Genomic DNA, 1,153,433 nt, shown 5'->3' on the forward strand with positions numbered 1-1,153,433 from the left:
CGGGACTGTAGAGACTCTATCGGTAGCTCGGCGTTTCAGTGTACACATATCCGTTTAGCGCTTCCATCGCCCACTATTAGCGGGCAAGGGCACTACATGCTTGTCGAAATGGCTGCCAGCGATTCAGTTGTCGAGAACGGTTGCCGCAGCTTCGAAATGCTTGAAACAGTCAATGACATCGCTTTTCCTATCAAAAACTGCACTGGTATCGTTCGTGTTGCAATTACCAACACGAAAAAATGAAATAAAAAATTTACGTCTGTGAAATAAATCTTTGGCACTCTTCTAAGTTCCCAACATCGTAAAAAAACTACTTTGTCGATGAAAAAGTTTAGGGGTACGCATTCCCCAGAAAAGCAGCACTGTGTATAAACATGTTCGTGGTTGTGTGTGTGTGTGTGTGTAATAATCGAACAGTTGAGTTTTTATTAAGCACTAAGTATGTCGCAAAATATGGTTGGTATTTCAGTATTGGTACGTTGCGTTATATTTTTCCTACTCTACGAGGAAGACTGTTCATGGCACCAAATTTAGTTTGAACAAGAATTCATGTCTTAATTCCAGTACTGGAAGTATTAATTATCTCTTATTACGTACATTTCATACCGATTCATATTCTTTGTGTTAGCTGTCGGGTTGCATCCCAGCATAGTTATTCCAAAATCAACCAACAGAACAAACATAACTGGCGACCGATTTTCCAGCACGAGTTGTGGGATCCTGTCCGCTTGTCTCCTATAGGAAGCCTAGGAAGCTGTTTTCTAGGATAGCTAGACAACATACAAGCAGATCATATTAATGGAGTTTATTACAGTAATTGACTTGACAATACTTAACTTGCATATGTACAAGGTGGCGTCGCAAGCAATTGGCGACATGCAAATAATCAGTGTCCTTCGAAATACACAATTTCCATGCAAGTCATTGATATGGATGACAAGTCACGGCTCCTCCAGTGCGGCTCTTCTAGTCTGACTCTTCTAATCCTCTCCTCTAGTTCAGGCGAAGCTATGTGGTGTGTCGCTTTTATTCTCTTCGTGAAGAGGCCGCTCCTGTCGTGATGATGTCCTAGTCAGCATGCTATTGACAGACATCATCTCACAGCCCTCTCTGCTGTATCATTCTTGATCTTCGTGCAGGCGCTTGTCGTTTCGCCAGAACATTCCTCCCCTCATCCCCAAACCGACGGACCGTCGTCGTGTAGGGAGTGCGACAATGGCAGGAGAGGCAGGAATGTGGGTGCTGTGCTGGACCAGAAGCTGTGGCTACAGGGGAAGTCAAATTTTTAGACGTACCCTCCTGATGCCATGAACCAGATGAAGAAGGCGGTAACTGCTGCGGTGTGGGCGCGTCCAGCTGCATCGGTAGGACGAGAGAAGGCGGAGGAGGTGAAGGCTCTATCTCCCTGGGGTCGTCCTGCAGTGTTGTCATGACACCCTCTGGCGGATGCTGTGGCTGTACTGTCGTCAGGATCCATGAATCTGGGGGAAGAGACACTGAAAGAGCATCATGCGTGTGACAGAGATGAAGCTGATTTTGAGGTCCAAGCTATCTGGACCTGAAATAAGACACATGCAAGCGTGAAGTTGATGGACAATCTCGCCTCGCGCCCAGAATCTGCTGCCATTAAAAACCCTGTAAAAGACAATATCATGCGACGTGAAGTGATACTTGCGGCCTTCCTTCGGCGCCAGATGCTGAGATGGGTGGAGCAGATGGAACAGTGTCCGACGGCGGCCGCTGCGAAGCAATTCCGTCGGCGATGGTCCGTCTCGTAGGTGCGAACGGTAGGAGGCGAGAAACAGTTGCAATGATTGATCCCTGGTGTGTGCGGAGCGAAGTTTGGCTGTGGATGGAATGGAGAATTAGTTAGATGCTGTATGCCATTGCGTTCACAGAATGTTCAGATTGATTTGACGTGATCCGAGGCCTACTGTCCGACACAATGACTTCAGGTATATCTCTGAGGCAAAAAATAGAGGACAACACCTGAATTTTGCTATGTGACGCTGTTGAGTTCAATGGCACAGCAAAAGGAAACTTGCTATACGAGTCAACCACAATCAACAAACGATTGTTCCAAAAAGGTCCTGCAAAGTCTGTGTGTACACGTTGCCTTGGTATCGTGTTATCAATGGAGAGACGTCTACAGACGTTAAAGTAACCTCTAGCGTGCCACAGGGGAGTGTTATGGGACCATTGCTTTTCACAATATATATAAATGACCTAGTACATAGTCCCCCCCCCCCCCCCAATGAACCATGGACCTTGCCGTTGGTGGGGAGGCTTGCATGCCTCAGCGATACAGATAGCCGTACCGTAGGTACAACCACAACGGAGGGGTATCTGTTGAGAGGCCAGACAAACGTGTGGTTCCTGAAGAGGGGCAGCAGCCTTTTCAGTAGTTGCAAGGGCAGCAGTCTGGATTATTGACTGATCTGGCCTTGTAACAATAACCAAAACGGCCTTGCTGTGCTGGTACTGCAAACGGCTGAAAGCAAGGTGAAACTACGGCCGTAATTTTTCCCGAGGGCATGCAGCTTTACTGTATGATTAAATGATGATGGCTTCCTCTTGGGTAAAATATTCCGGAGGTAAAATAGTCCCCCATTCGGATCTCCGGGCGGGGACTACTCAAGAGGATGTCGTTATCAGGAGAAAGAAAACTGGCGTTCTACGGATCGGAGCGTGGAATGTCAGATCCCTTAATCGGGCAGGTAGGTTAGAAAATTTAAAAAGGGAAATGGATAGGTTAAAGTTAGATATAGTGGGAATTAGTGAAGTTCGGTGGCAGGAGGAACAAGACTTTTGGTCAGGCGAATACAGGGTTATAAATACAAAGTCAAATAGGGGTAATGCAGAAGTAGGTTTAATAATGAATACAGAAATAGGAATGCGGGTAAGCTACTACAAACAGCATAGTGAACGCATTATTGTGGCCAAGATAGATACGAAGCCCACACCTACTACAGTAGTACAAGTTTATATGCCAACTAGCTCTGCAGATGACGAAGAAATTGAGGAAATGTATGATCAAATAAAAGAAATTATTCAGATAGTGAAGGGAGATGAAAATTTAATAGTCATGGGTGACTGGAATTCGAGTGTAGGAAAAGGGAGAGAAGGAAACGTAGTAGGTGAATATGGATTGGGGCTAAGAAATGAAAGAGGAAGCTGCCTGGTAGAATTTTGCACAGAGCACAACTTAATCATAGCTAACACTTGGATTAAGAATCATGATAGAAGGTTGTATACATGGAAGAAGCCTGGAGATACTATAGGTTTCAGATAGATTATATAATGGTAAGACAGAGATTTAGAAACCAGGATTCAAATTGTAAGACATTTCTAGGGGCAGATGTGGAATCAGACCACAATCTATTGGTTACGACCTGTAGATTAAAACTGAAGAAACTGCAAAAAGGTGTGAATTTAAGGAGTTGGGACCTGGATAAACTGAAAGAACCAGAGGTTGTACAGAGTTTCAGGGAGTGCATAAGGGAACAATTGACAGGAATGGGGGAAAGAAATACAGCAGAAGAAGAATGGGTAGCTTTGAGGGATGAAATAGTGAAGGCAGCAGAGGATCAAGTGGGTAAAAAGACGAGGGCTAGTAGATATCCTTGGGCAACAGAAGAAATATTGAATTTAATTGATGAAAGGAGAAAATATAAAAATGCAGTAAGTGAAGCAGGCAAAAAGGAATACAAACGTCTCAAAAATGAGATCGACAGGAAGTGCAAAATGGCTAAGCAGGGATGGCTAGAGGACAAATGTAAGATGTAGAGGCTTATCTCACTAGGGGTAAGATAGATACTGCCTACAGGAAAATTAAAGAGACCTTTGGAGACAAGAGAACCACTTGTATGAACATCAAGAGCTCAGATGGAAACCCAGTTCTAAGCAAAGAAGGGAAAGCAGAAAGGTGGAAGGAGTATATAGAGGGTCTATACAAGGGCGATGCACTTGAAGACAATATTATGGAAATGGAAGAGGATGTAGATGAAGATGAAATGGGAGATACGATACTGCGTGAAGAGTTTGACAGAGCACTGAAAGACCTGAGTCGAAACAAGGCCCCCGGAGTAGACAACATTCCATTGGAACTACTGACGGCCTTGGGAGAGCCAGTCCTGACAAAACTCTACCATCTGGTGAGCAAGATGTATGAAACAGGCGAAATACCCTCAGACTTCAAGAAGAATATAATAATTCCAATCCCAAAGAAAGCAGGTGTTGACAGATGTGAAAATTACCGAACAATCAGTTTAATAAGCCACAGCTGCAAAGTACTGACACGAATTATTTACAGACGAATGGAAAAACTAGTAGAAGCCGACCTCGGGGAAGATCAGTTTGGATTCCGTAGAAATACTGGAACACGTGAGGCAATACTGACCTTACGACTTATCTTAGAAGAAAGATTAAGGAAAGGCAAACCTACGTTTCTAGCATTTGTAGACTTAGAGAAAGCTTTTGACAATGTTGACTGGAATACTCTCTTTCAAATTCTAAAGGTGGTAGGGGTAAAATACAGGGAGCGAAAGGCTATTTACAATTTGTACAGAAACCAAATGGCAGTTATAAGAGTCGAGGGGCATGAAAAGGAAGCAGTGGTTGGGAAGGGAGTGAGACAGGGTTGTAGCCTCTCCCCGATGTTATTCAATCTGTATATTGAGCAAGCAGTGAAGGAAACAAAAGAAAAATTTGGAGTTGGAATTAAAATCCATGGAGAAGAAATAAAAACTTTGAGGTTCGCCGATGACATTGTAATTCTGTCAGAGACAGCAAAGGACTTGGAAGAGCAGTTGAACGGAATGGATGGTGTCTTGAAGGGAGGATATAAGATGAACATCAACAAAAGCAAAACGAGGATAATGGAATGTAGTCGAATTAAGTCGGGTGACGCTGAGGGAATTAGATTAGGAAATGAGACACTTAAAGTAGTAAAGGAGTTTTGCTATTTGGGGAGCAAAATAACTGATGATGGTCGATGTAGAGAGGATATAAAATGTAGACTGCCAATGGCAAGGAAAGCGTTTCTGAGGAAGAGAAATTTGTTAACATCGAGTATAGATTTAAGTGTCAGGAAGTCATTTCTGAAAGTATTTGTATGGAGTGTAGCCATGTATGGAAGTGAAACATGGACGGTAAATAGTTTGGACAAGAAGAGAATAGAATCTTTTGAAATGTGGTGCTACAGAAGAATGCTGAAGATTAGATGGGTAGATCACGTAACTAATGAGGAGGTATTGAATAGGATTGGGGAGAAGAGAAGTTTGTGGCACAACTTGACCAGAAGAAGGGATCGGTTGGTAGGACATGTTCTGAGGCATCAAGGGATCACCAATTTAGTATTGGAGGGCAGCGTGGAGGGTAAAAATCGTAGGGGGAGACCAAGAGATGAATACACTAAGCAGATTCAGAAGGATGTAGGTTGCAGTAGATACTGGGAGATGAAGAAGCTTGCACAGGATAGAGTAGCATGGAGAGCTGCATCAAACCAGTCTCAGGACTGAAGACCACAACAACAACAACAGTAGATAGTGTCGGAAGTTCCATGCGGCTTTTCGCGGATGATGCTGTAATATACAGAGAAGTTGCAGCATTAGAAAATTGTAGCGAAATGCAGGATAATCTGCAGCGGATAGCCACTTGGTGCAGGGAGTGGCAACTGACCCTTAACATAAGACAAATGTAATGTATTGCGAATACATAGAAAGAAGGATCCTTTATTGTATGATTATATGATAGCGGAACAAACACTGGTAGCAGTTACATCTGTAAAATATCTGGGAGTATGCGTGCGGAACGATTTGAAGTGGAATGATCATATAAAATTAATTGTTGGTAAGGCGGGTACCAGGTTGAGATTCATTGGGAGAGTCCTTAGAAAATGTAGTCCATCAACAAAGGAGTTGGCTTACAAAACACTCGTTCGACCTATACTTGAGTATTGCTCATCAGTGTGGGATCCGTACCAGATCGGGTTGACGGAGGAGATAGAGAAGATTCAAAGAAGAGCGGCGCGTTTCGTCACAGGGTTATTTGGTAACCGTGATAGCGTTACGGAGATGTTTAACAAACTCAAGTGGCAGACTCTGCAAGAGAGGCGCTCTGCATCGCGGTGTAGCTTGCTTGCCAGGTTTCGAGAGGGTGCGTTTCTGGATGAGGTATGGAATATATTGCTTCCCCCTACTTATACCTCCCGAGGAGATCACGAATGTAAAATTAGAGAGATTAGAGCGCGCACGGAGGCTTTCAGACAGTCGTTTTTCCCGCGAACCATACGCGACTGGAACAGGAAAGGGAGGTAATGACAGTGGCACGTAAAGTGCCCTCCGCCACACACCGTTGGGTGGCTTGCGGAGTATAAATGTAGATGTAGATGTAGATCTGCGACTTAGGCCAAGCAGAGAATTTATGTGGCCGAGTGGGCTGATTTTCATCATCCGCGTGACACTGTGACATCATCCATTCTATTTGGGCGTCCATACCCGTTGAAGTACACTGTCGATGCACTAACTGTTTTGTATGCACAACCCCCCCCCCCCCAGTGTTCTTGGTGAAGTAACTGGAACACTTCTTTTTGCAAAGCTTTAGGGATCAACACATGTGACTGTCCACTGTCATTCTGATCAAGAATCACACCGATCTGTGTAGCGAGGCTATGCCGACGTGTAAAGTATGGCGCACTACAGAGTTGTTTATGCTATACAAGGAACGAGGCCAAGATGTGCGAATGTGTGTTAGCAAAATGTTCAACTCTGAATCAGCTTCCATGGCCTGTGCAATTTTCCTTTAGTTCAGCGGAAAGGATTGAAGCAATTCAGAATCCTGAGAATCGATGTGACAACAAGATGCAGCAGATGCGTCAAAGTCTGTATCGGGGCCAATCTGAAGACGTGAAAGTGCGTCCGCATTACCACGTTGAGCCATCGGACAATACACAATCTCATACTGGTATTGAGACAACAATAAAGCCCATCTTTGCAATTTTTGGGCAGTTCGTACAGGAACCGGTTTCGTCGGATGAAACAAGGACTGCAAAGGCTTGTGATCCGTTACTAAGTAGAATTTTCTGCCATACAAATACTGGTGGAATTTGGTGACTCCATACACAGTTGTCAAAATCTTTTTCTCAATTTGTGAATAGTTAACTGGACTTTGGAAACACTTTTTATGCGAAAGCAATAGGTCTGTCTTTAGCACCAATTCTGTGCAAAAGCACTGCACCGATTCCATAAGAGGAAGCGTCAACTTGCAATACAACTGGTTTGTCAGAGTCAAAGTGAACTAAGCATCGATCACTAAGCAATGCATCTTTAAGATTTTGAAAAGCTACTTGGCACTCTTCTGTCCAAACAAAGGAGACATTCTTTCGACAAAAGCCACGCAATGGAACCGCGGTTTATGCAGCATTTGGTATGAACCGAATATGATGGTTTATTTTCCCTAAAACTGACAGCAATTCTGTGACATTGCAAGGAACTGGCAAATCACGTATGACTAACAAATGCGACTGAAGATGGTGTGCACTCTGACTGTTTATTACATGACCAAGATACTGCAACTCAGGCTTAAAGAAATCTTACTTGTCCAGTCTACACTTTAGTCCTGCATCAGACAACACACGAAACAAAGAATGTAAATTTGCAATATGTTCTTCAGGTGCAGTCAGCTGTGCAGTCAGCTGTTCCAAATACCATTGTAAAATGGCGAGTGCGGAAGCACTGCCAAAAGGCAAACGCAAATATTTAAAAAAAGTCCAAATAAGTATTTACGACACACACTTTTTTAGATTCTTCATCAAGTGGTATTTGAAGATACGCATCGCGCAAATAAATTTTTGAAAAGTAACAACCAGCGCCTAATCTGTCCAGGAGATCCTCTGGGTGTGGCAATGGATAAGCATCAATCACAGTTTGTGGCTTGACTGAAGACTTAAACTCAACACAGAGGCGAACACGATGTGAAGGTTTGGAGAGCAAAACCGGTGGACTTGCCCATTGACTAGCTTGCATGGTCGCAATAGCTCCGCTATCTTACAATTCTTTAAGGTCAGCCTCGTCCTTGTCCCATAATGCAATGGGAACAGTTCTATCCCAGCAAAATTTTGGCTGAGCATTGTCCGTCAGAGTAATATGTGCAACAAAATTATTAGCCTTTCCCTAAAACTTAAGAAAAGAGTTCCGGGAATTCTTTTAGCAAGTTAGCTACACTGTCTTATGCATTGAATGCAACACTGACAACACATTGGCCTGAATATTAAAGCCAAAACAAATCAAATGAATCAAGACCAAATAATCACTGTTCTCGTATGCGAGCGATACATTGCAGGCAACGTACAATTTCCGGAAATGGGAATGTCTTGTCCATTATAAGCTGTCAGTTACATGTTAGTTTTAGACAGGTGTGGGGAGCCTAACAGTTCATATGTGTGACGATTTAGCAATGTGACAGAGGCATCCGTGTCCAACTGAAATTTCCCCTCCTTTCCCACAAAGAAGTGTTATGAACAAAAAGTTTGTTGGACTGGCGTATCACTGAAGAAACTGCTTATGTGCCAGTTTTGCAAATGCCCGTTGCAGCTTTGAATATACTGCATTAACGACATGGGCCTTGTCACCAGATTTTTGTGAGTGGGCCGAATTCTTATGTTTGTTCCGTTGCAAACATACGGATTGTACGTGTCCTTTGCTACCACAAGCGTAACACTGAGTTTGTCGGGAAGGACGGTCTTGGAATTTGTGCCATCGATAACACCGAGGGCAAGACTTAATTCTGTGTAGCCGCCTGTTTAGCGAGCTGATTATATGGCGTGGAGGGTTGTTTACTTGGTGTGGCGAGCGCAAGCTGCCACTGAATGGGCCAGTCGCGAACAAGGGACTCAACCTGACAAATTGCTGGCTGCTCAAATTTCACGGCTAACAGGGCACCTGTATCATACTGATATAGTATTTGCACTAACTGCTGAAATGATGGATTGGACTGTTCCAGTATCTGCCAGACGGTGTGGCCAAGCGGTTCTAGGCGCTTCAGTCTGGAACCGCGCGATCGCTACGGTCGCAGGTTCGAATCCTGCCTCGGGCATGGATGTGTGTGATGTCCTTAGGTTAGTTAGGTTTAAGTAGTTCTAAGTTCTAGGGGACTGATGACCTCAGGTGTTAAGTCCCACAGTACTCAGAGCCATTTGAACCTTTTTTTTTTTTTGTTTTTTTTGTTCCAGTATCTGTTCACCGAGTTTGACATCAGGTACTTTGTATACGATCAATCTGAATAGAAAGCACTACAAGCACATTTGAATTTGCATTTCCTTATCATATCGTGCAAATCTGTTACCCACTTGTGATAAGTTTGTTCTGACCGTTTTTTACAATTAAAAAATTGATACCTAGCTGCTACCACATTCACTTGTTGGTCATAATAGTTTGTTAGCGAATCCACAACCTGTTCATACAAAAGTTCACTTGGAGTGGCGTTAGGAAACAACTTCTGAGTTAAATGGAACACTGCACTCCCTACCTTCGATAATAGATAGGGAAGTTGTTGCAGCCACTCGAGTCATTCCTCTTCTTGTTCACGAAACTGGCGAAGAGGCGGTATAGCAGGTGTAGTAGGTGATGCTTGTTCCTTCGCGCGCATCGTTGGCCAGTAGCCGCTGCACCGTGTTGAGCAGGGTAGAGGTTTGCTGCGTCTGGAACTGAAACATCTGCATTAGCTGTGTTGCATCTAACACAGGCAGCTGTGGCGCCTGAGCAGGTGTGGGATAGCTTTTTCAATAGTGCACATAAACGAACTGTTAGAGAACTGAATTTTACGTTCTGAAAAATTATGGGATCTCTGTAGAAAGCAAATTTTCACAACAAACTAATTTCCAGGGTTTAAACTTGCATATGAATACTGAACTCGATATCGAGGAAAAGAAAGGCTGCAAAATTAATATTCAGTACTCAGTTCTACATCTTTCTTTACCACCACCTAGAACACACTTAATTTTAACTAACTTTTTAAGTACCGGGTGATCAAAAAGTCAATATAAATTTGAAAACTGAATAAATTACGGAATAATGTAGATAGAGAGGTACAAATTGACACACATGCTTGGAATGACATGGGGTTTTATTAGAACCAAAAAAATACAAAAGTTCAAAAAATGTCCGACAGATGGCGCTTCATGTGATCAGCAAAGCAATAATTAGCATAGCAAAGTAAGACACAGCAAAGATGATGTTCTTTACAGGAAATGCTCAATATGTCCACCATCATCCCTCAACAATACTGTAGTCGAGGAATAATGTTGTGAACAGCACTGTAAAGCATGTCCGGAGTTATGGTGAGGCATTGGCGTCGGATGTTGTCTTTCAGTATCCCTAGAGATGTCGGTCGATCACGATACACTTGCGACTTCAGGTAACCCCAAAGCCAATAATCGCACGGACTGAGGTCTGGGGACCTGGGAGGCCAAGCATGACGAAAGTGGCGGCTGAGCACACGATCATCACCAAACCACGCGCGCAAGAGATCTTTCACGTGTCTAGCAATCTGGGTTGGAGTGCCATCCTGCATAAACATCGTATGTTCCAGCAGGTGTTTATCAGCCAGGCTGGGGATGACGCGATTCTGTAACATATCGGCGTACCTCTCACTCGTCACGGTAGCAGTTACAAAACCAGAATCACGCATTTCCTCGAAGAAAAATGGCCCGATAACGGTAGATGTGGTAAATCCAACCCATACCGTGACTTTCTCGTCGTGCAATGGAGTTTCCATGACAGTTCTAGGATTTTCGGTAGCCCAAATTCTGCAGTTGTGGGCGTTGACAGACCCTCGGAGCGTGAAATGAGATTCGTCGGTCCACAACACGTTACTCAACCAATCGTCATCTTCCGCCATCTTTTGAAACGCCTACACCGCAAATGCCCTCCGCTTCACTAAATCGCTAGGTAACAGTTCATGATGCCGATGGAGGGTACGCCTAAGTGCCAACCAAACAGTAGTGTATGGACGTGCGACTGCACGAGCGCTGACTTCCCTGTGCATAGACGAACCCACTACAGTCTTCATTTCTTCCTGAACTGTCTCAGCAGCATTACGCCTTGTGCTCGGTCGGCCACTACGGGGTCTATCGTCTAAACAACCCGTGGCTTCGAACTTCGAAATCATTCTCGCCACAGCTGCATTTGTCAACGGACATTTACCCGTTCGAATCCCCTTCCTATGGCGATACGATCGTAACGCTGAATTAGCACATTCCCCATTCCGATAATACAGCTTCACTAAAAGCGCCTTTTCAGGTAACGTCAACATGCTGCGACTGCTGGTGCATCTGATTCTCTCTCATTACAGCTCATTACACGATTGTCATGCGCAGTCACTGACGTTTTGCTGTCCAGCTCCATCTGTCGGACATTTTGTGAACTTTTTTTTGTTCTAATAAAATCCCATGTCATTCCAAGGATGTGTGTCAATTTTTACCTCTTCTATCTACATTATTCCGTGCTTTATTAAGTTTTCAAATTTATACTGACTTTTTGATCACCCGGTATTTTGTTGGAGAAACAGAAAGGTGCTCATCACCATTGTCATGAAGTTCTTCCTCTGAATGGTCCTCTTGTTCACTAGCAGAATTCTGATCACTGGCTATTGAAAAATCGTTATTTTCTTTGTCTACTTCTTGTTCTATGTCAATGACACCATTTTCCACCCACTGACTAAAAATTTCATCGAACTTATGAGTGCGTAAAACTGTCACATTCTTGCGAACACATTTTGTACTGAACTAACGAAAACAGATGCGTAGCTCATGAGGTGCAATCTAGGAGACCACTTGACTTGTCAACAACACGCGTCAGTAACAATCAAACAAGGTGATAACACAACTGACAATAATAATTTGTAGGGTTGGTGATTAAAGGAGGCTATGTGGTGTATACCATTCTGCCGTAACTGACCTACCAGAGCGACTTAGAAACTCTGGCGTGGTCAGAGAGACCAGACCTAGTGAGTTAAAGGTTGAGTTAGGCCTGCAAAGCCGGCCGAAGCGGCCGTGCGGTTAAAGGCGCTGCAGTCTGGAACCGCAAGACCGCTACGGTCGCAGGTTCGAATCCTGCCTCGGGCATGGATGTTTGTGATGTCCTTAGGTTAGTTAGGTTTAAGTAGTTCTAAGTTCTAGGGGACTAATGACCTCAGCAGTTGAGTCCCATAGTGCTCAGAGCCATTTGAACCATTTTTGAGACTTGCAAAAATGCAACTGAAAGTCGCATCCAATTCTGTGCATTAGGTTTTGAGTGGTGTGCATACAGACATACACACAAAAATTCGATAACTGTTATAATAAACACCCTCATATTCAGTTTTCTCAAATATCTCCATGTACACACGTCTTCAAGTTACAATTTCACTGCATGTGTTAATTCACAATGCAGTGGAAACCACTGAGCGTATCATTCGAAGAGTAGCAGTTTATACGCAGCAAAGCTGTGTCCAATATTTAACGATTTTCGCTGCCACTAGTAGTTGTGTGGACATCAGTCCGGATGACCATCCAATTGTTAGAGGTACCGTTAACACTTCCTTTGAATTGTAAAGCTGACAACATTAATGTCAAGTACAGATTCAAGAGCTACACCATTCTTCACTACAGATTTGTAAATTGAAAATTATTAACCTGTTATTAAAATGATCGTTTAACCAATTAGCCGTGTTAGCGCTTCACGCTTTACCATTAAGAGGATGCAGTGGGGTAGGTACTGCAACAACCTAATGTTTAAAATGTACATCAAATTACTGCTCAAATTTTGACGCAAAATCGATTGCAAGGTTGTTATTTCACCAGTGTTCGGTTTTCCTCTTTAAAATATAAATTAAAGTCGATGACGTTCCACTGTGTTATTAAAAACTCTCAAGTATATAACAGTAGTAGGGGTCAACAAATTCTGAGCGTTAAATAAATGCCTCCTGTATTCGAAATCATCCAAATAAAAACTACAGAGTTTTATGATGATATCAAACACAAATAGCTGATTCCGACATAGTTTACATACCGAGAACCAACACACTTTTTTATTGTTTAAACTACGCGGTATATATGAACAATCAAGGACCTTACCTTTTGCTTCAGTGGTCCCTCTTTTCAGTCAGCAACTTCTGTAATCAACAAATAAAATCTATGTCACCCACTTAACAATCTTCTGCTTTCCAAAAGAAGTTGACGATTCGTCTCCAAGCACCGACTGCTTGGTGTTTGTTCCTCTCAAGACTTGTGTCAACTGTCCTTTTTGAATCGCTATTACCAACATCAACACTCCCGCGGTTTTAGATTTCTAATTGTTGTGCTGTGTGGTGTTTGTTACATGCAAGGGGTTTGTTGCATGAATTAAATGTCACCAAGAAGCTATTGCTGCCCATCGAGGTTAGCTCCGACACATCGATTACCCTGTTCTTCATCGTGATGCCAGAAACATTATTAATCAGTTGGCAGAATTTGAACTTAGCCATATTTCACCATTTGGTTAAGTTAACATTCTGCCAACTTCGCTTCAGCTTTTTCATTAGTATACTTGCAACAAATAAATGCTATACTTGAAATGAGTGTAAAAAAAAAGAAAAGAAAACCTCTCTAAGTTGACAAGAGTTTTCGCGCCCAGGCATGGGCATACAGTGTGTTAAGTGTAAGACGTAGTGGTGGGCAGGAAATCGCGTATCTGTTAGAAATCACAGTGACTGAGAAGTCACAGATATCACAGTAGCAGCTTTACAGAATCTAACTGCGATTTCAGTAACAGTTAGCAGTCGCAAGTAGTATTTCATATTCAAAGACGTGAGCCATCTATTGCTCGAATTTAGCACTGCTTTCTGCGATTTCAGTGACGAGTCGCAACTAAGAGTCGCAAGTAGCAACTAAAAAGCGCGGTTAACAGTGGCATCTGTTGGCCAAAGTTTGTACTACGTCCATCTCTGCGGTACGCTATGGAGTCCAACTGTGATTTCCGTGACAAGTCGCAACTAAGAGTCGCAAGTAGCAACTAAAAAGCGCAGTTAGCACTGCCATCTGTTGAGCAAAGTTCATACTATGCTATTCGCTGCCGAGTCAAACTGCGATTTCTGTGACAAATCGCAACTAAGAGTCGCAAGTAGCAACTAAAAAGTGCAGTTAACATACTTTTCCTAGTGTCATCTGTTGACCGACGTACGTACTTCGTTATGAGAGCCTCGTGCCTCACGAGATCGATGTGCTGTGTGTGCATATGAAGGGCTTATTTCAATAGTGGTACAAGTCCATTTTTGTTCATTTTGAGATACAGAGTCGTAAAGTTAAACGAGCGCTGACAAATCTGCATTTGAGATACCAGAAATATTCAAGCATATGGCTTCTTGCTAGAGATGAACCTTTATTTATGTTTGTTTGGATCACTAATTTCAGAAGCATTATAGACAGAAAAGTGGAGGTAATGGACTTGTACCACTATTGAAATAAGCCCTTCATATTATATGACGACATGCACATTCAGCATCAGTTATGGTTGGTCAAATACTGCTGTGACTCTGAATGTATTATATTAATAAGAAGCAACATTGCCTTTTTCTCCTGAAAATATCAAGTAACGTAACAAATGTGTTTGATTCTGCTTCCAATATGACAGTTTTGGTTAATACTCCACATGCCTACAGGACTTTGCAATGTTAACACAGCAGAACTCAGACATCTGTATAAGTGTAGAGAAATGAAAACAGTCATATGAATGCCTCACTTTTGTTCCGACACAGTTCAAGACTCGGGAGAAAAGTTTTACACCTGGTGTTCTACATGGCAACTTCACACACAAGAACTTTTTGCCGACACTACTACCACCTACATAAGTAAGCTTTTCCTGTGTTACTTTCAAGTAATGCACTTAAGCTATTCCTGATTTAACTGGAAGATCTGTACTTCCCACTTTCATATCAACAGCCTCAAAATGCATATTGTAGACTTTGGGATAAGTTACAGGTCAGTGTCATACCAAGATTGTGGAGAAAGGGGGGGGGCGGCATGTCACTCTCCAACAAGTGTTTACCAATAAGTAAGTGGCGGAAAATTATGGGTATAGGACGGCTTAAACATGTGGAAAATGAGATTTTTATTATTCACTCACTGTATTTGACATTTATTATTCCTTTAAAATCGCACAACAACTTCAATAAAACACAGTTTAATCATTCACACACTTATTTCACAATTATTTCACTTTTAAACTGCAAATCCTCTAAGAGCTGTCTTGAATCTTCACGAGTCTCTCTCAAAAACAGCCTTGATGTGGATAGATACGTACAGTAACCAGTAATCAGAGTCAGAACTGTATCTGCAAAAACACAAGGATTATTAAACAATTTTTGCTGTCACTAATTACTAGCAATATAATTGACAGAGTAGATTGCTAATATTTGCTATAATGAATATCACATTTGCAAGAACGATCTCACTGAAGTAATTAAGTCCATCGAAACGCTTAGAAACTAACCTCTCGTCTGACGAAAACGGTCTAAAGACGCAGTGGCAATTTCTTCAGATCTGTTGACAATGATATTTTGAGTTATCACTTTACTGAGTACTGAGTGACTGAAATGTAGTTCAGGTACCTGTGAAAACAATATGTTAGAATTCATTTTCTAAATACGAACTATTACGGTACTGTACAGCTACTTACATATTAATTACACTATTAATATTTTCACAGTTGTTTCTTTAATACAAAATTAAAGCCAACGGAAGAAAAAACGTAAAACATACTTGCCAATGACAGGTTTGTTGAGATGCAATTTTCTGTGTTGACAGATGTAACTTTTTCATATGGTGGTAAGTCGCAGAAATCGCAGGAATCACAGAAATCGCAGAAGTAGCAGAAGTCACAGAAATCGCGGAAGTAGCAGAAGTCACAGAAATCGCAGAAGTAGCAGAAATCGCGGAAGTAGCAGAAATCGCAGAAATAGCAGTGGCGGAGGGATACACGACCTATATTCCTTAACTGCGACTCTTAACTGCGACAAATCACAGTTAAGAATAACAGATACTGAAAAGTAGCATTCACAGAAATCACTGATATCGGAAAATCGCAGTTTAGCCCATCACTAGTAAGACGGTTGAGTTGTGCGGGGTGTGCGGGGAGAGGAGGAAGCAAGCATTGGCTGGCGAGGGGTGTGGAGCTATTTGGGGGGGGGGGGGGACAAGGCACGCCTACCAGTTGCAGTGTTGGCACTACAAATTGCGCGTCGTGCTTACACGAAAGCAGACGAAAGGCTTTGAAGTAAAACACGCGTTAAATGTTGTTCGTAAACGAAACTGAAATCGTCATGTACATTAAAATCTGCCTGTTCACTGATTTTGATAATGTTTAGCACAACTGCACAATAAAAACACGCAGAACAGTACAGCGAAAACAATATCAAAGCAGACGACAATGGCTACCTTGTACAACACAGTCAGCTACGTAATGTTGGCAGCAGTCGTGCCTACCGAAGCCTCCCGACGTTTACCGACTTCTACCGATTCAGGACTAGGGAGAGGTCTGCCATCCAAAAGTTTACACAAAATAAATAAATAAATAAATATATATATATATATATATATATATATATATATATATATATATATATATATATATATATAGTTGTGTGTGTGTGTGTGTGTGTGTGTGTGTGTGTGTGTGTGTGCAATGTTGAACTAAGAAAATGTACAAGAGACTATGAGTAATATCTACATAAAATATAAAATGATTATGTTAACCTATGCTATGCAGATATATATGGGTGTTTACAGAAAGTAAACTACAGGACGTGTGACATACATTTAAGGATATGAACGATGACAGCTAAGAACAAAGCATGATACCAGAGACGGGAGCACAAGTATCTCAGGCTTCATAGAATTTTGTAAATACTTTTCTTTACAGTGTAAAGGTAAGTGAAGTGGATGATGTACTGGGTAGAACAGGCGAATAAAATGGCTGCATGCTGAAGTAAAATAACGACTGAATCAATGGCCACTGAACTACTATACATTTAGTTTTAAGTTTTTGCTGTTCACCGACATGGCGTGAAAGAAGAGATGATAAGCTTCGAGAGTGGCATGGTACCATAGATGTTTAACAGGCCGAACCTCAAGCGAATAAAATTTAGTTGTAAGAAATACAATATATACATAATACTATATATTATTATTATTATTGGTGTTTTGCCCATAAAGAGCGCAGTTGGACTAAACTACATGGCCAATTCTTTTTGCTACCTTCCTTGGTGCCCAAACTTCCCTCATTCGCTCGCTGTGTTTCTGTTTCCAGTCCTCTGTCCATGCTTCCTGTCAGCTTCGTGTCTTCGGCTTCATCTTGATTGCCTTTTTGGTAGCCCATATTTCTTTCATCTTCTGGCTGTGATGTTGCTTGCATTCTTAGGAGCATTTTACGCCTGTTCCTTTGTCACAGTGTATCTCATGTAGTTTATTTTTCTTAATGATGTTTCTGAATTTTATTCTGTCATTTATTGTGTCTGCTGTTATGTTGAGTCGGTTCATGTTGTTTTTTACCTCTGCCACCCATTTGTCGTTTCTAGTGGTTACCCAGTCAAAGATCTGTTTCGTCAGTCTGTGTGATGGCATACTGTATAGGTGTCCGTAGAATTGTAGTCTATGCTTTCTAATCTACTGGAACATTGGATGTGACCAGGCCAAATATCTCACGAAATAAGCGTCAAACGAAAAAAGTACAAAGAACGAAACTCGTCTAGCTTGGCCCGCTAGATGGCACTGCCATAGATCAAACGGATATCAACAGCTTTTTCTATTTTTTATTACATATTCGTGTAGTAAGTACAGTAATATTAATGTTTTAGTTGGACCACTTTTTTCGTTTTGTGACAGATGGTGCTGTAATAGTCACAAACGTATAAGTACGTGGTATCACGTAACATTCCGCCAGTGCGGACGGTATTTGCTTCGTGATACATTACCCGTGTTAAAATGGACTGTTTACCAATTGCGGAAAAGGTCGATATCGTGTTGATGTATGGCTATTGTGATCAAAATGCCCAGCGGGCGTGTGCTATGTATGGTGCTCGGTATCCTGGACGACATCATCCAAGTGTCCGGACCGTTTGCCGGATAGTTAAGATATTTAAGGAAACAGGAAGTGTTCAGCACATGTGAAACGTCAACCACGACCTGCAACAAATTATGATGCCCAAGTAGGTGTTTTAGCTGCTGTTGCGGCTAATCCGCACATCAGTAGCAGACAAATTGTGCGAGAATCGGGAACCTCAAAAACGTCGGTGTTGAGAATGCTACATCAACATCGACTGCACCTGTACCATATTTCTATGCACCAGGAATTGCATGGCGACGACTTTCAACGTCACGTACAGTTCTGTCACTGGCCACAAGAGAAATTATGGGACGATGACAGATTTTTTTGCACGCGTTCTATTTAGCGACGAAGCGTCATTCACCAACAATGGTAACGTAAACCGGCATAATATGCGCTATTGGGCAACGGAAAATCCACGTTGGCTGCGACAAGTGGAACATCAGCGACCTTGGCGGGTTAATGTGTGATGCGGCATTATGGGAGGAAGGATAATTGGCTCCCATTTTATCGATGGCAATCTAAATGGTGCAATGTATGCTGATTTCCTACATAATGTTCTACCGATGTTACTACACGATGTTTCACTGCATGACAGAATGGCGATGCACTTCCAACGTGATGGATGTCCGGCATATAGCTCACGTATGGTTGAAGCGTTATTGAATAGCATATTTCATGACAGGTGGATTGGTCGTCGAAGCACCATACCACGGCCCGCACGTTCACCGGATCTGACGTCCCCAGATTTCTTTCTGTGGGGAAAGTTGAAGAATATTTGCTATCATGATCCACCGACAACGCCTGACAACATGCGTCAGCGCAATGTCAATGCATGTGCGAACATTACGGAAGGCGAACTACTCGCTGTTGAGAGAAATGTCATTACACATATTGCCAAATGCATTGAGGTTGACAGACATCATTTTGAGCATTTATTGCATCAATGTGGTATTTACAGGTAATTACACTGTAACAGCACGCGTTCTCAGAAATGAGAAATTCACAAAGGTACATGTATCACATTGGAACAACCGAAATAAAATGTTCAAATGTACCTACGTTCTATATTTTAATTTTAAAAATCTACCTGTTACCAACTGTTCGTCTAAAATTATGAGCCATACGTTTGTGACTATTACAGCACCATCTATCACAAAGCGAAAAAAGTGGTCGAACTAAAACATTCATATTTCTTTATGTACTACACGAATATGTAATAAAAACTGGAGGTTCCTATTGAAAAAAACGCAGTTGATATCCGTTTGGCTTATGGCAGTGCCATCTAGCGGGGCAACCATAGCGCCATCTGGTTTCCCCCTTCAAGCTAGATGAGTTTCGTTCTTTGTAGTTTTTTTCGTTTGATGTTTATTTCGTGAGATATTTGGTCTGGTCACATTCAATGGACCACCCTGTAAATATACAGGGTGTTTCACTAAATGTGTTTGCCTCTGTAAGTTACAAAGTAATAGGCGAAGGAAATATTTATTGCAGTAGGTCACCATAAGAAACATCACACTGTCTGCAGAGTTATGAACATAGTTTATTGTGTTATTGTCCAAAGAGTTACAGTAAAAAGATACAATTTTTAAATGGAACAATAGTTGTTTTTATCATGCACTGGAATCAGTAATATCAGTTGTGTATACATCAATTTAAATTACATTCCTATCACTTTTAGTTTGGGAGCTACAACCCTTCGAAGTTTCAGGGGCAGATACCACACACTGTACATAATGCATGGCTGTGTGGTGGGTGGTGGATGTTCTGGCGGCGGAAGTTGATTTAAATAAGATGTTCAAATGTGTGTCCATGTTCCTGAATGCACAATGCTATGCACCTTCTAAAGTATCTGCAGACGAGATGTAACATTGCCGATGTCACGGAGCAACATGCGTCCTCAATGCGCCATTTTAGATCATGTAGGGATGTGAGCTCAGTGACATAAACACTATCCTTTAGATATCCCCACAAAAAGAAATCTAATGGTGTTAAATCGGGCGACCTTGTGGGCCATGAATGAGGACCATGGCGCCCCAACCACCTTCCTGCAAACCTATTGTTTAGTTCATCCACAAAAGCACGCACAGAATGGGCTGGGTGACCATCCACATATGGACTCTTGTGTGTAGACACACTGTTCAAGGAGACCACCCAAACTGATGACTATAAAAGCGCGATACAACTCACCTGTCGGTGTACCTGGGAAGTAATGTGGACCGATGATTTCATCCCCAAGGATTCCACACCATACATTAATCGACCAACTACAATGACGGTTGATAGGTTGTACCCACCAAGGACTGTCTGTGTCCTAGTAGTGCACATTATGGCGATTCACTGCACCATAATTTGTGAACGTGGACTCATCAGAGAACATAACATCTTGTAAAGACTCCAGCGTGAAATTATGCATGGCCCATTCACAGAATGTAGCTCTCACACGGAAATCATTCCCATGCAGCTCCTGGGAAATGTGACTGACACCAGCGACTGCAGCAATGGCTCGTAAGCTGACATGAGGATAGTGATAGGAATGTAATTTAAATTGATGTATACACAGTTGGTGTTACTGATTCCAGTGCATGATAAAACAACTATTGTTCCATTTATAAAATTGTATCTTTCGCTGTAATGCTTTGGATAATAACACAATAAACTATGTTCATCGCTCCGCAGACAGTGTACCATTTCTTATGGTGATCTACCACAATAAATATTTCCGTCGCCTATTACTTTGTAACTTACAGAGGCAAACACATTTAGTGAAACACCCTGTATATGTGTGTGTGTGTGTGTGTGTGTGTGTGTGTGTGTGTGTGAGATAATCGAACAATTGACTTTTTATTAAGCACCAAGTATGCTGCAAAATACGATTTGTATGACTTTAGTATTGGTACATTGCTTTATATTTTTCCTGCACTACGAGGAAGACTGTTCATGGCACCAAATTTAGTTTCAACGAGAATTCATGCTTTAAATCTAGTAGTGTAAGTATTAATTATCTCTTATTAGGTAAATTTCATGCCGATTCATACTCTTTGTGCTCACTGTTGGCCTGCTTCCCAGCACGGTTATTCCAAAATCAACCAACAGAAATAAACACATTTCTTATGAATAGCCGTCAATACTGGAACCAATAGGGTAATAAATCATCATCAGTGTTGTATCTCTTCTTCAGTTCTGAACATTCCACCTGCATGAAATCCCTACATCTGCAGTACATATCTTTCATGGCATCCTATTCAATATATATTTCTGCTTCCTGAATTGTCATCAGAACGTCAACTCCTACATACATTTGGCTGTCACGAAGAAATTTTGAGCTGTTGTTGGAATCAACGTCAGTTAGGTTTTTAGTTACAAGATTCTGCCAGTCCATGTAGCAAAGCAACATTTCCTTGTACCCTTCTATCATCTTTTGATGTAAGTCAATAATTATCACTTTACCAATCCGAATTACTTATTTAACTCTGCGAATTTCGGTAAAATAATATAATTTAAAAAAACTGTTATTGAGAAATTGGTGAATTTCTTCTGCCGCAACCAGTCTCTCCTCTAGGTATTTAGAATCAAAATAGAGACAGACAGCTTTCCACTGTTCTAAATTCTTACTGCAATGGCCTACAAAGATAGCTATTGTGTATATGATGGATGCAGAAATTTATGAATTTTGATATCAAAAACTTTTCAAATTTATGCAGCTCTGTCTGTCTCTTAGCATTAGCTTTAAAACGGTTGTGAATGTTCCCACCAAGGTCTCATATTTCTCAACTGTGAGTGCTGTAGTATACCAATCCATGGCAACAAAATTATGAATAAGTATATTTTAAAAGTAGGAAGTTTTATTCTGTTCTTAGAAAGTCCCATTTTTTGAAAATGCTGTCATGAATAGGCCACATAATATGGTACCTTCTACCAAACGCTTTCGAATAAGTATGTAATCGACAGACGTAAACAGTAGTTTCAAAAAACATTTTACTACATGGGACCACACAAACAAGTTCGTAGGAAGAAAGTAACTAAAAAGTTTGAGTTCATCTAGATAATTCTATTTATTTATTGAATACACATTGAATACACATTGTAGTACGAACATAATTATATACATTGGTGCAGGATGGTAATACTATATGTATCTCTTTTGCCATTCAACCTTTCCATTTGGTGTCATAAAATATTCTTCGGATTCCTCTCGTACTGCCTGTGCATCACAGGAAGGTCTTCGAGGTACTTTTGATAAATTCGTGAAGCCTGTATAGTTGCAAGTAGCTTCTCTCCATTCTCCAAGAGTAATTGCACCACTGTCTACGTCTTCTCTATTCAAACTATTTGCAGGTGAATAAATAGTTCTGGATGTTGCACTTTGCCTTAAAAAATTATGGAGATATGTGCAAGCTTTTTTAACTATTTCAGCGTTCTCAACTTTAAGTAGCAATGGCTTCCTAAACACTCGAAAAACAGAGGACATTATTCCGAAAGCGTTTCCGATTATTCGTCATGCGCTAGAAAGTCGGTAATTAAATATTATTTCCTCTGACCGTGGTAGCTGGCTAGCATACGGTTTCATTATATTTGTGGTCAATGGAAATGCCTCGTCCGCTACTAAATCATATGGTGTCAAATTTTCTATTCCTGGAAGAGATTCTGAGGGAGGAATGTTTAATTTATTTTCCATTAACGCTTTATGAAACGAAGTGTTCTTAAAAACTCCCCCATCTGATATGTGGCCCTGACGACCAACATGTATATACTGAAAGCAGTAATCTGCGTCTGCAATGACCATAAAGACGATACTATATGCTTTTTTGTAGTTAATATATTCACTTACAGTATGAGCAGGACATATAATTTGCACGTTTGCCATCTATGGCTCTTACACAGTGAGGGACGTTCCACTTCACTTCTAAATTTCTGGCAACATTCTTCCAGTCTTCAGTGTCCTTTGGAATCTGAAAAGTAAAATATTATCATTAATTTCTCTCTTTTTTTAGAACGACGACACAGAGGACACCGAAACAAAAGATGAAGATGCAAGTCAGCCTTTTGAAGAAAATGTGGCTCAAACACCAACTACGTCGCATGAGGAAACACAGAGAAAAAGAATTACTAAACCTAAAAAAAGGACAGCTCAGGAAATGGAGAGAGATGCTCGAGTTGAGGAAACTTACCAGATTTTAAAAACTGTTAACAACAGAGATGAATGGCGTGTGTATGGAGAGTTCATCGCCAATGAGATGAGAATATTTCCCCCAACTACACATACGGATGTGAAGCAAGTCATTGAAAATATAATATGCAAAGCAGCTTTGGGAGAGTATGCGAAGTGAACACCCAGCATCATGTCATTACCCATTGTCGTGTCGGAAAACAGTGCAGAAATAAGCTGCCCAGAAGCTAACTGCGAAAATATATACATTGATAATGATACTGGTCCCCCCCATCAACCATGGACCTTGCCGTTGGTGGGAAGGCTTGCGTGCCTCAGCGATACAGATAGCTGTACTGTAGGTGCAACCACAATGGAGGGGTATCTGTTGAGAGGCCAGACAAACGTGTGGTTCCTGAAGAGGGGCAGCAGCCTTTTCAGTAGTTGCAAGGGCAACAGTCTGGATGATTGACTGATCTGGCCTTGTAACACTAACCAAAATGGCCTTGCTGTGATGGTACTGCGAACGGCTGAAAGCAAGGGGAAACTATGGCCGTAATTTTTCCCGCGCGCATGCAGCTTTACTGTATGGTTAAATGATGATGGCGTCCTCTTGGATAAAATATTCCAGAGGTAAAATAGTCCCCCATTCGGATCTCCGGGTGGGGACTACTCAAGAGGATGTCGTTATCAGGAGAAAGAAAACGGGTGTTCTACGGATCGGAGCGTGGAATGTCAGATCCCTTAATCGGGCAGGTAGGTTAGAAAATTTAAAACGGGAAATGGATAGGTTAAAGTTAGATATAGTGGGAATTAGTGAAGTTCGGTGGAAGGAGGAAAAAGACTTCTGGTCAGGTGACTACAGGGTTATAAACACAAAATCAAATAGGGGTAATGCAGGAGTAGGTTTAATAATGAATACAAAAATAGGAGTGCGGGTAAGCTACTACAGACAGCATAGTGAACGCATTATTGTGGCCAAGATAGATATGAAGCCCACGCCTACTACAGTAGTACAAGTTTATATGCAAACTAGCTCTGCAGATGACGAAGAAATTAAAGAAATGTATGATGAAATAAAAGAAATTATTCAGATTGTGAAGGGAGACGAAAATTTAATAGTGACGGGAATTCGGTAGTAGGAAAAGGGAGAGAAGGAAACGTAGTAGGTGAATATGGATTGGGGGAGAGAAATGAAAGAGGAAGCCGCCTGGCAGAATTTTGCACAGAGCACAACTTAATCATAGCTAACACTTGGTTCAAGAATCATGAAAGAACGTTGTATACATGGAAGAAGCCTGGAGATACTATAGGTTTCAGATAGATTATATAATGGTAAGACAGAGATTTAGAAACCAGGATTCAAATTGTAAGACATTTCTAGGGGCAGATGTGGATTCTGACCGCAATCTATTGGTTACAACCTGTAGATTAAAACTGAAGAAACTGCAAAAAGGTGTGAATTTAAGGAGTTGGGACCTGGATAAACTGACTAAACCAGAGGTTGTACAGAGTTTCAGGGAGAGCATAAGGGAACAATTGACAGGAAGGGGGGAAAGAAATACAGTAGAAGGAGAATGGGTAGCTTTGAGGGATGAAGTAGTGAAGGCAGCAGAGGATCAAGTAGGTAAAAAGACGAGGGCTAGTAGAAATCCTTGGGTGACAGAAAAAATACTGAATTTAATTGATGAAAGGAGAAAATATAAAAATGCAGTAAATGAAGCAGGCAAAAAGAAATACAAATATCTGAAAAATGAGATCGACAGGAAGTGCAAAATGGCTAAGCAGGCATGGCTAGAGGACAAATGTAAGGATGTAGATGCTTATCTCAATAGGCGTAAGATAGATACAGCCTACAGGAAAATTAAAGAGACCTTCAGAGAAAAGAGAACCACTTGTATGAATATCAAAAGCTCAGATGGAAACCGAGTTCTAAGCAAAGAAGGGAAAGCAGAAAGGTGGAAGGAGTATATAGAGGGGCTATACAAGGGCGATTTACTTGAGGACAATATTATGGAAATGGGAGAGGATGTAGATGAAGATGAAATGGGAGATATGATACTGCATGAAGAATTTGACAGAGCACTGAAAGACCTAACTCGAAACAAGGCCCCGGGAGTAGACCACATTCTATTAGAATTACTGACAGCCTTGGGAGAGCTAGTCCTGACGAAACTCTACCATCTGGTGAGCAAGATGTAAGAGACAGGCGAAATACCCTCAGACTTCAAGAAGAATATAATAATTCCAATCCCAAAGAAAGCAGGTGTTGACAAATGTGAAAATTACTGAACTATCAGTTTAATAAGTCACGGCTGCAAAATACTAATGCGGATTCTTTACAGAAGAATGGAAAAACTAGTAGAAGCCGACCTCGGGGAAGATCAGTTTGGATTCCGTAGAAATGTTGGGACACGTGAGGCAATACTGACCCTACGACTTATCTTAGAAGCTAGATTAAGGAAAGGCAAACCTACGTTTCTAGCATTTGTAGACTTAGAGAAAGCTTTGGACAATGTTGACTGGAATACACTCTTTCAAATTCTGATGGTGGCAGGGGTAAAATACAGGGAGCGAAAGGCTATTTACAATTTGTACAGAAACCAGATGGCAGTTATGAGTCGAGGGACATGAAAGGGAAGCAGTGGTTGGGAAGAGAGTGAGACAGGGTTGTAGTCACTCCCCGATGTTATTTAATCTGTATATTGAGCAAGCAGTGAAGGAAACAAAAGAAAAATTCGGAGTAGGTATTAAAATCCATGGAGAAGAAAAGAAAACTTTGAGGTTTGCCGATGACATGGTAATTCTGTCAGAGACAGCAAAGGACTTGGAAGAGCAGTTGAATGGAATGGATAGTGTCTTGGAAGGAGGGTATAAGATGAACATCAACAAAAGCAAAACGAGGATAATGGAATGTAGTCGAATTAAGTCGGGTGATGCTGAGGGAATTAGATTAGGAAATGAGACACTTAAAGCAGTAAAGGAATTTTGCTATTTGAGGAGCAAAATAACTGATGATGGTCGAAGTAGAGAGGATATAAAATGTAGACTGGCAATGGCAAGGAAAGCGTTTCTGAAGAAGAGAAATTTGTTAATATCGAATATAGATTTAAGTGTCAGGAAGTCATTTCTGAAAGTATTTGTATGGAGTGTAGCCATGTATGGAAGTGAAACATGGACGATAAATAGTTTGGACAAGAAGAGAATAGAAGCTTTTGAAATGTGGTGCTACAGAAGAATGCTGAAGATTAGATGGGTAGATCACATAACTAATGAGGAAGTATTGAATAGGATTGGGGAGAAGAGAAGTTTGTGGCACAACTTGACTAGAAGAAGTGATCGGTTGGTAGGACATGTGTTGAGGCATCAAGGGATCACCAATTTAGTATTGGAGGGCAGCGTGGACGGTAAAAATCGTAGAGGGAGACCAAGAGATGAATACACTAAGCAGATTCAGAAGGATGTAGGTTGCAGTAAGTACTGGGAGATGAAGAAGCTTGCACAGGATAGAGTAGCATGGAGAGCTGCATCAAACCAGTCTCAGGACTGAAGACCACAACATTAACAACAATAACAATGATACTGGTGAGAGTGACGAATTCATTGAAGTATCAGATACATCAGCAGTGCTCCATCAATTTTTGTAATTTAAAAAATAAGTGAAATACTGTTGGAATTGTGTGAACAATATATTTCGTGTGTGACGGAGCAAAGTGCACTGTGTAAAATAGACCTCTTTGGCATTGGCTAACACTCTTTGTGTGCGCTGTTTATTGTGTTGTGTTCGCTGGAATCTCGTTTTGTTCTTGAATGTGCAAATATAGTTATTAGTAAGATGTCCCTTTTTCTCCTTAATACTTATTCAGCTGCGTAAATTCCAATAGGCTATGGGCCCAGCGTGCATTTGGAATAAGTATATCAACAAAATAGTAAGGAGAAAGTGTTGGAAAAGTTCCAATTTACGTGAAGTGCGAGTGATCCTTACAAGACGATCGCAATTTTTTTTTTGCATTATTTTTCGGTGTTCTTTACGGCAATAAAAAGCAAGTTACCGTTAAGAATGAGTATGGCACAAATTCCACAGATTGAAAGACTTATAGGTCGCGAAAACTATGCAACCTGGAAGTTCGCAGTAGAAGTGTATTTACGTTTAGACGACCTATGGGACGTGGTAGATGGGACAATGAAATCCACAGATCAGAATTATTCAAGTAAGGATAGGAAAGCAAAATCAAAATTTATATTACTGATTGATTCGGTGAATTATGTTCACGTTGAAAAAGCTGCTACAGCGAAAGAAGTCAGGGACAATTTACGAAGTGCATTCGAGGATGGTGGTCTTACGAGAAAAGTAGGATTATTACGCGAGTTAATTACCACTCGTCTGGACAAATGTAAGAGTGTAGACGAATACGTTAACAAAATATTAACCACGTCAAACCGACTGAGAAACATCGGATTCGAGATCGCTGAAGAATGGATAGGAACATTGCTTTTGGCAGGACTGCCGAAAGGTATGCACCTATGATTATGGGACTTGAAAGCTCGGGTATACCAATCACAGGCGACAGTGTTAAGGTGAAAATCCTGCAGGACGTAAAGAGTGCTCCAAGCTGTTGTACACTGGAGAAGGAAGGTGTGTCTGCGTCTGCTCTCTACTCAAAAAACAAAAAGAAGAAACTGGTGAGGTGCTATAAATGTCAGAAGATGGGACATATTGCGTCTCAGTGCAAAGAAAAAGTAAGCCCAGGATCAGACACTCAGCGAAGGAGGTATATTACTGATAGCCCAGAGAGAAGGACCAATAACAAAGGTAAAGCACTCTCATGTTTTTATTCTTTTGGTGGGATGAGCAACCGTGATATGGAATGGATTTTAGACTCAGGTGCATCTGTGCATATTGTTAAAGATAAATCACTTCTTTATGACATCAAAGATAAGACTCATATGGGGATATCTACTGTTGATGGCAACAAACTCCAGTGTCACCTGGCTGGGAAACTAGATCTACATGTAAGTGTAAATGGTGAATCAGATATGGTTACAGTACACAATGTTCATTATGTGAAAAATGTGGCAACTAACCTGCTGTCTGTAGGGGAAATTGTCAAGAAAGGAAACACAGTCACCTTTGACATGCAGGGTGCAAGAGTAATCAGTGAAAGTGGTGAAGTTATAGCTACAGCAAGTAACGAAAGGGGTATTTTTAAGTTGGATATCATTGACAGTAAACATAAAAATGTTAGTGTTCAGTATATTCAGCAGAAGGTTTCTTATGGCACCGGAGGCTTGGACATCTAAATAGAAAGAGTATGTCTATAATAAAGGATATGGTAAAGGGAATACAGAATTTTAGTGTGTCCAAGGATCCTTACCTGATCTAAGCAATATAAGGGTTTTTGGGTGTGATGCAATGGCACATATTCCAAAACAGCTAAGAGGAAAGTGGGATCCAAGAGCTAAAAAGTATATTTTTGTAGGCTATTGTGAAAATTCAAAGGGCTACCGATTAATGGATCCATTGACTAAAAAGATTGTCACAAGTAGAGATGTAATATTCTTTGAAAATAGAAAGGACTCAGAAGTGGGCAAAACCACTAAGTCAACTGCACCTAGTTCAGAAGGTGAAACCTTGTGTGAGGAAATAGGAAGTGAAGAAGAGAAAGACGACAGCCAAGGACAAATGGAAGTAATTTATGATGACAATGAGTTAGAGGATGAAAAACATGAAGAAACCAATGTAAGGCGTTCTTCTCGTGTACCAAAACCGAAGGAATATCCGGATTTTGAGATGTATACAGCACAGTCCTTTAATGATGAGCCAAGAACAGCAGAAGAAGAAATGAGTGGCCCAAACTCTCAAGAATGGAAAGAAGCTATGAAGAGAGAATTAGAATCCTTATATCAAAACGAAACCTTTGAATGGGTAGATATGCCAGGAGATAAGAAACCACTGCAGGCAAGATGGGTATTCAATTTGAAGAACCCTGAAAGCTCATCACCAAAATACAAAGCAAGACTTGTGGTAAAAGGATATTCACAAAAACAAGGGGTAGATTACGAAGAAACTTTTTCACCTGTAGTCAAGTATGCATCATTGAGATATCTTTTAGCCTTGGCAGTAAAACGAAATTTAATAATTCATCATATGGATGTTAAAACGGCATATTTAAATGGGGAATTGGAGGAGGAGATATATGTCATTCCACCAAGGGAAGCCATAAAAACCAGGTCAGAAAGTAAAAAGATTTGGCGTTTGAAAAAAAGTATTTATGGACTTAAACAAAGTGGACGTTGCTGGAATCGATGTCTACATGAAACTCTAATAAATATGAATATGAAGCAATCCAAGGCAGATCCCAGCATTTACTATAAAGGGAGTAAAGGGAGAAAAGAAGAAATAATAATAATGGCGATATGGGTGGACGATTTCTTTATCCTGACTGAAAGTGAAGGCCAAATGAGAATTTTCAAGAAACAGCTGCAAACCAAGTTTAAGGTGCATGATTTGGGAGAAGTTAAACGTTATTTAGGTATGCAAATTACTAAGAATGAAGAAAGACAAGAATTGAGCATAAGTCAATCATCATACACGGAAAAAATATTAAAGAAATTTGGCATGAGTGATTGCAAACCCATAAGTACTCCAATGGAAGTAGGAGTGAAGTTAAGTGTAAATGAGACTGATGTGAAATGTGACAAGAATGTTCCTTATTTAGAAGCAGTAGGGAGTCTGTTATATTTGTCTCAAACATCACGACCCAACATTGCTTTTGCCACCAATGCAGTGAGCAGATATTCCAGAGACCCAAAGGAAAAGCACTGGAAAGCTGTAAAGAGGATATTCCGATACCTAAGAGGAACCTCAAACTATGAGCTAAAATACCATAGAGATGGTAACGCAAAACTAGAGGGATATAGCGATGTGGACTGGGGGAGTGAATTGGGAAATAGATACTCCACCACTGGCTGCTGTTTTAAATTAATGGGGGGCCTCACATCATGGTCCTGTCAAAAGCAAAAAACTGTTGCACTGAGTACCGTAGAGGCCGAGTATATGGCACTATCCTACACCACACAGGAAGTATTATGGCTACGAACATTAATAAGTGAAATAGAACCCAATTTAATTGAGGAACCTACAACCATCTTCTGTGACAATAAAGGAGCCATAAACCTAGCTAAAAATGATGTTACTAGTGCTAGGACAAAGCATATTGATATACGGCACCATTTCATTCGGGACCACGTAGAACGACAGAACATTGCCGTGGACTATCTGCGTACAGAAGACATGTTAGCTGACCTTCTGACCAAACCCTTGGAAAGGGAGAAGTTTGAGAAGATTGTGGGACTATTTGGTTTATCTTGTGGAAGCAACATACAAAATATAAGTTCAAGAAGGGGTGTTGGAATTGTGTGAACAATATATTTCGTGTGTGACGGAGCAAAGTGCACTGTGTAAAATAGACCTCTTTGGCATTGCCTAACACTCTTTGTGTGCGCTGTTTATTGTGTTGTGTTCGCTGGAATCTTGTTTTGTTCTTGAATGTGCAAATATAGTTATTAGTAAGATGTCCCTTTTTCTCCTTAATACTTATTCAGCTGCGCAAATTCCAATAAATACTTTGTGCTATTTATTTAATTTTGCGTATAACTTATTTAAAAATGAAAATAAAAATTATTTAAATAAAGTGAGTATAGATCTTGCGTACTTATCTTTATGTAATTCTTCAACACTGATGAAATAGCTTCACATGCTTCTGGCATTATGAGGGAAATAGCAGAATATGAAACTTCGAATAAGTACATTAGTGACTTGTACGAATCTCCAGTGGCTAAAAAACGCAATGCGATGGCCAGTCGAATAAGAGTTGTAGTAAACTGAAGTAAATAATTGAAGTCTTCACTGGACATTCTTGCAAAATTACTAAATAATGCACAATCATCTGTTGCTAGATCTCCTAGTATACTCGTTCGTGGACCTTCTTTAAATATTCTAGTCTTCCACCATCGTTAATTTTCATTTCCATTGACAGCGGCATGTGCGATGACCAAGTAAGCAGCCACCACAATCACTTTATCACCCATTCTCCTGCAAGACCGACTCAGTGTGGCACAAATTCTGTTGCTTTAATATAAATTAACCTGCTGCATGCAACATAGGCAGCAAGATGTTGCCTTTTGTAGCATACTGAAAGACGACGCACGTCACATTTCCGTAGCATGCCACAATGTTGCAAGATGATGCCCCAGTGTAAACGAGCCATATATGGTGTCGTTGTTAAGCGATAATGGTTCAGACAACCCCACCTAGATGGCGTTGGTTCATACAGCTTCGCAGATGACCCAGGTCCAAAATTCTTTCGTACAATTAATTTTTACTTAATTTTTTTTCACAAAATTATGAACTGTCCGTCCGGTTATTGAAATGTTTGTTCTCTGTCTGTAGTCTGGGCAGCTGTAATATTATACATTGGTTATAGAATATGAGTGTGGTAAGAATACATTACCTTCGCAAGTAAATGTGATGAATAGTGAGAGACGGCGAGACACCAAATAGACATCTCACGGAAATGAAAACAACAAATGAATGAGAGTGAATTATGTTACAACAAAGGAATTCAAGAATCAAAAAGTCCAAAATAGAACCCAACTTTGAAAACGATAAAAACGTGTTTTGTCGGAGCGCCGCAAAAACTGCGTGACTGTGAAACTGTTGCGTTCATTTGTTTCAGCTTTTGTGTGACAATGTTTTCATCATTTCATCACATTCATACGAGCACCTAAACCGCGCAACGAGGCATATCTCACTCACTCACCAAACGTACAAGTTAGGTGCGTTGATAAAAGCTTCTTATCATATGACACATACTGTCACTAATGCCGTGTTTGACACACCAGACGTGTTTTCTAGTGGAGGATTCGTTTGACTTGTTGCTTTGTCATCAAATGTTTGCTGTTCCCATTAGAGACACAAATTTGAACACAGCGAAACAATATTTGGATGAGGGAGCTTCTAACATGGCTCGCCTGCTTTACAATCCTGTTTCATTAGCACTTAACCGTGACGCTGTTACTGTTCCATCCTTGTGAGTATAGAGATTAGCTAGAAAAATGTCTGCTGGGACATAGGGTTTCATGTACTCAGTCGAGTATATTACCATGAGTTGCTCATCTCCTTTTAAGTCCAATGATGCCTTCAACTATGAAAGAACTTACATCTATAGCACTGAAATTATGCCACTTTTTGCAAATGTTACATCATGTTTGGCCTACTTACTGAAATGGAGCAAAGATTTAGTGTTAATGGGTGCTTAGTGAGAACTATTTGTTCAGGATACCATTGCTAAGTAATAATTAATCATCAGGTAAATTAATACATGCTGCGATTCCCTAATCGTAATGCTCATTTTGTAGGCTTCTAAAGTATGTATGCATAATTTTGAAACCGTTTGGAGATTGCTTGACCATGTTGGTAGACAGAGGTCCATCAAATTGTTCAGCTGGCTCTAAAAGTTCTCAGCACCACACCAAAATTTTGAGGACAGTGTAAGCTGTCTTCATCTTTAGAAATGCTCACTGCCGAAGAAGGGTTTTTGTAGGGAACAAAGCCTTCGGCCCTTTGGTGTCTTCCAGGTGAAATAAACTTCTCTTAAAGGTTTTTATTCCTGTCACATCCAGCTTTCTTATTTTATTGGCTCTGCTAGATTTCTTCATTTTCTTTCTGTTAATCTAGCTTTTACCCGAGGCATTTTTTGATAGGTAATTAAATCATTGATTTATTTTTCTTAGTGTGTTTCCTTTTTACAGCATACCTCAGTTCTTCTACCACTAGTATTGACTTCTTAAAAAGGCAGAGAAATGTTGAGATCTGCAGCTATAATCCTGTCAGAAACATCAATGGTAGAAACAGATGGAAAATTATTGTTAAGATTACATTTTGTCACTAAAATTCAGTCAAATAAGCTTTAAAACTGCAGTATTATTTCCATTGGTGAAGGGGAGGAGGAATTCTGTGCCAAATGATCCAGATCATGATTGATCATGAGTCTCGGATATACTAGATTGTGAAGGAACACTTTCACTTTGGCTGCTGTGAAGTTGATGGTCCTTCATAGACGTGCCTGATGTGTGTAATGGAAATTTCATGAATTCCCTGAGCCATTTCCATCCTGCTATGTTCTCTTTGCCAAGTCTTTGTTAGATATTTTCCATTTCCCTAGACAAATTAATATACCAGAATCGTTGCAGAGTTTGTGGTTAAGCTATTTATTATTTATTAATAATTAATTTATAATAATTAATTTATTAATAATTAATATACTAAGAAGTTTTTTCTTCCACTTTTGTTCAGAGCTCATTTGAGCTTAAAACTGATATAATCAATTCCAGAAGGACAAACCTTGTTTAACAGTTTGTCAGGGCTGGTTTGTCAAGGTCCCAGAATATTTAACTATCACAAAGGTGTAATAAAGCATGTTTTAAAGGACCAGCCAGTAATTCTCAGGCAGCACATCATGGTCGAGTGAGTGCATGGTAAGGGAAAGTGTAGCCAGTGGTAAATAGCACGAACGGATAAACGCCAGGGTGGCCACGAGCAGTGAAGCTTCCGGAACTTGTAGGGTGAGTAGGAATATTCCACCCCAGATCTTTACATGAGAAAGAAAACCAGTGTAGGCCCAGAGTGATGGAATATTCTGGAAGACGGAAAAACAAGCTAGGGGAAAGTGGATGCAAAGTACTGTGCGCGAGCAAGGCACGCCTTCAAAGTGCATATATAAAGGGCATCCAGGAGCAGCAAAAGGCAGAGTAGATGCAGAAGTTGAAGAAAGCACAAGTGGGTGCAACATTGAGCACCTGAGAGAGAGCAGCAGCCACTACGGATGGAACGATAATAACTTCAGCCATGAGAGGTTGGTGGTACTTGGGTGCACACAACTACAACTTATAGATAACTTTACCTTTTCATCTGAATAGTACTGAATGGAGACAGCCTGTCTCTGTCTCAAGTTGTTGTGTTACAGAGTTTTACTGGGTGTTAGTACGAACAAGTTGCTGTTTAGTACTTGTCTCCTAGTTAGTGTGAATTATGCCATGGGGCCAGTGGTTGAATAGTTAGGGCAAGGGGCCAGTGGTTCAGTAGTTAGAAGAAAAAGTTGCAGCAAAGACACTTGTAACTTTTGAAAACATTTCTCTTGGAGTACAGTGAGCAAGCACTATGACTCAATGAATGCTAACTGAGCAGTTAGCGTTTGTGGAGTTCTAGTGCCTGGTGTGAATTCTGGCCTAAAACCAACAGGACTGGTAACCTCATGTTAGAAAGAAGAAGTTTAATTTAGTTGTGACTGTTCATGTTCAATTTTAAAGAAACTTGTCTCTGTCAGTAGTGAAAAAGTATGAGGAACACTCTGAGAAGACATTTTCTGGCTGAAGCTGTAGGGACTTGTAGGAATCTGTATACAGAGTAAAGGGTAAAGGACCTGACATATCACATTCTTCTATGTCAATAGTCCAATAAACTGGTTTAAGAGAGAAGTTGTACCTTACTACTTCGACAGACCTGCGATGCCTAAATCCCGTTTTATCTCCCTTAAACAAGAATTTGTCAGCTGTACCTACACCACCTCAAGTAGACAGGGAGAATACTACCTCTCGTCTCCATTGTGAAGATTCATTGAGGTAATCACAGACTCAGAGTATTGTTAACATGCTGGTTGCACCATGCAGGCCATGCCACCACTATATAGGTAACCTGGACCTGTGCCAGGATGCGACAGACTGATGTAGAAAGTCCTGTGATTCTTTGTAATTTCTGTCAAAATATTTTCATGGATAGATTAGCCAATTTCATCTTTCAGCAATTGGTGGTTCCATCTTACTCGTAGTACATGAAATCTGTAATTCATAATATGCCTAATTATTATGCTTAATACAGCTTTGGTTGACATATAACAGACAATGCATGCTTCTAGTGGGGTTAACTGAACACTGACCGGTTAACCTCAAAACTAGTGGGTCACTTAACCTCATATGTACTCGTGAAATATATTTCGCAGCAGCATAACCACAACTGAAAGAACATTTTAATATGGCATATGTAATGAAACTTTTACAAACGTAATTCTGACTGTAGTTGTCAAAAACATAATTCATAGTCAGTGAGTAACAATAGAATGGAAACAAAAGAGCAAAGAATTTACTTCAAATCTTGTTATCTCAGCAATGGTTAATAATATGACAGTTACTTATTTTAGTTGTTAAAACATGAGATGTGATGAAAGGTGCCTAAATTACATAACTAAATTTTCTAGAGACTGAAAAACTTCTGTATCAATTGAAATAAGTAAGTTTTTCATATTATGTGAGAAGTAGTTGACATAAGAGCTATCTTCAGATGTTACACAAAGTATAAGTGAACTGCTTTAATTACTCTATGTGGTTTACCATTCTGGTTCTTATTTACGCTTGAAGGAAGAACTTAGTTTGGTGGATTAGGGATAGTATAGATACTTTCGATGGACTTTGTTTTCTAATCTGGCATTAGTAATTCATAAAATTGGCTATTTTTTTATTGTTAACAGCTTTTGTGACAGCAGATTCAGATTCAGATTCAGATTCTTTATTAGTCATTCAGCATTATTACATGCAATAGACTTCGTCAGTTCACTTAACCTATTAATTTTATAAAATAAATTTTTACATATTTAAGTTGATATTGGGCATTTCTAAAAATTCTTCTAATGAATAGAATGGATTAGTTAACAAGAAGTTATGAACATTGTCTTTAAATAATTTGTCAGGCTTGATTGACCCATTTTTAGACAATTTGTTATATATTTTAATTGTCATATACTTATGACTATTGTTAGTTTTAGCTAACCTATTTTGTGGCAACAGCAGAGAAGTACACGTTCTTGTATAGTAGCCATGCCTTTCATTTGTTACACTTAAATTAGGTAGTTCAACAAGTATGTAGTTAACACTGTCAAGAATATATAAATTAATTACTGTTAAAATTCTATATTTAATGAACAATGGTTTACAATGTGTTCTGTTATCTACCTTAGCCATTACTCTGATTGCTTTCTTTTGGATCACCATAATTTCATTTATTTTTCTGCTGTTTCCCCAGAGTATTAACCCATACCTTAAAACAGATTGAAAAAAGGCAAAGTACGCTGTCCTTACATACTCAAATGTCACACAACACATCAGTCTCTTCAACAAATATATAACTCTTGACAACCTAACCACTATGTGATCAACATGAGAGTTCCATGTTAGACTGTTGTCAAGAACGATACCTAAAAACTTTGTCTTTTGTTTTTCTATTTTTGTAGTCTTTGATAGACTGAACCACATATTCTGGGTCTTTTCCTCATTTAATAGCAGACCATTGGCATTAAACCATGATGTTGCATTTTCTTTTGCCAATTTCATATCACTTACAAGGTTATCAAGTACATGGTTTACAGATAGAAAAGTTGTGTCATCTGCATACATATATGTCTTTACATCTATATTTCCTGGTAAGTCATTTATGTGTACAAGGAAAAGAAGTGGTCCCAATTTAGATCCCTGTGGCACACCGTGATGAACCTCGAGTATGTTTGACAGATGACTTCCTGAACTCACCACCTGCTTTCTTTTATTGAGGTATGATTTGATGAGTTTTAAACTTTTATCACGTATTCCGTAGTCCTCAAGTTTAGAGAGCAGAAGTGAGTGGTCAACACAGTCAAAAGCTTTGCTCAGATCACATAAGGTTACCTGTGCGTGCGCATGGTCCTCAAATGCTGCTAGAATGTCTCTGACTAAGAGCTCTATGGCATGTATAGCTGACCTTCCTTTTCTGTAACCAAACTGTGATGCACTTAACATACCATTTAGTTCTAGGTACTCATACATCTGCTTATATATTATGCCTTCAAAGATTTTTCCTAGTACTGGAATTAGTGAAATTGGTCTGTAGTTTGCAGGATCTGATTTGACACCCTTCTTAAAGACTGGAGTTACCTTGGATAGTTTGAGAGGATCAGGAAAAAACCCTTCTATGAGACACAGGTTTATGGAATATGTTAATGGTGCTGCAATGTAATGTATGATTTCTTTCAATAGATTGTTTGACATATTAAAAATATCTGTACTGTATGAATTTTTCATTTTTTGGACTATTTTAAGAACTTCATGTTGGCATACCTCTTTGAAGTGTTTCAATGATGATCTGGCCCTATTATGATTTAGGTTTGCTCTCTTCAGATAATCTATACATGTTACATTGGGTTTACTGATTAGCTTTTTGATATCATCAGCACAGCTTACAAAATATTTATTGAATGTATCTGCTGGTATTGGGACTGTCTTGTCAAAGTTTCTGACTTCACCTTTAACAGTATTAATTACTGACCAGGCTGTTTTGCATTGGTTTCTACTATTTTTTATGAAATTTGTGTTGTATCTTAGTTTCGCCAATTGCAACTCTTTCTTATACAGTTTCTTAGTGATTTTTTCGAGATCCTTAATTTCATTAGAATTGTTTACTTTGGCAAGGCGCTTCAACAGCAGTAGCTTATTTTTTAGATTCTCCAGTTCTTTGGTGTACCAAAATTTACCCTTTCTTGTTTTATGGTATTTCTTTTGAACAAGATGGTCATTTAAAATACCTGTTAAGTAATTGTGGAATGTTTCATAAACTGTTTGGGCACAGGAATCACAGTTTTGAAATAATTTGTCCCAGTTTGTTATGCTCAGCTGGTGTGTTAGTTTTATGAGATTGTGTTTTGTTAATATTAAGGTATTGGATTTTGTTCACTTTTGTGCAGCCTTGCTCTCGTCCCCTTTTATAAAGTGTCTTAACTCTACTGTTAACATGGAGTGGTCTGAGAAAACAAATTCCTTTACCTTGGTGGAGTACATATCACGTGCACAGTTGACAAAAGCATTATCCAAGCACGCTTGTAGTCTTGTTGGTTCTGAATTTACATGATGGAAGTTGTGCTGCCTTAGCATATTCAGTAACTTATTTACACTGGGTTTGTTACATGTTACATCAAAGCTTGAATTAAAGTCTCCCCCAATTACAGTTACATACTGTTTCCATTTCGTTATGTAGCAGAGTACACTGTCTAAATTATCTAAAAAAGTTTTATCATCTGAGTCAGGGGAATGGTAGATACATACTATGATAAGTTTCATTATATCACATATGATTCCGGTAGTTTCAAAGTGTTTCTCTACACATGCCCAACTAAGATCTAGTTCTCTACACTCTATTTCATTTGAAACATAGATAACAGTACCACCATTACGGTACTGAGATCTGCAAAAACTGTTTCCATATTTATAACCTTCTGGTACATAGTATTGTATTTGTTCTGGTTTAAGCCAATGTTCTGATAGACATAGGAAAGAATACTTATTCTGTGGCAATGACTCCTCCAGAATTTCAACTTTATTTTCAAGACCCTGAATGTTTAAAAATAGGATGTTGTTGTGACTTATCTGTGAGTTAACAGGTTGGTTTTTCACATTTTTATTTTCTTCTTGGCTTGAAACCATAAAAAATATCACTGAATGACACAGATGTATTTTTCCTTTGGCTCCTCCTTAAGCGTTGCTGTGTTGCTGCTCCAGTCGTTGCCGGTTCTGCTGCTTCTGCTGATAATGATGGTGCTGCTGCTGTTTCACTTATTTCTGGTGTTTGTTGTTCCATAACTGCTGTGCCTTTCTGTGAATTATTAACATTTGGAGTGTTCACTTGCATTAATAAAATTTCACATTTGTCTTGGAGAGGTGTAGCTTCACTGACAGCAGATTTCACATTGGAGTCTACAGGATACACACACTTCCTGTCCATGAGAGGTATGACTTTTCTATCTTCACACTGCACATTTGAGATTTTATTTACAAGTTCTAAAATTTTTGTTACTACTACGTTTTTTCCAAGTACATTTAGATGGGAACCATGTGTTGTGTGAAATCTTTTCCCTAAATTGCTGATGTTCACAAATGTTACATTTCCAAACCGCTTGCAAATATTTTGCATCTCTTTATTTGCAATTTCAATTTCTTTATTTACACAGGACCATTCTATCAAGTCGTAACGGTGTGGCACTGAAAAAACAATAACATTTGTTCCTCTCAGCTCATACAGTTTTCTTTTTAGCGAGATTAAGAGATCGTTTTTTTCGTTCCTAGCTATATCATTTGATCCCGCCAGGAAGATGGAAAAGTCCTTTTTGCTCAGTGAGGAAATTTTTTCTTGACTCATTGACGTAGCAGCACTGAATTTTGCTCCTGGTTTTATTGTACAGCTAAAACTAAAATTCTGACTACTTGTACGCCGAAATTCAGCGGCTGTATTTCGTCCTTGGCTGTCGGCATACAGTTCAATTTTACCGGTACTTGCTGTTCCGAGATTACCTGTTTTCTGCCTATCTTTGCAGTAAGCGAAGTCTTGTTTGGCACTATTTATTATGTCTTTTTTGCTAACACATGTCGATATTGTCTCAGTAGAGCAGCTTAGAGGTGGAAGATTTTTCGTGAGCACTTTCGCATATGATCTTTTACTTAACTGCTGCTGAAATATTCCATGTTTTACCTTATTCACAAAGTCGTTTGGTTTTCCACATGGTACACTCGCACTGTTAACTTCACTTTCACAATCCGTAGTCGAAAGAGCTTGAAAGTAATTTTCGTTCACTATATTTATGTTTCTTTTGCCGTTTTCTGTATCTTGTATTATCTGTTTGCGTCTTTTGTACTTCACTTCCGTCCAATTCTCCGACATATTCGTATTTTCATGGCGCGAGTTTTTCATGTTCCGTTCACTTTTTTCTTCTTTAAGTTTCTTGATATCCATCTTCAAGGAACTGATAATAAATTGTAAACTAGACACCCGTTCGCTGAGCTTTGTAATTTCATCCTTACAACTGTCACAATTTTTCTTTTTGACGGCAAAATTCGCACTTTTTCTCGGACACGCACAACGAATTTTCACACTAGCCAGAGCAGAATTGTATTATTTATTTTTCCTATATGTTGTTGATTTTTTGTCATTTGTTGCCAGTTTTTACATCCATATATTCAGTAATTTTTACATACCTTGCATTTGGTAAAGCATGTGAAAAAAAACACACACACACACACACACACACACACACACACACACACACACACACGAGAGAGAGAGAGAGAGAGAGAGAGAGAGAGAGAGAGAGAGAGAGAGAGCGCGCTTCATAAGAGGCCGATCTTTTTAAAGGCAGCAAATGATGGTTGCGAACAATAGGAGTATAATGTAAAGTAGTAGCATAGCATAATGGGTAAAAAACATTCCTGGTGTGTACAAGGTCATGAGTTTGGTCTTGTCAGATTCTGTGATACATTAATGTTTCTAAATCTTATCAAAATTACTTTATTATTTTTATTCAATTAATTGGACTGGATGCAGTTCTGTTTCTAATATTGCTGTGTCATTTTCATCATCATATTGACTGTTTTAAATTGCACGTATTTTTTCTTCTTATGATTCCTTTTTCATTTGGAATCAGCACAGGCTACAGCGTGCCAAATTTCACACATGTGGGTTGTGTGGGCCGCAGGAGGGCCAATGCGCGGCTTTGATAATTCCTTCCAGAAATACCCAGAACAGTGTGACATTTAATTTAATATTGTGGTGTGGCATTTTTCAGTCGGCACAATTCTCTTCAGTCGGGTGGAATTGTGGTGTCAGCACTGTTTACCCTTTGCTATTTGTTCGTGATATGAAGGACTTTCACAGGACCAGTGACTGTTTGCACAAAAAGAGACAGTCCTGCAATCTATCATCACAAGCCTTTAACCACGAATGAGAATGACAGAAGAGAGCGATGAGAATTTTCGATATATAATAAGCACTTGCATAAGTGACAGGTGCAGGAAATTTGCTATGAAGCAACATTACAATACTATGGCGAAAGAATTTAAAGATTTAATTGACAGTGAAAGAGCAAAAACATACAGTGATTGACAGACAAAATTCATTGTTTTGTACATTAAAAGCACTTTGTTGTTAATTTTTCAGCTGTGATGCACATGTAAAAACTGGTGATATGAACAGTAAAATTCCTGAAGTTGCAGGTTATGAGTTGCAATAGTCCTCAGTGGAACTTAAGGAAGAGTATGGAGACCTTATTATTGCAAAGTGTGCTGGAATGATTTCTTTATGTTAAGCTTGCTATTATTGAAATTGTGACAGAAAAAGGAGTGCAGGAACAAAAATTAGAACATCCAGACTGGACTGCAGATCTTGTTTTACGTGGATTTGACTGCACACTGCCTGCAGTAAGACATTGCAAGGTGTTCTAAATTCCTTTCCTCAGGTAGTTCGCACGTCTCCATAATGAGGTTGTAAAAGTGCTACACTATGTCGCGAACATATGTGTGTGAAAGATGTTTTCTTCTATTATGAAACTAAATAAGTCAACCTTAGTGCAAAAATCTGTGACGCTATCTACGACTGTCCAAATGCTGACAGTTTTTACCAGATAAAAACTACACTGTTAGAAAAACAAAATTAGCACATCTGGAAAGACAATGTCAATTTTGATCTGATGATGACACATGCCACTTGGGGGATTAGTAGATGTAATAATAATGGTTTGATCTGATGACAGCATATGCCACTTGGGGGAAGGGGGGGGGGGTGTTAGTAGATGCATTAATAATGGTTTAAACATTGTCCACCAACAGATAGTGTTGTAGCATATCTACCAGAGTGCCACCTGTGTCTGCCCTTTAATAGGGAGTTCTCGTAGCCATAAGGCTTAGTGTGGTGCAAACATGTGCTTCCTACAGCCAGAAGAGCTAGTTTGAAAGTGGTCAAATCGTGGCCTTCAATGTGGTGGGATGGGCCTTTTGGAGAATCGCCATACAAGTTGGATGTGCTGCATCAGTTGTACAATGCTGCTGGTATCAGTGGACACATGAACATTCTCCCACCCATGACAAGGTTCTGGACATCCACACAGCACAGATACCCACCAGTATCATCATATTGTATGGGCAGCAGTGACAGATCGTGCTGGTACCACAGCACAGATAAGAGGGCTTGTGAGCCCAGAATTGTCAACACAAACTATTGCAAACCAGTTATTAGCAGTGTGAGTATGGGCATGCACACCTCTAGCTCATCTTCCACTCACACTACAGCACTGATGTACATGGCTTGACTTGTGCCATCACTCGGAAGATGGAATGGCACACCATGGTCTTTAGCGTTGAAAGTAAATTATGCCTGCATACGAGTAATTGTCATTTACACATACGACACAGACCTGGTGAACCCCGTATCGTAGAGTGCATTCGTCTGAGATACACTGGTTTCTCCCTAGGCCTTATGGTCTGCAGTGTGATAAGCTACAACTCTCATTCACCTTTGGTGTTTCTGGAGGGGACACTAACCAGCACTTGCTACCTGCAGAATGTTTTTAGACCTATTCTTTTGACGTTCCTACAACAGGAAAGTCACGTGCTGTTCCAACACAATAATGCTCACCTACACACTACCCATAAAAATCAACATGCTCTGCAAGATGTGCAGCAGCTTCCCTGGCCAGCACAGTCTCCACACTTGTCTCCAATCAAGCATGTGTGGGATATGATGGGATGAGAAGTGACTTGTCAACCAACAAGTCTTACAGGACTTTGTTAACAGGTTGAGCAGGCATGGCATAACATTCCCAGGACAGTATTTGCCATCTGTATAATCAACTGGATGCCAGAGGCAGCATCTACATTGCCATCCATGGAGGAAACACCACTTACTACTATGGGTGTTTCAGCATGGGTCAATACCTGGTACCTCAGAATCACCTGTGATATTGATCTGTAAAAGTAATCATTTCATTTACTCTGTATGCATTGTTGTGGCAATAAATCTTGAATGAATTGGAAATCTCTAAAAGGATGTACTATTTTTTTCTGGCAATATATATTTCTTCGATGCATCAAAAATAATAATTAAATAATATTGAAAATTTGTTTTGTTTGTGATCCGTGTTGCTGAGAAATGTGTCATATAAAACCAAGTCATACGCAGTGCTGCTGCACTGCAATGTAAATGCGGCACATCTGCAGTTTCCCACTCAAGCTGAGAGAATGTGGCACGGCAGTGACCAGGCTGAGCACTATGGCAGTCGTCCCAGGTCACGGCCTGCGAGCCAAATTCTGGACCACCCCTGCTGTAACCAAATGCCAACCAGGACTGCTCATTGGTTGGTAATGTGGTAGCTCATGTAGCCAGTGTGAGGATTGTTTCTGGTGCCATAATCAATGAAAGCAACAAATTGCAGTTTGCTTTCAGCACTTAAACAGAAACTTTTCTCTCTTGAGTTTTCTCATAGATGTTACCTAAATAACGTGTTGTCTGCTGCATGCTTAACTCTGGATGTTTCACCATGAAGCCATGCCAGGCACATGTCACAGATGTGAGGCTCTGCTGTTGCTGCTTGTGCCACATGGTACTCGATGTGTTAATTGTTGTGAACAAAGTGAGCGTGATTAACAGTTCTATTGTAGAATGCTGATGCTATTTTCTTGGCTATATTGCACATTATGAGTTTGTTGTTAGGTTAGAAAATGAGTTTAAATTTAAGGTTGTAAAATGTGCTCTCTTCCATAGTTAAGTCATTGGTCATTTAAAATCAATTGTCAGCAGAGCATCTTGTGTTCCCGTCGCATGTCAAGGTGGCCACTTCAGACATTGCTTAGAGTTACATGAATATGTTCTCCCAATCTGTGCTCTGCCTCTAATGAGTGTACTGTTGATTGGATGTTAAACCCTGCCTTTTTTTATATGAAAATTAATTTTTTATATGAAAATTAATTTTTTATATGAAAATTAATTTTTTTATATGAAAATTAAATTGAACATCACTTGTGAAGTGACCCACCCTGTTTGTGTGTTGCCCATAACCCAGCAGCAAGTGATGTGGCAACAATGTATCAACAAGTGACAAATGTCAACTAACAAGTAATTTTAATTAGGCTATATCTCTGTGTACGTGTTCAAAATGGTTTCCAATAATGGTTGTGTTGCTGTGGAAAAGAACAGTCAGCAAGTGAACATACTGACAGGGCATGTTTAGTATAATTATGTCTTACCAGTTAAGTTTATTTTTTGTAAATCCAAATTTACAGTAATTAGATTCTTCTGTGTAAGTATTCTTCACATATACTGTCTTTACAAAGGAGAATAGTTTGACATTTATTGGAACCATGATAAATCACTTCACTCGTCTGGAAGCAGTGTGTTATTCTCACTGCATATGGCAGACAGTTCCATTTCTTTACTAGGTACTATAGGTGTGACATGCAGGGAATTTTGCTCCAGCACTATGCCAAATATTTAGACAACCTGGTTCCATCAATTCAGAACTTCTTGTTATTTGATATATATCTTTGAACTGTATAATATGTTTTTCTCACATTGAATTTTAGTAATTATCGATAACAATGTTGGTGATTTTGGCTTTGTGAGAAACATATTATTATTGACAGTTCTGCGTAAAACAAGTATTTATTCAAGTAAAATCTGGACAAATAGCACACTGGACTCGCATTCGGGAGGACGACGGTTCAATCCCGCGTCCGGCCATCCTGATTTAGGTTTTCCATGATTTCCCTAAATTGCTCCAGGCAAATGCCGGGATGGTTCCTTTGAAAGGGCATGGCCGGCTTCCTTCCCCATCCTTCCCGAATCCGATGAGACCGATGATCTCACTGTCTGGTCTCCTCCCCCCAAACAATCCAGTCCAATCCAAAATCAGGACATGTTTCCTACCTTTCTCCAGTTCCGCATTTGCTGTTGAGGATGTATGGTGCAGACACTGCATTCTGGGACTGAATTATGATAAAAGTAGAGAGACTTGTGTGCCTGAGTACTTGGTAATGACATAAAGCTGTGTTAAGATATATTTACCGCCCATTAAACGAGTTAGTAACAAGAGAAGTTTGTTAAATAAATTTTTTACTACTTCTTTCTCAACTACCTCATACAGGACAAGTGTAAGGATGTTACCTGATTATACTATGCAGTCAGCAAAAGAACATAGGGATGCAAAGGCAAAAATAAGTATCCAGCAATGGCGGATACAGAAAAATCTCAGGGAAAGGGTGCTAAAGATATCTTGAGCTACCTTTACTTTTATCTAATAACAAATAATCAAGTCACATGCAAAGTTTAAGAAAGATTTATTTAAACTTATTATACACATATACAAGACAATGCCATCTTACGATATAAAAAGTTACAATTACCGGAGATATACGCCTTAATAGTTATCCATACCTAACTTGTATTACGAGTTAGGTACAGGAAACTATTGTTACATTATTAGTAAAAGTACTGATATGAGTCTTGTAACAAAATTTTTACTGAGAAATTACTATGAATTACTATTATTAATAGTTCAAAATTGACTGATCACTCTCACTCTTGATTAATCTTCACACTTGCACTTGCTACAACTAGGACTTATTCATTGTTCAGTCTTAATATTTCTGATTCTGAATGAAAACTAGCTTCCTATTCGGTGAATAGTCCATATTTATAATGCTACATATTGAAGGTTCTCTGTACAAGAAAACAGTAGAATATCCGCGACTTTTCTCAAACAAATGCCAGACAGAATAATGTATTGAGGTCACTAGAATGGCCGCGGCCTTTCTCGTAGGTATGAGTTATAGTTCAATTCTTTTATCTTGGCGGTTCACGCATGCCCACCCAGACGCAGGAGATTGCTGCGTTGCCAGTTGTACGTGCCAAGAGAAGCAGCGCCATAGCATAGTTCGCAAACTTACGTTTAGGGGGGAGCGCGCAGTTTATGAAGTAAAGCCACTACGGCCGCATTAACCCTTTCGCTGCTACAGAGACGTGCTCCCCACATTCCACGATGTGCGCGATTTTGTCATCATTGCACTGCTCGACTGTGCAGACACATGGTGTTTTGACTGCTTTGACACACTTTATCATTCGATTTCACAAAAACTATCTGGCCCAAAAATTTGATTTTTACACATCTTCTTGACTGATACCTTCCCCCCATAAATGACTTAATTTTGTTTCAATGTTCAATGCAGTTATTGTGGAGCATTAGATGTAGTAAACCATTGCACGAAATTTTGAAGAGTTTGCAGAGGTAAAAGTCCATAGCGTATACTTTCCGTATGGTCGATTTTAGTTGCCACTAGAAATTTCAAAAAATTACATTCAAACGAATAAAATTCATGAAGTAAGACACTTTGATATTGTTTTTAAAATAAAGAAAATATAAAGCACCAATCAAAGTTTGAACTCAGAACCATTAGCTTAGCAGCCATACACTTTAACCATTATGCTAACGCAGCTCGTCATTCAATACAATTCCCGGAGGACTTTAAAAGATCACGCAAAATACCGACAAACACTGTTGGTATGATTATGAATTACTCACGTTTCGTAGAAGTACAATAGGAAATAAACAATTACCGCTGTTCTTTATTGCGAAAAAGCGGTTAGTGAGAATGATACAAACACCTTTCCTTACTATCGCAAGAATTAGGAGGCTTATTGCTAGTTTGGTTTAATTAATGAATAGAATATGAAGCAATTGGTATAAAGAATGTTTTTTCCAAACTTTCTGTAATAGAAAGTTTGCTATCAAGACATTGATTTTGTTCAATTACTTTATTTATGACTGAACGTTTCTAAAACTGAAGACACTCGTCCGTACTCTGCACTGCAGTCGAGCTCTGGCAACATTGTTCTCTGTTCATTGGCTGACTGTGTTTTGTGACATCAGATGCGCAGAACGAACCTAAACTCGGCTGTCGTCAGAAATGACACGCACTTTAGCTATCGATGTGCCAGACAGAAACGTATAAAATATGATGACACGGATGCATGTGCAACATAGGAAAGTACAACTACTCGATAACTCGATCCAGTTGAGTCAACTGACAAAAGAAACAAATGAATAGTGTGCACCAAATTATATGAAAACATCTCAGAATGTTTCGCAAGAAATTTCTGAATCACCAACTGAAATAATTTAGAGATCATACAAAAGAGTTGTGAACATATGGGTTTCCTCAGAGAAACGAAAATGCATAGCTGTACTTTGGACAGCAGTGGCTATCAATACGTGAAAAATGAGTGAAAGCTTATGAGGACTGGGGCAATTTTGACACCACTGACACTACTAAATGGAGTTCATTCTATGAACAAGACTATAGAATGGTTTTTCCTAAAACACAATGCATTAGTGGGTACTACTAAAGTTACAATAAATCATTTCCCTCCAAGCCATAGTAGAAGGTATTGAGTGCAAAATTCTGCCATAAAATCAAATAACAAAGGTGTTCCACTACTTTTGCATACAAAAACAAATAAGTTTATGAAATGTCATGCCACAATATGGATTTGCAAAAGTTGACTGGATGGTCAGTGAATATGAGATCGAACAGTTTGTTTTGTGTGGAGAGTACAATGTCCAAAGACCATAATTATGATGTAAGCTTTGCTCTACAAGACGGCACATGTGATTTGCAGAGGTATAAATACCTATGCAGAGGTATAAATACCTATGCAAGTATTTCTAAGCAGTCCTTTTTACCCAGAGTGGGGTTTTGATAAAATGCCAGAAAGTTACAGGAACAGCCAATTAATCTGTCTTGATGGGGGATGTATGGGGTTGGCTTCAGAAGTGGACCTGCAGTAATTTTGCACGAAGACAATAACAATGACGAAGCATTTGAAGTAGTTGAAGAACGAATATAGAGCATCATGCTGAAACCATTTAAAAAAAAAAAAAAAAAAAAAAAAAAGTACGTGAATCACTCAGCAACTGTGTGCAACATTTGTAGTCAGCACACCCTTTAGTTGGTGGTCCCCTGTTAGCAGTGCTACCAAGTTCCAAACAATAGAAAGATGTCTTTATGACTGATGTAGGGAAGGTTTTGCCTTTCTTCTACCCAAATAAGTATGTACTTGCTCCCATTTGCTTTAGTACGTTTCTAGTGTTTCATGTGAAAAAAATACAAAGATAAAGGTTACACTGGTAGTGAACACATGAGATTGCCCAACTTCACACTGACAGAAGTATGTAGTAATTCCTGAATATGGTATCTGGTAGGCAATGTCATTGGGGACCAAAATAAGTGAATATTTGTTTTTGAAATCATGTTTTGAAAACCCATACGTATCAATTACTTCATGTTGCATAACTAATTACTTGGTTCTAATATTCTTAACTTATTTATTAGGTCAGTTATGAAAGATTTTTGTGCCATCAATCCAAGAGAAATTTCACACCTGACTGCATCAAGACTGTTCTATTCCACTGACACCTTGCAAGATGGATTGTATAACTAAAGAAAAACCACGAGTATATGGTGCTTCACATATTTATCAAATCCTCATTTGTAGTGGCACATTAATGTTTGCAAATGATTGTGATTTGTGCATACAGTTTTTCAGCAACCCAAGAACTTCTTGTTATGAGGAGTACACATCGTTACTTGGATAAAGGTAATACAAATAATGTTCAATGCAACAACCTTATTGACTTTCCACAGGAAAACGTATTTTCTCTAAGTACTACTACTTTAAAATTCACAAATGGAACAAAGTTTAAATAATGGAATCTGGCATAAAGACCTCTCTTATTCGTATTTTATGTAGCTCTTCATTTCTGACCCTTCAAATGGAATGCTATAACCTCCACTTGATATATCCTTTAGGAGTTAATTACCCTTGAAGGCACGAATGTATAAACATTATAATAAGAAAGGACTTTATGCCTGACACTACAATTACTGGCATCTTACTTCATGTTATTGTTGGAAATCTGATGACTCAGATTTTGGGAGACCTTCAACATCAGGGTTTGCCACCTGTAATTATTGGCCACAGTTTTTGAGCAATCAGAATATTTTCTGTAATGTTTCACTGTTGTTCAAGTTGTACATACGATTATAGACCTGTTTACACAACTACCTCACCTCAAAGTGCTGCAAAGGAAAGGTTAAGGTTTCAATGTGATGCTCTATATGTGTTTCCTAAACTGCATCCTCATTGCTACTGACTTCATGTGAAATTATTGCAGAGCCACTTCTGTTGAAGCCAAGTCCCACACATCTCACCACAAATAATGGGCTATTCTTATAATTTCCTTTTATTTCATCAAAACCCCACCTGAGGTAGAAAATGATGACTGCACAGAAATACTTGCATGGGTAGTTATACACCTGTAAATCTTCACATGTGCATTTTGGTTCAGCAAAGTTTACAACACAATTAGTCTTTGGACATTTTGCACATGACACTAAACAGTTATCATATTCTGTGATCTTTCAGTAATCTCAACTTTTTCTAATGCATATTTCTGCAAGATGTGCTTCACAAACTTGTTTGTTTCTGTATGTAAACACAGTGGAGTATCTTTGTTACACAGTTTGTGACAGAATTTTGCACACAGTATTTTCTGCTAAGGCTGGGAGAAAACCTCAGTAATCCTCATTAATGTCCCCTCTGTTGTGCTTGGGGGGGGGGGGGGGGGAGAAATACCATTTTGTTCATGGCATGAACTCAATTTGCAATGTTGTTAGTGTCAAATTTACCCTTGTCCTCGTAACCTTTCATCCACCTGTGATGTTCTCATACTACTTTCCCATTGGCCCGTGGGTTCCTCTGAGAAACGTCATCTGTTCGCAACCCTCATGTGTGAACTCCGTTCAATTGCATTTATCTCAGACTGTGAGATATCTGTAATTCTGTAGGTGGGATTCTAATCCTTGTTTCAGTTCTTGAAAATGTCTGGTTCTTTACGAGTGGGTCTTGCTTTCTCTGACTGAATGGGAAAAAAGGAAACTAAACAATTCACATTATTCATAACAGCTGCAAAAAATAAGGAATATCATACATTGTTGTTTCGTATGTTGTGTTTAACAAATAACTGTCCCCATACTACTTTAAAATATATCTTTGCCAAAATTTTTGACAGCAAAAAAGTAACAGCTTCACAATTCCATAAGCATCTGTAAAGAGTCTGAAAAATATCCTGTAACTGCATGATTCATATTGCCACCCATCACCTCGATTCTGCAGTCTACTCAAATCAATGTATTATTTGTTGTCTGATACATGTAAGTATAAGCTGCTTTCTCAGTGAGGTAAAATACAGTATTCATTTGTAGTATGTAGTATTCATTTTACCTGGTGTGTGTGTGTGTGTGTGTGTGTGTGTGTGTGTGTGTGTGTGTGTGTGTGGAGAGAGAAAAATTGTCAGCAAACATATCTAGAGCCAATGTTATGACTATATGATGTCATTCCATTATGCACCCAAACTTGTATATCTTTCATAAGCTTTCATAAGAATATGAATGTGTGTGATGCTCTGCTGAAGAAGTAAACAGATAAAATCGTTCAGCTACCTTTTCGATCCTAGTTATGTCTAGTGCTTTGCTGCCAACACTTTATACAGTTCAATGTTTGAAGACTATTGTGTGTCAGACAAATGTTAAAGTATGATTTATCCATTTACACTTATTATTTGATACACATATGATCAATTTTTAGTAGTAAATATTTAATGTTCATCTGATATTTTTAACTGTGATTGTGGTAATGTGCAAAAGTATGTAACTGTCCACTATAAAGTAACTGATTTTCATGTTGTTGTTGTTGTGGGCTTCAGTCCAGAGACTGTTTTGATGCAGCTCTCCATGCTACTCTATCCTGTGCAAGCTTCTTCATCTCCCAGTACCTACAGCAGCCTACATCCTTCTGAATCTGTTTAGTGTATTCATCTCTTGGTCACCCTCTACAAGTTTTACCCTCCACGGTGCCCTCCAATCTAAATTGGTGATCCCTTGATGCCTCAGAATATGTCCTACCAACTGATCCCTTCTTCTAGTCAAGTTGTGCCACAAATTTTGTTGTTGTTGTTGTGGTCTTCAGTCCAGAGTCTGGTTTGATGCAGCTCTCCATGCTACTCTATCCTGTGCAAGCTTCTTCATCTCCCAGTACCTACTGCAACCTACATCCTTCTGAATCTGTTTAGTGTATTCATCTCTTGGTCACCCTCTACGATTTTCACCCTCCTTGGCTGCCCTCCAATACTATATTGGTGATCCCTTGATGCCTCAGAATATGCCCTTCCAGCCGATCCTTTCTTCTAGTCAAGTTGTGCCACAAACTCCTCCCTAATTCTATTCAATACCTCCTCATTAGTTGTGTGATCTACCCATCTAATCTTCAGCATTCTTCTGTAGCACCACATTTCAAAAGCTTCTATTCTCTTCTTGTCCAAACTATTTATTCTCCATGTTTCACTTCCATACAGGGCTACACTCCATACAAATACTTTCAGAAACGACTTCCTGACACTTAAATTTATACTCGATGTTAACAAATTTCGCTTCTTCAGAAACACTTTCCTTGCCATTGCCAGTCTACATTTTATATCCTCTCTACTTCGCCCATCATCAGTTATTTTGCTCCCCAAATAGCAAAACTCCTTTACTACTTTAAGTGTCTCATTTCCTAATCTAATCCCGCAGCATCATCCGATTTAATTCAACTACATTCCATTATTCACATTTTGCTTTTGTTGAAGTTTATCTTATATCCTCCTTTCAAGACACTGTCCATTCCATTCAACTCCTCTTCCAAGTCGTTTGCTGTCTCTGACAGAATTACAATGTCATCGGCGAACCTCAAAGTTTTTATTTCTTCTTCATGGATTTTAATACCTACTCCGAATTTTTCTTTTGTTTCCTTTATTGCTTGCTCAAAATGCAGATTGAATAACATCAGGAATAGGCTACAACCCTGTCTCACTCCCTTCCCAACCACTGCTTCCCTTTCATGCCCCTCGACTCTTATAACTGCCATCTGGTTTCTGTACGAATTGTAAATAGCCTTTCGCTCCCTGTATTTTACCCCTACCAGCTTTAGAATTTGAAAGAGAGTCAACATTGTCAAAAGATTTCTCTAAGTTTACAAATGCTAGAAACGTAGATTTGCCTTTCCTTAATCTATTTTCTGAGATAAGTAGTAGAGTCACTATTGCCTCACGTGTTCCAACATTTCTATGGAATCCAGACTGATCTTCCCCGAGGTCGGCTTCTACCAGTTTTTCTATTTGTCTGTAAAGCATTTTACAGCACCTTTTATTAAACTGATAGTTCGGTAATTTTCACATCTGTCAACACCTACTTTCTTTGGGATTGGAATTATTATATTCTTCTTAAAGTCTGAGGGCATTTCGCCTGTCTCTTACATCTTGCTCACTAGATGGTAGAGTTTTGTTAGGCCTAACTCTCCCTAGGCTGTCATTAGTTGTAATGGGATGTTGTCTACTCCCGGGGCCTTGTTTTGAGTTAGGTCTTTCAGTGCTCTGTCAAACTCTTTACACAGTATCATATCTCCTATTTCATCTTCATTCTCTTCCATTTCTATAATATTGTCCTCAAGAACATCGCCCTTGTATAGACCCTCTGTATACTCCTTCCACCTTTCTGCTTTCCCTTTTTTGCTTAGAACCGGGCTTCCACCTGAGGTCTTGATATTCATGCAAGTGATTCTCTTTTCTCCAAAGGTCTCTTTAATTTTCCTCTAGGCAGTTTCTGTCTTACCCTTAGTGATATGCGCCTCTACATGCTTACAGTTGTCCTCTAGCCATCCCTGCTTAGCCATTTTGCACTTCCTGCCGATCTCATTTTTGAGACGTTTGCATTCTTTTTTGCCTACTTCATTTACTGCATTTTTGTATTTTCTCCTTTCATCAATTAAATTCAATATCTCCTCTGTTACCCAAGGATTTCTACTAGCCCTCATCTTTTTACCTACTTGATCCTCTGCTACCTTCACTATTTCGTCTCTCAAAGCTACTCATTCTTCTTCTACTGTATTTCTTTCCCCCATTCTTGTCAATCATTCCCTTATGCTCTCCCTGAAGCTCTCTACAAGTTCTGGTTCTTTCAATTTATCCAGGTCCCATCTCCTCAATTTACCACCTTTTTGCAGTTTCTTCAGTTTTAATCCACAGTTCATAACCAATAGATTGTACTCAGAGTCCACATCTGCCCCTGGAAATGTCTTACAATTTAAAACTTGGTTCCTGAATTTCTGTCTTACCATTATTCTATCTATCTGATAATTTCCAGTATCTCCAGGCTTCTTCCACATATACAACCTTCTTTCATGGATCTTGAACCAAGTGTTAGCTATGATTAAGTTATGCTCTGTGCAGAGTTCTACCAGGCGGCTTCCTCTTTCATTCCTTACTCCCATTCCATATTCACCTACTATGTTTCCTTGTCTTCCTTTTCCTACTATCAAACTCCATTCACCCACGAGTATTAAATTTTCGTATCCCTTCACTGTCTGAATAATTTCTTTTATCTCATCATACATTTCATCAATCTCTTCGTCATCTGTGGAGTTAGTTGGCGTATAAGCATGTACTACTGTGGTAGGCGTGGGCTTCGTATCCATCTTGGCCACAATAATGTGTTCACTATGCTGTCTGTAGTAGCTTACCCGCACTCCTATTTTTGTATTCATTATTAAACCTACTTCTGAATTACCCCTATTTGATTTTGTATTTATAAACCTGTATTCACCTGACCAAAAGTCTTGTTCCTCCTGCCACCGAACTTCACTAATTCCCACTATATCTAACTTTAACCTATCCATTTCCCTTTTTAAATTTTCTAGCCTACCTGCTCAATTAAGGGATCTGACATTCCACGCTCCGATCCGCAGAATACCAGTTTTCTTTCTCCTGATAACAACGTCCTCCTGAGTAGTCCCCGCCTGGAGATCTGAATGGGGGACTATTTTACCTCCGGAATATTTTACCCCAGAAGACGCCATCATCATTTATCCATACAGTAAAGCTGCATGCCCTCAGGAAAAATTATGGCTGTAGTTTCCCCTTGCTTTCAGCCGTTCGCAGTACCAGCACAGCAAGGCTGTATCTTTTAAAAATCATAAGTGTATCCTACTTTACGTGGAATATCCCACCTCCACAAATGTGAGGTAATGTTGTCTACTCCAGGTACCTTGTTTTGTCCTACATCTTTCATTGCCATGTGAAATTATTCTCATAGTATATCTTCCTCCTGATCTTCATCTACTTCCTATAATATTGTTTTCAAATTAATCTCCCTTGTAATAGTTATCAGGTGAAGTATGAAGTCTTATTCAACAGTTGATTGGTCTACATGATATATATAATCTGTAACATACCTTAGGGTAAATATAACGTAAATAATTGCCATTCTCCCTGCTATGTTAAAAATGTTCTGAAAGATAGTGTGCAGTCTTAATGCCTTTACACAAAGCGTAAGTTTTGGAAATTGGTTCATCAACAAAGGTAGTTACTGAGATCAGATCTTTAGTGCATTTAATAAAAAGTTTGTTTCTGGTCTGGCCGTATAACAAATTAATGTTTCTCATATAGTCCACGACACTTTGATGTTACACAAATTGGATTCATGATGGAGGCACTTGCAACCAGGCATTTGTTGTATCACTACAGTAGGATTCAGCTGGCTGAAATCTCCAGGAAGGATGTGAAAATAGCTTAATCCAATAAAAGTGACTATTTAGGCCTTAGGGCATCTCTTTTTACTGTAGGAACCGTGCCTCCTTTCTCAATAATTTGTAAATGATGTGTTCCTTAATTTGCCTTATGATAGTTATTGTTTGGAGTAACAAATCTACTCTTCCATGGTAAAAAAAAGTTACTAGCAACCACAGGGCGAAATTAAGATATGAAGTTGTGATAAGTAAACAGTATCAGTCACATATGGAAACTATGTGAATTACTGAATTACTAAAGTTTTTAACATATGTCTCTTCCAACAGTGTAATGAATCTGAATGGAAAGCTTAAGGATGGATAACATGCAGCAGAGTGCAAAATTACATGAAACTCAAGGCCAAAAGACATAGGTTCCTTAGTCTTATGTGAACATATACATTGATGAAAATACTTTTCTCCTGCTAAACTAAACTATTTAGAAATCTAAAGGAGTGTGTCTGCCTTACTAAGGCATCAGCTTAATGTAGTTCTATTGAATGCATCCTGTTTTGTATGTTTGGTAACCAACCTTTAGTAAAGCTCTTACTAATTTACATACATCCATACACAATTTGTGATCTGTTATTGCTATATTTTTAAAAAAATGGTAATACCTTATAACTCAAGTCACCAAGCTGCAGAATTATTATATAGAAACAAAAAAATAAGATGAACATCAATAAAAACAAAACGAGGATAATGGAATGTAGTCAAATTAAATTGGGTGATGCTGAGGGAATTAGATTAGGAAATGAGACGCTTAAAGCAGTAAAGCTATTTGGGGAGCAAAATAACTGATGATGGTCAAAGTAGAGAGGATATAAAATGTAGACTGGCAATAGCAAGGAAAGTGTTTCTGAAGAAGCGAAATTTGTTAACATCGAGTATAAATTTAAGTGTCAGGAAGTCGTTTCTGAAAGTATTTGTATGGAGTGTAGCCATGTATGGAAGTGAAACATGGACAATAAATAGTTTGGACAAGAAGAGAATAGAAGCTTTTGAAATGTGGTGCTACAGAAGAATGCTGAAGATTAGATGGGAAGATCACGTAACTAATGAGGAGGTATTGAATAGAATTAGGGAGGAGTTTGTGGCACAACTTGACTAGAAGAAAGGATCGGCTGGTAGGGCATATTCTGAGGCATCAAGGGATCACCAATTTAGTATTGGAGGGCAGCCAAGGAGGGTGAAAATCGTAGAGGGTGACCAAGAGATGAATACACTAAACAGATTCAGAAGGATGTAGGTTGCAGTAGGTACTGGGAGATGAAGAAGCTTGCACAGGATAGAGTAGCATGGAGAGCTGCATCAAACCAGACTCTGGACTGAAGACCACAACAACAACAAAACCTGGTACTTTTTATAAGTTGTTTGAAAAGGCTGGACTTTTTACTGTATGGCAACAATGGTTTTGTTGGCCATTACCTCTTTCCCTCCATAATTTGTAGCCATTTTTATATGGCCATACATTTTTCATGTGATGAGAATGTGAATTATTGGTGATTTTGGACCCTCATTTCAACTATTTTGCAGGTATGGATTAGTATATCATTATTTATATTACAATTATGTACCCTAATGTATTGCATAAACAACAAAAAATTGAAACTTCCGGCAGATTAAAACTGTGTGCCGGACCGAGACTCGAACTCGGGACCTTTGCCCTTGGGCGGGCTGAGCGAGGCATGTCATCGAAAGTTCCTGTCTCTCTGTATCTCCTCCATGTCCGAACAACATCCCCCAGGCTGTGGCTAAGCCATGTCCCCGCAATATCCTTTCTTTCGGGAGTGCTAGTTCTGCAAGGTTCGCAGGAGAGCTTCTCTTAAGTTTGGAAGGTAGGAGACGAGGTACTGGCAGAAGTAAAGCTGCGAGGACGGGCTGTGAGTCGTGCTTGGGTAGCTCAGATGTTAGAGCACTTGCCCGTGAAAGGCAAAGGTCCCGAGTTCGAGTCTTGGTCCTGCACACAGTTTTAATCTGCCAGGAAGCTTCATATTAGCGCACACTCTGCTGCAGAGTGAAAATCTCATTCTGGAATTTTGTGGAAATTTATCAGAGAGAAAGTCTGAAAGACATAGTCATGGTAGTAGCATACAAAATAGAGGCCTTAGTTCTGAAACTAGGGACTTGGTAACTTGTTTCTACTATTGCGGCAATGTCACCAGTCACTGGACAGGGAGCACACAATAGTGATTAGCGAAAATAATGAGTAAAAGACAGTTCATAATTGTCACCTGGTCATATGAGGCATTCAAAAAGGAACACTCTGAAGTTAGTTCATAATTGTCACCTGGTTATATGAGGCATTCAAACAGGAACACACTGAAGTTCAAGTTGGGAAATCTAAGTTTGCACAAGTATGGCCACCACATGTTCAATTAAGCAGCAAACTACCTCATAACGCATGTTTTTGTAAATGTCTTGAAAATTTCTGCAGCCTTCATAAGAAACATGATAATATTCCAGCCTACAGCAACACATTTGCAACAACCATCATACACCAGCAATCCAGTAAGCTTTGTTGGCAAAATGAATGTAACATATGGCAAAATGGTAGAGGTTTCAACAAAAACCATAAAATTTATGAACTGTAAACTGTGAATTTATCATGGTATGTTTGGAAGATTGAAGAAAACTACTCTAAAATTATTAAAGTCAAAGAAATAGGCTCTATAGCTGATATAGTGAAATACATAATCTCCATAATTCCTTCACTTCTTCTTAACTGCTATACAAAGAGAGCTAAGTCTGAATCTCATTATCAGAAAGAGGAAATGGTTCTGAGCCAAGCTTCTAAGGAGTTTACAATGCTGCATATTGAATTTGCTGAAAATTATACTTCTGTTTATCAATATGAGGTGCCAAGTGCATATTGAACACAAGCACAATTTAGTATTTTTACTGCTTCATTAAGGTTCTAATCCCACAATTGTTGTTTCAGACAGCTTAACCCATTCCATAGATACTGTGATTGCATACATTCACAAGGTACTGTCAAGTACACCTGAAAATTAAAGGTAGTTTCAACCTGGTCAGATGGACCTGCCTCACAATTTAAAAACAAATATATTGCTGCTATTACACCTCAACTTCAATCTTTCCACAGTGTGGAAATCTACACCCTACAGTAAAGGAATTGGAAATGGAATTGGTGCAGTTGCAAAATGGCAAGTGTGGAGTACATTAAAAAAGTGAAAATTTATAGTAGCTGACGCATAAGCTTTTGCTCAGGCAGTTGGGAAGTACCACAACTATGCACGTTTCCATGTGTCCACTGATGAAATTCAAGGAATCAACGTGAAACTTAATTTGGCTCAAATATTTTCTTCAACAACATGAGCACCAAATATAAAAAGCATTCACTGCTTTCACTACAAGAAATTAGTACTACAAACAATTCTGCTGTTTCCAAAGAATTTCCCTGATGCAGATCATGCTGAAGAAACTATAGACAGCGTGAAAATTTGAGAGTGGTACAAAGTATAATATGATGGTAAATTCTACACTGGAGAGGTACATGCAAGTTTTGGGAATTCTTACCTAATCAGTGAAATGGAGCATACTAGTCACTATTGGAAATGGCCTGCGAAATGCGATGAAATTAAGTGCACACAGGACAAAATTATAAAGAAAACTACTCCACCTGATGTTGCAATGCAACAGAATATTTTCAGTTCTCTGGCTTTTCATTGAGTTCACAGTTTATTTTCTCATGTGTCATGTTCTTATAATTTTTCACAGTGTTTAAAAACTGAAATGTTAATGATAAGTTTATTTTATTTGGTGAATAATGTCATATTTTCATTTCTCTGCTCACAGGAAAAAGTTTTTCCAGCAATATGTTGCAAGTAACATGACTAACGCAACAATAAGTCACGTGCTTATTTCAATATGCATTTACTGTGATAAAAACTATATCCACATTTCTGATAGTTTGAGAACACTTTTGATCTAAAATGTACATTCTTGTTCTTTAATTTTAATGTTCTTCCCTGCTTAAATATTAATTCCATATCTTTGTTTGAATAACACAATATGTAATGATGACTTACAAAAGAAAATATAGGTTTACACATTCATAAAGTCAACACAATAAAACACTGATTTCAGAATGTAAAATGAGTCACCCAGCTCATTCAGACAGCCATCCAAGACAAAATATTCCGTCTCGTATGCAAGACTACGAGATAGCGAAATACCCTCACAATTCGGGAAGAAGTAATAATACCTATTCCAAAAAAAGACTGGTCCTGAAAGTTGTGAGTATTACAAAATTATCAGTTTGGCAAGCCATGGATGCAAAGTGTTGACACAAATTAACTTCAGAAGAGTGGAAAAACTGGAAGAGGACGCAGACCTCAGGAAAGGTCACTCTGGGATCTGGAGAAAATTAAGAACACCTGAGGTTGTACTGACCCTATGACTTATCTTACAAGATAGATTAAAGAAAGGAAAACATACATTTGTGCAATTAGTGGAAATAGAGCAAGCTATTGACAATCTCGATTGGACTATACACTGAAATTCTTAAGGTACCAAGAATAATATAAGATGATCAAAATTATATGCAAAATTTGCACATAAATGAAATACAGTTATGTGTAAAGACATGTAAGGCATGCTGTAATTGAAAGGAAGTGAGACATGGAGGCAGGCGACATGGAAGTGGGCAGAGGGGGTGGGGGTGGCCACGGTTGTTGAGGCCAAAACCATGGCCTGAATATGGTATCTAGGTTCAAAGGGCTGTTTTTCCACATTTAGCCTTGTTTTTTCTTACACAGGAGCTAATTGCTTTGTATACAGTCCTTCCTGTGCTTTGTATTACTAATCTTTTGACGGGAATGGCAATATTAAAGTAATGGCACACAAATTCAATGAAAATGAATGGCCCTTGAGTGTCATCTTCATCAGCTCTGATGCTTCAAAATGTATTTATACTGCTTGGTCATATATAAAACACTTGTCTGTAGCTCAAGACAGTTCATTACATATAATTTGAAGATTAATAAATGTTAATGTAACATAACTCAGGTCTGTATTCTTTTACATTTGGTCATCTTGCCAGACAATAGTACATCCTATTTTAACATTATTTACAGGATACTGCATACTTAACAACAGTATTATATACATCTGAAACAAGAAAAACAAGTGTTTACCTGCAGATAACTGACTGTTGGTAATCAACACTCTGTAGGACAATAAATACCCTACAGATTAAGGGTTCTTGGGCAATCACATACATATCTCTCCTTTTTGAACTTCTGAATCAAATCTAAAGTGACTTAGGATTATGTGGTGAAAATTGTGGATGTGCCATTACAATGCAGAGTGGAGAAATACAATTTGCAGGAATCTTGCAATAAGAATGGTTAAAAGTCTTCGTAATGCAGTTCGTGTCATTTACTCTATTCTCCTGCTGAGAGAGATCTATGCACTCAATAGAAAACTGCCTTGTAGCTTGTGCTGTCATGATATTTAGCCATTCGTCAAAAACCTATTTATAGTTTTTGTGTGACAACACTGTATGTAATTACTCAGTTATAATGGGCAAGTATTCTTACCAATTTCACTGTGATAGAATGAGCTTGGGAAGAACAAAGTTTCTTGAAGAATTTTAAGTGGGTTTCTTTCATAATGTTCGGAAGCCGTTTTGCATGAATAAAATCTATTCGCATGATCACAGAAACCATTATTAATATACAATATAAAAAGAAGCTGTCCTGCGTGTAGTAGCCAAACATCCATCCCTTAAATTTATAATAAAGGCTGCTCCTTCAGAAAAGTAGTTCATTGAGAAAACTGCAAAAGGAATTGTGCAACTTCCTATCCGATATAAAACCACAGAACACAAGTAACAGCTCTTAGTAAACCAATATTTCATTATAACTACAAAGGAACCATGGCCCCCTGTAAGCAAAGATGAAGGACCTTACCATGACAATCATCTTAAAAGTATATTGTATTTTTTTCTTAATACGTGCTGTGTATTCGACAACAAATGCTGTTTTTCGTAACCAATGACAGTATTTAGCCTCTTTCTACGGTTCTACATTAGGGTTCATGGAAATTGTTAAGGCAATACTGCATTTATTATTTGAGTGTATACGTAAAGTACGTACACAGTTTGTGCTAAATATTTGATCTAAAAGAATAATGACGAACCAAAACAGTCTCAGTCCAGAACGACGACTCTCCACGCGGGTTACTCACTTGCACGTAATCTATGTTTCCATTTCTTCACTACAGTGTAAATGCAACAACTACAACACACACACACACACACAACGAGCCACACTTTTCGTATTACTCCCAATAGTTCGCGTACCGTCCGAAAACTTCCAACACGAATTTTGCTTTCTATACTTCACGAAATACTCATAGTTAGCGTACCAACCACTAAAGAAACACCTTCACTACACCTGGTATTTCAGCATCATATATTTTCAATTCATCTTATAGGGCATACAACCATGCCCTCCAAAAATTGTTACATATGGCGACCCTTAGCCAGGATTCCGCATTGGGTAACGCACAATGACACCCTAAGCTCGTTGCTAGCCACATTTTATTGACAAGCTGTTACGCGGGTCTGGTGGGTACAAGTTGTGTACCTTTCCTTACAGTATCATTTTAACTGTCAAATGCTGATCACTTAAACCTTCAATAGTTTGAGATACAATTTGTTAAATATTGTGTCTGCTGTTTCCTATTGTGCTTGTAAATTTAATTTTTGTCACGATATTACACTAGTTTACTTGTGGCGGCACATAGCGGCGGAAAGGGGAGCTTAATCAAGACCGATGCACTGCAGGGCTCTGAATATACGCGACAGAGAACACTTACTATCAAGATAATACATCATATTTTTGGATTTCCAGACATCCTTTGGAGTTATATTATCTAAATTTTGTCAGCGCCAGTGGCCAATTTTGTCAGAGGCTCTTGATATGACCTACACCTTAGTAAAATGATACTACTGATATAGATCGGTGCAATCAATACACGTATGGATAGATAAAGTACTCTAACAAATAATTGTATGTATGATGCACCAGTCGGTTGCTGCGAAGTTATAATAACGGCAATAAATGAAAATTTAGTTTTTTTCTCTCTCAATACAAGATTATGGATTGATACTAAATGTTTATTTTTACACAGAAAGAATGAAATGTGATCTACTACGTAATAAAAGCACAGAACATACACAAAAACCGTCGATAGAAACAGCAGTAGCAACAGCGGCAAGATTTACTTTTCTCTTACGGATATGGATTCTAATCCGTATTTTCCAACAATTTCATTGGAATCCATTATCGGAGTCAAAATTCTTGTGATAGTTGACGACGCCTAGCTCTTGACAACGGGATTGTTATCGTGTTCGCAAGCATTCCGTTTGTCGAAATTTGTACCACTGTTATTTCTACGAGTTCTTGAATTCAACGCTTCTTCCGAATTTGTGTTATCCATCATGACATTGAACCTACGACTGTTAAAATAGCGTATCATTTCTAATGTAACTGTAGCCAAAAATCAACTACAAAAATACTTGTATTTCTCGATAGCTTACGAGACATTACGAGCTCATCCTCACAAAGAAAACTCCCCATCGCACACACCTCAGATTTAGTGGTAACCCCGTCAAAAACTGAGCACAGGTCAAGCATGAAAACAGGAAGGAGGTCTACTAGACTGTGAAAAAAGCAAAACAGAGACAGTGAACAGTCCAAGGACGGAAAGTGCAAATAAGAACAGTCTGTAACAGATACGGCGTCGTGATTAAGTGGCTACGATATTGGACTACCATGCGGGCGATCCGTATTGAAGCCTCACTCGTGCCGATTTTTTTTTTTTTCTCCTCAGTGTTCCCTTTATTCTAATTTGTTTCTGTGTCGTGATGTAACGTCGTTTCCAACAGTGGGTTCTGCACAACTACGCTATTAGCAGCCGAAAGGAAGGGGCTTTCGAATGGCAACCGCAAACGTTTAATGACTGGGCGACGAGTCAACCGATCCTACACCAGAAAACACACCTGGTGTGTCATACCCAGCATTAGTGACAGTACGTGTGTCGTATGGCAGGAACCTCATACACATGCACCTAATTTGTACGACTGGTAAGTAAATGAGATATACCTCCTTGCCCGTTGGCGGATCCAGGATTTTTTTTTGGGCGTAGGTTTTCTCAAGGTAAACATTAATATACAAACAAGCACACATAATTTTATGTTGTTCATTTAACGCATAGCGAGTCTCCTCGGACAACGTTTTGCAATTTCTTCAATGACTTCGACAGATTGTAAGCTGCCAGATATATGTATATTGGTGAATAGAAAATAGATTAAGGAAAGGTAAACCTACGTTTCTAGCATTTGTAGACTTAGAGAAAGCTTTTGACAATGTTAACTGGAATAGTCTCTTTCAAATTCTAAAGGTGGCAGGGGTAAAATACAGGGAGCGAAAAGCTATTTACAATTTGTACAGAAACCAGGTGGAAGTTATAAGAGTCGAGGGGCATGAAAGGAAAGCAGTGGCTGGGAAGGGAGTGAGACAGGGTTGTAGCCTATCCCCGATGTTATTCAATCTGTGTATTGAGCAAGTAGTAAAGGAAACAAAAGAAAAATTCGGAGTAGGAATTAAAATCCACGGAGAAGAAATAAAAAAAAGAACTTTGAGGTTCGCCAATGACATTGTAATCAGGTCAGAGACAGCAAAGGACCTGGAAGAGCAGTTAAACGGAATGGACAGTGTCTCGAAATGAGGATATAAGACGAACATCAACAAAAGCAAAACATCTCCGGCGGTACTCCGCAAGGATACCGCCCTTCGATTGTGCCATTCCAGCACTAATCGAAGCGCTAGGTTTTCAGGTGCCAGCCAGCCAGACAGCCGAGCAGCAGCGGTCCAGCCGAGCAGCAGCAGTGGTCCCGGCCAGCAGCAGCCAGCCAGCCAGCCAGCCCTCCAACAGCAGCGGTCCAGCCAGCCAGCCCTCCAGCAGCAGCAGCAGCGGCCCCGGCCCCGTCGCCGGCAGCAGCAGCAACTGCGGCATTCCTGCCACCCAGCGCCAGCGCCAGCAGCGTGGGACTCTGGTCTTCGTCCATCTTCGTCTTCATCTGTCTTCGTCTTCATCCGTCTTTGTCTTCGGCTTTGTCTGTCCCCAGTCTTCTTTTTTTTTTTCTTTTTCGTCCTGTGCATTTTTGTTTACTCTTGTCCACCACAGCCATAGTTTATACTTCCCCTTCGACACCACCACCACCATAACATGGTGTGCCCAGTCACACCCCCCTCTTTCCATCCCTCCTCTTCTCACTCTCCCTTCGCCCTCGCTCTTTGTCGCCCCCTCTCCAGCTTCTTCCTCCTGCTCCTTTCCCTCTGATCCTTTCCCCCGACTCCCCCAGCCTGTCACTGCAGCTCCAGCTAGGGTGGTAGCCCGTCGGGCCACTGCCCATGCCCAACTCTCCCCATTGCCTTCGCCACCACCGTCGCCGTCGCCTTCACCGTCACCATCTCCGGCGCCGGCTGCTGCGTCCACACTGGGACCTGCCCCTTCCCGCCACCTCCCTATAGCTCCCGTCCCTCATGTCACCACCCACCCTTCTGCCGCCGTTAAACGCCCTAGTGGTACCTCCACCTCCTCCACTCCCAAAAAGGCCCCGCCCTGTCCTCCTTCCCCCCCTCCCAGGATGCTATGGATGTCTCCCCGCCTGGCCCTGCTCCCTCCTCCTCCTCCTCCTCCTCCTCTTCCTCACCCCCCTCTTTATACAAATACCTCCTCTCCCATCCCGATCCTCTCCTTCTCGAGGCCCGGAATCTCTCCCTCCTCCTTCGCCAACACTTCCCTGGTGCCCCCATCTCTCTCCTCACTCCCAGACGGGATTCCGTTCTCATCTCCTCCCCCAGCCCAACCCTCCATACTGACATCCTCTCCCGACTCCTCATCACCCGTTTTGGCCCCAACGCCTCCCTCACCCCTGCTCCTTCTCCATCTCCTACCTGCCAATCCCAACCCCCGCGTCGCCCGCCGACCCTCACCGCCGTGATCACTCGGCTCAGTCCGTCGATCACGGAGGAGGAGGTGTTGGCGGAACTCAAGGCGCATCCCACGCTGGAGGTGCGGGCGGTCCGCTGCATTTTCAACTCGGCCGGCCCCACCCGCCTTATGCGGGTCTTTTCCAAGCACGCCCCCTCCATAGACCGTCTCCTGAAGGAGGGTGCCCTCCTCTTTAACCAATGTTATAGAGTTGACCCCTCCCGTTCCCCTCCTCAATTCCCCCGCTGCCAGAGGTGCTTGCGGTATAATGCACACCCGACATCTGAGTGCCGCGAGGCCCCCACCTGCCCACACTGTAGACAAGCCCACTTCTTACAGCAGTGCCCCAATCTCCCCCCTCCTGCAATACCTGTAACCTCCCTCATCCTACTTACTCCCACAAATGCAAGGCCCGACCCCCTCCTACCACTCCTGAACTCACCGTTCCTATCTGCCCTTTGGACGCCCCCACCCTTCCCAGCAATTCCCTCCGCCCACCCCCTACTGCTGAGGACATCATCCGATTCCTCACCATCGTCCTTCAGAATGTTCATCCTTTTCAGCGCCCCCACACCCTCCAACAGATCTCCCTCGCCACCCGTTCTGTTTTCCAACTAAAAATGTACACCATCTACTCCAACAACCAGGCCCATTTCACATACTCCCGTCTTGACACCCTCGTCTAAATCCCTGTCATGGCACGACAGCACCGTATCCTTTTCAACAATATTCGCTCCCTTCCTGCCAACAAGAACCTCTTCCTGCACACCCTTACCACCCACCCCGTGGATGCCTTCCTCCTCAATGAAACCTTCCTCCAACCCCACCACACCGTCCACACTTCGCCCTACCTCATTCACCGCTCCGATAATCCCCTCCCGATTGCGCATGGTGGAGTTGCCATTGGTCACCACCGCCAGATCCCCGTTCGGCTCCAACCTCTCCTTCCCGACCCCACCGAACACCTGATCCTTAGTCTCTTCTTCACCTGCGCCACCATCTACGTCCGCCCTAACGCCCCTATTCCCTTCGACTTCCTCTCCCACATTGACCGTACCTTCTCCTCCTACGTGATCACCGCCGACCTCAACATCCATAGTCGTTCCGCCGCCCAGTTACGGCGGTGGCATCGGTTCCTCTCCTCCCTTCAAGGCAACCTCATCCCCATCCCCCAGCACACCTGTCCCGAATCCAACTCCACTCCCGATGTTATCCTCTCCTCCCCCAACCTCCTTACAGTGGATGTCCTGGAGCCTATTGGTAGCGACCATCTCCCTGTCCTTCTCACCGTTTCGGACGGTCGTCGCCCCCACCCCGACCCTCGTAATGACCCTCCCCCTAAGTACGTCCATGACTATTCCCATGCCAACTGGAATGCCTACTGCGATACCCTCTCCACCCAGGTCGATAACCACCCCTTCACCTACCACCACCCAGACGATGTAACCCATGCCACTTCCTTTTTCCAGCAGACCTTGTCTGAGGCCGTGGAGGCCCACGTCCCTACTGTCGCCATCCACCCCCACCGTCCTACCTTACCCCCACAGGCCGTCCTCCTCCTCCGTGAATCCCGCTGTCTCTACCGCGCCTTCCTCCACACGCGTGACCCGGACACACTATGATGCCACCAGCAACTCCAACGACACATTCGTAATTTGCTCGCCACTAAGAAACGCCAGGACTGGCGACAGACATGCACCCGTTTAAATGCTACCCTACCTATCAACTCGTCCACGTTCTGGTCAGCCTTCCGTCGCCTTACCGGAACTAAACCCTCCCCCTACTATCCTCTTCTCCATGATGCTCACCCCTTCCCTGACACACTTAGTAAGGCCAATCACTTTGCCTCCTACCTCTCCAATGTGTTTTCCATCCCCGATGATCCCCAGTTCGATTACTCCCTCTTCCTGGATGTCCGCGATCGAACTGACGCCTCTGTCCCTCCCTCGCACCTGGTTTCCAGTACTTGGACAACATTGCACACACGGAACTCAATGTCCCTATCTCTACACAGGATCTCATTGCTACACTCCGCACAAGCCGCAACACCGCTCCTGGTCACGATCATGTCACCTACCGTCACCTTCATGAAGCTCCTGTCTCTTTCCTCTCCACTCTGGCCAGGCTTTACAATGTCATCCTGTCCACCAGTTACTACCCCGACCTGTGGAAAACCTCCCGTATCCTGATGTTCCTTAAACCTGGCAAACCGCCGTCTGCCGTCTCCTCCTACCATCCCATCAGCCTTACCTCGGTCTTCAGCAAGGTCCTGGAATCTATCCTCACCCGACGCATCCACCAGCATCTCCACCAGCACCGTCTCCTTCCCGTTACCCAGTGTGGCATTCGGCCGTCCTTCTCTTCCGATGACCTTCTCCTTCACCTCACTCATCTCCTTTCCGACCAGCTTAATTCCCGTCGCTCCGCAATCTTCCTCGCCCTGGACCTCGAACGTGGTTATGACCGCATATGGCATTCTGGTCTCCTCTTCAAGCTCCAAACCTTCGCCCTTCCCATTAATTACGTCGGTCTGATCGGCTCCTTTCTCTCCCACCATCCTTCCTACGCCACCATCCATAACACAGACTCCTACACCTTTTTCCCCTCCGCCGGTGTGCCCCAAGGCTCCGTCCTCTCCCCCCTTCTGTACCTTTTGTATACGGTGGACATGCCGCTGCTGTCACCCCCCGTCCACCTTCTCCAGTTTGCTGATGACACTGCCTTCCTTGCCCTTGCCCCCACCCTGCAGCGCTCCCAACGCCTTCTCCAATCCCATCTTGATCGGTTCACCGCTTGGTGCAACCAGTGGTTGCTCAAGGTCAATCCCTCCAAAACCCAGGCGATCATTGTAGGCAAAACCACCCCTTCCTTCCGCCTCCTTGATTTCTATCTGACCATCTATGGCCGTCCTATCGCCCTCACTCCCACCCTTAAGTACCTCGGCGTCACCCTCGACCATCGCCTCTCCTGGACTTCCCATCTCCGGACAATCCAAGCCAAGGCACACTCCCGACTCCATCTCCTCAAGCTCCTTTCCGGCCGTACGTAGGGTCTGGACCCCTCCACCACCCTCCACACCTATAAATCCCTCATCCGCCCTATCCTTTGTTATGCCCATCCGGCATGGATCTCCACCCCCCCCTACATTTTATAAATCCCTCCAAATCCTTGAACGCCATGCTCTCCACCTCGCCTATCGCATCCGTCTCCCCTCCCCCACGCAGCTCTTGTACGATCTCATTCCCTTCCCTCGCCTCCTCCTTTTCCTTAAAAGAATCCGGATCCTGTATACCTCCCGCAAACTCGATCCTCCTCACCCGCTTGTCTCACCCATCCTCTCCCACCCCTGCCCGCTGCCGCACCTATATTCCCACGTCCCACCCGGTCTTCATCTCTCTACCCTCCTTACCCTCTCCCAAGGTGGCTTCCGCCAGCTCCCCCTCCCTGATGATGTCCTCCTCCTCTCCATCTACCCCTCCTATCAACTTTAATCCTCCCCCCCCCCACTTCCTGTGTCCTTTCCTTTAGGCACCATCCCTCCCTTCTCTTTCCTTTTCCCCCATCCCCCTTCCTCCGCCCCTCTTAACCCGTGCTTCCCCTCCCCCTTCTTCCCTCTCCCTCTCTCCCCTGCCCATGGCATCTCTGCTCTCCCCTCTCCCTCTCCCACTCTCCTTCCTCCTCCTCCTCTCTTGGCAGGACCCCGGACTCGCACACGCTCAGTGAACATTCGCGCGCCGGAGATCATCGCCATCAGTGTCTCGTGTGTGTGCCTTCGTTTTGTGTCCACAAGTGTTAGTGTTTTTTCTCGTCCAGCGTGAATGGCTTCATGTTTATTGTTTTTCATATCTACATTTTTTGCCCGCCGTTTTTATTGTATTATCTGTGCCACCTATATGTCCTGTTATTGTAACACTCACGGCTGAAGAGCAGCATAATATGCTGCTGCCAGCCCGCCTTGTATGAGGTGCTTAAAATTACAATAGAGAAAAAAAAAGCAAAACATGAATAATGGAATGTAGTCGAATTAAATCGGGCGATGCTGAGGGTATTAGATTAGGAAATGAGACACTTAAAGTAGTAAAGGAGTTTTGCTGGAGTGTAGCCATGAATCTTTCGAAACGTGGTGCTACAGAAGAATGCTGAAGATTAGATGGGTAGATCACATAATTAATGAGGAGGTATTGAATAGAACTGGGGAAAAGAGGAGTTTGTGGCACAACGTGACTAGAAGAAGGGATCGGTTGGTAGGACATGTTCTGAGGCATCAAGGGATCACCAATTTACTATTGGAGGGCACCGTGGAGGGTAAAAATTGTAGAGGGAGACCAAGAAAAAAATGGTTCAAATGGCTCTGACAAGGGAATCTCTCCATCGCACCCCCCTCAGATTTAGTTATAAGTTCGCACAGTGGATAGGCCTTGAAAAACGGAACATAGATCAATCGAGAAAACAAGAAGAAGTTGTGTGGAACTACGAAAAAAATAAGCAAAATATACAAACTGAGTAGTCCATTAGCAAGATAGGCAACATAAAGACTAATGTGAGCTCAGGAGTGCCGTGGTCACGTGGTTAGCGTGAGCAGTTGCGGAATGAGAGGTCCTTGGTTCAAGTCTGCCCTCGAGTGAGAAGTTTAATTTTTTATTTCAGACAATTATCAAAGTTCAGGCACTCACAAATAATCAACTTCGCTCTCCAAAATTCCAGGACATGTTCAGATTTGCTTGGACATATGCAGGATTTGACGGTATACACACGAAAAAATTTGAAACGTTAAAAACATATGTTTTGACAGAGCACAAGGAAAACTGTGCGACTGTGAAACTGTTGCATTCATTTGTTGCAGTTTATGTGACAAACTCTTATGTTTTCATCAATTTTTTTGGAGTGATTATCACATCCACAAGAAAACCTAAAGCGGGCAAGGTTGAAGAATCTTTTTACCCATTCGCCAAGTGTACAAGTTAGGTGGGTCGACAACATATTCCTGTCATGTGACGCACATGCCGTCACTAATGTCGTATAGAATATATCAGACGTGTTTTCCTGTGGAGGAATCGGTTGACCAATGACCTTGCGATCAAATGTTTTCGGTTCCCATTGGAGCGGCACGTCCTTTCTTTCGTCTACTAATCACACGGTTTTGCGGTGCGGTCGCAAAACACAGACACTAAACTTATTACAGTGAACAGGGACGTCAATGAACGAACGGATAGATCATAACTTTGCGAAAATAAAGTAAAATTTTCACTCAAGGGAAGATTTGAACGGAGGACCTCTCATTCCGCAGCTGCTCACGCTAATCATGGGACCACTGCACTTCTGAGCTCACCGTAGCCTTGATGTTGCATATCTTGCACATAGACTACTCAGTTTGTATATTTTGCTTATTTTTTTTCATAGTTCCACACAACTTCTTCCTGTTTTCTCGATTGATCTGTGTTCAGTTTTTCAAGGCCTATCCACTGTGCCAACTTATAACTAAATCTGAGGGAGGTACGATGGGGAGGTTCCCTTGTGAGCACTATGGGACGTTAACGTCTATGGTCATCAGTTCCCTAGAACTTAGAACTACTTAAACCTAAATAACCTAAGGACATCACACAACACCCAGTCATCACGAGGCAGAGAAAATCCCTGACCCCGCCGGGAATCGAACCCGGGCGCGGGAAGGAGACCAAGAGATGAAGACACTAAGCAGATTCAGAAGGATGTGGATTGCGGTAGGTACTGGGTGATGAAGAAACTTGCACAGGATACAGTAGCATGGAGAGCTTCATCGAACCAGTCTCAGGACTGAAGACCACATCAACAACAATATGGCAGCAAAGCATTCAACCTGTCATCCGTCACTTTTATCAGTTTACGCGAAGAGAAGCTACGCTCCACACTACAAGTAGATACTGGTAATGTTGCGAGAATTTGTAAAAGAATTTTTATATTAGGGAAAAGTTCATTTGCCTCTTGATGTGCCTCTGCTGTTGTTTGGGAGGGATGTTCCCTATCTCTCCAGAGATCCTTCCAAAGAGATTTCTCCCGATAACGAGAGACGATGAGGCAAGTCGCTGCTGTAAACATGTGCAGCTACCACTGAAGAGTTCAGATTTTCTGTTTTTACGATGGCACTTGGTATAAAGCTGAAGAGTGTGTAGGTACATGGTGAAAGACCCTCATGATATCGTAGAGTTTAAATTTACTAAAAACAAAAAATGAAAAGGCGATCGACCATAAGCGTCGGCAAAGACATTAATTATGAATGCGCGGTAAGACGCCGACAAATGAAAAAAAGAAAACCATCATTCATTTTTCCTTTGTACATGATTTTGTTTTTCACTCTCTCGTATGTAGAAGGACGATTAAGATGTAGTGCTTAAGATACTAAGTATAACGAGTGTTCTGTAATGTAAGTGTGTATGATTAAGATAATACTTAACACCAGTATTATGTAATTTTAATTGAAGTGTAGTGGAACCAAGTAAGGAGAATTTTCTTCATTTTTTGACATGCACTGATGTCCTTGGAGTCGGCTACCTGCATCTACAATTGAAATGTATGATAGGAAGTCCGAACAGCCTAAATTCGTACACGCAGAACATTTCTAATAATGCAATTGTAATATACTTGAAATTAATTTGTCCTGTTCTTTATTATTATTATAACACAACAGGTCGAGAACGGAAGCGTGCTCTGCTCTCGAAAAGCGACTCCTCAACTGGCCCAATACAAAACTGATGAAAGAAAGGAATACATTCAATCTGAAACAAAACATGACAGATGACATTATTCTCGAAATCGAAAGAACGGAAAAGAAAGGAATGCTGCATCAGGCAAAAAGCGTTGTGTATGTATTAAAGGTCTATTTTACCTGTAGTATTCCTTAGCATCAGGTGCTTCTATATTTGAGCGATGAGCAGAACGTTTGGCGATTCTGGGTGCCTGCACTGGGATGTCCGAAGGTTCTACAATATGACACACCTCTTGGAAAATTTCTTCATATTTCGTTTCTCTGTATCGTGTTCTTATTACTCTGTGTACCATCTCATAGCAAAGGCTGAGACCTAATGTAATAGCCTCAAGTTGCCGTGAAAGCGAAACAGTAATTTCAAATACAGCGGCGGTTACCGTCAAAGTTAAGACAAAGTCATATCGTTGAATAGATGTCAGAAGACTTGCACTTTCCAGTGATGGAGAAGTTCTGTCTATTTCTTCAAGGAACTGTACGATAGACTCAAAGAGCTCTTTGAATTGAAGGAGCGCATCGTGCCTTTCAAGCCAGTATTTATCACTAAGACTCTTCGCCTCTGGGTGTTTTTCAAGGATAACTCGCTTTATCAGTTCCAACCTTTTTGCTGACTCGCTCCCAAAATTGGTAACGCGACATACAACTCCCATCATATTGCGAATACTAGACAAGCTGCGTGCCCTCACGTTAGGTAGGTTTAGTTTATGTGCTGCACAATGCATGTAGGTCGCTAACAGCTGGAGCTGCTTTATTCCGGATTGCAGGCCACTGAATTTTCTAGACATGTTGACACCTCCATAATAACCTTCAGCGCCGGCTTTAGGGTGGGGCGACTTGGGCGGTCGCCCAGGGCGCCGGGGCCCAAGGGGCGCCACGTACTAAACGCATCTAAAAAAAAAAAAAAATACAATTTACAATCACCCATTTCGCGAAACTAAAATATTATTCAGTCTCTAATCTCACGAATGTGCGATGAATTCGGGGTAGCAGAAGAGAAATCATGCTGAATGCAATCTTCGTATTGTCTGCAACCATCCATGTTTGACGCGGGCTAGCACGGGCTCTACCAAAGCGCCTCTCTTATTTGTTTAAAGAACTGCAGCAAGGAAGAGCCCATGCAGCTGCACCATCTCTCGTTTACAACAGAAACTACCGGTCGCTCCAAATAAAAGAAAATACAGACTGTGAAATATACATTACATTATGATTTAATTAATACGAACGTATTTATATCGAATATTTGTGACTTAATGACTCATGTACATTAATTAATAGATCACTGCGTGCACTGCATTCATAGAGAATTCTCCCCTAACTTACTGAAATAATACAGCGCCACACAATGTTTGTTAGACTGCATATGTTGGCAGCGCTACGATTTGCACCCGCATGTCAGTAATTGTCAGTAAGAGTCGGAGGCAGCGGTCATGTTTTCGTGGCTGAATAATTGTGAGTGAAACGAGTGTCGTGACTGTGTCAACATTTTAATTTTCTGGTAGGTGCGAAAAACATTTTTATCTTTCAGTTCAGGTTTTTTTCTAGTTACGTCTACTGATAGGTGAATTTCTTTATTTGTTATAGATCGAATATTGTGGTCGCGAAATAGAGCAGTGTCCAAGCAATAATTTGTCAAATTATTAACTCATGCCAGAAGAGAAGGAAATGATTAAAAAAAACTTTCTGGTTTAGAAAATCGGAAAAGAAAAGCTGAAAAAGAAAAAGTTATTGAAGAAACTAAAAAGCACATGAATATTTATAAGTACCTTAAAGGAAATTCTAAGGCAAATACTTCAGATATTGAATCAAAAGTCCATGTATCAGCAAATATTTCTTCAGACTGTGAACAATTATACACAAAAAATATACAATCACCTATTGAAGGTGATCAAATTGACCAGCGCAGTACATCTTTGCATGAATCCTCTGATATTTCTCCAAGTCAAAATCAACACATGACATCTGTGGTCGATGAAAGAATCAACGTTCTTGCAATAAAAGAATACAATGTTTCTGATGTAGGTATGTGGCCAAAAGTACTTAATGCTAGAGATATAGATCGCATTATAATATGTGGACCCTCACAAGTATGTCTAAATAACTTTCCAAAAGATGAAAATGGGCGTCATTTCTCTTCAACTTATTACACAAGAAAACTATCAAACGAAGAAACTATCAGACGACGGTGGCTAGTGTATTCTGTATCAAACGACAGTGTCTTTTGCTTTTGTTGTCGACTGTTTGATTTAAAGTCAACTACTAATTTGACTACCACTGTGGGTTTCAGAAATTGGAAACATTTAAGTGAAGCTCTGAAACTGCATGAAAATAGTCCTAACCACAAAAAAGCATTTACTCAATGGACTGAAACTGAAATCAGGTTTAAAGCTGGATTAACTATTGACAAGGAAGAACAAAAGCTAATTTCTAAAGAAAGTTTACGATGGAGCAATGTGCTTCAAAGATTGATGCACATTACTTTGTATTTGGCTGAAAATAATATGGCATTCAGAGGGTTATCAGATAAATTATTTACCCCAAATAATGGAAAATTCTTAGGTCTTGTACAGTTATTGGCAAAGTTTGATCCAATCATGGAAGAGCACGTCAGACTGGCATTGAATGGTGATTTGGCTGACCATTATTGCGGCAAAAATATACAAAATGAATTAATAGAACTCATGGCATCACACGTTATGTCTACAATCGTATCCTGCATAAAGGGTTCAAAGTATTATGCAATCATAGCTGACTGTACTCCACAAAGCACAACTTTCGATAACTTTAAGATGCGCCGACATAACAGAGGATGGCGTAAGTGTAAAAGAACATTTCATCTCATTTCTGCAAATAGATGATACAACCGGTGAAGGCCTCACAGAAAGCATTTTAAAAACATTGAGTGATCTTGACCTTAACATTAATGACTGCAGAGGACAGGGCTACGATAACGGCGCGAACATGAAGGGGAAAAATAAAGGCGTCCAGAACAGAATTAAGAAGTTAAATCCACTAGCTTTTTTTGTGCCATGTGGATGCCATAGTTATAATTTGGTATTGTGTGATGCGGCAAAATCATTTTTGATCTCTCAAATTCTTAACTTGTAGGCCGACTTGATTTAATTCTTGAACGATTTGATCGCTTAATGCAGCACCAGTTATGTTAGTTGCAGATAGGGAGCATACTAAGTCTTCGTGTATCGTACCATTTGCATCCGTTGTTTCATCGCCAAGGACAGAGTAATATTTTGCTTCTTTGACTTTCTCGAGGACCTTTTTCATAATGACAGAATGGCAACAAGCAATCAGCTGATTCTGAGTTGTTTTTCTCAGATATGTAGCAATTTTGCCGATGTCTCTAAATGTTTTTGGAGAGACGAATCACCTGAGTCAATGCGAAATTTTAAAAGTGCTCGAAATTTTCCTTGGCTGATTTCATCACTCAGTGTACCATTATCTCAGTGGCCCCTTAACGGTATGTTCTCTCGACCACATAACGTGATCGTCTTTACTATAGAAATAAGCCACTCTCTGTTTGATTTAATCATTTTCAGTTTCTCGATTTCGATTACATTATTTACAGCTTTTTCAGAGTTTTCGTATGAACTTTTGAAATGTTTGATTTCTAAAACTGCCATTTTGTGATAATCTGCAGTAGAATGGGTTCTGAAGATTTCTAGTCCTTTTTTACTTTTGCAAAGTGGACGAGTGACTGAAGATTTAGAGCCACAGAATGCTTGCCCCCACTATCTGGACCAGAAACAATATGCACCGTTCTGTTGTTGGCTACAGACTAGCTAAGAGTATTCCTTAGCCAATCAGAACGGAGCTTTTTTTTTGTCCACCCTCTGTCTGCTGCGGATATTCATATTTACGAGGTTGTTCTGAAGAATCCGCCAGATGTTTATACTTCTCCTCGTCACTGAGTATTTTACCTACCACATAAGACATATCAAAAGGATTTTCAGCGCGAGTAGTCGATGTACTAGCCACTCCCACTGACAGTGGTTGTAACAACAGCAAACAAAAACTACAACTTGTACACGAATTAAAGGATCATATATAAGCAAATCAACAACTTACTGACAATTAAAATAACTCTTCGGAACTACATTACAGGGTTATTTAAAAAGGCCAATAATCATTTAAGGGTTTAAAATAATCCTCATTTATATGAAGCTTTTCTTTTATTATGAGATAAACTTGATATCAGCTAGTCCCTGTAAAAGTTACATACAAACTAACATATTCGACCAAAATGCACGAAAAAGCTATTTTTCGCGATTTTGAAGTTGGTTCCACAGTAAAAGTTGTTCTTATAGATGAGTACTTTAACCCATTAAAAGATTATTTACCGTTTATAGGTAAATAACGCGGTATAAAAGTATGAAATTCACAGGAACACCGGCATGCGCGCAAATAAAGCTAGTTTAAAAAGAATTCAAAATCGATTATTGATATTACATTACATCATTTACGCTAAATATTACTTCACGCTGTCCTAGGGCAGGCAGAGAGGATCGAGTGCTCAGAAAATTTTTGTTGCCAACAGTGAAATGAGATTTCGCGCTAAAAGAACTTTCAAGACCGCAATAAACCACTACATTTTTTACCGTGCCTTTAACAAAACCGTTAGATTGCTCTTTTAATTGATGGTCTATGTGTCAATAAAGAAATGCGAAAAACTAATGTTAAAATAAAAAATGTGTTATTGTTTGAAAAATGTAGCGTCCTAGATATGGGTAAATTGGACAGATGTCAGCATACAAACCACGGAATGCATCTAAATTACGAAGGAAAAAACTTGGTGTGTAAAATGATAAATGAAATCATTGCGAACAGGGAGAGAGCGGACAGCAAAACTCCATGTACCGGTATGGGACCAGTCTCAGCAGCACGAGAAGCAGCATCGTCAAAAGCAGGAGAATCTCAGAGGCAGGGCCAACAGCTGAAACATCAACACATGTAGCAGAATCTGTTGCCTGCCCTACATGCAACAGAAAGCAAATCCAACATTTTTTATGTTCAACCACTCATCCCCTTAACAACTTCATCACCATGCCAGCTGAAGGAGCAGTCAACATAAGAGGAAAGCAGCAGTCCCATCTCATCTCAATGATTTTTTGCTGAAGGGCTACAGAAAAACCACAGTAAGATAAGTACCAGTTCTTAGATATTAATGTGCAGTTTTTTAAAAACAAAACTTAGTGAACTTCAGTAGTGGCTGGAAATTGCACTGTTATTTCAAGAAATGAACACTGGCTTAGCAATAAGGAACTAAAATGAAGTGTACCGTTTGGCTATGATTTGGCAACCAGCTACTGTAGAACAAGTATTAAACATGGTGGTGTATCTTACATGTTAAAAATAGTGTGAACCTAATCTATGAAGCTATAGATGTAAGTGGACTGTGCATAGAAGCAAAATTTGAAGCTGCAGCCATAACGTTGCCAAACCAGGAAGTTATAATAGCTTCAGTATACTGCCCCCCAAAACACAATGAAGACCTGTTTGTGGAGCCTCTGGAGAAGCTGAGACTCTTGCTACTCAAATACAAAAACTACAAAGTACTAATATTTGGTGATATCAATATAGACATTAGGTTTAAGAATAGAAAGGTTTACCACTTGCTAAATACATTAAGCTCCCTTAACTTCAGTTGCGTAAATGACAAACCCACAAGACAGGAAGCATGTCTATATAACATAATTCGTAATTTTCATCTATACTGATGAAAAATATTATTTAAAGGCAAGAAAACATTTTATTAGCTTTGTAATTACACCCTGGATACGGAAAAAAACTGCTTAAGCACAGCACACACTTCACTTTCGTGTCTTAAAAAGAAAATTCGACGAAATTTACTAAAATCGTCTTTGAAACATACATAATAATACTTGCCCCCAAAAGATTTCGTGCTCATTGGTCCATTTACATCCGCGTGGATTAATTCACCAGTACTGGTAGCGCGTATTGTTCGTGTTTTGAATGGCAGCCTGTGCATCTTTCCAACCGCACAGCCGTCACAAAATTCACTCTTGGCATCTTCCACATTAATGTTCATTCCTTTTAAAATATTCTTCACATGTTGTTTATTCTGATGACCAAACCTTTCATGGTACACTTGCAATGTTTCGGATGAAGTCATCAAGCTCATACGATTCATTTTTGCATTTCTAACAACACGCATGTTCAACACATAAAGTCTATTTTTCACATAACCTGTCATAACAATATTGCCACTGACTTGTTTTCGAACACAGACATTATTATAACTAAAATTAGTACTGTAGCCTCTGCAGGCAATGGCTCTCACAGAGAACAGATTAGCACTTGCATCAGGGACGTACAAAACATTGTCCACTCTAGCATTGTACCATTTATTGTTTCGTCGGATTTGGATGTAAACTGTTCCTTGACCGTACGCACACATTTTGACATCTTGTTTTCCCAATGAAATTACTTGAGGAACATCAAATTCACTATACGAAACAAAATACTGTTTGTTGGGAGTGATATGATTTGTAGCGCCACTGTCGCAATACCATTTATTTGGGTCACTGTGATTACTGGTACACACACCCATAGCGTATGAAGTAAATGCAGCGTGTTCACTGTCTTGCTTCTTCTCTTTTCTTTTATTGCTGTCACGAGTGTTCTATGGACACTCTGCTGCCCAGTGACCTAATTGTTTGCATCTATTACACGGAAACTTCTGTTTTAATTGTGACTTCGTCATCTTTACTTGCTGATTACTTGTTTGCCGTTTTCCTGTTTTAGAAACGACAAAAGCTGCACTTCCATTAACGTCTTGTTCACGCAGTTCAATAGTACAGAGTTTTTCAATCAATAAATTCAAGCTTTGCTTTTCTGTCGGTATCGTATCCCAGAGATCCTTAAAATTGTCGTAGTCTTTTCCCAGTGTAGACAAAATTCGACCATTTAAGATTCTTTCAGATAGCGTATTTTCTTCATGTTTTGCTAATTCATCGTTCAGGTCCACAAATAACTTTTGCAGTTTGGCCACATGTGCACTAATATCTTCCGATTCATCACGTTTAACACGGAAAAATGTTTCAATCAACATATTCAAACGCTGAATACTGCTACGTTCAAATCGGGCTCGTAATTTGTCCCAGATTTCTTTAGCATTCTTGCACGTTAAGACGAGTTCTGCAAAAGGTGAACCTAATCTATGAAGCTATAGATGTAAGTGGACTGTGCATAGAAGCAAAATTTGAAGCTGCAGCCATAATGTTGCCAAACCAGGAAGTTATAATAGCTTCAGTATACTGCCCCCCCAAAACACAATGAAGACCTGTTTGTGGAGCCTCTGGAGAAGCTGAGACTCTTGCTACTCAAATACAAAAACTACAAAGTACTAATATTTGTTGATATCAATATAGACATTAGGTTTAAGAATAGAAAGGTTTACCACTTGCTAAATACATTAAGCTCCCTTAACTTCAGTTGCGTAAATGACAAACCCACAAGACAGGAAGCATGTCTATATAACATAATTCGTAATTTTCATCTATACAAAACAGAATTCAACACAATCAAGCTAGGCATTTCAGATCATGAGGGACTATGGCTCATACAAACTCTTAACAGTAAAGGAAACTGAAACCTTCACAGACTGTAGAAAAATTATAAGACCAATTAACGAATCAAAGCTAAACAAGTTATAAGTAAATTGAATTTAATAAAATGGGATAAAATAAGAACCACTGCAAGTGCAAATGAATCTACCAACAAATTTCTAGAACTGTTGACTGCAGAATTTTGAAGAATGTTGTCCCAAACACTGCAAGAAAGTATCAAAGCAAAATCGTTACACCAAACCACAAAATCTAAAAAGCTGGTACACCACACATCTAAGTACGATAAGAATCATAATGCTACAATAATGCTGACAACGACATATACATGAAAAAGAAAAAGATTTACAGGTCTGAAATCAAGGCAGCTAAGTGGAAAGCAAATGATACATATATACTGAACTCAGTAAATAAATGCAAAGTTGCATGGGAAATTATTAAAACAGAAACTAACTGTGATGATAAAGTATACCAGACACCAATTGTACCTGATATTCTAAATCTGCATATTGTCAGTCCTCAATCAAATAACAGCATAATGGAGAATGTGACCAAGGCAGAGGCACTTCTGCCAGAAATGAACAGTAAGCAGACAGACAGCTTTCACTGGACTTGTGTAACTGAGAAGATGGTCAATGAATCAATAGCCAAGCTCAGTAATTCTAGAGCAGAGGATTACTATAGCCTCTCAAAGTATGTTATTAAATACATCAGAAATCAAATTGTAACACCACCAACTAAAATAATCAACAAAATTTTAAATAAAGGTAATTACCAGAATGTTTAAAAATATATGTAGTTAAACCACTACATAAGAAAGGAGATATAGCATCACCAAATAACTATCAACCAATATCACTTATACCCATAATATCAAAAATAATAGGATACTGCATTCATAAACAGATGAGTCAATATTTTGAACATAATAATATACTCACCTCCTCACAGTATGGTTTCAGATCTAGCCTTTCTACAGTCAAAGCAGATGAGAGTATGGTAGCAAAAATATACAATAGTTTTGAAAATAAGGATATTATCTGTGCAACATCCTTGGCCCTCAGGAAAGCTTTTGATATGGTCTCCCACGATATTCTCATAAAAAAACTCTACCATTATCGAGTGAGAGAGAATGCTGTATGCGTAATGCATTCATACGTGGACAAAAGAAAACAGTTAGTTAAGGGGGGTAGGGCGTCAAACGGGCCGACTTGGAGCAGGAGAGGCACCACAGGACATTTTATTTTCTACTGTCTATACTTTTACAAATAAATTCATAAAACTTTGTCAGGATGACCAGGAAGGATTCAGGATTCACACTCATAGCAGTGGAAGTGCAAAAACATTAAAAAAAATTAGATATGAAATTTCATCATTTTTTCACTTACTGTTGGCTGCATTTGTTGCTATAGGTACATTTTTCTTCACAAGTAACAGAGATTCTTTGGCGAATTTTGCACAGCATACAATCCATACTTACAGGTGTATGAAACTCTAGAATTTTCCCAATCTATTAAAAACTGTGGTAAAAATTGAGATAATTAACTACAAAATTTGATTTTTTCTAAACATAAAGTTTAAAACGTAAGAGCTCATTAATTTTTTCATAAATTAAATAGATTCTAGAGTTTCAGACACCTGTAAGTATGGTTTGTATGCTGTACAAAATTCATCGAACAGTCTCCCTTACTTATGAAGAAAAGTGTACCTATAGCAACAAATGCAGCCAATAGTAAATGAAAAAATGATGAAATTTCACATGTAAAAAAAATTATTTTGTTATGTTTTTGAACTTCCGCTGCTACGAGTGTGAATCCTGAATCCTTCGTGGTCATGCTGACGAAGTTTCATGAATTTACTTGGAAAGGTATAGACAGTGGAAATTAAAATGTCCTGTGGTGCCTCTCCTGCTCAAAGTCGGCCCATTTGACGCCCTACCCCGCTTAAGGTAAATAATCAAATGTCAGAATGTCTCCCAGTCGTAAAGGGTGTACCTAAAGCATCTGTTCTTGGACATTTCCTTTTCATTATTATATAAATGATTTACCTGCAGTTGTATCATGTGATGCAGTGCTATATGCTGATGACACAACACTCATCACATGTGATACCAGTCTTGAAAATGTGCAACACAGCATGGTAGTGGCAATAGAGAGGTGCAGTACTTGGTTTGAGACAAATGTACTGCAGAAGAATGATAGTAAAACTGAAGCTATTGTATTCAATCTGAATGCTCCCAGTCATGATAACAAAAGAGTAAAATTATTAGGATTTCATATAAGTCGAAAGCTCAGCTGGGATACTCACACAGGGTAGATATGTGGCAAGTTAGCACGTGCCATATATCTGCTGTACAAGCTGAGGAGTAATGTCAGTAAAGAACTTCTGTTGTATGCGTATTTTGCATTCTTCCATTCGCACCTGAGTTATGGAAAACTACTATGGAGCAATTCCATAGGCTCAAAATTAATGTTTAAATGGCAAAAGAAAGCCATAAGGTGCATGGCACAACTTAGCCTATATGAATCATGTCGAGATTATTTTAAGAAACTAAATATAATGACAATGCCTAGCCTGGATATTTACAACTGCCTTGTCTTCGTTAAAGAGAATCTGAGTAAATTTGACTTAAGGAGAACGGTTCATGACCAAAACATAAAAGTGGACATACAATTAATATGCCATATGCAAAGACACATAACAGTTACAAATATCTTGGTCCCGTCTACTTCAATAAATTACCTGAAAATGCCTACACAGTGCCAGTAAATAAATTTAAAGCTAGTCTTTCGAGGTGGATCAAAAGTAAAGTAATTTACTCTGCTCAAGAGTTCCTTGAGTATGTGACAAATGACCCACTTCCCTTATGAGAATGAACTGTACATTAACCGCAAACTATACATATGCCACATTGTGCAACTATTTTATTACTGTTTCATGTACTTATTGTTAATTCTCTGTTTGATTACTTATTTGTCATTCACTGAACTATGTAGTTCATTTATCTTGTAATTGATCTCTTAGGAAACTTCTTGTTGTTATTTACATTTGCACAAATATGCATTGCATCCATCCTGGATTATTATATTGTAGTTAATAACATTTGTCATGTCGAAGTTCATATTATTATTGTTATGTAAACTCTGACAACACCATTTCATGTAAATATGCTCAACAGTGGAATAAAACATTTGTATTTGTATTAACACGATCGCTTTCGCTGCGTTAAAGCAAATCTTCAGGTGTAAGTGGTGTCACATAAATTAGCACATGGAGGCACCCAAATGTTTGTAGTCAGAGAATTCAACCCCATGATGAGAGGAAGTGCTCAACGAATAAAAATCGGCGAAACATTGGGGCGAATAGTGCAGGGGATGTGGCAACTGTAGTCAGTAGTTGTAAGTGTAAAGGACTAAAGTGCGCGTCATTTATGATGGCGGCCGAGTTTATGTTCGTTCTGCGCATCTGACGTCACAAAACACAGTCAGCCAATGAACAGAGAACGACGTTGCCAGATCTCGACTGCAGAGCAGTGCACGGACAAGTGTCTTCAATTTTAGAAATGTTCAGTCATAAATAAAGTAATAGAACAAAAGCAATGTCTTGATAGGAGACTTTCTTTTATAGAAAGTTTGGAAAAAGCGTTCTTTATACCAATTGCTTCATATTCTATTAATTAATTAAACCAAACAAGCAATAAGACTCCTAATTCTTGCGATAGCACGGAAAGGTGTTTGTATCAATCTCACGAACCGCGTTTTCGCGATAAAGATCAGCGGTAATTGTTTATTTCCTATTGTGCTTCGACGAAGTATGAGTAATTCATAATCATACCAACAGTGTTTGTCAGTATTTTGCGTGACGTGTTAGACTCCTCCTGGAGTTACATTGCAGGGCGAGCTGCGTTAGCGCAACGGTTAAGGCGTTTGAACAGTAAGCGAAAGGTGAAGAGCGCCTTGTGTGGCGCATGATATTTTCTTTATTTAAAAACAATTTCGAAGTGTCTTACTTCACGAATTTTATTCGTTTGAATGCAATTTTTTGAAATTTCTAGTGCTTTGTCTCTTCATTAACCCTTTCGCTGCTGCAGACACGTGCTCCCCGCATTCCGCGCTGTGCGCGAATTTGTCATCACTGCACTGCTCGCCTGTGCAGACACATGGTGTTCCCACTGCTTTGTCACACTTATCATTCGATTTCACAAAAACTATTTGGCCCAAAAATTAGATTTTTACACATCTTCTTGACTGATACCTTCCCCCCATAAATGACTTAATTTTGTTTCGATGTTCAACCCAGTTATTGTGCAGCATTAAATGTAGTAAACTGTTGCACGAAATTTTGAAGAGTTTGCAGAGGTAAAAGTCCATAGAGTATACTTTCCGTATGGTCGATTTTAATTGCCACAATGTTGAGAATGAAATGTGGACAAGATACCTAAATTTCATATAAAATTTACTGTATAACAATATTTAATTTAATTTAAGTACCACATAGGTGTCGTATGTAATATTGAGAAATATTCCGTATTTCGCGACTGTAATAAAAGTTTTATTTACACCAGTCGCGTTTGGCTTTATTTTAAAGCACTTCAATCAATGAAGGGTATGGCACATACATAATGGTACTCATGTTCTCTTTCTCGTGTTTGTTCCACAGTCGCAGTTTTACCAATGATATTGAAATATATTCCTCTTCTGCAACTGTAATAAGCGACTTATTTAGACCAGACTCATTTCTCTCTTTTGAAGCATCTTCAGTGGGCAGTATTTTCTCTCCTCAATTGCGAAGTCACCATTCGTAGTTTTGTGCTGCGCTAACACAATATTCAACGTTTGTGTCGGCTGATCAGTGTTTTAGCAAATAAATGCTGTTTGTGTGTGCCACACACAAAAATTATATTTGGCATAGCTCAGAGCACTTCACTGATAGACGGTATATTCAAGTAAATTTGATATGACATTTAGGTATCTTGTCCACATTTCATTCTCAACATTGTGGCAACTAAAATCGACCATACGGAAAGTATACTCTATGGACTGTTACCTCTGCAAACTCTTCAAAATTTCGTGCAATGGTTTACTATATTTAATGCTGCATAATAACTGCGTTGAACATCGAAACAAAATTAAGTCATTTATGGGGGGAAGGTATCAGTCAAGAAGATGTGTAAAAATCTAATTTTTGGGCCAAATAGTTTTTGTGGAATCGTATGATAAGAGTGTCAAAGCAGTCGGAACACCATGTGTCATCACAGGCGAGCAGTGCAGTGACAAAATCGCGCACAGCGCGGAATGCGGAGAGCACGTCTCTGTAGCAGCAGCGAAAGGGTTAATGCGGCCGTGGTGGCTTTACTTCATCAACTGCGCGCTCCCCCCCCCCCACCCCCCCCCCCCCTAAACGTAAGCTTGCGAACTATGCTATACTATGATACTATGGCGCTGCTTCTCTTGGAGCGTGCGTCGTGTGCAACTGGCAACGCAGCAATCTCCCGCGTCTGGGCGGGCATGCGCGAGCCGCCAAGATAAAAGAATTGAACTATAGTGGATTTCTCTGACTACGAACGTTGGGAGCATCTCCATGTACTAATTTATGTGACACCATTTACACCCGAATACGCTGCTTTAACGCAGCGAAACTGGTTGGGTCAATAAATCATCACTTAAAAGCTGTCTGCGGTTTCATTCAGTTTCAAGTCGCCATGAATTTCAACGGCTGAGGCTGCCCATGTTAGAAAGTTGTTCCTACCTGCGTCAGCACTTCTGTTGACTGTTCGTTATTGTGGCAACACTGCTTCTTCCCCCCGATTCCTGCTCGAATCGACAAATGCGAATTCATCATCTCGGATTTCATTTTATTTCTAGCTTTAGTTTTAATAATGTTCATCTGGCTAAAAAGCCTTTCCGCTTCCGCATTCGACCAGGGTAACATTGGTAATGACATCACGGAAGTTGTGAATTCGTAAAATGGGTTGACGTCATTTGCATCTCTGTGTTGAAGCACTTCACACCAGAAGTTAACGGCGTCTGTTTAGGACCATTTCAAAGAGCTGAATTTTGTCATTGAAAAACAGTTTTTGTTATTGTGCTAGGATCAATATTACACGATTCAAGGAGAGGAATCAATGACTCTTTAACGACACGAAGAGCTTTGGACACGGAAAGAAGTGAAATTCTCCTCAAAATTTCATTCTTGTCTGGAGTCTACTTTCAATTCTTGAGGCGTGTCTTTAATTGCTGTTACACCAGACTGTGCATTATAATGATCGAGTTCGGCTAATTTTAAAAACGTCGAATGATCACATAGGTTGCAGCGCTGTAATATCTTATTGTTACCGGTATTCCTAAAAATTTGGTCTCGCTAATGTCTGTTGATTCATTAATGATAATGATATACATGCTGTCACCGATATTTTGCCGCACATTTTCGCAAAATACCGCCTTATTTCGCGTTTTATAGCTACACTACATTTTGTTCTATGTATTTTAAGTTTCCTAGCAATATTACTGCCTGCGAATTTACTCTTGCACAAATCAATTAAGTGATGATGACATGACACGATCGGGCAATGGGTGGAAGCAAATAATGCAAAGGAATACTCTCTCATGGTTCTGACGGGTATTTTTGTTTGTTGACACGGTGCTGCCACTGTCATTTTTTTACGTCACTGTGGCTTATTATTGCAGCAGAGCACGCTAACAAAATATTATTGCAAAATTTACAATATGCTCTTGTATCATCGCCTTGAATTATTTCTAGCCAGTCTGTAAATATGCTATCTCGTAGCGATTCTCCACGAAATTTGGGGGTATACTGTCCTTTTACTTTACACGTTTAGCACTAAAACAGGAAGTGATTTAAGAAACACCACATGTCCACCGGCACTACAGACATACACTGTACATGCAATTGCAGATTTATTAATACGCATAACAAAATGGGTGCATAACAATACGGCCGCAAAACAACGCGGAAACGAAGACAAAATACGATGTGTTATAAATGTTTAGGTGATATAAATTTAAGAGCTACCAGACAGAAAATTAAATAGTGCTGTTTGCTGTATGTAGAATGGATCAAGTGAATTTAAAACGTAATTTCACCAAATCTTTTTATAATCCACCATAATTCACACCAGCCAGTGGATGCAAAATCTGGTACCCAAAACCACCAAATTTAGTGAGAAAAAATCACTAACTTCGCAATACTGATCCACAGTCCAGACCACAGCCACACACACCACATCGACCAAAAGATCGACGAACTCGACTAATCGTGTTTGCATGAATTTCACTAAGTACACACAAAATAATCAGAAAGATGTACCTGCTGAACGTCATTGTTTCCAGGTAATACTGGTTCATTTCCGCTCGATTCTACCCTCTCTTTTTTTCCTTTTCGATGTCATTTTTTTGTAACTCTGTCAAATACAAACAAAATCACGCCTTGATTACAATTAAAAACCACTTGAACAGTGCATTCTATTGTGTCTGCTTTGACAAACATAAAAAATGCCCCATGTGTACAGCAGCGGGTTTGTGTGTGTAGCTGCGTTCCGAATGGGTGGCGCGCGATTTAAAAACTAGTCAAATAACCACCTTCTTAGAGAAATTTAAAATTTGATACTACACCTATTTTAAATGGATTATCTAACAAGTGATGAAAATTGTACTGTAGGTAGTATAGTACTAAGGCAGTAAGATTTTGATTTGATATGAGTCTCTTAGACACCCCCCCCCCCCCCCCCGGCCTCTTATGGGAATAAGCAGGAGGCGCTCTTAGATCTTGCTGAGAGTTGGCAAGAGGCTAATCTGCCTGTAGTGCTGTGGGAATAAAGGGTCTTTCCCTGGTTTGTGTATCGCGACCACTTCCGCGTGTTTCCAGTATGCTGGGAACTCGCAGGTACGAGTAATCTCGTTGAAGACGTTCGCAATGTGTTCGGTAGCCGAGGGCGGGAGGTTTTTAACTAGCTGGTTGGTGACACTGTCGTGTCCTGGCGCCTTTTTTGTAGGGAGGGACCTAATTACTTTTGCCTCGTCTTCGGGGGCGAAAAGCGGGGGTTTGTCCTCTGGGTCTTCCTCAGCGTTGAGGAAGACAGCCAGTTGACGACGGACTACCTCTTCATGTTCGTCATCCTGGGGTTCTGACACTTGAAACTGCTTCTCGAAGGTGTCGGCGAGGGCAATTTCCTCGTCAGCCTGGCCGTGGGCCAGACCCCTCTCGCCGTGCAGAGGCGGCAGCCTAGCGTGTCTTTTGGTAAATTGTTTGGTTGCTTGCCATAGTGTGTGATCGTCTACTTTGAGGGTTGTGAGACGGTTTTGCCATTGCTGGTTTCGGTGCTCATTACCGCTACCTTCAGCTCTCTCTGTAGACGGTTGAGCAGCGTCCTGGTGGCCTGATTTCTGGTGATCTTCCACTCTTTTGCCACTTTGTTCTTGTGACAGATTTGGGCTAGTAGATGTTCCGGGAGTTCTACTTAAGGGGGCGGGCCGTCCCTTTGTGGGGGAGTGGCATCTTCCGTGGGCTGCAAGATGGTTCCTGTTAGGTCTTGTACCGCTTGTTCTACTGTTTCGGCAATATGTGGCGGAGCGCTAGCGATATCAGAGGCGACAGTTTCTCGGTATCGCTCCCAGTCAGTACGTTTGTGTGACGTCTGGTACTGTGGGAGTGCTGTCCATTCTCCAACATCGACCTCTAGAATCATTGGGTTGTGACTGGAGGACATTCTGTTGATTGTCCTTGCAGCCACAAGCCCCGCGGTCCTTCTAGTAAGGGCTATGTCTAACACGTCCGGCCTACCTCCATTTTTTGGAAAATGTGTGGGCTCGAAGTGGTGGTCGCGTGCTAGTCGTTGCAGTTTGGCGCCTGCTCTGGACGTTACTCTAGAGTTCCAATCGGAGTGTTTGGCATTGAAGTCGCCCCCTATTATGAGTTTGTCTTCAATTTGCCACAGAGCAGCTATGTCTCCCTTGTCTATCTCGTCTTGTGGGTGTCGGTAGATTGAAACGATTGTTAGGGGTCCAGTGGCAGTGGTTACTTCCACAGCCACTGCTTCGATTTTATTGGTAGCTGGTATGAACACCTGGCGGTGGGGGATCCCTTTTTTAATGTATGTGGCCGCTCCTCCGCCTTGGGTTGGCCTGTCTTGATGGTAGCTAACATAGTTGGGAACTGTCGTTTTTATTCCCAGTTTTAGGTGTGTTCCCCTCATCATGCATATGTCGATGGAGAACTCCTTCATGAGTTCTCTGAACTCTACCTCTTGATTAACAATGCCGTCTGCATTAAAGACGCATATTGTCAGGCCTTGGATATTTGGTTGTGTATCCATGATGGGGTTTTGTGACTACTGAGGAAGTCGCCGAGGGGAGCGACTGTTGGACTGTTGCCTGAAGGGCAACGAGGATCTGAGTGTTCTGCTTCTGGGCCTCCCTGAATTCCTTCATCATTTTCATGATGAGGTTCATGGTCTGGACCATAACACCTAACAATTGATCCGAGGGTGTGGGGTGTGTGTGGGGTTCCCTAGAGCTTCCTCTGTCTTGGTGGACCTGGTCGTTGTTGTGTTTTACCCCGTGTTGTTCTTGCGAGTGTGTCTGGTGTTGTGGTGATAGGGCTTGCGCCGATTTCTCGACGTTTTCGTGGCCCTTTGGTGGAGAGACCACTTCTGCATATTGTAGTGTCGCGGAATAGTGTCGCTGGGCAATAACAAGGCGGAATGATTAATGTTGTTTAGTTGTGCATTGTGAGTATTGTTTGTCTTCTTGTGTGTAGTGCTCAACTGCGACAAAGGAGTTGAGTAGCTAGTGTAGTTATTGTTCTGAGGAGTAAATTCAGTATAGAGTAAGTTGTTGGTAATTTGCACAAATCATGCCGGAAACAAGATCCGTTAGTACTGAAGTGAGTATAACTGCTCTGACGGAGCAAGTCTCAAAATTGTTAGAAGAGAATGCGCAGCATTAAGTTACGTCATGTAGAATTAATGACGCAAATGGAGACCTAGCGTTTGGCGCAAGAGTCGCAAACGGGTTCAAGTGAGTGCAAGTCAGTAGCAATGCCCAACCTTGCAATATATCCTTCAGTAGCTAACCTGATCACGCCTTTCTCGGGTAAAACAACAGAGGATGTCACAGCGTTCATTAACGATGTTTTGGCAACAGCTGCAATGGGCAATTGGTCGGACGTAACTACGTTACGTATGGCAAATTTGCGACTTGCAGGGGAAGCCAAGACGTTCGTGATGTACCATGAGACGCTTAGTAAGGCGAGCACGTTTGAAGAATTGGCAGACGGGTTACGACAAAGATGTCGTAAGCAGAACAGAGCAAGATTTTTTAGGGAGAAGTTAGCTAATTTGACACAGAAGGTCAATGCGACAGTGGAGTCTTTTTCAGATAGGATACGGAAAATTAATTCGCAGACCTATGAGTTGTCGGGTAATCCTGATGCGGATTGTGTATTACTACGAGAAGCAGAAAACAGAGCCCTCGATGTATTCCTCAGGGGAATTCCTGCAGAATTTTCTCGTAGGGTTAGGATGGAGATTCCTGGGGATTTAGCTGCAGCACTGCGTATTGCAACGCATCTACAGGAGATAGACATTGCAACAAGGGTTCGCAATGATAAACGCATCCTTGCGTCGGAGAGGAATTGTTACCGTTGTGGGAGGAAATGTCACGTGAAGGCTCAATGCAGACAGCCGCAGTGCTATGCTTGTAAACGCTACGGTCACGAGGCGAATGAGTGTCGTAGTAAGCAGAATGGTAACGGGAATAAACAGGAAAAAGCGTTAAACGGGAACGGGAGTGTTTCGTCCGTCGGAAGACATTCCAGGTAAGCAGAAGTACGATGAAAACTAGTACAGAGACGGATTGTTGCTTGATGGGTGTTGTCAGGAATAACAGATGTAAGTTTTTGATTGATACAGGGGTACATGTACCTGTTGCTAGTCTAGACCTCGTGGGTAGGAGAAGACTAGGTACTCCTAGGTATAGATTACGTTGAGTAGTGAATAATGAGTTGCAATCATTGGGTACAACACAACTCGTTTTTAAGATTGGAACTGTGGAGTTCGGAGAGCAAATGGAAGCGTTGTCAACTGTGGGACAACGGTATTCTGTGATTCTCGGACTGGACTTCCTCGATAAACACCATGCCAAAATTAGTCTTTCACAGTGTACAGTTAAACTTAGTGGAAACTTGTTTTCAATGGGTACAACAGCTGTAAATGTTTCTACGTCACGAGGTGCATCTGTTGCTAAGATGTCACCAATTGAACCGCGTACAAGGGCATTAAAGATGATTATGCAGGTCAAAGTGCCTTCGGGTACAGGGAAGTTAGTTTGGTTGTCAGTAGGTACCGATGTACCACAGCAGAGACTGTGTGTGGTGGAGCCACTGCAGAACAATGAAGCATTGGATGAAATGCATTGTTTTATTAGGAGGAGCGTTGCGCGCGTAACGGATATAAATGGGGAACTGATGATTCCGGCCAGTGTAGATAATTTTGGGGCAGATGAAGTGGATCTCCCAAAGGGTTTAGTGGTAGCAAGTTTGGAAATACTCGACGATGAGGATATAGGCGAATCCCAAAGTGATTATAACGTCAAGCTAACCGTCAAGGCATCTATACTACGTGATAAGATTCGTCATTTGGAGAATGGTGATCGGAAAGCTATGGAAGTTTTGTTACTAGAGTATTTAGATTTGTTTAATTCAGAAGGTCCATTTCCAGCAACTCCTATTACACAGCACCGTATACCGACTGGCGATAGTCCGCCGGTCTACAGAAAACCATACAGGATGGCGAAACACCTACAACCACTAGTGGAAGAATTTATCAATCAACAGCTAAGGGACGGTATTATAGAGAACAGTGAAAGATCGTTGCCTGCCAACATCGTGGTAGTTCCTAAGAAGTCATTGGACAGTACTAAAAAGTATAGGTTTGTTGTGACTAACGTTTTTTGAACGCATCAACTGTAACCGATGCGTATCCAGTACCGAACATCACGGAAACATTGGACAACCTAGGTCGGTGTAAATATTTTTCGACACTAGATCTAAAGAGTGGGTACCATCAGATAAAAGTAAGTCCCGAGGATAGACCGAAGACGGCCTTTACAACAAGCCTTGGTCACTTTCAGTATCTCAGAATGCCATTTGGGTTGAAAAACGCTCCTGCTACTTTCCAGCGTCTGTTAGATGCTGTGCTTCGGGGACTGAAACCGAAGATTGCTATGGTATACCTCGATGATATTGTTACTTTTTCGCGTAATATAGAAGAGCATGTGGAACGACTGAACGAAGTATTTAGTAGGCTAAGAGCGGCAAATCTTACGCTTAATGTCGAGAAATGTCAGTTTGCTCAGACGCAAGTGACTTATCTTGGGCATGTTATCAGTCAGGATGGGGTAAGAACGGATCCTCGTCTAACGTCGGCTGTGCGCGGTTTTCCAGTACCACAGACCACTAAACAAGTTCAGCAATATGTCGGTTTATGTAATTACTACAGACGATATGTAAAGGGCTTCGCGGAAATTGCACATGCATTAACGAGATTGTTAAAGAAAGGTGCTAAGTTTGAATGGACAGCACAGTGTCAGGAGGCAATCGAGAAGCTCAAACAGATACTAGCATCAGATCCAGTGTTGATACTTCCTGATTTCGAACAAGAGTTCATACTATCTTGTGATGCTAGTAATATTGCTGTAGGTTGTGTTCTTTCTCAGAGGGTTAACGGATAGGAACATCCAGTGGCTTATGCTTCCAGGCAACTGAATAAAGCAGAGAAGAATTATTCAACTACAGAGAAAGAAATGTTAGCAGTGATTTACGGTATCTCGTATTTTCGCTGTTATTTATATGGGCGTAAGTTCAAGGTGATTACAGATTACGCAGCATTGAAGTGGTTGTTGGGGTTGAAAGATCCTTCGAGTCATTGGACGAGATAGGCACTGAAACTAAGTGAATTTGACTACGAGGTAATTCACAAACCAGGGGGTAAAACATACGAATGCAGGTGCGCTTAGTAGAAAAATAGCAGCTGTACAAGTTGTGGGCATAAGTGAGAAGGAGTGGATAAAGGCGCAAGCCACTGACAGAGAGTGTCAATTGTTCCGAACGCAACCGCAGTTTGAAATGCAGGATGGGTTGCTTTGCAGGAAGACGAAGTGCGGACTACGCATCGTAGTACCGGAGTCGCTGAGGGAAGAAGTGTTGAAACAAGCGCACGACCATGTATTGTCGGGTCATGGTGGTAAATAACGACTGATAGATGGGTAGCTGAAAGGTTTTGGTGGAACACACGTCGCAATGATGTAGAGCAGTATGTGCAAAATTGTATACCGTGTGCGCAGAGAGCACATTTAAGTCATCAGAAAATTCAGTTACAGAGACTACCTGAAGCGGATCGTCCATTCGCATTCATCGGATAAGACGTAATCGGAGCATTTAACAAGACCCAAGCGGGTAATCGATATGTATTAACAATATATCATTTTTCCCGATACCTCGTAATGGTAGCTATTACAGGTCAGAAGGCAAGCACTGTTGCGCAAGCCTTAGTAAATAACTGTTTGCCGAAGTATGGTGTGCCTGATACTATAATTACAGATCAGGGTAGTAACTTTACGTCGGAGCTGATGAAGCAGTTATGCCGTTTATTGAAAGTTAAGAAATTGCGGACAAGCCCATTTCATCCTCAGTTGAATGGACGAACAGAACGGGTTCATAGGACGTTAGTTAAGATGATTAGTCATTACGTAAATTCAGAACACACGGATTGGGACGTGTATTTAAACCTGTTGACAAGCGCATATAACGCGGAAGTTCATACAGGAACGGGGCTCTCTCCGAATGAGGTAATTTATGGTCGGAAAATGCCATCACCATTTCATGTGCTCGAACCTCAGGCAGGTTCACAGGATGAGTCAGTGAAGAATTTCGTCAAGAAATTGAGAGAGATTTGGCAAAGGGTACGGCGTGCTAATACTAAAGCTTTGGAGAAACAAGAGAGTATTGGACAAAGAACAGGTAAATTGCCGCAATACAGAAATGGTCAATGGGTATTGTTGACTAATCCTTATGTTCCAAAGGGTAAAACGAAGAAGTTTTTGACGAAATATTTTGGACCGTATCAGGTAAATGAAATAGTGTCTCCAGAGAACATAAAGTTGCAGTTACCAACCAAGTCGTCAGTAGTTCATGTGAGTAGGATTAAGTCGTTTAAAGACGCAGTGGAAGCGTTATCGCAGATTCCTCCAGTAGTAACGAAGGGTGTGAGGGTACCGAAGCTAAAAGAATAGCAGAGGAACGTTCCTTACGCACTTAGGTCTAGGGATAAGTAGATTAAGTGTCCTCGGGGAGGAACATGTCGTATTTATTGTTACTAGGTAATAGGGTATGTGTAGTTTTTACTTGTCATTTGTGTGTTTTAGACGTGATAAGGAAAGGAGCGATTGACATGGCTTCCTTTTCCTTCAGGTGCCGTGCCAGGGTGTGGCCCGGGAAACTTTTCGTCAGTCTGGTACTGCAACACTCTTGCAGAGGAGAGGTAGTGCAGGTGCAACCACTAGATAAGGGAATTTTGTTTGCAAGACAATTAGATGTGGTATTGTCAACCCGCAGGTGGACAATTGTGTTCATGTATAATATATGGGGAGTGAGGAATGATGTACGGACACTACAGGATAGGTTTACGGCGCTTCAGGCGGCCACGGAGAAGGAGCGGTTGTTTCAAGAGATACGGAACGAGTATCAGGAATTGAAGCTCTCATACGAAAAGCTGAGAAGGCAGCTGCAACAAGTAACGGAAGTGGTCCTGCGAACGCTCGTTCGCAGGAAACGAGGGTGGTTGGATGCAGGGGGAAAATTGCTGAAAACAGTGTTTGGAACCGCGGACGAGAAAGATATAAGGAGCTTAAATAGTACGGTGGGGGAGGTGCAGGAGTTGGCGGAGGAGACAAAGTCGAAAGTGGATTGGCACACGACACATATAGGTAACATGGAGCAGGGGATATTGAATGTCACTAGAACAGTGCGGGAGTTGACGTCAGACCTGGAACGGTATGCAGCAAATAACAGGAAAGTGTTGAACGGGGATATAGAGGCTATACAGGCGAGATTGAGCCGATTAGACGGGAAAATACAAGTAGCAGCTTTATTGAGGACATTAGCAGACAGGGTGGATGATGCGCGTGTCGAATTGGAAGCGTTATATGAAGCTATGCATCACGCAGTGCATGGGCAATTGAGTGCCACTTTTTTAGGTCCGGATCAGATGCTGAAGGCGTTGCTGAAAGCGCAGAAAGAATTCTCGGAAGGAGTGCGTCATGTCGTGCCTCTGGTGAAGCGGAATTTACCGTTATTCTATCGCATGTCTAAAGTGAGAGTAATTACAGATCAGGCGAGTATACACGTAGAACTGCAAATACCAGTGATGAGTATCAATTCGCGGTACCAGTGGTGTACAGTGCACCCGTATCCAATTAGATGGGGTGCACTTGGGAAGTGGGTGCAAGTGCAAACTCGGGAAGTGTTGTTAGTGTCAAGAAGGAGGAGTGCTATTGTGGTAATGTCTACGGAAGATTTGACAGACTGTTTCAGGGGAAGTGTTTTTATTTGTCCAGCAAAGGAGGTGGCAACCCACAATCATTCGTGTGAGATGCAGTTGTTCTTGGGGAATATGGGAACCTTAGAATGCGAAAAGAAGGTGTTACTTCCCAGACCGAAATTTCACAAAGTTGGGGAACATTGGATTTACTGTATGTTAGAACTGGAGACCATAGTTGCCACTTGTTCCAGAAACGGTGGATTGACAGATATATCAAAGCTTGAATTGCAGGGCAGTGGGTTATTGATTAATGGCACTGGATGTGAAATAGTGGGGAAGCATTTTCACCTACCAGCTACTTTCACGGGTACAACAATGATTAACGTGACACAGCCTATCTTGTATTATCCAGAGGAACCACCACATATATTGCCTCGCCAGAACCTAACGTTCATTAACGAGTCCTTGGATCCCACATTGCTACAATCTTTAGATAGCCTGATTATCTCAGAAAAAGAGCAGATCTCAGTTAATCAACTACTGCAGCACGTGCAGCAATATCAGGAGAAACATAAGGAAAACAATTATATTTGGTGTGTCAACGACTAGCATAAACTTAGTTCTAGTGTTTATTTGTGCAACTTACTTTTGTATACAGAAAAAGATGTCTCTTTCTGAAATAACAACCATACATCAAATACCTATGAGATGGCTCAGGAATAGTGGAACATAATATAAATAGATAACCAATGATAAGATTGGAATCAGTATTAAGTGTAAATAGATTATTAGCAGATAAGAAAAGTTTGACAGTGTTGAAGGAGTAGTTGTAAGATACCTGTAGAGTGTAAGGAAGTATGGCGTCCACAATCAGTAAGTCCAGAATTGTAAAATTCGGGACGAATTTTCTTAAAGGAGGGGGATGTGTAGTGTCGCGGAATAGTAAAAAGTTGGAAACGTGGAATATCGTCAAAGTTTCGTTGCCTATGCCGAGAGCCAGAGGCAGTAGGTTAGCCAAGAGGTAAGAGGATTGCACATGTATCGGAATGTGTTGTCACGCAGGGGCAGTGGCCTGGTTACAAACAACAGGCGAGAGAGGATTGCTTAACACGCGAGTTTGTGTTAGACGGAGACTTTCGTAGAGTGTAAGACAGAGGTATAGCGTCAGCTGTACTGAATTTCATAACTTCGTGTAAGTCTGCCATAACAAATAAATCAGCGGTATAAGTGGAATGAATGCGTTCATTACAAATGAGCATGATGTCAGGACATCGCTCGTGCTTCCTTTAAATACGCCAACTTTGATAGCAACAAGGCAGTTAGAATTGCAGTCAGATGTGTACTGGGTCACTGCGTAGCGCTCAGCTCGGTGATCGACATGTTAATCTCTACTAAGGAGATGATGCAGTAAGGGCGGCCCATCCAGCAGCAGACATGAGGGGACAGTAACAGCTCTGGTACTCTCTGCTGCTGCTGTCAATCATCAACCCAGGATTAGCAGACATCGCCCCAGACTCACTCACTGCCAATGCTGACCACATCAATGAGCCGTCATCGAGGTCGTGCGGGGCCTAGGCCATGTGCATCCGTCATCACAACCGGGTGAGCCGACGACGCTGGGGGACTGCAGCCCGTTCCACCTGCCCACTGAGAACGAGCCACCAGGAGGAGCAGGGAAGAAGACCGGGTGGGATAGAGTACACTCCGCACCACGAGAATGCTTCTTGTGCTGACAGCGCCAGGACTTCAACACAGCCTCCTACGTGCAGCGGCCTGCTGTCTGCCGCCGAGCTGGCCGGCCAGCCAGATGCCGCCAGCCACGCGCGGCCGAAGTAAAGGCATTCCACCACTACGTCACAGCACGCGGTGCTGTGCTAACAAGACTGGTGTGGCCCAGAGCTGGTGTCATCGCCCCGAGTCAGCGAGGACTTGGGGAAGGTCATTGATATCACCATGCTCAGCCAGCCTGTGTTATGCACGCCACATTGTACTCGGCAGGAATAAAGGTGTTATGAATTAATAATGTTTCTTTGGCGTTTCTGATGCGTCCACAGTCATTTCCTAGCATCCTGACAACTGGAGAGGTCACCGCTCGGCTTCCAGTCCACCGTAGGCGACCGGGACCACCGGGGCACCTACAATATGTTGCCCTTGGAGTGTCAGGCCTTGGTTTTACCCAAGTTTTGTCTGAGTGTGTTGTCCTGTTTTGTCTTTCTGTGTGGTTTGATGGGGCGACTGTGTTTTGTTTTCGTGTGTGGGGGTTGGCCTTTGCCTTCTGTGTGTGTTTTTTGTGGACCTCACAGCCTTGGTACCCTGCTGTGTGGTTCTTCCCACACAGCGCACCTTACCTGTGGATCCATGTGTTTTACTGTGCAAGTCCTAGTGTCGTGGGGTTTGGTGCATTTTCTGTAGTGCATGGGCATCTGGCAGTGGGCGGCAATGTGATCCAGTCCCTGACACCTGAAGTACTGCACCACCTTGACCTTGCGATGGAGTGACTCCGTGGTGGCAGGGACTGCCAGAACAGCTTTTATTTCACGCCTGTTCTGCGGTATGTCCAGCAGAGTAACCTGGAATAGTGGCCAATTTCTCTCTCCACCAATTTTACCCATCTGCTCTACTGTTTTGACTACAAATCCCTGGGCTGTCAGGTCTGTCTTGACTGACTGGGCTGAGAGCCTTCTGGGGAGGTCCCTAATGACAATGTTTTTGTTCCTTGTCTTGGTGGTGTGGAACGTGTAATGGGGTGTATTTTTGTCTGTGAGGGCCTTTTTGATGGTGTTGCAGTTTTCGATGTTGTGTAAAGTGATCTTTATTTTGTCCCCCCCCCCCCCCCCCCCTCCTGTTGATTTTGCTGTGAAGTTGTCCCCTTTGAGTTGTGTTTTGATCATGTCTAGGAGTTCCTCTAGTTGCGTGGAAACTCCGTGCCGATCGGCGGGAGGTGGTGTGTTGTGTGATTCTGTGCTGTTGTTTCTTGGGTGTCGTCTGACACATCAGCCACAGCCTGAAACATGTTTGGGGTGGGTTCCAATCCCCCAGCAGGTGGAAGTTTCAGCTGGCGAAAGGTTTTTCTCGCCAGCACAAAGCCCTCCGAGTCCTACCCGGTTTGCGGTTCCCTTCCAGGGCAGTGGTTTCCTGGTTCCCTTCCAGGGCGACAACAGGTGCTGTCGGTGGCTCAGGAACCGTGGGCTCCTCTGGGGTAGGGGGGGATTTAGGTTCTGGGGGTGGGATTCCTGCTCTTTTTATATTTCTCTTTCCTATCCTTCTTTGCATGCCGCTGCTTTGTGGACGTGCTCATGAGTGGGGGGGGAATTGAGGAACTGAGATCAGGTAGGTGGTTGGGTAGCAGTGGGGGGTTTGGGAAGGATTTTGGTCAGTTGACGGGACTTCTGCTTGCCATTTAGGTCGAGGCGATTTTGGGTGTTGGTAAGCAGGAGCGGGCTAAGGAGAGGGTAGGGAAGGAGGGGATTGCAAATACTGACAATGTAATTGTTTGTTTGTGTTTTTCGTGTGTTTTCCGTATGTGTACCCGATGCCATGTCTGGAGCGGAAAGGGGGGTTGCTGCCATGGGATTGGCAGTTGCAACTTTTGTTGTCACCGTTGGGTTTTCCGGTTGCATTGCTGACCCTATGAGAACGGTGGAGATGCGGAATTCTGGATGGAGGCGGCGGAAAACCTTTCTGTGGTTCCACAGCCTGCTTCCAGTCCTGGCCTACTTTTTCCCTATTCTTGGGGGGGGGGGGGCAGAGACTAACTCTGCGGCAGCTGAAGTGCTCGAAACGGCCGGCGGCGCGGCCCACGGCAATAAGAAAACACGCCTCGTGTCGTCAGCGGAAAGAGACCGCCGTGACCCCAAGGCACCACCCAAGCACGACTTTACCACCTCGACGAGAAGACACGACAATTCTGCAATCAGGCTTCGCCATGCAAAACTTCCCAAGTGCTGTTTTGCTAAGCCGCGAGACCTCTGTGCACGTGCCCGTCAGCCGGAAAACACTGCTGGTTGTACGCCCGTACAAGGGGGGGGGGGGACGGGGGGGGGAGCCTATGGTTGACAGTGCGCGAGTAAGAGGAGCGATGCTCAACCCTTCACTGCCACCCAGCGAGTGCAGAATGGCTGTAGTTAGGATTTGTAGGTGAAGCTGCCTGCTGTGTTTCCCTCGAGGGCTGGTTGGCCGATGCGCATGGAGGTTCCGTCATGTTGAGTAGCTGCTGATTCTCCACATGTTGCTTTCTCATAGTATGATTGGTGAAGCCTGGCATGGTGCTACTAACACACAAGTCCGATCTTTAGTGGGTTCGGATATCTCCAGGTGATAATTTTTTCTTTTTTTTTTTTAAATCCTTACCAAAATTTCTCTGATTATTATTATTTTAAATTAATTTATTTCATCTAATTTTTTATATTTAATCTTTTGTTGAATCATTCTCTTCATCGTACTGGCTTTTTTATTTGCTCTCATTTTTCTTCTTACACTATTCTTTCTTTTGGAATCTGCTGGTGTATAATCTGTAAATCAGTTCCAACCAGGACTGCTCATCAGTCGGTCTCGCGTCAGCTCACATAGCAAAAGCCAGAAGTTACAATTCGCTTTTACCACTGAAACTGATTTTTTTGTCTTGAGTTTGCTGGTACAGGTCAGGTTTAACATCCGTGATCGAAATAAGGGATATTTCAAGCGTATATTCATAGAATTAAATATAGGAGACATAAAACTAGTAAAGGCAAGGGACAAACAAGACAGTACACATTTCTTGCTCTCTAATCTTGCTACAGCTATACACGGCGTGCTTCCCTTTCTACGAAAGAATCTATTATCTCATCAAAGTTCGGCAAACGTTTTGCTACATGAAGACTCGAAATGTCGTTGTCTAATACTGGAAATGCTGTTAATACGTTTAGTATCCAAGGCTGGTGCGGTTTATCGATCTGATTACGTCTATTTTGTCACTCACTGCTAGAAAAAAATAGGGCTTTGTAATATGGCAGCAGTTGTATCATACGCTAAATAAGCGAGATTGTTGTGGCATAAATGGTCATTTTTATGTACTTCATTTACATAAATAACACAACAGAATATAATTCACAAAGTACCAATATCAGATGCCTGTTAGGCCCACCAGAAGCAAAAAGTTTTATGTTATGAAATAGTTTCACATTTCATTAATTTACAAGCATGAGATAGAAAAATAGTATTACAAAATTTTTATATAAATTTGAAATCATTATATTCTCTCATACAATTTGTGTGATGTCTCCGGTTCTTCTCCTCCATCGTTCTTGCAACCAATCTTGTCATCACTAATTCTATAACTATTTTTGCCATTGTTGAAACTTACTCTGCAGTTAACTTTACTAATCCTGCCAGAATAAGTGGTTCAGTTATCTGACTTTTATTGTCTGTTCAGGTGTTATTACTTGTTTGTACAACACGTTTTCCGCGCTATTCCGAGAACACAATTTAAATGAGCACTAACCGCGGACTGTACAACTAGCCCTTAGTAGTGTGGCGATCTGGCAAAAATATTCTGTCCAAGTTTCATTTTCTTGGATACACCGAAAAGATATTATGTAATTTTCCTTATCTTTTATTCCTGTTAGTCATTTATTTCCACTCTGGGAGTCCGAATCTAAGGATTTCGCTAATAATTACAACAATGCTGATCATTCGCATACCCACATACCCAGTCAACCACATAAACAAGCAGCGATTGGCATTTGCCTGTTCAGGTTTATTCGGCTCAGCGCGAATAGCCCTGTCCCCTTTTGTCTGTGGGAAAGTTCTTTATTTCTAGACGTGATGGTGATTTCCCTAACAGAGACATCACATATACTGTGCATGGATTCAAAAATCAACTTATGATTTATTCAGAAATAAACTTACAATGTATTCAATCATGTTACAAACTAACAGTGATGTGTTTCTGAATTATATGAATAATCGATAGACCAACGTACACTGGATGCTAGGCACTTTGTGAAACAAAGTTTTTTTCTTCAAGGATATGAATCTGGCATCCCTTGAAGTTGTCTCCTGGCCCCCCCCCCCTCGGTCCCCCCCTCGGTCCCCCCCCCCCTCCCGCCCACCCGATCGGGACCAGCCAAAGGATATGCAAATGTGAAATGGAGGTGGCATATGGCGTATTTGTCGCAGTAGACAAGGCACTCAAATCCACCGAGATAAAAACTGATGTTGCATGTTGCATGTGAGATTCTTTGGCTGAGAATCAGTACCAACGGTGGGCACAATGTGATAACTGGATATTTCTGTCGTCCACCACACTCATCCCCTGATGTAACCGAAAACTTTACAGAAGACCTCAGTTGTTCATAGGTTCCACAATCATACTGTAATCATCGATATTGACTTTAATCATCCAACAATGAATTGGAAAAATTACAGGTTTGGTAGTGGTAGGCGTGATAAGAAAGCCTGTGAAACTTTACTAAAGATGTTCCCTGGAAACTGTCTAGAACAGATAGTTAGGGAATACACTCATGATGGTAAAATATATTGGATCTAATGGCAACAAATACACTTGATGTCTTTGAGGATGCTGTAGATAGAGAGAGGCTGAATGAAACATGTTTGACTATCAAAAGAGTGACGTATGATGCCCTCAGTGACTACCGTAGCAGAATGTTGTCAAATTTGGGTCATATTTAAAGGCTGTTAGTGACACCAAAGTTTGTGCGCAGTCCCTAATGAATGAGACAGGAACTGAAATTTGGGACTGCAAAGCGAAAGCTTGAATGCTTAACTCCATTTTCAAATGTTCCTTTACAAAGCAAAACACAAGAGAATTGCCCCAATTTATCCTCATACCACTGAAAAGATGAATGAAATAAGTATTAGTGTCAGTGTGGTTGGGAAACAGCTAAAATTGTTAAAACTGAAAAAAACTCCAGGCCCTGATGGAATCCCTGCCAGATTCTATACAGAGTTTGCAGCTCAGTTAGCCCGTTTTCTAACTATAGTTGACCATAGATCTCTTGAACAAAATACCAAGCCCAGTTCTTGGAAAAAGGCGCCAGTCACACCCATCTACAAGAAGGGTAGTGGTAGTGATCCACAAAGCTACTGTCCAATATCCTGGACATGTGTGTCATCCTTAACCGAGCGGTAGCTGATGTGGCAACACAGTGGTGCATGTGACAGACATTAACTATCAAGTAATTTTAAATGGACTATAGTTGCCGAGATCGCTGTTCGGAGTAGTTGGACTTACATAAATATTGCCGAATCATGAACATAAATGAAGGATAGTGATGTTATTTTGATATTTACATCTACATCTACATCTACATCTACATTTATACTCCGCAAGCCACCCAACGGTGTGTGGCGGAGGGCACTTTACATGCCACTGTCATTATCTCCCTTTCCTGTTCCAGTCGCGTATGGTTCGCGGGAAGAACGACTGTCTGAAAGCCTCTGTGCGCGCTCTAATCTCTCTAATTTTACATTCGTGATCTCCTCGGGAGGTATAAGTAGGGGGAAGCAATATATTCGATACCTCATCCAGAAACGCACCCTCTCGAAACCTGGCGAGCAAGCTACACCGCGATGCAGAGCGCCTCTCTTGCAGGGTCTGCCACTTGAGTTTGTTAAACATCTCCGTAACGCTATCACGGTTACCAAATAACCCTGTGACGAAACGCGCCGCTCTTCTTTGGATCTTCTCTATCTCCTCCGTCAACCCGATCTGGTACGGATCCCACACTGATGAGCAATACTCAAGTATAGGTCGAACGAGTGTTTTGTAAGCCACCTCCTTTGTTGATGGACTACATTTTCTAAGGACTCTCCCAATGAATCTCAACCTGGTACCCGCCTTACCAACAATTAATTTTATATGATCATTCCACTTCAAATCGTTCCGCACGCATACTCCCAGATATTTTACAGAAGTAACTGCTACCAGTGTTTGTTCCGCTATCATATAATCATACAATAAAGGATCCTTCTTTCTATGTATTCGCAATACATTACATTTGTCTATGTTAAGGGTCAGTTGCCACTCCCTGCACCAAGTGCCTATCCGCTGCAGATCTTCCTGCATTTCGCTACAATTTTCTAATGCTGCAACTTCTCTGTATACTACAGCATCATTCGCGAAAAGCCGCATGGAACTTCCGACACTATCTACTAGGTCATTTATATATATTGTGAAAAGCAATGGTCCCATAACACTCCCCTGTGGCACGCCAGAGGTTACTTTAACGTCTGTAGACGTCTCTCCATTGAGAACAACATGCTGTGTTCTGTTTGCTAAAAACTCTTCAATCCAGCCACACAGCTGGTCTGATATTCCGTAGGCTCTTACTTTGTTTATCAGGCGACAGTGCGGAACTGTATCGAACGCCTTCCGGAAGTCAAGGAAAATGGCATCTACCTGGGAGCCTGTATCTAATATTTTCTGGGTCTCATGAACAAATAAAGCGAGTTGGGTTTCACACGATCGCTGTTTCCGGAATCCATGTTGATTCCTACATAGTAGATTCTGAGTTTCCAAAAACGACATGATACTCGAGCAAAAGACATGTTCTAAAATTCTACAACAGATCGACGTCAGAGAGATAGGTCTATAGTTTTGCGCATCTGCTCGACGACCCTTCTTGAAGACTGGGACTACCTGTGCTCTTTTCCAATCATTTGGAACCTTCTGTTCCTCTAGAGACTTGCGGTACACGGCTGTTAGAAGGGGGGCAATTTACACATCATTCAATAAATTTTTGGCTTTGCGATAGGACCTGTAACTTTAATACAATTACTCTTCCATTCTGTTGCTAGTTACACACTGTCACAATAGTTTATACAAAGAACCTCATTTGAAAACAAATTTTCTTTCCATGAGAAAAACAGTGAAAAATTACACTCATTAATATTTTTAGTTTCCAACCACAACCACTTTTTACTGAATTGATAATAAACACCCAGATCTCCAGGGCTACTAGCTCTCAAAACAGTGGTTTATTTGAAATAAGGAAAATTACACGTTCTCTTAATTCATTTGTGTGGCCAAGTTTACTGTTAGGGCATTTCAAATTCATTTATGTAGCTAAAAGTGTAGGCCTCTCTATTTTACTGTATCTGCTTGAGCATGATTTCTATTGCGACAATGGAAATATTGCTCTCACATGATCCTCTTTGGTATTACAGATCCTGGAAGTGTTCACTGCCACTGTTGTTATTTAATGAAATGATAATGTCCTCCACTGAATTTACCAAAATAGCTTAACTAGCTTTCTTCCTGTATTCAGAGGTGACTTTCTTAACAGCTTCATTGGTGGGAGCATTGATTGCAGATAAAGTAAATTTATTGTTATTCCAGGAAATTTAATTTTTAATTTGGGTCCATATTGACAACATTGGGATAAAAGGAAATGATAAGGTGCTTGCCTAATGACAGTATGCTCATATGTTTTTGCCAGCTAATCGTTTTCTTATCTTAGGTCTTGTGCTTTGGGGAAGGATAGTAGTTTCATAAACTCCACCTTTTTCTTTTCACTTTCCCATGGTAAGTGCCTTTTCAACAACAGTATGGAAAGGAGCATTATTGAGAACATTTGTTGATGGTTTTCTCAGATCTGGTTTTAGTGAGTCAACAGACATTTTTGGTTAGGCTTTACTTTGGCTGTTATTGTTATTGATATTAAATGAAACATCAAATTAAATGTTCTCAGTCACAATTTATTTATTTACCCGACACATTACAGAGGTTTAAATATCCATCATCAGATAGATTTATGTGGATTAATATGACATATGATAATGTCCTCCACTGAATTTACCAAAATAGCTTAAGACTCTGGGGTGACCCGTGGCACTATTTCGAGTGGTCACAGGTTCCTTTTTCTGTCACATGCACCATCATTCTTTGTAAATACTTCATAGTATAAAGTGTTATGGTGTACGTGATGTAACACAGAAAAAGGAGTCCAGATTTGTAATACAACATACATGTCATATTAATCAACATAAATCTGATGATGGTGGTATAAACCTTGAAACGTGTCATACGAATACATAAATTGTGACAGGTAATCATAACAGTTAACTTGTTTCATTTGATAACAACTTGGTAAGTGTACCATGCTTCATTTCTTCACAAAAGTCTCCTGTCATATTAGATTTAAAAAAATCATGAGACAGTTTGGAATAAAACACTGCAAGGTGCCTGTACGAGGAAAACTAAGGCTGCCTCCCACAAGTGTTCCTTTAGTTGTGTTCTTTTCCAGCCCTGTTTCAGTATGTAGCCACAATTGGTCCAAGTTTCATGAAGTCAAATCATTTCTTAGATATTCACCCCATGAATGTGCTCTAAAAATTGACATTCTCACACAGCTATATCCTCTCTCTGCATCAGCAGCTTGTGGCTACATACCAGTAAATGCTCATAATGAAAACCCAGGTGCTGCATATCTGCAAATAATGTTGCACGACTTCCTTGAAGAAGATCTGCTCCCTTATGGATCACCAATAATTTACTGAGTATTGGGTGTCTTTTTCTGCAATAATAATCATAAACATGAAATATATTGAATCTTCAGCAAATCAATCTGTGTTAGTTATCCATACTTTTTCCGTTTTTCAAGCTTCAATAATTATTCAGCTCTCTCTTTTTTCTTGAACATTTCCTTCCCAATCTTCTCAGCACCGTTTTTTTTTATATTCAAAGCTGCAGCAGTTCTTTGTTGCCTAAAGAGTAATAACAAGACTTCTAACAGGAAGCTTTAAATGAGGGAGATGCACAGTATTCAACAAGACTTATAACATGAAGTTTTCAATGGGGGAGACATATAGTAAATCAGAACTGTTCACAGACTTATTACAAGTAGTGGAAAAATGACATCCAAATAAGAGAGATTAGAACATGTATTCCAGGAAATTTTTGAGCTGGACATCCTGGTAATGTTTCAGTCATTAATGATAAGACACAAGTGTAGATGTGAAAAAATATGTTTTTCACTCTGACATTGCTCATAATTATTCAGGAAAATCTTGAAGTCTAAATCAAGGGGAACAGAGAGGCATTTGAACCCTGTGCCTCAGTGTCTTAGTCACTGATAAGAATTTTTTTTGTGGAGCAGAATACACAAGAAGTCCAATATTTCAACATTTGCAACATTACTTTTAATTAAGAAGAATCTTTTCACAGATAAGTATTACAAAGGTCTAATTACAGTTATCACACTAGTAAGAGGTGCTTTATTTGTTGAAAAATATCAAGACACAGAGCAACAGAGAGTATTGTGGGTGTAATTTATGTGACTGTCAGTACTTTTGTTTTTGAGACACAAGTCAGTCAAATTCTGAAGTGTGTGAAAATGCTACCTGCCAGTCCACTGAATGTACACACATTTGAGCAATGATCAATTGCAGGTACAATTTATATAGTATAGTCTGATACATTTTCTACACAAGACACATATTTTCAAACCATAGTGCTTATTTTAAGAGAGTCAGAACACGAAGATACACCTCATTAGTACCTATGGTGTTGTTGTTGTTGTTGTGGTCTTCAGTCCTGAGACTGGTTTGATGCAGCTCTCCATGCTACTCTATCCTGTGCAAGTTCTTCATCTCCCAGTACCTACTGCAACCTACATCGTTCTGAATCTACTTAGTGTATTCATCTCTTGGTCTCCCTCTACGATTTTTACCTTCCACGCTGCCCTCCAATACTAAATTGGTGATCCCTCGATGTCTCAGAACATGTCCTACCAACCGATCCCTTCTTCTGGTCAAGTTGTGCCACAAAGTTCTCTTCTCCCCAATCCTATTCAATACTTCCTCATTAGTTGTGTGATCTACCCATCTAATCTTCAGCATTCTTCTGTAGCACCACATTTCGAAAGCTTCTATTCTCTTCTTGTCCAAACTATTTACCGTCCATGTTTCACTTCCATACATGGCTACACTCCATACAAATACTTTCAGAAATGACTTCCTGACGCTTAAATCTATACTCGATGTTAACAAATTTCTCTTCTTCAGAAATGCTTTCCTTGCCATTGCCAGTCTACATTTTATACCCTCTCTACTTCAACCATCATAAGTTATTTTGCTCCCCAAATAGCAAAACTCCTTTACTACTTTAAGTGTCTCATTTCCTAATCTAATATCCTCAACATCACCCGACTTAATTCGACTACATTCCATTATCCTCGTTTTGCTTTTGTTGATGTTCATCTTATATCCTCCCTTCAAGACACTGTCCATTCCGTTCAACTGCTCTTCCAAGTCCTTTGCTGTCTCTGACAGAATTACAATGTCATCGGCGAACCTCAAAGTTTTTATTTCTTCTCCAGGGATTTTAATAGCTACTCCAAATTTTTCTTTTGTTTCCTTTACTGCTTGCTCAATATACAGATTGAATAACATCGGGGAGAGGCTACAACCCTGTCTCACTCCCTTCCCAACCATTGCTTCCCTTTCGTGCCCCTCGACTCTTATAACTGCCATCTGGTTTCTGTACAAATTGTAAATAGCCTTTCGCTCCCTGTATTTTACCCCTGCCACCTTTAGAATTTGAAAGAGAGTATTTCAGTCAACATTGTCAAAAGCTTTCTCTAAGTCTACAAATGCTAGAAACGTAGGTTTGCCTTTCCTTAATCTTTCTTCTAAGATAAGTCGTAAGGTCAGTATTGCCTCACGTGTTCCAGTATTTCTACGGAATCCAAACTGATCTTCCCTGAGGTCAGCTTCTACTAGTTTTTCCATTCGTCTGTAAAGAATTTGTGTTAGTATTTTGCAGCTGTGGCTTATTAAACTGATTGTTCGGTAATTTTCACATCTGTCAACACCTGCTTTCTTTGGGATTGGAATTATTATATTCTTCTTGAAGTCTGAGGGTATTTCGCCTGTTTCATACATCTTGCTCACCAGATGGTAGAGTTTTGTCAGGACTGGCTCTCCCAAGGCTGTCAGTAGTTCCAATGGAATGTTGTCTACTCCGGGGGCCTTGTTTCGACACAGGTCTTTCAGTGCTCTGTCAAACTCTTCACGCAGTATCGCATCTCCCATTTCATCTTCATCTACATCCTCTTCCATTTCCACAATATTGTCCTGAAGAGCATCTCCCCTGTATAGACCCTCTATGTACTCCTTCCACCTTTCTGCTTTCCCTTCTTTGCTTAGAACTGGGTTTCCATCTGAGCTCTTGATGTTCATACAAGTGGTTCTCTTATCTCCAAAGGTCTCTTTAATTTTCCTGTAGGCAGTATCTATCTTACCCCTAGTGAGATAAGCCTCTACATCAGGGCTTCACAACATACGTGCTCGCGGAGCAAGCTGTGAGCAGCAAGGTGCGAGCACTGAGCAGCGCGAGCACGCTACCCCCACTACCAGACCAGAGCGGAGAGTGGGGAAAGTCACGTGGGGCACACAACAGCTGTCGCCATTCAATGTAAATCCGCGGCCACCTGCAGGGATATCACTCACGAATTATTACTGTGACAAATGAAACAAATAAAAGAGAATGTACACATGCCACATAATTTTATTAGCTTAGTGTATGCCTCTACATTCGCATTAATTTGTGAACTGTTACACAATAAAAGGTGTCACTGAAGTGTGGGATTCTCGGTTATCTTGTACTTTTTGCCCTTTACAATTGTGTCTATGTTCAGAGTAATTGTCCTTGTGTATTTTAGGCGCAGCGTGCAGTTTAAATTTCGATCAGACAATGTGTTTCTCAGGCGCGTCTTGTTACATTTCATTGCAGAGAACAGTTGTTCACAAACATACGTGGAACCGAACATTGATATTATTGTAGCCGCCAGTTTATGCAAACGAGGAAATCTATCCTGAGGGAAGTGTCTGTAGAATTCCAAAATGTTTTTCTTGTTCTGAAATTTGTCTCTGTATTCTCTGTCACACTGCAGGTCAATAATTTCTTGCTGCAGCTCAGGACGAATCTCTTAAATATTCGCTGAATATGGAGAGTTCAAATGGTTCAAATGGCTCTGAGCACTATGGGACTTAACATCTATGGTCATCAGTCCCATAGAACTTAGAACTACTTAAGCTTAACAAACCTAAGGACATCACACAACACCCAGTCATCACGAGGCAGAGAAAATCCCTGACCCCGCCGGGAATCGAACCCGGGAACCCGGGCGTGGGAAACGAGAATGCTACCGCACGACCACGAGCTGCGGACAGAATATGGAGAGAACAGATCAAAATCACTGTCTACTGCTGTCAGATCTTGAAAGTGCTGATCAACTAAACTATGTGAATAACAATCACAGTCTTTGTGAACATCTTGCATGGATGATAATTTAGGAAAATGAGCTAGGTTTCCTGTTTCCAGCTGACTCACCCAAAGTGTCAATTCCATTTTAAAAGCTCGTATTCGATGTATGAAATGAGTAATTAGCAGATCTTTACCTTGTAGTAAAATGTTCAAAACATTCAGATGCCTAGTTAAATCTGCTAAGAACGCGAGATCACATTCAAACGTGCGCGCTCATTTCCCCTCCCTCCCCTCCATCCCTACTCCGCAACCTTGCACCTGCTCGCGAGCACGTGCCTGAGCAGACCCGAGTACTCGCGCTCAAAACCGGCCAGTTGTTAAGCCCTGCTCTACATCCTTACATTTGTCCTCTAGCCATCCCTGCTTAGCCATTTTGCACTTCCTGTCGATCTCATTTTTGAGATGATTGTATTCCTTTTTGCCTGCTTTATTTACTGCATTTTTATATTTTCTCCTTTCATCAATTAAATTCAATATTTCTTCTGTTACCCAGGGATTTCTACTAGCCCTCGTCTTTTTACCTACTTGATCCTCTGCTGCCTTCACTACTTCACCCCTCAAAGCTACCCATTCTTCTTCTACTGTTCTTCTTTCCCCCATTCCTGTCAATTGTTCCCTTATGCTCTCCCTGAAACTCTGTACAACCTCTGGTTCTTTCAGTTTATCCAGGTCCCATCTCCTTAAATTCCCACCTTTTTGCAGTTTCTTCAGTTTTAATCTACAGGTCATAACCAATAGATTGTGGTCAGATTCCACATCTGCCACTGTAAATATCTTACATTTTAAAACCTGGTTCCTAAATCTCTGTCTTACCATTAGATAATCTATCTGATACCTTCTAGTATCTCCAGGCTTCTTCCATGTATACAACCTTCTATCATGATTCTTAAACCAAGTGTTAGCTATGATTAAGCTGTGCTCTGTGCAAAATTCTACCAGGCGCCTTCCTCTTTCATTTCTTAGCACCAACCCATATTCACCTACTACGTTTCCTTCTCTCCCTTTTCCTACACTCAAATTCCAGTCACCCATGACTATTAAATTTTCGTCTCCCTTCACTATCTGAATAATTTCTTTTATATCATCATACATTTCTTCAATTTCTTCGTCATCTGCAGTGCTAGTTGGCATATAAACTTGTACTACTGTAGTAGGTGTGGGCTTCGTATCTATCTTGGCCACAATAATGCGTTCACTATGCTGTTTGTAGTAGCTTACCCGCATTCCTATTTTCCTATTCATTATTAAACTTACTCTTGCATTACCCCTATTTGACTTTGTGTTTATAACCCTGTAGTCACCTGACCAGAAGTCTTGTTCCTCCTGCCACCGAACTTCACTAATTCCCACTATATCTAACTTTAACCTATCCATTTCCCTTTTTAAATTTTCTAACCTACCTGCCCGATTAAGGGATCTGACATTCCACGCTCCGATCCGTAGAACGCCAGTTTTCTTTCTCCTGATAACGACATCCTCTTGAGTAGTCCCCGCCTGGAGGCCTGAATGAGGGACTATTTTACCTCCGGAATATTTTACCCAAGAGGACGCCATCATCATTTAATCATACAGTAAAGCTGCACGCCCTCGGGAAAAATTATGGCTGTAGTTTCCCCTTGCTTTCAGCCGTTCGCAGTACCAGCACAGCAAGGCCGTCTTGGTTATTGTTACAAGGCCAGATCAGTCAATCATCCAGAGTGTTGCCCTTGCAACTACTGAAAAGGCTGCTGCCCCTCTTCAGGAACCACACGTTTTTCTGGCCTCTTAACAGATACCCCTCCGTTGTGGTTGTACCTACGGTACGGCTATCTGTATCGCTGAGGCACGCAAGCCTCCCCACCAACGGCAAGGTCCATGGTTCATGGGGTTACCTATGTTATGGAAATGTTTTTCTAATGTGCACTAGCACCCCCCACCCCCGTAAAAGAATTTTTAAAATGTCTCCTGACAACGTGGGTTCAAAGGATGGTAATACATAAATGATTATGTACAAATAATATATTAGTTGCCCTCTTTTTGGCGTCACATTCATTCCACAATGTAGTGGGCATTTTTAAATAAAATGAGCCAAATAAACATTGTTAAACATAAACTATTACTGTGGGCTGCCCTGTAATAAAGAGAAAAATGAATGAAGTAAAATCAATTAATGGTAATGGATAGATAATAAAAAGAGAGAAGAGAGGTAGTGGCATCTGATGACAGTGATACTGGCTTCAGAAAGCTGAATGGCATGGTTAGCAACACCCTAGCAGAATATGAACTAAATGTTTATTGAGAATAAGATCTTTCTTCTTGAGCTATCTTCTTTGAAGAATGGCCATTAGACTCTAATGACTGTCAAGCAATGACAACACAGACAGTGAGTGCTGATCAATATACAAGGGTTGTCCAGAAAGTAAGTTCCAATCAGTTGCGAAATGGAAACTACAGTGAAAACCAGAAATGTTTTATTTGCAACAGTTAGGTACACCTTCCACCTACTTCTCTACATAGTCGCCGCTCCAACTTTGAGTGTTGTTGCAGTGTTGTATCAACTTTCCAATATCCTTTTCATACGAAGTACCTTCCTGTGCTTTCGGCCAGTTATCTGCACTGGTCTGTGGCTCGTTGTCTGTGGAAAAATTGTCTTCATAGCCAGCGGTACTTGTGAGCAGAGATGAGACTCAGGGGGAGCCAATTACAAACCGTATTGTGGGTGATCAAACAGTTCTCATAGGAAATGCTGCAGGAGCGTCTTCATTGCCTCTGCGGTTGCGGCCGAGAATTGGCATGAATTCGACAGTTGTGTTATGTGGGCTGCGTGACACAGGCAAAATCTCTAACCAGTCCCTCATATCTGGTGAGAGACGCTGTTCCCTATGCATCTTTATGTGCTCACTTTTCACTCAAAACTGAAAAGAGCGATGCGACACGATCGACGGGCATACTAGAGACACTGCCCAACACATCTGTGCAAAGCTTCACCGCATTTTCCCAGTGGTTTCCATTTCACGACCGATCGGAACTTACTTTCTGGAGAACCCTCATATAAAATCGTGAATTGGAGCATGCATCTCTAGACAAATGTTCACGCTCTTTCTTAATTCTTGAATAAAACTGTTATACAGTTACGACACAACATATTCAGTAAAATAAGAGTGCTAAAAGGTTATTCTGTTATGTATGACAACCTGACCACTAAAAAAAATAGGAAAAGACCAAGCCACTGGGAAAATAAGAGAATTTTGGTTATCAGTTCTACACACAGATGTTAAAAATGCTTTAAAAAAGGTGAGTCTCAGTCTTAAAATATATAATGAAAGAGAAATAGGCATTCAGTCAAAATTGTAAAAATGATTCAGATAATCATGGCTAGCTTCACTGATGACTACAAATGGATGAACTAGCCACTCTCGGGTACCTTTCAATACTCTACCCAAAAATTTGGGAAAGAGTTCAGGCAATTTACAAAACCTTAATATCTTTTCCACACTCACCGCATTGTTATTTAAAACAATGGTTGCTGCAAGCACCAAACACTGGTGAGTTGTCCTGCCAGAGAGTTACTTGTATGACAGAGGACAGAATGCTGCTTTAGTCACTTATTTCCATCATGTATCTGGTACAACAGTTGGCATGCAAAACTGTAGGCTTCAGAATACTTAGGTCCCTCTGACACACAACTCTCCTCCGCAATGAGGTAACTGCTTTCAAGAGGATCACATCGGATAGTACATTACTTTTTCTCCATGCATCACTTGTTTTTGTGGCAGCTTGCTCACTCCCAGGATTCTGTCGTGGCCTGGGACCAAGTAGAATGATACTTCCTTCCCTCAACATTGTAGTTACAATTTCAGTTATTAAAAACTTGATGTGCAAGGTTGAAATTGAGACACAGACATTTATCGGGGAAGCCATTGTTTTAGCCTGTAATTCTAGTCTTCTTAATGTCAGCTGCAGTTGTTGAGAAGTCGTCTCGAGACTAGACGACAAACAAAAGATTGACTAGATCATCCACAAAGAGAGGGCCCAGATAGAGATCCTGACTGTTACTGTCAACTGCAAGATCACCACTTAACACACTCCACCGAAGTACCCCATTCTCTTGTGTAAGTCGCTCTTAGAGTACACTGCTGGGAAGACAACCCTGGAAGCTTCATTCTTACATTTGTAGATAAGATAAGAAGTACTTTTGTTCCAACAGATCCATAGTGAGAAGGTCCTCGAGGATGTAGAACATGTCAGAAAAACAAAAATACACAATAAATATTTACAAAGAAAAACAAATATGCTAATGTACCTTCCATTGATCCCAAGTGAAATGATCATCATGAATGGGAAAAAAAAACATTTTTTCATTTCAAAGGTAATTAAATGCCTTGCCACATGAAAATATTCAACATACTCAGATGCATAATTATGATACTTTGTCTCTATACAGTGTCACACACCATTTCAATACAAAAAAATATTCCCATCCACTGCTGCCATTAAAATATGCTCCTGTATTACTGTCTTGACAAATATTTGATTGTCAAGTGTGGCGTGGTCTCTATAGAAACCACACACAGGTAAATGAGGATTTTTCTGATTTATGGAACCCGTACTAAGTGGCTGTTGATCATTTTCCTTTCCTCTAGGAATGGTAAGTGTTACACTGTGATAACTAATTGGGCTGGTACTACCCTTCTCAAGTTTCAGAAGGTGGAGCACGATAGTTTCCCTTCAAGAATCAGAGTATTGTCCATAAAATCAAATTCTGTCAAAAAGTATGATAAGATAGGTTTTAGACAATATTCAATTTTTGCAATATGTTATAACGCATTTTTTCTGACCCTGGTGTTGGATCGCGAACCACACATAGCATATGATCTAACTCCTCCATACGAAAGATGTGCTTTTACTCTTCAGTGTTACAGAGCTGAAGTCCAAACATGTCCTCTTAGCTAAGGCCCATCTGCAGTGGCATATGACATCTTTATTGGCTTTTTCTGTAACTTGTTCTAAGTATTTTGCCACTATCTAGGTTACACCTTCTGGTGTAATGCTTAAAGCATGGCTGATACAGCATGTCTTATCTTCTCCAAGATCCTTCTCGTAACTTCCATAACTTTGCTTATGATGTGAAATTGTTAATTGACTGTAAAAAAATTTTACCATGGTTGTTTTTTGCTCCATTTAACGTGCCAAGCCTTTGCCCGAACAACACAAATGCCTGAAAGATAGTCAGGAGATGGATTATGAAGAAACTATTACAGCACCACCTACCTGTCCATGATGGCTAAATGACACTCCTCACTACATCATGGATCAGTCATATCCCAAGTTTGACAGATTATTTCAGGATAGAGACATAAGCAGCTCTGTAAGTGACGTCAGTTACATGTTCTGCCACATCTTGAATATTGGACTGATATTAGAATACAAAAAGTTAACTATAATGTGTCCCGTTGGCTATGCTTAACATTCACTTAAAAGAATTGGTGGTAGGTGCTGATGTAAGAGCAAAGTGACATCAATGGCTGTGGATGATCTGTTTGCTGTGATGGAAGTGTCACTTTCCCTATATTGTGGAGAGAAAAATCTTTCAACAGGAGGAACCTCTCTACTACTCAGCCCCTAAGAAAAGTGAACTCAGAGTCCCACTGCATGCATTTACTTGGTGAACTGTACGGGGATGAGGTCCTCAAAAGCTTCATTACCCACATGTCGTGAGAGATATAGAAAATTTACAGTTGTTGTTAATAGTGTGTAAATCTGAACAGCTACATCTTGAAAGTGAATGTGGAGTGATGAGTATAACAGGTACAGAATAGCATATATTGTGAATGAAGACTGTTACTCCACAGTTGGCCCTAGTGAGATCAAGCTGTGACCTGTGACACAGTACAGCTAAAACCTGCAGAGCTCTTTTGGAGAAACCTTATGCTGCACCAGTCTTGTGACTTTGGAAGAAATTTAGATTGGAGACAAAAATTCAGTTCTCTGCATCTTGTAAGGGGTCCACAGCCCCTTATGTAAAGATAAATGTAGTTTGGCCTCACTCAGACCAAGCTAGGCTAGATACTGGTAGTTGATTGACAGAAAGATATAGCAATTGTTAGTAAGTGGAGAGCAGGCAATGTGCAGGAAGAAGTTGCTAAGTGAGCTCTAAGGTAGCAGAACATGGTGTAACAGCGGAAGGCTGACTGTAATATGTATTGTTGACAGAGAGTTTTCCTGATGCCATGAATGGATGCTTAGCAATTTACTGATCGTGATATATGGGTTTACTTTGAAGGTTTTAATTACCTACATTGTACAATTATTAGGCATTCCACATCAACCGCACTGGTCACCTACAATGGGATTGCAGTGAGGACTATGGTGTGGCTGTGACAATTAATGCTATAGCATGCGAAGATATCAAAGAGTGACCTATGATAAGTATAACCATCACTAAACTGTAAGACAAAGGGAGTAACTGCCTCACATTTGTGTAAAATCTAGAATATAATACTTAATTACAATGAAACACTGTAGTGACTATTGCTCAACAGAACATTATTGGTTGTGTTAATTCATTATTTAGCAGCTGAAACACTTATGAGACAACTCCCACAGCAGTATTAGCCAATCAGTCCCTTATCCTTAGGGCATGGTCTGTACAAATAATTTATTAGGTTGCTATTTGGTGACTGAAAATATCCAAACACGCTGGGAGAGTTTCAACGTGGCTTTCCATGAAAGGACATTTGCAGTTTTTGGACAAAGGGAACTAAAATACATGTTTAATTTTGTGCTGCAATTTCTTGATTTACGCATGCACGGGTGAAAATAATTGCAAAATTTTGAGCCAAGAACAGTATTTCGGTTCACAATATTTTATCATCAATACTGTGGCTAGAATCTGTGAATGAACTGAATAACAAAACGTATCAAACTTTGAACAGTTTGTTACAATGTAGTCTGCACGATTAAAAATTGAGAGAAGAAACAATACATTTTGAACAGTACATTCCCCGTTACCATACCATCACCATAGCCTACATCCTCAACAAAGTGCATGGGTGCAGCAGTAAAGTTGGCTCACTGCATGACCGACAAGTAAGTGGTGATACCCACAGGTTTCCTTTTCAGTATCATGCAGATACACTCAACAGCCACGCCAAAGAACATCAAGCAACAAGAGATAATAAAGTGTAGCAAAATCTGAAACAGCTCTGACAAGATACGGCCAAGATGGAAGAGATGGTGAGAAATAAAATCGAGGAAGATGTTCAGGAAGTCAAGGAAGAACTAAATGATAAGATCCAAGAAGCTGCGACACAATTTGGCCAAAAGATCAAAGAGGTGACACAAAAGCAATGGCAACGTGATGCCACTATTCAAGGACTGGGGGCTAAGTAAACTGAACTGGCTGTAAATATAAACGACGCTATAGCACTGCAAAGTAGACAAAGTAAGCAGCAGATTTTGTAGGGTATGCAGCATTTACAGACAAGAAGATGCCATATAGCATTAGCAGTGGAGGAGAATAACGTTATTACATTGGTGAATGGTGATAACAGGTACAAACAAGCTCATGTAGGACAAAGAAATAAAATTAAGCGAACCTTGCACCCAATGATATTTACGAAATGTTTGAAGGGCATTTTCCTTGCACATTAGATAAAGATAAAGACAAGATTCAATTTGCGACAGATAGAATGGAGGGTGAAGTTTCAGTTATGATCAATATGAAGGAGAATTTCTAAAGAAGTACTGGTTGAGCAATCATCAGTGGGCAATGGTGGAAGACTTACTACACTGCAAATCACTTAACAACTGGAGAAGTATCTGAGGGAGTTTGTTGAACATTTGCGGGGACTAAATGAAACTATAGAGCAACCGTTAATGAGGATACAATGATATCAACCTTTAAGAGAAGACTGAGCAGAAGAATGAAAGAGAACTTAGCAGTATGCCTAATCAAGGACAAAAATGCACTAATGAAAGTACTTGAGCAGTTACTATCAACACATGTGCAGGAAGATATTCAGATGGATGAGCAAAACTGAGGAGGAGACAATTACCAATGAAATAACAAAAATCATCCCACTGAGTAAGAGGAGCTGGTCATGGGTACAGGAACCAAGGACATGGTCATCAATTTTACAATAATTCCAGCAGAGATGAGGATTCACGGAATTATGAGAGGTGAGATGGTAGCTGGAGGAACAGTGACATACAAATTCAGGAGGTAGGATGTTCGGTAAACTACACTGCACAGGGCCTGTTGGGAGTGAGACATAGGAGGACCAATATTAACCTGATTAGGCATGGTGATGGTGGTGACCTGAGAGGAGACCTTATCAAGGAAAATAAAAAAAAAAGTCTGAAGAACTTGTATTACGAGAGAAACTTGTGGATTAAATGTTAGTGCACTTGTTGATACAGGAAGCGAAGCATGTGCTATATCTCAGAAATTATATGAACAGATACTGAATACAAATGTTGTTTTACCTAGTTTCCCGGTACAGGGTGTATCGTTGTAAATGCTGTGAGTGCTAAAAGTAAACCCATTATGGATCAAGAGTTAATTAACTTCAAAATAGAGTGAGAATAATATGAAGCCACATTTCTGGTGGTACCAAGACTCAATACATCAATTATATTGAGGATCGCTTGGCTGAATGAAGTGGAGGCAGTAATAAGTTTTGATGAAGGCACTGTGAGTGTGAAACAGGGAGGAGAGGAGAAAAGAAAATGTTGACCTTTATAGAGGATAATGATGTAGAACAGGAAGAGGGATTTAATTGGGTGAACTTATGCTATGAAGAGGAGCCTACAGCAGAACAACAAGTTATGGAATTAGACGGGGAAAAAGTGCTGATACTTTATAGGGGATTGGTGCAAGAGGATCAACATGGGGAGGACATAGTAGGCAATAAGCTGGAAGAACAGCCACAGCTGGATGAAGAGGTTTCGAGGAAATCAGCTGCAATAGTATATAAACACCGCAAAGTCTTTGTGTTATAGTTAAGAATATAATAATACATATATCAATGGAAAAAATTAATTTTAAAAGTATATTGCAATTGCATTATTAGAAATTTTGTGCTTGTATGATTTTTGGCTAATCACATTTCAATTGTATATGCAGGCAGCGGACTTCAAGTACACCAGCGCGTGTCAAAAATATGAAGTCCTCATTACTAGGTTCCACTTCACTTCTATAAAAAATATTTAATACTGATATCAAAACATCTTTTTTTTTGCAATATATATGGTACAAAACACTTGTAGCCCGTCATACTCTGAAATGCACACGCACCTTACTGTGCATTCATGATTAATGTCTTTGCCAATGCTTTTCGTTGATTGCTGTTTCACTTGTTTGTTTTTAAAAAAATTTAACTTTACAATATCCCGGGGGCCGGGGTTTTTCACCATGTACCTACACATCTTCTGTTGACAGCCAGGCATCCTGAAATGAGTAGAATTTAATATTAGTATTAAATAGCTCAAGCTAAAAGGAAAGCAGTAGGAGAAGAAATACAGAGAATGGTGGATCTTGGGAGTTACGGAAAGAACCAATAGTCAGTACAATAGTCCTCTATTTGGGGTAGATGAGGAGGATGGAAAAGTGAGGGCAGTTTTGGATGCACATACTGTGAACCAGATCTTTGAACCAGAATGAAACAAGCCAGAAATCATAAAACTGAGTTTATCGGAGCAACGGATAACATTTTGGGTGAAGAATTACTTAAAAATGTTACTGGTTATGTAGATGATGTATTAAATGTGAGTGCAACATGAGAAGAATAATTTGATAAACTGGAGGGAATATTTGAGGCATTTGAGAAAGCTGCTGTACCAGCAAACCCAGACAAATCAGAATTTGGTAAATCCCAGATACAGTTTCTAGGGCATATAATCTCAGAAGAAGGCATTTGCCCAGATCCTAGCAAGCTGGAAGTGATCAGGCAGTTTTCAGTTCCAAGCACTAAGAAACAACTGAGAAAATTTTTTAGCATCTCTGAGTTCTATTGAAAATTCCTTAAAGAATCTGTACTCAGTGCACAATGTTTGAGAAAACTTTAACAGGTACAGATGTCATGGCTCTGGATTGAGGAATTCCAGGAAGAGTTCGAAAGGATTACAGAAGCGTTGTATAGTGCTGAAATACACTGAAGAGCCAAATAAACTGGTACACCTGTCTAATATTATGTAGTGCCACAACATGACGTGGCATGGACTCTAATAACGTCTGAAGTAGTGCTGGAGGGAAATGACATCAAGAATCCGGTAGAGCTGTCCATAAATCCACAAGAGTACAAGGGGTGGAGATCTCTTCTGAACAGCACGTCGCAAGGCATCCCAGACATGCTCAATAATGTTCATGTCTGGGGAGTTTGGTGGCCAGCGGAAGTGTTTAAACTCAGAAGAGTGTTCCTGGAGCCACTCTGTAGCAATTCTGAACATGTGGGGTGTCGCACTGTCCTACTGGAATTGCCAAAGTTTGTTGGAATGCAAAATGGACACGAATGCATGCAGGTGATCAAACAGTGCGCTTATGTACATATCACCTGTCGGACTTATACCTAGACATATCAGGGGTCCCATAATGTTCCATCCGCTCAAAACAATTTGAAATGAGACTCGTCCGATGAGGCAACACATTTCCAGTCATCAACAGTCCAATGTCGGTGTTGATGGGCCCAGGCGATGCATAAAGCTTTGTGTCAGGCAGTCATCAAGGGTACACGAGTGGGCCTTCGGCTCCGAAAGCCCATATCGATAATGTTTCGTTGAATGGTTCACATGCTGACACTTGTTGATGGCCCACCATTGAAATCTCCAGCAACTTGCGGAAGGGTTGCACTTTTGTCACACTGAACGATGCACTTCAGTTGTCATTGGTCCTGTTCTTTCAGGATCTTTTTCTGGCCACAGCGATGTCAGAGATTTGATGTTTTACCAGATTCCTGATATTCACAGTACACTCGTGAAATGGTTGTCCAAGAAAATCCGCACTTCATCGCTACCTTGGAGGTGCGGTGTTGCATCGCTTGTGTGATGACTATAACATCTCATTCAAACTCGCTTAAATCTTGATAACCTGTCATTGTAGCAGCAGTAACCAATCTAACAACTCCGCCGGACACTTGTGTCTTATATAGGCATTGCTGACCGCAGCACTGTATTCTGCCTGTTTACATCTCTCTGTGTTTGAATACGAATGCTTATACCAGTTTCTTTGGCACTTCAGTGTAGTATACCGTTCAGGTGTTTTAAAACACTTTTATCTGGGAGCAGACAGCTCAGATAATGGATTAGGTGCACACTTATACCAAGAAGAGAAAGAGAGAGTACCGAGGTAGTTAAGACCACAGCGTTTGGCGGCAGAAGTCTGAATGTTTGGGAAAGGAGATATTGTATTACAGAAAGAGAGGCACTGGCTATTGTGTGGGGTTTCAAACTTTTCCGGTATTATTTGGCCACTGACCACAAAACACTGACATTCTCAACCACCAGTAAGATGAGGCAGGCTTGTTTGTAAAGGTGGGCTGTGGCACTTCAAGACTGTGACTTTGAGGTGATATACAAACCAGGTAAAAATCATATAATACCAGATGCATTATCAAAGCTGCCATTTGATACAAGGGGACTGCAGTGAATAAGCCACAAGGAGAAGAAATCCAAATAAATTTAATGAAAGGGGTACAACATGAAGAGAGATTCTTAACAGACATACATAGAGCACAGAATGAAGATGAAAAGCTGAAGCTAAAAATAAATATCAGTGCGCTGGCGAATGGAAGATTCGGACATATTATTACCTCCATCAAGGAATACTATACAATGGAGAGGAGGAAGAGAATTGGAAGTTATAAGTAACAGAAAACACAATAGACAAATTAATCTGGTACACTCATTATAGTAATTCACATTATGGACCTGGGAAATGCCTGGAAAAGCTGAAGTTAGACTGAGCAAGTATTATACTTGCCAGAAAACAAAGATGACCACCATGCAATCTAAAGGTTACCTCCACTCAGTTATACCAGAATCCATCAAAGACATATTAGCAACTGACCTGTTCAGACCGTTGCCTGAGCTTGAGGAAAATACATCCAAATTCTGGTTGCAAAGGAATTAGTATCCACATTTGAAAGTTCTATCCATTGAAGAAAGCTACTAGCAAAGCCATTATTAGTAAATTTGGAAAGATCAATTTTTCTTGTCAGGTGTGTACACCAAAATTAATCTTAAGTGACAACAGATCCCTGTTCGGATCCAAGGAATGGAGGGAGATGCTCAGAAGACATCAAACAGAACGGATTACCATTTCTCGCTACAGACCGACCTCAAAAACAGCTGAATGGACAATGAAAGAACTGAACGGGTTATGTAGGACATATTGCCATCAGAAGCATGGTTCACAGAAGGAGTACCTGGAAGGGTTTGAACATATCAGAAGCCACTTACTGCACGATTCAACAGGATTCGTGCCATGCAAGATATTACTTAATCAGAAACCTGACAGTGTCTTTTGTGAGTTAGTGGAACACCCACCTGGAAGTAATATAACCTGGAAGAGGAAGCTAGAGCTTGTTGAACTGAATATGAGGCAAAAGTTGTCGAGACAAGAGAGACATGATAAATTAGAGAAATCGATAATCTATTGAGTAGGAGACTTAATGTTGGTGTAAGTACGTGCAAAGTCAAAGAAAATAGATTCAGAGATGCATATAATTAATCATGTGTATAAAGGACCAATATAGAATTGTTAGGATACAGCATCCCAACACCGTAGAGCTGGACTATGCTCAAACCAAATGAATACATGGCAAGGAACATAAAGAAATATTACCCGCATGAAAGGAATGAGCAAGACAGTTAAAGCATAGGTAACAGACAGCATTTTTGTCTGTGTACAGAGTGGTAATTGGTATGCTTCCGGCTGAGTGAGACTTTTTTTTTTCTTTTTCAAGTCTCGCTCCTCTACCATCTTTCCTGCCCACAGATTTAAGAGGTCTTTAGGCATAAATTCATTGGATGATTAGCAAATCCTGTCAGATACTGAGGAGAAGTTAAGAAAATAGAAGGGTTTATTAATTATCCCAATAAATAGACTAAATGGTGGTTATTCAGACAACATCTAGAATGTAATAGGGGTTATTGTTTAAGTTATTATGTTGTCATAGTCATATGGTTGTCCAGAAATTCCAATCGAAACCAATTAGTAACCTATGGTATATTTCATTATGATAACAGGAGATATATACAAAGTATCAAAGAAGTCATATCTTACATAATTGTTTGGAAGTTAAATTACAAAAATAGTAGTGTTAGTCGTATGAAACATGTAACAGCTGACACGTGAATGTCATTCGTGTGTGCACAAGTTGTCCTATTTATATCAGAATATATTTACATGTTGTAATGATGAAAGATGTATGATGATGATAAGTGGAGAGTAACACATGAAGAGTAGAGAAATAATGATTCGATAATCTAATTTGCTGTTGAGGTTGATATCTTATGTTATTGGGTAGAGGGTGAAGGCGGAATGCTGGCACTATGTGGTAAAATAATGAGAACTGATACTTCAAATTTTGAATCTATATAACAAAAGGTATTTACCATCCTATCTGTGATATTAATAATGACTGTTCAAATTCAGTACAAATAGGCTAGGGCAGAGTAATATAGCTATCTCTTTGGAAACTGGTTCAGAGACAACCACATTAGTGATAGACTACATTTGCATAATCTAGTAAGGAGTAAAGGATTGCCAATTATTTGTATTATTTATAATACATTGTTTAATATCTTTTGTGTTAAGAGTGTGTTAGAGATAGAGAATAGTCACTACTTAGAGGTAGTTCCTCTCCTCCTTGTGAGGTGCTGAACTGAGGTGATAGTGTTTTGGACAGCAAGCCCTACTGTAAAGATGGCAAGCCCAAGGGCTAATGGAAGCAAAGTTAAAAAGTGTTTTTGTGCTGTGTTTCATAATATATATCTAGCATTTCATGGCACACACTAACTGTTCAAGAGAGAAATTTGTTGTACATTGTGTAAAGAATTTGTGTAAACTGTTTCCTATTTTTCCAATACAGTATGTTATATATTTTGTATAACATTTACTGTAAAGGCAGTTTATGACTGGAGTCAGAGGGAATTTACTTAACATTTTATAATTTTAATGATTTCTTGGATTTAATGTCTTAACTCTTTTTGAATATGTACAGACTTTTCCTATATTCATTTTTGCCTCCAGCTACAAAGAAGCCTTTTTGGACGGGGATGTAAGGAGTCCGCAGCCCCTTACCTAAGGTAAATGTAGTTTGGTTTCACAAAGGTCGAGGTAAGCTAGATATTGACAGCTGAGCACCAGAGAGATACAGCAATTGCTAGTAAGTGGACTGCAGGCAGCATATAGGAAGAAGTTGCAAAGTGAGCTATAAGAGAGCCCGTAATACATTCTGTCAACTGAGTGTGTTCCCGATGCCACAGGTTGACCTTCAGCAATTTACTGATCGTGATATAAGAGTTTACTTTGAAGTGTTTAAATAAGTATCTACATTGTACCATGATTACGCATTTCGTGTCAACTGTGCTGACCACCTACAATTGGTCTTCAGCAAGGACTGTGGTGTCGTTTTGCTAATTAATGCTACAGCGTGTGAAGATATCAAAGAGAGACCTGTGAGTAGTATAACCATCATTAAATTCTAAGGTGAAGGGAGTACCTGCATCACATTTGTGTAAAATCAAGAATGTAACACTTAATTACAATGGAACACCATAGTGATTATTGTTACACTAGAACATTATTGACTTTGTTAATTCATTATTCAGCAGCTGAAAGACTGATACAGAAAACACTCACAACAGTGTTAGCTGATCAGACCCTTATCCTTAGGACACAGTCAGTGTAACTCATTTATTAGGCTGCTATTCGGTGCTTGGGTGATCAATAACATCTAAACCACTTGGGAGAGTTTCAGTCTGAATGTTCAATTCACAGGTACTCTTACCTTGTGTTCCTGACAGTTGCCAACATGTGTCTTCTTGTTGTAGACACACTGTATAGTATTGCTATGAGTGGAGCAGGGAAGAGAAACTGACTCCAAACCTTGCTTCAAGAGAGACAATATAGAGGAAATCATTAAATGTAATCATAGACTACAATCAATGAGTCAATACGGGGCTGCAAGAGTTCAGAAGCTTTTGTGTCACAATGCTATGTCTCACATCCTTTATGCTTCCGTTTACATGGGTATCAGAGGCTTATATTCATGTCCATGTTGTTTACCATAACGAGTTGTTTACATGACTATCAAGCAACTTACCTCTCTCAAGTCGTTAAACCAGAGTAGCTCCCGAAAATATAATGAAGATCTGAACCTCCAACACCACTATGTTTGGAGTTACAAGAGCAACTTGCAATAGATATATGATACAAACAGCAATGAATTAATTGTAGCAGAGCTCCTTTTATTGGTTGTAAAACCTTCATTATCTTCAGGAAATCCATAAAACACACACACACACACACACACACACACACACACACACACACACACACACCCCCCCAGAGGAAGGTGCCAGAGTAACAATTAAAACTCACTGCTTCTTTCAGATTTCTATTTTATAACTGTGAACAATACACAACTATACAAAATAAGAAAATCTGCACCATTCTTCTTCTATAAGAAGTTTAATAACAGCAAAATATGTAATAAGACAATCTTTTTGATTCAGGACTTTCATCCTAATCATCATTAGCAATATAAAAATTCACAAAAGCCTTATGAAGAATATAAAAAGTTACATATATTGGTCCACTTTACATTGCAAAGCTAAAGCCATTTATATGACTGTACACTATAAAGTTCAGAGTTTTACACTGCCCCCAGGAAGACTGCTATTACACAGCCTGTAACATCGTAGATCATTTACCAATCTCTGCACGTTCTGGGTAAACGATGGAAGGTCCTGCATGAAAATAAAATACAACAACTTGAATAACTCTTACAACAGCAGCCTAATAGGGACTAATCAATTTATCCTTATACATGATGAACAGGTTTTTTAACCCAAATAAAGTAAGAATGTTGCACATATGCAGAGGAAAGAGGGATAGGGTATGCTAAGGGGATGTAGTGCGTCGGGATGAGGTGGGGATGCAGTAATTGGGGGGGGGGGGATGTGGATGGGGTTGTGTGGGATACAGTGATGAGGGGGGGGGGCGGAGGAGGTGGGGCGAGAGGGGTGGCGCGGCCGGGGGGGGGGGGGGGGGAGGAGGAGAATGACGAGACGGGGTAGGAGGGTGGAAAGAGGGAGAATATGGAACTTTCATAATTCTATGCTTACCACTTCTTGCCTGAAATTTCTTTGTAAAATCTCCTTTTGATCATTATCCAAACCCTCGGTAGACTGCAGAAACCTGGGGAGATATTCACTGTAGAAGGCAGTAAAATTTACAGATGCCATGTTGTACATTGCTGTTGTAATTTCTTCTTCCAGCAAAGCATGAGATTTGTGTATAAGTGAATGAAATAATACTGTCAAAAACTGCCCCAGCAACTCTTCCTGGAAGATACTCTGCAGAAAGACATTTCCAACAGGCATTAGTGCAACCTAATTGTGTTCATGTCAGAAACACAGGTGCAAAACACATTCAATTCACTAATGAAACACACATCTTCTAACTAAAATTACACAAGTAACACACAAATTAAAAATATGAAACAACAAAAATTATTCAGTTAAACCCTGATATACCGTAGTCCAATACACTGCGGATTCAGATATAACATGGTGTAAGAATCTAATTACAGTTTGCAGGTCTCTGTAATATCATTTACCACTGCAACCTTCAAGCCTCGAAAACAATAACCGTGAGGAATATGGGCAAATAAACTCAACCATTGGTCTTTCTTATTATCGAGAATGGTTGCTAGACAGAAACCTGAATACATGTGTCATGTTTAACATTGTGAAGCAGTCAACAAAATGACTATGAAAAAACGGTTGACAACAGTTGAAATGAGCAAAATCATGATGATGATGATGATGGTTCATTCATTCAGCATCTATAATTTTCTGCAATTGTTATGATGTTGCAGTAACAATGATTAAAGCTCAAGTCACAAAATTTCAATTGATTTACGTGGCAACAAAGACTTCATTACCTCTGAGAGATAGTATTAAAGTGGGAATGTCAGTACAGAATGAGCCAAATGAAAATAGGAGGAGAAGCTGGGCCTTCCAATGGTCACTATTCTTCACAATTTCTTGAAATTTTACACTGAGTGATAATTGATGAACATTTAAGTTATAATCAAGAGTTCAACTTGCATGCTTCCAGCCAGAACTCTAAATGTAAAAAACTCAAGAAGTAAGCTGCAATTCAAAATGAAGAGAGACAGAATTATCTTTCTCCTTGCCACAAATAAATCACATAGTCATAAACTGAACCTCTTTGTATAGGCAAAAATAAAAGCCTGAGATGTTTTGAGCACATTTAACATGCCATCATTACAGTTCACATCTTGGATGAAATGTGAAATCCCCATGAAGTGGCTTTGTGCTTCATCAGTGAAAGCACCTGCAATCACTTATTAAGCTGAAGGAACTGAACTAATCCTTGGTCACTGTCTGGGTCATACAACCAATGATATGTTGCAGTCAAAAGATGAAATAATGAAAACATTGTCTTTGCTCAAAAACCTTCTTCGCTCAAAAACCACATCAGTATTAACTCAGTCAATGTGTCAGTGCCTCATAAAATGATTTAAGGCTCATTATTAACATGAATTTCTCATTAATCCTGATGAGGAAATGGAAAAGTTCTTGAAATCTGTAGCTCTGTACACTGTTGCATATTTAACAGTCCTGACAAGGCAAAGCATTAGAACTTGCAGGAACAAGTCTTCCATGGAAGAAAACACATCACATGAAGAAGAAACTAGCTCCTTTTCTCATGAAGTAATGAGTGTCATAAACACGGGATATCAAACTAATTCCATGTTGAAACTTCCTGGCAGATTAAAACTGTGTGCCTGACCGAGACTCGGACTCGGGACCTTTGCCTTTCGCGGGCAAATGCACTACCATCTGAGCTACCGAAGCACGACTCACGCCCGTTACTCACAGCTTTACTTCTGCCAGTACCTTGTCTCCTACCTTCCAAACTTTACAGAAGCTCTCCTGCAAACCTTGCACTCCTTTCAGGAGTGCTAGTTCTGCAAGGTTCGCAGAAGAGCTTCTGTAAAGTTTGGAAGGTAGGAGACAAGGTACTGGCAGAAGTAAAGCTGTGAGTAACGGGCGTGAGTCGTGCTTCGGTAGCTCAGATGGTAGAGCATTTGCCCGCAAAAGGCAAAGGTCCCGAGTTCAAGTCTCAGTCAGCACACAGTTTTAATCTGCCAGGAAGTTTCATATCAGCGCACACTCCGCTGCAGAGTGAAAATATCATTCTGGTAATTCCATGTTTTTAGACTTTCAGAAGGCTTTTAACACCATTCCTCACAAGCACCTTCTAACCAACCAGTATGCATACTGAGTATCAGCTCGGTTGTGTGACTAGATTCACAATTTCCTGTCAGAAAGATCACAGTTCGTAGTAACTGACAGAAAGTCATAGGACAGCTCATTCACCGGATAAAATTAAAACTATATGGCTCAGTGGTGAAGGAAGTGTCTGGTCAGCAGCACAAGGTCGAGGATATAAAGTCAGTATGCAGTAAAAATATTTCTGTTACTGATAAGTCAGATATTTGTGAAGTATCTAATAATCGGTTTCTGAACATAACTGGTAAATTAAATAATAACTTAGTTTCTACAGGAAATCATATAACTCTTTCTTGAAAAATGGCTGTCTGAGACTGACATCCGAAATGCACTTCTGTGGTACTGACAAGGGGGAGAATGAGTTGATGGTTAAATCACTGAAGACTAATGACTCATAGATATGATGGAGTATCCAGCACAATACTGAAGTACTGTGCTGCACATTTTAGCCCTGTACTTAGCCATATTTGTAATTTTTGCTTTAAGAATGGTCAGTTTCCTGAACAATTCAAATACTCAGTAGTAAAGCCACTTTATAAAAAGGCAGAAAGGGATAATGTAGACAATTTTAGACCTAATTCTATGCCGTCAATGTTTGCTAAAGTTATTGAAAAGGCTATGTATGTAAGGATAATTGATCATTTCATTTCACATAATTTGCTGTCAAATGTACAGTTTGGTTTTAGAAGTTGTGTAACAACTAAGAATGCTATATTCTCTTTTCTCAGTGAGGTATTGGATGGATTAAATAAAAGGTTTCAAATGCTAGGCATCCTTTTTATTTAACTAAGGCGTTTGAATGTGTTGATCACAAAATATTGTTCCGGAAGATGGACCATTATAGAATATGGGGATAACTCACAACTGGTTCACCTCTTACTTTAAGAACAGACAGCAAAAGGTCATTCTCAACCGTATTGATAATGGCTATGATGTGATGTCCGAGTGGGGCACCGTTAGATGTGGGGAACCCAGGGATAAGTGCTGGGGCCACTCCTGTATTTTATTTATATAAATGATATGCCTTCTAGTATTACAGGTGATTCTAAAATATCTGCTTGCTGATGACACTAGCTTGGTAGTAAAAGATGTTGCGTGCAGCATTGGTATTTTTTCAAATAGTGCAGTTCAAGATGTAAGTTCATGGCTTGTAGAAAATACAGCAATACTAAATCACAATAAGATTCAATTTTTACACTTTCTAATACACAATTCAACAAAACCTGACATTATAATTACAAAGAATGGGCATATGACTAGTGAGATTGAACAGTTCGGATTTCTAGGTGTTCAGAGAGATAGTAAACTGTCATTTGTTTTGTTCTGGGGAGCAAAAACAACTAAGGCCATATGCGTCCACGTCAGAACCTTAGAACACTAATACAAGTAAGGGGTTAAAAGTAACTACACATTAAGCCCAGTCAATGATAGGAAAGAGAGCTAAAAACAAGGACTACCTCTTTGAGGAAGGTCCACAAAATATGCCATAGAGACAACAGAGGTCCCAAACTTTAGATTACATATCCTTTGCCATGTTACTACAACGGATAAAAGTAAAATGCTGTCGACAGGACCATGTAGTTTGCTAAAATTGCCTGTAACTCAGAAGGGAAATGTGCATTAGAATGTAAGTGGTTAAAAAAAAGGGCATTTGAGAAGGAAATGGTGAACCATCAAAATTTGATGACAATGAGCACAAAGTGGTGGGGGATCACAACAAATTCTGATGGCTAAAACAAGAGTGCCCGATACGCAACCAAGCTAAAACGATCTCCTCACAGTGAGAGAGTCAAGACAAGGTCAGCCAAGCAGCTGGGAGAGGTTTAATTCCACGGAACTTGTTCCCATGAAGAGAAGACCAGTAGTGATGCAAAAGTGACACCACCTGCTGACTGACAGCTACACAATCGTCAAATGTAACGGACATCACGGTGGCTCCCTCAAGAGTAAGCAAGTGGACATTTTCTAGGACCCATTGCACTAAGGGATGGACTGCGTATAGCACACAGATGCTCTGAAGGGCACTAAAAGATTTGGAACAAATCACACAATTGAAAAGCCTATGTCACTGGATGTACTGCTTGGCCTGATACAGGGTGAAGAGGTCTCCTGTAAACACCGAGTAGTGTCCTGGAAGCCGATACTGAAAATCCTCGGTGCCAATAATGAAGCCAAACTCAATACCACAGTCAGTCCAAGAGCAATCAGTGTACACAAGGGCACTATTGCAAAGTTCCATGCAAAGATTATGAAACTTACAATGATAGATCGAATCTGGAGTAGTTTCCTTAGGAAACAGCTCTTTGTAGCAGAGATGAGGGACACACCCCATGCTACCGGTCAAAGGAGTCACTGAAGAAGTAGGCGTAGGATGGGCTGGCCGGGCTTGGCTGACAATTGGCATGCATGTCTGCTGAGGAGAAGCAATAGTTTGACATGAAAAGTGGTCTACTTTGCTTATTTTCATTTGCTTATGACATATGGCATTATATTTTATGGTAAATCTTCCCATTCTCAAAGGGTATTTCTAACTCAGAAACAGGCAGGTATTCTGACACTGGGCTCTCAATAAATACATTATTTAATGTCATTTCTTGTTAACAATATCAGCTTATTTCCAAGAATTAGCAGCTTTCATTCAGTTAATAGTATGCAGAATTCCAGTCTGCATTTGGATCGCACTTTCTTGACTGTTGTACAGAACGACATGTAGTATTCTGCTGCATCCACTTTCAATAAGCTACCACAAGAATTCAAATATCTTAGCAGTTAATCCAGGTGGTTTCGAGTATGAACTAAAGAATTTCCCCATTGGTCACTTCTATTCTATCAAGGAGTTCCTTGAAAAGTAAGCTAATTCCCACGTTACATTGTCAATTCTATGTACATGAACCTATAGTTTTTTTGTCTTTTTAGTATTTATAAACATTTTATTTTTTCTATTACTACTTTTCTGTTGTAATTTCATGTACAGACACATTCCATAGCCAGGGAGATTTGCTCCTCACTTTGGTCCTATAGAACTAGAAATGTAAAATAAAATAAATAATAAAAAAGTAAAACAGAAGTGATATCTGACATTCACCAAGGAAGCATTATAGGCCTTCTGCTGTTGCTAATCTGTATAAATGATTTAAAGGACAATCTGGGCAGCCCCAAGTAGATTGTTTGCAGATAATGCTGTTATTGACCATTAGATGATCAAAACAAATTGCAAAACAATTTAGACAAGATATCTGTATGGTGTGAAAAGTGGCAATTGACTCTAAATAATGAAATGTGTGAAGCCATCCACATCAGTACTACAAGGAATCCAAGAAATGTCAGTTACGTGATAAATCACACAACTCTAAAGGCTGTAAATTCAGCTAAATACCTAGGTTTTAAAATTACAAGTAACTTAAATTGCAACAGCCACATAGATACTGTTGTGTGGAAAGAATGTGATTTCTTGGCAGAATACTTAGAAAACACAACAGGTCTACAAAAGAGACTGCTTACACTACACTTGTCTGCCCTCTTCTCAAGTACTGCTGTGCAGTGTGGGATCCGCATGAGATACGATTGATCACGGACATCAAAAAAGTTCAAAGAAGGGCAGCTCATTTTGTATTATCACAAAGTACAGGAGAGAGTGTTATGGATGTGATAAGTGAATTGGACTGGCAATCATAAAAGCAAAGGCGGTTTTCGCTGTGGCAGGATTTTCTCATTAAATTTCTGTCACCAACTTTGTCCTTAGAAGGAACGATCATCATAATAAAATGATTAATCTATTGTCCGATGTATGGTCAATGAGGAATATGGTCCGAATCTAGCTCCAAGTTATCAGAATACTGATTTAGTAGATGTTGGCATTTAATCAAGATTTAAAATGATTTCATCTAGCTGAGAGTTTGACGACTACTACATAGCAGATGTATAGTTTATTAATAAAACAGATGTAGAATGAACCTTTACAAACAGCAAAAAGGGTCAATATCATCTCTCAACCCTTTTCTCCACAACAAAGAATTCATATTTTAATATATTTAAAACAATTTTCATTTATTCCTCAGCCTCAGTTCACATTTTTAAATACACGAGATGTTTTTATATCTCTGGATGACCTTTAGTTGTGTCAGCAACCCACCATGTCTATGTCAGAACCTCTTATCAGAGTACTCACAGAGATTCTGACACAAACACGAGAAGTTACTAATGAAATTATACACATCTGACTATGATCCAGGGAGATCAAAACTTGTCTTGCAGTTAAAAAAAGTGCAACTGAGACTGAAGAATAAATGTGAAATGTTTTAAAAATCAATACTGTTTCTATTCTCTCCTAAACTTCATGACTTTCCCTCACGTCTTCTATTTTTTACTATATTGGACTTCAATTTCCTGAATTTTCATGATTTCATGGAAATATCATAGAGTATATCTAGACTAGCAGAGGGGGTCAATTGACCCCTGGTGCCACACTTTTTTTTAGAACATTGCTTTTCGTAACTAAAAAGGTATTATTATTGCTGCATTTTGCTCCACTCAAATATTGCTGTCTGAAATGATGGTATGTGCTACGATGGAGACATTCAGTGCTGGACATTGTAACATCTCAGTCAGTTACTGCTGTTATTCGCCTATTCAGGTAGATAGTGTGTTTTGTATGTGGTAGGTCTTTTCCATTACTTTGTGTCTGTGTGGCCATACAAATAAAGATATTTTGCATATTCTGGAGATCTCTGATACTTAACCAAAAAGTGACATATCGGATTCCGATGGGACTCTTTGCCAGAGACAGCTGGTAATGGAGACAGCAAGACTAAGGAGAAATTACTGAATGTAGATGCCTCTCCATCTCTTTTTTTTCCACATTAATCTCAGGAATAAACTGGCACAACAGTGAAGATGGCAGCTAAAGACAGAATGAAATGGAAAGCTGCTCAAATGCTGTCATCCGGAAGAAGGGCTGCTTTGAATGTCCTGAAGGAGAGAGGACAGCCCACTGAATATTCCTGCGACCAAGTGGATGAATCAGTCATCAGTGCCTTCCAACATTTTTACAGATGCTCAGAATGAACTAAAAAACATGAATTCGATTGTATCATTGCAGAAACTGGATGCAGTGATTGGTATCACATAGTTAGAGACGCTCTTTGTGTTAAACATGATTTCTTGGATGACCATTACTCGAGTTCTTGGGTACCTAATTTTATCAGGATTAAAAAAGATTCCATGTACTTGTCAAATTCCTTAGCTTTCATGAGAAGTTCATGCAAAGCTGCTATTACTGCCCTGGTGGAAATATTACTATTATGAACACTTACTTTGAAGCAAAGCAAGGTCTAGATTTACCTAGTTTATTCTAAACAAATCTGACCAACACAGACTCGAGTTTTAGATAGCTGCAGGTGTAGCATGCCAGTACATTTGCAATGTATTACCATACCTTGGTAAGGAGGAAGGTGAACCTTGGTAAGGAGGCAGGCCAACCAGATAAGCAGCCACTGGGGGTCCGTCAGCATCCCCTCTCCTCACTGGAGCGTCTCTACACTGAGGAAGGAATATGACAACAGAAAACTACTTCACAGCCCTTCAAGCTTGCCAAGGAACTTCATCCGGAGAAATGCTATTAGTGGTTACAATGAACAAGACGTACTGAAAAATCCACAATTGCATGATGAAGACCAATAAAACTTACATTCCACCATCATGCTGGACTGATAAGCCACAGTGCACCTTAACAGTGTACCATGTAAAGTAGAATGTCATTATTCTCATCACACGGCATCATAAAGAAGAAGAGAGTGAAGAATAGGGAAGAGGAGAACAGAAACTGTTACCTTCTGTAACAGCACAAAGTGTGGCATGATCGTCGTCATTCAAAGGATTCATAAGTATTCAACTATGACCTCTTGTGGGAGATACCTGATAAAACCTCTGGAGTGGCCCCAACAAAATTTGGCACAGAAACAGCAGGCCTCCTGATTATCAGCGTTGTGGAGTTTCTACCTAGCTCCAACAGAGTGGAGGTACCAGCCAAAAGATGTTTATCCCAGCCACCAGCGTATCGGCTACCCTGTATGACAGACATGTTGTGTGGGAACATTATCAGCCTGCCACATCAACCTGCTTTGTAGGCAGCCTACATGTCAGGGACAAGAAACAGCTTTTACGCCCTCAGTTGGCATGATGTGTTGCAGTGTACCAGCCTGCTTTATCACCCTTCTCTGCATGGAGGGCTGTACGTCAGGGGCAAGTAAATGATTTTTAAGTGCCTAATGTGTAGCCTGCATGACAGCAATGTTGTGGGAGTAGTATCGGCCTGCTTTATTTAAGTTTATTGATGGGGCGACACGTGCCAATGAGCATGGCTGGGGGCAGGTTGAGATGGATATGGAAGGGGGGGGGCAGAGTGTGGGGGAGGAGGAAATGAGCTGTCTCCAATTCAGCAACTCTGCTATATGCCGAGTAGCAACTTTCCTTCTCACAATATTGTTACAATCCATCCTGGGTTTTCCATTGTTTGATTTTTGAAATGAACAACTGTGAGAAATGTGAATGATGTGTATGAAAAGTACCAAAATATGCTTGATATGAGACTTCAGTTTTTAGAAACAAACAAGTTAAATAAATGAAGAATTGCTGGAAACAGATCACATTTCTGGATAGACATGCAATGTTTTGTAACCATAATGGTAACGTGAATGTCTCTGAACTCTGAAGTAAGGCTCTGATTGAAATGTGTACATGACTTACAAGTTAATGGAAAATTATTGGTCTCACTTCAAGTGCATTGGGAATTTAAGACAAATCTCATTACGGTTCAGATGAATTTTCCCACTGTTATAGGGGTATCACATATTCCTATGTTATAGTGTTAATATATCATGGTGGCAAAACAAAATTTTATCTGGAACTGTCCACGTGTTGTTCTGACCATGCTGAAGAAGTTTCACTGGGAAGCCCTCACACGTCCTCCATACCATTCCGATCTCTCCCCAAGTGATTTGAATATTTTTGGAACCCTGAAGAAAGACAGTGGCGGTCATCAGTTTGCTTCAGATAAAGAAGTGTGTGCCTGGGTACAATCACGGTTCCACAGGCAACTGGAAACATTTTTCCAAGAAGACATTGACCATTTTGCCTCACAGTGGTATAAATTTATTAAAATTTTTGGGGATTGCTTTTGAAATAATAAACAATTTACGTACTTTTTTCCATTTGTCTTGTTCTTGTTTGACTGCCCCTAATATACAGTATGTACATGTGTCTGTACAAAACTTTTTCAAAGACTGCTGTAAATTTATTTTAATATTTAATGACTATTCAGAAAATGTGTAACAATTACACTGATGTATGCACACTTCTGACATGTTACAGAGTCTGTGATGACAGCACAAGAAAACATGACATGAGGATGAAGTGTATTCCCTAAATACAGATTAATTATTAAAATAAATTTGCAGCAGTCTTCAAAAAAAGTTACAGAAATGAGTGGAAAGCTACAAAACTTGATACTAGTCCATAAATGCATGTTGCTGTGACCAAAAGCATGCACAAATATTGAACTTTTTGGTATAAAAAAAAAAAAAAAAAAAAAAAAAAAACCTCACACACGAAAGGGCAACTAAAAAGTATCTTCTGCTGATGTTATCTACTGAGTGTATCCTTTATTGAAAACATACTAACAGCAGCAAACAAATACACAAAAAGGACTACTACTACTACTACTACTACTACTACTACTACTACAGCAACAACAACTACAACTACAACTAACACTCTCTCTCTGTCTCTGTCTCTCTCTCTCTCTCAATGACTCTTCTACATTGTGAGTGGGGATTTACTGTTAATTTATAAATAAAATAAATGTTTTGTAGAAAATATTGTACTCACTCTATGGTAAAGTTTCCATTTGATGTTTATTTGCTCAAGACTTTTCAGGTTCTGGCCAAAAATATTAATATCTGGTTGCAGCAATGACTGCCCATATGCTCTAAGAATAGAAATCAATTGTTCTCTGTTGTCAATATGTTCTGACCCAGCATTTTGATTAAGTGCTTGAAGAAGAGGCGTGTTATAGAAATATTGCCATTTGTGCATCATTACAGCATGCAGCAGCCCGAACAAAGCAGGCTTTATTTCTGGCGAGGGAGATTCTGCAACCTGGCAAAAATTCCTGTTTAATAGTAAAAATATAACTGCAAAACAAATTATGTCAGAACAAACATTAACAAATGGCCTACATATATTTAAAATTTTAATTAATATAATTATTTTAATGAAACAAGTATAATAGATCTTGTGAGACAGCAATATGAATATCAGCAAGAGAAATTGATTTTATTAAGTGAACTATTGGTGTATTCATAATGAATGTGTGTGCAGTATGCCCCTAATGGACGAAAGCAATAGAATACCTGGATTAAATGAGAAAAACCCAGAATGAAATGCGCGTAGCCTATAATATCTACGAAAGAACCATCTTATCAAATGACCTTTTAAAAATCTTAAATAAATTCTGGTCATACGTCAAGTCTGTCAACGGCACTAAAATTAGTGTCTTGGAACTCGCAGATGACACAGGAACTGAAATTGTGAGTAACAAAGTAAAATCAGAAATGCTCACTATGATTTTCAAATACTGTTTTGCAAAGTCCAGAAGTATTGCTCCAGTTTAATTCTCACACCACTGTAAAGATGAGTAACATAGATATTAGTGTAAGTGATTGGCACTGAAAAATGGCTAAATTTGTTAAAATTGAAAATATCTCTAAGGCCTATGGGAATCCCCTTCAGAATCTATATAGAATTTGCTGCAAACTTAGCCTCTCTTTTAATCACAATATACTGTAGATCACTGAAAAAAAAAGAGCCCAGAAGTTGAAGAAAGCATTGGTCACACTCCTCCACAAGAAGGCCAGCAGAAGTGAATTACAAAACTTCCATCCAATGTCTTTGACATCCATTTGCTGTAGTTTCTGAGCACATATTCTCAGTCCAAATATAATAAGATACTTTGAACACAATGCATCCTCCACACCAACCAGCAAACTATACCAAAAACAGGTCAAGCAAAAACAGACTTATACATTTTTGATTTGACATCCTGAAAGCCAAGGACCATGGCTGTCAGGTAGATGCAGTATTTGTTAACTTCTGAAAATAATTTGACTTGGTAGCACACCAATGCTTACTGATAATATGGGGTAGGGTGCACATGAAAGAACTTGGTCACACCTGTGTAGATGCAGCAGTAGGGGAATGGTGGCAGCTTCACTGTGAACAGCCACCATGAAATAGGGGGAGTGCAGTTCAACATCTGAGATCTACACACAAATCTATAACTCAAACAACTGTATTGACATATTAGGTCGGTATGATCAATAATTTGAAAAATACAGATCTTTGAAGTCAACAGTTTCTCACTAGAGTAACAAAAAGGAAATAGTTGCATAAAAAATATCAACCCAAGCAAAAAAAAAAAAAAAAGGTCTGACCACATGATGCCAGAAGGAAATCTCATTAAACAAAAAATGGATAAAAAATGTAGCGTAGTGGATGTCACTTGCTGAAAAACTGACAATGTGAAATAAAGAATAAGTGCCACATGATAATTCGGTGTTAGCTCTCTGATAAATTGTTTGTCAATCTATATACACTATTAAATTTAAGTACCCTGCATCATTTTTGTATCTATACATGAAAGCTAGTCTCGGGAACTAGTATGTATTGTTATCTGTTCCATATTTAATTAATGTTGGGAGTGACATTTCATGGCAATAGTGGGAGCTAACACTTGCCAGAAGTGGCGGAATCTGGCATGAAAAGCATTCAAGTAAACAGATGATGTGAACAGCAAAACTTGACCGAACCTACACATATCTTTACGTATTATACGTTAAAGCCCTCCACTGCAATTTTCTGTCTGCACGTGAAGGCTAATCTTGGGATCTACTGTGAGGATTTTGATATCATTTTTAATAACAGATAAGACTCATTTGTAAGGAACATTTGTATGTATATCATTTATTAACACTAAGTGGGACAAGTCATCCGGCTGTACATACTTAATTTTACTTGTGCGAAGCTGGGGCACGTTGCTGGTGTTACCTAAATACAAAATTTTCCTTCTTCTTCATCCACTCTTTCCTGATGAATTGAAGACTTGTGAAGTACTTGTTACCATTTTACCACTCCTCCTTTATTCTTTTTATGATGCACCTGCTTCCTTTTTTTGCCCATTCAAACATAAATTTAATGGCACTGTGTATAATCACATGTGCCTGATTTTATGAAGTACTTTTCCTGCATGAACTTATTGGTAGTGATGAAGTGGCATGTTAACTTGGAAAGATATTCACTGGCAAATGTAGAAGTAACTTCAGACATGCCCTCCGGGAAGTATGATGTGATCCACACTTTCCATGTTCCATATTAATGACCTGGCACACAATTTTAAAAGTACTCTCAGACATTTCCCAGTTGATGCAGTTATCTGTAATGAAATACTTTCTGAAGAAGCTGCACAAATATTCAGTTATGTCCTGATAAGATGTCAAAGTGATGCAAAGTTTGCGACTCACTTTCAAAAGTTCACATATTTGAAAATATGGACTTCATTAAATAAATAAATTTAGTATCCTATGACTGTGGTATTAATGAGTTACAATTGGAATCATTCAACTCCTACAACTACCAGGAATTAATTTGTAAGGATACAAAATGATGACCACATAGTCTCAGTCAGGGGTGAAGCAAGTGGTAGACTGCAATAAACTTGTTGCATACTGGGAAAATTCAATAAATCTAGAGAGGGGATTGCTTACAAAACACATATGCAACCTATCCTAGAATATTTCTGAAGGGTGTAGGACCCAAACAAAGAGCACCATCAGGAGATATTGAATGCATACAAAGAAGGGAAATGGTATTGTCTCAGATTTGTTGACTCATAAGAGAGCATCACAGAGAGGCTGAAGAATTTGAAATGACATATGCTTGAAGACACACACCAACAACCCTGCAAAAGCCTTCTGAAGAAGTTTTGAGAACCAGCATTAAGTGAGGAATACCCTAAAGCCATCTATGTATCAATCTTATAAGGGCACCACAGACAAGATTTCACCAATTACTGCGGACACAGCCACTTAAAAAACCATTCTTCCCACACACCATATGAGAACGGAAAGTAAAGAAGCACTAATAAGTAGGAAGTGCCCTTTCTCCAAGTACTTCACAGTAGTTTGCAGAGTATGCAGTAAGTGTAGAATACTTATGACATTCTGGATTTATTTTAAGGCTTTTATACTTACATTAAGTGATGCCGCAAAAGTGATTTCTTTTGATGTGGGTGATCAAAATAGACATTGATGCCTGTGTCACCAATGAAAGAAGGTTAGTATTCATTTTAAGTCAACAGCTGACAAATGCTGTATTTGGAGGAACAAGCAGCAGGTTTATTTAACAACCACTGGGTTGGTATGTCACCAATGAAAGGAGGTTAGTATTCACCCTAAGGCAACAGCTCACAAATGCTAGTATTTGGAAAAATAAGCAGCATGTTTATTTAACAAAAACTGGGTTGGTATCAAAATTAAAGACAGTTGAGGATGGACTGCACAGTCCCCCCCCCCTCTCTCTCTCTCTCTCTCTCTCTCTCTCTCTCTCTCTCTCTCTCTGTGTGTGTGTGTGTGTGTGTGTGTGTGTGTGTGAGAGAGAGAGAGAGAGAGAGAGAGAGAGAGAGAGAGAGAGAGAGAGAGAGAGAGAGAGAGAGGGGGGGGGGGGGGTAAAAAAGTAAAAACAAAGATAAAAAGGGAAAAAATAAGGGAGAAAGGGGGGAATGGGAAGAAAGGAGAGAAATGAAGAATGTGTAATTAGGTGGCAGAATGAAATACTGTGTGGTGTTCCATGTTTCTTGAGTTCCTGGGAACTACTATCCATTTCATTTCATAATGTTTGATCCCTTTTATGATTACATCTCATAACAAACATGTGCTGCATCTTGCTGGAATTGTGGAAATGTTTACTTTTTTTGGTGTTAAATATTATATTTTATTTCAAAATGGGGTGCATATGCAGGAATATTTTAGGGAAGGCACACTTTTTGACCCTTTTTTTTTGTTGAGTGCCTACTTGGACAGTCACAGAAGCTAGACTGTAATTATGTTGACAATTTCCTTTGCACAGCCAAAGATACGACCATTTTCTACTTACAGGCAGACTTCTGTTGCTTCCCAATTAGTCACTTTACCATAATAATGGTAGATGTAGAATGCCGCAATTTGCCTAATGACGATACAAATGAAACACATGACAAGTGTAAACACTGGCTCTGTTGCTGCATTTCACAACTGTTACGCTTTTATGTACATAAATCTGTATAAAGCACTAATATCACATGTTTAATTTATTTGCATCTGTCATTCATTGTTGTGTACTTATGTGTGACAGTCTTCATGGTATAAATAGTCCCTTTGTACTTGTGTGGAATCGTGCATCATTTACAGAGTAGCGGAAATCCCACTGCGATCTGTGTGTGCGCTTACTCTGAGGCTAAAAAAGAACAGCACCCAAGCAGTTCCTTATCACAGCCAGTAAGGAGAAATTCTTAATGTCTCGATATTAGTGGAAGGAAGGACGGAAGGAAGGAAGGAAGATTAGGGTTTTATGTCCTGTCGACATTGATGTCATTATAGGTGGCCAGTGAAAGTAATTTGAAGCAAATGTCAAGAGAATATACAGAAATATCATATCTTGTATCACCAAAAATGTGTGTTCTGGCAGGCAACAGATATCTACACAGGATGATTTTACAAAGGGAGTTTTAAGAAGGACAGTACATAACTTCTATGTGAAAAGCAATTTTCAACAGGAGCAGCCGCATTGGAAAAGTTGAAGTGGAAAACTTTCCTCATATAGGCGAAGCATCATTTTGGTGTGCTATTCGGAAATTTGGCTTCAGATACAAAAAGTTCTACAAAAAAAAAAATAAAATAAAATAAAAAAAAAAAATAAATAAATAAATAAAAATAGGCTGATAGAAAATAAGCAAGTACCTGGGAGAAGAGATGAGTTCTTATGGAAAATAAGACTTTTGTGAAACACTGGATGGACTATTTATAAAAATAATGACCATTGGTGTGATGCAAATCATTCTAGGTGGTCTGGAAAGCAGGAACAATAAATGCCTTATGCATCAAAAAGTAGACAATTATCACGGAGGCATTGTTCAAGAGTGGAATAGCTGAAAAAGAGGAATTCAAAGTGTCTGGGTCTGGAAAAAGGATTATAATTTGCCACATTGGGAATGAAGATCAGTTCATGGAAGATGTTGACTTATGTTTTGTTGGGCAAAAAAGAGGTGCAGATTACCATTCTGAGCTGAATGCCAGACACTAGAAGCTAGTTATAGATCAAGTACCATATCACACAATGATAAATCCAGTATCACGAAATTTGTCTATGATATGGGGGGAGGATTCTATTGCTGAATGGTTGGAAAGCAATGATACTGAGTTTCCATCTAACGCCATGTTACACGAGGAATTTACTAAAGCAGGCCTACTGGAGCAAATGCAACTGCACTTCACATCACAAGAATATATGTTGGAAAGTGTATTGTGCTCAGTGGACAAGGATATTAAACTTCTGTGGTTGCCTGTGGCATACTGTGAATTCAATGCCATAAAACATATCTGGTTCTTTCTCCAGAACAAAGTAGCAAAGGAGAACAAGAATTTTAAGATAAATGATACTTTACAGTTGTGTGACTCACTCTGGAAAGTGCTCTCCATAGCGTCTGGAGAAATTCAGTGAATCACGTGCACAAACTAGAAAACATTTAAGCACAAAGAGCTCATTATCTTGGCATGAAATGAAATGTGCGTGTGGGTAGGCCCTCATGTTGGGTAGACCGGTTGCATGGTTGGCACCACTTTGGTGACTTGTGTGTCAATGAGGATGAAGACACAACAACACCCAGTCTCTGAACATATAAAACCTCTAACTCAGCCAGGAATTGAACCTGGGTCCCTTGAATGGCATTCCGCCATGCTGATCACTCAGCTATGAAGGTGGACTCTCTTGATATAGCAACATATTACTGTTGATGCAAATAGACAGCTGCAGCAGCAGCGGCAGCAAGACATCAACCAGCAGCAAACTAATTAAGGCAGATTGATTTCAGTAACCATTCTTTCCTCCAAAATTTATTCACGCTAATAGATTTTTATTTACTGTACATAAAATGGACAGTACATTTCATCATTTCTTTATTGAGAGTTGCTTGTATATCAAGTGTTCACCACTTACAATTTCCCATTTTATTGCAACAGCGAGTGAACCTGGCAATGCTGTATTGGAATGATAGTATGAAGTTGTTATTCTTTGTTGGTGGATAGGTGCTTATTGTGCATTACAACATGACAGCTTGCTGGTATAACTACGCTCCACAACAGCCTCACAGAGAATGCAGCTACTAACATGACTCTTTTACAAACTCATAACTGACAAACACAGGTGAAGTATTCATATGTAATGACATACAATGTAACCAACAAAAGTTCATACTTTACAACTGTGCTTTTTCTGCCGCAACAGCTACAACAGCATGAGGCTCAAAGAAAGTGTGTTGTATGTGACATTATAATGATGGGACGACTAATCAGAAAATAACGAAAATCTGCTTAAAATACAGAAAAAGGTTGAGTCTTTAAACCATGCAACAGAAATTTTTCTCCTAATTGTGGGCTGGCTCCGTTGGTGCCACAAAGCTGACACTCGCCAAAAAATGCTCATAAAAGTACGGTTTCTCTAAACTATATCATGCATGTTGCTCTCTTTTCAACTAAAATGTTATATTCATAGACCAAATAAAAGTAGACATTTCCAAAATTCTGACATGGTACAATATATTGATGTTCATGATGAGATGTAAACAGAATATGAGCTCTAAGTCGAACATCAACCATTATGAAATGGAAAATAGTGGCCCACGGAACATAGCTGGCACTCAGATCCACAGGGCTGAGCTGTAAAGCAGGCTCAGCAACTGAGCATTTTCTATCCCCAAGGTAGCCAATGCTGCGTACAAACACCTACTCAGTTTAGGGGTGGTTATTCTTATACAAAAAGCCGTGCAGTGAGCATATTAGCTGGTAAACAACATGTGTGGTTTCACTTGTTGCTCTGCCTTTGATCTAACAGGATTAACCAGTTTAAGGGCTGAAGTAAGTGAGTGCATGCAGCAGGTTTTACAGCACGGACAAATGCAGGGGTAGGAACCGGCGTAGTTTACACAGAGACAGTACATTGAAAAACTCAGGTTTGAAATCATGCTGCCAGCAACAGTGCACACATGGCATGCAGTGGTGAAAGTCGTCATTGAAACTATTCAGTTTCAGGGCTTTCCACTATTTATGACAGGAAACTGACAGTTTTGTGTGCTTTTAGATTATAGACAACTCAATATATGTGACATGAAGTGGAAAAATGAAAATTTTGTTTTTCGAGTAGTTATGCTACGCATAGGTGCTTGCGAGACGTTAATGATATTCATTACAAGAATAACATGTGGCACAATATTGCAGATGTGAGAATTCTTCATAGTATGAATGACAATGTCAGGGTTACTGAGTGAAATACATTCTGGAAGAAATAATAAGGTCAGACCTGCAGTTGGGAAGTGCTTTAGATGCTCCGAGGTCAACATGAAGCCATCCTGAAGATACTGAAGAAATAGCCAGCTTCGATACAAGCAAATATGGAAGTTACCCAATGCATAAAATGTGAAGTTAATGAAAAAAATACATACTGTAGAGATGAATGAGCATCTTCAATTGCCAAAATAAACACAATGTGACCTGCAGCTTCAATTCTGACAATAATCCTTCTCATATTCAGTATCTTAATCCTTTAATGCATATTGAAACTTCTTATAAAGATCTATAAATTTTTTTACATCATTCTTAAGTGGATGAAGTTGCTTCTGGAGTGTGGATTTGAAACAGGCAAGCAAAATTCTGCCACTACTAATTTAACTGTCCAATTTCACAATCTAGTATTTCCATGTAAACTACTCTTAAGGGTGAGCACCATGCTGGAGTATGTTGAAATAATTGTCTTTGAATGTCATAAGCTCTCAAAATAAGTAACAATGGATTTGGAGGGCAAAGAGAGGAGCAAGTGGATGGCATGAGGAAGATATTAGGGAGAAACAATTTCATTTCAGATCTTGATTTGATAAACTCATAGCCTCAATGGAGTAAAACTCATAGCCTCGATGGAGTAATGTACTGAGGAATATGACGCCTGGATGATACTGGTGGACAAAGGTCTGCAATTTTCCGAAGATCTGAACTGTATTAGTTGGGAGGAGCGGGGGAGGGGGGGGGGGGGGGGTTGATGCAGAGTGCGGGATGGGGAGGGGGCGAAGACTACATAGGTGACTTGTTTGTGGACAAGAAATGTGAGTTAGCTGCTGTGAGAGGTTGTTGTTGTTGGTATTGTGATATCCATATGTTTGGCATGTATGCGTAGGCTATAGGAAACAGACGATTTGATGCTGAAGGGGTGACAACTGTTGAATAGTAAGTATTGTTGTTTATTGGTTGGTTTCATGTTGGCTGCTGGAAAAGAACCAGGTTAATTTCAGTTAGGGTTAAGTAGTTGAGCAACTGCATAAAATAGAGTAGTTCATCTTTATTGTGAGTTCACACAACAAACAATCATCAAGTCTGTACCACTATAGTGGAGGTGGCTTCAAAGTGTTGAGGAAAGACCCTTATATCCCAGTCCTTGAAAAGTTTTAGATCCAGGTTCCCATAGTAGTCCTCCTGGTTTATTAGCAAATTATGTCTTTGAAAGTGAAGCAGTTGATGGTATGAAAAAAATTGCCATGGTAATGATAAATGAAATATTACAGCGACTATTAGGTGGGTGTTAGGAGAGGTAGTGTTCTATGGCTAAGAGACAATGTGTGTGTGGTATATGGATAATACTGTTAGAGGCCAAATGAATAGATAGGAGCACCAGTGTGGAGAACTAGTATCATCTCATCCAATTAAACCTTTCTGGGCAGCAGGGAAGGAGCACTTCTCAACACCCAGAAGCTAGCCTTCAGAAAGATTTATTAATCACATCTTTGTGGTCTGGGCTCATGGAAAAGAAAACTCTTCAGTTCCTAAAACATTTAAATTTCCTTTGCAGCAAAAATTCAACTGGTCCCCATGACAATATACAGCTGAATACCTTAACACATATACCAAAAACTTTTCTCAAGTTTTCCTCTCCTGCAACTGCCCCACTTGTCTTGTCCACAAACAAATCCCCAGTCAGTGTCCTCCTCTCATCATCTGACACATATGGCTGCCTCTACGAAAAAACTGATACGTGACCTTCTTGTAATCCAGTCGTCAAAGCCCAATATATTATCCCATCAAGGCCATCATTTTCTCTAGTTAAGCCCTGACATAAGATCATCTTTGACCAAATATCCTCCCTGCAAGATCTCCTGTGCCCTTCTGTCATCCTTTTAACCTTCCTAACTTCTCAGACATTAATCCCTACCTCTCGGTTCCTACCTTTGCAACAGTGTCTGATGTAAAACCTACAGCATGCACACAAGCACTACCAGTTACTCCACTCTGCCAGTGATAAACCCTACAAGATCAAAGGCAAACAAACTTGTGAAAGCATCTACAGTATGACATTTACCAACTAACATGTGTACAGCAGGAATTTTATAACAGAATGGCAACCACTGAACTCCCTGAGCTCATGAAAGGATGTACAAAAACTTTTCACTTAGAGGGCATCTAGTACCCAACTGATGACTATGTACTACAGTATGACTCAATGAACCCAAGTGCTTTTTATAATAGATGGACTATTCATACCCTCCCACACAGCACTGGTTTCCCTGAACCCTGGAGTTTGGAAGTTGCTTTCCAACATGTTCTCCTATCCCACCATCATTCTAGACCTATCTAACATCAAGAAACCAGCTCCCCTCCTCAACATTAGTGTATTTATATTTTTTCATTGTTAGTGATCCCTTACAGTATTATTTTTGTACTCTATTTCTCTCTTTTTTCCATTTGCCTTCTACCCCACTTTTTCCTCTTCTTCTTATTCTTCTTGTTTAGTTTAACTTTTTTTATTAAGTGCCCCCCTCCTTGTTTTCTTTCGACCCGATCTCCTTTTTGCTTTTCTTGTAATTTTTAATTGCATAATTGATTCCGCTTCTCATTTCTCAACCTATATTTACATTATAAAGTGTCCTATAATCCTTGAACAGGTGTGGCACACAATACTATCTATGATAACACCCCCCCCCCCCTCCCTCCCGTCCGGGGCGGTTATATCTCAACTAGTGAAGATTTGGACACCGTTCCCAACCTCACAGACCTATCCTCTTTTCCTCCATGACGAACAAACCAACAGTTCCAGAAGAGATAATATGGGACTAGAGAGCTGTTGCTCTGTTGTATGGTTAATACTTTCAACATTTGACATAATATATATTTTTAACAGTATTTCACAACTTCTGAAAAACGGGACTACAACAATAAAATACTTGATAATATTTAGAGTGAGATTTTTCACTATCTTTCCTGATATATGTACAATGAATGAGAAACTGCACATTGGAAATCTTGCAGGTTGATAATATTAACATATTCCCCATTCAGGTTTTGAATTTGGGATCAAGGTCTCCAACTGTCACAAATCTGGCAAACTTAATCAGGATCAAATCCCAGTAAAAGGATTTAGGATAATTTTATTATGTTATTTTTGAGATGCTGCGACTTTGCTGGAATCACTGCTGATGTGGTGCAGTGTCATGTGTTTTGTATAGTCTGTATCTTAGTTCTCACACTGAGAAAGAACATTTGTATGTTGTGGGTTCATGTTGCAACTGACCTTTGATAACACAATACTAGATGAAAGCTTGATTTTGGCTTGTGTTAATAGTAACACTGGTACAATGTTCTTCCACTGTTTTTGATTGTTCTTAGATGTACCAGATCATTGTAAGGCAGACTGATAAGTCCAGCAACACTTTATGTTCTATGCAAATATGGAAAACATCACTGTATGAAATAGGAGGACGTACAGTGATTAGTTGGAAATATGAAGGATTCTCTAAGTCAACTTTAAATTGCCTCATCTGAGTTTTGTTATAAATCCAGTCATGGATAATAGAAATATATTGACCAGGTAATTAATTTTGGACAACTATGGCCATCTTTAGACCTGAGTGAAACCAGTACAATGTAACTCATGTCATTGTGTGTATAGATGGTATAGTCACATTAGCCCATTGACTTAATAATATTTTCTCCTCCTTATGACAATTGTTGAACTATATGAAAAAAACGTAAATTATTTACAAATTATGGTGTGCATGCACTTCATTCAACACATAAACGTCACTACAGATATTCGGATTTAGGTTATGACATGTTCGATATGCCTACTATCATTTGTGATAATGTGACACAGATGAATAGCAAAATTCTTCATGACCCGCTGAAGTGTTGGAAAATCGATGCTGTCGATGACCTCTGGAATGGCTGTCTTCATCTCAGCAATGCTTTTGGAATTATTGCTGTGCACCTTGTCTTTAATATAGCTCCAGAAAAAGGAACTGCATGTGTTCAGATCCGGAGAATATGGCGGCCAATTGAGGCCCATGCCAGTGGCTTCTGAGTAGCCCGGAGCCAAAATGTGGTCCCCAAAGTACTCCTCCAGGACATCAAACACCCTCCTACTTCGATAGAGTCGAGCTCCGTCTTGCATGATCATCATCTTGTTGAAATCAGGGTCATTTTGGATACTGAGAATGAAATCATTTTCCAAAACCGTCCTGTACCGTTCGGTAGTCATCGTGCTATCAAGGAATATAGCACCAATTATTCCATGACTGGACAATGCACACTACACAGTCACCCGTTGAGAGTGAAGAGACTTATCGATGGTGAAATGCAATTTCTGAGTCCCCCAAGTTTTGCTTATTCAGGGTGAATATGCAGACAAGGGAAAAAAATCCCACATTTTCCCCAGATTTCCCAGTTAAAAAATACATTTTCTCCTGGATGAAAATACAATTTTTCAATGTTAAGTGACAGTGTACTTTCCCTTGGAACTATAAATATACACCGGTGATGAATGTATTGGCATTTTAGAAAACAAAACTCAGAGGGGGGACACATTTTGGAAAGATCTTTGATGTTCAGCAACGAAAGTATAAATGTGAATTTCACCAAATACAGCATGTTACTTTCCGAAGCATTGAAATCGAGATTGGGATACACTTTTGTAAGCCAGTTACAGCTCATATCACTTAATCTCGCCAGCTAATGACAGCAGATATTCAGAGGATAGGATACGTGATGTAGTCAGCCAGCAGCAACATCACCGTTAAGTAGTGTGAACAAACAAATAGGAAAAGTTAATGGTTTTGAAAGATATACATAGTGTTGCTACAAGAAAAGCAATGCTTTCATACATAATATTGGTCTCTCAGATTTGTGGGGACATCGAACCACTGGCTCACCCCCCAAATAACATCGCTACCCTACTGCAGTGAGAACAACTGTATCTTTTTTAGATCATTTCTCTGTAGTATGCGCTCTATGCCACATGCATTGTGTATACACTGCGAGAATAAAAGTATTCATAGTAAGTGATGGAAGTGAGAGTGATTATTTTTCGTCGTAATTACCACGCCCACTCTCCACTACCTATAGATTAATAAGCTGCAAGAGAAGCTAAGTTTTCACATATAATGTTGATTTTTTTTTAACGTGTTACCCTTTAAGATACATCACACAAATGTGCCAGTACAGTGTTTAATAACAATATAAATGTCTGCTCTTCTGGACTCAAAATTCTTCTAAATGGTTTGTCCTCAAAGAGTGGATTTTTAAATGAGAGTCAAATGCTCTGTGATTTAAGAAATTCTTCACAGTAAATTATAACAGCCAAACAGTCCCAGGATAAAGATTTACTGAAATCCTTGACCACGGTTTCGGTATATCTAAATATACCTTCATCGGAAGCAAAAATACACCGAACAGGAAGACACCTGCATTAACAAAATACTTAGCACCATAACTGAGAAAGAAGAAAAAACAAACACTTATAGTTTTAAGTAACCGTGAAAATTACCAAAGTAATACAAGCACAAAAACTTTTAGTCACTTACTAAAATCACATCCTGCAGTGGAGATACATAAAACAATCATGCCAAAGGCGTCGTCTGTAGTTAAAATTAAAATATCACCTCAATCTTTACAGCATAATTATGAAGAGAAGGTAGATGCGAACATGGCACATAATCAGTACTTAGTCTGTGAACTAGTGTGAAGAGGGTCTGGAAGCCTTAGGGCAGACAGTTTCACTGAGAGAGGGCACTTTTGGTATGCACAGAGCACTTGCGCACATTAAAACCCAGGGATACATATAATGTGCATCAAAATTTTAAAGGTTGTGCTAATTCAAACCCTCTCTCTTAATAAATAAAACATATCAGAACCATTTAAAACACTGACATACAATAGAAAATATGAAACCAATTTGACTGTATCCTTGTGTCAAGCAGGTGAAGCTTGCACTAAGGAACACGTCTAACATGAGAGGGCACTAGTGTTATTAGACTAGGATACATACTAGCGAAAACAAACAAAATGCTGTAGTAAATTGAAACCACCTGTCATTGTGAATAAAAAACATAACAGAATCATTTAAACCACACATACACATTGAAAACCGCGAGCAATGAACATCAAAAATACATAAAATCCCAACAAAACAGGAAAGGAGTATCTCACCAGCATCAACAGACAAGAAAACTAGCTTCTAGTCAGCCAGACTACATTATGTTGGAGCAAGGAGGGGTTTGAAACTAACCAAAAAATTTTTCTTTCCAAGCTGTACCTGTTCGTTAAGAATAAATCCATCTTTCTGAGATAGATGTTTGAAAATTTTTTTTTAATTCCTCAAACAAGTCCAGTTTGTAACCCTTACTCACTTCGTGTAGCAATTCTATGTCATCCAGTTTACGTGGTGTATGCCGTAAGAGCAACAGATGTTCAGCAAACGTGGAACTGTACACGCTTTTCCCATTTTTACCTAGCATATGTCCTTTATATCTTACATTTGCTGAACATCTATTGCTCTTACAGCATACGCCACGTAAACTTGATGACATAGAATTGCTATATGAAGTGAGTAAGGGTTACAAACTGAACCTGTTTGAGGGATTAAACATTTTCAAACACCTATCTCAAAAAGATGGATGTATTCTTAACGAACAGGTGCAGCTTAGAAACAAAATTTTTTTTAATAGTTTCAAACCCCTCCTTGCTCTAATGTAATGCAGCCTGGCTGACTAGAAGCTAATTTTCTTGTCTGCTGATGCTGGTGAGATGCTCCTTTCCTGTTTTGTTGGGATTTTACATATTTTTTATGTTTGTTGTTCGCGGTTTTAAATGTGTATGTGTGGTTTAAATGATTCTGTTACGTTTTTTATTCACAATTACAGGTGGTTTCGATTTACAACAACATTTTGTTTGTTTTCACTAATCTGTATCCCAGTCTTTAATAACACTTGTGCCCTCTCACGTTAGATGTGTTTCTTAGTGCAAGCTACACCTGCTTGACACTAGGATACAGTCAAATTGGTTTCATATTTTCTATTGTATGTCAGTGTTTTAAATGGTTCTGATATGTTTTATTTATTAAGACAGAGGGTTTGAATTAGTACAACCTTTAAAATTTTGATGCACATTATAAGCATCCCAGGGTTTTAATGCGCGCAAGTGTCTTGCACATACCACAAGTGCCCTCTGTCGGTGAAACTGTCTGCCCTAGGGCTTCCACACCCTCTTCACACTAGTTCACAGGCTAAGTACTGATAATATGCCATGTTCGCATCGACCTTCTCTTCATAATTATGCTGTGCAGATGGAGGTGATATTTTAATTTTAACTACTGATGACGCCTTTGGCACGATTGTTTTATGTATCTCCACTGCAGGATGTGATTTTAGTAAGTGACTAAAAGTTTTTGTGCTTATAATAATTTGGTAATTTTCAAGCTTATTTAAAGCTATAAGTGTTTGTTTTTTCTTCTTTCACAGTTATGGTGCTAAGTATTTTGCTAATGAAGGTGTCTTCCTGTTCAGGTGCATTTTTGCTTCTGATGAAGGTATATTTAGATACACCAAAACCGTGGTCAAGGATTTCAGTATATCTGTATCATGTGACTGTTTGGCTGTCATCATTTACTGAGAACATTTTTAACAGTTGCTGCTTCAGCCATGTTTCAAAAATTTTGAATTAAGAAATTCATTATAGATTCTCGCATGTAGTTCATCTTGCATAAAAGGAAATTTACTTTGAAAGTAAAGCCTAGTTTACATGACGACACTAGGTTGCAGGCAACTGCACTACCGGCCACTGCACTTGCGCGCCGCGCGTTTGCCGAACTTGTTGGTGAAACTAAACGTTTTTGGCATGTACCAACTTTGGCGATGCTAGTTGTGTGAGTTTTGAGATTACATGTGTTCACTGTGTGTGGAATAACTGAAATATGAAGTGGGGAACGGATAATATTCACTTTTTGGATATCTATGCTTTGCATGGATGTTTGTGGCATTTCAGTGACGCTGATTACAAAAATAAGCAACATATAGCTCCTTCATGTGCGATCCGAACATACGAGGGTTGACTGAAAAGTAATGCTTCCACCTTGGTAACTCTTCAACAGATGGCAGCATTGGTATGTGGCAGGTACTGGCTTATTCTGTAGCCTCTTCTCTACAGCTTCAGTTGTCGGGAAGCCTTAGCACTGAACACTTGTGTCATTACAGTGTAAAGTATGGAACCCTGAGCAGACGGTCGGTTAGTGCCATTTACGCAACATGCAGTCATTGAATTCTTGACAGCAGAAGGTGTAACCCCAAAGGAGATTCATCAGAGAACGAAAGCAGTTTATGGTAGAGATGGGGGATCCGCTCCTGAACTGATTCATAGAGTTGAATCTTTCAAAGGAGTGAACAATCAGTGATTCAGAAAAAAAGAATGGTAGCTCCAAACGTTTCCCACAGCAGAGAGAGAGAGAGAGAGAGAGAGAGAGAGAGAGAGAGAGAGAGAGAGAGAGAGAGAGAGCACACTGCACGCCACACAACACAGCCAGCGCCGGCCTCTGCCCTGCTTCTGCCTTGGCTGCCTGCATTGTGCAGTGCCCCATTGGATTTTGTGTTTCACATATGCCGTGCCGTCTCTGTGCTTCCTCTGCCGCGTGCAGCGTCTGGCACACCTTAACTTAGCATCGCACTCCGTCGACGATCCTTTCAGTCGCACGTCCTGCCCTCTGGGCAGTTGATGCGAGCAACAGGACAGAGAGCCTCCTAGTGGAGAACGTAAGAACTACTTGCAACAACCTGCTTGCAAGAGAGCGGACGAGGACGATTTGTCTCGGAGCGGGTGACTGGTGGCCGATCACCGCTCCCCCCACCCTCGGAACTCGCCCACTCAACGCTCACCCCACCGTTCTCGACTCTAGCCAGAGTGTTGAGCAAAGCAACTCAGGTGTCACTCTGGTCTCTGCGGTCTTAGCTCACGCAGTAATACAGCTTGCGGCTCAACCTGCTTGACTCAGCGCCTCTGCATCGGAGTTCGTCTCTACTGGATATCGTTCTTCGTAGTAATACTGGTATGTATATTACATAATTATGTTATGTATACATCATTTGTTTTTATTTTATATTTATTTGTTTAAACTGATCAGATTAGGTTCCTGACGACTCCTCTTACTATAGGATTTTTTATTATGGACACTCGAATTTACGCTTTAATTACGAGCAAACCGATAAACATATTGCAAAATGTGATACATCAATATTTTCCTTGTTTTATTCTGCGTAAGGCTATATGCAGAACTTTGGTCTTACAATCAAATTTATATATTTTTTTCTTATTGTAGTACGGATTTTGCGATTTTAGGCGTCTTCAGAAGGAAACGTTCACTTTAAAAATATATGGCTTGCAATGTATTTGTACGAGGTTAATGAAATCTTAATACATTATAACCAAATATATTGTTAATGTAAATCTCAAGTTACAACATTTTCCAATCACCCAAAAAACCACGATAGTGCAAAATAAATCAATAATCAAAAACTTCGTCATATCATGGAAATTTCAATAAACATTACAAAATTCTTACTCATTATCTGTGTTACTTCAAAATAGGATCAAATAAGATCAAAATACAGGTATAGCACTGGAATAAACCAAGTTTAAAGGGCAATGTGCCTTCCATTTATTTTCTATTGTGAATGAGTGGTGAGTCATGAAAAAGAGCTAGTTCATTTCAGGGAGTGAACAGTTCTGATCCGATCTCTGAAAAGAATAGTTTTGCACATCTCTAGTTTATGGTGATTGTGTTGATGTGAGTACTGTGCATTATTGGGTGTGTAAGTTTAAATATGTTGAGGTGGGAACATCTGACCTGCGTGACAAACAAAGAGTTGGACGTCCTGTGACAGCAAGCACCGAGTTTCACAAGCAAAATGTTGTCAGATCTACATCTACATCTACATCCATACTCCGCAAGCCACCTGACGGTGTGTGGTGGAGGGTACCCTGAGTACCTCTATCGGTTCTCCCTTCTATTCCAGTCTTGTATTGTTCGTGGAAAGAAGGATTGTCGGTATGCTTCTGTGTGGGCTCTAATCTCTCTGATTTTATCCTCATGGTCTCTTTGCGAGATATATACGTAGGAGGGAGCAATATGCTGCTTGACTCTTCAGTGAAGGTATGTTCTCAAAACTTTAACAAAAGCCCGTACCGAGCTACTGAGCGTCACTCCTGCTGGGTCTTCCACTGGAGTTTATCTATCATCTCCGTAACGCTTTCGCGATTACTAAATGATCCTGTAACGAAGCGCGCTGCTCTCCGTTGGATCTTCTCTATCTCTTCTACCAACCCTATCTGGTACGGATCCCACACTGCTGTGCAGTATTCAAGCAGTGGGCGAACAAGCTTACTGTAACCTACTTCCTTTGTTTTCGAATTGCATTTCCTTAGGATTCTTCCAATGAATCTCAGTCTGGCATCTGCTTTACCGACGATCAACTTTATATGATCATTCCATTTTAAATCACTCCTTACACCCAGGTCATTTATGGAATTGACTGCTTCCAGTTGCTGACCTGCTATTTTGTAGCTAAATGATAAGGGATCTATCTCTCTATGTATTCACAGTACATTACACTTGTCTACATTGAGATTCAATTGCCATTCCCTGCACCATGCGTCAATTCGCTGCACATCCTCCTGCATTTCAGTACAATTTTCCATTGTTACAATCTCTCGATACACCACAGCATCATCTGCAAAAAGCCTCAGTGAACTTCTGATGTCATCCACAAGGTCATTTATGTATATTGTGAATAGCAATGGTCATATGACACTCCCCTGCGGCACACCTGAAATCACTCTTACTTCGGAAGACTTCTCTCCATTGAGAATGACATGCTGCGTTCTGTTATCTAGGAACACTTCAATCCAATCACACAATTGGTCTGGTAGTCCATATACTCTTACTTTGTTCATTAAACGACTGTGGGGATCTGTATCTAACGCCTTGCGGAAGTCAAGAAACATGGCATCTACCTGCGAACCCGTGTCTATGGCCCTCTGAGTCTCGTGGACGAATTGCGCGAGCTGGGTTTCACACGACCGTCTTTTTCGAAACCCACGCTGATTCCTACAGAGTAGATTTCTAGTCTCCAGAAAAGTCATTATACTCGAACATAATATGTGTTCCAAAATTCTACAACTGATTGACGTTAGAGATATAGGTGTATAGTTCTGCACATCTGTTCGACGGCCCTTCTTGAAAATGGGGATGACCTGTGCCCTTTTCCAATCCTTTGGAACGCTACGCTCTTCTAGAGACCTACGGTACACCGCTGCAAGAAGGCGGGCAAGTTCCTTCGCATACTCTGTGTAAAATCGAACTGGTATCCCATCGGGTCCAGCAGCCTTTACTCTTTTGAGTGATTTTAATTGTTTCTCTATCCCTCTGTCATCTATTTCGATATCTACCATTTTGTCATCTGTACGACAATCTAGAGAAGGAACTACAGTGCAGTCTTCCTCTGTGAAACAGCTTTGGAAAAAGACATTGATTCAGGACGATCGTCGTATCACTCAGAAAGAAACTGCAAGCATAATAGGCATTTCACAAGAACCTGTGGGTCACATTATTGTTTTGCTCGGCTATCAGAAGATCTGTGCACGATGAGTACCCCGGACGCTGACTCCTGAAATGAAAGTGCATAGACTTGAAATTTTCCAGGAACTCCTCTCGCGTTACGAGAACAAAGGTGATGCCTTTCTCCATTAAATTGTGACAGGAGACGAAACATGTGTACACCATTACGACCTGGAGATGAAACATCAGTCTATGGAATACTGAAACATAGACTCACCTCAGAAAAACAAATTCAAGATGCAGCCCTCAGCTGGAAAAATCATGGCCACAGTGTACTGGGATGCAAATGATGTCATCCATGTTGATTTCCTTGATCGTGGAACAACAAATTCAGAGTGTTACATCAAAACACTGTGAACTCTGAAACGACAGCTTCCAAAAGGAAAATGAAAATGTTTTCCTGCAGTATGACAATGCCAAACAACACACTTCATGTGTCACCACAGCAGAACTTCAGAGACTGAATCTCACCACTGCAAGGCATCCTCCATACAGTCCAGATTTAGCACCGTCTGACTTCCATCTGTTTCCGATAATGAAAGATGATCTATTGGGACATCATTATGCTTCTGATGACAACGTTGAGATAACTGTGAGACTGTGGTTGCAGAAACAGAGTGTTGACTTCTTCCACGACGGCTTCAGAAAACTTGCTAATCATTGGCAGAAATGTATCCAATTGGCTGGTGATTATGTGGAAAAGTGAATATTGGTAATTAAAGATAACATTCTAAGAATTATTTCTGTATCTGATTTATTAAAATATTCCCATCCAAACCCAATTAATGAAGATGGAGGCATTACTTTTCACCCAACCCTCGTAGATGGTTTGACAATATCTGAGCAGCTGTTGCTGTGCTACTGACATCCACTTCAAAGCCATGAGAGCATGTGACAATAAGACAAGAGTCTCTCCTTTTTTAGGTTAGATTTTTGGAACTGGTCTTGTATATTCTGCCTTGTGAATCTAACTGTTCCTATAGAATTTATGCCCCTTTCAGCGACCCTTACAAAAATGACAGGGAAGTGTACCAGTTCTCAACATATACTTTATGACCACTACCCAAATATGGTTGCATGAAGTCAATAACAAAACCTTAATTATGTGGGATTTCTTTACTGCTTGGCTCAGGTTTTTTTCCTGTACACATAGCAAATCCTGAACAGTAGCCACTATTTGACTCACAAATGTTGAAGCACTTTATTCTGAAATATGCCCTTTTTTGAGGATTGAACCGGATGTAGGACAGTCTAACTCCCAATTTCATGAGGCTTACATCAACTGCAATACCTCCTTCAGAATAATAATCTCATTGGAATTTTTTTTGAGATGATCAATAACAGGCTGCCACTTGTTCAGACAGTTTGAAGGCTCAGCATTTTCATTCTTTACAAAATGAAGGAACCAAGAAATATGTAACAATCATCTATATCACATAACATCATAAAAGAAAATAATATGAACTGATTTTTTTATGGACCTAAGAACACATAAAGCAAAATACATTTGAACTTCATCAGATGTAGTGTGCATATCGAAGGGAGCGAGATTTGGAGGGAGTTGCCTTTGAACCCTAGGGAACCCTAGGACTGATGCCAATAGAACCAGAAATTGAAATTTTGGAAAGTTTCTCCTGATTGATTCCCCATCTCCATTTTTCTACACTCTGTTTTTAGCAACACTTGCACCTGTTGCTGCAACATCACTGAACCAGTTGTTGTGGTCTTCAGTCCGGAGACTGGTTTGCTGCAGCTCTCCACGCTACCCTATCCTGTGCAAGTTTCTTTATCTCCCATTACCTACTGCAACCTACATCCTTCTGAATCTGCTTACTGCATTCACCTCTTGGTCTCCCTCTACGACTTTTACCCTTCACGCTGCCCTCCAATACTAAATTGGTGATCCCTTGATGCCTCAGAACATGTCACACCAACAATCCCTTCTTCTAGTCAAGTTGTGCCATTAATTTTTCTTCTCCCCAACTCATACAGTATCTCCTCATTACTTTTGTGATCTACCCATCTGATCTACAGCATTCTTCTGTAGCACCACACTTCGAAAGCTTCTATTCTCTTCTTGTCTAAGCTACTTATTGTCCATGTTTCACTTCCATACATGGCTACACTCCATACAAACACTTTCAGAAATGACTTCCTGACACTTAAATCTATACTCAATGTTAGCAAATTTCTTTTCTTCAGAAACACTTTCCTTACCACTGCCAGTATACATTTTATATCCTCTCTACTTCGACCATCCTCAGTTATTTTGCTTCCCAAATAGCAAAACTCACCTACTACTTTAAGTGTCTCATTTCCTAACCTAATTCCCTCAGCATCACCCGATTTAACTTGACTACATTTCATTATCCTCGTTTTGGTTTTGCTGATGTTAATCTTATATCCTCCTTTCACCACACTGTCCATTCCATTCAGCTGCTCTTCCAGATCCTTTGCTGTCTCTGACAGAATTATGTCGTCATCGGCATACCTCAAAAGTTTTTATTTCTTCTCCATGAATTTTAATACTTACTCCGAATTTTTCTTTTGTTTCCTTTACTGCTTGCTCAATATACAGATTGAATAACATTGGAGAGAGGCTACAACCCTGTCTCACTCCCTTCCCAACCACTGCTTCCCTTTCATGCCCCTCGACTCTTATAACTGCCATCTCGTTCTTGTACAAATTGTAAATAGTCATTCATCCCCTGTACTTTACCCCTGCCACCTTTAGAATTTCAAAGAGAGTATTCCAGTCAACATCGTCGAAAGATTTCTCTAAGTCTACAAATGCTAGAAACATAGGTTTGCCTTTCCTTAATCTAGCTTCTAAGATAAGTCGTAAGGTAAGTGTTGCCTCACGTGTTCCAACATCTCTACGGAATCCAAACTGATCTTCCCTGAGGTCGGCTTCTACCAGTTTTCTATTCGTCTGTAAAGAATTCGTGTTAGTATTTGAAGCTGTGACTTGTTAAACCGATCGTTCGGTAATTTTCACATCTGTCAACATGTGCTTTCTTTGGGATTGGGATTATTATATTCTTCTTGAAGTCTGAGGGTATTTCGCCTGTCTGATACATTTTGCTCACCAGATGGTAGAGTTTTGTCAGTGCTGGCTCTCCCAAGGCTATCAATAGTTCTAATGGAATGTTGTCTACTCCCGGGGCCTTCTTTTAACGTACGTCTTTTACTGCTCTGTCAAACTCTTCACGCAATATCATATCTACCATTTCATCTTCAGCTACGTCCTCTTTCATTTCCGTAATATCGTCCTCCAGTGCATCACCCTTGTATAGTCCCCTGTATATATTCCTTCCACCATTCTGCTTTCCCTTTTTTGCTTACAAGGGAACATCCCCATCGCACCCCCCTCAGATTTAGTTATAAGTTGGCACAGTGGATAGGCCTTGAAAAACTGAATACAGATCGATCGAGAAAACAGGAAGAAGTTGTGTGGAACTATGAAAAAATAAGCAAAATATACAAACTGGGTCGTCCATGCGTAAGATAGGCAATATTAAGGGAAATGTGAGGGGAGGAGCTCCGTGGTGCCGTGGTTAGCGTGAACAGCTGCGGAACGAGAGGTCCTTGGTTCAAATCTCCCCTCGACCGAAAATTTTAACTTTTTATTTTCAGTTTATGTGAAAAACTCTTATGTTTTCATCACTTTTTTTGGAGTGATTATTACATCCACAAGAAAACATAAATCGGGCAAGGTAGAAGAAACTTTTCACCCATTCGCCAAGTGTACTAGTTAGGTGGGTCGACAACATATTCCTGTCATGTGACGCACATGCTGTCACCAGTGTCGTATACAAAATATCAGACGAGTTTTCCTGTGGAGGAATCGGTTGACCTATGACCTTGCGATCAAATGTTTTCGGTTCCCATTGGATAGGCACGTCCTTCCGTCAACTAATCACATGGTTTTGCGGTGCGGTCGCAAAACACAGACACTAAACTTATTACAGTGAACAGAGACGTCAATGAACGAACGGACAGATCATAACTTTGCGAAAATAAAGAAAGCAAAATTTTCAGTGGAGGGCAGTTCCACACAACTTCTTCCTGTTTTCTCGATTGATCTGTGTTCAGTTTTTCAAGGCCTATCCACTGTGCCAACTTATAACTAAATCTGAGGGGGGTGCGATGGGGATGTTCCCTTGTCAGAACTGGGCTTCCATTGGAGCTCTTGATATTCTAACAAATGGTTCTCTTTTCTCCAAAGATCTCTTTCATTTTCCTGTAGGCAGTATCTATTTTACCCCCAGTGATATATGCCTCTACATCCTCACATTTGTCCTCTAGCCATCCCTGCTTAGCCATTTTGCACTTCCTGTCAATCTAATTTTTGAAACATTTGTATTCCTTTTTACTTGTTTCATTTACAGCATTTTTATATTTTCTCCTTTCATCAAGTAAGTTCAATATTTCTTCTGTTACCCATGGATTTCTACTAGCCCTCATCTTTTTACCTACTTTACCCTCTGCTGCCTTCACTATTTCATCTCTCAAAGCTACCTATTCTTCTTCTACTGTATTTCTTTCCCCCATCTTGTCAATCGTTCCCTAATGCTCTCTCTCAAATTCTCTACAACCTCTGTGAAATTCTCTACAACCTCTGGTTCTTTCAGTTTATCCAGGTTCCATCTCCTTAAATTCCCACCTTTTTGCTGTTTCTCCAGTTTTAATTTACAGTTCATAACCAATAGATTGTGGTCAGAGTTCACATCTGCCCCTGGAAATGTCTTACAATCTAAAACCTGGTTCCTAAATCTCTGTCTTACCATTATATAACCAATCTGAAGCCTTCCAGTGTCTCCAGGCCTCTTCAATGTATACAACCTTCTTTAATGATCCTAGAATCAAATGTTAGCTACGATTAAGTTATGCTCTGTACAGAATTCTACCAGGCAGCTTACTCTTTCATTCCTTACCCCCATTCAATATTCACCTACTACTTTTCCTTCTCTTCCTTTTCCTAGTATGAATTCCAGTCACCCATAACTATTAAATTTTTGTCTCCCTTCACTATCTGAATAATTTCTTTTATCTCATCATACATTTCATCAATCTCTTCATCATCTGCGTAGCTAGTTGGCATATAAACTTGTACTACTGTGGTAGGCATGGGCTTCATGACTATCTTTGCCACAACAATGCGTTCACTATGCTGTTTGTAGTAGTTTACCTGCGCTCCTATTTTTTTTATTCATTATTAAACTTACTCCTGCAGTACCCCTATTTGATTTTGTATTTGTAACCCTGTATTCACCTGACCAAAAGTCTTGTTCCTCCTGCCACCGAACTTCACTAATTCCCACTATATTTAACTTTAACCTATCCATTTCCATTTTTAAATTTTCTAACCTACCTACCGGAATAAGGGATCTGACATTCCACACTCGGATCCATAGAATGCCAGTTTTCTTTCTCCTGATAACGACATCCTTCTGAGTAGTTCTGACCCAGAGATCCCAATGGGGGACTATTTTACCTCCGGAATATTTTAGCCAAGAGGACGCCATCATCATTTAACCATACAGTAAAGCTGCATGCCCTCGGGAAAAATTACGTCTGGAGTTTCCTCTTGCTTTCAGCCATTCGCAGTACCAGCACAGCAAGGCTATCTTGGTTAATGTTACAAGGCCAGATCAGTCAATCATCCAGACTGTTGCCCTTGCAACTACTGAAACAGCTGCTGCCCCTCTTCAGCAACCTCATGTTTGTCTGGCCTCTCAACAGATACCCCTCCATTGTGGTTGCAACTACGGTATAGCCATCTATGTCGCTGAGGCGCGCAAGTCTCCCCACCAATGGCAAGGTCCATGGTTCTGTTTCATTTGCCTCACTGTCATCACTAGTGTCATTTACCTCACTGTCTTAATTATCAAAACTATAAGAAATATCACTTTCAGAAAACATCACTTCTCTTTTATTCAACAGACTTTCAGTTTTCTTGTCGGAGAGAAACTTTTTATGGTACTGTAGTGCTTGCTATGACACAGGGTGAAAAACCCTGAAAATTATTGCTTGTAACTTACAAAATATCTTAAGAAATCTTAAGTGTTTTACACCATTTAGTAGATCAATTACTCAGCCGTTCTGTCATGTCATCACCTGACAGAAAAGAAGAAACACTGAGAACAAGCTATACCCACTTGGCCTGTCTCACAGCCGTTAGTGTAATAACAGACTTGAAACCTGCAGCAGCCTGCAAGCCGGCTGTATAAGCCAATGGGATCTTTTTATTTTCAGTGTGACTAATTCTTTTTGAAGAATTATATATGAGTAACTTGCAAATTTATATGGACATAAATCTTTTAGGTCCTTTCAATTCATTTGTCATCATATGCATTTCAGCATAGCAGGGTAACCAAAATGTTCCACAAAACTACAATTCAATATCCTTGACATCAATTTGTTATAGAATATCAGAGCGTATTATGAGCGCAAATGTAATTGGGTATCTCTAACAGAATGTCCTCCTAGTTAACCAAGATTAAGTACAAAAATATCAATCAAGTGAAACCCAACTTGCACTTTTCTCACAAGACATGGATCAAGGCAGTCACGTAGATGCAGTATGACCATATTGGGCATCAAGGGAAATTTGTGACTGGATTGAGGAATTTTTGGTAAGGAGGATGGGGATTCAAAGACAGGTGTAGAAATAACTTAGGGTGTGCCCCAAGAAAGTGTGTTGGGACCCTTGCTGTTCATGCAATATATTAATGACTTTGTGGATAATATTAATAGTAACCTCAGACTTTTTGCAAACGATGCAGTTGCCTATAATGCAGTACTGCCTGAAAGAAGCTGCATAAATTTTCAGTCAGATCTTGATAAGATTTCAAAGTGGTGCTAAGACTGGCAAGTTGCTTTACATGTTCAAAAATGTAAAATTGTGAACTTGACAAAATGAAAACACATACCGTATTTACTCGAATCTAAGCCGCACCTTTTTTTCCAGTTTTTGTAATCCAAAAAACCGCCTGCGGCTTAGAATCGAGTGCAAAGTGGGGGGGGGGGATTAAAGGGACCAGACTGCTACGGTCATCGGTCAAAGTGGAAGTTCTGAAAAATGTTAGTAGGTACTGCCACAACCAACTTCTGCTGTATAATATATGTAGCAAAAAAAGAAGAAGAAGAAGACGAGAATTTTTCTCCACCCCGAGTTTCGATCACTGCGTTTTCATACATTATCCAACGAAGTAAATACAAATTCCGTATTGTTCATCTTCGAATGTAGCAGCATTTCAATGTACTACGAAAATCCGACTGTTTGGGGTGTTTGTCAATATGGCCAACTCTACGTTGTGAATTTTTTCTACCTGTGAGAAGAGATGGTTGCTAATAGCAACTTTTATGAATTGTGAATCACATGCAGTATTCTCTTCACCATAAGAATAATACGAATATAAACATTTTGCCATGTATTGTTTCGTGTTTGCTGCTATCTCATTTAAATCCTGTCTGCCTAATAAACTACGAAACTAGAGTGAGACAACAGCAAACATGGAAGAATATACATATCATTTCATGTTTATATTCGTATTATTCTTATTCCTAATAGTGATACAGTCAGAAATGATGCACAGCAATTGACTAGATTTTTAAATCTAAGATGACTCTAATTTCTTTGCAGAATTTTATGTACTAAAGAGGCGTCTGCAAAGATTTTCAAATGGGGAAAATTTTTCGCTAAACTCTTGTTTAGAACATCTTCTATCACACACAGTCTATTATTTGGTTCTTGTTGATCATTGTCAAAGAATTTTTAATTGTAAGCGGCGGTAGCATGCACAAAAGCTAGCCATGCCGCGAGCGGCAACAGACCGTAAACACTCATTATCAGAATGCGACGAACAGTGCATGGCACACTACAGTAATGCATTTTCAGCTTAGAGTGACGTAAACACCTATAACAAAGAGAACGGCACTTATCAGATCAAAGAAAAATTAGCAATCAATTCAAACCAGACGAAGCATGTGAAAAAGGAAGGGTACCTGTATAAATACGGACGGAGTGCCTGACACATAGCAATGGCTACCTGGTAAAGCTTAACTGCTAAGCTTACTACTCGAACCAAACTACTGTAGCTGTATCGTCATTCATTCGACCTAAATTGTGTCTCATATTACAATGGACCAGCTTTGTTTTGATTTGGAGGTGCGGCCTAAAACTTTTCTCTCCCCTTGAATTTCGAGTCTCAGATTTCAGATGCGGCTTAGATTTGGGAAATCTTTTTTTCCTTGATTTCGAGTCTCATTTTTCAGGTGCGGCTTAGATTCAAGTAAATACGGTAGTAGTATCCTATAATATCAATGAACAATGTAGGGGAAGATAGATTGCTACTTAATGTAAACATGACAGACTAAGTTGTTGGCAGGCACAACTAAAAAATATTCCAAGAATATTCTGGTCTGAGCTGCTGGAGTTGGCGGTCACGTGTATGCTTGCTTGTGTAAATGAAGGTGTGTGTTTCTCTGACAAAGGCTGTAGCCGAAAGCTTATGTGTAAGTATCTTTTAATTGTGCCTGTCGGCAACTTAATGTGTCACTTTACGGTAAGTAGCAATTTATCTTTTCATAGACTTGATATTTCAATCTGGGGGGGGGGGGGGGGGGGGGGGTAAGGGAGGGGTTGGGTCACATTTGTAATTGCTCAATTTATACAGATAGCTAGGAGCAAACAATTTGTAGGTATATGAAATAGAACCATCACATAATTTAAGTCATGGGTAAAGCAAGTGGCAGACAGTGGTTGATCGGGAGAATACTAGGGAAATGCTATCACTCTAAAAAAACACTATTAAAAAACACTCACACAACGCATCCTACAATACTGCTCACACAAATCTTACCAGATAGGACTAACAGGAGATGAAAGGATACAAAGAAGAGCAGCACTGAATGGTCCCAGGTTTGTTTGACTCATGGGAGAGTATCACAAAGATGCTGAAAGAACTGAACTGGTAGGCACTTGAAGATAAAAGCAAACTATCATGCAAAAACCCATTTAGAAAGTTTCTAGGACCTACATTAAGTGATGAATCTAGGAATATATAGCACCTCCTATCACTGCCATAGAAACTGCAAAAACAAGATTAGACTATTTACAGCACATACAGAGGCATTTAAGCAACCATTCTTCCCACAATCCATGTGTGAATGGAATGGGAGAAAACCCTAATAACTGATAGAGTGCAATGTATCGTCTGTCAAGCACTTCACAGCGGTTTTCAGAATATAGATGTACATGTACATGTAGATAAGATTTTGAGATGGATTTCATAACTACAAAAGCAAATGACATAGAATATATTTTGCAAAATTTTCCAAATTGGCTTGTTTATCTTGATTGTAATTGACTGAATACTGGCACTTCTGTTTCCTACAGGAAGATGTTCGCTGAACATAAGACCCAGGTATACAGCACACAATTAGAACTTTTGGAGGTGAAGTTACATGTAGCAGCAGTATTACAAAATACTGAAACTAAGATGATGTGACTTACCAAACAAAAGCGCTGGCATGTTGATAGACACAAACAAACACAAACATACACACAAAATTCAAGCTTTCGCAACCAACGGTTGCTTCATCAGGAAAGAGGGAAGGAGAAGGAAAGACGAAAGGATGTGGGTTTTAAGGGAGAGGATAAGGAGTCATTCCAATCCCGGGAGCGGAAAGACTTACCTTAGGGGGAAAAAAGGACAGGTATACACTCGCGCGCTTGTCTGTGCTTGCGTGTGTGTGTGTGTGTGTGTGTGTGTGTGTGTGTGTGTGTGTGTGTGTGTGTGCGTGTGTGTGTGTGCGTGCGCGAGTGTATACCTGTCCTTTTTTCCCCCTAAGGTAAGTCTTTCCGCTCCCGGGATTGGAATGACTCCTTACCCTCTCCCTTAAAACCCACATCCTTTCGTCTTTCCCTCTCCTTCCCTCTTTCCTGATGAAGAAACCGTTGGTTGCGAAAGCTTGAATTTTGTGTGTATGTTTGTGTTTGTTTGTGTGTCTATCAACATCCCAGCGCTTTCGTTTGGTAAGTCACATCATCTTTGTTTTTAGATATATTTTTCCCACGTGGACTGTTTCCCTCTATTATATTCATAAAATACTGAATCTGCGTAATATAATGACCTGAAGAAAGTCTGAAGACACATAAAAAATTAAGCACATACATATGCCTGTCAAACAAAGTATATAGCTAAAGATCAAGTATAGAGAAGATTGTCATCAGAGGATCCAAGTTTGCAACGGGTTCATAGTAATACAGGTCAGTACCACGAGCAAACTGAAACGCTGGCACAGTGGCCTGAGTGCCATGGTGATGGTTTGAGGCATAGTCTGTATGCATTACCTTGAGTCTGACTGGTGGGAAACGCACTGCTGTCAACTTTTGAATGCAACACTGACATGAGTATCTTCAGAGATCATATCCGTAGACTGAAATAGGCCCCTTAGATAAGAATGTTTCAGTTTGTGTGTTCTCTGAAGTGGTTAGTAGAGGATGATTAACACCTATGCATTGACTGCTGAGTCCACCATGATGTCATTATGTGTTAAATCTTTGGGCAGTGCAGTTGAGTCTCAAGTGCCTTTGAAATGTGGGGCCAAAGTGGTCATTTGCAATGTCACAGGTGCAATGAAGGTCTCAGATGCCAGCAGGTATGGCCATGGCATCCGAGACATTACAGGCTGCATTAGGAGTGATATGTACACTGCAGGTGCACCTCCTGAGTGTTTTGGCGCTGCTGTAGATATCACCTGCTGGAATCGTGTGTACTTAACTGTTTGCAATGGTGCCAGAAGCCATAAAGATTGGCCACTGTACAATGATCAGACTGATTAGGTTGCTTTCGATACTGAAATTTTAGCTGAGACACAATTTCCTGGATCTTATTATGGAAACGAGAACATATGTTTTGAAAAGACGAAAAATTAAGGGTCCATTAAGGGAGCTAATTCACACAAAAAGCAAGAAAGATCAGGATCTAAACAGAACAAAAGAAAATCTCTCTGGTTTCGCAAATGTGTTACCTGAACGGTGTTGAAAAGTTGAATACAAGTCCCACTCTACCTATGCTTTAATGAAAAATGCGGATGTGGGGTGGAAGTGTGTTGGCAAAAGTTAGTTGATAGAAATATAGGTCAATACGGAAAATTAAGTTCAGTGAACAGGCAGCATGTCAGTCTTTAGTTCATGAGCTTAGTTTGAGGTGCACTATGTATCTCACTGTGAGATTAACAACTGTGGCATATGCACTATGGAGCTGTTCTCTGTACTTGTGCTGCTTCCACTGACTTTGATGCATAGCTGAGATCAGTATCTTCAGATTTTACAACTGTAAAGTTTTGAACATTTATTTGTTTATAGAAAAAACAAATAATAATTAAGCTTCCTGCAAATTAAAGTTCCATGCTACAGCTAGGGTCAAACCCCATCCTTTGCCCTTCGTGGACTCACTGGTGGTTAGCAGTTAAGAGTAACAAGGTATTTCAAAATACAGCATTGTCTGCTAAAGGCAGCAACAAGGTTTAAATATCAATGGCATACATAATTTTACGCTACAATAACAGTTCACTCACTTAAAAAAAACCATGAGAAACCATAATAACAACTATTTTATGTATATTCATTGTGACATCACTATCAACTTACAAGAGGATACACATGTTCCAGGCAAAGTGTTATAGTGCTGGGCACAAAGCGCTTAAATGAAGCAGCTGGCTCAGCTATAACAAGCTGCAGCAGCTGAAGAAATTTTTCAACAACTCTAGCTCCAGCACCACCTTCCTGTCCCATAGATGTGGATAACTGTTCTCTGGAAAACAGAAGATGCATTGCAATATTACATTTTACTGTTATTATTAAAATGACAACTAAATGAACAAAACATTAAATTTGAAACTTTAATTAAGAATGTCTGTTATAATAAGACAAAATGACAATTACAGTCTTATTACCAATATATTGTGCCAAAGTATTTGACTTAAATGGAATAATTATCACCTTTGTTACTGTTGGCAGTATGATATCATGGGGGGAGAGGGAGGGAGAGAGAGAGAGAGAGAGAGAGAGAGAGAGAGAGAGAGAGTCCAGTTGATGTAAATAAAAACAGTCACAGAAATTTTTTTTACCATGTTCATGTATTTTACAATATGATATTTGCAGGACTGCATTAATTCTACAGGAATAGGAGATTTTTAGATGTGTATGTCTCCTGTTCTTATAAGTTTTCCAATGCTTACAAATATTATTTCTTGATTCTAGTTCTGAGTATTTTTTTTAGCATCTTGATGATTTGATGTGCAAAATATATTTTGTTAGCTTCTTTTAGCACATGAATAACTGGAAGCATAGTAACATAAAAAACTGTAACGTTACATACCCCTTCCTGAAAAATATCACTGAAATTAAAACCTTTACTCAAGCTGAGTCCAGAGCTATACGTGCCCTGAAGGCACACCAGTCCTCCGTGTGAACAAAGTGTCCCCTACCTTGGTACTTCGCTTTGGAGAGTATGAGGAAATGGGGCCTCATTAACTTTCTAATGCTTTGATCTACAAACTATTCCTGATGTCCCATTCTTTCCACTCTGTCTGAGCTGCAGATAAGGTACTCAAAGACCGACAAGTGCCGGTATAGAATTCTGTACTCCTTCTGACCCACATATCCCTGCCATCTACGTACTTGCCAAAATACAGAAAAATAACCGTAGCCCAGTTGCAAGTGTATCAACCCTGGTACACCAGCATCACATAGAGCTTCCCGTCCCATATGAAAGATATCAAACACTTCCTGAAATGCCTCTAGTCAATTTCCATCCCCAACCCAAGTGGAACCTTCCTTATCACTATATTAAGAGGAAGTTAATGAGATTAAAGTTCAATGCTTAGAATTTTATAGAGTGCTAGAGGATATTTGTCTGAACTATGTCCCAAACAGGGACGCAAAACTGGAACCTTTGCCTTTTGTGGACAAGAGCTTTAACAGCTGAGCAATCCAAGCAAGACTCACAACCCAACCACCCAGCTTTATTTCCACCAGTGCCTCATCTTGTACTTTCCAAACTTCACAGAAGTTCTGCTCCATGCCTTGTGGGCCTATCACTCCTGGAAGAAAAGATATTATGGAGACACATCTTATCCACAGTCTGAGGTACTGTTTCCACAATCAATTTTCACTCTGCTGGGAGGTGTGTGTCGGGTTGAAACTTCCTGGCAGATTAAAACTGTGTGCTGCACCAGGACTTGAACCTGGAACCTTCTCACAACCTTCTCTGCCTTCAACATTGCTGGAAGACCTTCCACATTAACCAGGAGTCTTTTGTGATCAGCCTTGCTCATGCACCTTAACTGATGATTGACAGTATCTTACAAACAATCTTCCATCATTGTCAATAGATATATTGTTATCTACTAGCAGCTTAAGAATCCTTTTGTTATACCTAGGCCATACAAAAAGATGTGGAAATATTTGGCGATCAAAAACTGCGAGACTTGGCTGGGGAAGTGTCAAAAGTGCAAAGAATTTTCTCACAACTCTTTAGGTAATTCCATGCTCTTGAATGATCTTTTCCATCCTCCATCCTCCTCACATTTTTTTTCTGTCTCCAATGTTGATGGAAGACCTTCAATGTTTACAAGGCATCTTTGGTGGTTGGCCATACTTGCACACCTCAGGTGTTGCTCAAGATGTTATAGAAAGAGTCTGTGTAGGAAGATCACCGACAGCTAGCAGTGTCGTTGCCTACTACAAACTACAAAGCACGAACTGCTGCAGGAGAAACAGGTATCTATAGATCTGTGGCAATGCTGAGGAGGCATTACCATAAGACATTTACAAAATTTCTTTTCTAGTGTCTTCAATTCTTGAAATGTCCTGATTTTAGTATTTGCTTTGAAGGACTATTTATGACAATTAATTATCACATCAATGTAACTTTTTATGTGCAAAAAGGTTAGCCCTTAAAGAGATGAACTTTTTGACACTTCATTATCATAGGTGCTAAACATTTGATTTTTCCATTAAATCATAAATTTTTCTTAATTATCCAGATTAATTTCAAGCCTTTTGTTTTTAGTAAAACTAGTTCTCACACTGATTAATTTCATACCCCATTTGGCCATTTTATACTTTTCACTTGGACATTGAAATTGAGACAAAAGTTTCTCTCAAATTATTTTTTTTTCTTAATTACCCTAATTACTTTAAAGCATTTAAACCTTTTTTTTGTAGAGCTAGACATCACACTAGTCAATTTTATATGCCATTTGTCCAATAGGATACCCCCTTGCACTTTATGTGTGATATATGTAGATAACAGGTGTCATAAGACTTATCAGAGACTTCTTTATTATCTAATGAAGGTATATTATCTAATAAAAACTGCTGATGTAACTGAAACTGATAACTGCCTAGGAAATAGGAACGTTTGGTTCAATTTCTTATGTCATAATCAATGTTTTTGAAAGCCTACAGCTGTCATTCATTATTTAAATAACAATATACTGCACTAGTTACGTATTTTTTCATCTTTAGCAGGACACGTTTCAAGAATTTTTTCTTATTGAAAAGTGCAAATATGTAAATAAGTATTTTGTATGGTGTTTGAACGTGTTATTCTGCGTCTCTTGCACTGTAGTCATCTTTTTGAGGTTACCAGGAACTTTGCCTCATCAGTTACGTAGAGAACCACACACACACACACACACACACACACACACACACACACACACACACACACATGCAAACTGCCACTCACATTGTTAGTTTGTGTAACATCACAAAAAATACATACATAAATAATGCACTCGACAAAGAGAATAAATTCTCAAAACACGTTTTGCTCAGCAAGAATAAAATTTGTAACCAGAGCGTTGTGTTTAAACAAATAACATTTGAGCAACGTAAAGAGAATGACAGTGTCAACCAGAGCTCCAAGTGGCCATATGCCGAAACAAGCCCAATATGGTTTGACAAATGTGTCACAATGATCACAACAATCACGGAACAGTGTTTGCGCAGTAGACACAGTTTGGAAATGGTTGTGATTGATCATGATATCTTCATTCGAACAAACCTAGTTACTTCCATCAGCCACAATGCCAAGTAGAGCTTGGCAGCGGCGGGAGATAAGGCATGAATTGTTCCAACTTTTACATGTTTACTGGTTCAAATCAACTGAGTAGAGTGCCCTGGTGTCAAGAAACTTAACCACATTATATTTGCAAGCGCTAATGGATGGCCAACATCATGCCATCGTCATTTTTTTCCCCACAAATATCTTTTTGTAATGTGTAAATTGCGGGAAAATTATAAACATGCTGGCCTAAATCAGGTACATATTAACACCATGGGAATAGGAAATTTGATGGGACTGATAAAAAATGTTGTAAATGGCAGGAAAACGTTAATTCTGGGGACATAAAAGTGGGGTTATACTGTACTTGTAAACTACACCTGCCGTGAAGATGCTATGTACTTATAACAAGCTTAAAGTACATTAACACTTGTGAAATTTGTTATCAACAATCAATTCCATCTTCAGGATAACAGTGTCATTCACTGCTAAATATAGGAAGGGGTAAATGTTATTCATAATCCTCTACTGCAGTAAATTGTGGCTGAGAAAAGACAGAATTACATAGCATTGGTAAAAAAAAAAAAAAATTATCAGCAAACAAAAATACAGGGGTTAGATAAAAATATGGACACACCCACAAGAGACGCATTCTTGAATGTAACTGCAGATCCCAGTCAATCCTGAAGGTTCCATCGCTGTATTTGATTATGAACACACCTGTGTAATGTCCTCAACAAATGTGTCAGTCATGGGCAGAACAGTGTTCTGTGTAATTGTGAGTGCATTATGCCAGAGCTAAGTGAGGAACTGTGACAAAAATTTATAAAACATAGATATATTATCATCTTACATTCATTAGATTTTGCTAGAAAATCTAGTGTCCAGTACACAAGGTCGGTCATGGAACACTATTCCACGTGGAAAAAATATATCTAAAAAAAGATATTAAGGGACAGGTATACACTTGAACAAACACACATATCCATCCGCACATATACAGACACAAGCAGATATGGCAGAAGTGTTATTACCTAGGAAGACACTCATCTTTTTTAAGGAGTTAAGAATTCTGTGAAGGGGAAAACTTTGTACGTGTCATGCGGCATTTTATTCGACAAACACTGCTAATTTGTGATAACCATGTGTATGAAACAACAAGTGCAAACATGACATGCTGATGTACACACTGAACAATCAAAATAGGTATGGTGGAAGCTTAACAGGGGGACAAAGAGCAGAAAAAAAATCACCTGCTCAGTCACAACAAGGACAAAAGTATGTGTGTTGAGTGATCGTGACAGATTGTTACTGAAGAGTATTCTGATGAAAAAATAAAGAGGAAGACAGCTGCAACAGTCACTGCAGAACTGAATGTAACATTTGCAAGCAGAGTCAACTCCAAAATAAAGTGAAAGGGGCTACATAATCTGGGAATTGCATGGTGAGCTAAAATTCCAAAACCCTATCTCACCGATACAAACATTCTTGACAGGAAAGTGTGGTGGACTATGGAGCAATGAAATTAAGTCATTTGACTGAGTGAATCTTGTTGCACACTCTCTCCAACTTGTGTCCATTTACATTCCAATAATGAGACATGGTGGGGGTCAGTGGTGATTTGGGCAGCCATATTATTGTATTCCAGGGGCCCACAGTTACTTTGTAAGGCTTCATTACTGTCAAGGATTATGTGACCATTTTGGCTGATCAGGCCCATCCCATAGTATGTTTATTCCCCAATGGTGACGTTTTGTTCCAAGATGACAGGGCCCCTGTTCACACACCTTTCTTTGTCCAGGACTTGTTTTGTGAGCACGAGGATGAATTACTGCATCTTCCCTGGCCACCACAGTCACAAGAGCTCAGCCTTTGTGGTCTACTTTGGAGAGGAGGGTGTGTGATCACTATCCACCTTTATCGCAGTTACCTGAACTTCTACTATTTTGCAGGCAGGAAGAATAGAATACAATTCACTTGAAAATCTCACAGGACCTGTGTTTATCCAGTTCAAGATAACTGGAAGCCATTTTGAACACCAATCGTTTTCCTACACTGTATTAGGCATGATAATGAGTTGTGTTTCTGCTTTTTCCACATTTTTGTCCTCCTCCAGTATGTTGAAATGTTTACAAAAGTTTGCTTTTATTGCCAGCTCTTTCTACAGCATAGAGCAGTTCTTGAATAGAATAACATTAAAATAAATATCTACTGAGTTGCCTGTATGTAGCTATATATAATTTAACTAAAAGTGAGTTAACCGGACTATTGTAAAAACATATTCTACATCACAATATTTATCTAGAATGTTGTCTATGCAATATATAATTTGATGGAAAAGTAATTACTATAAAATTTTAAATAAGTTTTCTATTACCACATAAATTACAGTTAAGTTCAAACACATCTCACCTTGTGAAAACATCCAGGAATGTTTGGACAGTTGTTTCTGTAAGTGATGCTCCTAATTGTTGCTGTAAGCCTGCAAATGCTTTCATGAAGAATTCAAGTATTGCTTCACAAACATTAGGTGTCCGCACATATGCTGGGAAGAGTGATAATGCTTTGTGAACATTTGCCTGTAATTAAAAGGAGACAGATTTTAGATAACTGTATCAGAACAAAATGTGAATATGCACTTAAAAGTATGGATAATATTTTAATTTTAGTAAATACAGCACTAAAATACAGATAGGTAAATTTTTTATTTGGTAGGTGGTACCACACCTAATATGCAAACAAAAACTGACACAAATACTACACATTAGAAGCATAGGTTCCATCACCTAGCAAGTGAGAGCCCAAGGTAGGCCATCCATAAATGTTTTAGACCAGGGCCTGCAATGGCAATGCTGTTAATCCCTGAAAAACTCCATTAGAAAAAAATCTCTTATCTGATGATGATAAATGTGGTTTGGAAGAACAGTGTTTGTTTAATTGCTGCTATTGTCTGCCAAGTTTTATTTACCTTCTCCCATGAGTTTTAATGCTGAATCTTATTAATTTGAACCAGATCCTAGTCCTAATCCTTATCCACTATTTCAGGTACTTATTTCTTTTCATACATTAAAAAAGATATTTACTACCATTTAGTCGAATGAAACATTACAATCATCCTTCCCTGTGTAGCATTTCAACGTACTACTATTACTACTTTGAAGGAATTACCTACAAACAAATCGGGGGCACAGCTATGAGCACCCACATGGCACCATCCTATGCCAACTTATTCATGGGCTGTTTAGGGGAATCCTTCCTAAACTCCCAGGAAAAGTTACTAGCGAAGAAAAGGGGACTTTAGTAAGAACATTGCTTGTGGTCAATGCTGCGGGCAACACCATACTACCCATAATGGTTTTCCCATGAGTTCATTTTAAAGAGTTCATGCTTTATGGTGCACCTACAGGAATGCATGGACTGGCTCATTCCTCAGGTTGGATGACTTCAGCTAACTTTGTACGCGTCATGCAGCCTTTTATTAAATATTCTGGGAGTTCTATGACTCGACAAACACTGCTAATTTGTGATAACCATGAAAGTCACATGTCAGTTGAAGCCATTAATACGGCAAAAGCTAACGGAGTGCACATCTTAACTGTTCCTCCACATTCAACCCATAGAATGCAGCCTCTGGAAGTTGGAATTATGAAGCCATCTCAGGCTTATTATAATGCTGCTGTAGACACATGGACGAGTGAAAATCCAGGACAGTCCTTAACCATCTATAACGTTGCAGCTTGTGTAGGTATAGCCCATGTATGTGCAATGACTCCAAAAAATAAAATCAATTCATTCAAGAAAACTGGCATTTTTCCTGTTGACAGGCATGTTTACACAGATGATATGTTTCTGCCAATTATGGTCACTGACAATCTCCATCCCCCAGATGAACAGAGAGAAACAAACCAGGATCCTACAACTGAAGGACAGAACAGTGACCAGACAGCACTTGAATGCGATCCACCACAACAAAGTGGTAATCCTAGAAGGAAGGCTGATTTTTCACAACAACCGGAAAGTCCACAAAGTTCAAACCATTTTCCTCCATCTTCAAGTTACATCAGTCCTGAACAGTTCTGTGGCTATCCAAAAGCAGAAAGAAACAACAGGACTTGGAAACCTAGAGAAAAGGGGGAGAAGCAAAATCATCACTGATATGCCAGAAAAGGTAATCCTGGAAGAAAAACAGAAAGTAAAATTCTTAAAGTTCACAAAAGTAGGCCTACAGGTTACAAGTGTGAAGATGAGTTTCTTCAAGAAACAGAAAACTAGGTCTGAAAATGAAGACGAAATGCACCACACTGATGGAACATGGGACTTGGAAGATGATATCTCTCAATTAAGTGAAGATGAAGTTACAGTTCCACAAAACCCTGACATCAACACATTACGTTCTCATTAAGTTTATCAGAAATAAAAGTGTAGTCCATTATATAGGGAAGATTTTGGAAAAAAAAAAAAAGTGATGATGGAAACTTTGAAGTTTGTTTTCTGAGAAAGTCGCAGAAGACTGAAAATAATTTCTTCTATCCTGTAGTTGAAGATATTTTGAATGCCAAGATTTGTGATACAGTTATGGTGTTACCTCAACCTCAAGAACATGGAAGAACAAAACGCCAGCAATCGCTGCTTTCTTTCCCTGTTTCGTTTTTGCAGTATAGTGTTCGTTAAAATAGTTTTTTTACAGAGGTAGTTCATGACTTTTTTTTCTAATTCTATTACCATTACATTTCGCCTTTTTCAACCAATAAAGTGTTATTTTCTTCAGAGATATTTTATCTTATGTCTTAATTTAAAATACTATCCCCAAATAATTAAAAAAAAAAGGAACAAAATCAATGTTTCTAATCTAATTGTTAAGTGTTTCATTCTTCCCCATAGTGTCTCAACCTTCCCCATTCACTGTCTCAATGTACCCCACCAGTGGGGCAGCATGAGACATTGTACATCTTTCATATTTTGAAAGAATTTTTGAAAACAAGGAAAACTTTACATCTAATTCCATAAATAATTGTATTTACAATAATTATACTCCAAAAAATAGTGATAGCAAAACTGTACAAGGGCTATTTACAAATGTACACCCATTTAATTTTTGTGCATTGACATGCACCACTTTTCCCTAATTGTACTTTTGCAAACGAGTACCTTTGATATTACAAAAACATTTTAAAAAGTAGTTGAAAATACTTCAGTAAAAAACATTACACATGCACCTGAATGACAGAAAACAGAAGTTTCTTCGTATTTGTTATTTCCGAACAAACAGATTCAACCAGGTCACCAAGCAGCAGCAGTGTGTTTGTAATTACATCTTGAGCATGAGGTGAAGTTGGTGTCACATGTTGAAAGCTGGCAGTGAGTGAATCCATAAGATTTGTCAGCAACCTGTGTCGTTCATCCCAGCATTGCTCATTATTAGGTACCCCTGGGCAAGACAGCAGTAAGGTATTACAAAGTGCTCGTGTCACTAACCGCTTTGTCTGTGGACGAAAATGAAATAAATATTAAATGATAGTATTCAATATAACATACACTCTAAATTTTTCTAATATGAATTTCTGAAAAAGCATTACATGATGTACACTGTAAAATTATAAGGCAGCACAACAGTTGTGCAGTACTTACCTTCACATAGCAAAATTCCAATACTGGTAGTAAGACACATTGCAATTAGAGAAAAACTATAGTTAGTTTTTGGAACTAATAGTTCTTTCAATGGAAAGGAAAGACAGATTTGGGAAGGAGCAGCAGGTAATTCAGACACCACGGTGTGAAAAATCCACCTGTTTTTTACAGTTTTTTTTCCCTCTTAATGTGTCTGTCACCACTAGTGGAATTTTATTTCCTGGTCAGCCATTGTCTCCATATAATATTACAGTTTTCACTGATAAATTATCTTCTGAGAGCATGCAGCATTATTAAATACAGAAATTACTCATCACTGAATAACAGAGCACAAATTTTATTTTAACTTAATTCATTCTGTATTATGCCTGTGTGTTCTGTCACTAACACAAATGTTTGTTTATTTATTCACAAAATCATGTTCATGATGTGGGATACACATTATAGCAATACAAAGGTACAGGAGCATAAACCTTTTTATTACATAGATTTCTAAATGTACAAATTCTTAAAGGACAGAATACACATACATTTACATTACAAAACTTTCTAGCAGCGATTTCTATTTTAAAATACAAAGTCAACCTGAGAATTATTATTATTATTATTAAACCACTTTCACATTCTGGTTCATATATTGTGGAAAGAACTTTCACTTGACATGACATAAGTTAGTCTTCATAAATTCAGCAATAGAATAAAAACAGTGCTGGAGCATTATAATTTATATAGAGTATGCTGCATATTTGCCTCACACTGTCACGGCATTCACTCAGTCTCTCTGATTTGTCACATGAAAGTTACCATAACCATGGCTGTGATGACCATGCACACCGGCCGTTATTTGGTTTACACACACACACACACACACACACACACAGGACAGGGAGTATTCCCAGTTCTTTAAAGATTGTCTTGGTAGGTGTATGTGGTGGTACTAAAATCAAGATCTTGACAATTTATTTTTGCATAATGTAAGGATCTACAGATTGCGTGCAGCCATATGGTGCGTTAACATGCGCTCGCCAGCCGACCTGTCTGGAATGATGACAATTTGCTTGGTCAGTAGATGCGCGTCCCAGTATTCTAGCGCGGCCTCAGGTGTGAATATGTCTCTTTTCTTAGCTCACCATGGGAGCCTTTCGATACGACCGTAATTAGCCGGTGTTAGGATGTCGGACACAGTGATGATGGGTGCGCATAGTGTGCATGTTTTATAGTCCGCCTTTGTTAATAAAACTGTTTAAACTTACTTCTCGCGTTCACATATTGCCGTACCTCAAGGACCCACCACTTACAAATCCTGACAAAATATTCGTGTAATCATCATCCTGGGCAATAAATCAGACTAACCCCCTTATAGAAGTGCTGTCAGAATAACAAATATTTGCTTTTATACTGTCCTGCAGAAAGGAATGCCATATGAAATGACTAAGTTAACTAGTGCAAAGTACACGGTTTTTATGGTAGTCAAGTCACACATAGATCGAGAACTCTAAAGGCATATCAGAGGATACTCAGTTTACACAGTAGTTTATTGTGGTGGATCTTTCACTGTAGTGTGTTGTCTATCCAGATTCCCAGAAATTTAGTCTCACTGACCTGTTTGATAACTTTCTTGTCTATGACTAATGATGCTACATGTGTTGTATGAATCTTTGATGGCCAGAATATCATATGAGCTGTTTTTTCTATATTAAGTAAGAACTGTTTTCATGGAGCCAGTATAGCAGCGTTTCACAGCTGTCAACTAAATCGGCTCCACCTGCCGTGGAGAAATGTTACAAGAGAGGAAGTTTGTATCATCAACAAATAATACAGGTGTTGTTGAGAGTAGGCATTCTGGGATGTCATTAGTAAAGAGTAGGAAGAAGAGGGGGACCTAAGGTTGAGCTCTGAGGGACTCCTGATATGACTGGTATTGTATCTCTACAGCTTGTTCTTCCATCATGTGTTGTTATTTCTACCAGCTGCCATCTGTTTCTTAGATACGACTGAAAACATTCATTACAGACACATGTTATACCATTCGCATCCAGTGCACGTAGCACTAATGTATGATGACTACATTGAATGCCTTATCAGATCAATAAAAAGTCCAGAAGCATAGTGTTTTTCATTAAATCCATGTATTACGTGGTCAGTAAAAGGAAAGAGAGCCTCACTGATGGATTTATTTTTATGAAAGCCTAACGGCTGTGCTATTAGTAGGGAGTTATTTTCAAGAAAGGATATTACTTGATTACATACATCTTTTCTGTTATTTTAGACAAAGTTTGGAGGAGGGATATAGGTCAGTTGTTGCCGATCTCATGCTTGTCCCCTTTCTCGTGTAATGGAACTATCTTGGAGCTATTCAGTGGTTGAGGCAAAATGCCATTACCTGTGGAACAGTTGATTATATTGCAAAGAGGGTGTACTATTTCATCAGCAACCTCTTTTACTACATACAACATTTTGTAAAGTAAAGTTGCTAGTCACTATATAATGGAGATGCTGAATTGCAGATAGGAACAACAAAAAGACAGTCACAAATTAGGTTTCAGCCAGTATGGCCTTCATCAAAAATAGATGACAGATACACACACACACACACACACACACACACACACACACACACAGCACTCATGCAAATGCAACTTACACACACACAACTGCAGTCTCTGGAAACTGAAGCCACACTGTAGTCGTGTGTGTGTGTGTGTGTGTGTGTGTGTGTGTGTGTGTGTGTGTGTGTGTGTGTGGTCTATTTTTGATGAAGCTAATTTGTGGCAGTCTTTTTGTTGTGCCTATTTGTGACTCAGCATCTCTGCTACATGGTGAGTAGCAACTTTCCTTTCAATAATATTGTTACATTCCATCCTGGATTTTCCATTGGTTGCTTTATTACATAGCTAGGTAAACCATCAATGCTAGACGAGAGGAAGTTTTTTATGCTACTGACCATTAGGAGAACCTCTTAACGTTAGAAAAAGTGATCTGTCAGATCTTTTACACTTTGGAAGGAAGATTTTATTGGTGGAGAGTAACCAACTGAAAGACTGCTAGCAGTTCCAGAAAAATGTTTATTGGATGTATCACAAATATATTTGGTGTCTGTTACTTGTTGGCTATTACACTGAAAATATTCTGGCGCTTTCTGTTTGACATCAATTTATAAACCTTTTCTGACAATAACCCAAATCGCTTTACATTTGTTGTTCAAATAATTTGTGTAGGCTTTATATGCTAGTAGTTTTGGTTTAGATATTACTTAATTAAGGACTTACTAGTACAATTTGAAATAACTGTGGAAATTTGGATCATCTGTTTTTATATTTTGCTCTAGACTGACCTCTTGGACTTACATGACATTTTTATACCCTTTATGATCCACCTATTGTCAGTTTTCCTGGCTGGCTGTTATATTTTGATTTCTTTTACTGGAAAGGTCACAATGAAATGATGATCCAGTGCAGAGGGGAATAGTGAAGTTTTCTTATTCACATTATCTTCCTTGTAAATAATATACCAGGACTGATATTGAAATAAATTTTTGAACATGACAATATTGTCAGGCTGTAGATGAAGGCACGCAATGATTGTCTTTTATTTGTCCTAAACTACGCCATAAGATACTCTGATGGTCAGAGACTCCATTGGACCAGTTCAGAACATTAATAAATGAGAGAGGTACTGGTTCCGGGAATATTGCACCTATACAGCTGCTTGAATTACGTGTTATTGTAATTGGATTCTTTACTATTTTTTTTGGTTACGGAAAGTCGCAAGAAGGTTAATAACACCACTCACTGCACACAAAATGTTACCAATATTTATCTTAAAATCACCACACAATATGAACTTCTTATCTTTGTATAAGTAAAAATACATAATACATTCAAACCTTTTCAGAAACTGGGATTTGTTGCTGTTAGGAGACTGGTAAATAATTATTACTATGTAGTATTCTGCCTAATGGCAGGTCTATGTCTTCGTACAGAGATTTTCTGATGCCAATGTTCCCTGTCTTCAGCTTCTTCCTTCAGCCTGCTGTAGCTCTTTCCACCTTTCATGTAATCTGAAAGTTGAATTCTTGTCCCTCATCCTTCCGTTCCTTTAATTTTCCCTTCAATGACTTTGTGTATGAGCCCTCCATGTCTGAATGTGTATCCAATCCAGATGGCCTTCCTCTGAAGAATTGGATTCAGAATGTCTCTCTTCTTTCCTACTCTTCTCACTATTCGTCACCCGATAGGTCCACCTGGTCTTCTCCATTCTCCTCCAGCACCACATTTCAAAACTTTCAAGGTGTTTTTCCCCCTTTTTTCTCATGGTCCATGTTTCTGCTCCATAGAGCTTAACTTGCTGGTCAGCAGATTCCTCTTTTTATTGAATGCAGCTTCGGCCATAGCAATTCTTGGTTGAATTTTACTGGTGCATTGGGCATCCTTTGTCGCCAAATTTCACAAGTACTTGAGAACTGTTTCACATCCTCCTGTTCTTGACTATTGATGGTTATCCCCAAAGGTTTCTCCCTTTTCGATATCTGCATGACTTTTGATTTTTCGATGTCGATTTTCATGCCATATTTCCTTCCAGTTTCCACCAAGTGGTTCATCATGTGTTGCAATTACCTTTGATTTTTAGCAAACAGTACCAGGTCATCTACATACTCCATGGTACTGATGAGGTGTCGTCCTATCCTGAAGTTTCTGCATCCTTTCAAAGCTTCTCTCGTCAACCATTCCCCATACAGGTTGAGGAGACTCGGTGACAGACAACACCCTGGTCTGACACTTCTTCCTATTTCCATGCTGCTTGTTTCTGCATAGTTTGGCTGCACCTTTACTCTTTGTCACAGGTACAAGTTGAGAATTAGTCTCCGGTCTTTCCAGTTTATTCCTGTAAATACAACCTATTATGATGTTAGGCTACTTGATTTCTACAGCACGATGCTCAAAATGTTTCTCATTATTTGGGTGGTCTGTTTTGTAGTGGGTGCTGAATACTGTGGCCTTCTTAAAAAGTATTGGATGCTCCCCCCCCCCCCCCCCCCCCCACAGACAGAAAGGAAATAACTAGAAAATGGGGAAGGGGTATACATTAACAGGAAAACTCTTGCCAAATGAGAGATTGCTTCCAAATTCACATAGAACATTTAAGAGGCGCTACACAAGAAGTCAACAATAATCTCACAATTCTTGAATTCTTGTCCAGGGGGGGGGGGGGGGGGCAGGGGCGAAGACAGGGGGCGGGAGAGAGGGAGATGGAGAGGGAACCCCTGCATGGGAGGTGGAATGAACAGTGGTGGAAGAAGAGAGTACACAATATAGACTGGGAAGGTATAGTGTGGACAGAATAGAGAAAGGAAAACATAAGGTGAGGCAGAGAGAAACATGTTACTGTAGGTTTAGGCCAGGGGGATTGCGAGAATGAGGGATATGATACAGAGACAATCCCCACCTATGTAGTTCAGAGGAACTACTGCTGGATAGGAGTATCCAAATGGCTCATGTAGTAGTGCAGGTGGTGAAGTCAATTTTTTTTTTTTTTTTGTGGTTCACAACACATTTAATCCATTCAACAAAGGAAAATCAGGAGAAACAATTCATGCAGCCCCAAATTTTTGAACAGTGGTTGGAGGGGGGGGGGGCAGGTAGTAGTGTACCCAATGATATACAAAAAGTTCTACTAGTGGGATGTGAGCAAAGTGTGTGGGGGGAGGGGGGGGGCACTTAATGGTCACCTTTTTATGTTTTTATTGACAATTCAGCAAAAATACTTCTCTGTACGAAATTAAACTACGAAACATGGAATTTCCTACAAAAGGTCCTATTCAATTTTTCTCTGTGACTAGTAGTTTGCATGTTGCAGGGGGTGGAAAAGTGGCACATTATTAAAAATAGTGTTTTAATGGTATTAAATCACTGCTTACTACCATATGAAATGGGTTAAAAACACCACATCTAGGTGCAGCAGAACACTACTTGGATTAATTGTGTTCTGGGGGTGTTATGGGATGGAAAGGCGGGGGTAGAGGTTAGAAGTATGAGGGAAGGTAGGTCACTGAACTGTGGTTGTGCACTTCCCTCCTCCACAGGTCTGCAAAATGAAGAGTGAGGGGACCATTATCCATTCTCTCTAGCAAAGTAGGTCACTGAAAGCATCTAAAGTGTGTTTCATGAAGTTATACAGAACTTCTCACAGCTCACCTTATGAATCACTGGTGACACAGTGTACAGACATGCCCGGGAGAGTTTATTCCCCTTGAAGTGCATTAATATTGCATGGAATACAGACAAGAATTACTGATAATACTAATGGAAGAAACACACACAGGTAAAATCTACATAAATCTCTGTATACTGTTTTCAGTGCTAGAGGGAAATTAATTTTTAGTCATCCTGTATGGCCGCTGTAGCTTTCTTCTGGGAAAGCCAACTTCTCCCATCATCTACATCTACATCTATACTCTGCAAACCATTGTGAGTTGCATGGCACAGGTTATGTCCCATTGTACCTGTTATTAGGGTTTCTTCCTGTTCCATTCATGCATGGAGTGTAGGAATTATGATTGTTTGAATGCCTCTGTACATGTAGCAATTATTCTAATCTTATCCTCATGATCCCTGTGAGAGCAATACGTAGGGGGTTGTAGTATATCCCTAGAGTAATCGTTTAAAGCTAGTTCTTGAAACTTTGTTGACAGACTTTCTTGGGATACTTTATGTCTGTCTTGAAGAGTCCTCTTACAGATTAAACATACCTGTGACCATTCATGCTGCCCTTCTCTGTATACATTCAATATTCCCTTTGTGAACTATCTGTTATGGGACCCACAAACTTGAGCAATATTCTAAGACAGGTCGCATGAGTGATTTGCATGCAGCCTGTTTTGTAGACTGATTGCACTTACCCAGTACTGTACAAATAAATCGAAGTCTCCACCTGCTTTACCCACAACTGAACGTATGTAATCATTCCATGTCATACTCCTACAAAGAATTACGCCCAGGTATTTATATAAGTTGGCTGATTCTGACAGTGACTCATTGATATTATATCAAAAAATACTACTTTTTTTGTTTTGTGAAGTGCAAAATTTTACATTTCTGAACATTTAGAGCATGTTCCCAATCTCTGCACCATGTTGAAATCTTAGCAAGGTCCCAACACACTTCCGTGGGTCACACCTGACATTACGTCTACGTCTGACGATGACTCTCCATCCAAATAAAATGCTGTGTCCTCCCTACCAAAAAGTCCTCAATAAGAATTTCACTTGATACCCCATATGACTGTACTTTTCACATTAAGCTTAGGTGCGGTACTGAGTCAAATGCTTTTTGGCAATCAAGAAACACTGAATTTACATGTTTGCCTTGATCCAAAGCTTTCAGTATGTCATTTGAGAAAAGTGCAAGCTGCATCAAAGTTTTTGAATACCATGCTGGTTGGCATCAAGGTGGTTATTCTCTCCATGATAACTCATTGTGTTTGAGCTCAGAATATGTTCTAAGATACTACACCACACTGTTGTCAAGGATACTGGATGGTAGTTTTGTTGATCACTTCTACCTATCCTTGTAGACAAGTGCGACCTGTGCCTTTTTCCAAGAACTGGGCATGGTGTTTTGTTTGAGTGATCTACAACAGATTATAATGATAAGAGGGACTAACTCAGCTGCAACTTCAGTATAGAATCTGCCAGGGATTCCATAGGGGCCTCGGGCTCTGTTCAGTTTTAATGATTTCAGCTATTTCTCAACTCCACTGATGCTAATACTTATTTCATTTATCTTTTCAGTGGTACGAGGATTAAATTGGGGATATTTTTCTGGGTTTTCCTTTGTAAAGGAACACAAAGTTAAGCATTTCACCTTTTACTTTGCTACCTTCTATTTCAATTCCTGTCTCATTCGCTAGGGATTGGGCACTAATTTTGGTGCCACTAACAGCCTATACATATGACTGAATTTCTTTGGATTTTGTGAAATGTCATTCGACAATATTCTGCTATGATAAGTCACTGAGGGCCTCATGCACTGCTCTCTTGACAGCCAAATGCATTTCATTCAGCATCTCTCTATCTATAGCCCTACACTTTGTTTTTCACCTATTATGCAACAATCTTTGTTCTTTAGAAGTTTCTTCACAGTTACTGTATCCCATGGAGGTTACCTCCCATTATGAACTGTTCTACTGGGTATATATCTATCCAGTTCGTGGTCAATTATTCTTTTAAACCTGAGCCAGAGTTCAACTTCCTCACTGAGATATGAGATTACTGATTTTGTTATCTAGTTTACTGAACATGTATATCTTTCTGCTCATTTTAGTTGTCCTTCGTACTGTGATAATCATTGATGCCACATCCGTATCATGGTCGCTGATACCAGGTTCGATGTGGACAAATACACCACCTCCATTTCCCATTTGTCTGTCCTTTCGATATGCAGTTAAATTTTCCCCCAAAATCTCACTGCTATCAATTTCAAGTTTGAACCGGCTTTCTGTACCTATTATTATGTGAGCTTCACTGCTTTTCATGAGCGCTTCAAATTCTGATCTTTGTTGCGAATGCTTCGGCAGCTTACCATTAGGATTTTAATACTCTCACCTGTGGGAGGCATTTCCCTACAGTTCTCAACCCTATGGTGCAAGTCCAGGAAGTCACAGCCAAGCTTGTCACTGGTTCAGTCCTTCCACTTGACTTAGAACGAAAGGGCCACAATTAGTTCTGGGGACAATGCTGCAAATTGTGAACTTCATTGAAACTCCATGCGCAAGGCTGATCTTCTCAATGTTCTCTGCCAGTTGCTGGAATGACCCAAGGGAGCCCAGACGACAGACATCATTTGTTCCAATGTGTGCTATAGTCTGCAGTTGGTTGCACACTGTTCCCTTAATGGCTGCTGGAACAGCCTCTTCAACATGTTGAATGAGGTCCCCAGGCATACACACTGAGTGCACTTGGTTCTTTTCCATCCCTTACTGCCATTGCCCTGCAAGAGTGCTACTCAGTTTTCAGTTTACAGACAGACTACACTGATCAGGCAGAACATTACGACCACAGACCTACCGTTGACATAAATCTGCCAAAGCAATAGTAGTGTCACCTTGTAAGGAATGACTGCTAGTCAGACACATGCACGGTGCATGTAGTACCAGTGAGCATGCTGTCTGCATGTAGAATTGGGAAGGCGTGCAATCTATCAGAGTTTGATCAAGGGCAGATTGTGGTAGCCCGGAGGCTCGGCACAAGCATTTTGGAAACTGCACAACTTGTTGGGTGTTCGAGGACTTGTAACGACGACTCTGTCCTATTGTACATATAATATTTTTTCTTCTGATTTTTTGATAAACTTGTGTAACTGATGTTCTGATTTCCTTTCGTTTTTGTTTCATGTCATTATGTTAAGAAAACTGTAAATAAGTTTCAATGTGAATATTAATGTTTCTGTCAAATGTCAAGTAATATTGTAATAGAATTGAAATGTAACAAATGTTGAGACTGTTGTAAGATGTTTAAAATTGTAACTGTGCATCTGGTCCATATGTAAGCAATGTGTTAGGATATGTAGAATGCAAAACCTAAGGTGAATACCCGGTCTGTCAGGAGCGGTAAAAACTGGATGGCAGGCGAGCGCAGGAAAATGCGCATGGGTACTGCACAGCACAATGGGCTCAGCAGCAGTAGTTGTTGGAGTTTGGCATTGGTTTGAGCAACACCTTCTGGAGCGAGGAGGCTCTCCGTGAAGACATAGCTTCACTGAGCCTTGGGTATACCGTTCCAACGCCCACACAGCATGGCAAAATTCCATAGGCACTAAATGGAAAAGTACTGCGACACTAAGAAGAATTAAAGTGCCAATACGTAAAGAGCCATAGCTGTGGTTGTATGTGTGCTCTGTGCCTCATCATCTCGCCGCTCGCCAACCGCTGCATCTATACTAGCAGGTTGAAACTTTTAGTACTGTATTCATATGGATAAGAGAGTGAACTGTGCAATAATGACCTAAAATGAAAATTAAAATTTGTGTTAATAATAATTATTTGCAGAACTAGCTATGTTAGAATGGTGTTTAAATAAATGTTTTGCTAATGAACCAGTAAATGAATAACAAAGGTCTAACGACGTTGAGAGATAACTTTAGTATTGATATAGTAATGAAGTTTATTATTTCGAGACAGATATAAAGGTATTTAAATGAGCAGTAAATAAGATGAAAAAGAGTAGTAACTTATATACTGGAAATCTTGAACGCATAATAAATTCAGTAATCATTTTTTTAATACAGCTATCATAACAGTTTCAGGGTCAAATAGCAAGTATGGATGAAACTCCTCTGACATTTGATGTGCCGAGTAACAGAACTGCTGTAATGAAAGATCCTGAAATTGAAACTAAAAAAAATAAAGTGGACATTGAAACATGCACTACACTGTTGTCCTTTAATGTTGTGCTGATGGTACTAAACTTAATCCAACGATAATTTTCAAGTACAAAACAATGCCAAAACCTTATGAAATACACCAGGTGCTGTTTTCACATATATGGCAACAACTGGATGGATGAGGCTGGTAAGAAATAAAGGATTAACAGAGTGGTAGAGAACGAAAGGTGCTTTATTGAAGAAGAGTTTTCTTCTTGTGCTAGAACAGTTTAGCAGTCCTGTGAAAGAGAAATTGAGACAGGGAGCTTGCTCTTATTTCAGGATGACTCACTTCACAATACAACTGTTTGATGTCTTGACAAATAAAGCATTTAAAGTGTATATGAGAGAGGAAGGGAACAAATGGATGATGGATGAAATCCAACATGAATTCATGCTGAAGGGAGCTATAAGACAACCTACAGTCAGACAAGTGTGTCAGTGGACGAAATAGTTGTGGTATAGAGTGAAGAGAAGATATTATTGTTAAATCTTTGAAGAACTGCAACATACATAATGCTCTCGATGGTAGTGGAGGCCTATATATAATTTTGTGTGTATGTTTGTGTTTGTTTGTGTGTCTGTCGACCTGCCAGCACTTTCATTTGGTAAGTCACATCATCTTTGTTTTTAGGTATATATATAAAGAAAGATGATGAGACTTACCAAACAAAAGCGCTGGCAGGTCGATAGACACACAAACAAACACAAACATACACACAAAATTCTAGCTTTCGCAACCAATGGTTGCCTCGTCAGGAAAGAGGGAAGGAGAGGGAAAGACAAAAGGATTTGGGTTTTAAGGGAGAGGGTAAGGAGTCATTCCAATCCCGGGAGCGAAAAGACTTACCTTAGGGGGAAAAAAGGACAGGTATACACTCGCGCACACACACACACACACACACATATCCATCTGCATATACACAGACACAAGCAGACATTTGTAAAGGCAAAGACCTTAGGGGGAAAAAAAGGACAGGTATACACTCACGCACACACACACACATCCATCCGCATATACACAGACACAAGCAGACATTTGTAAAGGCAAAGAGTTTAAGCAGAGATGTCAGTCGAGGCGGAAGTACAGAGGCAAAGATGTTGTTGAAAGACAGATGAGGTATGAGCGGCGGCAACTTGAAATTAGCGGAGGTTGAGGCCTGGCGGATAACGAGAAGAGAGGATATACTGAAGGGCAAGTTCCCATCCCCGGAGTTCTGACAGGTTGGTGTTAGTGGGAAGTATCCAGATAACCCGGACGGTGTAACACTGTGCCAAGACGTGCTGGCCGTGCACCAAGGCATGTTTAGCCACAGGGTGATCCTCATTACCAACAAACACTGTCTGCCTGTGTCCATTCATGCGAATGGACAGTTTGTTGCTGGTCATTCCCACATAGAAAGCTTCACAGTGTAGGCAGGTCAGTTGGTAAATCACGTAGGTGCTTTCACACGTGGCTCTGCCTTTGATCGTGTACACCTTCCAGGTTACAGGACTGGAGTAGGTGGTGGTGGGAGGGTGCATGGGACATGTTTTACACAGGGGGCGGTTACAACGGTAGGAGCCAGAGGGTAGGGAAGGTGGTTTGGGGATTTCATAGGGACGAACTAACAGGTTACGAAGGTTAGGTGGACGGCGGAAAGACACTCTTGGTGGAGTGGGGAGGATTTCATGAAGGATGGATCTCATTTCAGGGCAGGATTTGAGGAAGTCGTATCCCTGCTGGAGAGCCACATTCAGAGTCTGATCCAGTCCCGGAAAGTATCCTGTCACAAGTGGAGCACTTTTGTGGTTCTTCTGTGGGAGGTTCTGGGCTTGAGGGGATGAGGAAGTGGCTCTGGTTATTTGCTTCTGTATCAGGTCAGGAGGGTAGTTGCGGGATGCAAAAGCTGTTTTCAGGTTGTTGGTGTAATGGTTCAGGGATTCCGGACTGGAGCAGATTCGTTTGCCATGAAGACCTAGGCTGTAGGGAAGGGACCGTTTGATGTGGAAAGGGTGGCAGCTGTCATAATGGAGGTACTGTTGCTTGTTGGTGGGTTTGATGTGGATGGACGTGTGAAGCCGGCCATTGGACAGATGGAGGTCAACGTCAAGGAAAGTGGCATGGGATTTGGAGTAGGACCAGGTGAATATGATGGAACCAAAGGAGTTGAGGTTGGAGAGGAAATTCTGGATTTCTTCTTCACTGTGAGTCCAGATCATGAAGATGTCATCAATAAATCTGTACCAAACTTTGGGTTGGCAGGCCTGCGTAACCAAGAAGGCTCCCTCTAAACGACCCATGAATACGTTGGCGTACGAGGGGGCCATCCTGGTATCCATGGCTGTTCCCTTTAATTGTTGGTATGTCTGGCCTTCAAAAGTGAAGAAGTTGTGGGTCAGGATGAAGCTGGCTAAGGTAATGAGGAAAGAGGTTTTTGATAGGGTGGCAGGTGATCAGCGTGAAAGGTAGTGCTCCATCGCAGCTAGGCACTGGACGTGCGGAATATTTGTGTATAAGGAAGTGGCATCAATGGTTACAAGGATGGTTTCCGGGGGTAACAGATTGGGTAAGGATTCCAGGCGTTCGAGAAAGTGGTTGGTGTCTTTGATGAAGGATGGGAGACTGCATGTAATGGGTTGAAGGCGTTGATCTACGTAGGCAGAGATACGTTCTGTAACCAGCTACAATGGGGCGGCCGGGATGATTGGGTTTGTGAATTTTAGGAAGAAGGTAGAAGGTAGGGGTGCGGGGTGTCGGTGGGGTCAGGAGGTTGATGGAGTCAGGTGAAAGGTTTTGTAGGGAGCCTAAGGTTCTGAGGATTCCTTGAAGCTCCGCCTGGACATCAGGAATGGGATTACCTTGGCAAACTTTGTATGTGGTGTTGTCTGAAAGCTGACGCAGTCCCTCACCCACATACTCCCGACGATCAAGTACCACGGTCATGGAACCCTTGTCCGCCGGAAGAATGACGATGGATCGGTCAGCCTTCAGATCACGGATAGCCTGGGCTTCAACAGTGGTGATGTTGGGAGTAGGATTAAAGTTTTTTAAGGACTGAGAGGCAAGGCTGGAAGTCAGAAATTCCTGGAAGGTTTGGAGAGGGTGATTTTGAGGAAGAGGAGGTGGGTCCCACTGTGACGGAGGATGGAACTGTTCCAGGCAGGGTTCAATTTGGATAGTGTCTTGGGGATTTGGATCATTAGGAGTAGGATTAGGATCATTTTTCTTCATGGCAAAGTGATATTTCCAGCAGAGAGTACGAGTGTAGGACAGTAAATCTTTTACAAGGGCTGTTTGGTTGAATCTGGGAGTGGGGCTGAAGGTGAGGCCTTTGGATAGGACAGAGGTTTCGGATTGGGAGAGAGGTTTGGAGGAAAGGTTTAACTACTGAATTAGGGTGTTGTGGTTCCAGATTGTGTTGATTGGAATTTTGAGGTTTTGGAGGGAGTGGAGCTGGAAGTGGGAGATTGAGTAGATGGGAGAGACTGGGTTTGTGTGCAATGAGAGGAGGTTGACGTTTGTTGGAAAGGTTGTGAAGGGTGAGTAAGTTGCCTTTCCAGAGTTGGGAAACCAGGAGATTGGATAGTTTTTTGAGGTGGAGTGTGGCATGCTGTTCTAATTTGTGGTTGGCCTGTAGGAGGATGCTCTGAACAGCCGGTGTGGATGTGGGAGAGGAATCTGCTCCAGTCCGGAATCCCTGAACCATTACACCAACAATCTGAAAACAGCTTTCGCATCCCGCAACTACCCTCCCGACCTGATACAGAAGCAAATAACCAGAGCCACTTCCTCATCCCCTCAAGCCCAGAACCTCCCACAGAAGAACCACAAAAGTGCTCCACTTGTGACAGGATACTTTCCGGGACTGGATCAGACTCTGAATGTGGCTCTCCAGCAGGGATACGACTTCCTCAAATCCTGCCCTGAAATGAGATCCATCCTTCATGAAATCCTCCCCACTCCACCAAGAGTGTCTTTCCACCGTCCACCTAACCTTCGTAACCTGTTAGTTCATCCCTATGAAATCCCCAAACCACCTTCCCTACCCTCTGGCTCCTACCGTTGTAACCGCCCCCGGTGTAAAACCTGTCCCATGCACCCTCCCACCACCACCTACTCCAGTCCTGTAACCCGGAAGGTGTACACGATCAAAGGCAGAGTCACGTGTGAAAGCACCCACGTGATTTACCAACTGACCTGCCTACACTGTGAAGCTTTCTATGTGGGAATGACCAGCAACAAACTGTCCATTCGCATGAATGGACACAGGCAGACAGTGTTTGTTGGTAATGAGGATCACCCTGTGGCTAAACATGCCTTGGTGCACGGCCAGCACATCTTGGCACAGTGTTACACCGTCCGGGTTATCTGGATACTTCCCACTAACACCAACCTGTCAGAACTACGGGGATGGGAACTTGCCCTTCAGTATATCCTCTCTTCTCGTTATCCACCAGGCCTCAACCTCCGCTAATTTCAAGTTGCCGCTGCTCATACCTCACCTGTCTTTCAACAACATCTTTTCCTCTGCACTTCTGCCTCGACTGACATCTCTGCCGAAACTCTTTGCCTTTACAAATGTCTGCTTGTGTCTGTGTATGTAAAATTGCTTAAAAATGAAGATGTGGCTTATTGTCCATAGCATCTTATAGTCCGTAAAATACAGTAAGTACTTTTCACCCATTGTTTATAGCAAAGTATTTGACATAAAAAATCTCATTTAATAGTAGCAACTAAGCACTCACTGAATAAAAATAGCTTCACTAAACAAGTCGTCAGTGAAGTTACAGTGTCTATTAACGTAACAGAATTGGACAGGAAATGCTATGTATAATCTGTAAACTGGAAAGCGAGCAGCAATCCTGGTGGAGGAAGTCACTTTCCCTGGAAGAACACAGTCGCCCAGTCGCCCCCCCCCCCCCCCCCCCCCCACCCACCTTTGCATGGGACATCTGTTTATCAATGATCTGGATAAGATACTGTCTGTCAATAAAGGCTCTCTCAACGCTTTCTGTGTATTTCCACTGCAGATGGGTATCCATGGGCGGAGGCTGTAAGGAAGCGACTTCCTGACATCACGTGACAGCAGTCAAAGTGGAGATGATGATGGCGGTTAGTGTTCGCTATATGAACAGATGTATTTATGGTGCCATCTGCGAGGTGGAGAGTGACATCTTGAAAGGTCACTTGTTGAGCTAAGAAGAAGCAGGTGATTACTGGAAGGAAGGGGAGAAGGATTACAGTTGAAGGGAGACTGGAACTGTTTTAAACAAGATTCTATGTAGGGTTTCGGTTGGCTGTTACCATTACGGTGTGTGGCGAAGAAATGTTTCCACTGTAGAGAACAAGTAAAGGGAAGAAGGTCCTTCACAAGTCTGTAATGGTTGAACTTAGGTTTTTGGGCTAAAGGCGAGGCCTTTAGAAAGTCTCAGACTTCTGCAGGGGTCAGAGTTTTGGCAGAAAGATTGACAGAAGTATTATGGGATGGGTTTTCAGGAGCATGAAGTTTAGAGGAAGTTTTTGGGGATGTGGAAGAGGAATAAGTCATCAAGGCACTGTCGGGGAACTATGATGGGTTGACAGCAGAGAGAGGGGAGGGGTTGGAGCAGAGTGGTATGCTCCTCCTTGGTTACAGATAATCCCATGGGGCATAGGAAAGGAGTAGCTGGGACAACTTTCCTAGATGGTGCTGGGCACTGGGTATGCTGTTCCAACTGTTGAGGAGCAAGAGTTTCTATTGCAGTGATAGTATTCAAGTAGTTGTAATTGGAGAGTAGAAAGGAGTGAAAGGAGTAGAGGCTGTCAAGTATGGTTTGAGCTTGGAGTGTATGCTTACGAAGGACCACACTGGTGAGGGTGAGGGGCTGATGGAGCTGGTAAAGATGAAGGTTCTTGTAGTAATATGGGTCACTGTTTGAGATGCCAATTTTAAGGTAATCCCATTAGATGGGTACCATGTGCCAGACAAGATTTCAGAAAGAGGATGTGTGACTGGAATTTTGCTATGTAAAGGAGAGTTTTCAGATCTGGTAGAGGTAGAATAAGCAGAGATTTATGGCTGGATGATTGGGAGACAAAATTAGTGACTGACAAAATAGTTAAAAAGGTTGCAAGTTAGAAGACGAAAACTGATGATTGAAATATTATAACAGAAATAAATAGTAAGTACTATATAGAGAACTATGAGACAAGTTGGAAGAAAGGTTAGAAAAATTTTAAAGTAGTTGGCAAAAGTGGGTGTACTCGAAAACAAATATGCTCACTCACAAATTGACAAGAACAATAGTAAATAAACATTGTAATGGTACTTTGACTTCTGCAAAGTTATAATTTACGATCGCGCACGCAGAAGAGCGCTGCGCCAGCGACCGATTTTATAAATAATTTTGTTCTTTTTTTTTACTTTTGCGTAGTTTTTTGTTTTTAAGAACTAAAGGAGGACTCTCTCTCTCTTGTCTTGACATTAAAATTACATTTCAAAGTGATGTTTCAATAGTTAATGAGAAGATAATAAAAAAAAAAAAGGTAACACTACAATTGGCGTCCTGGTGACAGGACGTGCAATCTTCGGATTTGATACAAGTGCAGTTTGGATTTGATACAAGTGCAGTTTGGATTTGATACAAGTGCAGTTTGGATTTGATACAAGTGCAGTTATTATAAATTTTGGCCATCAGAAAATGAATTTGGACTAAGTCTCATTCATTTCAATTGTAATGTTACGTGCATGAAATTTACAACAATATTGTTTTCCCTGTTATTAATTTGTGTTAATTTTCATTTTCATGTTGAGGAAATTAATTTGGTAAAAAAAAAAAAAGGGAAAAGGATAACGTTCCATAAAATAATTTGCACAAACGCGAAAGAAAAATTTGGGATTGAAAACTATGTATTTGACGCTACATTTGCCACATAAGACTGAAAAAAAAAAAAAAAATGGTGAGTACAGCAATTTACATTTTTTCCAGTTTCAAGCAGCCATCTGTACTTTCTTTATTCCGATCCATTTATTTCGAAATAATTTTTTCAATTTGTAGTTAAAATTGATTTACTACTATTGTTGCAAATGATAAGTGAAGAACATATTCACAGTCATTTATTTGTGAGAGGGAAATTTCAGTGCCAATTTTATAATTCAATTTCTAATTAGAAATCATATAGAAATATCCATTTCCATAAGAGAAATTTCAGATTTCAACATATCGTATTTAAAAAATTTTTTTTTACCATTGGAAAATTTTATTTGCAATTAATTATGAAAATCGCAAGATGGACGCTAAACGCGTAGAAATTGTTTCCGCGGACGAGCTTAGTGAAAGTGACTCATTGCAAAACATGTCCGACAGTCAAATGAATATTGAACTTAATAGGGAGGATGTTCAAGACATAATTTTACCGGATCGATTAAGACAACAACCCCTATATTTAAACAGATATAGAGGCGAATGGAGAGTGAGTACTACGCGACAAAACGTGACATTGACAACGTCAACGTCAGAACCAGACATCAATCAGACACGAAAAAATGACGAAACTAAAACACAGGACTCTGACATGCTCAACCAGATTCTGAAGTTACTTGGTGACCAAAACAGAAAATTTGACACTTTAGACAAAAGATTTGACGCTTTAGACGACAATTTAAAACGTGACATTGGAAAATTTGACACTAAATTCGATGAACTGACACGGGACATAAAACAAAATTTTGAAAAACAATCGAGACAAATTGCCGACTTGACAGAAACCACCAGTAGTCTTGGAAGGAAATTTACTGACTTATCAGACAAGGTTACGAGACAAGAAAAGGTATTTGTGGAATTCAGTGACGAGACAAAAACTGACTTACAACGATGTAATGAGAAATTGTTAACAGTAGTTTTTGAACAACAGAAAACCAGTACCCAAATTGACGAATTACGACAGTCACACAATTCCGTAAAAACAAACCAAGAACACTTAGACCTGACGATTACAGACCTTTCAGACCGATTAAATGATGTAACATTGGAGCAGAAATCCTTACAGGAAAAGTTAGAAAAGCTTGAAGACAGAGCAGATGTAGCATCTTTAAAGAATGACACAACTCTAGCAGAAAAACTTGTACATGAATGCAAATTATGTGATGATTATTTAGATGAGAAGTTTGAGACAATGACACAGATCATTTTAGATAAGACAAAGGAACAAGTAAAGGGAGAAACAGATAATATTCAGAAAGAGGTACGTAAACTTAAAGAGAATGTAATACCAAGTTCGTCAGTGATACCAAAACCCATAACAGACAACCAAAACATAAATGAGACTCATAATAATGCTAGACCCAGCACACAGCCGAAAATAGAATTACCAATGAGTGATACAAATCTCAATGAACCATTTTCAATGCTACCACAAGATCAAAATTACTATCAGACATCACCACATACTATGCACAGTTTGACACAAAATGCAGGACCCATAATACCATCGGGAGTAGCTGATGAAACATTAGTACGACATGGATACTTTCAGACATTTTCATGTGATGAGAAAGACAAAGTGCATTCGATTGTTTTTATCCGCTCTTTTGATGGTATTTTCCCGAGACATTGGTTAGAAGCCGACAAAATTCGATATGTTACAAATTTGTTACGTGGAAGAGCAGCTAAGTGGGGAGCAGCAATTAAAAGGCGATGTTTAACATTTGAACAGTTTGAACAAGCATTTCTTGAGAAATTCTGGTCGATCACAGAACAGCAAAGTTTAAAACGAGAAGTATACAATCCAGAAATTTACAACCCGAAGAAAGAGACTTTACGTCAATACTTTGAACGCTATCTAGACAAAACATTATATTGGACAAAACCAGCAGATTTACCAGATGTAATTAGAACACTTAAAAGCCACTTACCATTTCCTTACCGTGATAAATTAATAGGAGTGTCCGAGGACAACATAAAGAATTTTTTCAGTTATGTTGATGAGATAGATGTTGTTTACAGAGATGAGATCAGGAATTTCAATCAATTGTATCCGATCCATCCAAGCAATTCGCGTACGCACAACAGAAATGACAGAGGCTATTGGAATCCGCCTCCGACACCACAACAAAACACTCAAAGAAACAATTCACACTACACTGGGACAAATCCATTCAATATTAGGAGAAACAACTCGCAGTATTGGCAAGGAAACAGTAATTATTACTATAATGGTTATCCGAACAATAATTACAATCAGAACAATAACAGTTATATTCAAAATAACAACAACAGAAGAAGGAACCGAAATTATAGAGATCAAAGAGAGGATAACAGGTACCATCCAGGATATTTTCAGAGAAACAACATCCAACAACATCCAAACATGTATTGCAGGAATAACAGTAATGACAACACCAGTTACAGTCATGGGCGAAATAATGTATGGGGAAATCACAATGGACAACCGCCACGACACATGCAATACAGCAACCCTCAATTTGTACCTAACGGAACTCCCAATGCGACGCGGGGTAATGTCAACAACCAAACAGCTGATACTTGGGTGACGCGCGACAGAAATGTAAATATTATTGAGTTGGGCAATGAACCCAACCCGCAGCAACAACCGAATTTGCCGGAAAACGAACGACGACCGAGCTAAGCGCTCGAGTTACGGTCAGTAGGGAGCAGAGCGCAACGGAACCGACGATTTGTTTTCTCCGATATGATGACAGAAAGAAAATAGAAAAGGAATTATATCAGGATGTAGATTTTAATAGTACTAGTAAAACAAAGAAGATTATTCAGGCTATAACACGAGTTATGATTGGTAGTTATGAAGTGGAAGTAATGTTAGATACAGGAGCAGCAGCAAGTGTCATTTCAATGTCCTTATATAATGAACTCAAACAAATAATGAACAAACAAACATTGCCAGTACAGAATTGTCACATTATAAGTGCCACCGGTAACAAATCAAAGAATGTGAAATTTCAAGTGCTAATTAACTTCACATTTTCAAATATACCACTCAATTACAGTTTTCTGGTAGTAGACAAATTAGTTATGCATTGCATATTAGGAATTGACTTTTTGAATGAATATCAAGCAATCATAGATTTAGGAAAAGGGAAATGTCATTTAATCGTAAACCAACAACAACTGACAATAGAGTTAACACAGGGTAAAAACCTAAACAGTAAACAAGGTAAATTTGAACAGTTACATTTTGTGTATCCACCAGCAATAAACATATGTGATTTAACTTTTAATGAAGCTGTATCTCAGGGAATTAAACCTAATGATTTATATGAGAAATGCACAGAATCTGAATATCTGACGAAGGAACAACAACTTGAATTACTTGAAGTTTTGCAGCAGTTTGCTGAGGTATTTGTGGAGAAACCTGGAATTATTAGAGGCTATACTTATGAGATGGATGTTAAACCACACAAAACATACTGTAGAACATATTATAATATTCCTTGGTCAAAGAAACCCGCAGTTTTGAAAGAGATTGAAAAAATGCAAGCTTGGGGTATCATTGAAAGGTCACATTCACCATATTGCAGTCCGATCCTAGCAGTTAATAAAGAGGATGGTAGTGTAAGATTAGTGCTGGATGCACGAGAAATTAACAAAGTTATAATCCCAATCAACACACGACCTATTAATTTGGAAGAACAACTTTTAAAATTTCATAATGTACAGTATTTAACCAATATCGACCTCCGCTCATCATTTTGGCAGGTGAACCTCCATAAAAACAGTCGTAAATAGACTGCATTTCTATGTGAGGGACGTAGTTATCAATTTTGTGTTCTACCCTTTGGTCTACGAGTGAGTGCTGGAGTATTTATTGAAGCCTTAGATGCTGTTCTTGGACCACAATTGTTATCGCAAATCACAGTTTATGTTGACGACATTGTCATTGCCACCACTACTTGGGAAGAACATGTAAATCTTTTGAAGCAACTTCTGACTAAATTTTCTGATGCAGGTGTCACTATCAATTTATCAAAGACGAAATTAGGGAGGAGAGAAATCAAATTCCTTGGTCACATCATATCAACTGAAGGCATTTATCCAGACTCAAGAAAAATTGATGCAATAAAGAATTTTCCATCCCCACAGAATCGTAAACAACTCAAAGCCTTTCTTGGTCTATCTTCATTCTTCAGGAAATTTGTACCCTACCACCTTCTTAACAGTCCACATCTTCTATCTTTACTCAAAAGAAATAATATTTGGAAATGGACAGAGTTCTGTCAGACAGATTTTGAAGCGATTAAGGATGCTTTAGTTAATGCACCGTTGTTATGTCATCCTGACATGACGTCAGACTTTTGCCTAGTAACAGATGCAAGTTCCTATGGGCTCGGAGCATTTTTATTCCAAATTCATGTAGAAGATGAACAAACAGTCATCAAACCTATAAGTTTTGCTAGCCGCACTCTCACTGAATGCGAAAAGTCATATTCAGTGAGCGAGCGCGAAACACTTGCCATAGTATGGGCGTTTCGCAAGTTTCGCTACTTTCTATGGGGAAAACGTACTAAGCTTTATACTGATCATCAAGCTCTTTCTTTCCTGCTATCATGCAAGTTATTACATCCACGTCTTGCACGCTGGTGTGCATCACTACAAGAATATGATTTTGATATTATATATATAAAAGGAGAATCCAACATTATAGCCGATGCTCTATCTCGTTTGCCACAAGGCCTACAAGAATTTTCAGATGTGACAGAACAAACATCAGATTTTAAAATTTTACTCATGTGTGACGGTACATTTGCACCTTACTACAAAAACATGTGCAGGAAATTAGCCATATTGCAGGACAATGATCCCAGGTGGATCCAGATAAAGAATAAATTACGTGCAGGAACAGACCCACATCTTGAAAAATATTACACGTTACACAAAGAAGTATTATTTCACCGACGAAACCCTGAATCACAGCATTGGTGTGTTTGCTTACCTGAAGCTCATGTTGATGATTTTATTTTATTTACACACAGAACTTGGGGACACTATGGTGTAACCAAATGTACAGATAAGATTATACAATATTGCTACTTTCCAAATTTAAGGCGAAGAGTATTGAGTAATATTAGGAAATGCATCATATGTCAGAAAGCCAAATATTCTAATCGCACAAGCATGAATGAATTGCACCCAATCATACCTAAGAGGCCATTACAGCTAATTTCTTTAGATATTGCAGGACCCTATCCACAAGCACGTGGAGGAATGAAATACATCCTTGCTGTGTTAGATGTTTTCACAAAGTATTTAAAATTATATGCTTTACGTTCAGTTTCTACCACTGCTATTACCAGACGTCTATTAACAGATTATTTTGTAAGAATAGGAAAACCTGAAGTTATGATCACGGATAATGCAGCATATTTTACCAGTTTAAAATGGAAGACATTTATTGAAGAACAGAATGTTAAACATATTTTAATTTCAAGATTTCACGCAGCAGGTAACCCAGTAGAAAGAACATTTCGAGAATTTGGACAGTTTATGAGAACACACACACCAGAGAAGCACACAAAATGGGTAGAATACCTAGCACCATTTGAACAAATAGTGAACAATTTAACTCACATTTCTACTGGATACACACCAACTGAATTAATTAAGGATAAAACAGAAAGAAATGAATGGACAGACCCTCTACCTAAATTTACAGCAACAACAAATCATGTTAGTTTAGAAGAAAAGGTAAGACAAGCTTACACAACATTATGTGACAAAGCTAAGGAAAGAAAGCAGAAATATGACAGAGGTGTCAGGAAAGCACAAACATTTCAAGTTGATGAGTTAGTTTTACTAAGAACACATCCTAAACCCACAAAACTGAAACATTTAAACAGGAAATGGCAGATCTTATACTCTGGACCATACCGAATTGCAAATATTCCACACCCTGGCTGTTATTCATTAGAATATCCATTAACACATAAACCTAGAGGTCTACATCCACACAGACATTTGAAAAAATACATACAGTAAAATGTTAGCTACTGAGGAGAAGATAGTTAATATGATATACAGTTATGATGAGCCTACATTTAAGTTATACAGATACTTACAATCTAATGAATGCAGGTAAGTCTAGAAAGCAATGTGAACCATCCAATAGCTAATAAGATATTTGGTTACAAGAGGAGTTGCTATTGAGGCATATACACATTAGAGGAGGCAGAGAACTGAACAGAATTATTTTCTTTAGGAGGCATGTGATAATAGTAATGTTGATATGAGTGATGTGAGAGACTGAATGAGATGAGTGAATGTAATTTTAGTTTAATAAGAGGATAAATAGTAATATGGAGAGAGGTAAATGGAATATAAGATGAGAAAAGGGTATTATTATTATTGTTGTTGTTGAAGTAAAAAGTAAGTGGTGATGAATAAGAGGAAAATATATATATATAATGCTGAGGAATAAGTATATGTTATTTTGTGAAGAATGAATAATGGATAGGTGAGAATGTTATGAGTAATTGAGAATATGTTGAGAGGAGAGAAACTAGATTTGAACGCTATATCACATGTACTCATGGAATACAGAATGAAAGTAATGGAAAGAATATTATTTATTGAAAGATTGGTATGCCTGAGATAATAACTTATGTGGTGTCTTATATATTCTTATAACTAAAGGTGAAAGTATAGATTTATGTGGAAAGAATTATTTACAGCAGCCACTGTTGGAAATATACCAGAAGATTTAAATCTATAACACTTTAACACTAATCTAATGGGAACTTGTAATAAAATTTTTGGAGTTATGTAGGCTTGACACTTCAGATTGGAAGAATTATTTAAGAGAACATATTTAGGAGTCATCTAATGACATAATTAAAGCTCATCTACTGAACTGAACTGATGCACCATTAAACAGAAAAGAGAATAAGGAGAAAACAAAACGTCAGTCCTCTGTTGCGGCTCATACTCTCATCCCTTCCTTAGAAAAATTTATACATGTTGATGAAATATTGGACATTATATAATTCGTGATTATCTGATAGTATGGAGAGACATACACAAATATTTATTTATGAATAGAATTTTACAGGTACCACAAGGTAACTACAGAATGGATATACAGCATGGAACGCAGCAGCAATTATCTAAGAAGATTTATTTATTTATTAAGTAAGACATTTAGTTATATTGCTTGACACTCATGAAAGGAAGGAGATGAACTACACAAACTTTATAGGAACATGATTGACTTGAACTATATATATATATATATATATATATATATATATATATATATATATAGTGTGGTGTCCCCATCATTGCCGTTTCTGAGAGTGGCACCCCTCCATCACCGCTTCTAAGAGTGGTGCCCCTCTAAATATCTTAGGATCCTACAAGTATGTACATCAGTGTGGTAAGTGTACACACACACACACACACACACACATATATATATATATATATATATATATATATATATATATATATATATATGTGTGTGTGTGTACACTTACCACACTGATGTACATACTTGTAGGATCCTAAGATATTTAGAGGGGCACCACTCTTAGAAGCGGTGATGGAGGGGTGCCACTCTCAGAAACGGCAATGATGGGGACACCACACTTGGAAGCGGTATTAGGTATAGGAACTGTTACGTTATATTAAGTTAACATGTAATTTTCTTTATCATATTTTATTTTGTGTGGTCCATTGTAGGGGATCACTTTACTGGTATTTGTGAAGTAGTCAGCAACCATCCCATGAACCTATCCTCCTACAGAGGGCTGTCTTGAAGCTTGAAATATGTGTAAATTTTATTCCAGGAGGCAAGATGAATTTTAAGTTGAATATTCTAGCGAGTTGCCACAATTATCTTCAAATGTTGCAAGTGTAACGGAAAAAAAAATGAGCTAACAAAATAAAATGTATATTTCAATCTAAATGTAATGTAATTCACATGTCAGCATAATGATCTTGAATGTAACGTAAAAAAAAAAAGACTATATTTTTCATTTAATTCTGTATATGTACTATATGACAACAATGTATCTCATGTAATGATTAATTGTAAATATTTGTATGTTCATGTACTTATTGTATCGAGAAATGTATTTTAAGGAGATGTTAATGAACTGCAAAGGACTTGTGCATGTAGCACATGATTCATATAAATGGAACTGAGAATGCAAAGAAGAAACCAACGTGATGGAACACTGGTCAAGAAATATTTACGTAGTGTCAATATGCTTTGAAGTGTATGGTGTTGTGGAAGCCGGCAGGTCTTCAGGTTGGTGTAAAAGACAAGCTCATCACCTGTCGTAGGCAGTGAGGTGTTTCCTGTGCCCTCATTGACCATTTATACCCCGGTAGACGCCACCAAAATTCGACTGCTGGAGATCACAATTTCGTGTTGACAGATTGAACAAACTTTGGATTTTCTTCAAGTCACACGTAAGAGATCCAGGCAGTACACACACACTCAGAATCCGATACTACGTTTAAAGACATTGGAGCAATATAATAGAAACATTTACTGTTCGAGTTAATTCCATTGTAAACATGAATCATGTGGACTGAATTCAAATTTCAAACGCTGTGCTAAGCAACGATAATACGCTGCAATTCAAAGCCATTAATGTTACGACTCCTAAAGAAGATACACACCAAAAAGACTGTATACAAAGACTGATATGCAAAGCGCATTGTGCTCAGAAATATTTTTTGTAATATGTAAATTTCTTATTTTCTCATATATGTATGTATCTATGTAAATTTTCTATACTGCCACGCTCGCTTGCGGAGCGTGTCAGTAGAGGAGGCATTGTAATGGTACTTTGACTGCTGCAAAGTTATAATTTACGATCGCGCACGCAGAAGAGCGCTGCGCCAGCGACCGATTTTATAAATAATTTTGTTCTTTTTTTTTTTACTTTTGCGTAGTTTTTTGTTTTTAAGAACTAAAGGAGGACTCTCTCTCTCTTGTCTTGACACGAAAGACGTGTTTTTTTTCGGCGACGTTGAATGTGCTTTTGGTGAAAATTAAAATTACATTTCAAAGTGATGTTTCAATAGTTAATGAGAAGATAATAATAAAAAAAAAAGGTAACACTACAACATGTACAATTGTAAATAAACATGCACACTCGATTAACAGTGAAGTCAGGCAGCACAGGCTGCTAGTGGAGAATGTTTAAAACAGTATTGGAACTAAACAATAAAGAAGGAGCCATCACCATGAGAGCAAAGAATAATAGTACGGCCCTTATTAGTGTGGTGGTCCAGTGCAACAGCAGGTGTCCCAACTGTGCAGCCGAGGGTGGTCGATATGTCTACAGGAGAAGCATATTATGATAACAGTTTATTTCAATAGTTTCTCATATTCTGTCTCCCTTTTTCCCTTCTGTACATCACACTGTCATTTCTGCTTTGTATAACAAACATATATTGAATCTGTAAACTTTAATTATGTATACAGTTATGGTCTGTCCCCTGCAGAACACTGTCTATTAAGTAGCACTGACAGTTAATTCTTTTGTTATCAGCTCTCAGAATATTTACAATAATGAGAATTACTGCATTATATGTAGGACTAGTTATCAATTTGTAAATGGTTGCCTGGATTTATTTTGCACTCCATGAGAATATTTGGTTTTCAGATGTTGTCGGTATCACTATTATATCTGCTGTGTATGTAGGACTAGTTATCAATTTGTAAATGGTTGCCTGGATTTATTTTACACTCCATGAGAATATTTGGTTTTCAGATGTTGTTGGTATCACTATTATATCTGCTGTGTAAGAATGATACATCAGCATATTTGTGATAACATTTGTTTGGTACTGCACCATAAAATGTTTTTGATCACTATTTTCATGTTATCACTATATGACAAGGAAACACTAGAAGTCGTTACATTAGGCTACTACATCAAAGTTTTTAATTAATGTAAATGAACTTGTGACATCTTAAAATATCACTCATAGGAAGGTTGCAGTGCGAATATACACTGGTAATACACCTCTAGCCTAATTAATTTCAGCATTTATACAGTCAATTTATCTTACTTTTGTAGAAATACTGATGGATGTGTGTCTTTATACCACATACTGTTTCCACATGGTATACTGATAATTTGTTTTTGTGCTGCCACTTTGTTTTATTTTATTCATATCAAGAGCTTGGATTGGGGAACCAGTACTTGCTAATAAGGTGTAGAGCTGAATGGTGGAAGGAGTATATAGAAGGGTAAAAAAGGGAAATGTACTTGAAGGCAATATTATAAAAAGACAAGGTATCCTAGATGAAGATACGATGGGATGGGAGAAATGACACTGCAAGAAGAATTTGGCAGAGCACTGAAAGACTTAAGTAGAACTAAGGTCCCCAGAGTAGACAACATTCCCTCAGAACTACTGATGAAATTGAGTGAGCCAGTCATAACGAAATTATTCAATCTGGTATGCAAAATGTATGAGAGAGGCAAAATAACCTCAGACTTCAAGGAGACTATAATAGTTTTAATTCCAAAGGAAGCACATGCTGATAGATGTATTACTGAACTATGAGTTTAATAAGTCATAGTAGTAAATTGCTAACGCCAATCATTTACAGAAGAATGGCAAAACTCCTAGAGCCCAACATCAGGAAAGAACAGTTTTTAGTTACACATAAGGCAGTATTGACCCCACAACTTATCTTAGAAGACAGGCTCAGAAAAGACAAACCTATGTTTATAGCTTTCATAGATTTGGAGAAAGTTTTTGACAATGTCACCTACAATACACTCTTTGAAATTCTGAACGTACAGGGGTAAAATGCAAGGAGTCGAACGTTATATACAACATGTACAGAAACAATATGGCAATTACAAGAGTCAACAGGCATTGATGGGAAGCAGCGGTTGAGAAGGGAATGAGGCAGAGTTGTAGCCTATCGTCAATGTTATTCAATCTGTACATTGAGCACACACTAAAGGAAACCAAGGAAAAATTTGGAGAAGCAGCTGAATGTACTGGACAGCATCTTGGAAGGAGGATATAAGAAAAACATTAACAAAAGCATACAATCATAATGGAATGTAGTCGACTTAAATCAGATGATGCTTAGGAAATGAGACACTAAAAACAGTAGAGGAGTTTGGCTATTACGAAATAAAATAACTGATGTTGCCCGAAGCAGAGAGGATATGAAAATGTAGACTGGCAATGAGAAGAAAAGTGTGTCTCAAGAAGAGAAATCTGTTAACATCAAATACAGATTTAAGTGTTAGGAACGCTTTTCTGAAGATGTATTGTATGGACGTAAGACATGGATGATAAACAGTTCAGAGGAGAAGAGAATAGAAGCTTTTGAAATGCTGTGCTGCGGAAGAATGCTGAAGATTAGATAGAAAGATAATATACCCAATGACGAGGTACTGAACGGAATTGAGAACAGAAATTTGTGGCACAACTTGACTAAAAGGAGGGAGCAGTTTATAGGACATCAATTAGTATTTGAGGGGAGTGTGGGGGTAAAAATTGTAGAGGGATATCAAAAGATGAATCTAGAAAGCAGGTTCAAAGGATGTAGATTGCAGTAGTTATTCAGAGGTGAAGAAACGTGAACAGGAAAGAGTTCACAAGAAGCTGCATCAAACTAGTCTTTGGACTAAAGACAACAATAAGTTCATGTATGCTATGTCAAAATGACACTGTTTGAAATCATTGTGGCAGAGGAGAGGAAAGGAAGAAGTAAAGGGTTCATGTCTGCTTTAATGAAATACGAATATAATCATCATCTTTCCATTAGCATTTCTGAAGCCTCATATACAATACACCAAGTGGATTAGGACTGGGACATGGGCAAAAAAGGTCAAAAAAGTGTGAAAGGCATTACGTTGATTTCATTCGTAACCACCGCTTACACCATTTATTCAATGTGAGCACTGGAAATGTCAACAAGATGCTGCATCTGTAAAATGATCAGATCAACATTTGCTCACAGCACTTCCAGTAGAATCTGAGCAGTGTGTTTCTGTGTACTGGCCTTCTGATGAAGTAGAGACCAAGCATGTCCCTGGTAATGCATTCTTTTAGATATCACCAGAGTCGAAAGTTGTATGGATTCAGATCATCAGATCGGGTGATCTTTCTAGCCATTTATCTGGAAAACCTCTGGAGATAACATGTTCGTGGAAGGTTGCAAGGTTGCATTAAGTGGCTCTTTCAGTGGCAGAGCAACATGTTATGTTGCCCCATATTGCATGAAAACAGAGGTTTCCACGCAGTTGGGCTTTTTGAAGGTAAGAATCACATGCTGTACGAGGTCTCAATAATGTGCAAACGTCATGGTACACCTCACAGACACATTGGGTGTATTCTCTTCAAAGAAGAATGGCTCAAGAATAAAGGTGCTTGTGAATCTTGTGAATTCACACCACACAGTCACGTACAGCAAGTGCAGAGGCTCTTTTTGCACAACATGCAGTATCCCAGATTCTCAACTTCTGTAGCGCAAAAAGTGCCTCATCACTCCACAGAATATTTTGTAGCCACAAGAAAACAACTTCCATCCATGCGAGACATCAAAGAGCAAATTCATAAAATTGGTGGCGATCATGAGGTTTCAGTTGCTGCACAGTCTGGATGAGTACCAGTGAAAAATAGACCGCAAAACATCTCGCACTGTTGAGCATGAGATGAACAATTCTCATGACTCTGCATGAGCACTAGCATGACCTGGGGCATGAGCAGCATACCCCATCAATAACTTCCACTGGAATAGGATGCACTTTTCTATCAGGTACCGCACTGAGCTCACCTATGTTTTCAAATTTCATAATTATCTTCTTTAAACCATTGACACTGGGGCCTCTCCTCTTCATTTGGTGATACTGTCTCCATACTGCAGAGTAATTGCTGCCATTCACATAAAACAGTTTCACTAAGAGTGCTTGGTCTCTCTTCTCTATAGTCATACTAGTCACTCACGTTATGGCTTGTCAAATGACACTGTGGATGTCACCCCATTATACAAACAGTGTATAGCACCAGATCTGCACCTGGTGGCCACAATTGGAACTAATTTGTTTTCCAGATAAACTGGTTTTGGATTAACACATTAGCATATTCACCAAGTTTCTCTCCATACAACAATTACAGCCCACACTGGACATCTGTGAATAGCTGCACTTTAATCATAACCATCCGGTACAAATGCTATTCTGCTTAGTCAAACTGATTGCTTCTAATAATGTTTGCTTATCCCTTACTGATAAGCTTCAAACATCAATAAACATATTCATATCCTTAAGATGAAGAGACCTTCAAAGTGCATAAAATGTGAGAGGCAGCAATACTTGCACACACTAAATAATTTCTCTGCAACAATGAAACACATTACAACAATAATGGGTGTGATGCCTTAGTAGGATGAGGCCGTCTAGAATAATTTACTGTTGAGTCTTTGGGGTGGTGGTATTAGAGGTGGTGCTAGCAGAGGCTACAATACTTCAGCCTAGAGTATTCCAAGCATGTTCCATAGGATTTAAGTTCGAAGAATGGCAAGCTAAACATTTTAGACACTAGATGTCATGTTGGAAGTAGTCATTAACCATGTATGTAACAGGGACTTGCCTTCCATGAGACAGGATTGAAATCCATATGCACCACAAGAAAGGAGCAAGTCAGTCCTACACACCACAGCTAAAACAGTATCCCTAGGAAACACACACAGTGGTGAATGTGCCCCTTACATGACAGTAGCCCAGATGAGAACATTAGCTCCGCTCCCACAAAGTTGGGAGAGTTGTAAAGTGTCCATTGCTTACACTGCCAATAAATGCTGCAAACCCTCCTGAAATCTTCTCCACAGCTGTGATCATTGTTACGGGTGACACTCACCTTCCAGTCCATCTTGGGCTGGTTGTAAGTGGTCTCTTATCTGTAAATTATCAGGTCTTTTGGAGCACAATCCAAATATATTTTCTGTACCACTTTATTTATTACTACTCTCGTGCTGTGTGCTGCAAGTACACAACAGGCAATTCAATCTTTATACTGAATAAATCTGACCCCACAGACTGTTGGCGATCAACTAAATGTTCTTTTTCTGGCTTGCTAAGTATGTAAATTATTTTGGAAATTTCCATCTCAGTTTACTCAGCACAGTGTTGCCTTTAGGCATTTTTTTTGTTGATTCCTATGACCCTTAACTGGGGAAATATATAGGAACACAAAGTAACAGATATAATAAATGTTGCACCTTAGTTTCATACAACATTTATGACAAATGTTATATATATATATATATATATTACTTCCCCCCCCCCCCCCCCCCCCACTCTCACACACACAAAATCCTTTTCCTCTGTAGATTTCAAGATCAGAACCAGTCTTATTTAAGGAAAAGCTCACTTATGCTATAATAATACTGTCTTTTTATGCACTAGGTTACAACAGGCTGCATAGTATATTCATCCTTGTATTCGTTTTATTGGCTCCAAGGAGTGAGTCAGTCATTTGCAATATAGAACACCAACTACCAACATACTGAAAAGTGGGCGACTATGTATGTGAGAAACTGTTGCCTGTCTACAACACTCCTCAAAGAAATAAAAGTCACTGGTTTTCTAGCTGCTGTACTAGACTGTACCCTCATCAATAATAGCAAATATGACATACACATAGAAAAAAAATTAACTTCATGCCTATGAATGTCTACATCTAAAAATGATGATATATAAGAAAATACCATGCCTCAGGTTGGAGATAGTTCATCCTTGGCACAATCTGATACATTTCTCTTATTGCATCTGCTTCCCACAGCCGTAAAGGCCTTACAACATTGGTGAATGACAACAGCAAATGTGCAGCTGAATGGCACAGTCTTTCTGGCTCTCCAGCTTTAGTCAGCAATGGATAAACAGAATGTATGATATCTACCATAACTTGTTCATATACTGCCCTCATACTTCCTTCAGACCTCAACTGAGCAATCCAGTGACACCAGGCTTTTAGAGCAGCAAGAACTTGGGAATGGCTGAAATTAAAGTATTATTAATGCTATTGTAAGTTAAGAAAATAATCATTTAAATACATTGGAGAAAAATAGATAAATAATTACAAAGATTTGAAATAGGAAGTGTTGCTTTGTTTATTATTCTGTAATTTTTTAAAGAAACTCAAAATATATAATATTAAAGAATTATTTAGCCTGATATGAAACAGAAGTGTTAATACATTTCTTGTGGCAGGCATCTTCACAGCAGCTGTCTACAAATTGCAGTACTTCAAAAGAAATACTGTCTTTTGCATGTTGGACATTAAGTTTTTTTTATTTAACTTGGGCACCCAGACATATTTTGCCTTAGTTACAAGGTAGCTACAAGGAGCGTCCGGAAATAATGTGAGACCTTTTTTTGCTTGCATATATACAAGTAGGTACGCATACAAGCTATAATAGATTTAAAACAGTTTATTGAAATTTTCATAATAAAATGGAAAAGCCCTTACAGACCAGCAAGTAATTCCATTCTTCGTAAGCCAAGCCAGGTTACCACAAGACAGGAAATGTGTCTGGGTGCACAAGTTAAATACTTAATTTGCAGCACACAAAAGGCATTCTTCTTTTGAATTACAGCAATTTAGAAGTTTCAGTATCTATCAGATAGAAACACAAGCTATGAAAAAGGGCAGGGCCATACATTAATAGCTTTAGTCAAACCTGTTCCAGTATTAAATTATTTAAACATTAATAGCTTTAGTCAAACCTGTTCCAGTATTAAATTATTTAAAGAATATTTCACATCATACAACAAAAAGACAAAATGAATATATTCAGCATTTTACAATTTCAGTATCATATATTCTTTCTTAAAAATCTCCACAAAGACATATTTAAAAAGAAAATAGTGACTGGATACAATTGGATGGTTAGCTAAGAATCACAATTACATAGTGTGTTACAAAACATAGCAAAGTGACAGTTCATCTGATTACTGTATTCTATTATACTGACAATGATAAAATACAGTATCATTACCACACACACACACACACACACACACACACACACACACACACACACACACACACACACACACTGTAGTAAATGTACTGAGAATTAAGTGGGGAAAAAATGGGGACAAGGTAGAAACATTAAGTTAAGAGACCCAAATACTTAGATATAAAACAAATAGTTGAAAAGTAAGGAAGCTCAATGATTTAAATAATGAAAACTGCATCCGTTACTTATGTTTTGATGCTTAGCACAACGTGTTTTGAGAATTTATGCTCTTCAAGTGCATTTGTATATTTATTAAGATGAATATGTTTGGTGATGGTTGTATGCATGATTTTCTGCCTCTCTTGCAGCTTTTGGCGATTAGAAGGTGTTGTGACTCTTTCATTATACAGATTATCACATAACCACAAATCATTACTTACAATGTTTGTTTACAAAGCATGCTACAAAGACATTATGACACTATTCTCATAATATCTTAGTAGCATGTTTTATAAACAAACAGTGAGAGTGATGATTTGCTTGTATGAGATATTATGTATAATGGAGGGAGCAGAATACCTTCTAACTGCAAGAAGACACAACAGTGGCAGAAAATCACACATGTCATCACCAAACATATTCATATAAACAAGTACACAAATGCACTTGAAAAGATTTTGCTAAGCATCAAAACACAAGTAACTGGGTAGTTTTCTTTATCATACTTTATGGACTGTAAGACACTTTTTTCTTCTGAAAATTGCCTCCAAATTTCAGGTGCAACTTATACTGAAAATTCATATAAAAATGTCTAGTGTTTGATTTAAATTTTCTGTCAGTCTTAACCCTATGCTTCCCAGGTCACTTTTTATCACCCACTGACCCAGGTGTGGTCTGAGTGACCACTGTATTTAAACAGCCATAAAAATTGCATTCAGCAGTTTCAGTGGAACAGTTCAGATTTTATGTAAAAGGTTGCATTAATACCACACAACAAATTTATTATAATAAATTTTAAAGTTGATTTTTTTGAAAAAAAAAAACCGTATTTAAACAGAAAACTGTACAAACTAAACATAGTTTACATGATAATGTCAATGCTATGAAAACTCAAATACCTCCCACTCTAAATTTTACTTTTTGCTATATTTGTATTGTTTATTATTCATGCAATTAAAAAACATAACTCCCACCAAACATTCACAAAATGAAAATTACATTAGTACTTTTTAGATGTTTAGTTTCATTCTCAGAGGTTTTCTTTGCACTCGCTGGAAATTTTGTACAGATTGGTTTCTTGCAACAATGGCCAAAATAAGATGTATTTCCCTTCTTTTTTGGATCATACACAGAGCATGTTTTGTGTTTTTTCAATCATTCTGCAACAACTTGTACTCTTAGTTCTGCTACACCCAAAATATGGTGAAGGATGCACGAAATTCACATAGCCTTATGTTCACTTTCATTTTCACTGCCACTGTCCAATCCAACATCACTTCCTAAACTCTTCTCAAATTATTTTAAAACAGTATCCTCAAAGTCAGTGCCTGTAACATGAACAGTAGACGTAGCTCTGGCTACTGAATCAATAATGCATCATCCCAGGTGCAGTCTGAGAGATGGCTAGGATGAAAGAAGAAGTAATAGTACAGGTCCACATCATATTCAAATGGCTGCTGACAAAGGAAACCATGGCAGCTTCAGAAAGAACAACTACGTAACACTGTAATTTCCTACCCTCAGCATTATGCATTAGCAGTGGAGTAACAATAAATGCTAGCAGCCTGAGGGACAACACCTGGGACCCAAGGGTTAAAAATGGCCATATATTCAGTGCCACATGAAACCTCTCTCTATTTGGCAACATTGGATTCAATTGGCAGCAGCTTTGCACCAATGCAATGATCATGAGTTGCAGGGATTCACAAACTTGCTAACACTGTCTCCCTCCCACCCTACCATCACAAGCCCGGAATACTGTCTAGCCTATGATGTGGCATTGCACTCAACGGTGCCAGTAAACTTGAACTGAAAGTGATTTGTGTTATCGGTCACAGTATAATATTTTTGTTAGTAGCTATAGTTTCATAATAGAAAAAAAAAAAGATATTCATATGATGCAGGCTATAAATGGAAAAGAACAGTATATGCAAAAGAACAAGTAAACAGAGCAGCTGAGCAGCATTTCAGCCCTTTAACAACAGAAAAAAACCATTCAGGGCAGCCAGGCTAATAAAGAGGAACAGAAAAAATGTAGATGACTAAATGTGCAAATAGAGGACTGAATGCAAAATGGCCAAAACTAGAAGAAGATGTATTCAATTGGATTCAAGGACACTGTCAAAATGGCATTGGAATTAATACAAAAAAGATTCAAATACACGCTTGTAAGCTAGCACTACAGTGGACTTAACAAATTTTAAGGGTGGAGTTGGTTGGTGCTACAGGTTTATGAAGCATCATGGACTTAGCATGCCAACCAAAACCAAAACATCTCAGTAAATGCCAGAAGAGTAGGAAGAGAAAATATCTTTCTATTACTTTGCTATTCAACATCACAAGAAAACCAGTGTGGAACTAAGCCAAACAACAAGTATGGACGAAACTCCTCTGGCATTTGATTTGTCGAGTAACAGAACTGTTGTCATGAATGATGCTTAAACTGTAACTATAAAAACAAGTGTACACGAAAACATGCACTACACTGTTGTCCTTCCATGTTATGCTGAAGGTAATAAACTCAATTCAATGATAATTTTCAAGCACAAAAGAATGCCAAAATCTTTTGAAATCCTGCGAGGTGGTGTTGTTCAGGTAAATAATGACTAGATGGATGAGGCTGGTACGAAAGTATGAATTAACGGAGTGCAAGAGAGAAGAAAAGGTGCTTTATTAAAGAAGAGTTCCCTTCTTGTGCTAGATCAGTTTAGTAGTCATGTGAAAAATTCTGCGGAAGAGAAATTGAGGCAGAGAAATATAGAGATTGCCCTTATTCCAGGATGACTTACTTCACAATTGCAACTTTTTGATGTCTCAATAAATAAACTGTTTACAGTATATAAGAGAGAGGAATGGAAGAAATGGATGGTGAATGAAACCCAACATGAATTCACACCAAAGAGAGCTTTAAAACAATCTACAATCAAACAAGTATGTTAGTGGCTAAAACAGTTTTGGCTAGATTGAGAGAAGCAATTATTGTTATATCTTTGAAGAATTGTGGCATAAGTAATGCTCTCGATGACAGTGGAGAGCACCTTATATATGAAGAGGACAGCGATGACAGTGAAGAGGGAGGAGGAGGAGAATTATTTCAGATGACTACTTTCAGAGATGACTACTTTCAGAGATGACTACTTTCAGAGATGACTACTTTCAGAGATGACTACTTTCAGAGATGACTACTTTCAGAGATGACTACTTTCAGAGATGACTACTTTCAGAGATGACTACTTTCAGAGATGACTACTTTCAGAGATGACTACTTTCAGAGATGACTACTTTCAGAGATGACTACTTTCAGAGATGACTACTTTCAGAGATGACTACTTTCAGAGATGACTACTTTCAGAGATGACTACTTTCAGAGATGACTACTTTCAGAGATGACTACTTTCAGAGATGACTACTTTCAGAGATGACTACTTTCAGAGATGACTACTTTCAGATTTTAAAGGTCAGTTTGGTTTTATAAACTAAGAACGTTTTTAGTCTAGCTTTGCACTCTTACAATAAAAATGGCAAAAATGTTATTTAAAAAACTGCTTAAAAATTAATGTACTTCTTACAGTCTGTAGCTTCTTTTGATCCGTAAAATATGGTATTTAACTCATGAATGAGGCAGTTTCAGACTTTCTTGAAACATCTAATATGATGAACGAAATTAAGGAAGCTCAAATTATACAGAATGTAAGTTCGGAAGAGGGATGCTGTAACTGCAGTTATACAGGGAATGAAAAAAAGTGTGATGTAGATTTAAGACGTGATAAACAAATAGGCTTCATTAATGCACTATTTTCATATAGCTTAGCACACAAACGATACAAACTCTTTGTGGGCCATATTTGTCAGTTGTAATTTGCAAAGCAAGGTAGATATTATGCTTGGATAACTAAACCAACAAAAAAGCTATTGACAATTTTTAAAAATATTTCCTTATGCTGGCAAGATTAGGGCACCTTCTGTTACATCTAACTAGGAATTTTATATTTTTTACATTACATTCATACTGACACAAGTTATATAAAGAATTACATTTAATATGTGCTACAACACCTAGATTTAACTATAACATAACTAATGAAACACAGTAGTAGCTATAGTAAGAGAAAGCACAGTTTATATTAGTCCATAAAAAGTAGAACAATGAAGTCAGACTACAGCCAGGTTGGTTTAAATTATGGTCAATGGCAGCAATAAATGTAACAGAAGTTATGGGAGAGGATTGTGATAGGACACAGATAATGAAGATATTGGGGAAAAAAAGTGGAGTGACAGAGAAGATGGAAGCATTTGATTTCCTGTTTCCCAGAGAGAATATGGCTAAGAAGTTATGATGTTGGCAAAAGAGGGCTATAGCTTACTCTCACGTGGCAAAGTGCTCTGCACTGTGCACAGTTTTATGTTCATTCTGCTTAAGACTATGGATTTGTTTTCACATTGTACACACCTGCAGACATCAGTACCATGCTTGATTGACCTGTGAGCCTTAATAATACACGTCCTCCGAGATGGACAGATGTGGAGGATAAGGGTGGCTTTAACTGAAGTTTCAGATAGAAGAGTTGTTTGAAAGTTTAGCTGATGGGGAAAAAAGGGCCAGTCCTTTGTATTGTGTGGACAAGAACTGAAGATTACAATGCCTCATCAATAGCTCTGGTGTGTACTTTCAAATAAATCCCCGCAGGCAGTCTGACAGCTTTGCACCTACCTGATGGAAGCAAGGCTAAAAAATGTATAAAACAGCTTTAGGGAATCTTAACTTTAAGTTATAAGATGAGAAGTCATGTGCATCGACAGAATATGTGGTAGTCTTTTAATCTTCATATAATGTGAAAAACTACAATGGTAGTCATTAAGTTTTGATTAAATACAAAAAAGGTTTACACATTTTTTTTGTTTGTTTGCAGGTATGTGTCCACAATCCTAGTTCACAGCAGAACCTCTTGCCACGATACTGTAGCTTGCTGGCAGAGAAGCCAAAATTAAACAGTGCAGTCCACTGATAAAGTGGAATACCACATAATCATTCATTCTCAGCAGCAGCACCAGGAATGTTAAGTTGTTTCAGGCCACTCCAGACAGTTTAAAAAGTCGTCTGGATTGGTAAAACTACAAGACATACAGAAAAATGACATATCAGAGGTTAGAGCATCTCTCCGGGTTTTGGTTCATAATATGTGACGCGATATAGTTGTAGAGCAGGCGGCTAGGGAGTGGACGTGTCTGAACATGTAGACAAATCATCTGTCTCACACAGTCACATCAAATTAGTTGATGCTTGCAGATAGGCAACCCAATGAATAAATTTCCATACTAGGCTACTGTCATTCACCTTACCACTCTCAGCAGCAGTGACTTCAATGAATGATACACAAGTATTCAGGTTTGGAGCATATTATTGTCATATTTAGAGGAAATGGACATAAAGATGCATATTTTTGACATTTAGAGGTAATATTGAGGTTTATTTTGTTCCCTGACAACCCAAGAACCTCCCAGGATATTAGGCCAATAGATTTCCAAAATGAGATAATACGGGATGAGCTATCAGAATAAAAGCCTTTCAGGTAAATGTGGATAGCTTATGGAGGGACATAATCTTGTTTTTCCACTTAGGTAGTTTCTCGGATAAGGATGCTAAAGACTTGTGATGATTCATTGTTGCAAGATGGACTATCAGAGTAGAAATGTGCTTTGGTATTTGTTGCCCGCAGTTAATGCGTATTCAGGTCATTCACCTGATCTCTGCAGTGCGCCAACAATGCCCTACTAGCTGTTGTTGGCATTTCGGAATATGAATCATTTTTGCGTGTATTTCCGTGCTGTTCACAATGACTCTTTGCTACCTTCTTCAAATTACAAATATGCCCCGGCTAAAAACCAATAATTTATGGAAATGGATCAGGAGTGACTGTGCTTTCACAACGGACAGTTAAATAATATTCTCCCAAGGTTAAATAATATTCTCCCAACTATGTGAAAAAGAGGTAAGTTAAATTTTGTAAATTTGCATACATGTTTTCTAAGTAGGAATGGGAGGGGGGGAGGGGGGACTTTTAGGAATTATCTTCGGTGTTATTGAAAATTAACAAAATGTTAAATGTTGCAAAGGGATCTAAGTTCCAATTTTTAGGAACTTATTTGTAGTCTTAATTCACTTTTTTGAGTGACCATCTCAAGTGTATACACTGTTCTCTTACATTTTTGTACAACTGCACATATTTATTGATATTTACTCATTTCTCCAATGCTTTAGGTCAAGGTTGAGAAAAAAATTCAACTGGATCAGCATAAAAAGACATTTCAGCACCAGAACAATGTAACCAAGACACAGTTAAAAACTCTACAGCAACCACTGATATCCTCATTTTCGAAGCATATGGATGACAAAAATGAGTTCAAAAATGGCTCTGAGCACTATGGGACTTAACATCGGAGGTCATCAGTTCCCTTGAACTTACAACTACTTAAACCTAACTAACCTAAGGACATCACACACATCCATGCCCGAGGCAGGATTCGAACCTGCGACCGCAAGGCTTTAATATAAGCAAACATCCCCTTGAACAAGCTGGAGAAAGAAGGATTAAGGACCTTCTTGAAAAAAATACACAGGAAAAGATATTCCTCATGAGTCAAAGCTCAGAAAGAACTATGTGGACCCACTGTATGAAAAGGTAAGGTTTTTCGGAAATTTTTATGAAAGTAAGTATGTGAAAGTCAATGGATGTAATTTGGTATATACATGGACCAAAATAATAGTTGTTTAATTTAAAAAACTCAAAAATAAATTTAAATTATCTTTGAATATTTATTTTTGTAAAATGAACATTGTTACTTGAACATAAAAAAAACTACATTTAAAGTGAGTGAAGTTTTTCAATAAATGAAACGACAAAAGAAGAAAGGACTTGAGAAGGAGACTGTCTTGAAACGTTCACTGCAAAAAAGAAAGTAAATTTATTTTTAAAGAATATAATTCTTTGTGCGAATTAAATTACTATTATTTCGGTCAATGTATATACATAAGAAAATAGTCAAAATATAGGTAGGTGCTAAAACGGATATAGTTTGTTTTCATGTGTATGTCTCTTACGTAGTGTCCACATGTTTATGTGTGTTTTTTTTAAATTTAGTTTCTCTATTACAGACATTGGAGAATATTAGGAAAGACCACTGATTCTTGCAGTCAGTATATGGTGCACATCATAGTTGGAAAACTCTCTGCTGCCAAGGCTAGACGAGGACACCTCACACTGTGTAAAGTAGTGGAACGAACGACACACGCCACGATTGTACGCACAGTGCAGGAAGCATTGTGTAAGTTTCGCCAATACTGAATAGTTTAAAATAAATTATAGATAATATAAGAGTGCAGTTTTTCACATCATATCCTGAGCCAATAATTAGTTTTTCACATCATGTTCCAAGCCAATAATTAAATAATAAAAAAATTGTAAAATTTGTAAAATCCTCTGATTTCTTCTAGGTGTGCTATGGAGATGTGAAGATCAGAAATGTGGGGAGAACAAGGTTTTGGCCTTTGCGACGGATAGTGACACATATATGCTGAAGGCCGCAGAGTGTCTCTGAAATGTTTTACCCTAAAATTATTCACCTCACCTGTCTGGCTCATGGCATCCATCGAATTGCTGAAGAGGTCAGAGCCACATTGCCAGAGATCAACAGCCTTATATCTTTGGCAAAGAAGGTTTTCATCAAGGTACCAAGTCATTGTGAGAGCTCTCAAGACTGCTCACCCTGACTATCCTCTGCCACCTGAACCAGTCTTGATGAGGTGGGGAACGTGGATTTCAGCTGCAAACTATTATGCAGACAACCACAGAAGAGTTGAAGAGGTATGGACGCATATGTAGTCCTGGATAAATTGAATAAGCAAAAAAACAAACACAACACAGAATTTCAATGTTGTTGTTGTTGTTGTGGTGGTCTTCACTCCTGAGACTGGTTTGATGCAGCTCTCCATGCTTCTCTATCCTGTGCGAGCTTCTTCATCTCCCAGTACCTACTGCAACCTACATCCTTCTGAATCTGTTTAGTGTATTCGTCTCTTGGTCTCCCTCTACGATTTTTACCCTCCATGCTGCCCTCCAATACTAAATTGGTGATCCCTTCTTCTATTCAAGTTGTGCCACAAACTTCTCTTTTCCTCAATCCTATTCAATACCTCCTCATTAGTTACGTGATCTACCCATCTAATCTTCAGCATTCTTCTGTAGCACCACTTTTCGACAGCTTCTATTCTCTTCTTGTCTAAACTATTTATTGCCCATGTTTCACTTCCATACATGGCTACACTCCATACAAATACTTTCAGAAACGACTTCCTGACACTTAAATCTATACTCGATGTTAACAAATTTCTCTTCTTCAGAAACGCTTTTCTTGCCATTGGCAGTCTACATTTTATATCCTCTCTACTTCTACCATCATCAGTTATTTTGCTCCCCAACTCGATATTAACAAATTTCTCTTCTTCAGAAATGCTTTCCTTTCCATTGCCAGTCTACATTTTAGATCCTCTCTACTTCGACCATCATCAATTATTTTGCTCCCCAAATAGCAAAACTCCTTTACTATTTTAAGTGTCTCATTTCCTAATCTAATTCCCTCAGCATCACCCGAATTAACTCGACTACATTCCATTATCCTCGTTTTGCTTTTGTTGATGTTCATCTTATATGCTCCTTTCAAGACACTGTCCATTCCGTTTAACTGCTCTTCCAAGTCCTTTGCTGTCTCTGACAGAATTACAATGTCATTGGCGAACCTCAAAAGTTTTTATTTCTTCTCCATGAATTTTAATACTTACTCCAAATTTTTCTTTTGTTTCCTTCACTGCTTGCTCAATATACAGATTGAATAACATCGGAGAGAGGCTACAACCCTGTCTCACCCCCTTCCCAACCACTACTCCCCGTTCATGCTCCTCGACTCTTGTAACTGCCATCTGGTTTCTGTACAAATTGTAAATAGCCTTTTGCTCCCTGTATTTTACCCCTGCCACCTTCAGAATTTGAAAGAGTGTATTCCAGTCAATGTTGTCAAAAGCTTTCTCTAAGTCTACAAATGTAGGTTTGCCTTTCCTTAATCTATTTTCTAAGATAAGTTGTAGGGTCAGTATTGCCTCACATGTTCCAATATTTCTACAGAATCCAAACTGATCTTCCCCGGAGTAGGCTTCTACTAGTTTTTCTATTCGTCTGTAAAGAATTCGTGTTAGTATTTTGCAGCCGTGACTTATTAAACTAATAGTTCAGTAATTTTCACATCTGTCAACACTTGCTCTCTTTGGGATTGGAATTATTATATTCTTTTTGAAGGCTTAGGGTATTTCACCTGTCTCATACATCTTGCTCACCAGATGGTAGAGTTCCGTCAGGACTGGCTCTCCCAAGGCTGTCAATAATTCTAATGGAATGTTGTCTAGTCCTGGAGCTTTGTTTTGACTCGGGTCTTTCAGTGCTCTGTCAAACTCTTCATTCAGTATCATACCTCCCATTTCATCTTCATCTACATCCTCTTCCATTTCCATAATATCTGTAGTCATGAAGAATATAAAGTTGTAGAATATTGATAGTCTTTGCTTTATTTACAAAGCTTCATGAGTTTTCACAAAAAAACTTCAGAGGCAACTGTTGCAGATAGCAAGAGGAGAACTGCACCAGAAATTACCGGAGAAAATCCCTGCCTTCGCCTCCTCTCCTCTCTCCTCCTCCTCCCCCCCCCCCCCTGTCTGGGCATAAAAAATAAATTAACTTTGAAGCAAAGACAAAAGAATAAACAAAATAATAGCAATCAGTTTAAAAGTGTACATTTTTGCACATTAGAGACATTAAAATCAGCTGCTCGGTCACATTAAACACCACACTGGCCCGCTCCAAGTCTGTGCCACTTTTAAATGGCAGCCTCCATTAGCCCTTTCCACATCAACAATGAGTGGCACTAGATTCTGCAAATTTTGTTTTCCACTCTGATGCGAAGTCCCATTCAACATGATTTTTGGTCTTCTTTATACTTTTACAAAATTAGCTGCAAATAGTTTATTTCTAGTTGTTTTTACATTGGTTCATGATAAGCTTGTTTTGCTGTTTTGTGCCATTTTCAAGCATTCCTGTTGACATTACATTTCTCTGTTATTTTATTCGATGTCCATGTATCACCGTTATGAGAATTTTATTTTATATTATGCTTATGTCTAGATGGAGTGATATCCATAAAACATATTCAAATGTAATTTCCTTTCCTCCACACTGGGGAGGCTGCGACATTTATTGATTGCAATTAATCTAGAACTCAGGCTACTCTACTGATCAATTTGTCACCACAACCAAGATTTCAGGAGGTGGTGGTGGTGGTGGTGGTAGTGAGGGGTGGCGGGGGTTGCAATACCACACACTAGCCAAATGATGTTAACGTACTCTATCTTTTTCTGTTTAATAATCAACTGCTAAGTCTAATCAAAAGCTAACTCCACGATATAACCTACAGGTAGCTTATTTATCCCTATGTCACTTTTCACAGCAGTTTATCACAACAAATCATAATAAAAGATGCATTTTGGAGAGATCATTAATGTGGTGTGTGTTAGCTTCACAGCATGCTTAATGTTTTTGGTATTTTCATTTCTAAACTTCAGATGGTTAAAGTTTTGTGCGCTCAAACAATGGTGTTTAGGAGTTCGTGTGATGAAACAGTGATGTTTCTATGATGTCATGGATATCATGCCGTGTGGCTGACATGAGCAATTGCTCTGTTAAAATTGCGTGTATATCTTGCCTGGATTTACATTGTTTTTGTTCTGGATTCATGTTTACATTGGGTCTGGGTGCACCAAGTTCCTTCACTTCTATCCTGCCGCGTGTTCCAACATTTTACCTGATAAATTATATTTTTTTCAAACTTGTGGTGTTCTGCTGTTATTCACAAGAATGTAAAACTCACTAAAATCATGCATAATAACTCACAAAAAGAAACTTGCTAATGAAGCAAGTTACCGCAATCAGCAAGCAAGGGCGCATATTTTGTGCACTTTTCCTCTCATCATTAGTAAAACTCTTGCTAGGTGATGATGCTTATGTTACTGTACTCTAGGACACTATGGCGAGACATTTGCAAACTTATTACAATAGTGGATAGAGCAGCCAGTAGCAGAAACAAAAAGAACTATCTGAAACACTATTAATGCACTAATACTAAATGTCAATTAATGATACACCAAAGTATAACAGAGATATACAAAGACAGGGGTTCAACAGTGAAGTTTCAGAAACTCTTTTTATTAATGTAGGTTGATTCTTACAAAGAAGAAGACAGCAACAAGCCACTCTTTTTATTCCTTTTTGTGGTATGCAGTGGAAATGAAAATTATTTGCAGGATGGTAGGACACCATCAGGCTGACATACCTGAGCCTTTGGGACACCTGTAAGAGCTTTATTCTGATGAAGACATGCTCCCTAAACTCTGCTACATTGAGCTAAGCAGCATTTCAATGTGCAGCCTTAAGACTAGCTACTACCTGTTTGAAAAACATTGCTTGATATCACATATCAACACTTCCAAAGACGCTGACAGGCATTATTTAAATCCATGTGGGAAATACGCAAAATGCATTCTGATAAATTAAATTATGTAATACGTTAGTGAGACACTTACTTCAATACATATTTTGGGCCAGCTCTGCCTCAGAGCTGGCCCAAAATATGAGCCATGCCTGGTGACATTTACCTTCTACATAAATTTCATACTATCTTTTTTTGACAGTTGTCAAATGACACATTGTTCCATTTATGCATTATGTTCACAAATAAATTATATGTTAAGTAGTCAGAGATAATTTTGCCAGAGATATTTTGCATTATGTAGATGTGCGACCTTAATGCTGTCTATTGTTTTTTGGTTATCATTTTGTGTTCATCCATTTTCTTTTTCTATTATGTTAATAAAGTTTTCCACAAAATTTTTATGTTTGAGGTCCACTTGTTCATTTAGGATGTCATTTGGTATCTGTTTGTGCCTATATAAATTTCTAGTTCTTTCAAAATGTTCGTGATTTGACCTCTTGGTATCCCAAGTAGAATTTTCAAAACATTTTCAATTGTGTTCACTCTATGGTTTTTATTTCTTGTTGTTGTTGTTGTTGTTGTTGTTGTGGTCTTCAGTCCTGAGACTGGTTTGATGCAGCTCTCCATGCTACTCTATCCTGTGCAAGCTGCTTCATCTCCCAGTACCTACTGCAATCTACATCCTTCTGAATCTGCTTAGTGTATTCATCTCTTGGTCTCCCTCTACGATTCTTACCCTCCACGCTGCCCTCCAATACTAGATTGGTGATCCCTTGATGCCTCAGAACATTTCCTACCAACCGATCCCTTCTTCTAGTCAAGTTTCCCCACAAACTTCTCTTCTCCCCAATCCTATTCAGTACTTCCTCATTAGTTATGTGAACTACCCATCTAATCTTCAGCATTCTTCTGTAGCACCACATTTCAAAAGCTTCTATTCTCTTCTTGTTCAAATTATTTATCGTCCATGTTTCACTTCCATACATGGCTACACTCCATACAAATACTTTCTGAAATGACTTCCTAACACTTAAATCTATACTCGATGTTAATAAATTTCTCTTCTTCAGAAACATTTTCCTAGTCACTGGCAGTCTACATTTTATATCCTCTCTACTTCGACCATCATCAGTTATTTTGCTCCCCAAATAGCAAAACTCCTTTACTACTTTAAGTGTCTCATTTCCTAATCTAATTCCCTCAGCATCACTACATTCCATTATCCTCATTTTGCTTTTGTTGATGTTCATCTTATATCCTCCTTTCAAGACACTATCCATTCCATTCAACTGCTCTTACAAGTCCTTTGCTGTCTCTGACAGAATTACAATGTCATCGGCGAACCTCAAAGTTTTTATTTCTCCTCCCTGGATTTTAATACCTACTCTGAATTTTTCTTTTGGTTCCTTTACTGCTTGCTCAATATATAGATTGAATAACATCGGGGAGAGGCTACAACCCTGTCTCACCCCCTTCCCAACCACTGCTTCCCTTTCGTGCCCCTCGACTCTTATAACTGCCATCTGGTTTCTGTACAAATTGTAAATAGCCTTACGCTCCCTGTATTTTACCCCTGCCATCTTTAGAATTTGAAAGAGAGTATTCCAGTCAACATTGTCAAAACCTTTTTCTAAGTCTACAAATGCTAGAAACGTAGGTTTGCCTTTCCTTAATCTTTCTTCTAAGATAAGTCGTAGAGTCAGTATTGCCTCACATGTTCCACCATTTCTACGGAATCCAAACTGATCTTCCCCGAGGTCGGCTTCTACCAGTTTTTCCATTCGTCTGTAAATAATTCGTGTTAATATTCTGCAGCTGTGACTTATTAAACTGATAGTTCGGTAATTTTCACATCTGTCAACACCTGTTTTCTTTGGGATTGGAATTATTATATTCTTCTTGAAGTCTGAGGGTATTTCACCTGTCTCATACATCTTGCTCACCAGATGGTAGAGTTTTGTCAGGATTGGCTCTCCCAAGGCTGTCAGTAGTTCTAATGGAATGTTGTCTACTCCCGAGGCCTTGTTTCGACTCAGGTCTTTCAGTGCTCTGTCAAACTCTTCACGCAGTATCGTGTCTCCCATTTCATCTTCATCTACATCCTCTTCCATTTCCATAATATGGTCCTCAAGTACATCGTCCTTGTATAGACCCTCTATATACTCCTTCCACCTTTCTGCTTTCCCTTCTTTGCTTAGAACTGGGTTTCCATCTGAGCTCTTGATATTCATGCAAGTGGTTCTCTTTTCTCCAAAGGTCTCTTTAATTTTCCTGTAGGCAGTATCTATCTTACCCCTAGTGAGATAAGCCCCTACATCCTTACATTTGTCCTCTAGTCATGCCTGCTTAGCCATTTTGCACTTCCTGTCGATCTCATTTTTGAGACGTTTGTATTCCTTTTTGCCTGGTTCATTTACTGCGTTTTTATATTTTCTCCTTTCATCAATTAAATTCAACATTTCTTCTGTTACCCAAGGATTTCTACAAGCCCTCGTCTTTTTACCTACTTGATCCTCTGCTGCCTTCACTACTTCATCCCTCAGAGCTACCCATTTTTATTCTACTGTATTTCTTTCCCCCATTCCTGTCAATTGTTCCCTTATGCTTTCCCTGAAACTCTGTACAACCTCTGGTTTACTCAATTTGTCCACGTCCCATCTCCTTAACTTCCCACCTTTTTGCAATTTCTTCAGTTTTAATCTACAGTTCATAACCTATAGATTGTGGTCAGAGTCCACATCTGCCCCTGGAAATGTCTTACAATTTAAAACCTGATCCTAATTCTGTGTCCTACCATTATATAATATACCTTTCAGTATCTCCAGGATTCTTCCATGTATACAACCTTCTTTTATGATTCTTGAACCAAGTGTTAGCTATGATTAAGTTATGCTCTGTGCAAAATTCTACCAGACGGCTTCCTCTTTCATTTCTTAGCCCCAATCCATTTAAACTTGTACTACTGTAGTAGGCGAGGGCTTTGTCTATATCTTGGCCACTATAATGCGTTCACTATGCTGTTTGTAGTAGCTTACCCGTACTCCTATTTTTTTTATTCATTATTAAACCTACTCCTGCATTACCCCTATTTGATTTTGTATTTATAACCCTGTATTCACCCGACCAGAAGTCTTGTTCCTCCTGCCACCGAACTTCACTAATTCCCACTATATCAAACTTTAACCTATCCATTTCCCTTTTTGAATTTTCTAACCTACCTGCCCAATTAAGGGATCTGACATTCCACACTCCAATCTGTTGAACGCCAGTTTTCTTCCTCCTGATAACGACATCCTCTTGAGTAGTCCCCGCCCGGAGATCCGAATGGGGGACTATTTTACCTCCGGAATATTTTACCCAAGAGGATGCCATCATCATGTAACCATACAGTAAAGCTGCATGCCCTCGGGAAAAATTACGGCTGTAGTTTACCCTTGCTTTCAGCCATTCACAGTACCAGCACAGCAAGGCCGTTATGGTTAGTGTTACAAGGCCAGATCAGTCAATCATACAGACTGTTGCCCCTGCAACTACTGAAAAGGCTGCTGCCACTCTTCAGGAACCACACGTTTGTCTGGCCTCTCAACAGTTACCCCTCCGTTGTGGTTGCACCTACGGTACGGCTATCTGTATCGTTGAGGCATGCAAGCCTTCCCACCAACGGCAAGGTCCATGGTTTATGGGGGGGGGGTTATTTCTTAAGTGTATATAAAAACTTTATGGACGTCACTCCATCCCCCTAGACATAAGTATGATAGGAGATAGAAATCTCATAGTACTGTTAAACAGATGGAGAATAAATGATACACAAATGTTATGTCGACAAGAACACTTGAAAATGACACTAATGCCAAAACAATCTTGTTGTGAAGCTACCTAAAAACAAAATAAACTATTTGCAACTAATTTTGTAGAAGTGTAAAGATGATGTCATATTATGATTTTATGCAAACTGTGGGCCCAGCAGAGAAGAAGTTATTTAATGTTAAGATTTTTTGCACCTCTCTCATGCTCTAATCTCAAATCTGGCTGTACTAGGCATCATACTGCATGCTACTGTTGTACAGGGAATCCCATGTCATTCACTGTCATACTGTATTAGTTGTGTTGAGAAAGAAGTTGTAATTATTACATTAAAGTTAGTAGAATAGGTTTGTTTATAAATAACTCATCTGCTACCAGTCACAAATTTCTTTATTTTATTTTTCGCACGACGCGTTTCGGAAAATGATTCTCATTTTCAAGTGCATTTTTTGTGTTTGTTATGTCATTCCTCTGTTACACAACACATGCATATTCAAAATTCATAGGAAAAACACAATGACTGACTCCACAAACCCTGCAACCTCATGTCACCCAATATCCATAAACGGGCAGTATACGAATCAATGCTACATAGGGCATCTAAAATACCATTGAACCAAGAAAACATGCAACAAGAAATAAACACAATGAAAAAGATTGCAGTTGCTGATGGGTACAATGCTTCCATGGTTGACACAATCCTAGGCAAAGTGAAGAAAGACCCAGGTACAAACTGTACCACAGAAGAAAAAGAGAAAAACAAATGTATATCTAGTATCCCATACATTGGCATTGTATCACATAAGATTGCAAATATTTTCAAAAATCACAATGTAAAAATTGGATTTTCTACATGTAATAACCTACAACAAAAAATAATACACAATATAAAGTGTAAGCATGAGCCATACTCAGACTCTGGAATATACAAGGTCACATGCCAGGAATGCCACATGTTCTACCTAGGACATACAAGCCGAAATTTCAACACCAGGTACACAGAGCACATAAAAGCCTACACACACAATAGACACACTCCATCAGCCATAGCAACACATGTACATGATACAAGACATCCATTTGGAAAAATAGAGCAAACTGTCAAAGTACTCCACCGACTAAATAAAGGACATAAAATGGATTTGCTAGAAGAACTGGAGATATATTCACATTACAGAAAATATGAAGATAAAATATTAAACGAAAAACTTGAAAGTAAATCAGTGAATTTCTTCAGATGTTTCGATAGTATACTTAAATAAAAATAGTAACACATAGAAATAAGCACAATTGTAAAATAGGCAAGTAAATTATGATCCAAATCGTTAAGATAAATAGCCTCTGTACAAAAGCAAGACCTACAATGTTATCTCTGTTGACTACTTGTAGGAACATTTGCATAACTGTTTTTTATGCAAAATGTTTTCAATGTTTAAAAGTGTACAACAAGTTGTGTGTGATGTTTCGTGTGTGTGAGACTCTGCACAAATGGACCATAAGGAAACTCTAAGTACAAATTCTTCTAAATTTCGACACTAACTTCACAAAAAGATCAACAACCAACTAAAAATTGCGTGTTTTCTTATATACTACAGTAAAGTCAATGAAATGAAGCAAAAGCTCACACATCGACATCACACAGGAATGACACAACAAACACAAAAAACTCACTTGAAAATGAGAATCATTTCCAGAAACACGCCGTGCGAAAAATAAAATAAAGAAAATCGTGACTGGTAGCAGATGAGTTATTTATAAACAAACCTATTGATTTCACTGTTACAGGCTTTCAGAACCATTTATAATGGATCAAATCAGAAAGTTAGTAGATACGAAAAGGCTAGGTCTTCACCCACAGTCAGTTCTGAGGAGGAGATTGTAGAAATGTTAGGGGAATGTCTAAGTGAGAACGAGAGTAACAATGATACTGATGATGACAGAGATTCATTTGTAAACAATTAGAATGAAATAATGATGGAAACAGTCCAACATGAAAGTTTCAAATCATATAACACAACAAAAATATCTGTATTGTAATGTTTATGTAAAATACTTGAATGAAAGCACACTTTCTGCTTCAATGGTACGGTATATCCTAATTGTTGGTCAGTGGCCTCATTGTTTCCACAAAGAGACTTGTGGAATTCTCTGTGGCGCACTTGTTGCACAGGCAGTGGCAATTTAAATAACAGTGCATGGAGACACCCATGTCTGCATCACAGAGCGCAAAGGGTTAAGTCATTCAGAGTGTGACAATGGTTCTTGCAATAATGCACTACAGGTGTCAACTGTGCCAAGAGATTATGTCAGCAGATACTGGATGCAATTTCATTCGGTTCATTCTTGCCTCCTGGAGGAACGTCTTCATGAGGTGCGTGGGATATGCTGACGCATCATCATCTTGGTAGATAAGCCCAGCTCTGAAATATTGAACTGTAGGGCTGTACTAAGTTGGAGCATCCTGTTTAAATACTGTACAGTCCTTAAATTATCCTTGATACTGGCCCAAATCATGACTGACTCACCTCACCACTTGACCTGTGGAATTGCATGCCTGAGACACGCATTAATAAGTGGCTACTTACTGTCATCCTCCATGATCATCATTAAGTGTCAGAGAAATCCTGAACTCACTGGCAAAGAGAACCTGATGCCTTTAATCAACACGACATTCCAGGTGTTACCTTGCCTTCTTATGTTGTTACGAGTATGTACCGTTGTTCATAATGGATACCTAGAGACAAAGATGATCATGTAGAGATGGTTATGTACATCTGGATCACCACAGGCCTCCCAGTAGCTTCCCAAATGGAAATTTTATTTCGCTTTCCTGAGGTAGGCTAAAAACCATAATTTATAGGTAGAGGTCATCAATTGGTGGTGTTGACAATGGAGAAACATTGTGAGGTAGACTTTTATGTTTTGTGTCCCACAATAGCAAATAAATGGCTGAAAGATGTTGCCACAGTGTATGGCAATTTAGTGATCAACTTTCTACACTGATAACCCTTCTTGCTGTAAAGTGAAAATGACTGCCATGTCTAAGTTTGAAATGGCCATCTGAAGATGTTGACTAGCAGAATTGTGAACACAAACACCATTAAACCACTTAAGATTGGAGGCAAAATGCACTCTACTGAACTGTACACCACCTTAAACTACTTTCACATAAGCCTACTACTCACCATTGAGAACCATTTCTACTAGAATATTATGTTCTACAGAAACAACTGGTGGACTGATGTGTGCAGTATAGACCCGTGTAACAGAAAACACTATTCACACCAGCTTTCAAGCTATTATTCTTTCTTGATCAATAGTACACACATTTATGCACACACTCACACAGGTACCCAAAAGTGCACTACCACAGATGTTGCGAGGCTTGCTGCATTCGTGGGAGTGTGCATGGTGTGTGTGTGTGTGTGTGTGTGTGTGTGTGTGTGTGTGTACTTTTGCTAGAAAAAGACCATGAGCTCAAAAGCTGGTGTGAGCATTGTTTTCTGTTATGTGTATCTACACTGCACACGTCAGTCTGCTTCGGGTGAGTGGCTGCCTTTCCCTTATTGTATGTACTGCTCCATCCAGGATATTCTGTTATTGTGAAGTTCTACAGAAAGTTGTCTGTACTAAACACTGTATGCCTCAACATGACTGTTAAGGACCACACCATTCTTTCCCAACTGTTAGATAGTAGCACGCTGTAATAAAATTGTGAAACTTATGAAACAGTTTTTTGTTTATGATCTCCAGTCAGATTTTCACTGACACAGTGTTTCCAAAATGAGCTACTAAACTGCAGGATGTTATGTTATATAATGGTACTACCCTGTTTCCACATCTGTTATATAAGACAATTAGTGCTGCTTAATTATCACACTTGCAAATACAAATCCATATCCTTCATCAGTAAGAGATAGTCACGGTGATTCTGTATCCTGGATATATCAATTGCACACTATGTAGAGTCATAATTCACTACACTGTTTTTGTAACAAGCTGTTTGATGTAAATTCATATAATAATTTCAGTCTAAAGGCACACAGATGGTAACTGAATGGACAATTATATATTATGCTGTGTAATAACAATATAAAACATTGCTTTAAAAAGCTTAACGTGCTGTATGAAACTTAAGAGCACAAAGGCCAATAATTTGAGGAATAATTGAAAAGCTTGAATGTGCGTTGCATCATGTCCCACCAGATACCACTTCATTTTAACACCCCCCCCCCTCCCCCAAACAGATCATAAATGATAGTGTAGTGTTTTATCTAGACAGTGATGAATTGTCTTAATTTTTGTGAATGAGGACTGAGGATTGTTACACAGTGGCAAAAGATCTCTGTACAATGTGTCTGTATTTTTTTAGTTATGTGTATCCTTTTTGCCTGAAGGCAAAAGACGAGGAATTGAATCATCTGCTCATGCAGAGTCATTAATATCTGAGGATGCCTAATACAACCCAAATTACCAACTGCTCCAGAGATAGTACAGGAATGGATATTCACCTAAAATGCTCTCAAAATCAGCATGAAACTCTTCAATCCTTATATAGCTTCCATAGTCCTCTTGATCCCAATGTTCCACATTAAAGCTCCTGTTTCTGCTAATGATAATTGCAATCAACACAGAGTAACCATTATAAACACACATGAAAGCTGATGCAAATTTTCAGGAAAAAATCATGTTAAACTGACTTCCACTTATTTCTGCAGCAATTCCTAACAGATCCATATAACTGTCACTAGAGATGTTTAGTATACACAGTTTTTATTTTTGATTAATTAAGTAATGTGAAGGAACTAACTTACACTTCTACCAAGTCCTCAGTCAGTATGGAAGGTGATGTATGAAGATGATGCAACTGAACACGAGATGCATATGTTGCCATTCCTGTTAATTGTAGCACCAACTGTTGTGCATCAGGGAATAGCGTTCTAAGAACTTTACCTAAATGAAGACAGAATTGTCGTAATGATGTGTTAAATGTGCAAAAATACAAATACAATAAAAATACAACTAATGCACAATGACAAGAGACAGCAGCTCTTTAATATGCACAATGGAAAACTGCTTAAACAGAAAGAAAACTGAATTTCCAAGCTTACAGCCACCTTCTCACATTCCTTACTAGTAATGCAAGAGAAAGAAATCGAGAGAGAAGTACTGTGCAGACAGACATGAAGGTTAAATGACACAGGAAGAGTAAATAATGAAAATTGCATGTTATCTGACAGTTGACAAAAGAATAACTAAAGTGGTGAGGCCAATAACAAAGGCACAACACCTACAAAAATTAGAAAAGCAAAGCTCTCATTAATAATGAAACCAGAGGAAAACACAGTTACTCTTGTTCTGGCTCAAAGTAAGGGTGCTAAACAACTGTAAGTGAAATGGGTAGATTACTTAGCAAGAGGGTGCAAGCTAGAGATAACAATGAATTAAGTACTAAATACCATTAAAAATTAAACAACAAAAATATATTAAAAATAAAAATTGGTAATTACATGCCATAAGATATGAACTGATAGCCTGAATAAACATTTTAACTAATCTCTAAATAGAGCGGAGTATAAAGAGCTGCTTAAATCTGATGCTGATAAAAAATAATCACAAATTAAGGGAAAATCTTATGAAAACACAAATTTAAAAATCAACGGCTGAAAGAACTCAACTGAAAAACAGAGAGAGAGAGAGAGAGAGAGAGAGAGAGAGAGAGAGAGAGAGAGAGATAAAAATAAATCAATTAATGGCGAAATTTTAAGCATATGCTTCTTCATAAGCATGCCCTTCTACTTAATTTGCTCTTTGTTTTGGTAAAAATAATATCATGCTTTCAAAAAGATGAGGATTTCCTTTTTCCAGTGTATTTGATAAAGTGGCACACTACTATGTATACCACGAAAATAAATGTTTAAATATAGATTGCACTGGGATGACATCTTTCTTGTTAACGAACAAAACATGTGAAATAATACAACCATCAAAACATAGTCAACTCATTCTCCCTCAATATCGTTCAACTAATTCTTAAAGTACAGTACACCATCTTCTGCACACAAGCGAATTCAGAAGTATACAAACAGTAATATCTGGTGGGCAAAAACAGAAATGTTTTGTATACTGACAAAGAAATCAAATTAATTTTGCATTGGAAACTTAATATCTTTTGAAGAAGTCATTATGTTCTTTCTGTAGGTCAAGAGATTATTGTTTTTCTTGCTAACACTAAAACATGAAAATACAGTAATTCAATGCAGATATATTTAGAGAAAAATTTAAACTTACCAATGAAATGTGGATACATTCGACCCATCAATTGTGTAAGTGAAGAAAGATCACGCAGTAGACAGTGGAGACGAACGCACTCATGTTCGGCAGTGACTGAAAGTTGACGCTTTGAAACATCTACAGCCTGTTCAAGGTGCAAGTAGATGTTTGCTGCTTCCTTCCATGGCTCATACTATAAAAGTTTATAAATTTCATCAATTTTGTTTTGATGATGTGTCTAAGACAAAAGGAAAAGAAACTGCCTTTCTTTTTACATATGCATGTATACTGTTATAAAATGTCAGAGGTAATCTGATATAAAATACCATACGATAAAAGTTTTCAATATAAATAATCAATATTTTAAAATATAATGTAATATGGATAGATAAAAAGTATATTCACCAAGTGGCAGCAGAAGAAAATGCTTATAAAAGAAATGGAAATGTGCAAGCTTTCAGAGTCAGTGATCCCTTCTTCTGGCAGAATAGGTTTGGTTTTTTAGGGCGCAATTCTGGCAGAATAGTTGAAGAGAAAGTAAAAGAGATGAAGGAAAAAGACTGGTAAAGTTTAGGAAGTGAGGGGAGTTATGGAAAAGTCACCATGAACACCAGGTCAGGGAAGACTTACTGGACGGGATGAGAAGGAAAGACTCACTGTTGCAGACTGCACCAGATGAGATATGAAAACCTGAAAGCTTAAAGGTGAAAGATAGAGTAATAAGCATGACAGAGATTACTGACAACACGGAAAAGTTAACAAGAGTGGAAAGCCAAGTGCACTATAAGTGGTAGACAGGGATGGGAAAGGGGTAGGGGTCAGGGCAAGTGTGGTATGGCAGGTCAGAAAGTAAGATATATATAAAAAAACTAATAGTTGCTGAAAAGAAATGCTGAGACTGAAGAAAGTACATAAATTTATACCAGGTGGATAGTGAGAACTAAGGACATGTTGTAAAGCCAGTTCCCACCTGCAGAGTTCTGAGAAACAGGTGCTAGGAGGGGATAATCAAGATGGCATATGTGGTGATACAGGCACTGTGTCATGACTATCATGTTGTAGAGCGTGCTCTGCAACAGGCTATTGTGTGTTACTAGTACCCACACTCTGTCTATGCCCATTCATCCTAACTGATAACTTGGTGGTGGTCATGATGATGTAAAAGGCTGAAAAGTATTTACATAACAGCTGGTACATGAGGGAAGTCATTTCACAGGTAGCTCTCCCTTTGATGTATACATTTTGCTGGTACAGGTGGTGGAAGGTGGTGCATGGCAAGTCTTACGATGGGGACAGTCACAGGGGCAGGAACCAGAGGGTAGGGAAATCGTTGCATAAGGAGCATATGATTGGTTGGTTTGGGGAGTAAAGGGACCAAACTACATGGTTCACGGTTATCAGTCCCAAGCATATGGTCTGAGAAGGATATTGCAAAGATTGAGTTGAGGGGGGAGGGGGGGCAGCCGAAAGATGTTCTTGCTGTGGTGGGAAAATGTCAAGCAAATGGACCTTATTTCAGGGCACAATGTTATGAAGGTATAAGCTTATTGGAGTAGCTGCTTAATAAACTCAAGAACAGGATAATATTGAATGACAAGAGGTGTACTCCTAAGTTGTTTTTTGTTGGGATCGGCAGTAAAAAAGATTGGACGTGATGGCCCGGGAAATCTGCTTTTGAACTAAGCAGGTGGGGCAGTTACATGCAGTAAAAGCTGAGGTGAGAACGGTGGTGTATTGCTGTAAAGAGTCTGTATCTGAACAAATACATTTTTCTCGAATGCCAAGGCTGTTGAGGAGGAAGGTTTGACATGGAAAGGAGGGAAACTGTCAAAATGTAAGTATTGTTGTTGGTTAGTAGGTTTAATGCGAACATAAGTGTATAGCTGACCCTCAATGAGTATGAGGTCAACATCAAGTAAAGTGGTAAGGGATTCAGAACAGGACCATGTGAAATTTAATTGAGAGAATGTATTTGGAGATTCCAAAAATTTCAACAGCTCAGCCTCACCATGAGTCAATACGCTAAAGACATCATCATAGTATCTAAACCAAACTATGGGTTAAAGGCTTATGAATCACAGGTAAGCCCTCTTCAAGTGTCACACAAAAAAGTTGGCTTAGGAAGCAGCCATGCTGGTTCCCATGGCTGTACCCCTGATCTGTTTGTGTGCCCCTCAAAGGTAAAGTAGTTGTTTGTGAGTATGCAATCAAGGTGAGCAGGAAGAACATCACAGCTTTTTAATCAGGTGGGTGGTAATTGAGGTATGTTAACCATGTATATGTGGCATCAATGATAGCAAGCAAGGCATGTTGTGGAAATGGGTGGGCACAGACATCAGATGATCTAAGAAATGCTTTCTTTCTGTAATATAGGAAGGGAGTCTTTGTACTATAGATTGCAGGTATTGATGTAACAAGCTACTTTCCTTTGTGTTTGTTTCATCTTCACTGACAGTCAGCCGCACACTTCTGTTCACATTAAACCTATGAACAAACAACAGTACAGTAAACTCTTGATTATTTATAGGCAGTTAATCGCAGCCTATTTCCTACAATCCTCCCCCCCCCCCCCCCTTCCTTCTTAAGATTTTCTGTTAACCAGGAAATGGTCTCAGGTAAGCAATAATCTCACATTATAACATGAATGTAGTACACGATGTGCTGCTTGAATACTGCAAGAGCTGGACTGTATTTTGTTCCCAAATAGTTAAGGTAATGTAACAGTGGATTTTACTGTATTCATTTTAAGTATCGAATTTTCACATATACTGTGATGATTAAAGAAGAATTTAATATAAACATTAGTAAATTATTTTAATTATAATATTGCAATTAATTTTCACATACAACTGCAGTCTCAGGCAACTGAAACCACACTGCGAGCAGAAGCACCGATGCATGACGGTAGTGGCGACTGGGTGGAGGTAAGGAGGAGGTCAGGGCAGGGAAGGGGAGGGATAGTATGGTGGGGGAGGCAGAAAGTGACGACGGAGGGCAGGGGAGAGGTGGGGATGGGGGGGGGGGGCAGGAAGTATCAGAAAAGGGGAGAAATAAAAAAAACTGGCAGAAGGTATCACAGAAAAAAAAGTTGTAGTTGGTGGGAGGAGGGCATGGTCCACGTCTCAGCTCCATACAGTGCAATGCTGCAGTTGTAGCACTTCACCAGTTTCTTCCTTAATTCCAAGGTTAACTTTCATGTTAGCAGATTCTTCTTTTCACTGAATGCAGTTTTGACCATAGAGATTCTTGCTCAAATTTCACTGGTGCATTGGGCATCCTTTGTCACCAAATTTCGTAAGTACTTGAACTGTTTCACATCCTCCAGTTCTTGACTATCAATGGTTATCCACAAAGGTGTCTCCCTTTTTGATATCCACAACACTTTTGATTTTTTGATGTTGATTTCCATGCCTTATTTCCTTCCAGTTTCCACCAACTGGTTCATCATGTGTTGCAGTTGTTTTTGATTTTTAGCAAGCACTACCAGGTCATGTGTGTACTTGATGGTATTGATGAGGCATCTTCCTATCCTGAAGTTTATGTGTCCTTTCAAAGTTTCTCTTGTCAGCCATTCCCCATACAGGTTTCTCCATAGTTTAGCCACATCTTTACTCTTTGTCCCAGATACAAGTTGAGAATCAGTCTCTGGTCTCTCCAGTTTATTCCTATCTCCTTAAGGACGTTCATCAATTTTATCCAGTTGACTCTGTCAAAGGCTTTCTGCCAGTCTATAAAACAAACACAAACTTCTTTGTTAACAGCTAAAACTCTCTCCGACAATATCTTCACCTTGCTGATCTGATGGTGTCTCTGGTCCCTTTCCCCTTCCTAAAACCAAACTGGTCCTCTCCTATTACTTCTTCAATTTTGTTTACCAGCGTTCTGTTGAGTATTCTTGCAAAAATCTCCACTACATGTGAGATTAAACTGATTATTCTCAAATCACTACATTTCTTGGCCTGCTGTTTCTTCTCAAGAGTAACCACCGTGGCATCCTAAAAGTCCTTAAACCATTCCCTACTTTCGTAGATTTTGTGTATGAGATGTGTCAATGCCTTCAAATCCTCTTTCCCATTTTTTTCAGCAAATCCACTGGTATGTCGTCATCTCCTGTGGCTTTCCTCCTCTTCATGTCTTTAATGCTAGGTCCTTTTTTGTCTTTGCCGATCTCTTTCTCTGTCCCTATTTCAATGCCTTGTGGGCGATGTTCCTTAGCGTAGAGTTCCTTTATATATTGTTTCCATACTTTCAACACTTTTATTAGTTCAGTAACCATATGTCCTCTAAGGTCTTCTATCCCGAAAGTTCCTACTCCTTTGCTTTCTCTGCTTCCCAGCTTCTTTGTTTTCTGGCACATAAAGTCACACCTTCCTCTTCTATGTAGGTCTCTATTCCATTCCACATTTGTTCTAAATACTTTTCTTTCAATTTGTCGGTTTCTCTTCTGAGAGCATTGTTAAGCCTTATATTCTTTTTCATTAACATTTTTACCCTTCCTCCTTTCCCCCATCTTTTCCAGCATCTCATTGGTGATCCATGGTTTCCTCATTCCCTTCGCTTCCCTCCCAACTTCGCTCTTTAAAATATTCTATAAAACCTGTTTAACATTTCACCACTACTGATCCACATTTTCACTTGGATTTGCACCTCTCATTACCCTAAATTGTTGTTCCAAGGATTCTCTTACTGCACCATTGTTCTCTCTTAGCTTTTCCAGGTCCCATCTCTGTTTTCTCCTTCCATGCTGTCGCATCCTCTTCGATCTTGACCCGATGTCTGCAACCAAAAGGTTGTGATCAGAATTGACGTCAGCAGCTGGGAGAGTCTTAGCGTCTTTCACACTACCCCTAAACACGTGTTTGATGAGTATGTAGTCTATCTGGTATCTGTTAATGTCTCCCGGGTCCTTCCTTCTGTACAATTTACTCTACCTATTACGGAACAAATTGTTCATCACTACCAAGCCGTTCCTCTGACGGAATTCCACTAACATCAATCACTATGGCATCCCACTTTAGTCACTCTTTGAACTATTTGATTTCACATCACTATTGCCACGCCACAATCAAAACCTTTTCCATCAGTATAAAACATTGTGTAATTACCTGATGTTACTTCACCCCTATCTGCCCACCTCACTTCACTTAAACCCATTATGTTCACTTCAGAGGAGGCAGATGCAAGTACTTATCTACAATGGATTTGTATGACAGGTACCACCAGTTGGAGGTAGTACCAGGAGATAGACCTACAATGGCTTTTTCTGTCCCATGGAGGCATTTTCAGTATCATCGGATGCCATTCAGGCTTAAAATGCACCAGCCACATTTAAAAGATTGCTTGATGGAGTTTCGCTTGGCCTGAAACCAATGAAGTACATTGGCCTATCTTGATGATGTTGTACTTTTTTCCAGAAGATACGGATGTACACAGGAAACGGTTACAGGAAGTATCTGACGACTAAGAGCAGCACGTCTTATACCAAGTATTGATGAATGTAATTTTGCACAGACTCAAGTCAAGTACTTAGGCCACATCATTAATGAGGAAGAGGTATGAACCAATCCATTTTCTGTGTTTTCAGTACAAGTAATTTATACATTTTGGCGAGGAAAGTGAGTTTTTAAAATTGCAAGCAAGCAGTGGCTCCAGGTCATTCTGCATCTGGTGGTCAGCCTGTATGGATTGGTCCTGAGGTAGCATGTTGGTAAGCTGACAATGTGGTTTCAGACATGTAAAAATGATAGATTTTGCGTGGCCAGCAGCCGTGTGAATACTTTAACATTCATTTGTACTTATGAAATTTCCGAGTCAAGTGGTACAAACTGTGAAATATAGATGGACCTTTAACATTTTGTGACCATTTGGTGATGTGCATGCTTGAACTTTAACGCTTTGAGGATTAGGCAGCTAAGGTGTTGACAACTGGTTAACACTGCACATTTTCAGTTTTTATAATTTTGTGCAGTAGGTTCTATTGCACAGAATTCAGATCAGTTTATTGGAACTGAAAGTCAGATCATTTCTATATGAAATGCTGTAAAGAAAGACATTTACATCTGTGATTTTTTTATACTGAAATGAAACTGTTTTTATAACAACAAAAAATGTTTTCATCTTTAATTTCCTAAATGAACATGAGATTAGAATTTGCTGGTACTAAAAATAAAACTACTTGAAAATGTGGTTGTCTTTATTTAAAATTATTTGCTTTTGGTTTAGTGGGAAAAATTTTGAAACATTCTGGAAAACAAAGTCCTACATCATATTCTGCACAAACTTTATGTCTCCTCTGTGATCATTTTGACTTTTCTGAAGCTGGAATCAATCTAAGAAAATGTTTTCCACTGACTATTTACAAGTTAACTGTTTTGGGTGGAAGTTTATTCAACCAGACCACCTCTGTTCAGATGGAATTACAATTTCCTTGAGACTTATGAGTCTCAACTTTATCTTCAATAATGATAGAAGCTGAAGTAATGAATTTAAATTTGTGCCCTGGCCAGGACTTGAACCCAGGTCTCATCCTTACTAGGCAGATGTGCAAGCCATTACACCACTGTAGTAATTTGGTTAATGCAGCTGCACAGACTACCCTAGTCCAATGCTTTCCCTAACACAAACTTGGGCTGAATGCACGAGTTGAAGTTTGTGTTAGGGAGGGCATTACACTGGTGTAGTCCATGCAGCTGTAGTTAACCATTCTGTTACATTGGTGTAAAAGCTAGCACATCTGCCTAGTAAGTAGGACACCTGGGTTCAAGTCTTGGCCATGGCAAAAATTGTAATTCATTTTTTCGGCTCCTATCATTATTGCAGTCCATCTTTGCTAACCAAAGGCTATGCCAATTAAGTAATGAACTCAACAAGATGTTTATTAGTAGGTATTGACTTTTTACAAAGAACATACGAGTTAACAACCACCATAGTGAAAAGGTAGGTGTGTGTGTGTGTGTGTGTGTGTGTGTGTGTGTGTGTGTGTGTGTGTGTGAGAGAGAGAGAGAGAGAGAGAGAGAGAGAGAGAGAGTGTGTTTAGACGTTGACACTAGATGCTGTCATACTGTGTTGTTTCAATAAAATCTTCACAATTTATTTCAAATAAAAGATTTGAGCTCTCAATAGCTGTCACCACCATCATCATATCATCATGAGGAGTTGAAATCCCTGACTGCCGGGGCTGGCATGTTGTTTTGCTTATATACATGTAATGGCAGCCTCTGGAACCTTCCAGAGAAGACCAGAATGGCATATGCATGGAAGGCTCGTTAGGCAGCTCCTAGCAGCTCAGTTCCACTGCAGGACCAAGTGACATCACATGGCGTGAGCAACTGGTGATACGTTTGAAACGGCTGCTCTCGCATTCCGACAAGCGTCAAGCCTATGTCTCTGCTTTCACTGAATGTCCAAAGCCTGCTCCATACTCTACTAAGAGTGTACCCCAGGCCCCTGTTAAAATTGTTGCTTTTAATTCTAATTTCTGCCACTTCCTTGACAACAGAATCCCAGAATGATGGTGTTTGTGCCTAAACTCTTGTTTTTTCAAACTGTCTATTATGGCTGTTTTCTAGGCAATGTTCAGTTGTGGCTGACTTTCTCAAGTTCCCTTTGTTTCATATGTCATGAATGCTCTGAACAATTTTCAACAACAGTGCAAATAGTTTGACCCTTCTAAATGCTACCACATTCACATGGGGCACCATACACGCCAGGAACTCTCAGATAACATAGTACAGTACTTTAACAGGGTATAACACATCTCTTATCTTGGAGGCAGGCCGTAGCACTGGTTTCAGTCCTTGTCTCTTTAGCATACATCCTATCTTGCTAGTAGTTGCTCCATAGTATGAAAGGAATGCAGCTGGATTGGTCTCTTTTTGCTATTTCATAACGCACCTTTCATTGGTGGCACTCGAAAGCTTTAGCAATTTCTCTCTTACTGTAACTATTTTCTCTGAATACACGCACTTCAAATGCTGAAATTCCGACTCTAGATGGATGCTGTCAGAAAAAAAATCTTTGGCCTGTGTACTAAAGTGTTCAGTGCACTTTCTTGTGTATGGTGTGGTGAAAACTGTTGGTGCTCAAATACTGGCCAGTACGCATAGATTTCCTGTACACTGAATGACTAAACCGCCCTCCCACTCAACTGAAACATCCAAGAATGGAAGCTTGCCATCCCTCTTCAGCTCAACAATAAATTTAATGTTGGGATGGACACCGTTCATGTTGTCAACAAACTGATACAGTGCATTTTCACAATGAGGCTATATGAAGGAGGTGTCGTCAATGCACCATCGCAAGCAAGATGAACATAACCTCACGCAGTTCAGGTCTTGTTCCTCAAAGTGCTCCATGAAAAAGTTTGCAACAGCTGGAGACAGTGGGGATTCCATGGCCGTGCTCTCTGTCATCTCATAATATTCGTTGCAGTACAGAAAGTTTGTCGTCGTTAAGGCATGGTGGAAAGGCTTCACGATATCAGATGGAAACTGTTGGGCCAAAAATTGGTGTCTTGCACCAGTGCTCTTGTAAAAAGTGACAACATCCAGACTAAACATTATGTCAGTTTGGCCTATCTTTGTGAGACTTTGATTTCTCCCAGCGTATACGATGTTCAAATAAATTAGAGGAATGCAGCCGGGTGGTGTCATCGACAACCACTGACATCTCAACAAGAGAAAACCCTGCCATTTTTAGGGCATAACTGCAGCAAGTAAGCACTGTGCTAGGGAATTTAAAACCTCGGTTACACTTCCTGCTATTGGGATGGTGTTATTAAGGAAGCTGTTGAAATTAAATTAGGAAGTAATCTTATAAATAGAGATGGTGATTTTTATATAAATTCTGGATGGAATCCTGTACAGAAGAATGTTGAAGATTAGGTGGGTAGATCAAGTAACTAATGAGGAGGTATTGAATATGACTGGGGAGAAGAGAAGTTTGTGGCACAACTTGACTAGAAGAAGGGATCGGTTGGTAGGACATGTCCTGAGGCATCAAGGGATCACAAATTTAGCACTGGAGGGCAGCGTGGAGGGTAAAAATCGTAAAGGGAGACCAAGAGATGAATACACTAAGCAGATTCAGAAGGATGTAGGTTGCAGTAGTTACTGGGAAATGAAGGAGCTTGCACAGGATAGATTAGCATGGAGAGCTGCATCAAACCAGTCTCAGTACTGAAGACCACAACAACAACAACAACAACAACAACAATGGAATCCTGCTCTCTCCCTTGTCAAAAAACACAGAGCCAGAGTTAATGCTAGCTCACCTTTTGATTAAACAGTGGGAAATCCAGGATGGATTGTCACCTGTTAATTATTAATTTCACTATTCATAACTTCTGACATTGGTCATCTTTGGTTTGTGTGAATGTTATCTTTCTGGAGTTTCTCTAAAACCAAGTTTTAAATTCTCCTGCACAGCACTTAATTGTTGGCAGTTTGAAAATGGCATGCCTGCTCCTGTCGAAATAGCGGCGGTTGTTGATGCTGTCACCTGGCTGCATCCCCATCAGTTATTTGAACATGGCCTATCTATATTTTCCTGAGGGTCTCAACAAATGGCTGAGAGTTATCAACATGATGTTCGCAGTGTCCCAGTTCGGGTGCTAATAAACGTGCCAGATGTTTTGTCAATCAGTAGGTGGGTGAACTAATTGCACTAACTATAGGTCTCTTGTGTTTAGTTGTCAAAATAAGTACATCCTTAAAGTATTTTTGTTTCACAGGCAGGAAATGGTCTCTTCTGTGAGAAGGAAGTTATTTTTCGAACCATTATGCTTCTACATCTTTAGCTAGACATATTCTATTTTTCATTACTATACCAACCGCCTCAGTTTTGTTTCACAATAAATGTTCAATGTTCGAACAGATCAGGGCTGACATAAAACCAATCACCATATAGGGTGTGGCCTTCACCATAGAAACTTTCACACTCTGTTTACCACACGCAAAATCCTGTTATTAGCATTTGCCTAACTAACAGAATATATTTCAAATTTCTAAATGTAGCCACTTTCAGTGTTACATAACATAAAAAATTTTTATGCCATATCTGTTAGGCTTATTTTTTATGTAGACCTCAAAACTAAGTCTACTGTGAAAATGGCAAATTCCTTCATCTATAGCGAGATCTTCACCTGGTTTATATGCTCCTTCACTTTTTCTCATGGATATACGAAAGATGGGTCTCGCCTTGTGAATAGGATTATGCCCTCCTCGATGTTTTGAAATAAAAGTCACATTATCTATAAGATGCAGAATTGACAAATAGTGATCTCTTGGTAACCATTTTCCCACAAAGGAGATCTGAAGTATTGTAGACCAATAGAAGGTCAATTTCAGTTTTCCAATAACGTGCACACAATTATCAGGAAAACTTTTGGAAAAATAGATTTATTTGAGATATTGCTACAATGTCTCAAAATTCTTCGAAGTACAGCTTTTGAGTGTCGACACACTTTAGCCTGTGGCTTTTCTTTGACTTGAAGGCTGCCTGGTAGGCAGATTTTGGTAGGTCGTTGAGCAGTATGCATTCAAGATCCTTTAACAATACTGATGTTCCCACGGTGACTTCCTTTGAAGTAGGGTTTCAGCAATTTCACTTTTGGGAATAGCAAATACTCTGTTGGTGCCAAGTCTGCTTCTTTCTTCTTAGCACTTGTAGGTAAAAAGCATCATTCTCTGTCTGCCCCTCAGGTACAAATTCATAGTGGACCAATCTCTTGGCATTGAAGAAAATGATGAGTTGTTGTTGTTGTGGTCTTCAGTCCTGAGACTGGTTTGATGCAGCTCTCCATGCTACTCTATCCTGTGCAAGCTTCTTCATCTCCCAGTACCTACTGCAACCTACATCCTTCTGAATCTGCTTAGTGTATTCATCTCTTGGTCTCCCCCTACGATTTTTACCCTCCACGCTGCCCTCCAATACTAAATTGGTGATCCCTTGATGCCTCAGAACATGTCCTACCAACCGATCCCTTCTTCTGGTCAAGTTGTGCCACAAACTTCTCTTCTCCCCAATCCTATTCAATACTTCCTCATTAGTTATGTGATCTACCCATCTAATCATCAGCATTCTTCTGTAGCACCAGAAGTTTATCTGAAAACTACCTTGAGCAGTTAAACAGAGAACCGACTCGTGGGGGTAACATATTAGACCTTCTGCTGACAAACAGACCCGAACTATTTGAAAAAGTTAACGCAGAACAGGGAATCAGCGATCATAAAGCGGTTACGGCATCGATGATTTCAGCCGTAAATAGGAATATTAAAAAGGGTAGGAAGATTTTTCTGTTTAGAAAAAGTGACAAAAAGCAGACTTCAGAGTACCTGTTGGCTCAACACAAAAGTTTTGTCTCAAGTACAGATAGTGTTGAGGATCAGTGGACAAAGTTCAAAACCGTCGTACATTATGCGTTAGATGAGTATGTGCCAAGCAGGATCGTAAGAGATGGAAAAGAGCCACCGTGGTACAACAACCGAGTTAGAAAACTGCTGCGGAAGCAAAGGGAACTTCACAGCAAACATAAACATAGCCAAAGCCTTGCAGAGAAACAAAAATTACGCGAAGCGAAATGTAGTGTGAGGAGGGCTATGCGAGAGGCGTTCAATGAATTCGAAAGTAAAGTTCTATGTACTGACTTGGCAGAAAATCCTAAGAAATTTTGGTCTTATGTCAAAGCGGTAGGTGGATCAAAACAAAATGTCCAGACACTCTATGACCAAAATGGTACTGAAACAGAGGATGACAGACTAAAGGCCGAAATACTAAATGTCTTTTTCCAAAGTTGTTTCACAGAGGAAGATTGCACTGTAGTTCCTTCTCTAGATTGTCGCACAGATGACAAAATGGTAGATATCGAAATAGACGACAGAGGGATAGAGAAACAATTAAAATCGCTCAAAAGAGGAAAGGCCTCTGGACCTGATGGGATACCAGTTCAATTTTACACAGAGTACGCGAAGGAACTTGCCCCCCTTCTTGCAGCGGTGTACCGTAGGTCTCTAGAAGAGCGTAGCGTTCCAAAGGATTGGAAAAGGGCACAGGTCATCCCGTTTTCAAGAAGGGACATCGAACAGATGTGCAGAACTATAGACCTATATCTCTAACGTCGATCAGTTGCAGAATTTTGGAACACGTATTGTGTTCGAGTATAATGACTTTTCTGGAGACTAGAAATCTACTCTGTAGGAATCAGCATGGGTTTCGAAAAAGACGGTCATGTGAAACCCAGATCGCGCTTTTCGTCCACGAGACTCAGAGGGCCATAGACACGGGTTCACAGGTAGATGCCGTGTTTCTTGACTTCCGCAAGGCGTTCGATACAGTTCCCCACAGTCGTTTAATGAACAAAGTAAGAGCATATGGACTATCAGACCAATTGTGTGATTGGATTGAGGAGTTCCTAGATAACAGGACGCAGCATGTTATTCTCAATGGAGAGAAGTCTTCCGAAGTAAGAGTGATTTCAGGTGTGCCGCAGGGGAATGTCATAGGACCGTTGCTATTCACAATATACATAAATGACCTGGTGGATGACATCGGAAGTTCACCGAGGCTTTTTGCAGATGATGCTGTGGTGTACCGAGAGGTTGTAACAATGGAAAATTGTACTGAAATGCAGGAGGATCTGCAGCGAATTGACGCATGGTGCAGGGAATGGCAATTGAATCTCAATGTAGACAAGTGTAATGTGCTGCGAATATACAGAAAGATAGATCCTTTATCATTTAGCTACAAAATAGCAGGTCAGCAACTGGAAGCAGTTAATACCATAAATTATCTGGGAGTACGCATTAGGAGTGATTTAAAATGGAATGATCATATAATGTTGATCGTCGGTAAAGCAGATGCCAGACTGAGATTCATTGGAAGAATCCTAAGGAAATGCAATGCGAAAACAAAGGAAGCAGGTTACAGTACGCTTGTTCGCCCACTGCTTGAATACTGCTCAGCAGTGTGGGATCCGTACCAGATAGGGTTGATAGAAGAGATAGAGAAGATCCAACGGAGAGCAGCGCGCTTCGTTACAGGATCATTTAGTAATCGCGAAAGCGTTACGGAGATGATAGATAAACTCCAGTGGAAGACTCTGCAGGAGAGACGCTCAGTAGCTCGGTACGGGCTTTTATTGAAGTTTCGAGAACATACCTTCACCGAAGAGTCAAGCAGTATATTGCTCCCTCCTACGTATATCTCGCGAAGAGACCATGAGGATAAAATCAGAGAGATTAGAGCCCACACAGAGGCATACCGACAATCCTTCTTTCCACGAACAATACGAGACTGGAATAGAAGGGAGAACCGATAGAGGTACTGAAGGTACCCTCCGCCACACACCGTCAGGTGGCTTGCGGAGTATGGACGTAGATGTAGATGTAGATTTCAAAAGCTTCTATTCTCTTCTTGTCCAAACTATTTACTGTGCATGTTTCACTTCCATACATGGCTACACTCCATACAAATACTTTCAGAAATGACTTCCTGACACTTAAATCTATACTCGATGTTAACAAATTTCTCTTCTTCAGAAACGCTTTCTTGCCATTAACAGTCTACATTTTATATCCTCTCTACTTCGACCATCATCAGTTATTTTGCTCCCCAAATAGCAAACCTCCTTTACTACTTTAAGTGTCTCATTCCCTAATCTAATTTCCTCAGCATCACCTGACTTAATTCCACTACATTCCATTATCCTCGTTTTGCTTTTGTTGATGTTCATCTTATATCCTCCCTTCAAGATACCATCCATTCCGTTCAACTGCTCTTCCAAGTCCTTTGCTGTCTCTGACAGAATTACAATGTCATCGGCAAACCTCAAAGTTTTTATTTCTTCTCCATGGATTTTAATACCTACTCCGAAATTTTCTTTTGTTTCCTTTACTGCTTGCTCAATATACAGATTGAATAACATTGGGGAGAGGCTACAACCCTGTCTTACTCCCTTCCCCACCGCTGCTTCCCTTTCATGTCCCTCGACTCTTATAACAGCCATCTGGTTTCTGTACAAATTGTAAATAGCCTTTCGCTCCCTGTATTTTACCCCTGCCACCTTTAGAATTTGAAAGAGAGTATTCCAGTCAACATTATCAAAAGCTTTCTCTAAGTCTACAAATCCTAGAAACGTAGGTTTGTCTTTCCTTAATCTTTCTTCTAAGATAAGTCGTAAGGTCAGTATTGCCTCACGTGTTCCAGTATTTCTACGGAATCCAAACTGATCTTCCCCGAGGTCGGCTTCTACTAGTTTTTCTATTCGTCTGTAAAGAATTCGTGTTAGTATTTTGCAGCTGTGACTTATTAAACTGATTGTTCGGTAATTCTCACATCTGTCAACACCTGCTTTCTTTGGGATTGGAATTATTATATTCTTCTTGAAGTCTGAGGGTATTTCACCTGTCTCATACATCTTGCTCACCAGATGGTAGAGTTTTGTCAGGACTGGCTCTCCCAAGGCCGTCAGTAGTTCCAATGGTATGTTGTCTACTCCGGGGGCCTTGTTTCGACTCAGGTTTTTCAGTGCTCTGTCAAACTCTTCACGCAGTATCGTATCTCCCATTTCATCTTCATCTACATCCTCTTCCATTTCCATAATATTGTCCTCAAGTACATCGCCCTTGTATAGACCCTCTATATACTCCTTCCACCTTTCTGCTTTCCCTTCTTTGCTTAGAACTGGGTTTCCATCTGAGCTCTTGATGTTCATACAAGTGGTTCTCTTATCTCCAAAGGTCTCTTTAATTTTCCTGTAGGCAGTATCTATCTTACCCTTAGTGAGATAAGCCTCTACATCCTTACATTTGTCCTCTAGCCATCCCTGCTTAGCCATTTTGCACTTCCTGTCGATCTCATTTTTGAGACGTTTGTATTCCTTTTTGCCTGCTTCATTTACTGCATTTTTATATTTTCTCCTTTCATCAATTAAATTCAATATTTCTTCTGTTACCCAAGGTTTTCTACTAGCCCTCGTCTTTTTACCTACTTGATCGTCTGCTGCCTTCACTACTTCATCTCTCAAAGCTACCCATTCCTCTTCTACTGTATTTCTTTCCCCCATTCCTGTCAATTGTTCCCTTATGCTCTCCCTGAAACTCTGTGCAACCTCTGGTTCTTTCAGTTTATCCAGGTCCCATCTCCTTAAATTCCCACCTTTTTGCAGTTTCTTCAGTTTTAATCTACAGGTCATAACCAATAGATTGTGGTTAGAGTCCACATCTGCCCCTGGAAATGTCTTACAATTTAAAACCTGGTTCCTAAATCTCTGTCTTACCATTATATAAATCTATCTGATACCTTTTAGTGTCTCCAGGGTTCTTCCATGTATACAACCTTCTATCATGATTCTTAAACCAAGTGTTAGCTATGATTAAGTTGTGCTCTGTGCAGAATTCTACCAGGCGGCTTCCTCTTTCATTTTTTAGCCCCAATCCATATTCACTTACTACGTTTCCTTCTCTCCCTTTTCCTACACTCGCATTCCAGTCACCCATGACTATTAAATTTTCGTCTCCCTTCACAATCTGAATAATTTCTTTTATTTCATCATACATTTCTTCAATTTCTTCGTCATCTGCAGAGCTAGTTGGCATATAAACTTGTACTACTGTAGTAGGTGTGGGCTTCGTATCTATCTTGGCCACAATAATGCGTTCATTATGCTGTTTGTAGTAGCTTACCCGCATTCCTATTTTCCCATTCATTATTAAACCTACTCCTGCATTACCCCTATTTGACTTTGTGTTTATAACCCTGTAGTCACCTGACCAGAAGTCTTGTTCCTCCTGCCTCCGAACTTCACTAATTCCCACTATATCTAACTTTAATCTATCCATTTCCCTTTTTAAATTTTCTAACCTACCTGCCCGATTAAGGGATCTGACATTCCACGCTCCGATCTGTAGAACGCCAGTTTCCTTTCTCCTGATAACGACATCCTCTTGAGTAGTCCCCGCCCGGAGATCCGAATGGGGGACTATTTTACCTCCGGAATATTTTACCCAAGAGGAAGCCATCATCATTTAATCATACAGTAAAGCTGCATGCCCTCGGGAAAAATTACGGCCGTAGTTTCCCCTTGCTTTCAGCCGTTCGCAGTACCAGCACAGCAAGGCCGTTTTGGTTATTGTTACAAGGCCAGATCAGTCAATCATCCAGACTGTTGCCCTTGCAACTACTGAAAAGGCTGCTGCCCCTCTTCAGGAACCACACGTTTGTCTGGCCTCTCAACAGATACCCCTCCGTTGTGGTTGTACCTACGGTACGGCTATCTGTATCGCTGAGGCACGCAAGCCTCCCCACCAACGGCAAGGTCCATGGTTCATGGGGGGAAATGATGAGTATGGGTTTCAATATCAATTTACTCATTTGAACCTTGTTTTGGAAGACGTGATGCTGCAGTGGGCCATTGAGAACTTTGGCACTTAGTTTCCAGATCGTATTCAAATATCCAGATGTAGTCTCTATTGCATTGTCCAAAAAGCTGGGGCCTTCTTCAATGCATTGCTGGAGGTCTTTGCAAGCAGACACTTGCCCTGCTTTTGCCATCTGTCAAGACCTTTGGGACAAGTTTAGTGCAGATCTTTCACTTTGCCAAATTTTCAGTGATAACATTTCCACTGTCATCTTGTCAATGCCAATTGCATTTGTGACCATGTACACACTTAACCAATGGTCTGAATTCAGCACTTCATGCACACCTTGCACATTGTTATTGGTTTTTGATGCCAATGGCTATTTTGCATAGGGCTCGTCATCCACACACTCTTGGCCATCTCTGAAGAACTTGTACCACTTAAAAACTGTAGATTATGAAATTCTTTCATCCTTGAACATTTGGCAAATCGTGGCCCAAGTCTCTATACCCGATTTCCCAGTCCAACACAAAATTTGACACTGTACCACCGTTCCATCATTTGCTGCATTTGGAACTTGAAATGAGTCACTCATCAGGGTTCCCCTAAAAACACGATCTCATCTGAATGAAGGCTCGCAGTTGAGTGGCGCTGGGCAAGTCTTGTTCACATCCCCACCATCAACTATGTGAGGTGTGAGCACACTGCAGTGTACAGTCACGTCTGAAAAAAATTGTTCCCGATACTCTTCGGGCAGATATGTATGTAAAACCACACCAAAGAAATTTACATGTTCACGAATTTCACAGTACTCCAATTATGTCAAACTGAGTGCTGCATCAGGTTCCATGTTGCATTTAGCTTGTCAATAGTTATCCTAGCACAGTGGTTTGTCTCTCGGGTTATCATTTTCAGCAGTTCTTCATCAAAAAAGCAGGAGAAACAATCAAACACAGAAGGACTCTGGTCAATTCGAATCTGAATCCCACTTGATTCTTCAAAAAATCGAAGCTGTGGAGCAGTGGGGTCGTCAATCTGTCCACTGCCTAATCGAAAGAGGCTTACTGATAGGTTGAGGCAAATGGATCTCTGATGCATCAATGCCTGTAACTTCATCATGAGAACTCACTGACTCTTCATCATCAGAAATGCATTCTTCATCTATAGCATAAATTATAAAACTATGCCATCTTGTGCACAATAGACAATACACACTTCTTACAGAAAAAATGTGACGATACAAATTGCATATCGTCACTGCCTCTGAATGAAGCTCAGACTCACTATTGTCTAACAAAAATACTATCTGATAATCACATAAGCCAATCTTGAAGACAAATACAAAGCGAGAAGCCAACAACACAGACAACAACTGAGGCCCTCTGTTCTGCCTGTGACCTTATGAGGCACTGTGAGTGGCAACAAGATGAATCAGCACATCGGAAAAAAGTAACTTTCCTTTCCTATGAATGAGAAGTACTGCCAAATGTAATTTTTTCATGGTAGAGTCAAGCATCACAGAATAACTTTTTGAGTAAATCCATGTGACATAGGAGCTATGTTGCTTGTCTTGAAAGTGTTAACTTACTTTGGTTGCCCTTTTCTAATTAATACTGAATGGAATTAAAGAACGTGTTTGCGAAGCTAAGTGTTTTAATATGGTGATCAACATGGTCGACTTCATATATTTGTGAACTGGTGAATATGTTGTTTTCAATTTAAGGTAGCAGGTCTACATTTTCCACATACCAGCGATGTTTAGTTAGCATTTGGGGGTTCTGTTATTCTACCTGCACAAGCTTAACTGCATTATTATTATTGTATTACATGTTTAAATTATTTATTATAGGACCCCTACCCCCATGAACCACGAACCTTGCCATTGGTGGGGAGGCTTGCGTGCCTCAGCGATACAGATGGCCGTACCGTAGGTGCAACCACAACGGAGGGGTATCTTTTGAAAGGCCAGACAAACGTGTGGTTCCTGAAGAGGGGCAGCAGCCTTTTCAGTAGTTGCAGGGGCAACAGTCTGGATGATTGACTGATCTGCCCTTGTAACACTAACCATAACGGCCTTGCTGTGCTGGTACTGCGAACAGCTGAAAGCAAGGGGAAACTACAGCCGTAATTTTTTCCGGGGGCATGAGGCTTTACTGTACGGTTACATGATGATGGCGTCCTCTTGGGTAAAATATTCTGGAGGTAACATAGTCCCCCATTCGGAACTCCGGGCAGGGACTACTCAGGACGACGTCGTTATCAGGAGAAAGAAAACTGGCGTTCAACAGATTGGAGTGTGGAATGTCAGATCCCTTAATCGGGCAGGTAGGTTAGAAAATTTAAAAAGGGAAATGGATAGGTTAAAGTTAGATATAGTGGGAATTAGTGAAGTTCGGTGGCAGGAGCAACAAGACTTTTGGTCAGGTGAATACAGGGTTCTAAATACAAAATCAAATAGGGGTAATGCAGGAGTAGGATTAATAATGAATAAAAAAATAGGAGTGCGGGTAAGCTACTACAAACAGCATAGTGAACGCATTATTGTGGCCAAGATAGACACGAAGCCCATGCCTACTACAGTAGTACAAGTTTATATGCCAACTGGCTCTGCAGATGATGAAGAAATTGATGAAATGTATGATGAGATAAAAGAAATTATTCAGTTAGTGAAAGGAGACGAAAATTTAATAGTCATGGGTGACTGGAATTCGAGAGTAGGAGAAGGAAGAGAAGGAAACGTAGTGGGTGAATATGGATTGGGGCTAAGAAATGAAAGAGGAAGCCGTCTGGTAGAATTTTGCACAGAGCATAACTTAATCATAGCTAACACTTGGTTCAAGAATCATAAAAGAAGGTTGTATACATGGAAGAACCCTGGAGATATTAGAAGGTATCAGATAGATTATATAATGGTAAGACAGAGATTTAGGAACCAGGTTTTAGACTGTAAGACATTTCCAGGGGCAGGTGTGGACTCTGACCACAATCTATTGGTTATGAACTGTAGATTAAAACTGAAGAAACTGCAAAAAGGTGGGAATTTAAGGAGATGGGACCTGGATAAACTGACTAAACCAGAGGTTGTACAGAGTTTCAGGGAGAGCATAAGGGAACAATTGACAGGAATGGGGGAAAGAAATACAGTAGAAGAAGAATGGGTACCTCTGAGGGATGAAGTAGTGAAGGCGGCAGAGGAACAAGTAGATAAAAAGACAAGGGCTAGTATAAATCCTTGGGTAACAGAAGAAATGTTGAATTTAATTGATGAAAGGAGAAAATATAAAAACGCAGTAAATGAACCAGGCAAAAAGGAATACAAACGTCTCAAAAATGAGATTGACAGGAAGTGCAAAATGGCTAAGCAGGGATGCTACAGGACAAATGTAAGGATGTAGAGGCTTATCTCACTAGTTGTCAGATAGATACTGCCTACAGGAAAATTAAAGAGACCTTTGGAGAAAAGAGAGCCACTTGTATGAATGTCAAGAGCTCAGATGGAAACCCAGTTCTAAGCAAAGAAGGGAAAGCAGAAAGGTGGAAGGAGTATATAGAGTGTCTATACAAGGGCGATGTACTTGAGGACCATATTATGGAAAGGGAAGAGGATGTAGATGAAGATGAAATGGGAGACACGATACTGCGTGAAGAGTTCGACAGAGCACTGAAAGACCTGAGTCGAAACAAGGCCTCGGGAGTAGACAACATTCCAATGGAACTACTGACGGCCTTGGGAGAGCCAGTCCTGACAAAACTCTACCATCTGGTGAGCAAGATGTATGAGACAGGTGAAATACCCTCAGACTTCGAGAAGAATATAATAATTCCAATCCCTAAGAAAACAGGTGTTGACAGATGTGAAAATTACTGAACTATCAGTTTAATAAGTCACTGCTCCAAAATACTAACGCGAATTCTTTACAGACGGATGGAAAAACTGGTAGAAGCCGACCTCAGGGAAGATCAGTTTGGATTCCGCAGAAATGTTGGACACGTGAGGCAATACTGACCCTACGACTTATCTTAGAAAATAGATTAAGGAAAGGCAAACCTACGTTTCTAGGATTTGTAGACTTAGAGAAAGCTTTTGACAATGTTGACTGGAATACTCTCTTTCAAATTCTAAAGGTGGCAGGGGTAAAATACAGGGAGCGAAAGGCTATTTACAATTTGTACAGAAACCAGATGGCAGTTATAAGAGTCGAGGGGCATGAAAGGGAAGCAGCGGTTGGGAAGGGGGTGAGACAGGGTTGTAGCCTGTCCCCGATGTTATTCAATCTGCATATTGAGCAAGCAGTAAAGGAAACAAAAGAAAAATTCAGAGTAGGTATTAAAATCCATGGAGAAGAAATAAAAATGTTGAGGTTTGCCGGTGACATTGTAATTCTGTCAGAGACAGCAAAGAATATGGAAGAGCAGTTGAACGGAATGGACAGTGTCTTGAAAGGAGGATATAAGATGAACATCAACAAAAGCAAAAAGAGGATAATGGAATGTAGTCGAATTAAGTCAGGTGATGCTGAGGGAATTAGATTAGGAAATGAGACACTTAAAGTAGTAAAGGAGTTTTGCTATTTGGGGAGCAACATAACTGATGATGGTCGAAGTAGAGGATATAAAATGTAGACTGGCAATGGCAAGGAAAGCGTTTCTGAAGAAGAGGAATTTATTAACATCGAGTACAGATTTAAGTGTCAGGAAGTCATTTCTGAAAGTATTTGTATGGAGTGTAGCCATGTATGGAAGTGAAACGTGGACGATAAATAGTTTGGACAAGAAGAGAATAGAAGCTTTTGAAATGTGGTGCTACAGAATAATGCTGAAGATTGGATGGGTAGGTCACATAACTAATGAGGAGGTACTGAATAGAATTAAGGAGAAGGTACAACTTGACAAGAAGAAGGGACCGGTTGGTAGGACATGTTCTGAGGCATCAAGGGATCACAAATTTAGCATTGGAGGGCAGCGTGGTGGGTAAAAAAAGTAGAGGGAGACCAAGAGATGAATACACTAAGCAGATTCAGAAGGATGTAGGTTGCAGTAAGTACTGGGAGATGATGAAGGTTGCACAGGATAGAGTAGCATGGAGAGCTGCATAAAACCAGTCTCAGGACTGAAGACAACAACTGAACTGAATTATAGGACCATCACTTTTCTGTGTTTGACTGACTGAATAAATCAGTTCTTTTAATTTAAACCATTTCATATTGTCTACATCAATTATCCAGTATAGTGCAAGTTCTTTACTAATAATTATTATTATTAGTATTAGTATTATTACTGAATTTTTACTGCAACCTGTTTTCTTCCTTAATATTTCATGTTACATGGCAGTGCTTCAACATTTATATTGCAGGATCGCAGGTTAACAGCTGGGCTGGAAGCAGACGTGTATGGCTCCATCCTATGACTATATCAAGCAACAATTCCGAACAGACCTCTGCGTCGCCCAAGTATGTTGCATAAAGACACAGTCACACCTAAAACCTTCCTGCTAGAAGAAGGAGCTACTGGCTCTGAATGGTTGCGGATTTCTACATCGTTTACAAGTGTCTTCTCCTGCAGCTGCCTGATGAGTAGAATTTCTTTATCTATCCATATTATAAGATAAAAATGTATATGAATATTGAATGAGACAGCACTGGACAGCTGACTTGCCAATTTTTTAATAACTATAGTGAAGTTAATGTACACAAAGATACAATCGTGTGAGAGAGGGAGATAAAATATGAAAAATAAATAATGAAGGAAGGCAGGTTAAGGTTTAAATATCAGGTAGCTATTTCACTACATATAGTTAATAAATAGCCACTCTGCTCTTTGGATCTTAAAAGAATGATCCAGAAACAACAATGGACAATAGCCTGAAAGTAAAATCTTAGAGAAATAATTGAAACTCCAAGCACCTAATATGAGCAGTGAGGGATGTTGAACATTAAGGAAATCAAAGAGTATGAAAGACAAAAAAAGTCACACCACCAGCATGTGTATTACTCCTTCTCCCCCTTTCCCTAACCTCTACCTAATGCTTTCTCTTGACTCCTTGCAAGTTCCAAAAGAAATTTCACAATTCCATGAACTAGGACTACCAAATATCTGACATATTCTACATCCTTGAGTACCTCCTCATTCTAGATATATGCAACAAAAAGTAAATCTATCATTTTTGTTTTTGATTGTGCTGCTAATTGTTCTTATTACAACAAGTAACACAAACAGTAAAAAATAAAGGATAATACTTTAAGTCTTTTGTAGAATACAATTAAAAATAATCAAGACTTTTTTTAAGTTTTGAGCTGTTTATCATAATTTGACGCATTGCCTGCCACACAGTTTTGCAAGAAATATTCCCTCAGAGCCAGACAAATTTTTGTACAAAATATTAACAAGATCCGTACGAATTCTTTTACATGAGTTGTAGCTCAGTTTCACACAGGGAAATATTATTTTATATGAAAAATTTGTGTCAACATCATACATCAGATGTGGTCCCCTGCGTGCATTATTTCTGCTGAAGGCCATGTCAGCCAAACATTTATGACAAACTACTGTACACAGTTAGTGAGATATGACTGTTGGTTTCTTTTAGCATTCACCATTTTTATGCAGAAGGAGCAGTTGACACAAAGGAATCAGTGCACACACTGCTGCAGAGTGAACATTCATTCTGGAAATAAATATATAATTAAATAACTTTATTTTCTGATGCAGTAATAAAATTTTTGGCCACCTCTCAAACACTCCTTTTTTCCCTTCCCTGTAATCTTTACAGGACACATTTACCAGTAACATTGCAGTAATAGTTCCCACACCACTCACACAATATGTGACCTCACAGTGATTGTCATTGGACTCATCTTCAGATGTACCATCTGGCCATCCAGCTCTAAACTTTCTGTAATTTCCTTAAATTAATTAATGTTTGAAAATTAAGTTATACACACTGCTGGAAAAAAAATAGTACACCCTTTTAGAGGTTTCCAATTCACTCAAGATTTATTGTTGTGACAGTGCATACAGAGTACATGAAATAATTACATTTACAATTAATAGCACAAGCACTGCCCAGGTGGCTCATTTCGACCCATGTGGAAACACTCATATCAATACTTGGTGTAGCCTGCACAGGTGGCAATGCAGGTGCTGACTCTGGTTTCCAGTAAATCATACAAATGGCTAATACTGTCCGGAGAAAATTTTGCCATGCCTGCTCAACCCGTTTACATAGATCTGTAAGAGCTGTCGGTTGATTAGTCACATGAGTCACTTCTCGTGTCCTCATATCCCACACATGCTAGACTGGAAACAAGTCCAGAGCTCATGCTGGCCAGGGAAGTAGCTGCCCATCTTGTTCAGCACGTTGAGCTTCAAGGGCTGTGTGTGATGAACATTATCCTGTTGGAACAAGACACAGACTTCCTCCAGCAAGAATGGCAAAAGAATGGGTCTGACAAGATTCTGCATGTACCGAGCACTGGTTGGTGTCCAGTCCAGAAACACCCAAGGTGGATGATGGTTGCAGCTTACTGCACCCCAGACCATAAGGCCTGGGATGGGGTCATGGTATTTTGGAAAAATTTACTATGAGACACTGCTCACCAGGTATACGTTGTATGCAGTTATACGCCGTATGTGAAAATGACTGTAATTTGCATGCAGGCAGAATCTCCTTTCATCGTTGAAGATCACAGCATGCCATTCCACCTTACATGTGATGCTCTAATGGCACCAGTCAAGCTGTGCACGTCGATGGTGTGGTGTGAGTGGAAGACGGGCTAGAGGTGTGCGTACCCACAATCCCCCTGCTAATAAACAGTTTTCAACAGTTCGTGTTCACACATCTGTGTTCACAAGCCCTTGTGCCTGTGGTGTGGTAGCTGTATAATAAGCTACTGGTATCCTTACAATACAACTATCCTGGCAGGTGTCTGTGCTGCCTTGTCTACCAGCGTGAGAATGTTCATGAGACCAGATTCAAGCAATGGTGCACAACTGATGCAGCACATCCAACTTGTGTGGTAGTTCTTGGAAAAGATAATCCTGCCATTTGAAATGCCACAATTTCACCCTCTGAAACTTGCTCAGTTGGCTGTAGGAAGCACGAGGGTGTCCCCTTGGCATGGTTGCTTGCTTGCATCACACTTAGCCTTCTGCCTGTGAGTATTCCCTATTAAAGGGTATACACAAATGGTGCTCTAGTAGCTATGCTATCTCTACCTGTTGATGGACAATGTTGATACCACTATCAGCACGTCTATTATTCCCCATGTGTACGTGTCATCATCAAATCAAGTTGATGTCACCTTCCAAGGTACACCAATTTTTTCCGGCAGTATAATTATATCGTGAGGAAAATACACTTGAGAAAACCTATTAAATTATATGACAGAATTGATTTTCAGGAAGTGAAACACGTAACACTGCCAACACGCTGTTAAATGTAAAAGTCACTTTTTTCCCATGCCCTTTTCCACTCAGTTTTTGATTATACTACTCATTTCATTTGTCTTCCTCTTAATCCATTTTTGCTTCTTGCTCTGTCCTCATAATCTTGGGATTGAAGCAGGCATAGTGCAAACTCCTTTCTTCCACTAGTGCTAGGCCCAAAAGAGTCACAGGAGAGTTTGTGTGAAGTTTGGGAGGTATGAAATGAGATAATGGTGAAGGTAAGGCTGTGAGGACAGGCCATGAGTGACACTCAAGTAGCTTAGTTGTTAGATCACTTTCCTGTGACAGGCAAAGGTCCCAGGTTTGTGATCCACTCCAGCACACAGTTTTAATCTCCCACGATGTTTCAAGTTTATTTATTTGCTAGTAGGTACATGTCTTCAGTCCTGGTACATAATGAAAGTCGTGTATCACAGTACCATAACATGCCGTTGGAGGCAAAATGGTAAAATGGAGTATCGTGCATTTTTGACAGCAATGGAAATGTTGCTGTTGTGTCATATCAACCCAAGCAGCTAAGGAAGTTATCTGGATTGGCCTTACACAGCTGCAACATTTCTCCCTTCCCAAAAATGAATTACCACATTATACTCCACTTTAGCAATGGGATACACCATTTTGTTTCAGCTGCTCTAGTGGCATGTTATGACACTGTGATACAGGACTTTCTGTATGTACTAGGACTGAAGACATTTACCAGCAAACAAACAAATAAATAAATAATTAATTAACTTTATTATTTTTTGACATGATAATTAGCTTTAAAATCCCTTTTCTTCAAGGCACAACAGTTTACTTCATACTTTGTGGTACTTGCTGAAAAATGACTACAGTTTGTAGTGGTACAGGACATGTAGTGTTGACCAGCCCATATTCTGAAATGTGAGGTTCACCAAGCCCATCCTCAGCCATTAATGGCTAGGCCTCTTGGAAGTGTTGAATTATAGATATTCTGTATGTAATAGCTTCTAAATATTCAGAAGTTCCTCAATCCATGATGTTTAAAATATCCTCAACCACAACTCTGTCCTTATCTTTCCCTATTTCTTTACTGTATTATAACTTATTTAACTCAATCTGTTTGCATAAGCTTCAAAAATAGGTAAGTGGTAACTTCGTAAGTCACAAATGTACAGATTAAGTATGTGCAATTACAAACAGTAAATGGGGTGTGTGAATTTCAATTGTGTTGCAGAACAATACAAATGAAAATTTCATGCAGTGTGACTGCATATATGGGAATTCTTTCCTGATGTAGAAGATACACATTCTGTGGGTGAATGAAAGTAATCACTGTGCAACCAATTACTTGCACATTGAAATAAATCTGAGACATGCCTGTAACTAAATTAACAACTGTGTTTTTTCCTGTCAAATAATAAACTGAAATAGATGTACTCTCAAAAATGTCAATGCAGCTCTTGAAGACAGAGTTGCCACTTCAAAAGGTATTTGATTTAAACAGAAAAATAAAATATTGAGACTGAAGATTGTGCACTGTTGTCAACATATTTTAAAGCTAAAATTTTAAGTTGTTCAGAAATAATTATGTTAGTTTTAGACAAAAAGTACAAATTGCATGGCAACATATACCAATCACATGCTGTATAATAATTAAGCAACAAAACATTCGAAATGCAAGATAGTGTTTATAAGACATTAATATACTTACCACTAATGAGTATGTATCTAACGGAGCAAATTCACCAACTTTCGCGACAATTTCTATATTTTGCCGAAGAAACTTCTGCCATTCTGTTTGCTCCTGACAAAAGAAATTAAAACCATTAACTTCATCAGTTCATTATGGATAAAAATAAAACAAGCTGTCATTACAGTAATGTACAATAGCTATTCAATATGAGTAACTTCTTATACAATGTGAAGGTGATTGTGACTCTCTCTCTCTCTCTCTCTCTCTCTCTCTCTCTCTCTCTCTCTCTCTCTGTGTGTGTGTGTGTGTGTGTGTGTGTGTGTGTGTGTGTGTGTGTGTGCGCTTGCTTGCTTGCTGTGGGGAGGGGGAAGACATGGTGAAATGAATTTTCCATGTTATAAATGAGCCCTGTAACAAGAGAAACTGTGAGTACTATTAATTGTTGAACAACAGTGTATTATTAAATTTCTGATGATGCAAACTTGTAGCCGAAAGGAATTTCACAAAAATAGAAGTAAAATATGTGGAACAAATGGTGTCAGAATGACAAGTGCATGAACAGTATTAATGCTTTACTAAAGAGAGGAATTAGTGAATGATTAAATACAGAAAATACCACAGGGTTTATGGCTGAACTGAGAACATGACCATAGTGAACTGGTTAACAAAATATAACATGTCTTTACTCTATTATAAATTGCGTGAAACATAGGAATGCCGACACTATGATCTGATCAAAGCAGGGCATTAATCATACTTCATATACAAAAATGTAAACACCACCTTTGAAGTATACATGATTTCTTCATGCCAACTGACAGACTATAAGAGGAAGGTAGAGAATACATCTGTCTGTACCATTTTCATGTTGCAATGATTGCTATGCTGAATGTTCTCCATTTAACTACTTCATTTCAAACGATGATGAACAACAAGAGTTTATTTAGAATGTAAAAATACAATCTCAATAAAATGGAAGACTATTTACTTTTGCTTGCTGGACGGCACTGTCTACAGAAATGGAAGAAAATTTATTTTTTCATACCAGATGGTACTGTCTCCATTGTCTACATGATATGTCAACAACTGATGAGGCATCAAATGCAGATCTGTTGCGCTTGAAATGTGAGTTTCAAATGGTAACCTCGACTTGAAATTTTCATTGGTGCCATTCATACTATGGATAATAGAAATTCATCACTGACACTTATCTGGTTACGGTGTAACACTAAAAACAGCATGTGGGAAACATTCCACGTGAGAAAAATATATCTAAAAACAAAGATGATGAGACTTACCAAACAAAAGCGCTGGCAGGTCGATAGACACACAAACAAACACAAACATACACACAAAATTCAAGCTTTCGCAACAAACGGTTGCTTCGTCAGGAAAAAGGGAAGGAGAGGGAAAGACGAAAGGATGTGGGTTTTAAGGGAGAGGGTAAGGAGTCAATCCAATCCCGGGAGCGGAAAGACTTACCTTAGGGGGAAAAAAGGACAGGTATACACTCGCACACACACACATACCCATCCGCATATACACAGACACAGATCACATTCCACGTGGGAAAAATATATCTAAAACAAAGATGATGTGACTTACCAAATGAAAGCGCTGGCAGGTCGAAGGACACACAAACAAACACAAACATACACACAAAATTCAAGCTTTTGCAATAAACGGTTGCCTCGTCAGGAAAGAGGGAAGGAGAGGGAAAGACGAAAGGATTTGGGTTTTAAGGGAGAGGGTAAGGAGTCATTCCAATCCCAGGAGCGGAAAGACTTACCTTAGGGGGAAAAAAGGACGGGTATACACTCGCACACACACACATATCCATCCACACATATACAGACACAACCAGACATTTGTAAAGGCCTTTACAAATGTCTGCTTGTGTCTGCGTATGTGCAGATGGATGTGTGTGTGTGTGTGTGTGTGTGTGTGTGTGTGTGTGTGTGTGTGTGCGCGCGCGCGAGTGTATACCTGTCCTTTTTTCCCCCCTAAGGTAAGTCTTTCCGCTCCCGGGATGATGCGTGTCTGCGTGTGTGTGCGAGTGTATACCTGTCCTTTTTCCCCTTAGAGTAAGTCTTTCTGCTCCCGGGATTGGAATGACTCCTTACCCTCTCCCTTAAAACCCACATCCTTTCGTCTTTCCCTCACCTTCCCTCTTTCCGGACGAATCAACCGTTTGTTGTGAAAGCTTGAACTTTGTGTGTATGTTTGTGTGTCTATCGACCTGCCAGCGCTTTTGTTTGGTAAGTCTCACCATCTTTCTTTTTAGATATATTTTTCCCACGTGGAATGTTTCCCTCTATTTTATGTTCAGATGTGTCAAGAAATGTCTTTCCTAAAACTGTCACAGACACAGCTATGCATATGCTGTTGTGTGAAAAATGCTTACCATAGGTCACAATAAAACTGAATGGCTTAATTTGCAAATGTATGAGCTGCTTATTAATTGGCATTAAACCATGAACTAAGTTTTTTGTATATAAACTTTTTTTTAGTCATATGTCAGTACACTTCTCATTTTAAATATGAATTTCTATGCACCATGTGTACATCTTTAATTCACACATAGTCTTTTCTATATTAAGGGTGGATAACCTACACTGATGAGAATTCAATACAGTTTGAGCTTAAAATTTTGAAGCAAATGAGTCTTAGACATATTCCTAGTGTTCCAGTATGCTCAAACATTTTTGTAAACTTGTGCTCTTGTTAAAAGATGGTTGTTAATATTTCTGATTTGTTTAGCATCAAGTCATACTGCAAAATAGAACTATATCAACAACGAGTCAGATACAGGAGGCGAAACAAATTTCATTACTCTGGTTATCCACCCCCCCCCCCCCTCGAACCATGGACCTTACTGTTGGTGGGGAGGCTTGTGTGCCTCAGCGATACAGATAGCCGTACTGTAGGTGCAACCACAACGGAGGGGTATCTGTTGAGAGGCCAGACAAACGTGTGGTTCCTGAAGAGGGGCAGCAGCCTTTTCAGTAGTTGCAGGGACAACAGTCTGGATGATTGGACTGATCTGGCATTGTAACACTAACCATAACGGACTTGCTGCGCTGGTACTGCGAATGGCTGAAAGCAAGGGAAAACTACAGCCATAACTTTTCCCGAGGGCATACAGCTTTGCTGTATGGTTAAATGATGATGGCGTCCTATGAGGTAAAATATTCCGGAGGTAAAATAGACCCCCATTCAGATCTCCGGGTGGGCACAACTCAGGAGGACGTTGTTATCAGGAGAAAGAAAACTGGCGTTTAACAGATTGGAGTGTGGAATGTCAGATCCCTTAATCGGGCAGGTAGGTTAGAAAATTTAAAAAGGGAAATGGATAGGTTAAAGTTAGATATAGTGGGAATTAGTGAAGTTCGGTGGCAGGAGGAACAAGACTTTTGGTCAGGTGAATACAGGGTTATAAATACAAAATCAAATAGGGGTAATGCAGGAGTAGGATTAATAATGAATAAAAAAATAGGAGTGTGGGTAAGCTACTACAAACGGCATAGTGAACGCATTATTGTGGCCAAGATAGACACGAAGCCCATGCCTACTACAGTAGTACAAGTTTATATGCCAACTAGCTCTGCAGATGACAAAGAAATTGATGAACTGTATGATGAGATAAAAGAAATTATTCAGATAGTGAAGGGAGGTGAAAATTTAATAGTCATGGGTGACTGGAATTCGATAGTAGGTAAAGGGAGAGAAGGAAACGTAGTAGGTGAATATGGATTGGGGGGAAGAAATGAAAGAGGAAGCCACCTGGTAGAATTTTGCACAGAGCATAAGTTAATCATAGCTAACACTTAGTTCAAGAATCGTGAAAGAAGGTTGTATACATGGAAGAAGCCTGGAGATACTAGAAGGTATCAGATAGATTATCTAATGGTAAGACAGAGATTCAGGAACCAGGTTTTAGATTGTAAGACATTTCCAGGGGCAGATGTGGGCTCTGACCACAATCTATTGGTTATGAACTGTAGATTAAAACTGAAGAAACTGCAAAACGGTGGGAATTTGAGGAGATGGGACCTGGATAAACTGAAAGAACCAGAGGTTGTAGAGAGCTTCATGGAGAGCATTAGGGAACAATTGACAAGAATGGGGGAAAGAAATACAGTAGAAGAAGAATGGGTAGCTTTGAGGGACGAAATAGTGAAGGTAGCAGAGGATCAAGTAGGTAAAAAGATGAGGGCTAATAGAATTCCTTGGGTAACAGAAGAGGTATTGAATTTAATTGATGAAAGGAGAAAATATAAAAACGCAGTAAATAAACCAGGCAAAAAGGAATACAAATACTTTCAGATACGACTTCCTGACACGTAAATCTATACTCGATGTTAACAAATTTTTCTTCTTCAGAAACGTTTTCCTTGCCATTGCCAGTCTACATTTTATATTCTCTCTACTTCGACCATCATCAGTTATTTTGCTCCCCAAATAACAATACTCCTTTACTACTTTAAGTGTCTCATTTCCTAATCTAATTCACTCAGCATCACCTGACTTAATCCGACTACATTCCATTATCCTCATTTTGCTTTTGTTGATGTTCATCTTATACCCTCCTTTCAAGACACTCTCCATTCCGTTCAACTGCTCTTCCAAGTCCTTTGCTGCCTCTGACAGAATTACAATGTCACTGGCGAACCTCAAAGTTTTTATTTCGTCTCCATGGATTTTAATACCTACTCCAAACTTTTCTTTTGCTTCCTTTATTGCTTGCTCAATATACAGATTGAATAACATTGGGGATAGGCTACAGCCCTGTCTCACTCCCTTCCCAACCACTGCTTCCAGGGGTAAGATAGATACTGTCTACAGGAAAATTAAAGAGATCTTTGGAGAAAAGAGAACGACTTGCATGAATATCAAGAGCTCAGATGGAAACCCAGTTCTAAGGAAAGAAGTGAAAGCAGAAAGGTGGAAGGAGTATATAGAGGGTATATACAAGGGCGATGTTCTTGAGGACAATATTATAGAAATGGAAGAGAATGCAGATGAAGATGAAATAGGAGATATGATACTGCGTGAAGAGTTTGACAGAGCACTGAAAGACCTAAGTCGAAACAAGGCTCTGGGAGTAGACAACATTTCATTAAAACTACTGACAGCCTTCGGAGAGCGAGGACTGACAAAACTCTACCATCTGGTGAGCAAGATGTATGAGACAGGTGAAATAGCTCCAGACTTCAAGAAGAATATAATATTTCCAATCCCAAAGAAAGAAGGTGTTGACGTGTGAAAATTACCGAACTATCAGTTTAATATGATCTGGGTCTATGGACTCAAGGTATTTACAATATACAGTGCCAATGTGGGATATCATTCATAGGCCAGACCACCAGGACTGTGGAAATCAGGTGTAAAGAACATTGGATGCATACCAGACTGACAGGCAACCAAATCAGCAATAGCAGAGCATTGTCTAAAACTCAGTCATTCGATGAAGTATAATGATACCCATATTGTGACACAGGTCCTGAGATACTGGGATAGTGTCAGAAAAGAATCCATTGAGGTCAAGGTCTCTGAGAATATCATCAATTGTGACACTGGATACAAGCTCATCCCACCTAGAATCCATCACTTGAGCTTCTGAAAACACAACAGAAACAACATCAAGATTCTATGATACATAGAAATTGGAGTGGAAATCGAGAAAACTGCCCTTGGGCACAGCAGGAGACACTACAGACTAGAGGCGACACATCACTGGACAGTCCCAACAACAGCAGTCATAGGACTGAACACTTGGAGTGCCCAATGAGAAGTACAGCACTGGAGGCCTGCCCCAACAGGCAAGCACTTCACACACAATGCCCAAGACAACTGGAGGATGGCCACAATCTGTGGGTAGAACGCATGACACGTGGACACAGATGTGAGCAGAGCATCAGGCGACAGGCATGACACCAGGTAAGAGAGGACAAATAGAGCCATTCCTGGCAGGTGCGGATCCCAAAAGGAGTGCCTGGCACCATCCAGTCATAAATAATGGACCCAATCCATTCAAGAAGGAGTCTCAGGGAGCACCTGGAGAAGACAGTGAGTGACACTGTCATAATACTGTGTGAGAATTGTGCGAACAATTGGCAGAAGACCCGGTTATTCAGTACGTTAGTTTTATTTCAGTCAATTCCAAGTCAATCCTAGATTCCCTATAAGGAAGTGTAAATCTTTTTTTCCTGTCAGTATTACAATATATGAAAACAATAGTTGCTACTCACCATATAGTGGAGATGCTTAGTTGCAGAAACTCACAATGAAAATACTGTTGGAAAGTTAGCTTTTGGCCAACAAGGCCATTGTCGAAAGTAGACAACATACACATATGCACACACTCACGCAAACGCCATTAACACACACACAACCACAGTCTCTGGCAGCTAGAGACAGAGTCTGGCTCTAGATGCCAGGGACTGAGGTCACATGCATGTTAATTAGTATGTTATCTACCTTTGACAAAGACCTTGTTGACCGAAAGCTAACTTTCTGACAGTCTTTTGGTTGTACCTTTCTACAACTCAACACCTCCGCTATATGGTGAGTAACAACTATCCTTTTCATATATTGTTACATTCCATCCTGGATTTTCCATCGTTTCTTTTCAATATTGTCATAGTGAAGATCTCTACAGTTATCAAGCTGCAATAGATTGTTGACATGTTTCATCAGTGAATTAGTATATATGACAGGGACCTGAAAAATTTGCATTTTGCAATAAATGCAAAGATATGTGCAAATTCTGCCTCAAAATTCAAACACACAATATTCCCCCATACTCCTATTTCATAACAAATTGTAGTCAGATAAACTATTTTATAAGAGATAGTTTGAAACAGCTTTATTTTCTGCATATAAATATTGAAAATTTTGCAAATTTTGAGTCATTGGTACTGCATATCATCTAGTGAAGCTGATTTGAAACAATAATACTTAACAATGTATCTGAAAAACAGAAAGTATACAAACACAACAATGTAGCAGTGCGCTCGATGCTATAGTGTTACATCAGTTGTAGGTGGTTGAATGGTCTTTATACATGTCACATAATGCAATGTAATACTAAGTTGTGGGACCTAACATCTTAGAACAAAGGTACACTTACATCTGTCTGCTAGCTAAAGCTCAAAAGTTGCTGTAATCACTACATTTACATGTGACACAACTTTTGGAAGATCAACACCAAATATCAGAAACTGTTTTTCACTGCCTTGTTTATATATTAAGGGCTGAAATGGTTTTGATAGATTGATCAAATAGTATATCTGGAAATCAGCTGTTCTGCTTTCTGATCTAGTCAGCACAATGGCCGATCAATTATGTTAAAGGTAGTCTAACATATTTCTACTTTTCATCCACTGCACAATAAAGTCACACTGACCACATAAGTTAAAAACTATTAACAAGAAGACATAAAATGATAACCCTACTGTATTTCAAAAACGGGGGTGCAGAATTCGGAAATTGGTTTATGAAATCCATTTATGGGAGTCCCACGTAAAAATAGTGAATCTGGACACTTTAACATGGCAGTTTTAGGTGGCAGACGTTTTAAACTGTGTCAGATACTGATAAATGTCAAGCCTGTGCTACCCTGTTTATGACCAACTGCATGGTAGCCATTACTGAATGTTTTGAGCTGTGCACTGCTTATAATTTTTCTTTTTTATTTAGAAACGAGTGAAAAGCTAATTCTGGTTATCACTGAGATCAATTATGACTCTCACAACCTGGGCATCCGAGAAATTTTCCCAAGTGGGGACAAGATGCAAAATCTTCCAGTTTCGATATACCTGATTCAACAATCTGAAAATGTGTCATGTCCCACAATCTAGATGGGACAAGAAGTACATACAACTTATTGTATCTCCAAAGACTGATAATTTTCTACTTAGTAGTTTTAAGGTAGATTACTTCAGTCCATAAAAGGAATGCATATGTCAACAGTACAAGCAGAACATATCTTTTTTGTTATTAGTATGAACATGGATGCCATTTTTTGATTCAGTGACCTGAAAGTACATTCTCACGTGATTTAATCCTAGGCAGCCAATGAGTTACTAAATAACGGTAAAAAATATTCACAAAAATAATTATATCATACTCTCACAATAGTAGGTTGAAACTGAAAAGTAAAAATATGAAATAGGAAAAAAAAAAGAATGATTCACAAAAATATGGCTGGATATCAACAAAAATGCCACATTTCCGTCAGAGTGGAGAAACAGGGAATAAACTTCAAAAACCCTTATTGAACTTAGACATCTTCTATAATATTTTATTTGGTTGTGGAATTCAGAGCGAAGACTGAAGACATTATTTCAGCATAGTTCTGTACAGGTTCTTATCCAGTTTGACTGCAGATCAGTGCCAAAACTGCAACAGCAGCAAGGAATTAGCTTGTTTGGTTCCCTCCCCCAAATCAACCAGCCAATGAATCAGCATAATTTCCCCTGAACAGAGTGACAACTACTAAAATCCAACATACACTCCTGGAAATGGAAAAAAGAACACATTGACACCGGTGTGTCAGACCCACCATACTTGCTCCAGACACTGCGAGAGGGCTGTACAAGCAATGATCACAAGCACGGCACAGCGGACACACCAGGAACCGCGGTGTCGGCCGTCGAATGGCTCTAGCTGCGCAGCATTTGTGCACCGCCGCCGTCAGTGTCAGCCAGTTTGCCGTGGCATACGGAGCTCCATCGCAGTCTTTAACACTGGTAGCATGCCGCGACAGCGTGGACGTGAACCGTATGTGCAGTTGACGGACTTTGAGCGAGGGCGTGTAGTGGGCATGCGGGAGGCCGGGTGGACGTACCGCCGAATAGCTCAACACGTGGGGCGTGAGGTCTCCACAGTACATCGATGTTGTCGCCAGTGGTCGGCGGAAGGTGCACGTGCCCGTCGACCTGGGACCGGACCGCAGCGACGCACGGATGCACGCCAAGACCGTAGGATCCTACGCAGTGCCGTAGGGGACCGCACCGCCACTTCCCAGCAAATTAGGGACACTGTTGCTCTTGGGGTATCGGCGAGGACCATACGCAACCGTCTCCATGAAGCTGGGCTACGGTCCCGCACACCGTTAGGCCGTCTTCCGCTCACGCCTCAACATCGTGCAGCCTGCCTCCAGTGGTGTCGCGACAGGCGTGAATGGAGGGACGAATGGAGACGTGTCGTCTTCAGCGATGAGAGTCGCTTCTGCCTTGGTGCCAATGATGGTCGTATGCGTGTTTGGCGCCGTGCAGGTGAGCGCCACAATCAGGACTGCATACGACCGAGGCACACAGGGCCAACACCCGGCATCATGGTGTGGGGAGCGATCTCCTACACTGGCCGTACACCACTGGTGATCGTCGAGGGGACACTGAATAGTGCACGGTACATCCAAACCGTCATGGAACCCATCGTTCTACCATTCCTAGACCGGCAAGGGAACTTGCTGTTCCAACAGGACAATGCACGTCCGCATGTATCCCGTGCCACCCAACGTGCTCTAGAAGGTGTAAGTCAACTACCCTGGTCAGCAAGATCTCCGGATCTGTCCCCCATTGAGCATGTTTGGGACTGGATGAAGCGTCGTCTCACGCGGTCTGCACGTCCAGCACGAACGCTGGTCCAACTGAGGCGCCAGGTGGAAATGGCATGGCAAGCCGTTCCACAGGACTACATCCAGCATCTCTACGAACGTCTCCATGGGAGAATAGCAGCCTGCATTGCTGCGAAAGGTGGATATACACTGTACTAGTGCCGACATTGTGCATGCTCTGTTGCCTGTGTCTATGTGCCTGTGGTTCTGTCAGTGTGATCATGTGATCTATCTGACCCCAGGAATGTGTCAATAAAGTTTCCCCTTCCTGGGACAATGAATTCACGGTGTTCTTATTTCAATTTCCAGGAGTGTATTTAGTGACTCCTAAAGCTCCAGTATTTTTCATCACGGTCGGCAACATTAAATTTGCATTTTAGAGGAGTCACAGACAATGAGTGTTAGAAATTCAAAAGAAATCTGTAAGTAACAAAATGATATTGTTCAGATTCTATAAGGGGGCAAGAGCTCCTCCTGTCCCCCCCCCCCCCCCCCCCCCCCACCACTGAGCGCCTATGTTCACAACACCAGATGGGATTGGCGATCCGTATGACTAACCTTCTAGCAGTAATTAGCAGTAATAAATGCAGTTTTGCAGTTTCCTTATGCTCAGGACTGACTAACAGTTTATAGTGTCCACACTCTTTACTCTAGTGACTGGAAAACAAAACCTGCCAACGTATTTCGATCAGGCTGAAAGATTTCCCGTACGTTGTGAATAGATATATTTCCAGTTCTACACAATGTACTTACACAGGGTCCGACAGCTATGAATGGCCATGAAAGTCTGAAATCAATATTCGGCCAATTTTGTAATTAATGAATCTGGTGGGAAAATAAAAATAATATACAGAAACACATCAAATCAGAGCACTCTGTTCACTGGCAGGAATATGGTGCTGATTATCAATGGAAACAAGAAGTTTTGCAAAAGCAAACATTTCAGTCAAAAACCATCCTGATCATCACTTTTTTTCAATGGTCAATTTCAATGTATTGCGGCTTTGTCTTCAAGCATGAAGCATAAAAACATTTTTTAAAAAAATGCATGCTATATTTCCAGGTCACTAACTGTGCGACTTTCAAAGATGCCTCCAAATCGAATGTGTGTGAAATGATGAGATTCTACATGCCTTACTCATCTTTAACACAGTTTCTCTTATCAGTGTATTACAGGTGCATACAAATATTATATAGGAAAGGACATAATGCATTAGAGTATCACAATTATGAAACTACTCAACTTACATCATCATCCAGAGTTTTATCATCCAGTTCTTCCAATTCACATTGATTAAATTTAAATTGTATTTTTCTTAATATCTGTTCCACTAAAGACAGCAAGGCTGCATGAAACCTGCAAAAAGTATATATCTGGACACTCTCTATAAAATGAAACAAGTTTTTTGCACACAGATTTAAATAATGATAAATAAATGTTTTGAAACTTTTGATATCAGGCGCTGCTTTCCCACCAGGTTCTAGTTAATCTTAAGGCTGCTTCTACACATTACAAAGACCCCCCGCCACATTGACTTTGCCTGTAGAGTCTAAGGGTGTCCAACCAACCTCCGTACTGTTTTCACATTCCACTGCTTACATAAAAATGAATAAACAAACTAGCCGAAACTTCCCTACTGAATCTCTGTCTCTGTTGTTGTTGTTATGGTCTTCAGTCCTGAGACTGGTTTGATGCAGCTCTCCACGCTACTCTATCCTGTGCAAGCTTCTTCATCTCCCAGTACCTACTGCAACCTACATCCTTCTGAATCTGCTTAGTGTATTCATCTCTTGGTCTCCCCCTACGATTTTTACCCTCCACGCTGCCCTCCAATACTAAATTGGTGATCCCTTGATGCCTCAGAACATGTCCTACCAACCGATCCCTTCTTCTGCTCAAGTTGTGCCACAAACTTCTCTTCTCCCCAATCCTATTCAATACTTCCTCATTAGTTATGTGATCTACCCATCTAATCTTCAGCATTCTTCTGTAGCACCACATTTCGAAAGCTTCTATTCTCTTCTTGTCCAAACTATTTACCGTCCATGTTTCACTTCCATACATGGCTACACTCCATACAAATACTTTCAGAAATGACTTCCTGACACTTAAATCTATACTCGATGTTAACAAAATTCTCTTCTTCAAAAACGATTTTCTTGCCATTGCCAGTCTACATTTTATATCCTCTCTACTTCGACCATCATCAGTTATTTTGCTCCCCAAATAGCAAAACTCTTTTACTACTTGAAGTGTCTCATTTCCTAATCTAATACCCTCAACATCACCCGACTTAATTCGACTACATTCCATTATCCTCGTTTTGCTTTTGTTGATGTTCATCTTATATCCTCCCTTCAAGACACCATCCATTCCGTTCAAATGCTCTTCCAAGTCCTTTGCTGTCTCTGACAGAATTACAATGTCATCGGCGAACCTCAACGTTTTTATTTCTTCTCCATGGATTTTAAAACCTACTCCGAATTTTTCTTTTGTTTCCTCTACTGCTTGCTCAATATACAGATTGAATAACATCGGGGAGAGGTTACAACCCTGTCTCACTCCCTTCCCAACCACTGCTTCCCTTTCATGTCCCTCGACTCCTATAACTGCCAACTGGTTTCTGTACAAATTGTAAATAGCCTTTCGCTCCCTGTATTTTACCCCTGCCACCTTTAGAATTTGAAAGAGAGTATTCCAGTCAACATTGTCAAAAGCTTTCTCCACGTCTACAAATCCTAGAAACGTAGGTTTGCCTTTCCTTAATCTTTCTTCTAAGATAAGTCGTAAGGTCAGTATTGCCTCACGTGTTCCAGTATTTCTACAGAATCCAAACTGATCTTCCCCGAGGTCGGCTTCTACCAGTTTTTCCATTCGTCTGTAAAGAATTCGTGTTAGTATTTTGCAGCTGTGGCTTATTAAACTGATTGTTCGGTAATTTTCACATCTGTCAACACCTGCTTTCTTTGGGATTGGAATTATTTTACTCTTCTTGAAGTCTGAGGGTATTTCGCCTGTTTCATACATCTTGCTCACCAGATGGTAGAGTTTTGTCAGGACTGGCTCTCCCAAGGCCGTCAGTAGTTCCAATGGAATGTTGTCTACTCCGGGGGCCTTGTTTCGACTCAGGTCTTTCAGTGCTCTGTCAAACTCTTCACGCAGTATCGTATCTCCCATTTCATCTTCATCTACATCCTCTTCCATTTCCATAATATTGTCCTCAAGTTCATCGCCCTTGTATAGACCCTCTATATACTCCTTCCACCTTTCTGCTTTCCCTTCTTTGCTTAGAACTGGGTTTCCATCTGAGCTCTTAATGTTCATACAAGTGGTTCTCTTATCTCCAAAGGTCTCTTTAATTTTCCTGTAGGCAGTATCTATCTTACCGCTAGTGAGATAAGCCTCTACATCCTTACATTTGTCCTCTAGCCATCCCTTCTTAGCCATTTTGCACTTCCTGTCGATCTCATTTTTGAGACGTTTGTATTCCTTTTTGCCTGCTTCATTTACTGCATTTTTATATTTTCTCCTTTCATCAATTAAATTCAATATTTCTTCTGTTACCCAAGGATTTCTACTAGCCCTCGTCTTTTTACCTACTTGATCCTCTGCTGCCTTCACTACTTCATCGCTCAAAGCTACCCATTCTTCTTCTACTGTATTTCTTTCCCCCATTCCTGTCAATTGTTCCCTTATGCTCTCCCTGAGACTCTGTACAACCTCTGGTTCTTTCAGTTTATCCAGGACCCATCTCCTTAAATTCCCACCTTTCTGCAGTTTCTTCAGTTTTAATCTACAGTTCATAACCAATAGATTGTGGTCAGAGTCCACACCTGCCCCTGGAAATGTCTTACAATCTAAAACCTGGTTCCTAAATCTCTGTCTTACCATTATATAATCTATCTGATACCTTCTAGTATCTCCAGGGTTCTTCCATGTATACAACCTTCTTTTATGATTCTTGAACCAAGTGTTAGCTATGATTAAGTTATGCTCTGTGCAAAATTCTACCAGACGGCTTCCTCTTTCATTTCTTAGCCCCAATCCATATTCACCCACTACGTTTCCTTCTCTTCCTTTTCCTACTCTCGAATTCCAGTCACCCATGACTATTAAATTTGCGTCTCCCTTCACTATCTGAATAATTTCTTTTATTTCATCATACATTTCTTCAATTTCTTCGTCATCTGCAGAGCTAGTTGGCATATAAACTTGTACTACTGTAGTAGGTGTGGGCTTCGTATCTATCTTGGCCACAATAATGCGTTCACTATGCTGTTTGTAGTAGCTTACCCGCACTCCTATTTTCCTATTCATTATTATACCTACTCCTGCATTACCCCTATTTGACTTTGTGTTTATAACCCTGTAGTCACCTGACCAGAAGTCTTGTTCCTCCTGCCACCGAACTTCACTAATTCCCACTATATCTAACTTTAACCTATCCATTTCCCTTTTTAAATTTTCTAACCTACCTGCCCGATTAAGGGATCTGACATTCCACGCTCCGATCCGTAGAACACCAGTTTTCTTTCTCCTGATAACGACATCCTCTTGAGTAGTCCCCGCCCGGAGATCTGTCTCTATATACCTCTATTATTTTATAACGTGTTCAGTATTTATGTTTTGAAAGGATTTGGCACAGTCACCTGTTTATAACAATTGATTGTTCAGTAAATTGTTTTTTCATTCAATTGGTTGTTCAGTCGAATGAAACAACTGTATGAAACAAGTCTCTGCAGCCATGTCAGCTATATGAAGGTTTTCATTCACCCACCACGTTTGAATGGTTCCAATACAGGCGAGTCAACTGATTGAAAAGACAAATGATGTATCTTATTTCAAGGCGATGTGAATGGAATATGTATTTCTAAACACAAGGTATATTCAAAATGTATGTATTTACTTACTGAAATATGAATTTTTTACTTGTAGCATTAAAGATCAATTTTTTGTTGGTTTTAAAGTTTAAAATCCGGTGCTCCACTGTAGATTTGTGTATATGTAAACAAACAATCACTTATTAACGTGTTTTTATTAAGTCTGGTTCTTGTTTGTCTTTTTTCCCTTCTTTTCTTTTCTTTTTTCCCCAGTGCAAATTCTGCAATTGATTTTAAACTAGCTTGCCCGTAAGGTAGAGATTTGAAATTTTCAACATAGCTCACAACTATAGGACACTAATATTAACTAGGTTTCGAGTCTCGTGTGTGGTGGAGGGTACTTTGTTTTTGTCTGTCTGTTTATTGGATACAAATTTTGCACCTGATTTTAAACTAAGTTCCTGATAAGCTATAGACTTGACAAGCTCAGAGCTTGATAACAATATAATATTAACTTGTCTGCTCTTCTGCTATGTGGCAGAGAGTAGGTACTTGGTGTACCTTTACTACTTCCCTGTTTCCCTTCTCCGTACCCCAAAATCTTGGTTGTGGTGACAGATTTATCTGCAGTGTCTCGAGGCTTCAGTTAGTTCCGATTGATAAAGTGTCATACACTTCCCCCACAAGGAAACAACCAGCTGCACCTGCTTTCACATGTCTGGATTTGGTATACATTTTTCATTTCAATGGTTTGTTCTACAAGAATGCACCCATATTTTGTTGCAGGTTCAGACAAATTCAAACAACAACCAGGGTTCTAGAGATATCATTTACGACAATTGGATCCCCATGCAGTTGTTGAATATCACTCACAAGTAACAATTTTCTATATATTTTAAAGCTGAACATATCAATTATGGTGGTCAAAAAGAGACATCAACATAGTCTTGTTTCAAATGTTGCATTCTGGTAAATGGTATGCAGATTATTCTTTACTGTCCTATATAGAATTCACTGTAACAAAACTTTTAGGGTGTTGCTTCATATTTACTACAGATTTTAATTTTTCAATTTTGTAAAACTTGCAAATGTAGCAGCTAATTCTATATAAACAGCAATCTGTAAGTAAATTGTCATATGCTCTGTTAGATGGGAGTTAACTTGCTTTACTGAACACATGGTGCTCAATATACCTACGTCGTCGTAAGCATTTCAGTCCCTGTATCCAGCTGCCCCAGAAGGATGTTCCATACTTCTAGGCAATTAGAGAAATGCTCCAGACTTGATTGTTGGAATGTATACTTGAATAACATTGACAAAAAGTCCAATAAAGAGAATTTTTGGTTATTTTCAAGGCGTCGCAGGTGTAAGCCAACAAAAACTCTGAGAAACTCTGTTATCTTCTCTTGGTAACTGAAAAAAAGAGATGAACAGAACTATAACATAAATTAAAAACACAAATGTTTATGATGTAAAAACTTGTTTACTATACAAGGTTACTATAAATTACTTATTTGTTTTAAAAGTTCTATATTTTCCAAAGTATTACATGTGCAAGTATGACTGATGCATGAATATAACTGTAAACTCATCAAGTTTGCACTGTGTCTGCCAGTTGGCATTACATTATGGCAAGAAAGCAAGATAGTGCAACAATTAAAATGGGAAGATCATCACCGCTGCCTCCAATTTTGCATCACAATACAGGAAGCACTTGAGAACAAACATTTCACTTCTAAGGCGATATTCAGCAATTAAGCAACCTTCCATTTATCTGGAAAGCTAAATAAGTACAATATAGAGTGTCTAGCAGACTGAAAATTCTCATGAAATTATGACACACAAACGAGATTCATCAAAGGTTGATGTTTTCTGTGCAGTGTTCCAGACAAAGTGGCATTGGCCATTATTCTTCTGTGACAAGACTGGAATGGGTACCTCGTACCTAGACATGTTGCAGTTGTGCTCGTTTACACACACGACTACTGATTCTTAGATCATCATCTTCCAACAGGGCCGGCCACCCTCTTATTGGAGCTTTGCTACCTAAATGACAAACTTCTGCATAGTTGGATTGATGTAGCTCTTTTCCCTTGCCCCTGCCCTCCCCTCTTTTCCCTTCCCAGATTATCTGACCTTATGCCTTTGACTATTTCCTTTGGGGGAACATCAAGGACCGTATTTTCATACGCCCACTGCCAAGAACACTGGAACAGCTCAGAGAATGCATCAATGCTGCAGTGTTGACTACTGATAGGATGTTGCTAATGTAAGATGTCAAACAAACTTGCACTGTTAGCTGCAACAAGCAGGACGTGCATTGTTGGTACTGCACATTTTAGTGATTTTGATTGAGATAAACTCACACTGCAGGGTTCTTCAACTGCTCGTGTAAAAGTGCGCACAGAAACAGCTAAGAGAAAAATCTGGGCAATACGCATATTTATTTATATATAAAAGCAGATATTGATGTACCGGGAGTCTCAGAAATGAGATGGCCAAACGCTGGCGACTTTTGGTTAGGGGATTACAGAATCATACACACTGGAACAGCACAAGACAATCCCGGGATTGCAGGAGTGGGAATTATCCTCAGTAAAGAGATGGGGTTAAGAGTAAAAGGATTTGTCCAACATAGTGAGAGGATAATTTATGTCCGATTGGAAACTAAACCAAGAGACACAACCATAATCCAAGTATACATGCCAACTACGAGGCACAAGGATGATGAAATCGACATGATGTATGACCACCTTGAAGAAGTAATTGGCAGAATTAAAGGAGCTGAAAACCTTGTCATCATGGGAGATATGAATGCCGTTGTCGGGGAAGGTAAAGAAGAGGATGTGGCAGGGAATTTTGGATTAGGATTAAGAAATGAAAGAGGGGATAAGCTTGTAGAATTCTGCCAAAGAAATAAACTTTGCATTACAAATACCTTCTTTAATCATCATCCAAGAAGATATACTTGGAAAATGCCTGGCGACATTAACAGATATCAAATTGACTTCATATTAGTGAAGCAAAGATTTAAAAACCAAGTTAAGGACAGCAGATCATACCCAGGCTGTGATGTGGAAAGTGACCACATACTCGTTATGATGACGACTGAACTAAAATTCAAGAACATTAAAAAAAGAAGTACATGTAAATGGGATTTGACAAACCTGAAAAACGAAAGTACACTGAAGCACTATCAACTAGAAACAGACAAGAAAACAAATACACAGGATTGCAATGACATCCAAAGCAGCTGGGAAAAAATAAAACTGCTACTAAATATGATGGAAGAAAGAAGGAAATTAAAAAATTCTGTGAAAAAGGAAGACCAAGAGAAATACAAGGGTCTGAAAAACAGAATCAACAGAGAGGCAAAACAAGCAAGACAAAAATACCTTGATAATCTCTGTATTTCAGTTGAGGACAACATGAGCAAGGGAAATATCGACAAGGCCTATAAATGTGTGAGACATTGCTTTGGAGACAGAAGAAACAAGTGTAGGGCTGTGATGGATGAAAATGGCAATATGTTGGATGACGATGATGAAGTTGCAAGAAGATGGAAACAATATATAGGAAAACTGTACAGCGGACCAGACCTGTCTGAAAACATCATGGAAGAAGAAACAGAAGTAGATGCACACAACATAAGTGAACCTATATTAAAGGAAGAGTTTGAACTAGCTCTGAAAAAATTGAAAAACAACATATCGCCTGGTATAGACAATATCCAAGCCGAACTTCTGAAATCTGGAGGACCAAAACTGAATCTGGAGTTGTATAATCTCGTTTTCAACATGTACGAGCAGGGTAAAATTCCTACAGACTTTGAGAAAAACATTATGATCCCCATCCCAAAGAAGGCAAATGCTACGAGATGTGAAAATTATAGGACGCTCAGCCTAGTTACGCACGCCTCTAAAATATTAACCTCAATTATCCTAAAACGCATAGAACAAAAAGTCGAAGCTACACTCTCCGAAGACCAGTTTGGATTCCGGAAAGATAGAGGAACCAGAGAAGCAATATTTGCTCTAAAACTAATAATAGAGAAACGACTAGATAAGAACCTGAAAACATACATAGCTTTCGTAGATGTAGAGAAAGCCTTTGATAATGTTAAATGGGATAAGATGTTTGAGGTTCTCAAAAAAGTAGGAATAGACCATAAAGATAGAAAAATGATATGGAACCTGCACAAAAACAAGCAGCAGTTATCCGTGGATGGACAAAACAAGAAGAGGTGCAGATACGGAAAGGTGTCCGACAAGGTTGCGCACTATCCCCTGTTATCTTTAACGTATACATTGAAGAGGCACCGAAAAAAGTAAGGGAAAATTCACAGACAGGTGTAGTAATTCATGGCTAACGAATAGATATGATAAGATATGCCAATGATATAGCTGTCCTGGCTGAAAGTGAAGAAGATCTTGTAGTCCTACTGAATAGAATGGATAAAGTTATGGGTGAAGAATATAATATGAGAATTAATAAAGCAAAAACAAAAGTAATGGCATGCGACAAAGAAGATCAAGTGAAAATCCAAGTTCATGTAGGCAATGAACTGCTTGAACAAGTTGATAAATTTACTTATCTGGGCAGTAATATTACCAGGGATGGAAGGAGCAAGGAAGAAGTGAGAAGTAGAATAGCTCAAGCAAAGGCTGCTTTTAACAAGAAGAAAAACATATTAACATCTAAGAGCATCAGCCTTGAAATCAGGAAAAGATTTTTGAAATCATGTGTGTGGGTGTGAAACATGGACTCTCAGGACAGAGGAAGACCAGAAGCTAAATTCTTTTGAAATGTGGTGCTATAGACGCATGCTCAAAATAAAATGTATCGACAAGGTCACAAACGAAGTGGTTCTGGAAAGAGCAGGTGAGAAGAGAAGCTTCTGGAGTTTCATTGTTAAAAGAAGAGTGCAATTTACAGGCCATCTATTAAGACATAAAGGACTCCTGAACACAATCATAGAGGGATATGTCGAGGGAAAAAGACCAAGAGGAAGACCATGACTGAGGTACATGGATCAAATCATGAAAGATGTGGGATGTAACACCTATAAAGAAATGAAGAGAAAAGCTGAAAGACGCACAGAATGGAGACAAGCTGCCACTGTAGCTGTTGCAAACCATTCCTTGGATTGACCACTACAGAAGAAGAAGAAGAAGAAGAAGAAGAAGAAGAAAAAAGCAGACTTATGAATTTTCCTTTGTGTTAGACCACAAGTACAAGATCACGTGCCAATTCAAAGTTCTAGACCACATATTCTACTGTTCATGTCATTTCTGCCTAGTCTTTCACTGATTGTATCAATACCCGTTTATACTGTTATATATTTTGAAATTTCGAACATTTGTGAGTGCCGCGATAACTTGTACCATTATCTTTAATTGTGGGTTATACTTAATTGCGCTCTTTTAAAATTTTTGAGTCAGCAAGCCTATCCTCCTTCAAAACAATCTTTCTATAATTTCATTATACAATTACATGAGAAAGAGCTTATTTTGTTAATTTTTGGACACTTATGAAACTATAGTTTCGTAAGTTACTGGCATGAGTGTTTTGGGTATGTAATTTATTTAGTAGCAAATCAACATTTCTGATTCAAAGTTCTGCCAAAGAATATGTCACCCATGAATTACATTGTAATGCAAACAAATGTGTGTTTTTGAAAATTTTTGGAAGCTACCATTGTCCTTTGCATAATCTATGAGCAATTTGTAGTAAATTGGCATTTCTGACTTAGCTACTGTAACAATATTATGAGAAGGAAAGTTGCTACTCACCATATAGTGAAGATGCTGAGCCGCAGATAGGCACAACAAAGACTTTCACAGCATCTCTGCTATATGGTGAGTAGCAACTTTCCTTCTGATAATATTATTAAATTCCATCCTGGTTTTTCTATTGTTTGATTTCAGCTACTGTAGCAGATTCTTTTAACTAACAACTTGCGTTACATCTAGTTTTCCCTAAAAGAGTAGCAGCCCCATACATTATCTGCATTTGTCGTAAATTAACTTGTTTTTGAGTTTGCTATCAACTATAAATAACCTCAAAATGTTTTATGAAACTAGTTGTTTTTACCACAGGTTTTTGTATATTCGCTTCAATTCTCATAGGCAATTAGCCTAAAGACCCCTAAATGGGTCAGGTAAGCACTACACATCAGAAGCTGCTACTCACGTAGCTGACTGTGTGTAGAGTGCACACTAGTGATTTTCAAGTTTGGCAACTCTCCATCCTATTCAGATAATGATAGCTGTAGGAAACCTAGATGTATCAGAGTAAGATGAAAGAAATACCTCCGACAGGTGATCTTATTACAATCCTAATGGTAAACTGCCAAAGCATTTGCAACAAAGGGCAGAATTTAAAGCACTTATGAAAAGCAGGGCAGATGTGGACTCTGACCACAATCTATTGGTTATGAACTGTAGATTAAAACTGAAGAAACCACAAAAACGTGGGAATTTAAGAAGATGGGACCTGGATAAACTGAAAGAACCAGAGGTTGTAGAGAGTTTCAGGGAGAGCATAAGGGAACAATTGACAAGAATGGGGGAAAGAAATACAGTAGAAGAAGAATGGGTAGCTTTGAGGGATGAAACAGTGATGGCAGCAAAGGATCAAATAGGTAAAAAGACGAGGGCTAGTAGAAATCCTTGGGATACAGAAGAAATATTGAATTTAATTGATGAAAGGAGAAAATATAAAAATGCAGTAAATGAAGCAGGCAAAAAGGAATACAAACGTCTCAAAAATGAGATTGACAGGAAGTGCAAAATGGCTTAGCTTGGATGGCTAGAGGACAAATTTAAGGATGTAGAGGCTTATCTGACTAGTTGTCAGATAGGTACTGCCTACAGGAAAATTAAAGAGATCTTTGGAGAAAAGAGAGCCACTTGTATGAATATCAAGAGCTCATATGGAAACCCAGTTCTAAGCAAAGAAGGGAAAGCAGAAAGATGTAAGGAGTATATAGAGGGTCTATACAGGGGCGATGTTCTTGAGGACAATATTATGGAAATGGAAGAGGATGTAGATGAAGATGAAACGGGAGATATGATACCGCGTGAAGAGTTTGACAGACCTGAGTCGAAACAAGGCCCCAGGAGTAGACAACATTCCATTAGAACTACTGATGGCCTTGGGAGAGACAGTCCTGACAAAACTCTACTATCTGGTGAGCAAGATGTACGAGACAGGCGAAATACCCTCAGACTTCAAGAAGAATATAATAACTCCAATCCCAAAGAAAGCAGGTGTTGACAGATGTGAAAATTACCGAACTATCAGTTTAATAAGTCACGGCTGCAAAATACTAACGCTAATTCTTTACAGACGAATGGAAAAACTAGTAGAAGCCGACCTCGGGGAACATCAGTTTGGATTCCGTAGAAATATCGGAACACGTGAGGCAATACTGACCCTACGACTTATCTTAGAAGCTAGATTAAAGAAAGGCAAACCTATGTCTATAGCATTTGTAGACTTAGAGAAAGCTTTTGACAATGTTGACTGGAATACTCTCTTTCAAATTCTGAAGGTGGCAGGGGTAAAATACAGGGAGCGAAAAGCTATTTACAATTTGTACAGAAAGCAGATGGGAGTTATAAGAGTCGAGGGACATGAAAGGGAAGCAGTGGTTGGGAAGGGAGTGAGACAGGGTTGTAGCCTCTCCCCGATGTTATTCAATCTGTATATTGAGCAAGCAGTGAAGGAAACAAAATAAAAATTCGGAGTAGGTATTAAAATCCATGGAGAAGAAATAAAAACTTTGAGGTTCGCCTATGACATTGTAATTCTGTCAGACAGAAGTTCGGAGTAGGTATTAAAATCCATGGAGAAAAAATAAAAACTTTGAGGTTCACCAGTGACATTGTAATTCTGTCAGAGACAGCAAAGGACTTGGAAGAGCAGTTGAACGGAATGGACAGTGTCTTGAAAGGAGGGTATAAGATGAACATCAACAAAAGCAAAATGAGGATAATGGAATGTAGTCGGATTAAGTCAGGTGATGCTGAGGGAATTAGATTAGGAAATGAGACACTTAAAGTAGTAAAGGAGTATTGTTATTTGGGGAGCAAAATAACTGATGATGGTCGAAGTAGAGAGGATATAAAATGTAGACTGGCAATGGCAAGGAAAACGTTTCTGAAGAAGAGAAATTTGTTAACATCGAGTATAGATTTACGTGTCAGGAAGTCGCTTCTGAAAGTATTTGTATGGAGTGTAGCCATGTATGGAAGTGAAACGTGGACATTAAATAGTTTAGACAAGAAGAGAATAAAAGCTTTCGAAATGTGGTGCTACAGAAGAATGCTGAAGATTAGATGGATAGATAACATAACTAACGAGGAGGTATTGAATAGAATTGGGGGAAGAGAAGCTTGTGGCACAACTTGACTAGAAGAAGGGATCGTTCGGTAGGACATGTTCTGAGACATCGAGCGATCATCAATTTAGTACTGGAGGGCAGTGTGGAGGGTAAAAATCGTAGAGGGAGACCAGGAGATGAATACACTAAGCAGATTCAGAGTGATGTAGGCTGCAGTAGGTACAGGGAGATGATGAAGCTTGCACAGGATAGAGTAGCATGGAGAGCTGCATCAAACCAGTCTCAGGACTGAAGACCACAACAACAACAACAACAACAACAACAACAACATGAAAAGCAGTGGAGCTTACAAAATACTAGCTACAGAAAGCTGGATGAAACATGAAATTCATAGCAGTGAGATTTTGGAGGAAAATTTAAGTGCATATTGAAAGAATCGGCAAATGGGAAATAGAGGTGGAGGTATTCATCGCAGTAGACAAGAAACTCAAATGCATCGTGGTAGAGATTGAAGCTGCATGTGAGATTTTTTGGGCAAGTCTCAGTACCAGTGGTCACTCACCCGACTCATCACCTGATGTAAACCAAAACTTTAGAGAAAACATCAGTTCACTTGTACAGAAGTTCCCCAGTCATACTGTAATCACTGGTGGACACTTTACTCATCCAACAATTATTTGGGAAAATTACAGTTTTGTTAGTGGTGGGCATGATAAAGACGTCCTGCGAAACTTTATTTACCAAATAACTTCTCTGAAAACTGCCTAGAACAGACAGTTAGAACCCCACTCATGATGGATACATATTGGATCTAATGGCAACAAGTAATCCTGATCTCTTTGAGGATGTCCACATCGAAACTGGTATCAGTGACTGTGACACTGATGTGGCAACAATGATTACCAAAGTATAAAGGACAACTGAAACAAGCAGAAAGATAATGCTCAATAAACTAGGTAAAAATCATTAGTGTCATATCTTAATGAGGAACTTGAAACTTTCAGCGCACGGCAGGAGCACGTAAAGGAACTTAAAAGAGTCACTGATCATGCACTGGATGGGAATGTGCCCAGTACAACTGTTCATAATGGGAGTGAACCTCCACGGTATACAGTCACTGTAAAAAATCTTCTTAAGTAATAGAGATTACTGCATAATAGGTGTAAAACTAAGTGTAGTGCTATAGATAGACATTGAATGAAACGTGTTTGGCTGTCAAGACAGCAGTGCATGAGGTTTTTAATGACTACCATAGCAGAATATTGTCAAATGACATTTCACAAAATCCAAAGAAATTCTGGTCATATGCAAAGTCTGTTATTGGCACCAAAGTTAGTGTCCAGTCCACATGGAATGAGACAGTAACTGAAATTTAGGATAGCAAAGCAAAAGCTGAAAAGCAAAACTATGTTTTCAAATGGTCCTTTACAAAGGAAAACCCAGGAGAACTGCCCCAATTTAATCCTTGTACCACTGAAATGATGAATTAAATAAGCATTAGTGTCAGTGGTGTTGAAAAACAACTGAAATCGCTAAAACTGAACAAAGCTCCAGGGCCTGATAGAACCCCTGTCAGATTATATGCTGAATTTGTGGCCGAGATAACCCCTCTTCTAACCACAATCTATCATAGATCCCTTGAACAAAAAACCATGCCCGTTCTTGGAAAAATGCACAGGTCACACCTGTCTACAAAAAGGGTAGCAGAAGTTAACCACAAAACTACCATTCAATATCCTCGACATCAATTTATTGTAGAATTGTAACATATTCTGAGCTCAAACATAATGAGGTATCTTGTACATAATATCCTCCTCAATACCAACCAGCGTGGGTTTCAAAAACATCAATCATATGAAATCCAACTTGCACTTTTGTCACATGATATACTGAAAGCTTTGGGTCAAGGTAATCAGGTAGGTACCATATTTCTTGAATTCTGAAAAGCGTTTGACTCAGCACCACAACTATATTTATTGTCAAAAGTATGATCTACAGGGTACCAAGTGAAATTTGTAACTGGATTGAGGACTTTTTGGTAGGTAGGATGCAGCATTTTATCTTGGATGGAGATTCGTTGTCAGATGTAGAAGTAACTTTGGGTGTACCCCAGGGAAATATGCTGGGACCCTTGCTGCTCATGTTGAATATTAATGAACTTGCAGACAATACTAATAGTAAAATCAGGCTTTCTGCAGATGATGCAGTTATCTATAATGAAGTACTATCTAAAAGAAACTGCATAAGTATTCAGTCAAATCTTGGTAAGATTTCAAAGTACTGCAGAGAGTGGCAACTTACTTTAAAAGTTCAGAAATGTAAAATTTTGCACTTCACAAAACGAAAAAATGTAGTATCCTATGACTATAATATCAATGAGTCACTGTTGGAATCAGCCAACTCATACAAATAACTGAGAGTAACACTTTGTAGGAATATGAAATGGAATGATCACACAGGTTCAGTTGTGGGTAAAGCAGGTGGAGACTTCAGTTTATCTGTAGAATACTGGGTAAGTGCCATCAGTCTATAAAATAGGTTGCTTGCAAATAACTTGTGCGACCCATCCTAGAATATTGCTCAAGTGTGTGGGACCCATACCAGGTAGGACACAAAGAGGATATTGAACGTATACAGCAATGGGCAGCATGAATGGTCACAGGTTTGTTTAATCTGTGGGAGAGTGTCACACAGGTACTGAAGGAACTGAACTGGAAGACATTTGATGACAGACGTAAACTATCCCAAGAAAGGTTATGAACAAAATTTCTAGAACCAGTTTTAAATGATTACTCCAGGAATATTCTACAACGCCTATGTATTGCTCACATACGGATCATGACGATAAGTTTAGAATAATTACTGCATGCACAGAAAATTTCAAACAATTATTTTTCCTGCACTCCATATGTAAATGGAACAGAAAGAAACACTAATAACACTAATAACCTCACGATGGTTTGGAGAGTGTAGATGTAGATTACCACTTCCACTTGGACATGTGTCCTGTGACCAGAGGGGCACTCCTAGAACATTTGTATAAATTATATGTACATGTAATGCTTTGCAAAATATAGTGTTCTGAAAACAAATGAATCATTTATAGTAGTGCTGTACATTACAAAAATAAAACTTTATCAAATACTGATAGCAAAAATGACAACCTGAGTGCTAAGTTTAGTGATAATAGATGTGTCACTATATTATTTTCCAACACTGATTTCAGAACAGAAATGAGGATTGGGATTTAATTTTTGGCTACCAGCAATATTATTAAGGATTAATTCCAAGCTTGAACTGGAAAAGTATTGATGTAAGAAATCAGCTGAAGCAACTTTAAAGGAAGCAGCATTCATATGAAGAGATGGGAAACCTAAATCAGTATGTCAGATGTGCATCTGAACACAGTTCCTAGCGATTTGAAACTGCTTCATGTCACTCAGTAATACCAGTTGACTTAAATCATCAAGTGTAGAATAGCAATAAAATATTATAATTAGAAATGTTATTTCAATATGAGAGTTGTTGTGCTACTTCTTACCTTTGACTCGCAACAATCGAGGTAGTACAAAAAAGATATTGTTACAGTTTTCTTAGAGTTTAATTGATTTAAATATAAAAGTGCTAGTACGGGATAAGGAAATGACATCCCAGTTAGTTGAGTTTTGGCTGAGAACATACACACATGTGTGACACTAATACTGTCACAAATATTGGTTAACTTTCTGTCATCGATTCACTGTAGCACACTGAGTTGTGAAATATTTGGAAGGAAGTGGGTATTCACATTGACTTGCAGTTATTTGCTGGGAGGATGTTCGAAACTGTTGGAACTCTCATCACCTCCTAAACAACACTACAATAATTTCTCCCACATACAAAATGTAAGGGTTGTTGTGTTTTTTTTTTTTTCTCCAATGTGTTTGAAATAAAGCTCTTCACCAATGTGTACCGCCACTTATCATCTATAGCAGCAAAACAAGAACTTTAGATGTGCACACTGTCTAAAATTGAGTCACTTATAGGGGAATGGGAATAACAACAAAGGAGGATACAAATGTATAATTAGTTAAGAAAGCACCAAAGATTGTGGGTATTATAGTAACTGCCATGAAATTGATGTGAAGGAGGCTGGGGCATATAGCCATAGGGACTAACAAAAAATGGATTAATTAAATTCTTTTCAGCATTATCCACGAGGAGGATCTGGTGAAAGATGAGAAGGCATTACGTGACAGACAGGACAAACATAGATATGTAAACACTATGGATGTAATACGTGAAGAAGTTTCAAAACAGCCGTTTTCCAACAGTGAATGAGGATTGTTTGATGACGATTGAAGTAACAAGCCTGGTATCTAGAAATCCTACAAATTATATAGTATATGTGATAATACAAGCACTATGATCAACTCTTTGTTCACAGATAATAGATTGATTTCCCAGAATGCATTCTCACTCTAGCAAAAATTAAGCTGTGAGGGTCAATCATGAGTTGTGCTTGGAAGTTCACTCAGTAGATCACTTGCCCACAAAATATGAGGTGCTGGGTTCAAGCCCTGGTGCAGCACACACTTTTAATCAGCCAGGAAGTTTCATATTGACTTCCAATTGCAATGCAGTGCTGGACATCCAACTTATTACACAAATTCCATCAAAATTAACATTCAGTTCTCCTACAATGGTGTAAACAACTCTTATCGTTAGTTTCATTCATCAACTTCATACAAAATATATTATTAGCCCTAAAAAGTGAAACAACAGAGCCATAATTGATGAATCTGACATAGGTCTTACTTTGGTATGCTGTGAGTCTTAGATCACAGTACATCTACAACAAATCTTTTGGTTCCCAACACAACAAGTACATTTAAAAGGAGCAACAGCTCCAATTCAGTGAGTCCAGGACATGTAAATGATATTAATGTTGTGAACACATGTTTACGAATTGTTATGAAATGTGAAGAGGTTCGCAACATACACTGAAAGGGTTGCACAGTAATATTTATTGTCGTCCTCAATATACTCCCCTCCTCTATCCCTACAACACTCCATGTGAATTTTCCACTGATGGAAAGAGTCTGGAAGTCTTGCTCACTTCCACTGATGGAAACAGTCTGGAAGACTTGCTTAGTGAGCTCCTTCATTCACTGCTACAACAGAGTGAAATCTTGATTCTTTTAATACTGATCTGACATTGGGAGACAGAGAAAAGTCACATGGTGCTCGGTCAGGTGAATAAGTTGTGGTCTAACAATGGGATGCTCTACTTCACTACAAACTTCTTAAAAGATAATGCGGCATGAGCCAGTGCATTTTCTTGATGCAAAACCCATAACTTGTTCTTCCACAATTCTTGTCAATTTTCCATTATTTTCTCATGGAGTTTTCAGAACATCAAGGAAGTAATACTGTTAATAGTATGACCTTCATGTACCCAATGAAGGAACACAATTCCACAAATATTGAAGGAAAAAGGGAAAAAAAAAGTCCTCATAACTTTGAAATTCGATTTGCTCATTTGAGCTTTTTTCACTCTCGGGGAAGTTGGATCCTTACAGTGCGTAGACTGGTGCTAAGTTTCTGAATCATAAGTGAAAAACCAAGATTCATTACATATTATCACTGTTTATACGAAATTGGAATCATTTTAAATGATAATAAAAGTTTAGTACAAACATTTTTGTAAACCCCTTTCTGCTTGATTGACTGAATTTTTGGCACCAGTTTCATGCTTGTCTCATGTTAAATTATGTAAAATTTGCCTTATGCACTCTTTGCCAATTCCTGCAGTTTCAGCAATTGGTTGAATACTCAACCAATGGTAAGATCAAATCAGATTACCTACTTTTGTGGATATTTTCATCCATTATTGAGGTTGTGGGCGTCCCAGGCATCAGTCATCTTCAGCGTCTTCTCTGCCACCTTGGAAATGTTTGAACCACTCAAAAACACACATACATGATAGTCAGCCTTCACCTTACTCTTGTTTTAATTAAAGATATGTTTCAGTAGCAGTTCTTTTTGGAAGTTTCATGTGAAACTTCATGATAATTTGCTGTTCTATTATTACATGTATCAGTTTTCCAGCAAAATAAAATAACACTTCTTATGCAAACGATGGCCATGGCACAATGTTTTGTCTACAGACACCAGGGATACTGCATTTGACTGAAAAAGCTTCAGGCTTCACAACTATGGGTCTTTCATTTGTAGCAAATGCATATGTATTCTGCGACAGCATCAGGCCCATTATTTTATAGCCATGCACAGTTGCTTCAGACACAGGTGGATGTACAGAGTGATTATAATTGAAGTTAAACTTTCAAACTGCTGTAGAAATAACACCACTGCTCAGAATGATGTCAAATTGTAACGGAATACTATCGGAGAAGGGGAAAAACGTATAGCAGAAGAAAAATAAATAGTTACAAAATGTAGCAATAGATAGCGCTGTAAGAACCAAAATTTAATAGTGGCTGACTACAAATAACAAATGAATCATATTACAATGACTAAGGCGTACGTGTGTGATACTGTTAGTTATGTAAGCCCATCCACCACTGAAAGGTCATATCACATCGGATCGGAAAAATCAGTTTTTAATTGTCCTGAAGCCAAAAACCGCATAAAAAGCATCACTCACATCGGTTTTTAATTGTCCTGAGGCCAAAAACCGTATAAAAAGCATCAATCAAAATCAAATCGGATAATTAATTTCCGTGTGACTGGTGCAAACCATGTTCAATATGCTGCCCACTTTTTTCTGCAACAAGTTTAAATCAAGAAACAGCATGTTCAAGTCACACGGATTAAGGTCAGGTGATCAGGATGGCCAGGCTGTAGGGAAATGGTGGCTGATAATTCTAGCACTTCCGAAATGGCGCTTCAGCAGAGCAGCTGCTTAACTGGATTTGCAATGTGCAGAGGTGTGCCATCTTGCATAAAAATCATCCCATCCACACATCCACGCTGTTGGAAAGCTGGAATGACATGGTTTTGTAAAAGACACTCTTATCGCTTACCAGTGATGGTACAGGTAACAGGACCAGAAACACCTGTCTCTTTGATAAAATATGGCCCTATGATAAATGATGCCATAAATCTGCACCACACAGTGACCTTTTCAGGATGAAGCGTTACTGGTTGATTTGCGTGTGGAGTTTCTGTTGCCCATATTCATCAATTCTGTGTATAGACATATCCTGTCAGTGGAAGTGGTCTTCATCTGTCCACAGAATTTTCCACTGCCAATCACTGTCCACTTTCATGCGAGCAAGAAATTCTAAAGCAAAGGTTTCTCTTGCTGGCAGGTCAATAGGAAACAACTCATGCACATGGGTAATTTTGAATAGATAGCAAAGAAGGATGTTTTGCAGGATTTTATGCACTATGCTCACAGGAATGTTCAATGTTCGGGCAATTCTCCGTGCACTACATGTTTGCACACCACCACTCATCTCCTCCTGCATTGCTGGGGCCACTGCTTCCACTGACATCAAATCAATTCGTTTCCTCCCTCTACCAGGTTGCACACCAAAGGAAACTATCTTTTCAAATCTGAATCATTTTCTCCAGATCCACGGCAGTCATTGAACCAACTGCTTTTTCCAAACCCTTCAGTGTCAGGAACTTATGCAGACAAATGTGGGTAGTCATCATTCCTGTAATACAGCTTTACAAGCAGAGTGCGATTCTGCATTGAGAAAGTCCGCCGCTCGTGGTCTCGCGGTAGCGTTCTAGCTTCCCGAGCACGGGGTCCCGGGTTCGATTCCCGGCGGGGTCAGGGATTTTCACCTGCCTCGAGATGACTGGGTGTTTGTGTTGTCCTCGTCATTTCATCATCATCCAGGAATGTGGCGAAATTGGACTGAGCAAAGATTGAGTAATTGTACGGGCGCTGATAACCACGCCGTTGAGCGCCCCAAAAACCAAACATCATCATCATCATCATCATCTGCATTGAGACAGTCATGGCGAACATTGCAGACACAAAAGCCGTGTACCCAGTGTGTTTATACCAACTTCAATGGGTCGTGCCCATGACAGGTGTTTTTGTTTACGTATTCTGACACATACAGCATCATCTACTGATCAATTTTCACACTTTTTTTTCTTCTGCCATACATTTTCTTCCTCCTCTGATAATATTCCGTTGCAATTTGACATCATTCTGACCAGTGGTGTTATTTCTACAGTGTTTTGAAAGTTGAATTTTAATTATTATCACCCTGTATTTGAGTGCCACTGTGGCTGTGTATTAAATTGGAGAAAGTGTAATAGCTCGAAACCTAGAAATGTCTCTGTGATGCTATGCTTGTTTATTTGTCACTCAGAAATCTTAGGCTGTGTAACCTCGAATATATGGTGCTAATGACAAAATACCTATGCAATCACACATCAATAACCAATAGGCAAGTGGTTGCCTTTTCTCACTTTTGTTTGTTATTTTCATTTTGGTATTTCTATTATTGTAATAAAGGTAATTAGATGTTCTTGCCTTTCCTCTAAGTGCTCAAGTCCCCCTGATTGCAGTATACTGTTCATTAAATGCATTGCCTGTTGAAAAACACCCAAAAGAAAATCCTCACAAGAGACAGGTATGCAATTTTTGTACATTATTTCATTTATTGCAGCCATTGCCAGCATTCCAACACTATGGCCTTCATGTGCAGATGAAGCCTAAAAAGAAAGAAAAAAAGAATTATGGAGTTAATGTTATTGTATTACACAAAAAATAATTTTTCTCAATTCTTCAGACAAATAAATGGTACACATTTCCCAGTAATAAGAGCAACAACAACATTGATGATAATTAATAGACAATTTCTGAAATTTAACGTGATATATGTTAATCTTAGAATCTGTTCCCCTGGTTGAACTGAGCCATACAGGCAAGCATTAAGTTTCTACCTGGCAGCACTTCCATCTTCTCTTCCTAATTTCACAGAGGTTGTCAGACATCCATACTTTCCTGGATAATCACCCCAGGAAGGAAGGATGTCTGAGTATATGGGCTTCTTCCACAATTCATTTTTCACTTTACAGAGAAGTGTAGACCACTATTTAATTCTGAAGAATACCTGTACATTGTGACTCAGTCATTCTCACTTTACTTTCTTCTAGTGGTGTCTGTCCACTGGAGCATGCAGAACGTCTTTACCATTCAGGAATACAAAGAGAGAGAGAGAGAGAGAGAGAGAGAGAGAGAGAGAGAGAGAGAGTGGAACAGCTAAAAGGAAGGTGTTCTGGTATTATATGTGCTTATTTTCTTCTGTGGTCAACTAACGTCAGTTTTCTTGTCCTCTTTGACTAATTCCAAGTAACTGTTTACCTTTGGAGCTTTTTGGGTGTTAATCTGTAAAATCTGAATCAACTGTTTACTTTAGTGCTGCAGTTTAATCTAAATGGACACTTTCAACATCTAAATTTGCAATTAATTGATTTGTGAACTACCTTACATGAACATAATGTGCTGAATATAAAATCAATTAGCATCTCTATTTGGGGCAAAATTGCAGTATACTAAACCCAACAGATGCTTCTTGTAAAAAGCAACAACAAAGTTTATTCCTTGAGAGTGACTGGCTTTTCTCTGCCTTATCACATGATGGTTAGATAAGAGCCAATTTGCAATAACAAACAGTAATGATGTGCTCACAAGCAGGAACTAAAAAAAAAAAAAAAAAACACAATGGAAGAAATTAACATAAATTCAACATAAAACCAGCAAATACTAAGTTTTTCTCACTTGCAGCTATTGTGCAATTCGCTAATTGAACAGCTGTTTCTATATGACACATTCTGTGAGGGCATGCCAAATGCTTCTCAATCATGTTATGCAATTTTTTTGTTCCCTCAAATTACGGTCCATTATATGTGGAAGGCAGAGGTTCAGGTTCAAGTCACAGTCTACCACATAGTTCTAATCTGCTAGGAGGTTTCCACTTCTTTCTTTTAGCTATCAAAGTTTTCTTGAGGACATAAAATTTCATGCTGTAATCCTTCACAAGAAAGAGGTAAGGCTGTCAGTTGGGCTCCAGAACCTTGAAACAGTGGTTGTGTGTGTGTGTGTGTGTGTGTGTGTGTGTGTGTGGGGGGGGGGGGGGTGAGAGAGAGAGAGAGAGAGAGAGAGAGAGAGAGAGAGAGAGAGAGAGAGCGAGCGCGTGTGCTATTCCAGAAAAAGGACTTCATCCAAAAGCTTAGTATTTTAGCAGTCTTTTTCACTGTGTCTGTCTGTGACTCAACGCCTCCTCTATGCGATGTATAGCAGCCTATTCTTTTCATATTGTTGTTTTTCCACTGAGGACTTCCAATTGTTTGATACTTCACATTTTGGAATTTGTAGGAGAAGAGAAAACAGAATGAAGGTCACAGTTTCGTATCATGGTAATTAGAGATGGCATACTAGTTCAGTAGGACAGGGATGAAATGAAAACAGTTCTGACCTACTCAAAGGTATCATCCTGACAAGTGCTTCAAACACAGAAAAACTAAATCTAGGTATTAAATGAAACAACAAGTTTACTGTTACCAGTCATCGTTTTATTTTTTCCACTTAAATGAAACAACAAGTTTACTGTTACCAGTCACCGTTTTATTTTTTCCACAAACAACAAGTTTACTGTTACCAGTCACAGTTTTATTTTTTCCACGACGCGTTTCAAAGGTTTAAACCTCTATCATCGGGTGGATTTACATTAGTTAGTATTACATATGTGTGTATGTTGTGTTACGATTTTGGAGGAACTTTTGGCACTGCCTCGAGTGGTGACAGGTTCCTTTTTCTGTCGTAACACTTAACATGTATACTGCCACATGGAAAAAATAAAACGGTGACTGGTAACAGTAAACTTGTTGTTTCATTTAATGTCAGTAACAGTCACAAAAAAGTCTAACCTAAAAATGTTCGCATTTAAATCTAGGTAGTTTGATGGGAACATTAGCTTCAGACCTGCAAGAGTCTAGTACTGTCCAGTTTCCACTTTGATTAGTGTGGAGAAGATAATGTTGAATATTTTGGAAACATTTCTCTTCTAGATACATATGCTGAACAGTATGCAGAACACTCACAGTGTTGAAGTGAAATCATCCCAAACAACACAAACACAACTTATCAGAGCCATAACACCCAAACTCCATACAGTTCTGCACTGAATATTGTGAATTTATTGGCAGCCATATCTAGGGACACATACAGGGTCTACAACAGATCACTAAGAGAATCTTAGTGTTTAGAACCATTCATGTAGATTACTTTATCATCACACATCTCACTTAAAACACAGTACAACAATTTAAAAAAAAATTTGATTATCTTTTCAAAATACTTAAAGCTGCCTGAAATTACACTTTGCTTCTACAGAATCCAGAGTATTAAGGACATTAATGTGCTAATGGAATAAATTTGTAAAAAGGAGGATCTGCTTATTGCAGACAGCAAGGATGTTAATGCTGTCTAATCGAGCACAGACACTGTGTAATCTAGAAGAGGAAAATAGAACATTAAATGTATCCACTCCAAGTGCTACTCGTTTTGCCTTCCACAAATCTCGAATAACCTTATCGTTAGCTAATAATGAAATCCTGCTCCAATGATGGACAAGTAGCAGTAAGGGAACATTGGTGATTATGGAACAGACACATACTCCATGCAAAACAGATTAGGATTAATTACTACTGGATAGGAAGCTGTGTCGTCCACCCTGGCACAGAGGTTGATTATGGGATTGGGTTTACTAGCACCTTTTAGCCAAACAACGACTCTCATCATGCACAGTGCCTTTGATTTGGAGGTGTGTTGTTTTCACTGTTGTATACAATTTGTATTCCTCCTAAAACAACACCTGCTACAACTCTCTTGTTAAAATCTATTTGAAAGAATACCACTGAATCAATACTTGAAAAATAATTGGGGAAGGGAAATTTTATGAGGAAAGAAATCTATGCAAGCCTAATTTGAGCTGCTGGCAATATTGTTCATCCATTTAGTGTCAGGTCTCTCCAAAGTAAAAGATGACACACAGTGTTATGCACATAGGAAAGCCTACTGCATTTCCAGTTCTTACACACAGGTTGTCAAACTTGCAATGGCTCTTCTAGAATTTCCCAGCAGAAGATCTTTCCTTCAGCGTAGGTCGTCAGTCGAGGTACGATAGCAATGCAGTCTACAGTCTTTTCCTATGTAGCTTGTGAAGACAACTCCAAGATAACCTACTATGACAAATTTGGAAAGTTTAATATCAGATAAAGTTGGCTATGTGGTGGCCAAGAGAATTTATTTAGTGCCTAATTTTGGTTGCTGCAACATGCTGCATGAGATCTGATCATTTCCCACTGAAGTCTTTTGAACAGCAAGTGATGAATGTGATTTCTATATGGAGAAATAATAAACTGCATTCCTCAATGTTGCTCAAAAAGTTCAACTTACAAGAAAACATCATCAATTTTACTTCACATTTTAAGAAGGATAAGGCACACTTGCAAGACATCAGCCCCATCAATCCATAGAACACAGGTATGACCTTCTGAAAGTACAGCTTTCAAATTTTTGCAAAAACCAGTTGTATTTATCTCAAGGAATACATAATATGTCAAAGTAGTACAGACACACACACACACACACACACACACACACACACACACACACACACATAATGTTCAGAAAAGCAGAGCAACTAGAACGATTAGGGAGGGGACATTAATATTCACATTCACAGGACATGTACATTAGCACGTACAGCAGAAATGAATAGTATTTCAGTGACCTTGGTTTAGCAAGTGACCTGTTGCCTAATAGGCACTGGATCTGCCATGAACCCTGATAACGTATTCCACGCGTGATGGCATGGATGTGTATATGACTATACGATGTGCAAATGACATCCTGTGGTATAGACATCCGTGCTGCATTCCCCTGGTTCCAAAGTTCATCTATGGTGGCCGGCACTGGGTCACAGTTCTGCACCTGTCATTATCAACATATCACAAACATTTTCGATTGGTGACAAGTCTGGTGATCTGGTGGGCCAGGGAAAAATGCTGACATCTTGTGACACCAAGAAGGCACATGTTTGTGCAGCAGCATGTAGTTGCACATTGGCTTGTTGAAAAATGGTGTCTAGTGTCGTGCAGAATGGGTATGGGTACAGGTCACAGGATGCTGACACATCGACACAGAGAGGGGTTGGGTTGTTTCGGGGGAAGAGACCAAACAGCGAGGTCATCGGTCTCATCGGATTAGGGAAGGACGGGGAAGGAAGTCGGCCGTGCCCTTTCAAAGGAACCATCCCGGCATTTGCCTGAAGCAAAACCTAAATCAGGATGGCCAGACACGGGATTGAACCGTCGCCGTCCCGAATGCGAGTCCAGTGTGCTAACCACCGTGCCATCCACAGGATGTCATTCACATAGGTCACACTGGTCACAGCATCCTGGACATGCACCAACTGTGATTTGTGGTTGTACCCAATAGCACTCCTTACCATAGGGCCTCGAGCTGTCGCTGTATGTCTTGTACTAATGCAGTCACTGTGATGTCGCTCCACTTGGCTGCAGCGAACCAAAATGAGTCATCATTTTCAAACAAACAGAATCTGGATTCACCCAAAAACAGTATTTGATGCCATTCCTGTCCACAGCAAAGTCATTCCATACAACACTGCTGTCTAGCATGTTTCTGCACATTTGTCAAAGGTAGGCGGAGAAGTGGACGACGCACACATAACCCATGCCATAATAAACAGCAAGAGACTGTCACCCCTCATAGTGTGCGATGTGTTACACTGTTGCTCCAGGGCCAAGGAGGACACATATCTGTCCTGCAATGCCATTAGGACGAGATGTCGATCTTCTTGGGAGGTTGGCTGGACAGTGTGACCTGACCCATCTCATAGTGTTCTACAGCCTTTGGTGAACCGTTCTGCACACAGCCACTGCTGAGACACTTGGTCCTACATGAGCAGCAGTTTCCCAGATGGATGCATCACATTCTCTCATGCCAATAATGCGCCCTCTTTCAAACACTCTGATTTGATGACACGGTTCGCACATACATCTGCAAGGTATCCTTTATGTCTGCTCAAGTCACACCTTTGGCTTACCACGAAAACAAGAGTCGCAGGCACATTTTACCTGTGGGTGGTGTTGTGCCACAATGTTGACCTTGAACCCGTGGGCTGACATGGTTCAAATGCTAATCATTTCTGTAGAACATACTAATGTACACGTCCTGTGAAAATGAACATCCTATCTCTAGTCATTCAAGGTGTTCTGTTAACCTCAAAATCAAAATGAATAAAGCTAAGCACTGAAGAACTATTATGAAATTAAGTTAGTGATTTTTGATTGACAGTTTAATCATGCTGCTGACATTGAGGAATTGTGCATCTCCTGCAAATGTACAGGGTGTCCCACTCAAATCTCCTTGATTTCAAGGATCCAGGAGAGAAAAACCACAGTAGATACAACAATTAAAAATGCACCACATTCTAGAGCACCTCAAAGAATTTATATTCCCGCATCAGAAATGCCAAGTGTTGTCACCAGAATGCAGCATGGTCGCATGAAGAGAAAATGGCAACTCCACAGCAGTGCTTGTAAGCAGTAATGTGGTTTGCAGAAACAAAATCGCTGATTACTGTGCAAAGAAATTAGCGTTGTGTATATGAATGTGATCCACCTGATGTGAAAACAATTAAGGAATAGTATAGGAAGTTTCTGGCAACAGGAAGTGTTCTGAAACATTCTGGCGGTGCACGTTACAGCGTTTCAGAAGAGACAGTGGAGGACATCAGACAAACTTTTCTCAGAAGCCTATGTAAGTCAATCTGTCACGCATCTAGGCAACTTGATGTACCTCAATCAACATTGTACTGTGTAGTTCACCAGTGTCTTCGTATGTGTGCTTACAAAGTGCAAATTCTGCAACATCTGATGCCGAACGACAAACCACACTGACAACAATTTGCTGCGGATATGCTGCAGCATATTGATATGGATGCCAACTTCCTGAAAAGATGTTTATTCTCAGATGAGGCAACCTTTCATCTATCAGGAAGGGTTAATAGGCACAATGTTCAGATTTGGGGTTCACAAAATCTGCACGTTGTCATTGAACATGTTTGTGATAGCCCTAAACTAAACATCTGGTGCGGGCTAATGCATGACAGGATTGTTGGACCGTTCTTCTTTGCGGAACAAACAGTGAATGGGTCAGTGTATCTGGACATGTTGGAGCAATTTGTGTACCCTCAGATACAAGACTTGCAACCAAACATCATTTTTCAACAAGGTGGAGCTCCGCCGGATTGGTCAGTGGCTGTTTGCAAGTTCCTGGATAGGAAATTTCCCAATCGTTGGATCAGTCGCAGAGGACCCATTGCCTGGCCACCATGTTCACCCAACATCACGCCGCTTGATTTCTTGATGTGGAAATTCATGAAGGACTCCGTGTATGCGACCAAAGTGGATGATATTTCTACATTGCGACTTTGTATCACCAATGTGATTGGAACAATAACAGAAGAAATGTTACTAAGAACTTGGCAAGAAATTGAATTTGGACTCTATATTCTTTGAGATACAAATGCTTCACATGTAGAGGTGAATTGATGACAAATAAATATATTCTTTGAGATTCTCTAGAATGTGGTGCATTTTCATTGTTGTATCTACTGTGGTTTTTTTCCTGGGCCTTTGAAATCAGGGAGGTTTGAATGGGACACCCTGTACTTCACTTTCACAGTGCAGCTTTAAAATCTAAAGAAAATAATGCACAACAGTGACTTAAATAATGAAATAGCAGCACGATTTCTATATCGTCACACTCATTTCATTCCTTTACAATGCATTTGTGAATCACAACAAAAAAATGTTCAAAGCAAAGAGATCTCTACTAACACCTACAGGTTAGAAACTGTGCACTTTGACACAATGAAAGAAGCACGTTAGAAACATCAAAACAGTATTTCACAAATCTCTTTTTCAATCCACAGTACAGTGCTTCGTGCTCACACATAAAAGCAGCTGCAGTGGGGCAAAGCTAATAACAACCAGTGTGCCTGCATATTTAAAAGCTGTACTTTCTGATGGTCATAACTGGATATTATCAGCATTATGGTCCTGATTCCAGCATAGGGGCAACTGCTGGGGTGGATACCTTGCAAATATGCATTTTTCTCCTTAAATATGAGGTCAAGTCAGTGATGTTTCCTCGTTAGTGTGTGTGTGTGTGTGTGTGTGTGTGTGTGTGTGTGTGTGTGTGTGTGTGTGTGTGTGCGCGCGCGCGCTGCAACTGCTACAAAATGCCAAAATAGCTTTCCATATATTTGTGCCGCTCATCGGACAAATGACCAAGCCAAAAAAACATATATCACACAATATGAATTGTTATAGCGAATATTATTAATTTTGTCTTTGCTGTTGTACCGTAAGAAAACACGTGTAAGGATGAGTGTGATGATTTTTTCAGAGGTAACTTGCTATTACTGCAGACATATGACAACACTACACAGATGCGCATGTTAGTAATTCTGTACGTTGTCACATTATGCGTGTCAGAATCAATGGCATTATCTCTGATGCTTCATGTGGGCTAGTCTTCTCCTAATCCTGAGGTTTAAAGAGGGGCAGCACACCACATACTTATCACCTGATGGAATGCTGCATGTGCTATCCTCAATATTGCTGTTCAGACTGTTCATTCAAGGTAAACTATTTAGGCTTCTGGGTTTTATTTTTCCTTCATCTTTTCGACCAACTGTTTTTGTACTTTTTATGACAGTTTGTTATGCCACAAGACAATCTTGGTGCATCTCACAACATTGTGACAGTGTTCAGTGAACTGTGTAAACATGTTCAGAATATGTTGTTTATTTTGTACTTCATATTAGTGAATATACGTGTTAAATTAACTTTTGTTTCTACAGTTATAAAACACTGGACAGGAGTCTTAAACAGAGGGAAAGACTCCTGTATGGTAGAGGATGTGATTGTAAAAATTAAACTTACAATAAACAGTCAGAACCTTGAGACATTTATCAAGGATGTGAATGTTGACCTGTGTGAATTATCAAAATGGTGACAGAATATACGATCAAAGCACAATCCACCTAAAACTCAAGATGATCAGGTTCACCATTCTAGGCTCAGTAGCCTAAAGTTCATACCATCTTTAATCCTAAATGGTATAAATATAAATTTACCTTCTTCTACAAAGAGTCTATGAGTAATAATAGATGTAAATCTAAACAAGCTTGAACACATAGTTACAATGCGCAAGAACACATCAGCATCTCTCCACGTCCTACAGAAATATAAAAAGCTTTTTTGTCTGGAAAAGAAATTTGTACAAATGCTTGTACTTCTAATGTATGATTACAGTAATATTATTTTCCAGCTCTTTCTCAGGAAATCTCATTGCACTTGGAGCTGGTGATGAATGCCTACATATGATTTATCTGTGATGTTCAAATTTTTGATTGATCTCGTCATCACATGCCCAACTATCCTGGCCACATGCACACTACTGCAAAGTTTTCTACACATACTGTCTTCTCTTGATTGCCTAGTGTTGCTGCCTTCAGTGCGGAAAGACCTGGGTTCCATTTCCAGTACTTCAGACTTTATTCTGAGGTAGGGGTGCCTGGAATGCAGTCCTCTCGGCCTTGCGAGGTCAAATGAGAACTGCTTGAATAAAGAAGAAGCAATACCATCAGGATTCATTGAATGGCAATAAAGGCTGGAGGGATTGGCCTACTTATCACTTCCCACAACTATAGATTGCCCCCAAATACTGTCTTGTAGTCAGCAGTCAGCCAGTCAGAACAGGCGTAAGGTCTTACCTGCGAGTGCTGTTTACATTTACTATCTCCTTTATTGTTTTACCACTGTATGCAGTCTCTCTTATCTCTGCTCGATCTTAACATCCTTCTCAGAACACCACAGCAGAAACACTTATTCCTATCAGAGTAAAAATCTTTCAATCCTACTACAAACCCAGCAGATTTCTCCACGGCCTTTTCAGTAGCAAGAGACCCAAATGTTGAATTATCCCCCTCACCATATCAGAGCGCTAACTAAAATCTCCAGTTTCAAAAGACAGCTAATGATATATTTATTAAAAAAACAATACAGTAATGTCTTCACCTTTTCTGTACACACGCTTTATCCCATTAAAACTATGTAGGCCTATCCTTCTTTCCCACCAGGCCTCTCTCATTTCCTGGACATTAGCTGGTACAGTCTATTTCAATCTCTCTCCCTCAGAACTCACTCTAAATATTTTATTCCCATAAATACACTAATGGAAAACTATCATAACAGCAAAACTAATTAAAGCAGAGTAACAAAATTTTGAGAATACATTTGTCTAGGTGACATATGTAAGTGATTAACAATGCAAGATCACAGGTTGATGTGAGGGTGAGATAAGCCACTGCAAATGTGATATGCTGATACATTAATAACCTGTGTAACTGCCAGAATGTTGAATACAAGCAAGCAAATATACATGCATTGTGTTTTACATGTGTCGGATGTTAGTTTGTGGGATGGAATTCCATGCCTGTTGGACTTGGTCAGTCAATACAGGAATGACTAGTGCTGTTTGCGAATGACACTCGAGTTGTAATCTGGTAATTTTCCTTATTTGCTCAAGTGGAAACAGATCTCTTGATTGAGCAGGCCAAGACAACATGTCAACACTCTCTAGGGCATGTTGGGTTACAACAGTGGTATGTGGGAAAGCAGTATCTTGTTGGAAAACACAGCTTGGAATGCTGTTCGTGAATAGCAGCACAACAGATCGTATCGCAAATTTGCAGTCAAGGTGCATGGGATAGCCATGAGAGTGCTCCTTATGTTGTACGAAATCACACCCCAGACCATAACTCCAGAGGTAGGTCCAGTGTGCCTAGCATGCAGACATGCTGGTTGGAGGCACTCAACTGGTCTCCTCTTAAACAACACACAGCCATCAGTGGCACCTTAGGCAGTTTCAGCTTTCATCAGAAAACACAACATGGCTCCACACTACCCTCCAATAAGCTCTTGCCTGACGCCAGTGAAGTTGCAAATGGCAGTCAGTTGGAGTCAGTGGAATGCACCCTATAGGGTATCTCATTCAGAGCTGTCCTTGAAGTAACCAATTTGTAACAGTTCATTGTGCCGCTGTGGTGCCAAATGCTGCTCAAATTGCTACAGCAGGTGCAGTATGACGTTCCAGAGCCAGACGTCGAACACAATGTCCTTCCCTTTTGGTAGTGCCATGTGGCAGATGGGGCCCTGTCTTCTTGCGACTGAACATTCTCCTGACAACCTCTACCAGCCATCACTTACAGTGGCTACATTACTGCCAAGCTTTTCTGCAATACTGCAGAACGAACATCCACTTTCTCATAGCCTTATTACACGACCTTGTTCAAAGACAATGAGATGTTGATAATGTCTTCTTTATCGTATTAGACATTCACGATCGTTACAATATGCATTTAAAGCAAACCTGATTTGCATCCTCATAGCGGCACTACTGGTACCACTCTTATGCGTGTGGTGCAAAATTTGAAGAGACATCATATTTCCGATGCAGAAACACGTCTACCAACTTTCATTTATAACAAACAACTCTTTATCGGTGCTGTGATTTTTTTCTGTCATGTGTGTTTCGTATTTGCTACTGTCACTATTATTATTATTATTATTATTATTATTTAGCAGCAGCAGCAGCAGGTGCAATAGTAGTAGTGAACCCCACCACCATCCTGCCCCCCACCCCTGTTTCTCTCACTCTCTCTCTTTCTCTTTCTCTTTTGTTATCATTACTATTATCAGCAGCAGCAGCAGCAGCAGCAGGAGGAGGAGAAGGAGGAGGAGCAGGTGCAACAGTAGTAGTGAACCTTACGTGGACCCTCAACTAACCTTACATCCACTGAAAGATCCACAATCCATCACCTAAAAACTGATCCCGATATTATAATCCTACCTGCTGACAAAGGCTCCACCACTGTTGTTTGAACCATAAGGATTACCTGGCAGGATTCTGCCAGCTGTCATATTCATCCATCTACAAACCCTGCCACAGCAACCCCATTCCAGAAATACAGCAGGATTTCCAGTCTCTCCTCAAATCCTTAGGCCCATCCCAGAACCTCTCCCACGAATCTATCTCTCTCCCCACCCCTACCATTCACCACACTCCTACCTTCTACATGCTTCCTAAAGTCCATAAACGCAACCACCCAGGACACCCTATCGTGGCTGGTTACTGTGCTCCCACTGACAGAATCTCTGTCCTCATAGACCAACACCTTCGCCTATTAAACACAACCTACCCTCCCATATAAAAGATACCAACCATTTCCTCCACCAACTCTCCACAGTTTCTGTTCCTTTACCATATGGTGGCCTGCTCTTCACTATTGATACTGCCTCCCTTTACACAAACAGTCCTAAGCCCATTGCCTTACCACTATTGATCACTACCTTTCCCAACATCCGACGGATTCCAAACAAACAATCTCCTTGCTAGTCATCATGACCAACTATATCCTCACCGACGATTACTTCTCCTTTTAAGGCATTACCTTCAAAAAAATCTGGGTCACAGCTATGGGCACACACATGGTACCATCCTATGTCAACCTATTCACTGGGCATCTAGAGCAATCTTTCCCAAACATGCAGAATCCCAAACCCCTCATATGATTCAGATTCATTGATGCCACCTTCGTGATCTGGATGGAGGGTGAGGACACCCTGTCCACATTCCTCAAGAACCCAACACCTTCTCCTCCATTCACTTCATCTTGTCCTACCTTACCCATCGAACCACTTTCCTCGATGCTGACCTCCACCTCAATGATGGCTACATCAGTCCCTCTCTATCCATATCAAACCACCATCCACCAGCAACACCTCCACTTCGACAGCTGCTACCCATTCCATACCAAGAAGTCCCTTCCATACAGCCTAGCCACCTATGGCCATTGTATCTGTACTGACAAGTGGTCCCTCTCGAAATATATTGAGGGTTTCACTGAGGCTTTCATAGATTGTAATTACCGTCCCAACACTGTACAAAAACAAATCTTCTGGGCTTTGTCTTTCCAGTCATCCAAGATCTCTCAAAGCCCCACCATCTGGCCACAGAGGAGCATTCCCCTCTTGACTCAGTACCACCCAAGACTGGAGCAACTGAATTATATTCTCTGCCAGGGTTTCAACTACCTCTCGTCGTGCCCTGAAATGAGAAGTGTCCTACCCACTATACTTCCCACTTCTTTCACAGTGGTATTCTGCCACCCATCGAACCTACACAATGTCCTCGTCCATCCATATACAACCCCTGATCCCAACCCCTTGCCTCACAGCGCACGTCCCTTAATAGACTTAGATGCAAGACCCATCCCATACATCTTCCCACCACCACTTACTCCAGTCCTGTCACAAAATCACCTATCCCATCAAAGACAGGGCTACCTGTGAAACCACTCATGCAATTTACAAGCTAAGCTGCAACCACTGTGCTGCATTCTACATGGACATGACAACCAACAAGCTACCTGTCCACATGAATGGCCACCAACAAAATGTGGCCAAGAACCAACTGGACCACACTGTTGCTGAACACGCCACCAACACAATGCCCATTTCAATGACTGCTTCAAGCCTGTGTCATCTGGATCCTTCCCACCAACACCAGCTTTTCTGAATTTCACAGGTGGGAACTCTCCCTGCAATATATCCTATGTTCCCATAGCTCTCCTGGTCTGAATCTTCTGTTAGTCATTGTCCTTACCCATCAGCCATTTCAATGTTCCCATTCCAACACTACACAGCCCTCTATTCCTCCAATGCACCCAGTCTCTTTACTTCTCTCCTTTTCCACTAGTCCTCCCCCCCCCCCCCCCCCACATTCTCCATCTGACTTCCAAAATGCATCAAGCTGCCCCACTCTCCATCTTGTCCTGCACGCTCCCAGCAGCACTTTACTGTCCCCCACCCCTACATAGCTATCCTTCCCCCTCACCACCCCAGCCCAGCCCAGCCCAGCCTCTTCCTTCCTCCACATGGCTGCCTCTCCCACAATGCCCTGCTGCTCGCAATCTGGCTCCACCTGCCAGAGACTGTGTCATGCATGTGAGCGTGTCACGTGCGCGCGCGTACATGTGCGTGTGGCCTGCTTTTGACATAGGCTTGTTAGCTGAAAGCTAACATTCCGACAGTCTTTTCATTGTGCCGTTGCTAAATCAGTTAATAGGTGCAGAAAGGCAAAGTCATGCCATCTGTAACAGCTAGTAAAGCAATTGGTTGTTCCAATCAATCTTCAGGTTGTGGACAACTATACTTAACACATTACACTTTTAAAACTGAAAGAATTTAATAGTTACTTGCACCTTAAACTAATTTTCTTAAAGTTATGTTGTGTATGGCATATTTTTCACTCTTTTGTTCCTTCATTTATCTAGAACAGTTTTCATTACATGTACTTACTTTTACCAATAATTTACTTTTCACACCAAGTTAAGTAATGTTGCCAAAAAATTTGTTATTTCAAATCTCTCTTAACAGAGAATCTAATGCAGCTTAAAGAATCAATTTACCTACGCAAAATATACATAAAGTAGTACGAGAAAATGCCATCTGGCTTGTACATCCTGTAGTTACCTATAACATAAGTACTATGATAAAATGCCAGGGGTTTCTAATATTTCAATTTTAGTCTGTAATTATTGCAATGATTGTATTTTGTATTGAGGTGAGTAAAGAAAAATAAAAGTATAACAGCAAACTTACCTGCGTAATGCTAGCTAGTTGAAAAAGTGAGGCTACGAGATTTGGCGTAATGTATGATGAAATAGGAACCCAGGAAAGAAGATGTGTCAGTGCCTGTAAGGCCAGGCAACAAATTGTGTCACTATCTGTGTCCAAACAGCTGTGGAACTTCCTTCCGTTTCCAAGCACTGAACTCAGCAAAGAGCCTATTAAATTTAGAACACAAAAATAATTCACAAATATACAACAGATCAAAAATGAAATATGCTTAGACTCTGACAGAAAGTATTTTTGGTAAACACGCTGTAGAAATACAACCTTCAATATAGTTAGTAGAGTAATGTACAAACATTTCAGCACACTAGCAATACTGCATGATAAGCGGGAAGTTATAGTTTAATGACAGAAATGTATCTCACACAGTACACTTTAATTCAGTTTGGGATTGGTTATATGACATGAATTTTTATTGTCGAGGAAAAATTTATCCACAATAATTCAGAAAGAAGAATTAAGGGGGTGCAAGTTCTAGCCAGAAACTCTTGTAAATTCTGAATTTCATGTTTGCAGCCTTCAGGTAGTACAAGTAGGATTTCACAGACAAACAATTACAGTAGTCCAACAACCACAATATCATTCAAATACCTTGTTCTTGTATCTCACTTGCCCTTTGACAATACTTATTTATCTCTGGATGAAATACCTGACTGTATCAGTCTCAGCCTCTTGGTGTATTTATGATTCCAACATCCATTTCTCAACCAATATCACTCGCACAGATGATTTAAAAAAAAAAAAAAAATTCTACTTTACATTAACTTCCATTACAGACTGCTTTTAACGTTTCCCTGAGTTTTATCCGCCACTGAACTGATCATATTTTTGCAACACCAGGACAAATATCACAGACAGTTGCCAAGACTTCTACTGTATTTGGTTATCTCACTAGAGCCATTCCTTTTTATATCACATTACAGCTTCCAACAGAAACTACACAACAACTTTCACTCCTCTGTCTTGTAAATACAACTCCACATTACAAGAGCACAATTTGAGTGTAACGTAGACACCAATTTCTGCCAATAATACAGTCATGAATCTGTTTTTCAAGGACTCCATCTTACCATCCAGGAAGCCCATTTATACCAACACAATTTTTCTAAATAAAAACAACATATTACAAGCCAGTTTTAGGATCTTTTATTCAGAGTGAACTGAGTATAGATAAATTTTTATACATTCTCATGTGATGTAGACTGAGGTCCCTAACAATATCCCAAGTTCAACAACTGCTCTTGTCAGTCATATAACCTGTCATTATAATCCACAATGACAATATTCATAATGAAAATATTTAACCACGGCAAATGTGAATCTGAGTGTGTAACACTTCATCATCTGTCACCATTATCACACTCCATGATTAACATTAATCCTACCAACATCTCACAACTGAATCCATACAGCTTCATAGTCCATCTCAAATCCACACACTCAGGTGACAAAAGTCATGGAATACTGACATATCCAAACACATACATATATGATGATAGTATCACATATATAAGGCATGAAAGGGCAGGGCATTGGTGGAGCTGTCATTTGTACTAAGGTAATTCATGTGAACAGATTTCTGACATGATTATTGTTTTGAACGCAGAATGATAGCTGGAGCTACAAGCACGGGTCATTTCATTTCGGAAATCACTGCGGAATTTAATATTCCAAGATCCATAGTGTCAAGTGTGTGCTGACAATACCAAATTCAGGCATTACCTCTCACCATGGACAACAAAGTGGTCGATGGCCTTACTTAACGACTGAGAGCAGTGGCGTTTGCGTGGAAACTAGTGTGACTGCTTGTTGGTGTTAGTCAGTCAGTCAGGCAGGCAGCAGTAGCCAACCACGACAGACGCAGCAACAGATAAGTAACCGCATTTGTCATTTACGAGTTCCTAACCAGGAGCGAATTTTATTATATCGTCTGTGCGCTTTAATAGTTTAGTTTCTTGAGTTTCTGCGTGAAAATTTAACATCTAATAGCCACAGTTCTCGCGTTTTCGTTTGTGTCAGAAAGTAAACCGATTTTGTGACATATTACAAGTTCCAAATCAGGGTCAAATTATTTAGTTTCACCTGAGTGCTTCGGTAGTTAGGTTTTTGAATATCTGCTTATTACTAGACACAGTTCATGTGTTTTCGGCAGGTTCTACAGTAGAATTGCGCAGCATGTGCTGATAGTCTGTTTATCTGCATAGTTTTAGTATGGACAGGGATTGCAATTGTTGTGTGCAGATGCGAGCCGAGTTGGTGACACTTCGCTCTCAGCTTCAGGCTGTGATGGCTTCGGTTACACAGCTTGAGGCTGCAGTGGATGGGCACCACTGTTGTGGGCCGGCCGTGGGGATCCAACGGACGTCCAGCACATCAGTGTCCTCTGATCAGTCCTCACCGGTGGCCAACCCAGTTACTGCTCGCACTAAGGCTGACCCCTCACCTGTGGTCGAGTGGGAGGTTGCCCCGGGGCAAAGCAAGTGGCGAAAGACTTCCAAGGTGGCCGCAAATAAGGCCTCCTCGGTTTGTCTGACAAACAGTTTCGAGGTGCTGTCTGTGGCTGACACTGTTGCTGAGCCAGATGCTATCGCCTGTCCTGTTTCAGAGGAAACCACTCAGCCTGCAAGATCCGGGCAATCGCAAAGGGTGGGATTATAGGTAGTTGGGAGCTCCAATGTTAGGCGCGTTATGGGGCCCCTTAGGGACTTGGTTGACAAAGGGGTAAGAAATCCAATGTGCACTCCATGTGCATACCGGGTGGAGTCATTCCAGATGTGGAAAGGGTCCTCCTGGATGCCATGAAGAGCACAGGGTGCAGCCAACTGCAGGTGGTTGCTCACATTGATACCAATGATGTGTGTCACTTTGGATCAGAAGAGATTCTCTCTGGTTCCGAGTGGCTAACGGAAGTGGTAAAGGCTGCCAGTCTTACTTGCAAGATGAAAGCAGAGCTGACCATTTGCAGCATAGTCGACAGGACCGATTGCGAACCTCTGGTACAGTGCCGAGTGAAGGGTCTGAATCAGAGGCTCAGATGGTTCTGCGACCATGTAGGCTGCAGATCCTCAACTTGCGCCAAAGGGTGGTTGGGTTTCGGGTTCCGCTGAATAGGTCAGGTGTCCACTATAAGCAGGAGGCGGCTACACGGGTAGCAAGGGCTGTGTGGCGTGGAGTCAGCGGTTTTTTAGGTTCGAGGGTCTCGGGAAAACACAAGAAGGGCTTCAGTCACAAAGGGTGCAGGCTGAACACAGGAAAAACATAGATACAGGAACCACTGGTATAACAGTTGTAAATTGTCGTAGCTGTGTTGGGAAAGCACCAGAGTTCCAAGAGCTAATAGAAAGCACTGATGCTTAAATTGTTATAGGAAAGCTGGCTAAAGCTGGATATAAGCTCAGCTGAAATTTTTGTGAAGAACCTAACAGTGTTCCGAAAGGATAGGCTAAACATGGTTGGCAGAGGCATGTTTGTTGTGGTCATAAGTAGTTTAACTTGTCGCGAAATTGAAGTAGATACTTCCTGTTAGTTATTATGGGCTGAAGTCATTGTTGGCAACTGGAATAAAATAATAATTTGATCCTTTTACCGACCTCCCAATTCAGATGGTACAGTTGCTGAAAGGAAAAAAAAAAAAAAAAAATTGAGTTTGATTTCAAACATGTACCCGAATCATACGATAATAGTTGGTGGTGACTTTACTTTACCCTCGATATGTTGGCGAAAATACATGTTTAATTCCGGAGGTACACATGAAATATCATCCGAAGTTGTGCTAAACACATTCTCTGAAAATTATCTCGAGCAATTAGTTCATGAGCCCATGCGAATAGTAAACGGTTGTGAAAACACACTTGACCTCTTAGCAACAAATAATCAGTGATTAGTGAACACAGGGCTGTCATAGCAAGATTGAATATTGTAATCCCCAAATCCTCGAAAAATAAGCGAAAAATATACCTATTCAAAAAAGCAGATGAAAATTCACTTGACGCCTTCTTAAGAGACAATCTCCACTCATTCCAAATTAATGATATAAATGTAGACCAGATGTTGCTTAAATTCAAAGAAATAGCAATTGAGAGATTTATATCAAATAAATTAACAATCGACGGAGCTGATCCTCCTTGGTATACAAAATGGGTTAGAACACTGTTGAAGAAACAACGAAACAAACATGCCAAATTTAAACAGATGCAAAATCCCCAAGATTAGCTATCTTTTACAGAAGCTCAAAATTTAGCGCGGACTTCAATGCGAGATGCTTATAACAGTTTCCACAATGAAACTTTGTCTCGAAACCTGGCAGAAAATCCAAGGCGATTCTGGTCGTATGTGAAGTATGTTAGTGGCAAGAAACAATCAATGCCTTCTCTGCACAATAGCAATGGAGATACCATTGAAGACAATGCTGCCACAGCAGAGTTAGTAAACACAGCCTTCCGGAATGCCTTCACAAAAGAAGACGAAGTAAATATTCCAGAATTCGAATCTAAAACAGCTGCCAACATGAGTAACGTAGAAGTAAATATCCTCGGAGTAATGAAGCACCTTAAATCACTTAATAAAAGCAAGTCTTCTGGTCCAGACTGTATACCAATTAGGTTCCTTATGGAGTATGCTGATGCATTAGCTCCATACTTAACAATCATATACAACCGTTTGCTCGATGAAAGATTCGTACCCAAAGACTGGAAAATTGCACAGGTCAAACTAATATTCAAGAAAGGAAGTAGGAGTACGCCACTAAATTACAGGCCCATATCGTTAATGTCAATATGCAGCAGGATTTTAGAAATATATTGTGTTCGAACAAAATGAATTACCTCGAAGAAAATGGTCTATTGACACACAGTCAACATGGGTTTAGAAAACATCGTTCCTGTGAAACACAACTAGCTCTTTATTCACATGAAGTGCTGAGTGCTATTGGCAAGGGATTTCAGATTGATTCCCTATTTCTGGATTTCCATAAGGCTTTTGAAACTGTACCACACAAGCGGCTCATATTGAAATTGCATGCTTATGGAATATTGTCTCAGTTATGTGACTGGATCTGTGATTTCCTGTCAGAGAGGTCACAGTTAGTTGTAACTGACGGAAAGTTATCGAGTAAAACAGAAGTGATTTCTGGCGTTCCTCAAGGTAGTGTTAAAGGCCCTTTGCTGTTCCTCATCTATATAACGATTTGGGAGGCAATCTGAGTAGCCGTCTTCGGTTGTTTGCAGATGACGCTGTCGTTTATCAACGAATAAAGTCATCAGAAGATCAAAACAAACTGCAAACTGAATTAGAAGAAATATCAGAATGGTGCAAAAAGTAGCACCTGACCTTAAATAACGAAAAGTGTGAGGTCATCCACACGAGTGCTAAAAGGAACGTGTTAAACTTCGGTTACACGATAAATCAGTCTAATCTAAAAGCCATAAATTCAACTAAATAACTAGGTATTACAATTACGAACAATTTAAATTGGAAGGAACACACAGAAAATGTTGTGGGGAAGGCTAACCAAAGACTGCGTTTTACTGGCAGGACACTTAGAAAACATAACAGACCTACTAAGGAGACTGCCTACACTATGCCTGTCTGTCCGTCCACTTTTAGAATACTGTTGCACGGTGTGGGATCCTTACTAGAAAGGAGTGACTGAATACACTGAAAAAGTTCAAAGAAAGGCAGCACATTTTGTATTATCGCAAAATATGGGAGAGAATGTCACAGAAATGATACAGGATTTGGGATGGACATCATTAAAAGAAAGGCATTTTTCATTGCGACAGAATCTTCTCACGAAATTCCAATCACCAACTTTCTCCTCTGAATGCGAAAATATTTTGTTGACACTGACTAACATAGGGAGGAACGAGCACCAAGATAAAATAAGGGAAATCAGAGCTCGTACGGAAAGATGTAGGTGTTCATTCTTCCCGCGCGCTATACGACATTGGAATAATAGAGAATTGTGAAGGTGGTTAAATGTGATTTGCAGAGTATCCATGTAGATGTAGATGTAGAATTGTCAGTGTTAACAGACAAGCAACACTGCATGAAATAACCACAGAAATCAATGTGGGATGCAAGACAAACATAAGCGTTAAGATGGTGCAGTGAAATTTGGTGTTAATGGAATATGGCAACAGACTACCAACATGAGTGCCTTTGCTAACAGTGTAACGTCACCTGCAGCACCTCTCCTAGGCTTCTGACCCTATTGGTTGGACCCTGGCCTGGAAAACCATGACCTGGTGAGACGAGTTCTGGTTTCAGTTGGTAAGAGCTGAGGGGAATTGTGTTAGAGTGTGCTTTGCACCCCACAGAGCCATGGACCCAGGTTGCCAACAAGGCACTGGGCAAGCTGATGGTGACTGTAATGGTGTGGGCTATGTTTATATGGAATGGGCAGGGTTCTTTGGTCAAACTGCACCAATCATTGACTGGAAATGGTTATTTTCAGCTGCATGGAGGCCATTTGCAGCCATTTATGGACTTCATGTTCCCAAGCAACAATGGAATTTTTATGGATGACATTGTGCCATGTCATTGGACTGCAATTGTTCGTGATTGGTTTGAAGAACATTGTGGACATTTCGAGCGAATGATTTTGCCAACCAGATTGCCAAACATGAAACCCATCGAACATTTATGGGACATATTCGAGAGATCAGTTGGGTTATAAAATACTGCACAAGCAACATTTTTGCAATTATGGATGGCTATAAGGGTAGCATGGCTCAACATTTCTGTAGGGAACTTCCGACCACTTGTTGAGGCCATGTCACGTCAAGCTGCTGCACTACATTGAGCAAAAGGAGTTCTGACATGATATCAGTAGCTATCCGAAGACTTTTGTCACCTCAATATACGCCTATTTGGTCCCAAAATTACATAATCAATATAATATGAATGTCAGTCACTAATTCTTGATGTCTTTGAGGAGCATATGTAAACATTTGATTTTCTGGATACCAGACATTCTCTGACCCATCAACAATACTGATCGACAATAACACAAGCTTTAGCTTTTACCAATATTCCCTATACAGATGGTTTGAAGAATGTTGACCGTCTCTCCAACTGGTCTTCATCTGATAGCAGACTTAATCATTTTTCTATTTACCTTAATGGACTACAATACATATTTCAATAACAACTACCACAGTTGCAGTACTGACTACATTCAAGTTCTTACCATTCCTGCTATAAAATTGTCCTAAGCTCCCACTCATTACTATCTACTCTAGTTCCAGCATGAAAGCATAACATGAAAAGCAGAATACATAGCATTTGCTATCTAAAGTTTTCATTGCACAACTGTCTCCATTTGAATGACTACAATGAAACAGACAGAAAATGTGAATCAACAAAAACAAAGTCGAACTTGGGAATGTACAGTACTTCATTGCTGAGCAAGCTCTGTGACCCAACTAAGAGACCCAAATGGAACCTCCCAACAACAGTTCAAAAATGTAGGTAAACACTTCAAAAACATTAATATGATCAATGTAAATTGAATTGGGTGCAGATTCCACACTCACCATGGTTCACCTTTAAATGGACTAGGTTACGTCTAGTAATCAAGTAAGTGCTTTGTATAATAGTAAACAAGTCTCATGTATTAAACACAAAGAAAATGTTAGGGTGGAATCAAAAACCTCACCATAATTCTTTTTTAGTTTAAATGCGGAGACTGTGTTGACAAAGTGCTAAGTGGACTGCATTCAGACAGGACAGATCTCCGCCTATCTTGTAATACCTCTATGGTCTTTTTGCATATCAACATCAGATGTTTAAAAAACAAGGTAGATGATCTTAATGTTATAGTAGGAGAAAGAAAAAAATTGTTCTAGGTATTAATGGACACTGGCTAAATGAGAATGAACTATATTTTCACGAGGCATCAGGCTATTGCTTAGTATCAAATTTCGTAGATGTCTGAACAACTACGGAGCTACTTCAGCATACCTTAGCAATAAGCTTTTTGGCAAAATGATTTCTGCACTGAAAGTGTATTTAAGGTAGCTGCTATGATACTGTCAGATCCCAGACTAATTGTAGTGTCTATATACTGTATCCCTCACAGCACTATTGACATCTTCACAGAGGCACTAGACTGAACAATCTCCCACTCGTAAAAATATAATCAACATAAAATTTTAATATTTGGGGATATTAACACTGACATTAGGGTTACACAAACAAAGGAGCTATACTTGCCCAATGTCCTCAAGTGACACAATATATTTTGTGCACATAACAAGCCAACAAGACACTACCATGTCTAGACAACAAAAGTAGAAAGAAATATACATGAAATAGGACTTTTTACTAAGTATATATCAGGTCATAAAGTGAGTTGATTTAAATTTATGACAAAAAATCCCATAGAGCAACATTTACGACCCATAAAAATTAAAGTTTTTAACGATACTCATACAAAGTCCATTCAAAAAGTTCATAATTTTGTGCCAATGGTGTGCTGGAGCAAAATGCAGTTGGCATCCTTACAATGCCTGTGTTTAATGTGTAACTACCGGAACTTTCATTGTTATATGTTTTTCGGTTATTGTTCAGTGCAGTATTGAGTAGAACATTGCGTTGCACAGTTTGTGAATTTCAAGGTGGCAGAGTTAGAGAAGTAATGAATCTGCATTAAATTTTGCATGAAACTCAAAAACTCCTTTACAGAGACACACCAAATGATGCAGGAAGGCTACAGTGAACTGTGCTTAAGCTGTACTCAGCATTACAAATGACTCACATGATTTAAAAATGGCCGGATGGAAGTTAAAGATGACCCACATTCAAGATGCCTTTGGTGTCTACCAACGACGCTCATGCCTGGAACATCAACAAAACTGTGTGTGCCAATCAAAGATGACTGTCCGAGACATTGCAGAAGAATGTAATGTTTCAGTTGGATCATGTCATGAAATTCTGACATGGCATCTTGGAATGACTCGTGTTGCTGTCAAGTTCGTGTCACAGTTCATGAGTGAAGACCAGACAGACATTCACCTCACAATCTGTGAAGAGCTTTCGGATTGTGCAAATGAGAGCGAGATGCTTCTTAAGAGAATTGTATGGCCCTGTGGACTTTTTTTATTTTTATTTCCGAAGTTGAAAACCTTTTTGAAAGGACGATTGTTTGCAACAATAGATGAGATAAAAGAAAATTTGCATATGCTGCTTTACAGGATCCAGCAAGAGGCTTACCAAGACTGCTTCTGGTAGCAAAAACAGTGTTGGGAGTGGCGTATCAATTGAGGAGGAGACTATTTTGAAGAAGACCATGCACAATAAGTAAAGCATACTAAAATTTTGTGGACAAAGTTAAGGAAGTTTCTGAAGAGACCTCGTATCGATGCTTTCAGATCACAGTGGTGTATGATAGAATGGTCCAACTTCCTGGCCCAATTTACGATTGTTATATGACAAGCTTATGACAGTGCTGTCAATCTTGTTTCTAATATGTTTAATAACAGATGTCCTAAAGTATTTTAAAGGCAAAAGGGGAAACTAAGCAAAAGTAATTACAGAAGTTCACATCAATGGCTCACGTCTAACCTCAGAAAACTCAAAACACATGTCATCAGTCTTAATAACAGATCAAAGAATGGCAGAGAAGGCCGACTTCAGTATCTTCAACTAAAGAAGAGGTACAGATCAGAAATTATAAAACTGAAACAAATGACAAATAAGAACGATATCCAGCAATCACAAAAAAATGCAAGGCTGTTTGGAGAATTATCAGATCGGAACTGAGTAATACTAATAGAAACACTAGTGACACAGCCAATATCACATCCAATGAAATGAATGACTTCTTTATTAACTCACCTAATGCAACAAAATGACACATATAAATCAGCCATTAATAAAGACCTAGAAAAACAAAGTTATTTACATCGCACAATAAACGTGCAACATCTCCACAAATGGGGCACAAATTGTTGTCACTAGCATTGCAATAGCTTTAGCAAAACTCAGCAATTCAAAATCATGACCTGTTTGGTCTGACAAATGTTGTTATTAAAAAGATGGTGGGCATTATACTACAACCACTTCAAGTAATAATAAACCGTACAACAGTATTTATTCTTCTATACAAAAAAATGAAGTCATGTTCTGTAACTACCATCCTATTTTTCTTGTACCAATACTTTCAATCATCATCATCATCATCATCATCATCATCATCATCATCATCATCACAACAGAAAGCAGAAGGTACACTTTAGTAGTATGAGGTATGGATTCCTAGATGTTTTAAGAAGTGTGCATCAGGGTTCCATACTGGGACCCTTATTGTTTATATTAATCACCTATCTAGTACCATGCCATTTATATCTGTACTGTACACTAATGATACAATTTTCATTGAGCTGGAAATCACAAAAAGGTCCTGAAGGAATGAAGCAAAGACAACCTAAGAACTTCTAGTATCTGGCTTAAAGACACTGAATTAACTGTTGTTGTTGTTGTGGTCTTCAGTCCTGAGACTGGTTTGATGCAGCTCTCCATGCTTCTCTATCCTGTGCAACCTTCATCTCCCAGTACCTACTGCAGCCTACATCCTTCTGAATCTGCTTAGTGTATTCATCTCTTGGTCTCCCTCTACAATTTTTACCCTCCACGCTGCCCTCCAATACTAAATTGGTGATCCGTTGATGTCTCAGAACATGTCCTACCAACCGATCCCTTCTTCTAGTCAAGTTGTGCCACAAATTTCTCTTCTCTCCAATTCTATTCAATACCTCCTCATTAGTTATGTGATCTACCCATCTAATCTTCAGCATTCTTCTGTAGCACCACATTTCGAAAGCTTTTATTCTCTTCTTGTCCAAACTATTTATCGTCCATGTTTCACTTCCGTATGTGGCTACACTCCATACAAATACTTTCAGAAACGACTTCCTGACACTTAAATCTATACTCGATGTAAACAAATTTCTCTTCTTCAGAAACGCTTTCCTTGTCATTGGCAGTCTACATTTTATATCCTCTCTACATCATCAGTTATTTTGCTCCCCAAATAGCAAAACTCCTTTACTACTTTAAGTGTCTCATTTGCTAATCTAATTCCCTCAGCATCATCTGAATTAACTATAAACCAGAATAAAACTGAAAATGTAATTTTTAGTTTACGCAATGCAAACAATGGTTGTATGTTGGTTAAACTTCTGGATGTATACATGGATTCCAAATTAACTTGAAACCTCCCCACATATTCTACATGCACTAAATTATCAAGACTTATATACCAGTTACATAAACTTACGGCATGTATGAGTGAAAATATGATGCTCATCCCCTACAAAGCAGTTTTTTTATAACCATATAACATACCATATACAGCTTTGGGGCGGCTCCAATAAGGCAAAAAAGAGTTTTTATGGCAGGAAAAGATTATCAGATGTGTAGCAGGCAACTGATGGAAGATACATTAACTTATTTGTTTCAGTCGTAAATATTTGTCATGTATTATTGTTTTTCCGACTCGTTCTACATCCTAAAAGACCTCCTCACTACGAATCAATTGCAACTAAAGTAAATCTAATCTAATCTATTTTCAAAAACAATATATCTTTTAGGCCGCTTTTCAAGAAACTGGGAGTAAAACTGTTCAATGTACTGTCGCCAGATTCACAAACTATCTCATTAAAAACTTTCAGAAGTCTTCCACAAAACTGGAATAAATGTTGTTGTTGTTGCGGTCTTCAATCCAGATACTGGTTTGATGTAGCTCTCCACGTTACTCTATCCTATGCAAGCCTCTTTATCTCCAAATAACTACTGCACCCTACATCCTTCTGTATCTGCTTAATGTATTCATCTCTTGGTCTTACTCTACGATTATTACCCTCCATGCTTCCCTCCAACACTAAATTTGTGATCCCTTGCCTCAGAACGTTTCCTACTAACCGATCCCTTCTTCACGTCAAGGTTGTGCCACAAATTCCTCTTCTCCCCAATTCAATTCAGTACCTCCTCACTAGTCACGTGATCTATCCATCTAATCTTCAGCAGTCTTCCGTAGCATCACATTCCGAAAGCTTCTATTCTGTTCTTGTCTAAGCTAGTTATTGCCCATGTTTCACTTCCATACATGGCTACACTCCATCCCTACAAATACTTTCCGAAAAGACTTCTCAACACTTAAATCTATCCACGATGTTAAAAATTTCTCTTCTTCAAAAACACTTTCCTTGGCATTACCAGCCTACATTTTATATTCTCCCTACTTCGACAGTCAGCAGTTAATTTGCTTGCCAAATAGCAACACTAATTTACAACTTTAAGTCTCTCATTTCCTAATCTAATTCCCTTAGCATCACCCAATTTAAATTGACTATATTCCATTATCCTCGATTTGCTTTTGTTGGTGTTCATCTTATATATTCCTTAGACAATGTCCGTTCTATTTAGCTATTCTTCCAGGTCCTTTGCTGCCTCTGACAGAATTATGTCATCAGCAAACCTCAAAGTTTTTATTTCCCCATGGATTTTAATTCCTATTTCAAATGTTTTTTTGTTTCCTTTACTGCTTGCTCAATATACATACTGAATAATATCTGGGATAGGCTACAACCCTGTCTCACTCCCTTGCCAACCACTTCTATCCTTTCATGCCCCTCAACTCTTGTAACTGCCATCTGGTTTCTGTACAAATTGTAAATAGCCTTTCGCTACCTGTTTTTTACCCCTGCCAACTTCAGAATTTGAAAGAGAGTATTTGAGTCAACTTTGCCAAAAGCTTTCTCTAAGTCTACAAATGCTAGAAACGTAGGTTTGCCTTTCCTTAATCTTCTAAGATAAGTCGTAGGGTCAGCACCTCACGAGTTCAACATTTCTATGGAATCCAAACTGATCTTCCCCGAGGTCAGCTTCTCCCAGTTTTTCCATTCATCTGTAAAGAACTTGTGTCAGTATTTTGCAATCATGACTTATTAAACTGATAGTTCGGTAATTTTGACATCTTTATGCACCTTCTTTCTTTGGGATTAGAATTATTATCTTCCTCATCTGATGGAAGAGTTTTGCCATGACTGGCTCTCTCAAGGCTATCAGTAGTTCTAATGGAATGTTGACTCCTGGGGCCTCGGTTTCACTTGGGTCTTTCAGTGCTCTATCAAATTCTTCACCTCCCATTTCATCTTCATCTACATCCTCTTCCATTTCCATAATATTGCCCTCAACTACATCACCCTTGTATAGGGCCTCTATATACCCCTTCCACTTTCCTGCTTTCTCTTCTTTGGTCAGGACTGGTTTTCCATCTGGACTCTTGATATTCATACAGGTGGTTCTCTTTTCTCTGAAGGTCTCTCTAATTTTCCTGTAGGCAGTATCTATCTTACCCCCTAGTGATACATGCTTCTACATCCTTACATTGGTTCTGTAGCCATGCCTGCTTAGCCATTTTGCACTTCCTGTTGATTTCATTTTTGAGATGTTTGTATTCCTTTTTGGCTGCTTCATTTACTGCATTTTTATATTTTCTCCTTTCATCAATTAAATTCAATATTTCTTCTGTTACCCAAGGATTTCTACTAGCCCTCATCTTTTTACCTACTTGATCCTCTGCTGCCTTCACTACTTCATCCCTCAGAGCTACCCATTCTTCTTCTACTGTATTTCTTTCCCCCATTCCTGTCAATTGGCCCCTTATGCTCTCCCTGAAACTCTGTACAACCTCTGGTTCTTTCAGTTTATCCAGGTCCCATCTCCTTAAATTCCCACCTTTTTGCAGTTTCTTCAGTTTTAATCTACAGTTCATAACCAACAGACTGTGGTCAGAGTCCACATCTGCCCCTGGAAATGTCTTACAATTTAAAACCTGGTTCCTAAATCTCAGTCTTACCATTATTCTATCTATCTGAATCCTTCCAGTGTCTCCAGGCTTTTCCCACATGTACAACCTTCTTTCATGATTCTTAAACCGAGTGTTAGCTACAATTAAGTAATGCTCCGTGCAAAATTCTACGAGGTGGCTTTCTCTTTCATTCCTTATCCCCAGTTCTTATTCACCTACTACTTTTTCTTCTCTTCCTTTTCATACTATCGAATTCCAGTCCCCCCATGACTATTTCATTTTCATCTCCCTTAACTATCTGAAAAATTTCTTTTATCACATAATTTCTTTTATCACATCATACATTTCTTCAATCTCTTCATCTGCAGAGCTAGTTGGCTAGACTTCTAATACTGTGGTAGGCATGGGCTTTGTGTCTATCTTGGATACAATAAAGCATCCACTATGCTGTTTGTAGTAGCTTATCTGCATTCCTTTTTTTTTCTTCTCATTATTAAACCTACTCCTGTATTATCCCTATTTGATTTTGTATTTATAAGCTGGTATTTATTTGATCACGTCTCATTCCTCCTGCCACCGAACTTCACTAATTCCCACTACATCTAACTTTAAGCAGTCTATTTCCCTTTCTGAATTTTTTAACCTGCCTGCCCGAGTAAGGGATCCGACATTCTACACTATGATCCATAGAACACCAGTTTTGTTTCTGCTGATAACGACATCCTCCTGTGCAGTCCCCGCCCAGAGATCTGAATGGGGGACTATTTAACCTCTGGAATATTTTACCCAAGATGGCGCCATCATGATTTAACCATACAGTAAAGCTGCATGGATGTAGTCTCCCCTTGCTTTCAGCCGTTCGCAGTACCAGCACAGCAAGGCCATTTTGGTTCATGTTACAAGGCCAGATCAGTCAAGCATCCAGACTGTTGCTATTGAAACTACTGAAAAGGCTGCAGCACCTCTTTAGGAACCACATGTTTGTTTGGCCTCTCAACAGATATGCCTCCATTGTGGTTGCACTTATGATACAGCTCTGTATCACTTAGCACACAAGCCTCCCCACCAATGGCAAGGTCCACAGTTCATGGGTCTGGTTTTGTTTTGCTTTAGGGCACAAGAAACACTCGGGTCATACACGCTCAAGTCAAAACTATAGAATATGAAGACAGAGAGGAGTTGAAAAACAAGAATATGTCAGTCCCTACTGACAGCTAAAAACAGGAATGTGGGAAAACAGCTGAAAAAAAGACACCATACTGAAATGGAGGTCAAAAACTAAAAATTAAATGACCATCGCCCTATTGCTTTGGCAGATAAAAAGTAAAATCCAGTCGACAGCCTGTGCGTCATTTGCTAAAACGACTGATAACTGACAAACCCAAGTGGGAACGTAAAACCGTTAAAAAATGGGCATTCTAACAGGAAATTTGGGCGCAATGTGAACAAAGTGGTGGAGTAGTGCCTCTTATCAAATGATGACAACTAAAAAGACAGCCTAATTAAAATGACCTCCTCCCAGCGGGAGGGCCGAGAGGAGGTCATCCAAGCCACTGGGAGATGCTTAATAATCCTGAGCTTATTCTCATGAAGGGAGGACCATTGGCGATGCCAAAGGGATAACACATCCTGACAGACAGCAACACAGAGATCATCAGAGGGAACAGAGGAACTCGCGGGGTGAGGTAAGAGGACTGCAGCCTCGGCAGCAGCCTCGTTTCCTAGCAGACCGACAGGACCAGGAACTCACAGAAGCACCACACTGGCTCCACCAAGAGTGGGCAAGTGACCGTTTTCCTGGACACGCTGCACCAAGGGATGGGTGGTGTACAGCGCACACGGACTTTGAAGGGTGCTGAGTGAGTCTGAGCAGAGGACACAATTGAAAAGGCTGTGTTTCCATATGTACCGTGTGGCCTGATACAGGGTGAAGAGCTCAGCTGTAAATACTGAGTAGTTTGCCGGAAGCCAAAATCGAAAGACACGGGTGCCAATGATGACCCCACGGTCAGTTCGAGAGCCATTGGTGTATACAAAGGTACTATCGTGAAGTTCCATGCGAAGGTTGTGACGGTACAAACCCCTGTTACTAGATGAATAGGTCTAGTATGCAAGCATTGCTTTGTGGAGAGGGAGTGCACGGCATGGTGCGCCAGTCGCGGAAGCGCGTGGTTCCCCCGCGTGAGATTTGCAACGATCGGTGGGATATCTCCGCCGCCGGGCGGCCATATGGCCCGCAGCTTGAGCATTGTTTCGTTTTTCGCACATTACGCAAACACTATGAAACTTACGGTGAAGAGTGATGTGGCGTTTCGTCATAGCAGATCGAGTGCCATAGTCATATGTTTAAGATACATAATAATTAAGCCCATAAAGAGCAATAAACAAAGTTTGAGGGAAAATTGTTTATAAAATTCAATAGAAAATTCATGACATAAAGAATGGTACTATATAATATTTTGGGTGGCATCACACATATTTTAAACTAGCTAATTTATACTATATACTTAACTTGCAGTAGTTTTCATTGTTTGTAAATTATTATTAACATTTATCACCCACAATTAATTAATTATTATAGATATGAAGATTTTGAGCAGCGCAATGTGTAGCTCACTAAAGATTACATCTATAAACGACGCTATATACAGTTCTATGTTAAAACTTTGCAGCAGAGATGTCAACAAAGAAATTTGCGCTAAGTGGCAAAATTTTGCAAAAACTAAAACATGATTTACGGGTGCTAGAATAATCCTAGAAATTAATGTAACATAGTAAATAAGATGTAGTTTTTAGCACGGTTCCGATGGTGTACTTATTTCTGTTGAGGGATGTATGTATCAAAATTTGTAACCTTAACTGATGAGATTGGTACTTAAATAACCATGGGGGTGGACATCCGAGCCTATATAAGCGAGTGACCATCTTGGTTAGGGGTCAGTCGTTCTGGAGGGTGGGTGGCGAGCAAGCACCACTTGAGGGTGGCCCATGTGGTCGTTTGAAAATTTTTTCTCGCGACGATATATTTCGGCAAAGAGTATTGTTTAATAGTGCAAGTGTGCAAGCATATATTTGGTGAACTGGAAGTGCTACGATTATTTGTGTGAGTACGAATTACCAGGTATACATCAGTGTAAGTGAACACGTGGAGATCTGTGATTTCGCGCCAAAACTGCTACAACAAAGAGGACAGTGGAACTTGCGGTTCTGTTCTAATTGATTGAGTAATTTTCGTTTATAGCAGCCTACATTACTGCCATTGGGGGCTCGGAGTCAAATTATTATTAAAGTAAAACTGTAAACCGTCTCACCAGTGCTAATTTCATTGTGTGAAAGCAAAGGAAACGCCAATAAATAGCGATTGAACTGTGTCATGAAAAACTGATTTTGCTATAATAATCACCTAATTTTTGTTCCCTAGGATAAACTGTACTTATGAATATTAATTCACAAACTGTAACTAATGTGTGGGTGTGGAACAGTGTACTAATGCACCAAGTGTGGAAATCATCCCCTGAGACTTACGTGAAAGCCAAAATTTGCAATAACATTTTTTAACCAACATTTGTATATGCACATTCGTGTGAACTCTTGAACTGCACTTCTTTATTTACCGCCCTGTCGCAAGGTCATGAAACTAAAGGTGATAGTCTGAGGCTGGAGTAGTGTCCTTAGGAAACAAATGAAGGCCAAAGTTAACAAGAACCCCTTCATGAAGCTAAAGTGATGAAGGGTTCAAACCCACCAGGAAAGTTGCAGGTAGTGTGAAGTTAAGGTGCCATAGCAAGTGCCAAAAGCAGATTTCAGAAAGTAGCAGAGAAGAGAGATGCGCCCCATATTGGCGATCAAAGGAATCATTGAAGAAGGAGGCACAGGATGGGTGGCCATGTATGGCAGACAAACGGCATGCATACCTGATGAACAGCAAGTCACGGCGGTAGGACAATGGTAGTTCAGCAGCTTCAGCATACAGACACTCAACCGCGCTAGTGTAAAACAGCCCCATGGGCAAACGGATGCCATGATGGTGGATAGTGTTGAGACAAAGTAAGAGGGATGGACATGCAGATGCATACACAAAGCACCCATAGTCGAGTTTCGAGTGGACAAGGGACCGGTACAAATCGAGGAGGATGGTTCGATCAGCATCCCAGGAAGTACCATTGAGGACATGTAGGACACTGCGGAACCAAATACAACGGGCTGCGAGGTAAGACACACAGTAGGGCCAAGAGAGTTTCCTATTGAGCATGAGCCCCAGGAATTTCATAGTTTCAACGAATGGAAGGGCAACAGGCCCAAGATGTAGAGATGGTGGGAGAAACCATTTGTGCCAACAGAAATTCATACAGATGGTTTTGTCAGTGGAAAAGCGAAAGCCACTGTCGATGCTCCAGGAACAAAGATGATCAAGACAGGGCTGAAGATGCTGCTCAGTGAGACAGGTCCATGGAGAACTGCAATAGATGGCAAAATAATCAATGAAAATGGAGCCGGAGATGCCCGGCAGGAGACAGGCCATTATAGGGTTAACGGCGATAGCAAAGAGGATGATGTTCAGGACGGAACCCTGATGCACACCATTTTTCTGTATAAAGGTGTCCGACAAGGCAGAACCCACAAGCACCTTGAAAACTCGGTATTTTAAAAATGCCTGAAGGAATCAGGGCAGGCCCCCTTGGAAGCCCCACATGTAGAGTACGAAGGATACCAGTTCTCCAGTAGGTGCTGTAGGCCGTTTCCAAAGAAAACCATTCGTGACACGGGTGGACAAAGTGATGAGATGGTCAACTGGAGAATGCTGCACTCTAAATTCACACTGTGCATTCGTCAGTAAACTGCGAGACACGAGCCAACACACCAGCCGGACATGAATCATACATTCCATCACCTTGCAGCTGGTAAGAGAGATGGGGCGGTAGCTAGAAGGAAGGTTTTTGCCCTTACCAGGCTTAGATATGGGAATTACAGTGGCTTCATGCTAGAATCCGGGAAATGTACCTTCTGCCCAGATGTGGTTGTATATTTTAAGCAGAAAGTGCTTGCCCGCAAGAGGAAGGTGCTGCAACATCTGAATGTGGACAGTGTCTGTAGTGGAGGATCGGGATGAACTGAGAGCATGATCTAGCTCCCTCATAGTAAAGGCAGCATTGTAGCACTCACGATTCAGAGAAGAGAAGGGCATCACCAGAGTCTCCTCGGCTCATTTACTGTGGGAAGAGCTTGAAATTTCCGTAAAATGGTGGCCCAAGGCACTGGAGATAGCAATAGGGTCCACGATGACATCATCAGCTACTGTCAGGCTGGAAACGGGGGAATGGATCTTGATCCCAGAGAGCCGTCGGAGGTTGGCCCACACAACAGAGGAAGGCAAGGAAATGTTAAAAGAACTAGTGAATGAAATCCAACTAGCTCTTTTGCTATCCCAAAGAACGTGACGACACTTTGCACGCATCTGCTTATAATGAATGCAGTTTGTCATTTTAGGATGGCAGTTAAAAACGCGAAGAGCACACCTCCATGCGTGAACTGCACCGTGGCATGCCTCAGTCCACCAAGGGACTGGGACACAAAGTGGTAAAGAGGAAGTGCGGGCAATGGAACGTCCTGCAGCAGTAAGGATGCTGTTTGTAAGATAGTCCACCTACTCATCACAACAGGGGAATCTTGTTCTTCGAAGGACGCCAGGGAGGAGTGAAGCTGCCAGTCAGCCTTAGGTAGCTGCCATTTGGGTGTGCATGCGGATGGGGTAGGAGTCAGCAAACAGATAGCACATGGGAAATGGTCGCTCGAGTAGGTGTCAGAAAGAATGGACCACTCAAGACGAGAGGCAACCTCGGCACTGCACATGGATAGGTCCAAATGGGAATAGGTGTGCGAGGAGTCGGAAAATGAAAGTGGGTGCTCCAGTGTTAAGGCAGAAGAGGTTAAGTTGTTCAAGAAGGTCAGCCAAGGGCACCTCTCTGACAGGTCTTGGGAGAACCCCAAAGGGGATGATGTGCATTAAAGTCACCGAATAGCAAAAGCGGGAGAGGTAGCTGCCCAACAAGCTGAAGCAAGTCGGCCCTAGTTACAGTGAATGATGGAGGGACATAAATAGTGCAGAGGGAAAAAGTCAGGTGGGGAATGAAAAGATGAATTGCAACAGCTTGAAGATGGGTAGTGAGGGAGATGGGTTGACTATAAATGTCATCCCACATGAGCAGCATGACGCCCCCCATGAGATGGAATGCTGACCTCATGGGGAAAGTCAAAACAAATCAGTAAGAAATGTGAAAGCTCAAAGCGGTCATGAGGGCGCAATTTCGTTTCCTGAAGGCAGAGTACAAGGGGACGGTGCGATGCTAAAAGCAGCCGTAAATCCTCTTTGTGGGATCGAAGGCCACAAATGTTCAATTGGAGGAGAGTCATGATGAGAAAGATATGTAGGGATGTCACCTCAGCAGCTGCTACTACAGGGCACAGGAGCAGGAGGGTCCTACTCCATGGGGTCCGCAGAACCATCAGCTTGCTTGTGCAGTCGGCCTGTGGAGTCCAATGCTGAAAAACAGCTGTTGGTGAGCACTGGCGATACAGAGGCCGGCCGGGCTAAGGTGTCACGTGGTGACACCATTGAAGAGGATCTTTGAGTTGGCAAAGGAGAAGACCATTTGCCTTTGGTGCACTTCTCCGAGCCTTCCCAGTTAGAAGAAGACTCGGGTGGTGTTTGCCTGGATGGATGAAGGAAGTCTTCACGGAAGTACTCTTTCTGTCCTTTCCGGCCTACCGGTTGTGTAGCTGGTGGCTTTGCCCCTTGAGGCGGGAATTTGACTGCTTGTTACACAGCTGGATGGGGGGATGGCAATGCTACCTTGACACTGGGTGATTTCACATACCGCTTGACTCCTCGGTGGAGGTATGTTCTCAAATCTTCAACAAAAGACCATTCCGAGCTACTGAGCGTCTCTCCTGCAGAGTCTTCCACTGGAGTTTATCTATCATCTCCGTAACGCTTTTGCGATTACTAAATGATCCTGTAACGAAGTGTACTGCTCTCCATTGGATCTTCTCTATCTCTTCTATCAACCCTATCTGGTACGGAGGGATCCCACACTGCAGAGCAGTATTCAAGCAGTGGGTGAACAAGTGTACTGTGACCTACTTCCTGTTGTTTTCGGATTGCATTTCCTTAGGATTCTTCCGATGAATTTCAGTCTGGCATCTGCTTTACCGACGATTAATTTTATATGGTCATTCCATTTTAAATCACTCCTAATGACTATTCCCAGATAATTTATGGAATTAACTGCTTCCAGTTGCTGGCCTGCTGTATTGTAGCTAAATGATAAAGGATCTTTCTTTCTATGTATTCACAGCACATTACACTTGTCTACATTGAGGTGCAATTGCCATTCCCTGCACCATGCATCAATTCGTTGCAGCTCCTCCTGCCTTTCAGTACAATTTACCATTGTTACAACCTCTCGATATACTACAGCATCATCCGCAAAAAGCCTCAGTGAACTTCTGAAGTTATCCACAAGGTCATTACACTAGTGTACAATAGCGTAATGTCAATCAACAGCTCCGCCATTACACCAGTGATGCAAGTGCAGCAGCAAGATGATGAAATTGTAAGTGATCAACTGTCATATAAAAGCCTTTCACACTATTTTCATAACACATAACTGATGCAAATCCATCTGCATCCGATACAGGCTGTAATATACATAGTCAACAACAAAGAAGAAAACCAGCTGCAGACATCACTGATTTCGATTTCTAGATATACAATGTATTAACGCTTGAAGATGAACAGAACATGTTCGAAACGCATTGCATTATGTTAGATTAAGCATAAAATAAAATAAAAAGTGACTGGTAGCAGAAACTTGAAATAAATAATTATCCCACACAGTCAGCTATTATGGCTGAAAACAATCGTCATTTATGTATATTGTGGATACTAGAATAAAAAGAAGGATTTTATGCCATAGAGGCACTTTTTGAGTGTGCAAAAGAAGATCTACAATTTTAAGTTATAGTCATAGTATGTTTGCATGCAGATCTACACAATTTAACTGTTTTCTTTATTATTATTATTATTATTATTATTATTTTTGAAAAAAGAGACAGCATTGGTCGTATATTTTTTACTATTGCAAAATCGATTTTCTGTCACTGAGTGACCCTCTTCAGTGCTATATTGTATAACTTAAATTGGGAGTCTATGCGATTGCCGTAAGCTTAGTGACAACAGTGCATCCCAATTTAAGTTATACAATATAGCACTGAAGATGGTCACTCAGTGACAGAAAATCGATTTTGCAATAGTAAAAAATATACGACCAATGCTGTCTCTTTTTTCAAGTATACCTGTTACCTGGTCGTAGTGCACAAGACAACATGGAGTCGCCAATCAATTATTATTATTATTATTATTATTATTATTATTATTATTATTACCACCACCACCAATATTATTATATGCACCACTACATATTATTCAATTTAACTATTCACATCAATAGCATGCAAAATACTCAAAGATGAAATAAATGAACAGCAGTTCCCTTGAACTTCAAATACTGTAAACTTGATCTTCAACATGCCCTATCCTCCTGCTATCTACCTGGACTCAACATACAATAGCTGGACTTCGATCTTCTTCCTTTCTTAATTCCAATTTGGGTTTGTTATAATTTTCAAATTAGATGGTCCAAGACTGGGTGTATACTAATGGAACATTATTTTCATGATCCTGTTGCATATTCCCACTTTAATTAATAAAGGCCATATTTCCTAAACAAAGTGACAAAAACAACTCCATGCTTCTGCAAGGTGATTAATGCTTGACTGCCAAAACCATGGAAATACAATAAAATAAGAAAACAAACTAATAATATATTTTAATCTTCCGTAATTATGTGAACGTATTTATTTCCCTTGATAGCTCCCAGCCACAGAAATCCGTTTTGTTTTCATTTGAGGTGGAAGCTGTAAACGAAGAGGTAACAGCAAAAATTACTAAACGAAAACATGGGTCAGGTGGTAACTACTCTCACCCCCACAAAAGCTCTGACTTCTTTGCACGCGCGTGAATCTGGCAGCTTGGGGTCACCACAAAAATTTTTCCGGTAGCATCTGGATGCTTGCCACTACTGCTGATACAGCTAACGACGCACTTGAACTAGCCAGAAGCTGTAGATGGTACTGCTCACATGCGACTCAACTGCGCATGCATGTGAGCTCACTAGCAACTGCTCAAATGAACCTAATGTAAACACGAAGTCTATAAGAAAGAGAGGCTGCAGTTCATACATTACGAAGTTAGGTCTACGCTCACTCGCTCACTCAACTAGCAGACAAACCATGTTTCTACACTTGTAAACTCATAACTAGGTGTGTACTTACGAACTAGAATTGCATCTTCTACTGGAATCTGATATTATGGAGTCTTACTGTTACTAGTCCTACAATGATCACAAGTCCACAGGCCTACATAAAATTTGTTAAGGCTGTACTGGGGTACAATAAAATTAAAATCATGCCAAAATGGTTATCAGTTGCGTAAGGCAACACTTCTTATATGCAACGAGGACTGTTAAGCAGAAGAGACTAAATGCTATAAACAAGCCATTATACCATTTATATCAAGTATTGATCTCAAATTAAATTTTCTTGTAGTACCCTTGATCAGTAAGACTTCATAATAGCAGATTTCAGTAGAAGATTCAATTCTCGTTAGTACATACACACTCAGGTGCGAGTTAACAGGGTCAGAAACACAACTTTTCGGCTGAGCTGAGCGAGTGAGTGAGTTCAGGCTTATCTTCGTGACATACGCGCCACAGCCAGTCTTTCTCATGGGCCTTTATGTAAACAATTGTGACGTCACACTCATCGGAAGCATTTTGTTGTTATGAAGTATTGCATAACCTTCATCTTAAGGTCTCTGACACATTCTTCTGTTGGCAGATGCTTGTGTGTGCACAGTGTTTTGTTGTTGTAAATGGCGCATTTCCTTTGCGACTAAAGTTTTGTTTTGGTTTTTTCCTCTTGTTTATGTTTTATTGCTGCAGTATTATTCGGCAGTAGCAGGATACATTAATATTCTTTGAGTATCAGTTCTTACCAGTCAAAATTACAAAAATTTAACTGAAAACTAAAAAATGAAAAATTCCCGGGCTTCTCCCGAATTTCCTGGGGTCTAAACACCCTGTGCTAAAAACGTACAAAAGGGGAACCATCCAATCAATACAACAATGAACATCCAACATCACTCACATAAACTATCAGCCTGTTGCATCTTTGACCAATAAGGAACAGGCCTCTACGGGTGCCCACAGCTCACCTTTAGGCAGGCAGAGAGTACTTGGATACCCATCAGGCAACCCTATGGACTGCAGTCACACCCTGTTCTGTCATTTGCATGAGCCATTTGTCCACCCCTGTCTGTAGGCACTTGACTGAGGCATACAACTGCACAGGCTAGGGCTTGCATCTGTAGCTCCACACACGTGAGCAGTAGCCCACTCCTGCCCAAAGGCATTCATCTGTCCACAAGTGGGCTATAGAGTTGGAATAGCTTGCATAATATATAGTACCACATAAAAGTACACCAAATTCAAATTTTTTTTCTTATCAATTATGACAGGAATACAACAACAATAAAAATCTACTTCATCCTCAAAGTCACTGACTTAGAGGTTACTTTTATTCCGATAATAAAAGGAAAGTAACTCTACTTTTTTTGAAAAAACTACTTCCACTGGGTACTTCTAAAATCAAATCAGGTAAGACACATTTTAAGAGTACCATGCTCACCAAGATCAAGTTCTTTGATAGCAGGGGACATAAGTGCTGACAACGCACGATTTTTTGTTTGAGTACATGTATATTATTATACAGTCAGTCACTTATTTATGAAACCAAAGGAACGTATAGGTCAAGAATAAGATGAAAAGATTTTATAGATTGTAGTGGGAGTCACAGCAGCAGTAGCAGGCTAAATTTATATCAGAGGTAAATAATGCAGAAAAACGGTTGGGAGTATATATATATATATAAGAACGACAGAGAGAAAATGCAACCATGGCTACAGCAGTACTAAAGATGATATTTTATCTCCGGTAACATCTAAAGAGTCATATTAAGGAAGGAATTACTGATTGAAATTTCAATGGGAAGGAAGTTCTTTGGTAACAGTGCAATAGACAAGTCTTTTGAACAATACAGTATTACAGTAGTCATAATTAAAGAAGCAGCATTCATAAAATAAAGTAGTTTCTCTGAATGTGACAGCAGAACAGATAACAATGAATGTAAGTAGCAGCTAAATCAAACTGGAGAAGATAAAACAGGAAATGAATGCAGGCAAGTCATCACAGATAACAGTTTGAGCATAAGCAAAGGATAGGTGTAGAAAGAGGAAGACATTGATGCAGACGTGGAACAAGTCAAAATTACAAATAAAACATTGGAGCCTTAAGATAAAGCTAAGTGTAAAGTGCAAGACTGCATGACATCAAGAACATTTGACGCTGAAATGGAAAACTGAGCCAAATCATCACTGCCACATGACGGACAACAGAGGATTAATAGAAATAGAACATCAAAATACTGTAGAACTTGTGCACTTCAGAACAAATAATGGCATTAGGAAGGAACACCTCAAGAATATTAAGGAGGAAAAGAAAGAGGACGACTCCGTAAATTTAATGGAAGGAAGATGGCAAGGGAGAAGATGTTGCAGAATCAAAAATAAATACAAGAAAGCAAAGGCATGCAAAACATAGGATTCAGAATCATTGAAAAAATTTCAAAATGGCTCTGAGCACTATGGGACTTAACTTCTGAAGTCATCAGTCCCCTAGAACTTAGAACGACTTAAACCTAACTAACGCAAGGACAGCACACACATCCGTGCCCGAGGCAGGATTCGAACCTGTGACCGTAGCAGCAGCGCGGTTCCAGACTGAAGTGCTTAGACCCGCTCGGCCACAACGGCCGGCTGAAAAAATTTCAAGTATGCTGTACAAAAGTTGAAGTATAGACAGCTATCCGAATGATAAAGTGACAGCTCACGATAATTGGGAAAATTGGGTTAAAATTTTCACACATTACCAATTGGTAGGATATCCATACCTAATACAGCTGACATCAAGTTATTCAGATTCAGCAAATATCTCTCTCTCTCTCTCTCTCTCTCTCTCTCTCTCTCTCTCTCTCTCTCTCTCTCTCTCTCTCTCTGTGTGTGTGTGTGTGTGTGTGTGTGTGTGTGTGTGTGTGTGTGTGTGTGTGTGTGTGTGTGTAATTCAAATGGGAATCTTCCATTGTGTACACAGCATGTGAAGAGCATCAAATGGAAGCTTAGCGATAGATGCTGTTGTTTTCAAGTGTAGAGTATGACACACACATTTTAACAATACCACCCTAGCAGCTTCACAGGGAGGCAAAGAAGAATAAGAGGCATGATGTAAATGTGTCATAGGTGGCAGCTGTAGGGGGTATGTGGCCGATTTTTTATTTATTTATTTATTTATTGTTCGTGGGACCAAATTAAGGAGAAGTCTCCATGGTCATGGAACGAGTCAATACATGAAATTATAACACGATATTAGAAACAGATAAAATGAAATATAAAAAAAACATATTGAGGTGACAAGTCGTAAGTTTAAATGAAGACAATCAACAATGTAACACTGGAATTTGCTTAATTTTTTAGCTCTTCCAGGAGCTCCTCGACAGAATAGAAGGAGTGAGCCATGAGGAAACTCTTCAGTTTAGACTTAAAAGCGTTTGGGCTACTGCTAAGATTTTTAAGTTCTTGTGGTAGCTTATTGAAAATGGATGCAGCAGAATACTGCACTCCTTTCTGCACAAGAGTCAAGGAAGTGCATTCCACATGCAGATTTGATTTCTGCCTAGTATTAACTGAGTGAAAGCTGCTAACTCTTGGGAATAAGCTAATATTGCTAACAGCAAACGACATTAAAGAAAATATATACTGTGAGGGCAATGTCAGAATTCCCAGACTATTGAATAGGGGTCGACAAGAGGTTCTCGAACTTACACCACATATAGCTCGAACAGCCCGTTTTTGAGCCAAAAATACTCTTTTTGAATCAGAAGAATTACCCCAAAAAATAATACCATACGACATAAGCGTATGAAAATATGCGAAGTATACTACTTTTCGTGTTGAAGTGTCACTTCTATCAGATACTGTTCTAATGGTAAAAATAAAGCAGCATTTAGTTTCTGAACAAGATCCTGGTCATGGGCTTTCCACAACAGCTTACTATCTATCCGAACGCCTAGGAATTTGAACTGTTCTGTCTCTCTTATAATATGCCCATTCTGTCTGATCAAAATATCGGTTCTTGTTGAATTGTGAGTTAGAAACTGTAAAAACTGAGTCTTACTGCGATTTAGCATCAAATTATTTTCCACAAGCCACGAACTTATTTCATGAACTACATTATTTGTTACTGTTTCAATATTACACACAAGACCCTTCACTATCAAGCTGGTGTCATCAGCAAACAGAAATATTTTTGAATCACCTGTAATACTAGAAGGCATATCATTTATATAAATAAGAAACAGCACTGGCCCCAGCACTGACCCTTGGGGAACGCCCCACTTAACAGTGCCCCATTGGGACTGAACATCACTACCACTCTCAATATTGCGGAGAATTACCCTCTGCTTTCTGTTCTTAAAGTAAGAGGCGAACCAATTGTAAGCTACTCCCCTTACTCCATAATGGTCCAACTTCTGCAGTAATATTTTGTGGTCAACACAGTCAAAAGCCTTCGTTAAATCAAAGAAAACACCAAGCGTTCGCAACCTTTTATTTAATCCACCCAAAACCTCACAGAAAAAAGAGAATATAGCATTTTCAGTTGTTATTTCTAAAACCAAACTGAACATTTGACAGCAAATTATGTGAATTTAAATGCTCCAGTAACCTTGTATATACAACCTTCTCGATAACTTTAGCAAACACCGATGGCATAGAAATAGGTCTAAAATTGTCAACATTATCAATGTCTCCCTTTTTATAAAGTGGCTTCACTACCGAGTACGTTAATCGGTCAGGAAACCGACCACTCCTAAAGGAAAAGTTACAGATATGGCTGAGAACTGGGCTAACATACTTAGAACAATACTTCAGTATTCTGCTAGATACCCCGTCATATCCATGAGAGTTCTTGGTCTTTAGTGATTTAATTATTAACTCAATCTCCCTCTTGTCAGTATCATGGAGGAGCATTTCAGGTAACAGTCTCGGAACACTTTTTTCTAAGAGCGCTATATGATTCCCTGTTGGGACTAGGTTTCTATTTAGTTCACCTGCTATATTCAGAAAGTGATTATTAAATACTGTACATATATGTGACTTATCAGTAACACGGACATTCCCACTATGCACTGATTCTATATCCTCGACCTGTCTCTGCAGACCAGCAACTTCCTTTACAACTGACCATATGGTTTTAATTTTATCCTGAGACTTAGCTATTCTATCTGCATACCACATACTTTTTGCCTTCCTAATAACATTTTAAGCACCTTACAATACTGTTTGTAATGGGCTGCTGCATTTAGATTTTGACTGTTTCTAACGTTTTGATATAATTGCCACTTTGTTCTACAAGATATTCTTATCCCTCTAGTCAGCCACCCAGGCTGCCTGTTTGTGCTAGTACCCTGTTTTAAACGTTCTAACGGAAAGCAACTTTCAAAGAGCATGAGAAAAGTCTTGAGAAAAGCATTATATTTAACGTCTACTGTATCAGCGGTATAAACATCTTGCCACTCTTGTTCCTTTATAAGGTTTACAAAGGTCTCTACAGCAACTGGATCAGCTTTCCTGAACAGCTGATGACTATATTTAACACGTGTTGCAGCATAAAAATCTTTTAAAGTTAAAATTAGCGCATCATGATCTGAAAGGCCATTCACCTTTTTGCTAACAGAATGCCCTTCTAGTAATGAGGAATGAACAAAAATGTTGTCTATGGTTGTTCTACTGTTCCCTTGCACTCTCGTTGGAAAGAATACGGTTTGCATAAGATTATATGAATTAAAGAGGTCTACCAGCATCCTCTTCCTTGCACAATCACTTATACAATTAATATTGAAGTCACCACATATAACTAACTTCTTGTATTTCCTATAAAGTGAACCAAGAACCTCCTCTAGCTTTAGCAAAAATGTTGTGAAATCGGAGTCTGGGGATCTATAAATAACAGTTACAAGTTTAGCTCCGTTAAATTTAACCACACCTGCACAACATTCAAACACCTTTTCAGTGCAGTACTTTGAAACATCAATTGACTCAAATGCGATGCCATTTTTCACATACATGGCTACTCCCCCACACCGCAAAGAGCTCCTCGAAAAGCAGCCAGCCAACCTGTATCCTGGTAAAGGAAGCCTCTGATTTATCTCCTTATTTAAGAAGTGTTCAGATATACCAATAATTTCAGAGTCAACATCTATAAGCAGTTCACTAACTTTATCTCTAATACCTTGTATATTTTGATGAAATATACTAATTCCCTCATTACTCGGATACCTAAGCTTTGTCAAAAGTGATTCCCTTGTTAGAGAGACTACCCTTAAGCAGGAATACCTATCAGCTGACTTCAATCTAAAAAAGGTGCAGCTCTAATACCCACTACTGCAGGAATTTTCCCATGAGTGATCCCACCAACCCCACCTATGCTGTCACCTATAAGCTTTGCCAACCTCCCTTCCCATACCTGTTGAGGTGCAGGCCGTGTCTAGTGAAACCCGTCCTGCTGATAGACTCCACCGACACCACTGAAATGTGACCCATGCTTTCTGTCATCAGCGCACCCCCAAGTCTCATGTTATTACGCCTGACGGCTGTATTAAGATGAGGTCGATCGTGACACTGAAACAGTTCCACGAAATGCACATTTGTGTTGCCAGTCTGAGTGGCTATCTTTTCCAGGTCACCATCTATGTTATACTCCCCATCCCTATCAATATTATTACCAGCCCCACCCACAATCACTACCTGATCCTCTTTAGTAAAATCCCTACATAACCCCCCTATGTTAACAGTCACCTGAGCCAACCCTGCATTAGGCTTCACAATGCTGGTGACCTGGTACTCACTCCCCAGCACTTCCTGCAAATGCTGGCCTACACCTCTGCCATGAGAACTACCTAACAGCAAACCTTCTTCTTCCTCTTCGACTTTGCAACTATTCTAGGCACAGTAACTACTGAGGTCTGCTGCATACTTCCTACATCTACAGCTACTAGAGATTCCTCTCCACTAGACTCTGACAGTTGGTCATATCTATTGTAAACACCAATAGTAAAACTATCTGAAAATCTTCTTCTCCTAGCAGATCTCTTGCCAAAAGCCAGCTCCCATTCCCCAACCCCCTTCTCCCTCCTCATCCTATCTAGCTCCTCCTGTGCGTTTTTCAACTGCACCTGAAGGGCACAGATCTTACGCTCCTGCTCCTATATCAATTTACTCTTGCTACATAACCTGCAGTTCCAGCAGAGGATCTCACCAGAATGCCCACTGGCTTCCCCACTGCATTCCCCCCAGTGAAAATACTTCGAACAAGTCTCACACCGCAATCCACTACTCATGAACCTACGGCAAAGCCCACACTTCTCACTCATGGTAAAATTTTACTTTTTCTAAGTTCCGCTACTACAATAAGAAGATGTTAAAAACCTGACTACAATAATCACAAACTTACCCTAAAAGGGAAGTAACTACTATTATTAACAGTATTAATAAACAACAAATGTGAATATAACAAAAGACTAATACAGAAAGAGAATCAAACGTCTAATGACACAGTAACGAAGCTGTATACAGTTCCCAAAAGGTTCTTCTGAAATTATTTCACCAGAAAACACACCAAGAACACCGGTTGAAGACTACTAAAGTTCCTAAATAAACCACTATACACAAACAATTAATTAGTACTTAGCTTTCAATACGCCGCTACAGCTGCAACTGGTCAGCGCGGAACGTAAACACAGGCAAGAGGTCAAGAGGTTAATTTGCTGGATACGAAACACTCACAAATATCAGGTCACAACACAAGAAAGGCAGAGGTGAATGAAGAAAACACTAATACGTCACTTATATAGTAAATATTATCACAAAAACCGTTAAAATATGTATCTGAAACTTAAAAATATATGAAAACTTAGAGAGCAATGAAAACATGTAAACTATGAATTGTATAACGATTTGCCCGAAATGAAAATCACATCAAAGTGAACCATGGTGGGGATACACTCATCCAAGAATCACCAGATAGCATGACAAGGCATGATGCCACAAGCTGTGGTGCACACCATCTGCATTTCAGAAAATGGCACAGCAGGATGTGCTAAACGTAGCTATGAGAAGGAGTTAACAAGTTTAAAATTAAGCTAATGGTGTGAGAGAACATGACAATGCCTCATGCACAGCAGTACTAGCCACTCATAGAACCAAATCCACCAAACCAGGCACTGGCGGCAGGTTGCAGCTTGAGCAAAGCTTACCATGCCCGCCAATACTAAAAGGAAAGAGAAAACCAGGCTACTGGATTGGAGTGTATAAACAGAGAAAATGCATAGCAGAGCGGGCCACTTACAAATGTAATCCTGCCAAATGAGATTTCAATGAGAAGGATGTAGTAAAGTGCTCATAACATACTGCAGGTCAGACTACGATACCCACAGCTGCAACCCCCCCCCCCCCCCCCACACACGAGGGGAGGGAGGGAGAGAGAAAGAGGGGGGGGGGGAGGAGGGAGGGAGGGAGAGGGGGATGGGGTCGGGGGGGAGGAGGGGGGAGAGAGAGAGAGAGAGAGAGAGAGAGAGAGAGAGAGAGAGAGAGAACAGTATTTTTGCAGAGAATACAGTTTGAATACTGCCTCAAGAAGGTTTCAAAGAGATGCTTCATTTGTCATGTAAATGGAAATATTGGCATAAATGTGCACTCTCTATATGTTGTGGATTTTAATAACTAACAAGTGCTAAAGGATTGCTACATATGTAGACATGCGAAGTCTGACATCTTGCATTTTAGCTGTGTATACTTTTACCTGAGACAAACCAGTTTATAATTTTATTTCCAACAAATTGTATGGAATGTGCAATATACCATACAATGTATGTAATGTGTGATATACCCCACCCCCACCCTCAGAAAAATACTTAGGGCAATTAGAGTTAAGACTTGAAGGAATAGGAATGTAAAGGTTCAGGGTACCAGTTTCACCAATAATGTACACACAAAAGAGATGTAAGCCCCTGGTGGTGAATGAATGTGATAATGTGTACGAAACTAAAAATAGCAATTACTGTTCTATTGGCATGGAAAAGAGTAACAGTCGTTCTGGAATTTTCATGTCGTATTCTGCTTTGATTGTCAATTAAGACAAACTTTGGTGGCATATTTACTGTTTTGGGAGTATGTACCTTAGTGTAGCTTATGTATATTCGTTTGAACACACATACATTCTTATACAGTCAGTCAGTTAATTTTCCAGCTGGTTGGAGTCAGAGGAGTGGCATTAATTGGAACAGTAATCAATAGAAATACAAGATTAAATAATTTAAGAGGAGAGGGGACCACTCAATGAATAGTGTGTGTTGGGCCATAAATAGGCACACAAAAGAAGAATGAAAACTTTGCTAGTTTTCAGATGGATCCATTAATGAGATGTAGTACACACACATCAGCATGCCCATTAATGCGAAATTTCACTGCACTGTCCTAATGGATTCATTTGTCTATGGTTATTTCATGCAGTGTTGCTTGTCTGTTAGCACTGATAACTCTTCGCAAACACTTCTGCTCTTGGTCATTAAGTGAAGGTCATCGACCACTGAGTTGCCTGTGGTGAGAGGTAATGCCTGAAATTTGGCATTCTCAGCACACACTTGTCAATGGAGATCTCTCAATATTGAATTCACTAATAATTTTTGAAATGGAATGTCCCATGCATCTAGCTCCAACTACCACTCCACATTCGAAGTCTGTTAATTCCTGTCATGCAATCATAATCACATCGGACATCTATTCACATGAATTGCCTGAGTACAAATGACAGGTCCGCCAATGCACTGCCCTTCCATACCTTGTGTACATGATACTACTGCCATCTGCATATGTGCATACCACTATCCTATGACTTGTGTGATCTCAGTCTATATAGAATTAAAAAAGAAAAATAAAAATAAATTGTCACTGAAGAGCCTCAATCCCACATTATATGGAAAAATGAATGTAGGACTAGCACACTACACACTGCACCAGATGAAGACCGCAATGAGCCACTCTATAAACATGTACCAGCATTGTCAGGACAATTGAGACTATTGTTGCACTGCATATGCACTCTGAATGAATGTCAGTAATGTGCCTGGAAAAAAAAGTAACAAACAAAGCTGCCGGGAAGTGGACTCAGGATGAAAATGTGAATTTAATTAGTTTGTATGAGGAAAGGCCAGCATTATGGAACATATAGTTACAGGACTACAGGAAATGAGATTAGAAACAAAGTTTACTGATTGAAATGGCTAACGTTTTCAACACCTCATCAGAAGAAATTTATCAGAATATACACAGTTCAGGGAAACGGAAAAAGTAGTTTTATAGCATGGTTTAATTAATATACAGAAACAAGTGAAGTTTTGTTTCGAAGTAATTGTTTTGGTACTCACAAAATTGCCATTTAACTTCAAGTACTACAGCTGTGTCTATAATTTTGTAAGATGTGGTATTTATTGATTCTATTATTATACTGGGTGTTAAATAGCAGATATTCAGGAATTTACGAGTGGCTCCTAAGTCAATAAAAGTAAAAACATTCAAACAAATACATACCTGGAAATGCTTCATTTATCAAACACTCGCCCTGCTTGGGTTTTGAGCATCTATGGGTATTAAGATGAAATTGGTGAAATGTTATTTGATTGTAGTAGTTACTTTACCAAATATTAAAGAGAATGAACATAGCTGATGCTATTAACATTGTGTCACAAGCAGTCTCTCTTTAACACTAATGGATTTACGCATAATAGTAGATTGGCAATTTTGAGTCCAATTGTAAAGAGTATTTCTTTCATGTCAATCGCCGTCATTCCCATAAAAGTTTGATTTTGTTGTGGATTTTCCATCACAAGCTCTACAATGAGATTCTTTCACACTTCATAATCATACTGCTGCCTAATCTGCTTCTTACTCAAAGCAAATATGGTCATTTACATTTTTTCTTTGCCAATGAAAGTATTAAAAGTGCAGCTGCAGCCCAGTGCTCTCCTAACGAAATCTTGTCCATCATGCACAGAACTACAATGGAAATATCTTGCAGAGAGTGATCTTTCAGCTCTCACACACGCTCTCACCCTGCTGTGCGCAAATGCTATGCTTCTGACATCTGTTCCTGCAAGATTCTCACACACTTGTAGAAAGTACTAACAAGGAACTATCTGACAGTAACTATCAATGAAAATTTGCACCTAGTGAAACAATTCTGCGTGTACTATCTGAGAGTACCAAAAGTGTCTTATACTAAAAAAACACTCTCACATTTATCCCAGCCCTTAGAATTATTTCCTACAGTAAATGTAACTTTTTAAGTAGCTGCATCCAACTTCCCTCACTGGTCTCGTTGCATTAGCCATGATATGAGAACACAAGTAATATATGGACTGGCCATCAGTAAATATTTGTTTGTTGTGTATCAACTATTTCTGAACCAGTATACACTGCCTGACAAAAAAAGTGAAGTTCCCAGAAGACATGGTTGGAAGTCAATGTGGTTATGTCACGTACGCACAATTAGTGAGTTTGTAAATGATTTAGAGTTCCAATTATCTTTGACAAGTAGAATGGCCACCAGAGTTCATGTGTTAGTCATGTTCAGTGTTGTCATCAAGCGTGGTAGGTTATGTAAAGTAAGACAGAATTATTAACCCTTTGCCTTACAATTAAAGTTCTGTTAGCATGAGCCGTAAGTGGCTGCAAGGTACGGACGCGCCTTACAATTCCCGGCACTTACACACGCTAAGGCTGTGGTGCAGTACGCCTAGTGGCATGCAAAGTCGTGCAGACACCCTCGGGATTTGTAAATTCGTGTGTGGGATATCAGTAATGTGACACTTCTACAGGTATAATAAATAATGACGATTAGTTGCCCATTGGAGACGAAACACTCATTGTCTCAAACACAATGATATATTCACAAATGTTTTATTTCCCTTTACAAGCAAACATACATTGATGAAATACATCTTAATAATAATAATAATAATAATAATAATAATAATATTCACAACAATGCAATGATCTAAGACTGTATAATATTTTGTTCAAAACATTCTGGGACCTGTTACGTTAGTACATTGGCAAACATATTTTCAAACACAGCGTCTTCACAATGACATGTACACTAATTTAATAGTCTTTGATTGTATGATATCAATCGTTCAAAACAATCTGGCACATGTAATGCAGCCGTACACTTTTTGCATTGCCACGTTGTTTCACTGCGTTGTTTATACTTTCTGCGCACTACTCAAGTTCTCGCAGGATTTACTTTGGATGGTGTTGGATCAATATGTTTGGGAAAATGTGCCCAATGTTGCGCGTGCAGTCTTTGTGGTATATCGCTGGATGCTAATCTTCTATTCCGGTAAAGGTGTAGTTTTCAACAATGATTCTGCAATGTGAATCATATATTCTGCGTAGCTCTGTCATTAGCCACAATGTATTTTGTAATACAAAATGTACTTGTTAAATAAAGCAACATCAAATAGGTAAAAGAATATCTTGCGGTATCCTTTCACACATTTTCTCATCACAGGGAAGCATGCGAGCATCTGGTCTTAACGATCAATTCCTATCATGCCTCTATTGTATTTGACAACACATTTTGGTTTCCACAACGCATTGCGGAGAGGTGTGTCTGTGGCAATCATTTCTGCTGTTTAATGTTTTGTGGAAAGCATGTAAACGTCTTTTGTTTATCTTTCCATTTTAGTGCCAATATGCCATTACAACTCCTCACTGTATTTATCCTTTCTTTAATTTTGCCTTCAGGAAGTCAGTGGGCATGTTTTTTCCATTCGAGCGCACTGTTCCAATCACATTAGTTTTATTGGTGAGGAGAGTTTTGAAAAGTTTTGGTGAAGAAAAACAGTTATCTAAATATAGAGTATGCCCTTTGTGTAATACTGACTGCGATAGTTCTAGAACTACACTTTCAGAGGCACTACCACTAGCATCACGTTTGTCACTACCCATGTATATCTTAAAATCATAGCGGTATCCTGAACTTGACTCTCACAATTTATAAATTTTAATACCAAACCTTGCTCCTTTTGATGGGTTAAATTGTTTGTAGGATAAGTGCCCCTTAAATTTCGTTAATGATTCATCAATGGCAATATTCTCTTGTATTGTGTACACTTCCTTAAATTTTTGATTGAACATATCTATGACTGGCCTTAGTTTGTACAGCTTATCTGTGTTGTTGGCTAACTGTTATTCGCTAGAGGCAGAAATCAACCTATGTGCAGAAATCGCCTGAATGGCATTGTCTTCCTAAATATTGGCATTTCTATAATGGCCCTCCTAGCCCAATACATCTGAATCAACGGTTTCCTTACTTCAGCCATGATTTTACATAACACAATGTATATTTTTATTTCATTACAGCTGATCGGAGACCACTTTTGGTCTATTTTTCGTCTCTTCTGTTCATTGTTGAGTACGTCTTGTGCATATCTATTCATCTCAGTTACGATGTTTTCCCAAAATGTGCTATTAAACGTCTAATTCTCTGATGCTTGTAGTCACACGCTGTAAAGCTGCTTCCTTTATTCTGGGAATTTCCGTATACGTCCAGATTGTTGGTTCATCGTCTTCCTTTTGCCACATCCATGACTCTGATTGTTGCTCTTCTTCGTCAGTATCATCTTCAATCACCAGCCGCTTACAGTTTTCGTACAGGAGGTAAAACGTTGCTACCACTGTCACTGCCACTGTCATAATATCCTGCAAAAGCATTGTTGGCTATGCCACCACATGTCTCCTTTTCTTCGTGAACACGTTTGCTACATGTCGGGGACATTGTGAAAGTATTTTTGTAATGTCGGCAGGTCCGAATGCGGTGAAGAACATTTCATGTATGCCGTGTGTACTCGATCAGCGCCGCAACGTGTCAGAGACGTTCTGGTTTCATTTGGCACGGCTGACCGACCACGTCTCTCACACGACATACGCTTGTTCGGTGCAGTAAACGTACCACATCTCTGATACGTCTAGCTCATGTTTGGCCAGGTCGGCACGCTACGTCTCTCACACGACATTGTAAGCTAAGGGGGTTAACATCAGGCACGGTTTTGAAAGGGGCCTCATTGTTTGTCTCTATTTGGCTGGCTGGCCGAATTTTGCAATATCCAGAATTGTGGGGCATTTGGATGTGACAGTGGCCCAATGTCAGCTGTACAGCAACATGAGGGCAGGTATACACATCATCACAGTTCTGGTCGACGATGACTGACCACCACAAAGGAGGATGTGGACTCCTGCAACGTTCTGTGTCCGCCTCCACCATTAGTCAGAGACTAGCAACAGTCGGACTAGGGAATTTATGTCCCATGCACAGGCTGTTGTTAATACCACAGATGTGTTTGGAGTGGTATTATGGTAGGGAAACACTGACATATATATATATATATATATATATATATATATATATATATATACACCTAAAAACAAAGATGATGTGACTTACCAAATGAAAGTGCTGGCAGGTCGACAGACACACAAACGAACACAAACATACACACAAAATTCAAGCTTTCGCAACAAACTGTTGCCTCATCAGGAAAGAGGGAAGGAGAGGGAAAGACGAAAGGATGTGGGTTTTAAGGGAGAGGGTAAGGAGTCATTCCAGTCCCGGGAGCGGAAAGACTTACCTTATGGGGAAAAAAGGGGTATACACTCGCACACACACACATATCCATCCACACATATACAGACACAAGCAGACAAATTTAAAGACAAAGACCAAACCATATATATATATATATATATATATATAAAAAGAAAGATGATGAGACTTACCCAACAAAAGCGCTGGCAGGTCGATAGACACACAAATAAACACAAACATACACACAAAACTCTAGCTTTCGCAACCAACGGTTGCCTCGTCAGGAAAGAGGGAAGGAGAAGGAAAGACAAAAGGATTGGGTTTTAAGGGAGAGGGTAGGGAGTCATTCCAATCCCGGGAGCGGAAAGACTTACCTTAGGGGGAAAAAAGGACAGGTTTACACTCGCACACACACACATATCCATCCACACATACACAGACACAAGCAGACATTTGTAAAGGCAAAGAGTTTGGGCAGAGATGTCAGTCGGGACGGAAATACAGAGGCAAAGATGATGTTGAAAGACAGGTGAGGTATGAGCGGCGGCAGATTGAAATTAGCGGAGATTGAGGCCTGGCGGATAGCGAGAAGAGAGGATATGCTGAAGGGCAAGTTCCCATCTCCGGAGTTCTGACAGGTTGGTGTTAGTGGGAAGTATCCAGATAACCCGGACGGTGTAACACTGTGCCAAGATGTGCTGGCCGTGCACCAAGGCATGTTTAGCCACAGGGTGATCCTCATTACCAACAAACACTGTCTGCCTGTGTCCATTCATGCGAATGGACAGTTTGTTGCTGGTCATTCCCACATAGTTCATCCCTATGAAATCCCCAAACCACCTTCCCTACCCTCTGGCTCCTACCCCTGTAACCGCCCCCGGTGTAAAACCTGTCCCATGCACCCTCCCACCACCACCTATTCCAGTCCTGTAACCCGGAAGGTGTACACGATCAAAGGCAGAGCCACGTGTGAAAGCACCCACGTGATTTACCAACTGACCTGCCTACACTGTGAAGCGTTCTATGTGGGAATGACCAGCAACAAACTGTCCATTCGCATGAATGGACACAGGCAGACAGTGTTTGTTGGTAATGAGGATCACCCTGTGGCTAAACATGCCTTGGTGCACGGCCAGCACATCTTGGCACAGTGTTACACCGTCCGGGTTATCTGGATACTTCCCACTAACACCAACCTGTCAGAACTCCGGAGATGGGAACTTGCCCTTCAGCATATCCTCTCTTCTCGCTATCCGCCAGGCCTCAATCTCCGCTAATTTCAATCTGCCGCCGCTCATACCTCACCTGTCTTTCAACATCATCTTTGCCTCTGTATTTCCGTCCCGACTGACATCTCTGCCCAAACTCTTTGCCTTTACAAATGTCTGCTTGTGTCTGTGTATGTGTGGATGGATATGTGTGTGTGTGCGAGTGTAAACCTGTCCTTTTTTCCCCCTAAGGTAAGTCTTTCCGCTCCCGGGATTGGAATGACTCCTTACCCTCTCCCTTAAAACCCAATCCTTTTGTCTTTCCTTCTCCTTCCCTCTTTCCTGACGAGGCAACCGTTGGTTGCGAAAGCTAGAGTTTTGTGTGTATGTTTGTGTTTATTTGTGTGTCTATCGACCTGCCAGCGCTTTTGTTGGGTAAGTCTCATCATCTTTCTTTTTAAATATATTTTTCCCACGTGGAATGTTTCCCTCTATATATATATATATATATATATATATATATATATATATATATATATATATAATAGAAGGAAACATTCCACGAAGGAAAAATATACCTAAAAACAAAGATGATGTGACTTACCAAATGAAAGTGCTGGCAGGTCGACAGACACACAAACGAACACAAACATACACACAAAATTCAAGCTTTCGCAACAAACTGTTGCCTCATCAGGAAAGATGAGGCAACAGTTTGTTGCGAAAGCTTGAATTTTGTGTGTATGTTTGTGTTCGTTTGTGTGTCTGTCGACCTGCCAGCACTTTCATTTGATAAGTCACATCATCTTTGTTTTTAGGTGTATATATATATATATATATATATATATATATATATATATATATATATATATATATATATATATAGAGGGAAACATTCCACGTGGGAAAAATATATCTAATATATCTTTCCCTCTCCTTCCCTCTTTCCTCACGAAGCAACTGTTGGTTGCGAAAGCTAGAATTTTGTGTGTATATTTGTGTTTGTTAGTGTGTCTATCGACGTGCCAGCGATATATATATATATATATATATATATATATATATATATATATATATATATATATATATATATATATACTGATGCTATTACACAGGAGTGACAGACCGCACAAGACCGCAACACATGGTGAACACTACCTTATTTACATGGCTAAACAGGCAATCCTGCTTCATCAGACTGTTGTGTGTTGTCAATCTGACACTGTTAAATATAGGCTGGACTTAATGTGTGCACACCAATGTGTTGACTTCCAATGTCTGGAACCACAAGTGCCAAAGACTGCGATGCCCATATGAATGCCACTGTTGGCAAGGCGAGTGTCAAAATTTAACATTTTTTCAATATATCCTGCTTCTAGCTCTACTTTAGTGTTGGCCATCTATGGGTGCAACCATAGTGATAGTGAACTGGCAACTTAAAAAATGTTTAGTGATATAGAAGATAAGTGTATTTTTTTAGGGTATTTGATTAATACATGTTGAGGACAAATTTAACAGCAACACTATATCATAGAAGTAGTTGGTAACTGGTTCATCATAGTCATTCAGTAGGTAATCTTTGATGATGGTTTGAAGAACTGTAAGCTGACTTGTTCCATATTATTATGTCTGAAGACATTGAGAAGTTGATGTGATAAGCATTCCCACATGCTGCAAGTGTCAAAGTTTGAGGTCTTGTACAGCTCAAAAACCCCTATTATTTATGTATTACAATGTAACCAGTCCTAGGTATGAAGCTAAGTTCCATGTTACTTTTTCAAAAATCTTTCATTACAACATTTTACAGGCACCGGGCAATTTTCTTACTTTTTATAGAAGCAATGGTAGAATTTCTCATCTGCAACATGGTTGAATGTTGAGTATGCCTCCACGAAATTTTATGTAGGGCAGTCTTAGTTTAGATAAATCTTGGAGATTTTACTTTATTTGCCCGCTTTTTCCTTTATATTATTTTCAATGTTCTCTTTCCTTACTTACTTATGAAGGCCATATCAGCATTCTAGATCTTCCTGTTGCTTTTACAATGCATTATGGAATATGGTTTTGTGTACAATCTGTTGCAGTCACTCTCTTAGGAAAAATCTATTTGAAATGACAAAATCCTCATTTAAATGGTCATTGTTATATTCCTTCCCAGTCTTTGGGACCAGTGTTTTTACAGTGAAGGACATGGATGGTAAAAAACACTGCTAGGATAAAATACTTCTAAACATACTTAAATGTTCTCTTCTGTAGGGTGAACCTTCAACTTTTATATTTCTGGAAGATGTATGTGATTTACACGTTCCTGATGAGTTCTGAAAATGAAGGACTGTTATTTTGAGCACCAGTGCACTGCCAAATTTTGTTTCACACTCAAACACTGCTAGTGAAATGTTTGCAAAACTACAGCAGGTGAACCGAGAGTGTGTTTTGTCACAGGCTGAGGTTTGCAGGTGGTTTAAGGAATATTTTGAGGGCTCAGAATGAACTGAATATTGTCAACACTGATAACTGGTGAAAATTTCTACTAATTCAGACATCTTGAGCATCACAATTGGCACATAAGGGTAATAACACTCAGAGAGAAACTGAATTCTATTTTCACTAACTTTCAACAAAATTTGCGTTGCACAATTGAACAACAAAAAGACTGCCAGAGAGTTAACACACACACACGACCACAGTCTCTGGCAGCTGTATATAAATTGGTTACCTCGACTTTGGGTGAACCCGTCTTACATGTCTGAACTTTCCACCAAGTAACAACTTACGTATTCTCTGGACAGGGTGTCTACGTGGACAAGGAAAAAAAATTCCCGGATTTTTCCCGGATTTCCCGGTTAAAAACACACTTTCTCCCGGATGACAGTATATTTTCCCCTATCACTCCTTTGAATGGTTATGGTTTTGTACACGGGCGTACAATTTCCCGGCACTTTAGAAAACGAAACTCAGAGAAAAAGACACGTTTTGGAAATATCTTTGATGTGCAGCAACATGTACGCTGCGTATTTTCGTATTACGAAAACATACATTAGAAAATCCACCAAACACCGCATGTTACTTTCCGAACCATTGAAACCGAGATTTCGATGCGCTTTTGTAAGCCGTTCGTAACTCATGTCACGTGATCTCGCCAGCTGATGACAGAGGATATTCAGAGTATAGGACACGTGATGTAGTCAGCCAATAGCAACATCAGTGTTAAGTAGCGCGCCAAACAGGGAAAGTTAATAGTTTAAATTAATGTACATAGTGTTGTTACAAGAAAAGCACAGCTTTCACATAAAATATTGGTCTCAAGCTGCAAGAGAAGCTAAGCTTTCACGTATACTGTTGATCTTTTTTGCGCGTGTTACACTTTAAGAGATATCTTACAAATGTGCCTGTAAAATTTTTAATAATGACATAAATGTCTGATCTTCAGGATTCGAGGGTTCGAAATGCTTCTAAATGGCTCGTCATCAGACACCTGATTTTTAAATGAGAGTCAAACGCTTTGTGATTTAATAAATTCACGGTCCATTCTTGTACGTAGTTCAACTTACGTAAAAGGATATTTACTTTGAAAGTAACGCTTTTCAAAACACCAATCGTAATATTTTCCCGTGACCTGTTACAAATAGGTTCGTTTCAGCAGTTGCCAGAGAGCTCAGGTAACAGGCGACACCGCGCTTGGGTAGACATCATGACGTAGGAAGCCCGTATGTACGTGCGTGTAAAAGATCATCAATGAAAGATGATACTGCAAGAGCATCGGAATTTCGTGAACCATATTAAAATGTGCACATTTAAAGTGCATAATTAAAGGCACACTCGTATGTCCAGATTCCCAATGAAGTACCGTAGACCCCGACCTGATATTAAGCTTTTAAGTGTGGTTTTCAGAATGTAAATTTTCTTGGAGCACCAGTACTGTATTATATCATGTTTGGTTCTTTATTATGGCATAATGCCATACGTGCTAGAAAATGAAAACGTGCACCTGAAATGCAGCGAACAGTTGAAACTACCCAGTACTGTGGAATTAAACATTTCGTTTCAGATACATTGACTGCCTCTGCGGAAAAGATTAGCAAAAGTCAAATTTCTTTAGCAAACAGACAAAAATAACTTCATTGTTCCGCAAGGCGATTAATACTTGACTGTCAGAAAGGTGGAAATAAAATAAAATCTGAAACTAATGACATATTTCAGCCTTTAGTAATTATGTGAATGTGTTTTAATTCACTTGATAGCTCCCGGTCACGGATATCCGTTTTGTTTTCATTTGACGTGAGAGTAAACGAAGGGGAAACAGCAAAATCACTGAACGTAAACACGGGTCACGTGGAGACTACCCACTATAGCTCAGATTGCTCTGCGCATCAGCCCCAGATCTACGACATTTGCGAACCGAGTCAATACTAAAAAAAAATCGAATTTTCAAAATATGTTCATCTTGTAGTGAACATCGTTCTGAAAAGTCTGAAACATAAAACGTATATATTCGAGGAAATGTAAGACAAATTATTTGGTCTTAAGTATGCCCAAGTGGAGTTCCATGCCTCTTCATAAAGCATTTTTCTACTGCACGTCCAAACTATATTCAGGAGAGTGGAAATTGAAATGTCCTGTGGTGCCTCTCCTGCTCCCAGTCGGCCGGTTTGGCAGCCTGCCTCTCTTAAAAAAAAAATCTCGCAATTAATAGCGGATGGGATTATTTGTAATCGAGAGAACAAGAACTCTTCGGAAAATCTGAACTCTTCATTGCCTATTAGTTAATAACTTGCTGTTTTGTGTGTCATAAAATTAAATATTGGATATATAAAACCAGTACTGACAAGAGATAAGCAAGAAATTACACATTTCTTCAAACCTTAGCTCCTAGCATTTTTTTCTCTCTAATCTTGTTACAGCTTTACATGGCGTGTTATCCTTTCTGTGAAAGAATCTTTTACCTCATCAAAGTTTGTCAAACTTTTTGCTACATGGAAAATCGAAATGTAGTTATCTAATACTGAAAAAGCTGTTAATACAAATAATACCCATGACTGGTGTGGTTTCTCGATCTGATTACATCTATTTTGTCACTGTCTGCTAGATAAAACAAAATAGGCCTTTCTAATACGGCAGCAATTTTATAACACACCAAATAAACGAGACTGTTTTGGCACAAATGGTCATTTTTATAACACGACAGAATATAATCCAATAAGTATCAATATCAAATGCCTATTAAGCCTGCTACAAGCAAAAAGCTTTATGTTAGGAAATAGTTTCACGTTTCATTCATATGCACCAGCTTCTCTAGCATGACATCGAAAACTAGTATTACGAAATTTTTATATAAATTTGGAATCGTCTTATTCTTCCATAATTTGTGTGATGTCCTTGTTTCTTCTCCGTCCTCGTTCTAACAAACAACCCTGTCATCACCAATTCTCCAGCTATTGCTGCCACTGTCAAAATTTGTTCGCCGATTAACTTCACTAACCCTGCCAGAATCACTGGTTCAGTTCTCCCACAATTATTCTCCCGTTATTCGTTGTTACGTGTTCGTACAACACGTTTTCCGCGTTACTTCCATAACAGAACTTAAGCGGCTGGTAGCCGGGGACTGTACTACTGGTCCTTACTAGTGTAGCGATCTGGCCAAACATTTTCTGTCAAAATTTCATTTTCTTGGACACACCGAGAAGATAATACATAATCTTTCTCACCTGTTATTCCTGCCAGTCGTTTATTTCCATTCTGATAGTATGAATCTATGGATTTCGCTAGTAATTATAACAACGCTGATCATTCCCACATTCAATCAGCCACATAATCAGACAGCGATTGCCATTCATCCATTCAGCTTTACTCCACTCAGCTCGTATAGCCCCGTCCCCTTTTGTCTGTGGAAAGTTTATTTCTAGATGCGACGAGGATTCTCCTGACAAGAGACATCACGTACACTATGCGTGCACTCAAAAGTCAGCTTATGATTCATTCAGAAATCAACTTATAATGTGTTCAAATACCAACAGAGAAGCGTTTCAAAATCATATGACTAATTGATAGGCAAATGTGTGCTGGATGCTAGGTGCTTTATGAAACAAGTTTTTTTTCCCCTCAAGAATATGAATTAGGCGCCCCCTTTTCCCGGAAGTATCTAGCTGCTTGCTGCGACTGCTTGCACAGCCAACAGCCATATTCCTGTTGACAGAAGCGGGAGAATCTACTACTCAAACGTGACTCTACTGCGCATGCGCATGAGCCCGTGCGTTAACTGCTAAAACAAATCGAATGTAAACAGTTGCGACTTCACGCTCATTGGAGGCAATTTGTTGTTATGAAGCACTGCATAGTCTTCCTAAAGCCTTTGACACATTTTCAATCGGCAGATGCTTGCATGAGCACTTGTGTCGTCGTCGTATATGGCGCATTTCCTTTGCAATTTAAGTTATTTTCGTTTTTTTCTCTCGTTTATGTTTCATTGTTGAAGTATTATTCTGCAGTAGCGGGATACAGTAATATCCTTTGTTAGTGTGTCGGTTCTTACTAGTCAAAATTACAAAAATTTAACTGAAAACTAAAACAATGAAAAATTCCCGGAATTCTAAAAATATCCCGGGTTTTTACCGGTTTTCTCCCGGATGAAAAAAATCCCGGGTTTTTCCCGGATCTCTCAGTTGTCCCGGGTCGTAGACACCCTGCTGGAATGACAACTCAATTGAAATTTACTGAGATCAAGATACAGAGCATCAAACATTTAAAATAGTTCTTTTATTAATTTCATGCCCTTGTACACAGATTAAATTTCAGTCAAATGTAAATGAAATGTTGCGGTTTTAAAATATATGATGTGACAGTACACACACACACACACACACACACACACACACACACAAAGCACACCCTGCACATGCAAGACCACTGTCTCTGGCTGTTGTGACTGACTGATTTTGATATTAGTTCAGTTGTTGTTCCAAAGACTGCCTAAACTGCAGCTGATTCACAGCTTTTTATGTACTACGCCCAGCATCAAGTTAAAATTGTGGCATACTGTTTTGTTTGCCATTATGTACAGTGGAAGCAAATCACTTGTAATTCATTCCTAACTGCTTTTAGAAAGTAACATCACTGACAGATACCAGAAAACTAAAGCTTATGCAAACCAAAGACAGAGTGATGATAGAAATAATTTTTCTCCTGCAGGTTTTAAATTACCTGAATGAACTGGTGATGTTGAGTTGGGCTGCCCATGGGTTGGTGATGGAGGAGGGGTTGCTGTAACACCATGTTGTTGTTGCTTCTGTGCTATTTGTTCAAACAGATCTGTGTCAATGAAAGAATAATTTTAATTACGATTGGCAATGGTATACCACAAATGTCTTAAACTAGCAAGATGATTAATATTTCTGTGTTTCAGATCAAAAACATATCTGAATTAATACAGCGAAAACACAGATGTTTCACTGTATGCAACACCTGCACATTTAAAGAGTAACTAAATGCTTGGCCCCAGTACAGTTTCATATTTTATACTATACATACAAGGTAAACTTACTAAGAACTGGGAGAAAGATCTCTAATCACATTTTAGTCATGATTAAGGTTTGGCGATTGAGATTACAGTCCTCCTTGCGCAATGTTGTGTGTGAGTGTTTATTCCTATCATGGCTGCCAGAGATGCTTTTTCATTTTCTATTGGAATATACTTATTTTGGACTTGTTATCTATTGTTTTTCAGAGGTATACGAGGGCTGTTCAAAAACTTCCGGAATTTTGCCCACAAAATTTTTCTATGCTTACCTTTGTAATACTCCTTCGAAATAATATCCTCCATAACTGATACACTACCCCCAGCACCATTTCGACTTCTGCTTCTGGAAGCAGCCTTGGTATGCCTCTTGCTGGATTGCGCAAGGCACAGTCTGCGAATTTTCTTTTATCTTGTCTATCATTGCAAATATCCTTTCAACAAGTTCTTCAACTTTAGAAATAAAAAAAGATCAACAGGGACCAGGTCTGGAGAGTACAGAGGGTGAGGCAGCACACTGATTTTGTTTTTTGTGCAATAATCATGCACTAACAGGGATGAACACATGGGTGCATTATCGTGGTGCATGAGCTATGAATGACTTGGCATATTTCAGGCTGTTTCCTTCTCATTTTCTTGCAGGCATTGCAACAAGTCCTCCATCCATTAACAGTCCGTCCATGTGGCAAGAATTCATGATGAACTAACCCTTCAAATTCAAAGACAACTATCAGCCTCACTTTCACATTTGAACTGACCTGATGTGCTTTTTTTTGGCCTTGGAGAACCTTTTCTGACCCATTGTGAAGACTGAACCTTGGTCTCACCATCATAACCATAAACTTATGTCTCACCACCAGTTACAATTCTCTTAACCCTTTAACTGCTCTGAATGTGTTAACGTACACCTTTGTATCTGCCCCTGTGTGCTCTGATGTGTTTACGCGCGTCACCAGTCATCCTGCTTGGTACTCTGAACGTGTCTATGCATGCCACCGTAGTGGCACCTGTGTCGTCCTGATATTCTGAGATGGGCTGCCGCTTCTTCCCCTGTGGCCTCTGGCCACATTAACGTACCCAGTTGTATATTCGTGCCGAGCACCTTGTAGCTGTTCAGTGTCCCGCTGGCACAGTAGAAGTCTCGTGAGCATTTGCTGCTGTGTTCTTGTGTTGCAGTTTTCGTCTGTGCTTTTACTGAATGTTGACGCTGTCAACGTTTCAAGAAGAAAATGGCACACTGACATGGTTGTACAGATGAATAAATCTGCCAAAATTCTCAATAGAAGTGACAGTGAGAATGAAGTTTTCAACAGCAATGGTAGTGATTATTCTTCAACTGAATCTTGAAGAATCTCGAAGTAACAGCTGGAACAACAAATCTGTCAACAAGGGAGTGGTATATTTCAGAATCTAATGGGTCTGAGAGTCATAGTGAAGTGCAAGTGAAAAGAGCTCACTTTGGTGACATAATTGACTGGAAGAAAAGTGATTTTCGTCCATTTATGCATGCGTTCGATGTTTCAGCTTCTGGACGCAAGTGTGGTTTAGGGCTAGATTCAAGTGTTTTGTCATATTTCTTGATATTTTAACAGAAGAACTGATGAAATTTGTAGCAGATGGAACCAACAGATTTTTTTATATACTAAAGAAAATACACCAGAATCAGAGCATTCTTGTTTGTCCAGATTGAAAGAAACAGGTTTCGAGGAACTGTATTCCTTCGTCGTTGTTTGTATGTTAATGACTCGTGTGAAAAAGCTGAAAATCAGTGACTATTGGTCCTCAGACATACTCTTGAACATTCCTGTTTTCAGTGAAATTATGTCCAGTGACTGTTTTCTGTTAATTTTAAGAATGATTCACTTCAGTGATAACTCTGTCAGCAATGAAGGAAACAGGTTATTTAAAATTAGGTATATTGTTGATAAAATTTGCACAACATTTCACAGCACATTTTATCCACACCAAAAGCTCTGCATTGACAATTATCGTTCAAACAGTACATTCCCTCCAAAAGAAGTATGTTTGGAATAAAAACATTTGTTCTTTGCGAGTGCCAGATGGGTTATATCCTGGATTTCATTATTTACTCAGGCAAAAATACTGAAACTGACTTCCACAAGTGGCGACATAGTAGCAACATTGATAGAAAGAACAATTTTGGCAGGTTGGCAGCCCTGCAGCCAGGCGACTAGCGCGAGGTTTGGTGTTCTCGTAAAGATAAGTTATTTTAGATTATAAAACATATAGATTAGTACTGATTACGTGGTAAATAAGTGTATTAGTGTGCCGTTTAAGTGTACCATTAAAGGTTTCAATTTTCTTTACGTAATATAGCAGAAAACGCGAAAAGACCGTACAGTCGTATTTTCTGTTTACGTTCTGCTGCAGCAAATCTACAGAATTTCGTTTAGTTGTTCCTTGCTCTCTCCAGCAATTTAACTTAGCGTACATCTTCATTATTTAACTAGCATTTCCGGAAAGTAGCGTAAAGTTTAACTTGTTGTTTCAGAAACTTTGCACTTTTGTTTTTGTTTACACACAGTTGCGTATAGGCCAAATTTGTGTAACCATATTTGCGTGTTTATCTGTAATTTAACTGACTTATTCTTAATAAATTATTACGTTTATCATGAGTGAAAAGTGCTTGACTTGCCGTAGAATAGTTAGGTCGGGGCTTTGGTGTGATGGGTGCTGTAGTTTTTTCCATGTGGGTGACTGTAGTGGCGTGGGAATAGGGGAAGTAAATGAGACTCATCAGTGGTTTTGTAGGATTTGTAGTAGAGATAGGAAGATACTGGAACAGGAGGGGAAAATTGCTGCCCTTCAGGCTGAGTTAGACAAGGCCAGGGGAGATCTTGACAGGTTAAGGAGGGAGAAGGGTAAAGAGAGGTGGGAAGTGGCAACAGGCAACAGGAGGAACAGGCCTAGAACTTTGTCTGACAGCTTTATGGTGAATGTGGAAAATAGATTTGACCTGTTGCTTCAGTTAGAAGCTGGTGAGCCTCAAGCAGTTACAGGTGTGGACAGGGCACAACAAACTTTCAGCAGCAAATTGAAAAGTAAGAATGTAGGGAAATCAGTAAAGAGAAAGAAAATGTTGTTGTTAGGTAGTTCCCATGGAAGAGGTGTTGGCCAACTCTTGCAGGATGAACTAGGATCAGAATACCAGGTCACCAATTTTTTTAAACCTAGTGCTGGTCTGGAGCAGGTGACAGAGGATTTAGGATCACTTTGCAAAGATTTCACTAAGGAAGACACCGTGGTTATAGTGGGTGGGGCAGGTAACAGTATTGACAGAGATCCTGGGTACAGCATAGAGTGTGACCTGGCGAAGATTGCATCAGCATTGAAGCATACCAGTGTTGAGTTTGTATCTGTTCTTGGGCGCCATGACCGACCTCATTTGAACTCTTCTGTCAAGAGAGTTAATTTGGAGCTGGAACGGCTGCTCATGTCAGGTGCAGGGTCACACATTGGTGTGGTTCATGTTGATACTATCAGTAGGTGGGATTATACTAGGCATGGCCTTCACCTCAACAGGAAGGGGAAGGGTAAATTGGCTGGGGAAATAGCAGGAAAGTTAAAGGGGGGAGGCACTGTCATGAGTGGTAAAATACCAGTGGTTATAGGATTCAGGAAAGACCCTTTTTTAGGGTAGGGAGGACAGAAAGAAAACAAATTTTAAGAGAGGTTAGAACTGAGACAAACCTTCAGTTTGAGAAAGAAATCAAAAAACATAATTCCAGCTTATTACATCAACATAAGCAGCCATTGGTTAAGAATTTTCAACTGTCAGCAGATACTTTAACTCCACCCAATTTTAACTCAGTCAATGTGAAATGTCAGCTATCTTTATTGCATCAAAATATTCGAGGACTGAGAAATAAAATTAATGAATTAACTATCTGCATAGATGAATTAGAGTCTTCAAACCCAGCTGACATAATCTGCCTCTCCGAACATCATGTGACCACTGGTATAGAACTTTTAAGTGTTACAGGGTTTAGGTTAGCATCTCACTTTTGTAGATCAGAAATGGAGAAAGGAGGAGTTGCCACATTCATCAGGAACTGTCATAAATTTAAGAACATAGACATTCATAAATTTTGCCTAGAACAGCATATGGAAGCATGTGCAACGAATTAGATTTTCACAAAAAATCTTTCATAATATTAAGTGTATATCGAGCACCTGCAGGTAACTTTAATCTGTTTGTAAACCACCTTGAAGCTGTACTGGCCCATTTAACAACCAAAAACAAAGAAATAGTGGTTGCTGGTGATTTCAATGTAGATTTCCTTAAAGACTCTCCCAATAAGAACTTATTTGAGTTAGTAACACTATCATTCAACTTAATTCCCACAGTAAAGTTTCCCACTAGGATAGCCACTTGCTCACAAACAGCCATTGATAATATCTTTATAGAAAAGTCAAATGAACAAAATTATATTACAAAACCAATAGTCAATGGCCTCTCAGACCATGACATGCAGTTCCTTCTGTTAAATGTTAATACTGAACAGGATATAAAATCTGTTAAATCTGAGCTCAAGAGGGTAATCAGTAAGCCAAAAATTGGTTATTTTAGGACACTCCTCAGAGACATTCACTGGACTGATGTTTACAGTGCTCATGGCATGAATGAAAAATATAACATTTTTGCTAATAAAGTGCTTACCTTATTCGAACACTGCTTTCCCCCAAAACTTACCAAGGTTAGAGCAAAGTCTACAAAGAAGCCATGGATTACTCGAGGAATAGGGGTATCTTGTAAAACCAAAAGAAAACTGTATCTGTCAATCCGAAACATTTCCAATGTTGATGCTATAGCACATTATAAGAAATACTGCAAAATATTAAAGACTGTAATACGGATATCAAAGCAAATATATTACAAGGAAAAGATAGTCATATCAGATAACAAAATAAAGACAATATGGGATATAGTGAAGGAGGAGACCGGTAGAACCAGACATGAAGAGGAACAAATAGCATTAAGAGTAAATGATGCATTGGTGACAGATGTGTATAGTGTTGCAGAACTTTTTAACAAACATTTTATAACTGTTACTGAAAAGATGGGGTTGTCAGGTTCGGTAGATGCTGCTATGGATTACCTTAGACCAGACATTTCAAGTAACTTCCATAATATGAATTTGACCCTCACAACCCCAACAGAAATAATGTCCATCATAAAATCTTTAAAATCAAAAACATCTAGTGGGTATGATGAAATATCAACAAAGTTAATTAAAGAATGTGATTCTGAGCTAAGTAACATATTAAGCTATCTGTGTAACCAGTCGTTTATCAGTGGAATATTTCCTGAATGGCTGAAATATGCTGAAGTTAAGCCACTGTTTAAGAAGGGAGATAAAGAAATAGCATCAAATTTCCGTCCAATTTCACTGTTGCCAGCATTCTCAAAAATTTTCGAAAAAGTAATGTACAGTCGTCTTTATAACCATCTTATCTCAAATAACATACTGTCAAAGTCACAGTTTGGATTTCTAAAAGGTTCTGATATTAAGAAGGCTATCTACACTTACAGTGAAAATGTACTTAATTCATTAGACAAAAAATTGCAGGCAACTGGTATATTTTGTGATCTGTCAAAGGCATTTGACTGTGTAAATCACAATATCCTTTTAAGTAAACTAGAATATTATAGTGTAACAGGAAATGCTACAAAATGGTTCAAATCTTATATCTCTGGCAGGAAACAAAGGGTGTTATTAGGAAAGAGACATGTATCAAGCTATCAGGCATCATCCAACTGGGAACTAATTACATGTGGGGTCCCACAAGGTTCCATTTTGGGGCCTTTACTTTTTCTTGTGTATATCAATGACCTTTCATCAGTAACATTACCAGATGCCAAGTTTGTTTTGTTTGCTGATGATACAAACATTGCAATAAACAGCAAATCAAGTGTAGTCTTAGAAAGATCAGCCAATAAAATATTTGTGGACATTAATCACTGGTTCCTAGCCAATTCTTTGTCACTAAACTTTGAAAAAACACACTACATGCAGTTCAGAACTTGTAAGGGGTGTCCCAAGAGTATATGTCTAACATATGATGACAAGAAGATAGAAGAAGTGGACGGTGTTAAATTCTTGGGATTACAGCTTGATAATAAATTCAACTGGGAGGAGCACACCACAAAACTGCTGAAGCGTCTTAACAAATCTCTGTTTGCAATGCGAATTTTGTCAGACATAGGGGATATAAAAATGAAAAAGCTGGCATACTATGCTTACTTTCATTCCATAACGTCATATGGGATTATTTTCTGGGGTAATTCATCAAGCCAAGCTAAAGTTTTCCGGGCACAAAAACGTGCAGTAAGAGTTATATGCAGTGTGAACTCAAGAACATCCTGCAGAAGCCTGTTTAGGGAACTAGGGATACTAACTACAGCTTCCCAATATATTTATTCCTTAATGAAATTTGTCATTAAAAATATATCACTTTTTCAAACCAACAGCTCAATTCATGGAATCAATACTAGAAATAAGAATAATCTTCACAAGGATTTAAAGTCACTTAGTCTTGTACAAAAAGGTGTGCATTATTCAGGAACACACATTTTCAATAACTTGCCAGCAGCCATAAAAAGCTTAACAACCAATGAAATTCAGTTTAAGAGAAGCCTAAAGGATTTATTGGTGGCCAACTCCTTCTACTCCATTGATGAATTTCTTAGTAAAACCAACTGATTTGTATATAAGTACAACATAACTTCTGCACAATTTCAGTGCAGTAATGTGTTCACTGAAAATGTGTGTGTGTGTGTGTGTGTGTGTGTGTGTGTGTGTGTGTGTGTGTGTGTGTGTGTGTGCGCTTGTGTGTGTGTAAGTGTGTAAGTATAATCTAACTTCTGCACCATTTCAGTGCAGTAATGTGTTTATTGTAAATAAGTATTACAGTAGTTGTATTACATGTTTCTTACCTTATAAATAAATAAAAAACTTTTTTATTTTAAATTCAGTGCAATAGTATTTGTAAAATGACTCTTAGTGTTTATTAAAAAATGACGATCATTCCACTTGGGACCTGTGGAATGGTACATTAGCTTATTTGTTTTAGTTGTAAATATTTGTCATGTATTGTTGTTTTTCTGACATGTTCCACATCCTGGAGGACCTCCTCACTACGGATCAATTGGAATGAAAGTAAATCTAATCTAATCTAATCTTAGGAAGGGGACATATGCTCTATGTTGATAACTGGTATTCAAGCCCACACCTGTTCCTCTGGCTTCCTAACCATGGAACAAATGGGTGAGGTACAGTTCGCAAAAACAGATGCACCATGCCAAAATTACAGAACAAACTAAAAGAAGGAGAAATACAGTTGATGTCCACTGACACAATCCTTGCAATGAAATGGTGTGACAAAAGAGAATTGTGGAGGCTGAGCAGCTGTAATACTGCAGAAATGGTTGAGATGGAAAAGACAAACAGAAGACAGGTGAAAGATTAAGGAAACCACAACATGTTGCAAAATTCAACAAGAGTATGGATGCTGTAGACTGCTGTGACATGCTGCTGAGTTCAGTGCGATAATGTATGTAAGACTGTCAAGTGGTACAAAAAGTTCTTTTCCCATGTACTTGATCTGCGCATTTTAAATGCCCATGCTCTCCACAAAGTAGTAACAGGACTTAAAATGCAACTAGCAGAATTTCATTTGTATCTGGTAAGAGAGCTTGTTGAAGCTTGACGAGAATCCTCTAATATTTATAGGGAGACTTTTCCAAATGTCACTGAGATGGGAAACTCAAAGAAATGTATGCCAATGCATCGGTGCACAGTATGTTCAAAGCAGAAAGTGTGGTGAGAAACAAGATATTGCCAGTGCTGGTCCAAAGCCTGGATCAAAGAGAAGGATGGAAAATATATTCAGAAGGTGTAAAAGATACTACAACACTTAGGATTTCTGACTTTGAAGCCATTTTACAGAAGAGTTACTGCACTCTCAAAAATACGAACTGCATTTCTCAAATGCTGTTAAATCTATTACATACGTTAAGCATAAAATTAAAACAAGCATAGTGCTACATTGTTTATTTAAACAAACACCATGTTTGTTAGCATGGCCATCTTTCGCAGCAGCTCTAACAATTAATTATTGTTAGCTTTGCCATCTTAATCTTACTGCAATTAATGAAGAAGAATTTCACACTAAGCATGTTTCTCTTTTATTTACAAAGCATCTTCTGTAGTAATTGGTGTTCCTGCTTCATGTTTACATCCTTTGTACACCACTGCTTCCCCTCTCACCTCACTTATGAAACTCGAGTTCCATAAGTGAGGTGAGGTACAGTGTCAAAGCAGCGGAAGAAAAAGCTGAAAACGGCAAAAAAGACTGCCAGCTATATGTATACAAACACACTGTCTTTGGATGTCAACCTCCGCTAATGAAGAGAGGGAAAGCAATGGTGTGCAAAGGGTGTAAACATGAAGCAGGAAAACCAGCGAACACAGAAAAAGCTTTGTAAATAAAAGCAAAACATTCCTGGTGTGAAATTCTTTTTCCATTAACTGCAGTAAGCTCAAGACGGCAAAGCTAACAATAATTAGTTCTACATATCGTTTATTATAGTGATTCTTAGCAACATAAGCAGTTTAAATCTACATCTACATCAACATTTATACTCCGCAAGCCATCCAACGGTGTGTGGCGGAGGGCACTTTACGTGCCACTGTCATTATCTCCCTTTCCTGTTCCAGTCGCGTATGGTTCGCGGGAAGAACGACTGTCTGAAAGCCTCTGTGCGCGCTCTAATCTCTCTAATTTTACATTCGTGATCTCCTCGGGAGGTATAAGTAGGGGGAAGCAATATATTCGATACCTCATCCAGAAACGCACCCTCTCGAAACCTGGCGAGCAAGCTACACCGCGATGCAGAGCGCCTCTCTTGCAGAGTCTACCACTTGAGTTTGTTAAACATCTCCGTAACGCTATCACGGTTACCAAATAACCCTGTGACGAAACGTGCCGCTCTTCTTTGGATCTTCTCTATCTCCTCCGTCAACCCGATCTGGTACGGATCCCACACTGATGAGCAATACTCAAGTATAGGTCGAACGAGTGTTTTGTAAGCCATCTCCTTTGTTGATGGACTACATTTTCTAAGGACTCTCCCAATGAATCTCAACCTGGTACCCGCCTTACCAACAATTAATTTTATATGATCATTCCACTTCAAATCGTTCCGCACGCATACTCCCAGATATTTTACAGAAGTAACTGCTACCAGTGTTTGTTCCGCTATCATATAATCATACAATAAAGGATCCTTCTTTCTATGTATTCGCAATACATTACATTTGTCTATGTTAAGGGTCAGTTGCCACTCCCTGCACCAAGTGCCTATCCGTTGCAGATCTTCCTGCATTTCGCTACAATTTTCTAATGCTGCAACTTCTCTGTATACTACAGCATCATCCGCGAAAAGCCGCATGGAACTTCCCACACTACCTACTAGGTCATTTATATATATTGTGAAAAGCAATGGTCCCATAACACTCCCCTGTGGCACGCCAGAGGTTACTTTAATGTCTGTAGACGTCTCTCCGTTGATAACAACATGCTGTGTTCTGATATTCCGTAGGCTCTTACTTTGTTTATCAGGCGACAGTGCGGAACTGTATCGAACGCCTTCCGGAAGTCAAGAAAAATAGCATCTACCTGGGAGCCTGTATATAATATTTTCTGGGTCTCATGAACAAATAAAGCGAGTTGGGTTTCACATGATCGCTGTTTCCGGAATCCATGTTGATTCCTACATAGTAGATTATGAGTTTCCAAAATCGACACGATACTCGAGCAAAACACATGTTCTAAAATTCTACAACAGATCGACGTCAGAGATATAGGTCTATAGTTTTGCGCATCTGCTCGGCGACCCTTCTTGAAGACTGGGACTACCTGTGCTCTTTTCCAATCATTTGGAACCTTCTGTTCCTCTAGAGACTTGCGGTACACGGCTGTTAGAAGGGGGGCAAGTTCTTTCGCGTACTCTGTGTAGAATCGAATTGGTATCCCGTCAGGTCCAGTGGACTTTCCTCTGTTGAGTGATTCCAGTTGCTTTTCTATTCCTTGGACACTTATTTCGATGTCAGCCATTTTTTCGTTGGTGCGAGGATTTAGAGAAGGAACTGCAGTGCGGTCTTCCTCTGTGAAACAGCTTTGGAAAAAGGTGTTTAGTATTTCAGCTTTACGCTTGTCATCCTCTGTTTCAATGCCATCATCATCCCGGAGTGTCTGGACATGCTGTTTCGAGCCACTTACTGATTTAACGTAAGACCAGAACTTCCTAGGATTTTCTGTCAAGTCGGTACCCAGTATTTTACTTTCGAATTCACTGAACGCTTCACGCATAGCCCTCCTTACGCTAACTTTAACATCGTTTAGCTTCTGTTTGCCTGAGAGGTTTTGGCTGCATTTAAACTTGGAGTGAAGCTCTCTTTGCTTTCGCAGTAGTTTCCTAACTTTGTTGTTGTACCACGGTGGGTTTTTCCCATCCCTCACAGTTTTACTCGGCACGTACCTGTCTAAAACGCATTTTACGATTGCCTTGAACTTTTTCCATAAACACTCAACATTGTCAGTGTAGGAACAGAAATTTTCGTTTTGATCTGTTAGGTAGTCTGAAATCTGCCTTCTATTACTCTTGCTAAACAGATAAACCTTCCTCCCTTTTTTTATATTCCTATTAACTTCCATATTCAGGGATGCTGCAACGGCCTTATGGTCACTGATTCCCTGTTCTGCACGTACAGAGTCGAAAAGTTCGGGTCTGTTTGTTATCAGTAGGTCCAAGATGTTACCTCCACGAGTCGGTTAAATGTGCATCATGTGTGTGTCCAGTAATTCATCTGCAGATTCAAAGCCACGGAAAAAGTATCGAGATACACCAGGTGTCAATGATCACACTCAGAAGGCGAGATAGATTCACAGATTGTGAAGTGAAGGTCTTTCTGGTCTTGACCAATGGGCCGTGGGATGAACTTGGTGGCAACGCAATGCATTCCTAGATTCTGTGTCAGGATTTCATGAATGATCCAACTGAAATGTTACATTCTTCTGAAATTTCTCAGACAGCCAGTCTTTCATTGGCGTGCACAATTTTGTTGACGGTCCTGACAAGACAGTCGTTGGTAGATGTCATACGCATTCTGAATGAGGGTCATCTTTTAACTTCAGTCTGGCCATTTTTAGATCTTGTGAATCATTCGTAACACTGAGTATGGCTTAAGCTCTCAACACCGTAAGGTCCCTGCATCATTTGGTGTGTGTCTGTAAAGGTTTTCTTGCAACAATGAAACTTCCGACAGTTGCACATTACACACACGCGTGTGCAGAGATGCCAACTGCGTTTCTCTCCAACACACCATTGGTGCAAAATTACGAATGTTCTGGAATTTTTTGAATAGACTTCATATTCCTGAGCTACTTAGTCACTTGGTTACGCACTAAACTGAACTTATTCTTGTATCTTGTATCTCGAGAGAAGATTCTACATGTTTGTAAAATTTCTCCAAAGCTGCTGACTCTTAATAAGTTTCTGTTTTCTGTGCCATGCAATAAAGATTGTTCATTCCCTGTATGAGTGTTTATATTTCAAACGTCATCCAGGCTAGACCTCAACACATGTAACTTAGGCAGTCAGGGGACAGACAAAGAAGCCAGTCCACACAACTGGTGACCCACACGTGATCTAGACTGCACTGCATCACAGGAAGAGCTTTCTACCATGACTGATATGCTAATGCACAGAACAGTCAGTATCCAGACTTGCCATGCAGCTACTGCCTTTCTGGCCATGCAACCCTCCATTGTGGTGTGTGCAAGTGGAGGCCAGTTTCTATTATGCAGAGATCACAACAGATTCTATGAAGTGTGCAATTGTGGTAAGTCAACTAGACTATCAATATGCTGCAAAGATTGAAGACGTGGTATCCATGTCAGCTACAACTAATATGTATGAGAAACTGAAGGCAGAATTGATTCGTGGTCTCAGCATCTCAAGAAGAGTTCATCAAGAAAGTTTTGACTTGGGAAGATATCGGTGATGAGAAGCCATTGAAGTATCTAACGTACTTGAGGAGCACCGACACTGTTCGCAATAACTTGCTATGTTCATTACGGAATAGCCACCTACCACCGCAGATAAACACAAGCCCTTGGATGCAGTGGCCAACTTGGCTGACAAGATAATGGTTGTGATGAACCCACTCTGACAAGTGCAGTGACAGCATCATGTAGCAGCATATCACAAACAACGGAAACACGCATGTGAAGTAATTAATGACACTATCAGCTGTGTATCTGTACCTATCATACTGGGTGATCAAAAAGTCAGTATAAATTTGAAAACTGAATAAATCACGGAATAATGTAGATAGAGAGGTACAAATTGACACACACACACACACACACACACACACACACACACACACTTGGAATGACATGGGGTTTTATTAGAACTAAAAAAATACGTAAGTTCAAATAATGTCCGACAGATGGCGCTTCATCTGATCAGAATAGCAATAATTAGCATAACAGAGTAAAAAAAGCAAAGATGATGTGCTTTACAGGAAATGCTCAATATGTCCACCATCATTCCTCAACACTAGATGTAGTCGAGGAATAATTTTGTGAACAGCACTATAAAGCATGTCAGGAGTTATGGTGAGGCATTGGCGTCAGATGTTGTCTTTCAGCATCCCTAGAGATGTCGGTTGATCACGATACACTTGCGACTTCAGGTAACCCCAAAGCCAAGAATCGCACGGACTGAGGTCTGGGGATCTGGGAAGCCATGCATGACGAAAGTGGCGGCTGAGCACATGATCATCACTAAACGATGCGCGCAAGAGATCTTTCACACGTCTAGAAATATGGGTTGGTGCGCCCATCCTGCATAAACATCGTACGTTCCAGCAGGTGTTTATAAGCCAGGCTGGGGATGATGCGATTCTGTAACATATCGGTGTACCTCTCACTCGTCATGGTAGCAGTTACAAAACCAGAATCACGCATTTCCTCGAAGAAAAAAGGCCCAATAATGGTATATGCGGTAAATCCAACCCATACCGTGACTTTCTCGTCGTGCAATGGAGTTTCCACGGCAGTTCTAGGATTTTTGGTAGCCCAAATTCTGCAGTTGTGGGCGTTGACAGACCCTCGGAGCGTGAAATGAGCTTCAGCGATCCGCAACACGTTACTCAACCAATTGTCATCTTCCGCCATCTTTTGAAACGTCCACACCACAAATGCCCTCCGCTTCACTAAATCACCAAGTAACAGTTCATGATGCCGATGGATTTTGTACAGATAGCATCAGAGGATATGCCTCAATGCCAACCAACAGTAGTGTATGGAATGCCGGTGCGACATGCGACTGCATGAGCGCTGACTTCACCCATGCATAGACGAACCCGCTACAGTCTCCATTTTTTCCTGAACTGTCTCAGCAGCATTACGCCTTGTGCTTGGTCGGCCACTACGGGGTTTATCGTCTAAACAACCCGTGGATTCGAACTTCAAAATCATTCTCGTCACAGCTGCATTTGTCAATGGACCTTTACCCGTTCAAATCCCCTTCCTATGGTGATAGGATCGTAATGCTGAACTAGCACATTCCCCATTCTGATAATACAGCTTCACTAAAAGTGCATTTTCTGGTGCATCTGATTTTCTCTCTCTCTCTCTCTCTCTTTTGTTTTTTTTGTTAACTTCCCACCTGATACAGGTAGGCCAGCAGCAGCAATTCTCTCACTCATTACAGCTCCTTTCATACACGATTGTCATGCGCAGTCACTGATGTTTTGCTGTCCAGCGCCAACTTTCAGACTTTTTTAAACTTTTGTATTTTTTTGGTTCTAATAAAACCCCATGTCATTCCAAGCATGTGTGTCTATTTGTACCTCTCTATCTACATTATTGTGTGATTTATTCAGTTTTCAAATTTTTACTGACTTTTTGATCACTCGGTATATTTAACTGCAACTGGTTTTGATTGTCCTCTCCACTACCATCAGGCCCCTATATGGCAAATGGTGGCCATATCTACATATACATCTACATGATTACTTTGCAATTCCCAATTTAGTGTCTAGTATACAGGGTGGTCCATTGATAGTGACCGGGCCAAATATCTCACCAAATAAGCATCAAACAAAAAAACTAAAAAGAACGAAACTCGTCTAGTTTGAAGAGGGCAACCAGATGGCGCTATGGTTGGCCTGCTAGATGGCGCTACCATAGGTCAAATGGATATCAACTGTGTTTTTTAAAATAGTAACCCGCATTTATTATTACATATTCGTGTAGTATGTAAAGAAATATGAATGTTTTAGTTGGATTACTTTTTTCGCTTTGTGATTGATGGCGCTGTAATAGTCACAAACATGTAAGTATGTGGTATCACGTAACATTCAGTCAGTACGGACGGTATTTGCTTTATGATACATTACCCGTGTTAAAATGGACCATTTGCCAATTGCAGAAAAGGTAGATATCATGTTTATGTATGGCTATTGCGATCAAAATGCCCAACGGGCATGTGCTACGTATGCTGCTCGGTATCTACATCTACATCTACATCCATACTCCGCAAGCCACCTGACGGTGTGTGGCGGAGGGTACCTTCAGTACCTCTATCGGTTCTCCCTTCTATTCCAGTCTCGTATTGTTCGTGGAAAGAAGGATTGTCGGTATGCCTCTGTGTGGGCTCTAATCTATCTGATTTTATCCTCATGGTCTCTTCGCGAGATATACGTAGGAGGGAGCAATATACTGCTTGACTCTTCGGTGAAGGTATGTTCTCGAAACTTTGACAAAAGCCCGTACCGAGCTACTGAGCGTCTCTCCTGCCGAGTCTTCCACTGGAGTTTATCTATCATCTCCGTAACGCTTTCGCGATTACTAAATGATCCTGTAACGAAGCGCACTGCTCTCCGTTGGATCTTCTCTATGTCTTGTATCAACCCCATCTGGTACGGATCCCACACTGCTGAGCAGTATTCAAGCAGTGGGCGAACAAGCGTACTGTAACCTACTTCCTTTGTTTTCGGATTGCATTTCCTTAGGATTCTTCCAATGAATCTCAGTCTGGCATCTGCTTTACCGACAATCAACATTATATGATCATTCCATTTTAAATCACTCCTAATGCGTACTCCCAGATAATTTATGGTATTAACTGCTTCCAGTTGCTGACCTGCTATTTTGTAGCTAAATGATAAAGGATCTATCTTTCTGTGTATTCGCAGCACATTACACTTGTCTACATTGAGATTCAGTTGCCATTCCCTGCACCATGCGTCAATTCGCTGCAGATCCTCCTGCATTTCAGTACAATTTTCCATTGTTACAACCTCTCGATACACCACAGCATCATCTGCAAAAAGCCTCAGTGAACTTCCGATGTCATCCACCAGGTCATTTATGTATATTGTGAATAGCAACGGTCCTATGACACTCCCCTGCGGCACACCTGAAATTACTCTTACTTCGGAAGACTTCTCTCCATTGAGAATAACATGCTGCGTCCTGTTATCTAGGAACTCCTCAATCCAATCACACAATTGGTCTGATAGTCCATATGCTCTTACTTTGTTCAATAAACGTCTGTGGGGAACTGTATCGAACGCCTTGCGGAAGTCAAGAAACACGGCATCTACCTGTGAACCCGTGTCTATGGCCCTCTGAGTCTCGTGGACGAATAGCGCGAGCTGGGTTTCACATGACCGTCTTTTTCGAAACCCATGCTGATTCCTGCAGAGTAAATTTCTAGTCTCCAGAAAAGTCATTATACTCGAACACAATACGTGTTCCAAAATTCTACAACTGATAGACGTTAGAGATATAGGTCTATAGTTCTGCACATCTGTTCGACGTCCCTTCTTGAAAACGGGGATGACCTGTGCCCTTTTCCAATCCTTTGGAACGCTACGCTCTTCTAGAGACCTACGGTACACCGCTGCAAGAAGGGGGGCAAATTCCTTCGCGTACTCTGTGTAAAATTGAACTGGTATCCCATCAGGTCCAGAGGCCTTTCCTCTTTTGAGCGATTTTAATTGTTTCTCTATCCCTCTGTCGTCTATTTCGATATCTACCATTTTGTCATCTGTGCGACAATCTAGAGAAGGAACTACAGTGCAATCTTCCTCTGTGAAACAACTTTGGAAAAAGACATGTAGTATTTCGGCCTTTAGTCTGTCATCCTCTGTTTCAGTACCATTTTGGTCACAGAGTGTCTGGACATTTTGTTTTGATCCACCTACCGCTTTGACATAAGACCAAAATTTCTTAGGATTTTCTGCCAAGTCAGTACATAGAACTTTACTTTCGAATTCATTGAACGCCTCTCGCATAGCTCTCTTCACACTACATTTCGCTTCGCATAATTTTTGTTTGTCTGCAAGGCTTTGGCTATGTTTATGTTTGCTGTGAAGTTCCCTTTGCTTCCGCAGCAGTTTTCTAACTCGGTTGTTGAACCACGGTGGCTCTTTTCCATCTCTTACAATCTTGCTTGGCACATACTCATCTAACGCATTATGTACGATGGTTTTGAACTTTGTCCACTGATCCTCAACACTATCAGTACTTGAGACGACGTCATCCAAGTGTCCGGACCATTAGCCATATAGTTACGTTATTTAAGAAAACAAGAAGTGTTCAGCCACATGTGAAACGTCAACCACGACCTGCAACAAATGATGATGCCCAAGTAGGTGTTTAAGCTGCTGTAGTGGCTAATCCGCACATCAGTAGCAGACAAATTGCGCGAGAATCGGGAATCTCAAAAACGTCAGCCTTGAGAATGCTACATCAACATCGATTGCACCCATACCATATTTCTATGCACCAGGAACTGCATGGCGACGATTTTGAACATTGCGTACAGTTCTGCCACTGGGTACAAGAGAAATTACAGGACGATGACAGATTTTTTTGCACGCATTCTATTTAGCGTCGAAGCGTCATTCACCAACAGCGGAAACGTAAACCAACATAATATACACTATTGGGCAATGGAAAATCCACGATGGCTGCGACAAGTGGAACATCAGTGACCTTGGCAGGTTAATGTATGGCGCGGAATTATGGGAGGAAGGATAATTGGCCCCCATTTTATCGATGGCAATCTGAACGGTGCAATGTATGCTGATTTCCTACGTAATCTTCTACCCATGTTACTACAAGATGTTTCACTGTATGACAGAATAGCGATGTACTTCCAACATGATGGATGTCCGACACATAGCTTGCATGCGGCTGAAGCGGTACTGAATAGCATATTTCATGACAGGTGGATTGGTCGTTGAAGCACCATACCATGGCCCGCACGTTCACCGGATCTGACGTTCCCGGATTTCTTTCTGTGGGGAAAGTTGAAGGATATTCGCTATCGTGATCCACCGACAACGCCTGACAACATGTGTCAGCGCATTGTCAATGCATGTGCAAACATTACGGAAGGCGAACTACTCGCTGTTGAGAGGAATGTTGTTACACGTATTGCCAAATGCATTGAGGTTGACAGACATCATTTTGAGCATTTATTGCATTAATGTGGTATTTACAGGTAAACACGCTGTAACAGCATGAGTTCTCAGAAATGATAAGTTCACAAAGGTATATGTATCACATTGGAACAACAGAAATAAAGTGTTCAAACGTACCTATGTTCTGTACTTTAATTTAAAAAACCTACCTGTTACCAACTGTTCATCTAAAATTGTGGGCCATACGTTTGTGACTATTACAGCACCATCCATCCCAAAGCGAAAAAAGTGGTCCAACTAAAACATTCCTATTTCTTTACGTACTACACGAATAGGTAATAGAAAATGGGGGGTCCTATTTAAAAAAAAGCAGTTGATATCTGTTTGACCTACGGCAGCGCCATCCAGAGGGCCAACCGTAGCGCCATCTGATTTCCCCCTTCAAGTTGACAAGTTTCATTCTTTGTAGTTTTTTCGTTTGACGCTTATTTTGCGAGATATTTGGCCCAGTCATGATCAATGGACCACCCTTTATAGTACATCAAACCATCTTCAAGCAGTTATCATTCCATTCTCTAACAACATGCGCAAAAAATGAACACTAAAATCTTTCTGTGCAAGCTCTAATTTCTCTTATTTTATTACAATGTTCATTTCTCCCTACGTAATTGGCACTGACACAATATTTTCACACTCTGGGGAGAAAGTTGATGAACAAAATTTCATGAGAAGATCTTTCCACAATGAGACACACTTTTATTCTAATGATTGCCACCCCAATTCGCATATCATATCTGTGGCACTTTCCTCCATACTTCATATTAATACAAAATGAGCTATTCTTCTTTCAGCTTTTTCAATGTCCTCCATTAATCATATCTGATGTGGATCTCCTGCTACACTATACTATACTCCAGACCCATTGCATTTTCTGTGTGTTCTGCCAATAAATCGCAGTCTTTGGTTTACTTTCCCCACAACAGTATCTATGTGATCATTCCAATTTAAGTTATGAATAACTGTAATCCCTAAGTATTTAGTTGAATTTCCAGCCTTTAGATTTTTGTGATTTATAATGTATATGTATTTAGTAGATTCCCTTAAGCACACACGTGGATGACTTCAAATTTTCCGTATTTAGTTAATTTCCACTTTTTGCACCATAGGCATATCTAGTCCAAATCATTTTGCAATTAATTTTGATCATCAAATGTCTTCATAAGACAGTAAATTACAGAATTATCATCAAATAACCTCAGAGAGCTGCTCAGATTGTCTCTTAAATTGTTTATGTAGGTCGGAAAGAGCACAGGGTTTATAACACTTTGCTGGGGAATGCCAGATATTACTTCCGTTTAACTCTATGACTTTCCGTCAGTTACTACAAACTGTGGTGTTCCTGACAGGAAATCACAAATACAGTCGTACAACTGAGACAATATGCCACAGCCACGCAATCCTATTCGAAGTCGTTTGTGAGGAACGATGGCAAAAGCCTTCTGAAACTCTAAGAATGTGGAATCAATTGATAGGATGCATTACTTCATGAGAATAAAGAGCTGGTTGAGTTTCACAAGAACGGTATTTTCTGAATCCACATTGGTTTTCTGTCAATAAATTGTCTTCTTCAAAGTAGTTCATAACGTCTGAACTCAAGGTATATGTTTCAAAATCTTACTGCAAATCGATGTTAGTGGTTTGGATCTGTAATTCAAGAGGATTACTCCTGTTTCCTTTCTTGGGTATTGGTGTGGCATGTGCAACTTTCAGTTTTTAGATATGAATATTTCGATGATTGCTAAATATGGAGCTACTGTATCAACATACTCCGAAAGGAACCTGACTGTTATATAATCTGGACATCTGGCCTTGACTTAGACTGATGACCTCAGAAGTTAAGTCCCATAGTGCTCAGAACCATTTGGCCTTGACTTAATTGAGTGAGTTAAACTGGTTCGCTTTACCGAAGCTATCTACTTTTAACTCCTGTTGGCAGCTGTTGTTGATACAAATTCTGGAATATTTATTTGATCTTCTTTGATCAAGGAACTCTGCTTTAGTGACACTGTCATCAGTAGCATCGCCATAATTATTGCACAGTGAAGGTATTGACTGCATTTTGCTGCTGGTGTGCTTTACATATGACCAGAATCTCTTTGGGTTTTCTATCAGATTTTGAGGCATGGTTTTACTGTGGAAGCTATTAAATGCATTTCACATATTTGAAGTTTGCACTAAATTTTGAGTTTCTGTAAGACTTCGCTAATCTTGGATCTGCTTTTTTAAATAGATGTATTTTTTGTTTATTTTTGGTGGGTTTGGATGTTACAGTATATAGTCTCACAACAACAGCCTTGTAGTCACTAATCCCTGTATCCCTTGATATTCCCTATTTCCTCAGGATTATATGTTGCTAAGGGAGTTCAAAACTGTTTACACTCTGAGTGGACTACTGGAATAATAGTCCAAAACAATTTTCTGGAAATGCATTCAGTACAATTTTATGCCTACCATCGACTTTAAACATCTACTTTTGCCAACATATCAAGGGTAGAATGAAGCCACTATCAATCATAATTGTACGAGTCGGGTACCTCTTTGAAACGAGACTCAATTTTCTTTGAACTGTTCAGCAATAGCTTCATCTGAGTTGGCAGGTTGATAAAAGGAACCAATTATTAATTTATTTCGGTTGTCAAGTATAACCTCTATCTGCACTAACTCAAAGGAAATATCTACTTTGATCTCACTACAAGGTAAACTATTTCTAACAGCAATAAACACTCCACAACCAGCTGTATTTACTCTATCTTTTCCGAACATGGTTAGGTCCTTAGTAAAAATTTTGGCTGAACATATTTTTGGGTTAAGCTAGCTTTTCATATTTATAACAACATGAGCTTCAATGCTTTCTATTAGCACTTGGGGCTCTGATTTCTTCCCAACATAGCTACAACAATTTATAGCTACAATATCGATTGTTGCTAGGGCTACCCTCCTGTATTTTCCATGCACACTTTTAGACTGACAAGCTTTCAGCAGTTTCTGGAGAACCTCTTACCTAATAAAACCTCGCAATCCCCTCCACACAGCCTCCACTCCCCCACTCCCCATGCAGCCATTTCCTGTGTGTAGTGGACCCCTGGCCTATTAACCAGAACTGGGAAACCCCCCACCCTATGGCACAAGTCAAGAAATCTGCAGCCTATGTGGTCAAAGAACCATCTGCACCTCTGATCCAGGCCCTCTACTTGGTTCTGTACCAAAAGATTGCAGTCGGTTCTGTCGACAATACTAACGATAGTGAGCTCCGCTTTCATCTCACAGGCAAGACGAGCAGTCTTTAAAAATCCATTGGTCGGACAAAACTAGATAGAATCTCTTCCGCTCCAAAGCAACGCACATTGGTAACACCAATATGAGCCACCACCTGCAGCCGGCTGCATCCTGTGCTCTTCACGGCATCTGGAAGCAGTGTTTACATATATGGAATGACTCCTCCTGTATGCACACAGAGTGCACACTGGATTCCTTTCCCACCTAGCATGGCAGAAGGGTATCAATCTGACACCACTGTAATCAGACAAACATGTAGAGTTGTTGTTGCTCACTGTTGCACCTTTGCACATGCACATTCCAATCTATCACAGCTTATGTCCTGTCACTCACGTAATAGTCTTTCTCCATGGAAGACCTTTCTGAACATGTGTCATCCACATGCTCTTTTCTGATAAAGATATGTTACTCCTCTTAGGGAATCCCGACACTGAATTGAAAATTCACAGATGAAGATCAGGATATTGGGGGGGGGGGGGGGGGGGGGGGGGGGGGAGGGGGGGGGGAATGGGAGGGTTGGAGGAAGCTAGTTCTCAAGAAAAGACTATCTGAAACTTAAGCAACTTTCAATCAGTGTGTGTGTGTGTGTGTGTGTGTGTGTGTGTGTGTGTGTGTGTGTGTGTCAAATCAAGAATACTGTCAGTTAAAAAATATTTGTAAACGCCTGAGAGTGAATCTGTGTTGCTGTGCACCATAATAATATAATTGCATGCGTTCATAAAAGATGAACAAGCAGACTGGTGGTTGCATAAATGTTTTGTAATTGTGTGACTGTAGGCATCTGTGGAAAATTGTAACCACTAACAATAGTGTTAATGTAAAAATGTTGAGATTTGATGTATAGTCTACACCTTAAGGTAAGGAGGGTCAAATTGTTAGCATGTTACAAGGCGGTAATATTGTGATTTACATTGAGCATCGGTATCAATAAAAGATTCTTATGTTGCATATTTTGCAGATCTTACAACTATAAGATGGCACAATACTTACAATGCAGGGAGACATACACACACACACACACACACACACACACACACACACACACACACATTCTGCATCACAGATACAATATGAATATAAAATATAAAATAAGTATTTTGCTGCTCATGCTGACTGAGGTAAGATCTGAAAATAGGGTATCACTGCTGTTATATAACGTAGTCGGCTGGTAAGTGTAACTTGTGATAACTTCCCTCATACGGTCTTACTACGTATTCTCAGAAATGGTGTCTAATGGTTATAAAGCTGTAATTTCACTCATATAGCGACGGCAAGTTGATGGAAAAGTTTTAAATTGATCCGTATTTGCAATAAAAAATGTTTTATAGGTGAGCTGTATTTTATGTTACTACCTACATTGCATGGCGGCTTGTTTTACAATTTCCTATTAAATAATTGTTGTCATCCTTCGCTTGCAGCAAAACTGGACAATAATATCAAATCCCATTTCATAATTCTGTAACAGTTGACTGTGTAGCTTTCCCCTCAAACTAATTCTAGTATATATATTTTACAGCATAAATTTGTTAATATACATAATACACAGGGTGACACATAAAAGTAGCCAGTGCAAGTGTAAAGGAAATGTAATGTAACTACAGAAACAAAGCACTCAAATAGACTTCTCATTTATTTAAAATGAAAAATATAGTAAAAAATACATTTATAGAAGATCTTGAAAGTGACCCCTGCAACATCAATACACAGCTACGCATGTCTAAGTGTATTCAGATACATCCGGATATCAATGGCAACAACTATGAGGCGACTGCTGTATTTCAGTTGCTGTACTACAATGTGTGGGATTGTTTCATAGACTTTGGTCTTCAAGTGTTCCAGCAAGAAATAAAATCACATGTTGTTTTATCCAGTGAACGTGGTGGCCATAAATGTTTGCTGACAATTTGTTCCTTAGTGAACATATCATCGACTTGTTTCAGGAGTACCTTAGATGTGTGGCATGTTCCCCCCTTCTTGCTGGAAGAAGCAGCATTGTCTTTCATATTCAGTGAGTTGAGCACAAAATGTATCAAAATTTTATATATATTCAACCACGTTGAGAGTAGTGTCAAAAAATATTGGTCCAATGACGTATGTTTCCATTACACTGCACCAAATGCCGATTTTTTTCATCATGGAGTGGTTGCTGACACACAATGTTAGGGTTCTCTATTGCCCAGTACCATGTGTTCTGTGAATTCATGTGACCGGAATGATGCAACCATGCTTCATCACTCATGGTGTAATGGAAAGGGTCTAACAAACCATTGTTGATGTTATTCAAAACCTACATGCAGTAATCTACTCGTTTCTGACTGTTATCCTTCCATAACTGCTGCACAACTATCACATGATATGGCTTCAGATCAAGACTTTTCAATATGCACAGGTAACACCGCCTACTTACATGCATCTACTGGACCGATTTACATGTAGACTTCTTTGGGCTCTGAATAATTCTTTGGTGAATGTCTGCAATAACTTCAGGTTTGTGAGCTGAAAAATTATTTGTCATTTTACATAGGTGTGTCAATTTTCGTGCACACTCTGTATAGCTCTCTTTGCTGGTAGTTCTCTATCCAGATACTTAACCCCAAAAATTTTGTGAGTTTCTTTAATTGAACCTTTCTTCACATATGCTTCCACTATTTCAATTCTTTCTTCTATTGATACGGACATTTTGCAAACTGCAAAGAGAAATGTCCAAGTTCACTGATGAAATAAAATGAAATGATGACAGAAAAATGCTAGCAATCAATTATAGCATAAAACTGTCCACTGTTTTCGCTGTTTATTCTATTTCAGAAGTTGAAATATTGCATTCACATTCAAAGAGGAGGCGGGCTACTTTTAACTGCGTCGCCCTGCATTATGTCATCATTACATCACAAATTGTCCAATTTTCAACTGATGGTGTAGGCAGCCATCCATGACAATTTACAGTATGCTGTTTCTTTTATACACAATTTGTGTATACTTTGTTGTTATGGTTATGTGGTGTATACTACTCTGAAGTTACATTTCATCTGTTAATTGCAATACTAAACAAAAATGTGAACCTATTATATTAGTCATAAATGATGTCAGGTAGTGCAGACCACCAGCAGGTTGTATCTCTCACCACTAGCTTCTGTCATACTCCAAATCCAGTTGTCATAACAACAAAAATAATATTTTTCACAATATAATTGGCTAGATTAAAATCTACTCACTACGTGGCAGCAGGAGAACACACATATAAGTTAGTCACTCTGTCACAGCCAACATGACTTTCTTTACACCATGAAGTGCCAATATGTAGCATGTATCTGCCTTGTTCATGTTCAAAGTTGTACATACTTTATAACAGAACACCCCGTAAGTCAATGTAGTGGTTCGACACTTATCGTACGTTGTTATTTAAAATTTTTTACTTATTAGAGATATTCCATTATTATACACTGACAGAAAAAAAATTGCAACATCAAAAATAAATTAATAAAGAGTAATGAAATTTCAGGAATACATTTGTATAGGTAACATATTTAAGTGATTACCGTATTTACTCGAATCTAAGCCGCACTTTTTTTCGGTTTTTGTAATCCAAAACACCGCCTACGGCTTAGAATCGAGTGCAAAGCAAGCGGAAGTTCTGAAAAATGTTGGTAGGTGCCGCCACAACTAACTTCTGCCGTCGAATATATGCAGCGCTACACAGGCATGCTTTGTAGGCACAGAGATAAATACTGGCAACAAAACCTCTGCATCAGTAAATAATTTTTTTTAAAAAAAAGGTGGAAGACGAGCTTTTTTTTTTTCTCCGCCCCGAGTTTCGACCACTGCATTTTCATACATTAACCAACGAAGTAAATACAAATTCCGTATTGTTCATCTTCGAATTTAGCAGAATTTCAATGTACTACGAAAATCCGACTGGCAAGACTGTTGCTAATAGGAACCTGATGAAATGTGAATCACATGCAGTATTCTCTTCACCATACGAATATAAACATTTTGCCATGTATTCTTTCGTGTTTGCTGCTATCTCATTTAAATCCTGTTTGCCTAATAAACTACAAAACTAGAGTGAGAGAACAGAAAATGCGGAATAATATATGTATCATGTCATGTTTATATTCGTATTATTCTTATGCCTAATAGTGATACAGTAAGAAACGAAGCACGGCAACTGACTAGATTTTTAAATATAAGATGACTAATTTCTGTGCAGAATGTAATGTAGTAAAGAAGCGGCTGCAAAGATTTTCAAACGGAGAAAAATTTTCGCCTAACTCTCGTTCAGAACATGTTCTATCATACGCAGTCTATTATTTGGTTCTTGTTGATCATTATCAAAGAAAGCAGCAGTGTAAGTAACAACAAATAGCAGTCTCTTGCCATTGTTTCGCTAATGAGATGACGCCTCTCCTCTCTCTCTCTCTCTCTCTCTCTCTCTCTCTCTCTCTCCGGTAGCGCGCACAAAAGCAAGCCATGCTGCGGGCGGCGACAGGCCGTAAACACGCACTATCAGAATGCAACAAACAATGCATGACGCAGCATTTTCAGCTTAGAGTGACGTAAACACCTAAAGAAAGAAAACGGCACTTATCAGATCAAAGCAAAATACGCAGTCGATTCAAACCAGACGAAGCACGCGAAAAAGGAAGGATACCCGTATAAATACGGACGGAGCGCCTGACGCATAGCAATGGCTACCTGGTAAAGCTTAACTGCTAAGCTTACAACTCGAACCAAACTACAGTAGCTGTATCGTCTTTCATTCGACCTAAATTGTGTCTCATATTACAATGGACCAACTTTGTTTCGATTTGGAGGTGCGGCCTAAAACTTTTCTCTCCCCTTGAATTTCGAGTCTCAAATTTCAGGTGCGGCTTAGATTCGGGAATTTTTTTTTTCCTTTATTTCGAGTCTCTATTTCAGGTGCGGCTTAGATTCGAGTGCGGCTTAGATTTGAGTAAATACGGTAACACTGCAAGATCACAGGTTAATGAAAGTGCAAGATAAGTCATTGTAAATGTGAACTGCTGGTACATTAATAACCGGTGTAACCACCAAAATGCAAATGTGAGCAGGCAAATGTGCATGCATTCTGTTGTACAGGTGTCAGATGTCAGTTTGGGGGATGGAGTTCCACACCTGTTGCACTTGGTCAATCAATACGTGTTTTGTGTGGATGACGCTGGATTTGTCGTCTGATGATGTCCGATATGTGATCAATTGGAGACAGATATGGTGATTGAGCAGGCCAAGCAACAAGTTGACACACTGTAGAGCATGCTGGGTTACAACAATAGTATGTAAGCAAGTATGATCCCGTTGGAAAACACCTCCTGGAATTCTGTTCATGAATGGCAGCACCAAAGGTTGAATCACCAGATTGCTTTAAAAATTTGCAGTCAGGGTGCATGGGATAATCTAAAGTGCTCCTGTTGCCATATAAAACTGCACCCCCGACCATACTCCAGGTGTAGGTCCAGTGTGTCTAGGCACTAGAGAGGTTTGTTGCAGGCGCTCAATTGGTTTCCTCCTAACACATGGCAATGACTGGCACTGAGGCAAAACCAGCTTTCATCAGATAACACAACAGACCTCCACCCTGCCTTCCAATGAGCTATTGCTTGACACCACTGAATTCGCAAATGGTGGTGGTTTGGGATCAGTGGAATGCACGCTACAGGGCATCTGACTTGGAGCTGTACTTGAAGTAACTCATTTGTAACAGTTCGTTGTGTCACTGTGGAGCCAACTGCTGCTCAAATTGCTGCTGCAGATGCAGTGTGACATGTCAGAGCCCGCGGCAAACATGATGGTCTTCCTTCTCGGTAGTGCCACGTGGCTGTCCGGGGTACAGTCTTCTTGCAACCATATGTTCTTGTGACCACCACTGCCAACAATAATTTACTGTGGCTACATTCTTGCCAAGTCTTTATGCAAAATCGCAGAAGTGACACCCGGTTTCTCATAGCCCTATTACACAACCTCATCCAAACTCAGTGAGGTACTGAAAACAGCATCTTTGTCACCTTAAAGGCATTCTTGACTACAATCAACTCACCGCATCCAATCTCAAACGTAACTAACATTCATGATCTTTACAGCGTGTATTTAAAGAAAATCTGATTTGCAGCCTTGTAGTGGCACTGCTAGTGCCACTCTTACATGGAATTTGATTAGGCTTCATCTTTCAGATGTAGAAACAAGCCTACTAACTTTCGTTTATGTCACACAACTACTTCCTGGGGTTGTGACTTTTTTTCTGTCAGTGTATGTTGACTTTGGATTGTTTCTGTTGATATGAGCACAATTTTATAAGAATTGTTATTTTGCAGGATATTGTATAGCCCTCATGTGACAGAGTGGTGTAAACATTGTATGATGTAGATACCACTGCCCGTTTTTACGGGTAGGTAATTTTTTTTTCACTTGGATGTTGTGTATGTCCTACTACCTTTATTTTTTGACTGTAAGCTTAAACCTCGACATGTTTTATTAGAATGGCAATACATACTGCTGAAACTAGTAATCCAGTAACTGTGTTTACTCAGCAATATTGGCAAATAAATTGGTTTTCATAAGAAGACTACAATACAAAATTATAGATGACCACCTGCACAGACTGCTCATGTCAGGTACCCATAAAAATGTTAATGACAAAAGAACTTTATTCTTGCTCAGAAACCACAAATGCAAAAAAGGTTTCAGAGAGCTATTTACTGTCTCAATGGTGTTATAATTTTGGAGGCGGAGGAAGATGGCATGAGAGGTGGATGGAAAAGGAGGCTGCACAAATCCATACAGTGTGAAGAGGGATGGCAGTTTTAATTGCACGACGTACAAATACCCAAGCCCAGCAAATTACAAAATGGGAGACTGAAAATCAGTACTTGTACTACTGCGACTACACACATAAGAATACCTGGCAATGACAGAGTAGAAGTAACAACAAGGAGAAACAGAAAGCTGTTGATATCAATTTACATATCCCAACATGTCCCATTAATCTGACATTGGCACACAATAGGAAGTTCAAATGCACAGTCACTCCTTCCTTTATTTCACAAGGCCACAGTTCGTTACGTGTGTTTCATGTCTTGCATTACTTAGGAGCTTTTTAGAAGAAACAGCTAACATTCCTTCAGATGGGAGATGTTCAACACTATTTACATCTGACTCAACGTTCCTTCTTATAAACTGATAATTGATCTACATATCTACATGCTTGGATCCAGGATTCGTCACTAGATTTCTGGCAAAGTGAATAGCTCCTTATTATCACAATAAAATTCAAGTGACTTTGTAACACTACTTGAATCTACCTCACATGAAAGTTGTCTAGCCACAGTAAATCTTGAACAGCTGACTTCGAATCCATATATTCAGCTTCACAATTCCAATCCCACAGAAAGCAGGTGTTCACAGATGTGAAAATTACCGAACTATCAGTTTAATAAGTCACCGCTGCAAAATACTAACACGAATTCTTTACAGACGAATGGAAAAAAAAGTAGAAGCCGACCTCGGGGAATATCAGTTTGGATTCCGTAGAAATGTTGGAACACGTGAGGCAATACTGACCCTACGACTTATCTTAGAAGCTAGATTCAGGAAGGACAAACCTACGTTTCTAGCATTTGTAGACTTAGAGAAAGCTTTTGACAATGTTGACTGGAATACTCTCTTTCAAATTCTGAAGGTGGCGGGGGTAAAATACAGGGAGCGAAAGGCTATTTACAATTTGTACAGAAGCCAGATGGCAGTTATAAGAGTCAAGGGACATGAAAGGGAAGCAGTGGTTGAGAAGGGAGTGAGACAGGGTTGTAGCCTCTCCCCGATGTTATTCAATCTGTATATTGAGCAAGTAGTGAAGGAAACAAAAGAAAAATTCAGAGTAGGTATTAAAACCCATGGAGAAGAAATAAAAACTTTGATGTTCGCCGATGACATTGTAATTCTGTCAGAGACAGCAAAGGACTTGCAAGAGCAGTTGAATGGAATGGATAGTGTCTTGAAAGGAGGATATAAGATGAACATCAACAAAAGCAAAATGAGGATAATGGAATGTAGTGATGCTGAGGGAATTAGATTAGGAAATGAGACACTTAAAGTAGTAAAGGAGTTTTGCTATTTGGGGAGCAAAATAACTGATGATGGTCGAAGTAGAGAGGATATAAAATGTAGACTGCCAGTGACAAGGAAAATGTTTCTGAAGAAGAGAAATTTATTAACATCGAGTATAGATTTAAGTGTTAGGAAGTCATTTCAGAAAGTATTTGTAAGGAGTGTAGCCATGTATGGAAGTGAAACATGGACGATAAATAATTTGAACAAGAAGAGAATAGAAGCTTTTGAAATGTGGTGCTACAGAAGAATGCTGAAGATTAGATGGGTAGTTCACATAACTAATGAGGAAGTACTGAATAGGATTGGGGAGAAGAGAAGTTTGTGGGGAAACTTGACTAGAAGAAGGGATTGGTTGGTAGGAAATGTTCTGAGGCATCAAGGGATCACCAATCTAGTATTGGAGGGCAGCGTGGAGGGTAAAAATCGTAGAGGGAGACCAAGAGATGAATACACTAAGCAGATTCAGAAGGATGTAGGTTGCGGTAGGTACTGGGAGATGAAGAAGCTTGCACAGGATAGAGTAGCGTGGAGAGCTGCATCAAACCAGTCGCAGGACTGAAGACCACAACAACAACAACAACAAGTAAAAATAGCAGCGATGTTCTATTGCACAACAGAATTAAAAAGTTTGCATTTTTATGCATGACATAGTTACAGAGTATCTGGCATTGGTTATACTTCCTCAATCTGCATGACTAAAGGCCATTACTTATTTATTGGCATTTCTAGAAAATTCTAACATACAGCCGTTGACTCCCTATAAACATCTGGACACTTTTTTTAAATGAACAGTGATTATATCTACTAAGGAGATTAACAGCAAAACACATGTCATGTCAACAGATTTGCAATAGATACAGAAGACTTTCACTTGCTTTCTGATAAGGTACATTGATGTCATCTGATTCAGTTGCCTCAAAGTCAAAATCAAGTTCAAGTTGCATCGACCTCACCTTGGCTTCACTCATTCCAGAATTCTCCAGAACATTTCTTGCACAAGATTCGTGACAGTTCCAAATCTTCCCTTTTTCACTATTTCATGTAAATTGCATACCTAAGTATGACTCACTGGCCGTAAATCTTTTATTTCAAAAAATCTCTACATAGAATTTATGACATTATTCAAAACACTTCTATCATTTGAGAATAAAGCATATCATCACCATTTAAAGCTATGATGATTAATTTGGTGCAATCTCTATAAAAATAGGTACATGGATCAGTGTTTGATATGGCAAGTTTCAGTTTTCTTGATGCCTCATCAAATTTCTCGAGCTGCCATTGACAAGAGATGTATGTTTGACCACCAGTGCAAAGGTTTCATCTACATCTACATGGTTATTCTGCAATTCGCACTTAAGTGCCTGGCAGAGGGTTCACCGAACCATTTTCATACTACTTGTCTACCATTCCACTCTCGAATGGCGCATGGGAAAAAGGAACACCTAAATATTTCCGTTCGAGCTCTGATTTCCCTTATTTTATTATGATGATTATTTCTCCCTATGTAGGTGGGTGTAAACAAAATATTTACGCATTCAGAAGAGGAAGTCGGTGGTTGAAATTTCGTACATAGATCTCACAGCAAAGAAAACCGCCTTTGTTTCAGTGGCTGCCACCCCAACTCGCATATCATATCAGTGACACATCACCCCTATTGCGCGATAACACAGAACGAGCTGCCCTTCTTTGCACTCTTTCGATGTCCTCCGTCAATCCTATCTGGTAAGGATCCCATACTGCGCAACAATATTCCAGCAGAGGATGGACAAATGTAATGCAAGCTGTGTCTTTAGTGGGCTTGTTGCATCTTCTAAGTGTTCGGCCAACAAAGTGTAGTCTTTGTTTCGCCTTCCCCACAATATTATCTATGTGGTCTTTCCAATTTAAGTTGCTCATAATTGTAATTCCTAGGTATTTAGTCGAATTGACAGCCCTTAGATTTGTGTGATTTATCATATATCCAAAATTTATCAGATTTCTTTTAGTACACATGTGGATGACCTCGCACTTTTCTTTGTTTAGTGCTAATTGCCACTTTTCACACCATACAGAAATTCTCTCTAGATCACTTTGTAATTGGAATTGATCATCTGATGATTTTACTAGACGGTAAATTACAGCGTCATCTGAAAACAATCTAAGGGGGCTGCTCAGATTATCAGCTAGATCATTTGTATAAACCAGGAACAGCAGAGGGCCTATGACACTACCTTGCAGAACGCCAGATATCACTTCTCTTCTACTCGATGAATTACTGTCCATCACTACAAACTTCCTGATAAATAACACTTTGCACTGTAACTGCTCTTTAGAGAGAGGGTATTCAGAAATGAATATTAGATTAAATTCTGTAACACGAAACGACCCAAGAGCCAAAAAACGGTAGTTGTATTTCGAAGTAATAGTTTGTTAAAATTTTACAAAGGGTAGATACTTGAAATAGAGTAATGCAAATTAGTACAAAGGGAATCCAAGGAAGACATAACAGAGCTGTGTTTTGTTTTGAATATAATATATAAACCAATGTGCAGCACTGTTAGCTCTCTTTAGTCTATGTTTTCAATGGTGCATGTTCGCAGTCTTCCGTGGTAACTGGAAGTTAGGGATTATAAGCCTAATTAAATATCATTCTGATAACTTGATTAGACATTGGAGTGGTGGATAATAGATTATTTTGAGACATTGGGACAGAAAATAGTTGGACCTTATTATACTAACACCACTGCCGAATTTTGTCAAGGTGATTCAGCTAATAAACAAGACACGAGATATAGTGCCCATGAAAAGACTAAATTTGTGCTCAACAGACACTGAAAGAACTTGAACTTATAAGTAATTTCGTGTCATGAGAATTAAGAAGCTTAGACATTATAAAGCCTGAAAAATATTTATGATTTATCAGATATTAATGGTAAAGGACAGTTTCATGGGAAATCAGATCTTTGGTGATAGGAACATGAAGGAACGTGGTACGGACTGACTTTCTCCATGTTTTCTAAATCCCAAAAATCAGCTAGTCATAGATAATTATACCTGCGGATATTCAAGGGTTATTGAGAACAGTTGATCAATCTGTTACAAATAATAGGATTTAACAAAGGCATATTGATTAAGAAGGAAACTAAATCAAATTATCTGGGAAACAAAAATAATAAAAAATATAGTGGAACCCAATTGCTACGTTATTCCCGAGTAATTAATAAAATCACTGTCTTTGGATCTGTCACGGTTGAAAGTGTGTGAAATATCTCTGGAAATAGAAAACGAGATCAATTTTCAACTGCTAGTTCACACAATTAGATTCACAACATGATTCAAATATGTTTTATGCCCGACCCACACGGCAGGAAATAGTTCTTAGCTAGCTGGGACAATATATACACAAACTTTTGAGATCAGCTTGTAATGGATCTGGGAGATGTGTTATTTTCTACCGGATTTGTCGATACCAAATTGTAAATGTTTTCATATATTTTTGTCAGAATTTTTTTATTGTAATTTGCCTTATTATATGCTAATTTACTTATATTTTTTAGAGTGACAGCATATTGATTACTATTAGTAAATGTGACGAAGAATATCAAAGAGACTGATTACAAGTGGAAGCTTGTGTGTTGTGTAAAATGTCTTTGACGCTGGAGTTGTCTTTGACTGTAGTCAGTCGGCAGTGAACTCGTGGTGTGTGTTGACGGTAGAACAGTGTGCAGGTCGCCGTCATAATAATTTGGAAGTGAACAGAAAAAAAAAAATGAATTATGTTACTACTTTTTTAATATTAACTTTAAGAAGAAATCACATTCGAAGAAATGGTATTTGAAGCACCAAAAATAAGGCAAACGCATTGAACCAGGTCATTTCTGCAGCCGACGAAACTGTATTCTGGAATCATACTTCCACTGGACAACTGAAGCCAAGACAAATATTGCCTTGTAAACATTTCACGGAAAAGGTAGTGTCACAAAATATGCCAAATTTAAGTAAATAAAAAATAGTGAGCATATTTCAAGCTCTGCTGCTGCTGGGGGGAGGGGACAGCGAAGCGATATCTGTGCAGTCACGACAACGGTGGGTGTGCGGGCATAGCACTGGAGAGTACCCTTTTATTTCTAGGTGTATCTTAAATGTTTCTGGTGCACTGCTAGACCCAGGATTTATCTGTAATACCCACTTAACCTTGAGAGGTGTGTGTCCCATGGGTAACTGTACCTCTCTGAATGTGTCATTAAGAGCTTGATATGACAAATTCTTCCTTCATTGCTATTTCCATTCTTCCTTATTGATCCCTTCCAAGGTCTCTTTGGTATCAATGTCTCCATTTGTAAGTCCTTCTTGTAAATAGTAAGTATAAAGGTGAGGCCACTCCTTGGGTTTCAGTTCTCTGCTTGACCTTCCCAGCTGTAATGCCTTGTGGAACTATAGGATCAATGTTTTGATTCTTATGTTTCTCGTCTTGAACTTCAGTTTGCACTGGATAATTGTCAAAACCATAAAAGGATTCAATACCACCGTCTACTGATTTAATTTCTTATTCAGTATGTGAAGTTCTTTGGTGATCTTTGATTCCTCTATCTTTGAACTCGTAAAATTCTCATGCTTCAGAAAATTTACATCTGTGCTGACACTCATCTGCTTAGTCTCCCTACCAATGAATAGATAGCCTTTTGATGTCTGGCAGTACGATCGAATGTAAACTTCCTGTGAGTGCTTATCTCACTTCTTCTGATGGGATTTCAGAATGTGAGCCACTGCATTGCAGCCAATAATTCTCAAGAGCAATAAAAAAGGCTTTCTTGTGTATGAAAATTAATATGTTGTTTTATATCTTAAGTGTTGTGGCAACGGCCTTGCCGCAGTGGATACACCAGTTCCCGTGAGATCACTGAAGTTAAGCGCTGTCGAGTGTGGTCGGCACCTGGATGGGTGACCATCCAGGCCGCCATGCGCTGTTGCCATTTTTCGGGGTGCACACAGCCTCTTGATGCTAATTGAGGAGCTACTTGACCGAATAGTAGCGGCGTCGGTCAAGAATACTTTCATAACGACAGGGAGAGCGGTGCGCTGACCCCACGCCCCTGCTATCCGCATCCTCCACTGAGGATGACTCTGCAGTCGGATGGTCCTGGTAGGCCACTCGTGACCTGAAGACGGAGTGCTTTTTTATCTCTAAGTGTTGTGGACAGAGAACAATTTGATAGGTGTGCAGCTGCAGACACAGCTTCAGCCATGTAGTACTTCAGTAAGTTGTCACTGAACATCATGGTTCCGGTTTTTCCAACCAATGTTCCATTAGCTCTCTCAGCAGCACCTCTTTTCTGTGGTCTGTTACATACTGTAAACTGGCAGATGATACCTTCAGAATTCAGAAATCCTTTTACCACATAGTTTGCATTCTCATTTCTATTGTCAGATCAAAACTTCTTGATACTTCTGCATTTCTGCTTTTCCTTCATGACTTTGAAGTTTTTAAATACGAGGGGAATTCCGAAAAGTAAAGATACAATGGCTCACAGTCCTTAAATAGAACGTTTATTTAGAAAATGTCAGTTACATCTTATTAACTGGATTATTTGTTATTTTTCAACATAATCACCCCGGTTATCGAAACATCTGTTAAGTCGGTGCACAAGCTTTTGTATCCCACAGTCACAGAAGGTTGCCACCTGTTGTCGGAACCTCATTTCAACTTCATCTTTGATCTCTTCATCATCGTGGAATGATTTTCCACCAAGATGTGACTTCAGGTAACGGAAGACATGGAAGTTGGTGCGCGCAAGGTCTGGGCTGTATGGCGGATGGTCCAATACGTCCCATTTGAATTGTTAGAGTAGTGCTTTGGTTATGAGTGCTGTGTGAGGCCGAGCGTTGTCATGAAGCAAACGGACTCCACTTCTCAGCATTCCCCTGCATTTGTTTTGAATTGCCCTTCAAAGACGTTTCAAAGTCTGGCAATATGCAGCAGCATAAATTTCAACAGAAGAATGCCTTGTCTGTCCTAAGAAACAGAAGCCATGATTTTCTTCGCTGAAATCGACGTTTTGCATTTCTTGGCTTTTGGTGAATTCGAATGGCGCCATTGCATCGATTGTTGTTTGGATTCAGGTGTATGGTGATAAACCCAGGTCACGTCACCGGTCACCTGCTTCAGCATAGCGTGCGAGGAAGCCGAGTGCAAAGTGCATCCATTTCTTTTTGTGTTCTTCCGTTAACATTTTTGGAACCCAGCACGCACACAATTTCCTGTACCCTAACGTGACAGTCACAACGTCATAAAGAGTTGTCATTGACACGTCCGGTATGATCTGATGCAATTCTTTCAATGTGAGACGTCTATGCGCACGAATTGCTTCCTCCGTTCTGCGAAGAAGGGTATCAGAGATCACAGATGGCCGACCTGTTCTTTGTTTGTCATGAACATCCTACCTTCAGAGGAATGATGACACCATTTCGTTACATTTTGCCAATTCATAATGTTCCGATAAACAGAAACAATTTCTTTGTGAATATCCGCTGGTTGCTGACCTTTTGCATGAAGAAAACGTATGACGGAGCGCACTTCGCATTTGGCGGGATTCTGAATTGGCACAGCCATTTTAAACACGACCTACTCCAACCAGAAGCAACGTTCAACTGCCGAACGACAGTGAGGAGAAAGCTAACGGTTCAAGGTTAACACCAGTGTTGCCAACTTGCTCACCAAAACTCTTCTGTTCCTCTGGCGTACGGTATATCTTTACTTTCCGAAAGACCCTCGTATATAAGAGATCTTCGATTTTTTCTTATAAAAATAGACAAACTTGTATCTTAAAGAACCATCAATAAATGTGAGAAAATAATGAAAAATCCAGGATGGATTGTAACAATATTACAAAAAGGATAGTTGCTACTCACCATACAGCGGAGGTACTGTCACAGATAGGCACAACAAAAAGACTGGCAGAAAATGAGCTTTCGTCCAAAAAACAGACAAACAAAAACACACACACACACACACACACACACACACACACACACACACACACACGCAAACGAGTGCAGTCTCTGGCTGCTGAGTCCACACTGCGAGCAGCATAATGGGAGACACAAAAGGGTGGTGGGGGTAAGGAGGAGGCTAGAGCAGGGAGGGAGAGGAGCAGGGATAGAAGGGTAGGGGTGGGGGATGGTAAAATGCTGCTTGTTCCTAACCTCATACAAAAACGGATCTCCCATGCCTTATCTCGGCAGTAACACATCACCTCCCAAAGTCCCACTGTCCAGCCACAAAGGAGTGTTCCCCTCATGACTCAGTACCACCCAGGACTTGAGCAACTGAATTATATTCCCTGGCAAGGTTTTGACTACCTCTCGTTGTGCCCTGAAATGAGAAATGTCCTACCCACTATCCTTCCTACCCCTCCCACAGTGGTATTCTGCCGCCCACCAAACCTACACAATATCCTCGTCCATCCCTACAAAACTCCTGCTCCCTACCCTTGCATCATTGCTCATATCCCTGTAACAGACCTAGATGCAAGACCTGTGCCATACATCCCCCAACCACCACCTACTCCAGTCCAGTCATAAGCATCACCTATCCTGTCAAAGGCATGGCTACCTGTGAAACCAGTAATGTAATCTACAAGCTAAGCTACAACCACTGTGCTGTATTCTACATGGGTATGACAACTTACAATCTGTCTATTCGCATGAATGGCCACACCACTCCATTGCCGAGTACGCCACCCAACACAGCAATTTCATTTCAACAACTGCTTCACGGCCTGTGCCCTCTGGATACTTCCGATAAACACCAGCCGAATTGCGCAGTTGGAAACTCCCCCTGCAATATACGAGGGTGGTTTGAAAAGTTCTCAGAATCACCACAAGAGGTCAGCGCTAGTGCAGTGAGTTGTTTACGTGATATTCATTGGACTGTTGCCTGTAAACACAATGCCACGTCAGTGCTCTTGGAAGAGAGCTGTGGCGGTGGCATGGCTCTTTTGTAGTTTCTGTGTTGTGATTTGTGAAGATGGGGGGGAGAGGGGGGAGGGGTCTTCAGGTCACGAGTGGCCTACCAGGACCATCCAACTGCAGAGTCATCCTCAGTGGAGGATGCGGATAGGAGGGGCGTGGGGTCAGCACACCGCTCTCCCGGTCGTTATGAAGGTATTCAGATTTCCGGAATACACAGGGGGTCTCTGCTCCTTCATATTCAGCTGTTGCCAAGTGGAAGAACGAATTTAAATTTGGTCGGGAGAGCTTAGATGATGATCCATGAAGTGGTCGCCCAAGATGTGCCACTGCTTCAGAAATCATTGGAAAAGTGCACAAAATGGTCATGGAGGATAGTCATCTCTGACTGAAAGTGAATGAAATTGCTTACACTGTAAGGTGGCTATAATTTATCACCTTACAAGCACTCGTCTACATACTTTGATGCTAGTTACAACCAGAATTAGGTATCGTTTGATAGGTTATACATCATATATATGTTGCTTTTGTGGTCTTCAGTCCAGAGACTGGTTTGATGCAACTCTCCGTGCTACTCTATCCTGTGCAAGCTTCTTCATCTCCCAGTACCTACTGCAACCTACATCCTTCTGAATCTGTTTAGTGTATTCATCTCTTGGTCTCCCCCTATGATTTTTACCCTCCACACTGCCCTCCAATACCAAATTGGTGATCCCTTGATGCCTCAGAATATGCCCTACCAACCAATCCCTTCTTCTAGTCAAGTTGTGCCACAAATTTCTCTTCTCTCCAATTCTATTCCATACCTCCTCATTAGTTGTGTGTTCTACCCATCTAATCTTCAACATTCTTCTGTAGCACCACATTTCAAAAGCTTCTATTCTCATCTGGTCTAAACTATTTATCATCCATGTTTCACTTCCATACATGGCTACACTCCATACAAATACTTTCAAAAACAACTTCCTGACACGTAAATCTATACTCGATGTTAACAAATTTATCTTCTTCATAAACACTTTCCTTGCCATTGCCAGTCTACATTTTATATCCTCTCTACTTCGACCATCATCAGTTATTTTGCTCCCAAAATAGCAAAACACATTTACTACTTTAAGCGTCTCATATCCTTATCTAATTCCCACAGCATCGCCCGAGTTAATTCGACTATGTTCCATTATCCTTGTTTTGCTTTTGTTGATGTTCATCTTATATCCTCCTTTCAAGACACTGTCCATCCCGTTCCACTGCTCTTCCAGGTCCTTTGCTGTCTCCGAATTAGAATGTCATCGGCGAAAATCAAAGTTTTTATTTCTTCTCCATGGATTTTAATTCCTACTCCAAATTTTTCTTTTGTTTCCTTTACTGCTTGCTCAATACACAGATTGAATAACATTGGGGATAGGTTACAACTTTGTCTCACTCCCTTCCTAACCACTGCTTCCCTTTCATGCCCCTTGACTCTTATAACTGCCTTCTGGTTTCTGTACAAATTGTAAATAGCCTTTTGCTCCCCGTATTTTACCCCTGCCACCTTCAGAATTTGAAATAGAGTATTCCAGTCAACATTGTCAAAAGCTTTCTCTAAGTCTACAAACGCTAGAAACATAGGTTTGCCTTTCCTTAATTTATTTTCTAAGATAAGTCATACGGTCAGTATTGCCTCACATGTTCCAACATTTCTACGGAATACAAACTGATCCTCTCAAGGTCTGATTCTACCAGTTTTTCCATTCGTCTGTAAAGAATTCGTGTTAGTATTTTGCAGCCGTGGCTTATTAAACTGGTTGTTCGGTAATTTTCACATCTGTCAACACCTGCTTTCTTTGGGATTGGAATTATTATATTCTTCTTGAAGTCTGGGCGTATTTCGCCTGCCTCATACATCTTGCTCACTAGATGGTAGAGTTTTGTTAGGCCTGGCTCTCCCAAGGCTGTCAGTAGTTCTAATGGAATGTTGTCTACTCCCGGGGCCTTGTTTCGACTCAGGTCTTTCAGTGTTCTGTCAAACTCTTCACGCATTATCAAATCTCCCATTTCACCTTCATCCACATCCTCTTCCATTTCCATAATATTGTCCTCAAGAACATCGCCCCTGTATACACCCTCTGTATACTCCTTCCACCTTTCTGCTTTCCCTTCTTTGCTTAGAACTGGGTTTCCATCTGAGCTCTTGATACTCATACAAGTGGTTCTCTTTTCTCCAAAGGTCTCTTTAATTTTCCTGTAGGCATATCTATCTTGCCCCTAGTGATCTGCACCTCTACATCCTTACATTTGTCCTCTAGCCATCCCTGCTTAGCCATTTTCCACTTCCTGTCGATCTCATTTTTGAGACGTTTGTATTCCTTTTTGCCTGCTTCATTTACTGCATTTTTATATTTTCTCCTTTCATCAATTAAATTCAGTATCTCTTCTGTTACCCAAGGATTTCTATTAGCCCTCGTCTTCTTACCTACGTGATCCTCTGCTGTCTTTACTAATTCATCTCTCAAAGCTACCCATTCTTCTTCTACTGTATTTCTTTCCCCCATTCTTATCAATCGTTCCCTAATTCTGTCCCTGAAACTCTGTGCAACCTCTGGTTCCTTCAGTTTATCCAGGTCCCATCTCCTCAAATTCCCACCTTTTTGCAGTTTCTTTAGTTTTAATCTACAGCTCATAACCAATAGATTGTGGTCAGAGTCCACATCTGCCCCTGGAAATGTCTTACAATTTAAAACCTGGTTCCTAAATCTCTGTCTTACCATTATATAATCTATCTGAAACCTGTCAGAAACTCCAGGCTTCTTCCATGTATACAACCTTCTTTTATGATACTTGAACCAAGTGTTAGCTATGGTTAAGTTATGCTCTGCGCAAAATTCATTCCTTAGTCCCATTCCATATTCACCTACTAAGTTTCCTTCTCTTCCTTTTCCTACTACCGAGTTCCAGTCACCCATGACTATTAAATTTTCATCTCCCTTCACTATCTGAATAATTCCTTTTATCTCATCATACATTTCATTAATCTCTTCATCATCTGCTAGTTGGCTTATAAACTTGTACTACTGTGGTAGGTGTGGGCTTCGTATCTATCTTGGCCACAGTAATGCGTTCACTATGCTGTTTGTAGTAGCTTACCAGCATTCTTATTTTCCTATTCATTATTAAACCTACTCCAGCATTACCCCTATTTGATTTTGTATTTGTAACCCTGTATTCACCTGACCAGAAGTCTTGTTCCTCCTGCCACTGAACTTCACTAATTCCCACTATATCTAAGTGTAACCTATTCATTACCGTTTTTAAATTTTCTAACCTACCTGCCCAGTTAACGGATCTGACATTCCACGCTCCGATCCGTAGAATGCCAGTTTTCTTTCTTCTGATAATAACATCTTCCTGAGTAGCCATCGCCAGGAGATTCGAATGGGGGACTATTTTACCTCCGGAATATTTTACCCAAGAGGACGCCATCATCATTTACTCGTACAGCAAAGCTGTATGCCCTCGGGAAAAATTACGGCTGTAGTTTCCCCTTGCTTTCAGCCGTTTGCAGTACCAGCACAGCAAGGCCGTTTTGGTTAGTGTTACAAGGCCAGATCAGTCAATCATCCAGACTGTTGCCCTTGCAACTACTGAAAAGGCTGCTGCCCCTCTTCAGGAACCACACATTTGTCTGGCCTCTCAACAGATACCCTTCCATTGTAGTTGCACCTACGGTATGCCTATCTGTATCGCTGAGGCATGCAAGCCTCCCCACCAATGGCAACGTCCATGGTTCATGGGGGATCATATATTCATATATATTTGCAGGTCGATAGACACACAAACAAACACAAACATACACACAAAATTCTAGCTATTGCAACCAACAGCTGCTTCATCAGGAAAGAGGGAAGGAGAGGGAAAGACGAAAGGATGTGGGCTTTAAGGGAGAGGGTAAGGAGTCATTCCAATCCTGGGAGTGGAAAGACTTACTTTAGGGGGAAAAAAGAACAGGTATACACTCGCACACACACACGTATCCATCCGCACATACACAGACGCAAGCAGAATTTTTTTTTTTTTTTTTTTTTTTTTTTCCAGGAAGCCTGACATTGTCACATACACCTCGTAAATAATTGTTAACACTTATTGCATGAAAGGTGACGGAGTGTCTTTAATATCAAAACTGTGTTGAATGATTGCCTATACTAGTAAAGGTTGGAATGGCAGGCGTAACTCAAGCTGTGGGTGGAAAAGCCCGCACAGGTGTGTTGGTCCTGCTTCACACAAGAAGTGCCAAGATGGACGGTCTGGGCACCTGAGCATGAAAACCCAATACAGCGGCGGGCGGGCGGTCTTGTAGCAGGGGCCAGAAGGTTAACCAGATAATACTTCGGAAACTATGAAAATCCTGGATGCAGCAGAGAGGAATGAGGAAGCGTTACCTCGGAAATCTCAGGCTGGGTTATTTCCGAGGATTTTTACTCTGAGAAGCGTACAGTTGTATGACCTCAAAAGACTAAAATATGGTTGGTCGGAGTTCAGAAGAATCTGTAGAGAGGGAGAATATTCCGTGGTTTCGAGAATATGACTCGCCTTCTGAGTTACGAGGGAGGGGAGCCGAGCTTTGCTGGGAAGCCAGCGGTGGAAAGAAGAAGTCTTCCATTTTGAGCGCCCAGGTTTGATGGTCACTCAGTATCAGCTTTTGTTGGTACAGACAGACTTACTGTCTTTGCTCTCAAGAGATTTTATAGTTAGAATGGTTAGACACTGTACTGTTGCAAACTTGTACAATTCTGGACTTCACTTCTGGGTAGGGAGTCGTCGTTGAGCACGCAGTGTTCAATGATTGAGAGCACTACTTCTGTCTATGCTCACATTGAGACGTTATCTGAATTCTGTCCTTGTGGCTGGGAGTTCGCGTTTCAGAGAGGAGAAGACAGTATTAGATTATAATAGTCAGAGAACTGCCTTTTGCTGTCCCAGTGTTTGAAAGAGATTTATTTTGTCGCAGACGTGTATGAGAACCATCACTCCGACGCACCGGATGCAGTACATACGGTGATATTGCTAATTGCTTCAGCTTATTAGGGCTATAAAGCTAAACAGCTGTGATCACGTAAATTTTATTTCCACTGAGGTTGCACACCACTGTAGATGATCTTTGAAAGTAGTGTCTTCTAGTGTTTGGTACGTAGATGATGTCAGTCGTCTCGCATTATTTATATTAGATCACATAGGCATAAAAAGGGGCAGATTTGGGCAACTGATCAATCGTATTAGTTAGGAAATTCATTTGTATTGTTTTATGTCCACTGGACATCGATATATAAACATTTGTAATATAAAGGGGTTTTAATATACAATAAATGTGTAATTGGAAACAGCATTTATCATTTGGTAGTTACTAGTTCCCTTAATCATTATTTATGTTTATGTTGTAATTTACATGTTAAAGGGCAAGAAGGAGATAATCACCATTAAAAAATCCTACGATCTGCTTCATGGGGTAGTCAAACAGGGCCAAATCTTCATTTCTGCGTTAAGTATTTCTGTTGCACTCATTCATTTTATATCCGCCTGGAATAGCCTCTTGGAACACTTGCCAGATGCCATCTGACAGGGTATATCACACTTTAACTGAAGAATTAGAAACGAAAAAATTATCGCAAGATGGGTGCTGCAACTATTGACACTCGACAAAAAACACATGAGAATGGACATATTGGAACAATGTTTGGCCCGTTTTGGGAGAAACGAACAAGATTTTTTGTACTGGTTTGTGACCCCAGATGAAACTTGGGTGCACTACTATACCCCAGAGACAAAACAACAGTCAAAGCAGTGGAAACATGCTGAGTCTCCGCCACCAAAGAAAGCAAAGACAATTCCTTTGGCAGGAAAGGTCAAGGCATCAGTATTCTGGGGTGCGAAGGGGATTCTGTTTGTAGATTCTCTCTCCACTGGAGAATACTATGCTAACCTCCTGGACAAATTGCGACAGAAGATACCCGAAACAATGCCAGGTTTAGCAAAGAAGAAAGTCATCTTCCATCAAGACAATGCCCTCCCGTACACATGTGCCGTCGCCATGGCAATTTACTTGAACTAAGGTGTGAATTATTGCCGCACCCACCTTATTCACCTGATATGGCTCCATCAGACTTCCATCTCTTCCCAAAACTGAAAATTTTTCTTGGTGGATGAAGATTCACTTCAAACGAAGAATTGATAGCCGGAGTTGACAACTATTTGGCAGATTGGAGGAAAATCGCTTTCCAGATAGGATCAAGGTACTGGAATATCGCTGCACCAAGTGCATTAATCCACAAGGAGACTACATCTATATATATGAAAGAAAGTCGTGTTAGTTGCACTATTTGTAACTCAAGAACGGCTGGACCGATTTGGCTGAAAATTGGTGGAGAGATAGCTTAGAGCCAGGAGACGGACACAGGATACTTTTTATCCCGTTCGACTGCTATAAAATGTGGTATAACAAAAATGCATCTGGCATGGAATAACAAAACGCAAATGTCAGCTAAACGTCACTATAAAATGTGGTATAACAAAAACGCATATGACACGGAATAACAAAATGCAAATGACAGCTAAACGTCTATGGTTAAGTATCAGTATATATCATCAATTAAAAATTTAAAGAAATAATTTGTATTTTCTTTGAATCACCACTAACAATGCCACGACCAAGACGATCGAATATTTCTCGACAAAGCTGTAATGCAAGTAGAATACAAAACATTGCAAATGAAAGGACCGAAGAAAAACAACAAATTGCCTGTGAAGAGTGCCGCGTTAGTATGGCTCGACTTTATGCTTCTCAATCACAAGAGCGAAGTGAGGCAGCCCGTGAAACGGCTCGGTTGGCAATGCGAAATTGTCGAACGAACAACAGAGATCAACATCTAGATTGTGCGAGATCCAACATTGTGGTTGCAGTTGCTTCTTCTGGAATAGCAGCCACATTGTTAGAAGGATGCCGTACAGCTCATTCAGCATTAAAATTATCATTAAATCTTCAAGCTATTGAAGAACCAACATGTAATATTACAAAAAACTCAGCAATGGCGAAAGTTTTATCAGCATCCAAGATCATCATCTGGGAAGAATGCACAAAGGCGCCTAAACGTGCATTAGAGGCACTTAACCGAACATTGAAAGAGCTATGCAATGACTCGAGACGTTTTGGAGGAGCAATGATTTTACTGTCTGGCGATTTCCGCCAAACACTGCCAGTACTTCCAAGATCAACGAATGCAGAAGAAATAAATGCTTGCCTCAAATCATCGAATCTATGGCGCTATGTGAAGAAACTTCAGCTGACAACAAACATGAGAGTTGCATTGCTTAATGCTACATCTGCTGAAGATTTCTCGGAGCAATTGCTAACTATCGGTAATGGTCGAGTACCTGTCAAAGAATCGAGCGGATTGATTTCATTTCCTCATAATTTCTGTAACTTTGTCTCAACGGAAGACGAACTTATGAACAAAGTATTGCCAAACATCATTACTAACTACAACAGTAATGAATGGTTGAGTGAGTGAGCAATTTTAGAGGCTATATATAGATGACCGAAACTACATAATTCAGAATAGGTCATTGGTAAAATGCATTCATACAAATCTATTGACTGTGTAACAAATGAGGATGAAGCCACCAACTATCCAACTGAATTTTTAAGCTCCTTGGATGTACCTGGCTTACCACCACACAATTTACGCTTCGAAACATAGACCACCCAAAACTGTGCAAAGGTATGCGTTTGGTGGTAAGTAAATTGATGAACAAAGTTATCTGCGTGACGATATTCAAAGGAATATTCGAAGGTGAGGAAGTTCTCATTCCGAGGATCCTGATGATCCCAACCGATATGCCATTTAAGTTTAAAAGACTTCAATTTCCGATCCGTCTTGCATTCGCCATGACCATTAACAAATCACAAGGCCAATCCTCGAAAGTTTGTGGTTGAAATCTGGAATATCCATGTTTTTCACATGGTCAATTATATGTGGCATGTTCACGGGTTGGAAGATCATCTGTGTTGTCTGTTGTTGCACCTGATAATAAAACAAAAAATGTTGTGTATCACAAGGTACTTAACTGAAGAGTGGAAGCTATGCACAAAAAAAACATAAAGAATCATTAAAATACTTAATCTTTTTATTTGTATTTACTAATAAAAAATTGAACTTAACATCCAAAATCTGATTATTTATTGGCTTTAAGGCAGAACAGAATTTGCCAGGTCAGCTTGTTGAAAAATAAAGAAAAGTTTGAGAGATGTAAGTATTTTTTTATTATCTGTTTGAGAACTTTTCAAACTACTTTTGTATCCTATTTACCTGTAACCCCCCTGGCCTCAGCCTTCTTTAGTCTTTGTCTTTACCATCTAGCCCCTTCCCTGATCCCATTCCAACAATACGCATTCCCCTGTTCCGCCACCACCAACGCACACATGGTCTTCTTACCTCTCTCGTATTCTGCTCCCCCCCCCCCCCCCCTCCTCCCCATGTCTAACCTCCTGACTGCACCTAGCTCCCTGCCCTCTCTCCACATTGTCCCTGTGTGCACCCACAAGCAACAATTTATGTCCTCTACCCCTATCTGCTAACCCTTATCCTCCCCGCCCTAACCTCCTCTTTACCACCATCTGGTTGTCTCTCCCATCCTGCACAGCTGTTCGCAGTGTGGCTTCAGAAAGCTCTTTTTCTGACAGTCTTTTTGCTGTGCCTACCTGTATCTTGGCATCTCCGCTACATGATGAGCAGCAACTACCCTTTTCATAATCCTGTTAAGAAAATAGATACTGTCCCCTCTTCCAAGACGTTTTCAGAACACCTATCCTCATTTAGTACTATTGAAACCTTTGTTGACTTCAGCATACTTTCGTGATTCATATGTACAAGGTTGTGATGCCATAGAAACTCACTATCTTTTGTATCGCAGCACTGTTCCATTTCACTTATATTCAAGCAACAGATACCATTCTTAGGTGATGCCTTGCAATTAGTTCACCTTCTGCATCACAGAAGAATCCACCTGGTCTCCCCCCCCTCCAAATTCATGGCTGAGTTTAGGATAAGAATGATGTCAAACGATAGGTCAGATCAACACTTCCAGAAGGCTTTGCCATTAAGCCATCACCTCCCATGCTGACAATTTAGCTATTATATGGCCTGGTATTATGAATCCCCCGTCCACACTTAGTGATGCTAGTCAGGGCACTACATTCTACATAACACATTTCCCTTTCATGAGTCTGTTTAGAATCCGTTGAAAGAAAGACTTTCTTGTGTTCTGACTGTTTTCTAGTTACATTGGCTTAGTCATTATTTTTTGATGAGCTTCCTCCTTTTTCGTCCACGCTAGGCAAAATTTAGCAATATGATTGAGTTTGTTGCACTTGATGGCTTTGTTTATTTAGATGTAATGCTGATTCTTCATTTCTATTTGCATCTTCAGATCTGACATCTTCTATTAGCTTTATTTTAATACAGTCTCCAGTGATATGTGTCCCACAATTTCAAGTGCCATAATTATAGGTTGATTATGGTCAGGTACTCAAACTTGGAGCAAAGTTCCAATCCACTTTTCACTTACTTGATACTTCAACTCATTTAATTTAAATGTGGCCACTGCAATTATTTGCAATAGTCATATACTAACTTGGATTTATCTAATTTGGTTGTGATTAATGTTCTTAACAATTCGAAGTGTGATTCCAGAGCCTTCAAATAATTTTTCTGGGGCCCTGCAAGCTTTTGCTGCATTATTCATGTCCCTTACTTGGGAATAAGCTTTTGCTGCTTTATTCGTTTCCCTTATTTGGGAATAATTTGTCTTGTCCACAAAGAGTATAATCTCTGTGAATGAAATTTTCTGTCTCTTTTCTGGCAAGAACTGAAATTTTGTCGATCTGAAGGAGAGTGCTCTATAACAATCCACAGTTTGTCGTGGACCAAAAACGCCACTCCACGGCAAATTTCTATTTATAATAATGTCCTTGTCTGATGAAATTTTCAACTACTGGGAATCCAGACAAGGTTGTGCCATTCATTTCTAGACCTGAATGTATAATGTAAACAGCAGCCTGCATGTGCGAATGACCAACTGGTGAAACTGAAAAACTAGTAAGCACATCTCCTAACTAACTTACAAACTGACTCCAGGTTTCCACACAAAACTTCTATTTTTAACATTTATAAAGTGTTAGTTCCTGAGCTTATAATCTTTTGTTGAGTGTTTTTAGCATAATTACTCTGAAAGCTTGTGAAAGAACATATTATTTAATGAAAATCAGTATGTGCACCAACAACAAGGAGTAAACTGAAACCTGTCGATATCAGTTTACGTATCCCAACAAGACACACAGTGAAAAAGCCATTTGGTTACTGACTAAAGTGGCCTCATACATAAAAAATAATCCTCTATTCAGTGTTCATTCCCATTTGCCTCTTCAGATTTGACATCTTTTATTAGGTTCATTTTAATGGAATCTCCAGTGATGTGTGTGCCACTGTTTTCAAATTCCATAATGAAATCCATCAACAAGTGCTCCCAGCTACTCTTAACATGGTACAAGTATAAATAATTAAATGCTGAATTAACGTACTTGTGAGAATGGAGAAAACCTGGGGAATGTGTGCCAGCAACAAGCGCCGAAGCTCTTCCTTACGTGAAATGCTTAGATCTTCCCATGGGCAAACTAGTTCCTCTGATGCTGTTTGCAGAAAGACTAGACCAAGAACTGTTGTTTCTGGATTCTGGATCAGCTAACAACAGAAATTTTATTTAGTCATGCATGTTACTTGAAATTTAACAACAGGATAAGGAAAGGTTTAGCAAAAAGAAAACATAGTTATCTGGAGACATTTAGTGAAACACACACAACAATATTCACCTGGATACTTTTCACTGTGGGATAAACTTTCACAAATTTTGTGCTCTCAACTAAAACTGGAAACATTATTGACAGTGTCTGCCCTTCTTAGTCACCATCAAAATACTGTTGGCCAAAAAGTTTTTGTATGTACGAAAAAATGATAATTATTGGGACTACGATATGTGCTATACAACATATGTGCCATTGCACAACTCCTTTAGAAAATGTGTGATATGCTGAGTCACATTTTGAAACCATTTTGCAGATCAACACTATATTTCAACTAAGTATCCTGAACCTCTTGTTCCGAACAGCCAGGCACTATCTACTCTGAAATAGCTTGCTTGTATTTCGTGTTACACAGATACTAATTATAATGTCAAAGCATCTTTTTGAGTTTGATTTCCTTGATAAAGTTAGCAACCCACATTCCAGTGCCTGCAACAATCCTGTCTAAGAACTAATTATAATTATTATGACACCACTACATAAAGCCCATTGCTGCTACCATGCATTCAGTATTGTATCCAAGTGTCAAGCTTCTTGACAGTTGATTTAAATACAGTTTCCATAAGAATAGTGCATTGTTACTATTTTGTGCAAAAAGGATTATGATTTCTGCTGGAAATGATTGCCAAGTTACATAATCACAGAGCAATAGCTTTCCACATACACTATTGCACTTCCTCCACAAGCTCATCACTGTCGAGTCCATTGTGCTCCTCATAATGGACATTGTGATGTCCAAAAAACTGTGTGCAACAAACGCACATCGTCTACTCATATCTTACATCTACACAAGATGGAGATGGAATTAATTTTGGGTGGCACTATGTCCTGTAAATTCTCACATGCATAATCTTTCAGCTGATCAAAGGATGAATTAGTCTGTACAATTGGAAGGGTCCTACTGTTGCAGTGAAAAGGATATCATTAATGTACACACCTTTCACAATGTATTGCCTGCCAGCTTTTTGCAATGTGTGAAATTTACCTTTTTGATAGCTGTGACAAAGATTTAAAACTACTAAAAAATGTAATATAGTCAGTAGAAAGTAGTGTTATATATTTCTAAGGTTGGGCACCAACTGGAGCGACGTAGCAATTGTGGGGCACAAGGCGTGCATCCAGCTTGTAACTTCAGATGGAACACACACAGTCTAACACTGCAGCATTTACTGGACTGATGCAATGTAACTGACTTGTATGGCATGCTCTGGCACTGCCAGATGAATGCGGCATGCTCAACTTTTTTCCATGTGTCACATCTGTGTTACTTGCAGTTTACGAATGTTTCTGCTTTGGTTGTGCAATTGTGTCTGTACCAAAGACAATGAGAAACAACCCAGAGTTCAATATTAAATGTGTTTGTCTGGGGAAAAATATCCCTGTATTTACAATCACAGCAGTTATTAACACAGTTAACATATATGATCAAAATAAAGTGTGGGAGAGGATTGCTAGTGAAATATGAAAGAAATACAACAATTGGAATTCATTTAATTTGTTTGTGGGAGAGAATGGATATAAAAACTAAAGTTTTGCATAAGGAGGTTTTCTATAAATCACATCTGCAAATATTTTTAATGATTTGCTGGATCTAACATAATGACAGATTCTTTTGGTATGTTGATAGATACGTGCTTTGTTCTGCAAAGAGAATGCTACCCCTTGGGCTAAAAAAAGTACAGAATGGATTACTCAGTTCCATAGCATTGTTTGTAGATCACTGCTGGTTTTCTGGCTTTTGATTGTGAGTTCTCAATAAGGTGGTCCACACTAGGCTACACAAATGCTTAGAATATACACCATCATGAACTCATATAAAGTTATAAAACACACAAACAGCTTGATTATCACATCAATTTTATTCATGTCACAATTTTCTGAAGTATCCAACAATAGTATCTTTGACACAAACATGACAAAAGAACAGTCAACACACCCTCCCATGCAAAATCTGTAATTAAATATGTCTTTATTAATTAACTGTCCATGAGGATATACTCTCATTATATAACAATACCAGAAAAGGAAAGTTGCTACTCATCATATAGCGCAGATGCCGAGTTGCGATAGGCACAACAAAAAGATTCACACAATTATAGCTTTCGGCCATTAGGGCCTTCATCAGCAGTAGACACACACACACACACACACACACACACACACACACACACACACACACACACACACACAACTTGCACAAACGTCTGCAGTCTCAGAGAACTGAAACCACACTGCGAGCAGCAGCACCAGTGCATGATGGGAGTGGCGACTGGGTGGGAGTCTGGGGCAGGGAGGGGGAGGGATAGTATGATGGGAGAGGCGGACAGTGAAGTGTTGCAGTTTAGATGGATGGCAGGAGAGAAGGTGTGGAGGGGGGGGAGAGGGGGCGGGGGGGGGGGGGGTAAGCAGCAGAATAGAGAGAGAAATAAAAAGACTGGGTGTGGCAGTGAAATGACAGCTGTGTAGTGCAAGAATGGGAACAGGGAGGGGGCTGGATGGGTGAGGACCCTTTCCTCGACCGACTCTCCACAGTTCCTGCCCCTTTACCACATGGTGCCCTGCTCGTCACTATTGATGCCACCTCCCCGTATGCTAACATTCCTAATGTCCATGGCCTTACTGCTATAGAACACTACCTTTCCAGGCGTCCTATGGATTCCAAACCAACAACCTCCTTCCTAGTCTCCACGACCAACTATATCCTCACCCACAATTACTTCTCTTTTGAAGGCATTATCTACAAACAAATCCATGGTACGGCTATGGGCACCCGCATGGCACCATCCTATGCTAACCTATTCATGGGCCATCAGGAGGAATCCTTCCTAAAAACCCAGAATCCTAAACCCCTCACCTGGTTCAGATTTATTGATGACATCTTTGCTATCTGGATTGAAGGTGAGAACACCTTATTTACATTCCTCCAGAACCTCAACAACTTCTCCCCAATTTGCTTCACCTGATCCTACTCAAACCAACAAGCCACCTTCCTAGATGTTGACCTCCACCTAAGAGAAGGCTACATCAGTACCTCTGTCCATATCAAGCCTACTAACCACCAGCAATACCTCCACTTCGACAACTGCCACCCATTCCCTACCAAGAAGTCCCTTCTGTACAGTCTAGCCACCCGTGGTGATTGCATCTGCAGTAACAAGCAGTCCCTCCAAAATATACCGAGGGTCTCACTGAAACCTTCCCATCCTTGTACAAAAACAAATTTCCCGTGCCTTATCTTTCCAGTCTCCCACCACCTCCCAAAGTCCCACAGTCCGGCCACAGAGGAGCATTCCCCTCATAACTCAGTACCATCCAGGATTGGAGCAACTAAATTACATTCTCTGCCAGGGTTTTAATTACCTCTCGTCATGTCCTGAAATGAGAAATGTCCTGCCCACTATCCTTCCCACCCCTCCTACCGTGGTATTCCGCCATCCACCGAACCTATACAATATACTCGTTCATCTTTACACAGCCCCTGCTCCCAATCCCTTACCTCATGGCTCATAACCCTGTAATAGACCTAGTTGCAAGACCTGTCCCATACATCCTCCTGCCACCACCTACTCCAGTCCGGTCACTATCATCACATATCCCATCAAAGGCAGGGCTACCTGTGAAACCAGTCGTGAGATTTACTAGCTAAGCTGCAACCACTGTGCTGCATTCTATGTAGGCATGACAACCAACAAGCTGTCTGTCCGCATGAATGACCACTGACAAACTGTGGTCAAAAAACAAGTGGACCTCCCTGTTGCTGAACATGCTGCCAAACATGATATCGCTCATCTCAATGACTTTTGCCATATGGATCCTTCCCACCAACACCAGCTTTTCTGAATTGCACAGGTGGGAACTTTCCCTGCAATACATCCTACATTCCTGTAACCCTCCTGGCCTCAACCTTCGTTAGTCACTGTCCTCACCCATCCAGCCCCCTCCCTGTCCAGCACTACACAGCTGTCATTTCTTCACTACACCCAGTCTTTTAATTTATCTCTTTTCCGCTACTTACCCCCTCCCCCCTCCGCACCTTCTCTCCTGCCCTCCGTCTAAACTTCAACACTTCACTGTCCGCGACTCTGTCCGCGACTCCCACCATACTATCCCTCCCTCTCCCCGCCCCAGCCTCCTCCTTACCCCCACCCAGTTGCCACTCCCATCATGCACTGGTTCTGCTGCTCACAGTGTGGTTTCAGTTCTCTGAGAATGCAGACATGTGTGCAAGATGCGTGAGCATTAGTGTGAGTGCGTGTGTGTGTGTGTGTGTGTGTGTGTGTGTGTGTGTGTGTGTGTGTGAGCGCGTGCGTGCGCGTGTGTGTATGTGTGTCTACTGCTGATGAAGGCCTCAATGGCCAAAAGCTATAACTGTGTGAATCTTTTTGTTGTGCCTATCGCGACTCAGCATCTCCACTATATGGTGAGAAGTAACTTTCCTTCTCTGGTATTGTTACATTCCATCCTAGATTTTCCATCATTTAATCTCATTATATGTTTTGTGAGAGGAAAAGCTTCAAGTGCAGAAAAATAATGAAATTTGCAGTTGTCTTCTGGCAAAGATTTTTGGTTCCAGTAGCAGGTGTGCACATCCAAACAATGCTTCATTGAAACAACTTATAACATCAGCTGATAAAATTACTCTATTTGCACTCAAAAAAATAAGAAAACTATGGATTGGAATTATAAAATGTAGATTTAACAGGATCTTTAACCCTGATTCATTTTCCAGTGAAGCCAAACTGTATCTGGTAGATTCCATATTACTAGTAATAATCAGCTGCTTCCTTTCAGAATTATTAAGTTGGTATCAGCAAATTGTGAAGGTATACAATTTTTATGAAGTTAAATTCAGGATTTTTTCCCTAAAGGTTCATAGGTGAGAGGTTTTATGTACGCTTATGATCTTATACAAGATTAGTGAAAGTGTTATTTATTAACGTTCTGTTAAAGAATATGCTTAAAATAGCTCACAGGTCTGAATGTTTGCATATACTGTCATATGTTAGTACCAATATTTGTTTGTGTTGTATTATTATTTTGTTTGAGATACTCCTTAGATGGTGAGAGCAGTTAGAATTTGCCAGTAGATGCCGTTATGTCCCTAGCACATCATGGAATTTCCAACACTGCACGGCTGCTAATGGGGCTCCTCAGGACAGGAGCAATGAGTGTCTCCAAGGAAGAAGGTGTCTTAAAAAAACTAGAATCAAATGAGAAGCAGTTAATTTGTTTCAGTGTTACACAGAGGTCCACAGAAGTCATGAGCGTAAACATTCATGCAATGAACATAAACAAAGATATAATCCCGCTACACTTACTCCTAAAGCATGGAAGAATAATTAATACTTTGAGATCAACACTGCATAGAGAATATTTTTTTATGAATTTGCTACCCGGAACCTTCTCACACAGTGATCCTGGGGTGAAATATGAATCTATTGCAAAGAAGTTGGATTTACAAACTAAAGAAGAAGAAGAAGAAGAAGAAGAAATTTATAAAAAGAGTAAAATATTATTTTCACCTGGATTTTGATCCTACTGCGAGATTTCTTGGAGAATACATTATTTATGGATATGCCATTCACTATTAAAGAATATTTCACTATTTCTACATGAAACATGAGTATGTGAATTACTGGTAAGAGACTACATCATTACATATATAAAAAACTGTCATACAATACCAAGATTAGATGGGTAGATCACATAACTAATGAGGAAGTACTGAATAGGATTAGGGGGAAGAGAAGTTTGTGGCACAACTTAACTAGAAGAAGGGATCGGTTTGTAGGACATGTTCTGAGGCATCAAGGGATCACCAATTTGGTATTGGAGGGCAGCGTGGAGGGTAAAAATCGTAGAGGGAGACCAAGAGATGAATACACTAAACAGATTCAGAAGGATGTAGACTGCAGTAGGTACTGGGAGATGAAGAAGCTTGCACAGGACAGAGTAGCATGGAGAGCTGCATCAAACCAGTCTCAGGACTGAAGACCACAACAACAACAACAACAACAACAACAGTGAACACCGCCAGGCAAAGTAAGAAAGGTCCCCAACCGGGAAAGTTGGGCCGCTGGGTTGAAAGTATTATTTCGGTTGAAGAAACACTGGGCAACTTGTATGTCGGTGGTGGTGATGATGATGATGATGATAGGAGAATAAGGAAAAAACAACAGCCAGTCCACAAGCGGAGAAAATCCCCAACCTGGCTGGTAATCGAACATGGGCCCGCTGCATGGTAGGCAAACACGTTACCGCTCAGCTAAGCAGGTGAACATTTACGCCAAAGAAGAATTTATATCCAAGTGATATAAATGTTCATATACTACATCGATAATTAATCTAATATTGCATATCTCAACTGAAGACAATGTTTAAATACTTATTATTATCTCAAAGAAGACAAGAAATTATTTTTCTAGGTAACATGAGTAAACAAGCTGTGTCTGAACAATCATCAAGAAAATAAATATGCCTTTAAACATTATCCAATATTTTTGAAACCAAATATTAAATGTAATGAAGATTTTCAGCACATTGAAAGAAATTAATAAGGTTTCTCAAGCAAAATTTAACCAAGACACGTATGTTCAAAGTAATCACAGAAGATTCATATGCACTAAATCTTCACTGGGAGTAAGCTAAGTCTATGACAAGAATAGTTCAAGAACGAAATGACAACAGATTGCAGTAGCTGGGTTCCACTAAATTAACATCGGTTGACAACCTACATCTTACTGCAAGCTGTTTCTATACAACACAGCCAGGTGGTGCAGTAAGCAGTCAAATGAGCATCAACAAGCGATGGAACAACACAGACCACACACAGCAACTGCAGCCAAGGCTGTGAGACAAAAGCAGGCAACAGGCGCAGTCGGTGTCTCATGTACAACATCCCAACATGCTTTGTTAAAATCCAGAGGTTCTGTCCCTTTAGGACCGAATATACTGTGAAGTGTTTTCTTAACTGCAGTTAACTTTAACAGTTAATACAGTGAATTGATTAAGTGAATACCCAATTACAAAGCCAATTTGTCTATCAAAGTTCAATTTTGAAATAAAATGGGTTGATGGAATTTTGTTCACTAGCAAATGATATACACAGAAGAAAAATACATCATTTACTGTTAGCGATGTCTTAGTAAAGTTTCAATACCAATATTGTGTCTTTATCATTATGAGATTGACATAATGGCTTTCATATACAGATATGTACCTTTAGGAGAAATTATGCAGGTGATTTCAAACATAAAAACAGAATTAAAAGCAGAATTCAACATAAGTTTTTCAAGTACAGGGAACTATCCAACACAGATGATAAATTTGAGACTTGCCACAGCCATGGGAGTGTGCAATTGGGTGTTTGTGTGTGTGCAAATGTGTATACTATAGCTGGAAAAAAGAGATAATGCTTAAAAGCTATGAGAACTTTGTTTTCTGTTATGTGTTACTATGATCCATGCACCACTCTGTTACAAGTGAGTGGTTGCCTTTCCCTTCTTTTAAATACTGCTCCATCCAGGAATTTCCTTTCCCTTATTTTATGTACTGCTCCATCCAGGAATTTCTGTTATTTTGAAACTTGTAAATGATATAAATGAGCATTTAGATTTAGTAGAACTTACAGGGAACAGTAACTACACCTGCACTATTAGACGTTGTTATCTCATTAAGTAATGATCAAAATAAAGAGTGTTACTGCATAGTGTACAGACATTAATGCTCGTTTCAGCTTTGGTTATGTTATACGCGAAGTATGCAAACAATCCGATGATCTACATTTTGGCCATAAGAAGTGCGTGCTCCATAGGAGGCATTATTACTTTAAAAATTATGCTTAGTGCTGTGATGAGAGAAGTTTCTACAATTGTGGATAATATTTTATGTTTAACAAAAGCACAAAACTTTGGAATTTTGCGGCAATGAACCAAGACGGTCCACTTCCTCACGGTCAGGGAGAAATGAGAGACAAACACCACAAATTGTGTAGCTGACACACCAATAGAGCCTAGAATTATTACATGATGTGACACACCAATACTGACATTAAATATTACTGACAATACAGACAGAACGTGACAATTAGTATGAAAATCCTTCCAAAGTGTCCAATGTGCCATTTCACAATTTTGGGTACCGAAGTATCTCCAGAATCTTCAAAACATGGTTAGTCATGTGGATGGAGCAGAGAGGGAGGCGAGAGGGATAAACATTTGGAACTGCAATGATTTAAGAATCTATTTTTTAGAATGTTTCACAGATAACAACCACATGGGAGAATGAATGTAAATGTGAAGTGGTCCGAGTACCTTTTGTGCTCTGCTTAGGGGGCAGCTTTTATTAGATATGTGCTGTGATGGATTAAATAATCTGAAAACTCATGAGGAGTCTTAGTATTAATTACTAGTGTGGTAAAGAAACCAGTTTTCTATGCCCTTTAAGGGATGAGCACCTATGTGGTGTATATTGACAAAGTGTGAAGGAGTGGGGACTCGTGGAGAGTCTAAAAATGTGTACCGTGGTCTTAGAGCTCTGTGTCCTCTGTGCAAGGAATAATTATTTCTTTCCTTGCTGTAGAGAAGTACTAATTTATTGGTGATTGTCATGGTCTTTGTACCATTTGCAGAGAAACATTATTTTTCCCTGCTACTCATCAATGCCAGTTTGGCTGGCTGGAATTTGCTCAGAGAGGAGAATCCACCAGAAATGGTAATTCTAATAGTAGTTCAATGTCAGAGCAAACAGAACGTCCTTAAAGAGTCATTCACTATTCGAAGCAAACGTAACGATATCAATCCCTAAAAAGTTCAACTTAACGATATTGTATAAGTAACTGCTTGTGGTTATTCAACAACAAAAAAAAGGACGAAAATTTTGTGGAACAAAATTTATTATATTCTACAGATTTAATTTATTAAATGATGAACTCTGGTGAGAATTTATATGATTTCCTACTGAGTGATAATTACTGGTGCAGGTTTTGTATATGGGAGTTTGTAATAAATTTTAATGGGAGGTTAGTTTAATTTAAAGGGGGAGGCCACACTGTTGGGATCACAGATTTACTTCAAACTTTGTATGCCTTTAGTAGGCCATTCAAATAAGGTAATGTGCAAGTAGTGAGGTGCACTACTCTAGCAATTCCAAGGAAACTGCAAGAGAAGTTTCACATGTCTATTACGTAACTGATGTACCTGTGCATAGGTACATTAAAGTTGATGGTGATAAGCGTTTGAGCTTTGTAAGACTAGCGTGTGGGAGGTGATTGTTCGACTTCCACTCAAACTTTAATAATAATTCTACTTGTTTTTTGTCACTGGTGACATTATTTAGTTTATATGACATTTAGGAGATAAAATTATGAAAAAAAGTGCATTTGTATGAAGTTTCAATTTACGTTTTCCATCCTGGAATGTGTGATGTCGAGAGCATATCTTACGAGTAATTGTACATTACTTTTCAGGTCCGCCACATTGTCACTTACTATATAACAGATCGCGAATAACTTCATTCGCATAATTATTGATCGAAGTTTGACTTCGGTTTTCCAAGGCTGTCCCTCATCCTTGAAAATTTAATTACAAATAGTAAACATTCAAATAAAAGATAAAATTCACTACAACTTCATGAAAATGCACTCTTTTTTTTCTCATTATATTACCTCTCAAACATCATATAAACTAAATAATGTGACCAACGATGAAAAAAATATACATTAAAACGTAAGTGGTAGCGGGATTTGAAATGCTACAACCCGGATGCAACACACGAATGCTAACTACTTGACCACAATGACTTCTTACAACTATTGACAAAATTTAGAGAACAGGCATTTGAAGCTGACTGTTGGACGATTTTGCTGCTGCCGACATATATTGTGTGTAAGGACCACAAAGATAAGATACGAGAAATTAGGGCTCATACAGAGACATACACACAGTTTTTTTTCCCTCGCTCTATTTATGAGTGGAAGACGAAGGGAAATGACAAGCAGTGGTACAGGGTACTCGCCGCCACGCACTGTATGGTGGCTTGTGGAGTACCGTCAAACAGGGTGATTTCGGACACCGGGGCAAATTCGGACAGTACGGCTTATTTGCTCTTTGCCACTGCGTAGAAACAAAGAGTTATATATTTTAACGTCCATGCGCCAGTTATTTTAAGCGCAAGATTGCATTTATCGCTTTCCATAACTTTTATTTTGCATCAATTGGTTTCCTAGGAGAATAATTGACGAACAGTCTCAGTGTTAAAAATCCATGCATTATTGTCAAGTGGAAACTTTCTATTGTTGCGCTGAGCGGGAAGTTATTGTAACCGTAATTGTTGGCGTGCTCAGTAGCTAACAGTATTGAGACAATTTCTGTACAAGTTTGTCGAGTTTCTCATGCAAGGTTATAAAATATTGACAGTTTTTGTAAAACTGGTACTGTGTGGGGTGATTTTGGACAATGCCAAGAACTTATAAGAGCAGGAGAGGTCCTACAGTGTGGTGTAATTATGACCAGGAACTTTTAGATAAAGCTGTTCGTGAAATTCAGAGTGGTAAATTATCGTACAGAAAAGTGCGTGATTTGTATGGTATACCTAAATCAACCATACAAAATAAAATGCAGAAAGCACATCCGAAAGAAATGGGAGGACAGCCAGTGCTAAATAAAGAAGAAAAAGAAATGTTGAAACAAGGTATCTTGAGGGCTGCACATTGGGGAATTCCCTTCACTAAATTGGATATTAAATATTTAGTTAAAGGCTACCTTGATAAATCTGGCTGAAAAGAGAAGAAATTTCATAATAATTTGCCAGGAGAAGAATGGGTGCATTTATTCCTCAAACGACAGTCAGAAGATCTTTCAGTTTGCTTAAACGAAAATATTAAACAAGCTCGTGCAGAAGTGACAAAGAGACTATTAAGATGTTTTTCTCAAATATCAAGGCAAAGCTGGAAAATCTATTGCAAAATAAAAACTTATCTGCAATACATAAAATTCATTCTATCATTCCATATCACTTATTCATAACAAAGGGCTACCTTAAAATCAAATAACAAGCATGTAGAATTTAAAAAAAAAAAGACAGTAACTGTCCCAATTCGCCCTCTATATAATGTAACTTTGGACAGAGATTTAAAAAACACATGTGTCCGAAATCACCCCAATCCATGGGGTGACTTCGGACACTTTATTTGACTGCCTCAGATAAATATACCTACACATACACTTTCTGGTTCTGCGATATTTTATTCGTTACACATATACCCTACCACTTCCATAACAATCAATTTAATCTAACAATATATACGAAAGTTACAATCAAAATAACAACAAAACCAACCGAAATCACCCCGTCTGATGGTATCTGTGCAGATGTAGATGTAGATTTAAGAACAGAAACACACACACACTCATTTATAAGGTACCCAGAAACCTGTCTAATACACTCACTGTTAGTGTACATGCAAATATGTGGTTTGTTAATTATTTTACTATAAACATACACAACAAATTAAGTGAATGAGCCATAAGAATAAAGCATCTGGTGGCAGCATGCATTATAGTTGCTTACAAGTTGCGACAGGTGACAGTGATCACAAGTCTGTTTCACGGCCAAGCAGCAATAACAGCATTGATTCCTTTGCATCATATGAATCACCTTGGACAATTATGTTATTGTAAATAGTGATATTTGCATCAACATAAATACGACATTAAGCAAATCAAATTCAGTGGGCAGTATGAGGAAGAGTAAGCAGCAGCAGCAGATTACTTTGTTTTATTGTGCTTCAGAATAATTTACACACAAATTTACACACACAACTACCAAAAATAACACTCAAGATGGAACAATGAAATTTATGGAATTGTGCATGTAAAGGGAAATGCATATGACAGCTCATATTCTGCTGTATGCAAGATCTCAGATTTTGCTGTCTTGCCACGGTTTGTTGTCAGTTTCACTTACAAAATGATTGCCAATTGCATCTCTGTTTCTTACAGCTGACAGATTTCTTCTACTTGATCAAAGTTTGTGGCAAAGCCAAATTCTTTCTCAATAAATGTGTCTTCTAGTTCATGACACCCTAAACACGATATGCTTTAGTTACACCAATAGCCAAGATTCAGTTACCATATATAAGATTCAATTACCACAAATCAACAGCAAATATATATTTTCACATTCATTGCTCGTTGAAGCAAAAACCATTCGGTTGACAACATTACAACAAAAACAGTTACTGAATGTTTCTGAATGAAAGTGTTAGTGTAGACAAGAAAAATAACACACACGCGCACACACACACACACACACACACACACACAGTAAGTTAGCTAGTTAATTCTGCCGCTGGGCCTGTGATTGTATCCAGTTTTACAACGAAAATAACTCTTAGTGCAATGTGAACTTAAAATGCAACTATAACTGATTTCATAAAGCACATATGAAGGAGAAACATAAGCCAGAACTCCATATAGCATGCAGTCACAGCATGGAGAGTGGTGCGTTATAGCTTGCCATGGCCAAATGCCAGAATTTATCACTTATTTACTCGGGACTGGAAAGAGATACGGCTCTCCTCCCAGGTTAAAAACAATTTCGATGTGTTAGCTACATTTCATACTCAGCAATGTATCTAAAATGCACCAAATGTAAACTGGCTGACAACTACACTTATCATAACAAACTTTTTGAAATATGTACAGTGCTTACTTAATTTTGAAATGGCAAAATAACTATAAGCAATATCGAAAAGAGAGCCAGTTCTTTATAAAGTTGCAATATCAGGCAGTAAGGTAAGAAAGAACCAAACTCTTTTAGTTTCCTCAAAAATGAATGATAAAATTTGCATAGCAGAGAACACATGTGTATCCAAAAACAGTGCTTTTAATTTTTCCTGTGAAAAATAGAAGTTCTACTGAAAAACTTACTACAGAGACGGATGTAGCTTTGATTACTTTACATAAGTCATTAATTAAATTGACTCAAGTTAGAACACCTTCACCATATGAAGAAGACACAGTGCATGCCAAGCTACTACTGTGTATCTACCATGCCAATTGTCATATCACTAGTCCACATCAGTGAGGCCCTGCCTAATATTGAGAACTTAAAATTTTTCTTACATTACAGATGGAAATAAGAAGATGGTATTTTCAGAAAGGGGTGGGGTGATGAGATGGAGCAGCAACTTGTCAACAAGTTAAAAGACAACTTTAGACACAAAGAAGGGTAGTGATATTTAGACACTGGCAAGAGATGATAAGAGCTGTTAATCACATGATAAACGAGCTAGAAACAGAAGATTAGTGTTTAACATACTGTTAATGAGCTAACACACTTCGCAAAACATCTAAGGTCATAAGCGCCCAGTATAGAACCATAGAATGCTGGGATTGCGAGGGTAAAAACCGTTTCGAGGTCAAATACAGAAAGGAAGAAAAAACAAATATAAAAAGTCAAGACATTATGGAAGAGTATCTAAAAGATGGCGACAAGACACCGGAGTCACCAGGTAGAAATCAAATCTCTTTTGTCATATTACTGCTTTTTAAAAAACTTAATACGCGAGTCACAGCTCGCACATCATCCACTAAAATGTCCGTCAAAGCGGGTGGCAGCCCGACCCCAAGACGTAAGTTGCTAAAATAGGGGCAAAGGATCAGGAAATGTCTGACTGTTAATGGCTGGCTACATAAAGGACAGCTTGGTGCAAGGTCACCACTCAACAAGTGGCAGTGACTAAAGTGGCATGCCCTATTCTCAACTGAGCTAACATTATTTCCTCACAGCAAGGCGGCCAGGAGGAAGTCGACCAGGCTGTTGGGAGAGGTTTGACTTCTCTGAGTTTGTTCCCATGAAGGGAGCACCAATGGTCATGCCAAAGTGATGTGATACGCCAATAGAGAAAAGTACAAATATCTTGCAAGGGAACAGAGTAAGAGGCGGGCCGACCGAGATGGACTGCGGCCTTGGTTGCAGCATCAGCAGTGTCATTCCTAGGCACACCAAAATGGCCAGGAACCTACATGAACATCACTTGGGCTCCCCCATCCGGGAACAAATGGAGGCAATCCTAGATCCATTGAACGATGGGGTGGATTGGATCTGGATCATCCAGACTCTAAAGGGCACTGAGGGAGTCGGAGCATATCACACAGCAAGTGAGCTGGTGCCTCCTGACGTAGTGAACAGCCTGATAGAGGGCAAAAAGCTCTGCAGTAAAAATTGTGCACTGGGCGAGAAGCCGGTATTGAAATTTATCATCCCTGATGACAAAAGCACAGCCAACACTGTGGGTGGACTTGGAACCATCAGTGTACAAAAATACGCTATCGGCAAGTTGTGAGCAAAGTTCGAGAAATTTGCAGCGATAGGTCAGTTCAGGAGTTGAATCCTTTGGGAATGAGCTGAGGTCAAAATGAACACAAACCTGTGCCTGAATCCAAGGTGGTGAAGGGCTCTCACCCATTTGGAAAGTGGCAGGAAGTATGAACTGCAGCTGCTGAAGCAGGTGACCAAAGCGGAAACCGGGAGGCTGCAGAGAAGAAACGTACATCTCGTATTGATGGTCAAGAACGTCATCAAAAAACGGTCAAAGGTTGCGTGGGCTGGCATGGAAGAAAGCTGACATGCATACCTACTGATTGGATGTTGCGCCGGTATGACAGTGGTAGTTCACCGGCTTCTGCGTAGAGACTCTCAAGTGGGCTAGTATGGAAGGCACCAGTGGTGAGATGGATCCCCAAATGGTGTACTGTATTTAGACGGCGTAAGATAGACTGCGGTGCAGAAAAGTAGACAATGCATCCATAATCTGACTTTGAGCAGACAAGAGATCAATAGAGGTGGAGGAGGATAGTCCGGTCAGCTCCCCAAGAGGTACCACTCCATACATGAAGGACACTGAGGGACTGGGTGCAGCGTGCAGCCAGGTAAGACATGTGGGGAGACCAACTGAGTTTCCTATCGAACATAAGCTCTAAGAACTTCGTTGCATCCATGAACGGGAGAGCATTTTGGCCCAGTTGCAAGGACAGTGGAAGAAACTGCCTTGTATTGCCAGAAGTTGACACAAACAGATTTGGTAGCAGAAATGTGGAAACCATTTGTGGCACTTCACAAATAGAGATGGTCCAGACAACGCTGAAGGCAGTGTTGCAGGAGACATGTCCACTGGGAGCTGCAATAAATAGCAAAGTCGTCAATGAAAAGAGAGTCGGATATGCCAGCTGGAAGGCAGTCCATAATTGGGTTGATGGCTACGGCGAAGAGGACGACACGCAGTATGGAGCCCTGAGGCACCCTGTTCTCCTGTGAAAAGGTGAGGGATAAGGAGGAACCCACACGTACCTGAAAAACTCAGTCTGTTAAAAATTCCCATATGAAAGTGGGAAGACGACCACGAAGGCCTCATGTGTGCACAGTACGTAGAATGCCTGTCCGCCAACAGGTATCATAGGCTGTCTCCAAATCAAAGAATAGGGCCACTGTTTGTCGCTTCTGCAGAAAATTAAAAATTATTCATGATGAACGTCGACAGGGTGACAATATGATCAACCGCTGAGCGGTGCTTTCGGAACCCATACTGAGCATTAGTGAGAAGATGGTGTGACTCCAGCCACCACACTAATCGACCATTGATCATGCGTTCCATCACCTTACAAACACTGCTGGTAAGGGGAATACAATAGATGGAAGGAAGAGATTTATCTTTACCACACTTAGGTAGGGGAACAATAATAACTTCACGTCAAAGCGTGGGAAATACACCATCCATCCAAATATGGTTGTAGGTATTGAGGAGAAAGCATTTTCCCTCAGGAGGAAGATTCTGCAGCATGAGGACATGGAAGGTATAGGGCCCAGGAGCAGAAGACCTGGATGAGGAGAGAGCACATTCGAGCTCCCTCATAGTAAAAGGAGTATTGGAGCAGTCTCAATTCAAAGAGAGAAAAAAGATATCACGAGCCGCCTCCGCCTGTTTCCAAGGAAGGAAGGTAGGAGGGTAGTGGGTGGAGCTTGAAACCTCTGCAAAGTACAGGCCCAAAGCGTTGGAAACCATGACAGGGTCTACTATGACGTTTCCCGCCACAGACAGACCAGGGATCGGGGAGTGGGCGGTAGTCCCGGAAAGCTGGCGCAGGCCACCCCAAACGAAAGAGGGCAGAGTAAAAATGTTGAACGAGCTGATGAAGGAAATTCAGCATGCTTTCTTGCTTTCCTTATTAGTGCGATGGCACTGCGCGCGTAGTTGCTTGTAGCGAATGCAGTTTGTTAACGTAGGATGACGGTTAAAGACATGAAGCGCACGTCAATGGGCACGAATCGCATTGCCGTACTCCAGTCTACCAAGGGACCAGGACCCGACGGGGAGAAGTAGAAGTACGAGGGATACAGTATTTGGCAACCGAGAGAATAACATCCACGAGGTGCTCAACCTGGTCATCACAGCTGGGATACGGCTGTTTGTCAAAGACTGCCAAGGAGGAATAAAGCCTCCAGTCAGCAAGTGAGAATTTCCAACGAGTGGGCCACTGTGGCGGGGTATGATTGTACAGGCGAGTCACACAAGGGAAGTGGTCACTCGAGTACCTATCAGAAAGAGCACAACACTCGAGATGTCGAGCGAGCTGGGCAAAGCAAATCGAGAGGTCTAAGTGGGAATGTGTGTGTGGAATCAGAGAGAAATGTGGCTTCGCCGGTGTTAAGGCACACAAGATTAAGATGATTAAGAAGATCCGCCAAAAGAGAACCTCTCGGGCAGGCGACAGGCAAGCCCCAAAGAGGATGATGGGCACTGGTGTCACCGAGGAGCAAAAAGGGCGGAGAAAGCTGAGCAACAAGCTGCATCAGGTCCACCCTAGTGACAGCAGAAGACGAAAGGATATAAATGGTGCAGAGGGAAAAAGTAAATTCAGGATGGAAAACACGGGCAGTAACTGCTTGTAGGTGGGTGTGCAAGGGGATAGGACGATGACGAACATCATCTCATAGAAGCAACATGACCCCCACCATGAGCAGGAATCCCCGCCATAGGGGGAAGGTCCATCCACAGCGAAGTAAAATGGGAAAGAGCAAAATAGTCTTGAGGATATAGTTTGGTTTCTTGGAGACAGGCTACAAGCGGACACCGCGATCGCAGGAGCAGCTGGAGGTCTGCCCTGTTAGACTGAAGGCCACGGATATTTCATTGTAAAAGGGCCATAAAATTTAGGAACACCGGAGAACGAAGAAGAAACAATCACCTTGACGACCGCTTAGGGCGAGCTATTGAGGGAGGATCTTTGTCCATCAACTCAGTGGGATCAACGGAGCTTCCCCGTTGTCAGTCAGTTGAAAAGGACCGACAAGTCGAAGAGGGATGACGAGTTGGAGAGGGGGAAGACTGTCTGCCTTTGGATAACCGTTTTGACTTTTGGCGATTGGCTGAAGAGCCAGATGGCTGCAAACTTGAGGTACGCAATAAATCTTCCCGGGAATAATCCTTTTTGATTTGACGGTTCGCAGACTGCGTTGAAACCGTCTTCACTGGTGAGGGCGAAGAACGGGTAGCAGAATCTACAGTCCATGAAGCAGGAGACGGAGTGTCAGTTTGAAGGCGAGGTGACTTTGCCACCATTGAACTGAACTGTAAGTCACAAGTTTGCGTAGCCATGTTTTTCGTGGGATGGAGAGAGGCTAACACAGTGCTGTTGCTTCCAGATGAAGGAACATTCGGTTTACGGCTCACCAACAGTTTCCGGGGAACAGGAAAAGGTATTCATAGAAAGCATTAACCGATCGAAAGTCAGGAACAATGTGCGAGTGGGCACCAAATTGGCAGCTTCCTTCTTCATAACTCTATGAACAGCAGTAACACCTTGATTCTATAGATAATTAGTTATTTTGTCCTCCGTCAAACCATCCAACAGCACGGTGTAGATAACACCGTGGGACGAGTTAAGTATCCTGTGAACCTCCACTTTTATAGCGTATTTGTGGAGGAGTTGGGCCTCGAGTAGTTTCTGGGCCTGGAGAGCACTATCAATTTCCAAAAGCAGAGTTCCATTGCGGAGACAGGAGCATGACTTCACAGGGCCAGCGATGCCATCCACGCCTTTCTGTGTAACAAAGGGGTTTAAAGTAGCAAAAGTCTGGTTTTTGTCTAAACATAAGACGACTAGATATCGAGGCGCAACAGGAAGAGACACTGAGGCAGGAGCCTCATTCCACTTTCTTTTATGTGAAACACTCGGAGAAAGAGAAGGAAAATCAGTCATTGGCAATAAATTCCCCATGATTGCCAGTGTCTCCGATGACGTGCTCCTTTCAGCAGGGCCCCTCCAAAGGGGAGCCCCCGCCTTAGGTGATTGTCCTCACCTTTGGCACACCTCCCGAGCTCAGGGAATCACCCCTCGCTGGGCCTGGCTTGTACTAGGGGGTACGTGCGGGCCCTACATGCCAACCTGAGGCTGGGAATTACCAGTTACCCAGTCTCCTGCTATGCGTCAAATGCATGGGTGGTTGTAAGGCACACACAGGTAAGAGAAAAAAAAATAAGAAGGAAAGGAAGAAAGAAAGGATGGCTTCAAATGCCACAGCAAAGGAAAAAGAGAGCAGAACAGGGAAAGTGGTGGCACAGGGAAAGTGGCGGCGCAGGGAAAGTGGCGGCGCAGGGAAAGTGGCGGCGCAGGGAAAGTGGCGGCGCAGGGAAAGTGGCGGCGCAGGGAAAGTGGCGGCGCAGGGAAAGTGGCGGCGCAGGGAAAGTGGCGGCGCAGGGAAAGTGGCGGCGCAGGGAAAGTGGCAATACAAGAGAGAATATTTCTACAAGCAAACTAATGCAAATGAGCTTCAAGAGCCCATGAAGGCACGAGACACCTCCCCAAGAGAGGGGAAAAGGACAGGATTAGAGGGGACAAGCAGCACAGAAGTGGTTGGTGTATTTAAAAGAAGCTGGAAGTGAAGCGCTAGGATAACATCCCACTGGCAGGGTTATTACATTACAACAGGTATGTCAGTGTTTTATGTTGTTAACAGCCCCATATTAATTGTTGCACTTACAGCGAATGTTAACAACATGGTTTTCCTCTACATTGTCATCAATGCTACTCATTTCAACACTACTTAGAAAAATTTTCACCATTATTCAAACATTGAAAATTAAACAAACCATTGTAATAATAGTAACAAAATCATGCCATCTGATTGTATCGCATAGCTTTTGCTATTTGTTTCACAACTTACTTGTAAAATATTGGTGAAAAAATCTGGATAGAAGTGAGGCCAGTCAAGCCGAGCAATGTCCACAACTAACTTGACTAGTTTATTTCGAATGAAATTTGGTACTGTATTATGGTGTTCCAAAGCGAACTGGTAAAGCATTGACTTTATTTGAGCACGTTCATCCCACATTAGACCAAGCCACTGCTTTGTAATTAATTTCTGTGAACACAAAAAGCACAAGCACAAAAATTAATATGCTGACAGTTACTAAATTTAATCAATTATTTAATTTAAAAAACATACATTATTTAAGAAAATGAACCATATTTTGCAACAGGAACCAACACGAACCAACAAACTACAAGAAAAATTAAGAAACCTGAACCACAGAAGGATTAATGGTAACCATTCACCACAAAACACACACACACACACACACACACACACACACACACACACATACACACACACAGAGAGAGAGAGAGAGAGAGAGAGAGAGAGAGAGAGAGAGAGAGACTGAAATAATCACTACGTTTTCAGAAAATGTCCTAACATACTAACAAAAAACACATTCACCATAGGACTTTCCAGTATCATTCTGAAAAATATGAGATAACTGTACCAAATTATGATGTTTAGTTCCTTTGTTTAGTCCAGTGAACTGCAGTGTGTTTTCAGATAAAACCAGTATTAAATGAAAAACAAAACTGTTTATACAACTGTAGTGAATACTATTTTAAATAAAGCAGGTAAAGGCTTTCTCGGTATACTTTTGACTGATATGTTAGACTGGTTCATCAGTTTGTGTAGTTTTTGTTTTGTATGTAGGTATTTCAGTTGCTTTGGGTTTATTTATAGATTGCCATTTTTTATTTGTAGTTCATTGTTGCTATTTGAGTTTACATATTGTCATTTTGTCATTTGGAGATAGTGAGTGGAGTGTGGATGCTAGAAAATGTAGCGTGAAGTAAAGAAATGTGAAAATTTCTGACATATTCTTCTGTTTGAGTTAACAGAGGGCGACTGCAGCAGAGGCAGCCAGAAACATTAGCACCATGTAAGCGGATAATTTCACTGGACAATGCACAGCAAGAAAGTGGTTTTCTTGTTTTAAGAAGGACGGTCTTGACATTAGTGATGCTTCACATTCAGGAAGACCTTTGGGGTTTGATGAAGATCGCTTAAACTCATTAATCCACAATGATCCACGTCAGTGTACTCAAGAACTGGCAAATGTGATGAATTGTGATCATTCTACCATCGCACATCATTTGAGTGCAATGGGGAAGGTTAAAAATAATAAATAAATGAATCGGGTGTATGGATACTGCATGCTCTAAGCCAAAGTCACAAAAATCTCTGCTTCCCCAGCATAACACCACCACCAACCGTCCCTATCCTGTATCGTTACTGGTGATTGGAAGCGGTGTCCTTATGCTAACATAAGGAAAACAAAGGAATGGTTGACTCCAAACAAAATAACAACTCCCCATATTAAACCCTGTGTGCATCCACAAAAGATAATGTTATGCATCTGGTTGAACATACTGTGGCACACTACTAAATGCTTCCTTGAGGTGTAAACATCATTGCTGATATTTATTGTCAACAACTGAGATGTCTTGCAGAAGTAATCCATGAACAACAACCACTAAACTGTGTAAACTGATGCTACTCAATGATGGTGTCATGTAGAAAAAGGTGTAATTAGATGAATGGTGAACACTAACTTCACTTAATGAAGGTTTATTTAGCACTTGCACTTACAAGAGCGCAGAGCGAACTGCCTCCGGCTAGAACACATACAATGTAGAACATTCCAGTAGAATGATTCTTGACATTTGTGGATACTTCTAGAATGTACTCGAACCGAATATAGATATTAAAATTGTACAGTCCAGGTGAGTTTTGAACTCACAATCCTCCATGCAACAGTTTAGTAACACAACCACTACACCACGGAGCTACTCAGCTTCTTCTGTGACAATAGCATCTGTCCGCAATCTACGAGACTGACAAAAAGCACTGTACAGAAGTTGAAATGGGAAGTCATTCTCCAACAACCTCAGTCACCTGACTCTGCCATCCCAAATTCTCACCTTTTCCTCTCTCTATCTAACAACCTTCAAAGAGCTTCCTTTTCAGATGAAAACGTGATCCGAACATGGCTCAATGTGTTCTTCACCTCAAAATTGTATGATTTCTACAGTTGTGGAATCAGGAAGTTATCCCTATGTTGACAGACTGTTGTAAATATTGAAGGAGAATATATTATTGATGACAATAGTCTCTGTTATGGGTAACTGTTGTGTTTATTAAACTTGTGGAGAAACTCTACAAACCAATGCACCAACCCAATTTATCTCTCAAACTGGTATGTAGTGACACTTCAGTCTTCTAAATTTCTCATCTCAACAGTGAAAGAACTTTGGGGGTACAATTTACTAATTCTTTCTTGAAGTTCATGTCACTGGTGGCATTAATGTGAGTGGGTCATGCCACACTCATCAGCACCTCAACAAGTTAGTAGGTAGTCATATAAAATTAAAATAATTGAAGAGCAATAAAAATATATTAGCAACAAGCTAAAATTTTAAAGCACAAAAGAAGTGTATAAAATGTCTTGGGACGTCTACAATGAAAATGCTAATTGATTAAATTTGGTGTGATGATCGAGCTAATTGTTCCTTCTCATCATTACTTACAAACTGGGAGAATAAACAGGACAGTACATTGTCAACTAAAATAGGCTGGCCACGCACCCAATTATGAAATTCAAAATCCCCAAGCTGGATGACTTTTACTGAAATGTCCCCAAGACAACATTCTCACTGGTGCATGAGCCCTTGCATCAAAGATCGATGTCTAATCTGAAGGACAATAAGAAGCACTTTGTCTCACCTCAAGAGGCTTGAAGTACCTACACCACAACCAATCTGTTTTCCCAATCCCTGACTTCTAGTCATTCATACTCCAATGACTCATACTTTTGCACCTTAACTCTGAGGTCACTGCATGAAGAGGGACTTCACACAGTTCAATGGCACCTTTTGTGGACGAGTTCAAGGCTGCTTTATCCATCAATTCATTGTACTGAATGCTAACCTAGAAACTAAGTAAACTGTCACAGCCCCTCTCACCTTCCATCATCACACAATGAATCCCTCTATTCCTCTCTCCTCACTGACAAAGGAACATGTTTTTTCTGAGCACTAGGGGTATTGCTTTCCATTTCTATGGACATCACTGGGAGGTGTACCTCCTGAGTAGAAGTACCAGCCATTTGACACTCTGAAAATTATTGCCTGTATGTTTGCACTCCCAAGAAGTATTTTTTTTTTTAACCATGTCCTTTTTATCTCCAGTGTGAAGAGTTCCCTACTTCAATAATTCACCATTCTGTTCTTGAAATTCTACAGCCATTATATAGGTAATAAGCAACTTTTGCCATGCACTGGCTAGCTCAGTATCTATACATATTATAAATTAAAGTTCCCTGGCATACTTTTCTACTGGTATATGAAGGCCAATCTCAGGGTGTATTGTAGGGATTTTGAAACTATTTTCACTAACAGATACACTGACTTACAAAAAAGATTTGTGTATATAATTTATTACTGCCATGCCGGACAAGTTATCTGGAAGTAGTTAATTAGTGCTACCTGTGCGAAGCCAGGGCACGTCACTAATATAATCTCTGCTTTTATATAGTTTACATTAAATCACGTAGCTTATCATTTTTCATCCTGCATACATACTCATTATATACTGTAATCCTATTTATGAATTCCTCCATCACAAATATGTAATAGTGAAATGTACAACAAAAAAAAAAAAATTTTTTTTCCAAGGGAGCATCACACAAGGTGCAGTAGCTTAAGCTGCATAGGCTATGCAGAAATTACAGTCATTGTTAACATTACATAGTTTTGTCCTTGTTAACTGAAAGAGCACAGAAAACAAAATCACATATTGAGTCTTTAAACATGATGCATAAGAAGTAATTGGGCATTTAGTACTAACATTCTCAGCTGTATCAGAAACTTCTATAGGCAACATTACATTTCAGATACAAAGATTAGTATTACACTTGACAGATGGAAGTAATACATCTTTGAATACAGCATATTTTACAAACAGATGCGTACCAGATGTCTATCGTGCAAACTGTACTTAATAATTATTTGCAGTATGTAAATGACCAAATCTATTACTCACTTCAATAGTATTCAGACTGTACATGCAGACATACTGATTGCTGGAATGTGACATAAAATAAATGCAATGTTTCCATGCTCCTTGCTGGTTACTGAAGTCATGAAGCACTGTTTCAATTTCTCGTTTCCTGTCATTGCTAGTCTCTGGAGCAAAAAATTCATTCATCAAAGCCTCAAGAGCTGCAAGTGATTGTGATTCAGTAGCCTGAAATATAAAAATCATAAATTAACACCATTTATTATATATTTTTGCAAATATTTATCAAAATCTACCTACTGCACTTACTGAAATAAAATACACACAGAACTCAATTAATTAGCAATAAGAAAATAAATATTCTTGGAAAATTTACCAGGAATATGGATTTTTGTTGCTGTCAAAAATAATTTGTAAGTAATCATGGATATTCATTACTCACACTTAAGATTAGTGGCAAACTCTAAAAACACAGGATGTTTGTTAACAATTTACGGCATGCTAAAATTCGATGCACTCAAATTCTGTTGTCAGATGTTATGTAAACATGATAAATATTTGAACAAAAGTACCAAGACTAAGTTCCACTTAGTACACTAGAAGTTAATGTCTAGAATACGCCCAATGTCAAGCATAACAGTTTCCCTCTGCGACGGACAGTTTGGCAATACATCAGCTTTGTGTAGCCAGTAGCACGATTGCTTTAAATTTAGATAATAATCTGAATATTGAACTAGATCTGTGACTGTTTAGGGCTTAGCTACATACAGAACTCAGCACATAGTTCTTAATGGGATGACATCAAGAGATGTAATGGTAATTTCAGGCAAACCCCACATCCATTTTACAGGGTCATTACTATAAATGAAATCTAGTGGGTAATGTCGGAAGCTCCACAAGGCTGTTCGTAGATGACGCTGTTTACCTAAAGGAAGGTTGCAGAAGACTAGCAAAATGCAGGAAAAATTGAATGGTATTGATATTTGGTGCAGGGACTTGTGGTTGACTCTGAAACTACATAAACATATTGTACTGCATATTCATTGGTGAAGACATCCATTACTGAATGATTATGCAACTGATAATAAATCACGGGAACTGGAAACAATCATAAAATACCTATGGAGACACAGTTGTAGCAAAAGCAGATGTCAGGCTGAGATTGGTTGGGAGATTTTTTTTAAATTGATTTTTCTCATTTTGAGAGCACTGAAAGGTGATCTATCTGTTTTGATTGTAAAAGACTATTCAACAGCCATGATCACATAAACTATTTCTTTATTTAAGACAACCGGTTTCAACAAACTTTGTTGTCATCTTCAGGTCTGAAAATTTTTTGCTGTATAACACGTTCATGTTACACTGAACCTCACGCACAAGATGTCATGTGGATAAAAATTAGCACATTATAATGTGCTCATTTATTACACTTGGCATTATAATGTGCTGATTTTTATCCACTTAACACCTTGTGCGTGAGGTTCAGCACGAAATGAACATGTTTTACAACAAAAATTTTAAGACCTGAAGACGACAGCAAAATCTTTAGAAATTGTCTTAAATAAAGAAATGGTTCATGTGATCTTGTCTGGTAAACAGCTTTTTTCTTTTCTAATTTTTTCAAAAAATACATCCCAGAAAATAGTGGCTTACAATACACTTGTTTAACCAATTCTAGAATACAGCTTATCAATGCGTGAAACTTATCAGATTGGAATAACAGAAGAGACACAGATGAAATGAAGAGTAGTACATTTTGTCAAGAGGTTGTTTAGTAAGCGCAAGAGACTTACAGAGATGTAAAACAGATTTGTTGTGAACCATGGAGAGGTTTACTGTTGAAATTCCAATGATGTTCTTTCAAATAGTCGTCAGGCAACATATTACTTGCTATCACGTGTCTTGCAAAATGACCACAACTAAAATAAGAGAAATTAGAGCTCACATGGATGCTCGCGATTAGTTGTTCTTCACACACAACCTCCCCTTTCCATTCCTATGTGGATTATTCCATTAGGAGTCACACATGGTCAAATTTCTGTTGTGGACATAAGGACTAGGCCGTTTTTAGGATAAATCATGACAACAGGCTCCCCTCTCAACCACAAGATAGTATGTACCACACAAGTCATCACTCGCTAGATATCATAGAAGAAAAAAAAAAGGGGGGGGCATCATAAGGACAAACACCGCATAAATTTTCCCAGAATTATCTATTCTTCATTAAAGATGCAATCTATTAAAAATAAAGCACACTAGCTCACACCTGAATTATCTTTGAACAGCTTTGCATTACAGAGCACCATTGCAGAGACACTGAAATACAGCAAATAGTGCTATCACTATCTGTGTAAATTGCTAGTGCAGAACTATCTTAAATGATGAGGAATCACATATTTATGCCAGGAACAGCACACATTTTAAATCTGAAGAAGACTGGATGCCAATTAGTGCAGATAAACATTCTGAAACTGCAGCTGTTGAACTAACAACATTAGGCTTCAACCAAAAGTTAATCATTCTGCTGTACTTCTAACACTCACATAGTGGTAATGTGAACACTTTTTTCAACAAATTAAGTCCTGGAAAGAGTCTAATTCAACCAAACTAAGTAATAACTTTCTAAAACCGTGAGAACATTTTTGGAATGACAGATGTGGTAAACACTGTTATCTGCATCTCAGCAAGTTCAGCATCAGTCTTAGAACTCTTACTTACGGATACTGGAAGTGAAAACTGTATAGTATTTATAAAGCATTATGGCCTCTGTTAACTACTGTCAGGTAATAAAGCTACAGACAGCCTCGGTAAAATCTGCAAACCTGCAGGACTATCTTCTTGAAACACAAATTACATACTTTTTCTAAAGCACTGGCAAAACAAACCTTAAGTAAAATATGGAGTTTCAGTCTTCGATCGCTATTCTTTATTTTCAATTACCGGTTTCGGGCTAGCTGCCCATCTTCAGATCATATGTTGTAGTTACAGAGTAACTTTTCCGTACAGAACACACTGTTCACTCGAGTGAACAGTGTGTTCTGTACGGACAAGTTACTCTGTAACTACAACATATGATCTGAAGATGGGCAGCTAGCCCGAAACCGGTAATTGAAAATAAAGAATAGCGATCGAAGACTGAAACTCCATATTTTACTTATTGAACGATCGCGGAATTCCCAGTGAGACAACTATGTCTAGTTTTGATAAAAACAAACCTTGGTTGAAGCGTATATGCAAAACAAAATAGATATTAATATGGTTATAATAGAAGGAAACATTCCATGTAGGAAAAATATACCTAAAAACATAGATGATGTGACTTACCAAATGAAAGTGCTGGCAGGTCGACAGACACACAAAAACGAACACAAACATACACACAAAATTCAAGCTTTCGCAACAAACTGTTGCCTCATCTGGAAAGAGGGAAGGAGAGGGAAAGACGAAAGGATGCGGGTTTTAAGGGAGAGGGTAAGGAGTCATTCCAGTCCCGGGAGCAGAATGACTCCTTACCCTCTCCCTTAAAACCCACATCCTTTCGTCTTTCCCTCTCCTTCCCTCTTTCCTGATGAGGCAACAGTTTGTTGCGAAAGCTTGAATTTTGTGTGTATTTTTGTGTTCGTTTTTGTGTGTCTGTCGACCTGCCAGCACTTTCATTTGGTAAGTCACATCATCTTTGTTTTTAGGTATAAAATAGACATTAAGTTCTCTAAATTCTGCACACTGTTTACATTACTTTTTGAAGGACTATTTTCATAATCAGCCACTGCAGCAACAGCAGCTAAGGAAAATAGGTGGACAACTGTGAGTATTAGAAAGCCGTCCCAGATGTTTAAATTTCTCATTCTTTGCAAAAAACACTACAATAATCCAAAGTTCCTAGTAGCACTCACAGTTGAAAAAAGTAATTCAGTGGCAATATAATATATAATGCAAAAAATAAAACCAAAATAATATTGGTTGTCATAAAACATGGAACTGGAAAAGACAGACAAATATAAAAACATACAAATGAAAGATGGGAGTAGAGTGATAGGAAATCCTCAGGAATTGGCAAATCTTTTAAGTGACTATTTCTCTTTACTGAAGAGAAGTTGCATCATCATCATCTTGAAACACATTTAGTATCCTCAATCAATTACACTGCAAGCACTGTGACAATATTTCTCACAATAAAGCTTATAGTGAGGAAAATAATACAGACATTAAAGAAAAGTAAGAAGTCAACAGGTACAGATGAGATTCCAGTCTCTGTTCTGAAGGTGTGCATAGACAGCACACCGATCTCCTTAACAGACATAATAATTGCATCATTTAGGCCAGATATTTTTACTGAGCACCTAAAGGATGAACAGTTTGTGTCATTACTAAAGAAAGGTAATGCAGAGTGTACAGAAAACAAGCCAATATCGTCGTCGTCAGCATTTTCAATAATAACTGAATCAACTGTGAAAAACAGACTAATTAGTTACATGAATAACCACAAATTATTTAAGGAATTACAATTTGGTTTCCAAAGAGAGATCAGTACAATGTCAGCTATAATAGGGTTCACAAAATTGGTACGTTAAGCTCTTGAGAAAGATAACTTTGCTACAGGCATATTCTTAACCTTGTCCACGGCGTTAGAACTGTTGGCCATAAAATGTTAGACTAGAAGCACTAAGTGGGTAAGAGGAATAGCAAATGAATGGTTCCAGTCTTACCTGTAAAATAAAGTGCAAAGGCTAGAAATGGTTCATACATCTGCTGACGCCAAATTTTTAGTAGATCAACTGCCAGACAAGAAACACACACTGAACAGTCACATTAATGTTACCATCACTCAAAAGCCGGAATAACCGCCTTTTGCAGCATGGTCCGCTGCAAGATGTGCAAGAAGAGAATCAGTGAGATTTGGAAGATACTGACAGGGATGTGCAGCCATGCCGACTCCAGTGCCGTGGCCAGCCCTGCTAGGTTTCTCAGTTGAGGATCAATGGCGCGTAAAAACAAACTGCTTGTAAAGGTGAATGTGATTCCTAAGGACAGATGCAAACTTGGGTTGATTCATTGTGCTTTCCAGAATGATGAAATCACCCAGGGAACGCCACAAAAACATAACACTCTGGTCTGGACCCTTCGGTTTTAGACGTTTCACACTGAACACACCATTGGCCATCTACCCAATAGATTATAAAATGTGCTACTTGTCACCACTCAGTGAATGCCCAGTTGTGGTATTGGCATGCAAATTCCAGGCTTCATTGCCAACGAGCAGCAGCCAGCATGGGTAAATGAACCAAGTGCCTGCTTCAGAGGCCAAAACGCAGCAATGTTTGCTGAATGGTCATTGAGGAGATGCTGTTGGTAGCCCCTTGGTTCATCTGGGCAGTCAGTTGCTCAACAGTTGCACTTATATTAACTTGTATAGCTCTCTGCAGCAGTAATTCACCCATCTTCTACAGTCCACGATGCACCACAGTTATCTTGGGGTCAGTTTTGGATAGTGCCATTTTACCATGCATGGAACACTGTGACATGCAAACAGTTTACAAACTTAGTCATTTCAGAAATGCTTCCACCCTTTGCCCAAAAGCCAATGATCATTCTCTTTTGGACATCATATTAATCACTCCATTTTAACATTATGACAATGACTGCATTGTTTTCTGCCTCCCCACTGACACGCTTTATATACCCTCCTGTGCTAGTGCTGACACCTGTCATCCATGAGTAGCTGTTATACGCTGCTGTCGAACATACACAGTGGTCACAATGATGTGAAGGGGCTGTGTATAAACAAAGGAGTGCCTCAGGGTAGCATACTGGGGCTAATTCTGATGTTCTATGCAGTCAATGTTCTCCTTGCTGTTAATGGCAATATCATAACCACTGATAAAACACCAAAACTCTTAGTAGATAAAGCAAATGAGACACTTGAGAGTGTTTACAGGCTGTATGTAATAATTTAACATCAAGCACAAAGAAAACAAACAGTATGCACTCCAACACGAAGAGGAAAAGCAACACCGGCAGATTCAGAATAAATGATAAACCCGTAGACTGCATAACACAAAGTTTTTAGGGATAAACATCGATTGCCAATCGACACAGAATGAATACACAAAGATGTCAGCATAAAGAATGTCACTGGCGTGTTATCAGTGTTCTAGTAGCGATTTGTAACAGCCAATGTCTTGGGATGACATACTATTCCAAAGTACACTCACACAATGGGGTCCTTTTCTTGGTATGAAAGGTGCAGAACATGGGCACCATTTTCAAACTGCATAAAAGGACCATAAGAATAATAACTAAATGTAATTAATAACTTAAATACACAGCATTAATGTTCCAAAATAATATTTATTTAATAGTTTTCTATGAACTGGCTTCTGTCTTCTTAGGCTATGTCAGCTAACTTAATACTAAAACAAAGTCCACACAACTTCAGCAAGAATTTATAGCTGCCCAAAGACATTTTATGACTCTACTGATGCAAAACATAATGCATAATGTAATGGCAAACTATATGAATGCATATAGCTAAAAATGTTGTACAAATGAGTAATGGCATAGGGTACTATGTCATATGGATAAACTGGTGAATGTGATGAACAGACCAAAAAAGGGGGGAGGGAGAATGTAATCTATGGAAATTGGGTGTTGAACAGTTATAACAAGTGTATTATCTAATGGTGAGAGAAATAAGGGTTGAGTATGCTATCAATCAGGTAGCAAAGGTTACAGTCCTAATTGATGACATATTCAGCAAAAAGAAGAGAGAGAAGATAGCAGCACTCCTTTATCCACCTCCAACAGTGCAAAACCACACTGTCAATGTATGGGCCCCATGCTATATGTTCATATGCTTCACACGGTCTTGTCAGAAAACTAAAATCGAAATATACTCCAGATTTTTACACTAGGAATACTATTGTCCATCTTCTGTTCAACAGGAAGGATAAGATTTGACCTTTAGAACAGAGTGGATTTTATAGAATTTCCTGCAGTCTTTGTTGCAAGTTAGATGTAGGTCAAACAGGTACGGTTCTAACTACTAGACTGACTGAGTGCAACAGTAGTTGGAGACTGAAAAAGAAAGATTTAACCTCTGCTGAGCTTGCTCTGAATGAATGGAATTCATATGATGTGAACTGTGATGTTCTCCATAAAGGAAGTAAAGGCAGAAAACTAACATTACTTTAAATTCTGGCCATTAATAAACACAAATCAAAGAATCCTTACCCGGTCCCTAATGAACAAACACAGTTCCATTATTTACCCTTATTAAAGTAGTACAAGCCAGTTATTATTTAACTCTCCATTTACATAATAAGCTTGTTATAGTTGTTCCACACCACATTCCATAGATCTCCTTCTCATTCCCTCCCCCACCCCCTTTTGGTTTAATCACATTCCCCAGTTTGTTTACATGACATAGTAGCCTGTGCCATTACTCTCTTATACAACATTTTTGGATTCTTCATTCATATAGTTTTAATATTTGAATATGTCTCTTTAGCTATTACATTATGATTGTGTTTTGTATCAATGTAGTCATAAAATGTCACACCTCTGCACAACAATCTTTATACAGCTACTAATTTAGTTGAAGTTGTGAAGTCTATCTGTTTAGTATAATGGCCTAAGAAGCCAACAGCTGGTTCATAACCAACTATAAAATAAATATTATTGCGGAATATTAACACAATGTATTCAAGTTGTTAATATGTCTATGTTTCTCCAAAGACCGATGGAATATTCCATAAAAAACAAAAGTAATAGCCGGGATTGTTGCAAACAAGTATTTAAAAACTGGGTAGCCTTGCTAAACCAAATAAGTATATCCATCAGTCTGTTGTGCATATCAAGGAAAACATCTGTAGGTATTTCATTATTAGTTCAATACAAAATAATGGAACAAGAGCAATTTTGGACTTCCGTTTACAAAGGAAAAACAAACAAAAACTCAAAACAGCATTTTCTATGATAAACTGACCAAGGAGATGACAAATATTACTAAAACATATATTAAACAAATATTACTAAAACATATATATTAAAAAAGGTAACTAAAACATACTTTACTGACACACTGACAGAAGGACATGAAGACATGCAGGTTAGTGGTTTTGGAGATGCCAGAAGACGTGCATACTGTGTGCAGTGGTGCAGTATAAACTTGTGTTTTATATTAAAATATTTATGGTGCTCACTGTGTAAAACCCAAAGGAAATTGTACAATAGGGACAAACTGAACAAGACAGTGCTGTTGTTAAGACACTGACTAACTATTTGGGAGGAGAGACTTTGCTCTGTCCTGCCATCCTGATTTAGATTTTCCATGGTTTTTCTGAATCATTTCAGGCAAATGCAAGGATGGTTACTCCAGCAAGGTCATGGCTAACTACCTGCCCATCCTTATAAAACATAAGTACTGTGTGTTTGTATACTGGAGCTATTTATTTTCATTGTATTATGACGACAAATCCTATATCATTGTGAGACTATCCTTAAAACAATAAATACAATCGGGAAAGTGTCTGATAGGGTGTAGGTGTATATGAGAAAAGGGGATGTATTTCACCTATCAAAATTGAAAATATTTATCACTGATAATGTATGGTTATGTTGGAACATGAAAGAAAGTCTTCAATAGCTGCTGCCACAGTATCAGCTTTTTAAATACTGTGGAGGAATGAAGATCTTGGTCGTAGGTTGACTATAGCATTGGCTCAGGTGTGATTAGTTTGAAAGACGATGATTAATTTACCACAGCCATAGTTACTGTAGAGTTAGTTATTTCACCTTTACATAACATATCACAAAATCACAAAACTTATTTAATTGTTATGGCAAATATCTTATGAATTTTTGGGATTATGACTGCTGTTTATCCTGTTGTGTGTTTATATTTGCATCAGGAATGATAAATTATTTCTACTAACTGCTACAAAACATATTGTCTACTGCTCTTTGGTTAGGTTCTTACAATTAGCTGCTGTCACACCACTGTATTCCCACTGTGTCTGATGGTGATTATTGTCAACATGACTCTGCAGAACTTAAGCAATGACACTCGCCCTGTTCTAAATTCCTACTGGTATTGGATAGCCGTAAGTATGGAGATACTAAATGAGTGGTGTATAATTATTTTTCATGTTATTAAACTAACTTGTTCCAAGTACGCAAAAACATAAGAGAATTGTATGTTGCAAATAACAAAATAAGGTAGTTAATAGATAAGATACTGGTCTCAGGTTTGAAATGGAGGAGGCTCATGCTCTGTCCAGCCATGCTGATTTAGGTTTTCCTAAATCACTTCAGAGAAGTGGCAGGATAGTTTCATCAACAAGATCACAGCATACTGTCTGTCCTCTCCTCATTAAAAATGTGTGATCTGTATAAATGACTAATGTTTTCCTTGTATTAAGATGACAGATCCCACATCATTGTAAAATTATCACTGTGATAGTAAATTACTACTACTACTACTACTACTACTACTACTAATAATAATAATAATAATAATAATAATAATAATAATGTAGCATATTCTTTTCTTTTTAAATAACTGATACACCAACAAAAGATCACCCTGACCAAAGTAACAAAATATGAGATCACCTGTTAGCTGACGCCAATGCTTAATAACAAATGACTGCTAAGAAATCAGTTGTTCTTATTCTCTATTATGAACCAAACAATAGGTTAATAGTAACACTTTTTTATGCTTTATAGTGGTTTGGTGGAAATCTTCTCTCTAACAACTAAACTTTACATAGGTCACAATGCCGAACACAGTAACATGTAGCACACAAGAGATCAAGTCACGTAGATAAACTCCAGTCGCTACATAATAGTTTGTGGTAGTATAGTGATAATTTGATATTAAACCTATTTTTAATAGTTGTCTCTCTTTGTTAATGTATTCCTTGACATTTAAAGTATCTGTATTTGGATCCCTGAAAACACATTTGGTTTGTTGAAAGAGAGAAGGCAATGCTTCTCAGTGGGGTATCGGCATACTGTTCAAATTAAATGCTGGACTGAAGGATCTCTACACACATGCTCCTACATCACCAATCACACCTACAATCCAGCACCACCCTGTACTGGAATAACTTAACCACATCCTCCAACAGATCTCCTAATACCTTTGCTATGCCCTGAAATGAATAACTTTATACCTTCCTCTTCTAAAGTGGTATCCCACAGTCCACCTAATCCACGAAATATCCTGGTCCACCCTTATATCTATCACCAATCTCTTGCCATATGAGTCACAGTCCTGAGGAAGATCAAGCTGCAATACATTTCCTATGCTCCCAGAACATCTAATTCAGTATAATCAAAGGCATATTGTCAGTGAAGAAACAATCCCGCATAATTAGCAAAATAATAATTTTACACGAAAGACAAAAAACTGTCCAAAATGCTTAATACATTTCACAGTGGCGCTAAATTTGCATCGTAGCACTACAGGGAAATATTGGATCAAATAAAAATGTGAAAAAAAATTATGCTTTAGAAATCTTGATTACAGCACATAAGCGAATTGTCTTGGTGTTTATGCCATGATCTGTTACTTACGCGGTATTTGTTTGTCAGTCACCCAGCATGACTTGACACATTTACGTTGGTATTTGGTGCTGAGAAAGCTCGTAAGAACACGTTTTGAAGCATTAATCATTTTTTATTGAGAGATTTCATGGAAACATTTTAAATAAATGTATTTTTTACATAGTTCCAATAATGTCTGCGCATTTCTTCAAGAAAAATCTTAAACATCACTCAATGCAGTAACAGAGAATTACACTGCACTGATACTCGCCACACAGTTACGCGATAATTTTCATTCATAAGGAATGTTGTCATAATAACTATGACAATCTTTAGGAAGAACAGATTTAAGTAGTAGTAGATGATCCCATTTGGATTTATTGATTTTCAGTCTTTCCTTGTATAGTTTCGGGAAGCAAACATCTCCAAGCATTTTCCTCGAATGCCTCAGTAATTCTTGCCACACCCCGTTGAAAGAGCACTTGTAGTAAATAATAGCATTTGGGCGGCACTGTATCACCCTCAGATCGGTAAGTGTAGGCTCATTTTTTACAGCTCTTCCAGGCCTAATTGAGTCGTACAGCCACAAACTTTTCTCTGCGTAGATGATGAAAAAGGAATAACCTAGGTAATGGACTTCATATGGCTGTGGCTTTTTTCTCACTTCTTTAATATCATAGCGTATTGGCTAGGAAGTGTAACTTCATGTCCTTTTTAAGCTTGCACTCAATGGAACTGTGAACTGAGTCACATTCCATTTGAGTATGGCCTTTCTCCAAAAACTTTTGTGTAATCAATACCCCAGTATCAATTGCTAATCTTAAAAGAGTATTTCATAATATCACATTTCAGTTCTGATATGTGCAGCCGTCAGAATACAGAATGACTTGAATGGCATTTTCCTTAATCGTTCTGGACAGTGTGTTCAAGATGCATGAGGCAAAACATGATGCAACCAAATCACCTTGCGTTTTATTGAACCAGTAATACACTGCATCACGTCTTTCTAAATTATACATTGTAACATTATGAACAGCCAACTTTGTTTTATAATAAACTGCACTTGCACTTAAAAATGGAACTACTTTCACGGCCTGTAAGTCCATGATGTACACTGAGCAGAGCTTCTGCTGGGCTTCTTTCTTTTCAGAATCTTTTTGCATCCTTGCCTGCTTTTCCCATTCTGTGTGTTGCTTCCACACGTCTTCACTCAAGTTACCAAGCCTGTAACTACAACACAAGTTGCACTGGTCTTTCTTGGGGGAAAATAAGCTAATACTACCATCTTCTAAAATCAAGTTAAAGGTAGCCTGACTTAATGGTGAAACCTTCTCCACATGACATTTTTTCCATATAGAGTCCATACAGAAGAACTGTAGAATAGGCTTAAGGTACAACTTCGAGGAGGATTTCCTGCAGTAATGCGATGAAAGTTTTGGAAGAGAGTCCAGGAATTCTTTCATGAAAGTTCTCTCATCTTTCTTCTTCGTCTGTTTGATTCGAGGTCGTGACAATTCTGTATCAGGACTCATCCCATGTGAGGATTTACCCAGCCAATATCGGACAGTCCATTCTTTAATCCCAAGAGTATTGAGAAACATCTTTGTGCATACTTTGTTTCCCCAGCTCATTTTTCAAATGATAAATGAGTGTCTCTTTTCTCCTGGATTCGCCAGTGTTCTTCCCTGGACATTTGGTTGGAATTACATCCACAAGGTTGATAATGTAAACCTTCCTCTGATCTCATGACATAGTTTCTCAAAATGTGTTAATACTGCCTGCCTATCATCAGCAGAAAACTGATGACACTTCCTTTGAACGGATTTCTGGCACATCTTCGAACGACATGTTGGAACTAATTTTCGTGCCTCTCTTGGAGTATCATGAGTGATTTTACCAATTCGACTTCTTTTGTATCCAATATAGGCCTGTCCACACATTCTCAGAATTTTACTGGCATTTTTCTTCCGATCTTCAGGATGTGGTTTAGACTTCCTTTTCCTGTCACTGCTTACATCACCATAAAATTCTTGGTCTTCACTGTCAGCATCATTATTGCTCCCGTGATCTTCTGATAATTTAACCAGAGCGTTTGGCAAACAATGAGCACAGTCGCATAGCAATGAGTGTGAAGTCTCTAGTGGAAACTGTGACTGTGGTTTCATTTTGAGCATTGCTGGATACAGCCACTGAAGTTTCTAGATGGAAAAATATTTATAAATTAATTTAAGCAGACAAAGATGAAGCTCAAATTCATGTATTTGTGAGAACAATGGCATCAGTAATACTATTAACAATAATCCCAAGAAAATTTACCTGTGTCCTTAGGTGCTGCAGGAACAGTAACCGAGAACCCCATATACGAAATTAATTCTTCTTCGGTAAATGTTAACTTCTGCGTTACGACTTTTCTCGCCTGTTGTTTGTTCTGCATTTATGGGAGATCCTACAAGAAAGTGGACTGTCTAGAAATCTTTGGCATTAATGAATAAAGCACACAACGAGTGAAGTGGGGGCATTCTGATTTATATCACAATAAGACACTTCCGGTACACCTAACATTCAAAGGGGGATAATAAAACAATTTTCTTACTGCTACCAGTCATTCTCAGGAACGATTCTCATAGGCTGATTTCAGCTGAGAACGAATCTCTTCTTCAGTAAAAAGATCGTCATCTATATCGTTGTCCATTATCACGAATTAAGCTACAAGCATCGAACCACTTTCGAGCACTGTTAAATACGTAATAAGGCAATAACAATGTGCTCTGGCTGCGCGCGCTTTTGTATCTACGCGGTATTGTTTACAGTATCCATTGATTGTCGATACGCGGTATTTAATTCTCCACAATTCCGCGGTATTGCCATCTATTTATTTGCTGTGTCACATACGTGGTATTGTTTTAGATAATTTTTTCATGGTAAATAATTAGAAATTCACAGATGTGCGTACGATCAACGACATCATCTGACTGAAAAGTGAAAAATTGGCAATTTGTCAGTTACGCGGTATTGTTTCTTCATCGACGATATGGTACCCTACCTGAGGCAAGGACACCTATGAATGCATGTTTCTCACATATCAACTCAGCTGTAACTTCTGTACAGCTGTTTATGTGCCATGGCCACTGCCAAACTATGGTCAAGAGCAAAGTTGACCACTCAGTGTCAGAACACGCCAAACACGCCACTGACGACATTTGACTTCAATGACTGCTTCACAACTCTTGGCATATGGATCTCCCCTAACCCTCCCCCATTAAAATAGCAGCTTCTCTGAATTACATAGATGGCAACTGTCCTTACAATCTTACAACACATCCTTTGATTCCACAATTCTCCTGGCCTCTAACTCCACTAGCATGTCTGAACCCACCTTGAACCCTGCCTCACACTTAACTTCAATACTCTACAACTGCAATGGTCTGCTTGATCTATCCTCTCACCCACCCAACCATTCCTCAACTTTATCATGTACCACAAACAACTTACTCTGTCTGCAACAATCCTATCCCACTCAGCAATGTTTTTGATCTTGTTCATATGCCTGTCAACTACTGATCACTAAACCACAACTTTCACTATTTGGGGATCAAAACAAGTTAAGGCTGGAACTGATGATTCTATAAATAACACCATGTAATACTTAAGCTGCTGTTCAATTTAGTCTTTGTTGTGTGACCAGTTTCAGTCAAAGTTCATCATCCAGCATTTATTGTATGCACATCATCATGGATATAGGAACACTTCACATGAAAAGGATGACTGAAAAAATTGCAGTAAAAATACAACAATACCTACAGATTTTTGTTAAGTCAAGATTTACATATATAAAAAAACAGAACGTAAAAAATATAATATTTATAAATAATGTTTAGTGTTACAGACATAAATGCAAAGAGCATCAATTCCAGATGACTATTCAAGGATTAAGAAAAATAAAATAGCAAGTAATAATTAACCATAAAAAAGTAAAATATCACGACTTTGTAAATGCCATAGATTTAGTTCTAATCAACTGGTCCTCATGACTAGTATTATCTTTGTAACAAGATATCAAAAAAATTTTCAATATATTCTTTGTTTTTCAGTTCAGGTTATTGATTCAAAATGGGATTTGGTTTCTTAACATAAAGTGAAAAAATATCTTTCTTTCGTGAAATGCATATATTTACCTTTACCTGTTTAGGTAAAATAATAACACTGTTTTCAATTTTATCCACTGCATGTTTTTCATCTCTTAAAGGCATAGCAAACATTACTGGATTGTTTTGGTCAGTCTTACAAAGCTCTTAGTGTAGTGTACATATTTTTCCAACGTAATATTTATCACACTTGCTTCAATGCTCTTGATAAATATCTGGATGGTGGGAGTGGCACACTGAGTCACATTTATTCCCTTATTGGATTTGCAGTCCAAAATCCAATTTTTGCTGTTTGGTTTCCAGACTGGAAATGCAATAAGAAAAGTTTAAAAAACGGTTAAGAAATTAATACCAACACTTTCCTGATTACTGAGAGCCTCATTCCAAGGCAGCATGCTAGGACATCCAGCAACACAGTCTTGTTTAGTGGACAGAATTTAAAGAAATTTATAGACTGGTGGAGATTAGTACTCATAAAAATTTTTGATGGTGAGATACTTTTATAAACTTTTGTAATTTATAAAATGGTGCAGGGCTTACGAAAGTTCCAATAAAATGTTTACATGGATGAGTCATGTTTAAACTATCAACAGATACAGTCATGATTTAATTACCAGCTTCAAACACAGACCGACACAATAATTTACTAAATGTCCTGAAATGGCAATCAACCAGTTGGATGAAGAAATTTGGATTGATTGACAGATGTAGGGAGAATACTGGGAGTTTGAAAAAGATCATTTTCTAGTAAAGGGACACTTTTTGGAGCCTGTCAATTTAGAGACTTTGACACTCAGCATTTTTAAGGAATGAAACTCTGAGTATAATGTAGTTGACTTTCAGTGTGTGTTTTTAGAAGCCTTGTAGCTCAAAGCAGTTGACTTCCACCGACAGAGAATTTCCAAAGGAAGGGGTTCCTGAGGCGAGAACAGGGAAGGGAATCTGTCTTCAGAAAATGTCATCAGTTCTCCTTTGGCTCTGTCCACTCTAAATGTTCCTTTCCTTTCTCCTTCTTCTTTCAGAGTGTCAGGACCTATTTGCTCCTCTTTCAGTATTCATTAGCGTTATTATGACACCATTGTCACCTGCACATCAATTCTACACGAGTGCCCAATCTCCTGGTATCCTTTTCAGAAGCTCACCTGATGGAGATTGTCTAGCAGTCAAAGGACCCCCAATGAAGAGACAATGCTCTGAACAGAGTTAGTGAGATTATATTGTCTGGACGTTGCTCAGACCTGTCTTGATGAGCAACAGGTGGCAGGAGATAAATGAGTGACTGCCTTTAATCACAACTTTGAACTACCAGTCTTGTCTATAATGTAAACAACAGATGAGTCCTTAGTACATAGTTTGTTTTTAATTAGTTTACAAACATAAGGTGGTGTAATGCTTATCAGAAGTCAAAACTTTACCTCAAAGAGGAAAAGGCTAAATGCCAAAGTGTCAAATGGCACCCCCCACCCTTCTTTTCTTTCTTCATTTTTTTAAAAAGAGGTTTGAATGAGCAGGTCAAAGCCATGCTTCTTTGAAACCTTGGTTGTGGTCCACCACAAATTTATACCTGAGCAACAGATTATTATGCTTTTTCTACACAGTAGTGATGAAAAGTGAAAGACTGAAGAGGTTACCCGAATGAAGCCAAGCACTGCCACCAATCAAAAGCTGCATCATGACAATGCAGCATAACACCTCTGCTTCATGGTTAAAAACTATCTGGACCAGATGCCACTGCAACAATTCTCCAGGACACCTACAATCCCAATGCAGTCTTGTGACACTCTCCTGTTCCCTCAACTGAAAAAAGCTCTCAAAGGGAAACAACATGAGACTGTAGCATAGGTGAAAGCGGTTTTGATATGCTACTTGAGGGACATTCTTGAAAAGGACTTCCACAGAGAAATGTGGAAAATTCATTGGCAGTAGTGTGTTGATGCTCAAGGGTTCTATTTTGGAGAATTTTTATTGTTTGTAGCAATATTTTCAACACTTTTCTTCAAATTTGGACTCGTTACTTTTTATACAGACCCTATACTAAAGGTACTACTTTAATCAGATACAATAAAAGAGTTTGCAGCTGCTGGAATTATGATGTCAATACTGTGCATATAGGGTGTCCTTGGACCCATGTTCAATATTTACAAATACGACAGGAACAATAATTTGAAACAAAAAACTTCATTTGGACACCTGCTCTATTCCAAATGGTTTCCAAGATAGAATGTTGTTTATTTTCTGTATTATTCAACACATCATCAGGTTTCCATACATACAACAGCCAGAAAACATTACAAAATGTTTTTTTTACAAAGTATCAATTGAAAAATATGTATTTTTAATGCATTCAGCTGTAAGCATTACTGTACACCTCAGATTACAGCTGAAGTACAGTTCACAATAAATGTCTGAATTTCCCTCCATTAACTTCAATGCATTTGTGCACTCTTGGCACAACATGTTATATTACGTCTTGACAAGTTCCCTCACATGTCTGATAAAATGTGGAGGGGCTCCATCAAGCTGGAAATACATTGCATGTACATTATGAGTGTATTTCATAAGCATGATCGTGTGGAAAATTCATTTACTGATCTTGGAATCAAGTTTATGAACACAATGTGTTAGCATGCCAATGGCCCTGTATGAGAAAGGCAAAGACCAGGGAAGACTCTGGGTGTTACACTTTTTTTATTTTATTTTTTTAGATTAAGCAGCTCTCCATCCACTACAGACAATGATGGATATTGAAGGCCTTGAAGAATTAGTTTAATACCCAAATCTCATATAGAAGCCTGTTGTGATGGTCTTCGGTCAAGAGGCTGGTTTGATGCAGCTCTCCATGCTACTCTATCCTGCGTAAGATTCTTCATCTCCAACTAACTGCTGCAACCTACATCCTTCTGAATCTATTTAGTGTATTCATCTCCTGGTCTCCCTCTACGATTTTTACACTCCACACTGCCATCCAACGCTAAATTGGTGATCCCCTGATGCTTCAGAACATGTCTTACCAACCGATTTCTCCTTCTAGTCAAGTTGTGCCACAAATGCCTCTTCTCCCCAATTCTGTTCAAAACCTCCTCATTAGTTACGTGATCCACCCATCTAATCTTCAGCATTCTTATGTAGCACCACATTTTGAAAGCTTCTTGTCTAAGCCAGTTATTGTCCACGTTTCACTTCTATACACAGCTACACTCCATACAAATACTTCCAGAAAAGACTTCCTGACACTTAAATCTGTACTAATGTTAACTAATTACTCTTCTTCAGAAATACTTTCCTTGCCATTGCCAGTCTACATTTTATATCCTCTCTACTTCGACCATCATCAGTTATTTTGCTTCCCAAGAAGCAAAACTCATCTACTACTTTGAGTGTCTCGTTTCCAAATTGAATTTCTTAGCATCACCCGATTTAATTTGACTACATCCCATTATCCTCATTTTGCTTTTGTTGATGTTCATCTTATATCCTCCTTTCAAGGCACGTCCATTCCATTCAACTGCTCTTCCAGGACCTTTGCTGTTTCCAACAGAATTAAAATGTCATTGGCAAACCTCAAAGTTTTTATTTCTTCCCCATGGATTTTAATTCCTGCTCCAAAGTTTTCTTTACTGCTTGCTCAATATACAGACTGAATAATATGTGGGATAGGCTACAACCCTGTCTCACTCCCTTCCCAACTACTGCTATCTTTTCATGCCCCTCAACTCTTATAACTGCCATCTGGTTTCTGTACAATTTGTAAATAGCCTTTTGCTCCCACTATTTTACCCATGCCACCTTCAGAATTTGAAAGAGAGTATTCCAGCCAACATTATCAAAAGCCTTCTCTAAGTCTACAAATGCTAGAAATGTAGGTTTGCCTTTTCTTAATTTATTTTCTAAGATAAGTCGCAGGGTCAGTATTGCCTCACGTGTTCCAACATTTCTATGGAATCCAAACTGTTCTACCAATTTTTCCATTCGTCTGTAAAGAATTCGTGTTAGTACTTTGCAGCCCTGTCCTATTAAATTGATATTCAGTAATTTTCACATCTGTCAACACCTGCTTTCTTTGGGAATGGAGTAATCATATTCTTCTTGAAGTCTGAGGGTATTTTGCCTGCCTCATACATCTTGCTCACCAGATGGTAGAGTTTTGTTAGGCCCGGCTCTCTCAAGACTGTCAGTAGTTCTAATGGGATGTTGTCTACTCCCGGGGCCTTGTTTCGACTTAGGGCTTTCAGTGCTCTGTCAGATTCGTCATGCAGTATCATATCTCCCATTTCATCTTTGTCCTTGTCCTCTTCCAATTCCATAATATTGCCCTCATGTACGTTGTCCTTGTACAGACCCTCTCCTTCCAACTTTCTCCTTTCCCTTCTTTGCTTAGGACTGGTTTTCAGTCTGAGCCCTTGATATTCATACAGGTGGTCCGCTTTTCTCCAAAGGTCACTTTAATTTTCCTGTAGGCAGTATCTATGTTACCCGCACTGATATATGCTTCTACATTCTTACATTTGACCTCTGGCCATCCCTGATTAGCCATTTTGCACTTTCAGTCGATCTCGTTTGTGTGACATTTGTATTCCTTTTTGCCTGGTTCATTTACTGCATTTTTATATTTTCTCCTTTGATCAATTAAATTCAATATATCTTCTGTTACCCAAGGATTTCTACTAACCCCTGTCTTTTAACCTACTTGATTTTCTGCTGCCTTCACTATTTCATCTCTCAAAGCTATCCATTCTTCTTCTGCTGTATTTCTTTCCCCTGTTCCTGTCAATCGTGCCCTAATACTCTCTATGAAACACTCTACAACCTCTTGTTCTTTCAGTTTATCCAGATCCCATTTCCTTAAATTCCCAACTTTTTGCAGTTTCTTCAGTTTCAATCTGCAGTTCATAACCAGTAGATTGTGGTCAGAGTCCACATCTGCTCCTGGAAAAAAATTAATTTAAAACCTGGTTCCTAAATCTCTGTCTTACCATTATATAATATATCTGAAACCTTCCAGTGTCTCTGGGCCTCTTCCATGTATGCAACCTTCTTTCATGATTCTCAAACCAAGTGTTAGCTATGATTAAGTTATTTCCATGCAAAATTCTACCAGGTGGCTTCCTCTTTCATTCCTTACCTCCATTCCATATTCACCTACTACTTTTCCTTCTCTTCCTTTTCCTACTATCGAATTCCAGTCCCCCATGACTATTAAATTTTCGTGTCCCTTTACTACCTGAATAATTTCTTTTATCTCCTCATACATTTCTTCAATCTCTTCATCATCTGCGAAGCTAGTTGGCATATAAACTTGTACTACTGTGGTAAGCATGGGCTTCGTGTCTATCTTGGCTACAGTAATGCGTTCACTATGCTGTTTGTAATAGCTTACCTGCGCTCCTATTTTTTTATTCATTATACAGAAGCCTACTAACAATTATTTTTCTTGAGCACCATTTGCGAATGGAACAGGAAAGGGAGGAAATGACAACGGCACACAAAGTACCCTTCCCCACACACCAAAAGGTGGCTTGCAGGAGTGTACATGTAGATCATATCGTAAGCTTTCACAGAGTAAATGTAAGTGTAGGCTTCTGTGGCCATTGTCACTACAAACAAAATTCTTCAGGATATGTGACCACATTGTCAATATGTTGAAATTTCACAAGTTCGTTTGCGTATGTCTTCAAGCATCTCCCAGTAAAAGCAAGATTTCCATCTTTGTACCACTTTGAAATCTTACTCAATATTTATGCAACTGTTTGAGACAGTAGTTCATTATAGAGGACTGCATTACCTGCGAACAGTCTGAAATTCCTAATTGCCCTGGGGCAATGGCCTTCCATCCAAGATAACATGCTGTGTCATCCTCATTATGAGATCTTCAAACACAAATTTTACTTGATACAGGATGTATTCCTAAAAGCATATGACTCAATAACGCACCTGTGCTTATTGTCAAAAGTATGATCATATTGGGTATCAAGGGAAATTTGTGACAGGATTGAGGACTTTTCTGAAGGGAGGATGCAGCATGTTGTGTTGGAGGGAGACTCATTGTTAATATGTAGAAGTAACTTCGGGTGTGCTCCTGGTAAGCGTACTGGGACCCTTTTCTGTTGATAATGTATATTTACGACCTTGTAGACAATGTTAATAGTAACCCCAGAATTTTTGCAGATGATGCAGTTACCTACAACGAAGTACTGTCCAAAAGAAGCTTTATAAACATTCAGTCAGCTCTTGATAAGATTTCAAACTGATGCAAAGATTGCCAACTTAATTTAAATGTTCTCAAATGTAAAATTTTGCACTTCACAAAATGAAACAATTTAGTACCCTATGACTATAATATCAATGTGTCAAGTGTTGAAATCAGCCAACTCACACAAAAACCTGCTTGTAACACACTGTAGAGATATGAAATGCAATTATCAAAAAGGCTGTCATGGGTAAAGGAGGTGGCAGACTTTGGTTTACAGTTGGAATACTGTGGAAGTGCAGTCAGCCTACAAAGGAGATTGCTCGCAAATCATTCGTGCGGCCAGTTCTAGATTATTGCTCAAGTGTGTGGGACCCATACCAAACAGGACTAACAGGGAATATTGAATGCCTACAGAGAAGAGCAGCACAAATGGTCACAAGTTTGTTTGACCCAAGGGTGGGTATCACTGAGATGTCAAAAGACTCTTGACGATAGGCATAAATTATGCCGAGAAAGTCTACTAACAAAGTTACATGGACCAACTTTAAATGGTGACCCTAAGAATATACTACAACCCCCTATGTATTGCTCACATAGAGATTGTGAGGATAAGATTATAATAATTACAGCACACACAGAGACATTTAAATAATCATTCTTCCTGTGCTCGATACGTGAATGGAATGAGAAGAAACCCTAATAGCTGGTACAATGGGGCCATGCACTTCACAGTAATTGAAGAGTATAGATGTAGATATGATCATGCTTTCGATAGCTACCTTACTATGGTACAAAGTCAAATGCTTTTCAGAAGTCAAGAAATACTGCATTCACGTGATGATTTGGTCCAAATGAATTATGATGCTTTCAGTTCGAAATATCTCATTATGTTTGAACTCATATGCTCTAGGACTCTACAGCAGATGCATGTAAAAAATATGGGGTGGTAGCTCTGCAGATCACTTATGCTATCTTTATTGAAGATAGGTCTGACTGCACTTTCTTCCAACTGGTAGATACGGCATTCTGTTTGAAGGATCTATGGAGTATTATGGCTGAAAGAGGTGTTAATTCAGCTGCAAACTCTGTATACAATGTGATATGGATTCCATTGGAACAATGACCATTGTTCAATTATAGTGATTTAAGCATTTTGTCAATGCCACAGACATTAACATGTATAGCACATTTGCAGTGGTGAGAGAGTTATACTGAGGCTTTTGCTTTGTGAAGGAGCATAGGACGTGTGAGTTCATCATCTCTGCTTTTGCTTTGCTTTCAATTTCAATTCCTGTGACATTTATGAGTGTTTGGAAACTAACTAGGGTGCCAGTAATTGTATTTCATATGAACAGAATTTCTTCGAAGTTTTTGAGTGGTCTTTCGATAAAATTCTGCTAGGCAGTTATTGAAGGCCTCACACATCCCATTTTAACAGCCAAATGCTTTCTCTAGCCATAGCCATAGACTGTGATTTACAAATATTGTGCCATAGAATCTGTTTCTTTAGAAGTTCCTTTACAGTAATTGTATACAATGGAGGGATCCCCCTCCACCCAACCCCCAATCATAAACCGTTCTGCTAGGTGCATACCCAACCAGTGACTGGGCAACTATTCTTTTAAACTTGATATGTAGTTGTTCTAGATGCTCTTGTTCAGAGCTAAATGTTGCTGGGTCCTCATTGAGATATGACACAGCTGCTTTTTTAGGCATATAAGTTTTTCTACTGGTTCTAAGTTGCCCTTTGCACTTAAGTATTCATTTTTCCTGCGATTGCTTCATGTTCACTGATTCCAGTTTCAACAGAGACGTCCTCAAAGGGGTCAGGTCTATTTGTTGCCATTTGGTCTAAACATTTCCATCATGAGTGGGCTTCCAAACTATTTGTTGCAGGAAGTACTCAAAGTTTTTAGTAATGTTTCACATTCAGTCACCTCATGCCTACAACTTAAGAAACTGCAACTGTCACGAATGACTGTTGGATGATTAAAGTCCCTCCAATGATAAAATGATTCAGCAACATACTTACTAGTGTACTGAGCCTTTCTCCAAACTTTTCGGGAACATGTGTGGGTGGATCTGGTGGCAGATGGATCCACTTATATGTTTATGACAAACATCGATACTGTATCATGACCAATCAATCTAGCAGGCAGCTTTTATTTCTACCTCAGACGATTTGAGTTTCTTGTCTTACAAACATACATGCTCTATTTTTCAGTAACCTATTCTACTGGCATCAGCTTAGATATACCCCACAATTGTCACTGCTATCAATTTCAGGTTTTAACCCATTTCCTGTACCCAGTATTATCTAAGCTCCATGGTACTCTGCTTTTCTTTTTGCAAATGCTTTGGCAGTTGGTCACTAGAATTTTAATAGTCTCACCCCTATTTTCTTAGGCTTGTGAGAAAAGCTTTTTTAGACACTAATCTTCTCAACCTTCTCTGCTCCTTGCCAGAAAGATCCAAGTGTAACCTCCAAGCCCACACTAAAGGCATTGTTTGTTCCAACTTGCACCACAATCCACAAATGGTTGCACCATGTCCCTTCACTGCCTACCAGAACATCCTCTTTAACACGCTGAGTAAGATTATCGGGCATTCAAACTGAATGCAAAAGGTGATTCATCCCAACTCTTTCTACCATTTCCATAGGCGTATCATTCTTCCCCATATATTTGAACTGCTGATGATTAATAGAACTCTACTCTTCTGTGTTTGCCTCCTCTTGATAAGGCTCACAGCAGGCTTCCCACAGGTGAAGTTTGTCTCACTGGCTCAATTTCAGTGGAAGACAACCCAACACTCAACACTTTTGAGCTTGTTGGTGATGGAGATGTGTGTAACATCTTGAGTTTTCCCTGGTCCTTGTCTGTCACATACAGGCCCCTGGCATGCTAACACAGTACAGTGGATGAGTTGTGGCCAACCCTGTAGAGCAGACTGCATCCACAGAAGAGTATAGCACTTTATGTATGTTCGGTATCTATGGTATGTCTTTTGATAGCCCTCCCAAAATACCCACTCTCAGCAGTTCCCAATTGTGTGACAACAATTATGGGCTATCCAGCTGTTTATGAACTCGGATCAAGTTGTGATAGCAGTATGGGTTAAGTTTGCATAACCTGTCACACGGGACTGTTTTTCTTCTTGACGTGCATTGCTTGGCGTGTTTAGTCAGGCTACGGTGTCCTGTCAAGTCAATGTGGGACATATTTTGCCTTTTTTTTTTTTTTTTTTGGAATGTAGGGTCAGGCTTCCTGCAGATCTTTCCAAAATAAATGTTCATGAACTTTACTCCAAGATCAATACGTGAATTTTCAACAAGATCATACCTGCAAGAGACCTGACAAGGAAGTAATTCATTTCAGGTGTTTATCGTAAAGCTTCCTTATGGGATCTGCACTTTTGGCTTTGTTGATATACATCTCATTTGCACACTCAGCTTGTTGATATACATCTCATTTGCACACTCAGCTAACACACTGTCACTAACAGGCCTTACTACCTTCCCACATTCTTTCAGTACAGAGAATGGCACTGAGTTTTGGTAGTAGACAACAACATTGATAAATGGTTCACTGCTAACCACAATCTTGGGATCTATAGTAGATTATGGTTAAAAGAGAACTAATTCAGCTGCAAATTCAGTGTACTATGTGACAGGGATTCCATCAGGCTATGGAGCTCTATTGAGTTATAAGAGTGTTCAGCTGCTTCTCAACACCACTGGCACTAATACATATATGACTTTTCTTTGCAATGGTGTAAAAATGAAACTGAGCAGTACTTCTGGATTTTCATTTTTAAAGGAACATTTGAAAACAGAGTTAAATGTTTCTGCTTTTGCTTTGCTAACTAATTCCAGTCCATGTCTCCTCCATAAATGGCTGAACACTAACTTTGGAAGTCTTTACATACGGCCAGAATTTCTTTGTGTTTTGTGAGAGATCCTTTGGTAATATTCTGTTTATGGTGGGTCACTGAAAGCGTCACGATTTGCCCTCTTTCAGCCAAATGTGTTTCTGTCAGCATCTCCCTATTTCTAGCCCTGTGCTGTTATGCAACAGTCTCTGTTTCCTTAGAATTGGAGTCCCTCCCATCATGAACTATTTCACTAGGTACATATCTGTCATGTGCATTACTCTAAATGTGAGCTACAGTTCTACTACAGGCTCCTCTCCAGAACTGTTTCTTTAGAGTTCCTTATTGAGATACAATACTACTACTTCTTTATGTGGTTTGCTGAAAATATAACTCTTTCTACTTGTTTTAGTTGCCCCACTATAATTCTCTCACCACTGCAAATATGAGTGCTATACATGTTAATGTCAGTGGCACTGAGGAACAGCTGAAATCATAGTAATTGAACAAAATTTCTGTGTTTGATGGAATCCGTATCACACTGTATACAGAATTTGCAGTAGAGCTAGTCTCTCATTAAACCCTTTGAGCACTAGTGGTTTCTGGCTGAAATCACCATATGATTTTTTTTGTTTACTAGTGGTTTTTGCATGAAACCATCAATGTTATTGCAAGACAGAGACATCTAGTGGTATGCAAAAGTAAGAGGTACTTCTATGAATGTAGTGCACTGTAGCAATCACTTACAGCAGTCATACTGAGGAGATCATTGGCAGTGAAAATAAGTATATCTAAAGTTATTGTACCATAAATTTGAGTTTGTACTACACATACTTCTCCTGTGAGTGGTTTCAAAATGAAACCACTGGTGCAGTAAGTACTTTTTATATAAATTTGTTAAATTTTAGTCCCATTTTTGGTTGTTATTACTTTTAGGCATGTAAGTTAATGGCAGTTTAGAGATGTGGGACTATGTCTAGGAAAAATGTCAGTTTGCTATCAAATATATCTCATGAAATGATAGGTGGTTGAAAACCATATGTCACAGTAGTTAGAAAGTGAAACCACAACTTTAGAATAATCAATTGTTTACTTTTTGATAATTTCTTCTTATATTCATTGCTTAATATGATAAACATCAATTATGTGAAAAATTTTAATTTTCGTTTTTGGTTATATAGTTGGAACTCAAAAGGTTAACCATAAAATACCATAGATCCCTCAAACAAAATGGTGTACCAACTGGTTGGAAAAAAGTGCAGTCATACCTCGCTACAATAAAGGTAGCACAAATGAGCAATAACACTATCATCCCATATCTTTGACATGTATCTGTCGTAGAATACTAGACAATATGAGTGCAAACATAATGAGATATCTCAAACTGGGGGGGGGGGGGGGGGGGGGGGGGAAATAAATAAATTCCATGAATCAGAACCCAACTTGCACTTCTCTAATAAGGCATATTGAAAGCAATGGACCAAAGCATCACATGGATGCAGTATTTCTTGATTTCTGAAAAGCATTTGAATCTGTGTCACACCTAAGCCTTTTATCGAAAATATGCCATATGTGGTACCAAGTGAAATTTGTGACTGGTTTGAAGATTTCTTAGAAGGGAAGAGACAGTCTATTATTTTGGGCGGAGAGCCATTGCCCTAGGGAAGTGTGTTCAGACCGTTGCTGTTAATTTTATATATTAATGACATGGTTGACATTATTAATAGTAATTTCAGACTGTTCGCAGGTAATGCAGTTATCTATAATGAAATACTATTGAAAACAGTTGCATAAATATTCAGTAAGATTTCAAAGTGGTAAAAAGATTGCTTTACTGGGAAATGATTGAAGTCATATGCAAACTATCCTCTGAAATTTTACTTACTGATGATGTCATCAAATACCTTGAAGGATTTTACTGACAGCGACAATGACCATGGTGGCCTAAGCTTGCATTTTATCTGGTGAAAGTTCATGGCAACATCTACATACACAGTCCCTCAAGCTACTTTTTGGTGTGTGATGTAAGGTACTTAGTTTATCACTGTCAACAATTGTCAATAGCCTTCTGTACAAGCTCAAATCTCTTTCTAATGTTGCCCTCATGGTCTTTTCAGGAAACATGCATAGGATGAAGCAATACATTGCTCGACTTTTCTTGGGACGTACGCTCTCAGAGTTGTAACAGAAAATCACACTGTCATTTGCAACACCTCTACTATAGTGTCTACTACTGGTAATGGGAGAGGATCTTCATGATACTTTAATGCTTTATAAATTAACCCATGATGAAATGCACTGTTTTTCTTCCAAACTTATTTATTCCATCCATCAGTCCTACCTAGTATGGCTCCCAGACGGACAAGCAAGTGTTTTGTAAACTCGCTCCTTAATGGCTGGGCTATACTTTCAGTGGATTCTTCCCATGAATCATAGTGTGGCATTCTCCTTTTCTACAACTAATTTTTTGTGGTCATCCTACCAAAAACATTCCCAGATGTTAATGGATATGACTGCTTCTAGTGATTGTTCAGCAATCATGTAATCATACAGTCACAGATATTTCTGCATATTTATGTGCAATACGTTATATTTCTTTACATCGAGGGGCAAAAGACAAAGAGAGCAAGTTGAGTTTCACACAACTGTCATTTGCAAAATACACCTGGATTCCTTCAAACGAGATTTTTGGTCACCAGAAAGGTCACCATATGTGGGCACAAAACATATTCCACAGTTCCACAACATCTTATTATCAGCAATATAGGCCTAAGGTTGTATGTATCTATTTAATGAACCTTCTTGAAAATGGGAATGCACCTTTTTCCAATCACCTGGAATGCTTGATTTCTTCAGTGACCTACGGTAGACGGCTGCTAGCAGAGGTGCAAGCTCTTTTGCACACTCTACATAGGATCCTATAACTATCCCCTCAGACTCGGATTTCTTTGCTCTGTTAAGTGGTTTTTGTTGATTTTCTATCCCCAGACATTTATTTTGACAGCAGTCTGTTTGATATTTGTGTGACTGTTTGAAAGGGGAACTTCAGCATAATACTCTTCTGCAAAACAATTTTGGAAATGTAAATTTAGCGTTTTGGCCTTCTCTCTGTTATTCTCTTTCAATGCAATTATGGCCACAGAGCGTCTAGGCAGACGGCTTTGATCTGTTTACTAATTGTACAAAGAATAAAATTTTTTAAGATTTCCTGTCAGGTCGTTAGACAGAATTTTAGTTCCGAGTTTGTTGAACACTTCACACAAGACTCTTGTAAGTATAATTTTGGCATTGCTCTGTTTTTGTTTGTTGATGAGGCTTTGGCTACATTTAAATCTGCAGTTAAGACCTTTTTGCTTTCAGAGCAGCTTTCTTACATGCTTGTCAAACCACGTCAAGGTTCTCCCTTCCCTCACAACTTCAGCTGGTCCACACCTGTGTAGGATGTACTGTACAATACTCTTGAACTTTGCCTGTTTATACTCAGCAGTTTCAGCCTAAGAGGTGAACATGTCATGTGACTGTTCATGTAATATGATTGGTTGGGTTGTTTGGGGGAAGAAACAAAACTGCGAGGTCATCGGTCTCATCGGATTATTGAAGGATGGGGAAGGAAGTCGTCCGTGCCCTTTCAAAGGAACCAGCCCGGCATTTGCCTGGAGCGATTTAGGGAAATCACGGAAAACCTAAATCAGGATGGCCAGACACGGGATCGAACCGTCGTCCTCCTGAATGCGAGTCCACTGTGCTAACCACTGCGCCACCTCGCTCGGTTCATGTAATATGAAATCGGAATATTAAGAAAACTACAATAGCTGTTATTTCAAGTGTATTTATTACATAACGGCCAATTTAATTATATATAAACATCCACATCATATGCCAAGGTGGCAGAAATGTGCTGATGTCATCATTTTTTTAAGTGCTTGATCATCCAATAAAATGTTCAAAGTACATGTTGGAATATGACAAGTACAATGATACAGTCCCTGAACTGTGCTTGGAATAAACAGAGCCAGGAGTACATGTTTCCACAGAACAACATGTAGCTCTTTCACCTATGTTTCACTCCTGCAAAGATTGCAATAAGGAGATTAGACTAATTACAGTAAGCACAGAGGCATTTATGCAATCATTCTTTCAACGCTCCTTATGTGGACGGACTGGAAAGAAGCCCTATTAAGTGATACAATGGAAAATACCATATGTCTGGCACTCTGAAGTAGTTTGTAGGGTACAGATGTAGAATGTAGAGTCAAACTGCAGATGTGTCAGGCCCAAGGTAACTAGCAAATCCATCTTTACTTGTCTTACTGACCCAGTTCAGTACTGTCTATACCTCCTGTACAATGCTGCCGTCCATACAACTTGATACCAGAATTTAACATGATATTCCAGGCTGACACATCCAGGCACAGCAAGCCATGCCTGTAGAGCACGATATATTATACTGACAGAACACAAACCACACTTACCACTGAACCTGCCTGTCTCTATGCAACCTGATCCACCAATCCAACATGATGAACTAGTTTGATCACGGATCAACTAATGAGACCTACCCAACAGTCATACCTTTCACCTTAACAACAAGATAAACAGAATACAATCTTCACAGAATCATATCATGCGAAATCCTTTCTGTCTTTAACTTTCCAACTATAGTACATTGCAGTTGCTTTATGGGTCACAGTATCTGATGTAACAAGCTCATGCAGAGGAAGAACAAATAAGACATGTTAGCCAAGTAAACAGATCTTTTCTCTACTAGGTGTGGTCAAGGAGATTGGATACGATTTGCAGAGGGAACAGTTGTCTTATTTCAGTAGAATCTACTCTTTGGAAATGATCACCTGAAGCCAGAAAAGGCCGACATATATTCAGTGAAAGAAAGGCGAAAGTTGATTTACAGCAGATTCACACTGAGCATCAACAGCACGATATGACATCCTATCAAACATTAATTTGTTCACACTAGACAGAACATCTGTAGCATGTCACACTGCACAGTCCAGAACAGGAAGTTGAAAGTGAATTTATGAGGCCGTCAGCTTTGGCTAATGACATATATGTTGCGCTACGTGACATTATGGTTGCACGGCACATGTGGAATGGATCATGTCAGAAGAAGGCGTTTTGTAGTTTGTGATGGCACTCTTTAGTGTTGTATGTAAATGCTCTGAAGTTGCTGTTGAGTGTTGTTAGTGACTGACTGGGCTGATGCAGTGTCATTTGTCAGGCATTATAATTCGATAGCTTCATGTGCAATGGATCACTTTGCATGATAGATCACAATGATGAGAAATGAGCCATTTTACATTTACATCAAAAATTAAATTTTACATATTGTTACATTATGAATATTTCTAAGGATTGCCGTCTCCCCCCTCTCTCTCTAAAAAGAAAATATATACATTGGTATTGTGAGTCGGTAAGTGTTGGCCACTACCTTTTTCATATTACACTAATAGAAAGTCTTCTATGGAATAGAAGGAGTTGCCAAGAAGAAACTTTCTGTTTGTTTTCAAATTTTACTCTGCTGTCTGTCAGACATTTTATTCCATTCAGTAAGTGACCAAATTTATTGTGCAGCACTATGGAACCCTTTGTGTGCTAAAGACCAACTTAATGTGAAGTGATGAATGCTATTTTTCCTTCTGTTTTTGCAGTTATGTGCATCATTGTTCCTTTTGAAATGTAGGGGAAGTCAGAATGCCCAAATCCTCAAACAGATGTCTACAAGATGATCATGAGTGGGCACTACACATTATTCTCACAGAACATTTTTTCGCAATGAAGACTTTCTTTCTTAAAGATGACTTACCTTTCAGAACATTATTCCATATGACATTACTGACAGAAAATATGCCAACTTACAGGTTTTTCTCTTTGCAAGATTTGCAAATGCGGCTGAACTAAGTTGTTTCATTAATTCCAAAATGTGCTTTTTCTAATTTAAATTCTTGTGAATATGGGCACCTGAGAATTTTGAAGTTTTCACCCTATTCATAGGTTCCTCAGAATGCATTACACTTATCATTGATGCAGTGTCCATAGACATGCAGAATTGAATATGCTGTGTCTTTTTAAAACTAAGAATGAGACCATTCACAGAAGATCAGTCAATGATACTTGTAAGAGTTTTGTTTACCATTTCTTATATTTCTATATGTATGCCTGGATTCATAAAGACATAAAAGTGTTGTCTGCAAAAAGAGCTAATTCTGCTTGTTGTATATTAGACAGAAGATCATTTACACAACAGAGGAACAATAGTGGACTTAAGACTGAACCTTGGGGAGCCTCACACGTGATTTCTCCCAGTCAGAATTATCTCCCCAGAGTATACTGGTTGAATTATTATAATTAAGTACACCTTTCTGCATTCTTTTGCTTATACATGACAATCCATTGGATGGCTATACCGTAAATTCCATAAAACTTCAATTTATCTATGAGAATATTGTGATCCACACAGTTAAATGCCATAGTTAGGATGTAGAAAATATCAACCAATGCTATGTTATTATTTTATGCTTGTAAAATCTGGTGAGTGTACATGTAAATGGCGTCCTCAATAGAACAACCCTTTTGAATCCCCAAACTGTGGTTTGTAGACAATATTATTGTTGCTAAGGTGAGATACTATTTTAGAATACACCACCACTTCAAAAATTTTACTTGTCTGCTTCGTATTGGAATTCTGTGTTTGAATCTTTGTTAGTGAGTTAGTGTAATGTCGGTGACTGAGTCCGATATATTTTCAGCTTTGCAGTTATTAGTTCGCCGTGTTGTTAACAGCTGGATACTTAATTTTTGCACTGCTTTTGTTCTTAGTTATGGATACTATGAAAAAAAATTCACTAGAAGATAGTCGCATACCAAAATAGGTGACAATATGGCGACAACAATAAAATTCTTTTATTTCTATGGTCTGGTGGCTGAGTATCTCGAGTGTCATGTTTACTAGGAATTTATGAAGTTAGCCAAAGATGCTGCACTTCAGGTCAAGGATGGATATATGTGACGTGGTTGGCATTACAATGTTTGACTATTTCCAAGAAGTCTAGGCCGGCTTTTCATGTTGTTGTTTTGTTAATTTATGAAGGTTTTTGTATCGTTTTTAGTGTGTGTGTTTTTTGCATGGTTGTGTTTTGGTTGTCCAAAATTGATGTTAATAGAACTTTTTAATGACTTTGTGGCTTGTGGATTTTGTTATTGCTACACAGTTGAAGTTTTAAATACTAGTGTTTTGAACTGTTGTGTTTTCTCAGTATTGTGGACTTCATTCTAGTTGTACAGGTCAAGTGAAGATACCAGATCTCTGAGTGAGTTGCGGTTTCGAGGACTTTATTTAAGCTATATATATCAAGTAAACTTTCTGATACCAGTTTGTTGCATGTTTATTAATGTGTTGGTATTGTAGAGTTGACTTCATTATCTAGGTTAACTGAGGTTGAACCAAGTTTGTGGATTTCGTGTAATATTGGCTTAGACTTACTGTATTTTTATGCAAGTTTTTGTTTGGCAATGAAATTTATGTTAGGAATATAATCTATTTTATTTGTCTCACCCCAAAACCCCAAATTACAGCAGTCGTCTCATTAGTTCCACACTCTTCTTTGGATTATTTTAATTATACTTGACATAATGGTATCATTTTCACAAGTCTGCACCTTGAAGGTGTGACGTCATGGTTGCCATATTGCATAAGAGAGTAAAAATGCAGTGTGTGTTATCTTGATGACATCATGGTTCAAAGCTGACGGTTGGTATCAGAATTACCACCAAGCAGATATGATTTCAGTTTGTGTTTGAAGTTAGTTTTAATATTCATTAAATGATTTATGCTTTTTTATTCCAGTCTCTGATCACAAATGAATTCTTTAGACGATGACTGGTTTCAGTCTGTAATGACAATCTTCAGATCTGAAGATGGTCATTACAGACTGAAAGATCTGAAGATTGTCATTACAGACTGAAACCGGTCATCGTCTAAAGAATTCATTTGTGATCAGAGACTGGAATAAAAAAGCATTTTACAGTATTGGATCACTGTTTGTACATATGATTATGTCGCAGTTGGTGTAAATGATTTATATCACTGGGTATGTGGTCAAACATTTTTATGGCGGAATAGCTCACTCCTTCTTTGTAACACTAAGGCTGACTGATGGATAGCATAAATCATTTCTCCTTCCAATATTTTGTTTATAAATGTTACTGTTACTGTCAAACTGTGACTTCTTGTTGACAACATACTTCGTAAGGGAGTAAGAGCGTTGTGAAGCAATTATCAGTATGCCCAACTGTTTAGAGGACTATCTATAAGAGACTCTAAAAAGGACACCACACATTATCTTTATGGATAGGGTCTATTAATTGTTGGCATTTCAAAAGTACAGGGAATGATGGTACCCCTTCCGGAAATGGCAGCAAGGGACAGAAAAGGACACCAGGTGCGCTCAGTGTGTATGCCTGGAGCTCTCATTCAACATGTTGAAGAGGCTGTTCAAGCAGTCATTGAAGGAAAAGGGTGCAACCAACTGGAGACTGTGACACAAATTGGAACAAATAATGCCTGTCTTATGGGCTCCAAGGTCATACTTGGGTCATTCCTGCAACTGGCAGGGAAGGTTGAGAAGACCAGCCTTGCACAAAGTTCAACGAAGTTCACAATTTGCAGCATTGTCTCCATAACTGATTGAGGCCCTTTGGTTTTGAGCTGAGTGGAAGGGCTGAACCAGATACTTTGAAGATTGGACTGAACCAGATACTTCGTTGATTTTGTGACAAGCCAGGCTGTGACTTCCTGGAATTGCTCCATAGGGTTGAAAAGTGTAGGGTCCCCCTAAATGGGTCAGCTGTGCACTACACATCAGGGTCTGCTACTCAGGTAGCTGACTGTGTGTGGGGTGCACACTAGGGATTTTTAGATTAGGTGACTCTCCATCCTATCCAGATAATGATACTTGTAGGAAACCCAGAAGTGTCAGAATACAATTGAAAGAAATCCCTTCCACATGTGGGAGTATTAAAATCCTAATGGTAAACTGTGGAAGCATTTGCAACAAAGTGCCACAGTTTGAAGCACTCATGAAAAGCTAGTACCAGGTAGGGAAAGCTGGTTGAAACCTGAAACTGATAGCAGTGAAACTTCTGGGGAAAATTTGTGTGTATATCAAAATATAGGAAAATGAGAAATGGAGGTGGTGTATTTGCTGAAGTAGACAAGAAACTCAAATCCACCTAGGTACAGATTGAAGCTGCATGTGAAATTGTTTGGGCAAGACTCAGTATTGGGGTGGGCATAAAATAATAATTAGAACCTTCTATCGCCCACCAGTCTAGTCTCATCTCCTGATGCAAACAAAAGCTTTAGAGAAAACATCAGATCACTTGTACAGAAGTTACCCCATCATACTGTACTCATTGGTGGAGACTTTAATCATCCAACAATTAATTGGGAAAATTACAGTTTTGTTAGTGGTTGGCTTAATAAAGACATTCTGTGAAACTTTATTTACTGGCTTAATATACACATTCTGTGAAACTTTGTTTACTACGTACCTTCTCTGAAAACTGCCTAGAACAGATAGTTAGGAACACTGCTCTTTCTGTTGTTGCTTAATAAGTTAACATCACCCTTGCCACTTTTGCAGACTTACCTACCTACAGGCACTACCCTGATGACCAACATCTACATGTACATTTACATAGGTACCCAGTAAATCACAATTAAGTGCCTGGCACAGAGTTCATTGAACCACCTTCACAATAACTCTTATATTATTCCAAACTCTAACAGCACATGGAAAAAAATAACACCTATATCTTTCCATACGAGCTCCAATTTCCCTTATTTTATTATAATGATTGTTTCTCCCTATTCAGGTCAGTGTCAACAAAATATTGTCACATGAGGAGGAGAAAGTTGGTGATTGAAATTTCATGAGAAGATTCCTCCGCAATGAATAACACTTTTGTTTTAATGATGTCCACCTCAAATCCTGTATCATGTCAGTGATACTCACTCTCCTATTTCACAATAATACAAAATGTGCTGCTGTTCTTTGAACTTTCTTGATGTACTCTGTTAATCACATCTGGTAATGATCCCAGACTGCGCAGTAGTACTCCAAAAGAGGATGGACAAATGTAGTGTAGGCAGTCTCTTTAGTAGATCTGTTACATTTTCTGTGTTCTGCCAAAAAAATACAGTTTCTGGTTTGCCTTCCCTACAACATTTTCTGCATGTTCTTACCAATTTAAGTTGTTTGTAACTGCAATTCCTAGGTATTTTGTTGAATTTACAGCCTTTAGGTTTGACAGAATGATCATGCAACCAAAGGAACAGATTCCTTTTAGCAATCATGTGGATGACCCACACTTTTCATTATCTAGAGTCAAACTGCCAATTTTCACACTGTACAGATATCTTTTCTAAATGTTTTTGCAATTTGTTTTGCTCTTCTGATGATTTTACTAGATGATAAATGACAGCATCATCCGCAAACAACCTACAACGGCTGCTCAGATTGTCTCCTAAATCATTTACATATACAAGGAACAGCAGAAGGCCTGTAACACTGCCTTGGTTGGTTGGGTGGTTGGTTGGTAGGTTTAAAGGCGGGAGAAGGGACCAAACTACGAGGTCACCGGTTCCTGGTTCCTAATAAAACAATGCCACAAGTGTTAGAATAAAATGGATGAAACATATAACACAAAACGGAAAGAAAGGAAAAGCCACAAGAACAAAGGGAAGGCAACAAACACTAAAAGGAACAAAAGAGGACAAAAAAAAAAACAACAGAGAGACGCTAGAAACAGAAGAGAGTAAAACATGAAAGCAGATTACAGTGGCTTGCCAACCACGAGAATAAAAAGGGAAAGCCAGCCACTCTGCAACACATTAAGCACTAGGGTGGAGGATACAGAGGGACAAAGAACATGCGCTAAAACCTACATAGAGTACAAAACCCACTCTCATGGATAAAACGTAAAACTAAAGCTGCTGTGGAGGCACTGTCGCCCAACACTGAAGGCCGGGTGCTGGGAAAGTCTGCTGCAGAGCAGCTAAAAGTGGGCAGTCCAGCAAGAGGTGGACGACTGTCATTTGGGAGCCACGGCGACACTAGGTGGGTCCTCGTGATGGGGTAGATAACTATGCGTTAGCCATGTATGGCCAATGCGGAGCTGGCAGAGGACAACTGATTCCCTGTGAGAGGCCTGCATGGAAGACTTGCGCACATTCATAGTCTCCTTAATGACACACAGTTTGTTGTGCGTGCTGTTATGCCATTCCGTCTCCCAAAGCCGTAAAATCCTGCAGTGTAAGACAGAACGCAGGTTAGCTTCGGAGACGCCTGTCTCCAGAAGCGGTTTCCGCGTCACCTGTTTGGCCAGCCTGTCGGCAAGTTCATTGCCGGGGATCCTGACATGTCCTGCGGTCCACACAAACACCACGGAATTGCGGGACTGTTCCAGGGCACAGATGGACTCCTGAATGGACGCTACCGCAGGGTGGCGAGGGTAGCACTGGTCAATAGCTTGTAGGCTGCTCAATGAGTCAATACACAGGAGATATGACTCGCCAGGGCATGAGCGGATGTACACAAGAGTACGAGATATGGCTGCCAGCTCTGCAGTGAAAACACTGCAGCCAACTGGCAAGTAGTGCTGCTAAATATGTCCTCCATGAACAGATGCGAAGCCTACGTGACCATCAGCCATTGAGCCGTCGGTGTAAACTGCTTCAGAGCCACAGAACACATCAAGAATCGAGAGGAAGTGACAGGGGAGAAAGGCAGGGTTAACGGAGTCCTTAGGACCATGCAATAGGTCCAGACAGAGCTGCAGCGGAGGCCTACACGATGGAGGCGTACGTGAATGGACCGCCAGTAGAGGTGGTAAAGGGAAGGACTCCAGTTCGGAGAGAAGGGATCCCATACGAACTGCAATCGTTAGCCCCGATCTGAGCCGCTGATGCGGGAGATGGACTGCTGCGGGCGGGAAAAAGAGATGGTAATTCGGATGCTCAGGAGAACTATGAATGTGTGCTGTATACCTGGCGAGCAGTTGCGCACATCTGATCTGCAGTGGAGGGACACCAGCCTCCACCAGTACGCTAATTGAACCCCACAGTGGTGCACGGGGTCGAGTAAATGCAATGCTGAAGGCACTGCCGAACCATAAACCACACTCCCATAGTCAATTCGGGGTTGGACAAGGGCTCTGTAGGGTTGCAGCAGCGTACAGCGATCTGCACTCCAATTGATGTTGCTCAGGCAATGGTGGGCATTGAGGTGCTGCCAGCACGTCTGCTTATGCTGACGAAGATGAGGGAGCCAAGTCAATCAAGCGTCGAAAACCAGTCCTAGGAACTGATATGCCTCCACTACAGTGAATGGATTGTCATTAAGGTAAAGTGTGGGTTCCGGAGGAACGGTACGACGCCAGCAGAAGTGCATGACACACGACTTTGTGGCTGAAAACTGGAAGCCGTGGGCTAGAGCCCATGACTGCGTCTTGTGGGTGGCTCCCTGGTGGCGCTGCTCAGCAACAACAGTACTGGAGCAGCAGTGCAAAATGCAGAAGTAGTCTGCATACAGCTGCTGCTAGACTGTTAACGGCCACTAAAAATAGAGAGACACTCAATACAGACCCCTGCACAGGACTCCATTCTCCTGGATATGGATGGAACTATGGGAGTCACCAGCTTGGACACGGAAAGTATGCAGCGACAGGAAGTTTTGGTTAAAAATCAGGAGTGGTCCTCGGAGACAATGTGGCAAGCATATGATGTCGCCAAGTTATGTCGTATGCTCTACGTAAATAAAAAAGACGGCAATCAGATGTTGCTGCCTGGAAAAGGTTGTTCAGATGGCAGACTCAACGGACACAAGATTATCAGTGGTAGAGCGACCCTGACGGAAGCCGCCCTGACATGGAGCCAGCAAGCCACGTGACTCCAGGACCCAACCTAACCGCCGACATACCGTACATTCCAGCAGCTTACAAAGAACGTTGGTGAGGCTGATGGGCCATTAGTTATCCACATCAAGCGGTTTTTACCGGGTTTGAGCACCAGAATGATAGTGCACTCCCACAATTGTGATGGATAGATGCCACGCATGAGATTTGGTTGAAGGTAACGAGAAGATGTCGCTTGTAGTCAGATGAGAGGTGTTTAATCATCTGGCTGTGACTGCGATCAGGCCCAGGAGCTGTGTCGGAGCAATGTGCAAGGGCACTGAGGAGCCCCCACTCTGTAAATGGGGCATTATAGGATTTACTGCAGTGTGTAGTGAATGAGAGGACTTTCCCTTCCAGCTGCCGTTTGAGTATGCAGAAGGCTGGGGGGGAGGGGGGGTAGTTCTCTGATGCAGTGGCTGGAGCAAAGTGCTCAGCAATCACATTTGCATTGGTACATAACTCACCATTTATGGTAACACCAGGGACAGCTGTTGGGGCCTGGTACCCAAAAAGATGTTTGATCTTTGCCCAGACTTGGGAATGTGAGGTGTGGCACCCAATGGTGGAGACGTATCTCCCCCAACACTCCTCCTTCCGTTGTTTGATGAGGTAGTGAACATGGGCAAGGAGCCGTTTAAAAGCTATGAGGTGCTCCAGGGAAGGGTGCCGCTGTAGCGCTCGGCGATGCTCCTTAATTGCTTCAGCAACTTCTGGCGACCACCAAGGGACTGCATTACGCCTCGGGCACCCTAAAGGCAAGGGATCGCGTTTTCTGCCACAGAAACAATTGTGCTAGTCACCTGCTCAACCATATCATTGATGTTACCATGTGGGGCAGATTCAATGGTGACAGCAGAAGTGAAAGTTCCCCAGTCTGCCTTGTTCGAAGCCCATCTGGCCAGGCATCCGTGTGCCTGATGCTGGGGCTGTGACAGGAAGATGGGGAAGTGGTCACTATCACACAGGTCGTCATGTGCTCTCCAGTGGATAGTTGGGAGAAGTCCTGGACTGCAAATTGATAATTCAATGGCCACACTGAAATGTGTGGTGGCCCTAGTATTTAAGAGGCAGAAGTCGAATTGCAATAGTAAAGTTTCGACATCTCTGCCTCGGCCAGTAAGCATGGTACCATCCCACAAGGGGTTATGGGCATTAAAATCCTCCAGAAGTAGGAAAGGTTTAGGGAGTTGATCAGTCAGTGCAGCTAATACATTCTGGGGTACTGCACCATCTGGAGGAAGATATACATTGCAGACAGTTATTTCCTGCATCGCCCTTATTCTGACAGTCACACCTTCAAGAGGGGTTTGAAGGGGCACAGGTTCACTACAGACCAAGTTTAGGACATAAACACAAACTCCACCTGACACTCGATTATAGTTGCTACGGTTCCTGTAATATCTCTTATAGACGTGGAGGGCAGGGGTCCGCAAAGCTGGGAACCAGGTTTCCTGGAGGACAATGCAGATAGCAGGTGTAAAGCTTAACAGTTGCTGCAGCTCAGCCAGGCGGTGGAAAAAATCGCTGCAATTCCGCTGGAGGATGACACTGTGAGACTGGGAAGGCATGGAACATTCAATGAGGCAGTTTATGCCTCAGAGTCACCTGCTGCCACTGACTTATTGCCTGAGCACTCTATATCCATTGTGTCTGATGGTCTGGCAAGATCTAGGTCCTCAGCGGACACCAAAATCTCCACCTCATCCTCAGACGCAGAGCTTGCAGGTAAACTTGGTGTAGGTACAAAGGCAATTTCCTTGGTCTTATGGGTTTTCTTTTTGGATTTCTCTCACGGCTCCTTGGCTTTCCCTGGCTGGGAGGAGTTCACTGGCTCAGTCTCTGGGACTGAGGATGAGCGTGAAGCCCTACGACCAGCTGCTTTTGGGCTCTTCAGCCACTGGCGGGTGTCGTCTTTCTCTCTAGCAGAAACCTGGGAAGGGAGTGACCCAAGGGACCCCTTCCTAGTGAGAGAAGCCGAAGAAGACTTACGCTTCTCTGGCTTAGAAATGGGAATGGACATCCCCGATGGTTGAGGGAGGGGGGGGGGGGGGGTTGCTCCCAAAGTAGGTGTTGCAGGAGCAACAGGGAGGGAAATGCTCCCCACCATCAAAGGGGCAGGTGTAGTCTTCCGGTTCTAAGAGGCGACCTGGGTTGGCAGAGCTGATGGTGCCAGACTGTTGTAGCGGCGGCATAAGACGATGTCATACGCACAGGATGCAGGCATTCTAATTTTCTCTTAGCCTCAGTGTAGGTCAATCGGTCCAGGGTCTTGTACTCCACGATTTTCCTTTTTTCTGGAGAATCCTGCAGTCAGGCGAGCAAGGCAAATGTTGCTCTCCACAGCTGACACAGAGGGGAGGTGGAGCACATGGAGTATTGGAATGGATGGGCACCCACAATCTCGGCATGTGACACTGGAAGTACAGCGGGAAGACATATGGCTGAACTTCCAGCACTTAAAGCACTGCGTCGGGGGAGGGATATAGGGCTTTACATCACACTGGCAGACCATTACCTTGACCTTCTCGGGCAATGTATCACCCTCAAAGGCCAAGATGAAGGCAGCGGTGGAAACCTGATTGTCCTTCAGACCCCGGTGGATACACTGGACGAAATGTACACCTCACCGCTCTAAATTGGCACGCAGCTCATTGTCGGACTGCAAAAGGTCTCTGTGAAATATGATACCCTGGACCACATTTAAGCTCTTATGGGGTGTGATGGTTACAGAAACATTCTCCAGCTTGTCACAAGCGAGTAAGTCATGTGACTGGGCAGAGGATGCTGTTTTGATCAAGACTGACCCAGATCTCATTTTGGACAAGCCCTCCTCCTCCCCAAACCTGTCCTCTAAACGCTCCACAAAAAACTGAGGCTTCATCGTCATGAAAGATTCCCCATCAGCTCTCGAACATACAAGGTACCGGGGCGAATAAGATCTGCTGCCATCCTTAGCCTGACGTACCTCCCATGGAGGGGCCAGGGAGGGGGAACAATTTGGGGTTGTACGACTGTGCGTTGAATTGAGCTTGTGATCGCATAGAGACTGCTGGTGTTTGACCACCAGCAAGAGATGATGGACTATGCTTCATCACGTGTCATCTGCCCTGATGCCACCCACTCCGACCAGGAGCCCTCCCCATGGGCACCTCCCAGCCGCAAAAAGGCCACCCGGTGGGATGGCCATTCCCAGGAGTCCCGATGCCCCAGGGGGATGGGCATCTACCCCTTGGCATACGTGAGCAATTAACGGCGCAGGCTTCAGCAGAGTGATCCCTGTGTGATCAGGGGGCTACAACCAACAGGGTACATGGCGCCCCACCACAACCGACTGGCTACCGTGCTGGATATCAGGTGCAAAGAAGTTCATGGTCATCGTTGACGCAGAAATCAACAATGCATATTGCATGGTGGAAAATGCACCCAGGAAGGTGTCCTCACCCAAGAGATGGAGAATGAGCAGGACTGCAATGCGACGATGAGAAAGTGGGATAAAGATCTCAACGCACGATGGACACAATGTACCTTGTAAGGCACCCTTCCCCAATTGGCTCACTCTTTGGGAAAATTTTGAAGAATGGAGGTCAAACCCTACAGGGGACCGTCACATAAAGGCTGAAATGTGTGGAACTCCTTTTAGTCACCTTGTATGACAGGCAGGAATACCTCGGTCCTATTTTAACCCCCGGACCTGCAGGGGGGGTAACACTGCCTTGGGGAATGTCAGAAATCACTTCTGTTTCACTCGATGACTTTCCATCAATTACTATGAATTGTGAGCTCTCTGACAGGAAATCATGAATCCAGTTACGTAAGAGACGATATTTCATAAGCACGCAATTTCATTACAAGCCTCTTGTGTGTTACAGTGTTAAAACCCTCCTGGAAATCTAGAAATATGGAATAAAATTGAAATCCCTTGTCAACAGCTCTGAACACTACATGTGTGCAAAGAAATAGTTGTGTTTCCCAAGGACAAGATTTCTAAATCCAGATTGACTGTGTCAATAGACCATTTTCTTTGAGGTAATTCATAATGTTCAAACACAATATATGTGCCAAATTCAGGCTGCGTATCAATGTTAATGATAAGGGCTTCTGGTATACAGTCAGGACCGGAGGACTTGCTTTTATTAAGTTGCTTCACTAATCCGAGGATATCTACTTCTAAGGTAATCATATTGGGGGGTGTTCTTGATTTGAATTCTGGAATATTTACTTCGTCTTCTTTGGTGAAGGAATTTTGGAAGGCTGTTTTCAGTAATTCTGCTTTGGCAGCACTATCGTCAATAGTATTTCCACCTATATCACGCAGAGAAGGCATTGATTGTGTCTTGCCACAAGCACACTTTGCATATGACCAGAATTTATAAGGATTTTCTGCCAGATTTTGAAACAACATTTTGTTGAGGAAACTGTTATAAGTATCTTTCATTGAAATCCGCACTAAACTTCAAGCTTCTGCACAAGATCGCCAAAATGGACTATGAAAACATCAATCATGTGACACCCAACATGTACTTTTCTCACATGACATACTGAAAGCTTGGGATCAAGGCAATCAGATTGATGCAGTATTTCTTGATTTCTGAAAGGCATTTGAATCAGTACGACACCTACACTTCTTGTCAAAAGTACGATCATATTGGGTATCAAGTGAAATTTGTGACTGGATTTAGGACTTCATGGTAGGGATGACACAGCATGTTATCTTGAATGGAGAATCCTTGTGAGATGTAGAAGAAACTTCAGATGTGGCCCAGAGAAGTGTGTTGGGACCCTTGTTGTTCAAGTTGTATGTTAATCACCCCGCAGACAATAGTAACATCAGGCTTTTTGCAGGTGATGCAGTTATCTATAATGAAATACTATCTGGAAGAAGCTGCAAAATGTTCTGTCAGGTGCTTTCAAAGTGGTGCTAAGATTGGCAACTTGCTCTAAATGTTCATAAATGTAAAATTGTCGAAAAAAAAAAGAAAAAAAAAAAAAAAAAAAAAACTCTTCTTTGACTATTATATCAATGAGTCACTATTGGAATTAGCCAACTCATACATACGCTTACCATCAGCCTCCAAAAGGCTAAAATCATGGCGCAGGGAACCACCAACAGTCCACCCATCAGCATTGACGGCATTCCTCTGCAGGTAGTTGATGATTTTATCTACTTGGGATCTACAATATGTAGCAACTTGTCTGTGGACACTGAGATTACCAACAGAAGTGCGAAAGCATTGGCTGTCATGGGTAGGTCAAAAAGCAGAGTATGGAAGAATGGACTACTCACATTAAAAACTAAATTGCAAGTATATAAAGCTTGTGTTATCAGCACCCTTTTGTATAGCTGTGAGACATGGACAACTCTTGCTAAACACGAATCCCGACTGAACAGCTTCCATCTCTGTTGTCTCCGTAGGATCCTTCAGATCTCTTGGAAGGATAGAGTACCAAATGCTGAAGTATTACGGCTCGCAAGCACAACCAGCATTCATAAACTCCTGAGCCGCTGACATCTAAGGTGGCTGGGACATGTCAGGCATATAGATCCTGAGTGAATAAAAAAAAAAAGTTCTGTGCGGAGAACTTCGAGAGGGTTTGAGGCCAGTAGGAAGACTGCACCTTCGCTTCAAGGATGTCTGCAAGAGAGATCTGATCAAGACCAGCAGTGAACCAGTCAGTGGGAAAATACAGCTGGTGACCATGTCAAGTGGATTCAAGCTGTGTGAATGGGGTTGAGCTTGCTGAGAATGAACGCATGCAAAATGACATCAAGATGAGGGCAAGACGGAAGGAGAGTGTGGCCTCTGGTGGAAGTCCTCAACATTTCAAGTGCCCAAACTGCAGTAAAGACTGCCACTCTCGAGTGGGACTTTCAGCCATAGCAGATGTTGCAGCGTCTGAACCAACTATGCTACACCATTGTCCTTCGACGATGGACATATGCCATTTTAAAACACTTAGTAGTGATATGAAATGGAATGATAACATATGCACAGTTGTTGGTGTAAAGCAGTTGGTAAGACTTTGGTTTATTGGTAGAATACTGGGAAAGTGCAATCAGTCTACAAGTGAGATCGCTTACTTATCACTGATGTGACCGATTCTAGAATATTGCTCAAGTGCGTAGGACCATACGAGGTGGGACAAACAGGGTATACCGAACGTATACAGTGAAGGTCAGCATGAATGGTCAAAGGTTTGTTTGATTCATGGGAGAGTGTCACAAAGATACTGAACTGGCAGACTCATGAATATATATGTAAACAAACCCGAGAAAGTCTATTAACAAAGTTTCAAAAACGGGCTTGAAAGGATTACTCTAGGGATATCTACAACATCCTAGTATTGCTCACACATGGATGGTGAGGATAAGTTTAGAATAATTACTGCATGCACAGAGGCATTCAAACAATTATTCTTCCCGTGCTCCACACATGAATGGAATGGATAGAAACCCTAATAACTGGTACAATGGAATGTACCATCTGTCATGCACCTCACGGTGGTGTGGATGTAGACACAGATATTACATGCTTGCTTCTGTGCAATAGTCACAGTTTTCCTGAATGACTAGATACCCTAGAATTCGATGTCGTAAGGCATGAGTGAATAAAAATAGGAAAAATAAATCTAGATTTTAACATTGTCATCTCTTTCAGGTTATCATCAGAATCAAAACGTAAGAATGGTTCAAATGGCTCTAAGCACTAAGGGACTTAACATCTGAGGTCATCAGTCCCCTAGACTTAGAACTACTTAAACCTAACTAACCTACAGACATCACACACATCCATGCCCGAGACAGGATTCGAACTTGCAATCGTAGCAGCAGCGCGGTTCTGGACTGAAGCGCCTAGAGCCACTCGGCCACAGCAGACGCCAAAACCTAAGAATTTTGAATATTATATTTCATTTATTGATTTACCCTTACACGTTATTTCTAATGGTGTGATCATATCTCACGCAATACTGAATTGTAAGTATTTCATTTTACTTAAATTCACTGTCAGTAACAGAACATCTGTAGAGAACCAATTACTAATTTTAAAGAAAATATTTGTAAATTTTCAAGTGTATAAAGTTACTTGATTAAGCTTGATTATAGTGTCTGTATAATGCTTGTAGAATTTATAAATGACTAAAGCTATATTAATAATGGCCGCTCTTAACAAATTTAATTGTTATATGCTGCCGAGAACTGAGAATAGGTGACATTAAGCACAAACATATCAAAAGAACATTAATTTGCTCAATAAAGTAAATAAACAGGAAACCCATATTCAGAACGCAGCACATATCCTCTCTCTTGTTTATTCCTAATCTTCTTGTTTCCTATCTAAATATCGGTACAACATAAGGAAACATATTTTTCTAATCAACAGAACTGACTATTTCACTGGTTAACCAATCTTCAAAAAACATTATCCAGGAAATCTATTTATGCACAGTGTAGGCCATTATCTTCGTTAAGTTACTGTGAAACCAAATTAATTTGAGTGAACTGAACTTACCAGTACTGGATGTAAGCTATGTCCCACAACATACTGTAATGATAATGTGGTGTGTGGCATCATATGAGCACACACTGAAAGGGAATATAAGACTGAGAATATTTATTTTGTGTCTAGATTATTTTTTGGAATGTAGTTTGTGGTGACAGACCAAACTGTAATGTAACTTGAGGTCTACATTATGTCATGGTTGTGAGTTGGTGATGCAACACTGAATGCTTCAGTTAATCCATTAATTTTTTTCTGACCCTTAAATGGCACAAAATGCATATACTATATTTATAGATTTATTTATTCCTATTCAAGAATTCATTTATGGTATAGAAGGAGTTCTCAAGGAGATATGGTTTCAAGTTACTTTTGAAGCTATTACTGCTGTCTGTCAGACATTTTATTTCATCTGGTAATTTGTCGAAAATTTTTATAGCAGCATATTTTACCCTTTTTGTGCCAAAGATAGGTTGAGTAAAGGATAGTGTAAGTATTTCTTTTTTCTGGTATTATAACCATGAATGTCACTGTTGTTTTTAAACTAGTCCACGTTGTTGAGAACAAATTTCATTAGTGAGTAAATATACTGTGAGGCTGTTGTAAAAATTCCCAATCTTTTAAAAAGATGACTACAAGATGTACGACTATGAACCCTACACATTATTCTAACCACTTACTTCTGAGCAGTGAATACTTTTTGTCTAAATGTTGAGTTACCCCAAAATATTATTCCGTATGAAATCAGAGAGTGAAAGTATGAAAGTATGTGAATTTTAAAAGTATGCAAAGTATGTTAGCTTACTAATTTCTATATCCTCAAAATTGGCAATTATTCTGAATGCGAAAGTTGCTGAACCTAGCCGCTTTAGAAAATCCAAAATATGAATTTTCCAATCAAGATTCTCATCTATGTGTACAACCAAAAACTTAATCTGCTCTACCCTGTCTACTAACTTCTGTTGATGTGTTATATTTATGAAAGAAACTGTACTTTTTGCAACAGAAAATTGGATGTAGTGTGTTTTTTCGAAGTTTAGAGCAAGCCCATTTGCAGAAAACCAATTAATGACTTTCCCAAAGACCTTATTTGTATCATTTTCAATTGGAGTTTCTTTTACCGGATTAATAATGATGCTTGTATCATCAGCAAACAGTGTCAGTTCAGCTTCCTGTTTCAGATAGGAAGGGAGGTCGTTCACATATATGAAGAACAGAAGGGGACCCATGATTGAACCCTGTGGAACATGTAATGTAATTTCACTCCAGTTACATGAAATGGCAAATTTCTTTAAATCACTTGACCCATATAAGGAAACTTTGTGCTTCCTGTTCTGTAGGTACGACTTAAACCACTCATATGCTACTCCATTTATACCATAGAACTGTAATTTCTGTAACATAATGTCATGGTTCACACAATCAAATGCTTTGGACAAGTCACAGAAAATTCCTATTGGTGACATTTTACTGTTTAAAGACTCTATTATGTGGACAGTGAAATTTTATATTGCTGTCTCAGTGGAACAGCAATTTTGAAATCCGAACTGTTCTTTACTAAGTATCCCATTACTGTTGCCATGGCTAATCACTCTTGAGTACATTACTTTCTCGAAGATTTTTTAAAATGCTGTAAGCAAGGATACTGGCCAATAATTATTGACATCTGTGTTGTCACCCTTTTTGTAGAGCGGCCTAACAATGGAATATTTTAACCTGTCTGGGAAAATAACTTGAGTCAGTGATGCATTACATATGTGACTCAAAACCTCAGCTGTAATTGCTCCACATTGTTTTAATATTTTATTAGAGATGTCATCTACTCCAACAGAACATTTATTTTTCAAAGATTTAATAATTTTACTTATTTCACAAGAGATTGTTAGGTGAAACTTTATCTGATTAATTTTTTTCAAAACAGACTTTTCCATGTACTGCCTGGCTTTTTCTTTTGAACTGTTCTCACCAATTTTTTCTCCTACACTTAAGAAATGGTTCTTAAATACATTAGCTACTTGTGTACTGTTGGTTAGGATCGTCTCGTTCTCCTTAATAGTAATACTACCTACCCCAGTAGTTACTTTTTCTGTCTCCCTTCTAACAACATTCCATACTGATTTTATTTTATTGCCAGAGTTGTTAATTTCTTCTCTAACATACATATTTCTTGATTTTGTTACAACTTTTCTCAGTACGTTACAATAATTTTTATGGTGCAAAACTACTCCTGGATCTTTACTAGTTCTTGCTGTCTCATAAAGCTTTCTTTTTCTTTTTGAAGACACTTTAATGCCTGTAGTAATCCATGGTTTCTTTGAAATGTGTGTGGTGTTACACTTAGTAATTTTCTTTGGGAAACAATGTTCAAAAAGTGCTATAAATTTATCAAGAAATATGTTACATTTATCATTTGGCCCATTATATACATCTCCCCAACTAACATTTCTTAAGCTCTCTTTGAAATGCTCTATAGATACTGCGTTGAGCGACCTTACACTTTTACTTAATGGTTTAGGAACTGTACACCCTGTTAGGTTTTGTAAGTTAATCAGTTGTGCATCATGGTCTGACAATCCATTTACCACAGGGAATGCATGAGTTCGTTTTATAACCTCTTTCTGTACGAATATATTATCTATTAGCGTACTACTGTCTTGAGCTATATGTGTAGGGAAATTGATCACTGATTCTAAGTTATATGTTGTTAATAACACTTCTAGTTCATTTTTTCTATCAGAATTACTTAGTAAGTTTACACTGAAATCACCACAGATTACTAACTACTTCTTTTTGTCTGACAGACAGCATAATAGGGAGTCAAACTTCTTTATGAACAGCTCCCAGTCTCCTAATGGGGACCTGTACACTGTTGCTAATATCAATATTACATTATCTAGCTGAAGTTCACATGCACAAACCTCAAAATGCTGATCAACACAAAATTTGCTTACTACTACATTTTTGCATTTATATCCTTGGTTTATGAAAATGGCAACTCCTCCTTTATCCAGTCTAGATCTACAAGTGTAATATGCTAAATTATACACACTTATACTGACACAATCCATGCCCACAGTTACATGGTGTTCAGACAGAGTATATCAATTTCATTCTTATTTTTGAGATCATCTAAACACACTAATAGCTCATCTAATTTATTTTTTATTCCTCTGATATTTTGATGAAGTAAGTTGATACTGCCCTTAGCTTTACCCCTATTTACTGTACATGAAGTTTCTTTTATTCTATTTATCTTGATTGTCATCTGTCTGGACTTTGGCTTTAACCTAAAAAAAAAAGACCTGCTGCCTGGACCCATTAACCACATGGATCACCCTTTGTGTGACTGTGGATCCCCTTACAGTTTCTGCTAATAGAGAAGCTAACTTATTTTTCACCATCCTATTCAAGTGCAGGCCATGTGTAGTGTATCCCCACCTACCAATAGCATTTACTGGAACAACACTTATGCGAGATTTTGCCAGTGTCTGGAACATCCTGTTCAGCTCAGTGTTAACACGCCTTACAGCAGTGTTTACCCAGTGCTGATCATGGCGCTGAAAGACCTCCACAAACCCCACATCTGTGTGCTCAGTTTCTGCTCCTATTTTATCCAGGTCACTCCTAATACTGTATCTTGGATTCATAACCAGGCCATTTCCTGCTCCCCCAACTATAATTAATAAATAATAAGCAGAATTTTTCTTTTCCTATTCTGGTTTGATCCCGACCTGTGTTTTTTTCTTTAAGCTAATATTCTGCTTCTACCTACTTTCAACTACATCTGAATGAGGCCCGTCCTCCACTTCAGAAAGCAAGCCAAACTGATTTAATAATTGAATTTATGGTGTTTTTTCAAGTGTTTCCCTATTTCGCTCTTTGCTTGCTACCTTTCCCCCTGTTCCCAGTCTCTTTTTCCTCCCTTAACCTACATAACTCCAAGTGCGCGTTTTCGAATTCAGCCTTAAGGGCACAAATTTTTACCTCCAGTTCAGTGATTTTTCTGTCCTTTCTACATAACCTACACTGCCAAGGAAGAGCCTCATTTTCTAGCCTCGTTTCCTTGCCGCTATATTCTCCCCAATGAAACCATAACTTACAGTCTACACAGAGCACCCCCTCTTTCAAATTTCTATGGCAACCACCACATTTGTCACACATGGTTTGATAGACAAACTTAACACAAAAGCAGAGAATAAGTTGGCACAAGACAACAGTAGTTTCGTAACCTGTAGCCTACTAATTCGTAAATAAACACTAATGTAAACAAACTTTGTGGGGAATGCTAATATGAAAAACACTAAGTTCTCCTGCATCTTTTGTAACTGCCACGAAAACAAAAAAAGAAATACATAAAAATTAAGAAGACTTGAAAAACACAAAATACATGAGTACAGCATGTGAACTTCAATTGTTAACAGATGATGCCACCATCCATCAATACCTATACCTTGAGTTATGCTATAGATCTCACTGCACCACAACCATGATTCTGGGTGGCAGAGCAGGGGTGGGGTAAAGTATGGGGGTACTATTTTCATAAAGAAATCTTGAACTGATAAACACATAGCCTGCTGCTGTTTAAAGTCTTGCAGAAGTTTTGGTGTACACTACTGCTGATTCTAGTTAGTTCACTCCAACAGATATTATATTACTATGTCATATAGCTCTACAAGGGCCCTATTCAAAAATTTGCACTTTCAGTATCCTTCATTTACATAAAAAAATGGGTAGGGTGATTAGATCTAAAAAGCATCATCACAGCTACAATATATGGAACTATGAGCCCTCCCTACACAACAATAAAGAATATGCCATAAACATGTGAGTGACAATAGTAGAATCAGATATAACAAAAAATTCTGCAGTGTTATGGATGAAGCAGTGTTGGTAGAACTCGTGCACCATTTTTCTGAAGTGTACAGACAGAAGTTTTCATAATTACAGTAGTGCTATAGTTTACAGTTTTTGTTTATAGAATGAGCTAATTGTAGACTATGTTACTGAATCACTTATTTTTGTTTGTTTATAAAGTATATACCAAGTGAGAGGGGCAGTGTTATAGAACTGGACTCACATTCAGCAAGACTTGGGTTTTAGCCCTGTTCTGTCCACTGTAACTTGGATTTGTCTTTGTTTCCCCATGTTATTAAGGTGATAGCTGGTATGACCTCATTGAAAACGGCACAGACAACTTCTGACTTCCACTCTTGCCTGGTTCTATTTCACACATTTGCATACATGCGTAAATATATTTTGTATGTATCTGGCATGTCTTATATTATTAAATCTATGTTAAACAGCTAATGGTTAAAGTTTTACTTACAGCAGTGATAGTGTAATGTACTGATGTTGGCAATAGTCTTTTGTGTTGACCATGAAGTAAATAATTAATGCTGTTCCTGCTCTATGGTTGACAGGCGCTTGTGTGTACCCTTTCCTCTCAGTAAATTATTTATCCTCATAAAGTGAACATTCCATAACAAAACTTCTGCATTAATATCAAGAGATTAACACCAATGTCACACAATTTCAGGCATTCAACAGTTGTTGCCAACCTCAGCACATTATGCCGCCGCAAGTTAAATTTAATCTGGTCAATAAACAAATAATTAAAACTTGTTCAAACACTTTGTGTTGGCTGCACATTATTTCAGCCATTAATATACACACTGATGCACACCTGTATATTTTTGTTATATCCACTCTGTTATTAACTATGGAATAATATTTTGGGGAGTCAACAGTAAAAATATTCAAATAGTTTTCAAATTACAGAAAAGAGCTATTCGTATAATAACCAAGAGTGGCAGTAGGGCTCACTGCCTTGAACATTTCCAAAAGCTGGAAATCCTACCTGTCCCCTGTGAATACATTTTTCAAAGTATTATGTATGTAAAAAAAAAAAAAAAAAAAAAAAAAAAATATTGACTTCTATGAAAAATTCTTTAGCACACAGCTATGAAACTAGGAACCAATATAATCTGCATCTAGAGAGGAAAAATAAAGTTAAAACTCAGAACAGCTTGTTGTACAATGCCGTTAAATTATATAATAAATTACCCCAAAATATAAAAGATATTGACACAATTGGGCAGTTCAAAACAAAACTAAATTTTTTTTTTATTAAATAAAAGTTATTACGCAGTAATGGACTATCTGAATTAAAACAGGTAGTGTAATTAAAGTAGCCTGCATTGTAATACATGAGGAAGTAATTATAATATGAAATCCAGAATTGTACAGTACTATAAGTAAATTACATAAGGATATAAAACTAATGTAAGATACCTAAAAAATGTGTGTAAATACTAATTTTATGTGTATAAATTGTAGGTATATTGGATTGTATATGATTTTGCTGACAAAATCCACACAATGTAAATTGTTACATGGATTAATTAATTAATTTAAAAAAACGCTCTGACTTTGGTGTAAATATTATGAGAATGATTTTGAGGTGTCATACCAATGAGGCATTACATCCTTACTTATTCCATGTTAATTACTCCCACTTAGCACAAAGACCTGCAGCGTTACAGGTTATCATGACACTGCCATCTCCTCTGCAAACCACTCATTTTTGACATTGCTTAATCTACAACTGTTATAGAAAGGGGATTTTTCTATCATTCTTGATACGTGTCCAAGAAAGGCTAAATGTTTCTTATGACACCTTAACTGGTACTCTAGTTACTGTTACCAGTATATACTGACGCACTTTTATTTTTGCAGTTTTATGCTGCTGACAAACTTTTGTCAGCGAAAATAAAAGCTGACCATCTCTGATAGGGTTAAGCTGCAAGTTAACAAGTAAAATTAAAATGCTTTTTACTGACATAAAATGACAAAGTAATACATTCAGACATGGCCACAGAAGGTTAAATGAGTGAGATTGTCGAAAACGTACAAAGATTTGCTTCGGGCGACAATACAGGAAGACCATTACACTAGGTACACAGAGATTGCAGTAGACAAGTCGCGAAAGGTTTCAAGACAGCGTCTGAGTAACAAAAACCTTCGAAATTTAAAAACATATGACTTAAAACACAGCGAAATAAAGAAGCGTCCTTTGGCTGGATTGTAAATAAGTTATCGCACCATCAGCTGTATATTGTTTTCATTGACACGACAAGTAATAAACACTTATCAAAAACATAAAGATTAAAAGAAACTTACCATCACGTAAACAGAGACTTGGTGTTACAGCTTTTATTATTTTACAGATCAAAATTTTGAAGGCACCTATGTGCATACTTCCCTTGTCTGTGCTTATTTATTATTATTAAAAATACAATAATTGTTAATATATATTAACGAGCTTTGCATTCATTAGTACATCATTACTGAACTACATCATGCTACCTTAAAACAAATTAACCCAACATTCTGACAACTTCACACAGTTATCGTTCCCTCCCCGACTCAACAAATGGTTAATCTTTGAAGCTTGTATTACAGTGATTGTCTCTGATTTCGGTGTTGATTTGTATCCGAGATAAATTTAAGAGCGCGTAAGCAATATAAAAATTTCTTATACTGCAAAAGATTTATGTAATATTTTCTCCAACAGGATGCAGATAAATTTTTCAAGTTGCTCCAGTCTAACTACAATACAATTTGACTGACGAAACTTTAAACTTTCTTGCATCTGCATACTGGAATATAATCCCACTACTATGCAGCTATAATAATATAAAATTAAATCCAAATGTATTCGATGGATGCTCGGTATTGTATTTCTCAGCGCCTGAGGTCATTCTGACGGGATATGAAAATTGAGAAGTTTCTGTCACTCTGTATCTTTGACGCAAATTGTCAAAGGTTTGAAAGCAATGGGCAGAAAGAAACTGCAATGCAAATGTATGACGTGTTTGGTTAGTACATGAGACTGAAACATAAACAAAAACACTTTCGAAGCGTTGTTAAGTGTCAGGTGTAAATTGATTTCATTTCGTAATGACCAGCAGATGATAGATCAACATGTCTGTCAGCAGGTGACGACTTTGGTGGAAGAAAGAATATTTGAGTGTTTTTATTAAGAAACAAGAAATGTCACCGTATTGAGCTAATTGTACATGAGAAATCTGTAATCTGGACGCTATGGCAGAGAGGTAAGAAAATTGTAGTTGAGCAATGTTATTTATTAAGTAGGTGTCTGCGTATGAGCTAAGTCTTCTGAGAATTAGGTACGTAGAAACTGTAGATCTATTTCCAGAAAGGTTTGTCACACCGTCTATCTCAGTCTTGAGAGATATTCTCCTGTGAACTGAACCTAGCAGAGATTTATATGGAAGACCATGGTAGTTTCTGTATAGATTTTACCAAATTCAGCTCACACCTTTTCGAAATGTCTTGCCACTTTCGTCTGTATTGAACATTTTCGATAAGTGTGAAAGAAAATAAATTGTCTAATGTTGGGGAACTATTGAAGTGTGGCCTCCAGATATTCACTTCAACTCTTCTTTTATGCTTCTTTTGATGACGACGCTATAGTGCTGGTAACATATGTATTGAACTACGGTCATTGCTAGGCAAGACTTTGTTTATGGAGTTCTTAATGAGACCCTACATAATGTGCTGTTTCATATTTTCTTGAGGTAATAAATAGTGTCCAGACTGCTGAGTGATCTGTTGGATGGAGTCACTGAAACTACCACTTTTCAAAGATTGTTTATCTTTACATGATGATGTCAGCTGTTATCAGGAAACCCTAGTCTGGAATTGCACACTATTATTTCTCAAAAACAAACCAACACCATCGAACGAAAGCCAAGAACCACAACAGTAAAATAGGTATTGTCAACCGAGTATACTTCATATCTTACGTGATATAACAGTACACCAGGTTAAACACACAGTTTCTGTCTTTACAATTTCTGAACCAAAAATGCTGCAATCACTCTGCATTCTCTTGTGAATGAAGGTCAGCACCAAATATTTTGATATGTTGCTCAAGGCTGAATATTTTCCATCTCTGGTGAATTTCATACCAGCCTTTTGGTAATGGGAAAGCTTAACTGTAACTGCATTACATGCAAATACCTGGACTTTCACTTTTATGACGTCTGCTGTTCCAATAATGTGGAACTTAAGAAAATGCAGCAATCTGTAAGATGGGCAAATTGACTGGTGGCATTGAAATTATGTTTGCACGTATCTACTGAATATCAGCATTGAATATTTAATATAATGGTGAAAACTAGGATAGTAGGCCCTACATTATATTTTCATATGTGTCTATTGATAGTACTGGAATTTCGTCTCCTGAAGGTAAGACTGTCACTGATATTTTAAGTTGGTTATTCTTTATGATGTAATATTCTGAGAAAATTCAGCAACTGTCACAAGACTCCTACAAAGAAAATAATTAGGAACATGAGTGTTGCCAAAGAAAGTGTACCTTTCCAAAAGTTACAAAGAGATATAAAAATACTGTCCATTTCTTCCCTTTACATGTAGTCTATATAAGGTGTTGATTTTCTCGTATAAAATCCAATATACGTTTGACACGTTCTGTATTGTCCACAACTTCAGCAGTCGACACAGAGAGGATTTCTCCCTGGGGCTCACCACTCTTTGATGTGTGTATGCTTGGCTGCCACGGAGCCGCAGCCTCTGCAGCATAACTTCCTCTTTCTGTGCTGCAAACCTACACTTCGACTGGCTCTTACCTCCTCTGACTTCCCATCGAATGGTCCTTTTGGTACAAACCCTGCCTGGACTTGGTTCATGATTTTGGTTGTGATTTCCAGTTTCACTCCCAGCACTATTAATGATTATATGGTCGCCATTATTGTGTCTGATCTGCCATCTTTTCCAAATTTTACAGAAGTGTGTGTCATGCAGAGAAGGTTGACAGCTGTGATGTATGCTCTGCCTCTATGCCTTTCCATCCTGTCACGCTTCCTTCCTATTGACATAGTACAACCAAAACCCAGCATGGTAGCCATTGTGTTGGGGGCAGGGATCGTCAGGTATCTGCAAAGTGGTAATCTCATAACCACGCAGGGATCACACTGTTGGTGCTTGTGCTGCACTCTCCCCATGTATGCCATGGAATACAAGCTCATTGTTGTTACTATGGCTGGATGGTGACCGTGGGGAGAGCCCCATTTCGAGTGGGTGGCACCATGGCTGTTAGTTCACACATGAAGTGATTTAAACTTTCTCTGTTGCTGATCACATGGCTGTAGCAGTCTCTTTGAATGGAAAAGCCTCATATAATTCAACAAAGTACGATCCCAACATGTTCTCTTCCTGGCCACGCCATGGAAGGTATGGGAGATCTGCAGGACTAGGCAACAAGGAACACAATCCTCCCCCCAGTACCTAGTCTGTACCAAGACTGACGTTTTGGTCACAAAGCCTTTATCTTTTGTTGTACTCACTGAAGACAAATACGGGAAGTTGCAGCCATCTCTAAGATGAAGAATGCTTCCCTCCTGATTGAAACACCATCTCCTGTCTAGTCACAGGTGCTGTTCTGTCATGAAAAGTTGGGTGACATTCCCGTGACTGTCACTCCCCACAAGAGCCTCAATATGGTCCAACGTGTCATCTTTCACTGTGATCTTCTTTTGCAATCTGACAATGAGATTCAGGCCAACTTAGAGCAAGGGGGTGTGCCTGCATCTGTTGTGTCCATGGGTGACCAAGGGAAGAGTTGCTACCGGGGCCTTCATCTTAGCTTTTGAGGGTGATACATTGCTTGAGAAGATCAAGGTGATGGTCTACCGGTATGACGTGAAACTGTGTGTCCCTCCTACTATGAGATGCCTCAGGTGTATGAAGTTGGGGCAGATGTCATCTTGTTGCACCACAACCCCTGTCTGGAGGGATTGTGGACATCCGCTGCACACGAACATTGCTTGAGCCCCTCCCCTATCTCTGTAAACTGCAGCGAGCTCCACTCTCCCAGCTCAGCAGATTACTCCATTTTTACGCATGAGAAGTAAATCCCGAAGTATAAGACCCTGGACAAGTTGGCATATCAAGAGCCCAGAAAAAATATGAGCGTCTTAATCCCAAGCAAATGACACAATCATCCTTTTTGGAATTTAGGTCCCCTCTTGAGTTTGACCTCCACTTCTAAATTTTCTGATTTTAGTGTGAACCATACAGGGAAGATCTCCCTCCCTAACATCTATAGTGTGGATTCTTCTCCCCCCCCCCCCCCCCCCATCCAATCTCCCTTCTAACAGCTTTATCCAAAATTTTTGAGAAAGTAATGTATTCAAGAGTAGCTTCACATGCCTGTAAAAATGAAGTACTAACAAAATGTCAATTTGGTTTCCAGAAAGGTTTTTCAACAGAAAATGCCGTATATGCTTTCACCAATCAAATTTTGAATGATCTGAATAACCGAACACCACCCATTGGGATTTTTTGTGATCTCTCAAAGGCTTTTGATTGCGTAAATCATGAAATTCTGCTAGACAAGCTCAAGTATTGTGGCATGAGTGGGACAGTGCACAAATGGTTTAATTCGTACCTAACTGGAAGAGTGCAGAAAGTTGAAATAAGCAGTTCTCATAATGTGCAAAGATCAGCACATTCCTCAAACTGGGGAACTATCAAGAATGGGGTTCACAAGGGTTAGTCTTGGGTCCTTTGTTGTTCTTAATATATATTAATGACTTGCCACTCTATATTCATGAAGAGGCAAAGTTAATTCTCTTTGATGATGATTCAAGTATAGTAATCACACCTGAAACACAAGAATTAACTGATGAAATTGTCCATAATGTCTTTCAGAAAATTACTAAGTGGTTCCTTGTAAACGGACTCTCACTGAATTTTGATAAGACGCAGTACATACAGTTCCGGACAGAAAATGGTATGACACCATTAATAAATATAGACCTTAATCAGAAGCAGATAGCTAAGGTAGAATATTCAAAATTTTTAGGTGTGTCCATTGATGAAAGATTAAATTGGAAGAAACACATTGATGATCTGCTGAAACGTTTGAGTTCAGATACTTACGCAATAAGGGTCATTGCAAATTTTGGTGATAAACATCTTAGTAAATTAGCGTACTACGCCTATTTTCACTCATTGCTTGCATATGGAATCATATTTTGGGGTAATTCATCACTGAGGAATAAAGTATTTATTGCACAAAAGCGTGTAATCAGAATAATAGCTGGAGTCCACCCAAGATCATCTTGCAGACATTTATTTAAGGATCTAGGGATATTCACAGTAGCTTCTCAGTATATATACTCTCTTATGAAAGTTGTTATTAACAACCAAACCCAATTCAAAAGTAATAGCAGTGTGCATAACTACAATACTAGGAGAAAGGATGATCTTCACTATTCAAGATTAAATCTAACTTTGGCTCAGAAAGGGGTGAATTATAGTGCCACTAAAGTCTTTGGTCACTTACCAAATAGTATCAAAAGTCTGACAGATAACCAACAAGTATTTAAGAAGAAATTAAAAGAATTTCTGAATGACAACTCCTCATACTCCATAGAGGAATTTTTAGATATAAGTTAAGAAAAAAAAAAACAAACAAACAAAAAAATTATTTAAAAAAATTAAAAAAAAAACAAAAAAATAAAAAAGTTGTTGTATTAACTTAATTATGTTGTTAAATTAACTTAATTATGTCATGTATTGGAAAATTTGACTCGTTCCACGTCATTACAAAATATCGTATTCATGATCCATGGAACTAGTATTAATCTAATCTAATCTACCTTCCTTCCCCTCTTCCCTCCCTGCTGTAGCTCCTCTCCACCTTGCTAGGTGTAGCCCATCCGAGTGGTGGGGCTATTGTGTACCCATCTTGCTGAGCCCCCTGACGACATAGGGTTCACTTAACTGATACCTGGCCTGCTCACTCCCCATGTATGCCAGGGAGTAGTTGCTTGTCTTCCTGGAGCATCGGAACTACCGGCAACAGCCATGGTGCCACGTGGCTCTTGATGTGGCTGGTTGGTGCCCATGGGGAGAGCCCCTGATCGGAGTGGGTGGTATCAGGGTGGATGCTTCGTGCATGAAGCGTATCAAGCTGCAAAAATCTCAAAAGGTTGTCTCTTCAAATGGTGAAGGATCATTGAATGCTACTTTGTGTGGCCTGGCAGCCTTCCCTTCCCTGGCTACACTGTGGAAGGAGGGCCAGTCTTGCTGTCTTGGGATGAAACACTTTCCCCGCTAATTCATCTGTACTAGGATGGACGGGGACACATTCACCACCATAAAGCCATTGTTTTTTGTGGAGAATATCGAGGAAAAGTGTGATGAAGTGGAGTCTCTCAGTAAGATGCGGTCAGGTTCCCTGTTGATCAAAGCTTCTTTTGCCATCCAGTCTGCAGCTCTTTGTGCTTGTGATCATCTTTGCAATGTCCCAGTGTCTGTTACCCCTCACCAATCGCTGAACATGGTCCGGGGAGTGATTTTTCATAGGGATCTCATCCTGCAAACTGATGAGAAACTCTGGGCTAATCTGGAGCTTCACAGTGTTCATTTTGTTCAACGTGTGCAGAGGGGTCAGAAAGACAACTTCTCCGATACCGGCACCTTCATTCTGTCTTTCGAGGGGGATACCCTCCCAGAGAAGTTCAAGGTTATGTGCTGCAGATGTGACATGAAGCCATACATCCTGCCACCCATGAGGTGCTTTTGGTGCTTGTATTTTGGGCTTCAGTCTTCCTGCTGTATGGCGGATCCCCTTTGTGGTGACTGTGGACACCCACTCCATGAGGGCCCAGCTTACAAAAGAGGAAAGAAGATCTGAGAGTACAAGTCCCTGGGTCGCCTGTCTTACACTGAGGCTAACCAAAAATATGAGAGACTTCATCCAGTGTCACTTTCTTCAACTTCTGCCTTCGTTACATCCTTTCGCCCTCCTACCTCTTCCTTTCCCCAGCCCTGTCCCTATCTCCCCTTCCCTGCAGTTTCCATCCTGGAGCCGCTCCCCCTCCCCGGCCGAAGAAGTGCCCCCCTTCTTTGGCACCTGCTGGTGATAGGGCTCCCCTCCTGGGACCCCTCTCCCCGCCGTCTCTTAGGGCGGAAGCCTACTACCACAGCTCGGCCACGAGACACACCATCTTTGTGCCCCAAGGTTACCTGTTCTCTTTTGGTTCCGGATCTTCCAGAAGCCTGTACCCCTCTGCACCCTGCCCTCCTCCACCTCCGAAAGAGGAGAAGGAGAAGAAGAAGAAGAAAAAACTTAAGTTCCAGGACAAGCCGACCCTCCCCCCCTTCCCTCTGCCCTCTCATATTGCTGGAGGTGCCATCTCCCCACTCGCTACCTGACTCTGACATCTTATCTGTGGATATCACCCCATCCTTGTTGGTGACAACCACTAACCAAGTAACAAGGCCTCCTGTTGGCTTCTTAATGTCTAACCTGGACACTCTCCACATGGTAATCTAGTGAAATTGCAATGGATACGATAATCACCTACTGGAAGTACAGCGTCTTGTTTCCTCCTATTCTGTGTTCTGTCTTGCTCTTCAAGAAATGCACTTCCGTGATGACCACTCTCCAATGTTTTGTGGTTACCAGGTGTTCTATCAGAACCGGGCTGGCCGTGGGATAGCATCTGGAGGGGTCTGCACTTTGGTTTGCACCTAAGATCCCCTTTCATACCAGTCTGGAAGAAATAGTGGTTAGAGCCCAAATGACTGCAGCAATCACTGTTCGCAGTGTCTACATCCCTCCAGGTAGGCCATTTCCTTATGTTAAACTGTCTAGCTTAATACAGCAACTTCCACCCTTGTTGCTCCTCCTTGGGGAATTCAGTGCACCCACCCCATGTGGGGGAATGCCACTTCGACAGGTAGGGGTCTCCTAGTTGATCAACTTATTACAGACTGTGATTTGTGTCTCCTCAATGACAGTTCTCCTACCCACTTCAGTGCTGTTAATGGCACCTTTACTGCTATCGATCTTACGATCTCCTCTCCTGCTCTTGTGGCTTCCCTATGCTGGTCACACCATGATGATCTTTGTGACTGTGACCACTTTCCGGTAATTCTATCATTCCCTGCCACTGCCAGGCAGATGCATGCCAATTGGCCCTTACATACATCGGCGGTGCATTTCGACACCACTCTCTTGAATTGCATTGATGCGATTATGCAGGGTGTGTCTGCCACTATTTATCATGCTGCTGGCATTGCGCTGTCCCCTTATCCATGGGTCCCTGTCATCATCGACTCGTGCTGTGGTCGATCGAGGACATTTGAGCCAGTGTTCAGGACCGCCGATAGGTGCTGCAGCGATTTAAACGACATCCTTCACAGACCAACCCCCTTTCTTTTAAGTGTCTTTGCGCTAAGGCTTACCTTATTAAACAAAGTAAAAAGGACTGCTGAGAGCACTACGTTTCCTCCACGGAGATGTATGCCTCTTCCTCGTAGGTTTCATCCAAACTCTGTAGCCTTCTGGGCTGACAGCAACAGTTCACTGTCCAGGATCTTATCCTTCAAGATGCTCTGTGCACTGATCCATTGGTCCTTGCAGAACACCATGCGACCTGCTTTGCGATGGCGTCAGCATCCTCTTCCCATCCCTGTACCTTTTTCCAGCATAAACACCAAGTTGAACAGACCCTCTGTTTCAACCCCCACCATACTGAACCTATAATGAACCCTTCACTAATTGGGAATTCTTGCAGGCTTTTACCTCTTCTCGTGACACAGCCCCAGTGCTGGATTCCATCCACAACCAGGAGATCAAACACTTGCACGTTACCCAGAGGCAACATCTATTTAGGGTCTTGAATCGCATTTGTCTCATGGGTGCTTTCCTGTCCCAATAGTGAGGCAGTATAGTTACCCCAGGAAGAACCCAACATCTCTCAGCAGCTATTGCCCGATTAGCTTGACGAATGTACTTTGTAAACTGCTTGAGAGGATGGTTAGCTTCCGATTATGTTGGGTGCTCAAATCTCAAGGGATTTTGTCCCCGTGCCAGAGTGGCTTCCTGGAAGAGCAATCCCCAACTGACCATTTATTCAGACTGGAAACAGCAATCTGACAGGCTTTTACCAACCGCCGGCACCTTGTCACGGTCTTTGTTGATCTACATAAAGCTTACAACACAGCTTGGCATCATCACATTTCACTTACCCTCCATGACTGGGTTTTCGCACCCCCCTTCCAATTTTTGTCTCTGAATTTTTACCCCATCGGATCGTCCACGTTTGAGTTGACACTTCACTCAGCACTCCTCAGATTTAGGAGTACAGTAACCCACAAGGTTCTGCGTTAAGTGCCATACTCTTACTCATAGCCATCAATGTGCTTGTAACCTCTGTTGGGTTTGTAGTTACCCTGACATTGTATGTTGACGATTTTTGCATCTGGTGCAGCTCCCACTCGATAGTATCTGCTGGATGCAGGTTCCAAGGCGCCATCCAATAGGCCTCTGTGTGGGCCATCTCCCATGGCTTCCAGTTTTCTCCCTACAAAACATAAGTTATGCATTTTGGTCATTGACCCACTGGACACCCCAGTCTGGAACTTTAGTTAGTGTCCAGCTACTCGATGTTGTAGCACATTCCGTTTCTAGAGCCTTATTTTTGATAAAAAGCTGATGTGGCTACCCCATATTCACCACCTGAAGACCACATGCATGTAGAAGCCTAATGCTCTCTGCCTCCTGCCCCCCGCACCTTGCTAGTCTTCTCCATCTTTACCATGCTCATGTCTTGTCCAGACTACATAATGGTTGTCAAGTTTATGGCTCAGCAGCTCTGTCCACAGTGAAAATACTTGACCCTGTTCACCATTGTGGGGTATGTCTCACCACTGTTTTTAGTTGCCTTTTCCTTTCTTTGTTTCCCTTCTCCTCTTGTTCTTCTGCTTTGGCATTTGAGGTTCCTCTATTCCTTCTTCCTCCCTGTGCACACCTGATGGCCAGCTCATGCGTCTGATGCATAATGGTGATTGGATAACGCGTAATTCCCAGCCCTGGGTCAACAGGTAGGGTTCGCATAAACCCCCTGGTACAGGCCAGGCCCAAGTAGGGGTGATTGCCTGATCTGGTACCTTCCCAGATTGCCAATTGGTCCCATTGTCATGTGTTTGGGAGGTCTGAACAATCACCTAAGGCGGGTGCGCCCCCTTATGAATGGGCCCCCAGTTGGAAGGAGCGTGCCATCGGAGACGCTGGCAATCATGGGAATTTTCTCACAATGAGCCAATCATCTTCACAATCAGTGATTGCAAAACGTAAATGGAATGAGGCTAATGATTCAAAGACACTTCCACCTGCACCATGGTTCCTCGTGGTTTCGCGCACTGAAGACAGTCAGTCCTTTGCAATGGTAAATTTGTTTATTATTCATAAATGTGTTGATGCAGTTGCTGGCCCTGTGTAATCCTGCTCTCATTTATGGAATGGCACTTTACTTTTGGAGATTATTCTGATCCTCAGGCACAACTACTACTTGCTGGCCTCGCTTCTCCACATCTATCCTGTTTGCGTCGAGGCCCATAGAACTCTGAATTCTTCCTGTGGTGTTATTTACTCTAGGCTGCTTGATGGTCTGACTAAGGCCGAAATCCAATCATACCTCTCTGATCAGGGTGTCATTGCTGTCCATCGGGTCATGAAAAAGGTAGATTCCTCCTTAGTGCTCACCTGCACTCTTTTTCTCATTTTTGATAGAGAGAACAAAGCAAGCTATCAAATTATCACAGTCTGACCGTACATTCTGAACCCAAAGCGCTGCTACCAGTGTCATCATTTCAGACACACTAGAATGTCCTGTCAACACCCAGCCAAATGTGTAACCCGTGATAGGGACGCACATGAGGGCGATTCTCTGCCTCCTCCTCCCCGCTGTATCAACTGCAATGGCGGCCATGCCGCCGCCTTTTGGGTTTGTCCCAAGTATCTCTATGAGCAGGCTTTGCAGGATATCTGGGTAAAAGAAAAAGTGCCTTACCCAGTCGCTCACAAGTTATTGGCTAGTCACAAACTCATTGTTCTCCCGTCTGGCACTTATAGTTCTGTTCTTGCTACCTCTTGCTCCATGAAGGACATGGCCACGCAGACATGCAACTTCAGATTCAGCTCTGAGGTTGTGAAATTGCCCAGTGTCAAGGTAGCATCACCATCCTCTCATCCAGCTGTGCAACAAGTCATGAAACTCTCGCCTCAAGGGGCAAAGCCACTGGCTACATAACCTGTAGGATGGAAAGAACAAGAGGAGTACTCCTGTGAAGACTTCCTTTGTTCCTCCAGTCAACCGTCTGAGTCCTGCTCGCTAACTAGAAAAGCTCGAAAAAGTCCGACTCCTCTTCGATGGAGTTGCAACGTTGATTCCTTAGCCAGGCTAGCCTCTGCGTTGCCAGTGCACAAGGGCAGCCCCTTTGTCGCCGGTGCACACCGCCAACCATTTCTCTGCAGCCATTGAGGTGACACCCCTTCGTTTCTTCCTCATCATTACTCTCTTCTTATGGAATGATCACAGCCTTCAGTTCCACAAAGAGGATTTACGGCTGCTTTTAGCATCGCAGCATCACGTAGTACTCTGCCTTAAGGAAACAAAATTGCATCCTCATGACCACTTTGAGCTTTCACATTTCTTTCCGATTCATTTTGACCTTCCCCCTGAGGTTGGCATTCCATCTCATGGAGTCATCATGCTGCTCATACAGGATGATGTTCATAGTCAACCCATCTCCCTGACTACCCATCTTCATGCTTTTACAGTTTGCCTTTTCTTTCCCCACCTGACTTTTTCCCTCTGTACCATTTATGTCCCTCTGCCATTTGATGTCACCAGGGCAGACTTCCTTCAGCTTATTGGGCAGCTACCTCCCTCATTTCTGCTCCTCGGTGACTTTAATGTGCATCATCCCCTTCGGTGTTCTCCCAAGACCTGTCAGAGAGGTGGCCTCTTGGCTGCTCTTCTTAATCAACTCAGCCTCTTCTGCCTTAACACTAGAACACCCAGATTCCTTCCTAACTCCTCACACACGTATTCCCATTTGGACCTATCCTTGTGCACTGCCCAGATTGCCCATCGTCTTGAGTGGTCTGTCCTTTCTAACACGTACTCAAGCGATTGTTTCCCATGTGCTATCCGTTCGCTGACTCCTACCCCATCTTCATGCACACCTAAATGGCAGCTTACTAAGAATGAGATTTTAACTCTGCAGCGGAGTGTGCGCTGGTATGAAACTTCCTGGCAGATTAAAACTGTGTGCCGGGCCGAGACTCGAACAAGAGAAGGTACTGGCGGAAGTAAAGCTGTGAGTCGTGCTTCGGTAACTCAGTTGGTAGAGCACTTGCCCACAAAAGGCAAAGGTCCCGAGTTCGAGTCTTGGCCCGGCACACAGTTTTAATCGGCAGCTTACTAAGACTGACTGGTGGCTTTTCTCCTCCCTGGTGACCTTCAAAGAACAAGATTTCCCTCGTTGATGACCAGGTGGACTGCTGTAGAATGTTCCATTCCTCACACTTCCTCTTTAACACACTGTGTCCCAAACCCTTGTTGGACTGAGAAATGCCGCGATGCAATTCGCTCACAGAGGTGTGCTCTCCGCATTTTTAACCGTCATCCTATGATGGCAAACTCCAGTCATTATAAACAGATGCCTGCAAAGTGTTGTCACATTCTTTGCGATAGCAAAAAGGTAGCTGGATTTCATTCACTAGTTCTTTTAACAGTTCCACCCCATGCTCTGTTGTGTGGGCCAACCTCCAACAGTTCTCTGGGACCAAGATCTATTCGCCAATTTCAGGCCTGATAGTACCAGACGATGTCATCGTGGACCCTAATGCTATCTTCAACACCTTGGGCTGCCAGTTTGAGGAAATTTCGAGCCCTTCCCACTATCACCCTGCCTTCCTCCATTGGAAACGAGCGGAGGAGGATCAGGTGATACACTTCTGTTCTCAGAATTGTGAGTGCTACAATGCCACCTTTGCTATGAGGGAGCTAAATCATCCTCTCAGTTCATCCTGATCCTCCACCCCCGGGCCAGATGCCATCCATGTTCAGATGTTGCAGCACCTTTCTCTTATGGGCAACCACTTCCTGCTTAAGACGCACAACTGCATCTGGGCAGAGGGCACATTTCCCGGACGTTGGTGTGAAGCTACTGTCATACACATACATAAGTCTGGTAAGGATAAAAACCTTCCTTCTTCCTTCCAGCTACTGTCCCATATCTCTCACCAACTGTGTTTGCAAGATGATGGAACGTATGATTCATGCCAGGCTGCTATGGTGGCTTGAGTCTGCACAGCGTGGATTTTGAGGGCACTGTTTTGCGGTTGATCATCTCGTTACTTCATCCACTGATGTCATGAATGGTTTACTGTGGAAATCCCAGACTGTGGCCATGTTTTTCGCTTTGGAGAAGGCCTACTACACCTGCTGGAGCCCTCAGGGGCTCAGCATTAATTTGCTGGGTACGGGCTTGGTGACCCTGGGGTTCCTGAGCTGGGGAGTGGTTAGCACGACCAGTCCCCTGTCACCATAAGCTTTGGGCATGCTTTAGAGACCACTGCATGGCACAAGTGATGCAACGTTGTGTGTCTCAGAGAATGGGGATCTTGACTTGACCACCCAGATCATGGCTGTTTAGGTGGAACAGTCATTAGCGGGCAACCTGTGAGGAACTTACCACTTCTCAGTTGTATAAGGCTTACTCAGGCAAGCAGGGATCTGTCTGAGTGGACCCTTAGCTGCTCATGGGACCGAAATGGGAAATCTCAAAATCATTTTCTTCTCCTCCCAGCGGAAATGGTGTACCATCTGGGAGTGTTCACATCCATTTAACCAAAAGGATGAGAGAGGCTTGTTTTCCTGATAATAAGAATACTTTGGACTGCAGTAACAGGGCTCTTGGAGTCATGAATAGCAATGTTTTTCTGGTGATAAAGAGGAAGGAGGGGACATTTGAAAAAAAAAATCCCCTTTTTATATCCATAAGGGTTTGGAAGGCCCTGCTGGAACATTAAAATCTATAAAACGATTGCGTATTGGCTCATTGTTGGTCAAAACTAACAGGTCAAAGCAGGTAGACCTTCTTAAGAAATCGCAAAGACTGGGTGATTATGATATCACTGTTGAGACGCACACCTCTCTCACCTCCACTAAGGGGATTGTCACATGCCGAGATATCATGGACATGGACATAGCAGAACTGAAGCAAGAATGGGCATCCCAGGGAATAGTCAATGTGGAACAACGAACATGCAGGAATAATGGAGCAACTGAAAAGACTGCCACTTTCATTGTCACATTCAATTCTCTGACACAGCCTGAACATCGTATGGTGAGGTTCCTTCGACTTAATGTTCAGCCTTACATACCAAACTGTATGCAGTGCTATAAATGCCAACATTCTGGCCATACAACCATGAGGTTTGAAGGTGAAGTGATCTGCGGGAAAGCTGCTTGTGGTGCTGGCACTGACTGCCCATCTCTGACAATCTGCATCAACTGCTCGGGGAACCATCCAGTCTCGAACCAAGACTGCCCTGTTTTTGCTGAAGAATGCAAAATATAGAAGATAAAAGTGACCAAATGGATCCCCTATGCCGAAGCCAAAAAAGGATATAAGGCGACAAAATCCTGTCTTTGCCACCTCATAATCTTCCATGGAGCAGAAACCTATTCCCAAAGTGGGCACTTTGACAAAGACGACACCTAGTATGTCTGTATTGACCAGAAGCACCTGTACTTGGATGTGTACATGTCAAGGAAAAAAGAGTAAGGACAAAGCAATCCAGGCAGCTGCACCAGGAAAGACCAACAACAGTTCCACAGCAAGCATCTAGAAGGTACAAGGAAAGCAGAATGCCTCTCAGCGTCCCCTTTTCCCTCATCCTCAAAGGGACAGGGTGCAGAAAAAGGCTCATGATGTTTGGGTCAAAAGCTGTCCCGAGTGCCATCAATGTCAAATGTCACTCTTTCCCCATCTGACTGATGAGAAGAATATCATGGAGTTTGATGCCTTGGATCCAGGCAGCCCCTCCACTCCCCCCCCCCCCCCCCAATCTTCAAGTGTTTCACCTCCCCTGTGCAAAGTTAGGGGTAAATTAAAGGGGGAGAAGACCAAGGGAAGTGTCGCAGTATTTGTCACTAATGCGCACCACTCCTCTGCTCTTCCCTTGGCTGCTGACCTACAAGCAGTTGCAGTTCAAATTCATTTGTGTCAATGGATCACTGTTTGCTCACTGTATTTACCTCCGCTAGATACACTAGCCCTTGAGGCTCTCACAGATCGTATCGCACAACTCCCGCGACCAAACCTCCTTCTGGGAGACTTCAATACCCATCGTGTCCTGTTGGGCTTGACCAATGCTTGCCCTAGGCATCACGTTTTCGGGGGCCTCATGACGTCTGATGAGCTGAAGGTCCTTAGCATAGGTATTTCTCTTCTGCTACTGGTTGATTCTCAGCTATTGACCACTCTTTCTGTTCTCCCGCCCTCACTGACTCTGATCAGTGGGAGGTCATTGACGACCTTCATTCCAGTAATCACTTCCTAATCCACCTTCACCTCCTAAATGGTCATCGCCTGAAGTTAAGCCCACAAAATGGATGGTCAGCAGAGCTACCTGGATGCGTTTCAGCCAGCTGTCTGTGTTCGAACACTGCGACAATTTCCAAGAGTAGGTGGACCTCATTGCACGAGTGATCCACCGTGCCACTGACTTCTCCATCCATAGTCCTCAGGTCACCTTAGGAGAAGACCAGTATCTTGGTGGACAGATGAGTGCTGTCCCGTGATCCGGGAAAGGCGTGCATCTCTTTCACATTTTAAATTCCGACTGACAGTAGACACCCTTAGGACTTTCAAGTCGCAAGGGCCAAGGATTGGTGCGTCATTAGGGAAAGTAAGTACAGGTCATGGCAAGCATTCACTCTTTCCACTTCTTCTGTAAAAGTATGGAAAACCATCTGGAGGATTTCCGGTAAATATAGCCATTTACTGTTAGCAGCAGTGTGGAAACGGGTGCCTCCAAACAACACCCAGAGACATTGCTCCGATGCTGGCCGAATATTTTGCCCAAAATACTGCCAATGAAAGCCAGGACCTGGCACTTCATTGCTATCATGCGACTGTAGAGAGAGAAAAGTTGTACTTAAAGTCCAACATTTCTGAGGCCTACAACTCCTCTTTCTGCATGTGGGAGCTTGAATCGGCACTGACTGAGATTCATGACACTGCACTCGGTCATGACCAAATCCGGTACTGCATGCTTCGACATTTGCCAGCAGCATCGAAGGAAATCCTCCTTGATTGTTTTAATCTAATGTGGCATATAGGCAACATCCCCAACTTGTGGAGGGAGGCAATTCTGATCCCTCTCCTCAAACCAGGAAAGGACTGCACACATCCCAGTACTTATCGAGACTATCGCCTTAACGAGCTGTGTAGCAAAGACCCTGGAGCAAATGGTTAGCCGTTGTTTGGTCTTGTTGGTAGAGATCAGGCAACTCCTTAGCCGCTCTCAATGTTGATTCTGAAGATTTCGAGCCACTGTCGACAATCTGACCCTCCTAGAGGCAGTTATTCAGCAAGCTTTCCTCCATAAGCATATTCTTTGATATAAGTAAGGCATATGATATTACTTGGAGACACTGTATTCTCGCACAACTGCATCAATGGAGCTTTCATGGCCACCACTCCACCTTCATACAGTCTTTCCTGTCTCAGCAGTTTTTTAGGACCTGAGTTGGTGACACGCCGTCTGATCGATTTGAGCAGGAGAATGGTGTTACTCAGGGCAGTGTTTTAAGTGTTACCCTCTTTGCCATAGCCATCAAGAGTATCACATCTTAAGAAGTCCTGTACAGTGCTCATTATTTGTAGACGATTTTACTGTTTTCTGTACCTCCTCCAGTGTTGCAATGGCGAGCTGTCAGTTGCAACTTATAGTGCTGTGATAAGAGGCGTAGGCTGCAAAGATGAGTTATCAGTTCTCTGTAGATAAGTGTGTGTGTGTGTGTGTGTGTGTGTGTTCTCATTGTCTTTTTAATTTGCCTGCCTTGAATATGGGGGACATCATCCTACATTTTAGAGACAAAGTGCAATTTCTGGGCCTCATTTTTGATCCCCGGTTGTCATAGCTACCACACATGCGAGACCTGAAAGCCAGAAGTACTGAAAATCATCAAGTGTCTTAGCCACAGGTCTTGGGGAGTGGACAGGGTGCGTCTCCTTCAGTTTTGTTGGGCTTTTGTCCGTCTGTGGGTGGACTAGGGCTGCACAGTGTACGGGTCAGCGAGGTCCTCTTACTTGCGTATCATTGACGCTGTCCATCATGAGGGTATTCGGCTGACCACAGGTGCTTATCGGACTAGTCCCATACCTAGCATCTGTGCTGAGGTGGGGGAAACGCAACTTACCATCCGGTGCCATCTCCTCATGGTGCATCAGGCGTGTATACCCTTGCATTCCCAACTTCATCCACACACCGTATTGTTGCTCGTCTACCTCTGGATCACCTTTTTTCCAACCATCCATGAGTGACAATGCCATTTGGGATCCATGTGCAACCTGTGCTGGAGTCACTCGGTGTGGAGCCAGTACATCAACAAATCCAAGGTTTTAACTGTCTGCCACCCTGGTTACTATAGAGACCCAGAGTGATTTTAGATTTGATGTTGTTCAGGAGAGATAGCACTCCTGCTTCCTATTTTAACGCAATATTCTCTGATATTTTATGTGAGTATCACAACCATGTAGTTGTTTTTACAGATGGATCTAAGCAGGGGGACGCTGTTGGTTGCTCTGTCATTTTCCCAGATCATGTCCTCAAGATCAGACTGCTTCCAGAATTTACTGTCTTCGACACAAAATTATATGCAATCTTGCGAGCACTGGAGCAGATGAGATGTTCTCCCGGTTTTAGATTACTTTTCTGCTCAAATTCTCTGAGCGCCCTTTACTCTTTCCGACGTTTGTACCCAGAAGGTACAGTAACCCAGAATATCTAGGATGCCCTCCTCAACTACAATGATTGGGGAAGGAAGTGTCTGTCTGCTGTGTACCTAAGCACACTGGAATTGTTGGGAATGAAAGGGCGAATCGAGCAGCCAGGGAGGCGTGTTGTGATCCTCTGGTATTTCGGTGTGCTATTCCCCTGCATGCTATCACCTCACTGTTGAGGTACAAAGTCATGTGTCAGTGAGAAGATGAGTGGCTGGCAGTGACCGATAACAAGCTCTGTGTCATCAAGCCCACAACTCGGCCGTGGAGTACTTCCTTGCAGCTACATCGGCTGGACGAGAGACTTCTTACTCGTCTTCACATATGCCACAGCCCTATGACACATGTATTCTTACTCTGGCGAGAGGATCCTTCTGTGTGTGGTGCTTGTGGCATGCAGATCGTGGTGTGCCACATTTTATTGGACTCCATTTTATTTGTCGACCAGCAGACTGTGGAGGATTTACTAGCGGATCTGTCGTCTATTTTATGTAATGATCAAACAAATGTGGTTAGATTTTTAAAGTTTTGTGAATTGTCCAATGTTTTTAACAAGATTTTAGAGAGATGTTCTTAATCTGTCAAAGAGTGGCTGGCTCACACTTTTTGTAAGTGGCCAGCCAGTCAAATTTCCCTGTAATTTTCTTTTAGTTCTTCTGTGTTTTGTTTTATCTGTGTTTTAATTTCTTGATTGGCTCTCTTCGCTTCTGATTGGTTTTAGTGGATGTGTGAGTGCATGTCATAATACAGTGTGACTGTGTGGTCATTTTGAGTGCATGCGTGTACAACACTTTTAGTTCATCACCACATTCGTTTGTTTTTATAAGTGTAAGGGCACTGATGACCTCGCCGTTGGGCACCCATCAGATCCACACACACACACACACACACACACACACACACACACACACACAACACCTGCTGGAGGTGTCTTCAGCGGTGTTTTGATTGTCTTCCTTCCTGGAGCATTGACAGTGGCTTTTGTTTTTCCAGTGACAAAACTACCTGTATGAATTTCTGGTGGCACAATTGGTTTTTCCCACCATCTTTACATTTTGGGCCTGTTGCTTTCTATTCGGTGAAACTACGAGCTTCCTGGGGCTCATGCATGGTAGGAAACTCTCTTGGTCCTCCCATGTGTCTTACTGTCAGTCTGTTGTATGTGGTTCCTTAGTGTCCTACTTGTCCTCAATGGTACTTCCTGCGGTGCAGATTGAACCATCCTCCTCCATTTGTACTGGTCTCTTGTCCATTTGAAACTAGACTATGGGTGCTTTACGTATGCATCTGCATGTCCGTCCCTCTTACACCATCTCAATACTATCCACCATCGTGGCATCTGTTTGGCCACTGGCACATTTTACACTATGGTTGAGAGTCCGTATGCTGAAGCTGCTGAACTACCACCATCCTATTGCTGTGACATTCTCCTCAGCAGGTATGCAAGCCGTTTGTCTGCCATTTGTGGCCACCCATCCTATGTCTCCTTCTTCGTTGATTCCTTTGATTGCCAGTATGGGGCATGTCCCTCTTCTCCTTTACCTTCTGGAGTCCTCTTTCAGCAATTGCTCCAGCCACGTAACTTCACACTACCTGCAACTTTCCTGGTCGGTCTGAACCCTCCACCACCTTGGCTTCGTGAAGTGGCCCATGTTCACTTTGGGTTCCATTCGCTTCCTAAGAACACTATTCCACCTTCACTCTTTGCCTTCAGTTTCACGACCTATTGCATGGAAATTTTGCAATAGTACCTTTGCGTACACTGACGGCTCTCAGACTGACTTTGGTGTCAGGAGTGCCTTTGTCATTGGTGCCAGTGTTTTTTGATATCAGGTCCCGGCACACTGCTCAGTATTTGCAACCAAGCTCTTCGCCCTGTATCAGGCCATAGAGAACATCCAGCAACAACGCTTTTCAATTGTGTCCTCTGCTCAGACTCTCTCAACGCCCTTTGAAGTCTGTGTGCGTTGTTTACCACCCATCCCTTAGTGCAGCTGGTCCAGGAAGGCTGTCACTTGCTCATTCTTGGTGGAGCCAGTGGGATGTTTCTGTGGGTTCCTGATCATGTTGGTCTGCCAGGAAACGAGGCTGCTGATGCTGCTGCCAAGGCCACAGTCCTCGTACCTCAGCCCGCTAGTTCCTATATTCCCTCCATTGATCTCTATGTTGCCGACTGTCAGGAGGTGGTGTCACTTTGCTATCGGCATTGGTCCTCCCTTCATGGGAATAAGCCTCTCCCAGTAGCTTGGACAACCTCCTCTCCACCCTCCCGTTGAGAGGAGCTAATTTTAACTAGGTTGTGTATTGGGCACTGCCTTTTTAGCCATCTTCATTTGTTACATGGCATTCCTCCACCACTTTGTACACATTGTGCCCAAGTTTTAACTGTCCACCACTGCCTGATGGAATACCCATTTTTTAACTGTTTATGTTCCTGCTTGGGTTTGCTGTCTGAGTTATCAGCTGTTTTAGCAAGTGATGCACGGGCTGTTGACCGCATTTTCCTTTTTATCCATTGTAACAATATGACGAAGACCATTTCATTTTTAGGTCTGGACCTTCATTTGTGTATGGTGTCTTTTGTAGCCCTTTCTCCACATCCCTGTTTCTAGCTGTCTTCAGTTGGGATTGATGTATAGTCATTTTTTAACTCCTCTCTGTCTTAATGTTCTATAGTTTTGAGTTGGGCATGTATGATCCCAGTTGTTTTTTGTACCCTAAAACCAAACGAACGAACGAATGTCTCACACTGGGTTAGAACACCAGTTATTGCCAGGATCGTATGGTGTGTTCACAGCAGAGCTACTAGCCATCAGCAGGGCCATATGTTTTGTTCTCAGGCCCCCCTCCACAGTGTTTTAATTTGTACTGACTCAATGAGCAACCTTCAGGCTATCAACCGATGGTACTCTCGCCATCCTTTCGTCTCTGCTATCCATGACCTTGTCTTGGCCCTTGGCTGTGCCACCTACTCAGTTGTCTTTCTCTGGGTCCCAAGTCATATGGGCATCCCAGGGAATAAACCAGTTGACCATTTGGTTTGATAAGCAGATACTTACCCCATTTCCTTTCATGATTCCAGCTGTGGACATGTGGATCTATGTGCCATCTCTCTTTGCCCTAAAGTGGAATGACATCTGGTGCACTACTGCTTTCGGTAATAAACTCCGCACAATCAAGGAGTCTACTGCGGTTTGTCACTCTTGCTTCCGCCCCTCTCAGGAGGAGCCCGCTGCCTTATGCCTTCTAGCACTGGTCATACCAGGCTCCCTCATTGTTTTCTCTGGTGTAATGAACCACCCCCACAATGTGGTTGTGGAGCCCGACTGATAGTATCCTATATATTGCGGGAAGTTCCCCTCCTTTTGGTCCTTCCTAAAATTTAATATTAGCAGATGACTCATAAATGGTTGAATTGGCCCTCAGTTTTCTCTGTGAAAGTGGTTTTTATTTTCAGATACAAGGATTTGCTTTCCTCCTGGAGCAGCAGCAGGGGCAGGGTGGTTGTAGTTGGGATATCTCTCCTTGTTTTCTAGGTCTGGGATCCATGACCACTCCCACTTGCAAAGCTCCCTATTTTATCCCTCTGCTTTCCCAGTTTTTAGATTTGGGCTGCCCTTTTATAACTTCTGCTTGTGTGTTTTAACTTCCTCCTATTATAGTTTGACTCCTCTGACTGGATCCATCCACCTTTAGCAGACCCTCTTTCTTCTGTGGGTAACTTTGGAATCAGGGGACTGATGAATTTGCCATTTAGTCCCATAACTCCCTGAATCAATCAATCAATCTTCCTGCAATGGTGTTTGCTGGTCCACAGCCAGATGCTAGACAATGGCTGAAGGAACCCCAGACTGCTGGCCTTTGGACTTCTTTCTTTTTGTCTCCCTGAAACCAATTCAGGGAAAGTTTACCAGTCCTTATCTTCTAAGGAGGAGGAGGAAGAGGAGGACAAAAAGAAGTGCTCTAAAATGAAGGAAGCTCCAGTGCCCTCAATGCCACCAGACTCTGCATGTACTCCTTCTGTGTGTAAGGTGGAGATGAGATTTTTCTGTCATCTGGCTGAGCAACTTGGATCCACAGGGCCTCACCGCTCTTTGGCGGATACGTGCTTGGCTACCATGGGGCCCCAGCATTTCCATGCTGCTCGTCTATCCTCTTACTATTCTTTCTCCCCTCCCTTGGGGGACATGTCTAAGATTTTTTGGAAATGTGTTCTGCATATTCAGTAGACGATATCAGAACAGTTTCTCCACTGTTTTTCATTCCTTTTTTCTTTCTTTGTTCTCCTTCTCCTGTCCTCCGTCTGCTTCGGCGTTTAAGGTTCATGTTTTTCCTCTTCGTTCCTATGTGCTCCTGAAGGACGGACCATGCATCCGATGCATAGCAGGGGACTGGGTAATGCGTAATTCCAAGGTCCGGGTTGACAGGTAGGGTTCGCACACACACCCTGGTACAGGGCAGGCCCAGGGAGGGTTGGTTGCCTGACCTGCTACCTTCCCAACTTCCCAATCGGTCCCTCTATCAGGTGTTCAGGAGGTGTGATCTGAGGTGTGACCAGTCACCTAAGGCAAATGTGCAAGTGTGCCCCTTTCGGAGGGGGAGGGGGTTCCCACTTGGAAAGAGTGCACCATTGGAGACGCTGGCAATCATGGTGGATTTTCTTGTAATGAGCCAATCATCTTCCTCACAGTCAGCATCTACCAAATGTAAACAGGATGAGGCTAATGATTCCAGGACCCCCCCAGCTGCACCATGGTTCCTCGTGGTTTCATGTACTGTATACGATCAGTTCTTATCTATGGTAAATTCGTGTATTATTCATGTGGTGATGCAATGGCTGGCTCTGTGAAATATTGCTCTTGCAATGAAATTGCGCTTTGCTTTTGGAGACCACTTCTGATTTAAAAGCACAGCTACTTGCAGCTTCATTCCTCCCCTGCTGACCTGTTCATGTCGAGGCACATCAAATGCTGAATTCTTCCTGTGGTGTTATGTACAATAGGCTGCTCAATGGTCTGACTGAGGCAGAAATCCAATCAGGATATCATTGCACTCCATCGGGTGACGAAAAAGGTAGATGCATCTTTAGTGCCCACACGCACTCTTTTTCTCACTTTAGATAGAGTGGTGCTTCCGTCAAAGATAAAAACAGGCTCCGAAGTTATCACACTCCAACTGTACATTCCAAACCCGATGCTCTGCTACCAGTGTCATCATTACAACCACATTCTAATGTCCTGTTGACTCCCAGCCAAATGTGTAACCTGTGGTAGAGATGCTCATGAGGGCATCTTTCTAGCTGTATCAACTGCAATGGTGACCATGCTGCCTCCTCCCAAAATTGTCCCATGTATCTTGATGAGTGGGGTGCCCAGGAGATCCGTATGAAGGAAAAAATGCCTTGCCCAGCCACTTGCAAGTTGTTGGCTAGTCGGAAACCCTGCTTTCTACCATCCGGCAGTTACAGTAGTGTTCTTACTACGTCTCACTTGCAAGTTGTTGGCTAGTCGGAAACCCTGCTTTCTACCATCCGGCAGTTACAGTAGTGTTCTTACTACATCTCACTCCATGAGGAACATGGCCACACATACACAATGTGACCTCAACTTCAGCACTGCATTGTGAAATTGCCTGGTGTTATGGTAGCATCACCATCTCCTCTTCCAGCTGAGCAACAAGCTAGTGTCTAGTAGAATATTAAAGTACTGTGCTGCACGTGTTAGCCCTGTATTTAGCCATATTTGTAATTTTTCCTTTAGCAATGGTCAGTTTCCTGAGCGATTAAAGTACTCAGTAGTAAAGCCACTTTATAAAAAGGGAGAAAGGGATAATGTAGATAATTTTAGACCTATTTCTATGCCATCAGTGTTTGCAAAAGTTATAGAAAAGGCTGTGTATGTAAGGTTAATTGATCATTTTATATCACACGATTTGCTATCAAATGTACAGTTCAGCTTTAGAAGTCGTTTGACAGCTGAAAATGCTATATTCTCTTTTCTCTGTGAGGTACTGGATGGGCTAAACAAAAAGTTTCGAACACTTGACATATTTTTTGATTTAACAAAGGCATTTGACTGTGTTGATCTCACAATATTGCTCCAGAAGTTCGACCATTACGGAATAAGGGGAGTAGCTCACAATTGGTTCACCTCTTACTTTAGCAACAGGCAGCAAAAGGTCATTATACACAATGTTGATAACGGCTGTGATGTGGGATCTGAGTGGGGTACTGTCAAGTGGGGGGTGCCCCAGGGATCAGTGTTGGGGCCGCTCCTGTTCCTTATTTATATAAATGATATGCCCTCTAGTATTATGGGTAACTCTAAAATATTTCTGTTTGTTGGTGACACTAGCTTGGTAGTAAAGGATGTTGTGTGCAACACTGACTCGGTTTCAAGTAGTGCAGTACATGACCTCAGTTCCCGGCTTGTAGAAAATAAACTAACATTAAATCACAGTAAGACTCAGTTTTTACAGTCTCTAACACACAATTCAACAAAACCTGACATTTTAATCTCACAGAATGGGCATATGATTAATGAAACTGAACAGTTCAAATTCCTAGGTGTTCAGATAGATAGTAAGCTGTCGTGGAAAGCCCACGTTCAGGATCTTGTTCAAAGACTTAATACTGCCATTTTCACTATTCGAACGGTATCGAAAGTGAGTGATACTTCGACACGTAAATTAGTCTACTTTGCTTATTTTCATTCACTTATGCCGTATGGTATTATGTTTTGGGGTAACTCTTCCCATTCTAGAAGAATATTTTTGGCTCAGAAACGGGCGTTTCGGGCAATAAGTGGTGTGAGTTCACGAACCTCTTGTCGACCTCTGTTCACAAGTCTGGGTATTTTGACATTGGCCTCTCAATATGTATATTCCTTATTGTTGTTTCTGGTTACCAATATTAGTTTATTTCCAACAATAAGCAGCTTTCATTCGGTTAATACTCGGCAGAAATCAAACCTCCATTTGGATCGGAATTCCTTAACTCTTGTGCAAAAAGGTGTGCAGTATACTGCTGCATCCATTTTCAATAAGCTTCCACTCGAATTCAAAAATCTTAGCAGTAATCCATGCGCTTTCAAATCGAAACTGAAGAGTTTCCTCATGGGTCACTCCTTCTATTCTGTCGAGGAGTTCCTTGAAAAATTAAGCTGATTCTCATTGTAATGCTGATAGCGTTTGCTTAAACTTGTGGACTGATTTTCTTTCAGGTTCATGAACATTTATTTTTATCTGTTATTACTTTTATGTTGTAAGTTCATGTACTGACACCAGTGGCGTAGCGTAGTTGTAAAGGTTGGGGAGACTCTACAGTTATTATAGGGAGACAAAATAGTACAATAAACAAGAATTTAAACAAATGAAACATAATGCATCAAGTAAAACAACAACAACTACAACTACTACTACTACTACTACCACCACCACTACCACTACCACGGCCACTAATAATAATAATAATAATAATAATAATAATAATAATAACTAACTTGTTCAAGAAAGGATGACAAATTTGTAGAACTCCAGCAGCAACAGAAGAAGCACTTATATTTTCTTGTACACAAGTGCAATGCGCCAGTCTTTTCTTTAAACGAATAAGTCTATAACTTGGTCTACAAAGATCTGATCACTGGATAGCTCTCCAAGTAGTGTCTTTTCTATTGCTAACGTGCTCAAACACGACAGCCGGGTGTTGGACATTGAATTCCTTAAATAATTCTTCACTCGTTTAAGAGTACTCATGCTTCGTTCTATGCTTGCTATAATTGCGGGTAGGGTCAAAACCAAAAGCAGGAACTTCGTTGTTTCTTCATAAACAGAGTTTAAATCATTGTTGACAATGTACTTTAAGAGGATTCTTCGAGATAAGTGTTTTATTCTCATCAGCGTATATGTTACACAGTTCATGCTCAAGTTGTTCTTGTTCGTAAAAAGTATACTGTTCTAATAACTGAAGCAGTTTCAACTTTGGGGATTCTTTTTGATAGTTTGGGAAACACTTTTCGTTCAGAAGTTCAACAAACTGAATTTGGGATAAACTTTTTAAATCTTTCCATCTGAACAATTTGCAAATCCATTATCTCGTAAGTTAATACCTTGAGAGGTGTCTTTTGGTTGTCACAGGATGATAAGTTGCCATTCAAACAGAAGATGCATTTAATGCATTCATCAACGAATGTTTCCGTTCTTAATTGTCATAAGTTTCTCAAAACAGTTCTTATTTCATCGTGGCAAACAATTATACTGACAGATTTTGACTGAAGAACATTAAAGAGATGATCGATATAAACAAAGTACCCTCGGTAGATGCAAAGCAAGTAGACAAACGTAGGATCATCTATTCGTCGTTTCATTCCTGCAGCACAGCTCAAAGATTCTGGGTCCTATTGAGAGTCTGTATCATCAATTATATAATTAAAAGCACCATATAACTCTGAGAAATGACGAGATATTGTTGAAACTGCCCTGGAACGAACGTTTCAGCGAGTGTTGCTTGCGTCTGGCAGTTTAAATCCTTTCTCAGTTAGCAAGACAGTTCGTTTTGATGATTTGCTGATATACGAATGGAATGTAGTACTATCACTTACAAACATGCGTACTTGTCATATGATTTTCGAGGCATGTAACAGTACCAAATTTAGTTGGTGTGCTTGACAATGAATAAACGGCGCATGGAGACAGAACTGCTTCACCAATTGCTGTAGTCCTCTTTCTCTGCCCTCCATTACTGAAGCGCCATCATCTGTTTGACTAACCACTTTTACTAACCAAGTTCCATTCTTTCAATACTGCATGAATAATGTTTGACAAACCTTCAGCAGTTTAATCTCCAGAAACATCGTCAAATCCAACGAATCTTTCCTCATTTGTCTGCAATACAGTATCTGAATATTATAATCATTTGACTATTGCATGACGTGTCTAATGTTTCATGAGCCTGAATCGAAATGAAATTGCAGTTCTGAATTTCAGATTTTATTTTCTCATTAACTGCCAAAGTTATCATTTCTATTACATCATTCTGTATATCTGGAGAAGTTCCTTTAGAGGTTGGAAATGATTAAGATGGTCTCTGATTAACTGCTCTCCTTGAGCTAGTAAATCCAACAATTCCAGATAGTTACTGTAGTTGCTAGAGGATTTGTCTTCTCGATGGCTGCAAAAGCCTAGTTCTTGTGTACAAGTAAATACAATTGCCTGAATAAGATGAGACAATACTCTCCTGTAGGATGCAACTTGTTCATTTTATTTAGTTGCCATCAGACGAGCGGCTTCAGAAAGGGCGTGCTCAAGTCTACTTTTGCCCAATAACTGAAATGATTCTTTGTTCTGCAGGTGACATTTTGATATCTGATGTTTTTGTGCTTTCCTGTCAAAGTTCTTTATTGTACAAATGCCCTCACTGCACCATTCCTTTTCACCACTGAACACAAGACATATAAAACAGTATAATCTGTTATTAACTGCATTCGCAGTCAGCCAAGTATACTTTTTGTACCAGGCTGTCTGAAATGTGCGTTTTTGTTTGGCTTCACTTAAAACTACACTGAGTATAGGAATAGGTCGTTTGTCCTTCAGTTCGCACTTTCTTCTTTCGGTAATGTAGAAAAAGGCGTTTTTAATAAAAAGTCTATAAGGTGTTCAGTTGCTGGCTCACTCATGTTGGCGACAGAACGAAAATATGCGCTAAAATCACACAAGAATGACTATGAACACAAACTGTGCCACTGTTCACTTCCGTGTTAAAAGCCAGCATAGAAGCGGCAGAGACTAGTCTTGATACCTGCTAGCAAGTACAGTGCACCAGCCTTTGTGGAAGAAGGAAAGTGGAGGGGAGCCGAGAAAGCCACTACAGCGCGCAGGCACACACAGCCAGGTAAGGGAAGGGAGGAAGAGACTGGGAGCAGTCGAGTCTCAAGCAGGCAAATACACCAATACTCAGGGTCCGGCGCGGGCTACAAAACTGATGTATTTGCACACTTAGAGCTCTTAGCAGAAAGTTATTTATATTTTTGTTATGAATTACTATTGCATCTTTTTTAAGCAGGAATACAGGGGAGACTAAGTCTCAAAGTCTCCCCTCATGCTACGCCACTGATTGACACGTTCCATGACCTTGGAGATTTGCTCCTCAATTTGGTCCTACGGAACTTGACATGTAAATAAATAAATAAATAAATAAATACAAATAAAACCAAACGTTTGCATCATGGGGTGAAGTCACCAGCTAACAACCAGCAGACTGGAAAGGACAAAAGGAATACTCCCGCGAAGACTTACTACATCCCTCCGGCCCACAAGCATCTGAGTCTCCCTCCGCCAACTGGAAACACTCTAAGAAGTCAAACAAAGGCAAACGGTCTTCTCCTTCACCGACTCGGAGATGCTCTTTGATGGTGTCGTCATGTGATACTCTCATCTGGCCGACCTCCGTGTCACCATTGCACACCACCAACCATTTTTCTGTCCTAGCCTCCACCGATCGACAGAGGGAGAATGCCGATGCCTCTGTAGATCTCATGGAGCAGGATCTTCCAGCCTCTGCGCCCTGTAGCAGTGAGTCTTTGAAGACTGGCAATCAGCAGCCACTGAGGTGACACCTCTTCATTTTTCCTTCCTCCCTTTTCCTCATTGAGATTCACTTCCAATGGAACCCTCACGGCCTTTGATCCAACAAAGATGACTTACGGCTGCATTAGAATAACAGCATCTGCTTGGTCTCTGCCTTTAGGAAACAAAATTGTGTCCTCATGACCGCTGTAAGCCCTCACGTCTTCCCAGTCCACTTTGATCTTCTCCACAAGGACAGTATTCCATCTAATGGGGAAATCATGCTGCTTATCCAGGATGACATTCATAGCTGACCCATCTCCCTGACTACCCGGCTTCAAGCTATTGAAGTCCACGTTTTGCTTCCCCACTTGATCTTTTTCCTTTGTATCGTTTACATCCCTCCATCATTTGGTGTCACCAGGGCAGACTTCCTGTAGCTTATTGGCCTTCTCCCTCACCCCTCTCTGCTGCTCGGTGACTTTCGTGTGCACCATACCCTTTGGGGCTCGCCCAGAACCTGTCAGAGGGGTGCCCTCTTGGCTGACCTCAATCATCTTAGTCTCATCTGCCTTAATGTGGGAGCACCCACGTCCCTTTCAGGCTCCACTCACACCTATTCCCATTTGTACATCATCTTCTGCACTGCCCAGTTTGTCCATCTTCTCAAGTGCTCTGTTCTCTCTGACATGTATTCAAGCGACTGTTTACCATGTGGTTTCCGACTGCTGACTCCTACCATAGCTATGTGCACACCAAAATGGCAGCTCTCTAAGGTCATCATCTGGCAATCAGCACCTCCCTGACGATGTTCAACAAACATTTCCCTAGTTGCGATGAGCAGGTATAATATCTTACAAATGTTATCCTTACCTCCACAGAATGTTCCATTTTTTACACTTCCCTAGATGACTGAGGCATGCCACAACACAGTTCACATGCACAGACTTGATCTCCGCATTTTTAAACATCATACTGTGATTTTCAACTGTATTCATTACAAACAGTTGTGTGCACAGTGTCGTTGTGTTCTTTGGGATACCAGAAAAGCTAGCTGGATTTCCTTTACTAGTCCTTTTAACAATTCCACACTGTCTTCCATCATGTGTGCTGCTTGTCCTGTTCCAGAGGTTGCCCCTCAGTCTGCAAGATCCGGGCGGTCGCAGAGGGTGGGCTTACTGGTAGTTGGGAGCTCCAACATCAGGCGCATAATGGGGCCCCTTAGGGATATGGCAGCAAGAGAGGGGAAGAAAACCAATGTGCATACCGGGGGGAGTCATTCCAGATGTGGAAAGGGTCCTTCTGGATGCCATGAGGGGTACAGGGTGCACCCATCTGCAGGTGGTCACTCATGTCGGCACCAATGATGTGTGTCGCTATGGATCGGAGGAAATCCTCTCTGGCTTCCGGCAGCTATCTGATTTGGTGAAGACTGCCAGTCTCACTAGCGGGATGAAAGCAGAGCTCACCATCTGCAGCATCGTCGACAGGACTGACTGCGGACCTTTGGTACAGAGCCAAGTGGAGGTTCTGAATGAGAGGCTGATACGGTTCTGCGACCGTGTGGGCTGCAGATTCCTCGACTTGCGCCATAGGGTGGTGGGGTTTCGGATTCTGCTGGATAGGTCAGGAGTCCACTACACGCAACAAGCGGCTACACGGGTAGCAGGGGTTGTGTGGCATGGGCTGGGCGGTTTTTTAGGTTAGATGGCCTTGGGCAAGTACAGAAAGGGCAACAGCCTCAACGGGTGCGGGGCAAAGTCAGGACATGCGGGGACCAAGCAGCAATCGGTATTGTAATTGTAAACTGTCGAAGCTGCGTTGGTAAAGTACCGGAACTTCAAGCGCTGATAGAAACCACCGAAGCTGAAATCGTTATAGGTACAGAAAGCTGGCTGAAGCCAGAGATAAATTCTGCCGAAATTTTTACAAAGGTACAGACGGTGTTTAGAAAGGATAGATTGCATGCAACTGGTGGTGGAGTGTTCGTCGCTGTTAGTAGTAGTTTATCCTGTAGTGAAGTAGAAGTGGATAGTTCCTGTGAATTATTATGGGTGGAGGTTACACTCAACAACCGAGCTAGGTTAATAATTGGCTCCTTTTACCGACCTCTCGACTCAGCAGTATTAGTGGCAGAACAACTGAGAGAAAATTTGGAATACATTTCACATAAATTTTCTCAGCATGTTATAGTCTTAGGTGGAGATTTCAATTTACCAGATATAGCCTGGGACACTCAGATGTTTTGGACGGGTGGTAGGGACAGAGCATCGAGTGACATTATACTGAGTGCACTATCCGAAAATTACCTCGAGCAATTAAACAGAGAACAGACTCATGGAGATAACATCTTGGACCTACTGATAACAAACAGACCCGAACTTTTCGACTCTGTATGTGCAGAATAGGGAATCAGTGATCATAAGGCCATTGCAGCATCCCTGAATATGGAAGTTAATAGGAATATAAAAAAAGGGAGGCAGGTTTATCTGTTTAGCAAGAGTAATAGAAGGCAGATTTCAGACTACCTAACAGATCAAAATGAAAATTTCTGTTCAGACACTGACAATGTTGAGTGTTTATGGAAAAAGTTCAAGGCAATCATAAAATGCGTTTTAGACAGGTACGTGCCGAGTAAAACTGTGAGGGACGGGAAAAACCCACCGTGGTACAACAACAAAGTTAGGAAACTACTGCGAAAGCAAAGAGAGCTTCACTCCAAGTTTAAATGCAGCCAAAACCTCTCAGGCAAACAGAAGCTAAACGATGTTAAAGTTAGCGTAAGGAGGGCTATGCGTGAAGCGTTCAGTGAATTCAAAAGTAAAATTCTATGTACCTACTTGACAGAAAATCCTAGGAAGTTCTGGTCTTACGTTAAATCAGTAAGTGGCTCGAAACAGCATATCCAGACACTCCGGGATGATGATGGCATTGAAACAGAGGATGACATGCGTAAAGTTGAAATACTAAACACCTATTTCCAAAGCTGTTTCACAGAGGAAGACCGCACTGCAGTTCCTTCTCTAAATCCTCGCACCAACGAAAAAATGGCTGACATCGAAATAAGTGTCCAAGGAATAGAAAAGCAACTGGAATCACTCAACAGAGGAAAGTCCACTGGACCTGACGGGATACCAATTCGATTCTACACAGAGTACGCGAAAGAACTTGCCCCCCCTCTGACAGCCGTGTACCGCAAGTCTCTAGAGGAATGGAAGGTTTCAAATGATTGGAAAAGAGCACAGGTAGTCCCAGTCTTCAAGAAGGGTCGTCGAGCAGATGCGCAAAACTATAGACCTATATCTCTGACATCGGTCTGTTGTAGAATTTTAGAACATGTTTTTTGCTCGAGTATCATGTCGTTTTTGGAAACCCAGAATCTACTATGTAGGAATCAACATGGATTCCGGAAACAGCGATCGTGTGAGACCCAACTCGCTTTATTTGTTCATGAGACCCAGAAAATATTAGATACAGGCTCCCAGGTAGATGCTATTTTTCTTGACTTCCGGAAGGCGTTCGATACAGTTCCACACTGTTGCCTGATAAACAAAGTAAGAGCCTACGGAATATCAGACCAGCTGTGTGGTTGGATTGAAGAGTTTTTAGCAAACAGAACACAGCATGTTGTTATCAATGGAGAGACATCTACAGACGTTAAAGTAACCTCTGGCGTGCCACAGGGGAGTGTTATGGGACCATTGCTTTTCACAATATATATAAATGACCTAGTAGATAGTGTCGGAAGTTCCATGCGGCTTTTCGCGGATGATGCTGTAGTATACAGAGAAGTTGCAGCATTAGAAAATTGTAGCGAAATGCAGGAAGATCTGCAGCAGATAGGCACTTGGTGCAGGGAGTGGCAACTGACCCTTAACATAGACAAATGTAATGTATTGCGAATACATAGAAAGAAGGATCCTTTACTGTATGATTATATGCTAGCGGAACAAACACTGGTAGCAGTTACTTCTGTAAAATATCTGGGAGTATGCGTGCGGAACGATTTGAAGTGGAATGATCATATAAAATTAATTGTTGGTAAGGCGGGTACCAGGTTGAGATTCATTGGGAGAGTCCTTAGAAAATGTAGTCCATCAACAAAGGAGGTGGCTTACAAAACACTCGTTCGACCTATACTTGAGTATTGCTCATCAGTGTGGGATCCATACCAGATCGGGTTGATGGAGGAGATAGAGAAGATCCACCAGATCGGGTTGATGGAGGAGATAGAGAAGATCCCAAAAGAAGAGCGGCGCGTTTCGTCACAGGGTTATTTGGTAACCGTGATAGCGTTACGGAGATGTTTAACAAACTCAAGTGGCAGACTCTGCAAGAGAAGCGCTCTGCATCGCGGTGCAGCTTGCTCGCCAGGTTTCGAAAGGGTGCGTTTCTGGATGAGGTATCGAATATATTGCTTCCCCCTACTTATACCTCCCGAGGAGATCACGAATGTAAAATTAGAGAGATTAGAGCGCGCACGGAGGCTTTCAGACAGTCGTTCTTCCCGCGAACCATACGCGACTGGAACAGGAAAGGGAGGTAATGACAGTAACACGTAAAGTGCCCTCTGCCACACACCGTTGGGTGGCTTGCGGAGTATAAATGTAGATGTAGGTGTAGATGTAGATGTAGATGTAGATGTGTGCAAACCTTCGATGGCTGTTTGGGACCAAGGTCCATTCCCCAATTTCCAGCCTGACAGTAGCAGATGATGTCATAGTGCGCTCTACTGCCATCTCCAACACCTTGGGCTGCTATTTTGTGGAGATTTCGAGATACACTCACTATCACCCTGCCTTCCTACATCGGAAACGAATGATGGAGGCTGAGGCGATACCTTTCTCTTCTCAGAATCGTGAGTGCTACAATGCCACCTGTACTGTGATGGAGCTAGATGATACTCTCACTTCATCCCGATCCTCCCCTCCAGAGCTGGATGATGTTCTCATTCAGGTGTTGCAGAACCTTTCTCTTGCAGGCAAGCACTTTCTCCTTCATATACGATCATATCTGGGCAGAGGGCACGTTTCCCAGATGCTGGTGTGAAGCCGCTGTCATACTCAAACCTAAGCCTAGCAAGGACAAACCTTCCTTCTAATTATCGCCCCATTTCTCTCACCAGCTGTGTATGTGAGGTGATGCAACATATGATTCATTCCAGCTGGTATGGTGGCTCGAGTCTCACAATTTACTAACGACTGCACAGTGTGGAGTTTGAGTGTGCTGTTGTGTGGTTGACCATCTCATCACTTTCTCAATCCATTTCATGAAAGATTTTATGTCGAGATACCAGACTGTACCCGTGTTTTTCGATGTGGAGAAATCCTATGACACCTGCTGTAGGACTGGTATCCTCCGTACTCTCTCCATGTAGGGCTTCTTTGCCCGCATGCCCTGTTTCCTTCAGGAATTCATAAAGACTGAGTTTTAAAGGTATGTACAGGTTCTGCCTTGTCGGACACCTTTATCCAGGAAAATAGTGTGCCTCAGGGTTCCATCGTGAGCGTCGTCTTCTTTGCTATCGCCATTAACCATATTATAGCCTGTCTCCCACCGGGCATCTTGGTCTCCCTTTTCATTGATGATTTTGCCATCTGTTGCAGTTCTCCACAGGCTTGTCTCCTTGAGTGACATCTTCAGTGATGTCTCAATCACATTTACTCATGGACCATCGACAATGGCTTTCGCTTTTCCACCGACAAAACTGTTTGTATGAATTTCTGGCTATGCAATTGGTTTCTTCCATTGTATTTACATCTTGGGTCTGTTGCTCTTTTATTCATTGAAACCAAAATTCCTGGTGCTCATGCTCAATAGGAAACTTCCTTAGTCCTCCCACATGTCTTACCTGCCCCCCTGCTAAACCTGGTCTCTCAGTGTCCTCAGCAGTACTTCCTGGGGAGTGGATCGGACCAACCTCCTCCATTTGTACCGGTCCAGTGTACATTCGAAAGAGGGTTGTGGGAGCTTTGTGTAGTATGCATCTGCATGTCGGTCCATCTTAGGCCGCCTCAATGCAATCCACCATCGTGGCATCAATTTGGCCACTGATGTCTTTTACACTAGCTTGGTGGGAATCTGTATTCGAAAGTTGCTGAACTACCACTTCATGAGGTGGCCTGTGTTCACGTTCACCTTCATTTGCTTCCTAAAGACGCTACTCCAACCTCACTATATTGCCATAAGTTCACAACCTTCGCACGGAACTTCGCAGTAGTACCTTTGTATACACTGATGGCTCTCTGACTGACCATGGTTTGGGGTGTGCCGTTGTCATTGGAACTGACGATTTTCAGTGTCGGCTTCTGGAACACTGCTCAGTATTTACAGAAGAGCTCTTCACCCTGTATCAGGCTGCACAGTACATCTGGTGACACAGGCTTTTCAATTGAATCATCTGCTCCGACTTGGCCAGTGCCCTTCAGAGCCTCAGTGTGCTGCACACTGTCCATCCCTGTCCCTTGCTCACTCTTGATTGATATGTGATATTACGTGGGTTCCTGGTCACACCGGTCTGACAGGAAACAAGGCCGCTGATGCTTCTGCCAAGGCTGCAGTCCTCATACCTCGGCCCGCTAGTTCTTCCACTCCCTCCAGTGACCTCTGTGTTGCTGTGTCAGGAGGTGGTCTCACTTTGGCAGCACCACTGGTCCTCCCTTCATGGGAACAAGCTCCGGGGAATTAAACCTCTCCCATCGGCTTAGACGACCTTCTCCCTCGTCCTCTTGCTGTGAGGAGATCATTTTAGCTAGGCTGTGTATTGGGCTCTGTCTTTTTAGCCATCACCATTTGTGAAGTGGTGCTCCCTCACCACTATGTGCACATTGCCCTCAACTGCTGACTTTTCACCATGACAGAATGCCCTTCTTTTAACCACTTAAGTTCTCATTTATGTTTGCCTTCTGAGTTATTGGCCATTTAAGAGAACAAAGCGTGGGCTTTCAACTATGTTTTACTTTTTATTTGTCGTAACAATATGGTGAAGGACATTTAATCTTTAGTTCAGGACCTCCATTTCTCTATGGCGTATTTTCTGGACCTTTCTCCAAGTCCCTGTTTTTAGCTGTCTTTGCTTCCGTTGCTTGGGCTTAATGTGTAGTCATTTTTAACTTCTTTGTTCTTACTATTCTATGGTTCTGACATGGGTGCATATGACCCTAGTTGTTTTTATGTTCTAAAACAAACCAGCAACTCAGACTCCTGCCCTCTGTAATTACCAACATTATTTTAAGAATCATACCAACTTAGAGAGGATGTCGGGTGGAGTTTGTACATATGTTCTGAACTCTGCCTTGTGATACACCGTTGGAGGCTGTGGCTGTTTGGGTAAGGGCACATCAGAATTTTGCCATCTGTAATGTTTATCTCCCTCCTGATGATGTTGTGTCACAGGATATACTGTCTGGATTACTCTCTCAGCTCCCCACATCTTTCCAAGTCTTGCGCAACAACTTCAGTGCCCATAACCCTTTATGGGGCGGAACAATGGAACAATGATTACTGGCTGTGGCAAAGACGTTGGAACTTGACTGGCATGGCCTGATCTTTGCCTCTTGGATTCTAGTGCTCCTAAACATGTCGTTGTGGCACACAAAACTTATTCAGCTATTGATCTCTAATTTTGCAGCTCTAGTCTTCTACCATCTGTCCACTGGAGAATCCATAACGACCTGTGTGGAAGTGACTACTTTCCGATCTTCCTATCCCTGCCTCAGCATTGCTCCCCTTGACGCCTGCCCAGATGGATTCACTCTAATGCTGACTGGGATCAGTTCACCTCTGCTGTTGTCCTTAGACCCCCATTGCAATACAGTATTGGTGCGAGTGTTCAACATGCAATGGCAGCCATTCTTTTGGCAGCCAACCAAACCATCCCTTCTTCCTCAGGATCCTCCCCTTGGATGACGATACCCTGGACCCCAGAGATATCTGTGGCCAATAGAGATCGTAGGTGGGCTGTCCAACACCATAAGCTGCACACTTTGTTGGAGCACCTCATTGCCTTGAAGTGGCTCTGTGTCCATGTACACTACCTCATAAAAGGATGAAAGCAATAATCCTGGGAACGATATGTTTCCACCATTGGATCACATACCTCTCAATCACATGTACGGGCAAAGATCAGATGCCTCTATGGCTTACAGTCCCCTGCAGGTGTACCAGGTATTTCCTTAGATGATACTGTTTATACTAAGCCATATCCCGTCACCGAACATTTTGCTGAGCATTATGCTTGCGCATCTACATCTGAGAACTACCACCCTGCCTTTCGGCTCATAAAACAGTGGGTAGTGAGAATGCACTTATCTTTTACTACCCGCTACCTGGAGCCATGTAGTGCTCCATTCAGTGAATGGTTACTCTCTAGTGTTCTAGCCAATTGCCCTGATACGGCCCCAGGGCCAGGCCGCTTCCACAACCAAATGCTGGAACATCTCTCAGTGGATTGTCAGTGTCACATCTTTGTCCTCTGTAATCGTATCTGGAATGAGAGTGAGTTTCCATCTCAGTGGTGAGAAATTGCAATTGTACCAGTACTGAAACCGGGTAAGAACCCCCCTAGAAATGGACAGTTATCCCTCAATCATCCTAACCAATGTTCTCTATAAATTGCTCTAATGGTGAGCAAACAGCTGTGTTGGCTCCTTGAATCTTGTGACCTTTTGGCTGCATCTTAGGGTGGTTTTAGGAAAGGCTGCTCCACTGCTGATGATTTGTTTCTCTTGGATCCCAGCACCAGAATGCTCTTGGTCGTTGTCGTCACCTCATCACTGTCTTCAGAAGGCTTATGACATGACATGACATGACATGGGGACACCACATCCTTACTACATTACATGATTGTGGTCTCTGAGGTTGACTCCCAATTTTTGTTAAGAACTTCCTGTCACACGATATGATCTGGGTTCAAGTGGGTGCTTCACTCAGTACCCTCCATATCCAAGAGAACAGAGCCCCGGCCCTGTACTGAGTGTCGCCCTGTATCTGTTAGCTATCAATAGTCTAGTGATGACTGTGGAATTTTTGGTGTCGCCCTTCTCGTATGCTGATGATTTTTTATTTTATCATTGCTTCTTTAGTATTGGAGTTGCTGAGCATCTCCTACAGGACACCATACTAAAGGTGCAGTCATGGGCTCTCACCCATGGCTTTTGGTCTTCAGTCACCAAGACTTGGGTTATGCACTTCTGTTGCCGTCATACTACCCACGCACACTAGAACTTTACCTAGACAATAAATTACTTCTTGTAGTTGAGAAGCACTGCTTTTTGGGACTGGTCTTTGATTCCTGGCTGACATGGGTTCCCTATTTTGGCCGAATTAAGCGAAAATGTTTGCGACACTCCAATATACTTCCCTGCCTCAGTAACACTAGTTTGGGTGCAGATTGCTCTCGCTTTTGCACGACTACAAAGCCCTGGTTCTGCCCCATCTTGATTATGGGAGTCTTGCATATGGTTCAACATCACCCTCAGCATTGAAGGTACTGAACATCTTTCATCATTTTGGGGTCTGTCTTGTGACAGAAGCCTTCCGAACAACCCTTGTGAACAGCTCACTATTCAAGGCTGGAGTCCCTCCATTACCTATCAGACACCAACAATAACTGCTGAATTATGCTGTACACATTTGTAGCTTCCTTGAACATCTCAACTACTGTGTCCTCTTCCCTCGTAGGGAGCTCAACCTCCCACAAAAGTGACCCAGAACTGGGCTTACAATTGCAGCATGCCTCCTGTTTCACTGTTCAGAGCTAAAACTTCCTCCATTGTCGCCTCTGGTCAGGGAGACATTTCATCTGACCCCATGGATTGTACCCTGACCTCAGATGTATCTTGAAGTCTCCTTTGGTATAAATATTCCATTGACCCCACAGTTTTTCACCACCTGTTCTTGGCTGTCCTTGAGACATCTCTAGCTTAAGAAGTTTTATTCATCTATGGCTCAACCATTGATGGATGAACAGGCTTCGCATACACACGTGCACGATGCAGTGAACTCCACTCTCTGCCAAATGGCTGCAGTGTCTTAACTGCTGAATTGATGGCCTAGCAGTGTTCCTGCACTGGCAAGTGTATCCTAATCTGTAGTGACCCTCTTAGCAGCCTTCAGCTTATAGACCAGTGCTGCTCTCCTCACCCACTGGTTACGGCTATCCAGGATCTTGTCTCTGACCTCCACCAAGCTGAATGTCCAGTTGTTTTTGTGTGAACCCCTGGTCAAGTCGGGATTCTGGGAAATGAAACGACTATCTGGTTGCCCAAGCTGACCACAAGGAGGCCGATTCTGGAAACGAGAGTCCCAGAACAGGACCCTTCGGTCATTTATAAGCCATCGATTGCTGGAAGTCTGGAACTGAGAAACTCAGAAAGGTCTGCCCTGATTACCCCAAACAAACTGTGGACAATTAAGGAGACCATGATCTCATATGGCAGTCTTCCCTGCATGCTTCTTGCAGGGAATCCACCATCCTCTGTCAACTCCATATTGGCCACGTTTGGCTGACCCATGGCAACATTCTCTGATGTTAGGATCCCCCTCGCTGCTGCCACGGAGCCCACCTGACTGTGGCCACCTTACTCTACACTGCCCTAATTTGGCTGCTTCGAGGCAGTGTATTGATCTTCCTGACATGCTACCTCTGGTGCTGGCAGACAATGCCAACGTGGCTAGCCTGGTATTACGTTTTGCCCACCCACAAAGATGGTTTCTACTCATCCCTGTAAGATTGGGCTTTTTGGCCTCATTGTCTGCCTGAGGGGTTGGTGGAGCACCCCTCTGCTGATCTCTACCTTTTCCACCTTTTATTCTCTTTATCCTTTTTTTCATTTCTCAGTTTTAATGCCTTGTGTTGACTGATCTTTTGACGTCCTGTCTGTGCTGTCTTTCTTCTGTTTTTTTTTTTTTTTTTTTTTTTTTTTTTTTTTTTTTTTTTTTGGGGGGGGGGGGGGGGGGTTAGTTGCACTTAGGCATTCCAGGATTTGCCTTGCGCCTCCTGCCTTTGAAGACCACTCCTGATTTTCCACTTAATGGATGAAGGGACTGATTACCTTGCAGTTTAGTCCCTTTCACTCTTTCCCAACCAAAGACAGAATTTTAAACTTCCGATACACCGTTTGAAATGCTGTGCCCAATTACCAGTATATTTGTGTTTAAAAATTTGTAGTGAAATAAAATCCAGTAATATATTTAACCTTCTGTCGGGCGTGGTGTTTGTCGCAGCGAGATCGGGCGCGGTGTATCAAATTGATCATACTGTTTATTCACGTGATGACTTATTAAATTCTGTTCATAAAACATATTATAAGTGCCAAATATATTTAAAGAAAGACAAAGATGACATACGAGCACAACTGCAGTAGAAATATTCATCATTCAGATTTCTTATCGTCAATGTTGGGCTTTAGTAACAAATGATAAAAACGTCGCTTTTTCGTTTGCTTCTTTATTATATTTCACTAATAAAACACATTACAAATGACAATTATCTTTACAGAAAGGCTATTATGACACTGGAGCAGAACAACAATGATATTACAACTCATTCATTTGTTTCATCATCACTTTTTGACTGTGGTAACAAATGTGGAATTTTTCCTCATTCAGAGCAAAAAGGTTCAATGTGTATCAAACAGATAGGCTACTGACACATTTTGCAACAATATTTTGTCAGTCTTTTTTTCCTGTGCAGGTATTACACCTTTTCCTCTTTATCCCAGTCCCTTGTTGTTCGTTTCTGCTTGTGTCTTCTGCTTCTTCTTCACACGTTGGCCTATATTGTTGTAGCTGCAGTTGAAGATCTCTGTGAATTCCTTAGGTGTCCAAGCATCTACGAACCAAGTGAGGTAGAACTAACGCGTGTGAGAGTTGCTTCAGGAATCCTTTTCTTCGGGTAAAATTCTCGTTGTTGCCATAGTAAATTACTTGTGAATTGATTCCACTCATATTGATCATTGCAAAAAATATGACCATGGGCCAACGGCGCACATTTCTTGCTACATTGTATGAAGTGGGCAACTTATCTGTAGTGTCGACTCCACCTTTGGTGCTATTGTAAAATGTTACAATGGATGGCTTCTGTTTTTCTCCAGTGTCAGCATCTACTGAATTATCTTCATGCAAACGTGATGCCAAGATAACACTTCCCCTTTTTAGGAACGTAGGACACTAGAGTACATTAGGAACGTAGGACACTAGAGTACAGCCTTTCTTGAAGCCAAAAAGTGAACTATGGACAGCCCTGCCTTTACTGGTAGCAAACTCCAGAGGAATGTCACGCTTGTTTTTCTTCTTCATTCCAACAAAAGAAAGATTTTTTCTTCTTAGCTCTTCTATCAAACCAATACTAGTAAACCAATTGTCTACTGTCACATTTCGACCTGACTGATAAATTGGTTCACATAGTCGCAGAACAACATCTGAAGGTTTATTGCTAACGTGGTACAATCCTTCTGGCTGCAGCCCAGCGTATATTTCCAGATTATAGAGATAAAATACTTGGGAATCCACAAGAGCATATATCTTAATTCCATATTTGTTTGGTTTGCTAGGTATGTATTGGCAAAAACTGCACCTTCCACGAAATCCTTCAAGTTTCTCATCTACTGTAACGTTTTCTCCGAGGGTGTAGGATTTCTGGCTATTCTGTACAAACAGAGAAAATATTTTCCGAATTGCTGTTATCTTGTCTAATTTTCTCCTTTCATCACGAGTCACACGATTGTCAAATCTAAGGCACCGCATGATGAATTTGAAACGTTTTATGTTCATAACGAGACGAAATTTTTCAATTCCATCCCCATCACTTCCCCACTTATCTTCTAAGCTTTGTCTGTTACTTTTGTTAACACCAGCCAAAAACAGAAGACCAATGAAAGGTTTTAATTCAATAATATCTATAGGTTTTACGTCTCTCTCTCTCTCTCTCGCTGAAAAGAAGCTTTGATGCCCTCAATACACTGATTGGTATACAGAACTATAATCGACAAAATGTCGTCATCTATGAGGCAATTCCAACATTCCAAAGGTGTTCTCAATGCTTTTGCCGCACCTATAGGACCAGGTAACTTTCCAATAATATTGTGGGCCCTGAAACGTACTCTCTGCGATGGTGGAACTTTATTCCGTTTTGTCTCTTTATCCCTTCCAGTATAATAATGCTGGCTTTCTTCAAGTACTTCATCGTCATTTTCTCTGTCATTTTCCTCTGTTTCTGAATCTTCCTGCCGAACTTCAACTGCGTCATCACTATCTGTATCTACTTCATCTTCAAAATCCTCTTTAACTTCATCATTATCCTCTTCGAACAACATTTTTTGTATTTTTGCAACATGATTTGGGTCAAGGAGGTTGTACGTCTTACTGTAGCCTGCCATGATGAAGGGTCTCACACCTAAAATGATATAATTCCTATAAAATAACGCAGTCAGGCGCAGTGTATCAATTTGATACCTGATACTCTAACATTCTTGACTGACGATTAAACAGTCCAAAAAGAAAATAAGTGCATTACACATTGTATATTAACATTTTACTACTTACTAAGTTATGATGATAACCAAAGAAATGAATTGTTGAAATGCAACACGAACGGGCGCAGTGTATCAAACTGGTCAATCAGCACATATATCGACAACAGATCAGTCGTATCGACACTGAAGCAAACAACAATGACAAGCGTTCGGAAAAGGCTAGCTACTAGCGAGTAGGCATCAGTTCTGCCACTTGTTGACAAATAATTTACAGTAAACTTCAAGGTGTATCAATTTGAACAGTCGCGCCCGACGGAAGGTTAATAAGCAGCGTGGTTCACAGAAAATATTGCTCTTTACTCTTCTTGTGGAAAAGTGTTGTTATTCTATTGAATAATTCATTGAGAACTGTTTCACAGTTTTAATGATGGAAAACTACAGTATTATGAATTGTTTAGAAGTAATGGAGATGACTCACCTAAAGGCAGAAGTGCTGTGTCTGTAGTGATTCTACAGTTTCTATGTGAACTCTAGAACCACTCAGCCTTCTACCATCTTGAATGCACGATGTTCTGGGTATGAGTGTGGGATGGTAGAATCCTACCTACTGTGCATCACGTGTTTGAGTGTGCAGGTTTAAAATCAGTTGCGGGAAGAAAGTAGATGCGGCAGACAATCTGCACGAACAAGTACCTGTCGGGCAATCCATAGATGTTTAAGTGAGTGTGTAAAGAAGAACCATGGAGTTTATATGCAGCTATGTGCTTATTGGGTCAGTGACTATTGTTATTAAAACAAAGACAGTTGAAAAAGAACTCTTGCAAACTCTTGATGTAACTTTGCTATAGGCAGGGCTTATTTACTGATTTATGTTAAGAAAAGTTTCCGATTGTACGAGGGACTTACCGGAAGTTAAATATTTATGTTGAAAGTGAAAGTTTTATTGTGTATGAAAATGAAATACATCGTTAATTGACGAAAAGCAAAGTTTGTATGTCTACTTATTTCATAAGTAGAAAGAGTCTAAAAATTCCTGTACCTAGTGTTATTTGACAGACAAGAAGTCAAGAGGGTTTCCAGCAGCCAGCTATCCAGTAAAGAAGAGTGACTGCAAATTTCAAGTAAGTCACCTCGTAAAGAAGTGGAAGGTGGTTTGGGGGAATAAACCGAAATAACCCAGATTCACACTCACACTTTAAGTCAGAAATGTTAGATGTCATTGACAGATATTGTCTGGAGGGAGGAGCTGTCTGTGGGCTCTCTAGGGGTGCAGGTAGCAGGGGCACGTGGCAGACAGCTAAGCACTCAATTTCATGGGATGGCAGCACGCAACTAGTTGACACATGTTGGATGGGCATAATGGGAAATGGGTGGTGTGCATGTGCATGTGTCCCCCCCCCCCTCCCCCACACACACTCTATTAGGTGGGGTGAGAGAGCAAGTTACCTTAAGTTTAAGCCAGGGAGGTTGCGGAAGTGAAGAATGTGCTGTAAGGATAGCTCACATCTGTGCCGCTCAGAGAAGTTGGTGGTGGAGGTGGGGAGGATCCAGATGGCAAGGGTTATAAGCAGCCATTGAAGTCTTGCATGTTGTGCACTGCTGCATGTTGTGTCACTGGGTAGTCCATCTTGTTTTTTGCAACAGTTTGACCCTGGCCATTCATTCTGGTTGCCAGCTGGTTGGTTGTTGTACGAGTATACATGCATTTTACATTGGTATGGCAACCAACCAGTTTCCCCCAACAAACTCCCTGCCTCCTGCCTCTCTTCGTCCCTCCCTCCCCACCACACTGCACACCCCTCACCCCAGGAAGGAGTGAGCCAGGAAAGAGCTGGCAGTTAAATGAGAACAATGTAGGGAGGCAAGCTTGTGTAAAGGAAAGCTAACAAAGTAAAGCTCTGTACCTGACATGTGCGTCTCTGTCGATGACGCAATGCTTCTACCATTAGGTGAGTCGTCTCCTTTATTCCTAAATAATTTATTATTCTCAGCCAGAACTTTCCATGCATTATGGAAACTACAGTATGTATTTTTGTAGCTGTATCCCAGAAATGTACATAAAATAAACTTTTGTTTTTTTCTCTTAAAAAGTCTTCTTACCGCAAATATTGAATTGTCTCCTATGCATCAAATCACATAATTTGAAAATTGTGTGTAGTGAGATGAATAAATCGTGTTCCACAATACTGGCCAGCAACCCTGTCTTATAATTTTGTAGTTTCCTCCTAGTGAATTTTCCTGGTAATATATTCTAGGAGTCCTTCATTTATATAATTCTGTATGTATGCTGCCAATTGTGGCTAGTGACAGGAAGGGCATATGGTCACTCCTTAAATTAACCATACCAAACCGTTCTGATCCTGTGCTGCTGTGGAACAAGGCACAAGAAAAAGATGTTAGAAAATGTGGTGATGTAATGGTTAGCCTACTAAACTCATATTTGGGAGGGGCTTGTCCAGCCAGCCTGATATAGTTTTTCCACGGTTTTTCTAAATTAGTCAAGGCTAATGCTATGGTAGTTTCTTTGAAAATGAGATCAGTTTCCTTCCCTACCTTTGTCCTTACTGAATTTGTGCTGTACTTCTAATATGGAGCGAGTTGGCACAGTGGTTAGCACACTGGACTCTCATTCGGGAGGACAATGTGTGTGTTCCTAAGGGACAAACTACTTAGGTCGTGGTACCTAGAGGACAATGGTCAAACCCACGTCTGGCCATCCTGATTTGGGTTTTCTGTGATTTCCATAGATTGTTTCAGGCAAATGCTGATGTAGTTCTTTTGAAAGGATACGGGCAATTTCCTTCCCTAATGCGAGCTTCTGCTTCGTCTCTGACACCCTCGTTCTCAATGGGACGTCAGACACTAATCTCCTCCTCCACCTCCTCCTCCTCCTCCTTCTTCTACCTCTAATGATATCATTTCTGATGAAAAGTTAAACCTTAATATTTCTTCATTATACCCGAGTGGAAGAGAACAAAATGTAAACTTTGATCAATTGGACTCTCTTTTGTGACTCAAATTTTTACCTGACAATCTTTACTTCCTAGATATCCTCATCCCCACCCACACGCACAATACGTGTTGGTCAGTGTCTAAGAGATTCTGTGACTTCGTTTGCAATTTTAAGCAGTAGCAATACTGAAGTAGGTTGTAGTACAACCAGTGACAGCCCTGATATATGACAGTCTTAATAGGTGCGAGGAAAACTATTTGCATACATTAGTAATTGTATAGCAATCTACTGTGGTGAAACACACAACTAAGACCAGTTTGGGCCTCCACTGTAATTATGACATAGTGGAATGTGAGGTTCAAAACTTCATCATGCTGTCAAGATAATACATACTCATTCTTCCCCAAATCACTTCAGGCAAATTTTAGGACAGATTCTTTGGGAAGGCTGAGTTGGCTTCCTTGTTTGTTCTCCACATATGGAGACTTGGTTGTTAATGGAATATTGATCCCATGTCTTACTTCTTTTGGGCCACTTTATGTATGATACAAATCATGTTTTGGAAAGTCTTTGTTAGAATGGAAATAATGGAAGGATGAAAGGTAACAGCACACCACGCAGTTGAGACATTGAGTCATCAACAGGTGCATAAAGGACACTGAGACTATTGCCGAGGTTGCAGATAAACTCTTCTTCAGAGTTAACAGAAGACTCACACATAAGAGTAATTTTACAAAAAAAATGGTTCAAATGGCTCTGAGCACTATGGGAGTTAACTTCAGAGGTCATCAGTCCCCTAGAACTTAGAACTACTTAAACTTAACTAACCTAAGGACATCACACGCATCAGGCAGGATTCGAACCTGCGACCGTAGTGGGCGCGTGGTTCCAGACTGTAGCGCCTAGAACCGCTCAGCCATTCTAGCCGGCAGTAATTTTACAGTTCAGTGACTCTTTCTCTAATGAAAAATTAAGTACTGATTCAGATATGTCGATGATGTGTTGTGTTTGTGGGCTGGTACATTTAGATACATTTACAGCATTTAAATCCACAACATAAGAAGATTCAGTTTACAGTGGAGCTGGGAGACTCTTCTATAAATTTCATGGACCTTAATATACAGGGTGGTCCATTGTTAGTGACCGGGCCAAGTATCTCACGAAATAAGCTACAAACAAAAAAACTACAAAGAACGAAACTCGTCTAGCTTGAAGGGGGAATCCAGATGGCGCTTTGGTTGGCCCGCTAGATGGCGCTGCCATAGGTCAAATGGATATCAACTGCATTTTATTAAATAGGAACCCCCATTTTTTATTACACATTCATGTAATATGTAAAGAAATATGAATGTTTTAGTTGGACCACTTGTTTCGCTTTGTGGTAGATGGCACTGTAATAGTCATATATAAGTACGTGGTATCACGTAACATTCCGCCAGTGCAGACGGTATTTGCTTCGTGATACATTACCTGTGTTAAAATGGACCGTATACCAATTGCGGGAAAGGTCGGTATCGTGTTGATGTATGGCTATTGTGATCAAAATGCCCAACGAGTGTGTGCTATGTATGCTGCTCGGTATCCTGGATGACATCATCCAAGAGTCCGGACTGTTCGCCGGATAGGTACGTTATTTAAGGAAACAGGAAGTGTTCAGCCACATGTGAAACGTCAACCATGACCTGCAACAAATGATGATGCCCAAGTAGGTGTTTTAGTTGCTGTGTGGCTAATCCGCACATCAGTAGCAGACAAATTGCACGAGGATCAGGAATCTCAAGGACGTCGGTGTTGAGAATGTTACATCAACATCGATTGCACCCGTACCATATTTCTATGCACCAGGAATTGCATGGCGACGACTTTGAATGTCTTGTACAGTTCTGCTACTGGGCACAAGAGAAATTACGGGACGATGACAGATTTTTTTAACGCGTTCTATTTAGCGACGAAGCATCATTCACCAACAGCGGTAATGTAAACCGGCATAATGTGCACTATTGGGCAACGGGAAATCCACGATGGCTGCGACAAGTGGAACATCAGTGACCTTGGCAGGTTAATGTATGGTGCGGCATTATGGGAGGAAGGATAATTGGCTCCCATTTTATTGATGGCAATCTAAATGGTGCAATGTATGCTGATTTCCTACGTAATGTTCTACTGATGTTACTACAAGATGTTTAACTGCATGACAGAATGACGATGTACTTCCGACATGATGGATGTCCGGCACATAGCTCGCGTGTGGTTGAAGCGGTATTGAATAGCATATTTCATGACAGGTGGATTGGTCATCGAAGCACCATACCATGGTCCACACATTCACCGGATCTGACGTCCCTGGATTTCTTTCTGTGGGGAAAGTTGAAGGATATTTGCTATAGTGATCCACCGGCAACGCCTGACAACATGCGTCAGCGCATTGTCAGTGCATATGCGAACAGAAGACAAACTACTCGCTGTTGAGAGGAATGTTGTTACACGTATTGCCAAATGCATTGAGGTTGATGGACATCATTTTGAGCATTTATTGCATTAATGTGGTGTTTAGAGGTAATCACGGTGTAACAGCATGCGTTTTCAGAAATGATAAGTTCACAAATATACATGTATCACATTGGAACAACCGAAATAAAATGTTCAAACGTACCTGCGTTCTGTATTTTAATTTTAAAAACCTACCTGTTACCAGTTGTTTATCTAAAATTGTGAGCCATATGTTTGTGACTTTTACAACGCCATCTATCACAAAGCGAAAAAAAAAGTGGTCCAACTAAAACGTTTATATTTCTTTATGTACTGCACAAATATGTAATAAAAAATGGGGGTTCCTATTAAAAAGAAAAGCAGTTGATATCCGTTTGACCTATGGCAGCGCCATCTAGCAGACCAACCATAGCGCTTTCTGGTTTCCCTCTTCAAGCTAGACAAGTTTCGTTCTTTGTAGTTTTCTTGTTCGACACTTACTTCGTGAGATATTTGGCCTGGTCATGATCAATGGACCACCCTGTAAACATTATAGAAGAAAACATGTATTTATCATTTACAGAAAAAACAGCTAGTGATCAGTAACCCCTGCAAGCTCTGCATGCATGTAGCCACAGACATGCAGCTTTCCATTCAGTAGTGCACATCTCATGTCGTCATGTCTGTTCCATTATCCAAATCAGCCTTTCAAACAGAACTACAAACCATGAAACAAATGCAATGGCTGTAGCTCTGCCCTGGTTGATAATGTTCTACAAAAAAGGAAAACAAATAAAATCACGCTACTTCTGTTGCTGGATAACAACAATCACTGAATAGTTTCAAAGCCTGGTGAAAAATTCCATATCTTGACAACATTTCAGACAATCTTGCAAAAAAGTTAAAGTCTTGCAATTACAGACCTGCATTTTATAATACCAATAAGATATGAAAATTTTTATTCAATAGTAAAGACAAAATGCAGCCCTCGGCACAGAGTGGTGTGTATAAAATCACTTGCAAGCAGTGTGAAAAAATGCGTATTGGTCAGTCAGGCTGACCTGTGGCAATTATGCTACATGAACGTGAGAGAAGCTGGCTATTAAAGAATAAAGATTTGTCCATATGATGTAGAATGTGAAGTTTTACATTCTGTCAAAAAAAAGCAGAAAGATGATCCTGCTGGAAATACTGGAAATCAACAAGCTCATGACACAGAATGCCGACACAGAATGCCAGCTTAGTATTAAATGATCAGACTCAATTTCCATTTTCCCCCTTGTTAAATTAAGTTTTCGTTACACATATAGATTCAAACTGTAAATTCATTTTCTTTTTCGTAATTTGGTATATGTATCTCTCCATAAAAACTTTGCCTATGATTTTAAACTGATCTTTTAATGTGTTTCTAAGTGGTTGGCTTTTCCTTTTTTATTTCTATGGTCAGCCAACCACTGTCACACTCTGTGTGGTTTTAGTTCGTTTTATCTTGTCCTTGTCTCCGTTTCTCTTGTTCTGTATCGTCTGTGATCTATTCTGTTCCTCGTTTTTATTCTCTGTGGGTGTTCTTTGTATTTGGAAAAAGGGACCGATGACCGTAGCAGTCTGGTCCGTTTCATCCCCCAAACCAACCCCCCCCCCCCCCCCATAAAAACTTTGTTTAATCCTTTTTTTTAGTGAATGTAATTATTGTAATATTTTCATATGTAAACACTGTCATTTTTGTATCTTCTGTACAAATAATACGTGTGTAATTGAAGGTGACCTGAGAAGCCAAAAGCCAGTTCATAATCAAATAAATATAATTTTTCAGAACATTGGGAAGTGTTTTCCTTTTTAATATTACTATTTTCTTCTGCCAAGCACAAAAGAAAATCCAGTTAATGTCATTAATATGATTGATTCTGTTATTTTTGAAAATAATGACAGTAAGCAAAATGGCATATAGTTTTCAATTTTTCCTGCATTAGCTTTCTGTAGGAGGGCTCCACTTGTGTGTGCTTTAGAAAAATTACTTACGACCATGCTGCTGAGCACCCTAGACCCAATACCTTCGTAATGTGGCAAAATACCTGCACTGGAAGACTTACTTATTCTGTTTGTTAATAGAGTTTACGTGCTGTTGAAGCATGCTTTCAGAACCAAAATTGGCATTTCATCTAGGCCTGTTGACTTCTTACTTTTTAATTTATTTTCTTCTTGGCTTCTTCCTCGGCTGTGGGGTACAACTTCATTTTGCTGGCTACATAATTCTTATGGGTACTACACGTCTTTCAGGGAAATGTTGTTGCATCTTCTTTGCAGTAACCCTCAGGGGCTCAACATTGATATGATGGAGACGGGCTTGGCGGCCCCAGGGTTCGTGAGCTGGGGACTGGTAAGCGCCACCAATCCCCTGTCACTGTAAGCTCTGGGCAAGCTTCAGCAACCACCACGCAGTGCAGCAGCGGAATGTTGCGTGCCTCAGGGAACGGGGATCTGGGCTTGACCGCCTGGATCACGAGGACAGGATAAATCTCTATAATAATAATAATAATAATAATAATAATAATAATAATAATAATAAAAACCTCAATCTCAATGTGTGCTGTGTGCTGATGGGATGCATTTTTGTTGAGGTGGAACCATCACTAGCAGGCAATCTCTGGGGAACCTGCCACACCTCAGTTGCATAAGACTTACTCAGGCACACAAAGCTCTGTTTAAGTGGACCCATGTTTCCCTAGCTGTTCATGGGACCAAGACGGAACCCTCGAAATCTTCTTCTTCTCCTCCCTGTAGGAAGGGTGTACCACCTGGGAGTATTCATACCCTTTCTTCCAAAAGAATGATAGAATCTAGTCCTCCTGTTAATAAGAATACTTTGGACTGCAGTAACAGGGCTCATGGAGTCATGAATAGCAATGTGTTTCTGGTGATAAAGAGGAAGGAGGGGACATTTGAAAAAAATCCCCTTTGTATATCCATAAGGGTTTGAAAGGCCCTGCTGGAACATTAAAATCTATAAAACGATTGCGTAATGGCTCATTGTTGGTCGAAACTAACAGGTCAAAGCAGGTAGACCTTCTTAAGAAATCGCAAAGACTGGGTGATTATGATATCACTGTTGAGACGCGCACCTCTCTCACCTCCACTAAGGGGATTGTCACATGCCGAGATATCATGGACATGGACATAGCAGAACTGAAGCAAGAATGGGCATCCCAGGGAATAGTCAGTGTGGAACAACAAACATGCAGGAATAGTGGAGCAACTGAAAAGATTGCCACTTTCATTGTCACATTCAATTCTCCGACACAGCCTGAACATCGTATGGTGAGGTTCCTTCGACGTAATGTTTGGCCTTACATACCAAACCGTATGTGGTGCTATAAATGCCAACATTCTGGCCATGTAACCATGAGTTTTGGAGGTGAAGTGATCTGTGGGAAAGCTGCTTGTGGTGCTGGCACTGACTGCCCATCTCTGACAATCTGCATCAACTGCTCAGGGAACCATCCAGTCTCGAACCAAGACTGCCCTGTTTTTGCTGAAGAATGCAAAATACAAAAGATAAAAGTGACCAAATGGATCCCCTATGTCGAAGCCAAAAAAGAATATAAGATGACAAAATCCCGTATTTGCCACCTCATAATCTTCCATGGAGCAGAAACCTATTCCCAAGACGGATGCTTCAATGCAGACGACATCTAGTGTGCCTGTATCCACCACAAGCTCCTGTACTTGCACATGTACATGTCAAAGGAAAAAGAATAAGTAAGGACAAAGCATTCCAGGCAGCTGCACCAGGAAAGACCAACAACAGTTCCACAGCGAGCTTGTAGAAGGCACAAGGAAAGCAGAGTGCCTCTCAACGCCCCCTTTCTCCCTCATCCTCGAAGGGACAGGGTGTAGGGAAAGGCTCCCCATCACGTTCAGGTCAGAAACTATCCCGAGCACAATCAGACGTCATTCTTTCCTGTCTGACTGAGTAGGATATCATGGAGTTTGATGCCTTGGATCCAGGCAGCCCCTCCACTCACCCTCAGTCTTCCAGTGCTTCACGTCCCCAGTGCAATGATAGGAGTAAATTAAAACTACACTGATGACATGGCTTCCATACTACAGTGGAACATGAATAGGTTCAGGACTCATGTGGAGGAACTGAAACTCCTAGCAGAGGCACGTCCCTTGTACTTTCGTTTACAAGGAACAAATTTTAGTGATACATATGCCCCTGTGCTACAGGGAATATGCTATACCGCAAGAATGACCTATAGGAGGGAAAGGGCCAAGGGAGGTGTCACATTGTTTGTCACTAATGCGTACCACTCCTTTTCTCTCCCCTTGGCTCCTGACCTGCAAGCAGTTGCAGTTCAAATTCATGTGTGCCGATGGATCACTGTTTGCTCACTGTATTTACCTCCGCAAGATGCACTAGACCCTGAGGCTCTTACAAATCTTATCGCACAACTCTCACGACCTTTCCTACTCCTGGAAGACTTCAATGCCCGTCTTGTTCTGTGGTTCTTGACAAATACTTATCCTCATGGTCAGGTATTGGAGGGCCACATGATGTCTCATCAGCTGTGCATCCTCAGCATGGGTACTCACACATATTTCTCTTCTGCTACTGGGTCATTCTCAGCTGTTGACCACTCTTTCTGTTCTCCCGTCCTCACTGACTCTGTTCAGTGGGAGGTCATTGACGACCTTCATTCCAGTAATCACTTCCCAAGCCATCTTCACCTACTAAATGGCTCACCACCTGAAGTTAAGCCCCCAAAATGTATGGTCAGCAGGGCTAACTGGATGCGTTCCAGCCAGCTGGCTGTGTTCGAACACTGTGACAGCGTCCAAGGATGGGTGGACCACATCACACGAGTGAACCTTAATCCCGTTGACCTCTCCATCCCACAGTCCTCAGGTCATTGTATAAGGCGACCAGTACCTTGGTGGACAGGTAAGTTCCATTCCATGATCCGGTAAAAGTGTGTGGCTTTTTGACATTTTAAATGCCGACCGGCAGCAGACAACCTTAGGACCTTTCAAGTCGCAAGGGCCAAGGCTTGGGGCATCATTAGTGAGAGTAAGAGGAGGTCATGGCAAGCATTCCTGGACTCCATCAATCCTTCCACTTCTTCTATAAAAGTATGGGAAGCCATATGGAGGATTTCTGGTAAATGCAGCCGTTTACTGTTACAGCAGTGCTGAAACAGGGGTGCCTCCAAGCAACACTCACAGACATTGCTCAGACACTGGCTGAACATTTTGCACAGACTACTGCCAATGCAAGCCAGGATACAGCATTTCGTCACTATTGTGCGACTGTAGAGAGAGAAAAGTTGGACTTACGGTCCAACAGTTCTGAGGCCTACAACTCCCCTTCTCCATGTGGGAGCTCGAATCGGCACTGATTGAGATTCGTGACACTGCACCCAGTCACTACCAGATCCGGTACTGCATGCTTTGACATTTGCCATGAGCATCAAAAGAAATCCCCCTTGAATGTTTTAATCTAATATGGCAGGTAGGTAACTTCCCCAACTTGTGGAGGGAGGCAATTCTGATCCCTCTCCTCAAAGCAGGAAAGGACTGCACGTATCGTAGTAATTATCGGAATATCGACTTAACGAGCTGTGTAGGAAAGACCCTGGAGTGAATGGTTAGCCGTTGTGTGGTCTGGTTGGTAGAGATCAGGCAACTCCTTAGCCGCTCTCAGTTTTGGTTCCGAAAATTTCGATCCACTCGACAATATGACCCTCCTAGAGGCAGCTATTCAGCAGGCTTTACTCTGTAAGCATCATTGTATCAGCATAATCTTCAATATAAGTAAGGCATATGATACTACTTGGAAACACTGTATTCTCACACAACTGCATCAGTGGGCCTTCGTGGTCACCGCCCCACCTTCATACAGTCTTTCCTGTCTCTGCAGTTTTTTAGGACCTTAGTTGGTGACACGCCGTCTTATTAATTTGAAGGTGAGAATGGTGTTACTCAGGGCAGTGTTTTAAGTGTTACCCTCTTTGCCATAGTCATCAACAGTATCACAGCTATGGTAAGAAGTCCTTGTACAGTGCTCCTTATTTGTAGACAATTTTACTGTTTTCTGTACCACCTCCAGTGTTGCAATGGTGAGCTGTCAGTTGCAAATTACAGTACCGTGGTTAGAGGAGTGGGCTGCAAAAATGAATTTCCACTTTTCTGCAGATAAGTTGTGTGTGTGTGTGTGTGTGTGTGTGTGTGTGTGCGTGTGTGGCCTTATTTTTGACTCCCGATTGTTGTGGTTACCACACCTGCGAGACCTGAAAGCCAGAACCGGAAGGCACAGAACATCATAAAGTGCCTTGGGGAGTAGACAGGGTGCATCTCCTTCAGTTTTATCGGGCTTTTGTGCATTCGCGGCTGGACTGTGGTTGCGTGGTGTATGTGTCAGCGAGGCCCTCTTACTTGTGTATCATTGTCGCTGTCCATCATGAGGGTATTCGGCTGGGCACAGGTGCTTATTGAACCAGTCTGATGCTTAGAATCTCTACTGAGGCAGGGGGAACTGCCTCTTCCACCCAGCACCAGCTCCTCATGATGTATCAGGCGTGTAAGTCCTTGCAGTTCCAACTTAACTCACACACCATACTGTTGCTTGTCCAACAGTGGAGCCTTTTTTTCCAACTGTCCACAAGCCATGATGACATATGGGATCTGTGTGCAGGGTGTGCTGGAGTCACTCGGTGTGGAGCCAGTATGACACCAAATCCAAGGTTTTAACCATCTTCCACCGTGGTTACTAGAGAGACTCAGAGTGATTTTAGATTTGGTGCAGTACAGGAGAAATATCACCCCTACTTCTGTTTTTAATGTGATATTCTCTGATATTTTATCTGAGTACCATGACCATGTAGTTGTTTACGGATGGGTCCTAGCAGGGAGACGCTGTTGGTTGCTCTGTCGTTTTCTCAGATCGTGTCTTCATGGTAAGACTGCCTCCAGAATTTACTGTCTTCCATGCAGAATTATATGCGATCTTGCAAGCACTGGAACAGAGGAGATGTTCTCCCAGTGTTAGATTTCTTGTCTGCTCAGATTCTTAGAGTACTGTTTACTCTCTCCAACATTTGTACCCAGCAGATACAGTGACCCAGAATATCCAGGATGCCCTCCTACAACTACAGCAATTGGGGAAGGAGGTGTCTTTCTGCTGTGTACCTGGGCACGTTGGAATTGTGAGAAATGAAAGGGCGAATCGAGCAGCTAAGGAGGCATGTTGTGATCCTCTGGCATTTCAGTGTGCTATCTCCCTGCATGCTATCGCTACACTGTTGAGGTACAAAGTCGTGTGTCGATCGGAGGACGAGTGGCTGACAGTGACCAATAATAAGCTCTGTGTCACCAAGTCCACAACTCAGTCATGGAGTACTTCCTTTACTTCCTTCCAGCCACATCCCTGGGACGTGAGCCTTCTTACTCGTCTTAACATAGGCCACAGCCCTAGGACACATGGATTCTAACTCCGGCGAGAGGTCCATCCAATGTGTGGTGTTTGTGGCTTGCAGATCATGGTGCACCTCATTTTAATTGGACTGCATTTTATATGCCGATCAGTGGACTGCGGTGGATTTGCTGTCTATTTTATGTATTGATCAAATGAATGTGGTTAGGATTTTGAAGTTTTGTGAATTGTCCAGTGTTTTTAACAAAATTTTAAGGAGATCTTAATCTGTCCAAGGGTGGCTGGCTCACCCCCCCCCCCCCCCTTTTTTTGTAGTAAGTGGCCAGCCAGTCACATTTCTCTGTGATTTTCTTTTAGTTCTTCTGTGTTTTGTTTTCTCTTTATTTTAATTTCTTGATTGTCTCTCTTCCCTTGTAATTGGTTTTAGTGCATGTGAGAGTACATGTGATACAGAGTGACTGTGTGTTCATTTCAAATGCATGCGTGTACAACACTTTTAGTTCAGCTCCACATTTGTTTGTTTTCATAAGTCTAAGGGCGTTGATGACCTTTGCCATTGGGCACCCATCAGATACACACACACACACACACACACACACACACACACACACACACACACACACACACACTACTTTGCAGTACTTAAAAATAGTTATTTACAAAATTTGATCATCAATCAGAGTTCATGTAGGATGTTTCCAGCTGAATGATGGCTAATTCAGAATGAAGCGGAGAAGATGCAATGACATGACATCATTCATCCACCAGACAATCTTTGGTCCTGTCCTATGGTCCCAGTGAAGAAAAAGATGGTGCTCGGCATTTCTGCATTGGTTACCAGTGGCTGAACAAATTCTCCAGAAGGATGTATATCGATTGCCACTAATTGATGGTATCTGAACTGGCGACAAAACAATTCTCCACTATGTGTATTCAGACGGGCTACTTGCAGATTCAGGTTGACGTGGAAAGGACTGGTTTCTTAACACTTGAAGTTATCTGTGAGCTTAAAGTTATGCTATTTGGTCTGTGCAACACTTCATCCACATTTCTACACATGATCAACAGCCTACTTCAACTTCTTAAAAGGATGATGTGCTTTGCTGCCTGGATTATCTCATGTTCTCAAAGGCTTTTAAAGAGCATCCTAGCCACTTGACAAAGGTACATAAATGTGATAATGGCGTAGATTTTGCCCCAAACCAAGAAAGAATCTCTTATTCACCTAAGAGAAAAAAATCTTGTGAAGAACCTAATTAACAGAAAGGGAATTTGTCCTGATGCAGAAAAATTAAGTGCTGTAAAAGGTTTTCCAACTTCTTGGCATATTTGTGATGTGAGAAGCTTTCTTGGAATGTACTGCTATAGTAAACAGTTCATAAAGGATTTCAGTTGCAAGGCATAGCTGCTGCAAGAACTGCTGAATGAAGGTGCCACATTTTCTTGAGATGAGGGACCAAATGAGTGGCACAGTGGTCAGCACCCTGGACTTGCCTTCTGCAGGATTAGGGTTCAAATTGTCATCTGACCATCTGGATTTAAGATTTCCATGATTCCCCTAAACTGTCCAGGCAGATGCCAGGGTGATCCCTTTGAAAAGGGGATGGCCATATTGGGATGTTGACAAACCCCACATATTCTTTTTTTGCTGAATTTGAGTTACTTACGGTTTTCTACGTTAAACATACAAGCCAATCATCATATAGAGCATCTCCACATGTCCTAGTCATTGCAACACCTAAATTGAATAGAAACCCCACACGTACGAAAGATATGGGCTTTCTCAAAATTTTAATTTGTCAGCACTGTTTTAAACAGAGGAAATAATCTGTATTGGCTCCTAGTTTTTCATTTAATTGATTTCTTTCATTTTTCTTCTTCTTCTTCTTCTTCTTCTTCTTCTTCTCCAGAAAGATCTCTTTCATTATTGGTGGTAAAATGTCAGACATTTGTGATGCTAGTAACAAATGTCAGGAAATAATAAAGAGAAGGAAGAAAAGCAGTGGAGTTTCCGAAATATATAGCCATAAAATAAGCACGAATAAAAAATGAAGCATATATATGAGAATTGGAACTTAAATAGTGGCAACTATTTATTCACAACCGATACAAAAGAGTTACATGTTTGCACTAGTTACTTTCTTTCAAAGTAGTTACCAGCATTGTGTAGAACCCGTTGCCAGCGATGTGGAAGGCGTAGTATACCGTTAGCAGAGCCTGTTCTGTTGATGGTGCGAATGGAGCGGTCTACTGCCTGTTGAATCTCTGGAACAGTTCTGAAGCGAATGCCATGAAGTGGTTCCTTCATCTTTGGAATCAAATCAAAGTCACAAAGATTTAAGTTCAGGAAGTATGGTGGATGGTACAGTACTTCCCAGTCCCATGGACTGAACAGAGCAGCCACAGCTTGCGCTGTATGTGCCTGCACATTGTCGTGCAAAATGATGGGTGGGTTGTGCAGAAAGTGCCACTGCTTCTTTCGCAAAGCTGGTCACAGGTAATGCTCCAATCACGAACTGTAATACTGAGCATTGACAGTCTGCTGTGGAGGAACGTAATGCATTAGGATAACACCATCACAGTCATACACGAGAATCACCATAACTTTCACCATACTTGGGCTCTGATGACATTTCGACTTTCGCGGCGACCCATAATGACGCCATTCGTTGGATTGGCATTTCAATTTTAGCTCGTATGGTGTGGCCCATGCCTCATCCAGTGCTATGATACTGCGTAAGAAAGCCTCTCCTTCATGCTCATAGCACTCCAAGTGCATCTGAGCAGTGTTGTAATGCATCCATTTCTGCATTTCCGTCAATTCGTGCGAACCCATCGTGATGCAATTTTACACATGCCCAGGCGTTTCTTCAGGATGCGAAGCACAGTCGTATGTGCCAATCTGGTTTTGTGAGTGAGCTCACAAATCGTATGGTATCAATCAATCAATGTCCACTGACGCGGCAACAGCATGCACTTCTTCTTCTGAGACATTAGGACGACCTGTCCAATGCATGTCTGCCACAGTTTGCCAACCTTTGTTGAAGGCTTTTACCCAGCATGCCACTCTTATGAACAGCATTGCTGATTTCCCACACGCCTCTTGAAGACTTTGATGACACTGTCGTGCTTTACGACATCTGGCACATTCAATCTTGATCCAACTCCATTGTTCCTGTTTTGAAAACATAGTGACACCGTTACGTCAGGCCGCTCACTCACAAGTGACTTTGTTTCCCTCGATTGTGCGCACACGGGTGATGTGGAATGGGTGAATCCATTTGCTCAGATGTAAGGAAGGTATGTCAACAAAGTGTGCTATCAGTGGTAGTAGTAGATTCAATTGCATATTGTCTCCACAGCAGTGTGCCACTATTTAAGCTCCAACCTATGTAGAAACCAGGGTATCAAGTGAAATTAGTGACTGGATTGAAGACCTTTTGGTAGGGAGGTCACAGCATGTTATCTCGGATGGACAATTATCGTCAGATGTAGAAGTAACTTCAGGTGTTCCCCTGAGAAGTATGTTGGGACTCTTGCTGTTCATGTTGTATATCAATCACCCTGCAGACAATAGTAACATCAGGCTTTTTTGCAGGTGATGCAGTTATCTGTAATGAAGTACTATTTGTAAGAAGCCGCATAATGTTCTGTCTGGTCTTGATAAGATTTCAAAGTGGTGCTAAGATTGGCAACTTGCTCTATATGTTCAAAAATGAAAATTGTGCACTTCACAAAATAAAAAAAAAGTAGTATTGTATGACTATAATATCAATGAGTCACTGTTGGAATCAGCCAACTCATACAAATAACTGGGTGTAACACTTTGCAGTGATATGAAATGGAATGATTACATTGGCTCAGTCGGGGGTAAAGCAGGTGGTAGATGTTGGATTATTGGTAGAATACTGCGGAAGTGCAATAAGTCTACAAGAGAGATTGTTTACAAATCACTTATGCGACTGAGTCTAGAATATTGCTCATGTGTGTAGGACCATACCAGGTGGAACAGACAGGGTATATTGAACGTATACAGTGAAGGGAAGCACGAATGTTCAAATATTTGTTTAATTCCTGGGAGAGTGTCACAAAGATACTGAAGTTATTAAACTGGTAGACTCTTGAATATATTTTTTGTTTGTGCAAGTAGTTTCACTCTGTATTCACCTTCTCCTTTTACCGTAATCTACCATCTAATTTTATCCTGCCTATATATACTCAATAATATGTAACTTACTTCCAAACCATAACCAAAAAATTTTTTTCTGCTTTCAACACTACCGCTGCAATAAAATCAACCGGTCCCATTTCACAAACGGTTCCTTTCACCTATTAAACAACCATTTCGGCTAGTTCTAACAACTTTCGCTTTATTTCCATTTCCGTTTTTCCCACATCACTGATCATTTTTTAGCCGCTTCCCACAGATTTTAACGTCATTATTTCTTCGTCAGACAATTGTTAGCCTCATTTTCATAATCTGCCACTATAAAACCACTCCTTTTAATACATTTACACGCAGTTTTTTCGAAATTTTCCCGAATTTCTCCACCCTTTAATGTGTTTTGGAGGCAACACAACCACCTAACCTTTGTGTACATCATTGTTTACCAACCCAAGTTCACCACAGGATCAACATAACCCAGCTTTAACCAACACTTTTTCATCACCTTTATCTCTCTCCATATATTTTTATTTTCATTTTCATTTCAGCCTCATGTTACACTCTCCACCTTCTAATACCATGTCACCCTCACAACATCCCCATAATGACCCCATTAAGTTTTATTTACATTCCCTCCACAAACATGCCTTCGCCCTAGCCAGATTATGCTCCCATATTTTATATACTCAGGCTTGTCTGACATTTGGAATTACCCCGAAAGGCCTCACACTTAAAGTTCCCATCTCTGGCTGTAACCCTTCTTTCCATCAGTCCCTATACCAGTTCCAAACTGAACAATCCATAGCCCTCACCCGCCTAATCCTTCACCTACACATCAACTCAGCCAATGAACACATCCGTCAACTCCTATCCTTAATAAGAGTCCTCAATCTTTCCTCTCCCACATCCACACTGGCTGTTCAGAGCATCCTCCTACAGGCCAACCGCAAATTAGAACAGCATGCCACCCTCCACCTCAAAAAACTATCAAATCTCCTGCATTCCCACCTCCGGAAAGGCAACTCACTCGCCCTCCACAACCTTTCCAGCAAACCTCAACCTCCTCTCATTGCACACAGACCCAGTCTCTCTCATCTACTCATTCTCCCACTTCCAGCTCCACTCCCCCCAAAACCTCAAAATTCCAATCAACACAATCTGGAACCACAACACCCTAATTCAGTAGTTAACCTTTCCTCCAAACCTCTCTCCCAATCCAAAACATCTGTCCTATCCAAAGGCCTCACCTTCAGCCCTACTCCCAGATTCAACCAAACAGCCTTCATCAAAGATTTACTGTCCTACACTCATACTCTCTGCTGGAAATACCACTTTGACATGAAGAAAAATAATCCTAATCCTACCCCTAATGATCCAACTCCCCAAGACACTATCCAAATTGAACCCTGCCTGGAACAGTTCCGTCCTCCGTCACAGCAGGACCCACCTCCTCTTCCTCAAAATCACCCTCTCCCAACCTTCCAGGAATTTCTCACTTCCAGCCTTGCCTCTCATTCCTACTTGAAAAACCTTAATCCTACTCCCAACATCACCACAGCTGAAGCCCAGGCTATCCATGATCTGAGGGCTGACCAATCCATTGTCATTCTTCCAGGGGACAAGGGTTCCTCGACACAAATCACATAATCTAACATACTACTTTCGTGACAAAGGAAAAAGAACAAAAGAAGATTAGATACTTATGGATCATGTGTGTATGCTTTCAGTTCAGTGATATTGTGTAATCCAAACGACGTCTTAGATTTAGGATAAACAAACCTGTATGCATTAGGGTGTTGATTTTCAACATCAGATGAGATGGTCCAACATAAATATTGAAAAATTTCTTTATCTCAGATGTCAACACTTTGGCTTTCACCAACACAAGACCTCCTACCTCAAACTTAGAAAACCTGCCTTTATCATCAGGTGTCTGCTTTCTCATATCTCCCCGTTTTTTCATCATCTCCCTAACACACTCTTCCCTCATTTGCGGTGGCAGAGTTTTACATGGTGGATACTCAACATTCTCAGAAATAAGGTTAACTGGTCTGCGATTAAACATGCTTTCAAATGGTGAAAAACCTGTTGAAGAATGTTGTAAGCTGCTCATAATATTCTCAAAATCACTGACATAATCTATCTAGCTGGCATGATTCTTACTACAGTATGTTATAAACAGTCTTCCAATCTCTCCATATATCTTTATGCAGGGTTACTCGAAGGATGATACACCAAGGTTAAAATATGCCATATTTTTGTGTGATCAACATCCAAGCTTGTGATGTAAACTGAGAACCATTATCAGATAAAATTATTTTGGGTATACCCACCTGATGAAAATATATGTTTTCAAATTTAGAGATGATTTGCTTACTGGTAGCTTTCTGAAGAGGAAACAGCTTTATGAACTTCAAAAATACATCAACCATCACAAAAACACAACAAAATCCATTCTTAGACATAGGCAAAGGTCAATAAACATCCACAGACATGAGATCTATGTTACAATTAGGCAGTGTGTTTTGCATTTGGCCTCTATTTGTTTGGTTACTTACCTTCACTCTTTCACATCTGTCACAGCTGGCATTCTTCTTCTTGACTCTCCTTCCTATGTTATAAAAATAAACATTTTTCTGAATATTTTGTATGCATGTGGTTGATCCTCAATGACCAAAACTCTCATGTGTATAAGTAAGTAACGTATCACTACATTGTACCAGCCAACATAGTTTCCCATCATCCAAGTCAGTCTTATGTCTACTGAATAAAATACCCTTGTGTACCTTATAATACTGTTCTGTCTCTTCTCCTCCTTTCTTACCCAACATGCTCTTAGCCAATTTCCAGTTTTGATCATGATTTTGATACCTGCAAATTTTCAAGATCTCTGTTTGCTCTTTCACACATCTTAAGTACATAATTTTAAACTCTTCCTCTCCTTCTCCAAAATTAGCATCAGCAACTACATTGTCTGTGCCCCTAATGTGTCTGATTTCATAATTGAACTGCTGTAAAAAAAAGGCCCAAAGAGTAATTATGTTATGGTATGGCTTGCACACCTGAAGTTAACATAATGCTTTGTGATCAGTATAGAGGACGGCTTTGTGACCTAGAAGATAATTTAAGTGTTGAATGGTCAGTGTACACCAAAAGTTCTTTCTCAGTTACAGTGTATGTCTTTTCATGTTTCTGCGATACTGTACTAGCAAATGCAAGGGTCCTATGTTCGATAACACCATAAAATTCAGCCTCGTGAAATGAATGAGCACCCATACCAACATCACTACTGTCAGTCATAATACAAAAAGGAAGAGAGAAATCCGGTCTGAACAATATCTGACATTGACACAACTGTCCTTTGATCTCATCAAAATAATCCTGACACTCCTGATTCCAATCCCAAATGGTATTCTTCTTCAAAAGTTCACACAAGCATGGAGCATTCAACACTTGGCTGCTACAATGTTTATAAAATCTAGGTAACCCAAAAATAATTTAAGCTGTTTTTTGTTGCGAGGCGTAGGAAAATTAGCAATAGCATCAAGTTTCTCTTTATCAGGTGCAGTCCCTTTCTCCACACCAAATCTACACTTACCTATTTTCAAAGTCATGCCTCCTGACTCTAGTTTTGAAAACACATCTTTTAACAGGTCCAAATGTTGTTCCCAAGTCTTTTCAGTGACTGGAATGTCATCAACATACACAATTAATTTTGAATTCACTTCAATTCCCGAGACAGAATCCAGTGCTCTTATGAATTCACCTACAGATACTTTTAGCCCAAATGGCACCACACAGTACTGAAAACACTTACCTCCATACAAAGATGCTTAATACTTTCTAGAATTAATTTCAAGTGGGATCTGGGGAAATCCAGAGATCAAGTCCAAACTGCTCATGTATTTTACATAATAAAATTTGTGTAACAGCTCGTCCATGTTCTCAGGATGGTCATTCTCTCTGATAAGAAATTTATTAAGATGTCTAGAGTCCAAAACAATTCTCATTCCACCATTTCTCTTATTTACCACAACCAAAGGATTATTGTAAGCACTCTTACTTCTCTCAGTTAACACCACATTTCCATTTTCTGAATTTCTTTCTCTATATCTTTCCTGTTTGAAAATGTTATATTATATGGCTTGAGAAAGAAGAGTTAATGATCTCAAAGGTAAAGCATGCACTGATAGCCTTTCACTTTTCCTGGTTTTTCACTAAACACATTTCTAAATTCCAATATCAGATTCCTAAGTTTTTCCTTTTGTAGGTCATGAAGAATTGTAGCTTCCCTTACTTTAGAACATACTACACTTTCAAAATTTTGATCCTCAGTCTCATCAAAATGTATCATCATCAAACACCTGGTACTCACCTTAGTTCACAATATTTTGCAAATATTTCCACTTTTACCCACAGTTTAAAATACAGAAATTAGTTTTCAGAAGAGTATTACTTTTAGGCTCCAGAATAAACAATTCTTTACCATTCCATCCAAAACAAGCCTCAACTTTCACTATCCAACCCATACTGAGAATTACATTTTCTTGCAGACTAGGGATCACTAAGCATCCATGTTCAAAGGTTTTGTCTTCTATACTAAACATTAAAAGTACCTGAGATTTTATCCAATTGCTGTGCTTACCCGTAGCTCCTCTTTATCTTTATGCCTACAATGGGCATTTCCACAAAATTCTTACTGTAATTGTCTCTAAATTTTTCAGATATACCACAAATTTGGGTACCTGTATCAAACAGTTCCCTTCCCACTGATCGATCTTAATTTCAATGTAAGGACACACAAGATCTGAATCATCATCTCTGTTAATAAACACATCACATAAAAGATCACTCAGTTTTATCAAATGCTACGTCCACACTGTCTTTACAGGATTTTATCATCTTTACAGGTGTCACATTACTTTGGTTACTCATGTTATAATGTAGAGATTGAACACAGTGAGTGGATTCCATAGCACAACTAACAGCACTTATTACAGAAGGAACACAAAATATATTACTGTCAAAATTACACTTCCTGCTTAGATCTTCTTTCACTTCATTCCACCAATTTGGATTCCAGAATGCACATTTATCCATGTTATCATCAATTTAGTCCCAAACAAACTTCAAAAAGTTTTCACCTTAATTCTATAGGTTAACTTTTACTGTTTGGATCATTACTCTGCATGACAGAAATGGAAAACTGCTTTGACTGGACTGGTATATCACGACTCTCACTTACGTCATCACTTACATCATTGACCTTATCTGTATTGTCAACATTATTCATAAGTAACTCTGAAACTTCATTATTCTTAAACTCCACAAATACCTGAATTCATTATCATCATCATCATCATCATATTCTCCCAAAATTACTTCATCAACAACATCATTAACAACACAAGTCTCATCCCCATCAACACCTCCATTCATTTGCAGTAAGCTACTTGTCTCAGACTTACCCACCTCATTCATTTCACAGCTCTCTTTCACATCTATATCAAAAATATCACCTAGTTCAGATCCTATACAGTTATCACCTGATTTACATATATTAATAACACTGTTTTCTGACCAAGAGAAGAAATAATTAGTACATACTACATCAAAATTCTCATTACTCTCACATTCTGGTTTGTGATTAGCACCTGCATCACCATAACAAAAAATAGCATCCCAAAACTTTTAATCAAAAATTAAAAGAGAAATCTGTTATTTCTTCTGTTCAACTTCACATATCTGTGCCATGTTATTAACACTGTTATTACTGTCTAATTGCAAGTGTTGATTGGGGTCCCGTGCTTCTTGTTTTCCTCACCCCAAAACTGTGGACCTTCATTGAGGTGGACTGCTGTTTCCCAAGTAGTTACCTCTATGATTGTTTCTTCTATCCTATGCAGCCTGTCAAATATATTGTAAAAATTGTTCAAGACAATTGTCAGATCCATGTACTAAATCCCACTGCAGTCTCACTAGTAATCTCCTTTTAAGTGCATCAATCAACATCATTTTGTCAAATGGTTTGTCAAGATGTGTTAACTTCTTTAGTTGTTCTTACAAAATTCTTTCAGAGTATTGTCCCTATTCCTATAATTAGGACCATTCAAAATTTCACTTTTAATTCTCCCCTATTCAACTTCTGACCAAAGTTTATTTAAAAAAACTTTTTTCAAAACTTTAATATATTTATCACTGACTTAAATTTGCCCAAGACAGAGCTTCGTCTTTAAGACATCCTTTAACACATTTAATTTTTTGATTGTCATTCATGCCTGACAGAAAACTCTCTCTACAGTGGTGCAGAAAATCTACTGGATGTAAATTATCTGATGGAAAACCACACAATACCATTGTTTGAATACAGATTTTTGTGAATGCAGTTTTCCTGAATTGCTGAAATTTTTTGATCTAAAGCATTTACATTAGTTTGCATATTGTATTCAACATTAAAGTTTTTTGGTCTAAGCTGCTAGTTTTATTCATATTTTCTGCTACAGCCCTCTGTTCAACTCTGAAGTTATTTTAACATTCTTTGACTTTCTTGCAGATTCGGCAATTAACTCATTTTCCAAAACAATATATTTATTATCTAAGATATCAACTTTTTCATTCACACTTTCTAAACCCTCTGACAACCCATTTTTTATTTCTGAAACCTGATTATTAAGTTATTCCAGCTGGTCTTGCACTCTATCCAATTTACTGTTGTCATCTGTCTTCATTTCCTCTAGGTTTGCCAAAATTAACTGTAAAATATCAGTTTTCTCTGTTTCTTTTCTGACTATGCATTCACTCTGCTAAAACATGTCCTGACTGGGTCCCACAGCTTTCACTTCTACATCACACCTGCCCTTGTCTCTATTCAGCTTGTTAACAAGCACACAAGTCCACAAACAAATTAATTTCACAAATAACTTGTACTTATCTTTCTTTTTTGATGTCCCTTTTCGTAGTTGTACAATCCTCTTTCATTCGATCTGGTCTGTCATTGTTAGCAGTACCTCGTCACTGTTAATAAGATTTTGTTGGGCAGTCCTTGGTCTTCTTTCTGTGCGTGATCAGAAATTCATGTACATATATACTGCAAATGACACAAATCACTCTCCCTTCTTCTGCAACACACAAAACTTCATTATCAGTCAATTGATCTTGGACAACACCACAACTTGTAATCTACCTCTCCCTTATTTGTTGATTTTCACTGACTTCATAATAAATTCTTTTAATAAGCTTCGAGAGGAGTAAGATTTACAATAATCGTTTTGCTTATCTTATTTTCTTGTAGTTGGCTCCAGTTCTTCATGTGTAGGGGCGGATTCTTGAAGCTGAAATTTTTGACATTGTAGGTTCTCATGTTTCCAGTGGACGTAGATAATGGCGAAATATTGCCTGAGCAGTTAATTTCTGTTTCTGTAATTTTTATTCTTTCACATTTTTCTATATCACACTGTCTTTACAATTTACACTTCAAAATCAAAAATTACATTGTTATTGCCAAACGTAGAAACATGTCCAATCACATCAGAAGCATGCCCACTACTAACGCATTCTACGGTACTAACAATATTCCAAAGAGTTTACAAACTTTCTTGACAAATGGCTTTCCATTAATCTATACCATTCTTTTATAAATGAATCCAGAAATAAATGTAATAAATATCATCCAGTTGTGCAATTAATAATAGGAATTTTTATGTGCCAGATATTTCATAATTAAGTAATTTTAACTGTGCATACAGAGCTAGTACATACTGATTGTAACAATGAAAATAAAGTAATTTCATTTTATACATATTAGCCTGAAATATAATACATCGTGTACAAAATCATATGCAATTCTATTAGAAAAACAGGTGAGATAATATTAACCTGTGTAAAAAGGTAGAAAGTATTTTTGTATTAATAACTTACGTTGAAGAAAAGTAATGCTAGAGGAGGGTGTCCCTTTACAATGCGCAGAGGCATTCAAACAATCATTCTTCCCACACTCTATATGTGAATGGAACAGAAAGAAATGCTAATAACTGGTACGGTGGGATGTACCCTGTGTCATGCACCTCACGGTGGTTTGCTGAGTGTAGATGCAGATGTAGAACAACATAGTTATGACTGCAAGTGAGCCCTAACCTGAAAGTTAGTATTGCTTCCTAATTAAGTTTCAATTATCACTGCTACAGGGAAAGCTACAGTTGAGGTAGTAGTGCACTAGAAGCATGTTGATAAATTCTTCAAGAAATGGCACACAGTTAAAGCAGAAACTGAAACTGATTCTACCATTGCAGGCCTCTCATTTCATTTTCTGCAGTATCTGCGGTTGTATCAAATACCAATACAAGACACGTTTTAGCTGTGTCAGCTTTCAGTAAATGCCTTGATTGTGCATTATCTTTTAGTCATATAAATGAAAATGTTGGGCAACATTCTAAACAGCTTCAGTTTTTCTTCAACTATTGTGGAGGCCAAAATGCAATGATGGTTTTGCTTGTGGTACAGTGAAGATTTCAGTTCATCACCCATTACTTTCCAATAACTGATAAGTTGTACCTTCTGTATGATAGAGATTTCAACATGGTAAAAAGGAAAATTAAAAAGGTGGGTAGGATATATTTTCCGAAAGAATATGAATAATAATAGAGTCCACGACAAAGATTAAATTTGAAATGAAAATACCAAAAACGGAAGAGGTCCTAAATTGTGAGGAATGGTGGCCACAATTCTGCTGAAAGAATGCTATTTCTGTTGAAAATCAAGGAAGAGCTACAAAAAGAAGTAGCAAACAGGACTTCCATTTCACACAATTCATACAGTTCTGCTGTACACAGGAAAGCATTGGCATTGTGAAAGTTAGACCACTCACTGATAAGAGCACACATAAGAGCACGCATCCCAGCTGCCTGGATCTGTTTGTAATTCCATCAAGCCCTGCATGTCAGGTTTATTAAGATCATGTGCCTATAAATGAGGAGAAAATACATGAGCTGTGGCTATTTCTACCATTCCCACCAAAAGAAGAAATCATCCAAAACTTCTATTCTGACATATGCAGTTGGCAACCGTGTCAAAGAATGAACCATGCATGGAGTTTCATGCTAAAGATAATGCAAAAGAGGTTTAATCTGTTTGATTTTTGCCCCTATTAACAGTAAAGTATGAGTCAAGTAATGATTAATGATTATTTGTTACAAAATATTGAGAAAGCCACTTGTTTACTACATAAATTTTAACTTAACATCAAAAAAATGTATCAAGATTGCCTACAGTGCATTGGCAAACTTCCCTCTACATTCATTTTTAAGGATAATGAGAGGAAAAATGGAATTACAGTGTAATTTTGAGATCTGGATAGTCTTTTGTATTTCCTGAAAAGTTTAGTTTTTTGGACTTGAGATTTCTCAGAATTCCCATTCCAGTTTCCTTCCTCATCCTTTCATAAACTGAGCTTGTGCTTCGTCTCTAATAATGGTTCTGTTGACTGGACATTATTAGACTCTAATTTTTGTTCCTTTTTGAAATGAGGAGGAAGAATGATCTTTCAGTACCCATAAGTAGGTACTGACATCCGCACCAGTCTTGGCACATTTTGTTGAGAGTACTGAAATTTGCTCTAGGATTGATGGGGATTCCTTCTTGACCACAAAGCAATTGCTCTTTGTTGAGCACCTTGAGTATGGATTTGGGAAAGTAGGAGCAATTTCAGTAAAGAAAAGTTCCGTTTAGATTAAAACGGCATCCCATGCTCAGTCACAGGACTGCTCATGAGCATCTTTTACAAACTAATGATGAGCTACATGTCTATTTGTAGTGATGATGAGTTGTTCATTTTGTCCATCATGTCCAGCAGAGGCAGAAGGAAATATAGCTGATACTGAGGCCTTGGCAACTTTTAGCCTGATAGAGTCGAGGTGATGGTGTATTGATGTGCTGTGTACCTATATATTCCCTTTCCATGCAGTGCTTCAAATGCATGAGATTCGGGCACGTGTATCTTTGCATTGTAACACCAGCCCTGTCTGTAGGAATTGTGGACAACAGTTGCACATGAATGCTCCTTGTGCTATTCATCTCGTCTGTGTCAGCTGCAGGGAACAACATTCTCCCTATTCACAGGACTGCACTACCTTCGAAAGAGAAACAAAAATCCAAGAATATGACACACTTGACCAACTCTCTTATCAGGATGCTAAGAAGAAATATGGCCATTCGAATCCTGTGTATATGACGATGATGTTTGCTATGGCTGCAATGTCATCATCCTCTGTAGTGACAGTACCCTTGCCCTTCATACCTTCTGTATCGGGCTTTTGGGGCCACTCGACTACACCCAGTCCTCTGGTGATTGGGTGTCCTCCTCGTTCTATTTCCCCCACAGTCACATGGGATTGTTCACTCTCCACCTGCTGGGGACATCGATCCCCAACTCCCGGCCAGAGAAGCAGTGGCCGAAGGAGCCACTGATTGCTGGTCATAGGGCTTTGTGTTCCTCCTCTGTTCCTGCAACTAGGGCGCGCAAGCCCTTGTAGACATCGAAATCATCCAAGGAGAAGAAGGGCAAAAAGAATTTGAAAGTAAAGTTCTATGTACTGACTTGGCAGAAAATCCTAAGAAATTTTGGTCTTATGTCAAAGCGGTAGGTGGATCAAAACAAAATGTCCAGACACTTTGTGACCGAGATGGTACTGAAACAGAGGATGACGGACTAAAGGCCGAAATACTAAATGTCTTTTTCCAAAGTTGTTTCACAGAGGAAGATTGCACTGTAGTTCCTTCTCTAGATTGTCGCACAGATGACAAAATGGTAGATATCGAAATCGACGACAGAGGGATAGAGAAACAATTAAAGTCGCTCAAAAGAGGAAAGGCCTCTGGACCTGATGGGATACCAGTTCAATTTTACACAGAGTACGCGAAGGAACTTGCCCCCCTTCTTGCAGCGGTGTACCGTAGGTCTCTAGAAGAGCGTAGCATTCCAAAGGATTGGAAAAGGGCACAGGTCATCCCCGTTTTCAAGAAGGGACGTCGAACAGATGTGCAGAACTATAGACCTATATCTCTAACGTCGATCAGTTGTAGAATTTTGGAACACGTATTGTGTTCGAGTATAATGACTTTTCTGGAGACTAGAAATCTACTCTGTAGGAATCAGCATGGCTTTCGAAAAAGACGGTCATGTGAAACCCAGCTCGCGCTATTCGTCCACGAGACTCAGAGGGCCATAGACACGGGTTCACAGGTAGATGCCGTGTTTCTTGACTTCCGCAAGGCGTTCGATACAGTTCCCCACAGTCGTTTAATGAACAAAGTAAGAGCATATGGACTATCAGACCAATTGTGTGATTGGATTGAGGAGTTCCTAGATAACAGGACGCAGCATGTCATTCTCAATGGAGAGAAGTCCTCCGAAGTAAGAGTGATTTCAGGTGTGCCGCAGGGGAGTGTCATAGGACCGTTGCTATTCACAATATACATAAATGACCTGGTGGATGACATCGGAAGTTCACTGAGGCTTTTTGCAGATGATGCTGTGGTGTATCAAGAGGTTGTAACAATGGAAAATTGTACTGAAATGCAGGAGGATCTGCAACGAATTGACGCATGGTGCAGGGAATGGCAATTGAATCTCAATGTAGACAAGTGTAATGTGCTGCGAATACACAGAAAGATAGATCCTTTATCATTTAGCTACAAAATAGCAGGTCAGCAACTGGAAGCAGTTAATACCATAAATTATCTGGGAGTACGCATTAGGAGTGATTTAAAATGGAATGATCATATAATGTTGATTGTCGGTAAAGCAGATGCCAGACTGAGATTCATTGGAAGAATCCTAAGGAAATGCAATCCGAAAACAAAGGAAGTAGGTTACAGTACGCTTGTTCGCCCACTGCTTGAATACTGCTCAGCAGTGTGGGATCCGTACCAGATAGGGTTGATAGAAGATATAGAGAAGATCCAACGGAGAGCTGCGCGCTTCGTTACAGGATCATTCAGTAATCGCGAAAGCGTTACGGATATGATAGATAAACTCCAGTGGAAGACCCTGCAGGAGAGACGCTCAGTAGCTCGGTATGGGCTTTTGTCAAAGTTTCGAGAACATACCTTCACCGAAGAGTCAAGCAGTATATTGCTCCCTCCTACGTATATCTCGCGAAGAGACCATGAGGATAAAATCAGAGAGATTAGAGCCCACACAGAGGCATACCGACAATCCTTCTTTCCACGAACAATACGAGACTGGAATAGAAGGGAGAACCGATAGAGGTACTCAAGGTACCCTCCGCCACACACCGTCAGGTGGCTTGCGGAGTATGGATGTAGATGTAGATGTAGATGAAAGAAGACGATAGAGACAAAGGAGGTTCTAGTGGTCCCCATGCAACTGTATCCCGCATGTTCGGACTCTGTACCCGAGGCAGAATTCCTTGTGTTCGCTGTGGCACTGGATCCCCCCACCACAACCTGCACCAGAACTGATGTGTACTGATGATGTATCCTTGCAATCAGTGGCAGCAGGTGACACTGGGGCATAACCTGCCTCCTTGGTCCTTTCACGCTCCCACAGGACACCAATAGCATGATCCTCCAGTGCAACTGTAGTGATTTTTTTCCATCACCTGAGTGAGCTGCAGTGTCTTATATGTTTACTTAGCTTTCTGCATTGCCTTCCAGGGAACTTCGTTACCAACATCACAAACCCCTACCCTCTGTGGCTCACAGAGCTATTTTAAACCAGGCAGGGTGACCAAGTGGCTAGCACACTGTACTCAAGTTCGGGAGGATGATGGTTCAAACCCATGTCCGGCCATCCAGATTTAGATTTTCCATGATTTCTCTAAATTGTTCCAGGCAAATGCTGGGATGATTCCTTTTTAAAGGTATGGCCAATATCCATTCCCATCCTTGACACAGAGTTTGTGCTCTGTCTCTAATGACCGCAGTATTGACTTGACATTAAACCCAATCTTCCTTGTTTGTGGGGCTATTTTAAAAATAAAGTTGGTTATGATGGCCTTGGGTGGGGTTTGCACTTACATTCTGGACTCTGTCTACAGTGAACACATGCCACTCCATATTACTTTGGTGGCTATGGCTGCTCATATGCTGATGATGTCTGTGGATTTTTACTATCTGTAATGTGTACCTTCCTCCTGACGGTGAAGTGTCTCAGAACATGTTGTCTTACTTATTTCTCAGCCACCCTCCCTCATTTTTGCCAACTTCAGTGCTCACAACCCTTTGTGGGATGTAACTAAGACCACTGGCCGTGGGAAGGCTATTGGAACTTTGCGTGCTGAGCTTGATCTTTGTCTCTTGAATATCGATTCCCCCACACACTTCAGCGTGGTATATGATCTTATTCAGCCATTGATCTTTCCGTTTGCATCCCTGGTCCTCTTCCCTACATTCATTGAAGAGCTCATGATGGCCTGTGTGACAGTGATCATTTTTCAATCTTCCTGCCCCTCCTGCAGCCTCACTCGCCTGGCCATCCATCCGGATGGGCTCTCAACAATGTTGAGTTGGATGCCTTGCCTCTGCCATTGTCCTTATCCCCCCACCACGTAAAGGAATCAGAGTGTCCATCCAGAGCATAACCAACTGTGCCTTGTGCTCTCTGAACAAGCTGTGAGCAATAAAGGGGACAGTCTTCCTGTCATGCTTCTTCCAGGCAATCTACTGTTGTCTGTTAGGTTCACATTGGCCACACTTGACTGACACATGGCCACATCCTGCGATGTGAGGATACACCCCATTGTTGGTGTGGTACCCACGTGATAGTGGCTCACGTCCAACTGGACTGCTTTAATTTGGCCACCTTATGGCAAAACCTTAAACTTAAGTACACGCTGCCTTTGGTGCCAGTAGATGATGCCAGAGTGGCTGACTTGTTTGTACATTTTATACTTGAAGGTGTTTCTGCTCCTGTCTTTGGGGTAGGGCAGTTTGGCCTTGTTGGCCTCTTGAGGGATTTAAGGGGTGCACCAACAGATTTAGCTCATAGATGCCCTTGCTTTGTGGTCCTGCCTGTCTCCTGCCCTTCCACCTTTTTAATTCTTCATATTCTTTTATGTCTGTCATTTATTTACTACCTCATCATTGTTGTACTATTTCCTGATATTTCATCAATTTGCCCAAGTTGCTACTTTTCTTGCAGTAACAGAGTGTGAGGAAACACCATTCAGATGCAGAGGGTGCACTTCTTTCTGGGTGGAGCTACTCGCCCAACTTCACCCTCTTACCTTTCTCTCATGTCTATTTGCTTCTATCTCTTGGTTTTATTGATTCTTGGCTAAAATCGGGTTAATCAGGATTTGTCTTATATGCCCTTCCTTTCTGAGGACTCCTTCTGGCGTGACACATACAGGATGGAGGGTCTGATGACCTCACAGTTTAGTCTCTCTAACCCCATCGATCCAATCCAGTTCAGCCCAATTTGCTGTTGTGACTGACCACTGTTCTTTATGTTGGTTAATAAGCCTGAAGGATCCAGTAGAACAAATGGCAAGATGGTCAGGAAGTTTCAGGTAACCAGCTTTACAGTAATATGCAAAAATTTATGCTAACACAATCTGCCTTTCACAGAATCAACTGGAAGAACGTTATAGCCTGAGTAAAGGTAGAAGAAATCAAAGGAGAATTCAAATTAATAGCTGGAACATCATAAAAGAGAAACTATGACCCAGTGGGACAAAAATAGTTGCTTGTCATCTCAGCTCATTTAAGCTCAAACATACTTATTTATTTATTTTTCAATGACAGTCCGACATCAGGTCATCTGAAATATCCAAAGATGGAATCAGAAGCTGGTATCATGGACCAGGTCTCTTCCAATCTGTCACACATTACGAACTGTAGACGGAACCAATGACTTCTACAGTTGCTCCATATCACTGGACTGGAATTGATTTCTTATGAAGGTTTACTATGCTGGCAAATAGTAATACATGAATAAAAATGTCCACTCGCTGTTCGCAGATCAAGTTTGATATGAAAGCAGTCCTTTCCACGACAACTCAAGGGTCTTGTGAGTTCCAAGTTGTGCTATTTGGTCTGTGCAACACACTATGCTATCCACACTTGAATGTGTGATGGACAACCTGCTTTGGTATCTTAAATAGACATTGTGTCTTTGCTACCTGGATTACGTTATGTAAGCCACTGCAGGGAATGCCAACAGTGGAACAGGTGCCTCAATTACCTGCAGAACATCTGGTATCATTGCCTTCTGTAGCTCCTCCATGTCAATGATTGATTGGGTGGGGGTGGGGGGGGGCGGGAGGCATTCTCTGGAAATTGTCTTGTTTCTTGGAGAAGACATAATTTTGAAGGATGGACCACCACGTGTAATGAGCTCTGATTGTAGAAAAGTGTTTCAGTTAAATATGATATCAAAACAAATTTCATTATGCAGCGTCCTCTATGGTATGCCAGCTACCTGCTACCCACTGATGAAGGACCTTGCAGAACATTTGAATAGGGTGTTGGCAGATATGCTCTCAGTGTATGTTGATGTCAAAAAGCCTGACTGTGATACCGTACTGCCTCACCGCCTTCTGCACAGAACACAGCAAACCAAGACACTACAGATTTCACACCATTTTTCTAATCCACAGTTGATGGTCTGAAACAATAATGTAAGTATTATTGCTGTTTTTGGCCTGATGATGTTGAGGACATATACATCAAACAGCATAGGACCCAGACTAGAGAAGCAAGCCAGCTGGCACACATTTGGACCTTACACACCCAAAATAAAAATAAAATAAAAAAAGAAAAAAATACATGAACATTATAATATCAAACACTGACCTGTAAGATACAAAAAGTGCAGTGACATCATCCATGTCCTTTAAAAAATGTCCAAATGGCTCTGAGCACTATGGGACTTAACATCTGAGGTCATCAGTCCTGTAGAACTTAGAACTACTTAAACCTAACTAACCTAAGGACATCACACACATCCATGCCTGAGGCAGGATTTGAACCTGTGATCGTAGCAGTTGCGTTGTTCCGCACTGAAGCACCTAGAATCGCTCGGCCACCGCGGCTGGCCTCCATGTCCCAACATAAAGGCCTAGTCTACAATGACAGTACCTCAGTGGAAGTAACTTGGAACATCTCGGCGATCAGAATATGTGGATCCACGATTGGTGCTGTCTGAGGTACCAGTGACTACACCCAGATCCAGGAAACTACAGTGTATTCTAAAACAGCGGGCTGCTGTTTTACTAAGCAGGAAGCATTGCTGTGAGCTATGCATTGTCTGCTGTGGTGTAACCATTAAAGTCACTGTCTGACAACATATGGGTCACCATTCCAAATCATACCTCCATCATTGTTCAACATTTGTACTTATTGGATGGTTCTTGGACATACTTATGCATAGAAAGCTTTCTATGTATGTTTAAACTGCAGCATTCTGCTAAGTCAGGCAGTTCAGTTCCACATGTGCTGTATGTGTACTCAGTAAACACATTTTCCGTGTGAGGTATTGGTTCTTGTTGACAGCCTTGTTGATTCCAGATTCTGTGTGAAAATATTGGCCTGTGTTATATGCTTAATTCACTTGTGAGAAGGTCTAAATGTTTATAAGGGATATGTTCCCTGAAAGGAGAGATAATTAAATACCTCACTAACTGAAATGTGCAAACTCTACTGTGCTTCTTGGTATCTTTTCATAGCTTTACAAGTCCTTACTTGGAAATGCATAATAACTGCTTCAATTTCTTTGCCTTTTTTGACAGTCAGATCACCGTCTTTTGTAATTTTCTTCTAAGAGAAATTTTGAGTTCAGTTTACAAGAAATGAGCATGAAAATTTTGTAAATTACTGTAACTTAATTGACATCTTAGTTTTCCACCTCATGCTATTCTATCATTTGTAGACTGAAATTGCCTTGTTGATTACCATTGTACTACATTTGACTTTCTCGGCTCTTTGGTGGCCACCTCTTCCTTCCATTTTTGTTGCTCTCATCCTCACAACAGGTCGTCTGAGTGACCTTCCATCCTTCCCAATCTTGTCCTTCTTTCCCAGTTGTGTTCTTCTTTCCTTCTTGATGGAGTAGCAGAACTTAACAAAGGACTATGCACAGCCTAAATTCGACATGTAGGTTGGTAATGCCTGTTGTGATTGGTCACAGGAAACTAAGATGGCAGACCAGATGATTTGTATATCCAGTGATGTAGTAATGTTTTGGATTAGATTGTAAGGGAAATATTCAGTATTTGACATAATAATGACCTTATCCTACTAGGAGAAAATCCTTTTGTCATGAAAGGCTATTTGATGCAAAAGTACAATAATTTAACACTGGATTTTTTTTCTGCGTCATGGTTTTCCTTTATTGTTATAAGCACTGCAGGACTCACCAGCTCACAGCCAAATTATGTCCTTCCTATCTAACCTAGGCTCCATGCTAAGCTGCTGATAAGTTTATCACCTCTATGTAGATTCCATAGAATAGTGTTGTTGTATATTCTTTAAATTTACAGTGATGACACAGACAAGCGATAAAGTTGCATTGTGATGTGTTCTTTCCATATGTGGCAAGATTTGTACGTAAATCTTTTTTAAAGGACGATCTTAGTTGTATAGTTACTGTGAACAGCAGCCATATCTGTGAAATAGAACAGAAATTTTACATACACAAATTGTGAGAAATGTGGTTGATAGCTACCATTCTGTTAACACTTTTAAGCAAAACACATCATATACAGTTCTAAATGTAAAACCTTGATATTTTACAAATTGTTTCATTACCTGATTTTGGTTTTACATGTTTGACAGGTGTGAACTAACTGTCTGTGTATGAGATGAAGTTTGCTATCAGCTGTGGAGTATAAATTGTTGCGCAAGACATGAGACTTCTCATGGAATCCTTCACATTAACTCAAACTGTACATCTGAATAGAAATTATACTTAGAAAGGGTGTTGCTCTCTACGTGCAATGACGTCTACTCTCATATCATATATTGTGTATATTTAAATTTGATAACTGTTTTATGTTACTCCTGTCACTATCTGCCTTTTTGTCATCATAAGAAATTAGCAACCACATATTACTACCAATTTTTATTGTTATTTTTTCTGTGGAATATATTTTGGGAGGTACAGCCTTTATTTGTACTTTTCACATTAAAATAGTGATCCAGCATTTAACAGATTCACTGTTTTGAACATCATAATGGGGTTTTAAGTTGGGTGGTATATCTATGCCTTCTTCTAACCTGAAAACCTACTTAATGCCTAAGTTATAGCTGCAAATTGAACTTAATGCCCAACCATATAGCGCACATCATCTTCAACATCTGCTGTTGTATGAAAGGTAAGTCATAGTAAGTATTAGTAGAAAAGTCAAAACCAACAAATATTTGCACCCCAAATCTGTCAACTTCACCAATAGAGCTGCCAATCCACATTTACACACATTAGCCTTATTTATATCTAAAGTTATCTAAACCAAGTGTGAACATGCAATCTAGAACCTTTTCTCTGTCATGAGATTACTGCTCCTACACTGTAATTAAGGTACTTACTTGTAAAATTCTAGATGTTAGTGTATGCTGCCTATTGATATCATATGTTTGTTTTTGTTTTTAGATTTCCATTTCCACAACAGAATTTCCAGCAACATATGCCAATGCCCGTTCATAATCCAGGAGGCAATATTTTACACTACCCGACAGCACCACTGTGGCAGCAGCAGCAGCATCATCAACAACAACAACAACAACATCATCAACAACAACAACAACAGCAACTTTTGGAAGACCAAAAGCATAGGGAATACCTTAAACAACAGCAGAAACTGAGGCTTATTAGTTCTTCAGCCAACAAGGTATTAATTCTTTCAGATTTTGTAATTGATTTCAAGTTTGATACGTTTTTTGGGAATGCAGCCAGACCTTTATCATTTCTTGGACCAATATATTTGCCGAAACCTGACCAGGTTTTTTCTTGGTCAGTTTGAGATTGATAACAATGTGCACTTCATGCATATTTATGTCTTGAGAGCTAACTGTGGCTAGGGATTATATTTCTGCAGCCTGCTCAATCAAATATGAGAAACAGCAGATCCCATCCAGAGTCTCATCTTTGTGGAATTTTGTGATTGTGAAAGTGGTGAAAATATGACTGAAAGAAACCTTAATAGATCAAGACAAGAATTTTCGCTTAAATAATGAATGAATCAACTTTTATCTCTTCCTAAGATGAGTCTTTGTTGTTATATTTCCTGCCACTAGTATGAGTTTGTGCAGCCACATGTCCAATTCATAATTACTATGATATTTGCCACTTTCCACCGATGCAGAAATTTCTCAATAAGTGCTCTTCAGGCAATAAAATTGTGTAATTGTATCTTCAGCAATAATGGGAATTTAAGGATGGAGCAATACAGAAAATAAGGGAAAGGCAACCACCAGCCTGTCATTGGACTGATGGGTGGAGCACAGAAACACATAATGTATTCACGCAAGCTTTGGAGTTTTTGCTCTTTCTTTAATAAAAGCACTTGTGTGCTTGCACACACAAACACACACATGCACCCCTCCTTCTCCCTCTCCCCATCCTACGGCCATGAGTCTTCATCATGCCCACAGAATATTGCATATGCGATGTGTGTGGTTTTATGTGTGAATCTGTGTACTTTTAGCAGAAAAAGAGCAAGAGCTTGAAACCTAGTGTGAATACTGTTTCCTGATACGCGTTTTTATGCTCCACACACCAGTCCACTAAAGATTGCCTTTTCCTTATTTTACGTACAATGTTATCTTTGATGCATACACATTTGAGCTGCATCAGTTCATGTCCCAACTTTGAAGAAAATGCAGTCTGCCATCTCAAGAAATGAATGTGTCAGCTATAGAGCATGTGGGTATGAACGTGTAAACACATTCAAAATATTGGATATCAATATCTACCATAGCAGGTGGATACATGAACAGTTGCGTCATGAGGTATCGGAATACAGTGACACTCTTCAGTTATGTTATTAGTATTTTACCCAGAATGTTCATCTTTGTTCAAACACGCAGATGTACTGGAATGAAAGTGAACTCATTAAGTGTATAGTAATTTTCTAACAACATGAATAAAGAGTACTGTTTTGTGACTCAAAGTGTTGTTCAATTGCTGATCTGTCATGGCAGGTATTGATACACAATATTTTGAAAGTGATTACATGCTCTCACTGCTTCTACATAGCTGTTGCACAAGAATCTGACGTGTGGGCATAAAAGGCAAATTATGAGTATGTGTTGAATAATTGTTATAGATGAAGCAACAGGTAGCATTTGTGTAAATGATGACTTGAACATTTCATATGTTCACAATTATGGACATGATCTGAAGTAAATAAGCACTAATTGCATCCATGTGTCGGTCTCTGTTTTATTTTGAAAATGGCTGGATGGTCCCCAGTTGAAGTATTGTTGCATGAAACAATGATGGCCTGGTTATAGCGTCTTGACTCTATTAAAGAAACAATTATAATGTCCTCTGTGTTATCATTCCTTTTGTACGTGTTGCCTAGTTGCTTACAGTATTGACAGTGATTATATTGTCTTTGGTGTTAGCTTGTTAAATACTAAGCAATTTTTCTTTTCCACTGTGCTGGCTCACTTAATAGTGTTTGACACAATCGTTAAAATTTAAGACAAAGTGCAAAGTAAATTGTAATGAAAGCTTCTTGGAACAGTGTTTTGCCCTGTAAGTTTTAAATGTCTTGTATCTAATCCAAACATGAATTTGGGTGCCTGTTCTTTAAGATAATAAATTAAGAACAGTGTTACAGTACTCCATCTATGTTAGGCTAATGCTATAAGCTGAGACAAACAAATGAAAGTGAAAAATGTACAAAGTATCCAGACTACACAAAGTCTGTGACTAACACTAATAGGTAATAGCTGGTGTAACATACATTGTTTAGTAAATAAACATATGAAGGTTGGACATTACTTGAGAAACAACATACATGTTGTGTCTAACAAGCATTGTAGCTGAAAGTAACCCTATTACACAAGGGCGAATCAGTAAGTCGAAAATGTCAGAATACTGTTTACCATGTTAGAATTTTGTGCTATTGTGCTTGTTTGGTTTTAGAGGGCAACAACACCTGTTGAATGGAAGGAAACTGATAAGCTGTGTTCAGTGCTCAATGATCTGTGAATTGCAGCCAGTTCAAGATGGCGGGTGCACTTAGGTAGTGTACCACAGTTGTGTGATTTTTGTGATCATTGTGAAATGTGTCCCATTTGTGGTGAGAACTTTATTTCAAGAAAAACTGTTTTCAGCTGGATGAAGAATCACAAACTGGAGCATCTTGGTCGTTCTGTGAAGTTTTTCGCTGATGCCACTTTGCAACATGTAATACACGCCAACAATTTGTACTGTTTGCAGGAGATGTGATGCTTCTGGTTGATGAGCTTACCTGACGAACAGAAGGGTTATGCAGACATTTCATTGGGAATGCAGGGAACATCCACCACAGAACAGTGGTTCAGGTTCCTAAGCTTACAATGTGTCAAGATTAGCCTGGACAACACTAAAAAACCAGGACTGTTTGGCCTAATCCAAAGATAATCCTGGATTTTTATGCTGTCTCGGGATGTAAAAATGGCCGGGTTTGAAAATATTATGACTGGTGAGGATTTTTTTAAGTTTTAGACCTATTATGTTCGACATCGTGTTTCATTCTCGGTCATGCCTCTCTCAGTTGACCTTAGAGCAAGTGCTGACATTGATGGAGAATTGTCATTACTGGTTCCACCACAATTTTTCACTTAGTCACTGGGCACTACAAGAGGGGCAATGCATTTATGTTGTCTTCGTGTGAAGTAAATCATTTACATGTTTTTGATCATTTTATCTGTATTTGTTTTTTGTCTCATAATTTAGGAATGGGCAAAATAAAGTGTGTGTTTAATGTTAACCTGCAACAGGAATACAAATTTTTGAAATTGTGTGCTAACAGTGACAATGAGTATATTTATTGTGCACTATGTATTGGAGAATTTTCTATTGCGCATAAAGGAAAGGGTGATGTTAAGGACCATGTGAAATCAGCTGAACATTGGAGTGCTATAAATAAAAGTGCTTCACCAAAGATAAGTGATTTTTGTAAACCCAAAGATAGGAGTAATAGTGTTCTGGAGTGTGCTGCTAGACAAGAACTCACATTCAAAACATCAGACTATACATCTAAACTGCCTAAAAAATTATACAACTTAAAATTTTCATCTGCTGTAACGAAAACAGAGGCAGTTATTGTTAATATTGGTTTGCCATTTGTATTTGGTAATATGTTGCATTCTTTGGAAAACGTTAATTCTGTAACTGTAATTATGGATAGCTCAAACAGAAGTGAAGTAAAACTTGTTCTGATTGTTGTAATGCATTTAAGTCTGGAGGATGGAATTCAAATTAAACTTTTAAATTTCAATGAAACATCACATGAAATTGCTCAGAGATGGCAGGTGGCAGCACTAGCAGTGGAGGTTATATAAAGCTCATCAGGGGACATGGCAAATAGTGCAGTGATTGTCATAATGCGGAAACAGAATGATTTATCTGACATAAGGGCATGATCATTGGCTTTTGGACAAAGGGTGGAAGCATTTTCAAAACAGCTAAGTTTGTTAACTGTTCTTGTGCTGCTGTAGTTGAAGTATACAGTGCTTGGGAAAATGGTACTATCCAAAACTGGTGCTGAGGCAAGTGTGTTGCACCACAGGCCACATGTGACATGGGTGGAATGATGTTTGCAGAGATGTGTACAGGCGAATAGTCATGCACCATTGAGCAGCTGACTACCTAGATGAACCAAGGAGCTATCAGCAGTGTCTCCTGAATGATTGTTCAGTGAATGATGCTGCGTATGGGTCTCATGCACCCATGCTGACTGCTGTTCATTGGTGATGATGGCTGACATTTGCATGCCAGTATCACAGCTGGGCTTCCATCGAATGGTGATAGATAGTCTTTTCAGATGAATCACGTTTTATGCTCTATCGGACAGATGGCCATTGGCGTTTATGGCATGAAACGTCTGAAAGAAAACACCCTGAAACAATATCAGAAGGGTCCAGGCCGGAGGGGGAAGTGTTCTGGGGAATGTTTTCATGCCATCTCTGGATGATTTCATCATTCTGGGAGGCAAAATAGGTCAACACAAGTATCCGTCTATACTTGGAGACCATGTGTACCCCTACATGCAGTTTGTTTTTCCTCGGCACAATGCCATTTACCCAATTGAGAATCTGCAGCCCACCTCTGGTGGGCGGTTGGCACAATGGATCCTCATGGCACTGAAGTCAACATAGCTCCACATTCCTGTTGGTACCTTCCAGAACCTCATTTTCTCGTGTCCTGCATGTCTCGCAGCAGTCATGCTGCAAAAGGTGGTTATTTAGGCTTTTGATGGGTAGTCAGGTTAATGTGACTGGACGGTGTAGTATTCAATACTTAGAGTTGTGGAGAGGCAGCTTTGTTAAATTCAGACAGTTCCAGTGGATAAATTTATGAACTGAAATTGTCTGGGCTGATTTAGAAGAGACTGCACAAGTTGCTAATGAAATTATAAAAGATTCAATAAATATTGATCTACTCAATGATTGTACATTGTTGAACCAGGAAATTAAAAACAAAAATGTAGGTTGTGGTTCAAGTTCTGAAAAAGTATCGGATAATGTTGAACAGAAGTGGAAAGCAGTTTTTAAGATGTTTCAAAAGACTGATATTTCACAATGTTTCTAAAATGACTGAGCTTGTGATGGCTTTGTGTGAGACATCTGCTCCAGTTAAGAGTGTTTTTTCAATTGTGGGGAACATTTGGTCTGCAGAAAGGAGTAGCAGGATTTCAGAAGCTACTGTTATAACATATGCTAAATTTTAAAATTGATTCAGATCATTCGTATTGTAAATTTTATTGTGTAATTAAAACAAACAAGCCATTTCTGAAAAAGTCATGTTTAGTGAAAAATAGAAATGAATAAATAACTCTTAATGTTTCAATAAACTTTTAAGGCTTTCAAGTAAATCAAAAATATGTCCTAGGTTGGACCCAATATGGTAATATGACAAGGGCTGGATCCAAAAAATATGGTAAACCTTCCAATTCCCATTTAGGCTTCCAGATTTAGGTTTTCCTTGACTACCCCAAATCACTTAAGGCAAATGTCAGGATGATTCTTTTGAAACGATGCTGCCAGTTTCCTTCCCCATCTTTTCCCAAACTGAGCTTGGGCTCCATCTGTAATGATCTTATTATCGACACGGAGTTAGACCCTAAACCCTAATCCTTCCTTTTAAAATTACAGAGAGAGAATGTCAAAAACAAAGTACTAATGGTACTGATGTCATTTGTTTCTATTTTTTAACTTATTTGTTCAGTCATTCTCATAGACATCATCAACAGGAGATTGAAATTCAGCAGCAAACGCCGGCTCCTCCTTCCAGTTCGCTTTGCTAGTCCTGTTGTTAGTCGAATATTTTTGCACCTGGTAGAAGACGCATACAAACAAAATCCATATCTAAGGCTCGGTCACATGTGAGTGAGAGAGAGGCAATGGCTTAACACATTGTGACAACCATACAGTCCAGTTTCAGCTGCCCTTGACTTCTTGTTGTTTCTGCACAGCCTGAAAGGCATTGTTTTGGAAAGACTGAGGGGTGGCAAGTGGTGTTTGTGAGGTGGACAAACAGCCTTGTAGTCGCCAGCTTCCAGGGGTTATTAAGACTGGAAAAAGCACTGGCAGTGGTTTATTGATGCAGTAGTGATATGTTAAAGGAAGTTATCTCACTTTACTTATTTATTTTCATTATACAGGTATTAGTCCTGATACATACTGTACACACACAATGCTAGTTATCCATGCATTGATAGAGATTGCAGGCTGGCAATACTTATTGCTGGAAGAAATTGCAAGGCACTAGTAACAGTCACCAATCCTGATAGAAAGTAGACATTGCTTAACTTCCTATCCGATTGTAGCTGATGGATGACATGTCATTCACAAGGAACATAAGTCAGATTTTCTGTACATAGCACATGTTGGCAGATGCAACTCCTCATATAACAATCCGTCAACATCAGCAGATATTTTCTGATAATAACTGAGCATATGTGGTCAGTGATTTCTTGTTGGAATTTTATAATAATAGGAATTGGATTAATTAACAGAACAACAGATTTCTAGTTTTTCAGCACATTTCAGTCAGACCACAGGCAATATAATGCACACGACCATGGACAGTCAGTGAATTATGTTGAACATACTGATTGTCCACCAGAACTGATATGTCTTGTGCCGGTTGAGACCCAGTGAGAGCACACTCCAAGTAAACAATCATTTGAAACTTCCTGACAGATTAAAACTGTGTGCCGGACTGAGACTTGAACTCGGGACCTTTGCCTTTTGCGAGCAAGTGCTCTACCAACTGAGCTACCCAAGCACGACTCACACCCCGTCCTCACAGCTTTAAATCCGCCAGTACCAGTAAAGCTGTGAGGACGGGGCATGAGTCGTGCTTGGGTAGCTCAGTTGGTAGAGCACTTGCCCGCGAAAGGCAAAGGTCCTGAGTTCGAGTCTCGGTCCGGCACACAGTTTTAATCTGCCAGGAAATTTCATATCGGCGCACACTTCACTGTAGAGTGAGAATTTCATTCTAGAAACAATCATTTTGTTAATAAATGGATCAACCAAAAGTTCTCCTTCAGAGACAAAATCACTTACAATAGTTTCTGAAGATTTGTGATTAGCCCTAAATTTTATATGAGGCTGAACTTAGGCCGAATGCCTAAATGATGAAACAATCAAATGTCAGGTATTCACTTAGTCACAGAGCAAGACACAATCTAAGGTTAACTTGTTAGAAGAAAAAGGCACAAAAATAAGTTCGGTAGCTGATAACCAACTCCTGGTCACCGAGTTATAGTGATGGTGGTGACAGATACTGGAGGCTTCTTCACTCAGCAGCGGCTGGCAAGCAGCATGGTGTGATGTGTAGCAGAGATTCTAAATCATACTGTGATTGAAGAGCTGCAGGTGCAATCAGCATCTGGCTCAGGGCTCAGTTAAATACACCTTGTAGTGGATTTGTCCCACCCTAAATATGCAGGCCGCAAAGAGATGCTAGAGGACTGTATGCGATCAAATGGCCTGGGAAGCAAACAGGGCTGCAAGGCCAGCAACCTCTAATAGTGCTCGTGCTGTCACCTGCTGGCCTATTCAATGTGTGTGATTGAAGTTCTGCCTTTTGTTGCTGTAACTCATTCCGGGTTAGGACACTAGGCCACAGCTGTGAGAGGAGTTGCAGGTCTGCTGGGCGAGCAGCCCATACACTACATCCCCTCCCTCCTCTCCCCCTCCTCCTAGCCAATGAAAGATGAAAGGCTGGTGCCCATCTCAAAGATTTAGGCTGTAATGCACCCACCTGTAGAACTGGTGACTCTGGAGAGTGTGAGCGATACCTATTGACAGGGGAGTCGGGAACAGAAGAGATGGGCCGATGTCCCTGGAAGCTGGGGATCGCAATCCAGTCGAGGAGATGGCAGTTTGGCATTTGTCCCCGGCACAGAGAGAGAGGAAGCCCCAATTTGGAACCAGATAATAAAATCCTCTGGTAAGGAGGCATCAGTGTTTGGCAGGAGTACACCAGATCTGGGTGGAGGCATGTGGATCTGGCGTGCAGTGTCACTTCTACCACGGACAAATCCAAGAGCAGGATAGATGGCTGAAAGTGGTGCAAAAGCACTCTGGCTTCCTGTGTTGGCAGTGTCAAGGAATGAAGGCATCTTGAAATGTCTAGTGGCCATGTCCCTAGGCTGGAATTCCGGTGCTACCGCAAGGCTGATATGGGCAAACCGAGAGCAGCTGGCAAGATTGATAGCAGTTGAGGAGTGAGCTATGTGGAGGGAGTCTGGAAGGAGACCAAACTTAGAAGTAGACATGGGATGTAGATGGCTGAAGTTGTGCAAAAGCACTCTGAAAAGGACATGGACAAATTGTACACAGAGGGTAGATGTGGGAGTAGGAGCACTTGGAAAGAAAAATTGCTGAGCCCAGAGCATGGAAGTGAGACCAGAGGGCAGAAGTTAACCTGTTGAACCAGGACTGCATAAATAAGTGCGAAAGCATGGTAAATGAAAAATGACGGTACAGGGAGTGTAAAGGTGGGTGCCTTAGCACTTGGTATGTTAAATCTTTATGCCCAGAAGGTAGAAGAATGTGTTAGGAGGGCAGAGGTTAGTACAAGAGCACTTGAAATTGATGAGTATTGTGCCCAGGGGGGATAGATTGGTGCATGAACACTTGGTAGGAAAAATGATTGTGCCCAAAGAGCATAGTTGGCTTTGGAAGCTCTGGAAAAATAGGAAACTGAGTGCAGTAGTCTTGTCTGGAGAGGAAAGAAAAAGAAGAAGAAGAAGAAGAAGAAGAAGAAGAAGAAGAAAGTTGGTGAGGTTAGACACAACTGGCTAGGTCAAACATTTTGGGCATGGTTGAAGCACAGGATGGGTCTGTTGGGAGGGAATTTGCCCAACTGTAGAGGTTTGCTGCTAAGAGGGCGGGTTCAGGTAGTGTAGAAAGAGGAAACTTCAGGGATGCTGTCCAGCGGAGGCTGATCAGGAATAATGGCTGAGGTTGTCTGAAGTTGTGATGACACTGGCTGTTGGTTCTGGTGTCTTGCCAGAAGCAGGAAGCTGTGGCAGACAGGTCCAGAAGTAGTTGACTCTGGAAGCATCTGAGACAGTGGCTGGGTACCTCTTGGTGCCATGGAGATACAGGCCAGCTGTGTCATATGGTGTCTCTGGACTTGCGGAATGTTGAAGAGCAAATGTAAGACTTAAGGTGCCTTTTCCATATGGAGGACAAACATTAGAGAACTAGGCATGTCAATGCAGAAGTTACTACCCAAGTGTTTGTGACATGGTAGTCACAAGCACACACTGTGTACCTGAGGTGAAGAATACATCTAAAAGTTTAAGTTCGGAGAAAAGTATCTCATCACTACATGCTATGAGACTAAACTTGCCACTGGAACTGATGGAGGTGCGAGGGCCCAAACCATACTCGTTGCCAACCGATAATATGTCTTGCACCAGTCAAAGTACAAGAACACAGTCCAGGTAGACAATGTAGAATCAGTTTTTTTAATATATTCATCAACCAAAAGCTTACAATAGTTTGTGAAGGTTCGTTAGCCCTGAATTTACCCAAATCCAAATTTAGGCTGTAGATCTTAATGATAAAACAGTCAAAGTCAGATATTCACAGGGTGTATAAGCCCTGGGACAACTGGGAAATCTAGGGAAAAAACCCGGAAATTTTTTCATCGGGGAGAAATCTGAGAAAACCCCAGGAATTTTGTAGAATTCCCAGAATTTTTCATTATTTTAGTTTTCAGTTAAGTTTTTGTAAGTTTGACCGGTAAGAATAGATAACTCTTCCAAAGAACTTTACTGTGCCCCACTGCTGCAGAATAATACTATAGCAATAAAACATAAATGAGAGAATAACACCAAAATAAAACTTCAGTTGTAAAGAACTAGTGCCAATTACAACAAATAAAGACATTGCACACACAAGCATCTGCAGGCAGCAAAATGTGTCAAAGACTATGAAGTAGTTCGTAACAGCAAACTGCTTTAAATGTGTCTTTCTTGTGGGTCTCATTTTGATGAGTGTGACATCACAACTGTTTACATTTGTAACAGATCATGGGAAAATATTGCAAATGATGGTTCTAGAAGTGTAAACTTTCAAAGTAAATTTGCTTTTACGCAATACAGAGCGTTGACTCTCATTCAAAACTTATCCCTTTGAGGTCCAGCCACTTAGAAACATTTCAGGCCCAGAAGACCACCCATTTATGCCACTCTTTAATATTTTAGTGGCACATTTGTGTTTGATGTATCTTAAAGGGTAACACAGGCAAGAAAAGATCCAGTTTCAGTGTTAGTGTTTCATATTTATTTTAATTCTCTCATAGATTAAAAATTATGCACTAACGATGGCAAAAAGTGTAATTATCCTTCAAAAAAGTACGAAGCAAGGTCTTGAGCAATACATGTAATCAGGGGCGATTCTAGAAGTCGGTCAAGGGGGAGAGGGGGGATAATTGGTGGGGGGGGGGGGATAGGAGGTTTGGGGGAATGGAATATTGCTTAACAAAAGGAGAATTGGGGTCCTCCACCAACAAATTAATAAAATTTGGTTTTGCTTAAAATAGTTTTTGGTAACTGTTTTGGAGTTCAGGGTAAAAAATATATATTAATAAATAATAAGACGCCCATTTTAAGTTAAATGATATTTATTGGTTTAGATAGTAAGCTATTTACCACTCTTATTCTTTTGTTAAAATGTGTTTGAAATACATTGCAACGTATATTGCTACATAGTTATATTATTCACTGATTTCTGAAGTCTGAAGACATTTTATCCAGTGTTATATGATACTCCATTTGGGAGGGGGGGGGGGAGGTGTCCTATGGGGGCTATACCCCCCCCCCCCCCCCTCTTGCCACCGCTCCTGCGTGTTATTGACTTTTTCATGGAAAAGTTGGAGTGCTCGAAAGAGCACATATTCAGTGACATAAACCATGAAATGATTGGTGAGCAGTGACATAATTGTGCTTGTCAGAAATATTCAGGTGCTGCGGTTTAAGCTATGTTCTTAGGACCCTGTTTTATCACACACACACACACACACACACACACACACACACACACAAATAATAATTATGACGACCAATATTATACATGAAAACTTATCTTTTCTTATAGCTATTCTTTCACACTAATTAACAATGATGTTGCTATTGGCTGACTAAATCACATATCCTATGCTCTGAATGTCTGCTGTCATTGACTGGTGAGAATATGTGACATGAGCTATGAGTGGCTGACAAAAGTGGATAGCAATCTTGATTTCAGTGCTTCAGAAGCTAACATGCTGTATTTGGTGTTCTGTTTACACTTTCCGATTGAAAAACTATGCAGTGTAAATATTTTCACACATCCAAGATCTTTCCAAAATGCATTAATTTTTGCTGGATTTTGTTTCCTAATGTGGCGGAAGTTCTATGCCGGTGTGTAAAACTTTCACCGTTCAAAGGATTGTTAAGTTTTACATCTGTGCGGGAAAGTATATTGTCACTTAACGCAGAAAAAAGTAGCTTCATGTGGGATATAGTGTATTTTCACGTAGGAAAAAGTGTATTTTTAACTGGGAAACCCAGAAAAATCCTGTTTTTTTTTTCTTTTTTTTTTTTCCCCCACTTTTACACCCCGATTCACTTGGTCACAGAACAAGGTACATCTAAAGTTCACTTGTTAGAAGAATGATGTATGAAGGTAAGATCGAAGGCTGGGACCCAAATTCTAGTCGATCCTGATGCAGAGGCGCTGGTGATGGTGGCGTAATCAACATGCATGACCGAAGTTCTGTTGTCTGCTGATGTAACCCCTTCTGGTTAGGCCACTCACATATCACAGGTGTGAGAGGGGTTGCAGATCTGCCAGGTGAGCAGCCCACTTTCACTTATGTTGCAATGCAAAGTGTGTCTTGTGCCAGACGGCTATTTCTAACAAAGCAAATTTCTGTTCATGTTATTTCGTGCCTGCTAGATGGTATGCAGCACACTTGACATTCTTGGTCATGTAAAATATGCTTTGTAGTTGTGGTATTCTGAGGAGAGAAGTGGGGAAGGAAGTGCTTTGCCGATTTCCTCTGATATGTGACAAGAGTCTAGCTGGGACCCTACCCTCCACAATATACATTATTGGATAACTCTCTGACAGTTCCTTTTTGGACCCACTTTGTTCTGCTCTTGTCACCCCTCACGTTATAAGGAACCTTCCCTGAAATTTTGTTCTTGAATTTTCATGTGTTTGTGTACTGTCACTTTATTCGTGAATATTTTCTTTTCTACTATCTTTTAAGTACAGAAATATATTGAAACACTATGTTACATTCCTACTTGTTTGGGAAATTAGTTGTTGTTCACATTCAGTCACATTTCTTCACCATTGTTATTTTTTCTCTTTCTTTAATATGTTTGTAAGTAAACAGGCCTTTATATTTTTAATTCCCTAGGCTGTAAGTGCTGACAAACTCATCGAAAATCTGTTGGAAAAGAAAGAAACATTCCAGCTGAAGTCAAATACAAGTGCCAATGCTTCTCATGTTCAGGTGAGCTTGAATCACAAATATTTAATTTATTAGCAATATGTCTCTTTAATGCCCTTTCTCTTAATTTCAATGTCCATTTTGAGAGAGAGAGAGAGAGAGTGCACTCCTAGAGTTGCGTGCACAAATGTATGTTCTAGTTACAGTGTAATTTTCTAGTTACAGTGTAATTTTCTTCAGGTGCCAGTACTTCCAGCTGGTGTTGCTGGTACATCATCTCTGCCAGCAAATTATGTAGCCGGAGCATCAACAACACACAATGTGTCCGTGGTATCACAGCCAGTCCATGACAGACAGAAGCTTCCCACTTGGTTGACAGCATGTTCAAACAGCCTGCCTCCTATCTACAGCCATGTGTGGTCACTTGTTTTGGGACCAAATGGCCTGGCAGATACTGGTAGACTGTTCCCAGTTCTTATAACCAGTGGTTTAACTGCTGATGTTTTGGGCCATATCTGGAGTTTAGCTAATAAAGAGGTACCTGGACAACTCACAGAACTTGAGCTGTACACTGTACTTGCTCTGATTGCTCTTGCACAGGTTAGTTTTTACTATATAACTATATAAAATATAGTTAATTCATTCAGATTTTGCCTTGAAAGTCCTGTGGTGCTGCATGTTTGATATGCAGGATCTCTTTCTTGTTTGTTTCCAGTAATGCTCATTCCTTCTTGTAAAATTGCTTATTCTTGCTGTCTTACGTATGATTGTATTACTAGCATCTCTCTACTTTGGATTAAAGATGCGTGCAAACACAACTGACACACATATGACTGCAGCATCTGGCAGTGTCAGCTGCAGTCATTTGTATGTGAGTAGCAACTTTGCTTTTCATAACATTGAATATAGTTTGTTTTTATCTTTATACTATATACCTATTTACTTCTGTATGCATCCTCTTTGGTTTGAAGCTGGCACAGTACTTACAGTAGAATATCTTTGGCTTCCTTCTGACAACCATGCCTCCATCCTTGCTACCCTCCCTATTTTCCTTTCCCTGTTGCTTCATAACCTGGGTTGTGAGTAACTGAATCTACTTTCCCTTCTTCCCTTTCTTTCCCCTCTCTCCTCCCTGATGAAGGAACATTTGTTCCGAAAGCTAGGAACGTAAATTTTCGGTTCTCTTTTTTGTGTATCTATCAGCTGTAGTGAGCTGAGGTAAGTACTGGCCAGCCCCTCTATCTCTTTGTTAGTATTTGTTAATATAGTCTCCCATTCGGATCTCGGGCGGGGACTACTCAGGAGGACGTGGTTATCAGGAGAAAGAAAACTGGCGTTTTATGGATCAGAGTGTGGAATGTCAGATCCCTTAATCGGGCAGGTAGGTTAGGAAGTTTAAAAAGGGAAATGGATAGGTTAAAGTTAGATATAGTGGGAATTAGTGACGTTTGGTGGTAGAAAGAACAAGACTTCTGGTCAGGTGAATGCAGGGTTATAAATACAAAATCAAATAGGGGTAATGCAGGAGTAGGTTTAATAATAAATAGGAAAGTAGGAATGAGGATAAGCTACTACAAACAGCATAGTGAAAGCGTTATTGTGGCCAAGATAGATACGAAGCCCATGCCTACCACAGTAGTACAAGTTTATATTCCAACTAGCTCTGCAGATGACGAAGAGATTGATGAAATGTGTGATGAAATAAAAGAAATTATTCAGATAGTGAAGGAAGATGAAAATTTAATAGTCATGGGTGACTGGAACTCGATAGTAGGAAAAGGAAGAGAAGGAAACGTAGTAGGTGAATATGGAATGGGGCTAAGGAGTGAAAGAGGAAGCTGCCTGGTAGACTTTTGCACAGAGCATAACTTAATCATAGCTAACACTTGGTTCAAGAATCATGAAAGAAGGTTGTATACATGGAAGAAGCCTGGAGATACTAGAAGGTATCAGATAGATTATGTAATGGTAAGACAGAGATTTAGGAACCAGGTCTGAAATTGTAAGACATTTCCAGGGGCAGATGAGGACTCTGACCACAATCTATTGGTTATGAACTGTAGATTAAAACTGAAGAAACTGCAAAAAGGTGGGAATTTGAGGAGATGGGACCTAGATAAACTGAAAGTACCAGAGGTTGTAGAGAGTTTCAGGGAGAGCATTAGAGAACAATTGACAATAATTGGGGAAAGAAATACAGTAGAAGAAGAATGGGTAGCTTTGAGAGATGAAATAGTGAAGGTAGCAGATGATCAAGTAGGTAAAAAGACTAGGGCTAATAGATATCGTTGGGTAACAGAAGAGATATTGAATTTAATTAATGAAAGGAGAAAATACAAATAGTGCAGTAAATGAAGCAGGCAAAAAGGAATACAAACATCTCAAAAATGAGATCGACAGGAAGTGCAAAATGGCTAAGCAGGGATGGCTAGAGGACAAATGTAAGGATGTAGAGGCGCGTATCACTAGGGGTAAGATAGATACTGCCTACAGGAAAATACAGGAAAATTAAAGGGACCTTTGGAGAAATCGCATTCGGGAGGACGATGGTTCAATCCCGCGTCCGGCTATCCTGATTTAGGTTTTCCGTGATTTTCCTAAATCACTCTAGGCAAATGCCGGGATGGTTCCTCTGAAAGGGCACGGCCGACTTCCTTCCCCATCCTTCCCTAATCCGATGAGACCGATGACCACAATGTCTGGTCTCCTTCCCCAAACCAACCAACGCAACCTTTGGAGAAAAGAGAACCATTTGCATGAATATCAAGAGCTCAGATGGAAACCCAGTTCTAAGCAACGAAGGGAAAGCAGAAAGGTGGAAGGAGTATATAGAAAGTCTGTACAAGGGTGATGTTCTTGAGGACGATATTATGGAAATGGAAGAGAATGTAGATGAAGATGAAATAGGAGACATGATACTGCGTGAAGAGTTTGACAGAGCACTGAAAGACCTACGTCAAAACAAGGCCCCGGGAGTAGACAACATTCCATTAGAACTACTGACAGCCTTGGGAGAGCCAGGCCTAACAAAATTCTACAATCTAGTGAGCAAGATGTATGAGACAGGCGACATACCCTCAGACTTCAAGAAGAATATAATAATTCCAATCCCAAAGAAAGCAGCTGTTGACAGATGTGAAAATTATTGAACTATCAGTTTAATAAGCCACGGCTGCAAAATACTAACACGAATTTTTAACAGGCGAATGGAAAAACTGGTAGAAGCCGACCTCGGGGAAGATCATTTTGGATTCCGTAGAAATGTTGGAACACGTGAGGCAATACTGACCCTATGACTTATCTTAGAAAATAGATTAGGGAAAAGCAAACGTACATTTCTAGCATTTGTAGACTTAGAAAAAGCTTTTGAAAGTGTTGACTGTAATACTCTCTTTCAAATCCTGAAGAAGATGTCATGGGTAAAATACAGGGAGCAAAAGGCTATTTACAATTTGTACAGAAACCAGATGGCAGTTATAAGAGTCGAGGGACATGAAAGGGAAGCAGTGGTTCGGAAGGGAGTGAGACAGTGTTGTAGCCTATATCCGATGTTATTCAATCTGTATATTGAGCAAGCAGTAAAGGAAACAAAAGAAAAATTCTGAGTAGGAATTAAAATCCATGGAGAAGAAATAAAAATGTTGAGGTTCACTGATTACATTGTAATTCTGTTGGAGACAGCAAAGGACCTGGAAGAGCAGTGGAACAGAATGGACAGTGTCTTGAAAGGAGGATATAAGATGAGCATCAACAAAAGCAAAACAAGGATTATGGAATGTAGCCGAATTTAATTGGTTGATGCTGTGGGGATTAGATTAGGAAATGAGACGCTTAAAGTAGTAAATGAGTTTTGCTATTTGGGGAGCAAAATAACTGATGATGGTCGAAGTAGAGAGGATATAAAATGTAGACTGGCAATGGCAAGGAAAGTGTTTCTGAAGAAGTGAAATTTGTTAACATCGAGTATAGATTTAAGTGTCAGGAAGTCATTTCTGAAAGTATTTGTATGAAGTGCAGCCATGTATGGAAGTGAAATGTGGACGATAAGTAGTTTAGGCAAGAAGAGAATAGGGGAGCAAAATACCTGATGATGGTTGAAGTAGAGAGGATATAAAATTTAGACTGGCAATGGCAAGGAAAACGTTTCTGAAGAATAGAAATTTGTTAACATCGAGTATAGATTTAAGTGTCAGGAAGTCGTTTCTGAAAGTATTTGTATGAAGTGCAGCCATGTATGGAACTGAAATGTGGATGATAATTAGTTTAGACTAGAAGAGAATAGAAGCGTTCGAAATGTGGTGCTACAGAAGAATGCTGAAGATTAGATGCGTAGATCACATTCTAATGAGGAGGTATTGAATAGAATTGGAGAGAAGAGAAATTTGTGGCACAACTTGACTAGAAGAAGGGATCGGTTGGTAGGGCATATTTTAAGGCATCAAGGGATCACCAATTTAGTATTGGAGGGCAGCGTGGAGGGTAAAAAACATAAAGGGAGACCAAGAGACGAATACACTAAACAGATTCAGAAATGTAGGTTGCAGTAGGTACTGGGAGATGAAGAAGCTTGCACAGGATAGAGTAGCATGGAGAGCTGCATCGACCCAGTCTCAGGACTGAAGACCACAACAACAGAAGTATTATTACATAACTGTAATTAGAATATATCTGCAATCGTCATGTACAGTCAGTATTACAATATATGTACCCAAAATGGAAAAATCAATCAATAATAAAATTTAACCCATTTTAGTCAATGTGAATCTGTTTCTCTTCTCAGTGCACATTTGTCCTGCTTTTGAAAATATTTGTTCACAGGGCACTGATCTTGCTGTGATAAATAATACTTTTGGTACCAGTTGATGTAGTGTTGGCCATAGCAATTTGCTTGTTTCCCAACCGTTTAGGGCATTGCTGTTTCTAGGCAAATACCCCTGTGCTAAATATTTGTCCAATCCGACAATTTCCACACTTTCCAGGTTGTGACTTGCTTGAACTGACTAATAATTTCATCGAACTCTTCCCAGACTGAAGAAGTTTCATGCGTTACAGTGGTAACTAGTTGAGAAATGAGCTGTGTTTTTCCTTGTTGGACAACCAATACTTTCTGCAGTAGCCTTCATGTAGCAAATGTGAAATGTTTCGTCGCCTGAAAATCCTTGCCTTTTGAATAAGGGGGTCCAATAAAGTTGCCTGACTAATCAGTTCATTCCTCCAGATAACTCCTAACTGCTCTGATAACCCTTTAAGCGAATTATCAACAATGACTCTGTTTCTTTAGGACATTGTTTATTTTTGTCTTTAAAAGAATTTAGTTGCCATTCCATTAATCTTGGCAAGATTTTCATTTTTGAAAGTGAGGACTGGTTTTTTCTGAGGCCACTTCAGTCTTTGGTTACCTCATCAAAACTTTCAAAATCTGTCACGCCTTTTGCATTATCTCCCAGTTTGTATCTTTTAATTTTTAGGTGATCAATTTTCCACCTAAAATAGTGAGTCAAGAAATTATGGGATGTATATTTAAAGTAAATCTTTGCAACATTTCGTAAGTAGATTCATCAGCTTAGGACATGGTTTCACTTGGTGCTATTTTTATTTTATTTTTTAATTTTCTTGCATTTCAGCAAGTTTGCTTAAAGTAAAGTGTCTCCTTGAGAAACATAACTCTTTTCACCTCAGCGGTAGTTTCCTGTATGGATTTCTGAATAGCTCGCTGCACAGTGAGGTGCAAAGATGTGCAAAGCATGGGATATGTGGAAGTTTCAGAAGCATGGCAGTCAATTACATATTTGGCACATCATCCATAACTATGGAAGTGATTTTAAAATTGGTATTGTATTTGACAATTACAGACTTTAGCCATTTTGAGACGTTTTCTGAAGGGTGTCTGTCTTCAAATTGGAGCACTATAAAAGATGTGACTGTAGTTAACTCTTCTCATCTATGAAATGTGCAGTGAGAGCATAGAAACTAATGTTATTTACACTCATCCACACATCAGACATAAGGCAGACTGCCTTTGCAGTCCAGTGGCCAAATCATTTTTAGTTTTATGAAGTAACTCATCATACAAACTGGGCATTAGAGAGAGTATGGTAACTTTTTCAACTTAAATCATTTTTAAAAGCTGTACATCTAATGCCATACTTTTATTTAATGTGAGTGGCTTTAAATAAGAAACATTTACATTTTGGTTGTTGTAAATGAAGAGCAGCTAGGGGTGAGGGCATCACAAAAGGAAATGAATCAGGACTTGGTCCAGAATCTGTTGACATTGATGGGGCTGGAGACAGCTTGAGACTTAGGTTGCCTCTCTGAGAGGATACCTTTGCAAGACATAGAAGGAGATTTCAGTGAGGGCTGTTCACAAGAAGTGATTTCTCAAATTTCTTCATTGATCGATGGCGATCTTGATCGGCTTCCTGGCCCAAAATGTTCCAGAGGTACTGTCGGATATTTCGATTTTAGCTATCTCTTCAGGTTTGATGATGAGCCAGAAGCCATGGAAATTATCTGTTGACAGTAGTGGCGTTTTATTTTTTTATCCCCCCCCCCCCCCCCCCCCATTTTGGTAAAATGCTACTGTACATCACTCAAAGGCTGTGTGGTTGACATATTGTAGTGCAACATGGAAAGTTATGCTGGAAAAATTAAAATACTTACCATTAACATAGATATTTTAAACTGTAAGAACATAAAGTGAGAACAAATATACAAACAGCACATTCTACAATCAGAAGCTATAGAGTAGGATATAGGACATTATTATTTGGAAATTGTGATGTTTGTATCATATACAAAAAGGTCTGAAACAGTCATGGTGATTAAGAAACTCGTAAAGACAAGTCTGACAACACGCAAGGATTTCACTGCTGAAAGATAAAAATTTTGAATATTGTGATATCCAAGTTTGGGCTACATGGCATGTGAACAAGAGCTGACAGGATAATGGTGCAGATGAAGGTAGGAAAAGAGCTGTGCAAATGAAATCCAAAGCCTTTGCTTTAGGAGCTATGAACTTGTCTACTCGTGCAGCGACTAGTTCTTTCAAAATGTCTGTGTTGTTACCGTAGAACATAGTTGGCCATAACTTTCAACTCATTTCAGTGAACTCTGCGATATATTTCAGAATATCAACATCCATGTCTTTCTTCTAACAAACATGGACACCTGTCTCAAACCAAGCGTGCTCTCCAGTTCTGTAAATATGGAGTATTGTCTGAGTTGTGTGACTGGATTCGTGATTTCCTCTCAGAGAGGTTACAGTGATGGATGGTAAATCATTGAGTAGAACAGAAGTGATATCTGGCATTCCGCAAGGTAGTGTCATAGGCCCTCTGCTGTTCCTGATTTACATAAATGATCTAGGTGATAATCTGAGCAGCCCCCTTAGATTGTTTGAGATGATGCTGTAATTTACCATCTAGTAAAATCATCAGACAATGAATTCCAATTACAAAATGATCTAGAGAGAATTTCTGTATGGTGCAAAAAGTGGCAATTGGCACTAAACAAAGAAAAGTGCGAGGTCATCCACATGGGTACTAAAAGAAATCCAATAAAATTTGGGTGTACGATAAATCGCACAAATCGAAGGGCTGTCAATTCGACTAAATACCTAGGAATTACAATTACGAGCAACTTAAATTGGAAAGACCACATAGATAATATTGTGGGGAAGGTGAAACGAAGACTGTGCTTTGTTGGCAGAACACTTAGAAAATATGACAAACCCACTAAATAGACAGCCTATATTACACTTGTCCATCCTCTGCTGGATTATTGCTGTGTGGTATGGGATTCTTACCTGGTAGGATTGACTGAGGACATCTTAAAAGTGCAAAGAATGGTAGAGAAGTAGTATGAAAATGGTTCGATGAACCCTCTGCCAGGCACTTAAGTGTGAATTGCAGAGTAACGATGTAGATACAGATGTAGAAATATTGCTTTCTGAAACTACACCAGTGTATTGCAGAAACTGACAACATTCTCTGCCCTATCCATAATGACAAAATTAGGATGAAGCATATCTTTGCAGTGCAGGAAGCCTTTCTTTTTGCTGAATCTGCAATTTCAGGAGCATGGGTGCTTGTTTTATCTCCAGTGTCATGTGGCATAACTATGTCTCATACTCTGTAACAATGTGGCACAGTAAAGATGCTCATTTCTTATTTAATTGCACAATATACACAAAGTAGCACATTGCATGTAACTCCAGCAATGCATAACTTTGCATCTGATTCCATGACGTAGCAGACCTCCAGAATAAATTTCTGCTAGTGAGATGCCCTTAAGATGTAAAAACTTGATCGGGTTGACAAATTTTGCCTCTTTCAAAGGATATTGTGTAGTTTTGATATTTCATGTGTGATGTCTTCCAGAATTTTGCCCATATGTACTTCATTCAACTGTGTCTTGGTGCTATGCTTTTTTTGTGGTTATAGGTAAGTAATGATAGGTCTTGAATAATATGGCGTAACAATTAAGGAGACCTTTGCACCTCCCAGGTGTTACAAAAGTTCAAGCATCTGAGCTGCTTTTTCTAATGTGGTTTCTGTCATGTTGAAATGTCCAAATACAGCATGAAATTTCATCAGGATCTAAGATACAGTGATGTGTTCATATAGTCTTTTCAGAGTACTGCGTAATCTATCATTTAAGATTTTAGTAAAGTGACATCCAGATTGCAGATTTCATTTGAGGGAATTATTTCCCAGTCTGTATATGAGTTTATGCCTAATTTACTGTAATTGAAACTCTATAGGCCACATAAGGAAAAGCTGTGTAATTATTATTAACACTTTGCCGTCTGCACATCTCGTACAAATTTATTCGCTTGGCGCCAGCAGCGCTAATTCGGATTACTTGGCTTATTGCCGGCCACTTGTCACTTTTCTGTTGATGACAAGCTTCAAACACATTGACTTTTGTACACTTCAATTTTCAGGAAATCCTCTATTTTGCCATATCATTCCACAAACTCAAATTTTCTTTTCAGGTAACTTCTCTGCAAGCTCTACACTGTTATAATAACTATCCATGCAGAGGTGATGCCACTTTCCATCAGAAGATGTCAGTAGTTCCATCACTGTTTTTGCTAAAGGCTGTCCAGCACCGGAATGTATCTTGTTTGTGGAAATGTATCCCGTACTCGAATCACACAACATCCGAATGAGTATGCCGTATTTCGTAATTTTCAACAGATTGTAAACTTTCAAATTTAACCGGCCACACCACGGTATCATTCCTTCATCAGTTGAGATGTTTTAACTTAGATTAAACATTTCTTTAAACTTTTTGGAAAAATAATCAATTATGAATTGCTTTACAAAGCCGGTCGGCATTATGTGGTTTATTGTTGCTGTGGGAAAAATGTAAAAATGATAATATTTGTCTTGAGTCGGTTACGGGACATCGTTTTTCGAAATATTGGTGTGTCTATCAACAGATTTGTTGACCAATAACCGTCAATCCGTGCTTCTTTTACAATTCCCATAAAGATAGCAAGACCAAACGATTTTCTAAGTTCGGGTCCCGTAACGTCGACAAATTTGGCATTTTTTAAATCCAGTTTCCTTCTATTACAATTTTGACTGTAGTACTTGTTGGTTTCGTTGCTAATATATTCAAATAGATCATTCCCAATATATAATTCTATGATATCCTCGATGCTCTGTGTATCTTTGGGAAATATGTTTGGACCCGTAGATCCTTCAAATTTATTATTGGTCCTCGGTAAATCAAAGTCTGATCACTGTGCACTGTCTTCTTTGTCTGATTCAGCCAAATCAGTTGGCAACCATTGCGTTCGCTGAATTCTTCCTGGATGTATTTCACTATCTTCCAACGATTCTGCTGCACTTTCATTTTTTTGATATCCAATGTCTTCTTCCAAATTGGCTGAGTCATCCACAACATCAGACAAGACGTCCTCACATTCATTGTAAATTATCCTATTGCCTCTTTCATCTGCCATGATGAAAGGGCACAAATACTTATAAAAACAAGAAAACTTGTTGACGTGTGTAACCTATTGTTACCTAAACAAAACACCAATAGAATGCAAAAGATACTAAAGTGCTGTCACCGGCCACTGCGTGATACCATGCTCACAACACCACTGTGATATCGCCGGCCACTGAGCGATATTATGCAGAAGACACCACTGTGGTGTCGCCGGCTGTTGACCGCTATTTCGCGCACAACAACACTGTGTTGTCACCGGACAGCAGTGTGTTAATGGTATGAGTATTGACAGTGAATTCCCTGAAATTAGTGTCACAACAACTGTAAGTTAGCAACCAGTGCGAGAAGTGCTTGCCACAATTCAAAAATTACACACAAGGGAAACAATACGTCGACATCTGTCCTGCAATGGCTTTGAAATTTTTCCCAGAATGTACAAAGCAACATTGCTTTTCTTCTGACATGAAACCTCCAGAACATAATATGAAGAGTTCAGAAGCTCCCAATAACCTTCAGGCATCAAGTACTGTTTGGAAAGATCTAGCACAACATAATCAAAGTTCTGACGTTACAATGGGCATAACAGCTGTTTGTCAGATGACAAATATTAGTGGTTCACCATCTTTCTCAATCCCCCATCATCATCTAGTGATCGTTTTCAATTTGAAACAACCTTATGCGAGGCAGCCCTGCCTTCTCTCCTTCAGATTTAAACCATAGTCCAGCTGTAGAATATCAAGACGACAGTGATGATAAAAGTTCTGTACATATACATCTGTAGACGACATGTCACACTCGGGTGAACAACCTAACAAAAATCATTTACCATAAGCAGAATTCAAATCATTTGTAAAAGGCACCAGAAAATGTAAAGAAATGTCACCCATTGCCATAAAATATGCAAAGAATTATGAAGCCTTGAGACAAATGATTGACAAAACCCCTGTCAAGACAAAGATACGAAGGCAGATCAAATGTAAACGGAATTTTAGTTTTTATTTAAGTTAATTTATTGAAAAACTCTAGGCAATTATAATTTATTTTTCCACATAGTCTCCTGCTTTGGAAATTCATTTGTACTAGCGTATGGGCAGCTTTTTGATGCCTACATCATGAAAAGACCTGGGTCGTGTCACCAGCCTGTTGCGCATGAAGTCTTCCACATTCTCGTCATCTTCAAATTGTCGCCCTTCTAGAGCTTTTTTAAATGGTCTGAATAAATGGAAACTGCAGGGCGATAAGTCTGGGCTGTAAGCAGGATGATGAAGTGTAGTCCAGTGCATTTTCTGTAGCTTGGAGACAGTTAGAGCTGCAGTATGGGGCCACACATTGTACAGTGCAAGCTGTTAGTGATTTGTTTGACTGATGAGTCTGCTAAGTGCTATGCCATCTACTGCACTCCCCTGACTTAAGCCCTCGTGAGTTCAACTTGATTTCTAAACTGAAGGAAACACTTCACGGCATTCGCTTCAGAACCGCTACAAATTCATCGGGCAATAGACCGTGCCACTCGAACTGTCAACACAACTGGCACTGCTAAGAGTATCCTACAACTTCCACATAGCTGGCAACAGGTTATACACAATGCTGGTGACAACTTTGATGGTCAGTAAAACTTTGAAACACATATCTATTTTGTACGAGTTGTAAATAAATAGTTGCCACTATTAAAGTTCCAGCCCTCGTATATAACTTCATGTGACATTAATAAATGAAAAGAACTAGTTTGGTTTTGTTCAACAGTATTAATTTATTGTGTTAACCGGTTTTCGGCTCACAAGTCCATCATCGGCGATTTACTGACTATTATTGCCAAAGAACTTACAATGTTTGTAAACAACATTGGAAAAAAAGTGACACATCTCAATTGAAGCATGAACCCACAATAGTGACTTCTTTGACAGTGTAGTGGTAATGCAGTGTAAAAAGTTGAGCATTAAGTAAATATACAGGGAGTAAACAGGAAAAGACTTTAACGCAAAATTGGAAGAGCATGCCTACATAACAGTTTATATTAATAAAGAAAACCAATAAAATAAAATGAAATCAGTACTTGACAAGGCTACTTCAGTAGGTGTAAAACATGGATAGTGATATACATCTATATATATAAAAGAAAGTCCTGTTAGTTACACTATTTATAACTCGAGAACGGCTGGACCAATTTGGTTGAAAATTGGTGGAGAGGTAGCTTAGAACCAGGAGACGGACATAGGATACTTTTTATCCTGTTCGACTGCTATAAAACTTGGTATAACAAAAATGCATCTGGCATGGAATAACAAAACGCAAATGTCAGCTAAATGTCACTGTAAGACGTGGTATAACAAAAACGCCTCTGACATGGAATAACAAAACACAAATGACAGCTAAACGTCTATGGCTAAGTATCAGTATATATCATTAATTAAAAATTTAAATAAATAATTTGTATTTTCTTTGAATCATCATTAACAATGCCATGACCAAGACGATGCTTGCCTCAAATCATCGAATCTATGGCACTATGTGAAGAAACTTCAGCTGACAACAAACATGGGAGTTGCATTGCTTAATGATACATCTGCTGAAGATTTCTTGGAGCAATTGCTGACTATCACTAATTGTCGAGTACCTGTCGAAGAATCGAGCGGATTGATTTCATTTCCTCATAATTTCTGTAACTTTGTCTCATCGAAAGACAAACTTATCAACAAAGTATTCCCAAACATCTTTACTAACTACCAAAGTAATGAATGGTTGAGTGAGCGAGTAATTTTAGCAGCTAAGAATAAAGATGTAGATGACCTAAATTACATAATTCAGAATGAGATCATTGGTAAAATGTATTCATTCAAATCTATTGACTGTGTAACAAATGAAGATGAAGCCACCAACTGCCCAATTGAATTTTTAAACTCCTTGTATGTGCCTGACTTACCACCGCACAATTTACGCCTAAAAGTTGGCTCCGTAGTAATCACGCTTTGAAACATAAACCAACCAAAACTGTGCAACGGTACGCGTTTGGTGGTAAGTAAATTGATGAACAATGTTATTTACATGACGATACTCAAAGGAAAATTCGAAGGTGAGGAAGTTCTCATTCCGAGGATCCTGATGATCCCAACCGATATGCCATTTAAGTTTAAAAGACTTCAATTTCCGATCCGTCTTGCATTTGCCATGACCATTAACAAATCGCAAGGCCAATCCTCGAAAGTTTGTGGTTGAAATCTGGAATATCCATGTTTTTTACATGGTCAGTTATATGTGGCATGTTCACGGTTCGGAAGACCATCTGCGTTGTTAATTCTTGCACCTGATAATAAAACAAAAAATGTCTTGTATCACAAGGTACTTAATTGAAGAGTGGAAGCTATTCATAAAAAACCATAAAGAATAAATAATCATTAAAACACTTAATTTTTTATTTGTATTTCCTAATAAGAAATTGAACTTAACATCCAAAATCTGATTACTTATTGGCTGTAAGGCAGAACAGAGTTCGCTGGGTCAGCTAGAATAAATTGAAAGAAAGGATTATCAATTGTAACTATAGAATATATGAAGAACTTGAGCAGTGTCAATAAGATAAACAGAAATGAATAAATGCAGAAAAACTGAGGAATGTGAGGGAACACACAGTAAATGCCATATAAATGATTAATGGAAAATCTCATATAAAGATGTGAAACAAATACTAACAAAGAGATAGAGGGGCTGGCCAGTACTTACCTCAGCTCAGTACAGCCGATAGATACACATAAAACAGAACCAAAAATTTACATTCCTAGCTTTCGGAACAAATGTTCCTTCATCAGGGAGGAGAGAGGGGAAAGAAAGGGAAGAAGGGAAAGGAGATTCAGTTACTCACAACCCAGGCTATGAAGCAACAGGGAAAGGAAAATAGGTAGGGTAGCAAGGATGGAGGCATGGTTGTCAGAGGGAAGCCAAAGATATTCTACTGTAAGTACTGTGCCAGCTTCAAACCAAAGAGGATGCATACAGAAGTAAAGAGGTATATAGTATAAAGATAAACACAACTATGTAGGATGAAAAGATGTGTGAATGGCTAAAGAGGCAAGGGAAAGAGGAGAAAACTGAAGAGTAAATGGGAGTGAGGTTGTTTAATGTAGGTTCAGTCCAGGGGGATGGCGGGATGAAAGGATGTGTTGGAGTGCAAGTTCCCATCTCCGCAGTTCAGAGGGACTGGTGTTGGGTGGGAGAAGCCAAATGGCACATACGGTGTAGCAGGTTCCTAGGTCCCTAGAATTATGCTGGAGGGCATGCTCCGCTACTGGGTATTGGGCATCTCCTAGGCGGACAGTTCGTCTGTGTCCGTTCATGCGCTCAGCCAGTTTAGTTGTTGTCATGCCGATGTAAAAGGCTGTGCAATGCAGGCATGTCAGTTGATAAATGACATGTGTAGTTTCACACGTGGCCCTGCCTTGAATTGTGTATGTTTTACCAGTAGCGGGGCTGGAGTAGGTGGTTGTGGGGGGATGCATGGGGCAGGTTTTGCAGCGGGGTCGGTTACAGGGGTAGGAACTGCTGGGTAGAGAAGGTAGTCTGGGAATATTGTAGGGTTTAACAAGGATGTTACGGAGGTTAGGGGGGCGACGAAAGGCAGCTCTGGGTGGTGTGGGGAGAATTTTGTCAAGGGATGATCTCATTTCAGGGTGATATGTGGTGTTACTGCATTTTAAAAAGTAAAAGGTTGAAAAATACACAAATATAAAGGGAGGAAATAGGAAAAACTTTAACAATGTGCTCAAAAATTGTGGCTATATAACAATTTGCATTAAATAAATGAACCCAGTAAAATTAAAACAGTTCTCGACAACTTCAAGAAGTATTAAACATTGAAAGTAATACAAGTACCAATTAAAACAAAGGGTTAACAACTGTAACTACAGACTATATGGATTAGATGGGCAATTTCAATAAAATAAAAGGACTTGGTGAATACATGAAATTGGTGGAATATGAAGGAACAGACAGTGTGGAAAGTGTTTATAAACTGAAGGGATTACGTGGAGTTTAGAAGAGGGGAAGTATTGAGCTGTGTCTGGTCATATTATATCTGGACTGTGAGCTAGATGTTTGTTAATTTCCAAGGCTTCCAGCAGATTGTGTTTGACCTTTGTTTGCAAAGTGAAAGACGTGGGACTCTGGCTGGTAATTATGCCTCCCACTCAATACATGCTCAGCAAATGTGGAGTCAGAATTCTGCAACCTTCAGCTGTGTTCATGTTCAGCCAGCCTATTTGTGATGCCTCTGCCTGTCTGATCAATGTAAAAATTGTCACAATCATAATATGTAATTTTGTGTACCCCACTATTGGCTAATAACTGGGCCTTGTCTTTGGTACTGAAAATATACTGAGCTGTGACGTTCTTAACGTAATAGGAAATCCTTTACTCGCAGGATTTCAGTGTTTTTGCTACAATCTGTGATATCTCTTCTAGATATCATAATGTACTCCACTTCTTGCAGACAATGGACAGGGCGTCAGAAGGAGCAAATAGGAGGGGTATGTTTCTTATGAGAGATGTAGTAAATTGGGACTGGATTGTAGCCAATGGTTGAGCAATAAATTTTACTGTATCTAACTTTGCTTTAAAATGATTTGTGGACATGGGACAGATATGAAACAGTGTACCACCAGTGAGTGGAAAGCTCATGTTCGTGAGCTATGAGGTGTTGTGAACAAGAAGATATTACTGTGTCTGTAGTTTTTCTATAAATTTTGAAAGAATGTGTCTGTGTGCTGATGTCATTGGTGAGATCTAGAAAGTTTATAGATGTGTTGCCAATCTCCATTGTTAACTGAATATTTTTATGTTGACTGTTTAGGTTTTGCAAAAGTGTGTTGAGCTGCTGTGCAGTGCCAGTCCATATATACAGCACGTCATCTACGTATCTAAACCAGTATTTAATATTTGTGCTCAAAGGTTCTTTTTTCAGAAAATGTTGTACAAAATGGTCCATGAATAACCCAGCCAAGATGGACTAAGAGGGGAACCTGTAGCTAAGCCATTTAATTGTTTATACAGTGTCCATTGGAACCAAAAGTAGTTTTGTCCTAAACATGTCTGAGTGACCAGTCTCAAGTCATTCAATTCCACAGGATTGACATTAGACCTGTAATTCAACTCTGTCAGAATATCAATGCATTCCACTACTGATATGTTGGAGAACAAACTGCAGACATCAAAGGATACTAATTTGTTACTGTGTGAAGTAGATATACCTTTTATCTTATTTACAAGGACAGCAGAGTTTGAAATACCACCCTTCCCTTTGAATTTAGCGTTGCTCTTAATTAAGGTGTCCAGTTTACCAGCTGGTCTGTAAGATGGAGCAGTGAATGATGATACAACTAGACAAATAGTCCTTGTTTATATAGTTTAGAAAGCCCATACATTCTAGGAGGCACTGGGTTCATATTAGTTAATAGCATCACTTTAGAATCAGAGAATATGCTTTTGTATGAATTGATTGTGTATTTAACATCATCTTTGAATAATTTAGTGGGGTCTTCAGGAAGGACTTGGAAGCATGCTGGACTCGGGAAATTATTAACTTTATCCACTTTATTCAAATAGGTTGGCAAAACATGAACACAGCTGGAGGTTGCAGAATTCTGCCTCCACATTTTCTGAGTATTTACTGAGCGAGGGCCACAGCTACCAGCCAGAGTTGTATGTCCTTCGCTTAGCAAACAAATGTCAAAAACTCAATCTGATGGAAGCCTTGGAAATTAACAAACATCTAGCTCACAGACAAGATCTAATCTTAATTGGCCAGACACAGCTTAATACTTCCCCTCACTAAATGTCACATAATCCCTTCAGTTTTTCATTACTTCCCACATTGTCTGTTCCTTCATATTCCACCATTTTCATGTATTCACTGAGTCCTTTTATTTTATTGAAATTGCCTATGTAATCCATATAGTCTGTAGTTACAGTTGTTAACCCTTTGTTTTAATTGGTACTTGTATTACTTTCAATGTTTAATGCCTCTTGAAGTTGTCGAGTACTGTTTTAATTTTACTGGGCTCATTTATTTAATGCAAACTGTTATATAGCCACAATTTTTGAGTATATTGTTAAAGTTTTTCCTATTTCCTCCCTTTATATTTGTGTATTGTTCAACCTTTTACTTTTTAAAATGCAGTAACACCACATATCACAGATGGCATTTACTGTGTGTTCCCTCACATTCCTCGCTTTTTCTCCATTTATTCATTTCTGTTTATCTTATTGACACTGCTCAAGTTCTTCATATATTCTATAGTTACAATTGATAATCCTTTCGTTTAATTTATTTGTATATCACTATCCATGATACCTCTTGAAGTAGCCTTGTCAAGTACTGATTTTATTTCATTTTATTGGTTTTGTGTATTAATATAAACTGTTATGTGGCATGCTTTTCCAATTTTGCATTAAAGTCTTTTTCCTGTTTATTCTCTGCATATTTATTTATTGTTCAACTTTTTACATTGCATTACCACTACACTGTCAAAGATATCATTACTGTGCGTTCGTGCTTCAATTGAGTGATGTAACTTCTTTTTCAATGTCATTTACTAACATTGTAAGTTCTTTGGCAATAATAGTCAGTAAATCTCCGATGATGACCTTGTAAGCCAAAAACCGGTTAACACAATAAATTAATACTGTTGAACAAAACCAAACTAGTGCTTTTCATTTATTAATGTCGCATGAAGTTATATTTGAGGGCTGGAACTTTAATAGTGGCAACTATTTATTTACAGCTCGTACAAAATAGATATGTGTTTCAAAGTTTTACTGACCTTCAGAGTAGTCACCAGCATTGTGTATAAGCTGTTGACAGTGATGTGGAAGTTGTAGGATACTGTAGCGGCACCACCGTTAAGGATAGGGAAAGTTAGTTTCGTGTGATATTCGGAGCACGAGTTACAGCCAGGTGCGGGCCGGATTGCAGTAAGTTACACATACCACCAGTTGTGAAGGCAAATAGAGGCCACAGGGGTGTAGAACTGCCAGAGAGGGCACACACAGCAGTTTCCATGGCGCAAGTCACAGGCAGAAGAGGGCCACTGGCCAACCTAAGTGTTATGCGTACGTGATGCGAACCAGCGCACTTGGCAAGACAGAGGTGCACAGCCAAGTATAAATAGGTGCCATTTTCTAATGAGATTCATTCAAGTGTGGCAGCTCTCCTGGATGGCGGGGAATGTCACACCGCCGGGCTACAAGCAACAACAGATCGGGCGCCAGCATCCCAGTCCACAGCGGGCCGTTGGTTCAACCCTCTGAGGCCGTCGCAAGGTCTGCAGCAAGCCAGCGGCCTGCCCCTCTTTGGCTCGCTACCGCGTGCAGTCGTCTCAGCTCCTAAAACATGCCAGAGACTTCCGAGGTGAGGGCTGCAGATCTGGACTCGGGATCACGGGCGGTCATTGCCGCCACGTTCTCAGCTACGCAAATGAGGAAGAAGTGGCAGTGGGGCCAGCTCAGCTTACACTGAGCAGCACTGAGTCAGCTGCTGGCATAGCCATCCTGACATAATCAAATTCTGCAGCCGGCCGGCCAATGCCAGCACGACACAGCATTGCGTTGCACAGGCCATTGGGGTACTTCCTCAGCATTGCAGGGTCCTGTGATGCAGACCAAGGTGTACGGAGCACTGTAGTGGAAACAAATGAATCATTTGGAAAGTTCTCGCCGAGTTTTAATACTGCCCCACCCACTACATTAGGTGTCTTCCTGCTACATTTAGTCATCCTGATTCAACATTTGGCATCTGGTACAACAACATTTGGTGTCAGAATAGCGGACGTCGTCTGTCTAGTACAACATTCAAGCCCACGCCTGCAGTACAGTCACAAGATGTGGTGAGTGGTGATAAAATTGTTCATTTTAGTGTTGAACGTTTTCTTGTTTTTTTTTTTTTTTTTCATGTATGGCTTCTGACAAGCCACATTTTTAGATGTTTTGCTTGGGCATATTATTTTGTTGTCAGAATAAGTGTTAGTGTGTTTGGGGCAGTACGATTAATTTTTTTTTCATGGCATTTGATTACTTTTGTATTGGTTTATGATGGTACTGAGTGTGATGATACGGAGCTGTAGGAAGTCGGGTTATTCTTATACGTAGTCCCTAAACAAAATGACTAACTGAGAACGAAAGCAACACAATGGCAGAGTCAAGGATGCAAGGTGTGTCGGAACCAGAAGTGGTGCTGATTTTGATGGAAAAGGTAGCACAATTGATAGCGGACAATACGCAGTTGAGAAGTGAATTAGCCTCTAGAAATGAGCATGAAACCACATCTGATCAGTCGTTGTTGCCTAGGGTGCAGGAGATTGATCCAGCTGCCGCAAGTTTGATTATTACGTTTTCTGGCAAGGCATGTGAGGATGTGCGTTCGTTTTTGGAGGACTTGGAAATTTCAGCTGTGATGAATGGTTAGTCTGATGAACAGTTGTTACATGTAGCCAAGATTAGATTAACGGGTGAAGCGAAAACATATGTAAGGTATTCTGAGGACTTAAGGAAGGCAGGGCAGTTTAAGCAGTTAAAGGAAGGGCTTTTACAAAAGGTACAAGAAACAGAATGACGCTCGGTACTTCAGGGTGAGGTTAAGTATGATGACAAAGAGACGGGGAGACGGTGGAGAACTTTGCAGACAGGGTAAGGGAAATTAATGAGTATACTTATGAGTTGGGTCAGAGCAATGAAGCAAATAGTGCTCTGTTGCAGGAGGCCGAGCTAAGGGCACTTGATGTATCTTTGAGAGGGTTACCAGCACATATATCATGGAAAGTGCATGAAGGGAATCCAAAAGATTTGTATTCGGCCATTCAGCTGCCAATTCAATGCGAGGAAATACACGTGGCAACAGGGGTATGTGAGAGGCAACCAGTATTTGCAGTGGGTATGAAATGTTATAAGTGTGGTTGTACGGGACATGTGCAGAGGCCATGTAACCAGTCACCGGGGAATATAGGAAGGGGTGGAAATCATCAGTGTGGAGGATGGAGAAGTGGAGATAGGAGAGGTGGACAAGCGTTAAATGGCAGAGGGGCCGCAAGACCCAGCTAAGGGAGCTCCCGTTTCATTCCAATGCTACGAATATGTATGCAGAGGTGAAATGTTCAGTGGTAGGATCCATAGGAACTAAAAAGTTTAAGATTTTGTTGGACACAGGAGCGCAAGTGTCAGCGGCTACTAAGAATATAATGGGATGAAGGAAGTTAGACCCACCACGTTATAGATTACTTGGAGTGGCAGATACGGAGGTCACGCCTTTGAGGTCGGTGACAGTTGACTTTTGCATAGGGGAAGTCCAATTTAATGCATGCATGGAGGTGGTACCATGGGTGAGCGAGGGCTACGACATGATCCTAGGAGTAGATTTCTTGCATCAACATCATGCAAAAATTGACCTTGGACAACAAACTGTAGAACTTGGTGGAATGTTATTTCCACTAGGGGAAACTGTTGTCAATGCAGAGCTGTCACAAGGGGCATTCAAGTAATGAACAAACCAATTGAACCACCAACATTAGCATTAAGGCTTAATTCGCATGAGTGTGTGTCTAGTGGCACTGGCAAGTCGCTTTGGGTAAGTGTGGAGTCGAATCTACCTGTGGGTACGGTATGTGTTATTGAACCATTGGAGGATAATGAAGATTTGGGTTCATTGAGTTGTTTTGTGAAATGTAGTGTTGTACACGTACAGGAGGGGAACAATGAGGAAGTGGTTCCTGTGAACATGGATAATTTTAGCGCTGTAGGTGCGAATTTGAGGAAAGGAGTTTTTGTAGCAAATTTGGATGTGCCAGATGACGAAGACTGGTGTTCGAGAGGTAGGCGAAGTGATCAACCGCTAACTGCTGATAGAACTGCATTGCATGACAAAATTAAGCATTTGAAAGGAGGAGAAAGAGAGCATATGGAAGAATTATATTGGGAATTTAAGGATTTGTTTTTTCCACAAGGGCCGTTATCAGCAACTCCATTATTTCAACATACGATACCAACAGGGAATAAAGCACCTGTTTACCGTAAACCATACAGAATACTGATGTATTTGCAGCCGATTGTGGAGGATTTCATCGATCAGCAGCTTGTGGATGGTATAATAGAGTATAGTAATAGTCGCTGGGGAGCGGGCATTGTCGTTGTGCCTAAAAAATCTATGGATGGAACTAAGAAATACAGGTTCTGTTGCGACTACCCCGATACCTCAGTAATAAGACAGTAATGGATGCATACTCCATATCAGTCGGGTGATGCTGAGGGAATTAGATTAGGAAATGAGACACTTAAAGTAGTAAAGGAGTTTTGCTATTTGGGGAGCAAAATAACTGATGATACTCGAAGTAGAGAGGATATAAAATGTAGACTGGCAATGGCAAGGAAAGCGTTTCTGAAGAAGAGAAATTTGTTAACATCGAGTATAGATTTAAGTGTCAGGAAGTCGTTTCTGAAAGTATTTGTATGGAGTGTAGCCATGTATGGAAGTGAAACATGGACAATAAATACACTCCTGGAAATTGAAATAAGAACGCCGTGAATTCATTGTCCCAGGAAGGGGAAACTTTATTGACACATTCCTGGGGTCAGATACATCACATGATCACACTGACAGAACCACAGACACAGACACAGGCAACAGAGCATGCACAATGTCGGCACTAGTACAGTGTATATCCACCTTTCGCAGCAATGCAGGCTGCTATTCTCCCATGGAGACGATCGTAGAGATGCTGGATGTAGTCCTGTGGAACGGCTTGCCATGCCATTTCCACCTGGCGCCTCAGTTGGACCAGCGTTCGTGCCGGACGTGCAGGCCGCGTGAGACGACGCTTCATCCAGTCCCAAACATGCTCAATGGGGGACAGATCCGGAGATCTTGCTGGCCAGGGTAGTTGACTTACACCTTCTAGAGCACGTTGGGTGGCACGGGATACATGCGGACGTGCATTGTCCTGTTGGAACAGCAAGTTCCCTTGCCGGTCTAGGAATGGTAGAACGATGGGTTCGATGACAGTTTGGATGTACCGTGCACTATTCAGTGTCCCCTCGACGATCACCAGTGGTGTACGGCCAGTGTAGGAGATCGCTCCCCACACCATGATGCCAGGTGTTGGCCCTGTGTGCCTCGGTCGTATGCAGTCCTGATTGTGGCGCTCACCTGCACGGCGCCAAACACGCATACGACCATCATTGGCACCAAGGCAGAAGCGACTCTCATCGATGAAGACGACACGTCTCCATTCGTCCCTCCATTCACGCCTGTCGCGACACCACTGGAGGTGGGCTGCACGATGTTGGGGCGTGAGCGGAAGACGGCCTAACGGTGTGTGGGACCGTAGCCCAGCTTCATGGAGACGGTTGCGAATGGTCCTCGCCGATACCCCAGGAGCAACAGTGTCCCTAATTTGCTGGGAAGTGGCGGTGCGGTCCCCTACGGCACTGCGTAGGATCCTACGGTCTTGGCATGCATCCGTGCGTCGCTGCGGTCCGGTCCCAGGTCGACGGGCACGTGCACCTTCCGCCGACCACTGGTGACAACATCGATGTACTGTGGAGACCTCACGCCCCACGTGTTGAGCAATTCGGCGGTACGTCCACCCGGCCTCCCGCATGCCCACTATACGCCCTCGCTCAAAGTCCGTCAACTGCACATACGGTTAACGTCCACGCTGTCACGGCATGCTACCAGTGTTAAAGACTGCGATGGAGCTCCGTATGCCACGGCAAACTGGCTGACACTGACGGCGGCGGTGCACAAATGCTGCGCAGCTAGCGCCATTCGACGGCCAACACCGCGGTTCCTGGTGTGTCCGCTGTGCCGTGCGTGTGATCATTGCTTGTACAGCCCTCTCGCAGTGTCCGGAGCAAGTATGGTGGGTCTGACACACCGGTGTCAATGTGTTCTTTTTTCCATTTCCAGGAGTGTAGTTTGGACAAGAAGAGAACAGAAGCTTTCAAAATGTGGTGCTACAGAAGAATGTTGAAGATTAGGTGGGTAGATCACGTAACTAATGAGGAGGTACTGAATAGGATTGGGGAGAAGAGAAATTTGTGGCACAACTTGACTAGAAGAAGGGATCAGTTGGTAGGACATGTCCTGAGGCATCGAGGGATCACAAATTTATCATCGGAGAGCAGTGTGGTGGGTAAAAATCGTAGAGGGAGACCAAGAGATGAATACACTAAGCAGATTCAGAAGGATGTAGGTTGCAGTAGGTACTGGGATATGAAAGAGCTTGCACAGGATAGATTAGCATGGAGAGCTGCATCAAACCAGTCTCAGGACTGAAGACCACAACAACAACCCCATGCCAAACATATCGGTGACTTTGGATCACTTAGGACAGTGCCAGTACTTTTTTACGATGGATTTGACAAGTGGTTATCATCAGCTACAGGTGGCTCCAGAGGATCGTCCAAAAACTACTTTCTCTACACCTGGAGGCTATTACCAGTACATTAGAAAGCTATTCGGTTTGAAAAACACTCCGGCAACGTTTCAGAGGTTGCTAGACAGTGTCTTGAGGGGTTTGAAACCACAGCAGTGTCTGGTCTATTTGTATGACATTATATAGTGTTTTCAAGTAGTATGGAGCAATGTAGACAGCGATTAAGGGAAATCTTTATGAGGTTAAGAGCAGCTCGTTTGATAGCCTGGAGAAGTGTCATTTTGCATTAGAAGAAGTAAAATATTTGGGTCATATTACCAGTAAGGACAGAGTGCGGACAGATCCGAGGTTGGTACAGGATGTAAGGGATTTTTGGGAACCGAAAACGGTTAAGGAAGTGCCGTCCTTCATGGGACTCTGCAATTTCTATAGGAAGTTCTTGAAGGGTTTTGCAGATTTAACACAACCGCTGACACGATTGTTACGGAAAGGTGTGAAATTTGAGTGGACAGAAGAGTGTTAGAAAGTGTTTGACAAACTGAAAGAAGTGTTAACATCAAGTCCAGTTCTTGTGTTTCCAGATTTTGAAAAGGAGTTTATACTAGTATGTGATGCATCAAATCAAGCATTAGGCTGTGTTTTTAGTCAGGAAGTTGATGGGAAAGAACATCCTGTAGCCTATGAATCTAGGCAGTTGAATGCATCAGAGAAGAATTACTCAAGAACAGAGAGGGAGATGCTTAGCGTAATCTATGGAATCACATATTTTAAATGTTATTTATATGGAAAAAGATTTCAGGTAGTGAGAGATCATGCTATGTTGAAGTGGTCGTTGGGGTTGAAGGATCCGTCCAGTAGACCGACTAGATGGGCTATGAGGCTTGGTGAATTCGACTACGAGGTGGTGCACAAGCCTGGGAAGAAGCACTAAGTAAAAGCTGGCAAAAGTAGTAGTCGTAGGTTATGACCTAGCAGTATGGCAAAAATTACAGGACACAGACAATGATTCTAAATTGTATCGGACACAGCCACAGTTCAATGTGTACGACAGTCTTCTGTGCAGGAAAACGAAGTTAGGGCCAAGGGTAGTAGTGCCAGTGAAGTTGAAGGATGAGGTTTTAAAGGAAACACATGATCATGTGTTATCCGGTCATGGAGGGTGTAGAGGAATGAATAGGAGAGTGGCGGAGAGGTATTGATGGAGAGGTAGGAAAGGGGATGTGGATCAGTATGTCAAGAATTGTATATCATGTGCACAGAGAGCAGATTTGAGTCGGAAGCAGATGCAGCTGCAACGGTTACCGTAAGCGACATGTACATTTTCTTTTCTCGGGATTGATGTCTTAGGACCTTTTAGATGAACACCATCGGGAAACAGATTTGTTCTGACAATAGTAGACCACTTTTCGAGGTATGTGGAGATGGTGGCTATGCCAAATCAGCAGGCAGCAATGGTTGCGGAAGTGTTAGTAAACAACTGGATTTTGAAGTTTTGTGTACCAGATACAATAATTACTGACCAAGGGACCAACTTCATGTCAGATTTAATGAAGGAACTGTGTAAATTGTTAAACATAAAAAAGTTGAGGACGAGCGTGTTGGATTCACAGGCCAATGGAAGGACAGAACGGGTACACAGAACAATTGGGAAGATGCTGAGTTTTTATGTGGATTCTCATCACTATCAGTGGGACGAGTATTTGAAGAATATTGTATGTGCATACAAAGCAAAAGTCCATACAAATACCGGTTTGTCTCCATATGAGGTAGTGTACGGGCGAAAAATGCCGTCACCATTTGATTTAGTGAAGCTACAGAAAGGGAGGACTGGGGAATCTGTACGTCAATTCGTGAGAACAATTCGGGATGTTTGGAAATGAGTACAAAAGGCGAAAACAAAGGCTTTGGGAAGGCAGGAAGATGCAGTAAAGCAGAAAGGAAGTTTACTGCAGTATAAAATGGGGCAATGGGTAATGCTGTCCTGCCCCTATATGCAAAAAGGGAAAACAAAGAAGTTCCTCACAAGGTATCAAGAGCCATACCAGGTTGTTGAAACCACATCTCCTGTTAATGTCAAGCTTCAGCTGCCAACTAGGACGACGACAGTACACATTGGGCGGTTACGCCCATTTAAGAGTTGCCCGGATGTGATTCCAGGCATGTCACAGGAAGGAAAGAGGAAGAAAAAGAGAATGAAGAGAGATGCTAACCACAGAGAAAACCAGGAAGATAGAGTACAGCATGAAGTACCGTATGCTTTGCGATCTAGAAAGTAGTGGAGCATTTGTAGTATTTGTTTTGTTTTTGTGTTATGTATCATTAGGTTTGCGTAGAGTAATTAGGCATTGTATTTTATATGTATTTTCGAATATAGCCTGCTAGGTGCAGCAGTATTTTTGAAGAGGGAGGAAGGGTGATGGTGATCCCTGTCCTCAGGTCACTGGAAAGGGAAGTGTAGCATCTGACGTATGTGAAGTATTGTTGAAGAAGAAATTGAACGCAGTTCTGGAGAAATACAGGGTGCGTCAAAAAAATGTATACACACTTTGAAGCGTCATTGAAAATTTATTTCCCATTCTACAATGTTAAATTTCTGGAAATGGAAAGCTTAAAGTCCAATTGGAAAAACTTTGTAAATGTGATTAATGTTCAAACTGGTGGCCTTCAGCATCAATATATTTCTGAGTATGAGTCACCACTGATTCCGTTCATCGTACCAAAGTGTCCAATGTGATTTCTGCGCACACCGCCTGTATCTCATTCCAAAGTGTGTCCAGGTTATGTGGTTTACATTTGTACACCTCATCTTTTACTGTGCCCCATAAGAAGAAATCCAGCGGCGTGAGGTCTGGAGAGCGTGCAGGAAACTCTATTGGTCCCCTGCGTCCTATCTACTAGCCTGGCACATTGTGATCCAGGTATGCTCGTACGTTCCTATGATAGTGCGGTGGGGCGCCATCTTGTTGGAAATAAAACTCATCATTACCATATAATGCACGAATGGCAGGGAATATAGAGTCAGCAAGCATTGTTACGTACGTTTCTCCAGTAACACTACCTTGAAAGCGGAAAGGCCCAATGAGTCCTCTTGCAGACAAACCACATCACACATTTACACCAAGCAAATTCACAGCCTTTTCAATGTGAGGATTATCTTCAGCCTAGTACACACAATTGTGCCTATTGACAGTTCCATTGAGTTTGAATTGGGCTTCATCCGACCAAATAATGCTACCCATAAATCCCGGTTCACATCTCACCATCTCCTGAACTCATTCACAAAATTCTAACCTTCGATCTGGATCGTCATCACTTAGCTGTTGCACCAGCCTTGGAATGTACACATGAAACTTGCCTTTCTTCAAAATGTGTAGCACACTACTAGCACTTACATTACTCTCACGTGCCGCTTGCCTTGAAGATTTTTGAGGCGAACGCTGAAACAGTTCCAAGACCGCAGTTGTGGAATCATCACTTGTAGCTGTACGAGGTCGCCCTGATTGACCTTTATGCACATCACACACTGTTCCATGAATTTCAAATTTGTCTTGTAGGCGTGTAATTGTTAACCTTGAAGGTGGTTCTTACCGTACTCACTTCTCCACTGTCTTCAAACCGCAGCTACATTCTCAAACTTCCAGTACCACTTAATTGTCTGCTTCCGTGCTTCAAAGTTCAAACGCATGTCTGCCATGTTGCAGTTACTTCCTTGCCACTGCTGCCACCTGTTGAAGAAACATAACATTACTTTCTCACAGATATTTAACCTTGTAGAACGGGAAATAAATTGTCTATGACAGTTCAAAGTGTGTATACATTTTTTTGACGCACCTTGTAAATGCGCCAGAGAAAATTTTGTGGCATGTGTTGAACGAAGTCAGAGTGTATGATTTCCTGTTTAAATTTTTAGTTATCAACAGTGCTGGGTCAGAAAAGTTGTGTTTATTGCGCCAGTTCATATAATGTAAATTTAAGGATGAAAGTAGTCACACAATCGGTGTTGAGTGTGGATCAAAAATAGTGAATGTTCGAGGAAAATCTATGAAGCTATAAATATGAGACACATGCACTGTGCAGTTACTTTTAGCTAGGGGGAAAGGAATAGACTGGCCAAGGGTCATCGTGGAGCCAAAATTGAGCTTGCAACGGGTTGGGATGCACTGGATCTTCTCCACCTACGAGAATTTCGTTGTAGTAGCAAGTTGTTTTGAGCAAGGAGTGTTTACGGAAGTGAAATGTGTAGAGCTTGAAGGAAGTGGAATTTTAATCAATGGAACTTAGTGTAACATAATAGGACCAACCTTCCATCTGGCAGTGTCAATTTCAGGAGTCATGTAATTGAATGTTACGCAGCCACAGCTGTACTGCCCAGAAACCACTTTAGAGTTTTTGCCAAGGAAGAATCTGACCTTGTTAAACCAAACTATGGAGTCAGGTCTGTTGAGATCTGTAAACCAGTTCATTTTAAAGCAAGAGGGGTGCATATCAGTCTAACAGCTTGTTCAACATGTCACTCAGTATAGGGAAAGGCAACAGCAAATAACAATCATTATGAGCACCTCTGTGCCAAGTGTCATCACAGCCTTAACTTTGTTATGTGTTGTTTTCTTTCTGATCAGGTGGAGAGTTAATTCCAAGAGGGAACCCAGTGTAGTCCAAGTCCAGTGGATTGGATAGTAAGGGCATGAGACGAGTAGGCAAAGGGTTGAACGAGCGTTCAGCGGAGTGGTCATCCATTAAGGATTTTTTTAATGTTTTTCCCTCATGTCATGTGCTTAGGAGCTTTGGACCATGTCTAAGTATTCTAATAGTAAGTATGTCATAAGTGCCAATCCAAACAAGTTGAAGAGTTAGATAAAGGATGACCCAGGGACTGGGTCTTTGCGAAGAGGGGAATAATGTAGCGGTACCACCGTTTAGGATAGGGAAAGTTAGTTTTGCGCGATATTTGGAGCACGAGGTACAGCCAGGTGCGGGCCAGATTGCAGTAAGTTACGCATACCAGCAGTTGTGAAGGCAAATTGAGGCCACAGGGGTGTGGAACTGCCAGAGAGGGCACACACACACACACACACACACACACACACACACAGCAGTTTCCATGGTGCAAGTCACAGGCAGAAGAGGGCCACTGGCCAACCTAAGTGTTACGCGTACATGACGCGAACTGGCGCGCTTGGCAAAACAGAGGCGCACAGACAAGTATAAATAGGTGCCATTTTGTAACGAGATTCATTCAAGTGGAGCAGCTCTCCTGGATGGCGGGGCGTGTCACACTGCCGGGCTACATGCAACAACAGCATCCCAGTCCACGGCGGGTCATTGGTTCGACCCTCTGAGGCTGGTGCAGTGTCCACAGCCAGCCAGCGGCCACTCTTTAGCTCGCTACCACATGCAGTTGTCTCGGCTCCCGACACACGCCGGAAACTTACGAGGTGAGGGCCGCAGATCCGGATGCTGGATCGTGGGCGCTCATTGCCGCCACGTTCTCAGCTCAGGGTGTCTACGACCCGGGACAACCGGGAGATCCGGGAAAAACCCGGGATTTTTTTCATCCGGGAGAAAACCGGGAAAAACCCGGGATATTTTTAGAATTCCGGGAATTTTTCATTGTTTTAGTTTTCAGTTAAATTTTTGTAATTTTGACTAGTAAGAACCGACACACTAACAAAGGATATTACTGTATCCCGCTACTGCAGAATAATACTTCAACAATAAAACATAAACGAGAGAAAAAAACGAAAATAACTTAAATTGCAAAGGAAATGCGCCATATTCAACGACGACACAAGTGCTCATGCAAGCGTCTGCCGATTGAAAATTTGTCAAAGGCTTTAGGAAGACTATGCAGTGCTTCATAACAACAAATTGCCTCCAATGAGCGTGAAGTCGCAACTGTTTACATTCGATTTGTTTTAGCAGTTAACGCGCGGGCTCATGCGCATGCGCAGTAGAGTCACGTTTGAGTAGTAGATTCTCCCGCTTCTGTCAACTGGAATGTGGCTGTGCAAGCAGCTAGATACTTCCGGGAAAAGGGGGCGCCTAATTCATATTCTTGAGAGGAAAAAAACTTGTTTCACAAAGCACCTAGCATCCAGCGCACATTTGCCTATCAATTAGTCATATGATATTTAAACGCTTCTCTGTTGGTATTTGAACACATTTTAAGTTGATTTCTGAATGAATCATAAGCTGAATTTTGAATGCATGCATAGTGTACGTGATGTCTCTGTCAGGAGAATCCTCGTCGCATCTAGAAATAAACTTTCCACAGACAAAAGGGGACGGGGCTATACGAGCTGAGTGGAGTAAAGCCGAATGGATGAATGGCAATCACTGTCTTATTATGTGGCTGATTGGGTGTGGGAATAATCAGCGTTGTTATAATTACTAGCGAAATCCATAGATTCATACTATCAGAATGGAAATAAACGACTGACAGGAATAACATGGTAAGAAAGATTATGTATTATCTTCTCGATGTGTCCAAGAAAATGAAGTTTTGACAGAAAATGTTTGGCCAGATCGCTACACTAGTAAGGACCAGTAGTACAGTCCCCGGCTACCAGCCGCTTAAGTTCTATTATGGAAGTAACGCGGAAAACGTGTTGTACGAACACGTAACAACGTCTAACCGGAGAATAATTGCGGGAGAACTAAACCAGTAATTCTGGCAGGGTTAGTGAAGTTAATCGGCGAACAAATTTTGACAGTGGCAGCAATAGCTACAGAATTGGTGATGACAGGATTGTTTGTTAGAACGAGGACGGAGAAGAAACGGGGACATCACACAAATTATGGAAGAATAAGACGATTCCAAATTTATATAAAAATTTCGTAATACTAGTTTTCGATGTCATGCTAGAGAAGCTGGTGCATATGAATGAAACGTGAAACTGTTTCGTAACATAAAGCTTTTTGCTTGTAGTAGGCCAAATAGGCATTTGATATTGATACTTATTGGATTATATTCTGTCGTGTTATAAAAATGACCATTTGTGCCAAAACAGTCTCGTTTATTTGGTGTGTTATAAAATTGCTGTCGTATTAGAAAGGCCTATTTTGTTTTATCTAGCAGACAGTGACAAAATAAACGTAATCAGATCGAGAAATTATATTTATTAACAGCTTTTTCAGTATTAGATAACGACATTTCGATTTTCCATGTAGCAAAACGTTTGACAAACTTTGATGAGGTAAAAGATTCTTTCACAGAAAGGAAAACACGCCATGTAAAGCTGTAGCAAGATTAGAGAGAAAAAAATGCTAGGAGCTAAGGTTTGAAGAAATGTGTAATTTCTTGCTTATCTCTTGTCAGTACTGGTTTTATATATCCCATATTTAATTTTATGACACACAAAACAGCAAGTTATTAACTAATGGGCAATGAACAGTTCAGATTTTCCGAAGAGTTCTTGTTCTCTCGATTACAAATAATCCCATCCGCTATTAATTGCGAGATTTTTTTTTAAGAGAGGCAGGCTGCCAAACCGGCCGACTGGAAGCAGGAGAGGCAAAACAGGACATTTCAATTTCCACTCTCCTGAATATGGTTTGGACGTGCAGTAGAAAAATGCTTTATGAAGAGGCATGGAACTGCATTTGGGCATACTTAAGACCAAATAATATGTCTTACATTTCCTCGAATACATACGTTTTATGTTTCAGACTTTTCAGAAAGATGTGCGCTACAAGATGAACATATTTTGAAAATTCGATTTTTTTTTGGTATTGACCCGGTTCGCAGATGTCGTAGATCCGGGGCTGATGCGCAGAGTCGTGATGACTGGGTGTTGTGTGATGTCCTTAGGTTAGTTAGGTTTAAGTAGTTCTAAGTTCTAGGGGACTGATGACCATAGATGGTAAGTCCCATAGTGCTCAGAGCCATTTGAGCCATTTGATGCGCAGAGCAATCTGAGCTATAGTGGGTAGTCTCCACGTGACCCGTGTTTACGTTCAGTGATTTTGCTGTTTCCCCTTCGTTTACTCTCACGTCAAATGAAAACAAAACGGATATCCGTGGCCGGGAGCTATCAAGTGAATTGAAACACATTCACATAATTACTAAAGGCTGAAATAATGTCATTAGTTTCAGATTTTATTTTATTTCCACCTTTCTGACAGTCAAGCATTAATCGCCTTGCGGAACAATGAAGTTATTTTTGTCTGTTTGCTAAAGAAATTTGACTTTTGCTACCTTTTCCGCAGAGGCAGTCAATGTATCTGAAACGAAATGTTTAATTCCACAGCACTGGGTAGTTTCAACTGTTAGCTGCATTTCAAGTGCACGTTTTCATTTTCTAGCACGTATGGCATTATGCCATAATAAAGAACCAAACATGATATAATACAGTACTGGTGCTCCAAGAAAATTTACATCCTGAAAACCACACTTAAGAGCTTAATATTAGGTCGGGGTCTACGGTACTTCATTGGGAATCTGGACATACGAGTGTGCCTTTAATTATGCACTTTAAATGTGCACATTTTAATATGGTTCACGAAATTCCGATGCTCTTGCAGTATCATCTTTCATTGATGATCTTTTAGACGTACGTACATACGGGCTTCCTACGTCATGATATCTACCCAAGCGCGGTGTCGCCTGTTACCTGAGCTCTCTGGCAACTGCTGAAACGAACCTATTTGTAACAGGTCGCAGGAAAATATTACGATTGGTGGTTTGAAAAGCGTTACTTTCAAAGTAAATATCCTTTTACGTAAGTTGAACTACGTACAAGAATGGACCGTGAATTTATTAAATCACAAAGCGTTTGACTCTCATTTAAAAATCAGGTTTCTGATGACGAGCCATTTAGAAGCATTTCGAACCCTCGAACCCTGAAGATCAGACATTTATGTCATTATTAAAAATTTTACAGGCGCAGTTGTATGATATCTCTTAAAGTGTAACATGCGCAAAAAAGATCAACAGTATATGCGAAAGCTTAGCTTCTCTTGCAGCTTGAAACCAATATTTTATGTGAAAGCTTTGCTTTTATTGTAACAACACTATGTATATTAATTTAAACTATTAACTTTCCCTGTTTGGCGCGCTACTTAACACTGATGTTGCTATTGGCTGACTACATCACGTGTCCTATGCTCTGAATATCCTCTGTCATTGGCTGGCGAGATCACGTGACATGAGTTACGAACGGCTTACAAAAGCGCATCGAAATCTCGGTTTCAGTGGTTCGGAAAGTAACATGTGGTGTTCAGTGGATTTTCTAATGTATGTTTTCGTAATACGAAAATACGCAGCGTACATGTTGCTGCACATCAAAGATATTTCCAAAACGTGTCTTTTTCTCTGAGTTTCGTTTTCTAAAGTGCCGGGAAATTGTACGCCCGTGTACAAAACCATAACCGTTCAAAGGAGTGATAGGGGAAATTATACTGTCATCCGGGAGAAAGTGTGTTTTTAACCGGGAAATCCGGGAAAAATCCGGGAATTTTTTTTCCTTGTCCACGTAGACACCCTGCAGCTACGCCAGCAAGGAAGAAGCAGCAGCGGGGCTGGCCTACGGCTCCTGGCGGAGCAGCGCGGCTCACACCGAGCAGTGTTGAGTCAGCTGCTGGTGCACCATCCTGACGTAATTGGAATTCTGCAGGCCAAGGCCGGCACGACACAGCGTTGCGTTGCACGGGCCAATGGGGTACTTCCTCAGCATTGCAGGGCCCTGTGATGCAGACCGAGGTGAACGGAGCACTGTAGTGAAACAAATAAATCATTTGGCAAGTTCTCGCTGAGTTTTAATATGGTACCACCTGGCCCCACCCACTACATTTGGTGTCTTCCCGCTACATTTGGTCATCATGATTCAACATTTGTCGTCCGATACCACAACAATACTCTTAGCAGTGCCAGTTGCGTTGACAGTTTGAGTGGCACAGTCTGTTGCCTGATGAATTTGTAGCAGCTCTGAAGCTAATGCCGTGAAGTGTTTCCTTTAGTTTAGAAATCGAGTTGAACTCACGAGGGCTTAAGTCAGGTGAGTGCAGTAGGTGGTATAGCACTTAGCAGCCCCATCAGTCAAACAAATCAGTAACAGCTTGCACTGTACGTGCTTGAGCATTGTCCTGCAAAATGATGGTCAGGTCCTGCAGAAAGTGTCATCACTTCTGACTCTATGCTGTTCACTTTTGGAACACAACCCACGACCAGCTTAGAGTCAGAAGTGATGACACTTTCTGCAGGACCTGACCATCATTTTGCAGGACAATGCTCAAGCACGTACAGTGCAAGCTGTTCCTGATTTGTTTTACTGATGGGGCTGCTAAGTACTATACCGTGTACTGCACTCCCCTGACTTAAGCTCTCATGAGTTCAGCTCGGTTTCTAAACTGAAGGAAACACTTCAGGCATTTGCTTCAGAACTGCTACAAATTCGTCGGGCAAAAGACCACGCCGCTTGAATTGTCAACACAACTGGCACTGCTAAGAGTATCCTACGACTTCCACATCACTGGCAACAGGTTATACACAATACTGGTGACTACTTTGAAGATCAGTAAAACTTTGAAACGCACATCCATTTTGTACGGGCTGTAAATAAATAGTTACCACTATTAAAGTTCCAACCATCATGAATAGCTTCTTGGGTGTTAACAATGCTCATTCCTGCAATTTAGTTGTGGCCATTAGTTCATTTAAACAGTTGATTGGTGATCATACCCATGTAAAAGGCTACACCAGAGTTGGCACATGAGATGGTTGCTTTCACATATTGCCTTGCTTGTGGTAGGAAAGGCCTTTGATGGAGCAGCAATAGGATTGATGAGCGCATAAATAGGTGGCATAGGTCATGCATTTGAGTCTTCTGCACTAATATAAGTAATGTAGTGAAATGACTTTCACGTACAATTGTAACAGCATTGCGCAGTACCTGTAACTTTAACCAGTCTCATCAGAGGATTCAGGTTTCTGCACTGATTTTGGTATTGTTGTCCAATATCCATTTCTGGAATCCCAAAGACGTAATTGGCAGGAGTCACTAGATATCAGTAACTGTCTTACACTATCATCATAGACAAATGTTGTTATACCCTGGAGTGACAAAAGTCGTGTGATAGTGATAAGTACATATACAGATGACAGTAATATCTCATACACCAGGTATAAAAGGGCAGTGTGTTGGCAGAGCAGTCATTTTTGCTCAGGTGATTCATGTGTACGGGTTTCAGACATGATTACGGCCACACAACAGGAATTACCAGACTTGGAACGTGATATGGCAGTTGGAGCTAGACACATGCTACATTCTATATTGGAAACTGTTAGGGAATTCAATATTCTGAGATCCACAGAGTCAAGAGTGTGTGCTGAGAATATCAGATTTCGGGCATTACCTCACACCGTGGACAACAAATGACCAGTGGCCTTAAATTAACGGCCAAGAGCATCGGCTTTTGCATAGAGTTGTGAATGGTAACAGACAAGCAACACTGTGTGAAATAACTGCATAAATCAGTGTGGGATGTGTGACGAACATATCTGTCAAAACAGTGCAGCAAACTTTGGCGTTAATGGGCTATGGTGGCAGACGGCAGACTCGAGTGCCTTCACTAACAGCATGACAACACTTGCAGTGCCTCTCCTGGGCTTGTGACCATATCAGTTGAACCCTGTACGGCTGGAGAAACAAGGCCTGGTCAGATGAGTCTTGATTTCAGTTGCTAAGAGTTGATGGTAGGGTTTGACTGTGGCGCAAAAGCCGTGGACCTAAGTTATCATCAAGGCACTGTGCAAGCTGGTGGTAGCTCCATAATGGTGTTGGCTGTGTTTACATGGAATTGACTAGGTCCTCTGGTTCAATTGAACCGATCATTGACTGGAAATCGTTAAGTTTGGCTACTTGGAGGCCATTTGCAGCCATTCATGGACTTCATGTTCCCAAACAATGTCATGTTACGGGGCACCATTGTTTGCAATTAGTTTGAAGAACATTCTGGAAAATTCAAGTGAATGATTTGGCCACACAGATCAACTGGCAAGTGTCCCATCAAATGTTTATGGGACATAATCAAGAGGTCAGTTTGTGCACACAATCCTGCACCAGCAATGCTTTCACAATTATGGATGGTTATAGAGGCATTGTGGCTAATATTTTTGCCAGGGACTTCCAGCGATGTGTTTAGTCTATCCCATGTCAAGTTGCTGCACTTGCCAGGCGAAAGGAGGTCCAACAGATATTAGGAGGTATCCCATGACATTTGTCAACTCAGTTTAAATGAAAAGCAGAAGATTGTGAACGTTCAACAGTATTAATTTATCCACAATTTCATGCTTTTTTGGGGTTGTGGAGTTGTCTCACCAAGCAGTAAGGGGAGGACCAGTCAACTTCTCAAATACTTTTTTAATGAGGAGACAGTATATTAATCTTTATTTGCATTGCTCACGATTCTTACGACCTCTCTGGTATCCCTTGTTGCCAGGAGATCCTTACTATCTACATCCATACTTCACACCACTAAATAAAAACCCACACCTTCAGTATTCTTCACACAAGGAAGAGTTTCAAACATTTCTAACACCATAGACAGCCTCTCTCCCAAGTGTTGCTGTCTTCATGTACTCTTCAGCTTATACCCAGTCATCACTTCTGGGATACACCGTCCCTTTTGAAGCAAAGTTTAAAGTAAATTCGATTAGTTCACTCCCCAACACAACATAACATTTTAAAGTTGTCTATGAACACCTCACATTAATACCTTTAGTGTCAGCATATGCCACATCTTGCCCCTTCCCAGGACCTCATTTCAAAACATACTATTGTTATTAAATTTTTTGTTTGGTGTACCGGAATTGCATAACACCTTCAAGTTCACCAACATGTAATAAAATAATCAGAAGCTCACATTAAAATGACCATGCCACTCTTTACTAAATGTTCCGTAAATAACATCATAATGCTTCTGCAGTCATTGTATAGGCCAGAAATTTGCTAATTCCTGTGAAGAATATAAATCAACCACAAAAAGAGCATGTTCACAGTTCAGTGCTAAAAATCTTTTATTAATCCAGTGTGTCATGATTTTTGGGAGGTGAGTTATGAAAAGAGTGCCGTAGATGGTTAGGACAATGGGAAAAGAACTTTCATGTTAGCAGCCCAGCATGCAGTGAAAGAGAAAGTAAATCAATCATTTGTTTTGTCGAACTAGACTAGTGGTCCATTTGAGGTGTGGAAAAGTTGCGCCTATGGTACCTAAGTGGGTATCTCAGTAAGAATAAAATGCTTGTGAAAGCCAGAAGTTGGGGTTTCATCAAAGGTCTAGTACACAGTTTTAATCATAATGTTTTGTTACTGGTAAACTCTGTGGGAGAGTGAGAGATTCATTTCAGAAACAGGACTGGGAAGGGAAGATTGGTACAGCTGATTCATGAAAGTTTACGTAGCAGATCTTGGGCCACACATGGTCAAATACCTGTTGTCATGGGTTGGAAAAGTAGGTATCTTTTTTGGATAATTCCAGACAACAGGTTCCCCTGCCTAAAGAGAATCTCCAGCAGTTTAAAAAATAATGAAACAATCACTCAAAAGATAGATTTTAACACCTCAAATATCACATGTATCAAAACAAACCATTGGAAAGAGTAACCAGGGGGATTTCACAGACTTAAAAATCCTCCATGAAAACATGCAAAGCAGTCTGGGATGTTATAAAAAAGGAAACGGGGAGAAGCAAACAAATGCAGAATAACATACTGCTAAGGGAGGGGGCTAAGGTAATAAATGATCCACAACACTTAGCAAACTATGTAAATGAGCATTTTTCAGGTATTGCAGAGAAGTTACAGTAAATATTCCCCAAAACAAATATAACGCCGGTAAATAATGTTGCACTAAATACAATGATGTTACTTCCAACCACAGAGAATGAAGTCAATAAAACTGTTCAAAAACTAGAAAATAAAAAGTCAGTAGGCTTAGATGAAGTACCAGTGTGTGCACTGAAACAATGCATAGATATTATACAAGGCCCTTTAACATATATAATGAATGAATCCTTCACATCAGGGACATTCCCAGAGCAGTTAAAACAGGCAAGAGTTGTACCTTTGCTTAAGAAAGGTAATGCAGAAGACAAAAATTACTGGCTCATTTCCCTGCTGTTACCATTCTCAAAAATAATAAAAGCAATTATGAAAGACAGATTAATGAATTACTTGAATAAATACAATCTTTTAAGTGAATCACAGTTTGGTTTCCGAAGTGGCAAAAATATGGAGTCAGCCATAGTAGAATTCACAGAAGTTGTAGTTGATGCTCTTGATAGAGATCAGTGTGTCACAGGCATATTTTTGGATCTTTTTAAGGCCTTTGATACAGTCAACCACAAGATTCTATTACATAAATTAGAAGCATTGGGAATAAGGTGGGTAGCCAATGACTGGTTTCGATCATACCTAGTAGATATGGTACAAAGACTAAGGACAACACATACTTCAAATAGATCTAAACATTTAGTAAAACACTTATCAGAACCAAAATACATTAATATAGGGGTTCTGCAAGGTAGCATATTAGGACCAATACTACTTCTGATATACATCAGTGACTTTCCCAATAGTGTTAATCATGGTGAAAAAATTCTCTTTGCTGATGACAGAAATGTTACAGTCACTGAGAAAACAAGAGAACTCCTCGCAGAGAAAGCAAATGAAACTCTCGAGGAAGTTTACGATTGGTCAATAAGCAATAAAGTGACATTGAACATAAAGAAAACTAATGCCATGAATTTCAGTTTGAAGAGGGAGAATGACAATGTTAAATTAAATTTAGATGGCACCTCTATAGACTGTGTAACAAATTCAAAATTTCTAGGAATGAATATTGTTCTCAGTTGAAGTGGTGTGAACACGCAAAGGTACTTGCAGACAGAGTGTAATCAGCATGTTATGCCCTTGGAATACTGTCATCAGTGTGTAACATGCAGTGTCTTTTAGTTACATACTATTCATATGTACACTCTATTCTTAGCTATGGCATTCTCTTTTTGGGAAACAAATGCACAAATTATGAACAAAATTTTCAAACTCCAGAGAAGAGCCATAAGAATAATAACCAAAAATAGTAGTTGAGCTTATTCTAAAGATCTGTTCAAAACATTGGGGTTTGTAACTGCTCCATGTGAATACATTTACCAGTGAGTTGTACACATCAAAAATAACATTGGTAATTACTGCACAAACAGCCCTGTCCATGACCATGGAACAAGAGCTAGACTCAACTTACATTTACAAGAAAAAATGAACATAAAACTCAAAACAGCATTTTCTACCAAGGAATAAAACTGTACAATAAATTACCAAAAGAGATTAAAGAAACTGCAAAAATACACTTATCTAAAAAGGCAGCTAAAAAGTACCAGTTACGCAAAGCATTTTATACATTGAAGAATTACTTATAAAACAGAGTAGCGGTTTGGTAAAAAAAAAAAAGTTACAAAATAGATAATAATGATTATAAAGCATCCAACATTCCTCATAACACCTTCACACAATGTTTTTTTCCTTTTCTAGAAATACTTACCCTCAAGCTACGCACACCTCTTCCTCTTTCTGAGCTCAACATCTGACTCACTATAGAGGGACGCTGACTCAGTTTTTCAGGATAGGAAATGGGAAGTTATACAGAAAATGGCCCAGAGATCACCAGTGTGTGTGTGTGTGTGTGTGTGTGTGTGTGTGTGTGTGTGTGTGTGATAATGAGATATGAGTGAAAAGTGTGGCATTAGCTTATTTTAAATTGGTCTAAACTTGTAAATATCTTGACATGTCCTGTTACCGTGTAAAAAGAGATCTGTGGATGAATAAAGCTACTACTACTACTACTACTACTACTACTACAACTACTAACTACTTACTACCAACTACTTACTACCTACTACCTATAACTTCTAACCCTTAGGGTATGACTTGGCTGTTGTATATCATCATCTTTTTACTTGGGATGCCAGTTCAGCAAGGTATGTAAGAGAGATTCCGTGAAGTTTAGAAAGTAGATGAGGGATATTGGTGAATGAAAATTGGAGGTGGACTGTGAGCAATAGACAGTGGCTCTGTGAGTTGGAACATAGGCCATCAAAGACTGTGGTTTAAATGTGCAATGAACTTTGCTAACTGGATTGCAGGGAGACCATTAATGGTTACCGTATTTTGTGGGCTACAAGACTCACTTTCTTATTCAAAAAATTGCCTACAGAATTCAGGTGCATCTTACACTCAAAACAAGTATAAAAATGTCCAGTGTTTGATTTAAAATTCTGTGAGTCTTAAAAATGGCCATATATTCAATGCTGCAGGAAATATATCTCTATCTAGCAACATTGGATTCAACTGGTAGCAGCAGTGCGTTGATGCGGCAAACATGAGCTGCGGGGATCTTATCTGTGTAGAGGACAACAATTACGATGAAGAGGAAGAAGAAGAAAGTTCAGATGATGATTTTCAGGGATTTTAATAGTCAGTTCGATTTTATAAACTAAGAATTTCATTTTAGTCTGGTTTTGCAATCTAATAATAAAAATGGTATTTTTTTTAAAGGTTGCTTAATCATTAGGGAGAGTCATATAGTCCGTAAGATACGGTATCACCACTGATGACTTTGTTGGTTTCTACTGTTTATCATACCATGATACATCTCATTAGACCCTAGTATTTTCTGTCTTTTATTGAATAATTTGCACATCACAAGCTCTGTTAGAAGATGAGTATGTGTCTCCTTAAAAATTAAGAATTTTGAAATTTTGTTTTTCATAATTAGGTTTATATGCTCTTCCTCATAGAATGGGAAACTGCTGTTCTGAACAGAAATGAGATTATCTAACGTGTGGCTTTTTAGTAGGTGTATATTAATAAAAAGCAGTGGAATCATATTTACGTATATTGAATCTAAATATTCACCAATTATTCATTTAAGATGCTGTACTTTGAGCTTTCATTGCTGTATGTGGTATGTTGGCTAGACATCTCCCATCACTATAATAAATGGAAACTATACTGACTTTTTCCATTGAGTGTTTTATTTTTTATTTTTTTTCTGTCTTTGTTGCCAACTCTTGTTTTCAATGAAATTTTGACAACATATAAATACATTTTTTCATGAATTTAATAAGAATATTTACTCATAGTCATTTTTCTTCACAGAATGGGTGCCCGTTCAGCAGTCTTGGTGTATTGAATCTCATACCTCAGGCACCTGTTCCTAACCTGAATGTTGGTGTTGTGCGCCAATCAACGGTTGCAGTGGATTTGCAGTTACCTGGTTCCCATAGCAAAATGAAAAGAGAAGAACTGAATTTGAAATTAAATTCTGAGCATGATAATTCATCGCCAGGCTGTATTGCAAAGGAGACAAAAACTGGAATTGAAGACTCTGTTGATGACTTCACTGATTTCCAGAGTTTTACTGTGGGAACATCTGTAACTGAAAGAGTTGTTAATCCTGATGCAAACAACTCAGATAAGTTGAGATATAATTCACCTCCCAGTGACAGTTCAGTCCAGAAGAACCATAGCCTTAATACAGAAAGCATAACTCACAAATGTCCAAATGTGATCATAGTTGGAAATACAAGTCATTCACGAGGTATTGGTAGCAGACTTGCCAATCATTCTCTTGGCGCTCCAAAACAAAGCAAAATGCGACATAAACATCACCATCACCACCACCATCATAGTCACAAAAACAACCAGCTTCCCATAAATTCTGTGTCTCCAGCAGCAGAAGATGAATTTACTGATTTCCAACAGGCTGAAACTTCTCTGGCAGAAAATAATGTGGAGGATATGTCTTCAGGCACTACTTCAGCCACTTCTCCAAGTGGTACATATGTGCTGAAAGAAAGTGCTATAAGAGCAGGCAAAAAATTAACTTCTGTGATTAGCAGACTGGAAAGTTCAAATGAAGTATTAAAAGACAGATCAAACGAGCTTGTTACCTCTGCTTCAGGTACTAATACTACATCACCAAATTACAGTGTTGTTAACACCCACCATACAAAACAAGATTTGGAGAAGCCAGTAGTTCATCAAAATATGCAACATGAGGAACATTCTGTTAAGGATATAGCTAAAAGAGTTAATAATGTGAGTGAACTGATGGCAGTTGAAGAAGATAAATACAGTGCACTCCGAGAACTATCAACAGTAGAAAGAGAGTCACCACTTTTAAATAACACTGGCAGCCTGGACTTGGCTGATGATTTTGGAGACTTTGTTACAGCAGAAGTGTCAAGTGATGACCCTTTTGCTGCCATTTCTTCAAGAGATAGTAGTGGAGTAAACAAAGTACCACTTACTCCTCCATCTGTATTTAATGCTTCTCAGACTGCAGAGTTTCCAGTGGATTGGACAGCTTTTCACAGTTCAGATCACACAGTTCCTAAAGCTGCTTCTGCTGTTCAAACTAAATCTGCTAGTGGTGCTATGGATAACATTTTTAATTCTCTGCATACTGCACCATGCAGTACAGAGGAATTGCACCTTGTGGATACTCCAGTTTCAGTGAAGTGTTCAAGCTCTGGCCTCAGTGAAATAGATATTTTTTCACCACTTAAAAACTTAAGTTTAAATACCAATTGCAGTACTGCAGAAGAGAAAGTGTTAAGTGTGAGCAGTGATCTCAAGATCGATGGAAAACAGTGCGATACTAATGACAAATCATTTCCTGATTGCTTCCAGCTGGGCAATAACTTCAACATTATCAATAGCAAAGACAGTCCATCAAAGGGAGCATCGCTATCTGTGTTTGATGAACCTACCAGAACAGATATTTTGTGCAGTGAAGCAGTAGAAGATGAATTTGGTGACTTTGTTGGTACTGATGTTCGTTCTGGAGAGACAAGCAGTTGTGTGAGCAAAGAATTCCCTTCTGACAATCAGCCATCTGCAGTAACCAAGGATATTTTATATGACACACATTCTGTAAGCAGCTTGGAATTTCCTACTTTCTCTCTTAGTAGACATGGATCACTACCAAGCTTGGACCTTAAAGTATATCCCTCAGGATCTGAGCAACCTGGTGCTTCTCATTCACAAAATGTGTCACCACAGGTAAGAATCTATTAATCTGAACAATTAAAAAAGGGAAAGGAAAAAATAGCATAGATAAACTACTGCAAGATTAGGGTTGTTGTATTTTGCTTTTGTAAATGCTGTTTTTTATTACTCTTCATTGTTCACAAAATCAGACTGGTTATTTGAATAACTAACTTAATGGATTTGAACCAGCCCCCTTTGAATATCAGAAATCACTTTGTAAGTTTATCACTACTGTTGTTATTCACATCAATCATTTTGAAACCAGGTGTTACCTATAGATTTCAGAGGTACAATATTGAAAATTATTTGTAATCTTACTACACCAAATTCACAATGTTTTTTCTGCGTTCTATGTGTCAGACTGAGTGTCTACCAGTTAGCATAAATCAGACAATGGGTAATCCAGGATGAAATGTAACAATATTATGAGAAGGAAAGTTGCCACTCACCATATAGTGGAGATGCTGAGCGACAACTTTCCTTCTCATAATATTGTTACCACTTAGCATAGTAATTTAAGATAATGTGTTACCTCTAAGGGGATGGCCATTGACTGTTGAAAAAGCTACAGTAATCGTCCTGTTCCAGTCAGTTGTAATGAAGGGCTCATTTTGCTTTACTTCTAAAATTGTATAAAATAGTCAGATATTTGTAACTAACCTGCTATGCGTAATTGATAAGTTAGCTCTTCAGTGCATTAGTTTTGAAAGAGTGAGTGGATATCTGTGTATGCATGCAGAAAGAATAGGTTGACATTAGTTACAGTGAGGAGAGAGTTTCAATCAAACCCTCCATATAGGGCGTGGGCAAACATGTTTTCTCAGCCCCTCACTGTAGGCTGCCCGGCATGACAGCTGTGTTGTGCTGGAAGAGTATCAGCCTGCCTTATCGACAGGGGCAAGAAATGTTTTTCAAGCTCCTGATAAGCAGGCTGTCAGGCACAGCAGGTGTGTTGCGGCATTAGTATCAGCCTGCTTTATTGGCCTGTTTTTCAGGGTCTGTATGTGCGGATGGGCACAGCTGGGGGAAGTTTAAAATGGATAGATGTGAGGATATACAGGGAAGGAAGGGAGGGGGGCAGGAGGAAGTGGATAGGGTTAGAGGGGAAGGAGGCGATGGAGAGGGAATAGGAGGAGGAGAAGGACATGGATAAGGGGTGTGGGGAGGAGGAGATTGATGGCGAGAGGTTAGAAGGAAGAGATGAATAGGGTGACATGGGGAGGATTCAATGTAGGGAGAGGGAGGCAGGAGGAGATGGGAGTAGGGGGTGGAGGGAGGGAGGACAACGTATTGTGTTGAATGTTCGTTCGTGGATGAATCCACAAGAAAAAGGCTAGAATGTCGTAAAATTTACTGGGTTGGTAAGTTTGAATACCTAGGTATCATAGTAGACAAGAATCTGTACTACAACATGCATCACACTGATACAAAGCCTCCTTCTGGTTTTCATCAATATGAATTTAAACTCTCAAAGTAAACAATGCTTATACAAATCCACATTCTTATCCTTAGTCTTACATAGTTGTTCAGTATGGGGTACAGCATATGAAATTGATATTAAGAAGGCTGAAGTACTACAGAAGAAATTATCCTGATGGATCGTAAACATGTTGACATGAACAAGACAGATTCATCAAGAGGTGTAAGTCAAACTGGTAGAGGACCAAATGGACCATGTTACTCTACAGTTTCCTAAAGAAACGGTGCGTAAATAATGAATGTCAGTTGAAAATGGAGATAAGTATAGGCCCTAATCTGTGTGTTTCAGTGATAAAATTCTGACCTGTTTCTCTTAACAGTAGAAACTCAGAATACAAGAAAACTGTTGGTACAGGTCACAAAGAAACTTCAGAGGTCAAAAAGAGAGAGGAGCACATATGCTGGAATACATAGAACATGCACTGAATAATCATTGAACTGCTTACAAAAGTAACAAACACATAAATAAGAAGATAGGAAGAGAAAAAAATTGGGGTGTATATCAAACCTAATACATTCAAACTGCAAACTGCAAATTACGAGGCATTTTATTTGTACAGATTAGCAGACTGCCGCAAAGCACGAGCCTGCAGAGAAGAAGAATCATCGCCTGATTTCATTCTAACAAGTAAAATTTCAGAATCATTTTGGAGTGACTGAGCTATGACTGTGTTTCCTATCATGAATGATTGATTGCTCGAACGAATTGAGAGCTACAGAATTACGTAGATAGGAGAAAAAATTATACAGTTCAAACCCTATCACCAGCATTTACTTGTTATTTAGTGTTAATCAATCCTGGAAGGTTCTTGAAATATCTTATGTTAATATATTCTGGACAATTTGATGTCTGTGTGAATACCAGCATTCTGGAATTCTGCTGTTTGTATATATAGTTGCACTCTTTGCCCATGACGTCAGCTCTGTTCTGGCTGTACACTGGTGTCAGTAATACACGTACTTTCCATTGATGACCCTGTCTTCAGATTGGACTCTACTGTAGTTTTGGCCGGCCGGGGTGGCCGAGAGGTTCTAGGTGCTATAGTCTGGAACTGCGCGACCGCTAAGGTCACAGGTTCAAATCCTGCCTTGGGCATGGATGTGTGTGATGTCCTTAGGTTAGTTAGGTTTAAGTAGTTCTAAGTTCTAGGGGACTGATGACCTCAGAAGTTAAGTCCCATAGTGCTCAGAGCCATTTTTTGACTGTAGTTTGAACATCACAAAATAGTCATTACGACTCCTTTCATACCCAAAGAGCTGCTTCCACAATGAAATTTATGATTGCCATGTTCAATGGAGCCCTTTAGTACTGCACCTAACTGGCCATTTTAATAATTCTACAGAACTGAAAAAGGCTATAGTTTTAGCTCTCTGCCTTGCTCTGCACCAAATAACAGCCACAGGATTTTATTTATTTACTTATTAAGTGCCTTCACATCATGTACAGCTTTGCTCCCTACAAGCAAAGTCAGTGGTCTTCAGTACTTCTGTCGGTAACCAAAGGAAACTAAGTGTACTCTCTGAAGAGGACAGTCAGTACAAACATGCATTATATTACTACCACAATTAATGTCCCTGGTGTAATTCAAAAGGAAGTTCGTGTTAACTCCGACAGTCAATTTTCAAAGCTGACTGAATACATTCCAGGTTTACAATTTATACTCATTGCCATAAAAAGAGAGACTGACAGCCTTAGAAATAAAAATATGGGATTAATAAAAAGGCAAAAATGGCTGAATTGTTACAAACCAAGAACACAACCAAGCAGAGAACCAAGGCAAAGCTCTAGGCACAAAACACAACTGATCACTAATGATACAAGATTTACAAATTCAAACAGATTTAATGTGTTATCTGCAGGTGCCAGTTCAGACAGTAGGCTATTCTATTACAGTAAGCAAAGGACACAACAGTTCTTTATAATTTCAATGTAATTATTTTGCCTTATTCCTACTAAAATTTTTATATTTAACATTTTCTGTGCACTCTTCTGATTAATTTCCATAGCGGGCTTCCTTTCCAAAGTTACTGACAGTTATATCATAAAATACAACAATATTTTTGTAGATAGACACAAAATTTTTGCTGTTACTGTCAGCTAAACTATTAATTGGCATTCTGATTGTGATGCAAAAATGCTTACAAAACCAAGGTAGTTAGGTCCTAGCCAATTGATGAACTCCTTTTTCAGTTTCAAAAGGTTAGGGAAACATCCATGGAATTCCCCCAGTTTATGCTCAACTTCTTGTACAAGTTCTTTTAAGAAGACGATTTGGTGATCTTTTATGTTACTGAGAGTAAAGAAAGCCACACTAATTGTTCACATATTTAGTATCTCATTTCTCATGCAAATGTTGTTAAGGCACCATAGAAGCTCTTATCTTTGCACCTCTTTCTGTAATACCCACAAGACTCATTTTTTTGAAAGTTCTAACTTGTTCGATAATTCCTGACCTATTTCCATTCCTCACTGCACATAACCAGGGAAGATGTAGATTGGTGTAATTACGAAAAAGGTCTACCCATTTGGGAACTGGCCTTCACAGGAAAACCCGGAAGAATAGACCCCAGCTCAGGTATTAAAGAAGATAGGAAAGCCTAAATCCAGTAATTTTGAAATATATAGAAGCTCCATAGATTAGATCGAAGGAAAAGTGCCTCATAGCCAAAAAAAAGTTTACAATATTGCTAAAAAAAATTTTTCAAAATTATTCTTTCGACGATGTAGCCGGCGATCTCGTTGTGAAGTCGATGGAACAGGAACACTGGGTACGGACACCGGGTAGGCGACGTACAGCGTCTGGTGGAGGCGGCACGGAGGACAGGCGATGGCTTATGGTACAGGATAGAAGCTGGTAATGTGCTGTAGAAACAGGAAGATGATCTCAGGAACATGAAACAGGTTTAAAGTGGAATAAGAAAAGGTTCTGACTGAATAAACCACTGGAAGAGAGTGGATTAAGGCAACGAAGTCCATATTTCATCGTTGAACTCAAAATCTGAGTGGATTCTTATATTCTTCCATCTGTACTAGCGTGGAACATCAATCAGTCCTGACAATTGCGAATTTTTTTGTAGTCCTCAATACCAATTACAACTGCTGATTGTCAAAAATATTGCCAAATAGACTGTGGGCATTTAAATTTTGTTGTAGCTCATATCGAATGTATTCCTCTCAAAAAAGTTTTTAGATCTTTAGTGCAGGTGGAAGTAGAGCATTGAATCTGTCCAAGGTTTGCTTTCAATTACGAAATTATGGATAAAATTTAAGTTTACACCTGATGAAAAATTTTAAACATAGGCATATGACACTGACTCCACAAAAGGAATAATTTGAAAAATTTTCATTATTCTTATAATTAATTGATTTATAGATCCACTTGCAAATAAATATTATTAATGATGACGTATGTTCATTTAACAAATCATCCACTCACAGAATCTTCTTCATCCTCTCATGAACATTTATGGAAATATATTTCAACAATTATGTCCATAATATGAAACACACAAACTGCTATTCTTAAAATGTTAATTAAAATTCTTAAATTAATTCTCCTGGTAAAGAAGGCATAATGAAAAATCTAAAAATTATAATAATTTTCTTTCGCGCAACCAGAGAGTTTCTTCAATTGTTTGCAACAGTGACATTATCGACTGTTGCTTCATTTCACAGTTCATTTGGTATCTTGCGCGAACAGCGCACATCATACACACAGCGTATTTACCTACATATCCCACACTGTTCAAGTTTCACACGCAATTCTCACATAAGTGCCGTGTCTTGAGGAAATGTAGATGCACTTTCATTGTATATCACTGTGGCTTCTGCTCATAGTCCACACTTACAAACACTAGTAATTAACAAATTCTTCTACCTATCTTAAAATTTTTGTGCTAAACTATCGCAGGAGTAATCTCACTGTCTCTTAACCTCTAGACAACATAAACTTCTTGATATTTATATACACATTCGACTCATAGTCAAATTCCACTCTAAATTCTTCTCCATATTTGGTATCACAGATCTACGATCCTTCAAAAAATTTCTTAATATCATTATGCGGGAATAATCCCTTTATTCTTTTCTATTCGGGATATGCCAACAAGTATGATCCAGGATTTGGTATATTTACAATAACATATGGTCCAGTATAAATAAGATTCAATTTCTTTCTGTTCTTCATCAGTTTCGAGGAATGGATGTGTCGCCTCAATAAAACCTTTTCTCCAAGATGAAACGTCTGAATCCGGTGAATCCGTTTATCGTATGTCAATTTCCGTTGTATTGCCTTTTTTGTTAAATTGACAAGTGTGAGTCGAATCTTTTCCTCCCATTTTAAATTCTGGTCTTCATACTTTTCTTACGTTGCCTCCAGGTTTTGGAACGACTTAGAGCAGAGAACAATATGGATTAGTTGATGGCTCAACCAAGTTCCATTCTAACATTCTATTTATCTCCGTATGAACAGATTGTTTTAAACGCCAGGGGATCGGATAGTGCGTGTAATAGTAATTCTGATGTGGCTTCACTTGTAGGTGACAAATATACCCTTTAATAATTCCTGGTTTCTCATCAAAAATCTCCTCATATGCCTCTAACAAATAATGAAGCTGCTGCCTTTGTTCTCCAGTAAGCTGATTTGAATCACTAGCTTTTATCATTGTTGTTTGGTTAAAGTCCTCCTGTTGTTTCAAATCCTTTGAAAGCTCCTTCCAACGACCGTTTGTAGTGTCAGTTAATTGAATTATGGCACCGCGACAATATTTCTCATGCACCGTTTCCTTTCTATTTAAATCCAGTGCTATCTCTTCTCCATTTGATATAAATTTAACTATACCTTCCAAAAAATTAATCTGGCAATCGTACTCCTGCATACTCCCAATACCAAGAATACAGTCCACTAATAACTTCTCCACTACAAGGAACGTGCATTTTATTGCTACATTTCCCATTTTCATCTCTAATTGTGTTTGTATTTTGACATTGGGAGAGCGTGCTCCAAGAGCTCCGATGATTTTGCAGTTCTGTACTGGCAAAATTGGTACCTTCTTCTTCCTAATAATTCTCCGAAAAAGAGCGCCTGAGATGACATTGGCGGAAGCGGCGGTGTCTAATATCACATTCGTTGGAACTTCCTCTATTTCAACAAATACTTCCGATACCGGAACACTCGATCTGTCATTATGACACGTTATTAAATCCTTTGTTAACTCTTCAGTCAACAGCTCACCATCATTATATCTTAACAATTGTAATTTTACTGTTTCGCCCCTAACAGATCCCCTGACCGCTCCTCCGGGGCACGATGCGGTCATGTTTAGTTTGACTGATTGCTAGTCCGATTGGTATTTGTCTCTTCAGCTACTTCAGTGATTATCGGTTGTTGTGGTGAATTCGGTCTATATTGTCTTGCTTGATTCGTGTAATTATTGTTGTTGTTCTGCTGGTGTTGGTAGAACTGTCCTGTGTTGCCATACATTGGATTATATCGATTAAAATTCCTATTGTTCCTAAAATAGCCCCTCGCTGCACCATTATTAAAGTTTCCATTATGGTAATAATTATTGTTTGCATTTTGTCCATTTCTAAGTCTCCTCGGAGAGTGTAGTTGGTTATGATTATTGTTACTGCTAACATTACTGCCATTCCCATTTGAGTTGCAGCTCGGATTCGCTTCTACTACTCTTCTTTGATATGACATTTCTCTTGCCCTTTTATTGTCCTCCTCAATTATATCAATATGATCAAGCATAGTCATAAATGAGTCTATATCCTTATCATTTATATATAACAGCTGATTCCTTATACTGGTGGGTAGTCTGGACTTGAGTATTCTAAGTATATCCGGCAAAGGAATCGGTACATCCCAATACAAAGATTTATTAATGTATTTCTCAAAATATCTCTTTAGAGATCCTCTAGAAAATGAGAAAGGCTCAGGATATAATACTTCCTGCCTGAGTCTTTCTTGTATTCCAGCAGACCAATATTTTGCTAGAAAAGCCTGCTCAAATTCTTTGTAACATTTACAGGAAGATGTTTGTTCGGATGCCCACAATGCTCCTGATCCTTGTATATATCCAGATACAAAACTAATCTTTTGCCATTCTGTCCAAGATCGTGGAAATAGACCTCTGAAACTTCGAATAAAAACTACAGGATGAACATTCTTTTTGTCAGGGTTAAAGATTTGAAACTGTCTCTGTTTAATCATATTTTCCTCAACGGTACTACGATTCCAAAAATCATCCTGTTCGTACTTTTCCCTGTGGCTCTTCGTTATATCGAATCTAACTTGTGACGTTCCAGTTCTGTCTACATCGGATCTTGACGTGGACGGAAGGTCACGCACAGATTGAGAGTTTTGTTTCCTACTTCTCGGTGTTTCTAAATCCTGCTGCGAGAGATTTAGTGATCTTTCGATATTTTCTTTCCAACGCGAGAATTCTTCGCCAAGTTGTTCACGAACTTCCTTTAACCCTTTGTTGAAAAATTTCTCCTCGGAACTCTCCGAAATTGACTGTAAAGCTACTTTCACAGTTTCTTCTGTGTGAAGGAAAATTTTGCCGCTCTAATGTCATTTCTGAAAACTTTCCCGCAAGTACATTCGTTCTATGTTCCACTGTCTCCTGTTTTTCCTTCACTTCGTCAAATTGCTTCTTTAGATTATCTTGGGATTCTATAATTTCTGGTATCACAGCTACGGAACACTGTATGTCCTCTTGAGCTCGTATTACTTGAGGAAACAGTTCTACTTGTTTTTGTATCGTGTCAATTTTGACGGATACATATTCAGTTAGTTCCGCTTTTAATTTACTATTGTTTTCTTGGCATTGTTGGCGGACTTGCTCAATTTGAGCAATAAGATTCTGTTCGGTCCTTACTGCCTGTTCTTTTATTTCCTGTGTCTGGGTATTTAATCTCTGATCTAATTCGGTAAAGGTTGCTCTTAACTGATTTTGTAATTGTGTTTGATTTTCGGCTAATTGATTTTGGAGTTCATTTTGTATAACGGATAAGTCTCGTTTTACCTCCGCTTGACCTTCGGCTAATAGAGACAACTGTTGCATAATAACAACTAATGTGTCAACAACAGTCTGATCAGCTGTTGTATGAATGTATTCTGAACCAGCGGGATTATTTATATTGCTACCGCTAGCCACAACAGTCTCAGAGTTGCTATCCTTGGGCTCTGCTTCTGCGCAAACAGCTGAAGGCTGTTGCACGTCTCGTTGCTGATTCAATGACATTTTAAATGCCGCTCTAGTCAATACCATTAAATAGCTGTCAATATCAGGTTCTAGTCACTAAATACAATTTTAAATTTACTGTCGTAGACACACTTAACTTTCAAATTACTTCACAGATGGTATAAAGTTCAATGTCCAGATACGAAAATCACACAATATACAGTTCTACAATCTAACTACTATCCGGAAAAAAGTTCTTTCTAAATTGATTTCAAACTATTTTATCTACAAGATAAAAAAATTAGATTTCTCTGGCCTTGTTCTGTAGTCTCGGTGTTGTCCAATAGTTGAAATCGTTTCTTGGTATCAGCAATCTTTTACTATGGGCACCGAATCTCTCTTCAGATTAGTTACGTCTCGTTCTCGTTGGGTTTCATGAAACAAAAAATACATATATTATATAACAATCCAAGAGAGTCCTGTCACGGTCGCCACTGTAATTTTTTCTCCTATCTACGTAATTCTGTAGCTCTCAATTCGTTCGAGCAATCAATCATTCATGATAGGAAACACAGTCATAGCTCAGTCACTCCAAAATGATTCTGAAATTTTACTTGTTAGAATGAAATCAGGCGATGATTCTTCTTCTCTGCAGGTTCGTGCTTTGCGGCAGTCTGCTAATCTGTACAAATAAAATGCCTCGTAATTTTGGGAGCGTTGTATAATCAGTCGGGAAACCTCAGATCAAGCGGATATTTGGCTTTGATGAAGTTTAACCTTCTGAAGAAGTAATGGAGCTCTTGGATTATTAAATGCAGGTTCGTATCCAGTCTTTCGGAAGTCCCTTCTGATTAACAACTACGCAATATATCGATAAATATCATTAATTCCCAAATGTCACATACACACCCTTTTTTGAAGGAGCAATATATATATATTTCCTTTTTAATCGTACAGTTCGTATCAGTTATCTTCTGTGATAAATCTCAATAATCAAATTACAGTTCTTCCAAACCAAACTCATGCTAATCGGCACGAAGACCATCTCGGAACCCCCCTTTCTTTTCTTTTCTAACAACCACCAGAGAGAGTACTACAAAGAATACTTATGCGCTCATGGCATAGCTATTGTATGAACTACTTTTCGCATGGATTCTGCGAGTATGAAGATAGAAAATTTGTAAACGTCATTCAAGGGTAGAATTGTATCAGAATAATTCATCGAATATAAAGAGATATTACAACTGGGATTCCGCAGCATGCCAGCCAGCAACACTAGTCATTACGCTGCTCTGTATGCACAACAGCTTGCAGCATTGCTGCCTCACCTGCAAAAATAGTGACCCACTGTTTCAGAAGTACTGACTACAGCTCGCTTGGTGAAGGCAGTGCTGACAGATCTATGCATTCTGGTTATGTTGTTACATCCTCTTTACTCTGATAAGCATCAAAGGTAGCCCGTCTGAAGCTACATGGAGCCCCTTTGAAACTACATGATCATTGAGTGGGTCATCAGTTTCCTTGACCCTCCCATTGTCGATCTGTTCCTCTGGATTGCAATAGAGTTTCAAATGGAGGACATGACTGATATACGTGCTTTTGTCTTCTTGATGGAAAGGTCATAATTCTCAAAGTCATATGTGGTGTTCTACAAGTGATGAATGGTATGACACAACCTAGAGTAGTACTTTAGTAACTTTTCTTAGAGACCTGCTTTCCACACAAGCGTAAAAATCCAGCCCAAGTCTCCTGGGTTGTATTTGATTGGCCGCTGCCTGGCTTTTTAGTGCTGTTGGTCTTCCTCCTGGGTGTCCAGGGTCCATATGCAAGCCAGCTACTTCAGTACTAGTGATGTGTTTCATGTGGTCATCCTGAATATCATTCACTAGAATCAGAAACAGTGTATCCATTGTTGTCTTGGCCTTCTGACTGTGGAGCAGACATTAATGTACATCAGGAGTGTGTATGCTGATGTCTTATTAAAGCATTTGTAACCATGCTTCTATATATAGTAGACAGTTATCATCCTGTGGGTGCTGTCACAACAAGACCTTACCTCTGACACTAATCTTGACTTTTCTATGGACAGGGATCATCACACTCAACAACAAGGAACTTTAAAGTTTCCGGAGCTTCAGCTGTCAGCACAGCTTAGGTAACTGCATAGCAGGTGAGAGAGTCAGTGCAGACTATTATTCATCAGTTCCCTTTTGTCGACTCTAGGAACTTCCCTGGGATGTCAGTTCCATTACAGTGGAATGGCACTGTTGCAGGTGGGATTGGTACCAGAGATCCCAGAGATAACTGTGGCATGTGCTTTTGTTGTTGCATCCTTTACAGTGGCTCACATTGTGCCTAAAGATTGATGGACACTCAGTTAGTGATACCTGCCTCTGATTCTGTCAATAATCTTAAAAAAATGCAGGTGACCAGGGGTTAGAGCATCATGGAGGTAATTGAGGTTAGCTGACTATAGATGAACTATGACGACGAGCAGCCATTTCCACCTCAGTGTATCATATTTCCGCTTATACTATGCTCCGTTTGTTAATTGGAACTAACTTTTGGTTGATTTCTCTCTTCTTCAAGGCTTCTGTGGTTTTCAGCAGCATTGTCATTTAATGCAGAAGTAACTTAGATTTCATCTACGCTGCTGTGTTCCGCCAAAAGATTTCTTGAAAGGCAGTCAGTATCTTGTCTTTTTTCTGCTTTTGCATACCAGTGTGATGTACTCCTGAAGCCTCAGTGCCCATCTTGCCAGTTACCCATGGAACTTTCAGGAACTGTCAACCAGCATAGAGAATGGTGATGCATCACAGCAGTGAATGATTTGCCTAATAACTAAGGCTGGAACATGTTGATGGTTCAAATAGCTGAAAGGCATTCACTCAGTTTAGAGTAGTTCATCACAAAATTTATTCCAAGAAAACTTCTCACATCATGAATGTGCTCGGGAGTCAAAAAATTTGTGATTCCTCTTATTTCCTGTGGATTTGGATGGACTCATATCGCCATTCACTTTGTCCAAAGATTTTCATTTTTTGTGTGATGAAGTAGTACTTTTTTGGACTTATGTGTAGGCCTGCAGTTTGTTTGAACACATTTCAACATGGTTGTCAGCCAGCTTAGATTTTCTTCAATTTTTTTCGAAAAAAAAAAAAAAAAAAAACACAGTGGCATCCAGATGGCAAAGACAGCTAAACCATTTAAGATGTCGAAGCAGTGTGTCCATCATATGTTTGAAGGTGGCTGGAGGTACACATTCCAAATGACATAACTTTAAACTCATAGTGACTGTCTGGAGTTATGAAGCATACTTTTCCCAGTCAATCTTCATTTGCCAGTAGAAGCATACTTTTCCCAGTCAATCTTCATTTGCCAGTAGCCCTGTTTCATGTCCATAGCTGAGAAGTGCTTTACTCCTTTCAAGTACTCTAGGGTGTCTTCAATGCACGGCAATGGATATACATCTTTCTTAGTGATTTTGTTCAGTCATCGGTAGGGGTCAGAGACGTAGCATATATTTTTGACCAGAATCGCCTCTATTTTTTGCAAAATTTGCCTCTATATTTTGCTAAATTCGACTATTTTTTTCTAAATTCGATCTATTTTTTTTCTAAATTCGATCTATTTTTTTTCTAAATTTGCTTCAATTTTTTGCTAACTTTGCATCTATTTTTTGCAAAATTTGCATATATTTTTATCAAAATTTGCATCTATTTTCTTTGTTTGTAAATGATTAGACACACAAATTTAAAAAGTTGTCATGCTACTTGAGTGAAGACAATCAAATTATTAGTTCTTTGAAACTGACTGTTAAAAAAAGTGCTGACTGGGAACTTTTTGAGTGGGATGTTTGCTTTTGCTAAAACTTCAACACCTTTTTCTTCCAAAATGGCCTTTCTTTTCGTCGTTTGGCAGCATTTAAGATTTCAAAAATGATTGTAATGTTGAAAACCAGCAGCATTTTCCTGCAGGTTAAGTGAATGCTTCTCCAACATAAGGTGTTTCTGGACATTATTATTCTTTTCCCTCCAAATTTGAAGATTAAAAAAAAATCTGCAGACTACTATTAATTTCGACCTTTCATGGGCATTTGTAACCCTACAACCCATGCTTGGCAACACTACAGTTAAAATTGACATAGCACTTAACGTAGAAGCAAAACTGAATGTGCGGTAACTTGATTTGAACATCGGAAAGAATTTCGGCACTGTCAAAAAACTTAAGATTTTGTTTTCCAATCATTATAGTGCAGCGGGCAGGTGCTATACGTTATAGTCACAGATGGCTGTGAGGGTAAATAGACTAGAATTTTGACTGCCATAGGGGAAGGAGCGATGTGTTGAAACAAACCCCGCCTCCATTTTGCTGGGCAGCAGCCTACAGCAGAAGTGACATATTGTCACAGGGATCGCCGATCTCTTCTGGTGTTGTAAGGGTTGTAATCAAAATGCATCATGGATCAGGACAAGTCACTTTGGTTATTTCAAAAGAAGAAAAGAAAACAACAAGTAATGCATAACACAAAGCATTTGGGGATGGCTGCCACGCAATTGCTTATTGAAGTTAGCAGAGTATTGTTGATGACCTCTAGCGGTATTTGATGCAGCTACAGTTCAAAACATCCACTCCCTAATTTGCTAAGTTAAAACTGTCCTTATTATACTCTCTTTTGAGCTGTAGGTAACAAACAAACATAAGTGTTTTCTTCTTATAAAATGCTAGGTCCCATGAGTTGAGTACTACGTTGCATTATACAACCTGTACCTTAAACACACCATTCAACTATCCACATTGGCTTGGCACCAGACCACTGAGTGCACTGATACATGATTATGTTCATACACTTTATTTTGCAAGTAGGTTCTGGCACACATTGTCTTTCCAAATTGGGCTTCGCCAAATGATGTACAATGCCAGTACCTGCTTATATTTTCAACATTGTATGCAGAAAATAAAGCTGTTTCAAACTGTCTCTGATAATAGCTTATCTGGATACAGTTTGCTATGAAACAGCATCTGTTAAGTAATTTTGCATTTTCACATTTTGAGGCAGAATTAGCATCTATTTCACATTTAACGTAAACTGCGAGTTTTTCAGGTCCATAGCCATTGGTAGTCGATGGAGCAATACGATGTGCCATCATTCTTCTTCACAAGTATCACAGGAGTGGACCAAGGACATTCTGAACATGCAACGCTGTCACCTTAAAGCATTTTCTCTGCTTCCATCAAGATTACCTGTTGTTCAGCAGGTGATACGCTATATGAATGCTGATTAATTGGTGGATGATCCCCAACGTTATACAGTGTTTTACCATGGGCTGCTTAGTCTCTCTGTTCTCCACTTCCAATCTGAGAGTGTCTGGAAACTGACACAGAATGGCTGTCACTTGCTGATGTTGTTCCTCAGTCAGGCCAGATACTACTGACGGTTTGATTGAAGCTTCTTCCTTCCTTGCGTTGCCTGTAGTGGTAGTGGTGCATGATTCTTCATCAATGAGACTTGGCTGCTCTTCCTGGACTGGTTTGGGTGTCTTACACACACATCTTTAGGAATGCGTCGTGGCTGCTTATGGTAATAAGTGATACAAAGTTCTCCTTGACCACACGCAATGCTTAAGATTACTGCTGGCATGAGATTTTCTTTGTGAGCATGAGTAGCTTTTTGCAGTTGATAAATGCTTCATAGCTTAACTGAGCATTTTGATTGAGGACTGGAACTCATTAGTAATGGTGGGACAACAACGTCTTCAATGGCAAACAAGAGCCCAGAGCGGTCTTTGTTATATGTACTTGTTGGTATAGCCTTTTCAGTCTGGAGCTCTGATCTACAGACTGTGACTGCTTGTGATGCCTGCAAGAACTGTGTGAGAACAACATTTTGACTGTATTCTGTTAAAATGACAAATTCAAACAGCTGTGTTCTGTCATTGATAGTTATCCTTGCAATACATGTCCCTGTCAGCTGGATATATTTTCCATTTGTGACTTTCAGCACATTCACTTTTGTGTCAATGAACATAGTCTTCTTTAGCTGACAACAATAAGCATCCAGCATTACAGAAAAGGAAGCCATTGAGTCAACTGGCATCCAGACAGGTTGGCATTGGTGGTGGCATCAATGAGATTTCTCGACATTCTACTGACTGGCATCCATTGAGAATTTTCATCTGTGGCAGTCTCACCTCCATAGCTGATTACCTTGTTTGGTTTTCCTGAAGCCAGAGGCTAGGCAAGCAGTTGATACCTCTGTACTGTGATGCAGAATGGCTGCAACACATTGGGGAGTGACCTCATGCTGGGTACAGTGATGGGCTTTGTCTCACAGATTACGGTAAGTGTAATTGTCTGCTGTTGAGTTGTGTAAATAGAACAGTTGTGATGATTGACATCTTGTAGCGTAGCAATCATCATATACTTGTGTTCTTTCTCTACAGTAGTGTGCAGTGTATCCAGGGTGTCCACAGCAACATCATACCAGCGTGTTCTTCTCCGTCCTCCAAATGTATGTTCCTCTGGGGATATTGCACTTGACAGAGGAATTGATTTTAGTTGCATTGGCTGGATGCTGGATTATCATTTGATGGTTGTGGCGCAAGTCTGAGTTGATCGAATCCATTCTTCATGGCTTGCTCAACTAGTGGTTGACTGTTTCTCTGCTCTTACTATCTGGCATATGAATGAGGCAAGCTTGTGGTGGTATTCCTCTACTACCCTAGGTACCACATTTGGCAGTTGGTTGTACCTCATTTGTCTGACTCATTCTCATTGGATTTCCATGATCTGCTGGCACCACTTGGTGAATTCCTGTCCCATAGTGATAGTTTTCACCAGAAGAGCTTGATACAAGTCTTCTGTGACTCCTTTCATCAAGTATGATATTTTGTTGGATTCTGTCAAATTTGGATTCATGATGTGGCACAGGTACATAACATCCTGTAGTTACAACTGTGTCTTTTGCCCATGATGTTGGGCCCTATTCTTCAGTTGTTTCTCTGCTGAGTGGACTTACTGCAGATTGTCTTCAAATGCTTTCTTCAGTCCCACCTGTAATTTATCCTCAATTATTGAACCTCTCTTCTCCCCAAAATGCTGCAGGGCTGCCTCATCCAAGTAAACGTACACATTTGTCAAGCAGGTAATGTCATCCCACTTGTAAGTATTTGGCAATCCAGTTATTTTGTCAGGCCCTGGCCAGTGTCTGTGGAAAGCACTAATGGATGCTTGATGTGCTTCTGTTTTGGAATCCATCTATCTCCTGAATATGCAGATCTTAGGAATGATTTACTGCTTATATTGTGGTTCCTGTCCATGTGGACAATGGCTTTTACATTTTCTATTTGGAGCCATGGTGATGTAGCAATTTTGAAGTACCTGATGTCTCCACCACAAAATGTCACATTGAAATCACAGTAAAGTCCAAACCTGAAGGCAGGATTACAAGTGAAGTACAACACTTAAAACTGAAAATACATGCATTAGAGAGACCAATGTGAACAGAACTGACTTCCTGGATGGAGAGTGCATCTATTTATACAATCGTCAAATATTCCAGAATGCTGGTATTTACACATGCAGTGAATATTGCAGAATGTACAAGCATTACAGAAGCAAGATATCTCAGGAACCTACCAGAAGTGATGAGCACTAAATAACAAATAATTGCTGATGGTCAGGTTTGAACTAGCATCCCACCGCATACAAGCCAGTGACACTAACTGCTATGTCACACTGTATGCACTGTGGCCCATGGCAATATAAATAATTTCTTATTGACAATAGAACATTAACTGTATTATTTGTTGTATTGTGGTGGTGTTATCTCTGACACATTTAATTGTATTTTGAATAACATGACACAATATGATATAGTCTCTGCACTAAAATTAAAAAAAAAGGGACATTGTACCTCTGCTGTTCTTTTGATCTAGGAATATTAATTTAAATAAGCATTCACATATGGAGTGAACATGTAAAAATCTTGGAATTTGTTCAGGGATTTTTTTTGAGTATTTTGGTATAGGAACACATGGTCTGTGGGGGCTCTTCGTAGTGTGATAATGTAATTATGATTTATTTGGTTTGTTATCTCAGTTACCTTTGTTGTGTCAAAATACTTTTACAACAATGAAAAACCATGTATTAGGCACACATAAAGATCCAGTTTATCTTAGGTGTCTAAGTAGAGATGCAGAAATATTGTGATGTGGTTTTCGTTGCTACAGGAATAACTCAGCATAGCATCATTGTGCCACCCAACTTAAAGTAACTAGAAGTAACACCAGCATCCTTCACTGAAATTAATAGAATTCTAAAAAGCGAAAGCTCAAAAGTGCTGATGGAATTTCAAACACCATTCTGAAAAGTTATTACAACTTAATGAGTAATGTCCTTAGAGATTTATGTAATGCATCACTGGTACAGGTAATTTTAGACCTAAACAATTATCAGATTTCCTTACAGACATGTTTTTTCAAAATATTCAAAAAAGTAATGTGCTCAAGAGCAGTCTCTCTCTCTCTCTCTCTCTCTCTCTCTCTCTCTCTCTCTCTCTCTCTTATAATAAATAAATCATTTGAGCAAGATTACTTCTCTAATCTTTTAAAATATTCAGACGAAAGACCATTGTTTAAAAAAAGGTTCAAAAGATGACATGGGACATTATCACCCCATTTCTGTAATCCCAATCATATAAAAATATTTGAAAAAATGCTGCTTTACAGATTCAAAGCTTCATCACACAGTTACAATATCATTACCAATAACCATGGTTTCCAACAAGATAAAAGAACAGTAGCTGTCATAAAAGAGTTTATTGAAAAAAAAATACTACTTCATCATTAGATGGAAAAACTCAAGTTGCAGAAATTTCTGTGATGTTACAAAAGCATTCAACTCTGTAAACCATGCACTGCTGCTTTTCAGACTCAAAGGATATGGAATAAGGGCTATTACTTTGAAATGGTTTGAATCATATCTCATGGAGAGAAAACAAAGGGTAATAATCACATCAAATGGAGCAAATTACTTCTCAGAGTGGAAAACAACGTCGCAAGGTGTTCGTCTAGGCTCAGTCCATGGGCCAATTTTATCCCTGTTGTATATAAATGATTTGCCTCTGCGTATAAATACTCATCTAACCTTGTTTGCAGATGATACATCGACCCTAATTGAAAATGAAAATGCTGTCAATATACTGCAGTGTGCCATGAATGTGTTATGTAACTTGGAAACATAGTTCAGTCTAAATAGATTAATGCTAAACATTTCAAAAACTTGCATGATGTATTTTAAAACCAGCCAAAAACTAAGAAATCTGTATTATTCATAAAAAAAGAACTTAACTCAGTCATATTCCTTGGAATAAACTTAGAAATTTGAAATGGAATACACATATAGAATATCTAGCAAATAAATTAAACAGCTTTGCATTTGCAGTGAAAATTTTAGGCGGTACTACTCGTATGGACACCAGGAAAGTAACATACTATAGCTATTTTGAATCTGTTATTAGATACAGCATAATTTTTTGTGGAAACTCAAGAAATGTCACACAAATCTTAACTATCCCTTCTTTTTATATCTTTGAGGTGATTCTTTTTCAATGCAGCAGAGCAGGTCTATTTTTAAAAAATCATTTTGAACACTCGTACAACACAAGATAAAAAGAAAACTTTACATTCACCTCACATTTTCAGACTCCTCAATACACAGTCATAAAAATTAGTGGTGTGACATAATGAATATGAAAATAAATACTTTTTAAAGCAAGTTACACAATTTGTAGTTTAAAGATGCTACTATTCAGTGGAGGATTTCATGAAGGAAGAAGTGATACATTGAGTTGGATCCATAAAATGAAATAAAAAGTTATGCTAGTTATTGTGGATGCAAATTCTGAAATAGCATTAGAAAAACTAGTAATATTATAAGTTTGACAAAATTTTTAAGTAAATCATAACCCTGACTTGTCTCCTGTACATCAGACTTATGTTCTGAAATTCTATATATTATGAGATGAATAAAACACTATTCACATTTCAGTAGAAACAGTTTAAGTAGCATATTGTAATTTTTATTCCAGAAGGTTTGCTCGACTGAGAATGCTATTTGTACATTCACTCATCAAATAGTACAAGCCTTAAATAATAAAATATTGCCAGTTGTATTTTTGTGATCTTCCCAAGGCATTTGATTGTGTAGATCATGAAACTTGCTGAGAGAAACACAAGTTTTATGTAATTTATGACTTCACACACAGCTGGTTTGAGTCATACTTAACAGAATTCAAAAGGTAATACTGAATAATTCAAACAATGTCAGAAGAGTAGAAAATTTTAGTGTCTGGGGAGAAATCACAGAGGGAGTCCTCTGGGGTTTACTCTCAGTTAAACTCCTTTTCTTTATATATACACTGACAGAAAAAATATTGCAACACCAAAAAAATAATTAGTGTCGAGTATTGAAATTTCAGGAATAAATTTGTCTAAGTAACATATTTAAGTGATTAATATTACAAGAACACAGGGTAACGTAAGTGCGAGAGAATCCATTGCAAATGTGAAATGCTGGTACATCAATAACCGGTATAACTACCAGAATGTTCAACATAAGCATGCAACCATGCATGCATTCTGTTGTACAGATGCTGGGTATCAATTTGTGGGACAGAGTTCCATGCCTGTTGCACTTGGTTGGTCAATGCAAGGATGACACAGGATTTGTTGTCCAATGATATGCTGTATGTGCTTGAATGGAGACAGATCTGGTGATCGAGCATGCCAAGGGACATGTTGACACTCTGTAGAGCATGTTGGGTTACAACAGTGGTATTTGTGCAAGCTTTATCTTGGTGTAAATCTCCCTTTGGAATGCTGTTCATGAATGGCAGCACAGCAGATTGAATTACCAGAGCAATATACAAATTTGTAGTCAGGGTTCGTGGGATAACCATAAGAGTGCTCCTGCTGTCACACAAAATTGCACCCCAGACCAAAGCTCCAGATGTAGGTCCAGTGTGTGGAGCATACAGACAGGTTTGTTGCAACACCTCAACTGGCACCCTTCTGCCCAACACACAGCCATCATGGCCTAACATCAACTCACAACATCCAGTTTCAAATTTAAGCAATGCTCATGATCATCACAGCATGTGTTTAAAGCGAACGTGATTTGTTTCCTCATAGCTGCCCTATTAGCACAACTCTTATGAAACTGGTGCAAAATTGGGATAGACATCATCTTTCGGATGTAGAAACATGCTTGCCAACCTTTGTTGATGTCACACAACTCCTTAGTGTTGTGACTTTTTTTTTGCCAGTGTATATGAGAATGATCCATTTAACAGTCAACAAGCAGAATTGGTACTTTTTGCAAATGGTTCTAGTGTTATTATAAATCCCATTAGAGAGAAAGTAACTGAAGAGATGGTAAAAGATATTTTCCAAAGAACCATAAACTGGTTCTAAGGAAATTGACTCTCCCTAAATTTTGGGAAAAAAATGTATATTTTCAGTTCTGTACAACAAGTGTACATATTGATTAAAATTGAACTGGAAGAAGCATATTACTGAGCTTCTCAAACATTTAAGTTCAGCTACTGTTGCATTTCATATAATTGCTATTGTTGGAGGCAAACGAATCAGCCTTCTTCCATATTTTGCATATTTCCACTCAGTAATGTCTTTTGGGATAATCACTTAGAAAAAAAGTATTGATTGCACAAAATCAAGAAGTAAAAATGAAATGTTGTGTTCACTCACGGATATCATGTTGGTAGCTTCAAGGAACAGGATATTTTAACTGCACTATCACAGTACATATATTTGCTAATGAAATTGGTTAAAAATAATCCATTGCAATTTGAGAAGAGCATTGATGCCCATACCTACAAAATTAAAGAGAAAAATCTGTCAGTGGCTCAGAAAGGAGTTTAGAATGCAACAACATAAAATGTCAGACAGATAGAAATGCAAGTTTTAAACCTAACTTAAAATCATTTCTCCTGGACAACTCTTTCTACTCCATTGATGAATTTATACTTAAAAACTAGTAGCCAGTTACATGTGCCCAAAGGGGAGCACGCACACCTGCACACACTACCAGTTTTTAAGGACAGTTGCTTGAGTGGGTCTAAAACAATAATGATTTCATTAATGTTAACACTAATTATTTATAAATATCCTGTAAACTGACTCGTTCCACATTATTTTGATAAATCCTTCAAGTGATCAATGGAACATGTAAATAACTAACCAAGGATTACAGAATGCAAACATGAGAGCGAAGAGCAAGGTGGGCATTACTGTTATCAGCAGCAAGTACCATGAATGAGTGAAAAATTTGGTTTCCAAATAAGCCACACAGTAAACGCCGAGTATCTTTGCAGTGTTATGTGAATACACACACATCAAAAAAAGTTTTGCATCATCCTGGTTCCAAGAACTCCTGAAGATAGACATTAGTCTGGATATTGTATCACAGACACAGTCCCTTTGACTGTTCAGAGATGCCACTAAACACACCCAAAGATGTAAACAACCATGCATGAGCATTGCCTATTAGATGGAGGGGGGTCCGATAGCCGATCAGTTCCAGTCATTCCATCAGGAAGGAGGTACACGGCCCGTGTTGTCTGTAGTTCACCAGTGCCTAGACTGTCAATATCGTGGTTCGATTGTGTCCGCATTGTTGCTTTGTGCCAGGAAGGGCTCTCAATAAGGGAAGTGTCCAGGTGTCTCGGAGTGAACCAAAGTGATGTTGTTCGGACATGGAGGAGATACAGAGAGACAGGAACTGTCTATGACATGCCTCGCTTAGGCCGCCCAGGGGCTACTAATGCAGTGGATGACCACTACCTACAGATTATGGCTTGGAGGAACCTTGACAGCAACACCACCATGTTGAATAATGCTTTTTGATCAGCCACAGGATGTCATGTTATGACTCAAACTGTGTGCAATAGGCTGCATTACGTGCAACTTCACGCTCGATGTCCATGACGAGGGTCCATCTTTGCAACCATGACAGCATGCAGCACAGTACAGATGGGCCTAACAACATGCTGAATGGACCGTTCAGGATTGGCATCACATTCTCTTCACCGATGAGTGTTGCGTATGCATTCAACCAGACAATCGTCGGAGTTGTGTTCAGAGGCAACCCGGTCAGGCCTTAGACACACTGTCCAGCGAGTGCAGCAAGGTGGAGGTTTCTTGCTGTTTTGGGGTGGCATGGAAGATGCCATAACAGCTATACAATACGTGAATGCCATCCTCCAACCAATAGTGCAGCCATATCAGCAGTATATTGGCGAGGCATTCATCTTCGTGGATGACAATTCACACCCCCATCGTGCACATCTTGTGAATGACTTCCTTCAGGATAACGACATTGCTCAGCTAGAGTGGCCAGCGTGTTCTCCCGACATGAACCCTATTGAACATGCCTGGGAAGGCTGTTTATGGGAGACGTGACCTACCAACCGCTCTGAGGGATCTACGCCGAATCGCCGTTGATGAGTGGGACAATCTGGACCGCCTTGATGAACTTGTGGATAGTATGCCACGGTGAATACAGACTTGCATCAATGCAAGAGGATATGCTACTGGGTATTGGAGGTACCGGTGTGTACAGCAATCTGGACCACCACCTCTGAAGGTCTCGCTGTATGGTGGTACAACATGCAATGTTTGGTATTCATGAGCAATAAAAAGGGTGCAAATGATGTTTATATTGATCTCTATTCCAATTTTCTGTACAGGTTCTGGAACTCTCGGAAATGAGGTGATGCAAAGGTTTTTTTTTATGTGTGTATTTTCAGTGGAATACAAATACAAAGATAAACTGGGGTAAGAACACAGATGAAATGGAATTACTCTGTAACAAACCTCCAAAGACCATGGATCCCTTATATCAAAATTCTCAGAAATGTCCATGAACGACCTCCGAAATTTTGTCAGTGGAGTTCAGGATCACTCTATATTTATAGTACACCATTTATTCCAATTACTGATTGCGCAGTAAGGCATCAAGTAACCTACAGGGTGTTACCATTAAAGATAACACATCACCTGCCTGAGCCATACATGTTGCACAGTAGTGCTGCATAAGCTGAACTATACTGAAATGAACTAACTGAATACTTTTACCTGGTTAAATGACCTGTATGACTGAAACACTACTTAGTACATTGATCCTAAATCTAAGTGAACAATAACAAAATATGTTACTTAATTTATATTTATCCTTTCAGTAACCTATGAGGATATTTTACCATCACTAAAAAATGTTGAAATGTTAAAAATTGGTAAAAAATATCTGTACATACTTTGTTGTGAATTTGCAGGAAAAATTTTTGGTCCATTCATTCTTCAACATTTAAGCAAGTGAACGATGGCAGATTGAATATGGAGACATATATAATAACTAATATTAATAGTTTTGCATGTGTAGTCTCAGTGTTGAGCAGTATTTTCATTATATTTCGCTCTTTGGGTGTGCCAGTCTCATATAAACAAACTACCTGCATCAGTGTTTGTTATGTCAGTTATATTACTTATTAGACAGGAAATGGAGGCATTTTCTTAAAATAAAATTATTAGTAAATGAAAAGTACAGGGTGTCTCAAAAGAAAGTTTATATTTGGTGTTTCAAAATAAAATAGAGGTTGAAGTGTGTCAACAAATTATTATTAAAATATACAGTTTAGAAATTTACTTGTTAAAAGTAATGTCATTTAAATGCAGTCCAGCACAACAGCAGCACTCATTTAAACAGTGAATGAAAAAGTGCACCATGACTCAACATGTTGATACTTTAATGGATGACATTTTGTTGTGGATGTTTTCTTTCAGTTGTTGCAGAGGAGTCAAGCTATTGACATACACTCTAGATCTGACATATCCCCATAAGAGAAAAATCAGTGGTTCTTACATCTGGACAGCATAAGCGCCAATTTATGTCTCCTCCTAGAGATCGATTTGCCAGGAAACATTTCACAAACTTACAATATAGACACATTAGACATGTGTGCTGTGGCTCTGTCTTAGTGAAACAATGTTCTTTGGTTATAACCAGTAAAATTTTGTATTTCAGGCACCAAAAAGTTATTTAATATCATCACATATTATTACAAATTTACGGTAACAGCATGACTGTTCTTGTCCTCAAAAAAGTACAGACCAGTTAATCCTCTCGCTGACATCACACCCCATAGAGTAACTTTTGGCAAATGAAGGGATTTCTCATGCTTCTGTGTAGGGTTCATTGCATTCGTGTAGTGACAATTTTGCTTATTGATGTGACCGTTCAGGTGAAAGTAAGCCTCATCTGAAAACAAGATGTTGTTAAACGAAGGGCACTCAATCACATCATTAAAAAAATGCAACTTATGTCTGGCATTCTGAGGGTTTAATTCTTGTGCCAGTAGGATTTTGTAAGCGTGCAATATAACGTCTATTTTCAGAACTCAGTGCAGTGATGATCTCTGCACATTGAAAGATCTTGAATGTTTATGATTGGAAAGGTTAGGATCATCACGAGCAGACTAATTTACACTCTCCATGAATTTGTCCATTCTTGATGACCTTGGTTGCCTGGATTTTGGTTTGTTCAATGTTGAACCAGTCTCCTCAAATGTTTTGATCCATTTCTGGTTAAGGGAAACACTTGGAGCATCATTTACATTATGCAATCCACAATCACTACAAAATTGCCTGCAGGCTGCAGTCATTGGACCACCATTTTTGTAAAATTCTTGCACACAAAACATGCAGTCTACTCCTGAGAAGCACACCATATTGACTGAATTCCTAAAGACCAGACAAGAAATGGATACACTCCCACTCTCCTCCGATTTGTTGCACATTCGCAGAGAGCTGTTCAAATGTAAACTTCCTTTTGAGACACCTTGTGTATGATCTGACTTACATCGTCATTGTCTATTGTGTCAGTGGAGTTCCTTATTTGTGGCCTGTATCATCACTGAAATGGTTCCCCATTCACCTCTGTACTCCACTTAACATAGTTTTCTAACCACATCACATGGCGCCACAATGCTAGCAGATGGCTTCAGTCTCGTTGTGGACACTAGTCGTAATGTGGTGGCTCATCAGTGTATTATAATAACCTGAAACAGAATTTGTATGCTTCTGACATAATCAGAGTAGTATATTTCTTGTGAAGAAGTTCCGTCTAGTTATGTAAGCCATATCTTCTATTGCTTTTCTTAGCATTTTGCATAATTGTTTCTTGTTTATCTTAATTTTCCAGCAGCAGTCCTTTGTATACAATGCTTATTCCCATTTTTTTTCGATAGGCAGTGGAACACCAAGTCACTGAATGGTGTCGATGTGTACAGAGCTGTCTGAGTCTTCTCCAGGCAGCCCTAAATTTATTTTCTTCAGTCACATCTGAAGAAGTGTTAGAAGAAGTGCTACACATTGGTGAAGGGAAAGATTATCTAAACAGTGAGTTGTGCTATTTGTCATATGTTAAGAAATATATATGTTAAAAATGGTTATTTTTACTGTAACACAGATAATAAAAATGAAGAACTTTGCAGATAACATTGATTTAATGAGGTCATCTGACAAATTAAGCAGAACATAGTGTATCTTAAGTATTTTGACACGAAAATGACACTTCTAGTAGGTAAAATAATAATAATAATAATAATAATATAATAATAATATTTTAATGGATAGGTGGGGGTTAATAGGTAGCATCTGGATTACAGCAGTGGATTATAGCAAATGAGTTTGTATCAGAAAATGAGAAGCCATTGTGGGGGATACTAGTCTTTGCCAGCAGTCCTGGATTAGGGCAGACTAGATATGTGGAAGTAATATGTATGGAAAGAAAGTGCAGTTAGTAAATAAACTGTTGAGGTGTTGGATAGGGCTAAAACTCTGTTAGCAAGTGCTGACCAGCATTGATGAATAGTATTGTGTGGTTAATTTTAGCACAAGAAAAGAAATTGTTTTTAGATCTAATTTTCTAAAATCTTTTCTTTGTGCACTTAAATATGTTGGATAATATTCATTACAATCTACTTGGTACCATTAATCTACAATTGGAGGCCATGTTGGAACATACTTTTTTATGTGCATATTTTATGTTTTGAGATGGCCAGTGTATTTTAAACAGTAAACGAGAATATTATAGTTGCAAATTTAAAAAACTGAAAAATGACTGAAAAATTTGTTGAGTTTTGCATAAGGACTATTTATTTGCAGTTACACACATAAAAGTAACTCCAGAGATGTCATTTTAATGCTGCAAAAACAAAATATAAGAACAGTTGCAGTTTTATGGTACACTAAAAGTGAAGAAATTTGGAGTTGTGAACATTTTGAAACTAATGTTCGAAGTGATTCTCACATTGTTATGAAACTGTATTGCAAAAGAGTCAGTGGTGCAGTTGTTAGTAATTATTTTGCAGATTAAGAATATCCACATGGTATTGACATCCAAGGTGAGCATTAGCTACGACAATGCTTTATCACCAAGTGGCATGTTACAATGGATCAGCTTGCCATCCAAAACCCTGGGCTCAGCCACCCTTCTGTCTACTACTACCATTCAAAAACTATGTTGCTAATTGGGCTCTGAAGCATATTAATGTTTGTGATGGGGGACTAGAATTTGATAGTAGGAAAAGGAAGAGAAGGAAAAATAATATGTGAATATGGACTGGGAGAAAGGAATGAAAGATGAAGCTGCCTGCTAGAATTTTACACAGAGCATAATTTAAACAGTTGGTTTAAGAATCGTTAAATAGGGCTGTATACATGGAAGAGACACTGGAAGGTTTTCGATTGATTGTGTAATCTTTAGACAGTGATTTAGGAACCAGATTTTAAATTGTAAGACATTTCCTGGGACAGCAGTGGACTCTCACCACAGTTTATTGGTTATGAACTGAACTGTAGATTAAAACTGAAGAAATTGGAAAAAGGTAGGGACTTAAGGAGATGGGACCTGGATAGGTTGAAAGAACCAGAGGTTCTTGAGAGTTTTAGCGGGAGCATTAGGCAATGGATGGCTAGAACAGGGGGAAGGAATAAACTAGAAGATGAATGGTTAGCTTCACAAGGTGAAATAGTAGAGGCAGCAGAGAATCAAATAGCTAAAAAGACAAAGCCTAGTTTAAATTTGTGGATAACACAAGAGATATTGAATGTAATTGATGAAAGGGGGAAATTTAAAAATACAGCAAATGAAGCAGGAGAAAGGGAATACAAACATTTAAAAAATGAGATTGCAGGAAGTGCAGAACTGCTAAGCAAGAATGACTAGAGAACAAATGTAAGGATTTAGAAGCATATTTCACTAGGGAAAAGACAGACACTGCCTCCAGGAAAATTAGAGGTCTTTGGGGAAAGGAGAAGCAGCTGTATGAATATTAAGAGCTCATATGGTAAACCAGTCCTAAACAAAGAAGGGAAATCTGAAAGGTGGAAGGAGTGTATAGAGCACCTATACAAGGGAGATGAACTTGTAAGCAAAGCAATATTATAGAAAGGGAAGTGGACATAGATGAAAGTGGGATGGGACATATGATAATGCAGGAAGAATTTGACAAATCTGTGACAGATATAACTCGAAACAAGGTGTCGAGGGTAGATGATATTCCATCAGAACTACTGATAGACTTGGGAGAGCCAGCCATTACAAAACTCCTCCATCTGATGTGCAGGATGTACAAGACAGGCAAAATACCCCCAGACTTCAAGAAGAATGTACTAATCAGTACTAAGAAATCAGTTGCTGACAGGTGTGCAAATTACCTAACAATCAGTTTAAAGGTCATGGTTGCAAGATACTAAGACGAATTCCTGATAGAAGAATGGAAAAACTGGTAGAAGCCAACCTTGGGGAAGATCAGTTTGGATTCCGGAGAAATGTAGGAACACACGAGGCAACCCTGACTCTACAACTTATCTTAGAAGATAGGTTAAGTCAAGGCCATAGGAATTGTAGGATTAGAGCAAACTTTCAACAATGTCAACTGGAATTCTCTTTTTGAAATTCTGAAGGTAGGAGTGGTAAAACATAGAGAGTGAAAGGGTATTTACAACTTGTACTGAAACCAAATGGCAATTATGAAAGTCGAGGGACACGAAAGGGAAGCAGTAATTGAGAAGGGAGTGAGACAGCATTGTAGCCTATCCATGATGTTATTAAATCTGTATGTTGAGCAAGCAGTAAAGGAAACAAAAGAAAAAAAATGGAGTAGGAATTAAAGTCCAGGGAGAAGAAATACAAACTTTGAGGTTTGCCGATGACATTGTAATTCTGCCAGAGACAGCAAAGGTCTTCGAAGAACAGTTGAACAAACTGGACAAGTCTTGAACAGAGGATATAAGATGAACATCAACAAAACCAAAACAAGGAATGTAGTCAAACTAAATCAGGTGATACTAAGGGAATCAGATTAAGTAGTGAGACACTTCAATTAGTAGATGAGTTTTGCTATTTGGGCAGCAAAGTAACTGATGACTGTCGAAGTATGGAGGATATACAGGGTGACAATTATTGAACTATATGAAAAAAAATGTAAATTAGTTACAAACTACAACATGCAAACACTTTATTCAACAGATATTCAAATTTAGGTTAAGACATGTTCGATGTGTCTGCCATCATTTGTGATGATGTGGCACAGCCGAATAGTAAAATTCTGCATGACCTGCTGAAGTGTCAGAACATCGATGCTGTTGATGACCTCCTGAATGGCTATTTTCTTCTTAGTAATGGTTTTGGGGTTATTGCTGTATACCTTGTCTTTAACATAGCACCTCAAAAAGGAGTCTCTTGTGTTCAGATCTGGAGACTGTGATGGCTAATCGAGGCCCATGCCAGTGTCCCAGAGCCATAATATGGTCTCCAAAGTGCTCCGCAAGGACATCAAACACTTCCTGCTTCGATGGAGCTGAGTCTGTCTTACAGGAACCACATCTTGTCGAAATCAGGGTCAACTTGGATAATGGGGATGAAATCTTCTTCCAAAACCTTCATGCCATTGAGGAATATTGCACCAACTCTTCTGTGACTGGACATTGCGCACAACATAGTCACACGTTGACAGTGAAGAGACTTCTCGATTGTGAAATGTGGATTCTCAGTCCCCCAGATGCATTAATTTTGCTTATTGACAAACCCATCTAAATGAAAGCGGGCTTCATTGCTAAACCAAACCATGCACGTGCGTACTAATTCCCACTATGCCTTGAAGCCAACTGTGCAGTTTGAATGTCCTAACACAAACTGCTCAGAAGTTATGATGATTTTGTTTCATATTGTTCAATAATTGTCACGCTGTAAAATGTTAATGGCAATAGCAAGAAAGCATTTCTGAAGAAGAGAAATTTGTTAACATCAAATATAGATTTAACTGTCAGGGAGTCTTTTCTGAAGGTATTTGCCTGGAGTGTAGCCATGTATGGGAGTGAGACATGGACAATAAACAGTTTAGATAAAAAGAAAGTAGAAGCTTTTGAAATGTGGTGCAAAAATGAATGCTGAAGATTAGATGGTCCAATCATGTAACTAATAAGGAAATGCTGAATTGAATTTGGGAGACAAGAAATTTGTGGCACAATGTGACCAAAAGGAGGGATCAGTTGATAGGACACATTCTGAGACACCAAGGGATCACCAGTTTAGTATTGGAGGGAAGTGTGGGGGGTAAAAATTGTAGACGGGAGACCAAGAGATGAAAACAGCAAGCAGATTCAGAAAGATGTAAGTTGCAGTAGTTATTCGGAGGTGAAGAGGCTTGCACAGGATAGAATAGCATGGAGAGCTGCATCAAATTAGTCTTCCCACAACAATAATATATGAATGATGCTTGCAACATTGTAAGTTGGGTTTCACAACATATTTTGTGTGTTTCTTTGAGTATTTGTGAGCTGATATTTGTCAGGATTCATACCTCCCTGTAGGGTAAACAGGGCCATGTCCATATATATCACCACACTCTGGTCCTTAAACCCATTTAGTTACTTGTTAATTTGACTTCCTATGGCATCTATACACTTCAGCTCCAAGTATGAACTTCGTAAGTGTTTTGTATACACTTTCTGTCATAGATAAGCTATAGCTTCCAGTACTCTACCAATGAATAGAAATTTTCTATTTGTTTTAGATATAACAGAGCTTATGTACCATTCAGTTTCACATCACTACACATTTTTACTTCCCTGACAAGACTGCCTTCATTTTGACTCATTGATTATAAGACAAAGACTACAACATTTTTAAGTTTTGTTGAGTGAACAGTTTTACATCTTTCTGCGATAAGAGGTGCCAGTCTCTTGTATGAAGTCGATATTTTGTCCTTAACAAAAGTGGATTGTTTGTAAGACTAGTTGTGTAAGATACTACATTAATGATGATTGAATTTAAAATATTGTGTGAGAAATCTCAATACTGACAAGTGTTATGTTCTTTCTGCTATTATCTGAAGAATTAAAATGGAAAAAATGTTCATTCTATTAATAGGCTATACCAGCCAGTTCTTGGCAGATAGTAAATCAGATTTAAAAAGAAAAAGAAAAGAAGGCACCAGAGGAAGAGGAGATAAAGCTAGAGTAAAATAAAATGTTACATTTGATGAATTTTCTTCATTCTTGTAATTTAAGAATATTAGGTTTTCATTCTTCAGAGCCTGGTCATTGCTCAGCACAATACTGCGTGTCATTAGTAGTTTATTATTGAGATTGATTTTATTATTGAGATTGCAACATAGTGATTAATTTGAAAATCCATAGATGTTCTACATACACATAACAGTACACAAATAGCTGCAAAACTGGATATGCTGCTGTATATGTGGTAGAGGACTGTGTTTTGTTGCATCAGATTATAATATGTCCATACTGAAGGATTTTAGTGTTAGTGATTCATTTGTCACAGTTATCAGTTATCAGGCCTGTGTGTACCCTCCTTTTTTGACTCTCCAGGCAGTAACTGTACTGGGTTTAGAGGTGAAAAGTGTTTCAACATTCATTCTGGGGTACAACATGCCCCACCAGTGAGTCATATTTTTGTTGAACAGTTTCAGCCATTTGAAAGGGATCACATTGTGCACCTGCAGGAAGCTGTACAGATGTGTAGACGGATTGCAGCACATGTTGGAGCATTGTATTGGTCATGTGTCGCTTCTTTCAACAGTGGTCTGTGGAATGTGGTCACACCTGTAGACCAGGTTCTGGACACACATTTAATACAGACACATCAAAATTGACACATTTTGTGAGCAGTGGCAGCCAATCGAACATCAATCAGGGTTGAAATTTGGGCACATGTTGCACCTGCTGTCATCGGGGACCTTTGCAAAGTATCTGCTTTCAGTGGGAGTAAGATCACATGTGCCTCTGGTCAGGCTACCACTGACACCTGGAACTTGCCAGTCATGGCTGCTTTGGTGTCATGAAATAGTCTGCTCAAGAGTGGAATGACGCTCTGTTGTTAGTGATAAAAGTAGGTTTTGTCTGTCTGCAAGTGATGGATGTACGTGTGTATCGTGCAGACCTGGTAGGCTACATATTCGAGAGTGCATTTGCCCATGACATACAGGCTTCATGGTGGAGGGGCCATCAGTTACAACACACAGTCACATTTGGTGTTTTTGAGGGGTAAATAGTGTTGTAAAATTCCTGGGAATTTAAAATCGAAGAAATATTCCCAGGGAATATTGCCAAAATTCATAAGTTCCTGGGAATTTCTGGTTAATTAGCAAGATAGCTCAAAAAACCATAAAAGCAGTAATTATATGGTTAAATAAAACTCAAAAACTGAAATATATTTTAACATAAAGTTATACCTAAAAACAAAGATGATGTGACTTACCAAATGAAAGTGCTGGCAGGTCGACAGACACACAAACGAACATAAACATACACACAAAATTCAAGCTTTCGCAACAAACTGTTGCCTCATCAGGAAAGAGGGAAGGAGAGGGAAAGACAAAAGGATGTGGGTTTTAAGGGAGAGGGTAAGGAGTCATTCCAGTCCCGGGAGCGGAAAGACTTACCTTAGGGGGGAAAAGGGACGGGTATACACTCGCGCACACACACACACGTATCCATCCACACACACACACACACACACACACACACACACACACATATCCATCCACACATATATGTGCCTGTTTTTGATAGTCTTTACTATAGTTATCACCTCTTCAAAGAAACTTTGAACAGTCTGGCATCCTGAGATGTCAGCACACAGTAAATGGAGAAGGTGAGCAATACAGCCTGATGGTACTATATGAGGATACAGTGTTATGGCTGCCTTCATGTTTGGAACATTGTCACCAATAACCACCAAAAACTTATCAGGACCATACTTCTCGATGACAGATCTAATTATCTCTGCCAGGTATTTGGCATTATGTTTCTCGGTTTTGGTCATTTTGAAATCTACAAAAATGTATGAATTTACTTAGTTAACCTAGTTTTAAGTTTATTTAACTACTAATAAGAATCAAAACAATCAAAATCTAAAAATGTTCATAAATTCCCAATTTTTGGGAAACCTCCCAGGCCAAAGAAATATTCCCGGCAATATTCCCATTTTATAAGTTCCCACCCACTGGGAATATACCTAGCCCACATCACTAGGGGTAAAGTAACAAGTGCCCGGTGCATTACGTAGCCTGTTATCCCAATGCTACTGCCATTTCTTCAACAGTAAGGTGATGTGCTTTTTTTCAGCAGGACAATGCACATCAACATATGGCTGCTGTGACTGAATGTGCTCTTTGTGGTGTACAACTACTGCCCTGACCAGATAGATCACCAGATCGCTTTCCAGTTGAACATGTGTGGGGCATATCAGGTGGGAACTTGTTTTTCAGGGCCTGCAAGAACCATTGCCAAACTGCAACATAGGGAGGAAGGTGCTTGGGACAATCTACCACAGGATACCATTCGGCACCTTTATGATGTTTTGCATGTGAGACCACACGGCTGGGTTGCTGCCAGAAGGAGCACTGTGTACTGATGCTGCTGCTTAGCCACCCTTTACTGTGACATGTTTTATGTGGTCTGAATTTGTTACCATATACTCTTACAGTGATGAACTACCTGCCAGCTCCTCACTTGTCAATAAAATGACCTTGTCCATGATGGTCTTGCATTTTTTTCCCGGCAGTGTATTTCATTAAAAAAAATTAGAAAATCTGTTCCTCAGAAATTTTGTTGGGGCAGTAACTGACATAAATTTTGGTTTCATTTATTATTATGGAAGTAAACAATAGTGGAAAAATTATGGAATCAATGAACATATTGATTAGTAAAATTTTTCTGTGGTAGCTCTGGAGGTGAAAAATGTTGGAAGAACAGAATTACAAACTTTCTTCTATTTGCTTCAGATTATTCAGTTTTTAGTTTATGTTTTTGTGGTTATGATATTTGATTGTTTCTGCTGAACATTGGATAAATTGTCAATAGGGTCACTTTATACATCTGCTATCAACTTCATATTTCCACATGTTTGGGAAAATTCTCAAACATTACGCTTCTAAGATTGCACCTGGCCAGAAGTGTGTAACATTCTTTCTCTTGTGTGATGTTTGAAATATTAAATTAACATTTGTGTAACTCATTTTATTTTTCAAATAAATTTTGATCTTGAATAATTGGCACATCTCTAACTTTGCTGTCTCTCTGTCAAAATTTTCTGACAGTGGCATTACAAACCACCAAGTTCTCTAACCCTCTTACATTGGGTAGGTTCAAAAATAGGCAATTATGGATGAAATCTGGTTAAATACCTGCTGTATTAGAGAATGTAGGCCATTAGTGGTCTCTACAATGTGAAAACGTGGGTGGCAACTGGTGCCTGGTGTCTTGAGTGGGAGGTCCTTGGAATTCCTTGGAGTGTTGGATATTCAGAAGCTGGCAGCCTCCAATAACTAGGTAGCAAAAATATTTTGGAACAAAACTGCTATATTTGGCATGCCAAAAAGTGAAGTAAACTGTTGTTGCTTTATTATAGTCGTGTATTTTTAGCATACAAACAGAAAAAACATTTCAGAGTAAATTACCTCAAACACTGGAAAAATCTCAGTGTTTTTTAACACAGTAGTCTCTACACTACTAGCATGTGCAGCAGTGGTTTGTTTGAGCAGTAGAGAACTTCCTCCTGCAGCCTACATTGTTGGTAACTTGTGCAAATTATCAGCATCGGACTTAGAATTCAGAATGCAGTCATGTTTATTCTCATGTTAGATTGGCTTGTATTAATTACTGTGTGTTACTCTGCTGTAGCATCAGTTTCATTTAGCTGATTAATAATGTTAATGAAAGAAGATAAAGTAGTAATAATGAAATATCATAGGATAATAATTCAGTTAAAATGACTGTCCATCACCAGGTAAACAAAACTGTACATTCCACTTTCATTTTCTGTTTCCACTTGTAGGTGTATAGGTACAAATTTAGTGAGACTAACCACTTAACTTCCATATATCCCACCATAACTCAAGTAGAATATCACTCTGAAGTAATTGTATCATAAAATTACTTATCATGTTAGAGATTCTCCTAGATGTGGTAGCACTATTCTTCTGGATAGATTAACTATCTAAAGCGGTGAGTTATTTCTGGAAACACACCATATGTTGTATAATAAACAAAGACAGTTGAAACATTCTACTGTGTTTTCCTACTTGATGGGTACAACTTGGTATTGGTTTTGGGTGGCTGGACTCCAAAGCAAACATATTGTCATCTATGATAAATATAAATTCTACCAGTTAGTGCTTATCAAGGACAGTGTCATGTTTATGTTTGACTTGTGAAACATAATATTTTCCAGTGTACTATATCACTTCTTTCCTCAGAAAAAGGATCACCGAGTAAAAGTATTCAGGCCATGAAGTGACTATTTTGATCCCAAATATATATGCATGAGTCATCTGACAGTGGCACTGTGACTGTGACATTTTTGGCCTTGATGCTTGCATGCAACTTGGAATGCTTAACAGGACAGTAGATTTTAATGCTGTTCATTATACTCATATTATGATCCCGTCAGTGTGATAACTGTATCCTAAGGGATTAATCTGTTTCCAACAGGATCAGTCTCCACTGTGTATCAGTGGCGGTACAGTAGTGCTTCTTTATTGGCCTACCCTTGCACCAGACTTCAACTCAATGAAATTGTCGGGTAGAGATGAAATGGTCCATGTGAGAAAATGGGTCTGACCCAATGGCAAGAGCTTGTGATAACCTTTGCACCATTCACCCTAGTTGCCTGTTGGAGGTGGCAGACAGTGAGAGATTTTTTACATATCTTGTAAACTCCTTTATAGACTGAAGGTGGACATTGAAATCGGACGTCTTTGGACTAGTTGTTAAGTGGTGAAGAAATGACATGCTGTGGCCTTTTGACTTCCAAAACTATCTTATTGAAAACCATGAGATGTACATTCATTTTATTTTTTATTTTCTGTACGTTAAACAAATTAATACAGCAGTAATGTGGCCCTGTTGCATAGTGGATAAGTGTCAGGTTACCAATCCAAAGGTCCATGGTTCACACACTATTCAGTCTTTCAGATTTCTTTTCATTCACTTATTGCTTTTTCAGCTCTGACAGTGATTTATGTATTTGAAAAATACTGAGCTGCACAATGATTCAGAGTCCACATTAAACTTTAAGCAGGATTCAAACCAAATCCTGCTGTCACAAGGTTAATTTCCAGCCTGTCGACTATGCCACCAAATGATTATATTAATTACTGGGGCATTTGGATGTTCTTTACCACTTTTCTGCTTTTGATACCCCATAAGAACGTCATTGGTTTTGCTAGTGTATAACCCTATGAATGACACAATACAATTTTATTGTGTGTTTGACTGTATGCTGAGAGTCAAGAAGGTGTTACTCCTTCAATTACACTCACAATTAGAAGAGTTCTTTACTTTTATGAGCAGTACTTTATAGCGTCTAATGTGATGGCACTTGTGTAACTTGGTTGGTAGTTTGCATTTAAAGATAATAAACAATATCTCATATTTAATAGGAAATCATGCTGAGTTTCTTTTTATAAATGTGTTTTTTCTTTTGTTTTCTGTTATATCTGAAATTTACTTTCTTGTAGATCTGTTGGAGGTATATGGTGTCTGTCAGAGGGTGAAGCATGCCTTTAAACTTACATCTGCTGAATCAAAGAAGCTGGAATCTCTGTTTTGTGAAGTTGACCAAGTTTGGGATGGTCTTCGTGTATATTATTACAAGGCTGATATCTCGGTAAGAAATTATTATTCCATACATGAAATAATCTTTTTTATGTGAATCACATGACATAATAAGCTTGCACATTGCTATTAATAAATTCTGTATACTTGTTGTAAATCTTATTGTGGAATAAGAATATCTTTTCCCACACTGTTTTGCCACATGTTGACGGCAAATCTCCAAGTAATAAGCCTTCCCTCACCCCTAACTATAGTCTTCAAAGACAGGTACTGACATTCAAACCTGATGGGCGAACAGATTTTCTTTGACACTCTTCTCATGCCTCTAATTCTCTACCTATGTACACTAGGTAAAATCCTCTTTTATTACTCAATACCTGAAGTGAAACAACAAACCATGTATTCCACAAAAATTTTGACATGTTCTCACAAAGATCTTACCTAATCATTCCAAAATTTTTTGCTAACCCCATCTATGATACATCCTGGTCTGCTTTCTGTCACTTGTGCTCCCAACCCTTTGCCCTAAAGGTCATATCTGTGTGAAAGACCCAGACACAAGATGTGCCGCATGCATCATTATAGCACATCACAGTCTAGTCTTGGCAGTGGTATACAATACAGCATCTGAGAATAACATCATTTTGTGTGCAGTTTTGCTTCAATCAGTGTGCAGTTTGTGGGCTTAACCACCAGTCAGTTTCTACAATGCCAAATAGTGAACAAAAGCCAGTCTGACCACCTGTTTGCAGAAGATTCTGGTGAGCACAAAATGATCAATTTCAGTGGATGCCTGTACATCACAAACCATCACTTGAAACCTTTTCTTAAGAGTGACTGAATGTTAATTATTCTGCAAAAATCAGCAACAACTGGAAATCCTCTAAAACTCAACTGATGATTTAATTGTAATAAAATAATCAGTGTTGATCACAAAAGAGTTGTTTTATTTGTGGTCACCAGTTTCATTCTTGAAAGACCATCTTCAGACCATAGAGAATCACCATTAGTAACCCACATAGACTCTTGGTGGAACTGTAGTGTATGCCAGAAGGCACAGTTGTCAACTGCTCATTCCCTTCCCGCATACACTACAGCTCCATTCAGTGTCTGCACTTTGTTAAAATTAAATTTTGATCAGTGTTTTTTTCCCAAATATGTTACCAAAAATTATTAATAACTTAATGATATTTGAATAAAGGTAGCCTTATAAGATATATAAATCATAAAGATGATTCTTTCTTCCAATGTGGATTTGTGAATTATTCTTACCACCTCAATTCAGGAATAATTTAATTATTCAAATAATATTTCTCTAATTTCATTATACAGTTACGTGAGAAATAGGTTATTTTTGAGAATTTTCAGGTGCTTAATAAAACTATATCTTCATAAATTACCAGCGTGAGTGTTTTGGATATGTAACTTATTTCACAGCTAATCAGTGTTTGTGGTTCACAGCTATGGCAAAGAATATGTCACCCCTGAATTTCGTTGTATATCAACACAAGGAAATGTGCATTTTTGAGATTTTTCAGAAACTACCATTGTTGTTTAAATGGAAATGTGTTGTTATTTTAGCACAGCTGAAAATAGAAACAAATACTTAATCAGTGCCATTTGTAACATTGTGAAAGGTTAAGTACATACAGAGGAATTTGTAACGTAAAGTTGATGCTTGAAACCTCAGACTTTTTCATATGTTGTAACAACCAATATCTGTAGGGGTATGTTTACAATGACTACGATGTTTATTAGTTTGGTTGTCTCTGTGTCTGCATGTAGTGCTTGCTGAATTAGTCCTTGTACTCAGAATAACTGTAGTACATTGTGTTACTGGATGTCTGTGAGAGCGTACTGTACCCAAGTAAGAACAGAAGTACACATAGTATAAATGTGAGAAGGTCGCAAGTACAACAGTGTGTACAGTGTTGTAAGAACTGTGAAAATGGTTTATTCTAACTCTGAAAAGGCAGAGATGATACTCATCAAAATTCAGCTGCAGCCTGCAGGTTGTGTGCAGAAAGGTGCCCGGACAGAGATCATCCAATGTGCCACATGTTTGAAAACATTTACAAGCAATTTTATGCAACAGGTATGGTCATAACATGCAAACGGGTCCATAACAAACCTATCACAGAAGAAGCAGGTGCAGTTGGTGTGTTAGCTGCTGTTTCCATGAACCCACACGAGGCAGTGCAATGAGTCAAAGTAGTGTAATGTGCATACTTCATCATCACAAATTTCACCCATATTATGTGTTGCTGCATCAGCAATTACATGGCGATGACTTTAATAATTGAGTGAATTTCTCTCAGTGTGCATTAACAGAGAATGCGTTGCAGTTCTACCTGTTTACTAATGAAGCAGATTTTACAAACCACAGTGCAGTGAATTTGTGAAACATGCATTACTGGTCCGTGGACAATACTCGCCGCCTTCAGTAGGTAGAGCGACAGAGACTGTGGAATGTAAATGTATGGTGCAGAGTAATTGTCAACCATCTCATTGGTCCTCACTTCATTGAAGGCACCCAAACATCTGCAAAACACATCAAGTTTCTACAAAATGATCTGCTAACATTGTTAGAAAATGTCCCACTGGAAACGCGTATATGTATGTGATATCAACATGATGGTGCTCCTGCACATTCTGCAATGAACACTAGGCGGACCCTTGACACAATGTTCGCCGGACGTTTCATAGGATGTGGCGGATGCATAAGTTGGCCAGCCCGTTCTCCTGATCTTACACTTTTAGACTTCTTTCTGTGGGATATGTTAAAGGAGAATGTGTACCGTGATGTGCCTACAGCCCCAGAGAATATGAAACATTGTATTGAGGCAGCCTGTGGTAACATTACACCAGATGTACTGTGTCATGTAAGACAATCATTACGCGGTAGATGACAAATGTGTGCAGCAAATGATGGGCACCACTTTGAACATTTATTGGCCTGAAATATCAGGACACACTCTTTTACATTCTGTAGTTGAAAACAGAAAACAAATTTGTAAGTTTAACTAAATTCTTATGTTAATGTACATTTTCTTGTAACAAATCACTGCCATACAGTACTCCTCAGAGAAAAATACCAATAAAAATGTTAGCATGTGGACTTAACGTTCTGTTCAAATCTCTTCTGTATCTACATTGCATCACTGTTCCTTTTTTATCCCAAATTAACTGGATTCTCTCCAATAAACATGACTGAACTGCTGAGGAGTTAATCAAGTGTCAACTTTATGATACAAATTACTCTGGATGTAATTAGCATTTTACAATGTAAGAAACGGAATCAATTAAGTATTTTTTTCTATTTTCAGTTGTGCTAAAAATTATAACACATTTCCATTTAAAAAACATAAGTATGTGTTGAAAGTCATAGTTCTGTGCATTTCTCAATGGTTTGTATTAACCAATAACACCAGCCCCGCTCCTCACTTTCCGTTTGCGGTATTGGTTATTCCATGTTTGTTGTGGTGTGGCGGGTGTTTCCAGTGGTAATGTTAGGTGACAGGTCCAATTGACTGTTGTACAAAGTTTTTAGTTTTTCTTGTGCATTGTATTAGCCTGTATGTAATGAAAATGAAAATATCTGTTCCACTACAGGTCCATCGGGAACTGCCATCTTTAGATTTCGCTGATAATCCTGTTTGTGGTATATGTCTCACAGCCATGGAGGGAGGGAGTGGCAATACAAGTGCTCTCGAATATGGAGGTCAGCTCTACCATGCAGCATGTGCCAATCTATGGGTCAATTGTGTGGAGTGTAGTTTGCCCTGCTTGGCAAACTCATTGCTGTGAACACACAATTCCCTGAGATGTTTAAAGGCATCAGTATTATTTATGTTTAATGAAAATAGTTTCTGTTTTGTTAAAAGCTGTACTTAACCTATTGTGATTGTTTACTTTATTCTGTGAAATGTGTAGCCATGTATAATTTCACATAAATTTGTGAGTTGACGCCACATATCTGCAAAGACTTTTTCACCTAGTCATGTAGACAATATACTGTGATGAGTTATAATAATCAGGTTCTGGAGACAATATATTATCATAGTAATTCCTCCTATAAGGGAGTGCAGCATATGAATGAAGTTAGTACTCAGTGCTGTTTTTGTATTCTGGAGGAATGTGGCACATGGTACTATTATGCCAAAAATGAGTAATCTTCACTGTAGATAGGTGATTTAATTTCTGACTAGAAGAAGGTGAAAGGTCAGTTTGAGATTCAGTGAAATTGTTGATAGTTTCTGAAATATTTATTTTTGTAGTGTTAGTGCTAATTATTGGCTCTAAAAATTCTTCAGCTGTTATCACTTTTAGGTGTGACTATTCATGAAAGGAGAATGAACCTTCCATAATTTTGCTCTGTTCATCTGCTATTCTTAGGAGTCATCACAAATTAACTGTCCTCAGAAACTGATGGTGCAGTGATGAAAACTTTACTTTTCACATCAACAAACAGTAAAATCATGTGATCAATTTCTTACCTCTCAAAGTTGTATCTGCATTTTTTCCCTTCTCAATTAAATCATTGTATCTATTTATTTTATGAATGATGGTAACATTTGCAAGTTGTGGAGATGTCTAGTGCAACATAAATTGATTTCGTTAAAGATATGTTGTCGGTAAGGAAAATATGAGTACAAAGAACATGATTTTTCGTGTTCATTATACTAAAGAAAGCTTATCAGAAAGACTTATTAGTTTTTGAAAGTCAGCTACACAGAGTTACTCAAAAGTACCTCCAGGGTTTCAGTAGCTGGCGTTGTGGAAACTACAAAACATACAGATAATAGATACACATCAGTGGATAGAGCATCTCTCCAAGTTCTTAACTCACATTACAGGTGCTCAATATAGGCATCATTTTTGGTACAACAAATAGCAATGTAAGTGAAAGGGCACATGCAAGCAATTAATTGAAGTTGCTACTGCCCAGGAAGGCATGACGACAGCAGCCCACTTCAGAAATCCGTTCGTGGTGTTGCCTCCCTACAGGTGCAGACTAATTCAGTGTGACAATACGGAGACCATGATTTGTATTCATGTTCTGACAAAGTTACCGTTAGTGGCTCTGCAATCACATCTCAGCACATATTATGAATTTAAATTTGCAGAGAGGCTCTATCCACTGGTATGTGTTTATTTCAGTATGTCTTGTACTTTCCCACACAGCCATTTTCTGTAGCCCTGGAGGTGCTTACGAATAACCCTGTATCATAAAGATCATTTATGAATTTTGTAACATTCAAATTCGAATAAAAAATTTTGAACTACGATGCTCAGATTAAAGTTTTGAATCTTTGATGCTCAGATTAATCATATGAATTTGTGTTGCATTTGGAACATGTAGGATTCGATTGCAGTGTTGTTGAAATTTACTTCAGTTTTGTTGTTGTTTACATTAGTGATAAATTTCATCACCCAATTATTCACAGTAAGAGGTTTATGGATTTGAGTTCATGTTGTAAGTGTCATGTAGAATACAACACAACCACTGTCAGATCATATAACCGTGTTTCTTGGGTCTCACTTTTTTGCAACAAGTTCTGCTTTTACTGTGTACAGAGATGCAAACTGTCTCTATGGGAATTGTGAATTTCTTTTACAGCAAATTGTGTATACAAATTTATTCATACATATGCATGAAGTAATAAGTCACACATTTTACAACACTATAAAAAAGCAACACATTCAACAGTAGACTCACCAAATGAAGCTAAAGTAAATGGAAGTGGTAAACAGAAGAGGCCAGTATAAATAATAAAATTATGGACACTGAACAAATGAAAGAATATATTTTTTCATCTCTTTGATGAGATTTGTGTATTTAATGCAAATGATCGAATCTCATTTTATAGTTTTGCAGTTTGTATCAAGAGAAGCCCAAGGCTGAAGTGGAAAGAGCTCAGTCAGGTTACTTGAAGAAACACTGCAGTCATTTTCCCAATTACATAACTACTTTTGCTTTCCCCAAATACAGAATTACTTTTGTAGCATTTCGCTCCAGTTTCATGAGTGCCCTGGCTACTGTATTCAGTTATATCTGAAGAGGACATATTTAACTTTCAAAGAGTTTCATTTTAGTGAATAACTGACTCAGTTTTGGAAATTTTTGATGCAATTTTTTTCCCCAGTTTAAATTAGTAGTTTAATTCATTGAAGCCATTTTTTTGACTCTGACATGACAATACTAGGTACATTGCTTATGGTTTTTTTGATGTTTTCTGTACTACCATTGCAAATTGTTGCTTCACTTAAACTGTCTTGACTGAAAATGTGGCATAACTGCTGGTTCATGGGTCTGAAAAAAATCCTCAGGTGGAATGAAATGCACCACCAGTATTCGAACTTTTTGCTTTGAAATGTGAACCATTATATTAAATGTTACTCCATTTAGACAGAATTGTTGTGTGCCCAAAATACATCAGTTCTTACAATTAATTTGTAATTGTTTCTTCTGTCTCTTTAATGTTAGCTATGAGATTTACTTAGTACTTCCCAGAACAGACTTTGTATTTGCTGTAATATTAAAATAGTTGGACAACCTTTAGCAAAAGACTTCATGATTATTTTTACGGTTGAATTATTGTTTAGTCATGCATATGAGTAATGTTTTTCTTTCTTTGGTGCATTTGGTAAAAAGAAATGCTTAAGCAGTCAACTGTGATGCTTTTCCTTCAGATAGTATTTTGGCGTCCCTAAACTTTGAAAGTTTTTTGAAAAGAGGCGAATATGTTGCTTTTATTTCATGCCACTTTTAATTTCAGAATAGTTAAACATCAATTTTTTTCACCATACAGTGAAAGCTTTCACACAGAAAAGCTTAAACAGAAAAGAAAAAGAGTTAAAATTGACAAGTTAGTGGTCTTAGTGCTAACTAAAGCTGACAGCACCAACTCTTCACAGTACTGCCCCCATAACACACTTTGTTGCAACCCTGCAATCTTATCAGTGCTCAGATGATGTAACAACCTGATCATTGCACTATTACATATTAATATGATTCAGCTCAATAAGCTAGTTTAGGTTTGAAGATATAAACTGTGTCTTTATAGCCAAATATCTCCAGCATAAGAAGAATAAATGCTAGGCACAGAAACATGCTGTAGGCCACAGCGTAATTCCTATACGACAAAAATTGCCAAAAATTCCTATTTTCGTTTTCATCTAATTCATATTAGTATGTTGTGATCCTGGAAGACTGTAAAACTTGCTGCCAGGTTCCCCCCTTCCCCACCACCAGATTCACTTATATACACATTTCAGTCTCAGTACAGAGGAAAAGGATTGCAGTTTAATGCCCTACAAATAATGAGGTGGAGTTTCAGGTCACTTGGTGGAGGAAATTTTTTGTCATCTTGCTGAAGGAACCAATCTGGCATTCACCTAAAATGACTTAGAGTAAACACAAAAACATAACTCAGAATGACTAGATGGAGGTTTGTATACGTCTTGTCCCACCAGTGCATTGTTTCACCCAGTTTGTTCTCTCACCTGACTTTTTGCAATTAAAATGCCTGAATTATGTGAATGCAGCGTAGTGGTTTCTTTCAGAAGATAATCAGTGTTCATTATACTTTTGAGTTGAGTTTTAACAACCTCTTCCCTTCAATATAAACTGCAGACCTACTACTGCCGTTAAGTGAAGGTATGAAAATATGTGGTCATAACCATCTTGAGGAACCCTCTCTGTTCCCACCTGAAATTTGGTATAACATGTTTATGTTGTGCCATGAAGTAAGATGCCCCCCCCCCCCCCCCCCACAGACACATTTTAATTATTCATATTTAGGAATGGATATGCTAGGCAAATGAAAGAAAGGAATGTGTTTTCAAATTGCACCATAATTTGTTAACTGTGGAAAGTGAACTTATATGTGGTAGGAAAATAAAATCTACATTTGATTTTCCTGATACAACACTTTGTTATGATGTGGAACATATCAGTTTAATGAAAGGTTTCTTTACATAATATAATTCAGTTTTTTGTTTAATTTTTTAATAATTGTAAAAGTACTAATTTATATCTAAAAATTCATCTATGAGTAGGAGGAGTTGTCATTCATAAATTCTTTTGTTTCTAAATGCTAGTTGGTAATCTGTCAGACTTCTGATGCTATTCGGTAGTGATCAAAGACTTTTGTGGCAGCATAATTCACCCCTTTCTGAGACAGAGTTAGATTTAACCCAGAGTGGTGAACATCAGCCTTTTTCCTAGTGTTGTAGCTATGCATATTGCTATTGGTTTTGAATTGGGATATGTTCAGAATAACAAATTTCGTAAGTGAATAAATATGCTGTGAAGCTACTGCGAATATCCTTAGTTCCTTAAATAAATGTGTGCAATGTGATCTTGGGTGGGCTCAAGCTATTATTCTGATTATGTGCTTTGTGTGATGAATACTTTTTCCCCATAATGATGAATTACCCCAAAACATGATGCCAAATAAAAGCAGTGAATGAAAATAGCCATAGTAAGCTTGTTTACATTTATTTTTATTGCCAAAATTTGTGATGACCATAAATCATCAATAGCTGAACTCAACTGTTTCAGCAGATCATCAGTGTGTTTCTTCCAATTCAATCTCTCATCACTGCACACACCCTAAAATTTTGAATATTTTGCCTGAGCTACAGTCTTCTGTACAGAGTCTGCATTTATTAATGAAGTTTTGCCGTTTATTGAACAGAACTATATATATTGTGTTTTATCACATTTAGTGAGAGTTTGCTCGCAGAGAACCACTTAATAATTTTCTGAAAGACATTATTTACAATTTCCTCACCTCATTCTTGTGTGTTGGGTGTGATTACTGTAGTCATATCATCAGTAAAAAGAAGTTGCTTCGGATCTTAGTGAATATAAAGTGGCAAGTCATTAATATATATGAAGAATAATAAGGGACATGAGACTGAATACTGTGGGATACCATTCTTGTTACCTCTCCAGTCTGAGGTTTCTGCTGATTTTTGGACATTATGTGAATTGTTTATATTGATGTTCTGCACTCTTCCAGTTAAATATGAATTAAACCATTTGTTCACTGTCCACTCATACCACAAGGTTATCTATCAGAATTCTTTGACTTACACAATAAAAAGCCTTTGAGAGACCACAAAAAAGAACCCTTATGGCAATGTTCAGTTATTTAGAGCATTTAATATTTGATCAGTCAAGACATATAATACATGCTACATTAAAGCATTTTACGTTGCAAAACCTTTCTGAAAACCAAACTGACATTTTCTTAGTACTTTATTTTTACGAACAAGTGAAGCTACTCTTAAATACATTACTTTTTCAAGAATTTAGGATAAATCTTTCAGAAGTGAGATTGGGTGGTAGGTGTTGGTATCAGACATAGTCCCCTTTTTATGCAATGGTTTAACAATAGCACATCTAAGTCAATCAGGAAAAGCACCCTGTTTCAGTGAGCTGTTACATTTGTGGCTGGGAATCCTACTTATCTGTTGGGACCAATCTTTTACAACTCTTTTGGAAATACCATCAATTCCATGCAAGTTTCTACTTTTGAGTACATTTATTATTTTCCTACTTTCGAAATTAGAGATGGATAGAACTTCAGTTTTATCAAACTGCATAGATGTTGCCTCTTCTATTTAAGCTTTGCCTTTCCTAATGGACGTCTGAATCCTATTTTCTCCACAACATTTAAAAAATGATTATTAAAATATTTTCAACTTCTGAATGTTGTTAGTAAACTTTTCATTTAGTTTGATGATAATACAGTCATATTGTTCTCTTGGTTGCCGTGTTTCCCTTTCAACAACATTCGAAGTTGTTTTAATTTTGTTAGCAAAGGTGCTAATCGCAGACATAGTACACATACTTCTGAACTTTTTGGTAGCTTTCCTTTATACAGGGTGTTCGGGGAGAAAAGGTCAATATTTTACACAGTGATAATATAAGTAATTCTGAACAAAAAATATTACATGAACGTAGGTCCGCAAATGCTTCATTAGGGAGGTATGGGTATTGAAAGGAGCATTAATTCTGCAAAATTGGTGTGCACAATGTGAAGGTATACGCAGTACAACTGACTTTGTTAAAAACAATGTTACAGAGAAGTACAGTTATGTTACACATTTTTACATAATGTTTATTTACTTTGCATTTAGTACATAATGCATTACAACATACATGTTACATGTATTCAGTTGAAAAAGACGTACCACATATTTTACAAATGGCTTTAACACTTACCGTACAGATGTTGTACAGTTCGCAGAACAGGTTCAAATATCCCACCATGAACGTCAATGCAATTTTGCACTCTAGCGATAACATGTGTTGCTTGTTCAATTGCCTGTGGTTGGTTCCTAATCAATTCAGCTGCATCCATGATGCAACGAAGCAGTTCATCTCATGTATTTACCTTCACTTTGTGCACCTCTGATTTCATCCAGCCCTATAAACAGAAATCTAAAGGTGTATGGTCAGGTGATCTTGGAATCCAGTTAATAGCACCACCATGGCCAATCTAGGGATTAGGGTTGGTGCGGTTGAGATGGTCTCTCACACGTAAGGTAACATGTGGAGGGGCACCGTCATGTTGAAAGTACATTCCATTTCACTTAGCTAAAATAACATCTTCCAATAGTTCCACAAATGAATTTTTCAAAAAATGCCAGGTACCTCTCTCCCGTCAATTGCTGATTGATAGTAAATGGACCTATCGAAAGGTTACTGATCATGCTGCACCAAACATTTATGGCAAAACGAACTTGGAAATTGCTATCCACTGAAGTGTGTTTATTTTTCCGTGACCATTGATGATTATTGTGTGTGTTGTTTATTCCATGTCATGAAAACTGGGCTTCATCAGTGAATAGTGTGCATGGAAGCAAATGACTATTCTCAATTACCCAGTGACAGAATTGAAGTTGTTGGGCATTGTCGCCAATGTGGAGATTTTGACATGGTGTATGTGGAATGGATACAGGTTTTCCGCATGTAATGTTTCTCATACACGTGTCTGTGGGACATTCATGCGCAGGGACATTCTTTGTATGCTTGTACTGGGACCTCGAGCAACACTTGCGATAATTTCTTCCTGTTCTTGCAAAATTTGTTGACATGCACGCTCGGATGAAAAATCTTTACTTGTACAAGAGCCTGTTTCAGGCAAAGTGATAAACACTTTGGTACACACCCTGCAATCAGGTAATAGTCAAGTCGGAAAGTGCCTGTGGTATTCTTCTCTTGCAGCAGTAGCACTACCGTCGCAGAAGCCATAAACATACACCATATCTGCATATTGCTCATTGCTGTAGATGTGTGGCATTGTTAGTAGCACTTGTACGAACACAGTTAATGCCATACACTACACAGCTAACAGATCCGTCGCTGGTACACTACACAATGCAGTTTACATGGCACAACTGCAGAAACAATGGGTGATTGTACTACATACGTCACATGACCATAATACGTGGTAGGTTGCGTAGTGTAAACATGGCATGTACCTGTGCATTGTTTGCAAGAAAATCGTGTTGCAGTCCAGTTGTATTGCATATACGTTCATGTTGTGCACATCAGTTTTGTAGTGCCTTTCTATACCCATACCTCCCTAACGAAGTATTTGTGGACCTATGTTCATATAACATTTTTTGTTCAGTATTACTTATACTATCACTCTTTAAAATATTGACCTTTCCTCCCCAAACACCCTGTGTAGTACTGTAGTTTACACAACATTTGACTGTTTCCAGGTCATTACTTGCTATTAGATACATTTCCTCTTACTGTGTACAAGATATATTTATCCCTTTAGTAAGACATGATTTTTATGTGGTTTCTAACAGTTTAATATAACTGTTTTCATAGGGAAACTGTTTTCAAATATACTCACAAGCATATCATGAAATAAGTTATATTTTAAGTGAACATCAGGATCTCAGTACACTTCATCCCAGCCTATCTGCTGCAGGCTTTCCCTAAAAATTGCAATTTTTATATTGTTAATTGAATAAACCATTTTGGAGGATTGTTTTGCATTACTGTGGGGAACTATGTCATAATACTGTAACTAGCCGTGGTTCATGATCAGAAAGACCATTCTTAACAGGATAAATGTGTATTTGATTAATTTTATCTTGGTTTATTAAAATAGTATCTATCAGTGAGCTGCTTTTCCTGTAGTACCCAAGTAGGAAAATCAGTATCTGTTGTCAAATTGAAAGAATTGAGTAATACTTCAAGGTCATTCTTCCTATCAGACTCTTTCAGAAAATCTGCATTGAGATCCCCACAAATAATAATTTGCTTCCACCTGTCCGACAGACACCAGAAAAAAAAAAAAAAAAAAGAATTCAAGTTTTTTTCAGAAATAGCTGAAAATTTCCCAGTGTGGACCTATACACAGTTACAATTACAAAAGTACCATTATTTAGTTCAAGCTCACTGGCACATGCTTCTGTATTTTGCTCTACACATTTTTTTTTTAGTTTCTAAATTTTTCACACTATGATAACATTTAAGATATATGACAGTTCCTTCTTTCTCCATCTATGACTATATGATGATGATCAGACAGGCGTAATACATCTATTACTTCCTCAGTTTTTAAATCTTCCAAACAAACAAGAAGCTCTTCTATTTATCTCCATCCCCCGATATTTTGATGCGATACACTAACATTATTTTTCACTGAACTTAGCATCTTTAGTACCTGCCTGCCTTAATTCCTTTCAGTATTGAATCACTGAACATTGATCTCAGCCTAAAAAAGAGTTACTCCCATGCACTGCGCCCCCCCCCCCCTCCACACACACACACACACACACACACACACACACACACACACACACACACACTCTCTCTCTCTCTCTCTCTCTCTCTCTCTCTCTCTCTCTCTCCAAAAATTTTGCTGTCAACAAAGCCAATTACCAGTTTACGTTTCCCTTCATTATTGAGGTGGAGGTCATGCCTAGTGAAATCCAACTTACCAATAGCATCAACAGGAACCAGACCCATATCTGACCCAGTAGCCACCTTATGCAGCTGATCTGACTCCATATTGACCCTCCTAACAGAACTGTTCAATTGGAGCTGATAATACCACATGAAAACAGGCACCAACCCAATATTTGCATGCTTCATTTCAGAAGCTATTTTTATGAGATCACTCTCAATATTATGGCCCTGATCCCTGACGATGCTGTTTGCTGCTCCACCCTCTGTCGCAACATGATCCTGCGTTGTAAAGCCCTTGTGCAAGGATCCTACATCATCTACCACTTGGCTAAGACATGCAGTGTGCTTGAAAAAGTTTGAGGCATGTTACCGGTCCACTGATTTTTTCTGCAAAATCCACACCACACTTTTCCATGGTTACTTCCTAACAACAGAACATTCTCCCTACTTTCTACTTTTGTTGAAACAGTTGGTTTCCTGATGAAATTCTGTTGGGTATTACCTACCACTTTGTTTACTTGTGCCAATGAGGAAACTATCAGATGCTGTTCTCTTTCTGTGGCCCCTGTTCCCTTCTACAATTTCCTACTTATCTTCACTCTTCTCCCATCTTAACCCCATCAGTTCCTCACTAGCACTCTCCAGTTCAGCCTTAAGGGCCCTCATCTTCCACTCTTGTTCAACTTCTTTCCTGTCTCTTCACCATACGTTGCATTCCTATGGAAGAGACTCATTTGCTTCTACAAATCCGAAGCCACTACAAGCCCCCTCCTCCACCCCCTCCCAGTGCAGTCATCTGTCACAACAGCTGCATAGAAATACAGAAATAACTTTTCTACAGCAGCTCAGACACTTTGTACTCATGGGGGTTTCTGAAATTAGTTACAAAATTTAGTTAAATAATAATATATTCTATTAACTGCAGATAACAGGAGAGACAAAAGTGGTGCAGGACACTAATATATGTATGTGCTGTTAATATAGTAGCATATTGCACTTAAAATTAGATTAAAATGCTAAACATGTACACTGAAAAATTAGGCCTAAAATCACTTGAGCGTGATATGGCCTTTATGCATTTTGAATATATTTTTGTAGTTCAACACATTATTTCACAGTTGTTTAACTTATCAGGTTCTAATTGTGACTTTCCACATATTTTCAAAGACATCTTTTTGAATAATTTTGTTTAATTCTGCAAACTATATAACATTCACTTTGTCGGAACTGTAACCGTCTCTTTAAGTGTTTCATTTGAGATTTTCTTTTCTTTTGCCATCTAATAGTTGAAAACCTTTTGCTGATTACATCTTTAATCTGTATCTAGATGTGAAATTTCCAAGCTGTTGCTTTATATAATTTAGTGTCCTTTCATATTCTTAAATAATTCTTCACAATTTTGCATCTCTGTTCACCTGCCTGATGTGTTTGTTTCTTTCTAGCTTTGTATTTCTTTTATATGCAGCTTACTGGTCTCTAATAACTAGAAAGTCTAAAATTGCATATATAGAGGAAAATAAAAAATATTATGGATACTGCAGTTGCCATGGCTTATAATGCACATGCCCAAAAATCATAAAAAGAAATTCTGTTTATACAACTTAAATTGAGCAGAAACCATGAACATGGGATCCCCCCTCCCTCTCTCTCTCTCACTCGTCATGCTTGTCCTTGATAAAACATATTTTAGTGAAACTCACTTTGAAAATGAGATACTGCTGTCATGCAGAATGCATTCAAGGTACAACAGTGTTTCTTTGCTACATGTGTGTTTGTTAACTTAGTAAAATGACTCGTATAGGAAAATGTCTTTTTTTCATTTTCTTTCTTCTCTTACTACATCATATTCAGCTCTGGTGATATAACAGGATGGTGTTGTTACCTATCAGTGAAAAGATATTGGTTTCTTTTTGCATTCTTGGTGCTGATGACAAAAATCACCATTGCATTTTTAAATCTCTTTACGTAACAGGAGATAAGTGGCCAAATTGAATTGGAATGAGCTTGGCTTTTTTTATTACCATAGAAGACTGATGAAATTACATACATCTAAAGAAAGAGCTCAACCTGCAATAGTAAATCCACACAGCATGCTGTAGAGAATTGTACTTTAGTTCTTTTATTTCTTCTTGTATTTTGTTTTCTTTTTAAAAATGCATCTTAATCTTTATTTAACGTATTAGGAATTTGACATTTGACTAACAATCAAAATATACAATAACAAAATTTGAATCACCTGTTTTTCAATGTAGTTGTAGTTGCATTGAAACTGATAATACTAACTCAACATAAGTATTCTGAGCATACACTGTTTAAATTATTTTATTCGCTGGTTGTGTAGCAAATGAGACAGTTATTTGATTTGTGGTTAAAATTATTTCTTATTGTTATGTGATTGCTGTAAGAGGAACACTAGCATCAAGAAACACTCTTAAGTAAAATAAACTTTCACTGGAAGTGAAATCCAGTTGATGTTTGCGGAAGTATGGAGCCGGGTAACAGTCTTAGCTTTTGACCAGTGAACTAGCAACTACAATTCTCAAACTGTTTTTGTGTTCTGATGTGACAGAAAGAAATATAAATAATTCACTGTTAAGTAAAAGTGGTGACATATTTCATTTTAAATGTATTGTTAATGTTCTGAAGTTTTCAAAGATGTGACAGAGCTAACAAAATAAGCAGTCTGTTACATTATCAGCCAAAATTTGAACTGATTTAGTAAGAGGAGTTTCCTTATTAAAGAACTACAGTTCTCTTGGAAAATTGTCTTTTGCAGAAAATGTTAATAAAAATATTAAAAGTAAAAAGGTAGGGTTGTTTACTGAGTTTCTCTTATAACTTGCAAAAATTGCTGTGCGCAAAAAGTTTTGTCATCCTTGAATCTACATTTGTAAAGTGACAGTCACAGAGTTTGTTATAGAGTTTGTATCAAAAATGCCATTTTCCATATGTTTTTCTTCTTAATACCCAATATTTGAAATAACTACAGTAGTATCTGTCTTTTATCTTAGGTTTGTAGCAAAAGAAGACATGTTTTTTCCACATCATTTTGAAAATAAAAGCATCATTTTGAAAGTACGAGGAAGAAATAAACCCAGGAAAACCTACACAATAAAATTTGTTTGAACTTTGTGGATTTTTTTTTATGATTTATAGATTTTCTTGACATTTTTGGTAGAAAGTGTTATAATAATGTTGAAAAGGGTCTACTTTCTTGCAAGAATGCGTTGTGTTCTCTCCCAGATGTGTTTCACCATGTGTTCAGTTGGTTTTCCTATCATTGCTTCTATGAGATATATGTCAAAAATGTTATGTGGATTAAGAGTATGAATATGTTGACTGCAGAGTTGCAGAGTTTCTCAGATATTTAGATTATACGTGTATGTCAGTTGGACTTTTTTCAACCAGTATTTAAGTGACCTTCATAGTTATCTTCTTTAGACATCCACTTTTAAGAAAGCTTAGCTGTTGTATGAGAAGGTTGATGTTTGTAAGCAGACTTATATACTATAGTGTTGTTTTGAAGGACAAGGAGCACAAAGTAGGCACACTCAGTGTACTTACTGGATAAGCATTGGAATTAAGAAATTTAGTGCTTTGTAAAAGAGCAAATAAATGAACAAAGTGACATACCAATTGTGGCAGTTTTTGTTCATATGGTTCACTACTTCGCTGACAATGCAAGATGTAATCCTTTCATTGCCAATTAGTTCTCCTTTCACCTGTGTGTAACACAGTACCTAATTTCTTTAAATGAGAATGCATGAACACTTTCCTGCAACTTAATGCTTCTCACCAGTCTTATCTGCCTTCACTCTGAGTTAGGGCTATCACATCCTCTTTAATTTCTTCATTGTTTGATAGAATATAGTCAGTTTTACTTTGGTTCCATTCAATTCTTTCCAAGTCCTGTATCTATAGTTTCTTTTTCTGGGAGAATTTTGTATTTAGTAATTTTCAGAACCAGTAGCTTTTGCTGGAAGAAGAGAAAGGAAAGAGAGGAAAACACACTGGTAAGGCTTAAGGGTACTGGAAGGATCACTCATGACCCTTAAGTCAAGAGAGATTTATCAAATCAAATATGCATGTTTTAGTGTCTGATAAATTCTATACCATGATTAATTGCTTTTCAAAAGAACTATGCATATACAAAACATGTATGCACATTCTGTGACCAGTTTTAGAAGCTGCTCTGGGAAAACTGTAAAAAAATTGGCTAGTGTATTTCTCAGTAAGTGTGCTGCCTCATTATAAGTTATTTTGTAAAGCTTTGTGTAAGGCTCTATCTCTGTTGCTTATATCTTATGATGATATTTCTTTTCCATTAATTTCATATCTTGGTCTTTTATTCTGTAATTATTATTTACTGTGTTGAGGATACCAATGTGAATCAGACTCCTTAATTTTAATTACATTTGAAAATATTCTTGCAAATGGATAGTACTTTTATGTTAAAAGGATAATGCTTTCATGTCACATCATGTGAACAGATTAAATTGCTCTTTAATCATTTTTGCACATGTAACTATCTGCTTTCATTGGCTTATAGCCTTTTTTATATTTTTCTCAAGTGCTAGATGTGTGCCAAGTGTGATAATACAGCCCCTTGCAGTAGCTCCTATGTCATGTGTGTTGAATAGTGGGGCAGATATAAACTGTTGTCTAATTTATTTTCAAGGTATATTACATTGCACAGTACAGTTTTAATGAACTCTAATTTTTTTTTTCTGATGGACTGTGGACCAAAATAAACTCTCTCATAATGACACAGCAGTCAATGAGTAGATGACAGCTAACAGAATTAAATGTTTTCTCATACTGAATTGTATCTATAGAATACTGTCATACATGGTCTTTTTCTTGGAAATACTTTAGTAAGCTTGTAAGAACTTCTGAGAACTTGTGTTCAAGGCTTCTATTCACCAGTTACCTGTTTTTATGACCATAAAACAATTTGGTATTATTATTATTATTATTATTATTATTATTATTATATTTATTTTAAATTACACTGAGCGAAATGTGATGTCTTCATTACTCCTTTTTTCATAGTGTTTGTAAGGTCTAGTACCTTCATGATGTACATGGACTGAGTGCTTTTTGCAACTGTTGTATAACTTACATTACAATATATTTATATGCATAAATGGTAAATGATTGTTTTAAACAACTGGAAAGAGTAAGTACATCACTGTTGGTGATTACTGAGTATTCATGTGATTATGTTCACAGAAGAAAACTTTTGAAAGAAAATACTGTGTCAACAATGCTGAAATAACAATGTGTAATTTTGCAGGATGAAAACTTGTATTGTCATACACAGATAATTGAAAAATAAGGCAGTTATGTTTCATCTTAACATGGCCTTCACCAATATTACCTAAGGCATGTTGTGCTAGGGATGCTTGCAAGTGCAGGGTCTTATTCGTGGCACTAATGGTGAAACTGATTGTTTTATTCACAGAAAAACAGTTAACATGAGGGTAATGGGCAACAAGTATAAGGAGAGAAATCCTGAATGTACATTTTGCATGCTGTGCTAGTCATCCACATGGTTGCATAAAATTTTCTTAATAGTAAACACTACATCCAGTAACAATCTTATGTAAGGAGGCAGAAAGTGTTAATTGTGGCATGTGTAGAAATTTTTGGAAGTATTTATTATGTGCACTCTCTTTCTTCACAATTTTTTTTAGTATTTAGGGGGAGGTGGAGGGGACGTTTGTGGTGGGTGTAGCAAGATTCACCATGTTTGTTATGGCTGAAAGAAATGAAAGTGTGGGATGTATCTATTTGACTAAGCAACTAGAACAAAGGAAATTGAACTTGTATTGTATAAATAACAGCAACATAAGTGAAACTGATATGCTGTTGTAACATGTTTGTGTGTCAGTGTAGTTGAAGCTGACAGTGCTTTTCATAGACGACGTCTGGAATTATTTGCACACACTGTACAGCATGCTTATGTGGATAACATTTGACACCACTATTGCTTTGACCAAGGAGTTCAGATATTGGCAGAGATATTACTTATGTGAACTCTTCTGATTTTTGCCAGTTCATAATTTGGGAGCTCAGATACAAGTATATCTGTGGTGTCATTAAAAAGTAATTATTTTTATTGATGACAAACAATAATGGAAATTTCTGGATGGAGCAATATGTGAAATAAGGGAAAGGTAACCATTCGCCAATAGTGGATCGATGCTTGGAGCACAGAAACACATAACAGAAAACAGCACTCACACTAGCTTTCAAGCACTAGCTCTTTTGCTAGCTGAAGTACACACAATCAAACCAGATGCCCGTGGCCACAGGAGTACACATTTGGGTGTCTGTGTGGTTATGTGTGTCTTTGAATGTGAATATGTACCAGTGCTATTATTTGTGAAAAAAGCTATATATCACACTAGGAAATACTTGTGTAGCCATGCAGATTTAGGGTGTATGTGGCTAAGTCAGACTCTTTGAAACCTAATCTCCTTAAAAAGAAAGTGTGAGAGAAACAATATTCTGAAAACTTATTTGAACAAAGCATAAGCCTGAGGACAAGCAGTCAAGCCCATTTTGAATAACTGCTTTTGAGCCCAAGCACTTTGTAAGTTGTTATGACTCTTGCTACAATAGACTATTGTGCCAAAACTCAGTAAGTCTGCAATGCTCTCACATTGCTGCAATTATATTTTCTGTTGCTGTAGTTTGAAATACCAAGCATTTTGTTCTGGTTGTTGAATGAAGAGCACTCATTTCCACTAGTTTTCTAAATACAGTTTTTTTATAGGTTTAGTACTGAATCTCAAGTGGTTCATCCATTGATAAGTAGTGAAAATTGAGAAGTTACCTTTCACGTGCATATACAAATATGTCTGGTGATAAATGCCCATCTAGATACTTGAGATGTGTATACTGCGTGAGTTGCTTATAAGTATTTTTCATGACCGTCCACTGTCCGAGATGGAAGTACTTCTGGCACTTTTCAGTACCGAGAGCCAATTATACTTCCGTTTCGTAAGTATTTATTATAAAGTAGTTACAGTTTCATCGTTGAGCAATAACAGTCCATTGAATATTAGAACGTTAAAATTTAGTACACATTTACTTTCCTTGTTGGGCAGTATTTTAAATATATAAATCATAATGGCTGTTACTTGCAGCTGCTTACAGCAAGAATGAATGCAAATAACTATTTTATCATACATACATTTAGTAAAAGTAGCTGATAGTATTTCTTGTAATTTTCTTTTTACAACAGACACTGGAAACTGTGTTAATGTGATGGTGCGTTTCTAATTCTGATCTTTTTTTCATTGTGAAGAATCTCAGAAACAAACAAAAATTTGTAGAAAATTGTACTTTTCATGTTAATAAATATTTTTTCATGGTCATCTTGAACAATTTAGAATCAGATGTTGAACAAAAAAATTTAAAATAACAAACCCAGTGTTGTTATTTCAATGAGATAATTGTATCTTTCTGCCATAGAATAATACATAACTGAAAAGAGTAGTTCAGTGTTTTAAACAGTGGAAAAATCCAGGCTGGAATAATGACAGTATTTTGAAAAGAAAATATTGCCACTCACCATATGGAGGAGAGGTTGAGTTGCAAATACAACAAAAAGACAGCCATACATCATGTTAAGCTTTCAACCAAAAGGCCTTTTCTAAAGTAGACAAAAAAAACACACACACACACACACACACTGATGTATGCAAGCACAACTCACACACATTCTCATTGTCTCTGGCTGCTGAGGCCAGCCAGTGACAATGGTCTCATGTGTGAGTTGTGCTTTTGTGAATGAGTGTGTGTTGTATACTTCAGAAAAAGACCTTTTGGGTGAAAGCTCAAAATATATGGTAGTCTTTTTGTTGCATCTACGACTCAACCTCTCCTCCATATGGTAAGTAGCATTCTTCCCTTTTCGTAATACTGGAGTTCAATATTTTAGTTATGGATGAGTTTTAACAATGTTTGTAAAATTTTATGTTAATTTGAACCAAACAAAATTACTGAAAATTGATTTATAAAACAATTATTTATAGTAACTGGTTTGTTGATTATATGTGAAACATGAAATGTGTTGAAATTAAAATGCTGTTATTTGTTGGCACGTTGTGTTTTATTCATTCATCCTTATACAAAAAAACTGGTTTATAGGTTAATAAAATGGATTGTGTACATTTTAATTCCTTAAATAAATTTATTTAACCAATGGAATTAAGTACTAATGTGGTGTTTCATAAGACAGCTCGAGGTTTACGGGGTGTTTCACAAATCATAGCAGGGGCTTCTGGAGGTTGCAGAGAGGATTTAGTAGATAAAGTTTTTATAAGGAACCCATGTCCAGGAAAGTAATATTTGAATGTAAAGTAAGACTGTAGATTGGACCACTTTCAAATCTCCCACATCACAGTAGGCACACAGCAGAGACTATGAAGTCTGAACTGTGTACTCTGTAGGAGCTCATGGTATGGGCAGTGTTTGAAGTACTTGTTGTCAGGTTGTTTTCTGTGTGGTGAAGGATCTCGAGAATAGTGTGTCTGTGGAACACCACTATTTGTGAAAATATAATTATCTCACAGCCACTGTTATAGTTGAACAAAAATATGTGATGTCATAATTACAGCAGGGACTGATGACAGTACACTTTTCTCAGTTTGTGTGCATACTGTGAAGTGGGAGTTTGGAAAGTGATGTGTTCTTCAAAATTATTTTATACCCAAAGGGTACATTTCCAGAACATTATCTACTAAGTCCCCTCTACAATCCCTAAAAGCCTGTACAAGAAATTATGAAACACACTGTATATCTAATCATTATGATTGTTATCTTGTACTTGTGACATACTTTCCACAGGAAATAGTTATTTGCCATTTGCTACCCCAGATTTAGCCAACAGTCAGCTGTCCTATACTTGGGCAATAAATAGGTGACAATATGGGATCACATGCTGCTGTTTCAGGCAAGATCCAAATGGAAGTGGTGTGATGTAGCATTCCTTTGACCTCTAGTAAGTGTTTATCTGTCTTTTCTTGAGTGACTGATAAGTGCTTTTGCATGTAATACTGTTATTCTATTATACTGTAATTTTATGTAAGTGTGATATTAAAGGAAGGTAGAGGGCTAAGCAAAGTGCCAAGCTTAACAACTATACCGATAGACAAATCATCATCCACAGCATCATAAGCTCTTATTCCATGAGACATTAATGTTGGAAACTTCTGTTGACCTGTTGGCTGCCTTTGAGTCAAGGGCCACTTCAGTGTAGAAGTGGGCTTCAGATCCATTTTGACCATTGAGATTTCATTGTGCTGTGGTTTTACAAATCATTTAAGGCACATTCTGGGTTGGTTCATTCAATAAAGCAAGATTCATTCATTCCTTCCTTCCTGCATATTCCAACCAGTTAGAGCCCACCCTCGATGACCCTATTTTCTGTAATGTCCATACAAAGAATGTCAGAGAACTGTAAGAACTTTCTTTTCCCAGTAACTAACAAAGGAGAAGGAAGTTCCTTGAGCATCTAGCAATAGTGAACTTCTTGAAGAAGATAAGAGGAAGTTACCTAAATAGTTAACTGGCTGTGTAGTTATTTAAGTGATATTTGCAGCATATCTTCGAGATTTAATTGAGGATATAGTGGCCATCAAAAGTAAAGGAACAAATGTAAAACAGACTGTAACCATCCACATATTGGCAATTGATTCTGTAGAATCAGATTCAAGGGGAACAAGGAAGAAAAGAAAAAGCCTTATGAAACTTTACTAAAATAAATAAAGAAAAAAATCAAAATAAAGATAGTCTGTTCAAAAGCATGCGTTTGTGAAGTTAAAATCATCTGCCAACTAATATTCCATATGATGTTTTCACCCCATACATTGTAACGTGCTTTGTCCCTCCTTGACGAGCATGTATAGGGTGATAGACACATTACTTATCCCACTCTTTGATTACAGAGGGGTGGGAGAGTGTTGCTTGGCAAGTCATGAGGATGGTGCAATTTATTTATTAATTTTTCTGTTTACATGTTGATGATCACTGTGTTTATAAACCAAGTGCCTGGAGAACCAAGTTCTAATGTGGGAAAAAACTGCCAATGTTAATTAGAGCTTATTCCACTTATCCTGCTTTATTATAGACAAGACAGCTCATATAAGTCTTTTATTGTCTGACCTCCTGTTACAATGTGAATTGGTTTGATGATATGCCTGTCTCCTATATATGAATAGGGTGTAGCACCTTATTCATCTATGGAACTAACTTGAGAATCTACTTTAACTATTTACAGTTACTTTTAGTGTTGTCTCATTAAAAAATTCCATACACAGCTAAAAACCTGTCCTCTATATGTCCTATTTGTGGAACTGTCATTGTGGGATTGTATTTGTATGTTCATACTTCATCCATGTAAATTGACCATCCAAATTGTAGTGACCTGGTCCATGGAAGTGCCATTGGGCATCTCTGCTGCTAACAGGGCTGTCCTATTATGTCACTATCTGATATAATGTTAATAACACCATTTGACATTGATTTAAAGATTGGTGTGCAAATTTTTTGTTAATACTAAATATTAATTTAATAAATGTAAATTTTCTTAGCTTTTATTATTATTATTATTATTATTATTATTATTATTATTATATGTCTCACAGCTAAGATCTGTGTAGGATTGTCTTATCAGTGATATCATATGAAACATGCATTATTTAATAGAAACAATCTATTGATACCTTATCATATTGACCTATGTAAGATCTGATCCATTTCACCATCACAACAGTGGCATAGATTCAATAGTGGCATTGGATGCTACTGAGGGAGGTTGAGGATCAACTTGACTTGCATGAGCAAATATCATTTCCAAAATATCTTCGTCCATGAACAGAGTACCTTTGAGATGTTATGTCCTTGATCATTTGTTCTCTGGGATCGTTGTTTAATATTATGTGGATTTTTTAAGTAAGTATGATTTTAATACCTTTTGTTGGGCTTGACAGTGCTGACCACAGATTAAGCAGTGCAGCAAATAATTCAAAACATATTTAAACCAAAAGTGTGAAAGAAAGTGATTTTTCAAATCTCCCATGTGTGCACACAAAGCTCTCACCCCCACATGCACCATTCATAATACCCCACAATGGTCCTGGTCAACTCACCTCCTACAGAGCAATGGATGGATGTAACACCTGTAAGTGACCACTTCCTCATGTTGAATTCCAGTGTTCATGCATAACAATACTTATTCAACATCCGCACCAGGACTTGGTGCTGCCAGTTTGGGTTCTCATGTGACAGATTCATTTCTACCTATCAGTGGAGCTGTGGATAATGGCTGCCCTTACCCTGCAGCAGCCAGCAACATTACATGTTGTAGGCAGCCATGTTGCATGCGAAGATAGCAGATGGCTATCAAATGACACAGACCTCAGCTGAGGTTATCCGACACAACAAGCACGGAGTAGCAACAGGTATCTTGTCCTTCTCTCCAGCAGCCACTATCAGTGTACCTACCTCATCTGAGGTTGCTTACAGGCTATACTCAGAGTAGTGGCAGCCATTTTGCCCTTCTAACCAGGAGGACATGACCGAATGCTACCAGACTTACTTGATGATATGCAACGCCACCACAGCATATCGTCAACCCTGGTCAACCGATCCACCCATTACCCAGGTCACAACAGACAGCCTTATGCCAACTGCACCACAGTACACAGCCAGCAGTTGGTGGGATGGTGCTGATTCCACTCCTACTGTGGCACCACCATGTCCAAGTGCTCCCCACCTTGCTGATAACCAAAGGCCTCCCATGACCTTCAGTAGATGTTAGAGGCCACAACATTACTTAAATTCCCCACCCACCATATTCGGTGACCCAAACCAGTTTGTCTCACCCACCTGTCAGCTGGTGGACGGGGGATCTGAAGTCAGCTGGATTCTGAATACGTCTCTCCTTTTTCATGTCCCATGACACGGTCCCCGCAGTCAAGGTGGAAATAGATCAATCATCACGACTTATGAAACCATCACCCACAATGCTGATCTTGGCAGCCATCAACACATCCATTAGACATTGCTATGCATTGATGTGAAATAACCCTTGTTTAGGTTGATTTTCTACACCACTTCCATCTGTTCTTGGCTAACTGAATGTTATAATGCACAGATAGTATTGGGAACAGAAAGCTGGTTGATGCAAGACGTCGGTGACAACGAAATCCTAAGTTCAGATTGGAATTTTTATCTTGAGGATAGATTTTGATAAAATCTAACAAGGTTATCACGGACTCTAAGTGTGAATTAATCTGGGTGAAATTGAGAATCAAAGAACAGTCAAAAAAGGTGATTGGCTGCTTTTGTAGACTACCTGGGTCAGGATCTGTAGTTGTAGAGAACTTCAGTCAGAACTTGCAGAATATCATTAGTAATTTTCGTGATCATATCGTTGTAAGAGGGTATGACTTCAACTCTCCAGGTATAGATTGGGAGTGCTACGCCATCAAAACTGGTGCCAGAGACAGGGAATCATGTGGCATTGTTTTGGATGTCTTATCTGAAAATTATCTTGAGCAGATAATTACAGAACCAACTCGTGCGGGTAACACCTTAGACCTCCTGGTGACAAACAGACCTGAAGTTACCGAATCTGTTAATGTAGAGGAAGATATCAGTTATCATAAGACTGTGACAGCATCTATGAAGACGGGTTCTACAAGGAATATTAAAAAAGATAGGAAGATATATTTCTCATCAAGGGTGACAGGATACAAATTTCAGAATATCTCAGCAGTCAGCATCAAATATTCGGTGATGAGGATGAAGATGTGGAGAACAAACGGAAAAAATTCAAAGGCATTGTTCAATATGCCATAGATAAGTACGTTCCGAGTAAGGTTTCAAGGGATGGGAAAGATTCACCAATGTTAGAAAAGCGCTACGTAAACAAAGAGCACTTCATCTCAGATTCAAGACAAGTAAAAACCTAGCTGACATGTGGAGAGCAATGAGAGAAGTGTTCAATGATTTTGAAAGTAAGACGTTTTCAACTGACTGAGTAAAAACCTATGAGATTTTTGGTCGTATGTAAAATCAGTAAGTGGATCAAAATCATCTATTCATTCTCTCAGTGACCACACTGGCACTGAAATGGAAGATAACAGAGAGCAGGCCAAAATACTGAATTTGGTCTTCTGAAGTTGTTTTACTGCAGAAGATGGTAACATAGTTGCTCCTTTCAATCATCGTACGAACATCGAAATGGCAGATATTGAGATAACCAATTGTGAAATTGAAAAGCAGCTACAGTCGCTTAATAGTGCAAAGGCTTCAGGACCAGACGAGATACCTATAAGATTCTATAAAGATTATGCGAAAGAACTTGCTCCTCTTCTAGCAGTAATTTATCATTGACTTCTTGAGCAATCAAAGGTACTTAATGACTGGAAAAAAGTGCAGGTCATTCCCATTTTTAAAAAAGGCCATAAGACAGATCCACACAAGTATAAACCTATATTGTTGATGTCAATCTGTTGTAGAATTATGACTTTTTGGAAAATGAACATCTCCTCTATAAAAATCAATATGGATTCCACAAACAGAGTTCTGTGAAACTCAACTCGCTCTGTTCCTTCATGAGATCCACAAGACACTGGACAATGGCGCTCACGTTGATGCTTTGTTCCTTGATTTCATTAAGGCATTTGACACCATCCTACATTGCTGTTTTTTTTTTTTTTTTAAAAAAAAAAAAGAAAGAAAGAAAGAAAAAACATGAGCTTATGGAGCATCATAGCAGATCTGCGATTGGATTCAAGACTTTCTTACACATAGAATTCAACACATCGCTCTTAATGGAACTAAATCTACAGATGTAAAGGTAATATCTGGAGTACCGGAGGGAAGTGTGATAGGGCCGTAGAAAGTGTCAGATGCTCTTTAATACTATTCGAAGATGATGCAGTTGTCTGTACCAAAGAAGCAACGCCAGAAGATATTAAGAATTTGCAGAACTAGCTACACTATTGATGACAAACAGCTGGAAACAGCATCTGCCGTAAAATATCAGCAGACACCAGACTCAGGTTCATCGAAGAATCTTAAGGAAATGTAACTCATCGATGAAGAGGTGGCATATAAGGTGCTTGTTCGCCTAGTTCTTGAGTATTGTTCATCTATTAGGGATCCCTATCAGGTAGAACTGATAGAGGAGATAGAGAAGATCCAACAAAGAGCAGTGCATTTCATCACAAGATCATTTAGCTGGCAAGAGAGCATTACGGAGATGCTAAACAAACTCAACTGATAGATGTTACAAGAGAGGCAAGAAAATTCAAGAAATTAGAGCCAATACAGAGGCTTACCAACAATCATTCTTCCCGTGCACTGTTCACAAGTGGAACAGGGTTGGAGGGATCAGATGGTACAGAAAGTACCCTCCGCCACACACCATTAGGTGGCTTGTGGAGTGTGATATAGATGTAGAGAGGAAGGGATACTACTTTGCCTGTCAAATAATGTTTCCATCAGTGGCATGATCAGATGAGCAAGAACGTAGCTACACAACATGAGGACACCTTTCTTTGGTATGCAGACTCCAACTGCTACGCTCATCCACCAAGAATTAATTGACAGCAACCAATAAACTGCCCATTGACGCCAGGAAAGAATGCCTCGCATTACAAGAGGAAAATTTATCCTATCACAGGTTACTGCACACACCACAAAACCCATTAGTAGAGACAAAACTGCAACTTAGGGCAGTTCGGGCTTAATCTACCACCACCGTGGAACAACTACCACCATAGGAAACATGTGACATATGATAGATGATGATTGTACAAGCATGTAGAAATATGCCCCCAGCCTGGTGACAACAATGAATGCCATTACCTCAACATGTAATTGACCAAGAAATTACTCACTTAATGACTGGAAAAAAGTGCAGGTCATTCCCATTTTTAAAAAAGGCCATAAGACAGATCCATGGACACTAACAGCGACACACAAACATGTCACCACTGGAAAGAAGCAGTGGATACCTTTCAGCATTGCATCGACCTGCTCGAGTCATCACAGGTGGCGCCTCTCACCATCAGCAAGCAACTTCCTGCAGCAACTACTGCTCATGAACAAGTTAGTGCCAGTGAAAAAAGTGACAGTGCAATCATTGTCTGTGTAACACGTGACTATGATATCGATGTTTGCCAATCTCCCCCCCCCCCCCCCCCCCCCCAGTACCACCCAACCTCCACCTCCCCTCCCCCATGGCATTGCAGGTGACACAATACAACAGAAGGCCCTCCATCTTACATTATCTGCCCTTCAAACAGTCCTTGGGCTTCACCAATACACTGGGACCTGAAAAAAGACTATACATCCAAATGCATGGAGACTGTGGAGCACTCGACACTTGGACAATCTCTGATCGTTATCCAGTTCCTAATATTCAGGACTTTGCACACTCATTATTGGACACAACTATCTCAGCATCATAGACTGCTGAAAGGCATGGTTGCAGATACTGATGCCAACTGAAGATGTTGCTAAAACTCCCATTGTGGATTCCTATTCATGCCATTTGGATTGAAAAAAAAAACCATACCAAACCTGGAAAATGTACTGATCTGTTCTCGTGCACCTAAAGAGCACGAAAACCACACCTAAAAGGTTTTCCATATCTTAGAATATCTAGACATTATTGTAAATAAAGAAAAATGCCAGCAAAGCATAACATCTCTAGGAAATTCCATTTCCTCAGTAGGGATCAGGCCATGGAAGAGAGGACAGAACTCACACACCTCACTCACAAGCCGCTGCCTACAAGGAGCTATGCAGTTTCCTAGGAATGATCAGTTGCCACTAGCCCAAAGTCAGCTGAAATCCAAGCACTGTCCCAGTGCCATTTCTGGAAACAATCCCAAAAGAAACTGAGCTGGTTCCATAATGTCACAGGCTTTTATGTCAGTCAAACAGCCACTACGGAGGGCTGTGATCTTAGCTAAGCCTTAACCAATGGCCCACCTGTCACTCCTTGCTGACACATTTGACACCATCATCAGGACAGTCCTACAGCAAGAAATGAGTAGTATACACTATCCCTAAACCTTTTTTCTCACTTAATTAAAAGGACCTCGCAAGGCCCTTCCACTGTACTGAAAGGACATCACATACACCTGAACCCAGTGGCCCCTTACCTGACTCCAGAGGTTACAAATAATTTCTATCAGCTATTGGCCACATGGGTAGGAGCAACACGTTTACAAGACATTACAGCAGAATCAGTGACGTGGTATTTCATAAACACCTTGATTTTCCTTGCCAGTTGGCCCCTATCTTCACAACCAACCAATGCTGGCAATTCAAATCCCTTCTCTTTGCTGAGTTGTGCAAACTATGTGACATGCAACGATTTCACACAGTTGCCTACTACCCATAGAGCAATGGTCTTGTGGAAAGATGGCATTGGACACTGAAGGCTGTTGTGATGTGCCCCACACTCAATGGACAGATGCTTTACCCTGGGTCCTGCTGGGTACCTGGGCTGCATAGAAAGAGTGCCTAAGTTATCACACTCCTGGTAGATTTTGTCTTACCGTTCCCATCAGTGACACCTTCCATGGTACAGAATATTCAACACCTCATTAGCAACTTTCTGACACCACAGCCTCAGCTTTCCACCCCTCATCAATTCTACAAGACTACGTCCTGGAGTAAACTTGCACCCCTACTTGCTGTGTGGTGCTGTGCATTGGAGGTGTTGGGTGTCTGTATGGTGGCATCAAAGGTTTATGAGCAATTTTCATCCACGAGAGGCTAAGCAATTGCTCCCATGCCATCTATGTGACTACACAGTCCATTATGCACTTCAGTAACTGTACGCCATCCTGTACAATGTACTCTGACAGGGGAAACATACATTCTCAATGCTAATGAAAGACAAAACTACAACATAGTTGTCTGTCAGTTCAACCTGCTTGGACAATAAAAGCAAAGGATGATGACAACCTTCCTCCCCTTTTTATCTCAGCCTCACTGCTGCCTATGTTCCGATGTGGACCTTCAGGCTGATACTACAGCTGTGACACTAGAACTTGAGACTAATCCACATGCCCCAGCAACCACTGCTGATGACCCTTCTCACGCCTGCTACAGCAGACCTTTCCACCTTTCACCATTTCTACAAGGCCATGTCCTGGAGTAAACTTGCACTCCTACTTGCTATGTGGTTCTCTGCACTGGGAGCTGGGGAGGGGGGTGGGGATCGTGTCTCTCTGACGGCATCGATTGTCAGGATCAACTCCACCCAATATATCGACTGTAGCAATCACAAACATATTTTTAATTTGTAAACTTAAATCATGATCTTAGTTCTGGCAGTTTCTGCTTGTTTCTTGAGTTGTGTGTTTTGTTGTAACATGCTCTGCATCTGATTGGTATGTAATAGTGACAATACAGTGTGAAATTCTTAGCCAAAGTGTCAGTATGATATTCTGTGCACACCCGGCTACCAAGGATTCCCACAGTGCCAATGAGTAATTTATTGTTCTAATTGCCATTAATAGAAAGGAACTGCATTTTATTTGTGGTAATATAATGGAAGCAAACAGCAAAAATATTTTACATAGAAGAATGTAGTCAACAAAAAAAAAAAAAAAAAAAAAAAAATCTCATTTATTTTTCATTTTTTTTTACAAGTAATCAAAAAAATAAAATTCATGAAAAATATCTTGCAGTAATCTTGTTTCTTACACAACTACATTCTGTGAACAAATGTTGCAATGTTTACTGTAAAACTCCCTGTGCGCTGCAGTCTGGAACCGCAAGACCGCTACGGTCGCAGGTTCGAATCCTGCCTCGGGCATGGATGTTTGTGATGTCCTTAGGTTCGTTAGGTTTAACTAGTTCTAAGTTCTAGGGGACTAATGACCTCAGAAGTTGAGTCCCATAGTGCTCAGAGCCATTTGAACCATTTTTTGAACTCCCTGTGCTGCTGAAGAAGGAATGACAACATTGTCAACATGTCTTTTATGTTTTGCAACTGATAAAATATATGGCTGGTCTTTCAGGTGGAGTACAGCATGGCATACATCAGCCCTGGTCTTTACAATATCAATCAGTATTTTATTAAATCACTCCATGCCATCATGCTTCAGACTTAAGTCCATGTTACTCTGATTTGATTCCAAAGATATAGGAACCACTTTGTGGCATTCGCTTCAGAACTGTTTCAGAGATTCTACAGGCAGTAGACCACTCCATTCGCATCGTCAACAGAACAGGCTTTGCTAATGGTATACTACACCTTCCACATGACTGGCAATGGGTTCTGCACAATGTTGGTGACTACTTAGGACAGTAATAGGTGCAAACATGTAACTCTTTGTATTGGTTGTGAATAAATAGTTGCCACTATTTAAGTTCCAACTCTAGTACATGATATCCATGAGTGAACACCACAGATTGTTCTTACTGCTCGCTTTTGTGCAATTGGTACTTTCTTTCTAAGTGATGAGTAACCCCAGAAAATTATTCTGTATCACATTATTGAGTGGAAATATGCAGAATATGTTAGGTGCTTGATACTTATGTTTCCAAGATAACACTTATACAAAGAGCAAAAGAAGCTGAACTTAATTGTTAGAGAAGCACAGTAATATATTTCTTCCAATTCAAGTTTTCATCAGTATATACACCAAAAAATTTGGAGTGTCCTGTCCTACTTACTAACTCCTGATCATGCGCTTCATAAGTTGTTCATATGACTATTTATTGTAGAGAACTGAATGTAGTGTGATATTTTCAAAATTCAGTAAATGTCCACCTGCAGAGAACCATAAAATAATTCTTTGGAAAATATCATTTACTAACTCTTCTGTTGCTCTCTAATGGGATTTATTATATTATAGTACTGTCTACAAAAAGTACCAATTCTACATGCTGAATGTTAAGTGGAAGATCATTCACATATGTAAGAAACAGGAGTGGACCAAAATTGAACCCTATGGGACTCCACTTGTGATTTTAAAAATTTTTTTTTATTTTTTATGTATTTTTTACCCCAGTCACTAAAATTTTCAACATTTCTGACATTGTCTGAATTATTCAACGTGACCTTTTGCATTCTTTTTGTGAACTGTGATTCAAACCAGCTGCAAGAAAAGACATCAGTTCCATAAAACTTGATCTATACAATCAAAGGCATTGTAGATATCAAAAAATACCATCTGTTAATATATTATTGTATAAGACTTGTACTGTTTGATTAGTGAATGTATAAATAGCATTCTCAGTCAAGCAACTTATCTAGATTCCAAATTGTGGTATGCTAAGTAAATTGTTTCCACTTAAATGTGCAACTGCTCTTCAGTACATTACTTTTTTGAATATTTTGGAAAAAGGTGTCGGTAAGGAAGTTAGATGATAATTGTTTAAGTCTGTCTTGTCGCATTTCTTATGAAGTGGTCTAGTAATTTAATATTTTAACCTGTCTGGAAAAATTCCATCTGCCAGTGATGCATTGCATTTGTCACTAGGGTTATTGCTTATTAAGATACAACAACATTTCAGTATTCTGTTTGAAATCCCATAAACCCTACAAGAGCTCTTGTTTTGCGGTATTTTTATAGTTGTATTAATTTCAGTGAAGGATGTTGGTGCTACTTTTAGTTGCTTAAAATTTTGTGGAATGATATTTTTAATATATTCTCTTGCTTCTACAACTGAACCATTTAATCCTATATTTATTGCTACGTTTAAAAGTGATTATTAAAAGTACTTGCAGCTTACGAACTAATCACAACATTGCTATTTAGTCTTATTATTATGGAATCTTGTACACTGACTGACTGACTGACCTGTTGTCTGTTTGACAATGTCACATACAGTTTAGTCTTGTTATCTGCATTATTTGTTTCTGTCAGGACACGCATTCTTCTGGACATGTTAATGACTTTTCTTAAATTACTACTGTATTTTTTGTAGTATGCAAGTAATGTCAGGTCTTACTTATGTAAGACATGTTATTTGGTCTTAAAAAGTATCAAAGTGCAGTGCCACTCTTCCTTTTAAGTGAGATTTTAATTCCTTCAGTTATCCACAACTTGCTTATTTTTTAATGGATCTTTCAGATAATTTTTGAGGACAGCATTCTCAAAAATTTGTGCAAACTTGCTATGGAATAAATTGAATTTTACTTTATCATCTTTTTCTGTATACAGGGTGTACCAATTCATGTTAAACTTTCAAAACGCTGTAGAAATAACACCACTGGTCAGAATGACATCAAATTGAAATGGAATATTATTGGAGAAGGGGGAAAACGTAGGACACAAGAAAAAAAGTCTGAAAATTGATCAATAGATGGCGCTATATGTGTCAGAATACGTAAATGAAAACAACTGTCGTGCACACGACTCACTGAAGTTGGTATAAACACGCCGGGTACATGGCTTTTACTCCTTTCCCGGCTGTGACATTTGCCATGGCTGTCTCAATGCAGGATCGTGCTCTGCTTGCAGAGCTATATTACAAGAATGATGTCTGTGCACACGTCGCTCTGCAGAAGTTCCGGACACTGAAGGGTTTGAAAAAAGGTGTTGGTCCGATGACTGCCTGTGTCTGGAGAATATGATTCAGAGATTCAAAAAGATGGACTCTCTTGGTGTGAAACCTGGTAGAGGGAGGAAACGAATTGATTCAACGTCAGTGGAAGCAGTGGCCACAGCAATGCAGGAAGAGAAGAGTGGTGGTGTGCAAACGTGTAGTGCACGGAGAATTGCCTGAACATTGTAACTACCCGTGAGCACAGTGTGTAAAATCCTATGAAACATCCTTCTTTGCTATCCATTCAAAATTACCCATGTGCACGAGTTGCTTTCTGTTGGCCTGCCAGCAAGAGAGGCCTTTGCTTTAGAATTTCTTGCTCACATGGAAGTGGACAATCTTCCTTCAGCCAGTGACACTTCTCACAACTATGACACCATTATTCCATGGCCATTATGAACTAGAAACTTGATGCAACTGTAACATAGTTAGAGAATGTCCAATGATGGACTGTATCTTTTTTTATTAATTTTTTTGCAGTCTGGCATGCATACTTTTTAATTTATAAATACACTCCCAGAAAAAATATAGTACACCTGGAAAGACGAAGACAATTTTGATCTGATGACTACACATCCCACCTGGGGGTTAACAGGTATACTGATAATGGTTTCAAACATTGTCCGCCAACAGATGATGTAGTGACATAGCTGCCAGAGTGCCATCTGTGTGTACTCTTTAATAGGGAATGCTCACAGTCAGACGACTCAGTCTGGTGCAAACCTGTGAAACAAGCAGGCAGATTTTAATAAAACTGAGTATGCTGAAATAAATGTACTAACTGATCTTGGATCATATGAATTGAACGATACTGCACCGAAGACATAAAAACCAGAAATCTGGTACTACATAGCTATGCAAAAATGTTTAAATGCAGCCCTGTATCTACGATAACCAGAGCAAAAACTTGATATTGGTGCATCCCTCCCCCTCCCCCTCAAGTATTTGAAGTAGGATGTAAAAAAAAAAAAAAAAATTATATATTAAAATCGTGTTTCGAAAATATGTTCATTTTGTAGTGCACATCTTTCTGAGGAGTTTGCTTTATATAAAACAAATATGTTCAGTGAAATGTAAGACATGTTATTTGGTCTTAAAATGTATCAAAGTGCAGTGCCATGCCCCTTCACACAGGATTCTTCTATCACATGTCACTATATTTAGCTCTGCGGAATTCAAACATATATATTTTGTAATGAAAATCATCAAACCTATATTCAGGACATTGGAAATTAAAATGTCCTGTGGTGCTTCTGCTGCTCCCCTTACAAAAAACTCACAGTAAATACTGTTGGGATTATTTGTGACCAGGAGAATAAGAACTCTTCAGAAAATCTTCACTCTTTATTGCCACCTATTTTCTAATAACTTTCTCTTTAGTGTGACACAAAATTAAATATAGGAAACATAAAAACAGTAAAGGCAAGGGACAAACAATAAAGTACATCTTTCTTCAATTTTGAGGCCATAGCATTTTTTTCTCTCTAGTCTTGCTACAGCTATACACAGTACACTTTCCTTTCTGTGAGAGAATCTATTACCTCATCAAAGTTTGTCAAATGCTGAAGATGCTGCTAATACATTTAGTACCCAAGGCTGGCATTGTTTCTTGATCTTTTAATATTTTTTTGTGGGCTCTGAAATTTAAAAAACCTCTCTCACACCGGCCTAATTTAGCTTCACTGATCAGGATAGTAGAAAACATGCGTATATTAAGGGAATTTTCATTCACAAAGCAGGATTATCACATTCACACAATTCAATACTGTTCTGTCCTGATTAAATTGAGCTTAACTTAAATTCCATAAGGCAGTGAAGCAATTTCGAAGTCTCAGTGCAACGAAAATTGTCAGTCGATCTCCTGAAAACATTTGTAATAATAATTAACTTTCGGTGATCACATGGGGAAGACCGGAGATCTGCTGGTAAGACCGTGTTAGCCCATTTATTGAAAGTAATAAACTGGATATCTTGAGCGTACAAAACAGCAGGTTCATCCAGTGTAAATCAGACGTTCCCCACTGATCCCGTGCAACACAGCTTAGTAAGCAGACACTGTCAATAATAATCAGTTAAATAATACGCGAACACACTTACTTTAGTTCATGTATTAAATTCCTTCTCATACAGAATCCCATCAAGATGGCGACTAGCTAAACAATACATACATATACATCTACGTTCTTTCACGGCTAATCGGAAAGATCTCAATCATTCTTTTTATAAGAGAAAATATAGATAGCACAGAAGCTATTCTATGGAGTAAATGCACGCTCCAAGGAATAATAGGGCTTGAAACTACTTTGCATTGATAATCATCGTATATTAAAGTTTAGGAATTGGTAAGATAAGAAGAGATATTTCGAGATATGTACTGAGTTATATAATTTATAAAAATTTCTGAAAATATCGCGGAGAGACCGCTGCAAGAGACATTACAATCTGATTACGTCTGTTTTGTCACTGTCTGCTAGCTAAAATGAAATAGGCCGTTTTAATATTGCAGAAATTGTAACACATGCCAAATAAGTGAGATTGTTATGGCATAAATGATTATTTTTATGTACTTTATTTACATAAATAACATGACAGAATATAATTTACAAAGTACCAATATCAAATGACTGTTAGGCCTACTACAAGCAAAAAGTTTTATGTTAGGAAATAGTTTCACATTTAATTCATATGCTCCAGTTTCTCAAGCATGAGATGTCATATGCTTCCATATATTTTGTGTGATGTCCCTGTTTCTTCTCCTTCCTCGTTCTAACAAACAATCTTGTCATCACCAATGCTGTAACTATTCATGCCATTGTCAAAACTCATTCCCCAGTCAACTTCACCAACCAGTTCAGTTATCCCATTTTTATTCTCCAGTAAGGCACTGTTGCATGTTTTTACAATGCATTTTCCTCGCTATTCTGAGAATAGAACTTAAGCGACTGCCAGGTGGGGACTGTATAGCCGGCCCTTAGCAGTGTGCTGATCTGGCAAAAATTTTCTATCAAAATTTCATTTTCTTGGAAACACTGAAAAGATAATATGTAATCTTTCTTAGCTGTTATTCCTGTTAGTCATTTATTTTCACACTGGGAATCTGAATCTATGGATTTTGCTTATAATTATAATAACACTGATCATTTGCACATCCAGTCAACCACATAAAGAAGCAGCAATTGGCATTGACCTGTTTGGGTTTATTTGGCTCAGCACTTGTAGCCCTGTCCCCTTTTGTCTGCAGGTTTTTTTGAGAAATGAGAAATATGACACAATTCTACTGCCAGCAGCAAAAGAGATCTACTAAGTATCCTGCAAAAGCAAGGCTGTCAATGTCATGAAAAACTGTGCCTGTCTAATGAATCCAGCTGTAGCAGTGCCAGAACATAGAGAAAGATCAGATATAGAAGTAAGTGTCAACAGTATTTGTAACAATACCAGCAGCAGCAGCAATAAAAAATCTAGAACCAATGTCTACAGAGGCAAAGGAAATGCTCACAGCATGTACATCTACATAACCAACAACAGCAGCAATAGAAGACTCAGGAGCAACTCCACCAGAAGAAAAGGAAACAACAGCAAGTGAAATGAACAGTGTAGCAAGCAGGCAGGAAACAGTGCCTCCACACCATCTGAAAGATTTTAACATCAAGCATGAAGAGGAGGAGGCCACCACGATAAGTACTACTAAATGTTTAACAGTACTTCACCAGAATATAAATCTATAAAAAACAAAGTTTATCAAGTAGAAGTAAATTTACAAACACTAGACAGCTCAGCTGTGTGTCTTATAGAACACTGGTGCAAAGGCAATGAAATCCCATAATGAGCTGTAGCCTCATATGAATTTGCTTGTGTCTACAGTAGACTCTCCAAGAAAGGTGAGTGTTCACGTATTTATGTGAAGAGAGGTATTTCATTTAAAGACAGGAATGACTTAGTGTTGATAAACAATTTGAACTCTCAGCTATTGAAGTAACAGAACACAGCATTTCAAAAAAGTTAATGGTAATTTGTGTGTTCTGATCACCAACTGGTGATGTGGATATTTTTTTCTCAAAACTGAGTAAGACATTAGCTTAAGTATCTGGCTCAAATACAAGCACAATCGTCTGTTGGAACTCGGTATCAATGCAGTGAAGTCAGATGATGTCAGCCATGCCTATTTAAATGTTTTGTAGAGTTATGGCATGACTTCACTTTTAAACTGTCCCACTAACAATCTTCTACATTGATAGAGCATGTAGCAACAGATATAGATAGGAGAAAATGCTATATCCATGTTCAAGATCTAGGCTTATCGGATCATTTGTGTCAGACATTAAAAGTAAATTTTTGTATAATAAAGCCTCCTAAATTGAAAGTATGCAAAAGACTTTCCACAAAGTCGGACCTGCTTGAATTTTCATCCCAGATACAATATGAAGGGTGGGAGGAAGTGTATGCAGAAACAAATTGAACAAAATGTTTAATAGTTTCATGCCCATTTTTAAACTAAAATTTGAGGACACATTCCCCAAAACTTTGCATAGCATTGCAACTTCAGAAAGAAATATATGGATAACCAGAGGTATCAAAAAATCCTGTGAAACTCTTAGGTATCTCAGTTCAATCAAAAATAGATAGACTGACCCAGACTTTTTGCAATTTTCTAAAAACTACAAGAGAATCTACAGAAAGGTACTACTAGCTGCTATAAAACTCTCAAACCATAAAATACTATTGCAGGCAAAAAACAAAAGCAAAGCAGCCTGGAATATTATCAAACAGGAAACATCAAACACAGGGCAAAAACATTTGAATTCACAAATTAAGAACAAAAATAGGCAAATGAACCACCCAAAAGAAATAGCTAATTTTGTAAATGTGTACTTCAACAGTATTGCTAAGAAATTACAGAAGAACTTTCCAGACAAATATGTCTTACCGATCCAGAACCATCCACCAAACTCAATGGCACTCTATTCAGCTACTGAGAAAGAGGTTGCACAAGTTATACATCAATAAAAAAATAAAAAAAATCAACTGGTCTAGATGAAATCCCAGCTTGCATCCTTAAAGAATGTGCAAATTCCATAAAAGTTAATTTAACAAAAATAATCAATGAATCATTCAAATCTGACTGTTTTCCCGAGCACCTAATACAAGCAAAAGTAATGCCCATAATAAAATAGGTCAATGTGGTATCTAAATAAGTTTAATCTTCTTTGCAAAGAACAACATGGTTTCTGGCCCAGAAGAGGTACAGAAGCAGTTACTTCACAGCTTACAAAGGTCATTCTTGAGGAACTGGACGAAGGTGACCATATGAATGGAATTTTCTTGGACTTGTGAAAGGCATTTTGTAAGTCGTACGTAGAAAACCGGATGCAGTGTGTTGAGATTTCACATACTTGAGAAGGATTTCCAATAAAACACTTATTGGATAAAAAAAAATGCTAATATAGGCATTCCACAAGGTAGTATGATAGGTCCAATCCTTTTTGTTATTTGCATTAATGATTTTCTGCAGAGTATCAGATGTGGGGAAAAAATACTATTTGCTGATGACAGCAGCATAGTGATCACAGCCATTACTCCAACACAGTTGACAGAAAAGACAAATGTGGCCCGCAAAGATGTTCACAAGTAGTCACTGAAAATTAAAGTAACTTTAAATGTATGTGCTTCCAGTTGAATAAAAGACACAATGATGGTAAATTAACCATTAATGGTGATGGAATAGAATATATAATGATACAAAATTTTTGGGGTTGGAGGTAGATTGTCAGTTGAAATGGACAGAATATGTAAAATCTTTAACAAAGAGACTATCCACAGCATGTTATGCTCTACGAATACTTGCACCAGTGTGCAGTATTTCATGCCTCAAAATGACATATTTGGGATACATACAGTCAATCCTCAGTTATGGAATCATGTTTTGTAAAACAAGCGATGGGAATATTAAGTCTGTCTTAAACATACAGAAAAGAGCTGTATGGATAAAAACAAATAGCAGCAATAGGGTCCGTTGTACTGATTTATTCAAAAAACTGGAAATTCTGACTGTCCCATGTGAATACATTTTCCAGACTGTAATGTATGTAAGGAAAAATATTCATCTGTATGTTACAAACAGCTCAATACATGACCATGAAACTAGATCCTGCCAATACTTATACCTAAACAGGAAAAACAGGTCCAAAACACAGAACAATATGCTATAGAATGGCCTAAAACTGTACAACAGACTGCCACATGAAATAAAAGATGTAAACAAACTTCTTATCTTTAGCCAAAAGCTAAAAACATTTGTATTAAGTAAAAGTTGTTACATGTTACAAGTAACAACTAGCTATTTAGTAGGCACAAATACCACATAGACCTATATAAAGTGACAGTATATGGCATAATTGTAAATATTGTAAGAATTGACCTGTAAAAATAGTAAGAATTGAATTGTAAACATTGTAAGAACCCATGTATGTTTTAGTTCATAAGACACAATTGACAAAATCCATACAATTTGTATTGTTATACGGATTGAATAAACATATTAATCAGTCAATCAATCAGGAGAGTTTTATATTTATAGACACAATGGTGATTTCCCTAGCAAAGACATCACGTGTACTATGCACGCAATCAAAAATCAACTTGTGACAACTTATGATTTGTTCAGAAATCAACTTAGAATGTGTTCAAAAATGTTTGAAAACCAACAAGGATGTGTTTAAAAATTGATAGACCAACATGTGCTGGATGGTAGGTGCTTTGTGAAACAAGGCTTTTTTTCTACAAAAACCCTGCTACGCCCCTCCCCCCCTCCCCCCTCCCCTACCCCATGTTGCCCAACCCTTAGATCTGGGCCTGTTTAAATGTTAATGTTTATATGTACTATATGTAATTATGATGATGATTATGGAGTTCTCAAAAAATAGATAATTAATTATGTTTTATTTACAAAATATATGTTCCAAAGATTGTTTTGCATAAATAGAACAATATGTGATAGTAATTTATATTCTATACGTTGTTAGAGGTAAATCTTTGTTCTTTTGTCCAGTAGGTTGTACGAGTTTGAAGTGTGAGGATGGAGAATGAGTTCTGTGTGTTTTATTGGTTTGTGTTATGAAGTGAAATGACTGAAAATATATGTGTAATTCTGCATAAAGTCCACCAGAATTCATATTATTATTGAAACTCAACCTGATCACCCTCTACACATTTATAGAAAGATAAACCACAAAAAGGAAATGCACAATGGGCCATCAATACACAACAAAGAAGAGCAACAAAAAAGATGGGGATTTTTATTATTAACAGAACTGGCTGTATAATTTTACTGTCCCTGTCACTTGCTGCAGTGTGCCACTATCTCAGCATGGCAAGTGCTGTGAAAATGTGATTGGTCACCCAAATGATCATGATGTTGTCATTACGACTATGGTTACGAAAGTTAAAAAGTCGTTCAAGAAGGCTAGGAGAGTATTCTTACTAGAAAGATCAGATAAGCAGTTCTTAGCATCCCACTTAGTTAATGAATCGACTTCATTTACTTCCGGTACGATGGTCATGGAAGAATTATGGGCAAAATTTAAACACATTGTAAATCATGCATTGGACAAGTATGTGCCGAAAAAGTGGGTTATGGATGGAAAAGACCCACCATGGTTTAACAGTGCAATTCAGAGAATGCTCAGGAAGCAAAGACAGTTGCACTCGTGGTACAAGAAAGATCGGGAGAATGAGGACAGGTTAAAGTTAGTAGAGATCCATGCAGCTGTAAAAAGAGCAATGTGCGAAGCATACAACCACTACCACCATCATACCTTAGCAAAAGATCTTGCTGAAAACCCAAGGAAATTCTGGTCTTACGTAAAATCGGTAAGCGGGTCGAAGGCTTCCATCCAGTCACTCACTGATCAGTCTGGCCTGGCAATGGAAGACGGCGAAACGAAATCTGAAATTTTAAATTTAGCATTTGAGAAATCTTTCACGCAGGAGGATCGTACAAACATACCGCCGTTTGAGTCTCTTACAGATTCCCATATGGAGGACATAGTGACAGACATCCCTGGGGTTGTGAAGCAGCTGAATGGTTTGAAAATAAATAAATCGCCAGGTCCTGATGGGATTCCAATTCGGTTTTACAGAGAGTACTCTATTGCATTGGCTCCTTACTTACCTTGGATTTATCGTGAATCTCTTGCCCAACGTAAAGTACTGAGCGAATGGAAAAAAGCGCAGGTGACGCCTGTATATAAGAAGGGTAGAAGGACGGATCCTCAAAATTACGGACCAATATCCTTAACATCGGTTTGTTGCAGGATTCTCGAACATATTCTCAGTTTGAATATAATGAATTTCCTTGAGACAGAGAAGTTGCTGTCTATGCATCAGCACAGCTTTAGAAAGTATTGCTCCTGCAAAACGCAACTCGCCCTTTTTTCACATGATATTTTGTGAACCACGGATGAAGGGTATCAGATGGATGGCATATTCCTTGACTTCCGGAAAGCATTTGACTCGGTGCCCCACTGCAGATTCCTAACTAAGGTACAAGCATATGGAATTGGTTCCCAAATATGTGAGTGGCTTGAAGACTTCTTAAGCAAAAGAACCCAATACGCTGTCCTCGATGGTGAGTGTTCATCGGAGGTGAGGGTATCATCTGCAGTGCCCCATGGAAGTGTGGTAGGTCTGCTTGTGTTTTTTATTTACATAAATGATCTTTTGGATAGGGTGGATAGCAATGTGCGGCTGTTTGCTGATGATGCTGTGGTGTACAGAAAGGTGTCGTCGTTGAGTGACTGAAGGAGGATACAAGATGACTTGGACAAGATTTGTGGTTGGTGTAAAGAATGGCAGCTAACTCTAAATACAGATAAATGTAAATTAATGCAGATGAATAGGAAAAAGAATCCCATAATGTTTGAATACTCCATTAGTAGTGTAGCGCTTGACACAGTAATGTGATTAAATATTTGGGCGTAACATTGCAGAGTGATATGAAGTGGGACAAGCATGTAATGGCAGATGTGGGGAAGGCGGATAGTCGTCTTCGGTTCATTGGTAGAATTTTGGGAAGATGTGGTTCATCTGTAAAGGAGACCACTTATAAAACACTAATACGACCTATTCTTGAGTACTGCTCGAGTGTTTGGGATCCCTATCAGGTCGGATTGAGCGAGAACATGGAAGCAATTCAGAGGCGGGCTGCTAGATTTGTTACTGGTAGGTTTGATCATCATACGAGTGTTACGGAAATGCTTCAGGAACTTGGATGCGTGTCTCTAGAGGAAAAGAGGCATTCTTTTAGTGAATCGCTACTGAGGAAATTTAGAGAACCAGCATTTGAGGCTGACTGCAGTACAATTTTACTGCGGCCAACTCATATTTCGCGGAAAGACGACAAAGATAAGATAAGAGAGATTAGGGCTCGTACAGAGGCATATAGGCAGTCATTTTTCCCTCGTTCTGTTTGGGAATGGAACATGGAGAGAAGATGCTAGTTGTGGCACGAGGTACCCTCCGACACGCACTGTATGGTGGATTGCGGAGTATGTATGTAGATGTAGATGTAGAAGTTACTAACCTACTTCAAACATTAATAAATCACCTTTGGGCAACAAGAGGTTGGGACGATCAGAACATGGGGTCATCATCTGGGATTTTCTGAAAGTGAGTAGTGAATATGGACTATTTTCCTTGTTGTATTTAAAAGATATTGTGAAAATTTTATGTGAATATTTGGCCAGTTAAGAACCACAGCAAGAATAGCACCAAAAGAGGAGTTCACAAATAAGAAGAAGAAAAGGATGGAAAAAATAAAAAGTGAGGTGAACAATTATCATCGCCTTTCGACAACATATTTAAGTACTGAAAATATTTTCTTTTCTTTTTTTTTTCTTTTTTTTTCTTTTTTCAGTGAACTAAAACAAGATGATAAATATGACATAAGTACCATGCTGTCATTGTTAACAAAGATGAGCGATAGTAATAAGATACAGTTCACAGAAATGATCAATGATAATAAGGATCAGTTAATAAAAATGATAAATGACCAGTTTGCAAAAATAAATTAGCAACCTGAAAGATCATAAACAAGAAAATATGAATCAGTTCATGGAAAATTGTCATTCAATAGGAGTATTATTTGAGTGCGTCAGTATAAATACAGCTCAAATAAACAATATTAATCAAAATTTGATAGATGTTCGAGTAGAATCTGTTGAGCCCAAAATGAAATAAATTGAACTTAAATTTAATAATGCAGTTAAAAATGTCAAAGATAAGATCACTGCATTTAGGGAGAAATACAAAATTGCTTTTTAAAATGTGCATGAGGAAATAACTACTGTGGACAAAAATGTACATAGTCGAATTTTGACTTTGGAAACTAATGTTGACACCAAACTAGCCCTTGCTGAAAGCGGTTTTGTTGAACAGGTAAAGACAGTGGACAATAAATTCATAGAAAATGCAAAATTAAGTAACAACAAAACCAGCACCCTGGGAAGCAGTGTGTCATTTTTGTGTAAAAAAAGTTGAAGAATTGTTTTATGATATAGTTAATAGAAACCTGCTGGTCGCTGTGGCCGAGTGGTTCTAGGTGCTTCAGTCTGGGTTCGCTGCTGCTTCGATCGCAGGTTCGAATCCTGCCTCAGGCATGGATGTGCGTGATGTCCTTAGGTTAGTTAGGTTTTAAGTAGTTCTAAGTCTATGGCACTGATGACCTCAGATGTTAAGTCCAATAGTGCTTAGAGCCATTTGAACCATTTTGAATAGAAATCTTGCTAGCAATGTTGATACTCTGTTTTGCAACACTGCAGTGAAAAACTTCTCAGGTGATGGTAGATCACATCGTGTAGATTTTCCACACGACAGCAGAAATAATTTTGTGTGCTGTATGTCAGATACCATGAAAATCAAGTTTGTTAAGACGTTTCTGGAAGGTGAAGCATTAAGCTGGCAAATCAGTATACTAATGGTGAAACAATCTACATGTAGACTTTGAGAAATGGTTTTTAGGCAGATTTTGGTCATAATTGGAAATAACAGTGAAATACAACCACAATGGACACATACATTTTCAAAGAGGTAATAATCAAAATTGGCACAGTAAGAATCACAACAGGAGGGAACATAGTGATCACAATGGTCACAGTTATCATCAGAGGGAACATAATAGAGTAAATAGTAACTTTTTTTTTTTTTTTTTTTTAATTGGAAAAGCAACATAGGCGCTGCAAAGAGGAGAAAGAAAAGGAAAAAAAAGTTATATAAAAAAGTTGTGGAACAAAATGTTTTCTACATGTATAAATAAATCAAATGAGTATGTAGTAACAGTTTTTCATACATTTTTGCGTCAACAATGTAAATATGGTAACTTATTATTTTTGCTTTTACTGTGTTACTTTTCTACAGGTTGCAAATAAACCATGATTTGTATTTTATTGTGTTCTTTCATGAGAAGTAATTAGTAATTTTTGACAGTGTTATTTGTCAATGTTTGGAGTAAGCTTTAAGTACAATACTCAATCAATTCATGAGCATTTATTCATTTCTCAATATAATTTTCTTGTAGTATATGATATGTTGAATGTCATAATGCTGGATTTGGAATCTGTAACATGGTAATGAGGGAAAAAATGTTGTGCTCTTTCAGTGCCATGATTGGCCTTGGGTAAACCCTGCTGTAAGGCATGTTAACACTGAGCTGAACAGGATGCTCCATACACCAACAAAATCTCATGTAAGTGTTGTTCCAGTTGATGCTATTGATAGGTGGGGATACACTACACATGGCCTGCACCTAAAAGGAAGGGGAAAGGTAAGTTAGCTTCCCTATTAGCAGATACTGTAAGGAGGGCCACAGTCCCACGAGGGATGATCCCGGTGGTTAACGGGACCCGGCAGACAGGTTTTTTTGGTTAAAGCCAAAGTCCAGAGAGACAAAAATGAAGAAAAATAGAATAAAATAAGCTTCATGTACGGAAAACAGGGATAAAGCTAAGAGTAGTATCAATTTACTTTATCAAAATATCAGGGGAATAAAAAGTAAAGTAGACGAGCTGTTAGTGTGTTTAGGTGACCTCAAAAATAAGAATGAGACTGATATACTTGGTCTGTCTGAACAGCATGTAACTGTGGGGATGGGAAGTGTCAGTATAAATGGGTATATTTTAGCATCTTACACTTGCAGATCTAGCATGGATAAAGGAGGAGTTGTCATTTACACAAAACAAGTAAGCAAGTTTTGTGTCGATCAGCATTTGGAAGTTTGTGCATGTGAACTACAGCTAAATAATGTAGTGTTGATATTAGCAGCAATGTACAGGTCCCCATTAGGAGATTGGGAGCTATTCATAAAAAACTTTGACTCCCTGTTATTTTGGCTGACAGACAAAAAGAAGAAGTTATTAATCTGTGGTGATGTCAGTGTAAACTTCTTAAGCAATTCTGATAGGAAAATAGAACTAGAAGTGTTATTGGTGACAGATAAATTAGAATCAGTGATCAATTTCCTTACACATATAGTTCAAGACAGTAGCACTCTAATAGATAATGTATCTGTACAACAAGAAGATGTTAAACTAACACCCGCTTTCCCTGCATAAATGGATTTCAGACCATGATTCACAATTTATTAACTTACAAAACCTAGCAGGGTGGACAGTTCAGAAACTATTAAGTAAAAGTTTAAGGTTGCTCAACCCGGTATATTGATAGCACTTCAGAGAAAACTAAAGAAATGTTAATTGGGGATATGTATGTAATAAGCCAAATGCTAATGATAAATGCAACATATTTCTTGTTAAATATATGTCCCATTTTGAACACTGTTGCCTAAAAAAATTACTAAATTTAATACCAAACATTTTCAAAAAAACGTTGGATTACTACAGGTATTAAAGTGTTTTCAGAAAGAAAAAGATAACTGTACGAGATAGCAAGAATTAGTCAAGACCCTGAAGTAATTTTGCACTATAAAAATTATTGTAACATACTGTGAAAAGTCACCAGAAAATCAATCAATTTGTATATTAGAGATGAAATTAACAATTTGGGCAATAAAATCAAGTCAATATGGTATTTTGTTAGAAGGGAGACAGGAAAAATAACCAATGGGTGGGTACATTACTATTAAAGAGAATGAGACCATCTTAATGTACAGTACACAAGCAGCTAATGTATTTATCAACTACTTCTTAAGTGTGGGTGAAAAAAATGGTGAGAATAATTCAAAAGAAAAAGCCATGCAGTATATGGAAGAGTCAGTTTTGAGAAATCTTGGTCAGATTAATTTTCATCTAACAACCTGTTGTTAAATAAGGAGAATAATTGAGTATTTGAAAAATAAATGTTCTATTGGAGTAGATGATGTCTCTAACAAGATATTAAAACAATGTGGAGCAGTTACAGCTGATATTCTGAGCAACATATGTAATCCATCACTAAATCTAGGTATTTTCCCAGACAGGTTAAAATACGTCATTGTCAAGCCTCTCTACAAAAAAGGGGACACCACAGGTGTCCATTATTACTGGCCTGTATCCTTGCTTACAGCATTTTCAAAAATCACTGAGAAAGTAATGTACTCAAGAGCAGTTAGCCATCTCAACAGTAATGGGCTACTTAGTTAATTACAGTTCAGATTTCAAAAATACTGTTCCACTGAGACAGCCATATACAATTTCACTGCCCACATAACAAGAGTCTTTAAATAGTAAAATGTCACCAATAACAATTTTCTGTGACTTATCTAACGCATTTGATTGTGTGAACCATGACATTATGTTACAGAAATTACAGTTCTGTGGTATAAAATGGAACATCATCTGAGCAGTTTAAGTCATATCTACAGAACAGAAAGCAAAAAGTTTCTTTATATGATTTCAGGGTTTTGCCACTTCATCTAACTGGGGTGAAATTACATTATGTGTTCCACAGGCTTCGATCATTGGTCCCCTTCTGCTCTTGATATAAGAAGTTAACCTGACACTGTTTGCTAATAACACAAGCATCATCATTAATCCAGTAAAAGAAACTCCAATGGTAAATGACACAAATAATGTCTTTTGAAAAGTTATTGATTGGTTTTCTGGGAATGGGCTTGCTGGAAACTTTGAAAAAACACAGTTCATCAAATTTTCTACGGCAAGGAATACATTTTCTTCATACATATAACACTTTATCAGAAGTCAGTAGCCAGGGTAGAGCATGTACATATAGATGAGAATCTTAATTGGAAAAGTCATATTTTGGATCTCCTAAAGTGACAAGGTTCAGCAAATTTTGAGCATATAGAAATTAGCCAGCTAACGTATTTTGCATACTTCCACTCTCTGATGTCATATGGAGTAATATTTTAGGGTAACTCAACACTTAGGCAAAAAGCATTCACTGCTCAAAAGAAAGTGGTTAGAAGAATGTGTGGGGCTCATAGTTGTACATCGTGTAGGCATCTGTTTAAAAGGCTAGGAAATCTTAACAACAGACTCACAGTACATTTACTCAGTATTGAAATTTGTTCTCAAATTTTAAAAACAACAGTGACATTCATGATTATAATAACAGAAGAAAGGCTGCTTAACCTATCTTTGGCACAGAAAGAGGTAAAAAATGCTGTTGTAAAACTTTACAATAAATTACCAAATGAAATTGTCTGACAACAGCAGTAATAGTTTCAAAAATAAATTGAAAACATATTTCCTTGACTACTCCTTTTACACCAAGACGAATTCTTGAATAGAAATAAATAAATCTGTAGGTATAATATATGCATTTTGTGCGATTTAAAGGAATGGGGTAGGTAATAAAAATTTTAAGCTAAAGAAAAAGAAAAACCCTTGATTCATGTGCGCATTTCTTATGTTCTTGACACGTTACACATCATAATGGTTACTGCGAGATTGATCAATGGACCACATAACTAACTAACTACTGTCATGAAGTTTCTGTTAAAGTGAGTTTATTTTTATTGGTGAATCGTAAGATGAGAATATTTTGTGAGAAGTGAGAATTAATGGAAATGTCTTACAGTTTTATAATTAGAATAATGGTGATTATGCTGATGTATTGTGGAGAATTATGTTGAGGAAGCACTGGACTAGAGACTTTGTATTATGTATGGTATTAAATTTACATTCAGGAAATCATGTAAAATATTATTGCTAAGTATCTGTAGCTGGAGAAAGTAATTAAAGGAGGAATCTAAGACAAGAGTAAAGTAAAATTTTAGCTGAGTTATGCAAACATGAAAATACAGAACAATGAGGAATAATAATTTAACTGAGATTTTACATAAAAATAAAAATAATTACCAACTATGCTAAGTAAAAAATGACATCGAATCAAAGTAGAAACCAAACATTATTCACAGATTGTATTCTACAGTGAAATGATAAGCAGAAATGAGGTCACTGCTACTTGAAATGTGGAAAATTTTCTAGCCTGTCAAAATTGACTATCTGATTTATTGTTTTTGCTTGTGAATATTGCTTCATCAATTTGAATTTCCATGCTGCGAGGGTTGTCTTTCACTTTCGTATTCATCTTTTTATAATTACATTATACTATGTATTTGTCTTCTACTATCTCAGTGTAATGTATTTAATTGAAGATAAGTTCCCCAACATGCTAGTAATGTCAAGTGAGCTTATATGCATTTTTTTTTTCATAAATGTATCAGACTGAGAAAATATTACTATAGTCAACTTCTATTAGCAATGCCTAAAAATCTAGTGATTTAGTGAATAAAAAATGTTTATGGAAAATGAAAAAGTAAGAAATTTTTAAGCTATGTCAGCCCAGTTATTATTGTGGTGTCTGTGTGAGGGAAAGGCACAATGGAGAGTGTTGTTCTTCACACCCATGTGAAGTTAATGATTAACATAATTTTCTTGGTTTATAATACATATTGTACTATTATGAATACAATACAAGAGTTACAATGCAGAGCAATTTTTCCATTTATGCAAAATAATATTGATGGTATTATGAGATTTTGTGAAATATTTTCTGATGTTGATGAGGTTTATGTGGAGATGTAGTGCTGTGAAAAATGAAGGTTCATTGAATTGTGAACTACAATCAGTATGTGAAGTTTATGAGGTTCATCATGATGTTAGGGAAATGAAATATTAGGGAATTACTGGTGGTTTGTTTTGTAATGTATTGTGCTTTTGTTTATGATGGTATGCTCTACAAGACTCTGCAAAATGACTATAAGTAAGTTAGCAAAAATAATGTTGAACATTAGCCTTTGATTATATGATTGATGTTTATGAAAGCTTGAGCTGGGTCTGATTTGTTGAAAATGTCTGAATTTTATTTAACCACTGCGTGATTCCATAGCATTGGCATGAGAAAGAGTTAGTATTGTTAGGAAATAACTTACATGTACTAAACATATTGTTGCTGACTTGTGAAGTCATTTCCATGTTAATTTTGATCTCAATACTTGGGTGTTTTCTTTTTTTGTAAAAAGAAAAAAGCCTCTGGGAGCTGAAAGATGACCATTAGAGCGTCTAGTTTTGCTGTCTAGAATTATTGATTATCCAATAAAATTTTTATATTTCATGTGTACTGGGGAATGTGTGTGGAAAGCAGCACACCATTTCCCATAAAATTGCTGCAATTTCTATTATTAATTAAATTATCTAGTACTGTTTATTATGTTTATTTCTGGACCCATTTATAAAATAATAATCCAAACTAATAGAAATTTATTTAAAAAGAAAAATTGTAAACCCTTTGGAATATTGTTATTACCACAGAATGAGGTGGTAGTTAGCATGCCTCTGATGTGATTGGACATATTTTTGTAGTTTGGACGTACAATGTAATTTCGGCTTTGTTAATGTGAAAATTCAAAAAACACTGTGATATAGTAAAATGTGACACAACAAATCATCGTAAAAACAAAGATTCTGTAAAGGCAGTCTTGAAATTTACTTAGATCAATTGTACATTGAGAACCTAAATTGTGAGAATTTCAGCTTCAAGAATCAGATCCCTAGACATGAAGAACTGGAGAACCGTGAGAAAAGATAAGTAAAAAGTTTATTGTAAATCTTACTCCTCTCAAATTTTAGGAAAGGGCTTCATCATCGTAGACAGTAGCGATAAAAAAGAAGGGAGGGGTAGATTACATGTTGGTGACATTTTTTGCATAATTATGGGCAATATTTTTTAAACAATGACTAAATAATTCAGTTTTTAAGAAAACGTGTAAGAATGAGCTAGCTGTCTCATCCTGCAACATAATTTGGAAGACTTGAAAAGCAGATTTTCGTATGCTATTGTATCATCTATTATGTGATATGAAAACTAATGAATGCAAAATGCTTATAACAGTCAGAGACTAAAGGACAAAACAAGTGATAAAAATAGATAATTTTGCTCATGGAGTAGGTAGGATTTTCTGGTGACTTTGGTAGGCACACCACAATGCGAGTGATGCCTTCCCTAGCTGGGTGTAGCCATTCTTAATTTCTGATGCATTCTATTCTAACTCTTTCCTATCTGGGTTCTGTTCCCACCTTTTAATTTTTTTTATTTTTTATGTTTTAATTTTTTTTATAGCATACTTTCAAATGCCGAGGATTCAATGTTCTGTTGTTGTTGTTGTTGTGGTCTTCAGTCCACAGACTGGTTTGATGCAGCTTTCCATGCTACTCTATCCTGTGCAAGCTTCTTCATCTCCCAGTTCTTACTGCAACCTACATCCTTCTGAATCTGTTTAGTGTATTCATCTCCTGGTCTCCCTCTTCGATTTTTACCCTCCACACTGCCCTCCAATACTAAATTGATGATCCCTTGATACCTCAGAATATGTCCTACCAACCGGTCCCTTCTTCTAGTCAAGTTGTGCCACAGATTTCTCTTCTCTCCAATTCTATTATTTACTTCCTCATTAGTTACTTATCTACCCATCTAATCTTCAGCATTCTTCTGTAGCACCACATTTTGAAAGCTTCTATTCTTTTTGTCTAAATTATTTATCGTCCACTTGCATACATGGCTACACTTCATACAAATACTTTCAGAAAAGACTTCCTGACACTTAAATCTATACTCAATGTTAACAAATTTCCCTTTTTCAGAGACGCTTTCCTTGCCATTGCCAGTCTACATTTTATATCCTCTCTACTTTGACCATCCTCAGTTATTTTGCTCCCCAAATAGTAAAACTCCTTTACTGCCTTAAGCATTTCATTTCCTAATCTAATACCCTCAGCATCACCCGATTTAATTCGACTACATTCCACTATCCTCGTTTTGCTTTTGTTGATGTTCATCTTCTATCCTCCTTTCCAGACACTGTCCATTCCGTTCAGCTGCTCTTCCAGCTCCTTTGCTGCCTCTGACAGAACTACAACGTCATTGGCAAACCTCAAAGTTTTAATTTATTCTCCATGGATTTTAATTCCTACTCTGAATTTTTCTTTTGTTTCCTTTACTGCTTGCTCAATATACAGATTGAATAATATCGGGGATAGGCTACAACCCTATCTACATCTACATCTACATCCATACTTCGCAAGCCACCTGACGGTGTGTGGCGGAGGGTACCTTGAGTACCTCTATCGGTTCTCCCTTCTATTCCAGTCTCGTATTGTTCGTGGAAAAAAGGATTGTCGGTATGCCTCTGTGTGGGCTCTAATCTCTCTGATTTTATCCTCATTGTCTCTTCGCGAGATATACATAGGAGGGAGCAATATACTGCTTGACTCTTCAGTGAAGGTATGTTCTCGAAACTTTGACAAAAGCCCGTACCGAGCTACTGAGCGTCTCTCCTGCAGAGTCTTCCACTGGAGTTTATCTATCATCTCCATAACGCTTTCGCGATTACTAAATGATCCTGTAACGAAGCGTGCTGCTCTCCGCTGGATCTTCTCTATATCTTCTATCAACCCTATCTGGTACGGATCCCACACTGCTGAGCAGTATTCAAGCAGTGGGCAAACAAGCGTACTGTAATCTACTTCCTTTGTTTTCGGATTGCATTTCCTTAGGATTCTTCCAATGAATCTCAGTCTGCCATCTGCTTTACCGACGATCAACATTATATGATCATTCCATTTTAAATCACTCCTAATGCGTACTCCCAGATAATTTATGGTATTAACTGCTTCCAGTTGCTGACCTGCTATTTTGTAGCTAAATGATAAAGGATCTATCTTTCTGTGTATTTGCAGCACATTACACTTGTCTACATTGAGATTCAATTGCCATTCTCTGCACCATGCGTCAATTCGCTGCAGATCCTCCTGCATTTCAGTACAATTTTCCATTGTTACAACCTCTCGATACACCACAGCATCATCTGCAAAAAGACTCAGTGAACTTCCGATGTCATCCACCAGGTCATTTATGTAAATTGTGAATAGCAACGGTCCTACGACACTCCCCTGCGGCACACCTGAAATCACTCTTACTTCGGAAGACTTCTCTCCATTGAGAATGACATGCTGCATCCTGTTATCTAGGAACTCCTCAATCCAATCACACAATTGGTCTGATAGTCCATATGCTCTTACTTTGTTCATTAAACGACTGTGGGGAACTGTATCGAACGCCTTGCAGAAGTCAAGAAACATGGCATCTACCTGTGAACCCGTGTCTATGGCTCTCTGAGTCTCGTGGACGAATAGCGCGAGCTGGGTTTCACATGACCGTCTTTTTCGAAACCCGTGCTGATTCCTACAGAGTAGATTTCTAGTCTCCAGAAAAGTCATTATACTCGAACACAATACGTGTTCCAAAATTCTACAACTGATCGACGTTAGAGATATAGGTCTATAGTTCTGCACATCTGTTCGACGTCCCTTCTTGAAAATGGGGATGACCTATGCCCTTTTCCAATCCTTTGGAACGCTACTATCTCACTCCCTTCCCAACCACTGATTCACTTTGATGCCCCTTGACTCTTATAACTGCCATCTGGTTTCTGTACAAATTGTGAATAGCCTTTTGCTCCCTGTATTTTACCCCTGCCACTTTCAGAATTTGAAAGCGAGTATTCCAGTCAACATTGTCAAAAGCTTTCTCTAAATCTACAAATGCTAGAAACATAGGTTTGCCTTTTCTTAATCTATGTTCTAAGATAAGTCTTAGGGTCAGTATTGCCTCACGTGCTCCAGCATTTGTACGGAATCCAAACTGATCTTCCCCGAGGTTAGCTTCTACCAGTTTTTCCATTTGTGTGTAAAGAATTCGTGTTAGTATTTTGCAGCTGTGGCATATTAAACTGATAGTTCAGTAATTTTCACTTCTGTCAATACCTTCTTTCTTTGGGATTGTAATTATTAAATTCTTCTTGAAGTCTGAGGGTATTTCGCCTGTCTCATACATCTTGCTCACTAGATGGTAGAGTTTGGTTAGGCCTGGCTCTCCCAAGGCTGTCAGTAGTTCTAATGTTCTGTATGAAAGGTAAATTTGGAAGTAAGACATTGTAAAATGTTGTTACAAAGACATTTTATTGGTGTTGTTATTAACTAACTGCTTTAATTTTGAGGTAAATTTGGAAGTGAGACAGTATGAAATGTTACAAAGACGTTTCATTGGTGTTTTGAGAAAAAGGAGTAAGTTTCTAACTAACTACAGTAAGTTTTTCCCATGATCTAATGTGTTTTGTTATATTTTCTTTATAAAACACTTCAGATAACTCTATATGGACTAATAGATAACAAATCTACTCACCATGTGGTGGCAGGGGAACAGACACACAAAAGGCAAATTCGTGAATAACAGTGGAATTCTTATATGTACATTCACAAATAACAATGGGTCATCTACACGCACGAAAATGGGTACTAGAACAGATGTAGAGGCAAAATGTTGATTAATTTGGGTGGTACAGGTAAATAAATGATCAGACTACTAGTACAAAAGGTAAAAAACAGATGATACTTTGAACAAGACAGACGAGAACAAAGACTGACAACAGTGTTATATAAGAAGGAATGATGGCCATTTGGGCTAATTTAACACTGAAAATAATGAAGTATTGGCAATATCATGTAAATGGATGCATAAAAAATCTACCCATCAGGTGGCAACAGGGGAACAAACACACAAAATGGTTTAACTTTTGCAAGCTTTCGGAGCTAGGGGCTCCTTCTTCTGGCATGAGTTGAGGAGGAAGGAAGAGAAGTGAAGGAAAAGGACTGAAGAGATTTAGGGAAAGGGGTACAGTTCAGAAAAGTCATCCAGAACCTTGAGTCAGAGGAGACTTTCCAGATGGGATGAGAAGGGAAGTGATAACTCGAAGGGACAAGCAGGTTTCAAGAAACAGAATGTAGGGCCTTAATTCTGATAGTGCAAAAGCATGTTTTCGAAAAGTATGGTTGTGATATGTGTTGGGATTTATCATGGCAAGAGAGGACAGTTTGGAGTATTAGAAATGGTAGGAATGCCAAAACGAGAGGGACAGGGTGTATAAAGATAGAAAAATGAAAGAAAAGCAGGGAAAAAATTGAAAAAAAAAAAAAATCAGAAAAATTCGTATGAATATCATGAGAACAGACCATATTTAACAGGAGGCTTTCCTTCTCATCCCATCCAGTAAGTCTCCCCTGATGCAGGGTTCTGGGTGACTTTTCTGCACTGTACCCCTTTCCTCAAACCTCTTCAGCCCTTTTCCTTCACCCCTCCTCCTTGCCCTTCAACTCTTCTGCCAGAAGAAGGAGCCACTGGCTCCGAAAGCTTGTAATAGTTAAACCCTTTTGAGTGTGTGTTTCCCTGCTGCCACTTGGTGAGTAGATTTTTCATCTGTCCATTTTCATTGTATTGTCAATAATTGATTATTTTTGGTGTTACCTATATGTACTAAGATGTTTTCTTTTGATCATAGGGCATTACCAATCAATAATATTTCAACTATTAAAGACAGATTTATAAATATTGGTATCAGACATTCTCATGACATACAAGTTCTACTGTCATGCTAATAAGATAAAACCACTGTTACGTGTACCATCCTTTTTGCTTATCTCATATATGTTATATTATATTTAATAATAATTTGAGAGGTACAGGACAGGCAAAAGATCAGACTTTGAAATTGTTTTTGAAAATTTATGAAAAAAGAACTCAGTAAAGCAAAATTTTGTTCTTGACCTCATTTGAATGAAAAGATGATGTTAAGGTAGTCAAAATGCTGTATATCATGTAATGAAGAACTGTTGAATATTGATTCGTTATACTCCAAAACTTGTTGACATAACCAGTTTTATTATGTTGTATCAAAATTTTTCTTGCATTTTATGCTTTCAAAATTTTTGGGGTCTATTGCAGTAAAATTGTTTATGGTGAGATAAATGTACCATCCGACCTTGGATCATAGGAAGTGAACGAAAATGCATGAAAACCAAAAATCCACTACTACATAGTTATGCCAAAATGTTTAAATGTTAATGTTTTTAAATACTTAATGTTATTACAATGATGATTTTGGACTTCTCAAAAAAAACAGAAAGTTAATTGTACTTTATTTATGAATTGTATGTTCCAAAATTGTATGTTGCATAAATAGAACAATATATGATAATAATTTCTTTGCTACATATTGTTAGATATAGGTCTTTGTTCTTTTGTGCAGTTGGCTGTATGAGTTCGAAGTGTGAAGATGGAGAATGAGTTATGTGTGATTTATTGATTTATATTGTGAAGTGAAATGACTGAAAATATATGTGTAATTCTGCAGAAAGTCCATCAGAACTCATATTATTATTGAAACATCAACCCAAATAGACTCTAAACAATTATAGAAAGATAAACCACAGAAAGCAAATGCAAAATGAGGCATCAATATACAACATGGAAAAGCAACAAAAAAGATTAGTATTTTTATTATTAATAGAACTGGTTATTTAAAATTGACTGTCCCTGTCACTTGCTGCAATGTGTAACTATCTCAGCATGTCAAGTTCTGTTAAAATATTATCAGCCTCCCATGTTGCTAACTTACTCCAAACATTAAGAAACCAACTTTGGGCAACACCCTGAGGGTGAGGATGGCCAGAAGATGTAGCCAACTGAGCAACTCTGAAAGAGGTCAAATTGTGGCCTTCCAAGTGGTGGGATGGCCCTTTCACAGAATTGCCATACAAATTGGATGAGGGGCATCAGCTGTGGAATGATGCTGGTATTGGTGGTCACATGAACAGTCTCAAACCTGTAGATGAAGTTCTCGATGTCCACACAGCACAGACGCATGCCAGTAACGGGCAGCAGCTGCAGATCATACAGCTACCATGACACAGATAAGAGGGCTTGTGAGCCCAAATGCATCAATATGTATTCGCTGTTTAATCCTATGTTGAAACTAGTATATGGTTGCTGAGTGACAGCCACGTTCAAAACTGAAAGCTTGAAGAGCCATAGAAGACTTTTCATAAATCAACAGTTGTGATGTAGAGGAACCCATACTGGTGATGGGCAATCTCTTCAGATAGCACCACACTGCACCTCATTGAAACTTCTCTTGCTTGAACTGAAACACTACCTTATTATGCTACATCATCAGAACTTTTTCTTACAGTTGAGGCTGCCTCAGATCAGTGAGCAGGCATCATTGTTCAAAAGCAGTAACCAAACAGACCCTCACAATTCTCACACTAAAATGATACCTACTGCAAGGGAAATGATTGGATAAAATGTCTCTTTAGATTAGATTAGATTTACTTTCATTCCAATTGATCCATAGTGAGGAGGTCCTGCAGGATGTAGAACATGTCAGAAAAACAACAATACAAGACAAATATTTACAACTCAAACAAATAAGCTAATGTACCATTCCACAGGTCCCAAGAGGCATGGTCGTCATTTTTTAATGATCGTTATATGAAAGAATCATTTTACAAATACTAATGCACTGAATTTAAAATAAAAAAAGTTTTTTATTTATTTATAAGGTAATAAACGTGTAATACAACTACTAAATACTTATTTGCAATGAACACATTACTGCACTGAACTGGTACAGAAGTTAGATTGTACTTACACACACACACACACACACACACACACACACACACACTTATTTACAATGAACACATTACTGCACTGAAATTGTGCAGAAATTATATTGTACTTATATATATACACACACAAATCAGTTGGTTCTACTGAAAAATTCATCAATGGAGTAGAAGGAGTTGGCCACCAATAAATCCTTTAGGCTTCTCTTAAACTGAATTTCGTTGGTTGTTAAACTTTTTATGGCTGCTGGCAAGTTATTGAAAATGTGTGTTCCTGAATAATGCACACCTTTTTGTACAAGACTAAGTGACTTTAAATCCTTGTGAAGATTATTCTTATTTCTAGTATTGATTCCATGAATTGAGCTGTTGGTTTGAAAAAGTGATATATTTTTAATGACAAATTTCATTAAAGAATAAATATATTGGGAAGCAGTAGTTAGTATCCCTAGTTCCCTAAACAGGCTTCTGCTGGATGTTCTTGAGTTCACACCACATATAAATCTTACTGCACATTTTTGTGCCCGGAAAACCTTAGCTTGGCTTGATGAATTACCCCAAAAAATAATCCCATATGACATTGTGGAGTGAAAGTAAGCATAGTATGGCAGGTTTTTCATTTTTATATCCCCTATGTCTGACAGAACATGCATTGCAAATAGAGATTTATTAAGACACTTTAGCAGTTCTGTGGTGTGCTCCTCCCAGTTGAATTTATTATCAAGCTGTAATCTCAAGAATTTAACACTGTCCACTTCTTCCATCTGCTTGTCATCGTATGTTAGGCATATACTCGTGGGACACCCCTTACAAGTTCTGAACTGCATGTAGTGTGTTTTTTCAAAGTTTAGTGACAAAGAATTGGCTAGGAACCAGTGATTAATGTCCACAAATATTTTATTAGCTGACCTTTCTAAGACTACACTTGATTTGCTATTTATTGCAATATTTGTATCATTGGCAAACAAAACGAACTTGGTATCTGGTAACGTTCCTGATGAAAGGTCATTGATATACTAAAGAAAAAGTAAGGGCCCTAAAATGGAACCTTGTGGGACCCCACATGTAATTGGTTCCCTGTTGGATGATGCATGATAGCTTGATACATGTCTCTTTCCTAATAACACCCTTTGTTTCCTGCCAGAGATATAAGATTTGAACCATTTTGCAGCACTTCCTATTAATTACACTATAATATTCTAATTTACTTAAAAGGATATTGTGATTTACACAGTCAAATGCCTTTGATAGATCACTAAATATACCAGCTGCCTGCAGTTTTTTATCTAATGAATTAAGCACATTTTCACTGTAAGTGTAGATAGCCTTCTCAATATCAGAACCCTTTAGAAATCCGAACTATGACTTTGACAGTATGTTATTTGAGATAAGATGGTTATAAAGCTGATTGTACATCACTTTTTCTAAAATTTTTGAGAATGCTGGCAAAAGTGAAATTGGATGGAAATTTGTTGCTATTTCTTTATCTCCCTTCTTAAACAGTGGCTTAACTTCAGCATATTTTAACCATTCAGGAAATATTCCACTGATAAACAACTGGTTACACAGATAGCTTAATATGTTACTTAACTCAGAATCACATTCTTTAATTCGCTTTGTTGATATTTCATCATACCCACTAGACGTTTTTGATTTTAAAGATTTTATGATGGACATTATTTCTGCTGGGGAAGTGAGGGTCAAATTCATATTATGGAAGGTACTTAAAATGTCTGGTCTGAGGTATTCCATAGCAGCATCTACAGAACCTAAAAACTACATCTTTTGAGTAACAGTTATGAAATGTTTGTTAAAAAGTTCTGCAACACTATACACATCTGTCACCAATGTATCATTTACTCTTAATGCTATTTGTCCTCTTCATGTCTGGTTCTACCTGTCTTCTCCTTCACTATATCCCATATTGTCTTTATTTTGTTATCTGATATGACTATATTTTCCTTGTAATATATTTGCTTTGATGTCCATATTACAGTCTTTAATATTTTGCAGTATTTCTTGTAATATGCTATAGCATCAACATCGGAACTATTTCGGATTGACAGATACAGTTTTCTTCTTGTTTTACAAGATACCCCTATTCCTTGAGTAATCCATGGCTTCTTTGTAGACTTTGCTCTAACCTTGGTAAGTTTTTGGGGAAAATAGTGTTCGAATAAGGTAAGCACTTTATTAGCAAAAGTGTTATATTTTTCATTCATGCCATGAGCACTGTAAACATCAGTCCAGTGAATGTTTCTGAGGAGTGTCCTAAAATGATCAATTTTTGACTTATTGATTACCCTCTTGAGCTCAGATTTTACATATTTTATATCCTGTTCAGTGTTAACATTTAACAGAAGGAAGTGCATGTCATGATCTGAGAGGCCATTGACTATTGGTTTTGTAATATAATTTTGTTTATTGGAATTTTCTATAAAGATATTATCAATGGCTGTACAGAGCAATTGGCTACCCTAGTGGGGAACTTTACAGTGGGAATTAAGTTGAATGATAGTGTCACTAACTCAAATAAGTTCTTATTGCGAGAGTCTTTAAGGAAATCTACATTGAAATCACCAGCAACCACTATATCTTTGTTTTGGTTGTTAAATGGGCCAGTACAGCTTCAAGGTGGTTTATGAACAGATTAAAGTTACCTGCAGGTGCTCGATATACACTTAATATTATGAAGGATTTTTTGTGAAATTCTACTTCTGTTGCATTTGCTACCATATGCTGTGTAATGTCTTATTCAGTATTTCCACTGACTTTGCCAGCTCATACACTGCATGATCGACACTGTTATTTGACACATAAATATAAATATTGTCAGCATATTAAAGGATTCTACAGGGGGAGGAACAATTGTTTCAAGCTTGTTAGAGTAGAGTGCATAGAGTATTGGGCTAAGGATACTTCCTTGTGGGAGACATCCTGTAAGAATATGTGGTCCAATTAATTTATTCCAGAAGTGAATCCATATGCTTCTTTTGGTGAGAAAAGTGTTGATGCTGTGATGGGATTTCAATGGTTCCCAACTTATTTAGCAACTCAGGTATGCAAACAATATCATAAACTCAGACGATATCAAGAGAGACATATGTAATGTTCTCTTTTCTTGTTTCTCCATAATGGCCATCAGAGAATAATACATTTGAATTATCAACCATTCCCTTGCCTTTTGTAACCCAAACTGAAGCAATTATTCCAACCACCATTCCAGACAGTTTTTGACCAGATGCTATAAAGTTTTGCCAGTGCTGTAAGAGAGAGAAATAGGTCTGTATAATTTGGCTCTCTCTTCATGGTTTCAATATAGGGATCACTATTTGAGTTGTCCAATGAAAATGAAACCAAAATAGAAGTAAGACATGGTGGAAATGTGATTAAATAAACTAATGCAGAGGCAAATGTCTTTAATAATCACTTTCTAACAGCTGCTGTGATAACTGGCTATAGAAGCAAAGTCAAAGAGGCTATGGACATTCTCAAAGAACTGGATTGTGCAAAATAAGCAAATGCACTTAGCCCCTTTCATAGTCAGTGTGGCTAAAAGGACTATCACTAAAATGCATAACAAAAATTCACTCTGCTTTGTGAATATTCTCACCAGGATACCTAAACACTGTCATAATGCAATGTGTATAATACTTTGTCATCTGTGTAACGAATCTCATCAACAAGGTATTGTCCCATACTGACTGATATATGCTGTTGTGAAACCAGTAGGTAAGGAAGAGGATAAAACTTATGTTTCATACTACTGCCCCATCTCCCTTTTCCAAAGTTCTGGGGAAACTGAAGCATAAGAGAAGTTCTGAACAACTGAACATCCACATGACACTTACCTATTGGCAATTTGGTTTCCAGCAGGCCACCAACTATATTTTCCTTTACCAATAATATTTTAGAAGCATTTAACAATATAATGTCTTCAGATGGTATATTTTGTGGTCTAACCAAGGATTTCAAATGTGTGAACCATGAAATCTTCCTTATGAAAACAGTGTTTTACAGCTTAAGTGACACATAGGAATTATAGCTTGGATCATACCTAGCTGGTAGAAAACAGAGGGTACTACTTAACCATGGAACTGGTACAATAGGTTCACCTGAGTGGGGAATGGTAAGTGCAGGAGTACCTTAATGTTTTGTAGTGGACCCCTTGCTTTTTTCTTATTTTTATTAATGATCTTCCACTACATACATAAAAAAGTTATAAGCAGATTTACACTTGTTGCAGGTGATACAACTCTTAGTTGACAAAAGCAGCTGGCAATGGTCTTTCAACATCTGCCAAATATGTTTCTGCTCTTCTCTGAAAGTTGTTCAGTTGGAATGACCTAACTCTAAATACAGTGAAACAAATAGCCATACCATAGGTGCAACCGCAATGGAGGGAAATTTGTTGAGAGGCCAGACAAACGTGTGGTTCCTAAAGAGGGGCAGCAGCCTTTTCAGTTGTTGCAGGAGTAACAGTCTGGATGATTGACTGATCTGACCTTATAACACTAACCAAAATGGCCTTGCTGTGCTGGTACTGCGAATGGCTGAAAGCAAGGGGAAACTACAGCCATAATTTTTCCCGAGGGCATGCAGGTTTTACTGTATGGTTAATTGATGATGGCGTCCTCTTGGGTAAAATATGCTGCAGGTAAAATAGTCCCCCATTCAGATCTCCGTTCGGGGACTACTCAGGAGGATGTCATTATCAGGAGAAAGAAAACTGGCATTCTATGGATCGGAGTGTGCAATGTCAGATCCCTTAATTGGGTAGATAGGTTAGAAAATTTAAAAATTGAAATGGATAGATTAAAGTTAGATATAGTGGGAATTAGTGAAGTTTGGTGGCAGGAGGGACAAGACTTAATGTCAGGTGAATACTGGGTTATAAATACAAAATCAAATAGGGGTAATGCAGGAGTAGATTTAGTAATGAATAAAAAAATAGGAGTGCAGGTGGGCTACTATGAACAACATACTGAATGCATTATTGTAGCCAACATAGACCTGAAGCCCACACCTACCACAGTAGTACGAGTTGATATGACTACTAGCTTCATAGATGACAAAGAGATTGAAAAAATGCATGATGAGATGAAAGAAATTATTCAGATAGTGAAGGGAGACGAAAATTTAATAGTCATGGGGGCTGGAATTCGACAGTAGGAAAAGGAAGAGAAGGAAAAGTTGTAGGCAAATATGGAATGGGGATAAGGAATGAAAGAGGAAGATGCCTTGTAGAATTTTGCACAGAGCATAACTTAATTGTAACTAACACTTGCTTTAAAAATCATGAAAGAAGGTTGTATATGTGGAAGTGACCTGAAGAAACTGGAAGGTTTCACATAGATTATATAATGGTAAGGCAGAGATTTAGAAACTAGGTTTTAAATTGTAAGACATTTCCAGGGGCAGATGTGGACTCTGACCACAATCTATTGGTTATGAACTGTAGATTAAAACTGAATAAACTGCAAAAAGGTGGGTATTTAAGGAGATGGGATATGCATAAACTGAAAGAACCAGAGGCTGTAGAGAGTATCAGAGAGAGTATTAGCGAACAACTGACAGGAACAGGGGAAAGAAATACAGTAGGAGAAGAACAGGTAGCTTTGAAGGATCAAATAATGATGGCAGCAGAGAACCAAGTAGGTAAAAAGATGAATGCTAGTAGAAATCCTTGGGTAACAGAAGAGAAGCAGGCAAAAAGGAATATAAACGCCTCAAAAATGAGATGGGCAGGAATGCCAAATGGCTAGGCAGAGATGGATAGAGGACAAATGTAAGGATGTAGAGGCATATATCGCTAGGAGTAAGACAGATACTGCCTACAGCAAAATTAAAGAGACCTTTGGAGAAAAGAGAGCCACTTGTATGAATATCAAGAGCTCAGATGGAAACCCAGTTCTAAGCAAAGAAGGGAAAGCAGATAGGTGGAAGGAGTATATAGAGGGTCTATACAGGGGCGATGTACTTGAGGAAAATATTATAGAAATGGAAGGGGATGTAGATGAAGATGAAATGGGAGATACGATACTGCGTGAAGAGTTTGACAGAGTACTGAAAGACCTGAGTCGAAACAAGGCCCCGGGAGTAGACAACATTCCATTAGAACTACTGACGGACTTGGCAGAGCCAGTCCTGACAAAACTCCACCATCTAGTGAGAAAGATGTATGAGGCAGGCAAAATACCCTCAGATTTCAAGAAGAATATAATAATTCCAATCCTAAAGAAAGCATGTGTTGACTGGTGTGAGAATTACCAAACTTTCAGTTTAATAAGCCACGGATGCAAAATACTAACACAAATTCATTACAGACAAATGGAAAAACTAGTAGAAGCTGATCTCGGTGAAGATCAGATTACATTCCGTAGAAATGTTGAAACACATGAGGCAATACTGACCGTACGACTTTTCTTAGAAGATAGATTAGGAAAAGGCGGACCTACATTTCTAGCATTTGTAGACTTAGAGAAGGCTTTTGACAATGTTGACTGGAATACTCTCTTTCAAATTCTGAAGGTGGCAAAGTTCAAACACTGGAAGTGAAAGGCTATTTACAGTTTGTACAGAAACCGGATGGCAGTTATAAGAGTCGAGGGGTGTGAAAGGGAAGCAGTGGTTGGGAAGGGAGCAAGACAGGGTTGTGATGTTATTCAGTCTGTAAAGGAAACAAAAGAAAAATTTGGAGTAGGAATTAAAATCCATGGAGAAGAAATAAAAACCTGGAGGATTGCAGTTGACATTGTAATTCAGTCAGAGACAGCAAAGAACCTGGCAGAGCAGTTGAACAGAATGGATAGTGTCTTGAAATGAGGATAGAAGATGAACGTCAACAAAAGCAAAACGAGGATTATGGAATGTAGTCGAATTAAATCAGGTGATGCTGAGGGAATTGGATTAGGAAATGAGACACTTAAAGTAGAGGATGAGCTTTGTTATTTGGGAAGCAAAATCACTGATGGTGGTCGAAGCAGAGAAGATATAAAACGTAGACTGACAATGACAAGGAAAGCCTTTTTGAAGAAGAGGAATTTGTTAACATCAAGTATAGATTTAAGTATGAGGAAGTCTTTTCTGAAAGTATTTGTATGGACTGTAGCCATGTATGGAAGTAAAACATGGATAATAACTAGTTTAGACAAGAAGAGAATAGAAGCTTTTGAAATGTGGTGCTACAGAAGAAAGCTGAAGATTAGATGGGTAGATCGTGTAACTAATGAAGAGGTACTGAATAGATTTGGGGAGAAGAGGAATTTGTGGCACAACTTGACTAGAAGTAGGGGTTGGTTAGTAGAACATGTTCTGAGGCATCAAGGGATCACCAATTTATAGCTTCAACTGTTGGTACTGTAGCTGTTTTAAAGCTGCTTGTTTTGGTTACCGGTATCTTCATTCATTGTTGTCCTAATGCATTATAAGTGCAGTGTTCTCCCTAATCACAAAACTTTTCCCAAACGCCACTCCGAGTGAACTGTATTATGAACAAATTATCACTTCGCTAATTAACTATTATGACCAACAAGCGAATGTGGTAGCGGCTAGGTATCAATTCTTTAACTGCAAACAACGGTCGGAAAAACTTATCGCGAGTGGGTAATAGATTTGCAGGGTATGACAAGGAAATGCAAAATCAAATGTGCTTGCGGTGCTTTGCATTCAGATGTTATGTCGTGTGATGCGACCGTGTACAATGTGCCTGATGTCAGACTCGGAGAACAAATTTCGAAGCAGTTCGATCCATCATTTCAGCAGGTAGTTCAAACACTAGATCAGTACGATTCCGATACCTTGTTGGCTCGTACATCTGAGTAGCAAGCTATTTGTTGGGTTGAGTCCCTTGTTTCCGATCGGCCCATTTGGCGGTGGCAGCAGCTCGCCACGCCGAGTAAACAATCTTACACGCCATGTAAGCAGTTCGCTAAACAGGCGGCTACACAGGCGAACAGAATTAAGTCTTGCCCTCAGTGTTTATTCACGGCATAAACGTCAAGACTGCCCCTCCTGACAAGCCCAGTATTATGGAGGTGGTAAGAAAGGACATGTACAATCTGTATGTTTGCAATGGAACAAGTATAAGAATTCGGCCCACTCCCAAAACTCTAGTCACAAGGTCCATATGATTAATGCAGTATATTCAAATTCTGCAACGGGCATTAGCAAAACTAGCAAGCGTGCAGTTTCTACAGTGATCGCCAGTCAAACAAAGCCTTTATTCATATATTTCTTTGTGGGAAATGTGTGAAATTTCAGTTGGCCACATGTGCCTCTGTCACATTGCTCGGTCGTTACACATATTAACTGTTAGGCTCCCCACACCTGTCTAAAACTAACATGTAACTGACAGCTTATAATGGACAAGACATTCTCGTTCTCGGAAAATGTACATTGCTTATCATGTATCACTCGCATAAGCGAACAGTGACTTTTACATTGTTACTATCACACGAGCGTGAGAACATATTTGGTTTTGATTCTTTTGATTTGTTTGGCTTTAACATTCAGGACAATGTGTTGGCAGTGTCTGCATTCAATGCAAAAGACAATGTAGCTAGCTTGCTAAAAGAATTCCCGGAATTCTTTTCTGAAGGCTTAGGCAAAGCTAACAATTTTGCTGCACATATTACGCTGAAAGCCAATGCTCAGCCGAAATTTTGCTGGGCCAGAACTGTTCCCATTGCATTACGCGACAAAGTTGCTGCTGAACTTAAAAGACCTGCAAGATAGCGGAGTTATTCCGCTCGTATCAGCTAGTCAATGGGCAAGTCCACTGGTTTTGCTCCCCAAACCTTCAGGTCACATTCGCCTCTTTGTTGACTAAGGCTAAATTTACACTGCCCGCGATGCGATGCGATGCGATGCCGAGCCGAGCGGAGCAGTGAAGCGCTGAAATCGCGTGACAATGGGCAGGCTTGGTTTAACAGTGGCAACAGAGCGGTGCCCGTTTAGACTGCAGGCTGGGCCGAGCGATGTGATGCGGTGCGATGCGATGACTCCGCTGTAGTCGCAACCGAGTTTGCGTTTCGCGCGAGTGTTTGGAGCGATTGCTTGTTTGCGCTTGCGTTTGAAGTAATTGCTTGCTTGCAATGGACATCGAAAGACTAATTAACAGTGTGCGTGAACGCTCCGTGTTGTGGGAGCAGAAAAATAAATATTACCACAATAGGGATTTTGTTCGTCAAGCATGGAATGAAATAGCTGAAGATTGTGGAACAGACAGTAAGTACAAAAAAGTAAAATAAATAGCTACAAGACTCCAAGAAATAAGTAACACAAACAACTTCGTTTATTTTCTAATTTTAATTGTGTATAGATACTATTACAGTATTTTGATAATGAAATGACGTTCACAATAGTTACAGTATTTGATAATATCGACATGAAATATATTTGCGTTAATGACTGTTGACACAGTTTTTGAAGGCCTCTCTGACACTCCTCGCTCTTCTTGAAGCACTACTGTTTGCTCTGTCATTTTGGAACTTCACGTCTATATTTTCAGGCGAGGTACTGAAGAATAAATGGAAGCACCTACGTGACACTTTCCGCTCTGAACTCAAAAAACCTCGTGCTGAACGTTCAGGAGACGAAGGTGGCATGCCGCATTTCCAATCCAATTGGCCGTGGTACGAGCTAATGACCTTCCTGACTGACATAATGACGCCACGGAAGACGAAGACTAATGTTCATCACAGTAAAAGAACAGCATCGCAACACGACGACGTACCATTCTCACCAGCTCTTACAGAGAGAGAGTGTGTTTCACCTGATGAAACCAACCAAGCCAGGTCTTCAAGACTGTCTGTAAGTTCAGAGGGTAGCGTTTCGATGCCTCCTCCCTCACCCACCCTACACACAAACCAAAACAAGAGATCCAAGAAATCGACAAACTGAGTTGCTAAATATAGAGAAGCAAAAGTTGAAGCTAATTGAGCAACAAATGTCGAAATTAGAAACGCAAGATGACAGCTATCATTTTGTAGTGAGTTTGCTGCCAGCAATGCGAACACTATCACCAGCAGCTCAGTTGAGAGCCAGGATAAAAATTCAGCAGGTTCTTTTGGAAGAATTGGAAAAATCAACCACTTCCACTGCACATTCGTTGATGTCACCCTATGCACCTGAAAATCCAGTTGAAATCGTAATTGCTGGAAATCCGCAGAATGAAATAGTCATTTCTGAAAATGAACCTGATGACATTGTTATTTCAAGGCACCAAAATTCTGAAAAGTTTGATACTTAAGTGAGTGAACTGTGATGTATTTTACTTCTCATTGTCAACTACGTCAAAATTTATTAAAAGAAAGTTTGAATCTCTCACAATTTGTAAATTTTTCATAATAAAATGATTGCTGTAGACTTAATATTGTACTTACCTAATGGTGATCATAACTTTTTCAGGGGTAATAGCCATTCTGAAATTTGTGTTTTGCTTCTGTAATCTATTTGAAACAGACGGCACTATATAATCAAATGTCTCTGTACTCATTCTGGATAACTCCAAAGTTTATCCTCATCTTTTCTCAAGTCACTGTACAAATGATGAAATTCTCCTAAAGCCCTCCTCTCCTTGTTGATTTCATGCACCCATTCACGACTGCGTTGAATTCTCAGAGCACTGTTTTCTAATAAAAAAAGAATTTACTGGGTCGAGGAAACACGACATCGTGCCGAGACTGCTCAATTGCTGGCCAGATCGCGCGCGCGCGCTGTATCGTGTGCAATGTGAACACTCCATCGTATTGCATCGCTTTGGCCATTATGCTTCGCATCGCGTCGCGTCGCGTCGCATCGCATCGCAGGCAGTGTAAACGTACACTAAGTCCACCGTCAACCCACAAACTGTCATTGACACTTATCCATTGCCATGCCGCACCGAGCGAGGTGGCGCAGTGGTTAGCACACTGGACTCGCATTCGGGAGGACGACGGTTCAGTCCCGTCTCCGGCCATCCTGATTTAGGTTTTCCGTGATTTCCCTAAATCGCTTCAGGCAAATGCCGGGATGGTTCCTTTGAAAGGGCACGGCCGATTTCCTTCCCCATCCTTCCCTCACCCGAGCTTGCGCTCCGTCTCTAATGACCTCGTTGTCGACGGGACGTTAAACACTAATCTCCTCCTCCTCCATTGCCACGCCCAGAGGGTCTCATGGACAGATTAGGAGCTGGACGCTACTTTTCAGAAACTGATTTGCGCGATGCATATCTTCAAATACCGCTCGATGAAGAATCTCAGAAAGTGTGTGTACTAAATACTCATTTGTGTTTGTTTAAATATTTGCGTTTGCCTTTCGACAGTGCTTTCGCACCCGCCATTTTCCAATGGTATTTGGAACAGCTGACTGCACAAGTAGGTACCAAACTGTTCAAACTATTTGGACGATATTGTCGTAGCAGCTCGTACACCTGAAGAACATATTGCAAATTTACGTGCTTTGTTTCATGTGTTGTCTGATGCAGGACTAAAGTGTAGACTGGACGAGAGTGATTTTTTTTAAACCGGGGTTGCAGTATCTTGGTCATGCCATAAACATTCAAGGTGTAGATCCTCTTCAGTCGATCTGTTAGCCATCGATATTTGTCAGTTCCTCGCAGTATCACAGAATTGCAGTCAGTCTTAGGGAAAATGAACTATTCCAAATGCTGCGCGGCTCCATTGCATGTGTTCAGTGACCGATGCTTAATTCATTTTGATTCTGACAAACCAGTTGTATTGCAAGTGGACTCTTCCTCCTACGGAATCAGTGCAGTGCTTTCGCACAGAACTGGTGATGTAAGACAGACCTATCGCTTTCATATCAAAAGTGTTGTCCAAAGCTCAGCGTAACTATTCACAGATTGAGAAAGACGCTTTGGATATTGTGTATGGTGCACCAAATTCCACTATTCTTTGTATGGCAGAAAATTCTACTTACAAGGGAACCTCCCCATCGCACCCCCCCAGTTTTAGTTATAAGTTGGCACAGTGGATAGGCCTTGAAAAACTGAACACAGATAAATCGAGAAAACAGGAAGAAGTTGTGTGCAACTATGAAAAAATAAGCAAAATATACAAACTGGGTAGTCCATGCGGAACATATGCAACATAAAGGCTAGACTGAGCTCAGGAGCGCCGTGGTCCCGTGGTTAGTGTGAGCAGCTGCGGACCGAGAGGTCCTTGGTTCAAGGCTTCCCTCGAGTGAAAAGTTTACTTTCTTTATTTTCGCAAATTTATGATCTGTCCGTTCGTTCATTGACGTCTCTGTGCACTGTAATAAGTTTAGTGTCTGTGTTTTGCAACCGCACCGCAACCGTGCGATTAGTAGACGAAAGGACGTGCCTATCCAATGGGAACCGAGAAAACATTTGATCGCAAGGTCATAGGTCAACCGATTCCTCCACAGAAAAACACGTCTGATATATTCTATACGACACTGGTGACGGCATGAGGGTCACAAGACAGGAATATATTGTCGACCCACCTAACTTGTACACTTGGCGAATGGGTAAAAAGATTCTTCTACCTTGCCCGATTTAGGTTTTCTTGTGGATGTGATAATCACTCCCAAAAAAGTGATGAAAACATATGAGTTTGTCACAAAAAAATTAAACTTTTCACTCGAGGGAAGACCTGAACCAAGAACCTTCGGTTCCGCAGCTGTTCACGCTAACCACGGGACCACGGCGCTCCTGATCTCGCAATATCCTTGATGTTGCATATCTTGCGCATGGACTACTCAGTTTGTATATTTTGCTTATTTTTTCATAGTTCCAGACAACTTCTTCCTGTTTTCTCGATTGATCTGTGTTCGGTTTTTCAAGGCCTATCCACTGTGCCGACTTATAACAAAATCTGAGGGGGGTGCGATGGGGAGGTTCCCTTGTTAGTAACGGATCACAAGCCTTTAAAGTCCTTGTTTCATCCAACGAAACCGGTTCCTGTACGAACTGCCCAAAAATTCCAAAGATGGGCTTTGTTGTTGTCTCAGTACCAGTACGAGATTGTGTATCGTCCGATAGCTCAACATGGTAATGCGGTCGCACTTTCACGTCTTCCGATCGGCCCTGATACAGACTTTGACGCTTCTGCTGCATATTGTTGTCACACCGATGCTCAGGAGTCTGGATGCCTTGTTCCTTGCATAGCGTACAGAACCTTGTAGTGTGCCGATACTTTGCCCATCAGCAAAGCCTCGGTGTACAGAAAGGTATTGCCCTAGTTAAATCCATATAAATGTTCTACAGTCAAGATATATATATATCTCCCTTCACAAGAATACTTCTGTGGCTACTTTGTTATAGTACTTATACAGGTAAATGCAACTAGGGCAGGTGAATCAAACTACTTCTGTTATGAACACAATTAGAAAATGTTCAAATCTACGACTACTTCCTCAATACTAGCAAGCTTTCTTGTTCAAAATGACAGTGGACAGTCACGTGTGTTGGTCCCTAAGGCTTTGCAAAAAGAAGTGTTGCTGTTACAGTACTTCACCAAGGACTAAAATGGTTCAAATGGCTCTAAGCACTATAGGACTTAACATCTGAGGCCGACAGTCCCCGCCGGCCGCGGTGGCTGTGCGGTTCTAGGCGCTCCAGTCCGGAGCCGCGCTGATGCTACGGTCGCAGGTTCGAATCCTGCTTCGGGCATGGGTGTGTGTGATGTCCTTAGGTTAGTTAGGTTTAAGTAGTTCTAAGTTCTAGGGGACTGATGACCACAGCAGTTGAGTCCCATAGTGCTCAGAGCCATTTGAACCGACAGTCCCCTAGGATTAGAACTACTTAAACCTAACTAACCTAAGGACATCACACACACCCATGCCCGAGGCAGGATTCAAACCTGCGACCGTAGCAGCAGCGCAGTTCCGGACTGAAGCGCCTAGAACCGCTCGACCACAGCGGCCGACCTCACCAAGGACACTGGGGTATTGTTCGTACGAAACAGTTGGCGCGTCGACACTGTAGTTGGTAGGGTACAGTCGCGAAAATACAACAAATGACGTCTCAGTGTCACGCATGTGCCGAAAATCAGTCCGCTCCGCCAAAAAAAATGTCTGCTTGGCCTAAGTCGCAATCACTATGGCAACATTACATATAGACTATGGGAAGCTTTTTGGAACATTCGTTGGTTTATTGTGGTTGACTCGTGTAGCAAGTTTCCTTTTGCTGTGCCAATGAACTCGACAACGTTACATAGCGCAATTCAGGTGTTGTCAGCGATTTTTTGCCTAGAAGGTTTACCTGAAGTATTAGTGTCCGAAAATGGCCCTTAGTTCACGTCAATTGAATTTGGAACATTCTGTGAACGCAATGGCATACAGCGGCTGTCTAGTGCACCGTTCCATCCACAGTCAAACGGCGAAGCGGAACGTTTTGTGAGATTAGATTAGATTAGATTTACTTTCATTCCAATTGATGCGTAGTGAGGAGGTCCTCCAGGATGTAGAACATGTCAGAAAAACAACAATACATGACAAATATTTACAACTCAAACAAATAAGCTAATGTACCATTCCACAGGTCCCAAGTGGCATGGTCGTCATTTTTTAATGATCGTTATATGAAAGAATCATTTTACAAATACTAATGCACTGAATTTAAAATAAAAAAAGTTTTTTATTTATTTATAAGGTAATAAACGTGTAATACAACTACTAAATACTTATTTGCAATGAACACATTACTGCACTGAACTGGTACAGAAGTTAGATTGTACTTACACACACACACACACACACACACACACACACACACTTATTTACAATGAACACAAGTGATATATAAGAACCTTACAGGCAGCAGATGGCCAAACTCCGCTCTGCACACACCAGGGATGAAGCAATTGTAACTGTTTCTCGCCACATATCGTTCGCACCCGCGAGATGGACCATCGCCAGCGCAATTGTTTCGCCCTCCTCAGTATCTTATTTCAGGTCCAGATGGCTTGCAGCGCCGTCATCAAAATCAACTTCGCCTCTGTTATGTGAACCATGATCTTTCAGTGTCTCTTCCCCCAGGTTCGCGGATCCAGAGGTGAGCGCGGCCACAGCAGCCGCCAGAGGGTGTCATCGCGTCACCGCAGGACGACCCCATGGAGACGGAGCCTTTGCCTCCTCCGCCTCCTCTCTTCCTACCGATGGAGCTGGACCCACCCACACCGCAGCAGTCGCCACCTTCTTCACCTGGTTCACGGCAGCAGGAGGTGGACGCGTACCCTTCTGGTCGTTTTCCGCGGTATGTTTCCGCCAGAGCACAGGCCGGATGGCGGGGTACGGCCTGAAGCTTGACGTCCCCTGTAGCCAGAGCTTCCGGCCTGGTGATGCGCCCACACTCCTGCCTCCCCAGCCGTGGTCGCAAGACGACGGTCCGTCGATTTGGGGTGGGGAGGAATGTTCCAGCGTAACCACGAGTGCCAGCGCGAAGATAAAGAATGCAAGAGCAAAGAAGGCTGTGGGACGACGTCAGCCAATAGCCCGCTGATAAGGACCGCACCACGACAGGAGCGCCTTCTAGCCGAAGAGAATATAAGCGCCGCTCCTGCCAGCCCCGGCGGACAGTACCAGACCGGACAGTATCAGCACAGTACTAGGAAAGCACTACGGTAGCAGTGTCGTGTGATCCATATCAACTGCTTACATAGACCTTGTATACAGCAAAGGACTTTGACTATTTGCATGTCGCCCATCTTTTGTGACACCATTGTAAATTTAAAGTTAAGTATGGTAAATCTTTTTATTTGTAATAAAAACTGGCAATGTGATTTGCTTGAATTGTTGTATAGCACTCCGAGAAGGCAGCGGCCTTTAGGCACCTTAGACGAGATGAGACGGCAGGACCCCATAAAAACAATAACCGTCTATAGGGCAATGAAGACGTGTTGACGTAGAGACGGTTACAAAATCACGTTGTATATACACGGAACAGCTGTGGCCAGCTGCCTGGACATGTAACTAAAACCATCGTTTATAATCATATTCTGAGTCAAATAAACATTACAGAGAATTTGTATTTTGTCTACTATGTTTCTTAATTCGGATACTGTACTTAAACATGTATATTTCTTTCTACGGCTGCTTCATATTTCAAAGGTGTTTTCACGAAATCAAGGAAATGAAATTTTTTCGATATTACACTACGAAAACAATTACTTTTTGTTTTCGTTTCTAATAGAAAATTGGCAGAATGAATACCCTGGCTGTGCTGGATTTGTCAGCTAGTATGCGATAAAAGAACAAATACATCGAGGTGACAAAGGTAATGGGCTACCTCCTAATATCGTGTCGGACTTCTTTTTGCCCAGCGCAGTACAGAAACTCGTAGTAGCATGGGTTCAACGCTGTTAAAATCTCACGGCTGGTGCACATCATCATCTTCGTGCTACAAAAGGCCAAAGTTGGAGAAAAATCAGTTGCCATAATTTTTGAACCATCTTCGAACTGCAGTAATCTTTGAACAAAAAAAAAAAAAATACGTTTAGTGTCCTTTAGTAGTTTCACAGAGAAGTTACTTTTTATCAATTTTACCGAACTGCAGCAGTTATTAAAAACATGTCATCAAAATTTTTTATGAAATTTGTGAATACTTTGACGTCAGACTATCACATCTTGTTTCCTTTACTTTTGTTCCATTAGAAAGAGCTGCTGTTTTTGTACTAGAAAATGTTTTGCTTGTTTTGGAGACTCTCTGGGTAACATTTAAAAATTGAAGTTGAAAATACTACTGCCAAATATTTGCAAGCAGTTGTTATAATTAATATTGGATAGATTTTTGCTATTTTCAGGTGCTGTAATTTGTATATTTGCAAATACACATAACTTGTACCTAATCATAGCCAAGTAATTATTATGACAACGGAAAAGCAGGATAGAAATAATTCAAAAAAGAGAAGAGGCTACAGACTGGCTGACGGGCACTGTGCTTTAATTTTTAGTGACAGCCATCAACAATTACCACTCTAGCGACCAGTCTGTCCACTGAGTAATTTCTTGGTTATAAGTTCAAAAAGGAAAATAGACTGCAGCACACTAATAGATGATTGTACAAACATATTTGTTAAATGAGTAGATACATTCAGACGCGGGCTAATGTGGGCTGCTTTTTACGTGTTGGTAGCGGCCTGGTCGGTGGACTGATAATATTTGTTGTTGCGTATCACATACCGGTACATCACATTTTAGCCAGAGTGGAAACGAGTATGTGATGATATGTCCAGTACTTGAAGAAGTAGTTTGTGCCATCATCTATAGACGAGTTACAGCCTGTTCTCCTTTTTTTAAATTATAACGAAGAAATTAGTCACTTTTGAGTCCAAGGACACACTGAACAATCTGTTGCAAGCGTGGCTGTCAAGCCTCCAATAAGACTAGAATTGTTTTGTGACTAGACAACTTCAAGATGGTGTAGTACAAAGGCGTGTAATCAAATATTTTTTGTAGGACACTTGGGTGCGGATGTTGGCCCTGTCTTTCAGTCATACACAACTTATTGTTTGAAGAAGTCAGAGGCTATCAAACCTTTTTTGATAATTGAAGCGTTTAGTTCTATAGGGGACTAAGTGCCAAAAATCATGATTTTTCAGCTGATAATTCTAAATGGGTCTATATACATAGGTCAATACATTTCAGAAGTGTCCAAGTGGCAGAGAAAGCCGTGTTAGTTGCAGTACATGGCGATGAGTCTATCTCCGGCAAATCTTTCTGTGAATCTGTGTGCCAAAGTGTACACGCCTGCTACCATGTCTGCTCTCCGCTTAATGCTTACTACAACAGCGGGTTTGTTGCATAACATGCTTTTGTTGTGTGTGATGTACTATCTCCACGAAAACTGGCAGGGTACTGTCAGATGGAGGAAAATGCCTAAAAAAAAATAGAATGAGAAATTCGGGATTAGGGAAAATGCCTGTCACACAGGTTGCTTAACAAAATTATTGCTTACAGATTACGACTAATTTCTAGCTTACAAACTCTATTTTTAAAGTTATAAAGGTACCGAGTGAGTGAGCACGTTGTTTACTAACAAAGGTGATTTAACATGGTGATCTAATCCTTGATTCTTTGTTTTTATGGTGCAAATAACTTGTTTGTGTGCACACAACTGTCGAGACGTGACGATCATCTTAAAACGCTATTTGATAGCTACTATGGACCCGCTGACAAAACAAAGCAAGGATCATACTTGATGCAGATCATTCAGATTGGCGTTTTTCAACGTCGCAGTCATGATACATATGAAATTCCAGGTCCAAACAGGTGTCAGTGCAGTGTACACTATTGTTTGCCTGACGGGAAGGGTAAGCACGAAAAGGTATGTAGTGCAACTTTCGAACAAACTTTCCACATTTCCAACAAAGTATTTAAAGTTCTAATTGATCGAAAGAAAAAAGGAGACGTGACATACGTTGATGTACGGGGAGACAAAACCTTCGAAACTGAGTGCAGGAGTAAGTTTATCCATTAAAAGTCACATCAAATCAGTCCCATTGAAAGAATAGAATTATAGACGAAACAAGTCCGACTAGAAATTTTTGAGCCCTGATTTGAGCAAAAATAGAATGTTGATGGTTTACAAAGAGAAAAACCCCCACACTGACATCACCTACAGGGATTTCTATAGCACATTCAAAAACGAATATTCTCATCTACGCTTTGGGAGGTAAAGAACTTATACGCATTCACGTTGTGACTGGTTAAGTTCTCAGATGAAAATTGCTCCAAATTCCGACAAAGGCCCCGTCTTGATCACACACATTTTACACTTCACTATTACCGGTTTCGGCTACTACCATCTTCAGAACTGTTACAAAAAAAAAAAAAATAGTAGTGGAACCAACTAACTACAGTTACCTGAAGCAATATCTGTAACAGGCCTGGTGATACATCAGAAAATAAAAACTTTTTAAATGGTTAACAACTATGCATACCAGCCATACATACCATTAAATATTCTGATGTAGATATCAACGTCAAAATTTATACATATAGGAATACAGTAAGTGCTGGTGAAGGCCTGGATGCATGTGGTATTTATACAAAGAACTGCGGCCAGCAGAGGGCACTAAAGGTAGGATGCACGAGTAACTGGTATCGTAAATCTAATAGTTAAAATGCAGTAGTCGTAGGCATTAATTTAAATTACTTCACATGGCATAATAAGCATCTGACACCAAAACGTGAACTGACCTACAATATGTGGAATTAGATCCAGACTTAAAATCCACATAAAAGGTGTAAATAGTAGTTATGAGAAGCTCCTAGCCTGGAAAAGCAAATAACACACTATTGTGTAAAAGCCAGAATAAAAAGTTAAAAAAAACACCACATCTATAAATCGAAACTTTCCAGCATTACAAAACAATTAAATCATAACCGTAAGTGTAAGATAATTAACAAAACAGTGACTATTGATTAAAAATTCGATAGTCGACAACACATTCAGAGTAGGGTCTCAGTGGTGCCGCCTCGTGACTTCTCTGTGTGAAGTTCTTGTTTCCCTGTGCAGCGCTTGCGGAAGGAGTTGCAATCTCCTCGCCGCTGGTGGCCGGCGCACACGACCGTACGCCAAGCTGTTGCGGCGCTCGACGCTGCTCAAACTACATCAAAATAAGCATCCAGGCTAAACTAATTTTGTCCATTCAGCAGTAATTCGGTTGCTGTTATGTGTACATAAGTTTCAATTTCTTCATGTAGGCTCAGTAATTGTGCTTTTGGTGCCTTATGAACACTTCCACATTGTCCTCTGTTTCCTGTCGCATGTGTTTCGTTATCCAAATGTGTACAGAAAGTGTTCTTATTTTGGCTATATGTATGCTCTCCAAAAAGAGTCTAGAAATTCCTTCCCATATAACCAATATAAAACTTGTCACAGTCTTGGCAGCTGATTTTATACGCATCAGATTCTAAATATTTGTTGCTGTTGTTGCCAACTTTGTGGCGTAGCCTAGAACCAACTGTACCGTTCGTCTGAAATCGAATTTTTACTTTAGTTTTTCCTGAAAACTTGTGCAATTCTGTCGTAAAATACAGCATTATATGACATGGCAACAAACTTCTTGTACTCTGCATCTATTGTCTTCTTCTTGTCACGTATTTTTGACTTTAGTTTATTATAAAGATTCATTACATCACAATCCTGATACCCGTTTGTCCTGGCTGCATGTCTTATCACATTTAATCCTTTTTTATTTAATTTTATTATTTTTATTTTTTTATTTATTTTTTATTTTATTTATTTTATTTTATTTTTTTAAAATTTATTATATATTTATTTTTATTTAATTTAATTTTATTTAATGTCGTTAGGGGTTGAGTAGTAGTTTTAACATCCTGTTGATCACGGCTCTGAAGTATGCCCATTTACGCTTCTTAAGGTGACAATATTTCGCATTTCCATTCGTGTCAGTAGCCGTCATCTTCCTAAACATGCTGATCTTATGCCTTCCATAGCTTTTAGTTAACCTACAATCAAAAAATTTGTAGTTCCTTCTCCTTCTAGTTCCACTGAGAACTAATATAAGGCTGGTATTCATGGCTGTTAATCCTGTAAATACTTTTTATTTTCCTTATTTACCACCAGACCTGTTACAGATTTTGCTTCAGCTGAATGAACTTAGTTGGTTACACCACTGTTTTTTATTTGTAACAGATCTCAAGGTGGCAGGAGCCGAAACCCGTTATCGTGAATCGAAAAATTTGTGTGACAAAGATGGACCTTTACAAATAAAGTACCACAATGTGACTGCGGACTCATTTATAGACTTTGTCTTCAACTGCCAGATTTCAAACACAACTGAAACTTCATCATTGCCAAGCAGAACGTGCACGAGAGTCGAGAACACATGAGAAAAGATATACTTGAATGTCACAAATCGGGAAATAACAAACTTGTTATTGCAATGGACCTACAGCCAGTAATATTTCTCCCGACACTGACGCAGTCACGTATGTTTCGTTCTAGGCAGATGTCCATTAATTTTTGCCTCCATGAATATAATACAGACAGTAGTTACACGTGTATTTTGATTGAGAATACTGGTGCTCGAGGAGGAAATGAAATAGGCTTGGTACGGTTATCATTGAGCAACTACCTTGGAGAACAGACTCATTTGAAACATTGGCGTGACAACTGCATCGGTCAAAATAAGAATCAGATGATCCTAATGAAAATGATATTTATGATATCAACACTCAAATTTCAGAGGATCTAGAAAAACCTTTTAGTAAGTGGTCTTATCTTCCGTGTGAGGAGAAAGTTACGTATCAGAAGACGTCAAGAAGATGACTGAGGAAGCTTGACATCAAAACCTTTCGTGGGTGTAACAATCGACGGGACTGATTTCTAGGCCATTCGTCCTGTGAATTCTCAGACATTCAGTACCACGGAACTGAAGATCTGTAGTATATCTCAGACCTATGCTGAGGACGTACATCTAAGACGTGGCTTGATGAAAGTAAAGAAATCTTACAATGACTTCAGACTTTGGGAAGACGTTCGTAATTTTAAGAAAGGTGTTAAATATACAAATTTCTGCAATATTGTTATACCTGAACTCCAGAGAAGCGGGGAAATGGATCCTGGAAAACTGAAGGACCTCGAAAATATGCTCTCACACATTGCAGAAGAAGCACAAGGCTTTTATTTGGACATTATTTATAATGCATGACCATGCTAAAACCCAGTGTGAAAATACATGATAAGACTAATCGCCAAGGATTGTTTCCTTTTTCATATATTCCATCCCTTAAGTGTCTTTAGGATAACAGAGAGGGTAAAGGTGTATTACGTGCATTCTTAATGATTTCAAAAGCGTTCATTTTTGCTACTTTAAAGGTTTGTAGTCTGTTCTAAGGCCGGATCACATTGCAATTTAAGATAGCAAATAGACCATTTTGCTGTCCACTTTTCTGAAAACATTGTGAGGAATGGCAAATATTAATTTTTTGCCTTGAGTATTATACCGATCATCTTCAGATCTGTTGGTAAATTTACAGAAGCAATATCTTAATATAATGCCCTAAATACATGTCTCCCATTCACCTTTCAGTTACTTTTGCTTTATTTTCTACAACTCTTGATTTTGGTACTTTGACCCCGACGAAACTAAACGCTTTACTTGTAAAAGGGGACTCGATCCACTAAATTAATTCCAATCTGACTAACAAAGATTGCTGGAACTGCGTTCTGGTTATGCTCCCGAAACGGATCCGAAGGGTGAAGCTTTGACAATGCTAACCATTTTTGCTGGCGAGGCGTCAGAAAAATCATCAAACAAACGTTGGCCGAAAAACCCGAGACGAAAGCCAACAGGCAGTTTGTCGACAAGTGGTCACAAAAGGCTTAACAATTTTGAACTGCCTCTATTCTGAAGCCTTCCTTTTCACTCAGAGTTCTTGCAAAACTCTGTTGCAATCATTTTGCACAAACAAATCATATTAAGAGTGGATATGGAACTCGTTCTAAGTGCCAAATCTAACATTTGTCATGAGAATGCAGAAACAATGTCTCCTTGTTTATACATAACAGACGTGTATCCAAAAAATTGAGAAGGTATTGTGATGCCACAGAATTACGCTTCTCACTACATCACCGTAAAAAATAGGCAAATTAGAGAATAAATACTTCATTAAGAACGTTCTAAGTGCCATACCGGGAAACTGGTTCTAAGTCCAATAAAAAAGTTTTCAGATGTTGATTCTTGCAAAGAAGAAAACAGCAACGAGACACGGTTAATAATGATTTTATTTACACAAATAACGCGTTTACCAGTTTCGAACCGACAGGTTAAGCTTCAGACGGCTGTTCACGTTTATACTACAGTTATTTTTGTTTACATTAATTATCATTAACATTTATCACCTAATGTAAACAACAACAAATGTAACACATACGCAAACATCCCTCTGAAGCTGAACCTGTCGGTTCGGAACCAGTGACGGATCTATTTATATACATAAACAACAATATTGTGTCTTGTTGTTGTCTTCGTCTTTGCGAAAATCAGCTTCCATTTTTTACACAACCACGTCTCAAAAATGTCAGTTTTCGACAAAATCGCAAGAAGAAAGTATTTGTTCCAAGTGCCATTGATGCTGCTGCACTACTTTTTATCTGTGATAATACAAGCACAGATGTGGAGCATAACGTTTTTATTTAGCAGAACTGTAGAATCATTTCTCATGTCTTTTAAACTTTGGACCTGCAAACAGAAGCACAGCTTGGCACAAAGACCATGCGTACATATTACAGCAAGTCTGAAACACTTTCTCCATGGTTTGGCAACTCGGTCAAGTCTAGCTAGGGCCATGTAACAGAGTACCGAGAGCACAACAGTAGTGAAAACCCACTTTGTGACAAAATGGTGCTTAGAACGTTTTCACTTCCAATCTTCATATCTTTAAAAGGGCCTACATGATCTTGATAAATCGAGAGCAGCTAAATTAGGAAATCGCACAAAAAACTGTGCCCCATACGCCAGAATGAATTTCATAAGGAACTTACTGCTGTGTTATGCTTTTAAAAGTTTCAGAATATAAACTGCAGGATGGGTCAACTCAAGTTTGTCATGTTCTGGCCATTTCCCTCTAAAATATCGAAAGTCGCAAAATAAGATTCACGGAGGTGGGCGAAACGCAAGATTTTCCAAGTACAAAGTCTAAATTGCACGCAGACTACAATTTTTGATGGTTTCAAGTCGGATGCATTTGTACAACAAAATTATAATGTGTTGGTTATGACGACCTACTGAGTGAGATGAAGCAGAAAGCAATTTGCTAATGTTAATTCTTGCTCCCTGAAAGTTGGTCGATACCAAGACTGGCGTCTGAACATAGAGTTTAAGCCAGAACGGTCATTATATTAGCGGTGCGTGAAATTACTAATACGCGATGCCTGGCAAGAAAAAGGGTAACGTAAAAATAGTTTAACGCCCCGTCACAAGAAGGCCATATCTGACGGTGCTGAAGTTCGGATTATTTCAAAGATGTGGGGGAAGAAAGTCGCCCGTGGCCTTTCAGAGGAACATTGTCGGCATTTGCCTTAAGCGATTTAGGGAAATAATGGAAAATCTAAATGCGGATGGCCGCACGGCGATATGAACATCGTCTTTCAGAATGCGAATCCAGTGTGATAAGTGCTGCGCCACCTCGCTCGGTCTCGAGGACGACGAATTTAGTCAGAAAGAAATATATTAAATGGAGTAGCGTGTATAGAAACAAAAAAGCTTTTTGCAAAAGCTATACTTCAAAATAAGAACAAAAAATGTAACTAATGCACAAATATTTTTACATACCTTGAACAAAATGCATTTGAAGCACTGAAAACCATGAGGACCTCAAGCACAGAAACGAAGTTTTGAGAAAAATAGATGTTTGTGAAAATCAAATTTGTATGCAAACTACCAGTCTTATACACTGGACTTGCTTTTTTAATAAAAGTCTCAATATCCTATACTTCCTATAAAAATGTGATGTAGCATTTCATGTTATGAAATTTTGGGTAATATTTAGGTTTGCTATCATTAATGTTAATCCACAAAATTCTATACACAGGCTAGTGGCAATAGTGTCTTTTTGACTGTTGTGCAGTTTGTAATTAATATGAATTTAGAATCTAGACGTAAAGAAAAGATACTGAAAGCACAACTCACAGAATTACGACCTATCTCAACACTTCATGATCCTCGTTATCAATATCATATTCATGAAACATATTCTCTAGGTTAAGATAAAACTATCTATTCACTTTAGGCACGAAATCTAATAGTTTTGTTAACCACACTGCTTCAAGTTTGATCTAGTCGTTTTGTTAAGTCTTTGTGTTTCAAGGTTGACATTTACCTTCCACTTATGTATTTGGGCTCTAAATTTTGCAAGGCATCTACAAACTCTCGGGAAATGACAAATTGTGGTTTCCCTCGATGGAACTCGAAAAAATTGGTGGCCTCCCACGATTGCAGTGATGTATATGTTACTTTAAACAAAACTTCATGACAAACTGTTGAAAACTTCATCTTTGTAAAATATCTGAAATGTACCTTGTTAACATCAACAACTTTTGTTTGGTAATGGCGTCGGTAATGCTCTTAAATGTTCTAAAATCCTCAGCGTCCATTTTACAGGCCATGGCGGGGCATTCCTTCAAGAGATCCCAGCTTTTGTGAAGAAACGGATGGCAGTGATGCCAGCGAGCGTTTCTACAACAACGATAAGTTGTGCTTTGGGCCCTTGTGGAAGTGAATAACAGAGAAATCGGTGAGACAACTTTTCGCAAATGTTCGTGTTTAGAGTCTAGGGGTACAGTACTCATAAAACTGGTTCACCATGAGATCAACAGACGTCAAGAACATGCATACGTGCTACAGTCTCAAAGTCGACGACATTGTGCTTTTTTGGCCCTTATGGTTCTCAGCGATTCGTTTGAATACATGAGGGCTGTCGAATGTTTGACAGCAGTGTCTTCAAGTTATTTTTTTAAAGCTTATATAGCCTCCAAAACAAACAAAATCAATTCTAGCAGAAAATCATCTGCTTTGTCCAACGAAAGAAAAATAAATGAAATAGGAGGTTATTATATTCAATCTTACGACATGGAAGTTTTCACAAATTAAAGAAAGGATTGATGGGATGTGGATAAATTAATAACTTTTAGAATACTCACAAATAACTACTGCAATTTGGTAGAAATGATCACAAGTATGTACTCTAAGAAACTAAAAGAGGGCAGTCAATATATTTTGTTGGTCCAAAAATGACTACAATCACAAAATGGTTGCAAAATATTTGTGATTCGTTCTCCAACTTTGTCCTCATGTAACATGAAAGTAGTAAATGACTGACGCAGCATGAAATTTTAATTTTACTTCTTTACATGTGAGTTAAATTTCTTCTATGGATTACTACTACTTTTAATTTTAAGGGCCTTTAAATTCGGCGAAGACTGTCGCAGAGCCCACACGACATTTTTCAGCTTGTTACAAAAGGCTCATCAATCTAAAATTTTTTGTCTCTTGATATAAAATTTTGCATTACTTAATTTTACTCTGTAAGGAACATCTGTGGAAAATTCCGTTCAGAATGGGGAGATGCTGAGTACTAACCGACTTAATATGGAATGGGTGTACATAAAGTTGTAGCTCTTATTTGTTGATGGCCCAGTCGGAAGAAAAATCGAAAAAATATCTCAAATAAGCGAAATAAAAGAAGAAATTCAAGAAACGTGTTGTTATTTACGTTGCTAAGACAACATTATCGTGGGATTTTATCACTGAGTTAATTTTTTCGACTACAGTAACTAATGTGTGTCTTTCGTATGATTTGGTGACGTCTGCAGAAACTTACACGAACCGTTTCGGTTTGGACACGGTAAATATTTCCACACTTATTAAGCTACGCATATGGCAAATTTTTACGCTGTTGAATTTTCTTCATGCCTGTGTAAGCGCACATGATGGTGAACCGTTCTTTTCACCAACCGTTTCTATTTAAACATCACACTTTTGCTGCAGAGGCGAATTAAAATTTTTATTGTCTGTATAACATTCAGTTAATCATTTCTTATACTTCACTACTTGAATTCAGAGAGTAATCTACAAAAACAGCAAACGATTTCCTTTTTTCTGTAGCAATTTTAGCTTTAGGAGCAGTGATATTTCAGACAGAATAAACGTTGTTGTTGGATCTGTCCCTCAAAGTCGGTCTCCTGTCAGCTTGTTAGCTTTGTCACCGTACCAAAAGGCATGCTTTCATGTGGATGCTATGTCACCCTATAGCAATGATACAACTACAAATATTTTCGTAGTCTTTGCTTTTGTTTTGGTTAAATGTTTATAGTTTGGGTAACTGAGAGAACATTCCTATGTGAATTACAAAAAGAATGATGCAGCCTAATTACTTAATAGTATTCCCGAGTAAAGTTTCCTGATGAGCAGCTTCAGTTGTCTACTAAAGTAGTGAGGAAATGAATATGATCTATTCTCAGATTTACTTAGTAGAATACTGTGTAGGTTCCTTCGAAAATGTATTTTTTCACTGTCATTATATTTAAGAGATAATACTTGTACAGATGTATTTCAAGTTTTTCAGCACCATTTTTTTTCATTACGGTGTTCGTTCTATCCCTGTAGGTATCATTCATTTTAAATCTGTAATCTCCAGGTCACTGTAAAGCAAGTGGTCGAAGGTAATTTCTGTTGAACCATGTAAGACAGTTTCTTCCCTTTTCATTCGCTAATGGAAACTGGGAAGTGACTAATCGTGTCTGTGCGAGCTGTTACTAGTATGATGTTATCTATACGACAATCCCTTCGAGAGTGATATGAAACTCTTCTTATTTGTAGATACCACACTGAAAATTTTTGTAAAAAGAGTTTTGTAATTAGCTTTTCTTGAGATACGAAAAATCTTTCTACGAATATGTCAGTCAAATGTCTTTTCTTAGCTGTTCTATATTTCATATGTTAGTCAAACCTGATATAGGGTCTCAAAGACTGGAACTGTTTTCTAATACAGGCGTTACAAAGGTTCTGTATACAATCTGTTTTACAAGCAAACTGTAGCACCTCATTGAGACTATTGAAGCTTATCATTTGATTATTTGCATAATCAGCCTTTGGGACCATTCTGATTTGTATCCTCATTCTCATTTTCAGGTATCGGTAACATATTATTGGCTCAGTTTGTGAACCAGTTATCGCATTGCCAAAGGCTAGTACAGTTTTATCTCTCTTGAGCGAATCACACTTTCTTTAGATGTACCAAAAATCATTCCTGTCCGTGGATGGCCCCAGGTTTAGTACAATGTGTTGTGTCTGTCAGGATGTCTCGAATACAGTCGCAAACCTAGCAAGATAGTCGACGCAAAGATATTTTCTGTAGTCGGGGTCTGTGTCTGGTTGAATCGAAAGTTTTTTGAATCCGTCTGATTTTCTCTGTCCATTATGTTTCAGAACCATAGATCAGGTTTCACAGGGTCGGTGTCTTCAAGATCCATACTTGCTAGCAAAGAGGACGCCATTTTAGTACAGGTGGATGCCTATGCTTAACCTCGGAAAAGATTCTAGAATTCTGCCACGGGCAGTGTTGAATGGTAGAATAAGGAACTTAAGTTCTGCTGCCTGCTTTGTAGATAAACATGATACTTATTTCTTCTAATGACAGGTAATCGCTCTCTGTACGAGTGAGCTGGAGGTAATTGTGGTAAAAAGTGGAGATTCACCGGTTACAAGTGAACCGCACTTCAAAATCACGTACAATGGCAAGTAATAAGATACTGTGTCAGAGAAGCGGCTTGTTACATTGGCACTAAGCCTATGTAGTCTCAAGGCCTAAATCAGGTGTAATTTTCTGTAGGCGAAGTAGAGGTACACTCAACTCATAGATACCACAGCATCGTCCAAGTATAAGCTGATTATTCTGTTTAGTTAAGCTGTTTACATGAACAGTACACAGCGTAAGATCTTTAACCAATCTTAAGCAACTGCCGCAGTGCGGAGTATCCTACTTTACGGTAATTCCCACTTATTGCTCCGTCTCAGTTGCACATTTTTAATTAGATGTTTCGATCACTCTGGATCATATTCAGATCTAAGTAGTTGCGTCAGCATCCCATCTTGTCGATTCATAACCGCGTATCAGATTTCTGAGATATGTGGTTCTGAGTAAACGGGACGGGTTGCTGACGCAACTATTTGATCTGAAGATAATCCTGAGTGATCGAAACATGTTATCTAATTAAAAATGTACAACTGAGACGGAACAGTAAATGAGAATTTTCGTAAATATCTAAACAGTTGCTGAATCTCTCAAAACAATTATGTCGACTATATATGGCCCTAGCCAAGAAACAGCTCTCTGCGAGACACGAATTAACCTCCTAAAGGCATGTCCTTTCCACGACACTGAACTTTCCTTAATTTCAAAATCAGAAGATCCTGCTAAATGCATTGAGACGTAAATCCACCAGAAAAATCAGTCAGGTGTCCCCAGAAGAAATCACGTTAATGCTGTGTAATATCGAATCGCGCCCTGATAGTGGCTCAATTCAGTGAAGAAAAGAGCCCACAAATCTAATCAAGTTAAGCCACTTCCAGCTGAAGCCACTCACTGATGATTAGATTCTGAAGGTATTCTTATTGCGGGGATGTTTCACCCATTGTTACTTATAGCCCCAAGCATTTTTCGTGGGATTAAGATCGGGTGATTTAGCAATCCAATCGAGTTGTGATAGGGCGCCTCAATGTTCATCAAACCAGGGACGAACGGGTGCAGCCCTGTGAAAGTGGCTGTTGTCATCTTAGAACATGGGAGCGCAGGCAATGTGTTCATGATAAAGACGTTGAAGAAAGAGCAACACTTTGTCACTGAGGATGTTGATACAAACATCCTAACTTAACGTTCATGGAAATCTGTGTGACTGGACCCAAGTCATGGTACGAAAAGCACTCCTAAAACATACAGAATCACCTCTGGCCTGAAGTGCACATCCCATACTTTATGGGTTAAGGCAAGTTTGCAGCGTCTATATGGTTAATGCTAAATAAGCCAAATTTACGTACCTTTATCTCTGGAACCAATGGAGATAATAATCCAAAATTTTACGGGTAACTTATCCACGTTATTGATGTCTACTGAAGCGGAGTTAAGAGATAAGATACTTAAGAACCAGAGCTATAATTTTTTTAAATATGTCATTTTTAATAGCGAATATTTGTATATGTCAGCCCCTAGATTCATACCTATTCAAATCACTAGCACAATTGTGCTTCAGTAGATATGATATTTTGTAATAAAACAGACCACAAATTTTCATGCAGCTATCACAAGTAGTTTTTCATATGAATATTGAATAAATTTCCAACTGCCAACATCGCTAAAATAATTTATTCATATATATGACCGGTTTCGGCAATTATCTATTGCCATCTTCTGATCTGCAAAAGATGGACCCAAAAATGCTAAGATACAGCAAATAAGATAACAGCACACATAATTATATCCACAATCTGCAGTATATGGAATAGCAACATACCTATGTTTTCATCATTACACAGCCTCCTCCTTCAGTACAGTAAGCGGTGCTATACATTGAATGTCCATGTTGGTATCGTGAGCTATGCAAAAAGTCACCACGTCAGTTTTAAAATAAGAGCTAAGCACACACATTTTATTGCACTGATTACAAGTGTTCACGTTCATCACAACTTTGCAATTGACAGATCCCACTGTAAAAATTCTTAGTGATAAAATTGTATCATATATAGGTTTATTTTAATACATCGAAGAATAACTCGATCTACAGGCACAGATACGACATTTCATCAGTGATACATTCAAGGTATTGTACTAACAGTGGAGCTATTTAATGTTTGTGCTTTTGTTGTCCATTACGATGTTTACATGAGCTTACTCAAGACAACATGTCATTCAAGGTCTAGGTGGACTCCTGTCACCTGATTCCTATGTGCAATCTCGTCACCTGATATCTTGGTGAACACTCCTCAGATGTTTAATATAACCAATGTAGAATTATTACACCATGTGGAATTGTATGTTTTCCAGATGAAAAATGTCGTAATGTATTACTTGCACCTTTAATTTCTAGTATTTATGGATGTAATAAAACTAGCTTGCATATGGCATTATAACATAGATGAAAGATTTTTTTAAAAAGTGTTAAGTTCTTTTTATATATTTTGATATTAAGAAATGTAAAAAAAGTTTTTAGAAATATTTTTAGAAGAAGTTTTTAGATAAAGGCTGGCATATAGTGTAATTTTCTATGAACATTTATCTTAAGGATTGTGTAATAGCAAATATTTTTAGAATTATGATAATGTGGACGATGGTCATATTCTGTTACATAATGAAATTTTGACGTTAACCATGTAAAGTGAATATCACGTGAACATATTTGTTCTAGCACAGGCATATATAAGAATGATCTGGTAATGCTAGATCATGGGCTCAGTTTAAGAGCGATTGCAATCCCACATGGTTTAATAATTCTTCATTGGTTATATTAAACATTTGAGGAGTTTTCACCAAGATATCAGATGATGAGATTGCACATAGGCATTAAGTGACAGGAGCCCACCTACACCTTGAATGACATGTTGTCTTGAGTAAGCTCATATAAACATCGTAATGGACAACAAAAGCACAAACATTAAATAGCTCCACTGTTAGTACAATACCTTGAATGTATCACTGTAGATATCGAGCTATTCTTGGATGCATTAAAATCAACCTACATATGATACCATTAGCTGTACATAGAGAGATTTTAAGTGGTTATAGGTTGTTGTACCGGTTGTAATTTTGTATAAAAGAAAATTTGGTAAAGAATTATAAAATGTTCTTAAAAATTTTCTAAAATGGTATAAAAACCTTACGTATAAATTAAGTTTTATGAATGTTGCACATGGTTTTACAGACAGTTTCTTTTTAAATGTGGAATACTGATTTGGCTTCTTTTTTATAGTAATAATTTAGACATATGTAATTATATGGAATAGTAGATCCATGTCTTAATATAATGAGATCATAGTATCGATTTGTTCTTTCACTGTGCTATTAGATGTGCTTTCATATCACTAAGAAAGTTTACGCTGGGATCTGTCAGTTGTAATGTAAGACTTGTAATCGGCGCAGTACTATGTGTGTACATCGCTGTTATTTTAAAATTAACATGCTGACTTTTAATAGAGCTCACGATTTCAACATAGACGTACTTTTATAGTACCGCTTACTGTACTAAAGGAGAAGATTACGTAATGGTGTAAACATACGTATGTTGCTATTCTATGTACTGCAAATTGTGGATATAATTATATGTGATGTTATTTTACTTGCTGTATCTTAGCATTTTCCTTCCCATCTTTTGCAGATTCGAAAATGGCAGCAGAGAACTGCTGAAACCGATCAGTTATATGAATAAATTATTTTACCGATCGTGGCAGTTGAAAATTTAATCAGTGTTCATAATACTTTAAACCGTACCCACGTTGACGATCTCAGAAGTGTATAGTTTTTGATATATAGGCACATAAATTGTAAGAATAGTCAGTTTGAGAGAATCGTGTTTAAAGTTTAAAATGACAAAAAGGACTCACTCTTATTTTTAAGTTATGGTCTCAGAAGCACCCCCCCCCCCCAGCTTAGCTAGCATAACCATCTTTGCCACCCTTCTTTTCTAAAACCTTCTTCTTTTTGAGTTCCTTAATTCTTTGGTTGTGAAGTCTGCTGTACGCTGTGCCTCGACATGTCTCGGCTCGTTTAATAATTTCAACCTCTTTTCAGTACGACAGTCTGGGGTGATGTTTCCATCATTAAACGTTAAAACAGCGTCACTAACTAGCAGTTTCAGACTATTAAAACCTACAAACACATTTTTTGGCGGTCTTGTCCCGATAATGTTATTAAAAGACTCATTGTGATTCTGAGACCGCCAGTGCAAACACTTTCGAAAGAGGTCTGAGTGAGCTAGGTTCCTATAAATTCGCATGATGTCTTCCATAACAGCTTCAGGAGTAGAGTTCTTGCGTTCAAAATACGCTCCTGAAAGTTCAACTTGCCAGAATGTATACCACAATGCAGGATCAATGGGCAAAGTGAATGTATTGGTTTTCTCTCAGTTGAGTGTTAGCGGAATCACGAGGCCAAGACTGGCTTCTTCATACTTTCTAAATCATTTTCATTCTTCCTGATGGCTGTTCCATTATACTGCTGACGCTGGTCTATTGTTTTATGTCAGTTGACCCGTCAGTGGCTTGTCATCTGACAATGTGGTGGTGCGAAGAATTTGTTTTAATTTTGTGGGAGTGTGCCATCCCCTTTTGTACGTGTCCATTGCATTCCAGTTTCCTTATGTCCACATTTTCATACGGATTTGATTCAACTACGTACTTACAGGCTTTAGTATCGCATATAAAGAGATGCATGTTTGAAATTAGGTGGTTTCAGAAATACGCAAGTAATGTAATAAAATTAAAAATAAAATACTTCTAAGGTCACACAAAGATAAGATATTTATAGTATTTTGTGCAGGAAAAAGTGAAGAATATCGTAGTACTTGTTTTGTAAAATATAATTTTCTTTCATGCAAACTGCCGTTAAACGCCTCATTGGGCCGTCGGTGGACTCGATGTTGTGCATAGTTTGAAAAGAGGCGAAGTCACGACATTTTGAACATGACTCCAATCAACTACTGCCAAGTTTCCGTCTTGTTTGACCAATGTAAGACGTGCAGATCTATGTACCGCTTTGAGTAATGTCAATTTAAGTCTTATCCGATTTCAGATGCCTGTTGTACATAGTTCGTTAGCAACTTTCGCTGGCTCAGACAGGCTTACATTCACTAAGACCAGTAGTTCCTGACAATCTCTGACTGTGATTGACAAGGCATGTCTCACGTCCATTGGCGCTATCGGTCAATATATTTTAACGACCACTGTTGTTACGGGTGTTACATGGCTACAAGTAGTACTCCATTCCTCGAAGACACTGTAATACACCAGCAAACAGAGTAAATTAATTCAAACACGGCAGCTTCTTTCTGGCATTCCGTCTCCTCTGCAAGTCAACTTATTTTACTACACTCAGTCCATACATTCGTATACAGTCATAACTTAGGCTACATCAGTGGAGAAGGGTCATATGATCTCCTAGTACTATACTTTGATTAAAGTTACTTGTTATTTGACGCGTCACGTGTTGGAGCTGGTTTCCTCCAGTCAGAGCGTTCTTCATCACGACTCCAGTGTTCGCCGTTGTCAGACTGCCACGACAATTGGTCAGTTCACTTGCAATTCCTTGTGCGGCGTTCTTTCTTGATGTGTTTAGAATTTTGGGTCCAGGTTTCTGGGCGTGCCGCTCTTATTTCTCATTTCATCAGACGTGGTAACACACACATTACTGCTTACGAAATGCGCACTTTTCAAGCACAGCACTAACCACACTCTCTTGGATATTTTCGCACAATATGTGATTCGATGTCACGTATTCAAATATCATCATCACAGAGACTGACCTACATTAGATAAGCTTCAAACGCGAGGCCTAATTTCTTAAAGACATCTAATCAGCATTGTGACTGGCTGTGGAAAGTCATGGTCACTGTGTTGTGGGACGGTGGTGTAGTGTAGTGGTTAAGAGAGATTAATAATGCTCAGAAGGTGGTGGATTAGAATCTATTTACATACTTTGAAATTTTTTATTTCTAAGTCTTATCAAAATGGCTTCGAGTAATACTTTAATTCAGAAAGTTGGTATCCATGTATTTTTTTTATTTCTAATACTGTGCCATGTCATTTTCGTCATCGTATTGACTTTTTATTTGCTCTTATTTTTTCTTCCTAGCATTCTTTTTTTCGTTCGAAATCTACACGCGTCGTCTACGTCTATAACCAGGACTGCTCATCAACTGAGGTCGGCAACACGGCAGCTCATGTAGCCAGTGTGAGGCTGACTGTTTCTGTCTTGAATTTGCTCGCAGAGGTTAGTTTTAATCGCTATGAACAAAGCGAGTATAGTTCTGCCGTAGATAGTTCAGCACCGTTTCGTCGGATACATTGCACATCACGATGTTGTCATTAGGTTAGGACAGGAGTTTAAATTAACCGTTAAAAAACCATTGTCCACCGCACTTCATTCATTTATCACTAAAATCAGCTGTCGACAGGGCTTCTTGCGAACCGTCGTTCCTCGAAGCAGGCGCTGCCAGCATTGGTCCGCGTTACGCAACACCACTTGTGAAGTGACCCGCCGTGTTTGTGTTGCCGCGTATAACCGAGCGTTACCCGGCAGCCAATGTGGCACCGTTGTAGCGGCAGGTGACAGACTTCAACTAGCACGTAATTTTAATAGGACTACAGTTCTGCACCACCTGCAGCGCTCCAAAGCGACCAGTGTGGCCTTCATGGGGGTGACACATTTTGTGCGGTGAGCTTATGTTGCTACACTGAGTTACAAACGTCTCTGAAAGTGGAAGGACAGCTACGTGGATCGAGATAATACACACATACAGCTTTGCATCACCTCGGTTCCGAGATATCCGGAACCTGTACAGAAAATTGGGATAGAGAAAAACATAAACATCATTTCCGCCCTTTTTATTGCTCATGAAAACCACACATTGAATGTTTTACCACCATACAGCGAGACATTCAGAGGCGGTGGTCCAAATTTCTGTACACACCGGTACCTCTAATAGCCAGTAGCACGTCCTCTTGCACTGATGCATGCCTGTATCCGTCGTGGCATAATATCCACAAGTTTATCAAGGCACTGTTGGGCCAGACTGTCCCACTCCTCAACGGCGATTCGGCGTAGATCCCTAAGAATGGGTCACTTCGTCCATAAACAGCCCTTTTTAATCAATCCCAGGCATGTTCCATAGGGTTCACGTCTGGAGAACATACTTGCCACTCTAGTCGAGCGATGTCGTTATCCTGACGGAAATCATTCACAAGATGTGCACGATGGGGGCGCGAGTTGTCGTCTGTGAAGACGAATGAACCGCCAATATGTTGTCGTTATGGTTGCACTATCGGCCAGAGGATGGCATTTACATACCGTACAGCCGTTACAGTGCCTTCCATGACCACCAGCTGCGTACGTCGGCCCCACGTAATGGCACCCCAAAACAACAGGGAACCTCCACCTTGCTGCATTCGCTGGACAGTGTGTCTAAGGCGTTCAGCACGACTGGGTTGCCTCCAAACATGTCTCCAACGATTATCTGGTTGAAGGCCTATGCGACACTCATCGGTGAAGAGAACGTGATGCCAATCCTGAGCGGTCCATGCGGCATATTGTTGAACCCATCTGTGCCGCGCTGCATGGTGTCGTTGCAAAGATGGGCCATGTCATGGACGTCCGAAGTGAAGTTGCTCACCATGCAGCCTATTGCGCACAGTTTGAGTAGTAACACGACGTCCTGTGACTGCACGAAAAGCATTATTCAACATGGTGGCGTTGCTGTCAGGGTTCCTCCAAGGCATAATCCGTAGGTAGCGGTCATCCACTGCAGTTGTAGCCCTTGGGCAGCTTGAACGAGGCATGTCATCAACAGTTCCTGTCTATTTGTATGTCCTCCATGTCCGGACAACATCGCTTTGGCTCACTCCGAGACACCTGGACACTTCCCTTGTTGAGAGCCCTTCCTGGCACAAAGTAACCATGCGGGCGCGATCGAACCGCATTATTGACCGTCTAGGCATGGTTGAACTACAGACAACACGGGCCGTGTATCTCATTCCTGGTGGAATGACTGGAACTGATGGGCTTACGGACCCCTTCATCTTTGGACGAGTTTAGTGACATCTCTGAACAGTCAAAGGATTGTATTTGTGATGCAATATCCACATTCAACGTCTATCTTCAGGAGTTCTGGGAACCGAGGTAATGCAAAACCTTTTTTGATGTGTGTATTAAATTGCGCTCTCCGAGAAATCGAAATGACGATCTACCCTCCTTTCTGTTGGGCTACCTCTAGCAAAAAACTCAGGATCCTAAGCAGATGAGGCACAAGACCTATTTTCCAATGACCTTAGAAGAATTACAAAAAATTAGTGACCTGCCCCAGATTCACGACCAGACGACTTGTCGTGCGTAGCGGTAAGGTAATAAATTATACAGGGTGGTCAGAAACAGTCTGAAAATCATGAAAGGGTGTTGCAGGGCAGGTTGTGCTGAGAAGTAATTGTTAAGGAAAAATTCGATACGTTGCGGCCGCGCGGGATTAGCCGAGCGGTCTAGGTCGTTGCAGTCGTGGACTGTACGGCTGGTCTCGGCGGAGGTTCGAGTCGTCCTTCGGGCATGGGTGTGTGTGTTTGTCCTTAGGATAATTTAGGTTAAGTAGTGTGTAAGCTTAGGGACTGATGACCTCAGCATTTAAATCCCATAAGATTAAAAAAAAAAAAAGATACGTTGCGCTGTTTCTGAGTTAATTAGCATCGAAGGCAGCCAGTCAAGCCGCTGCGCGCAAATTCAAGTGGCCCGCCAGGTACAATCAGTGTCAGTTGTTCTCGTAGCATAGACGATAGTTCCAGACCGTTCAGCATTTGGCCCGGGTTCGATCTTTAATATCGTCCGATGTCCAATTTTTATATCACTCTCTTGTTCTCTTTTAGGAAACCAAACGGTACAACCTTCTGTGAAACACACTCAAAAGGTTTTCAGACTGTTTGTGACCACTCTGTAAAGACAAACCTTCCTCGTGAATGAGTATTCCTATTAGAGAAAACCGTATCAAAATCCGTATAGTGTTCCTGAGATTAGCCATCACACACAGGCAGGAAACATGGTGGGGGACTTTAATTTATAATATTTATAGATATTGCAGTTCATCAAAATAATATCTAACATTTGTTTCAGTCAAAAAGAGAATATGTTTGGCCTTTGACCGTTACAATAGCCGAAAGCTCTAATTTCGCTAATTCTCCATGAATGACTTTATCCTTTGTCGAATCATCACACTTCCTTAGGTTTCTTCCAATGACCCCCAATCTGGCATCTGACTTCTTTCCATATCTACGGGGGCAGTCATATGAAAACGAGAAAGATAGAAAAGAAAGTAAACTGTTTATAATTTAAAAGTAGTCACCATAGTTGTCAATACATGTATCTCTCTGTGAGACAGAACGGTCAATGCCTTCATGGAAAATGTTTGCAGTTACCTACGGAACCGTGAGTCTACCCAGGCGTGCACCCCTTCGTCCGAAGCAAATCGACGGACACGAATGTCCTTCTTCAGGGCTCCAAAAATGTGGAAGTCGCAAGGGGAAAGATCAGGACTGTATGGAGGATGTGTAACGGCTTTCCAGCGAAACTTCTGCAGCGTAGTCGAAAGAACAGGCACGCCAGTTCCGGGGAAGTCATGATGACCTTTTCTTTGTCTGCAAGGGCCTGCCCGTTGTCGTTCTGAAACACGGGGCCACAACTAAGGCACGGCGGCATGGCAAAGACTGAAGCGCGCCATCAAGTCCAAACGCCCAGTAATGTTGACGGACGGCCTGATTCTATTGTAGGATAATGCAACCTCATGTGGTTGCCAAGACTGTTTCTCCTACGCTGTAGAAGATTTGCTGGGAAGTTCATACAGTCCTGATCTGTCCCCAAGTGCTTTTTACTTTTGGAGCAATGGGGAAAGGCATTCGTGGCCTTCGATTTGCTTTGGACGAAGAAGAATACGCCTGGATACAATTATGGTTCCGTAGGAAACCACAAACATTTTTCCATGAAGGTGCTGACTGTCTTGTCTCACAGTGGGATGTACAGGGTGATCAAAAATTCAGTATAAAATTGAAATCTTAATAAACCACGGAATAATGTAGATAGAGAGGTAAAAATTGACACACATGCTTGGAATGACATGGGCTTTATTAGAACAAAAAAAAACAAAGTTCACAAAATGTCCGACAGATGGCGCTGGACAGCAAAACGTCAGTGACTGCACATGACAGTCGTGTATAAAAGGAGCTGTAGTGAGAGAGAGAATCAACTCTCCATACCCTCGCCCAAGGTAGCTTCCACTAACTCCCCCTCCCTGATGATGCCCTCATCCCCTCCATCTACCCCTCCTACCAACTTTGATCCTCCTCTACCGCACCCTGTGTTTTTCTCCCGAGGGCACCCTCTCTCCCTTCTCTCCCTCCTCCCTTCCTCCCTCCCTCCTCCCCCGGGCATCCCCAACCCCCCTACTTTCTTTCCTCCCCCTCCCATCTCCTCTGCCACTGGCAACTACACACTCCCCTCTCCCTCCTCCCCCCCCTTTTTCCCCCTTTTGGCAGGTCCCCAGACTCGCTCACGTATAGTGAACTTTAGCGCGCCGGAGATCATCGCCTAGTGTTTGTTTGTGTCGTCGTGTTCGTGTTCAAGTGTTCCAGTGTTACTCGTTTGTGCTCCAATGTTCGCGTGTGGCATCTGTCATCTCTGTGCATGTCCACATGTCTGAAAATTTTTTTTGGACTCTGCGCCCGTGAACGGCTCCGTGTGTTTTAATTTTGTATGTCTACGTTTGTATATCCACCCTGTCTGTTCTGCGATTGTCTTCTTTTGTCTCATTAGTTTTATCTGTGGCCGAGGGGCGGCGTAATGTGCCGCTGCTGGCCTACCTGTATCAGGTGTGAAATTAACATAAAAAAAGAAAAGAAAAGAAGAGAGAAATCAGATGCGTCAGCAGTCGCAGTTACCTGAAAAGGCGCTTTTAGTGAAGCTGTATTATCAGAATGGGGAATGTGTTAGTTCAGCGTTACGATCCTATCGCCATAGAAAGGGGATTCGAACGGGTAAAGGTCCGTTGACAAATGCAGCTGTGGCGAGAATGATTTTGAAGTTCGAAGCCACAGATTGTTTAGGCGATAGACCCTGTAGTGGCCGACTGAGCACAAGGCGTAATGCTGCTGAGACAGTTCAGGAGGAAATGAAGACTGTAGCGGGTTCGTCTATGCACGGGGAAGTCAGCGCTCGTGCAGTCGTACGTCGCACCGGCATTCCATACATTACTGTTTGATTGGCGCTTAGGCATACCCTCTGATGCTATCCGTACAAAATCCATCCGCATCATGAACTGTTACCTGGCGAATTAGTGAAGCGGAGGGTATTTGCGGTGTGGGCGTACAAAAGATGGCGGAAGATGACGATTGACTGAGTAACGTGTTGTGGACCGACGAAGCTCATTCACGCTCCGAGGGTCAGTCAACGCCCATAACTGCAGAATTTGGGCTACCGAAAATCCTAGAACTGTCATGGAAACTGCATTACACGACGCGGAAGTCACGGTATGGATTGGATTCACCACATCTATCGTTATCGGGCCTTTTTTCTTCGAGGAAATGCGTGATTCTGTTTGGTAACTGCTACCAAGACGGGTGAGAGGTACGCCGATATGTTACAGAATCGCATCATGCCCAGCCTGGCTGATAAACAGCTGCTGGAACGTACGATGTATATGCAGAATGGCGCTGCACCCCATATTGCTAGATGCGTGAAAGATCTTTTGCGCGCGTCGTTTGGTGATGATCGGATGCTCAGTCGCCACTTTCGTCATGCTTGACCTCCCAGGTCCCAAGACCTCAGTCCGTGCGATTATTGGATTTGGGGTTACCTGAAGTCGCAAGTGTATCGTGATCGACCGACATCTCTAGGGATGCTGAAAGACAACATCCGACGCCAATGCCTCACCATAACTCCAGACATGCTTTACAGTGCTGTTCACAACATTATTCCTCGACTACAGCTATTGTTGAGGAATGATGGTGGACATATTGAGCATTTCCTGTAAAGAACATCATCTTTGCTTTGTCTTACTTTGTTATGCTAATGATTGCTAATCTGATCAGATGAAGCGCCATCTGTCAGACATTTTTTGAACTTTTGTATTTTGTTTTGTTTTGATAAAACCCCATATCATTCCAAGAACGTGTGTCAATTTGAACCTCTCTATCTACATTATTCTGTGATTTATTCAGTTTTCAAATTTATACTGACGTTTTGATCACGTGATATGTACACGGTCCAGTCATATTAACGTGATCACCACCTGTGTTCGACGTCAACTTGCAGTAGCCACCAACAGCTGGCAGGTGGCAGCACTAGCAATGGAGGATATAAAAGCATGTCGGGGAACGCGGAAAACAGTGCAGTCGCTGTCGTAATGCAGAAACGGAGCGATTTATTTGACTTCCAAAAGGCATGGTCATTGGCTTTCGGGGCGAAGCTGGAAGCGTTTCCGAAACGGCTGTTAGTAAACTGTACGCATGCCGCCGTGGTTAAAGTATATTGTGGATAGCAAAGGCAAAAAGGAGCTATACAAAACCGGCGCCGAGGCAACTGTACCGTACCACGGGCCATAGAAGACAGGGGTGTACCATGGGTGCGGAGATTTGTACGAGCGAACAGACGTGCAACTGATGTGCAACTGACCGCCCATATTAAGGAAGGAGCTATCAACAGTGTCTCCGCCGTCCGCAGTGGCCGAGTGGTTCTAGGCGCTTCAGTCTGGAACCGCGCGACCGTTACAGTCGCAGGTTCGAATCCTGCCTCGGGCATGGATGTGTGTGATGTCCTTAGGTTAGTTAGGTTTAAGTGGTTCTAGGTTCTAGGGGACTGATGACCTCAGATGTTAAGTCCCATAGTGCTCAGAGCTATTTGAACCATTTGAACAGTCTCCTCAACGACCGTTGAGTGAACGTTGCGCATGGGCCTCCGCAGAAGGCGTTTGTTTCACGCACCGATGCTGATAGCTGTTCACCGGCAACCAACGATGGAATCTGTACGCCAGTATCGCAACTGGACGTCCGTTGAGTGGTGACAGACGGACTTTTCCAGAGGAATCACGTTTTGATGTTATTAACAATCCGAACGAATTCAAAAGTAATAGCAGTCTACATGGCTACAACACTAGGAGAAAGGATGATCTTCACTACTCAAGGTTAAATCTAAATTTGGCTCAGAAGGGTGTAAATTATGCTGCCACAAAAGTCTTTGGTCACTTACCTAATAGCATCAAAAGTCTGTCAGATAGCCATATAGCATTTAAAAGGAAATTAAAAGAATTTCTTAATGGCAACTCCTTCTACTCATTAGATGAATTTTTGGATATAGTAAGTGGGTAATTTCCCAATCCCACAAAAAATAAATAAAAAATAAAAAAAATTAAAAATATTGAGTGTCATGTAATATTTTGTCTAATGTAATATCTTGTATAGACACCTTTTATTAACACACACGTTCCACATCATTACGAAGTGTCGTATTCATGATCTATGGAACAAGTACTAATCAAATCTAATCTAATCGGACAGATAACCAATGGCGTGTACGGCGTAAAACGTCTGAAAGCAAACACTCTGTAACCAGGAGGGAGCGTTTTGGGCTTGGAAATGTTTTCGTGGTATCCCCAGGATGATCTTGTCTTTTTGGAAGACACAGTGGATCAGCAAAAGTGTGCATCTATCCTTGGTGACCATGTCTACGCCTACGTGCAGTTCGTTTTTCCTTGGTACGATGGCACCTTCCAGCAGGACAGTGCGACGTGTCACAAACCAGCAGCGTACGTGCGTGGTTCGAAGAGGACCAGGATGAGTTTACCGTACTCCTGTGGCAACCAAATTCCTCTGATTTATACACAATCGAGATATGTGGGACCACGTCGATCGAGTTGTTCGCGTCATGGATCGTCGCGGCGCTTGAGTCGGCGTGGCTCACACACATGTCGGTACCTTTCGGAACCTGACTGACTCTCTTCAAATTGGTTCAAATGGCTCTGAGCACTATGGAACTTAACATCTGAGGTCATCAGTCCCCTAGACTTATGACTACTTAAACCTAACTAATCTAAGGATATCACATCCATGCCCGAGGCAGGATTCGAACCTGCGACCGTAGCAGCGGCGTGGTTCCGGACTGAAGCGCCTAGAACCGCTCGGCCACAGCGGTCGGCTGACTCTCTTCCTGCACGACTGGCAGCGCTCTGCGCTGCAGAAGCTCGTTGCTCAGAATTTCGACTGGTGATCGCATTAATGTAACTGGATAGTGTATTAACAGTTATCGCGACTGGTTTTGGAATAATAAGCGGTTTACTTACTTTTTCTCCATCTGTCTCGTTTTTATTTGACTGTCCCTTAAAGGTTAAATTTCTCTGTATGGCTGAGTACCACAAGATGTATGATAACTGTGCCGGATTTAATTCTTCACGAACGTTGTACATGGTTTCTCTCTTGGTTATCCGCGAATCTTTACAAAAGGTACACTCTAAAGGACTGTCACCCGCCTTATGGACCGACAACCAGGTTATAGTCTTGGATTCCATTTCATTTCATTGCAGGATCCATTTGGTTGTCATCTGCTGGACCCTTACAGCACAGCGGTACGTCGACGATATTCTACGCCTTGTTTTCTTCCCCTTCATGGCAAGCCATTCTGGGCTTACACTTCAGTAAGATAATGCCCGCCAGCACACGGCGAGAGTTTCTACTGCTTGTCTTCGTTCTTGCTAAACCCTATATTGGCCGGCAAGGTCACCAGTTCTCTCCCAGTTGATAACATTTGGAGCATTATAGCAGGACCCTCCAGCCATCTCGAGGTTGGACAGAATTTGACACCATATCCCTCAGAATGACATCCAACAACTCTGTCAATCCACGCCGAGCCGAATGACTCCTGCATAAGGGCCAGAGATAGACCAATATGTTATTGATCTGCACAATTTGTGAAACCCTTTCTCTTGAATAAATCATCCAAATTTTTTGAAATTGTAATTATTTGTTTATCTGTACATGTACGTGACATCTACCGATTTCCGTCCCATTTGGATAATACCTTCGTGGTGCGTCCGTTTTGTCTCTGAGTGTATAGACAAGCCAGCGGGGCAAAATAATAGCCAACTCTGGTATCAGTCACGCATATGACTTTTCAAAGCTGACGTAAGTCACAGCAGTGAAGTGGTGTGTATGAGGTGAGGTCAAAATCTAACGGGATTTTTAATTTCTCGGTCCTTATACATCGGATTTTCAAAACTTCTTTTTATCTTGTTGGTAGTCATGTTCCTGATTATGTTTGTATTTTGAGCTGTTTTGAATATTTAGTTTATTGTTGACAGTCGGAAAGGTTATAGCTGTATCAAGTGCAAGACGAATTTTTACTTACGAAAAGGAGAGCTCAAAGAATTTGCATCAAATATTTCTTGAAAAATGGAGCAAAGTGCAGCACCGCATTCGAAATATTGATTGTGGCTTTCGGTGAATGAGTAAGACAAGAATTGACGCGTGGTATAAGCGTCTGAAAGACTGTCGAGAAGACTTTGAAGACGACGACTACTATGGACGCCCTAGCACATCAATTACTGACGACAATGTTAAAGAAGTAAAGAAAATGGTTTCGGAAAATACCCGAGTAACCATCAAAGAGTTTTCTGATGATGTTGGTATATCCTTTGGCTAGTGCCAAGCAATTTTCTCACATGTTTTGGGCATGAAACGTGTAGCAGCAAAGCTTGGTGCGAAATTGTTGAATTTCGACCAAAAATGACGTCACATAGACATCGCTTAGGAATTTCTGAATGAAGTCGACGACGCAGACCTTCTAAAGAAGGTTAAAAGTGCACGGACATGACGTCAAAACCAAGGCCCGGAAATTGCCTGCAGAGCCAAGACCGAAAAAAATTCGACTAGTTCTTCACATATGAAGATTCTTCCGTTTTCTTCGATTACAATAGGATAGCACATCATGTTTTCCTGTCTCATCGTCATACGGTCAATAAGAAATACTACCTGGAAGTTATGCGCCGTTTGCGTGAAACAATCCGAAGAAAATCGCCACTGTTGGAAATTGTATCTCGATACTGCTACCGTTCACGCTTCAATACTTGTTTGTGATTTTTTTGGCGAAAACCAAACTGTTGCGTTGCCTCAAAAACGGTATTCACCGAACATGGTCGTCTGAGACTTCTTTCCATCCCCGAGGCTGAAGAGAACCATGAAAGGACGTCGTTTTGTCACCACTGATGAGATAAAAACAGAATCGCTGACGGAGCTGAACACCATATCGAAAAGTGAATTCCAGGAGTGCTTCCAAAATTGGAAAAAGCGCTGACACAAGAGTATTATGTCCAAGGGGGATTACTCTCTAGGGAAATAAGTTGATACTGATAATTAAATAACAAAAAAATCCCACTTACTCTATGATCACACTTCGTTTGTGCCGGTTGATTGTATGACTCAGGGCAGTAATGTGGCTCGACATGGAAACGTCGTAGAGTGGTGGCAGACAGGTCCTATCGTTTCTGGACGTGCCCTGTGCCCATGACGTCAGCGGGAATGGAGTTGCCACGTTCAGTGATATGCTCGGCCAGGTATATAACTGCATTAATTTTTCAGCAAACTGATTTCGACAAGCTGTTCTCAGTGAAGGGACAATGTCAGTAAAAACGGTTCAAATGGCTCTGAGCACCATGCGACTCAACTTCTAAGGTCATCAGTCGCATAGAACTTAGAACTAATTAAACCTAACTTACCTAAGGACATTACACACATCCATGCCCGAGGCAGGATTCGAACCTGCGACCGTAGCGGCCGCTTGGCTCCAGGCTGTAGCGCCTAGAACCGCACGGCCACTCCGGCCGGCCAATGTCAGTAGTAAACAATAAACACGTGAGATGGGAGCGTTCTGACCACTCAGTTCTTCTGATCCATTTTTCTAAATAATCACCCCCAAGCTCAATGCATGTCCAGCAGCTATTTTGAAGTGTATGAATTCCCTTGGTCTTTTTAAGACCAGTGATTGTACACCGTGCTACATGGCTGCGAGTGGTACACCATTCCTTGCAGACAAGCTTGATGAGCTAAGGTCGTTTATCACGGACCAGAAAGGAAGAGAGAGTGTAAGTAATTGTCACCCAAACCAAAGATATTCCATTTAAAGCCATCAATGGGAAAGGTTATACTGACATACTTTTCGGAAGAAAAAAGGCGTTATCTTCGATCACTATACGTTGCTATCGTCACTAATACTGGTGCATCAAACTCATACTGCCTAAAAAATCATCTTCGGGTCGCAGTCAAATCGAAGTGACACCGATTGCTGTCCACTGGTGCTCTAATCTAGGTAAACAATTTAAGAGGCAATATGAGCAGCCGTCTTAGATTGTTTGCAGACGATGCTGTCATTTATCGTCTTGTAAAATCACCAGATGATCGAAACCAATTGCAAAATGATTTAGACAAGAAATCTTTCTGGTGTAAAAAGTGAAAATTGACTCTAAATAATGAAAAATGTTAAGTCATCTATATGAGCACTAAAATGGATCTGCTAAATTTCACTTACACTATAAACCACGCATACGTAACGGCTGTAAACTCAACTAAATACTTAGGGATTACAGTTACGAATAACTTAAAGTGGAATGATCACATAGATAACGTTGTGGGGAAAGCAAACCAATGACTGCGATTTATTGGCAGAACACTTCCAAAGTGTAACAGGCCTGCTAAAGAGACTACTTACACTATGCTTGTCCGCTCTGTTTTGGAGTATAGCTGTGGGGTGTGGGATCCGTATCAGGAGGATTGACGAAGGACATCGAAAAAGTTCAAAGAAGGGCAACTCGTTTAGTATTATCGCGAAATAGGGGTAGAGTGCCACGGATATGATACAAGGATTGGGGTGGCAGCGATTAAAACAACGGCGGCTTTCGCTGCGGCAGGATCCTCTCATGAAATTTCAATCACCAACTTTCTCCTCAGAGTCCGAGAATATTTTGTTGGTGCTAAATACATAGGGAGAAATGACCATCATAAAAAAAAGAGAATTCAAACCTCGCTCGGAAAGATTTAAGTTTTCGAGAGTGGAACGGTAGAGAAGTAGCTTAAAGTGTTTCAATGAACCGCCTGTCAGGCACTTAACTGTGAATTGCAGAGTACTCATGCAGATGTAGATCTAGATGTCTCTTGTGACATGACAGTGCGCAGCCGCAGACGACCTGTGCAACAATTGCGACGAGTGTACAATAAATAAAATTTTAAAATATTTAAGGTTTTCATTTGATACACTGTGCTGGTAACAACGACGACTTTTCCACCCGAACGTGAACAGCTACATTTTTTTTACTTTGTGCTATTGTATTTCAGTGTATGCACACACAAATGTTTCATCTTTGTTTCTTGTGTGGTTATCGGGTATCGCCTTACCAGTTTCCTTTTATGCTGGTCATTGCGATGCATTGAGCCAGTGATCCCAAGATGGGAGCCGCACTGCAAACAATCTCTTTGTGCTTTATTGTAACTATTAAACAAAATGAATGGAAAAACACTGTAATTGTATTACGTAATTCATGTAATGAAACGATTTAGTTTCCTCCAGTCAAAAAGAGAATATTATATGTAATAGTATTCAAAGAGTATTCAGTCGGTACATCATTGTATTAGCTAAAGGATTATAGAAAACAGTGGTGCGTGAATAGAAAGTTGATGAGACTACGGACAGAAAGAAATATTTTAAACAAATCTGAGACTATGAGTTTTCCGTTACTGGTAAGTAATTCCTTTTATTTTTCCGTGATTGAAATGAAGAATGGAATTAGAGCAAGCGAAAGAATAAGCCTTTTGCATGTTAGTTGTTGTTGTATTCTTCAGTCCTGAGACTCGTTTGATGCAGCTCTCCATGCTACTCTATCCTGTGCAAGCCTCTTCATCTCCCAGTACTTACTGCAACCTACATCCTCCTGAATCTGCTTAGTGTATTCATCTCTTGGTCTCCCTCTACGATTTTTACCCTCCACGCTGCCCTCCAATGCTAAAGTTGTGATCCCTTGATGCCTCAGAACATGTCCTACTAACCGGTCCCTTCTTTTTGTCAAGTTGTGCCACAAACTCCTCTTCTCCCCAATTCTATTCAATACTTCATTATTAGTTATGTGATCTACCCATCTAATCTTCAGCATTCTTCTGTAGCACCACATTTCAAAAGCTTCTATTCTCTTCTTGTCCAAACTATTTATCGTCCATGTTTCACTTCCATACATGGCTACACTCCATACAAATACTTTCAGAAACGACTTCCTGACACTTAAATCTATACTCGATGTTAACAAACTTCTTCAGAAACGTTTTCCTTGCCATTGCCAGTCTCCATTTTATATCTTCTCTACTTCGACCATCATCAGTTATTTTGCTCCCCAAATAGCAAAACTCCTTTACTACTTTAAGTGTCTCATTTCCTAATCTAATTCCTTCAGCATCACCCGGCTTAATTCAAACACATTCCATTATCCTCGTTTTGCTTTTGTTGATGTTCATCTTATATCCTCCTTTCAAGACACTATCTATTCCGTTCAACTGTTCTTCCAAGTCCTTTGCTGTCTCTGATAGAATTACAATCTCATCGGCGAACCTCAAAGTTTTTATTTCTTGTCCATGGATTTTAATACCTACTCGGAATTTTTCTTTCGTTTCCTTTACTGCTTGCTCAATATACAGATTGAATAACATTGGGGAGAGGCTACAACCCTGTCTCACTCCCTTCCCAACCACTGCTTCCCTTTCATGCCCCTCGACTCTTATAACTGCCATCTGGTTTCTGTACAAATTGTATATTGCCTTTCGCTCCCTGTATTTTACCCCTGCCACCTTCAGAATTTGAAAGAGAGTATTCCAGTCAACATTGTCAAAAGCTTTCTCTAAGTCTACAAATGCTATAAATGTAGGTTTACCTTTCCTTAATTTATTTTCTAAGATAAGTTGTAGGGTCAGTATTGCCTCACGTGTTCCAACATTTCTATGGAATTCAAACTGATGTTCCCCGAGGTCGGCTTTTACCAGTTTTTTTATTCGTCTGTAAAGAATTCGTGTTAGTATTTTGCAGCCGTGGCTTATTAAACTTATAGTTCGGTAATTTTCACATCTGTCAACCCCTGCTTTCTTTGGGATTGGAATTATTATATTCTTCTTGATGTCTGATGATATTTCGCCTGTTTCATACATCTTGCTCACCAGATGGTAGAGTTTTGTCAGGAATGTAGTTCCAATGGAATGTTGTCTACTCCGGGAGCCTTGTTTCGACTCATGTCTTTCAGTGCTCTGTCAAACTCTTCACGCAGTATCGTATCTCCCATTTCATCTTCATCTACATCCTCTTCCATTGTCCTCAAGTGCGTCGTCCTTGTATAGACCCTCTATATACTCTTTCCACCTTACTGCTTTTCCTTCTTTGCTTAGGACTGGGTTTCCATCTGAGCTCTTGATACATGTGGCTCTCTTTTCTCCAAAGGTCTCTTTAATTTTCCTGTAGGCAATATCTATCTTACCCCTAGTGAGATAAGCCTCTACATCTTTACATTTGTCCTCTAGCCATCCCTGCTTAGCCATTTTGCTGTTCCTGTCGATCTCATTTTTGAGACGTTTGTACTCCTTTTTGCCTGCTTCATTTACTGCATTTTTATATTTTCTCCTTTCATCAATTAAATTCAATAGTTCTTCTGTTACCCAAGGATTTCTACTAGCACTCGTCTTTTTACCTACTTAATCCTCTGCTGCCTCCACTACTACATCTCTCAAACCTACCCATTCTTCTTCTCCTGTATTTCTTTCCCCCATTCCTGTCAATTGTTCCCGCTCTCCCTGAATCTCTGTACAATCTCTGGTTTAGTCAGTTTATCCAGGTCCCATCTCCTTAAATTCCCACCTTTTTGCAGTTTCTCCAGTTTTAATCTACAGTTCATAACCAATAGATTGTGGTCAGAGTCCACATCTGCCCCTGGAAATGTCTTACAATTTAATACCTGGTTTCTAAATCTCTGTCTTACCATTATATAATCTATCTGAAACCTGTCAGAGTCTCCACGCTTCTTCCATGTATACAACCTTCTTTCCTGATTCTTGAACCAAGTGTCAGCTATGATTAAGTTGCGCTCTGTGCAAAATTCAACCAGGCAGCTTCCTCTTTCATTTCTTCTCCCCAATCCATATTCACCTAATACGTTTCCTTCTCTCCCTTTTCCTACTACCGAATTTCAGTCACCCATGACTATTAAATTTTCATCTCCCTTCACTATCTGAATAATTTCTTTTATTTCATCATACATTTCTTCAATCTCTTCGTCATCTGCAGAGCTAGTTGGCATATAAACTTGTACTACTGTAGTAGTGTCTATCTTGGCCACAATAATGCGTTCACTATGCTGTTTGTAGTAGCTTACCCGCACTCCTATTTTGTTATTCATTATTATACCAACTCCTGCATACCCCTATTTGATTTTGTATTTATAACCCTGTATTCGCCTGACCTTAAGTCTTGTTCCTCCTGCCACTGAACTTCACTAATTCCTACTATATATAACTTTAACCTATCCATTTCCCTTTTTAAATTTTCTAACCTACCTGCTCGATTAAGGGATCTGACATTTCACGCTCCGATCCGTAGAACGCCAGTTTTCTTTCTCCTGATAACGACGCCCTCCTGAGTAGTCCCCGCCCGGAGATCCGAATGAGGGACTATTTTACCTTCGGAATATTTTACCCAAGAGGACGCCATCATCATTTAATCATACAGTAAAGCTGGATGCCCTCGGAAAAATTACGGCTGTAGTTTCCTCTTGCTTTCAGCCATTCGCAGTACCAGCACAGCAAGGCTGTTTTGGTTAGTGTTACAAGGCTAGATCAGTCAATCATCCAGACTGTTACCCCTGAAACTACTGAAAAGGCTGCTGCCCCTCTTCAGGAACCACACGTTTGTCTGGCCTCTCAACAGATACCCCTCCGTTGTGGTTGCACCTACAGTACGGCTGTCTGTATCGCTGAGGCACACAAGCCTGCCCACCAATGGCAAGGTTCATGGTTCTTTTGCATAAGATTTTAAATTATGTATCAGTCATTATGGATATGAGTAACGTTTATACCTGATTACACTACTAAGCAGAATTTCACAAAGAAGAAGATTTCATCATTCTGAAAATCTTTCATCTGCGTTGCGACGTAAATACGAATCAGAAAAAAATGATAAATATAAAGAAAAGTTAAAGAAAGGGAAGGAAGCACCACACTCGACAATTTTAAGTTTTACACAATGTGTTCTTACATCTACTTTACTACAGTAGTTATTTCTATCGCATGCCTGTACCGCGCTAATGAAGAACGCTCAGTAGACACGATGTACTCCTAGTCTCCATACAACATCCTGCAGTTCATCGCACTTCATTTTCACTTCAACAGAACTCCCCCTGATCCTTTTTCCAGTACTGATTCTGTTAGTGTATAGTCTTTTTGCACTGCTGACATTTAAAACTACAACACCAAGAAGGATAGCAAATAATGAAACTTTACTTGTTTTATGTGTTCAGTATACTGGGAGGAAAACATTGTTTAGATTTGGGAGTATCCAGGGTGGGAAATCTGCTACACAGGACTACCATTCTAGCAGCACAAGGGCTACAATTTGGCTGCACATCATCTCGAACTAAGCTTGGATGACAGACTGGGTACTTCATTCCACGCTGTTTTAGCATCAGTTGCAGTGGCTGGTCGCTGGTGGCGTGGTAGTCTCTCAGCAGCACATGATCAGATATTTTCAGAAGTTGAGAGATATGAAGAACGAGCTGGCTGCAGCATCAGCCAAACACCCTTTTGTATAGAGGTAGGTTAGGACTGCAAGGGCAACGTGTGAGCAATGGGACAAACTTTGTACGAGTGCATTTTGTTGGTGCGGGTTGCATACGTCAGGGACAGGTATGCACTCAGGAGCAAACCTATTGTTCTCCTTTGATTGACATGTCATTAACCTATTGTTCTCCTTTGACAGGTCCTTAACCTATTGTTCTACTAAAAGAATCCTTCTCTTTCATTGACAGATCCTTAACCTATTGTTCCCCCGCCCCCTCCCCCTCCCTCCCCCTGACAGGAAATCTCCCTCTCGCTGCTAGAGGTACACTTTCAGGTCTGAGTTATTGGAATAGCCCCTCTCACTCTTATCAATTTGATTGACAGCTTAATTAAATTGGTCAATCAGTTAACCCCTCTCCCTCTGGTAAACCCCCTCCCCTACCCCAGAAAATGGCTGGAAGTTCAAATTATGTTGGGGAAAAAAGGTCAATTTGGCTACCTCCACTAACCTAAGAAAACGGTGGGAAAAAAGGTCACTGGGGCCACCTCCATTAACCTAAGTCGACCAACCGCCACCTCTTCTTTGGAATTGGCGGGAAAAGGACTCAGCCTGTGCTGGGCTGCTGGATAGTATGGATGTAAGTCTTTATTTTGTATGCAGTGTTTATTTAAACAATTTGAGGCAGTGGCTCCATCCAGCATGTCCACCAGATTCCGACTGACCTAGTACACAGTACTGCCACCAGAGGGCACTTTCATCCTATGATGGTCTGGGAAAACTGGCGGGAAAATGACTCATCCTGCGCTGGAGAGAGGAATGAGTGTACTTTATTTATTTTGGGACAATCTATTTAGCGAAGGATTTCACGTAGTTTATTTATTATACTGATACAAAGCACTCACTCTGACGTGCTTGGGGTCACAATACATGGCCTACAAACCTGCAACCTACTCATAAATTATCTAAATAATGCGGTACACTGATGTAGACACACGCAAACAACTCGCAAATTACCGAAATAATGCAGTACACTTATGTGCAGACATGAAAACAATGCGTAAAAAGTATAACATTGAGAACTTTTTAGATGTGCCTGCATGGATGAGACACTATGCAAGACATCTCTTACTTGACACTGGACTTGTAAGTAGACGTCAGTCATAGTAAATAGGTGCACAGCTAGAGGTGTCTCACATGTCCTATTAGATTCGCTAGGAACAATGCACCCTGTGCTATTCTGGGAAGCATTGCTACAGATTTATGTAGCGCAACTTGTGACGTCAGTATAACATTGAGAACCTTTTAGCTGCATCTACGAGGATGAATCGCTCCACAATGAGGTCTTTGCTGTACTGCAGGTAGAGAGGCATCATGCCAGCAATGGTAAACACGTGCGCATCCAGAGGGTGACTTGGCTCTTATTTACATAGACATGTGATGTCAGTATATCACTCGAAGAATTCTTACTGTATACCTGAATACAGACGTGACTTTCGCCTACTGGATGTATGCGGTAGTGGCCTGAGAGCATTAGCTCGTGCTCCTGGACATGTCTGTCCAGCAGTGGCTCGTGGCAACGTCAGCATAAGTGCGTGTTAGAACAGTTTGCTGATACATTGTGCTTAACAATGGTTCGAAAGCGTTTATTACATGCACTGTGTGTTTGAGCACTGCATTGTTTTCGGCTGTTTAAGCATTGTGAGCTTGTTGGCAGAGCGTTATATATGCATTATTTCGGTGATTTACGAGTAGTTTGCAGGTCTGCCGGCTATGTACTCCATTATTTTGGCAGTTTAGAAATAGTGAGTGTGTCCGCAGAGCCTTTTACATGCGTTATTTTGAAAATTTTCGAGTTTTTCATGTCTGCACATCAGTGTACTGCATTCTTTCAGTGATTCATGAGTAGTTTGCAGGTCTGTATGCTGTGTATTGCATTATTTCGGTAATTTACGAGTTGTTTTCGTGTCTGCACTTCAGTGTTCTGCGTTATTTCGGTGATTATCGAGTGGTTTGCGTGTCTGTATGCTGTGTACTGTATTGTTTTGGTAATTTACGAATTTTTTGCGTCTCTGTACATTACTATACTGCGTTATTTCGGTAATTACCGAGTTGTTTGCATGTCTGTACATCAGTATATTGGATTATTTAGATAATTTACGAGTAGTTTGCAGGTTTGTAGGCTGTGTATTGTGACTCCAAGCACGTCAGAGTGAGTGTTCTGTATCAGTATAATAAATAAACTACGTGAAATACATCGCTAAGTAATTTGTCCCAAAATAAATAAAGTACACTTCTTCTTCTTTCCAGCAGCCCAGCGCAGGCTGAGTCATTTTCCCCCCATTGTTCTCCCAGACCGCCGTGGGATGAACGTGCCCTCTGGTGGCAGTACTGTGTACTAGGTCAGTTGGACTCCAGACCTCATGGTGGACACACTAGATGGAGCTGCTGCTTCAAATTGTTATTTAAACACTGCATAGAAAATAAAGACATACGTCCATACTATCCAGCAGTCCAGCACATTCTGAGTTCTTTTCCCACCAGTTCCAAGAAAGAGGTGGTGGTCAGACAACTTAGGTTAATGGAGGTGGCCCAAGTGACCTTTTATCCCACCGTTTTCTTAGGTTAGTGGAGGTAGCCAAATTGACTTTTTTCCCCCAACATAATTTCAACTTCCAGCCATTTTCTGGCAGAGGGGATGGGGAGGGGAGGGGGTTTACCAGAGGGCAAGGGTTTAACTAATTGGGCAATTTATTCAGTCAATCAAATTGATAAGAGTGAGAGGGGCTATTCCAAAAACTCAGACCTGAAAGTGTACCTGTAGCAGGGAGGGGGAGATTTTCTGCGGTGGAGGGGGAGGGGGCAGGGGAACAATAGGTTAAGGAGCTGTCAATCAAAAAGAAGGATCCTTTTAGCAGAACAATAGGTTAAAGACCTGTCAAAGGAGAACAATAGGTTAATGACATGTCAATCAATGGAGAACAATAGGTTTGCCCTGAGCGCATACCTGCCTCTGATGTAGGCAACCTGCACTAACAAAATGCGCTCGTATTAAGTTTGTCCCACCACTGATATGGTCTTGGGTTATCTTGTTGGAACATAATGTCATGAAGACCTCGAAGATAGGACACAACCACCAGCCTTAACATGCCATTAACGGCTGCTATTCAGACTGACAGCTGTGAGGACCAAAGATAATCGTGTTATGTACCGATTTGCATTCATACCATCATGTCAGATGTTGGGCACGTTTATGATGAAAAATGTATTCTCGCAGCACTTTTGTTCTCCTCTGAGACCCCAGACACAGATACACTGTCCATCCAAACAGTTCCGAGACTGATTTTATTCCTGGCATATTAGCGATGGCTGTGCAGTAAGTACGGTGGCAACTTGAACTGACAACTGTATATGACAGATGTGCATTCGGCCAGTCAGTTGTGAGCAGGTGCTGTTAGGAAGTGGATTTGCGGCTGAAGTGTCAACATTGTTGTGTCACAGATCACAATGATGCAACTTCTCTAAGTCAAGCGTTCAATACATCCTCCAGAATGTTTTGAAGAAAATAGAAGTGTGTGCGAAGTATGCCTGGCACACCTTGACTCCAGAGCAAGAGGAAGTGGTTGAAATATGGGAATAGTTCTCTTCTGGAGAAAATAATCATGTGTAATGAGACCACATCAATACAAACCTACCACACAACGACAGAGTGCAGAAATTTTCATGCACTGTCAACACTCTGACGACATAACCAACGTTCAAGCCCATGTGACGCTCAAGCTGAACACTATCCCAAAGAAGTATCACATAGTTGTATGGATGTTTTTTGTATTGCACTCTGCATTCAAGTAGGGGTTGGGGATGGGAAGAGGGGTGGTGAGACTATGCAGAGCACCTGATGCATTAAAATCACCATCTCAACTTTTCTCTATTTTTTATTATTATTTGGACTGACATTCATCATGACGCTGCATGCAAAACTGGAACTCGTCTGAAAATACGACTTGGTGTCATTCCTGTACCGTGTTGTCATTTGGAAGACCACACTGATGGTGTGCGTCCATCTGCTGCCACATCAAAGGGTCTACAACAATGGTCGCCGTGTTGACAGTCCTTGGTGCTCCAGACATCGTCGTATTGGTCGTGAGGATACTTCCCTTACTGCAAACAAGTGCATTCCCTGTCTAAAGGTGCGTGAAGTGGCTGTACGAACCTGCCTGACTGAGTGAACGATATGTCTTTCCTGTCAGGTGCTAGTCGCTTGGGGCCATTGAGATACAGCATGACGTTAAGTACGGTTCTTCTGAAACTATCGATTCCAGATTCGCATGACAGTCTAGTGACAGGCAGTAACATTGTGGTATGATGAACGGCAGTGTTGATGGAGCTTCAGTCTACCACCTTCCATTTGCTTTTAACATGCAGCATTACACGATTTAATCACCGTACAGCCACCATTCAACTGCGATTTCTGAATGAGATACCTGCTGCGTAATCTTTTGTTGTATGGAGATTGTAGTTGGTGTTACTTCTATCTACTTTGTGAGGTTAGGCTAAACTCTTAATCATTTGTAAATCCAAGCGTGTAATACACTTCTCCCCAATTTGTCGCTTGTTGTTTCCACCTTCATGGTAGGCCTATTGCACTTTTGATGCCTAGCAGAGTATATTTTTTTCTGAGTGTTTCCTCCTGTAAATAAATATCCGTTTTCCCACAAAGACTACGGTCAGGTGTGCCTCCAGCTTGTCATGTGCAGCAGTCCTGACGGCGTTGTTGCAGCAGCAGCAGCAGCAGCAGCAGGCGGGATGCCGTGGCGCGCCGCGGCGGCGCTGTGGTCGGCGCTGTGCTGCGGCGAGGGCGCCGCCTCAGCGCTGCCGTCGCTCGTCTTCAGGCCGGTTCCCACTAGGGCTGACGCGCGTCAAAACCGCGCGTCAGCGGCGTGGTTGCCATGGAAACGGCGTCAGCGGCAAGGCGCGGCGGGCTCTGCGTCGCGGTTTGCCCATGTCGAACCGCTTCCGCTGCCGCGTGACGCGCTCCAGGTGCGCGCCGCCAATCACAGAACGCGCTGAGCGTGACGTCAGGTACGGCACCCCGGGCCACACGAAGTTCCGCCGAAGCGCTGGCGCGGACGCGGCGGCAGCTATGAAAAACATATCATCCGATTCCAAGGAAACTATTCGGTAGAAAAATTTGATTCTTGGGCATGTTACAGCCTGATATCTTCTCTCGATAAAGGACCTAATTTCTTTTCGTTATTCGTCGTGGTTACTTGCTGTATCGCATTTACGTAAACCTTTACACGAAATTTTAATGAGTGTGCAGAGGTGAAAACGCATTGCGTGGACTTTGCGTACAGTTCATTTTAGGTTATACATTATTGCGTATGAAATTTAGTCAACATATCGAAATTGTTTTTAAAGCTGAGAGCAGATCGATAGCTATCACCGTTCTCGAGATATTGGATGATATGTCGGCGGACGGGCTGTGCCGTGACCGCAGGCGGCTCGCTCGCGGCGCGACCGATACTTCGTCCTGCTCGTCGTAAACCATGTGGTTGTACCAACCGCAAATTTCGTAAACGTTTCAAGAAATCGAAACGTGTTTTTTTGCAAACGATAACTTGTGAAAAGTCATGTATTGCGTCGCATGATAAATATCCTAAATCTGTTTATCTACCGAGATATGAAAGTAACTACAGTTTTTCAGAAGGGATAGATGAATTTTTTTAAACGGCATTAATAGCATGTCGAATGAGAAGTTAAACCGAAACTAATTTGCTGGTATGTCATAAGATGTAATTTACTAAATATGTAGAGATATTGATTATTTCCTTTCTTTTTTCTTTATCCAGTGTACTTTACTGATTCAAGACGGGTTTCGCCTTTTACTTGAAGGCATCTTCGGTGGAATCTAGAATGATTCAGTTTTGTTTTGATATGTGATACTTGCAGATTATAAAACAGTTCACATCTTTTTTTACGTGAATGACTGACTACTTACAGTGAATCGAGTTTTTGGCGGACATATACGTTTCCCCTCACCTGGTCACATGCTGGAGGTTGAACTAAAACTTAGATTATGGAACATAAGCACATTTTCATGTTCGCTCTTTTTTATTCTGTCACTCTAGCAGTAGACGTTTTACTGAAAACTCTGATTTGAAGTCGTAACTACAGTGTGTTCGCCTCATGTCCCTTCCTGTCTGGTTTGTTTATGTACATGTTGCCAAACTGCAGAATTATATGCTGAAAACTAATGTTTGTTTATTTTTGTTCTCCTTATATCTGTATGTGTGTGTGGCTAGCCGGTGATAGTTATAGAAAGTTGAAAGTGAATCCAGTAGTTGTCAGACAGTGGTTGAAAGATTTGGTGTTCAGCTGATTTCAGTTTCGGTTTAAATGTTTTGTGGAGGAGTGCATGGAAGAGTAAATTCACTGCTTACATTAATAGATAAAATAGTAGAATAGTATTTCAACAGATGATTATTATCAGAATAGTATCACCCAACCGCTTTGTCCTCACTCTTTGACGCCCCATAATACGTCCTGTCAACTAACCCCTATTGTGGTCAAAGTTGTGCCGTAATTTCCTCTTCCTCCTCTATTTAATTCCGTAACTCTTCTTTAGTCACACGATCCTCGTATCTAATGTTCAGCATTCTTATGAATCACCACGTTTTGAAAGCGTCTATTGTCTTTTTGACAGAACTGTTCATCATCCAAGTTTCACTTACATACAAGGCTGCACTCCACACAAATACCTTTGTAAAATAGTATCCAACCATTAGAATTTATATTCGGCATGAACAAATTTTCTTTTTCAGCAAACTTTTCTTGCTATTGACAGTCTTCAGTCAGGTTTGCGTCTACACCAGGAAATGCCTTACAATTTAAAATCTGGTTTCGAAAACTGTTCGAAATATATATTATTCTTTCGTGATTCTTAAGCAAGGTGCTGGCGATGATTAAATGATGCTCTGTGCGAAGTTCTATCAAGTGGCTTCCACTTTCATCCCTTCCACCTAGCCTTTGTGTTCTTAGTGTTTCGTGTACCTGCTACCGTATCACATTTTAAATTTTTGTCTCGCTTAACTATCTGAATAATTTCTTTTGTCGTACATTGTTTCAATGTGTTAGGAGATAGTGAACAATCGTGAACGGTAGTCATGAAATCTGTTCATGGTGAAATGAGAAAACATGAATAATGAAATATGTGAAAGAGTACATTGTACAGAAAATGAAAAATTGGTATGTCTTCACCCAACTTCGTCTTTCCTTCATGTAGGTGTAAGATATAGTTAATCAAACGCACCGCGCGTTTCAGTGGGTCCTGCCCCGTACCTCAGTGGCTGTCCGTCATTGGCTACCGCTAACGCCTGCCGCTTCCAGATGGGAACGCCAATTCCGCGAGCCGCCGCGTCAACGCGGAAAACGCTTAAGGCCGGTTCCCACTAGAGCGCGGCAGCGCGGCGTGCGGCAACGGCAGCGGTAAGCGTTTTCCGCGTTGACGCCGCGGCTCGCGGAATTGGCGTTCCCATCTGGAAGCGGCAGGCGTTAGCGGTAGCCAATGACGGACAGCCACTGAGGTACGGGGCAGAACCCACTGAAACGCGCGCTGCGTTTGATTAACTATATCTTACACCTACAAGAAGGAAAGACGAAGTTGGGTGAAGACATACCAATTTTTCATTTTCTGTACAATGTACTCTTTCACATATTTCATTATTCATGTTTTCTCATTTCACCATGAACAGATTTCATGACTACCGTTCACGATTGTTCACTATCTCCTAACACATTGAAACAATGTACGACAAAAGAAATTATTCAGATAGTTAAGCGAGACAAAAATTTAAAATGTGATACGGTAGCAGGTACACGAAACAGTAAGAACACAAAGGCTAGGTGGAAGGGATGAAAGTGGAAGCCACCTGATAGAATTTCGCACAGAGCATAATTTAATCATCGCCAGCACCTTGCTTAAGAATCACGAAAGAATAATATATATTTGGAACAGTTTTCGAAACCAGATTTTAAATTGTAAGGCATTTCCTGGTGCAGACGCAAACCTGACTGAAGACTGTCAATAGCAAGAAAAGCGTGCTGAAAAAGAAAATTTGTTCACGCCGAATATAAATTCTAATGGTTGGATACTATTTTACAAAGGTATTTGTGTGGAGTGCAGCCTTGTATGTAAGTGAAACGTGGATGATGAACAGTTCTGTCGAAAACACAATAGACGCTTTCAAAACGTGGTGATTCATAAGAATGCTGAACATCAGATACGAGGATTGTGTGACTAAAGAAGAGGTACGGAATTAAATAGAGGAGGAAGAGGAAATTACGGCACAACTTTGACCACAATAGGGGTTAGTTGACAGGACGTATTATGGGGCGTCAAAGAGTGAGGACAAAGGGGTTGGGTGATACTATTCTGATAATAATCATCTGTTGAAATACTATTCTACTATTTTATCTATTAATGTAAGCAGTGAATTTACTCTTCCATGCACTCCTCCACAAAACATTTAAACCGAAACTGAAATCAGCTGAACACCAAATCTTTCAACCACTGTCTGACAACTACTGGATTCACTTTCAACTTTCTATAACTATCGCCCGCTAGCCACACACACATACAGATATAAGGAGAACAAAAATAAACAAACAATAGTTTTCAGCATATAATTCTGCAGTTTGGCAACATGTACATAAACAAACCAGACAGGAAGGGACATGAGGCGAACACACTGTAGTTACGACTTCAAATCAGAGTTTTCAGTAAAACGTCTACTGCTAGAGTGACAGAAGAAAAAAGAGCGAACATGAAAATGTGCTTATGTTCCATAATCTAAGTTTCAGTTCAACCTCCAGCATGTGACCAGGTGAGGGGAAACGTATATGTCTGCCAAAAACTCGATTCACTGTAAGTAGTCAGTCATTCACGTAAAAAAAGATGTGAACTGTTTTATAATCTGCAAGTATCACATATCAAAACAAAACTGAATCATTCTAGATTCCACCGAAGATGCCTTAAAGTAAAAGGCGAAACGCGTCTTGAATCAGTAAAGTACACTGGATAAAGAAAAAAGAAAGGAAATAATCAATAGCTCTACATATTTAGTAAATTACATCTTATGACATACCAGCAAATTAGTTTCGGTTTAACTTCTCATTCGACATGCTATTAATGCCGTTTAAAAAAATTCATCTATCCCTTCTGAAAAACTGTAGTTACTTTCATATCTCGGTAGATAAACAGATTTAGGATATTTATCATGCGACGAAATACATGACTTTTCACAAGTTATCGTTTGCAAAAAAACACGTTTCGATTTCTTGAAACGTTTACGAAATTTGCGGTTGATACAACCACATGGTTTACGACGAGCAGGACGAAGTATCGGTCGCGTCGCGAGCGAGCCGCCTGCGGTCACGGCACAGCCCGTCCGCCGACATATTATTCGATATCTCGAGAACGGTGATAGCTATCGATCTGCTCTCAGCTTTAAAAACAATTTCGATATGTTGACTAAATTTCATACGCAATAATGTATAACCTAAAATGAACTGTACGCAAAGTCCACGCAATGCGTTTTCACCTCTGCACACTCATTAAAATTTCGTGTAAAGGTTTACGTAAATGCGATACAGCAAGTAACCACGACGAATAACGAAAAGAAATTCGGTCCTTTATCGAGAGAAGATATCAGGCTATAACATGCCCAAGAATCAAATTTTTCTACCGAATAGTTTCCTTGGAATCGGATGATATGTTTTTCATAGCTGCCGCCGCGTCCGCGCCAGCGCTTCGGCGGAAGTTCATGAGGCCCGGGGTGCCGTACCTGACGTCACGCTCAGCGCGTTCTGTGATTGGCGGCGCGCACCTGGAGCGCGTCACGCGGCAGCGGAAGCGGTTCGACATGGGCAAACCGCGACGCAGAGCCCGCCGCGCCTTGCCGCTGACGCCGTTTCCATGGCAACCACGCCGCTGACGCGCGGTTTTGACGCGCGGCAGCCCTAGTGGGAACCGGCCTTTAAGGCCGGTTCCCACTAGAGCGCGGCAGCGCGGCGTGCGGCAACGGCAGCGGTAAGCGTTTTCCGCGTTGACGCCGCGGCTCGCGGAATTGGCGTTCCCATCTGGAAGCGGCAGGCGTTAGCGGTAGCCAATGACGGACAGCCACTGAGGTACGGGGCAGAACCCACTGAAACGCGCGCTGCGTTTGATTAACTATATCTTACACCTACAAGAAGGAAAGACGAAGTTGGGTGAAGACATACCAATTTTTCATTTTCTGTACAATGTACTCTTTCACATATTTCATTATTCATGTTTTCTCATTTCACCATGAACAGATTTCATGACTACCGTTCACGATTGTTCACTATCTCCTAACACATTGAAACAATGTACGACAAAAGAAATTATTCAGATAGTTAAGCGAGACAAAAATTTAAAATGTGATACGGTAGCAGGTACACGAAACAGTAAGAACACAAAGGCTAGGTGGAAGGGATGAAAGTGGAAGCCACCTGATAGAATTTCGCACAGAGCATAATTTAATCATCGCCAGCACCTTGCTTAAGAATCACGAAAGAATAATATATATTTGGAACAGTTTTCGAAACCAGATTTTAAATTGTAAGGCATTTCCTGGTGCAGACGCAAACCTGACTGAAGACTGTCAATAGCAAGAAAAGCGTGCTGAAAAAGAAAATTTGTTCACGCCGAATATAAATTCTAATGGTTGGATACTATTTTACAAAGGTATTTGTGTGGAGTGCAGCCTTGTATGTAAGTGAAACGTGGATGATGAACAGTTCTGTCGAAAACACAATAGACGCTTTCAAAACGTGGTGATTCATAAGAATGCTGAACATCAGATACGAGGATTGTGTGACTAAAGAAGAGGTACGGAATTAAATAGAGGAGGAAGAGGAAATTACGGCACAACTTTGACCACAATAGGGGTTAGTTGACAGGACGTATTATGGGGCGTCAAAGAGTGAGGACAAAGGGGTTGGGTGATACTATTCTGATAATAATCATCTGTTGAAATACTATTCTACTATTTTATCTATTAATGTAAGCAGTGAATTTACTCTTCCATGCACTCCTCCACAAAACATTTAAACCGAAACTGAAATCAGCTGAACACCAAATCTTTCAACCACTGTCTGACAACTACTGGATTCACTTTCAACTTTCTATAACTATCGCCCGCTAGCCACACACACATACAGATATAAGGAGAACAAAAATAAACAAACAATAGTTTTCAGCATATAATTCTGCAGTTTGGCAACATGTACATAAACAAACCAGACAGGAAGGGACATGAGGCGAACACACTGTAGTTACGACTTCAAATCAGAGTTTTCAGTAAAACGTCTACTGCTAGAGTGACAGAAGAAAAAAGAGCGAACATGAAAATGTGCTTATGTTCCATAATCTAAGTTTCAGTTCAACCTCCAGCATGTGACCAGGTGAGGGGAAACGTATATGTCTGCCAAAAACTCGATTCACTGTAAGTAGTCAGTCATTCACGTAAAAAAAGATGTGAACTGTTTTATAATCTGCAAGTATCACATATCAAAACAAAACTGAATCATTCTAGATTCCACCGAAGATGCCTTAAAGTAAAAGGCGAAACGCGTCTTGAATCAGTAAAGTACACTGGATAAAGAAAAAAGAAAGGAAATAATCAATAGCTCTACATATTTAGTAAATTACATCTTATGACATACCAGCAAATTAGTTTCGGTTTAACTTCTCATTCGACATGCTATTAATGCCGTTTAAAAAAATTCATCTATCCCTTCTGAAAAACTGTAGTTACTTTCATATCTCGGTAGATAAACAGATTTAGGATATTTATCATGCGACGAAATACATGACTTTTCACAAGTTATCGTTTGCAAAAAAACACGTTTCGATTTCTTGAAACGTTTACGAAATTTGCGGTTGATACAACCACATGGTTTACGACGAGCAGGACGAAGTATCGGTCGCGTCGCGAGCGAGCCGCCTGCGGTCACGGCACAGCCCGTCCGCCGACATATTATTCGATATCTCGAGAACGGTGATAGCTATCGATCTGCTCTCAGCTTTAAAAACAATTTCGATATGTTGACTAAATTTCATACGCAATAATGTATAACCTAAAATGAACTGTACGCAAAGTCCACGCAATGCGTTTTCACCTCTGCACACTCATTAAAATTTCGTGTAAAGGTTTACGTAAATGCGATACAGCAAGTAACCACGACGAATAACGAAAAGAAATTCGGTCCTTTATCGAGAGAAGATATCAGGCTATAACATGCCCAAGAATCAAATTTTTCTACCGAATAGTTTCCTTGGAATCGGATGATATGTTTTTCATAGCTGCCGCCGCGTCCGCGCCAGCGCTTCGGCGGAAGTTCATGAGGCCCGGGGTGCCGTACCTGACGTCACGCTCAGCGCGTTCTGTGATTGGCGGCGCGCACCTGGAGCGCGTCACGCGGCAGCGGAAGCGGTTCGACATGGGCAAACCGCGACGCAGAGCCCGCCGCGCCTTGCCGCTGACGCCGTTTCCATGGCAACCACGCCGCTGACGCGCGGTTTTGACGCGCGGCAGCCCTAGTGGGAACCGGCCTTTACCGCTGCCGCTGCCGCACGCCGCGCTGCCGCGCTCTAGTGGGAACCGGCCCTTCCTGTCGGCCACGGCCGCCTGCGTCGTCCACTTGCTGGGCGCCGGCTACGCCTTTCGCAGGATCGGCAGCCGCTTCCTCCTCAGGGTTCGTAACGTGTGCCACGACCCGACCCTGTAAACATCACAGCGGTGCTAAAAGCTGTTTTGTCAGCACGATTTTAAATAAGTTTGTGAGCGGGGGTAAGAAAGTATGTAAGTATAAAATGGAATTAAACACCTTAATGCCTTTTTATCGTCTTACAATTTAATGACATTGCTTTTCGTAGCTACACGGGGAGGGTGGGAGGGAGGGGCGGGTAGTACTGTAACCTCCCCCTCACTTATCGACCTTAATGACAGTGAAAAATTAAACCGCGTGCACCTAATGGAAATTTGGGAAAAGCAATCGTCACTGAAGTTAATTTGTCGGTAAAGAGGGAGGAAAGGGTTACATCTAAATGAAAGGAAAAATGCACATGAAATAGGTGAAAATTAATTTTGAGAAAGGGTAAAATTAATAAGGAAAGTAAATGTGCGGTCGTTACGTTAACAATCAATTGGTGTAAATTAGGTATTTGACATTTGGGGAAAATAAAGGTCGCCAGTCCGATGGACAACCACTATAATAACTGAAAAAGAAAGATTAATGCACATATAATTAGCACTAAAAGCGTGGCAACTGAAGGTTGAAACGTGTTGTGTGAAAACTGAATGTTTTTCAGAAGTAATAAATTTCAACGACGCTCGGGTTCATTTCGGAAAAGGAAGGGACCCCGGTTGGTAATGCAATTGGGACAATGAGCAACAAACGTTCATGCTAAGTTGCCGTATTGGTGATGCAACAGTTTGAAAAGCTGAGGTCTGCCATACAGTTCTAAAACTTTACGTGATTCCAGTCTTCCTTGTAGGTTGATTGAAGGTTTGAAGTCGTCGACCTGGGAGGTGGCGACAGTCACTCATTGTCGGCTGGCGATGTTGCAGAAGCTGGTTGTTGGCGCGCCTTCTTCTCCACACGGTCACCAGGCGAAACGGGCTCTTGATGTGCGCCAGTTAATGCTTCCCGTCCGCGACACCGTGTCAGAAACTATCATAGCAAGTCGAGGGAAATTACATGCTGCGAAACCCCGAAAGCGCGGCAACTCGCGGGAGCGTCACACAACACACCTGCTCCACCGCCCTACTCCAGCCAGACTCTGCTCTGCCCGCGCTCCACGCGGCAGAGTTAACACTACCAAAGATCCTAAACACTTTGGTTCTCCACACGACCTATCGATGTAATCGTTCGATAGCATAGTTTTCCCTAGGCAAGACCCAGCGTAAAAATACAAATAATATTTACAAAACAAACCAATTATTCATCGACATAAATGCATAAATATATATATACAAATAGTAAAACAATTACAATATATAAAAACACAGAAATGTCATGCCTTCAGGTAACAAAACAAGGAAAAAATTTATAGTACAATAGATGGAAATAGGAGGATATGCATTTCCGGCGTCACAGTACACCTGGAAAGACGACGTCGATTTTGATCCGACGGTGGGGAACATGCCACCTGGGGGATAGTAGATGTACTGATAATAAATTCAACGTCGTCTGCCAACAGATAGTGTAGTGGCATAGCTACCAGAGTGCCTTTTGTGTCTACCCTTCAATAGGGAGTGCTCACAGCCAGACGGCTCAGTGTGATGCAAACATGTGAAACAAGCACGCAACCATGCCATAGAGAAGCATTTGTGCTTCCTATAGCCAACTGGACGAGTTCGAAACAGGTCAAATTGTGACCTTCTGAGTGGCTGGATTGTCGTTTCGGAGAATTTACCTACAAGTTGAACGTGCTGCGTTAGTTGCACAATGATGCTGGTATCAGTGCTCATGTGTACATCCTCACTCCAGTAGACGAGGTTCTGGACGTCCACGGAACACAGAAGCCCACCAGGATCGTTGTATTGTAAGGGTAGCAATAGTAGATTGTACGGCTACTGCAGCACAGATAAGAGGGCCTGTGAGCCCAGATCTGTCAACACGAACTGTTGCGAACCAATTATTAGCAGTGCGACTGTGGGCAGTCACACCTCAAACCGTTCTTGCACTCGCGCCACAGCATCGACATGCATGGTTCAGCTGGTGCTGTCAAACTATCGCTTGGAAGGAGGAATGGCGCGCCGTGGTCTCCTGCGATGAAAACAGACTCTTCTCCAAGCAAGTGCTGATCGTTTGCGTGTACGACACAGACTTGGTGAGCGCTGTCCATTCGTCCAGAACACACTGACCCCACCCCAGGCCTTATGATCTGCAGTGCGATAAGATACAACTCTCGGTCACCTTTTGTGTTTCTGGAGGGGACGCTAACCAGCGTTCAGTACGTGCAGGATGTTATTAGACCCATTCTTTTAGCGTTCTTGCAACAGGAAGTGGGTGTGTTCTTCCAACAGGATAACGCTCGCCCACACACACCCTGTGAAACTCAACATACTTTGCAAGACGTGCAGCAACTTTCCTGGCCAGCATGCTCTCAGGATTTTAACCAATCGAGCACGAGTGGGATATGATCGGAAGAAGTGGGTGGTGCGACTCGTCAACCAACAACTCTTACAGAACTGCATGAACAGGTCAGCAGGCGTGGTATAATGCATCCCAGGACAGTATTCACCGTTTGCACGTTCGACTGTACGCCAGGGCCAGTACCTGAACTGCCGCCCATGGAGGCTTCACCGCGTACAAATATGGGTGTTTCGGCATGGATCGATACCTGATACCTCAGAACCGCTTGTGCTATTGATCTGTAAATTTAATCATTTCATTTACTCATTATTCAGTATTGCAACAATAAATCTTGAGTGAACTGGAAACCTCTAAGGGGGTGTACTAACTTTTTTCCCCCGTGTATTTGCAACAAGGGGAAAGAGAGTTTACGACTGCACAGGCCACACTAGTATTATTTAGATAATTTTTTTGAAAGCTGTACATTATTACTGGTTTAGTTATCTTAAATATCAATAGTATCTTGCTCGGCACAGTAAAACTGGAGGACAATGGCTATACAGGGTGTTACAAAAAGGTACGGCCAAACTTTCAGGAAACATTCCCCACACTCAAAGAAAGAAAATATGTTATGTCCACATGTGTCTGGAAACGCTTACTTTCCATGTTAGAGCTCATTTTATTACTTCTCTTCAAATCACATTAATCATGGAATGGAAACACACAGCAACAGAAAGTACCAGCGTGACTTCAAACACTTACAGGAAATGTTCAAAATGTCCTCCGGTAGAGAGGATACATGCATCCACCCTCCGTCGAATGGAATCCCTGATGCGCTGATGCAGCCCTGGAGAATGGCGTATTGTATCACAGCCGTCCACAATACGAGCACGAAGAGTCTCTACATTTGGTACCGGGGTTGCGTAGACAAGAGCTTTCAAATGCCCCCATAAATTAAAGTCAAGAGGGTTGAGGTCAGGAGAGCGTGGAGGCCATGGAATTGGTCCGCCTCTACCAATCCATCGGTCACCGAATCTGTTGTTGAGAAGCGTACGAACACTTCGACTGAAATGTGCAGGAGCTCCATCGTGCATGAACCACATTTTGTGTCGTACTTGTAAGGGCACATGTTCTAGCAGCACAGGTAGAGTATCCCGTATGAAATCATGATAACGTGCTCCATTGAGCGTAGGTTGAAGAACATGGGGCCCAATCAAGACATGGGGCCCAATCAAGACATAGGCACAATCAGACATCACCAACAGTGCCTGCCCAAACGTTCACAGAAAATCTGTGTTGATGACGTGATTGCACAATTGCGTGCGGATTCTCGTCAGCCCACACATGTTGATTGTGAAAATTTACAATCTGATCACGATGGAATGAAGCCTCATCCGCCGGCCGCGGTGGTCTAGCGGTTCTGGCGCTGCAGTCCGGAACCGCGGGACTGCTACGGTCGCAGGTTCGAATCCTGCCTCGGGCATGGGTGTGTGTGATGTCCTTAGGTTAGTAAGGTTTAAGTAGTTCTAAGTTATAGGGGACTTATGACCTAAGATGTTGAGTCCCATAGTGCTCAGAGCCATTTGAACCATTTTTGAAGCCTCATCCGTAAAGAGAACATTTGCACTGAAATGAGGATTGACACATTGTTGGATGAACCATTCGCAGCAGTGTACCCGTGGAGGCCAATCAGCTGCTGATAGTGTCTGCACACGCTGCACATGGTACGGAAACAACTGGTTCTCCCGTAGCACTCTCCATACAGTGACGTGGTCAACGTTACCTTGTACAGCAGCTGACATTAGGGTTATCGTCAACTGCACGAAGAATTGCCTCGTCCACTGCAGGTGTCCTCGTCGTACTAGGTCTTCTCCAGTCGCGAGTTATAGGCTGGAATGTTCCGTGCTCCCTAAGACGCCGATCAATTGCTTCGAAAGTCTTCCTGTCGGGACACCTTCGTTCTGGAAATCTGTCTCGATACACACGTACCGCGCCACGGCTATTGCCCCGTGCTAATCCAAACATCAAATGGGCAACTGCCAACTCCGCATTTGTAAACATTGCACTGACTGCAAAACCACGTTCGTGGTGAACACTAACCTGTTGATGCTACGTACTGATGTGCTTGATGCTAGTACTGTAGGGCAATGAGTCGCATGTCAGCACAAGCACCGAAGTAACATTACCTTCCTTCAATTGGGCCAACTGGCGGTGAATCGAGGAAGTACGGTACATGCTGACGAAACTAAAATGAGCTCTAACATGGAAATTAAGCGTTTCCGGACACATGTCCACATAACATCTTTTCTTTATTTGTGTGTGAGGAATGTTTCCTGAAAGTTTGGCCGTACCTTTTTGTAACGCCCCGTGTATCCAGATTAAATCATAGCTCTTAAGAAATTGTGATTATTTTGAATAGATGAATTCTCTTTATTGTAGTCTACAAGTATCAAACATAATTTCCCTATTGATGCTTGATGTTAAGTTTAAAATAAAGGCAATGATAGCTGGTAGCTGAATAAATTATTAGAGTACAATTTCCTGGTTGGGTTTGATGCATCCACGTACAACTTGCGCTTTGTAACTGGGCTGAGTTTGTTCCTTAAAAACTCTAATGGAAATACATGGACCACTGACTGTACCGTGAAGTTAAATTAACAGTGACTTTTATAACTGCATATAGACCAATATAATAAATGAATTTCGAAGTTGTCACAGGCACATTAATGCTTACATTGCGAGACAAAGTACATGCTCGCTATAACAAGTATTATACTTAAATAGAGCCGACCGGAGTGGCCAAGCGGTTCTAGGCGCTTCAGTCTGGAACCGCGCGACCGCTACGGTCGCAGGTTCGAATTCTGCTGCGGGGCATGGGTGTGCTTGATGTCCTTAGGTTAGTTAGGTTTAAGTAGTTCTAAGTTCTAGGGGACTGATGACCTAAGATGTTAAGTCCCATAGTGCTCAGAGCCATACTTCAACAGAACATTTCAACAATGATTAGGTACTGCAATAGTGGAATACATAGTTTGGGTTTGGGTTTATTGTGCAGTTAAGTAACAGTTTGTGTATACTGCATGTATACTCAACGTAAAATGTCTTGAGACACAATGTAACTGTTACGGTTCGGCTCTGTAGCTGAGTGGTTAGCGCGGCTGACTGCCATCTGGCGGACCCGCATCCGACTTCCGATACTGCCAGGGGACTTTTTTTTTGGTGCGAGGACTGGTGCGGGATGCACTCAGGCTCGTGAGGCCAAGTGGGAGCTACTCGACCGATTAGCAGCGGTTCCAATGTCAAGAAACCAGACGACGACCGGGAGAGCGGTATGCTGACCACATGCTCCTCCGGTCGCGCCCGATTGGCCGTCTGCAACACAGAACTTTACTTTACCTTACATTAACTTACCTTACCTTAATGTACTTTTACTGTCTAAACTTCATGTATAGTTGTTTTCCTTGATATAGATGACCGGAGGATGGTCTGAACTGGACTGAAATCCATAGCCAAAATACAATAATAAATACAGCTGTGTATTAACCGATGCAGTTCCTAAATAAATTTAATTTGAACAGAAAAGAGACAACATACGAGCGCAGAAGTTTTGAAATTCTCATAAGTTTTAAAGTACTAGACAGGGTTTCACCTCTTGCTATTCCTCAAAGTAAACTACTCAAAAATAGATCGGTAGCGATATGAGGCGTGCCACGTCCTTACCCGATAATGACCTTAAACATGACTCACCCACCTCCGTACAGAACCCACATGCGTGAGTTATGTATTGGTACCTAACTACCTCTACACTTTTTTATGACGATTATCAGGCGTCAAACAAACCCTGCTCCTGTCTCTTAAAATGCTCCTTTGCTCATCTTCTTTCCGCCACATTATGGCCTGTTGTTCGTAATGGACGCCTGGAGGCCAAATTTATCGTTTAGAGATGGCTGAACTTCGTTTGGGTCACACAGCCCTTGCATTTCCTTTCAGAAAAGGAGTGCCCAATTCTCTTGCATTCCTCTCGAGGTAGCTACGAGCCATCTATTAATAGGTAGGGATCACCGGCTGGCGTTGTTAACCCTGGTTGAGAAAGATATTCACGGCTAAATGTTCGAACGATGTCCCTGTGGCATACATCAAGTCCGATGCTGAGAACATATCTCGCAGTAAAGCGACATTGTGCGCAAGATCTAAACTTGAAATTACCCATCGAAGCGTGTTGACAGATGGTCCAGCCATGCAATTGTACATGTTTCAAAGTATCCTCTTAAACAATATAATACTTGGTATTTGCTCAAGACAAGTGTGTTCAGCAGCAGAGACGCAGTTTCCAGTCGTAAATAAAGCGTTGGAAATCGGATTCGAATTCGGTGTACGAAGTTTGGTTAACAGAATAATGTTGTTGGTGGTAGTGGTAAGTTCCTATGGGACCAAACTGTTCAGGTCATCGGTCCCTAGGCTCACACACTACTTAATCTAACTTAAACTGACTTACGCTAAGGACAACACACTCACCCTTGCCCGAGGGAGGTCTCGAACCTCCGACGGGGAGAGCTTTGCGAACCGTGACAACGCGCCCAAGACCGTGTGGTTACCCCGCATGGCAGGATAATGTTCAAATTCAATTTTTGAGGAATTATCCGAATGGGATGAAAATCGGTAGAATGACGTACATGTACAGACAAAGAAATGATTATAATTTCAGAAAAATTGGATGATTTATTCATGAGAAAGAGTTTCACAAATTGAGCATGTCAGTAACGCGTTGGTCCACTTCTTGCCTTATACAAGCACTTATTCGGCTTGGCATTGATTGATCTAATTGTTGGATGTCATCCTGAGGGATACAGTTCCAAATTCGGTACAACTGGCACTTTATGGTCAAAATCGCGAAATGGATGGAGGGCCCTGGCCTTAGTGCTCCAAACATTCTCAGCTGTGGACAGATCCGGCGACCTTGCTGACGAAAGCGCGCTTTAGCAAGCACGAAGACGGGCAGTAGAAACTCTCGTCATGTGCTGGTGGGCATTATCTTGCAGAAATGTAAGCTCAAGATGGTTTGCCAGGAAGAGCAACAAAATGGGGCGTAGAACTTCTTGTATGTACCGCTGTTCTGTAAGGGTACCGCGGATTACAACACATGGGGTTCTGCTTGAAAAGAAATGGCCCCCCAGACCATCACGCATGGTTGTCAGGTCGTGTGGCGGTCGACAGTTGGGTTGATATTCCACCACTCTCTGGGGCGTCTCCAGACACCTCTTTGCTGGTCATCGGGGCTCATTTCGAGGCGGGACTCATCACTGAAAACGATTCTACTCCAGTCAGTGAGATTTCAGGCCGAAGACGCGTCTGGAGACGCCCCAAAGAGCGGTGGAATATCAACCTGACTGTCGACCGCCACACGGCCCGACAACCATGCGTGATGGTCTGCGGAGCCATTTCTTTTCAAGCAGAACCCCATCTGTCGTAATCAGCGGTAGCCTTACAGAACAGTGGTACACCCAAGAAGTTCTACGCCCCATTTTGTTGCTCTTCATGACGAGGCAAAATGGTTCAAATGGCTCTGAGCACTATAGGACTCAACATCTGAGGTCATAAGTCCCCTAGAACTTAGAACTACTTAAACCTAATTAACCTAAGAACATCACACACATTCATGCCCGAGGCAGGATTCGAACCTGCGACCGTAGCGGTCGCGCTGTTCCAGACTGAAGCGCCTAGAACCGCTCGGCCACTTCGGCCGCCATGACAAGGCATCCTGGGCTTATATTTCAACAAGATAATGCCCGACTGCACACAGCGAGAGTTGATACTGCTCGTCTTCGTGCATGCCAAGCCCTACGATGGCCAGCAAGGTCGCCGAATTTCTCCAATCGGGAACATTTAAAGCATTATGGATAGAATTTGGCACGATGTCCCTCAGGAAGACATCCAGCAACTCTATCAATCAACGTCAAGGCGAATAACTGCTTTCATAAGGGCCAGAGGTGGACCAATGTGTTACTGACTTGTTCAGTTTGTGAAGCTCTTTATGTTGAATAAATCATCCAGTTTTTTTCTGAAATTATAGTCATTTGTTTGTCTATGCATGTACATCACATATACCTTTTTTTTCTCAGAGTGTACAAATGAGCGGTGAAGTGAAGCAAATCAGTTTGCTTAACACCCCAACTGGAATGGCATCGGGTCTGCCAAGTCGCTTCTGGCTTAAAATGTATTGATGCCTCAGCTCAATGTAGTACGCGCCAGAGCGACGGTAAACGACACCAGTACTGGCGAGGAAGGACGAATCTGCCACATTACGGCGTGTGCAGGAACTGCACTTATGTCCTAGCAATACCAAGGCGAGTGCGGAGTCAGGAAAGCTCATTCATTATCAACATTTTCTATTCAGCATGATTTCCATACGGCGGCGTGCATAATCATTGAGGCAACAGGGTGCTACCTCAACATAACACAGGCAGCGCCTGTGGTTCCTCGGAGGCATGTGTATACACAGCGGCAATTGGGTGCCGCCACAGCGAAATAGCAGAGGTCTTGAAGCGGCCTTCCTGACGAAGGATGGTGCTATGTCTGTGGACATAACCGAATCACGCGCGCCCTGCCGTCGTTCAGCCCGGCCCCACATGCGCGGTGGTCGGCCTTAGCTTCACGTCGCGGCCGCCGGAGGTCCACCGCGTTATCTCCGGCTGAAGACGTCGCGCCATTCAATAGTTCTTGCCTGCAGCTCCCTCTATGGCCACAAGATATAGCGGGAGCACAGACCTGACGCCACGGCCACTCGCTCTTGCTCGCTAGCTGTGTTAATATCGAAGTGTTATTGTGCAGATCTTATATGACAATCTTGGGCTTATAACTTAATTACGATTTGGATTGCACTGTGGATTTGTGAATTGTATTGTGAACCTAATTACGTAGCTACTTGCTAAGAGAGAAATAGACGGCGCCTGCTTCAGTGTGGAGAATAAAGGTAAGTAATCTTCCTGATCGCTGGCGCCATACTTTGAGACTAATATTTTCTCGGCCATCAGATCTTGCGTCACACACCGGTCACGTCCTGCTACCAATTCCAACTTACGTTTGCCACTCCAGGCAGACATAAAAGATGGCATGAGCCCGGCAGTGGGCAAGCTTGTGCTGGACTGCTGGCAGCTCCAAACTGTTGGTCGGGCGTGAAGATGCCCAGCGCTGAATCCAGGAACCTCGGAGTCGTTTGGTGTGTCAGACCATGGCACCCAGCAAGTACACTCCATTCCGTGGCTCCGGTTAGAGACTCGGAACCATCAAAATCAAATCTAGCTGGCGGCTTGTACTTCAGTGGCTCCACCTAGCTGATGACACGGCTTGGCGAGGCTGAAGCTTCTCGGCCGCATATTCGATCGTCGGCTGGCGCGGAGACTGTTTCGGCATGGGCTGGAGTCGGAATTTCAGGAACAAATTATGCTCTTGTTTGAGCGGGGAGAATTTATAGTCACTCTTTACGGCTGTACTATTACAGGAGGTTCGCACATGACATGTAGGTGACAGCGGAAGTGCAGCGCTGTGCCATGGCATGCCGAAACTCAGCCCATCGCTACGGCACACTGCTGCATTGAAGAATCTTTCGTCATCCTTATTTTGGCGCCTAGACAGGGGTGGTGGCAAGGAGGGGGGGGGGGGACTATAGCCTCCCCCATATGTAGTATCACATTACGCAGGATAAAATGACTTCAGAAATCAGCGAATATATTGCTTCAACAGATTCACTCTTTTTTTTTTATAATTATGTAGCAATGTAGGTTGCCATGTATTTCAAATTCGTTTTAACAGAAGAATAAGAGCGGCAAATAGCATACTATCTAAACCAATAAATGTCATTTAACTTAAAATGGGCGTCCTATTTATTAATATACATTAGATGTATATTAATATATTAATGTATGAGTACCACTTACAATAATCAAGAAAGCTAAATATGACAAGTATGCCTACCAACAATTAAATTACTGACCTCAGACAAAAACTTCGAAATCGCTGGACATCTGGGTCAAATCGTATTATTTTCCCGGGCACCCACATTCTGTAGACACGTTTTTACCCTGAACTCCAAAACAGTTACCAAAAACAAATTTAAGCAACACCAAATTTTACCAATTTGTTGGTGGAGGACCCCAACTCTCATTTTGTTAAGCGATATTCCATTCCCCCAATCCCCCAAGCCCCCTCCACCCCCCTCCCCCGCCATTAGTATCCCCCCCCCCCTTTGACCGACTTCTAGAATTGCCCCTGCACCTAGAGGCAGGATTTCGCAGCTAGCTTTCTTGCACATTCCTCAGCAAGTTTAACAGTGTGCCCTGCGGCTGATGTAGCAACGTAACAGAGTTCGGTTTGGATATGAAAAATTAGCCACAGGGTATTTTATTCATTGCTAAGTGAATCAACGATATACCTTTAACGCAATTTATGGAAAATGATTTTCTTTTCTGATTTCGTAAGAACGTTTGACATAGCATTCTGTTAGTTAGGGCCTTATAGAAGTGGAGGGATATTTCAAAACTAATTTCTTTCTCATCGTTTTATCATCAGAATTATACTACAACAATGTTACAAAAGTAGTAAGAATGAAATTATAAATAAAAATATTAAATGTCGTGTAACTGTACCTTCCTAAAATGTGCTTCAACATCATTCAACCATTCGGTAAAATAAACTAAAATGATATGCAGTCCGCGAATATAGGAAGTGTGACGACAACAGCTGTGAGTGGAAATATGTAAGAGATAATTAATGGTACAGGACAGTGTAAGAGCTAAATAATGATGTAACTATGGTCATAATCACAGAGGAAAATAATTAGAGGTCTAACGACTACACAGTCGATTGATGACCATGGCGCAATAATAAGAAAAATTCGGCAAGCGTGAGTGTACAGTAACTGAAGACTGAAGGTAGAGATATTGTAAGAGCGATTCTGACTTCCTGTTTACGTTGTTTAGGACCGCTTCCAAACTTGATTGGTGGTGAAGCAATCGCGTCGTATCATTCGCATCAACATATGCGGAAATGTACTTGATAACCACTTATCTTCACGAAGTATTTTCTACTAGGGTTGTTCAAAGCTGACTGAGGCATTTGTTCTTTATGGGAAACGCAAAGATGTACCCTCATCAAAATATGTCTGCTCATACAAGTATTCTTCCTAATTGTCTACGCACAACTTATAAGATGTGAGAGTTCCATGATTAGTATGGCGCATGAATCTGTCAACTGTTGTGAATATTGCACATGTCCTGCATTTCTTTCCAGTCAAATGATCGGCGGGTGGTTTAGGCAACTGACAAACTCTGGGAACGAGGAGAGTACGCCAAGTGCTTCCAGTACTGCTTTAAGGCCTATGCACTGAGTGAGGATGGGAATTTCGTGGAGAACAATTATATTTATAGGCAACATTTCAATAACGCAGACGTTTTTCACCAAACATGACGATTGCTTATAGGAAAATATCACCTTCGTCTCGAAATCGATCCAGAAGCTGTTTCCAAATTCGATATTGCAGTGCCTGCGTTGTTCAGAATTGCGATTCAATGTTCCTTCGGACATGTATGTATGTTCGAAGGAAAGGGCTGCGGTAACTACAGCCGTTATAACATACGTTAAATTCATTCACAGTTGCGAATATGCACAACCCTCAGCTGTATAATGGAACGACGACAGTGAAAATTTGTGCCGGACTGGAACTCTAACCAGGATTGCCCTCTTATGGTGAGCGGTCGCCTTACCATTACGCTATCTGAACAAGCTTCACGGCAGATCCAAACTTCAGTATATCGTCAACCATGTGTTGACAACCTGCGCTTGTACATCCATTATGTACACTACTGGCCATTAAAATTGCTACACCACGAAGATGACGTGTTTGCGACGCGAAATTTAACCGACAGGAAGAAGATGCTGTGATATGAAAATGATTAGCTTTTCAGAGCATTCACACAAGGCTGGCGCCGGTGGCGACACCTACAACGTGCTGGCATGAGGAAAGTTACCAACCGATTTCTCATACACAAACAGCAGTTGACCAGCGTTGCCTGGTAAAACGTTGTTGTGATGCCTCAAGTAAGGAGGAGAAATGCGTACCATCACGTTTCCGACTTTGATAAAGGTCGGATTGTAGCCTATCGCGATTGCGGTTTATCGTATCGCGACATTGCTGCTCGCGTTGGTCGAGATCCAATGACTACTAGCAGAATATGGAATCGGTGGGTTCAGGAGGGTAATATGGAACGCCGTGCTGGATCCCAACGGCCTCGTATCACTAGCAGTCGAGGTGACAGACGTCTTATCCGCATGGCTGTAACGGATCGTGCAGCCACATCCCTGAGTCAACAGATGGGGACATTTGCAAGACAACAACCATCTGCACGAACAGTTCGACGACGTTCGCAGCAGCATGGACTATCAGCTCGGAGACCGTGGCTGCGGTTACCCGTGACGCTGCATCACAGACAGGAGCGCCTGCGATGGTGTACTCTACGACGAACCTGGGTGCACGAATGGCAAAACGTCATGTTTTCGGATGAATCCAGGTTCTGTTTACAGCATCATGATGGTCGCATCCGTGTTTGGCGACATCGCGGTGAACGCACCTTGGAAGCGTGTATTCGTCATCGCCATACTGGCGCATCACCCGGCGTGATGGTATGGGGTGCCATTGGCTACACGTCTCTGTCACCTCTTGTTCGCATTGACGGCACTTTGAACAGTGGACGCTACATTTCAGATGTGTTACGACCCGTGGCTCTACCATTCATTCGATCCCTGCGAAACCGTACAGTTCAGCAGGGTAATGCACGACCGCATGTTGCAGGTCCTGTACGGGCCTTTCTGGATACAGAAAATGTTCGACTGCTGCCCTGGCCAGCACATTCTCCAGCTCTCTCACCAACTGAAAACGTCTGGTCAATGGTGGCCGAGCAACTGGCTCGTCACAATACGCCAGTCACTACTCTTGATGACCTGTGGTATCGTGTTGAAGTTGCACGGGTAGCTGTACCTGTACACGCCATCCAAGCTCTGTTTGACTCAATGCCCAGGCATATCAAGGCCGTTATTACGGCCACAGATGGTTGTTCTGGGTACTGATTTTTCCGGATCTATGCACCCATATTTCGTGAAAATGTAATCACTTGTCAGTTCTAGTATAATATATTTGTCCAATGAATACCCGTTCATCATCTGCATTTCTTCTTGGTGTAGTAATTTTAATGGCCAGTAGTTTGTATTCCCGTATAGGGGAGGAACTTCACATCGTACTTCTGAACAATACGGGCACTGAAATGTAGTATTTATCCGTCGATACCAGGCCAGCGACTTTCAATTAAAATGTATCCCCTGTACGGGAATATGCGCAATGGATATACGAGTGCAGGTTGTTGTAGACACGCGGTTGACATTATACGGAACTTTGGGTCTGGCTGTGAAGCGTGTCCGTAGCCTAACGGATGCCGGCACGGTAGCTCACCGTGTTCGTTCAGAGGGTTAGCTATCGTCTCTAATGTTGTTGTTGTTGTGGTCTTCAGTCCTGAGACTGGTTTGATGCAGCTCTCCATGCTACTCTATCCTGTGCAAGCTTCTTCATCTCCCAGTACCTACTGCAACCTACATCCTTCTGAATCTGCTTAGTGTATTCATCTCTTGGTCTCCCCCTACGATTTTTACCCTCCACGCTGCCCTCCAATACTAAATTGGTGATCCATCGTCTCTAATAATAATAATAAAAAAAAAACCTGAGTGAACGGATCAACGAAGAACCTGAATGGGTGTCATCGGACGTCCGCCTCGAACCGATTCAACGATCAATATAGAACAAAATGAGATAAGAAAAATGGTAAGGCGATCGCTTGCGATAAGCGTGAAATCTGGGCTGGAGTCCCGGTCTGGCAAAAAATTTTCATTTCTGTTATTCCATTATACAGCTTATGGTTGCCCATATCCGCAATTGCGAGTACGTTTCATGTTCCCAAATTTCTAGCTTATCCGCTTCTAGTCGATCGTTAAGTTGCTGGGGCTGTCACTTTTTGTAAGCACTGTATCGGTAATTGTATTACAGTGCATTTTGTCTTGACAGCAATACTGAAACGATCTTTTCGTGCGTCCCAGGAGCTTCCGCATCGTCGCGCGAAGTCGCAAACGCAGCCGATCTCTTTGTTCAATCTCGCTTTTGCGTCAAATTACGCGATGTTTGCCTCCACAGGTATATTTCGAATCGTTTGTTGATGGACCCAGGTTATTTCCTTCACTGCTACAGTGATAAAATCAGTGTTAATAAGGATCAACAGTCCCCTCCCCCCTTTGACTTGGGAGAAAGAGTTAAGCGTTTCATGGCTTCAAAATCGCAAAATAATACCCTGTAGCTATCTAGTTGCTTTCACAAAGATTACAAAATCCTATCTTTCGACTGGTAAGTGCACACCGCTAACAGTTTACATTCCGGAGTGGCCGAGCGGTTCTAGGCGCTACAGTCTGGAACCGCGTGACCGCTACGGTCGCAGGTTCGAATCCTGCCTCGGCCATGGGTGTGTGTGATGTCCTTAGGTTAGTTAAGTTTAAGTAGTTCTAAGTTCTAGGGCACTTATGACCTGAGAAGTTAAGTCCCATAGTGGTCAGAGCCATTTGAACCATTCGAGTTCACATTCTACCTCGAGCTGACTCCAAGTAACTAACGCCGACAGTCTGCACAATAAACCAAAGTAGGAATATAGGTTAAAAGTTAGCAGTGAAAAGTCACTCAAAAATACCACACTCAAATTTCCACTGAAACAAATAGAATTTATTGGCATCAGTTAAACCTCGCCAAGTCTGCTTCGTTCATTGAACATCACATCCAGCTAACTACTGGATTCGCAATTTGGTATAAAGCCTCTACCTACTGAACAAGATCAGTCACTAAAAGACAAAACCTGAAATGACAAAACAGATTTCCTCGACTATGCACGAGAACGCTTTTCTGATTTTTGTCACCTGCCCATATTTCAAAATTGACTTTTTTCATAGTGAAGGATCACTAACTCCAGACTTCAGAACGTAAAACACATTGAAACATCAATGCCCGCTCCCCTGCCCCCACGCCAAAGGGACACGAACTTTTCTTGTACGCTCCACGACGGCGGTCGACTTCTCGATATTACGAGCTCCTAATCGATCCACGAAATTATTTAAGATTCAGACCTACCGGCTAATCAGACAAAATAGTCCTAAGTCGGAATTTCGTTGGGCATTTCCCACTCGCGCTAATATCACTCCAGTGAAAAATGCTGCTTCGTGCCTAGGCTTTCAAAAACTATTTTCCGACAGGTATTGGGAAATAATTGCACCATGGGAAAATCATTCTCTCTTGAGCCAATCTCACGTGTCTCCATACCAACTCATTTAGAAGTATTTGTATGTTTCCACACCAACTCATTTAGAAGTATTTGGGATAAACCTGCCCCTCTCCAGGCTGAAAAAAGCCTCCTTCCTCCTGACACCGGATCTTAATGTACACAACTGCAACAGGACTAAACGCATTCACTACCAGGAAATGAGATATTAAATATTGCAACCTGCTACTTGACAAATACTTGTAGAACACACCTCCATGACAGCTGGCACGACAGCAGATCAGGAACATCTTCATGCAGTTCGTTTTTCACCTGCATCACTTCCTCAAACTGTTTTCCAAACTTCTATACCGACGTGCCATTCTTTTCTCACATTACAATAGGTTTCACTTGGTGCTTTGCAAGGAATTTTCACCGCAACATGTTTGTTTACTCTGCTGCAGAGATGGAGGTAATGTCACGGTGGCCACGCTATCCACTTCAAGCACCAAAATAGATTTCCAAGTAGTTCTGTAGAGTATACGTTAACAGCAGAATTATATCACTTCCGTTTATGATCAGAGGCTATCACACCATACGAATGTGATGTCAGAGTGACGTGTCTCTCAATGCAGCAAAAGCCATGTTAATTTTGGTGTATTTAGTTGTTTTATATTATAACCCGTTTCAAGGCAATGACACAATGATGATTTATCACAAACACGTCACCCTTACAATATAATATTGGTTAATGAAACATCAACTACACTGAAGAGCCAAAGAAACTGATACACCTACCTAATATCGTGTAGGGCTCACCGCTAGCACGCAGAAGTGGTGCAACACGACGTGGCATGGACTCGACTAATATCTGAAGTAGTGCTGGAGGGTATAGACACCATGAATCCTGCAGGGCTGTCCATAAATCCGTAAGAGTGCAAGGGAGTTGAGTTCTCTTCTGAACAGCACGTTGCAAGGCATCCCAGATATGCTCGACAGTGTTCATGTCCGTTTAGTTTGGTGGCCAGCGGAAGAGTTTAAACTCAGAAGAGAGTTCCTGGACCCACCCTGTAGCAATTCTGGACGTGTGGGGTGTCGCATTGACCTGCTGAATGCAAGATGAATATGAACGGATGCAGGTGATCAGACAGGATCCTTACGTACGTGTCACCTGCTAGAGTCACACGCCCCACACCATTACAGAGCCTCCACAAGGTTGAACAGTCCCCTGCTGACATGCAGGATCCATGGATTCATGAGGTTGTCTTCAAATCCGTAGACGTCCATCCGCTCGATACAATTCGAGAGACGCCTCCAACCAGGCAACAATTTTCCAGTCATCAACAGTCGATGTTGACATTCGCTCCACTTGTCTAAAATGTTCTTCAAACCAATTGCGAGCAGCTGTCGCTCAGTGCCACGGCGTATCGTAAGTAACCGAACACAGCCACTTCCAGTCAGTGATCGGTTCAGTCTGACCAGAGGACAAAATCCAAACACAGTCCACACCATTAAGAACCCACCACCAGCTTGCACATTGCCTTGTTGACATCTTGGGTCCATGGCTTCGTGGGGTCTGCGCCACACTCGAACCCTACCATCAGCTCTTACCAATTGGAATAGAGACTCATCTGACCAGGCCACGGTTTTCCAGTCGTTTAGGATCCAACCGATATGGTCACGAGCCCAGGAGAGGCGCTGCAGGCGATTTAGTGCTGTTAGTAAAGGCAATAGCGTCGGTTGTCTGCTACCGTAGCATTCTGACGCCACTTTTTGCCGAACTGTCCTAGCGGATACAATCGTTGTAGGTCCCACATTGATTTATGCACTTATTTCACGCAGTGTTGCTGTCTGTTAGCACTGACAACTCTACGAAAACCCCGCTGCTTTCGGTCGTTAATTGAAGGCCGTCGCCATTGTGTTGTCCGTGGTGTTAGGTAATGCCGGAAATTTGGTATTCTTGGCTCACTCTTTACACTGTGGATCTCGGAATATTGAATTCCCAAACGATATCAGAACGTTGGAGGCCTTTTCACATGAGTCGCCTGAGTACAAATGACAGCTTCACCAATGTACTGGCCTTTTATGCTTTGTGTAGGCGATACTACCGCCATCTGTGTACACGCGTATCGCTATCCCATGAATTTTGTCACGTCAGTGTACATAGAAGTGACTCAGTCGAACGGGAATAGCCCTTGTATTCAGTGTTCGATTAATAATCAATATAATCATGGAAAAAACACAAACGGTTTTTGTAACTTAAAACTGGTATAATCTAGGTTAATAGTATCGCTCGATTGTAATCTGTTACTAAACATCTGAATGCAAATCCTCTGACAAGATAAGCTTAGAGATAAAGAAATTTTAACGAGGAAAGGGTAACATGGCATCTCGTGTTGCAGGAGATCGTGTTGGGACTGCTCATCAACCATGCGCTCGGCATGTGGCTGTGGATGCTGAGTGCCCTCGAACGTATTTCTACCATTTTATGCTCCCAAGTAAGTTTTGACATAGTTACTTAAGGCTGAATATGTACATTTACAAGACTACGGTTGTTACGAGTAACCAAGCGCCTTTCACCGCAGTCCCAACTGTGGTAGCCAGCCGAAATACAGCAAGAATAGCTAATCGAATTTGTGTCTAAACAAATAGTGTAACCTGTTACTTTTAGATCTTGATTATTACTAGGTTGATTGAGAAAATACGGAAACAAGAGCTTTCGGATTGCTCCACGTCGCTGAACATGCCGTAGGATTTTAAAAGATGGCCTCAGCTATAGGTCGTGGTAGGCAAAAGACTCATCTGTTCCTTGAGACCCTTGCATTATTAACTATAGTGACTGCGCTGGCGAAACTGACAAATTGTAAATAGTGTTATCAGCTTTCCAAATATAAATGGCAACACATTACTTTAGAATCAGTTTCTTGAGTTATGTTATCATCTCGTGCCATGCTAATAACAGCCAATTACACTACCGGCCATTAAAATTGCTACACCAAAAAGAAATGCAGATGACAAACAGGTATTCATTGGACTAATATATTATACTAGAACTGACATGTGATTACATTTAGGGTGCATAGATCCTGAGAAATCAGTACCCAGAACAACCATCTGTGGCCGTAATGATGACCTTGATACGCCTGGGCATTGAGTCAAACAGAGCTTGGATAATGTGAACAGGTACAGCTGCCCATGCAGCTTCAAAACGATACCACAGGTCATCAAGAGTAGTGACTGGCGTATTGTGACGAGCCAGTTGGTGGGCCACCATTGAACAGACGTTTTCAATTGGTGAGAGATCTGGAGAATGTGCTGGCCAGGGCAGCATACGAACATTTTCTGTATCCAGAAAGGCCCGTACAGGACCTGCAACATACGGTCGTGCATTATCCTGCTGAAATGTAGGGTTTCGCAGGGATCGAGTGAAGAGTAGAGTCATGGGTCGTAACACATCTGAAATGTAACGTCCACTGTTCAAAGTGCCGTCAATGCGAACAAGAGATGACAGAGACGTGTAGCCAATGGCACCCCATACCATCACGCCGGGTGATACACCAGTATGGCGATGACGAATACACGCTTCCAAGGTGCGTTCACCGCGATGTAGCCAAACACGGATGCGACCATCATGATGCTGTAAACAGAACCTGGATTCATCCGAAAAAATGACGTTTTGCCATTCGTGCACCCAGGTTCGTCGTTGAGTACACCATCGCAGGCGCACCTGTCTGTGATGCAGCGTCAAGGGTAACCGCAGCCATGGTCTCCGAGCTGGTAGTCCATGCTGCTGCAAACGTCGTCGAACTGTTCGTGCAGATGGTTGTTGTCTTGCAAACGTCCGCATCTGTTGACTCAGGGATCGAGACGTGGCTTCACGGTCCGTTACACCCATGCGGATAAGATGCCTGTCATCTCAATTGCTAGTGATACGAGGCCGTTGGGATCCAGCACGGCGTTCCGTATTACCCTTCTGAACCCACCGATTCCATATACTGCTAACAGTCATTGGATCTCGACCAACGAGTGCAGCAGTGTCGCGATACGATAAACCGCAATCGCGATAGGCTACAATCCGACTTTTATCAAAGTCGGAAATGTGATGGTACGCATTTCTCCTCCTTACACGAGGCATCACAACAACGTTTCACCAGGCAACGCCCGTCAACTGCTGTTTGTGTATGAGAAATCGGTTGGAAACTTTCCTCATGCCAGTACGTTGTAGGTGTCGCCACCAGCGCCAATATTGTGTGAATGCTCTGAAAAGCTAATCATTTGCATATCACAGCATCTTCTTCCTGTCGGTTAAATTTCGCGTCTGTAGCACGTCATCTTCGTGGTGTAGCAATTTTAATGGCCAGTAGTGTAGATTCTGGCAGGATAAATAGGCATTGTCGGCAAAGGTGTGATCGGCCAGTCAAGACAACCATAGAATGTGTCAATTGGAGACCTGATTCAGGACTGTCTACACAATTTACGAAAGAACTGAATGTCTAGATGGGTACTGTATACACTTGTTGCATGCTAAAAATTCGGCTACCGATAACAGATTTCACGCTGGGTGCGAAGGATACTCACGATTCTCCGAAAACCACTTGATGCCGCAACAAGCAGGAGTATCGATTGTATATCGCATCGTGACAGAGACTGGGACATGATTATATGTATGGAAACATATTCCATCCCCAAAGCTTTTCATGGCGCCGATCGTCAGAAATCATAAGTGTGCAATTTTTCCTGATGCCCTGACCAGGAAACTACGACGAATATTCTGAGTTAATGAGACATTCGGATAAGTATAGGAATTAATTAGCAGAGGACTTGTTGCCAAATTCACTGAATAACAGACACGACTATGGAGGGTTTCCGGTAGGAAGAGGAAGTCTTTATTTTCTACATACCCGGCTTGTCACCTAGTGATTTGCATCTGTTGGGCAGCTGGGGGTTCACAACGGACACTTGTCCCCAAAACATGGCTAAAGGTGCTTGACGCATATTTACTTCTACGATGGCGTACAAGGATTTGTCCATCGATGGAATAGATGTTTCCATAAGTAAGGCTACTACGAGAACAACAGGAAAAATTCACAGGCGAAATGCATTTCAGTTTTGACATATTCATCTTTTATTACGGCACATTGCCCTACTATTTTCCGTTGCATTGGTGTAACGCGTGAAGTGTGACTCTGCAAGGTCTACAAAATACTTATACATAGCTGCTGAAATCTCTTCAATGATCTTATAACATTTTCCGGCACACAGTAAGTGCAAGTCAGACGGTACAAAATCCTGTGAATAGCTAGGACGTTCCAAAAATTCGTACTTCAAATTCTTCAGTTTTCCCGATAGTAAAGTACGTATGTCGGTAGATGCAGCGTCTTGATGGAAGATTTTTTGTTTTTCCGTTTTGCAATTTACTGTCCTTTTCAAGTACATCTTTATCCAGAAGATCGGGAAGGCTTGTGCAATGTAAACCAATAACTATTTTCTCTTCGCAAAGAATGCCTTTGTATCCCAGAAAATATCGGCCCTTCTATCATATATATAAAATGAACTTCGCGTTTTTGTTGTTGGGACATAGGCTTCCGTCCATTTGTAAGAGGGTGGCTTCGTTTCTGGCGTGATCTGAAGGACTTTCGTACCTCATCCACAGCAGCTAATTGGCAAAACGATCTTAGCTTGATTTTTTCTGTTAAAAAGTGCCGAGAATTTAGAATTTCGTTTTCACTTGTATTTTAGGTCAACAATCAACAAACGAAAAATTCGTCTTACCCAAAGTTTTCTTGCAAAAAATACATCGCATAATATGTGCCATATTATGTTTTCTGACATGTCTATGGCTTCAGATATTTCACACAATCGTGACCGTTGATTGTCCGATACCGCACTGAACACTTTTTCGAGGTTTCTCATCTGCTGTTGTAGTTTTGGGAAGTGCTGCACACAGTTCACGTTTAGAAGATGAGAATACGTTTGAATTTTAGCCTTTCATTTATTAATTGTTGAAGATGAAGGAGAGGGGTTCCAATAAACCTTCACTAACTTTGGATGATTTTTTCTAAGCAGCAAATCATCAAAAACATACAGTTTCATGATTGTACAATATTCCGTTTTATCCATTTGAACGAGATACAAGATGGCAACTTAAACCAAACAGCATGAACAAAACTGTTACACAGATGAAGTCGACATTTGACTTACGTGCACCACAAACCAACGTAACAGAATCAAAATTTAATTGACAAAGTCCTCTCCGTTTCAGATAAGGACTTTTCACTTTGCCTTCGTATGTGACGAGCATCAAAACTGCATTACAGAGTACGTTATATCTGTCTGTGGAATGATGTCTGTCGTAAGAGCTTTTCTTGACTTACTACTAAATAACCATCGCACTATTAACATTACAGCTAATTTATTATTCTTGTTCCTGTATTTTGATTTAAAGTACGTGATTATACACTGAGATGACAAAAGTCGTGGGATACATCCTAATATCGTGCCAGCAACTCGACGTAGCATGGACTCAACAAATTGCTGGAAGTCCCCAGCAGAAATATTGAGCCATGCTGCCGCTACAGCCGTCCATTAATGCGAAAGTGCTCCTGGCGCAGGATATTGTTCACGACGTGACCTCTAGATCATGTCCCATAAATGTTCGATGGGATTCATCTGGATGGCCAGATCATTTGCTCAAATTGTCCACAAGTTCTGACACGGCGCATTGTCATCCATAAAAATTCCATCATCATGTGAGAACAAGAAGTCAACGAATAGCCGCTGATGGTCTCCAGTTAGCCGAAAGTAACCATTTCCAGTCAATGACCGGTTTAGTTGTACCAGAGCACCCTGTCCATTCCACGTAAACACAGCCCACACCATTACGAAGCCACTAGCACCATGCACAGTGCCTTGTCGACAACCTGGGTCCATGGCTTCTTGGGGGCTGCGCCTCACTCGAACTCTACTGTCAGCTCTTGCCAACTGAAACTGGGACTCACCCGACGAGGGCACTGTTTACCAGTCGTCTAGGGTCCAACCAATACGGTCACGAGTCTAGGAGAGGTACTTTAGGAGATTCTGTGCTGTTGGCAAAGGCGTCGGTCGTCTGCTTCTATAGCCCATGAACGCCAAATTTCACCGCACTGTCCTAAGGGATACGTTCGTCATACGTCCCATATTGATTTCCGCTATTATTATTGCTTGTCTGTTAGCACTGACAACTCTATGCAAACGTCACTGCTTTCGGTTGTTAAGTGAAGGCCATCGACCACTGCGTTGTCTGTTGTGAGTGGCAATGACTGAAATTTGGTATTTTCGGCACACTCTTGATACTGTGGATCACGGAATACTGAATTCCCTGAAGATTTTCGAATTGGAATGTCCCATGCGTCTAGCTCCAACTATAATTCTATGTTCAAAGACTGTTGCTTCCCGTCGTGCGACCATAACCACATCAGGAACATTTTAACTTGGATCACCCGAGTACAAAAGATAGCTCTGCCAATACACTGCCCTTTTATACCAAGTGTACGCGATAATACCGTCATCTACAGGGTGTTACAAATAGGTACGGCCAAACTTTCAGGAAACATTCCTCACACACAAATAAAGAAAAGATGTTATGTGGACTTGTGTCCGGAAACCCTTAATTTCAATGTTAGAGCTCATTTTAGTTTCGTCAGTATATACTGTACTTCCTCGATTCACCGCCAGTTGGCCCAATTGAAGGAAGGTAATGTCGACTTCGGTGCTTATGTTGACATGCGACTCATTGCTCTACAGTACTACCATCAAGCACATCAGTACGAGGCATCAACAGGTTAGTGTTCATCACGAACGTGGTTTTGCAGTCAGTGCAATGTTTACAAATGCGGAGTTGGCAGATGCCCATTTGATGTGTGGATTAGCACGGGGCAACAGCCGTGGCGCGGTCCGTTTGTATCGAGACAGATTTCCAGAACGAAGGTGTCCCGACAGGAAGACGTTCGAAGCAATTGATCTTAGGGAGCACGGAACATTCCAGCCTATGACTCGCGACTGGGGAAGACCTAGAACGACGAGGACACCTGCAATGGACGAGGCAATTCTTCGTGCAGTTGACGATAACCCTAATGTCAGCGTCAGAGAAGTTGCTGCTGTGCAAGGTAACGTTGACCACATCACTGTATGGAGAGTGCTACGGGAGAACCAGTTGTTTCCGTACCATGTACAGAGTGTGCAGGCACTATCAGCAGCTGATTGACCTCCACGGGTACACTTCTGCGAATGGTTCATCCAACAATGTGTCAATCCTCATTTCAGTGCAAATGTTCTCTTTACGGATGAGGCTTCATTCCAACGTGATCAAATTGTAAATTTTCACAATCAACATGTGTGGGCTGACGAGAATCCGCACGCAATTGTGCAATCACGTCATCAACACAGATTTTCTGTGAGCTTTTGGGCAGGCATTGTTGATGATGTCTTGATTGGGCCCCACGTTCTTTCACCTACGCTCAATGGAGCACGTTATCATGATTTCATACGGGATACTCTACCTGTGCTGCTAGAACATGTGCCTTTACAAGTACGGCACAACATGTGGTTCATGCACGATGGAGCTCCTGCACATTTCAGTCGAAATGTTCGTACGCTTCTCAACAACTGATTCGGTGACCGATGGATTGGTAGAGGCGGACCAATTACATGGCCTCCACGCTCTCCTGACGTCAACCCTCTTTAATTTATGGGGGCATTTGAAAGCTCTTGTCTACGCAACCCCGGTACCAAATGTAGAGACTCTTCGTGCTCGTATTGTGGACGGCTGTGATACAATACGCCATTCTCCAGGGCTGCATCAGTGCCTCAGGGATTCCATGCGACGGAGGGTGGATGCATGTATCCTCGCTAACGGAGGACATTTTGAGCATTTCCTGTAAGTGTTTGAAGTCACGTTGGTACGTTCTGTTGCTGTGTGTTTCCATTCCATGATTAATGTGATTTGAAGAGAAGTAATAAAATGAGCTCTAACATGGAAGGTAAGCGTTTCCGGACACATGTCCACATAATATATTTTCTTTCTTTGTGTGTGAGGAATGTTTCCTGAAAGTTTGGCCGTACCTTTCTGTAACACCCTGTGCACATCACTATCCCATGACTTTTGTGACCTCAGATTAAATCAGTGTGTTACATAAAATAAGAAAATAATTTTGTGGATTTCAGTTGAAGACGATTTCGATATTTTGTGTGTTGTCCTGCATGGGACTACTTAATTCTGTGGAGTGAATGAGGACTTAAACGGACATCCAGTTACAGATGGACCCGCCGCAGGAGAGCGGCGAGTTCCACCAACTGCTGGCGTCTCTGCTGCAGCCGAAGCTGCTCAAGATGGTCGTCTGCTCGGCCGTGTCCATGGTGCCCGTCTACCTCCTCACTGAGCTCACCGACAACAACCGGTCTGGATTTTTCGTCTGGTAAGGCGCGCACAAACCTCCTGACCCTAACTGTAGTATTAGGGGTAGCTTTCAACTTACCAGCTATAGACCGGAAGACAGGAGATCAGGACGGGTGGTAGGTTCGTGAAGTATTATTCTAAATACCTTATCTGAAAATTTCTGTGGGCATTTACTGCGAAAACGACTTGTAGGAGTAACGTCTGAGATATCGTGCTGGGAAACAGGCCCGAACATTTCGATTCACTTAACGGAGAGCAAGGAATAAGTGATGGGTTCTGTTTTACAATAAAACGAGTGTCAATAGGAATGTTATGAAAGATAAAAAGATATTTATGCTTAGCAGTTGCGACAAGGTATGAATTTCAGATTACCTGAGCGGTCAACATCAAGCGTTCAACTATGAGACTGAAAATGTTTACGATGAGGGGCGTTGAATAAGCAATACAACACATGATTTTCTTGAGACAGGTTGGTTTTATTCAGGACTCCAATGCTCCATATTATCCCCAATCTTAATAGCTACAAGACCCTATTTTTCAACATAATCTCCGTTCAATGCGACGGCCTTACGCCACCTTACTGGGAGGGCCTTCATTTCCGCGTGGAAAGAACCTACTGGTCTACGCCTGAGCCAACGTCTTGTTACATCGTTAACTTCGCCATCATCCACGTACAGCTTCCCGCGAGTGCATCCGACATTGGGCCAGACAGATGGAAGTCGGAATGTGCGAGATTCGAACTGTATGGTGGATCAGGAAGAACAGTCTTCTGAACTTTTGCGCTGTCCGCAGTGGCCGAGAGGTTGTAGACGCTTCAGTCCGGAACTGCGCTCCTGATGCGCTCGCAGGTTCGAGTCCTGCCTCGGGCATGGATGTGAGTGATGTCCTTAGGTTAGTTAGGTATAAGTAGTTCTAAGTCTAGTGGACTGATGACCTCAGATGTTAAGTCCCATAATGCTTAGAGCTATTTTAACCATTTTTGTACTTTCGTGAGCTCTTGTCGGGTGCACAGACTTGTGTAAGGCCTTGCGTGTTGTCGTGGAGAAGGAGAAGTTCATTTACATATTTGTAGCGACGATCACGCAGAAGTCATTTCCTTCAATTTCCTGAGGGTAGTACAATACACTTCTGAGTTGATCGTTGCACCATGAAAGAAGACATCAAACTTAATAACCCCTTCAGAGTCCCAGAAGAGCTTCGCTTGCTCGCTTGCGTCTTTATCAAGTTTATTTTACTGCTTGATTTGTTTTCGTAACATACTGTGAAGATTAATGAGGATCTGTTTCTTGGAGTGGTCTCCGCTATAGAGACTCAGTATTTGAAAGAGAAAAATTATTCGTGTTTCTGAGATACCTGTATAAAGAAACAACGTATTTTGTGTATGAACAAGACCTGATTTGTTAACAAAGCTTTTTTTGATGAACTACCTTAAAAATGAAACGATTAGCTCCAACGAGGGAGAAAAGTAGATTTTTGTCGTTATTTGGTAATTATAAAGGCAACAAAACTCGCGAGCAAATAAATGTTTCTGCGATAGTTTTCCTGTTTCACTGCAGAGTGTAGAATTCATCATACGACCTTTGTTAGTTAGATCCATCACGAATTTTACTTTTATCATTAATAAACTCTACTACCATTGCTAGTTCTTTAATCCTAAAACTATATTCCGAGTTTTTGTATGTGGGAGAGTCCCTTATAAACCTACATTCACCGTTCAGTTCTGGGCTGAGCGAAGAGGCATTATATCGACCACCATTTAAAGGAAAAGGTATCGCCCCGCTAATCGACCTTCTGCTGGTCTGCGAGGAACATTTTCTGCCATCGGAGCCATCACCGAGACCTTGTCTTGATCCTTTGTACAGTAACACACACAACGCTGCTGATACGACTATCTGTGTCTGGCCTGTTTCAAGGTGTCCGTGTCTTCTGGCCTGCAAAACAGATTTTGAATAGGGTCTTTCCATACTGTTGTAAGGAACTCTGCTCACAATACAAACGCAAGGACATCTGACACATTAAAGGGTTAACGTAACGCCTTTCGTTATCATTGTATTATGTTCCTGTTTGTAGGAGAGAAGGCTGCTGTACTATAAAGATGACACCGTTTCCATTTGTGAGATAATCTAAGACGCCCATTGATAGTGATTTGTGATCTTTCACTGATTTCACCATTTTTATTGACTATGATTTTTCAAAACATATGACAAGAGCCGTTCGGCTTCAGCTACTGCAATTTTCCTCTATGTGATGTAACAAGCTCCACTGTGAGAAAGATATTTTTAGAAATATCGAAACATGGGTCAAGGGCTAAATAAACCTTTGGATTGAAACTGATTAGCTGTTTTTTTAACCTCTTCCGATTATGTTTGTCTTTTCAACACTAGTGTCAGTGCTCCAGGTTCACTATTTCGTCATGCTTCCGTGCTCTACCTTACGCAGCATTGAAACTAAGAAATGGACTTAGCGATGCTGTCCTGAATGCTGTGCGATGCTGTCTGGCCACCGTGTCTCCTTCTACAGATTGCATCATTCAGGTATAGTATGGAGGTGCACGGAGCCTGCACGCCGCTCTCCCAGCGGTTGTCAGCTTTCTGAACCTTGGAGCGGTTCTATCTCTTTCTTAACCAACCCCACGAAGCCGAGTGGCCGGCCGTGGTGGCCGAGCGGTTCTAGGCACTACAGTCTGGAACCGCACGACCGCTACGGTCGCAGGTTCAAATCCTGCCTCGGGCATGGATGTGTGTGATGTCCTTAGGTTAGTTAGGTTTAAGTAGTTCTAAGTTCTAGGGGGACTGATGACCACAGCAGTTAAGTCCCATAGTGCTCAAAGCCATTTGAACCATTTGAAGCCGAGTGCACCCCGTTTCAGTCCTGTCACTAAAGGAAATTTCCGTGACGGGACTGACTGTGAGAATTAATCCCCGACCCCCTCAGAGCAGCCTCCTCAGCTGTCGGCTGTGACATTGAAGCAAACAATATTTAAATATTTCCTCGAAAGATAATTCTTCACGTAGCCTATATCTGATTTCCTTCTCTTATTGAAACAATTTGTTGAATGAAGGGCGCGTCATCAAATGACCATTCGGAGTATCTTGGATCGCCCATTGGGTCAAATGATGGGATGTCGTTCACCTCTGTGGTATCTCACACCAATTTGGCCATCTGAGTAGACCAACAAGAAGAAATAGTCATTGGGAAAGACTCTCTGCTTACTATAGGCATCCCGCTGTCTGTATTACGCACCCGTTGCAGCTGTCAGAGTTACTGGTTTGAAAAAGAAATCTTGAGCCCTACTGGCAATAGTGTCTATCGCGCTTACGAACTGTAGACCCTGGTAGCATCTGTAACAATCCTCCGACACTACAGCTGAACTTCTACGGTGAATCAGAGTCATACCGACGCTGTCTTCCTTACACAGTGTTACGTCATATCTTCTGGTGTATCGGTAAGTTTACGACTGCTTTTAAGGGCTCATCTGCACGCGAAAGCGATAATATAATTTTTTCGCGCTGTCAAAGACATGATATGAAGCGCTATCGGTAAACAATATGTAGTTGCGTTGGAAAAACTGCAAATGTTTTAATATTGTGCTTCAGCTTTTTCTCCTCTCGTGCCACTTAGAGTGGTGAGATAATCTGTTTCTGCACGGACGCGTTTTGTCATTGCTCCGTAACTCCAGACTTTTGTTACATACTGAACATAGACAGATTTAAAGAGGCACATCGACGTACTCATTTATATTATTATACTGTCAAGCAACAATTATTATTTATGTGTAAGTGTCTATTCATAATTTATGCGATTTCTTGAACATATATTTTATTAATCTCTATGGCTTTCTTTCATTTTAGTGGTGTTAACAATGATGTAAGCGGCTGCGCCATGGCAGATGTTATTGTGCAATCTGATGGAAAATTATGAAATCCTAGAACAAAAGAACCATAAGTCAATCTTCATGTCAATTTTACTACAAGAAGTCCGATATTTCACATGGTTATGCAAAAATACTTAGGAAACGTACGACCTCAGCCACCAATGCCATTGTTTTCACGCCAGACATGTGTGAGGAAATAATATTGTTTAATCTTAGTACTTTGAAATATTATTGATTATCTGATCTGTATTCTCATCCTCACACACAAAAGCATATTATTATTATTTATGTTATTTATACGCTGCAAGTCACTTTGATCTACTTCTTACACACCCAGTTTGGGCTATAATTTCATGACATGACAACCGTTCAGGAAGACCGATCACTAGATTTTGTTCAAACTTTTAAATGTGGCCATAATGTCAGTAGCGATGTCAACGAGGGACAGCAATTTTTCGTGCACTGTTTACTACAGTCAGACAATGATACAGAAAACTGAACACCCTAACACCCTTTTACACATATCTAATATATACCCCAAAGAATATCGCTCATACCACGAAATCGCTATCACTGGGAAATTCGAATAACTTTCTTGTCAAACTGCATCATCATAGCCTCGCTACATTAGTGTGCTCGTCTTGTTTTCTTTTGTGGGCTGGTTTCCAGTGTCCAGGGACTGAGCATCTTGTTCGCTCTGGAGACGACTGGCTTGTCTTCCTGAAATCCTTCTAAATAGGTTGTGATTAAGGGCTACGAGACTGGCTTAAGAGCTTGTGTTTTTCCCATAACAGCACGTGTTTTCCATCACCTATTGGAGAGAAACTTGTGAAAATCTGGCATAATGCACTATTTTACGAGACGGTACAATGAATGGGTGCAGGAGGTGACCAACTGAAATGCCAGCATTCGGCTACTGAAGCTGACTGACCGAATGGCCTGAATGTTTAAATTGTTTCATAGAGTGGTTCAGGGACGGAGGTGATATTTGAAGGTGGTTATCATTTCTGAAGATCGGAGATTGTTGTCCTTCTTAAACAACGAGGTTATCTACCCAATACGAAAAGCCCACAAGCGTTCGAAATTTTGTCCCGTACGAGGGTGTGGAATTATGCTTAGGGAGTTTCCAGTTTTCTAGCTGAGCGCTGCAACTTTTGTTGGCTTCTTATCTGTTAACTCGGATCTATATCCTGTCTTGTTCTAGGTGTAGATTACCATAGTCAGCAAATTTAAACTTTTTGGCTGCATCTGGCTTGTAAACGAGTGGATTTATTTAATGTTGGGGGGCTGAATTCTCTGGTAAAATCAGCTTTTTCCTATCAAGTCACATTTTCTAAATACACAACAAAATCCAAACCAGTAATGGCGTACACTGACAGAGTTAAAACAAATAAGTGATACGTATTCAGAACTTTGAAATTCAATTCTATTTAATATGTACATAAGGGTACGACGCCAATAAAAGTTGTAAAATAGTTCACAACATATTTTTAACTTGAATCTTTTTTGGTATTCAAAAAATGTGACAACGATCTTCTTTTTTTGTTTGCCGTTTCTTTATCACACCTGTCATCTAGTGACGATTTGTATATCGTTTAGCAATTCTATACAAAAAATTTAAAAAAATAGACGTCTAAACAAAACAGCACTAAACATCGAAATACGGAAAAGAAACAACAAAATTATGTAAAAACTCTAAAATCTTATGTGTTAGAACATTTTTAAAGGTATTCGGATCCTAGACACCAAGATACATACTAATTGATATGTCACATCCCAAATGCAAAATGAATGTTGAGCGGTGTTATTGGCGGAAGTTCCTAGAAACCAGGTGGAGACAGTGTATGAACTGTTAGCTGTGCCATTTCCAGTACTGTGGCCACATTGCGGAATCTTAGGTAGCTACAGGGCTTTGATAGTTGACTATCTAGTAAGGAGAAATTTAACACCTTCTTGCATGCCAAAGCGAAGCTGGCGGTCCTTATTCAAACTGATTTGTTAGTGTAGCAGAGCAGCGTTGGCGTAGATACACTACACAAGTCGAACAAGTCATCGACTTTGCTGTGTATACACAAACAAAACTACCGAAGTTGTACATGCATTATGTTTTCCTGTTTATTGTCTGGGACATATTTTACACAAATCAGCTGATAATACGGGATCTCTTAAAAAGAATCAATCGATTTAAAAAATCATAACTATTATCTTATTTGCGATATGTGCGTGAACAATGCACTGATGGAAAGGGCAAAGTCTCGAGATATACTTGGTTCCTGCAAGGTAGCAGTTTGCGGCCACTTCAGTTCTGCTAAAAATGGTGTCGGGACAACAGAAAGCGTTTTGTGTTCTACGTTTTGCTCAGTGCGGGTCAGTAATAACTGTTCAGCGTGACTTCCGTACTAGGTATGGTGTGGATCCTCCTACAGCACAGAGCATTAGACGATGGCATGAACAGTTCCGAGAAACTTGTTTGTGTAAAGGTAAATCACCGGGCCATCCCCGAATGTCTGACACTGACGTCCAAGGCATGCGCCATAGTCTCACAAGGAGTCCGCAGAAATCCGTTCGCCGTGCAGCTCGATCACTCAGCATGCCCCTGATGCCCTTCTGCCGTGTGTTGCGTCGACGTTTACACACAAAACCACATAAAATTCAGCTACTGCAAGGTCTTCGCGAAGCTGACAAACAACAACGTGTGGAGTTCTGTAATTTCGTTCTTGGCACGATGGAGGATGACCGTTTTCTTCCATGTTTAGTGTTTAGGGACGAGACAGCATTCCATTTAAATGGAAAGGTAAACCGTCATAATGTGAGAATATGGGTACGAAACAACTACATCAAGATGTACAATATGAGAGAGACTGTCCAAAATTTAATTTGTTTTGGCAGTTTCACTGGAAAAGGTGTACGGTCCACTTTTCTTTGCTGAGAACACTGTTACTGGAAGAAAATATCGCGATATGCTTGAAAACTTTAGTTTCCCATAGTTGGAGACTGATTCGAACGACTTCATTTACCATCAAGATGGAGCACCGCCACACTGGCATCTGGAAGTGTGGGAATTTTTAAATCAAAGGATTACTGAACGATGGATCGGTCGCACTGGACCAAATGATTCAGCCTTACATCACTAGCCTCCAGCATCACCGGACCTGACTCTATCTGATTATTTATTGTGAGAGTTTATAAAAGACTCCGTTCATGTGCCTCCGTTACCAACAACAATGAATGAACTGAGACATCGCATAACAGCAGCTGTGAAAGTTGTAACTCAAGACATGCTCGCTGCAGTCTGAGATCTATTTGAATACCGCATTGACATATGCTGTGCATCTCTTGGGGGAGAATATTGAACACCTATGAAAACGTATGAAAAAACTTTCTGAGTTTCCCGTTCATCAAAAAACAAAATTCATTGTATATGTTTATTAGTTTCAGAAATATAGACATGCCAAATCGGATGACTCTTTTTGGTACACCCTGTAATTCCTATCTCCCGTTTATGACCAACGTTTTCCTGAGGTTTCCCTTGATTGCGAGGCAAACTCCAGAACTGGAACCCCCTCCAAGATATTCTCAACTGACGCTGCTCAAGCCCTACTGCCAGCTCGTGTGGTGCTTGGATTGCAAAGCCGTTGACTCTCCAGTGAGGCATTCCTGTAGGATACCACTCTACATTTAGGGGTAAAAAATGAAAGTATTTAAGAAAGTGTAGCAGTGGGAGGATTAATCTGGGTCCTCCAGTAAAAACTTCGCTGTAAATGTGCGGACTAACACGCCGCTTAAATTGTTCGCGTGCTTCACATCGCTAAGAGTGCGGGGTTTCTGGAGTCGGCGGCATTTGGAATTTCCCACGACATCATGTAAACTCGAGGACGGACGACAGGAAAGTTTGCAAACGTTACTTTGAATGTCTCGTAATTCTGATGCCATTTGCACATTACATTTCATGGCGTTGCAGTTACCTCAAACTGTAATGTGTAAAGTCATCAGAAGTTCACAACCAACTGCAACATGGTCTAGATAAATGCCTGTAAGGTGCGAAAATTGGCAGTTGAGCGTAAAAAACGAATCGTATCAGATCATCCACATCGCTACTAAAAGGAATCCGCTAAATTTCGGTTACACGACAAATCACACAAATCTAGAGACTGTCGTTTCAGTTAAATAACAACTATTACGAACAAGTTAAATTGGAACACATAGATAATGTCGTGGGGAAAGCAAACTAAAGACTACGATATATTGGCAGAACACCTGGAAAATGTAACAGGTCTACTAAAGAGCTTACTTTTACTGTGCTTGTTCATCCTCTTCTTGACTGCTGGTGCACGGTGTGGGATCCGCGTCAGTTCGAAGAAGGGGAGCTTGTTTTGTAGTATCGCAAAATAGGAGACTGTTACGGATATGTTACGGATATAACAAATAAGTTGGAATGATAATCATTAAAACAAAGACGTTCCTCGTTGCAGCGAGATCTTTTCACGAAATTTCAGTCGCCAATTTTCTGTTCTGAATGGGAAAATATTTTATTGTCGCCAACCTACATATGAAGAAATGATCATCGTAATAAATACGATAAATCACAGCTCACACGGAAAGATTTAAGTGTTCACTTTTTCCGCGGTCTGTTCTAGAGCGGAACGGTAGAGCAACAGACTGAAAGTGGTCCGATGAACCTTCAGCCAGACACTTAACTGTGAATTGCAGAGTAATCATGCTAATGTAGATAAAGTGAAGAAAATCCTGTGTATTGGCTATATGTGTATTATATTTTATATATTGTATCTCTTTGTCTTCCATATCACCTCAACATACATAAACGGGGAACGATATCCCGATCATCAGTGAATGCATAATGTATTTCATATGAAGCGCATCTTTCATAAATACATTAATCGATTTTGACGGGAAGAATGTAAGTGCCAAATATCTGCCGATAGTGTCACTTCGCAGTTATTTCAGACACTTTCCTGGAAATAACCTGTTGACTTCGTATTTGTCTTTTTCGTACATGGTCACTTACGTGGTGTAGACTGAAAACTTACATCTACTGCAGAGTTTCCCAAATTGTGTTCCACAGGAAGTGAATAAATGCTCCAACGAAACTTATTAATAACATGGCGCTTTTTTGTGATTTTGACGATAATAATTAATTTTTAAAATTTATTATGATTTCTGTGTTATTATTTATGATTTAAAATTGAAGAACTTGCTTAAAAAACAAATTTTTTCTCGTTTTTTAAAATTCCTCCTAACTTTCAAAATAAACAAGCTGTTGCATGATAATAATAATAATGAGCGTTTGGCATTGATGGCCGGGAGACCCCTCGCGGGGCTGTTCGGCCGCCGCTCCACAAGTTCTTTAACGCCACTACGGCGACTTGCGAGTGAATGAAGATGAAACGATGATGAAAGACACACAACACCCAGTCATCTCGAGGCAGAGAAAATCCCTGACCCCGCCAGGAATAGAACCCGGGACCCCCTGCGTGGGAAGAGAGAAACTACCTCAAGACCACGAGCCGCGGACAGTTGCATGGTAGTACCAGGATTCTCAAAGTGTCCCGTCAGAGGGAAAGTTTGGGAATCTCTGATCTATTGTGATGCTACCGTTGAGCGAGGAAACAGCAGCATACCATATCGTCGTTGGAAATTATGTTGAGTTATCTGAGTGGACTTTTACATACTAAATTACGAAAGGATTCTGCGACAGCTTCGAATAACACTTGAATGTATTATAGTTATGTTCAGACTAGATATGAGGCCACACAGATATGAGGCCATGTTTCACTAACATTTGCTATGAACGTTATCACTATACTTTATATTTTAAACTTGAAGGAACTCAATATTTGCTACTCTGATTTAGTAAAAAGAGGAGCTGCAACGACCTGAAGAATCTTATTTGAGTTTAAATGTTTTTAGTAATATAAAAGAAGACATGAAATATTCAAGCATCTTTGTACTTGATATAACCTTGTCCTTTACCATAATCACCAGTCCATACTGAAAAGCAGACTTGATATGACGCCATTAAGTCCTGCAACCTTTGTTAGAAATGCACAAACACAGTTTTGCCTGGTCAGATATGCACTCAAAGCTAGGTGTGTCCGCTGCGAAATAATTGTTTCCACCAAGAACTCATTACTGTTTAATAAGGCCTGTAAGATATTTTTTATTCAGATAATAGTGTAAATATAAAAACTGTATCGCGTAATGAAGTCGTTTACGTTCCAATCGTGAACACTGATTAGGGATGCCACGCAACGTCATCAATTCTGTTTGCGGTGCTTGGCTTCGTTCCATAACTGATTGGCAACAGTTAAGTTGCGGTGCAACAACTGCCTAATGAAATGCCCATTAGTAGTTAGCTTAAGTGGTGTTAAAATAAGAACTTTAGCAAGAGAACTGCAAGATAAGTTAAAAATCATCAAAACTGTGTAAACGTGCGAAGTACTATGTCCACAAATCGTCGTTTTAGTTTTAGGTGGAATATATTTTGAACTCTAGTTGTGTAAGATACTAGTAGAGATCGGGCCCGAACTGCCACACTGTCAACCCCAGCAAACAACTGCACTGTAATCGTTACCGAATGTTTTGTGTACTATATTTTATTTTGGTTTGTGCACGGTTCGTTACTTTCTTTTCTTATTTTGAAATGAGAGATGAGACTAGTTCTGGCCTATGAGTGGGTTCGAGTACGACTGTTACATCAGAAGGGATCGGCGATTCCTATGATCATTATGTCAGTTCTACCTACGCAGTAGCACAGAACACGGACGCAGGCTGGCAACCCTGCGAGACAGAGACCGGGTGTTCCCCTGCTCGACTCCTCTCCCCAAAGTTCTCGTTTCTTTATACCAGTGGGCGACTGCAACATTATAGTGACCGTCAAAGACAGTGAGCGTCAAAGACAGGGTACTCGTATTCTTGGGAAGTAGGGTTGAAATCTGTGTCCACTATCCAAATTTATTTCAAATGTATTCGAAATTTATTTCCAAAGAAGGCGGGAATGGTCTCTCTGAAGTCACAGCTCACCTCTTACTTGTTAAAAAATGGTCTAATTGGAGCTGTTAATTCGTTAGTTTATATCTTATCGTGTCGAAATTTTAAAAGATTTCAGAAAACCACCCAAGCAAAACTTCAATAGCTATAAAGCTCAAATGATTCCTTCACATAGCTGGTCTTTGCACTACGATTTGTATTTCTGTAAACACCTGCGAGATACTTCGTCAAACTGTAAGTAAGTTTGTCTTGACATGAGCTTCATAGTCTATTCAAAATAATTAAACGGGAAATTACAAAGCAGTTGATACGGAAGTTGAAGATGTAGGTGCGGTTGCGTGTTACACTATTAACAGCGAGTCCTGCGCTTAGCTTGAGTCATAATCACATAGTAAAAATGTCTGATAGTAGAAAAGCATTTGAAGTTGTGTAAGAGAGAAAATACAGCATATCACTTTACTATTTAGCTAAAGAGTGGTCTCTTTCCACCACACAATACAGCTTTAGGAAGGGAACTACAAGATAAATATTCAGAACTAAGCTGGGCAACATTTACTGGACAAAAGCAATGGAGAACCGGTCGAAAATGATAGGTAGGTCAGAGGTGGTCAAATGTTTGTCCTTAGGGTCTGTTTTGAAGAGTGGTGGTAGAGAGTACTATTCGGAGAAAGTTTCAGGAAGGTGAAAGTGCAAGTGGTGCAACTAGTGAGGAGTGCAGGTGGTAGGGAAGACATTTGCTGTGAGTGCACCAATGTCTGCATTAGACTGCGTATGAAAGCACAAGGGTCATTTCATAAACAAAGCACACAATTTCGTGGTTTAATACATATTTATATATTTTGCTTTTTCACTTTACAGTGTTTCAGTATAGACATCCTGCTTTTCGATTACCTATTTCCATGTCAGGGAAGCTGCACCATTCAGTCTAAGAGATCATCCATCCTCAGCTACCGAATGGCTCCGGCAACGATTGAAGTACGCATTTACACGAGAACAAAAAGACATCTGTGCATTGTTGAATCAACCTAGGGTCCATGTCAGACTAAGTCGAAGTGGGAATTGTCCAATGAAAATTATTTAAGTAAAAGTGTTGAGAGGAGTTTACAAGAAAACAAAAGAAATATAACAAAGAAGGAAATAATTAAGTCAGGACAAGGTGTCATAAGTAAAACGAATTCTGGAGCTTAAAGGCAGTAGATAACTCGAGAAATGTCCGCAGCTCGTGGCCTAGTGGTTAGAGACGCTGCCTTAGATAGTGAGCTGCCGGGTTCATTTCCCGGCCAGGTCGGAAATTTTCTTCGCTCGGGAACTAAGTGTGTGTGTTGTCCTAATCATTTCACCTCATCTTCTCCATAAGAACGCGAAAGTCACCGAAGTGCGTCAAATGATCAGATTTCCACCAGGTGGCCGAACAACCCCAGATGGTGTTTAAATGGCTCTGGGCACTTAACTTCTGAGGTCATCAGTCCCCTAGAACTTAGAACTACTTAAACCTAACTAACCTAAGGGCATCACAAACATCCATGCCCAAGGCAGAATTCGAACCTGCGACCGTAGCGGTCGCGCGGTTCCAAACTGTAGCGTCGAGAACCGCTCGGCCACCCCGGCCGGCCCAGATGGTGTCTCCAGGCGAATAATGCCACACCATCATTTCATTTCACTCAGGAAGTAACTAAGCTTAAGTATGGAAGAAAGTATAAGAGTACCAAGAATGAGACTGGGAGCAGTGAGTACAAGGTTCTTAAGGATCAGATTAACAGGAAGTGAAAACAGGCTAAATCAGAATGGATGACGGAAACATGTGAAGATATTGAAACAAAGATGATTAAAGGGAAAATCGAAGAACCCTGAAGTTTCGTCGTTGAGTGACTGTTGCGGATTCAGGAATTTATATCTGATGCAACAAATGAGAGCCTGCTTTAAAAAAATGTAAGTGGATGCATGTGGTTAGGAGAAACCTTTTGTAATGTTCGAATACAGACTAATGGTATGCAGATTGACTCAGTCATGTCGATTAAATATCTGCGAGTAACGTTGCGAAACGACGTAAAATGGAACTAGCAAATAAGGCCAGTTGTAGGGAAGGCGAATGGTCGATTGCAGTTAGTTGGGAGAACCGTGGGAAAGTGAACGCACCTTTGAAGGGGAGTGTACACCACGCTCATGCGACCTACTCTTGAGTACTGCTCGAGTGCTTCCGGCCCGCAGCAGGTCGGATTACACGAGTTATGCAGACGCATGCTGCTAGATTTGTTACTAGTCGGTTCGAACAGTGCGATAATATTACGGAAATTCTCTATGAGCTTAGTTGGGAAGAGCTATTGAAGGGAAGATAATCTTTTCGCGAAATACTATTGAGGAAGATGAGAACACCAGTATTTGCAATAGCCTGCAGACATTTCTACTGCCTGCAACGTATATATCATGTAACAGCCGGCCAAACTGCAGAAGATTAGTGGTCGTCCAGAGTATTTTTCTCCTCGCTCTATTTGTGAGTAGAACAGGAAACGTAGGAACTAGCAGTGATATGAAGTATCTACCTCCATGCGCTACACAGTGGTTTTTCAGTATGTATGTCGATGCAGACGAAGATATAGATGTAAATGTGTTAACCTAGGAATTACGGTGAATGGTAAATGTGTGTTACATCCAGAAGAAAGGACGGATATGTGGCAGGAGTATATCGGTGACATGTGACAGAGAGATGAACTGTTTCCAAGCGTGATAGAAGGATAGGAAGTAGTTTATGTGGAAGAAATTCAGGGAGTATCATAATTAATGATGTAAATGCATACAGTAGAAAGTACACGACACTAGAAGCAAAAAAGTCGCAGTACACATTGGTCCGCAAACGAACCATTTGATATATAATTGCGACTATGTGGTTACCAAACAGTATTGTTGTAGTTCTTTGTAAACATCGCATGCCGACCCATGATATAGTCTTCGTTTACATTTCGGAGATGTGAAGTTGTAAACAGAATGGATACGACAGTACAGTACGCCAGCCGGAGTGGCCGAGCGGTTCTAGGCGCTTCAGTCTGGAACCGCGTGACCGCTACGGTCGCCGGTTCGAATCCTGCCTCGGGCATGGATGTGTGTGATGTCCTTAGGTTAGTTAGGTTTAAGTAGTTCTATGTTCTAGGGGACTGATGACCTCAGCAGTTAAGTCCCATAGTGCTCAGAGCCATTTGAACCATTTGAACAGTACAGTACACAGTTAGGGTGCCACTCATGTCCGTTGTCTGTAGAACGACAGTTGTATTGTACGAGTGCTGGTGGTAACATGGAATAACGAGGAGTATGCGGGTATGCATTTCATGTATGGTAAGGCTAATGGCAATGCACGGGAGACTGCAAGCTTGTACCAAGAAGCATACCATACCCGAAGGCAACCCGAGAGCCCATCATTAACAAGGGTGCATCAACGCCTCCGACAAACTGGAAGCTTTGAACATGCTACGGTAGCAGATAGACCTGCACGAATTACACCTGCGCTAGAAGACGAACACTTTCCAGGAATCTCTACAAGGAGATTTACCGCATAAATTCCTGGTATTAGCCACAGCAGTGTTTGGAGAATAAAGCATCGCAAAGCAATGTACTAGCACCACCTACAATGAGTTCAGTGTCTTAGTGAGGTGGACTTTGGTCCTAGGCTGACGTTCTGTCAGTGGATGCCACAACAAGCTGTAGACAGCCCAACGTTTGGCAACAACATTTTATTTACAGATGAAATAGGGATCACTCGTTAAGGTCTGTTTAAGTAGTACAATTCTCACGTTTGGAATATGTAGGCTTCAAGCCATATGGTGTACCTGAGTCTCCGTATCAGCGATGTATCTCATTGAATGTTTGGTTAATGGTACTGGGTAATGGTCTTATTGGGCCGTGCATGTTACCAAACAAACTCAGTGTTCGGAATTAGCTTCGGTTTCTGTGGCATCATTTGCAGTACTGCTTGAGGATGTCACCTTAGAGCAATACCAGAGGATGTGGTACATACATGAGGAGCACCATCGCATTTTGCTGCTGTAGTGAGAACACGTTAAAGCGCCGATATGGCCAAACATGGATTGGGCGAGGAGGACCTCTACATCTACATCTACATTTATACTCCGCAAGCCACCCAACGGTGTGTGGCGGAGGGCACTTTACGTGCCACTGTCATTACCTCCCTTTCCTGTTCCAGTCGCGTATGGTTCGCGGGAAGAACGACTGTCTGAAAGCCTCCGTGCGCGCTCTAATCTCTCTAATTTTACATTCGTGATCTCCTCGGGAGGTATAAGGAGGGGGAAGCAATATATTCGATACCTCATCCAGAAACGCACCCTCTCGAAACCTGGCGAGCAAGCTACACCGCGATGCAGAGCGCCTCTCTTGCAGAGTCTGCCACTTGAGTTTGTTAAACATCTCCGTAACGCTATCACGGTTACCAAATAACCCTGTGACGAAACGCGCCGCTCTTCTTTGGATCTTCTCTATCTCCTCCGTCAACACGATCTGGTACGGATCCCACACTGATGAGCAATACTCAAGTATAGGTCGAACGAGGGTTTTGTAAGCCACCTCCTTTGTTGATGGACTACATTTTCTAAGGACTCTTCCAATGAATCTCAACCTGGTACCCGCCTTACCAACAATTAATTTTATATGATCATTCCACTTCAAATCGTTCCGCAAGCATACTTCCAGATATTTTACAGAAGTAACTGCTACCAGTGTTTGTTCCGCTATCATAAAATCATACAATAAAGGATCCTTCTTTCTATGTATTCGCAATACATTATATTCGTCTATGTTAAGGGTCAGTTGCCACTCCCTGCACCAAGTGCCTATCCGCTGCAGATCTTCCTGCATTTCGCTACAATTTTCTAATGCTGCAACTTCTCTGTATACTACCGCATCATCCGCGAAAAGCCGCATGGAACTTCCGACACTATCTACTAGGTCATTTATATATATTGTGAAAAGCAATGGTCCCATAACACTCCCCTGTGGCACGCCAGAGGTTACTTTAACGTCTGTAGACGTCTCTCCATTGATAACAACATGCTGTGTTCTGTTTACTAAAAACTCTTCAATCCAGCCACACAGCTGGTCTGATATTCCGTAGGCTCTTACTTTGTTTATCAGGCGACAGTGCGGAACTGTATCGAACTCCTTCCGGAAGTCAAGAAAAATAGCATCTACCTGGGAGCCTGTATCTAATATTTTCTGGGTCTCACGAACAAATAAAGCGAGTTGGGTCTCACACGATCGCTGTTTCCGGAATCCATGTTGATTCCTACAGAATAGATTCTGGGTTTCCAAAAACGACATGATACTCGAGCAAAAAACATGTTCTAAAATTCTACAACAGATCGACGTCAGAGATGTAGGTCTATAGTTTTGCGCATCTGCTCGACGACCCTTCTTGAAGACTGGGACTACCTGTGCTCTTTTCCAATCATTTGGAACCTTCCGTTCCTCTAGAGACTTGCGGTACACGGCTGTTAGAAGGGGGGGGGGGGGGGCAAATTCTTTCGCGTACTCTGTGTAGAATCGAATTGGTATCCCGTCAGGTCCAGTGGACTTCCCTCTGTTGAGTGATTCCAGTTGCTTTTCTATTCCTTGGACACTTATTTCGATGTCTGCCATTTTTTCGTTGGTGCGAGGATTTAGAGAAGGAACTGCAGTGCGGTCTTCCTCTGTGAAACAGCTTTGGAAAAAGGTGTTTAGTATTTCAGCTTTACGCGTGTCATCCTCTGTTTCAATGCCTTCATCATCCCGGAGTGTCTGGATATGCAGTTTCGAGCCACTTACTGATTTAACGTAAGACCAGAACTTCCTAGGATTTTCTGTCAAGTCGGTACATAGAATTTTACTTTCGAATTCACTGAACGCTTCACGCATAGCCCTCCTTACGCTAACTTTGACATCGTTTAGCTTCTGTTTGTCTGAGAGGTTTTGGCTGCGTTTAAACTTGGAGTGAAGCTCTCTTTGCTTTCGCAGTAGTTTACTAACTTTGTTGTTGTACCACGATGGGTTTTTCCTGTCCCTCACAGTTTTACTCTGCACGTACCTGTCTAAAACGCATTTTACGTTTGCCTTGAACTTGTTCCATAAACATTCAACATTTTCAGTGTCGGAACAGAAATTTTCGTTTTGATCTGTTAGGTAGTCTGAAATCTGCCTTCTGTTACTCTTGCTAAACAGATAAACCTTCCTCCCTTTTTTTATATTCCTATTAACTTCCATATTCAGGGATGCTGCAACGGCCTTATGATCTCTGATTCTCTGTTCTGCACATACAGAGTCGAAAAGTTCGGGTCTGTTTGTTATCAGTAGGTCCAAGATGTTATCTCCACGAGTCGGTTCTCTGTTTAGTTGCTCGAGTTCATTTTCGGATAGTGCACTCAGTATAATGTCACTCGATGCTCTGTCCCTACCACCCGTCCTAAACATCTGAGTGTCCCAGTCTATATCTGGTAAATTGAAATCTCCACCTAAGACTATAGTATGCTGAGAAAATTTATGTGAAATGTATTCCAAATTTTCTCTCAGTTGTTCTGCCACTAATGCTGCTGAGTCGGGAGGTCGGTAAAAGGAGCCAATTATTAACCTAGCTCGGTTGTTGAGTGTAACCTCCACCCATAATAATTCACAGGAACTATCCACTTCTACTTCACTACAGGATAAACTACTACTAACAGCGACGAACACTCCACCACCGGTTGCATGTAATCTATCCTTTCTAAACACCGTCTGCACCTTTGTAAAAATTACGGCAGAATTTATCTCTGGCTTCAGCCAGCTTTCTGTACCTATAACGATTTCAGCTTCGGTGGTTTCTATCAGCGCTTGAAGTTCCGGTACTTTACCAAGGCAGCTTCGACAGTTTACAATTACAATACCGATTGCTGCTTGGTCCCCGAATGTCCTGACTTTGCCCCGCACACCTCTACCGTGGCCTCCAAGATCTCCTGATCTGAACCCCATGGATTTCTGTGTATGGGACCACGTTTAAAGTGTAGTGTTTGCACCTCCAGTTCACATGGTTGAAGAAATGAACCACAGTTTTTTCAGTGCTTGCCAAGAATTGCGAAATGAGCCAGGCGTGTTTGAAAGAATTCGAAACTCATTGTGGTGACTGGTAGACCTGCATCCGGGTACAAAGACCACACTTTGAACACCTCCTTTGATTACGACTACACTCATGTAACTGTTGTCATTTTCATTCCAAACTACTCCACTTCTGCCAAAGTATCTCTAATAATCAGATGGGATTACGTTATTCTGGAGATACACTGAGTCTCAGTTTTATCTCCGGTAAGGGTAGAAGTTGAAGTAATGAATTAAAATTTGCGTCAAGGCTAGGACTTGAACCCGGGTCTCCTGCTTACGTACAAAGCTGGGATGCTATTTCAATTTCGAAGAGCCGCGGCAATGCTGGTGATTTAAGAGGAAAATTAAGATGGTATAAGGTATGAATTGAAGTTTGTGTTAGAGAGGGCATTGTACTGGGGTGGTCTGCGCGTCTGTGTTAGCCACAATGCGAGGGTGGTGTAGTGATAATACATCTGCCCAGTAAGCAGGAGACCTCGGTTGAAGTCCAGGCATTGGCACAAATTTTAATTCATTACTTCAGCTCCTACCCTTATCTATAAAACTTTTATTAATGGTACACTAAATTGTTACTTGTTCCTAAATGGGATGATTTTCACGTAGAATCAAGTCACTGCTGCCTGGTCATCACAAAGTCGCAATTATCTCGCAAAAAGTTCGTTTGCGGACCTGTGTTTGCTAGGACTTTTATCCTTCTAATATCGTGTAGTTTCAGCTGTATGCGTTTACGTCATTAATTATGATATACCCTGTACAAGTAGGCGGTGAGAATTTGATAGATTTCCGAATTATTATGTCAGTGGGAGTAGATGCTACATTTTAGCAATTACTGATATCTGAGTGAGTCATAGAAAATAGAAGGTTATTTGATTTGGTTTCAAAAGTCTGTGGAACAGATGACTTACCTTTACAGTTTCAGAAAAGCGTTATTATCCCATTGTACAGAAAGTGCGAGCTGATAAATGTGAGAACTATAGGACGATCAACTTGACGTGTCATACTTATAATCGATGTCGGAATAACATAAGAAATTTTGAAGTGGTTGGGTCTAATTTGAGAGGCAGACGGGTAATATACAACTTCTGCAAAATCCCAATGAGACCAATAAAATTAGAGAGGCATGTTCGTATCAAGAAGAGTAGAGGGCAGAGTTGGAACCCGTATTTTGTGCTGTTAAACATACAGCGAAGACAGCAATGAAGGAAGTGAAGTAAAATTTCGGAAGAGCAATAAAAGTGCAAAGGGGCACAGATATTGCCACTACGGTTCACGATCTGACCGAAAGTCATGAAGAATTAAAAAACTCGCTCAGGGGAATTAATACTAGAGTTAGCTCAGAATGTAGCTTAAATAAACAAAGCAATGACAGACATGATTAATAGTAGTAGAAAAGAGAACAGCGACTTGTTTAACATCAATACTGGCAACGACACAGTACTGGGAGAAATGAAGGAAGCGTCCTATCTCGCAAGTACGATTCCTTAAGACGACTGAACCACGCAAGACATCAGCAGTAAGATGTAGCAGACAAAGAGAGCTTTCTTCAGTAAAATGCTCTCTACTGGTTTCAAATACTGGTATGAAACCGAGGAAGAAATTTCTGAAAGGATACATCTGCAGTACAATACTATATACACTTAAGCGCCAAAGAAACTACTAAAGGCATGCAGAGAAATGTATGCAGTGGTTAACAAGTCAGGCGGCAGACTTCTATGAGAAGAGTATTCAAAAACTGGTACAACGTGATGACAAGTGCCTCAATATTGACGTAAATTATGTAGAAAAGTAGATTAAGGTACAGGCTTTCATGTAAAAATAAAATTATTGAGATATCTTGCAAGGGAACCTCCCCATCGCACCCCCCTCAGGTTTAGTTATAAGTTGGCACAATGGATAGGCCTTGAGAAACTGAACACAGATCAATCGAGAAAACAGGAAGAAGTTGCGTGGAACTATGAAAAAAATAAACAAAATATACAAACTGAGTAGTCCATGTGCAAGATAGGAACATCAAGCATAATTTGCGCTCAGGAGTGCCGTGGTCCCGTGGTTAGCGTGAGCAGCTACGGAATGAAAGGTCCATGGTTCACGTCTTTCCTCGAGTGTAAATTTTACTTTCTTCATTTTCGCAAAGTTATGATCTGTCGTTCGTTCATTGACGTCTCTGTTCACTGTAATAAGTTTAGTGTCTGTGTTTTGTGACCGCACCGCAAAACCGTGCGATTAGTAGACGAAAGGACGTGCCTCTCCAATGGGAACCGAAAACATTTGATCGCAAGGTCATAGGTCAACCGAGTCCTCCACAGGAAAACACGTCTGATATATTCTATACGACACTGGTGACGGCATGTGCGTCACATGACGGGAATATGTTGTCGACCCACCTAACTTGTACACTTGGCGAATGGGTAAAAAGATTCTTCTACCTTGCGCGATTTAGGTTTTCTCGTGGATGTGATAATCACTCTCAAAAAAGCGATGAAAACATAAGAGTTTGTCACATAAACTGCAATAAATGAATGCAACAGTTTCACAGTCGCACAGTTTTCCCTGTGCTCTGTCGAAACATATGTTTTTAACGTTTTCAAATTTTTCCGTGTGTAGACCGTCAAATCCTGCATATGTCCAAGCAAATCTGAACATGTCCTGGAATTTTGGAGAGTGGAGTTGATTATGTGTGAGTGCTTGAACTTTGATAATTGTCTGAAAATTAAAAAAAGAACTTTTCAATCGAAGGAAGACTTGAACCAAGGACCTTTCGTTCCGCAGTTGCTCACGCTAACCACGGGACCACGGCGTTCCTGAGCTCATATTGTCCTTGATGTTGCCTTTCTTCCAAATGGATTATTCGGTTTCTATATTTTGCTTTTTTTTCATAGTTCCACACAACTTCTTCCTGTTTTCTCGACTGATCTGAGTTCAGTTTTTCTAGGCCTATCCACTGTGCCAACTTATAACTAAATCTGAGGGGGTGCGATGTGGAGGTTCCCTTGTTACCACGTCCTTTTTTAATTTCAGAGCGGTACTTACTTAAAAAAAACACGCCTCGTAGTAATGTTTTCCTTAAAAATCAGATCATTCTTTCTGATAGACCCTTTATTTTGACGGAGTTGTGTGGACGTTGCTGTGCTGCAGGGTGCACGGGCCGCGCTGGCAGCGCACCGAGATGGGCGCCTCCACGTACTTCCTGGCGCGGCCGCCCGCCACCGACCAGCCGGCCGCCGAGTCACGGCCGCAGCAGCCGCGCTCCATGACGGCGCTGCAGCCCAAGGCGTCCGCTCGCCGGCCGCCCAGGAGGCGCGCCACGCGCTCCGTCTAGTGTCCGCCCTCCTCTCTCCTCTGTCCGCCGTCCGCGTCTCATTAAAACTGTACACACCCGGTGTACACACAAAATATCCATGTACATGTCTCTTGTGTCCGAGGGTAGCGCTGCATCAGTTTAAACCGTACTTGGTACATACTCTATACTGTACAATCAGAAGTACTGTACCTGGAAACTTGTTAGTGGGCATTGATGTGAGATGTGTTCACTTTTCGCCTTTATGACCGCTTGAACTCCGCTGAACACGAGTTTCATAACCTTCTTTGCAGTAATAGTAAAGAAACCTGCAGGGATATGTACACAGCAGTTGCTTGTGTAAGGAGGTTGTCTAGATTTTAGTGAATCTGCTTGCGATTGACAAAATGTTAAACCTACAACGCGCTTCTACTCCAAAGAGAACCTTAAGCTTGTCACTGTTCTCCATATGTTTCTCTCCTGTCCGATTCTTCAGAGAACTACCTCCTTAATTATATTATCAGTCCACACAATTTTTAACGGAATACACATCTACATGTTTCAGCTACACGCATCTTTATATACAAAGAAAACGATTTAGAATGAGAAAAAACGATTCGGGACCTCAATTTGATCGACTGGTCACATAATTCAGTATCAAAATTTGTGGGGATTACGGATGTGACAGTGGTGCGATGTTGGACTCATGAGATACTCGTCGACCAGTTTTGGCCACTACAAGGGACGACCACAAGTCCCCGATGTTATTCAATCTGTATAATGAGCAAGCAGTAAAGGGAACAAAAGAAAAATACGGAGTAGGAACAGTCCAGGAAGAAGAAATATAAACCTTGAGGTTTACCGATGACATTGTAATTCTGTCACAGACCGCTAAGGATTACCTTTAATTAAGTAATACGGGAGAAATGGCGTAACGACAAAAAAAAAGCGTTGAGAAATAATATAAATGGTTCGACTATTATGTTAATTAGAAATCTTAACACTAATCAGGGATTAAATAGTGGCGCAATATTAGTGGTAACTGAGACATTGTTCAATATTACGTCACTCTTCGCTACAAGACGAGAGAGCAATTAGGATTTCTAGATTTTCAAAAGGCCTTTGACACTGTGCCACACCAGCGGCTTGTAGTGAAATTGCCAGTTCATGGAGTGTCGTCTCAGTTATGTGATACGCGTACGTGGAGACAGTGTTTGCGCAGCGATCACCGACATAGTCACTGAGGGAGAGTAAGGGGAAGCAGCCCGCATTCGCTGAGGCGGATGGAAAACCGCCTTAAAAACCATCCACAGACTGACCGGCAGGAATAACTGCTCATTGTTCCTCAACAGCCAAAACCAGAGAAGGTAGTGATGTTCGACGCTGGTAGTCTGGAGCAACGTCGATGTTCTAACTCATCCCAAAGGTGCTACATTGGATTCAAGTCGGAACTCCAAACAAGGCAGCGAATTTCAGGAATGCTGCTTTATGACGGCGTGGATTGCCATACAGGTACAAACAATCATCATTCCCAAACTGTTCCACTACTGCACCCGGTACGCAGTGCTGGACAACATGTTCATACCATTCCACATTTCGAGTTTTATAAGCGCAATGAGCGTATGTCACCCAACTACGAAAAACACCCCTACACTGTGACACCACACTCTCCGTACTTCACTGTTGTCACCCTGCATGATGACAAGTAACGTTCACCAGGCATCCGCCAAACCTAAACCCTTCCATCGGATTCCCACAGGGTATATCGTGATTAATCTCTCCAAAGTACTCGTTTCCTATCATCCACTGTCCAGTGCTGTCGCTCTTTATACAAGGGTGAGTCAAATGAAAACCTTAAATTTGTAATAGCAACAGGGCTCAAGTGGACTGCCTAGCCTTTGCAGATGACATAGCAATAGTAAGTGAGACGGAAGAAGACGCAAAGACACAACTCGACAACTTAAGTAAGGTAGCCAGAAAGGTGGGACTGAGGATCGCCTATAACAAGACAAAGACATTAAACACCACTGCAAACTGGGAAACACCGGAAGGCACTGTGCAAATGGTGGACAAATTTAAATACCTGGGAGAATTTATAACAGGAAGGAACAGGAGTAAGGAGGGAATAACAGAGTGGATAAAGAAGATGAGGTCAGCCTTCTGCATGACGAGAGAGATATACAATAAAAAGAATATATCCACAGAGGCAAAGATAAGCCACTACAAGGCAACAGTGAGGAGTGCAGTATTATATGCTGCTGAGACGATGACACTAGGAAGAAATGGGGCAGAACAACTAGAGAAAGAAGAGAGAAAAATACCGAGAAAAATATTAGGTCCCAAAAGAGGTGGAGAGAGGTGGATGCGAGGATCTACAGAAGAATTGTACCAGAACATGAGAACGATATCCGGGGAAATGAGACTCAAAAGGGCAAGGTTTGTTGGGCATGTAGTTAGGATGAGTATGGACAGAATGACGAAGAGAAACGAAGGAAACAACAGGGAGGACAAGGGGAAAGACAGGAACCAAGGGGATTGTTCAACTTCGGAAGGACTGGTTGGAATTGGGGATCAAGGTCGAAGGAAAGGAAAATTGGAGGAACAAATATACACCGACAAATATGCCGGAGATCAATGACAGAGAAGAATACAGGTAAAGATTAGAATGTGACCAGTGGAGCCGCCAGGAGAAACAGAAACTGAATATATCGGAAGAACGGGAGAGGAGAAGAGAAAGAATGAAGAGGTTCTGGGAGAAGAAGAGGAAAATGCAGTCCACGAAGGGGTACCCGTGGTCCTACAGAGGCCGTAACGCTAGAAGAAGAAGAAGAAAAAGAAGTAACAAAAAATCGAAATTTCGAGCCATTATCCTGTAAGTTGGTAAGCGTCCTGCAAACAGCGTGCAGAATGGTCTGTAGGTGGCAGCATAGTGCAGACACACACCGTCGCGGTATCGGTATAAAGATGGCCGCCCCACTTGCGACTTGCACCTGGTAAGAACAGCGTTCTGTTATTCGGGTTTTGCGTAGTGAAGGTGTGAAACCTATTGAAATTTATCGACGAATGAAATTTCAATACGGTGATACATGTTTGCCAGAGCAGCAAGTCCACGAATGGAGTAGGAAGTTCGCAAATGGTGTGACTTCAGTGGAAGATGCTCCTCGTCCAGGTCAGGCACAACGAGTTGTGACTCCACAGAACATTGCAGCAGTTGAAGCCATAGTGAAGGAAACCGCCGAGTGACACTGAATGACATTGCAGCATGTCTACAGATTAGTCATGGGTCAGCACACCACATTGTGCATGATGTGCTCCAGTTTCACAAAGTGTTTACAAGATGGGTGCCACGTCAGCTGACTCTTGAAATGAGAGAACGACGTGTTGATGCTTCTGAAGAACTACTTCGGCGCTTTGAACGAGAAGGTGATGGCTTCCTTGCAAGAATCGTTACTGGGGACGAAACCTGTGTTCACTTCCACCAACCGGAGACGAAGAGAGCGAGCAAGGAATGGCGCCATTCCTCATCACCAAAACCAAAGAAGTTTCGAACAGAAACATCAGCAGGGAAGGTTATGCTGACTCTCTTCTTGGGACGAAAAATGCGTTATTTTGGAGCATTACATGCCTAGAGGGACCACTGTCGCCAGTGCATCATACACAGATCTCCTAAAAAATCATCTGCGGCCTGCAATCAAATCAAAGCGACGTGGATTGCTGTCAGCAGGTGTCCTTTTGCAACACGACAATGCAAGGCCCCACACTGCCTGTACAACAGTTGCAACAATCACAGACGTGCATTTTGAGTGTCTTCCTCATCCACCATACTCACCAGACCTTGCCCCAAGTGATTTCCATATGTTTGGACCACTCAAAGACGCAGTGGGAGGAAAGAAGTTCCGTTCTGATGAACAGGTACGCCACGCGGTGCATGAGTGGTTGCACAGATTACCAAAAGAATTTTTTTCTAAAGGAATTTATGCACTTTGTAAGCGCTGGAGGACTTGCATTGAGCGTGGGGGAGATTATGTTGAAAAGAGATACAGCTTTGTACCACTTCTGCACAATAAATAATATTTAAAAAAATATTTAAGGTTTTCATTTGACTCTCCCTCGTACCTCCTCAACTGTCGCCTATCGTTGACTACGGAAGTATGTGGCTCACGAGGAGCTGCTTGATCAATTTACCCCTTTCCCTACGCACAGTCGTTGTGCTAGCTGGACTGCTGGTAGCATTTTTGAACTCACGAATGATCCGTTAAGCTGATTTCACACGATTTTTTACAGCCATCCTCCGCAATGCTGGACAGTCCGTGTCCGTCAGTACATGAGGTCTACCTGTGGTTGTTCCTTCGCGTTTCCACCTCACAATCAAGCCACGAACACTCAACTTGGGAAACTTTAGAAGGGCTAAAATTCCCCTGATCAATTTGCTAGTCACGTTACACTCAATGACAAGTCCTGCATCTCAGTCACCGAGCTCTCTTGACCAACCCATGCTGGTGTTTCGCTTCTCTACTGACAACACTGTACTCCCTGCTTCCTTTTACACTGACATCTCTCGGTATCCACTGTTCAATTCCACATTACGTACCGGTGTCCAGATGCTTTTGATCAGAGAACGACATTGAGACTGACACAGAGAAAGAGAAGCCGAGAATCCATTATCTACCTTATGTTGACCCAATATCGATAAAAATCGATAGTCTCTTATGGTAACGTAGTATCAAGCGTATTTCGCTCCATCAACAGAGGTAAAGAGTTTTATTTTTAAGACTATCTAGGTCTCCGAAAGCCGGATGTGTATCGGATTCCGTGCAAATGTGGCATGTTTTATGTGGGACAGACTATTAAAACATTCGAGGAAAGATGCAGAGAACATGAGCGATGTTGTTGTAGTTGTCTTCAGTCCAGAGACTGGTTTGTTGCAGCTCTCCATGCTACTCTATCCTGTGCAAGCTTCTTCATCTTCCAGTACCTACTGCAACCTACATCCTTCTGAATCTGTTTAGTGTATTCATCTCTTGGTCTCCCTCTACGATTTTTACCCTCTACGCTGCCCTCCAATACTAAATTGGTTATCCCTTGATGCCTCAGAATATGCCCTCCCAACCGATCCCTTCTTCTAGTCAAGTTGTGCCACAAATTTCTCTTCTCCACAATTATATTCAATACCTCCTCATTAGTTATGTGATCTACTCACCTAATCTTCAGCATTCTTCTGTAGCACCACATTTCGAAAGCGTCTATTCTCTTTTTGTCTAAATTATTTATCATCCACTTCCATACATGGTTATATTCCATACAAATACTTTCAGAAACGACTTCGTGACACTTAAATCTATACTCATGTTAACAAATTTCTCTTCTTCAGAAACGCTTTCCTTGCCATTGGCAGTCTACATTTTACATCCTGTCTACTTTGACCATCATCAGTTATTTTGCTCCGCAAGTAGCAAAACTCCTTTACTACTTTAAGTATCTCATTTCCTAATCTAATTCCCTCAGCATCACCCGACTTAATTCGACTAAAATCTATTATTCTCGTTTTGCTTCTGTTGATGTTCATCTAATATCCTCCTTTCAAGACACTGTCCATTCCGTTCAACTGCTCTTCCAAGTCCTTTGCTGTCTCTGACAGAATTACAATGTCATCGGCGAACCTCAAAGTTTTTATTTCTTCTCCATGGATTTTAATACCTACTCCGAATTTTTCCTTTGTTTCCTTTACTGCTTGCTCAATATACAGATTGAATAACATCGGGGAGAGACTACAACCCTGTCTCACTCCCTTCTCAACCACTGCTTCCCTTTCATGCCCCTCTACTCTTATAACTACCATCTGGTTTCTGTACAAATTGTAAATAATCTTTCGCTCCCTTGTATTTTCTCGCTGCCACCTTCAGAATTTGAAAGAGAGTATTCCAGTCAACATTGTCAAAAGCTTACTCTAAGTCTACAAATGCTAGAAATGTAGGTTTGCCTTTCCTTAATCTAGCTTCTAAGATAAGTCGTAGGGCCAGTATTGCCACACGTGTTCCAACTTTTCTACGGAATCCAAACTGATGTTCCCCGAGGTCGGCTTCTACCAGTTTTACCATTCGGCTGTAAAGAATTTCGTGTTAGTACACTCTTGGAAATGGAAAAAAGAACACATTGACACCGGTGTGTCAGACCCACCATACTTGCTCCGGACACTGCGAGAGGCTGTACAAGCAACGATCACACGCACGGCACAGCGGACACACCAGGAACCGCGGTGTTGGCCGTCGAATGGCGCTAGCTGCGCAGCATTTGTGCACCGCCGCCGTCAGTGTCAGCCAGTTTGCCGTGGCATACGGAGCTCCATCGCAGTCTTTAACACTGGTAGCATGCCGCGACAGCGTGGACGTGAACCGTATGTGCAGTTGACGGACTTTGAGCGAGAGCGTATAGTGGGCATGCGGGAGGCCGGGTGGACGTACCGCCGAATTGCTCAACACGTGGGGCGTGAGGTCTCCACAGTACATTGATGTTGTCGCCAGTGGTCGGCGGAAGGTGCACGTGCCCGTCGACCTGGGACCGGACCGCAGCGACGCACGGATGCACGCCAAGACCGTAGGATCCTACGCAGTGCCGTAGGGGACCGCACCGCCACTTCCCAGCAAATTAGAGACACTGTTGCTCCTGGGGTATCGGCGAGGACCATTCGCAACCGTCTCCATGAAGCTGGGCTACGGTCCCGCACACCGTTAGGCCGTCTTCCGCTCACGCCCCAACATCGTGCAGCCCGCCTCCAGTGGTGTCGCGACAGGCGTGAATGGAGGGACGAATGGAGACGTGTCGTCTTCAGCGATGAGAGTCGCTTCTGCCTTGGTGCCAATGACGGTCGTATGCGTGTTCGGCGCCGTGCAGGTGAGCGCCACAATCAGGACTGCATACGACCGAGGCACACAGGGCCAACACCCGGCATCATGGTGTGGGGAGCGATCTCCGACACTGGCCGTACACCACTGGTGATCGTCGAGGGGACACTGAATAGTGCACGGTACATCCAAACCGTCATCGAACCCATCGTTCTACCATTCCTAGACCGGCAAGGGAACTTGCTGTTCCAACAGGACAATGCACGTCCGCATGTATCCCGTGCCACCCAACGTGCTCTAGAAGGTGTAAGTCAACTACCCTGGCCAGCAAGATCTCCGGATCTGTCCCCCATTGAGCATGTTTGGGACTGGATGAAGCGTCGTCTCACGCGGTCTGCACGTCCAGCACGAACGCTGGTCCAACTGAGGCGCCAGGTGGAAATGGCATGGCAAGCCGTTCCACAGGACTACATCCAGCATCTCTACGATCGTCTCCATGGGAGAGTAGCAGCCTGCATTGCTGCGAAAGGTGGATATACACTGTACTAGTGCCGACATTGTGCATGCTCTGTTGCCTGTGTCTATGTGCCTGTGGTTCTGTCAGTGTGATCATGTGATGTATCTGACCCCAGGAATGTGTCAATAAAGTTTCCCCTTCCTGGGACAATGAATTCACGGTGTTCTTATTTCAATTTCCAGGAGTGTATTTTGCAGCCCTGACTTATTAAACTGACAGTTCTGTAATTTTCACATCTGTCAACAGCTGCTTTCTTTGGAATTGGAATTATTATATTCTTCTGGAAGTATGAGGGTATTTCGCCTGTCTCATACATCTTGCTCACCAGGGCTGGCTCTCCCAAGGCTATCAGTATTTCTAATGGAATGTTGTCTACTACCGGGGCCTTGTTTCGACTTAGGTCTTTCAGTGCTCTGTCAAACTCTTCACATAGCGATACATACGACGAAAACAACTAAGCAAACCAGCTCTCTCCCCGATTAGCCTACGAGTCCAGAAAGTTTCGAGAGTCGGTTAGTAAAAAACATGGAAGCGTTAAGATAGTGATTTTAATGCTTCACGTGTTCTCTATAGAGCCAATGGCCTTGCCGAAGTGATAACACCGGTTCCCGTCAGATCGCCGAAGTTAAGCGCTGTCTGGCTGGGCTAGCACTTGGATGTTTGACCATCCGGTCAGTCGAGTGCTGTTGGCAAGTGGGGTGCACTCAGCCCTTGTGAGGCAAACTGAGGATCTACTTGACTGAGAAGTAGCAGCTCCGGTCTCGTAAACTGACATACGGCCGGGAGAGCAGTGTGCGGACTGTCCCTCCATATCTGCATCCCGTGACACCTGTGGTCTGAGAATGACACGGCGGCCGGTCGGTACCGTTGGGCCTTCCGAGGCCTGTTAGGACGGAGTTAGTTTTTAGGTTTAGTGTTCCGTATAGCACCGCCCGTCTCCCGTCATGAGTATAGCGCACAGAACGCTCATATGACCACGTGAAGCAGTTATAAAAGGCCTTCTTTGGGACATTCTTCGCCTCGCACGCCGGTTATGCCATCAAAGCGTCGATCGTTCATGTCAATTTCTGCTCTTTGTCGTTTCGTGGTAGATTCATACTGATAGCTAAAAGTCTCGTCAGCCATGATAATTTTTTCCGGAAAAGAATTGTCCGCACTTTGCATTTCAATCAAGTCGCGGCATGCGTCCCCGCGTCGTTGTTTTTGTTCGTAAGTTAAGACGTGCAGCTCAAACATTGCTCACACTTCTGTAGAATGTCTTGAACACTTGCCTTAGAGATGTTGCGCCACTGCGATTTTTTGCGCAACAACGATGGCATGTCCACCGCTTGACACTGCCTGTTCACAACTGATTGGTTAAATGCATATCTGTTGTTTTCGAGCACAACCAAGGCACTTAAAGAAAACGGCTTGGTCGGTCCTCGAAATATTGTGCATAAAATAGAAACAGTTTGGTTGAAAACTCGGAAGTACATCATAAATTAATCTCGGGAGAGAACCTCAGATCACCTGTGAACTATGTTGATCAAAATGTTATATCTATGTGAGCTTATTTTCAGTGCAGAAAGAAGCCATTCCTATAGATGAAAAGTGGTGTGAGTACAAGATGGCTATTGTGTGTGCCTTTCGAGAAGGACTGCATCCGAGAAGATCGTAGGATTGTTCGTCTGGCTCTGACGAACAAATGGATGACAACAGCTGAAATCCTGGCAAAGGTTACAGGCAGAAGACCAGCGCGAACTGTCGGGAACGGTTTATGGAATTTGGGTTGAGATCTCGAGTTGCCGTGCGTCCTTTACCCTTGACACCATACAACAGACAACAGAGACTTGTATGGCGTAGAGCCAGAGACAATTGGACATAGAGTGGCATTCTGTGGTGCTCAGCAATGAGTCTCGCTTTTCTTTGTGGCAGTCATACTCACGCAAACGTGACTGAAGACGACCTGGAGAAAAGACACAGCTGGCAGCTATTGTTGAGTCGCACTCCACTGCGACTCCTGGAATCACTGTATGTGGAAGTATTTGATATCACTATAGGAATGATGGCGGGTTTGGTAACTGTGGAGGGAAACTGAGCGTTTACCAGTATGTGGCAAGAATGGTGAAGCCTGTTGTCAACCCTTCATAACCATGGTACCAAGTGGCGTTTTCCAGCAGGGTAATGCAAGACGCCACACTGAACTTCATACCACAAACTTCTTGAGTGACATGTCCAGTCCCATTATTTGTCACCCATAGGTCCTGTCTTGGATGCAACGTGAAGATGTATTCTTTCATACCAGCTTCTATCCAGAATCTTAGTAAAATGACACGGTATGAGTTTCAGGCATGCCGAGAGATTCCTCAACATTACATCTAGAGCTCTCACCCACACCTTCACCCCGCCCCCGCCTTCCCCCTTGACCTTACCTTCGCCCTCGTCCTCGCCCTCGAAATTGGTAGGAAAAGGACTCAGTTTGTGCTGGGCCGCCAGATAGGACAGACCGAAGTCTTCATTTTTTTGTGTGCAGTGCGGCATATTGATTATTTAAACAATCTGAGCTGTCATTGATCGATCAATAGATGGTAGATCCATCGAGTTTCATCAGTAATTGCTGGATGTGGAGAGAATATTTTTGCTATTAGTCTAGCCAATAGCCCTATGAGAGAAATAAAGATAGGACAGCAAGCTAACACTTAAATACAAGGAAATAGCCTCCTGCTGATCTGCAAGTGAATAGATGCTGCTGCAAAAATACATATGGATGGGCAATAGTAATATTAGGACAGCGACCCATTGTCCCATTGCGCCTTTTTTTTCTTTATTGTTATTTCATACCACTACCATATGGGGGTAGGGTTGGGCTGGCAGTGGCACAATTCGCTGCTCTTCAGACAAGAGACTGTATAAAATAACACAGGACAAACATTAAATACATATAATACAGGGATAAAAGATGATGTTCACACATGAGAAAGGGAAACAATTTGAATTAAAATATACAAAATAGGTGCAGTTTGACCAAACATGTCTGCATAAAATGTTTGTATAAATAAAATGATGCTTAACGAGAACATAGTATATAAGCACTGGCAGCGCAGAGAGCAGGATTAAAACGGCGTTAACGGTATGAAAGCCACATGGGACATCGACATTTAAAACACACTGCACTTATGTAACATATATGGCAAACACCAAAACATGATGGAGAGTGGCTGGATTAAAACTGGGAGGACCTGCCAGGGGAGGAAAAGCCATAGAGGAGTGAAAGAGGAGAGGGGGTCAGTGGAGGATGGAGGGTAGGAATGGGCAGAGGGGGAGGGAAGCCGGTAACACACCAAGGGACAAGAGATCCGGATGATGGGGAAGGGAGCAATCAAGGAAGAAGCGCAAGGACTGGGAAAGAAGAAGCAAGAAGGACAGTGGGGTGGGAGGGGGAAACAGTGGAGGGGGAGGGAAAGGAGAGGGAGCCCTACGGAGGAGGGGAGAGGAATAAGAGGGTCAGAATTGGAAGGAAGGATAAATATTGCGGCAAAGTACATCATCTGAAATGGGGAGATTAGAAGAGAGAAGATGGAGGGTGTGGAGATACAGAAAGGGTGTGACACATTGCTAAGGGCACGGCAGCAGGCGGGGAGTGGATAGGAAAGGAGAAACGGGGGGGGGGGGTGAAGGGGATTGAGGTGGCAGTTGGTGTAGAGGATATGGAAGTGTTCAAAGAAAAGGGGATCCTCATGGGAGGATCCTCGTGGGGATGGGAGACAGATACGGAAAGCTAGGCAGAGTACTTGGCGTTCATGGATTTGGAGAGATTTATAGGATTTAGGAGGGGCAGAGATCCAGATAACACTGGCATAGCAGAGGATGGGTCGGATCAGGTATGAAAAAAATGGTTCAAATGGCTCTGAGCACTATGGGACTTAACATATGACGTCATCAGTCTCCTAGAACTTAGAACTACTTAAACCTAACTAACCTAAGGACATCACACACATCCATGCCCGAGGCAGTATTCGAACCTGCGACCGTAGCAGTCGCGCGGTTCTGGACTACAGTCAGGTATGAAGGATGGTGGAAGGATGCAGTCCGCATGTCTGGCCAGACAGGAATTTCAGGAGGCAGAGTCTATTGCGGGTTTTGCATTAAGTGTTAAGGAGATGGGGAGTTCAGGTGAGGTGATGGTTAAGGGTGAGGATTAGGTATTTCAGGGTGGGAATAAGTTAGATAGCATGGTCGTAGATGGTGAGGTAGAAGCAAATTGAGCTGGAAGGAGGGGATGGTATGTCTTATGATTATTGCCTCGGTTTTTGTAGGATTGAACTGAAGGAGCCACTGGTTGCACCAAGTGGTAAACTGGTCTAGATGAGTTTGGAGGGAGCACTGCGACTGTTGAAGGGTAGGATAGAGAGAAAGGAAGTCATCCTTATATTGAAGGAGATGGATGGGTGGGGACGGTTTTGGCATATTAGCAGTGTACAGGAGATAAAGGAGAGGAGAAAGCACAGAGCCCTGGGACACACCTGCAGTAGGGTAGGAGGTACAGGAATTGGTGTTATGGATGATGACGTAGGAAGGACAGTGGGAGAGGAAGGGGGCGATGATACGGATGAAGTTGATATGAAGAATGTAGTTCTGGAGCTTGAAAAGAAGACCGGAATGCCATACACAGTCACAGGCGTTCTGGAGGTCGAGGAAAACCAGAATAGCAGAGAAACAGGAGTTAAGTTGGAGGGAGAGAAGATGGGTAAGGTTAAGGAACTGGTCATCAGTGGAGGAGGGGGGCTGGAAACCACACTGTGTAAGAGTGAGTAAGTGGTGTTAAGTTAGGTGGTGATGGATACTGCAGGAGAGGATTGACTCGAACACCTCAATGAACACACGTGAAGCATATGGGACGATAGGAGGAGGTGTTGGAAGCGGGTTTGTTGGCTTTAAGGAACAACAGGATGTGGGAGGTCTTCCAGCAGTTAGGGTTAAAGCCATAGGAGAGGATGGTGTTGTACATAGTGGAGAGGAAGGAGAGAGGACGTTCCTTGAGGTGGCAGTAGGTCATGCAATTATATATTCCCTGAAAAATAAATGCTCATGTGTGTTTGATGGTGTTTCCAACAGAGTGCTAAAGATTTGTTCCCATATAATATTGCCTGTCTTATCTGAATTATGTGATGCATCACTAACTCAAGGCATTTTTCCACATAGACATAAATAAGCCGTTGTTAGACCCCTCCTTCACAGAGGTGATAAGAGAGATGTCAACAGCTGTCCACCTGTCTCACTACTTACGCCAGTTTCCAAAATTTTTGAGGAAGTCATATATTCTAGAACAGTATTTCATCTGAACAGTAATAATATCCTCAGCAAATCACAGTTTGGATTTCAGAAGAGTAGCTCTACTGAGGCTGCCATTTACGTGTTCGCTTACCAAATTTTACAAACATTAACTAACAAAACAGCGGGAGCTGATATTTTCTAAGACTTATCTAAGGCATTTGACTGTGTGAATCACAGTATTCTCCACATGAATTGGCGTTTTATGGGATTGATTGTATAGCCAAGCAATGGACAATGTCAAATGTATCCAAAAGAATACGGAATGTTGTGCTTAGTAAATCCACCAATGCAGTCAGGGGACATTATTCTGACTGGGGAGAAATGATGATGATGTTGGTTTGTGGGATGCTCAACTGCACAGTCATCAGCACCCGTAAAAAGTCCCAGTTTCTACACAGTCCAATTTTTACACAATCCAATCTAGCCACTGTCACGAATGATGATGATGAAATGATGAGAACAACACGAACACTCAGTCCCCGGACAGAGAAAATCCCCAACCCAGCCGGGAATCGAACCCAGGACCTCGTGATCCAGAGGCAGCAACGCTAGTCACTAGATCACGAGCTGTGGACCTAGGGAGAAATGACGTATGTGGTTCCCCAAGGCTCAATCTGAGGACCACTGTTATTCCTCATGTATGTAAAAGATCTTCCATCAAATGCATAACAAGCACAATTAGTTCTTTTTGCAGATGGCACCAGTATGGAAACCAATCCAGGCACACATATAACAAGAGAAGAAATGGTAAACAATGTTCTTAAAAGTATCATTGAGTGGTTTCCTGTGAATGGTTTTACTCTTAGTTTTAAAAAGACACAACATATTCACTTATGCACTACTAGAGATACAACACGAATGATAAGTGTAACACATGGTATGGAAGTAATGGACAGGGAGAAAAGTTCAAATTTCTTAAGTATCCACATTAATTAGTATTTAAACTGGAAGAAGCACTGTTTTTAGACTCCTAAAACAACTTAATTCAGCCTCATTTGGACTTAGAAACATTGTACTGCAATTCGTAAGTTGGCATATTTTGCATATTTTCATTCAGCAACATAATACGGATTTATGTTCTGGGGTAACTCATCTTAAAGAAAGAAAGTCTTCATTGCTCAAAACCCTGCGGTAAGAATAATAGATAGTGCTCACCTCTGATCAACTTGTAGACACCTATTTAAGGTGTTGGGCATTTGACTAACGCTTCACAGTATATTTATTCCCTCGTGAAGCTTGATATAAAAAATCCATTGCAATTTAAAGAGAACAATGATGTACATAATTAAAATACCAGAAGGAAAAATGACATTTATTACTCCAGTCTGTCCTCTGCGATAATAATAATAATAATAATAATAATAATAATAATAATAAACGTGAATGAAGCCATCAACAATGACCTTGAAGGGGTGTCACGTAATTCCCGCTCAGAGCACATGCCGAGAACACGACGAACAAAATGAAAAAAAGAAAGATAAGGCGACCGCTCGCGATAAGCGGGAAATCCGGGTTCGAGTCCCTGTCGGGCACAAATTTTCACTGTCGTCATTCCATTATGCAGTTGATGGGTGTCCATATTCGCTGCTGCGAACGCATTTCATGTATTGTGGAGAACGTCTTGAACACTTGATTTAGAGAAGGTACTCCACTGCGATTTGTAAAAACAACGTTGAACACTACGGTTGTACGTCCACTACTTAACACTGCCAGCTCACAACCGATTGGTCAAATGGACATCTGTTGTTTACAGTTATTAGTTTAAGATCCCACCGAAGTCACCGAATTGACGTCGGTTGTTCGCCTGGACTAAGTTTTACTGATGAACGGTGTACTGCATAGTTAGCTCGATTGTAAAAAGAAAGTGGGATAGCAAAATTCACGTCCTTTAAGGCGAAAGCTATGAGGTACTTTATATAATGTGTCGATTTTTGGATCTTTTTAGTCCATCCTAAAAAGTAGTGTTAAGTTGTAGTTACAACGTCTGACATGTTAGTGGTGTATCTACATTATAATGAAAAAGAAGAATCAAATATAAACATCCATTATTTTAATTTTCTGTCGCACCACAAAGCGTTTCGAATACTGTCTTGCGGAGCGTGCTGTGATACTTTAACAATGAAAAACAACCACGTTTCATTTACGATCAGCAGCCATGAATGCCGCCTACATACAACAACACAGTTATGTTTAAATACTCGTTTGCCTACGTAACGTGGGAGACTACAATATTTCGCTTTCAAGTCATGGTTTTGTGCAGAGATCAGTTTCTCTCTAAGAAGAGAGCTTATCCTCAACATTATATCACTTGACTTTTGCGAAAGGAAACATACAATATATGCTATATGATTGGTTTATTTACCATGTAGACTTCGAAGAACACTAAGCTCAGTTGTAGTTTACTTTACCTTTTAGTAATCTCTAGAATAAGTTCTTTTTAATTTCAATTCTGTTTGTATAAACAACCAAAAATACAAATGTAAATTTGGTCTTGGTGTTGTACCCAGTGATGCGAAAAATTAAGTACAATATGCAATACGTTTTTTATCAAATACATATACAACTATATAAAGAATAACTCTTTTAAAAATGTGGCTACACATTTTGGCTGCTGCTGTATACTTATTAGCATAGTTTAACACCTGTTCGTCACAAAAGGACACTTTTATATCATGCGTATAGTAGTTCTACCACTATTATTCGAATCGTATTACGCAAAAGTCTGCAGATTATTTCTTATATGTTTCTGTGTAATAATTGCAAATCAATCCAGGTTTCGCACAGTTGTGTATCCGGAGGAGACTGGGACATTTTGATACTTGCGTCTTTGGTTGAATTCATGTGTGAAGAGCAATATCACTTGAGCGACGCTAAGGAATCCAAATTGTGATTTACTAAGTACTCAACATTATTAACGTGATAAAAAATTTTGGAGTAGTTTATTTATTCAAGATACGATATCAACTGCGAAACTGTTCGATTGTCGTTAACATCAGTCCCGTCACACAGACCGTATGTGTTTGTAAATACTCTCAGATACCGATGCAGTGCGCGTATAAGTTGTTAACCGTTGCGTGATAGCAGCTCCTGGGTACAATATTCATCTTATATATTAAATTTTATTCAGCTGTTTTTGTGAGAGTTAAGTTGTAAGATTAACCCCATCAACGATCAACTGTATCAGCTATTAGATTTTATCCACACAGAATCCGACGTAAGTTCGAGATAGGTATGGATTTATAACGAGCCACTTGCCATCCACCACAACACAACTTGTGCCGTGTAAGCAATTTGCAGAAGTTGGCGCGACTTTACATCTTTCGCCAGATTATTAAATGCGCTCATCCACTTACCTGAGGCGTTCCTCAAACGAATGCTGCTTCTTTCACTTTCCAAATGGAATTAAATGTACATTTCTCTCCGCGGCACTCAGAATTTTCGCTTAATAGCTTTTCTGTGTACTTTCATTTGTAAAGCGATACTCTTCGTCAAGTAACGTTTTCGTTGCCTACGGTCTGCTGTTTGGGTTGTGGATGCTCAAGGCGGTTTTTAATTGCAGCGAGCCCTCACGAAAAAAAAGCGCGGCGGAAATTTCAGTGAATGAAGTAGCGAGATTTATGCAGTATTCATTTTTCAAAGGTGTTACGAAACACAGAGAATCTTAAAGCAATCGACGCCTCTTGCGCTGATTTGTAGTTAACTCTACGGGGGCAGTCATACAGTTTTGAGCGTCTCGGCATTTCCTACTACCGAGAAACCTGGTGACGTTGAGACACATTACTCGCAATGATCGATTGCTAGTAACAGTCTACGTTTGAGTTGTTCAGGAAAAGTTCCACTTCGAAAATTACATCGTCTTCACTGTGAAAATGCCTGACACACGATGGTTTCTTCATCCGAGGGAAGAGAAAGAAATGAAGAATTTACTCGGTGCCATCTACTTCCACATATACACTCTGCAAGCCAAGGTATGGTTTGTGTAAGGGGAGTAGCCTGTACCACTGCTGTCATTTCCTTTCCTGTCCCACTTGAAAACAGAGCGAGGAAAAAACGAATGTCTATATGCCTCTGCATGAGCCGTAATTTCACTTATCTTCGTGATCCTTACGCTACCGATAGTACATTGTTCTACAGTCAACTTTAATTGCCGGTTCTCTAAATTTTCTCAGTAGTCTCATTGAAATTCCCGAAGCATCTCCGTAACAGCTGCTAGTTGTTCGAACCCACCGGTAATAAATCTAGCAACCCTCCTCTGAACTGATTCAATGTCTTCCTTTAATCCGATCTGCCACGGCCGAGCTTTGCTCAAGAATTGGTCGCACTAATGTTCTGTATATGGTCTCCTTTACAGATGAACCACACTTGCCAATAATTCCCCCAATAAACTGAAATCAACCACTCGCCTTCCCTACTACAATCTTTACACGCTCGTACCATTTCATATCGCTCTGCAACGTTACGCCTAGGTATTTAATCGACGTGGCTGCATCAGGAAACACACTACTGATGTAGTTTGTGGCCCCCCCTTCTCTCTTTGCCCCGTTTCTTTTGCTGATCTTCCCTCTTCTTTCTTCCTGCTTCGTACCGCGGCTATATCTCAGGGTTTTCAATGCAGAAATGTAGTGAGAAGGGGGCACATGTGTGTGGTGGTTCACGATATCGTAGTGCTGTGAGGGAGCGTCACTTGTGCCTCTGGTTTGGGAAGACTGATGACTGAAGTGCGAACATTTCTCAAAAGAAAAACTGGTATGTGCTCTCTTTTCTTTCAAAACTATAAATAGTAGCGTAGCTAGTATTAGCTATCGTTCTACTAAACTGAATGAGCGCGACACCATTGATGAAGTTTCAACCTCGAAAGATACCAATTAGCTGAAATAAAAAAAACTCATCCAATCCAGAAGTCACTCACTGTTAGAGTAATTAGTTTCTGATGTGTGTGAGTAGTGGTCATTGATACTTAAAAGATCGTTGCAGTAATTCTATCACTGTCCTTTTATGAGTTGCTAAGCAACGTATCAACAAGCTGACTACGCAATGAATAATATTTGTCGTATGCCAACAGTAAATCGCTTCTCGCTTGCTTTAAGCATCAAGACGATTACTATGCCGCTCATATAAGTCTTTGATAGTTATTAAGCTAATGTCCGTAAATTGCGGTTAATGTTACTGAATCCTACACTCGACGATAACGCCCGATATTATGCCGCATATCTTAAACTCCGCGCCGATATTTGAGAATTCGCGCGCGATTTTGTTTGCACCATAGTCGGGACGTGGTTCCCTAGAATAATTTTTAAATCAACTGCCGATTGTAAATTAACAATTCTATGCCCATTCATGAAAGTTACAGAAGATCCGCGCTCGACAACTACTTACACGGAAGTGTTTTTTAAAACATATCATGCATAATGCAACAAGGTGATTTGCTATGTCGAAACATATTTATATGTATCTCATTAAAACTCAATACGTATTAAATGTTGTACATAATTAAATTTGTTACTCTGAAAATGATCAATAAAATTTAGAAATGAATTACATTAATTAAAAAAATCTCAAGTTGATATGACGTCATGGGTCACTCACTACTTGTTTCGACTCCCCTACACTCACCTGTCGCAAAGTAGAGCCGACTATATTGGACATACTCATGTAATGTTACAAGTTGAACGATACAGGTTTGTTTTTTCTACTCATCAGCATTAACTTACATTTTCGTACATTTAGAGCTAATTGCCATTCACCACACCAACTAGAAATTTTGTCTAAGGCATCTTGTATCCTCCTACAGAGATTCGACGACGAACATTCCCGTGCAGCACAATATTATCAGCATACAGCCGCAGATTGCTGCACAAAATACACTCCCGTAGGCATCACCACAATAGTGTTAGACTAATTGCAGTGCACACAGAGGTGTTAAAGCAGTCATTCTTCACACTGGCCGGCCGGGGTGGCCGTGCGGTTCTAGGCGCTACAGTCTGGAGCCGATCGACCGCTACGGTCGCAGGTTCGAATCCTGCCTCGGGCATGGATGTGTGTGATGTCCTTAGGTTAGTAAGGTTTAAGTAGTTCTACGTTCTAGGCGACTGATGACCTCAGAAGTTAAGTCGCATAGTGCTCAGAGCCATTTGAACCAATCTTCCCACTGTCCCTACGTGAATGGAACCGAAAGAAGACATAATAACTGGTACAGTGGGAAGTGCGGTGTGCCATGCATTTCCAGTTTGTTTGCAGAGTATAAATGTACATTTAACTCTAGATGCTTCGTCTCTGACGGTACCGCATGTCCTCGGGACGTTCAAAACTATATTTCCTACTTTATAGATAATGAACCCGAGGCCCACGGAAAAAATTTCGTAACTGGTTGAGGGATATTTTCTGAGTATTCTGAGGTAAGAGACCCGTATTTCGATTGATTTCTTACCTTCGCTTGTCTTCATACGTTTATTGCAGTGAGAATTTCTGCACAAGACTACAAATGTCGGTGATATGATCCGTTTGCTTTTTTCTGAAAAGAAACTTGTCTGCACCCTCACGGTACTTTGCATCACAACAGTAATGTTTAAGTCACTCATCGCAATCAAGCTTACTTTCAGTACTTCAGTTCCGACTCGATTTTGTTACGCTGCCAATATTAGCACCGTGTTAACAGTGATACGCAGCAGTGTGACAAGTTGAAAAGGCGGCCGATATTCGCTTCGCGTGAGGATAGTTCAAAAGATGCAATGGGTGAACGGCACAACCACGCTGTGCCGAGCTATACCCGCAGCGCCGGCCGCTGTGGCCGAGCGGTTCTAGGCACTACAGTCTGGAACCGCGCGACCGCTACGGTCGCAGGTTCGAATCCTGCCTCGGGCATGGATGTGTGAGATGTCCTTAGGTTAGTTAGGTTTAAGTAGTTCTAAGTTCTAGGGGACTGATGACCTTAGATGTTAAGTCCCATAGTGCTCAGAGCCATTTGAACCATTTTTAAATATACCCGCAGTGGCGGCAGTCACATCACAGTACTGTACTTCTGTACTTCTGCATCTGTACATAGGGGTCTACTCTGTGTTTAGTGTTGTATGCTTCGACGTTTGTGATTTACAGGCTTTTTCCCTGTTGTAATAAACAAAATAAATCACAGTTTCATTATCATTTTGTAACAAGCAACCGGTGATCATCGGTATCTTACACCAAAATACTTAAAAGGTACCACTCAGATTTTGTAGGTGGGGTTCGGGTTCACCCTTTACTTTGCTTACACTTCTACCTTGAGATGACAAAAGTCGTGAGATATCTCCTAATGTCGTATCGGACCTCTTTTGCCCGGCGTCGTGAAGGAATTCCGCGTGGCATGACTCAACAAGTCGTTGGATGTCCCCTGCTGAAATATTGAGCCATGATGCCTCTGTAGCTGTCCATAATTGCGATAGTTTTTCCGGTTGAATACAGATGTGGATATAGATTAATAATTGATTGAATAATTGGAAAAATTGATTGGAAAGAATCGTTGTGAAAACTTTGGAGCTAATTTGTGAATCTATGTACAATCTTTCGTGAACTTTAACAGATACCAGTATCAACAGGGCTTGAATATCATTACATTAAGGTCAATAAACATAATTTGCATTACGTAATGCTGTTTCCAGTAGTGTGCGGTACCAAATAGTCACGGCAACCACTTAAACTGTCGATCTGTCTATATCTTCTTAAACACACGAGTCACAGTATTTTTGGTATAAGTAAACCAATTATATATAAGAAAAGAAAGAAACATAATATGATTCAATGCAGTTGCCCCCCACTGTGCACTGACCTCATACCGAGGTGCACAGTGTCTTAGCTTGTTTCCCTTTTTGAGGTTTGATAAACCTGGCTGGTATGGGCATAGCCTTTATTTTCGGCCATTGGTGTTATCCTGAATGGTTATCAATTTATATGGGCATGTCAGCTTCTTTTAGCACACACACACACACACACACACACACACACACACACACACACACACACATATATATATATATATATATATATATATATATATATATATATATATATATATATATATATATATATCCAGCGTGCGTTATCGTCACAGTCGCAGTCGCGCTCACATGTACAGTACGAGGGCAGTGTGTCCGTGTCATGCGTTTACAGTGGCTTTCACTGCACAAATTCGTGAAGCTCGTGTTCAGCCGCGTGATACTTCGTGAAATCTTCGATGCGGTGACGACAGGTTCCCATATCAGCAACCCGAGGAATTTATTTAACCTTGTTGCTCTCGCTTATTCCGTGGGGAGACCAGCCGTACATCTGATATCTGTTGAGAAGGTAAGTTTCTTGCTGCTTTTACGACGTCGTCGAGCACAGAAAATTCATGTTACACGAAGTATTGGCATTTTTAGTTTCCCATGCGCACACTCACGTGTTGTTTTAACACACCTACACTTAACACTATGCAGCCAGGTTTCGTATGTTTTTGCGCTTTGTTTCTTAGCGTCTTTCACACAGTTGCATTACATAAAGTTTATGTAGTGTCCTTTCCTCATACTGTACACACGAAATAATAAAATACAATTACAATTACAAAATACACTTACCCTATTCATTTGCTGAAATGCCATTATGGTCGCTCATATACACTATAGTCTGTAATATATTCTCTCCTCCTTTTACAAAAAAAAAAAAAAAAAAAAAAAAAAATGTTCTAATGTGTGTGAAATCTTATGGGACTTAACTGCTAAGGTCATCAGTTTTTAAGCTTACACACTACTTAACCTAAATTATCATACGGACAAACACACACACCCATGCCCGAGGGAGGACTCGAACCTCCGCCGGGATCAGCCGCACAGTCCATGACTGCAGCGCCCCTAGACTGCTCGGCTAATCCCGCGCGGCTCATTACTTGTCATTTGGTTTTAGCACATTTTGTCAGATTTCATTTTCTTTACATTATTAGATTCCAATTATATGAGTACACATTTTACTCTCGTTTGGTTTACATGCTTCATATAACATTCATACAATAACAGATTCTGTTTCCATTTATGGCGTGTATTGACATACATTTCATTTCAGTTTACAGTGACTTCTTGTCGGAGCATACTTATCAATTCAAAAAGGTTCCAAGAAGTAAACAATAGACGCTACAATAGATACTACGCGCCTCTCAGATGACCACGCATGGCCTCGCCTCTCTAGCATTCTCCAGGAAGGATCTACACACTACAGGGTTGTGGAAATTCCACGGAAAGGCATTTATGTGCTCAGTTACGTCTCGTTAATAGATTAACTGTGATCCCAAGAACCAAATAGTTTGCTATTTCAAAGCACAACTCAAATCTGATGATATCAATTATATCAAATACTTATTCAGTGTTTAAAAGAGCAGCTCGGTATTTACTTGATATGTTCATTGTATAAAGGATAACCATTCCATGTGCTGAGGTTTACAGGTTTTTGTCATCAATACAATATGTTACGTATAACGAGCATAAAAATGTTTACATAAGTAAGAAACGTGCATAAAAATTTCAATGTTATTCAGGTGTTTGACGCTTTCATGGGTATTCGACGCTCACAATAGTTAGGTTTCGACCCTTTGATTATTTGGTAGTACTCAACCTTAGTTCAGCATCGTGATATGTGACGTATTGCGACTGTTTTCTTCTTCACATGCTTTCACACTATGACATTCACACGTATTACAAAATTACAACTGTATTTACTTGCGGTGTTGTCGTATGGTACCTAACACTCTACAAGCATTTGTTTTTCTTCACTTTAGGACGTGTCGATGCATTGGTAACTGGAAGTAAAAAACTTAATACTAACTTAAAACTAAATCTTCATAGATAAGTATATAGAGGCTAGATGGCTACTAACACTTTCTTCATATAGACAACCATGTATTCATTCATTTCAGTTTGCAGTCGTGTTATCACAAAACTTATTACATGTCATGTGTGCGTCTCTAGTTACCCTATAAACCTGAAAGATAAAGTGTATTAGAGTAGTGGTGCGACCTCTTATTCAGTTTGCCGCTTATACTGTGCTCACTTGTTTACCTTCAGGAAGACTTTTCTCGTCTATCAAGTATAATTAGTACATGCACTTTCAATAATTAATTTTTTAAATGTTGTACATATATAGATGTAATGTTTATAGCAGCGCAGCATAAGTAAATATCTCATAGTTTAGCGTCCCTTTCCTGTGTATAAAATACTATGTGTGTATTGTGTAGATAGTCATAGTTATAGTATAGACTCTCCCTTAATTTTCTATCTCTCTTTAGAAATGTTAGTGTGGGCTGTAGCTCATCAGGTTTGTTTGTTTTGGGAGCTCCAGCACTTCCAGCTGTGTCTGTCTGGCGCGCACTCACTTGTGGTTTCTTTTTTAGCCTGCTCCCCAATAAGCAGGCATTGCGTCGCTCTGATACCGCTTGCGTCGCGGCGGGTTGTGTATTGCATTGCACGCTACTGTGCGTTTCACATGTTCATTTATTTGTTTACAACTGGGCTACGTGCAAGGCGAAGCGTTGTATTTAGAGTATTGTCGTCTCTGGACACATAAAAGTAAAATTCTTCCTTGTTAATACCACTCATTGTTACACATTTGACGTATAAGAAAAACTAGAAACAAAAATTTTCCTTAACGACTAACAGCATAAATTTTGGAGTATGACTTTTCAGTAGCCTAAATCTAATATTGTTATACACATATACAACTTAGAGCGTATACAGCCCTTATTTTAATATATAAATGTTTTCAAGTCTTTGTATGGGTGAAGGCCCTTGTCTTTACCCGTGTTCATGTGTACGAATCTGTCTGATTCCGGGTAGGGGATTTTAGTAATTACGTGTGGTCCAGTGTATAGTAGTTGACACTTACGGTTCAGTTTTCCAATTTTGTGGATTTGGGATGTAATCTTGAGAAGACGCCTCGGTGCATAATCAAAAATCCTTCTTCATGTCTGGTTGAGACAAAATATTAGAATTTAATAAGGCTTACTTGATGTTCTCGAAATCGGTTTGACATTGCTTGTCCCATAACCAAGGTCTGTTTTTCCAGAGAAGATTGAGTAAAGCATCACTGCTCATAAGTTGTTTAGGGATGAATTTCTTGAAACATGAGACTAGGCCTAAGTATGCCTTTAACTGCCTCTTGTTTTGAGGAACAGGACAGTTCCTAATGACATCAAATTTTTTAGGCTCTGGCAGTACGCCTTCCAATGAGATTATGTGTTCTAAAAATTTTACCTTTTCTTGTCCGAAATTAGTTTTCTTGAGATTTTCTGTTACTCCATTCGGAGAAGCGGTTCAATACTTGTTCAGTCAATCTTAAGTGTTCTACTCGAGTGAGTGTTGTGACTAAGAGGTTGTCCACGTATACTGTTACCTTACTCAAAAGTTCAGGTCCTAGCACTTTGTCCAGAGCAGAGATAAATACACCTGCACATACATTCATTCCAAATGGTAATACTTGAAATTCAAAGCTGCTGCCCCCGCATACGAAAGTGGTGGACTTCTGACATTCTCCATGTAGTTTTATTTGCCAATAAGAGGACTGGAGTTCGATTATAGTAAGAAATTTAACATCATGAAATTTCATAAACTGTTCCTCTAAATTGTCTGAACGTGTTCGTACTGGTACAATGATGTTATTAATACTACTTGCGTCGAGGACCAAACACACCTTGCCATCTGACTTCTGACTTACTCATGGCCGAAATAGGACTTACAATAAGGAGAAAATGATGGTTGTATTATGCCCCATTCAAACATCCTGTTAATCTCTTTTCTTACTGCTTCCCTCTTTGTCCATTGTATAGGGTATGAAGTTGAACGAAAAGTTCATGAGGATATACTTCCATTTTGTACACAAAATCCTTAATGATACCTGATCTTTTTTCAAATACATGTATAAAAACAGGTATCAGTTCCCTAAGTTCTGCTTGCTGTTCTTGAGACAAGTACTTTGATTCACTTACTTTCCTGTATATTGTGTCGACATTTACCTCTCCTGCTGCCGACTGTTTGTTGTATGTACTGATAATATTGATAAACATGACTATGGGATTTACCAATTGAACCTCAAAGTCGTGAGTAAATTCAGTTTTACGTCTATCAATACTTCCCCTGATTAGATCTATTGCAAATAATTGGTTATTTACTGTGAAATGACATTGGCCCTTGCCTATATCAATTTGTACTTGGTATGTCCTGATTAAACAGTGAACTATTAATTTCTCTACTATCAAAAAATTGCATTGTACAGAAAACTGTCATAATTGGATGGGAATTAAAGCTTGTAGTTTGACACCTTTTGATTTATAGCCAGTCGCAGTTTGTACCTTGCTATTTTGCACTGGCAGTGTTGTTAAACGCTCACGTTTCTTCAGTTCTTGAAAGAATCCTTGTGGCATCAGATTAATTGTGGCACTCGTGTCAAGCAAAATGGGCACATCAGGGTCAAACATTTTGGCTTTAATAGTAGCTTTTACCTTGCCCTCTGTCAAGTTTACCAATGTATTCTCATTACTTTCATAAAGATCATCTTTTGCATCACTACTTTGCACGTATCTGATGAAGCAAGTGTCGATCAAGCCCGTGGCCCCACCCTCCTCCCAGGTCACAGAACGGCGGCCTACCGAGACCGGTTAAAGTTTTCCGGTGCCGCTGTGGCATCGGTCTCTGGGTTAGGTGTAACATCTACTATATGGAATGTTGGTGTCTGATTACACCAGTTAGTATCCTGTGAGGCTCTAGACTGAAATTCTCTTAGCCTTTGATTGTTATTCGGCATATGTGCGTTACTTTCCTGGCCGAATTCGGCTGTCTGTGGATTATTCGGCTGTCTGGTTTTGTTTTGCGTTTGCCAAGCTGTCAGCTGATTATTTTCGGTAGCTTGTGTCTGTATATATTGTACAGGTTGGCTGTTGTAGTTGTTTTTGTTAAATTTTTGCCCATTTCTTTTATGTCCGCCCTTTTACGGCTTCCTCAATTTTTTGCTCACACTCCTGTAGATACATAGCTAGGTGTCACCGGAGTTGAGAACGTTCGTGTTAATATTTGCAACATTAAAGGAAAGCCTTGCTGTCTGTCATCTCTAACGCGATGTTGAGGTAAGACCATAGAGTAAATATCTCTGGAGTGAGCATTGCGTTCTGCGCATGTTTTCAACATTAAACCAGGATTGACACGTGTTCTAGGGACTTCGCTGTGCGTGTGTGCTCTCTGCAGCGTTTGAAGTTCATAATATCGAGAGTTTTTGTTGTGTTTCACCTTTGTTGATAGTGTAATAGCGATGGTGAATTACTGTTGTTGCTACGGATGCAAAGAAAGTATGTGAAAGGAGGGATAGTAACTTTTCATGGGTACATACCATGTAGCTTTAATTATAGTTATCATATTATTAAGAGACACTGTACGCTTTTAAAAATTTCGAGACGCATTATAATTAAGGCTGTATTCTGTAGACCTATTTTTCTACGATTTTATGACTATATAATAGATATTACGGCTCGTACAAAAGCTTAGAAACAATCGCTTCCTCTCGTAAATTTACTAGTGGAACAGGAAAGGGAATGGTTAGTTGTTTCAGCAAATACTATCCTCCATGCATTTATCAGTGACTTATCGATTATGTATAGATTACTCAGTCTACTATTTATTTAATAAACGGGGAGCAAGTACGCAAAATGCGTTAAATAGATACTTCAAAGTGTCACCAGTAAGAAAAATTGTGCCGTAGGTCGCAAAAACGAGAAAATAAATATGCAGAAATAGCAGAAAAAAAGGACGAATTAGCAGGGATATAATCGCTAATGTGTGGCAAATTTGGTGTTTTTCGGACACTTGCAAAGTACTAGCGTACTCTCAAGTCGTTTGGCAAGACTATCACTGCAAAAATGTACGTCAGGCTCTGTAATACTATTAAGTGCCGTATTATACCGAAAACTACCAGAAATCGAGTGCATCTGAACTGTGACACCTATCGCAAAGAAGCAGGATGTAATATCACTTGCCCTTAAAAGTTACGTAGCTGGTACATTTCCAGTATCAAATTGATACTGTTAAAATGTCTGCGCAACATATGTAAATAATCCACGACACGTACGAAAAGAATCCGTCTGTACTAGGGATGTAGTGACATTATAGATATACAGGGCGCTATACGGACAAAGACACGACGTCCCGAGAACACGTGACCAGGCCGGCAATGTATGTTGACAACACAAAATCTGTACTGCGCATGTGAATGCTCACTCCAGAGATATTTACTCTATGGGTAAGACGTGGGACACTGTCACTGTAATAGCCGTCATGTTTGTGGCTCAGTACCTGCTGCTGGGGACCGGCGCGGGCAGCGCGCAGGCCGGCTTTAGGGGCATGGGCAGCCTTCCGCTATCTGAGCGCCACGCGCCGCTGCCGCTGCCGCTGACGCCTGCTTATCGATGATCCCGGTCGCCTACGATCGTCACGCCAGATACATGGCCCCCGTGTGCCGCTGCTCACCGCGCGCCGCATCTGCCTCGCAGGACAACACCCACATTTCAGTTGTGGGGACGTCTGTCTCACCACGAAGAAAGCAACAAACCGAGATGAAAACTCTTACCTTGTCAACATTGAGGTCGGTAGAGACGGAACACAGCGATAGGTGGAAAGGAACGGGGCAGTAAATCGGGAGTGGCCTTGTTGAAGGAATCTGTAACAGCCCAACACGCTGATCGGCTAAACCACACCGACCACGTGTTCTTAATCGGAATTGAGGCAGTTGATTCCGAAACACAACAGAAATGAGATGGGGCAATGTAAATCCACTGCGGGAAATGAAATGACAGGCTCCCAATCTACTTAAATTTCAGCAAAAATATTTCCTAATTTTGATTAGAGTAGTGAAAATCACTATAGGTCTGAAGCAGTGGGAGCTCCTTCTAATCATCAGGAATAAGCCGGCCGTTGTGGCCGAGCGGTTCTAGGCGCCTCAGTCTGGAACCAGCCGACCGCAACGTTCGCAGGTCCGAATCCGGCCTCGGGCATGGATGTCCTTACGTAAGTTAGGTGCGAGACGCCTTTAATAGGTTCCACAACGAAACATTGTCTCGAAATTTGGTAGAAATTCCGAAGAAATTCTGGTTGTATGTAAAGTACACAAGCGGCAAGACGCAGTCAATACCTTCGCTCCGCAGTGCCGATGGTACTGTTAACGACGACTGTGCCGCTAAAGCGGAGTTATTGAGCGCAGTTTTACGAAATTCCTTCACCAGGGAAGACGAATGGAATATTCCAGAATTTGAAACACGAACAGCTGCTAGCATGAGTTTCTTAGAAGTAGATACCTTAGGGGTTGCGAAGCAACTCAAATCGCTTGATACGGGCAAGTCTTCAGGTCCAGATTGTATACCGATTAGGTTCCTTTCAGATTACGCTGATACAATACCTCCCTACTTAGCAATCATATACAACCGCTCGCTCACCGATAGATCTGTACCTACAGATTGGGAAATTGCGCAGGTCGCACCAGTGTTTAAGAAGGGTAATAGGAGTAATCCATCGAACTACAGACCTATATCATTGACGTCGGTTTGCAGTAGGGTTTTGGAGCATATACTGTATTCAAACATTATGAATCACCTCGAAGGGAACGATCTATTGATACGTAATCTGCATGGTTTCAGAAAACATCGTTCTTGTGCAACGCACGAAGTAATGGCCGCTATCGACAGGGGATCTCAAATTGATTCCGTATTTCTAGATTTCCGGAAAGCTTTTGACACCGTTCCCCATAAGCGACTTCTAATCAAGCTGCGGGCCTACGGGGCATCGTCTCAGTCGTGCGACTGGATTCGTGATTTCCTGTCAGGAAGGTCACAGTTCGTAGTAATAGACGGCAAATCATCGAGTAAAACTGAAGTGATATCGGGTGTTCCCCAGGGAAGCGTCCTGGGACCTCTGCTGTTCCTGATCTATATAAATGACCTGGGTGACAGACGATGCTGTAATTTACCGTCTAGTAAGGTCATCCGAAGACCAGTATCAGTTGCAAAGCGATTTAGAAAAGATTGCTGTATGGTGTGGCAGGTGGCAGTTGACGCTAAATAACGAAAAGAGTGAGGTGATCCACATGAGTTCCAAAATAAATCCGTTGGAATTCGATTACTCGATAAATAGTACAATTCTCAAGGCTGTCAATTCAACTAAGTACCTGGGTGTTGAAATTACGAACAATTTCAGTTGGAAAGACCACATAGATAATATTGTGAGGAAGGCGAGTCAAAGGTTGCGTTTCATTGGCAGGACACTTAGAAGATGCAACAAGTCCACTAAAGAGACAGCTTACACTACACTCGTTCGTCCTCTGTTAGAATATTGCTGCGCGGTGTGGGATCCTTACCAGGTGGGATTGACGGAGGACATCGAAAGGGTGCAAAAAAGGGCAGCTCGTTATGCTTTATCACGTAATAGGGGAGAGAGTGTGGCAGATATGATACGCGAGTTGGGATGGAAGTCATTAAAGCAAAGACGTTTTTCGTCGCGGCGAGATCTATTTACGAAATTTCAGTCACCAACATTCTCTTCCGAATCCGAAAATATTTTGTTGAGCCCAACCTACATAGGTAGGAATGATCATCAAAGTAAAATAAGAGAAATCAGAGCTCGAACAGAAAGGTTTAGGTGTTCGTTTTTCCCGCGCGCTATTCGGGAGTGTAATGGTAGAGTGATAGTATGATTGTGGTTCGATGAACCCTCTGCCAAGCACTTAAATGTGAATTGCAGAGTAGTCATGTAGATGTAGATGTAGATGTAGGTTTAAGTAGTTCTAAGTTCTAGGGGACTGATGACCTCAGATGTGAAGTCCCATAGTGCTTATTAGAAATAAAGAAAAAGGACAAACTACTTATTGCAAAACAATACGGTCGTCAGTTCACTAGAGACAATTCCAATATGCAACTCAATTATTCCAACATCAGTTTTCGTGATTTAGGCAAACTCACGCCTTTACTTCACTGAAGAGTCAAAGAAGCTTTTCAAACTCAGAAGAGTATTTCTGGAGCCGCTCTGTAGCAATCCTGGACGTATGGGATGTTGCATTGTAGTGCCGGAATTGCCCAAGTCAGTCGGAATTCATAACGGACATGAATGGTTGGTTGCAAGTGATAGGACAGGATGCTTACGTACGTGTCAACTGTCAGAGTCGTATCTACACACATCAGAGGTACAATATCACTCCAACTGCACACGCCCCACACCATTACAGAGCCTCCACCAGCTTGAACAGTCCCCTGCTGACATGCAGGGTCCATGGATTCATGAGGTTGTCTGCATACTCATATACGTCAATCCGCTCAATACAATTCGAAACGACACTCGTCCGACGAGGCAACATGTTTCCAGTCGTCAGCAGTCCAACGTCGGTGTTGACGGACCCACGCGAGGCGGAAACGTTTGTGTTGTGCGGTCGTCAAGGGTATACGACTTGCTGCATTGAAATCTGCAGCAATTTGCATAAGGGCTGCACTTCTGTCACACTGAACGATTTTCATCAGTAGTCGTGTCCGTCCCGATAGCTGAATGGTCAGCGTGACAGACTGCCGTCCTAAGTGGCCCGGGTTCGATTCTCGGCTGGATCGGGGATTTTCTCCGCTCAGGGACTGGGTGTTGTGTTGTCTTCATCATCATTTCATCCCCATCCGACGCGCAGGTAGCCCAGTGTGGCATAGAATGTAGTAAGACCTGCACCAAGGCGGCCGGACTTGCCCCGTCAGGGGCCTCCCGGCCAATGACGCCAAACGCTCATTTTCATTTCCAGCAATCGTTGTTGCTCCGTATTTTGCAGGATCTTTTTCCGGCCGCAGAAATGTCGGAGATTTGACGTTTTACCGGATTCCTGATATTCACGTTACACTCGTGAAATGGTCGTACGGGAAAATCCCCACATCATCGCTACTTCGGAGACGCTGTGTCCCATCGTTAGTGCACCGATAGTAACGCCACGTTCCAACTCACTTAATTCTTGATAACGTGCCATTGTAGCAGTAGTAACCGATCTAACAACTGCACCAGACACTTGCTGTCCTGTACAAGCCTTGCCGACCACTCTGTCTACTTACAAATCTCTGTAGTTGAATAAGCATGCCTATACCGGTTTCTTTTGCGCTTCAGGATATTACCGAAATGCATTGCAAGTAAAGAGCGAAAATTTTCTTATTCGATTACAAAATAAATCATTTTGATTTTCAGAAACACACTTCCAGCCAAATTGTGAAAAAGTTCAGTACTATGAGCCGAAACTTTATGACCACTGCCCACCGCGAGATTGTATGCTGCCTGGGGGCACTGAGGGGACCGAAGACAAATGGGGAGTCATTTTATCGACTATAAGTGGCGCAAATGCAGAAATCTGCCTACTTAAGCGACTTTGACAGATTGTTGTGGCCCAGTTCCTTGGAGCGAACATCTTGGAAACTGCAAGGCTGGTCTTCTGTTCGCGTGCTACTGTCGTAAGCATATGTGGAAGGCGGTTGAAGAATGCTGAAACTACCAATTGGCGACAAGAAGTTGGATTATACCTCATCACACAACATAGGGATCGGAGGCTTGCCCTCTCTCTAAAGTAGGATAAGCGGGGATCTGTGCGAGGTCTGACGACAGAGTACGGTGCTGAAGCAGGCACAAGTGTTTTGGAGCACAACGTTCAGCGCACAGTGTTAAACATGGCGTTCCACAGCAGAGGACCCTACGTGTTCCCATGTTGACCCAACAACATCTTCAATTATGATTACAGTGTCATGGAATCATCGGGATTGAACCGCGGATCAATGAGAACGTGTCGCCTGGTCGCATGATTCCTGTTTATTATTAAACCAGGTCGATGGTCGTGCCCAGATACGCCGACATCCAGGAGAGTGGCTGCTCGAAACATGTAGCATGCAGCGTACCCTGGATGCAGGCCGGTGGAAGCAGTATTCTGTTACGGGGGACATTCCTCTGTTCTTCCATGGGACCTCAGGTAGTAATCGAAGGCACCATAACAGCTGTGGGATACGTGGACTTTATTACGGATAACCTGTAACCCCTTAAGCTTGATGTCTTCCCAAACAGTGAGGCATCTTCCAGCAGGGTGACTGTGCGTTTCACAAGGCCAGAAACATGCTGAAATGGTTTGAGGAGCATGATAGTGAACTCATGTTGATATCTTGGCTATCAAATTCGGCTTATCTGAATCCGATGAAACCCAACTGGGACGCTACCAGGCGCCAGATACGCACACATAAACCAACCGACCGTAAATTACGGAAAGTGTGTGACTTGTTCGTGGGTCTGGCGCCACAAACCTCTGCAAACTTGTTGAATCCATGGCATGCAGAACCACTGTTGAATTGCGTTCCAGAGCTGGACTAATACATTTTTAAGTAGATGCACACAGTGTTTTGGCTCATCAGTGTAATTTGTACTGACACAAATTATCGCCAGTTGGAATTTTTTGTGATCTCTCCAAGGCATTAGACTGTGTGGATCACACTCTTAGAAAAACTCAGGTTTTATGGAATTGAAGGCTGTACACACAGCTGGTTTGAATCATACTTAATGAACAGAAAGCAAAAAGTTGGGCTGAATAGCACAAATAATATTGGGAGGGTGGTCAATTCTAGTGAATGGGAAGTTATCACGAAGGGAGTCCCACAGGGTTCAATTTTGGGTCCTCTGCTGTTCCTTATTCATGTGAATGACCTCCCACTGAAGTTCAGCAAGCGGAACTAGTACTTTTTGCAGATGACATGAGTGCTATAATAAATCCCATTCCAGAAAAAGCAGCTGAAGATATTGTTAAGGATGTCTTTCATAGAATTATTAAATGGTTCTCAGAAAATGGACTCTCCCTTAATTTCGAAAAGACTCACTATATCCAGTTCTGTACACCGAACAGAGTCATACCGACAACTGATGTAGCATATGAACAAGGCTCAGTTAACAGGGTGCATTTCTCCAAATTTTTGGGTGTTCACATAGATGACAACTTGAACTGGAAGAAGCATATTACTGAGCTTCTCAAACAACTAAGTCCAGCTTCTTTATCTCTTTGTATAATCGCTAGTCTTGGTAATAAACAGATAAGCCTCCTAACGTACTTTGCATATTTCAATTCAATAATGTCTTATGGAATAGTTTTCTGGGGTAACTCACCACTTAGACATAAAGTATTGATTGTACAAAAGAGAGCAGTGAGAATAATTAGTGGTGTTCACTCAAGGACGTCATATAGGCACCTTTTCAAGGAGTTAGGTGTTTTAACTGCACCATCAGAGTACATATATTCGCTAATGAAATTCGTTACAAATAATCCATCTCAATTCGCGAAGAACAGTGATGTTCATACGTACAACACTACAGGGATAAATGGTCTTTCCTATCCGTTACTGAAGCTGTCAGTTGCTCAAAAAGGAGTGCATTATTCGGCAAAAAAAATCTTTGATCTGTTGCCCAACAACATAAACTGTCTGGCAGATAGCAGATCAAGTTTTAAATCTAGCTTAAAATCATTTCTTTTGGACAACTCTTTCTACCCCATGGGCGACTTTCTGTTTCATAAATGGTAAAAAAAGTACCTCTAAATGTTGTTGCATGTGTAGAACTAAAAATTTTCGTAATATTAATATTAGCACTATTTATGTGTGTATAAATATCTTGTAATCTGACTTGCTCCACATCATATAGATAAAATAATCGAGAAAATGATCTACAGAACATGACATAGTTAAAACTAAACTAAAATCGTACAGGGACTTCAAAATATAAGTTACACAAATTGTGACAATATTAAAACCTAACAAACCATCGGATCTCTCCCAGAACGTTCGGAAAATTTCCCTGCTCAGTTGAACTTACACACTCTTGGATAGACTTATTTACCGTAGGATTAGAACACATTCCAATAGAACAAGCTTGTTTTATGCCTCACTGAAACTGCGACGTCGAGATGCTAGCTCTGAGAACATTCACAGACGCCAGTATCCTGGAGAAACTAAAAACATCCGCGGTCTTTATCGAGATTATGGCAGCATAATTTGAGGGAAGGGGTGATTTTCAAATTACTGAAAATAATTAAATGCCGAACTACAACATCTTTTATTAATAACATGATAAGTAATCGATAGTTTCAGGTTTGTTTGGATGGAAATAGAAGCTCAATAAAGAAACTAAATAATGGCCTATCACAGGGTTCATTTCTCACACATCTCCTGTTCAGCCTTCGTATTTCTGACGTTCCAAAAACATCTTCATGGAAATTCTGCTATGCGCCGTGTTAAAGACTGGAAGGCAGAGAGTGGAATGATATCAAATGACCACCATATCATACACTATACCATCACTGGAAGGGAAATCCAAGACATCCCAAGAAACCTGCGAATAAGGCCAAAATATAACACGAGGATGCTAACTGGCAAGAACTAAGAAGGGTGTTTCAGTTTTCGGGAAGTCCATTTCTGGGTGATAATGTAGATATTAAAGGGCAAGAACTGACAGTGGCTATACATAAAGCAATGGAGGCATCGATACTTGTCAGCAGAGGTCATTCTAAAAGAGTACCTTACATCTGGACCGAGGCGCTGCAGAAATTAAGATGTGAAACAGGAAGAACCAGGAAGCAATACCGGAGCAGCATGACCCAAGAAGAAAAGAGTCTGAAGGCTGCATAGATACAGATATTTTAAACAACGTTTTAAGGAAGAGTTATGGAAAACAAAAATGGAACGATGGAAGCAATTCGCGGAGGCTAACTTAGAACTCAATTCCTAGGATGTACCATCTAAAACAGTCTGCGAGAAAATACGATGACCAACAGTCTTATCCACGCTCAAAAGGAATTATGGGATGGCAACAGAAAATTAGGAATAGTCAGATGTCCTGCTAATACAAACACTATTTCCTGGCGAAGGAGAAAAGGGCGAGACAAATGATCGGCGTAGGTTACGAAAAATGTTTTGGGAAGACTATAGAAACAATAAACGTGTGTACTACTTAGAACAATAACACATAAGGCAAATAATTTTAAGACTGAAAAAGAAAAAGTCTCAAGGACCGGACGGGATCCCCGCCGAAGTAATAAAAGCTCTTTGGGCCCAATTAGATAGTTACTTGTGCGAACTGTACAATGAGTGACTCTTGCAAGGAAAGGTACTTGCACTGCGGAAGAGTGCTGAAGTGTTAATAATTAGTGAAGGGCAAGATAAAAATCCAGTGATACTTAAATCCTACAGACCGATATGTCTTTTGAACATTGTCGGCAAGATATTTGAAAGATCATTAAGTGAAAGATTACAAGTTCACATACTGCCACCTGGGATGATATCTCACCTGTACGGTTTAGAAGAGGCAATCCAACTGAAGATGCAATTAATATGGCAATTCCACTAGCAACAGATACACATTCTATGTACACTCTATTGATAATGATTGATATTGATGTCGCTTTCGATAACCTGTGGTGTTCATCTTTCCTATGTCGCCTTAGAGATTTGGAGGGACCAGAAGCGCTGTACTGGTGCCTGAGAGATTATTGCCACGTGCGACATTTTTCTTTAACATGCCCAGGAAAGAAAATAACGGATACAACAACAAAAGGTTGTCCGCAGGGATCAGTGTGGGGTACAGATTAGATTAGATTTACTTTCATTCCAATTGATCCATAGTGAGGAGGTCCTCCAGGATGTAGAACATGTCAGAAAAACAATACATGACAAATATTTACAACTCAAACAAATAAGCTAATATACCATTCCACAGGTCCCAAGTGGAATGATCGTCTTTTTTATTGAACACTATATGAAAGGATCATTTTACAAATACTAATGCACTGAATTCAAAATAAAAAAAAGTTTATTTATTTATTTATAAGGTAATAAATGTGTAATACAACTACTATAATACTTATTTACAATGAACACATTACTGAACTGAAATGGTGCAGAAGTTAGATTGTACTTACAAACACACACACTTATAAACTTATTTACACTTAACACATTACTGCACTGAAATTGTGCAGAAGTTATATTGTACTTTAGTAGGAGTTGGTCGCTAATAAATCCTTTAGGCTTCTCTTAAACTGGTTTTAATTGGTTGTTAAGCTTTTTATGGCTGCTGGCAAGTTATTGAAAATGTGTGTTCCTGATAATGCACACCTTTTTGGACAAGACTAAGTTACTTTAAATCCTTGTGAAGATTATTCTTATTTCTAGTACTGATTCCATGAAATGAGCTGTTTGTTTGGAAAAGTAATATATTGGGAAGCAGTAGTTAGTATCCCTAGTTCCCTAAACGGGCTTCTGCAGGATGTTCTGGAGTTCACATCACATATAACTCTTACTGCACGTTTTTGTGCCTGGAAAACTTTAGCTTGGCTTGATGAATTACCCCCCAGTTTTTTCATTTTTATATCCCCTATGTCTGACACAATTCGCATTGCAAATAGAGATTTGTTAAGACGCTTCAGCAGTTCTGTGGTGCGCTTTTCCCAGTTGAATTTATTATCAAGCTGTAATCCCAAGAATTTAACACAGTCCACTTCTTCTATCTGCTTGTCATCGTATGTTAGGCACATACTCGTGGAACACCCCTTACAAGTTCTGAACTGCATGTAGTGTGTTTTTTCAAAGTTTAGTGACAAAGAATTGGCTAGGAGCCAGTGATTAATGTCCACAAATATTTTATTAGCTGATCTTTCTAAGACTACACTTGATTTGCTATTTATTGCAATGTTTGTATCATTGGCAAACAAAACGAACTTGACATCTGGTACTGTTACTGATGAAAGGTCGTTGATATACATAACAAAAAATAAGGGCCCTAAAATGGAACCTTGTGGGACCCCTCATGTAATTATTCCCCAGTTGGATGATACCTGATAGCTTGATACATGCCTCTTTCTTAGTAACACACTTTGTTTCCTGCCAGAGATATAAGATTTGAACCATTTTGCAGCATTTCCTGTTACACTATAATATTCAATTTCCTTAAAAGGATATTGTGATTTACACAGTCAAATGCCTTTGACAGATCACAAAATATACCAGTTGCCTGCAACTTTTTATCTAAGAATTAAGCACATTTTCACTGTAAGTGTAGATAGCCTTATCAATATCAGAACCCTTTAGAAATCCGAACTGTGACTTTGACAGTATGTTCTTTGAGATAAGATGGTTACAAAGCTGATTGTACATCACTTTTTCTAAAATTTTTGAGAATGCTGGCAAAAGTGAAATTGGACAGAAATTTGTTGCTATTTCTTTGTCTCCCTTCTTAAACAGTGGCTTAACTTCAGCATATTTTAACCATTCAGGAAATATTCCACAGATAAATGACTGATTACACAGATAGTTTAATATGTTACTTAACTCAGAATCACATTCTTTAATTAGCTTTTTAGATATTTCATCATACCCACTAGACGTTTTTGATTTTAAAGATTTTATGATGGAAATTATTTCTGCTGGGGTAGTGAGGGTCAATTTCATATTATGGATGTTACTTGAAATGTCTGGTCGGAGGTATTTCATAGCAGCATCTACAGAACCTGACAACTCCATCTTTTCAGTAACAGTTATAATATGTTTGTTAAAAAGTTCTGCAACACTATACAGAGTTCTGGGTGGTAGCACTGAAGCCCATACCATAGAAGTTACATGACAGACGTAACATAAGCGTACTGGTAGCATTTCGGAAGACGTGCTGTTCGTTGTAAGTGGTGAATCCAGACGAATGTAATGCGCCGTTACACGAACTTGAGGGTTGGTGTCGAAGTGTTAAATTACCACTAGAACTTAGCAAAACAACGCACCTCCAACTGAAAGCGAACCTAGTAAGAAACCCTAAAATAAAATTAAATGATGTAACGATTAGGAGAAGCGCAGTAACGATATATCTAGAGGCATTTCTGGATGAACGTCGTAATTTTACACATCATATAGAGGAAGCAGACAAAGACCTGATGTGTGGAATTCCTTACTGTAGTGGAAATGCTGCTGACGTGCTGCTCTACGCCCAGGGAATCCAGCAGACAGTGGCTGTTGACCAGGGCAGTATGAGGGCGGATTCAGTAGCGGAAACAACCATCTACAAGTTAAAACCACCAAAATAAAATGAACAAGCAAAGAACTAATTATGTAGTGCTTATAGTAGCATTAGTAGTAAGGTAACTGGTTAAGGGTTTTATAGAAGTCTTGTAGCAGTAGAAGTAGTCGTAGTATTTTAAAAATTAAGTATCAGAAATAAATAGTTAATACATAATTTATTACTATCCAAGGAAATGTGATTTGCATGGCCTGTTTCAGCTTTTCAGATAATAGGCTGTAATTGTGCAGAATAAATAAATTAATAAATATACATACGATATCACTCTGGCTTGTCATTCAAAAGAACTTGATCAGTCAGAAGGAACATTAACGGAGGACTTAGAGGCCCTTAAATATTATTCCAAAAAAGGGAGACTGATGTCCAGTACCCGTAAGAGCGAGGCTGGTACGTTTAACATTAACAACAAACAAGCTAGCAATGAGCTCAAGGTGCAATTTGATGGCAATATTCTCCGTCACAGCAAGTACCCCAAGTGCTTTAGCATCGTACTCCACCGCACTCTGTCTTATAAAAAATATCGGGAGACCATATCAGTCAAGATAAAAACTCGCAACAACATCATTCATAAGCTGTTTGGCACAATCTGGGAGGCTTCAATGGAGACTTTGCGTACATCTGCTCTTCCACGAGGTTTTTCGGCTGCAGAGTATTGTGCTTCAGTATGGTGTACTAGTTGTCATACTAGCCTCATCTATGCGCGTCTCAACAACACGATGCGCTTGATTACTGGTACAATCAGACCAACTCCTGTCTACTGGCTTCCCCTGCTAAGCAGTATTTACCCACCACAGATTCACAGCACTGAGATCCTGCTTAGAGATTACCACAGTATACAAGAGAACAAGGAACTAATCATTCATCTACATCTACATCTATATGGTTGCTCTGCAATTCACACTTTAGTGCCTGGCAGAGGGTTCATCGAACCATTTTCTACATATACATCTACATGATTACTCTGCAATTCACATTTAAGTGCTTGGCAGAAGGTTCATCGAACCACAATCATACTATCTCTCTACCATTCCACTCCCGAACAGAGCGCGGGAAAAACGAACACCTAAACCTTTCTGTTCGTACTCTGATTTCTCTTATTTTATTTTGATGATTATTCCTACCTATGCAGGTTGGGCTCAACAAAATATTTTCGGATTCGGAAGAGAATGTTGGTGACTGAAATTTCGTAAATAGATCTCGCCGCGACGAAAAACGTCTTTGCTTTAATGACTTCCATCCCAACTCGCGTATCATATCTGCCACAATCTTTCCCCTATTACGTGATAAAACAAAACGAGCTGCCCTTTTTTGCACCCTTTCGATGTCCTCCGTTAATCCCACCTGGTAAGGATCCCACACCGCGCAGCAATATTCTAACAGAGGACGAACGAGTGTAGTGTAAGCTGTCTCTGTAGTGGACTTGTTGCATCTTCTAAGTGTCCTGCCAATGAAACGCAACCTTTGACTCGCCTTCCTCACAATATTATCTATGTGGTCTTTCCAACTGAAATTTTTCGTAATTTTAACACCCAGGTACTTAGTTGAATTGACAGCCTTGAGAATTGTACTATTTATCGAGTAATCGAATTCCAATGGATTTATTTTGGAACTCATGTGGATCACCTCACTCTTGGCGTCAACTGCCACCTGCCACACCATACAGCAATCTTTTCTAAATCGCTTTGCAACTGATACTGGTCTTCGGATGACCTTACTAGACGGTAAATTACAGCATCATCTCCGAACAACCTAAGAGAACTGCTCAGATTGTCACCCAGGTCATTTATATAGATCAGGAACAGCAGAGGTCCCAGGACGCTTCCCTGGGGAACACCCGATATCACTTCAGTTTTTCTCGATGATTTGCCGTCTATTACTACGAACTGCGACCTTCCTGACAGGAAATCACGAATCCAGTCGCACAACTGAGCCGATACCCCGTAGGCCCGCAGCTTGATTAGAAGTCGCTTGTGAGGAACGGTGTCAAAAGCTTTCCGGAAATCTAGAAATACGGAATCAACTTGAGATCCCCTGTCGATAGCGGCCATTACTTCGTGCGAATAAAGAGCTAGCTGCGTTGCACAAGAACGATGTTTTCTGAAACCATACTGATTACGTATCAATAGATCGTTCCCTTCGAGGTGATTCATAATGTTTGAATACAGTATATGCTCCAAAACCCTAATGCAAACCGACGTTAGCGATATAGGTCTGTAGTTCGATGGATTACTCCTACTACCCTTCTTAAACACTGATGCGACCTGCGCAATTTTCCAATCTGTAGGTACAGATCTATCGGTGAGCGAGCGGTTGTATATGACTGCTAAGTAGGGAGGTATTGTATCAGCGTAATCTGAAAGGAACCTAATCGGTATACAATCTGGACCTGAAGACTTGCCCGTATCAAGCGATTTGAGTTGCTTCGCAACCCCTAAGGTATCTACTTCTAAGAAACTCATGCTAGCAGCTGTTCGTGTTTCAAATTCTGGAATATTCCATTCGTCTTCCGAGGTGAAGGAATTTCGTAAAACTGCGCTCAATAACTCCGCTTTAGCGGCACAGTCGTCGTTAACAGTACCATCGGCACTGCGCAGCGAAGGTATTGACTGCGTCTTGCCGCTTGTGTACTTTACACACGACCAGAATTTCTTCGGATTTTCTACCAAATTTCGAGACAATGTTTCGTTTCATACTACTTCTCTACCATTACTCTCTCGAATGGCGCGTGGGAAAATGGGACACCTAAATTTTTCCGTTCGAGCTCTGATTTCTCTTATTTTATTATGATGATCATTTCTCCCTATGTAGGTGGGTGTCAACAAAATATTTTCGCGTTCGGAAGAGAAAGCAATATTCCAGCAGTGGACGGACAAATGTAATGTAGGATGTCCCTTTAGTGGGTCTGTCGCATCTTCTGAGTGTTCTGGCAACATAGCGCAGTCTTTGTTTCGCCTTCTCAACAGTATTATCTAGGTGGTCTTTCCAATTTAAGTTGCTCGTACTTGTAATTCCTACGTATTTAGTCGAGTTGACAGCCCTTAGATTTGTGCGATTTATCGTATACCCAAAATTTATCGGATTTCTTTTAGTACCCATGTGGATGACGTCGCACTTTTCTTTGTTTATTGCCAATTGCCACTTTTCGCACCATACAGAAATTCTCTCTAGATCATTTTGTTATTGGAATTGATCGTCATCACGACATACCTCTCTTACCAAGACATAGGTTTTGTTTGAGACATCCGCCAGTGCTGTACGCTGAACAGCTAGTTACAAGTAACGCCAAAGCAAGAGATATCTGAAACAGGTACTGCCAACACATCAGAAAGTATCAAGAAAGGGAGTGGTTCGAGAAAAGTAATTATGATATTGTGGCTGTTGGATGCCGAACTTGACAGGAAACTGTGGGCCACATTAAACAGAATCCGCATTGGATGTGGACGTTGTTCTGTCTCACTCTATAAGTGGAGTACTGAGGAGTCTCCGAGTTATGACTGTGATGCACTGAAACACTGTGTCAAACATATAAGCGGAATGCATCCTACGATTCTATAAGGGCACGTGGAATTATTTTATGAAAACCACTGCCACAGCGGTGGAATGGACTGGAAACCTTCAAACCAACAGATATATGACACTATTTTGAACACAGTCACCAAGTCTCTGCAAAGAACGGTTGGAACGTTCTACCAATCGTTTAGTTCCTCCAAGATAGAAATGCGCTCCACGGTCACGATGCCACACGAGAACAGCTGTTTGGACCTCCTCATAGTTAGAAAATCTCTTTCTCCCCGGATATTCTTCCAGCTTGCCGAAAATATGGAAATCGCTTGGTACAAGATCTGGACTTCGCTATCAGCATCGCGTCTGGGCGGCCTTCGTCAAATTGTTTAAGCTATTTCGCTACGACTGGACGCAAAACTGCATTTGGCCTAAATGCAGCCAGAGTTTCACGGTTAATCTATGTGCAATATAGACTTATTGCCCACAAAAACCGTGTTTTCCACGTACTTTACCTTTATGATATGTTTCCACCTGTCGCGTCATTTGAATAACACGACGTGATGCACCCTATCCTTACCGCAGCAGAACTATCTGCCGGAAACTCAGAATATATACTCTCTTCTGACAATGCCCTATCTTGTTGCGCAATGCTCTTAGCGAGGGACGATATGTCTGACTTACTTTCCGATGTCCATACGTAATTATTAGGGCTCAAAAAGCACATACATAATAATATTTCAAATGTAGCAAAAGCATTACGCTTACTGGCACAGGGTAGTACTATCTAAACTGTCCAAAACTACTCAAATAAAATTTCTGAGTAATCCGTAACGTAATTTTGCTCTCAGAAAGATGATTCAAGTGACGAAATACTTCATTCAAAGCCCAAGGTCGATAGAGTCAAATCACAGATCAAAAAAAAAAAAAAAAGACAAAAAGGAATTAATGACATTAGCTGCCAGTGGGCGTTGTTTAAATCAATGGAGAAAGTTGAAAAATTTGTGCCGGGTCAGGATTCGAACCCATGTCTCTTGCTGACTAGGCAGATGCGCTGACCTCTACGCCATTCTGACACAGTGGTCATCCCAACCGCACGGACTACCCTAGCACGCCTTCCTCAAACCTAGTTTCTCAACTTATCTACACACTACTGATGTACTGATCCTTGCCCACTATACTCACTGCTCGTGAAATTTCGTCAATTCCCATAAGAGTTTGGGCATCGTGTGCATCCGCGTTGAAGTGATCAACTGGTCGTCCTTGCCTTAATTATGTATGCGATGTCTATTCTTTCGAAATGTAAAAAAAAAAAAAAAAAAAAAAAAAAAAAACCAGACACTGCATATATAATTAAGTCGAGGACAACCAATTGATCGCTTCAGTGTAGATGCACACCACACTTAAACTCTTCGGACATGTTCGAAAGACAGACACCACATGCATAATTAAGGTGAGGACGACCAACTGATTGCTTCAGTGTGGATGCACACCACACATGAAATCTTACAAAAATCCGCAAAATGCCGCGAGTAATGAAGATAACTGGCAAGGGGCACTACGACACTAGTGTGTGGATAAGTTGAGAGTTTGGGTGTGATGGGGACGTGCTAGGTTAGTCCGTTAATAGACATGTCCAAAAAATCAAAAACCACATTTATAAAAGTTGGAAAGTATGAGCAAATTCGTACCAGGTTGATACCCATATAGCTATTTAATTCAATTTAAATGTAACTTACTGATTACTTTTGGAATTAATGATTTTAACTGTTGATTCATTTGAATGAACAAGAAATCTGATTTAAATTACTATTGCAAATACGTTTAGAGGGTCGTATAGGCGTGTTACACTTAAGAGCCAATGAAACTGGTACACCTGTCTAATATCGTGTAGGGCCCCCGCGACCGTTCATGTCGAATACCTACCTCATTTAAATATAAAATTCATCAAATATATGGTACTTAAGACGCCAATAGTCATATTATTTAAAAATGCAAGTCTTCTTATTTCGAACTGCATACTGTACACTAAATTTATTATTACCGACATTTCCTAAAAGATTGTTAATCAAGAATGTATAATTTAAAAAAAACTAAAAAATAAATTATTTTTCTATCCTTTTCTGTGTTTAGCTTCCCGTAAATGTTTGCAGTACGCGCACTTTTGGTTCAAATGGTTCAAATGACTCTGAGCACTATGGGACTTAACATCTGAGGTCAATAGTCCCGTAGAACTTAAAACTACTTAAACCTAACTAACCTAATGACATCAGACACATCAATGCCCGAGGCAGGATTCGAACCTCCGACCGTAGCGGTCGCGCGGTTCCGGACTGAAACGCCTAAAACCGCGGCCGGCACGCACTTTTGTTTAAAAATTTGAATCTACTTGGAATTGGAAACGACCACCAAGCGGGGAGTATGTACGCTATCGCAGAACCACACTGCTTGTTGAAAAAAAAGTCCACCTTATATCAGCGAATTAAACGTGGTGAGAAAACTTAGAAGTAAATTTTCTTAAAAATTTGTGAGAGGTGCATCGAAGCAATTTAATTGTACTCCTGGTAAGTTTGATTCCTACACCAATAAACTTTCTGGGGTCGTCTCAAGTATAGGGTGTGGTATACGGTGCCGTGAGTGTCAGTACATCGAAACACGCCGCATTCTTAATACCGCACGCTTATAGAGCCCTGGACATCTCGAGGAAGACCGGGCGTGAGCGTCGGTCTGTTTTAAGCGCGGTCAACACCGTCGTTTAAGGGGGGTAGGACGTGAAACAGGCCGACTTGGAGCAGTAAAGGCACCACAGGACATGTTAATTTACACTGTCTGTACTTTTACAAATAAATTCATAAAACTTTGTTAGCGTGACCAGGAAGGATTCAGGATTCACACTCATAGCAGAGGAAGTTCAAAAACATAACAAAACAAATTTTTTTACATGTTAAATTTCATCATTTTTTCGCTTGGTATTAGCTGCATTTGTTGCTGTAGGTACACTTTTCTTCATAAGTAAGAGAGATTCTTCGATGAATTTTGCACAGCATACAAACCATACTTACAGGTGTATGAAACTCTAGAATTTCCCAAATCTGTTAAAAACTGTGGAAAAAATTGAGATAATTAACTACAAAATTCGAGTTTTCTCTAAACACAAAGTTTGAAACGTAACAGTCCATTCATTTTTCCGTAGATTAAATAAATTCTAGAGTTTCATACACCTGTAAGTATGGTTTGTAAGCTGTGCAAAATTCATCGAAGAATCTCTCTTACTTATGAACAAAAATGTACCTATAGCAACAAATGCAGCCAACAGTAAGTGAAAAAAATCATGAAATTTCACATTTAAAAAATATTATTTTTTCGTGTTTTTGAACTTCCACTGCTATGAGTGTGAATCCTGAAACCATCCGGGTCATGCTGACAAAGTTTTATGAATTTATTTGTAAAAGTATAGGCAGTGAAAATTAAAAAGTCCTGTGGTGCCTCTCCTTCTCGAAGTCGGCCTGTCTGACGTCCTACCCCCCCCCCCCCCCGCCCCCTCCCATAACTTTGATAGAGTGTGCACAGAGTTGTACGTTGATCGGCATTAAATTCCGACTTTTACCGCTGTTAACTTTGAATCGACGTTGGTACATTCGGCCGTCAGATGGCAGCGGAGTCGTGCCGTCAGAGGTGTGTCTACGTTTTTGAAAATCTCGTAAGGCGCGCTTTACGAGAAACGCTCCGACAAGCCGCGGAGCGCCTCCAGACACGCGCCCTCGTTTCGCGCCGCCAGTTTGGGCGGCGTGTCCGGCGCAGGCCGCCCCTCCGGCCGCTGTCTTTGTGGCCGGCGCTGCCCTGCCCTGCCTCTGCCGCTGCCGCTGCCGCTATCGTATCTCTGCGGACATCATGCGGGCGCGACACACCCGCCCCTTCCAGACTGCCGGTAAGGGGCACGCCGGCGCCGCTTCTTCGCTGTTCCTACCACGCACTGCCGTACCGAGGTGATCCTGCACCCCTCTTCCCACCCCTCTCTTAAAACAGTTTTCCCGAAATTTTTTTCTATGGCGCACGAAAGACAGAAGTGATTGTATAGAACTTGTTACACTCGTACTCTCTTGGAACTGATAGCTTACACACAACTGCCTTGAATCATATTTAACAAACAGAGAGCAAAAAGTTATGCTGAAAAATTCAAACATTGTTGGAAAGGAAGAAAATTTTAATGGCCGGGTAGAAATCCCATAGCGTTCAGTTTTGTCCACTCCTTATTCCTCATACAAGGTGTCTCAAACCTTTTGGATCAAATTGAAACAATCAATTTTATAGAGATATAGAACCAACGGTCGGAAAAGCATATTTATGGTGTTACGGACATATACAGCTTACAATGCATAACAACAAAATAGCTCGTACGAACTGTTCAAAGTTCAATTGGTTCAAATGGCTCTGAGCACTATGGAACTTAATCTGAGGTCTTCAGTCCCCTAGAACTTAGATCTACTTAAACCTAACTAACCTAAGGACTCGCTCCTGCGAACGGGAACGCGTTATGCAGATGTTGGTGCCACTCGCGTCCATCTAGAAAAGATAACCTGAAGATGCCTAAATAAGGCGAAACGCGTCGTTGAAAAATAAAAAAACTAAAATTTCAACAAAGATTGTTATTAACCAATACCAAGGACATCACATACATCCACGCCCGAGGCAGGATTCGAACCTGCGACCGTAGCGATCGCACGCTTCCAGACTGAAGCGCCTAGAACCGCTCCGCCACCCCGAACGGCCCTGTTCAAAGTGACGACCACCATTCCCAGTAAATATTTTGCAACGGAGCGGCCATGTCTGTAATGAGGACAATCCCCGCACTAAATGGTTCAAATGGCTCTGCGCACTATGGGACTTAACTTCTGAGGTCATCAGTCCCCTAGAACTTAGAACTACTTAAACCTAACTAACCTAAGGACATCACACACACCCATGCCCGAGGGAGGATTCGAACCTGCTACTGTAGCGGCCGCGCGGTTCCAGACTGTAGCGCCTAGAACCGCTCGACCACCCCGCACTAAGGGCGGGCACTGACCAAGATCACGTAGTAGGACCTTATTTGCCGCCTCCTCGTTTGACTGGTCCACCTCACCTGGTGTTCCTGCGAGATGTGCTGTCACAGTTCTTGGAGACTGTACCTCTTGTTGTTCGCGAGTGGCTATGGTTTCAACAGGACCGTGCACCAGCCAACTTCGATATTAATGTAGAAGAAAGCCTGAACAACTTGTACCCTCATCGTTGGATAGGGCGGATGGTCCTGTTTCACGGCCAGTGCGATCGCCGGATCTGACGCCTCTGGACTTCTTCCTCTGGGGTTACTTGAAGGCGTTGAAGCATGACATCCCCGCAGAAACGGATGAAGACCTGCTTGCCAGCGTCCAAACTGCCTGCCTCCTGGTACAACAGACACCAGGGATCTTGGAGAGAGTGCGGCAGCACTTGATGCGCGGTTGCCATGCACGCGTTGAGACTGGAGATCGTCGCTTTGAACAATTATTATGAGCTACGTCGTGGTGTACACTATGTACGCCCATAACACAGTAAATATAAATTTCCGGCCATTGATTCCGTTTCTCAATGTAGTCGGTCGTGGACCCACTGTCACCTGTCGCAATTCCACCCGCTACGTTTGAGACACGCTGTTTCCTTCTAGCATTCAACAAACAGAACTGGTACTTTTTGCAGACGATACTGGTGATACGATAGATCCCATTACAGAGAAAGCAAAAGAAGACAAGAATTTTTAAGGGTTCTCTTCAAATGGACTCTCTCAAAATTTTAAGAAAACGCTATATTCAGTTCCGTACAACAAGCAGAATCGTATCAGTATTGATATAGCAAATTAACAGCAGTCAGTAATTAGGATACAATGCTCCACCTTTTTGGATATATATACTGACGAAAACTTGAACAGGAAGAAGCTTATTAGTAAGATTCTCAAACAATTAATTTTAGCTACTTCTTCGCATAAGTTCTAGTCTTGGAAACAAATCAACCTTCTTACATATTTTGCATACTTCCGTTCAATTATGTCTTATGGAATAATTTTCTGGGCTAACTCCCCACTTAGAAATGAAGTACTGATTGTGCAAAAGCGAGCCGTAAGAATAGTGTGTGGTGTTCGTCCACAGTCGTCATATGGGTACCGCTTCAAGGAGTTAGTTTAACTGCACCATCTCGATACATATATTCGCTAATGAAGTTCGTCATAAATAATCAGTCACAATTTCAGAAGTACAGTGATGTTCAAACTTACTACACTAGAGGAAATAACGACGTTTATTACATTTTATTAAAATTGTGAATGCCTCACAAAGGAGTTCGACATACAGCAACAAAAATTTGTGATCATGCGCCGAATAACATAAAATGTCTGACAAGGAGTGAAACAAGTAATCTAACACAAAACCATTTCTCCATGACAACTACTCCTCCACAGACGAATTTCTATTTAAAAATTGGTAGCCAGAGGGGAAAAGCCTTGTTTTTAAGTGTAGTTGCACGAGTAGGACTGACTCGTTCCACATTGTTTCGATAAAAGAATCGTTCAAATTATTATTGAGCATGTAACTACCTAACACGTCCATATGGGCACGACTGGTAGGCACCGTGAAAACAACTGACCAGTGATATTTGATATATGGGTCAAAAGTTAAGCTCAGTGGTTTGCAAAGAAACTTAAGACATTCGATGTTTTAACTAGTGTCAGGGGTCCAATCGTACTAGAATAACAACAAAATACCTAATACAGAAGTAACGCACTTCTAGTGGACTTACATATGCTTGAGCAATGCAGCCGATCGGTTCAGATCGGGCGTACCTGGTGGCGAATCCATCAACGTGAGTTGGCCATCCTGCTTCTCAAACTACTGTAGCACGAAGTTTTCGTCATGACACGGGCAGTTATACTGTTGGAAGATGCCATCGCAGTCGGGGGAGGCAGCGAGCATGGAGGGATGCAGGGGGTCAGCACTGATGTTTGCACAGCCCACAGCTGCCATGGTGCCTTCGATTACTATCACAAGTCCCATGGAAGCACAAGTGAATATTACCAACAGCGTAACATTGCTCTCAGTGGACTGCGACTGTCGCTCAGAGCACGTTTCGAGCAGCCTTTTGCTTGGATGATAGCATATTATGGCACGACTATCGAACTCGTGTAACAAGAAACGTGGTTCATCATATGAGATGATATGCTTTCATTGGTCCACTGTCCAATCTCGATGATCCCGTGCTATGCAATCATAACTGACGATGTCATTGGGTCAACATGGGGACAGGTAAGCGACGTCTGCTGCAGAGCCCCATGTTCAACAATGTTCACTAAACTGTGTGCTCCGAAACACGTGTGCCTGCATGAATATTGCACTTTGCGGTCAGATCTGCAACAGATTGCCCCCTGTCCTGGTTTATAGGGTGGGGAAGCCTCTGACCTCCACCTTTTGTGAAGAAGCGTGGACGGTCAACAGCACGTCGCCTACTCGTGGTTTCACCGTCCTTCAACCGTGATCCGTTTCTAACGACCTGAACTATCCGTTACCATTACGCCACCTTCTTAGAAAAAATACGCACGCCATACATCAAATCCAGTAACGGTCTCATCAGAAGAAATAAATCAGCACCAGGGGTGGGGGAAACGAGCTGAAGAATTTCCTCACACGCAGCTCAGCGAGTTTCAAAATCTCTCCCACTTAATTCATGGGTAACCATCATTCTGTATGAGTGGACGCGAAGATCTCCGTGCAGATAATCCCACGCAGCTGCAGGTTTAAGTAATGAACGTTTTGGCGATTGCGGCACATTTTCCGGAGTTGCTACAGTCCGAGGTCAGCCCATAGATTTTCTTTTTCTGATGTTCTAAAGTTTGATTCCAAAAATCCAACAATATTTTATCAGGAACTGAATAATGTCGGCCAGGTTCGAACCGAATGCAAAATGCTCGCTGAACACCATTACGAATATACTCGTCGACGACAAACTCACGATGCTCACCTAGCCAAGACATTACGCCATTGAAAATGGCAGGTACTCTGCTATCGATCTATATCGCCCCCAGGTCGGTATCTCCACCACAGCCCACACAGTGGTCTCTCCAAATAAGGGAGGTATTTTTGCCAGATCGTGTATAACATAGCTGCAACAATGACCCTTTGTTCAACGATGGTAATCGTGTGACACGGTTGCCCAGAAGGTAACTTATTTGACGCTGTCGTCTGGAACCAAGAAGAGGAGTGCGGGATATTCTTTTGGCCATCGAGTTGGGAAATTCTTCTAGACATCAAGCATACCGCAGGTCTATGATACGGGACCTCTATAGCGCGGATAATTTAGGAAGCTATTTCGTCGCCAAATTCTAAGATGTTCATAATGTTTTCTAATCTAACATGACACTCCAAATAACAGAAGAGTCATTCAGAAAGTCAAATAAAGTTGTTATGAGCACACTGTTCTGACAGTCATTGTAGTGTTGCTTTGCCGTTCACGGTATAACGCTAGGAACACTTACAATCTTACCGGTGTTTATACCCATGCTGTGACAATGTGCTATTTCTAAACGACGCTACTGAAGTGACTCATTATCGTGTCAGTATAGATTAGCCATTGCAGAGATTGTTCAGACTATAAATAATATAAATTGATAGTTTATATTTGTATTCGTAAACTGCTGAAGAAAATCTTGATGTTCCAGCGCTAGCAACGTCTTACCAAAAGTTCATTTCGACCTGTCGTTAGTTGTCAACGATTTCGCCACACAACTGGCACTATAAGACTTTAATGCAAGGAGTAAATTCGTCAAAGTTTTGCTGAAAACTATTTCAGTTTAATGTTATATTCATTTTCTTGCGACAAGCAACGATTCATCGTTCAAGAGGAGATGAGGTAGTTTTATTTATCAGTTTGTTTCAGCGTTTCGTCAGTTATGTAGCCAGCTGTCAGTTACCCAAATAATGGACAGTTTGCGATAAGGTTACATGGTCAGTCGGTAAGTAGACTCCTTAATAGCAATGACGTAGGGAGTAATATTTCTAGGTTTCTGTGCTGAACCTTATCTGTCATATTCGTGCTTGTTTCAGTCACTGACTCAGCTATACATTGATCTCCTCATAAACAGTATATAGTTTTCTATTAGATAACATGTTTTTACGCATACATGACGACCAACAAGACGACTGCAGTCATACCATCTGCTCCAGCTTGAGACTCACTTCTTTCAGTTCGTTGTAAATGCGACGGAATTCATTATCATTAATGTCTGCTTCGGAAGAATCCGAGTTTAGATATCACTGTATGTAGACGTCCACAAGACTGTATGAAATTTACTCTTTGTTGTAACATTAAGCTGTATCATTTCTGGAAACCGCCATTACAGTTTCCACTTGGCTGTGGCCGAAGTGTACTCGGCCGAAGGCTAACTAATTGAAACAGCTGGAAGACAGGGCCATTCTTATTAATAAACAATGTAAGAAAGTAAAGTGCAAAATTTCATCTTTGAAATTTTATGGCTAGACCTGAAGTATGAGGGTAAAAAAGCCCAGATAATTTCCTTATACGTGTTCAGAACGTCGACGAGGAACGCAAAGTACAGTATGTATGTAGAGTAGGGTAATGGAATTCTTGTTAGAATGTTGTAGCGTGTCGTCGATTTCAGTCAGGTGGCTACAGCTGCATATTCGATTCTTGTCACAGTCGCATTTGTAGCGCCTCGAGGTAAATGATTAAGGAGATGAAGCCTTGAAGCGAATTATCTACATCTACATCTACATACATACTCCACAATCCACGACAAGGTGCGTGGCGGAGTGTACCTCGTGCCACAACTAGCATCTTTTCTCCCTGTTCCACACCCAAACAGAACGAGGGAAAAATGACAGCCTATATGCCTCTGTACGAGCCCTAATCTCTCTTATCTTGTCTTTGTGGTCTTTCCGCGAAATGTTAGTTGGCGGCAGTAAAATTGTACTGCAGTCAGCCTCAAATGCTGATTCTCTAAATTTCCTCAGTAGCGATTCACGAAACGAACGCCTCCTTTCCTCTAGAGACATGCACCCGAGTTCCTGAAGCATTTCCGTAACACTCGCGTGATGATCAAACCTACCAGTAACAAATCTAGCAGCCCGCCTCTGAATTGCTTCTATATTCTTGCTTGTCCCACTTCATATCGCTCTGTAATGTTACGCCCAAATATTTAATCGAGGTGACTGTGTCAAGCGCTACACTGCTAATGGAGTATTCAAACATTACAGGATTCCTTTTCCTATTCATCTGCATTAATTTACATTTATCTATATTTAGAGTTAGCTGCCATTCTTTACACCAATCACAAATCCTGTCCAAATCATCTTGTATTCTCCTACAGTCACTCAACGACGACACCTTCCCGTACACCACAGCATCATCAGCAAACTGCCGCACATTGCTATCCACCCTATCCAAAAGATCATTTATGTAGATAGACAACAACAGCGGACCTACCACACTTCCCTGGGGCACTCCAGATGATACCTTCACCTCCGATGAACACTCACCATCGAGGAAAACGTACTGGGTTCTACTGTACTTTATCTCGTTGACATGTCACTCTTAGTGACGATATTAAATAAAAGGTACTACACGACTGATTAAAAACGTGCCTGCAGCTCGGTCACTTCTTGCTGCAAAACTGCGTGTCGCCTTGACCGTCAGCATAGGATCTCACAAACGAAAACCGCTGTTTCAGGTGAGTAGTGACTGAATTATTTAGAGAGAGGGGCGAAGAGCTAGGGAAGTAACCGAGGTGCTGCAACTGAATTAAACTATCTACTGCTCTTAAGAACAAGAGAAAGGGGGAGAAACAGCCTTCACAACAAGGGAACAACCATGAATCCACACTTCTGGAATACTACTGGCACAAACAGGCGATTACGGGAATAGAATACATCTCGTACATAAGGAAATAATACGAGGTTGATGAAAACTAGTGGCTCCGATTTTTTTAAATTCTGTTCTCAATGTTGGCTGAGGTATTACATGTCATGTACAGTAATGGGTCAAAACATTATGGCTACCTGCTTAATATTTTGTTTGTCCCTCTTTGGAAAGAAATAAATCACTGATTCTGAGTATCGGGGATTCGACAGTTTGGTGGTAGGTTTGTGGAGGTAAGTGGCATTAGATTTCTATGCAGAGGTCATGTTTGTCCCTCTTTGGAAAGAAATAAATCACTGATTCTGCGTATCAGGGATTCGACAGTCTGCTGGTGGTAAGTGACATTAGATGTCTATGCAGAGGTCATGTAATTCACGTAAATAATAGGACGCTGATTTTTGTACGATGATGGCGTTCTACAGCGACCCTGGGTTCAATAGGATTTACAACAGGCGAATTTGGTAGCTGAGACATCAACGTGAGTTCACTATAATGCTCCTCAACCGGCAGCAGCACTGTTTTGACCTCGAGCCACAGCAATTATACTGCTTGAAGATGACATCGCCGTTGGGGAAGACATCAAGCGTGGAGGAATGCCGGTGGTTCGCAGCTGTCAGAGTCCCATTGCGTACGTGACGCACCTGACGTTTCATCCCGCCGTTCACCTCGATGACGGCGTTTGTGGAGACAAACAACGGCCTAGTGTGGCAGAAAGGTGTTTCACCTGACGAGCTGTCACGTTTCCCTTGATCGACGGTCAAATCCCGATGGTTCTGTATCCATTGAAATCATAATTGACGATGTCGTTGGCTCAGCAAGTGAACACGTAGGGGTGGTCTGCTGCGGAGGTTCAACAACGTACGATGAACGGTGTGCTCCGAAACACTTGTGCTTGCACAAGAATTATGCTCTTTCCACAGGGATGCCACAGGTCACCATATAGCTTACTTGTCCGCCTCCGGTAGCTGAGTGGGCAGTCAGTCTGCTTTCGGCGGTGGCGCGGCACGGACCTGCTGTCCCGGCCGCGGGCGCGCGTGGACGAGGAAGTGTTTACACCGTCGGTACTCGCGCGTGTTGTTGTCTGACTCGATCGCCATGGCACACAATTTTCGAAAGACTACGCTCCAATTTACGTTCGACAACGAATTTGCCAGACCCAAAGCTTTCGAAATAGAGCGTTTTTTGAGGGAAGAAGTTCGTTTACCTGCTACAGACATAATTGGAATACACCTGTCCATTGTAAGCAGTACAATGTACGTAAAGATGACCGATGAAGCTGCGTGTGAAAGAACTCTCTCCGCTGCTCAAAGAGGATTTAAATTTCGACACTCTGATGGCCATATCAGCGATGTAACAGTAGCTCCTTCAGGATTGAGTGTGAGGATGATTCGGATCTTTGAATTGCCGTTTGAGGTGCCAGAATCGATGGTTACTGAATCGCTGCGACCATATGGAACGGTACTTAGTCATACGCCTGAACGCTGGGCAAGTTTTAGTACCTATCCTGTGCTAAACGGCGTGCGACAGGTGCGGATCGTCCTTACTAAACATATCCCGTCTTATTTATACATTGGCGGGTGTCGAGCTATTGTGATCTACGATGGCCAGCCACGCACTTGTTCTGGCTGTGGTGGAGAAGGACATATCCGCTCGGAGTGCATACAACGCCGCGTCGTGCAACTGCCACATGGAGACGCGTCACAGCGAGAAGTTCCCACGCAACTGCCGATGACGTACGTGTCGGTGGCTCGCCGGGAGGTGTTGCCCAGTTCGGAGCGTGACAAGGACGTGTTTATGCAAGAGCCGACCGAGTTACGGGAGCATGGAGGTGACTTGGAGAATGTCCCTACGCCCACGTCACGTCGGTTGAGGGAGGAACCTTCCGACAACTCACATGAAGCACGCGACGTGGAAGTAGTGGTCGAGACAGTGGCACCGGCAACGGACCAACGAACGATCGACGAACACAGTGAGGCAGCAGAGGGCAGGGCCCGCAAACAGCGATCGCCGAAGCGTCGCAAAAAGCGTCGCCATAGTTCGGGTGACACGTCCCCCCCTAGCATAGGGGACACGGAAGGTATCCTAGCCGAAGAACTGTCTGACACAGAACACGTGCCTTTAGAGGACGCTGACAGGATTCCGTCAGATAGAGACCGGATGTCCTGCCTTTCAGATGGTCCCTCTTCATTGACACCGACTGACCCAGCGCTGCCGACGAAGGAGTCAGGGATACCAATGTCCCAGCAGCCTCGTCGAAATACATCATAGGACGTTTCTCGGATGGATGACCACTGCGACTGGACGGAACCAGTCGAGGACATACAGGAATTGCCACCCCCTAATGATGACCACTCACCTACAGGATGCACACCACGGCACGACAACAAACGAGGGCAGCCCGTTGGCGGGCACCCCTCTGAGCCCGAATAGTGGACTAACGCCATTGGAGTTCTCAGTGACATGACACGAGCATGACAACGACAACGAACCAAGCATATAAGGTGGGCACAGTGAACATTAACACCGCACGTTCGCTTGCAAAGATGCAACTTCTCCGGGACATGATTTACGCCACTGACGTTGATATTCTGCTGATGCAGGAAACCTGCAATGCTGCTTTTCCCGACGTGCACGGATACAACACTTACCTAGCGCCGACTCCAGATGGAGGACGTGGCACAGCGATACTAGTCCGGGAAGGGATTCCGATGTGTGACCTCGATTACCTTCCTTCGGCTCGGGGTTTGGCTATGACCGTGAACGGCATTCGTATCGTCAACATCTATGCCCCCTCCGGATCTGACAATCGACAGGCGCGTGCACGATTCTACTCGGAGGAGATTGCCCCCCTATTCCATGGGAGGTATGACCACATCTTGGTAGGGGGGGATTTTAACTGTGTACTCGCCCCGAAGGATCAAACTCCTAATTTCAGCTCATGCCACGAATTGAACACGATCTGCCGGGACATGGCCCTTATGGACACGTGGGAAAAGATCCATGGGCAGCGAGAGGGCTACACGTATTTTACTAGCCATTCGCGAGCAGGCTGGATCGGATTTACGTTTCTGACGGATTAAGAGATCACGTGTTGGCTGCTGAACGTTGGCCCACAGCTTTTACGGATCACCTTGCATATTTATGCACGTTAACCCTCCCACGGCAGAGGGTCTGGCGGAGTCGTAGTTCCTGGAAACTCAATTCATCCTTATTAGTGGATCTCGAATGTCGCCAGCGGATCGAAGAAACATGGCAGACTTGCACTCGCCGTTTACCGCTGCACCGTACGGTTCTTTCGTGGTGGCTGCAGTGTGCAAAACCGGCGATACGAAGAGATCTCATCACGTATGGCAAGGAAAAAGCGAAATGGCTCCGAGATACACTTGATTATTTCTACATGGTGCTCCGCGACCTGTCGTCCATGGCCCCATCGCTCGAGCGTCAAGCGGAAGTCCATCGCATTCAGGCCTGTATCTTATCGATCACGAGACGTCGACTGGAGGGACTATCGATCCGTGCTCGGTGCTTGGACAACGTCGATGGAGAACGTATTGGCATGCATCATGTGTCCAAGGGACATGCGCGTAATCGCCGATCCCTAATCACCGTCCTCCATGATGACGATGGTCGGCCCTTGACGTCACAACAGGACATTGCTGCTGAGTTTCTGGAGCATTATCGCCTCCTTTTCACTGGGACGCCGACGGACAATCGGACAGGAGAAGAAATTTTGCGACAGATGCAAACGGAGGTGGATGGTCCGGATGCAGAGGCGCTATTGGAACCCCTAACGGAAGATGACATCCGGGGCGCACTCGCGAAGGGTGCGGTGCATAAATCCCCTGGGCCAGATGGGTTGACACTCGAATTTTACCGCACATTTGCGGATTTAATGATGTCCCAGTTGGTATTGATGTATAATGAGTTATTGAGCCCTGACACGGACGTTCCTTCGCAGTTCATGGCGGGACTGCTTATACCAATACCGAAATCGACAGCGAGTGTCAGCGCCCATCAATTTAGACCGCTCACGATGCTCAATACTGATTATAAGATCTTTGCGCGAATGTTGGCGGTAAGGCTCAAGACTGTAATATCCAAGACAATACCACCAGACCAGGCTTGTCTAGGGGTTCGGAGCAACATACATTCTATCCTCGGCGAATACCGTGACGTAATTTCCCTGACGGAAGCTTGTCGCATGCGTGCGGCGTTCGTATCGGTGGACTTTGATCGTGCCTTTGACAGGATCAACCATGATTTCCTTGACTCGACCATGCGACGCATGGCGATACCACAGGATTTTATTACCGTCCTCATGCGCCTCCTTCGCGGCGCTTCTTCGACGGTGAGAGTCAATGGCAGGGAGGTAGGACCGATTCCTGTTTGCAGCTCAGTTAGGCAAGGATGTCCCTTGTCGATGATACTGTTTACAATAGCGCTCGAACCATTGATGCAGACTCTTCGACGGACTCTAACAGGCGTCCGACTCCGTGCGAGCTCCTTCACGTGTCGTGCATATGCCGACGACTTATGATACTCGTCCGGTCGGAGAACGAAGTAAATCAGGTGGTTACCCTTCTTATTACGGAGTAGCTGCGGGAAGCGGGGTCAACATGAATAAAACCAAGATCATGCACATTGGTCGAGGGCTGGACGCTCTGCACAGTCCGTTTACGACGGTAGACATCTTGCGATGCTTAGGTGTATTGTTCACCCGATCGCTACGGCAATCAGCGGCGGCGAGCTATCGACGTCTCCTCCAGAACGTCCGACTGCACATACGCAACAATTCACTCCGAACGCACGACCTGCTCCAAAGGGTGAAATACACTAATGTTCACTTGGCCTCGCGACTGCCGCACCTGGCACAGGTACTGCCAATGCCACATGGTATTGCTGACAGATTAATGGCGGCCTTTGGATACTATGTCAGCCAAGGAATGTTGTTTAAGGTCAAATACAAGACTTTAACTCTCCCACACCATGCTGGAGGACTTAACCTCACGGATGTGCGGAACAAGGCTCTAGCTCTATACCTGCGAGCGACGCTACGCACTTGGAACCAACGGCAACACGCCATCACGTCGGCCATTCTGGATGTGTTTCTTCCCACATCCTTTGAACCACCGGTGGCGGTAGGCACAATCTCGCCCTCTTTTTCTCACGTCGCGCGATTTTTTGTTGATTTTAGTTATGTTCAGTTACAGATACCTTCTACAAGACTCCCCACTACCCGTGAGATATATCGATACTTGCGGCGTCATCATGGCAGCAATGTTGTCGAACTTAAATACCCAACTCGAAACTGGCGACAGATTTGGCGAGCTGTCCATACACCTCTCCTCACCACAGCAGCGCGATCGTCATGGTATACACTAATCAACCGCAAGACAGTCAACCGCCAACGATTGTACGACATTCGCATGGTAGATTCCCCGCTCTGCCTTATATGTGGCATGCAGGACACCGACGAACATTCTCTGCAGTGCGGTGAGGCAACGGATATTTGGCGGCTGACGCAACGCATCATGGCCCTCCTCAGACGCACCGACGAATCAACGATCACGACGGACGCTTTATTTTTCCCTGACGCTGTATTTTTCCCCTCACAAAAAAACTTCGGCAATCCGATGGATTGGTGGACACGCATAGCACTACGTGCTTTCGCGGACAATGATATCGGGCATGGACTATTGGCATTATCTACTAGAACAACACGAAATCATCCGACGCCACTCTAAATATAAAACGAATTTTGCGAACTTTCTAGGCAGCATGTTTCATAACCCCCTGAAGCGGTGGGGAGTCCCAGGTTTACGTTGTTTCGAGGGATAGGATGTACTCCCAGTGAAGTGACGAGGATGTCACTTCAGTCCTATATTTCTTTTCCTTCTTTTTATATATGATTTTTCTTTTGGGACATCAAAAAAAAGGGGTGGGAAATTGTGTAAATCTACTATTTACTCTAAAAAAAAGCGGTTAAAGGCTCTAAAAAAAAAGTGGTCAGAGCGACGGACTGTCAGTCCTAAGGGCCCGGGTTCGATTCCCGGCTGGGTCGGAGATTTTTTTCTCCGCTCAGGGACTGGGTGTTGTCCTAATCATCATCATTTCATCCCCATCGACGCGCAAGTCGCCGAAGTGGCGTCAAGTCAAAAGACTTGCACCAGGCGAGCGGTCTACCTGATGGGAGGCCCTCGTCACACGACATTAATATTATTGTTTACAGAGCAGACAAGTCCCCGAACCTAACGTTCTATTGAGAGTCGTGGACGTCCAATCATTTAGCGCCTGTCCTACCTCTTTCCGTAGATGCTCACGACAGTAGCACGTGAACAGTCGACAACCTTCGCCGTTTTCGAGATACTCGTTCACATGCTCTGCGTAATAATAATCTGCTCTTTGTCAAAGTCACTTATCTCTGTGGATATCCCCATTTTAAGTGCATATCTTCGCAAAGGTGATACTCCGTCCGCGTCTGCTCCGCTCACATACTTTTGTTACCGCGTCACGTGCCCCCAACGCCACCAGGTGACATCGAACGTCGCGGTGGGCAGTGGTCATAACGTTTTAGTTTATCAGTGCGTATTACTCGATCGAATTTTTCCTCTTCGCTGACGCAAGTTGCAACTCTCTGCAGCTAGAGGGCTCCGCGTTGTAGCGTGTAACGTGGCAGTGTGTTACCTCCGCATGGCACAGTACTCGTTAAAGCCTGTGCTATGGTAAGTGAGCGGGGTTCACCTTATGAGAAAGGATTTTCGTATAGTTACCGACCGCGTGTGCCTGAATGGTGGCAAATCAGACTTACATCCACTCTGTAATAACAATGGTCCGTCAGGTAATTTCGTAATGCAATTACACGTCAAGATGGACCAAAAGCAGCCCTGAAGATGCTACCAATTTGTTAATAATACGGTCGCCAGCCTAATTAGGCATTAACTGAGTTTCTTCCTTGTACAAGTTGGTATATATTCATGCAAAACAACACGTAGTAACACTGCATAATATAGTAGAATTTTAGAATAGTAGAATTTTAGAACAAGAAAATCTATTGAACTGATAGTTTTATGTTCTGTATTGATATGGAAAAACCATGAATACATAACATTACACTATAATGTATACTACAAAACTTTATACTGTCTATTAATCTGATTAAAATCGGGCATAGGTTACCCTAGAAATAGCACTTTCGAGCCACACACAAAATGTCAATTTTGATAAAGATAAAACACTGATAAATTTTGACTTTTATATTGAGTTTAACTTTTGCTGGCCAAACCAATTTAGAACACTTCAGAATTCAAATGAATTAAAGGGGGGGGGGGGGGACCCTGAAAATGTTATGATCACTGTATTAAAAAAATGATAACTGAATTTATTATGCGTTCAAGATTTAAGTTAAGATATAAGTTACTACTCTTTTCATCTTATTTACTGCTCATTTAAATACCTTCATGTCTGTCTCGAAATAATTAAACTTCATTGCTATATCAATATTAAAGTTATCTTTCAACTTCGTTAGACTTTCGTTATTTATTTACTGGTTCATTAACAAAACAGTTCTTTAAACACCATTCTAACATAGCTAGGTCTGCAAGTAATTATTATTAACACAAAATTTAATTTTTCATTTCGGGACCCTCGGATTGCACAACATTTGGAAAGGACCCTATCTAGGTTAGTTGTGAGGATAATTAAATGAGGGGAAAGTTCTGGTAAAATTTAGGCTATTATTGAACAGTCCACTCTATGGTCCATACGAATACAGTACTAAAAGTTTCAACCTGCTTTTATCGATGCGGCGGTTGGCGAGCGGCGAGATAGCGAGGCACAGAGCACACACACAACCACAGCTGTGGCTCTTGAAGTATCGGCACTTTAATTCTTCTTAGCGTCGCAATACTTTTCCATTTAGTGCCTATGGAATTTTGCCATGCTGTATGGGCGTTGGAACGGCATACCCGAGGCTCAGTGAAGCTATGTCTTTCAGGAGAGCCTCCTCGCTCCAGAAGGTGTTGCTCAGACCAATGCCAAACTCCAACTACTACTGCTGAGCCCGTTGTGCCGTGCGGTGCCCGCGCATGTTTTCCCACGCTCGCCTGCCATCCAACTTTTACCGCTCACTTACAGACCGGCTATTCACCCGAAGTTTTGCACTCTACATATCCTAACACATTGCCTACGTATGGACCAGACGCACAGTTACAATTTTAAACATCTTACAACAGTCTCAACATTTGTTACATTTCAATTCTATTACAATATTACTTGACATTTGACATAAACATTAACATTCACATTGAAACTTATTTACAGTTTTTTAACATAATGACATGAAACAAAAAATTGAAATCAGAACATCAATTACACAAGTTTATCGAAAAATCAGAAAAAAAGAACTACTGATATGTACAGTAGTATAGAGTCGTTGTTGTTACAAGTGGGTAACGTAACTATAACGGCGCGTGGAAAACAACTTGCTGCTGTCTGGTTTATAACCGCAGAAAAGTTCATACATGGAGTACCCTCTCCTTCAACTGACACTGATCGCTGCGACATCTGCAACAGTACAACGCCTTGAGTTAATTGTCATCGATCGTCGTCCGTACAGTACCGAATTGTCCACATACGAGTTTCTTCTATTTTGAAACCTTCAAGAACACTTTATGAAGCGGTGCAAGCAGAGGCCTGGTTGTGGCTCAATCAACAAACATTCTACAGTGACGGTAGCAACAAACTGATCTCTCGTTGGAATATGTGTGCTCGACGCCAGGGTGACTATGTTGAGAAATAAATATGTAGGCATGAACAATAAAGATGTAGAATGTTAATAACGTTTGCTTTATTTTAAAAGCTTGTAAAATTTTCACATTAAAATTCGGCGGCGTTACTTTTAAGCACGCTTTCGTAGAATAAGTTCGCCAACCCTTCGGCAAAAAATACTCAAGGTAATCCATTAAATTTCGGGCATGCAGCCGCGCAAATAAAATTTCTTCTACTGATACTTCGGCCACGTATCGTCCGGCCATCTTCAGAGCGAGTCACAAGACTGACGACAAGGTGCCAAGCGCGGCCTTATATGCTCCACCGCGGCGGTACTGCGAATGCGGGTCACAGATGCTGCGCCGCCTGTGGCGAAGGCGTACGGACATTCGATGTGCTTATCGATGTTTGATCGGCGGCGGTGACACGATGTCACCGTATCACCGCCGCCGATCAAACATCGATAACTTCCTTGAGTTGCGAATATTCTGTTGAATTTCTTGTGAAAGTATTATTAGCTGTAGCAATTTCAGCAAACAAACTTTGTTTTTTTTTATCTCATTTCCTGTAGCTTGGTAACTGTACTTTCCACAGTACTGGCCTTTCCTAGTACAAACTAATTAAATGCACATCTTCGTCCTGAGCCCGCTTCCTGACAGCTTTCTTCCTTACTTGGGGCGATTTCTTCTCTCAGAAACATGCCTCGGCCACATATTGTGGCTCAAAACACGCAACCGGCCGAAGTGGCCGTGCGGTTAAAGGCGCTGCAGTCTGGAACCCCAAGACCGCTACGGTCGCAGGTTCGAATCCTGCCTCGGGCATGGATGTTTGTGATGTCCTTAGGTTCGTTAGGTTTAACTAGTTCTAAGTTCTAGGGGACTAATGACCTCAGCAGTTGAGTCCCATAGTGCTCAGAGCCATTCTCAAAACACGCAGTTTCAGGGTAATTTATTTTAATGTGTGCATGAGTGCGGCAAAATATATTAACAAGCTATGGTAGCGTACTAACTATGAAATACGGCACAAATCTGGAACACAATATGGCTCTCAGCACTCTCCAAGGACTCTCAAATCTCCCGACAATGCCGGTATGTTTTTCCTTATCTGAGAGCTATAGCGAGCAGCTCTCGAGAGACTGAGGTTGCCGCGCGAGAGGTCAAAACTCGCAGAGGGCGATTCTATAAAATCTTACCCAACTGCCGGCAGGCTAACTCTCGGCGCTGTTTACACGACACGTATTATTCGCTAAAGCTCTCTCAGAATGAAAAAGTCTCATGTGTATACCTAGATTTACAACCCGAACCTGTACTCGTGTTTTAAATTGCTTGAAGATTTCATATCAATTTTTTTGTAACTCTGAACGGACTGACTGTTGGAACCTCTCAACGTGCGTGCGTGTGTGCCCTGGAAAAGTCTCCTTTAACATAACAGTATGTAGAGCAGTGTCATAAAATCTTGTTGCAATGTTGTAGTGGGTCATCGATGTTAGTCGGTCGGCTACAGTTCCATGAGTTGGAGTGGTCCTTCCCTTTCCCTTTCACATTTACGTGGCTGTCTGCGTGCAAATGCGGACCTAACGCGAGCAGTTGAAACAGTGTTGCAGTGGTCTGCGTGATTGAATCACCTGGCTTACGACCCGGTGCCTAAACTTGGGTGCAGCAGTTATCGCGGAACAGACCCGCTCAGTTTCCTTTCTGCGGGTCGATACACCAATTAGGAATTTGAGCAGTAACCCTCCAGAACTTGGCGCCAACTCTTCGCGTAACTTCTGATAATGCAGAGGTATTATCGTCCTCATGCAATGCCCGGGAAATGAGATGAGAACCTGGGTTCTTACGTCATGCCATATTCCGTGATACAATTTCGTATTCAAATCTATAAACTTCTTGCACTTCTAATTTCGAAGTTATGACTTTTATAGATAAGGATACAAGCCTTTCATGCTTTGTACGATTTTTAAAATCTGAGAATTAATGAAAACACCGCAATTTATTTTTTTAAAACCGTGAAATACATTTAGAGCTCACTGTGCTACTTGAATTCTGACTCAATATGCCTGCTCATGTTGGTGTTAAGAACACCTCAACAGAAATTGTTATTTGTCTTTACGTACCAATGATGCTAAACACAAATACAACAAATGTTGATGGCTCTGAGACAGTAACCAGCCACAAATTTATTTTCAGTTCCTTTATTCAAAGGGTACCGTTACCGGTTTCGAATCGTTACGATTCATCTTCACACGGTTTTCATGGTTTCATTACAACATGTGGTCCGTTTTTTACAGATTGTTGTTGTTGTGGTCATCAGTCCTGAGACTGGTTTGATGCAGCTCTCCATGCTACTCTATCCTGTGCAAGCTTCTTCATCTCCCAGTACCTACTGCATCCTACATCCTTCTGAATCTGCTTAGTGTATTCATCTCTTGGTCTCCCTCTACGATTTTTACTCTCCACGCTGCCCTCCATTACTAAATTGGTGATCCCTTGATACCTCAAAACATGTCCTACCAACCGATCCCTTCTTCTAGTCAAGTTGTGCCACAAACTCCTCTTCTCTCTAATACTATTCAATACCTCCTCATTAGTTATGTGATCTACCCATCTAATCTTCAGCATTCTTCTGTAGCACCACATTTCGAAAGCTTCTATTCTCTTCTTGTCTAAACTATTTATCGTACATGTTTCACTTCCATACATGGCCACACTCCATACAAATTCTTTCAGAAACGACTTTCTGACACTTAAATCAATACTCGATGTTAACAAATTTCTCTTCTACAGAAACGCTTTCCTTGCCATTGCCAGTCTACATTTTATATCCTTTTTATCATTTTATATACTTCGACCATCATCAGTTATTTTGCTCCCCAAATAACAAAACTCCTTTACTACTTCAAGTGTCTCATTTCCTATTCTAATTCCTTCAGCATCACCCGACTTAATTCGACTGCATTCCATTATCCTCGTTTTGCTTTTGTTGATATTCATCTTATATCCTCCTTTCAAGACACTTGCCATTCCGTTCAACTGTTCTTCCAAGTCCTTTGATGTCTCTGACAGAATTACAATGTCATCGGCGAACCTCAAAGTTTTTATTTCTTCTCCATGGATTTTAATGCCTACTCCGAACTTTTCTTTTGTTTCCTTTACTGCTTGCTCAATATACAGATTGAATAGCATCGGGGAGAGGCTACAACCCTGTCTCACTCCCTTCCCAACCACTGCTTTCATGTCCCTAGACTCTTATAACGCCTATCTGCTTTCTGTACAAATTGTAAATAGCCTTTCGCTCCCTGTATTTTCCCCTACCACCTTCAGAATTTGAAATAGAGTATTCCAGTCAACATTGCTAAAAGCTTTTTCTAAGTCTACAAATGCTAGAAACGTAGGTTTGCCTTTCTTAATCTTTCTTCTAAGATAAATCGTAGGGTTAGTATTGCTTCACGTGTTCCAACATTTCGACGGAATCCAAACTGATCTTCCCCGAGGTCGGCTTCTACCAGTTTTTCCATTCGTCTGCAAATAATTCGCTTTAAAATTTTGCAGATTAAACTGATAGTTCGGTAATTTTAACATCTGTTAACATCAGCTTTCTTTGGGATTAGAATTATTATATTCTTCTTGAAGTCTGAGGCAATTTCGCCTGTCTCGTACTTCTTGCTGACCAGATGGTAGAGTTTGGTGAGGACTGGCTCTCCCAAGGCTGTCAGTAGTTCCAATGGAATGTTGTCTACTCCCGGGGCCTTGTTTCGACTTAGGTCTTTCAGTATCTGTCAAACGCTTCACGCAGTATCATATCTCCCATTTCATCTTCATCTACATCCATTTCCATAATATTGTCCTCAAGAACATCGCCCCTGTATAGACCCTCTATATACTCCTTCCACCTTTCTGCTTTCCCTTCTTTGCTTAGAACTGGGTTTCCATCTGAGCTCTTGATATTCATGCAAGTGGTTCTCTTTTCTCCAAAGGTCTTTTTAATTTTCCTGTAGGCAGTATCTATCTTACCCCTCGTGAGATAAGCCTCTACATCCTTACATTTGTCCTCTAGTCATCCCTGCTTAGCCATTTTGCACTTCCTGTCGATCTCATTTTTGAGACGTTTGTATTCCTTTTTGCCTGCTTCATTTACTGCGTTATTATATTTTCTCCTTTCATCAGTTAAATTCAATATTTCTTCTGTTATCCAAGGATTTGTAATAGCCCTCTTCTTTTTACCTACTTCATTCTCTGCTGCCTTCACTATTTCATCCTCAAAGCTACCCATTCTTCTTCTACTGTATTTCTTCCCCCATTCCTGTCAATTGTTCCCTTATGCTCTCCCTGAAACTCAGTGCAACCTCTGATTTAGTCATTTTATCCAGGTCCCATCTCCTTAAATTTCCACCTTTTGACAGAGTCTTCAGTTTTAATCTACAGTTCATAACCAATAGATTGTGGTCAGAGTCCACATCTGCCCCTGGAAATGTCTTACAATTTAAAACCTGGTTCCTAAATCTCTGTCTTAACCATTATACAGGGTGTTATAAAAAGGTACGGCCAAACTTTCAGGAAACATTCCTCACACACAAATAAAGAAAAGATGTTATGTGGACATGTGTCCGGAAACGCTTAATGTCCATGTTAGAGCTCATTTTAGTTTCGTCAGTATGTACTGTACTTCCTCGATTCACCGCCATGATTTCATACGGGATACTCTACCTGTGCTGCTAGAACATGTGCCTTTACAAGTACGACACAAAATGTGGTTCATGCACGATGGAGCTCCTGCACATTTCAGTCGAAGTGTTCGTACGCTTCTCAACAACAGATTCGGTGACCGATGGATTGGTAGAGGCAGACCAATTCCATGGCCTCCACGCTCTCCTGACCTCAACCCTCTTTCATTTATGGGGGCATTTGAAAGCTTTTGTCTACGCAACCCCGGTACCAAATGTAGAGACTCTTCGTGCTCGTATTGTGGACGGCTGTGATACAATACGCCATTCTCCAGGGCTGCATCAGCGCATCATGGATTCCATGCGACGGAGGGTGGATGGATGTATCCTCGCTAACGGAGGACATTTTGAGCATTTGCTGTAACAAAGTGTTTGAAGTCACGCTGGTACGTTCTGTTGCTGTGTGTTTCCATTCCATTATTAAAGTGATTTGAAGAGAAGTAATAAAACGAGCTCTAACATGGAAAGGAAGCGTTTCCGGACACATGTCCACATAACATATTTTCTCTCTTTGTGTGTGAGGAATGTTTCCTGAAAGTTTGACCGTACCTTTTTGTAACACCCTGTATATTCTATCTGATACCTTCTAGTATCTCCAGGCTGCTTCCATGTATACAACCTTCTTTTATGATTCTTGAACCAAGTGTTAGCTATGATTAAGTTATGCTCTGTGCAAAATTCTACCAGGCGGCTTCCTCTTTCATTTCTTAACCTTAATCCATATTCATCTGCTATGTTTCCTTCTCTTCCTTTTCCTACTGTTGAATTCCAGTCTCCCATGACTATCAAATGTTCGTCTCCCTTCACTATCTGAATAATTTCTTTTATCTCATCATAGATTTCATCAATTTCTTCATCATCTGCAGGGGTAGTTGGCATATAAACTTTTACTACTGTAGTAGGCGTCGGCTTCGTATCTATCTTGGCCACAATAATGCGTTCACTATGCTGTTTGTAGTAGCTTACCCGCACTCCTATTTTTTTTTATTCATTATAAAACCTACTTCTGCATTACCCCTATTTGATTTTGTATTTATAACCCTGTATTCACCTGACCAAAAGTCTTGTTCCTCCTGCACCGATCTTCACTAATTCCCACTATATCTAACTTTGACCTATCCATTTCCCTGTTTAAATTTTCTAACCTACCTGCCCGATTAAGTGTTCTGACATTCCATGCTCCGATCCGTAGAATGCCAGTTTTCTTTCGCCTGATAACGACGTCCTCCTGAGTAGTCCCCACCCGGTGATCCGAATGGGGGACTATTTTACCTCCGGAATATTTTACTCAAGAGAATGCTGCCATCATAATTTAATCATACAGTAAAGCTGCATGCCGTCGAGAAAAATTTCCCCTTGCTTTCAGCCGTTCGCAGTACCGGCACAGCAAGGCCGTTTTGGGTAGCGTTACAGGGCCAGATCAGTCAATCATCCAGACTGTAGCCCCTGCAACTACTGAAAAGCCTGCTGACTCTCTTCAGGAACCACACGTTTGTCTGGCCTCTCAACAGGTACCCTTCCGTTGTGGTTGCACATACGGTAGGGCTATCTGTATCGCTGAGCACGCAAGCCTCCCCACCAACGGCTAGGTCCATGTTTCATGGGAGGGGTTTACAGATTAATTGTCCTAAAATATAAATAATACATAATTATAAGCACGCCACACAGATGGTTGCTTTACAGATTTTCAATGAATGTGACTTACGTGAAATATCGGTTCGGAGTGTATGTTTTCATAACATTCGTCCAACAGACGTGAATAAATTCACACTGCATTCACACACGTAAAATTTTTCTCACTGAACACTTGTCACAGAATAGATTTCTAACACGCACCACACGTTTTGATACATACAAAGTGCTTATCAACATATGAGTGTCAAAGATGCTGTGATATATCGTAACAATATGAAGATGTCCCATGTTTGGAAAAAGATCATATATTCACTTATGCAACTGAAACGTCTTTTACACTAGTACAGAGAGACATTGATTTTGCAAGTTTTAGAGCGAATACTGTTACATTAATTATAAAGTTGTTCCATTTTTAATTTTTAATTTATTTTTATTACTGTATAGGTATAGCAGAAAATTATTTACATTTAGCATCATGAGAATTGTAGTAACATATAAGTTTGGTTCAATTGGCTCTGAGCACTATGGGACTTAACATCTAAGGTCATCAGTCCCCTAGAACTTAGAACTACTTGAAGCTAACTAACCTAAGGACATCACACACATCCATGCCCGAGGCAGGATTCGAACCTGCGACCGTAGCGGTTGCGCGGTTCCAGACTGCCATTTACTGATGGCAACAGTACATACAAAATGTGAAAACTCCTGGTACCAAAGGCAAATGGTTACTTTTCAACAAACCGACATTGAACATCAAGAAAATATACAGAATGAGTTTGAGATTAGAGAAGGGAAACAACTGTGTTAAATTAATCGTAGATTATGAAACCGTAAATTGTGTAACAAACCAAAAATTGCGGGTGAATGTCCACTGACAACTGAAGTAAGAGTAAAGAGAATGCCGTAAGCATGTTACGACTGAGATCCTAATACCAGGGGTTACACAGCATTCCTATGTACACTCAGTCCTCGTGTAACTGATATTTGATGATCAAATACATAAAAAGGACACAGTTTTCAGACTAAGGAGAGGGTCTTGAAATAATAAAATTATACCATCTGTTTAACGATATGGGGAGTCTAATTGTTCCGCAACTACTTCTACATAACTGTTACACAGATTAAGAAAAATATGAACAGTTATTATACTAACAATTTTATTCGCGATCATGCAGCTGCGCGGGATTAGCCGAGCAGTCAGGGGCGCTGCAGTCATGGACTGTGCGGCTGGTCCCGGCGGAGATTCGAGTCCTCCCTCGGGCATGGGTGTGTGTGTGTGTTTGTCCTTAGGATAATTTAGGTTAAGTAGTGTGCAAGCTTAGGGACTGATGACCTTAGCAGTTAAGTTCCATAAGATTTCACACACACGATCATGCAACAAGAGCAAGACTTACACTTACTTAGAAAAAATAAATGAAAAACCGTATTTTCTATCCGAGAATTAAACTTTGCATAAGGTACCAAAGGAAATTAAACTGATTATCAAAAGTAACGTAATTTATAAGGCAGTTAAGGAATATGTCATCTATAATACTCTCGATAAAGTAAATGATTATTGAAATAACACGAAATAGGTAATGGTAAAATGTAAAATAAATTAATAATAAAACACGTGTATCATTCTACAATATATATTCAGAGTACAACGTATGTCACCGGAAAAAAATATGACAAAGATCTTCGACTAATGGTACTAACCTCTCATCTTCTTGGAATCAAAGTCTTAGAAAGGAGCGATACTGACTCTGTTTTCCAGACAGATGTATAGGAAGGCATAAATAATACACTAGAAAAGCATACGCATCGTCACTGTACTAACATGCAGTGCGTCCAATGCGACCAGTGTGTGCAGTGGCCAGTGGTGAGATGCGAATTAATAGTGAGACGTTAGTTCTAGCGCTACTAACTAAATGATAACTCATTGTGAAGTTAGCACTTTAAGTATGTTGCTGTCTGCATACATGAATTTGTTCCTCTTTTATTTTTGTTTGATTTTTAACTTTTAACCACGTTTCATTGTCGAATTAAGCTAATGCGTTCGGTATAACTGTAAAGTGATCCGTGAATGAATAACAATTAACTAAATAACGTAGAAGTGTGTTGATTTTGAGGTAATTAGAGATAAAGTACAGACTTACACAAAGCTAGAGAGAGAGTTTCTTTACGAAAACATTCCTGACCTCACCTCAAAACACGTAGGGTGGTTACGGGAAACCTAATTTGAGGTCGCCAGACGGGAATTTGAACTCCACTTGATCCGAATACGATCAGTGGCCTGAACTCCGCGGCATTTCGCTCTGTGTACGACCGCTGAAAGCATCGCAGTGAATTGTAAACGTCTCTTTGTCACTCCTCTTTTAATTCAGAATTTTCACAGCAGCGAAGTGTCACTGGAGCCTTTGATATTTGACTACAATTTCGGACAGCATAATGCGCTAAGAACTATCCTCCAGACGTTTCGTACGTGAATTCTGTGTTGAATTTACAGAATTTTAGCTGCAAAACGACTGCCTCCAGAATTGTTGTGAGGGGAAACCCTTACCTTTGTTGTCATTATTATAGGTACACTAGTGTCACTGTTGAAGCAACAAACCGCTATTTCCGTGTCCTGTGTCTAATTCACGATATAATCACACAAACTGTCAACCAGATGTCCGTACGAACTTGTTCGCGCGGAAGATGGCATTCCGGTCAATGGACAACCATGCCAGCGATGACATCAGGGCACCTATAAAACGAGGTAGTGTTTGTCAGGTAGTCCCACATACACAATCGCTGTGTAAATGGTTACAGACGGTGCAGTATGGCACAAGAGTATCCGCAGTGGAGGAACATAGAAAGAATGGAAGCAGGACGGTAACAAGCTGATGTGGCTCGGTGGATTAGTGTGAATCGTTTTGTTGTTTCTCGCATGTGGCGACTGGTTAAAGAGACCGAAACTGTATTCCGAAGACCAGGGCAGCGCCGATCACATGTGACTTCAAAAGAGAGGAACCTCATATGGCTGTAAGGGCACGCCAGTACCGCCATAGTAGTGCACAGCAAGTGGCATGTGAGCTCGCAGCATCCAGCATCGAGACAAACTGTGTGCCCGAAGGCTTCGGCAGAGTGACCTTTTGCTGTCGGAGACTTGCTGTAGGTCTACCTTACGCGTCTTCACAGGAGAGAACGTCTAGAGTGGAGTCATCAATGTGCCAATTGGACGATCGAACAGTGGGCCATTGTTGTTTTCACAGATTAGTCCCGATGTAGTCTGGAGAGTGATTCTCGATGGATTCCCATCTGGAGGGAGCGCTGAACACGATTTCGGGCCCAGACATTGTGGAGAGAGACCGATATCGAGGAGGTTCCCTAATGGTGTGGGCAGGGATTATGTTTACCACTCGAGCCCCAATCTATAAAATTGTAGGGGTGAATCGGCAAGATTTAACTACTGTCAGGTATCGTGACGCGATCTTAGGACCTCATTCGCCGTTGTTGCGAGGTGCTGTGGGCCTAGACTTCCTAGTGATGGACGGTAATGCTCGACCTTACAGAAAACGGGCGGCTGATGTTTTCTTGGAAACGGAAGATATTGCACGCATGATGTGGTCTGCTCGCTCTCCAGATTTGAAACCCATAGAGCACGTCTGGGATGCATTAGGGAGATGGCTTGCATCACGTCAGCGTCACCAACTACTCTCCAAGACTGGGAGCAGCTTTTCAGGGAGAGTGGACGGTATTGCCTCAACATGAGATTGACGACATCATTCACAGCAAGCCCCATCGTTGTCAGAGGGAGTCACACCACTTACTGAGCACATTAACCAGTTGTCGGATTGTGTGTGCAAATCCGTTAACTTGGAAATACGAAGGACGTTTTTATCTACCGCTATGCAGGGTGCAATTGTTTACGCTCTGAATTCCTTGCATTGTTTCTACTTTACTACCACCTGTTTATGCCGTTTTGTGACAAAATAAAAGCAACCTTGCAAAATTTCCGCTTCTTGCTTTAATTTTGGACACCAGTGTATTTATGTTGTACTATATCTCCGCCAAATGTGGTACACAGTGACGGAGTTCAGGGGGTGCCACATTCCATGCAGTCTCAGCTTGGCGCCACACATAGGCTAGATTGGTCAGTCGCCTCTAAATGGCGCACATACCTTGAAATATTTCATGCTTCCACTGAAAGTCATTCAAATAATCCATTCATCCGCTAATAGTCACGTCTGCCAGCACAGAGAGCTCTGAAAAGCTGAACTATTTTTCCGTAACCGCTCAGTAGTTTAGAGTTGCTTTCAATACGTTGAACACAAAATTTAACGGTGGCAAGCCGTTTCCCCGTAGTTGCCTACAGTTATCGGACAGTTCTCTATGTTTATCGTCCAGCAGTTGCCAGCAAGTTATCTACAGTTGTTCACTAATTCCAGTTTCGGACAGTTAACGCCGAGTGTCGAAGATTAGCCGAATTGGTAGTCTTTCAATTTGTTGAGAGTGAAAAACTCTCTAAAAATACTGAAATTCACTTAGATTAGTTAGTAAACATCTACTGCATTATTTCCGGCATCGGTGGCCGAGCGGTTCTAGGCGCTTCAGTCGGGAACCGCGCGACTGCTACGGTCGCAGGTTCGAATCCTGCCTCGGGCATGGATGTGTGTGATGTCCATAGGTTAGTTAGGTTTAAGTAGTTCTAAGTTCTAGGGGACTGATGACCTCAGATGTTAAGTCCCATAGTGGTCAGAGCCATTTGAACCATTTTGAACTGCAGTATTTTAGACCACGATCAAAACATTTATTGCAGAGCCACGCCTTCTCAACAAAGCAAAAGCTGAGCGTTTTGTCATGTACATTCTTTCAATAAAAGATTGTTCTCGTATCTCATGTGTTGCCCTAGTTATTCTCTTTTAGATGTACTGTCCTGTGACGTGACAGTTGCGAGCTTCTAAGTAGGCCACTTCTCTATAGCCACGGAATTGTCTAGCTCGGGATTCGCTTTTTGCCACCTTACATTGGGCATGCAAGTTATTGGTGAGTAAAAACCCTTTATTTAACAGTGGTTTGTTCTGCTTAAATCCGTTAAATCTCCTTTCATTTCGTCAATGGTTCAAAGTATGGACAAGAGATTTTCGACAAATGATAATAGACAGAGGACCATGTTATTTTGTTGTATGTGACAAGCAAGGGCACCACTCATTTGATAGTTTGGAGGGGAGGGGGCCTAAATCTGTGGATATGGAGCACTTACAATATTTTTGAAGACGATTGATGACTTGCAAGTAGCCATAAAGAAGTTCCAGTTATGACCCTGTTAAAAACCTACGTAATACCGCCTTTTAACTTACTTTCTTGAAAGATAAGCACGTGACTATACACTATATTGTTTCGTTTTCTTGAGAGCTAGAGAGGCCGCACCCCCCCCCCTCCCTCTCCCCCACCACCACTTCCCACTGTCCCAGGCATGGACGCACTTGCTTTCAGGCAAGTGTTTTGAAGCAAATGTTTTTTTTTTTTATGTAATGATATTCGTTGCAGCATCGACAGCATCTTCGTCGACTGAACCTGTCCACAGAGGAAATGACACTTCAGAACATCTCGCCACCACGCTACCGACGAGATCGCTCTTCCATCGCCAGCCCCACGCATACACGCCACCAGAGGATGCGGAAGTCTCCCATTCAACTACATACTTGCGTTGGATCCTATGTAGAAGTCTTTCAATGATTACAGCTACTGGCGAATCATATTCGTGCCAATGTCGTATCTCCAAACGAGTCACCTTCTTCGAAACTACCGCTTTGAACTTTTTCTTCGGAGGAGTGGTGGTAAGTTGCCACTCCATGGATTGCCGTCTCGTTTCCGGTTAGAAGTGATGAACCTGAGTTTCACTGCCTGTGACTATGTTTGACAAAAATATGCCGCGATCAGCCTCATAACGTGCAAGCAATTCCGCACAGAGGGTCCTTCGTTGCTCTTCATGGTCTTCTGTTAGGAGGCGAGGAATCCAGCGGGCACACAGTTGTGAGTGCGCCAACAAGCGGACGTGTGTGTCAGAACAACCGACACAGACGTACAGTTGAGCAGCGAGATGTTTGATTATGATCCATCGATTATGATCCATCGATCAGCTAGAACGAATGCCCGCACGTTGAAACGTTGCAGGAGTCACAGCTGTGAGCGGCCGCCCTACATACGGGAGATCGGACAGGTTTGCTCGACCTTGTCGTCCAACAACTCGCCGTGTTTTTGTTCACTGTCAGGTACCCTTAGACGTTCTACAAGCGCCTATGGATATCTGCGATGCTCTGGTTTTCCTCCGAAAGAAACTCAATGACAGCTCTCTGCTTGGAACCCACCTCCGTTACGGACACGATTTTGAAGGCTACGTATATAGCGCCGCTACCGATCGGAACTTCATGAAATAACAGGGCCTGAAGTGTCAATATTTCACAATGTCACACTGTAAATTCCGTATTTTTTCAGCCGAAATTGGCCGAGGAAGAAAATGCGTCGTATTACTTACTGAACGCTCCTCGTACATTCGTTAATTTCGAAGTTGAAATTTTCCGAAAACTGTATTGAAGTTGAATAACATAGCGGTCACAGCCGGCTGTTACGGTATATACTTCTCCAAGTGTGGTCCTCATGCCAGGATGGGTCGTTATATGCAACAAGAAGACAGACCCATGCTACTAACAAGGGAACCTCCACATCGCAACCTCCCCCCCCCCCCCCCATCAGATTTAGTTATAAGTTGGCACAGTGGACAGGCCTTGAAAAATTGAACACAGATCAATCGAGAAAACAGGAAGAAGTTGTGGGGAACTATGAAAAAAATAAGCAAAATATACAAACTGAGTAGTCCATGCGCAACACAGGCAACATCAAGGATAGCATGAGCACACTAGTGCCATGGTCCTGTGGCTAGCGTGAGCAGCTGCGGAACGAGAGATCCGTGGTTCAAATCTTCCCTTGAGTGAAAAGCTTACTTTCATTATTTTCGCATAGTTATGATCTGTCCGTTCTTTCATTGACGTCTCTGTTCACTGTAATAAGTTTAGTGTTTGTGTTTTGCGACCGCACTGCAAAACCGTGCGATTAGTAGACGAAAGGAAGTGCCTCTCCAATGGGAACCAAAAACATTTGATCGCAAGGTCATAGGTCAACCGATTCCTCCACAGGAAAACACGTCTGATATATTCTATACGACACTGGTGACGGCATGTGCGTCACATGACAGGAATATGTTGTCGATCCACCTAACTTGTACACTTGGTGAATGGGTAAAAAGATTCTTCTACCTTGCTCGATTTAGGTTTTCTTCTGGATGTGATAATCACTCCCAAAAAAGTGATGAAAACATGAGTTGTAAGTAGGCTGTTTATGTTTTCTTATCGGCAACGTTACGTAGCGCTCGGTATGAAAATCACTGGCTGTGCTGTGTGCAGTCTGTGGCTAGTTTGCATTGTTGTCTGCCATTGTAGTGTTGGGCAGCGGCAGCTGGATGTGAACAGCGCGTAGCGTTGCGCAGTTGGAGGTGAGCCGCCAGCAGTGATGGATGTGGGGAGAGAAATGGCGGAGATTTGAAATATGTAAGACTGGATGGCATATACACTCCTGGAAATGGAAAAAAGAACACATTGACACCGGTGTGTCAGACCCACCATACTTGCTCCGGACACTGCGAGAGGGCTGTACAAGCAATGAATACACGCACGGCACAGCGGACACACCAGGAACCGCGGTGTTGGCCGTCGAATGGCGCTAGCTGCACAGCATTTGTGCACCGCCGCCGTCAGTGTCAGCCAGTTTGCCGTGGCATACAGAGCTCCATCGCAGTCTTTAACACTGGTAGCATGCCGCGATAGCGTGGACGTGAACCGTATGTGCAGTTGACGGACTTTGAGCGAGGGCGTATAGTGGGCATGCGGGAGGCCGGGTGGACGTACCGCCGAATTGCTCAACACGTGGGGCGTGAGGTCTCCACAGTACATCGATGTTGTCGCCAGTGGTCGGCGGAAGGTGCACGTGCCCGTCGACCTGGGACCGGACCGCAGCGACGCACGGATGTACGCCAAGACCGTAGGATCCTACGCAGTGCCGTAGGGGACCGCACCGCCACTTCCCAGCAAATTAGGGAAACTGTTGCTCCTGGGGTATCGGCGAGGACCATTCGCAACCGTCTCCATGAAGGTGGGCTACGGTCCCGCACACCGTTAGGCCGTCTTCCGCTCACGCCCCAACATCGTGCAGCCCGCCTCCACTGGCGTCGCGACAGGCGTGAATGGAGGGACGAATGGAGACGTGTCGTCTTCAGCGATGAGAGTCGCTTCTGCCTTGGTGCCAATGATGGTCGTATGCGTGTTTGGCGCCGTGCAGGTGAGCGCCACAATCAGGATTGCATACGACCGAGGCACACAGGGCCAACACCCGGCATCATGGTGTGGGGAGCGATCTCGTACACTGGCCGTACACCACTGGTGATCGTCGAGGGGACACTGAATAGTGCACGGTACATCCAAACCGTCATCGAACCCATCGTTCTACCATTCCTAGACCGGCAAGGGAACTTGCTGTTCCAACAGGACAATGCACGTCCGCATGTATCCCGTGCCACCCAACGTGCTCTAGAAGGTGTAAGTCAACTACCCTGGCCAGCAAGATCTCCTGATCTGTCCCCCATTGAGCATGTTTGGGACTGGATGAAGCGTCGTCTCACGCGGTCTGCACGTCCAGCACGAACGCTGGTCCAACTGAGGCGCCAGGTGGAAATGGCATGGCAAGCCGTTCCACAGGACTACATCCAGCATCTCTACGATCGTCTCCATGGGAGAATAGCAGCCTGCATTGCTGCGAAAGGTGGATATACACTGTACTAGTGCCGACATTGTGCATGCTCTGTTGCCTGTGTCTATGTGCCTGTGGTTCTGTCAGTGTGATCATGTGATGTATCTGACCCCAGGAATGTGTGAATAAAGTTTCCCCTTCCTGGGACAATGAATTCACGGTGTTCTTATTTCAATTATGATTATTAAGGTAAATACATTGTGTGTTCTCTATTAAAATCTTTCATTTGCTAACTATGCCTATCAGATAGTTAGTGCCTTCAGTAGTTTGAATCTTTTATTTAGCTGGCAGTAGTGGCGCTCGCTGTATTGCAGTAGTTCGAGTAACGAAGATTTTTGGTGAGGTAAGTGATTTGTGAAAGGTACAGGTTAATGTTAGTCAGGGCCATTCCTTTGTAGGGATTTCTGAAAGTCAGATTGCGTTGCGCTAAAAAATATTGTGTGGTCTATCATATTGTGTGTCAGTTTAAGCACAGTCTTGTATAAATTTTTCTGAGGGGACGTTTCATAGAGTTTGTCACATAAACTGCAACAAATGAATGCAACAGTTTCACAGTCGCACAGTTTTCCCTGTGCTCTGTCAAAACATATGTTATTAACGTTTTCAAATCTTTCCGTGTGTAAACCATCAAATCCTGCATATGTCCAAGCAAATCTGAACATGTCCTGGAATTTTGGAGAGCGAAGTTAATTATGTGTGAGTGCCTGAACGTTGATAATTGACACATGATCATGTAAACAATACTGCTCTGTGTACCTGTGAAGCTTCGCAAAATAATTGTCTGAAAATAAAAAATTAAACTTCAGAGGGAAGACTTGACCCAAGGACCTCTCGCTCCGCAGCTGGTGACGCCAACCACGGGACCACGGTGCTCCTGAGCTTACACTATCCATGGTGTTGCCTATCTTGCACATGGACTACTCAGTTCGTATATTTTGCTTATTTTTTTCATAGTTCTACACAACTTCTTCACGTTTTCTCGAGTGATCGGTGTTCAGTTTTTCAAGGCCTATCCACTGTGCCAACTTATAACTAAATCTGAGGCGGGTGCGATAGGGAGGTTCCCTTGTAAGATGAAACTTGTTCTATCTTGGCTCTGCTTCGTACGACGTGGATAGAGGGTCAGCTAACATTTTTGTAAATGGGACTGTATTCTAACTTCTAGCGTATCAGAAGAGGCTCAGAAAAAGCATTTTACACGTGTGTGCATATTCATGTTATAGTGGAAAGCTTTTGTGAAAACAAGCAAACTGTCGAAAGGCTTGATGCTACAGTGGGCACTCCACTTGCTGATACAAGAGTGGAACGTGTTCCCATTGAAGAAAATTATGTTCCTATCTACTTACAATCTTTTACCCTTAATCTCGTTTCCATATCGTGGACCAATCACATAATAAAAAGGGTGAGTTTTAGCGGTTCACCCTGCACGAAAAATTGTTATCGAAATGAACCAAATCGTACTCAAGTTGAAAATCTGTTTGAGTGTTCTTAGCGCACTTGTTTAGTTAAATCCGTCAAGCAAGGGCAGATTTTCATTTTAATATCTGTGACGTGTAAAGTCGCGTAGTCGTCTGTCATTTGTTTATTTCTTTCAAATAGTCTTTGTATGTTACTGACAATACAGTTAGCCTTCTGCCGCCGAGTAGTGTGTCAGCAGTGCGCAAGTAGCAGCATTACTGCATTTACTAGGCGGTATTGTATTTTAATAACTGTTTAAATTTTGTGTTGAGTTGTTTGTGCTCTTTGTAGATTAGTTCGGACGTTCTTGGCACAACAGTATTTAGCATGGATAGGGACTGCGACTGCTGTGTTCGGATGTGGGCTGAGTTGGCATCCCTTCACTCCCAGCTTTAGGCAGTGTTGGCTTCGGTCGCATGACTTGAGGCTGTTGCCAATGGGCATCACTGTGGGGGTCCGGACGGGGGTTTGTCGGGGACAGCCAGCTCGTCCCACGCATCCCCCGATCGGACTACGGCTGTGGCTGCCCGGGATACTTCCCACATTGAGGCTGACCCCTCACATGTGGTAGAGTGGGAGGTCGTCTCGAGGTGTGGCAGGGGGCGGAAGACATTGAACGGAAGGCCTCTCCAGTTTGTCTGACGAACCGTTTTCAGGATCTCTCTCCGGCTGATACTGATATTCGGCTGGACATGGCTGCTTGTCCTGTTCCAGAGGTTGCCCCTCAGTCTGCAAGATCCGGGCAGTCGCAGAGGGTGGGCTTACTGGTAGTTGGGAGCTCCAACATCAGGCGCATAATGGGACCCCTTAGGGATATGGTTTCAAGGAAGGGGAAGAAAACCAATGTGCACTCCGTGTACATACCGGGGGGAGTCATTCCAGATGTGGAAAGGGTCCTTCCAGATGCCATGAAGGGTACAGGGTCCACCCATATGCAGGTGGTCGCTCATGTCGGCACCAATGATGTGTTTCGCTATGGATCGGAGGAAATCCTCTCTGGCTTCGGGCGGCTATCTGATTTGGTGAAGTCTGCCAGTCTCGCTAGTGGGATGAAAGCAGAGCTCACCATATGCAATAACGTCGACAGGACTGACTGCGGACCTTTGGTACAGAGCCGAGTGGGGGGTCGTAATTAGAGTCTGAGACGGTTCTGCGACCGTGTGGGCTGCATATTCCTCGACTTGCGCCGTAGGGTGGTGGGGTTTCGGGTTCCACTGGATAGGTCAGGAGTCCACTACACACAGCAGGCGGCTACTCGGGTAGCAGGGGTTGTGTGGCGTGGACTGGGCGTTTTTTTTAGGTTAGATGGCCTCGGGCAAGTACAGAAAGGGCAACAGCCTGAAAGGGTGTGGGGCAAAGTCAGGACTTATGGGGACCAAGCAGCAATCGGTATTGTAATTGTTAACTGTCGAAGCTACGTTGGTAAAGTACCGGAACTTCAAGCGCTGATAGAAAGCACCAAAGCTGAAATCGTTATAGGTACGGAGAGCTGGCTGAAGCCAGAGATAAATTCTGCCGAAATTTTTACAAACTCACAGACGGTGTTTAGAAAGGATAGATTGCACGCAACCGGTGGTGGCGTGTTTGTTTCTGTTAGTAGTAGTTTTTCCTGTAGTGAAATAGAAGTGGATAGTTCCTTTTAATTATTATGGGTGGAGGTTATACTCAACAACCGAGCTAGGTTAGGTTAATAATTGGCTCCTTTTACAGACCTCCCAACTCAGCAGCATTAGTGGCAGAACAACTGAGAGAAAATTTGGAATACATTTCACATAAATTTCCTCAGCATACTATATTCTTAGGTGGAGATTTCAATTTACCAGATATAGACTGGGACACTCAGATGTTTAGGACGGGTGGTAGGGACAGAGCATCGAGTGACATTATACTGAGTGCACTATCCGAAAATTACCTCGAGCAATTAAACAGGGAACCCACTCGTGGAGATAACATCTTGGACCTACTGATAACAAACAGACCCGAACTTTAGACTCTGTAAGCGCAGAACAGGGAATCAGTTGTAAGTAGGCTGTTTAGGTTTTTATGTTGGTAACGTCACGTAGCGCTCTATATGAAAATCACCAGCTGTGCTGTGTGCAGTCTGTGGCTGGTTGGCATTGTTGGAATATTCGCTATTGTAGTGTTGGGCAGTTGGATGTGAACAGCGCATAGCGTTGCGCAGTTGGAGGTGAGCCGCCAGCAGTGGTGGATGTGGGGAATGAGATGGCGGAGTTTTGAAAGCGGATGATCTGGACATGTGTCCATCAGAGAGAGTAAATTTGTAAGACTGGATGTCATGAACTGATATATTTATATATATTATGACTTTTGACACTATTAATGTAAATACATTGTTTGTTCTCTATCAAAATCTTTCATTTGATAACTATGCCTAGCAGTAGTTAGTGCCTTCAGTAGTTAGAATCTTTTATTTAGCTGGCAGCATTGGCGCTCGCTGTATTGCAGTAGTTCGAGTAACGAAGATTTTTGTGAGGTAATTGATTCATGAAAGGTATAGGTTATTGTTAGTCAGGGCCATTCTTTTGTAGGGATTATTGAAAGTCAGATTGCGTTGCGCTAAAAATATTGTGTGTCAGTTTAGTGATGATCAGAATAAGTAAAGAGAGAAATGTCTGAGTACGTTCCATTTTGCTCAGCTGTTTGAAAATCAAATAACGTAAGGGATTTACCAGCACAGTAATTCATTAATTTTTCTAAAGGGACGTTTCACAGTGATCATGAGGCCGTTGCAGCATCCCTGAATATGGAAGTAAATTGGAATTTAAAAAAAGGGAGGAAGGTTTATCTGTTTAGCAAGAGTAATAGGAGGCAGATTTTAGACTACCTAACAGATAAAACGAAAATTTCTGTTCCGAATGTTGAGTGTTTATGGAAAAAGTTCAAGGCAATCGTAAAATGCGTTTTAGACAGGTACGTGCCGAGTAAAACAGTGAGGGACGGGAAAAACCCACCGTGGTTCAAGAACAAAGTTAGGAATCTACTGCGAAAGCAAAGAGAGCTTCACTGCAAATTTAAACGCAGCCAAAATCTCTCAGACAAACAGAAGCTAAACGATGTCAAAGTTAGCGTAAGGAGGGCTATGCGTGAAGCGTTCATTGAATTCGAAAGTAAAATTCTATATACTGACTGGACATAAAATCCTAGGAAGTTCTGGTCTTACGTTAAATCAGTAAGTGGATCTAAACAGCATATCCAGACACTCTGGGATGATAATGGCATTGAAACAGAGGATGACACGCGTAAAGCTGAAATATTAAACACCTTTTTCCAAAGCTGTTTCATAGAGGAAGACCGCACTGTAGTTCCTTCTCTAAATCCTCGCACGAACGAAAAAATGGCTGACATCGAAATAAGTGTCCAAGGAATAGAAAAGCAATTGAAATCATTCAACAGAGGAAAGTCCACTGGACCTGACGGGATACCAATTCGATTCTACACAGAGTACTCGAAAGAACTTGCCCCCCTTCAAACAGCCGTGTACCGCAAGTCTCTAGAGGAACGGAAGGTTCAAGTGATTGGAAAAGAGCACAGGTTGTTCCAGTTTTCAAGAAGGGTCGTCGAGAAGATGCGCAAAACTATAGGCCTATATCTCTGGCATCGATTTGTTGTGGAATTTTAGAACATGTTTCTTGCTCGCGTATCATGTCATTTCTGGAAACCCAGAATCTACTCTGTAGGAATCAACATGGATTCCGGAAACAGCGATCGTGTGAGACCCAACTCGCTTTATTTGTTCATGAGACCCAGAAAATATTAGATACAGGCTCGCAGGAAGATGCCATTTTCCTAGACTTCCAGAAGGCCTTCGATACAGTTCCGCACTGTCGCCTGATAAACAAAGTAAGAGCCTACGGAATATCAGACCAGCTGTGTGGCTGGATTGAAGAGTTTTTAGCAAACAGAACACAGCATGTTGTTCTCAATGTAGAGACGTCTCCAGACGTTAAAGTAACTTCTGGTGTGCCACAGGGGAGTGTTATGGGACAATTGCTTTTCAAAATATGTATATTTAAATGACCTAGTAGATAGTGTTGGAAGTTCCATGCGGCTTTTCGCGGATGATGCTGTAGTATACAGAGAAGTTGCAGCATTAGAAAATTGCAGCGAAATGCAGGAAGATCTGCAGCGGATAGGCACTTGGTGCAAAGAGTGGCAACTGACTCTTAACATAGACAAATGTAATGTATTGCGAATACATAGAAAGAAGGATCCTTTATTGTATGATTATATGATAGCGGAACAAACACTGGTAACAGTTACTTCTGAAAAATATCTGGAAGTATGGGTACGGAACGATTTGAAGTGGAATGATCATGTAAAATTAATTGTTGGTAAGACGGGTGCTAGGTTGAGATTAATTGGGAGAGTCCTTAGAAAATGTAGTCCATCAACAAAGGAGGTGGTTTACAAAACACTCGTTCGACCTATACTTGAGTATTGCTCATCAGTGTGGGATCCGTACCAGGTCGGGTTGACAGAGGAGATAGAGAAGATCCAAAGAAGAGCGGTGCGTTTCGTCACAGGGTTATTTGGTAAGCGTGGTAGCGTTATGGAGATGTTTAGCAAACTCAAGTGGCAGATTCTGCAAGAGAAGCACTCTGCATCGCGGTGTAGCTTGCTGTTCAGGTTTCGAGAGGGTGCGTTTCTGGATGTGGTATCGAATATATTGCTTCCCCCTACTTATACCTCCCGAGGAGATCACGAGTGTAAAACTAGAGAGATTCGAGCGCGCACGGAGGCTTTCCGGCAGTCGTTCTTATCGTCAACCATACGCGACTGGAACAGGGAAGGGAGGTAATGACAGTGGCACGTAAAGTGCCCTCCGCCACACACCGTTGGGTGGCTTGCGGAGTATAAATGTAGACGTAAATGTAGATAGAACAGTCACGAATGTGCGTCACGGAGTATGTAATCAAGTGCTACACTTAGTCTGATGTGCTGCTAGAGGAATTATTAACAGTGTTCGCAGAATCAAATGTGACAGGTTGTCATATTTATTCATTACATTTAATGGCCGTGTCGTCGAATCATTCTTTGTTTCACTTGAGCATTTCTTTCTGTACCTTGAGTATTTCATATAGGGTCACTGTATCTCAAATAAATTTTCTGGCATCCCAGAACCTATTTCGTTGTCAGCTAAGCCATTGTCACACTTTGCGGTCACTCTAGGATTGGAAAGTGAATACTATTCTGCATGAAAGTGAGACAATAAATACAAGATAGGACTGAACGCTGAAGGAATTCACTTTCGAGGAACTGAAAAATATAATCATTGGGGAGAAACGAACCAGCCAGTTAGTTAATTGTCCTTGCGAGGACTGAGAGGGCATTTTAATATGCATGCTGCTCCAGCCAAGTGCATGCATATCACCATATTCCAAGACTAGGGATGAGTATATGTTTTCTCGCATAACGAGAAACATAGGGAGAGTTTCTGCTGGAAAAATTAGCAAAGGCTTAATTAGTTTTTATAGGAATTTCAGTGGGTGAGAGCAGCCATGCAGACGACAGCTCATCACAGCTAAGGTAAATACCCCGAGGAGAGGCGTAAACTTATTGGTTCACCAGCTTGCATCCACTGAAAACTCGAGCGACCTTGGGTAATCTTTTGCTCAACTTGTCACAGAACTAACCATCCTCCATAGACTTGATTGTCATCCTAAATAGTACCAAACTTTGAACCGGAATCGGATGATTTATCGTAGTACTGGGCAACCTCATGATGTAGTCATAAGAATAATTTACCATTGTGGGGTTTCGGATTACTTCGCTTTCTGAGGAAGAGATGCGTTTGTTTTACAACTGTCGTAAAATTGTCACATTGTAAACTGTGCAAATGTGTGAATTTCTGTGATAAATAGCAACATTAAACCAAAGTTATTTACAGATTACACCTTTGTTGTCCAGACCCGTAATCTTACGCAGCTAATGACGTGTATATATTGAAGCTGGTTTGAGATTGGGGGAGAAAGTACCACAAAATAATAAAACAAAGTAACCATAGTCGTCATAAGACATAAACAAAATTGAAAGTGGATATAAACAGCATAATAAATAGAATAAAAAACTTAATGATATTTCAGATAAGTTAATATTGACGACAAGTGGCCCTATGGATGGGAGATTCGGGATCTAATTTCCTTACGGCTGTAGCTAGTCCAGTAGCATGCTTGTAGGGAACCAAACAAAAAAAAAAAAAAAAAAAAAAAGACTGTTCTCAATCATTAGTTAATATTAAATATCAGAAAGTGACCATAGACAGAATAAAGCGTGGACACAATTACATAATAGTGAAGCAACTAGTACTGGATTATATCAGGTCGCTAGTACGTTTCGAGAAAGAATTGTGTCTAGCGGCTTTAATACCAATTATATGGTGCCGTAAGTCTTAGAACGTGTCGTGAATTGGTGTACGGATGTGAACAGCGTGGCAGCAAGAAATACGCCCGCGCAGACAGCACGCGAGATGCATCAAGGGGCGAGAAGCAAAACTGGAGTACATGGGGAAATAATTCCTAGTCAGTAGTTGAAACGAAGATTCAAAATTAACTATAGGAAAAAGGAAACGCAGGCATCGTTGTTTACTTTTGATACAGTAAATAACTAGGTCAGAAATGCATACAAAGCCCTAAATACGCATCCTGAAATTGCTGTAACTGGCAACATTCACGTAAGATGTATGAAATAAGCGCAGTAGGTTTGACTACCTAACTGTGAATGAATAGAAGTGCTTATTAGCTGTAAACATTACCAGTAACTGTGGAGAAAAGCATCTGCAACTTTAATAATAGATTGTCTATAGGTCATTGTTTACATAGAGCTAATATTGTGTGGCAAAATAAATCACCATCTGTAGGTTGTAGATGGTTTAGTATCTGTAATAATAAATATTTAACAACCTAGCAATGTAAGTGTCTTATCCACTTAGAACTGGAAATGTTTCGCTATTTAGATCTGTGGATGCCTAATAACCTGTGGCTATGGATGATGAACTCACTACAAATCTATAGAAAAGTTGAAAAACTAACTGTAAAAAAATTTACCGATAGTAAAAGGTGAGCTAATTGTAGTTGTGAGCAGCTGTTTAAACGTGACTGTGTATAGCTGATAACAGAAACTAAATGCTGCAGTGTGTATGAATAGTGTGTAAAATACTACTAAAAAATTACTGGTTGTAAATAGGAAATTAGTGACTGTCTGCATATAGCCACTACTGAGATTTATCAAACTAGCATACTGATTGCATCCGACTGGCGGCAATTTGCTGAATGTAACTACAATCAAGTAGGTGTAGTAGAGGCAGTAACTTACCTAATGATAAAATTCTACCTACGAAAATTAATAGACTTATATAATTAACTATATAAACCTAGAGAGTCCAGTTACATGGCAGATTCTGATTGTACAGTACTGCAATCGTAGAAAAAGAATTAGACCAACACTAAGAAAATGTAAGGGGGGAGTTGGGTTATTTTTGGAGGGTAGGGGTGGGAATTGGGGTGGGAAGGGAGGAAACTAGTTTCAAGTATACATAATTTTTATGTGTTGCATTAATGTGTATTTTATGTGTATTGTCGTGAAAGTCAATTGTGTATAATGTACCTATCTTCGTATGATTTTCGTTAAATTATTATAATTAAAGAATGAAAATGAAACCAGGATTTAGTTATTTTAGGGCTCCATAAAATATTTAGTGTTTTAAAAGGGTAGCGTGGCCACAAAAGTTTGAGAAGCGCTGCTCTACATAATAACTGTCACCTGTAGCAGGAAGTACAGGAGATTTCTGCTGCAGCCAGCAGCAAACGTGTTTAATTTTCTGAATTGTTATTAACCGAGTCGCAATAGTAGCTGCGGCAGGCTAAACGATGGGAAGAAACCTGCTGTGGCATTCTGAAAAGTATCAGATGGCAGCTGCAAGTACTTTTTAGGAGTATTATACTTCATAATGGCCTAATCGAATTCCTCTCCGTTCTGAATTACCGAGCGAGGTGGCGCAGTGGTTAGCACACTGGACTCGCATTCGGGAGGACGACGGTTCAATCCCGTCTCCGGCCATCCTGATTTAGGTTTTCCGTGATTTCCCTAAATCGCTTCAGGCAAATTCCGGGATGGTTCCTTTGAAAGGGCACGGCCGATTTCCTTCCCCATCCTTCCCTTACCCGAGCTTGCGCTCCGTCTCTAATGACCTCGTTGTCGACGGGACGTTAAACACTAATCTCCTCCTCCTCCTCCTCCGTTCTGAATTCACTAGACGCCACGCCACTTGTTCCCCTTTAATGGGATGCACACAGATGCGAGCATGCACTGTATTCAACCGTGGCGCGAGAGGGACGCTCGCCCGTGGCTGTGCCACGGCGCCCGGCCGCCGCAGAGGCGGCTCAACTTGGGAATAGCCGCCGTCAGTAGATGATGGCTCTCATCCACTTCGCCCGCAGTGTATCGTAAGGCACGGCCAATTAATAACTGCGTGTATAATGGAAAGTGGGACAATGGTGGCGAGAGTGCTATCGATCAAAGTCGACAGCGGGGTCGAGCTGTCCTCATGGTTGACCTCTCCCGGCGCTCCACTTGCGGTGATTGACGACTGCACCAGAGTCCGAGGCTTACCTCCTCCGACGTTTGGCGTTTAGCTGACCCGTATGTAGTGTATTATCTTCTTTCACATATTATGTATCATATAAAGTTCACGCCAAATTTTATCATGAGTAATAAACGAGGTTTACGACAGATAAACTGTCTTTAAAGGGCCGAGAATTTTTTTCGCTTATTCCAAGACTTTTTTTAACCACAGACGTGTTAAAGTAACAAAGTTTGGTTTCAAAATCGGTACGACATATTTTTGCGAAAGCTCATGAGAAGACTGACAAAATGCTTTCACCCACTTGATGTGAAACTTTTCACAGAGCGTGTTAGGAAATGTGGAAGCCGAGGCTACAATTACGACACCATATCCGCCTAGTTAGGCGATGTTAACTTGGCAATGGATGTGAAACTGCGTCGTCGGCACCCTCTTCTTTCGTAATTAACGTTTGTCTCGACCTGTTCTGCAAAAACTTTCTCAGCGCATATTAACTAGTATCAGTACTCGATGCTTTCCTTTAAAAGATCACTCCCTTCCTCCCCCAAACACTATCAAATAAAGTCAATGTTTAGCCTGCAAGAACACTTTATTGTTACGGTATTTCGGCAGCTAAAAACTCACAATCAGCAATCATCAACGCCATGGGGATTCAGAAGGCAATGGAAATCACAGCATCAAAGACACACACTTTACATTTAATAACCTGTAGTGTAGGGATAGCGTCTTTGACTAATGCTCAAAACGCCTTCGGTCTCGGGTCTGATTGAATTTTGCCCTGAACCTGGGTACCTGGTAAGACGAGTGGGACACAAGTGATAAGGGCCACAGACTACACCAGTTCATCCCCGATGTAAGGGAGAGACTAAAACTCAAACATGCCGATCTCAGCCGCGGTATGGTCCACTCCTTAATAGGACACGGCCCTGATTCCACGTGAGTCTCAGGCAGACACTGTAAGTAGGCTCTTTAGGTTTTTATGTTGGTAACGCCACGTAGCGCTCTGTATGAAAATCACTGCCTGTGCTGTGTGCAGTCTGGTTAGCATTGTCGGAATATTCGCTATTGTAGTATTGGGCAATTGGATGTGAACAGCGCTTAGCGTTGCGCAGTTGGAGGTGAGCCGCCAGCAGTGGTGGATGTGGGGACAGAGATGGCAGAATTTTAAGAGCGGACGATCTGGACGTGTGTCTGCCAGAAAGAGTAAATTCGTAATACTGGATATTATGTACTGATATATAACGCCTTCGAACATTATTAAGGTAAATACATTGTTTGTTCTTTATCAAAATCTTTCATTTGCTAAGTATGCCTATCAGTAGTCAGTGCCTTCAGTAGTTAGAATCTTTTATTTAGCTGGCAGTAGTGGCGCTCGCTGTATTGCAGTAGTTCGAGTAACGAAGATTTTTGTGAGGTAAGAGATCCATCAAAGGTATAGGTTATTGTTAGTCAGGGCCGTTCTTTTGTAGGGATTTTTGAAAGTCAGATTGCGTTGCGCTAAAAATTTTGTGTGCCAGTTTATTGTTGATCAGAATAAGTAAAGAGAGTAATGTCCGAGTACGTTCAGTTTTGCTCAGCTGTTTGAAAATCAAATAACGTAAGGGGTTTACCAGCACAGTAATTCATTAATTTTTCAAACGGGATGTTTCAACACCAACATGCACATAAGTGAAGGAAGGCTCTCCAGAACACATCGTCTTTTTCTGCGGACGATGTACCAGCATCAGACACACAATAAACGTAAAGCTCAACAATATTCAAGGCGCCATACACGCAATGCTCAGAGACGAAGGCCAAAGAACCATGTTAAACACACTCACTGACGATATATCCAAAGCGACCTATAGAGAGTACGTCTGAACCAGACAACGAGACCATATGCACGGACAGGAAGGAACCCACAGGGTGGAAAACACCACTGATTCCAACATGCAGTCACGTGATGAGACTGATCCCGACACCGAGAGTAAATGAAAATGAAGAAATACCCTACATAAATAACGCAACGGCCTTACAAGATAGAGTTTAAGGTTTAGTTATGAGGAAATCTACAGCAGATGTTAGATATAGATGAAGAGCTCTGATTGGCGGTCGGTGGCTTGTTAGACAAAAAGAACACACTCACTCTCATACATACTTGGTGAAGGGACATTCTTCCACTATCATCTTTCCTATCTTCTGTTTTTATTCTTCCTAAAAATATGGTTATGGTTTATAATTCGATTTTCCAAAATTTTGTTAATTTCATAAGTGTTTGTTATCTTTTATCTATCCGTCTTAAATGCAAGAATCTTGTTAATTTTAGAAACATTTTCCCAAATTTATAATATGTTTTAAAGTTATATCAGGTCATAACATCTTCTCTGTCTTCATAAATTACCATATTCCATTCATAAATCGCTAATTTTAAGATTTTCATTTCTTAATTACTTTTAAATTTATAAGTATTAAGTTGAAATATTAGTAACCATTATTAAAAATAAGAAATAACAAATAAGTATCACATTCTGAATTCTGTACTTGTACAGTTTCTTATTGTGGAAGAACGGCCTATTTTAGTAACGAGTTGGCAGGTCATTTGTAAATGGCAGCAAATAAAGAAATGAACTCTCTTGCCCTTGGGGTGGAAAACTGCCCCTAAAGGGCGGAAGAATCAACAATGATCAACGGCATGAGGATGCATAAGGCAGGGCGGCCAAGATTTCGGGTGCGGGCTATGTCGGGGCCCGAGTACCAAAGCGCTCAGCCTCGATTCCCATTTCTCCCACTACGCTGTCTGTGGGCGAGGACAGGTAGGAGGGGAAAATGGCGAACGCGCGGCATTTAAATAGAAATGCAGTCGCACTGCATGCCTCTTGGTTTCATATTTCACATTTCTCAACAACATAGATCACAAAGAAAACAAATTTTCCGTATTAGTTAATTATTTTTGGTGCTCTGAGGATATAATTTTTATCTGGTACGAACTATCAGCGTACGCACAGACACAGACAATAATTTCAAAGAGTTAGCACTCAAGTTGCCACTTAATCGTAACTTATTTAGTTCCATAATCGAAAAAAGGTCTTTCGCACTTGTGGAGACTTGAATAATCCACCCGAGGAATACAATGTTAAAGTCATGGACAGTTTTAAGTAAAGGTCAGTTAATTACGTCTGTACATGGGTAGGGCGCTTTCAACTGAAATGGCAAACGGTCTCGAAAACAGCTCGAGAAGAGATGTAAGACTGACAGTGTTCTCAAAACCTTTATAAAACTATCCTTTTAATTCTTGCAAGGCCACAATGAATTCTTCAAATTCCCCGCTTTGTTTATCACCAGTGAACTTAGGGGTGTGGAGTGTCTGTGTGTCTGTTATACAATGCGATTTTCTTCTCAAACGCATCCTCATCAAGTCAGATAAAAGTTACATTTCAATGTTTTACTGTGGGCAATGTGCGATCATGTCTACTTAAAACCCGAAGTCTGCAATCCATTCTGGATGTTTAATTTTCGTTCCTGCACTTCTTTCTCCTTCATAAATTGAACAATAGCGAGTTTTAAACAAAAAATCGTTCCAGGCATGCCACTTGACTTAACCAACGTACTTTGCAGTAATATATGAAGTGTCTGTACTCTTCGACATTTTCATTGAAAACTTTTGCAACTGAGAATGGAATATTAGTTGCGACTTCAGGAATTTTACTATTCGTACTACCAGTTTCTTCAAGTGCGCCATGACTGCAAATTTAGCACAAAGTACTTCTTGATGTGCAAAACAATGAATCCTGTCTGTCGATTGTTGCAATCTTTTTCTCCTCCACTGTCATCTAAATGTTTAAATCCTCTCTACATGTCACTGTAATGTCGTTTCATAGCAAATAAGCATAACCCCTCCATTACGTGAATTGAGAATTCTCATCCCACTCCTCTGTCATTTCAATTCATTTTAAAGCATCGTGATGATACCAATAGATCGTTAGACTGCTTCTTTTTGCGCAAACAGCCAGTGGACGTGTGAACGTCCTTCAAACCGCGAACAAATAGCTAAGGTTAAACAGTGCTGACACCACGATTCTGCCGAACTCAGAAAGCTGTGCGACCGAAATATTTTGCTTCTGTAAACTTGTTGTTACACGTTAACGTTTAAAGAAACTTATGGTAAAAATATTTACCTTTGTGAAATGAGCGATGGCATTTTACATTGGATTGCATGCATTACAGAGTTGAGACATGTGTCATTGAGTTGAAGTGTTCTATGTTGTTTATTTACGATATGTCTAAAGGTTCTAGTTTTGTAGCATATATGGAAATAAAATGGATGTATGCATTTGTTTACATACCTCACTTGAAGCTATTGGATATTTATGCTAGTAGCTCTAGGTCTACTACGCAGTCTACAACATGTCATCTGCAACCAGCAACACGTTATTTTATTTATTTTTTGTTTATTATGAATTTCCGACCGACAATCGTTATATACCGTAATAATTAGCGTGTTATTCACAGTTATTGATGTTGTGGTGTTTTTACTTTGTTTGTGTTGAGGTAACCCGTTATTTCTTGAGCTTTTGTCGATAGATATGCATTTCGTAACGTTTGTTCGCCAAGTACAGAGTTTTCGTCGCCATTACATGTTGTTGTGGTTGTGTAGTGTTCATTTCTTCCTTGGAATGTTTGTTTGGGATGTGGCGCGCTGATATGAAGTGCTGTTGGCGTCTGTAGTGTGTGTTTGTGTGTGTGTGTGTGTGTGTATGTGTGTGTGTGTGTGTGTGTGTGTGTGTGTGTGTGAAAGAGTGCGGGAGCAGTGGTAAGGCATGTAGAGTGAATGATGTGCAGTTTGGGATGAAGGGAATTTGGAAGCTGATCGTATGCAGTTCTGGGGTGGGTGTTATTTACATAGTTTTTCTAATGTGGCAAGAGGGTTCTATCGCACAGTGATATCTATTCGTTTCATACTTTCTTACCTCGGACTACTGATTTTTGAATGTGAAAGTTTCCTTCTATTGTTAATTTTTGATGTAGGCTGTTACAAGTTTTAAGGATTCTTAAGTCATTTTCTATGTTCGATGGGTGATGATTCTGTGCTATTAGGTGATCCGCAAATGCTGAGTGTGTGCTATTGCTTTTCAGTGCTCTGTGGTGTTCCGTGTACCTGGTTCTCAAATTTCTGCATGTTTGCCCCCATATACGGATTGACAGCAGGTGCAAGTTGCTGATACATATCAGACTGGCTGTATTTGTCAGTGCTGACTGTATTTATTCCATCTCTCTTCCCTATTGTGTCGTTGCTTCTGTATGCTATGTTAAGTCCTTGTCTCTTCAGTTTATTGTCCATTCTGTGTGTGACTTTGTTGTTAAGTCAGTATGTGGAATTTGTTTCTTACTGTCTGCTGATTTGTTGTGAGTTCTGTTGTGTTTGCGTGTGTGTATGTTTTGTGATTGTGTGTTGGCTGTTTTCGTATTTAGTTATTCATTTTATCTACAGCCGTTGTGCCATACCCATTCTTCTGCGCAATTTTTTATTGAGTTCATTTCTCCTGTGTAATCATGTGTGTTCGTGGGAGTTTCCTTCATTCTGTGTAGTATCTGAAGCTGGCTTCTTATAAATTATGGAGTGACTGGAGTGGTTATGAATAATAGTGCTGGTGATTGTGGGTTTTCTGTAAACTGTGAGCTCATGCTTGTTGTTTCTCTTGTGTATGGTGAGATTTAAGAAACTGAATTTTTGATCTGTTTTTGTTTCAATGTACATGTGACTGGACTGTAACTAAAAGAAAAAAAATGAAATAAAATAAAATCAGCACTTTTACTATAACTGTAATCGACAACTTGAGAGTTGTTGGTGAAACCTTGGAGTAAATCCATCGTATGTAATGTGATAATTCTTATTGAAACAAATGATTGTCCATGAATTTTTATCGATTGATGCTCCAAAACACTGTGGCTTATTATTAGTTTATCCTTCATTAATAAATAAATGTAATATGTCACTTTTCATTTCTTAGTGTTCCGTTATTAACCACTACGACATGTGAGAAAATTGTCATAAACATACCTTGCAGCCTTTATCCAAACAGAGAAGGCGAATGTAAGAAAGTACAATTTTTAGATTCACATTTTTGCACCAACGAGTAATTTGTACATATACTTTGAAAGCTGCCACTCTTCCTTGTACTAACAACAAGTGTTCATACAGGAAGATCAGCATTGTTTATGCTATGATATATACCGCTAAATGTGAAACATGATTTAGGGACAACGCGATCTGACACTGGGCTAGTAATAAAGAGATCGCAAAACTTTTGCAAGACGCAAGAACGGGGGTAAGTTATTCGGTCGTAACACCATTTGAACATTAACTACATAGAGGGAAGTGTAAACACCACGCTACACGAACTGAAAGTGTGAAGAGGTGCTACCTACTAGCTCCAGTAATGTATCTTACTGGCACTCACCTGCCATGGCCAAATAAGCTGAGAGCATACTTTCTACTGACGAAAGTTATTACTTGCAAATCTGTCGTCTCCACCGTCGGATGATCTCTGAGTGCTCTATCGTTATCAAATTTACCTTAACTGCTGAAAATCACTTACAAAACATCCATTCTAAGGAAAAATGCTTGTGCAATGTGACCCTTACGAAAAGTGCAGCATATATTCAAGAAATACGTTGTCCCATGGGACCAATTTATGAAATTCCGACATGGCTGGCAGAATTGGTGAATCAGGTAAAGTGGCGTAAGATAATGAATTTACATAGACAAATGAAGTTAAAATCTCATATAACTGAAAAAGAAATTAAATTTACGTTTCAGCCCTGGTGGCTGTGAATATACATTCTGAATGGACTATCTTTGAATCCCTCCAGCGCAGTAGGTTAGAGCTACACCACAAAATTAACATTCTCCAGTTCACAAAACATCATTTAAAGTTGAAATAGCTGCTTATAAGTCACTTGTGCCAGTCACTGAAATAGATTTGGATTACCCCGTTTTATATAGAAATATGTGGATGAACAAAGAGCCACATTTAGCACCAGAAATTTTATATGAATAGCAGCGCGAAATAGTGAAGACTTTGTCAGGACCTAATAGTATTGTGAAGCTCGGTCGTATGGAAGCAACTGCAATGCACCCAGCTATACCCATCTCACATTTCGCATCGAAGTGTGCTGTTCAAATGCTTTCGTCTTGCACAAAAGACAAACGTCTGAATTACTCCTTGTTACCAGCGTGCTGTCCAGGCAGAAGACGAGACGAGAAGCGGTGAAACCTTTGTGGTTCAAATGGCGTGCTAGAACCTACTGAACTTATATGTGCTTTGCGTTCCCATTGACCGACTCCAAAGCCAGAAGCATCACGGTAAGAATTCCCTACATTCCCGCATATGACGAAGATCATCGCGTGAACTGACAGGTCGGTACGAGGATCAACTTTCTGGTACCAGCAAAGGGACTAAAATTGTACGTATGTACGTATGGCATATGAAAAGCCTCTCGTAATGAAACAGCCATCTTTCGATTTACGCGTCTTTAAAATGAGACTTTATGGTCTATCGTCCTCTCCCTTCACTCAGTCCATCTCCTCTACCCCTCTCTCGTGGTTCATCTCCTCTACTCCCACAGTCTGTCGGTCTCCTCCTCCACTTTCTCTCTGAGCATCTCCTTTCTTCTCTCGTTGTTCATCTACTCTACCCCCACAATCAATCTCCTCCTTCCCTTTCTGTCTTTCCAACTCCTTTTCCCCCTTCTCTCTCCACGTTACCACTCCCACCGCAATAGGAAGCTGGTTGTTCTTACTCCCACAGTATTTCTTTTCAGATCGTAACTAATATACGTACCACATTTGGTTGAAATCGTTTCAGCGGTTAGGATGAACTGTTACCCGTGTCTTTGCCTGCGTACACACGTAAAATAAGTGATTTCATGTGCATTTAAGATATTTCAGACGTATTTGTACACATATTTGACATATTTGACGTGTTTGTCTAGGGAATTTCTTTCTGGAGTTTCATTTTTACGCAGCTCAATATTTATGACATCGTATCTCCTGAACTATATAGTGCACAATGATATAATTTTGGACGGTGAAGCTAGTCGTATATGTGGCTACTGTCTGCGAAATGTGTTGTGAATAAAGTAAAAAGGTGATAAATTAAAACGTCATGTATGACGCGCAGTTTTTCACACATCACAGTATTTGACGTCATACTCCTGAACTATGTGTCGTACAGTGGTATATTTTCATATGTTCATTCAGCTATGTCGTTTGTTGTCGTTGTGGTCTTCAGTCCTAAGACTGATTTGATGCAGCTCTCCATGCTACTCTATCCTGTGCAAGCTCCTTCATCTCCCAGTACCTACTGCAGCCTACATCCTTCTGAATCTGCTTAGTGTATTCATCTCTTGGTCTCCCTCTACGAATTTTACCCTCCACGCTGCCCTCCAATACTAAATTGGTGATCCCTTGATGCCTCAGAACATGTCCTACCTACCGGTCCCTTCTTCTAGTCAAGTTGTTCCACAAACTCCTCTTCTCCCCAATTCTATTCAATACCTCTTCAATAGTTATGTGATCTACCCATCTAATCTTCAGCATTCTTCAGTAGCACCACATTTCGAAAGCTTCTATTCTCTTCTTGTCAAAACAATTTATCGACCATGTTTCACTTCCATACATGGCATCACTCCATACAAATACTTTCAGAAAAGACTTAATGACATTTAAATCTATACTTGATGTTAACAAATTTTTCTTCTTCAGAAACGCTTTCCTTGCCATTGCCAGTCTACATTTTATATCTTCTCTACTTTGACCATCATCAGTTAATTTGCTCCCCAACTAGCAAAACTCCTTTACTACTTTAAGTCTCTCATTTCCTAATCTAATTCCCTCAGCATCACCCGACTTAATTCGACTAAATTCCATTATCCTCATTTTGCTTTTCTTGATGTTCATCGTATATCCTCCTTTCAAGAGACTGTCCATTCCGTTCAACTGCTCTTCCAAGTACTTTGCTGTCTCTGACAGAATTACAATGTCATCGACGAACCTGTAAGTTTTTATTTTTCTCCATGAATTTTAATACCTACTCCGAATTTTTCTTTTGTTTCCTTTACTGCTTGCTCAATATACAGATTGAATAACATCGGGGAGAGGCTGCAACCCTGTCACACTCCCTTCTCAACCACTGCTTCCCTTTCATGCCCCTCGATCCTTATAACTGCCATCTGGTTTCTGTACAAATTGAAAATAACCTTTCGCTCCCTGTATTTTACCCCTGCCACCTTTAGAATATGAAAGTGAGTATTCCAGTCAACATTGTCAGAAGCTTTCTCTACGTCTACAAATGCTAGAAACGTAGGTTTGCCTTTCCTTAATGTTTCTTCTAAGCTAAGTCGTATGGTCAGTATTGTCTCACGTATTCTAACATTTCTACGGAATCCAAACTGATCTTCCCCGAGGTCGCCATCTACCAGTTTTTTCATTCGTCCGTAAAGAAATCGCGTTAGTATTTTGCAGCTGTGACTTATTAAACTGATAGTTCGGTAATTTTCACATCTGTCAACATCAGCTTTCTTTGGGATTGGAATTATTATATTCTTCTTGAAGTCTGAGGGTATTTCGCCTGTCTCATACATCTTGCTCACCAGATGGTAGAGTTTTGTCAGGACTGGCTCTCCCAAGACCGTCAGTAGTTCTAATGGAATGGTGTCTACTCCCGGGGCCTTGTTTCGACTCAGGTCTTTCAGTGCTCTGTCAAACTCTTCACGCAGTATCGTATCTCCCATTTCATCTTCATCTAAATCCTCTTCCATTTCCATAATATTGTCCTCAAGTACGTCGCCCTTGTATAGACCCTCTATATACTCCTTCCACCTTTCTGCTTTCCCTTCTTTGCCTAGAACTGGAATTGTCCTGTAGGCAGTATCTCTCTTACCCCTAGTGAGATAAGCCTCTACATCCTTACATTTGTCCTCTAGCCATCCCTACGTAGCCATTTTGCACTTCCTGTCGGTCTCATTTTTGAGACGTTTGTATTCCTTTTTGCCTGCTTCATTTACTGCATTTTTATATATTCTCCTTCTATCAATTAAATTCAAAATTTCTTCTGTTACCCAAGGATTTCTACTAGCCCTCGTCTTTTTACCTACTTGATCCTCTGCTGCCTTCACTACTTCATCCCTCAGAGCTATCCATTCTTGTTCTACTGTATTTCTTTCCCCCATTACTGTCAATTTGTCAATTGTTCCCTTATGCTCTCCCTGAAACTCTGTGCAACTTCTGGTTTAGTCAGTTTATTCAGGTCCCATCTCCTTAAATTTCCACTTTTATGCAGTTTCTTCAGTTTTAATCTACAGTTCATAACCAACAGATTGTGGTCAGAGTCCACATCTGCCCCTGGAAATGTCTTACAATTTAAAACCAGGTTCCTAAATCTCTGTCTTACCATTATATAATCTGTCTGATACCTTCTAGTATCTCCAGGATTCTGCCATGTATACAACCTTCTTTTATGATTCTTCAACCAAGTGTTAGCTATGATTAAGTTATGCTCTGTGCAAAATTCTACCAGGCTGCTTTCTCTTTCATTTCTTACCCCCAATCCAAATTCTCCTACTATGTTTCCTTCTCTCCCTTTTCCTACTCTCGAATTCCAGTCACCCATGACTTTTAAAAAACTTGTACTACTGTAGTAGGCATGCGCTTCGTGTCTATCTTGGCCGGCCGGCCGGAGTGACCGTGCGGTTCTTGGCGCTACAGTCTGGAACCGAGCGACCGCTACGGTCCCAGGTTCGAATCCTGCCTCGGGAATGGATGTGTGTGATGTCCTTAGGTTAGTTAAGTTTAATTAGTTCTAAGTTTGAGGCGACTGATGACCTTAGAAGTTAAGTCGCATAGTGCTCAGAGCCATTTGAACCATTTTCTATCTTGGCCACAATAATGCGTTCACTGTGCTGTTCGTAGTAGTTTACCTGCACTCCTATTTTTTATTCATTATTAAACCTACTCCTGCATTACCCCTATTTGATTTTGTATTTATAACCCTGTATTCACCTGACCAAACGTCTTGTTCCTCCTGCCACCGAACTTCACTAATTGCCACTATATCTAACTTTAACCTATCCATTTACCTTTTTAAATTTTCTAACCTACCTGCCTGATTAAGGGATCCGACATTCCACGCTCCGATCCATAGAACGCCAGTTTTCTTTCTCCTGATAACGACGTGCTCCTGAGTAGTCCACGCCCGGAGATACGAATGGGGGACTATTTTAAGTCCGGAATATTTTACCCAAGAGGACGCCGTCATCATTTAATCATACAGTAAAGCTGCATGCCCTCGGGAAAAATTACGGCTGTAGTTTCCCCTTGCTTTCAGCGTTCGCAGTAGCACAACAGCAAGGCCGTTTTGGTTAATGTTACAGGTCCAGATCAGTCAATCATCCAGACTGTTGCCCCTGTAACTACTGAAAAGGCTGCTGCCCCTCTTCAGAAACCACACGTTTGTCTGGCCTCTCAACAGATACCGCTCCGTTGTGGTTGCATCTACGACACGGCTATCTGTATCGCTGAGGCACGCATGCCTCTCCACCAACGGCAAGGTCCATGATTTACGTGGGGCGGGGGGGTATTCAGCATACTGTCCGCGAAATGTCTTGCGAATACAGTTAGTCGGAAAGGAGTAATAGATTTAAACTTCATCTTTTCATGTGGCAGTTTTACTACACGAACAGCGAAAATGTATTAAGCAAAGAACTTACTTTCCTTTGCCCATTTTGTGGAGACTGTCAGCGAGAAATAGATTCTTAAAGATTTGATATTATGTGTGAAGATTTTCGCAAGTCACTAAGTGCTCTCAATCTTAAATAGCGGATGGATAAAGTATGAGTATTTACGCGTGGTGAACTACAGTTATTTTACACACACCCATATCTACCCTTTTGATAGGTAAGTGTTTACAAGAATGAAGCCTAAGTGTTAATTCAGGGTCTGTGTTTCCGGCATTCCAAATTTCATCCGAATCCGTCCAGCCGTTTCAGTGTGAAGGACTAAAAAAAAAAAACACGAAAAAACCCACAGACACACACACACACACACACACACACACACACACACACATACACACAAACACATACACACACACAACTAAACAACTAACCTTAGCATGTATATTACACAACTATGTATGTCTTTGTTCCAGGGTATACTTTAGAGATGACTGGCACAAGCTCTGACTCATTATGCGCTTTGTCGAAGGCTGTTTCACGTTTATTGAAGTCCATAATTGTTGTTCCTCACCAATGAGGACATGTTGATAACCTACACAAGTTTATTTTCCTGTCGCTGTCTGACCGAGTATTTGTGTAACTTGTGTAGAAAAGCACTTGTTTTCATAACTGAGCGTCTATGAAAACTCTGAGATCAATATTATCTATGCCACTACCAGATAATGTGAACAGTAATGACCCTGTTACACATTCTGAACATTATCTAAAATTATTCATATGTTTAACGATAACTCTCCATCCAGGATATAGCGTTGCGTTCTTTATAAGGAACTGAACCCAGTCGCAAATCTAGCTAAATACTCCGTATGACAATATTGTCTTTACTTGCTTCCAAAATGAAACGATTTGTGGGTTACGTTTTTGCAACGTTCTGAAGAACTATGGCTAGAGCGGATACGGCCATTTCCCCTGTACTATTCAATGAATTCGATTTGAAAGGTAATGTTTAATTGAGTGTAATATCGAGAAAGTAAAGAGATCGAAATAATTCTCACGTGGAAAAGAGCAGCGAATCAAGGATTATGTTAACCTTTCTCAAGCACAAGGAATCGTTAATACTCCACCCCTTAGCCTCTCCCCGCCACAAAAAAGGAAGAATATGGAGGGCAAGATATATAGGCTGCAATATATTAAAATTCCTGTATCAGGAAATTGCAGTTGGTAGAAGCATCGCCAAGAAAATATTCAAAAGCTGGGAAAGATGCAGAGACACATACGAGCATGAAGACAAGCACTAGAGACTGCGAAATTTTAGTGTCTCTTCAGCCTCAAAATGGATCAATGAAACGAAAATTTATTGCATTTTTAATTTCATGAAAAATATTCTTGGTATCTGGAATATCCTTAACAGAGTTTTCGCAATGGAAAATCCTCACAAGTTAAAAAAATAAAACGTGTGAAATAGGCACTGTCTGTAGCATAACCTGATTTACGGATTTCATACAAGGAGGTTATGCAGAAGTCTTGTGATGATTCGAGGGATTTGCTGTACTGTTAAGCTGTGTGAATTAATAGGTGCAAGAAAACCTTCGTTGGCTATTCATAACTAATTAGGCCTTCTGTACGAACTGATTGCCGGATTTTAATTTGGTGATTTTTTGGAGAAGATATTAAGCAAAAAGTTGAGACGCTAGAAGCTCTAGCGTGTTAACACAACGCGTGGTTCAAATCGTACTAGAGAAATAATAAATGAGCAGGCAGTAGGCTAAAGGTCAAATCGCGGCTCATAGCTCTTTTGTGTCTACAGACACACATCCAACTCCCAATCTGAATCAGTTCTTGATCAAAGTTTCAGTTTCAATTTCAAACAAACGCGTAGTTTCAGAGAAACCATGTAAAAATATGCAGGATGATGGTTGTTTGTCCCAGACTGATACTGCGAATAATAAGTTTGAACTGTTATGGTGCATCGTAATATATGTTGAGATCTGGACTAGTATGTAGGTCAAAAGGCGTTATGGTACTAAAATACTAAAGGTTCCTTAAACCAAGATGGTGAGAAGCCATCCATGTATCGGAAACTGAATAAAATGACAAAATGTAACGAATGTTCGAAATGGACACGGATGATGTTAAAAATATAATGTAGAACATCTTGAATCTTTACTGCATCTGTGTAATGTAGAAGAAACGAAAAGCACAGAGGGTCAGTTTTTTATAGCGAAGTATGGGAACAAACACCTTACAAGAAAATGACATGCCGACGTAAGGTACACAATAGAACTTGTGGATGTAAAGAAAACGTTTAACACCAAAATGAGATGGGGGCGATTAGAGGAAAAGTCTAGAGGTTTTTGGTAGGAATGGCATAGTATCAAAGAGGTGTCCCATCTGTGTTAAAGAACTTGTAGTTGCTGGAAGAACGCACTCAGAGCACGCAGTAACGACATGCATCGTGATCGCCATAGTTTATTCTACTTTAGCAAGCTGCTGGTACTTCTTCACCTTGAATACACATACACTTAGGTAAAATAAGCTCAGTTAATTAAAATTCGTCTCACATATGCATCACCCTCAAATGCTACGTTTATTAAATCAATTGTATCAGTTTCATCCAGAACTCCTCGGCACTGTTCACTCGCGGTACTTCTTGCATGCGCTCAGTTCAACGCCGAAGGACGTGGAACGTGTGTCATGTCGACGTTTTGTAATTAGTGAGCTTGTTTCACCTCCGTTACCAGCACATTTTTTTGTGGTCAGGAAATCGTCGATTGCTGGGAGAAGAGGTAAAGTGTGCCGTAAGACAGGGTATATTTCCGAATGAGGAGGAGTCTAACGACGCAATTCACTGTTTGTAACGACGGTTATGGTGAATAAGTTGAATGATACTTCTAATGGTAATGGATTTTGGTCTAATGACGAGCTGATAATAAGTTATTTTTAACGTGGATCAATGCTAAGACGTATAACACTGCTACTTAATATTGTTTGCTGAACTTACTCACTAATGCTACCCAAACCTTTCACAAAGGTTGTAAGGACACTCAAGGAATTGCAATTTGAAATTATCCTTCCGTTAACTGTAATCACATTGATTGGGTGCCTTTTTGCGCTTAAATGACCAAGAGAGGTGGTGTTTTTAGTATGAAACTGAATTCGTATTCTACGGAGAGCGGATTAAATCACTGAACTACATCAACATTTAGTAACTGGTTCTATTTGGATACCAAATTACCCTAGGATATTTATTGTATTTTTCTGGAAGAAGTCGAATACGTATGTTGACAAGGAATATCGTCTTCCCCTCCATATCTGATTTTCTTATGCATCGAAAAATTTCTGCGTTTATTGTTTAGTTCAAACACAGATTTAACAGTATTGTCTTGAATTTAAAACACTTTTGAATGGTAATACTTTTGATGTCAACACACACTAAAATGCCACCTGTCTTTTAGATTAATGTGTGAAAACAGGTGTCAGTTGGGGCTGTAGAAGTGGGAACGGATGACAAGGGAAGCCATCGTGGTCACAGGGCGTCGATAATTCTCTTATCAGACGAACTGAGCACCAACGAAGGTCTTTAGTATGTAGAGAAGATGGTGGAGCACATCAATCTCAGGCATAATTTATGTAGGTAGCTTAATGTTCGATGTTCTCTTCTGCGTAGGCTTTATAGCCTTGGAATGCAGAACATTCAGTCAAAGACCGCCAGGAAATTCAGATGGTACCAATGCCCAAAACTGGCTGCTAGACGTTAAAAAAAAGTAAAAAATAGACGGGACGTGGATCGTACTGCATTCGGCTGCACATGTTTAGACTACAGTAGGATGACCAGTGTCAGCGTGGTATATGAAACACAGATCACTTGTAAAGTACAGGGCGACAGAGACAAATGTAAACATAAGCGCATACCAGTATAGAAACAAAAACTAGAATGCAGTTAAAAAATGGAGACACTGATCAATATTTATTGACTTGGTTAAAACTGGAGTGCAACCTACGAATGAAAATTAGAACGGACAAGACATGTAGCAAAAAACACGATTTAGAGCCTATTTTAATAATGGGTTTAATAAGGTGACTATTTAGAAAAAGGTAGGAAGGCTTTGGACTCAGAAGGACGAGTGCGTTTAGAAGGTGCCTGTGCCTTATTATAGAAGAAGTACACGATCAAACTCAAAATACTTTCAAATACGTGGACAAAATGCTAGCTCAAAATGGCTAAAACACATTTATTTAATAACTATATTATGAAAAGGAAAGTTACTACTCACGATATAGTGGAGATGCTGAGTCGCAGATAGGCATAACAGAAAGACTATCACAATATAAGCTTTCGGCCAACAAAGGCCTTTGTCGAAAATAGATGACAAACACACACACAAACACACACGCAAACACAACTCACACACAAATAACTGCAGCCTCTGGCAGCTGAAGCCAAACTCATTAGATCTAAAATATAGAAAATTACGTAAGAGACATGAACAATGGTGTAATACAATTTATATTTAAACTTCCATTCTATGATACATACTTATAAAACTTTCATTACTTGATTTCGTGTATATCGGCCACCAGGCACTACACATCATCATAATTTGTTCAGTTGATTATTGTCAAACACAAAATGAAAAATTTTATATAGATTGTGACAAAATAAAGACACATAAAGTGCATTTTATAAGTGATATATAACTGTGATCTCACCTAAAGAGGGCGTCAGGGTTACATAATGTCTATCACTAGCCACGTGTGTCACTCGCAGTGATTCAGGACAAGACAGTGGCAGCATGGCGGCTGTCAGAGTACCAGCCGCACACGCAGCGTTATTGCTACACGGAAGTGCTGTCACAAGTCGTGCCTCAACGAACTGTCTACTACGTTTACGTTATTTAAATTCTAAGGAACTATGTTCTATTTTTACGATTTGAAGTAGTCATATAATGAACATAGGCTTTTCGTTAAGTAGTAACAAAAATGGCTCAAATGGCTCTAAGCACTATGGGACATAATATCTGAGGTCATCATTCCCCAAGACTTAGAACTGCTTAAACCTAACTAATCTAAGGACATCACACACATCCATGCCCCAGGCAGGATACGAAGCTGCGACCTTCAAGACTGAAGCGCCTAGAACCTCTCGGCCACAGCGGCCGGCAAGTAGTAACAAATAGGAAAAACATTAAAAGGAAGGAAATGCAATTATCACAATTGAAAGTAGTTCAGTATTTAAGATACAAGAAAGTATGTGCAGTGCCAATTATAAAAAACCATATTACTGAATAATACAGCGAGTAATTCTACTATTAGAAATCAAGATGCCAGTTATAATCAGTGTTATAAGTGGTTTTAATTACACCACTAAATGGATGGATAACCAAAGTCTATTTGATGTCATATGTAAACGTAAATAACTTTTAGTATATGTATGAACAGAGTAAGGAATCACTTGATCGTGTGTGTTAAAGCACAATGTGAATGTGAATGACAACATATTCAAAACCAAGAAGCGAAGATGTAAGCCACAAAGAAGATATACAGACCAAATGCAGCTAAAGGTCTAGGTGGTGTATACACGGTAATACATCTAGTGAAATAACTCACAGATAACAGCTGCATATATTGAGATTCAGCACAAATTATACGCATGAAAGCGTAATTGGTATCACAAAGTCCATGTTTATAAAATAATCAGTAGATACATGAGAAAACAGCGAGTGAAATAGTCACTGGTAAATACCTCATATAAGAAAGGCAGTTACTGAGACAAAATATAAATTATATTAAATACATAACAAATAAAATAAAACAAAGACCATACAAAGAAAGAATAACAGAAATATCAACCGATATCAGAATGTCCATTTGTATACAATAATCAGTTTGTAGCCATAAGCCTAAACGCAATGTCATACGCTTGATATTCCTGTCATACTTACTTTGTATGCTGTTCGTTTTATTATATTTACTATGTGCTTAATATAATTTATATTGAGTCTAAATAATTGCTTCTATGAAGCACTTACCACTGAGGTATTTCACTCTATTCATTCTCATGTGTCTTTTCACTGTTTTATACGTATCTGCTACTCTTCCTCGGTTCATGGTGTAGCCGGTACCGTAGCTCGGCGCATTAGGTCAGGGGGTTAGCCACCCTCTATAACAAAAAAAGGAAAAAGACTAAGTTCTCATCGATGAACTTCGAAAGATCTCATACTACATCCGCACAGAACTACTGAGTAGTAAACGGCGAACAAACAGATCGAAAAATCAGGAGGGAGGGCCGGCCGCGGTGGTCTAGCGATTCTAGGCGCTCAGTCCGGAATCGCGCGACTGCTGCGGTCGCAGGTTCGAATCCTGCCTCGCGCATGGATGTGTGTGATGTCCTTAGGTTAGTTATGTTTAAGTAGTTCTAAGTTCTAAGGGACTGATGACCACAAATGTTAAGTCCCATAGTGCTCAGAGCCAGGAGGGAGGAGGAAATGGAAGTGGTTAGCATCGCTGCCTCTACATCGCAGTGTCACGAGTTCGATTCCCAGCCGGGTAGGAGATTCTCTTCATGTGGTTACTGAGCTTCTGTGTTGTACAAATCACTTGGTCTCATCTTCATCGACGCGCTAGTCACCGAAGTGGCGTCAAATAGAAAAACCATTTGCACGAGGCGCCCGAACAACCACAGTGGGTCTATGGTCAACAAGGCCGTACCATCATTTCACTATTTACTGAGCTTCAATAATACAGAAAGCGGTAGTTGATATCCTCTGAGTGTCCGACTCTGATTACGACAGATCGCGTTTCCGTCGCACACTGTCCCACTCTTCTGATGTCAGTTTTGGTTCGTTCAGTATCATCTGTGGATGAAGTTTCCACGCAGCGAACGGAATGGAAATGATAAGCTTTGTGGTACCTCACTGTGTGCCCTCCGCCACACACCGTTGGGAGGCTCGCGGAGTATAAATGTAGATGTAGATCTTCAACGTCCTACGGAAAAAATATTTCTTAATATTTCGTTTTCGTCTGTTGAAACGTTTCCAGGGGTTTTATGAAACCGTCATTAGGTCTCAGCGCTGAATTATAGCTATGAAATGTAATACCTGAATCCTTAACAAAACTCAGACCAAAAAATTATCATGATGATGCAGGCGTTAAAGACCGCAGCAAATGGTCAACGCAGGTGGATCCAGTTTTACGTCGCATTTAGAGCTACTTCACAATCATTTTGTGGAATGTACACAACGAAATCTAACATCTTACGCAAACTTCTTACGAGGATAACATTGTTGAGTATTAACGTTTTCAGCTACTTTGTACTAAGAGCGGAAATCGTTCCTATTTGAGTGTTAGTAAGCACTGAGCTTCAGTCTTTAGTGTCTAGTACCTGACGTTTGTAATTTCTAATTTTTTGAAAACTTTCCTAGGTGGAAAGTCTCGCAGATCTATGTCAGCAGTTGACAGGCAACAGCATCAAAAAGAATGAGAGTTTCTGTTGAAATAATTTCAGTCTTCAGTAACTCACCTACAATTATTCATAACACTGTCATCTTGATTTCGCATTAAATAAGTTCGTTTCTGCATGGCACCGGACGCATGATCTTCGCTGCAGCGGATTCGACAACAGTCACCTGGCCTGACCGTGTTGGTATTTAGTGATGTTTTTAGCTAACAATGGAACCTCCCCATCGCACCCCCCTCTGATTTAGTTATAAGTTGGCACAGTGGATAGGCCTTGAAAAACTGAAAACAGATCAATCGAGAAAACAGGAAGAGGTTGTATGGAACTATGAAAAAAAATAAGCAAAATATGCAGCTTAGTAGTCCATGCGCAACATAGGCAACTTCAAGGACAATGTGAGCTCATGAGCGCCGTGGTCCCGTGATTAGCGTGAGCAGCTGCGGAACGAGAGGTCCTTTGTTCAAATCTTCCCTCGAGTGAAAAGTTTACATTCTTTATTTTCGCAAAGTTATGATCTGTCAGTTCGTTCATTGACGTCTCTGTTCACTGTAATAACTTTGGTGTCTGTGTTTTGCGACCGCACCGCAAACTTGCAGTTCGGAAAATATTCATTGACTTTGTTATTGACGTCGCGAGCTGTATTTACTGGATTCATATTGCCCACGGAATACATCTCACGTATTTAATGCACTCTCGTCCAAAGTAGCGAACAGTCAACTGCCAGCCAGAGAGCCTCGTTAGCAGGAATACTCTCTCTTCCGTGCGCTGTAGTCGACTGACGTCGTGTGTTTCCATGTTTGTTTAGGTTTAGCGTCCCCATACTAGGGCGCAGTTACCTAGCATCGGACGGACAGATAATAATTGTCTGAAAATAAAAAATTAAAACTTTTCACGCGAGGGAAGACTTGAACCAAAGACCTCTCGCTCCGCAGCTGCTCACGCTAACCACTTTTTTTTCATAAAAACATTTATTAAAAAAACAATGTTACACATTCCAAATACATACTAAGTTATACATACATGAAGTTATTTAAACAAAACGGTTTGATCATTTCAATTACGCTGACGTTAAGGAAAGTCAACAGAAGATTGTGTTACTGACTAAATTACCAGAAAGAATTACGTTAAACATCAAGAAATTTTTTTTAAAGGCATTCAGACTTCAACCTGAAGAAGTAAAATCTGCACTTTGAATTACATGAGCTGCAATCTTTACAGAAGCATAATTTCGTTATGATGGATATCAGAAAGTTCGTGGGATAATTTTAAATATAAAACAATTCAATAATCATATTAGGAAATTTCTGAAATATTTGAGAATGGCGGAAATGAGATATATAATAAAGTTGACTAGCCTTCCAACTACACTTTCTGGACATTAATTGAATCTTAAGTATCTGAAGTGATCAGATCTATATAATCAGACTTTCATTGCGAAACTGACTTACACATCACAGTGCAAAAATGAACAAGGCAATGTGCCAGCCATTGAATATTACATTCATGAGATAGAATCTTATGGTTTTAAGCAATCGATAAGGACATTTCTATAAAAACTGTCTATTTCCAAATTTCTAGTATAAGCCAATAATGCACCTTTAATGTTTTGTGTTTTGACACTATTAGACACACAATCTCAATGTCACATAAGTTCTGTACATTAGCTTGTAAATTTCAAACACTACTCTCTGAAGTAGAAAAAGCACACATCATAAATATACTGTAAAAGCGTAAATAGTATCCTTACGATAACTAAAATACATCATTATCAATACAGCCTTCTTTTTTATATTAACCAATGCCCATTATTTCAAATACAATTTTTAACATATTACCGAACTTTTTCTTGTGATTCGAATAGCTTCTAATTTTGTGGAACTCACACAGCATGTGTACCTTGAACTCTATGATGCTATCGGATCCTAATTTGTTAAGGACGTAGGTAACAAAATTTCCCAGCAACCAGTACACAGCGTTATTTTTTGCTTCTGGGAAATAGCGTGCTTCAGGCCTGTGTATTAATGACAGCGATATATACTCAGGGGATGTTCTTGTAATCAGAGCTATTTGCTCCCGGATCCACTTCCAACTATTCATGTGACCACTGCAAGTATATCTATGAATTACTGTGTCAACTAGATGGCATTGTTGACATAAATTTGTTTCACAGAGTCCGATTGCATGCAGTCTTTCATTGGTGCAAACTATGTTGTTAACTGTCTTGTACCATGACGTTTTTATATTAGACGTGAGCACATTAGAACTAATGTTTTTCCAAATCTCAGTCCACTGAATGTTTGGAAATTGTCGTTCTATTTTGTTCCTTCCTTCGCTTTTCTTTGTTCCCGCATTATGGCTCTCGATGTTAAGTGTCGTGACTGCCTGAGTTCGACACTGACATAACTAAACTCAACATAGAAAATCCTCACGTGCTGTAAGCGCCTGTTGATATTCTGCACGTCAATCGGGGGAAGCAGGCTTGGAGGTTTAATGATCTCGAAAAGTTGGCTGGTTATGCTTTCTCGCGAGTCTCTTATTAAATTAACTTTCCTTTTGATAAAAAGAGCAGAGGCTTTATCCGTTATATCAGTTAATCCTAGTCCACCATTTTTAGGATCTAAAGTGGCTACTTTAGCAGGTACTCTGAACACTTCACCTCTCCACAAAAAGTTGGAGATTTTAGACATTATTCTCCTCGCTATCATTCTCGGTATTGGAAACAGCTTGGTAGTATAATAAGCCTTAGCAAGGATGCATGAGTTGATATACTGTGTTCTTTGAACTTGATTCATATATCGAGTTAAATTCTCTACAATGGCTCCTTGCACTTTATCTGCTGCAACTTTCCAATTTAAAGCCGTCATTTTCATAGGGCATGATGGCAGGGTGATCCCAAGTGTTTTATGTTGTCGGATTACTTTTGCCCACTCGACGTTTATACTATCAAAACCTCTGAGATTTAATATCTTACTTTTTTTTCGTTTGCATTGGCTCCAGATGCTCTACAGTACGAATCAATCACTGTTGCTAGCGTGGTTACCTCGTCATTGTTCCTTATAATGACCCCTATATCGTCAGCATAGGCTCTTATAACTGTTTTATTTCCTGATAATGTTAAGCCTTTTAATCTAGCATGGACATGTCGGAGGAAAGGTTCCAGCGAAATGGAGAAGAGCGACATGGACAGAGGACTTCCTTGAGGAACACCTCGTTGTATTTGCATCGGCCTGGATTGTTGACAATTCACCGCTATTTTAGCATTTATTCCAGTTGCTATGTTCTTAATCAACTGTATGACCCTATCGTTGAAACCTATTTTCTTCAATGTCTGTCTAAGATATTCATGATTTACTACATCGAACGCTTTATAAAAATCTAAAAACAATAAAGCACACTTTATGTTTTCGACCGAAGTTATTGCAATGATATCCCTGAATTCCGCTAGATTTTGAAAATGGTTCTGCCTTGCGCACAGTTCTGATGTTGACTAATAATTTTACCTGTAAGGCATGAAATTATCTTGTTTATTATTCTACCTATTAATTTATAATCAGAATTCAGCAGTGAAATTGGACGAAAATTATTTAAACCTTTGTTTCCATTATTTTTTGGCACCAGAACAATTTTACTCTCCTTAAACTCAGCCGGAATCATTTTACCCTGAATAACCTCATTTACAATGTCCGTGATTTTCGCACCTACTATTGGCCAGCAACGGATGTAAAACTCTGCTGGCAGACCATCCGGTCCTGGGGATTTTTTTTGGTGGTGAGGCGCACAGAGTCTCATACACGTCTTCTTCACTGACAACCTCGAGAAAATTTTCGTTATCTTCTGTCAGCTGTGGGGCTAGGATGTCAAGGAATTCTTCCAAGGAAGCATCACTACTTTGATGTACGGAATATAGCTCGCAATAATAGCGATAAATCTCGTCCATGACATCTTGCTGGGTTGGGACCACGCAGCTCATGAGCTCACTCTCTCCTTGTAGTTGCCTATGTTGCGCATGGACTACTCAATTTGTATATTTTGCTTATTTTTTTCGTAGTTCCACACAACTTCTTCCTGTTTTCTTGATAGATCTGTGTTCAGTTTTTTACAGCCAAGCATGAAGATTGAGAACAGCAATGACATACAAGAAACACACAAACTATTTACTGTTCTTTTCATAAATGTAAGTGTGTAAAGATCGGTCTCCTGTCCGAAATTAGGACGACCGTTAATAATATTACTACAATTTATTTTAATGAGATGATATTGTAAAGGTTACCCTGACGTATGTAGTTCATGTGCTACTAACAAAATACTTCAGAGGAACAAAATTTTCTTCTATCTCTTTGGACAAAGTACAATACTTTTGTAATTGAAACATTATTGAACTGAACATCCAAATTAGTTCAGTGTCACCTCACAACAACCTACACTGCTTGTAATCGTCCTGTACTTCGTCTTGTACGAAAATAAGTAAGCAATAATTGTACCCATCTAATAGTAATAATGCCAAGTGTTGGTGAAGAACAAGTAACACGGATGCAAGATAGTTTAGCTCCAGACCAGGAAACCAAGAGAAATATACATTTACATACATTTAACACATTGCAGCAGTATATTATACTATCAGTTTAGCAGTGCTGCACTATTTCAGTCATCAAACGAATGAATGTGTACATAAGCAATTATCACTGTGACCAAAGAAGTTTCAGTTCATTAGAAGCATTAAAGAGAAGTATTCTAACAGTCGGTTCAACTAAGGCCCAGGCGAGAAACCACACACAGATAATATGATTCAGGCTTGAATTTATTTGCACAGTTGTATAAACTGAAGGAGAAGGGGCAGTTGCATCAGGGCTTTGTGCGGCACCAAAGGCGACGAATGGAAATTTGTGCCAGACTGGGATTCGAAGCTGCGATCGCTTGCTTACTGGGCAACTGCGTTAACCACTGCGCCACCCATCCACAGTAGTTATCGTAACTGCGCAGACCATCTAAGGACGCCTCTCGGCCGACCCAAATTCCCACCTAGCGCCACCTATTTACAATCCCTGTCCATGCCCTCCATGCTCCCTTACTCTGAGATTTCCGCAGAAGGTTAGACATAACTGTGCATCCGCACTGAATGTGGTAAATCCGTTGCTCACCAAGGCGAATCAGTTATATGACTGTGACACCACTCATTCATGTAATTGATTTACCCAAGTTCATTTAGTTAGTATATTGACGCAAATAACGATTCACTTGTTTTTTCCTTTTATAAAACTAAAAAAACGTCGACTGTGATGATGGATGACAGACGGTCGTAAAATTTCTTCAACATAGGTGAGCAATTGTTCCACTGCCACTTGCTCACACACGAATGTAATTACGTAGAAGTTTCTTGGTGCCAACTTCTAACTATTGCGCATCTGAAGGGCTATTGAATTGAGCCATTTCATTTCAGTTCTGTCATACAAACATCGGCGCACGAGGCCACGCCATACTCGCCTGCTCAGTTCCAGCGCTGCTGTCTGGCTCCTCTTGCATACTGCCCTCTTACATCGTCCTGCCAAGTTTCCCTGAGCTAAATATGTCCCTGCCGTGTCCATTCTGCCTCGCAGTTATTAATCACCAGTTGAATACCCAGCGTTGGTCGGATATGTATTTACTCCAATCTTCTATTAGTCCATTTCTTCGTTTCAGTTCTTTTTGTTCTCCTCCTCCCGCTCCCTATTTGTTCATCTTCACCTCTATCCTCTCTCCGCCCATCTCCCCCCCCCCCCGCCACTCTCTGTCTCTCCCCTCCTGCCCCTATGTCTATCTGCTTCTCCCCCCTTCATTCTCTGTCCATCTGCCCCTTCCCCCTTTGCCCATCTGCTCCTCTCCCCTCTGTCCATTTCCTACAACCCTCCAACTCCACCTTCTTCCTCTAACTCTGTCTCCACCCACGTCTATCTCCTCCTCACCTATGTCTATCTCCTCCTTCTGCCTCTCTCTGTCCATCTCCTCTTTCTGCCTCTCTCTGTTCAGCTCCTCCTTCTGCCTCTCTCTATCCATCTTCTCCTCCCACCCTCTGTCCTCCTCCTCCTCCTCTTTCCTTTGTCTGATCTCCTTCTCCCTCCAATACCACTACCTCTATCTTCTCCTCTTAATCTGCTCTGTCCACTTCGTCCTCCACCTTTCTCTCTGTCCATCTTCTCCTCTCCCTATCTATATCCATCTTCTTCTTCCCCATCTCTTTCAGTTCCACTCCTCCTCCTGCTTTCCTCTCTGTATTATCATCCCCCCCCCCCCCCCAATTGCAAGTAGGCACATACCACATCTATTTAACATGTATCGGACATACTTGTTCACACATTTCAGCTGCATCCCTAGCGAATGTTGTTCTGCAGTTTTCTTTTCACGCACCTGATGAAGGTCTCGAGCTACGTGACCGAAATATCGTGCAAGTACGACGCTGATATCCGGCAGAACACCCGACAACCCAAGATGTCATTAGATCGGCGGGAAAGCCTGAAGAGTTACAAGATGCTTATTACTGAACTTCTCAAACAATCACATTCAACTACTTTTGGTACCGCTAGTCTTGATAACAAACGAATCATATTTTGCATATTTTCATTTAATAATATCTTATGGAGTACTCTTCTGTTCTAACTCATCACTTAGAAAGTACTGACGGCACAAAGCGAAGAGTAAGAATAACATGCGGGGTTCACCCACGGTCGTCATGTAAGTATCTCTTGAAGAGTTAGGCATTTTAAGCACACTATTAGAGCATGTATATTCACTAATGAAATTCATCATAAATAATAAATCGCATTTTGAGAAGAGTAGTGATGTCCATACCCGCAATACAAGAGGAAAAGTGATCTGCATTACGCAGTACTAAATGCTAGAGTGGCTCAGAAATGCGTTCAATATGCAGCAATAAAATTTTTTGCCCATTTGCCCAGCAACATAGCGTACCTCACAGGAAGCAAAGAGAGCTTTAGATCTAACCTAAAATCATTTCTCCTGCATACCTTCTTCTACTTCATGGGCGAATTTTTAGATTAAAAACTGGTAGCCTGTAAAAAAAAAAAAAAATAAAATAAAATAAATTAGTTTTTAAGTGTAACTCCATGAGCTGGACTAAAAACTTCGTTTATTAATTTTAACAGTAATCTTGTATACATATCCTGTAAACTGACTTATTCCACACCGTTTAGATAGAAGACTCGGTCAAATGATATATGGGACATACAATAAATAAATACACTCCTGGAAATGGAAAAAAGAACACATTGACACCGGTGTGTCAGACCCACCATACTTGCTCCGGACACTGCGAGAGGGCTGTACAAGCAATGATCACACGCACGGCACAGCGGACACACCAGGAACCGCGGTGTTGGCCGTCGAATGGCGCTAGCTGCGCAGCATTTGTGCACCGCCGCCGTCAGTGTCAGCCAGTTTGCCGTGGCATACGGAGCTCCATCGCAGTCTTTAACACTGGTAGCATGCCGCGACAGCGTGGACGTGAACCGTATGTGCAGTTGACGAACTTTGAGCGAGGGCGTATAGTGGGCATGCGGGAGGCCGGGTGGACGTACCGCCGAATTGCTCAACACGTGGGGCGTGAGGTCTCCACAGTACATCGATGTTGTCGCCAGTGGTCGGCGGAAGGTGCACGTGCCCGTCGACCTGGGACCGGACCGCAGCGACGCACGGATACACGCCAAGACCGTAGGATCCTACGCAGTGCCGTAGGGGACCGCACCGCCACTTCCCAGCAAATTAGGGACACTGTTGCTCCTGGGGTATCGGCGAGGACCATTCGCAACCGTCTCCATGAAGCTGGGCTACGGTCCCGCACACCGTTAGGCCGTCTTCCGCTCACGCCCCAACATCGTGCAGCCCGCCTCCAGTGGTGTCGCGACAGGCGTGAATGGAGGGACGAATGGAGACGTGTCGTCTTCAGCGATGAGAGTCGCTTCTGCCTTGGTGCCAATGATGGTCGTATGCGTGTTTGGCGCCGTGCAGGTGAGCGCCAAAATCAGGACTGCATACGACCGAGGCACACAGGGCCAACACCCGGCATCATGGTGTGGGGAGCGATCTCCTACACTGGCCGTACACCACTGGTGATCGTAGAGGGGACACTCAATAGTGCACGGTACATCCAAACCGTCATCGAACCCATCGTTCTACCATTCCTAGACCGGCAAGGGAACTTGCTGTTCCAACAGGACAATGCACGTCCGCATGTATCCCGTGCCACCCAACGTGCTCTAGAAGGTGTACGTCAACTACCCTGGCCAGCAAGATCTCCGGATCTGTCCCCCATTGAGCATGTTTGGGACTGGATGAAGCGTCGTCTCACGCGGTCTGCACGTCCAGCACGAACGCTGGTCCAACTGAGGCGCCAGGTGGAAATGGCATGGCAAGCCGTTCCACAGGACTACATCCAGCATCTCTACGATCGTCTCCATGGGAGAATAGCAGCCTGCATTGCTGCGAAAGGTGGATATACACTGTACTAGTGCCGACATTGTGCATGCTCTGTTGCCTGTGTCTATGTGCCTGTGGTTCTGTCAGTGTGATCATGTGATGTATCTGACCCCAGGAATGTGTCAATAAAGTTTCCCCTTCCTGGGACAATGAATTCACGGTGTTCTTATTTCAATTTCCAGGAGTGTAATTAAAACGCCCACAGAAGAGTTCGAGCAATCATTCTTCCAGCGCACGTTATGTAAATGGAATGAAAAAACCTTTAGTAACTGGTAAAATGGGAAGTCCTCTCTGCCATACACTTCACTTCCATCAACAATGATAACAGTTTCTAATATTTTCACCATTTGACTGTAATTACGATTGTAATATCCACGATTGTAATATCCACGATTGAAATTTCGTGTTTGGAACCGTCTTCAAGTGCAACGCACCGTTTGGAGACATTACCAAGTACAAGCGATATACTGCCCTTGAAAATGGCTTCAGAACCGACATTGCAGTTGTGGAGATAATAAAGATTATGATAGTAAAATGGTTTGGCGCTTTAAAATACGATGCATGACCGTGGCCCCAAATAAAGTAAAGACCAAATGTTAACAGCTGTTTCCAGTGAGTCGTGTGTGCCTCACATGTTGCCGGCGCGGACGTATATCCGGGAGATGGGTTTGCTCACCGCCCGGCAGCTCGTTAGCTGCTGCAGAAGCGCCGACGGCGAATGCCGGCTGCCGTGAGATACGACCGGACGCGGCTGTTCCGCCGTTACGGCGACACCTGAAACCCCAGGGAGAGACCGCTGGCTTCTGCCTGGACGTCGGACCCACTGGACCGATATCTCCTGCGCAGCTGCAGTCAATGAAAACATTTTTCCGTACGTGAAAGAATGTTTCCCACAAATTAAGGAAAATACACAAAGTAGCACGAGTTTGGTAAAATATAAAGATAACGACGCGACATTTCCTATGGACCCTTAATGCTGATATCTTCGCTTTTAAGTTCTCCAAAAGTTCTTTCGAGTCTTCTGTTTGTTGAATCATTGAGACAAATTTTTCCTTTACGAGTGCTTCATATTTTTGCTACAGCCATCTCGCTTTAGCGTACTTGCACTTCTTATTGACATCATTCCTATATGACTTATATCGCTCTCTTCCTATTTTGTCCGACACATTCGTCTCTTTCGTTAATCAGTTGAACTATCTGTATTTTTATTCACAGTTTGTCCGCATTTACCTTTCCTATATCCACATTTGTCCAACCAACATCTATGATTACTCTTATACAGGACGGCCATTCCTCATGTAAATTATCATTCTTCAATACTTCAGTCTCCCACTTCATTCTGTGGTGACTCTTTCTGATGATTATCGTAAACTTCAGCATTATCATAGTCGATAGTAATTTATGATCTTGTAGCTGGTTCTGTTTTGCTGTCTGTAGTGAGGGCGACGACCTTACCTCTAATGTGGAGGTGATTGCTTGTTTTGGGGCAGTAAATGCGAGCAGACCGTCGCTTTCCCCTCACAGCTTGACATAGTGATCCTATATTTACTTCCCCACGCCGAATAGAACTTGACAGCAAGGTGGTGGAACTAGCACAGTTGTGGCTTGCAATCCCTCCACTCATAGCCTAGTATTTTAATAAAAATGAAAGAGCCAACTACAGCGTATTAATTTAGCAGGCATTACAATGAAATAACAATGTCGACCTTTCATACAATGCTCAAAAATAGCCGAACGACCTCAGTTATTCATCATAAAATTACATTTGCAGTATTTCCAAATTTAAATTACGTCATAAAAAACACACTCACACACATTGAAAAACACGCAAACTCCACGTGAACTGGATGTAATGGCGCCAGGATAAAAAAAAGAAAAAAATGTAGTCAACAGGGTGTTCAATTCTGATTGTAAAAATTTATGTAATCAACAATGTTTTCAGTTCTGTCTGCAAATTTTTTTTATGATCTATCTCCTAAACAGCTGTAAATTTCACTGGAAAATATACTGAAGAGTCAAAGAAAGTGGTACACCAGCCTAATATAGTTTACAGCCCCCGCGACCACGCAACACAATGTGGCATCGACTCGACTAATGTCTGAAGTAGTGCTCGAAGGAACTGACACCATGAATCCTGCAGGGCTGTCCATAAATCCGTAATAGTACGAGGAGTGGAGATCTCTTTTGAACAGCACGTTGCAAGGCGTCCCAGATATGCTCAATAATGTTCATGTCTGGGGAGTTTAGTGGACAGTGGAGGTGTTTAAACTCAGAAGAGTGTTGGTGGAGCCACTCTGTAGCAAATTTGGACGTGTGGGATGTCGCATTATCCCGCTGGAATTTCCCAGGTCTGTCGGAATGCACAATAGACATGAATGGATGCAGGTGATCAGACAGGATTCTTACATACGTGTCCCTGTCAGAGTCGTATCTAGACGTATCAGGGGTCCCATATCACTCGAACTGCACACACCCCACACCATTATAGAGCCTCCACCAGCTCGTACAGTCCCAGTATTTTGGATGTGGAAATATCGCTATTGTACTTCTCTATCAAATAATTCATGTCGTTTCGACCTATTTAAATATGGGTAAGGTGGGGCTACATTGGCATTTTAGACACTGAAGAGCCAAAGAATATGGTGTACCTGCCTAGTATCGTGTAGGACCGCGCCGACTAAAAACCACGTTCAAACTAACTTAAAACTTGGTAACCTGCGATTGTACCAGCAGTAATTGATGCGACAGACACTTGTTGTCTTGCATAGGCGTTGCCGACCGAAGCGCCGTATTCTGGCTGTTTACATGTCTTTGTATTTGAATACGCATGCCTGTACCAGTTTATCCCCCGCCCCCTTTTCAATGCCCCAACTGAGGCAGGCTGCAGCAGAATATGGGCTACTATTCAGTCGAAAGACAGTAATTATACAAAAGAAGACATTTAAATTAACAGAAAGGAAAAAATATGGCGTACATAGATATAAAAAGGGATAATAGTACGGAAGACAACAAACAAAAAGGGGGCACGCAGAAGTACCGCAACGCGACGCGACATACGCTCGACTAATGTCTGAAGTAGTGACGGAGGGAACTGACACCATGAATCGTGCAGGACTGTCCATAAATCCGTAAGAGTACGACTGGGTGGAGATCTCTTCTGAACAACTCCCAAGTCCGTCGGAATGCACAATGTACATGAATGAATGCAGCTGATCAGACAGAATGCTTACATACTTGTCATCTGTCAGAGTCGTATCTAGACGTATCCGGGGTTCCATATGACTACAACTGCACACACCTCTCACCGTTACAGAGCCTCAACCAACTTGAACAGTCCCCTGCTGACATGCAGGTTCATTGATTCATAAGGTTGTCTCCGTACCAATACAGGTCCACTGTTCGATACATTTGAAACGAGACTCGTCCAGCCAGGCAAAATATTTCTAATCATCAACAGTCCAAGGTCGGTGTTGGCGGACCCAGGCGAGGCGTAAAGCTTTATGTCATGCAGTCAACAAGGGTACACGAGTGAGCCTTCGGCTCCACAAGCCCTGATCGATAATATTTCGTAGAATGGTTTGCATGCTGACGGATGTTGAATGCCCAGAATTGAACTCTACACCAATTTGCGGAAGGATTGCACTTATGTCATGTTGAACGATTCTCTTCTGTCGTCATTGGTCCCGTTCTTGTAGGGGATTTTTCCGACCGCAGCAATGTTGGAGATTCGATGTTATACCGGGTTTCTGATATTCACAGTACAGTTGTGAATTTGTCGTACGGGAAAATTCCCACTTTATCGCTACCTCGGAAATGCTGTGTCCTATCACTTGCGCGCCGACTAAAAACCACGTTCGAACAAACTTAAAACTTGGTAACCTGCGATTGTACCAGCAGTAATTGATGCGACAGACACTTGTTGTCTTATATAGGCGTTGCCGACCGAAGCACCGTATTCTGGCTGTTTATATGTCTTTGCAGTTGAATACGCATGCCTGTACCAGTTTATCCCCTCCCCCCCTTTCAATGCCCCAACTGAGGCAGGCTGCAGCAGAATATGGGCTGCTATTCAGTCGAAAGACAGTAATTATATAAAATAAGACATTTAAATTAACAGAAAGGAAAAATATGGCGTATATAGATATAAAAATGGATAATAGTACGGAAGACAACAGACAAAAAGGGGGCAACTGTAAAATGGAGATAAAAACGTTAAAAAGGTAGCACACACAAAAAAACACACATTGGGACAATTAAAGAACACAAGGCGAAGTATGACTGGAGCATAAAAGGACTGACAGATGGCATAGCACATAACAATCACTGACAGTAATACTATGTACAAGTCCAGCGCACAATTAATATCACAGCTCTTGACCCAATTGAGAAAGCGCCATATACAACACTGACATAGCATGCTGATGACGATGAGCAAACAGAGGATCTGCGAGGGTCATGGACATGGTGGAGAAGGGAGGGAGGGGTGGAGAGTGGGGAGGGACGGGAGGAGGGCGTGCCAAAGAGGACTGGGGAGGGAGGGACGTTGGAGGGAAACGGGTGAGGAGGGAATGCAGGGGGGGAAGGAGGAATATCCGCTCTGGGAGAAGGAGGGGAGAGGAAAAAAGGGGCCCTGGGGGAGGGGGGGGGACAAGGTCTGGTTACAGTTGGAAGGAAGGGTAGATGTCATGGCGAAGTTCCACATCCGGGAGGGGGAGGTGCTGGAAATTGCCCTGATGAAGGAGATGGAGGTTGTGGAGGTGGAGAGGTGTGGTCCAGTTTCTTTCTTTTTTTTCCTTTATTGTATTTGAATGCCCCATCTGGGGTGGGCTGGCAGCAGCATATGCACTGCTCTTCAGCCAAAAGACATTAATTATGCAAAAGAAGTTAAATTAACAGGAAGGAAAAAATATGGCGTAAATAGATATAAAAAGGGATAATAGTATGGAAGACAACAGACAAACTGGGGGCAACTGTAAAATGGAGGTAAAAACGTTAAAAAGGTAGCACACAAAAAAAAAACACATTGGGACAATTAAAGAACACAAGGCGAAGTATGACTGGAGCATAAAAGGACTGACAGATGGCATAGCACATAACAATCACTGACAGTAATACTATGTACAAGTCCAGCGCACAATTAATATCACAGCTCTTGATCCAATTGAGAAAGCACCATATACAACACTGACATAGCACGCTGATGACGATGAGCAAACAGAGGATCTGCAAGGGGCATGGAGATGGGGGAGAAGGGAGGGAGTGGTGGAGAGGGGGAGAGATGGGAGGGGCGCGCGCCAAAGAGGGCTGGGGAGGGAGGGATGATGGAGGGAAACAGGTGAGGAGGGGATGCAGGGACTCAGGGGGGGAAGGAGGAATATCCACTCTGGGAGAAGGAGGCGAGAGGAAAAAGGGGGCCCTGGGGAGGGGGGGGGGACAAGGTCTGGTTACAGTTGGAAGGAAGGGTAGATGTCATGGCGAAGTTCCACATCCGGGAGGGGGAGGTGCTGGAAATTGCCCTGATGAAGGAGATGGAGGTTGTGGAGGTGGAGAGGTGTGGTCCAGTTTCTTTCTTTTTTTTCCTTTATTGTATTTGAATGCCCCATCTGGGGTGGGCTGGCAGCAGCATATGCACTGCTCTTCAGCCAAAAGACATTAATTATACAAAAGAAGACAGTTAAAATTACAAAGGAGGAAATATGGCATACATAAGTATAAAAAGGTGGAATATAATGGAAGAGAACAGACAAAAGGGGGCGACTGTAAAACAGAGATAAAAACCTTAAAATAGTATTGTGCACAAGAAACCTCACAATTAAAAGAACACAAGGCGAAGTATGGCTGGAGCATAAAAGTAGCGATGGACGGTGTAGCACATAACGATCACTGGCAGTAACACTATGGAGAAGTTCAGTACACAATTAAAATCACAGCTCTGGACGTGTAGGAGAACAGCACCAAAAAACACTGACATAGCACACTGATAACAATGAGCAAACCCAGGATCTGCCAGGGGCATAGAGAAGGAAAGAAGGGAGGGAGGGAGGGAGGGGTGGAGAGGGGGTGGCAGACAGACGTGGGAGGGACACAGTTGAGGAGGAGGTGCAGAGACTCAGGGGGGGGGGAAAGGAGGAAACTCTGCTCTGGGAGAAGGAGGGCAGAGGGAAAGGAGGGCCATGGGGAGGGGAGGGAACAAGGCCAGGTTACAGTTGGAAGGAAGGGCAGATGTCACTGTGAAGTTCAGTATATGGGAGGGAAAGATGCTGGAAATTGCCCTGATGAAGGAGATGGAGGGTATGGAAGTGGAGAGAGGGAGAGATACAGCAATAGAGGTGCGGAAATGGGTGAGGGGTGGAGAGGAAGGAGGAAACCAGGGAGTGGGGGGAATCAAGCCTGCAGACAGTGTAAAGGATGTGGAGGAATAGGAGGAAGTGGCAGAAGGGGATGAGGTCATACAGGAGTTGTGTGGGGAAAGAAAGGTGGATACGGAAGGCAAGGCAGAGTGCATGGCTTTCCAGGATTCGGAGGGCCTTGTAAAAGTGGGAGGGCAGAGATCCAGGCAGCACTGGCATAACAGAGGATAGGAGGAATAAAGGATTTGTAGGTGTGGGGGATGGCAGAAGGATGAAATCTCCATGTCTGGCCAGACAGGAGTTTCAGGAGGTGGAGGCGGGATTGGGCTTTCTGCTGGAGGGTCAGGAGGCAGGCAGTCCAGGTGAGGTGAGGCCGAGGTGTCTCAGGGTGGGGATGATCTGGATGGGACAACCATAAATGGTGAGGTAGAAATCGTGGAAACGGAATTAGCGTTGCGGCCTATGATGATTGCCTGGGTTTTGGGGGGGTTGACACGAAGGAAGCACTGGTTACACCAAGTGCTGAACTGATCGAGGTGGGTTTGGGGTGGTTCGTTGGGACCGTTGAAGGGTAGGATAGAGAGCCAGGAAGGCACTGTCATCAGCATATTGGAGAAGGTGGACAGGTTGGGATGGCTTGGGCCTATCGGCGGTGTACAGGAGATAGAGGAGAGGGGAGAGGATGGAGTCCTGGGGTACACCAGCAGTGGGATAAAAGATACGGGAGTTGATGATGTGGAGGGTGACATAGGAATGACGGCGTGAGAAGAAGGAAGCGACCAGACAGACAAAATTGATAGGCAGGGCGTAGGTTTGGAGTTTAAAGAGGAGAGCGGGATGCCATACGTGGGCTCCAGTTGCTTTGGCATTTCAGTGTATATAGCATTTGCTGCAAAATATGAGGACGAGTATAAAACATATCATCCATAAATAGTTAAAAACCAAGAACTGATTATGCAATGTAGTTAACGTATTAGTAATATATAGTTGTCGAATATGAGTTTTCCTTTAAGTACTATTCTGAAAAACCTCAAAAGCAAGAAAAAATTCAACCGCTGATTTATGATGCTGTTGCGTCAACAACAGATGGTTGCACTTGTAAATATCCATAGTTCGACTGTTGTACCGTAGTGTAAGGTACAATACAGGCTCAGATTAATTATTTTCAAAATGTATGATGTTTATCAAGTGTCACAATGTTCTCCGTAAGTCTACTATATCTCTAAAAACACTTCAGTGGCGCAAAAAAGTTCAATGTACATTCAAGTATCGTAAAACTGTTTAACATAAACACTTATACACACGCACACACGCTAGCGCGCCTGTGGAGACACATACGCATCCATCACATTGGTGTCTGAAACATGATTTTGAGCTCTAAAGTGTCCCAACGCTATTTTGATAGTTTCAAATAAAATGCAGTTGACAAACATCGACACTAACATAAATGTAGGCAAACACCCAAACAAATAAGCATTCTAAACCTATCTAATTATAAATGTCTTGTCTTGGTGTAAGTTACAGTCATCATCATAATCTTCTTGAAGAGTTTTGAAGAGTTTCCAGCCCCAGGCTGAGTCTGTTTGGAACATAATCCTCGACATCAAGTTCTGTTTTCCCACTATGTTTTTTGTTCACTCTGGAGCATGCCAGTCTTCGCTTCTTTTTCAACACACCGCGATATTATTAACCGCTATATTGACCGTCTAGGCATGGTTGAACTATAGGCAACACGAGCCGTGTACTTCCTTCCTGGTATAATGACTGGAATTGATCGGCTGTGGGACTCCCTCCGTCAAGTAGGCGCTGCTCATGTATGGTTGTTTACATCTTTGGGCGGGTTTAGTGACATCTCTGAGCAGTCAAACGGACTGTGTCTGTGATACAATATCCACATTCAACGTCTGTCTTCAGGAGTTCTGGCAATCGGGGTGATGCAAAACTTTTTTTGATGTGTGTATACGAGCTAATGCCATGAAATTTCCAGGAACTGTTTGCAACGTGTTGCTGTCTCCTTGGAACTAAAAAATACGAGATCCTACAATTACATTCTGATTTTTAGATGACTGTATGTGGAAAAAAAGTTAATTTTCGATGTGCAAAATTAAAAACTCTGTTAATGATACAATTTGTACCTTAAATTAATAACTGTAGTTCATTGGTCTTATATCCTTCTCAGGACCGTACAACAAAATTTTTTGATTAATTGCATGATTAGCCTTTGAGTTATGGCTTTTATAGGAGATACAGTCCGCCTCCGGTAGCTCAATGGTCAGCGCGACAGAATGTCAATCCTAAGGGCCTGGGTTCGATTCCCGGCTGTGGCGGAGATTTTATCCGCTCAGGGACTAGGTGTTGTGTTGTCCTAATCATTATCATTTCATCCTCATCGAAGCGCAATTCGCCGAAGTGGCGTCAAATCGTAAGACTTGCACCCGGCGAACGGTCTACCCGACGGGAGGTCCTAGTCACACGACATTTACATTTATAAGAAATACAATAAAAAATTGAAAATTCAAATTTATGGCAAAATATTACTCGTGCATGTTTTATTATATTTTTCCGTTTAAACACAGCTCTTTTGCTTTACACATGAAAAATTTTATATTTGTACATTAATAAATATGGCTGTAATGATTTTTTTAAATAAATGTTTAAATTTCCCGTTACAACCCCCCTTAACTTGACGAAAACCGAATAACTTAAGATTGGCTACTGTACCATAGGGAATCTGAAAGTCAGAGCCAGTAATATCAGGGTCTGTGGAGTATGATATCATCAAACGGAAAAAAGTAAAGACGACATAAATAATAAAACAGGGCAGTGCGAGATGGCCGTATGACAGCTGAACTCGGTCCTTTGGAATAACAAAATAACAAAAATGACCAAACAGGTCATATATCGTACAGTTGTTGAAATCATCGCTAAGTATACAGCAGAGACGTGGGTAGTAAACAAGCGTTGGAGAAACAAGATCCTTGAGTTAGAGATGGATTTTTGGAGGTAAAATTGTGCCATCCCCAGGCTGGACCGTGTATCAAGTGCCAACATAAAAGAGGCTATGGGGTGGACAAATCGATAACAGACACCATAGAGACCGAACTATGAAATGGTATTGATAACTACGAGTGTCGTTCAATAAGTAATGCCCCACATTTTTCTCAGAACATATTTATTATTAACAGTCAGAATTTGGTAACAATATACATGAGCATGTCTTATTCATGTTCTATTTTTCTACGTAGTCTCCATCACGTTCTATGGGCGTACGCCAACGTTGTGGAAGAACGTATTACCTGCTGGTAAAAGCTCTGGCTCTGTAGTCGTAGCCATGTTTTCACTGCATGACTGACACTGTCGTCATTTTCAAAGTGTGTTCCCCGTAGAGAATCTTTAAGCTCCACCAGTTTTTTATTCTTGTGGTTCGCTGTGGGCATTAGTGGAATCCATCGTGAGCACCTCTTTGAATATCCGGGAGTCTCGATCATTGCAGACACACTTCCAATGCTGACCGACAACGGTAGAGCCAATAGTCGAGTTGTGATGCACTGGTCGGAACGAATAATGGCATCCGCACGATTCAGCCTGGAGCAGTGGCTGTGGCAGGACGTCCCGAGCGTGGCTCAACATGGAGCTCTGTTTCTGCATTTCCTGAGGCTGTAACTTTCTTCACCCAGCGCGAAACAGTACTCATATCAACTGCAGCATCGCCATATACTGCAGACAAACGTTTATGGATGTTCACCACGGTTTCTTTCTCTGAATACAAGAATTAATTTCAGCACGCTGCTTGTAACGTGAGTCGTATGTAGACGCCATTTTGACGCTGTACTACGGCTCTTTCATCTGCCAGAACGATTCGAAACTTCACCGGCGCACAGAAAAAGCATCAAATGTGAAGCACCAACAAGGACGTTTGTCTATGTGTATTAATGGATTTTTATAAAAATGTGGGGCACTACTTATTGAACGACCTCGTAAATAGAATGGAAGATAGCCAATGGACAAAGAAAGTATAGCAGTGGACCCAAAGGGAAAGAAGAAAGCGTGGGAAACATAGGAGAAGTTGTAATGGAGATGTACGGGACATGATGAATGCCAGAGAGCTACAAGGAAGAGACCGGCACGATCGGAGAAAGTAGAATACGGGAATCGAGAAGCGACGCTAGCCGTAGAATATTTGCAGTATGGTGATGATAAAGAAAATTTAAATTAACTGATTGCATTCCTGTATTTTTAGTAATTAAATTATTCTATTATTTAAAGGAAAATTATCGATATTTGAGGCGCTACAACCTGAGTCTATCTTTTCTACTGTGTATGCCTTACAGTTATATGAATGCGTGGTGTCTGTTATTTCGGACTTGTCCGAAAGAACAGACACCAGGCAGAGATCACAGTTGTGAAACATGACATGTAAGTTGAGTAGGAGACCCCGGGATCAATTCCCGCTTCGGTACACATTTTCACTCGGCGTCGTGGATTCTTGTTGATGTCCCACTGTAACTGACAACAGTGATCCCCTTCAGTTTACGTATAATGTTTCACAGCTGCGGGTTTGAGCTGGCAATGGATCCATCTTCTTCAGTGCGGATGCACAAATACGTCCGACTGCCTGTAGGAATCTCTGAGTAGCGAACGGGAGTATAATGGACAGGGACTGCAAATAGATGGCGCTCGGTGGGAATACGAATCGGCGTCCCGAAATGGTTCACGCAGTTTCGATAACTCTGTGTCCCGGATGGCGCAGAGGTTGGCGCACCTGCCTAATAAGCAGGAGGTCCCAGGTTCGAATCCCGATCGGGCACACATTTTCGATCTACGTCCCTGATTTCGCTTAGATGTCCCGCTGCAGATGACAGCAGTTATCCCCTTCAATTTGCATATACGTTACAGCCAAGTAACGGATTTGGGAGTCTCTGTCATACAACAGTGTAGTCAAGCTCGTATCTTCCTGTGTCTCCTAGTATTTTATGAGTATAATCCCTGTATTCTGATTTTGAACAGTGTATTTTCTATTACTAGCTGAAATTCGAAATTGCAGAACTCGAGGAGTCTTTGTACTCTCACATTTCTGCTACCAAGTGTAGTGTGGCAAGACATCTTTGAAATTGCGGTACTTCCCGCCTAAGTGATTACAGGTGAGAAGATTTCCAAGTTAGTAGTAAAAAAAGGGGCAGGGTGTTGTACTTGGAACAATTTTCAGACTTCCACCTCTAGCTATCCTCTTAATAGATGTATAATATATTTTCTTATTCCATTTTGAATCATAGTATTAACTTCGGATGTCCTGTAGTTTTTTTCTGAAATTACAGAAGTTGCTCCAGAAAAGTAATGTTTTCCAAATATGAAAAACAGTCCAAGGTACAACAACGTCATATAGCCTACCTAGGAATAAATATTCTATTAAAATTTGAAGGTGTTGCAATTGAGAGGAATCTTGTCAGCACTGTATTTAATAGTCTCTGTGTCACATTATTGCTCTACAGCATTCCAATAATCAGTAAGTGAAATCAAATTAAGAAGAAGTATTCGCAAAAACCAGTTACAAGTTAAAAAATATTTCTAAGGGAAAGGTATTGGAAACTACACAAACTTCCAATTTAGGGACAAGAAAAACTGTTCAGACATTAAAGAACTTCATTTCGTTTGCAAATATCGTATCTCCCTTGATAAAGGGACCTTCCGTTTGAAGGTCAGCCCGCATCTCGTGGTCGTGCGGTAGCGTTCTCGCTTCCCACGCCCGGGTTCCCGGGTTCGATTCCCGGCGGGGTCAGGGATTTTCTCTGCCTCGTGATGGCTGGGTGTTGTGTGCTGTCTTTAGGTTAGTTAGGTTTAAGTAGTTCTAAGTTCTAGGGGACTGATGACCATAGATGTTAAGTCCCATAGTGCTCAGAGCCATTTGAACAATTTGAAGGTCAACATGTGCGTGACTGACAAAGTATGACTTAGCTGTTCACACGTCATGTAACTGTTTTTTAAAAAAAAATACAGCACTTTACTCACCATAAATCTCTGCAACTGAAGAAACAGATTTAGTATTTTAAACAGCTATTCAATAAGTAGTACTCGTAATATTTACAAACGCTGCACAAAACAGAGTCTCATTTATCAGAACAACAAAAACAGTAGAAAATGCGGGAAATTGCTTATGGCAGTCTCCAGTGCGCTTTCCTTCTCGTGATTCTAAAATCTGTCACTAGATTCAAACACCGTCCAGAAAATACCATACTTTCATACGTTTGCTGTTCTCCTGGTGCAACACTCCCCTCTATATGTTAGAGAGATTTTATGTGAATTTAAAAGGTTTGGGTTGCGTAATACAATATTATTTGAAACATATGTTTCACAAATGTCACTTGCATCTGTTTCATATCGAGAGCGGCAAGCGACGTAACATGCCGACGGCAGAATCTGCGCCTGCAGCGTCCATGCACGCTGATCCGGCCATAGCCACAGCTTACGTGACTGTAAGTAATCGCGAGAAGATGCCGCCGTTCATCATTGCCAGTTTCTGACTCCGTTGTGAATGTGAATAATTCATTGTGTAGTGCTTCACTTTTGTTTGAGATTTGATCAAGTTCCACTGACTGCTCTTATGTATTAGAGTATATGTGCATCCTTACATGTGATGGCAGTAAATTATTTTGCATTGTGAGACATTTTTCATCGGAAACGAGTCGTAATGTCACAGAAGCATTATGATTTTGTCTTCTTTTCCTGTGGATACGCAGACGAGGACTTAGATAATGTGAATTAATGTGATGGCTCCTATATACTGTATGTATTGGAGGAGAGTAAAGTAACTTAGTGTCATGATCACTGAGTACGTACTTGTAGGAATTTAGGTCAGTTATTCAGTTCACGCCTGTTGAAATAAGACTGATCTGTTCCGAATATATATTAAATTGTATTTGGTTATAGAGCCGCAGTCAGTTGACATGCAACCCATTTATATACTGCACTTTACACTATTAATCAACTAAAGTATGAATTTGTGGATCTACGCTGAGTACTCCCAATTTTGTATTCTCATAAGAATAAAACTAAGGGCACATGGCAATATTTGCCCCATTCTACTTAATATGCACCGTCATGAAGGCAGGTCAGTTGTCCAGTTGTCTGGCCTAGTGAGTTAATAATGATCGGAACTGATTAGATAGCAAGTTCTATTTTATTACTGAGCTTTGTCAATGGCTATGAGCTACTTAACTAAAGTAATGAAATAATACGTTTTCCAAGTTGAAAAATGGCTCTGAGCACTATGGGACTTAACATCTTAGGTCATCAGTCCCCTAGAACTTAGAACTACTTAAACCTAACTAACCTAAGGACAACACACACATCCATGCCCGAGGCAGGATTCGAACCTGCGACCATGGCGGTCGCGCGGTTCCAGACTGAAGCGCCTAGAACCGCTTGGCCACACCGGCCGGCTAAGTTGACTTTGAGAATTTTCGTCTGGTGTGACGATAAGGTGATGTATCTGTTTCATGGAAATTCCGTCCTTTATTAGACGACAACGCACTGATATTTTATATATTAAATTTTACTTGCAATGATCATACAGCGACATTACACTGTAGCAGTAAGTGGGGAGTCGCTGGTAGTTTCGTGCAGAGGTGAATAGTAAAAGAGATATTTCCATTTGCCACAAGATATAGAACTATGACAGTATGGATTTGATTAGCTAGTTTTAGCGCTTTGTTCTATAATAAAGTGAACTCAGTCAAGATGGGGAAATGAACTTCTACAGGTTACAAAAGGTTGTAGAAAATAGGGTTGGTTGGTTGATTTCGGGGAAGGAGACCAAACTGCGAGATCATCGGTCTCGTCGGATCAGGGAAGGATGGGGAAGGAAGTCGGCCGTGCCCTTCAAAGGAACCATCCCGGCATTTGCCTGAAGCGATTTAGGGAAATCACGGAAAACCTAAATCAGGATGGCCGGAAGCGGGATTGAACGGTCGTCCTCCCGAACGCGAGTCCAGTGTGCTAACCACTGCGCCACCTCGCTAGATAGAAAATAGGGGACCCTGCAGAATAAGAAGGAGTAGTTCAGACAGTGACACGATAGCACATCTTACATAAATGAGTAACAAGTACTGTATTCACTTTAACATATATCTCTCTTACTATACAGCGTCCATACTTAATGGACTGTGTTTCAATTCTGTATACACACTGTTACGATATAGAGACAACACTTTCATAGGATGAGATCTGTTAATGACTGGGGAGCACATGACCAAAGATTTTAAGTCAGTTTTAAAGGACTGGCGTCATGTGACATTAACTATTGAAATCTATTGACGTTTTGGTTATTTTATAACTATGGAAGAGATATAGAAAGACACTATTATTATTAATTTTTTATTGTGCAAATGTATTTTAGCTTTTTTATTAACTCGGTACGGTTAGTAAATCTGTTAGGTAGTGTACCAGAGTTATGAACCTGATAGAGGTAACGAGTAGTTATAGATATCTACATTACAAAAACTGAGGGAGCATGTGTCTAATAGGTATCATAAACAGTTTGTTTCTTTTATGCTCATATCAACTTTGTTTATAATAACATGACGTTATTTAGAAACCATAATGCTGTAACAGATTACAATTAGACACAAATGCATATTGGATGGTACCTGATTCGTAATCACTCCTATTATTCTGATTAACAATGGAGGAACAAATCAGGCACTGTCATATAACAGACCTGAGCAAGTGATGACACTACGTAGATTATAACGCCAGCTATAAACTATTAAGAAAATTACCAGTGTGGCAAGACTGCTGATATATATTGGCACTCTGGAGATTTAGTGTAAAATGTGATGATTCTTAAAATGCTCTGCATGAATTTGTTATGGTAGCACACTGACATCATTTTCAGTAGGATGCTATGTGACTATAAGTGGGTACTAATTTATACAGACAAGGTACTAGAATTGTAGATCTAATGATGATAATCAGTGATAATGATTATTAAACTATCTATCATGTATGGATATGTGCCGATGTGAAAAAGAAAATTATGCTTTTTATGATGATGTTATGTGTATGTACCTGTCTTATTATCACTGTTGGTTCGACCGAAGTTTGCCTGTGTCTGTTTCCACTAACGTTAGATAGTAACCATAAGATGTAAATTGTTTGAATTTGAGTTATTAATGTTGTAAGATAGTAGATGCATTCTGTGTTTGTAATCATGTGTCATGGTAAAACTCTATGCTGAACTGACACTCCATCTAATTAGTAGCTGATATATCTTTGCAGTGCCTTAAATGCTCCACTGAATTATGTTTGACCCATTCTGTTCAGTGCGTGAGATTACCACGCACAAACGTCTGTGAGGTTAAATGGACATATATGTTATTAGTCATAGAAAAAAATACTTACGGTAACTGTTATTCCAATTATGCAAGTGCATAGCCGATATGTTTTTGTAAGTACCTTCTTTCCTGCGATACGATGCATACAATGTCTTTTTACGTAACAGCTGCATACTTTACTGTTACACAATTGGTTACATACGTTTTATGTTCTTCTTCGGTATAGTGGACCCGAAGATTGGGTGATTCTAGACCTATATCAAACGTCTCTAATAAAATATACCGATACAGCTGTGGATTCCATAATGCAGTTCTTAACAACCATAGATCTTCGCTACATAGCAAGAAAGGAAAAAAATTAAGTTTCATTATTGTGTTTCACATACCGTCGTCAGTCCTCTTACACTCGAAGCTATATTGCAGAAGTCCGATGCGGAGAACAGTGACAAATTTTCTTGTTCTCAGAGTTTCACACTGTCTAATAGTCAGTTGCGTTTAAGTTACCATGGCACTTGCGTCTTCGTTTTCATCAAAGCCGAAAATATTGCGTTTGTTTGCGTGGCGATCTTCCCCAGCAACTGTTAACATGTGTTACTATAGGTTATTCTGTAAATTGGATACATACGTTTGTGCACTTCTTTGATTGTTTTAGGTTAAAAACAGCGTTTTCTTCATAAATTTGACCTGCAAGCTACTTACGGTGTTTCTTTACGTAATCTACTCCTTCCTTTCTTGCTATCAGTGGTTGGTGTCGACAGGCTGCATTTCACATCTGCACTTGGCAGTTTTTTGCATTCTGCAGTATTTGCTGCGCTGCACTATTTACAATTGACTTTATTAACTGTTTTTCATTCTGCACGGCCACAGTGTTTACACCTATTCGTTTGTTTTCTTTCAAGTTGTGAGTGTTGCCAACCTCTGAAACGATTTTGTGTGTGTGGTGTGTGTGTGTGTGTGTGTGTGTGTGTGAGAGAGAGAGAGAGAGAGAGAGAGAGAGAGAGAGAGAGAGAGAGAGAGTTAGTGAAATTGTCTTGTATGTAGGTGGGGAAGTGAGAGGAGTGGGGTTGTTTGACTTTTTTTTTAAAGTAAGGAGGGGGGGGAGGGAGGAAAGACAGGGATGGGCCTGAAAATATTGGTTTCTACTGACTGTTGTTTAACCACTTATGATAAAATAGTCCTCTGCCAAACTTGTGGTAAACGTATAAGACGTACGACGAAACCTCTAACTGAACAACATTTACGAAGCAATCTACATATTAGGAATATACAACGGATTTCTTGGAAGAAACAGGTTCTACTTATATACAGTTACAGCAAATTTTGCGAAGATCATTGTTTTGTACTGGTTGCAGGGAACATACCCTGCAACAAACTTCAGGTACCTGAATTTAAATATTTCTTACATAAATACTGCAACTGCAGCATTCCAGACGAGTCCACTCTCAGAAAGAATCACCTGGATTTTAACATGTTGGCATGTTAGAAAAACTTATGGCTGGCATTGGCAAATCACCTATATGGATCTCTGCTGATGGCACGAAGGATGCCGTAGGCCATTTCATCGCTAATCTAATTGCAGGCAAGTTGGACTCTGAGGCTGCATCTAAACCCTATGTAATTTATTGTTAACCTTTTGAGGAACCAAATAGTTCAACAACTGCTAAATTAATTAATGATGAACGTGATATTATGGCCAGATGGTGTAAAAGAAGAGAGGGTCATATTGATGAACACAGATGCAGCTTCATACACGTTGGAAGCGGGGAAGTCGCTTAATGTATTTTCACTTCACCGTGAAACTTCTGCATCGTAGTCAAGATAACCCTGACAACCTGTGGGCCCGCCCACTACTACAATTGAGACGTTTCGCGGTAGAGCCCTTGTATATGTTCCTTGGAGACCTGACCTCTCCCAATGTGATCTCCATATCTTTGGAGCCCTGAAGAAAGACATTCGTGGCTGTCGATATGCTTCGGACGAAAAGGATACAATCATGGTACCATGGACAACAGCAAACATGTTTCCATGAAGGCATTGCCCGTCTAGTTTCAGAGTGGGATAAACGTATTAACAGTTATTGCGAATATTTTTTAAATATTGGACTGATGATTTACTTTTTCCTATATATGTCGTTTTCATTTGACTGACACTTATAATTTTAGCCTTTGCATTTCCATTTTCATGTTTTCTAACCTCCTTACCACATTCGTACTCTCGACATTCCAGGCTCCGACTTCTAGAATGTTATCTTTTCGTAGGATTTTCAAATTATTCTCATATTACCTTTCCCTTGGCAGTCCAATTTCGCAGATCCAAATAGAGAACTAGTCCAGAATCTTTTACCAATGGAGAATTATTCTCTCTTTTAGTTTCACCTCGAAATCCTAAGCGTTTATTTTGTTTTATTAACCGTTGGTTTTGAGAGTACCACGCGGAACATAATTCCTAATTCGTTATGCATACTATGTGCGTAGGCATCAGCAAGAGGGGCAGGACGGCACTTGTCCCCGTCTGAAATCTTATTAAATACACAATTCTGACGGAGTTTTAAGAATGATTGTTCGTGCTGCTACTAATGTTAAATTTTGCATTGTGAAATGCAGTAGGAAACACAGAAACTTTAGCAAGCATATCCTAACTTCGAGTGTTTGGGCGTCATGCTGTTCACGATAAATCATACCCATTTTCTCGGCACGGTGGTGATTTCATCACAGTTTTTCAGCCATGACACACATTGTTGTTGTTGTTGTTGTGGTCTTCAGTCCTGAGACTGGTTTGATGCAGCTCTCCACGCTACTCTATCCTGTGCAAGCCCCTTCATCTCCCAGTACCTACTGCAGCCTACATACTTCTGAATCTGCTTAGTGTATTCATCTCTTGGTCTCCCTCTATGATTTTTACCCTCCATGCTGCCTTCCAGTACTAAATTGGTGATCCCTTGATGCCTCAGAACATATCCTACCAACCGATCTCTTTTTCTAGTCAAGTTGTGCCACAAACTCCTCTTCTCCCCAATTCTATTCAATACCTCCTCATTAGGTATGTGATCTACCCATCTAATCTTTAACATTAACATTCACATTAACCTTTACAAATCATTTCTATAATAGAGTCCGCAATTTTTCCTCTGTCACTTCCTCGCAGAGCCCTTATCGAGTTCCAAAAGGGCCAGTTACAACACCAAGCATGTAGCGAACTAGCGACCAATGCCTGCCCAACATCTGTCCCCAATTTTCCAAAAGCGCACCCCCTTTCCTTGCAGCCCAGATTAATGAAAACAGTACATTCCCACATGTTTATAGACAAAAAATAACTGCCAAGTTTGCTAAAAACATATTCAATTCGACAATGCCTGAAGAAAACTGCTATCAAACACTAGTTGTGATTTTCAGTACTTCTTCTATGGACCCAAATTCGTATGTTGCAAAGAAGAAATGTCATTGTCTGCGCTGGAAGAAAGGGAAAAAATTGTGAACAAAAATATTAAGTGGATAACGATTGAACATTTGAAGTTAAATAATCTTTGTGTTCTCCTATCAAATTAAATTTTTAAGGCATGGATGAAATACGTATATCATAAAAGTTAATATTTGATTTTTGCGTTCTCTTGGATAAATTTCTGTAGACGCTCATGATTAAGTGCCATTAATGTAGTGGTTTTTATTGTCGTTCACATCATCATGCCATTGATAATAGCTGATTATTTAGCCCCTAATGGCTATTTCAAATCCGACGGACTGGAGGTCCCTGAATCTCATTCTGTTCCCCCGCCATTTTTTGACAAGGTCGTTGGCACAGTGAGTTTGCCACGTTATATCTCATCTTCGTATATCCATCTTCAAATGGACCGGGAGACGCGGGCTTTTGTCATGTTCTTTTTTTGGTATGAGTGAATCCTTCAGTTCTAATTTAAAGGCCTCGCTATATTTTCTATCGATTTCTACTGCACGCGATTTTCAGGTACTTCTGCGATGATTAGTTTTTTCTTTTCTTACTGCTTATGAAAGTGGCGCCAACTAGACTGCCATGTTTGCCATGGAAGCGGCTGAACAGCACAAACGGTGAAGTTTCATTCACTCTCGTATTACGAGGTGGGCGAAATCTGTTCATTCCGACTTATCGAAAAGTCTGTAAGAAATAATAAAGTAAAATAAATGCTGGTTACTGATACTAATTAGATTCAACAATTAAATTTTGTGCTAATCGATGCTGATAACGGTCTGTATACCTTACTGAATACCAGTAAACATGAATATCATAATAGCAGGAAATTTGAAATACAAAATTTTCATCAAAGAAGAACGTTCGCAAAATAATACTCAGAATTTTTGATAATTTTACAGAGATCGTAGGACGGTGTAGCGCCTCAAGGACTTAATGTTCTGGTAAGGAGAGGAATTAGTGGCGGGCCGCATCAAACCAGTCAGAAGACTGACGACTAAAAAAAAAAAAAAAAAAAAAAAAAAATTGGTTTTGACTAACACTGCACACGGATAAAATATTCAAAGTGAACAGTACTTGAGGACAAAGAGACAACTTCAAGGAGTAATCTGCTAGTTGTAGCAGATAATGGGTAGACAAGGTACGTTTTCATTAATGCAGACCAACTCTTAATGATGCACACTTCTCAAATGTTGTGTTGTGTTGTGAAGCAATAAGGTGCTGTTAGTCGCGCACGAGCCCAACACAGCCTGACAGTTACACAATCTGTGTTAACCTCCGTCTATCGCATATAGTTTTCTGAGAGGTAACGGAAGCCAACACGTTCTGCTATGAACCACTTTGACAACAAACCATTTACACAGGCTTTCGAATATTTTACGTATTTATCAACGCCAAGAAAGCATACAGTAAGAATAACTGTTTTCACGGTTATACAAATTATACAATTGTTCTGATTGTTCACGTTAGAACGAGTAGTAACGTTTAGGGGTCTCTATAGTTCCATTCCATATCAGAAAGAAGCAATTTCTTGCTGACGCCATATCTTATGTGTGCTCTTCCTTATATTCAGGTTTAAAATACAGGACTAGCCGCAAAGCAGATGAAACTAATTTCTGCGATTTGTTGTTTGCAAGTCGATGTTCTTCTTTTTCTTTGGCCTTTATTTCGTATCGTCGCAGGGTCGGTTTGATGATGATGATGATGTTTGGTTTGTGGGGCGCTCAACTGCGTGGTTATCAGCGCCCGTACAATTACCCAGTCTTTGCTCAGTCCAATTTCGCCACTTTCCTGGATGATGATGAAATGATGAGGACAACACAAACACCCAGTCATCTCGAGGCAGGTGAAAATCCCTGACCCCGCCGGGAATCGAACCCGGGACCCCGTGCTCGGGAAGCGAGAACGCTACCGCGAGACCACGAGCGGCGGACGCAGGGTCGGTTTGTTAATCTGGATTAGGCATTACTAGTGGTGCACGTTGACCGGATGCCCTTCCTGCCGCCACCTCCTCCTTTCCTTTCCTTTTTAACAAATTACGGGGCTCTTTCATGCCGAAAGGCCCTACAGCGAAACAAGAACTAACAATGGAACCTCCCCATCGCACCCCCCTCAGATTGAGTTATAAGTTGGCACAGTGGATAGGCCTTGAAACACTGAACACAGATCAATCGAGAAAACAGGAAGAAGTTGTGGTGAACTATGAAAAAAATTAGCAAAATATACAAACTGAGTAATCCATGCGCAGGATATGCAACATCAAGGAGAATGTAAGCTCAGTAGCGCCGTGGTCCCGTGGTTAGCGTGAGCAGCTGCGGAACGAGAGGTCCTTGGTTCAAGTCTTCCCTCGAGTGAGAAGTTCAATTTTTTATTTTCAGACAACTATGAAAGTTCAGGCACTTACACATAATCAACTTCGCTCTCCAAAATTCCAGGACATGTTCAGATTTGCTTGGACATATGCAGGATTTGACGGTCTACACACGGAAAAAATTGAAAACGTTAAAAACATATGTTTTTACAGAGCACAGGGAAAACTGTGTGACTGTGAAACTGTTGCATTCATCTGTTGCAGTTTATGTGACAAACTCTTATGTTTCCATCACTTTTTTGGGAGTGATTATCACATCCAGAAGAAAACCTAAATCGGGCAAGGTAGAAGAATCTTTTTACCCATTCGCCAAGTGTACAAGTTAGGTGGGTCGACAACATATTCCCGTCATGTGACGCACATGCCGTCACCAGTGTCGTATTTCCTGTGGAGGAATCGGTTGACGTATGACCTTGCTATCAAATGTTTTCGGTTCCCATTGGAGAGGCACGTCATTTTGTCTACTAATCGCACGGTTTTGGGGTGCGGTCGCAAAACACAGACACTAAACTTATTACAGTGAACAGAGACGTCAATGAACGAACGGTCAGATCATAACTTTGCGAAAATAAAAAATTGAACTTTTCACTCGAGGGAAGACTTGAATCAAGGACCTCTCGTTCCGCAGCTGCTCACGCTAACCACGGGACCACGGTGCTCCTGAGCTCGGAATATCCATGATAATGCATATGTTGCGCATGGACTACTCGGTTTGTATATTTTGCTTATTTTTTTCATAGTTCCACACAACTTCTTCCTGTTTTCTCGATTGATCTGTGTTCAATTTTTCAAGGCCTATCCACTGTGCCAACTTATAACTAAATCTGAGGGGGGTGCGATGGGGAGGTTCCCTTGTAAGTATTCACCAATCATTAGTGCCTTTCAAGTACACATACGAGTACTTGTCATGGACTAAAATATTAGCTTCGTCGCCCTGCTTCTTTATCAGATTTAACACTCACCGTTACATTGAGATGACAAAACCCATGGAATACCTCCTAACATCGTGTCGGACCTCATTTTCCCCATCCTAGTACAGCAACTCGACGTGGCATGGGCTCAACAAGTCATTGGAAGTCCCCTCCAGAAGAATTGAGCCGTGCTGCCTCTACAGCCCTCCATAAGTGCGAAAGTGTTGCCGGTGCAGGATTTTCTGCACGAACTGGTCACTCGACAACGTCCCATAAATGTTCGATTGTATTCATGTCGGGCGACCTGGGCGGTCAAATCATTCAATCGAACTGTTCAGAGTTTTCTTCGAACCAGTCACGAACAACTGCGGCCCGGTGACACGACACATTGTCACATATAAAAATTCCAATGTTGGTTGGGAACATGAAATCCATGAATCGCTGCAAATGATTTCAGCTAGTGAAACACAACCTTTCCATTCGATGACCAATTGAGTTAAATCAGAGAACCCGTTAAATAATATAAGCACAGCCCACACCATTATGAAGCCACCACCAACTTGCACAATTCCTGATTGTCTACTTAGGTGTATGGCTTCGTGGGGTCTGTGCCTCACTCGAATCCTACCATCAGCTCTTACCATCTGAAGGGACTCATCTGATGAGACCACGATTTTCCAATCGTCTAGGCCCTAGACTCTAGGGTCTAACCGATATGGTCACGAGCCCAGTAGAGGCGCTGCAGGCAATGTTGTGCTGACAGCAAAGGCCCTCTTGTCGGCCCTTGAACGCCAAAATTCGCCGCGATGTCCTAACGGATATATTCGTTGTACGTGCCATACTGATTTCTGCGGTTATTTAACACAGTGTTGCTTGTCTGTTAGCACTGACAACTCTACGCAAACGCCACTGCTCTCCATTGTTAAGTAAAGGCCGTCGGCAACTGTGTTGTCCGTTGTGAGAAGAAATGTTTGTAATGTGGTACTCTCGGCGCACTCTTGACACTGTGGATTCGCTAACATTTTCCCAAATGGAATGTCCCATGCATCTAGCTCCAACTATGATTCCGCATTCAAAGTCTGTTAATTCCCGTCGAGTTGCCATAATCACGTAGTAAATCTTTTCACACGAATCATATAAGTAAACATGACAGCTCCACCAATGAATTGCCCTTTTCCACAATGTGTACGCGATCTTATCGCTATCTGTGAAAGTGCGTGTCGTTATCCCATAACTTTGATCACCTCAGTGGACATTTCGTAATGTCTATCCTTCTCAGACCTAATTACACATCTTATCACAGTGTGCTCATTATTGTTTTTGTATTTTAAAATAATGGAAAGAAAAACCGTAATAACTACCTAAGTCAATTAATCTTTAATATTAACTGAAAAGAATAACTATAACTAAGGGGATCGAAAAGCCGGGACGGTAGAAACCCACATTTAAAGTTACGTCCACCACAGCTACATTAAAATATATTCTCGCTCTCCTAACCATAATCAGGCCTCATTTTTACACAGATATAAGTCTTAGTTATATCTATTTAAGAGTCCTTAGTTACTAAATACCCAATGTAAAATGATTTACCTCCAGACTGTCTCAAAACGCAATGGCCAAACTTGTCATGGTGAAAGGTATTAATTTTTTCCCTCTGTTAGTTAACTTCGAAAACAACTATGGAAAAAAAAGAAGCGTATGCAAAATTTTAGATGGCGATATGAAATCGAAGTTGGTCAAAAAACTGCGATGTATGAGTATGAGATTTTTCCCATGGTTTCCCGACTTCAATCTCCCTATTGAACAGCCCTGTATTCTCTCCGCTGCGACACACGAATCCCCTAACCTAGAGACAAGGTGGCGTTGCCTATGCGACGATCTCTTTTGACAGCGATCTGAGCGCTGATTCATATTTGAAAACAGCCAAAAGATAACTAAATATTCACAGAGGAATACTATTATATTTTATCCGTAACGTCTTTTCCCAATTGAAATGGAATACGTACAAATGATTACGAAATTTCCAACATGTGAACATTAATTGTATTTATTCTGACTATTGCGGAAATATGACATTTGATACAATGTTCCAGACATAAAAAGTTCGTATTCCAAGAACGTGAATTAAATACTAAATCTGGCAGCCCTGTGTACAGCAGAAAGACCTCGACGGATTTACAGAAGAGTGGGCCACATTTAGGAATGAATACCGTCGAATATCGCTATATTTTCAAGAGTGCTCTGACATTTAACCAAATTTTCAAAGGGAAGAGAGGAAAAAAAATTGATCAATTCTGGTACAGACGTCGAGATACTGGGACAGCATTGTTAGAGAGGCCATAGAAATTCGCACGAATGACGACCTCATAAACCGTGACTGTGGTTATAATCTTAGCAAGGCTTGGGAACCAGCGATTGGGTTAATCAAGAGTAAATCGAGAAAACGTATAGTTGTGACGAACACGGCGGACAAAGCCATCACATCAACGTTATCTAAGACGCCGTCGCAATCTGTTCCACCGCGCGACCGTGGCGCGGGGCTCGGACGGCGGAGGGAGTGCGCCGCGGGCGGAGGGTATTTAAATCGGCCGCCGCCGCTACCGAACCCAGTTCCCTCTGAGCAGCCACAGCGTACGGATATCCGTGCCGGCACGTTCACAGGAGCTCAGACCGTCAGTTCACCTGATGATGGCGACATGTATGATCGCCGAAATATTGTGTCCGTTGGACACAGTAGACCGGCAGTACACCCGTGGATATTTTGATAATTAATTATCAATTGTCATGCTAGTAGACTGAAAACTGCAAATTCTCTGTGCTAATGTTCTGTAGAATGCATTCCACTGATGGAAAATATTCTCCGTCTACCGTCGTGGTACATTCGTCCTATCAGTTGGAATCTGAAGTATCTGTACAACTTTGTCAGTGTGAGTTTGAAATGCGACTGATTATGAGCCAGAATTTTTACGACTTAAACAGGAATCAAGAAGGAAAAAAATGTGTTTGTATTCACGAAGTGGAAGAAAAACGTGACGCTTGAAAAATGTAAGATTTTTCTTTCATACTTTTTTTCCAAATTCTGATGTGTCTTCCGCTTGACCTGCATACAACGTTGCTCTTTTCATACATAGTACAAAATTTCCGGTCGATACTACAATGAAAACAAAGAACAGTGGTAATAATGAACCATTCAGACCGATAAGGTGCATAATTGTATATGGACGTTCGGGTGCAGAGTACACCACAGTCGTCTCTTACCCTGCATTTCATTTCTAAAATTAATCTGAACTGCAATGTTTACGCAAGATTCTATGAAACCAATGATTTTATTCTTTGTATGTGTAAGAACCGAGTTAGTTCAACTAGTATACCATCGTTTTATCTTTGTCTATTGGGCTAATTTTACTTTTCGACTTTTCTTTCCGATTTGATCTATAATTAAATGTGGCAATATCACTCACAAATTTTTCGGTAGCGTAACTGTCTTTAGTTTCTTCGCCGGCAGTGGTTCAAAATGGCTCTGAGCACTATGGGTCTTAACATCTGAGGTCATCCGTCCCCTAGAACTTAGAACTACTTAAACCTAACTAACCTAAGGACATCACACACATCCATGTCCGAGGCAGGATTCCAACCCGCGACCGTAGCAGTCGCGCGCGCCGGCAGTGGATTTGCAGTCTGTAACACTGAGTGCTTCAGTCGTTCTGAACCATGTGTCTGCACTATTTAAACTTTCGTCTAAGAGTTTAACCACCACTTCGTAAGTGACAGGATCTTCGCACATTGTATGTTGATGGGTTCAGTTGGCATATGTTGTATATCTCCATAGCAAACAGCAAAACATTCGTGGATTTATCATCTTCTTAGGGTTTTAAGTATGATTAAAGAGACATAATTCCAAACATTTAACGAAAAGATAATTAACATTTACGAGAGTACTGCAAAGAAGACGAATATTAGCTTCCGTTTTTAACAAAGCCTTGAATCGAGATTCCTCTTGAAGCAGCGCTGTACCAGCTGGCCACATGCGGAGTGCGCTCACAATCAGCAAAAGTAGCTAGCGATATGAAAGAGTGGCGCCAAGCCAGAAAACACGGACGATCGTGATTCTTAGGTATTGCAACTGAAATTTGACTTGTGTATTTCAAGTGAGGTTAGCTACTAGTGACAAAAAATTACAGCATGTTTGAACGCGACGAAGCTGACCACTCCCTTGTTAGAACAATAGGCCAAAGAGAAGAGCGGGTTATTTTCTATTGCGAGAATTTAAGAAAATAATTCTCACAGAGTAGCTTCATTTCATTATAGATATTTTCAATCTCTTTTTTTACAGTAAAACATTTTCTTAGATTGCTTCAAAATATTTGATACACACACACACACACACACACACACATATATATATATATATATATATATATATATATACTCCTGGAAATGGAAAAAAGAACACATTGACACCGGTGTGTCAGACCCACCATACTTGCTCCGGACACTGCGAGAGGGCTGTACAAGCAATGATCACACGCACGGCACAGCGGACACACCAGGAACCGCGGTGTTGGCCGTCGAATGGCGCTAGCTGCGCAGCATTTGTGCACCGCCGCCGTCAGTGTCAGCCAGTTTGCCGTGGCATACGGAGCTCCATCGCAGTCTTTAACACTGGTAGCATGCCGCGACAGCGTGGACGTGAACCGTATGTGCAGTTGACGGACTTTGAGCGAGGGCGTATGGTGGGCATGCGGGAGGCCGGGTGGACGTACCGCCGAATTGCTCAACACGTGGGGCGTGAGGTCTCCACAGTACATCGATGTTGTCGCCAGTGGTCGGCGGAAGGTGCACGTGGCCGTCGACCTGGGACCGGACCGCAGCGACGCACGGATGCACGCCAAGACCGTAGGATCCTACGCAGTGCCGTAGGGGACCGCACCGCCACTTCCCAGCAAATTAGGGACACTGTTGCTCCTGGGGTATCGGCGAGGACCATTCGCAACCGTCTCCATGAAGCTGGGCTACGGTCCCGCACACCGTTAGGCCGTCTTCCGCTCACGCCCCAACATCGCGCAGCCCGCCTCCAGTGGTGTCGCGACAGGCGTGAATGGAGGGACGAATGGAGACGTGTCGTCTTCAGCGATGAGAGTCGCTTCTGCCTTGGTGCCAATGATGGTCGTATGCGTGTTTGGCGCCGTGCAGGTGAGCGCCACAATCAGGACTGCATACGACCGAGGCACACAGGGCCAACACCCGGCATCGTGGTGTGGGGAGCGATCTCCTACACTGGCCGTACACCACTGGTGATCGTCGAGGGGACACTGAATAGTGCACGGTACATCCAAACCGTCATCGAACCCATCATTCTACCATTCCTAGACCGGCAAGGGAACTTGCTGTTCCAACAGGACAATGCACGTCCGCATGTATCCCGTGCCACCCAACGTGCTCTAGAAGGTGTAAGTCAACTACCCTGGCCAGCAAGATCTCCGGATCTGTCCCCCATTGAGCATGTTTGGGACTGGATGAAGCGTCGTCTCACGCGGTCTGCACGTCCAGCACGAACGCTGGTCCAACTGAGGCGCCAGGTGGAAATGGCATGGCAAGCCGTTCCACAGAACTACATCCAGCATCTCTACGATCGTCTCCATGGGAGAATAGCAGCCTGCATTGCTGCGAAAGGTGGATATACACTGTACTAGTGCCGACATTGTGCATGCTCTGTTGCCTGTGTCTATGTGCCTGTGGTTCTGTCAGTGTGATCATGTGATGTATCTGACCCCAGGAATGTGTCAATAAAGTTTCCCCTTCCTGGGACAATGAATTCACGGTGTTCTTATTTCAATTTCCAGGAGTGTATATATATATATATATATATATTGAATAAGCGCAGCCCTGTTAAAATTTAATTTTGCTCTGGATGGAAATGTTGAAACCATGTGTTCACCAAGAATAGAATTAACGTAGCTTTGCAGAGCTTGTTCTCACTGTGCCAATCCACAACACTGTTCAAAGTGCCCTTACTTCCCAGGTGCGACTGCGCATCATATAAAAGGGAACACTAGAACACAAGATCTCTGCACAGTGTCGTCTTACACTCAACTTTGTGACTGAAACAACAAAAAAAGTTTTCATGCTTACCTCTACTGCTTCAGGGTTGCATATTGTTCATTAGCTTACAAACTACAAAAAAATCACGTGTCTGAGAAGCAACTTTTGCCGTTTAAAACTACGAAAGGAAATGGATCCTTACTGCGACTCCTATTTGGAAACAAGGTTTCAGTTACAATTGCATAAAACGTTTAAACTTTACTTACTTGTAAATGTCCGCCCCGATAGCCGAGTGGTCACAGGCACGGTAATACAGCGTGTCCGGTCAGAGGGTTAGCTGCCCTCTGTAATAATAATAATAATAAAAAAAACTGAGTTAATGGATCAACGACGAACTGAAACGGGTGTCTTGCGACTTCCGCCCCGAGCAGATACAAAGAACGAAAACGAACAAAATGAGATTAAAACAAAAAAAAAAGTGGTCAGCTTGACGGATTGCCGTCCTACGGGCCCGGGTTCGAATCCAGGCCAGGTCGGCGATTTTCTCCGCTCAGGGACTGGATGTTGTGCTGTTTTCATCATAATTTCATCCCCATCCGGCGAGCAGGTCGCCCAATGTGGCGTCGAATGTAATAAGACCTGCACCAAGGCGGCCGGACCTGCCCCGCAAGGGGCCTCCCGGCCAATTATGCCAACCGCTCATTTCCATTTTTTTTTTACCAGTAAATGTCAGTTACAGGCTGGGAGCCACCTGATATGAAGCGCATAACGTTAAGTTATACTTATCTTGTTGTACACAATGTGTCCCAGTTCCGTTAATACTACTTGTGTGAAGTTCCAAACTGCAGTGCTATCTCGTGACGAGCCGCAGCATTACGATCCTTGAAGTTTCAGTAGCAGCAGTGTAGAAAGAGCAAGTATCGTGGCCGCGAATGTAACAGTACGTTTCTGACATTCGCTGGAAAATGGCAGTTGTGCAGTCAGGCAACATCGAGTTTTTTGATCCCTGTAACGTTTGTGGGCGACAATTTGTCGAATTTGACCCGAATACCGAGGGACATGTTCCTGGTTGGTCCTCCATGAAGACACCCCAGCCCATAAAGCTAAGACTGCGAACTAGATTTTGGCCAGCAAATAGACTGCAGTGCTGAAGTTCATCAAGAGTAGTGACTGGCGTATTGTGACGAGCCAGTTGCTCGGCCACCATTAACCAGACGTTTTCAATTGGTGAGGGATCTGGAAAATGTGCTGGCCAGGGCAGCAGTCTAACATTTTCTGTATCCAGAAAGGCCCGTACAGGACCTGCAACATGCGGTCGTGCATTATCCTGCTGAAATGTAGGGTTTCTCAGGGATCGCTTGAAGGGTAGAGCCACGGGTCGTAACACATCTGAAATGTAACGTCCACTGTTCAAAGTGCCGTCAATGCGAACAAGAGGTGACTGAGACGTGTAACCAATGGCACCCCATACCATCACGCCGGGTGATACGCCAGTATGGCGATGACGAATTCACGCTTCCAATCTGAGTTCACCGCGATGTCGCCAAACACGGATGGGACCATCATGATGCTGTAAACAGAACCTGGATTCATCCGAAAAAATGACGTTGGGATCCAGCACGGCGTTCCGTATTACCCTCCTGAACCCACCGATTCCATATTCCGCTAACAGTCATTGGATCTCGACCAACGCGAGCAGTAATGTCGCGATACGATAAACCACAATCGCGATAGGCTACAATCCGACCTTTATCAAAGTCGGAAACGTGATGGTACGCATTTCTCCTCCTTACACGAGGCATCACAACAACGTTTCACCAGGCAATGCCGGTCAGCTGCTGTTTGTGTATGAGAAATCAGTTGGAAACTTTCCTCATGTCAGCACGTTGTAGGTGTCGCCACCGGCACCAACCTTGTGTGAATGCTCTGAGAAGCTAATCATTCGCATATCATAGCATCTTATTCTTGTCGGTTAAATTTCGCGTCTGGAGAACGTCATCTTCGTGGTGTAGCAATTTTAATCGCCAGTAGTGCATTATGTAATATGCACCCGATGCAAACTCATAGCGACCCGTTTTTTTCATTGCAAACTTGTTCGATTTTCCCGCAGCGTCCTGCTTCCACGTAAATGGTTCAAATGGTTCAAATGGCTCTGAGCACTATGGAACTTAACATCTGAGGTCATCAGTCCCCTAGAACTTAGAACTACTTAAACCTAACTAACCTAAGGACATCACACACAACCATGCCCGAGGCAGGATTCAAACCTGCGACCATAGCGGTCGCGCGGTTCCAGACTGAAGAGCCTAAAACCGCTCGGCCACTCCGGCCGGCTCCACGTAAATATCACAATAACTATGCCCGTAACGATATTATGGACACATCATAATGAACCTACAAGTAAAGCAAAAAAGAAATTTTTTAACAAATAGTTTCTTTAAAATCGCCTGAGAAAGACTGCAGGGCGTAGGCATCGATTCTGTCACCGCCGACCGTCCGAAAGGTGGCAACGAATTTTGGCCTACCCTTTTGCACAAACGAATGAACTCGCCCGGCACTTTTGGAGGAAAACTGTCAACTGCACATCGGCCACCGCATCCTGCGCGAGCCGTATAAACGGGACTGGGACACACTGTGGCACTTGAGTATACCAGAACTGAATTCTTCCACTCCCTGCCACAAACGTCTAAAAGTGGCACACCGTTAATATTCTGTGGAATAAAACACGCCCATAGAGTATCATCGTCGATAGTAGTCATATCTGTACAGAATGATTGGGTGCCGAGGTGACGCTGCATTACGTGGAAAAGTTGTGACATCAGTAGAATGCGTGGGCCTTGGGGAACCTGCCGGCGCTTACCTGCCTGCGGCTGCTCTTGGGGCGAAGGAGGGCAGTCTAATTACGAGCCGTCGCTTCTCTTGTCTTCTCCTCTGCAGTCAACACCGACTCCGACACGCTGAGCTAGGCACGGCGCGAAACACTCCCAGGCTGTCACCGGCACGCCGAAAATATAAGCGAACTGAGCAACTTCCTGTAAATAAAAACCATCTGTAAAAAGAAAGGGAAAAAGTCAGTGTTACTAAGTTTCCGAGAAGTAACTTTACACAGAAAAATTCACTTAAGATACTTGTATGATACTTTCGAGCTTTCATAAATAAGTAAACACATAATGCTCATTACAACGAGACCAAGCCGATTAACCTGTGGGAAAATAATAGAGATTATCCTCCTGGGTGGTTCATGCTGCACCAAATTATCACAAGACATTTTGAAAAGCACGGATTAAGGCAGCCAGTCACGTGAAGAATTTCTTTACTTCCACAAGGTATTTGACTCGGAGCCACACTAACATCCATTAAAATATGGCATATCAACAAAATTCGTGACTTGGTTGAGGATTTATTAGTGCGGAGGACATGGCATGTTATCTCAGGTGGAGACGCATCAACAGACGCAGAAACAGTTCCAGGCGTGCCCTAGGGACGTGTTTTAGACCCTTGCCATTTGTGTTGTATATTAATGATCTGAAAGAGAATGTTAATAATAAACTGAGATTTTTTTCAGTTGATGCAGTAATCTATTATTAAAAAAAAAAGATCTGCACAAATGTTCAAATGTGGGGGAAATCTTAAGGGACTTAACTACTAAGGTCATCAGTCCCTAAGCTTACACACTACTTAACCTAAATTATCCTAAGGACAAACACACACACCCTCTAACATTCTGCGTGGTGTTTGTTGTTCTAAGTCATGTCTCCCTACCACTTTCGCGCAACAACGCTCTGAGCGTGTTCTTTAGGGAATTGACTAGTTTGAACCTGGGACCTGTTGCTGGTAAGGAGACGCCAGACCACACATGACATTTAGAGTTCAGAAGAGTTCAGTGAGACTAGCGATGATATAACCAAATACTTAATGATTTCAGCGTCAGCTTCACTGCACTCCCTGTAAAAGAATCTTAATACTAACTAAATTTAGTGGAAGGGGTTCAAGGCTTTCCTATTTTTAGTTAGCTGGTAAAATAATGTCGAAAAAGCAGTTAAGTTTACCATTGCAAATTTTATTCTACTCACAAAACATTGTTTATAAATTGCACTATTGATAAAAGGAAATGTTTTAATACAGGACGATAAAAACCAACTGCATTCAACAAAAATGTGAACGAATCAAAGGATGACCTATGCCATATCACATCTATAACCTAGGTTTAAATTAAGTTTCACAAAAGAGAAAACTCTCAAAATGGTCTACAGTGACCCTCAATTATCTTTAATTACTTACCTAACTTGTCGTAAATTACAGTGGCTGATGTGGCTTCTCAATAATTATATAACAGAAAAATCATCGCGTTTCAGATTTTAACTTACGTAGCAAATGTGAATACCATGAGCTTCAATTGACGATCGACACTAGTATTACGTAAAAAGGGGATGGAGCAGATGAGACTTCTGCAGTTCTGAGTGAAGCCTTATGCACTCAAAAATGCGGCATCGCGTGCGTTCATTACCTTTTTGGTGTTCGTCAGGGGGCGGCAGCCGGCGCAGCTCCATCCAGCTCGCCGTCTCCGAAGCAAATCTCTCCTAACTTCTCCTTCCTACAATTCACCGAAGTTGGTTTAAAAAAAACTATCTGGCTGTGTTTTCATCTGACCAATCAGGGTCTCAATGTTAACCTTAAGCTCCGCCTACAAAAATTCTGTCTATCCAATGAGAAACGTTATACTTTTCATGGTGGGGCAATGTTTTTAACGTTTGCAACGTAACAGAGACGCGAAAAAGTCTCACGCTAAAACTAGCGGCTGGTGTGGCCCTTTTTGTGTTATCATAAGATCTATACTGTTCTTCTGGAGGGCTCTAGCTTTTAACATGGGCTGGGGTGTGGTCCTGTCGGTTAGCTGGCGCCGTGGGTGTCCGTCCCTTATCGTAGGGCCTTCTAGCTTAACACGGTTCTGCTCTCGGCTTCTGTTCTCGTTTCTCCCCTGAGAACTGCGTCTGTCTCACGGTGGGAAGGTATGACATGCATTTAGGCATTCTTGTGTTAGTCTGTGATATTCCATTTGCCCACTCGTTACTTGTATTACTTTGGTTAATTTAATGTCACGAATTATTCGGAGCTATGTGACTTACTACTGGATTTGCTTAACATGTCAGGGTTTTCATGGAAGGTGTTGGATTTGCGACACCTCACATATCACCACCCTTCGAACTTAATTTTTGCACTGAAGTTAGGCAATGGTTGAATCGTTGTCTAAGTCAGTCAAAAATTATTCCTTTATCTAAATTTTGTTGCCTATTGTTCAGCCACGTTATTCTGGTTCTATGCTAGTTTGTATTACTAATTTATATTTTTATATTCTTCCACATTATTCCCAAAAATATGTTTATATTGACAAGAGAAGAATCCAGAATGAGATTTTCACTCTGCAGCGGAGTGTGCGCTGATATGAAACTTCCTGGCAGATTAAAACTGTGTGCCCGACCGAGACTCGAACTCGGGACCTTTGCCTTTCGCGGGCAAGTGCTGTACCATTTTTTTTTCTTTTTTTTTCTTTTGTTCGTTATTGATCGTTGCGTTTCGTCGTTGCGGACGTCGCAAGACATCCTGTTAAAGTTCGGTGGTTGATCCTTTTACTCAGGTTTTTTATTATAGAGTCCAACCGGCTCTCTGACCGAACACGCTGAGCTACCGTGCCGGCACCATCTGAGCTACCGAAGCACGACTCACGCCGGTCCTCACAGCTTTACTTCTGCCAGTAAGTTTGGAAGGTAGGAGACGAGATATTGGCAGAAGTAAAGCTGTGAGGACCGGGCGTGAGTCGTGCTTTGGTAGCTCAGATGGTAGAGCACCTGCCCGCGAAAGGCAAAGTTCCCGAGTTTGAGTCTCGGTCGGGCACACAATTTTAATCTGCCAGGAAGTTTCAAGAGAAGAATATTTTTATGCTATTATTATGCTATTATTATTATTATTTGTTTTTAATTACTTTCTTTCTTTACTTAAGTGTGAAGTTTGTTTTTTAAGAAGTTTGTTATCGAAAGTGAGGAGTCTTTCACATCGATTTTCTTAGAAATATTTTTTTTTATAAATGTGGTAATTAAGTAAAATCTATTCCTAACACATTTTCTAAATATCATGTACAAGTAAAATGTTTTTGTTTCTAGACACTCATTTCAACATTTTTACACTAACAAATAAGAATTATTTCCAAAAATTGCTTTGACAAATAAATATACATACACTAGTATTGAGATATTATTCTAACAAATGGTACAAATGTTAAAAAAAAGGGAAAATATCCAACAAGATAATTTTTTATTCTTTGTTTTTATAAGGAGAAAATAAGTAAAATATAGTTATTCTTTTACTTTTATGAGGAGAAAATAAGTGGCATATTTCAAATAACTTCCGGGAATTCAGCCAGGTAACACTTTCAGCGACCACCGATATTTCGGTGGGAGAACACCCCGCCATTTTCAAGGCAAACTGCAACAGACAGGCGGCGTACATGCAAATTTAATACCTCGGTTCTCGGACCGAAGCAGGAAAGATAACACACACACATACACACACACACACACACACACTGAACACTAGTGCCACCAAAGATGACCAAAGTCAGAGCTATCGATAGTGAGACTATGAATTCGCAGGTGAGGCAGCATTGACTCTGTTCCTCTGTTTTTTGACAAGGGAGAGAGCCGGATTCCAAACAGAGTTTAAACAGAAACCTCCATCCGCCTGTTTCTTTAGATACGTTGACGATACCTTCGTTGTTTGGCCTCACTGTAGGGAGAATTTGAATGTCTTTCTAGAACATCTGAACTCGATCCACCCGAACACTCGTTTTACGATGGAGGTGGAAGAGGATGGTTGCCTTCCCTTTCTCGACGTGTTGGTTAGGAGGAAGGATGATGGATCATTGGGACATGCAGTCTACAGGAAACGTACTCACACTGACTTGTACTTACAAGCTAATAGTTGTCACCATTCGGCTCAGCGTGAAGGGGTACTTCATACCTTGGTACACAGGGCACATGTCGTTTCTGACGCTGAGACTTTGCCAGCTGAGCTGTCCCATCTTGAAGTTACATTTCGTCAAAATGGTTACAGTGATAGACAGATTGAACGTGTGTTGCGCTATCGACCAACTGTACATCAGGTGATTGATGATAATTCTGAGTCAACACCTAAGTCTACTGCCTTCTTGCCTTACGTAGGAAACACGTCCAATAAGATCGGCCGTATTTTACGGAAATACGATGTGAAATGTGTTTTCCGACCTCCATCTAAAATTAGAGCACTTTTGAGTTCCGTTAAGGATGATCTTGGACTGCGTAAGTCGGGTGTATATCGTGTCCCTTGTAGCTGCGGCATGGCATATATTGGTCAAACTATCAGGACCGTGGAGGACAGATGTACTGAGCATAAACGGCACACACGATTACAGCAGCCAAATAGATCTGCTATTGCCGAACATTGCTTGGATACTGGTCACCCCATGTTATATAATAACACCGAGATATTGGCATGCACGTCCAGCTATTGGGACAGTGTGATTAGGGAGGCAGTTGAAATTAAATTAGCGAGCAACCTCGTTAACAGGGATGGAGGTTTCTGTTTAAACTCTGTTTGGAATCCGGCTCTCTCCCTTGTCAAAAAACAGAGGAACAGAGTCAATGCTGCCTCACCTGCGAATTCATAGTCTCACTATCGATAGCTCTGACTTTGGTCATTTTTGGTGGCACTAGTGTTCAGTGTGTGTATATATGTGTGTGTGTGTGTGTGTGTGTGTGTGTGTGTGTGTGTGTGTGATCTTTCCTGCTTCGGTCCAAGAACCGAGGTATTAAATTTGCATGTACGCCGCCTGTCCGTTGCAGTTTGCCTTGAAAATGGCGGGGTGTTCTTCCGCCGAAATATCGGCGGTCGCTGAAAGTGTTACCTGGCTGAATTCCTGGAAGTTATTTGAAAGTTGTATACGCCAGGAGAAACTCAGGTCTCACTAAGTGGCATATTGTTTTAGTGTTTATTATGCCTTACTTTTGTTCTTTATATACTGTCCATTTCAGAACTAATGACTTATTTTTACCGATAGACTATTTTTTACTTAAGTCCATAGTCAATGACTGTTATTTTGTTGTTTATTACTGTCTGGTGTGCTTAACTTATTTAGTTTTTCACACGTTTCTTTTGCACAATTCCTACATCACATAATTCCACACCTTCACACAATCCTATGAATGTTTAAGCATGAGGTTGGCGAATGTTTTTGTACAAAGGTGATGGACTTGAGCGAGATGGATGTGGGCAAGTATTTGATATACAGCTTTGTTTGTCATTCCTTGTTGGCTTTGTAAGTGTGTGTTGCTGTTGTGGAGGTCCCATAATGGAATGGAGCTGTGAGTGCAGAATCTGGTGGTTTACTGACTTTGTATACGTGAAAGTCATCGTTATGTGTCGCTAAAAGCGGTCGTTTTTCGTTGTAATACTTCACAGACAACTAGTTTACAATAGGATAGGGATTTGGGAAGGTATGTCGTCTATTCTTCACCCATCCTCTTTCTTGGTCTCAACCTTGCGAATCTTCAACTTCTGTTCTTCCTGCTGTTTCTCTGCTTCTTGCTTGTTTCTTGGTTCTTCTCTGGGCAGGATATGGAAATATTTATTGATAACTAGTCGCTTTGAAGTTCTCCTCTTAGTAACAGTTTGATAAATTGTTTGGGCATGTCATTTTTACTTTGTGGAAGTTTTCTTCAGTTTTGTGCATCAGTGTGCTGTTTAATAGCAGTAGTGTGACTTTTGCACATATTGTTTTTGCCAGTGGTGGCTTGCCCAAGTGGTCTTCTCGTCGGGCCGTTTTTTGCTCGCTCTGCTGAGTGGGGCTGTCCCAAGACCCTCTTGGCATTCCGTGTTCAGCCACTCTGTGGTTCCATGTTCTGTCCCAGCAGGGTTCCGCCACCCTGTGGTTCAGCAGATTTACTGCCCACTCTACAAGGGCCCTCTGTTGGTCTCGCTGTCCTTTCCCTTCTCTCGACGCTTCTGCCTTGTAGGAATCGTGTTTTGCTAATTACGTCCTTTTCTTTCTTGATACTTCTCACGTTGCAACTTGTGGGTCGTTGTATCTGGTCTTTGCTGAAGTTTTTACAATGGTTCTTACAAAAAGTTTTACTTATAATCATCTAACATATGTCTAGTACCTACATTGTTTTACGCCTTCTTAAAAAGCTTTGCAAATTTCGGCACCTTTTCTATGTTACAATTCTAAGATATTTTGAGTCTTAACTTCTACAAGAATTTTCAAATTCGTTTTTTATTTTTGTGTAGTGTCCTGGTGTATAGCATTTTAGTATTTCATGCTGTTAGACTATCTATGCTTTATCCCTTCACCTTAATCTATGCTACTATTGGTGTTATTTTTGTTTTTGATTTTAATGAAACTACTTTCTTTTTCCCACCTTCCTCTCTCTTCCTTCTTCTTTCTACTGACGATCTTATCTGCAACATAATCTTGAAATATTGTGCTGATTATTTATCAGTAATAAAGTTAATCTTCAATGCTACCATCTTGTTTTTGTACAATATGGAGTGGGCTGTTATATGTGGAGGTAGCTCGTTCAATAATATCATCATCTAACATTTTAGATATCTCCTGGAATACTTTATTCCTGTAGCTTAATGGGATTGTATAGGGTGGCACTCTAAATGGTTTGTGCTGTTTTACTTCAAACTTGTACTGAAACTGTTTAATACTGCCAGTCTTAGGTAAAAATACCTCTGCTTTATCTCGTAAAATACCCTCTGATTCTCTTTTACTGTGTTCCGAAATACCTTGAACTTCTTGCAATTTTTGTCGATTTCTTTATGGACTTCTAACATGAGTTGAGGCGATTCCCCCTTTTGTGCATACCATTCTAATTCTTCATCCTCTCTATCTTGCATCATTCTTAATTGTTTGTTTATAACTGGTATTTCTTCTAATTTTAACTTTTGCTCAAAGAGAAGTGTGACATTCCCAAATGTTATGCTACCTTTCCCCATATCTATTATTGCTCGTCTCTCATTTTAAAAAATCTGCATCTGTAATCAAATCTACAGTTAGTTTAGGTATATTCACGAAGTTGGCTTCGATCTTTTGACCTTGACACGAAAGAGTTAACCTTGTTTGTCTCGTAACTTCCGCAGCATTGTTTCTAATAGGACCTCTTACTTTAATCTTACGTGTTTTCAGAACTGGCAATTCCTCATTGGCATTACACTGCATGAATAAATTTTCTGAGATCGCAGTCAGTTCACTTCCGCTATCAGTTACAATATTGACCGGGATATGCTTCACCATGGCCTTCACAATTTGTTGAATTTGAAAGGGTTGTTTCTGTTCTTCTTCTTCTTGCATCAACGAATCCTCCACTGAATCATACATGAGTCTTTTCAGGAATTTCCCTTGTGAATTCGAACTTTCTGTAGGATAAGCTTCGACTGCTACTTCTCTCTCTTTTATTTCCTCTTCTCTATTTCTTCCTTCATGTATGCTTTCTTCAACATCCTCTACTTTTTCCTCATCCTCGTCTATCTTCTCCTTCTTCGTCACTACTTCCACATAATCGCATCTAAATGCTCTAATTATCGCTTCATAACTTCCTTCATTATATACATTGGGTTGTGTGCCCACTAGTAACTTATTTTCAACATCTGTCGACTGTGCATTATCCTCATTGAATTCGCTTTCCCTGGTTTCCATCTCAAATAGCTCTGCAATACTCATTACTTCGTCCTTTCCTCCTACATTCGTTGTGCATGTGTCTGGTAATTCATCTTCCTCGTCAGTATTCTCCCAATTAATTTCGTCCCAACATGAAATTGTTATTTTCCTGTCTTCGTTTTCAGCTGGTCCCTGCGGTTTTGTTTCTTCCTTCTTCTCTTCTCGTGATAAGGTATTTACTTCTCTGTTCAAGGTGCTGCAATTCTCCTGGGTCGGTGCGTCATTCCCTTTGGCATGGGCGCTTAGCTGTCTATTCGAACGTTTATCGGGTTTTGGTGGTCTTACCTCCACCTCTTCTATCTGTATTCTCTTTTCTTGTTCAACTTGGTTTCTTTGTTGATAATTTGTTGGTCTATTGGTTCTCCAGTACCCGTTCCGGTTGTCGTTATTCCCTCTGTAATAGTTGTTGCCGTTCCTGGGTGAATTACAGTTATTGCCATATTCTCTTCTAAATCCATAACCGGTTCTTTGTTGAAATCTATTGTTTCTTGGTGCGAAGTTATCACGTGGTTCGTAATATTGTTTCTTCGTACTGTGTCTTGTGGATTCCACTGCTTTTTGCTTTCGTTTTCACGTGCGCTTCGTCTTTTTCTTGCGTCATCTTCCGAAAATATGAACTCTAGTTCCCGTAGAATACCTTGAAATGCTTCGACGTCATTGCCTCCGCAACCTACTAATGATTGCTGGTATTTCAATGGTAACTTCATCGCTGTATGGTACATCTAAGCATTGATTTTTCTTTGCCATTAATTCGAAAAATTTCACGGGACTCTTCTCTCCTGAATTTTCAAAATATGGGTTCTGTAATAATTCGTACTTCACTCTGTTCTGTGCTTCGCTGAACCAATATCGTGAGAGAAACTTCTCTCTGAAATCTTCGTACGATCGGCATGTCACTGCAACATTCTGCATGGTTTCTGCGACTGTTCCTGACATGTGTGCACATATAAAGTCTAATTTGTGTGCTAGCGTCCAGTGTTCTGGTAATCCTACTCGGAATTGATCAATAAAAGTTCGTGGACGTAATGAGTTTCCTTCTCGAAAGTACTGAAATTTTCTGACTGTGAGGAAATGATCGTTGTCGTACTTCGTCATAGTTCCATATGAAATTCGCGATTCTTCGCCACTTTTGTTTCTGATCATTTCTCCCGTCGTTCTTTCCGGTTGTGGTAGATCCATTGAATGTTATCCACTGTAACTTTCGCGTACCCGCGGTGCAGGCTGTCTGATTTCACTTATGTTACTTTCCGCCTGTGATTGGAATCTCAAATGCATGATATCTTCGTTAATTGTTTGTTTTTCCGGTACTGTTACAGAAACGGATGTGGTTGCAGACTCAGTGCTTGTTCGATCCTGTTCACTACGCTCTTCAATGGTTTGCAACAACTCTGTTCGCAATTTCTGAAATTGTCGCTTCATTTGCGTTTCTATTTTGACTATGCGGTTATCATATCTTTCCAGCGCTGCTTTTGTGATACGTTTGTGTAACACACTGTTTTCAACAATTTCACGCACTGTACCTGCTGCTTGTCTAGTAATTTCGTTTATCTGTTTCTCTAGTTTCTTGACTTCTCCCTGGGTGTTGTTACGTAATGTTTTGATCTCGTTCTGAATGTCATTTCGCAATGTTTGTACGTCCACTTGTACCTTGTCAATGTCTGTTCTCAATTGATTGTGACCTGTTATTAAGTTTCCTATCACTTCTCGAGATTCTTTTGCCTCGTCTTCAATATGACTTAGGTGTAACTGAATTTTTTTGTTTTGTTCTTTAATCTCACGCATTTGTCTCGTGGTTTCTGCATTCTGAATTTGGATTTGGTTAGCTATGTATTTATTTTGCCTTGTCATGGTTTCCGTAATTTGTTGCAATAATTCTGCCAGATTGGTGGGTCCTATTGCGTTTGCTTCCGACGTCCTACGCTTTGTGTTTTCGCCCAAGTGTTGGTTCGCAACCGATTGCATTGAACTGTGCTGTGACACGTTTCTGCTCGCATTCCTTGCACTCTGTGGTGAGGGAGCTCTGATTACTTGTACTATTGGTTCTACGTATTCAAGACGCAAGTTAGAATCCTCATCGCCTGTCTCTCTACTTTCCTGCTCCTCTGTCGTATGCTGACTTACGTTTTCTATGCCTTGACGTACATTATCCTCGTTATGGTGCGTTATATGTCCTATTTCTCGCGATACTGCATCGTCTGTTGTACTGTCCTCTATTCTCTGTCCATTTTCATGCTGGGTCCCTACCTCAATTCGGTCAAGGTCTCGATCTGCCATTGCTAATCTTTCCGAATCCCTTATTTTCTGTTTTAAAAGCAATTCACGCGCCCTACTTCGCGTCAACATGCGCTCATACGATCTCATGCGTTTCATAAACTTTTTGCACACACAACTTGACAATCAGTTCACTTACTTGTTGGGTCAGAACCAAAAGCAACTTGTCAACGATGTATCCGCCACCTGTGCACTTGCATTGAGGAGAAAACTTAATTCTAACAATTTTTAAAATTCATAACTTAATTATGCTATTGTCTCTGCTAGAATGTCTCACTTTCTATTGAATACTTTCGTACTATGTATCGCTGCAACTACTGTTTTCAACTATTTATGCCTTTCAAAAAACATTTTTTTATTACGAAAATGTTTTAACAGGATATTTTTCTGACCTAGTTAGGCATGTGGTCGACCTTCAATCATGGTATTTTACCATCCTGACAAGGTCGCCATTCTCTAACATTCTGCGTGGTGTCTGTTGTTCTAAGTCATGTCTCCCTACCACTTTCGCACAACGACGCTCTGAGCGTGTTCTTTAGGGAATTGACTAGTTTGAACCTGGGACCTGTTGCTGGTAAGGAGACGCCAGACCACACATCACATGTAGAGTTCAGAAGAGTTCAGTGAGACTAGCGATGAAATAACCAAATACTTAATGATTTCAGCGTCAGCTCCACTGCACTCCCTGTAAAAGAATCTTAATACTAACTAAATTTAGTGGAAGGGGTTTAAGGCTTTCCTATTTTTAGTTGGCTGGTAAAATAACGTCGAAAAAGCAGTTAAGTTTACCATTGCAAATTTTATTCTACTCACAGAACATTGTTTATAAATTGCACTGTTGATAAAAGGAAATGTTTTAATACAGGATGATAAAAACCAACTGCGTTCAACAAAAATGTGAAAGAATATTCCCTGAATGGGTTTGCAAATTCTACAATGGATCAAAGGATGACCTATGCCATCTATAATCTAGGTTTAAATTAAATTTCACAAAAGAGAAAACTCTCAAAATGGTCTACAGTGACCCTCAATTATCTTTAATTACTTACCTAACTTGTCGTAGATTACAGTGGCTGATGTGGCTTCTCAATAATTATATAACAGAAAAATCATCGCGTTTCAGATTTTAACTTACGTAGCAAATGTGAATACCATGAGCTTCAATTGACGATCGACACTAGTATTACGTAAAAAGGGGATGTAACAGATGAGACTTCTGCAGTTCTGAGTGAAGCCTTATGCGCTCAAAAATGCGGCATCGCGTGCGTTCATTACCTTTTTGGTGATCGTCAGGGGGCGGCAGCCGGCGCAGCTCCATCCAGCTCGCCGTCTCCGAAGCAAATCTCTCCTAACTTCTCCTTCCTACAATTCACCGAAGTTGGTTTAAAAAAACTATCTGGCTGTGTTTTCATCTGACCAATCAGGGTCTCAATGTTAACCTTAAGCTCCGCCTAAAAAAATTCTTCCTATGGAATGAGAAACGTTATAGTTTTTATGGTGGGGCAATGTTTTTAACGTTTGCAACGTAATAGAGACGCGAAAAAGTCTCACGCTAAAACTTGCAGCTGGTGTGGCCCTTTTAGTGTTATCGTAAGATCTATACTGATCTTCTGGAGGTCTCTATCTTTTAACATGGGCTGGGGGGTGGTCCTGGTGGTTGCTTTTCGTGGTGGGGCAATGTTTTTAACGTTTGCAACGCAACAGAGACGCGAAAACGTCTCACGCTAAAACTTGCGGCTGGTGTGGACCTTTTAGTGTTATCGTAAGATCTATACTGTTCATCTGGAGGGCTCTAGCTTTTAACATGGGCTGGGGGGTGGTCCTGTCGGTTAGCTGGCGACGTGGGTGCCCGTTCCTTATCGTAGGGCCTTCTAGCTTGACACGGTTCTGCTCTCGGCTTCTGTTCTCGTTTCTCCCCTCGGAACTGCGTCTGTCTCACGGTGGGAAGGTATGACATGCATTTAGGCATTCTTGTGTTAGTCTGTGGTATTCCATTTGCTCTCTCGTTACACGTATTACTTTGGTTAATTTAATGTCACGATTTATTTGGAGCTATGTGACATACTACTGGATTTGCTTATCATGTCAGGGTTTTCATGGAAGGTGTGGGATTTGCCTGACACCTTACAACCCATGCCCGAGGGAGGACTCAAACCTCCGCCGGGACCATCCGCAAAGTCCATGACTGAAGCGCCTCAGACCGCTCAGCTAATCCCGCGCGGCTCTGCGCAAATATTCAGTCAGATCTTGATGGGCTTTCAAAGTAGTGCAAAGTTGGAAACTTACTTGAAATGTTCCTGAATGTAGAAACGATCGCTTCACAAAGCTGGAAACGTAGCATCCTATGACTACAACATCACTGTGTCCCATAAGGACTGCGAGGGAAGTTTAGAGTGTGTGTAAATAACTTCAGTAATGCTTCTGGGCGATGTCTTCCACAACCACCGACATTTCCACAGGTGCACATCCTGTCATTTTCAATGCAGAAATGAAACAAAAGAGCACTGTACGAGGAAACTTAAAACCTCGGTACCCAAAGCATACGTGCTGCCATCTTCGGATCTCTAAAGTATAGACAGAGTAAGCAGAGAACTGGATGTGAGATATCTACATAACATTTTTAACATAATATGGGTCCATAATGTACCTTACGCACTGCACTTCAAAGAACCTCGCCTATGTATACAATAATTCGTGTTGCCCGCATCTCGTGGTCGTGCGGTAGCGTTCTCGCTTCCCACGCCCGGGTTCCCGAGTTCGATTCCCGGCGGGGTCAGGGATTTTCTCTGCCTCGTGATGGCTGGGTGTTGTGTGCTGTCCTTAGGTTAGTTAGGTTTAAGTAGTTCTAAGTTCTAGGGGACTTATGACCACAGCAGTTGAGTCCCATAGTGCTCAGAGCCATTTGAACCATTTTTTGAATAATTCGTGTTACATAATAAATAGACATTCCAAGAATATGAATGACATACTATATCGGCATGCCGAAAGTGAAATAATCATTATATAAAATATCGTATACAGTACACCAAACATAGAGAGTGTCCAGGAAGTAGGGATGAATATTTTATAGACCATACAAAATTTATTGAAAATGTAATTTTTTTTTACAAACACATCAAGTAGCTCCTCCCATTTATGCATGAAAAATTATATCCTCCATACGCCCACCCAATGCCGTGCGGCAACTAGCAATGCGTTCATTAAAGTTCTCGATGACGCTTTTACAAGCATCTGGTGGGATGCCGTTAACAACTCTTTTGATTTCATCCTTCAATTGATGTTTTGTTTGTGGTTTGTTCACGTACACTTTTGATTTCACAGATCTCCACAAAAAAAGTCACAAGGCGTAAGATCGCCTGATTGGCGTGCCATTCTTGGTTGCCACGCAAAGAGATTATTTTTTGAGGAAACTTTTCATTAGTAGAGCAGTCGTTTCGCGGAATGTGTGACGTGTCGCACCATCTCTTTGAAAGAAAAAATTATTTTCATCAATAAAAAGGAAAAGCCAATCAGATACTATGTTTCAGTATCAGTCGCCAATCCTTCATCATTTGCAAAGAACTGTGGGCCGATCACTCCTCGTGCCCAGAACCCACAAGACACAGTCGTACGTTGTGGCTGCATCTCATCCTCCACAGTCGGTCCAGGATTTTCGTTATCCCAAATTCTTGTAGTTCCCAATGGGGTGGAAGTGCGTCTCGTCTGAGGAAATTATTCTTTTTGTGAAGTTCTCGTTCTCCGTTTGTCCACTGAGCAAATCGATGTCTCTTTCCATGATGTGCAGGTTTGAATTCTTGCGTAAGCTGAATTTTGTTCCCATGCGTTTTCAGATCTTTTGATAGAATTTCGTGCAGTGAACTTGGTGATAAATTCAACTGTTCAGCTTGTCAGCAAATCGATTTTCTCGGGCTTCCGGTCACATTGTCACGAACGACAGCAACGTTTTCTTGCGTTCTAACAGAACGCGGTCGCCCTGATTTCTTAACATTTGAAACAGAACCCGTGGTCTTAAACTTCCGGATGGACCTCCCAACTGACGATTCGGTTGCAGCAGAATTACGTCCGAGTGTCAGACGCAATTCACGAATGGTTGCCGTGGAACTTTGGCTGTTTTTGTAATAACTTTTTATTACCTGATTGCATTGCTCAGTTGTCATTTGCTCCATGTCGATAGTAAGCATCAAACAAAAATGCTCACAACACAAAAGCCATGTGGCCACTAATGGGGAGGACTGCAGACAACAAACACGAAAAACCACGGCTGGCAAACGACATATGACAAAATGGTGCAAAAGTGATATTCGTCCTTATTTTTCGGACTGCTGTTACTGACTCATGCTCACTTAAAAGCCACATACGAATTGAGAATGAGTAGTACACATGTCAGATATTACAATCAGCTACCAGGTGGGACCACTATTGTAACATACTGAATTACAGCGTTTCGTATAAAGCCTCGGCACAAATATAAATCGATATACATGTTTACAATGTAATTATACAGTGGATAATCCAAATCAGAGTATAATTTTTTTCTTTAAAAAGCAACTTCTTAAAACAAAATTTTATATTTAACTTAACAGTTCTTTGTTAATCGCAAAAGACAATGCTGCATACCCATAATTATCATTCAATGTGTCTACTATGTTTTTGATACTAATATCTGGTTTATTACTACTATGTTGCCTTCTCTCACTAAACCTAGCCCTCGTGCACCAAACTAGTACCCAAACTTCGAACTGGAAGTTGCCGAGCGGTCTAAGGCGCTGCAGTCATGGAATGTGCGGCTGGTCCTGGCGGAGGTTCGAGTCCTCCCTCGGGCATGGGTGTGTGTGCTTGTCATTAGAATAATTTAGGTTAAGTAGTGTGTAAGCTTAGGGACTGATGACCTTAGCAGTTAAGTCCCATAAGATTTAACACACATTTGAACTTTTTTTTTTTGAACTGCAAGTTACGAGCTCGATGCTGTCGAGGACGCCACTTCAGCTGGGAGCGAAAGTCGGTGATACACCGCTGCAGCGCTTTGCCACCGTCTGGGGAGGTAGGCACGTCCCGCCTGTAGCCCTACTTAAAGATGGCGGTGACTGCGACGTGTGTTTGATTCACACGCCGTTTAGGATAGTGCTCAATCCCTCCCATATTGCTACCCTTGTTGTCCCTTCAGGTGCTACGCGATGTCAATGTCGCAATGTCATGCTGGATACTTAACCTGGCCCGCCATTACAATCGCGATGTCGGATGTCGTGATGTCAAGCTGAGTGCTCAACCTGGCTCGCAAGTACACTGGGCCGTCAGATTTGTGCGACGCTAGAGTTTTATGGCAGCTTCTGCCGTGGCTGGACCGGGACAGTGTTGGCAGAACCCTGGACTACCCATCGGTGCTGGCTGCTGTGCTGACTTCAGTACTGAATGCTGGACTTCATTACCGCTGCTATGGATGGTTGATCTTCTCGTGAGGCAGCTCGTGTAAGACCAACACTAGAACAGTCTCACACACAAGATGTTACTGTGTCATACCACAGCCAGAGAATCGAGTGCGAACTACGGGAACGCCATCGATCCTACTAATCGACTGTTCTAAGCTAATGGTGGTGGAGTATTTATATCGTCAAGGTGAGGTTCTGCTCTATGATGTCATTCGTAAAGAGTCTTCAGTAGCGCTACATTTGCTTGACGACCTTGTTACAGTGTCTTTACTGCTTAGTCCAGCTCCTGCTGGGCGATGTTGCGTCCTATGTAGTGTCTCTCCCATAGCGTTACAAGAGTAACGAAGGCAGTTTGGTCTGTGCTCTTCTAAATATTTTCTGCCGTGTTCGCTCGCAGTCGCACACGTGTCGAGGTTGCTGTCTTGCTGGCCGAGTAACGGTGTCGATGTGTTTATGCTTCCCTGCTGGCAGCTGTTGATACTGCCGCGTGAGTGAGTAACGTCAACTGTTCGAACTCAAAAAATTTTACTCGCCAATTTCCTGACAATATTGCCACGCAACAGTTCTATCAACCTTCCTCCTGACCACTTCATCAAGGAAGGTAAGGCAGCCATACTTTTCCATCTTCATCGTGCAGCAGATATTCAGATGTTCTAAAAAGCCGTTCAAATTCTCACTGCTATGAGGTAAAATAACAGAAGTATCAACTACATATCTGAAGAAAACACTCAGGTTTCAGTGCACGACCTTCGAAATCTTTCATAAAAAGACTGATAACTTTAGGTAACAATGGGCTCCCCATCGCAACTTCACCTATCTGCTCACGGTTCACAGGTTCTAAATTTTCTTGCACAGCGATCACTCGTTGCATCTTAGCCTTGAAAATGCCGGGTGTGAACCTATCGAAATATGCATGGTTGGCGAAGACACCACACGGCTCCAATCTCAAGTTATCTGAATATTTTATACTACGGGAGAAACTCAATTTTTAGAAGATTAGGCTCATTACACCACGAACAGTGGCACCATGGCAACCAGTTGTAGGGAAGCAGCCTACTCACGCCGTATAAAATTCACATCCGTCTTTCCATTGAGTGCCAGCCAGTCCGCTGTAATTAGCTCTGACGTCATAAATGTTGCGCAGTACTTTAAAAATCAAGTAAATAACCTGAAACGTTTCTAGCATGAGTAATACTAAATCAATATGTGTTGAATGTCAGTTCAATAACTTTAACCATTTTCGAAATTTGGACGTTTTTCTGTTAAAATCATTGGCACAACAGAAAAGAGCTAGAAACTTAAAAATTTATATTTAGATTCCTTTTTCATAATAATTTAGTAGAAACAGTATCCTGGATATCACAAATTAAAAATTTTGTTGACATTTATGATTTTCTGGTTTTTGTCTTAGAAATTAAGGAAGCAAGATAGATTAAGTAGGCGAATAAATAAGGCTTGGATGTTTAAATTTAAGTACAAGGGAGATCCGCTATAATCATAAAGATGTGAGAAGTGTCAATTAAATAACTATAAAACTATAGCAATAGCGTATCTCCAAAGGGCAAGTTCAGAGCTCGTCTACTGCGTGTAGTGTAATTAAATTAATTCTCTCGCCCAAAATATTTGACTTAGCCACGTCAGACTTTTATTATGATTACTTACCTGTGTGCTGATTGCACATTTAAATTGTGAGCTTCATCGAACATCAGCAAAGGAAGCGATGATTTATTCAATAACTTAAAGTGGTGCATTACTAGCCCAGCGGGTAGTCGGTAGAGCAGAATTGATCAGGCGTTCCCTTAGCCGTCCGCACCGCGGCTTTATAGATAAGAACGCTGCGCGAGAGGGAAAGTCCCCAGTTCTCTCCAGACGCTGAATAGCACACCACCTGTGCCGGGAGTCGCGTCGCGTCGGTATCATTGCTATAAACAGCCTCGGATGCCGTAATAAGTTACTCGGGATACGCGTAACCATGAAAACGTTTTCGAGTGCAGTGTTAATTCTGGGATGACTTTAATGATCTATCTTCAGTTTGCGTATGTCGTCTTTCACGTGCCGCCGCGGGACAGACATTCTACCATTATTTAGCGTGGCGTTTGATGAACATTATCATCAAATTATGGCGAGCATTCACTTAAACATTTAATTTGAACAGTTATAATTGCATCAGCGCATTAGACTCTGAACTGCTCTGGTAGTTGGATTGTGTGGATTCTCTTGGTCTGTGACTTTCAGAATATAGTGAACCTTTTATAGAGAATCGTTTTAGTTTATGAATCCCAGACAATCTCCTAATTCCTCAGAGCTATAAGCTGTAGCTATAAGTGTATTTCTCAGATGAAGTGGGCACTAGGAATTCTAATTACAGGCTTTACGTTTTGCTAATCACTTTCTGGTTGCCAATATTGTAGTTAGAGAGCCAGTGTTGAGAACGGCAAAAGACTGCATAAATAATAGGAACATTTAACAACAATATTTCCACCCGCCGCCCCACATATGGTGAATCGGCCGGGAAATGCATCTTTTCTACTTTACATTCTACATTTATAAACCAATTTAATTCCACCCGCCGCCCCACACAGTCTTCCCGTGCTCTATGTGAGAATGAAACCGGAAGTGGGGCAAGTTGCGCCGACCTTCGACGCTGGAATAACTACAACAGATTTAATCTTTAGACGAAAAACGTACCGCAAAATGGGAGGTAAGGGAGTATCAACGTACGGTACATTCAATAGACCACTAGTGGTACGGTGCTAAGCACCCTCTGCCATGCACTAGACGGTGGTTCACAGAGTATAGCTGTAGATGTTCAACTCACAGAACGCCCTTTTGGAAGACAGTGGTACAGCAGCAAAGCTGATATCCCATTTTCAAAAGCGTTAACGTTCGGCTGCAGCTAACGATCAAGAGGTATGGACCACGCTGATTCCATCAACGAAAAATATAAAATTTTAGAAAGCATTATCAGCGATCTTGTAAAATTAAAATTTAAAGATTACAAAAAGTCTTGATCGCAACTTTTTATTTTTATTGGAGTGACCGGATTCGATTCTATTTAAGAACCATCTTCAGACTCCGGAACGGTGGGTGGACTCCGTGGGGCAAGTTGCGCCGACCTTCGACGCTGGAATAACTACAACAGATTTAATCTTTAGACGAAAAACATACCGCAAAATGGGAGGTAAGGGAGTATCAACGTAAGGTACATTCACTAGACCACGAAAGTGTAAAAGTGCTATGTCTCTAAGGAGGAAGGAAGAAGAGAGTTTAAAGTCCTGTCGACAACGAGAACATTAGGGACAGAGCACAAGTTGGGAGTGTGGAACGATGGGGAAGGAAATCGATTGTAGCTTTCCTATGGAACCATCCCGCATTAAGTGATTTAAGGAAATTATGGAAAACGTATATCTGGATAGCTGATTAAGGATTTGAAACTCAGGACTCCAGTATACGTGTCTGATATCAGTGGTAAACTGAGCCATTTTGTCCAGTGGAAAGTCTTTAAGATGAAACGGAAGTCAGAACTATGTAACAAGATTTCTATGGGGAATGTAGCTCTGTCTACTGTCTAAATCGTTTTCTAGGATAAATGGTGTTTCAAGTAACTGTTGAAATAAACATGCAGTTTTGGGGTATGGACAGAAGACAGAACATTTTGATTCCGATGGAGCACGTGTATTCTGCCGTTTCTTGTGAACAGGTGTTTGTTTTTGTGTAGAGTTTGTAGATGGATCTTCCGGCAGCTGGTTCTGATTGTACACTATCTGTAGATTTTTCAGTTTCCCTCTTACCTCTTTTATCTTCTTTGGATGGAAACGAAAAAAAAAAAGAAATTATAGCAGTTCACAATTGTTATTATAAAATATATAAGCCACTAGGAGTATATATACTGCCAGTGGCATATATTTTTTATGATTTTTTTAGCAATTACAATGTTTATTGTAGGGTGAAAACTGGAATTAAATAAATTAATAATTCCGTAATCTTTTATACTAATATAAAAATTTAACAATAGTACATTGTTTTTACGTACCAAGCAATGAAGCAGAATGGGATGGTGTTGCCAAAGGACAATGGAACGGAATTGAATATTGTTTTTATGACGTTGCGTGACGCAGAGCACGACTTTTAGTAAGTGGATATAAGTGTGCAAGGACGCGAGTGTGATGGAGGTGTACTTTTGGGCACAGAGTTACATACTGCTACTGAGCAAAACATTCTGCATATACCACCTAAACGGTGTTTATCAGAAAGAGATGTTGACTTGCCCTTTGTAATAGCTGCTGATAATGCATTTCCTCTGTCAGAGCGTACTATGGAACCATTTATGGAAAAACGTAGTAAAGGTTCAGTTGAAAGAGTTTTTAATTACAGACATTCAAGAGCTAGGAGAGTAACTGAAAACGTTTTCGGAATAATGACCACTGCATGTGGAATCTACGAAAACGATTGTGACTGCAACCCGAAACGGTAAGATAGGTTACAAACTGCGCTTATTTGCGTAACTTTTTTAAAAAGAATCTTTCTGCGGATACCTACTTTTCTTCTCGTATGTTTGATTCAAAGGATGATTACGGTAATGTTGTCAATGAAACTTGGAGGAATGAAGGGAAGGACGGTCTTGGACTACAATGGTTTAAGTAAGTAGGAGAAAATCGTGGCAAAATTGTTCGTCAAGAGTTTACGCACTTTTTTGAGTCACTGTCACAGCAACATCGATATGCTTAGTTATTACAATTACATGCCACGGTCATAATTTAATTAACCTTTACTTCAACCTTTAAGAATGAATTAGAAAAATAATTTATGCGATATTTACTAAGGTTCAAATATGCTCCTTGAACAGTTAACAGCATTTCCGTTTACATCTAATTACGTATATAAATAAAATCTTAAGAAACATTTATAAATTATTATTTACTCGGCAGGTTGTGTGTGCAACTCGTTCAGTGGTTGTCGGCAGAAAACTCAACAAACTGAAAAACTGCCATTTAGCCATGTAAACATCCTTAGCGCCATCACCAATTTTCTTGTTCTTTTCTACGTTAGTTCGCTGATGACCTCGCTATTGGGCGCCCATAAAGTCCATCTATGTTAGTTTTTTCTCTCAAGTATTGATCTCTGTGAGCGAAGTTTCTTCTCAACTTCTTCAATAGTGCATTCCATAACATCAGAAATCCGTTGCAGGATACCGTTGTTATTGTTAGAATTCTTATGGCATGAAATTGTTTTATTACGCAGTACTGCCTCCTGTTCGTATAGTTCAATAACTTTCGCCACTTTACATTTAGACCACTCCATGACAAAAAAAAAAAAAAAAACAACTATCACCAATGCAAGATTGTAATACCACAACCACAAACAATAGTGTGCGTTTGAGATTATACTCGCAGGATCTGGATTGCGATTAAAGAATTTACTGTCACGGAGACATGTTGCACTCTGTTTCCACTGTTCGTGGTGAAAGTCGCGGCACATGTAGTCAGGTGCAGTCGCTTGGGGCGTTTCTATCCTCGGTATCTGTGCCGTAACATACTGCAGACTGTTTCCATTGCAACAAATTTCGGGCACAGGTGCCTGCACACGACGCGCGACATGTTGCGGGACAGATCTGTAGTAATGGAGACGTATCTATAACAGTGCGTGCATCCGAGTGCGGTCGGGACGCTCCACATGGTAGTGCCAGCGTTTCTGGGCACGATATGGTGTTGGGCACTGCAGCACCTGCTGCTAGTTGACATTAACAACAAGCACATTTCAAAAAGTTTTTTTATATGATCTGTTTCGAAACAGGGCACATCATACAGTCCCGCATACATTGTTTATATCAATAACGCGATTCCTTTAGTTTTTTATACTTGCTGCATTTGATTAATCTCTTTATAGGTCCTTGTTGTTTTACTGACGATTGAACAATGCTTCGCAAGAGCCTGTTTCAAAGCCGTAGTGGATTTTCCTCGTTCGATGACGACTTCCTGATGCTTTCTGTCTCTAAAATCTCAAGAGTGGGACAGAGATGAAATTAGGTAACTGAAGTGTTTTTTCCGTTATGAATCTTGTAAATGACACCGTAATTAAGTATGCACATGTCTAAGGAGTGAAATAAGATTTTTTTGTGCCATTTCATTGTTTTGAGAATGCATTCTGTTCGGATAAGTAGCATGTCGTATTTGTCCACTGTACCTAATGGGCGGTCAGAAACAGTCTGAAAAGCTTGTAAGGGTGCTGCAGGGTAGGTTGTGCTGAGAAATAAACGTTAAGAAAAAAATTCTATATGTTCTGGTGTAACTGAAGTTAGGCGATCAGGTCGCTGCGCTCGCAGATTCGAGTAGTTTGCCAGATACAGTGCCACCAAATGTGTTCTTCGCTTGGTTTCCTCGAACCGGTCGAAAGCAGCTTTTCGTCGTCTAACTTAAATTTATCACTTTCGAAAAGGGCGAATTTAAACCGGTAATGAGCATGCGAACAAGGGGTAATTCACACACCCACAAATGTCTCTGCGTTACCACATTTTAGCGCGTGCAATAGCTGGCATTTGTGCGCGCAACGACATGATTAACTAACGTCATTGGTAATTAATCGGAAACGGTGCAACTCACCGAATTTTTTCTTAATATTTATTTCTCAGCACAATCTCCCATGCAACACCCTTACAATTTTTTCAGACTTTTTCTGACCACCCTGTAAAGACTCGTTGTAGTCTAACACACATTTTCGTTTAAATTTGTCGGTATTAGTTTGGCGATCCATTTTCGCAGCTGGTTACATTGAGCTGTATGATATGTCGTCTCTTTTGTCGTAGCACACAGAAGCCGTCATTTTGTCTGTTAACCTAAAATCCGTATCACTTCTTTGCAGTATTGTTTCAAGTTTTGGTTTACCTTTCGTGTTCATGCGAACTGTAACTACACAACTGGTGGAAGAGAAGTGGACTTGTGTACCACTTGTTCTCATATAACTTGTGTTTTATCGCATGCATTTATACCAAAACCTCAAAACGTATATGTTCGACGTTAGGACCCCTGACGCGTAAATAAGTTGTCAGCATTGGAGGCACGACGACTGTGTACGGATATACAATATCTCATCATCGCCCAGCCCAAACCACTAAGGACGGAAACTTGAAATTTGGAGAGGGTGTTTATTTTACACCGTACGCGTCGTTTAAGAAAAGAGTTTTCGACATTCCGCCCCTAAGGAGATGAAATAAGAGAAGAATGTTTTTGAAAATACGTCGCCATTAAAGTCAATTTTGAAGCTAGAACAACAAAAATTGGTAAATGATTTCTCGCTCGAAAATAAAAAAATCATGTTTCGGTAGTTTTGGAAATTTAATGCCCTTGAATAAATCATTATTTAAGAACAAATAAAGCATTTTTAAAATTACATTTATGAAATTTGTATTTGACTACTTGGTTAAAAATAAACGAAAATATATGTGCTTCAGTGCTGTCGGAAATTCAATCCCTAAGAGCGTTAAGTAGGAGATGGAAATTTTCATGAAAATATTTCATTATGAAATCGTTTTTAAACCCAAATCTAATGCAATTTGTACTTGGCTTCTAGGTCGGAAATAAAAAAATATGTGTCTCATTGTTTTTGGAAATTCGATCCTTAAGGGGGTAAAATAGCGGGTGAAAGTTTTTATGAAATATTACATTATGGAAACATTTTTGAAACAAAATATCTGAAAATTTGTATTTGATTTCTTGGTTGAAAATAAAAATACGTGATTTAATGTTTTTTGGAAATTCAAACCCTAGGGGGTGACATAGAGGACGAAATGTTTTTATGAAAATATGTCGTAAAATTAAATTCAGATTTGACTTCTAAAGAAGTATGAGTAAGGAGACGGAGTTTTCTTTGGAAATATCGTCACAAGAATTCAAGTGGTAGGATTAACGAAGACCTTTGACTCCACCTAGCAGAATTGCTTGTTGGTCGGAAATACATTGGGAAAAGATTATGCTTCTGTGGACTTAATTAGCGTGAGAAGTTTAGAACATGTTGCAATTTTTGAAATACATAAAAACTCTATTTAAAAAAATGATAAAAAACATCTGAGCAGACCATACAATGCACGGGAGCGAAGCAGCGGGTGTCAAGCTACTCTCTGTACTGAGATGCCAAGAGACTTGAGATGCCTCCTAATATCGTGTTGGCCCTCCCTTTGCTCGGCGGCGCAGTGCAGCAACTCGACATAGCAAGGAATCAACAAGTCGCTGGAACTCCACTGCCGAACTGTGTAGCCGTGCTGTCTCTATAGCCGTCCATAATTGCTAAAGTGTTGCCGGTGCAAGATTATGTGCATGAACTGACCTCTCGGTTATCACCCATAAATGTTCGATGGGATTCATGTCGGGCAATCTGGATGGCGAAATCATTCGCCCGAATTGTCCAGAATGTTTTTCAAACCAATCGCGGGCAGTTGTGACCCGTTGACATGGCATATTGTCATCCACAAAAATTCCATCATTGTTTGGGAACATAAAGTACATAATGGGTGCAAATGATTTCCAGTTAGCCAAACGCAACCATTTCCAATCTATGATCAGTCCAGTTACATCAGATGACCAATTACATTCCCCATAAACACAGACCACACCATTATGAAGCCACCACCAACTTGCACAATTCCTTATTGACAACATGGGTCCATGGCTTCGTAGAGTCTGCGCCACACTCGAACCCTATCATTAGCTCTTACCAACTGAAGTCGGGAATCATCTGATCAGACCACGATTTTCCAATTGTTTAGGGTCCAACCGATATACTCACGAGCCCAGGAGAAGTGCTGCAGGCAATGTCGTGCTGATAGCAGAGCCCCTCTTGTCGGCTCTTGAACGCCAAATTTCACAGCGATGTCCTAACGGATATGTTCGTTGCACGTACCATACTGATTTCTGCGGTTACTTAACGCAGTGTTGCTTGTCTGTTAGAACTGACAACTCTACGAACCGAGCGAGGTGGTGCAGTGGTTAGCAGACTGGACTCGCATTCGGGAGGACGACGGTTCAATCCCACGTCCGGCCGTCCTGATTTAAGTTTTCCGTGATTTCCCTAAATCGCTCCAGACAAATACCGGGATGGTTCCTTTGAGAGGGCACGGCCGACTTCCTTCCCCGTCTTTCCCTAATCCGATGAGACCGATGACCTCGCTGTCTGATCTCTTTCCCCCAAAAAACCAACCCCCTCTACGCAAATGCCGCTACTGTCAGTTGTTAAGTGAAGGCCGTCGGCCACAGTGTTGTCCGTGGTGAGAGGTAATGCCTGAAATTTGGTATTCTCGACACACTCTTGACCCTGTCAATCGCGGAATACTGAATTCCCTAAAGACTTCCGAAATGCAATCCCTCATGCGTCTAGATCCAGCTACAATTCCGCGGTGGTATCAGAATTTCACACGGTCACACAAGGTGGCTTGTGGATTATTTTATGACCGAAAAAAAGTCCAAGACGATACGCGTAACGATGTGAGATGAAAAAGATCTGCCTGACGGGTCCGAACTGATGATAGAAAAAATTGCACTCGAAATGTGTTTTACGAGATCCCATCGCAGTTTCCACAATGGCAAATCATTGCTTTAAAGTTTATGTGAAAAAGAGAGCAAAATAACAGCGCAATTTATAGACATATCCCTGTGGCCGATACAGTATTTTGTGGTACTCGTAAAACAATTGCTACAGAGCGTAACAACCATTCGTTTACACGGATTCGGATAAACGCTCTCATGTGGCTGCGAACAGCAGTTTTTCACTCCGTCCAAAGCGCACCCGAGCGACTCGCAGGGCACCATGTGCGGCCCGCGCTTGGCTGGATTCGCTGAAAGTTGCTGCAGGTAGGCCGGGCTGCCGCCGGCCGCAGTTTAAAGCCCCTGCGAGGCTGCAGCCCGCCGCTTTGGTACTGGCACAGCCTCCGCCTCTTGACCTCACAGTAATGCTTCCAACCCGCGAAGCTTCCACATCTTCCGCTCATTCGACGTTCATCTGGGAACAGTATCCCTTCCAAAGGTATCATCGTATGCTTGTATGGCTTCCTATAGAGACATTTATTTGCTCTGTAGCCATTCTCTCCCCCATAGAGAGATATCATTTTGTATTTCTCTTCGGAAGTGACTAGGTATCCTAGTAGCATTCTGTAGAATTTAACGTAATTAGCATACTACAGGTGAAATCATACAAAGGAATCAGTATGAACAATTCAGTGAGGTTTCACGAAGACCGTGCCTTGTATAAAGTTTTAAGGCAGGAGCGTAGCTAGGATTTGAACAACGGGGATGGAATTGGGGGTAGAGCGTAATTGAGTAGTCCATGTTGCTTTCTCCGTTAATGATGAAACGGTTTTGAGAACTCGCCACAAATGGCTCTTCGTACACTTGCCGTCCTGGCTCTCTTCAAACTGATATTGGGTTGAGTCTGTCTGTTTAGTGCGGCGGGGTGAGAGTTCAGTTTCCAAAGACTTTCTGGACGTGAGGAGTGATTATTCATTATTTATTTGCTGCATGAAGTTTATGGCCTGCCATCTAGATATCAGGACAAACCCTGCATTCTTCCACTTCTTATGCAACTGCTAATCATAACTGCGCAGGGGCTTTAGAAATTATACATGTCACTTCACTCTAAGACATTTGTACAATAACAGTAGCACACTGTCAGAAGAGAGTACATGTTGAAAGGCTAATCTTCTCTTCGTTGACTATTTTTGTTATGGTCTCTCGCGTTACCTTCCTTGTCTACTGCATCAGTGTTTATCATGAAATAACAAGTAAATACGCCCCAAAGAACTGTTCATTACATTTCACGCAACGCAATAACATCTTATAAACAAACAGGTGGTGAAAAGTGACTTAAAAAAGACCATACAACATTTGTGCCTATTCCCCATCATTCAATTTTTGTGGTATGGGAAAAAGGTCTCGGGAGTTCTCGGGATATTTTTACGTAAACGGTGAAATGTTTCTGTAATTTTCAATGGCAACCTTTTAGTCCCCTTTTTTTCAGGTCAAGGTTCAAAATGGCTCTGAGCACTATGGGACTTAACTGCTGTGGTCATCAGTCCCCTAGAACTTAGAACTACTTAAACCTAACTAACCTAAGGACATTACACACATCCATGCCCGAGGCAGGATTCGAACCTGCGACGTAGCGGTCGCGCGGTTCCAGACTGTAGCGCCTAGAACAGCTCGGCCACTCTGGCCGTCTTCAGGTCAAGGACAAGCTCTTCAACGCGCCTTACATTAAATATCTGAACATTCCCAATAAACATCACGTGGTCCTCTAACACACAATAGTTTAGATTTAGAGGCACAATAATTAAAAATGAGAGGAAATGTACTCATCACTGAGGAACTGAGGTAATCTTTTGAAATAAAGGATAGGAGTCTTATTCCCTCACATCAACTTAAGATACAGATGAAAAGCATGTTATTACAAAGAATCTTCTTACAACCAACACCAGATAACCCACAGAAACGAAATTAGTATAAGCGCTCTCACACGCAAGATTGATTAACGTTAACGGAAGTTGCAATGAGGAATCTCATACAATAATTAACTACAAAAGAGTTACCCACTAATAACCGACCACTGTGATGATCAAAGTTCACCCCACTACATCTTTCTAAGCACGCCAGAATACCGTCAAATATGGAATTAAAAGTGCCAAACATTACTTGTCATAAGTACTGTAAATTAAAAGGAACTGATAGTGATAAATGAGTACGTTAACATGTTTTGTTATCTTTCTCTCTAGACCAGACAGGACTGCTCCACTTACCGCCCCAGTCAAGAAGTATCTGGAAAACACCCCGCTAGTGGAACTGCTCTTCCGCTTAGAATAGGTGATAAGAGGGATTCATTGAGTCTGAATGTCCAACCAGCTCTCTTGTTCTAGACTAAGCTTTTTCATTCTGACCGCGGTGTATTCCTATCTCTGTCATGTCACTAGCTACAGAGCAGAACATCTTTTCAAAAAGTAGTCGGGTGAGATCCGTTGAATTTATCTCTCGCACCGTGCCTAGCTTTTCCAATCTTGTCAGGGCATGTTCCATTTTCCGTCCCCTTCTACGTTTTTATTTTGAAACCCACAGCCATCTAACGACAATCACAAATGGAGTACATCACTGGGATAAGGGAAATGAAACAAATAGCTTGGGCCATCATTTTCCATAAGTTTAGTAGTCTTGCCAAGATGAAACTTAGCACGACAGACTCGTTGAAGGCACAACAAATATAAAGCAGAACTGACAAAATAAACCAAGCTACACGAAACGAACCGATGGACTCGTTTCAACATTCCGGGTTTTTTACAGGCATAGTTCTGCTGTAATATGGATAACAGGTGCTTCAAAGTGTGGATGTGAAATTTTACGACCACTATACTGCGTAACATAGTTAAAGAGTCACTTTTTTGAAACCCAGTAATTATCTCCCACTGTGACCCAGAAGTTTGAAATTTGGTTCAGACGTGCCTACATCTTTTCTATGTAATGGTGAAAAATTGTGGCGCCCTGCGATGTCACCCTAACCTCGCGCTCAGCGGCGCTTCAAACAGCAAGGTGTCGGCATGGGAGAAAAAAGGCCAGACCTCAATATAGACACGAAAGGCCTCAGGGGGTCGCATAAAGTTTGTAAACGAAATCAGCCCTCTCTTGGGGCGTTGATTCCCACACATTTCACAGCCGAAAACGACATTTCGCTGTGCGATGACCAACAGGCCGACGTCCATGACAGCTTTTGACGCTGCTGACACTCCCACTCCTAGGACGATTCAGCACTTCTCTAAGGACAGCGTCGGCCGCAAGTTTTGCTCTGGTGTACAGGGTGTAACCACCTAGACTGTTCTAAACCATTCGACGAAAATTGAAATTGATCCAAAGCAGCAAAGGGTTTTTATGCTTTTCCAGTCCTCCTTTTTGCCCCTCCCCCTTTCCCTGTGGCGTGATCACAGTGGGATGAATAAAACGGCAAAGGATGCCTCCGAGACCACCCATTTCTGCAAACGTGCACCTCCGTTGAGCACTTTAAAAAGGTGCCGCTGTGATAGGCATCTCTTTCTAGACTCCTTAGATTTTGCATGCGGACAGAAGGCGCTAGCACTACTTTCCAGCAGAAGAAGTGTTTGGGGATAACAGATTTTCCAACAGTGAGGAGGTTCACACTACAATTCTTGAATGACACCGCGACCAAGTAAAAGATTGCTATCGTCGAGGAACTGAACGGCTGAAAGAACGTTCCGACTGTTATTTACAGAGACTTCGTGAGTATGACGAAAAATAGTGATACGTATCAGCGTCACTTTGAAGAGTTGCACAGAGTTCAATAAAAGTTACTTAGCCTTCCTTAATAATGTGTAACTTACTTTTTGAAGTCTCTTTCTACAATAATCAAATCATATACAACAATCGCATTCTTCTACCATTTGTGTATACAATGTTGTTCGAGTCTACAATAATAATTAAGAAATGACAGCTCTGTTAGTGTTTTTCCAACCTATTACTACTTAGCCTTATCATTTGTGTATACAATGTTGTTCGATTGTACAACAATAATTAAGAAATGACAGTTCTGTTAGTGTTTTTCCAACCTATTACTACTTAGGCTAAAGAAATATGAACTACACAGAAAAATTGATGATACTGAACTAAAAGATAGTAAGATGGATGAAAGAATAGAAAACGGAAAGAGAATGGAGAAGTCCCCATCACAGCAACTGATGAAAGTGTACTTGGAATACCAGTCGAGTCACATCCCACTTTTTGTTGTTGTTGTTGTTGTTGTTGTGGCAGTTGACTAATACACAGCGTCAACGGTTCAGATCCGGTCCAACTGTCTCGGTGGACAAGTAATAGGAGACCGAAAGCAACGGCTGAATAACACTTTGAAGGTGTGACGATGGAACTTTAAGTTCCGTGCCACCCTCCGACGGGGGAAGGACAGACGAGGGGTGCAGTAATGCACCAACTCTATGGTCAAGGAGAGAAGTGGCTGGACGTGAACAGACCACTGCTAGTGACTGTACGAAACGGGCAGAAAAACGTGGTCGTATGGGGCCTATCGTCAGTCATAGCCCGAATCCGAGTCCTCCAGGATGGTGAGCGGAACGGGGTGTCGGTGCCAGCGCCGTGGAACTGTGGTGCCGATGGTTTGGAGTCCACCGTCTCACGGAGGACGTCCACTTTTCTGTACAGTTGGCGAGCCTTACGGCGAATGGTTGTCCCCACAGCTAGTTACCTACACTGTATTATTGTTTTTGTTTCCTTGCAGTCTTGCAGGAGTGGCGGATATACAGGGTGTTACAAAAAGGTACAGCCAAACTTTCAGGGAACGTTCCTCACACACAAAGAAAGAAAATACGTTATGTAGACATGTGTCCGGAAACGCTTACTTTCCATGTTAGAGCTCATTTTATTACTTCTCTTCAAATCACATTAATCATGGAATGGAAACACACACCAACAGAACGTACCAGCGTGACTTCAAACAGGAGGAGGAGGAGGAGGAGATTAGTGCTTAACGTCCCGTCGAGAACGAGGTCATTAGAGACGGAGCGCAAGCTCGGGTGAGGGAAGGATGGGGAAGGAAATCGGCCGTGCCCTTTCAAAGGAACCATACCGGCATTTGCCTGAAGCGATTTAGGGAAATCACGGAAAACCTAAATCAGGATGGCCGGAGACGGGATTGAACCGTCGTCCTCCCGAATGCGAGTCCAGTGTGCTAACCACTGCGCCACCTCGCTCGGTGTGACTTCACTTTGTTACAGGAAATGTTCAAAATGTCCTCCGTTAGCGAGGATACATGCATCCACCCTCCGTCGCATGCAATCCCTGATGCGCTGATGCAGCCCTGGAGAATGGCATATTGTATCACAGCCGTCCACAATACGAGCACGAAGAGTCTCTACATTTGGTACCGGGGTTGCGTAGACAAGAGCTTTCAAATGCCCCCATAAATGAAAGTCAAGAGGGTTGAGGTCAGGAGAGCGTGGAGGCCATGGAATTAGTCCGCCTCTACCAATCCATCGGTCACCGAATCGGTTGTTGAGAAGCGTACGAACACTTCGACTGAAATGTGCAGGAGCTCCATCGTGCATGAACCACATGTTGCGTCGTACTTGTAAGGGCACATGTTCTAGCAGCACAGGTAGAGTATCCCGTATGAAATCATGATAACGTGCTCCATTGAGTGTAGGTGGAAGAACATGGGGCCCAATCAAGACATCACCAACAATGCCTGCCCAAACGTTCACAGAAAATGTGTGTTGATGACGTGATTGTACAATTGCGTGCTGATTCTCGTCAGCCCGTCACATGTGGATTGTGAAAATTTACAATTTGATCACGTTGGAATGAAGCCTCATCCGTAAAGAGAATATTTGCACTGAAATGAGGATTGACACATTGTTGGATGAACCATTCGCAGAAGTGTACCCGTGGAGGCCAATCAGCTACTGATAGTGCCTGCACACGCTGTACATGGTACGGAAACAACTGGTTCTCCCGTAGCACTCTCCATACAGTGACGTGGTCAACGTTACCTTGTACAGCAGCAACTTCTCTGACGCTGACATTAGGGTTATCGTCAACTGCACGAAGAATTGCCTCGTCCATTGCAGGTGTCCTCGTCGTTTTAGGTCTTCCCCAGTCGCGAGTCATAGGTTGGAATGTTCTGTGCTCCCTAATACGCCGATCAATTGCTTCGAACGTCTACCTTGTCGGGACACCTTCGTTCTGGAAATCTGTCTCGATACAAACGTACCGCACCACGGCTATTGCCCCGTGCTAGTCCATACATCAAATGGTCATCTGCCCACTCCGCATTTGTAAACATTGCACTGACTGCAAAACCACGTTCGTGATGAACACTAACCTGTTGATGCTACGTACTGATGTGTTTGATGCTAGTACTGTAAGCAATACGTCGCATGTCAACACAAGCACCGAAGTCAACATTACCTTCCTTCAATTGGGCCAACTGGCGGTGAATAGAGGAAGTACTGACGAAACTAAAATGAGGTCTAACATGGAAATTAAGCGTTTCCGGACACATGTCCACATAAAATCTTTTCTTTATTTGTGTGTGAGGAATGTCTTCTGAAAGTTTGGCCGTACCTTTGTGTAACACCCTGTAGAGTCTTCGTTTCGCTTACATGGCTGTTGTTAGTAGTCACAGTGGAACATTACGGTACATTGTAGAATTACAACTGACTTTTACAGCAAATATTTAATTGTAGCTACTATTAAAGTATAACACACGCAAAATCTGATCAAAACCATCCGGACACCGCTATGTAATGCGCGGTTGACCTCCAGGTGTCGCGACAGGCAGACTCGCCAGTATAAGAAAAGACGGAGAGAACGGCGTTGTCAGCAGAGGGCCAGTAACAGCCAGACGCATCGGGCAGGTGAGTTCAGTGTCTCTGAATGTGGACTGGTCACTGGATGTCATCTCAGTAACAAATCCCTGAGGAACATTTCGACCCTTCTGAAGCAGCCCACGTCGACTGTTGTTGTTATGAAGTGGAAACGCGAAAGAACAACCACAGCTAAAGTAAGACGCGCGGGATTAGCCGAGCGGTCTGGGACGCTGCAGTCATGGACTGTGCAGCTGGTCCTGGCGGAGGTTCGAGTCCTCCCTCGGGCATAGATGTGTGTGTTTGTCCTTAGGATAATTTAGGTTGTGTGTAAGCTTAGGGACTGATGACCTTAGAAGTGAAGTCCCATAAGATTTCACACACATTTGAACATTTTTTGAGCTAAAGTAAGACCACGCAGAGTTAACGTGCTAAAGGACAGGGACCATAGAGCATTGCATAAGGTATTTGTAAAAATTCGCACGAAATCAACGGAAGGAATCAATCGTGAGTTCCAGGCTGCCATCAATAGTCAAGTTAGCACAACGCTTTGTGTATGCAGTTAAGTAGAATGAGTGGAACGGTCGAACAGCTCCTCATAAGCCACACATTTCCGTTGTCACTGCTAAGTGACACATGATGTGAGGTGAAGAGTGACGCCAGTGGACAGTGATGAATCACTCTGTCACCTGCGGCAATCCGAGAGAAGGCTTTGGGCTTGCCGAATGCCTGGAGAATGTCAACAGCGAAGTACCGAGGAGGTGGTTTTACGGTATGTTTTTTTTCCCTTGGTGGGGACGTGGTCCTCATGTTGCGCTTAAGAAAACGTTAAATGCACAGGGATATGAAGACATTTTACAATATGTGTACTGCGTACAGTACAGGGCGATTGTATCAGCATGAAAATGCACCGTGTCACATGGCAGTATCTGTGAGGTTGTTTCTTGGAATGGACGCAGACTTACAACCTGAACCAAATAGAACTCGTCTGGAGTGAATTAGAACGTGACTTCGCACCAGACCCCCAACTTCCAACATCATTACCTTCTCTGGTTTCTGCTCTTGAGGAAGAATCTGCTACCGCTCGTCCTCAGACTTTGAGACACGGCATTAAAAGTGTCCCCGGCAGAGACAGAGCCGTCGTCAAGGCGATGGTGGTCGGACCTCATATTAATGTCCACTAGCAGGTGTACGGATACATTTGATCAGATAATGTATCTGTAGTTACTAAACCTAGATATTTGACCTAAGTCAGATAGCGTAACAGCAGGGTTTTGTTGTTTACCAAGAGGAGGGGTGAGGGAAGCTGCCCTGCCTGACCCCTCGCTGGGTAGGCATCTGCTTTTTCAGTATTGATTCTCGGCGAATTCTTACTTCATTTAAAGCAGCCTTACGGCGGCGGAAAGTCAGTGAGTGTCATTACAAAACAACTTTAGCCACAATCGCTAACAAACTTAACATCTATTGCTGATTTCGACAGTTCGATGATCTTCAACGAGCCCTCCTGTTATCGGCTTATGCTTAAATACACTACCCTTCAAGACTTAAGGACGAGATTGATGAAGTAACGTATTACTTACTGGGTGGAAGCGTCTGAAAGCGCGGAAGCACGTTGCCAGACGTCCCCCAGTGATGCACGGAATGTTGAACTTCACATGACGTGAGGTCAGTGCGACTATACCGCCAAATTGAGTGGGTTCCGCATAGTGAGGCAGTTGAAGGAACAGGGTAAGACAGCGTGTGTGAATCAGCGAGCAGCTGCGGTGCACTGTGTTGTACCGTACATGGCGCTCATACTACCTTGCAGAGAAACAGAGTGCCATGGTAGAGATTTTGATGAAGTTGAGATCCTCAATTACTGCGAGTTTCCGTTTGACGTTTTTCCGGGATGACACTTTTAGCCTTGTGTTGATACAATTTTGCTGTATGTTTAAGATCTATCTAAAGTGACGCGAAGGTATTTACGCATAAAGCAATGTACCAATTCGGTGCCATCCCAAGATACTTTCAGTTTTCTGTTTACCCGTTTGTAGATGGAAGGCACAGATCCGCGTTTCTTGAGGAATAGGTTTCAGGTGGTTCCTTCCACAATACACAGTTAAAGTCTTCAGTGCTTTCGTAAATAACGTGCTCAACGTTCTCAAACTTCTTTACCTGGTTGCTAATGCAGGATGACCATCACATATGAAGTTTTTGCAGATCGGAATTGGTTTGCTGTTGGTGCGTAAATTAAATAGTAAAAGGGACAAAACATATCCTTGTACCGAACCTTTTAGTTTTTTGGTTTCCCAACGACTACATTTTCCTTGACACTCAACAAAGCATCTTCGATTATCCAAAAAAGCGCCAGTTATTTTCACGAAACCATAATTGTGTGTCATGCTGTATATCTTATGGAGCATTATACGATGTTCAACAGTGTCGTAGGCTAAAAATAAATCAATAAAAACAACTGCAGTTAAGTCCCTCTTTCAAATCTGACCTCTGTGTGCTAGGTTAAGTTTGATGCTTGTACTGTGTAGTTACTTTGAGGTCCGAAGCCTTCCTGTTCAGGCATTAATAGACAGTCAATCACAGGGATCAAACTGTTCAAAAGAAGCCTTGCAAATACTTCATAAAGGTGGGTTAGGAGTGAAACAGGTTGGTAACTGTTTTTTCCAGGTTTCAAGTTGGCAGGTGCTTTGGTTTTTCTTCGTACTTTATGGATCTGTTGCTGCCACAGGCAGTTGCTAAGGAACTTGACATCCCATTTCATAGTTTATTTGTCCATATAGTTTTATTTACTCCGCCATACATAATATAGCCCAGCCGTATATGATTCTTGCATTATCGAACGGCTTCATGCAAATTCTTCTTTACTAAATTCGCGATTGAGTTCATTTGTTTTCAGCTCAGCTTGTCTCTGTATCTTAGGTTCAGCTTCATAATTTCTGAACATGGATTAATCACAGAACATAACGCCGGCCGCTGTGGCCGAGTGGTTCTAGGCGCTTTAGCCCGGAACCGCGCTGCTGCTACGGTCGCAGGTTCGAATCCTGCCTCGGGCATGGATGTGTGTGATGTCCTTAGTTTAGTTAGGTTTAAGTAGTTCTAAGTTCTAGGGGACTGATGACCTCAGAAGTTAAGGCCCATAGTGCTCAGAGCCATTTGAACCATTTGAACAGTACATAACACTTTGTGATACGTCCAGAGTGAAATTATTCGGGGATCATTCGCAGAAAGTAACAGCTCCATTGAAATCTTTCTTAGGCAGCTTCTGTGTCAGTGAAAGATGGCACATGTGACTCGTGATCGTGTACTATTCGCCTCAGAGATGGAGGGATGATACCTCGTCGACCAGAATATCTAATGGCATGAGCGGTGGCTGATTTATTGGCATCGTATCGGCATTCTCCGCGTTTCAGTAGCATGTCAGCGTACTTACAGGATGAGTATGCCATATTTATTCCACGTCAGTAACCATGGCAGACCGAACTTAAATTTCGAAAAGAACAGAAGCTGACGTAATGAATTCAAGTTTGTACCAAGGCCGGCATTTGAATACCTGTAGCTAACGCAGCTGCACAGACCACCTTAGTCCAATGCACTCTGTAACATAAATTTCAACTCAGCCCATCTTGATTTTGCCTTCTTAAATAGTCAGGCTCTCCGTGCTGTAATTACATTTTCCTGGAGACAGACTGTGTCTCAACTTTACCTGCCAGAAGGTTAGAAATTAACCCTTTATTGCTGGCGTGGGGTGCTCTGGACAACCCACACAGTAAAAACCGCTCATATTATTAGTTTAAATTTTCATAATTGTCTAAACTCCTGTTACCATTATACCTAAAAGTTACATAAATAATTAAATTAGAATGCACTAAATTTCAGTTATCACCGTTGTTCAGTTGCCAAAAAAATACACTGGGGTATTCAAGATATCACGCGCCAGTCCTCATGTAACAAAAATCAAAGCAACACCAACTGGCAGTATTTTTAAATTGTACAGCCATTTCATTGTTGTCGCAATTCATGTTACATTTAGTGAACCCACTGTTGTCTACTGCCGCGCGGGATCAGACGAGCGGTCTGCGGCGCTGCAGTCATGGACTGTGCGACTGATACCGGCGGAGGTTCGAGTCCTCCCTCGGGCATGGGTGTGTGTGTTTGTCCTTAGGATAATTTAGGTTAAGTAGTGTGTAAGCTTAGGGACTGATGACCTTAGCAGTTAAGTCCCATAAGATTTCACACACATTTGAACATTTTTTGTTGTTGTCTACTACTGCCAGTTTGCTTTCTGTCACTCTATGGTAACAACTCAGTCTGCAGTAAGTGTACATATGAAGAAAACGAAAGACGAATACAGAGATTACTTGAAGAAGTTGAAGCAGAAGAAACGTATGATCAGATTCAGAATCATCTGATGGCTATAAAGAACTGGAGCGTGAGACTGACACAGAGTCGGATGGTGATGGTAATGGGTCGCATCTTGGTAAGATTTCAAAGTGGTGCAAAGTTTGGAAATGTTCAGAAATGTAAAACTGTGCATTTCACAAAACGAGGAAAGGCGATATCCTCTGGTTACAATGTCAATGTGTCAGCTGGAACCGGCCAAGTCATATAAATTTAAATGTTCAAATGTGTGTGAAATTTTATGGGACTTAACTGCTAAGGTTATCAGTCCCCAAGCTTACACACTACTTAACCTAAATTATTCTAAGGACGAACACACACGCCCCTGCCTGAAGGACTCGAACCTCCGTTGGGACCAGCCGCACAAAGTCATATATGGAACTGAATGATCACGTAGGATCAGTTGTGGGTAAAGCAGGTTTTAGACTGCGATTCATTGACAAAATTACTGGGAAAATGCAGTCTGTAAAGGAGATTGCTTGTAAATAACCCGTGCGTATTGTTCAAGTTCAAAATGGTTCAAATGGCTCTGAGCACTATGGGACTTAACATCTGTGGTCATCGGTCCCCTAGAACTTAGAACTACTTAAACCTAACTAACCTAAGGACATCACACACATCCATGCCCGAGGCAGGATTCGAACCTGCGACCGTAGCAGTCGCGCGGTTCCGGACTGAGCGCCTAGAACCGCGAGACCACCGCGGCCGGCCATTGTTCAAGTGCGTGGGACCCTTGCCAAATAGAACTAACTAGGGATATTGAGCGTATACTGAGGAAGTCAGTACGAATGATCACACGTTTGATCTGTAAGAGACTGTTACAGAGATGCTGAAGATACTAAATTGGCAGACTCCTGAAGACAGACGTAACCTATCCGTAGAAAGCCTACCTACTTACAAAGTTTAAAGAGCCGGCTTTAAATGACGACTGTAAGAGTACACTCCCGTAGGGGTCGTGAGATTAGATTAATTACTGCGCGCGCGAGTGCCTTTTTAAAGATTCATTTTCCTGCACTTAATACGTGAATGGAACAGGAAAATCTCCGAACAACTGGTACAGTGGGACGTACCCTCTGCCATGTACTTCAGTGGTTTGCAGGGTACAGACGTGGATATGGAGGTAGATGAATATGTTTTGAGGATAATAGTTTCTGGTTGGGAAAAGATACATCAAGGAAATGGATGAAGAACGCACAACCAAGAAATGTAAGGACATGATCTCAGATTGCTATAATTCATCTTTCACGTGTGAGAGGTGCAGCCAGAATTGGGAAATCAATCTTCAAGTGCTTCCTGTTATGTTTTGATGAAGTATGTACGAAAAAATGTAGATATTCTATTGTGTACCCAAGAAGTATTTCGCGGATTTTTTTCTGCAAACGAAACACCAAAGAGACAGTTGTGATTGAAATTGAGGCTTTTGTTGGGTCAGTTGTTTCGGCTGTTTTTTAGCGCTCTGTACGTGTGAACCTAGAGGACTTGTGAGACATAAATTGTTTTGCAGTTGAGATATTTCACACTACGAAGGAATCAAACAAGATGACAATCCCTGCATGATGTTGCTGATTGGAAGGCAGCTTCTGAGATAACTGACGTTGACAGTTCCTGTTCCTGTTAAATTGCATACAGTTTGCTGATATTTAAAGCAGGTAACAGAGAAAGAAAATAGACAAACTTGCACCTATTAGTGAAATATCTGAATTGTTCCAGGAAAAAAATAAATGGAAATACACAGTGTCAGGATATACTTCAGTGGATGTACAGTTAGTCGCTTTCAGAGGAACGTGTAGTTTCCGGCAGCATATAACAAGCAAGCCACCGAAGTACGGGCTGAAAATTCTTAAGCTCTGTGATTCCAGGACTTCGTAAGCCCTCGTCATGAAGCTATACGTCGGGGAACAGCCAGATGGACAATAGTAATTTGCCTGAGCAAGACAACTGACGGGACTGGCCGTAATATAACGACAGACAATTGGTTTACTAGTTGCAGCTTGTATAAAGAGGTACTGAAGAAGAAATTTATATTGGCTGGATTGTTTAGAAAAATGAAACTGAACTTTCTCTTGAATTTATGAATTAGGTGAAACATGAAGTAAACAATAGTTTATTTGGATTTGAGAAGGAACTGACAATCGTCTTGTATTAGAAAAAAAGGGAACAAGAACGTGGTACTTCTTTCATCTACACACTTCGATAATAAAATAGATGACAGCACAGGATAGGTGCAATATTTTCCCATGCCTTGGATATTTCTGGAATAAATGCTAGAATAATATTTACTAGAAATAATTAAAATAGCCATAAGATTGTTTCTACGACAACTAGGAGTTTAGCTAAAAAAAAGTGGGCGATTAAAGAAACAAGAAGGGACGATGCATATGTGTCCAAGAAGTAAAGACGTGAAAACAAGACGTTTCTGTGTGTAGTGCATAAAAAAATGTGTCGAAGTCATATGGTTAAAATGTGTAATGATCGTTTCGAAAAGGAACATGTGTCTGACGCGGAATAAAATATAAGATGATATGGATAACGTTGAAATTTGACAGAACTAACAGATTTATATCAACTGAACTTGGAAAGAAAGAAATATTACTACTTTTTATTACTATTTTATGTTTAAATTAGCATTACCAATGTATGGAAAGTGTATAAACACGTGGAAGAATTTAAGAATTCAATGTAGAATATTGAAACACGGATCTTTTGCACTGAAAAATTATTAAGGCTCTTAAACGTTCGGATGTTTCCAACACCCTGCGCCAGTACTGACGTTATAATGCAGTGGGCTAGTCCATAAGGGTTAATTACTTAAGCTGAAAAACTGTCATAGGCTACCGTAGACTATCACATCACAAGTAAGCGTAGACTACCCTAGTTTTCCTAGTAGCTTTGGTCAATTAATGTCATAACTGCGTTACGTGTACGTTAAATGTGATCCGTAACTATCGGCCGTTGCCTCATTTCGATTGCTTTGTTTGCGTATGGAATGAGTGTCTTACTAGATTAACCTAGAAACCGAAGCCGGGAACTGTCTATAAACTGAGGACATTTTTGTTCTACACAATTATCCTCCTGACCGATACTTAAAAATAAATAGCATTTATAGCAAAATTAAGAAACTGTCATTGTTTAGTTAAAGTTTTATTCAAAAATTATTGATCTGTAACGTGAAACAGAGGGATGTTGTAGTAAAAATATGTAAAAAAAAACGGATTTATCATTTAGCGCAAGAGAACGCAGAGTCTTCAAAACAAAAAAAGGTAGCTTTACAAAAAAAAAAAAAAAAAAACGCGAAACAAAAACATTTCAAACATCAGTTCAATACAGGTACTTCGTCGAGCTTATCTAAAACATGTTTTTTTGCTACTCGTAAAAGACTTTTGCTGTTGCCTATAACAACATGAAACTCTTTCGTTTGATCACGATGAAGAACGTCGGAGAGTTGATACCTTACCCTACTCCTGATATTCACGGTACACTCGTGGAATGGTTGTACGGGAAACTCCCCACTTCATCGCTACCTCGGAGATACTGTGTCCCATCGCTCATGCTCCGACTATAACACCACGTTCAAACTCATTTAAATCTGATAACCTGCCATTGTAGCAGCAGCAACAGATCTAAAAACTGCGCCGTACATTTGCTGTCTTCTATAGGTGTTGCCGACCGTAGCGTCGTATTCCGCCTGTTTACATATCTCTGTATTTGAATACGCATGCCCATACCCGTTTCTTTGGAGCTTCAGTGTACTTACGTTCAGTCTGCATAGCTACTTGTAACGGTATGTAATTGTGGGAATGTAATTGTGCGCAACTGTGGCATGGCGTTTCATCAGTGTGCTGCTTCTATGTGTGATTCTTGTATTATTTATATTTATAGCTGAGCTATGCGTGGCTCGTGTTCGTGCCATATCTCATTTGACATCTTGTTTTTAATGTACTACAACCTCGTTATGTTAATTTCATTTACTGGCGTCACTGAGTTGCCGCCTTGCCTGCTCGTGAGCGGCAGCAGTGGCTCTTATCGATATAAGTCCTGGCGTATTATCTTTGCTGACTGCTATTACTTCCCGGTTGTCGTGTGTTAGGAGTTAGTTCGGATCTGCCAGTGAGTTGGGAGGCGCTAGCAGTGCAGTTCGGACGTGACAGTGTTTGACTTAGGACGCGGCAGAAGTTCAGTCGGGGCGCGGCTGCAGTGAGGTCCGGACAGCCATGACTCGCCCGTCGGTTTCGGATACGTATCACTTGAGTGCTGACCACCTTGGTTGGTCATCGGTCGGTCGTCTTGTCGGACGACGTGTATGTCTGCCGGCGATCGCTTTCAAGGACGTGCCGACTCGTGATTCGTCCTTGTTATTGCACAGTCGCTGCCGTTAGTTTTGTCTAGTCCTTCTTGCAAGTCGTGAAACTGTGTGTGGCTTGTGATGTCGACTGCTCAGTTATTTTAGTGCTGTCTCCGTGCTGATGTGTGGCAGTCGGTTGGTTGACGTGGAACAGCGAGGAAATCTCCGCGGGGCGTAGTTTGGCCGGGCCCGCTGGCTGTCTCTACACAGAGTTGGAGCGTGTGGGGCTGCTCCCATTGCTACGAGGTCCTTGGTTCAATGACCTTGGACACGAAAGTTGAGTTTGGATTTAATTTACCAGCAAGTCAAGACTGTTCACATTGTGCCGTTTGGCTGTCGTTGTTGGCTGTTGGGATATTAACGCGAGCAGCAACCTGTGTGTTGGAGTTGGCGAAGGTTTAGGCACCGTCCGGTGGAGTCTAACTGTATTTGGTTATTTGAAATTGAAGTGCACCAGCGGAATTTTCTGCCTTGTGGCCGATAACGTTCCGGTTACCTGCCCTGGCCGTTGGCGTTAATTTAGGCAGTGTCCTTTCCTCACCATGTTGTCGCCGTCCAGCACGGTTTGTAGTCGACAGCTTAATTTATGCTTGGTTGTGGGCGTTCATGACTTTTACGTTTGCATTGAACTCCCGGTTGTGTGCTAGTCAAATGGAGCGCAAGTTACCTTGTCGGCGGGTCCATTGACTGTCTGTTGGTTGGATTGTCGACGGATCGAGAATGGTTGGGCCGACTGCCTGTCTCACCTAAGTGAACGTTAGTATTTCAACTGCTGGCCGACTCCCGAAACTTCTGAGCGCCGTTAGCTGCACTGCATTTTCTTATTTTATGTGGTGTGTATTTGTATGGCTCATAGCCGATGGTTTTGGATTAAAGTTGAATTGTTTTCAGTGGTATTTTAAATCATGGGCGTTCAGCCACTTTAATATTAAAAGTTTCTTGCTTGTCAGATTGTTTGGGCCTTCAGCCTGATTAATATATTGTTTAAAGATAAAGCCTTGGGCCTTCTGCCTACTAAAAAGTATTTTAGTTATGTTTTAAATCATGGTCCTTACGCCGTGTAAAAAAATAATTCCTTGCTTGTCAAGTTTTAGATTGTTTGGGGCCTTCATCCTAATTTAAGATAAGGCTTTGTTGTTTAAATTTATTTTACCTTGAGTTTTAAGTCATGGGGCCTTCAGCCGTTTTTAAATTAAGGCAGGTGTTAAATTTTTGGGCCTTCAGCCAAATTATAGAGCTTACTTAACGTGAGGCCTTCTGCTTTCTAAATATTCTTTTTGGCGTCTAAATTTTGAGTTAATGGCTTTTAGCTGTTTTTTAATTAAAGTGGTTGTGCCCTTAAGGCACAGGATAGTGTGGCGTATTCAGCCGATAACTAAGTGCAAGAAATTGTACTGTAATGTTTGTTCAAATAAATAAAGTTATGTGTTCGAGTGTAGCTGACAGCCGCTCATTTTGGCCCCTTTCCACAATTCCAACTACCTGTCCTGTCCTGCTGGTTTAGCAGGGCGTTTCAATAGCACTGATGACAGCTGCGCTCGCATCTGAAGTCTACATCTGCAATGCAATAACAGACAGATGACATTACGACGGATGCTTTCCTTGTTTTTGTCCTGGACTATATAATTTATGTTGTTGTTGTTGTTGTTGTGGTCTTCAGTCCTGAGACTGATTTGATGCAGCTCTCCATGCTATTCTATCCTGTGCACGCTTCATCTCCCAGTACCTACTGCAGCCTACATCCTTCTGAATCTGCTTAGTGTATTCATCTCTTTGTCTCCCTCTACGATTTTTACCCTCCACGCTGCCCTAATTTATGTATTTTACGAAAAGGCCGAACCGTTGTTTCGGTAGAGCGCAACTGTGTTTGTTGTATGACACTGTCGCCCGTAACTTAAATAAAGATACAATTCCGGGGTCGCCTCGGCAGTGTTTCGGTGCTTTTAAAGGAGCAGCCCAACCCTACAGGACTGCTGGCAGCATTGCTAAATAAACGATCGGGGGCGGGGGGTGTCTGCGTGGCAGTAACGAGAGTCGGCGCTGCTGACAGATGGGCGTGGCCGCCTGATGCTGACTGCTGACTGCCTGATGGAGGGGCGCCACATCTCTCATCAGCGGCGCGCGGCGGGCTGCCGCCTCGCCAGGCGTCACTGCAGCCAGCGGGGCTCGGTCATCAGCGGCGCGCCGCCTTCATTCCGGCGCTCCGTATTAATTATTCGGCGAACCAATCAGACGACTATCTTACACACCGTTCAGAGACGCGTTCGAGAGTGTCTGCTCGTCCCTTCTTCAGGACCATCACACAGAGAGAGCGAGGTAATACGAACGAATAAGAACTCTTTTTTAACGATGTTTCACGTGATGAGAAAATCAAAAGTGCGCAGTGTGCGGTATCTCGGCGTTACGACCGCTCTTATCTCTACCCGGCCTCACTTGTGGCTATGAGGCGGAGTGGGCACGTGCCACGCACAAACGCAGGGCTCTCAGTAGCTGTTGGCGGGCCGCGAGATAGAAGTGTCGAAGACAATTTTGGCGGGTATTACATCTCTGTGCGCCACCTCTCAACACAACGGGTAATCTTGAGGATAAGTATTAATGAAAATTTAACTATCACAACGAAAAAGTCCAGCAGCGTCTGTTAAACTTGGTGATTTTCTCTATGTATTCACCCTTCAATAAAACACATCTTCCCCGTGACGGATAATTTGGTAGAACTCTCGGTTTCAAAAGTCTGCATTCTGACTGTTCTGGAAACTTTCACCTCCAAAAACACCATGTCGTTATTTTGGAAATGTCTGCTACGCAACACCTGAAGAAAGAGGAAGAAATCAGTGGGTTCCATGCAGGGATGGTTCAAATGACTCTAAGCACTATGGGACTTAACATCTGAGGTCGTCAGTCCCCTAGACGTGGAACTACTTAAACCTAACTAACCTAAGGACATCACACACACCCATGCCCGAGGCTGGATTCGAACCTGCAGCCTCAGCAACCGCGTGGTTCCAGAGTGAAGCGCCTAGAACCGCTCGGCCACCGCGGCCGGCTCCATGCAGGGAATAGGAGATGAGAAGGAGGGTGAGGCAAACTCTGATAATCCAAAGGAGAAGCATTTATGTTTCCTGTACTCACTGAGCTCCTGGTGACACTACATGTTGACAGCCTCCCATAACCTCGGCAGGATATTAACATACTGTGCTCAATATGCGGCACCCTTCAGATAGCCTCTTTTCATTTTTGTCCATCTTTAATTATAATAACAAAGAGCAGCTAAACTGGTTTAGTGGGAGTCATGCTATCACAGTGATTCTATGAACTGATTTCACTTCCTCTTCTTAACCTATTGTAGTCTAACATGGTTCTGGGTACATTCATTTGCTGTACGTGCTAACTTTGTGAGGAGTGCTTTGCATATGGGATAGGTAACGCATTGCAAGGTATTGTGTGTTACAAGCCATGGGGGGCCATGGGCGGGCTGGCCTTCGCAGAATCAGAGGGAGAAGAAATAGCAGGTAGGGCACCCAATTCTTTGCCAGAGGATAGAATTCGCTTTGGCACACAGGACAATGTCCATTTATAGGTCTGCGGGTGGCCGAAATAAAAAGCCTTCTTTCCAGAAGACGGAACTCTGCCATCAGGTGGTAGGCGCTAGTAGATTAAGTGACATACTTGGGCAGATAAACATCTCCTGGCTTTCCTAAGGCCGGCCGTTGTGGCCGAATGGTTCTAGGCGCTTCAGTCCGGAACCGCGCGACCGCTACGATCGCAGGTTCGATTCCTGCCTCGGGCATGGATGTGTGTGATGTCCTTAGGTTAGTTAGGTTTAAGTAGTTCTAAGTTCTAGGGGACTAACGACCTCAGAAGTCAAGTCCCATAGTGCTCAGAGCCATTTGGACCATTTTTTTGGCTTTCCTAAAAATTTGACGAAACAGCAATTACCTGCTGAACAGATGGACGCTGGAGCAGAGTTGGCTGCTAGCATCGTAGAAAGTTTTTTTTATCATTTCAAGAAACCTGTAATGTGAGGCTACCTTGTGGTCAAACGAGCACTGATTGGAGTTTTAGTAGTGACGCTTACGAGGTTGTAACATTGGGTAGTAAGCTTTTTAGAAAAGAGTGGAAGAAATTTGGTTCATTGTCTTGTTTATGTTTCCCTGTATCAGGGCACAAAATATTGTCAAAGAAACAATTACACCATTGGTTGGCTGTATCAACTTTTAAAAGAATTGTTGGCCAGTTTCGATGACAGAAAAAGAAGAGCAAGCTGCTGGGAGAAGACTGGAAAAATATGGAGTGCATGTGAATTTTAAAATTTTTTCCGGCTAATTGAATGTTCAAACAAATTTCAGGCTTGCAGACGGTCGTTGATTAATTCATTTCACTCGAAGAGAGACGGAAGTTGGAGGAGTTCCATGCCAGAAGTCACAGACAGGTGGCAGAGGCTAAGTTGCGACTGTGTTCTCAGGTCGCAGGATCACTGTGTCTTCAATCTGCTCAAAGAACATTAAAGATTGTGATAGCATTCCTAACACATCTGTCATATTACAACAAGCGAGAGTGTTATAATTCAATTGCAAGACAGCTATCACTGGCTCATATTTGTCAGTGCTTCCTCCGTTGTTTAGGATCCTTCGATGCTGGTTCCAGACCAGCAGTCACTGGCATCGTCACAGAGTGGTTACTTTTTCTATTTCACTGAATTAAATTCGAGATTTTATTCAGTAACTTTGCCAACTCAGAGCTTCAGTTTGTAGTCACTTGGTTACATACATCTTCGTACAAATAATTGTGTTTTGTTGTATTTTTATTCATGTGCAATAGTCTTACTTCAATCCTGAGTTTATTATCACAACCAATTCTTTCAAATGATAAATGTTATATCGTTTACCCACCTTCAGATTCACTGCTAGAGTCAATAAATTACTGCGTTGGTAAATCCGTTGCGTACATTATAGTCTGCGCTGGATCTTTGATTCCTGATTAATTTCAGATTTAGTTAGGTTTCACATTCTCACACATATGGGGTCTTGCAACCTCTTGTTACGGTTCGTCCCATACGAGCATAGCCTGTTAGCACCACACCAAGACAGTTCCAAAACAGACTCAGCGTAACTTTGGTCGATGACAGTAGGGTCTTTTCCTCTTTCGGCAGTCGTGCATCCATATGTTTGCACTGGTTGTTTTCCTCGTTTTTCTCTGGGTCATAGCGACACAGCCAGAAATCCCCCACATAATTACGCGGATAAAGAAGTGATCTTGATTGCTTTGGAGTTGCGCTGATATTTGAACGAACCACCTAACCACTGTGTTATATGATAGGGCATTATTGCCTTACAATTGCACCAACTCAGTATACATTATATACATTATAGCAGCGTTGTTCTCCTTCATATACAGAAAACGCAATACTGTAGCCCATTTTGTGACTGGTTTACGCAATTTTGGTTTGGCACCTCTAACCAAGTGCTACAGTACTGTAGTGCAGGGATTACAATATGTACGAGGATTGTAGACATGTACTTGCAAATAAAGAAAAAAGTTACGGAATTTTCTTTTCTTTTTAAACTTAATGATTATCTCCGCTGCTGATACGAACAACTGGAATCGTCCACAACAGTGGTACTCTAACTGGTCACTACCGCTCACTCGTGGGCATTCCCGCTTTCATGGCGGGTTTCAGCGGTACGCGTTATAAAAACAGTTTCAGTGTCATTTTGACGTCAAGTATTTGGTAAGTACTTATTTTTAATAGCTTAGCTTGCTGTAATTGTGCTTTATAAATTCTATAAAGTTTCCTCCCTATTTTACTGTGGAACTGGTGGTCGGTTAGGAAATTTCACTGCTGAAAGAGATAGAAAAATTGTTTGAATTTGTGTGAATTCCTAAGGGACCAAACTGCTGAGGTCATCAGTCCCTAGACTTACACACGAACAACACACACATCCATGCCCGAGGCAGGACTCGAACCTCCGGTGGGAGGCACAGGGCAATCAGTCACATGGCCCTTAAAACCGCGCGGTGACTCCGCGCGTCGAGATATAAAATTTTACGGCAGGTAAGAAAGGTTGACTACCCTTGGCGTACAAGGTGGGGTCTCAGAAGGTGCATTATCCATAAGTAGTCATCCGACAGTATTTAGCTATGAGGCGACATAGCACAGCATAGCTTAAGAAGTATTTAATGCCGCGCGGAGAGCCGAGTGCGTTAAAGCACACGCTTTTGGGATACTGGGAGGCGCGCTAACTCCGGGATGAATCCACTCGGAGGAATAACGTCGGCGGCCAGCATGCCGGCCAGCCTGGCGTTTTCCACGTCCCACTGGGGGAATACCGGGCTGGTACCCACATCCCGCCTCATTTAGGAAACGCTATCACACTTGAACATGAAATTTACTCGAGGCAGAGACAGATGGGGTACACAGATTGGGTCCCGGATGGAAGTGGTGGCGTCAGAACGAGAATTCGATCATCAGCTACCACTAGCATTTTCAAAAGCTATATAACATGCTGACACTGCAGAGAAAGAGGAAAGGCAAACAAGAAAAAATTAGCAGTAATATACAGGATGTCCCAAAAGGTGCTTTATAATTTCAGTCACGTAAGGCGACATGTAATTAAGTTAGAGAAAAAAGTAAAGCAACCCAAAAAAGTATTTTATATAAGGCAATGAATAAATGTACGCGTTTCTAGGTGAAAAGAGCAATATGACTGAAAAAAGTTTATTTGTTGTTGTAGGTTATTGAGATCAATGATGCATGAATCCAAGAAAGTGCACAATGAAAGGCACAGTGTGTAGTTCGGTTTATTGAAACGGTCAGACACCAAAGTTCAGAGAAATTCCAGTCTCTTGGCCATCAATAAGAAAATGGCACAGGAACTTTATGTAAACAGGGAATGTGGATTGCAAGCACGCCGGCCGCGGTGGGCTAGCGGTTCTAGGCGCTTCAGTCCGGAACCGCGCTGCTGCAATGGACTCAGGTGCGAATCCTGCCTCAGGCATGGATGTTTGTGATGTCCTTAGGTTAGTTAGGTTTAAGTAGTTCTAAGTCTAGGGGACTGATGACCTCAGATGTTAAGTCCCGTGGTGCTTAGAGCCATTTGAACCATTTTGGTTGCAAACACCATGTAGGCGGGCGAAGAAGTGACGAAGATACAAAGATAATTCTACTAGTTTTCCAGCGATCACCACAGAAGTCCGTTGGTAAGGCTTCAAAAGGACTGCAAATCTCCCTACTGACAGTACACTAGATACTCCGGAAGCGTTTTCATCTGTTTCCGTACAGACTGCAACTGTTACAAGGAATCAAACAAGATGACAATCCCTGCATGATGTTGCTGATTGGAAGGCAGCTTCTGAGATAACTGACGTTGACTTGTTAAAACGGGTTTGCACCGAATTTGAATATCGACTGGGCACTGTACGTGCCACAAAGGCAGCGAATGTAGAACCTGATTAAAGAACTAGCAACACTTTTTGAGTTGGTGCATCACAAAACCATTACTTTTTATCTAAATTAAAAGTTAAGTTATGTGACACTGAAAGTGTACGGTTGAGACTGATGTGTATTTTTTAATTTAAATGGAAACAGAATGTCTCATCTATAGTAGTTGAGTTTAGTGTGGAAATGACTGGTATTTACGAAGTGGCTGGGTGGCGACGGGTGATATCCGACTTCTTAGAGAATTAGGCCTTAGTACTGCAGAAGACATCAATCGATGGTTTGCCAGAGGACATAAGAAGAGAAATGTGGAATATTTTTCGAGATCACGAGAATAGTGGGGATAAGTTAGAGAAACATTCGCGTAATCTACATCTATAAAGGCTTTTTGGGAGTAAGAAGAGTGCAAATGAAGAGACAATTTTGCGTCAACTTGGGGTTAAGAAGGATTACAGCAGGTGAGGACTGTTCTTCAGCATCTACATAAAAGAATCAATGACGTGTAAATGTGACTCCATAAAGGAACTAAAAGCTCACGGGAAACAGATATTAGTCCTAAGTTTTGCTCTGGCCGAAGTAAGGGAGAACTGTTGAAAGGAAGGTACAGGCTGTTTCTTACAGACTTTAACTATGGGCAGGCACAAAACCGAAACGAAGAGTAGGAGGAAGAACAAAGACAATTAGAGAAACAACCGAACGAAAAGACACAACAACGAAGTTCAGGAATTTGATTGTGAATGTTGAGAATAAGTTCCTTGTAATAGCTACTTTATTTACTCTTGTTTACAGTACCATTGGTTTGAAAATATCAAATCAGCAACGCTTTTCACAACACCGGTATGTGATTCGGTTATACATTCATAATAACTGATAGTGAATAGATGATGTCAAAGAATATCTTACCGCACATTTCCACACACGTTGTTGTGTGCCAGTACCATACTTACAGGAAGCGTTTAGTATTGTAGCAAGAGTTTCTTACTTCTGCCCGAATGGTATACTTACCCCACTTTTGTAGCAGGTTTGTTATCTCACCTTCAGTGCTCAAAGAAATCCAAGGAGAACAACATCTGTCCTGAGCAGATACAGGTGCCAGTCATTGGGTCACTTACCTCCCGTCATCTTGGACAGGTGGCAATTATGTATGCTCTGCACTCACAGGAATTAGAAGACTTGGTACCGAGCGAGGTGGCGCAGTGGTTAGCACACTGGACTCGCATTCGGGAGGAGGTCGGTTCAATCCCGTCTCCAGCCATCCTGATTTAGGTTTTCCGTGATTTCCCTAAATCGTTTCAGGCAAATGCCGGGATGGTTCCATTGAAAGGGCATGGCCGCTTTCTTTCCCAATCCTTCCCTAACCCGAGCTTGCGCTCCGTCTCTAATGATCTCGTTGTCGACGGGACGTTAAACACTAACCACCAACCAACCAGAAGACTTGGCGAATGTGGTGTCTTACGCGCTGTGGATGGACGCAGGAATACTAGGACAGTTTTCTGCTCACGGACGAGCTGCTGTTTAGCCAGGAAAGCTACTCTCGTCGTTCCCTCGTATGATGCACACCCGGCGACATTTCATAGCTGGCCGCTGTGGCCGAGCGGTTCTAGGTGCTTCAGTCCGGAACCGCAGGTTCGAATCCTGCCTCGGGGATGGATGTGTGTGTTGTCCTTAGGTTAGTTAGGTTGAAGTAGTTCTAACTCTAGGGAACTGATGACCTACGATGTTAAGTCCCACAGTTCTTAGAGCCATTTGAACCATCTTTTTGACATTTCATATGTAAATATCGATGAAAGGAACCAACTCAGTGGCACCAGTGTTCTCCCCTGTGGCGAAATTGTGCTGGAAATCGAACCCTGTCCAAGAAAGATCTGTGTATATGACTGGAAAAGCCCTTATGGAGTCTCATAGGCTACATACAATCCGTCTCATCTTTTCGGGCATGTTCATTAGCATTCTCACCTGGACCATCCACACAGTGGACAATTTCACCTGTAAGAAGTTCATCGACAAGCACTGCTCGACGTGTGGGAGTATTATGATGCACTGAATGGGAATCTCGAACAACAGAACTCCAGTAAAGTGGAACGTGTTGAAGCACTACTTCAGCTATCGAATATGACTCTTACCCACACCAGATCTCTACCATCATCAAACTTGTATTTTAACATGACGCTCTTCTTGTTGTACCGAATACCAAATTCTCAGATGGATGTGAGAAGAGAATTATACTGCTAGGTAATTGAGGTGGTTTTCATGTGATACAATCAAACAGTTGCTGCCTCTGCAATAAACTGGCCCGTAAGCGTAATACGAGCCGTAAAACCATCTGCTGTGAGTTTCCAGGAAAGAAATTGTTGGAAAACTGCAGCTTCCGAGAAGTTAACAATTTGAGAAGAACAGTGCTGTTCAAACCCACAACACTAGATGATAAAATGACCTTTATGATCAGTTATTAAAACTGTCTGTCGCTAAGAAGGAGCTAAATATAAAGCAAGCAAAATTTTTGATCATTTCCTGAATAACATAAAATGCCTGCCACGTAGCGAAGCAAATTTAAATCTAACCTAAAATCATTTCTCCTCGAGGACTGCAACAGTTCCATGGAAGAATTTGTTGTAAAATTGGTAGCCCGTAAGGAAAAAAGGAAAAAAAAGTTTTTAGGTGTAGTTGCATGAGAAGGACTTTAAAAAAGTGTTCATTAATGTTAATATGTTAATGGTTCTGAGCACTATCGGACAACAACTGAGGTCATCAGTTCCCTAGACTTAGAACTACTTGTTGTTGTTGTTGTTGTTGTTGTCTTCAGTCCTGAGACTGGTTTGATGCAGCTCTCCATGCTACTCTATCCTGTGCAAGCTCCTTCATCTCCCAGTACCTACTGCAGCGTACATCCTTCTGAATCTGCTTAGTGTATTCATCTCCTGGTCTCCCTCTACGATTTTTACCCTCCACGCTGCCCTTAAACCTGACTAATCCAAGGACATCACACACATCCATGCCCGAGGCAGAATTCGAACCTGCGACTGTAGCAGCAGAGCGGCTCCGGACTGAAGCGCCTAGAACCGCTCCGCCACAGCGGCCGGCTAATATGTTAACACAGGTCATGCATACATATCACGTAAACTGACATATTCTACATCATTTCGATAAAAGAGCTGTCCAAAAAGATCTATGGAATGTGTAAGCAACTAACTACTATAAACAGAGTCGAATCCATGATTTCGGTCATGTTGACTCATGGATTGAGACGTGACTGCACGATCCGTTACAACCATGCGTATAAGATGCCTGTCTGCTCGGCTGCTGGTGATAAGAGTCCGTTGGGATCCAGCACGGCGTTCCTTATTACCCTCCTGAACCCACCGATTCCATATTCTGCTAACACTCATTGGATCTCGACCAACGCGAGCGGCAATGTCGCGATACGATAAACTGCAATGGCGATAGACTACAATCCGACCTTTCTCAAAGTCGGAAACGTGATGGTACGCATTTCTCCTCCTTACACGAGGCATCAGAACAACGTTTCATCAGGCAACGCCGGTCAACTGCTGTTTGTGTATGAGAAATCGGTTGGAAACTTTCCTCATGCCAGCACGTTGTAGGTGTCGCCACCGGCGCCAACCTTCTGTGAATGCTCTGAAAAGCTAATCATTTGCAAATCACAGGATCTTCTTCCTGTAGGTTAAATTTCGCGTCTGTAGCACGTCATCTTCGTTGTGTAGTGTATATAAAGAGGAACATTTTTGTATTTTTTGTGCTCCGATATGAGTATTCTCTTCTGTTAACCATATGGCTCAAGAAATAAGTTGGCAGCAAGAAATAAGTTTGACAGTACGTACACAAAATTTATTGTACTGTACCTCGACGAACTGATAGTGATCCCGATCAATAAATTGGGTTGTTGGGTTGTTTAGGGGGAGGAGACCAAACAGCGAGATCATCGGTCTCATAGGAATAGGGAATCAAGTCGGCCGTGCCCTTTTCAAAGGAACCATCACGCCATTTGCCTGAAGAGATTTAGGGAAATCACGGAAAACCTAAATCAGGATGGCCGGACGCGGGATTCAACCGTCGACCTCCCGAATGCGTTTACAGTGTGTTATCCACTGTGCCACCACGCTCGGTAATCAATAAATATTTGAAGATAGATGTGATTACGACTATAAATTATTACAGAAGCCACTTTACTAGTGTATTACCTAAAACTATATCCTCATGTAATTAAATCCAATGTATCGATCGAGTTAGGAAATTAAGTTGAAAATATCCACAAATACATTTTATTCATGTATCAATAATTTGATCTGAAAAAGAAAAAAATGAGCGACTCAGAAAATCGTGTTGCATATAAAGTAAAAATATTAGAATAAAATTCGATTCTTCAAAATAAATGAAAGAGGACATAAATTTTGAAAAACGCTTATTCAACTTGACTGGGAGACATCATTTGCTCACAGAAATTCACATCTGCTTTTGTTAATGGGTGTTTTGTATTATTCAGTTTTTTCTATTTCTTAATGTTGATTGCAATAATTTCAGTTACATAATGCCTTTTGAAAGTTACATGTTCTGAATACTTTGTGCTGAGCATACACCAGGGCGTAATTTCTCGTTCACTGGTGCCAGCGCAGCGACAAATTACAATTACGTTGCAATTTGATACACGTGTACTATTTTTAATCTCCGGTGCCGACTCGTTCCATTGTAATATTAAAAAAATTGGAAGATGCCGGAACACTGTAAGAAGGTAACTATTACTGTGTTTTGTTTGTGCAGCAGAAGGAGGTGAACGTTTTTAGGCACTGGAAATGGTCGTAGGGCTAGATTATGTTGTGCTTGTAACGGAGGAGAAGTGTATCTAGGGATCTGCTACAGTAACCGAGCGCCAGCTTGCTGGACTGGTCCTTTTTCTGCAAATCGATAGGGGCGGATACGTGGAAATGACAAGTGAGAAGATTGGGCACTCTGTCTCGACACTGTTCTCTGAAGGTTAAAGTCCGCCTTGACTGCAGGTCAGCGCAGAGATCGCTGCCGCAACAAGAAACCCGAATAATTTTCTCATGGTCGCCTGAAAGCCAAACAAGCGTAAGTTGTCTAGTATCTGACGAAGCACGTAACATTCAGCAAACTAATTCTGCGATCGGTAGACACATTTAATTCAGTGCCATTTGTTGCAAGAATTTCTTTGAAACGAAAGAAAGCTATCATTGCGGATTGATTCGAAGGCTTATTCATATTATATATTTGACCATATTATTTACAACGATCATTCTCGCCCCTTCTACGCCAAATGAAATTGCTGCAGTTGCTGTTCAGGACTTGACTGACGCCACTACCGGTTTTTAGTCTTTATATTAGGCCACTTTCAAATGGTTCTGAAAACTGCCACAAATGCGATAGTTATTTAAACATTGTAAACAGTAAAAGACGAGAGAACAAAGCTTACATACGTATAATTTCGGCACAGGTCTCACATTATCCTGTAGAGAAACAACGTGCAAATGATAAAAGTACAAGCCAGATGGATTCAAAACGCTACATGCCCAACGATTCCAACAGTCGCGAAATCACCACATGGAGAAACTGACAACTAAAATTTCTCGCAACCTGAAAAAAGAACACCTACTCTCCTTGCGAGGATAAACACAGTAATTCTGAAGGTTTTTCATATGCTGTGGTTGTGAGGAATGAGGAATGGTGTATTTTGCTCACCAAAAAGAACAAGGCTGGTGACATTCTGATGTTCATCCACGTATTGGTAAAACGGACTGAGTAAACAAAAGCTTGGATCTTCCGAGTATCGGTAAATTCTAGGATCTGGTCACGGGTACGTTGAAAAAGGCTATATCAGTGGCCGACGGTTTCATTTATGGCAAAACTAGAAAGACCCATCTGTTATCTCTCGTCTACTCTGCAACGATTAGACGCCTATGCAGGAAGATTTTCTTTTTTGGAAACTAGCTTGTGGGTTTTTTTGAAAAATGTCTGCATAACTCAATTCTGCGGTCTACGTGGTTAGAAATTAATAGAGAGGCTCTCAGTATGTCTTTAGTACTCTCCGAATACATAAGAAATCCATCATGTTCTTCCAAATAATTAGGTTGGATCTGTTGTCTGTATGTTCTGATACGTCTAGTGTGTGGAGTCTTTCATCACATTTCATTAACTGGCGGATTTTCTGTCTCTGTCGATGTTCGATGAATGTTTGTCATTTTCAAGATTTCAGAATGTTTCTAGAACTTCTGGCTTAAAACAGAATAATTCTTCCTGTACATGAGAACCAAAAAGTATCGTGTTCTTCCGTATTCTTTCTCGCCGACCCATATTCCGTTTTTAGTTAAAGACGGCGGCTTGCTAGCATTTTTATGATGAAATCTGCAAGTTATTTCGTTGGTGGCAATGGTTTTGTGGGCATTAACCCTAATCCGAGGCATGCTCCCGTGCCTAATAATTCGTCCCTAGTGCGACAGACATCCTCAGATTCTATAAAGACGTAGTCAGTTAATTTTGAACGTCAACTTGTTTAGCTAGGTGAAACAGAGTGCTGTTTTTGATCCACACTTTCGGCTAGCTGAACTCTCAGCACAATATCTGGTTGTACACTCTACATTCTCCTAGTTATTTTTCTCATTTACATGTACGTAAATACTCCGCAAATCACTGTGAGGTACACGGAAGAGGGAACATAGCATGGTAGCACATGTTAGAGTTTCTTCCCGTTCCAGTCTCATATAGAGTGCGGGAACAATGACTGCTTAAATGCTCCCATACGTACTGTTATTGGTCTGATCTTGTCTCCAAGATTCCTATGCAGGGGCTGAAGAACACCTCTAGATTCTTCACTTACTACTATTTAATGAAATTCTGTAAGTGGGCTTCCGCGGAATTATTTGCGTCTTTCGTCAAGAGCCCGCCATTTCAAGTTTTTACATTTTCCTAACGCTTTCCTTTGAGTGAAACAAACTTGTATCATACGCGCCGCTTTCCTTGGTGTATAAAGGGCAGTCAAATAAAAACAAGACACATGGGAAAAAGGAAAAAAAAACGGACAAATGCGAGTAGGACTCACGCTATGAGGATTCCGTACAAACATACTTGTCTGTTGTTGTTGTGGTCTTCAGTCCTGAGACTGGTTTGATGCAGCTCTCCATGCTACTTTATCCTGTGCAAGCTTCTTCATCACCCAGTACCTACTGCAGCCTACATCCTTCTGAATCTGCTTAGTGTATTCATCTCTTCGTCTCCCTCTACGATTTTTACCCTCCATGCTGCCCTCCAATACTAAATTGGTGATCCCTCGATGTCTCAGAACATGTCCAACCAACCGATCCCTTCTTCTAGTCAAGTTGTGCCACAAGCTCCTCTTCTCCCCAATTCTATTCAATACTTCCTCATTAGTTATGTGATCGACCCATCTAATCTTCAGCATTCACATTAACATTAACATTCACATTGACCTTTACAAATCATTTCTTTAATAGAGTCCGCAATTTTTCCTCTGTCAAGGGCCAGTTACAACACCAAACATGGTCCGCCGCTCGTGGTCTCGCGGTAGCGTTCTCGCTTCCCGAGCACGGGGTCCCGGGTTCGATTCCCGGCGGGGTCAGGGATTTTCACCTATCTCGAGATGACTGGGTGTTTGTGTTGTCCTCATCATTTCATCATCATCCAGGAAAGTGGCGAAATTGGACTGAGCAAAGGTTGGGAAATTGTACGGGCGCTGATAACCACGCAGTTGAGCGCCCCACAAACCAAACATCATCATCATCATCATCAACACCAAGCATGTAGCGAACTAGCGAACTATGCCTGACCAACATCTGTCGCCAATTTTCAGAAAGCGCACCCAGTATCCTTGCAGCTCAGATTAATGAGAACAGTACATTCCCAAATGTTTGTAGACAAAAAAATAACTGTCAAGTTTGTTATATTTTATATCCTCTCTACTTCGACCATCAGTTATTTTGCTCCCCAAATAGCAAAACTCCTTTACTACTTATGTGTCTCATTTCCTAATCTAATTCCCTTAGCATCACCTCACTTAATTCGACTACATTCCATTATCCTCGTTTTGCTTTTGTTGATGTTCATCTTATATGCTCCTTTCAAGACACTGTACATTCCGTTCAACTGCTCTTCCAAGTCCTTTGCTGTCTCTGACAGAATTACAATGTCGTCGGCGGACCTCAAAGTTTTTATTTCTTCTCCATGGATTTTAATACCTACTCCGAACTTTTCTTTTGTTTCCTTTATTGCTTGCTCAATATACAGATTGAATAACATCGGGGTAGGCTACAACCCTGTCTCACTCCCTTCCCAAACTCTGCTTCCCTTTCATACCCCTGGTATGACTGCCATCTGCGTTCTGTACAAATTGTAAATAGCCTTTCGCTCCCTGTGTTTTACCCCTGCCACCTTCAGAATTTGAAAGAGAGTATTCCAATCAACATTGTCAAAAGCTTTCTCTAAGTCTACAAATGCTAGAAACGTAGGTTTGCCTTTCCTTAATCTTTCTTCTAAGAGAAGTCGTAGGGTCAGTATTGCCTCACGTGTTCCAACATTTCCCCGGAATCCAAATTGATCTTCCCCGAGGTCGGCTTCTGTCAGGTTTTTCCATTCGTCTGTAAAGAATTCGCGTTAATATTTTGCAGCTGTGACTTATCAAAGTGATAGTTCGGTAATTTTCACATCTGTCAATACCTGCTTTCTTTGGGATTGGCATTATTATATTCTTCTTGAAGTCTGAGGGTACTTCGCCTGTCTCATATATCTTGCTCACCAGATGGTAGAGTTTTGTCAGCACTGGCTCTCCCAAGGCTGTCAGTAGTTCTAATGGAATGTTGTCTACTCCGGGGGCCTTGTTTCGACTCAGGTCTTTCAGTGCTCTGTCAAACTCTTCACGAAATATCATATCTCCCATTTCATTTTCATCTACATCCTCCTCCATTTCCATAATATTGTTCTCAAGTACATCGCTCTTGTGTAGACCCTCTATATACTCCTTCCACCTTTCTGCTTTCCCTTCTTTGGTTAGAACTGGGTTTCCGTCAAAGCTCTTGATATTCATGCAAGTGGCTCTCCTTTCTCCAAAGGTCTCTTTAATTTTCCTGTAGGCAGCATCTATCTTACCCAGCATCTATCTTACCCCTACTGAGATAAGCCTCTACATCCTTACATTTGTCCTCTATCCATCCCTGCTTAGTCATTTTACACTTCCTGTCGATACCATTTTTGAGACGTTTGTATTCCTTTTTGCCTGCTTCATTTACTGCATTTTTATATTTTCTCCTTTCATCAATTAAATTGAGTATTTCTTCTGTTACCCAAGGGTTTCTACTAGCCCTCGTCTTTTTACCTACTTGATGCTCTGCTGCCTTCACTATTCCATCCCTCAAAGCTACCCATTCTTCTTCAACTGTATTTCTTTCCCCCATTGTTGTCAATTGTTCCCTTATGGTCTCCCTGAAACTCTGTACTACCTCTGGTTCTTTCAGTTTATCCCGGTCCCATCTACTTAAATTCCAACCTTTTTGCAGTTTCTTCAGTTTTAATCTACAATTCATAACCAATAGATTGTGGTCAGAGTCCACATCTGCCCCTGGAAATGTCTTATAATTTAAAACCTGGTTCTTAAATCTATTTCTTGCCATTATATAATCTATCTGATACCTTTTAGTATCTCCATGGTTCTTCCATGATTCTTGAACCAAGTGTTAGCTATGATTAAGTTACGCTCTGCGCAAAATTCTACCAGGTGGCTTCCTATTTCATTTCTTAGTCCCAATCCATATTCACCTACTATGTTTCCTTCTCTCCCTTTTCCTACTCTCGAATTCCAGTCACCCATGACTATTAAATTTTCGTCTCCCTTGACTACCTGAATAATTTCTTTTATCTCATCATACATTTCATCAATTTCTTCGTCATCTGCAGAGCTAGTTGGCACATAAACTTGTACTACTGTGGTAGGCGTGGGCTTCGTGTCTATCTTGGCCACAATAATGCGTTCACTATGCTGTCTCTAGTAGCTTACCCACACTCCTAGTTTTTATTCATTATTAAACCTACACCTGCACTACCCCTATTTGATTTTGTATTTATAACCCTGTGTTCACTTGACCAAAAGTCTTATTCCTCCTGCCACCAAACTTCACTAATTCCCAGTATATCTAACTTTAACTATCCATTTTGTGTCTATAGAGTACAATAATAACTTCGTGTGGCTCAATGGCCTGGTGCAAGCCAATTTGACGAGTTGCGTGTGCATGACGTATCCAGTTATCCAACCGGTAAAAAGGGGTCCTACGGCTTAAAGTAGAATCCGAACCACATGTAGTGTCTGTCGATTGCTCAGATCGTTGAGCGGTGACGTCTAGGTTAAAACGAAGACTGAAAATACCGTTGTTTGTCCGACACTCGCTCCTGCGAACCCCCGGTTTCCAGCCACGCGTATTATAGCTAGATAACCAGACCCAACCTATATGTATGTAGTTCATCTACAGGTTTGGATGAATGACTTTGTATCAAAATATGTTACATATCTAGCCGTATTTTTGGTTGTACTCACTTAGAAACTCAAAGTTTTTACGCCATAAAGGGATCGTTGATCTTAGTACGTGATATCTCTGTTCGCTACTTAGAAAGAGAGGTCTCAGCACTGCTTAACCTTACTTCCGTCAAATTTTATGATTTTTGGTCAACAGGAAGTAAGTACCCTATGGGTTTTGATGAATGGGTTTGAGAATTTCAAAATATTTGACATACGTGGCTGTGTCTTTTGACTGCATTGGCCTATAAGCTTAAATTTTTCACACCGCTAAGAGACCATAGACAGTAGCATGTACCACAAAATTCATTTTTATACATCTACCCTTTACTGAGAAAAATGGGTCTTAAAAAGCACCCGGACAGCCGGACAGCCGGACAGCCGGACAGCCGGACAGCCGGACAGCCGGACAGCCGGGCAGCCAGGCAGACAGACACCAAAGTAATTCTATAAATGTTTCGGTTTTACCAGTTAACGTACGGAACACTAAAAAATAAGTAAACAGTTCAGTATTTCAAAAGTAATCAGCGTGACTGTAAATAAATTTATCCGACAGTGAGACAAGACAGTCAATGCTTTCATGGAAAATTGTTTGTGGTTGCCTACGTAACCACGATTGTACCCAGAGGTACCCCTCCTCAAGAAAATCGACGTGAAGTCTTTCTTCAAGACTCCTAAAATATGTAAATCACACTGGGAGAGATTTGGACTGTATCGACGATGTGTAACGACCTGCCTACTCCGTGACGTCTGCCGGATTTCTCTTTTTTTTTCTTTTATTATATTTTCCATTCCCCATCAGGGGCGAGGTGGCAGCAGGATAAGTGCTGCTCTTCGACCGGCCGGATCTCTGCGTGTGTCGACTTATAACTCGGCGCGGAGGGATACCATTTGCTCCGTTGTAGGCGTGGCCACTAGCGGCGTCCTCCATCTGGATTTGTACCGCCACCTGTCGGTCTGGGGGCGAGTGTCGGGAGTACGGCGTGAGTACAGTGTCCACTGGTGGCCAGCCCGTAGTTACTATAATCGCCTAATTCGGAGCGGTGCGCTGGATGCGTCGTATGCGGTCGGCCTAAACGCTACCAATCGTTCAAATTTTTAATTTAGACTGCTAGTATATCAGTATTTCCTTTTTTTCTTTCTATTTGAACAGATCGTCTAATGATGTCTAAGAGGTCGAAACAGCAATGATACCTTTTGTGGGACCAGAGGCTGACAAGTACAATAAACTGAAGTTGTTTGCGAGACATCCTCCTCCTTCGTGAACCCCCAGCCTCCACCGCTCGTTTCTCCTCACTCGTGACCGGGACACACTCACCCGCCACCGGCAATTACAACGACACATCCGCAACCTGCTTAGTGTGAAGAAACGCCGCGCATGGCGACAGACAAGTACACAACTCAACACTACGCTCCCAATAAACTCTCCCAAGTATTGGTCTACTTTCCACCGCCTCACTGGGAACGGCACCACCCCCCAGTACCCTCTCCTCCTTCATGACCATCCCTTTCCTGACAACCTCAGTAAGGCCAAACACTTTGCCTCTCACCTACCCGATGTTTTTTTCCATCCCAGATGATCCCCAATTTGATTATTCCTCTTCCCTGACGTCATCGACCGTACAGATACCTCCGTTCCTCCCCTTGCTCCTAGCTTCCAGTACTTGGTCCACACGCCACCATCTGAACTTAAGACTTCCATCACTACACAGGACATGTGCGTCACACTCCGTACTAAACGCAACACTGCTCCCGACCAAAACCGCATTACCTACCGCCACCTCAAACACTACCCTCCCTCCTTCCTTGCAGTCCTTGCCACCCTCTACAACTTAATCCTTGCCACCGTCTTCTACCCCGACCTGTGGAAAACCTCCCATATTCTGATGTTCTCAAAACCCAACAAGCCTCCATCTAATGCCTCTTCCTATCGCCCTATATGTCTCGCCTCAGTGTTCAGCAAGCTTTTGGAATCTATCCTTACCCGGCGCATAAATCACCACCTCCACTGACACCACCTCCTCCTGAACACCCAATGTGGCTTTCGACCTTCCTTTTCTGCCGATGACGAACGCCTACGCCTCACAGATCTCCTCTTCCTCCATCTTAATTCCCGTCACTCCGCCATTTTTGTCTGCCTCGATCTCGAAAGGGCCTACAACCATGTCTGGCATTCCAGTCTCCTGTTTAAACTCCAGACCTACGCCCTTCCTGTCAACTACGTCCGTCTGATTGTCTCCTTCCTCTCCCACCGCCCCTCTTATGTTACCATCCATAACGCCAATTTCCGCACTTTCTACCCCTCTGCAGCTGTACCCCAGGGCTCTCCCCACTCCCCTCTCCTCTACCGCCTGTACACAGCAGATATGCCCCAACACGCCCCTCCCCCCTCCAGTACATCTCCTGCAGTATGCCGATGACACTGCATTCCTTGCCCTTGCTGCCGGCCGTTGTGGCCGAGTGGTTCTAGGCGCTACCGTCTGAAACCGAGCGACCGCTATGGTCGCAGGTTCGAATCCTGCCTCGGGCATGGATGTGTGTGATGTCCTTCGGTTAGTTAGGTTTAAGTAGTTGTAAGTTCTAAGGGACTGATGACCTCAGATGTTAAGTCCCATAGTGCTCAGAGCCATTTGAACCAATTTTTGCCCTTGCCCCTACTCTCCAACAGTCCAAACGCCTTCTCCAGAATCACCTTGACCTTTTTGCTGCATGGTGTAACCAGTGGCTTCTGAAAATCAATCCTTCCAAGACTCAGGCAATCATAGTAGGTCGTACCACTCACTCCTTCCAGCTCCTTAATTTCTTCCTTACCATCTGCGCCCATCCTGTCTGCCTCTGCAGCACCCTCACCTACCTTGGCCTCACCCTTATCCGTCACCTCATCTGGATCCCTCATCTCCACTCTATCCAATCCAAAGCCCACTACTGCCTCTGACTCCTCAAACTCCTCTCTGGCCAGACATGGGGGTTGAAACCCTCTACCATCTTCCACACCTACAAATCCTTAATCCATCCCATACTCTGTTATGCCAGTCCCACCTGGATATCCACCTTCCCCTCCCCCCCCCCCCAAATTCTATAAGTCCCTCCACATTCTCGAGCGCCATGCACTCCGCCTCGCCTTCCATATATGCCTCCCATTCCCCATGCGGGTCCTCTAATACCTGATTCCTTTCCCCCATCTCCTACTATTCCTCGAACATATCTGCTTACTCTACACCTCCTGCCGCCTTGATCCCTCTCATCCCCTGGTTGCTCCTCTGGTACGGATCCAACACTGCTGAGCAGTATTCAAGCAGTGGGCGAACATGCGTACTGTAACCTACTTCCTTTGTTTTCGGATTGCATTTTCTTAGGATTCTCCCAATGAATCTCAGTCTTTACCGACGATCAACTTTATATGATCATTCCATTTTAAATCACTCCTAATGCGTACTCCCAGATAATTTATGGAATTAACTGCTTCCAGTTGCTGACCTGCTATATTGTAGCTGAATGATATGGGATCTTTCTTTCTATGTATTCGCAGCACATTAAACTTGTCTACATTGAGATTCAATTGCCAGTCCCTGCACCATGCGTCAATTCGCTGCAGATCCTCCTGCATTTCAATACAATTTTCCATTGTTAAAACCTCTCGATATACCACAGCATCATCCGCAGAAAGCCTCAGTGAACTTCCGATGTCATCGACAAGGTCATTTATGTATATTGTGAATAGCAACGGTCCTACGACACTCCCCTGCGGCACACCTGAAATCACTCTTACTTCGGAAGACTTCTCTCCATTGAGAATGACATGCTGCGTTCTGTTATCTAGGAACTCTTCAATCCAATCACACAATTGGTCTGATAGTCCATATGCTCTTACTTTGTTCATTAAACGACTGTGGGGAATTGTATCGAACGCCTTGCGGAAGTCAAGAAACACGGCATCTACCTGGGAACCCGTGTCTATGGCCCTCTGAGTATCGTGGACGAATAGCGCGAGCTGGGTTTCACACGATCGTCTTTTTCGAAACCCATGCTGATTCCTACAGAGTAGATTTCTAGTCTCCAGGAAAGTCATTGTACTCGAACATAATACGTGTTTCAAAATTCTACAACTGATAGACGACAGAGATATAGGTCTATAGTTCTGCACATCTGTTCGACGTCCCTTCTTGAAAACTGAATTTCGATTCCCCTAGAAGGAGGAGGGCTGGCAGCAGCTTAGTACGCTGTTCTTCAGCCTATAGAATTTATAAAATATAAGAAGAAGATAAGAAACGATAGAAGCAGACGATAAAACGGTGACTTAAACTGTAAAACCGCGGAAAATTGTGAAAAGTTAAAACATAAAACAAAGGGTTGGCATTGCTAATAAAATACAGAGGAAGCAGACAAGTAAAATAGTAGACAGACAATTAAAAAACACGGCGACAGTCTGGTTTCTGCTCGCAAGAGACATAAAAATCACACCCACCGACAGTATGATTTCCATTCGCAACACTTGGAAAAGACGCACAACACTGAACACTCACTGGTAACACTGCACTAAAAAGTAGGCATGAAGATGACACACCATAGCCAAGGGCAGATGGGGGCGGGGGGGGGGGGGACCTGGACATATGAGGGGAAAAAAGGGGAGGAGGAGAGAAAATACGAAGGGGAGGCGGACCGACGGAGTTAGAGGACTCATAGGGGGGGGGGGGGGGGCAGGGCAGAAGCGAGAGGTAATGGAGAAAGGCGGAGGAGGGAAATGCAAAGGGACTCAGAGGAGAGATGGGAGGCAGAGAGAGGGTAGGTGGGGAAAAAACAGGATGGAAGTGGGGGAGAAGGAGCCCAGGAAAAGGACAGAGGAATGGAGGGGAGGTAAGGATCAGAGTTGATAGGAGGGATAAATGGAGGGGGAAAGGGCATCATCCAAGAGGGGGAGTCGATGGAAGCCACCTTGGAAAAGGAGATGGTGTAGAGATGGAGTGTAGGGGAGACACAGGCAGAGGGCGGGGGTTGGTTACCGTTACGACAGTAGAGAAATGACATACGAGATCTGCAGATAGATATACAAATAAATATTACCAATACAACTAAATGAAATGGACATTGCTTTGCTGCTCTGTGATCATTCATTTTTGCCTTGCTTACCACATAATTTATTGCACAGCTAAGAAATAATCATAAAGCGTGTTGATATCCTAGACCCCAAATCCAAAGGATACTAAGTATCGAATACATCAGCAACGTTTTTGAGCACCAGTTCAGAACTCACACTACATCCGTTAATCTGCAAGAATTTTGTTTCCTACACATACTCGTCTCGTGCTGTCTATTTACTCCCACGCACGAAAAACTCATTAAATCGATACCACGACGTAATGCAACTGTGTTGCGTGCCAAAAGTGTCAAACACGCTCTGAGGTGGACGGTCATAATGTTGATGTTGATCACTGTGTATAATGCTCATTTATCGCAGTCATAGTGAGTTAGAAGGATCGATACGGAGCAAAATTACTGTTACTTAACACAGCCGCATTCATTTTTTACGTTCGTTGTCCATATCAAGGTGGATATCTAGAATGATGTTAATTTTCAACTTTTAGCGATAAACAGCAGGATATTTTTCTTTGCGTGCTGCAGTTAACAAGTAATACAAACGCTTACCGTAATTATTTAATAGATTAAGAAAAAATCCAGTTTTCATCAATCGTTTACTCTGAAATTGTACCTACGTATGTTCAGTGCTTCGTACTCTCTGTATCAACGTGTGTCTTAAAGACGTAAAAAATCCTGAACATTTCACCATAAAATCGAAATGACTCGTCTGGAACGAAAATAGTCAGTGTCGGACCTTGTGGTTAAGCGTGTGGCTGGAAACAGAAGAAACGTGATTTGGAGTCTCGGTCGAACGACTGAGTTTTTCTGTCTGCTTTTTACTTAGCCTTCGCCACTCAAAGAGATAAAGATCCGTCAGGAAGTACAGGTAGTTTGGATTCAGTGGTAAACTGTAGGTTCCAGGCCGTTCCGCGGTAGGGTTACTGGGGTACGGTAGGGACCATCAAGTCATTAATGTGGCGTCTAGTTTAAAGACATGCACCATGCCGTTGAATTATTATTATTATTATTATTATTATCGAGTCACTAATCAAAAAAACCTTAGCAGCGATCTTCATTCCTCGTGACGGCATTCAGGATAATACAGAACAGCGTCTACAAAGCTGACTGCCATTTCACAGTGCCTATCACATAGTTAGATAGTGCAAGAATGGCCGCTTTCCCCGCTAGTTCTGACGTAATCGCTGCAGCCAGCACTCAGGACTCCACGGTAACGAAACTTAAGGCCTTTATTAGAAAAGCATTTAGTAGTTAGATCCTACAACTTCTCTTTGTAAAGCAGCAAACATTGTCAATGGAAGCATTTTGGTAGAGACCATTGAAACAGTTCGCACAAAACAGTAATGTCTTACGCTCTCCGGCCACCCATGTTACAAGTGGGGAAAAAGTGTGCTGTTTGCATAAAGGATCGCACAACGAGAATGCCAATTCGTCTATATCTGCATACATACTCCCGAAACCACGGTAAGGTGCAAGGAGGAGGGTGCCTAGTACTACTGGGTATTTCCTTTCCTGTTCCTCTCGCAAACAGAGCGAGGGAAAAACGACTGTTCAAGAGTCTCCGTACGAGCGATAATTTCTCCTGTCTTTATGGCCTTTACGCTAAACGTACGTTGGCGTTAGTAGAACTGTTCTGCAGTCGGTCTAAAGTGCCGGTTTTACAAATTTCCGCAGTAGCGCCTAGCCCAAAACGAGCTTCGTCTTCCCTGAAGGGATTCCTAATTGAGTTCACGAAGCATGTACGTAACATTACTTTCAAGTAATATGAATCCACTGCTTCCATGTTTTTAAAAAAATCTGACAGCTGAAAGCTAGATGACATCATTTAAAAAGTACTCATAATACTTGTATGCTGATCGAACACACAGGTAACAAATCTAGTAACACGCCTCTGAATTAATTCGGTGTCTTTCTTTAATCGGACCCGTTGGAATACTCAAGAATCGTTCATACTAGCATTCTATCCGCCGTCTCCTTTACGCATTCCCACAATCCTCCGAATAAAACAAAGTCGAGCATTCGCTTTCCCCACAACCAATCTGACGTGCTCATATCAACTGGGTTGGAGGCTCTAAAAAAAATTTATCAATGAATGCAAGAGTCCATGCCAGTTGCGGTAACTCAAGTAGCCCCTCTCTGTGTACGCAAACGGTTGCCAACACAACGAAAAGAAAATGCCGTAGGAGCAAAGGCACGTGATTGTAAAAATATAACGTGTTGCACTCTATAATTTTCCGTACGTAGACAATATGCATAAAAAACACCACGGTATGAAACACCATCGCCTCATCATCAAAAATTTCTCAAGCGAAGGGTTCCCACACACTCTTATCACAAACGACTAACAACAGGTCATATCGAACAGTAGAAAACCATTTGCCAGCAGCACGGAATTGCATATGGAGACTCAGTACCTGTATCACAAGGAGATTAGTGGTGAATCCGGGCGATTAATATGAACCTTCGACACCCAGCATGCACTGCGACAAACGGGATGACTTCTCGAGGCTGTTAAACACCAACGAGGGCACGCTTAACCGTCATAGAACGCTGAATAACAGTATCTAATTTTATAGATGAAATTCTCGTGTACGCCTTACAGTCCCTTCGAGAAAATTTATTTGCAGGTCAATATTTCCATTGCCTTTTTCATGCCTTTTATCCAATATCTGTAAAAAAATTTCGATTTACTTGCAGTGTAAGTAACGTAAAAATTGAAGATAAGAAAAGCCCCCCCCCTCCTCCCGTCGTCCCAGGGACTCAACCTCACTACCCTAGGGTTACCTTTCTACACTCTTCCGATAAACCAACTGGTACCTTGACACTATGCTAACATAAATGGCTCATGTCGCAACCGATTCGCGCCAAAAATTCTATTTTGTCTCATTATTGGCCCCCGGAGCTCCCACTGATGTTATTTTCATTTCTCTCTAACCCTTGCATATAGCATAAATTTGGACGAAATCGATTATGATGAATAGTCGCGGTCACTGTGTCAGTTTGTCTCACGGCATAATCTTATGGAGCATTGCAACTACGGCATAAAAGGTATTTATTCTGAAGAAGTGTGCAATAAGAATATTGTAAAAAAGTTGAAACCGAACACCTTGCAGAAGCATCTTCAGGGACATAGAGACCCTTACGTTTACTTGCCAGTACCTATACTTCCTCATGGTATATTTGATTAACAGCAGAAATGAATTAAGGATGAACTCAGAAATTCACAACCACGATATTAAAAGAAGAAATAATTTCCACATTCCTTAGCCATTCTTTCCACAACATGGTAGCATCCTTTGCCGTAGGGATGCAAAGTCCCCGTACACCTAATATATGTGTTTGTTAGATCCTGATTTTATCAGTAGAGAGACAACTAACATAGGTCCATATAAAGTTACATACATGCATAGTTTAATATATTAGATGAGAACAGGAATTGAGGAGTGCAGGAGGACATGTAGTGACTATTCTTTGAGCATTTGTTTTTCTCCTAGTCCACAAATATAAAGTAATCTAGAAGTAATTACAATAATGATCAGTTTGAGTCCATTAGCGTTTGTCATCATTTGTTGCTAGTATACCTCATAAGCTGTAATTGACAATGACAAAGAAATTGAACTACAAATGACATTTGCCAAAGGATGTTATAAAATGCGTTATTAATAGGGAAAATTCTTAAATGATTTACCTTAAATTCGCTTCTATCTCTCTCTCTTACTTTCTACCTTCCACGTTGTACATGTCTCGCTTATACAAAAATTGTGTTTGTGTATTCCTTTGAAATTATCAGGCTCAGCCGGACGCATTTGACTTCTTCAAACACGCGTGAGACAGCCTTGGCACGACAACGTTTGTTGTAATAGTTCTTACTTTTCACGTTATCTATGTACTGCTCCTCCTAGACTGAATCTATGAAACATGTAGTTCTCTTTGTGGTGTAAGCTGTGCTAAACTGCGATGGAACCAGCCAGTGACGTAGACATAGACAAAAACGAGCAATCTTTGTCTTGGGCATCGAGCGATGTTATTTATAATAAATAGCGTCAAGAATATTTTAGAAAATTTAAAAAATATCGATGTAGTCCAGGGGCGGTCAACCATTGTTACTTACAGTCCACTTTTCCTATCTCTGTTAATAACAAAATTTTCTCACTGTCCATCTGTTCAACGGTAGCGGTGATTTATGAAGTAGGGAAGTAACTTCACTTCATAAAATGTATAAACCAGAGTTACAGCAAGTGAAAGCATATAATAATAATTATTTATCAAATACGTAATGTCAAAATTTTATAAAACTTAATGAAAATACTTTTAAAACCCTGCCACTTACTGCTCACCACGAAAGCTGGAACGCCAACTAGTCGGCGGTAGGGGCCACGTTGGCTTCCACTGCGTAGTCGGACATGAACCTGCGATCTTTACTTTTGTAGATCACGACCACTGTCAACTACGCTACACTTTCTACAGGACAGTATTTTCAAAGTTAAAGTACATATTACACTGAAGGAAGAGAATCGCAACACTATAATATATAATTAATGTAGAGTAATGAAATTTCGAATATACATTTGTGTAGATAATATATTTAAGTGATTAACATTGCAAGATAACAATTTAAGGGCAAGATAAGCCATTGCAAATGTGGACTGCTGATACATCAATAACGTGCGTAACTGCCAGAATGTTGAACGCAAACATGCAGACGTGCATGCGTTGTGTTGTGGAAGACATCCCCTGCAATGATGCTCTTTAATGACAGCACAACAGCTCGAATCACTAGACTGAAGTACAGTTTTGCAGTCAGGATGTTTGGAATAACCACGAGAGTGCTCCTGCTATCGTATGAAATCGTACCTCAGACCATAACTCCAGGTGTACGTAAAGTGTGTCTAGCATGGTTGTAGGCCCTCAACTGGCCTCCTTTTAACCAATAAACGGCCATCGGTGCCACCGAGGCAGAACTGGATTTCATTAGAAAATGCAAAAGACCTCTACTCTGCCATCCAATGAACTCTCGCTTGACACCACTGAAGTCGCATACAGAGGTGGTCTGGGGTCAGCGGAATGCACGCTACAGGGCATCTGGCTCGGAGCTGTCCGATTTGTAACAAGTTCGTTGTGCAATGCTGGTGCTAACTGGTGCTCAGATTACTGTTGTACATCTACATCTACATGATTACTCTGCAATTCACATTTAAGCGCTTGGCAGAGGGTTCATTGAACCACAATCATACTATCTCTCTACCATTCCACTCCCGAACAGCGCGCGGGAAAGACGAACGCCTAAACCTTTCTATTCGAGCTCTGATTTCTCTTATTTTATTTTGATGATCATTCCTACCTATGTAGGTTGGGCTCAACAAAATATTTTCGGATTCGGAAGAGAAAGTTGGTGACTGAAATTTCGTAAATAGATCTCGCCGCGACGAAAAACGTCTTTGCTTTAGTGACTTCCATCCCAACTCGCATATCATATCTACCACACTCTCTCCCCTATTACGTGATAATACAAAATCAGCTGCCCTTTTTTGCACCCTTTCGATGTCCTCCGTCAATCCCACCTGGTAAGGATCCCACACCGCGCAGCAGTATTCTAACAGAGGACGAACGAGTGTAGTGTAAGCTGTCTCTTTTGTGGACTTGTTGCATCTTCTAAGTGTCCTGCCAATGAAACGCAACCTTTGGCTCGCCTTCCCCACAATATTATTTATGTGGTCTTTCCAACTGAAGTTGCTCGTAATTTTAACACCCAGGTACTTAGTTGAATTGACAGCCTTGAGAATTGTACTATTTATCGAGTAATCGAATTCCAACGGATTTCATTGTAGATGCTGTACGATGTGCCAGAGCCATACGCCTAATACAATGGTCTTCCCTCTCGGTGGTACCACGTGGCCGTCCGGAGCCCGGTCTTCTAGAGACCGCGACCATCGCTGTCATTAATCATGTACAGTGGCTAAGTTTCTGCCAAGTCTTTCTGCAGAATCGCAGAAGTATCATCCAGCTTCTCGTAACACTATTGGGCGACCTCATCCAAGGACTGTGAGCTGTTGATTATAGCGTCTCTGTCACATTAAGGGCATTCTCTACTAACATCAACTCGCCCCACCCACTCCCGTAGGTAACTAAGGCTCACAATCGTTATATCAAGTATTTAAAGCAACCTTATTTTCAGCCGGCCGGTGTGGGCGAGTGGCTCTAGGCACTTCAGTCTGGAAACGCGCGACCGCTACGGTCGCAGGTTCGAATCCTGCCGCGGGCATGGATGCGTGTGATGTCCTTTGGTTAGATAGGTTTAAGTAGTTCTAACTCTAGGGGACTGATGACCTCAGATGTTAAGTCCCATAGTGCTCAGAGCCATTTGAATCATTCCCCGTCAATGTACATTTTCCGCATTTTACTTCTTCAAACATGCGGGATAGCGTCTTGGCTCCACAACGTTTATTGTAATAGTTCTTACTTTTTACGTTATACGCTGTATATGCACTGCTCCTCCTTGATTGAATCTATTAACCATGTGGTTCTCTCTGAGGTGTTAAGTATACGGAATTGCGAGGGAACCAACCAGTGACATAGACATAGACAAATTAGAACAAACTCTGTCTTTGACGGAGAACGTCCTTATTTATAATAAGTAGCATCGAGTATTATAATTCTTACTTCTATTAAATTAATGGGAAACTCTCAGAATATTTTAGAAAATATAAGAACTATGGATGTAATCCTGGTGTTTCAACTTTTTTTTTCTTTTACTTTTAGCCAACTTTTCTATCTCTGTTAATTGCAAAATTTTCCAACTGTTCACCTGTCCGACACTACTGGTGAAATACTAAGGAAGTAAAATATTATTAAAGCTTATATTACTTACCAGATACTTTATATGAAAATTTTATGAAAACCTAATGAAAATGTTGTTAAGACCTCTGCCGCCTACAGCCCACCATGAAAGCTGGGACTTCGACTATTGTGCAGTAGGGTCTAGATTGACTAACATTGCTCTTTTCTTTAGTTTTGTATGTCCCGACCATTACCAATTACGCTACAGTTTCCACAGCACAGTATTGTGCAAGTTTCACCATATAATATATACAGATGTCTAAAGACTGTAATCACAGATATCACATCTGATATTCGACTGTAACAAATTCTACAAAAAAACGAAGCCCTTTTCTTAAATAATCCTTGCGCCATAGCATTGAGATGGCATACTTCCATAGCATATCACTTGCAATACTAAAAGCGTTAAATAAGAGTAGCCTTTAACTACAAATACGTAGTTTCCCATCATTTTGTTATGATAATTCGCACCAGAAACGACGGGTTTTCGAAAGATCCCCAACCTTCAGGTGCTTGGAAGCAGCTTATGTTCACAACATGCAAAATTGCACATCAATATCCTCAAAATCTGTTTCCTGCAGAATTCTTGTTCTCAGCAAGAATATAATAAATTTGTTTGACGGAAAGCTTCTGTCTACGAATGAGCACGGTTTTGGAAAGCATAGCTCGTGCGAAACTCAGCTTGCTCTTTTGGTTCAAATGGCTCTGAGCACTATGAGACTTAACATCTATGGTCATCAGTCCCCTAGAACTTAGAACTACTTAAACCGAACTAACCTAAGGACAGCACACAACACCCAGTCATCACGAGGCAGAGAAAATTCCTGACCCCGCCGGGAATCGAACCCGGGAACCCGGGCGCGGGAAGCGAGAACGCTACCGCACGACCAGCTTGCTCTTTTCTCACATGATATCCTGTGAACATGGATGAAGGGCAACATGCAGATTCTATACTCCTAGATAACCGAAAAGCATTTGACACGGTTCCCCACTACAGAATGTTCACGAAGGTAAGAGTACATGGAAATGTGAGTGGCTCGAGGACTTCTTAAGTAATAGAACCCAGAACTTTGTCCTAGACGGCGAATGTTCATCAGAGACAAGGGCGTCATCAAGAGTGCCCCAGGCAAGTGTGACAAGATCATATTTTTTCAACGCTTAGAGTGAGCAGTAATATGTGGATGTTTACTGATAATGCTGTCGTGTACGGGAAGATGTCGTCGCTGACTGGCTGTACGAGGTTACAATGCGACTTAGACAAAATTTCTGTTTGATGTGGTGGATGGCAGCTTGCTTTAAATGTAGAAACATGTAAGTTAATGCAGATGAGTAGGAAAGACACTGCCGTAACATTCGAATACAATATTAGGGGTATGGTGCATGAGACAGTCATGTCGATTAATTATCTCGATGTAACACTGCAAAGCGATATGATATGGGACGAGTATGTAAGGATTGTAGGAGGTAAGCGTCCGCCCCTGGTAGCTGAGTGGTCAGCGCGACAGACTGTCAATCCTAAGGGCCCGGCTTCGATTCCCGGCTGGGTCGGAGATTTTCTCCGATCAGGGACTGGGTGTTGTCCTCATCATCATCATTTCATCCCCATCGACGCGCAAGTCGCCGAAGTGGCGTCAAATCGAAAGACTTGCAACAGGCGAGCGGTCTACCCGACGGGAGGCCCTCGTCACACAACATTATTATTAGTAGGTAAGCGAAAGGTAGACTTCGGTTTATTTCGAGAATTTTAGGAAAGTGTCGTTCATATGTAAAGCAGATCATTATAGGACATTGAGTGCGACCCATTTTGAGTACTGTTTGAGTGTTTGGGACCCACTCTGTTTGTGTGTGGAACAGAAAAGGAAATGACTAAAGTGGTCCTCAGGAAATTACGCAGCTCCATGCAGCCCTACAGTGCTAAACACTGTGATTCGCCCGCCTGATAGCTTTATTGCCACCATGTTCACTCAACAGTACAGTAGGCCAGCGCCGGCTGAAAGTTCTGTGTATGTGCGGTAGAACATATCCGAATGAACAGACACCATTTTCATCCTGCAGCCATTATCAATCAAGACATATAGGAGTTGCGATATATACCTATTAGCGGGCATTGATTTACATGAGAGGGGGTTGTCGACAATTTGCACCTGACCGCCACTCGAACCCAGGCGATCATGGCAGCTACAGGGATTACTCTAGCGCACCTTCCGCCAGACCCAAATTCTCAGCTTATCCGCACACTATTAATGTAGTGCCTCGTGCCCATTATCCTCATTACTCGCGGCGTTTCGCCGATTCCTGTACGAGTTCGAGCGTGGTGTGCATCTGCATTGAAGGAACCATTGACAGTCTCGCCTTAATTGTACATGTGGTGTCTGCTCTTTCGGACGGCACGAGTAATGAGGATAATGGGCAGAGGCACTGTGTAAGTAGTGGCCGGGTAAGATGAGAATTTGGGTCTGGCGGGACGATGACCACTCTGTCTGAATACCTCAGTGCTCTTACCTGGGTGCTAACATGCTCTCCTCCCATGCAAGCGTGCCCGGGTTCGATTCCCGGCCGGGTTGGAGATTTCCTCCGCTCGGGGAGTGGGTGTTGTGTTGTTCTCGTGCCGGCACGGTAGCTCAGCGTGTTCGGTCAGAGGATTAGCTGCCATCTGTAATTATATATATATATATATATATATATATATTAAAAAAACCGAGTGAATGGACCAACGCTGAACTTCAACGGGTGTCATGGGACGTCCGCCCCGAGCAAACACAACGAACAATACCGAACAAAATGAGATAAAAAAGTGGTCAGAGTATCTGCCTAATAAACTGGTGACCTAAGTTCGAATCCCAGTCCGGCACCAATTTCAATTTTCAGCTTTCCCTATTGACGTAAATAAATTTTCAGTGGTAGCGACATGTAACTCCTTTGTGTCTTGAATGTTTTGCGTTCGTGTGTGATACCGTGTGTTCACGTGTAATTTCAGTCTTTTGAGGAGCGGTTCACCGACGTTTGTTTGGTAGTGAGAGAAATGCAGGAATAAGGGCCTATGTGTAGTGCTATTCTGGTCGGTGATTATAAAGGTCGAGAAAACATTAGGAAACAATCTAAAATTGTCTTTTATCGAATGTACTGAAGATTGGTTACTAATTTAGCAAACAGTGAGGAGGACAGGAATAATATAAATTTTGCGCAAGTTCATAGGATGACAATAAAAGTTGTGGTATTTCCAAAACGACTGTATTCCTTATTAACAGTGCAGTAACATTGGCAGAACCTCTGGATGTGAGCACGTGTTTTGATTCTCCAAGAAAGGGATATAAATTGCAATGGAAAGTAAGAGAAGCCGGCCGTTGTGGTTGAGCGGTTTTAGGCGCTTCAGTCTGGAACCGCGTGACCGCTACGGTCGCAAGTTCGAATCCTGCATCGAGCATGGATGTGTGTGATGTCCTTAAGTTAGTTAGGTTTACGTACTTATAAATTCTAGGGGACTGATAACCTCAGATGTTAAGTGCTCAGAGCCAATTAACGGAATATGACGATTTTGACAAAACTTAAGTGCTTAGAACTGTACTTCGATACTACAGAAGAGAAGAGTAGAGTATCTGACGGCTAGAAAAATGCAGAGTGCTCTCTGTGAGAAAAGTAATCATTCTGGCTCAGAGACCTCCAGTCGATGTCTTCACCATTCACTTGGTTTTTGATTTGTGATGGAATCTGGAGACATTGCAGCAACAAGAACGAAGTTTTATGTAAAATGCGTTCCCTGTCCGCTGAGGACAATAGTCTTGTACTATACTTCGATAAAATTTGTGGTTGCACGAAACCACACGCACAAATATATTTTGCTCGACTTGAACGGAAATATTGGCTTGAAAGTACCTACAGTTACTTTTGTTAGCACATATAGGCGATTTGGGTGTATGGTGCAGTGATGATGGGTCAGTAAGAGCTGCAAATAAAAATTTTCGGGAGGTGGGGAACATTCTCGGTCATGTTAAGGCTAGCCGTTGGAACAAAAATCCTGGCAGCTGCAAACAGGTACTGGTGCGTTGTCGCGCACGTAGTCTCTCGTAAATAAAATGCTTTCGTAGGTGACACGATACAGTAATGATGCCTCAGATGTTACCAAAATTAATTTTATCATCTCTCAAAGAACTTTCTCCTACAAGGTCCAACAGAACGCAAATTCATCAGCGATGACATTTTTCGTTACACAGGCTTAACAGTTTCACAACTCTTACGTTATTTTATTTTTTTCTCGTAGTAGTTTCATGTTTTCACTATAAAATATGTATCATATGCATCTATAAGCGCCGACCGGAGTGGCCGTGCGGTTCTAGGCGCTACAGTCTGGAGCCGAGCGAACGCTACGGTCGCAGGTTCGAATCCTGCCTCGGGCATGGATGTGTGTGATGTCCTTAGGTTAGTTAGGTTTACTTAGTTCTATGTTCTAGGTGACTGATGACCTCAGAAGTTAAGTCGCATAGTGCTCAGAGCCATTTTGAACCGTCTATAAGCTTTGAGAATGTTCATATATTATTTTAAGTCCAAATATGATTGTATTTATGTTTTACCAGAGGTTGAAGTAAAAAAAAAAAGTTTTTCTTCGAAATTTCGTGTAACGTTATTTTTTATTTATTTATTTTCGTAGCAGCTGGCAAGAACTTTCTTTTGAAAAATACTGCGTTATATTACAGACTAAAAATATAGATGCCTAATATATTTTCGGAATTTTTTACAACATTCTAAATTATCACCGGTAATCCAGAATGAGATTTTCACTCTGCAGCGGAATGTGCGCTGATATGAAACTTCCTGTAAGATTAAAACTGTGTGCCAGATCGAGACTCGAACTCGGGACCTTTGCCTTTCGCGAGCAAGTGCTCTACCAACTGAGCTACCCAAGCACGACTCACGCCCCGTCCTCACAGCTTCACTTCTGCGAGTACCTCGTCTCGTACCTTCCAAACTTTACAGAAGCTCTTCTGCAAACCTAGCATCACTGGTAATGCTAAGACGGTGAGATGATCTTCAGGTGCCTATTTTTGTGATGGCTGCTATGGTAGCGGTACAGGGTACCCTCCTCCACGCACCGTAGAGTGGCTTGCGGAGTATGTATACAGATGTAGATGAACGCTGTAAAAAACCATTGTATTGAGTTCCACTTAATATCGCTTAATCCAATATGGTTGCTACTTAGTTCTGCATGTGTCGTAAAACCGATGTTACGCCGCATTAGCCACATTCCTCTCTACGACGCAGAAATCTGACATGGCAGATTCTTCCTTTCAAGCTTCACATTGTAGTGGAACGTGGAATTCACGCTGTGACGTCACCAGCTCATCGTCCACAAACATTTTCATAATAGGGATAGGAGGAGGATATTGGTGTTTAACGTCTCGTCGACAACGACGTCATTAGAGACGGAGCACACGCTCGGATTAGGGAAGGATGGGGAAGGAAGTCGGCCGTGCCCTTTCAAAGGAACCATCCCGGCATTTGCCTGGAGTGATCTAAGGAAATCACGAAAACCTAAATCAGGATAGCCGGACGCGGGATTGAACCGTCGTCCTCCCGAATGCGAGTCCAGTGTGCTAACAACTGCGCCACCTCGCTCGGTATAATAGGGATAGCGGTTATCGCTGAAATAACTAGTTTTCGGGCATATCGCTTTTTTTCCACGCCGGTTTAACGTGACTGTAAAAACCACTCAAAATACCCGGTTTATGAAATAATCAATTTTCGGTTTTTTATTGCCAATTTTCCTACAAAAGAAGTAGAAACTGACAAAGACTGGCACATTGAGTTTCTTGACACATGGAATCAAAATACTGTGCGATGATGCTGACATGGTTGCTAAGGATTTCAAACCTGTTGAAGAATGGAAGGGTCGGTGGGAAGCAGTGACAGATGTGCACCTGCATAACATCTTGCTAAACTTCCAAGTGGATTCGACCTACCACGCAAGACCGGGACTACTCTGAACAGAGCACCGAGCGAGGTGGCGCAGTGGTTAGCACACTGGACTCGCATTCGGGAGGACGACGGTTCAATCCCGCGTCCGACCATCCTGATTTAGGTTTTCCGTGATTTCCCTAAATCGCTCCAGGCAAATGCCGGGATGGTTCCTTTGAAAGGGCACGGCCGACTTCCTTCCCTCTCCTTACCTTAATCGATGAGACCGATGACCTCGCTGTCTGGTCTCCTTTTCCAAACAACCCAACCCAACTCTCAACAGAATTCGTACCAGCCATGGCCGATGCAGGGATGCTCTCTTTAAGTGGAAGAAGCCGCCGTATCGAGCCTGTGACTGCGGGGCTCCATACCAGACTGTTCTGCTATATAGCTAGAGAAGGCCCATATGCATGCGTCAACTCACGCAGGCTGGATTTAGGTCTAAAACAGGATACGTAATGAATGCTATAAAGAAAAGTACGTAGCTGCTGGAATACTTAACTTTAATCCATCATTTGTATACAGCATTCTGATGATACAAGTGAGACTCTCTATAGAAATGGTTAATGGCGCCTTGCTAGGTCGTAGCCATGGACTTAGCTGAAGACTATTCTAACTATCTCTCGGCAACTGAGAGAAAGGCTTCGTCAGTGTAGTCGCTAGCAAAGTCGTCGTACAACTGGGGCCGAGTCCTAGTACGTCTCTCTAGACCTGCCGTGTGGTGGCGCTCGGTCTGCGATCACTGACAGTGGCGACACGCGGGTCCGACATGTACTAATGGACCGCGGCCGATTTAAAGCTACCACCTAGCAAGTGTGGTGTCTGGCGGTGACACCACATGTTCACCACATTGTCAGTGAATGCAGGATTCGAGCCTATCACGGTGCCGAAGAGGACTTCCTGCTACTAACTCCAGATCAAGTGCGCTGGATTGAAGGACTGGATATTCAGTTGTAAAGACAAACTTAAGTTTCTTGTGTGTCAATATGTACATATGTATATGTAATTTAATTTCATGACATGTCTGTATTAGCCATACGCTAAATAAATAAATAAACTGAATTAAATAGGAAAACAAAAGAACTTCGTCCATCTACCGTCCACTGCTTTTCTCGAAAAGTGATAAGTGGTTGAACACTACGAAAAGTCACCAGCAGTCTCCTAATGATTCTAATTTTTTGAAACTCTGCTCAAAATTCTTTTTGTAGTCGAGGATCATACCAGTATTCGGGCATTACGAATAGTCAGTGCTGAAGGGGAAAGCTAAGGTCGAAAACCTTACTCTTTTTTATTTATTACAAATGGCAGACAAATATTTAATGGTTCAAAGCAAATGAAGCATTGTACTTCATTGCTGTGTCACTTGTTAAAAATATTTCGAGACCAAGGGTTGGTGTCATGTCCGGCAACGACAGTGAGAAACTACCGTACCGACCATGTCGTAGAAAATCTTGCACGCTGCACGTACACGGGTACCTTAAGCCACAACCGAGCGAGGTGGCTCAGTGGTTAGACACTGGACTCGCATTCGGGAGGAAGACGGCTCAATCCCGCGTCCGGCCATCCTGATTTAGGTTTTCCGTGATTTCCCTAAATCGCTCCAGGCAAATGCCGGGATGGTTCCTTTCAAAGGGCACGGCCGACTTCCTTCCCCGTCCTTCCCTAATCCGATGAGACCGATGACCTCGCGGTCTGGTCTCCTTCCCCAAAACAACCAACCAACCAACCTTAAGCCACAACACACGGCAGCAGGGACATTGTTGTCTCAGCAATGCTGTATGAATTCTTACGCCATGTGTTTGTTGCTCGTTTCTGTTGATGTTGTTATTAAAGTAGCATTGAACCGTTTTCCCATTCTCTATAATAACCCAATATTTCAATTCTGTGCAAATTTTACAAGTAAAGATCACTCTTCTCTTTTTTTTTTAAAAAAAAGGTTTATTTTAAAACGAAAAATTTTAACACTTTCAGTTTTTTACTCGGTTATCAGTAAAAAGTAATAAAAAAACACCTGTTGTAAACGAGTCCAATCAAATACCGAAAAATACCATTTCTTGGGAACTAAAGTACCGGGATCGGTTTTAGTTAGTTGGTTGGTTGTTTGGAGGAAGAGAGTCTCATCGGATTAGGGAAGGACGGGGAAGGAAGTCGGCCGTGCCCTTTTAGAGGAACCATCCCGGCATTTGCTTGGAGTGATTTAGGGAAATCACGGAAAACCTAAATCAGGTTAGCCGGACGCGGGATTGAACCGTCGTCCTCCCGAATGCGAGTCCAGTGTGCTAACCACTGCGCCACCTCGCTCGGTGGTATCGGTTTTAACGGCCGGGTTTTCCCATCCCTATTTCACAGCCCTTGAGAGAATGGCTTAAGGAAAAGAGATGTCGGTTGCTGACCGGAGAGGCTTTCTGCGTAGAGAGCGATCCGACGGCCGAAGACACGGAGCGGCGCTAAGGGCCGTCCACTGTAAGGCGCCGGCGGCACGCCACTCTTTATTAGCCGGGCCAGGCGGGCAGCACGCGAGCTCCCTGCTACGTCTGCGGCGTCCTCCAACAGGTCTCCGCTCCGGCGCACGTGGTGGCCGGCGACGGCGGCCGAGCGTCGGCGGAAACGCGCGACGCGGCCGCGGCAGGCGCGCCCGTGGAGCCGCGGCGGCGCAGTCTGTCTGCCGGCGGCCGTGGGCGTCCACGCTTCCAGCGCGCCACACGCCTGCCGCTCCGCCAACCTCCTCCAGGTAACGCCGCAGCTCGCACAGCCACACACACCCCCGAACACTACCGCCACCCCACGTACTCACTCCCGTCAGGGCTCCGTATTTTCAAAACAAGTATCTGTTCACATTTTAACAGTCTGCAGCAATTTATCGAATCACAGAACTATGGGTGACACGGTAACAACGATCACCTAACCACGATTTACTTAATAGTGTAGTACTCAATACTTCGAGAATTTCAGAATTCTATCGTTACATTTTTGATAACGTCTGGCGATCCTACAGTCAAAGATTTACAAAGATCGTAACGAAAGGCGCCACTGAAAGCATTACTTCTTAACTGGGGATTCAAGTGAGAAGATATGTTCACGATTATTTATATACGTTTTCGCGTAAATGGTTAATAGTTGTCAGTATTTCCTGCTTATGTAATTCTCATGTTCTTCTATAACATTTTTCCTTTGACAAGTGTCAGTAAAGACATCAGAATCTTAAAAATACTGTTTATCTCATATATTTTTCAGTCTCCGATGACTCAAATGGTACCATTACCGGCTTCGCCATGTTTCCAAGTCATCATTAGATGATACTAGAAGCAAGTTAGGGTGTGCAATTTGCGACCGCCAGCTAGTAGTTAGCTATTCGTGTATTTCATCTACAGTCGGGAGTCACCCAGCCTGCTCCTAGTATCAGTCGATGATGTATCGTTAACAAGCCGAAACCGTTATCAGTGATCTGAGACAATAAGCCTTGCCTTTTTTTAAGTTAAAGACAAATATTCCGTTGATTTACGAACAAAACTACGGTTCCACTTTAAAGGGAAACGCAAACAAGTTTTTCATGACACGTTATTACTACTTGTGATGTGACAGATACCCCAACTGCAGTTCCGTTGTTGCCGAAAGTTAGCCAAAATATTAATTGCTGACTTAATTTATTGGCTCCCTCCGTAACATCCACAAATAAAAAGTTAAGGTATGTACTTAATGAATCAACATAAAAAGATAGATGAAGGGACCCTAAGGCAAAGTATTATTTTTGTATTTTATGTTCGCCGTATCACATCAATCAAAAATGACAGTCGTCTGAAAAATTATATACGTCTTTAACTCTGTAACGACGTAGACCCTTAATGCAATATTCTTCTCATCCAATTTTTTATTCAAATGAGATCCAAGGTATCAAGAACTTGCAAACAATAATAGTAATGTAATGTGAAAAGGTATACCTCTTCCTAACAGTCATTCGGAAATGTTATGTCGGTACAGTGACAAATGATTTTTAGGCTATACGCATTCGTCTCTGCTCTGTACTTTGAAAACTTCGGCCAAAACTTAATAGTAAATTCGACGAATTCTCTCGAAGTCACAAACGCTACCAGAAAGTCGCGCATATCTTCACGTATCACTGACGACCTTAGAGCGTATGCTGTAAGTTATTTGTGAACGTGACCTGGATACATCTAAGCTTTCATCACTCCATAAAGTTATTCGGAAGGAAGAACAACCCTTGAAAACGACTTCCGTTAATGCGAACGATTTAAAAGAAACGCCATGGCCTTCGTTACTGTTATTGAGTAGACATAACGGAAATAAGTTTTTTTGAACAGTGTGTGAGGCATTAACATGTCGAGACAAACAAAATATTTTACAAAATTCAAGTCCCGAAAGGCACATGAGTCGTAGGCAAATGTACTTATTCCCCTGTCTTCACTTGATAAGCAGTTGACTTTAAACTGAAACTGATTCACATTTTCATAAGAATTCTTTACGGCGGTTAATTTCTACACACCGGATACGCGGAACTCATTAACACTGTGCTAAGACTGCCAAAATAATCAGATTGAGTCCTGAAAACAGAAAGGTAAGTATACTCTTAGTTAATTATTTATACAAATAGTGCCTGATAACTACGTGATATTTTCATGATAACGAGACTGTAGGAGTTTCTGTTTGTAACAATGTCAGGAAATCTTCACGCAGGATCTGGTAATTAATGCTCATCAGGGTGTCAGAGCTTTCATCACGGACATTGTGCGTTACTGTTACATTTCTAGAAGTACATATCCAGCACGTCTTAAGACTTTAGTCGCTGCTCAATGGCACTGGTAGCGAAATGTGTTGCTATGTCTTTTTTATGGGTTTGCTGCATAGAAACATCATAACGTCATCATGAACAAAAATTATTTCGTTTTCCCGTTTACTAGATCTAACTTTTAGCGATTTCGTAACTACAGGTATAATGTCTCTTGATTTATTGGTTTCCTCACACGGGACAGAAGTTAGTTTGTGCAAATGATACTAGAATCGGAATAGACAGGGATGAAATATACAAACAATGACGAGTTAATTATGTTAAGAAACTGAAGATGTGCTATCAAAACACAATGTGTGTTTTAATAAATATTATTTATTTTACAAATGAAACTGAGTGACTGTTCCAATACCCACCACAATGACAGAAATAATTGAAATGAGTGTTTAAGTATTAATGAAATGCTGAAGGTTACTTTTGTCACGTTCACTAGGCAAGGGTTTCCTATTATCTTTCAGCGCTACTTCATTTCGCTCTTTATATGTTATGTGCCTGTGAAAAAATAATAGAGAACATGGTCGTTATGGCGTATGTAGCTCGTAAAAGCTAAGGCGACGTGAAGAGTACATTCACATTCGTAACGCGTAAAGTCATCTTCTATGTTCTATGTCACGTTTAGTACACAGAGACGCTGTACTCGAACTCCCATATCATCCACATTTGATGACTTATCGAGCCATCTTATCTTTCGCAATTTTGGCGCCTGCTCGTTTCTTACACTTGTATGTATACGTGTGTGAAACTGGTAGTCTCGACCGAAACGACTGAACAAAACAAAAATTGACTGGTTCCCTCAGTGCTTCTAAAGACGTCGTGAAGTACTGCAAATCCGATACGAATTTGCTACCTCGGAGGACAAATAGTTGTCATCTGGTACGTTAAAGCGTATAGTAAATTTGCAAGGTTGTATATTGTGTGAGGCTAAATGGAGCGGTGGGAACAACATAGGATATGTAAGGGATCGTTCTGAGTGACCACGGAGTTAGTACACCGCAATGGCTGCCGTGTGCAACACGAGACGAAAGCTGGGCGAGTCTTTCGATGGTCTGAGACAGTTTTAATCACGTGGAAGTGAGTTTTTTGATTGGGAAAAATCAAAATGGTCACAGAAACGCTGAACAACCGGATTTTTCTGTTTTCATACTTTTTAGTCGAGTTGCTGAAGGCCGAAACGGTACCAGGGACACGAGGAACGCTGATATGTTGCCTAGAAGTTTCGGGTTTTAGCGCAATTGAAAATCTGGAGCATCGATTGGAACAGAACTTCTATCGTTAACAACTACATCCACAAAAACTGGACGAGCAGCGCGAATTATTGTAACATGAATGATTTGGACATTGGTCTCTTCTACGTATACAGGTTAGTTAACTCCTTGCCACAGTCATTCGCAGATATTATACAGGATCGTGCAGGTGTTACATACTACTAGTAGGGAAGTGATTAACTTTTAATACAATGTGCTTAGTTTCTTTTTTTGTCTTCCTTCGTATATCTCTCGAAAAGACCATGATATTAAAATTAGGCATGGAGGCATACCGACAAGACGATATTGCAGTTCTTGTGTTGCTAAGAAGAATGATGTAACGTTCCTTCGGACATTCATGCATATCTTATTTATACGCCGATACCGGGCTGCTACTTGCAATTAAATTGTCCTCCCCTGTACGGGTATTACATAATGTGCGTACGAGTCACAGGTTGTGACGCAGGGACGACGACATATGGAAGTTTGGGACTGGCAGTGAGTCATGTACGCATATCCAAAGGGACAACTAGCGTAAAGCGGAAGACTGCAGATTCGGCAATAATTTTCGTTTTTTTCATTCCCTTATACATCTGATAGTTGTTCGTATTCGTAACTAATAATACATTTGACATAATACCAACAATCATCATACCAGGACGCAATTCAGAACTTGAAAAGAAAAGCGGGGGAGGGGGTGGGGGTGGGTAGGGGAGTGACTGTGGACAGTCATCATAATGTCGCTTCCGGAGTGTAGATATAGTTGTGATGCATTTGTATTTTTTAGTTATTGTATGACGAAAACAAATACAAATACGCAACATTTGTGAACAGATGTATATCATCATAAGCCCGTACATTACATGTCCAGATCTAGTTCCCTGATCTATTCGGTCGCTTCATCCGATGCATGGTGACTGTCCATTACTGTTCCTTTGCACACTCGAAAAGAATACTCAACAACGATATGGTGGATTGACTGTAAGGAAGGACCACTGTCACAGTTTGTGGAACCAGCCCACACCCACTTACGCACTAGATAATGACATCTATCTTGTCCGGATCGAATGCGCTTCATCACCTCTCATTGATATCTGGGGCAAATATATCAGATATATTGCAGCGCTTCATCACGTCTCATTGATATCTGGGGCAAATATATCAGATATATTGCAGCGCTTCATCACCTCTCATTGATATCTGGGGCAAATATATCGGATATATTGCATGTTTAAATTTTTTTTCAATGACTAACTTCCGGAATAGTTTCAAAAACTAGTTTATCCATCTTCAGTTTCAGTTATCTGTTCTGTTGGTGTAGTCATACATGATGTAGCTATGACGATTTTTAAACACAGAAATACAGAAAGCAGCAACCAGTCACTTTTTTGAAATAGTTATTTATTCCATACACCGGTTTTCGAACCCTGACGATCTCATCTTTAGATGGTGCACAGGAGATCGTATGGCTGCTGTGAAAAGAGGATGGAAAATGTGTATTGTTTATGTGGTGATTTGGATCCAAAAATGAATTCTGTACTTACTGTGACAGTATGGGCAGCTTTTTTGTTATGGACTATTGGTAACAAATCAATCACTTTGTACAGGATACGTATGTATATACACCGTAGTTACGAAATTCGACAGCATCCACCATGTGCTCTACAACTGTTGCTTGTTACAAAGATCTTCATACGAAGATGCTACTGTGCTCAGACATTATTTGTTTTTGCTTGAATGTAATAAAGTCAACGTGTGCTCAGATACTTTATCAAAACTGGCGTTAAGTCGAATCCCCAAAATAAAATAAATAAATAAATTACTACAAGAACAAACTTCAAATTATCTGGTGTCTTATTTCAGTTCTCACATTAACATTAAATACAGTCAATTTATGGAAAATACTTTAACCAAAATCGGTGATAACATGAATAGCCAGGCAGTTGTATAGCACAGGCTGGATGGTGGCAAAATTTCGTAACTATTGTGGATACACATATATATCCTGTGAAATGTGAGTGATGTGTTACCAATTGCTCATAACATTGGAAGTTGAGATTAACAATAAAGCCTCCCATACTGCGGCTATAAGTGAAAAAAAAAGTTCAATGGCTCTAAGCATTATGGGACTTAACATCTGAGGTCATCAGTCCCCTAGTCTTACAACTACTTAAACCTAACTAACCTAAGGACATCACACAGACCCATGCCCGAGGCAGGATTCGATCCTGCGACAGTAGCAGCAGCGCGGCCCCGGACTGAAGCGCCTAGAACCGCTCGGCCACAGCGGCCGGCGCAGTAAGGGCAGAATTCATTTCTGTATCCATATCGACATATAAACAATACTGATGGCGATGCATTGAAGCATGTTCCATCTTCTTGCCACAAAGACAGCATCCCGCATTACGCTTTGAAATAGTCATGTAGTCTCCTGCGCATCAACTGAAGTTGAGCCTGAGAGATTCGAAAACTGATTTATGGGATAAATAACTGTTTCAAAAAAGTGGCTAGTTGCAGTTTTCTGTATTTATACTGAATTAAGTCACGGGTTCTTGAACAATCTTGACATATAAGCTTAATCTGATTATTTAAAAATCTCGTAATCCCGCGATTTCTTTCCCATTGCATAGTCATTTTATTTTTGGTAAACTGAAACTACCAAGAAATAAGTTTACACAGAGAAACATCGTTGAAACAGGTATTCGCCACTGAAGATGGACAATCGAGTCTTCGAAACGCGCCATAAATTTTTTTCTCTTTAAGTGAGTGGTAGATTTATTTATTGTAAAACGGAGAGGATTATCAGCTAAGTCGTACTTGCCTTAAAGCTTCCGCAAAAAAAAGAAGGAAAAGGAAACAGTGGAGGCGAGGCTAATGTGGGCAACAGAGTGCATACAGCGAGGCGTGGTGGTGTTGCCGTTGCCAGGGCCGGTCGCCGGGAGCGGCTGGCTCGGCAGCTCCCAGCGCCCAGCGCCGCGCCTCTAGCAGCGGCGGCCCGCCGATGCCATGTCCTGCGGCAGAGCGCCCGCCGTCGCACACCCGTGGGTCTCCGTCCTGCAGGTAACGCTTCACTACTGTACTGTGTTCACCGTAAGAGTAAACTTGGCGTAAACTTTACACCGTGCGTTCTTCCGTGTTTGCTGCAATCTCTGTGGATTTCCATTCCCACATGGAGGAAGCCCAACTGTCTAGAGTACAGTCAAGTACGATAACGGCGATACGTTTTATACTGTGCGTTGCGCTCACACTGATTGGTGAGCAGAACCCGGCAAGTGTCCGGGTCGTGTGGCCGAGCGATTCTAGGCGCTTCAATCAGGTACCGCGCAACTGCTACGGTCGCAGGTTCGAATCCTGCCTCGGGCGTGAATGTGTGTGATGTCCTTGGGTTAGTTAGGTTTAAGTAGTTCGAAGTTCTAGGGGACTGATGACCTCAGATGTTAAGCCCCATAGTGCTCAGAGCCATTTGAACGTTTCTTTTTTTTTTTTTTAACCCGGCAAGTGCCATAACCCGATTTTCTAGAAACAGTGGAAGAGGAACCAAAATAAGTGAACTCTTGTCTCGGATCATCCGTAGAAACTCGACCGTTTCAGAGGAAACGACCGTCAAAGTGTTAGACATAATTTAGATGCCTTTTAATGAGCAATAAGCTCAGACCGACTGTTGGCATAGCGGCTAGGGTCGCGGCCTCTGAGTTCTGCCTCCCGTGTTCGAAACCCGATTATTTTTTTTATTTAATTTTATATTATATTTTTCATCTATCTATATCGGTAGAAGGCTACACACCAATGTTTCTTACCAAGTTAGGAGATGAGCGTTATATTAATTGTAAAATTACAAGTAGGTTTCCCAATAAGTGTCATATATTTACTACATAATGTGCGATGGTTCTCATATTCTTATGTCCGCCGCTCGTGGTCTCGCGGTAGCGTTCTCGCTTTCCGAGCACGGGGTCCCGGGTTCGATTCCCGGCGGGGTCAGGGATTTTTACCTGCCTCGAGATGACTGGGTGTTTGTGGTGTCCTCATCATTTCATCATCATCCAGGAAAGTGGCGAAATTGGACTGAGCAAAGACTGGGTAATTGTACGGGCGCTGATAACCACGCAGTTGAGCGCCCCACAAACCAAACATCATCATCATCATCACATCATATTCTTATATTTCATTCTTATCTTCAGTCATATATTTTTTTCCTATGTTTACTCTTCAGGAAGATTTGGTGCATTCTCTTCGATGATGCGAATCGGAGAAACATTCGAAACATCGAAATTCTGACACACCACTAGCACTGCGCGAAGGCAGCTTTGCCACAGCGGCATTTCTTCGTACGAATCTCACTCGCGAAAGAAACATCGTTAACGACGCTGAAGACTTCAATCGTTGACAGAATTTCGTGCAAACCACATATAACGCATCAGTTTTCCGAAAACTTGCGCTTGCAATCGAGCCTAATCGAGATCGATGGAATTTCACCGAAAACAATTTCAAATAATTTTTTCATTCATTTATGTTTTTTTTTAAGTTTATTCATCAGGCATACGCATAGTAGACGAATAAGGGCCACGTCGTTTCAATATACATTGAAATAGATTCTACAACCAACATGGATAGATAAATGAAAGCCGGCCGCGGTGGCCATGCGGTTCTAGGTGCTGTAGTCTGGAACCGCGCGACTGCTACGGTCGCAGGTTCGAATCCTGCCTCGGGCATGGATGTGTGTGGTGTCCTTAGGTTAGTTAGGTTTAAGTAGTTCTAAGTTCTAGGGGACAGATGACCTCAGATGTTAAGTCCCATAGTGCTCAGAGCCATTTGAGATAAATGAAAAACAAAAATCAAAGTGATAATCGGTTTTCGAAAACGGAGCGCAGAAGTGTGCAGCCGCAACGGTTCCTACTGTGCAACCGCTTCGTCTGAACTACTTACTCGCTAAAAGGCACTTAAAGTACCTCGAAAACTTTGGCCATTGCTTTGACAAAAGCAGTCGAGTATGTACGGATAAATAGACACACGTGTTGGCTTATTTTGACTGTTCTTCCACTGAGCGAAGTTTCTGTGAAGTCGAGTTACGGCACTTGCCGCCTTCTCCTCGTGAACAATAATACAGGACAACAGCTTTAACGGCGTACTTAACTTGGACAGCCTAAGCCAGCCAGCTGGTTCAACCAACCTGCAGTGATGGGAACAATTGCATTTAAGACGGAAAAAGAGGACGCCTGAGGAAGGAAATAGCTTCGAATGACATTTAATTTTTAAACCGAATGAAACAATATTCAGCAAAACTCCAGCAATACCGCACGTTCCTTAGGGGAGCGGACGGAAACCGGAACACGATCTCGATCTTAGCTAAAAAAGTATTTTAATTAAAAACAAGAGTTATGAAAATTCCTAACTTATGCGCAGGGTCATTTTTCTGCCCGAGCTATGTGTGACTCAAAAAATATATTTCAGGGACTTCGTCGTGTATTTTAATACTGAAGCCGCTGAATGTATTACTTACAGTCAGTCGTCGGTAATTCTTCCATATCCGAATACGAGAAATATATTTCACTAATGGCATTGTCTTCTGCCACGTTGATAATGAATCGATCAACAAAAGAATCCACGAAGCTATCCATATGCCACGTTTTCTCCTTTAATGACATGCCGTTTGTATCCCGTCAGCGTTCGGCAGTGACGTGTGACAAAGCTTCGTGCATTAGTTTCAGCTTTAATATCTTGAAATTTCTCGCGACAATTCCCGTAACATGGTTCCAGATCTTTTCCGTAGGGTACATATCGGAGTGTAAAAACTGTAAAAATGCAGCATTTTATGGTGTGATCGATTCCGTGAAAATTTTTTCCCATGTTTCTACAATGTTTATTACTCTGGCTCGTGCGAGACCACATCTGTGGTATAAAACAATGCACCTGATTTTTCATTTTTGTCCGGAAATTTAATTTGTTATATCGGATAATCAAGAATTTATATCTGAAATGGAAAGGAGTTGGGTTGTTTTGGGGGAGGAGAAGAGACAGCGAAGTCATCGGTGTCATCGGATTAGGGAAGGGCGGGGAAGGAAGTCGGCCATGCCCTTTGAAAGGAACCACACCGCATTTACCTGGAGCGATTTAGGGAAACCACGGAAAACCTAAATCAGGATGGCCGGACGCGGGATTGAACCGTCGTCCTCCCTATGCGAGTCCAGTGTGCTAGCCACTGCGCCAACTCTCTCGGTAGAAACTGGAATTTTGTGTTTAATACGTAATTATAAATAAGAATACATGCATTTTTCGTAAAAATCTGGATTAGATATTTGTTAATTAGCATATGTTTGACGAGTTCTATAATTAAAAGCTGTAGATATTCCAAATTGAATGAAAAATTAAAACCCAGTCGAGAGTTAAACCAGTGAGCCGTGGACTATTCGAGATTATCATGTTACTACGTACACTACCGACTCAGCTATGCATCCGGTTTACAAAAGTGCCAAAAGTGTAGTAAATAAAGCGCTCGGAAAACTTCAACGCTGATATTATTCTGTAAACTTTTGGAAAACTTTGAGAGCAACCTACGTCTCGCCATTTTTTAACGGTGTTCCAAGCGCGTGTTTCACTGCAGTACAGGAGGCAGCGTTAGCCGTTCTGACCATACGTATCAACAGCGCGACATTCAGTGCACAACAATACAGAGATGCGACTGTACACGATTTTTGAGATAAAAACTACATCGCTAAATTATATTTAAGGAAGACGTCAATGGCAGTTAATACATTAGAATATCTTAATGTTTCATTTACCGTAACATAGTAACAACAAAACAAACACCCTCCGAACACGCCATGAAGGCTGAACGGTAAACGGGGACGGCTGCAGTGTCACCCTCAGCCCTTAGGCGTCACCGGATGCACATATGGATCGGCCTGTGGTCAGCATACCGCTTTCCCGACCGTTGCCAGTTTTCGTGGCCGACACCGCTACTTCACAATCAAGTAGCTCCTCAATCGGCTTCGCAAGGGCCGAGTGCAACCCGCTTGCCAACAGTACTCGGCAGACCCGGATGGTGACCCATCCAAAGGCTAGCCACGCCCGACAGACCTTAACTTCGGTGTTCTGACGAAAACGGGTATTACCAATGCGGCAAGGTCATTGGGGTAACCCAGTAACGACATATGTAACAAATAAATAGGCCCTATCACCAGGAGGTGGAACAACACCAGCATACATTTTCTACGGCTGCTGGCCAGTCACTGAGAAGGTGTTCTTCTTGCGAACAGCTACTGAGAAATCATCTTGGGTATTAATAACCGCTTCAGCTGCATTTAGTCCTTTATTATTGGATCACTACCCGTGCCGTGGCGCTAAAAGCCACACCTGCAAGTTTGGTCTGCACTGTTGAGAAAGTTTAGAAGACCGGCGTTTGTAGCATACTGCAGAACGATTCTCCTCCTACCAAGTTATATCTCGCGTATGAACCACGAACAAATGATAACAAAAATCAGTGCTCGTACGAAAGCAAGTAGACAGTTGTTTTTCGCTCGATCGATTTGTGGGTGGAACAGGAGAGGGAATTATTAACAACGATACAAGGCAGGGTTGCCGGCCGTTGTGGCCGAGATGTTGTAGGCGCTTCAGTCCAGAACTGCGATGCTGCAACGGTCGCAGGTTCGAATCCTGCCTCGGGCATGGCAGTGTGTGATGTCCTTAGGTTAGTTAGGTTTAAGTAGTTCTGTCTAGGGGACTGATGACCTCAGATGTTGAATCCCATAGTGCTCAGAGCCATTTGAACCATTTTTTGAACAAGGTACCCTACGCCACGCCCCGTATGATGGCCTGCGGAGCTTGTATGTAGATGTACTTGTAGATTTCACCGCTGAACGTATACGCTCGAATCAGTCTCTGTGTACTGTGCTTTGACGGGCCTAAATAACGATTAACATTAATAGTTTGTTAGTATTGATGAGATTTTATAGTTTAAAAAATTTTTATATGTAGATTATTTTGGATCTCAGTTGCGCATTCTTTTTAGTATGACTAGTTTGCATCTGTCTGGATCATATTCAGATCTATGTAGTAGCGTTAGCAACCCGTCGTGTTGGTATCGGAATTACACATTAGAATACTGACATAGATATGAAAATGATCCAGGAAGATTGAAACTAATCAGGTTGTAAAAAAATGAAAAACCCAGACTGAAAAATTAAAAGGCCTATAAATTTTTAGAATATCAACACAGTTACTGAAGTCTCTCACGACGGACAACTTTTGGTTTATGGCATTGTAAAAGGGCTATGATAAATTTGTAAACGTCTCGCTTGAGTGCACTAAAATACCGTAACATAAGTGTCAGCATCTAACGAGAGTTTCATGAACGGTTAGATGAAGTAAGTGTGCCTTCATGATTCTTACTTTCAGCTGCTAAGAGCGTCCTTGCTTGCCAATAGGGTTTGTTCGATAATGTGCGTTATTTTGCACGTCTTTTTATTACTGGAAGTTGATTTTAACAGTCTTCACAACTTCTGCGTAAGATAGAACAGACAAAAAGTATTTTTGGACATAATTGAAGTTGACCATAAAATCAGTAGGTTGGTTCTCTAGAATTAGGCCACATAGGCAACAATTTTGTAACCTTCACTGCCATTGAAACTACGGGTTGCCCTTGTGCGTGTTCAGGCTGCGTGCTACGTGATTTCCTGGACCTCTTTGGCCTGTGAAAATACCTTTGTGTGTCGTCACCTGGTTCAAAAACGAGCAGCCTCGTCTTGATCTGTATCATTACTTTGCAATCAAACCACTATGTGTGGTGGAGCATATGTCTACACGGCCCAGCAGTACTATTTTACTCTTCCTGTGCTATTCACGGATGGGGCGCTGCAAGAAACCGCCACTACGCCTCCGTGGAGGACTGAATTCCTCTCACTGTACTGCCAAGATCATTTCTTGAGACACATATCTCGTAGTCGTTTTAAGATGGACTGGGTAACTTGACTAGAGTATCAATTAATATGTCTGCGACAGGCTGCAGCTATAATCTTAATTTGTAGATCAGTAAACTGGTCGGTAGCAACTCTCATCTTCGATTTTACCCTTCCTTTTGTAAATTTTTCGATTCGGGCGATTGTTATTTATTTTAGGTATTTAACTGTATTTTATTTGTACTGAAACCTTGCTTGTTGCTTGTTTTCTTGTTCCGTGATATCTTATGAGGCAACAATTCATATAAACGTACCCAGTTCACCTCCTTCTTTCGTCCCCTGAGAGTAGAGATGGCCAAACTCGTTCATCCTTGGGAACTAGTTCACTGCTGATCGTTCTTTTTCGGGAACCGTTCATTTTTACTCGTTCACCGTTCATTTGTGCTTGGTATATGGTTCTTATGAAAAACTGAAAACTAGTAGTGTAGGTGACTGAATGATGGAGGGCACCAAGAGGGGGCACTTGCCTCCCCTCTGGAGTATAGAGTTTTTATTCATTACAGAATTCTTACACACTTTTAGAAGTAATTTCTGTGATTCTGCAGAACCTCTCGTTTAGCCAACTGTAGCATTGTGTGGCTGATCGGAGGGAAATAATATAGGGTGGCGCACGGAAAACCGGCCCCGAGTACAGACTGCTCGCCAATTACGGACGATGTGTTGTCCGTTACGAGCAGATACAACAAACAGACAAACATGTAATACTTAGGCAGTGAAGAAATAACAAGGTAATGCACGAAACAATTGCGAAACAATCGATGATGATGTGTAGAGAGCTGGAGAAGAGAACATGAAAATCTCATGCGACGCGCATGTAGTCTTGTAAAGCTGTTAGTGGCTGTTTCCCAACTTAATAGACCACATGTAGTCTTGTAAACCTGTTAGTGGCTGTTTCCCAACTTTATAGATCACAAGTGTCTTGTATAAAATTCTTCGTTTCGACTTCCATTACATAGGTATGCTGCGTTGTAAATAATAATCGTTTACACCCTATATATATTTCACGTTGTCTCTGAGTTCGTAGGCGAAGTAGACTTTATGGAAGCATAAAATAAAATGTGGTTTTAGCCCCTCCAAAACCCAGGCAATCATCACAGGCCGCACCAGTCGCTCCTTTCGCCTCCATGATTTCTACCTCACCCTTTATGGTCGTCCTATCCAGCTCACCCCCACCCTGAAATACCTTTGCCTCACCTTCGACCTACGCCTCACCTGGACCCCTCATCTCCAGACCATCCAGCAGAAAGCCCATTCCCGCCTCCACCTTCTGAAACTCCTGTCTGGCCGGACATGGGGATTGCATCCTTCTACCATCCTCCACACCTACAAATCCCTCATCCGTCCTATCCTCTGTTATGCCAGCGTTGCCTGGATCTCCGCCCCCACCCGCTTTTACAAGGCCCTCCAAATCCTTGAACGCCATGCGCTCCGCCTTGCCTTCCGTATTCGCCTTCCTTCCCCCACACGGCTCCTGTATGAACTGATCCCCTTCCCCCACCTCCTCCTGTTCCTCCAACATCTCCGCATCCTTTACATTGTCTGCAGGCTTGATCCCCCCCAACCTCTGGTTTCCTCCTTTCTCTCCACCCCACGCCCGTTGCCGCATCTCTATTGCTGTATCCCTCCCTCTCTCCACCTCCACACCCTCCATCTCCTTCATCAGGGCAATTTCCAACGCCTCCCCCTCCCGGATGACGAACGTCGCCGTGACATCTACCCTTCCTTCCAACTATAACCTGGCCTTGTTCCCCCCCTCCCCTCCACCCCAGGGCTCCCTTTTTTCTTCTTCTCTCCTTCTCCCAGAGCGGATTTTCCTCCTTCCCCCCACCCCCCACCCCTGAGACCCTGCACCCCATACTTGCCTCTTTCCTTCCCACATCCCTCCCTACCTGGCCCTCTCCAGCGCCCCCCCCCGCTCATCTCCCCCATCTCTTCCCCTCCCTCCCTTCTTCCAGTCTCCCTCATCTCTTTGCACCTGGCAGATCCTCTGTTTTGATCATCGTCAGTGTGCCACATCAGTGTTGTGTTTAGTGCTGTTTCTCCTGTGCATCAAGAGGTGTGATTTTAATTGTGTACTGCCTTGAGGTTTGCCATCAGTTTGTTATGTGCTACACCATCCGTCAATAACTTTCATGCTCCAGTCATACTGTGCCTTGTGTTCTTTTCATTGTCGCTACTTTTAAACAGTTTCAACAGTTTCTTTTTATCTCCATTTTATGGTCACCCTGTTTTTTGAAAATTGCCTTCCATGATGTTCCCCCTTTTTTATATCTATGTTCACCATATTCTCTCCTTTGTTCTTTTTAAATGTCTTCTATTGTTTGTTCTATGTCTTTCGGCTGAAGAGCAGCGCATATGCTGCTGCCAGCCCGCCCCGATGGGGAATTGAAATACAATAAAGAAAAAAAAAACAAAAAAATGTGGTTCTCTCATCATACTTGCGTCACACGCTTAGTAAAAATTAAGTTTTTATGTTGCATTATTAAAGTTAATGCAGCAATAATAATAATAATTAAGTTCGCAGTAGTAAAGTTTTGGTTTGAAAGCTCCTTCTGAACAAATGTTTCTGAGATAATAAGTAAATACGATTTTATGGCAATCTATGTCTTTTCAAATGGAGAGGCACCGCTTTTCCTACTGAGCCAAAATGACCCACATCCCACTTTTTTTTCCCAAAGAAACCAAACTAGCAGCTAATGCAAATTGGAAACAACCAAACTTAAAAATAATTAGAGCCTTCCTAAATGTAATGTTTTGTATATGAAAGATACACGAAAATCGTTTTATATGAATTTTCTTACACTAAAAATTAAGCAAATTATGAAAGTTAGTTGCTAAATCAAGTCGATGAAACAAAAAAATATATGAATAACAAAAAAAAAGCCTTGTTATAAGTATGTCTTCTGCTGTTCATCGATATAATGAAGTGAGCTGATATGCCCTTTTGTTACCTGAAAGGACGTACCTATTACATACAACGTAATTTTTATGTAATTTACGTAACTATACAATAATTTTTGATTACCAGTCGTGGACGCTGAATAGCCAGACCCAAGTGCAAGAACAGTTTGGAACACATGTAAAATGGGCGAGCGCAGTGAACGAAACGAACAACTGAATACTGAACTAACTAGGAGCAGTCGGCAGTGGAACAGAGGCAGGTGGTCATGCGAAGAACGACGAGTGCGGCCGAGGGAGACTGAGACTGAGATGAGCACGCGACCGAGGCTGGAACGAGAACTGCCGAAGTGACCGCCGCGACCGAAGTGAACTAGTGAACTATGAACCGATCGTTCCTCGTTCCCGGGAACTATAAGTAGACCGCCTCGACCGAAGTGAACTATGAACCAATCGTTCCTTGGAATTCGTTCCTCGGTCCTTTCGTTCATCTTGTTGAACCGTTCCTTTGCACCCGTTCGTTCGCGAACTACCCATCTCTACCTGAGAGTTCTCCACAAGTGAAACTTCCCTGCAGACTGAAACGGTGTGCCGGACTGGGACCCGAACCGAGGACCCTTACCCTTTGTGGGCAAGGCTCCTACCAATTGGACACCCGAGCACAGCTCACGACTCGTCCTCACAGCGCTTTTTCCGCCTGTGCCTCATCATCTACATTCCAAACTTCTCCACAAGTGTCCGTCCTCTTCCATTCTAGTCGAAATGCATTTGATCTCATGGCTGCGTCACCGATTTTCGGTTTTCTGCTACTTAGCTCCTTAAACCTAGTGGCGTATTTCAAGTTATCTCCATTCTTATTGATGTTGTTGTTCTTCGTTGATGCTTTGTTTCAATTTGTCTCATCTGTTTCCGTATTGTTTTTACGCGAAATGGCGTCATTCACAACTTCTTTTCGGGTATGAAAACGGTGCGATGACTGCGTTAAGACATTTATCACATACTGTGTAGACGCGAAATTGTCCCATGGACGATTAAAAAGCACATCTGCACCATCTCTTCAAGCAACAAGCTGCAAAAATATAACCCTAATCGACCAAGAGCAAAAATTCACAAATTGGTACGCACTTTGCAACACTATAATGGATTTCACTCTTTGTGTTCACCAAACCAAAACGGAAACAGATGATAAACCAGTCGCCACGCTCTTATCGGCCTTTAATCGCCATAAAACTTTCTTTGTAAACTGGGGCCAAGATTATCAGTCGCCTTCTGGTATCAGTTACTCACCTGCCGAGCAGCTGCTAAAAGCGACGAAAGTCAGAGCTCAAGGCAGAATCGATATGTAAAAGTGCACCGGTTCGGGGGAGGGAGAATATTAATAGAGTCTTGCTGCCAACACGGGTTGAATTATGGGACCCTGCCTATAGCAGCATATGGCACCCCGTTTACAAGTTCGCAGATGATTAATTGGCCTATCGCTTCTCTGTGTTCCGCGTGCCTTTAATCCTTAGGCTTACAACCGTGCTTTCCTTTGACATACACTCCAACCACTGCAATCCGAGGGTCAAGGCAATCCGGCACCCGCGCCTAGCTACTTGACACAGGATGATGGTGTGTACTCATAAAACACAATGATCCGCGGTAAATACTGTGCACGCTTTGTTAAGCAAATACATTGTTATGACTGTACTGTTTACGGTTTCATGTTTTAATATTTTTATTAATATATAAGTGGCGTTCAATAAGTAATGTAAAACAGTGAACAAAAGCACGATAAGCCGTTGTACACGCATCTGCCATCATCGCAACAAAGTCGCGCAAACCTGTCCGATTTCGCGCTTGGCGACCGGCCGCACGCAGCTGTGACTCTTGCAATGCTGGAATGTGCGGACGCACTCATTCGCGGTGAACGACGGATCACAATCAAACACTTCGCTGCACAACTGGACGTCGCTGTTCGTAGTACTGACACACTCGTCCACTAGCTGGGGTACTCAGTTACGTGCCCGCTGGGTTCCTCGCCGCCTAATAGAAGACCACAAAGAGCACCGAAAGACCATCTGTGCAGAATTGCTTGCGCTGTACGAAGCAGATCGTGACAATATTTTGTCGAACACAGGAGTTGAAACGTGGATTCATGACTTCGAACCGGAAAGAAGCGGCAATCCGTGGAGTGGAGGCCCACCAAATCTGCTCCGAAGAAAACACTCGAGGCCACACCCTCAGCCGGCGAAGTCATGGTGACTATCTTCTGGGACTACGAAAAGATTATTCTGTTTGATGTGCTCCCACATGGAGCAACAATCAATTTGAAGCGTGCCGTGTCATCCTCAGAAAATTAAAGAAACGACTTCAGCGTGTTCGTCGCCACAAAAATACAAATGAATTACACCACTGGCAATTAAAATTGCTACAGCAAGAAAAAATGCAGATGATAAACGGGTATTCATTGGACAAATATATTATACTAGAACTGACATGTAATTACATTTTCACGCAATTTGGGTGCATAGATCCTGAGAAATCAGCACCCTGAACAACCACCTCTGGCCGTAATAACGACCTTGATACGCCTGGGCATTGAGTCAAACAGAGCTCGGATGGCGTGTACAGGTACAGCTGTCTATGCAGTTTCAACACGATACCACAGTTTATCAAGAGCAGTGACTGATGTCTTGTGACGAGCCAGTGGCTCGGCCTCCATTGACCAGACGTTTTCAGTTGGTGACAGATCGGGAGAATGTGCTCGCCAGGGCAGCAGTCGAACATTTTCTGTGTCGAGAAAGGCCCGTACAGGACCTGCAACATGCGGTCGTGCATTATCCTGCTGAAATGTAGGGTTTCGCAGGGATCTAATGAAGGGTAGAGCCACGGGTCGTAACACACCTGAAATGTAACGTCCACTGTTCAAAGTGCCTTTAATGCGAACAAGAGGTGACCGAGACTTGTAACCAGTCGCACCCCATATCATCTGGCCGGGTGATACGCCAGTATGGCGATGACGAATACACGCTTCCGTCGTGCGTTCACCGCGATGTCGCCAAACACGGATGCGACCATCATGATGCTGTAAACAGAACCTGGATTCATCCGAAAAAATGACGTTTTGCCATTCGTGCACCCAGGTTCGTCGTTGAGCGCACCATCGCGGCCGCTCCTGTCTGTGATGCAGCGTCAAGGGTAACCGCAGCCACGGTCTCCGAGCTGATAGTCCATGCTGCTGCAAACGTCGTCGAACTGTTCGTGCAGATGGTTGTTGTCTTGCAAACGTTCCTATCTGTTGACTCAGGGATCGAGACGTGGCTGCACGATCCGTTACAGCCATGCGGATAAGATGCCTGTCATCTCGACTGCTAGTGATACGAATCCGGTGGGTTTCAGCACGGCGTTCCGTATTACCCACCTATACCCACCGATTCCATATTCTGCTAACAGACATTGAATCTCGACCAACGCGAGCAGCAATGTCGCGATACGATAAACCGCAATCGCGATAGGGTACAATCCGACCTTTATCAAAGTCGGAAACGTGATGGTACGCATTTCTCCTCCTTACACGAGGCATCACAACAAAGTTTCACCAGGCAACGCCGGTCAACTGCTGTTTGTGTATGAGAAATAGGTTGGAAACTTTCCTCATGTCCGCACGTTATAGGTGTCGCCACCGGCGCCAACCTTTTGTGAATGCTCTGAAAAGCTAATCATTTGCATACCACAGAATATTCTTCTTGTCGGTTACGTTTCACGTCTGATGCACGTCATCTTCCTGGCGTAGCAATTTTAATGGCCAGTAGTGTACTTCAAGTCCACAGAATGTCCTTGTTGAGCATCTATCACAGCATCTTCTTACTGTCGGTTAAATTTCGCGTCAGTAGCACGTCATCTTCGTGGTGTAGCAATTTTAATGTCCAGTAGTGTATTTCCTCTCGATAAGAACGCAAGATCTCAGACAAGTCTGTGTACACGAGAGGAGCTCACAAAACTTCGTTGGACGGTTCTTCCTCATCCACTCTGCAATCCAGATCTCGCAACTTCTGACTTCCATCTGTATGGCCCGATGAAGGATGCAATCCGCGGGAGGCAGTGCGTGGACGATGGGGATATTATTGATGCAGCAAGACGTTGGCTCTGACGCCGACCCGTAGAATGGTGCCATGCGAGCATGCAGGTCCTCCCAGTAAGGTGGCACAAGACCGTCATATTGAACGGAGATTATGATGTAAACAGGGTTTTATAGCTAAAAGTATGGGAAATAATATGGTGTATTGACATCCTGGATAAAACCAACAAGCTTACTTGTTGAACGGCAGTCTGGAGCCGCGAGACCGCTGCGGTCGCAGGTTCGAATCCTGCCTCGGGCATGGATGTGTGTGATGTCCTTAGGTTAGTTAGGTTTAAGTAGTTCTATGTTCTAGGGGACTAATGACCTCAGCAGTTGAGTCCCATAGTGCTCAGAGCCATTTAAACCATTTTGAACTTCTTGAACGCCCCTCGTATATTTCTGCCTGAGATCACACGAGGGTTGTCAGTACTTGTTTAGGCTTATTACCAAGTTTTCACCAGTCTATCTGTTTGAAAAGATTGAAAAGGGAAAGAGTGAAAGAAAATTACAAACCAAATTAACTAATATACAGAATCAGTTTTTCGTATCCAACAGGGGCGGCTCCTGCACTGGTTTGCCGATTTTCTGTACCACCAAGGATAATTCTGTTAAATTATGAATCCTTTTTGAGCTTTCTGCACCTGTGAAGAAGTTGCGCGCCATTTATATCTTTCGAAATTCCTGTGCTCTGAGCAGCAGAGTGGGACGAAAATTTGACGACGGCGAGTTGTGTTGCACTGAACCCGCAAACGCTGGCCTCGGTGTCTCGGGAGGGTTGCGGGGGCAAGAGTTGGCAACGCTCGTGTCGTATACGTTGCTTGTGTGTATAATTACCCAAAGTGATCCACCCGGGAATGAAGGTTGAAGAAGGGAGTGAAGTGAGCTGCAGTCGCCCCCGACATACGGATGAGGCATTTTCTCGCCACGCCGCGAGGATGACAGAGCGCGCGGACGCGAGCTGCAAAATCACTTCAAGACACTGGTAGCTTCTACCGTAGCTCGACTGATGGAGTTTTCAGCCGCAACGTGCGACGCTATAGTGACAGAGCTTCGCGCAGTCAACTAACAACCAACAGTGTTGACACCAAGAGCTCCGATTGAGGGTTTTACAGATTTACCTTGCGGATGCTAAAGCTGTTCCCTTTAACCACTTCAAATAAATTCCTAATTAGGAGGTGTAAAATAAAGCCCTCTCCAAATTTTAGCACAACTATTAAATAAACAGTGCAAAGTAGCTGGTACGCTCTCAGTGGCCCACCTGCCCCTCCCTTTCTGAAGAGAACCGGATCTGTCAGATCTTCGAACAAAGCAGAAATCTCGCGCCTCCCTACCAGATCCCTTGTAGCCGGGAGCCAAACAACGATCTTATTTTAGTGTGTCCTGTAGAGGATTTTGAGACAGCAAAAGAGTACGTCAAATAGTAACACAAGTAATTTTCTTGCTCTCTGAACCTATCGATTTACGCAGTTTTGAAGAAAAATAAGAAATAAAGGGGCTAGGTAGGTTGACTTCTATTTTAACAATTTTTCAGGCAGTTAAAACGAAAAGTTGTCGACTCAGTAAAAAATTTAACTCCGAACGGTCCTGCAAGAATGAATAACTGTGTGACTGTGATTTGGGGAACACCATATTTTGTTTTCCTTGTTTATTATTTCGAGAGCTATCGTGGACTAAACACAGTCTGTGACATTCGACATCTCCACTAGAAAATTAGGAAACACTAACTTTCTTCAGTCCAGGTGAATAATAATCCGAATCTGTCAAGTCTAGGAAGTGTAAATATAGTTACCCAATTAGACGTTGGGTACGAAAGGTCGGTGCCATTAAGCAACCAAATAGTCATCAATAACTGGTACATACTAAATCTAATTGTTAACTGAATTTGCTTCTGCGGTGCGTTGGGACTTGCTCTCAGACGACACGATGAGACTCAGTCATGTTCGAATCTTGGCATTTTTCGTGCCTTGATTAATTATAGTGAAGAATTAGACTTGGTATTAAAATCGCATGTAGAAAAAGTAAGTTTTCAAAGCCACCTCTAAAATAATCCAGAACGAGCTCCTTCAACGCGTGCCAAGTCTGCCAAGAGGAAATTAGAAAGTAAGTACGGGTGCGGAGTTTTTAGTTGTAATATCTGACGAAACCAGTGATGTAGTCTGTGTTTTGCAGATGATTATTGTACATAGGTACATCATTAATGGAAGACGAGCTAAAAGATTTTGGGATGTCATAGCACCAGAAAAGCATGATGCTCAGTCTTTGGCAACGTACATCATGGAACATAAAAATCACCATTTCGAAGATAGTCCACTTAAACAAGTAGCACAAACATGTTATGATGCAACAGTCATTAATGTTTCGTCACGCAGGGTGCAAGCTTTTTCTGTTGAAAAACTCTACAATGCTTCATATATTTATTATTATGGTCACCAGTTGAATCAAATAATGCTTAAAACCGCTTCGATTAACAAAAATGTGGTGATATTTTTCACCAAATTTCAGGGACTTTGTAGCTTCTTTTCAGCATTTCCACAAAGAAAAGCAGTCGGCGATGAAATAGTGCGGAAACGTCTATCACATTTAGTGCCTACTCATTGTAATTTCTAGTCAAAGAGTGTCAATGCTGTTTTCGACTATAGGGAACATACTATCTAATATATGAATAATATAAGCAACGGGGAAAACACTGTGTGATGAAAATACAGTCCTACAAGTCTGCGCCTCGGTTACGACTTTGAAGGATAAAAGGTTCATTTCCTGGCTCTGTTTTTTTCATAAAATTATGATATATGTGGACATTTTGTATACCACAGTTACCGGAAAGGGATATTGACCCAGCTCATGCACAACATCAAGTGACAGCTTTTGAGCATAAAAGTACAATCATCAGATAATGAGTGATTGAAAATTCAACAGATTTCGACGAATATTATAAAAGAGGAGGAACTGGAAATGGAGCTGTACAAATTACTGTGGGACGCAAAAGAAGTATGTGATGTTATTTACAGAGTGAAAGGCAGATTCAAATTCTCATTCTACCAGTGAAATCCACAACTTCCAGTTTTCCTGAAACTTCTTTCAGAGCTGCTGTTAGATACTGTTCTTCTTCAGAAACAAAGAAACTTCGAACAGGACTTTTTGTTATTTATGGAAGAGAGGAGTACAAAAGTAAGTGGGAAGCTTTGAGCTTGCTGGATTACATAACAGATAATAGTCTTTGTGACACTCTGACCGAATCTGTGAAACTCTTGCAAGCGAAAACTATAATTACAATGAACACGTCAGATGCAGAACGTTGTTTTCCATCACCGAAACGTATCGAAAGCTTCTTACGTAATATTATGGAACAAGGAAAAATATTGGCACTTGCAATACTATCTATCAAACGAGATTTCATTTTAGAATTCCAGACTTCAGTCAAAGCGACGAAAAAAGCATGCCAAATTTAAAAGAACGCAAAATCCACAAGATTGTCAAAGTTTTACAAAAGTTCGAAATATAGCGCGTACTTCAATGCGAGATGTTTTTAATAATTTCCACAACGAAATTCTGTCTCGAAGTCTGTCAGAAAACCCAAAGAGATTCTGGTCATACATAAAGCACACCAGTGGCAAGACGCAATCAATACCTTAACTGCACGATAACAACGGTAAAATCACTGATGACAGTGCCACTAAAGCAGAGTTATTAAACACGGTCTTCCGAAACTCCTTCACCAAAGAAGACGAAGTAAATATTCCTGAATTCCAATCGAGTAGAACTGCCAAGATGAGAAACATAGAAGTAGATATCCTCGGAGTAACGAAGCAGCTGGAAATGGAGGATTGCTGTACAAATTACTGTGGGACGCAAAAAAAATATGTGACGTAATTTACAGCAGCAGGGTTTTGGAACATATACTGTATTCGAACATTATGAAGTACCTCGAAGAAAACGATTTATTGACACATACTCAGCACGGATTCAGAAAATATCGTTCTTGTGAAACACAACTTGCTTTTTATACTCACGAAGTAATGAGTGCTATCGACAGGGGATGTCAAATTGATTCCATATTTTTAGATTTCCAGAAGGCTTTCGGCACCGTTCCTCACAAGCATCTTCTAACCAAACTGCGTGCCTACGGAGTATCGCCTCAGTTGTGCGACTGGATTCATGATTTCCTGTCAGAAAGGTCACAGTTCGTAGTAATAGACGGAAAGTCATCGAGTAAAACAGAAGTAATATCCGGCGTTCCCCAAGGAAGTGTTATAGGGCCTCTGTTGTTCCTGATATATATGTTAACGACATAGGAGACAATCTGAGTAGCCGTCTTAGATTGTTTGCAGATGATGCTGTCATTTACCGTCTTGTGAAGTCACCAGATTATCAAAACGACTTGCAACATGATTTAGATATTTGTATGGTGCGAAAAGTGGAAATTGACCTTGAATAAAGAAAAGTGTGAAGTTATTCACATGAGTACTAAAAGAAATTCAGCTAAATACTTAGAGATTTCAATTACAAAAAACCTAAATTGGAATTATCACGTAGATAATATTGTGGGTAGAGCAAACCGAAGAATGCGATTAATTGGCAGAACACTTAGAAGGTGCAACAGGTTTACTAAAGAGAATGCTTACACCACGCTTGTGCGCCCTATTTTGGAGTATTGCTGTGCGGTGTGGGATCCGATTTAGGTGGGACTGACGGATGACATCGAAAAAGTACCAAGAAGGGCTGCTCGTTTTGTATTATCGCGAAATAGGGGAGATAGGGTCACAGACATGATACGTGAATTGGAGTGGCAATCATTAAAACAAAGGCGTTTTTCGTTGCGATGGGATCTTCTCACGAAATTTCAATCACCTGTCTTCTCTTCCGATTGTGAAAACATTCTGTTGCCACCCACCTACATAGGGAGAAATGATCATCACGATAAAATACACTACTGGACATTAAAATTGCTATACCACGAAGATGACGTGCTACAGACGCGAAATTTAACCGACAGGAAGAAAATGCTGTGATACTCAAATGATGAACGTTTCAGAGCATTCACACAAGGTTGGCGCCGGTGGCGACACCTACAACGTGCTGACATGAGGAAATTTTCCGACCTATTTCTCATACACAAACAGCAGTTGACCGTCGTTGCCTGATGAAACTTCGTTGTGATGCCTCGTGTAAGGAGGAGAAATGCGTACCATCACGTTTCCGACTTTGATAAAGGTCGGATTGTAGCCTATCGCGATTGTTGTATATCGTATCACGAATTGCTGTTCGCGTTGGTCGAGATCCAATGACTGTTAGCGGAATATGGAATCGGTGGGTTCAGGAGGGTAATACGGAACGCCGTGCTGGATCCCACCAGCCTCGTATCACTAGCAGTCGAGATGACAGGCATCTTATCCCCATGGCTGTAACAGATCGTGCAGCCACGTCTCGATCCCTGAGTCAACAGATGGGGACGTTTGCAAGACAACAACCATCTGCACGAACAGTTCGACGACGTTTGCAGCAGCATGGACTGTCAGCTCGGAGACCATAGCTGCGGTTACCCTTGACGCGGCATCACAGACAGGAGCGCCTGCGATGGTGTACTCAACAACGAACCTGGGTGTACGAATGGCAAAACGTCATTTTTTCGGAAGAATCCAGGTTCTGTTTACAGCATCATGATGGTCGCATCCGTGTTTGGTGACATCGCGGTGAACGCACACTGGAAGCCTGTAATCGTCATCGCCATACTGGTGTATCATCCAGCGTGATGGTATGGGGTGCCATTGGTTACACGTCTCGGTCACCTCTTGTTCACATTGACGGCACTTTGAACAGTAGACGTTATATTTCAGGTGTGTTACGACCCGTGGCTCTACTCTTTATTCGATCCCTGCGAAACCCTCATTTCAGCAGGATAATGCACGACCGCATGTTGCAGGCCCTGTACGAGCCTTTCTGGATACACAAAATGTTCGACTGCTGCCTTAGCCAGCACATTCTCCAGATCTCTCACTAATTGAAAACGTCTGGTCAATGGTGGCCGAGCAACTGGTGCGTCACAATACGCGTCAGTATTCTTGATGTACTGTGGTATCGTGTTGAAGCCTTATGGGCAGCTGTACGTGCACACTCCATCCAAACTCTGTTTGACTCAATGCGCAGGCGTATAAAGGCCGTTATTAAGGCCAGATATGGTTGTTCTGGGTACTGATTTCTCAGGATCTATGCACCCAAATTGGGTGAAAATGTAATCACATGTCAGTTCTAGTATAATATACTTGTCGAATGAATACCCGTTTATCATCTGCATTTCTTCTTGGTTTAGCAATTTTTATGGCCAGTAGTGCAAAAGGAATCAGGGCTCACACAGAAAAATTGAGTGCTCTTCGAGATTGGAACGGTAGAGAGACAGCTTGAAGGTTGTTAGTTGAACCCTCTGCCAGGCAAATTATTGTGAATAGCAGAGTAATCACGTAGATGTAGATGTGAAAGAGCGACTTAAATCTTCGCAAAAATGAAAGAAATAAGAATGGAATTCCTGTACAAGTGACCACCACACGTCAAACGACAGAGATGCAATCGAACGTCATCAACATCGGTGTTGCTGAAACAGGTTAGTAAGGCAGGCCTACTTTTTGCGTAAGTAGAGTTGCTATTCGTCTTAACTTATTTTATTCTGAAAAATAAAGCTTTATTCTGTGTACATGGCTTGGTGCTGTTACTAGTAGCTGCTGCAATGACATGAACAACCGATCTGTTTACGAGTATGCTATGGATTACGCGCTGATTTTCTTTCCGTTGTTAATGTTATTCTTGGTGAGCAAAATGCATCACTATTGGTTTTTTTCTCATGAGCCACCACTGGTATCTGACGGTAATTTGGTGATAACTGGTAATAATACCAGTGGCGTGATCTGAGCCTAAACTTTTTAATAATAAAATGAATTACAAGGATGTCACTGTGTTTGATTAAAGCCATCCTCCTACGGAATGTGAAAACGAACGTGGACGAATCGTGACAGGCAAAACAAGAAGACGCGACAGATTTTTGCGTCATGCAGGGGAACCTGATTTATGAGATTCAAGATCGCTTTGAATGTCGCAAGCAGATGTTAAGAGAGCCATATTGGATTACGTCGTTTACAGTAAAAGACAATATGTTTTGGTTTTTATATTGTATCTACATCATATGAATACATACTGTCTGAAGCACTGGTACACTGAGGATATCTCGAAAATGCGTTGTTCCTGATTCTATTTGTTACAATAAAATATCAGGGAACGACATGTCAGTGCTTTAAAGACTTTTTGTATTTCTTGCTTTTCGTGTTAAAACTTGCCATATCAAAGGAGGGCGCATTCAAAATTTATCAAAAACGTCATGTTATTGGTACGATATGTTATGTATGAATATCGGGTAATGTCATACGAAGTGTGATCAAAAAGTAGCGGGAATTTTTGTTTTGCTTCAAGAATCTTTATTTGTTCATCTGCTTTGTCCCGTTCATGGTAATCCCCCTCAGATATAATACACCTGTGCCACACTTTTTGGAATCTTGGATGCACTTTTGGAACTCACTTTCCGTTGTGGTGTTCATCTTCTTCAGCGATAGGAAGAAGTCGCAGGTGGCTGGGAGGAGGGGGGGGGGGGGCATGTTCGACGGATGTAGTGGTTGAGTCAACATAGCGGTTTACTTTTTTGCCAAAAAGAGTGACGAACAAGTGTGGAGGTATGAGCGGGAGCATTATCGTGATGCCATTTGCACGAATGGTCTTGCCACAGTCCTGGTCGTTTTCTTTTGATTGCTTCGCGCGAACGGCGCATAACATCCAAGTACTGTTCCTTATTGACCGTACGACCGTGAGGTAAGAACTCATGATTCACTATCCCATCGTAATTGAAACAATGAAAAGGATCTGCACATGTGATCGAACTTATCGAATTGTTATCGTCTTTGGCTCATCAGGCAGTTTTCATTGGGACGATTGGTCGTTGGTTTCGAAGTGATACTCGTATTCACATGTTTCGTCATCTGTATGATAGTGGCACACCCAAAAATATAGGTGCACAAACTAGATGTTTTGTGGCATAGCAAGTTCTGGGAAAAGGCAAAAGGTATTTGAAGAAATGATGAACCGACGTTGCAGTGGCCTTCTTCTGGGTCTATTGACAGAGCCACTGTAAACATCGGTTTCCCCAATATGGTTTTTTACTTTATGATGCTGTACAATACTCAGAAAACTTTTACGTCATCTGACCCTGGCCGCGGATATTTATGCAGTAATATATGCCATGCTCCGTATTAATTTGTTTTAGAATACATAGTGTAGTTCATACAGCCTTCAAGAAGAACATTTTAAGATGACGTTGTTACAACGTTGAGGCTACTTGCCTGAATGGGATCAACACCTTAAATACAGCTGGAGCGATTTCTTCATTTTTAATATAAATTTATACCAGCTGACGTCCCACTGTTGTAGAATTTTGGAACACGTATTGTGTTCGAGTATAATGACTTTTCTGGAGACTAGAAATCTACTCTGTAGGAATCAGCATGGGTTTCGAAAAAGACGGTCATGTGAAACCCAGCTCGCGCTATTCGTCCACGAGACTCAGAGGGCCATAGACACGGGTTCACAGGTAGATGCCGTGTTTCTTGACTTCCGCAAGGCGTTCGATACAGTTCCCCACAGTCGTTTAATGAACAAAGTAAGAGCATATGGACTATCAGACCAATTGTGTGATTGGATTGAGGAGTTCCTAGATGACAGGACGCAGCATGTCATTCTCAGTGGAGAGAAGTCTTCCGAAGATAGAGTGATTTCAGGTGTGCCGCAGGGGAGTGTCATAGGACCGTTGCTATTCACAATATACATAAATGATCTGGTGGATGACATCGGAAGTTCACTGAGGCTTTTTGCAGATGATGCTGTGGTGCATCGAGAGGTTGTAACAATGGAAAATTGTACTGAAATGCAGAAGGATCTGCAGCGAATTGACGCATGGTGCAGGGAATGGCAATTGAATCTCAATGTAGACAAGTGTAATGTGCTGTCAATACACAGAAAGATAGATCCTTTATCATTTAGCTACAAAATAGCAGGTCAGCAACTGGAAGCAGTTAATACCATAAATTATCTGGGAGTAGGCATTAGGAGTGATTTAAAATGGAATGATCATATAATGTTGATCGTCGGTAAAGCAGATGCCAGACTGAGATTCATTGGAAGAATCCTAAGGAAATGCAATCCGAAAACAAAGGAAGTAGGTTACAGCACGCTTGTTCGCCCACTGCTTGAATACTGCTCAGCAGTGTGGGATCCGTACCAGATAGGGTTGATAGAAGATATAGAGAAGATCCAACGGAGAGCAGCGCGCTTCGTTAGAGGATCATTTAGTAATCGCGAAAGCGTTACGGAGATGATAGATAAACTCCAGTGGAAGACTCTGCAGGAGAGACGCTCAGTAGCTCGGTACGGGCTTTTGTCAAAGTTTCGAGAACATACCTTCACCGAAGAGTCAAGCAGTATATTGCTCCCTCCTACGTATATCTCGCGAAGAGACCATGAGGATAAAATCAGAGAGATTAGAGCCCACACAGAGGCATACCGACAATCCTTCTTTCCACGAACAATACGAGACTGGAATAGAAGGGAGAACCGATAGAGGTACTCAAGGTACCCTCCGCCACACACCGTCAGGTGGCTTGCGGAGTATGGATGTAGATGTAGATGTAGATGAAGTCGATGTAAAGATGTTAAACAGCACAGTTCATTAAAGATTATCAACACGGGATCGAAATTCCTCTGCTTTATCTTCAGTATTTGCATCGCCTGTGACAGTGTTCGATAATAACAAGCCAACTGACCATTCCCAGCTTATAAAATACCAGCAAACCCTCCCACACCCGATCCTATAAAGAATCGAATTCCCCTGAATAAAACATCTTATCTCGCGATGATATAATTGTACAGGTACATTCAGTGGTATTTGTGGATAGTGTTTGAGGAATACTCTGGTGTCCTGTGCTTAATTTGCTATATAATCATGCAAACTGTTAATAGATGTCCGTACGACAGTGTTGTGCACGGAAGATGGCATTTATGTCAACGGAAAACCACGCCAACGATGACGTCAGGGCACCTATAAAACGGAGTAGAGTTTGTGGGGTAGTCCCACATCCACAGTCACTGTGTATACAGGTAGTTACAAAAAGGTACGGCCAAACTTTCAGGAAACATTCCTTACACACAAAGAAAGAAAATATGTTATGTGGACATGTGTCCGGAAACGCTTACTTTCCATAATAGAGCTCATTTTATTACTTCTCTTCAAATCACATTAATCATGGAATGGAAACACACAGCAACAGAACGTACCAGCGTGACTTCAAACACTTTGTTACAGGAAATGTTCAGAATTTCCTCCGTTAGCGAGAATACATGCATCCACCCTCCGTCGCATGGAATCCCTGATGCGCTTATGCAGCCCTGGAGAATGGCGTATTGTATCACAGCCGTCCACAATACGAGCACGAAGAGTCACTACATTTGGTACCGGGGTTGCGTAGACAAGAGCTTTCAAATGCCCCCATAAATGAAAGTCAAGAGGGTTGAGGTGAGGAGAGCGTGGAGGCCATGGAATTGGTCCGCCTCTACCAATCCACCGGTCACCGAATCTGTTGTTGAGAAGCGTACGAACACTTCGACTGAAATGTGCAGGAGCTCCATCGTGCATGAACCACATGTTGTGTCGTACTGGTAAAGGCACATGTTCTAGCAGCACAGGTAGAGTATCCCGTATGAAATCATAACAACGTGCTCCATTGAGCATAGGTGGAAGAACATGGGGCCCAATCAAGGCATCACCAACAATGCCTGCCCAGACGTTCACAGAAAATATGTGTTGTTGACGTGATTGCACAATTGTGTGCGGATTCTCGTCAGCCCACACATGTTGATTGTGAAAATTTACAATTTGAATCGAGGAAGTACAGTACATACTGACGAAACTAAAATGAGCTCTAACATGGAAATTAAGCGTTTCCGGACACATGTCCACATAACATCTTTTCTTTATTTGTGTGTGAGGAATGTTTCCTGAAAGTTTGGCCGTACCTTTTTGTAACACCCTGTATAGTCACAGACGGTACAGTATGGCACAGAGAAGACGACTACCAGACTGTCTGCGGTGGATGGCCATAGAAAGAATGGAAGCAGGACGGTCGGAAACTAATGCCGTCCGATGGCTTAATGTGAATCGTTCTGTGGTTTCTCGGATATTTCGACAGTTTATAGAGACCAAAACTGTACCCCGAAGACAAGGGCAAGGCCGACCACATGTGACATGAGAAATAGAGGACCGTTATTTGGCTCGAAGGGCACGACGGTAGCGCCTTATAGTACTGCGCAGCAATTGACATCTGACATCGCAAAATCCACTAGACGTGTTGTATCGAGGTAAACGATGTAGAGAAGGCTCCTACAGAGTCGTCTTTATTGTAGGAGACCTGCTGAATGTGTGCCTTTGACGCGTCTTCACAGAAGAAAGTCTAGAGTGGAGTCGTCAACATGTCACCTGGACAGTCGAAACAGTGGACCAATGTTCTTTTCACAGATGAGTCCCGATTTGGTATGGAGAGTGATTCTCGACGGATTCGCATCAGAAGGGAATGTGGAACACGATACCGAGACCCGAACATTGTAGAAAGAGACCGATCTCGAGGGGGACCGCTGATGGACTGGGCAGCGATCATGTCGTCCACTCGGATACTTCATGAAATTGTGCAGGCGAGTCGGAGAGGTTTGACTGCTGTCTCGGGATCTCATGTACGGTTTTTGCGAGGTGCAGCGCACCCAGACTTCGTGCTGATCAACAATAATGGTCGACCTCATAGAGCACGATTGGTTGATTTTTTCTTGAAAACGGAAGATACAGCAATCACGATGTGGTTTGCTAGCTTTCCGGATTTGAATTCCATAGAGCATGTCTGGGATGCACTAGGGAGACGGGTTGCATGATGCCAGCATTCACCAACTACTCTCCAAGACTTGCGAGCAGCTCCGCAGGAAGAACGGACATGACACTGATGACGTTATTCACAGCATGCTCCGTCGTTGTCGGGCCTGTATTGCTACCCGAGGTGGTCACAGGCCGCTGTGAACATATTAACCAGTTGTCGGAATGCGTGCGCAAATCTTAAGTTGGAAAAAACGAGAAAATTTTCGTCTACTGTTATGCATGTTGGAGTTGTTTACATTTTGTATTCTTTACGTTGATTCTACTTTGGTATCATCTGTTTATACTGTTTTGCGGCAAAGTAGACGCAACCCTGCAGAAGTTCCGTTTGTTGCTTTAATTTTGGACGCTAGTGTATGTTGAGAATAGAGCTAGTAACAAAGAAGTAATATATTAATACATCCGGCTTGATGCTACTGTTTTACTGCATGAACAGCGAAAACGTAAGCGAAAATTTTTTTTGTTTCATAATTTTGTGTTGGGCGTTATCAGGGAGCAAACGCTTTGCAAAGGTTTAAAACAATGAATAACATTTGTTGGAAGTAGCTAAGTGCTATCTTTCTCAAATACTGGATGAATGTAGTCTGCGAGTTACGCTGCCACGTGACATTCACAGTTTCTAACTAATACTTTACTTATTGTGTTAAACCTTTAACGTAAGATCGTAGCTCTTACATTGCAGATCATGAAAGCATTTTAAATTTCAGTCACAAACTGTATGAAACACTGAAAATCAAATTTTTGTTGCACTTGGAAGCCTTCAGACAAGCAGGCAATGCATCTCGCACCGGTTTGGCCGTTTGGTAATATAGATTTTTGTTTCTGTGGCCGCATGCACTCTTTATCACCGTAAACGTAATGAGAGCAAACTATTAGTCATTTAAACTCTGTAACTTTGAGAACATTTCTCGTGGAGAAACAGCAGTCTGGCTAAAAGTGCATTAAAATGGATTACAAACACTCCCGACAGTAAAAATATTTGTGTCGATGTAACCGGTTTCAGTCGGAATTCAACCATCCTCAAGCCTTCATACCATGATGGTAGGCAGTGGCAGTGAATTGAGCGGTTGTTGTAACTCCAGCAGTTGACGTTCGCGGAGTTCGACCACCCGACACACCGCTACCGCCTACCATCAGGGCATAAGAGTCTGGTGATGGTCAAATACTGACCGGAACCGGTTATCTTCTGTATAAATGTTTTTGCGGTCTAGACTGTTTGTAATCCATGTTTAAAGAAGGTAAACTCCCGTTCGTGTCTTGTGGTTTTCGGACGAAAGTAGTGGAACGGGTTGGCACGTGTCTTCGCTAGTGTTGAAATCTGGTCAGAAATGCGCTATGAAGATGACTCCTCAGCCACAGCAGGAGTCAAGAGTCGCTGGTCCACAGACGTGTATCAAATACGTGTTGGTCTCATGTCTTGTCTTGTAAGTCATAAACTGTCGGATTATGTCTTGCTCTGCTAAACACATTACATTTCATAAAAATGCTAACGTCTGTTTCAAAACTTAGGACGAAACTGGAACTATTTAAGGAGTTTGTGCTGCGACTCTTAGCTACGTACACAAGATATTGGCACAATACCGTTTTCGTCGTTATTCTTCTAACGGTGGGCGAACTTACTTAACTGGATCTAATGAGGAGGAGATAAATTGAAAGGAAATATTTTTCGCAGAAAAGGAAGAAAATAAGAAAGATTAGGCTTTAACATACCGTTGACATCGAGACCATTAGAGAGGGAACATTAGCTCAGAATATTTCAAGGATACGGAAGTAAATTGACCGTGCCCTTCCAAAGGAACCATTTCGGCATTTGCCTGAAGCGCTTTAGGAAAAATCGCAGAAAAACGAAATCTGGATTGCCGGACGGGTCGACAATAAGCCGTTGCCTATAGCTAAGCGCATTCAGTTCTCGAGTTTAAGGTAAGCGTGTCGTATACAGACCTCATTATTTCTGGTTTTGTTCAGCGAATCAGCATGATATAATCCTTAATGTGACATGCATATCGGCCAGAACCGACGAAGCTGAGTTAAAGACATTCCTCTTGTGCACAAATGGGGAAAATGGTTAGCTCTTCACCATCATTAGGTAGAGCAGGGAGTTAGATAAGGTAGCCGCGAGGTTGAGTTGCGCTTCCAGAGGAGACGGTGCGGCTCTCTCTAATATCTGCTGTACAAGCCTTATGCCAGAAGTGCACCATTTATAGCTCTGCGTCTGTTATGACTTTATATAAATCTCTAATTCAGATCCTATCAATGTAATTTATATCTTTAACAAATTCTTGTTTCACTGAACCACGACACGTTGTGCGCTCGCTTTGTCCCGTGGCCACCACAACCAGAGGGTTCTGCAACTCTTAACTATTTTATGTGGGGGTTCTATAACGTCTATCATCACAATTGTACGCTGATTCTAAAATCCTTATCGCAGAGCCGAATCTGTTATATAATGTGCATCAGTACAGTTGTAAAACTACCGTAGTCTCCCGTAGACCATCATAAGTACGTGTAGACTGGTCGTTTTCCTATAATAGCTTACGTCAGTTGATCTCGTATCCGGGTTAGTATCACGTTGGGCGTGTTGCATACCTATCGGGCGTTACCTCATTTGGATCACTTTGCGTTTGCTACCAGTCTCTTCTTAGGTTCCCCTAGCCACCGAAAGCAGTGAACCGTCTAGAAACTAAGTGAGGATGTATAAAGGACAGCGTAATCTACGGAACATTTTTGTTCTACATAGTTATCCTCCTGTCTGTTACTTAAAAATGAACAGCGTTTATAAGAAAACTATGTTTTACATATTTACCCTCCTGTATGTTAACTTAAAACAAACACTATTTATAACAAAACTTTGTTCTAGATATTTACCCTCCTGCCTGTTACTTAAAAATAAACAGTATTTATAACAAAACTGAAATTGTCAATGTTTAATTTCTGTTTCATTAGAAAAATTGTTGATTTGTAACGCGAAACAAAGGGATATTGTAGCAGCAAAAATAAAAAAAAAGTCATATAGCGCTACAAAACTCAATCTTCTAAAAAAAGGAAAATTAAAAAAAACTTTGTCAAATATCGCTTCAATGCGTCGTTGAGCTTATATAAAACATGTTTTTGTTAGTTATAAACAACTTTCGCATCTATCAGTAATAACTGGAAAATCTTGCTTTCGATCATAGTAAGGGCCATTCTATTGAGTACAAAATAACAATAACTATATAGATTTTTATGCTTGTGTATGTAAACTGTAGCTGGATAAAAAGTAATTGCTTTGCTTACATAAAAGCTACGAAGTTGCGGGATCAACTAATTTTTATTACTTATAAAATGCCATTTATATCTCATCAGGATATAAAATACTCAGTGGACACGGAACGATATGCGGTTCTAATTAAGTGAAATCAAACAAACAAAAACCAAAAAGAATTTGTCAGCATTCAGTTTCTCTCTCATACACTCGTTTATGTTCCTTTCCCTGCCAATGCTACTAATACTTCAGATAGTCCTACCATTTACCATTTATGTGCTGTGCCAGAACTACCGAACCGTAGTTGTGGTACAACGCAGCTCTATACGTCGGTCTTTACACTACGGATGTAGATCCTCCAATCAAGAATCTATTTTCCATTTATTTCACGGTAAACTGTAAATGTCGTATGACGTTGTTGGCTTTGAAATCGCACGCGGGTGGGTTCAGCCGCCTGTCGGGAAAGCTGTTCTTCTTCCTCGCACATTGGCCCTATTCCTTGGCAATATGTGAAAGCTGTGTCGTAAGGGTATTTCGTGGAGTTTAGGTCAGTCCAATGGAAGCGTGTATGGTGTTGTGCGTTGCCCTTTGTGTTGTATGATGATGATGATGATGATGATGATGATAATGAAGAGAGAAGGGAAATGATGGAGCCAGGTGTGGGCACATAACCTACTCTTCTCGAATAGCACCATGGGGCCGCCGACCTTAACGTTCCAGTAGGACAGGCTGATCACCATCAACTGTGTCACATGCCCTCATTTCTGCGGAGAAGTTTGGAATTTAATCCAGGACACGGGCGAAAAGACTGGTGATTATGATTTCACACCACCGTCTCTCCCCCCTTCCCGGTCAAATAATGCCAGTAAAAATTTCATCCACCGCCAGGCTTCGGACCGACTGACCCTCGAGCCGAGCGCCTGTCTTAGCGACCTAGGCTACAGAGACGGGTATTACTTAGCGACATAATGCTCCTGTTGAGGTTCTTGAAGAAATGTAGTGTGTCCACACGTGGCCACCCTTCCTGAATCGTCGCCGCCTCACGTTGTACAAAAAGTGAATTTACGAACATTGGTTTCCACTTTAAAAATTATGTTTACAGTGAACACACTAATCGTTCCGCAGATTCCGTCCATGCACCCACCTTACACTAAAGGACAACGGGTAACCAACGAATCAGGGTGACGCATTCCCAAGAAACTTTGACACCATCTTTCTCAAACTTGGTGGCCTTACAGAGTCCAAACTATGCAGTTAAAGACAGAGGTTTCTATCGAAAAATCACCAGTTTGCCGTCATGTGCAACATGATAAGAGTTCTCAGTATTTTTTCTGTACGCCCCGCACTGGGAATCAAGGCTTTCGGCGGCCGCTATTGCGGTGTAAACCCCCTTCCCCCAGTTACTTTCTGCAGATAACGACGGAGGCTGGCACGGGAGCGCCACTCGGTTGCGGCTGCGTCGATAATGCAATAGTAGGTTCCTGTCAGCTTGCCTATCATTTCCAGCACATTTCTTTAATATTTTGTGAAACGTTTCAGCGGTTAATTACTGTTACATCACTTAAAAAAAGCACACATTTCCATAGAGGAAGAACATCCTTCATTATCTCGACTGATACTAAAGATTACGACTTTACCCATGCAGCAAAATTACGTCCCGCTCCTCGTACTGTAATTTAGCGAAGGCCTTCTTCACTGTCGCGAATAGTTGCACGAACTGAATGCGGATATTAATTCCTACGTTATTCGCACTATTCCTATACACAGAAAAGTTCATTGTTCTGTTTCAGAAAGACTTTACGACTCTGAAGATGTTTTGATTTGTCGATTCACCAGTAGAGTGTAGGCGTTTGAACGTCGTACGTCGTACGTCGTTCATACCTTGCTTTAGTCTGTTACTTGTTTTGTAATAACTACTGTAGAAAACACAAAGTACTTACAACAGATATTGAACAGTTTCATAATATTTCGAGTTCAAATACCGAAGGTCAGAGATGCACTAGTCAAGCTGGATGAAATTTCTCGTGGTTTAGCTCTTTTATCTTTTCAATCATTTCTGATACCGGCTATCACAGCAGCTGCTCCTTTAATAATGAAGATGAAGGATAAGTCAGAAAAGAAGGAATACAATTTGCAATGTAGTGTAACGACACTACCGGCAGATTTTACGGGGAGCTGTACTCGCGTAATTGTCGCCTGGAAAATAAAACAGATTCGTTGTATTCTCCCATTATTCATGTTGTTAGTAATACATCTTGCATACGTAGTTACCATACTCCAGTTAATGTTTCCAACCTAAAAAAACCGTGTGATTTTTAGGTAGAGCCAAAAACACAAAGAACCAGAAAAAAATGCTAGGGATGGACTGTTCAACGAAGATTAATTTTCAGGCAATAACATCTGAAGACAATGACAAGTGATGTGGATAAAGTAGAGCATTATAGAAGACAAATGATGTAAAAAAATGGAAAAGGCGGTCATAGTCTAACCGCATCCCAATCCGTCTACAGCAAAGACGCTCTTATGAAATACACACGAAAGAAATTTTAAAAATAGTCAATAGGTATACGTTAAAAAAACAGTCAATAGGTATACGTTAAGGTTTTCGCTGCGTTAAACGAGTTGATTCACTCGTCAATCATTTGTGAAAAGTTTTTTTTTCTGTCATTAACCCAGTGACCTAACCAGCCGTGAATGTCAAACCCAGCGCTGTCAATGTATCGGCAACACGCTGTGTTCGCCGTCACATGTCCCCGTTTCCGCTCATGGTGCGCGGCAGCATTTCAGGGCGAACGAAAAGTGTTGTGTAACGCAGTCGCTGGCGTTACCTCCGTGCCGATAGTCAGTCCACTGAATCACATGAGCACTGCGCCGTCTAACACCAGCCATCATTCTGAAGTTCAGAGAGTGCTCACAACACAGCTGTAGTTATTTGAAGCACACACACACACACACACACACACACACACACACACACACACACACACAGGGAGAGAGAGAGAGACAGAGAGAGGGGCAGAAGCGAAAATGGGAGAAATATACTCGACTTTGTAACTAAATGCGCAGTGAATGGCCATCAACAATGTAGTTGCTTGCTGTGCACACGAAAGCACTGTTAGTCTCGTACGTGGAAACCTTGTTACTTCCGAAGCTTGGTTTGGATGAAAAATGTGATAAAGATACAAACGTGCTCTGCAAGTTAGTTTCGAACTTGTTTATGAATAACGTCTAGCTCAGTTTATTGAAAGGCGACTCATTTAAAATATTACTGGCTTATTGTTAAAAAGTAAAGCACAATAATATATTTTCGAAAGAGTCCATAATTATCTTCATCAGAAGATAATAACGGAATACAGTGTGGAGTACATTATATTTCAGTAGTAAGATTCCATGGTTATCAAAGAGAAGAGGTGTAGGACGCATATTTTATTTATGTGAAATTCAGTGAAGTAGATTAACTTTTACATACTACCCTATTACGGGGAAAAACTAATTGCAAAATAAAACAAAACAAAAATGGTTCAAATGGCTCTGAGCACTATGGGACTTAATATCTGAGGTCATTAGTCCCCTAGACTCAGAACTCCTTAAACCTAATTAACCGAAGGACATCACACACACCCGCGCCCGAGGCAGGATTCGAACATGCGACCGTAGGAGCAGTGTGGTTCCAGACTGAAGCGCCTAGAACCGCTCGGCCACGGCTGCCGGCAAAATAAAACAGTTTTAAGACTTTCTGTAAAGTTACCCTTCAGCGGAAAAAATACGACTTGTCCATCAAATACGTTCCTTTAATTCAGTCTCAAAAGCCACCATATTAGCCACAAGGCGTTTTTATACACTCCTGGAAATGGAAAAAAGAACACATTGACACCAGTGTGTCAGACCCACCATACTTGCTCCGGACACTGCGAGAGGGCTGTACAAGCAATGATCACACGCACGGCACAGCGGACACACCAGGAACCGCGGTGTTGGCCGTCGAATGGCGCTAGCTGCGCAGCATTTGTGCACCGCCGCCGTCAGTGTCAGCCAGTTTGCCGTTGCATACGGAGCTCCATCGCAGTCTTTAACACTGGTAGCATGCCGCGACAGCGTGGACGTGAACCGTATGTGCAGTTGACGGACTTTGAGCGAGGGCGTATAGTGGGCATGCGGGAGGCCGGGTGGACGTACCGCCGAATTGCTCAACACGTGGGGCGTGAGGTCTCCACAGTACATCGATGTTGTCGCCAGTGGTCGGCGGAAGGTGCACGTGCCCGTCGACCTGGGACCGGACCGCAGCGACGCACGGATGCACGCCAAGACCGTAGGATCCTACGCAGTGCCGTAGGGGACCGTACCGCCACTTCCCAGCAAATTAGGGACACTGTTGCTCCTGGGGTATCGGCGAGGACCATTCGCAACCGTCTCCATGAAGCTGGGCTACGGTCCCGCACACCGTTAGGCCGTCTTCCGCTCACGCCCCAACATCGTGCAGCCCGCCTCCAGTGGTGTCGCGACAGGCGTGAATGGAGGGACGAATGGAGACGTGTCGTCTTCAGCGATGAGAGTCGCTTCTGCCTTGGTGCCAATGATGGTCGTATGCGTGTTTGGCGCCGTGCAGGTGAGCGCCACAATCAGGACTGCATACGACCGAGGCACACAGGGCCAACACCCGGCATCATGGTGTGGGGAGCGATCTCCTACACTGGCCGTACACCACTGGTGATCGTCGAGGGGACACTGAATAGTGCACGGTACATCCAAACCGTCATCGAACCCATCGTTCTACCATTCCTAGACCGGCAAGGGAACTTGCTGTTCCAACAGGACAATGCACGTCCGCATGTATCCCGTGCCACCCAACGTGCTCTAGAAGGTGTAAGTCAACTACCCTGGCCAGCAAGATCTCCGGATCTGTCCCCCATTGAGCATGTTTGGGACTGGCCGCACGTCCAGCACGAACGCTGGTCCAACTGAGGCGCCAGGTGGAAATGGCATGGCAAGCCGTTCCACAGGACTACATCCAGCATCTCTACGATCGTCTCCATGGGAGAATAGCAGCCTGCATTGCTGCGAAAGGTGGATATACACTGTACTAGTGCCGACATTGTGCATGCTCTGTTGCCTGTGTCTATGTGCCTGTGGTTCTGTCAATGTGATCATGTGATGTATCTGACCCCAGGAATGTGTCAATAAAGTTTCCCCTTCCTGGGACAATGAATTCACGGTGTTCTTATTTCAATTTCCAGGAGTGTATCTAAACTTGTACCATCTACATCAGGGCCGGCCAAGGTTTGCTAAGCTTCACGCGTGTAGCGTGTGCGGGCCGCGTTCTGGCCAAGACCCGACATGTCGCTCGGCTTTGCTCGGTCCTTCTTGGAAGTTCCGAGATCAGCGCGACATTTCATTTAGCATTGCGGCGCCGCATTTTTCGGTAGGCAAAAACTTTCTGAGTTCGAGAAACTCGTGCTGTCAGCGCTATTTAACCTTCGCTGTTTGTTGGTTCTAGTACGTTCACAAGCCCAGCTGCCGTCTCCACAAAAAGAGACAGTCTAGCGATCTATTGTCGCAAAGCTGTTAAAATGAATGGGAATGACAGAAGAGAGGGATGAAAGTACTGAGTTCGCATAAGTGACAGATAATGGATATTTGCTGTGAAACGACATTACCATACCAGAAAGAATTTAAAGATGCAGATGACAATGAAAGAGCAAAGAATTACAACTATTCATTGTTCTGTACTACATCCAAAAGAACTATGTGCTACATTTGTAGGCCTGGACCGCGGGGTACTTTGTTGGTATGAAAAGTAAAATTTCTGAAGTGGCGCGCAGTATTCCATTGACCACTGAAACTGTTTTCAGTGGAACTTCATATGTCACTGCAAAGTACGTTGGTTAAGTCAAGGGACAAGCCTGACACAATTTTTCCATTTAAAACGCGTTACTGTTGACTTAATGAAGGATAAATTAGAACAGAACATCCAGAATGGATTGCAGACTTCGCATTTTAAGTGGACTTAAGTGCACACTGCCTGCAGTACGACATGACAAGGTAATTTTTCTCTGATTTGATAGAGGCGCATTTAAAAAGAAAATCGCGTTGTACGAGGGACACATTCTGACAGACAATCCAATTCGCTAAGCTTACTGGTGTTACAGAAAATGAGAAGTTTCAAGAATTCATTGTAGCTTTAAAAGAATTAAAAGGATATTTTTATAAAGATTTCGAAGACATTGTTAATCTTACATCTGTTACCGATCTGTTTTCGACACTGTTTCCCGTTTCAGTTGAAAAGCGCCGCTGTGCATGTGCAGATGGAACTGACTGAACTGCAAGGGTTACAATGAAAAGTCTTTTTACATTAAAACTGTCCAGGCGTCTACATTGCTTTCTTCAGGTGGCGTTCCCAAGTCTCCATAATGAGATCGCAAAAGTCATTCAATATTTAGGTCTGTGGAACTAAATGAGTCACGATTACATGGCAACTTGAGTGTGAAACTCTGTGAAGCTTTCTGTGTCTGTCCGCATGCCGACGGTCTGTCACAAGTAAAAACTATATTATGTCTACAGCGCGTCAGTTAAATAATACTGAAAATTTGTTTTGTTTGTGACCTATGTTGTTGAGAAATGTGAAATATAAAACGCAGTAGTGTGCAGTGCGACAGCGCGGCGCGTTCGCAGTTTACCCTTCTTCCCCCTCCTTGCGCTCCGACATCGTGGCATGACGGTGGAGGAAATATAAAGCGAGGTTGAGCGCTTTGGCAATCGTGGCCGGGCATGGCTCGCGGCCGAAATCTTGGCCGCCCATGATAAACGTAAACAACAAAACTTGTCGAATCTTCTGAAAATGGAAGTAGTTCAAATGGCTCTGAGCACTATGGGACTTAACTTCTAAGGTCATCAGTCCCCTAGAACTTAGAACTACTTAAACCTAACTAACCTAAGGACATCACACACATCCATACCCGAGGCAGGATTCGAACCTGCGACCGTAGCGGCCGCGCGGTTCCAGACTGTAGCGCCTTTAACCGCTTGGCCACCACGGCCGGCAATGGAAGTAGATAATCATATATATATATATATATAAGAGACAACAGCGAAACCCCACATCATGTCTGACGGCTTCAAATTTTGACTGCATAATTGCTCTGTGATTATATGGAGTTGATACAGTCTACTTTCTGCCATTCTAATTAGATGATACTCATGAAAATGCTCTTTCTTCTATTCCATAACAGTTTAACTTTTTGCGTGGACATTCGACACAGCTCAGTAGACCGATTTGAATGTGGATGAAGGATCGAAGTATATTTGCTTCAGGGACCAACCAGACATTTCCATAAGTGGTTTAGAACAAACATGAAAATATTAAATCAGAAGAAGCAGATATGTATCTAAACCGAATCCATCCCAAATAGGAGACACAACCGCTGCGCCACATCGCTCGATTTACGAAGAGAACATGATCCACAAGATGTTGATAATATTTAGTTAGTACGAATGTGAAGCAATTAAGTAAAGGTAAAAGTCAAAGGTGGGTCAAATGTCGTAACCGGATACTTTTATAGACCATCTGCTTCAGAATCCGAACTGGTAGAGAGAACTTCGAAAAAATGTTGTGGATAAATCTCCAAACCATGCTTTTGTAACAGGGTGTACAGTCGCTTCATTCGACTGAGGAATGGATGGAAATTGCTGCTCTCTCAGAAGGATTTTGTATCTCAGGGAGAATAGACAGCAGACAAACCTTCCAAGGGCGCCTAACAGTGCACTCGCCCCTGCGAGAGAGAGAGCAGTGGATGCAGTCTCGGTCGGTCGGCTGTCATAAGCTCGTGATCCGTGCACCGTGTACGTCCAATGGCCAATATGTGGATCTGTGATGTGTGAATGTTCATATAATTCACCAGAACCTGCTGTCGTTCATTGCACTCTAAATGGATCTAATCATCATGCAGTCATTGTAAATGTCAATCCTAAATATTGGCCTTACGTGTAAGGTGTTGAAAGCCCTCAATGATCACACTGACACTGAAACGGATCTTGACAGACAGCACACCGAATTACTCAATTCGGTTTACCGAAACTGTTTCTCTGCGGTAGATCCCAATATGGTTTCACCTTTCAGTTTATCACACGAAGCCCGAATGATAGATGTTGTAATAAGCGCTCGCGGAATGGGAAATCAACAAAAATTGTGCAAGAGAAGGAAGCCAAATAAACGTGATGAGATACGTACACAAATTGTTCACAAGAAGTTATTGCCTTTCTAGCAACAGTTTATCACAAGTCGCTGGAAAAACGAACGGAGAAAGGCGCAAATCGTTCTCCATGACAAGTAAAGTCGTCTTACGAATGTACATAACTGTAGGCCAAATTAGTGACGTCCGTCTGTTGTCCTACATTGTTAACGTCCGTCTGTTGTAGAATTATGGAACCCGTCTTAGCTTACGCATTACAATCTCTTTTGAAGAACGGCAACTTCTGCTGCGCAAATCAAAGTAGATTTCGATCTTAGGAAACTCAACTCTTTCTATATGTCCGCGGTACGTAGTAGGCAGTAGATACCTAATGCCAAGTTGATGCCATCTTCCGCGACTTTAATACTATCACCAAGTAAGCAAAATAAGTATCGGATTCGTGGCGTTCACTTCTTTCGTATACCTGATAAACTTTTTTCTAAGAACTCCTTTAAAATGGTACAACATTTCGCTTTTAACAATACAAAATCACCAAATGTAAAAGTAGCTTCGCAAGTGCCTGAAGGGAATATCACAGCGACGCACAGTGAACGAACTCGCTTCAAAACCTCGACAGAATAGAAGAGAAAGGTGCGTGATCCGGCTTTAGTCCTGTGAAATGTTGTGTAACAGGTACATACTTGCCTAATGTCTCAAGTCGATATAACATGAGCCATGACAGTTGAGGCGAACAGTGCATCGGACAACGACACATTTTTCATATAATTTTTGAAAATGTTTGAGCTGGAGAAAATGGACACAAACAGCTCGATCACAAAAACCTTTATTTCGATGGTAACCGGTTTTGGTCAGTTAACGTTCGTGGAGTTCATTCACCGCCATCGCCTATCTTAATGATATGAGGGTCTGGGAATGATCAAATACTGATCGAAACAGTTTAGTATCCAAATAAATGTTTTTGTGGTCGAAACTGTTTGTGTCCGTTTTTAAAGTACATTTTTCATATACTATTTATGTGGCCTGTTAAGTAAATGACAGCTATTCTGCCCAGTTGTCAGGATAACATAAGATGGGTGACCCTCCAGGAGGTATGTCTATAACATTTTTAACCGTGTAATGACGTATGTCGACTTAAAAATAAATACTACCGATATGATCCGAAATCGTTGTCAATAAAATTTCCATTTAATTTTATTCATATTTTGCAGCTTCAAACCTGGCTGTACTCGATACACCCGAGCTATGAATAAAAAAACGCCTTCACTCTCAATGTTTCGTGCTTTATTCAGTACACGATGCATTTCGGACCCTGTGGGTCCATCGTCAGGTGTAATTCGTCTTAATACATGATTTATTTGTTCTCTTGAATGAGATGAAATGCATATTCCAAATAATCCAAGAAAAGCGTTTTTAACATTTTAGTAACAAAATGGCTCTGAACACTATGGGACAACTTCTGAGGTCATCAGTCCCCTAGAACTTAGAACTACTTAAACCTAACTAACCTAAGGACATCACACACATCCATGCCCGAGGCAGTATTCGAAACTGCGATCGTAGCGGTCGCGCGGTTCCAGATTGTAGTGCCTAGAACCGTTCGGCCACCCCGGCCGCCCATTTCATCTCATTCAAGTCAACAAATAAATCATGTATTAAGACGAATTACACCTGAAGATGGACCCACAGGGTTCGAAATGCATCGTGTACTGAATAAAACACGAAAAATTGTGACTGAAGGCGTTTTTTAATTCATACCTCGAGTGTAGTAAAATTTACACTTCTGTAAATGGCTCTCCTACTAGCTTAATAGCACAGTTAACGAACTCAAATGAATTTGCGTGCACATATTTGCACGTTTATGGTGAACAGTCATTTTTCTACCGTGCGGAAGTGTCTCTTCTACAGCTACATCTACATGGATACTCTGCAAATCACATTTAAGTATCTGGCTTCAGAATTCTCTATTATTCCAATCTCGTACAGCACGCAGATAGAACGAACACCTTTGTCTTTCCGTATACGCTCTGATTTCCCTTACTTTATCGTGGTGATCGTTTCTCCAAGTAGGTGTCAACAAAATATTTTCGCATTCGGAGGAGAAAGTTGGTGATTGGAATTTCGTGGGAAGATTCCGTCGCAGCGAGAAACGCCTTTCTTTTAATGATGTCCAGCCCAAATGCTGTATCATTTCAGCGACACTCTCTCCCATATTTCGGGATAGTACAAAGCGTGCTGCCCTTCTTTGAACTTATTCGATGTACTCCGTCAGTCCTGTCTGGTATGGATCCCACACCAAGCAGCAATATTCTAAAAGTGGACGGACAAGCGTAGTGTAGGCAGTCTCCTTAGAAGATCTGTTACATTTTCTAAGTGTCCTGCCACTGAAACGCAGTCTTTGGTTAGCCTTCCCCACGACATTTTCTGTGTGGTACTTCCAATTTAAGTTGTTCGTAATTGTAATTCCTAGGTATTTAGTTGAATTTACGGCCTTTTGCCTGATTTATCGAGTAACCGAAGTTTAACAGATTTCTTTCAGCACTCATGTGGATGACCTCACACTTTTCGTTATTTAGGGTCAACTGCCAATTTTCGCACCATTCAGATATCTTTTCTAAATCGTTTTGCAATTTGTTTTGATCTTCTTATGACTTGGTAAAAATGGATACCTCATCATTGCAACTATCTCATAAACTACTATCTGCAAAAAAATATCATAAGTGTTTCCGGTAGATTTCTTGGAGAGCTATTTGGAATTGTGATCATAAGTTGTTTTCGCAAACTGGCAATTTTTTTTTACAAGATTAAAATTTTCCTGAGTAACATTTTTTTCGCGAAATGCTGCAGAAATGCTCAAATTTTGTCCAGAGAGCTCTAGAATTAAACATTTCTATCAATAACTCTGAAAAATATGTATTTCTTGAAAGTCAGGTGCCAGCTTCACCGGAGTCACAATATTCTGCAATAACGTCCGTTGCCGACATCAGTCCACATAGCTTTGATGCACGGATAAGCCATAATAAAAGCTGTTCCGCTGCCGATTGGTCGGGTATCTGAACATGCGCAGTGAGCTCGGAATAACGATATCTGGGACTTCCAGACGATTTTACATGCAAATATTCCAGTGAGAAAACAATCCATGTCGTATCCCATCAGCTGCTGGCATCTTCGGATCCATTCGTCTCGAGAGTCCAGAAAATTACAATTGAAGAACACCAACAGTAAATAAAAGTTATTGATAACTTGTGTAATAAACTCATTTACTGGGATCAGTTAGTCATTCTGTATAGCTGTGCAATATTCTCAACTTGAAACGTATCTCCAACTCACTAAAACGATACTCAAACTTCCAACTGAAATTTCTGCTACTACAGTTTCAGTAACACACAAACTGTGAAAATAAACGTATCGGAGTACGACTACGCTTCACGCCTTGGAAATTTACTATGCATCGGCCTCAGACTTTTTTTAAAGATAGTATCTCGCATTAGATGGACAGAAATTTTTCAAGTTCCTGAATCATACGTGGCTGAAGCAGACAGTCTGACTGTAATTCTAGATCAGTCACGGTCTTTTTCACCAGTCAGATCGATCACGATAAATTTCCTCTTTCATGTGACAGTTTCTAAGCATAAAACAATGAGGACTTATTCATAAGTCACTGAACTTAATTTTTTAATTGTACGAATCAGATTTTGGTCTCAAAGATTTCTTCTCAGTAAGGCTTTTAAACCCTCAAGGCCCCTGAGCTGCTGCTACAGGCACTACTCGTATAAACCGGCCGCTCTCCACATACAGCTTTCACCGGCTGTTGGGGCTTGCCCTTTTACTCTATCAGAGTCTCACGCTCGCGTGAATCACGACGCACCGACATGCGAACCGACGGTTCACCGCCGTCTGCTGCAAACTAACCTGGGGACACGCTTTTTGGACATTCTGGTCATTGCGTCGATTTACACTGATCGCTGGCCTCTGAGTTTCAAATTTAGTATTTCAGACTGTTCTGCAGCTGCGATCACATACTTAGGACGTTGAGATGGTGACGTGATCTCGAATCGTGGGTACTGAGGCAACGTCAGTCCCACGCGATTTTAGAGCCAGAAGTTTTTATTTACTAACTCTCGAGAAACTGCTCATACCATATTTCACTGTGACAAACGGTTGCTTATGTTGCGAAGAATAAACAACCTTTCATCATAAAGCGACAGCCTACCATTCTTCTGGCCAGAAGATTCGCCTGACTCATTTGCCATTGCGCATCACTGCTGCCCATTAAAACTAAAATACGATAAAGGCTGCGTGAAACAGTCAAACTGGTATGACACCTACAACATGCTCGGGCAGGTAACTGATTAGCTTCTCAACGCAGCCTCACAAATTAGGTACGCACAACGCTGTACACAATCTAATATACAAGATACTCAAAATAAAACTGGCAACTCAGCTCTCGTGATATGCCGCACATGCGAAAGATGTTAGTTACAGTGTATGAAATGCACAATCAGTTGAAAAGTATCCAGACACCCTAAAACACTGACCGAAAAAAAAATCACAACACCAAGAATTAGTTGTGCGACAAAACGAAAGTTGATGAGCCTGTTTCTATATCTGAAAGATGATGCCTAGTCAGATTTAGCGCCACTTGCATAAGAATGGCGCTAGTTGCTCCATTATGAGAATGCAAATCAGGTTAAATAGGCTACACATTGTAATGGTGGTGAGCGTTAGTTACCTTTGAGATTGGAGGTGGTGAGTTGATGTTAGTCGAGAGTGCCTTTAACGCGACAAAGACACCATTAACAACACATCACTGAGTTTGAACCAGGCCGTGTAATAGCCCTACGTCCTACGGACGCAGAAAGACCGGGCTCCGCACGATCACACGGCACTACCGAGAAGGAAAACCACGTGTTCGGCGTAAGGCTCTGGTACATCGTACTGCATCTGCAGTGATACAACGAACTATTAGACGGCGGCTGCTGTGGCCGAGCGGTTCTAGGCGCTTCAGTCCGGAACCGCGCTGCTGCTACGGTCGAATCCTGCCTGGGGCATGGTGTGTGTGATATCCTTAGATTAGTTAGGAGACGAGATACTGGCAGAAGTGAAGCTGTGAGAACGGGGCGTGAGTCGTGCTTGGGTAGAACACTTGCCCGCCAAAGACAAAGATCCCGAGTTCGAGTCTCGGTCCGGCACACAGTTTTAATCTGCCAGGAAGTTTCAGCTTAAACTAGTTCTAACAAGGGAACCTCCCCATCGCACCCGCCTCAGATTTAGTTATAAGTTGACCCAGTGGATAGGCCTTGAAAAACTGAACACAGATCAATCGAGAAAACAGGAAGAAGTTGTGTGGAATTATGAAAAAAATAAGCAAAATATACAAACTGAGTAGTCCATGCGCAAGATAGGGAACATCAAGGACAATATGAGCTCAGGAGCGCCGTGGTCCCGTGGTTAGCGTGAGTAGCTGCGGAAAGAGAGGTCCTTGGTTCAAGTCTTCCCTCGAGTGAAAAGTTTACTTTTTTTATTTTCGCAAAGTTATGATCTGTCCGTTCGTTCATTGATGTCTCTCTTCACTGTAATAAGTTTAGTGTCTGTGTTTTGCGACCGCACCGCAAAACCGTGCGATTAGTAGACGAAAGGACGTGCCTCTCCAACGGGAACGGAAAACATTTGATCGCAAGGTCATAGGTCAACCGACTCCTCCACAGGAAAACACGTCTGATATATTCTATACGACACTGGTGACGGCATGTGCGTCACATGACAGGAATATGTTGTCGACCCACCTAACTTGTACACTTGGCGAATGGGTAAAAAGATTCTTCTACCTTGCCCGATTTTGGTTTTCTTGTGGATGTGATAATCACTCCCAAAAAGATATGAAAACATGAGAGTTTGCCAGATAATAATTGTCTGAATATAAAAGATAAAACTTTTCGCTCGAGGGAAGACTTGAACCAAGGACCTCTCGTTCCGCAGGTGCTCACGCTAACCATTTTTTTTTCATTTTGTTCGTTATTGATCGTTGTGTTTGGTCGTTGCGGACGTCGCAAGACATCCTGTTCAACTTCGGTGGTTGATCCTTCCACTCAGTTTTTTATTACAGAGGCCAACCGGCTCTCTGACCGAACACGCTGAGCTACCGTGCCGGCTAAACCATGGGACCACGGCGCTCCTGAGCTCATATTATCCTTAATGTTGCTTATCTTGTCATGGACTACTCAGTTTGTATATTTTGCTTATTTTTTTCATGGATTCTCACGACTTCTTCCTGTTTTCTCGATTGATCTGTGTTCAGTTTTTCAGGGCCTATCCACTGTGCCAACTTATAACTAAATCTGAGGGGGGAGCGATGGGGAGGTTCCCTTGTAAGTATAGGGGACTGATGTCCTCAGGTGTTAAGTCCCCTAGTGCTTGGAGCCATTTCAACCATTTGAACTTGAAAGACAGCTATGAACCAGACGCCTTATAGCGTGCATCCACTGACCCCAAAACCGCCACCATTTGAGACTTTAGTGGTGTCTGGCGAGAGCTCCCTGGAGGGCAGGGGGGGAGGTCTGTTGTGTTTTCTGATGAAAGCTGGTTCTGCCGCCGTGCCAGTGACGACCGTATGTTGGTTGGAACAAGGACAGCTGATGGCGTGCGTGCTAGACAAACTGGACCTACGTAGAGCTATGGCCTGGGGTGCGATTCCGTATGACAGCAGGACCACTATAGTAGTTAACTCATGCACCCTGACTGCAAATTTGAATGTCAGTCTGGTGATTAGACCTGCTGTGCTGCCATTCAAGAACAGCATTGCACGCGTTGTTTTCCAACAGAATAACGTTCACCTTCATACCGCTGTTGTAACCCAACATGCTCTACAGGGTGTCGGCATATTTCCTTGGCCTACTTAATCACCAGATCTGTCTCCAATCGAGCACATACGGGCCATCATCGGACGACAATTCCAGGGTCATCCACTACAAACATTAACCGTCCCTGTATTCACCGACCAAGTGCAACAGGCACGGAACGCCATCCCACAAACTGACGTCTAGCACTCATACAACAAAATGTATGCACGTCTGCAAGCTTGTATTCAACATTCTGGTGAATACACTGGTTATTAATGTATCAGCATTTGCAATGGTTATCTCGCGCTTACATTAACTTGTGATCTTGCAGTGTTAATCACTTACGTATATTACCCAACAATAGCATTACCGAAATTTCAATACTCTAGATTAATTACGTTTGATGTTGCGAAATTTTTTCCCGCCGGTGTCTAATGTGGAACAGACCACTAGAAGGCACGAGAGGAGGACCCGCCAATATAAAAGGAGGTGGTGAATCCAGTTTTGTGAGTAGAGATGCATTAAGAACAGCAGTGACTTAGAACGTAGATATAGTCAACAAGTGTCGTTTCATTAATACGTTCATTAGGGTCCATTCAGCACTTCTAAAGTCGGAAGAACAACCTCAGCTAAACCAACTCCAGGCAGACCTCCGGTATTGATGGACAGGGACTATCGAGAAGGGCTCAGGGGGGGCTTCTAAAAAGTCGCCTGAAGTCAGCGGGTGAAACCACTCGTTGTTTCCGAAGTGCTGTCAGCAGTCAGACTAGCGCCATGACCGCGAACAGAGTAAAAAGAATGAGGTGCAATGGTCAGGCAGCTTCTCATAAGCCTGTGAGTAGTCAAAGCTAAGTGAAGCTTTAGGTGGTGTAAGGAACGACGACACTGGACAATGGGTACCTGGAAACGACTGATATGGAGTGATGAATCAAGCTATAATCCATGGCAATCCGATGGAAGCGACTGGGTTTGGCGAATGACCGCAGAACGTAACCTACCAACAGGTGTAGTACCAACAGCGAAGTACGGGGAAGGTATGATGTGGTTTTTTTTCGTGGTAGGATGTGGTTGCCTCATTGCGCTTAAGAGAGCGATAAATACAAAAGGACACTCACATATCTTACAACGCTGCGACCTGTATACAATTAGTTCGAGGCCTTTGTGTAGAGCTAGAACTTAAACTTCGCTCCAGACCCGAGCGTTCAACAGAAATGTGTTATCTGGTTTCAGAACATGAGGAGAAATGGGCTGCCATTCCTCCACAGACATTCAGACTTCACTGAATGTGCCCCCAGCAGAGCTCGAACCGATATATAGGTCAAGGTTGGCCATAACTTCTATTAATGTCCACTAATAGTAATCCGGATTGTTTTTATCGGATAACGTATTTTGTTGGTCAGTTTCATTTTGCCCACCCAGTGTAGGAAAGATTACACGGCGGACTTCTCATTCGTAAATCGCATCTGAATCTTGATGTTTCTGAGAAGATTGTTCTATGCCTCTAGCGTCGAACACCTGTCAGAATATCACAGCAGCAAGTCTGCTCCCTGTCGAGACTGTGGTTTATTGTTTTGCGATATTTGCGCTCGCTTTGCGCAGGATCCAATGACTGTCATGTGATTATGGCATCAGTCAATTCAGGCCGGCAGAAGTGGCCGTGCGGTTCTAGGCGCTGCAGTCTGGAACTGCGAGACCGCTACGGTCGCAGGTTCGAATCCTGCCTCGGGCATGGATGTGTGTGATGTCCTTAGGTTAGTTAGGTTTAACTAGTTCTAAGTTCTAGGGAACTAATGACCTCAGAAGTTGAGTCGCATAGTGCTCAGAGCCAATCAGTCAATTCAGAAGAGCCATATTCAACGCCATGTAGGATCTCAGCCACTCCGTTCGACTAGCATCTGCGATTGGAGGTATATCTTGAAATGAAATCATTCTGCTTTAGACACTTAAAATATTATTTATTGCGACTGCAATCTCGACACGTGGTCGTTTTCAAGCGTTCTGAAAACAATGTAACTTCAAATCTAATACACGTAATTACGAAATTGACAAACATTGAAAGTGAAAATTACGAAGCTACTTACGTGTACGTGGGATGTTGTAGCCCATCTAATAACATGTGGGATGTTGTAGCCCTCCAACTAATATAAAGCTGTGACATGCTATGTAAGAGCAGTGAGGATGGAAATTTAGCTGCTGTTGCATATATCACACACTTTATAAAGCTGGTGAAATAACGATATAAACACTTAAGTTTAAATTTCATGTAGCAGGAGTGGTAAACGGATCACAAAAGAGGCAAAGATGAAAAGATACAGTGTGAGATATGGAGTGCAAAGATGCTAGTATATTGAGTCGATATCATGTGGTTTGTGAAGTATGTACGAATAAAGGAGAAAGCGAAGGAAATATTCGTTAAATAAAAACGGAATCCACAAATGATACAGAAAATAAAGATTAAAATTATTTAAAAAGATGAGGGGACAATAAAATAATACCCATAACACCCAAGTATAGAAAAGCGTCTAATATCTCCGATATAGGTGAAAGTAGCGGTCCACATACGTAAAACAAGCGCTAGTAATATATAAATGTAGGAATGAAACAGCTGCTAAGCAGTAATAAGTATAGCTTGGTTTAGAATATTTGCCAGGACTGAAACGGCTAAAGTCATTCACATCAAAACACAGTAGATTATAAGATCTTCTGAAGCACACGAAGATAAATTCATAACAACACATGCAACTGCCCTAAACATCATGTCAGAGCTTTATATTATTGAGTGGGTTACAACGTCAGACGTAAGTAGCTTCGAAAATTTGACTTTCAACGTTTGTCCGTTTCATAATTATGTCTATTATGTTTGACGACTTATTGTTTTCAGAATGCTTGAAAATGACCAACTGTAGAAATTGCAGTAGCAATAAATAATGTTTTAACAGCCTAAATCGCAATGATTTCCTGTGAAAATTCACGAACGCTGTGGACCCAGTCGTCATTAAATTTCTGGAAGGTATTGGTCGTTTATGCATATTGATTGCTCGTTTATGCAACATCGTCCAGTACTTCGAACCAGGAAATGGGTTTCTTTGAAGCGAGACAAGTGTCCTTATTGACTTTTGACAATCACAGACTGTTAGCAAATGAACGTTATTGATGTATACTCCACGACCATGATAAATTATTTGACCCTGTTTCCCTTCCGTAGGTCATAATTCGTCAGTCCTGAGATGGCACTGAGCTACTTGAGCACTCTTTGGAGACGGTTCCAACCAATCAGTGTGAATTTCGGACGGTAGTTGAGCGGTCGTACATCAGGATTCCTACCTAACAATTTCAATATTCCGTTGCGTTCAAGAAACGGTGCGACATTGCTGACATCATGGCGAGGAGGGGGTGGGGGTGGGGGTGGGGCGGGGTACACAAAATTCTATGTAATCTCTAACTGAAACGCTCATGAACTAATTTTTTAAATTATCACTTGAAAACATTGAGATAACGGTCAACTAAACTTCTCATATTTTATTTAATAGTGTATGGCCTATTACAAGTTACTTCTAAAACAAATTTTTGTCGAAGTTTAACTACAAATTTTAATGCACAATGTTTCAAAAACATTCACCGATATCACAGGAGTGTCTTCTACATGTTTGAAGACATAATATTGTGACGAATTTGAACTTAGGCATGGAAACGAAAAGCTTACCTTGTCAATTCATGTGGTTGCAGGTTTTCGAAATTGCGATATATTGCAGATTTTTTTTTATTCTTTAGAGCGGTTAAGTTATTTCACCTTTTCTAGGAATACAAAGTATTATCTAGAATACGGTTGTACAAATATTTCGCATCAGTGAGTGTATCTTGCCAACAGCATATTAGGATATCAATTTCAACAGATGTGCATTATTTTTTAAAATGTCATTCCTCACTTCTGATGTTCGGGGGGCTAGGGCCCTAAGAATTTGTCTCAGACAAACGGTATGTTTATTTCTCATGTGAGACACAGATCTCTGTCACATTTACGTCTATAGTTCATAATCAGTTTAGTCGCGCTACTGGTTTCAAAACTACGCAGAATTATCGAATAAGCCATGTCGCACTGCTACTCAGCGAGGGGAGGGAGATTGCTTGGCTGGACGTGTAGACGAACGCAGGCGCCAAACGAGTGGTAGATGGTAGCAGTGTGAACACACTACGTGTGGGTACGCGAGCGTCTGTGCGCGTTCGTGTGTCGTAAAATGAGCGCGGCGCTAAGCGAACACGGTCGCACAGTGTGCAAGCCTGGTGCTTTGCGGTGCTGTGCGTGCCACTAAACGCCTCGGCGGGATCAGCGGTCACTAAAGTACGATATTATGGTCCGCTGACACTTCCACCACTCATAAGCCCCAACAGCATCGTTAAAGTTAACATCCTCACCGTGAACAAACGTACTGCAGTAGCGAAATGAGTTGTCCCTATGTATGCCACACCAGTGACCAGAAAGTTAGACATAGCCAGGAAGGGAGAGCTATATTTTGTGATTAACATTTCATGTGGCTAATAAAAGATGGTAGATCTTATTCGCAAAACTGCAGTGTACACTTCCTGACAAAATGAGAAGCACCAAGAAGGGGAGGAGTAAACGAAATGAAACTGTACAGATTATATGAAACTATTCCTGCTGCAACAATTCGAGTCGAGGTTATTGGCAGTATGAGCCCACTTACCAGTATAATGCTCTGATCTGGATGCTCGCACTGATTCGACTGGGAAAGATGTCATAAAGCAGTTATGTCCTCTCCTTAGGTAAGCTGGGCTATAACTGTCGTAACTGATCTTCGATATCTAGAATACTGACACTGGGTCTGCCTGATTCTATCAGGGAAGGACCTGAGGGTCTTGCTGAGTATGCAAGTACCTCAGCATAACGCAGACAGTTCGTAGAAACATGTGACATGTGTGGACGACTTTCGCCCGGTTAAAAATGGCACGCCGATATAGTCGCGTGGAAGGTACACATGATGATGCTGAATGTCTGTGATGTACCACTGAGAAGTCAGATCTCCATCAATCGTACCAACCGTGACCAGAAATCATGCGCAATGGGCCTCGCACCATGTCGTCAGGAGTAACACCGCTGTGCCTTTCCAAACATTGGAAATTTGGACATCTTACCAGGTCGCCTTGCCAGCGATGGTCATCCGTGGTAGTGCAGAACCGCTATTGATTGCGACGACATTCATAAGCAGTGTATGTTTCCCGGCTACAACTCTATTCAAAAAGCAGCCTTTCGTGTCAGCGTGTAAACGGCAGCTCACGCGTGGGACCGTAGTTCCCTATTTCGGCTCCTACTAGCGTCCGTTCAATGATGCGAGATGACACGGGATGTTTACTGAGAGTCCATTACTTGTTTTCCGATGGCAAGCACGATGTGCTTGGTGCACAATATGGCGATCCTTCCTTACAGAGGTGAGAGGTGGTCGACCGTAACCATCACGATGAATATGCTTGTCCACACATTCCCATGCAGTCCAGCTTCAGGTCATTGTCACATCCGAATGTCCCACAAATCTGGACATTGCACGATTCGAGCAGCTGGCCAAACGCAGACCCATAATAAGGTCCGTTTCAAACTTTGTCATGTGGTGATAATGCTGTCTCACAAGAGTGTTCGGCATCTCCGTTTCCTTCACTGTGATCAATCAATATCTCGTAGAGTTTATGCCCCTTAAATACTCCAAAAGGCTTGGTAAATATACTGAAGACGAAGAAAAGTAATGCACTCTGCTGGCCGTTCCACGTGTCACAGAGAATTACCAGTCTAATTATTTACATATCCCCCGAGGGAGTTTACGTCTACAAAGTTACATTGACATCCATCCATGTCTTATGTGTGCTTCACTTTTTTATGAGGCGGTGTACATGAAGAATAACTTCTGAAAACCAAGGTAAGTAAGGATGACCTGAACTCCAAGACTGGTTCAAACTGCGTAATACTTTACTATGCTTGATGCTGCCTTCCAAAAGTTCTATGAAGTACCAAAATTCGTAAAATATGTGCCCCAAAACCAGTCGCGTACCATGTGACACAGTTTCCCTCGGCTACCGCATAGATCTGGCGGTGACAAGGTGGTTCAAGGGCTCTATTTGCAATCGAGAAATTTTCAAGAAAAAGGAAAGCTTTGCGAAGATTTGGAATCATCCCCAGCGGTGACTGAAGGACATTTCTCCCGATTGTGAAAGTTATCCTCCAGAACAGATAGACTGACGCGGACGGGTACTATCGTATATGAAGGGAACTTATGGATCAACTGTATCACTTAAATGTGGTGCTTCCGGGTGTTAACAATTGAGCAAACGAAGATGTGAAGTTACATACTATCTCCCACGTAAAGCTTCCCTACGTTACGTCCCTCAGCAAGCTATAACTACAACGTTTTTAAGTATTTATGTTACAGTTACTTCATTGTGTTGGATCTCAGATTAAAAGTGTTATTACCATTTAAGTAGATAAATATGTCGAATGCCTAGTTATATGAATGAGAGGGCCTGATGGCCCTAATATTGGCAGGAGAAGAAAATAAATAAAAATAAAAACATTTTCTGTTTACGATGTTTCTACGAGTTTAACGTGCCCGCTTTCCGTCCAGAAAAATGTACAACGATAATCATACAGTAAACTGAAGTTGGACCATCTGCAAAGAAAATTTTTTTTCATTCACTGGTTCGTACTGTATTACAAATTTTTCTGACTCCACAATAAACAAGCCGGTATCTGCAGCCTGGGCCGGTCACAGTGTCGAAGGTCTGCTAGTCATCTTTGTGTTTGCATTCCACTGCGTGTTTGAAGTTGCTCGATGGTTGCTTAGAATCAGCAAATAAAGACAGATATTTACGGTAAGAAGTCTTGAATAGCAGTCGCAACAGATTAAGACATAAGTATCTTGAGCGATTTCACACATCATTATAAAAGAGATGGATCAAAGCGATGATTAGTAAGAAAACAGAGTGCATAGCGTAGTTAATGAAAGTGGCTCGACAAGAAGTACGACTTAACATTCAACTATAACTATAGCACTGGCTGTAGATCGAAGCTGTGTCCTATTTTTAGCGGTTTCAACGAAGTTTATCACCTTTTGGATAATGCCTGCTATTCGTAAGTGGTGGTTAAGATGAGCTTCTTAGTGTTAAATTTGGTCTTCTTGGTAGCCAATGGATGTTTAGACACATTTTCCGTTATCTCGTGGTGTTATTGAAATGGCTGTAACGATTTTTTCACTCTGTAGGTGGAGGAGGATGTCAGAGCTCTGATGCAGTGTCGGGTCAAGAGTTTCTCAGGCAGGCGATCTGGTAGTGAGGCAGAGGGAGTCCCAATTAGGCATGTTTTTAACTGATAACCAAGGGAAGCTTCCTAAAGAGCTTGGTCAGAACCGGTAGATGGAAGCAATTCTTAATAAAATTCTCTCGAGTTCCCAGCCGCGTCGAATGGTTTAAGCTCCACGAGTGTACGATCGAACAGTCCTCGGCAATTGTCAAGTGGTGCTTTTTGTTGCTGCTACCGTCCTTATATAGCAGCGCTGCCATCTGTGACGTCACTGTTGCTCGCTCTAGAGGCAAATAATGTTATCGTTGAGCGCCCGCCCTGCCTGCTTGAAACTTCCAATGGCCAAGCCCCAAGCCGTGCACAGCTGCAGCCCGCCGTCTTTATTGACGGTGTTGTAACACATTTTTGTCTCGATTGCTTGTTTCATGATGCTACCCCAGAAACTAATAGTTCGTGTAATTACATATGTCTCTTCGAATCAATACGATTTACGTTTTATATAGCGGGCTCCACTACCGCCGATTTCTCTTCATACCGAAGGTGAAAGCATCACTCGTATTCCACACAGTGGTGTTGAATAGTACGCATAGTCTGTTCGATATAAACCTGTCCACATGCACACGATATTTTATAGGCTGAAGACTCAAAGAAGCTGGTTCACCTGCCTAATATCGTGTAGGGCCCCCGCGAGCACACAGAAGTGTTTAAATTCAGAAGAGTGTTCCTGGAGTCAATCTGTAGCAAATCTGGACGTGTGTGGTGTCGCTTTGTCCTGCTGGAATTTCCCAAGTCCGTCGGAATGTACAATGGACATGAATGGATGCTGGGGATCAGACAAGATCCTTGTGCACGTGTCCCTGTCAGAGTCGTATCTAGACGTATCAGGGGTCCCATATCACTCCAACTGCACTAGCCCCACACCATTACAGAGCTTCCACCAGCTTGAACAGTCCCCTGCAGACATGCAGGGTCCATGGATTCACGAGGTTGTCTCCATACCCGTACACGACCATCTGCTCGATACAATTTCAAACGAGACTCGTCCGACCAGGCACCATGTTTCCAGTCATCAACAGTCCTATGTCACTGTTGACGGGCCCAGGCGAGGTGTGAAGCTTTGTGTCGTGAGTCAACAAGGTTAGACTAGTGAGCCTTCAGCTCCGAAATCCCATATCGATAACATTTCATTGAATGGTTCTCACGCTGACCTTGTTGATGGTCCAGCATAGAAATCTGCAGCAATTTTCCGGAAGGGTTGCACTCTGTCACGCTGAACGATTCTCTTCAGTCGTTGTCGGTCCAGTTATTGCAGGATCTTTTTCCGGACGCAGCGATGTCGGAGAATTGATGTTTTACTGGATTCCTGATATTCACGGTACATTCTTGAAATGGTCCGTTCAAACTCACTTAAATCTTGATAACCTACTATTGTAGTAGCGGTAACCGATCTATAAACTGCGCCAAACACTTGTTGTCTTATATAGGCGTTGCCGATCGCAGCGCTGTATTCTGCCTGTTTACATATCTCTGCATGTCAATACGCATGCCTATAGCAGTTCTTCTTTGGCGCTTCAGTGTACAATCCTGCGTTCTGAAACCTCTGTCGTCCTTCACAGGCATCCGTATATTCTTAATTCTGGGACAATGTGTCGGATATAAAAATTTGAAAGCCGATTATGTGAAAATGTATTTATTAATGTGAATACAGAGTAGGTCCCTGATCTGCCCGGCATGTGTGATGTACCCATGTCGCAGGCGATGCAATCGATAACGATTGCCGTTGTCGGTGCCGGGCAGCAGTGAGCAGCTTTATGCTTGCAGCGCCGCAAGAGATGTTGCGGGTGCTACGCACGGCGAGCGACGCTTACAGCTTGGACGCAACAACCGCTTGGGTCCTCCGATACACTGTTGGAATGCGAGTTCCGCAGGGAGTTACCTTGGCAGTACCAGTGTACTATGTGAGTTAAGGTCAGACAACAGTCCTACCGTCGAATGACAACTCTTAGTCGACTGTGCAAAGCCTGCGATGAACATTTTCGGGATTAGTAAACCGTCGCTTAGTGCTGGAAATGATACTTTGTACCAGACTCAATACATTTAAGACAGTGCTCTGTGTCTGACGTACTGCAGCCATACGAGGATTCTGCTCTATGGAAGAGTATCCGAATGGCCTCTTCGTGCTACTACGTTTTGAAATTGACCAAGGGACTAAACTCTGCTTTCAACGAAAGATCCAGATTACAGTCATAATGCATGGCTTTTTGTTGTCTTGAAATGCTTATTCGTCGCAGAAAGTACTCGCTTCGATGTGACTTCTGAAATTTTCCCGGCGTATTTCTTCTTCCAGTAATTTCCGGCTACAAGCCGGATCACATCAACATTCTGCCACGGTATTTCAGCCCAGAGATGTCCGGCCATCCTCAGGTGAATAGACGTAGAACTGCGATTACAGTTCATGTAAAATTTTGTGGTGGACCGGTAAACGAGTCTAGGTCGTTTGTCTTTCGCAAGAAAGTGCTTTACCAGCTGAGCTATCCAAGCACGAATAACAAGCCGACGCCAAGATAAGAAAGTCTATTAGTTTGTTCACGAAAAGGAGATCTGTTTGTTTGAAAAGAGGAGCCTCGTAATATTAAGAGAGAAGTATTGATTGTTCTAGAAGCGGGATCTTGTATATGTTGGAAGAGGTCTTATCTAAAAGAGGAGACCCTTTTGTTATAGAGAAAGGAGAGAAATTTGGTTTGTTTTATAAGAGGAACAATGTTCATTAGAAGACGAGTCATTTTTAATAATGGAAGATAAGTTTTTTTGTTGTTTCGACGAAGAACCGTGATCGTTGTGCTACACTTGAGGATGAGGAATGTAACGTAAGAAGTTAGAAGCCATGGAAGGCTTTCTGAACAGACAAGATGGGCTCTAAGGGGAGATGACAGACACAAAAAGACAGTCGGTGCAGCACTTGCCAGAGAACGCCAAGGCGTCAAGTTCGAATCCCGGTCCGTAACACAGATTTAATCAGTTAGGAGGTTTCAATATAATCATTGCTAATAATATTCACAGGATTTATTAGGATTGTCACTGAGTGAAACGACATATTCTCCTTCTTCATTATTGTTGCCACAGCCACATACTTATCTAATAAACGCGGCATTTGTGAAACGAAAGAAAAGTTTTTACAAACAACAGCTCGAGTGAAAAAAAGTCGAAGTCATTCAAGTGACCCGCTGTTTAAAACACTGAGCTCCCATTTGGACGTAGATTAGTTCAACGTTTCTTCTGGTTACAAAGAGGTCATATGAGATACTCTTTTTCATTTGAAGCCTACTCCACAGATTTTTAAAGGAAATTTAGAGGCACTTGGAAACTGTTACCTTCCGGTATACCCGAAGATCGAAAATGCTTTCAAATGGTTCAAATGGCTCTGAGCACTATGGGACTTAACATCTGAGGTCATCAGTCCCCTAGAACTTGGAACTAATTAAACCTAACTAACCTAAGGACATCACACACATCCATGCCCGAGGTAGGATTCGAACCTGCGACCATAGCGGTCGTGCGGTTCCAGACTGAAGCGCCTAGAACCGCTGGGCCACAACGGCTGCCGAAAACGCGTGATGGGGTGATGTTCCTCTCAGATGTAGTCCCTTCATACGTACTGGCCAGCATCTCAGAGAGATATAACCTCGATTTCCCAATTCCCAGACTATGCACCTATATGTCCCAAGTGAAACGAAAAACTTTCCTCCAGTGCATCATCGGACGTTTAACATGGTTCTTCATTTGCTACTTTGCGAGGGGGGTTGCCATCCACGTCTGTCAGTTAATGTACTGGCTCTCTTCCCGCACTACACTGCATGAGGATGTATCAGAGTAATATACACGTCACAGATACGCAGTACCGTACAGAGGGAAAGGGGGACCCTACCTCAATAATTCAGAGTGTCCCGACAACCCCCAGGAGTAGTACGTCATATAAGTCGTAACTATAATAGCTCATTATAACGAAAACCTCGAAAATTTCTTGGCCGATTTACTTCAAATTTTTACACGATGTTGTAGTAAACATTTGGACGGACAGTGGCTATGTGCTTTTTTAAACAACAATGTACAGGTTTTCTGTTTGAAACTAATGCGAGAAAGAAAATGCTGTGCTGTGAATATGTGCGGTTTAGTTTTCTTCCTCGCAAGCAGTTTCCACTACAACAGCAGTGCCTTTAAACCGTTAAACAAATTGTCGATAAAGTCCTTCTGGGGTGTTGACCCACTGTCACCTCAGCACAGCCTTGAGGAAGGCCACTTGCAATAGTGACCGATACGTCGGACATTTTCATACACTAACAATGCGGTCAACAGCCCAGAAGAATTTCATTGACAGTGACAACGGCAGCGGAAGGATAAGCTTACACTAAACAACTTGTTTCTTTCGCATGTTTGTTTTCTTTACATATAATTGTGAACAAAAATTGCATACAGAACAATGAGCGGTTCGTTTCTTCCTCGCAAACAGTTTTAACAGAAAACTTGAATGTTGCACACACGTCAAAAAGAGTTTTGCCTCTCCCCGGTTCCCAGAACTCCTGAAGATGGACGTTGACGCTGGATATTGTATCACAGACACAGTCCCTTTGACTGTTCACTAATCACGCCCAAAGATGTAAAAAACCATACAAGAGCAGCGCCTATTAGACGGAGGAGGTCCGAAAGCCGAACAGTTCCTGTCATTCCACCAGGAAGCAGGTACACGGCTCGTGTTGTCTGTAGTTCCCCATGCCTAAACGGTCAATACCACGGTTCGATCGCGTCCGCATTGTTACTTTGTGCCAGGAAGTGCTCTCAACAAGGGCAAGGGAAGTCTCCAGGCATCTCGGACTGAACCAAAGCGATGTTGTTCGGACATGGCGGAGATACAGAGAGACAGGAACTCCGATGACATTCCTCGCTCAGGACGCCCAAGGGCTAATACTGAATGACCGCTACCCACGGATTATGGCTCGGAGGAACCCTTAAAGCAACGCCACCACCTTGAATAATGCTTTTCATGCAGCCACAGATCGTCATAACTGTGATGAATAGGCTGCATGATGCGCAACTTCGCTCCCAACGTCCATGGCGAGGTCCATCTTTGCAACCACGACACCATGCAACGCGGTACAGATGGTCCCAACACCATGCCGAATGGACCGCTCAGGATTGGCATCACGTTCTCTTCACCGATGAGTGCCGCATATGAATTCAACCAGACAATCGTCGAAGACGTGCTTGGAGGCAACCCGGTCAGGCTGAACGCCTTAGACACACTGTCCAACGACTGCAGCAAGGTGGAGGTTCCCTGCTGTTTTGGGGTGGCATTATGTGGGTCCGACGCCCGCCGCTGGTGGTCATGGAAGGCGCCGTAACGGCTGTACGATACGTGAATGCCATCCTCCGACCGATAGTGCAAACATATCGGCAGCATATTGGCGAGACATTCGTCTTCATGGACGACAGTTCGCGCCCCTATCGTGCACATTTTGTGAATGACTTCCTTCAGGATAACGACATCCCTCGACTAGAGTGGCCAGCATGTTCTCCAGGCATGAACACTATCGAACATGCCTGGGATAGATTGAAAAGGCTTGTTTGTGGAAGACGTAACCCACCAACCACTCTGAGGGAACTACGCCGAATCGCCGTTGAGGTGTGGCACAATCTGGACCAACAGTGCTTTGATGAACTTGTGGATAGTATGCCACGACGAATACAGGCATGCATCAATGCAAGAGGACGTGCTACTGGGTATTAGAGGCAGTGGTGTGTACAGCAATCTGCCCCACCACCTCTGAAGGTCTCGCTGTTTCGTGGTACTACATGAGCAATAAAAAGGGCGGAAATGATGTTTACGTTGATCTCTATTCCAATTCTTTATACAAGTTCCGGCACTCTCAGAACCGAGGTGATGCAAAACCTTTGTGTGTGTGTGTTTTTATGGTTTATCGGCTTATGATTAGAATACTACAGAATACTACTACAGAATCTGAACTGTCCGAAACTTTGTAATTCTACCCTTTCACAGATCAGAAATATGCGAGATCGTTGGGAGGAGGTCTCTCTCTAGCCCGTGTACCAATGATCCCAACCAATTCACACACTAATTTTAAGGGACTTTCATTTCCAATCAGTGTCTTGTTTGCAATAACAATAAACATGGCTCATTGTCAGAGAGAGAGTGGCGAAGAGGAGATGGAGAGGAAGGAAGGAGGGGTGGAGGATATGTACAGAGAGACGTTGGGGGGGGGAGGGGGGAAGGGGAAGGATTTTAGTGCGTATATCGAATTCCAATACATATTTCGCAATTGCAAAACACTACCGAGTTCACTAGTATTTTAGAGAGAACGATTCAGCAATAAATGTCTTACTCTTAGATACATCAAGGGTTCTGTACTAATATCTAATTTTTACGAAACCGTAAAGAATTGTAGACATCTGGCCATTATAATTGCACCATCAGGCAGAATAAAAAATACCGAAATTTCAGTTAGTATATACAGGGTGTTTCAAAAATGACCGGTATATTTGAAACGGCAATAAAAACTAAACGAGCAGCGATAGAAATACACCGTTTGTTGCAATATGCTTGGGACAACAGTACATTTTCAGGCAGACAAACTTTCGAAATTACAGTATTTACAATTTTCAACAACAGATGGCGCTGCGGTCTGGGAAACTCTATAGTTCAATATTTTTCACATATCCACCATGCGTAGCAATAATATGGCGTAGTCTCTGAATGAAATTACCCGAAACCTTTGACAACGTGTCTGGCGGAATGGCTTCACATGCAGATGAGATGTACTGCTTCAGCTGTTCAATTGTTTCGGGATTCTGGCGGTACACCTGGTCTTTCAAGTGTCCCCACAGAAAGAAGTCACAGGGGTTCATGTCTGGCGAATACGGAGGCCAATCCACGCCGCCTCCTGTATGTTTCGTATAGCCCAAAGCAATCACACGATCATCGAAATATTCATTCAGGAAATTAAAGACGTCGGCCGTGCGATGTGGCCGGGCACCATCTTGCATAAACCACGAGGTGTTCGCAGTGTCGTCTAAGGCAGTTTGTACCGCCACAAATTCACGAAGGATGTCCAGATAGCGTGATTTAGTAATCGTTTCGGATCTGAAAAATGGGCCAATGATTCCTTTGGAAGAAATGGCGGCCCAGACCAGTACTTTTTGAGGATTCAGGGACGATCGGACTGCAACATGGGGCTTTTCGGTTCCCCATATGCGCCAGTTCTGTTTATTGACGAAGCCGTCCAGGTAAAAATAAGCTTCGTCAGTAAACCAAATGCTGCCCACATGCATATCGCCGTCATCAATCCTGTGCACTATATCGTTAGCGAATGTCTCTCGTGCAGCAATGGTAGCGGCGCTGAGGGGTTGCCGCATTTGAATTTTGTATGGATAGAGGTGTAAACTCTGGCGCATGAGACGATACGTGGACGTTGGCGTCATTTGGACCGCAGCTGCAACACGGCGAACGGAAACCCGAGGCCGCTGTTGGATCACCTGCTGCACTAGCTGCGCGTTGCCCTCTGTGGTTGCCGTACGCGGTCGCCCTACCTTTCCAGCACGTTCATCCGTCACGTTCCCAGTCCGTTGAAATTTTTCAAACAGATCTTTATTGTATCGCTTTTCGGTCCTTTGGTTACATTAAACCTCCGTTGAAAACTTCGTCTTGTTGCAACAACACTGTGTTCTAGGCGGTAGAATTCCAACACCAGAAAAATCCTCTGTTCTAAGGAATAAACCATGTTGTCTACAGCACACTTGCACGTTGTGAACAGCACACGCTTACAGCAGAAAGACGACGTACAGAATGGCGCACCCACAGACTGCGTTGTCTTCTATATCGTTCACATCACTTGCAGCGCCATCTGTTGTTGAAAATTGTAACTACTGTAATTTCGAAAGTTTGTCCGCCTGAAAATGTACTGTTGTCTCAAGCATATTGCAACAAACGGTGTATTTCTATCGCTGCTCGTTTAGTTTTTATCGCCGTTTCAAATATACCGGTCATTTTTGAAACACCCTGTATATGCAGTATACCAGGGACAATAATGATTAAATTTATAGGTGATTTACGAGTACTTATGGTCCGAAATCTGGAATACACAGCCACCACCGCTGAAAGTCACGATGGTGTAATCCGCCTGGGTGCCGAGTCGAACTGAGCTTGAATGACAGAAACGGATACATCATTCCATGGCGTCTGGAATGTTTTTCGGAGTTCACCAATGGTTGCGACTGGGGAGTGGTAACGCACCAGTCTCTTGGCAACTCATGGCCAAATGTTTCCATTGCGTGGGAGACTTTGTGAACGTATTGGCCAGGGCGACAGTTGAACACCTGTGTCGAGGTAGGATACGGGAAGATGATAAGGGCTTGGACAAGGTTACGGCAAGGAAATCGGCCATGTCCCTTTGACCTAAATCGAGACGGGACGGAGATTTCAGATTCACTTTTCCCGAATGCGAGATCAATGCTGCTCGACAGACTCATCATAAAAGCAAACCTGATTTAAACAGACACAAACACGATGACTGGTCAGCAGCCATAGCACACATACACTGATGTTATTACGCTCTTAGAAGTAGGTCCATCTTATGCATTAGGTATCTTATTATGAAGTCACTGTAAATAGAAATTTAAGACGTTCCCCTGTATTAACAGCCATCAATGTTTTCTTAATCTATTTTAGCTATGTAGTTTTTATTTCAAAAATCGTGTACAACCGAAGTCTCTGTAAACGCTACTTGTGCTCTAACTGTTGCGCTGTAATACATCCTGTGAAACTGCTGACACTGCTTCCCGTTTCGAAGTGAAACAAGAGCGCGGTACATCATTATAAAATGGGGATAAACAAGATATTAAGATTTTTCACAAGATTACATACAAAATTAGCTTTGAAGGTTTTCGAGAAACAGTATTTACTAAATATAAGGCATAACTAACTTAGCTCCCGCTGCTTCGCTCGCCAAGACTGAATGGGCTGCAGAGATTTTTTTCTGTTTTTACTTAATCGGGGTGGCGGCAGGAAGGGCACCCAGCCACCCCTTAACATTAACATGCCAAATCCGATTAACCATGGCCGACCCTGCGTAACCGCGGGACAAGGTGCAACCGATAGAATGGATCTTAGAAACGATAATTAATAAATATGTAGAATCGTGTATTTATTAATAACATTAAAATCTTACATCGTCCATATTTTGGACATAAAGCTGAGCTTCTTCATGACTTAAGGTTATTAAGAAACGCCATTACAAATATTAACTGGTATTGCTGATTTCATTGTTTCTCGATTACTCGTAATACCTACCAGGTGTTCAAATTAATGAAAAACAGTTTTGCGCGGCTTATTTCGAAGAAGGTAAAACGATGGAAACTGTTGAGATGATATTCGAATACGTAATCCGTTAATAAAACAGTGCAAAAAAAAATCAACTTGCAGTCAGTTAGAAGAAGGAGTAAGACAAAGGAAGAAAGAAAAGAAGGTGTTTCTGATCCCATGCAAGCCTATTCAAATTAATTCTCATATTGTACTTTAGTTAGAAAAGTGTGGGTCTATAAAGAAAACTACGCTAGAAAATCCGCTGCGTAGCACGGCTTGTTGTGAAATGAAATGTAATAAATTAAAACTCTTGTCTGAACAATGACAGGAATCAGAATCTGTGCTGTAATAAGAAGATATTAGTAACATGTTTGTTTTAGCTGTATTCTTGTTTGCTGGACCATTTCTAAACAATAAACTCGGTGAGTTATAGCCGTGTCTTAACAGCCGGCTCATTTAACCGTATTTTACAGCGCGTTCTTTACTTTACAAGAATTAGGAAAATGGAATACCCAGAATATGACTATAAAATAAAAGTAAACACTGGGCAACAAAAATGGGAATAGGATAACTTACAGTTATATTTCTGGATGAGGCTGACATAGTCGTAATTAGCGACATAACATCAGCTAAGTTTAAACAAGTGTAACGAAAGAAATATGTAGTATTTTCGCAAATTATCCCAGATATCTCCTGCAATTGCTAAGGAAACCACTATTCCATCTAGTACGGCAGTTTTATAATTAATCAGAAATGCAATTGGAAACTTCCTAATAAAATAGAGGAAAATCACGAGATGAAGGGATTGTAAACACATACAGTTGAAAGAACAGAATCCACCCAAATGTGAAACAATACCCGGCTGCTTTATGAAATGATTCTGAACACACTAAAAACAAAAGATTATCTCAACAGTCTCTTTACGTCTCTTTACCATACTTAACCTGACACAATGTAAGTACTTTGTGTAAAAAAAGAAGATGAAAGGTTATAGAGCTAAAATTTCACTTCAGGATTCAGACACGATGCTCTGAGTCTACGTTCAATTACGACACTCACAGAAATTTCTAGACTGAGGAACACAGCGAAACGCTCAAAAATAAGTTATACTCATTGTCTCACACAACGCGATTTTACCAACTATACAAGACCGATCGCCTGCTGTGACCGACAAAGTGTGTGTTGCTCGCAGAACGAAAGTAGTTTTTTTGCATTTATTTGGTTTCATGCTATATTCGCCAATGTACAAGCTACATTTTGTTTATACGTCCGCATATGACGCAACTTTTAAATTTCCATGTTCTTTGGACATGGTTATGTATTCAGATATAAATATTTGAAACAAAACGAAATGAAATGTTGATGTCTGAGTCTTTTTGGTGGATTCCTCTGACATGATAGATCCTTAGACCATTCTTTCTTAAGGGTACAGTAAGAGATGTAGTAATGATACCTTGGGTTGGTTCAAATTGCGGTACAGTTTTGCTTGCTTTGTCCGGTATCTAGCTCACGTTATATTAAGGTGCATGATATAAATCATCTTCCTCTGCACTCTCATGACTGCATATTGGGCAGTCTATAACTTTAATTTTATTAGGGTGACTAAGGTAACATCCTTGCTAATCGCATTCGGATTGCGAGAAGGCGACTGGTGGGAGGACGAAAGTAGAGAAGTTTTGTGTCAGGAGGCATTGTGTCTGTATTGTGTATTGAACTGAGAACCTAGAAACGACGGAGGGGCTTCGTCCCGCCGTAGCCCTCAGTGGTTCACAACCACACAACTGGCCACAGCAGTCCACCCACCTCACCACACCGAACCCAGGGTTATTGTGCAGTTCGGCCCCCGGGAAAGTCTCATACCAGACGAGTGTAACCCAAAATGTTTGCGAGGTAGAGTAATTATGGTGTACGCATACGTGGAGACAGTGTTTATGCAGCAATCGCCGACATAATGTAACTGAGTGTGGTGTGTGTACAGTAAGACCTTCCGTACACACACCATCAGATTATTTGACTTGTCTCTCTAATGAAGTAGGCGAGTGTCAGCAATGTCTCGTGGTCTTATTGTGGCGTGTTTATCTTCTGCGGTTAGGTCAGACGATAGAAATGCCACTTGCACGCTTAGAGTAGCAGATTGACGGTGACCAACTTTAAACAGAACTTGATTAATTTTCACACACATTTATTAAAATAGTAAGCATAAAATTACTTAACTTGATTCTGGATGCTATTTACAATTGAGAATTTGAAGTTCCTTTGGTCTTGTTACATTAATCTTATTCTCACATATCTCTGATACTTGACAAAGTGTCTATACATTTATCTTCATGGCTATGTACAGGAATATGATAATCTTCTTAGGTGCAGACTGAAACTTGACTGTAGACTGGTACAGACCAATGCAGACTGGTAAAGACTGGTGCAGACAAAAGCTGACTGACTAATCGGAGGTCTGTACACTCATTATAATACCTCGCACGTTCATGTATCACTGCGCAAGTGTGATCCGCGAGGAGAAAAGGTTCTACGTTAGCAGCAATCTCATTGGCTGCGTTACATATTAATCGGCGGAAGCAGAATTTGGTCCGTCTCTAAGGCAGCGCCATCTCGTAATGTGCAGACGGACGAGCGCTGCGCCTGCGCTGTTGTGCTTAGCGCGGCGCGCTCTAGTGGGAAAGTTGTGCACGCGCTGACTACGCGGAACTATGTACACAACACTGAGGCAAATGGAAAACCGCCTACAAAACCATCCACAGGCTGGCCGTCACACCGGATCTTGACACAAATCCGGCGGGAGGATTCGTGCCGGGGACCGGCACGCCTTCCTGGTCGGTAAGCAGCGCGTCAGACCGCGCGGCTAGCCGGGGTGGCTGTCAGGAGGCATTCTCCCACTTCAGTCCTTGCTGGTTTCCGTGGAAAGATGGTGGTTTACCTGTTGCCACCGGTAGGTGCAATTAAAGAAGATTCAGAAGTAGTTATTTGCATTAGTTACAATCAGTGCCTTGACTCACTGTTGTCGTCCGCTGTCAATGCCCGTCGAGAATTCGCAAGGCGAGGTGGCCAACGTCGAATTCTTCGGTCGCGGCTGACTGCTACTGTGGCGGTTCGCCGCCCGTGATGACTCTGGCGCTGGCCACACCACGATGCCGTGGTAATGAGTGAAAGCAGAGCATGTGTTGGACTTAACATACGCCGATCTGAGGGGTGCTTTACCCCTCCCGCTCACCGCCTTTCTTATTCATCCGTTGAACCGCGATGCCGGTTGTCGTGTAGCCGCGTAGTACGACGATCTTTCATGTAAACACTGGTCGGTCGACCATAGTATGAGGAACGCTGAAGTTCTGTCCTGGGACAATAGAGAAGACCCCTGGGCCCACACATCTATGACAGTGGCAGGATGTGCGGTTGAACTCTGCGTCAGGTGCTTATGGCGAGGCAGCCATCTTTCCTTGTAGCGTCTGTTGTTGCTCACAAGGGAAAGTCCCCGTTGACCTCCCCCCCCCCCCCCGCCCCCTCAGATTCAGTCTTAAGATAACATGGCTCAGTGGATAGCCCGTTAGAGCTGAACACTGATCAAGCATGAAAACTGGAGGTTGGGTTGTTTTGAGGGAGGAGACCAAACAGCGAGGTCGTCGGTCTCATCGGATTAAGGAAGGATGGGGAAGGAAGTCGGCCACGCCATTTTCAAAGGAACCATCCCGGCATTTGCCTGAAGAGGTTTGGGAAATCACGGAAAACCTAAATCAGGATGGCCGGACGCGGGATTGAACCGTCGTCCTCCAGAATGCGAGTCCAGTGTGCTAACCACTGCGCCACCTCGCTCGGTAAAACAGGAGGAAGGTGTACTGAACTGTGAAAAAAGAAGCAAAACAGAAACTGAACGGTCCAAGCTCAAGATATGCAGCATTGAGATAATTGTGTAGTCGCGGCGTCGTGTTTATGTTGTTGCTTGTGCCCCAATTTTTTTTATTTAACGAAATTACGAATTTTTCGCCCAGTCGCTGGTGTGACCTTCCTCCTTGCCTAGTCTTGGCAATTGGCATTGTATACATTGGTTACAGAATATGTCATGTGGTAAGAATACTTTACCGTCGCAAGTAAATGTAACGAATAGTGAGGGCAGGCCCGTTGCTGCATCGACCTGTCACAGAAATGAAAATAACAAATAATCGGGTGTGAACTATGTTACAAAAAGAGAATTCAAAAGACAAAGCTTCCAGACGGAATGCAGTAATCATAACATGTGGCATTTGTGTAGAACAAAAAGGAGGTACGTACGTCTGAAGGTCCCTTTCTTATACTTCGCTGTTGCAAACGGGAATTACACCACGACACAGACACAAATCTGAATACAGCGAACAGACACGTTAATAATCTGACGCACAGTTCATAATTCTGTGAAAAAGATGGACATAACACGATGCTGTGGCTGCAGATACGAATGCTACATATCTTGAGGTTGGTCCGATCTCGGTTTCTATTTTGCTTCTTTTTTCTTAGTTCAATTCACATTCTTCTTGTTTTTATGATTTATCTGCGTTCAGGTTTTGACGGTCCACTGGGCCATCTTACGCCTAAATCTGAGGGGTTGCAGCGGGGAGCTTTCTTTGTCAGTAGTGTGCAGGAAATCTACAACAGCCTTTGCCAGGGGTCGCTCTAGTCTACTCAGGAAATCGAGTGCAAATGTGATGTACGCCATCGATCAGTCTGACCGACTGTCTCAGCAGCTAATCTGCTGGGGAATTTGTGGACCGAAGTTGTACCCGTAGTCACTTGTCATGACTGCATAGGTCTTGCTATTACGAAGGCACCAGCGATTCTCACTCTGCCGTGTTTGCTTAACGTGTTTGTTGTAGTGTAGAGCTGGTTCGTAAAAGCTCTTGGTGCGCGTTGGTACATAAGCAATAGCTTTTCTTTCTTCAAGTAACGAAGATGACGTGATCTTGTCAAGCCAGAGCAGCTAGACAAGACCACAACTCACTACACTACTCCTGAGGTCCGCTGTTTGTCTTGTCAGAAGCGCCGGTGTTGTGTTACCCTTGACCCACTCTCGGTGGTGAAATGTTATTCTTCGCGCCCGCCTTGTGTCGACACCACCATAATGTAAGCGAGGTAGCTCCACTCCGGATCTTTGAAAATTTTAATCGTTTGTTGCCTTGTACAGGTTGGCATACAACAGTATTATAAGACTAGATATCTGGTGCAGTTTGTGATTCAAACTATTCCTTTAAAGTTCCAGCTCAATGCAAGCATAAAATCTTCTTTCGTTTCCTTGAGTTATTGTACACATCCTCATCTATTCTTAATTTGCTTGTTAGTTTAATTTCCGTTAGAGTCACAACATGGTAATCTGATTTCGTGGATTTGGCCTTGAATAATATTTCCTTTGGCATTCCGTCCACTATTTCGCTACCAATGATGCGTTGATGTCCTTCGGTAGAAGTAATAGTATTTGCGTCACAGTCTACTTATCTTGCGTTATGAATCAAATTCATTATAAAGTAGATTGTAATCAGAGGGGTCTTATTCTGACATGGTGTTTCTATTTTCTTTACAGACCTTCTGGAGTCTGTTAGGTTTAGAGCTTTTCCAGATTTGTAGCTCATTCCATAAGTAACCCTTTCTCGGAGTGATGATTTGACGTTTCATTACGTATAGCAGACATCTCCGTAGTGTTTGGTAATGGGCAGTAGCAAGAAAATTCCGCTCCCTCTAGTGTCTTGGAGCCGCCTACATAGATTTGGATGTTATTTCGCCAACCGTATTGTAGAGCAGACTGTGTTTTCTGTTTTTTACGTACTATTTTACAGTGAGAGCGAATAAAATACTTGTTTTCCCAAACAAGCTATCTCGTACGTATACCTGTGTCCAGGTACACGGTTGTCTTGTATGACCAGTGCTAAGAACGCAGAGAGCTGATGATAGCTTGTTATAAGAAATACATTCTGTGAATATGGACCTTACATTTTGCTGCAGGAGCTCATGTAGTTGCTGCACTTTCCTGACTGTCATGCTCTTGGGGTACGTGTGTCGTTTTAATAAGAACCAGTAACCGCAACCCCGGTGTTTTAAAGAATCGAACTCTAGTGTGTAAAAACAGTTTGAAACGTCTGATTATCTTACAAATGAGTTAATGTCTTTCCAGATTAAAACGCAAAACCTCAATAATGTTGGTCTTATTAGTTTCGGGTTATACACCCATAGAACCGAAAATGTCAAAATCAAAATAAATAAACCATCAGTTTTTTTAATTCCATAAAACAATTTATACAATGGTCTTGAGGACTGTTTTCACGTTTCTCAAAAGCTGGTTTTTCTCCTAAGTTTTGTGTCGCACGGTGATATAATTTTGCAGGTACATTTAATGGTATAAAATATTTTGAAAACATTTTCAGTGATCTTATATTAATATGATAATTAAAAAACAGTCTCGATCGCAAATTTATTTGAATCGGAGTGACCGGTTTCAATCCTTAAGGATAATCTTCAGACTCCAGAACGGCAGGTGGACTTCCATGGAGCAGGCTGCGCAGATCCAGAATGCAGTAAGTTCAGTGTCGTGGATTGGCGCAGACTGCTCCATGGAAGTCCACCTGCCGTTCTGGAGTCTGAAGATGATCCTTAAGGATTGAAACCGGTCACTATGATTAAAAGAAATTTGCAATCGAGACTGTTTTTTAATTAACATTTAGTTGTAAATGTGGCCACAGTCTGCAAAATGAATTGCAAATAGAGTTAGTAGTAGAGAATTAATACGTTAAAACGTGCTGCCTGCTGCTGAAGTTTTATTGCGCGAATACCAAAAATGTAGTAATTGATAAACTTTTTTTCCTTTTATTATTTTGTGAGAAGTGACAGAAATAGTTTCGAGAAAGTTCGAAGTTATGTGTAAAGTTTGTTGAAAGTCGCTAAGTGCTCATTTTCCCAAATACTATTTCAACACAGTATGCGTAATTTGTGCGCTGTAGCCTCATAAGTACACACATTTCAAAATTTGATAGCTAGTCATCGCGTTAAACTTTTAACTTAACGTTATACCTCTTAGTGAATAGATTATGACAGCATTTTAAATTTTTAACTAAAAATTAAATTTTTGTTGTCTGTGGACTCCATTAGATTGGTAACCTGCAACTAAGGCTGTGCACCGTTTTAGCCGTTTAGTAATGTACAAGGTGACAATTATTGAACTACACGAAAAAAAATCGTAAATTCGTTACGAACTACGGCATGCACACACTTTATTCAACATGTAAACATCACTACAGATATTCGGATCTAGGTTGTGACATGTTCGATATGCCTGTCATCATTGGTGGTGATGTGGTGCAGACGAAAACCGAAATTTGCATGACTCGCTGAAGTATCGGAACATCATGCTGTCGATGACCTGAATGGCTGTTTTCAGCTCATCAATGGTTTTGAGGTTATTGCTGTATACCTTGTCTTTAATACAGCCCCACGAAAAGGAGTCACATGTGTTCAGATCAGGAGAATATATCGGCCAATCGAGGTCCATGCCAGTGGCATAAGGGTACCTCAGAGCCAGAATGCGGTCTCCAAAGTACTCCTCCTGGACATAAAACACTCTTCTGCTTCGATGGGGTTGAGCTCCGTCTTACATGAACCACATCTTGTCGAAATCAGGGCACTTTGAATAATGGGGACGAAATCGTCTTCCAAAATCTTCACGTGCCGATCGGTAGTCATCGTGCCATGAAGGAATATCTCACCGACTATTTCGTGACTGGACATTATACACGACACAGTCACCCGTTGAGTGTGAAGAGACTTCTCGATTGCGAAATGCGGATTCTCAGCTCCCAAATGCACCAATTTTTCTTACTGAAGAAAATAGCCTTGGTCGCTAAACCAAATGATACATATCATATCAATTCCCATCATGCCCCGCTTCCAACCGTGCAGTTTGAACGTCCTAACGCAAACCTTTCAGAAGTTATGACGATTTTATTTCATTTAGCTCAATAATTGTCACCCTGCAGATTTCTTTGCTAATAACTATCGTCGAGTTTGGAATTGTGTTTCTTTTTCTTCTACAAGTAGTACGTTGGTCGGTGACGTGGATACAGCACTCAAACATGTTGTCAATGCTCTGTAATATAGCTTGACTAGATTCTCTAATACACCACTTGGTGCGTTCCCGTAGGACGTAAAGCCATAATCTAGTGCTGAGCGCGGAAAAATCTAACCCATAAGATGCGGCACACGTTCCTTAAATATGCACGCTTCCCCTTCACTCCTAACTTAAGTCTACTGTCGAGTGTAAGGTTTAGAAAAAAAGTGCAATTTGTTTAAAAACCTTACATTCGATTGTGCATCTGCTAGCACTCTTTTAACCACTAAAATTGTACATCTATCAATTTGTCAAAGATATATCAAACAAAGCAAACATCTCTATCATTCTATTGAATAATACGATGTGTAATTTCGAAACGGCCTTTTGCACTGTTTCCATTGGTACTTTACGTACCAGTTTTGAGTTACAATCAATTTTATTAACCGCCTTTTCATTTAAGTGCTTTTACCGTGAAATCCATATTATCTCTGTAATAAGTGACGTATATATTTATATTTTACTGTTGTCTTACTACGTGTGCACATCTGTACTACGGTGTTCAGGTGGAATTTACGTACTACTTGTCTGTAATTCGCTTTGCATCGCCTGAACTGGTTAATGTATCGCCAAAATATTTATGTCAAATGTAGCTTTTAACAGGAGGTATCATTTTATATAATGTTTATTTCTGTAGATTTTCAGATATAACACTAATTTAAACTTTATCAGTTAGTGTGATGATGTATTTAGTTTATGAGAAGTAACTTTCCCAGTTTTTCACTATTGCGGAGTGTAGATGAGCTCGTCTCATCGATACAAATAAAGACCTGTGCTGATATTTTCATTTGATACATGAATCGTACATAACTTGATTATCGCTGCGTACAATAGATAAAATGTCCACATATCTAACATACGTAAAATTACCCCTCCAAAATACGAAACAGGAGCAAGGACTGGGAACTACCTCTTAAGGAAGAGAAGTGTTACTTTTTCCTTTGAAAAAGTAACTAACTTTTACTACACGGTGAGTCTCCACTAGAGGCATCCATTTCATACAACTACCTTGGAGTGATATTTTAGTGAGTCTAGGAAAGAGGTAACTTACAAAGCAGTTTCATGTATAGTCAAATTATAGTACTCTTTGCCACGCACATACCTGCGATTTACAGCGTACAAATACAGATGTTGTTATAACGTTGTTCTCTTGTGAATTATGGCCGGAGGGAAAGTATCCAGCATAACAGAAGACTGGAAGAAATGTAATATCATCCCTGAATTGTGTATCTTCCACCCTAACTAATGACATCAAATCATTAGCGACTGGGGCCACTCTTTATTGGTCAAGTAAGAAGCACACATATCCTGGCAAGGTGATTCGGAACAGTTGCCACTGTGGCTCGAGAAACATTTAACGACGATTATAAACGAATATCGGAAAATATTTCAGGCGGAACAAGCAGTATGTGTTCTGCGCAGAGGTATTTTCAGTTGTATCGCTGCGCCTCTTATATTCGGTGCACAGCATGTCGGGTGGTTAATGGAGCTGTAAATGGAAATACGGACGACAGTGAAAAACTGTATCTCTACAGATTAACTGTGTTGTATACGGCTATCTAAAAATTGCCCTTATCTAGAGACACTGAGAAATATAAAAATTTGCCAGTTTCAGAATTGATATTATTTCATAGCAGTACAGATACTGCAACAGTTCATTTAGCATTTTTGTTGCGTGGTGCTGGAAAAGTATTTTATTTCACGATAAGTAAATAGCTTGCACATTCCACAATAAGGCGGCACTCTTCTAGTCTGTCATGATCTCATTTTTTAACGATAGCTGATTTCAGGATGATCCTCTAAGAGAACGAAAAAATGTCCAAGAACAAATAAGGAACGTTTTATTGAAAAAATTTTAATGTAGAATTTCTGATATGAAATGTCATCTTAAGAAGAGCTGAAACGAAACATAAGGATCGACTATTCGTCATGTAATTCTACTTTTAAACATCTAATTACATTCGTATATCACGTACAATGACAAAACGTATTATTTGCATTTACGAATCCAATATTATAATATAGCGCACATTTACACTTGTGTCCAGTATTAAAACAACAAACTACTATTTCCCCGTCCTGCGTCTAATACACGAGAAAATCATACAGAATGTCAACAGACGTCGTTACGATCGTGTCCTGCAAGGAAGATGGCATTCCAATCAACGAACAACCACACCAGCAATGACGTCCGGGCACGTATCAAGCGGGGTCGTGTTTGCAGGGTAGTCCCGCATCCACAATCGCTGTGTACACAGTCACATACGGTGCAGTATAGCACAAAGGAGGCTACAGAGTCTCTGTTGTGGAGGTTCATAGGAAAATGCAGGCAGCAGAGTCGCAAACTGATGTGGCCCCATGGCTTAAAGTGAATCGTTCTGTTCTTTATCGTATGAGGCGACTGTTTATAGATACCGAAACTGTATTCCGGAGACGAGGACTGGGCCGACCACATTTGACACCAGAAATAGTGGACCTTATTTGACTGTAAGGGCATGACGGTGCCGCCTTACTACTGCACAGCAGCTGGCATCTGACCTCGCAGCATCCCCTGGACCTGTTGTATCAAGGCAGACGGTGTACAGAAGGCTTCAGCAGAGATGTCTTTACCGTTGAAATTCTGCTGTCTGTTTACTTCTGGCGTGTCTTCACAGAAAGGACCGTCTAGAGTGGAGCCGTCACCATACCCCCTGGACAGTCGAACAGTGGGCCAACGTTCTTTTCACAGATGAGTCCCAGTTTGGTCTGGAGAGTGACTCTCGACGGATTCGCATCCGCAGGGGACATGGAAGACGATTTCGGTATCCAAACATTGTGGAAAGAGACAGATATCGAAGAGGATCCCTAATGGTGTGGGCAGGAATTATGTTGACCAATCGAACAGCTCTTCATGAAATTCTAGGGGTGAATCAGCAAGATTTAACTACTGTCTGGTATGGTGAAGAGATCTTGGGATTTCATGAGCGGTTGCTGAGAGGTGCTGTGGGCCCAGATTTCGTATTGATGGACGATAACGCTCGACCTCATTGAGCGCGGATGGTTGATGGAAACGGAAGATATTTCACACATGGAGCGGCCTGCCAGCTATCCCGATCTGAATCCTATAGAGCATGTCAGGAATGCACCTAGGAGACGGGCTGCATCACGTCAGCATCCACCAACCACTCTCAGTTATGCAATTAATGTTGGTGTTGTGGTCTTCAGTCCTGAGACTGGTTTGATGCAGCTCTCCATGCTACTCCATCCTGTGCAAGATTCTTCATCTCCTAGTACCTACTTCAACCTACATCCTTCTGAATATGCTTAGTGTATTCATCTCTTGGCCTCCCTCTACGATTTTTACCCTCCACGCTGCCCTCCAATACTAAATTTGTGATCCCTTGGTGCCTCAGAACATTTCCTACGAACCGATCCCTCCTTCTAGTCAAGTAGTGCCACAAACTTCTCCCCTATCCTATTCAATACTGCCTCATTAGTTATGTGACCTACCCATCTAATCTTCAGCATTCTTCTCTAGCACCACATTTCGAAAGCTTCTATTCTCTTCTTGTCCAAACTATTTATCGTCCACGTTTCACTTCCATACATGGCTACACTCCATACAAATACTTTCAGAAACGACTTCCTGACACTTAAATCTATACTTGATTTTAACAAATTTCTCTTCTTCAGAAACGCTTTCCTTGCAGTTGCCAATCTACATTTTATATCCTCTCTACTTCGACTATAATCAGTTATTTTGCTCCCCAAGTAGCAAAACTCATTTACTACTTTAAGCATCTCATTTCCTAATCTAATTCCCTCATCATCACCCAATTTAATTTGACTACATTCCATTATCCTCGTTTTGCTTTTGTTGATGTTCATCTTATATCCTCCTTTCAAGACACTATCCATTCCGTTCAACTGCTCTTCCAAGTCCTTTGCTGTCTCTGACAGAATTGCAATGTCATCGGCGAACCTCAAGGTTTTTATTTCTTCTCCATGGATTTTAGTGTGTGTATTGTCCTGCAGTAGGCAGTACAGTTGAAGAGGAATGGACATCTCTAAAAAGGGCCATCACAGAAGTTGGGAAGGAAAACATAGGTACAAAGAAGATAGCTGCGAAGAAACCATGGGTAACAGAAGAAATACTTCAGTTCATTGATGAAAGGAGGAAGTACAAACATGTTCCGGAAAAATCAGGAATACAGAAATACAAGTCGCTGAGGAATGAAATAAATAGGAAGTGCAGGGAAGCTAAGACGAAATGGCTGCAGGAAAAATGTGAAGACATCGAAAAAGATATGATTGTCGGAAGGACAGACTCAGCATACAGGAAAGTCAAAACAACCTTTGGTGACATTAAAAGCAACGGTGGTAACATTAAGGGTGCAACGGTAATTCCACTGTTAAATGCAGAGGAGAGAGCAGATAGGTGGAAAGAATTCATTGAAAGCCTCTATGAGGGTGAAGATATGTCTGATGTGATAGAAGAAGAAACAGGAGTCGATTTAGAAGAGATACGGGATCCAGTATTAGAATCGGAATTTAAAAGAGCTTTGAAGGACTTACGGTTAAATAAGGCAGAAGGGATAGATAACATTCCATCAGAATTTCTAAAATCATTGGGGGAAGTGGCAACAAAACGACTATTCACGTTGGTGTGTAGAATATATGAGTCTGGCGATATACCATCTAACTTTCGGAAAAGCATCATCCACACAATTCCGAAGACGGAAAGAGCTGACAAGTGCGAGAATTATCGCACAATCAGCTTAACAGCTCATGCATCGAAGCTGCTTACAAGAATAATATACAGAAGAATGGAAAAGAAAACTGAGAATGCGCTAGGTGACGATCAGTTTGGCTTTCGGAAAAGTAAAGGGACGAGAGAGCCAGTTCTGACGTTACGGCTAATAATGGAAGCAAGGCTAAAGAAAAATCAAGACACTTTCATAGGATTTGTCGACCTGGAAAAAGCGTTCGACAATATAAAATGGTGCAAGCTGTTCGAGATTCTGAAAAAAGTAGGGGTAAGCTATAGGGAGAGACGGGTCATATACAATATGTACAACAACCAAGAGGGAATAATAAGAGTGGACGATCAAGAACGAAGTGCTCGTATTAAGAAGGGTGTAAGACAAGGCTGTAGCCTTTCGCCCCTACTCTTCAATCTGTACATCGGGGAAGCAATGATGGAAATAAAAGAAAGGTTCAGGAGTGGAATTAAAATACAAGGTGAAAGGACATCAATAATACGATTCGCTGATGACATTGCTATCCTGAGTGAAAGTGAAGAAGAATTAAATGATCTGCTGAACGGAATGAACAGTCTAATGAGTACACAGTATGGTTTGAGAGTAAATCGGAGAAAGACGAAGGTAATGAGAAGTAGTAGAAATGAGAACAGCGAGAAACTTAACATCAGGATTGATGGTCACGAAGTCAAAGAAGTTAAGGAATTCTGCTACCTAGGCAGTAAAATAACCAATGACGGACGGAGCAAGGAGGACATCAAAAGCAGACTCGCTATATCAAAAAAGGCATTTCTGGCCAAGAGAAGTCTACTAATATCAAATACCGGCCTTAATTTGAGGAAGAAATTTCTGAGGATGTACGTCTGGAGTACAGCATTGTATGGTAGTGAAACATGGACTGTGGGAAAACCGGAACAGAAGAGAATCGAAGCATTTGAGATGTGGTGCTTTAGACGAATGTAGAAAATTAGTGGACTGATAAGATAAGGAATGAGGAGGTTCTACGCAGAATCGGAGAGGAAAGGAATATGTGGAAAACACTGATAAGGAGAAGGGACAGGATGATAGGACATCTGCTAAGACATGAGGGAATGACTTCCATGGTACTAGAGAGAGCTGTAGAGGGCAAAAACTGTAGAGGAAGACAGAGATTGGAATACGTCAAGCAAATAATTGAGGACGTAGGTTGCAAGTGCTACTCTGAGATGAAGAGGTTAGCACAGGAAAGGAATTCGTGGCGGGCTGCATCAAACCAGTCAGTAGACTGATGAAAAAGAAAATAAATTGTCCTCATCATTTCATCATCATCATGAAAGTGGCGAGATTGGGCTTAGCAACGGTTCGGAATTTGTACGGGCGCTGATAACCTCGCAGTTGAGCGCCCTACAAACCAAACATCATCATCATCCATGTATTTTAATACCTACTCCGAATTTTTCTTTTGTTTCCTTCACTGCTTGCTCAATATACAGATTGAATAACATCGGGGAGAGGCTACAACCCTGTCTCACTCCCTTCCCAACCACTGCTTCCCTTTCATGTCCCTCGACTCTTGTAACTGCCATCTGGTTTCTGTACAAATTGTAAATTGCCTTTCGCTCCCTGTATTTTACCCCTGCCACCTTCAGAATTTGAAAGAGAGTATTCCAGTCAACATTGTCAAAAGCTTTTTCTAAGTCTACAAATGCTAGAAACGTAGGTTTGCCTTTCCTTAATCTAGCTTCTAAGATAAGTCGTAGGGTCAGTATTGCCTCACGTGTTCCCATATTTGTACGGAATCCAAACTGATCTTCCCCAAGGTCGGCTTCTACTAGTTTTTCCATTCGTCTATAAAGAATTCGCATTAGTGTTTTGCAGCCGTGATTTATTAAACTGATAGTTCGGTAATTTTCACATCTGCCAACACCTGCTTTCTTTGGGATTGGAATTATTATATTCTTCTTGAAGTCTGAGGGTATTTCGCCTGTCGCATACATATTGCTCACCAGATGGTAGAGTTTTGTCAGGACTGGCTCTCCCAAGGCTGTCAGTAGTTCTAATGGAATGTTGTCTACTCCCGGGGCCTTGTTTCGACTCAGGTTTTTCAGTGCTGTGTCAAACTCATCACGCAGTATCATATCTCCCATTTCATCTTCATCTACACCCTCTTCCATTTCCATAATATCGTCCTCAAGTACATCGCCCTTGTATAGACCCTCTATATACTCCTTCCACCTTTCTGCTTTCCCTTCTTTGCTTGGAACTGGGTTTCCATCTGAGCTCTTGATATTCATACAAGTGGTTCTCTTTTCTCCAAACGTCTCTTTCATTTTCCTGTAGGCAGTATCTATCTTACCCCTAGTGAGATAAGCCTCTACATCCTTACATTTGTCCTCTAGCCATCCCTGCTTAGCCATTTTGCACTTCCTGTCGATCTCATTTTTGAGACGTTTGTATTCTTTTTTGCCTGTTTCATTTACTGCATTTTTATACCTTCTCTTTTCATCAATTAAATTCAATATTTCTTCTGTTAACATAGGATTTCTACTAGCTCTCGTATTTTTACGTACTTGATCCTCTGCTGCCTTCACTACTTCATCCCTCAAAGCTACCCATTCCTCTTCTACTGTATTTCTTTCCCCCATTCCTGTCAATAGTTCCCTTATGCTCTCCCTGAAACTCTGTAGAACCTCTGGTTTAGGCAGTTTATCTAGCGCCTATCTCCTTAAATTCCCACCTTTTTGTAGTTTCTTGAGTTTTAATCTACAGTTCATAACCAGTAGATTGTGGTCAGAGTCCTCATCTGCCCCTGGAAATGTCTTACAATTTAAAACATGTCTTACAATTTAAAACCTGGTTCCTAAATCTCTGTCTTACCATTATGTAACGTATCTGAAGCCTGTCAGTGTCTCCAGGTTTTTTCCATGTATGCAATTAATACTGATGCAAATTTTTTAAAATTAATTGTTGGTTGTGATGGTGATTTAAAGGGGTTTTGAAAGTATGAATCTGAGACAGATGTCAGGAATCATCGCAGACTACAGTTCTGGTTAAACAGAAACATTATGTGACGCACGATACTTAGAAATGCCTGTGTAGGTTGTTCTCTACTAACATTGTAACGTCGACAATGTTAAAATACTAGTAACGGCTTTGTGTGTCCATTGTCTTCTTACATTTCGTTTCTTCGCATTTCTCTAACAGTAGTTTATTGCACAATCCACTTCTAATATATCTACATTAGTGTTCACATAAAGACACATATAGAAAGTCTTTCCTCGGTAAGAGTCATATAACGAATCCGTTGTAACTCATCGTTATGTACATTTTATAGTAGGGACATTGTGAAGACTTGGCTTTTTTCCATTTTAAATTCTTTGTTGGCATGATTGTTGCAAACAGCTATCCTCCAGTAGTGACTCAATGTAGACGATAATACTAGACAACTCTTAGCGTATTCATTCACCTAATCCAGAATCGTGCTCTGTATCGAATAGCTATTGCCGCGGCCGAGCGGCGTTCGTACTTCCAATCGGGGAGGAGTCTGGCAGCACATGTAACTACTGTATTGCTTCTCATTCTGAGGCTCAGTTATTTTATGGTTGGAAAACGTATTTGGTACCTGTCTGACATAAACTTCGGTGATTTTGTACTTGACTACACACTCAATCTGGTAGAACTTGGCGATGACTTCACTTAAAGTCTAATAACTCCCAATACTATTGTAATTGATAATGGCTTAAGGCCGAAAACATGATAGTAATATAAAATAAAGAAGTTTGCACAGTCAAATGGCGGAAGTTTCGAAAAAAAAAATAAAAAATTGTTCAAATGGCTCTGAGCACTATGTGACTTAACTTCTGAGGTCATCAGTCCCCTAGAACTTAGAACTTAGAACTACTTAAACCTAACTAACCTAAGGACATCACACACATCCATGCCCGAGGCAGGATTCGAACCTGCGACCGGTCGCGCGGTGTCAGACTGAAGCGCCTAGAACCGCTCGGCCACTCCGGCCGGCGCGGAAATTTCATTCAAACTAAATACCCCGTTGCCCTGCGGGGTGATATAGATGATTTTACCGATCTTGACGATGATTTGAAGATGGAAATTGGCATTTACTTCACAAGATGCTCTTGGTGATTCTGAGACTAGAGGTATTTTCAAATATTTGCGAGCTATGGAATACCACCTGCACAAGAGATACTGCTGATGCTTCTACATCTACATGATTACTCTGCAATTCACATTTAAGTGCTTGGCAGAGGGTTCATCGAACCACAATCATACTATCTCCCTACCATTCCACTCCCGAACAGCGCGCGGGAAAAACGAGCACGTAAACCTTTCTGTTCGAGCTCTGATTTCTCTTATTTTATTTTGATGATCATTCCTACCTATGTAGGTTGCGCTCAACAAAATATTTTCGCATTGGGAAGAGAAAGTTGGTGACTGAAATTTCGTAAATAGATCTCGCCGCGGCGAAAAACGTCTTTGCTTTAATGACTTCTATCCCAACTCGCGTATCATATCTGCCACACTCTCTCCCCTATTACGTGATAATACAAAACGAGCTACCCTTTTTTGCACCCTTTCGATGTCCTCCGTCAATCCCACCTAATAAGGATCCCACACCATGCAGCAATATTCTAACAGAGGACGAACGAGTGTAGTGTAAGCTGTCTCTTTAGTGGACTTGTTGCATCTTCTAATTGTCCTGCCAATGAAATGCAACCTTTGGCTCGCTTTCCCCACAATATTATCTATGTGGTCTTTCCAACTGAAGTTGTTCGTAATTTTTACACCCAGGTACTTAATTGAATTGACAGCCTTGAGAATTGTACTTTTTATCGAGTAATCTAATTCCAACGGATTTCTTGAGGAACTCATGTGGATCACCTCACACTTTTCGTTATTTAGCGTCAACTGCCACCTGCCACACCATACAGCAATCTTTCCTAAATCGCTTTGCAACTGATACTGGTCTTCGGATGACCTTACTAGACGGTAAATTACAGCATCATCTCCGAACAACCTAAGAGAGCTACTCAGATTGTCACCCAGGTCATGTATATAGATCAGGAACAGCAGAGGTCCCAGGACGATTCCCTGGGGAACACCTGATATCACTTCAGTTATACTCGATGATTTGCCGTCTATTACTACGAACTGCGACCTTCCTGACAGGAAATCACGAATGGACTTCTACATTGCAATACGACGTGTTTCAAATCTTGTATCGTATACAAAGGGATTCGGTAAAGTGAGAAAGACAGTCGTCTGTTGCTGGGAATTACTACATGCAACACAGAGTTTTGCGGAAAATCTGCTCGACCTTAGGGAACAAGTTACTGACCATGTAAAAGTGTTTTAGCCTGGGGCGTACCTGTCGTGCTGCCGTGTCAGGGCAGAGCGTGGCGCTGCGCCTGAACACGGAGGAGCCGCGGGTCTGCGGCCCAAAGTCTCGCTGATGGCTGCAGCCCCGCCTCCGCTAATGGAGATGTGCGCCGATAGTCGGCACGCCACGGCGCGGAACCACATGGCGTCAGGCGCTAGTGCGAGCTGACACTGCAACTCAAAATAAACCAAAGTAAAAAGGAAAGGAACTCGAGAGTTTTCTCGTGCTAACTTTCAAATGAATAGAAACTTCGACGAATTTCAAATATAGTCATATTAAGGGCGTTCAGTTTCAAGAAGAATATAATATTTCGAATCCCAAAGAAAGCAGGCGTTGACATATGTGAAAATTACCGAACTATCAGTTTAATAAGTCACGGCTGCAAAATACTAACGCGAATTCTTTACAGACGAATGGAAAAACTGGTAGAAGCCGACCTCGGGGAAGATCAGTTTGGATTCCGTAGCGATATTGGAACACGTGAGGCAATACTGACCCTACGACTTATTTTAGAAGCTAGATTAAGAAAAGGCAAACCTACGTTTCTAGCATTTGTAGACTTAGAGAAAGCTTTTGACAATGTTGACTGGAATACTCTCTTTCAAATTCTGAAGGTGGCAGGGGTAAAATACAGGGAGCGAAAGGCTATTTACAATTTTTACAGAAACCAGGAGGCAGTTATAAGAGTCAAGGGGCATGAAAGGGAAGCAGTGGTTAGGAAGGGAGTGAGACAAAGTTGTAACCTATCCCCAATGTTATTCAATCTGTGTATTGAGCAAGCAGTAAAGGAACCAAAAGAAAAATTCGGAGTAGGTATTAAAATCCATGGAGAAGAAATAAAAACTTAACGGTTCGCCGATGACATTGTAATTCTGTCAGAGACAGCAAAAGACTTGGAAGAGCAGTTGAACGGAATGGACTGTGTCTTGAAAGGAGGACATAAGATGAACATCAACAAAAGCAAAATGAGGATAATGGAATGTAGTCGAATTAAGTCGGGTGATGCTGAGGGAATTAGATTAGGAAATGAGACACTTAAAGTAGTAAATGTGTTTTGCTATTTGGGGAGCAAAATAACTGATGATGGTCGAAGTAGAGAGGATATAAAATGTAGACTGGCAATTGCAAGGAAAGCGTTCCTGAAGAAGAGAAATTTGTTAACAGCGAGTAAAGATTTAAGTGTCAGGAAGTCGTTTCTTAAAGTATTTGTATGGAGTGTAGCCATGTATGGAAGTGAAACGTGGACGATAAATAGTTTAGACAAGAATAGAATAGAAGCTTTCGAAATGTGGTGCTACAGAAGAATGCTGAAGATTATATGCGTAGATCACACAACTAATGAGGAGGTACTGAATAGGATTGGGGAGAAAAAGAGTTTGTGGCACAACTTGACTAGAAGAAGGGATCGGTTGGTAGGACATGTTCTGAGGCATCAAGGGACCACCAATTTAGTATTGGAGGGCAGAGTGGAGGGTAAAAATCGTAAAGGGAAACCAAGAGATGAATACACTAAGCAGATTCAGAAGGATGTAGGCTGCAGTAGTTACTGGGAGATGAAGAAGCTTGCACAGGATAGAGTAGCATGGAGAGCTGCATCAAACCAGTCTCAGGACTGAAGACCACAACGATAACAAAGGTGTTCAGTAAGTAATGCAACGCTTTTTCTCTCGGCCAATTTCGGTTGGAAAAATAAATGCTGAATTTGTTGCTGTACATCGTGGAATATTCTCGCTTCACCCCTATAGTTTCATGAAGTTCCGGTATGTGGCGGCGCTTTACGTTGCCCTTAAAATGGCGTCTGTAACGGTGGTGCATTGCGAGCAGAGTGCTGTCATTAAGATCCTTTTGGAGGAAAATCAGAGCATGGCAGATATTAATAGACGCTTGCAGTATGTCTACGGAGAGATGGCAGTGATCAAAAGCACGGTGAGTAGTTGGGCGAGGCGTCTGTCAACATCGCAACGACGTCGCGCAAACGTGTCCCATCTCCCGCATGCAGGCCGGCCGCATACAGCTGGGACTCCTGCAGTGTTGGAACGTGCGAACACTCTCATTCGTGGTGATCGACGGATCACAATGAGACACCATGCCGAACAACGGGAAATCTCTGTTGGTAGTGTGAGACACTTGCCCACCAGTTGGTTGGAGTACTCAAAGGTGTCTGCCCACTGAGTTCCTTCCATCCTAACAGGAGTCCATAAAGGGCATCGGAGAATAATCTGTGCGAAATTGCTTGCGTGTTACGAAGGTGATCGTGACAATTTTTTGTCGAACATCGTCACGGGAGGTAAAGCACGGGTTCATCACTTCGAACCGTAAACAATATGGCAATTCATGGAACGGCACCACATCACTTCTCCGAAGAAAAAGTTCAAAGCTTCACCCTCAGTCGATAAAGTTATGACGATGTCCATCTGAGATCGTGAAGGGGTTACTCTGTTTGATATCCTTCCTCACGGTGCTTCAATCAATTACGGAAATTGAAGAAACAACTTGAGCGTCTTCGTCGCTACAAAAATGCATATGAACTTCTGCTTCTTCATGACAAAGGTCTTTCACAAGTCTGCGCATCCAAGAGGAGCTCATAAAACTTCACTGGACTATTATTCCTCAACCATCCTACAGCCCGAATCTCGCAGTTTCCGATTTCCATCTGTTTCGCCCAATGAAGATTGCACACCGCGAGAAGCAGTACGTGTATGGTGGCGGGGTTATTGACTCAGCAAGAAGTTGGCTTTGACATCGAGCAGCAGAGCGGTACCAAGCAGGCATACAGGATCTCTGAATAAGATTGTGTAAGACCGTCGCACTCAACGGAGATTGTCTCGAGAAATAGGGTTTTGTAGCCAAAACAGTGGGGAATAATTTGGTGTTTTGGAATCCCAAATAAAATCAATCTGCTTTCTAGCAAAAATGTGTAGCATTACTTACTGAACGCCCTTTGTAGCAGTAGTATTATTATTATTAGTAGTAGCAGCAATAAATAGCAGTCGTTGTTTTATTTATCCATCCATCATCTTTGCAATGATATTGGACTTGTCATGGTCTTCTTCTTCTTCTGGTTCCTATCCGTTCCGAACATTGGCAACCATCATAACAGTGCTTTTCCTGTCGCTTGCAGCTCTAAATAGCTCTGTAGATATTTTAAGGTCCACTTTCTGATATTCTTCGCTGACCAACGCTTCTCTCCCGCCGGCCGTGGTGGCCGTGCGGTTCTAGGCACTGCAGTCCGGAACCGCGGGAGTGCTACGGTCGCAGGTTCGAATCCTGCCTCGGGCATGGATGTGTGTGATGTCCTTAGGTTAGTTAGGTTTAAGTAGTTCTAAGTTCTAGGGGACTGATGACCTAAGATGTTAAGCCCCATAGTGCTCAGAGCCATTTGAACCATTTTTTTGCTTCTCTTCCCCGGTATTTTTCCTTGCGGGATGGTCTGCAGGAGATGGTACCTGTTGTTGTTCTGCATGATGTATCCTAGTAAGATGTTGTTGATAAATTTTGTGTTTAAGAGCGCACCCATCTCTACTTCATCACGAGCTTCCTAGATGTTGAAAATCATTGGGAATAATATACAACTCTGCCTTACACATCGTAGAATGTCTATGTCTTCTGTATTTTTCTTTCCAGCCTCACAAAAGCCGACTGGTTCCAATATGGGTTCACAATTATACGTAGGTCTTTATCATCCAAACCAGTGCTTCTTAAAATTTCAACAGTATTCTGGTGTTATTCTCTGTCGAAAGACTTCTGATAATCAATAAAGCAGGCATAAATGTCGCAATTCACGTCTCTGCTCCCTTGAAATAGTACCTGGATACTAAATAATGTTTCGCGTGTGCCAAGTGCATTTCTGAAACCAAACTGTGTAGAAGAAATTTATTCTTCACAGATCTTGTTAATTCTTTGGTGAATGACTCTTAGAAAGATCTTTAGCAGGTAATTCATGAGGCTGAGGGTCCTGTATTCAGCACAAGTCTTAGCTCCGGGCTTTTTGGACAATGTAGTAAATTCAGATTTAAGCCATTCCCGTGGAATGTTACCCAGAGTCATAGATGCCATTGAATATTGCCGTCAACCATTTTAAATTATCCTCACAGAGCAGCATGAGAATTTCGGCATTCACATTGTCGGGACCAGGTGATTAACCATCATTCATTCCATTTATCTCAGCTCGTACTTCTTCCAGCAGAATTCTAGGTCCTATTTCGCAATATATTTGAGGGCGTTGTGGCCGGTTGTCATAAAATAGTTGTTCTATGTATGTTTTCCATGTTTCGTTAAGCTCATCTTGTCCAACTATTATTTTTCCTTCATTATTCACCAACCTGTTTCCTGCCCTTTTTCTGTAATTTCCTGCCACTTCCCTGACTTTTTTTATGAATATTGAAACTATCATGCTTCAATTGTAATTTCTCTATTTCATTGCACTTTCCTTATCTTCTCGTATAAGTTTTCTGATCTCCTTGTTGATATTCTTGTATTCATCAGGATTACTTTCCATTTTCCGTCTTCTGTCCATCATTTTAAGTATCTCTTCAGTCATCCATGACTTCTTTTTGGTGACATTGGATTTCAGATGTTCTTCTTTAACTGATTCCACTACAGAGTTTATCTTTTTAATTTTCTCTTCGGTGCACAAGTTACCTGACAGACTCCTGAATTTTGTCTTATGGAAGGTTCTTTCAGTTTGCGGATATCATATATTTTGACTTTTTTCTTTTGAACTCTCTTCATTCTGATTTTATGACACCAACTAGCGGAACGTGGTCTGAGTTGATGTCGGCCTCTGGATAGATTTTCATTGAGAGACAGCTGTTTCTATATCTTTGACTTATCAAGACATAATCAGTCTGATTCGGGGTAATACTTTCGTCTGAATCTCTTGGGGACTTCCAGGTGTAGAGACGTCTGGTTGGTAGTGTGAAGAATGTGTTAGTTATTACGAATCTCCACTCTCCTGCAAATGCACTGAGTAATTCGCCTTCTCATTCCTTTCACCAAGTCCTTGGTGACCTATCATGTCGAATTCGGATCCTCTTCCTATTTGGCATTAAAATCTTTCATAATTATTGTAAGATCTTTCTTCGGTAGGAGTTGCAAAACACCTGAGATTTGGGAATAAAATTCTGGAACTTCATCACTATGGTCTGTTGTCGGAGCGTAGATCTGAATAATGTTCAGTTGTGCGGATAGAGCATTATTTGGAGTAACATCACTCTTTCTGAAACAGTTACACAATTAGCGACACATTCTGCGATTGCTTTCGATACTATAAATTCTACTCCAGACTTACACTGTCCATTAGATGTTCCTGAGTAGTAAATTCTGTGTTCATTGATGTTACAAGAACATGAACCTGGCCATCGCATTTCACTAATGCCCATGAACTTAATGCTCACTCTTTCTATTTCTTGGATTGCATGTCATGGTACTGCAGTTTAATAAGAAAAGAAGGGGGGAAAAACCACGACACGTATACAGGGTGTCCCAGGAGGAATGGTAAATATTCAGGGATATGACAGGAATGATCATTCACAGTAAATCAGTCTAGCAGTAAACATGGGCTCTAAAATACATACAATAGCTCTGTGCACTTCTTCAGTAGAAAATATTTGTTTCACAGTATCGAAATGAAATGCACACATCTCTCGAGGTATGCATTTTAGAGCCCATATTTACTAGACTTTTTTTCTTTGAATGATCGGTCTTGTCATATACCTTAATACTGGCCATTGCTCCTGGGACACGCTGTACGGGTTCGGTTCAAAAAATTCCGGAACACTCGTAATTTAGCGCCAATGGTGTGTTGAAACGAAATGCGGTCGGCATTCGTGCACACGCCTGTGTCTGATGTGTAACTGCCGGAAGTTTCATTGTTGTATGTTTGTTAGTTATTGTTCAGTGCTGGATTGAGTAGAACGTTGTGTTTCACAGTTTGCGAATTTCGAGATGGCATAGTTAGAGGAGCAAAGCGTCTGCATTAAATTCTGCGTCAAACTCAAGAAAATATTTACAGAGACACACCAAATAATGCAGGAAGCCTAAGGTGATGGTGCTTAAGCCGTATTCGGTGTTATGAATGGTTCAAACCGTTTAAAAACTTAAAAATGACCCTACTTCAGGATGCATATCGACGTTTACAGACGACGCCCGTGTCAGAAACGTCAACGAAATTGTGCATGCCAATCGAAGACTGACTGTCCGAGAGATTGCAGAAGAAAGTAACATTTCAGTTGGATCATATCTTGAAATCCTGTCACAGCGTCTTTAAATGCATCGTGTTGCCGCCAAGTTCTTCGTTCGGCTCATGAGTCAAGATCAGAAAAGACCTCAAGACCAGAAAAGACCTTCGCCTCGCAATCTGTGAGGAGCTTTTGGATCGCGCAAATGAGAACGGGATGTTGGTGATGAGACATGGGTCTGTTCAGAACACTGTTCAATCTTCACAACGGGTCGGGAAAGGTTCTCTAAGACCAGAAATAGCTCATGAGGTCAGGTCAAATTTCAAAGCCATGCTGATAGTTTTCTTCGGCTCTGAAGGATTACGTCATCATATATTGGTGCCTCAGGGACAAACCGTTAAACCAGAGCTTTGGTTTAAGGTATTACAGAAAAAAGCGTTGCAGCGTGGAAGTGTGCTATAAAATGACAATTGGTTTATTGTTATTATTTACTTGTGTTATATTTGTTTACGGAACACCTACTCTGTGTTATCCAAGTAATCCTATGTTCAAATGGTTCAAAAGGCTCTGAGCACTACGGGACTTAACATCTATGGTCATCAGTCCCCTAGAACAAAGAACTACTTAAACCTAACTGACCTAAGGACAGCACACAACACCCAGTCATCACGAGGCAGAGAAAATCCCTGACCCCGCCGGGAATCGAACCCGGGAACCCGGGCGTGGGAAGCGAGAACGCTACCGCACGACCACGAGCTGCGGACTAATCCTATGTAATTTATTGTTTAACAAGTACTGGTTAACTACCTCTTTAAATAATCTTGTTTTAGTAATCTCTAATGTCCTTGAGAGATGTAATGAGGAATTTTATTCCATTGCTGAAAATTCCGTTTCAATTTTGTTGGTACCTTTCTTGGTAAATGTAAGTTACGTCTAAATCTTTCTCTAAGGTCATGGACAGAACTGCTAGTGCAGTAACCATCAACTAGTGGCTTTAGTGAAAAACCGGGTACAGATCATGTGGTTAGCACGAAAATAAAGCGAAACTATCTTAATGACGGGAGTGACGATAAAAATCGGCACACTCAATGATTTTTGGTTCTTTGTCCATTATAATTATCCGGGCTGTTATGCCGTGGTCGGTTGATGAATTCTGTTTCAATTCCCAACGTTTCGTCCCCGTCTGCGGAGGACATCTTCTACATCTACATCTACATTTATACTCCGCAAGCCACCCAAGGGTGCGTGGCGGAGTGCACTTTACGTGCCACTGTCATTACCTCCCTTTCCTGTTCCAGTCGCGTATGGTTCGCGGGTGAGAACGACTGCCGGAAAGCCTCCGTGCGCGCTCGAATCTCTCTAATTTTCCATTCGTGATCTCCTCGGGAGGTATAAGTAGGGGGAAGCAATATATTCGATACCTCATCCAGAAACGCACCCTCTCGAAACCTGGACAGCAAGCTACACCGCGATGCAGAGCGTCTCTCTTGCAGAGTCTGCCACTTGAGTTTGCTAAACATCTCCGTGACGCTATCACGCTTACCAAATAACCCTGTGACGAAACGCGCCGCTCTTCTTTGGATCTTTTCTATCTCCTCTGTCAACCCGACCTGGTACGGATCCCACACTGATGAGCAATGCTCAAGTATAGGTCGAACGAGTGCTTTGTAAGCCACTTCCTTTGTTGATGGACTACATTTTCTAGGGACTCTCCCAATGAATCTCAACCTGGCATCCGCCTTACCAACAATTAATTTTAGATGATCATTCCACTTCAAATCGTTACGCACGCATACTCCCACATATTTTACAGAAGTAACAGCTGCCAGTGTTTGTTCCGCTATTATATAATCATACAATAAAGGATCCTTCAAATGGGTGTGTAGCTCGATGGAAGGGCCAGCACACCCAATGGCTCGCTACTGACTCGCTACAGTCAGTAGCGAGCACCCAATGGCTCGCTACTGACTCGCTACAGTCAGTAGCGAGCCCGTGGGTGTGTTGGACCTTCCATCGAGCTACAGACCCCCTTGAAGATGTCCTCCGCAGACGGGGACGAAACGTTGGGAATTGACACAGAATTCATCAACCGACCACGGCATAACAGCCGGATAATTATAATGGACATGACATTTCCGGCCGTGAAAGTCTACATTATAGTGTTGGTTCATTACTAACAGTCACACGTGACCGTGAACATCAGTATTGGCATTGCGTAACGATGCTTCTTTTAGAAAAGAGTGGACTTCGTAAAACGAATTTTGAATAAATGTTGGTACATTTATCGATCATGCAAAATACGTTTACGACTACAGCAATGACGGCGGCCAGTATTGTAACAGTCATTTGGCGCTCACCGTCACAATTCTGAAAAAATATTTAAAAACACTGCTAGGACAGGAAATATTAGTAATACTATAAGTGCAGTTGTGGACCATATGTAATTAAACTAACAAGTAAACTTACCCAAGGCACACATTTAAATTTTGATCGGCTTTGAATAAGTTGTAGTGTAGAGTAAAATTTGAGAGACATGCTTTTCATACATGCCCATACGGCCGTTACGATTGTGAAACACCCTCTTGAAAAAAAAAAAATGAGCTTAATATTTCTGAATGAATACCGTTGTTAATCTTATGAAATATGAAATAGACTGAAACGCCAAAGGAACTCGTACAGACCCGCGTATTCAAATACAGAGATATTTAAACAGGCAGAATACGGCGCTGCTGTCGGCAACGCCTATGTAAGACAAGTGTCTGGCGCAGTTGTTGGACGGGTTACTGCTGCTACAATGGCAGATTGTCAAGATTTAAGGCAGTTTGAACGTGGTGTTACAGTCGGCGCACGAAACATCAAATCTCCGACATCGCTGCTGCCGCAAAAAGATCCAGTAAGAACGGGACCAACAATGACTGGGGAATCGTTCCACGTGACAGAAGTGCAGCCCTTCCGCAAATTGACAACCTCATGAATCCATGGACCTTGCATATCAGCAGGGGATTGTTCAAGCTGGTGGGGACTCTGTAATAGTGTGGGGAGTGGTAGCTGGAGTGATATGGGACTCTTGATACGTCTGGGAACGACTCTGACAGGTGACACGCACGTAAGCATCCTGTCTGATCAGCCGCATCCATTCATATCCATTGCACACTCCGACGGGTTTGGGCAATTCCAGCAGGACAATGTGGCACCCAACACGTCCAGAATTGCTACAGAGTGGCTCCAGGAACACTCTCCTGAGTTTCTTGCAGCAGTACTTCAGACATTAGTCGAGTTCATGCACGTCGTGATGCGGCACTTCTGCGTGCTCCCGGGGTCCCTACACGAAATTAGCAGGTGTGCCAGTTTCTTTGGCTCTTCAGTCTAGCTTATGTTGCTTTTGCGTTTTCAATTTACATTTGATATATTTTGTTTGTTGTCTTGTTGTAACCTTTTGAAATTCAGTTATGGTGTATTTGTAAAAAAATGCCGAATGCACTCTGATTTTGCTCACCAAGCACATCGGACAATTGCCATTGCATGACAGGAGTTACAAACCGGATCACAGTTTTTAAGACAAAAGTGGACAGATGCCTCACAGTTAGGTGGTTTCTGTTCAATGTAATCATTCTTGTACCACGTATATCTAAAAAGGTTGAGGTATCTTTGAATGAGTTACTGAATTTTTAGAACATTTTCTTAAATGCAAGTTAACATCGTAAATATATAATTTAATTACATCTGAAAATTGTGGAAGTGAGCATTGAGAAAAAGTGGACCGCGCGTTCAAAATTTGACATGTCGGCATCACAATCAGTGATGCTAACTAGGCGTCCCGGCAAGCAACGTTTGCCTCACACCTCTTGTCCCTGCTCCAAAGGCTGCGCGTTTTGGTAAGATTGGCCGAGGGAGAAAGAAGGAGAATTGTCTCTTCCTTCCGCTCTTGTTATGAAATTGTAACCGTACGACGTACTTGGTGCGCAAAACCAAAGTGTAAATGTTCAAACGTGTGTGAATTTATATGGGACCAAACTGCTGAGGGCATCGGTCCCTAGACTTACACACTAACTAACTTACGTTAAAGACAACACACACACGCATGCCCGAGGGAGGACTCGAACCTTCTGCGGGAGTGGCCGCCCGATTCGTGATATGGCGCCTCAGATCACGCGGCCACTCCACGCGGCACCAAAGTGCATTCAACATTTTTTTTTTATCCTTACAATTATGCACCTCTTCATTACTGTACAGATTTCCAATAATGTAGGAACAATTTGAAATATAACATCATAAGATCCTGTAGCACTAACGTGCCGCGAGACACGCTAATGTTGCCCCCTGAGAGGTTTTCGAAGTTCGACTGCGCGTGTGTCTAATGGACAAGGGTTTCGGACTATAATTTCGAGTTTTTTGAAATTAAACGGAAAACCAAACGGATCTTAATCTTGGGAGTTAATGAAAGTGGTAAAGTCATAAATTAAAGAAAAAAATGAACAGTCGCCAGCCCAATTAGGCACATCAATTTGGAAATATATATTTGAGAAAAATGTATATTAGTTATTGAAGTTACTTTTGTAGAGATTTCCTTTGAATAGCAAAGAGGATACTAACTGACACAGTGCACTCAGTACTGTGTGTAGCAGCAGTTACCAATAACACACACTCCAGTAAATTATGGGGAGCAAATTCGCACCGAGCTCATACTAATGACAGCCACACTCAAGCATTACTTAACCAAATACAGAAACGTCACTGCATGAAGTGCAGAACTAATTTTGGTTCAAAAATGGCTCTGAGCACTATGCGACTTAACTTCTGAGGTCATAAGTCGCCTAGAACGTAGAACTAATTAAACCTAACTAACCTAAGGACATCACAGACATCCATGCCCGAGGCAGGATTCGAACCTGCGACCGTAGCGGTCGCTCGGCTCCAGACTGTAGCGCCTAGAACCGCACAGCCACTCCGGCTGGCAACTAATTTTGGACATGAGGGACTTCTATCTCGACTTACATGAAAAACACAAAGATGAATAACATCATAAATACACTGTTCTAGTTCCACTACATATAGCAGTTTTCCTTAGTAACAATAACAGTTCAATTTTTTCTTAATATGTGGAGAATATGGTGGGAACCCATAAACTAGTATAGTTTCACTAGTCAAAGCTCTATGATTATTACAATAGTAAAGACAAACTGTAATAGCTAATCATTCACTTCACTTGGAGTAGTTCATAAATTACTTTGCAAGACAATAAAATACGACACTGGGCCTAATTACGAGGGTAATCTCAAAAGTGAAATCTCTTATTTCTTTTATAAGTGCAGAACTCTCTTTGTGTGGCTGTTGGTCACACTGTTATGAAGAGTGCTTCACGCGCTATCTGTAAACATGCGCACGCTGAGGCGCTGAAGTCTTGGCTTGCCAGCCGTTGAGAATGGAGCTCCCGTTGGATGTTACCGCAAGGGCGAATTGCGCGCAGTTATTCGGTTTCTGAACGCAAAGGGCAGTGCGCCGATTGAAATCCATCGCCAATTGTCGAAAGTGTATGGTGAGTCGTGTATGGATGTCGGAGCGAAATTCAGGACGAACAAGCTAGCAGGCTGCCTATCCCTCTCAGAGAAGAATTGAAAGGAAAATCATACACATTCACGCTTGGTGATAATCACTTTGCTAACTATGGTAACTGCACGTAAATGGCAGAATAAAAGGTGTCCGATGGGTCCGTCGTTCAGTTTCGTCACTCATCGGATTTGTCCAGAACATTTCCCTGTTTTTCATTTCTGCCGAGCTCAGTAACCTAGCAGTTGTAGTGGCAAAATTACATCGTAAAGTTAAACGTTGCATTTGTGTTCGTAGCGCCGGGCGCTGATTACGTCAGCATTTGCCTTCAGCCGCCTGCGTCTACCGCGATCTTGTCATTTAGATTTTTGTTCATCACTTTCAGCAACTGTTTTTGAAGAATGACAATGTGGTGAACTAGCAAATTGTCTTCTAACGCAACTGGTGCTATATTTCTTCACATCGGAAATCTTGTTATGCCATTCATACCGCCACTCCCCCCCCCCCCTTCCCACTCGCCCCCTCTCCAGTGCAGTCGGACTACTTCTTTTGTGCCAACCATACTTCTCACAGTCAAAGAGAAAAAGAGAATGACTGGTGGTGAAGGAAGCTCAAAAAGTAGTAGGTCTCCTCCACACAGTGAAAGTAAAATTATGTTCTACTACAATTTCAGAAGAACAACTTCAAATATTTACCGAAAATTGTGAAAAAAATTAATAAAAAATAAAAAATATCGGCACTCGAAAATGCCACTTCGATATCGATATATCGTTACACTGGGGTAGAAAATATCACTGATGTATATTGACATCTTTTGGAAAGAAACCGGTATGTTGTTGTATCGACATTTTATCAAGAGCCATAGTATACAGCTATACAGAGATATTTCTAGCTTACTTCTGACAAATGTGTCTTTCGTATAGCACTTCATCATATATATGATTGAATCTGGTGTTAACGTTTTGCTGTTAGTCAAACGTCAAAACTAAAAGCTTTTTCGACAATCTGGGTGGACCATTGTAAAGTGCATTAAACCACAGATCTTTTATGTGAAGCTTTTTTAATTATATCTGTACCATTTCAACGGTATTCACTCAGATATATTACACTTTTTTTTTAAAATGTGTGTGTGAAAGCTTATGGGACTTAACTGCTAAGGTCATCAGTCCCTAAGCTTACACACTACTTAACCTGAATTATCCTAAGGACAAACACACACACCCGTGCCCGAGGGAGGACTCGAACCTCGGCCGGGACCAGCTGCACAGTAACTTTTTTCAAGAGAGTGTTTTAACGGCCATATGGACAAGAATAAAATACATGTCTCTCTTCTACACTACAACATATTAAAAGTAGACCATAATCGAAGTGTTTGTCATGGGTAGGTTTACTTCTAAGTTATATAACGATTAAAAATATCACCTTCTGTTTTCCGTACAGACACGGGAGGCGCCAAGACGTAAGTGGTGCAACAAATTGAGCTAGCATCAGCAAACGTTTTAAAACAGAAACATAACGAAAAGTATACAGGAGGTTATAATTTTTCTACATCTCAGATTTTGGGAGATTGGGGATTATATTTCATAATGTGCTGTTAGCCTACATGATCTAACTGCATAATACAATCAGAAAAATAAAGCCTTGAGGGAAAAGTAAGAACATTTGAACGCAACGAAACTCGTTTGTTGAAGAAGACCTGATAACGGGAATAAAGACCATGCCACAGACTTTGGGAAGGGATATGGTAAGGAGACTAACACATTTTGCAATCGTAACTGTCTGTGAACATGTCTCGCTACTCATACAATAGTGCTGATAACATCAAGAAGACTAACTGCGGGACATGCTCATTGCACCATATTCCATCTCAGTAATTTCAAATGGCTCTGAGCACTATGGGACTTAACATCTATGGTCATCAGTCCCCTAGAACTTAGAACTACTTAAACCTAACTAACCTAAGGACAGCACACAACACCCAGCCATCACGAGGCAGAGAAAATCCCTGACCCCGCCGGGAATCGAACCCGGGAACCCGGGCGTGGGAAGCGAGAACGCTACCGCACGACCACGAGATGCGGGCTCAGTAATTTCCACAAGCGCTCAACCGATGAATGGTCCTATGAGCCTGCTCATTACAGGTTGTCAGCAACTGCGGGGTGAGTCTGTTATTTTGAATGGTGCCATAATTGTACCTTAGTGTAAAACGAATCACTGGCCAAAAGGCATGTACGAAGTTCCAACACAATCTAGCAATAAGGAACAGGAACTTGGATTACTATCTTTGTTTTGGCAATATCTAGTCGTTATAGGAGTAAATTAGTTATATATGTTCTTCGAAAATAAAAACATACCAAATCGCCAAAACAAAATAAAAATTACTTAGCAGTACTGTGTTCCACTTACCGAGAAATAAGCTTTTCTTCCCTAAGAATTTCAGAATAACTTTTCAGACAGGGCATTTGGGATTCGGGTTGGAACATAATATTAGAAAAAAAGGATAAAAAATAACGATTAAAAAATACGATGCGCCAGATGTGTATAAATTGAAATACTGTACATGTAGTCGGTTCTGCACTAGCCAAACTTTGCGGATAGGTTTAAGGAGCATATTGGCACTAACAGCAAGACAGCTTTTGGTCAGCACCTACATAACACGAATCATGTTGCAGGCAGCATCGAAAGAACTATGAACATATTACATATAGCTCCCAAAGGATTGAAGCTTGATATTCTGGAAGAGTTGCAAAGTTATAAGAGTAAAAGTAAGGAGCCTGAAACATGTAAAATGAGCAGACTGAGCTCAAATATAATAGTTACTTTGCCATTTACAAACAAGAAATGTTATCTAACGTATACTTTTGTGGACGCGTAGGCATGAGTCACTTACGGTGAACTGTTATCTTTGCCTACAGGATATGGGCTGTGCATTTTTTTATATCTTAATTATTTTTATGATATGATATAAAAAGATGATAACGGCTTGGTATCACCGGTTCCCGCCCAATCAACAAATTTAAGCAACGGTGGACCCAGCTAGCACTTGGGTGGGAGACCGTCCGGGGAAAACCGGGTGTGGTTGGTTTTAAGGACGTGCAACTCACCTAAGTGGGGTCCAACTGAGCGACTTGCGCCAGACCGTAGTTTCATACGACATTTTTTTATTTTTACATGACAGTTATTTTAAATTTATTTTTTAAATAGTGAACATAAATCTGTTACCCCCTGCACAAGAGTAATGTGCCATAAGCATGGCATCCTGCAATGCGTTTGACTATTTATTACCGACTGTCTGCCATTTTATACTTCTATATTTTTAGAGTTCCTTTTTAACTACGTCTTATAGCCACTTCAAATGTTTGATCACATCTCATTAAGGCGTTGCGCTTTTAATGCATCCTGAATTTTGACAGCTTTAATTTAGTTAATTATGATTTTTTAGTATTATAATTTTTTACTATCAAATGTCGTGAAATAAGAATATCACATGTAGCCACTAGCGACCTCGATCGAGTTCACTTCGACACATTTATAACATGAACCTCGAAGCCCTCGAGAAAGACAGGCCGCGGCGCTTGCGTCACGAGGGTAGGCCTGAGCTAGCTCGCTCAGATCGGCAGACGAATTGTATTTCGAGGCTGGTAGCTCGTAACTGGGTATTTGTATACAGCCGAGATTTGTAAATTGTACTGGAAACCGCTATTACGGAGTCTTCGTGATTAATAGTACTACAACGAAAAGTACATCTTTGCATCTCGCTATAATTCAGGATCTATGCGAATTATAAATGGTAGAAGATGCAGTTCTCGTTTGTAATTAAATATCCAGTTAGTTATCATATGCAGAAACGCAGTTGGTATGTTGAGCTGAGCAAGCGAACTCAGGCCTACCCCCGTGACGTATGCACCGCGGCCCGTTTTCCTCGTCGGCCACGATGTACCTTCAGTATACTGCGTACTTTTGAAGGGAGCTTACATTACTCCTCTTAGTCAAGTTACTGGATCCTGAATAAGCATTTCTGTTCCGTTATGTGCTTGGACAGATGGAAATATACATTAACAGCGAAGAACGTGATCTTAATTAGACTAAGGAAAATAAAATAAAATGAAACAAGACATCGTGTTTGTAGACAAACTTCATCCAGTCATCCTTGACTGGGTAACAGAGTGAAGAGGCTTTGGGGGTAGGATACTAGACTCGAATTTGGGAGGTATCGGGTTCGGGTCCTCTTCCGGCCATCCAGGTTTAGCTTTCCCTTGGATTCCCCAAATAACTCGAGGTAAATGCCGGGATGACTGCATGGAAAGGACGCAACCCAAAAATGGTTCAAATGGCTCTGAGCACTATGGGACTCAACATCTGTGGTCATCAGTCCCCTAGAACTTAGAACTACGTAAACCTAACTAACCTAAGGACATCACACACATCCATGCCCGAGGCAGGATTCGAACCTGCGACCGTAGCAGTCGCGCGGCTCCGGACTGAGCGCCTAGAACCGCTCGGCCACCGCGGCCGGCCGATTCGAGATTATTCTCTGTTCCTAAAGACATACTAACAGATGATATGGTAATTTTTGATCTTTTTTTGCCTTGGAACCATTTAATGGGACACCGACGGCAGTAGCTCTAGTCTCATCAAACGAGTAACTTCAAACGAAGAAGTTCTGAAGAGTCTCTTGCAGCACACGTAACGGCCTGTAATAAGATAATGGCCACCAAGTCTCTCTGATGTGAAAGCACACCATTCCTTCGTACATTCTGCTATGCACCGTGCGACCTTGCAGTCCCAGGAGCACATCCCTACGACTGATTAGCATTTCTCCAAGTCGCTGTTACATTTATACTTACTTACAAGGGAACATCACCAACTGGACCTGATCGCTCCGACTCACTGGATCCACTTAGTGCTCGAGTGTGAAGCACTATACAGTGGAGTGAATGAGAGGTTAATGAAATACTATTTTGACATTGGTAACGTGCTTTGTTCATTCCGTGAAAGTGCGCTGTTTCTTCTCATTGACCACTTTTACGTTGTGATTTCCAAATTCAGTGTAAATGAATGAAACGGATGAGTGTATCATCAGAGAGGAAGCGTAGCGCTATTTAACTATTAACATCGCTGTTGGGCGTTTGCGATTTTAAAGCTGGCACTGTTGAAGCGAGGTGCAGTTTCGATTGATGTGCTACTCTTCAGCGCGATTTGCATGATTACATTGTAAATAAAAATCATTAATTTCATTTCATAATTATTCTGCAGTTGGTTAGTGTTATTCACTTCAGTTTTGTGGTGAACATATAGGTGGAGAATAGTAGTACAAAAATATTGTTAAAATACAAGGGCTATTTCGTTTTCCAACCTCCGATCGGGCGCGACATTATAACTAATGCGAAAATCTGCTGAATTTTTACACAGATGTGTTCCACAGTGTCTCTATTTCTTGCTTTCTTTCTTTTGCTTGTGCCTTGTTCCCGCAATGTCGCAGGGTCGGCATAGTTAATCGGATCTGGCAAGGTTAAGTTAAGGGGTGGCCGCATGCCCTTCCTGCCGCCACCCCGTACCCCCCAGGATGGAATTAGTGTACTCCAACTGTCTGTGTCTAGTGTAATCCATGGAATAGTGCGAATGTGGTCAGATGTCTGCGAGCCGTGTAACTGAGGCGGGACGTGGGGACCAGCCCAGTATTCACCTAGTGGGATGTGGGAAACCGCCTAAAAACCACATCCAGCCTGGCCGGCACACCGGTCTTCGTCGTTAAGCCGCCGGGCGGATTAGATCCGGGGCCGGCGCGCCTACCCGAGTCCAGGAAGCAGCGCATTAGTGCTCTCGGCTAACCTGGCGGGTTCCACAGTGTCTCTAATATGCCTGTCTATTGCGTCAAGTCGCACTTTCCGTTTTAGCGCACAAAGAGCACGTAAAGATGCCTAGAAAGTAGTGTCTACCGCCAAGTGTGATGTCCTGCTGAGGGATTTCGCCTGATTTTATGCTATACACGTGACGTAACTGTGGTGTGTTTCCCTCCTTATGACAATTCTCGTCCGCATGTTGCCGGCGAAACGAAGACGGTCCTGCAGCATTTTCGATGGGAAGCATTTGATCTCCCATTAATTTTCATCTCTTTGCTCCCATGAACCACTGGCTATGAGGACAGGATTCTGGCGCAGGTAGCCAGCTGCAGACCAGGGTAGGGAATTGGAGGCTGCCTTCTATGATGAGGGTATTGAAAGTTGCTAGCATGCCATTACAAATGTCTAAGTGGGAGCGGCGACTATGTAGAGAAGTAGTTAAAAGGTGTAGCTGAACTTTACAAAAAAGACATTTTTGATTTCCATGCTTTCCACTTCGCGACCGATTGGAGGTTGGGAGAAGAAATAGCTCTCGTAATATTGAACGTATATGTGTGTGTGAAGTTGACATATTACGTGCTCATATTACCTGCTATTTTTCGCGTAAAATGTGTTTCCGAACAAGATTTTGAAACTCGTTGGGCCGATTTGTCCATCTCCACCTCTCCTCTTCCATAGCCTTCAACACCAGGTGAATATGAGAGCTGTGTTTCACTTCGCTGTGCAGCTCTTTGCGCTCGGGCACTAGGCGGCTGAAGTCAGAAGGAGCGAGTGACAGATAGAAGACGCGCGCCAAAGCTTAAAAGCTATAAATTCAAGAGGTCGTAAATGCGTACTACCAGAATTACGGCTCAAAATTTCGCAGCGGAGATCTGGCATGTGCGCTTTTTTCCCCCTTATAATACTAGGTAAAGCTGTTGATATTTCCTTGTTAGAGGATACATAAGTTATTAAGTCAATATTTTCTATGAATTTCAGTAAAACATGTTACAGACGATGTATATACAATAGTAATGCCTCATTTAATATCCATATCCATTCCTGAAACTGTGATACCCGGTTTATGACACAGCGAAGCTTCCACGAAACAGAAAGAAACTGCACGACCCGTTACGGTATTATCACGACGCGCCTCAGAATTTTCTTTTTGTATGACTTGTTTACAAATAGTGACGTATGTGATTCAGTGCAGTTATTGTTGAGATGCCATTATTCGTGAGTTAAAGATCTTCATTGTGAGATTGCCTCCATACTTCATGCCTCCAAATTGCATTGAAATGTAGCAATGAAACATAATAGAGATGGTTCGAATACCTATAGTGGAAATTGTTTGCATCATTTGTCTAGCGAGAAAAAGGGTTTATGATGGAAGTTTCCGGATTGTTACACTGTCCGTCAGTGACGTGGAGTCGATGTAAAATCTGGTTTCGCTATCTTATGGGGTGCGAACATGACGTACTCTTGTTACTGATCCTTGCAAAACGCACCGGTCTTGTTGCTTCTCCAGAGGAGAGGACAAAGTGCCGCGTTCTTGTTTCTATTTTTTTCATTCAGTACTCATTACCATCATTTACTCAATAAATTTCCCCATTTAAATACCACTTCTCCTGGTTGGCAGCGTATAAAACTCACATAGTTAACGAAAGTGTTGACCGTTGATGGAAGTATCCCATCTATGCGAATTCAGCGCCTTCCCGTTTCGAGTCGTGACCATGAAGCTCACTTCCTCACTGATCAAAAGAACATTACTTTGACAAAGCTCAAACATGAGCCTTTGCCGGTAGTATGAAAAAGCGAAACTGCTGTATATAGTGATGTAAGTCTTATCGATTATTGAAAAGTGTGGTTATGTTTTAGTGTTATTGTTGATGAATATGAAACGAAAATAAAGGAGAGAGTGAAACTTGATACGTATGCAACCGATGTTCCAAAGTTAAATATTCCGTCGTGTGACTTCATACTCGTGCCATTGGACAGGACGCGTTCTTTCAATTGTAACACGGATTATTCTGTACGTAATATCCTTTTCCTGGAATAATATAAGCTAAATCTCATAGCATTGTAAATTAACGCTTTGATTTGAATTTTCAGTTGTGTAAAAACTCTAAACATATCGTACATTAAGGGTATTGTTCGTGTAGGACGATTTTAAATTCATTTAGTTTCTGTAAATATGGCTTGCACCGTCAGACTGGTTTGGCATTGTATCTGGTTTTTATTTTTAGTCTCACATTCTCTATTCTTGCAAAATTGCGTTTGTTTAAAAGGTGGGGTTTCATATAAAACGCTGAACTCTTGAAATCATTCCACTTTGTGTTGTATGAATAAAATCATCACTTCTGATGAGATCTGCATAACATAAAATATTCGATGAAATTTCGATGACATGTGCGATTATAGTGTTTCCATGCGTGATTTTACTGTAAATATAGTTTTTTCTTGTATATACTCCTACAATACTTCGACTTGCACTAACAGTTTCAATTGATTTTTTGATACTCGTAAAAATAAATGTCGGAGCACACCATAAAATGTATTTTGAATATCAGTACAATCACTGGATTAATACACGACGCACATGTACTATTATTATAGACAGAGCCAACTTGACGTCAGTATAGTTATTATCCTTCACGGCTCGTCGTCGCAAAGGGACTTCTATTGTTTTTTCTAACGCTGGCTATCGTACAAAATCTTAGTTATGGCCGTCTCACTATAGCTCGTTGTTAACTTTAAGACATTGCCGCCGCGTCTTCCCATCGTCCGTACGTTTTGCACGAAAGCGAAAATGGTGTTCTGTACATAGTTCCGCGTAGTCAGCGCGTACACAACTTTCCCAATAGAGCGCGCCCCGCTAAGCACAACAGCGCAGACGCAGCGCTCGTCCGTCTCCGCACTACGAGATGGTGCTGTCTTAGATACGGACCAAATTCTGCTTCCGCCGATCCGCGTATTAATATGTAACGCAGCCAATGAGATTGCTGCGGATCACACTCGCGCAGTGGTACATGAACGCGCGAGGTATTATAACTCGTCTCTATAATTCATAGGCGAAGTACTGGTGCTAAACTGTTCGCATTGACCTTGTACCTATAATCATGTTGTACAAATGGAGAAGATGTCTTAATTATTGACGACGCCTTTGGCACAATTGTTTTCTTAATCTCCATTGCATGATGTAATTTTAGATTTTTTACTCCTGATGAAGGTATATTTATATATACCGAAAACTTGGTCAAGAATTTTAATAAATCTTTATCCTGCAACTGTTTTGGCTGTCATCCTTTATCGTGAAAACAGTGATATCAGTTTTCCATAACTCATTGTTCTTTTAAAGTGATCATGACCTGTTTCTTCCGCTAAAGTTGTCAAGGCTAGAGCTCAGCTTCATTACAAAAATTACACATCCAAGCGAGTGACTGTTACACTGACACTCGTTTTATTTTTCACATTGCATTATTCGTCAGCAGTACGTGTTACCTTGTACAAACTACGTACTGACCGCCAGTAAATAATCTAGTAGGACCGTATAATGTGTGCCACAATCGCAACGAGGCGGATGCTCGCTTCACCAATTCTGCAACCTGTCTGCTACCACTGTCGATTGGACAACACGACTGCAGCTGAATTTTATGAGCGTAAACCGCTTCAGGGCCTGTTCGGGAACATCTTTCTACACAAGCGACTCGTCATTTAGCTCCGCATCCTCCCTCATTTTCTCTCGTATGCTTTTAGTCGTGTCAGTATTCTCTACTAATCGTGATATGCACTGTGTACGAATCTTGCGCCTGAGCGCCCCGAGCGGCCGCTAACAGGTGTACTGAAACCTCGCAGTTGCGGCGCCTCTGGCGCGCGCCTCAAGCGGTGGTTTGTTTCGCTTGCGTCTTAAACAGGCACTGGGCCGCTTCATGGGTTATATTGAGGATTAGCTTAGCGCCCTCTGCTGGTCTGCACAGATTTTTTTTGCCTCTAATCTAATTTTTATGTTGTTCACAAACTACAAAATCTTCTAAACTTTGTATGCTCATTAAAGCCATAGAATAATGACGTTTTCCGAAATTACTTCCGACCAAAAAGTGATTCTGGCAGCTAGACTCGCGATCTTAGTTAATCCTGCCTTTCGAGTTCTTGTGGTGATATTTCCGTAGAAACTTTCATCCACTAACACATATCTGTTTAGAAGTCAAATACAAATTTTCATACATTTAGCTTTAAAAATGTATTAACAAAACGAAACATTTTCATAAAAATTTTCGTCCTCCACTCTTCCCCGATAGGGGCTGAATTTCCAGAAACACTGAAATACATATATATATATATATTTTTTAACAGAGAAGCCAAATACAAATTTTCTTAGATTTAGCTTAAAAAACGGTCAGTACCGCGGTTCGATCGCGTCCGCATTGTTACTTTGTGCCAGGAAGGGCTCTCAACAAATGAAGTGTCCAGGCGTCTCTGAGTGAACCAAAGCGGTTGTTCCGACACGGAGGAGATACTGAGAGACAAGAGCCGGCCGTGGTGGTCTAGCGGTTCTAGGCGCGCAGTCGGGAACCGCGCGACTGCTACGGCCGCAGGTTCGAATCCTGCCTCGGGCATGGATGTGTGTGACGTCCTTAGGTTAGTTAGGTTTAAGTAGTTCTAAGTTCTAGGGGACTGATGACCTCAGATGTTAAGTCCCATAGTGCTCAGAGCCATTTGAGAGACAAGAACTGTCGATGGCGTGCCTCGCTCCGGCCGCCTAAGGGCTACAACCGCACTGGATGACCGCTACCTACAGATTATGGCTCGGAGGAAACCTGACAGCAACGCCACCATTTTGAATAATGCTTTTCGTGCAGCCACAGGACGTCGTGTTACGGCTCAGACTGTGCATAATAGGCTGCATGATGCGCAACTTCGCTCCCGACGTCCATGGCGAGGTCCACCTTTGCAACCTCGACACCATGCAGCACTGCACAGTGGATCAACAACATGCCGAATGGACCGGTTAGGATTGGCGTCACCTTCTCTTCACCAATGAGTGTCGCATATCTCTTCAGCCAGACATTCGTCGTAAACGTGATGGAGGCAACCTGGTCAGGCTGAACGCCTTAAAACACACTATACAGCGAGTGCAGCAAGGCGAATGTTCCCTGCTGTTTTGGGATGGCATTATGTGGGCCGATGTACGCCGCTGATGGTCTTAGAAGACGCCGTAACGGCTGAACGATAAGTGAATGCCACCCTCCGACTGATATTGCATATTGGCGAGTCATTCTTCATGGACGACAATTTGCGCCCCCATCGTGCACATCTTGTGGATGACTTCCTTCAGGATAACGACATCGTTCGACTAGAGTGGGCAGGATGTTGTCCAGACACGAACCCAATCGAACGTCCCAGGGATAGATTGAAAAGGTCTGTTTATGGACGACGTAACCCACCAACCATTCTGAAGGATCGAATCATCGTTGAGGAGTGGGACAATCAGGACCAACTGTGCCTTGACGCACTTACGGATAGTACGTCACGACGAGTACAGGCATGCATCAATGCAAGAGGACGTGCCACTGGATATTAGAGGTACCGGTGTGTACAACAATCTGGACCACAACCTCTGAAGGTCTCGCTGTATGGTGGTACAAGATGCAATGTGTGGTTTTCATGAGCAGTAAAATGGGCGGAAATGATGTTTATTCCAATTTTCTGTACAGGTTCCGGACCTCTTGGAACCGAGGTGACGCAAAACTTTTTTTTATGTGAGTATATATCACTTCTGATTACTGGCACACACATACAGAATTGTATGTGAAGATCTACAGCAAAACATCTTAAACTTTTGATTACACGTCCTTCTATATAGACGGAATGCTAGCTACTTTTGAGCAGCAATGGGTAGAACTTTGCCTGCAGCAACCATATAATGTTTTAGGGATGCCACAAAAATCGTAAATCAAGATGTCTGGGAAGGTAGTTAACTCATTTTCCTCCAAATCCCGTTCAAAGACTTTAATTACTACGCCGTCTTACACAATGTCACTGGAGAAAAGGTAGAGATGGATCCACTCATCGATGTAAAGATGAACCACTGATTTAATTGTAGTCATTGGAGGCTTTTTAATTTCCTGTGTCACATGTTTAATATTCGTATATAAAGAAACAGGCGAATGTACTGAGCAGGAAACGAGGAATCTTATGTTTAATCTGAAAAGAGTGTGGTGGCATGTTCGTGCTGCCTAGTATGAGCAAGATACGAGATGTGCAATATCAAGGAGAGTGGCGTAGTGTGTGGAGTACATGCTAAATGACTGCTCGATTTGCACGCAACAGTAATAGATGCAGTTAATAAGGAATAGTGTCTACCTCAATATGTTCATGAAATACCAGACACATGTCTCACAGGAGTCTTTTGATACATGTTTGTTAGGGTGTGCAGACGCCTCATGCGTATCGTCTTTCATATGTGGAAACATTTTGTGAGATTCTGTAAGGCAGAACGTAGGACAGTTTACCTTTTTGCTTACAAGCGAATAAATATACACGTGGTGGACCGACTCTGCCCGGACGGTGACAGTTTGGACCCGAGCGGCTGGAAATTTCGGCACAGTAGACAGAGCACTCACGGATGGCTCTCCCCGGAGCCCGATGCGGCACGGATATAGCTTCCATATCCCGTGCCGTGCCCCAGGAATCAATAGCTCGGTCGCCGGACACCGATTCTGGCTAATGGAAAAACGAAGGTAATAAAGAAAGGCCGAAGGTTTCACAAAACTTTCTGCTCGCATAAACAACGGTGCTATCGTTCGAAAGGGGTAGTGTCGCCTCTTCGCCACAAATATTGAAATACAGGCTTTTATTGGTTTGGTTTCATGTACGTAATCGACAAGTTATTACCATGATCTGAAGGGTCGCTAGTATTCGTAACAGTACTGAGACGTTGCAACCATTACGTTGTCACGCTCTTTCGGCCATGCAGGAATCGTCCGAATGGGTGTGTACAGTATACACATTGTACCCTTGTAAGAGTCGTCACATTTTCTCTGGTGTTTCGGCAGATGATCTTCGTAGAACCGTTTTTTCTACGCGTAACTGGAGTCAGCCCAAACAAATACCAGTGGCAAAAAAAAAAAAAATAAATAAATAAATAAAATAAAAAATAAATGAATACCGTCACTGCGCGATAGCGATGGAAATGTTACCGATGATGGCACCACTAAAGCGGAATTACTAAATACAGTCTTTCGTAATTCCTTTACGAAAGAAGAAGTAAATATTCCAGAGTTCGAAACCAAAACAGTTGTTAGCATGAGTGGCATAAAAGTAGATATCTTAGGTGTTGCGAAACAACTCAAATCACTTTAGAAAGGCAAGTCTTCCGGTCCAGATGGTATACCAATATCAGGTTCCTCTCAGAGTATGCAGGCATAATAGTGCCTTTCTTAGAAATCATATACAACTGCTCACTTGACAAAAGGTCTGTTCCTAAACTGGAAAGTAGCACAGGTCACACCATTATTCAAGAAAGTAAATAGTCGTAACTCATTGAAATACAGACACATATCAGTGACCGCAATTTGCAGTAGGATTTTGGAGCATATACTGTACTCGAACATTATGAATCACCTTGAAGAAATTGACTTATTGACACACAACCAAGACGGACTCAGAAAATATCGTTCTTTATTCCTATGAAGTAACGAGTGCTGTCGACAAGGGATCTCAGATCGATTCCATATTCCTAGATTTCTAGAAGGCTTTTGATACCGTTCCTCACAAGCGGCTATTAATCAAATTGCGTACATATGGAGTATCGTCTCAGTTGTATGACTGGATTTGTGATTTCCTCTCAGGGAAGTCACAGTTCGTAGTGATATACGGTAAATCATCAAGTAGAACATAAGTGATATCTGGCGTTCCGCAAGGTAGTGTCATAGGCTCTCTGCTGTTCCTGATTTATATAAATGATCTAGGTGATAATATGAGCAGCCCCCTTAGATTGTTTGCAGATAACACTGTAATTTACCTTCTAGTAAAATCATCAGATGATCAATTCCAATTACAAAATGATCTAGAGAGAATTTCTGTATGGTGCGAAAAGTGGCAATTAGCACTAAACGAAGAAAAGTGCGAGGTCATCCACATGGGTACTAAAGGAAATCCGATGAATTTTGGGTACACGATAAATCGCAAAAATCTAAGGGCTGTCAATTCGACTAAATGCCTAAGAATTACGAGCAACTTAAATTGGAAGGACCATCTAGATAATATTGTGGGGAAGGCGAAACAAAGACTGCGCTTTGTTGGCAGAACAAGAACAAGAAGATGCGACAGACCTACTAAAGAGACAGCCTACATTACTCTTGTCCGTCCTCTGCTGGAATAGTGTTGCGCGTTGTGAGATCCTTACCAGGTAAGATTGACGGAGGACATCGAAAAAATTCAAACAGGGGCAGCTCGTTTCGTGTTATCGCGGAATAGGTGTAAGTGTGTCACTGATATGATACGCGAGTTGGGGTGGCAGTCACTGAAACAAAGGCGGTTTTCTTTGCGGCGAGATCTATTTACGAAATTTCAATCACCAACTTTCTCTTCCGAATGCGTAAATATTTTGTTGACAGAAACCTGCGTAGGGAGGAATGACCACCATAATAAAATAAGAGAAATCAGAGCCCGAACGGAAAGATTTAGGTGTTCCTTTATCCCACGCGCCATTCGAGAGTGGAATGGTAAAGAAGTAGTATGAAAATGGTTCTGTGAACCTGCTGCCAGGCACTTAAGTGTGATTTGCAGAGTAACCATGTAGATGAAGATGTAGATGAATATTGTTCATGAGGTTTTTCATGCGATAACCAGTGTCGACGAGAAGCGTCGGTTTGTTTCCTGTTATAAACTAAATCATTTTTACAGTATAATTTTGCGTGCCCATTCCACAGAGCGGTCTCATATTAATCTAGTGTAATACCCGGTTTAGCGATATGTATTAAAGGAGACCGTAAAACACGAAGAACCAGTGCTGCAACTGCGACAACACCGTCGTGGCCGGCGGTGGCTGCTGCCGCCATGTACAGCGCTGCTCAGTCGCTGGTGGAGTACTGGTTGTTCTTCATGTTTTACTGTTCCTGCTTATGCATATCGATAGAACAAATATCGAACTGTACTACTCTGGGACCTCTCTGTCGAAAGGGCACGTAAAATTATCCTGTAAAAACAATTTTGTTTATAACGGAGACCTGGATATTGAGGAAGGAAGATGAAAGAAGATTGGAGGCACTAGATGTGGATACGGAGAAGAATGAAAAAAGTGAAATGGGAAGATCGAGTATGGAACGAGAAAGTATTCAGAAGAGTTGGAGAAGAAAGAATCATGCTTAAAGTCATCAGAAAGAGAAAACGGAACTAGATTGGACATTGTTTGAGGAGGTACTGTTTATTGAAGGAAGGAATAGAAGGAATGGTGGGGGGAAAAAGGGGAAGAGGAAAAAGAAGATATCAAATGCTGGACAATATCAAAGGAGACACATATTCAGAAATGAAAAGACTGGCTATGGACAGACAAAGTGGAAGAGACTTAACCCATGATAAGATCTGCCTTAAGGCAGAATACCATACATACATACATTATAACGGAAAACAAACCGACAATGCCCGTCCATAATGGGGGTTACGTTAAAGACTTGATCAACATTGGTTTGGGCTCACAGCAACTACACATAGCAAAAACGGAATTGCAAATACCTGCAGAAACACCAGAGAAAATGCTCATTACTTCTCTTTGGAGGAACATCCTGTATTGTTTATAGCTAATGCTGTTTCATGCTTCTCAAGCTCCATAGTTTACAGTCTTCCCATGCCCCTCTCTTACAAATCCCAAGAGTCCATAGCTTCATTGAATTCTGTCACCCATCTTCTAGGCATCGTTTCCTTTTTCTATCTTTGAACCACCTCCATGCCTTCGTCTACCGTTCCCCATTCGTTCTAAATGTCTGACCTACAGTAATCTCTTCCTACTAATAGCTTTTGTTATGGTCCTCTCATGTTCCATCATTTTTTTTATTTCTATTTTCCTGGCGTGTTCTAGTCTTGACCTCCAGAGCCCATATACACATATGTTTCCCATTATTATTTCGTATATACTCTTTTTCGTTTTGTCATCTTATTACTCGAAAGGACTATGCTTAACTGTTGAATAACACATTCCCTAGTTCGGTTATATTTTTAATATTTTTTACACTCTATCCACTCGCAGACATATCCACTCGCAGACATATCCACTCGCAGACATAGTTACACCTAGATATCTGAAATAAAAACAATACTGACATTTCCAGCACGTAGATCATGCTATTCATCACTACCGAACATCATCTACTCAATTTTTGTTGGTTTTATTTTTAAACTCTACTTGTCAAATTCTTCAAAAATCTTCATCAGTTTGTAGCTAGTTTCGTCACTATCATCGGTAATTATCTCCTGGTCATCAACGAAACAGAGTATTGATGATCCATTAAATTTCGGGAACGCAGCAACATAAACTATATTTCTTCATCTAATGTACCGGCCGTGTACCTTTCGGTCATCTTCAGTGTGGACCAGCACACTGATGCTACAGCACTCATTTCCTTCCTTTTAAACAACAGATACACAAGCGCCAGAGACGCTGATCGGCGCAAAGAGCACGCATAAATTGGATCTGTAGCTACACGGCCGATCCATGCTGGGATGTACTGTAGACGTATCATTATTTGCTGCAGTTTAGAGATGTCTTCGTGAAATTCGCTGCACAATCTTTCATTATTTATAGAATGCAGATAGTGTTACTCCAACAAGCTTTATGCAGTTGTGCAGAAATGCTAATCATCTGGTTATTCAAGCACTTCATGCCAATACGACGTTTGTTCCATTCTCCCTGGATGGTCTCAGAATTTTAATAGCCACTAGTGTATTCCTATCGTCGTCCTTACAAAATAAATGTTTTCAGAAAACATTTAGTAATAGGATTACGTCCGTAGAAAGCTAGAGGAGGACAGCTCGGCAAGGGGGGGACGACAGGCAGCTAACGAGAAACGAAGAAGGGCTGTTCGAGAGAGAGCGCAGTGGGTCATCGATCTCTGTCGAGCGCCCAAGAGGAACGTTTAATCCCTAATTTCCCGCTTCCGACCGTGAACTCTAAGCAGCCCCCGCCAAACTAATAAAATGCACCTCCGAGAATCAGTCGGAATCTCGGCGACGTTAATCACGTTGGGGTGTGATTTAGAATCTCTTATTCAGGGTGGGGGAGCTATGACAGGCCATCTAAAATACATCCAGAATGAGTAAATACATCAAGGTGCGGCTTTCGCTAAAAAGGAGAACACATCACGTGCCATAACCCGGTTTCCCAGAAACTTCGCTCTGTGGAAGAGGAGCCAAAATAAGCCAATCGGTAGATACTCTACCGTTTCTGAGAGAACGACCATCAAAGTTTTCGACGTAATTTAGACGCTTCTTAGGGTACGATAAGTTCAGCCCAACTGGCGGCATAGTGGCTAGCGTCTCTGCCTCTCACTTTAGTCACGTGTTCGAAACCTGATTATTGCTTTTATTTGTTTTATTTTATTTTTAATTTATCTACCCGGACACGGTTACTGAACTGTATAATCACAACTGGGTTTACAGTAATTGTCATACATTTATTATACAATAAATGTGTACGTGATATTTTCAGGTGTTACAATCTTTTGAAATTCTCATATTCTTATATATTAATTCTTCTATCAATTCTTAAATCTTATATTTTTTCTTGCGTTTACTCTACGATGATGTAGAAACATTCGAAACATACAAATGCCGAATACCACGACATCGCACGAAGGAAGGTTTGCCACAGTGGCATTTTTTCGTATGAATGTCACTCGGTAAAGAAACATCGTTAACATTGACGAAGATTTCACTACTAGGCAAAATTTTTCCATTCGTCTACTGTTTTTTCTAATTCATTCATCAGACCTATAGTTAGTAGATGAATAAGGGCAACGTTATTTCAGAATACACTGAAAAACACTCGTGAAGTAATCTTCTACCGACATGGATTTATATAAATGAAAAACAAGAACAAAAATAAGAATCGGGTTTCGAACACGGAGTGCAAAAGTGTGAAAGGCGCAACGCTACCCTCCTTGCCACAGCTTCGGTTGGATTGTTTACTCTCTAAAAGGCACACGATTTACGCCGGAAACTTTGACCGTCGTTTTCTCACAAACGATCGAATATCTACGGGTAAGCCGAGACACCTCTTTACTTATTTTGGTTCCTATTCCACTGGGCGAAGTTTCTGGGAAGTCAGGTTATGACCACTTGCCGTGTTCTCCTCGTAAACTGCAGTGGACAACACGGCGAATTCACTGACGTTCACAAGTAATTTTTATCGTTTATAGTTGCCGAATTACGAAACCGACTTTATTTTTATCCTAATGGAACTATACACTTTTTCTGTGGCATTTGAAAGAGACTTCGAAGAGAACTTAAACGACATAACATGTGTGGGACTCTGTCAAAGAGTATCAAGACACCAGCGCGCCAAACCACTGTCGCTCTGTCAGGTGAAGAGGTTCCATATACACTCCTGAAAATTGAAATAAGAACACCGTGAATTCATTGTCCCAGGAAGGGGAAACTTTATTGACACATTCCTGGGGTCAGATATATCACATGATCACACTGACAGAACCACAGGCACATAGACACAGGCAAAAGAGCATGCACAATGTCGGCACTAGTACAGTGTATATCCACCTTTCGCAGCAATGCAGGCTGCTATTCTCCCATGGAGACGATCGTAGAGATGCTGGATGTAGTCCTGTGGAACGGCTTGCCATGCCATTTCCACCTGGCGCCTCAGTTGGACCAGCGTTCTTGCTGGACGTGCAGACCGCGTGAGACGACGCTTCATTCAGTCCCAAACATGCTCAATGGGGGACAGATCCGGAGATCTTGCTGGCCAGGGTAGTTGACTTACACCTTCTAGAGCACGTTGGGTGGCACGGGATACATGCGGACGTGCATTGTCCTGTTGGAACAGCAAGTTCCCTTGCCGGTCTAGGAATGGTAGAACGATGGGTTCGATGACGGTTTAGATGTACCGTGCACTATTCAGTGTCCCCTCGACGATCACCAGTGGTGTACGGCCAGGAGATCGCTCCCCACACCATGATGCCGGGTGTTGGCCCTGTGTGCCTCGGTCGTATGCAGTCCTGATTGTGGCGCTCACCTGCACGGCGCCAAACACGCATACGACCATCATTGGCACCAAGGCAGAAGCGACTCTCATCGCTGAAGACGACACGTCTCCATTCGTCCCTCCATTCACGCCTGTCGCGACACCACTGGAGGCGGGCTGCACGATGTTGGGGCGTGAGCGGAAGACGGCCTAACGGTGTGCGGGACCGTAGCCCAGCTTCATGGAGACGGTTGCGAATAGTCCTCGCCGATACCCCAGGAGCAACAGTGTCCCTAATTTGCTGGGAAGTGGCGGTGCGGTCCCCTACGGCACTGCGTAGGATCCTACGGTCTTGGCGTGCATCCGTGCGTCGCTGCGGTCCGGTCCCAGGTCGACGGGCACGTGCACCTTCCGCCGACCACTGGCGACAACATCGATGTACTGTGGAGACCTCACGCCCCACGTGTTGAGCAATTCGGCGGTACGTCCACCCGGCCTCCCGCATGCCCACTATACGCCCTCGCTCAAAGTCCGTCAACTGCACATACGGTTCACGTCCACGCTGTCGCGACATGCTACCAGTGTTAAAGACTGCGATGGAGCCCCGTATGCCACGGCAAACTGGCTGACACTGACGGCGGCGGTGCACAAATGCTGCGCAGCTAGCGCCATTCGACGGCCAACACCGCGGTTCCTGGTGTGTCCGCTGTGCCGTGCGTGTGATCATTGCTTGTACAGCCCTCTCGCAGTGTCCGGAGCAAGTATGGTGGGTCTGACACACCGGTGTCAATGTGTTCTTTTTTCCATTTCCAGGAGTGTACGTCCTCCCTGTTATATCAAATGTAAGCAGACACGTAACTCAGGAACTGTTCTTGTGTTTCAAATGTTCAAATGTGTGTGAAATCTTATGGGACTTAACTGCTAAGGTCATCAGTCCCTAAGCTTACACACTACTTAACCTAAATTATCCTAAGGACAAGCACACACACACCCATGCCCGAGGGAGGACTCGAACCTCCGCCGGGACCAGCCGCACAGTGTTCTTGTGTTTAGCTGTGCTCAGTCTGTATGCTGCTGTTGTAGCAGTCAGATAACTTGCTCGTGAAGCTACTGAGGTATTCACAAGGTATAAGACTGTCGATAAAGTGAAAATATCGCCAAACTATTAGAGCAGCGTGTAACCTTTCCGTATAAAATAATAAAAATGATAATTTGTTTTGTTATATCTTAACTCATGAAAACTGATAAATTCTGACATAAGCAGCGCTACGCCATGGCCCTGTGAAATAAATCTGAATAAACTGAAAAATTCTTACCTCGTGATGGCGTCGCCGGATAACGCTGCCTATAAATCTGTGCGTGAATGGCACAGCTTAGTGCAATACTGACCTATCTACAAATACTGGACAACATTTGTCTGAGATCTGAATCATTAGCAAAACTGACTTTACTTATTGACACAACTGCACGGCTGGTCGTCTGATTACTAAAGAACACATGACTAAGAACTGAGAAAATATCTGAAATATTTAAATTTAAATAAATGACTGGATCGGGACTGGTAATGACTTAAGGCAAAATTATTCCTTCCTTTTTTTGTTGACTGGTAAAAATTATATTCTGAAAATCTTTTACATTATTGATAAAGATCTGCAATCCATTATAAGAAAAATTGAATATTACAAATGTGGGTCAACTGGTGCAGACGAATCACAAAAAGATTCAAACAAATTCATATTAACATTTCACACGAGTGACTTAACTACGCGCATGTCAATAAAAATAATAAAATTTACCTTAAAATACATGGCTATGAACTGTGCTGTACCAGCGACAGACTGCAACTGCTGTGTAGCAGCGAGCGACTGCAACAACTGCCGAGACTGCTCTGACCTGTGACTCTATTGCAGCAAATATATATCGTGTCGCAGCAGCGCGTGAGCAATACATCGACATTACATTCGCTCCAGTAGGGTGGTGAACCGCTTACAAGCGGTACGGTAGTATGCTAAAGAGTATCGAGATCGTGCTAAACAATCGCAATCTGTCCTTCAAAATGCCATAAAAAAAGGCTTTAGAAACGGGAAGTGTGGAGAGTAAAATATGCCAAAGAAACAACGAGCATCTCGGAAGTACGAGATAGGTCAAGCTAACAGTGTTCTACTAACACTAAATCGCATCGTATTTCATCCTCTTCACATTTCACTGCAACTTACAGCTTCATGGTAATGACTTCGAGAATTGGTTACAGTTCTCTAAATAATATCTACAAAAAGTGCAAAGTGATGCCGATATCTGTGCAAAACTTTAAGTAAGAAGCATCGTATTCTTCGCAATGTGCACTAATCTTCACTTGAAAACCACACTGACTCAAAGAAGTGGCCGTCACAATTCATTAATCAGAGCAGAACATCTGGACAGAAATACCTGAAACATAAATTTGTTACAAGAAGCAATCTACATACATGAAACATAATGCTAAATAAGGACCTAGTTAGTGGTATCTGTTACACACAAGAGCTACTGGTTTAAAACTTCAGAAACTTGATGTTACGACACTCTCCAAAACATGAAAGAAGAGTCAACACCTTACTCGGCTTTCAGATGTAACGAGGAAACGAGAACATTATAATAAGCACCGGTTTCTGGAGAGCCCGGAAGAAGACAGCCGCAGCACCATAGCTTAGCTCTCAAGATTAGTTCGAAAAACATCGTGGCCACAGGCTGCCAATGTTGAAAACAATTGACAAGTCTCCAGTAATAGTTCGCCACAATTCATTCGGGCTCCACAAGTCGCCCCGCCACAGAAATACAGAATACCTCCCAAGCATCACTTTCACATTATAGGCATCTTCAAATGCTCAGTGTGGGCTTAAAACAGAAAAGAGCGACGCGACTTGATCGATATGCGTACTAGAGACACTGGCCGAGTCATCAGTGCAAAGTCTCATCGAGTTTTTCACTGTCGTTTCCATTTCGCGACCTATCGGACCTTACTTTCCGAATAGCCCTCGTAACAACCTACTGTCTTCAACCTGGTGCGTCAGTCAAATGACTGCCTCAAAGCTCACTGCGATTTTGTCTGACTGGCATGCCTATTCTGGACTGAACGGCCTTCAAACAGAAACTTTTTGCCTGCGCGGAGTGGTCCCGTGGTTTGAGGCGCCATGTCACGGATTACGCAGCCCCTCATGCCGGAGGTTCGAGTCCTCCCTCGGCCAATGGTGTGAATGTTGTTCTTAGCATAAGTTAGTTTAAGTAGTGTTAAGTATAGGGACCGATGACTTCAGCGGTTTGGTCCCTTAAGAATTCACACGCACTCTCTATCTCTCTCTCTCTCCCTCCCTCCCTCTCTCTCTCTCTCTCTCTCTCTCCCTCTCTCTCTCTCTCTCTCACACACACACACACACACACACACACACACACACACAGAAACTTTTCCACACACATTATAGCATCGGAGAATGTTTTCCAATTATGTAACGCAAAAAAATCCAATACTGGGAGAACCTCATTACGAAACATTTATTAACTAGATATTTATCAAACGTTCTGACAACTTAACTACAAGATACCCTACTGGCCATTAAAATTGCTACGCCAAGAAGAGACGCAGGTGATAAACAGGTATTCATTGGACAAATATATTATACTAGAACTGACATATGATTACATTTCAAGCAATTTGGGTGCATAGATCCTGAGAAATCAGTAGCCAGAACAATCACCTCTGGCCGTAATAACGGCCTCGATTCGCCTGGGCATTGAGTCAAACAGAGCTTGGATGGCGTGTACAGGTACAGCTGCCCATGCAGCTTCAGCACGATACCACAGTTCATCAAGAGTACTGACTGGCGTACTGAGACGAGCAGACGTTTTCAATGCCTGAGAGATCTGGAGAATGTGCTGGCCAAGCCAGCAGTCGAACATTTTCTGTATCCAGAAAGGCCCGTACAGTCGTGCATTATCCTGCTGAAATGTAGGGTTTCGCAGGGGTCGAATGAAGGGTAGAGCCACGGGTCGTAACACATCTGAAATGTAACATCCACTGTTGAAAATGCCGTCAATGCGAATGAGAGATGGCCGAGACGTGTAACCAATGGCACCCCATACCATCACGCCGGGTGATAACGTCAGTATGGCGATGACGAATACACGCTTCCAATGTGCGTTCCCCGTGATGTCGCCAAACACGGATGCGACCATCATGATGCTGCAAACAGAACCTGGATTCATCCGAAAAAATGACGTTTTGCCATTCGTGCACCCAGGTCCGTCGTTGAGTACACCATCGCAGGCGCGTTCTTGTCTGTGATGCAGCGTCAAGGTTAACCGCAGCCATGGTCTCCGAGCTGATAGTCCATGCTGCAGCACACGTCGTCTAACTGTTCGTGCAGATGGTTGTTGTCTTGCAAACGTTACCATCTCTTGACTCAGGGATCGAGACGTTGCTGCACGATCCGTTACAGCCATGGGGATAAGATGCCTGTCATCTCGACTGCTAGTGATACGAGGCCGTTGGGGTCCAGGACGGCGTTCCGTATTGCCCTCCTGAACCCACCCATTCCATATTTTGCGAACAGTCATTGGATCTCGGCCAACGCGAGCAACAATGTCGCGATACGATAAACCGCAATTGTGATAGGCTACAATCCGACCTTTATCAAAGTCGGAAACGTGATGGTACGCATTTCTCCTTCTTACACGAGGCATCACAACAACGTTTCACCAGGCAACGCCGGTCAACTGCTGTTTGTGTATGAGAAATCGGTTGGAAACTTTC

The 1,153,433-nt window shown here is 40.9% G+C and overlaps 2 protein-coding genes across 4 annotated transcripts; one reads left to right on the plus strand and one right to left on the minus strand.

The window, feature by feature from the left end:
* Positions 1-124,642: 124,642 nt before the first annotated feature.
* Positions 124,643-473,240, minus strand: LOC126190902 (exportin-6-B). 2 transcript variants are annotated; one of them, XM_049931537.1, is made up of 19 exons: positions 472,984-473,240; positions 420,608-420,811; positions 416,411-416,608; positions 396,908-397,067; positions 349,048-349,155; positions 302,864-303,048; positions 288,570-288,751; positions 272,920-273,135; positions 268,150-268,258; positions 257,298-257,390; positions 230,844-231,018; positions 229,367-229,505; positions 207,692-207,974; positions 175,262-175,432; positions 172,362-172,528; positions 166,526-166,688; positions 135,469-135,738; positions 125,386-125,616; positions 124,643-125,007 (listed from the first exon to the last, which is right to left on the minus strand). In XM_049931537.1, exons 1-19 carry the CDS (start codon positions 472,984-472,986, stop codon positions 124,906-124,908), a joined length of 3,159 nt encoding a protein of 1,052 aa, XP_049787494.1. In that variant the 5' UTR covers positions 472,987-473,240; the 3' UTR covers positions 124,643-124,905. The 2 variants fall into 2 exon arrangements, with proteins under 2 accessions (XP_049787494.1, XP_049787487.1); XM_049931530.1 differs by having other exon boundaries at positions 175,166-175,432.
* A 392-nt stretch (positions 473,241-473,632) lies between these two features.
* On the plus strand, positions 473,633-647,780 carry LOC126190925 (synergin gamma-like). Of its 2 annotated transcripts, none has more exons than XM_049931565.1 (8): positions 473,633-473,918; positions 550,390-550,627; positions 562,885-562,980; positions 563,143-563,517; positions 603,445-605,352; positions 630,338-630,488; positions 641,141-641,289; positions 644,850-647,780. In XM_049931565.1, the coding sequence occupies exons 1-8, from the start codon at positions 473,908-473,910 to the stop codon at positions 645,042-645,044; spliced, it is 3,123 nt and encodes a 1,040-aa protein (XP_049787522.1). In that variant the 5' UTR covers positions 473,633-473,907; the 3' UTR covers positions 645,045-647,780. The 2 variants fall into 2 exon arrangements, with proteins under 2 accessions (XP_049787522.1, XP_049787531.1); XM_049931574.1 differs by having other exon boundaries at positions 563,158-563,517.
* Positions 647,781-1,153,433: the final 505,653 nt, after the last annotated feature.

This window comes from Schistocerca cancellata, chromosome 1 (genome assembly GCF_023864275.1).
Source record: "Schistocerca cancellata isolate TAMUIC-IGC-003103 chromosome 1, iqSchCanc2.1, whole genome shotgun sequence".
NCBI lineage: Eukaryota > Metazoa > Arthropoda > Insecta > Orthoptera > Acrididae > Schistocerca > Schistocerca cancellata.

What these genes read in the sequence shown, in the direction of transcription:
- LOC126190902 (XM_049931530.1), bottom strand. An exon ending in AACTAGCTAGCATTACGCAG is followed by an intron (nt 288,752 to 302,863) that starts GTAAGTTTGCTG and finishes CTTTCTTTTTAG; the next exon opens with GCTTCATCTGCACATGAAGG. An exon ending in CTTGAGCACTTAGAGGAAAG is followed by an intron (nt 273,136 to 288,569) that starts GCAAGAACATCT and finishes TCTTTTTTTCAG; the next exon opens with TTACCAAGAGAAGATAACAG.
- LOC126190925 (XM_049931565.1), top strand. An exon ending in CCAATGCTTCTCATGTTCAG is followed by an intron (nt 562,981 to 563,142) that starts GTGAGCTTGAAT and finishes TTCTAGTTACAG; the next exon opens with TGTAATTTTCTTCAGGTGCC. An exon ending in ATTACAAGGCTGATATCTCG is followed by an intron (nt 641,290 to 644,849) that starts GTAAGAAATTAT and finishes GTTCCACTACAG; the next exon opens with GTCCATCGGGAACTGCCATC.